We start from the raw sequence: 1,088,911 nt of genomic DNA on the forward strand, positions 1-1,088,911 counted from the left end.
AGTAGGACATAGATTTAAATTGCTGTGCAAAGGAATCAAGAGTAATATGAGAAAACAAAACTTGTTCATACAGCAAATTGTTAGAGTGTGGAATGTATTACCAGGAAGTTTAGGGAAGGCAGGTTGATTGCCCAGAACTGAGGAAGGGTCACCAGACCCAAAATGTTAACTCTGATTTTATCTTCATAGTTGACTGCCAGACTGGCTAAGCTTCCAGCAAATTCTGTTTTTATTTCCGATTTACAGCATCCGCAGTTCTTTCAGTTTTGATTGCCCTCTGAAATGGGCCAGCAAATCACTGAGTTCAAGAGTAATTAGGGATGCCCAATAAATGCTGTTCCAGCTAGCAATGGCCACTTTCCTTGAGTGAATATAAAAACGAATGGTCTATTACAAAGTATATTAGCTACCCTGTAGCCCTGCTAAGGCTCAATGGCTCCCGAAGCTTTCATGCTTCAGATGTATAATTTTCATTTTTAAATATAAAATTCTTTTCCCTCGCTTGGTCTTGTTGTATAAGACAGTTCGTACCCAAAAGTGTTAACTGATACCATGAGATAAGCTTCACCCACCAGAATACTAAGGACTGTTCCTGGGAGCGGCCAACCAGTGTTCAAACTGTTCGGTCACGTTTAAGTTGTGGACAAGAACGTTTCAGTGGAAATTATGTGTATATATTCTTAAGTACAGACTGGGTTCTTAGAAAATGATGTGGAAGTGCCAGTGTTAGACTGGGGTGGACAAGGTCAGAAATCACATGACACCAGGTTACCTCGAGCTCTTCACTTCACTTGACAAAGGGGCTATGCTCCAAAAGCTTGTGCTTTCAAATAAACCTGTTGGATTGATGTTGAGATTTCTGATCTTAGAAAAGACACTGATGTTCCTCAAATGTAATGTAATTAGCCTAATAGTTTATTAAGATGAAGTCTATTTTCTGCTGCCAACTGTGTGTGGGCATCCTTCTCCAATTGGTATCAGTAACTTGGACTAATACCAGGGAGGATTCATGGAAACAAATCCACTGGAAGCATCCCAAATGCTTCCAATGAACATGGCCTCAACACAACATATTTGCAACTCCCAAAGCTGCTAGCATTGTGCAGGGGCATTGTGGGATTTTGCAATCTTATAGCATGCCCTAGTTCTGTGACTCCATCATGCATGGTGAATGTTTACAACCCAAACAGTTTTGTGTATCCCCATCCTTTGCCCATCATTGATTGTCATTGTATTAATTGTCCATAGTTCATGGTTTGAGATTTATGTCCTGAACCCCGTTGCTTCCTCCCGTGGCCAGTCTTAAACATAGAAAATTAGAACGCAGGACTAGGCATTCAACATGATGATGGCTGATCCTCTATCTCAATGCTGTATTCCTATTTTTCCTCCATACCCCTTGACACTTTAAAATCTTAACATTTATCTCTCCCTTTCTCAAACATGTTCAGTGACATGGCCTCCACACCTTCCACAGGTTCTTTACCTTTTCAATGGAAAAGTATTTTCCTCAACTCAGTCCTAAATGACCTCCCCTTATCCTGAGACACTGGCTCTGGTTCTAAACTCATTGACCAGGGGGGGAAAAAAAAATCATTCCTGCATCAAGTCTGACCAGCCCGGTTAGAATTTTATATCTTTCAAACAGATCTCGGCCTTCTAAAGTCTAGTCAATAGAGGCACACTCAAACCTTTCTCTCCTGATAGGACAATGCTATCACTTTTCAGCCTCAGCCTCATGAACTTTCACTGCACTCTCTCGAAGGCAAGTGTACCCCTTCTTGGTTAGGCAGACTAAAACTGTACACATTACTTCAGATGTGGTCTCACTGGAGTAAGACATCTCCGCTTCTGAAGTCAAATCCTCTTGCAATGAAAGCTAACATACTATTTGCTTTCTTAATTGCCCACTTTACCTACCTGTCTTTCATTGACTAGCATACAAGGACACCCAGGTCCCTTTGCAAGTCCTCATTTCCCAATATATCTCACCATTCACATAACGCTTCTTTTGTTCACATGGAAGTGAATAACTTCAAATTTAGCAAGGTTGTACTGCAATGTGTTTGCCCACTCATTTGTCTCATCTAAATCATCTTCTCCTCACAACTCATCCTGCCCAGTGTTGTATCATCATAAAATGTTGGATTTGGTTCCCTCATCCAGATCATTTACATGTGGCCATGAAAGCTGGAGCCTAAGCACTGATTCTGGGTGTGCCCACTAGTCAGTGCCTGCCACTTCTGTCCACTTTCTTCAATTAATAGCTCTTTCCTTGGCTGAGAGTCAACTTTCCTTTCATCTCAGCAAACGACTGAGACAATTTCTCTATTGAAGTGTGGTTGTTGCAAAGTTTTCATGTCACAGTGTATACAATGTTACCTGGTTATTCAATAGTGAAGAAACCAGTTAAGCACACTCCTATCTTCCCTGTGTAGCCATAGTTCTATTATCAGAAAACATCATTCTCCATTGTCACTGAGGTCAGCTGTTATCTCCCAATGATTACTAATGGATTCATTTGGAGACTGGGGCACACTGTTGTAATGCATAGGAAATATACAGTAGATTTTGCAAGCATTAGTTTCATGTTGTACACTTTTTTAAAAGTCTGGAAATATCAGATTTAATCTTATTTTGTACAGGTATAGAGTGATACATATTCTACACATCATGCTATGACTGTCTGAAGGTGGGTCCTTTGATTAAAAAAATTCATTCACGGGACATGGACTGCACTGGATAAGCCAGTATTTATTGCCTATCCCTAATTCAGAAATGGAACCAAACTGGGCTAGCCATATAAACGCTGTTGTTATGAGCAGGTCAATAGGCTAGAAACTGTGCAGCCAGTAATTTATCTAATTGCCCAAAGCACAGTTGAGAGTCAACCACATTTCTGTGGGTCTGAAGTCACATGTAGGCCAGACCAGGTAAGGATGACAGATTTCCTTCCCTCCTGGACTTCAGTGAATCAGATGGGTTTTTCTGGAAACCTAGGTCCCCAGACCATTACCTGGGTCTCTGGGTTAATAGTCTGGTAGTAATACCACTAGGCCATTACCTCATTACCTGAAGAATTATTTAGACATCACAGGCAAGATTAGATTTCCAGTAGCTCCTCACAATCAAGTATCTGTCCCTCAGTCATTCAACTCCACACCAAGTACCCCCTGCACTACAATTGCAGGATCAGAAGCGATGGATACAGGACAATGTACAATACAGGCTTCATTAAATTTCATGATCAATATAAGGTTACAGCTATTCTATCAAATAGTAGTATATGATTAAGGGACCCTAGCATAACTGGAGTCAATGGGAATGGAGGGGGGAGTTTTTGCTGGCTGGAGTCATACCTAGAACATTGGACAATGCTTGTGTTGTTGCAGGTCAATTACCTCAATTCAAAGAAATTACTTGGCTGTTAAGTGGTTTCCTCAATGATTTTCTCTCCATTATAAAGGTCAGAAGTGGAATGTTTACGCAATATTTCAGGTTGAGTAAAGAAGGGTCACCAGACCTGAAATGCTGACTCTGTTTTCACTCCACAGATGCTGTCAGACTGGTTGAGTTTCTCCAGCTGTTTGTTTTGTTTTAGGTCTTCAGCATCCGCAGTAGTGTTTCTTGGACAATATTCCAGGTTGTGACAAGTGGTAAACAACATCCAGGCCATGCAATTGACGAGCAATGACCATCTCCGACAGAATCAAACCATTGTGTTTGATATTAAATGGCAATACCATCACTGAAACCCCCATTGTCAACATGCTGGGGGTTACCATTGACCAGAAACTGAACCGAACTGAACTAGCTATATAAACGCTGTTGTTATGAGCAGGTCAATAGGCTAGAAACCGTGCAGCCAGTAATTTATCTAGTCACCTCAAAGTCTGTCCAGCATTTAAAGGGCATAAGCGAACAATCCCCACGTGGCTGGATCAGAGCAGCAAGGGGAAATGGTGGCAGCATAGTGGTCATGTCGCTAGATTAGCAATCTGGAGCCTCTGAGGACATGGGTTTGAATTCCACCATGGAAGATGGTGAAATGTGAATTCAATAAAATCCAGGATAGACAGCAGGCCTAATGGTGACCGTACAGTTGCCACTGATCATCTCAAAAACCCAGGAGGAAATCTGCTGTCCTTACCAGGTATGTCTCTCTGGACGTTAATGGGATGTGGGTGTTCAATGAGTAATGGAAGATCCAAAGGCATTTAAGATTCACGATACCATCCAGAACAAGACAATTGCAGGATTGGCATTTCATGCATTCTCCACCACCCCCACCCACCCCATCCCCAAATCACTGACAGTAGCAGCAGCACAAACATCCACAAGGGGCACTGCAGAAATTCACCAAGGTTCCTTAGACAGCACCATCCAAATACATGACCACTTCCAGCAGATACGTGAGAACACAAATGTTTTGAGTTCCCCTCCAAGTCACTCACCAGCCTGTCTAGGAAATATATTGCCAGTGTCACTGAGTCAAAATCCTGAAGTTCCCTCCTTAGGGGTGTGGGTCAACCTCCAGCACATGGGCTGCAGTGGTTCAAGATGGCAGACTGCCAAGTCACATAATAAATCCTAGCCACGTTTCATAATGAATTACAAAGACTGAATATTCATTCAAAGGTTTAAGATCATAACCATGCCTTCACTAATGGCTAGGTCAATTAAAAAGTTGCAGACATAGTATCCAGTACGTGACTGAATTGCAAATGTTTACTTTTGTTTACAATTTGTATGCGCTTTTGCAAATGTGCATTATATACACTACTTTGTGATCTCTTCAATGTTCCCAAATGCGGGCCCTTAGCTCATTGTATGATGATGCTTCATCTTGAACTAGTTTCCTTGGCTTTGGTGGTGGCTTCCCATTGCCTTCCACTCACAGCAGGCAAGGCACAGGTCCCAAGTCTACCCCAGCCAGAACAGGAACTGAACCCATGCTAACGAAATATGAGGCTGGATGAACACAGCAAGCCCAGCAGCATCCCAGGAGCACAAAAGCTGACGTTTCCGGCCTAGACCCTTCATCAGAGGCCCGAAACGTCAGCTTTTGTGCTCCTGAGATGCTGCTGGGCCTGCTGTGTTCATCCAGCCTCATATTTCGTTATCTTGGATTCTCCAGCATCTGCAGTTCCCATTATCACTGAACCCATGCTGTTGGTTCTGAACCACGTTATCTAGCTAACTGAGCTAAGTAGCACCCATCTCTCCCATTCAAATGTGTTCCGCACTATCCATGCTCAACATTAAAACAGTCAGAAATTAAAGCTCAATACATTGACAGAAACATTACAAAATCTGCTCAGTTATATTATTGGTTTTTATTTCACAATAACCAGACAGTAGCATATCTGACTGTACAGGACACATATCATATAGATACATTTTGTACACTGTTTAATTATAATCAACTTGTCAAAGCACAGTATGTAAATTGAGCATCTTCCATTACTTTAGACGATGTTCCATCATAATTCTGTATTATCAACGTTCCTGAATTTATGGTTAGTAATTTGCCCCATCATAAAATGCAATTTTTGAGAAGCTGTAAATGTTGGAGAAAGAAAACACAATGCTTCATTAAAGGCAAATGTCCTGAGTATAATTAAGTATGAACAAAAAACATACAGACAAGCACCAAATGCTACATATTAGTTGGGATGAAATTCCTGCATTGAAAAATATACAAAAATGTCAATGGATGTTTAACATCGTGTTTCAACTTAAAACACAGAAGCCACCATCGTCACAGAGTTAATGAATGCAAGAATTTCAACCCCTTGCAAATTGATTCTGGTCCACTCTGTAGTGGCAAAGCATTATTGTCAAGTAAATCTGAGACAGCCACAAAAAGGACAGCAACTCAAAGAAACAAAATTGATGTGCATTCAGACCAAACCATGTTTAAAGCACAAGTGTGACATAGAGACTTCTTTTTTAAAAAATCTAATAAATATGCAACTGCTGAGTTTGATTTATTCAAGCACGATTGATTATCGTAACAATTAGCAGTCATGAAAATGGTTTAGTGACTATTAAAAAAAATGATCCCTGTTCAATTGCAAAACCTTCCATGAAATTAAGTGTACCATTGTGGTAAGTGAGCGTTCAATACTGATTAACAATAGGTTGCATCATATGGTGAAGGGCTTTAATTCTAATGAAACTTCCTACCCTCAGGTCTCATCAATCCCAGGAGTGCCCTGTGGACATGTAATTTATTTCCATTTACTTATATTTGCAGTTACAAAAGCCCTTGTTACTGTAAATCAGACACCCATTTCAAGGGAAGATGCTTTCTTTGAGGACATGAAACAAAATGAATACATATAGTCAGTAGTCGCGATGCATATGTGCAGCATACAGGAACATTTCAGTCTAAAATTTCCACTTCTTGAAATTATATAACAAGCTAGTAATTCAGACCATCAGCAAGATGAGGTATCTGAATACTAAACGGTAAGAAATGTGACAGCGATGCTGCTTGGCCACAAAATATAATGTGTAAACACTAGCAGATTCTGTGAGCATCAGCCTTGATGTAACAGTTTAATTGTCCCTATGTACATTCAAACTTTCTTTAATTACCAAATGCTTCATAACCCACAGAATAAAGACCTTTGGCTATCATGGTTTGCTGCTTAAATGAAGGGAATATGTTTCAAAATACAGATCAGCCAAAAGTAAAATGCTTAACCAGTCTTGACTTCCCTGTTATTTTCTGGTAGTATTTTGAAAAATACTGTTTATGTGGAATGCTTAACAATCTATAAACAATCATGTTAAAATAAAGAGTACACATTACAAATATTCAATACTGAACCAAATTAGTTCACGATATTCAATTCAAATTTAGTTTACATTAAAGCACTTTTAACTCAGGCAATAACAGCAGACTTAACTAAACCAAAAATAGAAGCAAATGTGTCATCCCAAAAATAATCCGGTGCAACAGAACATTCAGGGAGCAACCAGTGTAGGTCAGTGGCATGGACTTCAACAGGCAAACCTCTTCCTTAAATGCTTCTCATCTACACCGGTCTCCAAATTTGACATATACAGATGTTTTATCTGCTCGTAAAATCAGATCAAAGACGGTGCATGTAATGTTTTCAGCCCCAGATTACAATGTATGTCTTGAATGCAGATATGGCCTAATAGACTAAAACAATTAAAATTCAACTGCAAATAGTAGGTGGAAGTTTAACCAAGTTTGAAAAGTAGAGTAGAAACTCAACAAATTCAAGCATATGTAAATTTTTCCCATGGACAAACAATTTATCTGGTTTCCCTGGTGTCGTGGAATAAGGTGTAAATGGCAGAAACCAGGAAGCATCTAAATTGAATCAAGTCTTCTGGAATTTAATTAGAATCTTGTATGAATTTTGAAGAATTAGTTCAAGTGTGCTCAACTTGTGATAAATCTGCAAGAACAAATTTGCATTTATATAAAGTGTTATGTCCTCAGGATGTTTAAAGCACTTCAGTGCCAATTAATTACTTTTTGAAATGCAATTACTGTTATGCATGTAAAGTTGAGCCTTTAACGAAGTGCCACAAACAGCAAAGGAATGAATATTGACCAAAAGAACTCCCCTGCTGCTCTTAGAATACAGTGTGGGATCTTTTACATCTACGTGAACTGGTGGATGAGCCCCTGATTTAACATCTGTTCAGAATGCCTTCAATAAAACGACACTCCCTTAGTAGTGAAAAGGACTGCCAACCTAGAGCATACAAGTATTCATGCCCTTCCTATACACTGAGCATCGCCAATTTAACTAAATTCTTAATATTGCCTTTGATTTCTCCAAAAAAAATCAGAGTAATATTTTGGTGTCAAAAATACATTCAAAAAAGCTCCAATGCAAAAGACACTTAAAGCATGAAATTATCAAAAGAAAATTCATCAAATTTGACTGATGTACATGGAACTGAAAAGTTGGAGGAGAATTGTGTAATAAGTCTACATTACTGAAAGAAACATTAAGCTAAAAAAATTGTGCTTTACTAGAAAACACATTTGGAAAGCTACAGAGTCTACAAATTGTTTTTGGTGCTATTAACAGCAGTCCCTCATTGACTATTGCAGAAAATACATGGCAATTTTTGATGAATTAATACCTTTGGTAAAATAACTGTTTGGTGAACATGTAACAATAACAACCTTAATTTTCGGGTTTATGGAGGCCAGTGCTTGTTCCCCACTGTTATTTTCAGATCTGCACTGCATAGAAGCAAAATGTTTAAAGACAAAAATAAGTAGCTGTTAAAATGCTTCAGATAGGCAACCATTTCCAAAAGCAGTCATTACACTTTACTGTCCCATTAAAAACAAAACATTTGTACAAAATCCGAGATCTAGTTTCACTTAACATCAGTATAATAGTTTTGAAGAAATGAACAATAAAATGATCAGCATTTTCAGTTACAACTAACTATAGTTTAATTTCATTCAAATTTTGCATTTTTCTTAGCTCTTCAAAGTCATACAAAAATAAGTGGGCCAGTTACACAAGCTTGTAAAATACAGGTGTGGAGAATGACCAGGAATACAGGTGCTTGCTTAGGTCTCATTTATTGCAAATGCTGTAGATATAGACTGACACTCCCAGTCAGGGAGAGATTCTAGTTATTTTAAAAAAAAAAGGAGCAATCAAATTATAAAACATTAATAGAAATAAACTGGTAACTTTTATGTTCATATTGCATAAGAGGTGGAGGGATTGACCACCTGCAGTCCTACAAGGAGACAGCAGGGGGCTGAAATTCAGTCTTAGCAGCAGTTTGAAAAAATATGACTTAGTATTTTTTATCCTGGTGCAGTGTAAAATGGATTGCCCATTGCAGATACTGCCCAAGATCAATTTCACACCCTTATTGTTTTCAAAATCTTTTCTAGTCTGCTGCCTTTGTTTGCCACTGATCCTACACCTCCATTTATACTACAATACTAATCTTTATTAGCAAGGGATCACTGTCAAAGGAGCAAACAATACATGATCAGTAATGTGAAGTAAAAGCCATATTAGCTATGTTTGCAACATTCAATCAGTACTTTCTAGCCAGTTCTTGCAGCAATCCACAGAGCTTTGAAAGCTGTCTTCCAAAGACTCTCACTACTCATATGGATTTGAGATGAATAAGTCCACAGTTTTCTTTACTCAGCGATCGAGACAGTCAGCATGACTGACTGAAACAGAAATAGCAGGACAGTAACCCTAAATAAATGGCAGCCTGCTACCATTTAAACGAAGGCACAAACATCACTTAGAACGCCATTTATCAAAATATCTTTAATTCACTTTTTGTAGAAAGAGAAATTATAGTATTAACATGCAAATAAATCAATGACCCTAGCCAGCATTCTTTTAACATGCTGCAATATAGCTTAAATGAGTTTTTTTAAAGAGTCTCTAAGTAATTACTATAAGTATTCAGAACTGTCCATGCACACATCTCAAAGCATTGTCTGAGAATGTGGAGATACTGGCACTGGAGAAGACGAAGGTGATGAATTAGAGACATGGGGAAGCATTCCTGTTGCAGTGTCTGAAATCTGCAGCTCCTCCAGCTTCTTCAGCAACTGCTCTCGTACAACCAACAACTCTTTGTATCGCTGTTGAACTGGGTCCTGCTACTCAAAAAGGAGACAAGAAAGACTGTTACCACATAACATTAATATTTGTACAGTCAAAGAGTCATACAGCATGAAAACAGACACTTCGGTCCAACTCATGCATGCCTGCCAGACATCCCAAACTGACTTAGTCCCATTTGCCAGCATTTGGCCCATATTTTGCTAAACCCTTCCTACTTATGCACCCAGATGCTTTTTGAATGTTGTAATTGTATCAGCCTTCATGACTTCTTCAGGTTGCTTGTTCTATACACACACCATCCTCTACATGGACCCTTCACTGATCCTTGTGGCACACCACTGGTAACAGACCTCCAGTCTGAAAAAATAATCCTCATCACCACCCGGTTTCCTACCATCAAACCAATTTTGTATCCCATTGGCTAGCTCCCCAGGATACCATGCAATCTAACCTGACTTACCACTCTCCTGTGTGGAACTTTGGTTATATGGACTTTAGCAAAGCGTTCAACGATGTCTACCACTCTGTTTTCATCAATCTTATTTGTCACCTCTTCACGAAACTCAATCAAGTCAGTGAGACATGATTTCCCACATACAAAGCCATGCTGACTTTCACTAATCAGCCCCTGCGTTTCCAAGTGTAAATCCCATCCCACAGAATCCTCCCTCCACCAACTTTTCCACCACTAATGTAAGGCCTACTAGCCTACAGTTCCCTGACTTTTCCTTACAGCCTATCTTAAATAATGGCACCACATTAGCCAACCTCCAGTCTTCCAGCATCTCACTATGGCTATTGATGATGCAAATATCTCAACAAGGTGCCCAGCAATCTCTCCCCTAGTTTCCTTCAAAGTTCTGGGAAACATCTGATCAGATTGTAGGGATTTATCAACCTTTATGCATTCTAAGACCTCCCTTTCTGTAATATGAACTCTCTTCAAGACATCATTATTCATTTCCCCAAGTTCCCTGGCTTCCGTGTCCTTCTCCGCAGTAAATACTGACATGAAATATTTGTTTAGTATCACACCCATCTCCTGTGTTTCAACACATTGATGGCCACGTTGACCTTTAAGAGGCCCTACTCTCTCCCTAGTCACTCTTTTGCCCTTAATGTATTTATAGATTGTCTGGATGTCCTTAACTCTTTTTGCCAAAGCTATCTCACGTGCCCTTTTTGCCCTCCTGTTTTCCCTGTTAAGTATACTCCTGCTGCCATTATACTCTAAGGATTCACTCAATACCAGCTGTCAGTAACTGATACATGCTTCCTTCTTTTTCTTGACCAGAGCCTCAATTTCCCTAGTCATCCAGCGTTCCCCACAACTACCAGACTTGCCTTTCACACTAGCAGCAACATACTGTCTCTGAACTCTCATTATTTCATTGTTTGAGGCCTCCCACTTCTCGACTGTCCATTTATCTGCAAATAACCTCCCCCAATTAACTTTTGAAAGTTCCTGTCCAATACAGTCAGAATTGGCCTTACTACAAATTAGGCATGTAACTTTTATGATCAGTTCTATCCTTTTCCATAGCTATTTTAAAATAGAATTATGATCACGTACCCCAAAGTACTCCCCCACAGACAAGTCAGTCCCTTTGCCCGGTCATATTTTCCAACGGAAGGTCAAGTATTGCCTCTTCTCAGTAGGGTACATCCACATATTGAATAAAGTTTTCTTGCGCACACTTAAAATCCTCTGAGTCCTTAACACGGTGACAGTCTCAGTCTACATTTGGACAGTTAAAATCCCCTGCCATAACACCCTATTATTCTTACAGATATTGGAGATTCCTTACACAATTTTTCCCACAATTTCAAGTTGACTACTGGGAGGCCTACATTACAATCCAAACAAGGCGATCATCCATCTCTAGGTTCTCAGTTCCACCCATAAAACTTCACTGGACAAGATCCCAGAATACGCCCCCCTTGTGCCACAATAGTGCTCTCCCTAGCCAAAAACCCCATTTCTCGTTCTATCTAGCCTCCTTTTCCATCCTTCCTATAGTGTCGATACGCCAGAACATTAAGCTGCCAGTCTTTTCCATCCCTGTGCCATATTTCTGTAATAGCTGTGATATCCTAATCCCATGTTCCCGACCACACCCCGAATTCAGTTGCTTTGCTTATCAGGCCTTTTGCACTGCAGTTGAATTAACCAGTCTTACCTCATTCTCTGCCAAGCTTGTCTGACTTGACTATTAGACTTATTCTCCTTACCTGCTGTACTAGCTTCAGCCTTTTCTCACGATCACTTTGGTTTATCCATTGCACCATCACAGTCCAATAGCATTCTCAACTAAACACATTTCCTGCAGACAGTCTCCAGGAACATTCATAATCTCCCACATCTGACAGGAAGAGCACATCACCCTACTAAAAGCCACTTCTGCCCCTTTTAGCAATCTACAGACCCAGAAGTCACCTAAAAGCAAGCAACACAATTTGCTCAAAAGCGCAGCATTAGCACAGTCATACTGCTCAAAAACATTGTTCTAGCATAACTTGATACCAATCCTTAGAAGTCCCTTTTAAAGCATCCATGTTTTTGATCTTTTATTATAAAGTTCCAAAAACAATGCAACAACTTGTTTTTAAAAAAAGCAATAACTGTCTCAAGGACGTGAGTAAATCCAGCTAAGTAATGAATGAAAAAACTCAAAACCAAGAGCAGCTCTCACAGCCCTCACAGCCACAATCTCCCGTCCACCCTTTTTTTTTTGCAGTGACGGAAGCTATGCTGTTCGGTGACAGCAGTCATTCGCTTCCCCCAGACGAATAACATCTCTAGTGAATGCTGAAATCCTTTATCAAACTGGGATTCAGTTGAATAATGGTTTATCCCATGATATCCCCAAAGAAACTGACAGACCTGATTCTAAATAGGGTACCAGATGGACACCAAAGCTCAATAGTTCCTTGCATCCCTTTAAGCTTTATTAATTTCTGTTCCTGGTGAGTCACATTACTGAAAATGCCTTGCAGATTTACAGTGCAAAACTAAAACTATTTGAATTCTTAAAAAAAACAGCAAATGTTAGAATTTTGAAACAAAACAGAAAATATTGGAATACTCAGCAGATTCAATGTAAAGAGAGGCACAGAGTTAGCACAGCAATGCTGGATAGGATATAAATTAAAAAAGGATGTGAACAGAAGGTTGGCAGTACTTAATTTAGGAAAGATATTCGATCCAGATAGGACGCATCCTAGGTTTCTAAGGGAAGTTTAAATGGAAAATGTGGAAGATCCAGCCTTCCTGAAATGAGGAAATGATAATAGACAGTTGGAAATTTTCATTCACTCCAAACAAGAGTAACATAAATCTGTGATAGGAGTAACTACTTCTAAAAGGATGATCTAATTAATTAAAGTCGGCACAGGTACTTTTGCGTTGAGTCTTACCAGAACTCAGCTAAGTATCATTTCATGGGGGTTTCTCTCTGAAAGACATGGCATGTTTTCTTGCATTAATTCACCTCATTAACTACACACAATGCCCCTATGGCACTCCACTCATTGTATCCTTCCACTTACCACAGGTGGAGAGCCTTGCCATAGCCAGGATATCCCAGTATCTGTGGCTCAATTGTTGAAACCAAGCTGTGCATCCAGTCAAGCACTGGCAGTTCAGAGCTGTCCTTCATCGGGATGCAGTGGATCAGAACCACGGGCCAACATTTCTCAGGACACAAGTGGCACGGCTGATAATTCTTTACACATACAAGTGGTCATTAGCCAATTTACCTGTCCTTAGCCCACATCCCACTTTACAGCTCTTTGTCACTGCCACTCTTTCCACCATCCCTACAGAGTAGCCAACATCCTCTCAATGTTCAATGTGGGGCCATTACATACAAAAACCTTACAAACACTTTCAAATGTTCACTTTTATTCAGCAACAGCAAAAGTTAACAAACAAATAGAAGCTGTATTTATCTCTGTAGAGAAACAGACAGCTTGCTGATCCAATGTCTTCATCCTTATTTTTGGTGGGCTGATCATGCTCTGGCTACTTCAACCTCCCTAATATTCCCTCTTTGTCTGCTCCATTTGTGCAGAGCAAAGCATGCTAAAATTGTGAGACACACTCTGCCTTCAAGACACTGCCAGCCTGATTCAACCAGCCAAACCACATCTACATCAGGGCTCACTGCTTGCCCATCATAGCTTTGGGTGAAGTATGGGTTGCATTCATCGAAGATCATAGATCATAGCATCCCTACAGTGTGGAAACAGGCCTTTCGGCCCAACAAGTCCACATCGACCCTCAGAGTATCACACCCAGACCTATACCCCTTTAACCCACCTAATCAAGGCATCACTGAACACTACGGACAATTTGGCATGGCCAATCCACCTAGTCTGCATATCTTTGGACTGTGGGAGGAAACTCACGCAGACAGAGGGAGAAAGTGCAAACTCCACACAGACAGTCGCCCGAGGGTGGAATCGAACCCAGGTCCCTGGCACTGTGAGGCAGCAGTGCTAACCAATGAGCCACTATGCCACCCATTGTATCCATGTTCAGCCAGAGTCAGGGTTGATTATGGAGTTGTCAGCCATCATTGCAGAAGGTAGTTCTGGTCTTTTAGTACCATCCTTGTAAGGCATCTGGTGCTTGAAACACAGCAGAAATATACAGCATTCTCAAGGATAAAGACGTCATGACATTCCTCAGAGTACCTAGCACAGGCCTCCAAAATGTAAAATCAATGATCATAGATGACTTGCACATTGAGGGAGTGGAACCCCTTTTCCAATGACAAACACAGCGCTGTTGCAATATGGCACTCTGAATATGCAATGTGTACACAGTCTGTAGCACCCTGCACCTGGGGGGAAAACAGCAAGGTTGGCAAAGCCTATTGCCTGGGCTTCAGCACAGACCTCGTCATGGGAAACAGATGAAGTGGTGTGATTTGGGACAAACTGCATCAGTAACAGCCTTGATATATTTGTGAATTGAGAAGTAATATCTCCCACACCAGTCCCCATTGGCTCCTTGGAAGTAGCCAGTTATATAAATGTTAGACTCAGCCGTCACCTTGATGACCACCGAAATAGGAAGGTCACCCCCTCTTTTGGATCATAGGTCTGGCTCCAGCAGATAGCACATGGACTTCAGCAAGGCATTTGATAAGGTTCCCCAAAGCAGGCTCATTCATAAAGTCAGGAGGTATGGGATACAGGGTGGTTTGGCTGTCTGGATTCAGAATTGGTTGGCAGACAGGAGGCATAGAGCGGTTGTAGATGGTAAGTATTCTTCCTGGAGGTCAGTGCTGAATGGTGTCCTGCAGGGCTCTGCTCTTTGTAGTTTTTATAAATGACTTGGATGAGGAGGTTGAGGGGTGGGTTAGCATGTTTGCTGGTGAGAAAAATGTTGGAGGTGCCGTTGATAGTTTCGAGGGCTATTGCAGGGTTCAGCGAGACTTTGACAGATGCAGAGCTGGGCTGAGAAATGGCAGATGGAGTTCAACCTGGATAAATGCAAAGTGATACATTTTGGAAGGTCGAACTTAAATGCTGAATATAGGATTAAAGGCAGGATTCTCGGCAGTGTGGAGGAACAGCGGGATCTTGGTGTTCAAGTGCATAGCTCCCTCAAAGTTGCCACCCAAGTGGATAAGGTTAAGAAAGCATATGGTGTTTTGGCTTTCATTAACAGGAGATCAAGTTTAAGAGCCATGAGGTTATGCTGCAGCTCTACAAAACCCTGGTGAGACCACACTTGGAATATTGTGTCCAGTTCTGGTCGCCCTATTATAGGAAAGATGCGGAAGCTTTGGAGAGGGTGCAAAGGAGGTTTACCAGGATGCTGCCTGGGCCGGAGCGCTTGTCTTACGAGGAGAAGTTGACTGAGCTCGGACTTTTCTCTCTGGAGAGAAGGAGGAAGAGAGGTGACCTGATCGAGGCGTACAAGGTAAGGAGAGGCATTGATACAGTCGATAGCCAGAGACTTAATCCCCAGGGCAGGATTGACTGCCACAAGGGGTCATAGTTTTAAGGTGTTAGGAGGAAGGTATAGAGGAGACGTCAGAGGGAAGTTCTTCACCCAGAGAGTTGTGAGCGCATGGAATACTTTGCCAGTGGAAGTCGTGGAAGCAGAGTCATTAGTGACATTTAAGCAACTGCTGGACATGCAGTGACAGCAGTGAATTGAGGGGAATGTAGGTGAGGTTATTCTATTTTTGGATTAGGATTATTCCATGGCACAACATCGTGGGCCGAAGGGCCTGTACTGTGCTGTACTTTTCTATGTTCAGAGTTCTGTGACGGTGACCTGGGGCATCCCCAGTCTGGAATGACACCGCACCTCGCTCATCTGAAGGAAATGGCATTGAGGACGAAAGACACCGGGGCCTCCTGCATCTTCGGTATATCCAGAAAGGTCCTTGGTTTGGGGGGGGGGGGGGGGGTCCTCATGTGGAAGTCATTCAGTATCAGACAGCTGGCTCATCTGTTCCTCTTTTCCAGTACAGCAACTATAAAGTCATCTCTGTGAAGCAGAAATATCAGTCTACACTCTGCAATAATGAGGCATGGTTGAGATTGCTTGTGACCAGCATCTGCACACCATACATTTGGGAACTGCATGCATTTCAGATGTAGGATGTTGTGATTACAGATGACTTCAACCTGTACTATGCAAGTGCATGATTGATGCAATTGTCCCTTGAAGGGCCTCACATCAAACAGAAGTGAAGGCCACCTGTTGGAACAAAGAAAAAACACTGACTCAGCTTATTCCAGGTGTGTCATAGCCAATTTCAACTGGTACTTTGCATTTAGGAGTCAAATGAATATGGAAGGCAAATGCAGGCATGTTCTTTCCTTACTGGCGTTTCCTGGACATCCCATCCGTACTGATCGTTCACATTAGCACACATCTCCTGGATCTATGTTTGCAACTCTCATCATTACTCCTGGAACCCAGGCTCATCCACAGATATCCTGCCATGGTGATCACCACAGACAATGCCCCGACTTGCAGTATCCTACACACAACCATCACCCCTCTTTTCACGTTAAATCACCCCCTGCTTCACCCTCCTTGGGCCCCTCTGCATTCCAGACTGCAGCCTTCAATTGAGTTCCCCACTTCACTACTAGAATAGAAACCCCTCACAAATCCTTTTGACTTCCATGTAATTGGCTGACTTTGACAGAAAGCTCCAAATGTGACAGACCAGACCCATCTGAACTGTTTGCTCTTCCCTGACTGTACACAATCAACGTGCAGAACTCATTGTGGTCCACACCCTGGACTTTACTGAAATGAAACCCCTGGCCGTGCTACCTCACCACGTTCCAAGCCCCTGGGCTCAGACCAGCAACATCCTGGGCTTATAGTACACCCTTACTGAGGGATCTTCCCACTTTGACTTAACTGAGGTTTACTCCCTCAGACATGGCTACTGGACCAATGCACATGCAATGCATTTGCCACAAAGGATACTGGTATATGTTATAAGTGAGAGATTTACATAGCTCTGTGCTGCACAGTAATATGTCCACACCCTTGACTAATGACTGCTGACAATCATGATAAGGTTCCTGGCTTTGGGCTTGCACTCACTAGCAAACCAAGACAGAAGTACCGTGCACTTTCAATGTGTGGCTGAGAGGGAGAAGTGAAAAAGGCAAATGATGGAAAAGCAGGGACATTGTGACCATTAAAGTAGGGGCAAAGTGAGTTCTAAGACAACAAGCGAACAGCAACGAGATGCAGCCTGGTGCCTGGCCAGTGCAAAGATTCCTTGTAGCAGCTTTCCAATGAAAGGTGTTGGTGCACTCCAAAGTACAGCATTGAGGTGCACAGCTGTACTGAAAATAGACTCAGGATGAGTCATAGCGTATGACGAGGTTGCTGCGCGTTGGATGCTAATGTCCACGGACAGAGTGTGCACGTGATCACAGTTTGTACAGCGTGCCCTGAGATGCTGATGACTTGTACCAAAGTGAACGGCTAAAGGAACAAGCAGCAAGCGGGAACTGCCAGGTACTCACTCTGATGTTCATGTCAGGAAATGCTGCCGTTTAGTTTCCAGCTGGGAGAATGGGAAACTCGATATTAATGAGGTGAGATGATGAGATTTTATGCATGCAAACTCACACAAATGTAACTCTTGCTGCTCAACAGCAAGAATTTTGGCTATGCCCCTTTTGATTGGAAAATGGAACTTCTTGCTCTCAATATTGAGCAGCTCCTCATTGGCCATCTCTCAAATTTTCCAAATTTCCCACCATGGCCCATGTTGTTCAGAGGCTGAGAAGATTCTGCTCACTGTATTTTGATTTCAGATTTCCAGCTTGCCTGGCATTATAGCTTTCATTTAAAATATTATTTTTTGATTTTGCACTCAAATCTGTGTTGCATTTTCACTTACTATAAAAGATATGCCCAGAAACAAAACAAAAATTCACAATATTTCACAGAGAGCAATGCATAGCTGAATGAAGCAGGAAACACAAACAGCTTCAAAAGATCTTAAGACTTTAAAACACAGAGGCATAAAGCACAAAAGCAAGGAAATTGTGTTAAACCTTAACAAAACACTGGTTAAGCCCCAGCCCAATTATGGGCATCGCATTTCAGGAAGGATATCAAGGCTACATAAGGTGTGGCAGAATGGCCCAGTATTTGGGGTTTAAAGGCCTAGGCCCGAAATGTCAGCTTTTGTGCTCCTGAGATGCTGCTTGGCCTGCTATGTTCATCCAGCTTCACACTTTGTTATCTCAGACTAGCACTGATCTTATTTGTGCAAATATAGTAAAACAGAGCTGTGATAGGAGTGTTCCAAGTTATGTATGGTTTTGATGGAATAAATATGGTAGAAGATGGAGGAGTCAAAAGGTAATGAGCAAAGAAACTAGAGAGGGCAGGAGGAAGTATACTTTTTAAGGAGATAAGCTAGGATGATCTGAAATGCACTACCTGAAAGGGTGGGAAGTAGATTTAATAATAAATTTCAGAAAGGAAAGAAATTCTTACAGGTGTGGTGGTGGGGGGGTGGAGATTAAGAGACAAGGAAACAGACTACTCTTTCAATTTCTGTTCTGAGAAAGTGTCACCGGACCTGACACGTTAACTGTCTTTTCCTTCACAGATGCTGCCAGACCTGCTGAGCTTTTCCAGCAACTTTGTTTCTATAGCACTTTCAAGGAGTTGGCACATATACGAGGGGCTCTCTCATTGTTGTATCATTCCATTTGTGAATAACAACAGCAGCGATAAGTCTAAGCTCCACACATCAAAAAAGCCAATGACATCAATGTTGATTGAGGGACCCAGAGGTGCAACAGCACCAACTGCTCAAGGTCCCAGGACATACTGAGAGAGCTGTTAGCTAAGGACCTGGGTTGAATTACATAAAAATATACAATTAAAAACCAATTTAAAAGCAACGATGTAACCACAATCAGCTGCTGCTAAAAGACCAATACACTCACGTCCTTCAGGGAAGGAAATCTGCCATCATCCCTTAGTCTGGCCTACATGTGAATCGCATCCACAGCAACGTGGCAGACTCTCAACTGATGTCAGGCCAATTAGGGATGAACAATAAACGCCTGCTTTTATTCATTTATTGAACGCAAAGTGTGCTGTCCCCTCCAACTTCGGAAAGATGTGAGGATCCTTGGGAAGTTGCAGGGAAAATTGAACAAAATGATTCCAGGAATGGGAAAACTCAACTACAAATGTTAGTTGGAGAAATTGGGGCTGTTCTCCGTGGAGCAAAAGAGCAACTTGATGGGTTGAGAAGTTTGGATCAGTGAACAAGAAAAATTTGCTTGCATTACCTGTGATGTGCAACTTTTAAGAGTATGGGCAAATGATGCCTCTTACAAAGTGAGTCATTGATTGAGAATTTACTACCGTGAGGGTGTGAAAACAGAGATGACCAATGATTTCAAAAGGAAATGAAATGAGCACTTTCAGGCTATTCGGATAGAGAGTGGGTTGCTGCTCAGGAAGTTGTTGGACTGAATGGCCTATTTCTGTGCTAACTGAATTTATGAACAATGTGTTCTGCACTAACAAAAACAAAGTTGCTGGAAAAGCTCAGCAGGTCTGCAAGGAAAAAAACAGTTAACGTTTCAAGTCTGGTGACCCTTCCGCAGAACTGTTCGTGTATTGGTGGTGGTGTTGTTGTTAGTACAAGACACAACATGCTTTGTTACAGAGATCAAGATAAGGACTTATTTACAACATTCCATTAGCTGAATTCATAATCGCATTTTGGTAGGTGCCTTAACGATCAGAGAAAATGGTCATTTCAATTGGCTTTCTCGGATAGTCAAAACTTTATAGAAATGAATGATGTATTACAAGAATTATTTTTATGAGTCAATGTTTCTGATTACATACCTGTTGCCTGAACCAAGGATTCCATCGGATGTAATAGTTCACCCAGAGATCTAGGTGCCGCATGCTGGCTACTGGATAGAGTACACGATGTTGGTCTTTTGTATAAAAGGGATTGATGTACTTGTCCATTTCACTGTTCATATAAGACCATAAGGATACAGTCCTTTTTCTCAACTCCTTGAATTAACATTAAAAAAATGACTTTTAACAATTATTTTACAAATATGGTAAAAAGAAAACAAAGCATAACATCAGCAGCAAACTTGATTATCACCTACTGCTCTGCCTCAGCTAATGAACCAGTGTCCTCCTGGAAGAGGCACTGAGCATGGTAAAGGGCCTACTCAGAGTACAGCACAAAAGCCATATTAGTTACTATGCTTGCCAAGTATTAAAGTACGCTGCTGTCAGATTGGGCCTGTGGCAGGTTGTGAAGGAAGGAAAAATCTAATTAACCTTGTCCTCACCAATCCACTCATTGCAAACATATCTGTTGAAGGCCACTGGTGGGAATAACCACTATACAGTCCTTGTGGGGACAAAGTTCCATCTTCACACCAAAAACAGCACCACCCCAAAATGACCAAGTTGTGTTGCAGTGATTGACAAAGATTCAGAACAGATCCAACAACCAGAAACTAGCATTAACTGATATCGGCAGCTGATTGATTATGTTTCACTATGATCTATAACCTCATGGTACATATTTTATTATCACCATCAAGCCTGAGAATTTACTTTAAAGATGATGCAGGAGAGTACATCAGGAGCAACAGCGCGTATAACTAAAAAAGGTGTCAAACTGGTGTAGCTGCAACACGGTACTACATACCTGCTAAACAGGACAGGACAGACAGAGTTAAGCAATTCTACAACCAACAGATGAGATGAAAGTTCTGCAGTCCAGTCACATACAGTAATGAATGGGTTGGACAATAAACAACTGGCCAGAGGATAAGGTTCCATAAACATTCCCATCAATGATGGGGGAATGCAACATGTCAGCACTAAAAACGAGAATAGGGCAGTTGACATCATCTTTAGCCAGAAACTCTGAGTAAGACCACATCAGGAAACCAATAAAGGTCAGGTCCTCTACTCATAAGTAATTTGAAACATGTGTAAAGAGATAAAGGGAGGAAAAGATAAATTCTGTTTACTTCATTGTAAAGAAAGAAAAGGCAAAGGATGGAGAATTCCAATTAAGATAAAAAGAAAACACAGAAGGCATGCACACAAGGATTGACTTTATCCTTCCTCCTGGTGGATGAGAAGGTGGAGGTACGTTAATAGGATGGCCTGCCTATAATCTTTCCACCTGCCTCTGTCCCCACCATTACTTTCTTAGTAGCAAGGGCCATGCCAGGATGTCAACAAGTGGTCAACTAAAACCAATTAATTCCTAATGTACTTAATTTTGGTCAAGTAATTCCTAGTTAAGGGCCTCCCAAGCGGCCAGCGTGGCAGTTTCTACATGCAAACTAGTAGAGGACAGCAGATAGAATAGTACCTCCTGAGTGGATCTTCTTGGCCCAGAGGACTCCCCAGAGTTTATACTTCTGCCCAGTTTCCCCTCTCCAATTGGCCCTCAAACTCCACACCCACCCACCCTCTCTCTCTATACCAGAGGTCACCCAGTCACACCCCCAAACACACACCCAAATCTCAAACCAATGCCACCTGCCTCTGTCTCGAAGTAAGGGGCCAGCTGATGGCCTTAGATGGGGTGGCAGGTCTCTGACACAAGACCTCCTGCTAATGCAGGGGAGGTGGGTGGGCGAGGGGGCTGGACAGAAATCCCACCTCCAGCATTTCACAGCCAATTGTACATTTGTTCCCCAACCCCTACCAAGTGGTGAATCAGCCCATCCTTTAACTCAGCCAGAAACAGAGAATACAAGATAGTCAAAAGAGAAAGAATCAGGATTTAGAAAGTTAAAACAAACAGAGAGGAACAGAAAACCACATATTAGTATTTCTTACATTTATTTCATTCCTTTGCTGTTTTAATACACACCAAAACACTCAACAATGATAAAGAAAGCCAACTAGGTTGGAAAATAACTGCCCCAGGACTAAAATAGCAACCAACATGCACACACAATCTTAATTAAACATGCTGCAACTTTCAATCACCGCCTCCTGAAACCACACCATAGATATTTCATATTAAATTTTTAATAGAAAATTGGAAGAAATGAAAGATATAAAAACAATGACAACATCTTAGTACTGATGCTTCTGAGACTCCACAGATCCGTGCTGACTCCTACACCCCGCTCCTTGAAAATATTAGAAATAATGACACGAGGAAAGGAAGGTTAGATAGAGGGGAATAAAAGAAAAATAAGCTGGGGTGGAACATGGAGAAAACAAAAAGTCAAAGGAAGAACCAAACACCAAGTTTGCAAAACCTGCTTGCACCAACCTCTTTCGATCGCTGTTGCTCACAGGTATAAAGGAAGGTTCCAAATCGGCAGCTGTACAGATGATCCAGAATGGTAATCAGGAAAAGCTCGTTAAACTGAAATGCTGTAGGAAACTAGAGACAAGAGAAAATAATGTCAACAAAAGGCATCCCTTTTAAGCACCAAAGATAGCAAGAACAGCAGTTGCTGGCGTCAGAGACCACTCAGCTGGAGGAACACAGCAGGTCAGGTCAGGCAGCATCAGAAGTACAGGAAAGTTGAAATTTTGCGTCAGGGCCGTTCTTCAGAAATGCAGAGGAGGAAGGGAGCTGGGGAACAGAGAGACAGGAGTGGGGGTGGGGCTGGGATGGTGATAGGTGAGTGCACGTAGGGAGTGGTGGGGATTGGTCACTAAGGTGTGAGGAGCAGATAGGTGGGAGAGATGGACAGGTTGTGTCAAGGAGGTGGGGATGAGAGGGAGGGTTGGACATGGGATGAGGCTGGGGGTGGGGAGATTTTAAAACTGGCAAATTCCATGTTTAGGCCATCAGGCTGCAGGCTCCAGAGGCGGAATATGAGGTGCTGCTCCTCCAGTTTGCAGCAGTGGTGGGGCTGGTGGGGAGTGTGGAGTGGACGAGGGAGTCGCAGAGAGAGCAATCCCAACCAAACGCAGACAGGGATGGGAAGGGGAATTATGTTTGGTTGTGGAGCCAGATTGTAGGTGGCAGACGTGGTGGAGAATGATACACTAGATGTGATGGTTAGTGGGGTAATATGCAAGGACAAGGCGGATTCTGTCTTTATTTTTGTTGGAGGGGAGGGGTTGTGAGGGCAGAAGTGCAGGAAATGCAAGAGATGCAGGTGAGGGCATTTTCAAGTGGAAGTGGGGGGTGGAACGTTACGGTCTTTGAAACAGGACAACATCTGTGATGTTCAGGGATGGGACACCCCATTCCGGGAGCAGCCACAGCGGAGGAATTGGGAATAGGGGATCACAGTTTTGTGGGAGGGTGGGTGAGAAGAGGTGTAGTCCAGGTAACTTGTGGGAGTTGGTGGGCTTGAAATAGACATCAGTTTTGAGGTGGTCACCAGAGACAGAGGTCCAAAAAGGAGGGGGAGGTATTGGAGATGGTCCAGATGAATTTGAAGTTGGGGTGAAAGGTGTTAGTAAAGTCGATGAACTGTTCAAGCTCCTCGTGGGAGTACGAGACAGGGCCGATACAGTCATCAATGTAGTAGAGGAAAAGATAGGGGATAGTGCCAGTATAACTGCGGAAAAGGACTGTTCCACGTATCCTAAGAGGAGGTAGGCATAGCTCAGGCTCGTGCAGATGGCCACCCTGTTAGTCTGTAGAAAGTGAGAGGAGTTAAAAGGAGAAGTTGTTCAGGGCAAGGACAAGCTCTATTAAGCGGGCGAGGGTATCGGTGGAGGGGAACTGGTCAGGCCTGCGGGAGAGGAAGAAACTGAAGGCTTTTAGGTCATCCGCATGGGGGATACAAGTGTCCATTGTGAAAATGAAGTGTTGGGGGACGGGGAATTAGAAGCCTTGGAGGAGGTGGAGTGCATGAGTGGTGTCTCAGATGGGGAGTTCCTGGACCGGGGGAAAAGACAGAGTAAAGGTAAACAGAGATGAGTTCAGTGGGGCAGGAGCAGGCAGAGACAAAGGGGTGACCAGGGCAGTAAGGTTTGTGGGTTGTGGGAAGAAGATAGAAATGGGCAGTGTGGGGTTGGGGAACGTTGAGGTTGGAAGCTGTGGGTGGGACATCACCTGAGGTGATGAGGTTACAAATGGTCTGAGAGGCAATGTTTTGGTGATCAGAGGGGTGGGGTTATGATCGAGGGGGTGGCAGGAGGAGGTGTCTGAGAGTTGGCACCAGGCCTCAGCAATGTAAAGGTCAGTACACCACACTGTGCCCTTTAAGTATGTTTAGTTCACGCCACAATAAGAAAAAAGAGCAAAGCAATTATTCTCATCAGTATAGCTTAGTTCAAATGGATACAACTTATATTCAACATGAACATACCAAATAAAATATCTGAAACTACCCCATTCAAATAATTTATTTCACTTAAACAGAAAAAAACGAACCTGTATTCTGTCCTCCACCCCAAAATAGAACCACTCTTGCAATAGGTGAATATCTTTTGCCATCTATCCTTTTCCCATCAAAGGTCAATAGTGAGTGTTTTTTTGTCCAAACAAACAGGATTCACAAAATAGCTTGTCCAAAGAGAATATCACCCTCAGAGCCCAGTCCACCAGCCTAACTTGTCACTGGCTTCAAATAAACAGCATTGTAACAGTACTGAAAGTAAACAGCTGCTGGAATGTCAAACTCTCACATTATCTCCAAGATTTAAAAACAGAGGCAAGATTCTCAAACTAAGAAGCAGCTTGGGCAGAAGTCAAAATAGTTAAGCAAGTACAGACATGCTAAGTGAATGAAACTTGAATCGAGGACACAAGTCATTGAAACTTTGCCACCCAAGTTTAGCATATGAGACACCATCAGGAGTGCACAGGAATGGTCGTATGTTGAGGTCAAAATCCTAGAATTCCTTCTCTAAAGGCATTATGGGTCAACCCACAGCAGGTGGACTGTAGCAGTTCAAGGCGGCAGCTCACTACCACCTTCTCAAGGGCAACTATGGATGGCCAATAAATGCTGGCCCAGCCAGCGATGCCCATATGCCACAAATGAATAAATAAAGGAATGCATGAGTGCTTCAGCAGATGGGCTAAGCTGGGATGAAGTTGGGCAATATTACGCAGGAAACAAGCTATCACAGTGATCACCTGGTCATCTTGGGGTCAAAGATGACTCTATGATTCTGAACAGTCTAGATTAATCTCTATGGGGATGAAGCCAGTAACTAGGCATCAAATTTAATTTTACAAGTAGTTTTTGAAGTAATATACCTATCCATTGCTTGGAATAACTGCCAAAATATTCAGATGTATGAGGATATGCAGTAACTGTCTATCATGTACTTAAATTATGCATAATAACATTTACTCCATTTAGTGTGGAAATCACTTACTTGCTTTGTCATTTGCCAAACACAGTCAATGAACTGCAGAAATATAGGAGAGCGATCTGCATCTGCATGGTTCTTGTCACCATGTCCTATTCTCTAAAGTAAATAATTAAATCAACTTCGGTTTTGGCAAAATATACATCAAACTTCTTTCAAATGGAACTTATATAATTTTAACCTCAAGAACAATTATAATTTCGTCATATTAATGAAATTGGAATAGCAATAATCTGACCTGCCACTAATAACGCTGCAATATTCAAATAGGCTGCAAAAATTTTCAATGGTGCGAGGGTCTCCCCTTGAAATTTTTTTTGCTTCTTTTCAGATACTGGCAGACTTTTAAAGATGAGAATTCTCACAATGGTTGCTGATACTATATCAAATGGGGAATTGTATGCATCTTAGCAGAGGCTTATATTACAAATTAAGATGCCTACACATAACTGGCATCTCAATCCCTTTTTATTTAAATCAGTGATTCTGAAGAATCAAACTGTTTCGAGAACGCCCGAGAGACGTGACTTTGTATCTAATTGTATGAGGAATGGTGGCCTTGGCTGGAACTTCGGTCCATCAGCTGAGGCATTTTACAAAGTAAAAATTTAGGTCCAAATCACTTTTGCAATATTTGCAAAGACAGATAGTCTCTTGATCATGGAAACGCTGCAGTAGAAATTTCCAGAAACAATTTCTACTGAAATCTTAATTGCAATGTTATTTTCTTTTGGAACCATCCATTATGCAACGTAGATTACAGTGATAAGAAATATGCAAACACAATTGCATTATGTTAAGACTCAAGGTCAATTTCTCAATACAAATTTATGCTATGCACAAAACTGATGCAAGGCAGTGTAGCTGAAGACAAGCTGCACACAAGCACAATTATTATTGTTTTCTTCCCATTAATACCACACAGATAACCATGTGGTAAAGAGTACTAGTGGATACCTAGCCTTTATACACTTAAAAGTTTTTACTTGCGGTCACACTTTACACATTCTGCATCTCCAATCAAACCATTATTACTGGACTGTTAATTCAGGGACACAGATAATGTCTTGGGGACCTGGGTTCAAACACTGCCACAGCAGATAGTGGAATCTGAATTCAATAAATATCTGTAATTAAGAATTTAATGATGACCATGAATCCATTGTTGACTGTCGGAAAAATCCATCTGGTTCGCCAATGTCCTTTAAGGAAGGAAACTGCCATCCTTACCTGGCATGGTCTACATGTGACTCCAGACCCATTGCATTGTGTTGACTCTTAATTGCCCTCTGGGCAATAAATCCTGCCTAGCCATCGATGCCCTCAACCCATGAATGAATAAAGAAAACAAAACAAAAATCAGAGTTTCAGCCTGCCGTTACAATCAATGTATAAGGCATACAGGTGAATCCTCAGTTGATGCCCACCACCAGGATGCAATTAAACATCTAATTAATATCAAGTAACACAAATGGGCAATTCTCTCACCTTTACCCAGGTCTAATGGAACCTTCAGTAATTTCTCTAACCTTTAAATTGCCAGTCTTAATTACATTATGGAACTGGGAAGGAGGCAGCAAAACCAAGAAAACAATGCCAGATTCTGACACAACTCACAATTTGCAGTTACTGGATATCAAACAGGAACAGAAGCTTTGACTCAAGTGCTGTGTGTGCTTGCATCTTTGATACAAACTCTCTGCTGATATAATTCTCAGCTGCTGTACAACATTACTTCTGGGGAATCAACGTTATCCCCAGAACAACTATACAGTTCCTAATTTTTAATAAATACACCAAAAATTGCTAACTACAGCCACCATTTTTGTACCACATGTCCTCTACCCTGGAGGTAATCAGCAAAGAGTTACCGTTCAGACTTTCACTTTGAAACTATTAATGTCATTGTTATATAGGGAAAAGTGAAGAAATCCTTTCGCCTCTATGGGACTTCTAAATGCACTACATTTCTTGTAGTTTCAGGACATTGAAGCAACTGCTAAAGTGTCAACTTTCCAGAAAGTATTTACAGCATGGGATATTTGATTTATGTTAGTCTCAGAAATGTGTGCTGTACACCACCACCAGCTCCCAATTCCCAGACAAAGAACACAGTGTTCAATGTGATGAATGATGATTTGGAATTCTTACCGTTGCAAATTTGTGCCCAAAACTTATCCACTCCTTTTCAATGAGTACTTCAAAACCTTTTGTTGTTCGATAATAGCTATCAAGCATGAGTAGTGCCAAAGTAGTAAGCTGTGCGGTACGATCCCAGCCATCACTGCAGTGTATCAATGCTGAACTTTTCCCAGATGAAACTTTATCTGCTACTCGAATTGCCCCTGCCAAGACAAACTACAATAAAAATGTAAGTTGCACAAAGTATTTTTAAACAAAATATGGTAACAATACACTTCCAGGAAATAGACAATTCAAAGCTTGCACAGAAAACACACCTGTCCAATTAAAGACAGGATTATTTGTTAAATATTACACCTAATTAAAAATAAATTCAGAGATTACAGTATTATAAGTTATTCGACAAAATCCAGGCTCCTATATGATCATTTTGCTTTACTTATTTTGCATTTTAATAACTTAAAAAAAAATCAAGTAATGAATGTTGCATACAGCAGAGTCACAAACCAACAGTTCTTGCAGAGCAGTTACAGTCGAATCATCCTACCTTAATATGTTCTAACCAGTGCGTTGACTCAAGGCTCGACAGCCAGTGGGATTCTTCTACGCTTGGGTACACAATGTCCTTTAATTTCCTCAGAGATTCCCTCATTACATGAATATTGTGAATGTCAAGAAAGATGACCTCTGCTCTCTGATAGGCATCATCACCTTCATAGCCCCCTCCTGTGGCCTAAAAAAAAGGCAGATTTTAATAAGGGCTTTCCTTTCAATTACTTACAATGCATGCTAGACAATGTTGACTAAACATGAAAAGCAGGTGTTGTACCACAGTGGGTCAGGGCTAAAAATACACACGCCCAAAAGGTGAACGCAAATTTGATCATATTATCAACCTACTTAATTTAGTAAAATATTCTCAATTTATAGGAAGGATTAAATATTAATATCACATTAATGTAATCCACAGTGAGAGAGTGAAACATTTAAATTAAAATGTTCTCTACAATTATTTCCAATGGAGTGGGCCTTTGAATAATGTTACTAGCTTTTTAAAAGACTTCATGATGTTCAAATAGAAATTCTAATTCCAAGCTCTAACCGCATTTACAACTTTGCTGATGACACCACCATGGTGGGTCAGATCTCAAACAACGACAAGACAGTACAGGAAAGAGATAGCAAGCTTAGTGGCATGGTATACAGACAACAATCTCTCCGAAACTGTCAGCTAAATAAGGGAGCTAGTCATCAACTTCAGGAAGCAGAGTGGAGGACACGCCTGTCTGCATTAATAGTGCTGAGGTGGAGGTGGTCGAGAGCTTCAAAGTTCGAGGAGCAAACATCACCAATCTGTCCTGGTCTATCCACATTAATGCTACTGTCAAGAAAGCGCAAAAATGGCTCTACTTCCTCAGAAAGCTAGGGAAATTCAGCATGTCTACAATGACTCTTGGTTGTATACTTGCTCAGTGACCTGGCTTGTTTTTGTTCAGACTTTTCATCAGTGATAGGTATCATCATCAGTGAGGTCTCCAATGAAGTAACGTGTTCTATTTCGCTTGGAATTTACACTGTCCGGTCTGTTATAGTGAGTTGTCTCATTTCTGGTTCTGTTCTGTATGAGTTTGTATGTGGGGTCTGATTCTATTTGTTTATTGATTGCATTATGCGTTGAGCACCATTCCTCTAGGAATTCCCACGCATGTCTGTTTGGCTTGGGCTACTATGATTACGTTGTCCCAGTTAAATTAATGGCCTTCATTGTCCGAGTGTGAAAGTTCGTCATGTCATTATGTTGCTAGCTGATGTTCGTGTATTCTGATGGCTAGTTTCCTTCCTGTCCGTCTGATGTAATGCTTGTGGCAGTAGTTGCATGATATTTTGTAAACTATGTTGGCTCTGCATGTCATGGGTATGGGGTCTTTAATCCTGGAGTGTGTTTGTCATAGCAACAGAACAGAACCGGATATGACACAACTCACCATAACAGACTGGACCAACATCGCTTCATCAGAGGTCTCACTGATGATGTTACCTAGCATGGTGACCAAACATCTGAACAAAAACAAGCCAGCTCAGTGAGAAAATCAACCTCACTTAGAAATCTTTACAAAAACCTTAAACAATGACGCTTACCAATTTCTACAGATGCACCACAGAAAGCATCCTAGCCGAATGCATCACAGCTTGGTAAGGCTACAGTTCTGCCCAAGACTGCAAGTAGTTAGAGAGTCGTGAATGGAGCTCAGTCTATCCTGCAAACCATTGACTCCACTTATACTTCCTGCTGCCTTAGGAACGCAGCCAACATAATCAAAGGCCCCCTACCACCCAGTTACACTCTCTTCCACCCTCTTCCATAGGGCAGAAGTTGCAAAAGTTTGAAAACATGTACCGACAGATTTGAGAACAGTTTTTCCCCCACTGTTATGAGACTTATGAATGGATCTCTCATATATTACAGTTGATCTTTCTCTGTATCTTCTCTGCAGCACCAACATCATGTGCTGCATTCTGTTCCATTACCCTGATGTTCTTACGTAAGGGATGATCTGTCTGGATAGCATGCAAAACAATATTTTCCACTGTATCCCTGTACATTATAATAACAAATCAAAACGTTGGCAGCAACTGTCTGCGACACATGATGTAGTCAGATAGTAATTTTAGAAACTTAATGCAGTTACTATATGGCTTTATAATTAACACTTCAGTACGTGTAATCTGAAGTAGTGTTATCAAATTACTTTATTGTGACAATTAGAAAACCTCAATTATGTAAACTTCTAAACAATTCTAAACCATCTCCTTCAAACATAAGGCAGAATTCAATACTGACTGAATTTTCATTTACTTTCAATGTCTTTATTTTAATTGCTGCTTATTTATTAGCCTTTATTCTTTTCCTATCTTTTATATTGCTACTTTTGCACATACTTTAAACAATTAATTTTAATTTCAGATTAATCTACAATGGACTATTTTATTATTTTGAACAATACAAATCTTTGGAGATGGTCTGGCAATGCAGCAACCAGGCACGCCAGTCTTTTTAATTTGGGCAACAGCACAAGCTGATCTTAAAATACAGGTTAGACGAGAATATCAGACAGTATTAGGATTCATACTGATAACCAACAACGGCATTAATCTTGTGGAAGTGATAAATAGATTAGTCTACAGTTTAAAAGAGGGAACAGTGGAAAATGTGCTAAGAATGAAATACAGGGAACTAAAGTAGCACAGGTTTCTTAAGTGATTCCACAGCGGGACTCTACAGTAAATGAAAATCGGGACACTTGCTACAAACAGCTCAGAGGGGAAAGCTGTCCAAAACATGAACATCAAGTCTTATTTAATTATTCTTAGATGTCAACAACATTAGCAAAAATGTATTTAATTGTCCTGCACGGATTCCTGACTCTTGTCATGAGTGTACATCCAGGCAGCTTGCAAAAGCAAAGTAATAAATGAAAACAGAAAATGTTAGAAATGTTTAAGTGGTCTGGCTGTATCTGTAAATATTCTTGTGAGAGGTCAGCAACCATATTCTGCTTTTCTCGCCAGAAATGCTGCCAGACCATTATTTCATACTTTCAAATACCCAGTTTGCTAGGCTATTGAAGAGGCAGTTCAGAGTGTGAGAATTACAAACATTCTCTCACTCCTAAACTAACTCTCTAATGTGCACTACATTGCTCCACGTACATTGGTACCCACCTTATTGGCTACTGCATTGACGCTTGGTCTTGCATCAAAGATGGTTAACTTCTGGGTCTGCCCATTGGACTCTCTAATAATGTCAAGATACTTTTCATCATCCTTACTGCGTTTCCCACTCATGCCAACCAGAGGCTGACTACAACGCACAATCACAGCCTGATTGTCAGGATGTATCCAAGATAGCACCTGAAATCGATGCAAGTATAAATCAGTACAAAAGTTAATTATTTTAAAACTAAATTCATTGTAATTTCAGATGGTCATATCTACAAAATACCAACAGAATACAGCAGCCAGGACTCTAAGATCGTAAAACACAGGAGCAGAATTAGGCCATTCAGCCTGTGGAATCTGCTGCACCATTTGATCATGGCTGATACGTGGCTCAACCCCATTCTCCTTACTTTCCCTGAAACCCTTGATCTCCTTATTACTAAAGAAGCCTCACTTTGACAATTTTTTTGGTGCTAAATGAAGGCCCTATAATTATTTATTAACAATGTAACTAATTAAATTCGCTGTGCTTCAAAATAGAAGACATGGCAGTGCTCCATCTCCAATCCTAGAGGCCCAAGGTGAACATCTTCATTCAAAAATCTTTTCCAACACACATTCACTTATTGCACAAAATTACAGCACGGTTGTTATTTTAGTTTCTTGCGTATACACAATGTTTCCATGCTTGACAGCCAATGAGGCTTCTGTTCAATCACCCCCAACGTCATTTGTTATGTGACTAAATGGTGCAAAATATTCTATTTTGGCCTCGCAAGAGTCATTTTGTTGGGAATTTGACAGAACCATTTGAAGATGTGACGGGTATTCTATACGTTGTGTTATTAAGGACTTCTAGTGGGAGCCCGGGGTATAGTGGCATTACCAGAGATTAGACTCATGTTCTGGGGGCATGGCTTCTAATCCCATCATGACAAATGGTGAAAACAGATTTAAATCTGGAACTAAAAGCTGGTCTAGTTGTGCCAACGAACGATTTTCAATTTCTCTTTTTAAAAAAAGCAAAATGATTTACTAATGCCCATTACAAAGGACATTCTACCATCCTCATCTGATCAGGCCAACTTGTGATTGTAGATCCACAGGAACATGGGCAGCTCTTAAACACCATACAAAATGGCCTGGCTAGCCACTCGGTTAGCCTGGCTAACTTAAGTGTGATAAAGAGGAGGATATCAGACAGACCTCCTGGCATCAACCAAAGCAGCACATGCAGCCCTGTCAACCCTCCAAAGTTATCCTTTCTAACATTTAGGGATGTGGGCCAAAACTGGGAGGGCTTCCCCACAGGTAGTCAAACAGCAGCCTGACATTTTCATTCTTATGGAATCATAGACCTTACAGACAATGTCCCAGACACCAAACAATGCCCCTCGAATAGGTTAAATTTACCAGAAGTAGCATACCAATATTACACGATTGAGAGGAATTGCCCTGCAAGTCCTCAATATCTTGAGGGTGTAGGGAATCCAGAATCAATAAAGAGGGCAAGGAAAGCTCCTAATGAGTCAGTTAAATATCTGCTGTAGGGGCACCCTACAGGGCCAGGGCACAGAATGTACTCTAGGGAGGAGGCTTCAAAACATCACAACAGGTAGCTCAGTAGCACCACTACGGACTAAGATGGCAGGTCCTAATAGATAGTGTAATAACTTACCACTACTGTTTGGCAACTTGACTTCAAAAGTAGAGGTAAATGGCCTTTTTGGTTTACTTCTGCAACTATGTCTTGTTTGTATTTTAAGGGTCAGAAATTTAAGCAGTGAATCAAAATAGTACTTCCAATAAATCAACTAGCCTCAGCTAAATGACTAGATAAACTATGTGGTGAGACAGTTGATGTATTTACTAAATTGAGCTTTTACCATTTACAGACGTTGATGGAAAAGCTCAGCAGGTCTGGCAGTATTCGTGAAGAAAAAAAAGCAGTTAACATTTCGGGTCCAGCGATCCGTCCTCAGAACCCTTTGCGGGGAAAACGTCAGTTTATATGCAGAAAATAGGGAGGGGAATGGGGTAGGGAGCAAATTATAGGATAAAGGATAGAGCCCGAAGAGAAAGAAGAGCAGCTGGACAGACAAAGGAGTTGATAACTATCGAGCTAGAAGCGCGAATAGTTGTTAATGGGGACTGTTAGCGACTAACAATAGGTAATGTGTAATGGCAGGCTATGTGGTAACAAGACATGGTATGATGGGTAGGGGGGACATGGAAAAGTTTAGGCCTTAAAACTGCTGAACTCAATATTGAGTCTGGAGGGCTGCAGGGTCCCCAAGGGGAAAATGAAGTTGTTTTTCCAGCTTTTAAAGATTAGATTATATTCCCTACAGTGTGAAAACAGGCACTTCGGCCCAACAAGTCCACACTGCCCCTTGAAACATCCTACCCAGACCCATTCCCCTATAACCCACACACCTCTGAACACTACGGGCAATTTAACATGGCCAAATCACCTAGTATGCACATCTTTGGACTGTGGGAGGAAACCGGAGCACCCGGAGGAAACCCACGCAGACAAGGGGAGAATGTGCAAACTCCACACAGACAGCCACCTGAGGCTGGAATTGAACCCGGGTCCCTGGCGCTATGAGGCTGCAGTGCTAACCACTGAGCCACCGTGCCGCTTGTGTTGAGCTTCGCTGGAACACTACAGCAAGCCAGAGATAGAGATGTTGCTCAGGGTACCGGATGGTTTACAGGGAGGGGAGGGGACGGGAAGGCGTGTCTGGTGGTGGTACCTCACTGGAGGGGGCAGAAATGGCATCAGATGATCTTCTGGGTGTGGATATCTAGTGGGATGGTGGGTAAGGACAAGGGGAACCTTATCACTCCTGTGGAGGGAAAGAGGGAGGGCGAGGGCAGAAGTGCAGGAATTGGGTCAGATCCAGTTTGAGTGCCTGTCGACAACAGTGCAGGAGAATCCTCGGTTAAGGAAGGAGGTGGACATTTCAGCTGCTCCTTTGTCATAATTGTCCTCATATGAATATTTGCGATGGAGAGAGAGGAACTGAGAGAATGGGATGGCGTCTTTACAGGAAGCAGGGTGTGAGGACGTATAGTTCAGGTAGCTATGGGAGTCAGTGGGTTTATAGTGGATATTGGTGGTCAGTCTATCCCCAGAAATGGAAAGAGATATTGAGGAAGGGAAGGGAGGAGTCAGAGATACAGCAGGTGAAAGTGAGGCCAGGGTGGAAATTGAAAGCAGAATTCAAAGAACATTTCCAATTCCGGATGAGAGGGGGAAGCAGCACCAATGATATAAATCGGTACATTGGAGGAAGAGTTGTGGGTGGGACCAGAATAGGACGAGAACAAGAAATTTTCCTCACACCCAAAGAGACAGGCATAACTGGGGCCCACGTGGGTACCCATGGTCACCCCTCTGACTTGTGGAAATTCAGAGGAGTTAAAAGAGAAGTTGTTGAGGATGTGAGCGGCTCTGATAAGCGGACGGTGGTGGTGGTGGGTGGGGATGGTGCAGGTCTTCACTCCAGGAAGAAGCGGAGTGTCCTGAGACAATCTTGGTGGGGAATGGACGTAAAAAAGGGATTGCACACCCATGGTAAATTAGCGGCGGCTGGAGCCTACAAACTAGAAATTTTGAAACTGGTGTTATGCGTCAGAGGAATCATGCATGTACGTGGGGAGGGATTGGGCCGGGGGGAAAAGACTGAGTCAAGGTAGGAAGAGAGGGGTTCTGTGACGCAAGATCAGACTGAAACAACTGATATTTCCGGACAGTCCTGTTTGTGGATTTTTGGGAGAAGCTGCGTGCGAACACTATTTAAAAGGACAACAACACACTGCAGCAACATGGAACTACACCAAGAGGAGGAAGACTATTCTTCCAAGTGTTCAAGGATAATGGATATCCAAAGAACTGGGTCAGGAGATGCCTACAGGAACTGCATCAGCAAGATTCTACACGCCCCGACACACTCATCACACTACCCTACATCAGGAACACGCCAGAACTCACCACAAGACTTCTACAACCGCTGGGCATCAGAGTGGCACGCAAACCCACATCAACCCTACGACAAGTACTCACCCGGACTAAAGACCCACTCCCCGCCATGGACAGGACCAACGTCATCTACAAGATCCCCTGCAGAGACTGTGAGAAACACTACATCGGACAAACAGGAAGGAAACTAACAACAAAAGTACATGAACACCAACTGGCTTTAAAAAGACACGACCGATACTCACTCATCTCAATCCACACGGACAAGGAGAATCACGACTTCGACTGGGACAACACCAAGATCCTGGAACAAGCTAGGCAGACAAGCACAAGAATTCCTGGAAGCATGGCACTCCATGAAGCATGCTATTAATAAACACACTGAACTCGACTCCATATACATTCCACTACGGAGGCAACCCAGAAGTGAGGCAATCCATCGCAATGAACCCCAGAGTTTAATAGCCAGGCTGGAAAACACACCGACGCTTCATCAGAGGCTGCACTTGAGGACGTTACCAAGCATGACGATGTTACCAAGCACGGTAACAAAACGTCTGCGGAACAAACCAGCTCGGCGAGCCAACCGACCTCAACAAGATAACAAGGTGCAGAGCTGCATCAGAGGAACAGGAAAGCTGACGCTTCGCGTCGAGATCATTCTTCAGAAATGTATTTAAGAGATTGACAGCTTTTTAAACAGAAACTGGCAGAAAAAACTCAGCAAGTCTGGCAGTAGCTGTGTTCTGAAAACGCTCTGATGAAAAGCTCCTGGACCTTACACATTATCTGATTTCTCCCACAAATGCTGAGTTTTTCCTGCAATTTCTGTTTTTGTTTCTGATTTCCTGCATCCACAATTCTTTCCTTTTGTTTATAGATAAGTTCTTGATTAACAAGGGGTTGAAGGGATACTGGTTGAAGGTAAGAAAAGGCAGGAAAATGGGGTTGAGAAACATATCAGCCATGACTGAATGGTGCAGCAGACTTGATAGGCAGAATGGCATACTTTCTGCTCCTATATTTCATTATCTTAAGAAAAGGTACAACAAACAGTTGAGATATGATGCTATGGGGTATGAATACTGCTAAATTTTAAGCAAGTTGTCTTATTCAAACAGTTAACATTTCAGACAGATTCTGATTTCGCAAAACAACATTCCTTCAGTTGTAGTGTGTACAGTCAAATCAAAATTTTACGTACAAAGCAATTTTAATACCTGCAACACAGTTTTTAACGATACTAAAATCTGAAGTTTAGATGGGATACAGGGAGGGTGGGCACTCTGCACCAATCGTTAAATCATGGCACTGCAAATCATAGCTCATTTATCCTTGCTTTGTGTAGAATGAGACAACGCATCCTATATTTCTATTTTTACTCGGCCAACTGTTGAAGAAAGGAACCTCCATCTGGGTATGAAAAAAATTCTGCCCTTTTCAATAATTAAGCATTCGATGAAATTAATAACCTCATTTTTCAGATGCCAAAAATTTTACCAAAGATACCTGAAGGAAAAATATTTTTCAAATCTCTGCATTGACACTTCATAATGAATTCTGCACTCGAATGGCAAATAATGTTAAGTCAACAGATTACTATTCAAAAAATTCTATTACTAAAAATATTCCTTCCCCAAAAATTGTTCAGTCAAAGCCCAAGCTTTTGGGAGAAGCTAAAACCATCAAATTTGAACTTAAATGACAACAGTTGAAAACACGAAGCAAATTCACTTAATCATGTAATGAATCATGGAATTTGTGTTTGTTAAACTGATTTTATACACAAGAAACTTTAGTTACTGAAGGACATACAAGCAGATGAAAAACAGTGATCACAAGGTGATATGTTTTACAAAAGAAACTTTAGAGTTGCTAAAAGGCAAGCATGGGTCTTTTGACATTGGAAATGGCTATCAGAACACCACTTACAGAAGTGAATGAGATTTCAATATTGCACACACCCACACACTATACTTAATATAGTCAGACAATGCTTATATATACAGAAAAAATATTACCTTTTTAACAAGTTAATTAAAAAATTTCACACAGTTCAACTGGGAATTTTGAAAAGTGAACAACAAGCTAGGCTGGAGAACAGAAACTGAGGAACTTGTGGAAACAATACAACATTTTCAAAGATTCCTTAATAATTTCTTTAAAAATAAATTGAGTCCAAGAGGTAAATAACTGGATAGCTATCACCAGATAGTCTGTATTATCTATTCTTGCTATACCCACCGGTAATCGTCCCTTAGACCTAAACGCTGCAACTTTTCGCAGATCATCATCACTGGCACTAGCTGGAACCACTAAGACTGGTGGATAAGTGTCACAAAGCTCATAGTTTTGATTTATGTTTGTGATTCTCCATTTTCGTTTTTCATCTGGTAAACCCTGCAGGAACATAAAGTGAAAACAAATATCAATAATGTTACTAACAGGCAAACAAGAGCATCAGTCATTATGCCCATAATTGCAGACGTGAACTTTCTCTTGTGAAATATTAACTAAAACATCAGGTGTAATGTTATGCTGGAATCAGCATTTCTGTATGTTGCAGATGGAAACATTACACTGCCTATTATTGAGGCAGTCTGCCCAATGTTACAGAAGGTGGAACTCTTTGAATAAAGATTTAATCTCCAAGAACAAGTAGTTATTTGAGCTCAAAATGGGAAGGAAACAATTGAGCTGTTACACATCCTGAAATTCTTCAGGGGAGTGCATCCCATATGATTTCTTTCCTTCTACTCTTGACATGACAGAACCTCCATTTGCACACAGAAATTGAACAAAGAGTAGAAGTCAGATAACAGTAATCCAAAAATGATAAACTGAGTTGATTACTTGGAAGGTTAGGATCTGCTCTGCTCAAAAGGAAAAAAAGAGCAGAGAAGAGGCAAGAATATTTTTCTCCCATTTTTAAAAAAAAATCTTTTGTGGGATGTAAGCATGACTAGCAAGTCCAGCATTTGTTGCCTATTAGATATAAGCAAAAAATGCCAGCCACGTTGGCAATGCCTACACACCATAAAACAGGAAAGGAATAAAAACATCTTATGTAAACCATTATACTCAGGAGAACTCTGCTTGACATGTTGAGGGAACAAATATCTGTTTCTTATGAATACAAATTACACTTAGAAGAAAGAAACATGGAATTTTCTTGAAATTAAGATTTCATTTCAGAGACTAGTGGAATGCTTGGTACAAGAGTTATGCTCCCTAGACTTTCTTTTCCAATTTGCTGCAGCTGCTTCAGTTAACCACGAGAATACTAAAGCACCAGAAATTGGGTTCAGAAGATTTAACTTAGTGACACATTTCTGGAAGGCTGAACAAAGTTCATTTCAATGCTTACTAATTCATGTGTACACAACAGTTACTATTCTTTTTCAAGAACGGGATAAGTGAAACTACTGTATTGGCCTCAGTCTAGGAAGAGTAGTTAATACCATTAAAAATGTCTCTATAACACAGGCTTCTTGGTTTCGAGCAGGTACAAAAAATACAATTAACATTCTCGCAATCATAGACTGAATCAATTGCTGGACAACCGACAGTTAAATCTTTGAATGAAAATCACTCACTTAATCTTATACATTATTCACCAAATAAACCGAATAGTTGGAGCTGGAACTGTTCTTCAATGTTCAACAACCTGCAGCCCTGCCATTCTGCCCATATTTATTTTAAATGGGTTAACATAGAACATAGAAAAGTACAGCACAGTACAGGCCCTTCGGCCCACGATGTTGTGCCGTGGAATAATCCTAATCCAAAAATAAAATAACCTAACCTACATTCCCCTCAATTCACTGCTGTCCATGTGCACGTCCAGAAGTCGCTTAAATGTCACTAACGACTCTGCTTCCACGACTACCACTGGTAAACTATTCCATGTGCTCACAACTCTCTGGATGAAGAACCTCCCTCTGACGTCTCCTCTATACCTTCCTCCTAACACCTTAAAACTATGACCCCTCGTGGCAGTCAATCCTGCCCTGGGGAAAAGTCGCTGGCTATCGACTTGATCAATGTCTCTCATTACCTTGTACACCTCGATCAGGTCACCTCTCTTCCTCCTTCTCTCCAGAGAGAAAAGTCCAAGCTCAGTCAACCTCTCCTCGTAAGACAAGTCCTCCGGTCCAGGCAGCATCCTGGTAAACCTCCTTTGCACCCTCTCCAAAGCCTCCACATCTTTCCTATAATAGGGCAACCAGAACTGGACACAATATTCCAAGTGAGGTCTCACCAGGGTTTTGTAGAGCTGCAGCATAACCTCACGGCTCTTAAACTCGATCCCCCTGTTAATGAAAGCCAAAACACCATATGCTTTCTTAACAACCTTATCCACCTAGGTGGCAACTTTGAGGAAACTATACACTTGAACACCAAAATCCCGCTGTTCCTCCACACTGCCGAGAATCCTGCCCTTAATCCTATATTCAGCATTTAAGTTCGACCTTTCAAAATGCATCACTTTGCATTTATCCAGGTTGAACTCCATCTGCCATTTCTCGGCCCAGCTCTGCATTCTATCAATGTCTCGCTGAAGCCTGCAATAGCCCTCGATACTATCAACGGCACCTCCAACCTTTTTCTCATCAGCAAACATACTAACCCACCCCCAACCTCCTCATCCAAGTCATTTATAAAAACTACAAAGAGCAGAGGCCCAAGAACAGAGCCCTGTGGGACACCACTCAGCACTGACCTCCAGGCAGAATACTTACCATCTACAACCACTCTCTGCCTCCTGTCAGCCAACCAATTCTGAATCCAGACAGCCAAATCACCCTGTATCCCATACCTCCTGACTATGAATGAGCCTGCCATGGGGAACCTTATCAAATGCCTTGCTGAAGTCCACATACACCACATCTACTGCTCGACCCTCGTCAACCTGTCTCATGACTTCCTCAAAGAACTCAATAAGATTTGTAAGGCATGACCTACCCCTCACAAAGCCATGCTGACTCCCTTTAATCACACTACGCTTTTCCAAATAGACATAAATCCTACCACTCAGAATTCTTTCCAAAACCTTGCTGACCACAGACGTAAGACTGACTGGTGTGTAATTTCCAGGGATTTCCCTATTCCCTTTCTTGGAAAGAGGAACAACATTTGCCTCCCTCCAATCTTCTGGTACGACTCCTGTGGAGAGTGAGGAAGCAAAGATCTTCGCCAGCGGCTTGGCAACCTCCTTTCTCGCTTCCCGGAGCAACCTAGGATAAATCTGGTCTGGCCCTGGGGACTTATCAATCTTAATGTTCGCTAAAATTTCCAGCACATCAACTTCCTCAATCTTGATCTGTTCAAGCCTGTTTTCCTGCTCCTCAAAGTTCTCATTCACAACAAGGTCTCTTTCCTTAGTGAAAACCGAAGCAAAAAAAAACTCATTCAGGGCTTCCCCTATCTGCTCAGACTCCACACACAAGTTCCCTACGCTATCCCTGATCGGCCCTACCTTCTCCCTGATCACTCTCTTCTTCCTCACGTATGAGTAAAATGCCTTCGGGTTCTCCCTAATCCTTCCTGCCAAGCCTTTTTCGTGCCCCCACCTGGCCCTCCTCAGTCCACTTTTGAGCTCCTTCCGAGCAAGCCTGTAATCCTCTAAAGCTGTGCTAGACCCTTGCTTCCTCCACCTTACATACGCTGCCTTTTTCTTTTTGACAAGAAGCACCTCTGCACCCATCATCCAAGGCTCCTTAATCTTACCCCTTCTTACCTGTCTCAGAGGAACAAATTTATACATCACTTGCAACAACTGCTCCTTAAACAGCCTCCACATGTCTGCTGTGCCCTTTCTGTGGAACAATTGCTCCCAATCTGTACGTCCTAACTCCTGTCTGATAGCGTCATAGTTTCCTCTACCCCAGTTAAATATCTTCCCCTGGTAACTGCTCCTTTCCCTTTCCATGGCTATGGTAAATGTGAGGCTGTTGTGGTCACTGTCGCCAAAGTGTTCTCCCACCACGAGATCTGACACCTGTCCTGGCTCATTGCCGAGCACCAAATCCAAAATGGCCTCCCCCCCGCCGTCGGTCTGTCCACATACTGAGTAAAGAAACCCTCCTGAACACACCTGACAAAAACAGCTCCATCCAAACCATCTGCACTAAGGAGGTTCCAATCTATATTGGGAAATTTGAAGTCACCCATAACAACAACCCTGCTACGTTCGCACTTTTCAACAATCTACCGGACAATGAGTTCTTCGATCTCCCTACTGCTATTTGGGGGTCTGTAGAAAACCCCCAGTGAGATGACTGCTCCCTTGCTGTTCCTAACTTCCACCCATACTGACTCAGTCGACAAACCTTCCTCGGCAACCTCAGCCCATACCACCTCAGCAGACGAGTCCTCAAAGGTTCTTTCAGCCGCCGTTATACTGTCCTTGACCAACAAAGCCACACCTCCCCCTCTTTCACCACCTTCCCTGACCTGAATGAAAGATCTAAACCCTGGAACCTGCAACATCCACTCCTGACCCTGCTCTATCCATGTCTCCGAAATGGCCACAACATCGAAGTCCCAGGTACCTATCCAAGCTGCAAGCTCACCTACCTTATTCCGGATACTTCTGGCATTAAAGTAGACACACTTCAATCCAGCTTGCTGAGATAATGGGAACTGCAGATGCTGGAGATTCCAAGATAATAAAATGTGAGGCTGGATGAACACAGCAGGCCAAGCAGCATCTCAGGAGCACTGAGATGCTGCTTGGCCTGCTGTGTTCATCCAGCCTCACATTCAATCCAGCTTGCTGTCTGCCAGCACACACCTGTGACAGTGAGGTCCTGACCATGTCCTCCCTACGCTCATCCTCCTGTGTACTAGGACTACACCTCAGTTTCGCATCCCCCTTCTGAGCTAGTTTAAATCCACCCGAATAGCACTAGCAAATTTCCCACCCAGGACATTAATGCCCCTCTGGTTCAAGTGGAGACCGTCCTGTTTGTAGAGGTCCCACCTCTCCCAGAATGAGCGCCAATTGTCCATGTACCTGAAGCCCTCCCTCCTGCACCATCCCTGCAGCCACGTGTTCAGCTGAAATCTCTCCCTGTTCTTTGCCTCGCTATCATGTGGCACAGGTAACAAACCAGAGATGACCACTCTGTTTGTTCTAGCTCTCAACTTCCACCCTAACTCCCTGACATCCCTATCCTCTTTAAGGACCGCAACTTTCCCCCCACGGTGATTGAGAACGCCCTTGACCGCGTCTCCCGCATCTCCCGCGACACATCCCTCACACCCCGCCCCCGCCACAAGAGGATCCCCCTCGTTCTCACACACCACCCTACCAACCTCCGGATACAACGCATTATCCTCCGACACTTCCGCCATTTACAATCCGACCCCACCACCCAAGACATTTTTCCATCCCCTCCCCTGTCTGCTTTCCGGAGAGACCACTCTCTCCGTGACTCCCTTGTTCGCTCCACACTGCCCTCCAACCCCACCACACCCGGCACCTTCCCCTGCAACCGCAGGAAATGCTACACTTGTCCCCACACCTCCTCCCTCACCCCCATCCCAGGCCCCAAGATGACATTCCACATTAAGCAGAGGTTCACCTGCACATCTGCCAATGTGGTATACTGCATCCACTGTACCCGGTGCGGCTTCCTCTACATTGGGGAAACCAAGCGGAGGCTTGGGGACCGCTTTGCAGAACACCTCCGCTCAGTTCGCAACAAACAACTGCACCTCCCAGTCGCAAACCATTTCCACTCCCCCTCCCATTCTCTTGATGACATGTCCATCATGGGCCTCCTGCACTGCCACAATGATGCCACCCGAAGGTTGCAGGAACAGCAACTCATATTCCGCCTGGGAACCCTGCAGCCATATGGTATCAATGTGGACTTCACCAGTTTCAAAATCTCCCCTTCCCCCACTGCATCCCTAAACCAGCCCAGTTCATCCCCTCCCCCCACTGCACCACACAACCAGCCCAGCTCTTCCCCCCCACCCACTGCATCCCAAAACCAGTCCAACCTGTCTCTGCCTCCCTAACCGGTTCTTCCTCTCACCCATCCCTTCCTCCCACCCCAAGCCGCACCCCCAGCTACCTACTAACCTCATCCCACCTCCTTGACCTGTCCGTCTTCCCTGGACTGACCTATCCCCTCCCTACCTCCCCACCCACACCCTCTCCACCTATCTTCTTTACTCTCCATCTTCGGTCCGCCTCCCCCTCTCTCCCTATTTATTCCAGTTCCCTCCCCCCATCCCCCTCTCTGATGAAGGGTCTAGGCCCGAAACGTCAGCTTTTGTGCTCCTGAGATGCTGCTTGGCCTGCTGTGTTCATCCAGCCTCACATTTTATTATCCCTATCCCTCTTTCTACCTATGTCGTTGGTGCCTATGTGGGCCACGACTTGGGGCTGGTCACCCTCTCCCCTCAGGAACCCAAAGACATGATCCGAGACATCACGGACCCTGGCACCTGGGAGGCAACACACCAATTGTGAGTCTCTTTCGTTCCCGGCAGTCCCTCTAACTATTGAGTCCCCAATGACTATCACTCTCTTCCTATCCCCCCTTCCCTTCTGTGCAAGAGGGACAGACTCTGTGCCAGACACCTGCACACTACTGCATGCCCCTGGTAAGTCATCCCCCCTCAACAGTATCCAAAACAGTATACTTGTTTTTCAGGGGAACGACCACAGGGGATCCCTGCACAGACTGCTTTTTCCCCCCTTCTAACAGTTACTCCTAAGCGTGAAGAAAGCTGGGTAACTACTTCCCTGAAACTCTTGTCTATCACTGACTCTGCCTCCCAAATGATCCAAAGTTCATCCAGCTCCCGCTCCAGTTCCCTAACGTGGTCTTGGAGGAGCAAGAGTTGGGTGCACTTCCTGCAGACGTATTTGGATGGGACACTAATGGCGTCCCTCACCTCATACATCATGCAGGAGGAACTGTCCTCTACCTGCACTGCCATCCCTGCTAACCCCCTAAACAAAGTAAAAAAAAAAGTTAACATCCTCCACCTTCCACCCACATTAACACAGTTGGAGTATAATCTAATCATGATTTTTATGTAGCAGAACAGCAACCTTATTGTTTATCCTTGCGGTAGTATTGGTAACAAATTCATCTTTTGTACCAGAATCCACATAGATCCAGTAAGCTCTCACCAATTTCAGATGATTTAAGTGATAATCAGATCTTAACTTTCAATTAACTGAATTTATTAAACCGTTGAAGGTGGCTGAATAAATCTGCAGATTATTTGTGCTGTGGATGGAGTAGTTTATAACCTCACCGAGCACTGAGGACAGTTGAGAGGCCACCAATTAATTCTAATGAGACCAAAAAAACAGGAGATGGATGAAATGAGTTTGCAGAAGGCTTGTGAAGAGGGAAAAGTAACTGCAGGAAGATACACATTCAGGGATGAAGCAGGTCTGGTTGAGGATTGGGGCAGAGTGGTTGGTAAGGAAAAAACGAGGCAGTCTAACTGGATGGTCTTAATATTGGTAAAGAAACAAACATTTACTGTAACTGAGATGGGAAGAATTGGGGAGAGGGGCTTGAAGAAACAATGGGATTGGAGAAAATAAGCTGGAGGTCATTTCTGTTCTCCAATATGATCCCAAGAGAAGTGGGCAGAGCAGAGTACAGCCCGATAGCTCTTGATGCAGTCCAGCCAGATCTGGAGACAAATTGTTGAAATACTTATGCACTGGGGCATGCAAATTCACAAAGGAACAAAGTGGAGGGTGGGGGCCTGTAAATTGGTGTCAAGTTGATGGGAGAGAGAGTAAAGGTTTTCTGTGGACAACGAAAGTGGCCAGTAAACTTGGCTTTAGTTTTTAGCTGTTGAATGATGCAAAACAAATTCAATTTTACGTAGCTCATGGAATTCAAAGCTGAACACAACTCCATCAGTTCTGAAAGCAACTCACCTGCCTCTTAAATTCTTCAACTGGAACATAAACTTTCCAGCCATCTTCAGGATAAGTTTCTTTATTTTCAAATGCAAAAAATTGCTGAAAGAAATGCAACAGTAATTGTTAGGACAAACGTTAAAAACTCTTGTTAATTTCCTGTATGACTGCAAAATCTTCTTGCTACATTTTAATGGAATATTTAGTCTGACATCTTGGGCAAAGGAAGCTCAAACAACTCATATTGGACTTGGCAAACTGCACTACTTGAGCCTTTGATGGTAGTACTTTCAAGTGAAGCTACTTTGTTTCTAATGCTAGCTAGTTTCAGAAAGAGACCAAAAGCAGAATGGAAAAACGATGGCTACCGTCAATTCCAAGATAATAAAATGTGAGGCTGGATGAACACAGCAGGCCCAGCAGCATCTCAGGAGCACAAAAGCTGATGTTTCGGGCCTAGGCCATTCATCAGATAGGGGGATGGGGTGAGGGTTCTGGAATAAATAGGGAGAGAGGGGGAGGCGGACCGAAGATGGAGAGAAGAGGATAGGTGGGGAGGTAGGGAGGGGATAGGTCAGTCCAGGGAAGACAGACAGGTCAAGGAGGTGGGATGAGGTTAGTAGGTAGATGGGGGTGCGGCTTGGGGTGGGAGGAAGGGATGGGTGAGAGGAAGAACAGGTTAGGGAGGCGGAGACAGGTTGGACTGGTTTTGGGATGCAGTGGGTGGGGGTGTGGTGGAGAAGAGCTGGGCTGGTTGTGTGGTGCAGTGGCGGGAGGGGACGAACTGGGCTGGTTTAGGGATGCGGTGGGGGAAGGGGAGATTTTGAAACTGGTGAAGTCCACATTGATACCATTAGGCTGCAGGGTTCCCAGGCGGAATATGAGTTGCTGTTCCTGCAACCTTCGGGTGGCATCATTGTGGCAGTGCAGGAGGCCCATGATGGACATGTCATCCAGAGAATGGGAGGGGGAAACTCCCCCTCCCATTCTCTGGATGACATGTCCATCATGGGCCTCCTGCACTGCCACAATGATGCCACCCGAAGGTTGCAGGAACAGCAACTCATATTCCGCCTGGGAACCCTGCAGCCTAATGGTATCAATGTGGACTTCACCAGTTTCAAAATCTCCCCTTCCCCAACCGCATCCCTAAACCAGCCCAGTTTGTCCCCTCCCCCCACTGCACCACACAACCAGCCCAGCTCTTCCCCCCCACCCACTGCATCCCAAAACCAGTCCAACCTGTCTCTGCCTCCCTAACCGGTTCTTCCTCTCACCCAACCCTTCCTCCCACCCTAAGCCACACCCCCATCTACCTACTAACCTCATCCCACCTCCTTGACCTGTCCGTCTTCTCTGGACTGACCTATCCCCTCCCTACCTCCCCACCTATACTCTCTCCACCTATCTTCTTTTCTCTCCATCTTCGGTCCGCCTCCCCCTCTCTCCCTATTTATTCCAGTTCCCTCTCCCCATCCCCCTCTCTGATGAAGGGTCTAGGCCCGAAACGTCAGCTTTTGTGCTCCTGAGATGCTGCTTGGCCTGCTGTGTTCATCCAGCCTCACATTTTATTATCTTGGAATTCTCCAGCATCTGCAGTTCCCATTATCTCTGCTACCGTCAATTCCTCCTGCCTTCCATTCATTTTTCAAATGACTTAAGTCATTAATGCTCTTGGTTCTTTTAGATTTTATTTTAATAAGCATGTTCTAGGGGGCTACATACATAATATCACACACAGCAAGTTTTGCTCATGTCAAAACAAGCTGTAATGCCTGACATATATATTTGCAGCTTTTAACAAATGCAAGTGAGCCACATCTGACTGATATTATTAAATTGGTTGAGAAATTATGCCAACACTCAATTAAAGATCATCAGCCAGCTAGTTCAGTTAGTAAAGTGACAGACTCAATCTCAGGGTCGTGAGCTCATGCACAATTTACATTTAAACTTTAAGGACTCTTGTGGCACAGAGGTAGCGTCCAATGTTTGTGACAGCTGTTATAGATAACACAGCATGGAGCTGGAGGAACACAGCAGATAAGGCAGCAGAGGAACAGGAAAGTTGATGTTTCGGGAAAAGTTCCGACCCAAAACTTCAACTTTCCTACTCCTCTGATGCCGTCTGCCCTCCTGTGTTCCTCCAGCTCCTCATTATGTTATGTGATTCCAGCATCTGCAGTTCTTTATATCTCTGAAATGATTGTTGTTCTCTTCTAATATTTTCCATATTTCTGCACTACAATGTGGTCTCTCAACTGTCTTGTAGCTTTTTTCCCTTTGGTTCTAATGATATTTTTCTATCACATAACACTCCATGCATTTTGAATTCGTAATTTAAAGCAGTAGCCATGTGAGTAATCAACTCCAGAGGTGCGTTGCAACACATCTGAGCAGATGGCATTAAAAACATATAAAAAGGAACGTGTACAGCAAGTTTTATTCTTCTGAGCTTCTTTCTTGAGCTTTTCCAAAAAGTAATCAGACAAACAAATCAATTTCCAACACTGAGGAGCAGGAAGTGTTCATACTAATTCACCACGACAAGCTCCAAGTGCTATGTGCCATTTACAGGCCCTCAAACTCTACAGAATTAAAAATCATCCAATCAGTTGGGTAATTGCTTATGTGGGCTCCTTCCCAAATCCATATTTGTCCAATTACTTTGGCACCGGTCACTGTATGAAGCCAAATTCAAATGGAAACATACAAAGAAGAAGAAGTTAATAGCAGAAGTTTGTATCTTGCAAAATGACCTTTTTAGAATACACTTCATTTCAAGTTGCAGGACAATCCACCAACAGCTCAAAAATAGCAAACCTTTTGTGAAGTTTTAACCTTTAAAAAGATATCTGACCAGTAATGCCAGTGATATAATTTGGTGGAGGTCAAAGTGGTGATGGCTCAAGAATGGTCTGGAGAAGACAGGAGAAATTTGTTGAAGGATAAAAAATGCTGGGTAAATGTTACAGAACTGATTTGAAGACAGACATATAACATGGCATAGGATACTGAGTACTGCCATGGTATTGTTTTCAGTTACAACTTCAAAATTCAGTGGGGGTGTTATATGATAGACAAATGTCATGAGAACCAAACGGATAAAAACTACAAGACAGCCAAGAGACCACCCTAAAGTGCAAAAATGTGGACAAAGTCAAAAAGACAACAACAACTGGATACAAACGGATGAAGATACTTAAACAGTGGGATCAAAGAAGATTCTAGAAGCATTGACGATGATAATCAAAAAGAAATGAAATTCTTCAGTGAGAGGAAGATCTGCAGCAAAGCAAGTAATGGAGACTGAACATAAGGAAGAAGGCCCAAGGTCAGATAGAATGATGTTTCCAAGAGAGACTTAAACACAACATTACGAGAAGAGGAATGGCTGAGTTTCAGGAAACAAGAGAGAATGATAGTCAATCAGCATTGTGGCAACACGTAGTAAAGTTGGAAAAGTTGAAACATGATTAAAGAACATTTCCAACATTACGTGAAATGGGCACAATAGAAATTATCACAGCATTTCAGCAACAATCATCTGTTTTGTTATCACATCACTGAATTAAGTTCAAAGATAAAAATAGTTTGCAGGTGAGAAATCTCATCAGTTAGTCAGACCACAATTTTAACAATGTTACATGAAACCTTACTGCAAATTGTTTCTGACAACTTCAGATCATTCACAAATTAGTGATTTAAAAAAAACTGAGAATAATGTGAAAACATGTTTGATCCTTCTCAAAGCACACAACTGCTAGTTTCATCCAAACTGCTCTCAAGAGCCACTCACTGGATTCTGGCTCTTTCCCATAGAAGTGGAAGTGCCTTCCTCTCGTTACCACCTTGTACTTATAGCTTAGATCCAGGCAAGAGACATACGTCAACTTTGGCTCAGTGGCCAGCACAGTCACTTGATTTATAAAGTTTGAGTTCAAGGCCTACTTAAAAGAGCAGATCTTCCAATCTCACAATTAAGGGTGCTGATTGTAAATGAGAAATTAAACCAAGGCCCCTCATCCCCTCAAGCGCACAAAGTTATTTGAGCACTGGAGGAAGTAATGTGACCCATTGACATCTCTCTCCTGAAGAAGCCATTCAGTCCCATATCCTCACTCTATTCCTATTGTCCTGTAAGTTTATTTTACTTAACTCCCATCCAATATCCTTCTGAAACTATTCACTGTTTCCAGTTCTATCACCCTGATAGGCAGTGTGTTCCAGGGCAATACCAATTGTTGTGGAAAAATAGAATATTTTTCCGACACCTTTTACCCAAAACTGAATGCCCATACTGAAGGGAACAAATTTTCTCTGCTCAATTTATCCAAACTTGTCAATATTGTTCACTTCTATTAAATCTCAGCTCTATTATTATTGGATAAACATTTGGATAATAATGCAATAGTGCAGGTTAGATGGGCTTCAGTTTGGTTTCACAGGTCGGTGCAACATCGAGAGCCAAAGGGCCTGTACTGCGCTGTAGTGCTCAATGTTCTAAATTTCCTGTACTCCAAAGCAAAGCCAGATCCTGTAGCTAAAATCCATTATTCTTGAAACCATTCTGGTAAATCCCTTCTCACTTTCTCAAGGACTAGCACATCTTTCTTAAAAGTGTGGGGATCAGATCTGGATGTACTTTGCAAAAGTTTGCATAAGCTTTGCACTCAAAGTCTATTTATGAAGCCCAAGATCCTACATACCCTGTAAACTGATATTCCTATATGCCCTGTCACCTTCAAAAGGTCTATATGTATAAAATTCTATGAAAATAAAGGTCAGACTGACATACTGACTATTACTTACCCCAAACTGTTATTTAAACAGATTATTAAATCACCGATTTCAATGCTATTTATAGGAGGTGACTGCGACAAGCTGGCTGCCATGCTTCCTGCAACAGAGACTACACTTCAAAAAATCCTTCATTGGCTACAAATTTATTTAGGACACCCTAAAGATATGAAAAGTACTATATAAATACAAGTTCTCTGTTCTTTCACAAACAGCAGTTTGAGTGTAAGTCACCCAATCTTTCAACCATTAACGCTACAAAAGAAAAAAAAACTGCATGTTCTTACAAAAATAAAACTCACCCCTTGTAAAAATTTACTTGGCCCTAGTTCTCGGAGACGGTTCACTTTTCGAGGTATAAATGTCAGAAAGATGTCAAAGAAACCAAATTCGTGGGGATAGGTCAAAGGACAACATTGTGCACATTTTTTTAAAACGCTTCCCACTATTCCCATCTCCCGACCAATGACCACCACCAACCCAAATCAAACAAAGATCTTAAGCAGGAACTTCTCAATGTTGAACTCCACCAGCACTCAAAATCCTGATCTCCATTCTTATGGCAGAACTAGAGGATTGCTATACCTCATTTTGTGCCATTTCCCTGGTCACTGGTACGGACTGGTCTGCATAAGGACAACTCCAAAGGTACACAAATTCCTTCAAACTCACTGCAAGAAAGAGCAGGAAATTCCAGCCTACAGTTTAAAAGCATTTCATTTCTCAACTAATTAGGAATGGAGCTCAGGAAGGGGCAACAGGAAGGCACACACGGGAAACAGAGCAAAACACAGTCATGCAGGACATCAGTCGTTTGAGTTACAATATATTGCTGCAGCAGTGGAGAAGAACTTCACTCTTTTAAACAAACCATAGGACCAACATTGTGTGGGCAAGTAGAAATCCTATTTACAGTGATAAGTATTCAACATAAAAAGATAAAATGCAAGAAATGTTTCTCAAATAAAAAATCAGAGATAAATATAATTCCACAAGCATCAGGGGAAACATTGCACAAAAACAAAATATCACAAGATGATAATTTTTAAAATGCACAAAGGTTACTCTTAATATGTATGAAACAACTCAATGATGATCTTTTTCCATTTGAAAGCAATTGTTTCCATCCCTGCTCCAGACTTAAGCATTTCATCTACGTTGACACTTCAATGTAGTAATGGCAAAATATCCCACTATCAGAAATATTAATCTTTCAGGTAAGATTTGAAACAGATCCAATCTACTTTTTCAAGTGCAAACATCAACATTATTTGAAAAGAAGTGGATGAGTTCTTCCAATCCCGACCAACATCCTAAAGGCAGACTAACTGGTAATTTATCTGTGATACCTTTTGTTGTCTACAAATTGGCTGACACTACAATGTTATAATATTCTCAATAACATTTGAGCTAAAAGCATAAGAAATTGGAGGACTACACCATCCAGTCACTTCACCATTCAATAAGAACACAGCTGACCCTTTATTTTAACTCCATTTTCTCACAAGATCTATTTCTCTCAACTTTCCTGGGTCTCAAAAATTAATAATCTTTGTCTTAAATATAATCAAAGGTTGAATGTCCATAGCTCCCTGGAATAGCCAAAAACAACAATTCACAACTCTCAGTGAATTTCAGATCTTATCCTAAAGGGTCAGCCCCTTATTCGAAGACAGTGACCCCCAGTTCTAGACTCTCTCGCATCTAACCTGCCAAGACTATAGGATATGCCTGGTTCAACTAGATCACTTCTCATCCTCTAAAATGCTAGAAAAATATAATCTCAGGACAACAGCTTCAAATCAGGAAACAATCTATTTTTCCTAGGATGACACAGTAAATTACATGTAGAACAGTCTTCTGTAATGCTTGATCTCCGATATTCTCTTTTATTTCCTGAGCTGTAATGCAGTTGGATGCTGTTGATGATTTATTCTTCTCACTGTTGTAAATTTCTACACAAAAACAAAGCTCAGTGCCAGAAACTGTGTGGCTCCAGTTTTACAAATAAAATGTTATAAATCTACCGAGTGGGAAGGTCAGGATGACGACTTGGGTGGACATTATGTAGAGACAGGAATTATTTGCACAGTGCAGTGTGGGGTCATAAGTGGCATAGTACACAAGAGATTACCAGTGTGAAACAATACAGCGTGACCTCCAGGCAGCATTCTAGGGCAAATTTAAAGAATCTCAATTTTGCACTTAAAGTATGAAATTTAGAAAACAGATGTCTTTGAGGATTATCCTTAAAGTGCCACATGGAACACAATACCTAGAAACAGAGGTTCAACTGCAACTGCACGTGGCAGTTATTAGGCAAGTTCCAAAACTGATCTCAAATTATTGTAGATGAGCTGCTATCGGCATAAACCTAAGGTCTAGATGCACTTCACCCCCTCTTAACAGAAGTGATATTACCTTATTAATAATAAATGATAGAATAAGCACTAATGATTGGAATAATTCATGAGGTATTTTAAACGGGAGGTGGAAGGGGGTGCAGAAATAAAATCACAATGATAAAACACAGGAAGCTATTCACCCATCATGTCTATTCTAGCTCTCTGAAAAGCCATCCAATTTGTTGTACTCCCCTGATCGGTAATAAATGTGAACCTTCTGGTTACAGGCTTTGCTACTTCCATAGCCTCAGTCACTGATTCAATATGCAGATGAACCTGCACGTGCATTCACTCCAAACTGAGCTCCAGGTTGATGTTGACTTTTTCTTTGAAGAGTATAAGGAAACGGGCTTATCATTAAGCATCTGAAAGACTAAAACCTGCCAATGAGCTCCCAAAACACTTTGCTTCCACACTTGGGAAAAGTGGCAAGACCCTGGGAAAACATTCATTACTTTCTACATGTCAGGAGCCTCCTTTTGACAAATGCAGACATAGGTGACGAAATTCAAAGGCACCATTAATGTACCAGCTTAACCTTCAGCAGACCAAGACAGCAAGGGCTTGAGAGACCAGGTTCTCAAACTCAAGGCCAGGTCATGGTTTACTAGGTAGCAGTGATCCCCACACTCCTATATTCTTCAGAGATGGGGAGCTCTACTGCAGACAGTCCAAAGCATTGTTGTAGCACCATCTTGCTTTTGCAGGATCTTCCAAATTCAGTAGCACGAAAGGTGGTCCCATAGCAATGTCCTCTCCCCGAATCTCTCAAAACCAGCTGCGTTGGGCAGGGCATGTCACATGTATTACTGATGCCATACTCCAAACTCAGTCACAGTAGGATATACCCAGGAAAACAGGAGAAATACTTGGATGCCCTCCAAGCATCCCTGAAGAGATGGAACCATCCCTGCCAATTCATGGCAGTCTGTAGCTAGTGACTCAGCAAAACAGAGAAGATTTATTCAAGAAGACATCAGAGACTTTGTTGGTAATACACAGAGGCAAAGTTGAAGTATCACAAACCCTCATCTGCCTGCACTTCAAGCATTGCCTGCCTGCATCACATGCAAATTGCATTTGAAACTTATTAGCGATCCTGGATCCCATGGAACCCGAGGGGAAGTGAGGAATTCTCTATTCCAAGGATCTGCCCACGAAACAGGATGGAAGCAATTTCTCCTTATTTATTATATCATTGATTTATGATTTTGAGACCCTAAATTTACCTCTGCTGTAAAAGGCAAAAACTCCAAGTGTTTTTTAAAATGTTTCTTGCTGTAACTGTAAACACAAATTACTATATGGGTCACTGATGTCTGCTCCACATTTCCTCTGATTTCAAAACAAACACATTAATTTTCATCTTTTAAAAAACAACTTACCTTTCAAACTAGCTCTTTAAATTGATTCAACAGTCCTGAAGTCAAACCATGGGAGCATTGTGTACAAACATTACATCTAAAATTCTGCCCTACCATTTTGCCAGAGGCATTGGTCAATTTAAAATAAGTGGAATATTATTCCTACTAAAGTAGAGCTGCAAACTCAGTGAAGGCATCTCTCAAGAATAACATACAAGTACATTCCAGCAGGGGACACTACAGTAACCTGGAGGAGGAATGTGATTTATCTTCCACCTCTTAGTGCAGTAGATGTGAAGGACAACTGCTGTGTTCCAAACACAGCCTCAGCTGCAATCACACCATTCAGCAAAAAAAGCTAGTCATCTAACCATGAATCCCCGTGATGGATTAAGTGTGACACTGGGCTGAGTCTTCAGCCACTATTCAGTTCGGGAGGGGAAGGGTGAGCAAGTACTACAGCCTATTATCAATTTCTCCTCATTTTCTACCAGTGGTTTAATATTTTACTGGTAAACTTGCACAACTAGAATGCAGCAAATTTGTGACACTTACTTCCTTATTCCGATCAATGAGTCCAACCTTCAAAATAAAGAGGAATTCTTGCAGCATGGAAGAAATCCCAATTTCTATTTCAAATGCACATTGCTGCTAAGTAATTTTTTTGGTGAAATGGCAATTGGGAAGTTACCAAACACAACATACACTGGAAATCACAATGGGTCAGGCAGCATCCAGGGGGAGAGAACAAGCTAATGCTTTGAGTCTAGATGACTCTTCATCAGAGTCCTCCAGATTCGATACATTAGCATGTTCTCTCTCTCTCTCTCTCCGTGGGTGCTACCTGGCCTGCTTTGAACTCCAGCATTTGCTGTTTTCATTTCAAATTCCAGCACCTGCAGTAATTTGCTCCTGATTGGGAAGTCTGCTCTTTGAGCAAACATGATATTGATACGAATGGAATTTTATTGACTATACAATGTTGCTGCACAGTAAATAGAATCTGCTCATTTTTATACAAGGTGGCACACTTGCGAACATCCCCCCACAAGAAACATGTACAATCGAAAATAATTCAATACCACTCCCGAGTTGATTACACAGGCTTTTACTGTGTAGAGTGCTGCAACTTTTCTTTTTAAACAACCATAATTAATCTTCCTTACTAAATATTATCCAGTTATAAAACCAGTTTGAATTGTTGCTGAACAAGTTTGTGGGGTTTCATGTTGATTCTTTATGACTTCACCATTTATGTCTATTTTGGGAAACACAAGCACATTCAATGTGCAAGACTGAAACAATCATCTCACTGCCACTAAGGTTTACGTGCACATACATAAAACCTGCTGCAGCCAAGTGACAAAGTGCCTCAGAACACATGTCAAGCTGCCTAACAATGTGTAAATTTAAACCACATTTTAAATACTCTGCTGGTGCTGTCATTCTGAAATTAGTAACACACTGCAGAAAATCACAAACAAAAGGGTACATTGAACGAACACCTGCAAGCAGTACTGAACAATGGCGTCTTCTGTTTCTAGCTTATGGCACTGATACCTCTCTTCTGTAATGAATCACTAAACTAAGTTGCTGAGATTCCATACTGGAAAACAGAACTAACAAATTTAGTACTTGGCAGAAAAATGAAATGTTCCACTTTCCATATGACTCATAAGCATGTGTTCCTCTGAAAAGCAGTTTACAAATTTATTTTCATTAATTGATGTTTTTGTAATCAGCATTCTAACATTGCTATCTTAGCCAAGAAGCTTCTGAATGACGTAGTTTTGAAAGATACTGTAATGCACATTCACAGACATAAGGGAAAGAATTCCAAAAAAAAACATTGTGCCATGCAAGTTAATCTTTCCAGTTCAGTTGCAATTCTCTTTAACAGGAAGACTTGTCATCATATTCTTAAATATTCCACACCCAGAAATCAAAGCAGTCAAATAGTTTTGGCATGGCTTTAATGGCTCATTCCTGGATAGATAATGTAACAAGTTGTTTCTCTCCTTTACTAGTCTTCAGCTTTTATCTTTCTCCTCCAAGTAGACCTGAATTCTTGCTAGGATATGAATAACATTGATGCCACTCACTCTTCCGACACTCCAGCAAAAGCTATCATTTATTTTCAAGCTAGGATATTCAATTGTGAAGGACAAAGCTGCACTTGATTTTCACATCCATGATCTATCCTACAAATGTCATTGACCACAAGACCATAAATACATACTTGCAATCAGGAAAATAAACCCTGGTCAATTTTCCCCTTCCTAGCCCAGGACAGCAAAGATAACAGCCGGGGAGGGGTTAACTCAACCTGTCAGTCCAGACATCAATCCTAGAACCAGCTGTTTACTGAATAAACTCAGTATTTGAAAGAACTGTTAGCTTTTTTAAATCATAAGTGAATGAATAGGAGCTATTTTATCAGAACTCTGTGCATAATAGTGTCATTTTTGGAAAAGTGTATTGCATTTTAGCATTTCTGGTTAGCTCTATGTATGAAGGTGTAAACATCACCTTGGTTGATGTATTGAGACGGCCAAACCAAGACAATCAAAGTCTGAACCAAATTACCTTTCATTAGTTCAAATGACAGTAAAACTGCTACAAATGACTACTGTATTCCAAGTCTGGAAAAGATTTCTGTGCCTGATCAAATTCACATAATACTAAATGAGTCACTGAATACAAGGATAAGGCTATTGGATTATCATTCCATAACGCACACGCAAACTGGTTAAATTACTAATCTTGTTCCCTCAAAATACTAAAGAATATACAGAGCAAAACCAAACCAACTAGTCACATGACCATTCCCTAATTCCTCTTCATTTAACCCAAATAGCTTTATCCTTATCTGTTTATCTAGCTTCCCCTAAAATGAACCTATGGTACTCACCTCAACATCTCTTGGCCGTGGCCAGTTCCACATGCTAACCACTCTCTAGGTAAAGACGTTTCACTCGAATTCACTACTGGATTTGTCAGCGAATTTGTGGCAGTTTTATCTTTATGGACTCCAGTTTTGATCTCTTCCACAAGTAGAGAACTTTTCCTTAGAAGGATCTGATCAGTACACCTGCTATCTTCCAGCTCTCTATCAGGTCATCCAACTACCCTCAGCTGAAAAACAAGCCAAACACGTTCGATGTTTCTCAGTACACATAACCTATCAGGTATCATTATTGCACTTTACTACAGTACTGCTGCAGGAGAATTGGGATAATTAACCAAAGCAGAAAACAGCTAATCTTACGAAACGTAAATTCAATCTGCTTAAGCTTGGCCCCATTCTCAAAAGGCCACAGAAACTAGATTGTTGCACTGAATAATAAATTCATCACATGATACTACACAAGACACAATAAAAATAAGTGGAGACCGATATAGTAAGAGCAGTTGAAAATAAGGTACCAGAGGGAAATTCACATGGTTCCTTCCTGAATCTATCACAGCAACAGGCATTTCCACTAATTTCCTGACTGAGATGAGTACCATGTCCAAATAAAGGTAAAGTGTTATATTTGGAAGCGTGCAATACAACCTCTAGGTCAAATGTTGTTGTGCAGTTTCCCATGTCACATAAGCATATAAGGGCCATATCAAGCTGAATCAAAACAATGGATAGGATGCTCCCTTCCTGCAGCAGCATTGACAATGGCGAGAAGGTTGGAAAAATATAGCAAGAGTAAAATCAAACCACTCTCCAACATGTAGAAGATATTTCCCAATTTTCCCTTTAAGAATGTCACGGTTGAGCCTTGACTACTTCATTTCCATAAATTTGCATCTCATTAGTAGTCCAACCCTTCACATTAATAGACAAACAGAAGGCTGGAAGAACACAACTAGCCAGGCAGCATCTGGAGGAAAAGAGCGGGGTAATACTTGAAATGCTGACTGCTCCTTTCCTCCAGATGCTGCCTGGCTTGCTCCAGCCTCCCGTTCTTCTACCTTGGATTCCAGTATCTGCAGTTTTTTCTTGACTCTTCTTATTAATATGCTATTTCCAATTCTCCCCTCCTTCCTCAAAACATACACACAAATTTCCAACATGTCAGTCAGAGCAGGTATCTGGTAGCACCTCACCACGTGCTTTTTAAACATAACTTCACCACATCCATGCATGCTCTGTGGATGCCATTCTGCTCCAGTCTTCAATCACACAAGGCAGCACGTGCAAACCACTAGTTTCATAAAAACATTATACCTACTCACACACCACTTCAGCCCTTCATCACTTCATCACTTCATTACGGAGCTCAGAGACACCTAAAACCTTTACAGTTCTGCCAGGTCACTCAGTGCACAGGGACACATGCAGCTCATGCATCTACACAGGATGGAACGTGTAGCTCTTAGCCTGCTTTCTTAGCACTAATCTACTTTGTGCTTACTCAACAGCTACCAGCCTCTAAGGCCTGTACTGCCTTTTAGCACAGAGGCAAGGTGGCAGTTTACCACTGTTGGGGGGTGAATATGCTGCTGTATGGTACCATGCTGTGTATATGTCACACCTACAGCATATGCCAGCAGTTTAATCAGCAAACGTAATGCATGTGCTTCAACCAAATGGCCAGACCTAAAAGCCAAGGGTGAGCAGTCCTCAACGGAGTCAAGAGGGAATCGGTTAGTCACTCCTCATCCTATTCCAGTCCAGAAGGTTGGCCACAATCAGTCAGGCACTTGAGTCTTGGAATCCAAGTCCTTGCGGTACAGGGATTACAGGTATGTCAGGCAAGGTGATAACAAGACAGCAGCACAGTGGAATGAAGTTTATTGTTCTGTTGGGACAGAAATATCCCAGACCCAAAAGAGTGGTCACACTCTTCTCCAGCTAACTGGAGAATTTTATCTTCAAATGCAGTGAAGCACTTGATGTCAGAAAGCAGAGAGAAAATGGCAACACTTACTCTCACAAAGCATTGGAGATTACTGGCCTTCTTCAGGCATTGCTGTGCAATTATTTTTACCTGCGACACAGCACTGACCTGGACTGCTATCTCCATCCAAGCTTGCTGAGTTTGGAGGCATGGCCTCATTTGGCAGTCAGCAGGATAAAACACGACCTGCCTCTGCACTGCCCATCCACCAGCAACTCCAGGTCTTTGCCGGTGAAATAGGCGCCAGGTTCACTTTCTGGCCCATGTCCTCGGTTATAATCATCAAGCACCAAAGTGAGGGGCAGTTCCTGGTTTACGGCATTTGAAGTAGTGTACAGCTAGACTTGCAGCTAAGGTGTAAATGGCAGAAGGTCCCAGGAGTGGTGAGCGCTTCTGCCTCTCCTACCATATGATCCCTACATAGAAGGGTGTCACAGAGCCTGAATGCATCATTAGTAAGGTAATCACATAAGAAATGATGAGAAAACTCAGAGTTAGTGCAGGCCAGATGTTGGGAACCTCACTCAACAAAACATTAACAAGAGTAGAAAATTTCAGTTCAAGATTTAGTTTGGATTTCCTAAATTAACTGCACTTTCAGTCAAAAAAAATATGCTGTGTACCGACAATGTGAATTGTACCCATTGAAAACTCACAAATGTAAATTTACACTAAATGCTTAAAAAAAAATCAAGAATGGATATGGTTGGGACAACTCTAAGTTGCAGTTTTTAAGAAGGCTATATCTTTCTCATTCTTTAGTTCACATTAAACATTTTGTAGATATGATGCAGATTGACACAATGCTTAGACTGACAATAGGTCGTCTAATCAATTATGTACCATGCATGCTCTTGGAACAGCTTTCAAGCACAATTTTGCATTTTAATATTACAGTCTTCACTGAAAGAAACAGTTGAGGAGTGAGTACAAGGACACCAGAGGGTCAGGTTACTGTTGAGCAAATCTTGCAGCTAGACTAAGCAATCCTGTCTGATAGATAAACAGGGACGATTTCCAGGGTCACTAATCATAAAATTACGAATGTATTCCCCACTCTACCAGTGCATCCTCCATTAAGACTCTACTTAAAACCTACCTTTTCGAAAAGCCTATAGTCACCTGCTCTAATATTTCATTTGGCTCAGTATATAACTTTATTTGGTAATGCTCTTGAGGTGGATTGAGGTGTCTTACTACATTAAAGATGGTACATAAATGTAAGCTGTTTCTTTTGCTGCACATTTGTAATTTCCCTATAAATAGAATGCAAAATTATCTTTCCTTCTGAAAATAAAATTGCATGACATACCATGCAAATCTCTTGCAATTATCATGGGATAATTGGAAAACTTAAAAAAGTAAATGCCAGAATGCATTTTCAAGGTTTTCCTTTTAACATTAAAGCTTCTGACACAAACTTAAAGAATCAATAACAGAGGAGCCTTCAAAATCCTAAAATAAACAAAACAAAGGTTCAGATTGTTATTTAACTTGGCAACTGTGGCACATCAGTGTATGATTTAATCTCCTATCTTTCCTGACCATCCTACATTACCCTTGCCTGGCCTCAAACCGAACATAATTTGGCAAAATGCCAACTTGTTGCCCACTTCTGTGCAATCAGTTTAAAAATAGACTGTGCCAATGAAGAAATTAATGTTGAAAGATTATCAGAGTTATCTAAACTACTCCAAATTGAAGTTCACATTTTGCAAGTATTTGAATGAACTACTATTAACACCCAACTATACTGGACAAATTTGCAGAGTTCTGCAGTTACCATACGTAATCTGCCATGAAACTATTTGCTTCCAAACTATAAAAGTATACACAAGTTGATTACAATAATGTATTTTCTACATATTGGATACAATGTAAAAGTTACAAACTTGAATTGGAGAAACATATTGCACAAAAATTCTTCACAACGATCCTTGCAGAAACATCCAAAAAGTGGTCATAGTGTAATGAGTACAAATATAAATGATAAGCTTCTCAAAAAGATCCAATTTTCAAATCATTGAGGTTTGTGTTGGGCATTTTTGAACCTTTTGCAGGTTCCACCATTCTATATTTCTTCGTAGGAGAACCAGTGTTTGACAGAACCCTGCCCAGCACTATTCCCAACACCAGAATCACAGAGTCTCTACAGTGTGGAATACAGCCATTCAGCCCATGGAGTTTGCACCAATCTTCCGAAGAGCATCCTGCTGAAATTAATCCCTCCCATCCTATCCTCATAGATAATTTAACTAGTCAGCACATCCCCAAACACTGTGGCGCAATTTATCACAGCCAATCTACCTAATCTGCACATCTTTGAACTGTGGAAGAAAAATCAGAGCACCCAGCAGAAACAAACACAGAATATAAAATCTCCAGTCACCTAAGATTAGAATTGAACAAAGCTCCCTGGCATAATGAAGCAATAATCTAAGCACTGAGCCACCATGCCGCGCACCTGCCACATCTTTCTTAAGACATTCATTGTCACTTGTCATTACTCATTATTTGAGGTCAGTTAGCTCAGTTTATTGGACGGCTGGTTTGCAATGAAAAGTGACGCCAACCGCACGCATTCAATTTCCACACCAGAACCGTCCTTCTCCAACTTCCTTTGTCTGAGGCATGTTGACCTTCAGGTCAAACAACCACTAGCCATCTCTCTCTAATAAGACAGCAATTATATGGTCCAGTCAGACTATGGTGAGTCAAGATGAGATTGCAAGAGCAATTCAGAGGAATTACCCACTGATTTCTTTTCTAATCTTCCTTTTTCAGTGAATATTACACACATGATTACAACTGCACCACGTTCTGCTGTTTTATATTCAGCTACACCTCTGCTGCCTACATTACACTTCCCTCCACCTCTCCTCCAATGACTACCACTCTCGTACTATCATCTCAGCGCTTTTTTAAAAATTTATAGATGTGCGTTATCCCAGTGTAGTTAGAAACTCTGCTGTGATCTTTCACATCAGGACTCCAATATCCTAGTGTCCTTTCATTCCCATCTGTTTTTTATCAATGTCTTGCTCTACAACAGTATTATTAGCAGACATGGAGTCAGCCTCCATACATAGCTGATGACATTGTTTTGTCTTTCAAGAGTCAGAAACTCCAGAATTGTTAGTTTTTTTAAATTGCTTGTCCAGGATCATGTACAGACTCCCAGCAACTTAACATTTGAAAGAACAAAGCTATCCTGTTCAAGTCCCATCAGAAATGAAACTAATCATCAATATGATTTTCTCTCCTCATCTGTTCGCTCAAGCTTGATTAAATTAGGTGCTACTTTAGTTTCCTGTTTGACAAAATTAAGCTTTAAACTTCACATCTTGATGGTTAGCTTCAGTTAGTAAAAAGGAAGTGGGCAGAAAAAGTATACTGACAATGGATGAGCAAAAAGATGCTTGCAAAGGCAAATAAATAATGGAAGAGGTTACTAGGTTTAAATAAAGATAGTGGAGAGATCTGAGAACGAGACAATGAAAATAAAATCGAGTAACTTTAAAACAGAAAGTAAGGGGAGCTTGGTATGGATTGAAAGCCTTTGTTCAGGAGAGATTGTGGGTCATATTTTGTTGGTTCGTGTTGAATGTAAGTAAGTAGGATGGATGGGAGGAGACCAGCACTGAAAATTAAAAGTGCCAACAGAGCTGGAGAGAACAAACAAATTCTGCAACTAGTTATTCATCACGAAACAACCACTGCCCCAATCTCCTACGTATTTTGCGGTCATTCTTGAAGGGGTGAGCTAATAACTGTGCCCAAATAATCTCTATTTTCTACTTTTCCAATGCTTTAATTGTTTCATCATGATAACTAGACTTGCCACCCTCCCCATAATGTGGATTGTAAAATCCTGAACCTCATTTATACATTGGTCCCTGGCCTCACTCAACCCTATCTCTCTGGCCATCAGTCCTACATTCCAACTTTCATTTACCGGGCCCTTACAGCATCTGACTAAACTTTCATCCATTAAAGGCCTATACAAACTCTCACTAACTTCCTCTACCCTGCACTGTCTCCAAACATTCATATACATCTTATAAGGTCATTAAACAGCTCAACTTGTTTATCTAACTTCACTTCAGTGTTCACTTCTCCCTGCTGTAACAAAAACACAGGATCAAAAGCCATTTGGCCCAAAGAGTGTGCTGGTATTCACAACCAGTAGCTTTAGCATGCGCCCACCCTGTTCCTACAGCTCTCTTCCCTTCTACTACCCATCCCATTGGTATGATCACTGTGTCAATTATGAATGGTGCATTATTCCACATCTTAAAAGTTCTCAGTATATCTCTTCAAATTAATTTAATATCTACTTCTCACAACGCTAGGCATCTCAATCACTTAAAATGGTTGACAAAAATTGAAATTGCTGGCAGCATCTGTGGAGAGAAATCAGAATTAACGTTTCGGATGGAGTGACCCTTCCTCGGAACTCATTGAGCCATTTTATATACAATACAATACAGCACATGAAACAGGCCCTTCAGCCCACCAAGCCCATGCCATTTCTTATTCCTTATTTAGGCCCACTACTTATTGTGCAGACACAGTTTCTATTCCTCTTTTTGCCACCCATTCATGCGTCTATCAAGATACACTTCAAATGGTGTCTATATGCCTGCTTTCACCACCTCCCCTGGCAGTGAGTGCCAGGCACCCACTACGTGAAAACTTTTCCCCATGCTTCTCACTGAAACTTCCCCCCTCTCACCTTGAACCTGTGCCCTCCTGTAGTTGTACCTTTCCAAGCTGGGAAAAAACCTCTCACTATCCAACTTACATAATTTTGTACACCTCCATTAGTTTGCCCCTCAGCATTCGTCATTCCAATGAAAACAATCAGAGTTTATCCAACTCGCCGATCAGAATTTCAAGCAGTTTTCCATATGTGGCCTAACTAAAGTTTTACACAGCTGTAACATAACTTGCCAACTTTTATATTCAATGAATGAAAACAAATACTGGAGTTCACAGCAGGTCAGACAGCATCCATGGAGAGACAACAAGCTAACAATTTGATAACAAAGTGTGGAGCTGGATGAACACAGCAGGCCCAGCAGCATCTCAGGAGCACAAAAGCTGACATTTCAGGCCTAGACCCTTCATCAGAGAGGGGGATGGGGAGAGGGAACTGGAATAAATAGGGACAGAGGGGGAGGCGGACTGAAGATGGAGAGAAAAGAAGATAGGTAGAGAAGAGAGTATAGTAAGAGTAGAGGAGGTAGGGAGGGGATAGGTCAGTCCAGGGAAGACAGACAGGTCAAGGAGGCAGGATGAGGTGGTGGGTAGGAAATGTAGGAAACGGAGGTGCGGCTCACCACCTCATCCCGCCTCCTTGACCTGTCTGTCTTCCCTGGACTGACCTATCCTGTCCCTACCTCCTCACCTATACTGTCCTCTCTACCTATCTTCTTTTCTCTCCATCTTCGGTCCGCCTCCCCCTCTCTCCCTATTTATTCCAGTTCCCTCTCCCCATCCCCCTCTCTGATGAAGGGCCTAGGCCCGAAACGTCAGCTTTTGTGCTCCCGAGATGCTGCTTGGCCTGTTGTGTTCATCCAGCTCCACACTTTGTTATCTTGGATTCTCCAGCATCTGTAGTTCCCATTATCACTGATACAAGCTGAAGTGAAGTGTAGAGGAGGTAGCATTTATGTTATAATTGGGGGTGGCGGGGAACGTTCTGGTGATGGTGGGGTGAAGAACATTGGTGGAGGAGAATATGTTGATAGTTTAGATTAAGTGATCAGAATGCGAGATCAGCAGAACAATGGTGTCTCTAACTGCTGGACTTAAAAGGGAAGACAGTCCCACCGCAGTACAGGGTAAGGGGAGAAAGGACCTGGTGACAAAAAAATGTAACAAGTTAAAAAAAAGGGATGAAATGGGAGTTGGTTCACAATTTGAAGGTGCTGAACTCAACATTAAGTCCAGAAGGATGTAAAGTGCCTAGTCTGAAGATGAGATGTTGTTCTTTCAGTATGCAGAGATTCACCAGAGCACTGCAGCATGCTGAGGACAGATAAGTGGTTATGCAAGCAGGACGCTGTATTAAATGACCAGCAATGGGAAGGTCAGGGTGATGCTTGCACATAGAGCGGAGGCGTCCTGCAAAGCGGTCACCCAGTCTGCATTTGGTTTCTCCAATGTAGAGTAGGCCACATTGGGTGCAGCAAATACAATACACAAGATTGTAGGATGTCCAGGTGAAATGTTGCTTCAGCTGGAAAGACTATTTAGGCCCTAAGATAGTGAGCAGGGAGGCGGAGAAGGTGCAAGTGCTGGTGGTCGTGGAATGGACTAGGGTGTCCTGGAGGGAATGATCCCTGCGAAATGCACACCAAAGGAGTGAGGGAAAGAGGTGTTTGGTGGTGGTGCTCTGCCGGAGTTGTCTGAAACGGTGGAGGATGATCCTTTGAAAGTGGAGGCTGGTGGGATGAAAAGTGAGGCCAGCGGGGATCTGATCACTCTGTAGTAAGTGATGGAAAGGGGCAAGGGCAGAAGCACAGGTGATAGGTCGGATGTGGTCAAGGGCTCTCTCAACTACAGCAGATGGGGAAGCATGGTTATGGAAGAAGCAAGCCATGTCAGTAGTCCTGTTTTGGAAGGAGGCATCATCCAAACGTATGCAATGTAGGCAAAGGAACTGCGAAAATGAGATGAAGTCCTCGCAGGATGCAGGGTGTGAAATGCTGTGTTGAAGCTAACTCTGGGAATCAGTGGCTTTGTCGTGTATGGCAGTAACCAGTTTATTTCCTGAAGTGGAGGCAGAGTGGTCAAGGAAGGGAAAAAGAAGTGTTAGAAATGGACGACCTGCAAGTTATAGAGGGATGGAAATTGGAGGCAAAATGAATACATTTTTCAAGGTTCTGGCAGAAGCATGAACCTGCATTGAAGCAGCCGATGATGTACTGAGAAGAGAGTTGTGGGAGGGGGCCACAGTAAACCTGGAACAAGGATTGTTCCACATACCCCATAAAGAGGCAGGCATAGCTGGGACCCATGCTGGTGCCCATAGCCACTCCTTTTTCTTGGCAGAAGAGAGATAAGTTAAAGGAGAACAAGCTCAGCCAGGCAGAGGAGAGTGGTGGAAGATGGAGTGTGTTCAGGCCTCTGCTCGAGGAAGAGGCCAACAGCTCGCAGGCTGTTCTGTTGGGGGATGGAGGTATAGACGGATTGGACATCCACGATGAACCGGAGACAGTTAGGGCCCGGGAACCGGAAATCGTCAATATGGTGGAGGGCATCAGAGGAACTGGGGAGGGCACGGACATGAGACACAGGATGGAGTCACAGCAGGAGGAAATGATCTCGGTGAGGCTGATTCAGGTAATACAATGGGCCTACTGGCAAAGTCTGGTTTGTGGATTTTGGGAAGGAGGTAAGTGGGCTGTCTGGGAGTGTCTCTGGAGCTAATGAGGTTGGCGACAGTCCTGGCAACAATAGCTTGATGTTCGAATGAGAGGCCATGGTCCAGCGTGCGGTAAGAAGTGTCCAAGAGTTGGTGTTGAGCTTCCACAAGGTAAAGATCAATCTGCCAGACTACAACAGCACCACATTTGTCAGCGTGTTTGGTAAAGTTAGGGTTAGACCTGAGAGAGCGAAACATGGCAATTTCAGAAGGGGCCAGTTTAGAGTGGGTGAGAGGAGCATAGAAATTGACACAGCCGAAGTTTTCGCAAAAGAAATCAAGTACTGGTAAAAGGGGTCCAAGTGGAGGGCAAATACTATAGAGGGGTGAAGGAATGAGTGGAACAGGGGTGGAAGAGAATATCCCTGCTTAAAGAAGTGAGTGTAGAGATGTAGGTAACAGAAAAACTGTTCAATGACATGAAATTCATTAAGATGAGGATGGAAGGGTATGAAGCTTTGCCCTTTGTTGAGGACAATATGTTCAGCCTCAGACAGCGGAAGGTCAGGAGGTACGGTGAAAACACAGCAAGGGCTGGGGTTGAGGGGAGTGCCCTCAGGAGGCAAAAAAGTGATAACATCAGAGACCTGGGAAGGGGAAGGTGTTAAGGGACAGTCTGCAGAATGGATCTTGGAGTCCATAAGTTGCTGGAGCTTGATGTCCGAAAGAGAGCGAAAAAGTCTTTTGTTGAGCTAACAGATAAAGTGAAACTGGATATTTTTGATGCCCTGGCCGATGAAGGCAAGTACACCGTATGCCTGCTTGACCATCTTATCCGCCTATGTTGCCACTTTCAGGGTTTTGTGGACCTGTAGGCCCAGATCCCTCTATGTCAATGCCCCTAAAGCTTTGCCATTGTTAACACAATTCTCAGCTGGATTTGATTTACCAAAATGAACCACCTCACATTTGTCTAGATTAAACTCTATCTGCCATTTCTCTACCCAAATCTGCAATCTAACTATATGCCACTGCACCCTTCAACAATTCTCCTAACTGCCTGCATCTCCACCAATTTTGGTGTCATCTCCAAACTTACTAATCAGACCACCTACATTTTCCTCCAGATCATTTATACATATTACAAACCAAGGTCCCAACACGGATCCCCACAGAACATTACTAGTTACTTATCTCCATTCCAAAAAATACCCTTCCACCACTACTCTCTGTCTTCTATGACCAAGACAAATTTGTATCCAGCTGGACAGCTCACTCAGGTACCTAACAAACTTTTGGCATCTCCAGCTTTTGTACCAGTATGCTTTGAGGTACTTTATCAAAATGTCTTACTAAAGTCCTTGTAAGTAACATCTACCGCCCTTCTTTCAACCATTCTTGTCACCTCCTCAAAAACACAATCAAGCTGGTGAGACATGACTTTCCCAGCACAAACCCACGCTGTGTATCACTAACAAGTCCATTTGCTTCCAAATGTGAATAAATTCTGTCTCTCAGTATCTTCTCCATCAGCTTCCCCAACAGTGTCAGCAGGCATACTGGCCTGTAAGTATGTGGATTATCTCAGTTTCCCTTCTTAAACAGAGGAACAACATTGGCCATTGTCCAGTCCTCTGGAACCTCATCTGAGGCTAAAGAGGATGCAAAGATATCTGTTAAGGTCCCAGCTACTTCCTCCCACAGCATCCTGGGCTAGATCCCACTTGGCCTGGGACTTGTCTACCTTAATGTATTTCAAGACACCTAACACTTTCTCCTTAATTATGTTGACTTGCCCAATAGTATTCACACACCTTTCCCTAATGTCAACATCCCTCACATCCCTCTCTTTGATGAATACCAACATAAAGCACACATTAAAGATCTCACCCATTTCCTCCTGCTCTATACATAACCTCTCCCCTTTATCCCTGAGTGGGCCTACTCTTTCCCTAGCTACCTTCCTGTTCCTAATAGGTGTATAAAGTTCCTTGGGATTCTCCTTAACCATTCTGGCCAAGGACATTTCAGCCCCTTTTAGCCCACCTAAATCCTTCCTACTTTCTCTATATTCTTCAAGCTTGTGTTTCATCTGTTTTTAGTTGCCTAGGCCATGGGTATGCTGCCTTTTTTGGGGGGCTAGGTTGATAATTCCGCTGTCATCCAATGTTCCCGAATCCTGCCATTCCTGTACTTCATTTTCATAGGAACATGCCTGACCTACGATCAATCACTGGCTCCCTCGCCAGATGTGGATTTACTCTCAAATAGCTGCTCCCAATCCACATTCTCCAATTCTTGCCTAATTTGGTTATGATTGACCTTCTTCCAATTTAAACTTCATTCAAACTCCACTCTTTTCCTTCTCCATAAGTATCTGAAAATGAAGTAGCTGGTCACTACTCCCAAAATGCTCTCCTGAAACTTTTCCCAATATCCGGTTTACTATGGTCCCTCCCTCAAAGGACTGTCCACGTACTGTTTCAAAAATAACCCTCCAGGGCACACCTAACAAACTGCTCCCCATCCAAATCCCCACACACTAAGGAAGTCTCAATTAATATGGGGCAAGTTAAAATCTCCTACCACTACATTCCTGTTATTTTCACAACTTCCCCAAATCTGACTACTTATCTCTTCTTCAATCTCCAGCTGGCAGCAGAGAGGTCTATGGTACATCCTGAGTATTGTCACTGCACCTTCCGATTCCTGAGGTCTACCCATAACACTCACTGCAAGATCCCTATAGGCTGTTCTCCTTCAGCACAGCTGTGATTTACTCCCTAGCCATTAATGCAACTACTCCACTTCTGCTTCCTCGTCTGTTTCGTCTAAAACATCAATATCCCAGAACATTAATCCTGCCAATCCTGTTCCTCTTTCAACTATGTCTCTCTGATAGCAACAACATCTCAAACGCATGCATTAATCCAGGTCTAAGTTCATCTGTCTTACTTGTTATACTTCTTTCACTGAAGAAAACACAGTCCAATTGGGCTCAGCAACCTCACCTAGACTATTCTTCCTCTTAGCCTTAATCTAAAGCTCTTCCCCAGAATCTAAAGCTCTTGCCCAGTCTCTATTCTTACTGACCTGCTGCTCCAGTTTGCAGCCCCTATCCCCGCCACACTAGTTTACCTACCCGAGTTGCACTATCAAAATTCCTGCCAGGATATTGGTACCCTTCCAGTTTAGATACAACCTGTCCCTCTTGGACAGGTCCCACCTTCCCTGGGAGACATCCTAATGATCCACATATCTGAAGCCCTCTTCCCTACACCAGCTCTTTAGTCATGTGTTCAATCGTACTCTTTTGTTGTTCCGAGCCTAAGCAGCACGTGGCATGGGGAGCAATCCTGCTTTTTCGTTTACTACCTAGCTCTCTGAATTGTCGTTACAGGACATTGTCACTCTTCCTATCTCTGTCATATCTGCCAATATGGACCATGACTTTTGTCTGTTTACCTTCCAGTTTCAGGGCTTCATTCAGATGTACATAAAATAAGAGGTCAACTGTACTAATACAACAGCATTTTCAGAGTAAACAGTAGTCTAGGATTTGGAGACGATTGTGTATATGTGTCTCTTGTTCCTCTAAGCTTAGCAAATGTTTTAATGTACTAACTCCTTAAGACAAATTATGGCATTACGGAAGCTTCATAACATCTCTAGAGATGAAAAATCATAATTCTGCCTTCCGCTTATACCCAACACATCTTACAGAAAATTCTTTGCAGTGCAAAGCGTGAATTACCTGTAACACCAACAGTGTTTCTTTGTATGGATGCCTCTTATCTGATCAGTAATTTGTAGAATATTCTATTTTAATATGCTAATAAGCTTATTTTACTTCTGTTAATTCCAACAACTTGGACGAAAAAGAATACTCAAAAGGTCCGCACTTGGCTAGAAAATCCTCTGTGCCATGATCAGCAGCTGTCCTGATTTTTTTTTTTATAAAACTGGGTGTTCAACCAGAGGAAGCATCACCGCCAAACTGGAGCCAGCCTTCGGCTGCAAACATGATTTGACAAGAAGTCACTATATGCAACCTGGCGCAGTTACCATAACGGGCTGGTGCCGGTTATAAAATTATGGAATGTTGCGGCACAAAAACAGGACTGACAACACATCAAATCCATGCCTCCACAAGAAACACCCTAGTTTCATTCCCAATTCTGTCTCTCTCCCCATACAGTCTGACATTTCTATTTTGCAAGCAAACTACAATTTGGGGTGAAATTATAAACTGTTTCAATAATGAGTGGTGATGCTGTCCGTATTTACTAGCCTTTGCATAAAATTATTATTTATATCATACAAGGGACCATACAAGGCTCTGCAGCATTTCAGTCTTTTGAGCATGCTATAGGAATCCTCATTGTTGTGGCAACAAAAATTAAGCATGTAGTCAGCACGAGGTGGCTAGACAGAAGTACAGAAAATAAGGCGCAGCAATTAAAAAGCCTTAAAAGCTGCCGATAGTTGCTGAAAATTAATGACCTTTTACCCTCAAACTCTGGCAGGGACAGAAAATCCGACATATGATATTTAAGTGAGAAAGCATCAGTTGATGACGCATACAAGAAATTTGGTTCAAAATTTGTATTCACTTCATCTGACAGTTAATGTTAGAGTGCTGAGGTGACAAAACTCAAAACAGCATGACTCGAAATAAAATCCTACTGCATGATCCAAGTGAGTACTAAAGTGTAAGTTAAGTTAATAAAACAAAATTTAAAAAGCTATTAGTTATTCAAAACCCATGTCAAGTACTGCTTACAAACTGTTGATAATTAACTGTGCTTTGGATACAATAATAAAATCATAGCCTGTTTTACAGCATTCAAGCTGAAATAAGACCACCATATAGTCATAGGGTTGCACACCACGAAAACAGACTCCTTGGTCCAACTCATTCACGGCAAATCAGTTATCCTCAATTAATCTAGTCCCATTTGCCAGCATTTGGCGCATATCCCTCTAAACCCTTTCTATTCATATCCACATCTAGATGCCTCTTAAATGTTGTAATTGTACCAGCCTCCACCATTTCTTCTGGCAGCTCATTCCGTACACACACCATTCACTGTGTAAAGGAGTTGCCCCTTAGGTCCCTTTTAAATCTTTCCCCTTCACCTTAAACCCACGCCCTCTAGTTTTGGACTCACCTACCCTAGGAAAAAACATATTGGTTATTCACCCCATACCCCTCATGATTTTGTAAACCTCTGTAAGGTCCTTCCTGAACCTCCAACACCCTAGGGAAAATAGCCCCAGTCTATTCAGCTTTTCCCCATACACAAACCCTCAAAGCCTGGTATCATCCTTGTAAATCTTTTCTGAACTCTTTCAGGTCTCATATCATCCTTCTTATAGCAGGGAGACCAGAACTGAATGCAGTAATCCAAAAGTGACCTGATGTCCTGTACAGCCGCAACATGAGCTCCCGATTCCCGTATTCAATGCAGTGGCCAATAATGGTGAGCTTACCAAATACCTCCACCTTCCTGTCTACCTGGGACTCTACTTTCAAGGAACTATGAACTTGCAGCCCCAGGTCTCTTTGCTCAGTAACACTCTCCAGGACCTTATCATCATTAAGTGTATAAGTCCTGGCCTAATTTGCCTTTCCAAAATGAAGCACCTCACACTTATCTAAAGTAAACTCCATCTACCAATCCCCAGTCCACCATTGTAATCCGAGGTAACCTTCTTGACTATCCACTACACCATTAATTTTGGTGTCATTTGCAAACTTACCAACTATGCCTCCTATGTTCACAATCAATTCATTATTCAGAACCTGTCTATAAGAGGTTAATAAAAGCTGTATTATTGATTCCTTTTATTTTTTGCCTCACTTGGATTTTCATCGCAAGTTTCATGCATAACTTTATTTCTTAAAAAATGCAAAAGAAAACTGCTGTTCTGATATTGCTGAATAAGTAATCTCAATAAACAGATGTAAGCATAACATGTTAGGCCCTTGTTCTTCTCATTTGCAAACATAAATGAAGAACGTATGTCCTCAATTTTGCATGCAAAATATAATCCAATCATAAGTTAAACAATCAGTAATTTCCATTCCTTGCATTACTTCACAGAAGTGAAAAAGGTTTTGTAAAAAAGAACAAAAAGGGAGAGAAAACTTTAAAAGCAAGGAAAACAGTTTGGGTCGGAATCAAAAGTTTGCTGGAAGGATTTTGTTTCAATTTGCAAAGAAAGTATGAGGAAGAAATTTGGAGAAAGAATTTCCAACAGATAGATGTAATAGTTAAAAAGCAAGTTACCAGCTCAGAGTAGAGGTTAAACACAGCTACAGCCAATGAGCTCACTGACGTGGGACAGGGAGAGGTTAGAAAGAATCTTTAAATTCATTTGTTGGGATAGAAGTGTGCCTGTGGCCATCTGTAAGATATAACATCACCAGTCCATGGCAAAGAAATGTTATTTCTTCTCCCACACACAGATACTGATCAAAAAGGTGTCTCATTTCCAAGTTTTTAAGAGACCATCCAAATTAACAATTAGAAAACTGATGAACAACTTTGTCTCCATTCTTTTACTGTGACAAAGCATTTAGACCAAGATTATGCATTGTACTTTTTAAAGATCAAAGCAATGAGCAGAAAAAGAGGATGTAAATTCACATTTTAACTTTTAACAGCATAACAGGACAAACTATTTGTGAATTAGTTATAAAATGAAACCAATATAGGTCAGGGGTTCACATAACATTTTCTAAAATGTACTTTCAGCCTGTACGAAATCATTTTTGTTCTAGGATGTAAATAAAAAGATGCTTTTTAGAAAATCCCGTTAATGTAGATTAATTGGCAAGCATGATATTGATGATTCTACTGCTAACAAGGCCAATCAATTTATGGAGATGCTTCAAAATTTAAACACAACCATTCTCAAACAATTGTGCTAATTATCTGCATGAAATCTGTTTGAGAGGTGTACACAGGGAGTTGAGCCTTTAATGACAAAATGAACCCACCTCCTTCTCCAGAAAACTAGTTCATAATTATATCAATTTAATTAGTAAAGATATCAATTTAAACAGAGGATGACAAGGAGGTCAAATTCAATTTCTTATAATGAGGGAACAAGCTTCTGGCATTTTTTTGTTAGTTTTTCCATTGAGTGGAGAACGTCTGAAGTAAAAGTCAGCCTCACAAACAAAAACAAAGTTTGAATATATCAAATACAAAATGCATGGATAAGTAGTTTCAGAATTTTATATCAACAGAAGCTCAAAGGAAGATTCCCTTCAACAGTGCTGTGGAAAATATTGGAAATATTGCAACTAGGGGCTTCAGTTTCAGGTCTTAGCTTTTAGCAAGTGGAACTAGTTCACGTAGGGTAACTATGTTCAGTCTGGCACAGTCTTATCATTTATTTATTGACAGTGTATATTAACAATAGAATTCCTTACCAAACCACTTGAAATAGGAAATGCATGTTTTGTAAGACTTTCAAACATGGATTTTCTGCTGCGACCTTCCTGTTTAAGAGCAAACCTCAGGTTGCGCATATCCTGTAAAAATAAAAAGTAGCTGAGTATGCAATAGGTACACAAGGCCCTTTTCATTAGACTTAGAACAACATTACTTATTCCGTCCTGCTCTTGAAAATTGTAAAGTTATATACAATTTACTTTTCAAAGGCTTAAACATAGATTTGCAAAACAAACAAATCCCATAACTTTTGTCCCATAATAGACCACACATAACAAGTATCGGGTAACATATGGCTAGAAATCAAATAATAAATACAACGATTGTTATTTAGTAGGATCACAGAACAGAATGCCTAATTGTGGAAAGGAAATGGGAGGGGAAATCTGTAGACGGATCAGGTAGTTCAGTAGGATCAAAATGACTGTTAAATGCGATTTTAATTAACTAATCATTAATTTCTCCACCAATCAATTAGAGCTAACAAACTGAATTCTTAAAATACGTCCAGGAATCCTCCTATAATTGGCTTTCATATACCAACAAGAGAGGCTGCATTGTTATTTGCATACATATTTGGAGAGCCAGTGCAGACACAATGGGCTGAATGGCCTCATCTTGCACTGTAACACTTCTGATTTGGTGATCTTCTTACATCAAAGGCGGGTTGTCGACAAAACGCTTCCGTATCTCACTAATCCAACCCCAGCAAGACTTCTGGAGTGCTGAAATTCTGGCAGAAGATACCAGATTGATTTAGAGCTGAATTTAGCCAGTTAGTAAACAAGGAAAAACAAGGGAAAAATAAAAATTGGCCTATCAGACTGTTTAATGCACCCTTAAAGCCAAAAACTTGGTCAAAGTAATTGGCTATCTACTCCAATAACTCCTAACATGATTCAATGTTAGACTATTTCCGGACAACCTTGTGAAGCAGGGATATTTTGTTACATCAAATTAATGATTTGGAAAATGATTACAGCATAGAAGGTGGCCTTGCCATGTTCTTGCCAATAGTAGCAGAAGTAATTCAGTTAATCTGACTCCCCTGCCCTTTCATCATAATTCTACAATTGTTTACTCTTTTTTTGTATATCTACTTTTTGTAAATCCTCTTTGTAACTGCTTCCATTAACTGTTATCTGCCTCATTCTCCAGACCATACTGATCTGCCATTTAAAAAAAAGTTTCTTCACATTACCCTGGGTTCTTTGGCCAATCTCCTGAAAGTACTGCCCTATGTTTTTTTTAATCCGCCGTAAACAGGAATAGTTTCACTTTAATCCATCTGGACCCCTTGTGATCTTGAGGACCTCTAGGAAACCTTCTCAAGAGCAAATACATCTTTGACAATCTATCCACGTGAACTGACACCCCCATTACAGTAACCATTCTCAGAAATCTTCTCTCTCTCTCTCTCTCTCATTTCACCTACTCTGCCTGGCACTAGACAATGCAGCTTAAAATGCTGGGTTCCCACAAAGACTTGGTCTTACAGTGCTACTGTAAAATACTGGTAACAGCGGAACGAGGCCCTGAAGTAGTCATTAATTGGTCTCCTTCACACTTTCTCATTTTCCTTAATTCCCCTGGAGTCCAAACGTATATTCCAGTCTGGCACATACTTAATAAGTTATTAGTCTAGAAGTCTGAGAATTCAAAAATCTCTCAATTTTTCAAGTAAAGAAATTTCTCCTCAGTTTAATCATAAGTGATCTCACCCAGAAAACTTGCCCCTGGTTCTTTAGCCAAGGGGAAAAAACCTCACAGCATTTACCCCATCAAGGCCCTCAGAATCTTAAAATTTCAGTGAGATCGCCCATCACTTCTTTCACTTCTGGAGCCCATATACTCTACCTCACCTCTCATTATAGAGCAACCCTCTCATCACAGGGTTCAATCTTTCTCCAAGTTAGCAATATCTTTGTGTAGAAAAGGGAGCCAAAATTGCAGTGAAGCACAGTCTCACCAAAGCTCTGTACAGTTGTAGCAAGCGTTATTTACTCCTGTGCTCCAACGCCTCTGCAATGAAGGTTAAGATACCATTTACCTTCCAAATTGCCTACTATATCTGTATTCTAATTACGATTTGCACAAGCTTACCTAAAATCTTCCTGAACATTAACATTTAAATGATTTTGGTCATAAAAAACAGTTCTCAATTTCAACTCTTCCCACTAAAGCTTTCTATATTGTTTGGTGGGTTGATTTTTAAAAGGCTGCCAATCAATTTGCTGCCCATCTCTAAGTGTCCTTGGACTGAGTAACTTATAGGTCATTTCAGAGATTAGTTAAAAGTCAACACATTGTTGTGGGATCTGGAGTCTCATGCAGAGCAGACCAGGAAAGGACAGCTGAAGTCTTTCCTTGAGGGACATGAGTGAACCAGGTGAGAGTTTTTGTGACAACTGATTATAGTCTTGGAGCACCGTTTCTGAAACTAGCTTCAATTCTCCTGTGTGGGTTTCCTCCAGGTACTTTAGTTTCCTCCCACAGTCCAAAGTTGTACAGGTTAGACGGATTGGCCATGCTGAATTGCCCATACTGTCCAGGGATGTGTAGCTTGGGTGGGTTATAGGAGGATGGATCTGGATAGGATGCTCCAAGGGTCAGTGTGGACTTGATGGGCCGAAGGGCCTGGTTCCACATTGTAGGGATTCTACGATTGAATTCAAGATTTATTAACTCAATTCAAATTCCACCAGATGTTAGGGTGGGTTTTGAACCCGTGCCCTGTGCATTCACCTGGGCCCTGGATTACTGATCCAGTAATATTACCATTATGCCAATATCCCCCCATAACCTCTAATTTCCCCATATAATAACTCATCTACCATTTATTTTAAGATATTAGACTGGTACATGCTGTTATTAGACTGATAAATGGACTGTCTAACTTCAAATAACGCTGATCTTGTTAATGCTGAACTTGCCTCATGCACATCCTGTTTGGAGTAACCTGTACGCCTTACTCTGATCGAGTTTTTTCACCTGATGATCTGTATGCCCTTGGTTACTACGATCTGCTCACAAGCAAATCTTTTCACAGTACTCAGGTACATGTGGCAATAAATCAAATCGAATCTTTAAGAACACAGAAGAAAAAATATAAGAACAGGAGCAAGGTAGGCCACATTGCTCCCGCATTTGCCATTCAAAGAACAACTACGGACATTGTGCTGTTCTACAGTTTGTAGGTCAGCAAACCTTTAACAAACATGCTCATGTTATCAGGACTATCACACGTTGTGACCTGAGTGTGTAAAGCTCTCCACCTTCCATCTTAATTCAGGCCACCTGAAGCATGGCACATCAATGGAAGCATGTTACTCTTTGTATTCAAATAGCTTAACATCAGCCCAGACACCATGAACACAATACTTGCACATATTAGTTACAGCTGTAATGAAAGTCTGTTGGATCTTGAGATACGCATGGCCTAGTTTATATTATGAGGGAACATCGGGGAGAGATATCCTGCCGAAGGCAAAACCATCACTTGATTTTTTTTTTTAAAAGATTAGATTCCCTACAGTGTGGAAATAGGCCCTTCGGCCCAACAAGTCCACACCGTCCCTTGAAGCATCCCACCCAGACCCATCCCCCTATAAAAAACACCTCCCTGAACACTATGGGCAATTTAGCATGGCCAATCCACCTAGCCTGCACATCTTTGGACTGTGGGAGGAAACTGGAGCACCCGGAGGAAACCACGCAGACACGGGGAGAGTGTGCACCCTTCACACAGACAGTCACCCGAGGCTGGAATTGATCACGGGTCCCTGGCGTTGTGAGGCTGCCGCGCTAACCACTGAGCCACCGTGCCGCCCTGTCAATCTTCTATCAACAGTGTGGAGCTGGAGGAACACAACAGCTCAGGCAGCATCGGAGGAGTAGGAAAGTTGACTTTTTGGGTCCCAACCCAAAACGTCGATTTTCCTACTCCTCTGACGCTGCCTGGCCTGCTGTGTTCCCCCAGCTCCACACTGTACTGACTGACTCCAGGATCTGCAGTTCTTCCTGTCTCCACTTGATCTTCTATGTGAACTCACTTTCTTACCCACTCCCCAAAATCCTCAAATCCCTGAAAACCAAACATCTATCACAACCTTCAATACAGACAATAATTAAACATCCATAACTTTGTGGCAGAGAATTTTAAATATTCATATCACTCAGAGAAAGGTTTCTTCTCGGACTATATCCCTGTGTTCTACCTTCCCCAGGCAGAGGAGATAACCTCTCAGTATTTACTCAGTAACTGCGTCCTTCAATGAGATCACCTTTCGTTCTCCTTAACACCAGGGGGTATAGATCCAATTTACCCAGCCTCTCATCATTCCTGGAATCAATCCACACAACATTCATAATACTGAATCCAAAGCAACTAATTCCTCCCTAAAGAGAGACATCAAAACTGTATCATAGGAACTGCAGATGCTGGAGAATCCGAGATAACAAAGTGTGGAGCTGGATGAACACAGCAGGTCAAGCAGCATCTTAGGAGCACAAAAGCATCCGCTGTACCTGTTGTGGCCTCCTCTACATCTGGGAAACCAAGCACAGGCTTGGGGACTGCTTTGCAGAACACCTACGCTCGGGTGGTAATAAACAACTGCACCTCCCAGTCGCGAACCATTTCAACGCCCCCCTCCCATTCCTCAGACGACATGTCCATCCTGGGCCTCCTGCAGTGCCACAATGAAGCCGCCTGAAGGTTGCAGGAACAGCAACTCATATTCTGCTTGGGAACCCTGCAGCCCAATGGTATCAATGTGGACTTTACAAGCTTCAAAATCTCCCCTCCTGCTACTGCATTCCAAAACCAGCCCAGCTCGTCCCCGCCTCCCTAACCTGTTCTTCCTCTCACCTATCCCCTCCTCCCACCTCAAGCCGCACCCCATTTCCTACCTACTAACCTCATCCCGCCCCCTTGAGCTGTCCGTCCTTCCCAGACTGACCTAACTCCTCCCTACCTCCCCACCTACACTCACCTTTACTGGCTGCATCCCCATCTCTTTAACTTGTCTGCCTCCTCTCCGCCTATCTTCTCTTCTATCCATCTTCAATTGGCCTCCCCCTCTCTCCCTATTTATTTCAGAACCGTCTCCCCCTCCCCCTTTTCTGAAGAAGGGTCTAGGCCCAAAACGTCAGTTTTTTTGCACCTAAGATGCTGCTTGGCCTGTGTTCATCCAGCTCTATGCTTTGTTACACCAGAACTGTACATAGTTGTGGTCTCAAAGCTCCACATAACTGTAAAGTATTCTTTTACTGTTTACTTTCTCACTTAGCTTTAAAATTAGTAGAAAACATGGATATATTATTATTAATCTCTTTACCAAACTACCTGCAATTATTAGTCAGCAACTAGCCTACACTCCTACACTGAACCTTACAGCAGCCCACTAGTTACAGCCCAACTTAAAAACGTCCCATTTATCCCACACACTGCTTCCTGCCCATTATTCTATCTTTTATCCATTAAAGTGTATGATCTAGCATATGAGCATTTGGTTTATGTAACAATTTTTTCAGCTGTTTGAAGCATCTTTTGAAAATCCAAGTGCATTTCTCCTACTGGTTCCTCTTTATTTACCTTGCCGATTACATTATCAAAAAGTGGAATAAATTTTCCAAACATGATTTGCCTCTCTCAAAACCATGTTGACTTGGTCTGATCATACTATGATTTTTGTAAGTGCAATATCTTAGTTGTCAGGTCAATCGTTCGCTCTTGCTCTTTCTCTCTCTCTCTCTCCTTTGCACAAAAGCACTATTGCATTTGTTACTGAGAATACCGAGAGGCCTGGTTAGAGCGCACATGGAGAAGATGTTTCCACTAGTAGCAAAGACCAGGACCCGAGAGCACAGCCTCAGAGTGAAGGTGCGACCCACTAGAATGGAGATGAGGAGGAATTTCTTTAGGATTCAAAGGATCGTGAATCTGTGGAACTCATTGCAGCAGATGGCTGTGGAAGTCAAGTCATGGAGTACATTTAAGACAGGGGTAGATAGATCTTGATTAGTAGGGGGAACAAGGGTTACAAGGAGGAGGCAGGAAAAGGGTTGAGAAACACATTAGCCATGATTGAATGACAGAGCAGACTCAACTGGCCAAATGGCCTAATTCTACTCCTGTATCTTATGGTCTTATGATTACCTTCCAACCCACTGGGATTGCTGCAGCATGTAAGAAATTTTGAAAGTCATAACCAACGGAACAATTAATCTTTGCAGCCACCATTTTCGAACCCTAATCAGATCCATGAGATTTTTAGTCCTTACTGGTTTCACTAGCAATTTTTCTCAAAAATAATTGGTAGTTAAGTTTCTCAGTTTTTATTGGTCTCATTGTTCTATATTATTTTTGGCATACTTTGAAGACAAACACAAAGTATTTATTTAGTGCATTATCATTTCCTTCTTCCTGTCTCAACCTCCAATAGGAAAACTTTTACATTGCTATTCTTGCCCTTCATTTATATTTGCAGAAACTCGATGTGTTTTCATATTTCTTGCTAGCTTATTCTCATTCCATTTTCCCCTTCTCAACTTTTGGTCGACCTCTCTGTTTCTAAAATTCTCCTCCATCTTAGGTTTACTATCATTCATTGCAACATTCTAAGCATATTCTTTTAATCTCATATTCCCATTAAAACCTTCAGTTAGCTTCAAATAGATCACTTTGCATGTGAGGATTTTGTTACTCAATGGAACATATTTCTGTTGTGAACTTTAAATGATTTCCTTCATTACTTACCATTGCTTTTCACAGTAGCTTTGTTATTTTATTTTCCTGGCCAACTTTATCCAACTCTTCCATCATAGCCATGCTATTAGATTCATTTAAATTTAAGATGCTCGTTTGAGACAAACATGTGACACTTCCAAACAAAATGAAATTCCATCATGTTAGAATCACCCTGTCCCTTAGGGTCCTACACTATGGGATTACTAACTAATCATACCTCACTACTGAATATGGGATTTAACACAAGCCTTACCCATGGCTGACTCCACAACACACTGTTCAGAGTCTGTCTCAAGCATCCTCCAGATTACTTGTGTCACTTTGCCATGTCCAGTTTATATAATTAAAATGCTCCACAATCCTTTGTTAAAATCCCAACTCATTACTAATCGATACTTTGTCCAATGTTATCAGTGGGCTAAGGGAGTCTGTAAATTTCTCCCACAAGTGTATTCTGCCCCTTTCCTTAATCGCTATCAATAATGATTTTACTTCTTTTACTTCTTAGATAAGATCATTTGTCCCATTATCAGGAACATTGAGTCTTTTTCCATTCTGTCTGCCTTATCAAAATGTCAAGTACAGTAACCCAGAATACCTAGTTTCAAAGTTTGGTTATCTTGCAACAAAGATTCTGTAAAGTTGTTATTATACAGTCATAATGTCAGAATCATACAGCGCAGAACTTTTCAGTCCAACTCATCCATGCCAACCAAGTTTGCCAAATTCAACCAGTTCCATTTGTCTGCTATTGGCCCATATTCCTCTCAATCTTTTCCATTCATGTACATGTTCAACTGTCGTTTAAACATTGTAACTGTGCCTGAATCTACTGCTTCCTCTGGCAGATCATTCTAAATATGAATCACCCTCAGTCCAAAAGGCGTCCCTCAGGCTCCTTTTAAATCTTTCTCCTCTCCCCTTTAATGATTAAAGCTTTAACAGCATCTTAGGTTTGTTCAGTACATCTTCATCAATGGTGAACCTTTGATCTTTAACTGATAAATTCTTTGTCTGATACTACCTCTCTCATTAACACCTGATGGAGGACTGAGGCTCCAAAAGCCTGTGGTTTGAAATAAACCTGTTGGACTATGACATGACTGGTATCATGTGATTTCTGATCTCATCCACCTTAAAACTGTGCACTCTAGTTTTGAACTCCCTAACCCTAGGGAAAAGACCGTTGCCATTCACTTTATCTATGCCCCTCATGATTTTATAAACCTCAACCTCCTAAGCTTCAGTGAAAAAAAGTTCCTGCTTATTATTGTTAAGGAGCTACACATTTACTTGAGCTCTTGAACAGGGCCCAAGTGTTCTTGAGAGGCTGCTGTACATTCTAACAGTTGGTTGACTGGAATTTTTGTTAGAAAAACCCACCGAAAGCCCATGGAAAGTGATGGGGTGAGGTGTGGTGGGACCTCCTGTCATCACAATAAATACAATTTCCTACATGCTTTCATTTCTGAAGCAAGATTGCTGGTCTCAAAACATTAGCTTTTCTACCTACATAGGCATTGCCAGACCTTTGAGTTTCTCCAGCAAGTTTGGTTTTTGTTTTGCATTCCTTGTCCAGTGACTTTACCACTACGCGACCACCTCTCACAGCTGATGTTAACCAGAACACTGCAAGACTACGGGTTAAGGCAGGATAATATGGTCATGATCCCAACTACTGATCTCTCTTCTGACCCCTCTGCTGGCAGATATCTTGTGAGGACATGATCAAGGTCAGCACATGCCAGTGTGCCAAGGCTCACACATTAATAACACTTGGTATGAAGAAGAGAGGACAACTACTGCCAAGTGATCTGTAGATCTGCAAAGACTCAAATCGCTTCGGAAAAGAAGACAAGGAGGACAATTAGCAGAAAAATAAGAAATAAACGCTTGGTTGCCAGTTTAATAAAGCAAAAAGATTTATGCAATTTGATAACAACTGCTAAATTATATTCAATGTTCAAATGCATCACTGCAAATTCGCATAAAATAACAAAATCAGTTGGTATGGCTTCCACTACAAAATATTTCAAAGCAGCTCATTACAAGTCATTTATCTGTATTACACAGCTATTGTTAATCTGTGTGAATAATTTGCGCTGACATGTCAAAGGAGAAATTAAGGCATTTCAATGAAATGCAAACAGATTTCGACAGGACACTACTATCTGGCAACAGATGTAATGGGACGTTAAATGGCCTGTGTGTGATCTCTCTGGGAAAAACACAATATTTATTCATGTAGAACACTATTTTTAAAGGTTTTTAAGAAAAACACAGCTGCGCTATAAAGACTGCAGTTCAGTCAACTGATACACTGCAAGCAAATGTAGTCAGTCTCTTCAATGTAAATTAAATTCTTGGCATAACTTTGAACTTAGTTGAACTTCACAGCAAGAATCTGTTTGATATATACAAAAGATTAACTCAATTTGCTATGAACCAATATTTCCCAGGACCACTGACTGCAAAAGATACCTTAGCTTGCCACAGATGAGACTGCACACTTACCAGTCCAGCATATTGGGAAAAAAAGGCTATTTTCAACACTAAGCACACAGATGTTAAATGAGGATAGTCCCAGGAGATACAAACCAGACTGCTGAAACTGCATGCTGTGCTCTTTTCTTGCATCCTGTTTTCTACTCATTTGTCAACTTGGGCTTTAGGATACATTTACTTATATCTTTCAAAAAGTGTGAAAAGAAGGTGAGCCATTTCCCGCCAGGATCTACCACTAAAATCAAGTGAAATTATTTACAATTTATCTACAGCCAATTAAGAACATGTTGATTCCACTTGAAATGAACAGAAGGCAGTCTCGCCATGGTATGGCAACTTCACAAGTCCTCTAAAACATACTGTACACAGTAAGAACCATTCAGCATTCCCTATTGCTCTTTAGAGTCCCATATAAACTGTCAGTAAGAGCTTATATAACAACTTTGCTAAACAAGACTATTCTTCTCCTGCAATCCTCCTTTAACTCGGTTCAACTTTAGGCTAGCTGCTGTAAAAGCATAAAACAGTGTTAAGACCGGAATGCTTTTGAAATTAACAGAAGCCAAAACTATAGCTTTGAGATTTGCAAAATGGGTGATCAGCCAGAGATATTCACTTTCCCTCTTTTTAAAAAAACGTTTTTTTTAAAATAGGTTTTGTCATTTATAAATTCGCATTCAATATCTGACATCACAAGGTATGTCAGCAACTAGGGACCAGAACTTCAAGATTGCCAGCAAGAGTTAGGAGTGAGATAAAGAGAAACGTCTTTACTCAGAGTTGTTACAATTTGGAATACCATCCCTAGGAGTGTGGTGGAGGCTTATTCTATAGGTTTGTTCACAAGAGTGCTGGATATACATTTGAAAGTGATAAATTTAGAGGACTACACAGATGGGGCTGGAGAATGGGACTAACTGCATAGCTCTTTTGGGAGCCAGTACAGGTATGAAGGATCAAATGGTCTCCTTCTGTACCGTAAAATTCTACGGTTCTATGAAAATTATGGGTCTGATATTTATGTGAATTTGGGGAACATTGTTTTATTTATTCCTGTGTTCCAAGCCTCAAAGACATCCTACAAAGTTTAATGGTAGGATCTCATTTTAACATTTCACTACATTTACCATGCAGCCGAAACAGTCTGTTTGCTGGGTTAGATGCCTCCAGGTAGATGGTGATAGCAGAGAGTAAGGAGAAGATAATAAGTGGCAGAGGACCATTGGGACGTACAGGCAAACTGGGGTCAAGTGAATCTCTTGTGGAGTAGAAGGGGAGTAGAGGCATTCTTAAGGAGGAAATCAAGAAGGCAGAAAGGGGATATGAGATAGCCTTGGCAGATAAGATTAGGAGAATCCAAAGAGATTCTATTACATTATAAGCAAAAGAGCAACTCGAGCGAGAATAAGGCCCTATTTTTGATATTTATTGTCCACATTACAGAAAAGGTGGTGCTGTAGGCCTTAAAAAAAAAAAGGTGGCTAGATCTCCAGAACCTGATTCAAGCGTATTCCAGAAAGTCATGGGAAGTTAGGGAAGAAATTGCAGGTACCCTAGAAGAGATATTTTTTATCATCTCCAGCCATGGCTGAGGTGCTGGAGGACTGGAGAGGGACAAATGTTGCGTCTTTATTTAAGAAAGGCTGTAAGGAGAATAGACAATAGACAATAGACGCTGGTGTAGGCCATTTGGCCCTTCGAGCCAGCACCACCATTCATTACGATCATGGCTGATCATCCACAATCAGTATCCTGTTCCTACCTTATCCCCATAACCCTTGATTCCACTATCTTTAAGAGCTCTATCCATCTCTTTCTTGAAAGTATCCAGAGAGTTGGCCTCCACTGCCTTCTAGGGCAGAGCATTCCATATATCCACCACTCTCTGGGTGAAGAAGTTTTTACTCAACTCTGTTCTAAATGGTCTACCCTTTATTTTTAAACTGTGTCCTCTGGTTCTGAACTCTCCCATCAACGGAAACATGCTTCCTGCCTCCAGGGTGTCCAATCCCTTAATAATCTTATATGTCTCAATCAGATCCCCTCTCATCCTTCTAAACTCAAGTGTATACGAGGCCAGTCGCTCCAATCTTTCAACATATGATAGTCCCGCCATTCTGGGAATTGACCTCATGAACCTAAAGAAGCCTGGGAACGAAAGACCTGAGAGTCTGACACCAGCAGTGGGTAAGTTGCTGAAGGGATTCTGAGAGATAGGATTTTGCATTTGGAGAGGCAAGGACTGATTAGGGATAGTCAGTATGGCTTTGCATGGGAAATCCTGTCTCACTAACTTGAGTTTTTTGAGGACATAACCAAAAAGATTGATGAGGGCAGAGCAGTAGAAGTTGTCTACACAAACTTGAATAAACCTTTGACAAGGTTCCACATACTAGACTAAACTAAAGTTAGATTGCATGGGATTCAGGGAGAGTTTAATAATTGGATACAAAATTGGCCTAACGGTAGCGTGCAAGAAAATGATGGTGGAGGGTTGTTTTTTTAGACTGGAGGCCTGTGATCAGTGTTCTGCAGGGTTCAGTGCTGGGTCCACCTCTGTCATTCATTTATATAAACGATTTCAATGAGAATTTAAGAGGCATGATTAGTAAGATTGCAGATGACACCAAAATGGATGGCACAGTTGACAGTGAACAAGGTCATCTAAGATTACAAAGGGATCTTGATCAATTGGGTTGATGGGCTAAAGAGAGGCAGATGGAGTTTAATTTGGATAAATGTGAGGTACTGCATTTTGGTAAATAAGCAAAGACAGAACTTTATAGAATTAACGGTAGAGCCCTGGGTAGTGTATTGAATAGAGACCTAGGGGTTCAGGTACATAGTTTTTTGAAAGTTGCATCACATGTAGACATGGTAGTTAAGAAGGTGTTGTAGCACACTTGCCTTCAATATTAATGGACTGAGCAATGAAGCTGGAATGTCATGTTGGTTGTATAGGACGTTGGTGAGGCCACTTGTGGAGTACTGTGTGCAGTTCTGGTCACCCTGCTATAGGAAGGAAATAATTAAATCGAAGAGAATTCAGAAAAGATTTACCAAGATGCTGGGAGTGGAGGGCGTGAGTTATAAGAACAGGCTGGTCAGGCTGGGACTTTTTTCACTGGAGCATGGGAGGGATGATGGGGTGATCTTGTTGAGGTTTATCAAATCATGAGGGGCTTAGACGAGGTGAATAGCAAAGGTCTTTTCCCTAGGGTGGATGAGTTCAAAACTAGGGGACATATTTTTAAGATAAGAAGAGAAAAATTTAAGAAGGGTCCTGAGGGGCAACTTTTTCCACTCAGTGGGTGATTCATATGTGGAATGAACTGCCAGAGGAAGTGGTGAATGTAGGTACAGTTAGAACATTCAAAAAGACATTTGGACAGGTATATGAATGGAAAAAGTTTAGAGGGCTATTGGTCAAGTGCAGGCAAATGGTTTAGTTTGGGAAACATCGTCAGCATGCAGTGTGGAAAGGTTCTATGCTATCCTGCACAGCTCTCCTTTGCTCTGAAAGCAAATATCCAGGAAATCTCAAAGCTATTATCTCTACTTTGTGACAAAATTATCTGCAGCATCTACAAAAACTCAATATAATTTATTTGCCCTGAAGAACTTCAGTCTCAATTACTACCTTTCGGCTGCTTCAACGATCGACTCACAGGCACCTACACAAACCTGCTTCTGAGGCAGGAAACAGGAACCCCGAAAACTCTTCCCTTTTCTAAGCTAGGCACGTTTTGCCAACTGCATTACCTCCATTCTTAAGCAATGTACACCAAAGCTCCAACCATCTTGGCCTTTATAGCAAGTCACCAAATGGAATATTTATCCATTCCATCAACAGAGGGAGCTCAACATTCATTAGATCGAAGCATGCAAGCTTCCTCTATCCAACTGACTAATGTCTCACACACGGTTCACAATTTTGCCGCAACAAGTTCCCTTAAACTTTCTCTTTATATATTGTATCTTGCCATCTTTTTACTTTGCACAAGAGAAGGTATAGTTGTCATCAACTCAAAGCAGGAATCCCAGAAAACATGACTCTGCTTGTTGCTAGCAACCAAGACTCAATAGGTGTATACAGAAATTTCTCAAGAGTTCATTTTCAAACAGCCTTACTTTACAAGTGATTTCCAGTCCATAGGAATTTTCACCTCTGCTTGATTGGCCACCTATCTTTTCAACTCGACTGATCACTCCCAGAGGGATGTCAAGAATCATCGAGGGATCCTGTACAAAAGCAAAAGAACATAATTGCTTAAGATTTTAACATATTCAGTTATGTCACTTGCCTCAGACAACAAAACATCACCTAAATTTTTTTAGAAATTCACTATTCTTCAAATTAGTGAAATATGATTAGATCTCATTGTGAATGCTATTTGGCATCTGTAAGTGTGTGAAAACTTCAACCAAAATAAAACAATTAGGAAGGAAAGTCATGGAATATGGCCTTGTTAACTGCATCCCTTAAGTTATTAACCTTGTGGCAACCTATTTCTGCATCAAAATTTTAAAAAATGGTATTTTTAAAGAATTCCATAAATTGAAAAATAGTGAAAGAAATTAGGGATTCTAATGAAATGTATGAAACCTTTTTATTTTCAGCAGGTAATGAAGTAATTTCTGAGTTTTAGCAATCTTTCAGCATCCAGTGGAGTAGAAATTTTGCAGAGCAAGGATGTCTTTTTCTATGGGACTTACAGCAAGGAAAATAGAGGACCAGAGGAAATTGCTGCTCCCTCTCATGCACATGTCTCACCAAATAACAGAATCAGCAAAATTTATAAAAGGAGGCATGATTACTCAAATGCTAGCTAACTTTAAGCAGGAAATATGGTGAGAAGGGATACAATGGTGGTTCTGTAAGTAAGGATAGCTTCTATCACACCAGAGAGTTAAGGCCTGAAAAGTTAAAAGGTTGAAACCTTCTCTTTGATAAAGTAATTGCAGGGAATTTCACAGATATGTTATGGTTAAGATGCTAAGATAATTATCTAATAAACCAGTGTTGCTATGACATGAATTCGGGCTAGTCTAGATTTGCTCTCTTCCATCTCAGCATAACTTTCCTTACAACGTTCACATTTGCTACATGTGGTCATATTTGCCTCCTTTTATGTTCCAGTACATGGAAACCAAACAAAAAAATTCAGATTTTATCACAAGCCCCTAAGAACACAATTTGATTGAGCCCTATATTTACCCTAACACAAGATTGTCAAATGATGTCTGAAAGAAATTTCACAAATTCAAGAGTTGGCTTGTCCAATCCATTGTCTCGCCTGTGTAATTGATACAATTGGAATAATCTGTATAAACAAACTCAAATGAAACATTCTCTTATTTAAGTTATCATTTGTATGGTGTTTGGATAAGTTCCACTTCACAAACCTAGACTCTCATGGCTTTGTTGGTGACATTTTTTAATTGCATAAAATAATCTATTGACTGCTTTTAAATTGTGAAAGAGGGCAAGTTATAACTTCTTGAACCATGCACAGAGAACAGGAAAATCAGACTTGATCCAGATTTGCATATGCCTTCCTTTCCCCACAGACAGAACCATTATCTACCAGTTGGGAGCAAGTCACATAGTTGATAAAAAACAAACAGAAAATGCTGGAGAAACTCAACAAGTCTGACAGCATCTGTACAGACAGAAACAGAACTAAACCTTCATGTTAACATTCTGAAGAGGAGTTATAAGGAGTTGAAATGTTAAATCTTTCTCCTTCCACAGAAGCTACCAGATCTGCTGAGTTTCTCCAGTGTTTCCTGTGTTTGTTTTGGATGTCTAGCATCCACTATATTTTGCTTTTACTTTTTCTCGTTAGGTTGGGCAGCTGAGGTGGGTAGCGAGTGTGCCACATGAATTTGAGGGGGAATGGTGGAAAGGGACGTGCTACTCTGAGTATGCAGCAGGACGTATGTCGGATATAGTATTAAGCAAAGAACGCACAGGCTTTGAGATCAATTACAGCTATGCCTGCATTGTTAAACTGTGGGAGGAGAGAATTGGGAGGGACGAAGAAATATTTTGGTGCAGGTAAGTTTTTTCCATTATAAAATCCATTTGGAATCTTTGTAAAAAGAAGCTGGAGTCTTCCTTTCAGCTCTTAATATTTAAAGCAAATAATTCACATCATCAAGACCTTACAATTTAGAGTTCCGGTGGTCCATTCAAGGCCAATCATCAGGATATCAACTGCAAGGCTGACAGAAGTGGAATAGTTTTTAAAAACATACACTCATACAAGTGCCTTGTATATTTAGTCCAACCTGAAGTATTTGGTAACCAATAAGTTACTTTCAAACTAAACAGTCTTTCGAAAGGCAAAATTTACTCAGAACTTAATTTATTTGAAAACAGGAAAATTCATATGCCACAACAGCAATTAATGTCTGCAACTAAGGATCCTTGAAAATAATGTGACTGTGTCAAAAAATTCTGCTGCAACTTAGACACGATGTTTCTGAATAAATTTCAATTTGAAATACAAGGCCTGAGCAAACGTGGCTTTCGAAATGGCTGAGCTATAGACTACGATTGTCCCATTTCTGGGGCAGGACATCTGGGTTTTAATGTGGTCATAACATCAAAAACTCAACTTTGTTCAGGGAGGGAGAATTTCATTTGACACCTTCACACCATCATTGCTAAGTAATCCACAATGGAAGTGAATGTTGGGTCAGGAAGGGTTTTACACTGATTCCCTCAAGTAAACAGCCTATTGACCCTGTTGGTTTGTTCACATTAGTGCATTAGGCAAGATACCAGAGGACAACCAACAGCCCAGTAAGGAGTTAACGAGACGACAGACAGCAGGAAAAAGTAGAAATGTTCATTAGCTCATGATGCATTTATAGTGTTATACAGTTGTTTTAACACTATTGTAGAACTAAATATTTGTTTCTGCATTAGCAATACAAGGTAGTTTGTACTACTACTCATGTAGGTTTCCACACCACAATATTCCAGATGTGGACGTTCATAGGCAGCACAGGACTGCTCAGGAGCGAGACGATTTAGAACAGCAAGTGGGCACCAGGTGGAAACATCGTCATAGCATCTTTCCCCTGTTTGAAAGGCTACCAATGTCTGCTTGTTGGAATTTTGTAAAGTATGGCTTTACGTCAGACAGGGTGGCCACTTTAGAAAACGAGGTGGCAGCAGGAATTATATTTAAAATGACAAATGAGATCAAAACCCAAGTAGAGAACAATGTTAAATAAGTTAAATTCTAGACTACAGCAAATAACTGCATGAAAACCTTTTGTTTTGAAAATAGTCATAGGTTAGGTGGACTGGCAGAGAACTTATGATACTTGTTTTAAAGTGTAAGCATGGAATTAATTTTGTTTAACAAGCACAGACAGTGAATTCAATTTGGAATGTTTTCAATTTCATTTTCTTTTCGTTTCCCACCACTGATACAGCTTACAAATGTAGAAACATTTCATTATATCAGCAGCATGAACAGTACACAGTACAATCAATCTTGCATAAAATTTAAGGGCATAAATGTTACTTTTAACGCAAAAATAAGAATACAGGCAATAGGAGCAGGAGAAGACGATTTGCAACAGCAAACTTGCTCTTCACCCTTCAAATGGATAATAGCTGATCATCTCCATTGATGTCATTTGTATCCAGAAACAAATTTCTGCCTTGAGCCTATTCAATGATTGAGCGTTCAGTCTCCTGGGAGGAAAGAATACCGAAGATGCATCGCCTTCTGAGTGAATAAATTATTTCTCATTCCATTCTTAATAGGCCACTCCTTAATCTCAAACAGCTTCTCCTGGTTTTAATTTCTGCAGCCAGGGAAATGTCCTGCCTAGGTACACTCTGTCGTGCTCCATAAGAATTGAGCTCACCTATGATTTTTCAAATATTTGTCGAGAATAACAGGCCCAGAATAACCGTGCTGCAGGCCAGTCACTTAGCATGTCAAAATCCACTTGGAGTGGTCTCCTTGAACGCTCCTCACAGCTCACATTTGTAGCAAATAGTTGTCACCAGCCAATTCAGAAATATTAGATTTGGTACCCACATCCAAAGTACTGGAGAATAACATGCAATAATGCAGAGCAAACAGAAAATCAAATGGTGGAGAGTTGACTTCAATGGAGCTAAAACAAAGGAGAGCATGATTGATTGGAATAAGAGTTCGCAGGAAGATCAGTAGCTGAACAACATGGCGCCTTCGAAGAGCAGATGGTTTCAGTACGGTCGAAATATGTTCTCTCCCATGGAACAGGTAAGACAGGCAAATACAGAATTCCATGGAGGTAGAAATTTACATCAGAAAGAAAATGTACGCTTTTGACAGGCCTAGGCCAGTAACTACAATTGAGAATCACTAGAAATGCTGAAGTTTTGGGGGAAGAGATGGAAAAACAAATAAGAAAAGGACAAAGACTATGAGAAAAGACCATCAATGAACAAAGAGGTACCCCAAAGATTTCTATATGTATATAAATAATAAGGTGTTAAAGTAAGCGCAGGGGTGATTAGAGACCAAAAAGGGGATTTACAGACACAGGTGAGGGGGCACGGGGCACTTGTTAGACCCCAGCTGAGTATTGTGTATAGTTGTGAGCACCATATTATAGGAAAGATGTAAATGCATTGGGGAGAGTGCAGATGCTAGTCACAAGGATATTTCCAAGATTAAGAAACTCAGTTTTCAATATTGATTGATGAAGTTGAGACTATCTTCGCTGGAGAGAAGACAGCTAAGAGGAGAACTGATTGATGTTTTCAAAATTGAGAAGGGCTACGCAGAATAGATAGAGTGTAGCTATTTCTGGTTATATAACAAGAAAAAGAGAACAAAGATTTAAAAAGTTATGTGCAAATGAAGCAAGGGTTTCAAAGAAAAAAATATTTCCCAGAGTAGTTTGGGTATAGAATGCACAACTTACAAACATGTTGAAGGCTGATTCAATTGAGGCATTCAGGAGGGAAATCGATGTTTTTTTTTGGATAATAATGGTATGCAGGAAGAGACAGGAGATTAGCACCAGATAAAGATAGTGTAGGCACAATGGGCCAAATGGCCTCATTCTGCATCAAAATAGTTGTGATTCAGAATATCATTTATACAGATTGTGAACAATTTGACCTTAAGCGCTGATCATGTGATAATCATTCAGAACACACCACATGCTGAGGATTCCTGTTCTGTTTGAGACACATAGAAAATAGAAGGAGTTAGCGTTTTGGTCCTTTGAGTCTGATTCAACCTTCAATATGATCATGGCTGTTATTCAACTCAGTCTCCTGTTCCCACTTCTCCCCAAATCCTCTTCACCATTTTTCTTGAAAATCCTCTGCGTTTTGGCATCAACAGTTTCCTGTGGCAGAGAATTCAACAGGCTGACCGGATTCTAGGTGAAGAAATTCGTCCTTATCCCAGCCTTTAAAGGGCTATCAAGAACATCATTCCTGCAATTACCCTGTCTAATCCCATTAGAATTTTGTAGGTTTCAATGAGATTTCCCCTTATTCTTCTAAATTCCAGTGATATCTTAACCAATGCAGTCTCTCCCTGTACGTCAGTCTTACCATCCCAGGTATCAGTCTGGTAAACCTGCCTTGCACTCCCTCATAACCCAGGACATCCTTCTTTGGATGAGGTGGTCAAATCTGGACAGAATACTCCCAACTGTCGTCTTATCAACAGTGACAGCAAAACATTTGCCTTGTGTACCCAAATCCTCTCACAACAAAGACCAATAGATGCATTTACCTTCTTCACAGCTTGTTGCACCTGCACGCTTACTTTCTGTCACTGGTGCACAAGGATACCCCGGTCTCAGTGCATCTCCCCTTTCCCCAATCTAACAACATACAGATAATAATGCGCCTACCCATTTTTGCTACCAAAGCACATTTATATACATTATAGTGCATCAGTCATGTACTTGCCCAATTACTTAACTTGTCCAAATCATACCAAAGCTTCTTTGCATTCTCCTCACAACATACCCTCTTATCCAGTTTTGCATCAGCTAGAAGCCTGGAGATAGGACATGTAGTTTCCTCAAACTTCAATATAAACCATGAATAGCTGGGGTCAAAACATCAATCCCTATGGTACCCCACTAGTCACTGTCTGCCATGCAGAAAAGACTCCATTTATGCATATTATTTTCTACTAACCAAGTTTTAATCCATAGCAGCAACAAATCCTACATGCTGTCATTTTGCTTTGTACAATCCTGTGTAGGACCTTATCGAAACCTTCAATACATTAATTAATTGGTTCTCCTTCATCTATGCTACCAGCAACATCCTCAAAAATCTTCAACAGATCTGTCAAACAGGATTTCCCTTTCATAAATCCACACAGAATAATGAGATTGGGCAGAGTTAAAGTAACCCATTATCACATCCTTTGTGACAGATTCTTTCATTTCCCTTCTGCTGGCCTCAAACTTACAGACCTGTAGTTCACAATTCTCCAAATGGTAGGGTTAAATTTGTTGCCTTCCAGTTTTCAGAGCACTTTCCAGAATCTATAGAATTTTGAAAGTTAGCCACCAATGCATTCATTATCTCTACCTACCACCTTCATAACTCTGGGATTGTAGCTTATCGCAACCAGAGAACTTTGCAAGTTTCATTTGGCAATTAATTTTGAAGGCCATCTGTTTATTAATACTAGTTTCTTTCAGTTCCTCATTTTTATAAGTGCCTAGGTTTCATATTGCTTACAGGCGATTTCTTGTATATTCCTTCGCGAAGATAGATTCCACCATTTTCCTATTCTCCATCAGTTTCTTGCTCTTTTTGTTGGATTCAAAATGTTTCCAATCCTCAGACATACAATTCTGACAACTTTATAAGCCATTTCCTCAAATCTAACACAATGTTTAACTCATTTTCTTAGCCACAGCCAATTTTCCTTTCCTCTTGTTTTATGTCCTGGACAAATGAATATTTCAAGAAGACATGTAATGTTTCTTTAAACGGTAATCATTGCCTACTGTCAAATCTTTTCACATATTTTCCAAATCAAATCGATAACTTACTCTGCATATCTTTGTGACTTTATTTGCTCAGATTTAGGACCCTAATTTCAGAATAAATAATTACCGTCAAACAATGGTCACCGTCATGAGCATTCATTTGCAGTAGGCTATTATTAAGGTCTTTCTTATCACATAATACTAAATTTAAAATACCCTGCTACCTACTTGACTCCTCAATGTCCTGTCACAGAAACCCATCTCATACACACTCCACGAATTCATCAAAAGCATTGGTGCTACTTAATTTCACCCAGTTTATATACAAAGTGAAGACTTTCATTATTACTGTACTGCCCATGTTACAAGTAACTCAAATTTCCCAAATTATACCATGGCTGACATAATCAATAAAGTTTGCTGCCCAGTTAAAAAAAAATCCCCCCAATGTTTGCTGCCCTTTCTGTTTCTTAGCCCCACTCAAACTGATTCTCAATCTCAAATCCTATTTGACCATTGTATTAATTTAACCCCTTCTTAACTGGTACCCCAACCTTCCATTCCCTTCTACCTGCTCTTCCTAGTTGATGAACATCACTGAATATTCAGTTCTGAGTGCTTGTCACCCTATAACAGAAACTAAGTTATATCTATTTACGTCTATTTGCCCCTTCAAACCATCTTTGTCAAGAATGCTACATGCATTCAGAGTAACATTAACTTTGTCTTCATAACGTGACTCCTATTTGATGTTTGCCTTCATTTGACAAAAAACACTGAATGGTGATTTCTCAAATTAGTATATACTGAAATATTCATTTTAAATCAGATGTTTTACTGATGCCTTCAGCATTACTGATGAGATTACTTATGCCAGGAGACCCTAGCTCTGAACTAATAACTAGGCTTTTTTGGACATGGCAGACACTTAAAATCATGCACAATATTTAATTCCTCTTTGTGAGGATGCAAGCATGTCAAGCTTTCTCATGATAGATGTAATCTAATTGCCTAAAAAAATTCAACCAATATTTTAGAAAATTAGAAATCAATTTCACTTCCAATTGATAAAGACTTACCGGAGGCAGAACATAAAATAAATAAAATGTTTTTGGAGTGAAATGTATGATACATACCTGAGAAACAGAAAATTAAAGAAAGATCTTAAAAACAGTTGTATGTGACAAAATAGCTGTATTGTTTTAAAAAATCTGAAAAAAACCATGTTCATTTATTTATATTGTATCGATATGATCAGTATAAAGATTATTAAAGACTAGGAAAAAACATATTGTTTCAAATAACTGACATCAGGGATGACAGAAGATAAAAGCAAGGAGATGGAAATTAAACACCACGACTGCTGGTTGTGGTAACTGCAAGTGTAGTGTAGTGTTGTGCGATAGAAAAGCATCACTGAAACTGAAAGGAAGAATCTACAAGAAAAGCTTGTATACTGGAAAAACTTGCAAAGTTCTCTGGTTGCGATAAGCTACAATCCCAGAGTTATGAAGGTGGTAGGCAGAGATAATGAATGCATTGGTGGCTAACTTTCAAAATTCTATAGATTCTGGAAAGTACTCTGAAAACTGGAAGGCAACAAATTTAACCCTACCATTTGGAGAATTGTGAACTACAGGTCTGTAAGTTTGAGGCCATCAAGAGAGAGTCGACAGTTATATACAGTAAGATGCGAATGCTGAGATGGATATGTGCAGTCAGGAGAAAAATCAAAATCAGAATTAATACATTACAGGCTCAGTGAAGATTGTGGGAGCATTGAAAAATATAGGTGAGAAGAGATGGAATTGATAGGTATGTGGCATGGAGGGACAGAGGAAATGATGAGTCATGGTGATAGGATAGTCAGGAAGGAGAAGAACAATATGGTGAAGACCAGATAGAAAGGTGCAGTGAGGTGGGGCTTAAATGCAGCGGAATCAGATGAGGAATGGGTGCTCGCCAAAACAAGGGTTTTCATCCAACATTGTGGTGAGTCCAAGTAAAACTGGCTCAGCTATTACGGTATAAGGCTACTCCAACAATTCCACAGAATTTCTGAAAAGCTACACAGTTTTTAACCAATTTGTAAAACATCAACTAATTGGACAATTCAGAGTCCATTATTTCCTGGAACGAGTGACTTAGATTTAATTTTGTACTAAACCTATAAATAACATTATAAAGGGCTGCAAAATTTTCTCTCAAGATTAAGTGCAAGACCACAGGTAGAGAATACGGACATCAATGCTCCTTATTGTGCTCATAAATTACAGCAAGAAAGTGACATTCCAGAAGAATTGACATAGGAAATCTGATTTTGCTAGAAGTAAAATATAGTGATGCTGGAAATCTGAAATAAAACACTAAGCCTGAAAATATTCAGCATGGCAGGCACTATCTAGGGAGGAAGAACAGTTAACCTTTTAGCTCTTTGCATCAAAACGGAAACTGAAGAGTCCCGACTGAAACATCAGCTTTCCTGCTCCTCTGATGCTGCCTGGCTGGCTGCGTTCCTTCAGCTCCACACTGTGTTGCCTCAACTTCTGAGGAAAGGTTATTGACCTGAAACATTAACTGCTTACCATTCCATAGATACTGCCTGACCCTATTTTATTTCTCTTTAAGTATTACCATTGTGCCTCATTTACTTGAACTCAAGTAGTTTTATGGTTTTTGAAACAATGTTATTTCAACAATATGGCATGCTGCAGAGTTTGAATGAATCAATGGATTTAATTAGGGAAGAAGTTCAGATATTTTCCAGCTTAAACAAGCCTATCCAGTTTTTAGATAAATTATAATTGAAGCAGTCAGTTTGGCCCTTGCTTTCATTCATCATTCTAATATTACCAATGAAACGCACCCAGCCACAAAAGCAACCTAATAAACTTTCTAAACAAATATTCTTATGCGTCATTTTAATCTTTGGAACTTTTGAAACCAAAATCTTGCTTCCACTTTTTCCACTCACTTCCGTACTGACAGCTCCATTGACAATAGTTTAATACTAACAACACACTAACAATTTCCTTCAAAACTGTGATCTAAACAATTCCATTTACACTTCAGAGGAGTTTAACAGTAAGCTTTCAGTGAAGTAGAACTTTACAGAGATTTTGTTTTATTCTTTAATGGAATACGGACATTATTGGCGAGGTCAGCCTTTGTTGCTGATTCTTTTATACTTTTGAACTGAATTACTCACTCGGGCATTTCAGAGGACATTTAAAAGTCAACCACATTGCTATGGCCCTGGAGACAGGTGATTTGGAGTTTGGAGTGACAGGAATGCCTCACGTAAGTACCCGAGGCTAAATCATCTTGCTTTAACGGCTTTCCTTCCGTTAGGTCAGAAGTAAGGATGTTGTACAATATTCTGTGTGCTCAGTATTCAGTATCATTCCTGACACTTCAGAGACTGAAGCAGTCCATGTTCAGATGCAGCAAGGCCTGGATAACATTCAGACTTGGGCTGATAAATGGAGGGCAACATTCACACCACACAGATGTCAGGTAATGATCATTCTAACAAGAGAGAATCAAACCATCACTCCTTTACTTTCAATGACATTATCCCAATTTACCCAGTATCAACATCCCGAGATTTACCACTTACCAGAAACAGAACTACTAATCCATATAAATACTGCGGCTAGCAGAGCAAGTCAGAGGCTGTGAATCCTGTGACCAGTAACTCACCACCTGAGTCGCTGAAGCCTATCCAGCATCTACAAGGTAGAAATCAGGAATGCAATGGATTACTCTCCATTGCCTGGGTTGGTCCAGCTCCAATAACCTCAACACCATCCAAGCCAAGACATCCTGCTTGACTGACACCCTATCTAACATCTTCAATATTCATTTCCTCGAACACATGTGCATTGAGAGCAACATATACCATCCACATAATGTACTATAGCTCACCAAGACTTTTTAGACAGGACCTTCCAAATCTGTGATGTTACCATTCAGATGAACAACTGTAAATGATACAAGAAGACACGAATACCTGCAAACTTCATTACAAGTCACAAAACATCTTGATTTGGCATTAATAGCACCAGTTCTTCATTGTCACTTGGTCAAAATCCTGGTCCTCCCTTCCTAACAGTATTGTGGGTGCACCGGCACCACGTGGGGTCCAGTGCTTCATGGCAGCAGCTCATCACCACATCAAACATAATTAGGGAAGTGTAATAAGTGCTGGCCTAGCCTACGATGCAAACATTCGGTGAATGAAACAAAGATGTTGACAAGAAAGGGTAAGTGCAGCTGATTTTTTCCCCTAAAGAGATCGGCGAACCAGATAGGTTTGTACATCCTAAGGAGAGAAGTGGGGATTACCAATGATTGCATAAATGTTGAGCATCATTCATGACTCCTCAGATACTGACAGTCCATTTTCAAATGCAACAAGAACTGGACCCATATCTAGGTTTGGGCTGACAACACAATTAACATTCATGCCACACAAATGCAAGGCAATGACTGTCTCCTATACACAACCGAGCCATCACCCCTTGATATTCAATAGTGTTGTCAACATCCAAGGAGGGTGGGAAGTATCTAAACCACTGACCAGAAACCAAAATGGACTTGCCATATAAATACAGCAGCTAAAAGAGTAGGTCAGAGGCTAGGAATACTGCAGTGAATAACTCATCTCCTGACATCGCAAAGCCTGTCCACCATCTACAAGACAAGTCAGGAGTGTGATGGAATACTCCCCACTTGCCTGGATGCGTACAGCTCCAAAACACTCAGGAAGTTTGACACCAACAAGGATAAAACAGTCCACCTGATTGGCACCACATCCAATCACTTCACCACCGATGCTCAGTAGCAGCAGTGTGAAACATCTACAAGGTGCAGTGCAAAAAATCACCAAAGATTCTTGGGCAGTACCTTCCAAACCCACAGCCACTTCCATCTAGAAGGACAAGGGTAGCAGATACATGGGAACACGACCATCTGCAAGTTCCCCTCCAAGCCACTCTCCATCCTGACTTGGAAATATGTTGCTGTTTCTTCACAGTCACTGGATGAAATCCCAGAGCTCCTTAAGAGCACTGTGGATCAGCTTACACGAGGAGGGCTGCAGTGGTTCAAGAAGGCAGCTCACCATCTTCTCAAGGGCAGCTGGGGACGGGCAATAAATGCTGGCCCAGTCAGCAATGCCCATGTCCCACGAGCAGATAAAAACAAAATGTAGTCGTCACAATTACCATTGCAGATGCTGTGATACGATGTGAATCCATTTCCCCAGCACATTACCCTAAGCCTTTGGATTCCACTACTAATGATGCTACCACTATTGCATAATCGCATTGTTTAACAGTCAAGTTGATGAATGGTATGTTAATACTGGAACAGAACCCACATTTATCATAACAATAGATAAATAATACTATGTACAGGTCTGCGGCTCACTTACAACCCCTACCAACCTTTTCTGTACTCCTTCCCACCCCGACCAACAACAGAAAAACTACTACCGCAGTGGTTAAGGGATAAAGGCGAGAGTAGAATTTATGGAATTGAGGTGTGGCCTCAGGATTACTGATGGATTATTAGTCGAAGGCATCTATGAATTTGCTTTAGTTTATCTGGGAAAAACAAGATCCATAATTTCATGCCACCCTGACACACTGCTTTTCTTGTGCTTCCATGTGCTGCCAACATACTGCCAGACTTACCAATGCATCAGTTATCACCTTATACCAACTTTACATAGAACACAGAACAATACAGCACAGGACAGACCCTTCGGGCCATAATGTTGTGCCGACCTATTGTCCTACTAAGGTCAATCTACCCAGCATGCCCTACATTTTACTATCCTCCATGTGCCTATCCTAGGGTCGCTTAGAAGTCTCTAAAGTATCTGACTCCACCACCAATGCCAGCAGCGCATTCCACGTGCCCACCACTCTGCGCGAACCCTAAAATGTTGCCTCCTCATAATAGTCATTTCCACCCTGGGAAAAAGTCTCTGACTATCCACTCTATCTATGCCTCTCATCATTTTGTAAACCTCTATCAACTCACCTCTCATCCTTCTTCGCTCCAATGAAAAAAGCCCCAGCTCCCTCAACCTTTCCTCATAAGACCTGCCTTCCAGTCCAGGCAGCATCCTGGTATATCTCCACTGCACACTCGCTAAAGTTTCTACATCTTTCCTGTACTGTGGTGACCAGAAATGAACACAATATTCCAAGTGTGGTCTAACCAGAGTTTCATATAGCCGCAGCATAACCTCACAGCTCAAACTCAATTTGCCTACCAATGAAAGCCAACACACCATAGGCCTTCTTTACATCCCTATCAACTTGGGTTGCAACTTTGAGGGATCTATGGACCTGGACCCCAAGATCCCTCTGTTTCTCCACACTGCCAAGAATCCTGCCATTAACCCTGTATTCTGTATTCAAATTCGACCTTCCAAAATGAATCGCTTCACACTTTCAGTTAATAGGCACAACAGATGCACTCCCATACACTACGAGAGATTCTGAAGCACCATGTCAACTTATAAACATTCCATACAAACCTACATAACACAAAACCAGGAATATCGGTACACAATGCTTGTGCTGACATTGTAAAAGCAACATATCAGCACTTGATGTTCCAGTATCTAAGTGTTCATTGAATAGTCATACAACAATCTTGGAAACAGGAATGGACATTTGATTCAAATGTCCAAAATGTTCAGCATATGCAATGCTCTCAGAAAATCAAATTTGCATAAACTTGCTGCCATATGCCACAATCCAAAAACCCTGCAAGAGGCTAGAGAAGAAATTGCAGGCCCCTGGTTGATGTATTTGTATCACTGTTAGCTCAGGGTGAGGTCCCAAATGACTGGAGGCAAATGACGTTGTGCCCTTATTCAAGAAGGGCTGCAAAGAAAAACATGGGAATTATAGACTAGCAAGCCTAACATCTGTGGTAGATAAGTTACTTGAGAAGATTCTGAGGAATAAGATATACATACATTTGGAAAGACAGGTTTGATTAGGAGTAGTCAGCATGGTGGGAGATCATGCCTCACAAATTTGTCAGAGAACTTTGAAGAAGTGACCAGGAAGCCTGATGAGGGCAGCGTAGTGGATGTAATCTGTATGGATTTCAGTAAAGCCTTCGATGAAGTTCCACAAGGTAGGCTGCTCTGAAAGGTTAGATCAAATGGAATCCAGGGAGGACTGGCAGATTGGACACACAATTGGCTTTGGTGGTAAGAAGCAGACAGTAATAGCGGAAGGATATTTGTTGGACTGGAGGCCTGTGACTACAGGGCATTAGTTTAAGGTAAGAGGGGAAAGAATACATGGGGACCTGAGGGGCAAGTTTGTTCACACAGAGGGAGGTACACACATGGAATGAGCTGCCAGCAGAAAGTGGTTGATGAGGGTAGGACAGGACATTCAAAACATTTAACAGGCATTTGGATAAATACATGGATAGGAATGGTTTAGAAGAATATGAGTCAAGTGCAGGAAACTAGAGTTAGTGTGGATGGACATTTTAGTTGGCATGGACCAGTTTGGGCCGAAGGGCCTATATCTCCGTGCTGTAGGATTTTATAATGCTAATTTTCAGGAAAGGCATCAAATATCTGATCACCTGACTCTTGCAGACCGCACGTGATCATCAAAAAATATATGCCTGTCCAAATATGAAACTGAATGTGCCAATGTATGCGTCTAAATATGAGATATGACCAAAACCTGCAACTCAAGTAATATACAAAGCAATACCAAATTGCTGAACTTAAGTTGAAAAACAGTCTTTGTACTCAAGCCCAGAATAGAACACTAGTTTTTAAAATCAGTCAGGATGTCTGACTCTATTGAAAATTAATGCAAGTAGCCAAGTGTTCAGCATCAGAGAAGCAAGAGGGGGGGAAAAAAGGTTGAGATTAGTTTCAGGACTAAGGGGGTGGCCATGGGCACCCGCATGGGCCCCAGCTATGCCCGCCTCTTTGTAGGTTACGTGGAACAGTCCCTTTTCCGCGCCTACATAGGCCCCAAACCCCACATCTTCCTCCGGTACATTGATGACTGTATCGGCGCCGCCTCTTGCTCCCCAGAGGAGCTCAAACAGTTCATCCACTTCAACACCTTCCACCCCAACCTTCAGTTCACCTGGGCCATCTCCAGCACATCCCTCACCTTCCTGGACCTCTCAGTCTTCATCTCAGGCAACCAGCTTGTAACTGATGTCCATTTCAAGCCCACCGACTCCCACAGCTACCTAGAATACACCTCCTCCCACCCACCCTCCTGCAAAAATTCCATCCCCTATTCACAATTCCTCCGCCTCCGCCGCATCTGCTCCCACAACAAGACATTCCACTCCCGCACATCCCAGATGTCCAAGTTCTTCAAGGACCGCAACTTTCCCCCCCCCAGTGATCGAGAACGCCCTTGACCGCGTCTCCCGCATTTCCTGCAACACATCCCTCACAACCGCCAAGAGGATCCCCCTCATTCTCACACACCACCCTACCAACCTCTGGATACAACGCATCATCCTCCGACACTTCCGCCATCTACAATCCGACCCCACCACCCAAGACATTTTTCCATCCCCACGCCTGTCTGCTTTCCGGAGAGACCACTCTCTCCGTGACTCCCTTGTTCGCTCCACACTGCCCTCCAACCCCACCACACCCGGCACCTTCCCCTGCAACCGCAGGAAATGCTACACTTGCCCCCACACCTCCTCCCTCACCCCTATCCCAGGCCCCAAGATGACATTCCACATTAAGCAGAGGTTCACCTGCACATCTGCCAATGTGGTATACTGCACCCACTGTACCCGGTGTGGCTTCCTCCACATTGGGGAAACCAAGCGGAGGCTTGGGGACCGCTTTGCGGAACACATCCGCTCAGTCCTCAACAAACAACTGCACCTCCCAGTCGCAAACCATTTCCACTCCCCCTCCCATTCTTTAGATGACATGTCCATCATGGGCCTCCTGCAGTGCCACAATGATGCCACCCGAAGGTTGCAGGAACAGCAACTCATATTCCGCCTGGGAGCCCTGCAGCCTAATGGTATCAATGTGGACTTCACCAGCTTCAAAATCTCCCCTTCCCCCACCGCATCCCTAAACCAGCCCAGTTCGTCCCCTCCCCCCCACTGCACCACACAACCAGCCCAGCTCTTCCCCTCCACCCACTGCATCCCAAAACCAGTCCAACCTGTCGCTGCCTCCCTAACCGGTTCTTCCTCTCACCCATCCCTTCCTCCCACCCCAAGCCGCACCCCCATCTACCTACTAACCTCATCCCACCTCCTTGACCTGTCTGTCTTCCCTGGACTGACCTATCCCCTCCCTACCTCCCCACCCATACTCTCTCCACCTACCTTCTTTTCTCTCCATCTTCGGTCCGCCTCCCCCTCTCTCCCTATTTATGCCAGAACCCTCACCCCATCCCCCTCTCTGATGAAGGGTCTAGGCTCGAAACGTCAGCTTTTGTGCTCCTGAGATACTGCTTGGCCTGCTGTGTTCATCCAGCCTCACATTTTATTATCTGAGATTAGCTTCCTTCTGTTGCAAGCATGAGTAGACATTGTGGTTACTTGCCTCAGATTACAAAATGCAAGTCTTCTCCCTTCTGAGGTACTTTACTACAGTTTTTCATTTTAAGTCAGTGTCCTTCCTCTTAATTGCTAGCAAGTGAACCCATTGGGAAAGTGACACTTGTGAAAGTGTGCATGTTTACAGGTAATGATAAAGTCAGTCTTAGTTGTGACTCTCCCCCCATGAACTTGCCCCTACACATGCAGTAGCTGAACACATATGGACAATGGCCACTTTGACAATCCAGCAGTTTTATGCCATGGCTCACATGAAGTTTACTTCAGCACCATCAGAACAGACAATGAACAAAAAGGAGGGAAAAATGAGGGAGGCAAAGCCTGAAAAACTGGCTGACCAAATATTTGTCTTGTTCTGGTTTAAATTCTAAATTGAAGGCTGGAGTCCACATTTCTGAATACTACCAAGGATGAAAAGAATACGTAGAAGACAAGGATAATAATCAGGTAGCACTTAATGGCAATGAAACTGGAAAGATTTCAAATGCCTTTCACCCTTCATCTTACCATTTGTGCTCAAGTGTCCAATAACCTTGGCTCCACATCTGAATTCCTTTCTCAAACTCTTCCACATTGCTCTCCTCCCTAAAATATTTCCACCTGAATAAGTTTTTTCACCATCTCTCCTAAAATCTCATTGGGCTTGGTATCTGGAGGAAAATAATGACACTTCCACATTGACACTATCATATTCAAGCAGTTATTTAAAGTTGCAGTCTTTACATAATGGAATACTCTTTGCCAGAGATCTCCCACCTAATTAGTTCTGGTTAACTGTTAGAAATATTTCACATGTACTTTGTACAAAACCAAGATTGAGTTTGCATGTGTTGTTTTCCACAGTCACTAACTTCCCAATGATCACTGCCCAGACTTCATTTAAGAGAGACTACTTGGGCTGTAAAGTTGTAAAACAGAAAAGTGGTGATGGTTGGGAAGAGAAGAAGCACCCTCTTCATTTATGTGTAGCATCCAAACTTTGATTAAAATTAGTCTTCATAAAACATTGAGTTGCTGACGGGAGACATTGTTGGCATTAAACAGGAGTTGGAGCTTCCTGGAGATAGTTAAAGAGACAGATTTCTATACAAGAATTAGGAAAATGGTAACATTAAGAATGGTCGTGAGAAGAGAAGCACAAGTAATAGATTACAGATGTTTACCTTGTGTTGGAACCCTCCTTGATTTTTTTTACTGTTATTATTTTAGTCTTTTATCACTTTTAGTTTGGAGTTGTGAAATGAGAACTGAAAATGACCTTTGGACTATGGACAGCAGCTCATTTTTAAAAAGAAAGATAACTGTGGTTTACTTGCAAGGCCAGAGTTGGAAGCTAATTGCAGGTAGGATTTTGAACAAAATGTTCTATAGATGCTTCAACGCCAATTGAGAACAGAATTAATAATCAGATAGTAGATGTTGGCCATTAACGAGGTCATTACCTAGAACTGGTACCAACTGGGAGAGACCTTATAACCCAGAAGATGGCTGATGTTGAATGGTAACCGGGACCTCTTTAGAATGTGGACAGTCTGATGGCAAAAGGCCAGAATTTTGAACAGGGTTTTGGATTATGTTTTCTGAGGAGGAGGAGTTTGGCTGTCAATGCTGCAGCATGAAGATTTGAAAGCTCCCTACCAATTTCTCGTTATGAACAATTGGAAGTGCAGAGAACAGAAACTAGGTTTATAGGAACAGAGGCACTTAGGAATACACGTTAAGTCATTCAACGCCTTGAGCCCGATTTGCCATTCAATGCAATCGTGGTTGATCTGTGGCCCCATATGCCTGCCTTTTACCCATATTGCTTAATATCTTTGCTTTACAAAAATTTCTATCTCAGATTTAAAATTAACAAGTGGTTTAGCATCCACTGCCATTTGTGGAAGAGAGTTCCATCTATCACCCCTTTGTATATCAAGGTGCTTACTAATTTCTCAGCAGAACAGCCTGGCCTTAATTTTTAGACTATGTTCTGTGTTTCTAGAATCCCCAACTAGTGGAGATTTCGACCTAATCCCCACTTTGCCTTCTAAATTCTAGAACAAAAAAGATCTAATTTGTCTAAATCTCTCCTCATAACCGTTGCAGTCCGGATATCATTCTTGTAAACACACACAGGACGCCCTCCAGGGCCAATATATCCTTCCTCTGATTTGGCGCCCAGCTCTGCTCATAACAGTCCAACTATTACACACCCCCTCTAAGTCAGCTGTAAAGGTGCCCCCAATTGTTTCTTGGTTGATTTTCTAAAGATGCCAATCCTACATGCCTGTGGAACAACACACCATGAAAACCATTTCAGTAATCTGACCAGAGATAATGGGAACTGCAGATGCTGGAGATTCCAAGATAATAAATTGTGAGGCTGGATGAACACAGCAGGCCAAGCAGCATCCCAGGAGGCTTTTGTGCTCCTGGGATGCTGCTTGGCCTGCTGTGTTCATCCAGCCTCACATTTTATTATCAGTAATCTGACCAGTTGTGTTATTCTCTTTTATTACTTCACTGTTTCTTTTGTCTGTTTTTTGTGGGAAGGGGACTCAAAGTTTGCTATGCTTAAACACAGACAATAATTAGACCATTTTTGTTATTTAGTTCTGCTCTGAAGTTACTGTAGTGTTAATAAATTGCAGAGTCTCTTGCTAAGCTACAAACATGTCAAGAATTGATTATTTGCTCTCAGGTTTTGGCTATTCAAGGAATCTGCTTAGGAACAATTGGGGTCAGTTGAGGGTCTTTGAAGATTGTATTTGCAACACTAAAATTACAGAGGTAGAAAAGCTGATTTGATTTGGTTATCTGTCTCCATGTCATAACACTTGAGCATGAAGATATGGACTTAGAATAACAGACAACAGTGAAACACAAAAGTGAAAGAATTTCTACAAAATCAAAAAAAGAAAATCAGAACTTACCATTTCAACACTTTTAAAGTAAAGCCTGTAGTTTGTAATGTACACCACTCCCTTCTTAGGTCCATTAAAGTGACAAATGTAGATCACATCCTTTTCTATGAAGTAGGAATTAAAGACTCATTAGCTAGTAGGAGATAGCAACAACTTTTTTAACATCCCTGAATTTGCACAATGATTTATAAATGACAAAAACACAGAAAACTACAAATGCAATAGAATTAACAAGGCAAATTCCTTAAAAAGAAGTTTACTATTTAGATCTCAAAATGATCAAACTTACAAAGTTTAAATTAAATAGAAAACAGAATATTTACAAGCTGAATTACTGGCAATGCATTCCTACCTTTACTTTTAACATCCTCTCCTGCTAACGATGGTATTTCCTCAGTCAACTGTGCCTGAAAAGAAGGAAATATCCTATTAATCTTGTAAATGCACTGGTGTACTGATTTTGCTCATCAAATATTCTTATGCTGCAGTGATTCCTAAACACAATTAGTTTTAGTTATTCTACACAAGAAACAAGTGATATTACAGATAAATCCTAGAAACTTTACAAATTTCCAAATTCAATTCAAGTTTTATTTTTATTTGCAGAAACATAACTTCAACAGGAGTTAAATTTTAGCATTAGCTTTTCATAAGGTCCCATTACAATAAACATAAGCATAACTCATTAGTTACTGTTTATCATGAGAAGCCTCCACAAAGCTTCTTCAGCCTCTCCAATAAAATAATTTAATGTTATTAAATCATACAGGTTAAAATAAATCAACATGTTATTCATATTTCCTGGAAAGTTCAATTACTGATTAAAAAAATTGACCCAATTGTCAGAACAGACTTTATATCATCTCTAGTCTTTTATTTATTGCTTTTTAAATCTCCATTTTACGGCATCATAAAAGGGATGTCAATCTTATCCTACCATTTCTATTTACTGGTGCCTAACCTTCAGGCTATCCTGCAGGTCAGGGACCTAAACATGAACTTACTTTCTCTGTCTACAGATGCTACCTGAGCTGCTGAGTATTCCCCATATTTCATTCTTATTTCTGAACTCTTGTTTTGCAGATTAAGAACGATGCCAGCCTGATGGCTCTTGGAATAATTCATGGATTTGTTTACAAGACCAATTACAAATTTACCTCCTCGGAACCTGTTTTGAACTTAGTTCAAATATTCAGCCTTCTCTCCTCTCCTCCTCAGTGGTGATTCATTCTCATATACATTCACCAAATCATTCTGCATTTTATCCAAATGATTACTCACCATGCATGAGTCTATGCCGGGGGATCTAAACTACAGGCAGGTTACACATGACATGATAGAGCATTTCACATGGTATTGGTAGACAAACTTACAGCTCATTCATCGGGCTCCCATAATTAATGATTATATAACTTTACATGGAAGAATCATAGTTCAGGAAAAAATGTGAAGTGAAAATTCATTGGCTGGGGATGGGGGTTGGTGAGAGCATGGAGGAGGAGAAGAAGAAATGATAGTCAGACAACACAGTCACTTCCACTAATTTTTCTTTCACTTCATTTATTAAGAAGCCTTTTTCCAGAAGTAAAACAAAACTTGGCCATGTTAATTTCAATGTGAAATGTTTGCTAGCCAGGTAATACTACTGGTGATCAATTTTTTTGGAGTGCAAAACCTCATGCATTATTTTCTTGAAGTTCACAGGGCAAAGTAGGACAGATGCAGTGAGAGGGACAAGACATAAAGGCAAAGACTGTGGCAGAGGGAAAGGAGAGAGAGGTAGACTGGAAATGCAGACAAGGAGGAGGAGACTCCAGCTGGAAAGTTAACTCACCTAGACTAGTTAAACCTAACTCCTGAGCTCTGACCTAGACAACACTCCCTTCCCTGGCATAAAGAATCCCATAAATTGGGATCATTTTTTTCTCTCTATAACTGCTCCTTAACCAAAAAATGTGAAAATGATCTTGCCTGATGTTCTTTAATTGCCATTCATATTAACGAATTTCTGAAATTATCAATTCATTGCTTTAAAAACTTTCTGATCAAGTTCATGATGTTGTAACCCACCCCTATGCAAAAAGGTGGGCCACACATGGACTCTAGGCTAACAATTTCAACAGGCTCAATGTCATAGGGCATTAGAGCTAAGCTTGATCATGATCTCACGTAACTCACCCACACCTTGCAACAGGAATCACAAGATGGCAAGCAGTAATGTTCCAAGCTACTGTTTTTTTTTTTCCATTGTTTTTAAGTATGCTTTCTACAGCACGGACCACTTAAGATTAATTGTACTTCTAACCTCCCACCTCAGTTGAACTGACTCAACTCAGATGATACAAGGATAAGTGGCACCTTGTGATTTGCATGATTCAAAACGAGGATTCTACCGAGAGGTGGAGAAAAACCACTTTATATTGTTAATCATTTTACTCATACATTCTATAGCTTATAATTCAAACCAGAGGGAAAAAGCTCTTGCTGAAAAATAATGTTGGAACCACTGCAAAATAAAGTAATGTAGTGTTTAAAGAAATTAAGAATGTAGGAGCAGGGATAGGCCATTTGGTCCTTGCTCCACCGTTTGATATAATCATGGTTAATTCACTGTCTCAATAACACATTCCCACTTTCCCTCCATACTCCTGATACTTTAATGTTGAAAAGTTTATCAATCTCTTTCTTGAATAAAGTCAAGTGACCAGTCTCCACAGCCTTCTGTGGTAGCAAATTCCATGAGGTGACTATCCTGAGTCAAGAAATGCTTCCTCATCTCAGTCTTAAAATGGTCTACTCCATGCCCCGAGACTGTGACCCCTGGTTCCGGGCTCCCCAAAGAGGGGGAAACATCCTCCTGCATCTACTCTGGCTGGCCATGTTAAAATTTTATTTGTTTCAATCAGATCCCCTTTCATTCTTCTTCTACTGAATACAGGTCCAGTCAAACCAATCTTTCCTCATATGACCGTTCTGCCATCTTCAGTGTCAGCCTATTGAAATCTTCCTCACTCCCTCCACGGCAAGTATATCCCTCCTTAGGTTGAGCAATCAAAGCTGCACACAATATTCCAGGTGTACTCTTACCAAGACCCTATATAACTGGAGTAAGGCACCTCCCAACTTCTGAACCCACATCCTCTTTCAATGAAGGCCAACTTACCATCTGCCTTGCAAGTTTCTGCTGCCCATGCCTGTTCACTTTCATTGACCAATTTACAAGGACACCAATATCCCTATGTAGTCTGCATTTCACAAGGTGTTACCGTTTAATAACACTCTGCTTTATTTTTGGAAAGCTGACGTGCACACCTTCACATTTAGCCACATTAGACTACATCTACAATGTGTTTGCCCACACACACACACACACACACCACACACACACAACTTGAGTAGATGACGTCCTTGAATCCTTCTTGCAAAGGATACTGAAACATTTGTGTCTATATGCAGCAAAATGTGGAGAATATCCAGGCTTAGACTGATAAATGGCAAGTAAAATTTGGTCCACACGAAATAGGCAATGGCCATCTTAGCTAGAGAGAGAAGTGTTAATGTCCAAAGGGATCCTTGTCCAAAACTAACATACATGTGCAGCAAATAATTTCAAAGGCAAACAGTTAGCGTTTGTTGTAAGGTCATTTGAGTACACGAGTAAAGATAGCTTGCTAAAATTGTACAAAGCCATGGTGCAACCACACTTGGCGTATTATACGTAACCAACTTTAATCTTCTTATCTAAGGGAGATTCTTGTCCTAGAGAATGCACAACAGATGTTCCACGACCAACCTTCCTCCGCCACCACCACCACCCCCCGCCCCGCCCCACCCACCTCCAAGATGGCAGGGCTGTCTTATGATGACAGAGATTGAAGAAACAGGGCCTAGATTCCCGAGAATTTTGAAGAATGAAAAGTGACCTCATTGAAACTTACAGAATTCTTACAGGCCATCAGTAGATGTGGGTAGGAGGTTTCCCTGACTGGGGTGTCTACAGCCAAAATATAGAGTGTCAAATGAAGGGATAAGTTATTTAAAACTGAGACGAAGAGGAATTTCTTCACTCAAGCAGGTGTGAATCTTTGGAGTTCTCTACCCCAGAGGGATGTGAAAGCTCTTTCATTGAGCAACTTCATGAAAGAAATCAACAGATTTCTCAATAACAGTAACAGAAGGGATGGTGGGGATAGTGGAGCAAAATGACAGAGCGGGGAGATAACCGGCCATCATTTGTTTAAATGGCACAGCAGGCTCAATGGGATGAATGGTCTACTCCAGCTCCCATTTCCTATGTTTCTATTCAATAGCATCACCACTGAATCCCCCACTATCAACATTGATATGCCTATCTGAGGAAGAAAGTTCTTGCTATAGAAAGAGAGCAACAACCGTTTACCAAACTGATTCCTGGGATGGTGGGACTGACTTACAAGAAAGAGGTCAGTATATTCACTGGAATTCAGAAGAATGAGGGAGCTCCCACTGAAAACTATTAAATTCCAGCAGGATTAGACAGGGGAGATATAGGAAGGAAGCTCCTAACAGCGGGGAAATTAGGAACCAGGGTCCCAGTCTAAGGATACAGGGTAAACCATTTAGGTCTGAGATGAGGCGATGTAGTGAGCCTGTGGAATTCACTCATACTGAAAACAAAACATTGTATGATTTCAAGGAGTTCAATGCAGCGCTTGGGCTAAAGGGATCAATGTTTATGCAGAAAAACAGGATCAGGCTATTGAGTTGGACGATCAGGAGGCTTGAGGGCTGAACTGCTTTTATCTGCTCCTATTTTCGATGGTTGTAGAAGTACAAGGCAGCAGATATGAGAAAGCATCACCACCTGTAAGTTTCCCTCCAAATTAAACCATCTTGGCTTGGAACTAGGAGATAGCAGGAACCGGCAGATACTGGAGTCAGAGTCAATGCAGTGTGGAACTGGAGATACACAGCAAGTTCTGCTGAAGGGTGTAAACCCCAAACATCGATTTACTTGCTCCTCTGATGCTGCCTGACCTGCTGTACTCCTCCAGCTCCATGCTGTGTTGGCTTGGAGCTATATTACAATTCCTTCACTGACACTGGGTCAAAATCCTGAAACTTCTTTCCTAACAGCACTACTGATGTCTCAACTCCAGTGGTTCAAGAAGTTGACCGATATTACAGTAGGGGGCTACTTTGGAAATAGCGGCCACAATTCCGCAAGTTTTACAATACTCATGGACAAGGATAGGAGTGGTCCTAAAGGAAGAGTACTAAACTGGGGAAAGGCCGACTATACCAAGATTCGGCAGGATCTGAGGAATGTAGACTGGGAGAAACTGTTTGAAGGTAAATCCACACTTGATATGTGGGAGGCTTTTAAGGAGAGGCTGATTAGCGTGCAGGAGAGACATGTTCCTGTGAAAATGAGGAATAGAAAAGGCAAGATTAGGGAGCCATGGATGACAGGTGAAATTGTGAGACTAGCCAAGAGAAAAAAGGAAGCATACATGAGGTCTAGGCGACTGAAGACAGACGAAGCTTTGGAAGAATATCGGGAATGTAGAGCAAATCTGAAAAAAGGGATTAAGAGGGCTAAGAGAGGACATGAGATATTGCTGGCAAACATGGTTAAGGAAAATCCCAAAGCCTTTTATTCATATATAAAGAGCAAGAGGGTAACTAGAGAAAGGATTGGCCCACTTAAGGACAAAGAAGGAAAGTTATGTGCCGAGTCAGAGAAAATGGGTGACATTCTGAACGAGTACTTTGCATCGGTATTCACCAAGGAGAGGGACATGACGGATGTTGAGGTTAGGGATAGATGTTTGCTTACTCTAGGTCAAGTTGACAAAAGGAAGGAGGAAGTGTTGGGCATCCTAAAAGACATTAAGGTGGACAAGTCCCCAGGTCCGGATGGGATGTATCCCAGGTTACTGAGGGAAGAGAGAGAGAGGAAATAGCCGGGGCCCTAACAGATATCTTTGCAGTGTCCTTAGACATGGGTGAGGTCCCAGAGGACTGGAGACTTGCTAACGTTGTCCCCTTGTTTAAAAAGGGCAGCAAGGATAATCCAGGTAATTATCAACCGGTGAGCCTGACGTCAGTGCTAGGGAAGCTACTGGAGAAGATACTGAGGGATAGATCTATTCCCATTTGGAAGAAAATGGGCTTATCAGTGATAGGCAACATGGTTTTGTGCAGGGAATGTCATGTCTTACCAACTTAATAGAATTCTTTGAGGACGTGACAAAGTTGATTGATGAGGGAAAGGCTGTAGATGTCATATACATGGACTTCAGTAAGGCGTTTGATAAGGTTCCGCATGGCAGGCTGGTGGAGAAAGTGAAGCCACATGGGGTCCAGGGTGTGCTAGCTAGATGGTTAACAAAACTGGCTGGGCAACAGGAGGCAGAGGGTAATAGTAGAAGGGAGTTTCTCCATTTGGAGACCTGTAACCAGTGGTGTTCCACAGGGATCTGTGCTAGGACCACTGTTGTTTGAGATATATCTAAATGATCTGGAAGAAGGTGTAGGTGGTCTGATCAGCAAGTTTGCTGATGACACTAAGATTGGTGGAGTAGCTGATAGTGAAGGCGACTGTCAGAAATTGTAGTAGAATATAGATAGACTGGAGAGTTGGGCAGATAAATGGCAGATGGAGTTCAATCCGGGCAAATGCGAGGTAATGCATTTTGGAAGATCAAATTCAAGAGGGAACTAGACAGTAAATGGAAAAGTCCTAGGGAAAATGGATGAACAGGGAGATCTGGGTGGTCAGGTCCATTGTTCCCTGAGGTGACAACGCAGGTCAATAGGGTGGTCAAGGCGGCATATGGCATGCTTTCCTTCATTGGGCGGGGTATTGAGTACAAGAGTTGGCAGGTCATGTTGCAGTTGTATAGGACTTTGGTTCGGCCACATTTGGAGTACTGTGTACAGTTCTGGTCGCCACATTACCAAAAGGATGTGGATGCTTTGGAGAGGGTGCACAGGACGTTCACCAGGATGTTGCCTGGTATGGAGGGTGCTAGCTATGAAGAGAGGTTGAATAGATTAGGATTATTTTCATTAGAAAGACAGAGATTGAGGGGGGACCTGATTGAAGTCTACAAAATCATGAGGGGTATAGACAGGGTGGATAGCAAAAAGCTTTTTCCCCCCAGAGTGGGGGACTCAATTACTAGGGGTCATGAGTTCAAAGCGAGAGGAGGAAAGTTTAAGGGAGATATGCGTGGAAAGTTCTTCACACAGAGGGTGACGGGCGCCTGGAACGCGTTGCCAGCGGAGGTGGTAGACACAGACACGTTAGCGTCTTTTAAGATATATTTGGACAGATACATGGATGGGCAGGGAGCAAATGGACACAGACCGTTAGAAAATAGATGACAGGTTAGACAGAGGATCTTGATCGGCGCAGGCTTGGAGGGCCGAAGGGCCTGTCCCTGTGCTGTAGGTTTCTTTGTTCTTTGACTCTATCTAACTCTTCCAAGATCATGTAAAAATCGGCAAGTCCAAATGCCATGAACAAATATTTTAAAAATGTGAGTAAATGACTGTCAATACTCAATATTTAGATTGACATGGAAAATATTCAGGATCTGCAATGATCCCTAGATGTTGACATTAGTGAGGATCAATAACTTCAGAGGGGAGAAACATACCTTTTTATTTGTTGCATTGATTGCTGCAGAAGTGGAATTTACAATCGGTGAGGATGCCGAAGCCATAATTTATCCAGGTTCTTAGAGGAAGCAAAGTCGACTGCAATAAAAATATACCAGTTAGTAATGGCAACATATCCGAAACTCAAAAATTAAATAAGTGTTGTTTGGGTTAGTACAATGAAATGTCATCAACGTATTTTGATCGAGTATACATATGTATTGTTTGATATTTGTCCTCTTTAGAAAGTCAGAAATAAAGAGATTCTTTCTCCGTCCAATTGTGCATCAATATTATTTTATACGCTTAACTCAAAATTTATATCAACGTTCAGTGGGGTACACACAGTATATCAATTATGTAGGAAACATGGGAAACAGGTAAAAGAATAAGAAAACTGCAGGTTTCAAAATAAATTATATTGCTTTGAGGAAGTACCAAATCGAAGACAGGTAGTACTGGACAGAAAGAGGAGGAAGCATTGGCCCAGGTCCTCTCCACGCACCAGCAATTTGACTGCCCCTCAGTAAATACTACCCACTTCTGTGTTAATGGTATCAATTGAGGTTAAGTATACACAGGTGGAAGACATCAACTGGATGGCTAATCAAGCACAAACAGACACTTTGCCCCCTTTAAGGGACTGTGACTAATTTGGTTTTATAGGTTTTCAAAGATTATAAAGAGACACTTAATGACAAGGGTGTGAATCAAACTGGGAGCTTTATACCTGAAATGATTCACACTGTGAATAAATTTATAAAAAGAAAAGACTGGCACTGGTTTCTTCCTTCTGGCTGGCTATCATAAATATGACTGTATTCCCAATCACAGTCAATGCATCACTAGAGAACAAAAAGCATTTTTACCTTCAAAACGTGAACTGGACCAAATGAATGATTGTTTTTCCCCTTCTTTGAAGGTTACTCAAAAAAAGTGACAGCATGCAAAGAACTAATTGAACTGATAAATATAATTGACTAATTAAATATCTTCAGTATAGTGTAGAGTACTTGAGGACATGCTCGTTTCAGCAACAGCACCGTAGTTATAACTGACCCTTCGGCTTAGACAAGCTTTGGAAGATGAGACATTGTAAGATCTGCACCATCTATGCTTTGAATATAACATTAATTAGTTAACAATATGATATAACTGGTTGGCAGAGTAACAGATATTTCACAGGAAGCTATATCCACACTCTCTATCCTAGTAGGTCATTTAGACTTAAACTGTGGAACACTGGAGGTCACAAAAAAGTAAATGTTCCAATTTATTTCCTTACATCAAAATTTCAGACACCACACTTTGTTGATATGGTGAGTTAAGATTTATTCATTAATGAGGCAACAGTGCCAAGTACAGCTTTCAACACACAGAGCATGCAAAAACACAAACACAAACTAGCAAAAAAGAAATCAAAGTACCAACAGAACAGAACTATGTCCTCCTGTCAATCATACAGATAATCTCTTAACATTGCAGTTGCATTCCTCAGAATTACTGCTTTAAGGGTAACAACATTAAATGAATCTTGAGTTCCCACAGGAATCAGTGCTGAAGCTAGAGTTACATTCATTTGTTCACTTTCTCATCTAGAGTGACCTATATACAATTCGAAACATTGTACCATGCATGCACAGCACTGTGCATTGCAGGCTGAAGTAACTTACAAAATTAAATGAGTCACTAAGAATTGTTGTGTAAACTTATTTCATCTGAAACATTTTTTTAAAAGATCGCTGGACAGATCACTTTCTCCTCTGTAAGTGCCCACATGTCTTTCTTTTGAGGACTATAAACAATGAATAGTTGCGCTGTTATTTTCTATTAATGATGAAATCTGATGTAAGTTGTTTCTTTCTTGAATAGTAGTCAGTCAGGCAAAGTGCTCATCCTGGTGGTCTAATTGGGATTTTATACATTTTGGAATAGCTTGTGGGTCAATGGGCACAATTATTGACACACAGTGAGTTAAGTAATAACATTTCTGAATCATTTCTGTAGCAGTTAATAACATTATTTACTTTCCTGTTCACTAACTATTTTGTTTGGATCATTCTCAGTGAAAATTTCCTTGCCTTCTAAGGGTTTTGATAGCTATTTTTTGACAAAACGTAAAAGGGATAAACAGGGTAAATGCAGGTAAGATACTTCTCCTGGTTGGGAGCTTACAACCAGGGGTTCAGTTTAAAAATAAAGAGGCTGCCATTTAGGAAGAGATCAGGTCAACAAGAGGGGGCGAAACTTTGGAATGGTCTCTCCCCAGAGGACTATGGTAGCTCAGTCTTATGGTATATTCTAAGTAGAGACTGATAAAAGTTTTGATTAGCAATGGTAAGCATAAAGGCACTTAAGTGTTCAATCAGCTATGATCTTAATAAACAGTGGTGCAGACTCAACAGGCTGAATGGCCTACTTCTGTTATGTTCCAAATACTCGGCAAGCTTGGATTTCAGCATGGCTGTCCTCTTCAGCTCATTGATTTTCTAGTTGCAAGTAGTTTTAAATTGGAAATTTCCTCTGCAAGTAATTCCACTACATCAGCCGTATCCATTTCAAAGTCAATATCCCTTGCCCAGGTTATGACTTGTCACTGAATCTCAAGGGCAAAATAAGATTCTCCATGGCCACTGACACACTTGAGCTACAATATCTGCCACATACCATTCAGACATGACAAGATTTAATCCCATTTGGATACTATTGCCATGTCAAAATTCTCTAACTGCCCCAGCCTGTTGCCTAGATGAGTTAGGTGAAGTTGCAGGGTCAGTGATTGGTCTTGACCACTGCTTTGGGTCCATGATCCAAAAGCTGTATCAATAAAGGCATGTATGAAAATATTTTATGCAGGAAGGTACGGAGAGATTTTCTCTGGCACATTATGCCTTTCGTGCATAAACAGCAAACAGCAAAACCATTCTTGAAAGAGCACTCCCCAAATGACAGGTGTGTGTTCCTAGAATAACCCCTCAACACCCATGGTACCATAGATTGGTACACCATGAAGGGTTATGATTTATAATCTGCTGCAGCCCCAAGCAGAACATTCAGATGAACTGGGGCAACTTTAAATCATGCCACCATCTTGTCCTCTTTCTGTGGCTCTGCAATTAAATTTAGTAAGGAGCCACATTCTTCAACGACTCTCAATGACCAGATGGCACAGTAACACTGGATGTAAAACTGGATATACGAAGGTAAATCTTGGAAATGGGCCCTTAAAAAGATCATATTAAATAGGACAACAATAGGTGGATTACTTATACATGTGGCAAGATGGCAGCAGTGTAAGTCACTCCATTTAGAGGTCCACTCTGCTTGCCAGTTCCCTTCCCTCTTCCTTCCTTTTCGTTTTCTTCTCTCTCCATTCTGCAGTAATTCTACCACTCCTAACCCCACCCCCACCCCCACCCCCACCCCCACCCTTTTAACTATCTAAGGAGTCGGGTTGCACCCAGGAACCATATGGTGGGAGCTGGACACACGGGTTGTGTCCTTCAACAATGGTGGATTGAGCATGGGCTGAGAGGCAGCAGTGGTAGCGGCCAGCACGGGTCGGTGAGGCCGCAACCGTGGCCTAGCAATTCAAGCGGCGCCTGCACCATTGTGGACGTGGGACTTGGGACTCAGATCTGGACAATATTTCCTTGCTTACCTTTTAGCTCTTAAATCTTTGTTTTTGTAACCAAGTGGGCTTCAGTGAATGGCATCTTTGTGCACTTTTCACTGTACACATATATGCCTTTCCTTAATACATGTGACAAATAAAGAGAATCATGAACACCCAGTTTTCAACTATCTGGGGATAAAAGCTACAAATACAGTTTTTAATTCTCCTGCTAAAACCTTCCAGGAGTCCAAGTGTTCAAAATATTTTTTGCTAGTAACCCAAATTAAAATCATGCCCCTTACCTTCCTACAGAATATATTTTCATACTCCTCAAATTCATCTAAAAATTGAGATTATACTTCATGTTGAATGCTGGAGAACATGCAGAAGAGAAGGAGACCAACAAAAAAAATCTGTCCTTGCCTGATCCCAGCCGAACCTAGGATCTGTAGGCTGTTCTTTGAACTTTCCAAAATAAATTCAAATGCAAAATACATTAAATATTATGGGGAGGGCACAGTCAAAACATAAGAATATAATTTCATTTTAAAAGATCTCAGATTCCTCAAATGATCATATGTAAAGTTATTCTGTACAGTTTATTATACTACTTTTAAAACGTCTACAATTTTGGACAATACAAACAAAATAACAACACAATATAATAGTTGTCATGATCTCATAATTCCCAAATAGCTTAAGAAGGAATGAATTCTTTATGAAACATACATTGTTGTAACAATGTAAACTCAAGTCACTAATTTGCACAAAGTCTCACAAGCAACATACAAAATTTGACAGAATCAGCAGTCAGATAAATGATCTAAGAACCTACTTATGCTTGTTGAAGGATAAATGTTGGTCACAGGACACAAGGACAGCTTCAATGTTGCACTTTGAATCATGTCATCTGATCCTTCGCCTCAGGTTACAGGGATAAGATAGGGGCATGGGTATGGGTGAGATGCTCTTCATAGGGTCAGTGTGGACTTGTTAGGCCAAATGAACTGTTTCCATACAGTAGGGATTATATGGATTTCTATGAATCCCAAATGACAGATGGTCCTCAACTTCAGTGCTACATTTCTGATGAGAGGTTATGATTTTACAGCACTCCCTCAGTGCAGCACTGAAGAGTCAGTAAATTGGCCCATTGATATCTCTGGAATAGAGCTAAACTCAAGATCTTCAAGCTTCCATGCCAAGAGTAACATAATCTGATTTTTTTTTCTGCTTGACCATATACATTTGAAAATTGTAAGAAAGGAAGACTTGGTCAAATTATCTTTCATGGCTCAGCAGGTATAATGATCTGAATGATGTGGTGCTGAACCATACAAATTAAGAAGTTTCAAAGACTCCATCCCTGGTTTGTGGTTAATTAGCTGAATTTAGCTCTATAATTAACCTCAGATCACAACCACTCTCCATCCTTGACTGCCATTCAGCAAAACACATACATCTGTCAATGTCTGGTGAGGACAGGAACACAAGGTCCTGAAAGTTCCGGCTCAGTGCCCAGGTTTGCACACAGATGAACAGCTGCATAGTCCACAGTTGCCCGTGCAAGTGTGAATCTACATGTTTAGGATAATAGTGTTGTGGAGAATTTTTTTTATATTTTAATCAGATTTAAACATCACAAATGCAAGTGCACAATTGATGTGTGACCTGGGTGCTGCAAAATCCTTGGACAAAAGTTCAAACAGTTTGCTGTTCTAATGTAATATTTGAAAACTCACTGGAAAAATTAAATCAAAAGATCTTGGTGAAGTAAATAGCCTGGACTTGTCACCTGGCCAACTGGAATCTTAACACTCTGTTCTGGCACTAAAAAGCATTTCGGGTCGACAAATGGTTCTTTGTGCCAGTTTTTGTAGAAATGCGGGAGCACATCTCAAGAATTTTTCTTATGCCCTTTATCAAAAAAAACTAACATAATTTACAACTGGGAGAAACATAATTATCAAGCCATGATCTTGAACTTTGCCTCCTAAATAAAATCCTGCGTAGCTCACTTTCCACTTCCTCGTGTGCTTACAGAATTTGTTTTCACTTACTGCCTGAGATGGAGGAAGGTCTGCTCTAAGTACCATGGCCGATACCAGCCTCCATGAAATGTCAGGACCCACTCAACCTATTCACTTTTTCAATTTTATTTCTTCTGGCCAGATATCACGGGTGTAACTTAAAACAGCAACTGATCATAAGGCCAACATTTAAACTGTGCCATAGCCACTTGGTACATTGTTCCTGCTTATTTTAAAGAATGCCTTATTAGAAAATTCTAAACTATGCTACAATCCAAAAGCAACTAAGAAGAATAAGTTGAAATGAACATGAACAGTATCTCTGTATAGCTAGGAGGCAGTAGCCACAACCAAGAAAATACCAAGAAAAAAAGTAGGCAAGACTTGGAAGTGTACACCCATTTCTAGCCAAGGTACTAACTTGGATGTTCTCAGTAAGAGTCAATGCAAGTCCAAGCCAACTTCAAAATCCTGAGGAATGTTTGTTGGACTCAGCAGTACCAATGCACAAATTCCATGCATTTTGCTACACAGTAAATGGCATGAATAAAACATTCATTCTTTTAAAAACAAATATGCCAATGGTATAAGTGTTATTGAATTCATTAGGAATGATCAATTATAGTTACACCCAATAGATACATTATTTAACGTTGCTTGTCAAAGAATATGCTAAAACTTTGAACTGAACCATTTCTTTAATTACCATTTAAGTTTTTTAACCACTCAGCTATTCAGCTTCATGCCAGTAAAATCATGACTGTAAAAGGATTGTGCTGCACAATGACAGCCCAGGAGGGTTTGATGAAAAATCCTCTCACAAAATTGTTTATTTGTACCGAGTAGACCTGAATCACTGTATGATTCACAGAAAGTCATGCTGGCTTTAGTGCAGTAAGATTACCTTCTTGCAATGCAATTTCACCATATAATAAATATGCTGCTAGTTTAATGATCATGGCCTGCTGTCCAATTCTAACAATGCAAAAAATTTCACACCAACTTACTTGTAGAACATCTATTTCTGAAGATAGAGTACACAAGGTCAATCCTCTTCTATGCAAGTAAGGTTCTCCAGAAAGGAAAGATCTTTACACTCAAAATAGAAGGTTTCTCCCTTAAGCAAGTGCATTACAGTCTACAACTTAAATTCCCCAGCTACCAATTAAACATATAAATCTGGAATTTAAAAAAATACTACTTTCAATAACAGAGACCATCAAACTATGAGATTACTGTACAGTCTTTTCTCATTTTCTGAAGTCCTTCAGTTGCCTTAGGAGATCTGGTTATTGTATATGGCTCCAGTCCCATAGCAATGGAGTTACTTCTTAACTGGCTTTTGAAATGGCAGTGCAAGCCATACTTGTACCTAATCACTATAAAAACAATAATAAAACTGAACAAATCCTCTGCCATTCACCTAGGCACACAATAAAGGCACACCCATGCCCAGCTGACCCTCCAAAGCCCTCCTTAATAGCATTCTATTCTGAGGAATGCCTGACATTCATACTCCCAAAATATTACCTGCCAGCCAACAGCTCAGATTTCCCCAATAGCGCAGGGCAAGCGGACCACGTGACGATGAGTATATACAGTCAGGACAGGGCAGCCCTGGGAGTACTCAACAATGACTTCATAATTCATGAAGTCTCAAAGTATCAGCTCCAACACCAGCAAGGAAACCTTTCGCCAATTACCCAATTGGTAACAATTAGCTAACAAGTCAGTAGTCCTCCATGTTGACCACCACATGGAAGAAGCACTGAGCAGAATGCACTTGTTAGGTGACTTAATGTTCATCACTAAGAACATAAGAAATAGGAGCAGACGACGACAATTCAGCACTTCAAGCCCACTCTGCCATTTGATACAGTCATGGCTGATCTCACCTCAGCCTCAACTCCATGCTCCTATCCACACTCCATAACCCTTCAACCTATTACTAGTTAAAAATCTGTCCATCTCCTTCTCAAATATACTCAATGTCCCAACATCCACTGCATTCTAGGTGGTGAATTCCACAGATTCATGACATTTTGAGAGAAGTAATTCCTCCTTAATCTACTACCCCTTAGCCTAAATCAATGACCTCTCATTCTAGGTTGCCCCACAAGAAGGAACATCCTTTTTACGGGTACTTTATCAATCCCCTTCAACATTTTATATACTACAACTCGATCTCTAATTCTTCTATACTCCAAAGGGTACAGGCCCAAACTGTTCAATCTCTAGTCATAAGACAAACTTCTTATGTCTAGAACCAATCTAATGAACATCCTCTAAACTATCTCTAATGCAACTATATCCACCTCGAGTAAGGAGAAGAAAATTGTATACAATACTCGAGGTATGGCAGTAACACTTCCCTACTTTTGTACTCTATTCTTTTGGCATTAAATGGCACAATTTCATTTACCTTCCTTATTGCCTGTAGTATCAGCACACTAGTCTTCTGTTACTTATGCACAACGGAAGCCCAATCCCTCTGCACCAAAGCACTCTGATGTTTCTTTCCATTCATATAGTAGGTTGCCTTTCGTATTCCTCCAACCAAAATGGATAGCCTCACACTTATCCACATTTTAACGCATCTGCGAAATTTTAAGCCCATTCACCTAACCTATCCATATCTATGTGTGTATTATTTCCTCTTTGCAACTTATTTTCTAGCCTATTTTAGTATTATCTCTAAATTTGACAATAATACTTTCTATCACTGCATCCAAGTCATTAAAATATATAGCAACTATTTCGGGCCCTGAAGACTAAACTCTGAAGCACTTCACTAGTTAAATCTTGCCAACCAGAGAAATTCTAATAGCATGATTACCAACCAAACTGGTCAAGTCATGAAGGCTGTAGGTGCCAGGCTGGGCAGCTTGAAATAAACTGCTGGCAAAATCCAGTCATGTCAATATACATCAAAATTTATGCTTTGTCTTAGGATAGGGAAATCCAAATTAGCCTCCATTTTCACTTCTCTAGGTACTAACTGGCACTGTCCTACAATATGGCCCAAATAAGCCACTTTTACTTTGGGAAATTCACTTTTAGCTAGATTTATATCAGAACTGGCTATCCGCAACCAATCACACAATTTAGTCAAATAATGTAAATGTTCTTCCCAGGTTTGGAGGAGTAAAATGACAATGTAAAACACAATTACAAACCCCCAGAGCTAATATTTCTCTGGCTCTCACAGTCAATGGAAGATGCCAATATACTTTTAGCAATTTCATTTTGGTCATAAATTATGAGCACCCAATTCTTTCAACGTGATCCTTCAATTTCAAAATGTAATAGGAATCTAATTTTGTTATCAAACTGATTCAAGGGCTGGCAGGTTTTCCCCATGAGGAGAAATTGGACCAACGAGATCTGTACTCAGTTGAATTTAGAAGAATGACAGAGCATCTTACTGAAACATTAAGACTTTGATAGGGCTGGACAGATTGGATGCAAGGATGATGCTTCCCCTGGCCAGGGGGTCCAGAAGAAAAAAAGTGGACATAGTCAGCTATTTTAGATGGTAATCAAAAATTCATTTCGTCAGAGGATGGTAAACTTGTGGAACTCTCTACCATAGAAGGCTAAATGGAGACCAAGTCACTTGATACTTTTATAAAAGAAACAGTCAGATTTCTAGACGCTAAAGGTGTCAGATAGAATGAGGAGGGAGTGGACACAGTGTTGAGATAGATTAGCCACAGTCATACCAAATGGGCTCCTTCTGCTCCTAAGTTCTATGCCTCTAACCTTTATCGCAACCCTGCTAATCTCACAATGAACAGTACAGAATCTTTGCAAGCCATCTGGTTTCAGCTTCATCACGATTACTGAGCTCAAACCACCAGTTTGTTAATATCATTAATATCATTGTCAGTTGTTAATATCATTATCCACATTGATTTAACCTCCTTTTCTCAAACTAATTTCTCTGGATTGAGGGCATAAGGATTTTGGTTTGTAGGTAATACTACCCCTTACATCAACATTGTGAACAACCAAAGGCACTTCTTCTGGTCTATTTACACAAAATGACTTAGATTTGTAGTTGTCTTTGTCAGTCACTTTGATAGTTTTCTGGAAGATAAAATATCAGGCTTCTAACCTTTTAAGCACTTCTGCATTATCCAATCTGATTTCTGAATGGTCAACCTCTGAATTTTCAAAGTTTTATTGATTCTACATTTAGTCAGATATTTTCATTTCACTCATTACTTTTTCACTACTGAAAATTCACTTTATTCCTGACAATCATCCTTGTCATAAGCTCCAAAATAATAACAAGACAAACTGACTGATCTTTCCCCGTTTGAAGGACTTGTTACCAAACTTACATCACCGAGTTTCTTTTCGTTTTGATACACTAACATAGAACAAAGAACAATACAGCACAGTACAGGCCCTTCAGCCCACGATGTTGTGCTGACCTATTATCCTATTGACTAAGATCAATCTACCCAGCATACCCTACATTTTACTATCCATGTGCCTATCCTAGAGTCGCTTAGAAGTCTCTAAAGTATCTGACTCCACCACAAATGCCAGCAACGCTTTCCACACGCCCACCACTCTGTGTGAAGAGACTACCTCTGACACCTCCCCTATAACTTCCTCTAATCACCCTAAAATGTTGCCTCCTCATAATAGTCATTTCCACCCTGGGAAAAAGTCTGACTATCCACTCTATCTATGCCTCTCATCACCTTGTAAACTTCTATCAACTCGTCTCTCATTCTTCTTCGCTCCAATGAAAAAAGCCCTAGCTCCCTCAACCTTTCCTCATAAGATCTGCCTTCCAGTCCAGGCAGCATCCTGGTAAATCTCCTCTGCATCCTCTCTAAAGCTTCCACATCTTTCCTGTAATGAGGGAACCTGAACTGAACACAATATTCCAAGTGTGGTCTAACTAGGGTGTCACAGAGCTGCAGCATAATCTCTCAGCTCTTAAACTCAATTCCCCTGCCAATGAAAGCCAACACACTAACGCCTTCTTTACAACCGTATCAACTTGGGTAGCAACTTTGAGGGATCTATGGGTGTGGACCCCAAGATTCCTTTGTTCCTCCACACTGTCGAGAATCCTGCCATTAACCCTGTATTGTGCATTCAAATTTGACCTTTCAAAATGAATCGCTTCACACTTTTCTGGGTTGAGTTCCATCTGTCACTTCTTTGCCCAACTCTGCCTCCTGTCAATGTCCCATTGGAACCTAGAAGAGCCCTCCATTCTGTCCACAACTCCACCAACCTTCGTGTCATCAGCAAACTTACTAACCCACCCTTCTGCTTCCTCATCCAAGTCATTTATAAAGTATCAGAAAGAGCAGACGTCCCAGAACAGATCCCTACAGAACACCACTGGTCACCAAGCTCCAGGTTGAATACTTTCCATCTACTACCACCCTCTGTCTGCTATTGGACAGCCAGTTTTGTATCCAAACAAATTTCCCTGAATCCCATGCCTCCTTACTTGCTGAAAGAGTCTACAGTGTGAAACTTTATCGAATGTTTTGCTAAAATCCATATACACCACATCCACTGCTCTACCTTTAATTGATGGGTTTTGAAGCATCCTCAAATAATTCAATAAGGCTTGTGAAGCATGACCTGCACTTCACAATGCCATGCTGTCTATTTCTAATCAAACAAAGTATATATGATTTGGAAAAATGATCTCTCAGAATCCTCTCCAATAATTTGCCCAGCACAGAAGACAGACTGACTGGTCTGTAATTTCCAGGATTATGTCTATTCCCTTTCTTGAACAATGCCACCTTCCAATCTTCTGATACTACCCCAGTGGACAACGAGGATGCAAAGATCATTGCCAAAGGGGCAGCAATCTCTTCCCTCGCTTACCGTAGCAACCTTGGGTATATCTCGTCTGGCCCAGGGGACTTATCTACGCTCATGTTTTTCAAAATTTCTAGCACATCATCCATCCTAACATCAACTTTTTCGAGCATGTCTGCCTGTTTCATGCTGTCCTCACAATTGTCAAGGTGCCTCTCACTGGTGAATACTAAAGCAAAGTACTCATTAAAGGACCTCTCCTACCTCCTCTGACACTGCACACAAGTTCCCTCCACTATCCCTGATTGAGCCTGCCCCCACTCTGGCCATCCACTTTTTCCTCACATAAGTACAGAAAGCTTTGGTGTTTTCTTTGATCCTACCCACCAAAGTTTTCTCATACACCCTTCTAGCTCTCTTAAGTCCATTCTTCAGTTCCTTCCTGGCCACCTTATAGACCTCTAGAGCCTTGTCCGATCCTTGCTTCCTCTACCTTAAGTAAGTTTCCTTCTTACTCTTGACGAGATGTTCAACAAGTCTTGTCATCCAAAGTTCCTTCACCTTACCATCCCTTCCTTGCCTCAGTGGGACAAACCTATCCAGTACTCGTAGCAACTGCTCCCTGAACAACCTCCACATTTCTATCATGCATTTCCCCGAGAACATGTGATCCCAACTGATGCTCCACAGGTTCTTGCCTAATAGCACTGTAATCACCCCCCTCCCCCAATTAAATACTTTCTCATACTGTCTGCTCCTGTCCCTCTCCATGACTACAGTAAAGGTCAGGGAGCTGGGAACTATCACCAAAATACTCTCCCACCCAGAGATCTGACACCTGACCTGATTCGTTGACAAGCACTAAATCCAAAGTGGCCACCCCTCTGACAGTCTATCTACATATTGAGTCAGAAATCCTTCCTGGACGTACCTGATAAACTCTACTCCATCCAAACTATTTGCACTTAGGAGGTTCCAGGTCTATATCAGGGAAGTTGAAGTCGCCCATGACGACAACCCTATTACTTCTGAACCTTTCCAAAATCTGTCTCCCAATCCATTTCTCAGTGTCTCTGTTGCTATTGGGGGATGGGGGGGGGGGGGGGGGGGGGGGGGGGGGGGGGGGGAAGAGAATATAGAAAATAACCAATAAGGTGACTGCTCCTTTCCTGTTTCTGACCTCAGTGAACAAACCCACCTCCACGATCTCCCCTTCTGCAGCTGAGATACCATCCCTGATTAGCGATGCCACTCCCCCATCTCTTTTACCTCCCTCCCTTTTTCCTTTTGAAACATCTATACGCTGGAACATCCAACAAACATTCCTGCCCATGTTATCCATGTGTCCATAATGGCCACAACATCGTAGTTCCAAGTACTGATCCATGCACTAGGTTTGTCACCCTTATTTCTGACATTTCTTGCATTGTAGTAAACACACCTCAACCAGACTGCAACTTTGCCCTATCAACTGCTTATCCTTCCTCAAGCTGTCTGTACACTGGCTACCTCATCCTCTGATCTATAGCTCCAGTTCCCAACCCCCTGCCATACTAGTTTAAACCCTCCCAAAGAGCTGTAGCAAAATTCCCGCCCAGGATATTGCTGCCCGTCCAGTTCAGGTGCAACCTGTCCTTCCTGCACAGGTCCCACCTTTCCCAGAAGGTATCCCAATGATCCACAAACCTGAAGCCCTCCCTCCTAAACCACCTCTGTAGCCACGTGTTCGGCTGCGCTCTCTCTCTCCACTTCTAGCCCACTAGCCCATGGCACTGGTAGTAATCCTGAGATAACTACTTTACTCATCCTGGTTTTCAGCTTTAACTCCCTATAATCACTTTTCAAGTCCTTATCCCGCTTCCTAGCTATGTCATTGGTACTGACGTGTACCACAACTTCTGTCTGCTCTCCCACCCCATTAAAAATCCTGAAGACTTGATCCGAGGCATCCCTGACCCTGGCACCCAGGAGACAACATACCATCTGGGAGTCTCATTCGGTACCACAGAATCTCCTGTCTGTTCTCTTAACCAGTAAATCTCCTATCACTACCACTCTCCTATTCTCCCCCTTCCCTTCTGAGCCACAGAGCCAGGCTCAGTGCCAAAGACCTGGCTGCTATGACTTTCCCCTGGTAGGCTGTTCTACCCAACAGTATCCAAAGCGGTATACTTATTATTGAGGGGAACAGCCACAGGGGATCCCAATGCTATCTGCCTATTCCCTTTCCCCCTCCTGACAGTCACCCAGCTACCTTTGTCCTATACCTTATAATTCCTTCTTATAATTTCTCTTTATCACTCACTCAGCCTCCCGAATGATCCAGAGTTCATCCAGCTCCAGCTCCAGTTCGAGTGAACCTTACTTACCATTATTTCTCAGACTGGAAACAATATTAATATCTTGATGCCAGACATAAAATTCAAACTTCAACCATTTTACTTGCTTTAGTTTTTATTGCTATTGAGTAGTCTTCAATGTTTTATGGCACTGCATGATTTGCTTATTTTCCATCAAACTTAAAACAAGCTGAAAACAGAGTGTCTGTGATTCAGTTTATCATTTTCTCTTTGACCAATTTCAGTGGTCTTCTCACCTCAGGTCCACATATCATTTCTAAAGGACCAAATTTCTCAAACACATTAGCAGCATCCTTAGTGGCAGACTTTAACCCAATCATTACAACATTCTAGACAATAGCTCTAATCATCATCTCCAAACTTTAATGCCATCCTTCCAATGCATCCTGAAACTGTGGATGATAAATCTATTTATTCACAACTTGTCAACATTTTTGAAAAATACTTGTGACATAAAATTTGAACCTTGATCTGATCGTCTTATTTCGAATAATCCATACATTATCAAAAAAAGTATTCAACTAAGGTTTTCACTGCCATTTTTGGAATATTTTATTCTGAAGGTGAAGATTTTATTCAGAAAATCTTGTTGAAACATTCCATAATTGTTAAAAGATAATGATTCTTGTTTGTGTTTTAAGATAAGTTTAATCTGGACATCAGGTTTTAAACCTAATTGATCATTGGAGTTTCGCCACTGTCTGACATGTCTGGAAACATGTTACCAAATCTTTATGTAATCCTGGCCAATAAAAACATTTTGGTATTCTAGTCAGCTTTGTCTAAATGTCTAAGTGGCCAGCCAGTAGAATTTTATGAAGTGATACAAGATGAAATTAACACCAAATAATCATTCTTCATTATCTGGTATTTTTGTTCATCTCCATTTCCTCATCAATATTTTGTCATTCAAGCAATAACGCCTGGATTACTGGTTCTGATTCACGTTTTGAGTAGGCTGTTTGATATAACTCTCCTTTCAGGCTACACTTGTCACATTTCAGTTAGGGAAGACAGGTTAAGCAAATCGGTCTCATTCTCTTCACTTTTAAAAAAATTTTTGAAAATTTATCCAATAACTGAATTTCCAAATGATCTTTTCTCATTGACTCTTAACATCTCATTCAAGTGACCCGAGGCCTCCTCACAAGAGAGTCAGGAAACAATACAGGATGTTTCTAATGCAGCATCTCAGTTTCTGGTACCTCGACAGTTTGTTCCACACCGTGACACCTACGCTTTTGGACCAGCCGGGGCATTTCGCATGGTAAAGTCAATTACTTCTGGAGGGATGTGCTTCATGTTCCAACTACAACTGTTCAATTTACTAAGTAATTCTTTAAATCAACTCTATGCAATAGGAATGCTTTGCAACACCTCCACTTAATATTTCCTTTATTACTCTAAAAGAGGAATGAAATCAACCAACATTAACTGACTTGCCACAGTGTGACTCAATATCTTTATTAAGTTACCTCTGATTTGCAGTGCAAGAAAATCTCTCTCCTTCTATATTTCTATTTAGTGCAAAGGCTTTAGGGAGTTAGGAGGTCAGTTACTCACTACAGTATTCGCACCCTCTGACCCACTGCATTTACATAGCGAGTCCAGATGAGTTTGTGGTCAATGGTAACCCACAGGATGTTGACAGTGAGGGATTCAATGACGCTAACACCACTGAATGTCAAGGGCCAGTGGAGAGATATTCACTTCTGGGAGATAGTCTTTACCTAGCACGAGTGTTACTTGTCACTTATCAGCATCGGCTGCATGAGTCTCCAAAGGCTGTGCGTGGTATACTGGGCTCAATCATCCTCAGCACTACTCTTTCTTTCTTTCCTTCATCTAAGCTCTTCTCTGGGCAATACTAATTTCCCCATTCTTTGGAGTTCAAGCTTTCTTAATTCCATCTCCTTTCCATTGCCCTTTTTAAAATTCATTTATTGGATGTTACCACGACAAGACATGCAGCATTTAATGCCCTTCCTAAATATCCTTGACAAGGTGGTGGCGAACTGCTTTCTTGAAATGCTGCAGCTCATTTGGTTTATATAACCCACAGTGCAAGTAGGGAGGGAATTACAGAATTTTAACTCAGCAATACTGAAGGAAATATACATCCAAGACAGGATTGCAGTGGCATCCCCAAGTATCTGTTGACACCTCATTTTCAACTATTCCTAGCTCTGCTCCTGATATGCTCTTGTGCACTCTACCATTGAACTCTGGTTCAGTGAAATGTATAATGAGGGCCAGGAAATTTCACATTGTGTTGAAGTACGATTAACCTGATGCCATGAGCGTTCATGAGGTCTGGAATCATTGCAGAGGACTCCTAGCACAACTCCCTACCAAGTGTATACCACTGTTCCACTACCTCTGCTGGATCTATCCTGCTACTGGGACAAGGCATACCTAGTGATGGTGACTGTTGTCTTGGATATTCTCGATAACGTACAATTCCATCAGAATGACTATTTCAGGATGTTACTTGGATTAGTCCGTGAGACAGTTCTCCCGTTTCTTGGCACTAGCCCCAGTTGTTAACATGGAGTGCTTTGCAGGATCAAAGTGATTGTTTCCGCCTTGTTGTCTCCAGTGCCTTAGTGAATACCAGGTGGTCCTTCCAGATTCATTCCATTTTTGAGGCCTTCTCCCAGTTGATGTTACCAAATAGTTTGCTACACCATTTCGAAAGGCAGTTAATAGTCAACCATACTGATTAGAATTACATTAAGATCAGACCAGGTAAAGTTACAGTTTCCTTCCCTAAAAGACTTTAGTGAATTAAATGGGCTCTTGACAACTAGCAATGGTTTCATGGTCACCATTAGCTCTATAAAGATTTGGTGAAAATTTTATTCTTATGCATTCAATATTTCTTTATATTTAATATTCAATATTCACATCCTTTACTAACTACTGTTATTCTGCTTTATTGCCTTGAAAGATCTGTACACGAACACCCAGGTCAGCAGTCCCTGCCAAAACTTTGAACTACGCCATACATTCCATGTTGCTTATCTCTAGTTCCTTTACCAAAAAGCACCAGATAATGACCATTTCTAACAAGCTAGAAAGTCTAACCACTTACTCTTAACTTCAACTGCATTTCCATAATTAAAATCGCCAACCAACAACATTCTAGAGGGATAAGCATTGACAAAACACTCCCACATTCCTTATATAAGGTCAAATACAGTGTAAAACTCCTTATACTTTTGTCCATTCTGTCTAGAGCCCAATTGTACTGTGTGGTTTTGAAGAATCTGATTACTGATTAATGTCAAAGTACAGACATTGTTCCAGATGAATTCTGAACAACGTACCACACAACTGAAGCATCGCTTTTCCACTTTTGCATTCCATTCACCCTTCACCCACTGGAGTGAAAAACCAACATCCCATAGATCGTAAGGGACTACTGGTTGTTACAAATGCAGCTGAAACTGCAAAAAAAATGATAAAATCAAGAGCAGAAAAGTAATGCCAGCTGTGCAGTTTAAAGAGAATAGAATTTGAAGTCAATTTCAAGGACCCAAGTAAAATCTCTAAAACATTAATGACACATATCCCACATACAGGGAAATAATTTAATACACAGCTTGCAGTCACAAACGAAATCTTCTCCCAAAGTAAACATCGCAAAACATTCAAAATAGAACTAAACATCATAATTTTGCCATCTCATGTGCTTGTTCTTTTCCTTGTTCCTCTTAACTGCCACAAATTTTCACTTTTATCTTTGGATTTTTGCAAAGTAATTTCATATCCATATACTCAATCTCATTTTTAACATCATTTTCAACTTTCTTACAAAAATACCCTTTCATTTTCATTTGCTGTAAATTTACGGATTTTCTCTCAAATTTTATCTCACTTCTAACTCAATTGGTAATACTCACAGAAGGCTGTTCTACTCCAGAGATTCAAATGCCAAATGCGGACTGATACTCCAGTGGCATCAGAGATTCTGTTTTTCAGGCGACATGTTAAACCACTCCTGCCGAATAGCATGCATACCATTTATAAGATGCATTGCAGAAATCTACCTCGTCTCCTTAGACAGTACCTTCCAATCCATAATCACTACCATCTAGAAGGCCAAGAATCACAAAAACGTGGGAACACTGTCACTTGCAAGTTTCCCTCCCAGCCATTCACTATCTTGACTTGGAAATACATCACTGTTCCTTCAATGTTACTCAGTCAAAATCCTGGAACTCCTTCCCTACAAGTACCATGGTTCACCTACGCCAAATAAACTTAGCAGTTCAAGAAGGCAGCTCACCACAACCTCAACAGCAACAAGGGATGGAAAGTAAACGCTGTCCCAAATTGTGACTCCCACATCCCATGAATGAATAAAAACAAACGATCTACTTATACTCCAAAAATTAGCTGCACGGTTATCCGACCATCAGTCACACAAACATCTCCTTTCCATCAACGTTCTGTTTTTTATTCCCCAATAAAGGTGCAGTCCTGGTGGTTATAAAACAACTGTATATGGACAGGAGCAAGGACACTGCTTTATTTTTCACTTATCATGGGTGAATTAGGACAGTTCCAGAACTCTGGTAACTCCAACTGAAATAAGGTAACTGTCCACAGATCAGTAAGCAATCTTGGAACCTTCACTATATATTTCAATACCACACCATACTTTGCAGTGAAGAGGACAATTCACTAAACTATTTCCAAATCATTTTGTGTTTCTCTGCACTGAATTTAATTTATCCTCTGTCCGCCCAAATTGAAAGTATATTCAAATTTCCCCTTAGGTTCAACTCTGTTGTCTACTATTTTCACAGCTTTCCAACATCTGCAAATTTAGCCACTGTCTACATCACTTCTAAAGTTACTAAAACAGATGAGAAACAAAAATAAATCTAAAGGTACCATTTTGGTAACATTCTCCTTGGTGGATGACGATGCCTATCCAACTACCTTTTAGCTTCTGTCATTCACTCCTATGTCAATTTTTTTTAAAAATTCTCTGATGCATGCTTTAATTCCAGCATTCCCCATTCCACAGCATGTGTCAAAACTCTTACTTAAAATGCAAGGACACCACATTCATTTAATTTAGCAGCTTCTTTTCTCATACCCTCAAAGAGGACTGTCAGTTTAGTTTGAAAAATCTCTCCATCATAAGCCTACATCAGTATGACTTTTGTTCAAATCTAGTTAAGAAGAGCTTCCAAAACTTCATCCGCAATGGCCAAACTCACTAGCCTACAGTTTTGCTTCCTCCTTTTTAATGAAAAAACAGGAGTGACATCTGCCATTCTCTAGTCCCCACGTAGCTCTCTGCTATTCAGAATGTGTTGCCAAAGAAGCCTTAAGTTACAACAATTAAACCTGAAGATGGTACAGACTGCACCAATGGTGAACCTAAGAAATGGAGGAGTAGGCAATTCAGCCCTTTGAGCCTACTTCTTCATTCAACACAATCATGGCTGATCTCACCTCGATCTGACTCCATGTTCATGCCTGGTCTCCATAACCCTTTAATCCATTACTTATTTAAAATTTGTCTATCCCCCTCTTAAACTTACTCAGTGTCCCAGCTTACACCACACTCTGGGGTAGTGAATGAAAGAAGTATTGGCTCAAAGGTAAGAAGCAAAGAGTAATGGTTGAAGATAACAAAGTGTGAAGCTGGATGAATACAGCAGGCCAAGCAGCATCTCAGAAGCACAAAAGCTGGCGTTTTCAGGCCTAGGCCCTTCATCAGAGAGGGGGATGGGGAGAGGGTTCTGAAATAAATAGGGAGAGACGGGTAGGTGGAGCAAAGATGGATAGAGGAGAAGATAGGTGGAGAGGAGAGTATAGGTGGGGAGGGGATAGGTCAGTCCGGGGAGGACAGACAGGTCAAGGAGGCGGGATGAGGTTGATCAGACAGGGAAGTGGACCGAGGATCGGCAAACAATTCAATACAGGTAGCATGAGGTGTTGCACTTTGGAAAGTCAAACTAAGGTAAGACTTGTACAGTAAAGGGTAAAGTCCTGCGGAGGGTTGTGGAACAGCAGGAGCTAAGAGTACAAGTGCACAGTTCATTGAAAGCTCCACTGGTAGACAGGGTAGTGAGGATGACATTTAGAATGCTGGACTTCATCGGTCAAGGCCATGAGTATAGGAGTTGGGACGTTACGTTACAGGTGTATAAGTCATTGGTGAGGCTGCAATTGGAGTACTGCGTACAGTTTTGGTAACTCCGCTATAGGAAAGACATAGTTAAACTGGAAAGTGTGCAATGAAGATTTATGAGGATGCTGCCAGGACTAGTAGGCCTGAGTTATATGGAAAGGTTGGCTTGGAGAGGACTTTAGTCTTTGGAATGTAGAATGAGGGGTGACCTTATTGAGGTGTATAAGGTCATGACAGATACAGATAGAATGAATGCATACAGTCTTTTTCCCAGGGATGGGGAATTGACAACTAGAGGGCATACATTTAAGGTCAGAGAGGAAAGATTTAAGGAGGACCTGACGGGCAACTTCTTCAAGCAGAGAGTAATGCATATACAAAATGGGGTGCCTGAGAAAGTGATCGAGGAAGGTACAAAAGCAAAATTTTAAAAACATCTGTGTAGGTACATGGAGGAAAGGGTTTAGAGGGATATGGGCCAAGTGCGGGCAACTGGAACTAGCTGAGTGGCCACAATGGTCAGCTTGGATTAGTCTGGGCCAAAGGGCCTGTTTTCATCCTGTATTATGTTATGACTCAGTAATTTCTAATTTCCGCATGAAGGGAATGAACGTTGAAGATGGCAGATGGAGTACCAAACAAGCAGGTTAATTTATCCTGGATATTGTTAAGCTTCTTGCATGCTTTTGGAGTTGCTTTCATTTAGGCAAGTGAAGAGTATTTGATCATGCATCTGATTTCTGCCTGGTAGATGGTGGACAGGCAGTGGGAAGACAAGCCAGGAATTACTCACCATAGAACTACTAGCCCCTCACCTGCGTAGCCATAGTACTAATGTGGTTGCTTCAGTTCAGTAGTCAACGGTCACTCCTATGTAAACTTAGGACAATTAAGGAGCATGGTTTGATTCTCATTTACTAGGTATGGTCACGCCTGACCATTTTGTGTATGTTGTTTGCCACATACCAGCCCAAGCCTGAGTACAGTCCAGGTCTTACAGCATTTGAACACAGACAGCTTCAATATCTGAGGTGTTGCAAAGTGGTGCCAAACATTGTGCAAACATCAAATGTATCTATCAGTGACCACGGATGAAACCAGCTGCACGATTGGGCCTAGGATACAAACCTGTGAACTCAAGGGCTCGTGACAGCAGCAGTATTCCTAACTCTGAGCCAGGAGACCCAGATTCAAGTCCCACCGACACCAGAGGTGAATAACAACACCTCTAAGTTAATTAGAAAAATATCCACCCTGAGGAACTCTTGCAGTGATGTCCTATGAATCAGCTGGTTATGGCTTTTGGGGGTTAATCAATGAGTTTTACCTTGATTCCTATTGATTTCAGTTTTGCAAAGGTTCCTTCGTGTCACATTCATAAAATTCTGTCTCGATGCCAAGGCATTCATCTTCACTTTCCCTCGTGTCCACTTCTTTTGTCAATTTGTTTAGACCAGAGGTTGAGTGGACTTGATGGATTCCAAGCTGTCAGTGTGCAGATTATTGTTGAGTATGTGCCACTAGATAGCACTGTCAAGAACCCATTCAACCACCTTGCTGATGATGGAGTACAGACTAATGGGACAGCAACTGGCCAAGTTGGATCTGTCCTGCTTTTGTGCATAAGGCATACTTGGCCAGTGCTCCACATTGCTTGGTAGATGCCAGCATTGTACATGTACTGAAAGCATTTACCTCAGGTTGCAGCTCATTCTGGAAGACGAGTCTTCAGTACTATTGCTGGAATGTTGTCAGGGCCCATAGCCTTTACTGTATCCAGTGAGTGGACTGTTTTTGTTATCAGAGTGAATTGAATTCAATTATTGCAAACATTACTGGAAATATAATCAACCATCAGCACCTTGGAAGAGAAAGGCCAGTTTTGACATTTCACTCATGTAGCTCTTACTCAGCACATAAATGATAAAAGTAAAACATATTAGTTAGATCTCAATACTGCTGTTAACTGAAAGCCAGGCTTCCACAATTTAAGGAGGAAGTGATCACTCCAAGCTAACAGATCGGAAACAAAGAAAAAGTACAAAGACTGGCTGGATAATACATCTTGCAATGCCCAGCAATTTTCCTAGAATTGTATAATTATTTTTGATTAAAGTCAAAGGGGATCACAGCATTCTTAGTTCTACCATCCCAGCAATAATACCTAAAATGTCACCCGCAAGAGGTGGGCATCACTAATACCAAATGACTACTGACAATCCAATAAAACTAAGTAATGGACAAGACAAAATAAGCCCAATTTTGATTTGTGTTTTTGTCAACAATGATATAGCTAATCACTGAAAGTGGCGCCTCAGGAGTACATAGATAGGAACAACATCAGGCTATTCAGCCACCTGTTACTTGGCCAGCAATAATCCAGAAATCTCAGTTTGCAAGTTCTCAACTGATCTTAAGGCTCAACATCTTTCATGGAATTTCCTCCACCTTTTGTGCGAAAAAGCAGAAGCAGAAAGCATTGCTGTAATGCTGAATGAATACTTTGCATCTGTCTTTACCAAAGAAAAAGATGCGACCAAAGCCTCAGTCTAAAAAATAACTTGGCACCAGACGGGCTAAAAAATTATAAAGAGGAAGTATGAGAAAGTTGACTGAGAGCAACTGAACAACAATTATGAAGAAAACCTAAAATTAATCTTATTAATTTGCATTAACTCATAAGGGAAAACGTGCACTTTATACAGCACCTTTCACGACCTCAGGACTTTCCAAAATTCTTCACAGTCAACAAAGCACTCAGTAAGGTCACTGTTGCAACTCAGGAAATTTGAACAACCAATTCGTACATAGCAAGGTCCCAAGCTGACTTAATGTCTGATCCAAAATAAAGCACAGCAACACTGCAGCACTCAATCAATGACTTTGTGCCTGGGCATCAATCCACAACCGTCTGAGTTAGGTATGAGATTGTTACTTATTGATCAATGGCTATCACTTTACAAAAACACACAATAACATAGAGCATCAAAGTTGAAAGCTTATTTTAAAGACACAATTCCACCTGCTATAGAATGAAACACTGCATACACCACAGTGTATCAGTGCACTGCAACAAATGGGAAGACCGAAGGTCTCAGTTCTACTTTCTGGACATGTCCACTAACTTTTAACACTGATTTAATCTATTTCATTTGTTACTCTTGTATTTGCTGCTCAATTGGTTAGTATTGACGACACACAATACACCACCAACGCAAAAGCATTGTGAAACAAAGTATTTGACAGTGACCTCTACAAAGTGATAGTATGATGAAGCGGCAGGAAAATTTAAGCATTTGAAGACAGAACTCTACAGGGAAGAGAAAATGAGAAAAATGTCATTTGTGCAATATTCCATGTTTAATCTGATCAGACTGTCAAAATCAGCCTCAATAATTTGCTGAATACTTTATTTTCAGAACAAGTCTTCAAGCCAATGGATTAAAGTTGCATAATCTCACAATATTCTCTATTTCAGCACAGCGAAATAGCACCCCAACTAATTTGGTTGAAAAATAAATAATCTTGCACAGGACACCAGAAAGCAAAAAGACCACAAGGTTGATCCTCACTCTGAATTGATTTAATTACTATCACATCTACTGAGGAACAGTGAAAAGTATTGTTTTATGTGATTTACAAGCAGATCGTACTATAAAACTGCATCAGGGTAACAGAACAGAGTGCTGGATACAAAGTTATAGCTGCTGAGGAGGTACAGAGGGAGATGAACATTAACATTAAAGAGGTCCATTCAAAAGTCTGACAACAACAGGGAAGAAGCTGTTCTTGAATCTGTTTGTACATGTATACAAACTTTTACAACTTCTGCCTGACAGAAGAGGTTGAAGGAGAGCATAACCAGGGCAGAAGTGCTTTCCTGATGCAGCAGGAAGTACAAAAGAAGTCAGTGGATGAAAGGGTGGTTTGCGTGATGGGGCTGTGTTCACAACTCTCTCTAGTTTCTTTCAATCTTGGGATGAGCATTGCCATAACATGCTGTGACGCATTCAGATCGGATGCTTTCTATGGTGCATCTATCAAAATTTGTAAGTGTCTTTAAGGACATGCTGAATTTCCTTTGTGTCCTGACAAAGTAGAGACACTGCTGTGCTTTCTTGACCGTAATGTCAACATGGGTGGATCAGGACAGATTGTTGGTGATTATCTCTCCCAGGAACTTGACAGTCTTGAGCACCTCCACCTTAACACAACTGATACAAACAGCGATAATGGGAACTGCAGATGCTGGAGATTCCAATATAATAAAATGTGAGGCTGGATGAACACAGCAGGCCAAGCAGCATCTCAGGAGCACAAAAGCTGACGTTTCGGGCCTAGACCCTTCATCAGAGAGCCACTGTGGCCTCCACTCCGCATGCTAAAGTCAATGACCAGCTCCTCCATTTTGCTGACATTAATGGAGAGATTGTTGTATATACACCATGCTGTTAAGCACTGTAATTTACCTGATCGCAACGCAACAATTGGTCTCAGTGCACAGGGGCCAAAGGGAAAATTAGCTAGATTTCCTGCTCCTGATCATTGTGATGTATGCACATATTTTGGATCAGGCAATTATTCAGTGATGCCTACCATGATGGAATAGCCCATTTCTGCATCCAAAGAATGGGTGAATGGGATACCAGCATCTGCTCCTGAGCACAGGAGAGATTTCATTCCAAAACTTACACACACCAATTTTTTTTAAAAAGCTTCAAGTCTTAAAGACTATCAAACAAAAAGAAAATCAAAGTAGCCAAAACTTGTTGGATCCTACAGATTGCAGAATGTAGGATACTAGTGCTTACCAAAGAAAGCTTTTATCAATCTTTAAATAAAATTCTGTTTCCCATTTTACCATGTTAAAATGCTGACAATTCATAGACCTATTCGTGCTTCAATGCATCATACTATTGTATTGATGGCAGGAAAAAGACAGTTTAAGAAAAAGCATAACTATAAAAGAACGAACATACGTTCATGCGGGTTGGTGGAGGGGGCAAGTAAATGCACCCTCAGGAAAAGAAAAGATATTGAATATTTCCTCACATTTCATAGAACTGCACCAGCTAGAGTTTAAAAGAGAAAAGTGGAGCGAGCACATATATCACAACTGAATAAAATAAGGGGATTCTTCACCCCTTAAATGCAGGCCCAGTTCTGGCATGGATTACTGCTTTGACGTGAACTGCCGCTAACTTTGACACCTGCCCAAATACAGTGAGGGAGAAGGTGATGCAGCCAGGGCCCAGCAAGGACTGAACCCCTTCAGTCCAGGCTCACAGCAGTGGCTCTGCCCTCTTTTAAACGCATTAGCCCTCAACAAAACACTATCTAATCAGTCGATAGGCCACCGAGGGAAGCATTCTGACAACAATAACAACGGAGAGTGACCATACCTGTTCTTGCCGACAGGGATCTTCACAACCCCACAGCCGCCCTCCTGCCTCCTTCAGTCAGTCACTCACTCACTCTCACTCACTCCACCTACTGCGTCACCTGACCCACCCCTCCCCCACACGGACAGCCGCACTGCGCAGGCGCCACTGCCGTGCGGCCCTCTGGGAGATGTAGTCCCCCCTAGCCAAGAGGCAGTCCCTTACTCCTCTGTTCTGATGGGAACAGCCTGGTTTGGCCTTTCATGGCACACGCTGTGGTGAGGGAACAGTTGCCGGCAATGTGCATTGCCAACACCACATTTCCTCCCTCCACTCCGAAATCCTCTGCATTTATTCAAATTGATCCACTTTCCATTTGTACCAGACTGAAAAGAAGAGGCTTCTGTCAATTTAGAGTCATACAGCATGAAATAGATGCTTCGGCCCAACTCATCCATGCCCACCAAGTTTTCCAAAATAAAGTAGTCCCATTTACATGTGTTTGGTCTATATCCCTCTAAATCTTTTCTATTCATGTACTTGTTCAAATGTCTTTTAAACGTTATAACTCTAACTGCACCCACTGCTTCCTCTGGCAGTTCATTTCCACATACGAAACACCCTCTGACTGAAAAAGTTGCCCCTCAGGTCCCTTTTAAATCTTTCTCCTCTCACCTTAAAAATATGTTCTCTATACTCTTCTGCCTTTGCTATTCACCTTCTCTGTGCTCATCCTGAATTATAAACATCTGTAAGGTCGCTCCTCAACTGTCTATGCTCTGGTGAAAAATGTCCCAGCCTATCCAGCCTTTCCTTATAGCTGAAACCCTCCCATTCCAGTGGCATCCTTGTAAATCTTTTCTGCACTCTCTCCAATTTAATAATATTCTTCCTATAGCAGGGTGACCAGAACCGTACACAGTACTCCAAAAGTGGCCTCCAGTACGACTTCAACATGATGTCCCACCTCGCATGTTCAATGGTCTGAGCAATGGTGGCAAGCATGCCAACCGCTACCTTTACAACCCTGTCTACCATGGCATAACTTTCTTTTTTCAAAACTTTTATCATGTTTTAATTTAACTGTCACTATTAGTTTATTGTATCATCACCTAACTGTCCCAATTTCAGAGTAAAGCTAACAAAAGTGAAGCACAGTTGGAGATATGCTGAAAGGGGCTAAAAATAATTTTTACCGTATAGCAGTTTTCACAATTACTGTATGTCTCAAAGTGCCTTACAGCCAATGAAGTCATCTGTTCTGAAGTGTAGCCACTGTTGTAATGTAGAAAACACAACTGCCAATTAGCACGCAGCTAACTCCCACAAATAGCAATATGATCATCCCTCTTTATGTTATTTGAGGGATAAATATTGGCCGGGAGCAGGACACCAGGCATAGCTCCCCTACTCATTTTTAAAGTAGCACTACAATTATGTCCAGCTCAGTGTGCAGGCTGAACCTTAACATGTCATCTAAAAGACAATATTCTCCAACAGTTCGCAGACCCATTAAGTGTAATTTTATCCCCATGCGTGCACAATGTTGGTTTCACAGACTTGGAGATGCTTTTGGGACTGTGGAAGCTGAATCACAAGAGTACTAAACATGGAGTCAGTAAATTCATATTTACAAATGGAGTGGCATGGTGGCTCAGTGGTTAGTATTGCTGCCTCATAGCACGAGGGACCTGGGTTCAATCCCAGTCTTGGGCACCTGTCTGTGTGAAGTTAGGTGGATTGGCCATGGGAAGTGTAGGTGGTTAAGTCTGGGTGGGATTCTCTTTGGGCAGTCAGTGTGGATTAGTTGGGCCAAATGGCCTATTTACACTGTGGGGATTCTGGGATTCTAACTCATGGTGATAGTTCGTTCCTTAATGCAACAGGATTTGGTAATTCTGCAGAGGCAAATTCCTTGATCAGAATCTATGACTTTCTGCCCCAGATGACAAGAATGTCACCAATTGAGATACAACCAACCAACTCAAGGTACTAGGTGGCAAACAGATTGTGATGCACCTCATGTACGTCACACATGACTGAGTCTTTGCTTGCAAATTTTCTTTAGATTGGAAAATCTAATACAATGCTGTTCATTTAAAGCAAGAGCTGGTCAAGGAATCAACCTACTGCATTAAGGAGCTTCCAGATAGCGAATTACAGATTGTTATTAAATTCTCTGAAACTTCCAAGCTGGTCAATTTTCCTGACATTTATCATTGAGAACTTGCATTGCTTTCATTAGAATGTCATGAACACTCATGAATACAGTGAATACTCTTTAACACTGTAGCTTCCAAGAACAATTTTGAAAAACAAGTGCAGTTTCCAAGAACAGTGTTAAAGATCAAGTGTTCAGAAACTAAACTGTGTAAACATGAGTGTGTACCTGGCAACTTAGACAGTGAGTACAAACTTTTGCAACAACTTGGTGCCTACCGTGACATCATTTTGGGCAAATGGTTACAATGTAAGAGGTGAAATCTCACTGGACCAACCAGCTCATGAGAGCTCTCAGTCATATACATTCTGCCTTCTTGTATTTAAACACTTACTTTATGAGGCGGGGGGATGTTGACCAGACCCAGTACTCCAACCAAGCAATGCAAAGATGAACCAAAAGAACTGCGGATGCTGTGAATCAGGAACAAAAACAAAGTTGCTAGAAAAGCTCAGCAGGTCTGGCAGCATCGTGAAGGAATAGACAGAGTTAACATTTCAGGTCTGGTGACCCTTCCTCAGAGCCAATGCAATGCAAACAATGCAAGCAATGCAAACAGACTGCCTGATTCCAGCAAAACTTGACTGGGGCAGGTAAGCAGGGCTCAACTTAAAAGAGAGATCAACGCATAAAAAGGATTATCAGCAAATGTGAATAGAAATGTGAGCTGCATCTGAAAGAAAGATAGTGAATGGAACTGAAAGAGGTACAGGAAGGATCCTGGGAAATGGAGTCTGCAAACTGGGATGTGGTGGAGAGATTCATAGGACTAAGGGCAGTGGTACAAGGAATATGAACATGAAGGGCGGGAAACACAATGCAGTAATTAGGTATGATAGTCAGAAAGCAGTATAGCATGGGGACCAATGCAAAGGTGAGGCTGGGGATGGGAGACCCCAATGGGAGTGGGATCTGTTGGAAGGGCAGGAATATCCAGGAAGATAGTCTCATGGAGAAATCAGAGAAGGACAGAGAGGACAAGAAGAAAGGAGAAGATGGGAGGAACAACTGGAGGTGAAGCACTTGATGGAAAAGTTAACTTCACCATATTTCCCTGAAGGGATCTTCAAACTATGACTTCTCACAGAATGCACAGTGTGAGTAGAAGAGGCCCTACATCTGTCTGTGTTGCTGCGCATTGCAAACTCACTCAGCTGAAGGAATGGAAACAGAATCTGTAAACTACCACTGCACAAGTACTTGGCTAAGTCCTTTACCCTAAAGGGAGTCCCACGTGGAAAAATAAAAGTGAATAGGATACTGAAGCTGCAAACAGCCAGGTCCCAAATACATCCCATTATTCAATAAACTTTGAGTGGAAGGACATTTAACAATCACCCAGATTGCTGGTGGTTCTGGAGGGTGAAGGACAGTAGTTATGTACATTCAGCCATGCTGCACCATACACAGGTCTGTGCACAGAAAGTTAAGAATGTGGACATGAAACTATCATGCAGACTGTATCTTTCAAGTTGTAGCGCTGCATTTCAAGAGATAATGAAGAGCAACTATAGTCGCAATGTGCTAATCACTATGTACATAAAAAGTGATATAAAAATAATGGGCACAAGTATCTTGCACATGGCAATATCAGGAAGGGGAACAACAGTCTTGGGTCATGCAGGATACACCTCACCATGTACAGTTGGAGTGGGCTGTAGAGACAGCCTGATGAGGGCCCAAAGGTCACATTGACCATGTGAAATTCTTAAATGGAAAGTGTAGATCCTATTTCTCATATTTCTTCACAGACCAGTACTTCCGTGCCACACATTTGATCTAATTAACCCAGTCGTAGTTTCAGTTTTGCTAAGACTGAGCAGAAGGAGGAGGAGAACGGGACAAAGGAGGAAAATCGAGAAGCGCAATAGAAACAAACAACAATGGCAAGAAAGCATCCTGCTGGTCACCCCCTTCCTCCTCAGCCGATAACTGAGGGAACTAACCAGAGGGAAAAACATACTCAACCTATTCCTCGCCAATCTTTATTCTGTAGATGCATCTGTCCAAGGCATTTTTGGCAGAAGTGATTACTGCACTGTCCTTTTGGAGGCATTGAGAACACCTTAACATTGTGTTCTGTGGCACTGTCATTACACTAAATGAGACAACTTCAAACAGATTGAGTAACTCAACACTGGACATTCCTTTAGTTCAATGGAGAGTGCAGGAAGGCATGCCAGGAGTAGCACCAGGGCATCAACCTGGTGAAGCTACAAAATTGGCCTGCTGTGTTCATCCAGCTCCACACTTTGTTATCTTGGATTCTCCAGCATCTGCAGTTCCCACTATCTCCGAAGCTACAAAATAGGCTTACTTCTGTGCCAAACAGCATAAACAGCAAGTGATAGACAACACTATGTGGTTTTACAATCAACTGATCAAGTCCAGGCTCTGCAGTCCTACCATGTCCAGCCACAAATGATGGTGGATCAAGTCACCAGAGGAGGAAGTTCCACAAATATCCCCATATTCCCAGCGCATCAGTACAACAGATAAAATTGAAGCATTCACAGCAATCTCCGGCCAGAAGTGCCAAGCAGATGATCCATTTCGGCCTCCTCTACAAATCACAAGCATCACAAGTACCAGTCTTCAGCCAACTCAATTCACTCTTTAAGACGTCAAGAAACACTTAGTGGCGCTGGATACTGCAAAGAATATGTGCCCAGACAGCAAAATATTGTGGTCCAAATTTTGCCACTCTCCTAGCCAAACTGTTCCAGCATAGCTACAAAACCTGCATCTATGAAAAATTGCCCAGGTATGTGCAATAAGAGCAGTGCAAATTCAGCCTGGCTAATCACCACCTCATCAGTCCATCATTGATTATCAGTAAAGTGATGGAAGGGGTCATCGAGAGTACAATCTAGCAGCACTTGCTCGGCAATAACCTGCTCAGTGATGGCCAGTTTAGATTCTGCCAGAGCCAGCTCCTGACCTCAGTACAGCCTTGGTTCAAACATGGGCAAAAGAGCTGAATTCCAGAGGCGACTGAGAGTGACCGCATTTGACCATGTGGTATTAAGAAGCCCAAGCAAATTTATGGTCAATAGGAATAAGGGGGAAACTCTGCTGGTTGGAGTCGTACCTGACATAACCGAAGATAAAACAGTGAATTTGGATGCCGGAGATCAGAAACAAGTCTTCTGAAGAAGAGTCACTGGACTGGAAATGTTAACTCCATCTTTTTTCTCCATAGATGCTGCCAGACTTGTCGAGATGTGAAGGCAATTTCAGTTTTTGTTTGACAAAAGCAAGATCGTTGTGTCGCTTGAGGTCAGTCATTTTATCTGCAGGCCATCTCTTCCAGAGTTCCTCAGGGTAGTGCCCATGGCCTAACCATCTTAAGCTGCTTCATCAATGACCTTCCCTCCATCATAATGTCAGAAGTGGAGACGCTTGTTGATGATTGTATAGTGCTCAGCACTGTTTAGGATCCCTCACATACAGAAGCAGTCCATGATCAAATATAGACTGACCTGTACACTATTCAGATTTGGGCTGACAAATAACGAGTAACACTCTTGTTGCACAAATACCAAGAAATGATCATCGCAAACAAGAGAAAATCTAACCACTGCTACTTAACATTCAATGGCATTACCATCTCTGTCTGCATACCCATTATTGATAAAAAACCAAAAGAACTGCGGATGCTGTAAATCAGGAACAAAAACAAAGTTGCTGGAAAAGCTCAGCAGGTCTGGCCGCATCTGTGGAGGAGAAAACAGAGTTAACGCTTTGGGTCCGGTGACCCTTCCTCAGAACTGATGGCGGCTGGGAAAACGTCAGATGGAGTGAAATTCTTTTCTGTTCATGAATCTGGCTGTTTAATGTGAGGAAGCTCTGAGCACCACATGCATGCAGTCAATGGCTCCTTTTGCCTGAGAGAACCTAGCGATTACTACAACAGCAACAGCTCAGGCTCATGGCTCCCTGTATATGTGTGAATTGGTAGAACGAGAGGACGTATATGGATGTGGTGCCAATCAAGCGGGCTGATTTTTGCCTGGATGGTGTCAAGCTTCTTGAGTGTTGTTTGGTTTGCACTTATCCAGGCAAGTGGGGAGTATTCCAACACACTCCTGACTTGTGCCTTGCAGATGGTGGCCAGATTTTAGGACATCAGGAAGTGAGTTACTGGCCACAATATTCCTAGAGTCTGACCTGCTCTTGTAGCCACTGTGTTTATGTGGCGAGTCCAGTTCAGTTTCTGGTTAATGGTAACTCCCAGGATGTTGATAGTGGGGGATTCAGGGATGATAATACCATTGAATATCAAGGGGTGATGGTTAAAGTTTCTCTAATTGGAGATGGTCATTGCCTGGTGTTTGTGTGATGCAAATATTTCTTGCCACGTGTCAGGTCAAGCCTGGATATCATCTAGATCTTGTTGCACGTGAATACGGACTGCTTTAGCAGCTTAGGAATCACAAATGGTGCTGAATATTGTGCAACTATCGACGAACATCCCCACTTCTGGCCTTATGATGGAGGGAAGTCCATTGAAGAGGCAGCTGAAGATGGTTCAGCCTTGGACACTAACCTGAGCAGAGAGACTCTGGAGCTGAGATGACTGACCTCTCACAACCACAACCATCTGCCTCTGTATGTCTCCAGTCAATTAAAAATTTGCCCCGATATGCATTGATACCTGTTTTGCTAGGGCTCCTTAATGTCACACTTAGATGAATGTGGCTTTGATATCAAGGACCATGATTCTCACCTCACCTCTGGAATTTAGCTCTTTTGTCTACATTTGCGCCAAGGCTGTAGTGAGGTCAGGAGCTGAGTGACCCTGGTTGAACCCAAATTGAACATCACTTGAGTAGTTCCTTACTGAACGGGTGCTGCTTCACAGCACTGTTGGTGATTTCTTTACTGATGATCAAGAGACACGTTGGTGAGGAAGAGGTCAAGTATATTTTTCCCTCTTGTTGGTTCCCTCACCACCCACCACAGATTTAGTTTACCAGCTACGTCATTCAGGAAGCGATTACCTTGATCAATAATGCTGCAGCTGAGCCACTCTTGGTGGTGGACATTGAAATCCCCCACCCAGAGCATATTTTGCACCCTTGCCATCTTCAGTGCATTGTCCAAATGTTGTTGAGCATGGAGGAGTACAGATTCATCAGCCGAGAGAGGGCAATGTACAATAATACTTTTTATTCACTTGTGGGATGTGGGCATCACTGACTGGCCAGTATTTATTGCCTATCCAGAGCTGCCCATGAGTTGATTGGCTTCCTAAGTTATTTAAGAGGGCAGCTGAGAGTCAACCACATTGCTGTGGGCCTGGAGTCACATGTAGGCCAGACCAAGTGAAGGACATTAGTGAGTCAGACATGTTTTTCTGACAATCAGCAATGGTTGCATGGTCATCAGAAAATTCTTAATTCCAGATAAGAGAAACCGTCAGATGGTGTGGCTGATGACCACATTAGCAATTCAAGGATCTGCGTTCCGTGGAATAAAACTAAAATGCTACACTAATACAACAAGTGTAAATGTACTTTAAATAAGAACAAATGACCTTCCTACCAAATAACATTTGCAACAGTTGATCATGACGTGAACAGATACTCTAGGCTGGTATTTCTGTACAGGAACTGAACACGATTAGAGATCCCATCTATCAGTTGAGATAAACCAAGGCCACAGATGCCTGCTTGAATAAGCATGAAAGATCTCATGCCATCATTTAAAGAAGAGAAATGGTGTTTTCCCCCATATTTATTCCTCATCTAAGATCACTAACTCTGATTATTTGGTCATTTATCACATCACAGTTTTCAGGATGGTGCTATGTGCAAGTTTTAGACATTTTTCCCTACATTGCAGCAATAACTACATCCAAAACAATTTCATTAGCTTTAAAGCAGTCGAGGAAGCCATGAGGTTATTCTATAGAAGTAAGTGTTCAACAGCATCTGTAAATGGTAGTTATTGCCACAGCTAAGAAGCACAATTTATTTTTACATTTAATTTTCTGTTGCTTAAGGACTGGACTGATATCTGCCTCATATGCTCAAAATGGAATACCAGATAATTGCAGTGTTGCCTGGTGCTCAGATAATATGAAGTATTTTAATATAAGAAAGAGTTGTACTTTTTATTTTCTGGGCTGAATCTGACCAGAAATTGACTGAGTGTTATTTTTTGGTGAATTTTATGGAGGAGTTCACTCCATGAGGCTAAATGATTTTCTTGCACTATCATTCTGAACCCACATCATTAACTAAGCACGATAGCATCTCCTTGTCTCACTCTCCTACTCGCTATAGGTGGAAGTACTCACTGTTGCTGGGATTTTCCAGGATTCCTGACACGGCTCCATTTTTAGAACCCAGTGTTGCACCTAGTCATACAGAGGCAGACCAGAAATACCCTGTACACTTTAACGCACATGTCCCACACATGGCAGATAAGGGGAAATTGGTGCTTTGCTTTCTGGACAGGGATCTGGACATCCTGGTGGATGAGATGGTGCAGAGGAAGGCTGTACTCTCCCCCTAGATTTATTATCAATATCTTATCACATTTGAAGAGTCTGTTTCATGCTGAATGACTTTATGACTTTTCACCATCAGGTGAGTGAGTGAACGATTGTCCTGCTGTACCTAAATGATTGATGTCGCAGAACCCAGCCATCCTTCACACTACTCAGGGTTTTATGGTGAAGGGTGTGAAATGAACAGCTCCTGCACCATGTGCTGGTTGTAGGGACCTGGGAGCTGATTGTTACCTTGATGTCTAGGGTGAATGTTTTCAGGTTACAAGGCATGGCTTGTGTATCACAGTGATTGGTGGGATTGATCCCTGATGCTGCAGGATGTAGTCAGGAGGGCCTGGAGCTGAGGGTTGATGTCCACCTGGTAAGTTAACGTCTAAGGTTCACACACAGCATGTGGTGCTCACTAGTGTCTTTCAATTTATTTAATTTCATAACTATACTTTTTTATTAAAAAATCTTTGTATATTTATATTGACACAAAAGCAGTTTGGTTCTGCACAGTTGCATATCAAGTAAACACCAAACATTGGAGTTTGACTATACACAAAACCAAAGACATCTCTTACACATATATATTTCCATATGCTTGACACACAAGGAGGGTCCAATAACCAACAAACCCTCCATTTACCTTCAGCAGAAAGACCTCAGACAGACAGTGGTCCCCACTGCACCTAGGCAGCATCTGCCCCAAGCTTGAGTGCACTGCTCAGCACATAGTCCTGGTCCTTGGAATGAGCCAGTCTGCCACACTTGATCAGAAGGCCAACAAGTTTCAGACAGACAAAAGAGTGTCTTTCACTGAGTTGATGGTCCTCCAGGCACAGTTGATGCTTATCATGTTGTGTGACCCAGGAACAGACCATCGAGCACAGAGTCCTGCATCATGGAACTGTTTGGGATGAACCTCAACAAAGACCATTGCATCTTTCTCCAGGCTTCCTTTGCAAAGGCACATTCCAGAAGGAGATGTGTGTGACAGTCTCGTCCCCACCACAGTGACTTCGAGGGCAGCGTGTGGCGCTGTAATGGGCTCATAATGAGTGTACAAAAAGGTAAATACCCTTCTCACCACCAGCCAAGAACTTTCCTCACAAGCGTCTTTCACCTGAACTGTAGGGATGCCTGTGAAATGTCTGTGCCCTTTGAGAGGCCGCGTACCACTCAGCACAAAACATTTACTCTGCCCCCTCTGGCTACGGTGGCAGCCATTTTCTGTCCTGTACCACCTTGTTTTGTACAGCACAATGGAAGGAAACAGTGGCTGCTCCTCATGTAGTGAGTCCCAGGTTCGGCCTCTTATTATTATCGAACTCCCAAATGTACACTGTCCCTCGTGGTAGTCATCCCCAATACCCCATTGGTTTTGAACTTCCCCACGGGCAAGTTCTCCTTTGGGGGCAGCACGGTGGCTCAGTGGTTAGCACTGCAGCCTCACAGCTCCAGGGACCCAGGTTCGATTCCAGCCTCGGGCAACTGTCTGTGTGGAGTTTGCACATTCTCCCCGTGTCTGCGTGGGTTTCCTCCGGGTGCTCCAGTTTTCTCCCACAGTCCAAAGATGTGTAGGCTAGGTGGATTGGCTGTGCTAAATTGCCCATAGTGTTCAGGGGTGTGTGGGTTATAGGGGGACAGGTCTGGATGGGATGCTTCAAGGGGCAGTGTGGATTTGTTGGGCTGAAGGGCTTGTTTCCACAATGTAGGGAATCTAATCTAATTACATGTTTCCATTCAACCCAACTCTCCAAATCTCCATCTCCCCACTTTATCTCCCTTAAGCCCCGATCAACATGCCAAATATAGAAGCTCACTGGCCCCTCCTTGTGAAAGCCAGGTCTTGATGACTGTTAATAAGCCCCTGATCTGCATTACCCCTTTTCCATCAATGTTTTATAACCTTCCCACCATGTACATTGAGTTGCCCCCTTCACAACTATTATCACAGCATGCAAATTCTAAGCCCCACAATTACGTTCCCCAGCTTGTATTCTGCATCAGTGATAACTCCACCCCTTGACCGTTAGTGGACAGACCACCAGGATTGACAATATCCACCTCCCTGACTGATTAAGAAGATCCTTTCATGTCATGTGTATTCAATATAAAATACAATGAAAAGTGTACCATTCACATTAACTTAGCATAAAAAAGAAAAAAGATAACTTAAAGAGTGTTCAACTTTGCCTTCTCTGTTGTTGCAGCAAGTTGCTGAGAGTGTCCCATGCCAGGCTTCCCAGGCCATGCCATGCCATTTAGAGGAACAGCCCCAGTTGGGAAGTGACTAGACCCCTGACAGACCCTTGTGCAGCTCTGCAAGTAACTTTACAACCACTTCTCTTAGCCGTAGGACTGGACCTACAGGGCTGACAATGGTTCATTGTCTTTAATGCAGAGCTACCTGATCCTGACTGTCCTAAGCGGCAGACTAATGGTGCCCAGGTGCCTGAACTGATAGCAGAGGCTGCCCTTGACCTACGGTGCCGGGACCCTCTGAGTGAGTGGAACTTGCTAGACTTGACTGAAGACTTAGGTTTTGAGACATGGTCATTTGGTTGATGCACATGCAGTGTGCCTGCTGCACACTCAGGTGGCATAAGCTGCAGATATGAGATTGGCATAACACAGTGACAGAAAGTAACACATCCAGCTCCCTTGACCGATCATTGCTTACAGCTATGACAAGCTGCCTGGCTTTGTGTCTGTGCTCAGAGAAAAAAAATCACAGAGAGAACTGTGAGCCTTCAAGCTTCAGCTGATAGGGCAAACACATCAGGACAAAACAAATATATGGATGCTGTGAGCATTAAAGTAGATCCAAAGAACATGGACTGCAGTTGTTCAAGTAGGCAGCTCACTACCACCTACTCTAGAGCAACTCGGAAAGGGCAATAAATGATGGCACAGCCAGTGATGCCCAATTCCCAGAAGTAAATAAAAGAAATGTGTGTAAGCAACAAAAGAAATCAAGCAAGGGTCCCTGAGGTGAAGCTTGGTCCAATGCTTACGACAAGTGTCTGTCCTTGTGCACAACATATTCTGGCTGCAGCAGCACAATGAAAGATACTAGCATGCTCCAAAGCGCTGTATTGAAGTATAGATCCATAATATAAGTGGATCAGAGACGTGTCATGGTGATGGGGGAGGCTCATACATGTTGATGCCAAAGTCCATAGATCAGGAGTATGTATCCTGAAGTGTGCCTTGAGATGTTGGTGACTGGTAGATGGTCAGTGATGCACATTATAAGCTGGAGTCACCAGGTACTTGTTGAGGCTTGTTTTCACCATTTAGCTTCTATCTGGCTGTTGAAAGAATGGGAAACTGCGTATCAATGAGGCAAGGTAGAATGCTTATACATGCAAACAAATTAATAAGATGTTAAGACATACAAGGAGAAACAAGACTTCTTATCACGATGTGGAAACTCCTCACTGGTCAGCCCCTGTGATTTTCCCAACTTTCTTGTCATGGCCCACATTGTCCGGGGATTGGGAGGATTCTGCCCAATGTACACTGCTCGTAAATTTTTTTCAGATTTTGATTAACTGTGGAAAGAACACATAAACATAAAGAAAGTGGAAAGAGGGAGGAGAGTTAAAGGAAGGAAAAATGACCACTTTTGTAGATGAGAAGACAATAGAAATAGCCATCACTCATTTCAAAAGAGAAATTGCAGAGAATATTCTGTACATGGACTTCAGAAAAGTTTTTTTGACAGAGCACCATCTGAGAGATCAATGGGTAATGGCTTAGTGAGATTATGGTAATCTGCACTAAGAATTGTAAGAAAGAAAAAGCATCAGAATAAAAGTCAATAACAGAATCTCAGAGTCCCACGTGGCTAAGCCCTGAGGTCATTGCTGTTCATTTTATACATTGTTGGTTTAGATGTGGGATTAGCAGATTTGATGTCAAAATTGATAATCAAATTTAAGATGTAATTCATGCTTCAGAAGAATAAAGAGGGGGAATGGGTTAAGCAGTAACTGATGGAATTCACCATCAGTGAGTATGAGGTGACACACGAGTGACAAAATATTGGGCTAAATTATGTGCCCATGTCTTGGAATGGAAAATTCAATTACAACCTACAGATTCAAAGCCAAATGCTACCAATTAAGTCAAACTGCCACTTAAGCATGCATTAATTTTACTTCAAGGACATGTGGATTTCAAAGTGTTGCCTGATGGGCACTTGCAGCATCTCTCTCTGTCCTGAGGTTTGTTGTTTCGTCTATTTCAGATGCTCAACAAAGAACTGAAGCATTTTGATCTGAAGGTGGTTTCTGCTGGACTGGTTACAGAGGTTCTACAACAGGGTTCATCATTTTGATTGTCCCTTCTTTGGATTTGAGGTTAGGAGCTTAGGAACGCTACAGCGGTTCAAGAAGGCAACACATCACTACCTTCTCAAGGGCAACCAGGGACAGGCAATAAATGCTGGCCCATCCAGCGATGCCTACATCCCACAAATGAATAAAATGAATGTGCCAGACGTAAATGTGATGCCTCCAGAAACAATTAGCCTGTTATCATTCATTGCGAGTGGTCACTTGGATGACATGTTCGCTGGACGTTTGAGGCCTATGGAGCCATATTCTAAGACACAAACATAAATCTTCAGAAAAGGAAACATGAAAAATAAACTAGAGGCTCTGAAACAAAACAGAAATATAAATACTCAACAGTTTTATAAAGCTCAGAAACTATGATTAAACATGTCGATCCTATTGCTATCATCTGGAATAATGTTAAGCCTAGTGCTTTTGGTGTACGGGAGTGTCCTAACATCATCACACTGAAGTGAATACAGAATTCTAACTGATCGCTGACAATAATCTATACAAGCAATCAGAGATCAGGAAGGAAAATGACCTTAAGGTCTTTATTGCATTGTGTTTGGAGATTTTCTTATGAATTTCTAATTTCACAAGATATGAGCATCACCTTCAAGAACAGTATTTGTTGCTTAGAATTGCTAAAGCACCAGGCAGTTTAGATGAAACTACATTAAATGGATCTGGAGTTACTTGTAAACTGGATCAGGTAAGGATGTTAGATTTCTTACCTTAATAGGCATTAGAGGACAAGATTCAGTTTTATGATGATCGATGATGATGTATGATGATTTTGTGGTCATTATTCATGAAGCTGGTTTTCAATGCCAGCTACATTAATGGAATTTTATCTCCACTATCTGTCGTGGTGAGATTTGAACCAATGGTCCCAAATCCTTACCATGGACCTCTGGATTAACAATCGAGTGACATCACCAGTATGCTTCCACCATCCCCTCTTAAGAGTAAAAAAATCTTATTGCAATTATCATGGACTTTGGTGAGACCAGGCCTGGAGTATTGTGCAGCTTTGTTCTTTGTATCCAAGGTCTTAGAAGGGGTACATTACAGGTTCCCAAATTGATTCCTGGGATGAGAGGGCTGTTCTAGGAGGTTGGCCTGTAATTTGTAAAATGTAACATATTCTCTGGAGTTTAGAAGAATGTGAGGTAATCTCATTAAATCAGTTAGGCATATTAGAGATTTTAACAGGGTAGATAATGAGTAGCAGTTTCCCAATGCTTAATGGAATATGTAGTTTCAAAACTTGGAATTTTGAGACAGAACCTAGCTAAAGTAAAAAAAGAGGCAAGTAAGACAGGAAACTGAAACTTTCAGCTTCTGGGAAAGCTGAAACTGAAACTGAGACTAGCAACCAAGTGTTCTAGAGAAACTGAAACTGGTTCAAACCTGGTAATTGAACACAGAGCCATAGATGCTGGATCTAGGAACTGGGAACAGGCAAATACACAGATGCTGCAACTGTCTCTGTCATTTGAAGACAATACTAATGGATCCACACCTTCAGCTCCATCGGAAGCCATGTTGAGAAGGTTGTGCAGACATGTGACTTCTTGGTAAGTGGAACTCGGGTTGGTTGTGTGTTGCAGCTGGGCTGGGGATCAGGTTAAATCCTGGAAGAAGAGGAGCTGGAATTGTTTGTGAGAAAAACAGAGCTTTGAAAGGCTTTGGGGCTGAATTTAATGATACACATACTCAATGGGCTTCCCATGCAGCACTGATTAATGTGTTATTCAGATATTATATTTAACTACAATGTGTCTGTTAATTCAGGTTTAATTTATGTGATTGTAAAAGTTGAAACCGTTAAAAATGACTCCAAGGGATTTATAACCTAGAACTAAAGGCTATTGCCTTAAGATGGAAAAGGAGTGGTAAAGAACACACATGGTATGCTTGCCTTCAATGGTCTGGACCTCGAGCATAAAAGTTCACAAGTTATGTTGCGATTGTATAAAAGGTTGTATTTGGCAAGCCACATGTGGAGTATTGTGTGCAGTTCTTGTCACTGCATTGTAGAAAGGATGTGGAGGCTTTAGAGAAGGTGCAAAAGGGATTTACCAGGATGTTGTCTGGATTGGAATGTATTAGCTGTAAGAGTTTGAACAAACCTGGACTGATTTCGTCAGAGCACTGGAAGCTGAGTTGTGACCTGAAAGAACTATACAAAATTTTCGGAAGCCTGGATATGGTGGACAAAATCGTTTTCCCAGGGTGGAAATGTCAAACACTAGGGGGCATGGACTTAAGGTGAGAATGGGAAAGTTTAAAGAAGATGTGTGAGGGAAGTTTTATGCACAGAGGTCTGTAGATGCCTGGAACGTGCTGCCAGAGTAGGTGGTAGAAGCAGATATGTTGGTACCGTTTAAGAGGTATTTAGACAGACATGTGAACAGGCAAGAAATAGAGGGAAATGCACCATGAGCAGGCTGATGGGATTAGTTTAGAATAACATTATGGTTGACTGCTGAGTCCATATGATATCCCAGTCACAGAGACAGATAGTTTAGTCCAACCAATACATGTTGATATTTACCCATCAAACAAGCTCCATTCCATGTGCCGGACCCATTTCTAAATCACCTTTCTTAATCTATTTTGAAATGTTGAGACCATGAGCTTTGAAACCTGATCTTTTCTTGGTCATGATCCTGCTTAACACTGGAGCATCCTCACCTTCCTGTGGTTTGGAACGCATTCCTATGTGGGAGTAGCCACTTTATATTGCTTATTGTGCTATTCAATTTCGTGGTTATATTTAATCTCAATGTTTTCACCGTAACACTGTCAACTTTTGATTGGAGGAATGTAGTTACATTTGGTGTACTGGCTGTGATCATGTGATCTCTATGTCTGCTGTAAGTATCTTTGTATGCAGTCTATTTTGAATTTGTGCATGGGATGTGGGTTTCGTTGGCTAATCCAGTGTTTACTGTCCATCCTTACTTCCCCAGAAGGCAGATTAAAGTCAACTACACTTATGTAAAGGGAATACCTTTTAGAACAGAGATAAGGAAAAATTTCTTCAGCCAGAGAGTGATGAATCTACGGAATTCACTGCCATAGAAGGCTGCAGAGGCCAGGTCTTTGAGTACATTTAAGGCTGAGATAGATTCATTCTTGATTATCAAGGGAATCAAGGGCTACGAGGAGAAAGCGGGAGAATGGGGTTGAGGAACTTACCAGCCATGATTGAATGGCAGAACAGACTCGATGGCCTAATTTCTGCTCCTATGTCTTATGGTTTTATGGCCTTATGTAGGTTAAAATCAAATGTGGGCCACTCCAGGTAAGGGTCATAGATTTTCTTTCCTAAAGGATATAAGGGAACCTGATAAGTTTTTACCACAATTGAAACTAGTTATGTAGTTGTCATTGGGTCAGATTTTAAATTTATTTAAAGTTTTATGTAATTTTATTGAATTCAAATTCCATCATGATGGGATTTAAACTAATGTACCCAGAACATTAGCTCAGGTTTCTCCCCTATAAGCCCACTGATATAGCATCTACACCACCAACTCTCCTAAATTTTATCTAACTCTATTGGAGTGATGTTATGCAAACTATTTACAAAACAAGTTTGCAGCAAATGTACCTGAGCTCCCTAAACATTTACTCTCTGCGACCGCATTTTGAGGTTTGAAAACTGTTCCAGCCTGTGGGTGAATGCTTGGAGGGAGATTAGAGCAAGAGGAAAGTGTGGTTGGGGGGGACATGTGGGTAGCCATTGCTGCCTCAGAGCCTACAACCACAACATTTCACTTGGGGTCGAGGCACCCACTTTGGGAAACTCAGCATTAAACCACTACTTGAAGTGTTCTGACAGGGGAGGTGCAGCTGAGATGGAGCGAATTTTCAGAGCTGTAGAATCAGCTACCGAAAGGAACGACAGTTCACAGCTTTGAATTACTGGGTAAGTCGAAATGCCAATGTGGAAATGAAAGGAGACAAAACTGTGAAATAGCAACAGAGTTACATAAAAATACTGAACAAATTAGAGTAGCAACTCTCCTATTAATGCTGGGGAAATGAGTGTTATAATTTCTATTTGTTTCCAGATCTCACTGAGCGGCAAAAAAGCCAGGCAAGGAAGATTTTACAAGCTTGAAGGCATAATTTGAAGCCCATATTAATGTGAGTTATGAATGGTATCTTTTCAACAACAGACCTTAAGGGGTGAGACAATTGACCAGAATGTTACTCTACTAATATATCTTGCTGAAGAACTGAAAGATTATCTCATTAAGATATAAGCTTGCCTGAAGCAGGTTCTACCATGGGAAAACATCCACTGAGAGAGGAGAAACTTGCCCTCAACAATGGGATCAATGTTTACAGAAACATCAATCATCAACTAGAGCTTATCAATGGGAAAACAGATGGGGCTTGTCATTATGCTGAGAGATGTTCCAGATTGAATGAAAACAATATACAGGAGAAGGAAGAAATATCTGCAAAGAAAAACAGCACTAAAGGAAATAATGCAGAGGATATCATCTCAAATAAAAGAAAGCAGGTTCAGCTAGGGGAAAGCAAAAGGAAGAAGCTATATCACCTTGCACCCAAGTATTTGAAAGCCAAAAAACAAAAAAAATCTATAGAGATGGCTGCTTAAGTAAGTCAGCTGGTGATTCTGAAAAAGCACACTACACAATGCAAAAGGTTAGAATTCTCAAGTCGACAAATGATGAATAGTTTGTCACTATTAGGATGAGAGTATCGAGTGAATGTGACATGTCAGATCCTACATGCAACATCATGACCTTCACAGATTTATATGAAGTAGCTCAAGATAGTAACCCAACAACAAAATTTTCGAAAGTGAAATTGAGACTATATTCATGAAATGATCATCACACCAAGTGGAATAACGAAACTGAGAGACCAATGCATGAGATGAATGAAAGTCTTGAGTTCCGGATCATAGACGTTAAACAAAATTCACTCATTTCAGCAAAAAAAACCTAAAGCTTGGACAGATAGCCCTAAATATTTTGTCAGGCTGCGAAACCATTGTCTTCTGAATTGATCCTAGAAGGTTACAAAGATGGTTTTACAGGTCTTGGATATCTTCCTGGTGAGTACTGGTGATGGCATCGGCAGTGGCGAGTGGGCCCAGCAGCGTGGACACATAGCAGGGATGGCACGTTTGGGTTCCCGGCAGCTTCTGCATCATTGAGGTATTCCCAGCGCTGACTCACAGCTGCTGCTGTGGAGACCAGTTTGGGATCCAGGGGCATCTGCTTACAGAGCAGATTGATGGAGACAGCTGCATTGGTGAGGTTGGCCCGAATCAGACTCAGGGCAGCAGAGGAGTCGAGCTTGGGGCAGAGCAGTGCCCAATAACATCTGTGCCATCTGCAATGGCAAGGAAGAGCAAAGACTCATGGTGGCAAGGGTGCTGGTGATGGCGAGATTGCGCCTAAGAGTGGCAACTCTTATTGGTTGTGAAGGGCACTTGTGTCTGGCCACTGGGCCCATGGCCCATGGTGAAGCGTTTAACAAGAAGGACTATAAAGTTGGACACTTTCTTTATTTCTTTAGAGAGAAAGCAGAGCTAACATTTCGGGTCGACTGACTCTTCCTCAGAGCTGCAGAGCTTTCTCAGCAATTTCTGTTTATGTTTCCAATTTAGAGCATCCACAATTTTTCAAGTTTTATTCTTTATGTCTTCATTTTTCTGCCTTTGGGGTTATTTTTCTGTGATTTAAGATGGCATTGTGAATGGCAACACTCTACAACACTTTTCACTGCATTTTGCAACAAGATACACGTAACAATAGATAAATCAAATCAATAAATAAATCAAAATTCACCTTGAGGTGAATGATAGTGTGAAACCAAAGCAATATCCACTGAGAATTACAGCTGCTTTGAGTCCAAGTTGAAAGACAAGATAGAAGATATGGAAAGAAAGGGGTGGAACCAAGAAAGAGATTAGATTAGCAGAATGATAACAGAGGTAAAGCCTGGTAAACTGAGAGAATGCATGAATCCACAAGTGACGCTGGTTGAATGCAACAGCTTTCTAAATGTGTTCTGGATTCCAGTCAAGAGATTGCAGATGATTTCATATGCTGCATGACATCTCCACTGCTCCACAACATTATTAACACAGGCGGTGTGACATTGTCTTTGCAGGGTGGAGACTAGTGTGGATGACCTGCTAGTCTATGGGTGTGGAGACACAATAACAGAAGCCACTGCAGACCATCATCAAAATGGAGAGTGACTACTCGAGGGACCTCACCTGAAGCTGAGCAAGAACAAGACGCCTCAAATCAAGTGCAAAAGTTACACACTAACAGCAATATATTTTTGCTTGGAACCTGACAAGGAGAGGGCTGTAGAGAAAATATAGCAGCAAACCGATGTGAAAATAGTACAATGATTTGTGGACGATTTAGTTAATTTATTGCTAACTGTTTCATTGGAGTGTGAACCTCTAGGCAAGATAAGGATATACAATGATATTGGGCACAGTACAAAAATCAATTTTCAATACATTAAGACAGCTAGTGCTGTCGATGCCAGTGCACATGATGCTAATGATGAAGTCACTTTGCAGTGTGACATCAGTAAGACAGGTCTGAGAGGAACCGTTGTATAGCAAGGGCAAAGAGTTGAATTTGCAACTTGGGCATTAATGCAAACTGAAAGACAGGGAGCACAGCTAGTTCTGGATGTGAGTTTGCTCGCTGAGCTGGAAGGTTAGTTTTCAGACATTTCATCACCATTCTAGGTAACATCATCAGTAAGCCTCCAACAAAGTGCTGGCGTTATGAACCATCCTCTGAGAACAAGAACAGGAAATGACATCACCAACGCAGGAAATGACATCACCAACCCAAGGAAACCTAAACAGATAAATAGAAAGCGGGACATAACACCAGCGCTTCGTCGGAGGCTCACTGATGATGTTACCTAGAATGGTGACGAAACGTCTGAAAACTAACCTTCCAGCTCAGCGAGCAAACTCACATCCAGATCCTCAACCTGAGCTACAAATCTTCTCAAAGCCCGCTAGCACAGATAGTGAAAGAGTGGCTGGATATGAGGAAGGGTCACCAGGCTGGAAATGTTAACCTGATTTCTCTTCAAAGATGCTGCCAGGCCTGCTGAATTTTTCCAGCAACTTTTTTTTCATTTCTGATTTACAGCATCCACAGTTCTTTTGGTTTTTATTTGCCTGGATGTTGTCTTTGCATGCAAGCATTAAAATCAATGCTGTTTTGGAAAAGCAAAATTACAGTCGAGTTTGACCACAAACAACTTCAAAGCATCATCTTCAAATTGTTTCCATCTGATCCAAAGCACATGCAAAGAATGTTAATTCGTTGGCAGAGATATCATATGGATGTGACATAAAATCAAGGGAAACAGATGTATATTGCTGACATACTGTAGAAAGAAACATTCTGTATGAAGACAGTTGATAAGATTGATAAGATCCAATGTGAAGTCTTCCATATTCAATGAGATGCAAAACCTCATGTGGAAGTCATCAACCCAGGAGAGACATTGAATCTGAAAGGTAAGTATCTTACTTGATCAAGCAAACCATGCAACAAGACGCAACTCTCCAAGTGTTGCAGGAAATGGTCATAAAAAGATTGTCTGAAAGCATCAAGGACACCTTAGTTCCTGCAAGAAAGTGCTGGACATACAGAGATGAAGAGGTAATTCAAGATGGTATCTTATACAAAGGAAATAGGCAATGTTCAACACACCACCATCACCATCCCTGATTATGTTCATCGGCAGGACAGACCTGGTAGAGGTGGCTGCACAGTGGCAGACAATTGGGATGGAATTGCCCTGGGAGTCCTCACCATTGACTTTGAACCCCATGAAGTTTCATGGCTTCAGGTTATTAATGGGTCAGGAAACCTTCTGCTGATTACAACGCACCGTCCTCCCTCCACTGATGAATTAGTACTCCTCTATGAACAACACTTGGAGGGGGTATTGAGGGGGCCAAGGGCACAAAATGTACTCTGGGTTGGGGATTTCAATGTGCACCAGCAGCAGTGACTCAGCAGCAGCATTACTAACAAGCTGGTCTGCTCCTGAAGGATGTAGCTGCTAGTTTGGGTCTGAGGAAGGGTGACGGGACCTGAAACATTAACTCTGATTTCTCTCCTCGGGTGGTGCCAGACCTGCTGAGCTTTTCCAGAATTTTCTGTTTTTGTTTCTGATTTCCAGTGTCCACCGTTCTTTCAGTTTTTATGCAGCGGATGGAGGGGGAAGCAACAGGACGTGAAACATACATGACCTCATCCTTACGAATCTCCCAGCTGCAGATGCATCTGTCCATGACAGTGTCAGTAAGAGTGACCATTACACAGCCCTTGTGCAGACAAAGACCTGCCTTCATATTGAGAATAATCTGTCGTGTTGCGTGGCACCATCACCGTGCTAAATGGGACAGACTTTGTACAGATCCAGCAACTTAACACTGGGCACACATGAAGCGCTGTGGGCCATCAACAGCAGCAGAATTTTACTTCTGCACAATCTGTAACCTCAAGTTCTGGCATATTCCCCACTCAACCATTACCATCAAGCCATGAGATCAACCCTGGTTCAACAGAGAATGCAGCAGGGCATGCCAGGAGCAGCATCAGGCATGCCTAAATAGATACTGTCAATGGTGAAGCTATCAAAAAGAACTACTTGCAAGTTAAACAGTGTAAACAGCAAGTGATAGACAGAGTTAAGTGATCCCACAACCAATGGATCAGATCTGAGCTCTGCAGCCCTGCCACATCCAGTTGTGACCGGTGGTGAACGACTAAGCAATGTAGTGGAGGAGGAGATTCCAGAGATATACCCATCCTCAATGATGGGAGAGCCCAGCACATCATTGCAAAAGATACAGCTGAAGTATTTGTAGCAATCTTCAGCAAGAAGTGCCGAGTGAATCCATATTGGTCTCCTCCAACAGTCTCCAGTATCACAGATATTGGTCTTCAGCCAATTCCATTCTCTCCATCTAATATCAAGAAAAGATTAGAGGCACTAGATACAGCAGACACTATGAGCCCTGACAATATACTGGCAATAGAACTGAAGATTTGTGCTCCAGAACTTGCTGCTTCCCTAGTAATGCTCCCGTACAGTTACAACACTGACATCTACCTGACAATATGGAAAATTGCCCAGGTGTGTCATGTACGTAAAAAGTAGGACAAATCCAAACCAGCTAATAACCACTGCAGCAGTCTACTCTTGGTCATCAGTAAAGTAATGGGAGGTAGCTTCAGCAGTGGGCCAATAAGCTGTGCATAGTTATGAAGCAGAGGTCACAGCCCTAGTGACTATATAATTTGGGAAATTAGCTGCAAGTGTGGGAATTTGGTGCAGATGGGGAAGAGGTGCTTTTTCCTTGCTTTTTTGACTCATAATTTATAAGGTCTTTTTTTAAACCGGATAAATTGAAGCCCAGAATCAGGGGCCCAGCACTAAAAAAAAGCAATATGACGGGAAAACCATCAGTTGATTGGTTAGAAATAACTCCTAATTTGAGTATCTATTACAGGTCAGAATGAAGTTAATTGGCAGAAATATTTACAGGTTACAAACAAAAAGACCAGTAAGATTTTTTTAAAACTCAAATTAGAACTAAGTAACTAAAGTAGAGATGGAGGGCCAGGCGATGTGGTTGCAGACCTGCTCACTGAGCTGGTGTGTTTGGTTGCAGATGGTTCGTCACCCTGCTCAGTAACATGATCAGTGCGCCTCCGGTGAAGTGATGGCATTCTGCCCCACTTGCCATTTATATGCCTCGGTTCGCTGGGGTGGTATTACTTCTGGTTCTGTTTCTCAGTGGTTTGTATATCGGGTCCAGTTCAGTGTGTTAGTTGATGGAGTTCCAGTTGGAATGCTAGGCCTCCAGGCATTCCCTGGTGTGTCTCTGTTTGGCTCATGCTATTATGGATGTGTTGTCCCGGCCAAATCCGCGTCCTTCTTCGTCCGTGCATATGGAGACCAGTGAGAGATGGTTGTGTCTCTTGGTTGCTAGTTGGTATTCATGTGTCTGTATTGTCAGTTTTCTTTCAGTTTGGCCTCTGTAATGTTTCTCACCGTCGTTGCATGGTATTTTGTATATTACATTAGTTTTATTGGTTGTGGGTGTGTGATCCTTTACGTTCATCAGTAGCTGTCGCAGGGTGATTGTTGGTTTGTGGGCTACTCTGATACCTAGGAGTCTGAGTAGTCTTGTGGACATCTCTGATACATCTCTGATGTACAGTTGGGTGGCTAGTGCGTGTGACTGTGTTGTGTCTTCCTGTTGTGGTCTGTCACAGATGTAACAGAAGATTGTGCTTTTTGGGTAGCCATTCCTTTTAAAAGCTCTGTAAAATTGCCCCTGTTCTGCTTTGCAGAGTTCTGGGTTGCTGCAGTGTGCTATGGCCCATTTCAATAATGTCCTGATGCAGCTCCGTTTGTGGGTATTGGGGTGGTTGCTTGTGTAGTTATGTATCTGGTCCTTATGGGTGGTCTTTCTGTATATACTAGCCTGGAAGTCCCTGTTGTTCTTACATTCCACCATTACACCTAGGAAGGGTAGTCAGTTATTGTTCTCTTCTTCTTTTGTGAATTTTATTCCTTTGAGGATGTTGTTTATGTGTCGGCTTGTTTCTTCTATTATTGTGCATTTGATGATCACAAAGATGCCATCTACATAGTGAACCCCTCTATGTGTTGTGTCCATGTGATATGGGAGCTGGAGAACCCCATTGTGGTTAATAGTGACCACATGTGCAGTGAGTGCTGGTTGTTTGAGAAACTCTGGCTCAGAGTTGATGAACTGGAGTCTAAGCTTTGAACACTGTGACACATCAGGAAGGGGGAGAGTGATCTGGATGCTACGTTTCAGGAGTCAGTCTTAGAATAACTACCTTGAATTTGATCAGTGGTTAGGGACAGGAAGGTATGATTATGTACAAGGCAGGTAGAGGCATCCTGGAGGTAGAGCTGAAGGAGCTTCAGCTCTTAAGCCTGTCTAGTAGTTTTGAGATTCTTTCTCCCTGCATGGATGAGAGTGGTAATTGTAGGGACGGCAAGCAAACTAACCACAGCACCATGGTACAGGGAGTCATTCAAGGTGGGGGGAGAAGAAAAGGTACATATAATTGTAATTGGAGATAGTATAGTCAGGGAAATGTATACTAATCTCTGTATTGCCTGCACGGTGCCCAGGTTCAGGATATCTCAATTGAGCTGCAGAGGAGCTTGGAGTGGCAGGGGCAAGATTCAAGTTTCATGGTCCACATACTTACAGGTAGAAAGAGGAAAGAGATTCTGCGGAAGTAATATGAGCAGCTAGGGGTTAAATTAAAAAGCAGAACCTAAAAGATCCTCTGTATTACTCCCTGATCCATGAGCTAATTGGCATGGGGTCAACAAAATTAAAGAGGTAAACGTGTGGCTCAAAGATTGATCTGGGGAAAGCATTCATGGGACATTGGCACCAGGACTGGGGAAGGAGGAAGCTGTTCCATTGGTATCACCTCCACCTGAATCGTGCTGGGAACAGAGTCCTGGCAAATCACATAACTAGGGCTGTAGATAGGGCATTAAAATGAATAATAGTGGGATGGGTTCAGTTGCATGGAAAATTATGGAAAAGTTTAAATGGGGGAGGGCTTAGCAGAAGTAATTAAAGTTTCTAGAACAAGTAAAAGGACAGAGAGTATGGAAAAGCTGAGGAATCTGACTTCAGGCACAATAGATAAGGAGACAACAATGAAAAGGGGGGTAATCAATGCAAGACTGAGGGTGAGAGAGATCATGGGAATTGCAGATGCTGGCGAACCCAAGATAACAAAGTGAGGAGCCGGATGAACACATCTCCTAAGGTGCTGCTTGGCCTGCTGTGTTTATGCAGGACTGAGGGTGCTGTACTTAAATGTGCACAGTGCATGAAACAAGGTAAATGAGCTTGTAGATAACAAAGTGTGAAGCTGGATGAACGCAGCAGGCCAAGCAGCATCTCAGGGTCTTGGATTCTCCAGCATCTGCAGTTCCCATTATCTCTTATAAATGAGCTTGTAGGACAGATTGAAATTGGCAGGTACGATGTTGTGGGCATTATAGAGTCATGGCAGCAAGGGGATCAGAGTTGGGCGCTAAATATCCAAGGATACATATCCTATTGAAAGAACAGGCAAATGTTAGTAAGAGCTGAAATGAAATCAATAGCAAGAAGTGATAATAAAGTCAGAAGGCATAGCAACTGTGTGGCTAGAGTTGAGGAACCACAAAGGAAAAAAAGAGTCCGATGGGAGTTCAGTACAGGCCTCCTAGCAGTATTCTGGATGTGGGGAAGAAAATATATCAGGAGATGGGAAAGGCATGTAAGAAAGGCAACATTACAACAATCATGGGGAACTTCAATATGCAGGTGTACTGGGAAAATGAGATTGATAATGAATCGCAAGAAAAGGAATTCATGGAATGTCTACTAGAGGTTGTTTTGAAGCAGCTTGTGGTAGAGCTCACTAGGGAACAGGCAGTTCTGGATATAGTGATGTGTAATGAGGCAGACTTGATTAGGGAACTTTAAAGTGAAGGAGCCCCTAGGGGGCAGTGACCATAATGTGATAGAATTCACCCCGAAGTTTGAAAGGGAGAAGGCTGAATCAGACAGAACAGTAGTAAAATTGAATGATGGTAAATACAAAAATATGAGAGAGGAGCTGGCCAGTGTTGATTGAAAGGAGAGCTTAGCAGGGAAGTTAGTGGAACAGCAATAAAAGACGTTTCTGAGGGTAGTTCAGGAAGCACAGCAGGAATTCATTCCAAATAAAAAGAAACACACTAAAGGGAGGACAAGGCAACCATGGCTGACAAGGAAGTCAGGGACAGTGTAAAGGCAAAAGAAAAAGCATACAATATGGTGAAGATTAGTGGAAAGTCAGGGGATTGGGAAGATTTTAACAACCAGCAGAGGATAACTAAATAAGCAATAAGTGGGGGAGAAGATAAAAATATGAGCTGAAGCTAGCCAGTAGTATAAAAGAAGATTGCAAAAAAGTTTTTTTAAGGTATACAAAAGTTAAGAACAAGGCAAGAATGGACATTGGGCCATTGTAAAATGAGGCTGGACAAGTGGTAGTGGGGAGGAGGTGTAATGGTGGAGGAATTGAATATGTACTTTGCATTAGTCTTCATGGTGGAAGATACTAGTAGCATATTGGAACTTTATGAAAGTCAGGGGTCAGAGGTGAGTGTAATGGCCATCACCAAGAAGAAGGTGCGGGGGAAGCTGAAAGGTCTGAAGGTGGATAAATTAGCTGGACCAGAAGGACTAAACCCCAGAGTTTTGAAGAAGATAGCTGAGGACATTGGGGAGATATTGGTGGTGATCTTTCAGGAATCACTAGAGTCAGGGGTGTCCCCGAGGTCTGGAAATTGGAAATTGTAACATAGAACATAGAACGTAGATCGTAGAATGTAGAACATAGAACATAGAACAAAGAACATAGAACACTACAGCGCAGTACAGGCCCTTTGGGCCTTGATGTTGCGCCGACCTGTGAAACCAATCTGAAGCCCATCTAACCTACACTATTCCATTCTCATCCATATGTTTATCCAAGGGCCATTTAAATGCCCTTAAAGTTGGCAAGTCTACTACTGTTGCAGCAGGGCATTCCAGGCCCTTACTACTCCGAGTAAAGAACCTACCTCTCTGACATCTGTCCTATATCTCTCACTTTATGTTTAAGAAAGGAGGGAGGCAGAAGATGGGAAATTATAGGTCAGTTCATCTGACCTCAGTCATTTGTAAGATTTTCGAGTCCATTATTAAGGATTAGATTGCTAAGTACGCGGAACTGCATGGAAAAATAGGGCTGAGTCAACATGGCTTTGTCATGGAGAGGTCATACCTGACAAATCCATTAGAAATCTTTGAGAAAATGATGAGCAAGTTAGCCAAAATGAAGTCAGTAGATACGATCCATTTGGATTTCCAGAAGGCCTTTGACAGAGAGTTGTTAAATTAGATGACAGCTCATGGTGCTAGGGGCAAGGTACTAGCATGGTTCGAGGATTGGGTGACTAGCAGATAGCAGAGAGTGGAGATAAAAGTGTCTTTTTCAGGATGGCAATAGAAACTAGTGGAGTTCCATGGGGGTCAGTGTCAGGACGACAACTATTCACGTTATACATTAATGATCTGGGTGAAGGAACTGAGGCCATTGTTGCTAAGTTTGCAGATGACACAAAGATAGATGGAGGGACAGGTAGTTTTGAGGAACTGGGGAGGCTGTAGAAGAACTTGGACAGGCTAAGAGAGTGAGCAAAGAAGTGGCAGATGGAATACAATGCAGGAAATATGGGGTTATGCAATTTTGTAGAAAGAATAGTGGTGTAGAGTATGTTCTAAATGAGAAAAAGGATTTGGAAATTTGAGCACAAAGAGACTTCAGAATTTTAGTTCAGTTGGCAGTTAGGAAGGCAAATGCGGTGTTAGCATTCATTTCGAAAGGTCTAGAATACAAGAGCAGCGATGGACTGCTGAGGTTGCTTTTGTCTCTTGCCAGGTTGCATTTGGAATATTGTGAGGATTTTTGGGCGCCATATCTAAGTTAAGATGTGCAGGCACTGGAAAGGGTCCAGAGGAGGTTTACATGAATGAACCCAGGGATGACGGACTTGTCATGTGAGGAGCAGTTGAGAGCTCTGGGTCTGTACTCGATGGAGTTTAGAAGTTTGAGGGGGGGATCTGATTGAAACTTATGGAATACTGAACAGGGTGGACATGGAGAAGATATTTCCACCAATACAAGAGACTGGGACCCAAGGGCACAGCCTCAGAGTGAAGGGATAATCGTTTGAAACTGAGAAGAGGACAGATTTCTTCAGCCAGAGGGTGGTCAATCTGTGGAACACATTGCCACAGAAGGCTGTAGAGGCCAGGTCATTGAGTGTATTTAAGACCAAGATAGACCTTGATTTGTAAGGGGATCAAGGGCTACAGGGAGAAGGCGGGAGAATGGTTTTGAGAAACATATCAGTCAAAATGGAGCGGTCTCAAAGGGCCAAAAAGCCGAATCTTGCTGTTTTATCATGGGGTTTATGGTATGTTGGCTAACAGGCAACAGCTGCTCAGCATTAACCTGCTCAGTAACACCCAGTTTATCTTCTGCTAGGGGCACTGATGTCCTGAACTTATTACAGCCTTGCTGCAAACATGAACAAAACAGATGAATCAGGCTGCATTTAACTGAGTGTGGCATCAAGCAGCCCAAGTAAAACTGGAATCAATGGGAACTCTCTGCTGGTTGGAGCCATACCTGGCACATAGGAAGATGGTTATGGTTGTTGGAGGCTGGTCATCTCAGCTCCTATCATCTTCTCAAGGGCAACTAGGGAGCAGGCAATAAATGCTGACTAGCCAGCAATGGTCAAAGTGAAGAAGAGGAATAACTATCCCTAAAAAGTTAAGAAAAGAGCTGCTGAACAGCAATTGTGAAAACCACCATTAAATTATGCCTAATCTGAGGAAGGGAAGTGATCTACTCCACTAGTACTTAACGAAGCAAGATAGTGAGTCACTTATGATGCATGACATCCCAGGCAAACCGTGGGCAAAGCCTGAAGTGGGCGTCTTCCCACTTGTGAACATTGACTGCTCTCCTGATCACTGGCAGTTAGATGAGCCAGTGATGATTGTTGACTTTAAAGCACCCAGATATTGTGAGAATCACCAATGGCCCACAATTCACGGTGGGAAGAATTCAGATGTTTCATACAGAATGAGGGCATTCATAATCATTCATCATCTCCATACTTTCCCCAATTAAATGGAAAGGTTGAGATACAGAGAACATTGCCAAGAGGATGATTAAGAAATTGAGCAAATCCATCTACAAGGCAATCTGCTGAAGTCATGTAAAGCAGTCCTGTCTAAAGACTAATGTTAGACCTCAGCAGAGCTATTCTTCAACATGAAGTTGAAACAACAGGAAGCAAAATTTAACTTTGATAAAACTATAACATTATTGCTAGAGGTGAGCTCTGGAGAGACAGTTCAATGATTTCAACAAAAGTCTGCTGGTGTATTGGTTTGGGGCCTACGCAAAGCAGTCATCTCCTTGATCATATACAGTGAACATGAATGATCAGAGACATCACCACAGTTGCAGACATCTAAATACAGTTAGCTGCTCCTGTGAACAATGATCTCACCACCTGCACAAAGGACAGAAAAAAGAATCAAGCCCAATCCCAGAAGTTCATTGCTCCACAGTAACACCAATAAGAACATAAGAATACAAGAATTAGGAGCAGGAGTAGGCCGTCTGGCACACTGACCCTGCTCTGTCATTCAAATGGATCATGGCTGATCTTTTCATGGACTCAGATCCACTTACCCGCCTGCTTACCATAACCCCTAATTCCTTTACTGTTCAAAGATCCATCTATCCTTGCCTTAAAAACACTTAATGAGGAAGCCTCAACTGCTTCAGTGGGCAGGTAATTCCATAGATTCACAACCCTTTGGGTGAAGAAGTTCCTCCTCAACTTATTCCGAAGTTGACTGCTCCCCCTTGTTTTGAGGCTATGCCTTTTGTTCTAGTTTCACCCACTGGTGAAATGATCTCCCTGGCTCTATTCCATTCCCTTAATAATTTTATATGTTTCCATAAGATTCCCCCTCATTCTTCTGTATTCCAATCTCTCCTCATAAGCCAACCCTCTCATAATGGATCAGAAATATCTGTCACTACGGCAACAGCATTCACCAGACAAGTGACACTCACAATAAAGGAATATCGTCATAGGAACAAGCAGAAACCAGCAGAACAGCCAATGACAATGCACATGAATACCATTATAAAATCTAATAAACAAAATCTGTGTTAAAGAAAATGTCTGCAATGCCAATGCTACAAAAGTGGAACTGACTGTGTTACTGCATTGATTTGTAAGGGAATAATAAGTTTCTTTATGCCCATGTATATTGAGTCAGTTGCATAACTTGTAACTGCAAATTATAGTGCGTGCAATTATTTTTTGTTCTTTTTGTGAAAAGGGGGAGGTTTGAGGAAATGTAATTGTACTTTGTATCTGGAGTGCCTTTCCATAGTCTTGGAACCTCTTTGTCCCGTAAATCTTTGTGTTCAGTCTGTGGAAGCCACGACTAATATAATTTCAAATGGATATTGTGACCCAAAAAAAGTGTCAATTTGAAGGTAAACACTGACGTAATGTTCTTGCCAGCTAAATCTTTCATAAAGTAGACATTGATCACCTCCACATTTACCGTACAGTTAGGGAGGTGGAGGCTCAGGACAGTGGACCTGACTGTGAGGGAGCCTGTGAGGCCCAAGCAGCAAGTAAACCAGTGAAACCCACTAACTTCCTTCAGAATGAGGGCTCCAACTGAGGACAATTAGAGACATCGGGAACTTGATACAGTGCCTCACGGGAGGCTGCTGAGTAAGGTGAGGGCCCATGGTGTTCGAGGTGAGCCACTGGCTTGGATTGAGGATTGGCTGTCTGACAGAAGGCAGAGAGTTGGGATAAAAGGCTGTTTCTCGGAATGGCAACCGGTGACGAGTGGTGTCCCGCAGGGTTCAGTGTTGGGGCTGCAGCTGTTCAGCTTGTATATTAACGATCTGGATGAAGGGACTGGGGGCATTCTAGCGAAGTTTGCCGATGATACGAAGATAGGTGGACAGGCAGGTAGCACTGAGGAGGTGGGGAAGCTGCAGAAAGATTTTGACAGTTTAGGAGAGTGGTCCAGGAAATGGCTGATGAAATTCAATGTGAGTAAATGGGAGGTTTTGCACTTTGGAAAAAAGAATGCAGGCATGGACTATTTTCTAAATGGTGAGAAAATTCGTAAAGCAGAAGTACAAAGGGATCTGGGAGTGTTGGTCCAGGATTCTCTAAAAGTTAACTTGCAGGTAGAGTCCGTGATTAAGAAAGCAAATGTAATGTTGTCGTTTATCTCAAGAGGGTTGGAATATAAAAGCAGCGATGTGCTTCTGAGGGTTTATAAAGCTCTAGTTAGGCCCCAAATAGAATACTGTGTCCAATTTTGGGACCCACACCTCAGGAAGGACATACTGGCACTGGAGCCCGTCCAGCAGAGATTCACACGGATGATCCCTGGAATGGTAGGTTTAATGTATGATGAGTGGCTAAGGATCCTGGGATTGTACTCATTAGACTTTAGAAGGTTGAGGGGAGATCTAATAGAAACTTACAACATAATGTATAGCTTAGAAGGGGTGGACGCAAGGAAGTTGTTTCCGTTAGGCGGGGAGACTAGGACCCGTGGGCACAGCCTTAAAATTAGAGGGGGTAAATTTAAAACGGAAATGAGATGAGATTTCTTCAGCCAGAGAGTGGTGGGCTTGTGGAATTCATTGCCACGCAGTGCAGTGGAGGCCGGGACGTTGGATGCCTCCAAGGCAGAGATCGATAAATTTTTGATCTCACAAGGAATCAAGGGCTACGGGGAGAGTGCAGGGAAGTGGAGTTGAAATGCCCATCAGCCATGATTTAGATGGCAGAGTGGACTTGATGGGCCGAATGGCCTTACTTCCACTCCTATGTCTTATGGTCTTAAATTTAATGGCCAGGTTTTGAGATGGGTGGATAGCAGCTTTGCCATTGTCTGCTGGCAGCATTTTGAATATCCCTTACCTGTAATCCAACCTTTCCCACCATACAACTACTCCTTTGCTTATCAGGATCAGGACACAGTAGGAGGTCCCAGAAACTGTACAGAATTATTTCACTACCTCAATTAGCACTGTTAAGTGGTTCCCTAACAATTGTGCTAATGCCAAGCAGACCCATCATCCCCATGAAGTCTCACGTGGAAAAATTGCAAGGAGATGGCAACACATCAGGCAAGGGGCACACTTTCCTCTTGCGCAAATTTGGCAACTTGCCCAACCCCATAGCCTTCTCTGGCTCTCCAGGAACTTTTCCTGAAATGGTGTCTGCTTCAACTATTAATTCCATATTACATTCCACAATCTCAATGCTCTCTGTGTAAACACGTGTCTCCTGCTCTCAGTCGGAAATTTCTTACACTTAATCCTTTATCTATGCATCCTTGTTCTATACTGTTTAACCATTGATTTTTAATCTGCTCTGTTCCAGTCCTGCATAATTTTGAAAGCCAGTCTCAAATTACCCTGTAAACTGCTATATTTGAAGGATAGATGAGAGAAAATTGTTATATTACTGCTGGGAGTGAATTGGCCTTCTATTGAGGTCACTACCAGGGGCATATCATTGCAGAGAAGTATTTTTAAAAATCAACTAAATAGACTTGCTTAGCTTCAATGTGTTGAAGATTGCAAAATCTCTTCACAAGTGTTTGTTTTTGTATCATTTCTGTATTCCAAGCAATCAATTGGTTAGAGCTAGTCACTGGTTTAATTTAAAATTTATTAAAGAAGTTTCTTTTTCTTTACCACTTAGCATTGTCCAAGAAACAGCAAAGTGGGCACTTATCATGGATAAGAGGGACCAGACGTCTGGGTTCAAGCCCCACCAGCTTCAGTTGTCTGTCATTACATATTCAACCTATTGATTAGAAATATCCATTAGAACTGGATTAAGATGGCAAGTAATATAATGGTTATAACACCATTAATTGTGATTTGTATAACCAGGGCAAAGATTTCTCCACAACTGCACACTGTCCTGCTCACAGTCCAAAGGGATCCAGATAGAACTGGGACGTGTGTTTCCCTTGAGCTGAAATTTACCAGAAATTGACTAAGTGTCAATTTTGGTGATTTCATGGAGGATTTCTCTTCATGGGTCCTAGTGAGATTATCATGCTATTCTCCAAAACTCCTCACTGTCTATACGCCACACCTCAATGGCACCCTGCCTGTTCAGTCCTCCCTCTCACCATTGGCAGAAGTGCCCACCACTGCTGGGACATTTAGGAATTCATGGAACCAGCACCATATTTAAAATGTATTTGCTCACCAAGCCGGGCCCTATCAGCATGGAGCAGCCCTGCATGGTTCTGGGAATTACCCGAGAGATGGCAGGCAGAGGCAAACTAACTACATGCTAATTGGTCCTTGTGGATGGGGTGGTGAAGAGAAGGGTCACCCCCTTCCCTCAGGACTGGCAGGGGAGATGATACCACCAATCCTTCCTTGCCAGCCTTGTCAGGGAGGCAGAAAAATCTAGCATAAAGGATGCATTCTTGCCAGTGCACAATTATTGCTTTCTTATTTATGTATAACATGGGCAGGCAATGGCTGTTTTCTAGATGTTTTAATCAACCTGTTCACATATTTTATGATAACAAAGTGTGAAGCTGGATGAACACAGCAGGCCAAGCAGCATCTCAGGAGCACAAAAGCTGATGTTTCGGGCTTAGACCCTTCATCAGAGAGCTCTCTGATGAAGAGTCTAGGCCTGAAACATCAGCTTTTGTGCTCCTGAGATGCTGCTTGGCCTGCTGTGTTCATCCAGCCTCACATTTTGTTATCTTGGATTCTCCAGCATCTGCAGTTCCCATTATTTCTGAAACTGGTGGGACATGAGCCTGGACCTCTTTGCCCCAACGTAGGAACACTACCAATGTGTCACAAGATCCCTACGTGGACGCTGTCTATGCTGAGATTTCCATGAATGATAATCAAATTGAAAGTTGATTAAAATCCCTTAGTGCTAAGGCACTTCACTCAGCTTCGTTGTTATTTCACAATTGAACTATTTTCATAATGTTCTTTTAATTCAGAACTCTGCATACTGACTGACATCCCACAAATTAACTCTGAGTGGTTATGTCATTGAAATTCCTTTCCTGTGAGAGAAAAACTGGTGGAATGGCAGATCCTTGGCAGACAGAGTCCAGGAGTGTGCAAAGTGATACATTTGGTCTGAAGAACGAGGAAGATTATATAAAATAAAGGATACAATTCTAAATGGGGTGCAGGAACAGAAAAACCTGAGGCTTTGTGTGCACAAATCACCGACAGTGATGTAGCAGCTGGAGAAAATTGCGAAGAAGCACCTGGAATCATAGAGTTTGTAAACAGATGTGCACAGTACAATGCATGGAAATCATGATGAAACTTTGTAAGACACTGATTCGACCTCAACTGGAGTATTGTGTCTAAAGCTGGGTACCACACTTCATGAAGCAGATGAAAGTCTGAGAGTAAGTGCGGAAAATATTTACAAGAATGCTTTGAAATCGCGATGAGTAAAATTCAGATAAATTCAAACTCCAGTGTGCAAAAAGTCATCAGCCATTCACATTGGCAGCATAGAAAACCCAACCAAAGGATGCCCATCATAGGCTGAAGTTTCAGGATGGCAAATAAAAACCAAAAGAACTGCGGATGGTGTGAATCAGGAACAAAAACAGAAGTTACTGGAAAAGCTCAGCAGGTCTGGCAGCATCTGTGAAAAGAAAATCAGAGTTACCTTTTCGGGTCCGGTTTTCCCAGTTACCATCAGTTCTGGCGAAGGGTGACCACACCTGAAAGGTTATCTCTGATATTTTCTTCACAGATGCTGCCAGACCTGCTGAGCTTTTCCAGCAACTCCTGTTTTTGTTTCAGGATGATAACTTGGGATTGGCTGGGTAAGAGCCTGCTTGTGATAAGATCGCATCGACCAATCAGAGCAGAGTTAAGACACAGCAGAATGTGACATCTTGAGCAACCCACAACGTTGACTGAACAAATACTCTTGTTCATGTTCTGAATGGGTGTGCAGCTAACGAGATTTTAAAATGGATGAAACCAGAATGTTTTACAATCATTTCCCAGATCATTCTTTACTGTTAAAGGATGTGAAAAGTGAAGCGAGGGACATGTCATTCTGCGGTCTGTGTTAAGTGGGATGATAGCAAAATGTTGTCAATTGCTGTGATAAGAAAATCCAAGATGCTTTGATGCCTTGTGAATGTCAAGACACTATGCAAGCAACATAAGATGAACAAAGATTACACAGTGTGGAGCTGGAGGAACACAGTAGGCCAGGCAGCATCTGAGGAGCAGGAAAGTTGACATTTGATGTTGCAATTTCTTTCTGAAGAAGGGTCCCAACCCCAACTTTCATGCTCGTCTGATGCTGCCTGGCCTGCTGTGTTCCTCCAGCTCCACACTGTGTTATCTCTGACTCCGCATCAGCAGTTGTTTTATCTCTGAATAAGATGAACAAAATTGCTTGGACAGCCTCAAGCATTTTAAGGCATGGATCAGGGAAGTGGGCAAAACCTAATAATAGAGGACTATCACCTTGATGACCCTGAAGGGTCTGATGAATGCCCACCCCCTGACTCACCTGTCTCCCTATCTGAAGTCACAAGAGTCATATATTCCAGAATTTGGCACTGCAGCACGAGAGCTCAAAAACATACTTAGCTGCATTGACGACATTGTGAACTTGTCCAAAGATAGCTTGCTAAGGACAGAAAGATTACTGAGTTTCTTCCAGAGCTCACTTTGAATGTTTTTCAATGCTTTGTATTGTGCAAGGTCACACCATTGTAAAATATGGACAAATTGGAAACAAAAAACATTTTTCATATATTTACTGCTTCAGTGTTAATCTGTTATTGTTGACATTATGGGTGTTTGTAGGCAAATGAGGTTACATAGGGACTTCCACTGCTACCTCAAAGCCTTTTCAAACCAAAGGACCAAAGATGACATGAAAAGAAATCTTCTTCATTAACATAGCAAATGGTCAGATTCTGGGTTGCACTACTTCAGGGGGTGGCAGAGGCAGATTCAGTTGTAGCTTTTGAAAGGGAATTGGAAAACCACCAGAAGAGAAAATAGATTACAAGGCTAAAAGGAACGGGGGAGGAGTGGGACAAGCTGAGCTGCTGATTTAGAGACTGGCAGGGGCATAACAGATCAAATAGCCTCCTCTGTGCCATTACCATTCCTGGGTTCTATGATACTTGTCCAGTAACAAACAAGTAGCACAGATATTAAAGCTGTGGATGGGAAATGTAAAACAAATTCAAAAGTATAAATATTAGAAACCAGCCCTTGGGCTCCTAGAATTGAAGTGGAAAAAACAATATAGAAGTAGTTATTCAGAACCAGAATATCTGAACATTAATTCTCCAGTCCCTGTGAAGAAAGGATCAGAGTTAGATGTTATGCAATGCCCTAAAGGCAAACTCAAACTCCTAGCACAGGAAAGAAAGCACAAAAGCAAATCAAAAATTTGTCATTGTGTCTTCACTGAAAGTAGTAAACAGCATACAGGGTTTAGGTTTAAGACAAAGAAGGAAATCAATATTTGTCTCATTTTTAATTAATTACTTCCCTTGGGTCTTCATGGAGTAAAGTATTCAAACACCTCACTGAAAGATAGCTATTACAATCAGTAAAGAACTAGTGTCACAGAGATGTCAGATCACATTGGACCAGAACTTGAGTCTGTCGAACTCCTGAGATGGCCTTTTTGACCATCCCCTGTATATCCTTACAATTAATAAAAATAGATTTCCATCATTGTGAGATCCCAGCAACATTAAACTTTTTGTTCTTAGTGATGTTTCTGACGTAACCTTTTGCGATGGGTTCTTCAGCATTGGAGCAAGAGGTATGTAAATCTTGTCCTGGCTTTGGAAAGATAAAAAGAATGGAAGAGTCAAAAAGAATACCTTAGTGGCAGAAACTCTCACTCTTGTTCAAGCAGTAGATATGGTGCCTTCCTTAGCAACATTTTTGAAATATATTCTAAAAAGGAATTTGACATTAATGCCCATTTGAGTTCCACATTGATACTAATTATTTGATTATAGTAGAACATGCATTCTACATGTATAACAGAAGACTGAGGATCAATATTGCAGTTTTAAAAGAGATGCTAGGGAATGGGGAGATCTTCATATTGAAATGGATGGATAGCAGCTATGTGATTGTTCTCTGAAAAATATGAGCAAACTTCAAGAAACTATTAGAAATAATGGAAAAATGACACTTGGAATTTTAACATGCACTAAACAAAATGAAGCAGGAAAATGATATATTGTAATTTTGCATGATACGTTTCATTTTGTATTTTTGTTTTTCTACAATTATTGCATTTAGGACTAAGTTATTTTCAAAGAAGTGGAATCTGTGATTATCTCATAGGTGCTAACAAGGAATCCTGGACACTCTACCTGTGCCTAAGCAATATAACCTCTCTGTTCTTAAACTCTATGTCTTAACTAATAAAGAAGAGTAATTCATATGCCTCAAGTACCTTATCTACCTGTTTTGCTACCTGAAGGGACTGGTGAACATGCACACCAAAATCCCTCTGATCCTCAGAGCTTCCCTACGATTCATCATGTATTACTTTGTCTGTCCTGCTCCACCTCACACCTCACAGTGGGGTGTGGGTTTTAGGGGGATGGGTCAGGGTGGGATGCTTCAAGGGGTGGTGTGGACTTGTTGGGCCAAAGGGCCTGTTTCCACACTGTAGGGAATCTAAAATCTAATCTTATGTTATCCAAATTGAATTCCATTTGTCACTGATTAGCCCATCGACATCCTGCTGTAATCTAAGGCTATCCTCATTACTTACCACCCCACCACTTTTTGTTATCATCTGTGATCTTACTGATCAACCCTATTACATTCAAGTTTAAATCGTTTATATATGCCACAAACAGCAAGTGCCCCAACACTGATAAATCCACTGATTACAGGCTTCCAGTCTTAAAAACATCCTCAATCACCACCTTCTGCTACCTGGATCCAATCAGTCACGTTTCCTTGGATCCCATGGGCTGTTGTCTTCCTTATCAGTCTTCCATGTGAGACTTTATCAAATCCCTTGCAAAAGTCCAAATTAACTACATCAAATATATTGCTCTTATCTATACATCTAATTACCTCTTCAAAAAATTCAATCAACTTGGTATGTGATCTCCCCTTAACAAAACTGTGCTAACTTCTTGATTCATCTCTGTGTCTCAGATTGCAGAGTAATATGCCTCGTCAATATTTCTTCCCCATCACTGAGGTTGAACAGGCTGGCCTGTACTGTCCTGGTTTATCCATTGCTCCCCTTGTGAATGAGTGCCGCACCGGCTGTCCTCCACTGCTTGGCACCTCTCCTGGTGGCGTCAGAGAAACTGAAAATTATTGCCAGAGCCCTTTAGAACACAGCCTATGTCCTCTTGTTCCCCACACAAATTATCACCGTGGTCCTTAATGAATCCTACTATTTCCCCAATTATCCTTTTATTCTTAATGTACTGGCAAAACAATTTAAGATTTTCCTGTAGTTACTTACCGTTAACATAGTAATAATGGACAAGAAAGGATACTATTAGGGTAGCTTTCTTTTAATTCCAGGATGAATTTACCGAGCGCAAGTTTCACCATAGTGGAATTTGAACCCATGGCCCCAAAACATTAGCTTGATGTTTTGGATTACCAGTCTAGCAACATTACCACAACTGTGGCACCATATCCATGTGGGCTGATGATGACAGAAACTCAACTGACCCCACATTTACTTTTCTAATTCCCTTATGGAAACCATGATTGAATCTGCCTCGCCCACACTTCTGGCAGTGCCTTATAGATTCCCAATCACTCATTTTGCAATAAAAACAAGCTTTACCGTGTCACGGATAATAAAGTGTGAAGCTGGATGAACACAGCAGGCCAAGCATCATCTCAGGAGCACAAAAAGCTGACGTTTCTAGGCCCGAAACGCCAGCTTTTGTGCTCCCAAGATGCTGCTTGGCCTGCTGTGTGCATCCAGCTTCACAACTTTATTATCTTGGATTCTCCAGCATCTGCAGTTCCCAATATCACTTTACCGTGTCACCTCTGGTTCATTTGCCAATTGCTTTTTATTTTTGTCTTAGCTGTTAGAACGAAATGAGACTGTCTCCCTAATTTCATTTCGCATTTTTCCACGAATATTCCTGCATTCGGCTTGGTTCTCACATAGTATTGTATTACTGCACTTGTATGCAATTGAAACTATGTGCATTAACGTATAGGCCCATGTTCAGTGCAGACAGAAATGACGTGTACACAGGGTGCCTACTTCAATACAACAAAATAGGTGACAGACATTTAATTGTTATTTTCTCAGGGCAATGACAACCAAATTTTAAAAGTCAGGTTGATTTTAAGAAATGTTTGGCAGTTAACTGGCAGTCATCGTTAAGTGGTACATTCTCATTTGCAAAGCTTCTCCCAATCAAGGTTCATGACGTCAATCAGCACTGTCCTCATGTGCAAAATTAATGTTGGTTTTCTACAACATCCAGTGTTCTTGTGAACTGTTCTGAGTACAAGATGACAAAATGGGTTTTCCTTTCAGCAATATTTAAGTTCTGTACCATTGAATAACTAATACTATCAGTCTCTTTTTCTGCTTCAGTCATAATCTTTATCTTTCATACTGAGGGAAAACTTGCTTTATTTGCCTTATTTTTTAAAATGTGCTTCAACCATACCTGAAACATCTTATTGTCGAAGCCAGCATTGTTACATTATTGTTACATAACAACTCTGCTACCAATCTTTGATTATAATTTACCAGGACTCTACTTCTTCTTAATTGAAATTAGCCCTCCTCCAATTAGGTAATTCTTCCCTAGACTGCTTTCAGTGACTTTTTGACACAATGGGAACTTAGATATGAAAAACATTAATGGATGAAATTCATAGAAATTATTTTAAAAGCAATCAGGTGTCAAGAAAACTAAAAATATTTAGGCATGCAAATAACATGGTAACACGTGACTTGGGATTTAAATTTAGGGCTCGTGTGAATTAAAATTACATGAGAAGTCCTTTAGGGCCAATATGCTTTTTGAGAAAGGGATGTCTGAATCCATTCAAGACTGAGATGTGGGGAATTTGATCAGTTTAGATTCAATATTCAGCTCAAGGTTGACCCTTGAATGGGTGTAAATGCATTTGTTCTTTATTTTCTGCATTTGCGCAAACTGGTATTTAATATGGTGAGAATTTGTTCATATTTTAGGTAATCACATTAATTGGAAAAGGACAACTGACCTTAGATCAATCCAGTAGCTTCTCTTTCCACATCTCAATTATTTTTTCCTCACATACAAACTCCAATTCTCCTCAACTGTCTCACGTATGGTTGAAGAGAATATTTCAGGAGGAAAGAGAGTGATCATCTCACTCCAGGGATTGGGCAGGAAACCAAAAATCAGCCTTTATTGCTTTGAAAGCAGAGCAACCACAATTGAACATGTGGTCTACCCCTGCTCTGACCTGTTATGCTCAGCAGATGAAGGATAGTTACAGTGAAGTCTATGTCAAGGTTCCAAAGACCAACCAGCTTCACATACCAATACAGCTGAAGGTTATTGGTCCTCCATCTTCATTCAAACCATTCCAAAAGAAAACAGATAAGTAGTACACAAATGGAAGGTATACTTGCCTTCATTAGTCCAGGCATTGCATTTAAGAGCAAGGTTATCTGGAATGGTATAAAATGTTGGTTAGGCTGCAGAGACTATTGTGTGCTGGTCACCACAATGCAGGAAGGATGTGGAGAGGGTGCAGAAGACACTTACCAGGATGCTGCCTAGAATAGAGAGTATGACCTAGAGGAGAGGCTCAGAAAAACTTCGGTTGTTTTCTCTGGGGTAGCAGAGGCTGATGGGAGACTTGAAAGAAGTCTATAAAATTATAAGATTCCTAGATAGGGTTGACAGTCTGAATCATTTCTCCCCAAGAGTTGAAATTTCTAACTCTAGGGGGTGTGCATTTAAGACATGGGGAGGGGGTGGAAACAGTTCAAAAGAGATGTGAGGGCCAAGTGTTTTTAAATAACAGTGCTGAGTCTGGAATGCACTGCTGAGGTGGCAAAGGAGGCAGAAGGGATTAATTTAATTTGGCATTATGTTTTCCACAGAATTGTGGGCCGAAAGGCCCAGTCATGTGCAGTACAGTTCTATGCCCTGGAATCCACACTATAGGAGGGAATGTGATAGTACTGGAGCAGATGCAGAAGGGATTTATCAGGCTGTTGCCTGAGCTGGGGAGTTTCAGTTATGGAGAGAGATTGGACAGCCTGGGGTTGGTTTCCTTAGAGCAGAGGAGATTGAAAGGGATTGAAATTTATAAAATTATGAGGGGCACCAGGAAGAAGCATTTCTCCTTGATGAAGGCATCAATGACTAAAGGGGCATGGATTTAAGGTAAAGGGGAAAGAATGCGTAGGGGAGATGTGAGAAAAAAATTACCCTTGCCCAACATAGAGGGTAGTCAGAATCTGGAACTCACTGCCTATAAGAATGGTAGAGGCAGAAACCCTCTTCACATTTAAATACTACTTGAATTTAAAGGCATTTAAAATTTTTTTTTAGCATATATGCAAGGGCCTTCTTACCGTCATCAATAAGGCCCTCTTCACCGATCTGTTGAGCAGATTTTTTATTCAGAAAGGCAAGGCGCAGTATTCCTCTCATATTTTTACAAGTAAGGAGGTGAATAGCTGAAATTAATGCCTACTGATGCCTAAATCATAATTGAGTTGCACAAATTTTAAGCAGTAGAAACATGAAAGAAACTAGATACTACGTAAAATGACAGGATCCAGCCTTGGAGTTGGACAGATGACTGAATCTTCAAAATTTTACTGCCTAAGTGGTTGATGTTGAATATATGGCAATGGCATTGAGAAAGCTACCATTAAATTGATGCTTAAAGTATGGTAGTCATCCATAATGCAGTCTTGGCACAAGGCAAGTTTATTATGATATGAAGCAAAAACTTGTCATACTATTTGTGCTCCAAGATGGTATTAAATTAAAAATAAAAGAAACACATTCATGGCAGTGAGAAAAAAATACATGTAACTAATAAAACACAAGATCACAAAAGGTTTCAGCAACAAACACATTATGAAGTTCATAATATCTTGGTAGACTGCACATCTAAAATGTACAAAGTGTCAACACGAGCTGACGGATTACAAAGAAAGCAATTTTATATTGACAGCCGTTCCATCAGTTGAATGTTCACTGTGGTAACATATTTAAATCAAAATGGGATTGATGGTGAATGAAGATCTATGGAATCAGGAATAAATCACCTGTACAACACAAGACTGCACTGCCTATGTCATGTCAAAAACACAACCTGTATTTTAAAACTGTAATACATAGTATTACTGATTGAACAATGTAGTCTGCATATTTTATACCAAATAAAAATAAACAAATTTTGCTAATATAAAAACAATGATTTTGCCTATACTGCATTTTATTGACAAATGATCCAACAAAGTATAATTACTCCTTCCTGACGTACAATATTTATTAGGAAAACATAATTTACAGAATATTTTGAACAAATACATTAATTTATGTATTGCCACTTTAAAACTCAGTGTTGCAGGCAGTACACTAGGTACATCCAGTGACTTACACCTGCTAGTATCTGGAAAGTTAGTGTCCACACCTACACAAATGCTCAATAGTCTTTAGTCCAATGCCATGATGTGTAGATGGGCGCTTTCTCTGTACAACAGCCTGGAGATCAGATAATTATACCCATCAGCCAGAATTTAATGCTGCCCCAGAAAGTCATCAAGAGTTAAGTCATTTATCCAGTCATCATTACTACTACTGCTCTTCATAATAGACTCAATGAAGTCAGATTCACTCCGAGCTCCACCCAAGGTATTGCTGTTATTGTGCTGAAGAAAGTCAAAGGAAGATACCTCGGTGGTGGGGTTCATACGGTTGAAGGATCCAGATGACTGGCCAGTGGAAGGGTAGCTGGTTGGAGCAAGACCTGGCACAGGATGGGTCTGGCTCAAATTGGTAATTCCTTGTGGTACAGATTTCATGCCAGCCATAGCTGCTGAGGACAGCCTGGGTTGATTATGCCTTGGTGACGGACCACTCATGGAAACCAAGCTTTGTCCGGACTGAGCTGGGTTCAGTTGTTGTAGTGGCCTCATCTGTCCTCCTGGTGCTATCTGGTTTGGTGGTGCAATGGTTTGATGAGGAAACGGTTGCAAATTTGACCTCATGGTCTGTTTGGAGAACAACGGGCTATTTGAGAATTGTTGCATGCTGCCATCCATTTTGGTCTGATTTTGCATTGCTGGAATCCTTTGTTGTGGCCACAGTTGAGAAGCCATGCCTGAAGTGGCTAATGAATTTGAGATTCCTTGGACAGGAATACTGGCTCCTGCCTGGTTTATGGATTGTCTGATGTGTTGGGGAGGTACAGCAGGGTTTGGTACAGAGCCAGTAAACCCCGAGACTGCTGTCCTTTGGCGAATTATAGCCTGGCTTGGCACTGCCTGGCTGGTTGACCTCATTCCCAAAGTATTTTGACTTGGCCGTAGAGGCATGTTGATGCCAGATGATGGTATGTACATGTTTTGTTGGTTGCTGGGATTACTCGGGTACATTCCCATAGTCCGGTCACTCTGACTGGCTGTCACTGCAGGAACCCCAGGTCCAAGGCTGTTCTGAGAGGTCACTTGCAGAAGCCCAGAGTTCAGCCTCATACCACAATGAGTAGCCGATGGTGGTGTTGGCAAAGGCTGCCCAGAATTTGTAGGCAAAGACTGTGCCACAGCTATAAAGGAAATGAGAAAAGGAATTAAATCTTGTTTTTGCCCAATCCTTCATAAGTGCTGGCTTGAAGATAAAGCAACTAACAAACCTGCGCAATTATAACGCCTTTTTGAAAGAGCCACTTTGCAAACATTCTTTGTTCCTTGTTGAAATGCGTTGAGAAAAACAAATTTGCATTTACGGAGAATATTTCACAACCTCAGGATGTCCCAAAGCACTTTACAGCCAATGAATTATATCTGAAGTATAGCCTCTGTTTTATTTACAGAACTCAATCAATCTGCATGCAAGAGGCTCTGACAAACGAAGTGATAATGATAGGTTTCTGAAGGAGGATCTAAGGCTGAAACGTCAGCCTTCCTGCTCCTCTGACACAAAAACAAAGTTGCTGGAAAAACTCAGCACGTCTGGCAGTATCTGTGGAGGAGATAACAGAGTTAACGTTTCGAGTCCGGTGACCCTTCCTCAGAACTGGTGGTGGCTGGGAAAACAGGGAAAACATCAGTTTATACGCAGAAAATAGGGAGGTGGATGGGGTAGGGAGTAAATGGTAGGATAGAGTGCAAAGTGAGAGAAAGACAGTAGGACAGACAAAGGAGTTGCGAATGATCAGGCTGGGAGGGTGAATTGTTGTTAACGGGGTCTAACAACAGGGGGTGTGTAATGGCAGGCTGTGTGATAACAAGGCCTGCTGTGTGGGGTGGGGGCTGGGACATGGGGGAGTTTAAGCCTTAAAATTATTGAACTCAATATTGAGTCCGGAGGCCTGTAGTGTCCCCAAGCGGAAAATGAGGTGTTGGTCCTCCAGCTTGCACTGGGCTTCACTAGTAGCAAGCCGGAGACAGAGATATTAGCCAGGGAGCAAGGTGGCGCATTGAAGTGGCATGCAACAGGTAGTTCAGAGTCTTTTTTGCGAGCAGAATGTAGATGCCCTGCAAAGCAGTCGCCAAGTCTACACTTCGTTTCCCAACGTAGAGATCACATTGTGAGCAGCAAATGCAGTAGAGACTAGATTCTTGGAAGTGCAGGGAAAGTGATGCATCACCCGGAAGGTATGTTTGGGCCCTTGGATACTGGGGAGGGAGGAGGTAAATGGGCAGGTGTTGTACCTTCCCCTATCTGGAGAAGGTGCTGTAGGGCTGCGGGGAGGTGTTGGGGGTGAAGGAGGTATGGACCAGGGTGTCCCAAAGGGAACGGTCCCTGCGGAAGGCGGCCAAGGGAGGGGAGGGGAATGTGTGTCTGGTGGTGGCATCTTGCCGGAGGTGGCGGAAATGGTGTCTGATGATCTTCTGGATGTGGATGCTGGAAGGATGGAAGGTGAGGATGAGCGGGACCCTATCACTGTTGGGGGAGGGAAGAAAGCGGGGGGAGGGAAGGAAGAGAAGGGGGGGGAGGGAAGAGAAGGGGGGGGAGGGAAGAGAAGGGGGGGGAGGGAAGAGAGGGGGCGGGGGGGAGGGAAGAAAAGGGGGGGGAGGGAAGAAGTGTGGGAGATGGGTTGGACCCGATTGCGGGCCCTATCAACAACGAAGCTGGGGAATCCTCGCTCGAGGAAGAATGTGGACATTTCGGAGGATCTGTTGTCAAAGTTGGCCTCAAAAAAGTTTTCCTGTTCCTCTTGTATTAGACATAATGGGTACTGCAGATGCTGGAGAATCCAAGATAACAAAAAGTGTGGAGCTGGATGAACACAGCAGGCCAAGCGACATCTCAGGAGCAGAAAAGCTGACGTTTCGGGCATAGACCCTTCTCTGTTGAAGGGTCTAGGCCCGAAAAGTCAGCTTTTGTGCTCCTGAGATGCTGCTTGGCTTCCTGTTCCTCTGATGCTGCTTGGCCTGCTGTGTTCATCCAGCTCTACACCTTGTAATCTCTGAAGTGATAATGATAGTTTTGTTTAGAAATTTGTTTGTGGAGAGAAGCATATTGGCTTTTAACACTGAATCAAGGTTGACACCTGATGTTGAAATGTATCAGTTCATTATTTGCACACACATCTAAAGTTAGCAAGCAAAATAAAATGTTACCAAACGTATTTTCCTGAGGCAGAATCTGCAATATACTCTGCCTGCAGTATTGATTGATGGTAGACACTACTTCAGGCTCTGATTACAAGATGTGGCTTTTATATTATTTGTTCACAGAATGTGGGCCTTACTGGCAATGATGTGGAGGTGCTGGTATTGGACCGGGGTGGACAAGGTTATAGTCCCACAGAGATAATGGGAACTGCAGATGCTGGAGAATTCCAAGATAATAAAATGTAAGGCTGGATGAACACAGCAGGCCAAGCAGCATCTCAGGAGCACAAAAGCTGACGTTTCGGGCCTAGACCCTTCATCAGAGAGGGGGATGGGGAGAGGGAACTGGAATAAATAGGGAGAGAGGGGGAGGCGGACCGAAGATGGAGAGAAAAGAAGATAGGTGGAGAGGAGAGTATAGGTGGGGAGGTAGAGAGGGGATAGGCCAGTCCAGGGAAGACGGACAGGTCAAGGAGGTGGGATGAGGTTAGTAGGTAGATGGGGGTGCGACTTGGGTGAGAGGAAAAACCGGTTGGGGAGGCAGAGACAGGTTGGACTGGTTTTGGGATGCAGTGGGTGGAGGGGAAGAGCTGGGCTGGTTGTGTGGTGCAGTGGGGGGAGGGGACGAACTGGGCTGGTTTAGGGATGCAGTAGGGGAAGGGGAGATTTTCAAACTGGTGAAGTCCACATTGATACCATTAGGCTGCAGGGTTCCCAGGCGGAATATGAGTTGCTGCTCCTGCAACCTTCGGGTGGCATCATTGTGGCACTGCAGGAGGCCCATGACGGACATGTCATCTAGAGAATGGGAGGGGGAGTGGAAATGGTTTGCGACTGGGAGGTGCAGTTGTTTGTTGCGAACTGAGCGGAGGTGTTCTGCAAAGCGGTCTCCAAGCCTCCGCTTGGTTTCCCCAATGTAGAGGAAGCCACACCGGGTACAGTGGATGCAGTATACCACATTGGCAGATGTGCAGGTGAACCTCTGCTTAATGTGGAATGTCATCTTGGGGCCTGGGATAGGGGTGAGGGAGGAGGTGTGGGGGCAAGTGTAGCATTTCCTGTGGTTGCAGGGGAAGGTGCCGGGTGTGGTGGGGTTGGAGGGCAGTGTGGAGCGAACAAGGGAGTCACGGAGAGAGTGGTCTCTCCGGAAAGCAGACAGGGGTGGGGATGGAAAAATGTCTTGGGTGGTGGGGTTAGATTGTAAATGGCGTAAGTGTCGGAGGATGATGCGTTGTATTCGGAGGTTGGTAGGGTGGTGTGTGAGAACGAGGGGGATCCTCTTTGGGCAGTTGTGGGGGGGGCGGGGTGTGAGGGATGTGTTGCGGGAAATATTGGGGAAACCAAGCGGAGGCTTGGAGACCGCTTTGCAGAACACCTCCGCTCAGTTCGCAACAAACAACTGCACCTCCCAGTCGCAAACCATTTCCACTCCCCCTCCCATTCTCTAGATGACATGTCAGTCATGGGTCTCCTGCACTGCCACAATGATGCCACCCGAAGGTTGCAGGAACAGCAACTCATATTCCGCCTGGGAACCCTGCAGCCTAATGGTATCAACGTGGACTTCACCAGTTTCAAAATCTCCCCTTCCCCTACTGCATCCCTAAACCAGCCCAGTTCGTCCCCTCCCCCCACTGCACCACACAACCAGCCCAGCTCTTTCCCCCCCACCCACTGCATCCCAAAACCAGTCCAACCTGTCTCTGCCTCCCTAACCGGTTCTTCCTCTCACCCATCCCTTCCTCCTACCCCAAGCCGCACCCCCAGCTACCTACTAACCTCATCCCACCTCCTTGACCTGTCCGTCTTCCCTGGACTGACCTATCCCCTCCCTACCTCCCCACCTATACTCTCTCCACCTATCTTCTTTTCTCTCCATCTTCGGTCCGCCTCCCCCTCTCTCCCTGTTTATTCCAGTTCCCTCTCCCCATCCCACTCTCTGATGAAGGGTCTAGGCCCGAAACGTCAGCTTTTGTGCTCCTGAGATGCTGCTTGGCCTGCTGTGTTCATCCAGCCTCACATTTTATTATATTATAGTCCCACAGGTTTATTTGAAAACACAAGCTTTAGGAGTCTTAGCCCATCTTCAGTTGTTAGTGAGAGAGGTAGCATCAGACAGAATTTATAACTAAAAGATCAAGGGCTCTTACCATTGATGATGATGTGCTAAACAAAGCTAAGATGCTGTTAAATCTTTAATCAGTTAGAAGGTTTTATTGATTAAAACATATATGTAAAACCCCAAATTTCTTTCAAGTCACTGTCCTGAGAGAACTAAAAGGTTTTATCAGTGTAAAGAAGTAGTGACATTTTAGGTCAGACAATGCGAGGAATCACTGAAACAACTACATAGCGAAATCAGTCAAATCCCACTATCAGACATACCATGGATTACTCTTCAGAATCTGTCTCATTCTTGGACACACGCATCTCTATCAGGGACAGTCACCTCAGAAGCTCACTCTACTGCAAGCCCATGGATAATTTCAATGCTGCACTTCTCTAGCTTCTGCCTGAAACAAAATAAAATAGCTATCCGCTATGGACAGGCCCTACACATACACCGAATCAGTTCAGATGAGGAATGAGACAGATAGCTGAAAGTGTTGAAGGACACCCTCACAGGAACAGGATACAATGCTCAGCTCATCGAATGCCAATTCAACGTGTCACAGCGAAAAACTGTAATGGCCCCCATCAGAAGGCATACACGGGATACGTCCAACAGGGTAGGTACACTTGGTCATCCAGTATTTCCCAGGAATGGAGAAACTACACCATGTTCTTCACTGGTTTCAACACATTATCGATGACAATGAGCACCTCACCAAGATCTTCCCCATGCTTCCACTTCTCGCCTTCAAAACAACCGCCAAATCTTAAACAGGCCATCGTTCACAGTAAGCTGCGCGGCCTTGAGGACCACATCAACCACATAACCCTGTCATGGAAATCTCTGCAAGACATGTCAGATCATTGAAATAGACACTACCATCCCACGTGAGGACACCACCCTCCACATGGTCAGCAGATACTCATGTGACTCAGACAACACTGTCTATCTCATATACTGCAGGCAAAGATGCCCCAAGGCACAATCCATTGTCAACACATCTGCACATCACCAACGGACGAACAGACACCACGTAACAATCACCAGACAGGGACGCTCCCTCTCAGTGGGGGAACACTTCAAGGGGCAAGAACATTCAGCCTCAGATCTTTAGGTAAATGTCCTCTAAGGAGGACTTCAGGATACACAATGCAGAATTGCTGAGCAGAGGCTAATAGCCAAGATCAGTACCCATGAGGACAGCCTCAACCCGGATCTGGGGTTCATATCTCACTCCCCCTCCTGCCGTCACACACACACCCCTAAACCACAGCACCCTCACTCCAGCTCTCTCTCCCTCAGACACACACTCCACCTCCGTCCCACACACCCACCCCATCGCTCCACCTCTGCGCACACACACCCACACCGCTCGTTACACCTCCCTCCCGCACACACACAGCCCACTTGCTCCACCTCCACCCCGCACACACACCTCGCTCCACCTCCCTCCCGCACACACACCTCGCTCCACCTCCCTCCCGCACACACACCTCGCTCCACCTCCCTCCCGCACACACCCCTCGCTCCACCTCCCTCCAGCACACGCACACCCCTCGCTCCACCTCCCTCCAGCACACGCACACCCCTCGCTCCACCTCCCTCCAGCACACGAGCACAACCCTCGCTCCACCTCCCTCCCAAACACACACACCCATCGCTCCACCTCCCTCCAGCACACACACACACCCCTCGCTCCACCTCCCTCCAGCACACACACACACCCCTCGCTCCACCTCCCTCCAGCACACACACACACACCTCGCTCCACCTCCCTCCAGCACACACACACACACCTCGCTCCACCTCCCTCCAGCACACACACACACACCTCGCTCCACCTCCCTCCCGCACACACACCTCGCTCCACCTCCCTCCCGCACACACCCCTCGCTCCACCTCCCTCCCGCACACGCACACACCCCTCACTCCGCCTCCCTCCTGAACACACACACCCCTCGCTCCACCTCCCTCCAGCACACACACACACCCCTCGCTCCACCTCCCTCCAGCACACGCACACACCCCTCGCTCCACCTCCCTCCAGCACACACACACACACCCCTCGCTCCACCTCCCTCCAGCACACACACACACCCCTCGCTCCACCTCCCTCCAGCACACACACACACCCCTCGCTCCACCTCCCTCCAGCACACACACACACACCTCGCTCCACCTCCCTCCCGCACACACACCTCGCTCCACCTCCCTCCCGCACACACCCTTCGTTCCACCTCCCTCCTGCACACGCACACACCCCTCGCTCCGCCTCCCTCCCGCACACCCCTCGCTCCGCCTCCCTCCCGCACATCCCTCGCTCCGCCTCCCTCCCGCACACATACACACACACACACACACCCCGCGCTCCACCTCCGTCCCGCGCACACGCACACCCCTCGCTCCGCCTCCCTCCCGCACACATACACACACACCCCGCGCTCTGCCTCCCTCCTGCACACGCGCACACCCCTCGCTCCGCCTCCCTTCCACACACACACACAGAAACACACACACACACACAGACCCCACGCTCGGCCTCCCTCCCGCACACACACACACACCCCTCGCTCGGCCTCGCTCCCCCAGCACACACACACACCCCTCGCTCCGCCTCCATCCAGCACACACACACACCCCTCGCTCCACCTCCCTCCCACACAGAACACACACCCCTCGCTCCAACTCCCTAGCGCGCACACACACACTCCGCGCTCCACCTCCCTCCCGCACACACACACACCCTACACTCCACCTCCCTCCCGCACACACACACACACCCTACGCTCCACTTCCCTCCCGCACACACACACCCTACGCTCCACCTCCCTCCCGCACACACACACCCTAAGCTCCACCTCCCTCCCGCACACACACACACACACCCCGCGCTCCACCTCCCTCCTGCACACACACACACCCTACGCTCCACCTCCCTCCCGCACACGCACACACCCCTCGCTCCACCTCCCTCCCGCACACACACCTCGCTCCACCTCCCTCCCGCACACACACCTCGCTCCACCTCCCTCCCGCACACACACCTCGCTCCACCTCCCTCCCGCACACACACCTCGCTCCATCTCCCTCCCGCACACCTCGCTCCACCTCCCTCCCGCACACACACCTCGCTCCACCTCCCTCCCGCACACACACCTCGCTCCACCTCCCTCCCGCACACACACCACGCTCCACCTCCCTCCCGCACACACACCTCGCTCCACCTCCCTCCAGCACACACACGCCCCTCGCTCCACCTCCCTCCAGCACGCACAAACCCTCGCTCCACCTCCCTCCAGCACGCACACGCCCCTCGCTCCACCTCCCTCCAGCACGCACATGCCCCTCGCTCCACCTCCCTCCCGCACACACCCCTCGCTCCACCTCCCTCCCGCACACACCCCTCGCTCCACCTCCCTCCCGCACACACCCCTCGCTCCACCTCCCTCCCGCACACACACACACCCCTCGCTCCACCTCCCTCCCGCACACACACACACCCCTCGCTCCACCTCCCTCCCGCACACACACACACCCCTCGCTCCACCTCCCTCCAGCACACACACACACCACTCGCTCCACCTCCCTCCAGCACACACACACACCCCTCGCTCCACCTCCCTCCCGCACACACACACACCCCTCGCTCCACCTCCCTCCCGCACACACACACACCCCTCGCTCCACCTCCCTCCCGCACACACACACACCCCTCGCTCCACCTCCCTCCAGCACACACACACATCCCTCGCTCCGCCTCGCTCCCGCACACACACACACCCCTCGCTCCACCTCCCTGCCGCACACACACGCACACCCCTCACTCCGCCTCCCTCCCGCACACACGCACACCCCTCGCTCCGCCTCCCTCCCGCACACATGCACACCCCTCGCTCCGCCTCCCTCCCGCACACACGCACACCCCTCGCTCCGCCTCCCTCCCGCACACACACACACCCCGTGCTCTGCCTCCCTCCTGCACACACGCAGACCCCGCGCACCGTCTCCCTTCCGCACACACACACAGACACACACACATACACAGACCCCACGCTCGGCCTCCCTCCCGCACACACACACACACCCCTCGCTCGGCCTCCCTCCAGCACACACACACACCCCTCGCTCCGCTTCCATCCAGCACACACACACACTCCGCGCTCCACCTCCCACACGCGCGTGCACACACCCTACGCTCCACCTCACTCCCGCACACACCCCTCACTCCACCTCGCTCCCGAACACACACACCCCTCGCTCCACCTCCCTCCCGAACACACACACCCCTCGCTCCACCTCCATCCAGCACACGCACACACCCCTCGCTCCACCTCCCTCCAGCACACGCACACACCCCTCGCTCCACCTCCCTCCCGCACACACACACACCTCGCTCCACCTCCCTCCCGCACACACACACCTCGCTCCACCTCCCTCCCGCACACACACCTCGCTCCACCTCCCTCCCAAACACACACCTCGCTCCACCTCCCTCCCGCACACACACCTCGCTCCACCTCCCTCCCGCACACACCCCTCGCTCCACCTCCCTCCCGCACACACACCTCGCTCCACCTCCCTCCCGCACACACCCCTCGCTCCACCTCCCTCCCGCACACCCCTCGCTCCACCTCCCTCCCGAACACACACACCCCTCGCTCCACCTCCCTCCAGCACACACACACACCCCTCGCTCCACGTCCCTCCAGCACACACACACACCCCTCGCTCCACCTCCCTCCAGCACACGCACACACCCCTCGCTCCACCTCCCTCCAGCACACGCACACACCCCTCGCTCCACCTCCGTCCAGCACACACACACACACCTCGCTCCACCTCCCTCCCGCACACACACCTCGCTCCACCTCCCTCCCGCACACACCCTTCGTTCCACCTCCCTCCCGCACACGCACACACCCCTCGCTCCACCTCCCTCCCGCACACCCCTCGCTCCGCCTCCCTCCCGCACACCCCTCGCTCCGCCTCCCTCCCGCACACCCCTCGCTCCGCCTCCCTCCCGCACACCCCTCGCTCCGCCTCCCTCCCGCACACATACACACACACCCCGCGCTCTGCCTCCCTCCTGCACACGCGCACACCCCTCGCTCCGCCTCCCTTCCACACACACACACAGAAACACACACACACACACAGACCCCACGCTCGGCCTCCCTCCCGCACACACACACACACCCCTCGCTCGGCCTCGCTCCCCCAGCACACACACACACCCCTCGCTCCGCCTCCATCCAGCACACACACACACCCCTCGCTCCACCTCCCTCCCGCACAGAACACACACCCCTCGCTCCAAATCCCTAGCGCGCACACACACACTCCGCGCTCCACCTCCCTCCCGCACACACACACACCCTACACTCCACCTCCCTCCCGCACACACACACACACCCTACGCTCCACTTCCCTCCCACACACACACACACCCCTCGCTCCACCTCCCTCCAGCGCACACACACGCCTCGCTCCACCTCCCTCCCGCGCACACACACCCCTCGCTCCACCTCCCTCCCGCACACACACACCCCTCGCTCCACCTCCCTCCCGCACACACACGCCCTACGCTCCACCTCCCTCCCGCACACACACACCCTAAGCTCCACCTCCCTCCCGCACACACACACACACACCCCGCGCTCCACCTCCCTCCTGCACACACACACACCCTACGCTCCACCTCCCTCCCGCACACACACACACACACCCCGCGCTCCACCTCCCTCCCGCACACACACACCCTACGCTCCACCTCACTCCCGCACACACACACACCACTCGCTCGACCTCCCTTCAGCACACGCACACACCCCTCGCTCCACCTCCCTCCCGCACACGCACACACCCCTCGCTCCACCTCCCTCCCGCACACACACCTCGCTCCACCTCCCTCCCGCACACACACCTCGCTCCACCTCCCTCCCGCACACACACCTAGCTCCATCTCCCTCCCGCACACCTCGCTCCACCTCCCTCCCGCACACACACCTCGCTCCACCTCCCTCCCGCACACACACCTCGCTCCACCTCCCTCCCGCACACACACCTCGCTCCACCTCCCTCCCGCACACACACCTCGCTCCACCTCCCTCCCGCACACACACCTCGCTCCACCTCCCTCCAGCACACACACGCCCCTCGCTCCACCTCCCTAGAGCACGCACATGCCCCTCGCTCCACCTCCCTCCAGCACGCACACGCCCCTCGCTCCACCTCCCTCCAGCACGCACACGCCCCTCGCTCCACCTCCCTCCCGCACACACCCCTCGCTCCACCTCCCTCCCGCACACACCCCTCGCTCCACCTCCCTCCCGCACACACCCCTCGCTCCACCTCCCTCCACCTCCCTCCCGCACACACACACACCCCTCGCTCCACCTCCCTCCCGCACACACACACACACCCCTCGCTCCACCTCCCTCCCGCACAGACACACACCCCTCGCTCCACCTCCCTCCAGCACACACACACACCCCTCGCTCCACCTCCCTCCAGCACACACACACACCCCTCGCTCCACCTCCCTCCCGCACACACACACACCCCTCGCTCCACCTCCCACCCGCACACACACACACCCCTCGCTACACCTCACTCCAGCACACACACACATCCCTCGCTCCGCCTCGCTCCCGCACACACACACACCCCTCGCTCCACCTCCCTGCCGCACACACACGCACACCCCTCGCTCCGCCTCCCTCCCGCACACACGCACACCCCTCGCTCCGCCTCCCTCCCGCACACACACACACCCCGTGCTCTGCCTCCCTCCTGCACACACGCAGACCACGCGCACCGTCTCCCTTCCGCACACACACACAGACACACACACACACACAGACCCCACGCTCGGCCTCCCTCCCGCACACACACACACACCCCTCGCTCGGCCTCCCTCCAGCACACACACACACCCCTCGCTCCGCTTCCATCCAGCACACACACACACTCCGCGCTCCACCTCCCACACGCGCGTGCACACACCCTACGCTCCACCTCACTCCCGCACACACACACACCCCTCACTCCACCTCCCTCCCGAACACACACACCCCTCGCTCCACCTCCCTCCCGAACACACACACCCCTCGCTCCACCTCCATCCAGCACACGCACACACCCCTCGCTCCACCTCCCTCCAGAACACGCACACACCCCTCGCTCCACCTCCCTCCAGCACACGCACCCACACCTCGCTCCACCTCCCTCCCGCACACACACCTCGCTCCACCTCCCTCCCGCACACACACCTCGCTCCACCTCCCTCCCGCACACACCCCTCGCTCCACCTCCCTCCAGCACACGCACACCCCTCGCTCCACCTCCCTGCCGCACACAAACACACCCCTCGCTCCACCTCCCTCACGCAGAGAACACACACACACACCCCTCGCTCCACCTCCCTCCCGCACACACCCCTCGCTCCACCTCCCTTCCGCACACACCCCTCGCTCCACCTCCCTCCCGCACACGCACCTCGCTCCACCTCCCTCCCGCACACAAACACACCCCTCGCTCCACCTCCCTCCCGCACACACACCTCGCTCCACCTCCCTCCCGCACACAAACACACCCCTCGCTCCACCTCTATCCCGCAGAGAACACACACACACACCCCTCGCTCCATCTCCCTCCCGCACACACCCTCGCTCCACCTCCCTCCCGCACACACACCTCGCTCCACCTCCCTCCCGCACACACACATACCCCTCGCACCACCTCCCTCCAGCACACACACACACCCCTCGCTCCACCTCCCTCCAGCACACACACACACACCCCTCGCTCCACCTCCCTCCCGCACACACAGACACACACCCCTCGCTCCACCTCCCTCCCGCACACACACACACCCCTCGCTCCACCTCCCTCCAGCACACACACACACCCCTCGCTCCACCTCGCTCCCGCACACACACACACACCCCTCGCTCCATCTCCCTCCCGTACACACACACACACCCCTCGCTCCCGCACACACACACACCCCTCGCTCCACCTCCCTCCCGCACACACACACCCCGCGCTCCGCCTCCCTCCCGCACACACGCACACCCTGCGCTCTGCCTCCCTCCCGCACACACCGCGCTCCGCCTCCCTCCCGCACACACGCACACCCCTCGCTCCGCCTCCCTCCCGCACACACGCACACCCCTCGCTCCGCCTCCCTCCCGCACACACACACACCCCGTGCTCTGCCTCCCTCCTGCACACAAGCAGACCACGCGCTCCGTCTCCCTTCCGCGCACACACACACACACACACACACACACACACACACACACACACCACGCTCGGCCTCCCTCCCGCACACACACACACACCCCTCGCTCGGCCTCCCTCCAGCACACACACACACACCCCTCGCTCCGCTTCCATCCAGCACACACACACACTCCGCGCTCCACCTCCCACACGCGCGTGCACACACCCTACGCTCCACCTCACTCCCGCACACACACACACCCCTCACTCCACCTCCCTCCCGAACACACACACCCCTCGCTCCACCTCCCTCCAGCTCACGCACACACCCCTCGCTCCACCTCCCTCCAGCACACGCACCCACACCTCGCTCCACCTCCCTCCCGCACACACACACCCTACGCACAACCTCCCTCCCGCGCGCGCACAGACACACACACACAAGCACACACACACACACACGCCTCGCTCCACCTCCCTCTAGCACACACACACACCCCTCGCTCCACCTCCCTCCAGCACACACACACAGACACACACCCGACGCTCGGCCTCCCTCACACACAGAACACACACCCCGCGCTCCACCTCGCTCCCGCGCACGCACCTCGCTCCACCTCCCTCCCGCGCACGCACCTCGCTCCACCTCCCTCCCGCGCACGCACCTCGCTCCACCTCCCTCCCGCGCACGCACCTCGCTCCACCTCCCTCCCGCGCACGCACCTCGCTCCACCTCCCTCCCGCACACGCACCTCGCTCCACCTCCCTCCCGCACACGCACCTCGCTCCACCTCCCTCCGGCACACAAACACACCCCTCGCTCCACCACCCTCCCGCACACAAACACACCCCTCGCTCCACCTCCCTCCCGCAGAGAACACACACACACACCCCTCGCTCCACCTCCCTTCTGCACACACACACACCCCTCACTGCACCTCCCTCCCGCGCACACACACACCCCTCACTCCACCTCCCTCCCGCACACACACACACACACACACACACCCAACCCTCGCTCCACCTCCCTCCCGCGCGCGCGCACACACAGCCCTCACTCCACCTCCCACGTGCGCACACACACACTCAACCCTCGCTCCACCTCCCTCCAGCACACGAATACACACACCCCTCGCTCCACCTCCCTCCCGTACACACACACACACACCCAACCCTCGCTCCACCTCCCTCCCGCGCACGCACACACACACCCCCCTCACTCCACCTCCCTCCAGCACACACACACACCCTTCGCTCCACCTCCCTCCTGCACACACACGCCCCTCGCTCCCGCACACACCCCTCGCTCCACCTCCCTCCCGCACACAAACACACCCGTCGCTCCACCTCCCTCCCGCAGAGAACACACACACACACCCCTCGCTCCACCTCCCTCCCGCACACACCCCTCGGCCCACCTCCCACCAGCACACGCACCTCGCTCCACCTCCCTCCCGCACACAAACACACCCCTCGCTCCACCTCCCTCCCGCACACAAACACACCCCTCGCTCCACCTCCCTCCCGCACACAAACACACCCCTCGCTCCACCTCCCTCCCGCACACAAACACACCCCTCGCTCCACCTCCCTCCCGCACACAAACACACCCCTCGCTCCACCTCCCTCCCGCACACAAACACACCCCTCGCTCCACCTCCCTCCCGCACACAAACACACCCCTCGCTCCACCTCCCTCCCGCAGAGAACACACACACACACCCCTCGCTCCACCTCCCTCCCGCACACACCCCTCGCTCCACCTCCCTCCCGCACACACACCTCGCTCCACCTCCGTCCCGCACACACCCCTCGCTCCACCTCCCTCCCGCACACACACCTCGCTCCACCTCCCCCCGCACACACCCCTCGCTCCACCTCCCTCCCGCACACACACCTCGCTCCACCTCCCTCCCGCACACAAACACACCCCTCGCTCCACCTCCCTTCCGCACACACGCACACCCCTCGCTCCGCCTCCCTCCCGCACACACGCACACCCCTCGCTCCGCCTCCCTCCCGCACACAAACACACCCCTCGCTCCACCTCCCTCCCGCACACAAACACACCCCTCGCTCCACCTCCCTCCCGCACACAAACACACCCCTCGCTCCACCTCCCTCCCGCACACAAACACACCCCTCGCTCCACCTCCCTCCCGCAGAGAACACACACACACACCCCTCGCTCCACCTCCCTTCTGCACACACACACACCCCTCACTGCACCTCCCTCCCGCGCACACACACACCCCTCACTCCACCTCCCTCCCGCACACACACACACACACCCAACCCTCGCTCCACCTCCCTCCCGCGCGCGCGCACACACAGCCCTCACTCCACCTCCCACGCGCGCACACACACACTCAACCCTCGCTCCACCTCCCTCCAGCACACGAATACACACACCCCTCGCTCCACCTCCCTCCCGTACACACACACACACACCCAACCCTCGCTCCACCTCCCTCCCGCGCACGCACACACACACCCCCCTCACTCCACCTCCCTCCTGCACACACACACACACACGCCCCTCGCTCCCGCACACACTCCTCGCTCCACCTCCCTCCCGCACACAAACACACCCGTCGCTCCACCTCCCTCCCGCAGAGAACACACACACACACCCTCGCTCCACCTCCCTCCCGCACACACCCCTCGCTCCACCTCCCTCCCGCACACACCCCTCGCTCCACCTCCCCCCCGCACACACCCCTCGCTCCACCTCCCCCCGCACACACCCCTCGCTCCACCTCCCTCCCGCACACACACCTCGCTCCACCTCCCTCCCGCACACACACCTCGCTCCACCTCCCTCCCGCACACAAACACACCCCTCGCTCCACCTCCCTCCCGCACACACGCACACCCCTCGCTCCGCCTCCCTCCCGCACACACGCACACCCCTCGCTCCGCCTCCCTCCCGCACACAAACACACCCCTCGCTCCACCTCCCTCCCGCACACAAACACACCCCTCGCTCCACCTCCCTCCCGCACACAAACACACCCCTCGCTCCACCTCCCTCCCGCACACAAACACACCCCTCGCTCCACCTCCCTCCCGCAGAGAACACACACACACACCCCTCGCTCCACCTCCCTCCCGCACACACCCCTCGCTCCACCTCCCTCCCGCACACACCCCTCGCTCCACCTCCCTCCCGCACACACACCTCGCTCCACCTTCCCCCGCACACACCCCTCGCTCCACCTCCCTCCCGCACACACACCTCGCTCCACCTCCCTCCCGCACACAAACACACCCCTCGCTCCACCTCCCTCCCGCACACACGCACATCCCTCGCTCCGCCTCCCTCCCGCACACACGCACACCCCTCGCTCCGCCTCCCTCCCGCACACACACACACCCCGTGCTCTGCCTCCCTCCTGCACACAAGCAGACCCCGCGCTCCGTCTCCCTTCCGCACACACACACACACACACACACACACACACACACACACACAGACCCCACGCTCGGCCTCCCTCCCGCACACACACACACACACACACACACCCCTCGCTCGGCCTCCCTCCAGCACACACACACACCCCTCGCTCCGCTTCCATCCAGCACACACACACACTCCGCGCTCCACCTCCCACACGCGCGTGCACACACCCTACGCTCCACCTCACTCCCGCACACACACACACCCCTCACTCCACCTCCCTCCCGAACACACACACCCCTCGCTCCACCTCCCTCCAGCTCACGCACACACCCCTCGCTCCACCTCCCTCCAGCACACGCACCCACACCTCGCTCCACCTCCCTCCCGCACACACACACCCTACGCTCCACCTCCCTCCCGCGCGCGCACAGACACACACACACAAGCACACACACACACACACGCCTCGCACCACCTCCCTCTAGCACACACACACCCCTCGCTCCACCTCCCTCCAGCACACACACACAGACACACACCCCACGCTCGGCCTCCCTCACACACAGAACACACACCCCGCGCTCCACCTCCCTCCCGCGCACACACCTCGCTCCACCTCCCTCCCGCGCACGCACCGCGCACCACCTCCCTCCCGCGCACGCACCTCGCTCCACCTCCCTCCCGCGCACGCACCTCGCTCCACCTCCCTCCCGCACACAAACACAACCCTCGCTCCACCACCCTCCCGCACACAAACACACCCCTTGCTCCACCTCCCTCCCGCAGAGAACACACACACACACACCCCTCGCTCCACCGCCCTTCTGCACACACACACACCCCTCACTGCACCTCCCTCCCGCGCACACACCCAACCCTCGCTCCACCTCCCTCCCGCGCGCGCGCGCACACACACACAGCCCTCACTCCACCTCCCACATGCGCACACACACACTCAACCCTCGCTCCACCTCCCTCCAGCACACGAATACACACACCCCTCGCTCCACCTCCCTCCCGTACACACACACACGCACACACACACCCAACCCTCGCTCCACCTCCCTCCCGCGCACGCACACACACACCCCCCTCACTCCACCTCCCTCCAGCACACACACACACCCTTCGCTCCACCTCCCTCCTGCGCACACACCCAACCCTCGCTCCACCTCCCTCCCGCACGCGCGCACACACACACACAGCCCTCACTCCACCTCCCACACGCGCACACACACACTCAACCCTCGCTCCACCTCCCTCCAGCACACGAATACACACACCCCTCGCTCCACCTCCCTCCCGTACACACACACACGCACACACACACCCAACCCTCGCTCCACCTCCCTCCCGCGCACGCACACACACACCCCCCTCACTCCACCTCCCTCCAGCACACACACACACCCTTCGCTCCACCTCCATCCTGCACACACACACACACACACACACACACACACACACACACACGCCCCTCGCTCCCGCACACACCCCTCGCTCCACCTCCCTCCCGCACACAAACACACCCCTCGCTCCACCTCCCTCCCGCAGAGAACACACACACACACCCCTCGCTCCACCTCCCTCCCGCACACACCCCTCGCTCCACCTCCCTCCCGCACACGCACCTCACTCCACCTCCCTCCCGCACACGCACCTCGCTCCACCTCCCTCCCGCACACAAACACACCCCTCGCTCCACCTCCTTCCTGCACACAAACACACCCCTCGCTCCACCTCCCTCCCGCACACAAACACACCCCTCGCTCCACCTCCCTCCCGCACACAAACACACCCCTCGCTCCACCTCCCTCCCGCAGAGAACACACACACACACACCCCTCGCTCCACCTCCCTCCCGCACACACCCCTCGCTCCACCTCCCTCCCGCACACACACCTCGCTGCACCTCCCTCCCGCACACACACCTCGCTCCACCTCCCTCCCGCACACAAACACACCCCTCCCTCCCGCACACAAACACACCCCTCGCTCCACCTCCCTCCCGCAGAGAACACACACACACACACCCCTCGCTCCACCTCCCTCCCGCACACACCCCTCGCTCCACCTCCCTCCCGCACACACCCCTCGCTCCACCTCCCTCCCGCACACACACCTCGCTCCACCTCCCTCCCGCACACACACACCCTACGCTCCACCTCCCGCCCGCACACACACACACACACACCCCTCGCTCCACCTCCCTCCCGCACACACACACACCCCTCGCTCCACCTCCATCCAGCACACACACACACCCCTCGCTCCACCTCGCACCCGCACACACACACACACCCCTCGCTCCACCTCCCTCCCGCACACACACACACATCCCTCGCTCCCGCACACACACACACCCCGCGCTCCGCCTCCCTCCCGCGTACACGCACACACCGCGCTCCGCCTCCCTCCCGCACACACGCACACCCCGTGCTCTGCCTCCCTGCTGTACACACGCAGACCCCGCGCTCCGCCTCCCTTCCGCACACACACACACACACACACACACACACACACACACACACACACACACACACCCCCCACGCTTGGCCTCCCTCCCGCACACACACACACACCGCTCGCTCCGCTTCCATCCAGCACACACACACACCCCTCGCTCCACCTCCCTCCCACACAGAACACACACTCCGCGCTCCACCTCCCACACGCGCGTGCACACACCCTACGCTCCACCTCACTCCCGCACACACACACACCCCTCGCTCCACCTCACTCCCGCATACACACACACCCCTCACTCCACCTCCCTCCAGCACACACACACACCCCTCGCTCCACCTCCCTCCCGAACATACACACCCCTCGCTCCACCTCCCTCCAGCACACGCACACACCCCTCGCTCCACCTCCCTCCAGCACACGCACACACCCCTCGCTCCACCTCCCTCCCGCACACGCACACACCCCTCGCTCCACCTCCCTCCCGCACACGCACACACCCCTCGCTCCACCTCCCTCCCGCACACGCACCCACACCTCGCTCCACCTCCCTCCAGCACACGCACACACCCCTCGCTCCACCTCCCTCCCGCACACGCACACACACCTCGCTCCACCTCCCTCCCGAACACACACACCCCTCGCTCCACCTCCCTCCCGAACACACACACCCCTCGCTCCACCTCCCTCCAGCACACGCACACACCCCTCGCTCCACCTCCCTCCAGCACACGCACAAACCCCTCGCTCCACCTCCCTCCCGCACACGCACCCACACCTCGCTCCACCTCCCTCCCGCACACAAACACACCCCTCGCTCCACCTCCCTCCCGCACACAAACACACCCCTCGCTCCACCTCCCTCCCGCACACAAACACACCCCTCGCTCCACCTCCCTCCCGCAGAGAACACACACACACACCCCTCGCTCCACCTCCCTCCCGCACACACCCCTCGCTCCACCTCCCTCCCGCACACACCCCTCGCTCCACCTCCCTCCCGCACACACCCCTCGCTCCACCTCCCCCCGCACACACCCCTCGCTCCACCTCCCTCCCGCACACACACCTCGCTCCACCTCCCTCCCGCACACAAACACACCCCTCGCTCCACCTCCCTCCCGCACACACGCACACCCCTCGCTCCGCCTCCCTCCCGCACACACGCACACCCCTCGCTCCGCCTCCCTCCCGCAAACACACCCCTCGCTCCGCCTCCCTCCCGCACACAAACACACCCCTCGCTCCACCTCCCTCCCGCACACAAACACACCCCTCGCTCCACCTCCCTCCCGCACACAAACACACCCCTCGCTCCACCTCCCTCCCGCACACAAACACACCCCTCGCTCGGCCTCCCTCCAGCACACACACACACCCCTCGCTCCACCTCCCACACGCGCGTGCACACACCCTACGCTCCACCTCACTCCCGCACACACACACACCCCTCACTCCACCTCCCTCCCGAACACACACACCCCTCGCTCCACCTCCCTCCCGCAGAGAACACACACACACACCCCTCGCTCCACCTCCCTCCCGCACACACCCCTCGCTCCACCTCCCTCCCGCACACACCCCTCGCTCCACCTCCCTCCCGCACACACACCTCGCTCCACCTTCCCCCGCACACACCCCTCGCTCCACCTCCCTCCCGCACACACACCTCGCTCCACCTCCCTCCCGCACACAAACACACCCCTCGCTCCACCTCCCTCCCGCACACACGCACACCCCTCGCTCCGCCTCCCTCCCGCACACACGCACACCCCTCGCTCCGCCTCCCTCCCGCACACACGCACACCCCTCGCTCCGCCTCCCTCCCGCACACACACACACCCCGTGCTCTGCCTCCCTCCTGCACACAAGCAGACCCCGCGCTCCGTCTCACTTCCGCACACACACACACACACACACACACACAGACCCCACGCTCGGCCTCCCTCCCGCACACACACACACACACACCCCTCGCTCGGCCTCCCTCCAGCACACACACACACCCCTCGCTCCACCTCCCACACGCGCGTGCACACACCCTACGCTCCACCTCACTCCCGCACACACACACACCCCTCACTCCACCTCCCTCCCGAACACACACACCCCTCGCTCCACCTCCCTCCAGCACACGCACCCACACCTCGCTCCACCTCCCTCCCGCACACACACACCCTACGCTCCACCTCCCTCCCGCGCGCGCACAGACACACACACACAAGCACACACACACACACACACACACGCCTCGCTCCACCTCCCTCTAGCACACACACACCCCTCGCTCCACCTCCCTCCAGCACACACACACAGACACACACCCCACGCTCGGCCTCCCTCACACACAGAACACACACCCCGCGCTCCACCTCCCTACCGCGCACACACCTCGCTCCACCTCCCTCCCGCGCACGCTCCGCGCTCCACCTCCCTCCCGCGCACGCACCTCGCTCCACCTCCCTCCCGCGCACGCACCTCGCTCCACCTCCCTCCCGCACACAAACACAACCCTCGCTCCACCACCCTCCCGCACACAAACACACCCCTTGCTCCACCTCCCTCCCGCAGAGAACACACACACACACACCCCTCGCTCCACCGCCCTTCTGCACACACACACACCCCTCACTGCACCTCCCTCCCGCGCACACACCCAACCCTCGCTCCACCTCCCTCCCGCGCGCGCGCGCACACACACACAGCCCTCACTCCACCTCCCACACGCGCACACACACACTCAACCCTCGCTCCACCTCCCTCCAGCACACGAATACACACACCCCTCGCTCCACCTCCCTCCCGTACACACACACACGCACACACACACCCAACCCTCGCTCCACCTCCCTCCCGCGCACGCACACACACACCCCCCTCACTCCACCTCCCTCCAGCACACACACACACCCTTCGCTCCACCTCCCTCCTGCGCACACACCCAACCCTCGCTCCACCTCCCTCCCGCGCGCGCGCACACACACACACAGCCCTCACTCCACCTCCCACACGCGCACACACACACTCAACCCTCGCTCCACCTCCCTCCAGCACACGAATACACACACCCCTCGCTCCACCTCCCTCCCGTACACACACACACGCACACACACACCCAACCCTCGCTCCACCTCCCTCCCGCGCACGCACACACACACCCCCCTCACTCCACCTCCCTCCAGCACACACACACACACCCTTCGCTCCACCTCCATCCTGCACACACACACACACACACACACACACACACACACACGCCCCTCGCTCCCGCACACACCCCTCGCTCCACCTCCCTCCCGCACACAAACACACCCCTCGCTCCACCTCCCTCCCGCAGAGAACACACACACACACCCCTCGCTCCACCTCCCTCCCGCACACACCCCTCGCTCCACCTCCCTCCTGCACACGCACCTCGCTCCACCTCCCTCCCGCACACGCACCTCGCTCCACCTCCCTCCCGCACACAAACACACCCCTCGCTCCACCTCCTTCCTGCACACAAACACACCCCTCGCTCCACCTCCGTCCCGCACACAAACACACCCCTCGCTCCACCTCCCTCCCACACACAAACACACCCCTCGCTCCACCTCCCTCCCGCACACAAACACACCCCTCGCTCCACCTCCCTCCCGCAGAGAACACACACACACACACCCCTCGCTCCACCTCCCTCCCGCACACACCCCTCGCTCCACCTCCCTCCCGCACACACACCTCGCTGCACCTCCCTCCCGCACACACACCTCGCTCCACCTCCCTCCCGCACACAAACACACCCCTCCCACCCGCACACAAACACACCCCTCGCTCCACCTCCCTCCCGCAGAGAACACACACACACACACCCCTCGCTCCACCTCCCTCCCGCACACACCCCTCGCTCCACCTCCCTCCCGCACACACCCCTCGCTCCACCTCCCTCCCGCACACACACCTCGCTCCACCTCCCTCCCGCACACACACCTCGCTCCACCTCCCTCCCGCACACACACACCCTACGCTCCACCTCCCGCCCGCACACACACACACCCCTCGCTCCACCTCCCTCCCGCACACACACACACCCCTCGCTCCACCTCCATCCAGCACACACACACACCCCTCGCTCCACCTCGCTCCCGCACACACACACACACACCCCTCGCTCCACCTCCCTCCCGCACACACACACACATCCCTCGCTCCCGCACACACACACACCCCGCGCTCCGCCTCCCTCCCGCGTACACGCACACACCGCGCTCCGCCTCCCTCCCGCACACACGCACACCCCGTGCTCTGCCTCCCTGCTGTACACACGCAGACCCCGCGCTCCGCCTCCCTTCCGCACACACACACACACACACACACACACCCCCCACGCTTGGCCTCCCTCCCGCACACACACACACACCGCTCGCTCCGCTTCCATCCAGCACACACACACACCCCTCGCTCCACCTCCCTCCCACACAGAACACACACTCCGCGCTCCACCTCCCACACGCGCGTGCACACACCCTACGCTCCACCTCACTCCCGCACACACACACACCCCTCGCTCCACCTCACTCCCGCACACACACACACCCCTCACTCCACCTCCCTCCAGCACACACACACACCCCTCGCTCCACCTCCCTCCCGAACATACACACCCCTCGCTCCACCTCCGTCCAGCACACGCACACACCCCTCGCTCCACCTCCCTCCAGCACACGCACACACCCCTCGCTCCACCTCCCTCCCGCACACGCACACACCCCTCGCTCCACCTCCCTCCCGCACACGCACCCACACCTCGCTCCACCTCCCTCCAGCACACGCACACACCCCTCGCTCCACCTCCCTCCCGCACACGCACACACACCTCGCTCCACCTCCCTCCCGAACACACACACCCCTCGCTCCACCTCCCTTCCGAACACACACACCCCTCGCTCCACCTCCCTCCAGCACACGCACACACCCCTCGCTCCACCTCCCTCCAGCACACGCACACACCCCTCGCTCCACCTCCCTCCCGCACACGCACAAACCCCTCGCTCCACCTCCCTCCCGCACACGCACCCACACCTCGCTCCACCTCCCTCCAGCACACGCACACACCCCTCGCTCCACCTCCCTCCCGCACACGCACACACACCTCGCTCCACCTCCCTCCCGCACACACAAACCCTACGCTCCATCTCCCTCCCGCACACACACACACACACCCTACGCTCCACCTCCCTCCCGCGCGCGCACAGACACACACACACAAACACACACACACACACAGACACACACCCCACGCTCGACCTCCCTCACACACAGAACACACACCCCGCGCTCCACCTCCCTCCCGCGCACACCCCGCGCTCCACCTCCCTCCCGCGCACGCACCTCGCTCCACCTCCCTCCCGCGCACGCACCTCGCTCCACCTCCCTCCCGCGCACGCACCTCGCTCCACCTCCCTCCCGCGCACGCACCTCGCTCCACCTCCCTCCCGCGCACGCACCTCGCTCCACCTCCCACCCGCGCACGAACCTCGCTCCACCTCCCTCCCGCACACGCACCCCGCTCCACCTCCGTCGCGCACACGCACCTCGCTCCACCTCCCTCCCGCACACACACACCCCTCGCTCCACCTCCTTCCCGCACACAAACACACCCCTCGCTCCACCTCCCTCCCGCAGAGAACACACACACACACCCCTCGCTCCACCTCCCTTCTGCACACACACACCCACCTCACTCCACATCACTACAACAGACACCCCCCTCACTCCACCTCCCTCCAGCACACACACACACACACCTCCCTCCAGCACACACAGACACACACACACACACACCCCTCGCTCCACCTCTCTCCAGCACACACACACACCCCTCACTGCACCTCCCTCCCGCGCACACACACACCCCTCACACCACCTCCCTCCCGCACACACACACACACACCCAACCCTCGCTCCACCTCCCTCCCGCGCGCACGCGCACACACACACACACAGCCCTCGCTCCACCTCCCTCCCGCACACACACACCCTACGCTCCACCTCCCTCCCGCACACACACAGCCCTCACTCCACATCCCGCGCGCGCACACACACACTCAACCCTCGCTCCACCTCAAGAACACACACACCCCTCGCTCCACCTCCCTCCCGCACACAAACACACCCCTCGCTCCACCTCCCTCCCGCACACAAACACACCCCTCGCTCCACCTCCCTCCCGCAGAGAACACACACACACACACCCCTCGCTCCACCTCCCTCCCGCACACACCCCTCGCTCCACCTCCCTCCCGCACACACACCTCGCTGCACCTCTCCCGCACACACACCTCGCTCCACCTCCCTCCCGCACACAAACACACCCCTCCCTCCCGCACACAAACACACCCCTTGCTCCACCTCCCTCCCGCAGAGAACACACACACACACACCCCTCGCTCCACCTCCCTCCCGCACACACCCCTCGCTCCACCTCCCTCCCGCACACACCCCTCGCTCCACCTCCCTCCCGCACACACCCCTCGCTCCACCTCCCTCCCGCACACACACACCCTACGCTCCACCTCCCGCCCGCACACACACACACACCCCTCGCTCCACCTCCCTCCCACACACCCCTCGCTCCACCTCCATCCAGCACACACACACACCCCTCGCTCCACCTCGCTCCCGCACACACACACACACACACCCCTCGCTCCACCTCCCTCCCGCACACACACACACATCCCTCGCTCCCGCACACACACACACCCCGCGCTCCGCCTCCCTCCCGCGTACACGCACACACCGCGCTCCGCCTCTCTCCCGCACACACCGCGCTCCGCCTCCCTCCCGCACACACGCACACCCCGTGCTCTGCCTCCCTGCTGTACACACGCAGACCCCGCGCTCCGCCTCCCTTCCGCACACACACACAGACACACACACACACACACACACACACACACACACACACACACACACACACACACCCCACGCTTGGCCTCCCTCCCGCACACACACACACACCCCTCGCTCCGCTTCCATCCAGCACACACACACACCCCTCGCTCCACCTCCCTCCCACACAGAACACACACTCCGCGCTCCACCTCCCACACGCGCGTGCACACACCCTACGCTCCTCCTCACTCCCGCACACGCACACACCCCTTACTCCACCTCACTCCCGCACACACACACACCCCTCACTCCACCTCCCTCCAGCACACACACACACCCCTCGCTCCACCTCCCTCCCGAACACACACACCCCTCGCTCCACCTCCGTCCAGCACACGCACACACCCCTCGCTCCACCTCCCTCCAGCACACGCACACACCCCTCGCTCCACCTCCCTCCCGCACACGCACACACCCCTCGCTCCACCTCCCTCCCGCACACGCACCCACACCTCGCTCCACCTCCCTCCAGCACACGCACACACCCCTCGCTCCACCTCCCTCCCGCTCACGCACACACCCCTCGCTCCACCTCCCTCCCGCACACGCACACACACCTCGCTCCACCTCCCTCCCGAACACACACACCCCTCGCTCCACCTCCCTCCCGAACACACACACCCCTCGCTCCACCTCCCTCCAGCACACGCACACACCCCTCGCTCCACCTCCCTCCAGCACACGCACACACCCCTCGCTCCACCTCCCTCCCGCACACGCACAAACCCCTCACTCCACCTCCCTCCCGCACACGCACCCACACCTCGCTCCACCTCCCTCCAGCACACGCACACACACCTCGCTCCACCTCCCTCCCGCACACACAAACCCTACGCTCCATCTCCCTCCCGCACACACACACACACCCTACGCTCCACCTCCCTCCCACGCGCGCACAGACGCACACACACAAACACACACACACACACACCCCTCGCTCCACCTCCCTCCCGCACACACACACAGACACACACCCCACGCTCGACCTCCCTCACACACAGAACACACACCCCGCGCTCCACCTCCCTCCCGCGCACGCACCTCGCTCCACCTCCCTCCCGCGCACGCACCTCGCTCCACCTCCCTCCCGCGCATGCACCTCGCTCCACCTCCCTCCCGCGCACGCACCTCGCTCCACCTCCCTCCACCTCCCCCCCGCGCACGCACCTCGCTCCACCACCCCCCCGCGCATGCACCTCGCTCCACCACCCCCCCCGCGCACGCACCTCGCTCCACCTCCCTCCCGCGCACGCACCTCGCTCCACCTCCCTCCCGCGCACGCACCTCGCTCCACCTCACTCCCGCACACACACGCACCCCTCGCTCCAACTCCCTCCCGCACACAAACACACCCCTCGTTCTACCTCCCTCCCGCAGAGAACACACACACACACCCCTCGCTCCACCTCCCTTCTGCACACAAACACACACACCTCACTACAACAGACACCCCCCTCACTCCACCTCCCTCCAGCACACACACACACACACCTCCCTCCAGCACACACAGACACACACACACCCCTCGCTCCACCTCTCTCCAGCACACACACACACCCCTCACTGCACCTCCCTCCCGCGCACACACACACCCCTCACTCCACCTCCCTCCCGCACACACACACACACACCCAACCCTCGCTCCACCTCCCTCCCGCGCGCGCGCACACACACACACACAGCCCTCACTCCACCTCCCGCGCGCGCACACACACACACTCAACCCTCGCTCCACCTCCCTCCCACGCACGCACACACACACCCCCCTCACTCCACCTCCCTCCAGCACACACACACACGCCCCTCGCTCCCGCACACACCCCTCGCTCCACCTCCCTCCCGCACACACACACAACCATCGCTCCACCTCCCTCCCGCACGCACACACACACACCCCACGCTCCGCTTTCCTCCCGCACACACACACACCCCTCGCTCCACCTACCTCGAGCACACACACACCCCGCACTCCACCTCCCTCCCGCGCGCGCACAGACACACCCCTCACTCCACCTCCCTCCAGCACACACACACACCCCTCGTTCCACCTCCCTCCAGCACACACACACACCCCTCGTTCCACCTCCCTCCAGCACACACACACACCCCTCGCTCCACCTCCCTCCAGCACACACACACACACCCCTCGCTCCACCTCCCTCCCGCGCGCACACAGACACACCCCTCGCTCCACCTCCCTCCCGCGCGCGCACACACACACCCCTCGCTCCACCTCCCTCCAGCACACACACACACCCCTCGCTCCACCTCCCTCCCGAACACACACACCCCTCGCTCCACCTCCCTCCCGCGCGCACACAACACACACCCCTCGCTCCACCTCCCTCCAACACACACACACACCGCTCGCTCCACCTCCCTCCAGCACACACACACACCCCTCGCTCCACCTCGCTCCCGCACACACACACCCCTCGCTCCACCTCGCTCCCGCACACACAAACCCCTCGCTCCACCTCCCTCCCGCACACACACACACACACACCCCTTGCTCCCGCACACACACACACCCCGCGCTCCGCCTCCCTCCCGCGCACACGCACACCCCGCGCTCCGCCTCCCTCCCGCACACACGCACACCCCGCGCTCCGCCTCTCTCCCGCGCGCGCACACACACACCCCGCGCTCCGACTCCCTCCCGCACACACACCCCTTGCTCCGCCTCCCTTCCGCGCACACACACACACACACACACACACACACACACACACACACACACACACACACACACACCGACCCCACGCTCGGCCTCCCCCCCACACACACACACACACACACCCCAAGCTCGGCCTCGCTCCAGCACACACACATACCCCTCGCTCCGCCTCCATCCAGCACACACACACACACCCCTCGCTCCACCTCCCTCCCACACAGAACACACACCCCTCGCTCCAACTCCCTAGCGCGCACACACACACTCCGTGCTCCACCTCCCACACGCGCGCGCGCGCACACGCACACACACACACACACACACACACCGCGCTCCACCTCCCTCCCGCAGAGAACACACACACACACCCCTCGCTCCACCTCCATTCTGCGCACACACACACACACCCACCTCACTCCACATCACTACAACACTACAACACAGACACCCCCCTCACTCCACCTCCCTCCAGCACGCACACACACACCTCCCTCCAGCACACACAGACACACACACACCCCTCGCTCCACCTCTCTCCAGCACACACACACACCCCTCACTGCACCTCTCTCCCGCGCACACACACACCCCTCACTCCACCTCCCTCCCGCGCGCGCACCTCGCTCCACCTCCCTCCCGCACACGCACCTCGCTCCACCTCCCTCCCGCACACGCACCTCGCTCCACCTCCCTCCCGCGCGCGCACAGACACACACACACAAACACACACACACACACCCCTCGCTCCACCTCCCTCCCGCACACACACACAGACACACACCCCACGCTCGACCTCCCTCACACACAGAACACACACCCCGCACTCCACCTCCCTCCCGCGCACACCCCTCCACCTCCCTCCCGCACACACACACACACACACACCCCTTGCTCCCGCACACACACACACCCCGCGCTCCGCCTCCCTCCCGCGCACACGCACACCCCGCGCTCCGCCTCCCTCCCGCACACACGCACACCCCTCGCTCCACCTCCCTCCCGCACACACACCTCGCTGCACCTCCCTCCCCCACACACACACCCTACGCTCCACCTCCCTCCCGCACACACACAGCCCTCACTCCACCTCCCGCGCGCGCACACACACACTCAACCCTCGCTCCACCTCCCTCCAGCACACGAACACACACACCCCTCGCTCCACCTCCCTCCCGCACACAAACACACCCCTCGCTCCACCTCCCTCCCGCAGAGAACACACACACACACACCCCTCGCTCCACCTCCCTCCCGCACACACCCCTCGCTCCACCTCCCTCCCGCACACACACCTCGCTGCACCTCCCTCCCGCACACACACCTCGCTCCACCTCCCTCCCGCACACAAACACACTCCTCCCTCCCGCACACAAACACACCCCTTGCTCCACCTCCCTCCCGCAGAGATCACACACACACACACCCCTCGCTCCACCTCCCTCCCGCACACACCCCTCGCTCCACCTCCCTCCCGCACACACCCCTCGCTCCACCTCCCTCCCGCACACACACCTCGCTCCACCTCCCTACCGCACACACACACCCTACGCTCCACCTCCCGCCCGCACACACACACACCCCTCGCTCCACCTCCCTCCCACACAACCCTCGCTCCACCTCCATCCAGCACACACACACACACACACCCCTCGCTCCACCTCCCTCCCGCACACACACACACATCCCTCGCTCCCGCACACACACACACCCCGCGCTCCGCCTCCCTCCCGCGTACACGCACACACCGCGCTCCGCCTCTCTCCCGCACACACCGCGCTCCGCCTCCCTCCCGCACACACGCACACCCCGTGCTCTGCCTCCCTGCTGTACACACGCAGACCCCGCGCTCCGCCTCCCTTCCGCACACACACACAGACACACACACACACACACACACACACACACCCCACGCTTGGCCTCCCTCCCGCACACACACACACACCCCTCGCTCCGCTTCCATCCAGCACACACACACACCCCTCGCTCCACCTCCCTCCCACACAGAACACACACTCCGCGCTCCACCTCCCACACGCGCGTGCACACACCCTACGCTCCTCCTCACTCCCGCACACGCACACACCCCTTACTCCACCTCACTCCCGCACACACACACACCCCTCACTCCACCTCCCTCCAGCACACACACACACCCCTCGCTCCACCTCCCTCCCGAACACACACACCCCTCGCTCCACCTCCGTCCAGCACACGCACACACCCCTCGCTCCACCTCCCTCCAGCACACGCACACACCCCTCGCTCCACCTCCCTCCCGCACACGCACACACCCCTCGCTCCACCTCCCTCCCGCACACGCACCCACACCTCGCTCCACCTCCCTCCAGCACACGCACACACCCCTCGCTCCACCTCCCTCCCGCTCACGCACACACCCCTCGCTCCACCTCCCTCCCGCACACGCACACACACCTCGCTCCACCTCCCTCCCGAACACACACACCCCTCGCTCCACCTCCCTCCCGAACACACACACCCCTCGCTCCACCTCCCTCCAGCACACGCACACACCCCTCGCTCCACCTCCCTCCAGCACACGCACACACCCCTCGCTCCACCTCCCTCCCGCACACGCACAAACCCCTCGCTCCACCTCCCTCCCGCACACGCACCCACACCTCGCTCCACCTCCCTCCAGCACACGCACACACCCCTCGCTCCACCTCCCTCCCGCACACGCACACACACCTCGCTCCACCTCCCTCCCGCACACACAAACCCTACGCTCCATCTCCCTCCCGCACACACACACACACCCTACGCTCCACCTCCCTCCCGCGCGCGCACAGACGCACACACACAAACACACACACACACACCCCTCGCTCCACCTCCCTCCCGCACACACACACAGACACACACCCCACGCTCGACCTCCCTCACACACAGAACACACACCCCGCGCTCCACCTCCCTCCCGCGCACGCACCTCGCTCCACCTCCCTCCCGCGCACGCACCTCGCTCCACCTCCCTCCCGCGCACGCACCTCGCTCCACCTCCCTCCCGCGCACGCACCTCGCTCCACCTCCCTCCACCTCCCCCCCGCGCACGCACCTCGCTCCACCACCCCCCCGCGCATGCACCTCGCTCCACCACCCCCCCCGCGCACGCACCTCGCTCCACCTCCCTCCCGCGCACGCACCTCGCTCCACCTCCCTCCCGCGCACGCACCTCGCTCCACCTCACTCCCGCACACACACGCACCCCTCGCTCCAACTCCCTCCCGCACACAAACACACCCCTCGTTCTACCTCCCTCCCGCAGAGAACACACACACACACCCCTCGCTCCACCTCCCTTCTGCACACACACACACACACCTCACTACAACAGACACCCCCCTCACTCCACCTCCCTCCAGCACACACACACACACCTCCCTCCAGCACACACAGACACACACACACCCCTCGCTCCACCTCTCTCCAGCACACACACACACCCCTCACTGCACCTCCCTCCCGCGCACACACACACCCCTCACTCCACCTCCCTCCCGCACACACACACACACACCCAACCCTCGCTCCACCTCCCTCCCGCGCGCGCGCACACACACACACACAGCCCTCACTCCACCTCCCGCGCGCGCACACACACACACTCAACCCTCGCTCCACCTCCCTCCCACGCACGCACGCACACACCTCCCTCACTCCACCTCCCTCCAGCACACACACACACGCCCCTCGCTCCCGCACACACCCCTCGCTCCACCTCCCTCCCGCACACACACACAACCATCGCTCCACCTCCCTCCCGCACGCACACACACACACCCCACGCTCCGCTTTCCTCCCGCACACACACACACCCCTCGCTCCACCTACCTCGAGCACACACACACCCCGCACTCCACCTCCCTCCCGCGCGCGCACAGACACACCCCTCACTCCACCTCCCTCCAGCACACACACACACCCCTCGTTCCACCTCCCTCCAGCACACACACACACCCCTCGCTCCACCTCCCTCCAGCACACACACACACACCCCTCGCTCCACCTCCCTCCCGCGCGCGCACACACACACCCCTCGCTCCACCTCCCTCCCGCGCGCGCACACACACACCCCTCGCTCCACCTCCCTCCAGCACACACACCCCTCGCTCCACCTCCCTCCCGCGCGCACACAACACACACCCCTCGCTCCACCTCCCTCCAACACACACACACACCGCTCGCTCCACCTCCCTCCAGCACACACACACACCCCTCGCTCCACCTCGCTCCCGCACACACACCCCTCGCTCCACCTCGCTCCCGCACACACACACCCCTCGCTCCACCTCCCTCCCGCACACACACACACACACCCCTTGCTCCCGCACACACACACACCCCGCGCTCCGCCTCCCTCCCGCGCACACGCACACCCCGCGCTCCGCCTCCCTCCCGCACACACGCACACCCCGCGCTCCGCCTCTCTCCCGCGCGCGCACACACACACCCCGCGCTCCGACTCCCTCCCGCACACACACCCCTTGCTCCGCCTCCCTTCCGCGCACACACACACACACACACCCCAAGCTCGGCCTCGCTCCAGCACACACACATACCCCTCGCTCCGCCTCCATCCAGCACACACACACACACCCCTCGCTCCACCTCCCTCCCACACAGAACACACACCCCTCGCTCCAACTCCCTAGCGCGCACACACACACTCCGTGCTCCACCTCCCACACGCGCGCGCGCGCGCACACGCACACACACACACACACACACACACACACCGCGCTCCACCTCCCTCCCGCAGAGAACACACACACACACCCCTCGCTCCACCTCCATTCTGCGCACACACACACACACCCACCTCACTCCACATCACTACAACACTACAACACAGACACCCCCCTCACTCCACCTCCCTCCAGCACGCACACACACACCTCCCTCCAGCACACACAGACACACACACACCCCTCGCTCCACCTCTCTCCAGCACACACACACACCCCTCACTGCACCTCTCTCCCGCGCACACACACACCCCTCACTCCACCTCCCTCCCGCGCGCGCACCTCGCTCCACCTCCCTCCCGCACACGCACCTCGCTTCACCTCCCTCCCGCACACGCACCTCGCTCCACCTCCCTCCCGCACACGCACCTCGCTCCACCTCCCTCCCGCACACGCACCTCGCTCCACCTCCCTCCCGCACACGCACCTCGCTCCACCTCCCTCCCGCACACGCACCTCGCTCCACCTCCCTCCCGCACACGCACCTCGCTCCACCTCCCTCCCGCACACGCACCTCGCTCCACCTCCCTCCCGCACACGCACCTCGCTCCACCTCCCTCCAGCGCACGCACCTCGCTCCACCTCCCTCCCGCACACACACACCCCCCTCGCTCCACCTCCCTCCAGCACACACACACACACCTCCCTCCAGCACACACAGACACACACACACCCCTCGCTCGGCCTCGCTCCAGCACACACATATACCCCTCGCTCCGCCTCCATCCAGCACACACACACACCCCTCGCTCCACCTCCCTCCCACACAGAACACACACCCCTCGCTCCAACTCCCTAGCGCGCACACACACACTCCGCGCTCCACCTCCCACGCGACACACACACACACACACAAACACACACCCCGCTCTCCACCTCCCTCCCGCAGAGAACACACACACACACACCCCTCGCTCCACCTCCCTTCTGCACACACACACACACACACACACACACACACACACACACACCCACCTCACTCCACACACACACACACGTCTTGCTCCACCTCCCTCTAGCACACACACATCCCTCGCTCCACCTCCCTCCAGCACACACACACACAGACACACGCCTCGCTCCACCTCCCTCCCACACAGAACACACACCCCTCGCTCCACCTCCCACGCGCGCGCACACAGACACACACCCCGCGCTCCACCTCCCTCCCGCAGAGAACACACACACACACACCTCCCTCCAGCACACACAGACACACACACACACCCGTCGCTCCACCTCTCTCCAGCACACATACACACCCCTCACTGCACCTCCCTCCCGCGCGCACACACACCCCTCACTCCACCTCGCTCCCCCGCACACACACACCCACCCACCCACCCCTCACTCCACCTCGCGCGCACGCACACACACACACACACACACACACGCACACACACACACGCACACACACACACACACACACACACACACACACACAGCCCTCACTCCACCTCCCTCCCACACACACACCCAACCCTCGCTCCACCTCCCTACCGCGCACGCGCGCACACACACACAGCCCTCACTCCACCTCCCGCGTGCGCGCACACACACACTCATCCCTCGCTCCACCTCCCTCCAGCACACGAACACACACACCCCTCGCTCCACCTCCGTCCCGTACACACACACACGCACACACACACACCCAACCCTCGCTCCACCTCCCTCCCGCGCACGCACACACACACACCCCCCTCACTCCACCTCCCTCCAGCACACACACACACCCTTCGCTCCACCTCCCTCCTGCACACACACACACACACACACACACACACACACACACACACACACACACCTCGCTCCCGCGCACACCCCTCGCTCCACCTCCCTCCCGCACGCATACACACACACCCCTCGCTCCACCTCCCTCCCGCAAACGCACCTCGCTCCACCTCCCTCCCGCACACGCAACTCGCTCCACCTCCCTCCCGCACACGCAACTCGCTCCACCTCCCTCCCGCACACGCACCTCGCTCCACCTCCCTCCCGCACACGCACCTCGCTCCACCTCCCTCCCGCACACGCACCTCGCTCCACCTCCCTCCCGCACACACACACACACCCCTCGCTCCACCTCCCTCCCGCACACACACACACACACACAGACACACACACACCCCTCGCTCCACCTCTCTCCAGCACACACACACCCCTCACTGCACCTCCCTCCCGCGCACACACACACCCCTCACTCCACCTCCCTCCCGCACACACACACACCCACCCACCCCTCACTCCACCTCCCTCGCGCGCACACACACACTCACACACAGCCCTCACTCCACTTCCCTCCCGTACACACACACACGCACACACCCACCCACTCCTCGCTCCACCACCCTCCCGTACACACACACACACACACACCCAACCCTCGCTCCACCTCCCTCCCGCGCGCGCGCACACACACACACACAGCCCTCACTCCACCTCCCGCGCGTGCACACACACACTCAACCCTCGCTCCACCTTCCTCCAGCACACGAGCACACACACCCCTCGCTCCACCTCCCTCCCGTACACACACACACCCAACCCTCGCTCCACCTCCCTCCCGCGCACACACACACACACACCCCCCTCACTCCACCTCCGTCCAGCACACACACACACCCTTCGCTCCACCTCCCTCCTGCACACACACGCACACACACACACACACACACACACGCCCCTCGCTCCCGCACACAGCCCTCGCTCCACCTCCCTCCCGCACACACACACCCCTCGCTCCTGCACACACACAACCATCGCTCCACCTCCCTCCCGCACACACGCACACCCCGCGTTCCACCTCCCTCCCGCGCGCGCACAGACACACCCTTCACTCCACGTCCCGCGCGCGCACACACACCCCTCGCTCCACATCCCTCCAGCACACACACACACCCCTCGCTCCACCTCCCTCCCGCACACACACACACCTCTCGCTCCACCTCGCTCCCGCACACACACACCCCTCGCTCCACATCCCTCCAGCACACACACACACCCCTCGCTCCACCTCCCTCCCGCACACACACACACCTCTCGCTCCACCTCGCTCCCGCACACACACACCCCTCGCTCCACCTCCCTCCCGCACACACACACACACACCTCTCGCTCCCGCACACACACACACCCCGCGCTCCGCCTCCCTCCCGCGCACACGCACATCCCGCGCTCCGCCTCCCTCCCGCGCACACGCACACCCCGTGCTCCGCCTCCCTCCCGCACACACACACACACCCCTTGCTCCGCCTCTCTTCCGCACACACACACACACACACCCCTCGCTCGGCCTCGCTCCAGCACACACACATACCCCTCGCTCCGCCTCCATCCAGCACACACGCACACCCCTCGCTCCACCTCCCTCCCACACAGAACACACACCCCTCGCTCCAACTCCCTAGCGCGCGCACACACACTCCGCGCTCCACCTCCCACACGCACGCGCGCGCGCGCACACACACACACACACACACACACCACGCTCCACCTCCCTCCCGCAGAGAACACACACACACACCCCTCGCTCCACCTCCCTCCGGCACACACACACCCCTCGCTCCACCTCCCTCCCGCACACACACACCCCTCGCTCCACCTCCCTCCCGCACACACACACCCCTCGCTCCGCCTCCCTCCCGCACACACACACCCCTCGCTCCGCCTCCCTCCCGCACACACACACCCCTCGCTCCGCCTCCCTCCCGCACACACACACCCCTCGCTCCGCCTCCCTCCCGCACACACGCACACCCCTCGCTCCGCCTCCCTCCCGCACACACGCACACCCCTCGCTCCGCCTCCCTCCCGCACACACGCACACCCCTCGCTCCGCCTCCCTCCCGCACACACGCACACCCCGCGCTCCGCCTCCCTCCCGCACACACGCACACACACCCCACGCTCTGCCTCCCTCCCGCACACACACACACACCCCTTGCTCCGCCTCCCTTCCCCACACACACACACACACCCCTCGCTCGGCCTCGCTCCATCTCACACACATACGCCTCGCTCCATCTCACACACATACCCCTCGCTCCGCCTCCATCCAGCACACACACATACCCCTCGCTCCACCTCCCTCCCACACAGAACACACACCCCTCGCTCCAACTCCCCAGCGCGCACACACTCCGCGCTCCAACTCCCCAGCGCGCACACACTCCGCGCTCCACCTCCCTCCCGCGCACACGCGCGCACACACCCCGCGCTCCACCTCCCTCCCGCGCACACACACACACCGCGCTCCACCTCCCTCCCGCGCACACACACACACCGCGCTCCACCTCCCTCCCGCGCACACACACACCCAGCGCTCCACCTCCCTCCCGCGCACACGCACACACCCAGCGCTCCACCTCCCTCCCGCGCACACGCACACACACGCACACACCCCTCGCTCCACCTCCCTCCCGCACACACCCCTCGCTCCACCTCCCTCCCGCACACACCCCTCGCTCCACCTCCCTCCCGCACACACCCCTCGCTCCACCTCCCTCCCGCACACACCCCTCGCTCCACCTCCCTCCCGCACACACCCCTTGCTCCGCCTCCCTCCCGCACACACCCCTCGCTCCGCCTCCCTCCCGCACACACCCCTCGCTCTGCCTCCCTCTTGCACACACGCACACCCTGCGCTCCGCCTCCCTCCCGCACACACACACACACCCCTCGCTCGGCCTCGCTCCATCTCACACACATACGCCTCGCTCCATCTCACACACATACCCCTCGCTCCGCCTCCATCCAGCACACACACATACCCCTCGCTCCACCTCCCTCCCACACAGAACACACACCCCTCGCTCCAACTCCCCAGCGCGCACACACTCCGCGCTCCAACTCCCCAGCGCGCACACACTCCGCGCTCCACCTCCCTCCCGCGCACACGCGCACACACCCCGCGCTCCACCTCCCTCCCGCGCGCGCACACACCCCGCGCTCCACCTCCCTCCCGCGCGCGCACACACCCCGCGCTCCACCTCCCTCCCGCGCGCGCACACACCCCGCGCTCCACCTCCCTCCCGCGCGCGCACACACCCCGCGCTCCACCTCCCTCCCGCGCACACGCACACACACACCCCGCGCTCCACCTCCCTCCCGCGCACACGCACACACACGCACACACCCCGCGCTCCACCTCCCTCCCGCGCACACGCACACACACGCACACACCCCGCGCTCCACCTCCCTCCCGCGCACACGCACACACACGCACACACCCCGCGCTCCACCTCCCTCCCGCGCACACGCACACACCCCGCGCTCCACCTCCCTCCCGCGCACACGCACACACCCCGCGCTCCACCTCCCTCCCGCGCACACGCACACACACGCACACACCCCGCGCTCCACCTCCCTCCCGCGCACACCCCGCGCTCCACCTCCCTCCCGCGCACACCCCTCGCTCCACCTCCCTCCCGCGCACACCCCTCGCTCCACCTCCCTCCCGCGCACACCCCTCGCTCCACCTCCCTCCCGCGCACACCCCTCGCTCCACCTCCCTCCCGCGCACACCCCTCGCTCCACCTCCCTCCAGCACACGCACACCCCTCGCTCCACCTCCCTCCAGCACACGCGCACCCCTCGCTCCACCTCCCTCCAGCACACGCGCACCCCTCGCTCCACCTCCCTCCAGCACACGCGCACCCCTCGCTCCACCTCCCTCCAGCACACGCGCACCCCTCGCTCCACCTCCCTCCAGCACACGCGCACCCCTCGCTCCACCTCCCTCCAGCACACGCGCACCCCTCGCTCCACCTCCCTCCAGCACACGCGCACCCCTCGCTCCACCTCCCTCCAGCACACGCGCACCCCTCGCTCCACCTCCCTCCAGCACACGCGCACACCCCTCGCTCCACCTCCCTCCAGCACACGCGCACACCCCTCGCTCCACCTCCCTCCAGCACACGCGCACACCCCTCGCTCCACCTCCCTCCAGCACACGCGCACACCCCTCGCTCCACCTCCCTCCAGCACACGCGCACACCCCTCGCTCCACCTCCCTCCAGCACACGCGCACACCCCTCGCTCCACCTCCCTCCAGCACACGCGCACACCCCTCGCTCCACCTCCCTCCAGCACACGCGCACACCCCTCGCTCCACCTCCCTCCAGCACACGCGCACACCCCTCGCTCCACCTCCCTCCAGCACACGCGCACACCCCTCGCTCCACCTCCCTCCAGCACACGCGCACACCCCTCGCTCCACCTCCCTCCAGCACACGCGCACACCCCTCGCTCCACCTCCCTCCAGCACACGCGCACACCCCTCGCTCCACCTCCCTCCAGCACACGCGCACACCCCTCGCTCCACCTCCCTCCCGCACACGCGCACACCCCTCGCTCCACCTCCCTCCCGCACACGCGCACACCCCTCGCTCCACCTCCCTCCCGCACACGCGCACACCCCTCGCTCCACCTCCCTCCCGCACACGCGCACACCCCTCGCTCCACCTCCCTCCCGCACACGCGCACACCCCTCGCTCCACCTCCCTCCCGCACACGCGCACACCCCTCGCTCCACCTCCCTCCCGCACACGCGCACACCCCTCGCTCCACCTCCCTCCCGCACACGCACACACCCCTCGCTCCACCTCCCTCCCGCACACGCACACACCCCTCGCTCCACCTCCCTCCCGCACACGCACACACCCCTCGCTCCACCTCCCTCCCGCACACATCCCTCGCTCCACCTCCCTCCCGCACACGAGCACACCCTTGCTCCACCTCTCTCACGCACACCACTCCCCCCACCGCGCACACACAACCCCCCCCCCGCTCACTCACTCACACACAACACCCCCAACTCGCTCCACCTCCCTCCCGCGCATGCACAACCCACACACACTGCCCTTCTCTCCCACCCACGCACACACACACACTCCCTCACTCCCCTTCTTTCCCTCCTCCACACATGCATGCACTTACTCATGTCCCCTCTCTCCCACACTTGCACATTTATGGGGTGATTCTGTATTTGGAGATACATTTTATTTTGTACACAAGCATACAATTTATCGACAGTGTGGCATTTTTGGAAGTTCCTATTTTCGAAATAAAACCAGTCTGACTCCAAACTAAAACAGATTTCAAACAAGGCCCCACATGGAACAGGAGATAAAGTGTAGAGCTGGATGAACTTGAGGTTCACTTGGACTATCTCTTACACCTCCCTCAACTTCCTGGACCCCTCTGTCTCCATCACAGGCAACCACTGAGAAACCGCTATCCATTTCAAACCCACCGACTCACACAGCTACTTAGAATACACCTCCTCTCACCCACGTTCCTGCAAAAATGCCATTCCCTATTCCCAATTCCTTCACCTCTGCCGCATCTCCTCCCAGGGTGAGGCATTCCACTCCCACATCTCAGATATCCCCGATTTTCAAGGACCGCAACAACCCCCACCCCGGCAGTGGTTGAGAATGCCCTTGACCGTGTCGCCCGCATTTCCTGCAACTCATCCCTCGTCCCCACAATAACAACCAAGAGAGAATCCTGCTCAGCCTCATGTACCATCCCACCAACCTCCAAATCCAACGCATCATCCTCCGACACTTCTGCCATTTGCAATCCGACCCCTCCACCAAAGATGTTTTTCCCTCCCCAACCCTTGTCTGCTTTCCAGAGGGATCACTCTCTCCGTGACTCCCTTGTCTGCTCCACACTCCCCTCCAGCCCCACTGCACCTTGCCCTGCAACCGCAGGAAGTGCTACACCTGCCCCCATACGACCTCCCTTGCCGACGTCCCAGGCCCCAGAAAGACTTTCCACATCAAGCAGAGGTTCACTTGCACATCTGCTAATGTGGTATGCTGCATCAGTTGTACCCGTTGTGGCCTCCTCGACATTGGGGAAACCAAGTGCAGGCTTGGGGACCACTTTGCAGAACACCTACACTCGGTTTGCAATAAACAACTGCGCCTCCCAGTCACGAACCATTTCAACTCCCCCTCTCATTCCTTAGATGACACGTCCATCCTGGGCCTCCTGCAGTGCCACAACGATGCCACCCATAGGTTGCAGGAACAGCAACTCATATTCCGCTTGGGAACCCTGCAGCTCAATGGTATCAATGTGGATTTCAGAAGCTTCAAACTCTCCCCTCCCCCTACCGCATATCAAAACCAGCCCGGCTCGTCCCCACCTCCCTAACCTGTTCTTCCTCTCACGAATCCCCTCCTCCCACCTCAAACCACACCCCCGTTTTCTTCCTCCTAACCTCATCCCGCCTCCTTGACCTGTCCGTCCTCCCTGGACTGACCTATCTCCTCCCTACCTCCCCATCTACACTCACCTCTACTGGCTCCATTCCTGCCTCTTTAACTTGTCTGTCTTCAGGGCAGCACGGTGGCTCAGTGGTTAGCACTGCAGCCTCACAGCACCAGGGACCCGCGTTCAATTCCAGCCTTGGGCGACTGTGAGGAGTTTGCACATTCTCCCCATGTCTGCGTGGGTTTCCTCCGGGTGCTCCGGTTTCCTCCCACAGTCAAAAGATGTGCAGGCTAGGTGGATCGGCCATGCTAAATTGCCTATAGTGTTCAGTGGTGTGTAGGTTATGGGGGATGGGTCTGGGTCTGGGTGGGATGCTCCAAGGGGTGGTGTGGACTTGTTGGGCCAAAGGGCCTGTTCCCACACTGTAGGGAACCTAATCTATCTTCTCGTCTATCCATCTTCGATCGGCCTCTCCCTATTTATTTCAGATCCCTCTCCCCCTCCCCCATTTCTGATGAAGGGTCTCGGCCCAAAACATCAGCTTTTCTGCACCCAAGATGCTGCTTGAGCTGCTGTGTTCATCCAGCTCTACACCTTGTTATCTCAGATTCTCCAGCACCTGCAGTTCCTATTATCTCTCATGCCTAACATGCATTGTCTGACCTAAAATGTCACCTCTTCTTCACACTGATAAGGACATTTAGTTCTCTCAGGACCATGGCTTGAACGGAATTCTGAGATTTATGTACACATATTAATCAATTAAAACCTTCTAACCGATTAAGGATGTAACAGCAACTTAGGTTTTTTTAGTATATCCTTAATGGTGTGGACCTCTGATCTTTTACTTGTAAATTCTATGTCTGATATTACCTCTCTCACTAACACCTGAGTTAGGACTAAGGCTCTGAAAGCTTGTTTTCAAATAAACGTGTTGGACTATAACCTGGTGTCGTGTAATTTCTGACATTACTGGCAATGCCAAGAATTATTGTCCTCAAAAAGGTTTGGTGAGCTCCTTTCTTGAAGTACTATAGTCTGTCTAGTCTAGGTCCACCCACAGTGATGCTAGTTAGAGAGGTTGAGTCATTCTAGATGTCATTGGAGAATTATTTACATAGAAACAATGAGGAAGGGTACGGGATGAAGGTGGAGAATTGCACAATGCTCATTTGAGCAGAGTTAAGTCACAATGTCCATTCAAAGACACAGTGCAGACGCAGTGGCATTCATGGCTGTCTTTTGAGCCCTAATTCTGATTCTCAGTATGTGTAGCGTAATCATAAAATCATAAAACATAGGAGCAGAGGTAAATAATTCTGTCCATCGAGTCTACTCCACCATCATTAAGATCTTGGCTGATCTTGATAATCCTCAACTCTGCAGCCTTTACCCCAAAACCCTCGATACCCATATTGATTAAAAAAAAGTCCATCTCAGCCTTGAATACACTTAATGAGCCAGACTCAATAGCCCTCTGCAGTAAAGCATTTGACAGAGTCACCAACCTCAAGAAATTCCTCCTCATCTGTCATAAATGTGAGGCTCCTTATTTTGAGAAAATGCCCTCTGGTTCTAGATCTTCCACAACCTTGCACCTACCATGACAAAGAACCCAAGAATCTTTTATGTTCCAATAACATCACCTCTAAATCTATTTTTCCAATGAGCACAGGCCCAACCCACTTAAACTCTCCTCACAAGATAAGCCCTTCATACCTGGTATCAGCCTAGTAAACATTTTCTGGACTCCAATGCCAAGGTATCTGACCTTAGATAAGATCACTAGACCAGTAATCCAGAGGCAAGGATTAACGACCTGGGACACGAATTCAAATCAACCACAGTAACTGGGCAATTTAAATTCAATTAATTTAAATAAATCTGAAACATGAAACCTATTATCAGTAATAGTGGTCATGAAACTACTTGGTTCCTGTAATGTGGCTCAGATATCCTTTAGGGAACTAAACACACTGACTCCAGGCTCATTTCGATGTTTGTGACTTCTAACTGCTCTCTGAAATGGCCAATAGATTGCTGAGCAGAGCAAAACAGGCAGGCAGACAGACAAACAAACAAACACATGACCACCATCTCTCAAGATCAATTGGAGTCAGGTGATAAATATGACTTTGCCAGCATCACCCACATAACTGACTGATTCAGAATCAAAATCCTGAAAATTCAATGAGCAAACTATCATTTCTAAATCAGAATGATAGAAATGTAGTTGCGGGGTGGTATTCCTGTGTGTTCGATACCATCATAAAAAGATGAGGACAAAAACTCTGGACTAGAAAGGTATTGTCAAACAAACCTTGACAAGTTCTTGCAAAGCATCTCATTCACAGTACGCACTGCTGCCACTTCGCACCAGTGGTAGATGTGGGTGAACTTATTTTTTCTGGATGATATCAAGCTTCTCAAATATTGCCTGATCTGCACAAATCCAGGCAAGTATGCAGTATTCAATCACACTCAAGTGCTGTGACTTGTATGTGGTGAACAAGAATTGGTGGGGGGAATATGGAGTCAAGAGGTGAGTTACTCACTGCAACACTCCCTACCACTGATCTGTTTTTGCCTTTATATAGCTAATCCTGTGAATCAAATAAGGCATTATGAATTCCCTCTCTCGCTGTTTATTATTAGACTACGGGGCTTGCCACTCATCCAGAGTGGCTGTTAGGAAGTTACAAATCAGCCTTAGTGGGCAAGTGATTAATGTTAGCCCTAGTTTGCTCCTTCTGATAATGATGAACAGAATGTGCAAGGAGTAGTTCAGTGATTCAAGGAAGCTCTCAACCCCACCTTCTCAGGGGCAATGAAATGCTGGCCATACCCACAATACCCATATCCCAGGAATGAAAAAGGTAGATAAGTCTCCCCAGTGGTCACTGAAAAGACTGAGATAGGGTGGGTTACAACTTAGATGTGATATCGCAGGGAAACATCCAATAAGCCATGCTTCAACATGAGTCCCTGTTAAACACTGCTCACGAAGGACTTTATGCAATCCACATGTAGCTCGTGATTACAAAACCTGATAAGGCTTTTCTGCCTATGCAAGAAACATAAGGCCGGATGCTGTTGGAGGCAGGAGGTTTCCAGTCCTTCAGATATTCTGCAGCCTTTCAATGACATACCTGACGCTGGTGCAAAGAGGCAAAATACCATCCTAGTGTCAAACCTACTGCCCTAAAAAAGTCCAGCAATTCCCTGACAACACAATCTCCCATTGCTCTCCTTTTTATTCCTCAGAGGGGTCTCGGTCAAATATTGTGCCACTGACTTGGCTGTTGCTACGTTCCCCTGATAACCCATCTCCCCGGCAGTATCCAAAACAGATAACCTGTAAAAGGGGGTGATGAACCAAAAGTCTCTTGTCTTTTACTCTGCTGGCTGGTCACCCATTCCCTTTCTGTCGGTGTACTCTTCACTTGACAGGAGGATTTAAATGACAAAAAAGTACAAGGCAAAAGAAACAGAAGAGGTAGTAATGAGACAAGTTGACAAAACTAAAAATGGGTCCAGTAAATGGGAAATAGCGGACTCATCAACAGCTGATGCTAGCCCAAAACATGAGTGCAAAATGATGGCACAGTCAAGAAATTGTCAAGTGTCTAGTTGCAAGATGAAGTGCTGTTCTTTGTGCTTTCGTTGAGTATAATGAGAAAATTGTAAGAGGCCAAACATCATGAGGTTAGTTTGCAAGTGGAGCTGAGAATTAAAATAGTACGTGACCAGATGCCCAGGATCATGATTGTGATTTGACTGGAAGTGTTCTATAATTTGCCTTTGACATCTTAATGAATGGGGGAAAGATGAAGTCAATAACATTGAAAAGATTCAATCAAATTGCCAGTTCTTCCAGAAGAAACGGCAAAGAACTTTGGGTGATAAATGCAAGAAGACCTCCGACAATTGCATGGTAGATACCTGAGCAAGAGGAGGGTGCAGTGAAGTGATTGTAGAGTGGACAAGGGCTCACTCAGAGGAAGCCATTCCTTTGGAATATTAAGGGGTCATTATCTTCAGTGATGATATGGCACTAGCAGTGCCAGAAAAGGAGCTTGGATCTGCTTTCAGCAGGGGGTTAGTGGTGGTGTGGGTGGGGGTGTGAAGGTGAGGTGTCAGGAATTTATTGTAGTTCTAGGAGGGAGGAAAAGTTTGTGACCAGAAATCAGCAGTTCCCAAAAGTGTCAGATCCTGGGACAGAGTAAAATCCAAGTCTTGTAGGGTGATACAAGTGTATAATTGATATTTACGTAGATCTAATTTTGGAATTTGGATTTCAAATAAAGGCAAGTGGGTACTGATTACTTTGGAGATGGATTTTCCTGTTAAAAATACAAGGTCAGAAAGTCCATCAGAAACAGTTATTTAAACACAAAATTTTGTCAGAAAAACAGGTGTCAGCATGCATTTACTTTTGTTTTAAATCCAATTCAATCAATATGAGCAAGATTTAAAAAGTTAAAAAAGATCAGTTCAGAAGATACCAGTGCTGAGTCTAGGAAGCAATTTAATTTCTCTCTTAGAAGCAGCATAAGACCATAGGACATAGGAGTGGAAGTAAGGCCATTCCGCCCATCAAGTCCATTCCGCCATTTAAAATCATGGCTGATGGGCATTTCAACCCCACTTCCCTGCGCTCTCCCCGTAGCCCTTGATTCCTTGTGAGATCAAAAATTTGTCGATCTCTGCCTTGAAGGCATCCAACGTCCCGGCCTCCACTGCACTCCGTGGCAATGAATTCCACAAGCCCATCACTGTCTGGCTGAAGAAATGTCGTCTCATTTCAGTTTTAAATTTACCCCCTCTAATTTTAAGGCTGTGCCATGGGACCTAGACTCCCCGCCTAACGGAAACAACTTCCTAGCATCCACCCCTTCTAAGCCATACATTATCTTGTAAGTCTCTATTAGATCTCCCCTCAACCTTCTAAAGTCTAATGAGTACAATCCCAGGATCCTTAGCCACTCATCATACATTAAACCTACCATTCCAGGGATCATCCGTGTGAATCTCTGCTGGACACAGGCTAGTATGTCCTTCCTGAGGTGTGGGGCCCAAAATTGGACACAGTATTCTAAATAGGGCCTAACTAGAGCTTTATAAACCCTCAGAAGCACATCGCTGCTTTTATATTCCAACCATCCTGAGATAAACGACAACATTACATTTGCTTTCTTAATCCCGGACTCTACCTGCAAGTTAACTTTTAGAGAATTCTGGACCAACACTCCCAGATCCCTTTGTACTTCTGCTTTACGAATTTTCTCACCATTTAGAAAATAGCCCATGCCTGCATTCTTTTTTCCAAAGTGCAAAACCTCACATTTACTCACATTGAAATTCATCAGCCATTTCCTGGACCACTCTCCTAAGCTGTCTAAATCTTTCTGCAGCTTCCCCACCTCCTCAATACTACCTGCCTGTCCACCTATCTTCGTATCATCAGCAAACTTCACCAGAATGCCCCCAGTCCCTTCATCCAGATCATTAATATATAAGGTGAACAGTTGCGGCCCCAACACTGAACCCTGCGGGACACCACTCATCACCGGTTGCCATTCCGACAAAGAGCCTTTTATCCCAACTCTCTGCCTTCTGTCAGACAGCCAATCCTCAATTCAAGCCAGTAGCTCACCTCGAACACCATGGGCCCTCACCTTGCTCAGCAGCCTCCTGTGAGGCACTGTATCAAAGGCCTTTTGGAAGTCTAGATAAATAACATTTACTGGGTTTCACTGGTCTAACATACTTGTTACCTCTTCAAAGAATTCTAACAGGTTTGTCGGGCACGACCTCCCCTTACTAAATCCATGCTGACTTGTTCTAATCTGACCTTGCACTTCCAGGAATTTAGAAATCTCATCCTTGATAATGGATTCAAGAATTTTACCAACTACTGAGGTTAGGCTAATCGGTCTATAATTTTCCATCTTTTGCCTTGATCCTTTCTTAAAGAAGGGGGTTACAACAGCAATTTTCCAATCATCTGGGACTTTCCCTGACTCGTGACTTTTGAAAGATCACAACCAAAGCCTCTGCTATTTCCTCAGCCACCTCCCTCAGAACTCGAGGATGTAGCCCATCGGGGCCAAGAGATTTATCAATTTTTAGACCTTTTAGCTTTTCTAGCACTTTCTCTTTTGTAATGCCTAACATACTGAACTCTGCCCCCTGACTCTCCCTAATTGTTGGCATACTACTCATGTCTTCCACTGTGAAGACTGACGCAAAGTACTTATTAAGTTCTTGAGCTATTTCCTTATCTCCCATCACTAGCCTTTCAGCATCAATTTGGAGTGGCCCAATGTCTACTTTTGCCTCTCGTTTGTTTTTTATGAATTGAAATTATCTTTTACTATCATTTCTAATAGTACTAGCTAGCCTACCTTCATATTTGATCCTCTCCTTCCTTATTGCTCTCTTTGTTATCCTCTGTTTGTTTTTGTAGTCTTCCCAATCTTCTGATTTCCCAGTGCTCTTGGCCACTTTATAGCCTGTCTCTTTTTCTTTGATATATTTCCTGACTTCCTTTGTCAGCCATGGCTGTCTAATCCCACCCCGGATAATCTTTCTTTTCTTTGGGATGAAACCCAAGAAGACAGGGGCAAAATGTGCAAACTCTACACAGACAGAGTCACCCGAAGCTGGAATCAAAGCCAGGTCTCTGGCACTGAGAGACAGCAATGCTAACCACTGAGTCATCAGCTGCCCAATAAGTATAGGGTAGTAATTATTCCGTATCAGCCGGTGAATTGACTGTTATGGAGAAAGGGCAGGAAAGTTGACTTGAAGAATGTTGTACCAGTCATGAGCCTATTAACCAGGGGAACAGACTCAAGGGGGTGAACAGCCCACTCCGTTCTCACTTTGTATAGTCTTATAATCTTATGGTGTAATAAATGTCTGGTATTAAAGAAAATTTGTACCTTTGTCTTTATACATCTCAGTGATTGACCAATGCATTAACAAATGCGTAACAAAAGTAAACATGTGATCAGGTTTCATTGCAATTACTCTTACCCAGTAGTAGCATCAGCTAAGATTGTAATAAGTGGGGGCTCTTCACCAGGCTTTAAGGTAAGTTTAAGAGGGATTGGCATCTCTCAAAGTACTTGGAAAGTGGAGGTTCTGTATGTCAAGAGGGGTATTGCGGTGCTTATATCAACAATTTGGCTGTGATTCCGTGAAACCTGAGAACAGTATTTACACTACAAAGGACAAACTGATCAGTTACAAAGAGCCATTTGAGCATAAATCTGGCTAATAGCGTATTTGCCAACAAAAAAGTGATTTATTTGGGCCACACTGGTAGCACAAAGATAAGTAGCAACTACAAAGTCAAAATAAGGGGCTATTTTTTGATCTTCCTATGCCTAAAATGAAACATGAAATTGTGTGATATATTGACATGAATGGACTTCATCAAACACTTGTTGCATGTTTCATAACTACGGTGAGCTTCTTTGACAAATGCATTGGGAAAGGGCAAGAAATGTGAATGGACAAGAGCACTTCTGAGAACTGGAAAGCTGTGCTGAAACCACTGGTTTTAGCTGCAGTGAATTAAGAAGAAGTCATTCAAACTTGCTGTTGATGGTAGCAACATTGAAGTGGGAGACATTATGACAGGAAGATTAAATGAGGATTGAATGGCTTGTCACCAGAGAAACAATGTCTATTGCATGAAGGTGGAGAAAGAAACAGTCTTATAGTGGATCTAAGATAACAAAGTGTGAAGCTGGATGAACACAGCAGGCCAAGCAGCATCTCAGGAGCACAAAAGCTGACGTTTCGGGCCTAGACCCTTCATCAGAGTGGAACGCCTGAAACGTCAGCTTTTGTGCTCCTGAGATGCTGCTTGGTCTGCTGTGTTCATCCAGCTTCACACTTTGTTATCTTGGATTCTCCAGCATCTGCAGTTCCCATCATCACTTATACTGGATCTATATAACTGCACAATTTATATAATCTCCAATCGCTCTGAAGAAACTGTTATACGGACCTTTAGTCTTTTATTGGTGGTGGGGGGTGGGGGTGGCGTGAGAGATTTCAGGACATGAATTTGAGTTTGTTTCATCTGGAGTTTTAATACTGTAGATGTTAGAGGGCTGCAGGAAGAGAGGAGGGACTGCTCGCATGGCTTGCAAACCCACCAATGTCAGGGACTCCTATCATTCCAACCCAAGAACGGATTTCAGCAATTAGCTGAATATGTACTTAGCCAGGTCCTCAGCAGTTGCTCCATTTGCCAAGTTATGTAGTCTGACCCTGACTTGGGATATCAAAGATGATTGTGGCAGCTACGAACGCTCAAAGCACAAGAGGGGGAAAGTGGCAGCCAATGATGTTTGCTACTTGTACAGTGTTTAAATTCTATTTAGGATTTATCATCTGCATAGGAATTAGGAGGTAAAACTTCAAATACTCATGTGGATGCATTCCCCCAACCCCTCCCCCCCAGTGTCTTCGTCAGCATTTATCACTCAACTTACATCAAAGTAATAAAAGCTGTTGATCTGGTCATTAGGAGATTGCTAATTGAGACAGCTCACTGTATAGAAATTGGCCACATTTCCTATATTACAACAGTGACCATACAGGTACATATAGGCTGCACTGTCTCTAAAAAGCTTGGGACTTCCTGAAATGCTTTACAACACAAAAACAGAAATTGCTGGGGGGAAGAAAACAGGACTGATAGCATCTGTAGAGAGAAAACAGAGTTAACATTTCCAGTCCAATTAACCTCCTTCAGAACTGTGCTTTTCCACTATTTGTTTCTCAGCATTGCTGGTTTTGTGTTTTTTTTGCATTATACACAACGTAGGTCTTTGTCTTTACAGACATACCAGGATTTTAACTACTGAACAATTTCATAACCTAGTGAAAGCATCTACTAGTACCCAAGCGGGAAAAGTCTCTTTGGCATGATCCAACAAAACTTCAGAAAAGTGCCTGTCACACCCAGCAGCACTTCCACAAGGTCTCAGTGTCTTTGAACCTGTCTTTCAAATCAATACCAATATGAGTGCCCAATAAACAGTGTTCACACTTTGGGTTTGTGGTCCCCCTGGTTATCAGGACAAACCAGAATGATTGCAGTTTATTTCAAATGGGTCAATGAGGCTGTTTGGCTAATGTCTGGCATTAGTTTACATGACCACCATCACACTCTGAAATTTACATGCCACAATTAAGTAATATCCTGACCGAGAATGTTGCAACATCATCCCCGCCTTTCTAACCTATGTCTTCGCCACCAGCTGCTTGCTGTAGGCGGGTGTTGATACTCAACTTTTCAGGACATAGACTTTCTGGAGCCTGGACAGGAAAACCACAAGTGGCATTGCCAGGGTGCTGCATGAAGGGAGGGGTATGTACTACAAGAAATTAAATAAGGAATGTCAGGGAAGTGGGGGAATTTCTCTGGTCAGGTGGGGAGAGGTGGATGTCACTATGAATCTTAACTGTACTGACAGCCACACCAGTCTAGTTTAAAGACCTCTGTTTCCCTCTGAATTAACCAGCACGCCAGGGATAAGTGATGAATAAAGTGCTCACAGACATCCTTGTCAATGATTTTTAAACTGTACAGCTCAATACTGATCTTACCTTGGAACTGACTTAACTGCTGAACTCCAAATGCACTCCTCTGCTCTTTATATTCAGGGGACACTCTGATCATGTGGCCATTTATTTGATCATGTTGTCTTTGCTTCTCCTGAAAAAAAACAAATGGATGGGGTGATGTCCCTTTAATTACATCCTAAAACTGCAGTGACAAATGAAACACAAAGCAAAACTTGTAAGAAAAACTTGCCAAGATAATAAAATGTGAGGCTGGATGAACACAGCAGGCCAAGCAGCATCTCAGGAGCACAAAAGCTGACGTTTCGAGCCCAGACCCTTCATCAGAAGGCTCTCTGATGAAGGCTCTAGGCCCGAAACGTCAGCTTTTGTGATCCTAAGATGCTGCTTGGCCTGCTGTGTTCATCCAGCTTCACACTTCGTTATCTTGGATTCTCCAGCATCTGCAGTTCTCATTATCACTCTGTCAGCAATGGACCTGATTTCAGTCAGAGAACTAAAAACTTCAACGGAAAGGGGAGAGTCAGTGCAACACTGATCAAGTCCTGCATTGATTGAGTCATGCTCTCCATGTAACACGTTAAATTAGATTTAGATTAGATTCCCTACAGTGGGAAAACAGGCCCTTTGGCCCAACAAGCCCACACCACCACTTGAAACATCCCACCCAGACGCATTCCCCTATAACCCACACACACCTGAAGACTACGGGCAATTTAGCAAGGCCGATCCACCTAACCCGCACATCTTTGGACTGTGGGATGAAACTGGAGCACCCGGAGGAAACCCACGCAGACATGGGGAGAATGTGCAAACTCCACACAGACAGTCACCCGAGGCTGGAATTGAACCCGGTTCCCTGGCACTGAGAGGCTGCAGTGCTACTCCATTAATCTACAAGTCTTGGGAAGGTGGTGGTGGGTTCCCAACAGACAAAACTTCAGTAACAGCAGACAGGGCCAGAAATCTTTTTTGTTTAATTATTTTAGAATAGAAGAGAGGGAATAATTCTGGAGCTATACTTGGAACTGTTGGACGTTTCATCTTCCTTCATGGCATGGTCTTCCTCCTCTGCCAACATCTTCTCCAGGGCTTCTCACCTAGAACACGTACCTCATGCTGAGGAATATACTCCTTACCCTCTGGCAGTATCTTATGGACATCCCGTCTCAAGAGCCAGGCAGTTGCTTTCCACTACCCTCTTGTGACAAAGTCAACAAACAGTACCATAGTAAGAAATCACAACAGAACATGCTACAGAAACTCAGCATGTCCGAAAGCACCTGCTGAGAAAGAAAAAAAAAGAGATAAATTTGAGTCTAGTACGACTCGTCCTCAGGCCACTCAAATTGGACAAATGTTAACTCTTTTTTTCTCTGCAAGTGCTGCCAGACCTGTTGAGTTTCTCCTGTACTTTGTTTTTAATTCAGATCGTCAGCATCCACAGTATTTCGCTTTAGGTACCTAAATAAGGTTGGAATCTAATACTCACAATGGTACATTTTGCAAGTATTAAGGCAGATGAAATAAAAAGCTGTAATGTCTAAAGGTTTCCAAGGATTGTGAAAGTCCAGATTGATGGCAGGGCAGAATTTCCAAATTCCACTCCCAGAAATGACTAAGTTACTTAATGCTGCTTCATCTGAATCCCATCAGAAAACGTTTAGAGCCTGTGCTTCTCAAAAACACGAGCTGACTAATACACCAAACAACGTGAAGGACGAGTGTTTCAAATTTGTCAGTTTGTAGCTGGTGAAAGGCTCTGAGCCATACCAAGAAGCTAGTACGATTTGCTACTTGTAGCAAAATTGTCCCCAGCACCACCCATTCCCTTAAAGCATTGATTTCTGCTGTGTAAAGTGCAAATCTTTCAGATAGTGGGAGACTTTCCAGTTTATTGTTTTGCTCAGGAAATTGTGAAAGATCCTATTTTACAGATCAAGCAACTGACAGGCAAACCATACCTTCAGTCCCTTTGCTCAAGTCATTTAAGACTCTCAGACAAAGTCTATCAAGAATTTTCCCACAGAGGGCAGTGTGTGTATGAAATGAACTGCCAGCGGAAGTGGTATTGGCTGGTACAATTACAACATTTAAAAAGGTATCTGGATGGGTACATGAATAGAAAGGGTTTAGAGGCATACGGACCCAAATGCTGATAAATGGGACTAGATTAACTTAGAGTAGCTGGTCAGCATGGACGAGTTGAACTGAAGGATCTGCTTCCATGCTGTACACCTCTACAACTTTCAAAGACGACATGCTGTCTTTCCAGCACCATAAATTGTGACCAATCTACTCAGTCCAAATTCCCAACCAAAGGGTCATGTCATCAAGAATATTTGGCCAGCACCATAAATAGTGACCAATCTATCCAGTCCAAATACCCAACCAAAGGGTCATGTCATCAAGAATATTTGGCCAGCACCATAAATAGTGACCAATCTATCCAGTCCAAATACCCAACCAAAGGGTCATGTCATCAAGAATATTTGGCCAGCACCATAAATTGTGACCAATCTATCCAGTCCAAATACCCAACCAAAGGGTCATGTCATCAAGAATATTTGGCAAGGCTTTGCCTCGGAAGAAGCAAGGAAAGGAGACTCCAGATATAACGTTTGTCTGAATCTCCAGGTGAGCCATCCTCATTATGATCCCAGGTAGGAATGTGTGGAATTCTGGGGAAAGGAGTACAAATTTCGCAATGAATTCCTTGGTATACGTGTTCATTCTCCCAGTTAGAAATACAACACATCTGCCTTAAATATATAAGATTATCAGAAAGGCCCAGAATTGTGTGTTAAGTTTTAACTGCAATAAGACAGCAACCTGAAAGTTAACAATGGTTCTCTCTCTCCCCACAACTGCTGCCTGACTTTGGTGAGCATTTTCCGCTATGTTGCTGTTTTTATTTCACATTTCCAATTAAGAGACAGCAGAGCGGTCCTGTTGTATACAAAGGTGAATACTATTTTGTTGAAGCAATGACTTTGCAGTCCAATGCAGTCAATGAAATATAGAATCTTCTCTACTGGAAAATAAAACCCCAGGATTATTCTCTGAACGTGCTTCAAAAAGAAAGAGGCACCTACCTGGTCCGCCATGAGCTGTTGCTGGAGGAAATTATGATGCTGTTTCTTCAGAAGTTGCTGCTTCAGAAAGGCATTTGGTGTGGCTTTTATATAATTGTTACCAGGATTAGGATCCTATGTTAAAGGAGAAGAAGAAAGGTAATTTTCTAAAAAAAAGTAGTAAGTCTTTAATTATTAGTAAGACTTATTAACAAACCAGTCTGTTGTGTTCACCCGATCAATAACCCACAGATCATCAGAGTTCAGATTGACGAATTCACAGGCAAGGGACAGGGAGAAGGATACAAAATTCTGCCTTCCCCTATCTAACAATTCAAACCCACCTCACCACAATGTCACAGTGGGATGGACAAAATCTAGGGCAGCCCAGCTGCTGTCCACATCAAGGCCCTTAAGTGGGCAATCAATGGCCTTTTCTTTAAAAAAACTTCAAAAAAGAATGAAACTCTACTATTAGGAAGATCCTGGCCATGATGTTGCATGTAACTGCCAAATTGTTGAAGTACAGAAGGCCACTATTTGGTCCACTGTGCCTCCACCCCTCTTTAAATCAGCATCATTAGCTAGTGCTAATCTCCCGCCTTTTCCCATATCTCTGTACACCATTTGTATCCAAATATCCATCCAATGCTCTCTTGAACGGCTCAATTGAACCTGTCCCCATCACATTTCCTTACAGTGCATGCCATACCCTGTTTACTGAGCTTTTTCTCACATCACCCTTGTTTCATTTCATTTGGTTTAAATCCATGTTCTCTCATTTTTGCTCTTTTTACGGACAGGGAAAGATGTTGGTAGAAGGTGGCAGTGTGTGTGGGGGGGGAAGGGGGGGGGCAAATGACCAGGTTCCCTATGATATTACAAAAACAGAAGTTGTTGGAAAAGCTCAGAGGTGTGGCAGTATCTGCGGAGGAAAATCGGAGTTAATGTTCTTGGTCCAGTGACCCTTCCTCAGAACGCTGAGCTTTGCTAGTTAGTTCTGTTTTTTCTCCTGATTTATAGCATCTGCAGTTCTTTTGGTTTCATTCCCTGTGATGTTACTGGCCTTCCTCCCCAGGGTATGGTGGGATTGAGTCTGCTGGATTCCACCGGGGATTTGTGAACTCTGCAATTTGTGCACAGCAATCTGGAGAATTTATTGCAAAGTTAATCCTGTAATAGGAGTCACCAACTCCTCCCCACTAAGGAGTCACAAAGTATTAACAGATTTAGATTTAGATTTGAGATTAGATTTTATTGTCATGTGCTCAAATATAGTGAGAATTGTACAAAGTTACCATTTCTGGCACCATCTTAGGTACAAGGTAACAAAGGTACAAAAATCTTAGATAGAAAAATAAAGAAATAAAGTTAAAAGTTAAATATTACACACAGTCATAGAACCAGAGTTGTACAGCATGAAAATAGACCCTGCGTTCCAATTTATCTGTGCTGACCCAATATCTGAAATTAATCTAGTCCCATTTGGCCCACATCCCTCTAAACCCTTGCTATTCATTTACCCATGTAGATGCCTTTTGCTGATGTCATTGTAACAGGTTCCAGTCTTTCTAGTATAAAGTAGAAACATGAATTCAGACACAAAAAGCACAGGAGGAAAATGACAAGAGTAATGCAGAAGACATTTTAAAAAAACAGTCCCCATGAATACTACTTAAAATGGAAATGGAATGAAGGTCGTCTCATTGTTAGCTCTCCAATTCCGAAGAAGAATCATATCAAACATGAGACATTAACTTTGTTTCTCACTCCATGTATGCTGCCTGACCTGCTGAGTTTCCCCAGCAGTCTGTTTTTAGTCCAGATTTCCAGCACCCAAAAGGTTGTTTGACTGACAGTCAAGAATTGTCCAATCGCTTTATAATGAGACTGATGGCTTTCCACTGGCTGCAAGAAGATGACAAGCTGTCAGAATGAACTAATGAGACGGCCAATAGCAGCATCATGGGGAGGGGCAGGAGTTTCTGAAGTTGTCTTCAAGGATATGTCCAATAACAACTCACATCCTTAGCTATCATTTAAGCTTCCAATGTCACCCACCTGGCACCCCTATATAACTACAAATATTTCTATTCCTAGCACATCAACAACTGCCTCAACTTTATGATGCACTCTGTCTTTTGAATATTGAGTACACTTGCGTTAAATTACTAGGGTAAGTAGACCAACCGAGAAACAGAATCTACAACTAATGTAGGGATATCCCGCACCAATATTGCACAGTAATACTTAAATGCATTGTCCGCATACCAACAATAGACATTTATATATTCTTTGATGTTGCTCAGTAGATGGCATTTGCTTCGTAATGGGACAAGTTCAATACCATCAGACGATGCAGGACATCAATGTCCTACATATGAACGTCCTAATGAAGAGCAAGTATGGGTCGCTAGATCCTGAGCCTGCCTCTGCCATTAATACGATCACGGCGTATTATATTTTGGCCTTAAATGCAAATTTCGGCCTACATCCTACTGCCTTTTACTTCTATTATCCAAGTATCAACTTACCTCTGCCTTAATTGTATTAAACGAACTTGCCTCCAAATAGGAAACTTTTTTTTTAAAGAAGTTCCCTAGTCTTGGTCTCTCCTGAAAGGGGGAAAAAGGGGAAACTATTTTTTAAGCATCAACCCTGTCAAGCATCCCTCCGCTCTTGTTTGAATTGTCCCATTCCAAAGTTTGCAGAAGTTGGATCAGAGATAATGGGAACTGCAGATGCTGGAGAATCCGAGATAACAAGGTGTGAAGCTGGATGAACACAGCAGGCCAAGCAGCATCTTAGGAGCAGGAAAGCTGACATTTCAAGCCTAGACCCTTCATCAGAAATGGGGGAGGGGAAGAGGGTTCTGAAATAAATAGGGAGAGAGGGGGGAAGTGGATCAAAGATGGATAGAGGAGAAGATAGGTGGACAGGAGACAGACAAGTTTGAAGGCGGCGGAAAAAATGCTCAATGTCCAAACGTAAGGTGATGCAGCTGTAATAGTGACTGTTTTTCCCTCAGACAGGAGGATTTTAAGAGATATGATGGGGGTTTTCAACATGAGGGAGCTGGACAGAGCAGCCAGGGAGAAACTGCTCACAATTCTAAACAGACAGAACCCCGGCAAAGGAAGCAAACGTAGGAGGAGAAAAAAATATTTTAAAACAGCAAGTGATCAAGTCTGGAACTGCAAGTGTAGTGAAGGCAGGTACAAATCGAGGTATTCAAGGGCTATAGATGATTAATTAAATGAAGATCATGTACAGGGTTATGGGAAAAAGATGATGTGGCACTACATTAAAACGTGAGCCAGTGAGGTCACGATGGGCTGAATGGTTCCTTCTGCATCCAGTTTTGTGATTCTGTCTGCAATGTACTTGAGTGTGATATCTAGAGCTCTTTTGCAGTCATGTTTCCTTCATGGAAACTATGAAATTTAAATCAGTATCATTTTGAGATGAAAAGTGTTCATGTGAATTGTGGCACCTCGAGACATGCCAGCACCAAACTAAAGAAAAACTGGGAAATTAAACTTACTGAAAAATGCAGCTTTTGGAAGCAGTGAACAGGAAATACTTCAAGCTCAGTACAATGTGTAAAAGAACCACTATAAGTTACAGGGAGATTTCAACTTTACCAGAGTGCTGCTGAAATAATTCTGATTCACAGGGGTTTTTCATCAAGGGCCAAGGGAGGAAAGGTCCTAATATCATGGCCCAAGTTGAACCTTTGCCACTTGCCAGTGACATGTGTTCACTCATTTCAAATTTCAAGGCACGTAATAAAATAAAAAACATGCTTTCCCAAGAACATCTCATGGTAATGCTACCATTGCCCATTCCCTTGTATAACCATTGCAATTGTCATCTCTTCTCTCCTATCTCCCACCCTATCTCAGGCCTTCCCATCTGTTCTTCTCTACACCTCAATGATCCTTTCACCTTAAAAACACATTATGTTTCTGACTTCACCTAGTTCCGGTAACTCCATTTCTCTCTCTACCTGAGCAGCTAAGTGCTTTCAGTTTATATTTCAATGGTGTTTGACTTTTGCTTCTGCAATAGTACAGAGGCGGCATTCACAGCAAACATCACAATCTGTCAACCTGCATTGACTAATGAACTGAGACTTCTAGTTGAAACTGTTCTGTACTATTGTACGGTTGGGAAACAATTCTTTGTAACTGGCAGCACGGTGGGTCAGTGGTTAGCACTGGTGCCTCACAGCACCAGGGGCCCAGGTTCAATCCTAGCCCTGGGCAACTGTGTCTTGGAGTTTGCATGTTCTTCCCATGTCTGTGAGAGATTCTGCCAGGTGCTCCAGTTTCCTCTCAGTCCAAAGATATGCAGGTTAGGTGGATTAGCCACAGGAAATGCAGGGTTACGGAGAGAGTCTGGGTTGAATGTTCTTTGGAGAGTTGGTGTGGATTTGTTGGGCTGAATGGCCTGTTCCCCACTGTAAGGCTCTGAACTTTTGCATAAAGTTACGTTAGGAATTGATCTCTACACTCCTGAAGTTGAGGAAAAAAAACTAAGCTATCCTCACGGATCTTCACAACACCAGCTTCATAAATTAATTTTCTCAATGGTTCCACAATTAGGATAGCTTGGGAGGAGGTCATACTGTTTTCATCGGAGGGGAAAAGGCAGAGAGGAAATTTTAAAAGATTTAAAATTCATAAAGGAGTCTGGGATAAATGGGGGTGGGGGGTGAAGTGGGCAGAGTGAATGTTGCCAATCATGAAACTTTAAAAGCTAGAGGGTACAGACTTAAAGAAGCAAAAAGGGTTATTTTCTGAAGAAGGATCCCAACCCAAAACATCAACTTTCCTGCTCCCTTGATGCTGCCTGGCCTGCTGTGTTCCTGTAGCTCCACACTGCATTGCCTCTGACTCTAGCATCTACAGTTCTCGCTATCTCAGCATTGTGAGGAAAAGGTGTTTAGGATCTGGTGGTGGTCACTTAGCTCAGTTAGCTGGACAGCTGGTTTACAATGCAGAGCAACACCAACACAGTGTTCAGTTTTTTTAAAACGTCATGAGATGAGGGTGTCGCTGACCAGGCCAGCATTTATTGCCAGTCCCTAATTGCCCAGAAGACAGTTATAAGTCAACCGCATTGCCTTGGGTCTGGAGTCACATGTAGGCCAGACCAGGTAAGGGCAGCAGCTTCCTTCTTTAAAAGAATATTAGTGAGCCAGATGGGTATTTTTTTGACAACGGATTCATGGTCCTCATTAGACTCTTAATTCCAGACTTTTATTAAATTCAAATTCCACTAGCCTGCCATGGTGGGATTTGAACCCAAGTCTCTGGTCATTGCCTGGGGATTAGCAGTCTAGTAATAATACCACTAGGACACTACCTCCCCAAATCCCTGTACTGGTTGAGGTTTCCATGAAGGCCAGAAGCATGGTGAGCCTTATATTATACCACCACCAGTTGGCTGCTATCTCATAAGAGAGAAAAAGAGAGACTACAGTCTTGAGAGCCCATTGCAACTTTACTTGAGTTAGGGCCTGGACTGTACTGCCCAAGAATGTGGTGAATGCTGGTTCAATTGACACAAAGAGGATATTGACTATTATTTAAAAAAGGAATAATGTGCAGGGGCCTGAAGCAAAATATCAGCACAAAGACAATGGGCCAATGGCTCCTTCTGTGCTGTAATGGTCCTATGAACAAAGGAACCTTCTATTTTGATATTGTCTTTCTTCAAAGCCTTCTATTCCATGATTCCAAATTCACAATCACCCTTTTAAAAGGAGAAACATCAGCAGGTGAGTGCTCAGCACTGCCGCTTGCTGAGCATTCCCAAGCAAGAAACCCCAAAACAGGATGGTTTGTGCTTAGGAATGCTCAGCAAGTGAGAGTGCTGCTCTTCCAAGTTAGGCTATGGTATGGCAAAACATCAGTTTCTGTAGCAGCACTGAGGAAGTAATGAACAGAAGAGAAAGAATAAATTGAGGCACATTACTGAAGGTTTGAATCACTTCAGATCCAGCAACGCACGGTGCCACCATTTGATTTAATGGATTGTCCTGAGCAGAGGGTAGTTGCAATCAAATGATCAAAAAAAAGTAAGAGGAAGAATATAATTAACTGCTAGGTGATAAGAACAATTTTAGCCAGCTGCAGAACCAAATGACACACTCAATTCTACACTTTCTTGCATGACCATAGGACATTCATTAGCACTTGACAGCAAATGAAGCTCTTTGGCAATGTAGTCTCTACTGTAGGAAAGACAGCAGCCAATTTACACATAGTACTCTCTCACAAACAGCAACGTGATAATCTGTAGATGATCTGTTTTCATCTTGTTAAGTCAGTAGCACCTCCCAAACCCATGGCTAGTACCAAATTGAAGGGTTTATTTAAAAAAATGATTTTTAAAAAATATTCACTAATGGAATGTGGGCTTCAGTGGCCAGGCTATCATTTTACTGCCCTTCCCTAGTTGCCCTGGAGAAGGTGGTAGTGAGCTGTCCTCTTGAACCACTGCAGTCCTTGTGGTATAAGAAGCAATCCCAGGATTGTGACCCAGCAACACCGAAGGAAAAGCATGCTGGTTTGTGATACCAAAAGCATTCATCTGATTCTGACACTAGTTGAAGTTGCCATGAAGGATTGACTCTCCTTCTCAACCTCTCCCCTTACCTGAGGTGTAATGACGCGCTGGTTAAACCGCCACCAGTTGTGTCTCTAGTGAGAAAGCAGGACGATGGTCTGGTAGGACTTTAACCACTAAAGGATTTTAAAATCATTTACAGCTTCTTACTGTGCAAAATTCATCATGTTTCCAAGCCTAGGAATTGTCTTGTTCTTCAACATCTATGAAGAGGGTATGTAGAGCTTGGCAAAATCCACCACACTGGTGACTGATGTGAACACCAATAATGAAAGATCACAGGAGAAAATAGCACTTGCATTATTGATCAGACAGATCATTTTTTTAACCTAGCTCTGGTTTCTGGGCCACCATCAATCAACCTTTGTCTGTTGTTGCTGTGCTCTCAATGTGTCGTGGTAACGTTTCTATCACTGAGGCAAGCAGCAAATCAAAGCCTTTGGGAGATGAACTGCACTTGTAATAGAGGAATAAAAAAAAACTCCTTACTCAACGATTCAGAAATCTTGCGGATATTCACACTGTACAGAAGGTGATCGTACCCCTGTGTTGGCTCCTTGAAACTGTGTTCCAGTTAGTTACATTCACTTCTTCGTCCCGCCCTTCTCCCACCTCGCACTTCTGCTGAACTTATCCAATCCCCCTTTCAAAGTTAATCAGTCTATTTCACTTGCCTTTACTGGCAGCAGATATGACATATGGGAACAACAGTATCCTGAATCAAAAGGCAGTATGCAAACAACACGGATCTAAAAACAGTACTGTTTCCTTTTAGACCATCTTGTTACATGTAATGACTCAGACTCAGAGTCAGAGTCAAACAGCACAAGAACATACCCTTTGTTCCAACTTGTCCATGCTGACCAGATACCCTAAATTAATCTAGTCCCATTTGCCAGCATTTGGCTCATGTTTCTCTAATCCCTTCCATTTATTTACCTATCCAGATGCCTTTTAGATATGTCATTGTACCAGCCTCCAACATTTCCTCCGGCAGCTCGTTCCATACATGCACCAACCTGTGTGGGAAAAGTTATCCTTCCAGCCCTTTTTAAATCTTTCCTCGCTCACCTCAAAACCTGTGTCTTCTAGTTGTGGACTCACACAGCCCAGGAAAAAGCCCATGGCTATTCACACAGTTCATGCCCCTCGAATTTAAAAAACCCTTAAGGTCACCCCATAGTCTCTAACATTCCAGGGAAAAAAGTCCGAGCCTATTCAGCCTCTCCCAAAAGCTCAACCTTCCAGTCCCACTACCATCCTTGTAAATCTTTTCTGCACCCTCTCAAGTTTAACAACATCCTTCCTACAAGAGGGCGAGCAGAAGTGTACACAGTACTTCAAAGGTGGATTCACCAATGTCCTGTGCAGCCACAACATGGCATCCCAAATCCTATATTCAGTGGTCTGACCAATCAAAGCAAGTGCACCAAACTACTTCACCGCCTGTGACTCCACCTTCAAGAAACTTCACCTGCACTTTTTGGTCTTTGTTCAGCAGCACTCCCCAGGGCCCCGTCATTAAGTGTATAAGACCTGCCCTGGTTTGCCTTACCAAAATGCAATACCTCACATTTAACTAAATTAAACTCCATCTGCCCATTTGTCCATCCGATCAAGGTCCTGTTGCACTGAGGTAATCTTCATTGTCCACCACATCACATACTTTGGTGTCATCAGCAAACTTACTAACCATGCGTTAGATAAGACAATGTGGAGCTGGAGGAACACAGCAGACCTGCAGCAGAGGAGCAGGAAAGCTGACATTTCAGGTCAGGACCCTTCTTTCAAAATCCTGCTCCTCTGATGCTGCCTGGTCTGCTGTGTTCCTCCAGCTCCAAACTATGTTATCTCAGACTCCAGCATCGGCAGTTCTTACTATTTCCTACTAACCATACCTCCTTTGTTCATTTCCAAATTATTTATGTTAATGATGAAAAGCAGCAGATTCAGCACCAATCCTTGTGGCATACCACTGGTCACAGGTTTCCAGTGTGAAAAATAACCCTCCACCACCAACCTCTGTCTCCTACCTTCAAGTCAATTTTGTATCCAATTGGGTTGCTTCCCTGGATCCCACATGAAATAATATTAACCACGCTGCCATAGAGCTTTCAGACACATGCTTACTGAAGCAAAAAAAACGCATCTGCTTTTTTTTTTAAAACAAAAGAGATGTCAATTTGAAATAGTTCCAAGTCATATATCTAGTGCACATTAAATTTCTCATGGATCTAGCATTTCAGGGAAACTGGAGTAATGCTCCTTTGACAAAACAAAATACTGTAGATCAGAAACAAAAATAGAAATTGCTGGAGAAACTCAGCAGGTCTGGAAGGACTAGTGGGAAGAAAGCACAGTTAACAGTTTGAGTCCAGTTGTGAAGAAGAGTCACCAGACGAGAAACGTAATTGTTTGTGCCCACAGATACTGTCAGGTTTGAGTTTCTCCAGCAATTTCTGGTTTTCTTAACAATCCTTTGATGTCTAACTCCCAGGTTTGATTTCCATCCAGCTAGAGTACAATCAAACTAACAAGCCAAAAAAAACCTTTCATTTCAATGTTCAATTTCTCCTGAGGGGAGAAGGATTGCAAGAGACAATGGAGAAATAGGACAATGTGTGTTAATCCCTCATTCTTCTGCAGTGAGACAGATTTGCCATTAGTGGGAGCTGGTGGCTAAACTGTGTCCTTTCGAAGTGTTCCTACAGAAGCAGTGTTTAATCTGAATGACAAGTTTTAATGGATGGCTAGAGAGCAGATACATGGAATAGTTAGTGAATGAAATAATCCTCTTCTTGGAAACTTCCTAATTAGCTTTCTCATTGGCAACAGACTATGTTTCAAAGCCTCCAAAGCTTCCAGAAGTGATCTGATATGCTTTAAATGCACATTGAAAAGCTAATACGTCCTTCAAACACTGATTGGCTTTAGCATATTCAATGGTCAATATTTTGATCATTAAGGGGCGACATAATGGCTCAGTGGCTAGCACTGCAGCCTCTCAGCATCAGGAACCTGGGTTCAATTCCACCCTCAGGCAACTACCTGTGTGGACTTTGCACATTCTCCCAGAATCTGCACTGGTTTCCTCCCACTGTCCAAAGATGTACAGCCTAGGCGGATTGGCCATGCTAAATTGCCAATAGTGTCCATGGATGTGTAGATTAGGTAGGTCATAGGGAGGTGTGTCTGGGTCGAATGTTTTGAGGGTCAGTGTGGACTTGTTGGGCCAAGTGGCCTGTTCCCACACACAGAGATTCTATTATCTATGATATTGTGTCTTGACCTCTTAACACAGCTCCATATATCTCTTCTTCCCATGGCATTAATTCATGTTATTAAAATGGTAATGTCATTGCACTAGAGTTCCAATGTTGATGTAGATTTGAATCCACCATAGCAGAGGGTGGAATTTATATTTGTTTCTTAAAATAAATCTGGAATTAAAAGCTAGTCCAGTGGTCACCGTTGTTAATTGTTATAAAAATCCATCTGGCTCACTAATTTTCTTCAGGGAAGGAAATCCGCCATTCTCACCTGGTCTAGCCTACATGTGATTCCAGGCCCACAGTAGTGTGATCAACTCTAAACCAACTCCAAAAATGGCCTAGGAAGCCACTCAGTTCAAGAGCAATTAGGGATGGGCAATAAATGCCAGCAACATCCTATGAATGATCTAAAAAAGAAATTCATATCTAGAGGAGGTTGAGCACGAGGTATTTCACTTTGTAATTAATCATATGTTTCCACGATCAATTTCCATAAATGAGACCACATTACACCCTACCAATCACGTTGTGGTTCATCCATTAATTCAGGGTTTGTCCGCAGTGGGACTGAAAAAAGAGAGAGACAGACACAGAGGGACAGAATTAAATAGACAATAAATGATGGGCTACGAAAAATATTATAACCAAATCCTTTCCACCCTCTCCCACTCTGTACTCGAGGCAGTCCTGGTGTGCACCGTATTATTTAACACATTTGCCAGTGCAGTACAGCTTTACTGTTGCTTGACAGTGATATAATGCAGATCATTGCAACACATGCTTCATTATATTGATCAATAATGGCAGACTGCAGCAGCCTGTGGCTACTGCTGGGCAATTGTTGGATAGCTCTCAGACAAAGAGCAGATCAGAACAAAGAGAAGGGAAAAGAAAGTCAGTGGTGTAAGAAAAATGGGAAAGGCGATCTGTCTAAATGAGTAAATGAGGAATATGAACAGCCTAAAAGAGGAAAGCTCATGTCTTCGCTCGTGAACAAATACAAAGAATTTCCACCCCCTCTCTCAAACAAACTGATCCAACAATCCTCCTTTCAGTCAGTTGCTAGTTGCAAATGACTTTGGGCATTTCTTCACATAACAAGGCATGGCTGCATAGAAGGTAGGAGCTAGAATAATAGCCTCTCCTGTAAAGATTACTGTCGTTAAAGTAAAGTTGCTATGTCTGCCGCTTTACCAAAACCAAATCTACTGTGAAGTTTATAAAATAAAACTTGAGAAAGTGGATGCTGGAAAGTGTTTTCTTCGAAGGGGAATCTGTATTGTAAACATTCACCTGCCAGATCCTGCCCATCCCAGCAATCAAAACAAGAGGTAGGAATGGAAAACTCCACAACTGGTAGTCTCAGTAACTCAGTCAAACAAGTACAACCCCTAATGAGATTAAGGACTATTATGTAAATGTCATCTTGCTAGAAAAACAAAATTTGTATTTATATAGTGACTGCAAATTCAGAAAACATCCTGAAGTGCTTCATAGGAATACTTCAAAATCTGGTACTGAGTTATTCATGCAAATAGCAAATAGGTTAGGGGAGGCAATGGCCTAGTGGTATTAAATCGCTGGACTGTTAATCCAGAGACCCAGGTAATGTTCTGGGGATGCAGGTTTGAATCCCACCATGGCAGATGGTGGAATTTGAATCCAAAAAGAGAAATCTGGAATTAAGGGTCTAATGATGACCACAAATCCATTGCTGATTGTTGGGAAAACCCACCCGGTTCACTAACGTCCTTTAGGGAAGGAAACTGCCTTCCTTACCTCGTCTGACCTACATGGGACTCCAGACCCACAGCAATGTGGTTGCCTCTTAACTACCCTCTGGGCTATTAGGAATGGGCAATAAATGCTGCCTGGCCAGTGATGCCCTCATCCCGTGAATGATTAAAGGAAATGTTCAGGCAGGTCATGGAGGCAGATCTTAGTGTGACTGGTTCAAACATCGCCTTCAGATGGCCTCAAAGAGGAAGCTGATCTGGATGATCTTGTTTCAACAAGAGCCACTGTCAAATTTGGTGAACCACACTTAGTTTCTCCTTTCTATTAAGGTCATACTTCCAATAAATTACCCTCTTTTAACTATGTCGTAACTGACCGGACCCTATAAATGACCAAGTACCTCCTACACATGTCAGAATTTGTTCTATGGGTCTGGTTATCACTGGCTAGGCTGGCATTTATTGCCCATCCCAAATTGCCCAGGGGGCAGTTAAGAGTCAGCCACATTGCTGTGGGTCTGGAGTTACATGTAGGCCAGACCAGGTAAGGATGGCAGATTTCCTTCCCTAAAAAGGACATTAGTGAATCAGATGAGTTTTTAGAACAATCAATCACCAATGGTTAGATAGCCAACCAGTGGCTAGCTCTTTATTCCAGATTTTGCTGAATTTAAATGGTGGGATTTGAACCCAGGTCCCCAGAGAACTGAAATAAAATGAAGATCTGTTGGGTGCTGGACAGGAGGCAAAAACAGAAACTGCTGGCAAAATTGACAGACCAGAGTTACTGGATGCGAAACCTTAGCTCTGCGTTCCTCCCACAGATGCCGACAGATCTGCTGAGTTTCACCCGCAGTTTCTGCGTTTTGTCCCCAGAATAATAGCCTGTGATACTGGAATACTAGTCCATTGATATTACTACAATACCACGTTCCCTGGACCAATCCAGCCTTGGCAAATCCGAGAAATCAAGCCACACTGAGGAAGAGGTACAGGCAAGAACAATTACATTTAAAACATACTTGGACAGGTATACGGACATGAAAGGTTGAGGGATATGGGCTAAACACAGGAAAAACACGGACTAGTTCAGTTCAGGGAACATGCTCAGCATGGACAAGTTGGACCAGAGGACCAGTTTCTGTCTTATATGAGTCTCTAAGCAATCCCTATAAACCAGACCAGCACAAGGCAAAGGAAACACCTCCGACTTCCAAAATTTACCATCAGCTTTCGGTAAACTTTTCACATTCAAAGTTGCCTTCACAGCGATATTCCTCCGATCAGACTTCCAGATCCAAGCATATTGCAGCCAGCTGATATCTACTGATTAGTGCTTGTATTAGTCCAAAATTTTAAAGAGCATCTTACAGAAGGAATGAGAAGCAGAGGCAGCACAGTGCCTGGGTGGTTAGCACTGCTGCCTCACAGAGCCAGGGACCCAGGTTCTTTTCCACCCTCTGGTGACATGTGTGGAGTTTGCACATTTTCTCCACATCTGCTTGGGTTTCCTCCAGCTGCTTCAATTTCCTTCCACAGTCCCAAGACATGCAGGTTAGGTGGATTGGACATTGTCAATTGCCCATAGTGTCCAGGGATGTGCAGGCTAGCCATGAGAAATGCAGGGTTACAGGGATAGGGTGGGTGTGGGGTAGTCCAGGTGGGATGCTCTTCCGGAGGGTCAGTGTGCACTTGATGGGCCTAATGGTCTGCTTCCACATTGTAGGGATTCTCTGATTCTAAGTTTGCGATGTTTCCAGATGCTTAGGGCTTTGACAGCTGAAGGCACAATCTCCAAAGGAGTAAAACAACAAACTGCAGATGCTGGAAGTCAAATAAAAGCAGAAATCGCTGCAGAAACATCATGCTTGGGGACATGGCTCAAGGGTTAATGGCTCAAGTCCAGTGACTCCTCATGAGAAGTCATGAAAAGTCAGCATGTCAAACGAGCTGGAGTGTGAAGTGGAACTAGGGAGTAGTGCAGTTCTGAGCCAGTGTGAGTTGGTGTTGGTCAAGAATGTATGTATGGCGACACATGGTACTGAGTATGAATCACAGTTTGCAGCAAGAACAGCTGTCTGTCTGAGGTGCGCTGTACACAGAGGTACCTATGATCCTAGGTGGATTCAAAACACAAAGGCTGAAACTTCAGTCACAACTCATGTCAGTCTCCAGGCTACAGAGAGTCACTTAAAAATGAAATGTGGCTGTGGTAGCAAGTTTTGGTAAAGACTTTTATCAAATACTAGGAGAGAAAATGAAAGTAACAATGGTGAGCAAGAGCAAAGGCAAGAATGGGAATCTGGTCAGAGAAAGGGGCAGGACGTCTTCAAGGTGAGCATATCTGGAACAGATGTATCAATGAGTTAAACACAAAAATGAAGCCAAGAACTGAAGAGATTTGAAACATAAACAGAACACACGAAGAGTCATACCAGACCCAAAAAGTTAACTCTTCTTTCTCTCAACAGATGCTGCTAGGCCTGCTGAGTTTCTCCAATAATTTCTGCTTCTGCTCCAATAACAAAGTGGGGACCCTCAAGATGACAAAATTGGGGGCGTGCAAAATCCAGAAGGGTTATATGGGGTTGATAAGATTAGAGATAAAGTGGGGTGAGGGAATGAATAGAGGATGAGAGTTTCAAGAAGTTGAGATGTTACTTGACTGTGAAGCAGTGAGCACAGGAGCAACATGTGAACAGTATTTGGTGCAAGTCATGATATGGGCAGCACAGTTTGGAATAACCTGTTTCCAAAGGGGAGAATGTGGGAAACTAGCCAGGAATGCATTTAACTAGACAAGTCTGGAGGTAGGAAAAGTGTGGATGTGAGTTTCAGCAACAAAATAATATGGATCGATGCAGAGGTGAGTGGGTGATGTTGCAGAGGTGGAAGTATCTCTAGGAAAATGCAAGAAAGGTTGTGAACAGTATGGCTCAGTCTCAAGCAGTTGCCAGGGACAGAGGTGGAAAATCACCAACAAGGGAGCAGAGTCTGTGGTGGGGACTGAAGACATTAGCCTCAGCCTTCCCTATATTTAAATCAAAGGAAAATTCTACTCATCCAGCAGGAAACATACAGCACAGCCTGAGTAAGGGAACGATCTGATCAAATAGTTCTTGATGTCAACTGAACTGCTTCAAGTACTTGATAGGTACGAAATATATACTTGAAGCATTTTAGTACAGCCTTCACTTTGAAGACAATTTAAAATTTTAAACTGCTGATATAAATCCCTCATGGCACAGTTTCCCGTGGATAACAGTGTAAATAAATGCCTAAATATCAGTGAGACAGTTTATCTACAAAGGTAGTGTTTGCAGCAACACAAACATTAATCACAGTTGACTAGTGGCTGGATTGAATGGCGCAGTATCACCATGCTACTGGTGTACAAAACAAAAGGACCCAAGAACTAGGAGTTGGCAATTCAGCCACTTGAACTTGCTCCTATGTTTGATTCAATCATGGCTGATCTCATCTCAGTCTCAACTCCACTTTCCTGCCCTCTCTCCATAACCCTGCAACCCCTTAAATAATTAAAAATTTACACGGTCCTTAAATTTACTCAATGTCCCAACTTCAAGCAAATGCTGTGGTAGTGAAATTTCACAGATTCACGACCCTTTGAGAGAATAAACTCCACAAAAATGAGATATTAGCTGTTAACAGTGGTTACTTGATTCAACATGACCCCAACCTCCTCACTTGAAGTAACGTGTAATACTCCATTCTGCATAAGAGTCACTGAATCCGAAACATTTAACTCTGCTTTCTTCCCAGATGCTGCCAGACCTGCTGAGTTTCTCCAGCATTTTCTGCTTTTGCTTCAGATTTCTAGCACCCACAGCTCTTGGTTTTATGTAATAATCTGGTTGCGAGGAGGAAACCATTACAGAGTTGCTGCATTTTTGTACAAGACTGATCCAAAGTTGGAACTTGATTAATGTGCTGGCATGAAATTTAGAGAGTAAATCCACTGTTAGAATGTAATTGAGAGTGTGTGGAAATTTTACTATATTTTCTGGAGCTAGGTGGTTTCGAAAATAGGATGTTGTTTTGCGGGTCTTGGGGATTCCAGTAAGTTTCTGGGGGCGGAGAAAATAGGTTGAACCATCTAGCTGAATTGGTTAGAATGATAAGTTAAGAAGGGCATGATATCATGAATGCATGCTTATTTTACAAATGGTTTGTACTGAAAAGTAGACAGAAGAAATTTCCTAGTCTAAATGTTAAATTATAACCTTGCATTCAGTCATTGTTGGACATTAGTGTAGTTCTAAACAGCATACAAAGCAACTTGTAATACAAAAAAGATATGGCACTGGGTAATCAGTTACAGCACCGATACAGTCAGTCCTGGCACCGTAACGCATCTAAATGCTAATCCAGGCTGGTTTCAGAATTTGTTTTCGTATGCACCCCTTTGAAGTACTAAAGCACAAAGAAATGATCATGTCTCAAATTACTGTACATGTCACGAGATCTGCCCATCACAAAGATTTTTTTTGATAGCAGTAACTGATCCACTGGCACACTGTACCAAATGAGTCCTTTTAAGTGCATTCTGCTCCTCTGGCCCTGTGGCACTGATAAGTACACACTTGTACAACAAAGCCAAGCCGCTCTTTGAAAGGAATCATTGACTCTTACAGCCACACCTGGCTGACAAGTTTGTCGATGGAGGCTGTAACAAAGCAGGAAAAGAATACATTCTGCATGCAGCCTCCTTTGCAAGTGCATTGTAAAGTCTACAGCAGGCCTGTGTGGTAACAAATACTTTGCTGATTGGTAATGCATTCTACCCTCCAGTTATTACGCACAAGGCGACTTAGGAAGCTGTACTAACTTGCCAATCACTAACAACATGGTGGCTTCACTCGAGCAGGGACATTCTGGAGGAATATACCAGAACAAATTAAGACTGTGGACAGGGCATTCCCAAAACAGGATCAAGGACGCTGCATCAATACTAAGTTCACTTAAACGTTTAATCTGCTCACAGTAACCCAGCAGCTTTTGACATCATTCCAAGCTCTCGGACTATCACTATTATTATTTTAAAGAGATCTTTACTTATTCCGACTCCCCATTATCTTTTTGAGAGAGGCTTTTCTTGCAGGAGATCATTCAAGAAATCAGCTGGATAATTTCCTAAAGTGAACAATTTACATTGCTGAGTTAGAAAACAATAAGTAGTAGGTAAGCAGAAGTTTCACTTTATTTTCCTTTCCACAATGATGTATACATCACTTGGAAAAACACTGGTGTTCGTCATGGCATTCATGAAGAAGGAATCAAACAAGGCTAAGCCCAGGAGGAATTGTTAGAAACTGGAAAATCCAGGCATAAGAGGAGAATTGTTCCTTTCAAGGCTGAACAACAAAAATTGGCTGATTGCATGAGACTTCAAAATGACTCCATTTAATTAAATGGCAAGTTCTCTCAGAACAAGATTCTGGCCTAGTCATCACTTTTAAAGTTAAACAGGTGGGGACCTGTGCCAGCATGTACATTCTCACAGGGTGCCTGAGTTTGTCATTGGCTCCAACATCATTCTGTGTCCCAGAAGTTTTGTTCGACTCCAGCAACTATTTAACTCTCCTGGTACATGGACAGCAACTTCGGAAACAATATCCCAACGAGCAGAGGTAAGCTACACAAAAATGCATGGCAAGCTGTTTAATTAATCTTTCACTTTTATCCGCCATGGCCTAGGCTCTCTATTTTGACTAAAGTCCTGCTGCCCCAAGTGTTCAATTTCCTCCAGCCCCTTGACTTTATTAGTGCTCAGCGACATGATTGGTGGCTATCTGCCGCCTCATTTCATCAGTCTCTGGTTTGTCCTTGGGAAATAAGGTCCTCACTGAGCAAGGAAACAAAACACTGCTTTGTCCATGGCTGGCAAATCCCAACATGCCTCAGCTTTCATAAAAGGTATTTCTTCTCCCTCAAACCACACACCCCACCCACCTACTCTCCACTACAACTTAGTCGCCTTTGCTTATCACCAATGGTACTTCACATTTAAGCAAACTGAAATATTCAAGAAACACTGCACAAGACAGCAATTGCATTTATTATTAGATAACTGAAAATTTGCCTTTTTTAAAATTCAGGAATCAACTGCAGATTCATGTGACTCAAAATGTTAGCTATGGGTCAGAAGACAAGGCTTACAGTCACGATTAGCATATACTTCGAGCCACCTCAATATTCTATCATGCAGAAAGTGCAAACTGTGCACATTTTTTTTCAAACCAGCTGCAGCCATGTACAGTAAATAATATTTTACAACACTAGTTTATTTACAAGAATAGTGGAAATGGAGGAGGGGAAGAAGTGGGGCTAGTGAGCCACAGTTCAGATTCCAAGCCTTGAGAATTAAGGCTGTCTTAAACATTAATAATACAGCACATACTTCATGCTTCTCGTTAAGGTCACATGACTGGCTATAGCCATCTTTTCCCCCAGGAAAAATGGCTGGCAGTTTTCTGGGACTGGTGTAGTGTGTGCAAGATCTCTGAGATTGGGGGCTGGGGAACAGGACAGTGGATGGGATGGGAGTGTTAGAGAATTGTCATCACAGAGCGGGGTGCTGATTGAAAGTACAATAGGTGTCAGAGGCTGAAATGTCACCAGATTTACAAAACATAATTCAACTAATTGCCTAAATCTTGATTTTAAACATGAAGACAAAAGCATTTGGTGCTTGATGTGTATTCTGCAATCCCTTTTCTAATCAAATTTAACATCAAAATAATTCCCTTGATCTACTTTTGGCAGTTTGGTTTCTATATATTTTATAACGCTCTGCCACATCATGCCATAGAACAAAGAACGTGAAAAAGCTACTTGAAAACTTCAAACTTTTCATATTAAAATAACTTCTTGATATCCAAACATTACTTTGGCATTTTACTTCAAATTTGTAAAGCCTTCCTCTTAATCTTTCCTACCCTTGGATGTAGAGCGCTCAAGCTTCCAATGCAGCTGTAGTGTCCGCAGTCAGGTTTATACAGTTATGATTGTTACAACTTAGTTTAACATTATAGGCAGCTCGCCAAAACAAATTCAATGCCTCTAATTCTGTCATTTCATTGAATGCATGATGCTAACAATTCTTAAATGATGTTGCTCTCTATATTCCTACCTTAGTCACTATTGATAATGCAAGGATAAAACAATGTTACCTCTTCTGTTGCAGGGTCAGAAATCCACACTAAATGAGGCCATTTGGTCCATCAAGTCTATGCTGGCTCTCCACATGACAATACAGTTAGCCCCATTTCCCAACCTATCCCTGAAGCATTTCACAAGTCATCTCCTTCAAATGCCCACCCAGTTTTCTTTTGAAAACATTGATCTGTCTCTGCTTCCATCACCCTCCTGCTCAGCAAGTTCTAGTTCATTACTACTTGCGGCATTAAAAAAGATTTTCTTCACATTTCCTCTGAACTGCTTTTCCAAAATCTCAATTTTGTGTCCACTAGTCTTTATACCAACAGCAAACGTATTAAAAAATATTATGAAAATCCCCATGATTTTAAGTGCAATTTTTATGACATTCTAATATTGAAAACAGTTGTGGAGTAATGCACCTTGAGACAGACGTAATAAGATTTGTCCGAGTTCACATTACCAATAGATTCAAGTCAGTTAATCAACCAAACAGTGCAAAGGCCACCAACACTGGAAATTCATGGAGGTGACAAAAATAGAAGCATGCAGGAAAGGAAGTCCTGGTGAACAGTATATTCGGTGACTCAGTGGATAGCATTCCTGGCTCAGTGTCAAAAGGCTGTGGAGTTGACGTTACACTCCAGAGATAAACTCTGGGCTCGCAGGGCAGTGCGCCACCGTCACCACACTGCTGGAGGTTTCTGAGCTCAACAGCGGAGATTTTGCAGCATCCTGCCTGCAGAATGGATCCCATCAAGCCACGTCACAGGGAACAAATTATCTGCTCATGACCATCCTGCTGCACAGAGCGCCATGGTGCGTGCTAAACAGCTGTAAAGTGCTCTGGGACATTATCAAGGGGGCCATATCAATGCAAGTCTTTCTTTTCTCAGTATTAAATTGCATGTTAGTGCTGTAATATTTTAGATTTCAAAACAAAAAGAAAATTTGTTTATACATTGGAGATAATGGGAACTGCAGATGCTGGAGATTCCAAGATAATAAAATGTGAGGCTGGATGAACACAGCAGGCCAAGCAGCATCTCAGGAGCACAAAAGCTGATGTTTCGGGCCTAGACCCTTCATCAGAGAGGGGGATGGGGGAAGGGAACTGGAATAAATAGGGAGAGAGGGGGCGGCGGACCGAAGATGGAGAGTAAAGAAGATAGGTGGAGAGAGTGTAGGTGGGGAGGTAGGGAGGGGATAGGTCAGTCCAGGGAAGACGGACAGGTCAAGGAGGTGGGATGAGGTTAGTAGGTAGCTGGGGGTGCGGCTTGGGGTGGGAGGAAGGGATGGGTGAGAGGAAGAGCCGGTTAGGGAGGCAGAGACAGGTTGGACTGGTTTTGGGATGCAGTGGGTGGGGGGGGGGGGGGGGGGGGAAGAGCTGGGCTGGTTGTGTGGTGCAGTGGGGGGAGGGGATGAACTGGGCTGGTTTAGGGATGCAGTAGGGGAAGGGGAGATTTTGAAACTGGTGAAGTCCACATTGATACCATTAGGCTGCAGGGTTCCCAGGCGGAATATGAGTTGCTGTTCCTGCAACCTTCGGGTGGCATCATTGTGGCAGTGCAGGAGGCCCATGATGGACATGTCATCAAGAGAATGGGAGGGGGAGTGGAAATGGTTTGCGACTGGGAGGTGCAGTTGTTTGTTGCGAACTGAGCGGAGGTGTTCTGCAAAGCGGTCCCCAAGCCTCCGCTTGGTTTCCCCAATGTAGAGGAAGCCACACCGGGTACAGTGGATGCAGTATACCACATTGGCAGATGTGCAGGTGAACCTCTGCTTAATGTGGAATGTCATCTTGGGGCCTGGGATGGGGGTGAGGGAGGAGGTGTGGGGACAAGTGTAGCATTTCCTGCGGTTGCAGGGGAAGGTGCCAGGTGTGGTGGGGTTGGAGGGCAGTGTGGAGCGAACAAGGGAGTCACGGAGAGAGTGGTCTCTCCGGAAAGCAGACAGGGGAGGGGATGGAAAAATGTCTTGGGTGGTGGGGTCGGATTGTAAATGGCGGAAGTGTCGGAGGATAATGCGTTGTATCCGGAGGTTGGTAGGGTGGTGTGTGAGAACGAGGGGGATCCTCTTGGGGCGGTTGTGGCGGGGGCGGGGTGTGAGGGATGTGTCGCGGGAAATGCGGGAGACGCGGTCAAGGGCGTTCTCGATCACCGTGGGGGGAAAGTTGCGGTCCTTAAAGAACTTCCTACAGACTAAGGGGGTGGCCATGGGCACCCGCATGGGCCCCAGCTATGCCTGCCTCTTTGTAGGTTACGTGGAACAGTCCCTCTTCCGCACCTACACAGGCCCCAAAACCCACCTCTTCCTCCGGTACATTGATGACTGTATCGGCGCCGCCTCTTGCTCCCCAGAGGAGCTCGAACAGTTCATCCACTTCACCAACATCTTCCACCCCAACCTTCAGTTCACCTGGGCCATCTCCAGCACATCCCTCACCTTCCTGGACCTCTCAGTCTCCATCTCAGGCAACCAGCTTGTAACTGATGTCCATTTCAAGCCCACCGACTCCCACAGCTACCTAGAATACACCTCCTCCCACCCACCCTCCTGCAAAAATTCCATCCCCTATTCCAAATTCCTCCGCCTCCGCCGCATCTGCTCCCACGATAAGACATTCCACTCCCGCACATCCCAGATGTCCAAGTTCTTTAAGGACCGCAACTTTCCCCCCACGGTGATCGAGAACGCCCTTGACCGCGTCTCCCGCATTTCCCGCGACACATCCCTCACACCCCGCCCCCGCCACAACCGCCCCAAGAGGATCCCCCTCGTTCTCACACACCACCCTACCAACCTCCGGATACAACGCATTATCCTCCGACACTTCCGCCATTTACAATCCGACCCCACCACCCAAGACATTTTTCCATCCCCTCCCCTGTCTGCTTTCCGGAGAGACCACTCTCTCCGTGACTCCCTTGTTCGCTCCACACTGCCCTCCAACCCCACCACACCCGGCACCTTCCCCTGCAACCGCAGGAAATGCTACACTTGTCCCCACACCTCCTCCCTCACCCCCATCCCAGGCCCCAAGATGACATTCCACATTAAGCAGAGGTTCACCTGCACATCTGCCAATGTGGTATACTGCATCCACTGTACCCGGTGCGGCTTCCTCTACATTGGGGAAACCAAGCGGAGGCTTGGGGACCGCTTTGCAGAACACCTCCGCTCAGTTCGCAACAAACAACTGCACCTCCCAGTCGCAAACCATTTGCACTCCCCCTCCCATTCTCTTGATGACATGTCCATCATGGGCCTCCTGCACTGCCACAATGATGCCACCCGAAGGTTGCAGGAACAGCAACTCATATTCCGCCTGGGAACCCTGCAGCCTAATGGTATCAATGTGGACTTCACCAGTTTCAAAATCTCCCCTTCCCCTACTGCATCCCTAAACCAGCCCAGTTCATCCCCTCCCCCCACTGCACCACACAACCAGCCCAGCTCTTCCCCCCCCCCCCCCCCACCCACTGCATCCCAAAACCAGTCCAACCTGTCTCTGCCTCCCTAACCGGCTCTTCCTCTCACCCATCCCTTCCTCCCACCCCAAGCCGCACCCCCAGCTACCTACTAACCTCATCCCACCTCCTTGACCTGTCCGTCTTCCCTGGACTGACCTATCCCCTCCCTACCTCCCCACCTACACTCTCTCCACCTATCTTCTTTACTCTCCATCTTCGGTCCGCCTCCCCCTCTCTCCCTATTTATTCCAGTTCCCTCCCCCCATCCCCCTCTCTGATGAAGGGTCTAGGCCTGAAACGTCAGCTTTTGTGCTCCTGAGATGCTGCTTGGCCTGCTGTGTTCATCCAGCCTCACATTTTGTTTATACATTGTTTGGTGGGGTTGGTTGGGGGGGGGGGGGGAAGAGAGAGAGAGAGAGAGAGAGAGAGAGAGAGAGAGAGAGAGAGAGAGAGAGAGAGAGAGAGAGAGAGAGAGAGAGAGAGAGAGAGAGAGAGAACTTATCCAGTTGCTCTACCCTCAACAGGCAGCGACTGCTGTCAGGTTCAAACAAGTTCATCTATTCGGACAGCAGTCATCAATGGACTGCTCATTTTGGAAAAAGGGAGGGGAGTTATCATTGTCCTGAAAAGGCCAGTCCCAGCACATAACCACATTTACACCCTTTCTGCAGAACAAGAGGGGGCTATTAAACCCTTCCTGCCTGCTCCTTTATTCAATTAAATTTGACTGTACCTTGTCCCTTTGTTCCATTTACCCAAAACAAAAATCCATTACTCTCAGTCCTGAGATTTTATAGTTTTCAGTGAACACAGCTCTTCAGAGAGAGAATTCTAAATTTCTAGTACTTTGTGTGGGGAAATATTTTCCAATTTTACTTAAAAATGACTTGGCTCAAGTTTCAACGTTGAGCCTCCCTTGTCCTTGATCCCCTCACAGTAGAAAAATAGTTTCCCTCTTTCTAACCAATCAAATCTTTTTATTGTTTTAAACATTCCAGCTGACCCTTCAATCTTCTCTACACAAGGAAGTGCAAGCTAAGTGCTTTGCTTTCATATTAATGCAAACCAAGTTTACGCAACATGCCCTAGCAAATAAATACTTTGAAACCTCAGCATCATTCTAGTGAATCTGGGCAACTACCTATCCAAAACCAAATTAACGTTTTTGAGGTGCACAGTCCAGAAACTGAACACTGTACATGTCCAGAGGTCTAAATGGTCGAAGCATCGATTCATTCCTCCATTTATTCCTTTCGCAATTCAACGTCTTTGATCCAAAGGCCAACGTATCTATTTGCTTTCTTGACTGTATTTTATGCATTTCCACTATTCCATTTGTATGGTCCCCTTCAGAGGCTCAAGAACAAAGAGGAAAGAACAGGAGCAGGCATTTGGCCCCTTAAGCTGGCTCCATTGATTGACAAGGTTGCGTCTTATTTGATCGAATTTGTTGTCTGCCCTCCCCTTGACTCCCTTGTGGATCAAAATGATCTAAAATAGTTTCCACGCAGTGAAAATACCTAACGCAACATAACCATCACCACACAAACTCTCCACCGTCCTAAAATTGTTCAGGTAGCTTGTCGAATGTCCAGTACACAGGCTGAAAAGAAAGCTGCTCCAACTAACACTGGAGTCATAAGCCACTGACTTCAACCCCACCACTAACTTAATTTCTGATGCTAACCATCACCTTGGACCAAGGCTAATTTAAGACTGCAACTTGGTGCCATAATTGACACTGAGATTAATTGAATTTCTAACCACATAATATATTATCATCACCAACAGTACTTTGCCCAAGTCTGCTCCTATCTCAGCCTATCCACGGCTAGAACTCTTGCCCATGCTTTTAGACTTCACATTTCATAGCCATCTAGACTGGCCTTTCAAGCTCTAACTTCTGTAAACCAGGAGTTCACTGAAAGTCTTGTAGCCCATATTCAAATTCGTACCAAGGGCAGAATTTTACAGGGGCCAGAAGAGAGATATTAAAGGGTCCCCCACCCACTCCACCCAGCTGAGAAGAATTCCACCATGCAGAAATAACACTGTAGGTGGGCTAAATTATAGCAACAAAGGAACAACACTGGAGGTGTCCTTGAAGCTAGAGGGCTGTGGAAGCTCAATCACTGTGCAGATCGAGACAGAAATAGACAAATTACTGAAGACTAACGATATTGACAGGTTACGGAAATAATGTGGGAAAATAGCATTGATGCAGATGATCAGCCAAGATCGAATTGAATGGCAGAGTGATCTCGATGGGCTGAATGGAAAACTAAAGCAATTCATTGCTCTTCTGCAGATCATCTTAGTCAACATTGACCACAGAGTGAACCTGCTTCCAACAGACTTAGAAGGCACTAATTCTCATTTTCTTGAACACCACACCTTCCCTACATCCTTCATTTCTCTTCCTTCTCCCACCTTAGGAAAAAGAAAACCAAAGCAAAAAAAACAACCCTGGCTGACTTCTGTGATAATGGGAACTGCAGATGCTGGAGAATCCAAGATAATAAAATGTGAAGCTGGATGAACACAGCAGGCCAAGCAGCATCTCAGGAGCACAAAAGCTGCCGTTTTGGGCCTAGACCCTTCATCAGAGAGGCTGACTTCTGTTCAGACAGAACAAACATATCTTTGGTAGATCCAAAAATAATCAAACATGCAATGTTCCATTCTCAACAGACTGGAAACTGAAACAATCTTCATGCTGTGTAGTGCGCTCCTGGGATTAATCACACATTAACAATCAGTCTTTTGAGATAGAGTGAAAATGATTTGGAACTGGCTCGAATTTCAATTTAAGAAGACATTTGATTTAAGTGGCAGCTAATTTTGTTGAAATCAATACTCAATATTCAAAATAAAAAGCAGCTAACTTCAAAAGAGGACAAGCCATTTTTACAGGTAGTAAGAATTGCCGATACTGGAGCCAGAGATAACACAGTGTGGAGCTGGAGCAACACAGCAGGCCTGGCAGCAGAGCAGCAGGAAAGCTGACGGTTCGGGTCAGGACCCAAAACTTCAGCTTTCCTGCTCCTCTGATGCTGCCTGGCCTGCTGTGTTCCGCTGAGCCATTTTAATCATATGCTTTCAGCCGTGTGTTTATCCACTCCCAAAGGAAGTATCCCTGCCCCTGCTGTTATATCTATCTAATGTGACCACAAAAACACTCTAGCATGGGTAGACTTCTCCTCAATTTCAGAAAAATTGCTATTTTGGCTTCAATCTCCTAACTTGCTGCATATGGATATTATGCTTCGCAATTTAGGCATAGACCAAAAAAGTTGCTTTTTCCAAGATCAAAATATTGTGCCTTCATTTTTGAAAATCTGACTCAAAGTGCAATCTTCCTTTACTCCCTCATCTGCTGCTCAGTGTTAAACCTTTGCTAAATAGGAGGAAATGGAGTAGTGACAGAAATACTGAGCTCTTCCTGTTACAGGCAGAACTAGTTGGATTCAATACAACTTTTTTGTTAGAGGCAAGTTTCCAATACACCTTCAAAGTATCAATAGTACACCTGCACCAGAAGGTTTTCAAACAAATCACTGGATCAATAAACAGGATAAGAATTAAATCTATAGTCATGCCAGTCAAAAGGCAATACTCTTCAAGACTTCTAACTTCCGGCAACGATATCGTTATCTCCACAGGCCCACATAAACTTTTATCAGTCATGATTCACCCCCTAACACACCGATGTTTGCTGTTAAGTTACAAGCAGCCCTGGGTTACCAATTTCAGTGCTCAAGCCTCGAGCACTTTCTCTGGTAACATTTCTGCTGGCTGATCCACCGAATGGAACAAGTTAAGAGCACAGATAGCCTTACTCTTTCCAAGACAGAAAACAGGGGACTTGTATCTCAAGAAGTTGTCAGTATAGTAGCTACATATGTGTATGATATCAGATATGGAAGAACTCAGGAATTAGAATTATTCGAGCCTCTCTTCAGAAATAAACAAGTATCAAATTTATTTCATTTCCACAATGAATCATCGGAACTGTTTTAGGAAACAAGAGGAAATTCAGTGTCTGAGAACTTTGGGGACCAGGGGTTTACAATCACTTGCTCCTGACTTACACACTACACTTAGCAAATATCAGGTTCAAAATTATTAATTTACCACATTCTCAAACTTAGCCCTACGTACTTGGAACCCTTTTTCAAATCTTTAGCATCACAAAACTGGCAGTGAATTCATCCAAATTTCTCATTTCCATGCCTTCTGTATCTATTTGATAGTCAGGGTCATGGTATATCTTTGCATCTCCAAACAAAAGTAAAAAGAGCATCAAGGTACAGCAGCTATCAGCTTGAGCAGAAACCATTAGTTGCTCAGTGACCAGAGTTTTTCTCAATTGCATTACTTATTATAACAAAGTGTGCTCTTGATCTAGAAACGTCTGCAGGATGATCATGTTTATCCACATTTCAACTATAACACTACTCAAAAAAAAAACACTGCATGCGGTCCTGTTATAAGGACATTTTCAATTGAGTTGTGTAGAGAGAACGGCTTCCATGCTGGAACTGTTGGATTACAACACACTGTTTACGTTACTTCAAAGTAAGCTTTCAAGATGAGCACTGTGCCTACACAAATTACACTCCAACATCAGCTTCAGAGATTTCAATTCAGCCCTTCCTAACACCCCACTCAGTGGCTCGAATGAGAACTCAGCAAAAAAAAAACTACAGAGTACTCTGAACAGTTACACCAGTCAGGGAGTTGGGGGGGGGGTACCTTCCATGCTGACAAAAATAATAACATCCAATTAAAAACAGACAGAAAGATTTTCTATTTGTATTTAGCAAGGAAAAGAGCAAGTGCTAGACCTCTAGAGAAGAAGCCTGGGGAATTAATGAAAAATAATCAAGTAGTGGATAAATTCAGATATTTTGCATCTGTCTTCACCTGTACAGAACACATAACATTCTAGAAGTAACTGTGAATCACCGGAATTTAGAAGAGGTGGTGATCTTACTATAGCTTAAGATATTAAGGACTGTTGTTAGGGGGATAGCCTTGTAGGAGAGGCAAGAACAGGGTTTCAAAATAAGTTTCAACTCTTAAGATGGAGTTGGGAAGAACTTGTTTTGCTCAGAGGATCGTGTGCCTTTGAAACTGTCCTCTTCTAATGGCAGGGGGAGCAGAGTCATTGAATATTTTTGGGACAGAGGCAGATTGACTCTTGTTAGTTAAGAATCTAAGGTTATTGGGACTTGGTGAAAATGTGAAGTTGGGGCCACAATTAGATCAGTTCCGAACTTGTTGAATAGCAGCTTGAGGGGCTGAAGAGCCAAGTGACCCACTTCTGCTCCTAACCTGCATGTTTGTACATCTCCTGGAGAATGCATATGAATAAAGCTCATGAAAACTCCCTTAGACGATAATAATTTCTTTATACAAAGCATGATGAGAACATGGAGCATACTTCCCCATGTAATAGGGTAAATAACATGGATCTATTTGAGAGGAAGCCGAATATATAGACAAGGGAGGAAAGAGGTGTGATCGGGTTCCATGAAGGCTTGGCAGGAGCTGGGTGAGTGTGGTAAAAGGTGAGGCAGGGAGAATAGACTCTTTCTCTGCTGTAAAATTCTATGCCATGTCATGAGCATAAATACATCTGTGACACCCGGTTTGAGAGTTTCTTGGTTAGCAGTTTCACTTTGGCATATTTGAATGGTAGGCTGAGTGTCATCCATGGGTAAGATAGATGATGCTCGGAAGCCAGATTGGCCCACGCTTCATGAGTTTAGGTGCTGAACTGAAAACTATTCACTTTTTAATGCTGGAGTGATGTTTTCAAAGCATCCTTCCTATAACATTGTGGCCAGTGTCCCAATGTAAATCCAGAAGCAGGTTTGAAACTTCCATTTGGGCCATTGTTTCTAAAGCAAAAATGCAGTTGCTCCAAACAGTAGTGCCCTGGGTCTACTCATTTCAAAACAACGTGTTTTGGACTTGTCTGTCAAACAGTTGCTTAACTGATTTCACGAAGGTTTATTTTTGCAGTTTTTATGATAAAGGGATGCACCCTGTTGCGAGGCGCTGGGTAATGAAGCAGGATGATTGCAGGTTTGATCTCAGTTCAGTGTAAGTTAACCAATCTCCAGCTAAGATGACAACAGCAGCTGGTTACTGTAAAGTCTCGTTCTGCAGGCAGCAAACTGCTCTGTTCTATTCCACGTCCACTGAGAATCAAACAGTGCTGATGAACGCAGCAGGATGCTTTAATTAGCCCCAGTCTCTCTGGGCTAAACTGGGGAGGGGGGGGATGAATGGAAGGACTACACAAGATTTCTGCTCAGTCAGCAGCAAGCCCTCCAGGCAGCATGACTAAGTGAATGGTAACTGAAGACACAGTCAGTTGAGATGAGCTGGCGAACAGTGCAAATGACTTCATCACACCTTCTCCCCACTGCTGTAATTTTAGTCACCAACAGGTTTGAGGGGCTGAGTCCTCTCCTTAGTCCTCCACAATAATGGCTGCTCAAGAACTGAAGAAAGTTTCTGGTGTCCTGTGGAAAACTGTTGCTCTGCCAGTCAGCAGACCCTTAGCTCCAGTGCGCCATTTTAAAACAAGAGCCTGAACTGATCCTTTCCAGGAGACCTGTTGGGTGGTAAACGGAGAAGCATGACTCACAGACTTACGGTCCAATACTTCATCCAGGCAACACCCCATGCTTCACTCCACTCAGTGGCACCTGAATTTCGACTCTGATCTGGAGCAGTGCAAGTATAAACTGTGAAAGCATCTGAGAGAGGAAGCAGCTGTAAGCTTTTTGCTTTCACGTTGTGGTGTGTAAGACATTGGCAATTTTAAAAACAGGTTGGTGATTTTTAAGTTAAGTCTGAGAGAGGGGGAAAAACTGGACTGGTAAAGTTGCACTGATGAATGAAAAAGAAACACAACACAGGCTTCCTTTCGTAGTGTACTTCAAAAATATTGGTTGTCCCACGTGACCAAGCTCATGTTTCAATAGCCTACTGTCAAAGTTAAAAACAACGAGGCTGCTTTGGTAAACGACTGAAGTGACATTGACTCCCATTGAATCACGAGCTGTCACATTCAGAAAGGCAAAAACAGAGCACATTCTAAATTATTGATTTCCATTGGTTCTGGCACATAGCCACACATGCTGATGAACATGGCAAGAGGAAAAAAAAAGTATCTGAAAGTGTCATTGGAAAAAATTGCTCTCTCATAGAATCCCTACAGTGTAGAAAGAGGTCATTTGACCCATCAACTCTGCACCAACCCTCTGAAGAATATCCTACCCAGACTAATCCCCATCCTATCGCTGCATTTCCTATTGGCCAGTCCGCTTGCTCTGGACATCCCTAGACACTACAGGATTTAACTTGACCAATCCACCTAACTTGCATATCTTTGGACCATGGGAAGAAACCGGAGAATCCGACAGAAACCCATGCAGACACAAGGGGAACGCATAAAACTCCAGAGAGAGTCACACAGGCTGGAATCAAACCCAGGTCACTGCCCAGTTCACATAGAAGTGCAAGTTCACAAGTCATGGAATTTGCCTCGGTGTAGGTTCATGGCTATTGATCTTTGCCCTAATGTGGATTCATGTGTTGTGGAGTTAGCACCATTGTAGTGTCACAGTTCATGGCTTTTGTCTCAATATAGTTCAAGGATCACAGTCTTTGTCCCAGGGTAGGTCCACAAGTTGTGATCTTGGTCCCAAAACAGGTTCAAGGGTCATGATCTTCGACTCAGTGTGGGTTGACAGATTGTGATGTTTACTTCTGACGCAGGGAGAACGTACAAACTCCACACAGGCAGTCACCCAAGCCTGCAATCAAACCCAACTCCCTAGTGGTGAGGCAGCACTGCTACATCAATGTCACCATGCTGTCCATTTCTACCATCTGTTCTTCCACACAAAAACTGCCACCTGACATCACTCCTAAGGAATAGGTAAGCTCACCTTCTGAAAGCCCATGGCAACCAGTTTTAACTGCTCACCAACCTTCTCTCCACTCCACATTTGGACTGTTGCTACATTGTCCAAACAGCACATGGTGCACATTCACAAATCATCAGAGGGAGGCAGGGCATGTTGTCAAGGCAGTTAGGACAGTAAATGGGACACCTGACTTGGTAAATAGGGGCATCAAATACAACAAGAAAGTCACGTTAAACCTTTCTAAATCACTAAATCAGGCTTCACTGGGAGGATCGTGTACAACGAGGGACCATACTTTCAGAAGGATGAGAAGAGAGGGTGCACAGGACACTTACCAGGAGGATAGCAAGAATGAGACAGTTCAATTATGTAAAGAGATGGGAGAAGCTGGGATTGTTCTCCTTCAAATAGAAAAGGCAGGGGGAGACTTAAATAAGGAGTACAAAATTAGGAAGGGTTTTGTTGGAGCAAGTTGGGAGAAACTATTTCCTCTTGTCATAAATGATAAATAATTGGCAGAAGCTTGAGAGAAAATGAAGGGAAATTCCTTCTCTCAGTTGTTAAGATCTTGAAAGCAGATAAAAATGGTGATGAAATCAAATTCCAAAGGAACTTTCAAAAGGCAACTGGGCATAGAGATAGGTGTGGGAATATACTGGATAGCTCCTTCAACGAGCAGGAACAAGTTTGATGGGCTGAATGGTCTTCTCTTGTGCTGCAATTCTATTCTGTTAGAGACAATTCTTTCCAGTTAACATGGATAAGACATCAGAACTGAGGAGGAATTTCTTCAGCCAGACGATGGTGAATCTGTGGAACCCATTGCCGCAGAAGGCTATAGAGGCCAAGTGACAAAAGTAGATAGGTTCTTGATTAGTATGGGGATGAAAGGTTAGAAGGCAGGAAAATGGAGTTAGGAATCATTCCTGATCGAATGGAAGAACAGACCCAATGGGCTAAATGGCCCAATTCTGCTCTTTTGTCTTATGGTCTACACTCGTAATGAAAGACCTTGGAGTGTTTTGCCATGTTTGGAGGGAATTCAAATAGCAGCAGCAGCTTGCACCTGTCATTCACCTTCAGTCAACAACGAGGAAAACTTTGCTCTCCTCCCTGTATCTAGAGTTGGCCATTTCAAGCCATATGAAAAATGATACTGGATGATGTGCGTGCCGCACCCGAGCTTCAGTGTAACCTCATTTCTTCTGTTTGTGGGGTGAGTATCAGATTCCATTTTGAATATACTCTGGTACCAAATGAGCACAATCTCAGCCTTAAAACACAGCAAGTAGAGATCCCTCTATTTTAGTTTGTCAGGTAAAAGAAACATCTGTTTCACGTTAGTGTCCGTTATTCTGCAACATTCAAGCTGCAGAAAGCAAGCAGTGGCAACAAATGGTTCAACATTGCAAACAAGACTCCACTTTTAGATGATTTAATTGATGATATAACTGGTACAGGCTATGTGTGCGTCCGAGTTTTTGAAAATTAAACTAACAACAGTTGCCAAATTCAGCATTTTGTTTCGCCATTATTATTTCTGGCCAGAAACTATTAGTCATTCCTTTCTCTTACTCTCTCCCAGCTATGTAAAATAAAGCAAAGTACTTGAATCACCAACAGGCCTGTGTACATTTAGAATACATTCCAGGATAATCTGATGATGTAGGTGGGCTAGAACTCTTAGCACCTGTTCATTTGCCACCCACACATGACTGCTGCTGCCTATGACCATGGCTTACATAGAAGCAGGGACTATGTCCAAGTGCAGGGACACTTGGACTCAGGTCAGACACCAAAATTAAAGACTCTCTGTAGTGTACTGTCCCCAACTCTGAGCCAAGTAAGCCTGGGTTCAAATCCTATCTGCTGCAGAGGTACGTAGTAACATTTCTGAAGAGGCAAATTAGGATAGTACCTACACTCCAACACCTTTCTGTGATGCTACCTCCAACTGCCCTTGGTCAAACAGCTTTTATTTTGGTTATTCTAATGTTGTTGCAACAAGTGCATAAAATACACTTTATATTTCAGATTCTCATACATTTTCCCCCTCAATTACATGCAGCAGGTAAATCGGCAATCCCCCAGAAACACCAGAACAATACTGGAAGATTGGTCACCCCTATCTGGAATGATGGAAGGTGAGCGACTTCAATGATCAGCACTTCCCTCTGACTGACAGACGGCTGGAACTGGTAGCAACAAACAGATGGAAAGAATATTTTCCCCTTTCGCCCAATTCTTTTGCTCAATATTTTGCTGGAGGCCCAGCAGCTTTGAGGCAGGAAGTGGAAATCATTAATGAACATTCATTATTGCTCCCCAAAACCTGCCCACCACTGACAAAGCACAAGTCAGGAATACAATGGCATACTCCCCACTTGCCCTAGATGAGTGCAGCTCCAGCAAACATTGTAACAAGGAGGAGTAGGCCATTTAGCACTTCAAACCTGCTCTGCCATTCAATATTATTGTCCAATTCAATCCCTTGTTCCGGCTTTTGCCTCAAACCCTTTGATCTCTTTTGGCCTAAAAACTACATCTAATGACTTTTTGAAAATATTCAAAATGTTTTGGCTTCAATGGCCTTCTGTTCTGCAGAGAATTCCACAGGCTCACCATTCCCCATGTGAAGAAATTTCTCATCTCGGTCCTAAAACCTACCCCATATCCTTAGACTCTAATCCCTGGTTCTGGATTCCCAGACATCAGGAACATCCTTCCTGCATTTACTCTGTCTAGCACTATCGTGTTCAACTTTTACAGATTTCTACGAGGCCTTCCTCCCTTCATTCTCTTAACCTCCAGCTGAATACGGTCCTGACTGATCCCTGTACATCAGTCCTGCCATCCCAGAAAATCCATGTATTAAACCATCACTGACTCTCTCCATAATCAGAACATCCTTCCTCATAAGGGGGCCAAAACTGCACACAGTATTCCAAGTGTGGTCTCACTGAAGCTCTGTAGACATCTGTGTTGCTGTGTTTAAATCCTCTTGCTATAAAAAGTCAACACGCCATTTGCCTTCTTCAAAGCCTGCTTCCTTTCAGCACATTTATCAAGTAGAAGGGCAAAGGAACTAGGGGATTGTGCAAGAGGCCAGAGTTGGAGGGAGAGACAATCGTAAATGTGGACAGGCTAAACCCTAATATATGAAGGGAGTGACTTCCTCAGGAGCCTGAAACCTGTACAAGGATACACAGGTCTCAGTGTACCTCTCCCTTTCCCAACCTAATGTCACTCAGATAGTAATCCACTTTCCTGTTTCGGCTGCTTTATCCACATTACACTTCATGTGGTTGACTCCTAACTGCCCTGTGCAATTAGGAATAGGCAATACATGCCAGCCTAGACAACTAGTGATGCCCTCAGCCTGTGAATGACTAAAAAAAGAAATCTGCCATGCATTTTCCCATGCACTGAATTTGCCCAAATCACACTGAAGCATCTTTGCATAGTTTACCCTCCCATCCAGCTTTAATGTTGTCGGCAAATGTGGAGATATTACATTTAGTTCCATCGAAATCAACATGTGTTGTATACAACACAAGAAGTTTGACATAATCCAAGACAAAACAGCCCACTTGATTGACATGGCACCCACAACTTTCAACATTTACTCTAGTCATCAATGTACGGTAGCATAACTGAGTAGCAGTAACAGTGCACTGCAGCAACTCAGCAAGGGTGTTCAGACAGCACCTTCCAAATCCAAAGACCTTTACCACCTAAGAGGCCAAGGGCAGCAGACAAATGGGAACACCGGCACCACCTGTAGGTTCCCTTCCCAGTCACAGCAGTCATCACTCCTTCAGCGTGCCTGGATCAAATTCCTGGAACTCCCTTCCCAATCGACCTGTGGGTACTCCTACAACACATGAACTGCAGCCTCTCACCACCACCTTTCAGAGGCAATTGGGACGGGTAAGAATTGACAGCCTAATAATTGAGGTGTAGCAGGAGAGATAGGTTATGGTGGTGAAGAGGAGAAAAGGGCTCTGATGTTGCTTTCATAGCTTTAGTAACACTCTATACAGGTAAAGACCAGATAATGTTTAATGTCAATCGTGGCAAACAGATGTGGTCAAAGTTGAGGTCACACCACTGTGGGAGCCTTGCCTCTTATTATTGATTTGGTTATGTTTCCAATGTGAAAGAAAGGCTCTGAGTACATCCATGTTTGGAAAAAAAGTGCTTTCAGTTGTACAGAATCCTTAACATGGTTAAAAACTCCCTTAGGGAGAGTGCAGGGAAGTGGAGTTGAAATACCCATCAGCCATGATTTAAATGGCAGAGTGGATTTGATGGACCGAATGGCCTTAGTTCCACTCCTATGTCTTATGGTCACTTCACATGAAATGTCGCCAAAGCATCTGACGTTGAATCATATGAGCAGATATCAGAAGAAGTGGCCAAAAGCTTGGTCAAAGGTAGATGGTTTAAGCAGGATTTGAAAGGAGGATAGAGAGAATGAAGAGTGAGAAGGTTTTGGGAAGAAATTTCAGAGTTTAGAGCCTCAGCAGGTGAAGGCACAGTTGCCAGTGGTGGAACAAAGAAATTAGGGGATTGTGCGAGAAGGTACATAGACAGTTATACGTTATGATAGGGATAAGGCACAAGTCATGAAGGGAGAGATTTACTCAATGACCTGAACTCTCAAATAAGTTTGAGCTTGTTAAAATAAATCTATATTTACATACATACTGTTTGCAGCACAAAGAATAATAAAGAGAAACCAAACTTTAAAGGCAGTTGAATTCAAATGCTTCTTCAAAAACAAGCTCTTCATTTGGCAGGTAAGAGCTTACCATTACAACATTCCCCAATTCAGAGCTCCTGAGGCACAGAGATAGTGTTCCTAACTCTGGGCCAGAAGAGATCAGAGTTCAAGACCCACCTGTTACAGAATTTGTGTGTCAGAATACTTCTGAACAAACTGATTAAAAATTATTATTACTCCACTATCATAATGTGCACAAGTCTAATGGGAGAGGGTAAGGGTATGAAATAGATCAACTTAATTCTGTTTAACATCATGTTCCTTACTAAGTACTGCAACCCTATACTTGTACACTTTGGGTTAGTAAGCTGAATGCAGTACCTAGGAGCAGTAAGTTGTGGATTAAAATAGCAGCAGTGACTCACCTCATCCTTGCCTGGTGGATAGGACGAGCACTACATTTTTCCAATGTGTGAAGGGGTGTGGAGAAGGGTGGGTGGGAGTAAGTAAAGCCAGAGAACACATGCGCTCTGTTTGCCAGTCACAAGGATGGCCTTCAGAAACTCCCAGCCATCTGCAATGCAAGTGGAAATCAGCAGAATCTCATACTAACCATCTGCTGACAGCGAGTCTCAAACACTCTCTCACTGTGATGACATAGTGAATATGAATCTTACAGTAACAACAACAAGAATAAAAAGAAAGGAAATTCTGAAATCTAACTAATGGGAGTAATTACAGTGAAACCCTGCTTTGGTGCTAAGGTGACAAACTTGAGTCACTTGGGATTTTCCTGTGAAACTGGCTCATTCTCCCCAAATTTGGTAAAACCATAACTGGATAAATTTCCAGTGACAGTAATCCGAGGATAGAACTGATGATGTACCTTCAGTAACTTAAACCACTACATCATGTGCTTGTAGCCACTTCCTCTCTATTTAAGTTTGATTTTGGTTTAACCACCATCTTCCTGATTTCAATGTTCTTCCCCCCCCCACCCCCAACGCCCCACCAAACACACCCCACCCAAGTCATGTTAAAGCCATGACAGGCGCTGAAATATAACGCAGAAAAAGGTTAATCAGCTGCAAAACAGATAATTGTCTGTCATTGAACTCTGAGCTCCAGAAGCACATTCTGCCGCATGGCATTTCAACCAGCTTTTCACTTCCTGTTCCTCAAGAGACTACTGATGTTGTTGAAACAACAAAATAAACAAAAGAAATGTATTTTTAGCTCACAATTAGTTAGAGAACTGACATCTGTGCGTCTGGAAAAAAATGTCGCCAAAAAAACTGGTTAGGTTTGAAGATTAAACTGGAGCTCTTTAAGACGGTTGTGTGAATATTTCAGAGTTCAGCTTTTTAATTTAATACACTTGGTCTGATGAATGGTAATTTTATTTACCAATTGATAATAAAGTAATTACTGCTTTGTTGTAATTGAACAATGATGATTACTCTCAGTCAGATTCATTCACTATTCTAGCCAAATTAACTTGTGATTGATTTTCACAATGTAGTGGAGCTTTCACCTTTGACCTTTATCCTTCTGATCCAACCCCGAAGTCAAGCTATAAAAGACAGAATTATATGCACACAGCATAGGTACACACACAGGAGTACATCCATGTATACACATAATGAATGGCTTGTTAGTACAAACAGGTGCAGTTTTATCGTACTATGAAAACATACAGCATCGATTTGGTCAAAAATTCATGTATTTCAACATGTCAACCTGCCTGGCTGATTGCGGGAAATGTCAGCTGCAACCAAGCATCAGTACTTTGGAATCATTTAATGGCTGCACACCAATTAGCTCAGCTCAGTGACCTGCTGTCCCTATCCATCACATTAACTCAGCCTGGTGCCGGTCTTCCTTCCACTGTCTGGTGCCTGGGATACAGGCAGGGCCTGTCTCTCTGCACGACCCACCAGCTGTGCTAAACTTCCACTGGAAAGACTGTTTTTCTTCCTTTTCACCAAGTCAGTCTTTGCCTGAACAGAGTTCGGTCTGGACTCCACCAGTTTTCCTCAGCATTGCCAAGATAGATAATCTACAGAAAACAATGGTACAGCTATCTGTAGGGCCTTAATACATGCATTCAAAGGAAAGGCGGATAACATCAAGAGGGAGAAAGGAATAGAAGGTTATGGAGACAAGGTGCAAAGAGGGCTATGAGGAGGCTTAGGTGCAGCACTACTGTCTGAACAGACATTTGGGCCAATTGGTCTGTTTCTCGCGTGTAGATTCTGTGCCCAACTAGTCAGGGAACTCCTGCAATTTATCATCACCCACTCGATTCCGGTACAAGATACAGGCCTGTTTTTAAATTAGCAAAAGGGTGAAGAGCTGATCGGAATTTAAAAACATTACTATGTTAAAGCATAGGGGAATCCCCCTCATTCCGATTACAATACATCTGTCTTACTGGCACCTACATCATCCTATTCGTGAGAACTACCTCTAATCAGATTCTCTTTATGCAAATGAGGGATCCCACAAACCTCATTGTTGCCACTACCACTTGTAGCATTGCATGTGTGTTTACACACTTACTATGTTCAGAAGGAATCAAGTAATTTGTAGTCACAAGCCTTTAGCTAGTTGGCAAAGTAGATGTTACACGAGTCAACTGGTCCATACCATTGTTTACATTTCACAAGAATCTCCATAAACCCTCTTCATCTGACCCTATCAGCGTAATATGCTGCTGTTCCTTTTCCTCTTTCTGCTTATTTGGTTTCATCTCCAAACAAGCTCCTTAACAAGAAAAATGGCATTCAGGGTTTATGCTTGCCACATTTTGGTGAGATGATGTGGCAGTATTACCTACCACTGCTCAGAGGCTCAGGAGATGGTGGTTCAAAATCTACTGTAGTAATGAGTGGAATTTAAATTTAACTAATAAACCTGAAAGTACAGAGCTAATCTCAGTCATGACGACCATGATTACAGTCATTGATTGGTCAATGATCTGGTTCATGAATGCCCTATGGAGAAGGAAATCTGCTGCCCACACCTGATCTAGCCGACATGTGGCCTCCAGATCCACAGGAAGCGGTTTACTCTTAATTGACCAAGTATGTCAATCATTTCTGAGGCAACTACGATGGCCAACAAATGCTGGCCTTCCTACCTACAGCCACGTGGAGTTAATCAATTACTGATAGAACAGATAAAATAGAGCAGCTAAAGTCATGACTGAAGGGAAGGGCTGTGATAGAGTGCAAGTTTAGATGTCAAAGTGATGGTGGATTGTGAAAAAGTATCGAATTGGGCCAAGCGAAGAAATAAAAGATGGATCCAACAAAGGACAAATGAAGAAAAGAAATAAAAACACTACCAATTACTGTCTGAAGAAAAGCAAGAACAATAGAATTACAGAATCCCTACATTGCCATTCAGTCCATCAAGTCCAGACTGACCCTCCAAAGAGCATTCCAACCAGAACCACCCACCTAGCCTACCTCTGCACTTACCACGGCCAATCCACCTAATGTGCACATCCTCAAACAGATCAAGGACACTGAAGCACCTATAGAAACTTCCAAGGACACGGAGAAAATGTGCAAACTCCACACAGACAGTTACCCAAGGGTGGAATCAAATCGGAGTCCTTGGTGCTCAGGTAGCAGTGCTAACCACTGAGCCACCGTGCCACCCCAATGCTTACCATGCGAAATCATTGAGTTCCAAGGCCATAACATTCTGATTTAAAAGGTGAGGTGCAGTTCTCTCTACTTGCATAATGGACATAGAACATTACAGCGCAGTACTGGCCCTTCAGCCCTCGCTGTTGCGCCGACCTGTGAAACCAAACGGAAGCCCATCTAACCTAAACTATTCCATTATTATCCATATGCTTATCCAATGGCCATTTAAATGCCCTCAAACTTGAGGAGTCTACTACTGTTGCAGGCAGGGCATTCCAGGTCCTTACTACTCTCTGAGTAAAGAATCAACCTCTGACATCTGTCCTATATCTATCACCTCTCAATTTAAAACTACGTCTCCTCGTGCTTGCCATCACCACCCGAGGAAAAAGGCTCTCACTATCCACCCTATCTAATCCTCTGATCATCTTGTATGTCTCTATTAATGAACAAGATCTTCTGCAGTTATCATTCAATCTGCATTTTGTCTCACACACAGAATAGTAAATTGTAAAAAAAGATCCAGGTAAATACGTGTTTTGCCTGCTAAGAGTAACTGGGGCTTTGAATGGTGGGATGAAGGCGGTAAAAGGCTAGGGTTTAGGCTTACTTGTGGGAAATGGGAATCGGGAGACAGTGTGATTCTGGGCCACAATCGCCCTCCATCTCCAACATGTCGTGAAGCATGAATTGTGTTAGTAGCCAGGGCAGGACAGGGCAAGGAGTGGTCACAGTGACACAATGGAAGCAGGTAACATAATAGCTTGAATGGCCACCATATGTGTGCAGTGTTAAAATCCTCAAATACAAAGTGGTCAAGGCAAACAGAGAATATACATTTGATAGAGCTCGTACATTCAGAGTTTTATTACTGCTCAGTAGTTCCCTTAGTTGAACAGTCACTTTCTGCTTAAATAAAACTATTCCAGTGCTGCCACTCCTGTGTGCACCAGTTTGTGGCTTATCAGCCTCACAGAAAACCACAGGTGGTCAGAAAGTGAGCTCTTAAACTTCCTAAGGATTTCAAAACAACCAAACTATCATGGTGAGTAACTTCACTTGCCCATTTACCTCCCCATCAACTGCCATTTCTTCAGAAAATAATCAGCAAGTCAGGAATTCATGGAGCAGGCTGTCACCATTTTTCATTCCTTATTTGGAACAGGAAAATCTAACCCCAAGCATTGCCGTTTTCTGACGTGCAGAGGGAAAAACTCTGGGAAAGGGAGGAACGTGGTAATGGGGTAATTGAGTGTACCAGGATACCACAGGGGAAGAGATTCCATGTGGAAGTCCTGAAGGGAAAAGGTAGACAGGCGATAACTTTCGTGCTGATATCACACTGATAATGTTGGAAACAGTAGAAAATCACAGTTTCTGGGAAGGAGGGCAAGAGGTGAAAATAGAAAAGCTGGAAATGAGGGGTTGGGACGCAATTGGCAGAGGGCCACCAAGAGCCCCTCTCTTCCGAAGGGAATCTGTTTTTAAAAAAATACTGATCTGGTTCTGGATGATGTCCATTACCAGAACAGCTGTGAAGGAGATGGAAAGCAGGGGGAAAGGATGGGTATTGTTACAGGAAGCAGGATGTGGAGAAGCACAGTCATGTCAGATGTGAGATTGTGGATTTATAGTCAGTCAATCCTTGGCCAACAATCACTCTGCAGACGTGGAAGTAGGGAAGTCAAGGAATGGAAAAGTTGGAGATGGGTCACGTGGAGGTGAGAGAAGAGTAGAAACTAGGAACAAAATTGATTTAACTTTCCACGTCAGGGCCAAGATCAGGAAATAGCACTGTCACAGTCATTAATGTACTGGCCCAAAAACAGATGAGTCTGGGTTGGACTGGAACAAACAATGAAAAGGGAGGCAATAGCTAGGGCCCATATAAATTCTCTTGATAACACCAATAACTCAAACAAAGTGATTGAAAATCCAGGCAAAAGTCAGCTCATGTGAGAACACGTTCTGACAGTCAGAGGAGTGTGCCAGTGGATGAGGATACATCAGGCCTTCTTTCAAGGAGGAATCAGAGTTTCACTCAAGATGTCCTAGAGGGAATGGAGGTGCAGAGGTCTTGGGTGGCCACCGTTTAAGGACTTGGTCAAGACCAGGGATGAGTTGACGAGAGGTTGCTCAAGGCAAATAAAATATGGAGTTGAGACAGGAATAAGTTAGTTCTGTTGGGACAGGGGCAAGCTGAAATAGGTTTACCAGAGCATTTGTTTGTGGTTCTTGGGAGAAAGGGGGAAGAAGCTGCACAGGGTTGAGAGACTCCAAGGTTGACGGTCATAGAGGGAGGACACCTTACAAGTTGGAGGTTAGTTCACTAGCCAATAACAAGATCATCATTGGTTGAATGAGAGTTAGGGTTCAAAGAGTTAGGGGTAAACCTGAGATAATCAAATGGCTGCAAATACAGAGAAGGGCAAAGTGGATCAAAAGAAATTCAGATAGTCAATGTTGTAGTAGCATTTTCCAAGTAGAAAGGTCTAAAGAGGGCTGGATGCCTGAGGGACACACCCAGGCAGAACAATGATACAGAAACCAGTGATGGGTCCACTTCAAATGAAGGCTCCTGGACAAAGGAAGTGGGCATGGACACCGAGCTTTCCAGAACTAGAGGTCTGGCCCTAATGCTTAGACTATGACTATTCAGGAGAGATGTGCGAAGCACTTCCACACGCAAAGGGTGGTAGCCTGAAACTCGCTTCTACAAACAGCAGTGGATACTGGGTCAGTTGTTAATTTTAAATCTGAGGTGGATAAATTTTCGTTAGGCAAAGGGTATTAAGGAAAATGGGCCTAAGGCAGGTATGTGGAGTTACACCACAGATCAGCCGTGATCTCACTGAACGGCAGAACACATTGGCCTACTCCTGTTCCTATGTCGTCAAAAGACCACACTAGTAAGGGGAAAGATGTTGGCTCAACACTAATGTCACTGAGCAAGTAATCCCAAGGCCAAGGTTGGGGCACAGACTCAAAACCCATCATGGGAATTTAAATTTATAACTGAAAGTTAGTCTCAATAATGCTGGCCGTGAAACAGTCATCAAAAGTTGTAAAAACCTACCTGGATCATTAATGTTTTTATCCTTATCTAGTCTGGCCAGTATTTGACTCCAATCTCCTTGAAACGGCCAATCAAGCCATGCAGTGCAAGAGTAGTTACGGATGAGCAACAAATGCTAGCCCTACCAGTGGCATCTACATCCTATGAAAGAATATAGAAAAGCTCAAAATTCTTTTAGGCACGGCATTAGGGGGATGAGTAAATGATTCTTTGATTCTTTCATATTGTGAGCTTCTGCTTCCAGTTCTTATGTCCTTAATAGGTCCCACATTCCTGGTGACAGCTGCTGGCAATGGAGTTTTTACCGACTTCACTTTGTAGTAAAACAGGGTAAGGTGTCACTGGAATCACCAGCCACGCAATAGCCTTTTATTGCTCTGTATCAGACAAAACCAAGTCTCTTAAAAAAGTGTGAAAAAATACATTGGATCAACACAATCTAATCTTCAGTGTTCCTTCAGGACAGGAGGCTTCCCAGTGTTCCAAAGCCTATATTAAAATGCACACCATTTTCATTATTAGCTTAAAAGCTTTGACTTTGGGTTCCAAGTAGTTTCAGTATCACTTTGCAGTGCCTTTTTGACACTTTGGAGAATGCAAAATTGCAAAAGAAAAAGAAAAACATTGTGACTTTAGAAACCTGGCATTTCATTGAAATAAGTTTTTAAAAAAGGTCCCTGGTGGCATTACTTTTTTCAGCACTAAGATACAAAATACAATCATTACAGACTTTGAGTTCACTGCAGCAAAAGAACACAGTATTAACATTTAACCAGAATGATGTTTGCACTGTACATAATAGTGTCTGTTCAACTTCATGCATGAATATCATTTTAAGATATAAATTACATTTGCAAAATCATGCCACTTCACACCAATACCTTAAAATTCATGTTGTAAAATGTCCCAAGGTGCTTCATAGCTGTCATAACAAGAAAACCCAACTGAAACAGGAGGCATTAGGCCAGATGACTAAAAGCAATGTCGGAGATGTGTGTTTTAAGGAACATTTTAAAAGGCAGGAAGAGACATGGAGAAATTGAGAAGGGAGTTCTAGAGCTTTGGGTTGAAACAGGAAAAGACACAGAAGTCAACAGTGGGTCAAAAGATGCTGGTCATTCTCAGGTAGCTGGAATTGGAGAATGGAGATTTCCCAGTGGTGGAAGGGGTGCAGGAGGTCATAAAGGGAGACGAAAAGGCCAGACCACGGAGAGAATTGAACACAGAGCTGCCAATTTTGAATTCAAGTGGGTCTCCATGTAGTATCTGGTCTCCATGTTGAGGAAGAAGAGGGCAGTCACACACTGTGGGATAATCCACTGACAAGTACAATAAGTCAGAGGCCTAGAAACAGGCTTCTCACCAACAATCTAAGCGTGGTCCTGAACCAGAACGGGAAGAATAGAGAGATAAAATGAGACCCTCAGGACACCCACGTGCAAAATGGAAAATAACATTTGTGTTAATGAAGACAACACAACCCAGGAACCATGACTGGCACATTTATAAGTAAGTCTGAAATTGCTCCCACAGGAATCTGTCAAACCAGTTAGATATCACATGGTAAAGTACTGAAAGATTCTATTAATGGACCATAATTGTGGCTTGCCATTTTGATTAGAGAGACAGACACACACACTGGGGAAGGTGGGGAGCGTGTAAGTGAGTTCTCATGGAGATAAAGTGCATTTAAAATTCTTTAAAACTCAAATCCTTCTCTCTAAATAGTGTTTAGAAACTGGGCTCAGTCCTTTCAAAACATCAATTCTTTCCATGAAATGATGCTGCCAAACTGTTGCATCCACTTAAACATTTCAAGAAGCTATGGTCACAGCACAGAATATATTTCTTATAAAAGTTCACCGGAAAAGCTGTCGAACCAGCCCAACTTGTTCACTCTCTAGTTAGAGAAGTTCCTTTCTGACTTTCATTAACAGAGATCCCACAATGCTTGGTTTCGGCTCATTTTGCTGGGATACACATGTTGCTGGTGCTAAAAAAAATTGATCCAAATTCAAACAGCCTGTCATGAGCAAAACCAAAAATCTCCCAGTGAGCAGGGACCTATTAGAATACACTTAAAACATTTTAACTCCTGGATTCATAAATTTTTATCATTTTTGCTTCTTTATTTGGATACAAAAAAAATCCACTTTTCTCAAAATAGTCCCCTTATTGCCAGAGGACTCTGATCCGAAAATCCGCCAATCAGGACAAGCGGAGAGTTGCTGAGCTCTTCCTTGGCTAACAGAAACACAAAGCGGTTCCTATGCTCCACAGCTGCAGACAGAATCATTCCTGCCAGGGACACAGCACACAGCTGGACATAAGGGAGCAAGGAGAAGGGGACGATGAGGGGAGTGCAAATTTTCCAGATCCTCAGCCGAGATTCACCGTGGATGCCCAGCACCTGGTTGAACACTGCTCCCACCTGTGATCAGCCACTGATCTCCAGTGCCTGACTGAACACTGGTCCTAGCTGACAGGAGGTTGGCTTGTCTATTCCAGGGTTAACCTGGGCAGCATTTGGATGTCTAGGTTAGTAAATTTCTGGTGCAGTCCTGAAAGGCAGCTCCAGATGTGGGAATAGTCACAACATTCAACCTCTGGGAAATGTTATAGGGGACAACTGACATCACAGGCATGCAGGCCAAATCGTCAACGCAACACAGCACATGGATGATCTTCTCTGGGTCAGTGCGTCTAACTAGGTCCCAGTTAGAAAGTGAATCTCTGGCAGCCCAAACTTATTTGGCATGCCTGCCTACTTGGTCAGAACTAATGACTGAGAATTTATATATGCATATTGTAGATAATTTAGAAACAACACTACACCTGGCACTTCTGTCATGCTCAACGAGTTACAGAAACAGCACAATGAGAATCAATACAGAAACACTGCCTCTTGCTACACAATCTATTCTCCATATCCTCTGTATGCACCAGTACAGTCTTCACCAAATACAATGCGAAGGTAGTCAAGTTAACCTGCAACATTCACGAGTTTATCTCCTTACCCATTAGGTCTCAATCAGCTTTTAACCAGTTGCAGTGACTCTGCTGCCACCAGACAACTCAAATGCCCCCAATCTCCCAGAGGATGCCACAAATTGGGAACTGGTGCCACCCAGCATGAAGCAAAATGTTCTGTGGCAAACAATAAATTGTGCCTGCGTTTCAAGAAAGGAAGGCAAAGTTCCAAAGTGGTTTCAGAGAAAAGCTTTTGAAGGCTGATTGAGTTCAAATGTGGATTGAATAAAATCACTTTCTGCGGCAGTAGAAAGAAGGTAAACACAGGTCATTCGGTAGAATGAGAATCTGATTAAACTATCATTTATGGCCACCACACCTCCAGTTTTCATATCACCAGGAGACTGAACTGTTTCACTTTAATTGCTGGCCAATTCTACATTTCTCCCCTAAAGAAAAACCTTCTATTAATGAAATTCCTGAGGGGTTTGTGGGGAAACTCTAAACCTTCACAGAATGGCTTTGAGAATTTAAGCCTCACATTTCAATTCAATTTTTCACTGGCAGTGTGATTGGGCAGAACCATTGAGAAACAATGAGATTGATTTTTCCCAAATTTTAACACCAAATACCTACTGCGAGAACAGCATAGTTGAATAGACTTTGCATCCAAGCAAATCAACTATGCTATTGTGCCAAAGCAAAATAAATAAGAATGAAAAGCTCACAATACAATTTGAGGAAATGCAAGTATTAAACAGCGTATACTGTTCATTGACCTGGCAGGAAGAAACAAACTTCATTTTGTAAGGGAGATGATGCAGGAAGTCATTCTGAAACCTTGAGTTCAACAAGGGCTTATTATCATAACAATTCTGTTGCTTTGCTCACTAAAATAGAGATTTCTTTCACTGACTTCTAGTAATTCAACTAAAACGTACAGGCCCAACCATTTACTAATGAAAATTAGATCATAATACATGTCTCACCGAGGTGAAATCAGGCCACTGAAAGCCAGTGTGTGTGATATTTAAACTCTGATTCATCCTCAGTATGCTGGTACAAAGGCCCTACAGAGCCTTATGAAACTGTGTCTGTTTTGCATCCTCTTCACTAGCTGAGGTTTCATAAGCCAGAGCAAGTTACTGTTTACAATAACTACCATTCCCCCACTTACACAGAATTTCTCGAAAAAGTCCAGCTCCACTTTCTCCCATCAGCTGAAGAGTGATTCTGGGGAAATTGAAAGTGAACTTCAAATTCTTTTTTTGTTAAAAAGGAACTCATTTTCGTTCCAAGTACTTTTAAATTCTTACAAAAAGATTGTTTATTTCAAATTACTTGTAGATAGCGCCTGTACTATTGAGCAATGTTTTTCATGTACAAACCCATTTTCTTTAGTTAAATAAGCAATTCAACTAAAGAATTCAATTGCTTAAAAAACAGATTAGGCAGAATGGAAAAAACTTTTGATCTACATATTTCTGAGAGTTTGCCAGCTTGTATCTCATTTCACTTTGATGTGGCTTTAACTTGCTACAGGTTAATCAGACACGTCATTGGAATAAGAATGCTGCCTTGCTGGAATATTTCTGGAACTTGCGCTACTAACATCAAACCTCAGCTACAAACTTGGAGGTTCTGTTCACAGTGGCCAAAAATGCAATCCTTGCTTTGTTGTTCTCTACAGCTATCTTAAAAAACACTCAAGTGTTTCTTTAACTAAAAACAAAATTGCATAGTTTCAATCCACTCAAGCTTTGGGGAACTGATATTAGACACAGGTTTAGTCGACTTTAGTATCTTTGCTGATAATTAGATTAGGTTTCCCAGTACAGTATGACACCAAAGTGGATACAACAGGTTCACATACATGCAATTCTTTACAGCCTCAGAGGGCCATTGGCTGCGCTCTCATAAGAGAGATGACTGGCATGGAGTTTAACCTGAGGGTCATCACAAGGGGTGCCCCTGCTAAGGTTGGGAACTCAAAGTGACCTCTACCGTGCAGGAGCTGAACTTGCGCTGTTGGCACCACTCTGCCCTTGCATCTAGCCAAACAAGCTGAATGACCCCTCCCCCTGTTTACATTTGCACACAACATCATGTGACTGAATTAACAGCTTGAAATGTCATTTCTGGTAGGTGGAAGATGTGACTACTTGTGGAATACTGAAAATGAAACTGTTATTTTTGAAATGAGATTCCTTCCCCGCACCCCACCCCCTACTCCTCTATTAATTTTCAGTCATCCTGTGGGTGAGATTTCAGCTCTGTCAGTCCTCGCGTCACTGCTGTTTCATCTCAGCCTTCAGGGAGGCAGTGCTAGTGGAGGTGAGAAAGAAAAACAGCCAAAAAGAGAGAAAAGTGGGAGAATGAAAATAGAAGGGGAAAGCTACAAAAAAAAAGAGAACCTGAGAGAGTAGGAGGAAAGAAAGTGGGTGAAAGAGTATTAAAAAGCTAAAGACTTTGTTGTTGTTTTCAAGATCATGACTTTTCTGTGGCTTAGTCAGCAGGAGGCAGCGCAACATAGAAGTATTAGCAACTATCTAATCTGTTCTTTTCTAACACTGAATACCCCTTAAGATAGCTGGGTCATGAGCCGATGAATCTTTCTACCCATCAAGCCTGTAGGTCATGGTGTCAGCCGCCATCAATATTCTAACTGGCTGATCTAGTGCTGAAAAACAACCGGCTCCAAACATTACTTACCCAGTCTGCTCAGAGTAGCTTTTTTGGTATAAAGTTTCCCATGGCACCAGCAGTTTAGAATAAAGCAATGTCAGAATGCGTGACAATCTCCAGTTTTATTCGAGTTTGAAGCAGTTGTTTTTTTTTGGAGGATTTATCGGTTGAGAGAGCAGAACACTATTCTTTGAGCAGACCAGTGTACATTTTTTAAAAATGATGGCAAAGTGCAGCTTTAATTATCTTTTAGAAAATAACTAACTATCTTCACAACAGACAACGTCCCACCCAAAAGTGACCCACACTGTGGGTTCAGTCCATTATCACCACGGATGGACAGTTGTCAACTTCAGGGGTCCTGAATTTGCCTGAGTTGAAAGGTTTGTCAAAGTTTTCTGATTCTGCTGAGTGGCAGTTCTTTTACTATCAATACATAGAATGTAAGTGCAGCACCTTGGGGCACAATTGCTATACTCGAAAAACAACCAAATGACCACTAAGCAAGTCATCGCTAACACCAGTGAGAAAACATGAAACCAAACATCTAACTCATTGCTCCGAGACAGCACTGATTCATCATCCTTTATTCGCCTATTCAAAGGTACTCAATTAGCTGTAGGGGCTGCTGCTATAGTTCAGAAGCTGCTTACACTCAAAAGCTCACAGCCTGGCATTATCATTGTCACAGACCTTTGAAATCAAATCCAGCTTTTTTTAAAAATCTTCTGTCACTCTTCCATCTCTCTTCCTCCCCCAATTCACTCACTCCCTCCACGATGAGCACGGCTGTCTCACCCTTGTCTGCCCTTCCTTCATACTCTGGCTCTCCTCTCCCTCTACAGTTCTCTCTCTTCTGCTGTCCCTCCTTCTCACCACAACCCTGTCCGTCTGTCTGTCTGTCCCCTCTCTCTCTCTCTCCCTCTCCCCCTGTGTGTGTGTGTGTGTGTGTGTGTGTGTGTGTGTGTGTGTGTGTGTGTTAGATATTTACTCCATAGTTTAAGCAAACCCAAAAGCCAGCTACAATAGTCTAAATTCTGAAAGGAAGGGGGCAGCACAGAGTTCTTTTTTGGGTGGGGGGGGTAAAAGTGTGGTGTCAAGGGGTGTGGTGGAAGATTTCATTTTAATTTGAACATCCTCAACACGGTTACACATTCCCTAAAAGCCTAGAAGGAAGCAAGAATATTTTCAACATAAGCTCACTCACTCTACGCTGCCAGACAACAGAGGTCTCTGTGGCTAAAAAAAATCCTTACTTACCTCATTGAGATTGTACACTTGCATTTTTAACCGTGTAGGTAGAAACAGAGGCCAAACACTGTTTTGAACTACTCAGTTCACACATGTAGTGAAAACAGCATTGATACAAGCATATTTGTGTTAAAGTTAAATGCACATCTTTCCATTCACAGCACTAACAAGAACACACGCACAAAAAGTTTCAGGACCATACAACAGCTGCTAGCTGTGTTTCCAATGCCTGTTACAGAGATCGCATTTCATGGCTTTTTTGTTCCCTCTCCAGCTGGCTACCTTCCACATACCTTCGCCCACAAATCTCTGCCTCGCTGTGAACTTTGACCTATCTGCTGGTCTGCTTGAGTCATTCCCAGAAAAAGAATACTTACCGCCCAGACATCAGGGATGAGAGAGAGGAAAAAAAAATGACCAGTGTTCAGCAGCCATTTCCATTCTCCTGTATAACCCACCAGTTTTGGATTTGCATTCTTTAGACATGCTTTTATTCACTGTGGCTCAAAGCACAAGCACAATCTGTAGTGAGGGGATTATCAATTGATTTTGAGATAGTGGACTTGAAAGTGACAATGGTTGGAAAGCACTGGTGTGGCAATAATTTATTACTTTTGCTGTGATATTAGAGACTTACGAAAGCAGTTTTCTGGCTGATACAGAAAGGAAGGAAAGCAACATTTTACAGCCTTTCACTGAAACAGGCCATTCAAAAGTACTTTGCAGCCAATCAAGCAGTTCTGTTGTCACTGTTACAGGAAGCACAGCAGTGAGTGCACAACAAGATCCCATTGCTGGGAATATTCGAACAGCAAAAGTCTGCTTGAGCCTGTTCTACCATCTACTTAAGTAATGGCTGATTTGTATTTCCCCTTGCAGGAGACAGTTCTAGTTCTTTTTTTAAAAATTCACTCATTGGATGTGGGCATCACTGGCTGGGGTAGAATTTATGGTCCATCTGTGAGAAGGTGGTAGTGAGCTGCCTTCTTCAATTGCTGCAGTCTATATGCTGGAGGTTTGACCCATGATGTCCTCAGGGAAGGAATTCCAGGATTTCATTGACCCTGTAACACTGAAGGAGTGCTGACATATTTCCAAGTCAGAATGGTGAATGGCTTGGAAGGAACCTTGCAAGGGACGGTGTACCCATGTATCTGCTGCCCTTGTCCTTCAAGATGGTCATGAGATTGGAAAGTGCTGTGTATACAGCCTGAGTGAATTTCAACCTACCTTTCTGTGAAGAAGTGCTTCTTGACATTATCCCTGAGCAGCTTGATTAATTTATGGTAATCATCTTCAATGGAGGAAAATTGCTCATCCTTATCTACCTTATCAATTGCTTTGATTATCTTTAAACGTGCTAATTAGATCATCTCTGAATTTCCAACATTGGAGGAAACACAAGTCTAATCTGACAATTCAATTACACATTTTAACCTCCTTAATCTTGGAAAAATTGCTTGAGGCATTAAAATTGGCTAGGACACCAGAGAGAACTCCCTTGCTCTTCTTTTATATCCAATTGAAAAGAGAGTTTGAGGCTCAGTTAAAAGTCTCATTCAAAAGACAGCGCCTTCAGTAGCGCAGCACTCCCTCAGCACTGCCCTGGAGTGTCAGCTTGGATTAGATGTGCAAAGCCTCACCGCAAAGACGCAACTTCGTGGCCTTCTATTCCCAGATAACAAGGTGTGGAGCTTCATGAACACAGCAGGCCAAGCAGCATCTTAGGAACAGGAAAGCTGACGTTTCAGGCCTGGACCCTTCTTCAGAAACGGGGGAGGGGAAGAGGGTTCTGAAATAAATAGGGAGAGGCGGATTGAAGATGGATAGAGGAGAAGACAGATGGAGAAGCGTCAGACAGGTTACAGAGGCGGGGACGGAGCCAGTAAAGGTTAGTGTAGGTGGGGAAGTAGGGAGGAGATTGGTCAGTGCAGGGAGGACGGACAGGTCAAGGGGGCAAGATGAGGTTAGTAGGTAGGAAATGGACATGCGGCTTGAGGTGGGAGATGGGGACATGTAAGAGGAAGAACAGGTTAGGGAGGCAGGAATGAGTTTGGTTGGTTTAGGGATGCAATGGGGGGGGTGGATTTTGAAGCTGGTGAAATCCACATTGATATCATTGGGCTGCAGCGTTCCCAAGTGGAATATGCGTTGCTGTTCCTGCAACCTTCGAGTGGTATCGTTGTGGCACTGCGGGAGGCCCAGGATGGACATGTCGTCTGAGGAATGGGAGGGGGAGTTGAAATGATTTGTGATTAGGAGGTGCAGCTGTTTATTGCAAACCAAGAGTAGGTGCTCTGCAAAGCGGCCCCCAAGCCTGTGCTTGGTTTCCTCGACGTAGAGGAGGCCAAAACTTGTACAGCGGATGCAGTATACCACATTGGCAGATGTGCAAGTGAACTTCTGTGATGTGGAAAGTCTTCTTGGGTCCTGTGATGGGGGTGAGGGAGGTGGGGGCAGGCGGAGCACTTCTTGCGATTGCAGGGAAAAGTGCCGGGTGTGGTGGGGCTGGAGGGGAGTGTGGAGCAGGCAAGGGAGTCATGGAGAGAGTGGTCCCTCTGGAAAGCAGGCAAGGGTGGGGAGGGAAAAGATGTCTTTGGTGATGGGGTTGGGTTGCAGATGGCAGAAGTGTCAGAGGATGATGCGTTGGATCTGGAGGTTGGTGGGGTGGTACGTGAGGACGAGGGGGATACTCTTTTGGTTGTCATTGCGGGGACAGGGTGTGAGGGATGAGTTGCAGGAAATGCGGGAGACATAGTCAAGAGCGATCCCGACCATGAATCATGACCCCACCCGAGCACCAAACCGTCATCTCCCAAACCATCCAAGACCTCATCACCTCAGATGTCCTCCCACCCACAGCCTCTAACCTCATCTTCCCCAACCCCGCACCGCCCGCTTCCATCTCCTTCCCAAAATCCACAAACCTGTCTGCCCTGGTCGATCCATTTTCTCCACCTGCTCCTGTGCCACTGAACTCATCTCCACCTATCTGGACTCCATTTTCTCCCCCTTGGTCCAGGAACTCCCTACCTCCATTTGTAACACTACCCACACCCTCCACCACCTCCAGAACTTCCAACTCCCCAGTCCCCAACACCTCATTTTGACGATGGATGTCAAGTCCCTATACACCTGCATTCCCCATGCAGTTGGCCTAAAGGCCCTCCCCGCTTCTTCCTGTCCCACAGGCCTGACCAGTCCCCCTCCACTGACAACATCAGCTCCCACAAGGAGCTCGAACAATTCATCCACTTCACCAACATCTTCCACCCCAACCTTCAGTTCACCTGGACTATCTCTATCACCTCCGTCACCTTCCTGGACCTCTGTCTCCATCACAGGCAACCACCTAGAAATCGACATCCTTTTCAAACCCAGCGACTCACACAGCTACCTAGAATACACCTCCTCCCACCCATCTTCCTGCAAAAATGCCACCCTCTATTCCCAATTCCTTCGCCTCCACCGCATCTGCTGCCAGGATAAGGCATTCCACTCTCACACATCTCAGATGTCCTCGTTTTTCAAGGATCGCAATGTTACCCCCCCCCCCCCGACCCCCGCAGTGGTTGAGAACACCCTCGACCGTGTTTCCTGCAACTCACCCCTCACGCCCCGACCCCACAATAACAACCAAAAGAGAATCCCCCTCGTCCTCACATACCACCCCACCAACCTCCGGATCAAACGCATCATCCTCCGACATTTCTGTCATCTGCAATCCAACCCCACCAAAGACACTTTTCCCTCCCCACCCTTGCCTGCTTTCTGGAGGGACCACTCTCTCTGTGATTCCCTTGACCGCTCCATACTCCCCTCGAGTCCCACCACACCCAGCACTTTTCCCTGCAACCACAGGAAGGCTATGCCTGCCCCTAAACCCCCATTCCAGGCCCCAAGATGACTTTCCACATCAAGCAGAAGTTCACTTGCACATCTGCTAATGTGGTACACTGCATCCGCTGTACCCATGGTGGCCTCCTCTACATTGGGGAAACCCAGCACAGGCTTGGGGACCGCTTTGCAGAACACCTAAGCTCAGCTTGCAATAAACATCTGGACCTCCCATTCCTCAGATGACATATCCATCCTGGGCCTCCTGCAGTGCCACAACTATGCCACCCGAAGGTTGCAGGAATAGCAAATCGTAGTGCGCTTGGGAACGCTGCAGCCCAATGGTATCAATGTGGATTTCACAAGTTTCAAAATCTCTCCTCCCCCCACTGCATCCCAAAACCAGCCAAACTCATCCCCACCTCCCTAACCTGTTCTTCGTCTCACCTATCCCCTCTTCCCACCTCAAGCCGCACCCCCTTTTCCTACCTACTAACCTCATCCTGCCCTCTTGACCTGTCCATCCTCCCGACCGCCTCACCTACACTCACCTTTACTGGCTCCATCCCCGCCTTTTTAACTTGTCTGTCTACTCTCCACCTATCTTCTCCTCTACCCATCTTCAAACCGCCATCCCCTCTCTCCCTATTTATTTCAGAACCCTCTTCCCCTCCCCCATTTCTGAAGAAGGGTCTAGGCCCGAAACGTCAGCTTTGCTGCTCCTAAGATGCTGCTTGGCCTGCTGTGTTCATCCAGCCCCACAACTCATTAACTCGGATTCTCCAGCATCTGCAGTTCCTACTATCTGATACAATTTTATCCCCTTCTATTGTCAGGTGTGAGTGCTGCCACTGAGCTACACCTACGGCAGGGAACACAAGGTCAGATTCCCATTTTGACCAAACCTGTTTTACAATCAGTATCATCAGTTCAAAACCAGTCTGCTAAACTGAAAGCCTTAGGTTATCACAGTACTCTTCAACAAGCAAGTGTTTGGGAATTTCAAAACACACTTGGACTATCTATTTTTTTCTGCCACATTTCAAGGAACATTACTTGTAAGATTATTAATGAAATCTTGTCAGCAATACTCCTTGATTTGCAAGTCAGAAGTCCTTGAATGGGGCAGTGGTATTGTCATTTCTACAAAATTTTAATGTTTAAGTACTGCTCAAAGATGCCAGTAAAACCACCAGCCAAAAGACACACTTTTTACTAGCTTCTTGGACGGTGTTGTCATTTTTAGCCGCTCTAAACTATTATCATATTTACCTGACTTTGACTTTGGCAAAATCAATTCTTTAAAAGCAATGCTCAATCCTGGACAACACTGATCCCCAGCTAAATGGAGCTTTAATGAAAGGACATGGTTTTGTGGCGAACAGAGGGGTAGTGACACAAGCTGATGAAGTCAGCAGAGAGAATTCATTCTTTTAAAGAAAGCATACTGGCACCAGAAAACATACTTTCAATTCATTTAATGAAAACTGAATGCTCCATTTAAATAGATCTTTGCCAACCCATAGTTACCAGGGACAAGTTAAACAAACATGCAAGACAGAAGGATTACAATGTTAGATTCCTATGAGAAAAGACAAGGAAAAGTTGTGAGTGGAGCACACAGGCAAGTTTGGCAGAATGGCCAGTTTCTGAACAGATGCATTCTGTAAATCCCAATTCGCAAGTGGTACTTTGCAATCTGGGGATGGCTCATAACAAAATTTATGGCTAGTGGGTTAGGAGGAACATTTACCCTCACGTGTGCCAGCCAATCAGAAAATCCAGCTGGAAACAGTGGCCACTTTAGAGAGGTCTAAGGGAAACAACTTTAATGATAGGCCTATCCCTGAAAGACATTATATTCATACAAAACTTTTCAATGAAGTCCGCATTTTCATGTTGTTATAAGCTATTGGAAGAAGGCTCTTAATTGTGGGGTCATTTATTAAAATGACTGCCAAGCACATGTTAGAATTTCTGGGGTTCTAATAGCCAAGAATCCAACTTCAAACCAAAAAAAGTGCTGGAGATCTCTGGATCAGGCAGCATTCATGGATGAAAAGCAATCTAATGGTTTCAGTCTAGATGACTATTCATCAGTGGTTTTGGGCAGGGGGGGGAGCTGGGCGGGGGTGTTTGGGTGCTGGAGGAAGAAAGGATGTTGACATTCAGATTCTCACATTCCGATCACCTAATCTGAACGATCAACATTCTTCCTCCCCCAGCACTCCCACCCCACCTCCACAAACACACTTTCATTCTAGTTGATGTCGTCTAGTCTCGAAGCGTTAGCTTGCTGTCTCTCCATGGACGCTGCCTGACCCGCTGTGATCTCCAGCACCTTTTTTTTTCGTTTTCAGTACAGACTCCAGCCTCTGTGGTAACTTGCTCGTGAAAGAGATCGCCTTTGACAGGTTCAAAGAAACGCGAAGGACATTCCGTCAGCCGTTCATTTTCAGACAACCCTTACCGATGACTGCTGAAGGCCGCCCTGCAGTCTCATCTGTTGCATTCGTAACTTGTTTCGAAACGGTAGCTGCAGGGGTGCTGGCTGCTGAGCGGCTGCGGCGGACCGCTGCATGTAATGCACCACCGAGGGTTGGCTCTGCGCCCCGGCCACCTGCGGCATCTTCTGAGCAGGTAGGTCAGGGTCAAAGTGCGACAGCGGCTTGGTGTTGCTGAACGAGAGCTGCTCGGAAGGCAGGGAGTTCTCAGTCACCGGGCCCTGGCTCAGGCCGGCCGGCGGCGGCTGCTGCTGCTGCTGCTGTTGCACCATCATAGGGATGCGGTTGGGCTGGCTGGACGGCGCCTTGTTGTAGAGGTAACTCTGCATTGTGCCGCTCGAGGCGGGGATGCTGGGTAACATGGCGCTCGGCGGGCTGAACGGCTGCTGGTGCAGGGAGGGGCTCGGCAGCTTGTCCGGCTGGTAGGGCGGGGAAGGCCCGGAGGAAGCCACCGGGGGCCAGCTGGCCGCCTGGCCCTGCTGCGGGTGCGACTGCTGGGTGACAGATCGCTGATGCTGGCTCGCCGCTATCTTCTTCAACTGCTGGGCGTGCGACAGTTCGTGCCAGTTGGCCCCAACCCGGTTGGCGCTGGTGCTGGACAGCAATGGCGGCTGGGCCTGGTTCGTCCCTTGGTTCTGTGACGTCGAAGACATGGGCAGCGGCATGGGATTGGGCGGCGCCGGTAACGGATAGGAGGTACCCGTCGACGGGGGCCTTCGTTGGGGGGACCCTGCCGGCGCCTGACTGTAAATGGGAGAAAACTCTCGGCTGGGCATGGCGTTCTCCAGATGGGAGGCCGCCTGAGGCGACGGCTTTCGACTGTTGCCCTGACTTGTCTGCGCGAGGCCCAGGTTCAGCGGGTCGTTCCTGTTGGTCAGAAGGTCGAGTTCGTTGAGGGGAGGGTTCGGCATGTTTGTCAACTCCTCCAGAAGATCCTCCAAGTCCTGATCCATCGTTTGCATATTGTTCACCCCCTTGGAGTCAAATGAGAACATGCTGTGACCATCCCCCACGCTGGGTTTCATCTCCGCGTTGGATGTCACGGCAAATTGGGAGCCAATGTCATTCCCGTTGGCCTGGTTGCTGCCCATGAGGCCCGCATTGGTGCCCGGGGCTACACAACCCAAAGAGGGGCCCATGGAGGCAGGAGTCTGCAGGGCCTGGCTGCGGTGCCCAATTTGAAGTGAGGAGCTTTGCACATCGGGGCGAAGGACGCTGGAGGCATCGCCCTGACCCATCGGAAGACTGACATCGTCAAGACAGATCCTTTTAACCTCGCCCGAGAACGTGCCATCCGACAGATCATTGATTTTGTCATGAGTGGCCGGTGAGCCGTTGCTTTCCAACTTCCTCTTTATTGATCCTTGGAGCTGAAAAGAAACGAGAAAGGACAAGACATCAGGTTACGCCAACTCTGGAGAAGAATAAATGCCCCGCACACAATCAAAAGGAGGCTTCATTATCCGTGATCATAAAGTGTGAAGCTGGCTGAACACAGCAGGCCAAGCAGCATCTCAGGAGCACAAAAGCTGACGTTTCGGGCCTAGACCCTTCATCAGAGAGGGGGATGGGGTGAGGGTTCTGGAATAAATAGGGAGAGAGGGGGAGGCGGACCGAAGATGGAGAGTAAAGAAGGTAGGTGGAGAGGAGAGTATGGGTGGGGAGGTAGAGAGGGGATAGGTCAAGGAGGTGGGATGAGGTTAGTAGGTAGGAAATGGCGGTGCATCTTGGGGTGGGAGGAAGGGATGGGTGAGAGGAAGAACAGGTTAGGGAGGCAGAGACAGGCTGGGCTGGTTTTGGGATGCAGTGGGGGGAGGGGAGATTTAAAAGCTTGTGAAGTCCACATTGATACCATTGGGCTGCAGGCTTCCCAAGCGGAATATGAGTTGCTGTTCCTGCAACCTTCGGGTGGCATCACTGTGGCACTGCAGGAGGCCCATGATGGCCATGTCATCTAATGAATAGGAGGGGGAGTTGAAATAGTTCGCGACTGGGAGGTGCAGTTGTTTATTGCGAACCAAGCGGAGGTGTTCTGCAAAGCGGCCCCAAGCCTCCGCTTGGTTTCCCCAATGTAGAGGGAGCCACACCGGGTACATTGGATACAGTATACCACATTGGCAGATGTGCAGGTGAACCTCTGCTTAATATGGAAAGTCATCTTGGGGCCTGGGATGGGGGTGAGGGAGGAGGTGTGGGGGCAAGTGTAGCACTTCCTGCGGTTGCAGGGGAAGATGCCAGGTGCGGTGGGGTTGGAGGGCAGTGTGGAGCGAACAAGGGAGTCACGGAGAGAGTGGTCTCTCCGGAAAGCAGACAAGGGAGGGGATGGAAAAATGTCTTGGGTGGTGGGGTCGGATTGTAGATGGCGCAAGTGTCGGAGGATGATGCGTTGTATCCGGAGGTTGGTGGGGTGGTGTGTGAGAATGAGGGGGATCCTCTTTGGGCGGTTGTGGCGGGGGCGGGGTGTGAGTGATGTATTGCGGGGAATGCGGGAGACGCGGTCAAGGGCGTTCTCGACCACTGGGGGGAAAGTTGCGGTCCTTGAAGAACTTGGACATCTGGGATGTGTGGGAGTGGAATGCCTCATCCTGGGAGCAGATGTGGTGGAGGCGGAGGAATTGGGAATAGGTGATGGAATTTTTGCAGGAGGGTGGGTGGGAGGAGGTGTATTCTAGGTAGCTGTGGGAGTCAGTGGACTTGCAATGGACGTCAGTTACAAGCTGGTTGCCTGAGATGGAGACTGAGAGGTCCAGGAAGGTGACGGATGTGTTGGAGATGGCCCAGGTGAACTTGAGGTTGGGGTGGAAGGTGTTGGTGAAGTGGATGAACTGTTCGAGCTCCTCTGCCGAGCAAGAGGCAGCGCCGATACAGTCGATTGAAAAGATGATCCCACTGCGTACTGACTTTCCAGTTATCGTGACGTTCAATGATCCATTGGAAGAATTTAGCAGAACTTCTCATCCTCACAGGTTAAATCCTTTATCAGTGCATTGTCCGGGATTTATATCTATCCTTTTCGCTTCTCTCTGCAAACAATGATTATTGTGAATCTACCATGGAGGGCTGTGGAGGCCCAGACTTTGTGTTTAAGGGAGATATTGACTCATTTCTGAATACCAGTGGCGTACAATTTTATGGGGTTTGGATAGGTAAGAGGCATTGAAGTTTTAGCCCAGCCATGATTGTACTGAATGGCCTATTTCTGTCCTGTTCTATGCAATAAGGGGTCACTGTATAAATGCACTGAATAAAGAGTCAACTAAATTGCAGAAATCCTTGGTTTTATGGGACAAAGCTCACAATTATTAGACAATCTGTACCAGATGAGGTGAACACACAAAAGAATGATGTAATACAGCAGGAATAAAGGCTATTAAAATGGGACACATTTAACATAAGCTCAAATGCAAAGTTAATTATTGGCCAGGAACCAGGTCAATACTTCATCCTGATAAAATGGATAAACAAGAAAAAGGAGCAGCAAGGAACTGAATTGCACACAGCAGGTTGTTAGAGCAAGGAATGTTTGCCACGTATTGTTGTTGACGCAGAGGCTAACCTATCTTTTAAAACAGGGAGAACAGATGAACGCAGGGTGGAGACAAGGCAGTGCTGGGCGGTGCAATTAGTTTCTGAAGTGTTCAACCAAAGAAGCTGTAAGGACACAACTGACCAAAATGCCTCTGTCTGTGCAGTAAACTGCTTGAATTTTATATTCGTAAAACAATCAGAGACACTTCCAGGCACATTAGGGTTTAGTTACACAATCGCTGGTAAGTCAGTGTGCAGTGGGATTACAGTGCAGACTGAATCCAGGCTTCTAGCTCAACACAAGATAGGCATGAGGAAATCTCACTCCAAGCTGTGTCTGTACTTAAATTTGATTTGTACATTGCAAGTTTAATGCTGATTTTAGTGAGCAGTATAAAAACACATTGTTTCCACTACATCCCTCACCTTCCTGGACCTCTCAGTCTCCATCTCAGGCAACCAGCTTGTAACTGATGTCCATTTCAAGCCCACCGACTCCCACAGCTACCTAGAATACACCTCCCACCCACCGTCCTGCAAAAATTCCATCCCCTATTCCCAATTCCTCTGCCTCCGCCGCATCTGCTCCCAGGATGAGGAATTCCACTCCCGCACATCCCAGATGTCCAAGTTCTTCAAGGACCGCAACTTTCCCCCGACAGTGGTCGAGAACGCCCTGGACCGCGTCTCCCGCATTTCCCGCATCACACCCCGCCCCCGCCACAACCGCCCAAAGAGGATCCCCCAAGTTCTCTCACACCACCCCACCAACCTCCGGATACAACGCATCATCCTCCGACACTTCCGCCATCTACAATCCGACCCCACCACCCAAGACATTTTTCCATCCCCACCCTTGTCTGCTTTCCGGAGAGACCACTCTCTCTGTGACTCCCTTGTTCGCTCCACACTGCCCTCCAACCCCACCACACCCGGCACCATCCCCTGCAACCGCAGGAAATGCTACACTTGCCCCCACACCTCCTCCCTCACGCCTATCGCAGGCCCCAAGATGACTTTCCATATTAAGCAGAGGTTCACCTGCACATCTGCCAATGTGGTATACTGCATCCACTGTACCCGGTGTGGCTACCTCCACATTGGGGAAACCAAGCGGAGGCTTGGGGACGCTTTGCAGAACACCTCCGCTCGGTTCGCAGTAAACAACTGCACCTCCCAGTCGCAAACAATTTCCACTCCCCCTCCCATTCTTTAGATGACATGTCCATCATGGGCCTCCTGCAGTGCCACAATGATGCCACCCGAAGGTTGCAGGAACAGCAACGCATATTCCACTTGGGAACCCTGCAGCCCAATGGTATCAATGTGGACTTCACCAGCTTCAAAATCTCCCCTTCCCCCATTGCATCCCAAAACCAGCTCAGTTCGTCCCCTCCCCCCACTGCACCACACAACCAGCCCAGCTCGTCCCCTCCACCCACTGCATCCCAAAACCAGCCCAACCTCTCTCTGCCTCCCTAACCTGTTCTTCCTCTCACCCATCCCTTCCTCCCACCCCAAGCCGCACCTCCATCTCCTACCTACTAACCTCATCCCACCTCCTTGACCTGTCCATCTTCCCTGGACTGACCTATCCCCTCCCTACCTCCCCACCTATACTCTCCTCTCCACTTATCTTCTTTTCTTTCCATCTTCGGTCCGCCTCCCCCTCTCTTCCTATTTATTCCAGAACCCTCACCCCACCCCCCTCTCTGATGAAGGGTCTAGGCCCGAAACATCAGCTTTTGTGCTCCTGAGATGCTGCTGGGCCTGCTGTGTTCATCCAGCCTCACATTTTATTATCTAAAAACACATTGTATCTTGTGTCAATGGTAATTTTCTGCAGAGTCGTGCTTTCTCATCTCCTGTGCTACCATTGGTCAGTATTTTGAAAAAAGGAACAGTTATACAGGCTTACTTAGAGGCAGAAGCAATTCCGTTTTCACAAACATCTCTCAGATGATCCACTATCCTCAACGTTTTAAAAAAAAAGAGCTCAGACAACCAACAACTTGTATTTCTATTATCCAAGGGGCTTTGAAAGAATAGGTACGGAGAAAATGTTTCCATTGGCAGGAGAGTCTTCAACCAGAAATACAAATTTAAAACAAGTGTCAAAAAGTCTGGTATGAGGAGACTTTTTCAGAAACAAAACACAATGACTTGTTATGAACTGGAATGTGCTCCCTGAAAGGGCATTGGAAACAGATTCAGTCTTAACGTTCTGAAACAGATTGGATCAGGATTTAAAAAGTAAAAAAGGCCTGCAGAGAAAGACAAGGAGAGTGAGACTAACTGGATAGCAACTTCAAAGAGTTAGCACAGATAACATGGGCAAATGGCCTTGTTCCACCCTGTTTGATTCTATCTTTCTATCAGGAACCATCCCAAGACTCCTGAACCAGGTGCTTATAATATTAACTGATGTCTAGGAGGCAGAGAAGCAAAACCATGGTCATCAAATGTGAGGCTGGATGAACACAGCAGGCCCAGCAGCATCTCAGAAGCACAAAAGCTGACGTTTCGGGCCTAGACCCTTCATCCAGCCTCACATTTTATTATCTTGGATTCTCCAGCATCTGCAGTTCCCATTATCACCAAAACCATGGTCATCTCTGTTTTCAGAAGCACCTCCACTTCCTTCAGCGTCTTCCACAGAAAACATGGCAAAGATTAGGAAACCAGCACGAGTACAAATACCTGCAGTTTGCTGCACAGGGCACTCTATGCTCTCAACATCTGACCTGAATATCACAGTCAGTATAATTCTAAACCTTCCACAGCAGGGCACTGTACCTTAATTCAATTATCATCTAAAATGGTTTGGTTGAACAGAAAACAATCCTAAAGTCCAAAATATTGTCAATATTACCAAACCAAACAACTTCTATGCTCTGTATTGCACAGATCCAAGAAATGCACCTTTAAGACTATTAGATAACATTATGATATGATGTCCCAGTATAAAGGTCCCCATCTCCCAATCAGCACTCAGGGCAATGAGTCAATGCAGTTTGAAATCAGCTACCTCAGGAGTTATAGACATGTAATGTTGCCATAACACCAGGAAGCATGGAACCTCGTCTCAGACTTAAACATAGAACTTGTAACGGCGTAAATAGTTAGTGTTGCTCACAAACTTCAAAACAGCTGTCTCAACAAGAACTTAGTCTTCATTACAAGGGCAAAATTCTGGGTGTTGGAAATCTGAAACAAACAGAGAACACTGAAGAAACTCAACAAATCTGGCAGTGTTTGCACAGTGAGAAACGGAGTTAATATTTTGAGTCTGGTATGATGCCTTCAGAACTGAAGCCTGTTCACTCTGAACTGAGTTAGTTTTGAAGAAAAGTCAGGCTAGACTCAAAACGTTAACTCTGTATCCATCTCTAACAGAGATGCTGCCAGATTTGCTGAGGTTCTCCAGCATTCTCTATATTTTCTCAGTTTATAAGGCTCCATTACAAGGGCTAACACAAAGGGAAATAGTCAGATAATGTCATACTTGCACATGGTGTTAACTCAAGAAACCACCTCAATCTAAATGAGAGGGAAGTGCTAATTGATTGGGAAGTGGAGTCTGATGGCTGGAGGCATTACCATAATGAATGAAGCAGTTAAAGATTGTCACCATCATTAACTCTCTCGCATTCTCATGGCAATGCCTGTACTCATCAGAATCCATTTCCCATCCAGTTAGCATTCTTTCAGTGTAAATGTTGGTTTTCTAGTTACATCGGTATTCTTGCAAATTGTCCTGATGAGTGCAAAACAAAAAGCTTGGTGAAAGATGTGCCTTTTCTCAGGATACATCAGATTCTGAAATACAAAATGACTTTTCTACAATTAAGAATTATCTTTGATGTTGGCATTCTGAACATTGAGAAAGCTTTGTGGTTTTGCTTTTTAAATTCTGCCAGACTCTCCCCATTTACACTCTCCCACCTCTGCACCCACACTTATTTCATGCTGATGGGAAGGCCTGAAACTTCAGCCTTTCAATACGTTTTGCGACAGACTGCAGAGACTTGCGTAAGAATAGCCAGGGGCTGAACCCACTAATTTCACTTCCTTCGGCTGGAAAGCACCTTGTATTTTCCTCCTCCCTAAGTCATGATTGTAAAAGCACCACGACGAATGTCCACATCGTAATTTGATAAAAGATGGAAGGGCTGTTTTTCCAACCAACGAGATCCCAATGTTATTCCCAATTATTTCTAGAACAATTCCAAAGCCCACATCTTTATTGCTCACCTAGAATGTTTACTCATTTATATCTCACTTACTCATAGTTTCTACTTCTGAAGTTTGAATTTAAAGCAGCATTCTGGGTTGGGAATAGGAGTGGGAATAGGCTATTTGGCCCACAAAGCCTGCCCCACCATTCAATATAATCATGACTGATCACCCAACCCTGTACCCTGTTCCCATTTTCTCTCCAAACCCTTTGAACCTTTAGCCCTAAGAACTGTATCTAACTTGTTCTTGAAAACATACAATGATTTGGCCTCAACTGCATTCTGTGGCAGAGAATTCCATAGGCTCTACACTCACTTTTGTTGAATTTTTCTGTATCCTTAATAATATGACTAAAATGTCACTCATTCAATGCCTTCCTTCCTGACTAATTGTATTGTTACTAGAAACCCAAGCCATTGTTGAGTAATAGAACAGGGGGAACTACAAGGACCATACATGGCCCTTTCTATTTCAGACTTAATCAGGGTGAAGTCAAGATGGAGGTGGGGTCCCCACCCATCACACTTATTTAATACCCCCTGCCACCAAACATGTAGGTTATAGCAGAGGGCATGAACGTACTCGAATCAAAGTGAGACAATACAATAGCACTGCTCTGGTATGTCAGGCCTGTCTGCCATGCTTGGGTCTATGGAGTGGTACTTGATTCCACAACCTGCAAATTTGTGAGATGTGAGTGCTATCAGTGGAACCATGACTGACTAAACCAGTAATATTCTTATCATAGATTTAGCCACAATTTCATTGTATCCTGGCATGATCACTCCATATTTTTTCAGCTAAAGGCAAAGGACCTGATCATCTGTGGGAATGATACACCAAACAGCACTGCATTGGTGTGGCCTGACTGTCCAAGCTGCTGGGAGACAGTGTGGGCTGCCTGGTGTGCACTGCACTGTATGGTCTGCTGAGGTTTTCTTCCAGGGACAAGCAACAAGCTGTGGCTGCTAATCAGTGAACTCCAGCACCGTTTAATTAAAACAACCAAAAGGTGCCCATTGCATGATTGTTCTCCCTGGTCCAGGACAAATTGTCAAGCTGCCTGCATGTAAAAATTTAACAATGAGTTACAGACGCCAAGCCAAAGTGAAGCCTTGCTGCTGAAGAAACACAAGGTTCTATCTAATGTTCAACTCTTGCTTCCAAAAAAAAGTCTGCATTCACTTGTTATAATCGTTACCATGACAACCAATCGGTCCTGTTCTCCAGCTTTTTCTCAAACTGCAAAAACACTCTCATCCTTTGGTGACAGCAATAAATCGGACAAATTCTTGGCTGGATGTGTGCTTACACTGTTTGCACCTCAACTGTGCAGCATGTTCAGTTTTGTGAAGTTCCACAGAACTGTTATTTTATCCTTTTATGTAATTGGCCAATCTCTAATGCAAAAATATCATTCTGTATTTTACCTTTAAATTATAAGTGACTTACACTGCCACATTTTAACACACTGCTTTCATCAAATTTTATAAATTAACCAAACTATTAATGTCTTTAAATTAAATTGACTTAGCCCAATCTTTTTTCATTTTAAAGGGATTATTTAGCATATATTTTCTTTGGCTGTAGCTTAATGGTTAGAGTACTGGCCGATTGAAGAGCCCCTGGGAGTGTTTTTTAACTTGCGCATATAATTCTGATTTTAAGCATTTTCTTCGAAGTACTGCCAACTGTGTTTTTGTTAAGTGTATCTGGCTAAGTGCTGACCAAATTGGCTGGCTGCAGGTTTTCAAAGCTTTAAACTTATTTTGTGCAATGGAAGAGAAACAAAACGATTGCTCAATCAATAATCCGAGAACAACATATTTTGTTTTCTTTTTTGAAAAGGACCACTGCTACGAAACTTGTAACTTTCTGTGGCCTTGCTTCAAAACAAAAAACAAGTGTTCCCCCTAAAGTGTGAATCAAAATATATTCCACATGTGCACGTTTTTCCAATGCTGGAACATATGTCTCATCTGCCACTGCTGGAATATTTGGGAGTACCGCCCAGTCATCCACTTGTGGCTGGCTGACAGTTACTCATTTCTTCCCGACTTGTCCCTCTCTTTTCCTTTTTAATTGCTCCCTCCCCTAAACTCAAAGCACCCTTTTGACTCTTCGTTGCTGCTTTATCCTCCTGATTTTACTCTATGCCAGTTACGGTTGATGAAGTTGCCTATATAAAGAATGCATGCCCAGCAATCATGCTCCCAGCCCCTAATTAATTGGATATCTCACAAGGCCACAGCAATTAAATATGTTCATTCCTGACAACTTAGGACACTCTTAGGGGCTTAAAATTGTCGTCATGGTAATCCTGATACAGTCTTGAGCCACGGACTGGATTTTCTTTTCCGAGGCTGGGAGATGGAGATTGGGACTCTTTCCTGATCCTGAACCTAAACTTTAGGGGAAGCAGTTATTTACCTCCAGTTTCTCCACAGAGATCAATTAAGGGCCAGAAGGCAGGCTTGATGTCCTTGGCGGTGGCTCTGTAAGTTACAAGGACAATGAGAGGCCATTGAGCCATTAAAACACACCTACTATTTTTTATTATTCATTCAAGGGATGTGGACATTGCTGGCTGGGCCAGCATTTATTGCATGTCCCTGGTTGTGCATGACAAGGTGATGGTGAGCTGTCTTGTTGATCCACTGCAGTTTATGTGCTATAGGTATACTCACAAACCCAATAGGGAACAAATTCCAGGATTTTCACCCAGTTTATAGTACCATGGAATCTTGTGTCCGTTTGAACATCTCACCCAAAGGTCAGCACCTCCTGCAGTGCAAGATTCCCTCAGTACAACATTGAAATGTCAGCTTGATTTCCTGCTCAAACAATCAGAGAAGGTCAAAAGCAGCAGGTACATGAGACACCACCCCCTGCAAATTCTCGACCAAGTCACTTGCCTTCCTAACTTGGAAATATATTGCTGTTCGTTCACTGCCACTGGGTCAAAATCCTGAATTTCTCTCGCTAATGGCATTGTGGGTCAACCTACAATATGCGGACTGCAGTGGTTCTAGGAGGTAGCTCACCACCATTTTCTCAAGGGCAACTAAGGATGGGCAATATATACTGGCCCACCCAGCAATGCCTATGAGTGAACTGAAATATCTTGCACTCGTGATCTGTTAAGCTGGCTGGTGTGATCAATGGTTCAGTTTTTTTAAGTTTGATTATGTAAGTTTGTTCCCAAATGGTGCTCATTGTACCGAATTGGTTAAGGTTAGGTGTGAAAGCCTGAATTAGAAGTATGGAGTGGACATCTTAATGCAGTGTGTAAAGCATTGTAAAGAAAAGTCCCTGGTCAATCAGAAACTAGTGCCATATTTACATAGGCCTGAGATATTAAATCTACAATGAGTGTAAGTGTAAACAAGTGAATCAATGCAATGCGAAGTCAACCACTGTCAATGGAACTTAGTTCCCTATAGGCATGACCTGTATTCACGATTATCTCAATAGATTATTTTTCCTAATCTATATTCCCCAACTCAACATGTGACAAAGTACCTGCTAACAGATTGATGACCACAACAGAATGGTTTCGTGTATTTGAGAAGTTCTACATTCAATTATGTACCAATATAATTTTATCTGTACTCTTTGTGAGATTTCCTTGTCTGTCATGACTAGAAAATGCAACATTTTTACTGTCTGTGGCTGTTACTATTAATTAAAAAAGAAGAAACCAGATGTGAATGGAAAGTTAGATGTTCCGTGCATTCCTATTTAAATCTCTCAGTCATAAAACATGCAATAAGATGTCCAATGCAGACTTGCCCACTAAAGAGCAAATGGTTTCCATAATATTGGACCGCTTCAGGGAATGCACATCAACCCTGCACACAGTTACACTGCACCACTCACAGTAACAACATCAATGGATACAAGTATGAAGGTAGAATGTGTTACATATCCTTTCATTTAAGGGCAGGACCTCTGATTGAAAGTCCAAGGCAAGTTAGGTCATGCATCGCCAGTTGCATATTCCTTGAAATTTAATTCACTGGGTTTCTAAGTTCACTGCAATGCTGCAAGATGGAAGCTACTATAAATCTCTGGCCAAGGAAGACCCAAGAAATTCTGCTTTAAGGTGATTGGAGACGGACATAAAACACCGATTGATAGAATGTGCATAGAAAGAGGTTTTGAAAATGAAGATCAGGTTTTGAGTCCCACCTCATGACTTGGCCATGGAAAGTATGTCAATCAGGCTGGTCAATCTATGAATGGTTACAGCAGGCAGTAAGAGTGAGAGAGTTTTCTGATCAGACAGAACTGTGCAGTAGCCACAATGCAGCAGCCTCCTGGTATTAAAAGGCTCTACATTTGGGTTCTTGCCCCGAGCATTCTTACTCCAAGGGACTATCACACACACGCATTGCAGGAGACAAAAAGGGTCTATCTATTCACTTTAGCAGAAGAATCAAAATGTAGGTGCAGTTACATTTAACCTAATCAATAGTAGGCAGCTAATTAGTTCAATTTCCTGCCTCTGATGTGCATGTTTGGCCCAGTGTGTCATCTTGTAATGAACTCCCCTATATACAACTCGTAAAAGGTAAAAGTAAAATCATTACAGCCCTATTGGATCGTGGGCTGCTGTCTCACCAGTTGCCTTTTAACCTGAGGGTCACCATGCCTCAGGCAAGGGGAAGAGGTTCAGAAGGAGAGTCCTTACTGGTAACCTCAGCCAGAGTGGGAATTGAATCTATGCTTTTGGCATGACTGTACATTGCAAACCAGCCACCCAAGTAAACAGACCCCCACTTATCCAGCCTGTAAATATTCCATGTTAAGTATATGCAACAATTTGCAGTCACAGTCGTGTGTAATTTCTTTTAAAATAAGCAAAGAAATTAAACAAGAGTCTTTACTGATTTTTTTTTCCAGATTGCTGGGTGGTTGATTTAGTTTCATAAGATTATGAAACATCTTTGTACGCAATGAATAAAAGAAGGTTGCGAGCTGTTGCACTGTTCTCCATAGGCTGTTTATAGTCATACTGGAGCTTTAGCTTGGATTGTTCTGTGCAGTTCAGATGCAGCAGTAACAACTGGTGGGTTCTGCATTTGGGCTTTCAAACTGTACGTTATGAAAAGATTATCCCATCTAAAGTTCTTGGAACATCTGATGTTTCACAGGAGAACCATGAAGTAAATCACAATGCACCCAAAATCCCCAAACACTAAGCAGGTCATTAATCTATTATTAGTGTGTGTTTAGAAAAAAAAAGTGCCAGAGGAAAAAAAAAGTAATTGGAGTCCATTTCAAAACCAATGACACACATCAGATTTGTTTTTCCTTCTATGCAGTTTGTTTTTCAGTACTTTTTAAATTAAAGCTGGTCTGTAATCAGCCTTTGTTTTAATCCAGTATTACTGATGATGCATTAAGTATCCAGAAAAGCTCTGCATGTGCCATGTTGCGTTGTGAACCCTTGATTCTTGTCCCAAGTTAACTGTGCTGTTGTTGAGCTGCGGTGACTGGTGTCATGCTATGCAACCCATTTAAAAATTCATTAGGTTTTTTTTGCTTGCCGTGCTGTCTATGCAAATAGCCATATAAACAAATTTACATGCCAGAGAGCCTGGTTGCTGTCTGGCTTTGTTTCATAAATTAAAATGGCTACAATCAATCTCTACAATGCAAAGAAAACTACTTAACTATTTTCCATTTCAGAAATATTTGGGGGAGGAACATGAAGAATCTTTCTCTCGTGGTGTGCTGAGAGGCAGTGAGGATATTTAATTGGGAATGGAAGGCACATGCCTTCCTGTATATTTTCCTAACCAACTTTTATCAGAGAGGTTATTGACATACCTCTGGTGCAGATGGGACTTGAACACGGACCTCCTGGCTCAGAGGTTGGGACACTACTGCAGCAGGAGTACCTTCCTGCCTCCACCCAGAACTAACGCCTTTTTAAGTGGACAATTTAGGATCACTTAAGGGCCTCATTACTGTCACTGCTGCTTCCCCAGCTGCTCAAAGGCAAACTCCCACACAGAACACAATAAATGAACCTTTGTGCATTGCTTATCTTCCTTTGGGGGAGATGACCTCCACCCCCTAACCTCCCCAAGCCATTACCTGCTCCTAGCTCGGGTTATTCCATTATTCTGAGTCTCAAGAGGCTGTCAATCCAACCATATTCTAATGACGCTGCTGAGCAAATGAGCTGCTGACCTCCAGCAGGCTAGCTGTTCTTGGTAGGACAGCACCTCCACCTACAGCATTCTGATCCAGGGCAAATAGCCACTTCTCAGCTGCCTGGTGGGCTCATTGTTCAATGGACATGCCCCACAGGAGGCAATGTGGGTCTTGCATCAGCTCTCCAGTTGGCAGGCAACATTCCCATTGCTTTCGAGATCCAAAATGGAACCAAAACAAGCTGAATGACCAACTCTGCTGCGAGTTTCTACATTTCTGTTTGTCAGCATAACAACCTTCCGATAGTGAACTGTATGCCCACCGCAGATCTGAAGGAAATCCTCAAAGATCTTGTGATTTCTTTGGCAAGAATTTCCCTTTTCTTGATGGCTGTTTAAAACTGGTACCAGTTTAGAGTTGTCTTGGTATGGAGCTGCAGTGATATCAGCAAGTAGCCAATCAAATTGAAGTATTTGCATTGACAAAGAGTTAAAATCACTTTAGATTCTTCACATCTACCTTAATTTTTCAGGTAAACAAACAAATCTATTACAATAGCAGCCAAAATAAAGATATAAAAGCTTTTTTTTAAAAAAAGACAAAAATATATCTTTTAAAATTAGTGCAAGTTCATCAACCCAGATATTCCTTATTCTACAGGCTACAATGTTTACCAGGCTGTTTTTTTAAATTTTGTGGCAAGTTTGGAAGCTCTCATGACTGTAAAGATTGTAAAGGTGTCGAACCTCTATCTCTCACTAACCAGAGGAGCAGAGACTCATTGACAGCTTTTTTTGGATTTCCACATTGTACTCTCTACGTCAGCCTTGTTGGCAGTTATGGTAATTTCAATGTCATTACCAGACAAACTTCAAGCCAACAAACATGTGATGGGCATTTTAAGAACATCCAAAAATCGCAACAGTGAAAATCATGCACATGGTCGCTAGAAGACTGACAGCTTTGCTGAGCCAGCTCCAAATAAAATGAACTTGAATGTGCCTTGGCTGTGCAGTTAGCCTGGATTAAGGTGCAATTGATGAAGAGGCAACACTGTCATTCAGGGGTGCAGAGAAAGAACTCAGCAGGTTGTCATCACAGTATGTACACATGTATGAAGCAGGGAGATGCAACATGAACGTCCAGCATGCACCTCAGAATACACACGTGGTTAAGTGCTAAGTTGACAGTGTGAATGAGGGCATGTAGTTTCTGGAGAGAACACAAGAATCTGCTCGAGTTCTACAATGGTCTAAAACTGAGATTCCAGCAGGTATATATCTAATGCGCAGGGTACAGACCGATACCAGTTTTCCACAGGGTGCACCCAATTGATGCCATATGTCAAGCAATCATTTTGTGGCAGCCTCCTATAAATTTCCCTCAAAGTTCTGGGTATGTCGAGAAACAATAAGCTGGAGTAATGTTTGCAGTGGTTCACAAAACAGCAAACAAGCAACGATTAAAGTTGTCCTGGGATTGAAATCCTGAATAAAGCTGCGTAGTTCCCACTAAATTTTTAGAATGTGATTCCAATCACTACAGAATGTTAAGCCCGACCTCTGACTAACATCCGAATACAATCTTCCCCCAGAAGAGGCAAATCACAGTGAATATGTCCTGTTAATATTAATCAGATCCTTTATATAAATTCAATGTTAAACATGCTAGAGGTAAAGCAATTGAATTTAAATATTGAGTATTGTTGTATGTCAATTTCCAATGGGCCATAGGTCACAGCTCAAAACTCAGTCCACTCCGTTTACTTTTATCCAACTTGAAAAGTATCCTTAAAACAAGATCCCTTTCATTTCAAATCCTGAGGCATTTTGGTATCAAAACAATTTTGTTTTTAAAATATGCACAATTCCTGGCTTTGATCCACACAGGCAATTACCAGTCGCTCATGTTTCAGCTATAGTTTTACCACAAGGAGATATTCTTCCAGTCTCACGTGATCTGCTTTGGTTGTGTAACACATTTGCAAACATTTCAACAATATAATCCAATATATGGCCATGATTTGGCATTTACTGAGATACATGCAGTTGGTTTGCTAATCTGGCAGCTTGATTTATCCAGCAAAATGGCCAATTGCAACTGTGGTTAGATTTTTGAGTCATGACTGTATATGCTTCCATTTCCTGTCAGTCTAATTCACCTCCTGTCTTTTATTAATATTTTTGCATAGGCAGAACTACACCCACTTCTGTTTCCCAAAGACACATAGTAAATGGGCTGTGAGTTCAATCTTTTACTTCACTTTGATTCCCCAATTAAGTGTTACTGCTTAAAAATTAGATTTAATCTTAATCTTCATTTTGTTAGCCATGGGTCACTGGACAGCACTCTTGCCTCTGAATTAGCAAGTTGTGGATTCAAGTCCCACTCCAGTGGTTTGGTCTATGCTGACAATTCAGTGCAGTGTTGAGGGAGTGCTGCACTGTCGGTGGTGTTGTTTTTTGGATGAGATTTTAAACCATAGTTCCCATTTATCCTTCGGTTGGATATAAAGTTCACAATTTTTTTGAATAAAAGCAGGGGCTATCTCCAGTATCCTAGCCAATGTTAATTCTCTAACCAACAGCTCTATCTCAGCATTTGGGCTTGCCAACTGCCATTAAACATAAACTGATGTTAAACATATACATGTACATACACACATGAGTGCCCCACCCTCCACCCATTGGTGGTCAATCTATTCCCCTTTATGATATGCTGTCTTCCTACAGAACAGCAAGAAGACAAACTGGTGAATATTTGGTTGTCAATCAGACAGCTCTTTTGCAATTATAAAAATATTGAAAGTGAGAAATAAAAAAAGAAATATTCAAAGAAAATGACCAAAAGCCCAATCTTTTTGTAGTGATGGTTTTCCTCCCAGAATGCTCTAAGGAGTGTTCTGGAGTTTGATCTTCAATTCCTAAAGACTCCAGACCAATCCTGAAGGGTTGGTAACTTCATGGTTATTAACACATTACTGTTTGTGGGAGTTTGCTATTTGCAAATTAGCTGCTGAGTTTCTCATGTTACAACAGGAATTCAAAAACTACTTCATTGACTGTAAGAGATTGTAATCAATCTTGGAACACCCTGGGAAGCACTATATAAATACAAGTCTATTTCTTTCAACCTAGTTTGCTAATAACATTTCATGCAAAAATGATCTCTTCAGGACTTACAAGCAAAGAAATAATACATTGAGCATTAATATTATCCACAAAGGTACAAATTGAAGTTAAATGCATCTATCCCTTTCCCAAGTTGCATCCCAGCTGTTAAGAGGTCAGATTTAGGACCTAACAGCATTGCTGTAATGAAGGGTCTAGGCCCGAAACGTCAGCTTTTGTGCTCCTGAGATGCTGCTTGGCCTGCTGTGTTCATCCAGCTTCACACTTTGTTATCTTGGATTCTCCAGCATCTGCAGTTCCCATTATCACTCAGCATTGCTGTAATACTGTTTGCCTGCTCATGTTCTGTTCTCCAGGTTTGTTGGTGTTCACATACTTGTCCTGTAGGGTGGAATTTTTGGTTCAGAGCCTGGACTTGAGGCACCTCAGAGTTGTATAGTGCCAAGCAGTTAATTATTATGCAGTTAGCTATGGAGGAGTGAAACATAGAGATCCACTTGAAGCTTAGCTATTTTAAGGCTTTGGGGAAAAAAGCAAAATTTAAGAGGAACAACTTTCAAGCATACCATGTTGAAGGCGAAACCATAAATATAGCTATCTGAAACCCAGAAACAAAAACTGACATTGCTGGAAAAACTCAGGTCTGGCAGCATCTGTGGAGAGAAATCAGAGTTAACATTTTGGGTCTAGTGACCATTCTTCAGATCTCTCTCCACAGATGCTGCCAGACCTGCTGAGCTTTTCCAGAAATTTCTGTTTGCCTTTCTGATTTCTAGCATCTGCAGTTCTTTAGGTTTTTATCTGAAAACACAGGTTGGTTTAAACCGCTGACATTAGCCACGTTATCCAAGTATATTAGGGGATGTGCAAGAGAGTATTGTACACAAGGTTTAGTGAATGACTATTTGCAGTAACTAAGTGCTGCTACAGACATCACAAACAAAGCAGATACAAGTGAGTTACTTTGGCAGTGTCACAGTGATTTCCAATAAATTCACTACTGCCCTGAATGTTACATTGCTGACACTGCATGTTCAGCTCACAGTGATTCTGAAAGTATTCTGGCACATAAAAAACAATGTGGGACAACTTAACCAGTGCAGTAAGAATGGAACTGGTTTACACTTCTAGTTGCTTGTTTTGAGATGCTGTACTCCTCTGCACTTTCTGAAGAAGATAAAGTAGCAGCAGGGTGGCTCAGTGCTTAGCACTGCTGTCTCACAGTGCCAGAGATCTGGGTTTGATTCTAACTTTGGATGACTATCTGTGTGGAATTTGTGCATTCTGTCTGGGTCGGTGTGGGTTTCCTCCCTAGTCCAAAGATGTGCAGGTTAGGTGGATTGGCCACGTTAAAGGGCCCTGTAGTGTCCAGGGATGTGCAGGCTGGGTGGAATATTCATGAAAATGCAGGGTTATGGTGATGTGGTGTGGATTTGGGTGGGATCCTTTTTGGGTGGGGGCATCAGAGCAGACCTGATGGACCAAATAGCCTCAAGGAATTCTATGACTTTAAGTCTTAAGTAGGATTGTGGAATTATGAAGTCCAGTAAGCAAGAGAAAGGATGGAATTTTATTTTTTCTTAATTTTTTCATGGAGTGTGTGAATATTGCCAGAGGGTGGCATTTGTTGTCCATTTCTAATTGCCTTTCAGTGGCTTATCAGGATCACTTCAAGAGGACATTCATGAGTAAACCACATTGCTCTGGATCTGGACTCAGTGTGGACCTAATCAGGTAAGGATTGCTGATTTCATTCGCAGAAAGGACATTAGTCAACCAAATGAGTTTCTACTTTGATCAACAATGGCTTCACGGCCACCATCACTGAGATTGGCTTTTAATTCCCGATTTATTAATTGAATTGAAATTCCATCAGCTGCGGTGTCCCCAGAGTATTAGCCTGGGCATCTGGATTACTATCTGACATTACCACTACGCCAACATCCCTGGGAGCTTCAGAATCAGAAACAAATGATATAAATGCAACAAAACAACTCCCCTAAAGAGGGAACATCTTGCATTTTTCCAGTATCTTGCATGAATGCAAGTGTTTCACTGTTGATTGGGATACTATCACTGCTGCAATGTAACACTAGCACACAAACCTGATGAACGACTTGTTAAAAACCCAGATGCGTAGTAGAATACCATCTCACAGCTAGGGAACATAAATCTTCCTGTTACACATATAAGATAACAGAATGCATCTTCGTTCAGAGGCCACACATGTTGTACAATGGGATTTTGTCTCCAAGTAGTAAACTTTGCATTTCTCTAATCGAATAGCTCACTTACAAAACATCAGGGAACGGAATGGTTTGTCTAGATTGTCATTATACTTATGCTGGATGAAAAAATGCAGCGGGGGAATGCCATTTATCAATGAATCTCAATACCGATGTCAAGGGTCTTATGTCAGGAAACCTCCAAACAGCTACTTCCACATAAGAGTGCTAGATTTGGATTTAGCCACACTCAAACATATAAATTGAAAACTTACTAAAGCTTCAGCATTGTATTCCTCATCTAGAAAATTAATTATTAGTTTCTCAAATTCAAAGCCACCTTGTTAGTGCCCCCAACCCAACCCAGTATGAGGTGGAATGATGATTCGATAATTAAATACAGGACCACAACCTCACAAGCTGGCTTCTATATGAAACAAGCACATTGTCCAATGACATTAAATTGCCAAGAATGCAGTCAGATGAATCGACCACCTCTGTAATCATTCACTCCCCACCCCCCTGTTTTGCACTGGCAATATAAAAAATAAGATCCGATTATTTAATTACAGCAATTATGCTCCATGGATTCATTTCAAATATGGTACAAGTGATAGAGAAAATCAAAAGAGTGATTATTTTTGAAAAAAATGCCTCGGAGATGCAGCTGGTATGACTGGAAGACAACAAGGTTTCCAAATAAACAAAATAATTAAAACTATTGCAGAAATAAAGACTGCATAATGAATTTAATTTACTCTGTTTACAAGCTTAATCAAATGATTAATCTTTCTGTAGCTGAACATTGATTGTCATCTGTTAGTATCCCAAAGTTATACTGGGTGATAATATCTCCTGACATTTTGATTTATTGAGGAAGTAGGTCTGAACCTAATACATTATTTCAATATGACAGAATGAATTATTATGTAAAGTAAGCTGCTGTTATTCAATCTATGCTGCACTAAAATTACAAAGTAGGTAGACAGGGAGACATTCACAAACTTGTGCTGACAGGCTGCAAACCGAAGTAGACTAGACCCTCCCTCAGCCCCCACAAGCCTTTGCATTGCTCTTCCCCCAGTTTCTCTTATGAATCATTTGATGGAGAATTTATTTTTTGTTACTGAAACCAACAGTTATTCTGTTAAAGAAATGCATTAATGATAAACTGACTGCAGCTCAGTTCTTAGTAATGAACAAAAGGACAACTCATATTTTTACAGCGCCCTTTAACACTGTAAAACATCCTCGGCTCTTCACAGGAGCATTATTATGAAATCTGATACCAAGCTGCATTGAGATATTAGGACAGGTTTGGTCACAGAGGTAGATTTAGGGGGTATCTTGAAAAGGGGACAATGATGTAGAGAGGGTTAGTGATAGAATTCCACAGCTTAGGGTCTAAACAGCAGAAGGAATGGCCACTATTGGTGGCAAGAGGCCAGAATTGGAAGATTGCAGTGATCATGGGAGGTCGTGGGGCCTGGGGGTGATTACAGGAACGGGGAGAGAAGAGGCCGTCAAAGGGCATAGAAACAGGAGTGAGGACTGGATTGGGTACCAGTGTAAGTCAGCTATCTCGGGGACAAAGAGTTGTATCTGCCAATGCTCTAAAGCATAAACTGAACCAAACTCAGTGTGAAACAGATTAATGAAAAGGGAATAAATCTAATTTTCATGTAAACTACGATTACAGGGAAACAATTTTGTGAATCGCAGCCAAATGTCCCAAATCTCATTCAACTTAAAACCATGTTATTGCAGCCACTATCACCCATATTGTTTCCTAAAGGTTGTTCTGCTCACTGGATACACAAGTTCTCTCAGCAACGACAGCTCAGGTGTCAATTCAGGTCACTTAGGCTGTATATTCAAGAAATGCTTCTTTTTTTGAAGAAACGTATGAAGTGCTAGGAAGGTGAAGAATAGAATTTCTAAGTGAAGACCTGGCTGGCTTGCTGTACTGAGCTCCAATCAACACTGTGGATACTTACCCTACCCTCACAGTGATAACGAGATCCGCAGTGTTAACAGTGGAAATTACACAGCATTTCATGTCAACAATCCCTCATATTATCCAGTTATTTCCCTGCAGAGATCAATTATGTCCTAAACCAGTAGACCATCATTGGAAGTAAAGGGAACTCTTGTCTGATTTGGCCTGCCACCTGCAGATGTGGGAGGCACAGCATTGCCTCTTAATAGTGACTTTCACACAACCACATACAGGGTTTAGAGACGAGCTGTGGATTAATTCTGAAGCAATTGCACAGAAATTGTCAGCGTGCATATATATGAAAAAAAATCACAGAGGATATCCATTTCTGATTCCAGGAGGTTTTGTTCTGAGACAGACAGGTATTACAGAGGAGGACTGTAATCACTGCCATTACTATCAATGAGCCTCAAAAGAGAAAGCATTTTTTCCTCTTCATCTTAAACCTATCACAGAGGACAGCAGCCTTTCAACTCCCAAGCAGAATATGTAATTTACTCAACTGGTTTTGTGTCCGAATGCTAAAGCTTGACTTAAAATACTTTGTTTCTTGAAATAGCATTCTTGGAGCAGTACTGTCAAGAATTATGCTTTTAAAAGCTGTTTAAAAGCAGTCCTATGCAGAAAGCTATGGAGATCAGTGGCCAGTGGTTACAGATTAGTTATCTGTGCTAGCTACCTGCTTAACTAAATACGCACATTTCAATTTGCCATTTATTGCTTTGCTGCATTTCATCCTCAGATTTGCCACTTTACCTGCTGATTAAGTTGTCTGAATTCATAGTAAATCATTTTATGTTCACTTTCACCTGTTTGGATAAATTTCTAAACATATCCATTTTAGGTTTAAGGAAAGGACCCAAGTCCTTGTCATTCTGCATCCTATATTTCCCCGCCACAGCCCACCCCAATAGAGAAAATCATTATATTACATTTGTCATATTTTTGTAGCAAAACACTGGGCTACAATTCCAGAGAGATATAAATCAATCTTTCCATCTAAGAACCCATGATATCACTTGGTGTGCCAACACAAGAATACGTCAAAGAAAGTGACTTCTACATTGCTTGAAAACTAATATGAGAAGCACAGTTGTTCAATGTGATGTGTTAAAAAGAACTCAGATATCTTACAATACTAGTGTATATCTGGAAATACAGGGGCTGATTCATAGCTTCAGAACAGGTGGGGTTGTATTTCTTCACTCCCGTGCAATTTACTAAACATAAGAAAGTGTCAAAGGATCTCACGCTGAACATTCAGAACAGCCAATCATCATTGTCTCTCTGGTAAAATGTTAATTGTAAATACAAATTTACATGGCACAGATTATTCTGAACACAAACCCAGCCCTGGTTAACAATAGCTGCAGTGTGCACTAGCCCTAGGGTGTTTTTCACAACTCACCAAATATTCTTTGACAGCAGCTCCCCATTACTTGGAAGAGCCAGGGAAACAAGCGCATGGAAACACCAGGATCATCAAGTTCCCAAGTTTGTGAAAATGCATCGTCATTCTTTTGTTGTCTCTAGGTGGAATGCCTAATAGCAGTCTGGGATAATGTACGCTATTCACACTCATAGATCATTTTACCATGGACTCCTTATAGCAAGAAAACAGGCCCTTCAGCCCAACAAGTCTACACTGACTCTCAGACATCCCACCCAGACCCATCCCCCTGTAGCTCACCAAATCTACACAGCACTGAACAATTCTGGCAATTTAGCATGGCCAATCCACCTAAACTGCATGTCTTTAGACTGTGGGAGGAGACCAAGAGAAACCCATGCAGACTGAATGTGTGGAGAACGTGCAAACTCCACATAGACAGTTGCCCAACGGTGGAATTGAGCCTGGGTTTCTAGTGCCGTGAGGCAGCAGTGCTAACCACTGAGCCACCGTGCTGCCCTAATTGTTCTGTTTGAACAAACCAGTTCACTACTTTTCAACAGCAGTCAGAAATGGGAGTAAATGTTGGCCTTGCCAACAATGACCACAACAAGCTTTTTAATTTTAACAATCCATTTAGCAATTTACATTCATGCTGACATGTTGGCAGTGCAAAAGAAAACTTGCCCCTTCTGTGCAAGGGGGTCATCACACAGGAGCACTGGAGTCAGCATGCAATGGGAGGACTGTGTAAACCCTGGGGTGAGGCTCCAAGTCAGCACAAACAGTCTCCTCCAACAGGGGCAGCAAGGCAATCCTGCTGCCTATGCCAAATGCTCGTGCAGCTGGATTGTGCCAGAGAAGAAGCTTTGCAGACATTGGACTAGTGCCCGTAGTCCCAATGGATACCAAGTGCAAACAAAACAGTAGATGCAACAGTAAATACACAGTGCAGGTGGGACAAATACACTGTTTGACTGGAGACAGACATCAGAGCCCAAAATGAGTCAGAGCAATTATGAAATCCATTGCCCAGAATGTAATATATATTGTGTGTGGTGTAACTATTGGTGAAAAGGCCTAAACAAATGATTTAACAATAATTTTACCTTTTGCTTTTCCTGAAAATGGAGTCTGAAAAAATTGAAATTATTTCACTTCAAACAAAATGATTAAAATGAACTATACTATTGCTGTATACTCCCAAAATAAGAAATGAAAAACGCTGGTCTGTTACATGATAGAAAACGCTGGAAAGGCCAGGATCAAGAGTGGGTGAGACAGTTGAAGTGAAATGAGGGTAAGGAGATGGGAGGTCAGAAAGGTTAGTGGGCCCAATTATCTAACTTAAGGGACAACAATGACATGAGCCAAAATGGTTTGACAGTGGTATTCTCTTATGCCATAGGTCAGAGAGAACAAACAAAATGTCCAAATAAGATCCCTGACAGGTTGTATTTAAATGGAACTTTTAACATGGTAAGCCTCCCAAGGTGCTTCACAAGAACATTCTCAGTTAGAATATGACACCAAGCTGCATAAAAAGATATCAGGGCAGATGAGGAAAAGCTTAGTCAAAGTGGTAGGTTTTAAGGAGTGCTTCGAAAGGAGGAAAGAGAGGTCGTAAGGTGGGGAAGTTTTAGGGGAGAATAGAACCTTTATCAGCTGAAGGCATGGCTACTGATGATGCAGAAATTAAAACTGAAGGACGTGCAAGAGGGCAGAATCGGAGGAGCATAGACATCTCAGAGGGTTGCAAGTCAGAGGAGGCTACAAAGCGGACTGTGTAATTTGCACTGACTGATACATGCTGTATAAAGAGGCCAACTCCTGTGATTCACTTACAGGAGATGCCAGTTCAAATGAAAACCAAATGCACATTGCAGTTGAGACCACATCCCACCCCATTACTATTCCACCCACCACATCCCTTACAAAATCATGCAGGCTGTGGTTACCCATTTTACCGGTTGTCACCACCACCTTCTTTGTTTTAAGCTGAGAAAGTTGTCGTTGGTTGTACATGTGTAAATAAACTGAGGGGTATTCTGCTACAGAGATAGCATGCTGATAGAAAATAACAGCAGCACAACTCAGGAAGGCTTTTCCAGTCTGTCCACACAGATTACAAACACTTTGTCTAGATTACACCTTTCGTTCTCAGAAGATAAACTAAAATGATAAGGAAAGCAACCATTTCAGTACCATAAAACACAGGTGTCAAGTACTGCTGGTGAAGATACAATGATTTCATTCAAGAGGAGTTTAATACAGATCTGGAAATGACTATTACTCTGATAATTGGACAAATGTGTAACATGCTCGTACAGCATTTACCTGGTTACTGTTTTAAATGGAGGCATTAACCCATTTATTTTAAATAGATTAACACTTCCTTTAACACATTAAACTGCACACTGTCATTCCATCTCATTAATAGTTCATTGGCTAATATTCCCAGCTGTAATATCTGGTTATGGATGAGATGTTAAACAGAGGCCTATGTCTGCCCTCTCAGCTGGACTTATATGATCCCAGGCCACTATTCACAGAACAGCAGGGAAGCTGTCCCAGGGTCTCAGCTAATACTTATCCTTCAACCAACCAGATGAAGAGAACAAGAATATCGAGCCATTATCTCAGTACTGTCCGTCTGTGGGACCTTACTATGCTCAAACTGGTTGCTATGTTTCCTACACCACAACTATGACTACACTTCAAAAGTACTTCCACTTTCTGAAGGATACTTTGGAAGATCCTAATGGTGTTAATATAAGTGCAACTCTCTCCGGTCTCATTCTCCCATCTGCTGCAGTTACACTAGCCACTGCTCATTGGGCTGTTCCTGATCTGCTGGGAAAAGAAAATTCCACAGAGTTTTACTTCAAAGCAAAGCGAGTGGATTTTTGTTAATATGATTCCAGATTTTTCTGGAAAGTCGCAATGGTTACAGCTGCAAAGTTTATGGTGTCATTGCTCAGTACAAGTACATCCCAATGATTCAATTCTTCCTAGATTATTTACTGCAGAAAGGATAAGAACATTCTGGTGATAGAGGGAAAACACTGATACAAGTGCAATATCGGTACAGATTCTCAACATCTGGCATGAGACTTTTAATTTGTAAGTAAACTACAGAATTTAACTTGTCACACAGTTTAGGAGTTCCATGTCAGTTATCTATAATAACCAAGGCTTTAAAGAGTGTTACTCCCACACAGTTCCACCAGGAGACACTGCTCAAGATTTATTTCTGTCTTCAATCTGAAATGTTTCAAGTATGATTTCATGAAATAAAATGAAATCATACTTGAAACGTTTCAGATTGAAATGAAATAATTTGCATACAATACCATGCACTGCCCAAAACAAGTTTCTGCCCCTCAGCGCTGTACTCTTCCAACTTGAAACTTAAATCTTGTCACTGGCTGATTTTCAGAACGTATCACTTTTTTAAAAAAAATTGAAAAATTTTGATTCATCTCTCACTGATAAATTCTTATCTCTGAAATCTTCTCCAAACTCCCAACCCTCAGGAAAACTGCATTCCTCTAATCCTGACCTCAATCATAAGACCATAAATTTATGGTGTAGGCCATTCAGTCCACCAATTTGGCTCTGCTATTCAAAGAAATCACGGCTGATCTGATAATCCTCAACTCCACTTTCCTGCATTTTCCCCATAATCCTTGATTCCCTGACTGATTGAAAATCTATCTCAGCCTTGCACACACCTAACAACCCAACCTCTACAGCCATCTGTGGTAAAGAATTTCACAGAGCGTCCTCCATTTTCACCAATTCCACATTGGGGGTTTATGCCTTCAGCTGCCTGGACCCAAACTCTGGAATTCCCTCCCTAAAACTCACCGACTCTTCCTTCTCTTACCTGATGCTCTGCAACAAGTTTTTAGTCATTGCATTGATATCTCCTTATGTGACTCAGTGTTACACTTTGCTTTATAATGTTCCTGTGAAGCGCCCTGGAATTTTCTTTTTAAGTTAAATGTGCTATATAAATACAAGCTGTTGTTACTGTTAAACACCACTATTGTGATCTTGGAAATTAGATTTTGCAAGATATTTTTGTGATCATTAATTCATATTCATTAGAGGACTTGAGTAGTTTAAATCACTAGTACCAAGCTGGAAAGTTCTTGAAGACAAAAGCAAAATACTGCAGATGCTGGAAATCTTAAAATAAAAAACAGAAAATGTTGGAGACAGTTATATGTTATCTCTGCTGCTGACTATTTCCAATAATGTGATTTCATTTGGAGAAGTCTGTCTGGCAACCCAAATAAGACATTTAAAGCAGCAAATTGTATTGTTTGCTTAGGCTATCATTACAGGTTTTCTAAACATTTGGTTATCAGACTGTATACATAACAATTTGCATCTATATAATATCTTTAAACTACCTTAAAAAGCTCCGCAGAGAAGGTGGTGCTGTAGTGATAACGTCTCTGGTCTACTAATCCCCATGCCTTGGCGTATTGACATGGGTTCGAATCAGACCATAGCAAGTTTGAGTTCAGTGAAATTTGGAATTTAAGTTGAAAATTTGCATAATGGTGACCGTGTAACCTAGCTGTTTGTTATTACAAAACTCACCTTGTTCACCAACCTCCCTTAGGAAAGGAAATTTGCCATTCTTACCTGGTCTGACCCACATGTGATTGACCCTTAGCAAGCCTCTGGACAATTAGGGACGAGTAATAAATGCTGGTGTCGCTAGTAATACTCACATATGATTTATTTTCTTTAAAGTCAGCAACAAATTAAAGCATGATGACAGATCATAAATACTTGGCTGAAGAGGTAGGATTTTAGTAGCCCTAAAAAAGGAGAAAGAGAGAGGTGGCAAGGATTAGGTAAGGAATTTCAGAGGTTATGACCCAGGCTGTTGAAGACACAGCCTCCAATTTAGGTGGAAAATGTATTAAAGCTTTCTTTTAAATGTTAAATTATGTTTTTAAACTTTTATTCATTGGGGTCCTTTGCCATGAAGATTCCTGTTATGATGAGGGCCAGTGATTTGTCTCAACATCCCTTTATGTCGCGTGTGCCACTTTCACATAAAGAGTTCCAGTGGGACTGAAAATGCAAGGCTTCTATGTAGAAGTGAATAATAATAATCAGAAATCATTGGCCCTTGTTTATGTGAAGACACTGTTAAAAATGAAGACGACCATGCTGTAAGTTTGACCGACATCACACAGGGCACCTAACTCGGAATGATCTTACTGAAGCGACAGTCATGCTTCCAGGGCTAGTTCCTCAAGGAATTTGCTGATCTGAAAAATATCCATTTTGATAATACCTTTGCTTACAAAACTAGATACAAAATAAAATGCTGCCGTGGTCAGCGATGTCATGAGCTATCCAGCAGCGCAATGTTGTCATGGCGACACCATACTCAAACTGTTCAGCCATCCCGCAACATTTTGGCTGCTGACAGTGACACTGTGTTAGAAAATGGTCAACAGGTGAAGGGTTTGGCCATGATACGCAGGTCTACAACTTCAGTTGTGAGGTCACCAGGAGTAATTGTTGTCAACTTTCCCTTACGTTTACAGCTGAAATAGAATTAAAAGTTTTGATGCTAGCGTGCAGTGGAAAAAAAGTAACAAATTGGTGAAATCCCCATCTGAATTTTTGCCGGTTTCGCTTAAAGAAAACAGAAATGAAAAGGTCCTAGAGAGTGAAATCACACAGTCTTGGGGAGATTCCGTACATTTCATTTCAGCTTTCAATCAGTTTAGCACTTAATCCCACTGAGGCTAAAAAAATGAAATCCAGTGTCTTCTATGAATAAGGTTTCCTCTGGTTAGAGCAAACACTTGCTGGGAAGTGATATCCCACATTGCCAGTCAAATACCTGTAATTTTTCACTCCAAGTTCAAGACTTACAATTTCAACCATTTTACCGTAAAAGCCACAGCCTACAGACATTCTTTATTAGCTGTCCTTCATGAGAAAAACAAACCCTGCAGTTAGCTGAAATGACACAGGCCAAAGTCTCCAGCTTCTGGGAACAGGAAGGAAGATGCCACACTTGCCTTGATAGCTGCTTCCTCTCCACTTTACTGGCTTTTGTGATGACCTCACCACTCCCACTCACTGCACAATTGCAGAATCTTTTCCAGCTACACCCAACTCTGTTATTTGTTTTACATCCTCACTCAGCCCAAACAGCCGGCATTCCCATCAAAAGGAAGTTTTCCAGATAGGATTTTAATCTCAATATCGTGCTCACAAGCTTTGCATTTTCAAAATGGCTGCATTAAGAAAGGTCTTGCACATATCTAGCACCTTTTGCGGCCTCAGGCTTCGCAGCAAATGAATCATTTTTGAAGCATAGTCCATATTGTGAAGGAGGAAATACTTTCCTCGCACAAGATTAAGTTCACGGCCAGACTGCCTTATGGACATGTTGATCGCAGTGCCTTCAGTTACCTAGGCCCCAAGTTCTGGAATATCCTTTGTACATCTCTCCACTTGGACTCCCAAATAAAGTCAGACCTTAAGCCTAGCTATTTGGTCAAGGTTTTGATATCCAACTTGGTGGGCTAGACATTTGCTTGGGCACATTTCTGGGTCCCAGGCCCACTTCACCTTCAATGTCCAATAATGTGTATGAACAAAAGCAGAAATTGTTGGAAAAACTCAGCAGGTCAGACAGCATCTGTGGTGAGAAATACGAGTTAATGTTTAAGGCTCAGTGATTTTTCTGCCGAACTGACTGTAGTTGGGAAAAGGTTTGCATATATTGCTGGAGAAGGAGGGAGGAAGGGGGAAAGAGTAAACAGAAGATGGAGATGGAGCCCAAAGAGAGAGAAACACAGTTGGGTAGACAAAGGAGTGGGTAAAGGTCAGTCTGGGAGTATGAATAGCTGCTAATGGAGATTGTTGGTGGCCGACAATGGCTTGTTTGTGCTGCTAACCCATGTAGTGACAAAGCCTGGTGTGTGGGGTTGGGGTAAAGACACAGGAGATGGTGCTCAGGTCCTAAAATTATTGAACTTGACTTTGAGTCCAGAAGGTTGCAGGGTTCCCAAGTGAAAAATGAAATGGTGTTCTTCCAGTTTGCGCTGAGGTTCGCTGGAGCACTGTGGGAAGCCTGATGCAGAGATGTTGACCAGGGAATACGGCGGTATGTTGATGCGGCACACAACTGGAAGCTCAGGTCACTTTTGCAAACAGGACAGAGATGTTCTGCAAAGTCGTTGCCCAGTCTGCACTTTGTTTCCCCAATGTAGTGGAGACCACATTGCGAGCAGCAAATACTGTGGAATAGATTGAGTGAAGTGAAAGTAAATCACTGCTTTACCTGGTCTTTGACCAATTGGCCAATCAGTGGTTAGGGATCATGCTTACCATCCAATGAAGCAGGCCTCCTAGCAGTAAGAGATTCGCAGCCTCACTGTCACAGCTGGGAATTGCTGATGTACGATGGGAAAATGGGAAGACTCGTGACAAAGTGAGAATGGGAACTGCAGATGCTGGAGAATCCAAGATAACAAAGTGTGGAGCTGGATGAACACTGCAGGCCAAGCAGCATCTCAGGAGCACAAAAGCTGACGTTTCGGGCCTAGAGCCTTCATCAGAGAGGGGGATGGGGAGAGGGAACTGGAATAAATAGGGAGAGAGGGGGAGGCGGACCAAAGATGGAGAGAAAAGAAGATAGGTAGAGAGGAGAGTATAGGTGGGGAGGTGGGGAGGGGATAGGTCAGTCCAGGGAAGACGGACAGGTCAAGGAGGCGGGATGAGGTAGTAGGTCGGAAATAGGGATGCGGTTTGAGGTGGGAGGAAGGGATGGGTGAGAGGAAGAACAGGTTAGGGAGGCAGAGACAGGCTGGGCTGGTTTTGGGATGCAGTGGGTGGAGGGGAAGAGCTGGGCTGGTTTTGTGATGCAGTGGGGGGAGGGGACGAAATGGGCTGGTTTTGGGATGCGGTGGGGGGAGGGAAGATTTAGAAGCTTGTGAAGTCCACGTTGATACCTTTGGGCTGCAGGGTTCCCAAGCGGAATATGAGTTGCTGTTCCTGCAACCTTCGGGTGGCATCATTGTGGCACTGCAGGAGGCCCATGATGGACATGTCGTCTGAGGAATGGGAGGGGGAGTTAAAATGGTTCACGACTGGGAGGTGCAGTTGTTTATTGCGAACCAAGCGGAGGTGTTCTGAAAAGCGGTTCCCAAGCCTCTGCTTGGTTTCCCCAATGTAGAGGGAGCCACACAGGGTACAATGGATACAGTATGCCACATTGGCAGATGTGCAGGTGAACATCTGCTTAATATGGCAGGAGTTGGCAGGAGCTTAATATAACCAGCCCAGCTCGTCCCCTCCCCACACTGCATCACAAAACCAGCCCAGCCTGTCTCCGCCTCCCTAACCTGTTCTTCCTCTCAACCATCCCTTCCTCCCACCTCAAACCACATCCCTATTTCCTTAATATGGAAAGTCATCTTGGGGCCTGGGATGGGGGTGAGGGAGGAGGTGTGGGGGCAAGTGTAGCACTTCCTGCGGTTGCAGGGGAAGGTGCCAGGTGTGGTGGGGTTGGAGGGGAGTGTGGAGAAGACAAGGGAGTCACGGAGAGAGGGGCCTCTCCGGAAGGCAGACAAGGGTGGGGATGGAAAAATGGCTTGGGTGGTGGGGTCAAATTGTAGATGGCAGAAGTGTCGGAGGATGATGCGTTGTATCCGGAGGTTGGTGAGTGGTATGTGAGAACGAAGGGGATCCTCTTGGGGTGGGGTGTGAGGGATGTGTTGTGAGAAATGCGGGAGACGCAGTCAAGGTCGTTCTCGACCACTGCGGGGGGAAAGTTGTCCTTGAAGAAGGTGGACATCTGGGATGTGCGGGAGTGGAATGCCTCATCCTGGGAGCAGAAGTGGCGGAGGCGGAGGAATTGGGAATAGGGGATGGAATTTTTGCAGGAGGGTGGGTGGAAGGAGGTGTATTCCAGGTAGCTGTGGGAGTCAGTGGGCTTGAAATGGACATCAGTTTCTAGCTGGTTACCTGAGATGGAGACTGAGAGGTCCAGGAAGGTGAGGGATGTGTTGGAGATGGCCCAGGTGAACTGAAGGTTGGGGTGGAAGGTGTTGGTGAAGTGGATGAACTGTTCAAGCTCCTCTGGGGAGCAAGAGGCAGCGCCGATACAGTCATCAATGTAACGGAGGAAGAGGTGGGGTTTGAGGCCTGTGTAGGTGCGGAAGAGGGACTGTTCTATGTAACCTCCAAAGAGGCAGGCATAGCTTGGGCCTGTGCGGTACCCATGGCCACCCCCTTTGTCTGTAGGAAGTGGGAGGAATCAAAAGAGAAGTTGTTGAGGGTGAGGACGAGTTCAGCTAGGCGGATCAGGGTGTCGGTGGAGCGGGATTGGTCACGCATGCGGGACAGGAAGAAGCGGAGGGCCATCTGCATGAGGAATACAGGTGTATAGGAACTGGACGTCCATGGTGAAAATGAGGTGTTGGCGGCCAGGGAATTGGAAGTTCTGGAGGAGGTGGAGGGCGTGGGTGGTGTCACAGACGTAGGTAGGGAGTTCCTGGACCAAAGGGGAGAAAATGGAGTCCAGATAGGTGGAGATGAGTTCGTTGGGGCAGGAACAGGCTGAGACAATGGGTCGACCAGGGCAGGCAGGTTTGTGGATTTTGGGAAGGAGATAGAAACGGGCCTTGCGGTGTTGTGGAACAATAAGGTTGGAGGCTGTGACTCGTAATGAAGTCGTCTTCTGCAGATTTTAAATAGTGAAGTTAAAGATAACCACAGCTACCAGATCATAAACGTGAAAACTGGGACAGTTCTGTGGCTGATTCCGTGGCCATTTTGTATTTGCTACCATGGAGGTGTTCATTTCCACCCCTGCTTCAGCCTCAGCGACGAGGGTTGGAGTGTCAGTAGGGATGGAAGAGGCCCATTTACCAGTCACTGCTGGGAGGCAGAGTGCCCCCAGTAGGAAAGCAACAAATTACAGGCACCGTCAATGTAAAATGAAAATGCAAAGTGCTAGAGAAACTCAGCAGGTCTGGCAGCATCTGCAGGAAGAGAAACATGTGAACAACCAGGTTGCTGACCTACCGTCAAATCTGGGCAGTGTTGGAGATGGAATCAGATTTGAGCAAGACGTGGGTAGGGCAAAGGCAAAGGACATTCTGTGTTCGGGGTCAAGGCAGGAGAGGTAGAATGACAAAGAGAGGTGGTCTTACAGGGCTAATGGGAATAGTGATGAGGCAAGTGAAAGAAACAAAAGAAAGTGCCGAGAGCAGTGTGGCTTAGTCTGAACAGTTAAACCCAATGGTAAATTAAACCCCAAAACAGGCCCAAACCAATGCCTAATAGGCTACTGTCACTTGCCTCTCACCACCCCACAAATAGTTGCAAATTACAAGGTGTATCAAATGCAAGAACATGCTGGCAGATTGGCATGGCTCTCCATACATACAGGTGGTTGCTGATAAATATTGACCAGGGAGAACTCCCTGCTTTCTTTCAAAATAACGCCATGCGATCTCTTCATGTCCACCTGAGGGAGCAGAAGCGGTCGCACCTTACTCACCAGGCTGCACTGCACCTCCTCAGTTCTGCACTGGAGTGTCCTTCTAGATTAACCAGTTGAATGTGGGGTTCAAATCCAAAAACCTTCTAAACCAAGACACAATGCCCTTTGGGAGGGAATTTCTGGATTTTTGACCCAATGACATAGGGCAATATATTTCCAAGCTGGAATGGTGAGTGAATTTCAGTGGAGCCTGCAAATGGTGGTGGTCCCACATTTCAATAAGGTGGTGTCATGGACAGTGAAGAGGTTTACCTCAAATAACAACAGAACCTTGATCAGATGGGTGAATGGGCCAAGGACTGGCAGATGGAGTTTAATTTAGATAAATGTGAGGCGGTGCATTTGGAAAGGCAAATCAGTGCAGGACCTATACACTTAATGGTAAGGTCCTGGGGAGTGTTGCTGCACAAAGAGACCCTCGGAGTGCAGGTACATAGTTCCTTGAAAGTGGAGTCACAGATACCCAGGAGAGTGGAAGAAGACATTTGGTACGCTTGACTTTATTGGTCAGTGCATTGACCATCGGAGTTAGGAGATCGTATTGCAGCTGTACAGGACATTGGTTGGACCACTTTTGGAATATTGTGTTCAGTTCCAGAGTCCCTGCTATAGGAAAGATGTTGTGAAACTTGAAAAGGTTCAGAAATGATCTACAATGATATTGCCAGGGTTTGGAGGTTTTATGCTATAGATAGAGGCTGAATACGCAGGGGCTATTTTCCCTGGAGCGTTGGACACTGAGCAGTGACGTAATAGATGTTTATAAAGGCACGAGCGGCATAAATAGAGTGAATAGTCAAGGACTTTTCCCGAGGGTAGAGGAGTCCAAAACAAGAGAGCAGAGGCTTAATGTGAGAGGGGAAAGATTGAAAAGGGACCTAAGGAGCAACATTTTCATGCAGAGCGTGGTGCATGTATGGAATGAGCTGCCAGAGGAAGTGGTGAAGGCTGGTACATTTACAACATTTAACAGGCATCTGGATGGGTACATGAATAGGAAGGGTTTAGATGGAAATGGGCCAAATGCTGGCAAATGGGCCTAGGGGTCTGTTTCCGTGACTCTATGCGTGATTATTTCTCACTGAACCAAATCTGTCACCTGCAGTTAATAATTAAAAGCATAAGAAAGTGTAACAGTGTTTTCTTGCCTCAAACAAAAGTTTTGAAACACAAGGACCTGGTTAAAAATATGCAATTTATCTTAAATGGACTTATGGTAAATGAAATCAGCATTAATTACTCATATGTGCACGTGCCTGTCAAAATAGTCTTGTTATTAATCAACACTGAATTTCAAAAACCTCCCTGTCATTCAACTATCTGTGGACAATCTCAGAAACCAACAAAACAAAGCTGTCTTAAACATTCATTGGAATCAATTTACTGGAAGAAATTGAAGGTGCAACAGCGTTTTTTGAAATAAAAAAATAGCGAAAGTCAAACACCTGACTTGTAAAACCGACAAATAACAGATAATAAAATGGCTGATTCCAACTGATTTCCTGTACAAATAACAAACGTGTTGCTCCCTGGACATGATGGATGGAATGCAAAGAACTGAACGTGAACAAGATTAGAAGGCTTTGCGCCAATCATCTCGGCAGACAATCCAAACAGACATTTCCGACCATCTTAATTTAGATCTCCTGTGCCTTTTCTGGCTCCTGAATTTACCCCTATTAAATTAAATGGCTAGAAGTGGCTAACGAAAATCTGGGAACTCTCTTGCTTTAAAATGCCCAAGTTAATTGAAAACTTCAGTGTTGAGATTGCTAGAAGTTGTTAGGTGAGAATCCAGATGGGAAAATGAAGTTAAGATACAGATTTGTCACAATCTTACTGAAAGTCAGCCAGGCCCGAGAGGCCAAATACCTTTACTCCTAGAACGATGTAAGACCTAGAGAGAGATATTCCCCATCTTTAGTTTTTAGTTCTACGGCCATTAATCACTACTTGAAATGCACAGTTGATTATCAGATTTAAAAAGAGTGGCAAACCAAATCACAAGGATTAAAGCACATTTAATGGCGGCTACGTGTCGGAAAAAGAAAATTAGTTCCTCTGCAGGATTTTGTTTCATGGATCTTTCAGAGGAGACATAAACTGAGGTTCCTTCTGCCTTCTTAGGTGAACCATGCCACTATATTGATGAGTAGAGGAGTTATGGCTTGTGTGGGCCATTCTTTGTCCTTCAGTCATCATCACTGAAAGGAAACAGATTCTGTGTTCCTCATCACGTTGCTGCTTGTGGAATCTTGCTGTGTGCATGCTATGCTTCCTATATTAGTACAGTGATTACATTTCAAAAGCAATTCACGAGCTGCAAAATGTTTTGGAATGCCCTGAGACTGTGAAAGGCACTATATAAATGTAAATTTTGTCTTCCTAGTGGTGGTTTACAATCAAACTTACTAGCTTTTGGGAGCTATGTGCCCAGACACTGGAGTTTTGAACAGCTAAAGGCAATTAGAAGCACATAGGCTTTATGTGCAACATGCTGCTTATATGACATCATCCCTTTCACCAACAGTCATGGTCACTGGTATTTGAAGAGATGACAGTGAATCATAGCCAAATCTTGTCAAAAATAAGCTCGAGGGCCCTACCCAAGAAAATAACGATCGACAAACTGCAAACAGACCCTTTTGTTTCGGGTTCTGATGTTATGCTGTGAAGTATGTTTTTGAAACTGGCCTTTCAAAAAGCATAGAATATCTTAGGTGATAAAAAAAATTCCTCACCCTTCTCAATTTTTGCAGTCACAGAATCAGTTTGCATCAAGTGGTACGTCATTTTTTTCACCAATTATTCCAGTATTGGAATGTAAACACACTTTGAAAAGGTTGCAGATTCTTACAGTATGCAGGGGACTTGTTGCTCCTTGTAGTAGGGTTCAAGGGTATGAACCCAGTCTAAATTCAACAGGAAGATTTTTTTGTGGCAGTTAACGAACATGTGCAAGTTTCAAAACACATTTGGAACTCCAAAAGGTTAACCTGTTCTGTTTCAAACACGGGAGATGGAATTGGATCCAGCCACAAATTCTTCAGCATTGAACCCAAAAATCTTCACCTCTATTTTTCAAACATTTCGCAAAATTGGACAAACCACATTGGATTGTGAATCAGTGGGCTCAAAAATAAAGAATCTGACATCTGGTCTGAACTTCCATCATCATCAAAATGGCAAAACCATCAAAAATGTTTCACTTTTAAGATTCATGGAATGTTTAGGGATAGCCAAGGCATGTTTCAGTGCACCCAGAGTTCTTCAACAAAAGAAGGATTTGGCTGCAAGACTTTGATTTGATTGGAGTTGTATGCATTGGTTACATCATTTTTTTGGTATTAGGTAAACACTGTTGAGCCCAATTCAATTCCTTTAACTCCCCCTGGTCTCTGGATAAACTCGTGCTAGCAGTAGCTCTGCATTAACTTCAGTCTCTAGGTCTGTGCTGTTGTCCAACTAAATCATTCAGTAACACAAAGAACCAATTTTATACCTTTATGAGCAATGCTAGTCAAACAACAGCTTCTGAACCAGCAGTCATTAACGCTGAGGCCACGTTCCTTAAACAGTTAGTGATTTTTTTTGTCGTTTTTGAATGAACTCCATTAGCAGTTAATCATTTCAAACCACAGGTGTCAGACCATTCATTTGGACTAATGGGTTAGCAGGAATGTTTCAATAATAAGCACTCCTGGGTATACTTCCCCCATTTAACATTACATGAAATGTCAAGGCGTATAACACAAATGAGATAAAACAGGTACAGCGTAGTGATTGGGGGACACTGAGGGTTGGCATTTTGCAAGAATGATTAATAAAAGCAGGAAGGAAGAACTAAGGGAATTTACACCTTCGGCATGAATCCAGGACACCAATGCCCTGTCTCATCTTTGTAGCACTTGATTCTTATTTTTTTTACTTATGGTATCCTCAGACCATCGGCTTTGCTCCTTTTCTCCACAAAAAAACTTTATAGCATTTGTTAAAGAAGATACAAAACTTTGCAACATGAATGTAATGGTCTTAATATTTACAAAATACATTACATATTAGGTGTACAGCCCAAGGGTAAAATATTTCAACTGGAAAGTACCAAAGTGCAACTGAAATAATCTTTTCTCTATTCACCATGTTTTACTCTGAAGTGCCTCAATACCTTTAATCTTCACAATGTACATTTGTTGGAAGCATGCAGTACATGGAGTGTGGGATGGGATGGAAGAGTTAATTCATGATACTACATCATGGTGTAGTACAGTGTTAATGGGCTGTCCGGTCTCTTCCTCCTCATTGATGCTCTATGTTTTGTATTTCAGTAGGATGACAACCAGGGACGTTCTGCTATATGTAGTCTATTCACTATGTCCGTTCAATAGACAAGCACTGATGGTAAAAATGAATCCCACAATTTTGTGGTTCTGGAGAAGTGCTAGCTAAAACACAAAGCTATTCAATGAGTGTTAATGTCAACACTGTGATGACGTAAGGTAAAGGGATAATATTGGAAGTATTTTTACACTGACATGTTTACATTATAAAATACAATTCTCCAATGCTAACATCACTAGGACCCACTTGAGTGTTTTTTCATTACAAGACCACATTACTGCTCCAGGAACAAAAAACAAAACTAGATTCAGCAGAGGAAACAGAGTTACAGTCTGGATTACAGTCTTCTACAATCCAAGTGAAACAAATGCCAGTAGGAATGCATTTTTACAGCTTAACAGGAGAAGAAAATTCTGGAGGCTACTAGAAAAAAAGTATTGGTAAAAGAAGACAAAGAAAATGAGAGACAGACAGAAGGAGATAAATCAGATACTAAGACGTTGCTTGTATTCTATCCAGGGATTTTAAAAAGGCAATGCTATTTTAACTACATACAGTATCCATGCACCTTTCCACCCAAGAAATCCTCAGTACTATGACTGAATAACCCAAGTTATTGGTATTACAACAATTGCATTTTGCTGGAGTATGTTCCTATGACCTTCAATCTATAATGCAATAAGACTTCAGCCAAGGCAATGCTAATAAGAACCTGCTGCCCAGTTTCATATTGAAACAGCAGCACTTAGAAAGAATTTATTCACTGAATGACATTCAAACACTGACATCCAAACACAAACAGCACAAACAGAAAAGACTGCTGCATAAAATAGTAATTCTCTTGATTACATGATAACAGTAATTTTTTTCTTTTAAAAAGTAGTTAACGTAATATACTCCTGATAACTCCAGGTCTTGTTTGCACTAATTGTTCAATGATTTGAATTAAGCAGTGCAAACAGAACATCAGAAATTTAGTGCAAAAGTGGATCATTTGAACTGCGCAATACTGCTTAAGAATCAATAGGAACGTATGGTCCCTCCTTTCACAACCCTCAGCAGAATTTTCAAATTTTCCCCAAGGAATTAATCCAGTATTATAAAGTGAAAATTGGTTAAAATTCCTTCCCCCACCTCATTTTATAACACTGAGCATATTTTGTAGAAGTTTCAATTAAGTTTAATAAAATAAAAATGCTGGTCTAATGTTAACCACGTAACTATTGTCAATTATCACAAAAACTTGTTTGGTTCACTAAGGTTCTTTACAGAAGGAAATCTGCTGTCCTTACCTAGTCTGACCTATATGTGACTACAGACCCACAGTGATGTAGTTGGCCCTTAAAAGCCATCTGGGCAAATTGAGATGAGTAAGAAATTTTGACTCAGCCTGTGACACTAAAAGGAATGAATTTAAAAATGTCTGGAATTTGTGAATTTGTTTTGTGACATTAAAGCTTTAAGTAAATTGATGCCATTTCAAACACAAGACAGAAATTTAATTTGTTAAATTAGAATATGCCTAATTGTATTCAAAATTAGTTTTGGTTTTTCTCAGGTTGACAAGTTGTACTGACTAATTGTAGCTAAAAAAAGCGGCAAATCTCTCAGGTGGTATCTGCTAACTCAGAACCAGAATTATAATAGACCTCAGTTTGTCAGTGGTAGCACTTTCACCTCAAGGCAAAAAGTTATGAATTCAAATTCTATCCAAGCTAGCAGTGAGGGAGTGCTGCACTGGTGGGCTACTGTTCAGATATAATGTTCACTCAAGGTCCCCATAGGTCCTCTCAGTGCAAAAGGTCCCTCAGGATTTGGAACTGATCGTTATCACTTTGCTGGTTGTGGGACCTAGCTATGTACAAGTTGGTTGTCATTTTCCTTTACTCCAGCAGTGTGCACTCTTTAAGTTCAAATTGGCTGTGAAGCATTTTAGGACATTCTAAAAGGTGTTATGTTTTTGTGTCACCTACTAAACTCATGCAACAATTTTGTCTTTTGTTATGTACATGAACAGAATATGTAAAAAGAAGAGATTTCTATAATAAGTATATCTCTGGAAGCTGATTATTGTAACATTGAGTAAAGCCAATAGTCAGCCTTCCATGCATTTGGCTGCTAGAATATGGTTCATAAATGATTATGTTGACTTGCAACATGTCAGATGGACAGCTCAAAAGCACTCAACTTGGACGTGAGTCAAAAAACAGAATGCAGAAACTATTGTCTCTGAAAGCATAGTCCCTAAAAAAAACTAGACATCAGGCAGCCTACTTTCATGCTAAATGATGGGAAATTCCTCATGGGAAGTCCCAACCTCAGTGATACATCAGTTAGTGAGTGATGGCAGGCAGATCTATATTTATATAATAACTTTCACAACCCTAGGATATCCCAAAATGCTAAGCAAAGAATTATTTTGTCAAGTGTTGTAATTTTGGAAGAATGGAGGCCAATTTCCACACAGCAAGGTCGCACAAACACCAGTAAGATAAGTGGCTAGATAATTTGTTCAGTACTGCTCTTTGAGGGATAAATATTGGAACAAGGAGAACCCCCTGCTCGTTGTCAAATGGTGCCATAGGATTTTTTTTAGGGGCATCTGAAACATAACATTTTGTTTTATAGACAATAGACAATTTTGATCACTGCAATTGTATCCACAGTGAAATGACAATGGTCAAGATACTAAAAGCATCAATATAACACGGTTTATTTGACCAGTTAGCAAATTATATATTGTTTCAAACTGATAGCTGAACAAACACACAGAAGCATTTTCCAATTAAATCCACAATCCCACCCCCTGCCTTAAATGACTCTATGGCATTGCAGGGATGAAAGAAAATGAGCTGAGTGTGAAACAAGGCATTTAAAAATGGGTTGGTCACTGAAAGATGCTGGATCAGGAAACAAAGGCACTTTTATTGCAACCACTACATCACAGAGAAGTGAAGCAGAGAAAACAATAACAGCGTTCAGCTTTGTTTCAGTTTACAAAGAAAGCACAGTTTGTGCAAGGCTGGCTTCAAGACAGAGTACCAGTTTTGTCACACACAAAAAGACACACACAGAAAATCTGAATCTCTGCCAGACTCTGCTAAGTATATAAAATTAAGAGCTGCTAAATAAAACAATATTTTCATTTCCTCCCTTTAAGAAGCACCTGCTACACTGAAATTAACCTTTTTTGAAAGGATCCATTAAAGACAGGCACTAATGGATCACTCTTACTGATCAACCAAGCTACATTTATTGCTAAAACAGATTCACTGACACAATTATAGATCTACTTTGGTCATGCTCTTGTGGGGCTGGATGTGACTGGTTGCTTCCCTCCGTAAAGCACAACATATTTAAATCAAATAAAAACAGGAATATTGTTGAAATAATCATCTGAATCCACACGATTACAGATTTCACACATTGAAATTAAATTCAAAAGCAGACACAGCACTGGAAACAGTTTGAGCATTGCATAGCTTTTAAAAAATGTCCATGCGTATGGATAAAATTTCCTCAAATCAAATAAACATGCTCATAGTCATCACAACTTGATCATTTTACATTCTGTCATGTTTAACAAAACATCACAGTACACAGCCATTCTCTTCATTCAGTCATTAGTAATTTAAACAGAATAGAATTGCTGTTTTGCCTGTGAAAAAATGTGGAGCAGCTTAGAACATTTAGAGGAAAGGAGCTCCCTCATTTTGATAGGTCTAATGTAACACACTGCAATTCAGCTGAACAGTTACCAGAGTGACTCAAGGAGAGGTGTTTATATTGAGTAGTTTTAAAACAGTTAGAGGTCCAACACATCAGCCTGACAGCCGTCTAAGAAAGTATTAAATACAGGGGTCGCAGTAAAGTACTAAATAATATGAAGAAAGACAAAAGTCATCTCCACAAAGGTTTCAGATGGCAGGATGGAAAGTTAAAAGTTAACCAAATGCTTTAAATTCCAGGAGCTTCCTCAGCTAATTTTTTCCCAGATGTGCCAAGCCGGTTTGTCTAATAAAGCCAGGAATCACTGTAAAGCTCATTGATGGTGGAGGCCCAAGGCAGTAACACAAATTTGTCTAAATTGTTTTTCATGCAAATTTACAAAATTGTTACAAGCTTTCGGTAGACCAGCTTCTGTCAGTTCCACACCTCCTTCATAACAAAGCCATTGATTAGATCTGGCTGGTATTTCCCACACTTCAATCAGCCTTCCTGTACTGAAAATCCATTTACATTTCAAAATAAGCAAAAGCATCTTCAACACACACTACCAACGCAGAAATCTTCTCAATAATTAAATTGCACATGGACAGCCGGAGTTATGTGCCGAGCCTTTCGTAACTTAAGTCACTTGAATGAAAAAGGATATGCGTTACAGTTTTAAAATATTTCAGCGCTTGGAGCTTGATATCAGCTAAATGAATTGGTCTTTGTTCGAGATTGATTTCCACATTTGAGAGAACCAAGGAAAATTCTCTTAAGTGTGGTACAACCTGATTCAGTAGTGGCTGGATTGCACTCCTTGTAGTCTAAGTATAGAGACGAATTACTCACAATCCTCAAATTCAGAGGCATTACTTTAGGCGTGTTTGGAACGTCTGGTTTTCCAGTTTTAAGTTAACAGTGTTGAGGCGATATGAACGATCGGAAGAGGGACTACAGCGTCTCCAATTAAATACACTCTGCATTGCATTCAATATTTATCGGCATGACGTTTCTAAGGAGCTGTGTTTTCCAATTAAAGGCGATGGAACAACAGCGCTGCCCAATCCCCTTTCTGATTGTATATTTCCACACAATGCACTCTCGCAGTCTGCAACAGCCTGCGGGGACAAGACCGAAGTAGGTCAGCACAGGCTGTAATTTGCACGAAAAGATCCCATTAGACAGCCTTCTGGGGGAAAGCAGAAATGCAGAGAACTGACAGTGTAAGTGACACATAACAAACAGCCGTAAGTTGTCTCCACCACATTCCCCTTCTCATCCTCGAAATACGCAGAGAACCAGTCCTCCAATTTCAACGCGTATCAGCATCTTCAGTCTCCTCCCTTTTTAGTGACAATCAGGTTTAACTTGCCACTAGCCAAGGCAGCTAGATGCCAGCGGTGGCTTTGTTTGGCTACAATTTACATGCACTCTATTTGAATACAGAGCATCACATTTAGTGTCAGCTTGCCCTACCCGCTCCTTCCTGTTGGGCCGAATTGTTAGAATTCTTCGTTGCCCAGTTGAAACCTTGATGGATTTATGGCAGATGTGGTACTTGTTAGCCTAACAGAAGGGCATGGATAGCACAAATCCTCAGGACTTGGAGTCCCTTTTATCAGGTGGAAAGGCCACACAGCTGTTCATTGCACCTCGTAGCAATATTTCTCCAGCGCTTGCCTGGCTGCCTTCCTCAGTCAAAGCTTATCCCATCCCCTGCTCCACGCACTCACCCGCCCCAACTGCAGAGTGAGTAAACTGAGCAGATACAATGAGCAGATATGCTGGAGGCTGATAAAACCTGTCTCGAAGTGGAGGGGAGAAATGTGGAGGGGGGTGGGGGTGGTGGGTTATTATTTAGGGTCGCTTACAGCTCCGCCTCTCCACATGGCAAGCAATTTATTATCCACTGTGCCCTTCTGTAGGGAAAATAGATGTGATGTCTTTGTTCCGTGTAATGTGTATAACCGAACTCGAAAATGGGGGGCGGGGGCGGAATCTGGCAATGAAGCCTGAAGGGCAAGACTTGTAGATTCTTTCAGCACCAACAGATCGGAATTGGGATGCGCGGGTTTTTATTTTCACAACAGTAACTGGGAACTGCAAATCAGTCAGTTCCACATAACCAGGGTTTACACAAACTCGCTTGTAACCTGCTTGCAAATTGCTTCAAATAAATTGACCTTTAAAAGATTTAGCAGATTATCTGCATCCTTGACATTTGATCTCTTTGTACTCATTTCTAAGTTGGAAGGAGAGTTTGCAGAATGTAATTCTAAACACATGCCTTTGAGAATCCATTCACTTTTTTTGTTTAAAAAAAGATCAAGGTCTTTTTTTTTAGAAAAAGAAAACTGATGCTGACATAATGAACACACGAAGAGGGTCTTTCTAACTCTAGTACAGTACTTTGAGCAGAACATTTAAATGCTTTGACATTTTTCAGTTTAGTAACGAGCCTTAATTTCGATTTGTACTTTGAAATCCCAGCAATGTAACAAAGGAGGAAGATCTCTTCCATCAAAATAATGCAATATGGTTATGACAACATTGAGATATGTTACCCCCCACCACCCCCCACCCTCTCCATCCCAACCCGTGCCAGACTGGGCCACATGTGACACAGTAAAATGGGAGGAAACTCGACAGATACTACAGGGACAGATCAGGCCGCGGTAATGGGCTTTTTGCATCTGGGGAAACGAACAATGTGGAATGGCAATTCGAATTTATTGGAACCTTATGCTCCTCTCGCTGCTTCAGTCCTGTTGGTAAATAAAATGACATGGAACGAGTGACTATTAAGTTGCTGCGTACACTCCCAAATTGTTAGGTTAGAGTTCGGTATCTAAGGATTATTTTTGTGTGTGCCACAAACATTAGAAATGTCAATAAATTGAAAACTTCTGTCGGACAGATTTTCGTTGAAGCAATGTTCCTCTCTAAGTGAAATCAGACGGTCATGTATAAACCACAAATCAACTGGAACAGGTGAATTTTCAATCTAGGCATTTACGCTTTTCCAGTGTTTTTTTTCAGATGGGATCGTGGGAGGGGAGGGAGGGAGGAGGCGGCAACAAAGCCGGAAGAGAGTAAAAATGTTTAGTTCGTAAGATAAATTACAGCACGCCAACATTTCTTTGCTTCTTCCCAACCAATCGTACCGTGCAAACTGGGAAATTCGAGAACTCTAATCAAAACAGTCCCAGCCGCTCTGCCTTTTCCTTTTCAAAGGACATTGTTCACTGTCTGATCTGGTCGGCAAGTGAGAGAGAAAACCTTCGGCGGCAAGATTCAACAAGACGACATTGCCTCAAGTGTTAGTGACAAATTCATCATGGAACTTCCTTTCTGACCATTGATTGCTGTTCTTTATGCAAACGGGGTTGGGAGGTGGGGCGGGGGGAAGACTTGTGCAGTTAAGCACAGATGCAGGTACACTTGGGAATGTGCTTGGCACCACTGCTACATTTTCCTGTACATATCACATGCCATTGAACTGCAGGCAGGGCGCAGGTCAACTCACACCTTTTTTTTACAGCTATTGTGTCAAATAAAAACAGAGAAAGTAGGAGGCCCCAAAAGGCAATATTCTTGTGTTGATTAAATCCGTGATTCTTCCGATATGGTTTATATCAACATGGCTGGCCAAACAATGGACTGCAAGGGAATTTTATTTCCTCCCAAATCGCTTCAACTAAACAAATCTAATCGAAGAAATGGGATTGGGTGAAGAATTCTACAAAACCATGAAGTCTGGTAAGACAGAAAAAACAAGGACCAAGGAGGTCCTCAAGTTTGACCTGGATTTGTGTCAGGGGTTGAAATACCTGCTGATTATTTCCAATATCTTCACAAATTACAAGCATAGAAATATTAAGGACTGCACACCGTTTCATGTCTGTCTTCCAGGACAAAGACAATCCGTTCTTAACCGTTAGCACACAGTGTACCTTTCCAATATGACATCTCCTGTTAATCAGCAGAACTTCCAAGAGCCATTCTCAACTAATTATCTTCAAGAAAACCTACTGCTCTGAACACACAGCGTGCTTATGCCTGTAATTCAATTAGCAGACTGTTAATAGGGAGATGGCACTAGTAATAGGTTCAAGGTAAGTATAGTAAGCGTTTGACCTAGAAATATGATAGGGAGCGCGTGTACAAATTATTTTCTAAAAAAAAATCAGAAACAGTCTTGTTTTTCCCTAAATTTAAAAAAAAGCAAAAAACTTGGGGCCACAGTTAGGAATAATTTTTTAAAAACTGAAAAATTACACTAACAATCTAATCACCTCCAATGCAGTACTTATATACAGACAAATCTGTATTAGCAAATCATGGACAAAATGAGCGATGCTATTCAAACAACGTGAGGATAAATGGGAGGAACTTCACTCTTGGTTTGCTTTTAAAATACCAGAATTTTTTTGGAAACAATATGCATGTGCATAGTTTGAGAGGTTTCTTGAGCCAATCCCAACAAACTCTCATGCTGTCCTGTAGATCCTATTACTAATGTAACTCGAGTAATAGAAATTAAAGTTGCCGTTGTCTTCTCAGACTGTGGGGCCATTCTCTCATTGGAGGGGTGGTTTAAGTTGCGGATCATCTTACTTCAGGTGAGGGAAGATGTTAATAAGGAGAGTCCTTCCCGTCATCCAAAGCGGGAATTGAACCCAAACAACAGGCATCACAATATCACAAACCACTGGCCCAGCCAAGTCAGCCAACCGACCCCCACTCAGCTATTTCTGGTTTAAAGAAAATACAAATGATCTTGTTGGCATGTTGCCTGAAAAGAAATGCACTGGAGGCTGTTCGATTGGGACAATGTTCACAACAAAGCAAGACTCACGCGAAGGTCAGCCCAGTAAGCCCTGCAAATGGCAGCCAGAATTCAAACAAAAATGAAGAATTTCAAAAGTATTTCCTGAAGCAAATGCACCTCCGTGCCGTGTAACAAGGATGCTAACCTGACCTTTAATAACTCAGAGTAGTAAAAGGAAGTGGGTCAAAAGGTGGCGGGGCAGAATGTTTGCAAATCCAATTTTCGGGCTTGGGAGCCCGAAATAATCCTCAAGTTCCACAACAATTTATCGTGTCATTAAGTGGCTGGTTCAGAGCTGGTGTTCGAAGTCAGAAGCATCAAACAGCAGCTCTGTGCCTGGCAAAATGCAGTAGGCTGTGACTATGCTCCTAAGGGGAAAAAAAATCCTGCACTTCAACAGTGCTACCAAGGTTACCTTTGAGTGACAGAGGGACCGGTTTATTGTAGTGATCCATAGTAACCAGTCCCAGATCATCGATCATTTCTCTTCCTAGCCAGTGACATGTGGCTTTGTCTTATGCATGCTCTCAGTATTCCATTTCCCGAAACACCTAGTCTTTCTGCTCTGATCAAGCTGTCTTCTAATTATACTCAGCAAAGATGATTATTCATTCAAAATTAGAGAATTACCAGTTAAGTTAAATGACACCAGTTAAACAAGACAAATGGGTGACTTCTCATGCCTGTACCTGATACATTTCAATCCTCGCACTCTCTGTTACATTCAAAAAAAACAACCAACCAAGCCCGATTACCATTTGTTGAGAAGCACTGAGACACTGGGATCTGCCTCCGAGTGTACACCTGACAAGACGAGGTAGACTGGAATGTCATTTGCCGTCCTCTCATTCAACAACAACCCGCAAGGGTACAGGCGCTGATTCAGGCAGGCAGTTTGGGCTCAACATAACTCCGCTGAAATATACGAATATCAATGCCTTCGGGGTTCAATAGGACTGCACAGAAGGAATGACACAGAAACAGGTCATTCAGCACAGTAGCTCAAGCCGGTGTTTATGGTCCACATCATCCTGCTCACGTATTTATTCATTTCACCCTATCAGCATACCTTTTTCAATCCTTTTCTCCCTCATGTGGCTACCTAGATTCCCGTTAAAAGCCTCAAAGTCACTTGTGTGCATGTGGTAGTGAATTCCTCATTCTCACCATTCTCCAGGTAATAGTGTTTCCTCTGAATTTCCTGTTGGATTGAGTAATGGCTGGTATTTACACCTTTGGAATTGGTCTCCACAAAGTTCACACAGGCTATAAGCTCAATCGCAGAACAGTTTGTAAATGTGTGACTTGTATTTTGGTTTCGTTTTCATGAATAAAGGGATAATGGGGGCCACTTGAGATGAATGTGGCTACATCAATCAGTGTTAACCAAACTACCTCACTCTACCTTTTTGTAAACGTAACACTTAAAATTTCCCTGCACAAGTCCCAGTTGAAACTATTTTGACTCCACTGCTGTGTTGAAATGATTTCCTGACACATTGTACTTACAACCATTTGCAGAATATTTCTGACTATCAGTTTGAAAGTTCAGGGGCTCAACATACTGATGGGACACTTTGGAGTGAAAACATTCACAAATTAATTTACAGAAAATGTAATGACTTTTACAGGTCTATAAACAACTGCATGACATTACCAGGATCACTGTAATCCCTTGTCTGTCTAGACGCCTGTAAAATGCCTTGGACTTTATGACAAACATCGCTTTTTACATTGCAAGTCTAATTTTATTTCTTAGTATTCACACCAACTAAATTTAATCTCAGCCAATTTTCAAGTAGCAACTAGCTCCCAAAGCAGGGCATTAGATAGATAGCATCACATTACTGCTTGGCTTGTACAGGGGTAGGGGAGGAAATGTTCTGTACCAAGTTAGGGGCTCTTAGAATGCAAAAAATTAATTAAATAAAATTTTAAAAATAATTAATAAATAAACAATTAATCACATGGGTACCATTTCAGGCCCAAGTGAAGTCTTTTGCAAAACTGCCAAGCTATTAAGTAAAGCACCAAGTAACAATGAGGTCACCCATGCCTAGGATGGAATAGATTCTTTGAGTGGGTTGTCATCACATATTACCCATGCTGGAGTCCAGTTATCTGCTGTTAGGCAGCAATTTGCTAGAATCCAAAGTTTGTTTCAAAGAAAGCTCTTTGTTACAATTTAGTGTTTATGTAAAGAAAGAATGGACTTCATAAAGATCTTTTCACAGCCTCTTGATGTCCCAAAATACTTTACAACAAATTAAGTACTTCAGAAGTGTAGACATATGTTGTAATATAGGAAACTGGTCAGCCAGCCTTGCACACAGCAAAAAAAAATGCCCACAATCAGTAATGTATTAATCAGTGGATAATACTTTAGTGATGTAGTTTGAATGCATCAAGAACTCCCAGGTCCTTGACTGAACTTTTCCACACATTCAAGGGATAGAGGGGGCTTCAAGTTTAACGTCTCATAGAAACAACCACGTCAGTCTGGAATATCTATTTATATCTGTCCCTCAGACAGTGCAACACTACAGTGTCAGTCTGGAGTACCTGTTCATATCTGTCTCTCGGACACAGCATCACTACAGAATCAGTCTTTACTACGTGTTCATATCGCTCAAGCCCAATGGAGTTCACAACTGTCTTACTCAGGCGAATACTACCATCTGTGCTTGTACATGGAATGAATGTATTCTCTAGTCTAGAGCCAATAGGTATATTGGCACTGCTGACACTGTAGTAGAGCACTGTCTGAGGGGCAGATATGAACAGGTAGTCCAGGTACTCATCTATTGTTAGACTAGTGATGATTAGTGGATTGGAGAGGTTCCCATGAGACCAATTTCAGAGAATGCCAGTGTACCGGTGTATTGTGTGAAGACAGCCCTCTCAATAAGCAAGCGGCGCGGCGTCTTCCTGCCAGTTATGACAATGAACCTATTTGTCGCGAGTGTATAATGTACATTAATTTGGCGCGCTTTAATGTTGCAAGACGCCTTCACAGGAAAAAATTATCACCAAAATCTAGAATCTTCCCACAGGTAAAGCTTTTCAGAGGCACGTTACCACTGTCGGTAAAAGCAAAGCAAAAAGCAGTAACACCGAATAGGTTACTCGTGTAGAGAAAACGATACATTTGAAGACAGGCCTCTGCAGTACCCAAGGCAAGAGAGGTGAAAGCAACACATCATGGTTGACCAAAACATGAGAATGTATCTTAAACCGCACACATTCTAGATCCCGTCTGAAACATCATAATAATGCCTTAATGACAGTTTACAAATGACTGCTCTTCGACCAGACGCCGTGGTACAATTCGTACCGGCTCTTGCAAGGGGCTGAAGCCACAGTTGAGATTTCGTCAATAAAAATACCGACTGCGCGATCATATCTGCGCGGAGAGCGAGGATCTGCTGGGCTTTAAATGGGGCAATTCGAGAAGTGACACAAACAAGGGGAAACATTGACACTGTCAGACACTGACTCGAGTACACTGGAGACACACTTCCGCCTAAAGCCTTTGGAAGATCAGTGACGTTTCCAACCCACACAGCTCTGCCGTGCACGTCAGCAGGAAAACATTACTTAAAAAAAATAAAAGTCATGCTTCCTAAATTGGAGTTGCGTTCAGTCAGTGCATCGTTATTTCCTACGCATGGGTCCAGAGCCCGGGCTGACTCTACCCTGAGTGCGGCCGATATTCACCCGATTCCCGGCCGCCACCCTTCAATGGAACTTCAGATGTTCCATGTGATGGCAGGAAACAGTTGCCCAGCTCGGTTCACGGCAAAGCTAGTCTCCTCTCCAGTTCGGGGTCCATATGGTGCAGAGAGCGGGTCAGATGCTTAATGTAAAGCTAGAATGATGCAGGAGATGTAACTCACAGACAGAGAGAGACCGAAAGCATCCTTTCTTTAAAATATTAATCCGGAATGTAACTCCCTTCCACACAACACAACCCCCCCTCCCTGTAACCAGCCTTTTCGATAGGCCTACATCTCTCAGTACTCCAGATTCAGACACTTAAAACCCACCCACTTTAAAAACACAACAGCGTGAAGTGCCCCCAGCATTAGCCAGTCGGTGATATGAAATATCAGCAAATTCAGATTGCATTATGTGCTTCTCAGTACATTTCACCGGCCCTCTTAACACCCAGACGGCGTTCTTTAATATATATACACACGCACAAAAATCAGCTTTGAAATGAAGACAAGAAAAAAAATTGGAATTAGCCTCCAAACAAACATCAAAGACCTCACTCTCGGTCCTAGGGCTGTGATTCAAAACATGTCAGTAGCCAAGAATATGTTTTTAAAAGGGTGATGGAGGAGGGGAGAGGGAGCATGTTTTGAAACACTGCCTCGGGTTTCTCTGACCCCCCCGCCCAACCCCCTTCAGCTCTGAGCTCCCATTCTGCTCGGTTTCCTGGGAGCCGGAGTAAACGTGACGTATATTCAAGGCTTCTGCACGGAAACCGCGCAAAAAAAAGCCCACCGTCACCTCGCTAAATGAATGTGTACACTTCTGCAACTTTAATCTGGGTGACTCAGTATTCCGTGGCTCCCAGAGTGCAGGCAATTTGCAAACTTCATTATCATAAACCCAGCCCCACACTGGCACCAGGAGGCCGCCACCGTCCGCTCACAAAATGCTGCTCGGTGTAACAAGGGGACGATTTTGTGTTTGTGTGTGTCCTCCTGCTCCCAATCCACAAGTTTCGGAAGATTTAAACATGGCCCGGCTCCCTCCCACCCCCCCCCCCCCGCCCTCTCAGGCCAACCCTCTTTGGTTACACACAAAAAAAATCAGTGCTAAAATGTTACAAACGAGAACCAATGGAAAACAAGCACTGGCCGGTTTCTATTAAAAAAACACATCTGTAACAATGATTCTCTTGTGTGAAAATGAGAAATCAAACCGAAATTAATCCAGTGGTTCAGAATGATCTTCCATCACGTCCTTATCCAACTTTACAACCCCAGATTAACGGGCCAATTCAAACACACACACACACACACATATTTTCTTGCTTAAAAAGACCAAGTGCAGACGATCCATAATACACAACAAGAAAGCAAAACACCGCTGCAGTTTGACAACAAAAACGCACCCCTTTCGAGTGCGAGTGCGCGCGCCAGGAAATTTAAAATTAACTAGAAGCCCTCGTTCCTTTAAAAAGATATTTAAACCTTCTTGGTCGGTTCTCCCAGGTAACCTCCCCGCCTCAGACACTGATGACACCCCACTGCTAACGAGAGACAAAGAGGGGTTTATTGCTGGCTCCTTCAAAATCATCCACATTTTCAAAAAAATAAAGGGGCAAAAGAATCTCCGGCCACTACACGTCCACAAACAAGAGAGGGATTGAGAGGTTGAGTGACTGAGCCAGGGCGACACAAAAGCAATGTTTATAGAAGAGAGTTTATTGCTAGTTTCAAAAATAATAAAATCCTCTTTAATCCCTGCGCAGCCATTCCTAATCCTAGATAAACCAGCCTGCAGTTTCTCTCCGACCCCCCACCCACTCCCCCCCTTCTTGAATCGGAAGCTGCTAACAGATTATTAATTACACAGATAAACTACAAGGTGCCAGACGCCGAGATGGATCACAATAGACAAAAACAGGAAATATATTTATACAGACACACACACATATCTTTCGCAACATTTAGCGATTGTTCATCCAGCTCTACACCTTGTTATTTAGCGATTGCCACTGGAGAGAGTGCCCCCCAGGGGGAAATGATGCTGGACGAACCTATTGAGACTTCACTGCTTATTTTAAAAAAATCACACGAACGACAAACTCCCTCATTCTAGATTAATTCCGGTTATCCTCGCCGCGATGCTGCTTTCTAAAGGGATTTTGTTTAGCCGCTCTCAGCTCCTACTATTCTTCGGAAATTTCCAACTAAGAACCTACACAGGATCACTCTCTCTCTCTCTCTCTCTCTCTCCGCTGATTCTCTTTCTTTCAGTCTTTAAGTTGGCCTTAGCAGCAGACAAGCCCGTGCGGAAGATTCCGTCCCTTTATTTTTCGGAAAAAATAAAAAGCCAAGTTGGGGTTGTACTTACCGAGATGTGCTGCTCCATGCGAGGTGCTTCAACCCGCTGAGAGACCAGCAGCATCTTGCAATATTCGCTCCGGCTTAAAATCCACTTAGCACAAGAGTAACGGAATACTGCTACTGCCCTGCTCAAGTCTCAGACAAGTTCATTCCACGGCTTGTTACGCTGAGCGAGCAGCTGCTGGTAATTCTGTGTGTCTCACTCACTCACTCTCTCTCTCCCCCTGAATCGTGGGCCGACTACATTAACATCAGCCCACAGCTTCCTGAGTAGCAGGCGGATCTGAGCACTCAGCTCGGTCTCGATAGGGCAGCTCCGACACCGCGTCAAGGAGGGAGGCCGGCACCAGGGAGATCGCAAAGGGGAGGGCAGAGGGAAAGAATGGATGTTCGCCACTGAGTTTCACAAGACAGTCTCCTTGAAAAGCACTCTGGGCAAAGTAGTCCTGCGAAGGAGCGTAAGGGAGAGGCGGGAATGAACCATAAGAGTCATAGAGCCGCACAGCATCGACACAGACCCTTCGGTCCATCCTGTCCATGCCGACCAGACATCTAATCTAGCCCCACTTGCCAGCATTTAGCCCCTATCCCTCTAAACCCTTCCTGTTCATATACCCAATGCACACATGCTTTTTAAATGTTGTAATTGTAAGCCTCCACCACTCCCTCTGGCAGCTTATTCCACACACACACCCGTGAAAAAAAGTTGCCCCTCAGATCCCTTTCAAATCTTTCCCCTCTGGTTTTGGATACCTCAGCCATGGGGAAATGACTTTTGACTGTTTGCCCTATCCATGCCCCTCATGATCAAAAGTCAGGAGGAAAATTCCAAAGGGCTGGATCAGGCTGCGAACCGTGGACGGGGCAGGAAAGGACGACCTTCATTTGCATAGCGCCTTTCACAAGTAGTACGGTGGCTGATAAGTCACTGATGGATGCCAGAAAGGCAGCAACCAGTTTGTGCACAACAGGATGCCCCTGACAGGAGTAATGGCGAATGCTGGGTAGTATGTTTTGGAGGATTATATACTGGCCAAGACACCATCATTGATTTATTACAGAACAGAAAGAGGCCATTCAGTTCATTGTGTCTGTGCTGGCTCTGAAGGATCAATTCACCTCAAGCCACCTTTCCTCTGTAATTTCCCCCCCTTGTCAAATAGTAATCCAATTCCCTCATTGACCCCACTTCTATCATACAGGCAATGCATACCAGACCCAAACCACTCACTGTGTGAAGAAGATTTTCCCTGTGTTGCTGAAATACCTTGAGCACGTGCCCTCTGATCCACAATCCTTCCACCAACGGGAACTGCTTGTTCTGATCTACCTTCCATGGTGATCAATAATGGTTTAAATAGCTGAAATAAAAACTGAAAGTAGTGGAGAAACTCAGCAAGTCTGGTAGCATCTGGGGCAAAAAAAGTTAACATTTTGAGTTGGATTTAACTCTTCAAAATTATATCAAAACATCATTATTAGGGGTGTTAGTGCACCCTAGCCCCATGGTACCCACTGGCCTTTAGGGGCTCCTATTATGTCAGTGAATCCCTCATGCCCACCTTCAAAACACACCCAAGTGCATTCTGCCATGCTCCCTATTCAAATCCTCTGTTATTTTAAATATCTCTGTCAAATACCTTTTTAATCTTCTTCTAAGAATACCAGGTCCCGCTTCTCCAATCTATCTTCCTGAAGTTCCTCACCCTTACAACCAAGGGTCTTTTTGCATTCTCTCCTTCCAAAGTGTATTGCCCAGGACTGGAAATAATATTCTAGTTGAGGTCAATTCAGTGATTTCCACAGTTTTAAAATAAATTCCTTGCTTTTGTACTCTGTGCACCTGCTGATAAAGCTCAGGATACTGTCTTCTTTATTAAACATACTTTCAATTTGCCCTGCCACCTTCAATAAAAGCAAAATACTGTAGATGCTGGGAATCTGAAACAAACACAGCGGAGTCTAACAAGTCTGGCAGCATCTGTGATGAGAGAAAGAAAGTTAGCATTTCCAGTCTGCTTCGAATTCCACCTTCAGTGATCCATGTACATAAATCTTCTGGACTTGCTTCAAAATTTAACACTTTAATTTATATTGTTTCTTGGCATTTCTCCTTCTAAGATCAATCATTTCACATTTCTCTATGTGAAATTTCATCTGCCACTTGTCCACCAAATCCACCAACCCTTCTGTGAATTTTGAAGTTCCACACTATCCTCCTCCATGGTTGATAACATGGTTCATATCATCTGCAAAACTAGCACAGTAATTGTGTCCTTAAACTAAAGGTCAAGGTAGTACGAACATAAGAAATGGAAACTGCAGGAGGCCAGTCAACGTCTAAACCTTGTTCCACTGTTGATTAAGATCATGGCTGATCTGGTTGTGGTTTTAACTCCGTCTTCCCATCTGTCCCCCTTTATCATTGACTCCCTTGTCAATCCAAAGTCTGTCTCACTCAGCCTTGAATTCACTTGATGATGCAGTCCCCATTACTTTTGGGAATGAAACATCCACTGCTCATCAAATTCACAATGCAAGAAATTCCTCCTCATCATCATCATAAATGGGAAGACTGTGGATGGACACTTTGCCCACCTTTTGTAGATTCCACCACAAGGAGAAACAACCTGTCAGCGTCAGACTTGTCAAGCCTGGGCAACATCTTAAAAGTTTCAATGCGATCACTCTTCATGCTTTTAAACTCTGTAGGGCTCACCTGTTCAACTTTCCACATAAGACAAACACTTTAATCCAAGCATAGTTTAGTGAGGTTATCTGAGCTGTTTCTAGTGTCAGTATATCTCTCCTTCAATAAAGTGTCCAAAACTGTATATCCTTCTCCAGGTGTAGTCTCACCAGTGCAGAATTGTGGCAAGACTTCCCTACTTCTATAATCCATTTCCCCTTGCAACGAAGGCTATCATCCTATTTTCCTTCCAAAGTACTTGTTGAACCCGTATACTGACGTTTTGTGATTCATGTACAAGGACACTTAGTTCCTTCTGCCCTGCAGCGTTCTGCAGATTCTCTCTTTTCAAATAACGTTCTGCTTTTCTATTCTGCCAGAATGGATAACCCCACATTTCCCCACATTATATTCCACCAGTCAATTCTCTCTTCATTTACTCACTCAACCCATGTCCCTAATCAGATTCTTAGTATTGTCCTCATAGCTCACTTTCCTACCCGTCTTTGTATCATCAACAGTGCAATTGGTCCTGTCATCCAAGTCATTAATATAAATCAAGAGTAGTTAAAGACCTAGGGTTATCCCTAATACAGTACATTTGCTGGAGTTTGTCATCCTGAAAATATCCCATTTATCCCAACTCTTTGTGTCCCATTAGTTAGGAGTCCTCTATCCATACTAATGTAGTCCTGTGACACCATAAGCTTATACCTTATGAAGAACTCTAGTAAATTTGTCAAACATTGTTTCATTAATATATCAGGAAGAGAATGGATTCTAACATTGATCTCTGGAGATCTCAGTATAAACCTTGCTTCAGATCAAGCAATAACCATTTACCACTACAGGCTGTTTGCACAATATGCAATCCATGTTCCTACCTTCCATAAGCCCTAACTTTACTGTCAAGTAGCAACTTACTAAATGCCTTTTGGAAGTCCATGTAGATTATATCAACAGCATGATGCACATGAAGAATATTTCCCCAACTTTTCTTGGTGAGAGTGTCATGGAACCATTTTTGTACGCTTGAGATGGCAGACAACAGCATTGGTTTATGATCTTATGTGAAAGATGGCATGTGTAGCCACGTGGTACCATTACTTACTCCAGCACATTCCACCCACCACCCACCCAATACTGCACTGGAGTGTCAGTCTAGATTTTTATGTCCATCTCTATTGAATAAGACTTAAACCGACAAATTTACTTCAAGGTGAAGTTAGCCTAGTGCAAGGGGAGAAAGGAACCAAAAGATATTTTGATGGGGTGAGTAGTAGCAGGTTGGGAAAAGGCTAAATTGGAGGCTAGACACTAGTAAAGACTGGTCAGGCTGATGGCCTGTTTCTGTGTTGTTAATACTTTGCAATTCCCTCTTCCATTCCAAAATCTTGATGTTATGCTTCAGGCCTTTATTGATTGGAGGGCACTGCAGGTTATAATCTGTGTTTTACTTACTATTTATTCATGAGATTGCTCAACCCCAGTTGCACTTGAGAAGGTGATGGCAGTGACCCTCCTGTAGCTTCTGTGGTGTGGGTACTCCCATAGCGCTGCTGGCGAGGGAGGTTTTGACCCAGCAACATGTGAATGCTCCAAGGCAGGGCGGTGTGTGGTTGGAGGAAAAATTGTTAGTCATGTTATTCTCATGCCCTTGTCCATTTAGGTGGTCAAAGTCACAGGTCTGAAAGTGTCTGTCAAAGGAGCCCTGACACATGGCTGAAGTGTGTCTGGTAGATGGCGCCCAATGCAGACATACCACATCAGTAGTGGACAGAATGAATGTTGAAGATGGTGGATGAAATAACACAAAGAATAATGTGATTGATCAGTTGAGGGGCTACCCAATTGCTTTTATTGAGAATTTTACTTTTGTTTTGGGTGGGAAACTTTTAGGTTGATTGGATCGTTCATTTCTTCCTTACATTTGTGGTGCCTTAAAAGGGGAAATTGTTCTGTTGATTCTTGTTTGGTGACACTAGGGTAACCCTTGTTGGCCTGTGAAAATAGACCAAAGCCTCTAGTTTGGAACATGGAACAGATAGCTCATTAATGCTGGAGCTGAGAGCCAAATCTTTAAAGATCTGAGTGTCCCTGATTCCAGATGACTTGGAATCCATCCACCAGTCTGCCTGGCTGGTCAACAGAAAATATTTTTCCAGAAGAGCCTCACATTCTCAGATATTTAACTGTCAGAGGTTTTACGTTTAGTAAGTGCTTGTTTCAGAGTCAGGTTGTGTAATCTGCCCAAAGAGTTGTCCATAAGCAAGTTATGGGAGCTTTCTCTCTTGTTTTGAGAGGATTAACAAAATAAAGAGTCCGCATTTCTATCACACGTCCCTCGACCTCAGGCCCTCCCAAAGGACTTTGCAGCCAATTATTACTGAAACGATGTCACTGTTATAATGTAAGATACACAGCAACTCACCAAGGCTCTTTTGACAGTACTTTCCAAACCTGGGACCTCTACAACCACTGCTTGAAAGGTTCCCTCCAAGTCAAATACCGTTCAGACTCGGAATTATATCACTGTTGCTTCAGTGTCATTGGGTCAAAATTCTCCTTTAAAGCATTGAGGGTCTACCTACTGAAGCATTTCAAGAAGGCAGCTCACCACCACCTTCTCAAGTACCATTAGGGATGTGCATTAAATATTTGCCTATTGGGTATAGCAAGCTTTCAGAAAAAGCAATATGATTATGACTGTATAATTTGTGTTTTTGTGATGCTTCCGTTGGGATAAACACTGATAGGACTCTGGAGCTAACATCCCTGCGCCATAGGATCTTGTTGATACCTCTGTCAATGCTATAATCACGCAATACCCGAGTCAGTCTGCATTGGCCATTCAGCCATCGTGTCTATGGTGGAACTGTTCAATTAAACCCACTGCTATCTATTCACCATCACCTTTTATATTATTTTCCTTCAAAAATACTAATCCAAACCTCGTATGAATGAAGTACTTTTTAAAGTGTAGCCAATGTACAAAGTGTAAGAGACAATTTGTGAACAGGAAGCTCCCACAATAACAATGCGAAGACCAGTTAATCTACTGTAGTGATGTTATTCCAGGGATGAATACTAGTCAAGGCCCCAAAGTGAAAGCTTCTGTTCCCCTTCAATACAGTATCACGGGATCCTTTGTAACTGCCTGAAAGGGAAAATAGTCTAGCATTTTAATAGAAAGACAACACTACTGACAGTGCAGGCTTCCCTGTAACTGCACTGTTGCGTCGGCCTAGATTTTATGCTGTTAAGACCACTTAACCTCTCAACAGCCAATAGGTCAAACCAATAGGTTTTCTGACCTGGTGGTGAGAGCTACAACTGGAGGTTATGGCTGAGATTACTGGTACTGGTTTCTGGTCCGTTGTGTCCATTCATGTTTGATTCCTCTGAATAACTGGCTCTGGTGAAATCTTCATGAAGAGGTCTCAGTGTGAAAATGAACCATGCCGCATGCCATAATATTGGTGTTGTGAGCTGCTAAACGCCCTTTCTGATTGGCTTAAAATTTGCTCAAACAAGTTTTACCGTTCACAGTTGATTTATTCAAACGAGAGATTTAATCATGTTTGTTGCATAGGTATGAATTGGCAGAATGCAGTATCCAGGCAGGCTTGGAGCTGCTGAAGGTTACAGAAACGGGGAGGAACCATTGTATACAGATCCAAGCAAAGGTGAATAATATCTTGCCATCCCCACATAGGGCAATATTTCCATTCACTGGATCTCAGAATGAGATTGCTATTGACACCCTCTCCCTACCAATTGCTGAGGCTCATTCAGACAAAAGACAACCTGGATGTTTGGTTTTACCCTGAGGTGTGCTTTAATGCCATTTTCTATCCATTACTAAGATTAGGCAATTTGCTCTTGTAGCAGTGCTCAATTTCTTCCCTCACCTCAACTCCTCAGCTGTTCAAGTGTACTAAACATTGATACAGACTCTGCTTTGAATTCAACATATCTAAGTAAACCTTCTGATTTGAGGATTAAACCCAATAATGATGCTCCAAAAGATAAACCAGATATTCTACTCCACAGTCTGACCGCTTAGAACATACAGGCCCTTTGGCCCACAATGTTGTGCCAACCTATTATTCTACTCTAAGATAAAACTACGCTGCACACCCTTCATTTTACTATCATCCATGTGCCTATCCAAGAGTTGCTAATGTATCTGACTCCACTACCACTGCCGGCTGCGCATTCCATGCGCCCACAACTCTGTGTGAAGAGCCTACCGCTTACATCTTCCCTATACCTTCCTTCAGTCACCTTAAAATTATGTCCCCTCATAGTAGTCATTTTTGCCCTGGGAAACCTGACTATCCACTCTATCTATGCCTCTCATCATCTTGTACAACTCTATCAAGTCACCTCTCATCCTCCTCTGCTCCAATGAGAAAAGCCCTAGCTCCCACAACTTTTCCTCATAAGACCTGCCCTCCAGTCCAGGCAGCATTCTGGTAAATCCTCTATACCCTCTCTAAAGCTTCCACATTTTTCCTGCAATGAGGCGACTAGAACTGAACACAATATTACAAGCGTGATCTATCCAGGGTTTTATAGAGCTGCAGCATAATCTCGCGGTTCGTAAGCTCAATCCCCCTGCCCCTGATCTGAACAACACCTTCTTTTTCAGTCATTTACCTGAAGACAGGCCCACCCTGCAGTATGATGTCCTTCACCACTGGTCGGGCAGGAAGATTGGTCCTAAAACCACCTCAGTGATTAAACATGATATTATCTCATTATGGAAATGTTGGAGGTTCTGCTTTTCAGAGGAAACATTGAACCCAGGCCCCCTCTGCCCCTCAGATGGGTGCGAAAGATTTAATCAAACTATTCTAACAAGTAGGATGTGTAGAGTATGGTGAGTTCTTTCAATGGCTCAGACAACATTAATCTCGCAACTAAGAGAATTAAAACAGTTTATCTAGTCATCCATCTTGATTCTGTTTGCAGGAACTTACACAAATTGTAACAGTGACTACAGTCAAAAATACTTAATTGGTGCATGATGTATCTGGGGTCATGCTAAGGGCAAGAAAGCCACTGTATAAATGCGATTTTTTGAAAATAAAGCTTTGCATTTATATAACTCTTTTCACAATTACAAGATGCTTCAAAGTGCTTTATAGTCAGTGAAATGTGTTTGAAATGTGGTCACTGTCATCATGTGGGAAAATCAGGAGCCAATTTATGCACAGCAAGCTCCCACATAATTTGTTTCAATGATGTTGAGTGAGGGATAAATATTGGTCTGCTCCCATGGTCTTTCTCGAAATAATGTCAATTTTTCCCATGCACCTAAACTGGCAGAAGGGACTTCAGTTTAACGCCTCACCTGTAAGGCCACATCTCCTACAGTGCAGCACTGAATCGTCAGTTTTGAATTTTGCACTCAAACCCTGGAATGGAGTGGGATCTGGCCCCAGAAACTGTGACTCAGAGGCAACTGTGCTACACACTAAGCCATGACTGATGCTGACTAAAACCTGGAAATGTCATCAATGACTGAGTGCTTTCTGCAGTGATGCCTTCCCTGTGCATAGTCAGGGAGCATCTCAGCCATACCAATTGCCAGGTTCACTTAGAGTGCAACTTTAGCCACCCTTCATCGGCAGAGATAGCTGAACAAAGCTCTGCAAGGGAGGAAATGCTGACAGCAAATTAAATGATGCACGTCAACTCCCTTAACAATACACTTAGCAAGACAGGCATGACTTCATAACTTAAGTATTGCATAAATTTATACCAAAATTATTTTATTGATTACACAAGTTTTCTGATTCCAAGCCTTTGTTTTACTGTGACTCTAAAATAAATTTGATTACTGTTGATTCTGATTAACTTTCTGACCTGAATTCAGGGAATAAAAACTGAATATCAGGGCGACGGCACATAAGCATTATAGTTTGTAATTACCGTTGTTATTTTTGGCAGCTTTCCCATTTGCAATAAACTATGAATCCTATTTGTAATACCATTTTATAAGGGCTTTACCAAAAAAAAGGAAAAAGGTGCTTAATTGCATTTTGGGCTCTTTGACTATATTCAGGGTGAGGTTAGACAGATTTTTATTCCACAGTCAGGGGTTAGGTTAGGAAAGTGAAATTGTGGTCATAGTCAGATCAGTTATGGTCTAATTGATTGACAAAGCAGTACCAATGGGCCAAATGGCCTACTCCTGCTTCTATTTCTTAAGTTATAGAGATATACAGCAAGAAACAGGCCCTTAGGCCCAACTTATCCATGCCAAACAGGTTTCCTAAACTGAACTAGTCGCATTTGCCTGCGTTTGGCCCATATCCCTCTAAACCTTTCCTGTCCATGTACCTGCCCGTACCACTTTGTCTGTTCTTACTCTTTCTTTTTAGTAAGGTAGGTCTTGTAATTTGACAAAGGATATGTGATATCTAATCAGTCGATTGCCAACTCAATTTCTTTACCACAGAATAGTACTTCTCCTTAGTAAGACTCTAAAATACCCCTTAAATCTTCAGGGGACGGGAGCGGGAAGAAAAACTGAGGCTGTCTGTTCACCTCATTTTCAGTTCTGCACCAGCTACTGTCATCGACAGTGCCTGAAAAAAATTGCCCTGCTCCCATTTAACATGATAAAATGGGGACCTTAAATATCCAACATGGCAGTAGTGTGTATATGCTGAATTAGTATTTGATGCACATCATTCCTGTATTTATTAGGTCTGCTTCATAGGCATCCAGGATTGTGCCTATTACATTGCACAGGCAACTCAGAGACCTCGTTGTTTCAGGTCCTCTGTGACATTGGACTCAGAATAACAACAGCTTACATGTACGTCTCATGGTCAGGGCTTCTACCACTCAGGGGTGCAGCCAGCCATCCTACAATAAAAACCGAAAGACCTGCGGATGCTGTAAATCTGGAACAAAAACAGAAGCTGCTGGAAAAGCTCAGCAGGTCTGGCAGCATCTGAGGAAGGCTTACTGGACCTGATATGTTAACTCTGATTTTTCTTCTTCACAGATGCTGCCAGACCTGCTGAGCTTTTCCAGCAACTTCTGTTTTTGTTCCAGCGATCTTTAAAGGCATTCCCAGGGGTTACCACCTGAAAGATGACTTAGTTTTATTTAAAACCTTACCTAAATTGCAGTGATGTTTTGAGGACATGGGTTCAAATCCCACCATTGCAACCAATGGAATTTAAATTTAAGTATTGTTTGCACCACACAAGTGCTAATGATGACCTCTAATGAGACGGAATTTAAAGATCTCCTTTTGACATTCAACAGTATCACCTTCATTGAATCCCACTATCATCAACATCCTGAAGGGGATCAGAGATGGAAATGGATTGGCCCCTCAATACACTGGCTACAAGTGCAGGAAAAGATTAGGAATTCTGAGATGTGTCACTCACCTGCTGACTCCTCAAAGTCTGTCCACCATCCACAAGACCCAAGTCAGCAGGACAACAGAATGGTCTCCAGCAGCCTGGTTGAGTGCAATTCCAATGAATCTCAAGAAGCCTGGCACTGTCCAAGTCAGGACAGCCCATTTCATCAGAAACCTATCCAACAAGTTAAAAATTCACACTCTCTGCAACAAGCACACAATGGTAGAGGATATGTACCATCCCAAAAATGCACAGTATCAGATTGCCAAGGCTCCTTCAACAGCACCTTCGAAACCTGTGACCTCTACCACTTAGAAGGCCAAGGGCAGCAAATGCATGAGAGGAACACCACCACCTGGAAGTTCTGACTCCAAGTCAAATACCATCCTGATTTGGAACCATACCCTACACTGTTGCTGAGTAAAAATCCCAGAATTTCCTTTCCAACAGCACTGTCCATGTATATTCACCATCTATACAGACTGCAATGGGTCAACAAGGCACCTGAACACCACCATCTCAAGGGCAATTAAAGATGAGCAAAAGTGATAGTGACACTTGAAAGAAGAAATGATCACTTTTGTTGATCCTTCCTCTGCAGAAGCTCCTACATGTTTGGGGAGCCTCTTCTGAGGGCAATGAAAAGCTACCCCATTCAAGTTAAGCCTCATTATCCACAATCAACATATTCCAAATCAAACACAATTGAATTGTTAAGGGGTAGATAGTATTCTAGGTGTATTTCAGTTGGCCTGACGCCCCTTCATGTCAACTTGTGTCTAATATCAATTCTGTGGAGCACATTTCCTTTACTTAAAGGCACTTAATGAATATTAATTCTTCTGCCCGTTAGTTATCCAGTTTGACACAGGTTTTGTGGAAACATAGAGACTTGCATAACAGAACAATGACATTTGGCCCATCATGTGTATTCTTACTCTTTTAAAGAGCAGTTCCAAGAGCAGCCTTTGTTATAATTGTAAGTTCCTCATCCTCAAGTTATTGTCCAGTTCCCCATTTGAAATTGCTCATGTTTAATGCATCCATAATGCTTAGCATAATATGGAACTGGTTAATTCTATCTGATAAAATAAATCACCTTATATAGTACAGGAGGCCATTTGGCCCATCATAATACATTAATGTCCACATTAGTCCCATTGTCCCACATGAGGCCTATAGCTTTGTCTGTTATGACACTTCAAGTGCTCATCCAAGGAATTTTTAATAGCTTGTGGCCTTTTTGGTCTCAACTACCCTCCCAAGCAGCACATTCCAGATTCCCACCTTCCTCCAAGTGGAAAAAGGTTTCCTGAAAACTGTAAGGTTGTCACTTGATGTTAATTATGGACACATATAGTGCATCGATTAGATAGTCACCTGAGCAGATATAAGGAGACACTGACACAGCAGCAGTGTGGAATTTGGAGATATATGCTGGCAATGTTTCACTCTGTGAATAAATCTATTTCAAGCAAAGACTGGCTGCAGCTTCTTTCTTTACTAAGTAGCCGTCAAGTGTAAAGTACCTTGAAATTTAAAGTATTTACCCCTCCTAGAGAGAAAAAGAAATGTATCTGCTGTCTTGGGTGCTGTGTGTCTGTCTTAAATTCACATAGTAAAACAAACAATAGGTGTAAGGCAGACATAGATGCCCAACACACTTACAGAACATACTGCTGGAAATGAACCAGTTGGACAAGTTGTTCTTTCTCTAGTTGGGAAATCCAGGATGACATTAAGGTACTGGGGGCTCCCACAATTAGGACCATCATTGTTTTAACTCCCATTCTCTAGGAAGAGTAATGAATGTATTCTTCCTTCCATGCCAACTGGAACTTTCAAAAGTTATTTCCTGCTCGGTTATTATCAGCTAACATGCACTTTTGACTTTTGTCACTTCTATACTGAGTAAGTCGACTGCAAGTTAAAGAAAGGCTTCTGACATCATTGCTTTGGCATTTACATCATGTGTCTGGACAGCGCAATAGTCTAGAGCAACTCCAAATGTATTTTGTTGCCTAAAGAATTACGATTAGGCATCAATGGGACATCAATTAGGCACAATCTACAAAGGTAGCGAGTATTTACAAAAAACAAATACAACTGTAACGATGAAGGCTTCACCGTCAATAAAAATTCAGATTTGAACAATGATCCAGAGCCATGTGTGTGGACTTAATTGCCTTTAGCAAAGTGATTTCAGGATTGCAAACACGCAGAAAACATTTGTAGGGAGACAGTATTCTGAGGTAAAGTAACACAGAAGTTCACGAACTGCAACATTAACTTGCCTTCATATGGTGCCTTTGGTACATTAAAGTGACCCTTTGTACACTATGCATCAGTGTAGATAACATACTAAGGCTCTACCATGAGGGGTGCTATTTAAGGTTTTTGATCTTCTTTTCAGCAAGGGAGTCCTGTGGGGGAAGACGGGAACGTGCAGTTAGGGCCACAATTAGATTAGCCATGAACATTTTTAATGGTGGAGCATTCAGGGGGCTGAATGGCCTTATCCTGCTCCTATTTCTTCTGTAGCAATGACATTCTAAACCCACCTGCCATTGAAAAAGCATATTATAACATACATATTGGTACAGGCCAGTGCATGGGTCACATGAACACTCATGTTTTCTGATTAAGGAGACTGAAGGAAGAAGAGAGAATGAATGAAAACTGGGTTGGGGCGATGTCGGGGGGGAGCAGAAAAGTAAATTTCAAACATAATACCCTGAGGCTGTGTCAATCAAAGCAAAATTCACACAGCTCTTAACCAACATCACCCCTCCACCCAAACATAATAAAGATAGGGTTCCCCTTGTCCTCACTTTTCACGCCACCAGCCTCTGCATACAATGTATCATCCTCAAACACTTCTGCCAACTCCAATTAGACTCCATCACCCAGAACATCTTCTACTCCCCACCCCTCTCTGCCTTCTGTAAGGACCATTCCCTTCGCAACTTCCTAATTCGTGCCACACTGCCCACCAACCACTCTGACCCGCCTGGTACTTTACCCTGTGTCTGTAAAAGATGCAACACATGTCCACACACAACCTCCCTCACTTTTATCCAGGGCCATAAACTGCCCTTCCAAGTGAGACAGAGCTTTACCTGCATTTCCTCCAACCTTGTCTATTGCATCCGGTGCTCCCAATGTGGTCTCGTCTAAGTCTGAGGCCAAATGTAGACTAGGTAATGGTTTCATTGAGCATCCTTGCCTGGCCCATAATGACCAACCTAACCTCCTGCCACTGCCCATTTCAACTCCTCACCCCATTCCCTCTCTGACATGTCCGTCCTGGACCTCGTCCAGTGTCACAGTGACTTAGAATGCAAGTTTGAAGAAAAACACCTTATCTTCCGTCTAAGGACCCAAAAGCCCAGAGGACACAATATTTGAGTTCTCCAATTTCAAACAACCTTCCCACCCATGCTCAGGTTCCCTACCTGCCCCACCTCCTCCTCCCTTCCATTCCACCCTCTGACCCTGCCTTCCAGCCACCAGCTGGATTCATCCCTCCCATCGACAACCAGGTCGTACCTACTACCAATGTCCACCTATCACCACCATTCCACTAACTGCACCCCCCCCCCACCTTTATCTGCTGCTCCTCCTACCCCCACATCCAGCCCTGAAGAAGGGTAATGTTGAAACATTTCCTGCTCCTTTCCTCCAGATGCTGCCTGGCCTGCTGTGTTCTTCCAGCCTACTGTTTGTCTAAAAACCAAAAGAACTGTGGACCCTTCCACAGAACTGGGCTTTTCCAGCAACTTTGTTTTTGTTCCTGTTTGCCTACCTGCAGTTTTTTTGTCTCTTGTCAATCATATGATTGCTATCCAGGCAAAAGGCTAACAGGTTACCTGAGTGCAGGAGGGTGGCAATGAGGCTGGGGAACCCATATAATGGAAATAGCAACTATTTAGTCAACACAAATAAATTTGGACAATCCATATAATTGGATGACTAATTTGGAAGGAACCTATACTTCCTGTTAAAGCTGCAGTGCTGGTCAGTCCAGCGAGCTCTGTTAATAATTGCTCATCTCAATGTGAAACTGAGCCTCCAAAGTTTGATCCCTGTGTATGCACAGTTGAGCCCAGACAGTTTGACATCTTTTCTAAGATCCCAATTATTAGTTTCAACACAGTTGATGGGAAGGGCGTTAAAAGAAAGAAAGCACTGTGTATTACTTATCAAGACCTCAGGATGTCTCAAAGCACTTTACAACTAATGAGGTACTTTTGAAATGCAGGTACTTGCTTTGGTCGCATCAGCCAACGTGAACATAGCAAGATCCCATAAAGAATAACTTGAAACTCATGATGGTCTGATATAACACTGCTGGTTGAAGGATAAATATTTTCCAGGACACTGCTGCTACAACAGAAGCAAAAATCTGTGGTTCTGAGAATCAGAAATATAATCAGAAAGTGCTGGAAGTTCTGACAAGATCTGTAGAAAGAGAGAGAGAGAGAGTTAATATTTCAAGTCCAATATGGCTCTTCATTGGAACATTCTGAAGAAGAGTCATATCAGACTCAAAATATTTAATCTGTTTAACCCTCTCTCATTAGATGCTGCCAGACCTGCTGTATTTTTGCTAACATACTCTACTTTCATTTTAGAATTTTCCCAGCCTTCATCAGAACAAAACCGTGACAGAGGCGAGACAGATCTCGGTTTAATATCTTACCTGAACGATGGGATCCCCCCCGCCCAGGGTCCAGCACTCTGTCCATGCTAGTCCTAATTATGTGCTAAAATTCCTGCTGTGGGGCCTAAGGAGATCTTGTAGGGCAACAGTTGAGTTCCTACTTGTTGTGGTGGTGTGGTTGGTTGGCTCACTGAGCCAACTTCTAAGCCAGAGATAACAAGGTGTGGAGCTGGATTAAAACGGCAGGCCAAGCAGCGTCCGAGGAGCAGGAAGGCTGACATTTCGGGCCTAGACCCTTCTTCAGAAATGCTGAAGGACTCCATATGAATGTTGTTGCCATGGGCTGAAATCTGTGGCAAACATTCTCCTTGCTTTGACAGTGAGTGGGATATGACCAAGAGCTTTCTGACTCAGTTAGGGAAGAGAATAATCAGCTGTTCAGCATAAAAGATCAGAGAGATTTTGCAGCATACAGGACCACACTTTTGTTCATTGTGCTCTTGCTGGTCATCAAATAACAATCTAATCAAATCCCTTTTCTAGCCTGTATTCTTGGTAAGATACCGCACTTGAAGTGCTCATTTATGTACTTAGGGTCATAGAGTCACGGGGTATACAGCACAGAAACAGAACCTTTGATCCAACAGGTCCATGTCAACCAGATATCTCCAAAATCAATCTGGTCCCATTTGAGCATATCCTGCTAAACCCTTCTCATACATATGCCCATCCAGGTGCTTTTAAATGTTGTAATTGTACCAGCCCCCACCACTTCCTTTGGCAGCTCATTCCATACTCGCACCAACCTCTGCATGAGAATGTTTCACCTTTTGAGTCCCTTTTAAATCTTTCCCCACTCACTTCTTGAGTTTCCTGAGGGTTCATGCCTCTACCACCCTTTTCAGGCAATGAGTTCCAGCCTCTGGGTGAAAAAAAACTTTGTTCAAATCCCATTCAAACCTCCTTCTCCTTGCCATAAAACTAGTTATTGACCCGACTACAATCCAGCAAAGTTTTTCTCTATCTGTTCTGTCTATGTCCCTCTATTTTATACACCACCATCATCTCGCACCTCAGCCTTCTCTGCTCAATGCAAAACAATACCAGCCTGTGTGGTCTCTCTTGATAGCCAAATCACTCCAGCCCGGGTAACATCCTGGTGAATCTCAGAGTTAGTAAGGACTGCCGATGCTGGAGTCTGAGATAATAGTGTTGAGCTGGAGGAACACAACAGGCTAGGCAGCATCGGAGAAGCAGGAAAGTTGACTTTTCAGGTTGGGACCGGTGCTGCCTGGCCTGCTGTGTTCCTCCAGCTCCACACTGTGTTATCCTGGTGAATCTCCTCTGCAACCTCTTTAGTGTAATCATATTGTTCCTATAGTATAGCCACCAGAAAGTCTATGTATGTCCACAGCAATGGGGCCTAGCTTTAGTATTTGACTCGCCTTCCTTCCCCGCATGCCAGTACTTACCACATAGACCGACTGGTGAACAATGACATTAGGGAGGCAGTGTAACTCGCTGGTACCTGTGAACCATATGTTGGCTTCGAGAGAGGCTTTTGCAGAGCGCAGGGACAGAGCAGGTTAAATAACAAAAAAAATGAGAATGCTCTTAATTATACAGTGGTGACCAAAGATTATAATCAGTAAAATTTTTTAGCTGAAGTTATTCTTTATAAAAGTATTTCATTTTTCTGAAGCAGAGATTGATAGTCATGCAGCTTGTGTATTTTTTCTGGGTGACCTCTATTCTTCACCTCCACCTCTCAGCTAGGTGATTGGCAGGAACCCAGGGCAGAGTGCAAAGGTTACCATGTTACTGATTGCACAGAAAGGTAAATATCTTCAAAAAGAATAGCACCAGGAGTCAAAACAAATTTCACATGCTGGTTTCTGTAGCTGCTCCTGTAACTTTATTTTCCTACTGTTACTCTTCTATTTTTTTCAAGGTGATGACTGATACTGGAGTACATGTCTGTTAGCACCAGCAACTCTCAGCTCAGTGACCTCTCTTCACAGTGAAACAGTTTATCATGGGGTGCATTGGAAGCTGGTTTGTTTCATGTTATGTGTTTAATGGCTGTCACAAAGTAAAGAGAAAACATTTACCACAGGGTTAGAGGTCATATCACTACAGCAAGCAACGTACCACATTACATACAAATGGATTTTTCCAAATATCCCACTTCGCATTAAAAAAAGTTGGTGTACTCCACCATTTGCAGTTACAAATTACCCAACAATGATTGTCAAAGAAAAATTATCATTCATGAAGAAACTGCACATAAATTTGAGTCAGTCTTACTTTCGTCAGTTTCTGCACATACATTTCATTTGTTATTTCTAAAGCGTTCAGGTCTATTAGCGACATGTGTGTGAATTGTTGTCTGCTGTCTGGCACCTGCTCATTCCCATGGTGATGTTCCATTCCTGATGTGTTGTTCTTGTGGTGACTGCCCGTTCAGAGGGAAATGCTTGTACTTCAGATTCACTGCTGAATTGATGACTTCCAGAGTATATTGAGATGTTGCTGCTTGTCTTTACTAAAAGCCTCTGCTGTTCTGTGATCCACTACTCATGCACATGCTTAGTAATGAGCTTATCAAAATGTTCATCATAGGATGAAAAGTTAGGTCAGAACTTTGCTAGATAGGTCATAAATGCAACAAATTGATGCTTTACTCTCACAGTTGTTGGTTCGTCGATCTCTGCTTCAGCTCTCACCCTGTCAGAATTAGTTTGGTGTCAGTGTGTAACCTGAGTACTTGACTTCAGGCATTTTCACTTGCATCATTTTCTTGTTCAGTTTCAGGTTAATTAGGCCAGTTCTCTCTAGCAGTTGCAGTAGATTCTGATCATGATCTGGAATGGCAAATTCTATTGTGTCTCCACACCCAACAGATCATCTACAATAGCTTCAAGTCTGCGAAGATCACTGGCTATCCCATGTTGCTTGCATGGCTATGTTTTTGGCATATTGGAAATGCCAGACTCCATGTGCATCTATGTCTCCTGAATGAAATCCCAGAAACTTTCATCCAGCTTCAATTGCAAATACCTACCCTTCACATTGAGGGTAGGAAAGGCCTTTGCTTAGCAAGTTGTGGCAACATTTCTTTAGTGGTTGGCATGGGATAGTGAGATTCTCTTCAAAGCTTTGTTGAGACTGGGACACTGAGTTTTCTAAGTGTCTGACTACCACTTTTCTGTGAATTCAGTCAGTAAGAGTTGTCACTTTCTTGATGGTTCCTTTTTTTTTGTAACTCTTCTATTTTGCTTTTGGGTTTGACCTGAGGACAGCTGGATATTTCCTCGGCTGTTACTGAGTTGGTCTCACTTCCTCGTCTACTTCAAAATGATACTCATGAGGAAGATATTGAAGACATGTAAAACCCTCTTTCGACTGCTGAACAGATACTCGAAGATTATGATGGTTTAGTAGCCTGTGAAATGTTGCAAGTCTTTTCTGGCAATTGTACGGTTACCAGTTTAAAATTTAGACTTACCTCAGCTAAGATGGATGAATTTTGCTGAATGTCCACCATCTGGAATTCTAGGTCCTCATTCTTCTCATGACATTGGGCTCTCAGCTTCATTTATCCTTGTGGAATGAGGATTTTTCCATCACATAACCACAACCTTACTTTTAAGGGCTTCAGTTTTGGACTTTGAGCACTTTGCACAGGTCTGCATAAAATGTGACATTTCACATTCACTCAATACTCTTCCTTTTGCAGTCATCACTCTAACACGCACAAGCCATTTATCATCTTTAGACCTGACAATGCCAACAATTCAATCGTGTAAAATGATTTGTCAGAATCATTGGTTGACATCTCTCCAGCAGCCAATTTTTTTGTAGGCTTGCTTTGCTTCTTTCTAGCGAAACATGTTCATGCAAAGTGATTCAGCTTCTTCCAGTGTGAGCACTGCTCTTCTCTGAACGGACTTGCTGTTTTACTTTTGTGCGCTGTCATCTGCAATTCTGCCATTTGGCCTCGATCTTTCTGCTGGCTTTTCTGGCAATGTTTTTTTTTTGCCTTTTTCCAAGGCCTTGATCTCATAGAATGTCGGTGTAATGCAAAGCCTAATCTGCTCCCCCATTAATACACTGGAGCTGATGATTGACAGCAGAGCTGCTGACCATGATGGTATAGCTTTCGTCACAGTGAGTTTCGTTTCCCTTAGTAGACAGTCTCATATTCAGATCTCCTATGCCTAAGAACATCCTATCTCTGAACAAGTCGAGCAATTATCACATTGCCACTCGTGAGAGCTTGTTGCATGTAAAAAAAATTGTAACTATTTCAATAGGCAAACTGGATGCTGCATCCTTAGACTACGACAGTGACTCCACCTGGAAAATATTCGATTGACTGTAAAGCACTTTGATTGTCCTAGGGCCAAGTATGGAGCACTGGAGGCTGAGGGGTGACCTTACAGAGGTTTACAAAATCACGAGGGGTATGGATACGGTGAATAGTCAACATCTTTTCTCCAGGATAGGGGAGTTCCAAAATTAGTGGCATAGACTTAAGGTGAGAGAGAGAAGATTTAAAACGTACTTAAGGGGCAACTTTTTCACAAGAGAGGGTGGTGCGTGTATGGCATGAGCTGCCAGAGGAAGTGGTGGAGGTGAGTACAATTACAACATTTAAAAGGTATCTGGATGGGTATAATAATAGGAAGGGTTTAGAGAGAAATGGATCAATGCTGGCAACAGGGACTAGATTTATTGAGGATATCTGGTCAGCATGGATGGGTTGGACCAAAGGGCTTGTTTCAATGCTGTATATCTCAATGATGCTAAGTATCTCCTTAGTTTATTATCTATGCGAGGCTTAGTACTGCTTTGCTTTAGGTAGTTGAAGGTCTACCCTTCAGAAATTGATGTAGAGAAACCTCAGGGTGTATTGTCAATATGCTATCAGATTCCTGGGAATATGACAATATTTTCAACAAATCCAATGAGCCCTACAGCAACCACAGTAACAACAAAACTGTGTTAACATTCTGCCTTAATGTAATAAAATACTCCAAGGCCACTTCACAGACAACATTACAAAACAAAATATGATACTAAGCTACACAAGGCAGTGCTTAGTCAGATGGCCAACTGTGATTACTGGAAATCTGAAATGAGGGCAAAAATTGCTGGAGAAACTCAGCAAATCTGGCAGTATCTGTGGGAAGAAAGCAGCGTTAATGTTTTGAACTGTTAGCAGCTAGTTAATTATGCCGATGTTAAAGTAGGGAGTGGCACTGGAGAAGAAGGAGTAGTGAGTGGATAGATGGAGATGGAGATGGAGAGAGAGGAGGGGGCAGGGGAAAAGAGAGAGAGAGAGAGCGAGAGAGAGAGAGAGAGAAATGTAAAAGGAGTAGGTAAGCAAAGAGATTATGGATGGCAGGCCAGAACAGAAGAAAAGATGACTAAGTGATAATAACAGCTAAGAGTAGGAGAGAATGGGTGAGCTGCAGAGAGTGCAACCAATGCAATGTGTAGGAACAGGCCTAGGAGTAGGTATGAATGGGTGACTGTGCTAAAAGTAACCCATGTCATGACAGGACAGGGTGTGGGCTGGGTTAAAAACATGGAAGAATGGAATCAGGCTCAAACATTATTAAACTCAACGTTGAGTCCTTAAGGCTGCAGGGTCTCCAAGTGGAAAACGAGATGTTCTTTGAGCTTGTGCTGAGGAAAACTGCTGGAAAACTGCAGTAGATCTGTGACAGAAATGTTGGTGTAGGAACATGCTGGTGTGTCAAAGTAGCAGACAATTGCAAGCTTGGGGTCAATTTGGCGGACAGAGCTTAGGTGTTCTGCAAAGTGGTCACTCAGTCTGCATTTCATCTCTCCAATGTAGACGAGGCCACATTGTGAACAGCAAATACAGTAGGCGAGGTTGAGTAAATGACAGCTTCACCTGTAAGCTATGTCTGGGGCCTTGGACATTGAGGAACGAAGAAGCTGCTATACTTTCTGCGATTACATGCAAAGGTACCATAGGGCTGTACGGAGGCGTTGGGAATGGAAGAGGAATGGACCAGAGTCACCCATATATCCCTGTGGAAGGCTGACAAGGAAGAAGAGGGGAATATGTATCTGGTGATGGTATCCTGCTGGAGGTGGCAGAAATAGCAGGTAGTGATCCTTTGAATGCAGAGTGGGATGGTAATTGTTGTGGAAGGGAAGAGAAGGGGTGAGGGCTGAAGTGTGTGAGATGGGTCAGGGTGGAGGGCACTGTCATCCATTGTGGTGGGGAATCCTCGGGTGAGGAATAAAGGGGGCATTTCTCAGGTCCCCCTACAGAAAGCAGCATCATCGGGACAGATGAAACGGAGAGGGAGTAACCAAGAGAATAGGATGGAGGCCTTATAGGAAGCAGGGTATGAGGATATATAGTCAACATAACTGTGGGAGTTGCTGAAATGGATATTGCTAGCCATTTATCGCCAGGAGTGGAAACAGGGATGTTGAGGAGGGAAGGGAGGAATCGGAGATGGACCAGTTGAAGGGTGGAAATGGGAAGCGAAACTGATTCATTTTTCTCCCGATGAGAGGGGGAAGCAGCACCGATGATATCATCGATATGACATAAAGAACCAATGCAGGTCAGGAAGCAAAAATAATAAGACAAAATGGCCTTTGTACTAAGTTGCAGGAAATAAAGGTTTGTTTGACCTTACATTTACAGCAGGCTTTTGGGAGGATAGAAACTACCAGCAGATCTCTAGGTGTTTGGTTTACAACCACATAGGATGCTGGATCTGCATATATATCATTTATGTGATGTATTGCAATTAAAATAATCCCCTCAAAACACTGAGATAACAAAGTGTGGAGCTGGATGAACACAGCAGGCCATGCAGCATCTTAGGAGCACAAAAGCTGACGTTTCGGGCCAAGATGCTGCTTGGCCTGCTGTGTTCATCCAGCTCCACACTTTGTTATCTCGGATTCTCCAGCATCTGCAGTTCGCTTTATCCACCACCACCAGCCCCCCTCCACCAACCCCACCCCCACCACCATCAAAACACTTCCCATTTAACCTAAGACATCAGGACAAGGGTTCTTTTATCTATAATGAAGTTATACCCATGAGTATCAGGACGATATCCATAATGTTTATGAATGGCATTTGAAATTTCTGGCCATTGTGTCAATTTTAGAGCATTTTTTAAAATGCAAGGAAACACTTTCCAAAACTCATCGTAATCTCTGATCGTCTTCCATATTCTGTCATCAAACATGGCTCCAAAAGGAGAAGTGAGATGTGAGGTAAGAAAGAAATTTCAACTGTGCTGGTTGGCTGAAGAACAAATAAAATATTAACCAAGGTTCTGGTGTAAAGACTGTGACAAAACTCTAATCTATCCTCCCCCTGTTCAGGTATTGGTTTTCCTGATTCCTTTCAAGCATGTTCCATTTTAATTTAAGAAATTAAACATTTGGACTACAGTAAGAAATGACATTTACCTTAACCCAAGGAAGAGAAACAGAGTGCTCCACTACATTACAAAATCAATAGGAAATGCTAATGCTATCTGAGGCTCACAGCTTCCACTCCTGAGATGAGTGTTTTCCTCTTCTCGCGTCTGTTTGTCTGATTTTATTTTTTCTCCCGTATCCCAACTCACTTTTTTGTGTTTTTCATTTTCAACTTATGCTCTGCTTAAGGATCACACATTGGGACTGGGCCTGTGCTGACAAAATAGATCTTATCTTTAAATGCAGCCTTTGTGCTGTTCACTTCACTAGCTCTGGCTCGCAGTTGCTATGCAGGGCCAGGTATTGATCACATCCTTTTTGAGGAAAGGGAGAATGGAGGTGTCATTTTCAGGAGCTCCCTCCCATATGTGTGGAGGTTGCCTTTTCCAATGCTCCTGAGGAAGATCTGTCTGGCACCCTTCTGGTCATTCATCAGTCACATCTTCGAATTGATCAGTCAATGAGATGGCAGCCCGTACCTGTGGAAGCAGGATGTCAAGGGAGTGATGGGGGCGACCGTAAACTGGTCTGTTGTGAAGACGCCAAAATAGATCCACTGTGTTCTGAGGAAGGGTCACTCAACCCAAAACGCTAACTCTGATTTCTCTTCACAGATGCTGCCAGACCCACTGAACTTTTGCAGCAACTTCTGTTTGTGCTTCTGATTTACAGCATTCACAGATTATTTCAGTTTCCACTGGGTTATCTTCTGTGACACAATTTCTTTGGCAATGTCAGTGGTGTGATGGGGTCATAATAATCAGCAGAGGTGCCAACTTTTCTTTTCCTGGAAATGTAATTGGAAGAGAAGTGGTTGCTGGTGGAGGGGTCTGGGGAGGGGGAGGTTCTGCCCTGTTGTGGGATGCTGAGTTATACAGATGTCAAATATTTTGAGTGCGACCCATCCTGAATGCTGAATTTTATTTGACAGAGGTTCACAGGTTATGACAAGTTTAAATAAGGGAGACTGGAAAAGATGATGATGATGCAGGAATCAAGATTTAAGGTTTTGCTCAAGTGATGTTGAGGAGAGATGTGAGGAGTTTTTTTTTTATTAATGCAGGGCATAGTAATGACCTACTCTGTCTGTGAGGGTAAGGGAAATGCAGCACCAATGAACTTGGAAGGAAAATATTTGAAAGCCTATTTGGATAGAGCAGGGCAATGTGACTGACTGCATTGCTCTAGAGAGCCAATATGTGACACAGTGGGGCAAATGCTCACTTTGTGTTATGACACAACATCAGTGCCTACAGTTAGAGAGGAGGGATGTGGAAATCAGTTTAAATGATAGCTGTTGCTTTGCATTTGCTGAAAAGTGGCGTCTACGTGAGTGCATGGGTGCACATGCTTACAAGGATATGATTGCATGTGAGTGCATCAGAACACATGTGCACATGAGCATGTATGTGTAGATGTATTTGTATGTGAGTGTGTGCATTTGTGTGCATAGGTATGTTTGCATGAATGTGTGTTCATGTGTGTGTACGTATATTTATAAGTGTGCACGTATGTGTGTAGGTGTGTTTGCATCGATGTATGAGTATGCGTATGAGTGTGTCCATGTGCGAGTAAATGCTTGCATGTATATAGGTTTTGTGTATCTGTTTGTGTGTCCCTCAGTGTGCAGGCATGTGAATCTGTGCATCCATGATTCTGCGTGTGTGTGTGTGTGTGTGTGTGTGTGTGTGTGTGTGTGTGTGTGTGTGTGTGCGCGCGCGCGCGCGCGCACATGCATGCATGCGTGTGTCTCTGTGTGTATGCGTGTTTGTATACTCATGCAATATCAAAATAAGGACAAGTTCAGACCCTTAACTACCCTAACTCTGATGTATCCACTGGAGGAAGAAATTGCCAATCTCTGGGTTAGGCTCGGTTTATACTCCTGGTCAGGTATATATCCGATTGAGCACTTTGTTACTTAGTCCTACTGCCCTGTGCTCAGATGTGTTTGACTTGTTGTGCAGCAACACCTTGGTTTTAAAATGATCATCCTTGTTTTCAAATCCTTCTCCATTTCTCTAACCTCCTGCAAACGCACAACCCTCAGGGCTACCTGAGCTCCTCTGATTCTGACCCGTTCTGAGCTCCCAATTACAATCACTCCACGTTATTGACTGTGTCTTCAGCTGGGCCATGAGTTGTTAAATTTCCTCCCTATACTTCTTCACCTCTCTAATTCACTTTCCTCCACCAAATAAGGCAATTCTTAAAATTCAGGTAGTTTACAGACTTTTAAGCGAGTCAGATACTTTTAAGCGACTGTTGGATTGGCACTTGGAGGATAGTAAAATGTAGGGTATGCAGGGTAGATTGATCTTAGTAGGATAATAGGTTCGCACAACATGGTGGGCTGAAGGGCATGCATTGTGCTGACTGTTCTATGTTCTATGTTCTTAAAAACCTTGCTGTATCAGCAAACATTTGGTCACCTCGTCTAAAATTTCCTAATATAACTCTGTGCCACGTTTTGTTTTATAACACTCCTGTGAAGAGTCTTGGGACATTTCATTATGTTCAAGGCACAAGAGTGATAAACATTGATAGTTTTGTTGCTGTTAAGCCAAGGGAGGAAGTGATCGGAGGGTAAATCCTCTTCCCCACTTGCATTATTTGGTCCAAGCTTCCAGCTCCTGTTCCACAAGGTGGGAAGGGTCCAAACACCCCAGAACCTCTCCAGGATGTTTTGCTGAAGAAAACCCACACAAAGCCAAGACACCAGATCCTCGTAACATCCTGCTACATGACTGTCTTCTCAAAAACCAAAAACACAGGATAGGGTGTCAAAATCAGTCCAGACAGAACAGGACAAAAAAAAAGCTCTTCCGCAAATATATTTTGATGATCTGAACCATTCTCATTTATCATAAAAATGTTCTAATTTGATAACTGTTTATATCTAATGGCACTGGGACAGGATTCATTGAGCTAATATGGGGTAATGACTGAAACTGATTTGTTTTTTATATTCAAGGTGCTACTTCAGAGTGCTGCAGGCTGCTGGGGCATTGGATCTTATCCATTCACCCACTACCCCATTGTGTATGGTTGGAGGTACAGAATAAATGGAGCCAGTGGAATCTTACCACAATACCTTAGAGTTTAGATTTGATCCGTGAAGGCAAAGGGAAGAGAGAGAAAAAACAACAAGCTATGGATTTAATTACTATAGGAAAAATATTTCAAGAAATGCTGCATCTTGTTCATACTTGTTATCAGTTCTCATATTTCATTTGAAGTTTGAGTTCAGCAGTATGGAAAACAGACTCATTAACTGAATTAAGAGTGAGTCTATCACCCAGCAAAGTCTGAGAAGCAAAGGGCTTATCAAAGGCACAGCATTTATTGCTCTGTTGTACAACTATAAAATGTTGCCAAATTTTAACAAGCTCTTCGTGTCAGAGACAAGTGAAAGGTTTTCAGAATCAGCTCACCAAAAGTTACTTCTAGTTGTGTTGAAATTGCAGTTGAGAAACAGGCCATTTGGCCCAACTGGTCCTAGCTGGTGTTTATGCTTCTTACCACCTGCCTCTAAACTCCAACCTACAATCCTGCTCCCAACCTACTTTTCTTTATTCTTTCATGGGATGTGGACATTACTGGTAAGAACAACATCTTAATACCCTTGAACTGAAAGGTTTTGAGGCCATTTCAGAAGGCTAGAGACAACAACATTGCAATGTGTCGAGACAAGGCAAGAGATATCAGATTACATATCCAGAACGTGGTTACTGAACTCAATGGGTTTTTTGCAATGATCACCATGCCTGGGGTTAGCTTTTAATTCCAGATTTTAAAATTTAAATTCCACTGTGTTGGCATTTGAACTCATAACCATACTATTGCTAATCTGGAAACATTATCACCACACCATACCTCCCACTTCATCAGGCCTTCTTAGAACAACCCATTCTTGCGTCCCGAATGTACTGGAGATGGGATAGCGGACAGGGCAGGTCTCAAGCAGTCTCAATGTTATGACTTGTCAGTGGATTAGTCATTCACGAAATACACGCCTGTGATTGTCAAAAATCCTTTCCTTAGTTAAAGGCTCTATCTAATTCCAAGCTGTCACTGCCCAACGAATACACAGCCAAGTTTGTGACCACAACCTTTAGTCATAAGTGAACATTTGGCTTTTCAGATGTTTGGATTTTCTGTGTGAAATACTTTATTTATTTTAGATATTTCAAATTTGTTAAAGTGAAATAAAATGTATAAAAGGTACTTTTGGAGGAATTTGTTTTCTTGCTCCACTAAGTGCTGTTAACACATAACTCATCTGGTTGCCAGGGTAACAGGTCAAAGGTCAGTCTCCTTCAAGACAAAGAAAGCTAAAGCAAATAAAATGCTCGGAAAATGTTTCAGAAGTTTATTTTTTCAAGTAATTAGGTATTTAATAAAATATAAGTCAATCTAGGTGGCAAACATAATATTTAATCATTTCAAGACCATCATAATATTCTTTGTATATTGTAACTTCCACAAATCTAGCCACAGGCCATAGTAGAAAAAAATGACAAGTATGGTAAATTAGGGTCACATGATACTTCCATCTCTGCGTATTTCTGTCATTTATTTCATTGTGATATTAAGATTCAGTATGAATTATTACTGCCTGTAACTACTGCAAGCAGAATTCAATGTGTCAATGCCTTTCTGCAAGCTTGCATCCAACATATACTGGCCCAGTGCCTGTTTGCAAATATTGATGCAGAAGGTGGAAAAATTGTTACTTTGTCATTTTAAAAAATTAACATTTTGTGGTAGTGTTACCTCAGATGAAATATTGCTTGAATGGATCAAAATGATTGGAATTTTACATTCTCCCCAAAGCAATTCTGTGTTGTCAGTTACATGGAATATTCATTTCAAAGTGTGCCATTTAGAAGTTATCCCTACAATTACCCTCTTTTTGTGACATAACATTGATTTGTGCTAGGAAGTCTTCAAGTATCTCCCAGAGTGGCCACATTCTTGTGCGTAAGCTAGAGGCATAATTATTCAAGCATCAATTCTACTGGATTTACAGAAAATTCCGTGTCCTGGATTTCAAGACCCGCTGTGGCCTTCTCTCACCTTACACTACTGATCTCAGGGTGAATCTTTGATTTCCCTAACCATGGGCTACTTGCTATCCCCGGTAGCATAATCTCAACCAGTTAAATCAGAGCAAAATAGTGCAGATGCTGGAAATCTGAACTAAAAATAGCAAGTGCTGGAGGAACTCAACATGTCTGGTGGGATTGCTGGAGAGAGAAACAGAGTTAATGTTATAAGTCCAATATGACTCTTCTTCAGAATTCATGGCTTATTTTTGCTTGCATCTATATGGCCCTGGACTAACATGTAGCACAGGGAGCCACGTAATAATGGACTCTGGAGTATCCAAGGATAGTTCCTTCATCTTAATGCTGAGGCTCTCAACCACTAGACACTGACAAAATACCAGATATTTTGTCAGACAATGGAAAGCAATCCATAGTAATAGAGAATAAAGAAGGACATTTGGGGAGAAGGCAGAGAGATGAAGTGCAAAAATACCTGCCGTGCCATTGTGCATCATCAGGATTTTTGCAACCTATGCAGTCGTTTGACACAGAAGAGGTGAGAATGTTACTGGAGGATAAAACCTTTAAAGAAATAAACTCTAATAATCTCATTGTGTCAGTGCCTGTTACCAACTGCATCAATCTATTCCCTACATTGACTGCACAGGCTTTCAGGGAATAGGAATAACATGAGAACTGCCCAACATTTATTACCCATAAACTGAGTAGATTTTATGCAGCCATTTCAGAAGGTAGCTTGGATCCAAAATCACACCAAGGCCAGGACTGTTTCCTAGAAGACATTAGAAGATTATTTTTATTGATAATTATAGCCCACGGTCAGTATTACTGAAACTCATTTCCAGATCCTGATTAATTTAGATTCCACCAGTGACCAATGTGGGTTTCAATCCAGTATCCCCCAGTGCGTTGGTTTGGGTTTCTGGATTACTGGTCTGGTAACACTACCACTATTGCAAGTTTACGGAAGTAAGGGAAAATCTTTAGCCCTGTGAACTGCCTGGGATTTTTATTCTATCTTAAAGTCTCTATGTTTTTGGAGATTTCACAGATATTGTCTGAGACAGTGTAGATTTTGGCTTTCAGTTGTGAGAGTACGTTACTAAGTTGTACATTCCAGGGGTGATGAGGTCCCTGTAATTTTGAGACCACCATCTCATATAAATTTGATAGGTGATTTGTGTTGCCCAACAATGTAAGGCTATCAAGATATATGGGTCAAAGCAAGGAAACAGAGCCTATGTACAGAATCTGCAATGATCAAATTGAATGATAGAGCAGGCTCAAGGGAATCAATACATTTCACTGCAATTTCCAGTTTCACAAATGGCCAGTGTACTTCAGAAGGACATGTTTAAAATATATCGAAAGCTTTTAGTATTTTCATAATCAAATATAAATTTCCAGAGTTATAAATGTAAAATTTATAATTTTCAAGAAACACCAGTCTGAACGGTATTAAATTGCCTCAATGCTCCACGAAATTTCCAACATCAACCCGAGGCTTAATACTTGTAAGGAGCGCAGGGAGAAGCGTAATAAGGGCATTTGGCCAGTCTGTGTTACTCTGCCATTCAACTGGATCACAGCTGTCATGACAATGGATCAGAACCTCTAAATACTTACTGACATATTCAACTTTTCATTCCAACATTTGTCTTCTAAAAGTGGACTGCCTACAGCCATAAAGATGACCGCAGATGTAAATGCAGTGACAGTCTGGCAGTGTCCTATGTGGGCCCATGTAATGTCAGTGTTGGGGAAACTTCAAACAGAAAATCTAAAAAGGAAGAGATAATGAAAGGGTAGCACGGTGTCTCAGTGGTTAGCACTATTGCCTCACAGTGCAAGGGACGTGGTTTTGAATCCAGCCTTGGGTGACCAGTAGAGTTTTGCATGTTGTGTGCATGGGTTTCCACCGGGTGCTCCAGTTTCCTCCCACAGTCCAAAGATGTGCAGGTTAGGTGGATTGGCCGTGCTAAATTGCATGTAGTGTACACTGATGTGCAAGGTGGGTGGGTTTGCTGCAGTACATGTAGCGTTATGGGGATAAGGTGGGATTCTGAGTGAGACGGTAGTGCAGACTTGATGGCCTGAATAGCCTCTTTTTGCACTGTAAGGATTCTACGAAAGGCTGGCTACTCATTCTCCTGCTGCACCTTCTCTGCAGCTGTAACACTATAGCCGGCATTCTGTTCAATTACCCTGATGTACTTACGTAAGGTATGATTTGTACTGAGATGCAACACTTCTCAATCATACTTTTCACTGTATCTCAGTACATGCGACTAAATCGAATCAAATCCTCTCAGCAGGCAGTTATCGCTGCAGATATGTTTGTGCTTTACCCTTCCAGAAAAATACAAATTAACAACTGTAACACTTGCCTGAGTGCCTCAGCGGGCCTGATATACTCAAGTGTGGGCTAGAGTGCTATGAAGATCATTGCTCATGAATAGCCTTTAAGCACCTGTGGACTATTGGTAAAGACAGGAAAAGAACACTGTCTCACTCTGAGTACTGCCAGCAGTGACTGTAGAAAGGAAACAGGATGAAAGAATGCCAGCTGACCCTAAAATCAGCCAAGGATCTTCAAGTCAACTGATCAAATGCCAACACCACTGCTACCAGTACGATTCAATGTAGTGGCCACAGGATTCTACTATCTACTGTCGACAAGTGACTCACACTTTTGTGTTAGTATGTGTACGTTTGTTTCTGAGCTTTCCCGCTTTTTAATATCCAGAAGCACTGTCACACAAAACTGATAGCATTATTTTACCAGAACAAAAATAGAAGTTGCTAGAAAAGCTCAGCAGGTCTGGCAGCATCTGTGAAGAAAAAAGTCAGAGTTAACGTTTCTGCTGAGCTTTTCCAGCGCCTTCTGTTCTTGTATCAGAGATAGTAGGAACTGCAGATGCTGGAAGATCCGCAATAACAAGGCGTGGAGCTGGACGAACTCAGCAGGCCAAGCAGCACCTTAGGAGAAGAAAAGCTGACGTTTCTGGCCGAGACCCCCACCCCCCCAACCATTTCTGACGAAGGGTCTAGGCCCGAAGCGTAAGCCTTCCTGCTCCTAAGATGCTGCTTGGCCTGCTGTGTTCATCCAGCTCCACGCCTTGTTATCTCTGTTTTTGTTCCTGATTTACAGCATCCACAATTCTTTCGATGTTTATTATTTTTCAATCGACCTATCCAGGAATGATATCACACAAGATAGGAACCCTGGCATCCTGGTCTTGAGGTAGGGACATTACCACCTTGTCACAAGAGGCACAGACACAACTGAGCGGCTTGTCCCACCACTAAATCACCCGTGAAAATTTTGGCCTCTTCACCACCAGTAAGGCCATTCGGGGCAATGCAATTACTCCAAAGCCAAGGAGCGAGGTAGGGAGAGGAGCGTGAACCGGTGCGAATGTGTCTGATTTGAGCTGCAGCTGAAGTGGTTAACTTAGAGAGCCGTAATTTGGTTGATATTGATGGAAACTGTCAGAACTGTGGATGCTGTAAATTCCAGACAAAAATAGAAATTACTGGAAGAGCTCAGCAGGCCTGGCAGCAGCTGTGGAGAGAAATCAGAATCAATGTTTTGGAGCAAGTGGCCCTTCCTCAGAACTGATAGTAGCTAGGAAAACGTTGGTTTATATACGGAAGATAGGGTAGGGCGAGAGGATAAGGTGTAAACAATGTATGGGGATAGAGCCCAAACAGAGAGAAGAACAGTTGATAATGATCTGGGTGGGAGGGTGAATAGCTGTTAATGAGGACTGTTAGTGGCTAACAATGAGTGGTGTGTAATGTTAGACTATGTGATAATGAGGCGTGGTTGTGGGGCTGGGATTAAGGAATAGTGTGAGATCAGGCCCTAAAATTATGGAATTTGATGTGAGTCTAAGAAGCTGTAGGGTCCCCAGGTGGAAAATGAGGTGTTTTTCTTCCAGCTTGTGCTGTGCGGGGTTTCTGTCTCCAACAGCATCATGTCACATTGGCTCAGACCTGCACCAAACCCCCTTTCCATTTCATCCTCTGGCTCATTCGACATGCGAGCAAGAAACTTTTTCTTCTGCTTTCAGGCATCAAGGCACGCAAAATGCAACAACTTAAAGATTCCCGTGGCTCTTTGGAACCCTCCTCCCCTCCCCCGAAGGTTCTGTACTCAGCAAAGGCCTCAGTTTTATCCCTCTGCATCCCCACCTTAATGAATTTCTGGAACAATATGAAGTTGAACTTTCATCCATCGCCTTCACCTCTGCGCCCATTTCTTTGGACAAGAGTCCTCTCCCTGTCCCACAAATTCCTTCACCCAGCTCCAACATTGTCCCTCCACCTGAACCCCTCTCTCTGGCCTTTTATCTGCACGCGATCTGTTCATTCAGAACTGTCAACATGATGCTGGTTGCCTCAATGTGTCCGCATGTCCTTCTCTATTCCAACCTGTCCTCCCGGGAACTGACTGCACTCCATGCTCTCAAATCCAACCTTGACTTTGTTATCAACCCTACTGATAAAGGGTGGTGGGCTGACTTCTACATTGTGGAGACTACAGACCAGCTCTCAGATACTTCTTCCTCTTCCCCGCCCCCAGACCATGGCCATTAGGCCATTGTGTCAACCACAGTCACCAACCTCATTTCATCTGGTAATCTCCCCACCACTGCTGATAGTCCCTCAACCTCGCTCAGCTCGCTTCTACCTCCTTCCCAAAGTCCACAAACAGCATTGTCCGGCCAGATCCATGGTTTCAGCCTGCTCCTTCCCTACAGAACTCATCTCTTCCTACCTTAACTCAGTCTTCTCTCCCTCCTGGCCCAATCCCTTCCCATGTACATGCATGATTTCTCTGACGCTTTACACCAGTTTCAGAATTTCCAGTTTGCCGGTTCCATTTGCCTCCACATTACCATGAATGTGCACTCCCTTTACACATCCGTTCCCCACCAGGAGGGTCTTAGGGCTCTCCTTTTCTTCCTGGAGCGAAGGCCTGAACAGTCCCCATGCACCACCACCCTCCTCCACTTGGCCGAGCCGTTCTCACCCTCAACAACTTCTCTTTCAACTCCTCTCATTTTCTGCAGGTCAAAGGGTTGGCCTTGGGTACCTGCATGGGCCCCCTTTATGCCTTTTTCTTTGTGGGGTATGTGGAATATTCCTTATTCCAATCCTATACCAGCCTCCAGCCACAACTGTTTCTCCAGTACATCAATGATGTAATGGATGCTGCCTTCCTCTCATGTCCAGAATTGGAAAAGTTTATTGATTTTGCTTCCAATTTCAACCCTACCCTCAATCTCACCTCGTCCATCTCTGACTCCTCCCTTTCCTTCCTCGATATCTCTGTTTCCATTTCTGGGGATAGACTGGCCACCAATGTCCACTATAAACCCATCAACTCCCACAATTACCTGTCCTATATATCCTCACACCTTGCTTCCGAGAAAGATTCCATTCCATGCTCCCAGTTCCTCCGTCTCCGTCGCATTTGTTCAGATGATGGCAACTACAACAAGGGAGCCTCCAAAATGTCCAACTTCTTCTTCAACCAAGTAGTTCTCAGGGCCCTCAGCTGGGTCTGACCCATTTCCCACATTTCAGCCACCACCCCCTCTTTTCCTTCCCACAACAGCGATAAGGACACTCTGTCCTTACCATCCCATCAGCATCCACATCCAGAGGATTGTTAACTGCCATTTCTGCCACCCCCAGCAGGATCCCACCACCAGACACATATCCCCCTCCCCTCCCTTGTCAGTCTTTTGCAGCGACCATGCCCTCTGGGACATCCTGGTTCACTCTTCTTTCATTCCCAACACCTCCACACAACAGCGCCATGGCACCTTCCACTGCAACCGCAGAAGGTGCAACACCTGTCGGTTTATGTCCTCCCTCCTGAGTATCCAATGGCCCAAACATACCTTCCAGGTGAAGCAACGCTTTACTGGCACTTCCTACAACCTAGTCTACTGCACTCACTGCTCACAATGCGGTCTCCTCTCCAGTGGGGAAATGAAGTGTAGACCGGGTGGCCACTTCACAGAACATTTTCATTCTGTTATCAAAAAAGACCCTGAACTACCTGTTGCCAGCCACATTAACACATCACCCTGTTCCCTGCCAACGTCTCTGGCCCAGGCTTGCTGCAGTGCTCCAGTGAAACTCAGCGCAAGCTGGAAAACCAGCGCTAATTGTATCAGAGATAATGGGAATTGCAGATGCTGGAGAATCCAAGATAACAAAGTGAGGTGCTGGATGAACACAGCAGGCCAAGCAGCATCTCAGGAGCACAAAAGCTGACGTTTCGGGCCTAGACCCTTCATCAGAGAGGGGGATGGGGTGAGGGAACTGGAATAAATAGGGAGAGAGGGGGAGGCGGACCAAAGATGGAGATTAAAGAAGATAGGTGGAGAGAGTATAGGTGGGGAGGTAGGGAGGGGGTAGGTCAGTCCAGGGAAGACGGACAGGTCAAGGAGGTGGGATGAGATTAGTAGGTAGATGGGGGTGCGGCTTGGAGTGGGAGGAAGGGATGGGTGAGAGGAAGAACAGGTTAGGGAGGCAGAGACAGGCTGGGCTGGTTTTGGGATGCAGTGGGTGGAGGGGAAGTGCTGGGCTGGTTGTGTGGTGCAGTGGGGGGAGGGGACGAACTGGGCTGGTTTTGGGATGCGGTGGGGGAAGGGGAGATTTTGAAGCTGGTGAAGTTCACATTGATACCATTGGGCTGCAGGGGTTCCCAAGCGGAATATGAGTTGCTGTTCCTGCTACCTTCGGGTGGCATCATTGTGGCACTGCAGGAGGCCCATGATGGACATGTCATCTAAAGAATGGGAGGGGGAGTGGAAATGGTTTGCGACTGGGAGGTGCAGTTGTTTATTGCGAACTGAGTGGAGGTGTTCTGCAAAGTGGTCCCCAAGCCTCCGCTTGGTTTCCCCAATGTAGAGGAAGCCACACCGGGTACAGTGGGTACAGTATACCACATTGGCAGATGTGCAGGTGAACCTCTGCTTAATATGGAAAGTCATCTTGGGGCCTGGGATAGGGGTGAGGGAGGGGGTGTGGGGGCAAGTGTAGCATTTCTTGAGGTTGCAGGGGAAGGTGCCGGGTGTGGGTGGGGTTGGAGGGCAGTGTGGAGCGAACAAGGGAGTCACGGAGAGAGTGGTCTCGCCGGAAAGCAGTCAAGGGTGGGGATGGAAAAATGTCTTGGGTGGTGGGGTCGGATTGTAGATGGTGGAAGTGTCGTCCTCACCCTCAACAACTTCTCTTTCGATTCCTCCCACTTCCTACAGACATAGGGGGTGGCCATGGGCACCCGCATGGGCCCCAGCTATGCCTGCATCTTTGTAGGTTACGTGGAACGGTCGCTCTTCCACACCTACGCAGGCCCCAAACCCCACCTCTTCCTCCGTTACATTGATGACTATATCGGCGCCGCCTCTTGCTCCCCAGAGGAGCTCACACAGTTCATCCACTTCACCAACACCTTCCACCCCAACCTTCAGTTCACCTGGGCCATCTCCAACACATCCCTCACCTTCCTGGACCTCTCAGTCTCCATCTCAGGCAACCAGCTTGTAACTGATGTCCATTTCAAGCCCACCAACTCCCACAGCTACCTGGAATACACCTCCTCCCACCCACCCTCCTGCAAAAATTCCATCCCCTATTCCCAATTCGTCCGCCTCCGCCGCATCTGCTCCCACGATGAGGCATTCCACTCCCACACATCCCAGATGTCCAAGTTCTTCAAGGACCACAACTTTCCCCCCACAGTGGTCGAGAACGGCCTTGACCGTGTCTCCCGCATTTCCCGCAACACATCCCTCACACCCCGCCTCCACCACAACCGCCAAAAGAGGATTCCCCTCGTTCTCACACACCACCCCACCAACCTCCGGATACAACGCATCATCCTCCGACACTTCCGCCATCTACAATCCGACCCCACCACACAAGACATTTTTCCATCCCCACCCCTGTCTGCTTTCCAGAGAGACCACTCTCTCCGTGACTCCCTTGTTCGCTCCACACTGCCCTCCAACCCCACCACACCCGGCACCTTCCCCTGCAACCGCAGAGAGTGCTACACTTGCCCCCACACCTCCTCCCTCACCCCTATCCCAGGCCCCAAGATGACTTTCCACATTAAGCAGAGGTTCACCTGCACATCTGCCAATGTAGTATACTGTATCCATTGTACCCGGTGTGGCTTCCTCTACAATGGGGAAACCAAGCGGAGCTTGGGGACCGCTTTGCAGAACACCTCCACTCAGTTCGCAATAAACAACTGCACCTCCCAGTCGGGAACCATTTCAACTCCCCCTCCCATTCTTTAGATGACATGTCCATCATGGGCCTCCTGCAGTGCCACAATGATGCCACCCGAAGGTTGCAGGAACAGCAACTCATATTTCGCTTGGGAACCCTGCAGCCTAATGGTATCAATGTGGACTGCACCAGCTTCAAAATCTCCCCTTCCCCCACCGCATCCCAAAACCAGCCCAGTTCATCCCCTCCACCCACTGCACCACACAACCAGCCCAGCCTGTCTCTGCCTCCCTAACCTGTTCTTCCTCTCACCCATCCCTTCCTCCCACACCTCCATTTCCTACCTACTAACCTCATCCCGCTTCCTTGACCTGTCCATCTTCCCTGGACTGACCTATCCCCTCCCTACCTCCCCACCCATACTTTCCTCTCCACCTATCTTCTTTTCTCTCCATCTTCGGTCCGCCTCCCCCTCTCTCCCTATTTATTCCAGAACCCTCACCCCATCCCCCTCTCTGATGACGGGTCTAGGCCCGAAACGTCAGCTTTTGTGCTCCTGAGATGCTGCTTGGCCTGCTGTGTTCATCCAGCTCCACACTTTGTCATCTTGAAAAACCAGCGCCTCATGTTTCCCTACATTGATGGTCCAGTCGTTATGGACTCTCCATCCTCCCAGCTCACTGAGAATTTCTTTGGATCACAGAAGCTAAAACCATCCACATAGGTAATAAAATGTGAGGCTGGATGAACACAGCAGGCCAAGCAGCATCTCAGGAGCACAAAAGCTGACGTTTCGGGCCTAGACCCTTCATCAGAACCCTCTCTCTCCCATTATCTCTGATACCATCCACATAGGGATGTGTCAGCCATAACATGAACCAACTCAAAATTACAGAACAATACATAATCACTCTTTATGAACGAGTGCAATGGGCTCACTGGTTGGCACTCTTAAGGGTTACATTTAGGAGGCATGATGGATGATGATGGCAAAATATGGAATAAAAATATAAGTTAAACTACATGGAGGAGCATGTAGACTGAAGTAAAAAGCTGTGATCACTGCATCCTAGCCTCAGTAGAGTGCTGCAAATGAAGGACAACTCCTGATTTGCTGAAGGGAAGGGTCTCTTCCTGCTGTGATGGGACTTTCACTTTGAACCAAATAAGACAAAGAAAAAAACGAATCTCTTTCAATTTGAAGTCAGTCAGAGTTTAATCTACAACCAGCCCAGGGTAAACACTTCCAAAAGTTCTCATTACAGTCTATAATCACTCTGAATTTCAGCCAGTCAAAAGGTTGGGGAAACAGTCCAAGCCCAAACTCCAAAAGGTGCCAGTGGGCTCCCTCCAAAGAATATAGATGGAGGTCACCTTTGCCCAAACTGCCCTTGACATCCTTTCTTCATGGGAGCAACAATTCAGCAAAGACATTGCCCTCTTCTTGCTTTTTTGACTGCTCCACAGGTAATAATTAGATTATTAATTAGTCTAACATTTCAATCTGGGGAACATAGATAGCCTCCCTTGTGCACCGTATTCGAATGATGATCAGCAAATTATCGATAGTTAGGATGTGTATGTGTTTGGCTGAAATAATTCAGTTGGAGGAGCATCAGACTGAAAATCCTGTAATCAGGATATGTGAAAACTTGTGGTGAGGTGGTAATGTCCCTGGCTCTGAGGGTAGGAGATCTGAGTTCAAGTCTCACCTGCTCCAGAAGTGAATAGCAACATTTTTGAAGAGGAAATTATCTACCAGGAAGGATAATCCAATTGCTTTGCACAAGTGATATCCTAGAGTTAGGGGAAAAAATGACTGAGCAAATTTACTTGCTGGTTGATTATAAAGTATATCACAAGCTTTGGAAAGTGTTAACTCAGAAGTCATGATAGGTAAGGCTCCAATTTCCCTCATAATACAAGGGACTATTCCGCACCACCCGCCCCCCACCCCAGTCGCACATCTTTCAGTGTAACATGAATGTGAGATCTATGACTGAACAAAAATACTTCCATTTCTTTGGTGCCTTTCACAACTACAGGATATGTCAAAGTGCTCCACAACCAACATTGTAGTTTTGATGTGTAGTCACCCAATGTGATGTAGGAAATGCAGTCACCAATTTGTGCGCATCAAACTCCCACAGACAATGTGGTAATGCCCAGGCTACATGGTGCAGCATTGATGTTTGTGATGTAACAATTATTGAGTGTGTCACCAGGAGTAATTCCCAGGTTCTTTCACAAATTCAAACAGATGCACCTTGGTTTAGCATCTCATTCAAAAGCCTTCCCCCTTCAAGGTGCAGTAATCCCTCACTACTGCACTGCACTGGAATCATAGAATCCCTACAGTGTGGAAGCAAGCCTTTGACCTAACAAGACCACACCGACCCTCAGAGTATCCTCTTATAACCACCTAATCTACACATCCCTGAACACTATGGGCAATTTTCCAATGCCAATCCACCTAACCTGCACATCTTTGGACTGTGGGTGGAAACCCATGCAGACACAGGGAGAATGTGCAAACTCCATTACAGACAGTCACCGAAGGGTGGAGTCTAACCCAGGTTCCTGCTGCTGTGAGGCAGCATTGCTAACTACTGAGCCACCACTGTGTCTGTACTTCTGTCTCCAGAGTGGAACTTCAACCCATTACTGACTCAGAGGTGAGAGTGCTATTGACAGGGAAGCAGCTGCTACTTATCACTACTGCGGATATCAATCATTCAATCCAGTCTAAAATCAGAACCAGGAGCCTTCTTGTAGTGTAGAGGTAGTGTCCCTGTCCCCGAACTGGGTCGCCTGGGTTCAAGACCCACCAACTCCAGAGGTGTGTAATAACATTTCTGAACAGGTTGGTTAGAAACTATCTACAATAAGAACTAGCCAGGTATCCTTTGAAACGAAGAACATGGTGCCCATCAATGCTCTCATATCTTCAGAGGGAGGTAGGCACCGTGGAGGATGCAATGCTATATTTCCCTTTCCAACTCCAATTTGATTTAGTCCCTTCATGATCTCTTAACCTCTCCCTCACCTTGATGGTTTGCATGTAAATATCCAATTGGCTACATGTGTCATTTGCTGGTGGCAGTTAATAGTTAAAAACAAATGAAACGTCACAGTGATTTGGTGGTGGGAAAGCAGGTCAGTCTGGATGTGAAAAAAAGATGCTATCAAAACCAGCTTCTGAGCCAGATGTCCCTGGATTCAACTCCCAGCATCTGCAGTTCCCATTATCTCTATTCCAGAGGTGTGTCCTAACGTCTCTGAAGAGCTTGACCGAGAATATATCTACAATCAGAACCATCCCAGGCTGATCATTTTGAGATAATGCTGCGGAAACGTAACAGATTGAGAATACATGCTGGTTCTGATCAAAATGGATAAACCAATCGAGCATGGTTTCACTCTATTATCAAACACATCCCACTTAAGTTGTTAGCAGGATGCAGGAGCTTTTCGGTAACTGCCAGAGTCTTCCTCACACAAAGAAAATGCACATTAAATGTCAGTGGTTGTTAATGGTTGTCCTCTCATCTCTGTATCTGGAACCTGAAAGTTTAAGCCCCACGTGAGGATTTGAACACATAATCTCGACTGACACTTCAGTGTAGTGCTAATGAGACGCTAAATTAAGACATAAAAGATCCTGTGGTAATGTTTGAAGAGGAGCAGGAGAGCTCTCCAGCTGTTCTGACCGATACTAAACCCTCAATTAACTCCAACAGAACTGATTAACTGGTTAGTGGAGATATCTTGTGTACAAATCAGTTGCAGTAATAGTCTACATAACCACAGTAACTAAACTTCAGTTGTAATGACCGACAAAACTGTCGATGTGGAATTCAGAAACAAAAACAGAAATTGCTGGAAAAACTCAACAGATCCAGTAGCATCTGTGGAGAGAAATCAGTGTTAACGTTTTGGTTCCAATGACCCTTCCTCAGAACTGTTCTGAAGCAGTTTGCTGCATCCTGTGTAATGGACTGCACCAGACTGCCTCCCCCACACCACACCCCTGCAAATATTTTAAGCGGCTAGCCTAGACCCTATCTTAAAGGCAAATGCGAAGTGCCATGCTCCTGTTGCAATGCGAATTGGTCAAACGATTCAACGTGAAGCAAAACACAATTTATTTCAACATTATAGTTAAAATGCAAAGAAAAGAAAGAAGAATTTAGAATAACATCTCTATCAGAAAACTTAACCAAATGTTAGGTGCAGTACCTATTGCAAATTAACTGTTCCAATATAGTAACATTCCATAAACACATGTTTTGACAAAAAGGCAAATTCAGAAAAATATATTTGTTTCACAGGTAACCCAGCAGCAGAGAGAAACCACCAGCTTCTTGCTGTAACTGAGAGAGGGAAATGATAGCTTCTACTTCTTCAAGACTACAACATGAAGTGCTTAAAGCTGAACGTAAAGCTAAAAAAACCCTAGAACTCCTGGTCTGTGCGAGCTGGCCAAACACTACCAGGCTGTGTCTATTGTTCCAACTTTTAAAAAAACCCAAGGCCTCACAAGCTGTTTACTCTGATGTTTCTGGTAGACTGCTTGTTACCCCTGCTTTACAACCTCTCTTCAAAATAAAACCAGGATAAAATAACCTCTTAAAACTACAGCAACATTACACTTGATGTTATAATATGTACTACATAATTGCAGAAATGTCTGATTTTCCTTTCATCCAAGAATAAAATCTACATGCCTCTATTAATTCTTCCTGACAGTTTAACAGACCAGATCCATATGTTGAATTAGGCAGCAAAAAGAGACTTACAAGGGTTTTATCGTAATTTTTTAATTTAGCATTTCAATTTAATTTAATTCCCGATGGTGGGTGTGTCCAGAACCAGAGGTCACAGTATGAGCAGTCAGGGTAGACGATTTAGGACGGAGATGAGGAGACATTTCTTCACCCAAAGATTGGGGAGCCTGTGGAATTCATTACCACAGGAAGTAGTTGGTGCCAAAACATTGACTGTATTCAGTAGGCAGCTAGATATAGCTCTTGGGGCAAATGGGATCAAAGGTTATGGGGAGAAAGCAGGATTAAGCTATTGAGTTGATGAATAACAATGACCATGAAGAATGGCAGAGAGGCTTGAAAGACCGAATGGCCTCATCCTGCTCCTATCTTCTATGTTTCTATGTAAACACTAGTTTCCTTCTTTTCATTCTGGGCCATTTCCATGTCCAGCAGTCAGCCATTCCATGAGAAAACCTCCAGCTCTCAAACACACAGTTGTCTGAACACTGTCCACTCTCAATCAACACTGGAGCTGTCTGAATGACCCTTAAAGGAACCTGCATTTTAAACATTGTCCCTAACTTTGAGTTATAATATCAAACCTCATTGAGGGTGAAGTATTAAAGAGGCACTAAATCATTGTTTTTTTAAATCATTGTGGGCATTGCTAGCTGGCCGTTATTTATTGCTCGTCCCTGGACGCTCTTGAGAAGGTTTGTGGTGAGCTGCCTTCTTGAACCACTGCAATCCAATGTCATCACTAACCAGATCATTGCAGAAAGCCATTTCTAATTATGTGAGAAAGACTACCATGTAAGATAAAATTGTTCTAATGCTCCCAAATGCACCACATTGTGTGATATCATTTTTCTTGCTAGCCAGTATGACAGGAGCTAAACACAATGCTCAGGTTGTACTTTTGTAAATTCACCCACCTTGGGGAGACCTGCTATGCCTGTATTTTTCCAGTCTTAATAATGAGCCAGCCTTATGAGTGAAGTGGTGCTGAGCTGGGGAATTCCTGCACCTCTGGGTTCCTTTGATCCGTGGGGAGATTATGCATGAAGATGCCTCCAAGAATCAGTGCTTCTGAGATCCCAAACCCAATGAAGTGTGTGTGAGAAAGTTTACACTGCGTCACTGACAATTTTAAATGGACAATTTTGGTATACTAGGGCAATACAGCACCATTTAAATGTGTTCAGTCTTCAGCTTACTAGATCTGTGCAAACTAACAATTGAAAGGAATATGAATGACTTAGTGTAAAAGTAGAGATTACAGGTAGTTAACCAGGTGTCAAATGTTCATTAAATGTCTGGATCCTGTATTTGGAGATGACAGCCAATGGAATATAAGCAAGGCAGGATTCAGCGTGTGAAAACCAAAAAGTAGAGATTGGAAGATTCTCTTCTCTCCTCACGTCTTCTAATAGTAATTCTGATAAAATAGACACAGACTACCCTTGAACATTTTGCAAAAATAAAGTCAAGCACACTGTCAGAAATGGAGTACACCAGTTAACAGATTGTCACCACCCTCTACGCTGTATAGTGCAGAACTGCTTTGAAAAGCAGCTGAACTGTGAAAAGGTTTTGAAACAATTGTTCTGCCACTGGTAGTGAGTATACTGGTCTTGTTTACTGAGGGTCCAGCACCTGAAAGCTATTTTCAAAGTATTGCATATTTGTTTTGTTATAATTGCATATATTTGTATCATATGGTAGAAAAGTGTGATGCAATCTGTGCAAGTTTAATGCACATTAACTTTCTGTTTGGACAATATTGATCTAGTTCACCTTCTACTATCCTAGTAAGTCACATGATACATGATAATGAAGTTGTTGCCTAATGACAATGATCAATCTCTATCAATTAGACCACAACAGAAACGCCCGAGATGTGAAGACCTTTCAGAACTACAGGCTCCAACTCACCTGTTCCTCCCAAAAACACATCACTCACTGCATATTGTCTCAAATTACTCATGCAATATATCCCAAAACATCATTTTCAGAAAGAAATGTATCCAATTTACATTTGAGTCAATCAATACTGATGTCTTCTGCCATCTCCCTGAGGAACCTTTATGGATTGACGACTCAAGCACTGAAATATGGTTTTGAATGTATCCAACCCTTTCAGAATCAGGTCACTTGGAATATTGTGTCCAGTTCTGGTCGCCCTATTATAGGAAAGATGTGGAGGCTTTGGAGAGGGTGCAAAGGAGGTTTACCAGGATGCTGCCTGGACTGGAGGGCTTGTCTTATGAGGAGAGGTTGACTGAGCTCAGACTTTTCTCTCTGGAAAGGAGGAAGAGAGGTGACCTGATCGAGGTGTACAAGGTAATGAGAGGCATGGGTAGAGTCGATAGCCAGAGACTTTTCCCCAGGGCAGGATTGACTGCCACGAGGGATCATAGTTTTAAGGTGTTAGGAGGGAGGTATAGAGGAGGCGTCAGAGGGAGTTTCTTCACCCAGAGAGTTGTGAGTGCATGGAATACTTTGCCAGTGGTAGTCGTGGAAGCAGAGTCATTAGTGACATTTAAGCGACTTCTGGACATGCACGTGGACAGCAGTGAATTGAGGGGAATGTAGGTGAGGTTATTTTATTTTTGGATTAGGATTATTCCACGGCATAACATCGTGGGCCGAAGGGCCTATACTGTGCTGTACTTTTCTATGTTCTATGTTCTCTTGTCATACAATCCTGGACAAGGTGAAATAACTTGTCGTGGTCTAGATTTCCTCATCTCCATGGAAACCTATAACCTGCAGTCGTACCTGGATCCAAACTTCAGAAAAAGAGGGGGAAAGGGCAACAATTTTGGATACAAACACATATTTAGTCTGCTAATTTAAGTTGAAATAACTCCACTGAGGCTTGTATCCCATCACCAAGTCACCCTTTATTTACACATGAACAGTCCTTGACTATAGTACCGCCTTATACAGAGTCAGGCACCAGAGAGTCAGTGTCCCTGACACTCAAAGTTTTTATGTCAGCCAGGTCTCCCTGATTGGACTAGATTGACAGCCCCCAATCAGGGAACTCATATTTTATGATATCCAGGACGCTGACCTTGTTAAAACCATTACACATGTATGCACATTTATAATGATATCTATGCAGGGAAAGTTGTACCCTGAATCTTCAAATGATTTAACCTTTATAAATTGTAGAGTTTTCTCAATAAATTCTTCTTGTGCGATACTCAATGTCTCATGTCTATCGAGTACTATTTCCTCTCCTTTTAGATTTCTATTGTCATGTGGCATTGCTTGACACATTTGGATGGGTGGCCGATCTTTACTGGTGTATAATAATGTCATAACCTAAGGTGATTGATGAACTGGTTTCCCCTCATCCTTCAAAAATTACTACCTCAAAAGATTGTTCTGCACTTTGGTTGAATTTAGAAACAAGTATGTCATGTGTGTGTTTCATTCTCCTTTGAAGAATATCACCTAGTTTAGCACACAAAGTTTGCATTAAATTAGCACTACTGTTATACACCAGACAGCAATGACAATGCACATTTATATCATAGAAGAAACACAAGAAATACAATCAAAGGTGGATCAATTTTCCCTTTAATTCTGCTCCAACCATCATAGAGTCATACATTCACAGAGTCATAGAGCTGTACAACATGGAAACAGGCCTTTTGTCCCAACTCGTCCATGCCGATCAGATATCCTAAATTAATCTAGTTCCATTTGCCAGCAGTTGGCCCATACTCTTCTATTCATATAACATCCAGATGCCTTTTAACTGAAGTAATTTTACCATCTTCCGTCACTTCCTCTAGCTGTTCATTCCATATATGCAGCATCCTCTGCATGGAAAAGTTGCCCATTAGGTCTCTTTTAAATCTTTCCCCTCTCACCTTAAACCTTTGCCCACTAGTTTTGTACTCCCCCATCTTGGAGAAAAGGCCTTAATTATTCATCCTAACCCTGCCCCTCATGATTTTATAAACCTCTACAAGATCACCCCTCAGCCTCTGACATGCCAGAGAAAACAGTCCCTGCCTATTCAGCCTCTCGCTATAACTCATACCCTCCAACCCTGACAACATCTTTCCACTCCTGCAGTCTGACAATTTAGAAATACTTCAGGGCTCAAGAAGGATGGTGTTGGAGTAGGGCTAAGAGTTAACAATGCACATAGAATCAGAGAGTCATGGAGATAAACAACTCAGAAACAGACCTTTCAGTCCAACTTGTCCATACCGACCAAATATCCTAAATAAATCTAGTCCCATTTTCCAGCATTTGGCCCATATCTTTCTAAACCCTTCCTATTCATATACCCATCAAGATGCCTTTTAAATGTTGTCATTGTACCAGCCTCCACCACTTCTTCTGGCAGCTCATTCCATACACGCATCACCCTCTGCATGAAAATGTTGCCTTTCAGTCTCTTTTAAATCCTTCCCCTCTCACCTTAAACCTATGCCCTCTAGTTTTGGACTCCTCCACTCCAGGGAAAAGACCTTATCTATTAACCATATCTATGCGAAATAATAATGGCTAAAATTGGATTTCAAATCCGATTTCCTGCTGTCCCATATATCTGTTGATTCACAAAGCAGGCTCCAGGAGCCAAATGATCTATTCCTACTCATAATTTGTATGTTTGTACGCTTGATTTCCTGCAAGACTAACAGCATATCTACTCTAGCCTTAAACGTAATCAACAATGGACCATCTATAGCTCTCTGAGGTAGAGAAGTCTAAAGATTCACAACCCATTGAGTGAAGTAATTTCTCCTCATCTATCTCCAAAACGACCAGTCTCTTATCCTGTGACTACAGCCCAGTGTTTTAGAATCGCCTACAGCAGTTCTGTCTCAGCACCTACTAGGTCAAGCCCCTTATGAATCCTAAACAAATACTAGAGAATGCTACAGGAACTCAGCTGTTCTGGCGCCATATGTGGACAGCGAAACAGAGTTTGGTCTTCAAGTCCAGTATGACTGCTTCAGAATAATGTGTGTTTCAACAAGATCACCTCTCATTCTTATAAACTCCAGAGAACACAGGTCCAATTTACTTCGGCTTGCAAAATAAGCCTCTTAATTCCTGGGACTAATGGAATGAAGCCTTCACTGTGTTTTTTTAATATACTTTATTCATAGAAATATCTATACATATGCACATGGTCACTGAAACAGTCTGGTTGTGTACAGAATCATATTAAGGAACAAGTAAACACCTTAACAACTATGCGGTCTCTCCTGCCAGTAAGTATCTTACGCAGAAAGAACAAGCAAACTCCACACAGACAGTCACCCAAGGCTGGATTTGAACCCAGGTCCCTAGCCCTGTGAGGCAGCAGTGCTAACCACCATAGCCCATCCACATCAATCACGGCACCAATTTCCCACATTAAGCCACCCCAAGGCACCTCACAGGAGTGTTGACGAATAGAATTTGACACTGAAACACGTAAGAGGTATTATTAGGCAGAAAGTATATTTAAGCATTGTCTTAAAAGAGATGGAGATGGAAAGGCTTAGGCAGAGGATACCAGACCTAGGTAAGGAAGGCACACCCACTAATGGTAGAGAGTTGAAAATTAAGAATGAGGCCAGAATGAAGATGAGTGCAGACGACTGGAAAGATTGTAGTGCTGGAGGATATTACTGCTAAGCAGGACTGAGGCAACAGAGCAATTTGAAACAAGGATGGGAATTTTGAAAGAGAGGCTTGGAGCCAATTAGATTTAGTGGGCACAGGGCTGATACAAGACACAGACCAAGTTCTGACATGGGTGGCAACGTTTTGGATGAGTTCAGAAGGTTGAGCTGAAGCTCTTAGTGACAGAGATGCTTTTTATTTTGAAAAGCCTTCCAGCTAATTGAAGCAATCACTCACAAGGAGGAGAAAAAAAAACTTCAGAAAGACTTCCTGGAGAAATAGGATCACGATCTTGCAGTGGTTTCCCTGTTGCTGTTGAGGTGATGTTTAGTGAGTCAGTCAGACTTGTCTGGAACATGAGTGTGGGAGGTGCTTTCTCTCTCTGTGTACTTTTCCAATTGTAAATGTGTTTCCTAGCTGCAGGGGAAGCACAGTTGAGAACGTGAGAGAAAAAAAAGCTGAGAGCAGAGACCTGTGAAAAATATGACAGCAGGGCAGCCATCAGAAACTTGCAGATTGTTTGATATTTTAACTTCGATTTCCTGCACAGTTTTTGCTCACTGTCTATCGCACAGCAGTTGCAAAAGTGATTTTCTGCACATTTGTTATATCAGGTTTCAATGGAAACTTGAATATAAGTTTGAAAAGGAAATCTATTTGGGACAGTACAGTGGCTCAGCGGTTAGCACTGCTGCTTCACAGTGCCAGGGACCTGGGTTTGATTCCAGTCTAGGGCAACTGTCTGTGCGGAGTTTGCACATCCTCCGTGTGTCTGTGTGGGTTTCTGCTGCGTGCTCCAGTTTCCTCCCACAGTCTAAGGATGTGCAGGTTAGGTGGACTGGCCATGGTAAATTGCCCATATTGTCCAGGGATGTGCAGGCTTGGTGGGTTACCCGCAGGAAATGCAGGGTTACAGGGCTCAGGTAGTGGGGTGGAGCTGTTTGGGATGGATGGTCTTCAGAGGGGTGGTGTGATCTCAATAGGACAAATGGCCTGCTTCTTCACTGTAGCGATTCTGTGAAGAAGTGCAGGGGTAATAGAAAAGGAATGGACTAATGAACAGAACTGGACTTAATGGCCTACCACTAAGCTGTATTTATGATGTACTTCTACTTCAGTGAATAGTCCTTTCAAAGAGCCAGCACAAGCATAATGGGTCAAATGGCCTCTTTTGTGCTGTATGATTTGGAAACATATATGAAAGATGCTTTTGTTCTGACTACTGTTACAAAAAAACTATTAAATATCTACAACCCTTGCTTTAGTAAAGGTGACATGCCTTTCCAAATAGTGAAAGATGGCACTGTGTCTTTGTAACTTCAACACACAATAGCAATTAGATGGAATGCGAGCTTTTGTAGAATCCCTACAGTGTGGAAACAGGCCCTTCGGCCCATCAAGTCCACACCAAACCTCGGAGCATCCCCCCCAGACCTATCCCCCTGTAAACCACCTAATCTACACCTCCCTGAACACGATGGGCAATTTAGCATGGCCAATACACCTAACCCGCGCATCTTTGGACTGTGGGAGGAAACCGTTTCTGACACCTCCATACTTCCTACCTTGGCTCAAGAACTGGGACTATCATCAAGCAGAGGGTCATGCACACAACAGAATAAGGGACTAGCAGGGTTATCACTGGAGAGGTGCCACATGCTCATCTCATGAGGCAGTCTTGGTACACATGGTAAAACTATGGGATCAAGTACAGCCAAGCCTGAAAAATGCTTGGCTTGGAGGAGACCAGCGAACAGGATAAAGAAATGAATACTAAATCTGTGCACTTGTGTTTTGTTGAGCCACATTTTGATGACAATCTTCTTGCCGTAATCATCTGACATGAATGTCAATTAAGAAGCTTTTGGTTTCATTATTCCAGGCAGGGTTTGTTTATGTAACCTCCCCTGTGAGGTAGCTCAATTAACAGTCGACAGAGCAGGCACGCTGTGGTACATAGCCTGCATGCTAAATTTATGTTGTGACATAAGATACATTATCATGAAAGTATGCAGCAGAGTCCCAATGGTTTGGTTGGCAAGTGGGCAGTGATGTAGAACTAAGCCGACTCACAGAACTGATGCAGTGCAGAAGGAAGCCATTTGGCCCATTTTGTCTGCACTTTTCCTCTAAATAAGCATCAGGGCTTAGCGCCATCCTCTTGTCCTTTTCCCAATACCCCTTCACATTATTTCAATTTAAACAATCATCGAATAGCCTCTTGAATGACTTGGTTGGACCTGCCTCCACCCCTTCCAAGCAACGCTTTCCAGATCCAAATGACTTGTTGCGTGAAAAAGTCTCTTCTTATGAGTAAGGAGAGTTTCTGTCTGTCTGCTCTGTCTAGACCTCTCCTGATTTTGAAAACCTCTAATAAATTTCCTCTTAACCTTCTCTTCACCAGGGAAAATAGTCCCAACTTCTCCAAGTTATCTTGATAGCTGAACTTTCTCATCTCTGGGACCATTCTTGTAAATCAAACTAAAAGACCTCATGTTCAATGCCTCATCTATGTGACGTCTGTTCACTGCAGCTGCAGTGTACTAGTAGTGGAATTGGGCTTCCACTTCTGAATTGCTGACTCAGCTGAGAAGTGGCCAGGAGACAAGAATAAGGCCAGGCTCAGGTTTGATGCCCTTCTGGATCATCGAGTCATAGAGATATACTCAGTTACCTGGTCCAACTCGTCCATGTCGACAAGATATCCAAAATAAATATCGTCCAATTTGCCAGCATTTGGCCCATATCAGCCTCCACCACTTCCTCTGGCAGCTCATTCTACACAGGCACCACTTTCTACATGAAAAAATTATCACTTAGGTCCCTTTTAAATCTTTCCCTTCTCCCCTTAAATCTATGCCCTCTAAATTTGGACCCCCCCACCCACCTCGGGAAGAGACCTATCTATTTTCCCTATCCATGCCCTTTATGATTTAATGAGCCTCTGTAAGGTCACCCCTCAGCCTCTGATGCTCCAGGGAAAATAGTCCCAGTCTATTCAGCCTCTACCTATAGCACAAAACCTCCAACCCTGGCAATATCCTTGTAGATCTTTTCTGAGCCTTTTCAAGTTTCACAACATCTTTCCTATAGCAGGCAGACAAGAATTCCTCACAGTATTACAAACGTGGCCTATCTAATGTCATTTAAGCCACAACATGACCACCCAACTCCTATTCTCAATGCACTGGCCAATAAAGGCAAGCATAACAAATGCCTTCTTCACTATCCTGTCTACCTGCGACTCTACTTTCAAGGAACTATGAACCTGCACTCCAAGATTTCTTTGCTCAGCAACACTCTCCAGGACCTTACCGTTAAGTGTATAAGTCCTGCCCTGATTTGCCTTTCCAAAATGCAGCTCTTCACATTTATCTAAATTAAACTCCATCTGCCACTCCGTGGCCCATTGGCCCATCTGATTAAGATCGCATTTTACTCTGAGGTAACCTTCTTCAGTGTCCACTACACCTCCAATTTTGGTGTCATCAGCAAACTTACTAACTATACTTCCTATGTTTACATCCAAATCATTGAAACAAATGACGAAAGCAACCCTCTACCTTCACAGAGATAATAGGAACTGCAGATGCTGGAGAATCTGAGATACAGAGGTGCAGAGCTGGATGAGCACAGCACACCAAGCAGCATCATTGGAGCAGGAAAGCTGATGTTTCGGGCCTAGACCCTTCTTCAAGTCTAGGCCCGAAACGTCAGCTTTCCTGCACCTATGATGCTGCTTGGTCTGCTGTGTTCATCCAGCTCTACACCTCTACCTTCACTCTCTGTTTTCTACCTTTGAGTCAGTTCTGTATCCAAATGGCTAGTTCTCCCTATATTCCATCATAACCTTGCTAACCAGTCTACCATGCAGAACCTTGTTGAATGCCTAACTGAAATCCATCTGTATCATGTCCACCGCTTTGCCTTCATCAATCCTCTTCGTTTCATCTTCAAAAAACACAATCAAGTTAGTGAGACATGATTTTCTATTTTCATGAGACATGAAAACTATGATGATTATCCTTAATCAGTCCTTGCCTTTCCAAAGGCATGTAAATCCTGTCCCTCAGGATTCCCTTCAACAATTTGCCTACCACTGAAGTCAGGCTCACCGGTCTTCAGTTCCCTGGCTTTTCCTTACCACATTTCTTAAATAATGGCACCACATTAGTCAATCTCCACTTGTACAGCAACTCACCTGTGGCTATCAATGATACACATATTTCAGCAAGTGGCCCAGCAATCACTCCCCTGGCTTCCCAAGAGTCCTAGGCACACCGAATCAGGTCCCAGGGATTTATTTATCCACCTTTACGCATTTTAAGCCATCCGGCACCTCCTTCTCTGTAATATGGATATTTTTCAAGATGTTGCTATTTATTTTCCCACGTTCTATATCTTCTGTACTCTCCTGCACAGTAAGCAGTAGTGCAAAATACTCATTTAGCTTCCTCCCATCTCCTGCAGTTCTACACAAAGGCAGCCTTGGTGATCTTTAAGGGGCTGTATTGTATCTCTCGTTCTCCTTTTGTCCTTAATATATTTATAAGATCCCTTCGGATTCTCCTTAACCCTCCTTGCTATAGTTATCTCATGTCCCCTTTTTGCCCTCCTGGTTTCCCTCTTGAGTGTACTCCCACTGCCCTTATACATTTCTAAGGATTTCTCCTGTCGGTACCTGACATATAGTTTCCTTCTTCTTCTTGACTAAACCCTCAATTTCTCTCGTCATCCAGTGTTCCCTACACCTACCAGCCCTACCCTTCACCCTAACCAAAACTTACTGTATCTGGACTCTCATTATCTCATTTGTGAAGGCTTCCCATTTCCAGTTACCCCTTTACCTGCAAACATCCACCCCCAATCTACGTGTGAAAGTTCTTGCCTAATACCATCAAAGCCTCCAATTTAGAACTTTAACTTTTAGATCCGGTCTAGCCTTTTGCACCACTGTTTTAAAACTTATAGAGTTACGGCCACTGGTCCCAAAGTGCTCTCCCACTGACACCCCAGTCTCCTGCCTGCCTTATTTCCCAAGAGTAGGTCAAGGTTCACACCTTCTCTAGTAGGTACATTCATGTACTGAATCAGAAAATTTTCTTCGACACACTTAATAAATTTCTTTCCATCCAAGCCCTTAATCTTTGGAAACTTAAAATCCCCTACCATATCCACCCAATTATTCTTACAGATAACTGAGATCACCTTACAAATTTGTTTCTCAATTTCCCGCTGACTATGGGGGGGCGTCTATAGTACAATTCCAATAAGGTGATCATCCCTTTCTTATTTCTCAGTTCCACCCAAGTAAATTTCCTGGATGTATTCCAACGAATATCCTCCATACATACATACATACAGCCGTACAGCCATAATGTTATCCTTCATCAAAAACGCCACTCCCACTACCTGTCCGTCTTCCCTGGACTGACCTATCCCCTCCCTACCTCCCCACCTATACTCTCTCCACCTATCTTCTTTACTCTCCATCTTCGGTCCGCCTCCCCCTCTCTCCCTATTTATTCCAGTTCCCTCTCCCCATCCCCCTCTCTGATGAAGGGTCTAGGCCCGAAACGTCAGCTTTTGTGCTCCTGAGATGCTGCTTGGCCTGCTGTGTTCATCCAGCCTCACATTTTGTTATCTTGGAATTCTCCAGCATCTGCAGTTCCCATTATCTCTGATACTATTTTAACCTCACTGCGAAGCCTCTTCCAGGGATGCCTAACCTGAAGAAGTTACCCTCCTCCCTCCGAAAACCTGTCCGTCTTCCCTGGACTGACCTATCCCCTCCCTACCTCCCCACCTATACTCTCTCCACCTATCTTCTTTACTCTCCATCTTCGGTCCGCATCCCCCCCCCCTCCCTATTTATTCCAGTTCCCTCTCCCCATCCCCCTCTCTGATGAAGGGTCTAGGCCCGAAACGTCAGCTTTTGTGCTCCTGAGATGCTGCTTGGCCTGCTGTGTTCATCCAGCCTCACATTTTGTTATCTTGGAACTCCCACTCGCCTCTTGCCCCGCTTGCTATCCTTTCTCTGCATTTATACCCTGGAACATTACGCTGCCAGTCCATTTATTCCCCAAGGCACATCTCTATAATTGCTACGATATCTCAGTCCTATGGTTTTGGAGTTGATTTGTAGCTCGGGTTGTGGATGTTGAGGTTGTTGAGGTTGGCTGGCTCGCCAAGCTGGTTTCTTGTTTCGCAGACATTTCATTACCATGCTTGGTCACATTCTCAGTGCAGTATCCGATGTAACATCAGTGAGTATTCTCACCTGGTTTCTAAACTCTGGGGTCCGTTGAGATGGATTGCCTCACTTCCGGGTTTCCTCCGTAGTGGAATGTATATGGGGTCGAGTTCAATGTGTTTATTGATAGCATGCTTCTTGGAGTTCCATGCTTCCAGGAATTCTCGTACTTGTCTCCGCCAACCCAGGATCTTGATGTTGTCCCAGATGAAGTCATGGTTCTCCTTGTCTCCTTTTCCTTCTCCAAGGAGAATCACGACTTCAACTGGGACAACACCAGATCCTGGGACAGGCTAGGCGGAGACAAGTACGAGAATTCCTGGAAGCATGGCACTCCACGAAGCATGCTATTAATAAACACATTGAACTCGACCCCATATACATTTGACTACAAAGGCAACCCAGAAATGAGGCAATCCATCACAATGGACCCCAGAGTTTTAAAACCAGGCAGCAATACACACTGATGCTTCATCAGAGGCTTCACTGAGGATGTTACCCAGTGTGGTAATGAAATGTCTGCGAAACAAGAAACCAGCTTAGCAAACCAACCCACCTCAATAATCCCAGTCCCATGTTCCCAACCATGCCGAGTTCATCTGCCTTACTTGTGAGGCTTCTGGCATTGAAATAAATGCAGTTTAACTTATCAGTTCTATCTTGTTCTTTGCTTTGTTTCTGCCTGTCCTGTCCTGACTGTTTGACTTGCTCCTTTTCCCAGTACCAGTCTCAGACTGCTCTCTTTCCTCACAGTCTTCCTGGCGCCCAGTTCTCCCCTTCCCCCAATCTTAGTAGTTTAAATCTTCTTGAGCAGCTCTCGCAAATCTCCCTGCCAGTATATTAGTCCCCTTCCAATTCACGAGCAGTCTGACCTTCTTATACAGGTCACTTCTACCCCAGAAGAGATTTCAACGATCCAAACATGTGAATCCTTTTTGCCTGCATCAGTTCCTCAGCCACGCATTCATCCGCTCTATTCTCCTATTCCTACCCTCACTAACTTATGGCACCGGGAGTAATCCAGATATTATTACCCTCAAGGCACTACTTTTTAAATTCTTGGATCAAGTAGCCTAACAACATTCACTGTTCTGGTTGACCCCAAAGCATGAATTGTATTTTATTAGACAGACCCCACGACGCTGTCAGCATTGTGAGATAAGTGACCATTAGGGCCTGGTGAACAATGGGCTGGATAATGCCGTCTTCCAATTTTGGCAGGAATGGGGCAGGAATGTAAATGAAAACCACAGTCTATTCTTCGCCATACTCATTTGGGTTGCCTCTGTTTACATGGACTACAGTTGCTTCTTGGAACAGGCAGGTGTTTCCTTAGCCTATGCCAGTTGCGTTCCTGTGACATCAATTGGAACCTGCAACACATTTCAATACGTCAATAGGACGGTTAACCCTCCCTGTGCACCATCCACTTTTGGGGATCTAATGTGCAAACCTGCATAACTGAGTGCCTGTAAACTCCTGCAGGCTCTGCGTAAATCACTACCCCACCCCTGTTGGATACCTAACCATCCATGACCCTTCCTTGGGATTGCCACCCTTCTTCAGTTCCAGCCCTGTGTGCTATGATGACCGGTTCAATTTCCAGAGGAGCTGCCAGACACCTCACTTGTGTTGGAGCAAGAACAGAACTTAGGCCTCCAACTGATTCAACTGAGCTGTTTCACAACAGAGTTTAGCAACATACTGTGCAATGCTAGGGCCACACAGGTCAACACAGGAAGGATGTTCCAACAACCGGGGGTCACATTGTAAGGGTATGGGGTTGGCCAGTTAAGACTGAGACGAGGAGAAATCTTTTCACCCAGTGTGCAGTGAGTCTGTGGAATTCCCTGCAACAGAAAGCAATTGATGACAAGTCATTGAGAATAAGTTTGATATAATTCTCAGGGCTAAAGGGTTGAGAGGGTACGGGAGAGAGAGCAGGAACTGGACACTGAGTTGGATTACTAGCCATGATGATATTGAAGTGGCAGAGCAGACTCAAAGGGCTGAATGGCCTTCTCCTGCTTCTATGTTTTATGTTCTACATTTCTATGTAACGCTGGTCTCTGAGCCACGGAATCAACAGGCCAATTTTGATGACAGCTTTGTTTCAATAGGAAATGTGAGAATGGGGTAAACTAAACCCCATTTATTGTCCTGTCACCCAGTTTTTGTAAGTCACTGTCCTAGATTGTGGACCAGATGCTCTCTGTTGTGTTAAATGTTCTGCTGGGCCTCCCTTTCCCGCTCTTTAATGTTGTTGAGGAAAATAATTTTTGTTTCTCAAACTGGCCCTCTCTTCGCAGTGACAGTCATCACCTCTGCCCTAAATTTTTTTCCATGAATTGCTGGCAGGCATCCCAAATCTGAATGGAAGAGCTTCAACACTGCTTTCATACAAGCCTGGTAACCTAAACAAATTTCAAATGTTCTCATGGTGTAAAAGCTTACCATTGAATTCGAACTTGTAAAAGTTGGGGGTTGGGGACAATTAGTGTCAAAATAACCACAAAATATGTCAGCAATGAATTTCATGAGGTTTTCTCAAATCCCTCCCATCTAACCTCAACTCTTGTTCCTTTTTAAGACTTAACTCCCTACTTTTTCACCTCCATTTTTCTCATTTCTTTCCCACAGAACTGGCTTTAGCCCATAACTCAAAGTACACCTCAAAGTGGCAGACCCTGAATGCCTGATCTGTTTATCCCAGGATGACGTAGTCCCCTAAGGGTTTGACATTAAATTTAGAATCCTCACTGTCAGGGCCAGGCAGGGTGAGCTGGTGGAGTATAGATGAGTCCGTGCATCAAAAGCCTGCTGGGAATTGAATTTAGGAGGATACTATGTGAGATTACCACCAGAGCTCTGGTGATTATCTGTGGAGTTTGTTTTAGCAGAGAAATTCTATACTATTAGTGCTACTACAGAAACAACAACATGCAACTAGCACTTTAACGTAACTGAAACATCCCATGGTGTTTTACAGAAATGCATTCAAACACAGCCATTACAATAACGGTAGACATTACTGAAAACCTTGTTGAAGAAGTAAGGTTTTAATGAGAGTCTTAAACAACAACTTACATTTATATGATGCCGGTAACAAAGTCAGATGTTCCAAAGTGCTAATATGCTTATTATAGCATACTCAGTGGAGTGCAACATCAACCACACTGCGTTAACTCAATGTTATTGCCATTACTCAGCCTTTCTTTGAGACTTTTCACTGCCTGTATGTTGTCCTGTAAGTACATAGCTTAACAAATAAATACAGATACACATATACAGCATGGAAGCAGACCATTCAGTCCAACTTGTCCATGCCAACTGGTCCCTGTTGCCAGCGTTTGGCCCATATCTCTCTAAGCCCTTCCTATTTATATACTGATCCAGATGCCTTTTAAATGTTGTAATTGTACCAGCTTCTACCACTTCCTCTGGCAGCTCACTCCATACACGCACCAAGCTCTGCATGAAAAAGTTACCTCTTAGATCACTTTTAAATCTTTCACCTTAAACCTATGCCCTCTAGTTTTTGACTCCCCCACCCTGGGGAAATGATCTTGTCTATTCACCCTATCTATGTCTTTCATGATTTTATTAGCCTCCATAAAGTCACCCCTCAGCCTCCGACATTCCAGGGAAAATAGCAGCTGACTATTCAGCCTCTACCTATAGCACAAAACCTCCAACCCTGGCAACAGCCTTGTAAATCTCTTCTGAACCCTCTCAAGTTTCAGAACATCCTTCTTATAGCATGGAGAGCAGAATTGCACACGGTATCCCAAAAGTGACCTAACCAATGTACTGCACAGCTGCACATGGCCTCCCAACTCCTATACTCAATGCACTGACCAGTAAAGGCAAGCCTGCCAAATGCCTTCTTCACAACCTTATCTGTCTGTGACTCCACTTTCAAGGAACTATGAACCTGCACTCCAAGATTTCTTTGCTCAGCAACACTCCCCAGAACCTTATCATTATGTGTATAAGTCCTGTCCTGATTTGCCTTTCCAAAATGCAGCACTTCACATTTATCTAAATTAAACTCCATCTGCCACTCCTCGGCCCATTGGCTCCTCTGATCAAGGTTGCATTGGACTCTGAGGTAACCCTTTTCACTGTTCACTACACCTCCAATTTTGGTGTCATCTGCAAACTTACTAACCGTACTTCTTATATTCACACCCAAATCATTTACAAAAAAGACGAAAAGCAGAGGATCCAGCACCAATCTTTGTAGCACGCCGCTGGTTACATACCTCCAGTTGGAAAAGCAGCCCCTCCACTACCACACTCCGACTTCGACCTTCAAGTCAGTTCTGTATCCAAATGTAAAGAGCTCACATCTCACTGAGGAGGCTTTAGGCCAATCCATATTCAACAAACTGCTCTGAAAAATCAGATATCTGATTGGCATGGATGAGTTGGACTTAAGTGTTGTTTCTGCGCTGTTTCTATGACTCTGTGTGTGACAATATGCAACATTCTAAAACAATTTGCTCAGTCAAACAATCCAGAACATTCTAAACAAGGAATACAATTTGCTCTATCTCCCAATATTAACAGATGCATTAAAAATTCTAAGTCTGGATCTGTATCTTTTCCAAAAGCAAACAAGTTCTTCTTTGGGCCATGCCCTATCGAGTACCAAGTTTCATTCAAATTCATCCATGAATTCTTGAGATCGATCACTTGCAAACAGACAGCAAAACAGAAGCAAAATGATTACCCCCTCACATCTTCAAAGCAGGAGATGAAGATTCAAATATATTCCAAATTAACTGTCAGAAGTTCTAAAGGAGGTTATTCATCTCTTTACAAATCACCTCATTCTACTTCTTGCATTTTCCCTGTAGTTCTGCAAATTATTTCTCTTTGTATAACTATCCAATTCCCTTTAAAAGCCATAACTGAATCTGTTTCAACTAAATTCTCAGTCAGTACATTCCAGATCCTAAGATAGTAGGAACTGTAGATGCTGGAGAATCTGAGATAACAAGGTATAGAGCAGGCCAAGCAGCATCAGGGGAGCAAGAAGGCTGATGTTTCTGGCCTAGGCCCTTCTTCAGAAGAAATGTATTCCAGATCTTAGGACTTAGGTTGCTCAAGGCATGGTTACAAAGAGTGGAATTACTAAATCCAGATCGCTGAAGAGGCTAGAGAAGCTCACATATATCAGTGGGTTGTGGGCCTCAGGGACCTGAGATACAGCGAATTGAGGACATGGAGGGATCTGAAAATAAGGATGGGAATTTTTAAATCAAGCATTGTTGGATCATGAGCCAATGTAGGTCAGTAAGCACTGAGGTAACAAGGGAATGGGACTTGGTGCGAGTCAAGATAAGCGCAACAGAATTAGAAATTTTGATTTTCTTGGACATTGCAAAACCCAGGAGAATACGGGGCAGTAGGAAAGGTTGTGTACCTGATTTTACAGCTTGGCAAACTACAAGGGATCCAGTTGGTAGGTGTAAATGTAGTCAGATCTAGGGTCCATCAAGTCTTCTTGTTACTGCTGGATACCACACAGCTCAGGAAACTGAGCTAATCACAGTTAAGGTTAAAAAGCTGTACAACATCGGGCTTGCAATCTCATTATCATTTTTAATGTACTGACCATTCTCATAATCCCACATTAGTTACAACCAAAACAAAGGAGCTGGTCATTGACTTCAGGGAGCAAAGTGGGGGCCACACTCCTCTCTGTATCATTGGTGTTGAGGTGGAGGCGGCCAAGATATTTAAGTTTCTAGGAGTAATTATCACCAACAAACCATGCTGGTCCATCTACGTCGATGCTACAGTCAAGAAAGCACACCAACAGCTCTACTTCTTCAGAAAGCTAAAGAAACTTGGCATGTCTGACATGAAACTTACCAATTTTTATAGTTGCACCATAGAAAGCATCTTATCCAGATACATCACAGCTTGGTATGCAACTTTTCTGCCCAAGACTGCAAAAATTACACAGCATTGTGAATGCAGCCCAGCCCATCATGAAAACTTCCTTCTATTGACTCTATCTACACTTCCTGCTGTCTTAGGAAACCAGCCAACATGATCAAAGACCCCTCCCACGCTGATTATACTCTCTTCCATTGGTCAGAAGATTCACAAGCTTTCTACATGCTCTTATCAGACTGATGAACAGGCCACTCATATATTAGAGTTGATCTTTCTCTCCACCTCCTCTTGTAACACTATACTCTGCATTCTGTTCTGTTCCACTGACGTACTTATGAGTCCTGAGGAAGGGCCACTGGACCCCAAACAGGAAAAATTCTGTTTTCTCCTTCACTGATGCTGCCAGCCCTGCTGAGCTTTTCCAGCAACTGTGTGCTTATGTAAGGTATGATTTGCCTGGATAGCACACAAACCAATGCTTTTTATTACATCTGGGCACATGTGACAATAACAAATCAAATCAAAAAGTCAAATTAGAAAAAAAGAAGTGAGCAGATTGGAGCTGAGTTTGGGTTGGGAAGCTAATTTTTAACATATCACCTGACCTAAATTGACACACTTTAAAAGTTTAAATTTCCCTTTGCCCTGAGGCCATAGCCAGGAAGGTGGGTTACATCGGTATTTAGTAAATGAAGTTTGTCACAGTTTTTGAAAACAATGACTTTGGTCTCCTAATATATAATCAGACAAGATTTCCTCTCATCCTGTATGAGATTTCAGAAAGAATTCTGACAATTTAAAGAGAGTGCAAGGATAGAGAATAAAAATCAAAATGGCTGGAGAAACTCAACAGATCTGGCAGCATCTGTCGAGACAAAAGAGTTAATATTTCTCGTCCAATGATCCTTCTTCAGAACAAAGCAGTTTGTCCAGTAATTTCTGTTTTTATTTTGGATCTTCAGCATTCACATTTCCTTGTCTTATTGAGAATTGAGAATAATGGTGCTGAGGTAAATCTGAGTGTCAAAAGTGTACACATGGAAGAGTGTACTTTGCAATGATCATGCTGAGGAGCAGCGTGTTATTAAGACAAATGAGACAGTTTAGGGCAGAAGGGTTTAAGAAGGTTATTCTTCAGGCAATGGGCCCTGTGTGCCTGAAGGCAGAACAACTAATGGAATGCGACGGGGGGGTGTGATGGTGCAAGGATAATGCACAAGGCCGATGTCAGAAGAGCAGAGGGAGGGTAGTCAATTTGTAGGGCTGAAGGTGGTTACAGTGATAGGTAAGCTTAAGGTTGTGAAAGGATCTAAATACAAGGATGGCTTCAAATTTGTGATGTTAAGAGGACGAGATTCCAGTGGGTCAGTGAGGTCAGGGTTTTGGGCAAATAGGATTTTGCACAGGACTGCACTGGTCAGTAGAGTACCTTCAACACTCATTCTCTCTGTGATAAAAACTCTGTGACCTATCAAAGTTGTTAAACCAGAAACATAATTTCTGAAAATGACTTCCAAAGAACTGATGATTAGGAACAGCACTGATGATAACTCTGACCTTGCCATGAAGGATCGTTGTGGATGCATTTTGGAATTTATTGTGAGTGGGATTTAGTGCAGGAGAGAAGTGTGTACAGTTGGCCATACAAGTCTGAAGAGAACAAAGCCACGAATGAGAGATCGGTGTTGGGACTGCAATTGTGTACAATTTACATAGATGATTTAGAGTTGGGGATCAGGTGTAGTGTGTCAAAGTTCACACATGACACTAAGGTGAGTGGTGGAGTAAAGTGTGCAGAAGACACTGAAAGTCTACAGATAGATTTAGATAGTCTAAGTGAGTGGGTAAGGGTCAAGCAGATGGAATACAATGTTGCTAAATGTGTGGTCATCCATTTTGGTAGGAATAACATCAAAATGGACTATTGTTTAAATGGTAAAAAATTGCAGCATGCTGCTGTGCAGAGAGACCTGGGTGTCATGGTGCACGGAACACAAAAGGTTGGTCTGCAGGTGCGGCAGGTAATTAAGAAGATAAATGGATTTTTGTCCTTCATTGCCAGAGGGAGGTTAAACTGCAGCTGGATAGGGTGCTGGTGAGGCCATTCCTGGAGTACTGTGTACGGTTTTGGTCTCCTTACTCGAGAAAGGATGTATTGGCACTGGATTGGATTTGATTTGATTTATTGTCATGTGTTCCCGAGTACAGTGAAAAGCTTTGTTTGCAAGCAGTACAGGGAGATCATAGTCAGCAAAGGCATACAGATCGTAGGGTGAAAAAAAAATTAGACAGAGTGAGGCATACAGGTTACACTGCACAGGATGTATGCAAGACAAGGTCAACATTAACAAGATCAGCAGTATTTGAAGTTAGAGAGCCCATTTATCAGTCAAATAATGGCAGGGAAAAAGCTGTTCTTGAACCTGCTGGTGCATGTATTCAAGCTTCTGTATTTTCGGCCAACGGAAGAGATTGTAGGAGAGCATTATCGGGGTGGGCTGCATGTTTGATGATGTTGGCAGCCTTACCTCAGCAATGAGATGTATAAATGGAGTCCATGGATGGGAAGTGGGCTTCCATAATGGTCTGGGGTGCACATACCACCTTCTGTAGTTTCATACGATCCCTGGGCAGAGCAGTTGCTGTACCAGGCCATTATGCACCCGGGCAGTATGTTTTCTAAGGTGCATCTGTCAATGCTGGTGGGGACACTTATGGACATGCCAAATTTCCTGAGCCTTCTGATGAAGAAGAAGCATTGTTGTGCCTTCTTGACAGTGGCATCCATGTGGGAAGTCCAGGCAGGTTGTCGGCTATCGTCTCTCCGAGGAACTTGGTGCTGTCAACCCGCTGAACCTCAGTGTCGTTGATATACATGGGGATGTGTTCTTCTACTTTCTTTCTGAAGCCATTAGCAATTCTTTAAATAGGAGGGGGTGCAGTTGAGGTTCACTAGGTTGGTTCTGGGCTTGAGAGAATTGGTTTATGAGGAGAAATTGAGTAGACTGGGATTATACTCATTGGAATTTAGAACAATGGGGGCTATTTTATAGAAGCATATAAAATTATCTAGATAAGATAGAAGCAGGGAGAATGTTTCCACTGGTGGGTGAAACTAGAACTGGGGGCATAGCCTAAAAATAAGGGGGAATAAATTTAGGACAGAGTTGAGGAGGAATGATTTCACCCAAATAGTGGTAAATCTGTGGAATTCCCAGTGAGCAGTTGAGGTCACCTGATTGAATCCTTTTGAGGCAAAGATAGATAGATTTTTGATCAGTAAAGGAATTAAGGATTATGGTGAGCAAATGAGTAAGTTGAGACCACAAAAACATGAGCATTGACCTTATTGAATGGCGGAGGAGGCGCGAGGGGCCAGATGGCCTAGTCCTGCCCCTATTTCTTATGTTCTTTTCTTATGTATGTGGGTTTCAGTGGGAAAGAGATGGGGCTGGTGAATGTTGCAGAGTTGAAAGTAGTAAGTCTTTCTGATGGAGTGTAAAAGAGTTTGGAAACTCGGTTCAGGTTGAATAGGATACTAACATTGTGAAGATTCTGATTCAACTGGGAGAGAACAGCCAGAAGAGGGACAAAATGAGCATATTTGGAGCATGAAATCCACAAGGGAAGGGTTAATTGCAGTTGGATTCAAGAGGGCTTGAAGGAGTTCACAGAACAGCTTTCAATTTTATCCGAATGATCCCAAGAGCAGAAACACTGCAATAACCACTTACAAACCCTTTACCTTGGAAGGAGACACTGTAATATCAGATCTGTTCCTGTTCACAGGGTGTGCTGCCAGCAGTGCACAGGATACCAATACAGCCAGCAACGCATAAACACTTATATTTACATTGAGGGGCCAAGGGTTAGGGAATGTACTTAAAATTATAACACAGCGAAAGCAAATGACTTTATATACAACAATAAGGAAGATAGCTTTTAACAGGAAAAGTGGCTGGACGATCATTTTCAATTACTCAAATTCAAATGATCATGTTCACCATAGCTTCCATAGCAATGTATCTTAATATCGGGTGTTTCCTCTCACTGCAACTGCCATGATGGGGTGAAGGTCTTTACCAGGCGTAGGAGTTTGAAGTGGAATGAATTTGAGCTGCCTCAACACAGGTCTGACTGGGCAAGACTCCACAGTCCAGGACTGTACTGCTGACTGTTTGGCGTCATTGACAGTGAAGTAGCAGCCACAAGAATGTTTGGTGAGAGATGGAAAATTGCCAGCTGCTGAAGGTACTACATTAGATTAGATTAGATTCCCTACAGTGTGGAAACAGGCCCTTCAGCCCAACAAGTCCACACCGCCCCTTGCAGCATCCCACCCAGACCCATCCCCCTATAACCCACACACCCCTGAACACTACATGCAATTTAGCATGGCCAATCCACCTAGCCTGCACATCTTTGGACTGTGGGAGGAAACCAGAGCACCCAGAGGAAACCCACACAGACACAGGGAGAATGTGCAAACTCCACACAGACAGTTACCTGAGGCTGGAATCGAACCCGGGTCCCTGGTGCTGTGAGGCTGCAGTGCTAACCACTGAGCCACTGTGCCACCCCTGGCTGTGCTCACTGTACCTGAGCTGACAAGGCCTGAATCTAACACCGCATGACAAAACTGGAAAGCTGCTTCAATTTGCATCATCATTTGTCTTCACCTCAGTGAAGCACTGCAAACAAAATGATGGATTTTTTAAAACAGTTGTGCTTCTATGATGACATTAGTATGCCGGTCCCACCTTTCATACTGCAACTCTGCATTTGGGACATGCACCTGATAGGTGTGCTTGTCTGTTCTCTGAATTTTGGTAAAACAGGCAAAAGAACCAAGGTGAGGAAATGGGGAGAATGTATTTCAAACAGCAAGTCGTTGTGATTTGAGATGATTAATAATAAAAGGATATTGGAAGCAGATTCTGTTGTGGCTGTTTAAAGGAACTGGATAGATACTTACAAAGGAAAACATTTTTGGCAATGGAGAACCAGTGAATGGGAAGTGTGATTAATTACATAGATCTTGCAAAGAGCTGCCACTAGTGTGATGATCCAAATAGTCTCCTTCTGTACCGTATAAAGTTAGCTAACTTGCTGAACATTTCCAGCATTTTCTCTTTTTGCCTCAGATTGCTGGTATCTGTAGTCTTCTACTTACTTCAATTTTACTAATGTTCGTGTTGTGTATCTGAATTCTACAGGCTATCTGTACATATGAACTAAGGGCAGGTGTAAACAGTCCAATTGTTTGAGTTTGCTTCACCATTCAGTAAGATCATGGCCAATTTGACTGTAACCACAAATCATCCAATGCCCTATTGAATGTCTCTATTGAACCTGCCTCCATCACATTTCAAGGCAGAGCATTCTTGCTGAGTGAAAAGGGTTTTCTCACATCACCCTTACTTCATTTGTACATTGCTTTAAATCCATGCCTGTTTGTTTTACGTCTTTCCTTCAATAAGTTGACCAATACTGTACACAAAACTCCAGATTCTGTCTCAGCAATGCCCTTTAGAACTGAAGCACGATCTCCCCAACTTTGTCAAAAAACCGAAACAACTGCAGATGCTGGAAATCTGAAACAAAAACAGAAATTGCTAGAAAATCTCAGCAGGTCTGGCAGCATCTAGGGAGAGAAATCAGAGCTACCTTTTTTGAAGTAGAGTGACTGTAGCAAAACATTAGCACTGATTTCTCTTCTCAGGTGCTGCCAGACCTGCTGAGATTTTCCAGTAATTTCTGTTTTTGCTCCTCACTTTTGTTTAAGTTCCCCTCACAATAAAATATAGCATTAGTATTAGCTTTTTGCATTTCTTACTGTACCTGCATACTCACATTTTGTTGATCACCACATTGGTCTGTTTCTCAGTTGTCTGCAATCTCTCACCATTTAAATAATACAATCTGCTAACATTAATTGTGTGTCTTAGTGTGAAAGGATAATTTAGGGTGGAATGTTTAATCCAGAAGAGCTTTTCGTGCCAGCACATACATAAATAGTCCTGATAAGGATGGGGCAGTATCAAACCTAATCCAAGGGAATGAAGTCTATCAAGCAGTCAAAGTTTCAGTAGGCAAGCATTTTAGAGACAGTGACCATAGCTCAAACTTTCATAGCCATTATGGAAAGGGATAAGAAAAGTGCAGAAATTAAGTGTCTGAACTGGGGGAAAACTGATTTTAATATCATTAGACAGGATCTGGCAAACATAGACTGGGAGCAGCTACTTGTAGGTAAATCTATATTTGGAGAGTGGGAATCTTCTGAAAGTAGTACTGTGGAATTCAGGGCCAGTGTGTTCTTCTAAGTGTGAATGAAAAAGGCAGCAAGTCCTTAGATGTCAAGGGGTATTATGAGCTTGATAAAGAAAAGAAGAAAACATATGTCAGGTTTCGTGCATTAAGAAAGGAATGCTCTTAAAACGTACAGAGCGTGTAGGAGATTGCTTGAAAAGGAAATTAGGAGGGCAGAGAGAGACCATGAAATATCTTTGGCAGATAGCATCAAGGAAAACCCTGAGACTTTTTATAAGTATGTCAAGAGCAAGAGGATTACAAAGGAAAAAGTGGGACCAATTCGAAACTGAAGAGGCAACTTCTGATTGGAACCAATGCACACGATAGAGGTCTTAAAGTGATATTCCTCATCTGTATTCACAGAATTTAAACACATTGTAGCTGGAGATTTCAGTCAGGACAGTAAGGATCTAGAACACATTAGTATCAATAAGGAGGAGGTATGAGAATTTTTAGCAGGCATAAACTTCCGCAGACTGACGAGATGTGTCCGGGACTGCTATGGAAGACAAGGGAGGAGATTGCTGGGACCCTGGCAGAATACCAGGGTTAATACTTCACTGGCTACAGGTGAAGTGCCAGACGACTGGAGGATAGCTAATGTGGTTCCTATGTTCAGGAAGGCCGGATATTTACTGACCAGTGAGTCTGATGTCAGCAATAGGGAAATTATTGGAAAAAATCCTGAAGAACTGGATTAATCAATCCTCGCAAAGGCAAAGATTGATCAGGGATCATCAGCACGGGTTTGCTAGAGGAAAATCCTTTCTGACTAATTTAACTGAGTTTTTTCAAGTGGTGACAGAAGATATTGATGACGGTAGTACAGTTTATGTAATTTTTGTAGACTTCAGTAAGGTCTTCAACCAGGTCCCACATGGAAGGGAGGTCCAAAAGGTAGGAGTGTGTGGGATCCAAGGCAAGTTAGCAAACTGAATCCAAAATTTGGCTTACCAATAAGAGGCAAAGAGTGATGGTGGAGAGTTATTTTTGTAATTGGAAGCCTGTGACCAGCGGTGTAGCACAGGGTTGAGTGCTGGGACCATTGCTGTTTGTTGTTTACATTGACGACTTGGGTGTGAATGTAGAGGTATAATTAGTAAGATCGCAGAGGACATGAAAATGGTAGTGTTGCTCATAGGTAAGAGGATGGTCTCAGGCTGCAGTCTGATATTGGTCAGCTGGTAAATTGGATTGGAGTAATGGCAGGTGGAATTTAATCTCGTTAAGTACAAGGCAGTGCATTTAGGGAGTTCTAATAAGGGAAGGATATATATAAACGCAGCTCCCTAGCAAGTGCTAAGGAACAAAGTGATCTTGGTGTTCAAGTCCATAGATCCCTGAAGATGTCAGCACAGGTAGGCAAAATGGTGAAGAAGGCATATGCATTGCTTGTCTTCATTAGCTGCAGCATAGAACATAGGAGCAAGGAAGTCTTGTTACAATTTTAAAACATGTTGTTTAGTTAACAGGTGGAATATGTCTATAGTTCTGCTTGCCACACTTTCGGAAGGATGTAAATGCACCGGAGAAGGTGCAGAGGAGATTCACCAGTATGTTGCCTAAGAGGGAAAGCCTTAGTTGTGAAGTGAGACTGGATAGGTTGTGTTTGTTTTCCTTGGATCACAGGAGGATCGGGGGCAATCTGATTGAGGTATACAAAATTATGAGAAGCCTTGACAGTGGAGATTATGAGAATCTCTTCCCAGACGTGCTGAAGACCAGAGGGCATACATGTGAGGCAAGGACCGAGTGGTTTAGAGGATATCTGAGAAAAAATATTTTTACGCAGTAGGTTTTAGAAAAATGAAACATGCTTCATGAGAGGGTTTTGGAAACTATAGTCTTGCAACATCTACGAAGCATCTGGAGGAGCACTGAAAATGCCAGGGCATACTAGGCTGTGGAGCAAGTCCAGGTAAATGGGATTAGCACAGATTGGTGCTTGTTGGTTGACTTAAACGTGATGGGCTGAAAGGCTGGTTTCCATATCGTATAACTCTATGAATATGCTTCTTTTTTATTCGTCTTTCCGAAATGGACAATTTCACATTTTCCTGCAGCATTCTCCAGTTGCCAAATCTTTTCTCACTTACGTAACATGTCAATATCCCTCGTAGTCTCCTTATATACAGTAAAACAGTATGGTAGAGAGCGAGTCAAGCGCACACGAGAGTGAGCCCAGTGTGGAGAACAGCAAGCCCAGTGTGGAGGAGAGTAAACTAGTGCGGGGAAAGTGAGCCCAGTGAGGAGGAGAGAGAGCCCAGTGAGGTGGAGAGTGAGCCCAGTGTGGAGGACAGTCAGCCCAACGAAGAGGAGAGTGAGCCTAGCGCAGAGGAGAGTGAGCCCAGTGTGGAGGAGAGTGAGCCCAGCGCAGAGGAGAGTGAGCCCAGCGAGGAGGGGAGTGAGCCCAGCGAGGAGGGGAGTGAGCCCAGCGAGGAGGGGAGTGAGCCCAGCGAGGAGGAGAGTGAGCCCAGCGCAGAGGAGAGTGAGCCCAGCGCAGAGGACAGTGAGCCCAGTGTGGAGGAGAGTGAGCCCAGCGAGGAGGGAAGTGAGCCCAGCGAGGAGGAGAGTGAGCCCAGTGTGGAGGAGAGTGAGCCCAGTGCGGAGGAGAGTGAGCCCAGTGCGGAGGAGAGTGAGCCCAGTGCAGAGGAGAGTGAGCCCAGCGAGGAGGGGAGTGAGCCCAGCGAGGAGGGGAGTGAGCCCAGCGAGGAGGAGAGTGAGCCAAGCGCAGAGGAGAGTGAGCCTAGCGCAGAGGACAGTGAGCCCAGCGAGGAGGGGAGTGAGCCCAGCGAGGAGGGAAGTGAGCCCAGCGAGGAGGAGAGTGAGCCCATTGTGGAGGAGAGCAACTCTGAAGGTGATATCAGCAAGATAGGTGCAGCAGTGAAAGATGGTGCCTGAGGATTGGCTACATCGTTGTTTGCTGGGTCCAGTGCTGGTGGTGGTTGCTGAGTGGGCAATATGGCAACACCAACTGCAACAATAGTCTCCGAAATTGGTGCGCCTGGTGCAGGGCAGTGGTGAAGGTGAATCAGCCCAGAGGTGAAAGATGGCACCTGACTTTAGTGACTTCAATGTAAGTTGGGACTACTGAGGTGGCAGTGGTTCAGAGCCAGTACAGAACTCTTTCAGGATTTCTCTTTCAGCTATATCTTTTCATCTTCCTTTATTCTTAAACTATCATAATAGCACTGGATTATTGTGACAAATGAAAGCTTTTCACTGTATTTTATTGTATTTCACTGTAAAATACATGTGACGATAAATCATTCATTCATTAATAATGGTTGCTCTCCAAGGATTCATCCAGTTGATTGGGGTTTCGGCATAGGTCCTAACAAAGGATTACTAGCAAACCTGTCAAAATGAAGGACAGTTTACAGTTGAACTTGACCCCATGTGAACTGGTGTCCATGTATGTGTATTTTCAGTGGAGATTATTGCACCGTCATTTGGAGCAGGAAATGTGTCAGATTATCCCTTTTGTAATCCATGAGTATTGCATTCAACGATCATTGTTCAGTTGAAGGCATCTAACTGAGCCGAGACCAAACATTAAAGTTGGTACTTTCCTTCTCGGGGTGACTCAGGGATGGGGATTTCTCTCGAATTATTAGAATTGCTGAATTTTTCCTTTTCCGCCCTTCCATGATCATTTTCATTCCTCAGCCATTGGTAGAATGTTGTCCCCTACTCCCCTTCCCCGTCTTCCTCAACACTTGAGTTGTTTTGGTTGGGGGTCAGCTTTGGAGTGGAGTGTCATTTGAAAAGGGTGATGGTCATATGTAATTCTATAATACAGAGAGATCACCTCTGTACATAGAGGAGATGGTGGGTTATTGGTAATGACACTGATATCGAAATCCACAAAGGTCTGGAATGGTCTCAACAATGGCCATCACCAATTATTGTGAAAATCCATCTGGGTTCACTGATGGACTTAAAGGAAGGAAATGATCCATCTTTACCTTGTCTGGTCTGTGTGTGACTCCAGGGTCACAGCAATCTAGTTAATTCTTCCCTGCCCTCTGAGACGGCCGAGCAAGCCATCCAATTAAAGGACAGTGGAGGGATGGACAACAAATGCTTGTGCTGCTATTGATGTCTACATCCCATGAAAGAACACAGGAAGCAACATCATCAAGGGCTTGAATCCATCGATCCTACTTAGGATAGAGACAAACAGCAAGTGAACATTTCTGCATAGCAATATTGTGGCTTCATCATCGAGTGGGGGTTATACGGAGAAGGGTGAAGACAGATCACATTTGTCACATTCCTATCATGTGAAATCTGCTAGCTCCTTCTCCCTTTTGATCAAACATGTGCCCTCATTGTAAGAATTCTTCTTTCATCAACTTCCCTGAAACTCTGACCATATTAATTACTATAGTCTGTGTATGTTAGTTAATATAACCCCTGAGTATTTGTTATTATAGTCCCTGCATGTTAGTTACTATAGCCCCTGAGTATTAGTTACTACAGCGCCTGCATTTTAGTTACTATATACCCTGCTCCATCCTATCCATGTCATTCACAATCTTATAAACTTCTATCTGGTCCCTGAACCTCCTGCATTCCAGTGAAAACAAACCCAGTCTATCTAACCTTTCTTCAAAGGTAAAACCCTCCATACCAGGCAACATCATGGTAATTCTCCTCTGCACTCTCCCCAGTGCTATCACAGCCTTCCGATAGTGTGGATTCCTTGAGTGTTCTATTTCCATTTCCAACTTCGTCTTTTGCTCCTCACTTTCTGATTTGTTCTGGCACCCTTGTCATTTAAACCCCTCTGAATCAGCTACTGGGATGAAAAACATTCCCTCTCATCTGTTGCTGTCATTCTTCTTCCAATGCAACTTCCACTCTGGATATTTTGTCAAAGAAATGGCAAATCCATCACAGTTCTCAACTACTTCAATGTTTCCTATCTTCTAGTCACTACATTAGGTAGCCGGAAAGATCTTGAACAATTTTTCTATCACCTTACCCACCACCTGGTAACATCCTCTTCCTTTCCTGCCGTCCTATCAGCTGGCTGCCTCTTTCTCTGATCTTTGTTGTAGTCATGTTTGACCAACCTGTTTAGTCATGTTATTGACACACCAATGGAGCAGATGGGACTTGAACCCAGATCTCCTGGGACACTACCGCTGTGCTGCTAGAACCCTCCAAATCTCTATTGCATAGTTACTTCTTGTCATATACCCTGCACAGATCACATTCTGCAAACTAGATCCATCTTGCTTGCTGGTGTAAGTCTGCCAATTGAGACACTCTTCCAGAATTCCTTGCTGCCTCTTCCCGGTTCAACGACAGATTTCAGTATTCTGACTTGTCTATCTGTGCCAGTGAAATAACTGATGTTATTCCAGCTGGCATGACCAGTCTTCCCCTTCTGTCAGATCTGGTTTTAGATTGTAGTTCAATCAACCATGTCACTCTGCTATGTCTTGCAAAAATTCTGTCTTTACTGCACCTTGAATCCTAGTCAGTCTGAAGTATCCTGAGCAAATGATTTGTTGCTCCACAAACAGAGCTGCTTGACCCAATTTCATTAAAGTTGTTGTATTTCTGCCCCTTCTTTTAGTCTCTTGTCAGAAGTATTTCTGAAACCCTTTGTAAACCCTTCTGTTCATTCTACCAATCTGCTTGTTCTTTCTCAGAAAAAGAAAGTTGAGGAGGTTTTTGAAGTCAGTGTTGGTCAGGAAGGAAGTGTAAAACTTCCAGTTCTGCAATTTCCCTCATCAACAGCAACCCTCCATCACACAGCATTATCCAAGGCAGCGGGTGGGGAGGAGATCTGGGGTTGGTGGGGGGTGGGTTTAGAGGTGGTTTTTTTTACATAGTTTATTCAGGGCCCTACTTGTTAGCTCTGGCCCCATGACATTCAAAGGAGCTAACACAATTTAAAAGTACCCATATCTGCAATAGCTTTCCTACACAGCAACCTTAAATTGACAGCTTAGAGCCATTCAGGAAAAAGTAGACTTAAAAACACATCGTTTTATTTTTGTTGGGCCAGGCTGAACTAACCTTTTCTATCAGTTCTGCTGCTCCTCTGTGATAGCAATGTACATTACTGGAAGCAGCTCTGGCCCACCTTGCAGTGTTTAACCTGGGAAGCCATGTCAGGACACCTGCTAGGTGGCCTGCAGACTGCCTGACATTTAAACAGGATTCCTGTCAGGAAAAAGGATTAAAAATTCATCCATATGTTTTCTAAGATCAATACACACAAGTGTGCAGGCACAAGAGAGAATTGAATTGAAATGTGTCCAAATAAATTTTAAAGGCACATTGTAAGGTCAATAGAAATTATAGTATTTGGAAAAGAATCGAAGTGCAAGAACTCACAGCTATAATATTAAACACTGGTGGAATGCAGCCTGCTTTACCTATCTACCTTCTCCCCCCCCGCTCAATATTCACTCCTTCAACCAACTGTAGGGACAGTGGTGTGTAACATATCAAAGTTGCCAACTTGCCAAGGTTACTCTGGCAGCACTTTCCAAATCCTTGCCCGCTACCACTTAGAAGGAGAAGGGCTGTAGATACATAGGAGCCTAGAATTTCTCCTCCGACACATCATTCTGACTTGTAACTATATTATCATTTCTTCATAGTCACTGGCTCAAAATCCTGCCACTCCCTTCTTAATACCACAGTGGGTGTACCTACACTACAAACACGGTAGTGGATCAAGGCAACTCTCAACTATCTTTCCAAGAGCAAGTAGAGATGGTCACCAATTGCTGGCCTTGCCAGTAATACTCAAATCCCCGGAAGAAAAATAAAACGCAAGGTTTAATGTGTGTCATAATGGCAAATAGAATGGATCAGTGGAGAAGCCATCTTTACATGGTTCATGAACAATACCAAGAAGCCAATTTTAACGCTAAGCTGCAACAGAAGACAATGTCTGTTTGCATGTTACAATTGTGCTGCCTACTCAGTGTTGTCAGCAGAAACTCAAAGCTATTTTGAGGGCCAAGTGTCAATGATATAAGCATTATCCCATACTACTAGACAACCATGGTAGTTCCAATATGGAGCTGAGTGGGAACATTTATCTGGGAAGAGGACAATGAGGGGAGGGACCCAATGAGAGGATAGGGTTCCAGAATTTGCAAATAGCCAAGCTTAGTTTAAAATATTCCACAAAATTGATTGGAATTCAAAGAAGGTGATTTCTTCTATCACCTGTGGAACTGACGCAAGCCTGTACTCTGCAGGCCCCAAGCAATCCCTAAACAAGCTATTTACATCATAGGTCCTTGACTATCTAAATAAAAAAGGCATATCACCTAAATGACTCCTTCTGCATTTCTGGTCTTAATGGGCATCTTTGAACCTCATTTGAGGCTGTTATCAACCTGTTAGATAATGCCTTTTCATACTGGTTCTGTCCACTTGCCATCTATTTACTTGAACATCTTAGGAAGTATGGTTTTGAATACTCTTTTGCATTGTATAGTATTGCCTTGAACATGGCCATGATGAAGAGACCAATGTCAGCTCATGATGTAAAGTCAGGTGTGAATTCAAGCTACGAGATAGACATGAAAACAGATTAAATGTGTGGACAATAAGGTGGCAGATGGATTATAATTTTGGGCAGTATGAGATTTTTGCTTGGTTTACAAAAGTGAAAAAGCAGAATAGTTCTAAAAGGCATGAAACCTATTGATGTTCAAAAGTATTTGGGTGTCTCATAAATACAGAACGTTAGTGTGAGGGCAATGTGTATGTTGTCCTGTACTTCAAGGAAAGTGGAATGCCAGAATGCAAAGGTTTTGCTGCAGGACAAAGTTTGATAGAACCACACATGGAAAACTGTGCTCAGTGTGGATCGACACCATTTGAGGAGGGACTATCTTGGAGGCAGCATAGTGAAGATTCATTGGTCCCTGGGATGACCGAGCACCCCCACGATGAGAGGCTGAATAAATTGGGACAGTATTTTCTGCAGTTTACAAGAATGACTGATGGCTTCATTGAAACAATTACAGTTCTGAAGAGACGTGACAGGGTGCATTATGAATGGTCTCCTCCTGGGGCATCTAGAATTTGAGGCCATAACCTCAAGATAAGGGGTTGTGGGAGGTGATGGTGCAGTTGTGATGTGACTGTACTCATAGTCAAGAGTCCCACATGAATGTTCTGGGAACATAGCCTCAAATCCTACCACGGCAGGTAGTTAAATTTGTATTCAAGATAACAAAGTGTGGAGCTGGATGAACACGGCAGGCCAAGCAGCATCTTAGGAGCACAAAAGCTGACGTTTCAGGCCTAGACCCTTGCTTGGCCTGCTGTGTTCATCCAGCTCCACACTTTGTTATCTCGGATTCTCCAGCATCTGCAGTTCCCAGTATCTCTGAATCTGTATTCAGTTGAGTAAAAGAATCTGTATTAAAAGCTAGCTTAATAGTGATTATATAACCATTGTTGTGACTGCCTATTGGTTCCCTATTGTCCTGTAGAAAAGGAAATCTGCCATCTTTACCTGGTCTGGTGTATATGTGACTCCAGACCAATAGCAATGAAATGGCCTAACAAAATAGATTTGAGGTCAGTTTGCAACAAACAACTACACCTCTCAGTCGCAAACCATTTCAACTACACCCGCCTCCACCCCACTCCTCGGATGATATGTCCATCCTGGGCCCCCTGCATTGCCACAATGACGCCACCCGAAAGATGCAGGAACAGCATCTCATATTTCACTTGGGAACCCTGCAGCCCAAGGGTATCAATGTGGACTTCACAAGCTTCAAAATCTCCCCTATCCCGACCACATCCCAATACCAGCCCGGCTACTCCCCGCCTTCCTAACCATTCCTCCCACCTCAAGCCCCACCCCCATCTCCTACCCACTAACCTCATCCCGCCTCCTTGACCTGTCCGTCCTCCGTGGACTGACCTATCCCCTCCGTAACTCCCCACCTACATTCACCTTTACTGGCTCTAACCTCGCCTCTTTGACCTGTCTGTCTCCTCTCCACCCATCCTCTCCTCTATCCATCTTCTATCCGCCTCCCCGTCTCCCTATTTATTTCAGAATCCCCTTCCCCTCCCCCATTTCTGAAGAAGGGTCTGGACCCGAAACGTCAAAGTTTCCTGCTCCTCTGATGCTGCTTGGCCTGCTGTGTTCATCCAGCTTCACACCGTGTTATCTCATTTGAGGTCATTTGAGATCTGAGGACAATTTGAGATTTGAGGCTGATTAGGAATCAGTTTGCCCAGTCAATGATGTCTACTTCCCATGAATAAGATTGAAAAATGTGAGGTATTATACCAGACAGAGATTAGGAAATATTTCTTTACACAAATGATTGTGAATCTTTTGAATGGTAATGTAAATACTGCATTGTTGAATATATTTATGGCCAAGAAAAACAGATTTTTGGTCTCACAGGGAATCAAACACTATGGGGTGAGAGCAAAAAAGTGGAGTTGACAATCAGTGGTGATGGATTAAATGGTGGAACAGGCTCAATGGGCAGAATAGCCTACTCTGTTCCTCTTCCCAATGTTCTTATGTCAAAGCCTCTTGACAGTCTCTGGTGGCGTGCACTTTTAAATCAGCTTATTCTTTAATACAACTTTCCACTGAAGCTATGCTTCCCTATTTTGTTTTGCACTCTGTGTGTTGTGTTAACAGCTCATCCTCTCACCCTTTCTCTCAACTCAGAGAATCCCCAGAGTTCCATCATCTCTCCCACAGTGTTTCTTCTTCATATCAATCACCTCCTCCTCTAGTTACCCAACTGTATTCAATCCTTCGCTAATAAACCCACCCTGCAAACATTAGCTTCCCTCAGATCACACATCTTGAATGTTGCACAACCTCCAGTTATTCTGAACTGCAATGGTTGAATCATTGCATTTTGATCTTCGTCAGGTATTCAATGATGAAACTTTCCCTTTGAAATACTTTAAAATCATCATTTTTGTATGTGTCATGCAAGACAAAAAACAGCTATCAGCTTTCATCTCTTAATTACTCCACTATTAAATCTTTTTCACCTATTATGATTATGTTCCTGCCAATCTCTCTGACCAATAAAAGGAACTCCTACATTGCTGAAACTTCCTAAATACTCGTCTTTTTTAATGCAGTGTCCTTCTCTTCCCTCAATGATTCAACTCCGTAGAAAGTTTATACTCATCGAAGGCTTGAGAACTGCTCTGAGTTTCTATCAGAACAGTGGACATGACATAAGAATAAAACGTGTCATTGGCTAGACAGTTCCCTCATTGATCTCTAGCTCCCAAACCTTGCATCACAATCCCTCTGTTATACTCTCTTTTACCTATGCTACTATTCCAGGGATTCAATTAACCTACATCTGAACCAGATAAGACTAAAACAGAAGGAAACTGGAACACAGAATAACAGTTAGACCAGAATATTTCCTCCTTTGACTGTCATTTTTTGTTTTGTTACGCTCCAATGAAGAAACAAGTGTTGCAACAGTTAGGTATCTGTCTATATCCCCATTGCCCAGAAGTCTGAATTGTTGCTGAGTCTCTCCTACTTAACTCAACCATTACCAAGATTTTGAAATCCTTACCACTCTCAGTTGTTCATTCTACCATCAAGCATCTGTTTCTTAAAAGTCCAGCTTGGAGTTACTTAGACATTACTTCATGACTTGTTTCACGTTAGATTTTCTACCTTGGTGTCATCCTGGATCAGAAGAGTCTTGTCCAATGCCTCAGCATCTCAATAAGGAAACCGAATGCAGGTTGTTATCAATGGTTAGTTAATCGTGCATTGAGTCAATTTTTAATGGATAAATTGGACATTTTCATGCTGGAAAATATCCCGGTCTACTGCCACCTTGTCTCATATTTGGCTTCTTTCCCCAGTCTCCAACAAATCCACCAATGGTTTCCTTCTCCCAGTCACCACTACTACATGCTAATGATGGAAGCAAGACCTGGGTCCTAGCTCTTTTCACTTGCCTTGTCCCACTCATTGTCGCTACAAAGAACCCTCGGGTGAAACCCCTAGATTATTGGCAAGAAGTCCCTCATTGGAGGGATGGGAGTCTATAAGAGCTGCTACACCCTCCATTTCAGCACAATCCTTTAGATTGTTGCACTGTTTAAGAAGCTGCCGTTGAGATGAACAATTAACTGAGGCCCCTTCCAGGTATGTGTGAAATGTCCCCTGAAACTTTTTCACTGAAGGTTGGAGGAGTCATTCCCAGCACCCTCACAAACATTGTTCCCTCCTCAATCAATGTTGTTAAAATGGATCATCTGGTTGTGATTAAGTTGCTGTTTGTGGGCTCTTTCTGTGTACAAATTTACTGCCACATTTCCTTCCTGCGGCCACAACAATGACTACATATTGGTTGTAACATGCTTTATGATGTCCTATAGTTATGAACACAAGTTCCTTCTTTCTTTCCCAAACAGCTGAAGCCTTCAATCCATTTGTCACTTTTTGTAGTCACCAGTTTCTTCTGTTGTAAAAACAGCAAACTCTTTCTTGGTGACAGAATGATGCCAGGAATCTGGCCTGCAACAGCATTCAACTCAAGGAAATGGGTCAGGAATAATGGCATGGCTGTTATGGCAGGTGAACTAAAAAGGCATTGAAACCCCTCACTTAACTGAACAAAGTTAACCATCGAGCTAACAGTCAATATTTCCCCATATCAGCAGCTCATTTTCTCCTCTGTCCTGCCTCTTTAACCTGTTAGTCACCTTCGCCCACATCAATCTCCTCTTTCTTGACTAAGGATCGCTTATCTTTTGGCTATTTGTGAAGCTTTCTTTGATTGGAGACATTGCATAAATACTCATAGAATCCCTACAGTGTGGAAACAGGCCATTCAGCCCCTCCAGTCCTCACCGGCCCGCCAAAGAGAATCCCACCCAGGCCCACCACATCCCTGTAACTTACATTTCCCATAGCCAATCCACCTAAGCTGCACATCTTTGGATTGTGAGAGGTAACCCACGCAGACACGGGGAAAATGTGCAAATTCCACACAGACAGTTGCCCGAGGATTGAAGTGAACCTGGGTCCCTGGTGCTGTGAGGCAGCATTGCTAAGCTCTGTTCCACCCCTGTACTGTAAAGGCGTGTCAGTGAGTGGAGAGGCATTATCCTTAAAGAAAAGAATGACAACTAAACGGGTTATTCACACATAATTCTGTATACATTTTATAGCTATAATCATCGGCTAAGAAGAAGCTAACCTGCAGATTCTGCAACAAAAACAAAGTTCCTGGAAAAATTCAGCAGGTCTGGCAGCATCTGTGAAGGAGAAAACAGAGTTAACGTTTCGGGTCCAGTGACCCTTCCTCAGAACTGAGGAAGGGTCACCAGACCCAAAACGTTAACTCTGTTTTCTCCTTCACAGATGCTGCCTACCTGCTGAACTTTTCCAGCAACTTTGTTTTTGTTCCTGATTTATAGCATCCGCAGTTCTTTTTGCTTTTATTGCAGATTCTGCAAGTTCAGTATAGCATAGAGAGCCAACAAGGACCTCAACAGCCAGCAGACAATCCAGAAACTAAAATGTTAAGTGAATGCATCATTTCACTGAATCCAGTCTCAAGTCAAATAGCACAGTGTGTCAGTCATCACTCAGTGAGCCCTGAGTCAGAAGGCTGTGTGGTTTTAAGAGTCTTGTGCACATAATCGAGGTACTTCACTGCAGTGCTGGGGGAGTGTTGCACTTTCGGAGATGCTGCCTTTTAGATAAGATACTAAATCAAAGCTCTGTCAGCAGCCTTGGGTCGAGACATTAAAAGATTCCACTGCACTATTCAAAGCAGCGCTCTCACAAACTAAAAGCAAAATACTGCGGATACTGGAAGTCTGAAATAAAAACAGAAAACTCTGGGGAGAAAGAACTCAGCAGGTCTGGCAGCATTCATGGAGCGAGAGATAAAGTTAATCTTTCGAGTCCAGTATGACTCTTTTTCAGAATTCTTTAAAAGTACTTCGCTGGCTGAAGATTGGTTTGCTGTGGTCTGAGATTGGCTATAAAAATGCACATTCTTTCATTCTGAGTTTTTTTTAGTTGTGCTACGTTGTGAATCAACAGTGCAGTGATTGTAACGAGGTCTGATGTGTAGACCTCATCGAATATGAGCTCCCTGAGTGGGGCTGTTAACCTGGTCCAATCAGGGAGCCCTGGCTAATAGATATAAACAGGAGTGTCGGAGGTTCTGTTCCCTCTAGAAGCCAGCTCTGTGCCAGCTGGGTCAGTGTCAAGGACTCTCCATGTGTAAATAAATGGTGTCTTGGTGATGGGATACCAGCCTCTGTGGAGTTATTGCAGTGGTGACAAGAGAAAAGTACACACTCCTGAATAAATATGCTTGCAACAGTTGACTTTGAGTTGGCGTCAGTATTTCTGGCTTCATGCCGTTAATTGGGAAGCTTGACTCATTCGATCCTCAAAGACTGGCCCCAGTATGTGGGAAGAATGTGTTTTTTTTTCTGGGAAAATGATATTGGGCAGATGAAAAGCGACAAGTAATTCTTTTAAAGATAGTAGGAACTGCAGATGCTGGAGAATCTGAGATAACAAGGTGTAGAGCTGGATGAACACAGCAGGCTAAGCAGCTTCAGAGGAGCAGGAAGGCTGACATTTCGGGCCTAGATTCTCTTGACAGCTTGTGGACCTGCAGATTTTTCGGTTATTAGGAGCCTGAAATTTCCTGAGGCCCCATATACTAACACCATTCAAGAGTTGACAGAATTAGTTAAGGAATATTATGACCCCAAGGCTGCTCTAATTCTGAAACACTATCTGTTTTAATTTGCAGTTCAAGAATCAGGGAACCCATGTTGAAAACTTTGACAAAGTTAAGACAACTTGCAGAGGCATTTGACTTCAGATTAGCCCTTAATGAGATGATGAGAGACCATTTGGCATGTGGGAGTGATAATGTAACCATGCAAAAGCACCTAACTAGCTGAAGCCCAACTGGACTTCAAACAGGCACTACATCTGGCTTTGTCATTAAAAAATGCAGCAAGTGGAGTTTATGGATTATAGAATATGCTGAAGGAACAGGACTCCCACACCAGGCCAACTGAGCTTGGAGAAAACCACTTGAGTAAAGACAATTGCATCACTTCACTCATGACATATCCTGAACAGAAGGGCACTATGTCACCCGACAGCAAAACCCCAAAACAAAGCCAAGTCTTGGCCAAATGGTTAACATTTTCTTTAGGATCTGGGTTGGAAAGTCATTGTAGTTGCTGCCAATACGTGGACTCAAGACAACAAAGGAGTCTGGCTATGCCTGAGTTGAGTAAGAGAACTCATAGGCCGGTATCCAGGAGACTGTCCACCCACAGGGCAAAGACCACAAGGGCAAAGATTATTGCAGCATCTCTCCCACATTCGTGGGAATGTCTGGGTAAACCCTGGACTTTGTTACACATCAATTATACTGGCCCTTTCATGGGCTCAACATTTTTAGTCATTGCGGATGCCCATTCAAAGTGGTTGGTCAGTCATGGCGTTTATTTGTCAAACACTGAGATGATGATAGAAAAACTGTGAGCGTTCTTTGCACTATACAGACTCCTAGACGTGCTGGTCCCAGACGACAGGCCATCATTTATCAGCAGGAAATTTGAGTATTTCCTAAAGTTAAATGGTATTTGTCATGTAAGGACTGCTGCGTACCAACCAAATCATCTGGTGGAAAGAGCAATCCAAACTTTGAAGGCAGTCTCAGAGAAACAGCCTACGGCTTCACTCCATACCAAACTCTCCCGGTTCCTATTTGATTATTGGACCACCCATCCTGCAACTATAGGGATAGCTCCAGTAGAGCTGCTAATGGGGAGAAGGCTCTGCACCAGGTTAAAACTGATCTTCCCCGACCTGGGGGAGAGGATGAAGCGACTTTGGGAACACCAATGCTGGACACAAGACTCCTTAAGCGAGAGAGACAGCTTACTTCAGGGGACAAAGTTTGGTGACAAAACCACGGAAGTGGCCCTGCGTGGGCAAGAGGCACGTTAGGGTCGAGGTCAGGTTCAATGACATACAAAGTTTGCGCAGGTAAGGTTGCCCTGACCAAGCATGGGGGCCACTTAAAAGCTGCAATCTTGAAAAAGGGGCAGGAGCAAAATATACCTGGCTCCTCAGAATGTCTGGCAAGGCTACTGGAACCCATGGGCTCTCCCTCTCCATCTCATACTGAAGAAACCTTCGAATTTGAGATGAACACAATAGGTACCGCACCCACGCCTCCTTTAGTGTTTGAAAAAGAAAATGAATCTCTTCTGAGACACTCCAGGTGCAAGTGGCTATGGTCCAGAACATGCGCCACCGCCCACCCTGTATCTGAGGCTAAGCTGGAGGACCCGTACCTAGTGCAAAAATGCCCCAAGAAGGGGTTTAAGAAAAAGAACAGACCCATGTCCTCAGACTTAGAGGGGGAAGGATGTAGTGATTGTGGCAAATTAGCATGGTGGACTTCATGGAATATGAATCCCTGATTGGGGCTGTTAACCTGGTCCAATTAGGGAGCCCTGGCTGACAGACATAAACAGGACAGTCAAAAATCCCACTCACTCTGAGAGCTGGCTGTGAGGAAGCTGGACCAGTGTCAAATACTATTCAAGTGTAAATATTTGTAAATGACTCGGTGATGGCATATTGGCCTCTGAGGAGTTATTTCAAACAGCACCTCATTTAGTCACAATTTCACTCAAGGGAAAAAAGTTCCAAGATTCTCACAATACTGCAAACCTGCACTTGGGGGAGAAAACCTCACCCCAAACAAGTATTTGATGTGAGATAAAATTGAGATATAGTGGCAAATCAGAACAATAAGTGTTTGCTAAATTTGTTTTCATGGCTTTAAGTGAATTGAAAGAAGTCATAGCCTCAAAGACAGTACAATGGAACTGCCATTTGTATCTCTGTCCATCCTCTGATGTGAAAGGGATCACATTCATCATGGTGGATATTTGGGAATGTCCTGTTTGGTACATAAGTGACCACTAAGGCTGATCTCCATCGAGTAAGTTCTCCTGCAAACAGGACAGGATATCACAGACCATTGAATTTTGGATGAGTTGTAGACTCAAGATATAGTCTCTTTATGTATCCTCTACCCCTCTAATATGCACATGTTTTCACAGGAGGCCACACTTTTCTCCATGTTGTAACCCAGGGTGTAGCAATCCTGGGTGAGCTTTTTCCAGGGCCTGTCATCAGTATCAAAACTCCAAACTGAAGCCTTCAAACTATCCGTGTAATGTTTTCCTTGACTGTCAGGAGAGACCGCCCCCGGAATTAAGCCTTGCATGGAAGATTATATTGTTTAGACATCACAGTTTTGCTTTCAGCAGAATTATAGTTTTTAATAACAGACCGCAACATTGCAACAGAACTGTGATAATGTGGATTTGTGCAATATGTCCAGTTTTTTTTCAACTGTTCTAATGAAAGACTATTGTCCCTTTAAGATAGAACCCAGATCTTAGGACTAGTCAACAACACTAAAAGGAACTTTGATAAAGTTGTAGCACAAAGTTGATGTCTGGCGGGGTTTATACACGTCTACTCGATTTGCCACATCATGAAAATTGCTCCTCAGAACCAGTTATTAAACACAGCATGTTTTTATGAGTTTGCAAAATCCGTTTACCACAAAGGAATATCTGCATATATTTCAGTATTCATCTTTGTAAATTGAACCATTTTGCTCCCCCACCCCCACTCACCAGCTTTTCATGTTTACTGAAAAGCCCCTTTCTGCTGTGGTGAAGTTATGTTTGAAGTTCGTTTGTGTTTGTTATTTAAAGAGACAAACCGTCCTACTGGATAGGTTGGGAAGGTGGGTGACTGAAGCTTAAGTGGTTACCAGTAGCAACCCCTGTGCAACACATTGTTTGGACAATTCATCAAGCCTACATTTGGAATGGTGTTAAGTCTGCAACATTTAAACTTATCGAATCCTCCAACAGAGATTCCCCTGCAACCTTTAGACCAAACCTATGACTGAGCCAGGTGTGCTTGTATGAATTTCTTTAAAAGGACATGATTTTATTTGTTATTAAACACCTCATAAGAAAGACGACTTTGCAATAAACTGATGCTTCATTATTAGATAGAAAGCATAGGTTCCCAGAAGCAGGGTTACTGGGGCAGTGCAGATATTGTTTAAGCAGGTAGTGTGTAAGTAGCAAGGATTTCATATCTACAGTGTACACTATTGGTGTTCCCTTGGAGAAACCAGTAAATAGACACTCTCTAGAACAGAGCAGATTCCCTTAAACAGGAGATGCAGCTGTGAAAAGCCGCATTTCTCTCAGTGTCATTACGATGTTCTGACATTGCACCAGGCTCACTGACATAGGACAGGGAATGACTCTCCAGAAAGAACACGGTTTAGTGAGTGTTCAAATGGCTAGACCCTACTTAAAATGAGCCTGTTGATATTTTCTACACCAAATCTCTTAGGAGGTCACAGGATGATGCTGTGAGGGTAGGTAGTGATGGTGGTGGTGTTGTCATCGGGGGAGGGGTTTGTTGGGTGAATATCTGTCGACAATTCATCGATCATTTCCCTGAACAAATTAGAAGATAATTCTTGCTGTGACAGTGTAGGTGCTGTTCTGAAGTACTTTGCATAAAGTTTGCATTTTGATTTGAGATTAAAAAATTGATTAATCAGTGATGAGTGTTTGCTAGATTAGCAACTTGTTTTTAATGTGTTAGGTAAATTGTAATAAAATCACAGCGTCAAAAACAACACACTGGAGAAGTGCCGTGTGTATTAACTATATTGTACAGACGTCACAATTTCCCTTTCAGCCAAATCATGATCCTTAATGAGATAACAGAACGTGGCAACAGATCAATGGCATTGTGGAATTGCGCAACACCGTCAGGTTTTCATTAATTCTGATAAGAGAACAGGGATCGTGGAATTAGGCCCCCACCCAAACCCCACCACAGATACCTGTGCTACAGAAACCCAAAAGCAAGGAAATGACGCCACCCACATTTCCTGTCATTTCCAGCACAGCCCACAGAGTGCTCCATGTCAACAAGTGCTTCAGTGAAGGAGGGCCATGTCTGCATTGGAAGTCGCAGCATCCCTGTTGGCATTGTATCAAGCAGCCACTTTAGCTGACCTGCCTCTCGTTTGAGCAGCTTTCCCTCCATGGAACGCCTCTGTTGATCTTTCTGAGCTCTACATGTGTTTGGCAACACCAGAGTGTAACTCACTCCTGTTATTTAAAGATCCAGTCACTAATTTACAGGTGAAGTTCTCCTCCCTTACCTCCCCTCAGTCTGAGTTTGGTGAAACCATGTGGATTATTTTTAATGGTGTTTTGTACCATCACTGCATGCGGTCAGTGAGGCTTTGGTGACTGCAGTGTGGGCACTCTGGTGTTAGTGTTTCTTTAGTCTGTGAGATGACCAGGGAAAAGAAGATACAAAGAAGGGAAGCATTGCAAGATGAGATGGGGGAATCCACAGGTCAAAATGTTTTTGGGCGCTTGTCTCTGACTTCTTCTGTTATGCCATCTCTCCTGTCTTCCATTCTGTCTCAGGCCTTTTTCCTCCCTTGTCCCACCTAATGAGTGCTCAAATCATGTCGCATCTCTAATGTTCCCAGTTTTGATCAAAACTCATCAACCCAAAAGATGAAATCAGTTTCTCTCTCTGTGTTTTCACATGCTGCCTAACCTATTGGCAATTTCTAGCATTGTCTTTTTTTTTAGATTTCCGACAATTGCAATGTTCTGTTTATCAGCAATGAAGATAGTATGAATAAACTTGCAACACAGAGATCGTGCTTAATAGACTTCATTATAGATGTCTGCTTCATTTACTACATCATGTAAATTGTTACTTGGAACCAGTGATTAAACTCAACTTGTTTGTGTGAATCATTTGCCACAAAAGGAATATGTGCATTCAATTGAGTCTTTTTCATCTTCATGAATTGACCCTGTGAAATTGATCCCAGCACAAATTTGATGGACCAGAAGGGCTTATGGAAGAAGTTAATTGGCTCAGAAATGGAGGCAATAACATTTAGAGGTAACAGTGGATTGAGGCCAGAGAGACTATGGCTTCCTTGCAAGACGTACACAAGTGTCACTGCTTTAGAGACAGTAGGAACTGCACATGCTGGAGAATTTGAGGTGACAAAGTGTGGAGCTGGATAAACACAGCAGGCCCAGCAGCATCAGAGGAGCAGGAAGGCTGACGTTTCGGGCCTAGACTCTTCTTCAGAAGGGTCACTGCTTTTCCTGGCCCTCAAATCTCAAGTACACACCTTACGCTGTTACTTGTGTGAAGGGCCTGGTCTAACCCCCATGTGAATCCAGACTCACAGCAATGTGATTGAACATAAGAACATAAGAACTGGGAGCAAGAGTAGGCAATTTATTCCCTCAAGCTTGTGCCGCCATTTAATACCATCATGGCTAATCTCATCTCAATCTCAATTCCACTTCCTGTTCGCTCTCCATAATCCTTCAATGCATTACTAACTAAAAACCTGCCTATCTCCTCCTTCAATTTATTCAGCATCCCAGCACCCACCACGCTCTGGGGTAGTCAATTCCACAGAGTTGTGATCTTTTGAGAGAAGTAATTCTTTCCCATCTCTCTTTTAAATCTGCTACCCCTTATCCTAAAACTTTGATCTCTTGTTGTAGATCTGGATAAGAACCGAAAGAACTGCAGAATGCTGTAAATCAGGAGCAAAAACAGAAGTTGCTGGAAAAGCTCAGCAGGTCTGGCAGCATCTGTGAAGAAAAAACTGGAGTTAACGTTTCGGGTTGGGTGACCCAACTCTGTTCTGAGGAAAGGTAAAGAAGGGTCTTCTGAAGAAGGATCTAGACCTGAAACGTCAGCCTTCCTGCTCCTCTGATGCTGCTTGGCCTGCTGTGTTCACCCAGCTCTACACCTTGTTGTCTCAAATGTTTTTGCATGCATTTTTGCATCAAGTTCTGTTCTGTCACTGGGAAAGTACTGGGCCCCATCAGAACAGCTTCAAACAGAAGAATGACATTTCAGACCAAAAATGGCAGTAAACAAAATGTATTTAACCTATAATAATGTAACTCAAGTCAATAAATCAGACCAATAATTGTACACACCTCAGAAAGCGTCAGTGTTTCGCAATGTATATAAAGTACTGCCATGCCTTTAACAATCAGGATCTGGCACTGGATCAACCAGTTTGGGATCCAAAACAACGCACTGAAGATGGAATTCTTTCATCAGAATGGCAAGCTGCAACTTCACTTTTTAGATTCCCGCATGGGATGTGGGCGTTGCTGGCTGGGCCCAGCATTTATTGCCCATCCCTAGTTACTTTTGACAAGGTGGTGGGGGCACTGCCTCTTGACCTTCTATAGATAAGCCAAGATGCTATTAGGGAGAGAATTCCAGGGTTGTGACCTGGTTCCACGATTTTGACTCAAATTGAAATCAGGTGTGATAATAGCTTTTGACCTTCAGTCAATCTTGAATCTGGACTTAAGCTGGTGGTGAAAAATGTGAGAAAAAAGAGAAGGAACTACAGAAAGCCAAAACTTGCATATGGGTGGCTGGAAATCCCACCCTCTCCCCCCATAACTTAAAGATCTAAACTTGTAGCAGTAAATGAAAATGAGATAAATGAAAAGGGAATTTTATCCATTCTCCTACATGTTTTTAAGGAGTCATTTACTATTTAAAATGCCTGTGAGAACAACTCAATTGCAAACAACATGACAAAATAATCTGGATACAAGGTTGACTAAATGCCAGTCTGGGCCTGAAAGCTGAGGTAAACTGTAAGGTTCATTCTGGGACTTCCTGGCTCTGTTCCACACTGTCTAACTGAGTTATCGACTATTCAGCGCTGTTAACATGTCCTAGAACTGGTTTGTTCAATTTTTAAGTATAAAGAAGACAGGAGGGAAATGAAATTAATTACTGACCAGTAGCAAAAATTAGGCAGAGTGAAAAATGCACATATCATTATCACCTTCTGTGCTCATCTGCTGAAGAAGAATTGCATCCCTCAAAGTCTGAATACAACATTCATCGTCTGTATTTTTCAATGCAGACTATTGCATTGCTTAAAATTGTGGGTGAAAGTTTCACCAAGAGGGAAACAAACTTCAGAAATTTAGTTGTGATCCAATCCACTCCTGTCCTAATTACTTACATCCAGTGTTGGAACTGAATGAACCCACAAATGAAATAAATCAGAGTAAACTTACACTCTGAACTCTTATTTTGTTATTTTTCAGCTACATTGAGATATAGAGAAATGACTGTGGAGTTCATTTGCTGATTCAAGCTGACTTGCTGATGCTAGATCCCTGATTCCCTTCATCCCTGGAATCTGACCCTGAATGTTTCTATTCAGCTTCTCCCGGACGTGAGGCCTTTGATCATCTCCCTGTGCCGTTGAATCAGTCTTGAAAAGTGACAGAGGCGAAACCTCCATCCATTTTAGGAAAACATCACAACCTTCCCTAGCATCATTGTGTGCCGTGATGGTGGTCGAATTCTTTACCTTTTGGGTATGTTTTTAAGATTAGATCAGATTACCTACAGTGCGGAAGCAGGCCCTTTGGCCCAACAAGTCCACACTGCCCTTTGAAGCATCCCACCCAGACCTATCCCCATCCCCATGCCCCTATAACCCACATACCCCTGAACACTACCGGCAATTTGGCACGGCCGATCCACCTGGCCTGCGCATCTTTGGACTGTGGGAGGAAACCGGAGCACCTGGAGGAAACCCACGCAGATGGGTATTGTCTGCCTCAAGTCAGTTCCAGTCTTTTGCAACTTCACATCTCTTTATGTGATGCAACAGACTGTAAAATAGGACATTCTGTTACAATGGAGCTCAGTCATGAGATATCATAAGATATTTCTGCTCCTATGTCTTATGGTCTTATATAGGAGCAGAAGTGGGCCATTCACCCCAATGAGCCACTCTGCCCTTCAATGAGATTGTCAGATCTGATGATCCTCTACTCCATTTTCCTGCCTTTTCCCCCTAATGTTCAATTACCCTACTAATTAAAAATCTGTCTATCTCAGCCTTGAACATACATAATGACGAAGCCTCAACAGCCCTTTGTGGTAAAGAATTTCACAGATCCACATCATCTGAGAGAATAAATTCCTCCTCATCTCTGTGATAAATGTGCACCCCTGTACTCTGAGATGATGGCACTCAGATCCCAGACTCTCCCACAAGGGGGAAACAACCTCGCCGCATCTACCCTCTAAAGTCCCCTAAGAATCTTGTATGTTTAATGAGACTGCCTGTCATTCTTCTAAACTGTAATGAGTACAGGTCCAAACTACTCAACCTCTCCTCACAAGACAGTCTCTCTATACTGGGATCAGTCTAGTAAACATTCTCTGGACAGCCTCCAATGCCAGTTTATCTTTCTTTAGATAAGGTGCCCAAACTGTGCGCAGCATTCTCAGCTTCTCCTATCTTGTCAGATTTTCTAACTGTGGCTGATGAGGCCTATAGAGGCCAAGAGAATTGTGGTGGAAGACATGTAGCACCTTGCTTTATTATGGCTTATGTCAACTTTGACGATATTTTCCTGGGCATAGTGATTGGAACAACGTTGGCCAGGTGGATCTGATTGAGTGAGATCCCTGATTGGGGCTGCTAACCTGGGCCAATCAGGGAGCCCCTGGCTGACAGATATAAACAGGAGTCTCAGGGATTCTCCTCACTCCAGCTCTGAGCTAGCTGGCTAGAATCCATATACTGTGTGCATGTGTAAATAAAGGGTGACTCGGTGACCGGATACTGGTCTCCGTAGAGTTATTTCACTGGAACACTGAAAATTCCATTAATCAGGCACTTCTTGAGAAAGAACTATAGCTGAATCATCAAAAGGAATTCCTTAAAGCACCCCAAAGAGATGAAGCAGCAGGGTGGTTATAGTGTGGCTTATATGTGTTATTTCACCAGTGCTGCCAGTGCAATTCACATTACATCACGGGTGCACAGCTGCACATTGCTCTGTGGCAGCACTGATGTCCACTTATTTGCCTGCAAAAAAGTGTTCAAGTGGGATTCATTTTTATCTTAATAGTTGTATTAATATTTTAATATTGTGCTACTCATATATCAATTTAAAGATTAGTGACCCCTAGCTACCCAAATCAATAAATGTTGCCTTGCTTTAGCTCACGTGCAATCCTATTGGCATGGTAATTGTCTCGACCTGGCATGCAGTACTGTATTCAAATTGCTTCACTTAAACAGGACGCTACCCAAGCCAGACTGAAAGAGATTATTCTGTCTGGCCTTGCTGTGTGCAGCATCTGTGTTAATAGAATTTATTTCTGCAGTCATTCTCAACTCCCTGTTGTGTATTCAAGCAATGTGTGGACTTCCTTTAGCTCATCAGCTAGATGCAGAACATAAAATATTTCAGGTCCAGGACAAAACCCTTCCTTTTCCAAACACATATCTTGCGATGAGGTTAAGAAGTTTCATATATGTATGTATATATATCCTCTGTAAATGATAGTTTTAAAGGCTTCATAATTATTGACGGGAAGGATCTGACACATTTTGAAATAATTCATATGGGATCTGTTAAAATAACTTCTATCAGGTTTAATTATGGGTGACAAAAATATAGTACAAGTACTTCTTTTAACATTTACTTTTTGTTAAGACAGCATTGCTTGTGAATTACATATATATTACATTAAAGCTGCCATTTTCAAACTCGGTCTTATTGTTGCTTTGGCAAAAGCCCTTTTGACTAACAGTGAGTTAATCATTCATAGCAAGTCGCAGGAATTCCATAGTTGCTGTGAGTTCTACGTCCTAGAATGAACTACTTTGCTAAATCAGCAAAGACAGTTGTCAAGGTTACCTATATGTAATCTATTTAACCGGTTCCCAAAACACCAATCAAGGTCAGATAGCTCAGTGAAGGAGCACGGTATGTGTAGATTCATACAGTACACTGCTTTGTATCAAGGCAGCAGGGAAGGAGAAACTCATTAGGAAATGAAAGCCTACGACGAACGAAGTGTTAATTGTCAGTCTCCTGCTTTTTCACTACCTCAAGAAACAGCTCGGCATCAAACAGCAATATTTGCAAAATATATTTCGGAAATTGGTACACAGCTCATTGCCCAATGTCAAGTAGAAACTAATGTTGGGATGTATTTGCATATGAAAAAATGAAACTAATTGTATCTACGGGGAACTGGTGTGAAACAATCAATTGTGCAAGCATCAGCAGACAGAGTGCAGCTTGTTAAATTCTGTGCTGTATAATCAATCTGGATTGCAATATGCAGATGTTATGCCAGTGACAGGGCAGTCCACTGATAATCACATGCTGGAAAACTAGCACATCTGATCTGAGGCATGCAAAGCTCGAGACTGCTGCTTACTTTCTCCAGTTCTGAGTGTGAATTGTCACATCGGCCTGGCTTAGAAGCAGCCTGCTAAAAACAAATGCTTAGCACTGGCCCCCACCACCTTCCTAATGTTGATTAAGGAAAGGGAGAATTAGAAAATGGCAATTGAAGGTGAAAAATTGCCATTGTTTAAGCAGCCACTGAAAATACAAATAAATAACCTTTGAGCCCTGGCCGTTGAGCTGATCAGAGTAGGTGCTTATCCCTCCTGGCTAAGGTGAAAGCTCCAATTGTCTAAGATAACCTCCTTTTCCCAGCGACTTTGAGTGCTGCAAATGGTATGGCTCATTTCACAATAGCAAAAACAGGCTGTTGTTTGACAATCTAAAGGGGGCTTGATGGAAGAATATGTTAAATACTTTTGAAAAGAAGTGACTGAATAAGCTGTGACAGAGATAAACGAGGAAGGCCTGCCCTGAGTTTCTGTAATAGCTACATAGTATGGGATTATTACCATAATCATTCGCAGGATATTACAATTACAAATATCATGCAATATGGTGGCCTTGTTTTTGAAGATTTGCTTGGAAAGATTAGCACCATTCTTTAGTGCCTGGTAAATGGAGTTTTGTAGTTTTTTTGAAACAACGGCGTGAGTGTCAGTGAGTTGTACAATGGGAATTCCAAACTGCTCTCGGTTAGGTACATTGGAAAATTGCTCAGGCTATAAAAATCTTGCATCATCACTGACGAGGCGTGATGAATATAGAGACGTAATTGTGGCTGGGTTTAATATCCGTAATAACCATTATGATCTTTGTTAACACCAAGGGAGGGGGTTAATTTCATGGCACTGAAATTAAAATGCTGCTTAATTTATTTCAGCTTATTATGATTGCACTGATTTTACACTTCTGTTTAACCTGGGGACTGGAAACCCTGCTACTACAGCTGGATAGATACCTGTCTATCAATTTCAAGGGAACTCACTTAGAAGAAAGGTTGATTGGTTTGGTCAATCTCCAAGTGTGTGTGTGTTTGTGTGTGTGTGTGTGTGTCTGTGTCTGTGTATGTGCGTGTGTGTGTGTGTTTGTGTGTGAGCATGTGTGTGTTTGTGCCTCTGTGTGCGCTTGTGTGTGTTTGTGTCTCTGTGTGCATGTATGTGTGTGTGCGTGTGTGTGTCTGTCTGTGTGTGTGTGTTTGTGTGTGTGTGTGTTTGTGCCTCTGCGTGTGTTTGTGCCTCTGCGTGTGTGTGTGTCTGTGTGTGTGTGTGTGTGTCTGTGTGTCTGTGTGTCTGTGTGTCTGTGTGTGTGTGTGTGTGTGTGTGTTTGTGTGTGTGTGTGTGTGTGTGTTTGTGCCTCTGTGTGTGTGTGTTTGTGTCTCTGTGTGTATGTGTGCGTGTGTGTCTATATCTGGTGGTAGCAGTAGCACAGGTTGCATAGTTTAAAATCTAATTTGGGCTGTTAACTACATTACATTATTATTTGGTCCTATATTTTCTTTGGAGGCTTCTACCATTTTCGAGCACAGTCCCAGAGTGTTAATTGGGGGTGACATTGTCAAACATTCCTCAGCCTGAAAGAATGCCTCCAAGGCACCAGTTCCAGCTCATGCTTCCCGTGGAACTATCTATCAAGTGTACAGGTAGGATCAGCATATCCTCATCAATACATAATGAGGGTGCACAGAGAGAGGTGGGGCTGGTTCTTTGCTGGGTTCCAGCATCCAGGTTGGTGCCAGTTTAGTGCTAATTCCACAATTTTAGATAATCCAACCCTAATCAGTTTACTCTTTTCCTGTAAACTAATAGATCCAAGTTGCTCACTTGGCTCTAAGACAACAATACTGGATTCAGGTCGCATTCCTAAGTGCACGATTGAAGGTGTAAGGATACTGCACTATTGACTTTTCATCATTTTGGATGAGATGTCAAACTGAGGCCTTGTCTGCTCACTCCGATAATTGTAGTAGACCTGGAAGCACCATCAAAGAAGAGTAGGTAAGTTAGCCCTGGTGTTCTGACCAAATGTTTTTCCTCAGCCAATGCTATCAAAATAGGTAGTCTGCAGCAGTTCAAGAAGGCAGCTCACCACCACCGTCTCAAGGGTACACAATAAATACTGGCCAATCAGCGACGTCCACATTCTACAAAATGAATGAAAGGAAAATCTCTGGTCATGATCTTGTTACTGCCTATAGGATTTGCTGTGTGTGACACAGTTCCACTTCACAATAGTGACTGTACTCTAAAAATGTTCATTGGCAGCCATGCACTTTGGGATGTCCTGATAATGTGGAAGGTCTAGTGCTAAGGAAAGAGTTTGATCAAGAGCATTAGCTTCAGCCACTTGCTTGTTGAGGGACTCGCTCTTGAGCTATGCTGTAGTACTCCCACGAGACTGGTAGAACTGAAGTTCTTGATGGGTCAAGACTTAAAAGTCCAATTCTCCAACATTGTTTTGAAGACTGAGATGAGAATCTCACCCATGAGCAGCAAGAGGTATTTTTTCATCTTTTTGAATGCATTAACATGGAATTTTTACCTCATCGGTGCAGAGTTCCCCATCTTCCCGCCATTAGCATTGATAATTTCCAACCTGAAAGTCAGAACAGGTACCAACATCTCAGGGTATGCTTCATGACAGTCACCACAACTGCCCTGTACATGGACATTGGCATCGGACTCATGCCAGCCTCACCCCAATCTCAAGGCATCATAAGACATCAAGATACAACAGCAGAATTAGGTCATTCAGGCCATTGAGTCTGCTCTGCTATTCGATCATGGCTCACCATTGCTTCCCTTTGCCATTTTCTTGCCTTCTCCCCATTTCCCTGCACAGCTCCAATCCACTTACAATATGAAGCTGCACTTTAAATTTGCACTTCAGAGCACACTAGCACCTTCCATTTCAATGCTACCCAAGACACTTTAGCATCCAGTGACTGCACTGAACTCATGGATTGGACCAGGGTACATTTCAGGACCCCTCGGTTGCTCTCTTACACCAACCTGAATCATCTCCGAAAGTGCCACACAACACAATGGAGGGTATTCTCAATGTGAAGGTGGGACTTCATCTCTACAAGGACTGTGTGGTGGTCACTCTTACCAATACTGTCATGGACAGAAGCATCTGTAGCTGGCAGCTTGGTAAGACTGAAGTCAAGAATGCTCTTCTCTCTATTTGGTATTTTCACCTGATGCAGACCCAGTCTATCAGCAGTGTCCTTTATGACCTGACCACACAAGCTAGCAGTGTCACTGCCTAGTAACTCTTGGTGGTAGACATTGAAATCCCCCACGCAAAGTACATTCTTCATTCCTGCCACCCTCAGTGCTTCCTCAACAGTTTTGAAAATGGTTCAGTTTTTTTAAAAAAACAGTTATTTTCCCAAAATTCTAGATTGCCACTTGAAAACCAGAGCTGCTGTTTGCAAAACACTTACAATACACTCTCACCTACGTCACTGAGTCATTTTTGAAACCATTTCGGTGATACAGACTTCCAATAAAAACACCCTACACTTCGCTCACCTGACCGCTCTCCTTAACAACCACTGTCATAACCGACCAATAAGAAAATTGGATGGATTGGAATCAGGGAATTTGTTGGCTCAGCGGTTAGCACTGCTGCATCACAGTGTCACAGATCTGGGTTTGATTCCATGCTTGGGCAACTGTCCGTGCGGAGCATACTCTGCCCGTGTCTGTGTGGGTTTCCACCAGGTGCTCTGGTTTCCTCCCACAGTCCAAAGATGTGCAGGTTAGGTATTTTGGCCATGCTAAATTGGCTGCACTGTCCAGGAATGTGCAGGCTGGTGGATTAACCATCCAAAATGTAAGGTTACAGGGATAGGGTAGGGAGTTAGGTCTGGATCGGATGCTCTTTGGAGGGTTGATGTGGATTCGATGGGCCAAATGGCCTGCTTCTCACTGTAGGGATTCTATGATTCTATAAATGAGTAACTAGATAAGCTATTTCAGAGTAAAGTTAAGAGTCCACCACATTAATGTAGGTCTGGAGCCACATTTAGGCCTGACCGCATCACAACAGCAGGTTACTCACCTTAAAGGCATTACTGAACCGAACGGGTTTTTACAGCAATCAATTCATGGTAATTGTTAGACTTAATTCCAGACATTTTCATTCCGTTGGGATTTGAAACCAGTTCCCCAGAACATTACTGGATTACCGTTGCAGTAACAATTTCACGAGGCCATCACTTCCCCAGGCCTTTGAAGACATCATGAGGGCATGTAGCTTTCTCACCAGTCCAGGTGGAGGTATTCCATAGCCCTCCTTGTTGTAGTCTACCTGGTCCCACTGCCTGGAGGACAATGTTAAAGTGTCAAGGCCAGATGGTTATTGGGAGACAACAATGGCTGGTGACTCTAGTATGGAACCCCCAACTGAGACCAAGCATAGAAACAATTACAACTCATTCTCACAACAGAGCCATGATGGAGAAGAGGATAGGCCTCCTGAAGTACTCCACGTAATCCAGACATGCTGTACTTTGTACAAGTGAAGCAGCTAAAGAGAGGACATGATGGACTCTGAAGAGCTGGGAGAATGAATGCAGTATTCCACTGAGGACATTGATAGAGAGGACATTGCATGATAGAGAGCAGAGCAGCGTCAGGTGCTCACGACAGGACTTAATTAACACTTGATTCCAAAAGAATCCATAGAATTACAGTGTGGAAGCAGGCCATTTGGCCCATCAAGTCCACACCAATCCTTCAAAGCACAGATATGCAGCTGAGTATGGAAGTTGTGGGTGGTGTAAATGGTGTTAATGGTGGCCACCATTGTGTAAAAAGATTGCCTTGGAAAACAATCCTTGGAAAAATGGCTCCTGCAATGAGCAACTGTGATTTTGAGAACATTGGGGTATAATTAGTTGGCCTGTTGATTCGGGTACAATGAGATTTATTCTACAATTTGACTGCAAAGAGAAAGAACTATCAAGATTGGAATAGGTGACATCATTCCATTGACATTCTCAAACTGCACTTTTGTACAAGCTATGCTATAGGCTTTCAATCACATTTACTGATGTCACCCAGTGTTGTCTTCTCTCCATATTGATCAAGAAAATGTACCACCAATCCCAATGTCACAATGTTACAAAGGAAACAGAAGGACTTTTTCTCTCTAATATTTTTCATAACCTATTTGTTGTTGATCTTACAACGAATATCCTGATTTTAATTCTGATTAGGAAAATGCCACACTTCCTGCCATTAGTGTGACAGTTTTCGTTAGGTGTCAGTTAAACCAGTGGTCTGAAGGCAAAGACAGGAGGACTGGCTCAGTTTGTAGGTCCAGACTGAGATAGTTTACCCTGGAGTATCAGACATGTCTCCTTCTAGTAAATCATTGCGATCTATTTATTGCTTTTGTGTTTCTACGTGAAGAGGGTATCCATTCCACTAGGATACCAGCATTAACTCCTGCCTGCAGATTTAAGACAGCAGTGACCATAAAGTGAAGGGTACAGCTAACAGAAAGCATTGGAGTTTCATTGCAAGATGGATCAGCTTGCTTCACATGGCTGCAATGAACCGATACTCAAAAACCTGCTGCACTTGAACTCATTCACAATCCTTGTGCTGGTGCTTCTTCTGATATGCCTCTAATCCCATATATTATTTGTACAGCTCCATTTTTCTTACTGCAAGGCAAGTTAAACATTTTTTTTGAAAAAAAGATATACCCTCAGAGCTGTGAAATATCAAGTTGATAAACAGCCTCCAAGCCTTGAATAAATAACAAGGCCAGGGACAATGTTATTTATCAGAGCACATTCACCAACTCCAGTGTATATTACTATTGCACTACAGCTTTTGAAACGTGGATATAAATATTTAAAAGCAGATGAAGATTAGTCTCACCTCACTATTACTGTACAGAGCTGATGATGTTTGATATCGCTTTAGGTGTCATCTTGCCTTATTGGCAGTGCTTCACGAGTTGGTCCAAGCCCTGATATGAGCTGTTGAGCACATAATCTAGACTGACACTTCGTTGTTGAATGGAAGGAGTGCCGTGATGGCAAGTCAATGTCTTTCAGATAGGATATTAATTTCAGGTCCTCACTGCCTGCTCAGATGAACAGGGTAGATTCCAGGCTGTTATTTGAAGAAAAGACTGCTGTCATATGTTACCTTACAGCAAGTCCTGTTCCCCTTTCAGCCCACTCCTTGCTTACCTATGTGTCCCAGTCAAGCAACATCCTGATTTTTAAATTCTCACCTTCATAGAACCATTGAATCCCTACAGAGTGGAAACAGACTGTTTGGCTCATTGAGTCCACACCGACCCTCGAAAGAGCATCCAACCCAGACCCACACCCTCTGCCCTATCCCTGCGACCCTGCATTTTTCCCATGGCTAATCCAACTAACCTGCACATCCCTGGACACTATCGGCAATTTAGCATGGGCAATCCACCTAAATTGCACATCTTTGGACTGTGGGAGGAAACCCTTGCAGACAGGGAGAGAATGTGCAAACGCCACACAGCTAGTCACCCGAGGGTGGAATTGAGTGTGGTCCCTGTCGCTGTGAGGTAGCAGTGCTGACTACTGTGCTACCCAAAACACTCATTTTCAAAATTCTCCCTTCCTTACCCATGGCCTTGCCCTTCCCTGTCTATTTAATCCCGACCAAGTCCACAGTCCTCCTAGGTATCTTCGGTCCTCCAATTCTAGACTTTTATGCATCCTTGATTTTAATTGCCTCAGACATCCCATTAATTGTCTCATGTTTCTATTCCCTAAATCTCTCACTTTGCTTTATTCCTTTAGGACATTCTTAAAAGCCTACCCTTTTGACCAAGCTTTCGGTCATCTGACCTAACTTTTTTTTTACATGGCTTAGTGCTATTCTTTGCTCTATAATACTCCTGCAAAGTGCCTTAGGACATCTCATTACATTAAAGGCTCTACATAAATACACATAATCAATGAATATCTCCTGAGGTCCAACCAACATGTATTCCTTAGTTAACATTACCAAGTCAGATTAACTGGTCATTTATTTTCAAAGCTGTGTAAAGGACTGGCCATTCCATTTGCTTATAATAAAATAATATTACCTTTGTGGTTGCTTTATTTTCCCAAAGAAATCAAAATTCTGCTTGACATGTCTGAACTCAGTCTCATTCATCTATTATCCTTGTGCTTACTGTCTTGAGGTACTTGTCCTGACATAGGCTCAGTTTTCAAATTCTCACCCTTGTTTTCAAAATCCCCCGTGGCCTTGACCCCTCACTATTTCCAAAACATCTGCTGACCCCTGAACCCTCTGAAATCTCCCTGCTCCTGCCTTCGAAATTTTGTGAAGCACCTTGAGGTCTTTTATAATGTTAAAGGTTCTATGTAAATGCAAGTAGTTGTTGACATATTCCACAAACATGCTGTTAAAAACAAAACTTGCTGAGAGCGGGACGATTAAAGTATCCGACGTTAAGTGAATGTGCCATGAGCTGAGTATGACTAGTGGTGATCTACAGCGATCTGTGTTCAGACGCCAACGTATTAGAACATAGAACATAGAACATTACAGCACAGTACAGGCCCTTTGGCCCTCGATGTAGTGCCGACCTGTCATACCGATCTCAAGCCCATCTAACCTACACTATTCCATGTACGTCCATATGCTTGTCCAATGATGACTTAAATGTACCTAAAGTTGGTGAATCTACTACAGTTGCAGGCAAAGCGTTTCATTCCCTTACTACTGTCTGAGTAAAGAAACTACCTCTGACATCTGTCCTATATCTTTCACCCCTCAATTTAAAGCTATGCCCCCTCGTGCTCGCCGTCACCATCCTAGGAAAAAGGCTCTCCCTATCCACCCTTTCTGACCCTCTGATTATTTTATATGTTTCAATTGAGTCACCTCTCAACCTTCTCTCTAATGAAAACAGCCTCAAGTCCCTCAGCCTTTCCTCGTCAGATCTTCCCTCCATGCCAGGCAACATCCTAGTAAATCTCCTCTGCACCCTTTCCAAAGCTTCCACATCCTTCTTATAACGCGGTGACCAGAACTGTACACAATACTCCAAGTCCGGCCGCACCAGAGTTTTGTACAGCTGCAGCATAACCTCTTGGTTCCGGAATTCGATCCCTCTATTAATAAAAGCTAAAACACTGTATGCCTTCTTAACAGCCCTGTCAACCTGGGTGGCAACTTTCAAGGATCTGTGTACATGGACACCGAGATATCTCTGCTCATCTACACTGCTAAGAATCTTACCATTAGCCCTGTACTTTGCCTTCCGGTTACTCCTACCAAAGTGCATCACCTCACACTTGTCTGCATTAAACTCCATTTGCCACCTCTCAGCCCAGCTCTGCAGCTTATCTATGTCTCTCTGCAACCTACAGCATCCTTCGTCACTATCCACAACTCCACCGACCTTAGTGTCGTCTGCAAATTTACTAACCCATCCTTCTACGCCTTCATCCAGGTCATTTATAAAAATGACAAACAGCAGTGGACCCAACACCGACCCTTGCGGTACAACACTAGTAACTGATCTCCAGGATGAACATGTCCCACCAACTACCACCCTCTGTCTTCTTTCAGCAAGCCAATTTCCGATCCAAACTGCTATATCTCCCACAATCCCATTCCTCCGCATTTTGTACAATAGCCTATTGTGGGGAACCTTATCGAATGCCTTGCTGAAATCCATATACACCACATCAACCGGTTTACTCTCATCGACCTGTTTGGTCACTTTCTCAAAGAACTCAATAAGGTTTGTGAGGCACAACCTTCCCTTCACAAAACCGTGCTGACTATCCCTAATCAATTTATTCTTTTCTAGATGATTATAAATCCTATCCCTTATAACCTTTTCCAACACTTTACCAACAACTGAGGTAGGGCTCACTGGTCTATAATTACCAGGGTTGTCTCTACTCCCCTTCTTGAACAGGGGAACCACATTTGCTGTCCTCCAGTCATCTGGCACTACTCCTGTAGACAACGACGAGTTAAAGATCAATGCCAAAGGCTCGGCAATCTCCTTCCTGGCTTCCCAGAGGATCCGAGGATAAATCCCATCCGGCCCAGGGGACTTATCTATCTTCTTCACATTTATTAACCACTGTGTTATGATCCCAGATAACACCACCAAATTAATGTCACAATCTGGTTAGAGGCTGGTACAAGATTTTGCCCAAAAGAATATTTTACCTATTGCAGAAATCCCTCATAATGTAAGGTACTAGGTGTAGATATCATGATGCTGAAGAATCCCACAGACATTTATTTGAACTAACTATTGTCATATATAAACATTGCATTCCTCAGGGACATAATTGTCTGGACTAATATTTAGCTATTGTTTTTCATTGGAGAAGCATGCTCCCAGTAGAGTGTCATTCTTCAAATGGTCTGAGATAGGATGGAGAATGGGATCCTTTTACCCTCAGGGTCACTGTGATGCAGTGATGATATCATGAGCATGATGCTTAAAGGCAGACTGATATACTAACCATGACAAACTTTTTGCCAAATATAAAAACCTATCCCAACCAAACACACATATATAGTCACACATTGGCACATGTTGTCAAATTAATAATTCTATGAACAGGTAAAACAGAGTTTACATGATTAACGTTTCAACCTTCAAAGTAATATTTTGGCACTTTGACAATTTGTATACCCATTTGGGGATGTGCACATTGTTCCCCTGTTTGACAAATTGCTTGTCTTACTGTTATTTGCTGTCGCTCAGCATCACCACACAATCATCATCATCAGTGTGTTCTTCTTTATTCTCCACGTGTGATCGGTCTTTCACATGTTAGTCTGACCTGGCTTCTGTTTGTTTGCAGTGTAGCCACATGGTCAGTAATGACTCCACGTTACCTGGGCTGGTTGCATATTTTAGAAACCTTTACTGGTAAGCAACTATTTGTATTTCTAACTTGCACTCTCTGCCCAGAATGCAGTTTTGGCAGCTCTCTATTTGATTGGTCACCATGTATCTCTTCCTTTCTCCTCTGAGTTTGAAGAAGAATATTCAACAATTGGTTCCTGGGTCAGGCATTCACACTTGTCTTCTGAGCATTAGTTGTGATGTAGATGGTAATCCTTTGGATGTAGGCATGAGATCTCTGTATCCTTAGGCCAAATGCTATGATGTAGTGATGATATCTTCAGCATGTCTCCTAAAGGGACACTGAAATACTGACTGTGAGACATAACAAAACAGCTACTGATCTTTTCTAAAAGTGAGATCCTAGATACTTACTAGTTGAACAATGGTGTTGCTTGAAAATACAGCAATATGAAAGTCTTGAATGAAAGCATTTAGTGGTCATTAATTTGTTAGTACATGCCATACGTTCAGCTAGACTATTTGAGAGAGGATAGGAAACTTAGTACACATCTCATGGCTCATTGTCAGATACTATCTGACTCAAAGTGTCCAGTTGCCTGCCGCTTCAGCACACCACTGTGTTCCCACGAGAACATTTCTATCTCAGGTCTCCCATCTTCCAGCGAAGTGTAGTGAAAGCTGGAGGAACAACACCTTATGTTCCACTTGGGGATCCTGCAGGCTTTCAGGACTCAATATCAAGTTTAATAATTTTAGAACACAAATGCTGCTCCCCTGTCTATTACCCATCCCCATAATCCAAGTCATGTCATGAAAAGGGTTGCCTTCAGTATTGTCACCCATTCATAGCCCCTATTGTTCCCTAATCTTCTCTGGCTTGCTATCAACAATCCCTTATTCTGCCTAATTTTTTTCTCTTTTCTTTCTCTGAGCTTTCTCCCACTCACTCTTCCCCTCCATCCCATGCCCCTCAATATCATCATAGATACCACCTTTTTGTTTAGCTGGTATCAGTTCTTAAGAAGGGTGAGCAAACTTGAAACATTAACTGTCTTTACTTTATAAATGCTGCCAGACCTGCTGAGTTTTTCCAGCAATTTCTTTTTTGTGCAAATGTAGCACACATTGACTTAGTGATGGTTGCAATTGTGTTGTGTTGTCAAGTCTCAAACAATGGGAATTTGAGAGAAATGTCCTACATAAAGATGCAATCTTCCCTATGCGCTGTTGATAGGTCTGTGGTACTTTGGGCCCAGCAGTAGATGGAACATCATGTGAATGTACAGACTCCTTCTGCTGCAGGGGTTAATACATTTGGCACTCTTCACATGCATTCATGAGACATTGAACATCCTGATTCATCCCTGGTCAGTACATAGATTCCTGTGCTGGCTGTCCTGTGAGTTCAACACCCATGTGTCCCTGAAGGAACATGGACATGATATCTTAGCATAGTGTTTTTAGTGTAAAGGTTTGTTTACATTTGTAAATGATCAGTCATGATCTATGTCTTTGCACATTCAAGATAAATGAATCTGCTCAGCTACTTTTTTAATACTGTTGGGCCATCTCTGTAATGGACTTGTGCAACTCATGTAGTTGTTCATCTTCGACAGTTACCATTCAACTTTTTTTTAACTCACTCATGAGATATAGGCATTGCTGGGTGGTCGAGGATTTATTGTGCATTCTAGCTGCGCATGCAAAAGTGGTGGTGAGCTGTCTACTTGAACCACTGGAGAGCCTACTTCTTGCAGGAATCCCCACAGTGCTGTTCAGGTGAGAGTTCTAGGATTTTGACCTAGCACCACTGAAGGAATGACAATCAATTTTATTCAAGGATGAGATGGATAGATTCTGGATCAGTAGAGGAATCAAGACTTACAGGAAAAGAATAGGAATGTGGGCATGAGGAATGTTGAATCAACCATGATCTTATTGAATGGTGGATCAGGCTTGAGGGTCTGTATGGTCTAATCCTGGTCCTGATTCTCATAGATTTATGGAAATTCAATTTACACTGGCTTTGGCCAATGTGGAATTGATAAACCTCAAGAACTCCTTCAACGTCGGAATCCAGAGCATTAATGCATAACACAAGGGGGATACTTTGGATTTAGTGTGGATTTGGTAATCTGCTCAGCATATCAGATGTAATCATCCTGGTACCTGACTTATATCTCAATTAAAATCATATCCTTTGAGATTGTTGACTGATTTGATTGTGTCACTTGTGGTCTGTTCTGCTACAGAGGATGTGGTTTGAATCTCATCAATTGTGACTACTCCAAGATCCAGTCACACGAATCCTCCTGCACTGCTGGATTGTTGGCAGCTACCAGGAATCTAAGGATTGGACCTGCTGTGTGATTCTACCATTGCATAGAATTGCTTATATGCTGTGAGATAGTCTCTTGTAGGCTGTGCTATTGCTGACATACATGTCTTTCAGATCATGTAGAGATAATATGTTGGGGCTAGTTCTCATCCTAATTTTAACTTTTAGTGTGATTTGTGCTGCATTTCAGGATTCTGGTTTTCCTGCTATAGGAAGGATATTGTGAAACTTGAAAGGATTCAGAAAATATTTACAAAGATGTTGCCAGGTTTGGAGAGTTTGAGCTATAAGGAGAGGCTGAATAGGCTGGGGCTATTTTCCCTGGAGCATCGGAAGCTGAGGGGTGACCTTATAGAGGTTTATAAAATCATGAAGGGCACGGATAGGGTGAATAGCCAAGGTTCTTTCCCCTAGTCCAAAACTAGGATGTATAGATTTAAAGTGAGAGGGAAAAGATTTAAAACAAACCAAAGGGGCAACATTTTTCACTTAGAGGGCGGTCCGTGTATGGAATAAGCTACCAGAGGAAGTGGTGGAGGCTGATACAATAGAACATTTAAAAGGGCATCTGGATGAGTATATGAAAAGGAAGAATTTAGTGGGATATGGGCCAAATGCTGGCAAATGGGACTAGATTAATTTAGGATATCTGGTCGGCATGGGCGAGTTGGACCAAAGGGTTTGTTTCCATGTTGTACAGCTCTATGGCTCTATGGCTGCATGGCAAATGATCCTAAAAGCTTTTGATATTCATGGTTGTCAGTGTGGCTCTAGTGGTGAAAAGGGAAAAAGTTTCTTCCTGTCAACTCTCTCAATGTCCCTTATTTTCATACACATTGTATATGGGGTTAACAATGTAGAAAACCTGGTTATTTTCTGAAATTTGCCCTTTGTTTGGTTGACTCTGACCCTCATTTGTGTATTTGTGCTTCTTACCACTTTCCTTGCTGCCAGTTTCGTGGTGTTATACTGTCTTGTTGGTTCCTTTGGGTCACATACTTAAGTTGGACAGCTTTTGGTAAGCTGTGACAAATTGCATCCAGCTTGCTGGTTTGGTGCACTTTGCTGACTGTATCAATAATGCTGACTGCACAAAAATTATGCGATTTTTATTCACTTGTCACCATGACTTCATACTTGCATTCATCCTGAAGTAATGGGTCATTAGATGACCCCTTTTTCTTGCTCAAAGGATGCTTCTTAAGAGCTTTCATTGTGGAGAGGTGATGACTAACTCAATGGGTTCCTCTGACAATTCTTCATGGAAAAGTCACACTCGTATCTTTTGCTGTGACATTTTCTTAGAAATTGGCAAATAGACTCTTAGGGTTTCTGTCTGACATGAATCAGAGTTTGTAAATCATGACATTATTTTTAGCTTAAACTGGTCTTTAAAATCCCTCCAGAACTCTTCTGGATCTCCTTGGAAAAACTGGATGTGTTATTTCTACAAAGCCCTTCCACACCAATAGTAAGTCAGATTTTTAGAGTTCCTTTCTTAGGATCATTGATCATATGATCCATAAACTAGAACTCCAAATATAATTTGAACAATTATAATTCAGTAAGGTTGTCACTGGCTACTCAGTCCATATGTGAGGCTTCTGCAATCCGTAATTCGACTTTAAAGACATTCCACTGCACACTTAAGCCATATATCCCTGACCTTGTGTCAGTGTAAATTTAAAATTATTCCTTCTCTCAGATCAAGGACTTTGCAACTGCAGTTATATGAAACTTTTACCCATGTATCACCTGTCAGGAGCAGTGTGTTCTAGTCTTCTAGCTTTGTGTGAAAATCTAATCAGTAACAAAACCATTGAGGAGGAATTCCTGGAGTGTGTGCAAGATCGTTTTCTGGATCAATCCATCAAGGAACCAATCAGATGACAGGCCATCCTAGACTGGGTATTGTGTAATGAGAAAGGAATAATTGGGAATTTAGCCATGCAAAGCACTTTTGGGAAAAGTGACCATAACATGATGGAATTCTCCCAATGGGAACACCCAGCATGGGTTCACGAAGGGTAGGTCACGTTTAACTAATTTGGTGGAATTCTTTGAGGACATTACTTGCATGGATGACAATGGGGAACCTGTGGATGTGGTGTGTCTGGATTTCCAGAGGCATTTGACAAGGTGCTACACCAATGGCTGCTAAATAAGATAAAGTTGCACAGTATTACAGGTAATGTATTGGCATGGATAGAGGATTGGTTGAATAGTAGAAAACAGAAAGTAGGGGTAAATGGGTGCTTTTCTGGTTGGCGGTCAGTGGCTAGTGGTGTACCTGAGGGATCAGTGTTGGCACTGCAACTGTTTACAATTTACATAGATGATTTGGAGTTGGGGATTAAGTGTGGTGTGTCAAAATTTGCAGATGACACTAAGGTGAGTGATAGAGCAAAGTGTGCAGAAGACACTGAATGTCTGCAGAGGGATATAGATAGTCGAAGTGAGTGGGCAAAGGTCTGGCAGATGGAGTACAATGTTAATAAGTGTGAGGTCATCCATTTTGGTAGAAATAACAGCAAAATGGACAATGTTTTAAATGGTAAAAAAATTGCAGCACGCTGCTGTGCAAAAGGACTTGGGTGTCCTTGTGCATGAATCGCTGAAAGGAAGTTTGCAGGTGCAGAAGGTCATTAAAAAGGCAAATGGAATTTTGTCTGTCATTGCTTGAGGGATGGAGTTTAAAAACAGGGGGCTATGCTGCAGCTGTATCAGGTCCTGGTGAAGCCACATCTGGAGTACTGTGTGCAGTTTTGGTCTCCTTACTTGAGAAGAAATATACTAGCACTGGAGGAGGTGCAGAGCAGATTCATAGAACATAGAACAGTACAGCACAGAACAGGCCCTTCAGCCCACAATGTTGTGCCGACCATTGATCCTCATGTATGCACCCTCAAATTTCTGTGACCATATACATGTCCAGCAGTCTCTTAAATGACCCCAATGACCTTGCTTCCACAACTGCTGCTGGCAACGCATTCCATGCTCTCACAACTCTCTGCGTAAAGAACCTGCCTCTGACATCCCCTCGATACTTTCCACCAACCAGCTTAAAACTATGACCCCTCGTGCTAGCCATTTCTGCCCTGGGAAATAGTCTCTGGCTATCAACTCTATCTATGCCTCTCATTATCTTGTATACCTCAATTAGGTCCCCTCTCCTCCTCCTTTTCTCCAATGAAAAGAGACCGAGCTCAGTCAACCTCTCTTCATAAGATAAGCCCTCCAGTCCAGGCAGCATCCTGGTAAACCTCTTCTGAACCCTCTCCAAAGCATCCACATCTTTCCTATAATAGGGCGCCCAGAACTGGACGCAGTATTCCAAGTGCGGTCTAACCAAAGTTTTATAGAGCTGCAACAAGATCTCACGACTCTTAAACTCAATCCCCCTGTTAATGAAAGCCAAAACACCATATGCTTTCTTAACAACCCTGTCCACTTGGGTGGCCATTTTAAGGGATCTATGTATCTGCACACCAAGATCCCTCTGTTCCTCCACGCTGCCAAGAATCCTATCCTTAATCCTGTACTCAGCTTTCAAATTCGACCTTCCAAAATGCATCACCTCGCATTTATCCAGGTTGAACTCCATCTGCCACCTCTCAGCCCATCTCTGCATCCTGTCAATGTCCCGCTGCAGCCTACAACAGCCCTCTACACTGTCAACGACACCTCCGACCTTTGTGTCGTCTGCAAACTTGCTGACCCATCCTTCAATCCCCTCGTCCAAGTCATTAATAAAAATTACAAACAGTAGAGGCCCAAGGACAGAGCCCTGTGGAACCCCACTCACCACTGACTTCCAGGCAGAATATTTTCCTTCTACTACCACTCGCTGTCTTCTGTTGGCCAGCCAATTCTGTATCCAAGCAGCTAAGTTCCCCTGTATCCCATTCCTCCTGACCTTCTGAATGAGCCTACCATGGGGAACCTTATCAAATGCCTTACTGAAGTCCATATACACCACATCCACAGCTCGACCCTCATCAACCTTTCTAGTCACATCCTCAAAAAACTCGATAAGGTTTGTAAGGCATGACCTACCCCTCACAAATCCGTGTTGACTGTATTTGATCAAGCCATGCTCTTCCAGATGGTCATAAATCTTATCCCTCAGAATCCTTTCTAACACCTTGCAGACGACAGACGTGAGACTTACCGGTCTATAATTCACTTGGTTGATTCCAGAGTTGAGAGGGTTGGATTGTGAGGAGATATTGAGCAGGCTGAGATTATACTCATTGGAACTCAGAAGAATGAGGGGTGATCTTATAGAAACATATTAGATTATGAAGGGAATAGATAAGGTGGAGGCAGGGAGGTTGTTTCTGCTAGCAGGTGAAACTAGGATTAAGGAGCATAGCCTCAAAATAAAGGGAAGCAGATATAGGACTGAGGTCAGGAGGAACGTCTTCACTCAAAGGATTGTGAATCTGTGTAATTCCCTGCCAGTGAAGCAGTTGAAGCTACCTCGCTGAATGTGTTTAAGGCAAGGTGAGATAAATTTTTGAACAGTAAAGGAATTAAGGGTTATGGTGAACGGGCAGGTAAGTGGAGCTGAGTCTAAAAGATCAGCCATGATCTTATTGAAAAGCGGGGCAGGCTCAAGGGGCCGGATGGTCTACTCTTGCTCCTAGTTCTTATGTTCTTATGTACTTAATTCTTTATTAATATGGAGAGTGACATATTTCATTCTGAAACTAGGGTCCTAAATGTAAATAGAAGAAAATACAATGGTATCAGGCATAAGGTGGCTATGATAAATTGGGGAGCATTCCTTAAAGGAATGATGGTGGATAGGAAATGGCAAACATTTAAAGAAGGCATAGAGGAATTAATGTTCATTCCTGTCAGGATGGGCATATAATTGGCCAAAAAGAGCAGCAGTCCTGGATTGGGAGCAGTTTAGAAATTAGTAAAGGAGGGCAAACGGATTGATTGTGGAAGGGTGGGGGTGCAGAGGATTAGAGTACAGGAGTAAGCTTGCAGGAGCATACAAATTACTTGTAAAAGCTTGAAGTAAAAAGAATAGTGAAGACAAATGTAGGTCCCTTACAATCAGAAACAGGGGATAATGGGGAGCAAGATTGCAGACCAATTAAATACATGTTATGGTTCTGTCTTCACATAACAAAAACTGTTGGGGAACACATTGTCCGGTGAGAGAGAGGAGCTAAAGGAAATCAGCATTAGTAGGGAAATGGTGCGGGGGAACCTGTTGGAATTAAAGACCGATAAATCCCCAGGGCCTAATAATCTACATCCCAGAGTATTTAAGGAAGTGTCTCTAGAAACAGTGGATGCATTAGTCTTCACCATTCAAGATTCTAAAAACTGGAACAGTTCTTGTTGTTTGGTTGGTAATTAATATAACCACACTATTTTAAAAAGGTAATAGAGAGAAGACACAGAATTATAGACTGTTAGCCTGACCTCAGTAGTTGGGAAATGCTAGAGTCTATTATAAAAGAATACTAGAGCACATGGAAAAAAGCGATATGATTGGACAGAGTCGGCATGGATTTATGAAAGGGAAACCATGCCTGACAGGTCCATTGGAAAATTTCAAGGATGTAACTAGCAGAGTTGATAAAGGGGAGCCAGTGGATGTGGTTTATCTGGACTTTTAGATGGAGTTTGATAAAATCCCGGGTAAGAATTTAGCATGTAAATTTAATTGGACTGGGAATAGTACTGACATAGAGAGAGAAGTGAGTAGCAGACAGGAAACAAATAGTAGGAATAAATGGTCATTTTCTGTGTGGCTGCCAGTGGAGTACCAAAGGGATTAGTCCTTGGAATCCAGCTATTCACAATATATATTAATGATTTAGACAAAGGAACTCAATGTAATATCTCTAAGTTTGTAGACATCACAATGCTGGGTGAGAGGGTGAGCTGTGAGGAAGATGCTGAGGTGTGATTTGGAAAAGTTGCATATGTATGGCAGATGAAGTATAGTGTGGAGGTCATCAGGAAGGCAGATAATTATCTGGATGGTGATAGATTGCAAAAGGTGGGAGGTGCAGTGAGACTTGGGTGTCCTTATACATCAGTCGCTGAAAGTAAGCATGCAAGTGCAGCAGATGTTGAAGAAAGCAAATGGTATATTGGCCTTCATGGCAAGAGGATTCGAGTACATGAGCAGGGATGTCTTGCACAGGGCATTGGTGAGACCATACTTGGAATATTGTGTGCAGTTTTGGTCTCCTTATTTGAGGAAGGATGTTCTTGCTATTGAGGGTACGCAGGGAAGGTTTATCAGACTGATTCCTGGGGTGGCAGGACTGACCTATGAAGAGATCAGTTAGGATGATAGTCACTGGAGTTTAGCAAAATAAGGGGGATCTCATAGATACACAAAAGACCTGCTAAATAAGTTTAAAATCCAATTGCTTATTCATTTACTGATTTACTGGTTCTTAATAGGATTTACCTATTTATGTGACAACTGTGCTAAGAGCTACAGGTTGACCAGACCTTCATCATCTAAACAATGGACATCGACATATTAAAAAATATAAAGCAAATAAATGAATGAGTTGTTTGTGCTTCACCCATCAATGGACCCTAGCATTTTCTCCATTACCAATGTCAGGCTAATTCCTGAGTATAATTCCTTGTTTTCTCTCTATCTCCTTTTTGAAAATGCCGTTGTTGAATTGACTACCCTCCAATCCATAGGAACTGTTCCAGACTCTAGAATATTGGAAAATAATGCATCCATTATATCAATGGCCTGGGTTCATAGGCTAATACTCCATGAATTGTAGAATTCAAAAGCAATTAATGCAAGCTCTGCTTTCAGGATGACTATGAACCTAAATGATAATTTGGTTGGAAACATTGTTGTGCATATCCTAAGAACATGCTCTAAACAAATCCAATAGTTTGGGGATGTGGTGATGGAATGATAATATCACAGGACTAGTAATGCAGAGGCCACGGATAACGCTCACAGCTTCAGATAGCATTACAGGAGTTGATAGATTCAATGACTAAGTCTGGAACTGAAAGCTGGTGGTTACCATGAAACTACCAGCAATGATTAAACCATATGGTTCACTAATAAATTTTAAGGAATGAAATCTGACATCCTTATCTGGTCTGGCTTACATCTAACCCACACCCATGGCAACGTGGTTGACTTTGATAATAGACCAGCAATCCATTCAGTTCAAGCCCACCATTAGGGCAACAAAAAATAGCAATACCCACATTCCTTCAAAGATTATTTTATAAATGGGTATCTACTTTAAAAAAAGGAGAAAGAGCAGGGATTTGTATCAATTGGGTAACTCTGTCAGAGAAACAGCACAAGTACAGACTCTGAATGAATCTTTGTTGTTTGTACAAGTGTGTGAATGTATTAAGTGAACAGGGAAAGTTAACAGACCTTCTGCAGTTTGATACTGATACTAATTCAGACCCAGCAGATATCAAGTGAGGCTGTGTCTGTGGTCAAATAGACTTTCCTTCATGGATCCTTCGCAAGAATGCATTTTGATGGTCCCTTTCTGCATTAGTCAATCCTGGGATATTGTTACCTTGTGATGAATAATATCAAACAGAGAGTTCCTTGAGTTCTGGTTCATCACCGATCAGGTTATTCCACTAATACTCAAAAACAGCAACTTACATATTGACATTTCTTCTTTAACAGTGTAAGTGATCCCAAGACCTTTCACATATGTGTATCAAGTTGTTTTTGATAAGGGAAATCAGAACAAAACAGCTTGGTCAGAGCAGTAGATTTTAATAAATATCTTAATGGAAGAGGTAAAGAGCTAGGGAGGTTTACAAGGGAATTCCAGAGTTTAAGGCTGTACTGTTGGAAGCAGTCAATGTTGGAGTGATTATAATAGGATCATGATTATTATCTTGGATGAGCAAGAGGCTGGAATTAAGATACTCTAGAGGTTACTAGGGCTGAAGGAGTTGACAGAGGTAGAGGGGACACAGATTCATGGACAATTTTTAAACATGATCATCATCTGGTAGATTTTTATTGCTATCATGATCATTCTGTCTCTCTTCCATGCTGATAGCATTAGCTATTAGAAAAGATGCCAATGTTTCCTTTTAGTCCCATTAACTTGGCCAGAGGAAAAATTCCCCTTTAGCCACCTTCAGCAGTGAACTGATGTCAGCAAAGCAATGACGCAGCAGCTCAAGGCCTTTGCTTGTGATATGGTGACCTTCACAAAGTAGAAACATAATGCTTAGTGCAACACCCACGTTATGGTTGATTTCAAAAGATGTGCTTTAGCAAAGACAGGAAAGCAATGTTGGATTCCTGTAGCCAATACAAATGACAGTATGTGACTCCTTGCTTTGAGCCAGCAGACTTCCATCGTCTCATGTTATTTTAATTGACTCCCATTATCATTGGATATTTAACATATATTAGCATCCCATATGACTTCTGGGTTCACAAATAGCTCATTGTCCAATATTTTTGCTTCTAATGGAGAAGGTTGTGGGTTCCAATCCCACCTCAGAGATTTGAACATGTCCCCTCCACTGAATATCAAGCTGTTATTCCAAGGGCTGTTATTGACCTCATCCCTGGAGATTTTCCTACCACATGGTTCCACAATCCCATATAGTCTGCTTCCAACTCCCTCCCAAAATCTGTGACAGGACTGTCCTGGCAGACCCATCATTTCAGCCAGTTCCTGCCCCATTGATCTTCCCTCTTCTTGTCTTGACCCTATTTTTTCTGTCTTTGTCCAGTCTCTTCCACTTACATTCATGATTTTCTGACATTTTACTTCAATTTCACAAGTTTGAGTTTCCTCTTCACCACTGTATGCCCATGCCCCACCAGGATGGTCTGAATACTCTCCAATTCTTCCCTGAAAGGAGGTCTGAACAGTCCGCACCCAATAAAACTGTCCTTCGCCTGGCTGAGCTCATTCTGACTTTGAACTATTTTTTTGGATTTGAATTTATCTCACCTTCTCCAAAGTAAAGGTATCGCTATGGATACCAACTTGCCTGTGTCTTGATGGTTATGTGAAGAATTCATTGTTCCAATCCTACTCAGGCACAATCTCACAACACTGTGTCCACTATATTGATGACATTATCAGTTCTGATTCCTGTTCTCATCTGGAATTGGAAAAACAATCAAACTTTATTCCCATTTTCCATCTTTGTCTTGCCTTCACCTGGTCCGTCCCTGACACTTTTATTCCCTTTTTCAACTTCTCTGTTTCCATTTCTGGGGTAGGCTGTCCACCAACCCACTGATTCCTACAATTACCTTGACTACAATTCCTCACACGGTTTCCTGTAAGGAGTCCATTCCATTCTTTCCCAGTTTTTCCGTCCCTGTTGCGTCTAGTCCAATGATGTCACCTTCTATAGGGTGGCCTTCAATATGTTTGCCATTTTTCTTTATTAGGAATTTTCTCCCCACGGGTAATTAACAGAGCTCTCAGCCGTATCCAACCCATTCCCTCCACTTCTGCCCTTCTGCCTTCCTCTCTCTTCCAGAACAATGATAAAATTCCCTTTATCCTCATTTTCCACCAATCTCCGTATTCAAAAGATCATCCTTCCCTACATCTGGCAGGATGCCACCAGCAAACACATCTTCCCCTCCCCTCCACTGTCAAAATTCCACAGGGACAGCTCTGTCACATCTTGGCCCATCCTTCCGTCATTCCTAACACTTCCTCAATTCTCCATTACACCTTCCTATTCAACCTCCCAAAGTGCAGCAGTTACCTTCTCCTTTCTCGTCTCCAAGGCTCCAAACACATTTTCTAGGTGAAACAGAAATTTACTCATACATGTTTCAATACAGTCTACTGTTTGCTTTGCTCACCGTAGTCTCAATATTGGCAAGGCCAAATTTATAATGGACCTAGATTTGCAAAATACTTCCACTCTGTCCAAAAACAATGACCCAGAACTTTCATTTGTGTGCCATCTAAATACACCATTTTGCTCTTGTGCTATCATTTCTGTGCTAGGCCTCTCGCAGTGTTCCACCAAATTAAAAGGCAGGCTGTTGGGACAGCATAAAAACTGAAAGAACTGCAGATGCACAAAAACAGGAACAAAAACAGAAGTTGCTGGAAAGGCTCAGCAGGTTTAGCAGCATCAGTGAAGAAAAAAAATCAGAGTTAACGTTTCAGGTCTGTTGACTCTTCCTCAGAGCCTTACTCTGTTTCTCTCTCCTCAGAAATCTATTCAGTTTCTCCAACGCTTTCTTTATATTTCAAATGATGCTGTCGTGCAATGCTGAGTGAAAGCTAAGCAGTAGGAGGTAGTGTCTGCTGGATGAGACATTGAACTAAGGCCCTAGCCGGACTCTTTAGTGAATATAAACTTACCCCAATGACTAGGGGTCATCATTGTAAGTTGTTTAACACTCAAACTTGGTTAAGTGCTAACAATTGGCTTTGTGCACTGTATTAGCTGTGGCTCTGTTCACAGTCCTTTTGCCTCTCAGTCAAATAGTTGTAGGTTCAAATCCTACCCTTGAGACTTAGCACAAAGTCTACGTTGACACAGAGTGAGAAAGGTGGGGAATGCTGCACTGCTAATGACATTTTCTTTCTGATGAGACATTTAAAACGAAAGTCTTCTCATGCTCACCTGGGTGGATGCAAACGATTCTGTGGCATTATTTCATTGTCTTCTGGCCAAACCTTTTCCTTCAATCAATGCTAGAACAGATAATCTGGTCGTCATGTTTGTGGGGCCTTGCTGGCTGCATTCATACATTATAACATTGATCCAGTTCAGTTGGCTGGATGGCTGGTTTGCAATGCAGTGTGATGCTAAAAGCTACTTAGCTACTAAAGCTACTATGAAGGACTCTCCTTCTTACCTTCTCCTTTTGCCTGAGGCATGATGACACTCAGGTTAAACCACTTGGAGAATGGTTCTAAGTTCTTTTGGGACTATGGTGACTTTAACCTTACATTATACTACACTAGCTGCAAAGTTTCACATTTTCTATGCTCTGATGAATTGTTGAATGGAAGTCAGGAGCTGAAGAGATTTTGAAACCAAAGGTACTGAAATATAATTGTTTCTCCTTAAATCTCCTGGAAAGGATTACTTTTACTTTCACACATAAATTTTCAACCCGGACATTGATCAGATGGGTCATCTCAAAAGTCCTAACTAATGTTTCCCAATAGTTCTGGGGCACAGAAGCCAACAATACAACTCACACCGTTATTCCAATTCTGTTTTAATTGTAATTGCCTCCATAATCCTCCTTGAACTGACTCCCAATTTTCCACCTCACCTTCCTCAAAGGTACACGACACCACGCTATAGTCCAACAGGTTTATTTAAAATCACAAGCTTTCGAAGCGCTGCTCCTTCATCAGTGAAGTGGAAGGAGATGCATTGGCATAGAATTTATAGGCAGGGAGATAATGGCAAGTTAATTCCATGCAATTAAGACTGTCAACAGATAAGTACAAATAGCGTGAATAGAGTGTTGACAGGCTGAATAACAACTCTTTGCAGGTAATTAAGAGTGTCAACAGATTAGTACGAACAGTGTGAATATAGTAGTGACAGCTGAATAACAAATGAAGGGTTGACCTATTAACCAATTAATTAAGACAGCAGCATAATTACAAATAATCAAAATAAGATGGTGCCAGGGACAAAACAAATGGCTAGAAAAACATGAGTAGGTATCAGATTTGTACAATGAAGGTTACCAAAGCAGCAAGTAATAAAAAACAGTACAAACTAATTAGGGTAGAAAGATAATAACAAGTGACTTTGTCCACCCCAGTCCAACACCAGCATCATCACATTATTCCTCAAAAAACAAGAGGCAGGCTCATATCTACACTATGCCACAGTCAGGTCTGCCAATGGGCCTGTATCAACATTGTGCCTCTGACAGTCATTACTTGGTGCCAAAGCTGATGTGGCCAAGATTAGTAACCTCCCACTCGAACGGAACTGAGACACCAATTGAGAGAGTTGCACGTGGCTGGCTTGCAATGAATGTGGTTTTCCTCTTGATGTTTAGTGTAATGGTTAATGTCTTACAAACCCGTTGGCCAGCTGTTGCTGCCAAATTTTACCACACATCTTGACAACACATAAGAGGAAAATGTGATTAAACCAAACTCAAGAACAACACTCAGGTATTTTACACTCGGAAGATGTACTTCAAGAGTCTGAATACCTTTTCAATGTTTATTAGTGTAAAGTGGTTGGTTTTGTATTCCCACATCAATTATTTCATTTGAGCAAGCTTTTAATCATGGTAGGAGATGAAAATGAATACGCTACCCCATGCTCCCTTGGGTTTGTAAAGGTTTTTGAGTCACGTAGACAATGCTGTTTCTGGTTCAATCTTTATTTGTGCGAAGTGAACATATCTTTAGGTAGCAATTGACACGAACAATACCCCAGTGTTCTCTTCTACCTGAAGACTCAGTCCTCATCATCCAATAGTGGGATTCCCATCTCTGAAATCTCATACAATCCCTACAGTGTGGAAACAGGCCATTCAGCCCAACAAGTCCATGCCACTCCTCTGAAAAAGCATCCCACCCAGACTCATTCCCCATGTCTAACCCACCTAACCTAAAGGTACCTGGGCACTATAGCAAAGCCAAACCACCTAGCCTGCACATCTTTGGACTGTGGGAGGAAACCCATGCAGACACAGGGAGAATGTGCAAACTCCACATAGACAGCCACCTGAGGCTGGAATTGAACCCAGGTCCCTGGCACTGTGAGGCAGCAGTGCTAACAACTGAGCCACCATGCCACCCTAGTGAGTTGCAAATTGTATAGTTGTCAAAACTCAAGGAAAGGGGCGAGGAATAATTATTACTTTAGGTGAAAGCCTTTGAGATTATTCTCAATTTTCAATTACAATGACACAACATTGTTTATTTTAAAGTGGTATCTGAAGTCAAAAGCGTCTCTATGTGTTTTAGCTAAGTGAAGGCTTGAGGAAAACATGGTAGCAACTGTGGAAGAATTACAAATACAACAATTTCAATGCACAAGCCAATAAATACTCCCCAAGACAAAATTATTTTAATATTTAATTAAGCAAAATCAAGCTTATTTTCAGGAATCATCCAAAAGCAGGCCAGATCTTTGCTTTTTGTGTTTCCATTTTACACGCGCAGGCATCTGTCCAAAAGTAGGGCTCAGGGCCCAACTTGCAGACCTTTGTTGGTGAATTAAAGTTCCTTTTCGATCGTCAAAGTCGTCTCTTGCAAAAAAGCAAAGTTTCAGTGAATCAGGAGCACAAGGTCAGGAGCCAGATTTCCTGCCCACGCCCACTACACGAGGAGGCCCCAGCAAGGGTGGGGGGGTGGGGTGGGTGTGGGTTTTCAGAAAGCCTGGTCGTGTGTCCTGACATGGGGTGCAAAGTCACAGCAGTCTTAATTCACAAGTGAGGGAGAAAACAAGTCAAGTATGTAGGTCTGCCAGACACAATCAATCAGATATGATATTGATAAAATTGGCATTGTTTAAAGCTTGCTTCAGTGACTCCATGTGTCTATTCTAAACAAAAGCTGGCTCAAGTCCATGCCCCACCAAATTTCTGGCCCTGTCTTTGACCGCAAGCGTGGAATAAACATTGCAATTACTATTTGAAGTTGATATTTTGTGACGGGAAACTTGGACTTCATTGTGATGTCTTGAGTAAAATTATATTCTTCGATTGCAGGCATATAGGAAGAACTGTAATAAGGTGTTTTTGTAAAAATAATTTGAATATTCTCATTTTCTATCAGATTTTCTCTAAAATCGCTCTCGTTGGCCAATTTGTTTTACCTCTCCACAACTCTCATTCTTTATTTGTGGACCAAACCTGCAAGTGTGTCAACCTCAAACCTTATTCAGCTTGAGAAGAATTCTGTCTACAAGCCTATAGTTAAATATTTGGAGTGACAATCCCAATCTGGTGCTCTGTATGAATTTGAACTCCTTATGGTTGTGCCACTTCAAAATAAATTCTCTTATCCTGAGGCATGTGCATACTATCAAAGCTAGAAACATTTCATATTAGTGCAGACTCTTCACTCCCACAGACTGCTGGGAATGTGAGATGGATGAATTTGTCCTGCTATCTCAATAAGAAGCTTTTCAGTGGACAATCGAGGTAAAGGACTGTGCTGGAACAGACCCGTCCTGCAACTCTGTAATTTGATGATTCCCAGTAATTAGTGGACCTTGTAAAGAAGTCTTTGGCTTGTGTAGCATATGCTGAGGATCTGCATATCTTCCAACGAGGGGTGGAACAATTGTAATTTTTGCAACACAGAGTGGTGCTTATAAAAAGGTAAGTGATTCCCCAGTCAACAGAAATGCACATGCTCGAGAAAACAAAAATGCTGTCGATCACAGCAGGTCAGACAGTATCCATGGAGAGAAAGCAAGCTAATGTTTTGATTTTAGATAACTCTTCATCAGGGCTGACATGAAATGTGGAGGGGGCAGCATTTATGCCATGGGGCAATGTGGAGTGCTGGGGGAGAAACATTGCTGATAGGCCGGATGAAGTGATCAGAATGTGAGAATGCCAGAACAATGGTGTGTCTCACTGCCAGACTGGAAAGAACAGATAGTCCCACTGGGGTTGGGGTTGGGGGGAGGAGAGGAGGCAAGGTGACAGAGAAGGTAACAAGTAAAGCTAAAAGAAAGGGAGGGAATGCGAGTGGGTTCACACTCTGACGGCATTGAACTCAATATTAAGTCCAGAATGTTGTAAAGTGCCTAGTCTGAAGGTGAGATGTTCTTCATCCAGTTTGCTCATGGTGCAGCCTGGCTTCAATCACTTGAGCTGACTGGGGAGAAGCTTTTCAGAATTTTTTACCTTTTTATGAAATTATCTCTCCCAAGATGTTACAAAAAACAGCTGAGGGCTAACAAGTGCCCTGTCATAATGCTTCAGCTATCATAAACTTGGAGTAGGTCTGAATGATCAATAGTTCTTATCCTGCCTGTTATTTCTGCATCTTCCTCCATCCGTATTTTCTAATCGATCTCTTCGGAGATGTTACTAAACACCTTGGGAATGGTTGGGATTTGAGCTAGGGCCTCCTGGCTTTGTGCAATTGTGAAAATTTGCATACTTTGTCATGCTTCTAGCTTATCTTTACAAGTAAATCTTAATGTCTGAGGACATCGGAGAATTGTTTGTGAAGGAGGAGTCCATGTATCTGTGCCAGTTCCGAATATGCAGCTCACTTAATGCTATTCTCCTGCCTTCAGCCATTACCCAAACTTAGTTTCTTTCCAAACATCTGCAGATTTGAAAAGTGGATTGCCCGCTGCTTGGGATTCCACATATGGTGAACTCAACATGTTTTGATGGAGAATCCAGTCAGGGAAAGTCATTTTTCCCACAGGCAGGAAACGTTGAAACGTTGACTGGACTCTGAGGCGTAGATAGTACCAAAACTGACCTGCCAGGGGACGAATAGGGAATATGGGCAGGGTATGGCACAACTGGGGGCTGATTGTGAACCGTTTCCAGTAAAGTTCTGATGGGCCGAAAGGACTCCCACGCACCCAGCTCTGTGGTTTGCACGAGTCTAAGACAATAAGCCCATCACAAAGTTACAAATTAAAATCATGGCAACCTCTTATCCAAGCCACGAGTAAACACGGGGGCGGCAGCTTCTGGGTTCAGTCAGCGATACGTTTATCTGTAGAGAACAGAACATTAAAGAAGCTCATGTATCAAAGTGTTATATTGAAAGAAAGTTTGGAAATACCGGCTGAAAAGCTTTCACAAGACTTTAAAGGAAGTTGCAACGTAGCCCCCTTTCTGCGTATAAACAACTAGCACAGAATTCCCTTGTGGTATTTTAATACAGGCAGAAGTATGCATGATTTATGTGTGAAGGCCAAACAAGGACAAAAATGTAGCGACCAGCCACTGGCAAGGTCAGCCTTGGGTGAAGACACTGGCGGCTTATTATTTGCTTCTGCTCACGTTCTCACCTGCTGGGAGGGAAATGCAAAGATCTGCAACGAACCAGCAGCCGAGAAAATACTGTAAGAAAAAAAACTCCCTGCAGGAGCAGGGGGTCGGCAGTGAGAAGGGAAGAGAGAGAGAGAGAAAGAAGGGGACAAGATCCTCCCCACCAACGCGCAGTCCGTCCCCTGGCTGTGAGCAGGCGGTAAAGAGAGCGTTAGGTCTCAATTGTCAGAGACTGCTGCTGCCGTATTGCTCAGTCTGACTGTGTCCCATCCCCCGCTTCAGCAGCACAGATGAAAGCAAGTGGCAGCATGCACACACACACAGTGTGCGAGAGAAAAGGGTTAAAGGAGATTTCTGGACCATCTCTGCTAACTTCCTCCCAACTTTGTGGTGCATTATGCAAAAAATAGCAACATTCCACATGAGAGGAATGCGCAACAGCAAAACTCTACCGAGTTAATCGCATAGTTTTTGCACTCCCATGTACTGTACAGCTTACTTCGTCCGAGCAACTCTTTTCTCCACGTATTTTTCCACCTAATCCGGCGTGTTTCCTTTCTCCTCAAGGGCGAGAACCATCTAGCGCCTCTCGCCTGAATGTTTGAGTCTGAGGAGTTTCGACACAGCTGTTCGACTGCAGCAGCCATCACTTCCAAATCCCAGCCCAGCAGCCCTCATCTGTCACCCGAGCATAGGCTTTTTTTCTTTGCAGCAGGAATTATTGGCTGGCAATCAAGAGTAGGAATGTTGGCTGATTTATTTTTCCATTCTCAGACGCAGGGATCAAACAATTTTTTTTCGAAACCCATTACACTTAATCTTCTTGTTCTCTCTGCATGTCACTGCACCCTGGCTATCTCACTGCAGTAGAGTGAGAAGAGAGGAGCTTTCTGTGCAGCTCTGAAGTCACTACAGTTCCACAGAGTAGCAGCCATTGGGACACACTGTCCCAGCAAGTTAAGACACATATACAGAAGAAATGAGGATGGGCAATCTGCCCAGAGTGCAGCCAGGATAATAAATGAATTCTTAGCATAAAATGTCAGGCAGCTGGAAGACAGTTCCAATAGCATGTAAAGTTCCTTGCAATATCATTGCTGAGCTCTTGAAATTTTGTTTGTTATGCTACGTCTGAGTTTCCATAACCCCTTCCTCACACACCTCCAATTTTGGCCGCTTGATGTCTGTATTTTTCATTGCTATGCCATTGGTGCCAATGCTGTCGGCTGTTGAGATGCCCCAGACTTCAGATGCCTCTCCTAAACCCCTTTGCCCTCCATCTCTCTTCCTTTAAGACATTCCTTAAAACCTACCTTTTAACTAGACTTCGTTAATGTCTGAAATGAGGTTGTCAACCTGAAACTCAACATTGTTTCTCTCTCCACAGATACCCGCTGAACAGTGACTGTCTGCTGTAACGGTCTGAGCTGGACCTTTGTGGGCACCATATTATCGGGAAAATGTGGATGCAACGGTGACAGCGCAGAAACAATTCCAGGAATGAGAAACTTCAGTGATGAGGATTAGTGGAAGAAGTTGGGACTGTTCTCCTTGGAGAGAAGAAGGCTGAGAGAAGATCTGATGGAGGTTTTCAAAATCATGAGGGGGCTGGATAGGGGGAACCTGTTCCCACTCATAAAAGCGAGTGTAGATCTCAAGTCTTGTGCAAGTGAAGCAAGAGTGTTGTGAGAGAAAAAAAACTTTTTCATGCAGTGAGAAGTTAGGGTCTGGAATGCACTGCCTGGAAGAGTGGTGAAGGCAGGTTCAGTGGAGGTATTCACAAGGACATTGATGATTATTTGGATACCGATGGTGTACAGGGAAATGGGGAAAGGCAGAAAATCAGCACTTGGTAGTGGAACCAGTGCAGGCATGATGGGCCAAATGGCCTCTTCTGCACTGTAATAATTCCGTGATTGTCTCTGTTAGTATTTCTTCATGCAATATGCTGTAAAGTTTTGTTTGATAATGCTCTTGTAAAGCATTGTGGGACATGTTACAATGTTAAAAGGTGTTTTGCAAATGCCAGTTTTCATTATTACTTCAATATATTTCTTGCTACAAAATGACTCAACAGATATTTCGACGGAGCAGTTAACTAAACATTCTTCGGTACATTTCATTGTAGCTGATTTTATTTTTAAAGGATGGTTTTAAATCTGTGATGTGGACCGATGCTACAATAATTGAAGTTCTGTTAGAAGTTGCTGGTTGTGTACCTAGGCATGAAAGGGATTGACTTAAAGGGCACAGTCTTCCTGAAAAATGTTTGGAAAGTTTATTTTCTGCTTGATGAAGGAAAGCCCCTAAAAAAAGCTACATCACTTTTACATTGTGACAGGCATTAATCAGTTTGAATAAGGTTTACCACATTGTGTATTTACAAATTATTTGCTCCATAAAAAGAACTTTGTCAAACATTAAGATTGTGCTCCTTTATTGGAAATTAACAATCCCATTGTTCAGCTAAGGCTGAAGCTGGATTGATCCTTTAGCAAGTTCTGAGGAAGTGTTAGAGAAGCCATTTTCTGCATGAGACAAGAAACCAAGTTCCAATCTGCGTGTTCAGATCAACATACAAAGAACTCGTAGCACCATTTGAGGAAGGGCATGGGGAGCTTCCTCTTGTTCTGGCCCAACATTTATCCCTCGATAACACAACCAAAACAGATTAACTTGTCTAAAATAACTGCACAGAGGCTGGTATCCTGTCACGCTTTTTTTTATTTATGCGTGCACAGTACACTGGCTGTGGCCAGCCAACTCAAGAGTCAGTCCCTGAAGTGGGGAGATTCTGAATCCCCTGTTTATATTGGTCTGCCAGGGCTCACTGCTTGGTCCAGTTTAACAACCCCAATCAAGGATGTCACAGTAAACAAGATCCACCTTGTTCCAATCACTACATTGTCTTAGCTCAGATGTTTGAAGGACCTTGCTGTGTACTAATTGATTATATACATGTCTACAGCAATGAGTACAAGCCCAAAAGTAATTCACTGGCTGTGAAAAGCTTTCGGGATGACTTGAGGCTGTGAGAGGCACCATGGAAATGGACATTCTTTCTCCAAACAGAATGGGTTCAGTGTACTCCCTTCAAGCATTTGGTGGAATTGTAAAATACTTATTGTCAATTAAACTCGCTCAGAGTTGTATTTGGCACAGCACCTGATTTACAACTGACACGGGAAGGCAGTCTGAGTCTGCTGGGTGACAGTTAGTTACAGAGTGTAAAGGCTGCCTAGAACTGATGGTTGAGCGACAGGCTGTTGTACAGGTCTCTGCCAATTCAAGGCTGAATTGCAGTTCACCAGGCTGTGCATCACAGTTATACACTCCAAATCCCTGCAACCCAGTCTACATCAAATGTTCTCCATGCAGAGAATCCAAACCCCGGAACTGTTTTGTCGCTGATACTTATAGGTAGCATATTATCAGAGATCAATCAGTGTTTTCACAGATCACACAACGCTCGTACTGTTTTAGCACAAACTGATGTGATAGCACGAGAAAAATGCAGATAGTTAATCTGGTTGAGACCTTTGCCAAGCTATAAAGATTGATAGTCTGTAGAATAATTCACTGTCTCAAGTGTTTTTAAAGAAAATGTATCACTTTTTTGTGATGAAGGGTCTAGGCCCGAAGCGTCGGCTTTTGTGCTCCTGAGATGCTGCTTGGCCTGCTGTGTTCATCCAGCCTCACATTTTGTTGTCACTTTTTTGTGGGTCTGACTAAAAATCATTTCTGACAATGATATAACTGTACTTGATGTTAAAGATCTTGTATGTTGAAAGTTGTTGTTCATAGCCATTTACTGACAAATAAAATCAGTGCTCTTGTAAGTCAAAATTCAGCCATATAATTGAATTTGGTAATGACCGAAAGGGTATGGTCAAGTCTGGGAAGTTGTGGCTCCAACTTACTACTTGGTTCAAGAAATATAAAGGCCATTGTTTGTGAATTTGAGGGCGTACACACCACACACACGTACGCACCCACTCACACACACAAGTTTTTTTGACTGAATTGATGTCAGTACAACTTTGGTGCATATTTTAGGAAGATAATTTTTGATTCAGTTCTGATTTGCTATAACTACAGACACTGGAAGAGGAAATGCTATTATTCAGCATTGCCACAACAGTGGTGAATTCTAAATTCAACTAGGAACTTTATATATTTATTTATATATTTGTAACATGTCAATGCTAACTAGCACATCTCATAGAATCCCTACCAGTGGAAGCAGACCATTCAGCCCTTTGAGTCCACACTGATCCTCCGAAAAGCATCCAGACCCACCTGCCCAACTTGTCCCTGTAACCCTGCATTTCCCATGGCTAACTCATCTAGCCTGCACATCCCTAGACACTGCAGGCAATTTAGCACGGCCAATCCACCTAATCCATGTCTTTGGACAGTGGGAGGATACCAGAGCACCTGGAGGAAACTCACGCAGACACGGGAACAATGTACAAACTCTACACAGTTGCCTGAGGTTGGAATCAAACCTGGGCCCATGTGTGTGTGGCAGCAGTGCTAACTACTTAGTCACCGTGCTGTCCCAGTAAATACCTCAATAAACATTTTTGCCAGTAAAATTTCAGTAAAGCTTAAAGACAGGCTTGTGAGATGTTTGTAATCTAGCATCTTGAACCTAACAATTAAAAAAATTGACAATACAATCATGGCCGGTCCTTCTAAGATGAGTTTACTTGGAAAGATGATTTTGAGCTTTCCTGTCCCTAGGCAATAAAATGATGAATATCTTTTGTAACGACCACATCTTTTTATATTTCTGTATTTTGATTGTGCACTGAAATGAAAAAGGACTGTTTAAAACCAAAGATTATGCAAATAATTGCTGTACTTTAAAAAAGCAAGTTATTGAAACTCATCGCAAGTCATATTTACACTGACACTTAGTTCAAATAGTGGGGGAGTCTGCTTGCAAACAGGCTAGCTCCAGGATTACAAACAAAATGCGATTCAGATGGTAACAGGTAGCTGATTGGTTTGTAGAGTTGTGACCAGTTGTGGATTGCAAGCGCCATCAACTGACATCAACAATCTGATTGGCTCCTGGGAAGCTGAACAGCTTGTGGATTTGAATGATATTGGCAGAAGCCTTTGGACCTCTATAAGGGCAGATGGCCTGTCTTTCTCTCCAGTAAAACACCTAAAGCCTGAAGAAAGCCAGTTATTTTCTCTGCCCAACTTGCTCTAAGTTGTGGCCTTTAACCAGTACCAGTTAATGAATCAATGGCCTGTGTTACTTGATGTTGATGTTGGACTCGGGTGGATAAAGTCAGATGTCACACAACACCAAGTTAGTGTCCAGCAGGTTTATTTGAAATCACAACTTTCAGAATGCTGATCCTTCATCAGGTGACTTCAGTTGACTCCTGATGAAGGAGCGAGGCTCAGAAAGCTTGGAATTTTAAAGAAGCCTGTTGGACGAGAATCTGGTTTCTTATGATTTTTGACTCTGTGCTCCTTGCAAAGTAGTGATAAGGAACTAGGGAAGAAAGTTGGTTGAACAGCACATCCTCACAAGCAAAAAGACCATCTCTGTGAATTCTGTTGACTGCAGACATTGAACTAGTTTCCCAGTTGTTTTCTCTCCAGCCATAGCGCCAAAGTTTTTTTGTCTGATTGTGTGTGTGTGTGTGTGTGTGTGTGTGTGTGCGCGTGTGTGTGTGCGCGCGTGCGCAGGATTTTTTTAAAAGGATTTAGAAATTAAACTTGTAGAGTTGAATGTTGACAGGCCACTTTTGTTTACCTGTGCTCATAATCTATTTGTAATAAATAATCTCTCTTGTTAAGTAAAGAAACCTGGTCTATGTTTTCTGTCAACCTGAGTCTATCAGACAGGTAAATTGGGGAATGTTGTTTCATAAAATCTTTAACTTTTATAACAAGACCAGGGATAGCAGGATTTGATTTTTGAGTGCACCGCTTCACTGGAGTAGCAGTGTCATTGCTGAGAATATTTGTGGGAGGGAATAGAAGACAGTAAATTAAGCACACCAAGAACTCCATTCTCAGTTTAATGGATAATAGTGCTGATACAAATAGATTGGAAAGATCTAGGTTCTATTTTCAATGTGGTGTTACACACCTCTGAGGCACGTGGGACTTCAACCAGGACCTCCAGGCTCAGAGAAACACTACCATTATGCTATGAGAGCCCTATCCACACACTGGAAGAATGAAGACAGAATTAGAATCACCTATCATGTATTCACACATCTGGCTAATTAAGAGCAATAATAACACCTTATATTAACATGGCATTTTTAGCATAAAGAAATATCTCAAAACACTTCATAGTTGTGAATATAAACCATAATAAGACAAATAGGCACAATAAGGAGATCTTTGGTTGAATGACAGAACTAGGAGCCCAGGCAACTGAAGGAACAGTCATTAATGGTACAGCAATCTGAATTGGTGATACTCAAAACACCAGAATGAGAGGATTGTAGGTAACTTTGACTTTCGTAGAACCGAATGAGATTACAGGATGGGAGAGGGCTCTGGTGGAATTTGAAAACACAACTGAGACTTTTAAAGTCAAGATGTTGCTTGATTGGGAGCTGATGTGGGTCAGTGGGCAGCAGAATTATGGAGGAGTGGGGATAAGTCCAAGTTAAATTTTGGACGGCATAATTTTGGCAGCGATTAGGGTGTAATGTAAGAGCCCAGCCGAGAGTGGCTTTAAATAATTAAGCCTCAGGGTAACAGAGGCATGAAGGAGGGTTTGACCAACAGATGAGCTGAGACATGGTGTAAAGTTGAGCAATGCTATGAAGATGGAAATAATCTTTCTAATGGTACAAATATGAGATTGGAAACTCATTCTAGGGGTTAAATGAGGCACAGAGGTTACAGACAAACTGGCTTCATCTCAGACTGTTGCCAGGAATGAATTGAAAGTTAGGGAGTGCAGTTTGTAGCAAGGACCAGAAATAATGGCTCATGCAAACGTGAAAAATGAACAGAAGTAAGCCATTTGCCTCTTCAAGCTGTTCTGTCATTCAATAGGATCATGATTGATCTGTTTATATTTCAAATTTTACTTTTCTATCTATGCCTGATTCCCCTGCCTCACAAATATCTATCCATCTAAAAATATTCAATAACTCCACCACCAACTTCTGAGGCAGAGAGTTGGAAAATTCATACTACCCTCTGAGACTAAATACATTCTTCTCATCTCTTGTCGCGAAAGAGCAACTCCTAATTTGAGAATACTGGGCACTCTAGTTCTTGACTGACTTATGAGGAAACATCCTTTCCATGCTCTGTTTCTCAAGACCATTGAGGATCTTATACGCTTCAGTCATCTCACCTTTGGCCTTCTGAACTCCAGTGGAAAGGAACCTAGCTTGCCCAACTCATCCTCATTAGAAGATACACTCTCTCGAGGTATCAACCTAGTAAACCTCCTCTGAACCATCTCCAGTCTGTTTACACTCCACATGATATCAGGAAACGGTTGGAGACTCTGGCAATGGTCACCGGCCCTGACCATGTGGCACCAATACTGATGACAAGTGCTGTAGAACTTGCTGCACCTTCTGCCAAGCTGTTCCAGTACTGCTACGATACTGACATCTACCCAACAATGTAGAAAATTGCCCAGCTATGGCTTGAACACAAAGAGCAGGACATTGGAAGCTAGATTCTAGTCTATTCTCGATCATCAGTAAAGTGATGAAAGGTGTCATCAACAGCAGCACCTGCTCAGCAATAACCTGCTCAGTGACGCCCAGTTTGGATTCTGCCAGGGCCACTCAGCTCCTGATCTCATTACAGCCTTGGTTCACACATGGGCAAAAGAGCTGAATTCCAGAGGTGAGTTTCTCATCTTACGAGTTAACCTTCTGTGAAGTTCCTTGCTGACTACCTTCTGGAAGTCCAAATACAACACATCTACTAGTTCTCCTCTATTTATTCTAGTGAGACTTCCTTGAAAAATTCTAGTAAATTACTCGGGACACTTCTTCCATTCCATTTTTATTGGTGATCGGGAGTACACTGATATGGCAGTATTTGGCCAGGTTGGATTTATCCTGATTTTTGTATTTAGGACATACCTGGGCAATTTTCTACATTGTTGGGTAGATGCTTAGGATATGGTACGTTCTGGAGTAACCTCTGATGCACTTTTTCATAACAATGTGATATCTGTGGAGCCTTCTCTTCTAGTGAATTTTCCATTGTCGATTACTTCTCATGGCTGGATGTGACAGGATTCCAGAGTTTAGATCTAATCTGTTGTTTGTGTAATCACTGAGCTCTATCTATCACTCACTGCGTATGATGCTTGACACACAAGTAGTCCTGTTTGGTAGCTTCACCAAGTTGACACCTCATCTTTAAGTATGTCTGGTGCTGCCCCTGGCATACTCTCCTGTGCTCTCCATTGAGCCATTGAATTTGTTCGAGAGAGCAATTAATCGTCTCCACTATAGTGACAAAAAAGTCGAAAGAACTGTGGATGTTGTAAATCAGGAGCAAAAACAGAAATTGCTGGAAAAGCTCTGCAATCCTGGCAGCATCCGTGATGAAAAAATCAGAGTTCTGAGGAAGGGGCACTGGACCTGGAATGATCACATATGCTGCCAGGCCTGCTGAGCTTTTCCAGCAACTTCTGTTTTTGTTCCTGACAAAATGTCCATGAGCTCCCCGCATTTACAGTTGGAACTGAGCATGGACGATACAAGGGAGAGGTCTTTAAAATGTTTATTAGTTGAGCCAAATTGGGGGTATAGGGGACAGTAGTTTTAACAATTGAGAGCATGTCCCAATAATATTTTAAATGGCGCAACCAGATCCCATGGCTAAATGGTCTGCCAAATCCATTCAAAGTTTGTATCCTTTGGACTTGAAGGAGCAGAGATGAGGGCTGAAACAGGAGGAACCGCTACAGGGAGAGAGAGTGATGGTTTGACTGAGAACCAGGATAGTTGGAAGATGCTATAAGTAAATGAATAGTTGCAGAAATATTGTACTGAACACAAGAACAAAGCCTGACAATTGGAATTCTGAAACTGTAGTTGTTAAGTAAATTAAGAGGTATGTTTTTCAGGGATAAACACAGAACAAGGTCGGATTGGGGCATGTAATGTGACCTGGTGGTAAGTGATCTCAGGGACCACAATAGAAGTTCTCTTGGAGATAAAGCTTTTATTGTAAATGGGAGAGAGGTACAGAGCAATGACTTTGAAAGAGAGACTAAGGGGTGGAAAAATTGAGATGCTCAAAGAAGGAGAAGGTGTCAGAGGAGTAAGTAGTCAAGTTCTGAAAGGAACAAACCACCATTGAAACAGTATTAACAGGATGAGTATTACAAGATATAGCCAGGAAAGGAGATCAAAGTGTAGGAGTCATTGCTCCTCAGTCAAATTTCTATTAGTGGAACAATGTTGAAGCATCATTTATAATAATTTCATGGACGGCAAGGGTCTTGTTCACAAATGAACAGATACTTTGAAGGGAGGTGTATAGCAAGATGCCGAGAGATGATTTGCTGGCAGAGTCCGCGGGGGTAGTGTGAGAGGGAGTGGGGAGTTAACTGAACAGGATACAGATTGGCAAAGTGAGTCCCCAATGCCCCTTGATTGAGGAGGGTGATGGAAGAGTACAGAAGGACAATTGGGATTGCTGCTCATAATGAACCAGTGCCAAGTGCCTTAATGAGCCGGTTGGCAGATGCAGTAGGAAAGATGCAGAAGTTGTCGGGTTATCCAATAGGGAGTCAAGCCTGAGAAGGTGACTGGAGAGCAGGAATATTGCAGAGAGATAAATGTTTGAGGTAGGGAACTGGGAAGTCAGAGGGCCTGAGTTGGGAGAGGTGAACAGCGGTATAAGAATAGAAGAGGGTTTCAGAAGGTTTAAAAAAAATAAGTTAAAAAGAAAGAACAACAATTGAGATAGATTGACAAACTCAGGACCAGGCCACCGCTCAAAATGTGCATGTAAATCGTCACAGGTAGGTCTCCAGTTACACAGGCCTAGTTCTTTAAAATTAGGGTGCATCAAAACATGATTGTAAACAGATAATCATGATAACTTGATTCAGATGTAGCACATTGATCTCTCAGTCAGAGGATTGTGGGTTCAAATGTCACTCCACTTAAGCAAGTAATCCAGACTTAAATTTCAGTGCAATATTGCACAGTATTTACAACACAGAAACATGCTAAAACTCCATACAAACTTCCTCCTTCCTTCATCTCATCGCATCAACATAATCTTTTTTCTCTGTTATGTGACTCACCTTAATTTATTTCCATGGTAACAAGTTCCACACTCTTTTCTAGGTCAAGAATTTTCTCCGACATTACTTACTGAATTTATTAATGACTGTGTTACATCTATGGCCCTGGGTTCTGATCTCACCCACAAATGGAATTATCTTCCCAACGTCCTCTACATTATAGCTCCATAACCATAACGACTCCTATCAGTTTGCTACTCAGTTTTCTCTTTTGAAGTGGAAAGAGGCCATTCAATGTTTCCTGGTACGTATGACCTCTGTTGTGGTATGAAAAGAAGTGAATGTAGTGCTGTTGGAAAGACTTGGTCTTCAGCTGGGATGTCAAAGAGGAACTCAAAATGTCCATGGCACTTTCTCAAAGAAAAGCAGGGAGTCCCCTTGACCAAGTCGTCAATCTGCTATTCTTCCCTTCGTCCCACTGTGGACCCTTTCTTGTGTACAATGAGTGCACTGATAGAAAAAGGCTCAGTTGGCTGCAATGCTGCTTTGGAATGTCCTGAAGATGTTTTTTGTAAATGTGACTCCTCATTTTTAAGATAGTTGCTGGTGCCTGTGGCTATGCTCCCCAGCATGAGTTGGAGACATCAAAAGAAGACAGACAAAATAAATAGAGTCAATTCACTGACCGAGGGGCCAATTCACTACTAAAATAAAGAAAGATGGCAGAAGGTTCACCTAATGGTGTCAAACATTCCCAGCTGAATGTAATTCTACATGATAATTTAATCTCCCTGTTTCACAGGATATACACACTCCTTGAGAGATTATCGTGCTACTTGAGGCACTAATTGATATGTATAGAATTGATTAATATTACCGGTTGCCAACAGGAAACTGCACATTAGTATGGTTGTGGATTTATAAAATAAATTGGCAGAAAGAGGCTGAGTTTATTAGTTGACTGCGCAGTTTGAATTGTGACTTTTCCAATGCAGTTACAGACATTACACTGTATTGTACAAAGCACCAATTACAAAAACATTGGCTACAAATTGGCAATGACAAAGCACCTTACAGGATGAATCAGACATGTTGCCCAGTCAGACACTGCAGCAATTCTGAGAAATAGTCCAACACAGATCAGATTGTGTTCAGTTATTGATTATTACATGCACTGAAAAGATATGAGCATGCTAAAATGAGAAAGGGTCAGGAGTGACTCTAAATGACTCTAAATCAATGCATAACAGATCCTTTAAACATACATAAGCTAGATAAAGGAGTGGCTGAGAAGCTGATACAAATTCTGAAAACAGAGATTAGCTCTGCATCAGCATGATAATGTTACAAGTGATTCAATTTCTACAAATATGTAAATGTTTCCATGTACACAGATATAGTTTGGCATGTGTTTCTCAGTTGCTATGCAATTAAATTGTTTTTTTTTCCATTTGCAGACATGCAGTTAAATTGTTATAGCTAAAGGCACCATTAGCACATCTTGGGGTAGAAACTTGTCTGGGGCCTATGCTTAGGCCTGGAGTTGGCATTATGCTAAACCAGGAAGTCGAATGAATTCGGGGGTGGGGGTGGGGAGGAGGGAAACGTTGCTAACATGAAATTGATGAGTTGCCAACACTAGTTGCAGATCTTTTTAGTATTTTGCTGACTGAGGCTACGAATATTGAGCTTCCCTCATGCTATTTAGAAGTAGCTTGCACCTCTTAAAGGGGATCTGTGCTGCAGACAAACAGAAGGGTGACCCACACATAAAACAGGTTAGGAGAAGCCTCTCAGGTATGGAGCCACCTGCCAGTTATCGCACTGATGGACCTGAGTGGAGTCTGGCATGCTTCTCCCAACAGCAATGCAGCAGCAATGGGCACAGATGGCAGCTATTGGCAGTGCCAGGAAAACTGTCCCCAGAACAGAGCAACAGGCCAAGAAAATGTTTGAAGAACAGGCTTGGGTTACGAAAGGAAGACTTGTAATCCCTATTGTGTAAAGCTCTCTCCACATAACCCTGCAACCATACAGGCCATCCATTCTGAATTATCAGGCCTCTCTTCAATTCCTAATGTCCCACTCTACACCCCTTTCCATGACTGTCTTCACTTCCTATTCTTTCATCACAACAGCACTACTGCATACGATATATATCCTCAAAGCATTTCACAAGGCAATGACTAACCAGTTTCTTAACTGTCAAAAAAGTGCTGACAGGATATGGGTACTTCTGGTAGGTGCAGCATTTATTACTCATCCCTAGTTGCCCTGGAGATGGTGGTAGTGAGCTGTCTTCTTGAACCACTGCAGCCCATGTGATGAGGGGACATCTACAATGCTTTGAGAAGGGACCTCCAGGATGTTCAGTTATGAGGAAAGATTGAAGAAGTTAGGACTGTTCTCGCTCGAGAGAAGGCTGAGAGCAGATTTGATAGAAGTTTTCAAAATCATGAGCAAACTGGATAGAGAGGGAGAAACGGTTCTAATTTGTAAAAGATAAAAGAGCAACAGGGCACATATTTAAAGTGATGTACAGTACAACTGAGGCAAAGTTGTTATGAGAAATAACTTTATGACACGGCAAATAGTTAAGATATGGAACGCACTGCCTGAAAATATTGTGGAAGCAGGTTCAAGTGAGGCATTCAAGAGGGTATTCATTGGATGACTGTTTGGACAAGAATGGTGTGCAAGGATATGGGGAAAAATCAGGAGATTGGCATGAGGTAATTGTACTAGTGTAGGCACAATGGTCCGAATGGCCCCCTGCTGTCCTATACCAATTCTGTGACTGTGTGATCCTGGGTTAAGCACTGACTGTGAAGGAATGGTGAAATAGTTCCAAGCCAGGCTGTTGTGTGGCTTGGCGGGCAACTTGCAGGTGACAGTGTTCCCACATCAGTCAAACAGGCTGCTTTATCTTGGATCGTGCCAAGGTTCCTGAATGTTGTTGGAGCTGTACTCATCCAGGCAAGTGAAGAGGATGCTATCACAGTCCTGGAATTATGCCTAGTAGATATTGTATAGTCAGGAAGTGAGTTACTTTCCAAAGAAGTGTCAACTTCTGACATGCTGTTGGGCACAAAGTATATACGTGGCTTGTACAATTGTGTTTCTGGTCAATGGTAATCTCAAAGATGGTAGAGGATTTAGTAATACTGTTGAACGTCAAGGTTGTAATTATAGTTGGATTATCTCTCATTGGAAAGGGCCATTGCCTAACAATTGTGTGATGTGACTATTACTTTCTTAAAGGGCAGGTTTACAAGCTTTGGTCAGAGGAGGTGAGTGCAGGAGCAGGAACAAAGTTCATCTGAGTACTCTCCAGGCAATGGAGACATCATGCATAATCAGGGGTTTGAGTCATGCAACGGGTGTAGTGAGTGGCATAATATCTTCACAGTGGCATGTAGTGTAGGCATAGTATCTTCACAGTTTGTGGAGCTATAAGGAAAGGCTAGGGGTGCTTTTGTTAAACAGAGGTGGCTGAGAGGTCACTTAATTGAGATATGCAACATGATGAAGGCTCTGGATCAAGTGAACAGCAAAACTTGTCTACGCCAGGAGAGATAGCAAAAGGCATGGACTTAATTTGGGAGAACGATTTGGTAGAAAATTGATAGAGGGATGAGAGAAGAAATGAGGGAAAACACTTACTCCCGGGGATGGTGGATGTCTGAAATTCATCGCTTAGTTTGGTGGCTGAGGCTCAACTCAATTAGTTTTTATTCATTTATGGGGATGTGAGTATTGCAGGTTGGCTAGCATTTATTGTCTGTCCCTAGTTGACCTTCAGAAGGTGGTGGTGAGCTGCCTTCCTGAACTGCTGCCGTCCACATATTGTAGGTGCACACCGAGGAAAGTGGGGAGTACTTCATCACACTCTTGGCTTGTGCCTTCTAGATGGTGGACAGACTTTGGGGCATCAGTAAGTGAGTGACTCGCTGCTGTATTCCTGGCTTCTGGTCTGCTCTTTACTTGCTGTGAGTCCAACTAGTGAGTCCAATTGAATTGTTGGTTGGTGGTAAACCCTAGGATGGTGATAACTCACTCAGAAATAGTAGGAACTGCCGATGCTGGAGTCAGAGATAATACAGCGTGAAGAAGGAGGAACACAACAGGCCAGGCAGCATCAGAGGAGCAGGAAAGTTGACATTTCGGGTCAGGGTCCTTCTTCAGAAAAAAGAACTTTCTGAAGAAGGGTCCTGACCCGAAACGTCAGCTTTCCTGCTCTTCTGATGCTGCCTGGCCTGTTGTGTTCCTCCTTCTTCACGCTGTGTTATCCCAGGATGGTGATAGTGGGCACTGTAGATTGTCCAAGTACACAAACATAAGCCACTGAGGCTATGCGAACCCATCTTTCTTAAATAAACCACTACCAATTCAATTAATTAAACAAACAATAATCAAATGTAAATAATAAACAAACAATATCTACCAGGGGAAGTGTAACAGTAGCAAAAGGAAAGGGTTGGCAAAGAGGGAGAGGATTCAACTGAACTGGAGGTAAGGGCAGACTAATACATTCTGTGGTGCTGCCTGTCTCTAAATGCCTGAAGGCTGTTTGTCAATACTGAGTGCTCCCTCTCTCAGGACACACATGAACAAACATAGCTGCCAAAGAGGGGCAGGCAGACTTGAACTAGGGCCCTCCTGCCTTGACCTTGGTTAGGCCCAGGAGCAGACCCACAAGGAGGTCCTCAGTCTTCCCTGTGCCCTTCGGCACTGAAGGCCCAAAGATCAGGAGCTTCGGGCTGAAGTGCAACCAAAGGAACAACAGAAGAGTCTTCAAAAAAATAAAAAGTGGTTGTAACCATCTATAGCCAATATATACATGGATCTGCAGACTCCACAGAACCACAAAATAAACAGTAGGGCTGTGAACCTTCAACCACCACAATTTACAATTGCTCAGGCTGACTGCGTGTAACACCCTCCACCCCAGGTTCTTGATGAGAACCCAGGTCTTATTATTTCCACATGCATCTGCTCGGACATGTTATTACACACCCTCCTGAGCAGGTGGCACTTGGATCTTAGTCTCCTAGTCCAGAGGCAGAGATCTAACCATTGTGTTACAAGAGCTCCTAAGAGAAATACGTGGGTAGATAATTTCTAGTCAATCTTTGCAGCGAAGCTATTGCACACCTCTGGTCAGATGGGGCTTAAACCTGGGTCGCCCGGACTAGAAGCACGGTCCATACCACAGCACCACAAGAGCTGGAGGAGCGAATATGTCATCTACTCTCCATCAACTCTGGCGCTGCCATGCTTTACTCTTTAGAGCTCTTGTGGCCCAGTGTTAGTGTGAACCCTAGGTACAAGACCCACCTGGTCCAGATGTAGGTTATAACATATCTGAGCAGGTTCATTAAAAGAACTAGAATTTACCTGGTGAATTTTCGCATGAGGGGGAGGGTGGAGGGGCTTCGTGAGGTGCAGCAGTCACATCCCTACCTCTCAGCCAGGAAACCTGGCTCCAAATCTCACCTGCTGTAAGATCTTTGAACAGGTTGATTAGAAAATATCTTATTGTTAACCCTTAAAGGGACCTGCATTTCTAAGAGTGACAGACAGTAGAGATGCTGGAACCCAGAACTGCAATAACCTTCCTCTCTTCAGCCCGTTCCGGCTGTACCAGTTACAGCACAGAGTTCAGTCTGAGAAGTTTATGTCCTATTGCATCCATGACATTTTCCCATTTCCTGCAGCAACCACACGCAGAGCTTGGACTAATTTATAGCTGGTTTGGTGGAGTAGATTTCTGTCTCAAGGGAGCTGGATTGAGATGGTTCCAAAGTCAATTCATTTTGATTGCTTATAAAATATGGCAGATATTTAATTCTCATTTACAGAAGATATTTTCATAAATTTTCATGCCTTCCACTTTCACAGCAACTTAACTCCATTAAACACTCCATGCAAATAAGAGGAATGGGCAGATATGATACATCAAGCAGAACTGTTCAGGCGCTATTCCGGATTGTCATCACACTATCACAAAAAGAAGTTGGAAATATAAGTGGGTTTCTTTCTCAGCTTTTCTTAAGCCATTTGAGACCATGCCACTCATTCAGTGTGCAATCAACGGCTTGCCCATCAAATAGATGCCCTAATGAAACAAATTCTAGACATAAGTGGCACGTCGTTTATCTCCACTGGAAAACCAAATGGCTTTGCTAACTGTCTAGTCAATAATCAATACACCAATACTGGGTTCCGTATTCAGAATAAGATAGCTGTGTCCATTCAGATTTATTTAGGAAGTTTAGATTGCACTTTGATTTGATCAACCTTTACATTTAATACCTTATTGTGCTCTTTGTTTCATTGCCAGTTAACATGTCTACTGTTCCCTCCTCGTCAAGCATCAGTATAGACTTTCCAATGCCTGCCACTTTGAATCTGTTATAACAAGGTGTAGAGCTGGATGAACACAGCAGGCCAAGCAGCATCAGAGGAGCAGGAAAACTGACGTTTCGGGTTTAGACCCTTCTTCAGAAAACCCGTTCGTTTCTTTACCTTTCTGTACCTGAAACTTCAAGATGACCCAGTAGATTTTAAGTCTCTGTCATGATCTATTTAGGACATGTGTCCAATTTCCCTGATTACCTGATGCACGGTGTGCTTTCAATCCCTCTTTTTAAATCCCCAGTACCGAGAGTGGTCCTGTGGGTTTGCATGAAGTAACACAGTCTCCCTAAAGCAAATCACTGAGGAGGAGGATATTGACTGTCTACACTCAGTTCCCACTGAATATTCAAATGGTTTGCAAACAATCTTTTATTTTAAAATGCTTGCCCATTGGTTATTAATGGCATGCTGAACTTGGTTAATTAGTGTGTCTCAAAATAGACAAAAGGAACTTCAACAAGAATTTAAATTCATATAGCACTTTGCACATAGCAATGCACACCAATATGTTTCACAGGAATGTTGTCAAACAAAATATGAATCCAAGTCACATGAGGTTAGATGACCAAAATTTTGTTCAAAGATGTTTGTTAGAGAAGGAAAGTGTAGTGGAAAATGTGGAGGTGGAGACGTGTGAGGAACGGTCCAGGACTAATTGCTGAGGGATACAATGAAAGCTTGGGGTAGTTGCCCCCAAAGGCACTAACTGTCCCTCTGAATGTCCCTCCTATCAATGACTCTCCTTCTCAATGACCCTCCTTGCCATTGCTGAACCTCCCTCTCAATGACCCTCATGGTCAGTGTTGCCCCTCCCTCTCAATGACCCTCATGGTCAGTGTTGCCCCTCCCTCCCAATGACCCTCATGGTCAGTGTTGCCCCGCTTTTCAACACCTCTCCAGCTTGCAACTTTCCTTTTCAACCCTGCAATCTGAAGCTGCTGTCACCTCAAAGCTGCTCCCCTTCCTTCTGGCTGTGTATCTCGTGGTTCCTTGCTCAGAATGTGAGGAAGCAGGGGAGTGGGGAGATTTGGCAAGAGTGACAGCCAACATATAATAGGGAATTAAGTGAGAGGGAGAGGGAGTTTCTCTGAGAGGGAGGTTCAGTGAGGGTGAGGTTCACTGAGAAGGAGAATCAGTTCCCACAGTCAGCAGTGACTGGGAGAGTCAACAAAGATATAGCCCAGTGAGAAAGAAGGATTCTACAAGGAAGAAAAGGCTGATTGATCCGGAAAGTTAAAGATAGCATCAGATCGAAAGAAAAACACATACAATGTGGCAAAGATTAGCAGTAGGCCAGAGGATTGGGAAAGAAGACAAAAGACAACTGAAAAAATAGAAATGGAGAAAATAAAGCTTGGGGATAAACTTCCAAATAATGTCGTGGTGGATGGAAAGCGTTTCTTTAAATATATAAAAGGGAAGAGAAGAGCCGAAGTGAAGTTGGGCCCTTTGAGAACGAGGCTGGAAAAATAGTGACGAGGGAGCAGGAAATGGAAATGGATGTTGAATAAATTCTCTGCATCAGTCTTCAAAATAGAATTGATTAATTGCATTCTGCGACCGACACTAAGCGAGGAATTACTGTCTTCCAGAGCTTGGGTCCTGCTAAATAAAGGCACAGCCGTCAATGAAGAAGTGATTATATTGGGGATGTACAAGTGGCTATAAGTGAAGAGAGTGTTGCTATCTCAGAGGGTGTACGGCAGGAGATGATTACAGAGCTGAGGAGGAGCAATTACATTTAAAAATGATGGAAAGAATTTTAAAGCCGAGATTTCACTGAGTTCGGAGTCAATGTAGGTCAGTGAGAGGTGATGGGGCATGGAACTTGCTGCAACTTAAGACGGGAGTAGCGTCTGAAACAGGCACAGACTGACTTCTGTGTTGTTTTGTGCAGTGTACTGGCAGACAGATTGTTTTCATCAGTTACAGCCTTATAGAGCCTACAACAGACAACACCTAGAACAGATAAGTCACTTTTTAAAGGTTAAAGTGGAGGCAGAAGAGGCTGAGAAAAGTTAAATAAAAGAGCAATAATACTTGGAAATGAACATACTGGTTGTAGCGGAACACCAGTATGCATTATTCACAAGTTTTTCTGGTCTGACTCATCTCGTATATCTTAGGACAGTGCTCCAGTACAACCAGTACATTCATTTCCAAGTTTTACCGTTTTTTTTCTAACTGGTTTTTCCTTCAGTGGGTATCTCTGGCCCATTCGCAGTCTCCAAAGTTGCCTTTTACAAAAACATTGGGTATTGCTGGGCAAGAGAAGACTTTAGCCCAAACTGAATGTTGTATGGTGCAGGCATAAAGGAGTTAGAACCCAATATTAGCAATTAATCTCTAATAATAACGAGTTTACAACAGAGGAAGGACACCACATTGATTGGGACAACACATCCATCCTAGGACAAGCCAAACAGAGACACGCACGAGAAGCCTGGCATTCCAACCGGAACTCCATCAACAAACACATTGATTTGGAGCCAATCTACCATTCTCTGAGAAAAAGAACAGGAAATGACATCACCAATGCAGGAAATGACATCACCAACCCAAGGAAACCTAAACAGATAAATAGAAAGCGAGACATAACACCAGCGCTTCGTCGGAGGCTCACTGATGATGCTACCTAGAATGGTGACGAAACGTCTGAAAACTAACCTTCCAGCTCAGTGAGCAAACTCACATCCAGAGTTTACAACAGATCCATACATGAGATGAAGAAGGCTCCCAATAGCAGAGAAATTGAGGAACTATAAGTCCAACGTCAACCATTGCTTTCAACTCTTCCCCACCATTTTAACGTTGGACTCCTATCTTGGCTCTGGTAAGTGCTCACAGCTCACTGGCACTGAGATTTGTCCATGAATGTGGTTCTGGCCTTGTATTTATGTGATCGGCTGGTAGCATACCTCTCGAGCAAATTATAGAATCATACAATCGTTACAGTGCAGAAAGAGACTATTCAGCCCATCAAGCCTGCACTGACCCTCTGAAGACCGTCCTGCCCAGACCCAGCCCATCACTGTAACCTGCATTTCCCAAGCTAACCCACCTAGCCTGCACATCCCAGGGCACTATATGGGCAATTTAGCATGGCCAACCCACCTAGCCTGCATATCTTTGGACTGTGGGAGGAAACCGGAGCACCCGGAGGAAACCCACGCAGACACTGGGAGAATGTGCAAACTGCACACAGACAGTCAGCCAAGGTCCCTGGTTCTGAGCAAATTTAGTTTGTATGTGTTTTACTATTGTCCAAGAGTAGACATCGGAGCCTTACATATGGGATAGGAACAGAAGGATGCCACTATATCCCCACCATTTAACCAGATCATATCTGATCTGATCACTCCACATTCCTGTCTACATATTTTGTGCCCATGCATAACCATTTGCACTCCCCTTCTGCTAGTCAGCAATCTGTCCATCTCTGCCTTAAAAAAAGATTCAAAGACACTGCTTGCAGACTAGTACAAAGACACCGTGTGAGAAAAAAATTCTCCGCATCTCTGTCTTACACCAGGGACCCTTTAATTTTCAAACCATAAATCTAGAATCCTGCACAAGAGGACACATCCTTTCTACATGCACATTTTAGGAGCCTGAATCAGAAGTCAGGCCCGTCATAGAACTGGAGGTTATTCAGGTAACCCAAGGGCAAATCATTTACCTGCCTGAAGAGTGGTCACTGTCTATCAGTCTGGTGAGGGTAATAGTCCTGTCAGTGTGATGACTGATTGTCAATTTTCTACTCAACACTCAGTAAATCTGAAGGTAAATGTAATAAAGCTGAAGGCAAAACAAAGAGCCTTCATGGTTATAAAATTCACAATTTCAAAATAAAGTTCAGTCACAATAAAAATTTATTTTGAATAAATATTTTTGAATCGATCAGACGCCTTCAGTTCTGGGCTGCCTTGTTTACTTGTATTGTAAAGCTAATGAGTTTAAAGTCCAATTGTCAAATGACTGCACTTTAGCCAGTGACTCTTCAGGATTTGAACATAAAACAGCTCCAAGTCATGACTGACCTTCAATTAATAGTTTCAATTCCATCCAGCACAAACTGAAACTGAGGGACACAGCAAGACTTGAGACTCATTTACTACTGTCCACTGCTCACAAAATTCACAGAGTTATTAAGCGGCAGAAGGATGCCATTTGGCCCATTGTGGACTGGCTTGATTACCCACTGCCAGTCTCCTGCCTTTTCCCTATGACCCTGTGCACGATTTCTATCCAAGTAGCCAAATAGCTATCGAATGTCCACTTGAATGCCTCAATTCAGCCGTCCTCCTACACATTTCCAGCTGCCCCTGTCTCAGGTTCTACAATTAACCATCATTCGCTCCTCCTTTAATACTCTCCTTAAATATTTTTGAGCTGGTTTCCTGATCTGATACCTTCTTCTGAGGCACTGGATACGATAATGGCTCCTGGGCTATCTCATTGCAGCTTATTGCTGTATCAGCACCATCCGTAATGCAGCTTCAGCTGGGACTGTAGAATCATAGAATAGAATCCCCGCTGAGCAGAAAGAGGCTATTCAGTCCATCAAGTCTGCACCAACCCTCTGAAAAGTGCATCCCTATTGGGCAATTTAGCACGACCAATCCACCGAACCTGCACATCTTTGGGCCGTGGGAGGAAACTGGAGCATCAGAGGAAACCCACACAGACACAGGGAGAATGTGCAAACTCCACACAGACAGTCATCCCATTCTGGGATCAATCCCAGGCCCTTGGTGCTATGAGGCAGTAGTGCTAACGGCTAAGCCACTGCAGGGCACTTTCACAATTTAACAACTTAATTGGTGCAAAGTAATCTATATTCTGAGGGAATATGGTGTCATAGACTCATAGCCATAGAATCTCTACAGTGCAGAAAGAGGCAATTTGGCCCATCAAGTCTACGAAGGGCATCCCACCCTGACCCAGCCCCCTACTGTGTCCCCATAACCCTGAATTAACCGTGGTTAATCCACATTAACCTGCACATCTTTGGACTGTGGGAGGAAACCAGAGCACCCAGAGGAAACCCACAAAGACACAGGAAGAATGTGTAAACTCCACACGGGCATCATCTGAGGATGAAATTGAGCCCGGGTTCCTGGCGCTGTGAGGCAGCGTGCTAACCACTAAGCCACCATGCCACCCAGCACAGTAGAGTCCCTTTGGCCCATTGCTTCTGTGCCAACGTATTTACACTACTCCTACTTTCCAGTTCATGGCCCATAGCCTAGATGCTGCTGTCCTGATTCTCTTTGTGTGATGCCAGTAATTCCAAGACATCTGGGTGATTTGGCAAATGATGGGGCAGCATGTTTCTCTGCTGTCACAGTTACACACTGCTTTGCCATTTTGCCACACCCATAAAAGTACTGAATACTTGTAGCTGTTACCTCCCTTACGGCAACTGTGTTTCACCCTATCTGATGTCCATCCCTCTACAGTGAGGCATAGGTTAACAGGGTTCAGCATGAGAAAGGGTGGATACGATCTGAAGTGGCAGGCTGCAGGTCCAGAGAGGATTTTCAGACAGGAGACCAGCTTCCTGTTCGCTGATGAAACATTTGCACAGACCCATCTCATAAACAAGATGAGGACGACTTCACAAACTTTGAACGCTGTGCAGAAATTAGTACATTGAATGATTCCCTAGGACTGTCACCATTCTCCTTAACTTGTCACATGCTGACTAACAAGGAGCAAACTATTCGAGTTCTAGTTTCCTGGGTGTATACTCGGTCAATGGCTAATTCTCGCTATTTTTAGCAACATGTTGCAATGCATTAACCTCATTTTCATAGCTGCAATCTCCTGATTAAAAGCTCAAACTGCTTTGATTAGTGATCCTGTTTTTAGTTGCTGGAGGATGTACAGACAAAATTCTGCACAGAATAACAGAATGACAGGCTTGAAAGTAAACGTTGAGGTAACACAACGCAATGTTGTTGTTATCTCTGGGATAAGGAGCGATATGTTAGCCTGAACAACATGAAGTGGGGTTCACTGTGGCTACATGTTTGACTTGTAGCATTACTAGTCATCACTGCACCAAAACATCTACTCATATCACAAGAAGCACCAGTTCAACTGTTCAGGTGCTGGAGAGGTAGACAAAGCAAGGAATTTGCCTGACCTTTTCCCGCAATTTCTATTTTTGTCCCTGATTTACAGCCTCCGCAGTTCTTTTGGTTTTGAATTTGTTTTTTGTGACACTGCAAAGTGGGTGAATTGGCAACCCTTTCTGTAATCCCAGGAGTGCTGTCCTTACGACAATACATTAAAACAAGGCCTCCACTGCCTTCTCAAGTGAACAAATCAGAAAGCATAGCTGGAATTTTACAACCTGGGGCAGGATGGCAGGTCTGGTGGGGGACAGTGCAAAACTGGATAACAATGGCACCATGCCCAGTGGTTCCCCAACCCAACCCATGCCTGATCTTATCAGCAGCACAGGTTAGCATCAGGCAGCCAGCCTATCAGTGGTCCCATTGAGGCTCATAAGCAGCCAATGAATAGCCACTGAAGTATTAATGTCTGGTCAGTCACGTTCTTAAAATTTGTGAACGTCTTTGTTAAGTTTAATAGAAACCAGATGGTGTATATTAATTGTCATTGAGCACGTATAAGTTTGGAGCTGTGACAAGGTGGGGGGAGGTTGCATTGGAATGATAGGCCTAAGACTGTGCAAGTCAATAAACTCTCTCCACCAAGAAAAGGTTTGGTTTTCATGTCACCAACCGTAAACCGTGGCCTTTGAATTCTAATAACATTAGGGGCCAACTCCAATAGCCACGAATTTTACATAGAGTCATACAGCACAGGAGAGACCCTTCGGTCCATCAAGCCTGTGTCGACCTATCTACACTAATCCCACTTCCCTACAATAGAGTGGTGGAGACGCACAAGGCAGGGGAGGCTGGCACCAGCTGACCCACCAGGTGAAACCAACTTAATCGATGGCCAGGCAGAGGCATGGTGGGGGGGGGGGGGGGGGCGCATGCCACATTTGCAGGATGTCTGTGCCCATCCAAGTCGCTGAGTCACTTCAAAGGTGCTGTCCGCTGATGTGTTTAGCACCCCCATCCTTGTCCATCCCAGCTCCATCACCCTTCACTGGGACTTAGCACTTCTTGTCAGCGACCCTCTGGCCATATTTTCACCTACTCTGCTGACTTGTCTTCTTCAATGGACTGCTCTTGGTTTGCCACCAGTGCTAGCTGTGGTTTCTGGGTCCCAGTGGTGCCACGTTTAAAACATGGCAGTGCCCCATTACACCGGAAGGATCTCTGAACCTTGGTTCTTGCCAAACTGCAGTTAGAGTCCGGACTTCAATTAAAAAAAAGCAGGTGTGTCTTATGCACAGGAAGCTGCACACTGCACATGAATGACAGCAGCGGTGTCAGTATCGCTGTTGCTTGTTTTGAAGACAAGCATGGTGATAGATCTCTGTATGTGTCAGGCACACACGCAGTTAGCCAAAACTAAAATTACCCACACAGTTTACCCTTCAATTAGAAAGAGTAGGGAGAAAATAAATAAAGTACTGACTCCTCACCATAATAAGAATACATTATCCCCTGACCTCTGACTTGCCTTGCAGTGTTTACAGATTTCTGCATCACAGAATATCCAGGCACTGTCCCTGCAAAATACTTTCTGCATAACCCAAGCTCACAAAGACTGGCTTATACAGAAAGAATAGTACACACTTGTACTCGCCAGTGGTTCTGGGACTGATGTCGTATATCAGACGTTGACACTTTTTAACGATTAGCAATTGCACCAAGACTGTCTCTTTACTGTTAGTGCGCACTTTGACCTTCTAGCATAAAAGAATCTTTTCAGAATTGCTGAATTTCTGTTCAGGTTTCACCGTAACCATCAAAGAGCAAAGTTCATCCAATGGCAGCAGCATGCTGGCAACTGTACCCTAGTGCCACCACCAGGTTTGATCTCAGGCCCATGATTTTCATTCAATGGGTGGCACTTTGGAAGAGAAAAGGATGGGGCAATGGATGGAGTGAGGGCTGGGTGAAAATACTGCCAGAGCAATTGACGGGGAAACGAAATGAGGTGATAACTGGGCAAAGAGGTGAAATGAACAACAGATCAGAGGTGGGTGAAGCAGGTGGCACAGTGGCTCAGTGGTATGTCCTGCTGCCTCACAGCGCCAGGGCGACAGGTTCAATTCCACAGTTGGGTGACTGTCTGCGTGGAGTTTGCACATTCTGCTCGTGTCTGCATGGATTTCCTCCGGGTGGTCCTGCTTCCTCCCACAATCCAAAGATGGGCAGGTTAGGTGGATTAACCATCAGAAATGCAGGGTTACAGAGGTGATTGCAGGTGGGATGCTATCTGAAAGGATCAGTGTGGACACGATGGGCCAAATGACCTGCTTCCACACTGTTGTAATTATATAATTCTATACTGCTGTGAAGCAGAGACATGGAAAAGTAAAAGGCAGTGGGATGGGTGGCGGGGTGACTAGATTGAGCAGGACAAGGTCTGATGGACAGAGAGAGAGAGAGGGAGAGTGGGATAGGAATGGAAAGCAGTGGTCACTGATTTGTGGGATTTCTTCTTTGAATTGACTTAGACTTTAGACAATATCTAAAGGGAATGGAGAGCACAGATAGGGAATCAGCCCTTGGGAGCTACCTGCAGGTGTAAGGAATTGCAAGCAATGGGAACATTCATACTTGCAGAATCAGTGCCATTGGCCTTCTCTTGGGATCATATGGAGAAGTCAACTTTACAGATCTGTCCTGTAGTACTGAGCGGAGAGATCAAGGCTACACCTCAAACAATTGGTTCATGAAGATTAGAATCTGGTAAATGGTGGAGGACCCTGGTTTAAATACTTGAAAAAGGTTCCTGCCTGCTCCATGAACACAGCAGGCCAAGCAACATCTTAGGAGCACAAAAGCTGACGTTTCCGGCCTAGACTCTTACCTCAGATTCTCCAGCAGCTGCAGTCCCTGCCTGCTCCAGTTTGGATTGCAAGCTCTTTAGTCATCTTGGCTGGGATTCAACAGATTGCTCGTCTGCAATCCACCCCTTTTCTCAACTTTAACCGAGAAGTAGGCAGGTGTTGCAATCTAGAATTGTTCACTCGTCATAGTAATTGTTGCTGAACAAAGAGACCTCGGAGTGCAGGCTCATAGTTCCTTGAAAGTGGAGTTGCAGTTAGACAGGATAGTGAAGGAGGCATTTGGTACGCTTGCCTTTATTGGTCAGTGCATTTGGTATATGAGTTGGGAGGTCATGTTGAGGCTGTACAGGACATTAGTTAGGCCACTATTAGAAGACTGAGTGCAATTCTGGTCTCCCTGCTAGAGGAAAGATGTTGCGAAACTTGAAAGGGTTCAGAAAGAATTTACAAAGTTGTGGCCAGGGCTGGAAGGCTTGAGCTAAAGGGAGAGGCTGAATGGGTTGGGGCTATTTCCCTTGGAGCGTGCAAGACTGTAGGTTGACCTTATAGAGGTTTATAAAAGCATGACGGGCATAGATAGATTAAATAGACAAGGTAAAGACTGGAGTGGGGGAATCCAAAACTTGAGGGCTTAGGTTTAAGGTGAGAGGTGAAGGACTTAAAAAGGGTCTAAGGGACAAATTTTTCACACAGAGGGTGATGCATGTATGGAATGAGCTGCCAGAGAAAATGGTAGCAACTGGTACAATTACAACATTTAACAGGCATCTGAATGCGAATATGACTAGGAAGGGTTGAGAGGGATATGGGCCAAATGCTGGGAAATGGGCCTAGATTAACTTAGGGTACCTGGTCGGCATGGGTGAGTTGGGTCTCTGTCGTGCTGTATGTTTCTATGACGCTGTGATTCTAACTACGTGCACCTGCCATTCTCAGTGCTCCAACACAGGTGGCCATGCTTTCAGCTGCATAGACCCAAAACTCTGAAAGTCACTCTCTGGAACTTTCTACCCCATTTTTCTCCTTTACGATACTCCCTAGAACGTCTTTGATCAAAACTTTGGCCACCTACTTCCATACCCCTTCAACATCTCAATGTCAAATCTTAAGTGACAGTGTTTCTGTGAAACATTAGAACACTGAATTTAGGAGCAGAAATAGGCCATTTTTCTTTTTGAGACATCACTCAGTAAGATCATAGCTGATCAGATTGTGGTGGTAGCTTCATTTCCCCTTTTCTCCCTTGTCTATCAAAAATCTTACTTACCGCCTGGAGTGAATTTAAAGACCCAACCTCCACTCCCTTCTCAGGAAGGGACTTCTACAGTGTCAGCATCACTTGAGCAAAAAAAACTTTTCATCTTTGACGTAAAACATCCACCTGGTTTCCAACTTGTCTAATCCCTTCATGATCACCTTCAATAAGATCATCTCATTCCAGTGACGATAGACTCAAACGTTGGGTTAGTTTACCATGTTAAAAATGCTATGTGAATGTAAGTTGTTGTTGTTGTTATAATGTGCATCTGGAGTATGCTGTCGGCACTAGATTTAAACACCCATTGCAAAACAAAATTGTAAATCACAGCAGTTTTGACATTAATCTACTATTCCAAAAACATACCTACAAGGGGCTTGAATGAATAGAAAAAGATACTTCAAAGAAGGTTAACTGTCAGGTTACAATTTAAACTGGGCTTGATTGCCACATCGATGGAGTCACCTAATCCCTCAGTTTAAAATAACTCACAAACACATTACTAAATGTAACGGTAAGAATTCCTTGGTGTTGCTTGTGGTAATTCAGATGGTACACTGTTTTACAACGTCTCGTTACAGCATATCATGTATCAATGTATTATTCCTCTGGTAAGGTATAAGGCTGCACAGTCACAGGTCTGTCAGAATTTAACTGTTGTTAGGTTCGGGACTTCCAAGTTAAGGTGCAGAGCATGAGGACATTTGGAATTGAATGGTTACTCAATAGGTTAACGTTGCAAGCAAACATGTCTGAAGAAGTGAATTCCAAAGAGTTAGCAGCAATGGAGAGGAAAAATGAAGGGGCATGGGATCTGAAATCAATGGACCGAGGTTCCACAGTTTGGAACATTCTCGGGGCCATGTTCCGGACACATGAAGCATTGGAGGTGCTGTTGGAACCAGAGCATGAGTTTGAGCACAGGAGTTCTGGAACATGAACAATCAGGAAGGTAATTTTTTTTAACGGGAAGTGGAAATTGACAAGGACAGCCTGTGTTGTACATCCCTAGTGCCCTTGAGAAGGGGGTAGTTAGCTGCCTTGTAATTTGCTGCAGTCTACTTGGTACACCAACAGTGAAATGTACACCAACAGTGAAATGTACACCAACAGCCAAGTCACTATGATGAGTGGCTTGGAGAAGAGCTTTCCGTTGGCAGTGTCCCCATGTCTCTGTTGTCCTCGTCCTTCCGGATAGAGGGTCATGGGCTTGAAAGGTGCTGTCAGAGGAGGTTTGACGCAATACTGTGTTGCAGGATACAACTGCCTCCACTATCACTGGTGTTGGAGAAAGTGAATGTTGAAGCTAATGGAACAAAAACAAAGTTGCTGGAAAAGCTCAGCAGGTCTGGCTGCAATTGTGGAGGAGAAAACCGAGTTAACGTTTCGGGTCTGGTGACCCTTCCTCAGAACTGATGGTGGCTGGCAAAACATCAGTTTATATGCAGAAAATAGGGAGGTGGGTGGGGTAGGGAGTAAACAATAGGATAGAGCCCAAAAAGAGAGAAAGACAGTTGGACAGACAAAGGAGTTGCTAACGATCAGGCTGGGAGGGTGAATAGTTGTTAATGGGGACTGTTAATGACTAAGTTACTATTAGTAACTGTGCTGTGGGTCTGGAGTCACATGTAGGCCAGACAAAATAAGGATAACAGTTTCCTTCCCTTAAGGACATTAGTGATCCAGTTGGGTTTTTCTGAAAATTGACGATGGGTCAATGGTCATCATTGGTACCTTCATTTCATGTTTTTATTGGATTCAGATCCACCATCTGCCATGTTGAGATTCCAACCCAGGTCCCTAGGACATTACCTGGGTCTCTGAATTAATACTGATGGCCTCATGGTATCATGACTCGACCCAAATAATGTTCTGGGGACCTGGGTTTGAATCCTGCAAATGGCAAATGGTGGATTTGAATTCAATGAAAATAACTGGAATTGAGAGTCTAATGATGATGGGAACGATGGTCAAAAGAACCCATTTGGTTCACTAATGTCCTTCAGGGAAGGTAACAGCTATCTTTGCCTGGTCTGGCCTGTTTGTGGCTCAAACTTTACTTGCCACTTATCAGTTGAAATGTAGATGTTGTTCAGGTCTTGTTACATATGTGCGCGGTCTGCTTCAGTATCTGGGAAGTTATAAATGGTACTGAACTGTGCCATCATTAGTAAACTTCCCTACTTTTGAATTTATGATATAGGGAAGGTTAATGATGAGGAAGCTTCCAATGGCTACACCTAAGACACTACCTCCAGAGATTCCTGCAGTGATGTCTGAATTGACCAGTGACCAACAACACATCCATCTTCCTTTGTGCTAAACATGACACCAGCCGCTGGAGAAGATCTCCCTCATTTCCATTGTCTGCGATTTTACCCAGGGCTCTTTGATGCCACAGTTGGCTGGATGCAGCCTCAATGTCAAGAACAGTCACTCTCACCTCACCTCTGATGTTCAGATCTTTTGTCCATGTTTGAACTAAGCCAGCAATAGGGTCAAGAGCTGAATGTCTCTGAAGGAACACAGTCTGAATATCAGTCAGCGGGTTATTGCCAAGCAAGTGCTGCTTGTTAGCACTGTCACAGAATCATTGAGTCACAGAGGCCTAAAGCTCAGAAAAAGACCCTTCAGCCCATCAAGTCTGTGCCAGTCAAAAGCAAGTGCCTAACCATTCTAACTCAATTTTCTAGCACTTGCTCCATACCTTTGTGTTGCTGATGATTCTACTTATCTCTTTGCTGATGATCCACATTAGACCGATAGAGCATAATGAACACAACAGGCCAAGCAGCATCTCAGGAGCACAAAAGCTGACGTTTCGGGCCTCGACCGTTAACGTCAGCTTTTGTGCTCCTGAGATGCTGCTTGGCCTGCTGTGTTCATCCAGCTTCACACTTTATTATCTTGGATTCTCCAGCATCTGCAGTTCCCATTATCACTTATGACTGATAGAGCAGTAATTTTTACAGTGGAGCTGTCTGCTTTTAGTGGCTGGAAACATACCTGGGCATTTTTCCACATTGCCAAGCAGATGCCAGTGTTGAAGCAGTTCTGGGATTGCTTGGCAACTGGGCACAACTTGCAATGGAGCATGTCTATAGTGCTGCAGTCAACATGTTGTCAGGGCCCAAAGCCTCTTCATTATTTGTGATGCAGGGGCCCTCAAGAGGAAGATTACTCACAGGAGGGATCGAGTAGGCCATCCTCGAGTGCACGAAGATTGAAATGGTAGATCAGATATATTGGGTGATGGCTTCTGATCTGAGTGGAGAAAGTCCAAATCTGCCAGCATCAGGAATGGGAACGGTCTGAAAAACGTAGTGAGAGATGAGGTGCAAAGAGGCTGACATTTAGCTACCTATGGTCATTTTGAACAATAGGGCAGCTCTCCTCTCCAATTCTTACAGTCTCCTCAGTCAAAATCGTCCTTCAAATTCCTGCTCTGAAATACTATGATCATATTTGCTAATTCAAATTGTTTTTGATAAATGCAAATTATCCCACAGACAATCTTGTAAAATGTTGAAACATTCACAATTTATTTGTCATCCACACTTTAGGACTAAAAGAAAGGTCGTTAAGCTCCAACTTTACAACCTTTCAGAAAAGTTTTTTTTAACTGCGCATGAAGGTAAAATACCAGAGGAAGGCTTTGTTATGATTAACATGCACAGCTACCAATCAGAGCCCATCGAAAAATTCTGTATGGCTTTCTCGCTGTTTTAGATAAACATCTTCCACTGAAAAATTACAGGCTTAATAATCAATCATCATTTTGTATTCTAAACTCCAAAGAAACAAACTACATATGCTATTAATCACAGGTATTATTGGTGAGACAAAATCCAGAAGTTTGTCATAGAAAACAGAAATGTTATTATTTTAAAGGTGAAATTCAGGTAAAACAGTATTTAATCTCTGATTTCTTGTGAAGCATTTTAAAAAGAAAATTAAAGGTAATAACTCTTTACAAAACAACAGTTAACAATGAGCTGAGGAGTGGCAGATGGAGTTTAATTTGGATGAATGCAAGGTGTTGCATTTTGGCAAAACAAACAAATGCAGGATTGCACAGTTAATACTAGGGCCTGGGGAATGTTGTTAATCAGAGAGACTTTAGTGTTTGGGTACATAGTTCTTAGAAAGTTGTGTCACAGATAGACAGGGTGATTAAGAAGACATTTGGCATGCTTGCCTTCATTGTTCAGACCTTTGAGTATAGGAGTTGGGATGTCATATTGCAGATGTACAGGACATTGGTGAGGCCACTTTTGGAGTACTGTATACATTTCTGGTCAACATGTTATAGGATGGATATCATTAAATTGGAGAGGGTGAAGAAAAGATTAATAAGGATGTTAGTGGGAATGAGGGTTTATGTTTTAAGGAGAGGCTGGAATGGCTGGGACATTTTTCACTGGATTGTAGGAGGTTCAGGGGTGACCTCAAAGAGGTTTATAAAGTCACGAGGTGAACAGCTAAGATCTTTTCCCCAGGATATGGGCGTTCAAAACTAGAGGGCATAATTTTAAAGTGAGAGGAGAAAGAATTAAGAGGGACCTGAAGGGCGACTTTTTCACACAGAGGGTGGTTTGTTTGTGGAGTGTACTGCCAGAGGAAGTGGTAGATGCAGGTACGATCACAACATTTAAAGAAACATTTGGAGAGTTACATGAAAAGGAATGGTTTAGAGGGATGAGGGCCAAAAGCAGGCAAATTGGACTTGTTTAGTTTGGGAAACTTGGTCATCTTGGACTAGTTGGAGTGAAAGGTTTGTTTTCATGCTGTATGGCTGTATGACTCCATGACCTCGTCACCGCCAACTACCAGGAAAATCCTGCTACTTGCACATGCCTAATGCTGACTCCCTTCAAAAACAGCGTGGAAAATGACTCTTGCTTTTCGGTGTCGAGGCTGTCATTTACAGTCACCCTGTGCCCAGTCTGGTTGAGCCAGGCAGTGTGCAAACTTTGTACTGCTTCCTGCTTTGAACCACTGCAGCAGGTGTTATCTGCGATACTGACTGACTGTATACTCAGCAGAGGGCCCTGCAACCTGCTCGGGTAGAGCATGCTTCAGCTAGCCCAGACATCTTAAACGCAAAACAAAAACAGAGGGTGCTGCAGAAACACAGCAGATATGACAGCAAGTATTGAGAGAAAAAAACAAGTTAATGCTTCAAGTCCAGAGACACTTTGTCAGAACTGGCAATAGGTGTGAAAAGGTGGCATTTATAATGGTGATGCATTGGGGAGAAACAAATAGAGTGCATGGAGATGGATGGCGAGAGAGAGAGTGAGAGTGTGTGAGAGAGAAAAAGAAATAGGCAAACAAAGAGATAGCTAATGGTAAGCCATGAGAGAGATAAATACGAGGTAGGGTAGTAATGAGAAATGTGAGTAGTTGAGAATATGGTGTCTGTGCAGGGAGCAACCCATATGATGTAGGACCTAGGGGTGTGAGGGGAGATTAACAAACATGGAGGGGGTTCATGCTCTGAAATTGTTCAACTCAATGCTGAGTCCTGAAGGCTGTAAGGTACCCAGAAGGGAAGATGAGGTGCTGTTCCTCCAACCTTTGCTGAGCTTCGCTGGAGCACGCAGCAAGCCTGAGGCAGAGATGTTGACCACGGAACACAGTGATTTATTGATGTGGCAAGCAAGTGGGAACTCAGAGTCACGTTTATGGGCTGAGAAAGCAGTCACTCAGTCTGTGTTTTGTCTCCCCAGTGTAGAAGACACGACATTGCCTACAGCGAATGCAGTAGACTAGATTGAGTCTACTCAAATGCAGGTAAATTGCTGCTTCATCTGGAAGGTGTGTCTGGGGCCTCGGATAGTGAGAAGGGATGAAGTAAATGGGCAGCTGTTACACCCTCTGTGATTGCAGGGAAGGTGCGGTGATGTTCTGGGGATATTGGGAGTGGAGGATGAACAGACCAGGGTATACACTGAGTGTACTATCCTTGTAGACTGCTGACAAGTGTGGGGAGGGGACTATGTGTCTGCTGCTAGCATCTACTGGATTTGGTAGAAATGGTGACTCCTGATTCTTTGGATGCGACTATTGGTGGAGTAGAAAGTGAGCATTGATGTTGTGGTGTGGGGAAGGGATGAGGGCTGAGGCATGGGAGTGGTGGATAGGGGCCTTATCAGCCACGCTGGTGGGAAATCCTTGGTTGAGGAAAAAGGTGGACATTTCCGAGACTGCCCTAATCGAAATTGGCATCATCAGAACAGGTGCGATGGAGATGGAGGAACTGGGAGAATGAGATGGACAGGAAGGTGGGTCTGAGGATGTACGGTCGTGGTAACTGTGGAAGTTCATTTGTTAGTAGTGGATACTGGGGGCCAGCCTATTCCCAGAAATGCTGAGGAAGGGAAGAGAGGAGTCAGAGATGGATCAGGTGAAGGTGAGAGCAGGGTAGAAATTGGACGTGAAGTTGATAATTTTTTCTAACTCCAATTGCGAGAGGGAAGTAGCACCGATGTTGACAGTGATGTGCCAGGGAAAGAGTTGTGGGCGAAGGCCGGAGTAGGATTAGAACAAGGAATGTCCCATATACCCCACAAAGACACAGGTATAACTGAGGCCCATGTGAGTACCTGTGGCTCCTCTGATCTGAAGAAAGTGGAAGCAGATAAAGGAGAAGTTGTTCAGCGTGAGGACGAGCTCAGCCAGGAGAAGGAGGGTGGTGGTGGATTTGGGACATTTCAGACCTTTTTTCCAGGAAGAAGTGGAGAACTCTGAGACCGCCCTGATCGGGGGGTGGATGTCTAAAGACATTGATCAAAGAATAACCAGTCATGGCCATGTGTCAACTCAGTGGACCTGAGGACAATTCACCCTTAGTATTTTATACAGAGATAGACATGGCAACACAACAGAGGTGTAAAACACATTCAGGTGGAGTGTTTACAGTCTTTTGATGTGAGTGGAAATAGACCACTGTCTTTACATTTAACTGGACCCAGTAGAGTTTTTCAAGTAACAAATAAAAATAACATTAACAGGAAAGGCTGCTAAATATGTCATGGCTGTGATTGGAAATTGCTGTAAATGAACACTGATGTGTCAGTCTAATCCTTCATTCTGACGCCACAACTTACAGCTTTTTCTGTTCGTCTTGTCATGCACAAATTCCAACAGAGTTGGCAGCATTAAACCATCACACTACCCCGTTATAAATAGAAGAGCTTTCATTACTTTTGTTTTTTGTGATGTATCTGGGTTAATCTCCCAAATGAAGCAGAGTGGACTTGTGCATCCTTCTGTCAGCATGACACACTCTCCTGAGAAAGTTATGTCCATCGCATAGACAGGATCGGTTTGGCCTTTTATGTAGAAGGCCGTTGGTAATGTCAGCAAATAATATATGCTGCAGCTTCAATTTTCAAATGCCCTTCCTGGGCGCACTTGTTTTGGCTCCCTGCGACTTCTAAGAGAGATACAGCGAATCATTTCCCACATTTCCAAATGCTCAGCTCCCATTTTTACTTCCCTCATAAGCCCTTAATGCCTCCTAATATTTCCAAACCAAGACTGTGACACAGAGTAGGCATTCTCCTCCTTGGCCTCTACCAGTGCCAGACTTTTTGTGCATTGTTTTATCAAAGCATGGCAATATGCAAAGTAACTGCTAAGTACAGTATATTAATTCACAAAGGCACTCTGTACTCTACCACTGTGAATCAATACCTAATGCTCTGTTTAGCACTGTGTATCAATACAGTAGGCTCTCTTAAACACAGTGTATCAATACATACACTCTGTAACACAAGTATATCAATGTACAAAATTTGGCTTTACAGTGCCTGTAGTGTTGCCCTTTGGAGATGGGACTGTAACATGGGAAGTTGATAGGTTGTAACATCAGCCAGTGCACACCACCAATCAAATTCAGCCTGAAGTCTTTGACCTCTGCACCAGCTATTGTACTCTCTTAAACACACATTCCTGAACCTGTATTTAACGGCCACGAGTACCCCTCCTTCTCCCTCACACTGTGATCTCTAGATCCCCTCCCCCATCCCTTGTCCTACTGGAATGCTACTTAAATGAATCACCTACTTTCAGATCTGTTGCAAATTAATTTTTTCTGCTGGTGTTGTAGTTTGTAGAGGCAGGGAGTTTTCCAGTGCTGTTTATAATCGGTAACATCAACAGGTGCTGATTTGACTTGATGTGATGTATTATTGCCCCATGTACTTAAATACAGTGAAAGGCTCTGTTTCGCATGTAGTACAAGCAGAACATATCATACAAAGATCATAGCATAATGGAACGGAGTGTGGAATACAACATTACGGCTGCAAAGAAGATGCACAAAAGCAAAATCAACATTAGATTTGAGAAGTCTATTAGCAACAGGGAAGAAGCTGTCCCTGAACCTGTTGGCATGTGTGTTTATGCTATGATAAACAATAAACAGATAAACAGAAAACACAACCCTTGAGGCAATAAGGTGTAGAGCTGGATGAACACAGTAGGCCAAGCAGCATCAGAGGGGCAGGAAAGCTGAAGAAGGGTCTAGACCTGAAACGTCAGCCTTCCTGCTCCTCTAATGCTGCTTGGCCTGCTATGTTCATCCAGCTCTACACCTTGTTGTCTCAGATTCTCCAGCATCAGCAGTTCCTACTATCTCTGTAACAAACATAACCCCTACCCAGCTTCGGTGATGAGAGTAGTAACAAGCTGTGCACAGAGGAGAAAGACTGGGAGAAGAGCTAGAAGCCCTGTTAATCCAGGGCCTTCAAGATGTAATTTTCTTACCTAAGCCTAAAGCAGGAGCTGTGTGTGTGCTGGCCTGCGTATTCTTGTGAACTGAAAAGAGTTGGGAGCCAAAATATTTACAAGTTCATCTCAATCAATGGGTTTCAATTAATTGCAAAATGTGACCCCATATTCGCACTGTGCATCAGAACCCAAACCCACTCGCTTACTCAATGCACAAATGGAATCTGTAGCATAGTATATACACAGTAAACAAATCCATTGGTAAACACTGTGGACTATGCACCAACATGGTGCTGAGCAGTGCATCAACCCACAAATGTGCTGGTCAGCAGAGTGCATCACTGCAGAAACTCTTTCTGTCACTCTGTTCTCTGGTGTATAGGTACAAAGTTACACTTGAGTGCTCACTCCAAAGCAGTCTGAGTCTGTTACTACACACTTTCTGTTGTGTTAATGGGAGCTAGAAATTACAAAGAGTGAACTGTGGCAGATCCTCTTCAAATTTAGGCAGACTGAGTTTGCATTCAAACTAGGATGGGATATTCTTTAGGCTGTATTTATTGCGAACACCACTGCCCAGGTTAGCATCGATCGTGCGTGTGCAGGAACATTGCCTTGTTGTGTGACAGCATTTTCCAGCAACTGAATGGCACTCTGCTGACATGAAGTGATCATTCCGCTGTGACCGGTGTGTATTTACTTCTCAGTAATGTGGTAGCACTCACCCTGTTAGAACAGCAAGTGGATCCAAAATAATCGACAGGATGATGTAGAAACATAGAAATTAGGAGCAGGAGTAGCCCTTCAGGCTTGCTCCACTGTTCAAACTGGCTGATTATGCAAATCAGTATTCTGTCCTCACTTTCTCCCCATATCCATTGATCCTTTTAGGCCCAAAAACTATATCTAACTCATTCTTCAAATCAAGACATCAGCAATGCAATCACGGCTGAATTCCGTTGTGGCCACCTGATGTCACTGGCACCCTCCGTACTTGCACTGCGGCCGTTTTGGCATCTGAAGTAATCACTCCACAATTTGAATGGAGGGAGATGAGGAAGAAAGAGACTTGCTGCGATGGACCCAGAACACTCGACTCAAAATCTCAGGTAGCGGAATAGCAAACAAAAAGCCAAATGACATTGGTGTTGTTCCCAAAAACACAAACAGAGGCAACTTCTGCCTCAGTTCTACAGAACATTGGTCAGACTCCAGTTGGAGGTTTCAAGCACCACACTCACTGAAGGGTGTATTGGTCTTGGGGAGGGGATACAGTGCGGCCTTACCATCACAACAGTGAGTTGAATGGTTTAAGTCTGACATATGTCAGATTGAGGTTTGAAGGGTGAGTGCCGATTGAGATGAACAGTCTAATGTTGTAAAAGAATCGTACAGGTGGAAGCCACCAAGCTATGTCTCGCAGGGGTTTTCTGAACAGTCCAATCTTTAAAATTTAAAACCATATTCTTTAACAGTGAAAAGGGGAGGCGATGACCTAATGGTATTATGTTAATCCAGAGACTCAGATAACGCTTTGGAGACCTGGGTTCAAAACCCACCACGGCAGAAATTGAATTCAATAAAGTATCTGGAATTAAGAGTCTAACGATGACCATAAAATTCCATTGCCGATTGTTGGAAAAACCCACCTGGTTCGCTAATGTCCTTTAGGGAAGGAAACTGCCATCCTTACCTGGTCTGGCCTACATGTGGCTCCAAACCCACATCAATGTGGTTGACTCTAAACTGCCCTCTGGACTATTAGGAATGGACAATAAATGCTGCCTGCTCAGTGATGCCCTCATCCCATGAAAAGAAGAAAAAAATAAATAAACATTGAAAACTGGGACTCTGTCCACCAAAGAGCAGTGATTCCTGGAACTGTGGATGGTTTCAAAGTTGAAATTGGTGGATGTAGTTAGGTGAGGGGTTTTAAGGTACAGATCAGCTAGAATTCCATTACATGGTGGAACAGGCTTGATGCTACCTTAGAAGCAAAGACCAACATGGGAGCTGCCTGAACAACATGGGCTCATTTTGTATCTGGATTGTATCCTGACAAGAAAGGTTTGGTGTGTGGGTAATGAGAACTAAAATAATACAACCCTTATCTGCAGATCCGTACAGCAGTCGCAAGGTACAATTGTAAGCTACACCCAGGACCTCAACACGAAACAAGCCAGTCAAAACAACCTAATCAATTAGTGTCTATGGTCCAAACCCTTTACACAGAAACATAGAAGCATTGAAGATAGGAGCAAGAGGAGGCCATTCAGCACTTTGAGTCTGCTCCGCCATTCCTCATGATCATGGCTGATTGTCCCCATAACCTTTGATTCCATTCACTCCAAGTGCTATATCTAGCCAACTCTTGAATACATTCAATGTTTTGGCATCAACTACTTCCTGCGGTAATGGGTTCCACAGGTTCACCACTCTTTGGATGAAGAAATGTCTCCTCATCTCTGTCCTAAAGCATCTACCCTGAATCCTTACACAATGACCCCAGTTTCTGGACACACCCACCATTGGGAACATCCTCCCTGCATCTACTCTGTCCAGTCCTGTTAGAATTTTATAAGTCTCTATGAGATCCCCCCTCATTTATCTGAACTTTAGCGAAAACAGTCCCAACCTAGTCAATCTCACATACGTCAGTCCTGGAGTCAGGCTGGTAAACCTTCGCTGCACTCCCTCGAGAGCAAGAATACCCTTCCTCTGAAAAGGAAACCAAAACTGCACGCAATATTCTATGTGTGGCCTGACCAAGGCCTTTTATAACTGCAACAAGACATTCCTGCTCCTATACTCAAAACCTCTTGCAAAGAAGGCCAACATAACATTTGCCTTCTTTACTTCCTGCTGTACCTGCATGCTTATCTTCAGTGACTATTGCGCAACAATGTCCACGTTCTGCTGCACACTCCCCTCTCCCAATTTACAGCTGTTCAGGTAGTAATCTGCCTTCTTGTTTTTGATTCTGAAGTAAATAACCTCACATTTGTCCAATTTATACTGCATCTGCCATTGGTTTGCCTACTCATCCAACCATTGACATCAAGCTGATGGATCTCCGGAAACTTGGGGATGTTACAATTCATTCCCTCATCCAAATCATCAATATATATTGTGAATAGTTGGGGTCTCAACACTGATCCTTTCACCTATCTTTAGAGTCTGAGAGGTTTACAACACAGTAAAGGGCCGTCCTGCTTTTACAGGCAGTGAGTCTGCACCTCGATGACTCCAGGTGATAGAGAGATACACTTTCTGATCTCAATTTGGGTAAATGTCATTCTTCTGAATTGTTTTATGGATTTATTTGTGCTAGTTTTATATTTACAATCTCTACTTTTGAACATCATCACAAATGGAAGCATTTTCTCTATATCCAACCTATCAAAAGATCTTATTATATATAAAAAAGTTCAATTATATATAGTTATTTATTATAATACTGCAATGAAACACTAATGGCCAGTTAGAATGGCATCTGCTGTCCCCAGGTCTGGTAGCAGAGGACACAAAAGTGGGTTTATTTAAGCACTTTCCAGACAAGAACAATTTAGACGTAAGAGAGCTATGCTCACTGCCTTAGTGCACTCTTGGGGAGCCTGTGATTCTACCTGCTATTTTTAACAATTAAAATGGCTTTAATTTATTTCTATATCTTTGCTACAGTTTAATTCTTACAAATTATCAGCACTACACAGTCAGGATCAGGAAACTGATCTCTTGAAAATGCCCTAATTTTAATCGCTCTATGCCTTCAGCTGCTAAGGAAGTAATTTCCTTCCTCAGCCCCACCACCTCTCCTTCCTCCTTTAAGGCACCTCTAAAAGCCTATCTCCATTCTCAAACCCATTGAAGTTTTCTGTAGCATCTCCTCATGTGGCTAGAGTCAAATTTCTTTTGATAACATTTCTGCCAATTGTCCTGGGATATTTTTAGATAAAACCATAAAACATTGGAACAGAAGCAGGCCATTCAGCCCATTGAGTCTGCTCCATCATTCAATGAGATCATGGCTGATCTGATAAACCTCAACTCCACTTTCCCGCCTTTTTCCTATAACTCTTGATTCTCTTACCGATCAAATATCTCTCTATCTCAACCTTGAATATACTTAATGATTCAGCTTTGACAGCCTTCTGCAGTAAAGAATTCCACAGATCCATTACCCCAGCTACACAAAGTGTGTTGTGAAACTTGAAAGGGTTCAGAAAAGTTTTACAAGGATGTTGCCAGAGTCGGAAGGCTTTTTTTTTTACCCTTTATTCATGAACTGGGTAAGGATGTTGCTGGCGAGGCAGCATTTATTGTCCATCCCTAATTGTCCAGAGGGCACTTAAGAGTCGACCATATTGCTGTGGGTCTGGAGTCACATATAGGCCAGATCAGGAAAGGATGGCAGTGTCCTTCCCTAAAGGGAACAATCAACAATGGATTCATGGCTATCATCAGATTCTTAATTCCAGATATTTTATTGAATTCAAATTCCACCATCTGCTGTGGCGGGGTTTGAACCTGGATCCCCAGGATGTTATGTGGATCTCTGGATTAACAGTCCAGCCATAATACGAGTAGGCCATTGCTTTCCCTTTTTCAAGCTAGAAGGAGAGGCTGAATAGGCTGGAGCTATTTTCCTTGGAGAATCGGATGTTGAGGGGTAACTTATAGAGGTTTATAAAATCATGAGGGGCATGGATTGGGTGAATAGCCAAGGCCTTTTCCCCAGGGTAGAGGAGTCCAAAACTAGGGGGCATAGGTTTAAGATGAGAGGGAAAGATTTAAATAGGGCCTAAGGGGCAATTTTTTCACATTGAGGGTGGTGCATGCATGGAGTGAGCTGGCAGAGGAAGTGGTGAAATTTGATGCAATTACATCATTTAAAAGGCATCTGGGTGGGTGTATGAATAGGAAGGGTTTAGAGGGATATGGGCAAAATGCTGACAAATGGAACTAGATTTAATTAGGATACATGGTCAGCATGGATGAGTTGGACTCAAGGCTCTGTTTCTGTGCTGTACCTCTCTATGACTCTATGACCTTCTGAAAGAAGAAATCCTTCATCTCTGTCTTAAATGGATGACCCCTCATTCTGAGATTATGCAGTGTGGTCCTAGACTCTCACTGCACTAAAGGTGCTGTATATATTGTTGTAGGTGTTCAAGGCTGCTGTAAATGAAGGTCAGTGTACAGTGATCATTGCTTGAGGTATTAACACTGCAACTGAGTCAGGGAACTGTGGGCTAAAGGTCCTGCTTCGGCAACCTGACCACAAAAGCTCCCAAGATAATAAAATGTGAGGCTGGATGAACACAGCAGGCCAAGCAGCATCTCAGGAGCACAAAAGCTGACGTTTCGGGCCTAGACCCTTCATCAGAGAGGGGGATGGGGAGAGGGAGCTGGAATAAATAGGGAGAGAGTGGGAGGCGGACCGAAGATGGAGAGTAAAGAAGATAGGTGGAGAGAGTATAGGTGGGGAGGTAGGGAGGGGATAGGTCAGTCCAGGGAAGACGGACAGGTCAAGGAGGTGGGATGAGGTTAGTAGGTAGCTGGGGGTGCGGCTTGGTGTGGGAGGAAGGGATGGGTGAGAGGAAGAACCGGTTAGGGAGGCAGAGACAGGTTGGACTGGTTTTGGGATGCAGTGGGTGGGGGGGAAGAGCTGGGCTGGTAGTGTGGTGCAGTGGGGGGAGGGGACGAACTAGGCTGGTTTAGAGATGCAGTAGGGGAAGGGGAGATTTTGAAACTGGTGAAGTCCACATTGATACTATATTGCTGCAGGGTTCCCAGGCGGAATATGAGTTGCTGTTACTGCAACCTTCGGGTGGCATCATTGTGGCAGTGCAGGGGGCCCATGATGGACATGTCATCTAGAGAATGGGAGGGGGAGTGGAAATGGTTTGCGACTGGGAGGTGCAGTTGTTTGTTGCGAACTGAGCGGAGGTGTTCTGCAAAGCGGTCTCCAAGCCTCCGCTTGGTTTCCCCAATGTAGAGGAAGCCACACCGGGTACAGTGGATGCAGTATACCACATTGGCAGATGTGCAGGTGAACCTCTGCTTAATGTGGAATGTCATCTTGGGGCCTGGGATAGGGGTGAGGGAGGAGGTGTGGGGACAAGTGTGGCATTTCCTGCGGTTGCAGGGGAAGGTGCCGGGTGTGGTGGGGTTGGAGGGCAGTGTGGAGCGAACGAGGGAGTCGCGGAGAGAGTGGTCTCTCCGGAAAGCAGACAGGGGAGGGGATGGAAAAATGTCTTGGGTGGTGGGGTCGGATTGTAAATGGCGGAAGTGTCGGAGGATGATGCGTTGTATCCGGAGGTTGGTAGGGTGGTGTGTGAGAACGAGGGGGATCCTCTTAGGGCGGTTGTGGCGGGGGCGGGGTGTGAGGGATGTGTTGCGGGAAATACGGGAGACGCGGTCAAGGGCGTTCTCGATCACTGTGGGGGGAAAGTTGTGGTCCTTAAAGAACTTGGACATCTGGGATGTGCGGGAGTGGAATGTCTTATCGTGGGAGCAGATGCGGCGGAGGCGGAGGAATTGGGAATAGGGGACGGAATTTTTGCAGGAGGGTGGGTGGGAGGAGGTGTATTCTAGGCAGCTGTGGGAGTCGGTGGGCTTGAAATGGACATCAGTTACAAGCTGGTTGCCTGAGATGGAGACTGAGAGGTCCAGGAAGGTGAGGGACACTAACACCTTCCACCCCAACCTTCAGTTCACCTGGGCCATCTCCAGCACATCCCTCACCTTCCTGGACCTCTCAGTCTTCATCTCAGGCAACCAGCTTGTAACTGATGTCCATTTCAAGCCCACCGACTCCCACAGCTACCTAGAATACACCTCCTCCCACCAACCCTCCTGCAAAAATTCCGTCCCCTATTCCCAATTCCTCCGCCTCCGCCGCATCTGCTCCCACGATAAGACATTCCACTCCCGCACATCCCAGATGTCCAAGTTCTTTAAGGACCACAACTTTCCCCCCACAGTGATCGAGAACGCCCTTGACCGCGTCTCCCGTATTTCCCGCAACACATCCCTCACACCCCGCCCCCGCCACAACCGCCCTAAGAGGATCCCCCTCGTTCTCACACACCACCCTACCAACCTCCGGATACAACGCATCATCCTCCGACACTTCCGCCATTTACAATCCGACCCCACCACCCAAGACATTTTTCCATCCCCTCCCCTGTCTGCTTTCCGGAGAGACCACTCTCTCCGCGACTCCCTCGTTCGCTCCACACTGCCCTCCAACCCCACCACACCCGGCACCTTCCCCTGCAACCGCAGGAAATGCCACACTTGTCCCCACACCTCCTCCCTCACCCCTATCCCAGGCCCCAAGATGACATTCCACATTAAGCAGAGGTTCACCTGCACATCTGCCAATGTGGTATACTGCATCCACTGTACCCGGTGTGGCTTCCTCTACATTGGGGAAACCAAGCGGAGGCTTGGGGACCGCTTTGCAGAACACCTCCGCTCAGTTCGCAACAAACAACTGCACCTCCCAGTCGCAAACCATTTCCACTCCCCCTCCCATTCTCTAGATGACATGTCCATCATGGGCCCCCTGCACTGCCACAATGATGCCACCCGAAGGTTGCAGGAACAGCAACTCATATTCCGTCTGGGAACCCTGCAGCAATATGGTATCAATGTGGACTTCACCAGTTTCAAAATCTCCCCTTCCCCTACTGCATCCCTAAACCAGCCTAGTTCGTCCCCTCCCCCCACTGCACCACACAACCAGCCCAGCTCTTCCCCTCCACCCACTGCATCCCAAAACCAGTCCAACATGTCTCTGCCTCCCTAACCGGTTCTTCCTCTCACCCATCCCTTCCTCCCACACCAAGCCGCACCCCCAGCTACCTACTAACCTCATCCCACCTCCTTGACCTGTCCGTCTTCCCTGGACTGACCTATCCCCTCCCTACCTCCCCACCTATACTCTCTCCACCTATCTTCTTTACTCTCCATCTTCGGTCCGCCTCCCCCTCTCTCCCTATTTATTCCAGCTCCCTCTCCCCATCCCCCTCTCTGATGAAGGGTCTAGGCCCGAAACGTCAGCTTTTGTGCTCCTGAGATGCTGCTTGGCCTGCTGTGTTCATCCAGCCTCGCATTTTATTATCTTGGAATTCTCCAGCATCTGCAGTTCCCATTATCTCTGATACAAAAGCTCCCAGCTGATTTCAGGAATGATAGAATGCTGCACCGCCAGAGGTAGCATTTGTCAGATGAGGCATTAAACAGACAACTATTCTGACTGAATGCAGGAGATCCTTTGGCACTATTTTTAAGAAATGTTTTGACCGATATTTGGTAAGATGAACAAGAGCAGGATTTACACAATTAATGGTAAGATCCTGAGGAGTGTGGTCGAACAGACAGACCTCGGGGTTCATGTGCACAGTTCCCTGAAAGCTGCATCACAGGTAGAGATAGGGTAGTTAAGAAGGTGTTTAGCATGCTTGCCAGCCTTGCTCATACTGTTGAGTATAGAAGTTGTGATGTTATATTGTGGTTGTACAGGATGTTGATGAAGCAACCTTCGGAGTACTGTGTATAGTTTCGGTTGTCCTGCTACATGAAGGATGTAATTAAATTGGAAAGGATGCAGAAAAGATTTACAAGGATGTTACCAGGACTGGAGGGTTTCAATTATAAGGAGAGAATGGATAGGCTGGAACCTCTGTCACTGGAGCCTAGGAGGTTGAGGGCTGATCTTATACAGGTTTATAAAATCGCGAGGGGCATGATAAGTTGAATAGCAAAGGTTTTTCTTTCCCTAGTGTGGGACAGTTCAAAACTAGAGGGCACAATTTAAAAGTGAGAAGAGAAAGATTTAAGGGCTACCTGAGGAGCAACTTTTTCACACAGAGGGTGGTTCATTTGTGGAATGAACTGCCAGAGGAAGTATTAGACGCAGGTATAGGTAAGATATTTAAAAGACATTTGGACAGGAACATGAATAGGAAAGGTTTAGAGGGATATAGGCCAAACTGGGGCAAATGGGACTCATTTAGTTTGGGAAACCTGGTCAGTTGTGTGTCTTGTTTTATAACAGAAGTAAGTGATGGCTGGACCGGCTTTGCTTGGAGGGAGTCACGAGGAAGGGAATGTAGGCAGCAAGGCCAGGGGTCTGGCTCATAGCAGCCCATCCTGTCCCAATCCAAACCCAGAACCCTTGGTCACAAAGCAAGGTCCAGCAACACATGTAGCTTTGCTCATCGTTCTTCCCCTGGGGTAACAGGACGCAGTGTTGTAGTTAGAGTGCCACTGTGTTAGGAATCCAGAATACCAGGCTGATGTTATGGAACTGGGTTCAAAATCCAAACTAGCAGCTGGTTAAATGTGAGTTCAGTAAGAATCGGTAACCACTGATAATTGTTCCCATCCGGACTTAATCAGGGTGGAAGCAATAAAGAGATGCGTCCTGACCAGCCTGTCCAACTCAAATGGCCTCCAAATTCCTCCGGGAGCATGGGGTGTTAAATATGCGATTATCTGGTCATCATAATATTGCCTTTTGTGAAATCTTACTGTGCATATAATAGATACCATCCTGCCAATATAGCAACAGGTAGCTGCATCCGTCTCACTCTGCTGGCTGAAAATCACTTGGGGATATTCTGCGGTTGTGCAAGACGCTATGTAAATGCATGTTCTTTCTGTCAATGTTTGGAGCCCTTAGTTCTCTGCATCAAGGCTGACTGAGTCTCTGTAGAACTTGAGGAGAAAATTAGCCGCTTGCTCATTACTGTATTCCTTGCTAATAGCAAAGTCAACAGTCAATGTGTTTGAACTCTAGCTGAAGTAATCACTGAGCAAACATGTTGTGTTCTGAGCATCCATTTAAGGCACTTCCTTTTCTAGTAAATGGAAAATGACTTCCTCCAGCCTTTCAGCTGCTGACTCCTTATCGAGATGATCTGATTCCGAATGAGTGGCTGCTTGGGTGAGGCAGTGGAGGTGTCTGTCACTCTGATCTGCAAGGCAGGCTTGAATTGCTCATGTAGATGAGGCAGGCCAAGGAGAGAACACAAAACCACCGAGGGGGGAAAAAAGGCTGGAACACAAAAACAACTTTTAGCAGAAGTAAGGGCAGAAAAGAGCCCTCCGCAATATCGCCCACCTGCATTCACAGACACTTCCCTGATATGTTTCTGAGAAGGTTTTCTCACTGTGAGCTGTGCAGCAGATGGGTGAAATAAGGTGGAATCACCGTATAATAGTTCATAGACAGTGAAAGGCTGAGGGAGCTACCCTGCTGTATCTAAACATGGGACATTCAGGGGTGGCATTGTGACCAACTGGTTTGCATGTCTCAGAAATGAGGATTCCGAAGAAGAGTAACCTTGCACTCAAACATTAATGCTGTTTGACCGTCCATGCAATGCTGCCAGACCTGCTGAGTTTCTCCAGCACTTTCTGTTTTTGTCTCAGAGTTGGTCCAGGTGCCAGACTAAGGGCTGGTGTGAATTGAGGCCAATTTGCAGGGAATTCAATCAAGTCACAAACTGCATGATCCAGACTCGTGTTCAAATCCCGTCCACTCCACATGGAGAATACCCCTTTCAAGGCTCTACAAGAGATCAGCCCTCGGATCCTCTGGGGCTATGGCAACTTTACTTTTACACAATTGGTGAGGAATCACTGTCCAATGACTTGACTGTGATCCAATTAATATTTTCTGGCAGTCCTGAAATGGTGTTTCACCTGCCAATTAAAATAAAGGCTTAACTTTGGGGCATTTGGTGAACTATTAGTAGCAGTGCATAGTCACAATACACAACACCAACAACCAAAATTATATTGATTGAAGTGGCGCCTTTAAAAGAGTAAAATCATCTCAAGGCACTTCACAGGATTGTAATCAAAATGTTACATGGAAGCACATAAGGAGCTATTAGGCTAAAAGCTAGCTCAAAGCAGTAATTTAATGGAACATTGTAAAGAACGAGGTAGTGAAGCAGGTTTGCAAAAACAATCTGCTGATCAATTTGTTTTGGGCCCATCCAGATGGAAAAATGTTAATTAAAAAGTTCCATTGATTTTTTTTTGTTTCACTTGCAGAATATAATCTCTGTAAAAATTGAACAGCTCCCTCGATCATTCACACAAATACAAACTGTTAATAATTTATCTATTGTCCATTTAGCATAACGTAATTTCTGCCTCAATTGAAAAAGTAAACTGCTTATTGCCATAAAACAAGCTATGGTAACATTTCTAACCAGAGCTGGGTGACTGTTTGAGAAGGTCGGTAACAATATATCCAACCATTCAGAGACCAGGTCAGAATGGCTGCTTCTGTGTTACAGCACACTGCGCTGAACTGTGTTTGTCATTCTGCAAGTGTAGATGGAGCTTCTAATCTAATGTAATCAACTCCATTACCTGTGGATCCCCCAGGGAGCGCATTGCCCTTTATCAAGCTTGGTACTCATTGCTGATATTTCCAAATAAATGTAAGAATCTGTTAAAATATTAACCAGAAGAGATTGTTTTCATTAAATGCTACAATTTCACCCATGTGTTCCACACTGGTATATTTCTCATTGCTATTTGTTTCTAACTCATTAAATCTATTTGCTTGCTTAAAACAAAACACAAATTCCCTATTCATTGGCAATTCACCAAGTGGAGAAGAACGATGATCTGCCATTGTTTGATTGCTCTGCTATAGCTCAACGTTGACCTCCTAAAGACTGACTACTTCCATTGCAGTGGGGTTGGGGGTTTGGGGGTGGGGGGTAGTGGCTGGGAAGCTCTCAAAATGATAAACTGCAGGCATGAAACACGCCCCACTGCGGTTTTCATTTCATCAACTCCACCCCACAATCTTTGACCCAATTGTCAGCTTGTGATATCACAGGGTGTTTGACATGCAATCAGCTGAAATCTACAAATATGCTTGTGTGGTGAGGACCCCAGTGAGGTGAAATATGGAGAAAAGTCTCATCGTTAGAAAATAAAAGAACTTGCCTTTATGTCCCAACCATCTTTCATGACCTCTGGGAGTTGTGAAGTGCTTTACAACCATTTCTTGTAGGGGCACTGGCATTGTAATGTAGAGAATGTAGCAGCCATGTTGTGCACAGAAAGATTCCACAAATATCAATGTGGCAATGATTCTGATACTAGGTCATCAGTATTGCCATGAGCAAGGATGTGATGATAAGAACCTGTGTTTAGATAGCACCTTTCACGTAGCAAGATGTCCCAAAACGCTTACGTTGACATACATACTGTAAACTTTATGGTGCACTCAACATGTTACACTGCAACTTTAGTGAAAAGTGTTTCCATTTGTTTCACAGGGCTAGGGGAGGAAGGGTATGCATGAACATCAACAAGATATCAGGAAACTCTGAGGGCAACTTTAAGGCTGTAGCAAATCTTAAGACTGGGGACAATTGTTAAATGGATCCCGAGCCAGGTGATGGGATAATGAAATTAGAACCAAATCATTTTCTTCAAGGTATGTTTATTCACTGAGAAATAGCAAGAACTGCAGATGCTGGAGTGAGCGATAACATGGTGTGGAGCTGGATGAACACAGGAGGCTAGGCAGCATCAGAGGAGCAGGAAAGTTGATGTTTTGGGTTGGAACTCTTCTTCAAAAATGGTTGGTGGGGGGTGGGGGGAGGTGAAGCGAGCTCAGAAATAAATAAAGAGGTGTCCAACACTGTCTGTCATCCCCTTGACCTGACACAACCTGTCCATCTTCTCTCCCACCCCTACTACCTCACTGACCGATCCCCGCCACTGCCTACTTGCACTGCCTATCTTCCCCAGCCCCACCCCTCCTCTCTCTCTTTATTTCTGAGCTCCCTTTCCCCTCCCTGTGTTTATTCACTGAGTTCATTCTCAGGTTTTAGTCTCCTAGGTAAACATGAGAACAGAGAAAGAGGAGAGGGAGTAGATCGTGAGCCCATTGAGTCTGCTGAGCTATTCAAAACAATCATAGCTAATCATTGGCTTCAACTACACCTTTCTATCTATTCCCCAAATCCTTTCACTCCCTAAGACACCCAACAATCAGTCCATCTCAGCCTTAAATATAGTCAACAATGGAGGATCCCTCTGAGGTAGACAATCCAAAACTCTCACAGTCCTTTGAGTGAAGCAATTCATCCCCATCTCTGTTCAAATTGATAGCACCTTATTCTGCAACTGTAGCCTGTGGTTTAGATTCGCTGACCAGTGGAAACAGCCTCTTGGTGCCTACCTCATCAAGTCCCTTCAGAATTTTGTTTGGTTCAATGGGATAACCTCTGAATCTTGTGAACTCCACACAATATAGGCCCAAGATAACAAAGTGTGGAGCTGGATGAACACAGCAGCATCTCAGGAGCACAAAAGCTGATGTTTCAGGCCTAGACGCTTCATCAGAGAGAATATAGGCCCAGTTTACTTAGCGTCCAATCAATCAGATCTTCTACTCTGCAAGAGGCAACACATTGCTGCAGTTTGGTTCCATTGACTTGACCTTGATGATTTAGCAGATCCTGTGGGTGAGTTAGCAGGCACTCATATGATGGGATGGTTGGTCACCAGTAACACTTCAGATAGCTCAATGCTCATGGTTACTTGACACTTTGAGGCCAAAAAGGACCAATTCCTCAACCCTGGCCATGCAATTCCCAGGAAAGCCATTCATAAAATAATGGTGCTGTCTTAAATTCATGGATAGAGGCCTCATTCTCGAACCTGGACCCACCCCCATCGCAGAGACTCTTATGGTGATCAAGACATCTCTGCACTCCCTTGGCTTGATAGATTTCACTGAAGCACTGGGCCTCCATTCCAACAAAGGGAGTAGCAATTCCCAATTTAAGGAACTCCCATTATCCAACTCAGCCCCAGTAGTTGTTATGTATAGATCGGAGAGTCCACAGCACTTCTGGAAAGACTCCAGCAAAGCTGTGGCAAGGGCAGTTCTGAGTAAATCATAGCAAGCTAACGACAATTCCACAGTGTCAGTTGTACAGTATGTGCACTTTATAATATCTGCAGCTAGGTGCTTTGATCTGCTTGTGTTGGTAAAATGCTGCAAAGTTCCTGTGGTGTTGATCTAGCAGTGCAAATCCTTGAGCCTGTCATCTGCCTGAAATTTTAGTTTGCAGGCACTGTGCCGAACAGTAACCTCTCTCATTCCTGTTTTGTAACATATGTCAGCCTGCCAACAGCTGTCTAGACTCACCAATTGGGCAAGACAAGAGAGGCCAGCTGGAACTTGTGGTAGTGTCTCTCACGTCAAGACTCTCGGGAGAGGAGGGGGAATCTTTGAAAAAAAAAACTAAGTGTTTTGAAACAGACACAAATCTAGATAACAAGATGTAGAGCTGGTGAACACAGCAGGTCAAGCAGCATTAGAGGAGCAGGAAAGCTGGCGTTTCTGACCTAAACCCTTCACCAGAAATGGGAGAAGGGGAGGGGGGTCTGAAGTAAATAGGGAGAGAGGGGGAGATGGATATAAGATGAATAGAGGAGAAGATAAGCTGAGAGGAGACAGACCGGTCAAAGAGACAGGGATGGAGCCAGTAAAGGTGAGTGTAGGTGGGGAGGTAGGAAGTAGGTAGGTCAGTCCAGGGAGGACGGACAGGTCAAGGGGACAGGATGAGGTTAGTAGGTAGGAAATGGAGTGAGGCTTCAGGTGGGAGGAGGGGATAGGTAGGAGGAAGGACAAGCTAGGGAGGCGGGGACGAGCTGGGCGGTTTTGGGATGCGGTAGGGGGAGGGGAGATTTTGAAGTTTGTGAAATCCACATTGATACCATTGGGCTGCAGTGTTCCCAAGCGGAATATGAGTTGCTGTTCCTGCAACCTTTGAGTGGCATCATTGTGGCAGTGCAGGAGGCCCAAGATGGACATGTCGTATGTGGAATGGGAGGGGGAGTTGAAATGGTTTACGCCTGGGAGGTGCAGCTTGTTTGTTGCGAACAGAGCGGAGGTGTTCTGCCAAGCCTCTGCTTGGTTTCCCCAAGGAGGCAGCCACAACGGGAAAAGCGGATGCAGTATACCACATTAGCAGATGTGCAGGTGTATCACTTCCTGCGGTTGCAGGGAAAAGTGCCGGGTGTGGTAGGGCTGGAGGGGAGTGTGGAGCAGACAAAGGAGTCACGCAGAGAGTGGTCTGTCCGGAAAGCAGATAATGGTGGAGAGGGAAAATATCTTTGGTGGTGGGATCGGATTGCAGATGGCAGAAGTGTTGGACGATGATGCGTTGGATCCAGATGTTGGTGGTGTGATACGTGAGAATGAGGGGGATTCTCTTTTGGTTGTTATTCTGGGGAGGGGGTGTGAGGGATGGGTTGCAGGAAATGTGGGAGACCCGGTTGAGGGCGTGCTCGACCACTGCTGGGGGGATGTTGCTATCCTTGAAAAACGAGGACATCTGAGATGTATAGGAGTGGAATGCCTGATCGTTGGAGCAGATGCGGTGGAAGCAAAGGAATTGGGAATAAAGGATGGAATTTTTGCAGGAAGGTGGGTGGGAGTAGGTGTACTCTCGGCAGCTGTGGGAGTCGGTGGGCTTGAAATGGATGTCGGTTTCTAGGTGGTCGCTGGAGATGGAGACAGAGAGGTCCAGGAAGGAGAGAGAGGTATTAGAGATGGTCCAGGTGAACTTAAAGTTGGTGTGGAAGGTGTTGGTGAAGTGGATGAAGTGTTTGAGCTCCTCGTGGATGCACGAGGTGGCACCGATACAGTCATCAATGTAACAGAGTAAGATGTGGAGTTTAGGGCCAGTGTAGGTGCGGAAGAGGAATGGGTCCATGCAAATCTAGACACTCACAAAATACCAGGAAGCCAGTTAAAGTTCCATTCAGCAGTTTATTCTAACATCCAGACCTTTCAACTACGTCCCTACTGCGTAGCACTCATACTGGATAACTGACAGCTGGGGATAACATAGTGGGAGAAGGGCTGGGATCACATCAAATACAATGGCAGTGAAGTTGAAATGGTCATACAAAATGCAAGTATCATGTTTCAGTCTGAATCACACAGTCAAGCATTCTTATCAGAAGTGAAATCATCCATCTATTTTTGTATCTGATGAAGTTTAGAAGAGTAAGAGGCAACTAGATTAAACAGAAGCTGAGGGGTCTTGACAGGGTGGATGTGGAGAGGTAGTTTCCTCTTGTGGGAGAATCTAGAACTAGCAGGTCACCGTTTAAAATAGCAGCCTGTGATCCCAATGTACAGTGAGATTAATAATGCCAACTGGGGGCTGTTTGCACATGCATGTTGTTGTCACCAAGACCCATGTGCACTAGGCCCATGTTAACACTCCAGCTCAGGTCTGATCAGTTATTCTAAATGACTTGGCATGCCGCTTCTGCTTTTGTGTTGCAGTCCCATTTCTGGTTGCTAATTCAGTGCGGGGTCTGAACTTGGAAGCCAACTCACTGAGTATTGCTGCCAAACAAATTGGTCATTGACTAGGTACGGGATTGGACTGGTCATGGAATAGTTCAATTTGTACAATAGTCCAGAGCTATCAATTTGTGGATTAGGTAGCATCAGAAACTCCAGATTGGAATTGAAAGAGCCCATTCACTTCAAGAAGGTTCTGTGACTGGTTAACTCTAATCTCGCATTTCAATGAAGCATTCTAATTCTGCTACATATGTTTATTGCTCCATCTAGTCGTCTCACATAATCTCAAATGCAGCCTTTAAAATAAGGGACAAAAGCTGACGTTCCTGGAAAAGCTCAGCAGGTCTGAAAGGCATGTTCTGAGGAAGGGTCAGCAGACCTGAAACTTTGATTTTTCTTCACAGTTGCTGCCAGATCTGCTGAGCTTTTCCAGCAACTTCTGTTTTTGTTCCTGATTCACAGCATCTAAAGTTCTTTCAATTTTTATTTAGCAGTTAAAAATAAGGGTTCACCCACTTGAAATGCATGAGGTTAAAAAGATTCTCTCGGAGGGCTGGAAACTTTTGAAATGGTCTTCCTCAAAATGCAGTGGAAATTTTGAATTTTGTTAAAACAGTGTTGGTTAGATTCTTGTTAAGCAGGTGGGCAAAAGGTCATCAGTGCTTGATGGGAATATGGGTTTGAGGTTACAATCAGATTCGCAGGGAACTTATTAAATAGTGAAGTGGGCTTGTGGGGCTTACCACCGGCTCTAAAATGTTATGTTTGTATAGTCCTTACTGTTTGGAAGGAGTGGGTTTAGCTCAGCTGGTTTGCAATGCAGGATATTGCTAACATTATGGGTTCATTACTACAAAGGATAATAAAATGTGAGGCTGGATGAACACAGCAGGCCAAGCAGCATCTCAGGAGCACAAAAGCTGACGTTTCGGGCCTAGACCCTTCATCAGAGAGGGGCATGGGGTGAGGGTTCTGGAATGAATAGGGAGAGAGGGGGAGGCGGACCGAAGATGGAGAGAAAAGAAGATAGGTGGAGAGGAGAGTATAGGTGGGGAGGTAGGGAGGGGATAGGTCAGTCCAGGGAAGACGGACAGGTCAAGGAGGTGGGATGAGGTTAGTACGTAGGAGATGGAGGTGCGGGTTGGGGTGGGAGGAAGGGATGGGTGAGAGGAAGAACAGGTTAGGGAGGCAGAGGCAGGCTGGACTGGTTTTGGGATACAGTGGGTGGAGGGGAAGAGCTGGGCTGGTTGTGTGGTGCAGTGGGGGGAGGGGACGAACTGGGCTGGTTTTGGGATGCGGTGGGGGAATGTAGTAGCCACCTGTATTGGCGATGTTTTTGAAGACGTAAGTGTGAGAAACATTTGGTAAAGACTTCCCTGATCTTTTCAAAGATTATCTGAAGATACTTCACACGCACTTCCACTGCAGAGCACCGAGGTGTTAGCCTTGACCAGGCCTTCAGAACCTAGAACTCTCCAATTCAGATGCCTAGATGTTCACTACTGACTGAGGTGGGTTTCTCAAAATGTCCTTCCCTGCACTCGCCTCAGTAGGACGTACTATGGATGGCATAGCTTTCACTCTACTCCACAGGGTACAAGATGGAAATGCCTCTGGAAAACTGGAAATGGCCTCAGCAGTGGCTAAGAACTGAAGTGGGTTGGTTAGAAAGCCCTAGTTTGGGTCTCTGGAACTTCCCCCAGTTATTTGGCTAAAGGTTAAACCCTCTAATCCTCACCCTTAAACTCCACAACATTTTCCCATCCATTCCTCATGCCATACTTAGATGATACCAATCATACTCCCCACCTCCCATATAAACTCAATACCAACCACACTCCATACCTCCCATACTAACTCAGTACCAATCATACTCCCCACCTCCCATACAAACTCAATGCCAACCATACTCCACACCTCCCATACTAACTCAATATCAATCATACTCCCTTCCTCCCCGTGGCCCTTAAAGTCTCCGTGCCAACTCATGCACTGATTCTTCAATTGCCCACCATGTCCCCCATGTCAACTCATGGTCCTTCTATGCTCAATAACCCAGTATACATTATTTACAAAACCAACGCAACCAACAGTAACGAAGACATGTATGGAAAACATGCTTCAAAGCAAATCTATTCATTAATCCTGGGAAGAAAACCACTGATGTCCATGTAACCATATAACTACGTCAACCAAATAGTTCATAAAATTATCAATAACAGAAGCTTTAAGCATGTCACACTAGGGTATTGTTGAAAAAAGACAGACTTTTTTCAAAGCTTTTCATCTTGCACTTTCTGGGTAGAAAGAACATATACACACATTGTACCTGTATCAACTTAACAAAATAGGTAACACATCTATTCTCAGATTCATTTCTCAGCACAACACCTTAACCAATCAGATTCAACCAGCTTGGTTTATATTTAAACAAAGCTTGGCAGTTAACTGTTAGTCATTATTTAATTGGCCAGTCATTAGTTTATGCTTCTACCAGTTAAAGTTCGCTTGCTAACCAGTCACAACTCTCTTCTTGAATAATAGAAAATGTTATTCTCCTTCATTCATATTCATGTGAATATCCTGCTGAGTGGAAGATGAAAGTCTTCAACAAAAATACATTTTTTTTCAGCACTATTCAAGTATGTAATACCAAAAGACTTCACATCTTGCTCAAATAAGCATTGAGACATTGACAAAAGAGACCACATTGAAAAATGCTATGACAATCATTTAAAGGTGTTTATCAAACAAAGTCAATATTTTCTTCAGCTCTGTAAACACAAAGTTAATCTTTCTAATGGTCTGTGTTCTCAACCAAGTCTCACTACCCACAGTAGCGAAGGGAGAAATTGTTCACCTGGCCATTTTTAAATGGATCCAGGGATTTTCTTATCCCAAGAAAATTTGAAACAGAGTTTTGATCAGACCCGCTGAGCAAAAGTTGCCTCTAGGCTGTTTGCACATTCACCAATGAATCAGAAAGTTGGGGTTTCAAGTCTCACAAAAGGATTTGAGCACAAGATACAGAATGTTACTCCAGCGTAGTGCTGACAGGGGGCTTCCTCTTAGAGGTGCTATCTCATAGATAAGATGCTTATTGGAAGGATCTGATGTCCTGCGTGTCCACTCAGGTGAATGTGAAAAAGCCTATAATACTATTTCAAAGAAGATGAAGGAGTTTTCCTTTGGTGTTCTGGTCAACACTTATCTTTCAATAAACATTACTGAGAACCAAATTATTTGGTTATATATCATAGTGCTGTATTTGGAAGCTTGCTGAGCATAAATTGGCTGTTGCTACTTAATTATCTATAAAGCATGACAAAGTGCCCGCTGGTGTGCGTAAGGTGCTATGTAAATGCAATACACAAATGTAAATAATGTATACTGGGTTATTGATCATAGAAGGACCATCAGTTGACATGGGGGACATGATGGGCAATTGAAGAATCAGTGCATGAGTTGCATTTTTTAAATCCCGAGCACTTCCAAGCAGGCTGAGTAAAAGGGTTAATTATAAGCTCACTGTCCAACTGAAGGCCCAAGGCCTTTGAACTTCTGTACCTTGAATACCTGCTGCCGAATATCTGTGTACTCAAAACTAGGGCAACTGGCTGCTGGTCAGCTCTGACAAGAGAGAAAGAGAGCTGCAAACAGCACTGAGATGAGATTTACTCCACAGATAAGTGAGTGCACTGCAGTTCAAATTGGCCTACAGTGGAACATTTTATCTTTAACAGCCTTCACTTCAGTCACCACCCTGGTTGGACTGACTGACTGCTCTACTCAGCCCGCAGGTAAATATACAACCACAGCTCTATTAATGAAAACTTCCTGAAGTCCTGGCCTGTATGAGGCAGACACTGCATCCTGCTGTTTAAGGAAGGCTCAGGATTTGAGTGTGAAGGTAAATGTGTTCAGTTGCAAATGGTTCTCTTACCAGGTCTTCACTTGGTGACATTAAAGTCATAGCCAAATCCTTAAAATGCTCTCTGCATCAAATGATTGGAAGTTGTGTTTTTTGTAAAGATTGCCTTTGGGAAATGTGGGGGTGAGTGATAGGGTTTAGCCAGCTTCCTAGAGAAATTAATGACCTGAAATAATTCTACAGAGGCTGGTATCATCACCAAATAAACCCTTTTTGACACATGCACAGTACATGGAATCTATGTGACCAGTTAGCTCAGAGCCAGTCCCTAGGGTGAGGAGGATCCCTGAAACTCCTGTTAGCCAGGATTCCTTGATTGGTCCAGGTTGACAGCCCCAATCAGGGATCTCATACTGAATAAGATCCACCAGGCCAACCTTGTTCCAAACTCTACATGACGCAATGTGGTCTTCCCTGCTGTTGTTCACAGCAGCATCCTGGAGATTTAACTTTAGTTCCTGGATGTCTGAAAACCCAACATCTAAAAAAAAACCCTAAAACCGAATTGGAATGGATATGATTATGGCACTGCTAAATAAATTCACATCGTCATCATTTTAATCAAGGCATTGACCCATTTTGGGTTAACAAAAGTAAAGGAGAATAAAGTTTAATCCAAGTATGTTGAGTGATCATCTGATAAGATTACCCAAGGTATTTTCAGAGTTGGGTGCCCACATATCAAGCCAACAAGAAGTTTGTTTTTCACTGAAATCTGAAACACTCTTTATCAATCGCAATATATTGGGACAGTTTACATAAGGATTATCAAATATGAGCAATTGGTGGAATGAGAATCGGACAGGTTCTTCAAAGGACCGAAGGTATGGTGCGGTGGCTCAGTGGTTAGCACTGCTCCCTACAACGCCAGGGAGCCAGGTTTATTTCCATCCTCAGGTGACATTCTGTGTGGAATTTGCACGTTCTCCCCGTGTCTACATGGGTTTCTTCTGGATGCCCCAGTTTCTTCCCACAGACCAAAGATGTGCAGGTTAGGGCGGATTGGCCATGCTAAATTCCCCGTAGTGTGCATGCTTGGTGGATTAGCCATGTGAAATGCAGGGTTACAGGGATAGGGTGGGTCTAACAGTTGGTGCCCTTTTATGGCACAGTGGTAGGTAGGTAGTGTCCTTACCCCTGGATTGGGAGGCCTGGCAAAAAGTCCCACCTGCTCTATAGGTGTGTAATAACATCTCTGAATGGGTTGATTTGAAAAATAGGTTAAAATAAAACAAAAGTAACAGTAAAGACAATAATCTAGCCCATCATGGTGAATGTTGATCTTATTTATGAAGTTGGGGGTTTGAGATTGCCTTTGTAAGTGACTTGATTCAAATTTTGTGTGGGTGAGATCTCAAGCTAGGGAGAGAAACCAGGAAGTCACTGGAGGTAATGAAACATGAGGCTGGATGAACACAGCAGGCCCAGCAGCATCTCAGGAGCACAAAAGCTGACGTTTCAGGCCTAGACCCTTCATCAGAGAGCACCTCTCTGATGTAGCAGTGGAGGTAGCACTGTCAGTGCATCCAACTGTGGTAATTGAGAGGCCACAGGAAATGACGAGTCAAACGGTGGGCGATGAATATGTTTTGGAAGAGTAAAATTTCGAGAGGACAGAGAGATGGTGCTGTTGAATGGTAGATAACGAGTTGCGCAGAGATGAAGATTGTGAATCATTTGAGCGGTGAACAGGGATACTCCGTAACTTAGCATGATGTGCATTGTCAATATACTTCTAATAGCAAATAGCGGATCTTTCTTATAGCTCCAGTCACTACCGCTCTTGTTGCAGTTTAAGGAAATAGACTGGTTGGATGGGAAGCTTAAATGGCTCAAAATTCTGCTCGATACTTAATTGCATTTCAGATAATTGCCTCACTCGGCTAATTGCATGCTGGATAATCATGTATTTGCATAATGTCTCAAAGTCATCATTTTTCTGTCATTATTGCCCATATAATTGTGACCCACTTAAAAGGGTACATGCAATTGCATTACTGACTCAACTGAAGAGATGTCATTCACCCGAAATAAAAACAGAACAGACTGGAAAGATGGTAGGTGCATAGCTTGGACGTGAAATGTTTTCATTGGAGTTTCCAGTCTCCTGATACTGATAGAATGGCTTGGCTCATTCCATGCTTAAATGTCAGCTTGACCTGGTAATGGAAACGTTACCCCATGTACTCAAGCTGCCCTCATGGACATTAGCGCATAAAGCGTGGAATTCTCTCAGGGATCCTTCTGATTGACTGATGAAATTTTGGTGCAATCTCTGAAACGAGTCCCTGTGCAGGTCCAGGAGGACAGTGCAGCTGGAGGGTGTGCTGCAGGGTGAGAGGAGCTATGAAAATGGTGGCCTGAGACTCTGCCCGTGTGGATAGCACAGATCCCAGGGAGATTCTGAAAGAAAAGCTGAGTTCACTTCCCCTCCTCCACTGCCCAAATTCAATCACCCTATAACATGAAAAACAGTTTAACCAGCTGGCTGACTGTGGGATCTTGCTGACCACAAGTCAGTTTCCGTAGATGCCTGCACAACCGCAGTAACTGAACTTTAAAAGTAGTTAACTGATTAATTAATTGATCATGTATCACGCTGGGATTTTCTGATAACATCAAAGTGCTGCAAGTTTCTTTTTTCAGGTTTCATTTCTGAATCCTAATATTCCACAGGTTCTACAAATTTGCATTCAAGTAGGAAGTACCCATTTATAATTTCTATTGTGATGCAAAGAAGAATGAAATCAGATCATAGCAAATTCCTCATGGGATATACCAAGATTGCAAATGTATTAATGTCAGAGCAGATCGGTGCGTCTTTAAAGAAAGAAAGACTTGCATGTATATAGCAGATTTCATGAGCGCTGGGGACCACAAACCATTTTGCAACTAATAAATTACTTCTGCAGTACTGTTCCAATGTAAGGAGCCAGAACCGATTTAAACAACGTTTTAAAAAATTCTTTTATGAGATGTGGGCATCAGGCACAATGGGCTGAATAGCCTCCTTGAGCCATAGCAATTCTGTGATTCTGTCTCTGCATTTGTTACCCATCCTGAATTGTCCTCGAATGAATGGCTCACTAGGGCCATTGTGTAAGGATGGCAGGTTTCATTCCAAAAGGACATGAGTGTGATAGGCTTTCACACTAACTGATGGTGGTTGTTGTAGTCACCATCGCCAAGAATAGCTTCATAATTCAGAATTATTAATTGCATTCAAAAGCCGTCAGCTGTTGTGCTGAGAGTGGAACCTATAGTCCCAGAGCCATTTTGCTTATCCAGTGAGATTACCATCATGCCACTGTCTTCAGATTTACATAGGGACATCACATTACGAGTTTAATAACATGAGAGGTAAGAGTTGGAGAAGGTTATCTGGCTCCTTGAACCTGCTTTGCTATTTGGCAAGATCACAGCTGCCCTGTCTCAACACGACCATCCCCTGTCATGTCCCATATCACTTCGGGCCCTTACAAACCATAGAATCCCTACAGTGTGGAAACAGGCCATTTGGCCCAACAAGTCCACACCACCCCTCCAAAGAGCATCCCAACCAGGCCCATTCCCTGCCCTTGCATTTGCCATGTGTACCCCAACTAACCTAAACATCCCTGGTCACTATGGGCAATTTAGCACGGCCAATCCACCGAGCCTGCACCTCTTTGGACTGTGGGAGGAAACCAGAGCACCCAGAGGAAATCCCTGCAGACACAGGGAGAATGTGCAAACACACAGACTGTCGCCCGAGGCTGAAATCGAACCCAGGTTGCCAGTGCTAACCACTGAGTCACCGTGCCACCCTTGGTATCCGTAGATCTATCCCTACTTTGTCCTCCACCTTGAATATACTCAATGGCATGTGGGTGCACCCACAGTGGAGAATTCCAAAGAATCACAACCCTTTGAGTGAAGAAACCTATTCTCTCAGTCCACAACTGCTACTCCCTTATCCTGAGCCTGTGACCCTGAGTTCTAGATTCCCCTACCAGGGGAAATAATTCCAACAGCTAACGTGCTGAACTCCTTAAGAATTTTATATGTTTCAATGAGATCACCTCTCAAAGCTTCTACACTCCAGGGAATAATAAACCCAGTCTACACAATCTCGACTCCTAGGACAAACCCTCCCTCCAACAGCAGGAAACAGCCTAATGATCTAGTTACAGCCTAGTTACACTTCCTGTGGAGTGGAAGAATCTAAAGTAAAGAAACCAAGTCTGCACATGCTACTGTAGGTATGGCTATGCCAGTGCTCTGTATAAACATAAGGCTTCCTGAGCCTTATACTCCAATTCTTTTTCTAACAAAAAACTAGCATATCATTTAGCTTCCTGATTGCTTTCTGTAACACAGCAGTCAGATAATCTGATTGAACACAGCAGGCCAAGCCGCATCTCAGAAACACAAAAGCTGACGTTTCGGGCCTAGACCCTTCATCAGAGAGGGGGATGGGGAGAGGGAACTGGAATAAATAGGGAGAGAGCGGGAGGCGGACCGAAGATGGAGAGAAAAGAAGATAGGTGGAGAGAGTATAGGTGGGGAGGTAGGGAGGGGATAGGTCAGTCCAGGGAAGACGGACAGGTCAAGGAGGTGGGATGAGGTTAGTAGGTAGGAAATGGAGGTGCGGGTTGGGGTGGGAGGAAGGGATGGGTGAGAGGAAGAAGAGGTTGGGGAGGCAGAGACTTGGCCTGCTGTGTCCATCCAGCTTCACACTTTATTATCTTGGATTCTCCAGCATCTGCAGTTCCCATTATCACTGATACAATTTTAACATCACTGCGAAGCCTCTTCCCGGGATGCCTAACCTGAAGAAGTTACCCTCCTCCCTCCGGACCAACCTCAGGGAATCTCTCTCCCACTGCAACTCTCTTGCAATCTCTTCAGCCTTGAAACTGCTCGACCATGTCTGATGTCTCTGCCTCCCTAGCCTGTCCTTCCTCTCACCCATCCCTTCCTCCCACCCCAACCCGCACCTCCATTTCCTACCTACTAACCTCATCCCACCTCCTTGACCTGTCCGTCTTCCCTGGACTGACCTATCCCCTCCCTACCTCACCACCTATACTCTCCTCTCCACCTATCTTCTTTTCTCTCCATCTTCGGTCCGCCTCCCCCCTCTCCCTATTTATTCCAGAACCCTCATCCCATCCCCCTCTCTGATGAAGGGTCTAGGCCCAAATCGTCAGCTTTTGTGCTCCTGAGATGCTGCTTGGCCTGCTGTGTTCATCCAGCTTCACACTTTATTATCTTGGATTCTCCAGCGTCTGCAGTTCCCATTATCACAGTCAGATAATCTGTTTTTTTTAGGTAATGTTGGTTGGCTGATAACAATTGGCTGAGATGCCAAGATAAACCTTCAAATAAAGCAATGGGATCTTCTACATGCCCTTGGAAGGGTCTCAGTTTATCAACTTCTTCTCAACTTGTTTGACTTCTTCTGAAGGATGGGTATTTTTGACAGTGCAGCATGCCCACAGTCCTGTACTGTGGAAGGGTTAGCTTTGCTAACATGCTCGCACCTCCGGAGGGAAACTTGAAACCCGCAGACCTCTGACTCAGAAGTGAAAGTGTTACCCACTGAACTACAGCTGACATGGTTGAACAAGGATGAAATGATCAGGCAGTGTATATGCTTCAAGAACAAAATAAACCTCTGACTCCATTGTGCTCTCATAAAACTACTGTTTACCTACATGAGGTTTCTACTTACATACCAGAGGAGGAGCCAGATAAAACAGAGGTCAAGCATTATGCATATTCTCAACCGAGTATCTTGCAGTCTGGCTATCATTCAAACAGCCTTTATGCCCCATCTCTCTATTCACTTTGCAACCAGTAAAGATTCTCAGGCAATAAACCAAATCACACACTTGTTTTTTTTTTATTCTTTCTATGACTAGATTTGTGGGAACTGTGGAATAGGTGTTTAATCTTTAATTCCTTCAGGTTCTAAGATAATTCTGGAGCATTGATAAACCTAGATTGGAAAGTGTGGAGCTGGATGAACACAGCAGGGCAGGCAGCATCTCAGGAGCACAAAAGCTGCGTTTCGGGCCTAAACCCTTCATCAGAAAAGGGGGATGGGGAGAGGGTTCTGAAATAAATAGGGAGAGAGGGGGAGGTGGAGCGAAGATGGATAGAGAAGGAGATAGGTGGAGAGGAGACAGACAAGTTAAAGAAGCGGGGATGGAGCCTGTAGAGGTGAGGGTAGGTGGGGAGGTAGGGTGGGGATAGGTCAGCCCATGGAGGACGGACAGGTCAAGGGGGCAGGATGCTTATATTATATTGGCCTGCTGTGTTCATCCAGCTCCACACTTTGTTATCTTGGATTCTCCAACATCTGCAGTTCCCATTATCATTGATAAACCTAGCTACCTGGTGCACAACAGCTGTGGCCAGCGCTTCATCACCACCGTGTCTCTACACTTTTGTGAACATGAGCATTTCAAACAGATTCAAGTCTAAAATGGGGATAACAGCCTTGTCGTCACTAATCTTCTCTCATTGCCATCGCTGCCACCTGTAGTCATTCACACACTTTAACTGGAAACTCCTACACAGCGGCTAGTTACAAATCATTAGAGAAAGCTTCGGGGAAATAGCCCTCAAGCTTGTGTTCTTAAAGATCCATCCTTCTGATTCTCTTATCAATTGTTACTGCCCTGGAGTTAGGTACAACACTCCAATGGTTATAGGGTCCTCAGTGTCCTCAAATGTCTTTATACTTCAGTATAAAACAGTTATGATTTATTCTAGTTTTGAAAATGAAACTCTGCAGAGGCAGTGAATACATTTCGTTGCTCAGTGAATTCTCTGACATTGCAATGATTGTTTCTCCCTGGATGAAATGTAAATGGACTTTGTGCCTAAGTCCTGATGTGACAGGTTTTGCAATCAACATTGACTTATATGTAAGGAAAATGCCTCTGAATGCAGTGTGGGTAGGAGTGGCTCAATGGGTAACACCTTCATCTCTGAAAGTAAAGGTGTGTCTTCAAGCCGCACTCCAGAAATCAGCACAGAATCCATGTTGACACTGCTGGAGTGCTGCATTGTCAGAAGGTACTGAGTGGTAGATACAGACATCAAACTGAAGGCTTTTCCGGCCCTGCCGGGTGAGCATATTGCTACTTGCAGGATGTTGTTGTTTTCAATTTGTTCTCACACAACAGCAGAGACTTTGAAAAATGGCACTTTGTACCCATAAACACGCTGAGCCCTGAGCTATATAAATCAGCAAATCCTTTTATTTTGTTTTTCTCATTGGAGGTTACCATTTCTCATGGTATTCGAACACCTGTGTGTAGAAATGTGGCCTCATACCAGCTATGTGATAAAGGGAGAGGACTCGTTCCCTGTCATGTCCATGCCAAGGCATAGTTCTGTAAAGTTAGCTGCCAAATTAAGTGAGACTTCTTTGTACACTGACCAGCCCGTGAGCATACAGGGGTTTAATTTCCTCCATGCTCTATTTATAGGGCTCTGGATAATGTGTTTACATTGAATTCTTGTCTTATTTTAACTCAATCATTAACCTGAAATGGTTAGTTACTGCATTCAAATAGTGCAGACAGGACTCCAACACAGATGAATTAACCAGGGCACCAAAAATAGCAGACGGAGCAAACATATCAGCTCTTACGCTTATTTATTCTTGCTGTCTGGTCATGTAAATGTACATGTAGATCAGGAGCATGGTGTTATAATTCAGCAACTAATCCAACAATAACATTAACCATTTCTGAACCAGTGTCACTACACTGTCCAACTCACCACTTAATTTTGTCGTAATGTGCAACACACAGAATACTTCGCATTTCAAGACTGGAATTTTGCAAACACCAGCACCAAGCCAACACCCACTCTCACATGAACAAGATATTATAGAGTAATTCTAGGTAATAATCACATAAACTTCAGGCCCCAAATCATTGCCAGTAGTTCTTTTTTGTGTAATTTGTAGTTCCGAGGAAAAGACCCTAGTCTAAATTATACAGTGGAAAAGAGGGCAGATGCTGGCCAGAAGCAAATAGACAGTAACATTGAGTGGAAAATATTAACTGGTTTTGGAAATAGTTCAGAATCTGTGTGGGTTAAATTGAAATCAAGGTCTATTGTAATAATTCAGCCTCAGAGCAATCCCAAATGAACTTCACCAAGTTCTCATTTAGTCAATTGCAAGACAGATGATCTGGTGGTGTTGGGTGAGGACAGGGTTGCAAACAAGTTAGAAGAGATAAGGAATAACAGCAAAATTTTACAGCTGCTGGAAATCTGAAATAAAAACAGATAAAGTTAGATGCTTTGTCATTGTTGATAGAGGGGAGTAGAGTGGCATTGTTGTTGATAGAGGGGAGCAAGTGGAACAGAAGGTGAGAGTACTCACAGCAAAAGACAAAGGGAGTGTTAATGGATGTAAAGAAGGGATAGAGGTGCTAAATAGGCATAAATGATAGATAAGAAAAGACGAAAACATGTCTGCTCTGCTGAGAGCAATGCCAGTAACACACAGCTCACAGGCAGCCTGCAACAAAATGGAGAATAGAGGGCATGATCTGAAGTTGTTAAATTCAATTGGCAGCACGATTGCTCAGTGATTAGTTTTGCTGCTTCACAGCGCCAGGGACCAGGGCTTGGTCCCACCCTGGGAGACTGTCTGTGTAGAATTTGAACGTTCTCCCCGTGTCTAATTGGGTTTCCTCTGGTTGCTCCAGTTTTCTCCCACAGCCCAACGTTGAGCAGGTTAAGTGCATTAACCACGGAAAATGGAGTGTTCCAGGGATAGGGTAGAAGATGGATCAGCGTGGGTTGCTCTTTGGAGGGCTCATATGGACTTGATGGGTCTAATAGCCTGCTTCAACATTGCAGGGATTCTATGAATGTTGAGTCCCACAGGCTGTTAAGTACCTAAATAAAAAATGAGGTGCTGTTCCTCCAGCTTGCGTTGAGCTTCATTGCATCACTGTAGTAGGTCCAGGATGAAAATACTAGCCGGGGGGCGGGGGGCTAGTGGTTTATTGTAATGGTGAGCAACTGGCTGGCTGGTGGCATTTTTACGAACAGAGAAAAGCTGCTGCACAAAATAGTCACCCACACTATGTTTGGTCTCACCAGTGTTAAGGACACACATTGTGAACAGTGAATACAGCAGCCTACAGTAAAAAAAAAGTACAAGTAAAATGTTGCTTCACCTGGATGATGTGTTTGGAGCCCTGGATAGTGAGGAGGGAGAAGGTAAAACTGCTAGTGTTACACCTTCTGTGATCATATGGGAAGGTGTCATGGGAAAGTGATGGAGGAACGAACGAAGGTATCACAAAGGGAATGGTCCTTGTGGAATGCTGACAGTGCAAGGGGGGGAGGATGTGTTTGGTGGTGGTATTCTGCTGAAGATGGTGGAAGTGGTAGAGGATAATCCTTTGAATCTGAAGATTTATGGGGTGGAAAGTGAGAACAATGGGAGCCTTAGCTAATGAGGACATGTTGGAGGCATTCCAGTAGAACATGGCAGCATTGGATGTGATGGAGACCCCAATTCTTACCCATTTCACATGTGTCATTCACACCTGTTTAACATCTCCATCACTCTTTTACCACTATGAACATTCCCTTCGTCTTTTGCTCCGGACACCCTCACCAATTGTTCCGCCTGCTTCTCCTTGCCATCTGTTAGCAACCCAAAAAAAAATTCTTTCTAACAAGCCCTCTCAGGTCTAAAGAAGAATCATACCAGACCTGAAATGTTAACTCTGTTCCTCTCTCCACAGGTACTGTCAGACCTGATGAGTTTCTCTAGCATCTTCTGTTCTGAGGATAGATAGGAACTTATGTTAGGGACTCATGACAAGTGACCTGGAACTAATCTGAGGCCTTGAGATTGTGTCAGTGCATATGCAAACATTCAAATCCATTGATCAGAGATAGACTGTCCTTTGTTATGTAAGTGTACTCAGATAACTCCTTTCCTTCTATTGGCCTTGATAGTAGAGAACATAAAGCAATGAATACTGATGCACAATGGAGGGGGTTACTGGAAATCAAGGAAACTATTTTGTTGCAGATAGAATTATGGTTGTACAATAGCATAATAGTGAAATTCTGAAATAAAATAGAAAATGCTTAAAATATGGAGCGGGTCAGGCTGTGTTTGCAGAGGGAAAACATAGTTAATATTTCAGATCAATGACCCTTCATCAGATCAAGTTCTGAATAAGCAGAAAGCTAAAATTCATGTGCCTTTAACCCTCCACTCAACAGTATATACCCAGATAGCTTGGGAAATTAATCCACTAATTATTCTTTGGCAACTTTATTAATAATAACAAAATGATGTTTTAACAATCATGTGCAGTGCAATCAGTGTGGCTTAATTAGCTTATCTTCAAATTCTTGAGCTTGAAGCTAGCAATATTGAGGGCTGACATTTGCAAACTGACTGCAGCATGGTATTGTTCTCTGTTGGTTGATGGTGTCAGGTTATATTAGTGTTCAAGGTTAATTGAAAATTTCAGGACTTTAGCAGCGGTGTTCAAGAAACAGCTCAAAATTTTTTTTTAAATATTGTAATTATGGGCTCTAATTGGTTGTTAATGACTCCTGAGTGGCAGGAATTTGTATGTGTGTGTCTTTTTGCAAACGGTTCATGTCACAAAGTTTGAATAGCTTATTTCAGTTGCTTCAAAGTGCAAAAGGTGGTTTTCTTGATTTCATTAACAATATTATTCCTTTGATGTGAAGAGTCTGTGAGATTGTATAGGCCCACAGAGAAATCAAAAACATCCCAATATCCCTGGGAAGTCAGAGATAATGGGAACTGCAGATGCTGGAGATTCCAAGATAATAAAATGTGAGGCTGGATGAACACAGCAGGCCAAGCAGCATCTCAGGAGCACAAAAGCTGACGTTTCGGGCCTAGACCCTTCATCAGAGAGGGGGATGGGGGGAGGGAACTGGAATAAATAGGGAGAGAGGGGGAGGCGGACCGAAGATGGAGAGCAAAGAAGATAGGTGGAGAGGGTGTAGGTGGGGAGGTAGGGAGGGGATAGGTCAGTCCAGGGAAGACGGACAGGTCAAGGAGGTGGGATGAGGTTAGTAGGTAGCTGGGGGTGCGGCTGGGGGTGGGAGGAAGGGATGGGTGAGAGGAAGAACCGGTTAGGGAGGCAGAGACAGGTTGGACTGGTTTTGGGATGCAGTGGGTGGGGGGGAAGAGCTGGGCTGGTTGTGTGGTGCAGTGGGGGGAGGGGATGAACTGGGCTGGTTTAGGGATGCAGTGGGGGAAGGGGAGATTTTGAAACTGGTGAAGTCCACATTGGGGAAACCAAGCGGAGGCTTGGGGACCGCTTTGCAGAACACCTCCGCTCAGTTCGCAACAAACAACTGCACCTCCCAGTCGCAAACCATTTCCACTCCCCCTCCCATTCTCTTGATGACATGTCCATCATGGGCCTCCTGCACTGCCACAATGATGCCACCCGAAGGTTGCAGGAACAGCAACTCATATTCCGCCTGGGAACCCTGCAGCCATATGGTATCAATGTGGACTTCACCAGTTTCAAAATCTCCCCTTCCCCCACTGCATCCCTAAACCAGCCCAGTTCATCCCCTCCCCCCACTGCACCACACAACCAGCCCAGCTCTTCCCCCCCACCCACTGCATCCCAAAACCAGTCCAACCTGTCTCTGCCTCCCTAACCGGTTCTTCCTCTCACCCATCCCTTCCTCCCACCCCCAGCCGCACCCCCAGCTACCTACTAACCTCATCCCACCTCCTTGACCTGTCCGTCTTCCCTGGACTGACCTATCCCCTCCCTACCTCCCCACCTACACCCTCTCCACCTATCTTCTTTGCTCTCCATCTTCGGTCCGCCTCCCCCTCTCTCCCTATTTATTCCAGTTCCCTCCCCCCATCCCCCTCTCTGATGAAGGGTCTAGGCCCGAAACGTCAGCTTTTGTGCTCCTGAGATGCTGCTTGGCCTGCTGTGTTCATCCAGCCTCACATTTTATTATCCCTGGGAAGTCAGGTATTTTATTCTCAACTGTTAATTGTAAATGCATAAAAAGTGCCATTAGAATATAGAGAGTCCCTGATTTACAAATATCTGATTTATGAATGCTCATACTTACGAATGAGATCCCATACCAAGATATATTAATATTAATTTTTATAATCTGACATGCAAACATTTCCTCTTACTTACAAATGGCTATTTTATATTGTCTCGCATTGTTTTCTGACTTGCATACAAGTCAACTTATCAATGAGAATATTTGATCAATTGGTATACTCCTGGTCCCATAGGTGTTGGTTAATAAATTGTTTGCTGTACTCAAAAACGGAACCTACTCACCACTAAGGAACTGCCTGTAGTCTAGGAATTTGCATCAAAGAAGTTAACAGGAATTTCAGGTTTAACACTTACAATATTAAATACTTTTGAAACAGTAATAGAATAATTTTAAAAATACCAGAAGGGCAAGTATATGTTTAAGAGCATATGTTTAAGAAGACAATAAAAATATGATAAACTTGATGCAGAGAAACAGTTTAACATTCACAATCGACCTAAACACTCTCTTACAAAATGCAACTGTGTATTAATAAGTATTGTACATACAAACATACAAATTAGGAGGAGGAGTGGGCCACTCAGCCCTGAAGCCTCCTCTACTATTCAATAAGATCGCAGCTGTTTACTCCTCGTTCCCATCTACCCTTCATAACCTTTCCTTTCCCCAATCATTAAGATTTGCTCCACCTCTGGGGTCGGTTGACTCAGTTGGATACCTTGTCATGTAGGGTGATGCCAACATTGTGGGTTCAATTCCTGCACCAGTTGAGTTAACCATGAAGTGTTCTCCTCCTCAACTCTTCTCCTTCACCTGAGGTGTGGCGACCTTCGGGTTCAAACGCTGCAAACTGTCTGTTTCTCCGATAAGAGAATGGAGCTGTGGTAGCTTTATTAATAGGCAAATACTTCACTTCCACTGCCTTTTCAGGAAGAGAATTTGAAAGACTCACAATAATCTGAGAACAAATTTGCCTCCCGTCCTGTCCTAAGTATGCAATCTCTTTGTTCTAGATTGTCCCACAAATGAAAATGCCCTTTTCATGTCTGCCCTGTAAAGACGCCTCGTGATCTTGTACGTTTTGTTCAAATGATTTTTTTGCTCTTGTAAATGGATACAGCGCTAGCCCATCCAACCTTTCCTCATGTTGTATAAGACTTCATGACCCTGAAGCAGCCTTGCATTGATGTCATGGAGCTACTCATTTCTAACCATAAATAGAGCAATGTGGGTTGAGTTAGAAAGGCACAATTTAGATTGGAAGACTCAAATGAGAATAAAGTCACAAAGAAAAACTTTAATCCTTACCTAATGTAGTTACAAGTCTGAGGCTAGTATATGTATACCATTGCTGGAGAATCTCAGCAGGTCTGACAGCATCTGTGGAGATAGCAGAGCTAATGTTTTGAGTGTAATGATCCATAGGTATTTAGAGCTTCAGCATCCACAGTTCATTGTTTTAATTTAGTTTAATAAATAGTATTACATTGAAATCTAAGCTTGAAGTCAGTTGTTGATTTTGCCATTTCCTCAGCTAATTTGTCAAGAACAGAAACTCACAGTGTGGCATCAAATCACATTATAAAATACCTCTTAAGACAATTCTAGGGATTTGCCTAGTAGAATGCTTTAAACTGCTTCCAACACATCTGCATTCTTCCTTAAATAAGGAGATCAAGATTGTACGCAGTTTGTCAGATGCAATCTGACCAGAATGGGCTGTATAATTAGAGCATATCCTCTCATGATAAACAGTAACATCCTATAAGCTTTCCTAATTGCTTGCTGTATCTACAAACTAAGCTCCTGTGTTCTTTTTACATTTGGACACCCAGATCCACCTGCATCTCAGAGATCTACAATCTCCAATAGACTCCTTTTTTATTCTTCTGCCAACCTGGAAAACTTTACATTCTTCTACATTATACTGCATTTTCCAGATCTTTGATTGTTCTTGTCACAATCTATAGCTCTTTATAGCCTCCTTTGGTCCTTCACAACTTACTTTCTTACTTATCTTTGTGTTCCCAGTGAATTTAGCAACCATTACTCCAGTCCCTTTATCCAATCATTAAGATAAACAGCAAAAAGTTAAGCCCCAGCTCTGATCCCTGAGGAGCGGCCACATGTTGCCAACTTGGTAATGACCAATTTATGCCTAGTGTAATTATCTTTATTAACTTAAGAACCTGAATACTATGGAAGAATTTTTTGATAGAGAACCAGCGCTTTCAAACAAAGCCATGTTTACTCAATCTTCAGATGTGAAAACATAATGTTTATAGTTTCTTAATTTTAGGAATCTGGCAATGACAGCTCTAACCATGGCTGTATTCAAAGTTGGCTGATTGCCACAGACCAGAGATTGACACTTGCATAGTCCAGTTCTGTGTAGAATCATAGGCTGGTACAGCTGGGTTCTTTATGGTACGGTGGTATTGTCCCTACCTCTGAGCTAGGGGCCTGGGTTCAAGTCCCACCTACTCCAGAGGTGTGGCATAGCATCTCTGAGCAGGCTGATTAGGTATTACACAGAATGGTATGGTGCAGAAAGAGGCAGTTCAGTCTATCATATCAACACCTGCTCTTTGAAGGAACTGTTCAGTTAGATTGTCAAGACAGAGTGTGCTTTCCAAAGGGCAACTGGGGCAGGCAATTAACATAGCATCATCTACACCCCACAAGTGAATGTAAAAGCAACACCAGGCAAACTGTATCAGAGATAATAGGAACTGCAGATTCTGGAGAATCTGAGATAACAAAGCGTAGAGGTGGATGAACACAGCAGGCCAAGCAGCATTTGTGCTCCTAAGATGCTGCTTGGCCTGCTGTGTTCATCCAGCTCTACACTTAATTAACCAGGCAAACTGACCTATGTATGCACTGTATGAATGATCAAAATCATCGATGTCAACGTTACTTTAAATGTCTTGGTATTGTAAGCTTGGTTGTACAGTGTTATTGAGGACAACACGGAAATGTAACAACATCATTTTACGGAAAGATATCATGCGTTATAAGATTGACTGGCTGAAAAGGACAGCTTGCATCTTACTGGTTAAATTGCAATGAAGTGAACTGTACATTTTGTAAGTAATTTTCTGTGGTCCACTTACCAATATAATTATGTAAAGACCTGGATGTGTTCTGGACTGGGTGCAGGAAGCAAAGTGAGTGACACAAGCATGGAGAAAGGTGAAATTTGTGAAAGCGATGTTTAGGAATAAAGAGAAGAGTCAAAATGAGGGTGCAGGCGATAGTTTAAGGCAAAATGACCTAGAGCCTGTGAAGGTATTTTGAGTCAGTAATAGCCTTTGCTAAGCTGAAGGGCAATGAGTGAAGAAGTGGCAGGCAAACACAAAAGGAAATGGAAATCAATGTGTGACATGTGAGATTACAGGTGAGTGAAGGTTGGCTACTTGAAAAGTAGCAGTCGGAAATGTTCCAACAGTGAGTTTGGTCCCTAGGGTCCTTGATATGGGCCTTGGGTCAACTGTTGGCATTCTCCCCTTGAGTAACACGTTTTTGTGTTCAAGTTCTACTTCAAGACGAGAAAGTTGATGGTCTAGTGTGGTACTGAAGGAATGTAATGTCTCTCAGATGACACATTAGACACAGGTGTTGTCTTTTTCTTCAGCTGGGCATTACATAGGAACATAGATATATCGAAAATAGAAGCAGGAGGAGACACTTTGACGCCTTGAGCCTGTTCTACCATTCAATATGATCATGGCTGATCATCAAGCTCAACACCCTACTCCCATCCTCACCACCCCGCACCCACCCCAAATAGAATCCCTGTAGTGTGGAAGTGGCCATTTGGCCCATAAAGTCCACACAAACCCTCCCAGCACCATTCCACCCAGACTGACTGCCCACCTTATCCTCATAATCCTGCATTACCCATAGCTAATCCATCCAGCCTGCACATCTGTGGATACTATGAGAAATTTAGCATGGCCAATCCACCTAAACTGCAACGCTGTGGACTGTGTGAGGAAACCCAAGCAGCTATGAGGAGAATATGCAACCTCTGCACAGACAGTCGCTCAAGGCTAGAATCAAGGCAGCAAAGCTAAACACTGAGTCACCATATCACCCCCTGATCCCTTGATCTGTCTAGCCACAAGAGCTACATCTATCTATTTCTTGAAAATACACAACATTTTGACCTCAATCACTTTCTGTGGTAATGAATACCACAGGTTCACTACTCTCTTGGTGAAGAAAGCTCCCATCATCAAAGTCCTAAATGTTTTACACCTTATCCTTAAACTATGACCCCTGGTTCTTGTCTCCTCAACCACTGGGAACATCCTTCCTGCATCTGACCTATCTAATACTGTTAGAATTTTAAGGCTTCTATGAGATACCCCCTCATTCTTCTAAACTCCAGTGAATACAATCTTAACCAACTTTATCTCTCCTCGTATGTTAGACCTGCAATTCCAGGGATCAATTTGGTAAACCTTTGCTGCACTCCCTTTAGCAAGAACATTCTTTCTCAGATAAGGAGACTAGACCTGCACAATACTCAGGGTGTGGCCTCACCAATGACCTGTATAATTGCCAGAAGTCACATGACACCAGGTTATAGTCCAACAGGTTTATTTAAAATCACCAGCTTTCAGAACACTGCTACCTTGTCAGGTAACTTCACTTCACCTGACAACATAGCAGTGTTCCAAAGGCTCGTGATTTTAAATAAACTCGTTGTGTTCTGACTTAGTCCACCCCAGTCCAATGCCAGCATCCCCACAACCTGCATAATTGCAGCAAGATGTCCTTGTTCCTGTGCTTGAAATGATGGTGGCTCAGTGGTTAGAACTGTTACCTTATGGTAGCAGAGATTTGGGTTTGATTTCAGCCTTGGGTGAATGTCTGTGTGGAATTTGCATGTTCTCTTTGTATCTGTGTGGGGGTGCTCTGGTTTCCTCCCACAGTCCAAATATATGCAGGTTAGGTGTATTGGCCGTTGTAAATTGCTTGTGTCTAGGGATGTGTAGGTTAGGTGGATTAGCCATTATAAATACAGGGCTAGGATCGAGTGTCACGTCTGTGCAGGATACTCTTTGAAGAACTAGTGTGGACATGACGGGCTGAATGGCCTCTTTCTGCACTGTAGGGATTCTATACAGTTATTTTCTTTACTGCTGCACTGGTGTGTTTATTTTCAACAACTGGTGCTCAAGGACACCCAGGATTCGTTGAATATTCCCCTCTCTCAACTTACAGCCATTCAGATAATGATCTGTCTTCCTCTTTTTGCTATCAAAGTGGATAACCTCACGTTTATCCACATTATACTACAATTGCCACTCACAGAAAAGATCCTATGGCAATGTTTTGAAGAAGACCAGGAGAGATACCCACCAATTTCCTGGTCGATATTCGTCCCTCAATCAAAAGAGAGTGTCTGGTTATTATCACATCGCTGTTTAAGGGAGCTCCTGTATGCAATTTGGCTGCCACATGTTATACATTAGAACCGTGACTACACTTCAAATGTGCTTCATTGAATGTAAAGCACCGTTGGGTGTCCTGTGGTCATGAAAATGTTATATAAATACAAGTACTTGTTTCTCTGATATTTCCACTCCTTTATGAGCTGAGCACAAGCATTATCTGTGAGAACACCTCCTTTTAGATCTCAGGGCATTTGAAAGCACTTTACAACCACTGAAGTCTTTTTGAAGCACAGCCACTGTTGTGATGTTAAAAAGATTACCTTTGAAACAGTAATGGAGTCACTTCAAAAATGCCAGAATCTCACAAAATCTCAGAGGAATGAGTCCATGTTTAAGTGCAGATTATGATCTAAGCATGAGAGGATGAAATTAAGATGAACTTGACACAGAGAGACAATACTTTCTCATTCATTATTGATCCAAGCTCACATTTTATGTGATCCATAATAGAATTCCATATTGAGTACATATTGCATTTGAGATACTAGTGCCATAGAAAAAGGCCTTCTTTAATATGTCAATCTAAATAGTATGGAAGGACTATTCAACCAAAGGAGCATCACATCAAACAAAACTATGTTCACCCAATCTTTGTTCATGCATCAACCTAAGGTGTCTACTTTGTGTAAAACAAGCTCTCACAAACAGCAATGATGGCTAAATCATCTGTTTCATTGATGGTGGCTGAAGGATGATGTTGTTTGAGGGATTAAACATTTACACAGGGGCCATAGGAAAGAGCTTCCTCCCTGAAACTGATCTTAGGTCTCACTGGTGTGAGGTGTGTTCTCAGTCATGTCCACAGAACAGTGAATGAAAACCTTCAAGAATTAATCTCCGCACAACTAAATGTCTCATCGGAAGGATCACATGTGCTGACCACATGGTAAGCTGCTGAAAATAACTCTTGGTCACCTGGGGAAACAATGGCTTCACCGACACACGGGGATCAATACGAAGGAGGTCTCCTGTACACGTATATTAAAATCTGGCTCAGCATGTCTCAAGTTATTGATTGGATCCACAATGCACGGCATTGTCCGAACACAGGGCGGTTGTGTTGCTGATTGTGATGTGTGGGCTGTGAGTAGAGTGTACACGTCATGTTATTAGCTTTGCATATGCCGTCTTTTCACTAGCAGATAAGTCCAGGGCTTCCCTAAGGCCGATCGCTGATGTCACTAACTCCCACATGACATGACACGACGCAGATGTGTGCAGACTCTGCCCACTCTCAGTGGGCATCATTACAAATCATCCAGCCAGCAGACATAGCTACCTCTGCAGTCTGACTCTTACATTACACACAGCATAAAGCCTGGCAGAGCTAACAGGCCTGTAAACTTTTATTAAACACACAAACCACTGAGAGACAATCACTTCCAAAAACACCATTGTGCATTCAGCTCTTTGACGAAATCAGACAGTGCCGAGGCTTCGCAGCTGCTAATGAAAATATCACTTGTCAGATTCAATAGGGGAGGAGCACTGGAGGTTTCTGGTGGTCATTAAGTAATTGAGATGTACCACAGCAACACTGAAGTCACTCAATATTTTTTAAGGAAAAGAAACTGCAGGACTGGAGCAGAAATGCACGAGGAGAAAGGGAAAGAGAGGGTCGGCGGATTGCGGGGGCCGGGGAGAGAAGGATTTTGAATTTCGCAGCTTTAAAAAAAACTATAACTAATGTAAATGTATGTCAGAAAGGGCAGGTTAGCTATTGGACTTTTCACCAGGACTAGGAAGTGGACAACTGGGGAGACACATTGTTACTAACAGAATGAATGAGGAGTGGATGAGTATGGAGCAAATCAAGTAAAATGAAGGATGTAAAAACAGAAAGTAATGAACTTTTTAAAATTCTTTCACGGGATGAGGGCATTGCTGGCTGGGCCCAGCATTTATTGCCCATCCCTAATTGCCCAGAGGGTAGTTAAGAATCAACTACATTGCTATGGGTCTGGAGTCACATGTAGTCCAGACCAGGTAAGGATGGCAGTTTCCTTCCCTGAAGGGTATTAATAAACTAGATGAGCATGATGATATTTTGAAAGACACAGTTTAGGTAATTGAAGATATGGTGTTTTACATAGACCACGTTCAAAAGGAACAGGTGATTTTGCATTGATGATCTCCAAAGCTCACCACCACTGTCACAGTAGAATGATTGTGGTTACAAGATGGAAGGATAGTCGATACAAACTAAATGGACCAATTGTTTCAATGTTCCTTGGAACAACACAGCAAGTCCGTCGCAATTATAAAACAGAAATAGTTTCCACTGGAACTGATAGGTATACACTGTAAAGATTAATTCTCTTGCCCACTGTGTAATTTCAATGCTTTTGTTTTTATGTTAGATTTCTTTTATTTGGAGTTTCTTTCTGTGAATAAAAGGAGAACCAGGAATGCAGGCTGAAAGGCTGGGTGACCAACAAGCAGGTTCAGTATGCTGTAAACCTGAAATGTAGGATGATATATCACAATCTCTCAGTGATACAATGAAAAGACACTAAAGCAAGTGTACGACAATCTTATATCTAATGCAGTCTTTTCCCCTCTCAGGATGTTAGGTCCTATAAAAGCACCCACTTATCTTCTAGTTTTCCAATGCTATAACCAAAACATTAAATCTGTCTTTTCTGTTTATGGGGGTTGTGCATTTGCAGACTTTTCCGCTTTTATTGAGGATTTCCAGCAGTCGCAGTTCTTCTGTATTATACTTAAAGCTGAGCATATGTCTTAAGGTCTACATTTGTGAAGGGATTGTTTCTCTTTGTTGGGAGGGGGGCATGTTAAATTGCAGCAAAACAGCAGCCTGGTTACACTTTGTGTTTTGTCTCTTACCATCTGACAAAAGATGTACAAATGTTAAACTTGGAGCGTGCTGTTGATGTTGCCACTGATACCTTGTTTTCATGTTGAAGAATAACCGGATTAGACTTGTAAACCTGACCTCCGGCCGACCATTTCACTGTCTGAGCAGGTGCAACAATTTGAAGTATAATCCATTCACCTTTCTAACTGAATGAGACAGAATAGCTGCAGATTTGAGTGAAATAATTGAGGAATTGTTACATAACATATGTTTTACAAATGTGTGGATTCAACATAGAGTCATACAGCACAGAAGAAACCCTTTGGCCCATTGAGTTTGGGCTGAGCTATCTATACTAATTCCACTTTCTAGCACTTGGCCCATAGCCTTGAATGTTATGGATCTCCTGAATATTTCACTTCAAACATTAGCTCTGTTTTTCTCAGCCAGGTCTGTTGCATTTCTCCAGCACCATCTATTTTTATGTTGTATTCTCATGGATGTGACAATGGTATTGACAGACAGCTCTTGCGTTAACATCTTTCAATTCATCTTGGGAAGCGGAGGTCACTGGTAAGGCTTCTATTTATTGTTTATCCCTAGTAGCTCCTGAGATGATGGTGGTTGAGGGCTTTCTTTTTTACTTATTGCTGTCTGTGTGGTGAAAGTGCTCCTATAGTGCTGATGGAAGAGATGTTTTTGGATGTTAAACCAGTACCAATGAAGGAACAGCAATTTTTGTCTAAATCAGATTGGTGTACAACTTAGAACTGGTGGCTTTCCCGTGGCCTACTGCTCTCATCCTTGCAGGTGATGAAGGTCGCTGGCTCAGAAGGTGTTGTTGAGGAAATGTAGGTGTCTTCCTGCAGTACTTCCTATAGATCGTGTGTGCTATGGTCTCTGTAGGCTACTGATATAGGAACAAGAGGCCAATGAATGAGACATTAATCGCATAGACCACTTTGTTGACTGTTGTCGCATAATATCTTTCCAGGCAAGTGAAGAGTATTTCATCACACTCTTGACTTGCAGGTGGTTGAAAGGCTTTGAGGAATCAGGTAGAGAGCCACTTGCCACATAGTGCCTAGTCTCAGAACTGCTCTAGTAGCTGTGAGGAACTTGGTAATGGTAATACCAATGAACGCCAAAGACCTGGCATTTACACTTCCAGTGCCTGGAGGTTATGTGGAGAAATATTATTTCCAACTTATCAGCACAAGGCTGGATATTGTCCAGAAATTGCTGCACACATTTCATAGACTTCGTATAGTGTGGAAATAGGCCATTCAGCCCAACAAGTCCACATCGACTTTCCAAAGAACATTCCACCCAGATTTATCCCTGTAACCCCGCATTTCCCGTGACTAATCCACCTAACCTACACATGCGAACACTATGGGGAATTTAGCATGGCCAATCTACCTTGCCTCATATCTTTGGACTGTGGGACCACCAGGAGGAAACCTGTGCAGACACAGGGAGAATGTGCAAACTCCACACAGGCAATCTGTTGAGGCTAGTACTGGAACTCGGGTCCCTGGCGCTGTGAGGTAACAGTGCTAACCACTGAGTGACCGTGATAAATTGTGAACATTTTACAATCAGCAGCTGAAGAGGTCAGGTCTAGGACACAATCCTAAGTAACTTCTGCATCATGTGACCTGACATTGAAATTTCGTCTCCAACAAAAAGTGACAGATAGATGGCCAATAAACTATTATGAAAACAGAAATGCAAGATGTCCTGTTAAACATAAATTCAATGAAGCGTCACAACACATTATCTTTGTAATGTTCTCCAACCTGTTAACCCTTCCTGGATGCTCTGTTCCTCTGACTTCGACTTGTGTTCATCCTTCATCATCTTCCTTTTCATAATATGGCAGACTTTTAAGTTGGCTTTATCCTACACTATGGGGTGACTGTCCTATATCCCACAATGTCCCTTTCTTTCTCACTGCCTTGTAAAACCTCCTGAAGACTCAGGATAACTCAACTATCAATCCAATGACAATCAGAGTCCTCGAGCATTCACGAGACTCCTGATGGAACTGTTGACAGAGTGTACACAATAAGTAGCCTAACCATCAATCCTACAAGAGACCACTCCTAGCTAGAAGTGGAGAAAAATATGTTTTAGAGTTGCAGAGCATTTAATGATTTTTCTCGGGCCATGGAGAGCATGAACATGGTCTGCCCCAATGGTTTCCAATCTACTGCCTGCCCATCTCCAAATTCTGAGACCCTCCAATCTCAAGCATAGAAATGGTGCGGACTACTCTATCTCAGGACTCTCAAATGGACAGCATAAATGCCTCTTGCCCTGCTCAACCTCCCAATGCCTACAAGGTTTCACAGTACTCATGTTATCTTCCAAGTCTCCAGGAATTAAAGATTAATTTTCTAGAAACTTTTTTTTAAGTTATTGGTACTTGCAGTGAGAGTATCACTGAAAAGGCCAGTGTTTGGTGCCCATCCTGAATGTCCTTGAAAAAGTGGTGATGGGCCACTTCTTAAAGTGCTGTAACATCAATGTGTTGTAAGTTCGCTCGCAGTCACAGTTTGACAAATCTGCTTGGCTTGCTTAGCTATTTCAGAGGACAATTAAATCAACTGAATTGTTATGAGTCTGGAGTCACATGCAGGCCAGACCAAGCAAAAGCCATAACATTTTCTTTCCTTTGATGCATGAGTGAACAAAATGGATTTCTACGACAATCGGGGAATTTCATGATTTCATAAGATTAGAAATTTGTTTAAAGTTATTAACTAATTGGATTTAAATTACTCAAGCTACCATGTTGGGAGTGGAACTCATGTCTCCAAAGTGTCTGAACCTTAGGATTACTAGGCCACTGACATCACTACTGTGCTGGTTTCCACTGACTGCAAAAAGGGAACGATTAACACACTAAAAAGCACTTACCCTATTTATTTTAAATTGCTCATTACAAAGATTGTATAGTTGGGAATGAAAGATAGTTTACTGGATAGGAGGTCAAAAGATAGCACCTCCAGGAAGGCATCCCACCCAAATTGACAACCACAATGGCCTGTCCATAATGAAATATCCTGAGATAACGAGGTGTAGAGCTGGATGAACACAGCAGGCCAAGCAGCATCAGAGGAGCAGAAAAGCTGACGTTTTGGGCCTAGACCCTTCTAGACCCGTCAGCTTTCCTGCTCCTCTGATGCTGCTTGGCCTGCTGTGTTCATCCAGCTCTACACCTTGTTATCTCAGATTCTCCAGCATCTGCAGTTCCTACTGTCAATGAAATATCCCGTCTGTGAGTACAGTTTGAAGGCAGTGCTAAGCAAGGCTAGATCATCAGAATGTAAGACTAAGAGTTGAACCTCAGGAATGGTGAGAAGAGAGCTCACTGCAGGCAGGAAGTGCTTCTTTATTGACACACTCATGGGGCATGGACATTGCTGGCCGGCCAGCATTTATTACTCATCCATAGTTGCCCCTGAGAAGGTGATAGTGAGCTGCCTTCTCGAACCACTGCAGTCCATCTGTTGTGGGTAGGCCAATAATGTCCTTAAGGAGGGAATTCCATGCTTTTAACCCAGCAGCAGTGAAGGAATGGTGATATATTTCCAAGTCAGGACAGTGTGCATCTTTGGAGGGGAACTTGCTGGTGGTCCACTGTAACAGTTGCCTTTGTCCTTCTAAATGGAAGTGGTCATGGGTTCGGAAGATGCTGTCTGCTGATCTTTGGTGAATTTCTGCAGTGCATCTTGTAGCCAGTACACACTGATGCTACTGAACATTGGCGATGGAGGGTATAGATCAATGGCAAGAAAGCTAAGGATCCAATGAGCTTGAGTTGAAACTATAAACAATGGCATGAGTATTAGTCAACAGTTTGGGAATGTGTGATTCGTTGTGATTCAAATTCATCATAGTGGAAGGAGAGAGAGCCATGCTAGCTCACTGAATCTGAAGGCACAGCCTCCACACTGAGAGTGGGAATTAGCTCCAGGTGTATTTGCTTTAAGTTCCAACTCTAAAACAGGAAAGCAGATGATCAGGGAAATTCTGTGACTGAGGACATCTGAAGGCTGTCAAACTGATGAAGAAGGAGATAACCATTGCCAGCAATGGCTTGGTTGATCCCCAATTAGTCATGATGAAAATGCACGTATGCTATTCTTTTTAAGGCCATTATGATCATCAGTGGCTGCCCTTGAGGTGTCTATCGTGGGTCCAAGCAAAGCACAGAGCAGTAATGAGACTCTGAGATGGCAGAAAAATGGCAGAACAGAATGATTTTATCATTAATACCACTATTATCAGGCAGTACACACAGTATTTTTCATTCAAGTATATGTCATTCTCTCTACCTTTGCTACAATGAGGCATCCAACAGTTTGTTGTCGAAGTGGTCTGATAACTTTCAGTTAAATGATTAATTGGAGTGACCCCACAGCAGAACAATAAATAATTGTGCTTTGTTCAAACTCCTCTCATTTTCCCAAGCCTAACGGCTGTAACTCTTGCTGGGTTTCAAGTTCTGTCAGCAATGGACAGATCCCTCATGTCATTTAACGCATTCACAGTCCTTGACAAACCAGCCAGCACTTCAACTCTGGGGGAGCACCACAGCTGATCCTAGCCTCATCTGAAACAGGAACCCTGGCTGATGATATTTTCTTTCTGTTTTAGCCTGAAGCCAATGGCTGATCCTGTTGTTTTGCTCCGAGCTTGTTTGGGAAAGATCAGGGATCTGGCTCAGCAATTCAACTGTATTTCAACAAATAATTCAATAAATTCCTGGCTTATTAAAATTGTCACATTAATTTGGATTGTTGACAGTTTTAAGCAAAAGAAAAAAAACCTACAAATGGAATTGAATTTGAAATGAATTTGTCGCATTTGGAAGACCAACGTATGTGGGCTTGTCAGTTATGGAAGTACAGACAATAGCTAGAGAGCCACTGTATTTAAGAATCCAATTTCCCGACTTAGCTAATTGGAATAATTAAAATATATATTGTACATAGTTGTCAGAATTGGCCAGTTAATCATAATGCCATTGGGTTAACTTCCATGCCATACTAATGTTATTTAATGTCAAACAACACTGGAATTAATGCACTATTATCCAGACAATTTGCTTGTTTAAACTGGGATTGAAGCTAAACTGGCTGTGTGAATGATGTCTGGCTGTGAATTGATTTCATTAAATAGTTCCTACAGAGGGGAAAACAACTTGGATATATATATATTTCACATCTGACAAAATGTCCAAAAGCACTTTAAATCACAGGGCCTGAAATTCCGATCTATTAGGTACAAAACTGGATGCAACTGACAGAACCCAGTCCCACTAGGATTCTGTCAAATTTTTGTCGGCAAATAAGAGAAGTGAGTTTGGAGATATACATTTGAATGCGTGGGTTACTCTATGGAAAACTTCCTTTAAGCAGAATTTTTGTGACATGGAGCATTGGAACAGGAGATGGCCATTCTGCCCAGGAAGCCTATAATCTATTCAATATGATCTTGGCTGATTTAGCACTCCCGTGACTTTTATTCAGTCCAATCCTATTAGCCGCATGATATTAGTAAACAGAAACATCAGCCTCATATCCTCAAACACAGAGGTTCCACAACCCTCTGGGATAGATAATTCCAAGCGTTCACAACCCTTAGAATTTAAAAAAAAATCCATTTGTTTCAGTCCTAAATGGCATCCCCCTTTTTCTAGTTCTAGTATCCCCAGCCAAGGAACCCACAAAACATTGGGCCCAAAGTAGAGCCTCCATGACTTTCTGAAAGCAACAAATGAGAACATGAGAGCGGCTGAAGAATGGATATTTGTAACATACCTTTTCCAGCTTCAAGGCAGCTTCCTTGAATTGCTTTCAAAGTATAGTTCTGTTATAATGTGGGAAATTTGACAGCCAATCAGTGCACAGCAAGCTCCCATTATCAGAAACGGCCTGAGAACCTGTTTCTGATCATGTTGGTTGGCAGTAAATAATGACCAGGACACCGTGGCTGACCCAGCTGCTGTACTTTAAAATGCTACCACAGATACCCAGGAATCCCCACATCAACCTCAAGATGGTACTGACTGGTGTGGTGCTGCATAATTTCCATCCCTACAACAGTCACAAAATGTTTCATTAAAATCACAAGTTACATCCTTCTCAACCCGTCTATGACCTCTGATGTGACTAAGCACACCAAACTTGTAGATCCCTCATCTAGCTAAGTAGGGCTGCCCCCTCCTGCTCTATTCTTGTCTAATTGAATAATTGAAAAGTAACTGGAGAATCACCCAGAGAGATTTCTTCCTGCACCCACACAGTTAGCTCTGGTGACCCCCCCAAAGAGCTGTTGAAAGGTCACAAACCTAAAATGTCTCCATCTCCACTGATGTTGCCTCAGGGGTTGAATATTTCTGGCACTTTCAGTGATTTTCTTTTCAGTATCTGCAGTATTTTTCTTTCATTGCAAAGATTGATCCTTGATCTTCTTCTTGTCTCTCATTGACTTGTGGCTGTCAACCCTCCACTCCACTGACATCTTGCAAACACAACAGCTTTGGTTTTCTGTAACATCCAGCTCTGCTTCACCACTACCTCTCCAAACCTTCCACTGTCTCAAAGTTATCAAACTGCTTGTCTGGCATCCCAGTACTGGATGAAGAGAAATCTCCGCTAACTGAATACTGGTCTCCGTAACTAATACCCAGTTCATAATCACCAAAGGTGTAAGGTCAACTCAGCAGGTCCAGTAACATTTGTGGAGACCGAAACAGAGTTAACATTTCAAGTCCAATATTGGATAAGTACGTGAAAAGGAAAGGTTTGGAGGGATAACAAGGTGCAGAGCTGGATGAACACAGCAGGCCAAACAGCATCTCAGGAGCAGGAAGACTGATGTTTCGGGCCAAGACTCTTCATCAGAAATGGGGGAGGTGAAGAGGGTTCTGAAATAAATAGGGAGAGAGGGAGAGGCGGATCGAAGATGGATAGAGGAGAAGATAGGTGGAGAGGAGGCAGACAAGTCAAAGAGACGGCGATGGAGCCAGTAGCGGTGAGTGTAGGTGGGGAGGTAGGGAGGAGATAGGTCAGTCCAGGGAGGACGGACAGGTCAAGGGGGCAGGATGAGGTTAGTAGGTATGAAATGGGGGTGGGGCTTGAGGTGGGAGGAGGGGATGGTGAGAGGAAGGACAGGTTACGGAGACAGGGATGAGCTGGGCTGGTTTTGGGATGTGGTAGGGGGAGGGGAGATTTTGAAGCTTGTGAAATCCACATTGATACCATTGGGCTGCAGGGTTCCCAAGCGGAATATGAGTTGTTCCTGCAACCTTCGGGTGGCATCATTATGGCACTGCAGGAGGCCCAGGATGGACGAGTCGTCTGAGGAATGGGAGGGGGAGTTGAAATGGTTCCCGACTGGGAGGTGCAGTTGTTTATTGCGAACCTGAAGGTTGCAGGAACCACAACTTATATTCCGCTTGGGAGCCCTGCAGCCCAATAGTATCAATGTGCACTTCACAAGCTTCAAAATCTCCCCTGCCCCTACCACATCCCAAAACCAGCCCAGCTCGTCCCCGCTTCCCTAACCTGTCCTTCCTCTCAGCTATCCCCTCCTCCCACCTCAAGCCGTACCCCCATTTCATACCTACTAACCTCATCCCGCCCCCTTGACCTGTCCCTCCTGCCTGGACTGACCTATCTCCTCCCTACCTCCCCACCTACACTCACCTTTACTGGTCCCATCCCTGCTTCTTTGACCTGTCGGTCTCCTCTCCACCTATCATCTCCTCTATCCATCTTCTATCCACCTCCCCCTCTCTCCCTATTTATTTCATAACCCCTTTCCCCTCCCCCATTTCTGAAGAAAGGTTTAGGCCTGAAACGTCAGCTTTCCTGCTCCTATGATGCTGCTTGGTCTGCTGTGTTCATCCAGCTCCACACCCTGTTATCTCAGGTTCTCCAGCATCTGCAGTTCCTGTTATCTCTGATACAAGGTTTGGAGGGATATCGGATAGAAACAGGTAGGTGGGACTAGTTTAGTTTGGGATTATGTTCGGCATGGACTGGTTGGACCAAAGGGTCTGTTTCTATGCTGTCTGACTCTGTCTATGGCTCTGCTTCAAAACACTGAACACTAACTTTGTCTCTCTCGCTGTTTAAATGCTACCAGATCTGCTGAATTTCTCCAACACTTTCAGTTTTCATTTCTGGTTTCCAGAATCCCACAGTATTTTGCTTTTAACTAATAATCAATGGTGCCATCCCACTCCCTGTCAGAGACAAAACCAAACTATTTGCGACCATAGCATCACATTTGACTGAAAGATTAACTTCCAACCACAGACTTGCACCATCACTAAGATCACTTGTTTCTGGTTCGGTAATTTCACTTGACTTTGCCCCTCATTCAGCTCACTCACGGCAGGGACCCTCATCCAAGCTGCTGTTGACTGTAGGCCTAGCTGGTTTAGTGCATCATGGCTGGCTTTTCCCGTTATATCCTCCGTGAACTGAACGTCTTACCCCACGCTCGTTGACCTGCAATGGCTCCCAGTCATGCAATAGCTGGGTTTTAAAATTCCCAACTTTGTCTTCACCTGTTTTTGCCACTCTTTGTAATGTTCTGCAGGTGCACAGCCCTGCAACATATCCACGTTTATGTGGATGTGGCCTTCTGAGCTTCACTGATTTTAAACACTCCACTATTGGTCATTAGGCTTGCTGCTGCTTTGGCCCTAAGCTTCTTATTCCCCTCTCTACCACATTGACTCTTAAGATGCTGCTAAAACATCACTTCTATGACCAAGCATTTAGGTCAACCATCTCACTGCTTCTTGCGTTGCTGTAAAAGTCCCATGAATGGGCATTTTGTTATATCAAATATTTGCTTCATTTATTTGAACATTTCATCAACAAAAGCTTTACATAAACAATGCTTTGCATATTGTGAACAAGTGATTGTAACAAAATCAGCCAGGTGGTCCCCATAGAATATAAGCTCCCTGATTGGGGCTATTAATCTGGTCCAATCAGGGAGCCCTGGCTGATGGATATAAACAGGAGTGTCAGGAGTTCAGTTCACTCTGACAGCTGGCTCTATGGGAAATGGACCAGTGTCAAGAACTCTCCATGTATAAATAAGGGTGACTTCGTGGTGGGATACCAGCATCTGTGAAGTTATTTCATAAAGCAAGCTTCAATAAGAAATTGGCTACGTTTTCTCCTTTCACAGTTTACAGTTTTCAACTTTAAAGTGCAAGGGCTGCACAGTGCAAAGTGAAACCATGACAACGCTGTCAATATTGACAATGCACATTGCAAATGGAAGCCCACAGTGAAACATTCAAAGTCTGTGTTTGCTGATCAGGGGTGGATGGGAATAGTGCGTGAGAAGCTAGTACAGGATTGATATGACACTGGAACAACTCGCTCATTTGGTCAGGTGTTCCAAATATTCAGCACAACGGACAAAATTCACTTCCTGGTTTTGAAGTCGCTCTCTCGTCTATCTCTGTAACTTCCTCCGGCCCACATTCAAGATACCTCTGCTCCTTCAATTCTGGCCTGTCTTGGCCATCCCTGATTATAATCAGTGATAATGGGAACTGCAGATACTGGAGAATCCAAGATAATAAAATGTGAGGCTGGATGAACACAGCAGGCCCAGCAGCATCTCAGGAGCACAAAAGCTGACGTTTCGGGCCTAGACCCTTCATCAGAGATGGGGATGGGGTGAGGCTTCTGGAATAAATAGGGAGAGAGGGGGAGGCGAACCGAAGATGGAGAGAAAAGAAGATAGGTGGAGAGGAGACTTTAGGTCAGGAGGTAGGGAGGGGATAGGTCAGTCCAGGGAAGACGGACAGGTCAAGGAGGTGGGATGAGGTTAGTAGGTAGGAGATGGAGGTGCGGCTTGGGGTGGGAAACCATTTCCACTCCCCTTCCCATTCTTTAGATGACATGTGCCACAATGATGCCACCCGAAGTTTGCAAGAACAGCAACTCATATTCCGCTTGGGAACCCTGCAGCCCAATGGTATCAATGTGGACTTCACCAGCTTCAAAATCTCCCCTTCCCCCACCGCATCCCAAAACCAGCCCAGTTCGTCCCCTCCCCCCTACTGCATCCCAAAACCAGCCCAGCTCTTCATCTCCACCCACTGCATCCCAAAACCAGTCCAACCTGTCTCTGCTTCCCTAACCTGTTCTTCCTCTCACCCATCCCAAGCCGCACCTCCATCTCCTACCTACTAACCTCATCCCACCTCCTTGACCTGTCCGTCTTCCCTGGACTGACCTATCCCCTCCCTACCTCACCACCTATACTCTCCTCTCCACCTATCTTCTTTTCTCTCCATCTTCGGTCCGCCTCCCCCCTCTCCCTATTTATTCCAGAACCCTCATCCCATCCCCCTCTCTGATGAAGGGTCTAGGCCCGAAACGTCAGCTTTTGTGCTCCTGAGATGCTGCTGGGCCTGATTATAATCACTCGGCTTTAGGGGCTGTATGTTCAGCAAAGTCCTGGAATTCCTCCCTACGCCTCTCTCTTGCTTTCTTCTTTGAAGACATTTCATAAAATCTACCTCTGTTTTACCTGCCCTATTATCGCATTGTGTGGCTCAGTGTCAATCTTTCTTTGATAATTTCTCCTATGAAGTAATTTGCCATGGTTTACAACACTGCAGAGGCCCATATAAATATAGGTGGTTATTGCTGTTGGAAAGCAAAATTTCACAGACATAAAATTAGCAAAAGCTAATGACAACTGTTTTAGATTGTCCCCTTGCAGATAGTTAGCATCTAGCATGCACACTCAGTGGGAGGAAAAATATCGGCGTGGAATGGAAAGATCCCAGGGTTGATTCAACATCACTTTGTAAATTGGGGTGAGAACTGCAATTTGATGAGGTTTTCACTTCAGTTTGGTTTAAAATCTCACCCTCTCACTTCATCTGTCCCTTCACCCCCTGGCAGTTGTTTGGGGTTTAGGGATGCTCCCTGAAAGTTTACCAGGGCTTGACCCTCCCTTCCCCATTCACCAGCGGGTTCTGTTGCATATGATTTCAGAATTAAGTTTTGTCTGGGACCTCCCTGACCTCAGAGTTAGCAACTTTTCCCCAAGCACTGGGAAAGATTAGGAATGACCGAGGAGAAATCATAGAATACCTACAGTGTGGAAGTAGGCCCTTTGGCCCATCGAGTCCACAGCGACCTCTGAAGAGCATCCCACCCAGACCCACCCCCTGCCCTTTCCCTGTAACCCAGCATTCCCCATGGGGAACCCACCTGACCCACACATCTTTGGACTGTGGGGGGAGACTACGGCACCCAGAAGAAACCCATGCAGACATAGGGAGAATATGAAACTTCACACAGTCTCCTGAAGGTGGAATCGAGCCTGGGTCCCTGGCATTGTGAGGCAGTGGTGCTAACCACTGAACCACCTTGCCACCTATGTTTTCTCTTTCTTTTTGTCTTTGAGTTGCCACGGTCTGGGGGCATAGCCTCCTCTGCCAGTCTTCCTGGGAAAAGGATTCCTTTCCTTTGCTCCAGGCTGTCCACCATGACATCCAGAACTCCACTGGGGAATCGTGGTGCTATTTTTACCAATATGTTTGGATTCTGTCCATCAATGGGCAGGGCAGCTTCAGAATTTCACTTGTCATCCAGGGGCACAGCGGCTTTTCAAACCTGGCACGCACAAAAGGGGAACTAGTCTCTTGGTCGATATCCACTGACTGGTGAGTAATTCTGGGAGTGACATGAGGTATGATGGGGCTGGTATCAACATGAGAGATAGGGCATTGTAGGTAATGAAAGTGGCATGTTTAGTCAGGCTAATGAGAGAACTTGGAAGACTTCACAGCATTAAGCCTTCCAAAAAACCCAAAACAAATTGGGCTTTGCCAAAAATCCCATAAGATTCAGCCCCAAGTCTTTCTGTGTTCTATTTATCTCATTTCCATGTACCTCCAGGTAGCTGGCTTCAGAACAGGAGGCCGTTTGGGACTTCACACACATATATTGGGTGCAAAATCCAAGTAAGAGAAAGTTGCAAAACATTTTCAAATAGGAAGTCCTGCTTTTAAAATATCCATAACTCTTAAGTGCAGGTCTATCAGCCACACATCATTTACTACTGTGATGATATTCTGCACAAAGGTTTTAAAATGAAGCCACATGTGAAATTGGAGAATTGGATTATAGACCCCTTGAAACCGATATTATTCCCACCCTATTTTCATGTCTCTTGCTTCCCATACTGCCCAAAGTTTTATCAGCCTCAGTCTTATTACACTGACTGATGGACTATCTAACTCTTGGAGTGAAGAAGTAGCCAATGTCTTATCCTGAGGTTGCTAGCCTCGGCACTATCCTCCCAGGCAGAACAAATAGCCACTCATTAGCTAGACTATCAGGACCTCCTAGAGCCTTATCCATTTCAATGGTATCCCAACTCATTCTTCTAAGCTCTTGGAAGGGTATGCACATTCTATACAACATTTCTGAATCAGAAAACCCTCTCCACACCAATCTCAATCTAGTGAGCTCTTGTTGAGTCCTCACTATTATAAATATATCTTTAAGGAGACCAAAATGTACACTATGCTCCATGAGGTTGTTGACTCGTTCACCAAGCTGGCTGGTTATCATACAGACGTGGCGTCACCATGCTGGATAATATCATCAGTGCGGCGTCCAATGAAGCGGTGTTGTTCCATTCCACTTGGTATTTATATGATACAGTCTGTTAAGTTGGGTTGTGTCACTTCCAGTTCTGCTCTTCATGGGTTGATATGTGGGGTCTAATTCCCCATGTTTGTTGATTGCATTAGAGATTGAAAACCAGGCCTGTAGAAATTCCCGTGCGTGTCTGTGGTTGGCTTCAGCTCAGATGGTCACATTGTCTCAGTTAATTTGATGGCCTTCATTGTCCGAGTGCACTGAGATGAGGGAAAGTGCGTCGTGTAGTTTTGTTGCCAGCTGATGCTTGTGTATCCTGATGGCTAGTTTCCTATGAGTCTGGTAATGTTTGTGGCAGTCTTTGCAAGATATTTTGTAAACTATGTTAGTCTTCATGCCATGGGTATAGGGTCTTTGGTCCATGCGAGTGTGAGCAGAACAGAACCAGAAATGACACAACCCAGCTTAACAGACCAGAGTAGAATAACATCACTTCATTGAAGGCTGCACTGATGATGTTACCTAGCATGGTGACAAAACGTCTGTATGATAACCAGCCAGCTTGGCGAGGAAGCCAACAATCTCATCCATAACCTGAGTACTAATCTTTGCAAGAACTTTAAGCTATGCTCCATATTTGGTCTCATCAAGGCCCTATATCATTTGTGTAAGATGTTCTTACTGTTCGGGCTGGACTTTACAGGGAGCCATGGCCTATGCTTTCCTGGTAATGTAGCCGGAGTTGAGTTTTATTATTTCCGTGTAACTCAATTTCCATTTTATGAAGCCCTATAAACCCTGCCTAGTGATGTTGCGATTTCACAACTGTTCTGTCACTGCATCACATCCTTACTAACATAGTCCAGCATTTTCCTGATGACTGATGTCATGCTCACTAGCTTATAGATCTTTAATTCCGCTCTTAATTAAATCAAAATGCCATAGGTTATGGAAATCCGAGATGAAAACAGAAAGCACTGGAGAAGCTCAGCAGATTTGGCAGTATCTGTGGAGAGAGACACAGAATTAATGTTTTGATGTCACTCTTCTTCAGAACAGAAAGGATCTGGAAAATTATGGGTTTTTTTCATGACATTTACAAAGGGTGGAAGAGCAAGTGGAATAGATGGTGAGGATGCTCAGAGCAAAAGACAAAGGGAGTACTCATGGCAGTAGGGGGTAAATCAAGGAAGACGGAATCAGGTGTAGGTGAGAGTAGGGTGGAATTTGGAAGCATACTTGATAAACTTATTCAATTCTATATGAGAGGGAAAGCAGAACTAAAAATCAATGTCCTGAAGATTTTTGGGAGGGTGTCCAGGAAGGACTGGAACAAGGAGCATTTCACATCCCCAACAAAGAGACAGCATACCTGGGACCCACACAAATACCCATATATCCACTCCCCTTACTTTCTTAAAAGCCAGGATTTCATTAGCTACCTCTTAGTACAATGGAACCTTAAGACCATAAGACCATAAGACATTGGAGTGGAAGTCAGGCCATTCAGCCCATCAAGTCCACTCCACCATTTAAATCATGGCTGATGGGCATTTCAACTCCACTTCCCTGCACTCTCCCTGTAGCCCTTGATTCCTTCTGAGATCAAGAATTTGTCGATCTCTGCCTTGAAGGCATCCAACGTCCTGCCCTCCACTGCACTCTGCGGCAATGAATTCCACAAGCCCACCACTCTCTGGCTGATGAAATGTCGTCTCATTTCAGTTTTAAATTTACCCACTCTAATTTTGAGGCTGTGCCCACGGGTCCTAGTCTCCCCGCCTAACAGAAACAACTTCCTAGTGTCCACCCCTTCTAAACCATACATTATCTTGTAAGTTTCTATTAGATCTCCCCTCAACCTTCTAAACTCTAATGAGTACAATCGCAGGATCCTTAGCCGTTCATCATACGTTAAACCTACCATTCCAGGGATCATCCGTGTGAATCTCCGCTGGACACACTCCAGGACTAGTATGTCCTTCCTGAGGTGCAGGGAGATGAAATCCAGTGCATACACCATTACTGCAGATGTCGCTTTCAAGCCCAGTGAAGGCCATAAACTTCAGGGATTTATCAACTTCCAGATCAACTTTTTTCGGTACTTTTTTCTTTGTCATAATAATTTCTTTCACGACTTCACTCTTAGTTTAAGATCCAGTTTCCAGTCTATCTTACCATGAGGGCAGCATAAAATATTTCTTAAGATTCCTGCCATTTTCTTATTCCCCATTATAACTTAGCCTAACTCTGTCAACTGAAATGATAATGGAGAATTAGGAAATGGATCAATATTTGGTTTTATTAATGTCTTCCTTTTCACTTACCTGGAAAACCTCTTATAACATATTTCTTTGTTTCATGCTAGTTTATTTTCAGACTCTATTTCCTCACTCCATCCTTCTTCATGAGACATCTACAAAATAATCAAAGTCAGCTTGGAACACATGAAACAGGAAGAAAAAGATGAGGGACTGAGTAGACAGCCTGGAGAAACTGGGGCTGTGGTTCTTAGAGTAGAGAATGCTGAGGGGATTGTTCAAGATCATAAATTGTTCCAGTAAATAAATAACAATTTCCACTGTTGGGACGGTGAGGAACTAGACAATACAGACTTAAGGCTAATCTATCAAATGTGGATGAGATGAGTGAAGGGTGAGGAGGAGGAGGAGGGGAGGAGACACTGACATAATTTGCAAGCTGTTATGATCTGGAATACACTAGCTGACAGGGAGTTAGAAACAAATTCAATAGAAATCTTCAAAAAGGAACTGGATGTTGAGTTAAAAAGTGAAGATTTGAAGGTTCTCAGGAAAACAAAGAGAACTGGAACAACTAAGAGAGCTGGTAACAGCATAGTCTGCCTGACCTCCTCTTGTGCGATAATATCCTAAGAACTAAGCAATTTAATAAATATATTTAGGAGATCCACTCCAGTTCGGTTCTGATCGAGGTCCAGAGTACTCGGGCAATGCTTCCCTTCTCAGATGCAAACCCAGCTGTGACTGTAAAGGCTGGAGTACAGCACTATACATCACCATGGAGAGGTACAAAGGGGACATGAAATCAAAATGTTTTTCAGGATGCTTTACATTCTCAAAAGACTGTGAAAGGAGGTAACCACATCAGTGAGATCCTCCTGCTTCCATCTTGTTGAAATTGCATCAAGTTACCCTGACCTAATGGGCATAGATTTATTTAAGTAACAAAATCAATCCCCTGTCACTGTGCTGGTTTTTAATGGATTTGTGCAGGCAGTGAATCATTGTGTTTCAGCCTTTATCATTGCAACTACGTTTATACAGGCACTGATTCTGCTGGATTGGTTCAATATTGAAAATTATACACTAATAAAATATGTATGGCTGTTTGATTTCTAATTTTGATTTCACTTCACTCTTTCTGTATTCACGTCACGCTTGTCTTCAGGTGGGTCATAATGGACACTTGTATTAAACACAGCCAGTAGCTTCCAGAGAATGGAGTTCATATAATCCATGAGCTTTAAAACAGATCCTCTCCCCACCTTGCTCAGTAAAGTGACAAGTCTGCAGCTCAGTGGCTATGCAATCCATTTTGATAAGAGCCAGTCATGCGGGGACTTACTACCTAAATGTCTTTCTGTTCTCCAGCACTCCCTGTGGACTTGTGCAATTTTCCCTGCTTGTCAGTTTATCAAAAGGCCCAGAGCATTGGGTTTCAGCTTCTGATTGTCAAGTCCTGTTTCCTTTGAAAGTCCAGCATTCTGACCCTACTGGTGCAGTTCACAATATCAGAGAGCAGACTCAGGAGAGTCCATCTATCAAAGCTCTCTGTTGACTAACCGCACTGCCTTTTCTGGTTTGTTTTTCATTTTTGCTATATATTACACATATAAAATGCTCCAAATACTTGTCGCTGACCCAAATCATCTCCCAATATAATGAATTCTTTTGCTTTTCTTGATATTTCAAATCTCACAGCACTGTGACATTTAATGGCTTGAATTTAATACAGTGTACATATGGCTGCCAATGGTATGCTTACACCAGGTGCAGGAACATGCCCCGAGCTATTTTCCATTGAGTAGTTGGTGCTTTTTTACACAAGTTCGTCTGGGCAGCACAAAGGAGTCTGCAGATATTACTTTTCCCACCAAAGTATACTTACTTTCTTCCGCTTTCTACATGGGAAAGTTCCACTCCAGCAAAAATATATTTGGGTAATTTGTGTTCTGAAAACTTGTAACTTTATTTAACTAAGATCGAGAATGCAAGGGAGTGAAATGTAAAAAGGAAGCTCATGGAAACCGAGAAGCTTTCTTCTCCAGGAACGAGGTCAAAAAGGCTTTCTGTCAAAGTGCCCCATTTTTCTGTCTCTATTAGGTTCATGTAATGTAGAAAGAAAAGGCAAGTTGTTCCAGTGTGGGGGCTGGGGGTGTGGGAACATAGAACATAGAACATAGAGCATTACAGCACAGTACAGGCCCTTTGGCCCTCGATGTTGTGCTGTTCTGTCATACCAATCTGAAGCCCATCTAACCTACACTATTCTATGTACCTCCATATGCTTGTCCAATGACGACTTAAATGTACTTAAAGTTGGTGAATCTACTACCGTTGCAGGCAAAGCGTTCCATTCCCTTACTACTCTGAGTAAAGAAACTACAATTTAAAGCTATGCCCCCTCATGCTCGCCATCACCATCCTAGGAAAAAGGCTCTCCCTATCCATGCTATCTAACCATCTGATTATTTTATATGTCTCAATTAAGTCACCTCTCAACCTTCTTCTCTCTAACGAAAACAGGGAGTGGGGGAAGACTCAGGAGAGTCTAGGTCTATTTTTAATCCTGTGATAGCCATGGATCCATGGGTAGCTCTCTCACTTCAGAAGCTGTAGGTTCAAGTCTCAGCCCCGTGACTTGAACAGAAAATTGAGACCGTCCTTCCCAGTGCCATACTGAGAGAATGTTGCACCTTCCTTCAGATGACACATGCTCCATTTCTTAGTTGTTCACAAAGCGGGAGATCAGTTCTCCTGGCACCCTGCCTCATATTTGTCTCTGAGCCAACACTACCCAAAGCTGATGGCCCTTGCCCCATTGGTGCTTTGTGCATTGTTCTATATTACACTATGACTACATTTCCCGAGTACTTCATTGGCTCTAAACTCCACTGAGGCCATGATAGACCCCATAGCAATTCAGGCCTTTTCTTTACAATGGTGAGATATTATACATCAATGGGCGGCACAGTGGCTCACAGCATCAAGGATCTGGGTTCGATTCCAGCCTTGGGTCTACTGTATAAATGGAGTTTGCGCATTTTCCTCATGTCTGTGTGAGTTCCCTCAGGATTTTCTAGTTTTCTCCCACTGTCCAAATATGTGGACTGGCTGTCGGAAATGCAGGGTTACAGGGATACAATAGGATAGGAGGGGTTTGGGTCTGGGTGCGATGCTCTTTGGAGGTTCAGTGTGGATTCCATGGGCTGAATGGCCTGCTTCCACACCACAGGGATTTTATGGTTCTGTGTGAGTGAGGCAATAATAGTTGATTCTTTGAGCTGGGATTTACACCCAGACACAACAGTGTTGAAGGGGGCAGGGGAATGGGCCATGTGAAATCCAGCCAGTGGGCTTCCCATCACTCATCAGGCTGTGCCCCATGACCTTTTTTAGTAATTTTAATAGGGGTAGGTGGGTGGATGTGTCTGTCCTGGGATCTATTGAGGGTGTTACGACCAATTAAGGGCTTCACCCCACTGTTGGCAAATTACCCATGTTGTTGGAAGGTCCATGCCATGCAGAAAGCCAAGCAGCTTTAATTAGGTGCATTGGAGATACCTCCTTGAATCTTCACTGAACACACTCAAGCCCGTGATGGACCTGCTCTAGTTCATGCTTGGCTCACTCAAGTTCTCGCTGGTCTCATTTGAGTCCCCACTGCGCTCACTCGAGCACCAGCTGGGCTCAGTCAGGTCTGCACTAGGGTTTCTTGCCACCGCCAGTGCCATCTGTGCTCAGGACAAGAGTTAAGTAAAAAGAAAAAGGAAAGAAAACGAAGCTCAGTACTGCTGGAGTGAACGGGAGCTGCCTTTCTTGGATGATGTGGGGGTCCGGGTTTGGGGTGTGGGAAAGGTTTCAGTAATCCAACCATTACAGTCCTTTCGTGTATTTGTGGGGCCTGGTTTGTGCTGCAAAAATCAGAATAATGTCTGCTGTGTCACAGATCTATGCTGTCCTGTCAGAGTCCTCCATAGCCCACAGTTTGGAGGTTTATGATAAAATGTCATCTGTAAATGATGTGAATCCTGACTGCTCACTTTACTAAGAAACTGTTCTGTTTCTGATTTACTCCACACAGGTTCATCAGAGCCAGTAGATCCAGGCCTATCAGGGGTTATTGTCAATGTGCCAGAGAGAATTGGAAGAAGGTCAAATGTACCGACAAGCCCAGGACCATCAGCTACCAACAGCCTTCACAGAAGGGGCTGCAGCTGAAGGTCCCTTCAGATGTGGGGAAGTACAGGAGCCCTCAAAGCCATTTCCTCCATGTGAGTGAGGCCCAGTGCTGCCACAGACTGAGGATTTCCCAGGACACTGTCACAGAACAGTGCCCTGAAGCAATGGGTGACCATCCTTATCCCAGCGGCCAAATAGGACTAAACCTTTATGCAACAGACTGCTTCCAAGGATCCTCCGGGGACCTGAGTGTGATTTATTAAACCTTATATCACAAGTACATCATGACTGTTACTGATGCCAGGTCGCACTGCCTCATCTCATTTCCCTACAACAACGTCTGTGCTGCAGCTCAGGCAGTAGGCTATGCCAACACTGTTGTCTTCTGCCAGATGGTACAGGTCAGAGTGCCCTATCATAACACAGCTGAGTTCATCAATTGAAAAAGGTTCCATTCTGTCAATGTGCAAGTCAGCTGTGATTATCAGTACCACACCGTTAGAAGACTGTGCCAAGTACCCAGGGAGCTGCTATGATGCCTCTGTTATTGAGAGCTCACATGTTCTTCCTGTGTTTCAAGGGCTGGATGCCTTACAATGATAGACACTAAGAGGCAAGGCCTACCCTCTGTGATCATGGCTGATGGCTCTGGTGCACAACCTTCCCACTGAGGCTGAGTGTAGGCACTTGCAGCCTGTTCTTCAACCAGGGTCATGTGGGGCAGACAATAGGCCTGCTGTAGATGCTTGGACCAGTCCAAGTGGGGAAAGATGGGAGGGGAAGAAGACAAGATGGCAAGTGATGGATGCTAAAGAGCTGAGGGAGCAAGGAAGAACATGATCTCCTACATGATGGAGCACTGCAGCATCGGGTGCAGTAAGCCAGACAAGACTTCATTGATACGCAGGTGCAATAGATGGGAACTGGTGGTAATGATCACTCACTGATTGTCAACGTGTTGGTGTAAGCGGCCCTGTTTGTTGCTAGAAGCAAATGGAACATTTTCGTTCAATTTTTCTTTCTTTCCTTTTCCTGTTTTGAATAAAACTTATTGTTTTTAACCAGTTGATAATGGGAACTGCAGATGCTGGAGAATCCAAGATAACAAAGTGTGGACCTCTCTGATGAAGGGTCTAGGCCCGAAACGTCAGCTTTTGTGCTCCTAAGATGCTGCTTGGCCTGCTGTGTTCATCCAGCTCCACACTTTGTTATCTTGTTTTTAACCAGTTAATGGCTTTCCAACTTGTGGTGTTCCCACCTGACAAAGGGGCTGCGCACCAAAAGCTTGTGTGATTTCAAATAAACCTGTTGGACTATAACCTGGTGTTGTGTGACTTCTAGCTCTCCATCAATGTAATGCTGTTTTGCATCCACCTGTGAGGGTGGACAAGGTCACTGTTTAATGTCTACAAGATACAGGTGAATGCTAGTGAATGGCAAAGTGTCTTAGACCAGGGAGATTGCACCGATGCTAAGAATTAGATGATGATTGGTTTGCAGCTAACTGCTAATGTGATGTTTACTCACATTGTATTAAATTATTGGCCACCTGACACAATAAAATAACAGACTCCATCATGTGACTTTCTGATTTAATCCCTACGAAAGGAAGTTGAGAGTTCTGTGATATGGAGCAATTTAGTGATCTGGATCAAGTCATAACAGGATGGGATTTGCATCTCGCCTATTCAGTAGATTATGAATCAAGAGTTCTCTGCTCTTGTCTTTGCAGCACAGGGAAGTGCTAGCAGGAATCACAATGCCAAATGATAAATCCCAATCTTACCATCCTCCTTGATGATAGTAGATTAGGAATGGTATCTGGCAACACAACTATACCTTACACTGTGATCTTTTATTGGTCTTTACAATCTGACATTACAACATACAGAATTATTGCACAATTCCTGGCTGTCTTGTGTAACAATTTACAAATAAGCTCACCAGTGGGGAATGACCACTGACTCAAATTATAAACTAAAAATTGGCTTGCAGTGGCTCACTGACCAACTCAAATGGTTTAGAAACAGCATTGTAAGACTCATTACTTCTGTTTCGAGCACTTCAAAACTGCTAAGCTAAAGCATTTAACTGTCCGAGAATGGATTGTTTAATATGATTTCCTTCTTGGTTTCTGGCGAGCTTTAACTTCTGTAAGGAATCATACAGCTGCAATGAGTGTGGTTCGAACAAGTGCCCATTCCCTGTGTGCTCACATAATGTTTTAATTATAACTGTGATTTCCAAGCTTCAGACAACATTCTTCCTGGAAAAGGATATTACTGTCCCAGTGCCTCAAACATCTGTTGACTCATGAAAAACCATAAACCAGTGTTTTCCAAAGAGGACAATAACAATGGAGGCAGCACACAGTGCCTCAAACAGGCAGCCTGGAGCTACTGCAGCTAAATCAGACAACTTTACCCAGCTAAAAATTGCCAGTTAAATTCTATTCGAAATTCAGCTTTGATGAGACACGCTGACGACAGCCAGATCCACACTACCACCAAATTCTCGACCCCTCCCCTGTCTCTAATGGCTTGTCTGACAGCCAGTACCAAATTTGCTCCATACAAAATTTTGGGAAGACCAAACCAGGATCAAAGCTGAATTCATTTTCTGACCTATTGGCTCTGATCCTCTTCTATGTGCCTGACTGAGCCTGAGCCAGACTGTTCACAACACTGATCCCATAGCGATGGCTCATTGATCACATCAGCCTCATTTCAGGAAGCGCTGACGTAATGGTAATGCCATACGGCTTGCTATCTAGAAGCCTGGGCTCATATTCTGGCTACGTGGGTTCACATCCCCCCATGGCAGCTAGTGAGTTCAAGGAAAACTTGGAGTAGGAAGCTAGTCAAATAGTGACCATGCAGCCATAGTTAATTGTGATTAAAGCTCGTCTGGTTCAACAGTGGTAATGGGAACTGCAGATGCTGGAGAATCCGAGATAACAAAGTGTGAAGCTGGATGAACGCAGCAGGCCAAGCAGCATCTTAGGAGCACAAAAGCTGACGTTTCGGGTCTAGACGAAGGGTCTAGACCCGAAACGTCAGCTTTTATGCTCCTAAGATTCTGCTTGGTTACCTCTGGTTCACCAGTGTTTTGTTTTGACAGAAATCTTCTTTTTTCACGTGGTTTCCATGTGACTTCAGAACCATAGCTACATGGTTCACTCTTAACTACCCTCTGGCCAATAAATGCTATCTTAGCTAGTGATGCCCATATCCCAATGAACAAAATAAAATTAAAATTACTAAGATAATCTGTTTCTACCTTTGTAACTTCACTCTGTTTCACAATAGGGCAAGGGCAGCTAGGAACAAGCAATAAATGCTGGTCCAGCCAATGATGCCCACATCCCAAGAATGAATTAAGAAACGCTGAACCTTTTATTTGAAACGTTCCTATGAAGCCATTGTGCAAAAGGCACGATAATAATACAAATTGTTGTTGTGTAAACTGCAACAAAACTGTATCTCAACTATCAGGATTATGAAATAGTTCTAATAAAGGATATAGCGCCAGTTGTGACCTCAAAGCGTCCCAAAGTGTTTTACAGCCGATAAAGTGATTTTGAAGTGAAATCGCTGTAAAATCGAGGTAAACCAGCAGCCAATTTATACACTGCAAGTCTCCATAAGCAGCAGAGTGAAAAAGCCCAAATTGTGTGTTCCCAACTCTTGTTGGCTCATGAGAAAATATTTGATAGGGTATTCCAGAGGGTTCTGCTGCTTTCCACAGAATTGTTACAGTGCAGAAGGAGACCATTCAGCCAATCGTATCTATGCCAGCACTCTGGAAGAGCAATTCATGTTGTGTCATTTTCCCGGAAATCTTGAACATTCTTCCTACTCAGCTATCAGTTGCATTTCCCATCAATCATTTCTTGAACCCGCCTCCAGTACACTCTCCAGAAGTACGCTTGAGACCCTTTTTTTTTCATTCATTCACAGGATGTGGACATTGGGCTACCATTTATTGCCAGGGGACCACTATAGAGTCAACCACATTGCCATACCTCTGGAGTTTCATGAAGGCCAGGCCAGGTAAGGAGGGCAGACTTCCTTCCCTAACGGGCACTAATGAGCTAGATGGCTTTTTTCCCCAAACTGTTGGCAATAGCTTTATAGTCATCAATAGACTCTTCATTCTTCCAGGTATTTTATCGAATTCACATTCCACCATCTGCCTTAGCAGAATTTGAACACAAGTCTGCAGAACATTAAACGAAATAAAAAGGAACTGTGGATGCTGGAAATCGAAAACAAAAACAGAAATTGCTGGAGAAACGTAGGAGATCTGGCAGCATCTGTGGAGAGAAAGCCAAGTTAACATTTTAGGTCAGTGACCCTTCTTCAAAACTGGATCTCTACTTAACAGACGGCTTTCTTCACTGTTTATTCTCGTCAGAAATGTGCCATAAGTTCTGTTACAGCCACCTGAGAGATCTCAGATTGACATCTGATCACAAAGTCAAGAGACATGGCCGGGGAATGGCTTCAATCTTTTAGCCAAAGATAAGGAAATCATTTCTGTACAACTTCTGCTGCCAATACGTTTCTCTGTGCATTTAATGTATATGTACACACTACAGCTAGGGCCCTCCTTATTTTTCTCACTGTGCAAAGGCAGATTGCCCATCTTGTGTCATTATTTGCACCCTGCCTCTTGATCTATTACCATCAACCTGTTTTCCGACCGTGACTTTCCTTGTGTCACCTCAAGTAATATGCCCACAGCACCTCGTGCCACCCACCATTATCTGTACCATCTCATCTCTCTTTCCTCAAGGACCCTCTCATTAGCCGTTCAGCTTGCCCAAGTAATTTTTCATGCAAGCTAGTAGGCCCATAACTCCTATCTTCGTGATTCAGTGTTCAAGGCCCAGTTTTCATATTTATGGAATGATGTTGGCCAGACTCAATTCTGAAGCAGTCTGCAACTTATCACCACTTTACATCTTCAATTCCACAGAAACTCTGTCAGCTTATTAAATGCCTAATTTGGAATTGCTGTCCTCTTTGTTTTTACCTCCGAAAGTATGCTCCATTCATAAAATTTGTAAAAGGACATTACAAATCATTTATCATGCAACATTAAATTACAGAGGGGGCAAAAGATTCAGTTTGATCCATTCCTAAATGCTTCAAAACAATTGGAATAATTACAACTTACAGTGCTTGCTAGGAATAAAACACGAGGGCAAAACATTTAAAATTGTAAAGTGCTTTTTTTAAAAATTTGACATCATTTCACCTATCCCGGACATTCATTCTGAAGTCAATTTCAGGCAGTGTTCCTTTTTGGTCTGTCTGACTAGCTTCGTGTTTGTTTACAATCGATGCACCAAATCTGTTTGATTTGTGTTATCCAGGCTTTCATGAAAGCTCTATTTTGTACCTGTAATCAGCAGTGTATCACTGCAATGCTGCAAGTTTATCATTCTTCCTAACTTGTAAGTTGTCTAGTCATCTGCCATAGCAATTTCCAAGTGTATGCTAATAAAATTGGTGATATAATTCGTGTCTTTTTTCTATATTTTGTCAATTCAATGGGAGTTAATTAGACCTCATTATATTCATTTCCACACACACACACACACACACACACACACACACACCACACACACACACACACCAGAGATGAAAAGAGCAACAATTTAAGGGGTTAAATATCCACACTTAGATATATTTAATGTGCTATTGATTTCTGTACTGTATTGGTATTGCTACTCAGCCACCGATAACATGCATTAGGCCCCTTGGATATGCTAATGGTTTTATCACTCATGGGATGTGGATGTTACTGACTAACATTTATTACCCATCTCTCATAACCCAGAGGGCAGAGAAGAGTGAATAATGCTGCTGTGTGTCTGGAGTTACATGTCAGACCAGTAGATTTACTTCACTAAAGGCATTAGTAAACCAAGCAGAGTTAACCAATCAGCACTGGTTTCATGGTCCTCATTAGACTCTTAATTCTAGTTTTCATTGGATTCAAACTTCACCATCTGCTACGGATGGGATTTGAACCCAAATGCCACTGGAAATTACCTGGATCTCGCAATCAACAATCTAAGCAATAATACCATGAGAACATCACCTCCCCTAGTAAGCTTCCTCACAGAACATAAGGCCCAAATCAGAAAACTGATTTGCCTTTTGCACTGCCCATGTTGGACCTATTGTGTTCAGAACTACCAGGTCAGCTTTGACTTACCCAGCATCCCTCAAAGTGACCTCTGGAAGCTGCCAGGAAAATTATTTGCTTTTTGATAACTTGATTCTGACCACTCTGTTTCTCTCCCGGCTAGTTTATACTATAAGAGATTATCTGTCCTCAGATAAGTTCCCCACACCTTTCCAAATTGTTATCATCACCTACTCCTAAAATAAATTCCGTGGGTTGAATTTAAGCATTTTCAATGAAAATGATTTGTTAACTGAGACTCTAGTGCCTGTTCCATTACTGCACTTTTCCCACAATTATTTGGCTCTTCACCTCAATAATTCTGCAACTGCTCTCGGGTGCCTTGCTTGGGGAAGTCCATGGATGGAAGGTATTCACTGCTGCTAGAACCTTTCAATATAGATGCCTCTGGCACCATATCTAAAGCCCAGCTGCACACTACATTAGACACCGTAAGGTAGGAACTCGCCCTCACACAGCACTTGCTCAAGGCTCAACATTCAACACATAGCCTGGAGAAAAGGAACGCTCACTCCTGCTTCACAGACAGGGATGTGTTGATGGACGGGGTGGTGGAGAGGAAGACAGTCTGATTGCCAGGGGACCATGCCAGGCTAGAGACATGTACCAGGTAAAGCTGACCCCTTGTGGTGCAGGAAAAAGGTCCATGATATTCTGTGCTCCGGAGGGGGTAAATGCCACCATCTTATCTCTGCTACCTCACATTTCCAGGGCCACAACTAACTCTAACTTTTCCACAGTTTCCTCATCTCACAAAGGCTCATGGACTATGACTCTCACTATTGTATGCTTCATGTCCATTCAATGGATCTCACCTACTGTCATCCCGCCCCGCTACTATTCCTTCCTGGCTCCCGCACATCCTACTCACTCTCCAGAGATTCCTCACCACCTCACCTTCCCGTGCATCACTATTAACTGCTCTTGCATCCACTCCTGTTATACTCATTCCCTCCTTGTGTATTATTGCAGGAAAACTGAGGCTGAGGGGGCCCTAGGCTGTTGGAATGGTGAAAACCATCAAGCTCTTCCTCTTACGGGGAGGATTACTGGATGAAGTTGGAGAAGAGCGCGGTCTCTCATGTGAGGATGGAGGGACCTCAATAAGCAATCGAGTCATTCACATTGTGCCGTAATCCCACGACCAGCAGTGCTTACTCATTCCTGATCTTCTCAGGCTTTTGCCCTTCATAGACCATTAATTCTTTCTCTTGTGCAAGCACTAGGGACACCCAGAGAGCCTCTTCAAAGACGACCTGTGCTGGAGACATTCAGCTTGTCCTCCAACTCTGAGGAGGAAGCCACTGAACCCTCAGAGGATGCACTTGCAAGGCACCAGCACCCCACCCAGCTCCAAAACATCCTCCTCAGTGCCGTCTCTTCCTGGATTAGACTTGGGACCACCATCTGGTCAGCACATCACAGACGTGTCTCCACCCCAGGTACCTCATGCTCAAAGGACTGCCAGAGGCCAGGCAGCTGCTCGGCCATCACTCTCGCCAATGGTGCTCAGAATCAATGGCAAAGTGAGAGTAGGATGAGGGATGAGCCCAGCCGCTCCTTCCTGGTTGGCAAACAAAGGTGATCCCAGTGGGCAACAATAGGAAGGAGGGATAACACACTGGACATCTAGAACTTCTTCTTAGAGGTACCCAACACCTTCACCTATGCAACCTCCACAACCCCCCAACTACTGTGATCCCAAAGCCCGTTCATGCCAAGATGCATCTGGGCATCTGGAATCCGTTCCCTACCAAGGAAGCAACCACCCACTGAGGAAGAAAGCAGTGTTTTTAAAAAAATGTGAGTACACTCATCACCAAACTTACAAATCATCCAATTAACATGAAGCAAGTAACAAACACTGCCCACTAGAGGAAGTGAGAGAATAATAAAACAATTAAAAATGGTGATAAGAACAAGGGAGGGAGCGAAACTGAAACAGTGTCAGAGGGGATATAGTATACTCAGCCTGCACGGTGCCCACCTCAGTAAATGCACTGAGGCTCCTTGGTCTGACTGTAGCCACAGAAGAAAGGCAGGCAGTCATATTGACAACTGTCTCCACAGTGCACTTCTGGGCCTGGTGTTGCCTCTGGAAGTTTTAAGTTAAGAGCTTAGCTGTTGTATGAAAACAACTGCAGCGAGGCTCCAATGTCCAATCTCTATTCATACCAAAGGCAGACACCTTATATATTATATTAATCTGCCACAAGAGCTCAGCTCTTTTTTTACCCTGTTTTTTACCCAGAGCTAAAACACTCTGAACATTTACTTTACAACTACCAAATCACCCTTGTTACAAACTAAAAGTACAATAAACAAGCAATATCCACCAGGGCAGTGCATAGTAAGGAAATGGTAAGCAGTCTCAGCTCTCAAATACAAATGCCATAGAATCATACAGTACAGAAAAGACCCTTCAGCCCATCAATTCTGTACTGCCAAAAGTACACCAATTCTACACTAGTCTTACTTTCCCACTCAAAGTCTACAACATTGAATATTATGATATTTCAAGAGTACGTCCAAGTACTTTTTTAAAAAGTGTAACAAGTATCAACCACTGTCAGTCAAACTTGAGGCTGATCTGTTTTGGGCCTTAAACAGACCTAACTCTGACAGTGCAGGTCTCCAGCATTTGACATCAATGGCCACATATAATTTGAACATCGATAGAGTGGAAGCCTTTTCTGCTGGGAGACTCTGTCTGTTTATGGTAAGTTGCTCTCAAAACAATGAGGCTGCAGGCTAAAGCACTCGGCTCCTGGGGGAAGCCAGCAATGGGGGGGATGTCCCACTGGCCAAGCTGCTTACCCTCTTCATCATGTGGGAAAGGTATGGAGAGCTGTGGCCTGGACTGAAAGCAGCATCATTGACATCCGCGAAGTAGACAGAATAGTGAAGAAGGCATTTGGTTCACCTGCTTTATTGGTCACTGCATTGAGTACAGAATTGGGAGTTTTATTCCAGCTGTGCAGGGCATTGGTTAGACCACTCTTGGAATACTACATTAAATTCTGGTCTCCCTGCTGCAGGAAAGATGCTGTGAAATTTGAAAGGGTGCAGGAAAGATTTATGAGGATGCTGTAAAGGATGTTGTAAGAGGTGGAGGGTTTGAGCTAAAGGAAAAGGCTGAATAGGCTGGGACTACTTTCTGTGGAGCATCAGAAGCTGAGGGGTGACCTTATAGAAGTTTATAAAATAGTCAAGTATTTTCTCCGGGGTAAGGGAGTTCAAAACTAGAGGGCGTAGGTTTAAGGCGAGGGGGAAAGATTTAAAAGGGATCCAAGGGGCAACATTTTCATGCAGTGGGTGGTACATGTGTGGAATGAGCTGCCAGAGGAAGTGGTGGAGGTTGATACAATTACAACATTTAAAAAGCAACTGGATGGGTACATGAATAGGAAGGGTTTAGAGGGATGTGGGCCAAACGCTGGAAAATGGGACTAGATTATCTAGTTGGCATGGACAAGTTGGACCAAAGGATCTCTATGACCCTGTCATTGTAACCCTATTTAAGGGTCAAGGATTGGGAGATGTCACACTGATCCCCAGATGCCCCCTGAAACAAACTATTGGGATAAAATTCTAGGGCAGTAGTCGTCCGGAATGAGACTGCCATGCAGTCCTTCTGAGCACAAGTCCCATTCCACAGATGATACCATTCGAACAGTTAAAGAAAATGTCCAAGAGACAGATAGTTTCAGAGCCATATCACTCTCCTCCATCTCCTTGGTGGATTTCCAGTTGCTGCTTATCTGACTTGAGACTGTGCAGTTGGAAGTTGCTGTTCGTACTGACAATGCTGTGGTTACTGTCTCCCGCTGTGTTGCCTTCTGAGGTGCACAAAAGCCACAGTAACTCCAGCCATGGAAATCTCCATGTGAGATGTAGATAATCTGTGTGGAACGTCAGGAAGACAACACCATTTTGTTTCATAAACGGCACCCCCCAGTTCTCACATTGTGCTCTCACACAGTGTGGCTTGCAAGCATCTCAAGAAGGCAACTGTCATGTGACCATGAGGAACTCTGAGGTGCGTCACTTTACCCACTTGTTCGTTGCATGACCAAAGTGTTCATACTGCGTGCAGAGTGCAATTCTGCCAGTAAGCCACCACAATAGCCCCTACCAAAGAAAAACCACCCATCCATGTCAACCATGCCTTACATGCTTACAGTTCAATGTGTGAACGGGGCAGCTGCAAAATATTGTCCTCCAGTCTAGCTATGGAATGTTTGTGAAATGTAACTTTTAGGTACTGCTTTGAAGTGCCCTGTTCCCAACACAGTTGCTTAGCTGACAATAACACCGAGATACATCAGCACACAATGTAATTGCTATAATTGCTTGAGGGTACTATTTTTAATACGCATTCTCGGAGTTTGGAAGACACGGTGAGAATGTTAAAAATTGAAGTCAGGTGGGTGGCACTGCTGAGTCTGCGGAAGCATGATTACTATAATAGCCCTCAGCAGGCCCTTCAATTCCAAGAGTTTCGTTCTGCCCCCAAAGGGGAAAACAGTAGTGCATTTGGCTGCAATGTCAGCCTGTTGTGTAACAATTGCATAGTTGACTTTAGGTCTGACCTGGCAAGGTAACAATTTCATTTCACTGAGGGTGAGTTGCAGACTCAGCCTGTGACACATGACCTGGCCCCACCTCCACCCCACCACCACCTCCCCTAATCGTCATATTTCCTTTCATGCTGCTGTCCCTGGGGCCTTTATGACCTTTCAGCCTCTCTCCATTTCTTTGTACAACTATCAATGTGCCCACTTTTCCTCAGACACCACAGCCTTGGCAAAACCAGAAACCCATACCCTATGTTTTGGCCCTACGCCATCGCCATTTAGAGGTACTGATTCAATATTAAGGATGAAACTGAGTCGTACTTGGAAGTGCATGGTAAAATAGGGCTGAGTTAGCCTTTATCAAGGGGACATCATGCCTGACAAATCTTTGTGCAGGTAATGAGCAAAGTAGACGAAGAAGAGCCAGTGGACATGATCTATTTAAATTTCCAGAAGGCCTTTGACAAGATGCTGTGCAGAACACAGCTAAATAAGAGCCCATGGTGTTAGGGCTGAAGTACTGGCATGGCTAGAGGTTTGGCTGACTGGCAGGAAGTGGGAATAAAGGGATCTTTTTCAGGATGGCAGCCAGTGACTAGTAGAGTTCCACAGGGGTCAGTGCTGGTGCTAATCAGACCACCTTTGGGATTTTGTGAACAGCTTTGGGCTCCATACCTAAGGAAGGATATATCACACTCTGGCTGAAGAAATTCCTCCTCGCCTTAGTTCCAAAGAGTTGTCGCTTCATTCTGAGCCTATGCCCTCAGGTTCTAGTGCCTCCTACTACTGGAAACACCTTTTCCACCTCCAGTCTATCCAGGCTTCTCAGTATTCTGTCAATTTCAATGAGATCTCCCTTTATCCTTCCAAATTCCATCACGTACAAATCTAGAGCCCTCAAGTGCTCCTCATATGACAAGCCTTTTATCCCAGGGATCCTTCATATTGAAGAAAGGGTGTGCTGGCGTTGAAGAGGGTCCAGAGGAAGAAAATTGGAAGTGGTGTATAAATAAGGCAAGTTCAGGTTTTATTGCAATCAAAAGGAAATAAGGTAGTTGCCATTCAACAGCAAGATTCTAAAGTCATCATTTATGACTCGAGGAGAAAATTGAGAAAAATAATCACTGTACCAAGAAACTCATCTTTTAACTCTTGTTATATTTTCCCACCTTTCCCACCATTTCCCACTCCACACCCAGGGAGGGGAAAATTCTGTCTCAATTTGCACTTTTTCAATCGAGTTCCTGACCTCCCAGAATATTGGAGCAATGCTAATCAAAGTCACAAATGACAGTCTCTGGGATTGTGGTAAACTATCCTTCCATGTCCGCTGTGACCTCCTTGCAGTCTTAGCATATCACCTCTTCTCCAAGTTCCCTCTCTGTTGCAGACTGGCATTGCACTTGATTTCTCACTTATTTATCCAACTGTTGCTACAGCGACTACTGCAGTTGCTTTTCTCCTGCACTAACATAATCTGGAATCGCTCCTTGATCCCTCCTCAGCCCCCTCCTGTTGCTCATTCAAATCACCACTGAATAAAACCATCCAAAAACACAGCAGTCGCTCTCTTGCTCTCCACTGCCTTTATGTCAGCAGCCTGTGTCTGTCTAACATTTAATCCTACATAAGCTGCAATTTCCTCCAGTGAAATACTAGAAAGACAGAAACCATTGTCTTCAGCACCAGACGTGACCTCCATTCCCTTACCATCAATTCTTTCTCCTTCCCAGTCACTGTGCCAGGCTGAATCAGACTGCACAAATCTTGCCACCCTACTTAATCCTAAACTAAGCTTCCAACCCATAGCTTCTCCATCAGAAATTATGAAGCTTCATGATATCACTTGCTCCTGTCTTTGGCCCTCTATGGTTAAATATCTTACCCAAGTTTCTAGCAACTTGATTCCTCCAATTTTCTCCAAACAGCCTTCCATCCTTCATTAACTTGATTCAAAACTCCGCTGCCCATAGGTTAACATCTACCAAGTCCTAATAATTTCTTGTCCCTGTGCTCACTGATCGACATCGGCTCCTGGCACTCAAATGGAAATGGTTGCACAATGAGATTGTCAGCGAATTAGTAGTCCTGAGGCCAAAGCTAATGTTCTGGAGATTTGGGTTCAATTCTCAGCCCGGCAGCTGATGTGACGTCTGGAGCATCATGCTAGTCTCAGTGCTGATGACCATGAAAACCTTAAGGGAAGGGAGTCTCCTATTTTCAACAGGACTAAAATCGCACACCGGTAATCCAACTGGTTTATCTGAAATCACAAGCTTTTGCAGTCACACTCCTTCTACAGGTGTCAGTGAGAGAAATGACTTCACATAAAAGAATTTTCTAAGCAAAAGATCAAAGGGTCATCGAACTGAGTGTGTGTGTGTGTGTGTGTGTGTGTCTGTGAATGCGTGTGTATGAGAGAGGGTCTGTGTGATTGTGTTTGTGTGAGTGAGTGTGTGTGTGCGTGTGTGTGAGAGTGTGTGTGTGAGAGTGTGTGTGTGAGAGTGAGTGTGTGTGAGTGTGTGTCTCAATGTGGTGGGGTCACCTGTAGTGCAACATAAACCCAAGATCTGGGTTGAGGCCATCCTCATGGGGACTGAACTGTCTATCAGTCTCTGCTCATTGGCTCTGCGTTGTTGTGTATCCTGAACTCTGCCTGGGAGGACATTTACCGAAGATCTGAGGCCAAATGTCCTTGAATGCTGAAGTGTTTCCTCACTGGGGGGAACATCCCTGTCTGGTGATTGTTACGCAGTATCCATTCAACTTTTGTCGTAGTGTCTGCATGGTTTTGCAAGTACACCATGCCTCAGGGCATTCTTGCCTGCAGCATATGAGATAGACAATATTGGCCGAGTCACATGATTATCTGCAATGTTTGTGGTGGGCGGTGTTCCCACGTGTGATGGTAGTGCCCATGTCAAAGATCTGACATAAGTTGCAGAGGTTGCCATGACAGGGTTGTGTGATGTTGTGGTCGATGCTGTCCTGAAGGCTGGGTAGTTCATGAGGTTCCAGAACTAGTGCAATGTAATTGTCTCTGAAATGGCTCAGCAAGCCACTCAGTTCCAGGGCAGCAAATGCTGGTTTTGTTAGTGATTCCCATCTCCCATGAAATATTAAAGAGGGGGAATAATTGGTCCCATTCCTCACTTCTTTTGTAACCTCCTTTTAAGGCCGAACATCTCCAATTTTGGTATCTTTTGTATCCTTCGTCTGGCCTTTAAAATCTGTGCCTTCAACAACATAGACTGTAAATGCTGTAATTTCACACTTCTGCACCTCCACCTCTGCCGTACCCCTTCCCCCCTACCACCAATACTGGCCTCAGTACCTTCCCCTCCTTTCTAAAGCCTTGTTTAAAACCCCCACCTATTTCACAGAACTTTTAGTTCCCTCTCATAATATCTCCTCAATTGCTCAATGTAATTTGTTTGGCCTGATTGATTACATTTCTTTGAGGTATTTTAAGTTATATTTACTTATGTTTCTTGCGGCATTTTACTGCTTTAAGAATGCAATATTTCTTTCTTTTTGATACGTTTGCTGCATTTGTTTATGCTCCAGTTTTTAATTTGAATTGAAAGTAAATGCTTTAGATACTTTTGTCCTGAAGCCTTAGTCTGAATTTTACATTCCGTGAACCAGAAGTAAATAGCTTTACTAATAATTAATCCAATACCTAAATCATTGCAAAATAGAATCATTGGCCCACGGATGAAATGCTGATACACAAAGTAAATTAACTAACAAAGGTACAGCTTCCAGATTGTGACAGGAAGGAATACATAAAGAGAACAGAATACTGCAAAAATCCCAAATGAACTACATTGCAACCTCCCCACTCCAGACATCTATGAGATGGAAACACCAGTTATCCAGAAATCTCTTGAGCAGCTCCAAGAAACACACCGTCCTGCTGCTTGACTATTTGGGTGCAGTTTATATAAAATTCATTCATGTGATGCCGGTGTCACTAGCTAAACCAACATTTACTGCCTGAAGCTAATTGCCTTTTAGAAGGTGTTGGTGAACTGCCTTCTTGAACTGCTGCGGTCCATGTGCTGTGGGTATATTCACGATACTATAATTGAGCAAGTTCCAGAATTTTGACCCAGCAGCATTGAAGGAGTGGCAATACACTTCCAAGTCATCATGGTGAGTGGCTTGGAGGGGAACTTAGTGCTCCTATGTATCTGCTGCCCTTGTCCTTCTAGATGGAAGTGATCATGGGTTTGGAAGGTGCTGTCGAAGGATCATTGGTGAATTTCTGCTGTGCATCTTGTAGATGGCACACACTGCTGTAACTGAGCATTGATGGTGGACAGAGTGAATGTTTGTGGACATTGTGCCAATCAAGCTGCTTTGACCTGGTTGGATTGTTGGAGTGGCTGCCATCCAGGCAAGTAGGAAATATTCCATCCAACTCCTGACTTGAGGATGGTGAACGGGTTTTAGGGCGGTAGGGGTGGTTACTTGATGCATGATTTCTGGTTTCCAACTTGGCTCTGGGCTTGGAAGCATGGAAGATACAGTATTAGAGAAGTACAACAATCTTTATTATTGTGCTGTAATGTTGCATCACTGATCTTCAGGTAAATATTTATATCTACAATGTTTTCTGGTTCAAGCAATTGCGGTTAGACATTCTAGCATCATGTCATAATCCAGAAAATTCCTGAATCCAGGAATGACTCGGCCCCAAGCGTTCCAGTCTGGAGACATTACAGTGTTGATGTCAAGTGCTGATATTATGGAATAATATTACAGTGCAGAGTATATCAGGTGTTAGAATTATGATGTCAAGAGGATTACGAAATTTGTTAGTGAGATAAACTATTTCCTCTGGTTGGTGAGTTATGAGTGAAGGTTCACAACTTCCACATTGGAACTCAATCATTCAGGCACGGTATTAGGAAGTACTGCAGCACACACAGAGTGCCAGAAATCTGCCTGGCTCCCCCAGTTTGTAGCTTAAGGTCAATTGGAAATTGAAAACATGAGATTGACAGATTTCGTTAACAAGGAACCAGGTGGGGGACAGAGTGAAGATGCAAATGACATCGCATAGCTTAAGGGGCTGAATGGTTTCTTTCTGGCCTTGAGTTCATCTGCTCATTTTCTATCACATTTAGTTCCATTCAATAGACAATATGACATAGAAATCAGCCAACATACTTTCACTAGTTGGGAAGTACTGTAGCTTTTAACTTAAAGTATTTGGCAGATCTTTTCATGAAATTATACGAAAGGATATGTGCTACCCCTTTACTTTTGTGGAAAACTAGTCTGGGAATACTAAATCTTTTTAAAAGCATTAAGCTGCTTCCTTCCATTTTGATATCCTAGGGAGATCAATTGTATTTCCTATATAAATATTATCCCAGTTATATGGGAATAATTACAATCCCACATTTTTAGGGACTGTTATAAGCTCAGAACTCCCAGAGGAAGAATATGAAGTGTATGTTAAACCCCCAGAAATGTTGGATTCTGACCTCTGCTGTTTACTGGAGAAGGACACAGTGATGTTGAATAAATGAAGGCAGCAGAGTTTTCATCCTGCTGTTTAGACAAGAGCGGGTGAAAATTATGGGAAACCCTGCGAGAAAGTGTGAAATTGCTCTGGGATTTATTTCTGAGCCACGTGACCTATTGGCTATGATACTTGCTCTTCAAATGTTTTTATAGTTTAAGACTAAGCATACCAGATCCTTTCTTACATAGTGAATAAGAGGTAAAGCTTGACATTAAGTATATATTCTTCAGGTGCTGCCATTCTCCAACCAAGACAACATGTTAAAAAAGGATTGAATTTATATAATGCTTTTTACAACCTCAGACTGTTCGAAGTGCTTTATAGCCAACTAAGTATTTTTGAGATGTTGGACAGGATTTTCACTCCCGAGTTATGTACATGGACTCAGAGGAATGCCGGGATCCGTGAACACAGTCTCTAAAAGTGGCTGCATCCATTCCCATATTTCTGTTCTGGGAGTCATAGTGTCATACAACACAGAAACAGACCCTTTGATCCAACTTGTTCACGCCAACAAAGATTCCCAAACTAAACTCGTCCCACTTGTTTGTGTGCGGCCCATATCCCTCTAAACGTTTCCTATTCATGTACCTATCCAAATGTCTTATAAATATTGTGACTGTACCTGCATCTATCATTTCCCCTGACCGTTCATTTCACATGTGGGTTTTCAAGGCTATGGGATGTATTTTTGAGGTGGGAAGAGAAAGTGATGGACAAACCCAGCAGGTCTGGCAGCATCTGTGGTGAGATAAACAGAGTTAATGTTTCAAGTCCTGTGTAACCCTAATAGAACTGAAAGGAGGTGGAAAGTGGAGGTTTTTATGCTGTTGGCAGAGGGGGAGGAGAAGCAAGTGCTAATGGTGGTAAAGGAAAGGTAATGATGTAAAATATGTGTAAATGTTAGCCCCAAAAATGAACAAATAGTTCACTGCTGAGAGCAAAACTAACAAGACACAAGCAAGACAAGGGTGAGGGAGGGTACAGGATGGAATAAAATGGAGTACAGGGATCACTCTCTGATGTTCTGTGACTTAATACTGCTTCTAGGACTCAGTGTTGAGTTCCACAACTTCACTATGAACTCTGTCCTTCATCTTTTTGATATCCCCTGAAATAACTCTACAGAGTCTGGTACCCAATCACCAAATCACCCTTTATTTACATGTGGAAAGTCCTTGACACTGATCCAGCTTCCTCAGAGTCAGCTCTCAGATTGTGACGATTTCTGACACTCTTGTTTTTAGCCAGTGCTCCTTGACTGACCAGATTAACAGCCCCAATCAGGGACTCATGCTGTACTGAGGTCCACCAGGCTGACTTTTTTACAATCGCTACATCCCCACTCTCAGTGGTCATGTAACAATTTTTCAGCTCTTTTCCATTCTAAAGAAGAGTCATCCAGGGCTCAGAATGTTAACTCTGTTTCTCTGTCTGTAGATGTTACTATGCCTTCTGGGTTTAGTTCTAAAACTAAAATTCTATACATGAATTGCAGATTTTCATTCAGAAAAGTTCACATTCCTTCAACTAAATAGTCTTATAAAAAAGAAGCGTCGGAAAGAAATATTAGAATTCATAGTTACACACCAACGAGCCTAAAACTACTCACAGCTGTCAATCAAACTGTGGAATGGAACGTACCCCATCAATGCTTGGCTGTGAACTCAGACATGCGGTACGGGAGGTAGGGTTAGGATTAGGATTAGGGTTTGAAGAACAACACTTTGGCTGCTGCCTGGGCATCCTACAGCCTGGAGGACTCAACATTGAGTTCTCCAATTTCAAATAATCTTGCCACCCATCCCCTGCCTCCCTTTCCTGCCCCATCTCCTCCCTTCCATTCCACCTTCAGACCCTCCCTTCAAGCTGACAACCAGATTCATCCCTCCCACCAACCAACCAGGTTGTACCTACCACCAGCATCCACCTATCGCCACCATTCCACTTCCACCCCCTTCCGCAGGCCCCCCTTTACCCGCAGCTTCCCCTATCCCCACATCCAGCCCTGAATAAGGGTAATACCCGAAACATTTCCCACTCCTTTCCTCCAGATGCTGCCTGCCCTTCTGTGTTCTTCCAGCCGCCTGTTTGTCTACATTCTGGTATTGACCTTTTTTCTCCACTGCCTTCATTCCAATGTTCCAAGTGACAAAGATAGGCCTGACAAGGGGCAGACAGATACATTTCCAAAGAAACCATAGCCTCTTCAATCTGCACCAATTACTGGCTCAGACTGAAACCACAGAACAGATCATCATGAAGTTTCTGTTTACTTGTAATAACACCCTTCCTGGCACACATGGAAGAGGCAACGCAGCTCAGCTCGGGAGCAGCTAATGCCTTTGGTCTTACCATTAGCTGACAGAAAACAGGATTGCTGCACCAGTCATGGTCCCGAGGAAATTAAAACCAACCAGAGATTGACATTAACAACAGCACTTTCAATGCAGTTTACCTATCTACACGGTGTTATCCATTCTTCAATGACACTACTGTCAATGAGGACATCGTCCAAGGCCAACAGTTACTTTGATCATCACTCGAAGTACATCTGGAAAAAGCATTCACAATAGATCACCACCAAACATCCAAGTGTACAGAGCGGACACCGTCGACACACACTTGTTCATGGGTTCTGCATAGAAAACAAATGTGACTTGTGGAATTCCGACAGCAGTACTGTTATCGATCCACCAGATGACAGGACCATATCATAATCCACAAAGCCTTCCAGCAAGTAAATCAGGGCACCAAAGATAAAATAACTCATCTTCAAAATGGCACCATAGAATCCTTTTTAAGCACCAGAGTTACCTGTCAGGGTTTCACTTTAATATCTCACCTATAAAACAGCACATTCACCAGAGCAGCACTTCCTCACTCAGTCTCAAGTTTTATTCTCAAGCCCTGGAGTGGAACTTGAACCCAAAAACTTTCTAACAGAATGGATAATACCACTGAGAGACTGCAGACTCTGGCGAGGAACTCACAGCTAGAATTGCAAAGTTTTATGAATGGCTCTGTAGGTTAACAATGGATAGGTAGAAGTGGAATGCTGAACAACTCAAGAGCAGAGAAATCACAACATTGCAGGAACAGCTTCGACACAGTCTATCACAGTTCAAGACCACAGCAACTGTAGATGGGAAATAAACCCTAACCTTCCCAGAAACACTCACATGCTGAGAACGAATCAAATCAAAGAAGAAATGATCAAATGCTGCGGTGTGTTTGATGAAGCCAGGCGGGGGACTGTCAAGTCTGATCCCTGTTTCCTTCGAAGGTCCAACATTCTGACCCAGTCACTGAAGTTCAAATTAATTCGCAGCATCTGTCTGTGTTTCGAGGTTCCCATCGCAGCCACAGTCACAGAGGAGGTCACTTGTGACTTCTTTAAATACCTTACAGGGGAGGGCTGGGGGTTGAATGTTTCACAGTCCACTACACTGCACTGTCTGCCAGCAACCATAGGATGCAAGAAATTACATGGGTTCAATAATCTTAAAAGCTCTAACATATTGTCATTGTGGTTCAAAATACTTTGAACTTTGTGCAAGTGGCACAAATAAATATTGACACATGACAATCTGCATAACACAAATTAGAAAACTGAGCAAACCAGGGTACAGAAATTCAATTAACCAGTATAATATGCTGCTCCTGGTTTGTAAACACAGCGAACACTTGTCATCCGTGTTGTTTCATCTCTTTGATTTATCGCTCAAAACAAATGAACTGACGTCTCTTTATATGCATTTATCTCATCTTAACATAATGAAACTGTGCAGTAAACACACAGTGCTTCTACAGGGTGGAAATTTGTCATTCTTTAGTTTACAAGTTCAAGAGACTGAGTAATTGCGCAGGGGGCAAGGCGGTGGGGGGAGAAGTGTGAAGGGAGTATTTCTCTCCCTTGTTCGTGAAGACTTCTTTATTAACAGAATGCACCAGTGGCCAGGACCCAAGAAATGAGAAACGAGTCATGTTGACCCTCGTCTACACCACACCTCTCAAACAAATTTATTTAAATGCAATAATGTCAGCTTTAAGTCCAGTCATTAAGCCGAAAGCCTCTTTTGATGCCGAAGACAGTGGAAAGTGCTTTCCATTACATCAGTCTCCTTTAAGTAATGAAGTTGATGTCAACAGAGGGAAGGAGGGTGGGAGTTGGGTAGAAGGAGGTCAATTCTGAGGCTATTTGTTGATGCCATTTATTGCTACTTCTGAGCAGAACTTTTAAAGAAGAAAGGTCACGATCTGATACAAGGCGAAGTACCATGTTGGGTTGAGATTATAAACCATGTGAGTTTATAAAGAATTGACCTGAAGTTTCCAGGAACTCGACATTTTTGAGAGAAAAGTAAAGTGGGGCATAAACGAAACAAAGTGTGAAGCTGGATGAACACAGCAGGCCCAGCAGCATCTCAGGAGCACAAAAGCTGTTGTTTCGGGCCCAGACCGTTCATCAGAGAGGGGGATGGGGTGAGGGTTCTGGAATAAATAGGGAAAGGGGGGAGGCGGACCGAAGATGGAGCAAAAAGAAGATAGGTGGAGAGGAGAGTATAGGTGGGGAGGTAGGGAGGGGATAGGCCAGTCCATGGAAGACGGACAGGTCAAGAAGGCGGGATGAGGTCAGTAGGTAGGAAATGGAGGTGCGGCTTGAGGAGTTTGCTTTGTCTACTTCCACTTATTGGTTTTAGACTTAGTGGTGCTGGAAAAATGGGCTACTCAACTGGCTGCCAATAATCTCTCATCACATGGGAACAATTTCCAATCGACAAGGGAAGATGAAGTGTTGCGACCTTCTCGAGTGAGGTCATTCATTGTGGAGATAGTGGGCTGGAGGGGAGGTGACAGAGGGGTTGGAGTGGGTGAAGTCAGGAAACAATGGCATGGGGAAACCATTCAGAGTTGGCAATCTAGCCTCTGGGATGTACACTGGTCTCACTCAACACCAACTCAAAACAAATTAGCCACATTTACCTAACTAGGAATTTAGCTTTACAACTGGGCCTCAGTGCACATAGCAAGTTAACTTAACTGTTGTCCAGACAACAGAAGCCCTTCTGTGTCAGGAGTCATATGAACCGGCTTTCCTCTTAACTTTGACCAGAAAGACATATAGCAGCTGTAATTAAAAAGCGCGAAGGATCAGTCGCACAATGAAATGGTCATTTTCATGGTAATTTGACTCATGAGCAACATCACAGGAACACGAAGCTTTGAAACATTCTTTTTCAGTGAATGAGATTTTGTTCACAGCAATATGACACTGGAAGCCAATCGCAAAGCAGTGAAGATAACACTTCTGCACAGCTTCTTTACTTGCTGCATAGAAAGGTCACACTGTTCAATTGGTGTATTATGCATACCTGGAAGGTGATGGATTATTGATTGCAGAGGAGAGCCTAAACAACAAATCAACATTGCAAACTGCACAAGGGAAAAACAAACTAAGGATATCGGTAGTATGGTCAGATTCAAATATATTTTTCAAATTTCTTTCAAGGGCTGATGGGCAATGCTTGCTGAGCCAGAATTTGGTGCCCATTCCTAGAAGGGGGCAGCACGGTGGCTCAGTGGTTAGCACGGCTGCCTCACAGCACCAGGGACCTGGGTTCAATTCCACCTTCAGGTGACTGTCTGTGTGGAGTTTGCACTTTCTCCATGTGTCTGTGTGGGTTTCCTCCCACAGTCCAAAAATGTGCAGGTTAGGTGGATTGGCCATGACTAAATTGCCCACAGTGTTCACGGATATATAGATTAGGTAGGTTATAGGGCGATGGGTCTGGGTGAGATGCTCTGAGGGTCATTGTGGACTTGTTGGGCCGAAGGTCCTATTTCCACACAGAAGGGATTCTATGAGAAATAAGATTTTAGAGAGTTGCCTGCTTGACCCATTGTAATCCATGTGCTGGAAACACAGTCACAGTGGTGCCAGAAAGGGAGGTCCTGATGCTCTCAAGCACATCAATTTGCTTTGAATTAATTGGCAGCTTTTTATATTCACTCATGGGACATAGGTGCCTTTGGCTGGCTCCTCAATGCCACACTCGGTCAAATAGAGCCTCACTGTCAAGGGCTGTCTATCTCACCTCACCTCTGGAATTCAGCTCTTTTGTCTGTGTTTGAACCAAGGCTGTAATGAAGTCAGGAGCTGAGTGGCCCTGGCAGAACAAAAACTGGGCGTACACTGAGCAGGTGCTGCTTGATGGCACTGTCGGTAACACCTTCCCTCACTTTACAGATGATCAAGAGTAAACCAAAGGGGCAGGAACTGGCTGGTTTGGATTTAAGATAATAAAATGTGAGGTTGGATGAACACAGCAGGCCAAGCAGCATCTCAGGAGCACAAAAGCTGACGTTTCGGGCCTAGGCCCTTCATCAGAGAGGGGGATGGGGAGAGGGAACTGGAATAAATAGGGAGAGAGGGGGACGCGGACCGAAGATGAAGAGAAAAGACGATAGGTGGAGAGAGTATAGGTGGGGAGGTAGGGAGGGGATAGGTCAGTCCAGGGAAGACGGACAGGTCAAGGAGGTGGGATGAGGTTAGTAGGTAGATGGGGGTGCGGCTTGGGGTGGGAGGAAGGGATGGGTGAGAGGAAGAACAGGTTAGGGAGGCAGAGACAGGTTGGACTGGTTTTGGGATGCAGTGGGTGGAGGGGAAGAGCTGGGCTGGTTGTGTGGTGCAGTTGGGGGAGGGGACGAACTGGGCTGGCTTAGGGATGTGGTGGGGGAAGGTCCATCATGGGCCTCCTGCAGTGCCACAATGATTTCCCCCGAAGGTTGCAGGAACAGCAACTCATATTCCGCCTGGGAACCCTGCAGCCTAATGGTATCAATGTGGACTTCACCAGTTTCAAAATCTCCCCTTCCCCCACCGCATCCCTAAGCCAGCCCAGTTCGTCCCCTCCCCCCACTGCACCACACAACCAGCCCAGCTCTTCCCCTCCACCCACTGCATCCCAAAACCAGTCCAACCTGTTTCTGCCTCCCTAACCTGTTCTTCCTCTCACCCATCCCTTCCTCCCACCCCAAGCCGCACCCCCATCTACCTACTAACCTCATTCCACCTCCTTGACCTGTCCGTCTTCCCTGGACTGACCTATCCCCTCCCTACCTCCCCACCTATACTCTCTCCACCTATCTTCTTTTCTCTCCATCTTCGGTCCGCCTCCCCCTCTCTCCCTATTTATTCCAGAACCCTCACCCCATCCCCCTCTCTGATGAAGGGTCTAGGCCCGAAACGTCAGCTTTTGTGCTCCTGAGATGCTGCTTGGCCTGCTGTGTTCATCCAGCCTCACATTTTATTATCTTGGATTCTCCAGCATCTGCAGTTCCCATTATCTCTGGTTTGGATTTATCTGTTTTTTGAGTAGAGGACATAGCTGGGCAACTTTCCACATTGTTGGATAGATGCTAATGTTCGAATTGTACTGGAACAGTTTGACTAAGGGAGTGGTAAGTCCTGGAGCCGAGTCTTTTAGTACTGTGGCCAGAATTTTGTCAGGGCCGATAGACTTTTCAGTACCCAGTGCCTCCAACTGTTTCTTGATACCACATGGAGTGTATCAAATTAACTGAAGACTGGTATCTGTAATGCAGAGGACCACTGGAGGAGGCTGACATGGATCATTCACTTGGTATTTCTGGCTGAAGATTGATGCGAATGCTTCAGTCTTATTTTTTGCATTGATGTGCTGGGCATCATTAAAGATGGGGATATTTGTGGAGTCTCCTACCCCGGTGAGTTGTTTAGCTGTCCATGGTCAATCGTGGCTGGATGTGGTTGAACTAGAGACCTTAGATCTAATCCGTTGGTTGTGGAATCCCTTAGCTCTGTCTATTAGTTGTTAATAACACTATTTGGCACTCAATTCCTGTTTGGTAGCCTCACCAAGTTGACATCTCATTTTATGTATGCGTGGTGCTGCTCCTCTCATGCTCTCATGCACACTCCATTGACCCAGGGCCAGACCCCTGGCTTGATGCTAATGCTTGAGTGGGGGATATGCCGGGCTGTGAGGTTACAGATCGTGTTGGAGTACAATTCTGCTGCTGTTGTTGGCCCACAGCACCTCATGGATGCCCAGTGTTGAGTTACTAGATTTGTCCCATATCGCATGGTGAAAGTGCGGGTATTCAACAGCAGGTATTCTCAATGTAAAGGCAGGACTTCTTCGACTTAAGGGCTGTGCATTGGTCACTCTTACCATTACTGTCATCGACAGATGCCTTAGCAGCCGGTAGATGAGGCCAAGTATGTTTTTCCATCTTGTTGGTTCCCTCACCACCTGCTGCTTACGAATGAGATCCCGTACTGGGAAGTATTAATATTAATGTGAAAGGTCTGACATGCAAAAGTTTGCTCGTACTTACAAGCAGCTATTTTATATTGCTCTGCATTGTGTCCCAATTTGCATACCCATTGGCTTATGAACTCATTTGTAACCCAAGGACTGCCTGTATAGTGCCCAGCATGACCTCTTGAAATTCCAAAGCACTTTACATAGAATACAGAACATAGAACATTACAGCACAGTACAGGCCCTTTGGCCTCGATGTTGTGCCGACCTGTCATACCGATCTCAAGCCCATCTAACCTACACTATTCCATGTACGCCCATATGCTTGTCCAATGACAGCTTAAATGTACCTAAAGTTGGCGAATCTACAACCGTTGCAGGCAAAGCGTTCCATTCCCTTACAACTCTCTGAGAAAAGAAACTACCTCTGACATCTGTCCTATATCTTTCACCCCTCAATTTAAAGCTATGCCCCCTCGTGCTCGCCGTCACCATCCCAGGAAAAAGGCTCTCCCTATCCACCCTATTTAACCCTCTGATTAATTTATATGTTTCAATTAAGTCACCTCTCAACCTTCTTCTCTCTAATGAAAACAGCCTCAAGTCCCTCAGACTTTCCTCGTAAGACCTTCCCTCCATACCAGGCAACATCCTAGTAAATCTCCTCTGCACCCTTTCCAAAGCTTCCACATCCTTCTTATAACGCGGTGACCAGTACTGTACGCAATACTCCAAGTGCGGCCGCACCAGAGTTTTGTACAGCTGCAGCATAACCTCCTGGGTTCTGGAATTCGATCCCTCTATTAATAAAAGCTAAAACACTGTATGCCTTCTTAACAGGCCTGTCAACCTGGGTGGCAACTTTCAAGGATCTGTGTACATGGACACCGAGTTCTCTCTGCTCATCTACACTACCAAGAATCTTACCATTAGCCCAGTACTTTGCCTTCCGGTTACTCCTACCAAAGTGCATCACCTCACACTTGTCTGCATTAAACTCCATTTGCCACCTCTCAGCCCAGCTCTGCAGCTTATCTATGTCTCTCTGCAACCTACAGCATCCTTCGTCACTTTACATGGAAGTTCTTTTGAACTACAGTCATTTTTTACAATATAAAAAGAAAGCACAGTTGCCAATAATGTGCACAGCAAGCTCCCACAAACAGCACAGAGATGCAAGTTGAGGATTTAGTCTGCCAAGAATACCAGGAAGAAATACTTTGCCTTTCCTGAAATAGTGTTGTGAGGTATTTTATGTCCACCTTGGATGGACCCAGGTTTAACATGTCAGACTTCATTGCAGTAATGATAGAATCTGCCTTTGTTTCTCCTCTGAGAAACTAACAACCTCATATAGAGTCTGGATCTGCACAGTTAACATGGGAATTCAGAAGTTGCTGTCATTGATTCTGTGCTTTCCAAAAATGTTGAAATCCCCACAGTTTTGACAATATAAAATCACTGATTTGAGAGAAATTTTTACACTTTTATTCTCATTGGAAAAGGAACCCTTGAAAAGTTATACCTTAGTAAATGAGGTGTAACGTTTTTTAATGGTAATGAATAAATAATGCTGAACAGCCTCACTGTACCTGTAAAACTAATTTTATATTTGCAAAATGTCAAATTTAGCTGTTATGATAAAAGACTTTCACATTTTTTAATTTGTTTGTGAATAATTCAGCTTTTAACTTCATTCCATGAATATGTTCCAGTCATTGATCTTTAACTCTCTGCAAAATTTTATACTGAGCATGCAAAATTCAGTGGTTTTCACTTCCTGGAGCGCTGTTTGTGAGAATGCATCAATCTGATTGGTTACTTGCCTGTTTGATGGCATCACTGTTTCTGACATGTGTGGAGGTGTTGGTGTTAGCTTGGGGTGGGCAAAGTCAGAAGTCACACAACACCAGGGTTATAGCCCAACAGGTTTATCTGAAACCAAACTGAAATTCAAATAAACCTGTTCCTCTGTAACCTGGAGTTGGGTGATTTCTAACTCTGGATATGTGGAGATCCCTTTGACTTGCTGTGAGGTTCAAACTGACATTGGGAAAATGAACATCAATGCAACAGTGATCACTGTAGACAAAATGGGGAGGGGGGAAGTGGTGCTTCCTTTGAGATCAGCTCTGAGCATCTTAGCTTTGCCACTAAGCACAAAATCCAGGCCACATCTCAGCCAAAAAGTGACAACACAACATCACTCCAATGGAGTGTCAACCTCGATTTTGTCATCAAGTCCCTGGAATGGGATTTGAAGGTGTAACCTTCAGCTCTGAGATGAGAATACTGATCATTGATGCAAGGCCATGCCACATTAAGAAAGGGTTACACAGAAACGTTTGCATTTGTATGGCGCTTCTCACGACCACTGGACTACTCCAACCACTTTACAGCCAAGGAAAATCTTTCTGTTTTGAAGTGTGAGAACAGAAAGTTCTGGCCAAAGAATTTTTTTTAAAAAAAAGTCAATTCACCTCAAAACCTTCCAGTTGGAACTACAGGGTTTGAAGGGATACACAGAACCCTTGACATGTATTCACGAAAAAGTCAACCAATATCAAGATTGAAGAAATCTGCACGTAAATAATGCAATGCAGAAGACCTACTGCAAATGGTTTTGCCTCTTTAATCTGGATTATTTTGCAAGTGGGAATGTTTTAGATCAAATCTGGAAGTAAGCTGTTGTCTGTTGCTCAGACTGAGTCTGAACCGACCCAATAGTTCAAGACTTATGTAATGAATCCACTCTGCAAGGTGAGTACTGGAAATACATATCCCTTGGACAAGCTGTATGTAATTGAGGAGCAACAACTGAAAACGCCTAGTTCATCACAACAGCTGCCCAGGCAACAGAGTCAGAATTTACATGTGTGAGAAATCGGGAGCAACACAAACATTCTGGTGACCCAAAGTAATGAGTAGCTTCTGGGAAGCGAATGTTCCCTAGGCAGTAGGCCGAGCAATGTCAGAGCTTAATATGCTTTGCTAGTTTGTTACTGAGTGACTTCAATGTCAAAAGCTACTTCAGTTGAATTAACATGTAAGGAACATTTTACAGTTCGTTTGTCAATGACTGCATAAGATGGGAATGTTCCAATATTTTAATTTGTAGAAGACATTAAACAACTTGCAAATTTACAAGTACCAGTGCACAGCCAAGAATACATTGGTTCAGATGTTGCAATGGTAAAGACAGCAAAACTATTGACACTCACCACTATTACTTCAACAGAACTAAGAGTAAACCATGGAGTCCACACATGCAATTTAGAAGTTGCTGTCATATTTTGCTTATTCATTCAAGGGATATGCGTGTCGCTGAGTGGGCCAGCATTCATTATCCATCCCTAATTTCGCAAGGGAGACTGATGGTAAGCTGCCTTCTCGAACCACTGTAGCCTTTAGCCTGCAGGGTTACCTACCACTGTACTGTTAGGGAGGCAGATCGAGGATCTTGACCAACAACGTCTTTCTAAGTCAGGATGGCAAATGGCTTAGAGGGCGACTTGCAGGTGGTGGTGTTCCCATGTATCTACTGTCCTTGTCCTTCTAGGTAGTAGAAGTCAGAAGCTCGAAAGGTGCCAAAGAAGCCTGTATGAGTTCTGCAGAGCATCTCACAGATGGTATATACTGCTGCCACTGAACGGAGTGAATACCAAAGGTAGTGGATGGGGCATCAATCAAGTGAGCAAATTTGTTCTGGATATTGCCAAGTTTCTTGAATAATATTCAAGCTACCTCATCCAGGTAACTGGGGAATATTCTACCAGAGCTCTCATTTTTGCCTTGTAAATGGTGGAGAATCAGGTGCTGCAGGGTTCATAGCCTCAGCTGCTTTTGTAGCCATAGTATTCTTATGGTCAAGCCAGTTCTGATCAATGATATCCTCCAGATGTTGATAGTGCAGATTTAGTGATAACAGTGCCATTGAATGCCAAGGAGGGATAGTTAGATGCTCTTATTAGGGATGGTCTTTGCCTGGCACAAATGGCATTTTTATGTGATGTAAATATTACTTGACAATTCTCAGCCCAAACTGGATGTTGTCCATTTCTCGTTGCATGTGACCAAAGTTTGCTTCCATATCTGAGAAGGCATGATTGGTGCTGAACATTGTGCAAGCTTCAGCTCCACTTCTTGTCTGATGCAGGAGGGAAGATCATTGATTAAGGTGAGGAAGGGTCACTGGACCTGAAACGTTAACTCTGAATTTTTCTTCACTGATGCTGCCGGTCCTGCCAAGTTTTTCCAGCAACTTCTGTTTTGGTTCGTCATTGATGAAACAGCTGAAGCTGATTCGGCCTAGGGCTCTCTCCTGAGGAACTTCTTCAAAGATATACTGGGACTGAAATCATTGACCCCCATGGCCACCTTTGTTTGTTCCATGTATGTCTCTAACCAGCAGAGAGTTTTTCCCAGATTCCAACTGACTCCAGTTTTGGAAGGGGTCCCGGATGCCACATTCAGTCCAATACTGCCTTGATGTCACAATGACCTCAACTCTAGAGTTCAACTCTTTTGTCCATGATTGAACTAAGTAATGAGGTCAGAATCCGAATAACCCCCACTTAAGAGGATTCAGAATGGAGTCAATGACAGCACACAGCAATAGCCGGAAGAACTCAACAACCACATCTCGGCCCCATGGATTGTGTTCACAGCATCGTTTTGTAGAGAACCCCTGCAGTTCCTGTACTGGACACTTGTATTGAACCACACAAATGTCTTTGTCAGAGTGTGTATAAGGACTCATATATGATATATACCATGCAGTTCATTTAGTTACTCGGAATCATTAAACCAAACAAGAGCACTATTATACTTGCAGACTTTTCTGCACTCCAAGCTATTTTAAAGAGTCCCTCTCTGGCATCGGTCCAATTTCTGGATCACAATTGCTCCCTTTTCCAAGCAGCAGTAGCTGAGCTCAGTCTTTTCCTGTAGGTTTACAGACTCAGCTTTCAAACTCAGGGAAGTTTGCCTGAAGCTGTCGGACAGTGCTCCTTTAATAAAAGCTCAGTCTAGTTTCTAGAGATGTAATTCTTTTCTGTGTGAAGCATTTTGTCTTTCATTAAAACTTACTTAATGCACAATGAAAATGAAAAGTCCACCCACCATGTTTTAATGGTATCATAGCATCCAGGACATCTCCACTCTGTTGTCATGGTACCAATCTGGTTTCTGCATGTACAAACATATGAACATATGCACAGAGAGCAGGAGCAAGCCACTCTGCCCCTCAACCGTGCTCCAACACCCAATAAAATTGTGCATAAACTACAGGCAGTTCTGCTATAAGGTGTGTTTCATTAATGCAAATTGGCTGTAATGTGATTGATGAATAGTGGACACTGGATAAAATGAACTTTCTGCTGTGTAGGTATAGCGATTTTCTATAGTGATTTCCCTATAATATGATTTTCTATGGTGTGAGGATACACAAAAGCACTGCTATCATGTTATAGAAGAACTATCTGCATTCCCAGTAATATTTCACCTCCTTGATTACCAAGAATCTATGGACCTCTGCCTTAAAAAGATTCAAAGACTCTTCTTCCAATGCATTTGACAAAGAGAGTTCCAAAAACTCACCACTTTCTAAGAGGAAGAATTCTACTTCATCTGCTCTAAATAGTTTTAATAATTGATTTTTAAATAAAGACCCCTGGGGTTAGATTCTCCTACAAGAGGAAACAGCCTTTCTATATCTACACTGTCAGGACCCCTCAGAATCCCTACAGTGTGGAAATTGGCCCTTTAGCCCAACCAGTCCACTGACCCTCAGAGCATCCCACCCAGACCCATTCCCCAACTGTACCTAAGATATTGATCCCTGAGCACTACGGGCAATTTAGCATGGCCAAGCCACTTTGCCTGTACATCTTTGGACTGTGGGAGGAAACCGGAGTTCCCAGAGGAAACCCACGCAGACACAGGGAGAATCTGCAACCCCCACATCCGAGGACGGGATCGACCCCGGGACCTCTGGCGCCGTGAGGTAGCAGCGCTAACCACTGAGCCAATGTGTCAAGGCAATTAAATCGTCTCCTACTCTAAATTCCAGTGATTATGAGCCCGCCCTGCCCAACCTTTCCTCAGAGGACACCATTCCCATTCCTTTTCCAAGTAAATGGCAGTCTGGCAGGCCTTTAATGAACTGACTCCAAAATATTTACATTCTTCTTTAAATAAGGTGGCCAACACTGTGCACAGTACCTCAGGCTCACCTGTGTCCTGTATAACTGAACAAACTACTCTGGAATTTAGTTGCTCTTGTGATAGAATGAAGTCCATCAGGAGCTAGTCATTCCACAGCACCCACCCCCAGCAATTTCCTCAGTACCATTTCTCTGGTGGTTGTGTTTCTCTTGAATTTCTCCATGTCTTCCATTTCCTAACTTGCAGATACTTTTGGGATCCTACTTTTATCATCTATAGTGAAGACTGATGCACAAGACATGTTCAATTCATTTGCCATCTCTTTATTTTCCTTAGAACTGTGTGTTCTCCAGCTGCTTGAGTTATATTCAGAAATGTTCAGTTCTCCTTCAAAATCCAAAGAAATCAAAGCCAAAGAACTATAGACACTGGAAATCTGAAACAGGAAAATTTCAAGGCAAGATCTGTGAAGACAGCAAGATTTAATGCGTCGGGTCTGCAAGACAGCTGCATCTATCTGAAATGTTGAGGCTCATTCTCCTTCTACAAGAGAATGCCTGTTGAGAATTTTCAGTCTTCACTGTTCACAATCCATAACAACTGATACAGATATAGTACCTCAAATCCTTGTGACCAAAGCTGTGCTGGGTTTTCCTAGAATTTGCACTTACCTGAATTTTGGACACCCAATTCATGTAAAACATCTGAAACAAATAAGGACACTAAAGGACCTTGAGCCTTGGACCCTATCTCGCCAACAGTGTGACCTTGAAACAAAGTGGAGGTCCCATCAGACCACCTGCCATGCCTGGGCATTGCCACAACTGCTAGTGGTAACTTGGAGGCTGGTGGAGCCTTGTTGCATTCTCCAGCAGCTGTGTGCTTCCCTGACACCATTACCTCTGACTCACCCTCATGAGTCTGAGGCAGAAAGGCGAAAGAAAGGAAATTGCCCCACAGGACCAGCAAAATGATTGCACTCCTCAACAAGTGGATGCTCTTTTCTTTGAGAGACTATCTGGAAGTGAAAAAAGGACACCAGATAGAAACTGAGCAGAAGAATAATCAATAATATAGTGCCTGGAGTTAAACTAGCCCTCCATTCCAAAACTGTACCATTTTCAGACAACTCCTGTCTTTAGGCAGCAGATTTCAGGTACTGTATCTGTGTTGCTGTTCCTGCCATATTATCCTCCTTCTCAATAGAGGAGGATTGGCTATGACATCACTTGTTTCTCCTGCTGACCTTGGATTGTCCAGCCCTGAACTTGAGCAAAGTACTTTGAGGAAAGGGGAAGCCCAAGGTATGTCACTGTCAGCTTTGTCAGATCTCTGAATGAGTAAGTCTTTTTTTTAGTTGCAAATTATAGAAATAGCGGATAAACTCACTTTTCAGTAATGCATGCCCTCCACACTGCTCCTTAAATCCCAGTCCTCTTCCTCACAGCCATAGTGCTTTCTGTACAGTGTTCCCCCACACCTCTGCACTCGTCAATCATTGTCTGCTTCATCTGTCCGTCAGTAACTAACCACAGAAATTGCACTGATTTTATCTTCTCCATGCTCCTACCTTCCTCCACCTCCAGCTCTTTTATCTACCTAGAGAAAGGATTTTCTTTGGCTTACAGACTTTTGCACAGCAATTTTTCTATTGTCTTTCTTACGACTCATTCCTTTATGCAATTGCTCCTGTCAACTATGACTCACTGGGTTAGCACTCTCACCTCTGAGTCATTGGGCTGTGGGCTCATAGCCACACTCAAACGAATCATACAATCCTTACATTGTGGAAGCAGACCATTCGGCCAATCAAGTCCACACCACCCATCTGAACAGCATCCCACATAGACCCACTCCCCTGCTTATCCTATTCCTGTAACCCTGCATTCCCACAACGGTTAACCCACCAAGCCTGCACATACCTGGACACTATGAGTAATTTAGCATGAGCAATCCACCTAAACTGCACATCTTTTGGACTGTGGGAGGAAACCTGAGCACACACGCAGACGGGGAAAATGCACAAACTCCACACAGACAGTGTGCTTGAATCAAACCTGGGTGCCAGGCACTTGGCAGCAGTGCCAACCACTGAATCACTGTGGTGCCCATAACCTTGTACAGAGTATCCAGGTCGATGCTGCTGTGCAGTACTAAGGGAGAGCTGTGTTGTCGAAGGTGCATAATTTGGAGAAGGTGTCAAGCTAAGGCCCTCACTTTCTTCCCATTTTCTTCTAAGCATCACTGAAGTATTCATGGCAATAAAAAATAAGTGGAGTGTAGAGGTTGCATTGCAGACTCGGAGAGCAACATCATGAGAAATAACCCAAAACATTCCCACTTCTGAACCTTAGTGTCATCCATCAACAGTGAATTGCAATTCCTTTATTATAGTACTCATTATATTCCGCCTATACCTTTCACAGAGCAAAGATAACCCAGTGATTGTCTGTACTGTAAAATATTTGACTTACACTGAGGTACAGTCCTATGGGTTTTGCAATCTCCCAAATCCTGGCTGTAAGACCGATAATGAGTAAGGGCAGTGAATGTTGGCACTCATCAAAAACATTGTTTTTTTTTTGAACGTCATGGTTTAGATGCACAGAAAAAGCCATCATCCTAATTACTGCCATCCTTTGGATATTAACACAAGGCCTCACCTCCCCTCGAAGTGGACATAAGATGCCACAGCACTATTTTCAATAGTAATTCTCCCCAATGTGCAGCCCAATATTTATTCCTCAACTAACATCATGGCCTCAAATTCACAGACTATTATCCTATTGTTGATTATGGGCTGAGAATTACGGCCAGGCCATTAGGAAGCACATCTACACAACTCTGTTCCACAAATGGCAGTTGTTAATTTTAAAATGTGATGGACTTATTTTTGTTAAGCAAAGGTATGAAGGGATTTGGGCCTACGGCTGGTACATGGAATTAGGCCACAGATCAGCCATAATCTCATTGAATGGCAGAACATGGCGGCTCAGTGGTTCGCACTGCCGCCTCAAAGCACCAGGGACCCGGGTTCAATCCCACCCTTGGGTGACTGCCCGTGTGGTGTTTGCACATTCTCTGTGTGGGTTTCCTCTGGGTGCTCCGGTTTCCTCCCACAGTCCAAAGATGTGCAGGCTAGGTAGACTGGCCATGCTAAATTGCCCATGGTGTTCAGGGATGTAGAGATTAGCTGTGTTACATGCGGATGGGTTGGTGTGGACTTGTTGTTCCGAAGAGCCAGTTTCCACACTGTAGGGATTCTATGAACATGGCTGAGGGGCTGAATGGGTTACTGCCTGTTCCTATATTTGTCTGTAAAGTGCTTTGGGATGCCTTGAGATTATAAAGGGACTTATATGAATGCAGTGATAACAACATGTAGAGCTGGATGAACACAGCAGGCCGAACAGGGAGGCTGACATTTTGGTCCTAGTCCCTACTTCAGAAATGGGGGAGTGGAAGGGGGTTCTGAAATAAATAGGGAGAGGGGGGAGGCGGATAGAGGAGAAGATAGGTGGAGAGGAGACAGACAGATCAAAGAGGTGGGGATGGACCCAGTAAAGGTGAGTGTAGGTAGGGAAGTAGGAAGGAGATACGTCAGTCCAGAGAGGACGGACAGGTCAAGGGGTGGGATGAGGTTAGTAGGTAGGAGATGGGGGTGGGCCTTGAGGTGGGAGGAGAGGATAGGTGAGAGGAAGAGCAGGTTAGGGAGGCAGGGACAAGCTGGGCTGGTTTTGGAATGCAGTAGGGAGAGGGGAGATTTTGAAACTTGTGAAGTCCACATTGATACCATTGGGCTGCAAGTTTCCCAAGCAGAATACGAGTTGCTCCTGCAAACTTCGGGTGGCATCGTTTTGGCACTGCAGAGGCCCAGGATGGACATGTCGTCTGAGGAATGGGAGGGGCAGTTGAAACGGCTCGCGACTGGGAGGTGCAGTTGTTTAGTGCGAACCAAGCAGAGGTGTTCTGCAAAGTGGTCCCCAAGCCTCTGCTTGGTTTCCCCGATGTAGAGGAGGCAACAACAGGAACAGTGGATACAGTATACCAGATTAGCAGATGTGCAGGTCAACATCTGCCTGATGTGGAAAGTCTTCTTAGGGCCTGAGATGGGGGTGAGGGGGGAGGTGTAGTGGCAGGTGTAGCACTTCCTGCGGTTGCAGGGAAAAGTGCCGGGTGAGGTGGGGCTGGAGGGGAGTGTGGAGCAGACAAGGGAGCCCGGAGAGAGTGGTCCCTCCGGAATGCAGGTAAGGGTGAGGAGGGAAAAATGGCTTTGGTGGTGGGGTTGGATTGCAGATGGCAGAAGTTTCGGAGGGTGATGCATTGGATCTGGAGGTTGGTGGGGTGGTACGTGAGGACTAGGGGGATTCTGTTTTGGTTGTTATTGCAGGGAAGGGGTGTGAGGGATGAGCTGTGGGAAATGTGGGAGACATGATCAAGGGCGTTCTTGACCACTGCGGGGGGGATGTTGTAGTCCTTGAAAAATGAGAACATCTGAAACGTACGGGAGTGGAATGCCTCATTCTGGGAGCAGATGCGTCGGAGGTGAAGGAATTGGGAATAGGGGATGGCATTTTTGCAGGAAGGTGGGTGGGAGGTGATGTATGCTAAGTAGCTGTGGGACTCGGTGGGTTTGAAATGGGTATCAGTTTCCAGGTGGTTGCCAGAGATGGAGACAGAGAGGTCCAGGAAGGAGAGAGAGATGTATCAGAGATGGTCCAGGTCAACTTAAGGTTGGGGTGAAAGGTGTTGGTGAAGTGGATGAACTGTTCAAGCTCCTCAAAGGTGCATGAGGTGGCACTGATACAGTCATCAATGTAGCAGAGGAAGAGGTGGGGTTTAAGGCCACTGTAACTACGGAAGAGGGATTGTTTCCATGTAACCTACAAAGAGGCAGGCATAGCTTGGGCCCATGCGGGTACCCATGGCCACCCCCTTTGTCTGTAGGAAGTGGGAGGAATCGAAGGAGAAGTTGTTGAGGGTGAGGACGAGTTCGCCTAGGTGGATGAGGACGTCGGTGGAGAGGGATTGGTCGGGTCTGCGGGACAGGAAGAAGCAGAGGGACTTTTAGGCCATCTGCATGTGGAATACAGGTGTATAGGGACTGGACGTCCATGGTAAAGATGAGATGTTGGGGATCGGGAAGTTTTGGAGGAGGTGGAGGGTGTGGGTGGTGTCACAGACATTGGTGGGGAGGTCCTGGACCATGGGGAGAAAATGGTGTCGAGATAGGTAGAGATGAGTTCGGTGGGGCAGGAGCAGGCTGAGACAATGGGTCGATCAGGGCAGTTGGGCTTGTGGATTTTGGGAAACCTTTCTCTCTTTTCATTTGAGATCAAACCATGAGATCTGCTGTTGTCTAAGATGTTAGGCAATACAGGTTCCCTCTGTGACATCGAGATTGGAGCAGAAATTGTCCATTTGGCACTTTCAGCCTGCTCACTATTCAAAATAATCATGGTTAATCCTCTCTCTCAAAGCTATATTCCCACTTTCTCTCCATTGCCTAGAAAATCTCTTTCTTGAATATACTCAGTGACCAGCTTCCATGGCCTTCTGTTGTAGACATCTCCACAGGCTCACTGACAGAAGAAATCTTTACTTATCTCAATCCTAAATGGCCTATCTTATTACCTTTGAGGCTTTGACCCTGGTTCTATACTCCTCAACTGGGGAAAACATCCTCTCTGCATCCAGCCTGTATAACCAGTTCTCTTGGAACTATGGCGAATACAGACTGAATACAGACGCAATCAAGTCAAAAGCCCTTAGGCAGCAGTTCCTGGAATCAGCCTTGTGCATCTTTGCTGCACTCCTTGCATGGCAATTATTAGGTAGGAAGACTAAAACTGTGCAAAATACTCCACATATAGTCTTAACAAAGCCCTGTATAACTGCAGTAAGTCGTCCCTAGTTCCAAACTTAAATCCTTTTGCATCACAGGCCAACATATCATTTGCCTTCCTAATTGCTTTCCTGATAGTGGGACAACTCTTAATCAAGTCTCAATGTAAAGGTTAAGATGGCATAATACCACTACCAATTTGGAAGTCCTGTTTTTCTTCATTCAACAATAGTGGCATTGGGTTCTTGCGATACAGCAGTAGTGTCCCTACCTCTGATCCAGGAGGCCTGGGTTCAAATCCCACCTCTTCCTGTAGTGTGTAATAACATCTCAGAACAGGTTGATTATAAAATGTCCACAATAGTGGGATGTTGGTTCAATTTTCCATGATAATGAAATCTCCCATCAGGTATACTACACATTAGAACCTTGGTACCTCCCTAGTGATCAGGGCCTGAAATTTAGTACAAATAATCTTGATTTTTTTTCCTGGGGGACTATTTTACAGTAGATTGCATTTGTAAAACATCTTTTTAAAAAAATCCAAGGAGTCTAGTTAGAGATTCACAGAGATCTGGAACCAGGACTATTGACAGCAGGCTTCTCTTTCTAGGCATTGATGGTGAGTTATCTGAGAGACCGATGTAACTAGAAAACACAACGAAGGGTTTATACTCACAAAGAAATTTAAACAAAAAGATTCTGTGAACCTGGAATTATTGCTTTCCTTCTGTCTTCTCCCCTCATTTACTCTTTTCTCATAGAAAGTAAGGACAATCCAGGGACAGTTAAGATGATGGACATCTGTGCGGGCAAGGTCAGATGCCAGTGACCCCTATTGCCATTCTGCAGGAAGTGCAGGAAGCAGAGCAACCCCTCCCCTCTTCCTTCCTTTAAATAACTCAACTGAACTGACAAACTTCAGTGGAGAGGAGAAAGCAGAATGTGAGTGACTATGAAGTCCTAGATTCGAACGCATTGAGACGCCAGCACTTCAACATAATGCCAATGAACCGTCCCTTAAAATTGGTTACTTCAAACGGTATTGTTCAAGATTTCCACATTACTTCACCAACACGACCTCTCAATAGCAGATAAACAGAACATTTAAGTCTCTCCTTGCTTAACAGTGGAATTTTGGCAGTCAACTTTATACTTTGAAAGGAGGCCAATCCTATTGAAATTATTTTACTCAGGGCCTAAGCTCTATTAATGATGCCTGCAAAAGGAATGGTTGTTTCGCCCTTACTAAATGCAACAAATTTGACAATTAAATCATTGTTGGCTGTAGTAAACCGAGTTTGAGACAATAAGCAGTGCTTTTTTAACAGCAATTTGCCTTTTGCTGGCAGTGTTCAAATACACAACTATCTTTGCAGCAAAATGAAAAAAATAGAAATGGCTTTGGATCCATTCTTAAATGGGGAATAAAACCATCATTAGTCCTTGAAGAGTTAGAGAGAACCTCCTGCGTGTGTCAAATCCATTGGGATCACTGTGCAGAGCACGTATATTTTACTACACCAGTTTCATTGTACTGCATCAACTGTTCTAATGAATGATGGTCAGAGAGACAGCACAGTGCTGTGTTAGCAAACAAGTAAATCATTTAGATTGCATGCAGTTCCATTGCTGCACATGAATGGGGCAGTAAATCTGTTAGATTATTGTCTACTATTCCACTGAATTCATTATGGCTGCTCTTATTCTACTTGAATATAAAGGAATATCAATACCTCCCACACACTCAATTTATAATCCAAATTATTTGCATGATGACGATGTTTGAATTATATTTGTGCCCTAATCAACCAAACAGAGTGAATGCTGGTAATGTGCTGATAAAAAGCTGCTACCTGTGAAATGTCTCTGCTAATCACCAGCAGAAGTGTTGGGAAGATGGTTGAAGGTTGTCTTTTGAATTGAATCACAAGAAGTCGCTTAAGCAATTTTTCAGGCAAGCAGGAAAGCAGTTCAAAACACCACTGATATGTGACTCTGACTCACTTCAAATTTCCAATCTTCACACTGAGCCCAGCTCACAAAGAAATTCAACAGGGTCATTTATCCAAAAGAATGCTACTGCTGGTGGGAGATTTGTGAAAAAGATTCAAAATAAACGAAAAGAACTGCAGATGATCTGAAATAAAAACAGAAATTGCTGGAGAAACTCAGCAGGTCTGGAAGTATCTGTTTTCAGAAAGCAGAGTTAACGGTTCAAGTCCAGTGGCTCTTCTTCAGAATAGTCCTGAGAGAGAAAAAAATGCCTAATCTCTATTTTCAAGGATGATCCCTAATTTTATAGTGTGGCCCTGAATTCTAGATTCTTCCATAGGAGGAAGCATCTTTTCCACATTCACCTTGTCAAAACGCTTCAGGCTTTTAAATGTTTCAATCAAATTGCCACTTATTCTTCTAAACTCCAGTATATAAAAGCTTAGCCTGTCCGACCCCTCCTAATTAGAAAACCTGCCCATTCCATGTATTAGGCAGGTTAAAATCCTCAGAATTGCCTCTTTTCTAAAAAATGATGACCAATACAATTACAATTTCACTGGCGCCCTCGATAATTTTGTACACAATTGCCCTCATGATAAATGTGAATGTTCCATTAGCTTTCCTGATTACTTGCTGTACCTGCACACTAATTCTTTGTGATTTTTGCAAAAGGACAACCAGGTCCCTCTGCATCTCAGAGCTCTCCAATCTCTCATCTTTTAGATAAAAGGCTTATTTTTCATTCTTCTTTCCTAAGTGGATAATTTCACAACTGTCCATGATATATTTCATTTGCCTTACATTTGCCTACTCACTTAATGTATCAATATGGCTTTGTAACCTCCTTATATGTCCTTTTCATAACTTACTTTCCAATCTATCGTTCTGTCTGTAGCCTGAGTCAGAAAGTTATAGGTACAAATCCAATTTCAAACCTCAGTACAAAGTTCAGTACAAGACTGAAGGAGTGCTTCACTGTTCAAGATGCTGTCTTTCAAACATAATGTTCAACAATTCCCTGTCTGTTCTCAATGGAACATAAAGATTCAATATCTCAATGAAGAGGTGGAGAACATTCCTGTATCAAGGCAAAATATTGCTCAATTTCACTTTAATAAAGATATGATCATTTTCACAACATTGTTTGCGTCACCTTGTGACTCTAAAACACAGTGGCTACTTTTCTGAAGTGGGTTCTGAAGAAGGGTCATAGTAGCCTCGAAACGTTAACTCTGTTTCTCTCACCACAAACACTGCCAGACGTGCTGAGTTTCTCCAGTAATTTCTGCTTTTATTTCAGATCGCCAGCATCTGCAGCACTTTGCTTTTAACTCCAAACTACTTTGTTGGCCACAAAACGCATGGAATGCCCTGAGTTTGCAAAAGATGCTATATAAAGGTAGGTATCTACTTAGCATTGTCTTTATTGGCTACATGACATTTACAATCAAACTGTGGCTGTCATGATGGCTGACACTGCCTATGTCCATTTTCCCATTCAGTCTCTAAGTTTCTTTAACCAGTGAGTGGGTGAACCTGTGGAATTTCTTACTACAGGAAGTGATTGAGGCCAAAACATTGAAAGTCCAGGAATTAATTAAATACAATTCTTCAGACTAAAGAGATCATGGGAGAGTGGTGGTTATGGCCTAGTGGTATTATCGCTAGACTGTTAATCCAGAGACCCAGATAACATTCTGGAGACCCGGGTTTGAATCCCGCCACAGCAGATGGTGAAATTTGAATTCAAGATAATATCTGGAATTAAGAATCTAATGATTACCACAAATCCATTATGTATTATCAGAAAAACTCACCTGATTTACTAATGAAGGAAACTGCCATCCTTACCTGGTCTGGCCTACATATGAGTCCAGACCCACAGCAATGTGGTTGACTCAACTGCCTTCTGGGCAATTAGATTGGGCAATAAATGCTGTCTGGCCAGTGATGTCCTCATCCTGTTAATGAGTGAAGGAAACAGTAAGGGGTGAAAGTGGGAGCATAGCACTGAATTGCATGATCAGCCATGACTATATTGAAAGGTGGAGCAGCTTGATGGGCTGAATGGACTATCCTTCCTGTCTTCTGTTTCTAAAAGGCCTAGGTTTTCCAAATGGGATCCATCCTTTGGTGAGATAGTAGCCCCACAATTCACAGGGAGAGGTACCTCACCAGCTTTTCTGCTTAGGAGGATCCGATCATGTCAGAGACGAGCTTCCCCTCTCATGGCATGACAGCAGAGATCGACAGAACAAATCTTGTACAGGTTGCCAAAACATCCTCTTGTCCAATCGCAGTGCTTTCACGTACAACGTTTCGTTATTGATTAACAATAAACATGATTTCTACATTGACAGTAGAATTTTCCTTTCAGAAGCTGGCTCTATAGGCAGCGGTTCGAGTTTCAAGTCTACATCCTGAAGTCAGAACGAAACACAAGTCCCCATTCACAATGTGACAGGGACAAGGCACAACAACAATTCTTGCAGGTTGGGGTGATGTGTCAGCGACCTGTATGAGCATAGTACTGATGACAAGCTGGCTCCCACTTTACATGGTCAGTCAGAGGCACTTTAACAGGGAAGGATCTATGGCTTACCATTGTAGGTCAGAGGGAAAGCCTTGAGGCAGCCCCTCAATCACTTTTCAGAGAAGGAAAGAAGGGAATTATCCACAATTTCCAGATCACTACCTCTGCTGCTAAGGCCTCTGGCTGCAGGAAGAGACCTCAAAGTGCGATCCCAGAGAACTGGTATCACTGTCTGCTGTTGGAATGCCACCTTAAGGGGTTTTGGGTGCTCTGTGGTGGGGAAAACATAGGCTGACTGGAAAGTTTCCAACCCTTCCAGCATGCTCTAGCCACCCTCTAAAATGGCTATGGGGAGGTCATGGCCTAGTGTATTATCGCTAGACTATTAATCCAGAGACCCAGGTAATGTTCTGGGGATTGGAGTTACATCCTGCCATGGCAGATGGTGGAATTTGAAGTCAATAAAAATATCTGGAATTAAAAGTCTATGATAATCATGACATTATTGTCGCTTGTTAGAAAACGCCATCAGGTTCACTAATGTCATTCAGGGAAGGAAATTGCCATCCTTATCTGGCCTGGCCTACATGTGACCCACAGCAATGTGGTTGACTCTAAGCTGCCCTCCAGGCAATTAATGATGGGCATTAAACGCTGCCTAGCCAGCAATGCCCACATCCCAGACATGAGTAAAATCAAACTCACAGCACAAACTCTGGTGGAGAAACAGCAGACTGGTCACAGTCGGGACACTCCTCACCTGCCCACCTTCATTCACATATCAGGACCTTTCAGAAGTTGGGGCAGGGGTTTCCCGCAAATGTGCCATGACCTGAAGAGAGCCCCAGAGGTATATCAACATTTCCAATATCTGCACACATGTGAAGACAAGTTCAAACATGGCAACGAAGCCTCCCACATTAGAGGAGATTGCAAAAGAGAACATGACAGTAAAGTGTACACATTGCCAAACTGGCATTAAAAAGATTAAAATCGCCAACATCTGCCTTTGACATCTTTTCAGTTAACACCCATCTTCTCATGAATTCTGCACCCTGTTTGCCAAATGACTGCCCAACACAAACTGCCAAATTACTCTTCACATTACGCACTGTGAATTTTTCTATGAGCAGAGATTTTTCAAAGTAGATCCAAACAGCTGCAATTGAGGTTCGCGGATATTAACACATTGTACATGCTGGTCTGCTTGAGGATTCATTTGGGTTTCTTTCTGAAGAATAGGAAGAGAGGAACAGTTGGAGGCTGTTCAGCCCCTTGAACTGTTCTGCCTTCTAATTCATAGGATCGTATTTTCATAATGACCTGCTTGGTAAGGTCTTGCATTGCCATCACGACACTTAGGCATGTCACAGAACTGCATCAGATGTTAAAACTCAAAAATAATACTGTGCTGTAAATGAGACATACAAGATGAAGAGCTGGATGAACACAGCAGGCCAAGCAGCATCAGAGGAGCAGGAAAGCTGATGTTTCGGGCCTAGCCCTGCTGTAAATGCTCTGGATTCAGTGTGGAGAAAAGACAATGGCAGAAACATCCGTGTCAACCCTGCAAAATCCTCCTGATTAACATCTGGGGGCTAGTGCCAAAATTGGGAGAGTTGTTTCATAGACCAGAGATGCAACAGCCTGACACAGTCATACACACAGAAACATAGCTTACCGACAATGTCCCAGACACCACCATCTCCATCCTTTGGGTATGACCTGCCCCAATGGCAGGAAAGACCCAGCAGAGATGGTGGCACAAGGGTATGCAGTCCAGACGGAGCTGCTCTGGGAGTCCTCAAAATTGACTCCAGACCCTATTAAGTCCTGTGGCTTCATGTCAAACATGGGCAAGGAACTGCACCTGCTGCTAATCACAGGCTGCCCTCCATTTGCTGGTGAAACGGTATTCTTCCATGTTGAACAACAGTTGAAAGCACTGACGGTAGCAAAGTACAAAATGTAGTCTGGGTGGGGGATTTCAATGTCCGTTACTAACAGTGGCTCAGCAACAGCATTATAGATCGAGCTGTTTGGGTCCTAAAAGATGTAGCTGCTAGATGGAGTCTGCAGGTGAGGAAGGAACCAACAAGAGGGAAAAACATATTTGATCTCATTCTTACCGATATGTCAGCTGCAGATGCAACAATATTGGTAAGAGTGACCACCACACAATCCTTGTGGAGACAAAGTTTTGCCTTCACATCATGAATACCTTTCATCATGTTGTGTGGCACTATCACTGTGCAAAATGAGACAGACTTCAAACAAACCTAGCAACTGAAGACTGGGCATCTATACAGCACTGTGGGCCATCAACAGCAGCAGAATTACATTCTAGCTGCGACCTCATGGCCCATCATAGTGTCCACTCAACTATTAGCATCAAGCAAGGGAATCAACTCTGGTTCAATGGAGAGTGCTGGAGGGCGTGCCAGGAGTAGCACCAGGCATACCTGAAGATGAGGTACCAACGTAGCGAAGCCATGAAACAGGACTGCTTGCACACCAAACAGCACAAGCAGCAAGTGATAGACAGAACTGAGCGACCAATAGATCAGATATAGGCTGAGCAGTCCTGCCACATCTAGCCTTGAATATTTGTGGAAAATTAAACAATTCACTGGAGAAGGAATATCCCTGCAAACATCCCCAACCTCAACGATGGAAGAACCCAAGCCAAAAGATAAGGCTAAAGCATTTACAGCAATCTTCAGGCAGAAGTGCCAAGTGGATGATCCATCTCAGCCTCCTCCAATGGTTTACCATATCACAGATACTGGTCTTCAGCCAATTCAATTCACTCCATTTGATATCAAGAGATAGTTGGAGGCACTGGATACTACAAAGGCTTTGGGCCCTGACAATATTCCAGCAATATGTTTGCTCCAGAACTTGCTGTTCACCTAGCCAAGCTCAGCCAATACAGTTATAACACTGACAAATACCTGACAATGTGGAAAGTTGCCCAAATTTGTCCTGTATGTAAAAAGCAGGACAAATCTCAACCCACTAATTGCCACCCCATTAGTCTATTCTGGATCATCATTAAAGTGATAGAAGGCGTCATCAACAGTACTGTCAAGCAGCCTCCACTCAACAATAACCTACTCAGCGGCATCCAGTTTGAATTCTGCCAGGGCCACTCAGCTTCTGACCTCATTACAGCCTTGGTTCAAACATGGACAAAAGAGCTGAATTCCAGAGGGAGCATGCTCTCCACTGGTTGGAGTCATTCCTGGTGAAATAACTCTACAGGGGCTAGTATCCTGCTACCAAGTCACCCTTTAATCATACGTGGAGAGTCCTTGATACTGATCCAGCTTCCTCAGAGTCAGCTCTCAGAGTGAACCAGATATCTGACACTCCTGTTTTTAATCAGCCAGGGCTCCCGATTGGACCAGATTATAGTCAGATTAACATTCTATGAGGTCCACCTGGCTGACCATGTTACAATCGCTTCATCTGACAGATAGGAAAATGGTTGTGGTTGTGAAGTTCAGTCGTCTCAGCTCCAGAACATCTCTGCAGGAGATCGTCAGGGTAGTAACCTAGACCCAACTATCTTTAGTTGCTTGATGGCCTTCCCTCCATCATAAGGTCAGAAGTGGGGATGTTTGCTGATGATTGCACATTGTTCAGCACCATTTCCTTCTCCTCAAATACTGAAGCAGTCCATAAAGACCAAAATAACTGCGGATGCTGTAAATCAGGAACAAAAACAAAGTTGCCGGAAAAGCTCAGCAAGTTTGGCAGCATCTGTGGAGGAGAAAACAGAATTAACATTTCAGGTCCGGTGACCCCTCCTCAGAAGCTGCCCATGTTCCAATGCAACAAGATCTGGACAATATCCAGGCTCAAGCTATCAAGTGGCAAGAGACTTTCAAGCCACACAAATTACAGGCAATAACCATCTCCAAAAAGAGAAAATCTGACAACTGCTTCTTGATATTTAGTGGCTCTGCCATCACTGAATTCCTCATTATCATCATCCTCAGGGTTTCCATTGACCAGAATCTAAACTCGATGATCCATACAAATGCAGTGGCTAAAAGAACAGGTTAGAGGTTAGGAATACTGAGACAAGTATTCACCCATTGACTCCCTAAAGCCTGTTCACCATCTACAAGGCACAAGTCAGAAATATGATGGAATATTCCCCACATGCCTGGATGGGTGCAGCTCCAACAACACTGAAGAATCTTTGCATATCCAGGTCAAAACAGCCCACTTGTTTGGAGTCACAGCTATAAACATCCACTCCCTCCACCACCGACACTGAGTAGCAGTACTGTGTACGATCTACAAGATGCATTGCAGAAATTCACCAAAGATCCTTAGGCAGCACCTTCCCAACTCATGACCACTCCCATCTAGAAGGGCAAGCAAAGCCGATACATGGCAACACCACTGCCTGCAAACTCCTCTCCAAGCCACTCACTATCCTGACTTGGATATCACCATTTCCTCAGTGTCACTAGATCACGTTCCTGAAATTTCCTCCCTAATGGCTTTATGGGTTAACCTACAGCACATGGACAGCAGCAGTTCAGGAAGGCAGCTCACCAGCTCCTGCTCAAGGACAACTAGGGACGGGCAATAAATGCTGGGCAAGGCAGCGACACTCATGTCCCATGACTGAAGACAAAAAAAAATTCCCATGGTTTTCTAACTGACTTCAGCGTTGCATTAATTGGGCACGCTATATACCATCAAGCCCTGAGATCTGAGATTGTTAAAGCAAGAGGAGTAATGACTGCCCTGTAAGGAAGCCATGAACTGTATTCTGGGCCAGAGAGGAGGCAGTGTACATGTATTTACGTTTGATTTGAGGTGGCCTTGCAGGTCAAGGAAAATAAGAGCATACCACGTGAGAAGTCTGGCAGCCTCACATTTTTTGTAGATTCCTTCATGAGACATAGACATTACTAGCAAGGCCAGCATTTGTTGCCCCGCCCTTCTCACCCTCGGACTATGTGGCATGTTAGACCATTTCAGACAGCATTCAAAGTTGACCACATTGCAGCCACATGTGAGCCAGGCTGGCCAGAAGATGACAGATTTCCTTCTTTGAAAGACCTTAGTGAACCAGGTGGGTTTTTACAACAATCAGCAAAAGTTGTCATGGTCTCCATTACTGGAACTAGCTTTGCCTGCCAGATTTACTAACTGAATTTAAATTCCATTGGTTGATGCAATGATATTTGAATCCTCACAGCATGAGCCTAGGAATAGTGATCCAGAGACAATGCCACTCTTGGCTCTAAGCATTACTCACTTTTGCCCTATTTTCTTCGAACATTGTGCTCTATCACACCATTTACCAAACAGCAAGGCTTAAACCCAATGTGGCCTCCTGCTGCTTGAATGCCCAGTCCCAGTGGAGTCGACAACTTTGCTTGAAGGCATCCCTGGACGTCTAATCACATATCGTCTCTCCTCTGACACCACAGTGTGGAGCTGGAGGAACTCATCAGGCCAGGCAGCATCAGAGGAACAGGAAAACTGACATTTTCGGTTGGGACCCTTCTTCAGAAATCTGATGAAGTGTCCCCACCTGAAATGCCAACTTGCCTGCTCCTCTGATGCTGCCTGGCCTGCTGTGTTCATCTAGCGCCACACTGTGTTGTCCCTGACTCCAGCATCTGCAGTTCTTGCTATCTCCTCTGACTCTCTGACATCTCCTTCCCACCACTGGACTCATAGTACCTCTGGCCGTGTGTTGCATTACCTTCACACACCAATAGGAAACCAATTAGCTTCTTCAATACCTGAATAAATGTTTCCAGACAGACAATCAATAATCCTTTACATGCATCCCCCCACTCCATTCTCAGCACTCGTATCAAAGAGATGAAAGTTTTGACAAAAATAATATCAAAGGAATGCTCCTATCAGCCTTTCTGAGCATTTGTTCGTCACCATGTCTTCAATCTTTAATTCCCAAAAACTCTAGGAATCCTGAAGAATTTGGCAACACCAGCACCTCCCCTAGAGTGCAATTTGTCCTGGTGTGGATGGATCAGAATATTTGAAAATTGATGTCCCTGGTCTCCACAGGTCAGGAGCACAGAACAAACAATGGCCTTGCCCTGCCCAAACGCCAACTTAAAATCAAAGCCGACATATCAGCAAAATAGTAGTCCCTCCTCCGCATAAGGATTCACATTGAGATTGGAACTTCTTTCAGCCAGGAGTGCAAAATTCAAAGTCAGAACTACAGTCAGCATACTCCAGATGAAGCAACTTGCAAGCAGATGAAGGTTAAATATTTCTGGCGCAAAGTTGTTGGATCGGCAACAGAAAATGTGCTAATAAATCAGACGCCAACACACTCATAAACAACAGACAAGGCAGACTCCAGCTCGACTGTTGTGCTGCTGTCAATGCTCTGTCTGAGAACAAATAACCAAGACTATTTGATCATTACAACGGTGGGAGGGTCCTCCAGATTCTAACACTGCACTGCCTCGATTCAATCATGTGGGATAAAGCCACTGGGGTAAATGAGGGGCTGTCATAAATTAAAATAAACCAGAGCTGCAAAGTCACACAGCACTGAGTTTATACAGCACCAATTCAAGACAGTGCTGATCTATCTACTACAGTCAATGTGACCCTCAAGGAATGATGCCAGTGATTCTAGGGGAGTTAAACTGATATATGGTTCCTCACAAAACCAATACCTAATAAAGACCCCGGACCCTCAGTTGGATCCCAGAGCCCTGCCTCCATGGTCTGCCTAGGAAACTAGCCATAAAATGGTGACCTCTGTTAATGACCCTGCAAGCCTATAACAGGGTCAGTTGGAGGTCATTGCACACAACGGTTAGTTGGCCACACTATTAGGAGACTGGACCGGTCCTGGAAGATGCTCATGCCTCTGAGGGGGACAGAGGTGAATGGATGAACTGACAAATTCAGAGCAGAAGTTGGTCATTTGGCCCATCATGCCTGCTCCACTGTGGCTGATCTGTTTCTCCCACATACCCCCAGTAATCTTTGATTCCCTTGCCTGCCAAGAATCTATCTGCCTTAAAACTATTCAATTGTCCCAGCCAATACACACCCACCTAAGATGCAATCTTTTGCCATATCTGCATCCTAATAGGGAAACTCCCTCATTTTAAAACTGTGTCCCCCTTAGTTTTGAACCTCAGCTCTGGTCCCCAACCACAGCCCAACCTAGCCCCTGGAATGCTTCGCGCCCATTTCCTTAGGGAATGTCATTCAAAACAGGATGTATTGCGTCTGTGAGTCTTTGCGAGCTAGCTCCAATGTTACAGGTCGAATGGCCTCCTTTTGAGCTGCTAACCATTCTATCAAGGCCAAGCTCATATTCTGCATTCCATTTGGACTGTACATCAGGCTCATTTCCATCATTAAAGAGAAAGTTACTACCAAAATGGAAACATGATGCTGAGAAGCTGAGGACTTCCAAACAATTGGAAAGTCTTTGTTACACATTGTGCATCAAGGACCTGTGTCTTCACTCACAAAGACACTGGATATTCTGATTCAAAGACTCAAGCATCCTGGCTCAGTGTGTGGCTTTCCTCCTGCCATGCTACCATCAAGAATATGTCGGGAGGGGCTGAATTTGTCTCCTTGTCAGGGAGTAGATTCACCATCTTGTTAACAGTTGCCTTTTCTTTATGTGTTCATGGGACATGGACATTGCTGGCCAGCATTTATTGCCCACTCCTAGTTGTTCTGAGGGCAATTAGGAGCTAACTACATTGCTGTCGATTTGGAGTCACATGCAGGCCAGACCTGGTAAGGGCAGCTGATTTGCTTTCAGGGGATTAGTAGTTTAGTGAAGAAAGTTCATTTTTTATGACAATTGACAATTAGGCAAGGCTTTTATTCCAGAATTTTGGTGAATTCATGTTTCATCTGGGATTTGAACTCAGGTGTCTTGAAACATTGGATTCTGCAGTGGTATTCCCACTATATCACCAGCTCCCCATTACAGCATGGGAGTAAGCGGGTAATAAACCATCCAAGAGCACACCTGTCCGCAGTTCAAAGTTACTTACAAGCCCTCTTAAACCTAATCAATACCCACTTTGAACCACTTTGAGTTAGCAAAGACAAAACCATTCATGGCAGTGTACTTCAGGAAAGCATCCAGCACACATGTATGCTTAGTGGGTAGTAAGAGACTGAAATTAGCTGACCCATTGCTGGGTTTTATGCCTCAGAGATATACAGTGAACAAAACCGTTACATTTGAACATATTTACAAATAATTCTAAAAAATCTGCAGATATAGCTTCTTGCTTCCAACAGCTTTTAGCTTCTTTTTCTTTCTTATCATAGCAAGTCTTAAGTAATGGCTCATAGAGAACAGCTAACAGACACACATAATCGAAGACTGAACATTTGAACGTTACACTTTTTCTCCCTTGTAAAACTAAGCACTTTATTCTTCAATAAAATTATTCAATACGGCTACCCAGAAGCACAACTAGTTATTTATCAGAGTTTGCTACATGTCTATTCATGTACCCATCTGGATGCCTTTTAAACGTTGAAATTGTTTCCTCTGGTAGATCTTTCCATACATGCATTACCCTCTGCATGAAAAGTTGCCCCTAAGGTCCCTTTTATATGTTTTCCCCTTTCACCTTAAATTTATGCCCTCGAGTTTTGGGCTGCCTTACCCCAGCGAAAAGACTTTGGCTATTTTTCTGCAGAAAAAGTCTTTGCAACATTAACAGTTGTTCATGATGGTGTTAAGCTCAATGAACTTGAGGCTGTAGTTCTACATGATTAGTTGATGAAGTAAATGACCAGCCTCTCAGCTGCTCATTAGAAAAGGAAACGTAACCTCACAGTCAGTGTCCTCCAAATATCCTGGTCTGCTTGTTATCATTCCATTTCTTGCATTCTACATTGTGCTGCTTTGATCATGATAGCGATGATGCAGCTTTGTGGGCACAATGGGGAGACAATGACCCTGTGCTTGTGTCAGTGAATCGGTAATCTAGAGAAACAGGGATCAACTCTTACCACAGCAAATGGGAGAATTTGAATTCAATAAAAGCTAGTATTGAAAATCTAATGATGACCATTCAGCCAGTGCTATGAAAACAAGAACCCTACAACCCAATGGTCTCAATGTGGACTTTACGAGCTTCAAAATCTCCCCACCCCCACCCTCACCCCAAGAACACCACCCCATCTCATTCCGGCCTCCTTGATCTGTCTGTCTCCTCTCCCACCTATCCGCTCCTCCCAACTCCCCAACAAACCCCCACCCCCACTTCCTATCTGTACTCACCTCTATTCGCTTCATCCCTGCCTCCTTGACCTGTCCATCTTCTCTCCACCTATCTGCTCCACTATCCACCTTCTATCACCACCTCTCCCTCTATCTATTCATTTCAGAGACCCCTTACCCTCTCCTATTTCTGAAGAAGGGTCCAGACCCGAAACATCAGACTTCCTGCTCCCCTGATGCTGCCTGGCCTGCTGCGTTCATCCAGCTCCACGCCTTGTTATCTCAGACTCCAGCATCGGCAGTTCCAACTATCTCCATAAAAAGTCCATTAGGTTCACTAATGTCCTTTAGGAAAGTCAATCTGCCATCCTTACTCAATCTAGCCTATGTGTGACCCTAGAGCAATGTGGCTGTCTATTCACTGCCTTTTGAAATGGTCTACACACCATTCAGTTGTATCAAACCTCTAAAAAGTCTCAGAAATCTAGGCACCAGAAACAAGAGCAAAATCAGCCCTGTTAACCCCACAAGTTCCTCCTCATCTGCATCAGGGGAGGAATTTGGGGGCGAGTGCCAAACTTTGGAGAACTGTCTTACAAATGAGTCAAGCAACAGCCTGACATAGTCATACTCACAGAATCATACCTTACAGACAATGTCCCAGACAGCACCATCACCATCCCGGGGAATGTCAAGTCCCACCAGCAGGACAGACCCAGCAGGTGTGGCAGAACACTGGAATGCAGTCTGTAGGGTCATGTCTGTGTGGCAGCTGGTGGGAGGACCAACAGGTACTCAATATCATCTTTATCAGTCTGCCTGTGGCAGATGAATCTGTCCATCACAGTATCAATAGGAGTGACCACTACACTGCCCTTGTGGAATCAAAGTCACTTGTTCACATTGAGGATATCGTCCATCACACTTTGTGGTAGGTCAGTGGTTGAAGAAGGCAGCTCACCACCATCAGCTTTTCAAGGACAGCTGGGCACAGGCTATAAGTGCTGGTCAAACCAGCAATACCCACATCCTATGACTGAATAAAAGAAGTCTAACACCGTACTACATTTGAGAGATTTTGAACAGATCCAGCAACATAAGGCTGGGCATCTTTGAGTCTCAGTGGGCTATCATCAGCTGTGGAATTGTATTTAATCACAATTTGCAACCTCATGGCCCAGCATATCCTCTACTCTATCATGGCCATCAAGCCAGGAGATCAACCCTGGTTCACTAGAGAGTGCAGGAGGGCATGCCAGGTGCAGCACTAGGCATACCTAAAAATGAGGTGTCAAGCTGGTGAAGATACCTTGCCAAACAGCATAAGCAGCAAGTGATAGACAGAGTTCAGTGATTCCACAAACGATAGATCAGATCTAAGCTCTGCAGTCCTGACACATCAGTTTGTGAGCGGTGGTAAACAATGATGTGTGCAAGAAGATGAGAGAAATAGATAAAGTATCGACATATTCCCAGGGCAGGAATGACAATTACAAGGGGGCCTAATTTTAAGGTGATTGGAGGAATGTATGGGAGGATGTCAGAGGTAGGTTCTTTACACAGACAGTGGTGGGTGTGTGGAATGCGCTGCCAGTGTCGGTACTGGAGTCAGATACATTAGGGACATTCAAGCGACTCTTGGATAGGCACATGGATGATAGTAAAATATAGGGTAAGCAAGATAGTTTGATCTTAGAATAGGATAATGAGTCAGCACGACATCATGGGCCGAAAGACTGAAGCTGTGCTGTACTGTTCTATGTTCTACATTCTATATTCTATGTTCTATGTTCAAACAACTCACTGGAGAAAGAACCTCTACAAATATCCCCATCCTCAATGATGGGGCAGCACAACACATCAGGGCAAAAGACAAGTTTGAAGAATTTGCAACAATTTTCATAGGTTTAAGGTGAGGGGGGAAACTTTAATCGAGATGTGCAAGGAAAGTTTTTAACATAGAGGGTGGAAGGTGCCTGGAATATGCTGCCAGAAGAGATGGTAGAAGCAGATATGAAAGCAAAATTTAAGAGAGATTTAGACAGATACTTAAAACAGGCAGAAAACAGAGGGACATGGACCATGTGCAGGCAAATGGGATTAGTTTAGAATAACATCATGGTTGACACAGATATGGTGGGCAGAAGGGCCTGTTCCTGTGCTGTACTGTTCAATGTTCTAAGTAACAATCATGCCATACAAGTAGCAGACAATGACATCTCCAATAAGAGAGAATCTAATCATCACTCATTGCAGGATTCGCTACCTCTGACCAGCTCTTTATAGCCATTGACTTTATATGGCTAGTTCAGTTTAGTTTCTGGTCAATAATAACCCTGAGATGTTGACTGTGGGGGATTCAGTGATGGCAATTCCATTAAATGTTGAGGAGCAGTAAGTAGATTGTCTCTTATTGGAGATGGTCATTGCCTGGCACTTGAATGGTACGAATGTTACAATGAGTCATAAGTTGTTTTTCCAGGCATGGTATGGATGGTTATGTCTGAATTTACATTTGAATAGGTTGTTCAGACATTCTTTTCTCTGACACATTAACTCACATGCATATCTTGATCACACCATTGAATCAACTGACACTACTATTTGGTAAAAGATTTTCGCACGATCTGAAATGGTGTTGAGTTCCCTAAGCTGTTAGGAGCTCAATGAGATGACTGAAAACAAATTATGGTCCATTGACAGTAGTGATAGGCTCTATCAAAATCCCTTTTATGAAGAAATATGCCTAAAATGTTAATGAGCAAAGTGGTGGCCAAGGAATTCATTGTAATGACTTCTGCATATTTGTTTTGTAGGTCATGAACACCATACAAAAGGTGTTGATTCCTAGATGCTGTTTGAAATTCTCCAAAAATATCTACTTGGAGATGTTGCCATGGTTTTGTTCACTGTGCGGTTCGTGCTGGTGGTGCAGGGCGTGCTTCAACAGGCTTTTCACTGCAACAATAGAGAGCCTCTCCATTGTGCCAAAAAAAGTGGAGACCTCAAAGCACTCTGTGGTCCACCTCCTAACCTGACATTTCCATTTTCTCTGGGGCAGTCCATTTTTTCTGCGCTGGCCATTTTAATGATCAGCTGCATCTGTCCAAATCAGGTTTCGGAGCCCTAGTGTCCGGAACTCAGAAAGTGAAGATTAAAGCCGGTAAGAGAAGGCATGCACTCCTTTTGGATAACTTTCGGAGAGTACGGTAAAACCCAGGACATCTAATGCAGGGACGATGGATTGAATGGCCTCCTTCTGCACCATAATGATCGTATGATTCTGTAAATCTGTCTGGAAATGTCAAGAACTGTTAAGAAAAGCCATGAACTGTTGACCTGTCAAGGAGTGTCAAGGCATATCAACAGGTGCCTAGATATTTGTGGATGCTGGGTGAGTTGGCATGGTAACTGAAGGAGGATAAGTAGTGGATGGAAGGAGACACTGAGTTGGCACAGGGAGTCTGAAGGATATGAGAGGGAAGGCTGGAGCACCACATGAATTGGCAGCCTTCTCAGCTCTTCCCAGATGGTCTAGCCTGACTTCTGATTCAGCCTAGAACCCCCACCGTTAACCAAAAAGGGGGATGCAGCTAGTCGTTTGGCAAGGTCATGTTCACGAAATCGGAATTTCTGCACTTTCCAGGTGGGAATGAAAAATTGGGGCCTGAGTTTCCATACAAAGCACTTTCTATTGAATTCTTCTACACAGTGACTTACTGGCATGTGCTTCATGTGCATGTAATAATATGCACTAGTCTAGCACTTTCAGGGTAACTGCTCGAGTTCCGCATGTGATACGGCCATCATAAGGCAATGGAAGTCCCCTACAGGAAGAGGCTATGTATTCTTCTACTTCACAAGGCCACTTAGGCCTTTGTTTAGTACTTAGGAGCTGACTTAATTTCTGCAGTATGCTGACTGTCACTGATCCTGCCTTCAACTCTCCCTACGAGATTTGTAGTTCACACAAGATGGTGCAGAAGCACCGTGATCACACAGTCTTCACTGCCTCAAGTCACTTTGCTATCCATAACAGATGTCTGTGTCAGCAGCACTGCTAAACACGTCAGCTACTCAGGTGCATGAATTTGTGGGATGGGGCAGCATGGTGGCTCAGTGGTTAGCACTGCTCCCTCAGGAATCCAGGTTCAACTCCATCCTCGGGAGACTGCGTGGAGTTTGCATGTCCTCCCCATGTCTGCGTGGGTGTGCTCCGGCTTCCTCGCACAGTTCAAAGATGTGTGGGCTAGGTGAATTGGCTATGCTAAATGCTCAGGGATGTGTTGATTAGGGGTATGGGTCTGGGTGGGATGCTCTGAGGGTCAGTGTAGACTTGCTGGGCCAAAGGGCCTGTTTCTACACTAAAGGGATTCTATGATATTCTCTTTATTTATTCACAGGAACTGTATGTCGCCGGTTAGGCAGCATTTATTGCCCACCCCTAATTGCCCAGAGGGCAGTTAAGAGCCAACCATATTGTTGGAATCACATGTAGGTCAGACTAGGTGAAGATGACAGATTCTTTCCCTCAAGGACATTAGTGAACCAGATGGGTTTTTTTCAACAATCGACAATGGACTCATGGGCATCAATAGACTCTTAATTCCAGATCGTTATTGAACTCAAATTTCATCGCCTGCCTTGGACAAGATTTGAAGCCAGGTCACCAGAACACTACCTGGGTCTCTGGAATAAAAGTCTAGTGATAATATCACTCGGCCATCACCTCCCCACAAACTGATTCAAATCTGTATTGATGAAAGCAATCTGACCACCTCTGCATATATAGATGTCAATGACATGATCTTCACATGGATACCAATGTTGCTAGCACTTACTGTATTTACCTGGTTGAGTGGACAGTGAAACTTTGGACATATATGTCCACAAGCATAGGTGAAGATTAGTGCTTCACTTCTCTAGTACAGTATTTGTGGTTCAGTTTCAGACAATGGGCTTAAATGTAAGTGACTGATCATTCACTTCCTTCGATGTACTGACATCTCCTGTCACTTTCCCTCATACATCTAAGATAACAAAGTGTGAAGCTGGATGAACACAGCAGGCCCAGCAGCATCTCAGGAGCACAAAAGCTGACGTTTCGGGCCTGGACCCTTCATCAGAGAGGGGGATGGGGAGAGGGTTCTGGAATAAATAGGGAGAGAGGGAGAGGTGGACCGAAGATGGAGAGAAAAGAAGATAGGTGGAGAGGAGAGTATAGGTGGGGAGGTAGGGAAGGGATAGGTCAGTCCAGGGAAGATGGACAGGTCAAGGAGGCGGGATGAGGTAGTAGGTAGGAAATGGAGGTGTGGCCTGAGGTGGGAGGAAGGGATGGGTGAGAGGAAGTACAGGTTAGGGAAGCGGATTCAAGCTGGGCTGGTTTTGGGATGCAGTGGGGGGAGGGGAAGAACTGGGCTGGTTTTGGGATGCAGTGGGGGGAGGGGAAGAACTGGGCTGGTTTTGGGATGCAGTGAGGGAAGGGGAGATTTTGAAGTTTGTGAAGTCCACATTGATACCATTGGGCCGCAGGGTTCCCAAGCGGAATATGAGTTGCTGTTCTTGCAACCTTCGGGTGGCATCATTGTGGCACTGCAGGAGGCCCCTGATGGACATGTCGTCTGAGGAATGGGAGGGAGAGTTAAAATGGTTTGCGACTGGGAGGTGCAGTTGTTTATTGCGAACTGAGCAGAGGTGTTCTACAAAGTGGTCCCCAAGCCTCCACTTGGTTTCCCCAACGTAGAGGAAGCCACACCGGGTACAATGGATACAGTATACACATTGGCAGATGTGCAGGTGAACATCTGCTTAATATGGAAGGTCTCTTGGGGCCTAGGATGGGGGTGAGGGAGGAGGTGTGGGGGCAAGTGTAGCACTTCCTGCGGTTGCAGGGGAAGGTGCCAGGTGTGGTGAGGTTGGAGGGGAGTGTGAAGCAGACAAGGGAGTCATGGAGAGAGTGGTCTCTCCCGAAGGCAGACAAGGGTGGGGATGGAAAAATGGCATGGGTGATGGGGTCGGATAGTAGATGGCGGAAGTGTCGGAGGATGATGCATTGTATCCGGAGGTTGGTGGGGTCGTATGTGAGAACGAGGGGGATCCTCTTGGGGTGGTTGTGGCGGGGGCGGGGTGTGAGGGATGTGTTGTGGGAAATGCGGGAGACGCGGTCAAGGGTGTTCTCGACCACTGCAGGGGGAAAGTTGTGGTCCTTGAAGAACGTGGACATCTGGGATGTGCGGAAGTGGAATGCCTCATCCTTGGAGCAGATGCGGCGGAGGCAGAGGAATTGGGAATAGGGGATGGAATTTTTGCAGGAGGGTGGGTGGGAGGAGTTGTATTCTAGATAGCTGTGGGAATCAGTGGGCTTGAAATGGACATCAGACACTCCCACAGCTACTGAGAATACACCTCCTCCCACCCACCCTCCTGCAAAAATTCCATCCCCTATTCCCAATTCCTCTGCCGCGCCTCCATTTCCTACCTACGACCACATCCTGCCTCCTTGACATGTCCGTCTTCCCTGGACTGACCTATCCCCTCCCTACCTCCCCACCTATACTCTCCTCTCCACCTATCTTCTTTTCTCTCCATCTTCGGTCCGCCTCCCCCTCTCTCCCTATTTATTCCAGAACCCTCTCCCCATCCCCCTCTCTGATGAAGGGTCCAGGCCCAAAACATCAGCTTTTGTGCTCCTGAGATGCTGCTTGGCCTGCTGTGTTCATCCAGCTTCACACTTTGTTATCTTGGATTCTCCAGCATCTGCAGTTCCCATTATCACCTTCCGTCATACATCTGTTGCAACATTAGCTTCTTCACATGGGTTGAAATACATGAGGAGTGGTGGATATTTTACCTTCAAATTTAAGGTGTAATATGTTGTTTGCTGGGTAACTGGCTTCATAAAGTCTGCATTATTTAGGAATGAGTTTGTGGTTGTCGTTGGAACAATAGCAACTCTCTCATGTTTGATGGGTTTGAAAGTGTATGAATGGCTTTGCTGTGTCACGTATAGGGTTTACTCCAGCTGCTGTAACTCTGTACTCCAGAAAGTCAATCTTTGCAAATGTGTTTTTGTCCTTAACGAGCATCAATTATTGTCAACCAACAGAAGGTGTTGTCAACAGTGCTGCCAAGCAGTACTTCCTCGCTCATGCTCAGATTGCATCATGGTCACTCAGCTCCTGACTTTATTACAGCAGCTACATGGTAAAACTACTTCCCCACCTTGCACATTTCCTTCCAGGCCACTCACCAGCCTGACCTGGAAATATATCACCATTCTTTCAGCGTCAAAATCATGGGCATTGTGCGTCAGCCTTCAGCACATGGCCTACACTGGTTCTAGAATACAGCACACCAACACCCTCTCAAGGGCAACTAGGGACGGGCAATAAATGCTGGCCCAGCAATGTTGACCTTTGTGAATGAAGAAGAAAAAATGTAAAAGGAGCACAACTCATGGTGCTGTGCTGTGTCCCTTCCATGAACAATGATGCATCAAGTGGTTGGGCATTCCCTCAATGTCTGCTGAGACTGAAGAAACAATCTTCTGGAAACCAGTTGGTGCAGATTTTAATTCATGGGGCACCCTGGGACACTGAAAGCACTATTATGAGTACAGAAGCTGTAAGGTACTGACTTTGCGCTGCCAGTTGTATATAAAGATAATTATATTGTAAATGCCAATTCCTGAAGACTTTCAAGTCATACATTTATGCCAATAGTTCCTGGGTCCTAGGAAGTGGATACATATCGTAAATCACTGCTTTATCGACTGCTATAAGCTTGCTGCATTGTTTAAGTTAGCCATTTTTGCATCATGGAATGTCCAGTTTCACACATCGATTTCCTCAATAACAATGCCTGTTTCAAGTCATCCAGTGATATTTCAGCACAAATTACAAATGGTAACATCAAACTCTGTCAAGCTGGTTGAATTGATATGTTAACATGAGGAGTATTGCTTGATCTCTTCAAATCTGGTAAATAAGGAAGGACACTGTGTGTACAGTTTACCTTATAGATCACATGAACACATGCTCTGGCGTGGTCTACAAACATGATGCTGGACTTATCAACTAACCTTATCCCCATAGAGCCTCTACTTCTGGCAGTGTAAAGAGTGAACCTGTCCAGAGTGACATTTTTGTAGCACACTGGAACTGTAATCATTGCCTAAACTATCCAATGCTAAACCAGCCACTGGTGGAAATGCCTGGGGGGTAAAAGAGCAGACATTGGCAGGCAGTCTGCTGGAGTTAATAAGCTCTCCACCCTTCAAAATTATCCATGGGGGAACGTAAAATCCAGGCCCAGATGGTATTATGACTGATGGCTGGATTTTAAGCATCACCTTAATGGAGGGGAGTGAGAGCTTGAGAGATGTAGGGTGGGAAATCCAGACCTTAAAGCATAGCAGCTGGAGGTATATCCAGCAGTGGTGGACCAAAGAAAACGAGGGTTGCAGGCTAGAGGCCAGAGTTAAAGGAATGCAAAAATCTCAAGGGATTGTGTGTCTGAGGGAGGTTACAGAAATAAGGTTGGGACTTAAAAGAGTTTGAAAGCAAGGATTTTAAATTGAAGGCATTACTCAACAGGGAGCCAATGATGGTAACTAAGCACAGGGGTGGTGGGTGAAAAGAACAAGGTGCAAGTTAAGATACAGGCAACAGAGTTTATGGATAATGTAACAACGCAGTATGTGAATGTTAGTGAAGTACTTAGGAACCACTTCTATCTGCTGACGCACTTCCAGAATGTCTCACTGCTGTCAAAATGGCAGAGTAGCTCACGAAGCCTGGCATCAGGCTTTGCTCCAGAACCTCTCTCAGGCTGGCCATTAGTCAGGAGAGCCCGATGGCAGCTTGATACTCTTGGGTGTCTGACCCACATTGCGAGCTCCTTCCAGGAAGGGAGGCCTATGCTTTGCCAGGCATCCTGAGGTCACCCCTTCACTGATATCAGTCACCCTTTCACTGATATCGGTCAAACGCATCTTCACTGTGCAGCGAGTGATCAGCAGAGGCCAGAAACTGTCACACAGAAGCTCTGATATCTTCTTTGGTTTCTTTTTGATTGAACTCGACAAGGAAAGGCTGCTCCCACACATCTTCAATCAGTCTTCTAACCAGGTTCTCCTCACGCCGAGGATCCATCAATGGATACAGGAGGGTCCATTCTGCCACTAGATTATCTTCCAGCTGGCACCAGATTTCTCTACTTGCAGATTTCATTGAAAGAGAGAGACTTGTGTTTGTGTAGCATCTCTCACAACCTCAGGATGTCTCAAAATGCTGTATTCTTCATTGGTATTTGTAATGAAGAAAACATTGCAAATTACCAAGCAAGCTCCCACAAACAGCAGTTAGATGCTGACAAGATAATCTCTTTAAGTGATGTTAGTTGAGTGATAAATTCTGGCCAGGACACTGGAGACGTGTTACTGCTTTCTAAAATAGTAAAATGATATATTTGATGCCCGTCTACAAAGCAAATGGGGTTCAGGTGTAGCTCCTCATTCCAGACACATACCATCTGACAGGGAATTACCTTTGGAGTGTCAGTTTGGATATTGTGCTTGGCTCTCTGGAGTGGAGCTTAGTCCCACATCCTGCTGATTTCTGGGCAAGAGAGTTACCACCGAGCCTCGGCAGACAGCTGTAAGTGCTAGTTCCAACCAGTCAACTTGGCTCAGTTATTCATACTCTCACCTCTGAGTCAAGCCATCATTCTAGGCTACCCCTTTGCAGTTCTGAGGGCGTGCTGCATTGTCAGAAATGCCGGCCTTTGAGGGAGACATTAAATTGAAGATTCTGCTGGCCTTTACATGTCCCTCAACCTCTGGCACAACAAGAAATTCTCCCTCGCAGCCCAGGCCATCATTCCTCCCTCAACCAGCACTATAATAATAGCATAACTGCCCATTAACCTCATAAATCCTGGTGATGTCCTTGCTATGAGCAAAGTAGCAGCTGTGATTGAGAGATAATGGGAACTGCAGATGCTGGAGAATTCCCAGATAATAAAATGTGAGGCTGGATGAACACAGCAGGCCAAGCAGCATCTCAGGAGCACAAAAAAGCTGACGTTTCGGGCCTGGACCCTTCATCAGAGAGGGGGATGGGGAGAGGGAAATGGAATAAATAGGGAGAGAGGGGGAGGCGGACCGAAGATGGAGAGTAAAGAAGATAGGTGGAGAGAGTATAGGTGGGGAGGTAGGGAGGGGATAGGTCAGTCCAGGGAAGACGGACAGGTCAAGGAGGTGGGATGAGGTTAGTAGGTAGATGGGGGTGCGGCTTGGGGTGGGAGGAAGGGATGGGCGAGGGGAAGAACCGGTTAGGGAGGCAGAGACAGGTTGGACTGGTATTGGGATGCAGTGGGTGGGGGGTAAGAGCTGGGCTGGTTGTGTGGTGCAGTGGGGGGAGGGGACAAACTGGGCTGGTTTAGGGATGCAGTAGGGGAAGGGGAGATTTTGAAACTGGTGAAGTCCACATTGATACCATTAGGCTGCAGGGTTCCCAAGCGGAATATGAGTTGCTGTTCCTGCAACCTTCGGGTGGCATCATTGTGGCAGTGCAGGAGGCCCATGATGGACATGTCATCTAGAAAATGGGAGGGGGAGTGGAAATGGTTTGCGACTGGGAGGTGCAGTTGTTTGTTGCGAACTGAGCGGGGTGTTCTGCAAAGCGGTCTCCAAGCCTCCGCTTGGTTTCCCCAATGTAGAGAAAGCCACACCGGGTACAGTGGATGCAGTATACCACATTGGCAGATGTGCAGGTGAACCTCTGCTTAATGTGGAATGTCATCTTGGGGCCTGGGATAGGGGTGAGGGAGGAGGTGTGGGGGCAAGTATAGCATTTCCTGCAGTTGCAGGGGAAGGTGCCGGGTGTGGTGGGGTTGGAGGGCAGTGTGGAGCGAACGAGGGAGTCACGGAGAGAGTGGTCTCTCCGGAAAGCAGACAGGGGTGGGGATGGAAAAATGTCTTGGGTGGTGGGGTCGGATTGTAAATGGCGAAAGTGTGGGAGGATGATGCATTGTATCCGGAGGTTGGTAGGGTGGTGTGTGAGAACGAGGGGGGTCCTCTTAGGGCGGTTGTGGCGGGGGCGGGGTGTGAGGGATGTGTTGTGGGAAATACGGGAGACGCGGTCAAGGGCGTTCTCGATCACTGTGGGGGGAAAGTTGCGGTCCTTAAAGAATTTGGACATCTGGGATGTGCGGGAGTGGAATGTCTTATCGTGGGAGCAGATGCGGCGGAGGCGGAGGAATTGGGAATAGAGAATGGAATTTTTGCAGGACGGTGGGTGGGAGGAGGTGTATTCTAGGTAGCTGTGGGAGTCGGTGGGCTTGAAATGGACATCAGTTACAAGCTGGTTGCCTGAGATGGAGACTGAGAGGTCCAGGAAGGTGAGGGATGTGCTGGAGATTACTCACTTAACCATGCCATGAGAGCACAAGGCAGCTCATTGTGAGTGAGACACAGATACATCATTACGAGAGAGCTGGTGAGATGTTCTGCTATGGAGACAGAAAGGACTACAGAGGCTGGAAGCTAGAGTCAAAAAAATGTGGAGCTAGAAAAACACAGCAGGTCAGACAGCATCTGACTTCACTATCCTGTAAGCCAATACAGATGCTATGCTATTGCCATTTTTCTCTTATAAGACCATGATCTCTTGATCATCTGTCTCCAGCCATGAAATTGCATAGGCATATTTAAGAAAACAAAACAGAAAAGAAATTGAATTTTTATTAAAATGTGGCCAGAAGTTTAACAATTTGCCATTAATGACCCAGATGTCACAGGAATCGATTCAGGGGAAGTGTTAGTGCAAAAGAACATTAAACGCAGCATTCAGTGGGATGATCAAATTGCTCCAAAAGGAATATTTACAAATGTGGAAATTAGAGGATAAGGTTAAGACACCACACTTCTGTTTGCCAATAGGAAAGTTAATGGAAATAAAATATCAGCAGGGATGTAGAACAAGCTGCCCCATTTGTTTTAACTTACACTTCAGATCCACCCTCTACCCTGAGGACTTGAGAGCCAGGCACCATGCATATGGAAATGCCTGCTTCAACTCTCTACTAAAAACAATTGTTGAGTGGATGACGATTTTATCATGGGAATTTGGAGCTGACTTTTACCCTCGCAGTAATGTAACTATTGGCACTTGACCCACTTGTTGCTGACTCGAGTGGAAAGTGAATCAGCCATTGCACACTGTATAAAGGCACAGCTGCTGATCACTGATATGAACTCAGCTACAAAACATTAACGGCAGACAACCCAATCTGAAGAGCCCAGAGCGACTATTAACTGAAAAAAAATGCACTGCTACCATGGCATCAGATTACAAAGCGAAGACATTTCTGCATCAATGCTGAAGTCCACATAGTGTGAGGTGCACATAGTGAGATTCTCACTTCACTATCCTGTAAAACCATTACAGTTTTCCTCATAATCCCAAACATTATGAAAGGGAGATAACTGCAAAAATACTGACGTCTCTCGCCTTTGTTATGGTGTGGTTTTATGTTAAACAAGTAGTGAATTAAAGCCGCAAGCAACATCTTGGGTACGGCACTCCCCCTGCTGCGACATCATGGGTCTGCTCCACTAATATCATGGAATGAAAGGAAGACACACTTGCATTTATGTAGCACCTTGCACAAGCCTAGGACATCCTGAAACGCTCTAAAGCCAATTAAGTACTTCTGAAGGGTAGCGACCATTGTTATGCAGAAGCAAGGCAGTCAATTCGAACCAAGCAGCTCCCACAAACAGCAATGCCCTGATCATCTGTTCTGGCCGAGGAATAAAAGAATTAAAGTTCTTGAAAATAGTGCTATAGGCTCTTTCACATGCACTTTGTTTACAACCAAGCGAGGACAAGTTACAGTCCCCCGATTTTTTAAACCCTCACAGTCAGTCACAACAAATAATTGATAGTTCTGAGGAAGGGTCACTGGACCTAAAACGTTAACTCTGATTTCTCTCCACAGATGCTGCCAGATCTGCTGAGCTTTTCCAGCAAGTTTTGATTCTGATTTCCAGCATCCGCAGTTCTTTCTGGTTTAAAATATTGTTTCTTTATCCCTTTTAGCGCTGAGCTCTCACACTTCAATCACACTTAGTAAGCCAGAAGGAAAGAGGTGAGACAATTCTGAGGTTTTCTCAAATGAGAGAGAAAAATACAGGTAATAATGTTTTGAAAAGATAAGTGGTGGGGAGAATAGTGTCTGGTACACACTGTTATGATATAATAAAACACAGTTACAGATCTCAAGGGTCCCTTAGGTTGCAAGAATTAAAAGATCCGAAATAAACTGTTTAGCTGCTGTCTTGGTTTCTCCATAATGGCAACGTTGCAAATACCCTGGAGTTCCCAGTGAATGGTGGCAATTTTTCTGAAGAAGGGTCCCAAGCCGAAATGTCAGCTTTCCTGCTCCTCTGATGCTGCCTGGCCTGCTGTGTTCCTCCAGCTCCACACTGTTTAATCTCTGACTCCAGCATCTGCAGTTCTTACTTTCTCTTACTCTGTCAAGTTGCTTTTGATCCAGACACTGGTTTCTGAGTGTGAGTTTGAGACAAAAAGAGAGAGTCACAGAGTCATAGAATTATTGCCGTTCAGAAGGAGGCCATTTGGCCCATTCATGCCTGCACTGGCACTTCAAATGAGCATCTTTAACTAGTGCCAATCTCCCGCCTTTTCCCCAGACCCTTCCGCACCATTTCTGTTCCAAGTAATCATCCAATACATCAATTTAATGCATCAATTGAATCTGCCTCCACCACACTTCCAAGCAATGCATTCTACATGTGGACAACAACCATGATTCAGAGGATTAGCATTCTTGCTGGCTAGACAGAGATTGAGTGTTTAATCCCCACACTAGAACCTGTGTCCAAAAACCTGGGACACTCCAGTTGTTTGCTGTGGTAGGTGTGTAACACACCAACAAATTTAGAGCCCCATCTGCTCCCTCCATGTCCCACGGTGCTATTTCAAAACAGAAAGAGCTGTGTGAAAACATTATTTCTCACAACGGCCTCATTTCATTTGTACATCACTTTAAATTGAGGCCATTTTGCTCTTCTTCCTTTTACGAATGGGAACAGGTTCTCCCTATCTACTCTGACCAGTTTGCTCACAACTTTGAAAACCTCCATAAAATTTCCTCTCTGCCTTCTCCTATCCAAGGTGAACAGCTCCAGTTTCTTAAATCTATCCTCAGAATTCAAGTTTTTCACTTCTGAAACCATTCTTGTAAATAAGGGAGCAAGAGCAACTGTCTTCTTCTTCTTACTCACAAATCCATTTGTCCTTGTCTCTGCTGCTGACGCATTTGTATATTTCAGAGTTCAATCTTTTTTCAAATGGAATGCTCCACAGATAAGCTTGCACCTCTAAAGTGTGAAACTTTCGAGCAAGTGTGAGTTAAACAAGTGATGTGACTCTCTTGATGCATCATTGAGTTTCAGGCCCTCTTTGTCAAAGTAGTCAGCCCAATGCTGCCAGTTTCATGCAATTTGCCTGGGCTTGGCAGCAGACCACAACAGGTCATTGTTTGTCCTTAATTTTAAAGCCATTTTTAGTGCATGAATATCTCAGGTATTAAACATCAACTGATGAAAGGCGAGTACCAACAGCTCACTTTGACTACAACTCCAAACAGGCTGCCCCAAGTAGGCAGGGTTAAAATTGTATCTAGGGCTGAGAAGCTGGAACTAACCCAGGTTAACCCCCTGTTTGCACTGTGCCCCCCGATGGTCCAGTGCCACAGGTTCAGCTAATCCTGGAGTGGTGGAGAGGGGGGATTCTCTTTAATACTTTGGGCAGATTCTCCTGGACCTGGGATTGTGTGCACATGCCAATAACTGTTTGATCTCAGGTTGGCCTGCTCTGGGACGTATCAAGTAGACACCACATGCACTACTGTGATTCACAGGGTTAGCGCGATTGCTGGTGAGCCAGCAGATCGTGGGTTCCGTCTCCACACGAGGAGCTGTCTACCCTTTGGAACAGCTGTGGCAGGAGTGGAAGACACAATGATAAAGTCAGGCCATAACTGTATCCCAGCGCACTATTTCACAAGGGAAAGGCAATGGGGCTTTTCTCCCCGATTTCCTGGCCACAAGTTAAAATAAAGCTCGGGGACATTGGCACAATGCTTTGTGGGAGCTTGCTGTGCACAAACTGGCTGCCATTTTCTATTATTATTTTCATCTATTAGGAAGAGTAAGTCGAACCCCTCTGATAATTAAAATCAAAACACAAGACCCCAATCTGTTACATCAGGAGTAGAGGTCCCCTTCTAATAATTAAACCTGAAACACCCAGAAAAGCTCGCCTCACCTCACCTAATTGTTAAATTGTTAAATTGTTACGGAGAAGGGGAGGCTAAATGAAAGAAAATCCCTGAAATTCACTTTATAAGTAACATGCAACAATTTATTTATTTAACCCTAACAGTGAACAAATTAACAGGATTACTAACAAACTGAACAATTCCTCCTTAATTACTAACTATTCCCTAACCTAACTAAACTCTAATAGTATGCTAGAGATAATGGGAACTGCAGATGCTAGAGAATCCGAGGTAACAAAGTGTGGGGCTAGATGAACACAGCAGGCCAAGCAGCATCTTAGGAGCACAAAAGCTGACGTTTCGGGCCTATACCCTTCATCAGAAAAAGGTATGCCATTCCAATAAGCATAAGTCCCACTTATATAAAATCAAGTAATAAGAAAATAAATCAAAACTTAGTCTCTCAAAGTCTGCATGCCTTTCTTCTACTGTTCTTAAGTCATAAACAATTTTCTACCACTGATCTGGCTGTCAGGGATAGTTTCCCTGTAAAGTCATCTATAAGGACTCTTACCTAGAAGTGCTGTGGTACTTTTTATGGATAGATGGTGCTTTCCAAGAAACCTTAGCGATTTCTTCTGAGAGCTAGATGCTTATTTCTCAGATGGTGGTTTGCTCTCACACTGATTTCAAAAACCCTCTCCTTATATACCTTGTATTATGTATCAATTTTCATACAATATCATTGGCCTGAGGTTGTCAAAACCATCAGATTTAAATTCAAATGGCTCTCAATCGCTAAATGCTTGGTTTAAATTAATTGGCTCATTCCAGCTAGTTGCCAAAACATCAAAACAAGCCTAAAATTTCCAACCTTCTCCCTTATTGTATTTTTTTACAAACAAATTCCAGCTTCCTGCCTTCGAATTCAAGATTCCTCTAAACAACTTTGTAACAATTACAAAAGTGACCGCACTTCATTGTCATAAATCAGTTTGAGACGAGACATCCTGAGAATGCAAGCCTTTCTGTCGATAGGAAGTGGGGACTATCAAGTGTTCTGCTATATTTGGTACCTAGTTGTAGGGTCCAGAAAAGCTCCAAATCTGTGTTGAAAAGCAGAAATTGCTGGGATAGCTCAACAGATCTGGCAGTATCTGTTGAGAGGAATCAGAGTTAACATTTCCAGTCTGGTGGCCCTTCTTCAGTTCTGTGTATGTCTCTGATTTACAGCATTTGCATTTCTTCCAGTTTTTATTTAATCTGTGTTAATTCTGCTCAATTACATGTAAACAGAGGGCATCAATCCTCTTGACCAGAGGCACTCAGTGAAACAGGGGGTAGTTAAGCTCAGGAATTGAATGCATGTGATGTTTCTCTCTGTAAATGAATGTTAGGCTGAGTAAGGATTGGTTCCAGTGTCATCCTTCAACAGCTCTGACATATACTAATACTGTTTACTCTATTCCCTGAGGACAGCATCAGGCAAAATGAGCTGAGAGGTTTAAAGGTAAACCAGATCTGTAATGTAAACATCTTCCAGGTTTCTTTTGTTGGATTGTGCTCTTCATCTAGTGGGGCTGGAAAAATACTCTTATTTCTGCATTTACTGCACATATGAACAAAGGAACAGCATGTTACTTTAAACTGCAGATGGAGACATACAGTCAAAAATAACAAAATATGTAATTAAGGAAGGAATGTTACTATAAACGACTTCCCAGACCAGCCAGTGAACGATTAGGCTTGGTTTCTTGCTGTACATTAGTGGCTACTCAAGCAGTGAGTGATCAAAGTTATATAAAGAATGTAGCAGACAAATCAACCCATAAAAAGCTCAAGATTAACTACAAACCCTCCTACATCAGGATTCTTATAGGCTGTGATAACCACAGGGTCTCATTAGAAAAACATCCATTACTGCACAGCCCAATGCCTTCGGGTCATATAAACGATGATAAGGCTGCTTGGAATGCAACTAAAACAGACACTATGAACAAAAGCAGGAAACGAATTTTTGTGGATAAAATTAGACTAAAATTAACCGTGTTGAGCGAGATTGAGCAAGCATATTACCACCCCGATATGGACAACTTTCACCAACTATCACGGAAGGATTCTGGTTTTTATTCATTTACTGTAAACATACAGGGGATAATTTAATTGGTTATAATGTGGAGCTCAAGGGCAGAAGCCTATAAATACTGAAGATAGGGCCAATCATTCATTCAGACCATATGGTAACTTTCCCCATTGTTGTGTCATGGTTTGAAGTCAGGAATCAGGTTTATTCTCATTTGTTATCCCAAAATTTTGACTGATGTCATGATTTGAAACGATATATTGACTAATTTTCAGCGTGGAGTGCATTTCTATAAACCAATGCAAATATAAGCCAACACAGCATAAACCAATAGATTGCCATTTGTGAAGCTATTTGCCTTGGTTTGATGAGTAAATCAGTGCTTACATCAATCCAGGGTTGTATCTTCTTTATATCGAACCTGGTTATATTTTGCATGTTCATTACATCTTTGGTATATGTCTCTCACATCACTAATATCCCCTAAAACATTGACATATATATTCTATACTTCAATCCTGATTTATACTCCACACATCACTCCTGGGTTGCACATTTTTTGTTGAGTTATTCCATTTTCATAGTTATATAACCCCTCATTAAAGCTTGGGTTATAGAAATATATATCTTGTGGCAGAATAGATTGAAAGGGCTGAATGGCCAACTGCTGTTTCTATGCTATGAAACATGCCACTCTTGAAACATACATATCAGTCCATACCTAGGCTATAGCGTTCTTGAGGGATTCACATCATTTGTATTATTCCTGAATAATGCATTCTTCTTATCAATTGAGAGCATATCTAATTCTTTGCTCCAATGTTGAATATTAACTCCCACTCCCTCCACCATTGTATTTGAAGGTAAGGGGGGCTCATTGCTTTTCTGTCTAGCCCTGCCCTGTCCCCTGTTACGGGGATTGGGGTAGAACAGGAAGCAGGCAGCTCACCCACTTGGAGCCTATTGAGGTGATAAAGGCCATGTGAGGCTCTCAATCTGCCTCCACTGCTCTATTATTTTGGGACAAGGGAAGAGGGACTGCTCAACAACTCTACTCAGGGGAAAGGTGGGCTGTAAGGAAGTTGTAACGCCTTTGAATTGACTTCTTTGACCATCAGGGCATTGCCCAAGGCCATAACAAACAGCCCCTACCCTCATCCCTGCACTTAATGAATCTCTCTCAGTCTCTCTGCCATGACCCACAAACCCCAACCCCCAACTCTTCTCACTGGGTTCAGGAAAATGTGCCTGTCCCAAATGCGTGGGCTTACCTTCCTCTAGTGCCAGCAGTAACCACTGCTATATGCTGGCATTGTGAGGCCATTCAGGCTGTTTCTGAACACCCAAGCATAAAGGCAAGGTGCTAGATGACTTCCAACTCACCCATAAAAGCCATCCCAATATTTCAGTCCTGGTTTTCTGTTACCCTCAACGTATACATTCCTTGATTCAATCTTGGATTTATTTATTCTGTGTATCACTTAAGAACATGTATCCCTCATGCCGTTTCTCAACTGGTAGATTTTGCATTTCATCCTTCATATTGTTCATCTTCTGATTACAAATAGAATCACTAATCGATCCCTTCATCTCAATTGCTAATACAGATTGCACGTAGCCGAACCCTAGCGCTGACCTTAAAGGAACTCCGCTATTAACAACCTGCTAACCTGAAAACGAGCTGCTTATTCTCACTGTGTTTTCTAGCCTTTAACCAGTCACTTATTCACCTTAATCTTAGCCCCAACACATTTAGGTTTTATCTTGTATACCAACCTTTCAATAACCCTTTATCAAATGCCTTTGAAATCCCAATAGGTTACATCAACGGGTTCCTTTTTACTAACTGCGTTTGTTATGTCCTTAAATGTCTACTAAATTTGTTAAATCCTTCTCATAGAACCATGTTGACTCTTCCTGATCAAATTATGAATTTCTAAGTGACCTCTACCATTTCCTTAATAACGGTTTCCAGAACTTTCCTGATGATTGATGTCAGGTTAGGCTACAGCTCTGTGTTTTCTTTCACCCTCCTTTCTGAGTAGCAGTGCCACATTTGTTACTTTCAATTGTACATTGTACCAATTCCAGATCTAGGAATTCTGGAAAATCATAATGAATGCTTCCCTAGGCTCTGCAGTCCCCTCCCTCATGACACTAGGACATAGATCATCAAGTCCTAGAGATTTCAGTCTCATTAATATTTCCAGTATTTGTTTTTTTTAAATAATAATGAATTTATCTGTTTTGTTTCTCTATCATTCCTGTTATGTTCTTCATGCCTTCTGTTGTGAGAGACTCAATATTTGTTTAATGCCCCTATCAGTCCTTTATTGCCCAGTGCAACGTCTGCTTCATCCTCCACAGGTCCGACATTTGCTTTAACTACTCTTCCTTTTTTACATTTTAGAGAAGCTCTTACAATCTGCTTTTATATTTCTGACCAATTTAATCTCAGCCTATATAATCCGAGCAGGAGGCACAATGGCTCATAAGTGCCAGGAACCCAGGTTCAGTTCAACACTTGGGTGACTGCCTGTGTGGAGCTTGCACATTTCCTGTGTCCATATGTCTTTCCTCTGGGGACTCGGGTTTCCACCCAGAGTCGACAGATGTGCAGATTAGGTGGGTTAGCCATGGGCAATGAAGGAAAAGGGTAGGAGGTTTATCTGAGTGGGATGCTCTTCAAAAGACCAGTGTAGACTTGATGAGTTAAATGACCTGCTTCCACACTTGTAGCCAGTCTATGATTTTATTTTTCCACCTTTCTCAATTCTTTGATAATCTGTCTTAATCCTTAGGTTAGCTACTTGTCTTGACGATATAATAAGAACATTTTTTAAGATAATATTGCCTTTAAAGTTTTCAATGAACCACGGATGGATAGCTTTTCCTGTGGAACTTTATTTCTCAATGGAATGTAGCCTCTTTAAAAATTCATCATTGCCTGTGTGTATTTTTTTTGCCAACCAAGGGCCGTACATTTTAAATTGAATCTTTGAATCTACATCAGTCATCTCACCCATCACACCTACAAAATTGGCTTCATTTAAGTTCAATATGCTCATTTAAGAATTATGTACGTCACTCAGAAACTCAATCTGAAATCCTATCGTGTTATGATCACTCTTCCCACAAGGTTTACTATCAGGAGATCATTAATTAAATCTGTCTCATTACACAAATAAAATCTGAAATAACTCCTTGGTTTCACCTAAAAATTGCATCCAGAACATTCTATGAACTTGCCCTCCAGGGTATTTATCCCAATTTGATTTGCCCCAGCCAGCTGGAAGGTTAAAGACACCCACAGCAATACTTTGACCTTGCTTCCAAGCTCTACTCTTTTCTAGATTAATAAACTGTCTCAAATCACAGAATTGTTATAGCACCAATGAGGGCTATTTAACCCTCCTGACTATTTTAGCTTTCTGGGAATGCAATTTACCCAGCGTGATACCCCCAACTTCTCTCATCACACTGCATCTTCATCTATTTCAGAAAACCATCCAATTCCTTCTTGATAGCCTCAACCGTATCTGCCTCCACCACATGTTCAGAAAGCATGTTCTAGATTCTAACCACTCGCTATATGAAAACGACGTTTCTCATGCTGCCTTTGCTTCTTTTGCCAATTATCTTAAATCTGTGTCCTCTGGTTCTCAATCTTTCTCCTAATGAGACCAAGTTTTAGGTATTGATGTGGTCCAGGCCACTCATGGTTTTGAATATCACTGTCAAATCTCCCCTTAACTGTCTCTGCCCCAGGAAAAACAACCCCAACTTTTCCAATCTATCCACATAACTGGAGTCGCTCAGTTGTTTTTGGTTTTGTCAAACAAGACCTCAAATTGTACACTGTCCTCATTAGTGGGGTGCATGTTTTGACATTTCCAGCTTTTTGACTGTGTGATGGATAATGTTGCTGTAGGCCATGGGAAACACAGAAACAAGTGCAGAAGTAGGCCTTCGAGCCTCCTCCTCCAATCAAAATGGTCTAACGAATGTGAAAAGATAAAAACTAGGAGCAGAGGTAGGCCATTCAGCCCCTCAAAACTGCTCCACCATTTAATACAATCATAGTTGATCTCGTCTTGGACCTCAACTCCAATTTCCTGAACATTTCCCATAATCCTTTAACCCATTATTAATATTAAAAATACCACGTCTATCTTCTTAAATTTATTGTGTAGCTGTAGTTGTAAAGATTGAAATGAGGTCAGCAAGGTGGACCTCATAGAAAATGAGTTCCCTTATTGGGGCTTCTAACCTGATTTAATCAGGGAACACTGGCTGACAGGTATAAACAGTAGTGCCAGAGTGTTCACTCTAGGGGCCAGCTCTGAGCTAGCTGGGTCAGTGTCATGTACTATGCACATGAAAATAAGGGGTGACATTGTGACAGGATGCCAGTCTCCACAGAGTTGTTTTAGTAGTGAATTCCACAGATTCACAACCCTTTGAGAGAAGTAATTCCTTCTTATGTCTTTTTTAAAGTCTGTCAGCCTAAAACTATGACCTTTTGTTCTAGATTATTTCACAAAGGGAAACATCCTCTCTACGACTAATGGCCGATCCTCTGTTACAGTTCCATATTCCTGCTTTCTCTCCATAACCCTTAAATGCCTTTAATACCTAAGAATTAATTATTTTTTTATGAATAAATTCAGTGGCCTGACCTCCGCAGCTTTCTGTGGTAGCAAATTCCTCAAACTGACTACCCTCAGAGTGAAGAAACATTTCCACATCTCAGTCCAAAATGGCCTCCTTGACATCCTGAGACTGTGCTTCCTGTTTGTAGACTCCCCAATCAGGGAAACATCCTCCTTGTTGCAAGTCTATCATTCCCTAGAATTTTACATATTTCAAACAAATCCCCTCCCATTGTTCTAAACGTCAGAGATTACAGACCCAATAGAATCAATGTCTCCCCATAAGACAATCCTGCCCCCACCAGCCACCACCAACCCCCCACTACCAGCACCCAGGCATCAGCTGAGTGAAGTTTCACTGCCCTCTGTCTGTGGCAACTGTATCCTCTCATAGCTCAGGAGATGGAAACAGCACAGGATACTCCAGATGTGGTCTCACCAAGACACTATACAAGTGCAGAAAGATATCCACATCTCTGAACTCAAATCCTCATGCAATGAAGGCCAACATACCATATGACTTCCTGACTGCTTGCTGCACCTGCATGTCATTGACTGGTCCACGAGCAAGCCCATATTCCTCTGTACATTCGCATTTCCCAGTATATCACCATTTAGTAATGCTTTGCCTTTCTGTTTTTTTTTAATTTCACACCAAAGTGTATTACTTACATTTATCCATGTCATATTAATAGACTTGTCCATCAGGTGGAATAATGGCAAATACTTTCCAATCCAAAGAAGTGCAAGTAAAACATTGATTGGGGGCATGCTAACATGACAAGGTAATACAAAATAAGTTACAGCACACTGAGAAATTTGGAGGTCAGAAGTCAGAATGCATGACTACAGATGCCTGAAAGCACTGCACAGGCAGATAAGGTGTTCAAGAAGGCCAATGGGATTCTTACCTTTATTAGCTGACATGTAGAATGAAGGAGCTGGGAGCTTATGCTGTAATGGTATAAAACACGAGTTAGGCTGTAGCTTGAGTACTATGTGTAGAACTGGTCACCAGACTCTTCAAAAGATGCAGTTGCATTCAGGAGAGTGCAGAAGAGGACAATGCCTAGATTGGAGAATTTTATTTCGGCAAGATTCATTGCTAGTGTCATTTTTTTTAGAACAGAAGAGACTGAGAGAAAATCTATGGGAAGTTACAAAATCATGAGAGGTTGTGTTTAAGTGGAGTAAAGGACTCTATTCCCCTTGATTGAAGGGCCCCAAACTGATGGACAAGGACTTAGGATAAAAGGGTAGGAGGTATGGAAGAGTTTTGATGCAAACTTCATTCCATTTCGAGAAAGGAGCTAACTGGAATTTCCTGCTAAAAGGCAAAAACCCTCACTTTTAAAATATACTCGGAGAAGTACCTGAAATTGTGTTAATGTAACAGGTTCCAGAATAACAGTCAAGAGTGGGGCTGGGCTGGATAGCTGCTGAAATGATGAAACTCATTGCACACTGTAAATTTCTAAGATTCTTGAATTTAATTTTGTGGATAAGACGTAGTCAGTTCATGGAGAAGGAAGGGGTGTACAAAAATAAATCTATCTTTAGAGGCTGAGGAAACTCAGAAATTTTAAACCTGAGCTGGTTTCTAAAGTGCCACCTAGAACTTCGGTTTCATTAATCCAGTGGCTCATCAATCCAGTATCGGCTTCAGGCTTTGCCAGCAGCCTGTTCTGTTGTACAAATACCAACAATGATGCCCCTGCCTCTGAGGACTGGATGAACCCACAGGGGCCTTCATAAATAAAAGGAAAGCAAATGAGTCAATGTGGCGTGGTGCATTCTGTTGCCTGGACCTGTATATCCACCGAAAACTATCATAAATAAATTCTCCATTGTTAAAACGCTGACCGCTCGCAGTTGAAAGTAAACTTCGACACCAGTGTTACTTTTAAATGTTAACAACGGGGTGGTTTACTGCCTATGGATTGCGCCGATGCATTAGATTCAGCAGTTGATCGTCCTGTAAAATATTAGGTCAGATGGTGTAAACACAAGGAAGGGGATAGCCTGAAAGTTTCACTGGGTATCAGAACAGCTGTGACAGAGACAACTAATAGCTCCTTACTTCATCAAGTGGTGGAAATGAGTTAGAGGAAAGGCTAATGTGGGGCTGAAAACAACTTTTAACAACAGGCTTGAAAGCCAGAAGAGGTACAAGACAGAGACACTACATCATTGTCCTCATTGTGTATACGTTACTGAAAACACACTGCCAGAAAGCACAATGTGGCATATTCTTTGTGCTAACAGGGACCGCAATCATCCTCACAGAAAGAGAGACAGAAGTGACAGTGGCAGGGGTCTGCACCTGCTATAGGAAAACCCACAGAAAATACCACAGGAGGAAAACAAGGGAGTTGTACTGTTCATTGTATTCCACATGACTAACCTAGAAAAGACTTACCAAAATGAAAACCAATCATTGCTCGATCGGTTTACTCATAACGGTACACGTCATAAAACAACAGTAGTGCCACAACAGAAGCTAAGCTATTCATAGTTGCAAAACAAAGTGTAACCTTTCCAAACAGACCTTTTTAACTGAACATTTTTCCAGCATTTAAAATAGACGCTTGATGTGGTGTGTGTAATCAACGATCAAAGTTCTTTTACTGATTAACCCTAACTGAAAAGATAGGAATTTCAAGCAAGATGCACACCACTGGGTTTACAATTTGACGCTGTTAGCGAGGTAGCTCTGATGAATTGTTCCTTTTAGAGTTGTACAGTCAGATAGCTCAGAAACAGACACTTTGCTCCACCCAGTCCATGCCAAGCATAATCCCAAATTTAACTAGTGCCACCTGCCTGTGCTTGGCCCCTATCTGTCCATACCTCTCTTATTCAGGTACTTATCAAAATGTCGTTTAACTGTTATAATTGTACCCGCATACACCACTTCCTCTGGAAGTTCATTCCATACACAAACGGCTCTTGCTTAAATATCTCTTTGTGTTTCCAGTGAGGTGCCGTTGTGGTGGGTTCCTGTGCACACGCAACAGGGGCTGCTGAGGGACAAAAGATCTGCCAGCGAGCTGCTTCACTGGAAATCCTGAGGATTAGCTTTAAAACAGCTCCTCTCTGGCAGTGAAACACAGAAAAGTCATAATCAGCACAGTGCTTTCTGATGTTACTTCTTACCAATATGCCAAGCTACTTAAAGGTGGTTCCCTAATTAACCTGCTATGCAGATTCTAGCAATTAACTACATAATGAATTGGTCAATTTTTGAATGGATCATTAAATCACAGCAAGCAATAGCTAAATAGCCACAAATTACAGGCAACACTGACTTGAAAATTGACTCAAGAGCTCTTGTGGTGCAGTTGCAATATCCCTACCTATGAGCTAAATAGGCCTTAGCTCAAATCCCAACCTGGTCTAAAATTCCCTAAATAGGTCTACTCAAACGTATCTGGGGCAAAACGACATTCTCGCATGCCTTTTGACAATTTCAGGGTATCCCAAAGTATTTTACAACTAATCAAATGCTTTGGAATATCATTTGCTGTTGTAGAAAATAAAGCAACCAATTTGCACACAGGAAAATCTGGCAGACATCAGTGGCATAATGACCTGAGAATTAGTTTTGGTAGCTTTTGATTGAGGGATAAATATTGGTCAAAGGATAGTGAGAAGCATTTCCCTGCTTTTACAGAGTCATAGAGTCATGCATCATGGAAACAGACCCTTTGGTCCAGCTGGTCCATGCCAAATTAAGCTAGTTCCACCTGCCTGTTCCTGGCCCATATCCCTCCAAACCTTTCCTATCCATGTCCATATCCAAAAGTCTTTTAAACACTGTAATTGTACCCCATCCACCACTTCATTCCACACGCGAACCACCCCTGTATAAAAACTTTTCCCCCATATCTTTTTTTAAATATCTGTCCTCTTACCTTAAAAATGTGCCTCCTAGTCTTGAAATCCCCCATCCTCAGGAAAAGACAACTACTATTAACTCTATCTATACCTCATATTATTTTATAAACTTCTATCAGGTCACCTCTCAATCTCCCACACCCCAGTGAAAAAAGTCCCAGCCTATCCAGCCTTACTTTACAACTCAAACCCTCTATACCCAGCAACATCCTGCAACATCTCTTCGGAACCCTGTCCAGCTTAATAACATCCTTCCTATGACTGAGCAACCAGAACTAGATGCAGTATTCCAGAAGAGACCTCACCAAGGTCCTGAGCAACCTCAACATGACTTCCCAACTCCAAACTGGCTGAGCAATGATGGCAAAATAGTGGCTTAGGATGGCATCCATTCACCAGGGAGGGCAGGCAAATTCACACTGACAAGAAATTCGCCGAACCTTTCAAATTGAATGGATTAAGCCCCCATGGATGAATGACAGCTGTCTTTGCCCTCTGCCAAAGAGCAGATTTTCACTTTTTAACACACCGTGAAGATTGGCTCAAGTTTGGATTCCAGTCTCCATAAGAAGATTATGTTTAGAGTTTCCTTCTGCCAAGAATGCCGGCAGGAGGAAACAGATGATTGTGATCACACCCAAATGCAACAAAATAGACTTAAGTGGGCACATTATCAACTCCTCTAGTAACACTTCAAACAATATTACTTTAAAATACGACAGTTGCTAGCATGCAAACACAACAGATGTTTGTACATACGTCTATGTGTCTTCCTTCCATCTTCCTTCATGGTTACGCTTGGCAAAATACTGCAGTGGTTTGCTGTTTCCTTCTGCAGGTTGTCACATGGTGGAGCAGAACTCTTTTCCCCCTCCCGGGAATTACAACTTGACACTCAACATGGTTGGTCTGTTATGAAAGCACCTTCCTTGGCCTTCAAGTTTCGAGTTTAACTTGAACCCAGAGCTTCTGGCATCGCAGGATCGCTATAACCATGCCACAATACCCTTTCCTTCCTGTCTACCTGTGCCGAGCCTTTTGTTTTGCATTGGTTTGATTTTGATTGAGTCTTCGTTAAATGGGCTCAAACAGAAAACTGACATCAATGGGGCATCATACGTGAACGCATCACATATCTCCATGGTACCCACTATTTAAGAGGATTTCAATTTGCCATCATAAGGGGCTCTCCCCTTGATAAAGCCATTTGGGGAAACTGGGTAAAGCCAAGATCAAAGTTGGCCATGCTCTGCTTTAAGAGTCAGTTAGCCTGCTGAAACTCACATCAATAAAGTGGTTGAAATACTGGAGAATTAGCAGGATGCAGAAAAGCCTGGCACCAACCCAGTATGAACTAGGTTCCTTGTTCATAAAGGGGGAGAGTTGGGATTTAGAGATAAACATTTGTGCTCAGTTAGAAAACAAAGAAAAAGTGATCTTTCCAGCAACGAAATGAAGAGAAATATATTATGAATTGATAAAATATCACCAGTGCAACTGACCACTTCAGAATACATTTCTCAGAAAAAGCTATAGAAATTATCTTTAAAAGTATAGGGAAATAGCTCTGAAGAACTAGTCCTTCAATAATTAAAGAATGATTTTATACATATATAGCATCTTTCATGATCTTATGATATTCTGAATTGTTTTACAGCCAAGAAAATGTAGTCACTGTTGGAACATGCGAAATTGGATATTCAATTTATGCATAGGGAACTCCTACAAACAGCAATAATATATGACTATCTGTTTTACAGATGTTGGTTGATGGGTTACTATTGGCTAGGACACTGGGAAGATTTTCCACTGCCTTCTTTGAAATTGTGGCTTGGAATTACTTGTATTCGCCTGAGATACCAGTCAGGATCACAGCTTAACATCTCAACCTCCATTCATCAGCTGTTTTGCACATCTCATCAACTTGATGGAAATGAATCCCAAAGCCCAACCCTGGGCCTCACCTTTCAAGCACAGAGTTGCACCCTGAAATGAGTGAGTCAGGGTTTCAAGAGCAATTGTGTTCTATAGGACATTGAGCAAGACCAAAACGTCCATGAGAGGGTGATCTCCATAAAAAAAGTCAAAGATGTCGATCACAAATTAGTTGAAAAGTGGAAGCATGATTCAAATAGCAATGTGCAGCAGAGCAATTGTTAACTCTCCACCTATCTTCTCCTCTCTCCATCTTCGGTCCGCCTCCCCCTCTCTCCCTATTTATTTCAGAACCCTCTCCCCATCCCCCTCTCTGATGAAGCGTCTAGGCCCGAAACGTCAGCTTTTGTGCTCCTGAGATGCTGCTTGGCCTGCTGTGTTCATCCAGCTTCACACTTTGTTATCTCGGGTTTTCTAGCATCTGCAGTTCCCAGTACCTCTGATCACAATTGGTAACTTCAGGTAGTTTTTATAATTAGCTTAGAATTCAAGGAGTGAGATAGAAAACACCAGAGCTACCAGTCATTACCTCACTGTCTACCTAAGGGGTGAACTCTGTTTTACCGTATGACCTTTTCAAAGAAATGATTTGATTCCAAAAGGAGCAACAGGATAAATGCTCCAGTTCCAGCTACTAGTCTTTATCTCTGGCAAGGGCACACCAGGCTCAGTGGACAACTTAGAGTTTGTGTACTCTGTCACATCTCTTTCCAAAAATACATTTTGAAATGCGATATTGTTTACCAAGAAACAAGAGGTTTATTCTTTCCGTCTGAAGAAGGTGTTGTTCCCTTAAAACCACAAGGAGAAAGTTGAAGGCAGCGTTCTGCAGAAAACATGCTAATTCACAGTGGATTCATTCCAATTCTCTTGAGTGTTGGCTTTTATGAATCATGTAATTTGTAAGAAGTTCTTTAATACCGATATCATCGACGAAATTTGTGGTCACCTGTCTTAATATCTCCTTATGTAGATTTTGTTTGGGAACATTCTTGCATTAGACTTTGTGGATATAGCAAAAGAGTTGTTGCTGGAAATCAGTTAATCCAGCAAAGAGCCAGTGTCTAAAGCCACGAATACAGAGACCTCTGCACCCACCTTCTCAGACAGTGCTTTCCAAATGAACGGAGTCATCCTTTCTGGGATAAACAGGATGCGTGTAGTTCATGGACCCTGTAGTCAGGTGTTAAACTATTCGCAACACAGATAAATAGTGTACACACTGTGAATGCCACAAACATCAAGTTTGACAAGCTGGAAAACAAGTGAGATGTGAGATTTAGCAGTAAGTATATTTTGATTGAGTTGAAAGGTAGCTTTGTAAAGGCTTGGTAAAGGATACACACCCAAAATATGACCTCACCTGTTTGGGGTTGGTTATTCTGGTTAGCTCCATTCCTGGAGGTTTGATCACATGACTTCCAGTCCTCTGGTAAAGTGCATTTTCCCACCCACAATTTTTTTAACAAGCAGAAACATCCCAAGAAAATGGGGACTTAATCATTTAGCGCTCTTTAATGACACTATACATCCCAGATTTGCTAATAGCAGAGACCTGGAGGTTAATTTTTCAATCTTGGAGCAATCACAAGACTTAGACTTGAACTTGTACCGTCTGTGGATGCTGTCTTACCTGTTTGTAGAAATTACAGTTTCCCTTCCTGCCTATTGCTCTTTTGAATGCAGGGGTGCCTGTGTGCCTTCCAATTATTATGAAAAACAGGAGCAGTGACAAAATAAACTGGCAGCAAAGACATGCAGACCCATCAATTTACCGAAGCAGCAACGTACATTCACTATGTCAGAAGGGTTTCATCTCAGAATGATACCAGACCTAAAAGTGTTCAAATATTGAGGCGAGTTTGCATAAACGAAGCAAATACTCCTCTGAACATACACAATTGAGGGACAATCTAATAAAGGTGTTTAAAATGATAAAAGGATTCCACAGGGTAGACAGCAAGAAATTATTTTCTCATTTGAGAGAATTATGATGAAGGGGGCATGATCTTAAAATTAGAGATGGCCCGTTCAAAATTGCAATCAGGAAGAGCTCTGTGTAAATGATAGTGAAAATCTACTCACCGTCAATAGGCTGCTGATGCTAGGGATGTGAGCCTGGGGCTATCTAACCGTGTGCATGGTGCTAAATAAATGTGAGTTGTTGTCATTGAAGATTTTAAGACTGAGTTTGATAGATTTTTCTTCAATCAGGATATTGAGGGACATGGAAAAGGTTGATAAATGGAATTGAGGTACGATCAGACACGATTAAATTGAACAACAAAACAGGTTCCAGGAGCTGAATGGCTGATTCCTCTTCCCATGATCCATTGTTCAGGGTCACTTTTCAGGGACAGCATTATTGGCAAATGCTCCTTTTTTATGTATTAGTTATGCTTGTGTCGTCTTGAATGCACAAGGCTGAACACAGAAATAAGAGGGTTGGAATTGCTTTTGGTCATGTCAACATAGAGAATGCCACTGCATTCACGATGAGTTGCTTGCTCTGCTATCATACTGTGGCATTAGCGCATCAGAATAGAGGGATTAATGTGAATTTGATGCAAAAGTATTAAACATTTCTGCAGTAACATGACCAACTGTAATTCCAAACCTAAGGAATTAGTTTTGACTTCAAAGAAAAAGATTGAACATAAAGATTGTGAAAGATGTGTACTTTGGTCTTCTTCCTCAAAATTCTTTCCATAAATGAAAGAAATGGTTTGTTTTATTTTTAAGTTTTAATTTAAATTCGATGGTGTCTGAGATTTTCACTCAAGATATCACCGTGACCACTGGATGAAAGTGGAATATCGATGAAGGTCATGCAGATTGGTTAGCTCAGCGCACCGAATGACTAAAATGTGGTAAAGAACAAAGCGAACAACAGGGTTCAATCCTCCTGCCAATTGAAGTCCTCATGGAGGCGCTGCCTCCTCACCTTACCGGTATTTGTGGAATGGTTACATTTGAGCTAGACATAACTGACCGTCTCTCTTTAATGGAAAGAGGTGACTATAGCTTATGACCTTACATGAGGTCCCATCAAAGGTTTAAGCATATGATTGAGGCTGAAGGAGGTTTACTCAGCAAGTGGATAAAATGGTAGTGACCTGCTGACTGTTGGGCATTGTACTGTGTGCCAGGACAAGCTAATTGACTGTGTTAGGTAGCCCAGCCCAATTTTAATCCTGTCCTCACCTGACAATTCTAGAGGAGGGAGATTGGTCAGCAATGAAGAGGAGGAATCCTACTTGATCATTCTCCCTTAATCCAGACAAAGAAGTACAACGATGACTCATATTTAAGCCCTGCCTTGTATTTATCTGTATTTTTGCCAGCATTTATTACTGGCACATAATTACATTGAGAAGTGAGTCACCTTCCGAAATGCAACTGACTGTGAGGCCTTTTCAGGGGGTAGTTAAACATTAGCCGCATTGCTATGGCTCTGGAGTCAAACAGTGACCAGGTTCAGGAAGGACAGCCTCCCCATTTGAACCAGTTGAAACTTTACAACAATGTGGCAGTCTCATGGGCACCATTACTGAATAAAAACCGAAAGAACTGCAGATGCCATCAATCAGAAACAAAAGCAAAAATTGCTGGAAAAGCTCAGCTGGTATGGCAGCATTTGTGGAGAGATAACAGACTTAATATTTTGGGTCCAGTGACCCTTCCTCAGAACTGACTTCTCTCCACAGATGCTCCCGGACCTGCTGAGCTTTTCTAGAAATTACTGCTTTTATCACTATTATTGATGCTGGCTACTTTAAATGTACCAGCTGACTTTACATTTCCAGGTCATTAGTTTAGGCTGTTGGGCTACTTACCAAGTAACATTACCAATATGTTACCCTGAATGTGGAGAGTTGGATTTGAACTGTTGGAGGGAATGCACTAACCTTCAAACTGCCCATCTCCCCAGCCCCACATGTTCTGCTTGCCTCACACATGGCAGAGTCTGCATTTCACAGAATGGATGTATCAGCCATCACAGTAACCAGACGAACGGACTGTAAGCAAGTCATCTTTGATTCTGAAAGACTGCCTATGAAGGACTCCTGACTCCCCAAAGCCTGTCCACCATCTACAGGGCACAAGTCAGGAGTGTGAGTGAATGCTCCCCACTTGCCTGGATGGGTGCAGTTTCAACAACACTCAAGAAACTTGACACCATCCAGAACAAAGCAGCCTGCCTGATTGGCACTACATCCAGAAGCGATCTTTCCCTCCATTGCTGGCGCTCAGTAGCAGCAGTGCGTACTATCTACGAGGTGCACTGCATAAATTCACCAAAGATCCTCAGACGGAAACCCTCCAAACCCAAGACCACTTCCATCTAGAAGGACAAGGGCAGCAGATACATGGGAACACCACCATTCCCAAGTTCCCCTCCAATTCACTTGCCATCCTGACTTGGAAATACATTGCTGTTCCTTCACTGTCGCTGGGTCAAAATCCTGGAATTCCCTCCCTGAGGGTATTGTGGGTCAGCCTACAGCAGGTGAACTGCAGTGGTTCAAGAATGCAGCTCACCACCACCTTCTCAAGGGCAAATAGGGATGGGCAAGAAATGCTGGTCAGCCAGCGACGGCCACATCCCATATTTGAATAGAAAAAGAATACATCTCTACTTCTTTGTTGAAATCAGCTAACATTGAATGGCTCAGCGATCAAACACAAACATTGCTTTACAAGTTACAAACGTGAAGAAGTGTTATACTGGACTCAAAACATTAACACCATTTCTCTTCCCAGACCTGCTGACTTTCTCCAGCTTTTTCTGTTTTTATCTGGTATTTCCAACATCTGCAGTATTTTTCTTTTCTAAATAATTTCTCCTCCAACATATAGTTCAGGCAGTACATTCAGATAACAGCTGCTGACTCTGTAGAAATGTCAAGGACTCAAATCTTGTTGACTTATTTTGGTTCAAGTCAGATCAAACCTCTTCTCCTCCTGATGATGTAAGTTGAGTGAGACTGAAGGACTGCCCACCACTTTGTACAAGCATCTATTGAATAGAGGCTAATTTCACCTTTGTCTCGAAATCAGCATTGCATGTAGTGTTGTTTTCTGTCTGTCGCCATCCTCAATCGAGCAAGTAACTAGTTTGCCTGGTTTCTAAGCACACTTACCTCTCTGTCTGACTGTGCTGGCTCTTAGTCAACCTCTGCAGCTAACTAATTCACTACATTTCATCGTCCCCTTTGACCACATCTGGTGCCTGCCAGCATGCATATCTCTACACCACAGTTTATAGGTACCAGGAATGAGGCAGCATCTTTATCAACCCCAGACAGTTCCTGTTACCTGGAAGTTTTGATGTGACTGTGCTATAAACTCAGAGTTATGCCATTGCTTGCCCCCACCAAGTGTGTAATCTATGTGATCCACTTTAATCCTGAAAAATCACCACACAAATTACCTGCATTGTGCGCACCGCTTCTGAAATGCATTCACTGAATCTTTAATCAAATTGTCCCTCTCTTGTTGCAAAAGATGCAGGAGCGTACTGGATTGATGCAAGCAATGCACTGGTGTAGTTTTACACTCAAAACTATAAGCGAAATTACCATAGTCCTACAGGACGATCGAGCTGCTCTCTCAGAGAGAGAGATGGCCAGTGATGGTTCAACCTGAGTGTCAGCACGTCTCAGGTAAGGGAAGAAGTTCAGACAGAGAATCAGTCATTGTAAGAATTGAATGCACACAGTTGTATCACTCTGCATTGCAAACCAGCTGTCTAGCTGACTGACTTCCACCTTCTCAAAACTCTATGATACATGGTGCTGAAATGAGCTGATGCAAAGTAACTGGAATTCATAGAGCTGATGGATTTCCTTTGCTGTCATAACGTCTCTAACACTTGCACGCCACTGAACTCAAGTGCTGACAGTGGAACTTTTCCAACCCCCTTAACCATCCTTTGTGGAGGACAGAGTGCCTGGCAATTAGCTTCCCAGGAAGAAGAGCAGGAGGGACAGGAGTTTCGAGGAGTACAAAAGGCAGTAGTTTGAAACATTTCTCCAGCATTGACATTATATTTGCGCATGTTTTGCTCCAGAATTCTGCTTTCCATCACAGGCAATTGGGCGCTGCAGGAATTTCGAGTATGGGTCAACATTGAAATTGTTGCAATTTCTACACAACTTTGATCCAGGCACTTTCAGGATATTTTTTCTGTACTAATTATTCAAGCAATTGCCAATTTGCACTTCCCTTAATCCCAGGAGTAGATCAACTAAATCAATATAACCCACCATACATGATAGCTGGACTTAAAAAGCTTTAAAAAAATGTAGAACCTAGCCCTTGGGGTGAGTTGAACTAAAATCAAATATATATTGTTCACCAGATTTGGAACAAAAAAACAATCTTCCATATCCTGGATCATTCCATATTCAAATACATTTGACCCAGGTAAGCTATCAGTGAAAAATGCCAATTAATGCTCTGCTCTTTAATGATGGACAGTCAGATACAAGTGTTAAAGTGGGAGGAAAGTGCTCCAGTTGTTGGAAACTTTCCAAGGTAAATCCCAGTGTATACAGCTTACCTGTAAAAATTGCTGGGTTGGTAGTTGGTGAGAGCTGCTATTTGCACCTTTGCAGCAGTGGTGGCACAGTTGGGGGGACATAGATTTGTGACAGGCACCAGATCCATTGAATTACTTGCTCAAGAGCACCAAATCAGAATTCTGCCAGCTTTCAAGCGCGCTATGTAAATCAGGGTTGTAGTGTCATGGCAGTACTTGCCCTATGCTCCATGATTTATGGTACTGTGCAATAAATACAGTTGCTCACATCCTGTTCTCTGTGATGATTAGTCGTTAAAGTTGTTGACAATCAGATGGCTTTTCCCACAGACCCGGTGATTTCTGTCTGCAGACAAGATACCTAAGATAGCCATAGACTGTTCTACTCAGTATTTGCACAGGCCTGTGGAATGATTTGTACTGAAAGTGATTTAGGAGCAATTATCTGAAGGCTGCAAACCAGGCTTTCCAATGGTGTTTCCCCTTGACATGACTTGTATGTTTGAAGGTGGATGAGGTCAGGGGATGGGGGGACAGTCTGAGGTACACACACTGCAGGATGCATGCTGCAGGCAAGATTTAACTCAAGATCACGTTTGTGATCTCTGTTTCAGACACAAGCCTCTGTCACGAAGACTTGGCAGGGCTCTGTTCAATTATGCAACCACATCTAAAACCCAGGTTCACAGCATGGGCAGTTCTGTCTGTGAGAGGGTAAGTGGCCACTGCTCTGAATCTTTACCCTAAGGCTCACTCCACAGAGCCATAAAGGTCTTGTGCCAGATTAGATCATTTTCACTGCATTCATGTGTGAAACCAGTGCTCTTTGTGTCAGTTTGTATAGTCTGACAGTGATTCCATGTGAATAACTATAAGGATGATATTAGCGTTTGAGATCACTCCTCTCTCCAGGACGGTGGGAAGCCTTGATTAGGTCCATGGTGCACGCATTTCCCAAGTATCAATCCCCACAGATATAAACCTGTCATATGAAGGTGGCGTGCAATGTTACAAACAACTTCCTGCGTGGTGTGCTCCATGTTTCTATATTTACCATTCCAGTGTTACAGCTCCACTTGAACAGCGGGGACAAGAGATAGTGTGTCTGCTGATTGACAAAGGATGCCTGCTGCACTCATGATGCCACTAATTTAGGACCACCAGTGCAACAATGGCTTGTTAATGTGAAGTAGGCATTTATATTAGAACTGAGCGAACCATTGGAATGTTTAAAGGGAAGTTCTTGTGCCATTTTGCTCCTTGCTGTTTGCGCCAAGCATTGTTTCGCAGATTGTGGCAGCAAGCTGTGTGCTTCATCACTTTATGGTAGAATCCAGAAGGATGCCAGAGAGCCTGATGATGCTGACGCTGATGAGAGAGGTCAAGCCTATGAAGAGAGGAAGAGAAAAGGGATTTATTTAGCAACATTCACATAATCAGAATGTTCCAAATGCACTTTGCTGCCAATTAATTGCCATTGAGATATAGTTTTTATTGCTTTGCAAGCAAATACAACAGCTATTTTGCGCATCTCAAGGTCCCACAAACATAGCACCATCCAACTCTTTATGTTAACAACAATGAGCATCAGTCTTGAACAGCAGGTAAGGTAGGTTCAGTAAGGTCTGAGCCTGTAGTGATCCGACTTGGAGATGAGAGCATTACTAACAGGTGAAAAACAGACAGATATGAAGCAGATACCAGTGGTTTGAGACATGAGGTAGGAAAGGACCAAACTCATTCAGAACATTTTCAGATATGCTTGTTGTGTTCAGTCTTAAAATTTGCGTTCTCAGTAAATTACCTTATGGTCTACACGGAATTTGTGTTCCTCACAAATGATTGTCATATTTTAATCAGGACCCTCAACATCCTTTGAGCAGAGTAACAGTTGACTCCTTCAAGTATTCATACTTTGTTGTTTGGAGTATAACTAATGAGTCTGCTTTCACCACCCAGTCAGACAGTGCTTTTAGATCCATATAAATGCTTGTTAAAAAAAATTCTTATATGGCACCTCTTGTTTGTTTGCTTAAATCTGTGTCCTCCAATCATTGGTCCATCTTCTATCAGAAACACCTTCTCCTTAATCACTCTTTTCAGTTCCTTCCTAAGTTAAAACACCTCCAACAAACCTTTCCTTATCCTTCTCTGCTGTGTGAAGAATAGCCCCAGTTCTTTTGGCCTATCACCTGGATAGAGATCTCACGTTCTTTCAGACATTGGCACACAGCAAGGAAGTGCATTTCCCACCTAACCCTGCTTTATGCTGCAAAAACTGGGGCAGTCTACTCTGTAAATCCCCCAAATGACTGTATTTCAGCTGCTGAGTGCAGAGGAGAGGATGAATGATGGATTCTATGAGTGGGAATTACTGTTGCCAACAGGTAGGAAAGGATATAATTTGAGAGTCATTATCAGCTTTTTCTCCTGTTACTTGATTTTCAACCTCTGGAGGACAAATTATTCTTAAGACCATAAGACATAGGAGGGGAAGTGAGGCCATTCGGCCCATCAAGTCCACTCCACCATTTAAATCATGGCTGATGGGCATTTAAACTCCACTTCCCTGCACTCTCCCCGTAGCCCTTGATTCCCTGTGAGATCAAGAGTTTGTCGATCTCTGCCTTGAAGGCATCTAACGTCCCGGCCTCCACTGCACTCCGTGGCAATGAATTCCACAAACCCACCACTCTCTGGCTGAAGAAATGTTGTCTCATTTCCGTCTTTCACCTGTACAGGGATCGAACCCGCGACCTTGGTGTTATCAGCACCAACTGGGCATGTTAGCATGTTCGGCATGGCATCGGAAACAATTGTTTTATTGACCTCTTATGACGGAACTTAAGGCTAGTGACAACATTGAAAAATACATGAAATCATTACACGAGAAGATGTAATGATGAATTCAATCCTGTATTTCCATCCATGATGACCAGATATTTTCCTTTTCTTAACAGTACCTACACTTCGTAATAAGTTAAAATAGCTATAGCTGCAATTCATTCCTTGGGTTCTACAAGGTAGAAGCTCATAAATTGTTTGGAGTTAATTGTATAGCTGCCAGCAGAAAGTGATTATGGATGGAGGTGGATGTACTTGACACTTGAATATCTGTTGTACCAAAAAGGGACCAATGTCAGAATCACTTTTTATTTATTCCTGATCCAGATGGAAGTGTTGGAGGGATGATCCATTGATAGCAGCAAGATGTCTGCAAGATTAGGCCTTAGGGGATGCTCAACTACTGTTAGCAGATCACAATATGTTGGACAGGTACAGGATTGAAAGCCAGTGGCGAACGAATTGAGACTAAAGTGTTGGAAAATGTAACTACAGCCAAATCGGTCCAAATGTAGACCTAGCCAGAGTAATGTTATGATCTAAGTCTGAAAGTTTCTCAGTTAACAAACCTTGGGGCTGCTGTAAAGAAAATGTAATGGATCCACAGGCCATCCCTCCACGTAACTCCTCCAGGTATGCTATTGACCCAACAGAATTGGAGTCTTTTTAAAGCTTTGTAATCAAAGCCAAATTGAGGCTTGATTTAGCAATCTGATCACTACTGTGTTAAATTGTTTTTGTTCATTGCTTTCACTTTGTGTTTAAAATGATAAATGTGCCAATTTAATGGGCTGAGGTTAAAAAAAATTGATTCGCAAATTAATTATTTTATTGGCAGCTCACAGGTTTCCTCCATCTAAGCAGAACATTGCTTGGCAAAGTATCAATGCCTTTGTCAGAACTTTTACATATGACTGCTGCAGGATTATTCAGCATTTTATCCAGTCCTCTGGGTCCTTATGCTGCTCAATTAAGAAATAATTATAAGAGAATGAAAAGTTTGGATTGTTGTAAAACCTTTTTGAAAAATCCACACAGCAAATCAAATATATACTCCAGTCCAGGTTCTAGCTTGTCTGCAGTTTTGAGATTGCACCGGTTACAGTTGCAAATAATCTGTGTACTTGAGATCAACTTGTTTGCCATTAAGTCCTCATTCACCTTTTCAAATGGGAATAGATTCAGAACAGATCTGGCAGCTCCAAACTGGGCATTGGAGAGGTGCTACGGACCATCATCAGCAGCTATACACCATCCTGATTTGGAGGTATAATTCTCCATTCTGTCACTGCTGCTGGGTCCAAATCAAGGAACTCTACCCAGGCAGCAATGTGGGGCTGTCCCTTCATTGGCTGGAGTACAGCAGGCGGATAGGAATACAGGGGTCTCTTAAAACTCAGGGAGAGGCCCCACAGCTGCCTGCCTGTCTGTCCCCACCTTGTGTGAACTTTTATAGAGCGCAGTGAAGGCTGGTCTCACTTCCATTTCACCCAGGACAACGAGAAGCACTCAACACGCTGGTAAACCAAAAGAGTGCAAGATATAGGAGCAGAATTGGGCCATTGTGGCCCATCAAATCTGCTCCACCATTTGATCATGGCTGATGCATTTCTCAATTCCAGTCTCCTGCCTTCTCCTCTTGATTGTTTTCCTAATCAAGAACCTATCTAACTCTGTCCTAAATACACTGAATGGTTTGGCCTCAGTAGCCTTCTGTGGAGATGTATTCCATAGAGTAACCAGCCTCTAACTGATGAAATCCCTCGTTTTCTCAGTAAGCTTACTCGCATAAGCTGGTGTTGAGCAAATCACCTTCCAATTATCTCAATGTCTGGCTCTAGCAAAGATCTGGGGATGGGTTGTATTTCTACCGAGTGACTAGCATTCCTGCCTGGAGCTACTGGATGGCCAGCACCTTTCTGAGGCAGGGCTCCCAATCATTGTGGGATATGAATCTCACCTCCAGCCTCTTAATGAGCAATTGGTGATCAAAGAGCTGTTCTTCCATAAAATTGAGCCCAAAATGTCAGGTTTCTCTTGACACCAACTCAAAGTCACGATATCAAGATGGCCTTATTTCTCATAGCTAAATAAGCCAGAGCGTCCCCCAACTAGTCACAGTTTGTGCCTCAGGTAATGAGTCCCTCAACATTCCCATGCCTTTCTCAATCTGAGTTGAGAGCATTGACATCTTGCATTCCCCAGAGCCATGGTTCCTCTGTTTCAACAAAATTGCCTTCAAATATCTCCAGAATTTACTCAATCTAACCTTATTTAAATAGAGAAAACCACAATGCTATGGGGCACAAGCTAGCGACGATAAATTGGGGAGCATTACTTAAAGGGATGAGGGTGGACAGGCAAACATTTAAACAATCCATGGAGGAATTTAGCAACTGTTCACTCCAGTCTGGCAATAAAATAAAACCTCACCCGACCATTGTTACCAAGGGAAATTAGAGCCAGCATTAGATCCCAGGAAGGTGCATTTAATTGGCAAAAAACAACAGCTGAACTAAGGGCTGGGAGCAGTTCACATTTCAGCAATGGAGAATAAAGGGATTGGTTTAGAGGGGAAACATAGAGTATGGGAGTAAGCTTGCGGGGAACATAAAAACTGATTGTAAAAGCTTCTTTAGGTATGTGAAGGAAAAAAAGATTAGTGAAGACAAATGTAGGCCCCTTACAATCAGAAACAGGGGTGGGTATAATGGGGAGCAAGATTGGAAACCAATAAATACATGTTTTGGTTCTATCTTCACAAAGAGGGAGACAAATAACATCAAAAAAATGGTGGGGAGCGCATGGTCCGGTGAGAGAGAAGAGCTAAAGGAAATCAGCATCAGAAGGGAAATGTTGTGGGGGAAACTGATGGGATTAAAGGCCAATAAATCTCCAGGGCCTAATAATCTATATCCTAGAGTATTTAAGAATGTGGTCCTAGAAACTATGGATGCATTAATGATCACTTTTCAAGATTCTACAAATTCTCGAACTGTTCTTATGGATTGGGGGGTGGCCAACCAATTTAAAAATGGAGCTAGAGAGAAAACAGAATTATAGACTGACATTATAATAAAATGTGAGGCTGGATGAACACAGCAGGCCAAGCAGCATCTCAGGAGCACAAAAGCTGACGTTTCGGGCGAAGGGTCTAGGCCCGAAACGTCAGCTTTTGTGCTCCTGAGATGCTGCTTGGCCTGCTGTGTTCATCCAGCCTCACATTTTATTATCTTGGAATTCTCCAGCATCTGCAGTTCCCATTATCTCTATAGACTGACATTGGTAGTTTGGAAATGCTAAATTCCGTTATAAAAGATTTAATAGCATAGAACTTGAAAAGCAGTAACAAGATTGGACAGAATCAGCATGGGTTCATGAAAGGGAAACCATGCCTGACAAATCCATTGGAATATTTCAAGGATGTAATTAGTAGAGTTGATAAGGGGGAGCCAGTAGATGGGTTTATTTAGACTTTTAGAAGGTATTCAGTAAAGTCCCAGACACTAGCATGTCAAATTAAAGCACATTGGATTGGGGATATTGTACTGACATGGAGAAAGGACTGAGTAGCAGATAGGAAACAAACACTGGGAATAAACATGTCATTTTTTTGAGAGGTAGCCAGTGACTAGTGGAGTACTGCAGGGATCAGTGCTTGGACCTGAGCTATTCACAATATATATTAATGATTTAGACAAGGGAGCTACATATAATATCCAAGTTTGCAGACGACACAAAGCTGGCTTGGTGGGTGAACTGTGACAAGAATTCAGAAGTGCTTTAGTATAAAAGTGAATGGGCCAAATGCATGATGAATGATGTATAATGTGTGAGGTTGTCCGCTTAGATAACAAAAACAGAAAGTTGGACTATTATCTGAATGGTGCTAGTGGGAGGAAAAGCAAGGCCTGGGTGTCCTTGTACACCAGTCGCTGAAAATAAGCATGCAGGTGCAGCAGGCAGTGAAGAAGTCAAATAGTATGATGGCCTTCTTAGGTAGAGGATTGGAGTACATGAGCAGGGATGTCTTGCTGCAATTGTACAAGGCCTTGGTGAGACCGCACTCAGAATACTGTATGCTGTTTTGGTCTCCTTATCTGAGGGAGGATGTTCTGGATATGGAAAGAGTATAAACAAGGTTTATCAGAATGATTCCTGGGACTGGCACTGATGTATGAAGAGAGATGGATCAATTAGGATTATATTCATTGGAAATTAGAAGAATGAGGTGGTAATCTCACAAAAACCTACAAAATTCTAATTTATTACATACAATTCTGCTCACCACAACATGAGAAGGATGTGGATGCCTTGGAAAAGGTACGGAAAAGGTTTACCAGATTTTGCCTGGTATGAGGGATTTTGGCTATGACAAAATGTTAGATAGACTGGGTTTGTTTTCACCGGAATGCAGGAGTTTGAGGGCCAACCTGATAGAAGTTTATCAGATTGTGAATGGCATGGATACAGTGGAAAATATGAGGCTTTTTTCCCTGGGAGGAGGGGTCAATTACTAGGGGCACAGCTTTGCAAGGAATTTCACACAAAGGGTGATGAGTGCCTGGAACGTGCTGGCCAGAGGAGATAGTAGAAGCAGAAACAATGGGAGCATTCAAGAAGCACCTGAAGGAATACCTCAATACGAAGGGAATAGAGGGATATGGATCATGTAAGTGATGGCAGTGTTAGTACAGGAGGGCAAAATGTGTCAGTGCAGGCTTGGAGGGCCGAAGGGCCTGTTCCTGTGCTGCATTGCTCTAGGACTAGACAGGGTAAACACAGAAAGTATGTCCCCAGTGATAGGGGAATGCAGAACCAGGGGTCACAGTCTAAGGAAACTAGTTAGGCCATTTATAGATTCATAGAATCTCTACCATGTGGAAGCAGGCCATTTGGCCCATTTATTCAACACTGATCCTCCAAAGAGCATCCCATACAGTTTTAGGACTGAGATGAGGAGAAATTTCTTCACCCAGAGAATGGCAGGCCTGTGGAATTCTCTGCCACAGAAAGTGGATGGGGCTAAAACGTGAAGGAGTTAGAAAAAGTTTTTTTTTAATATTAAAGGGATTAAAGGATATGGTACAAAAGTGGAAATAGGATTCTGAGTTGGATGATCAGCCACGATCATACTGAATGGCAGAGTGAGCTTGAAGAGCCAGATGGCTTACTCTCACTCCTATTTTCTATGTTTCTATTCCATTTTGCTATCTAAATTCTTATCCATGCTTTTATAATCTGGTCCTTACTAACTTTGAGAACCGCACCCCTAACATTCTCCCCTCCACCCACCCTCCCTCAACATCGCATCTCCTCTAATCTCCATAGGCTTCCCAAGACCAAGCTTGTCAAAATGGAAGTCTCATTCTTGCTTCAAATCCCTGCATGACGTTCCAAAATCTTTCCTTGTCTCAGTGATCTTGTCCTACACCTTTTGTTGTTCTCTTTATTCGTTTATGGGATGTTGACTTCACTGATTGGCCCAGTATCTATTGCCCATCCCCAATAAACCAAATAGACAGTTAAGAGTCAGCCACATCGGTATAAGAAGATTTGTAGCTCAGGTTGAGGTTCTGGATGTGAGTTTGCTCACTGAGCTGGAAGGTTAGTTTTCAGACGTTTCGTCACCAATTCTAGGTAACATTCTAGGTAGCTTCGTCGGAGGCTCACTGATGATGTTACCTAGAATGGTGACGAAACGTCTGAAAACTAAACTTCCAGCTCAGCGAGCAAACTCACATCCACATCGGTATAATTCCGAAGTCAGATGTGGCTTAGACCAGATTTCCTTCCCTCCAGAGCATTGCTGCATGAGCTGGGCATTATGACAACCCACACTGGTTGTGAGGTCATTATGAGGCTAGATCTTTAGTGCAGATTTTATTGAATTCACCATTTGCCACTGTAAGATTTGAACATACATCCCGAGAAGAAGGGCCTGGAGTTCTGGATCACTAGTCCAGCCACATTACCAGTACACCACCACCTTTTCACAAACCTCTTTGTACTTTCTGTTCCTCTAAGATTTACCTTTATCTTAACTGCCCACTCTTTCTTCTCCAATCCTTTACCTTCTCCCCAATCATGTTCCCAATTTCCACTGCCTTTCTAACCTACCCTACTTTCAAAAGCTGTCATCATTGGCCAGGCCTTTAGTAGACCATCCTGTTCTTGACATTTCTCTGCATTTTCCCAATGCTTGGTGATCATTCCACAATCTTTGTTATAAAATATCCCAGTAACCCAGTGGGCAAGGAGTCCAATAGAACTGCAAATTGTTGCAATATGAAATATGTCGAGAAAACTGACAGCAAACTTGTGAATGTAACATTACAAGGGCTGAAAATAGTCATAACTAGCTGGAATGCGTCACGCTGGGCTAAAGTGGAATGAATGTGTTGTATTCAGGCTTCAAGAGGTTTTTTGATAAGGTCCAACATATGAGGCTTGAGAATTGGTTGGTGGATAAGAAACGGTGAGAACAAATGAATCTTTTCCAGGTGGCAGGCGGTAACTAGTGATTTTGCTGCAGGGATTAGTGCTTGTGCCTCAGTTAAATGACTTAGTTGAGGAACTAAATGCAATATTTCCAAGTTTGCTGCTAACACAAAACTGGGCAGGGCTTTGAGTTCTGTAGAGGATACAAGGAGATATCAGGGTATTCTTGTCAAGTTGAGTGTGTGGGCCAAAACTCATGCAGATACAGTATAGCATGGATAAATGGGATGTTATACACTTCAGTCTGAAGAACAGGAAGGAAGAATATTACTTAAATGGTGATATACAGGGAAATGTGGATGTACAAAGGAATCTGGTTGCCCTTGTACACCAGTCAGTGAAAGTAAACTGACAGGTGCAACAAGCAAGGCAAATAGTGTGTTACCCTTCATTACAAGAGGATTTGAGTTCAGAAGTTATACATGGTCTTGTAAGCATTGTATGCAGTTTTGTGTCAAGGGGCATGGGCAGAAAATGGGAATATCATTGAATCTGCAGGGCAGAAGCAGGCCATTTGGCCTATTGAGTCCGCACCAACTCCGCAAAGAGTATCCCACCCAGATCCATCCACCCGTAGCCCTGCACTTCCCATGGCCAATCTACCTAATCTATACTTGCCTGGACACTACAGCAATTTAGCATGACCAGTCCATCTAACCTCCACATCTTTGGATTGCGGTATAAAACCAGAGAACCCAGAGGAAACACACATAGGCAGAGAGAGAATGTGCAAACTCCACACAGGCAATCACCTGAGGCTGGAATCAAACCCAGGTCCCTGGCAGTGTGAGGCAGTAGTACTAACCATTGACGTACTGTGCTGCTCTGAGCCACTATGCCACCCTGTGACATCAAGCTAGAGGATCGGCCATGATCATATTAAATGGTGAAGCAGGCTTGATGGGCTGAAAGGCCTACACTTGCTCCTAGTTACTCTGAATTAGTGCAGGTTTTAATGAACAGTTATTGAATCTGCTGTGCCTGCTCATGGCACTCACTGGCAAATGTTTAAACTGGATTAGCATATTCATGCAGACCCAAACTGACAACCATAATTTGGATGTATGTTTTCTTTTGCGGTAAACTATGAACTTTCGACTGTGAAGAACTTGCTGCAGCTCCAGACAGTTCATCATTTTGTAGCCAGACTGAGCCCAGGAGCTGCAGTCTAGTTCTCAGCCCCACATTGACCTCCAACACCGTATATTTTAATTAGAAAGTCTACAAAAGGGATCAGTGATCCCTGATACTCGACAGCCAGCATGCCAGACCAAAGGTGATTTTTAGAACTCTGAACGTACAAAATCTGGGTGATAACTTCAGCTTATTTTATTTTTAAAGATTTGTTCAAAAGCGTACAAATTCCTATAATACAACTTACATAGAATCAAACACAACAGATTACATTTCTAAAATGGAGTGCTTTACACATTGCCTGAGATGTAAAATATTCATAGCACTCATCAATTTCCAAGGTCACATTTCAAATGATGATAACAAACCTTGATCCCAGAGCTATCTTAAGTTGAATGGAATGTAAATGTGATTTCATTCTTCTCTGGAGATTCCAAAGGACTGAGTCCAAATCTTACAAGCAGGTCACAACAGTTTGTTTTAACACTTTTAGCCTTGGGATACTTTGCTGTGTTAAATACATGATATAATTCCAAGTATTTCGGAGACGCATAGGATCATCAGCAAGTGCCCCTACTATGCTGTTTCTCAAGCCAAGGTCTTGTGGGCCCCAGTGGACCATATAGACTTTCACAGGCATTGTGAAATGGTCAAGGACTATGCAAAGGGAGATGGCTTTGGCATTAGCTGAAAGGAAGTAAAGGAGTGCAGCCAGCTTATGAGCAATGCAGAGTGGACTACAGGTCTCACCTGATAGGAGAACATCTGTGGGGGGGGGAAATACTGGGAGCAATACAAAGATTGTCAGGTACCCCCACAGTTACCAGGACTTGTTGTGGGCATCAGACGAACACAACTTTGTACAGGAAATGGTAGCTTTAACATAATATATTTAATGGTTCATACCATTCAAACTCATGGAAAGGGTAGTGAAATACAAGATCACAGGACTTAGCAGATGTGGGTTATTGGGCTCCTTAAGCCTGCTCCACTATTCAATTAAATCATGACTGATCTGATGTGTTCAACTTCATTTTTGCAGTTTGTCTCACCACAGTTCTTAACTCTCTTATATTTCAAGATCTATCTCATGAAGCCTTGAATAAATTCAATGATTCATACAAACAATGATTTAGGAACAGGAATAGGCCAAGAAAAATTTGATAAGATCATGGCTAATCTGATAACAGCCTTAACCTTACTGTCCTGCCTGTATCTATACCGCTTGATTCCTTTGTTAGGCACAAACATAGTCCTCTCAGGTGTTACGAGTATTATGTAAATGTATGGGTGATCCAAAATTGCTACTCTATTTGATAAAGGGATCTTTCAACCAAAACAGCTTGAAAGCTATTGGCCTACTGTACATCAATGGAGAGTTGATATACACTGATTCAGAAATCAGACAGGAAGCATTGTCACCACGACCTTCATCTAGAATCACCAACAGAAAAGGCACCTCATCACCACTGATGTCAGGAAATTCCCAATCTACCAGATTACAGGAAAAAACACTGGCACAGACCACATCCAGAATGCAATTCCAAAAATAGGAAGAAAAACCCTTAAATGTTAACAATTGGTAAGTTGTTATGGTGTAAAATATGGTCTAGCTATTAACATAATCTTTAGCAAAAATATCACAAGCTGAAACATACACCTTGTGAAAAATGCATGAACTTAAAGGTGACTTCAAGAAGGCAGCACTGTAGTAATCTTGATATTTTTAAGCAATTAAAACAATTTAAATTATTTTATTACTATTAGAGTAGAAGTGAGCATAAGCATTTCGTTTAGTGCTTTCAGATCTGGGGGAGAAAAACCTTATTCAATGTGTATTAACTCGCGAAAAGTGTCCTTGGAATGTCGGTGACGCTGGAAAGGCTGAGAATAATTGTTCATCTTCAATTTTCCCAATAAAGTGATGGGGGAACACTTTCGTAAATACTTTCACTCTTGTAATGATCATCTTTACACAACACAATAGAAATAAACTATTCAGAGCCAGGATATCCCAAAACGCTTTACAGACACTGAAGTATTTTTGAAGTGTATTCACTATTTTAATGTAGGAGATGTGGCAGCAAATGTATACACAACAAGGTTCCTCGGTGTGATAAATTACCAGATAACCCACTTTAGCGATGCTAGTTATTGGGCACATATTAGTCAGGATATCTGGGAGAACAACTCTGGTCTTCTTCGAAACAGTGACATTGGATGTTTTATGTGTCACTGTGAGGACACATGGGCTATTTCTGTTTTGTGTTTCATCTGAAGGACACCGAGTTCAGTCAGATTCCCCTTTAAGCAGTTGGCCATTTGGCCATGCAGCAACCTGATGGTTCCTATGTAGGGCATATACACATCAGTCCCTCTTTAATTCACCACATTTGCATTGCAATTTGAAGGAGGCAAAGACTTAAAGAAATCACTCACATACTTCAGAAAGATTGTAAGACATGTTGCCTCTGACAGTCTCAATACTGCACTGGGTATCACAATGGTGTTTGGTATGGAATTGCAAAGCACAACTGGAAGAATGGTGATGGGCATCCATTGAGGACACTGAGAAATGTGTAAGCCTTATTGCCCCTCATTATCCTAAATTAGTCATTCCCCACTACAAACCTGTTCAATCCCCAGGCTATGGCTCATCCTAAAGTGAGCAGGACACAAGCGTTATTTAACTTGGCTGTTATTTTAGTTCACGGTCACTGAATCTTGGCTCTCTCTGCAAACTGCCACGTGAGGTTAGTCTTAAACAGCCACTGATGAAGCCGTCCAATCATTTAATCGTAGATAAAATAAACATAGAGTATGCGTGGACAAATAGTCAGTGATGGCACTGTTAATGCCCAGGTCAGTAGATGGTTTTTAAATTTAAATCTTTCTGCAGTTAAATTGAGGAATAAATTCTCTTACTTGCTGTTGTTCCTAGAAAGAATGAATTAAATGCCACACAAAATTAATGCAGTTTTTAATTCCAACTTTGAAATCCACCCTTTTTGTCACCCGTATGATTTCTTTTCTGATTCTCAAAGCAAGCCACAGTGACCCTTTTTGACAGCAATGCCAATTAATGCTCAGTTATTGGCCTTTTCCATGGCACTCTGCCCACTTGGAACTGCCTTAAAACCACCCAAACTCACTTGACATCATTTTACAGTTGGAGTAAGATGTTTGTTCCATTAAGTTGGATTGGGTTTAAGGCCAAATCCTGTAAGAACACGAAGATAGATTTTCATTTTGCAAATAGTGCTCTCATTGATTTTGGTCAACATTAACGAGGCTGTCAGCTGTCACTGGATGCCTTTTTGGCTCACTGTCTAAACACTCTCAGACAGAGTGCTTATAGAGTTGACTGTACCAGCACTTATCAACATCCCCATGTTCGGTATTTACTTAATTAATTTACATTTTTATTTGCTCATAAGGTGTGGCCATCGCTGGCTGAGCGATTACTGTGGGTCTGGAGTCACATGTAGACCAGACAAGGTAAGGATGGCAGTTTCCTTCCCTAAAAGACATCAAGGTTGTAAAAAATATTTATCAATGACTAGTCCTTTACAATAATCAACAATGGTCACATTTCGGCTAAGTTTTCAATTCAAAACTATTACTGAATTCAAATTTTATCATTTCTCAAGGTGGGATTTGAACCCTTAGTCACCAAACTATTAGCCTGGGGATTGAACAGGATTGTAGTGGAGAATGACTAATTTAGGATAATGAGGGGCAATAAGGTTTACACATTTCTCAGTGTCCTCAATGGATGCCTATCACCATTCCTCCAGTTGTGCTTTGCAATTCCATACCAAACACCATTGTGATACCCAGTGCAGTATTGAGACTCAGAGGCAACATGTCTTACAATCTTTCTGAAGTATGCGAGTGATTTCTTTAAGTCTTTGCCTCCTTTAAATTGCAAAACAAACGCGGTCAATTAAAGAGGGACTAATGTGTATATGCCCTGCGTAGGAACCAGCAGGTTGCTGCATGGCCAAATGGCCAACTGCTTAAAGGGGAATCTGACTGAACTCGGTGTCCTTCAGATGAAACACAAAACAGAAATGGCCCAGGTGTCCTCACAGTGACAAATGAAACATACAATGTCACTGTTTCGAAGAAGACCAGAGTTGTTCTCTCAGATATCCTGACTAATATGTGCCCAATAACTAAAGTGGGTTATCTGGTAATTATTTACACCGAGGAACTTGTTGTGTATACATTTGCTGCCACATCTCCTACATTAAAATAGTGAATACACTTCAAAAATACTTCAGTGTCTGTAAAGCGTTTTGGGATATCCTGGCTCTGAATAGTTTATTTCTATTGTGTTGTGTAAAGATGATCATTACAAGAGTGAAAGTATTTACGAAAGTGTTCCCCCATCACTTTATTGGGAAAATTGAAGATGAACAATTATTCTCAGTCTTTCCACTATTAGCCTGGGGATTGAACAGGATTGTAGTGGGGAATGACTAATTTACGATAATGAGGGGCAATAAGGCTTACACATCTCTCAGTGTCCTCAATGGATGCCTATCACCAGTCCTCCAGTCATGCTTTGCAATTCTGTACCAAACACCATTGTGATACCCAGTGCAGTATTGAGACTGTCAGAGGCAACATGTCTTACAACCTTTCTGAAGTATGTGAGTGATTTCTTTAAGTGTTTGGCTCCTTTAAATTGTTTTGGTAGGGCAATGCAAACATGGCGAATTAAAGACGGACTGATGTGTACATGGTGAATTAAAGAGGGACTGATGTGTACATGGTGAATTAAAGAGGGACTGATGTGTACATGCCCTGGATGTCGAGCCCAGTGACAATATACACTCAGCTGCCAGCTCCTTTTATGGCAGGAAGTAACTGCTTTTATTGTTCTTGTGCCCCCACCTGCGATGGGGGACTGGTTCAGCTTAAGCGTCACTTTCGACAACGTGGCCTGGCAAATCAGAATTGAGCTTGGCAGTTTATTGGCAAGCTGTATATAAGGTGATAATAAAATGTGAGGCTGGATGAACACAGCAGGCCCAGCAGCATCTCAGGACCTCCTCCCTCCACCCTCACATTTTATTATCTTGGATTCTCCAGCATCTGCAGTTCCCATTATCACTGTATATAAGGTGATCCTCATTTCCAAAAACTAGGCATCTCAGAAGAGCTTTTATTAACAGACATAGGTCTGAAATTTTGCACAGGGATAGGCTCTCCATTTTGTGCAAAAATGCCAGCAGAGGCCCAAGTCCAGAAGTTCTGCCTGCAAACCTGACCTCAGCTATTTTCCCATGGAACATACAGGATGATTGGGTTGTTGGGGGGGGGGGGGGTGCGGGTTGTATAGTATTTCGAGGCACATTCTTGCTTCCTAAAAGCAGCTGCCCAACACCAACTGCCTTTGTTGATATACGTTTGGTGAGGTTGGTGTCTGAAACTGGAAATGTGCAAGCTAGACCTTTTAGGAACAGGCCAGAACTTTGTAGATTCTATTGGATAATAAATGTGAGGCTGGATGAACACAGCAGGCCCAGCAGCATCTCAGGAGCACCAGATGCTGCTTGGCCTGCTGTGTTCATCCAGCCTCACGTTTTATTATCTTGGATTCTCCAGCATCTGCAGTTCCAATTTTCACAGATTCTATTGGATAGCCTGGTAATGGATATTGACTTCATATGTTGTCCTTGGGACATCTTTCAGAGAGGTAAAATGTCAAATGTAATGGTCAAATGTAGCTATCAATGTGCATAAATAGTATACAGACTCTTTGGAACTGTCAAAGCTGTCAAAATGCAATAGAAATGTCAAAGCAGTCAAAGATCATAGCTTTTGTGGGCTTTACATTTGAGAAAACCATTGTAGATTTTTTTGAAAAGAAGTCAATGGTTTCAATTGCACACTGTTGACATCAGCCTGAGAACTATCAATAATTACTGGTGTTCCAAGAAGAATTTTTCCCCTCACATTATCATAGTCTGGTGCCCTGTATATGAACTGTTTGGCTGACAGCTCAAAATGATTATAGAACAGAAATTGATTTTTCATAAGAGATTGGCTGAAGGTATTTCAGTGTACCCACCACTCCAGAAGGAAAATCCGACCTGCTGGGTGACTTTACTCTGAAGCAGGTTTGTGGACCCGGAAAATGACGAGGCTGTGCATTGCCGATTCAGAAGCAAAAATGTAGGTCTGCCCGGAGACAGATTTCCCCATTGGGTGTGGGAAATGGGAAGCGGGACTACTCCCATGTCAAATTCCCAACTCTGCTGGGATTGTTACATGGACAGGGTCTTAATTACTCCGTCATTCAATTAATGACTGGCTGTGTGCCAATGCAGGGGGGCACCAAGGGAGTGTTCTCACCACACTGTGACTTACCCTTCCATCTGGCCTCAACATTAAATGGCCCCTGATTGTGGTTGGGGCTATGTCCCGAAATACAGGGGAAAGGTTTGGATGTTAAAACCTCACTGGTGCTTCATAGTGTTTTGGTCCAGACTCACTCTTTTTATAAAGTTGAAATACAGCTGCTCCAGAGTTACCACCGGCCCCCCTTGTTGTACCTGATCAGCTGCAGAGAACTCAAATTGGCCTCCTTCCCCTGCACAATCCTCAGGAGGTCTGAAGGCAAGTTCTTAGCAAGCTTCCTAATGACCTCAATGTGGCTAATTAACAATGAGACAAAGGATTGTGGATGCCGGAGATCTGAAACAACCAAAAACATAAAATGCTGGAGAAACTCAGAAGCTCTGGCAGCATTTGTGGAGAGAAAACAGAATTGTGTCCAGTGACCCTTCTTCAGATTGATAGGAGCTTGGAAAAGTGATATTTATGCTGATGATAGGCTGTTGGCTGGGGAAAGGAATGGTTGAATAGATGGAGATGGAGAGATAGAGAGTGAGAAAAAAGGGGAGACAGACAAAGGGATTGTTGACCGGCAAGTCAGGAAGAAGAGAAGCTACAAAAACAGAGATTGCTGGTAAAGCTCAGCAAGTCTGGCAGTGTCTGTAGAGGGAAATCTAAGTTAATGTTTCAGATTGAGTGACATTTCTTCAGAACTGCATCTGCAGTTCTTTTTGTTTTTAAGAAATGATGTTAGATAGGTGATAATGGGGGTTATGAGTAGCTGAAAATGTATTGGTTATACTGAAAGCAACCCATTTCATGACACAGCCTGAGGTTGTTGAGGTAGATAATAGATATGGAAGGACTTTGCTAAAATCAATGCTGAATCCTGAAGGTTGTAGGCTACCTAGGTGGAAGATGAGGTGTTATTCCCCCAGCTTGCATTAAGTTTCAGTGGAGCACTGCAGCAGATCTGAGACAGAAATGTTGACATCAGAATATAAAGTGGCAGGCAACTGGAAACTCAGACTCATTTTGACAACCATCCAATGAACAAAACAGGTGACTTCACTTTCCCACTCATGTCAGGATCTCTATCACAAGAAGTCCCCAACCCTCACCACAGGAAAGTTCACAAAGCCAACAACAGGATGCATCTCTGACCTTGGCCCTGATCCTGGTTGTTTTTGATTTCCGACTTCCGTACTATCCCAATTCGGGCCTGATAGGAACTGCCATCTCATTATCATTTCCCAAATTTCACAAAGTAACCAGATACAGAAATCATCAGCTACTTCCAATGCGACAGTATGAACCACCATTCAGCCCTTGTGTCTGCTGGGCCATTTAATAAGATCATGGCTGATCTGATTACAACCACAAATTCACAATCTTGTTTAGCAACCCCTTCCAATTTTTTTTAACCTCCTATCTAAGCACGAATCTATCCACTCTGCCTTAAAAATATGAGTTGAGTTTGGGTGCTAAGCATAACATCAATCATCAAAATGAATTGGGATTGGATGCTAAGCTTAACATCAATCAGCTAAAGAAGTTAAGGAGTGTTAGACGACCTACCAAATTGCTCTGAAGGATATGGTGCCCCCACTCTGAAAAAACCCCACAAAATCCTCTTGCTAAATATTCCCGCTTTGCAGATGCAGAACTTGACATTGGGACAAATGACTGCTGAATATGCGATGTTCAAGAGCCTCTCTGGCATTCATCTTGCCTGTGCTATTTTTTAGTCCAACAGTGGGAGTGCAACAGTAGGATAATGAGTGCAACATATTAATTACACAATAAGAAGCCATATCACAGTGAGGGAGCATTTTTATTACTAATGTGTCTATTTGGTTTTGATTTCATAAATTAGAATAAAATTGCACAGAATTATGCACAAATCAGTGAATATATTTTAAAAGGCTGTGTTTACATGTGCTAGATATGTCAATTTGAATTTATGTTGACTAATCTGCACTGGATCAAACATAATCAGACATGGATGAGTGCCCTTAACTGGGATAATCCAAATATATTTAGTGGATTACTCTGACACTTTAATTTAGCACTTTGAAATGCTTACACGCAGGTAATTTGAATTTAAATCGTGCAGACCTCATTCTAAAAACCATTTGTTTGCCAATGCAGTAAATGTTAGGGAAGTTTAGCTTCTGACCAAACATTACACAAATATATATATTGATCAAATCTCTTCGGAACCTGTCAAAAGGATTCTGAACTGCTGGGGGATAAGGCAATAACGCAGCAGCGCTTACCACTTTAAACTGTGTTGAGTGTTCTGTCATTGTATTGTATTGCATTCATTGCACTGCATCTGTGAAACATTGTTCTACACTGCATTGAATTGTGTTGAATTAACTAAGCAGTTGTACGTGCTGTTTTCTTCCATGTCAGCAATCCTACAATGTGTCCTAGTGCTCTAATAGGTGACCGCAAATAGGTGATAGCTGGTTATACAATAAACCCAACACATCTACACCTTGTTATCTCAGATTTTCCAGCATCGGCAGTTCCTAAAATCTCTGTAACAATGGTCTACATTAAGAAGTATTTTGCATCATTAGTTCACGAGATGTGACTGTCATTACCTAGGCCAGCATTTATTGGCCATCCTTCATAGAAGGTGATGGTGAGCTGCCTTCTTGAACCACTGCAGTTTTTGCAGTGTAGCAACATCAGTGCTATTTGGAAGGGAGTTCTGGAATTTTGATCTGGCAACAATGAAGGAACGGTGACATATTTCCAAGTTAGGATGGAACATCACTTGGAGGGGAACCTGCAGGTGGTGGTGTCCCTCTGCACCTCCTGTCCGTGTTCTTCCTGGTGGTAGAGCTCACAGGTTTGGAAGGTGCTGGTGAATGATGAACGTAGTTAAAATATTGTTAACTTCAGTCATGTTCATTCACTGCCATTGACGATGATCAAGTTTTAACAAGCCCCAAGGAGTGAGAATGGAAGTCTGAGGAGGTAAAATGTCAGGATAACAGAATCCCAGTGGCAGGAGCTAAGCTACCCACCAAACAGAGGTGGAAAGCCAGTTGGAAGGATGAATAATTATGGGTGGCTTTCCTTGGCCTTTGGGAGTTTGTCAGTGGTGGAGCAGCCTCCTGATTTGCAGAGAGCTTCGCCAATACCTAGGCTCCACATTCATCCCGACAGAAAAGGTGGGCCATAAGTTGTGGAAACTCTACAGTGCAAGAGAGAACTGCCAAAAGAAAATGATGACTGCTGCCCCAAAGGTGCCCTTAAGGGATTTCCTGCTTTCTTGGCATAGGTAAAAATTTATCTCATGCTCATCCTTCTAAGGATACCTCAAAATGAAGTTACCTGTGGAAAACCCACCTTAACTGGCCACTGCTCCTGGGTCCTGATTGCCTTCTCCTGGCAATAAGACAGACAGAATCAGAAAAAATTAGAGAAAATGAAGACGTTACACCAGTGAAGTGGCATAACCAACCACAATCCTAAGAAGCAATTGGTTTTAGTTTCCAATGCCTTACTGCAGTGTTTAGGTGGTACAACAGAAAGGGGGTGTGCACATGTCTGTAGCATGCACTTCACAAACTTTCACTACATCTTTGCAAAATTGCATACAAGTTGAGATAGAGGCATTAATGAGCAGTTGTGGTGTTACTAAGTTTCACAAGTACTTGTAGATTAGGAAGGTCACTTTGTTCACTGACCAGTGAGTCATTGTAGCCATTTTTGGTTCACAAAGGGAATACCATCACTATTGGCTAGAAGACTTCAGAGGTGGCCATTAATTTTGATGGCCCATTAAAAATCCTTTGAAACCATTCATGAAGATTGATTTACTTCTAGCATCTGAGTTATTTCAATTTTACAGATGACATGCCCATGCTAGCCAGGGAAATTAGCAAAGAATCTCATAAAGATGTGGTGGTCAGTAAAATGTTCAATTAAGTTTCGCCTAAAGAGTGCAAAGATGAGAAACTGCAAGAGGACAGTTTTCCAGCAATTACAGAATCCATTGGAAGAGGAAAGTGAGCCAGATTTTTGATTAAGCCAAATCAATCAATGTCAGAAACTTTAAGTGAAGTTGGTAGTCAAAGTTGAAAGTTAGATTTGGAACAGGGAGAAACGTTGAAAAAGCAAAGTCAAATGAAATGGAAAAGGAAGGAGACAATAAGACAGAAAAGGATAGACACCACATGGAGCAATTGAAAGTACCTGCAAAAGGAGAAGTGCAAGTTGTTCTTTTCATTATGACTTTCAAATAATACTTATGTTAAGTACATTCTATTTTTAAAGAGAAGAAATGTACACAGTGGCTCAGTGGTTAGCACTGCTGCATCACAGCACCAAGGACCCAAGTTTGATTCCATCCTTGGGAGACTGTCTGTGTGGAGTTTGCAGATTCTCCCTGTTTCTGCACAGGTTCCGTCAGGTGATCTGGTTTCCTCCCACAGTCCGAAGATGTACAGGTTAAGTGGATTGGCCATGCTAAATTGCCCTTAGTGTTCAGGGACATGTGGGTTAGGTGCATTAGCCATGGGAAGCGTAGGGTTACAGGGAAAGGGTAGGGGGATGGGTCTGACTGGGTTGCTCTTCAGTGTGTCCGTTTGGATTTGTTAGGCCAAATGGCCTGTTTCTGCACTGTAGGGATCTTATAAAAAATCATTCTAATAACATCAGTCATGGCTTGGTTGTAATTACAAACAAATAAACAACACAACCTGCTAACTTTTAAGGTATTATTAGTGTTGGTTTAATCTTACTGTATTCTGACAAACTGTACATTAACACTCACATGTTAATATGCAAGTTGTATTTTTTTTCAAGTGGGGAGGGAGTAAACAGTAGACCTCTCCATGTTACCCTTTCTGACAGAGAGGTATAAAGAAAGATAGTTCAATAATTATTACCTACAGTTGAGCATGTATTAGTTTCACCCAAGCAATACACAATGTTTTAACAAACTGAAGAGTGGTACCATTGCAGTACAAATATATTTATCCATCTTTCATTATCCCATTATATTCCTCTCAGCAGTCAATTAAACCTCATGAATTCCCTCAAGAAGCAAGCAATCATCTGCACTTCCATTTCATTTCAAAAGAGTTAATTATCAGCCAATATTGTATTTATCACCCTACACAATTATAGGGAGTAGCTAATGATTTCTGAAACATACGCAATAATGACAAATGTATTAACTACATAGTAATATCTAACAAGGCAATCACTACACTGTAAGCAGCTATGAACTATTTGCAGTTGACTACTTTTCTTGCCCCTCATTCAGCACTGTCATCTCAAGGCCAAAATGAGTAAGTTATTTGTGACAATACAATAGGCCTTTTAGGTTTATACAACAGCAACTGAGGAAAGTTTACCGTCTTATGTTCCATCCTACCTTAAAGGAAAGGGTTGAGTTTTCACTTGGTGATGCCTTCTGATAGAATGGCCAGGAATGGTGAACTTGGCAGGAATTCAACAGCGTCTGACCTTATCAGTGGAACCTTCCATCTGTCAAACTATTTAATCCCCTCATCTGTATTCCAGTCATTACTGGTGATAAAGATAGATGGCAACCCAGGCACTTGAAGTACATCCTTGAAACACGGACTGATGCAGTGCAAATCGAAGCCATTCAGCCCATCATGTTGAGCCAACTCATTGGAAGAGCTGCCTGATTAGTCTCAGCCCTGTGATCTTATATTACTGCAAAGGTTCCCCTTTCAAGTTTGCTCAAAATCTTTGGAGGTGGCAGGGCAGGTTAACAAAGCAATTACAAAGCATTTGGTGTTGTGAGCTTTACAAATCAAGCAAAAAATAAATGTACAAGTTCAAAATAAAGTAGAAAAATATTGAAAAGCCAGGAAAATAGTGAGAATCCCGCAGCAGGCGCAAATCCAGTACCGGCTACAGTATTGTGGTTAATTCAGGACACCACACTTTAGGAAGGATGTGAATGATTTGGAGAGGGTGTGGAACGCATTTACTGGAATGATTCTAGGGATAAAGGATAAGCTATGTGCAGACACTGGAGATGCTGGGCATTTTCCACACCAAAGAGAAGACTGCAAGAGGTATTTAAAATCATACCAGGTTTACAAAGAGTAAATCACGAGAAACTGCTTCGAAGAGCTGAATATTTGATACTGAATTAAAGTGTTTGGAAAAAGGATCAGAGATAGCAAGAGGAAAAACTGTTTTCATGTTTTGAGTGGTTAAGATTTGTAATGCACTGCCTGATGGAGTGGTACATCTGAGTTTGTTAATAACCTTTGACAGTGAATTGGATCACTACTGGAAGGAGAAAACAATGCATTGATATGGGAAAAGAGCATTGGAGAGGGGCAAAGAGGTTTGTTCTTAAGAGCTGACACAGACTCAATAAGCCAATGGCCTCTTTCAGCATTATACTATTCAATGATTACAATTATAGAGTTTAACTCCCCATGTAAGTTAATATTGAATCTGCTTCTGCCACTCTTTCGAGCAGTGTATTCCAGGTCAGAACAATTTGTCAACAAAATAGCATCCAAATCCCCATTCTTAGGAAGAAATATCACACCTTTTATGGAATTGATAACAGCCAGTCAGCATCTTTGGCCCAGAAATATTACAAGATAGTTTCCCTGTCAGCAGGAATTCATATTCACAGTTTCTCAGCCAAGCATCAAGTGCCTTCACTCCACTGTTGATTTCTGCTTTTACCCAAAGCTTTTTAGGGGTGTGTGGAGGATTTGGTGGTCGAGCACATATGCAACATTCAGATACCTCCAGGGTGTAAGGACGTCACACATGACAGATTAACATCTGCCTATTAGGCCAGCAATGCTCACCTCTCAATAAAGCAAGTGGCAACAACTGAGCCCAACCTTTTTGATACATAATATAAATCAGACCCGTGTTTAGCAAAGTGATATGCAATTATGGAGATTACAAAATATGTTTTGTTGTAAATGGCAGTTTACAAAATACAGAATAAAAGCTAAAGATCATTCCTAAGTGAAAGCTTATATTGTAGAAAACAGCTAACAGCTGTGGTTTGCCATGGTGACTACTAACTAATGGAACAAAGAGCTCTTGTTTGATGCATTTTTCACTGATGTCTCCGTTTCTCCCTTCACATTTAACTCAAACATCAAGGAATAACTCCCATCCTCAAGAATTTACATTTTGTAATGATTAATCTCACAAAATGCATGGATGCTTGTGGGTTAGAAAGGAATGAGACACTATTCAAACAATAACATGGAAGAGACCTTACTGAGCATTCACCTTGATGCCAGTGGTTCCATACTGGGTTTATTTAAATTAATTTGTGTTAAACAATAAATAATTACAACAAAGCACAGTGTCATCACATATGATGTAAAAGATGCAGTGGAAAAGGCTTCTTTTCTTAAACAAAACAGTTCAAGTTTTTATGACAATCTACTGCTGGTAATAAGGGGATAGAAATTACTTGTCATGGGGATTGCTACATGCTAAAATTATTTAGACTGATGAACTATCTGTGACAAATTTTCCTGATCCAATACTTTGATGGATGTCATCGTAGAGGCTTAGCAACATTGCAACTAAAATTACCATTTAAAATTGTCGCACTCATAAATATTTATCTTTTTGAAACTATAATAGATGACGTTAGGCATTATTTATGCATTCATTTAGGGAGGGGTTTAAAATGATTTTATCTCCCCAGGACCATGGATAAGTATTCAACCAAAATGAGCCCAACCTGCAACCACTTGTCTCTCGCTGTCGCATTTGAAATGGATGCCAAGGTATATAGGGAGAGAATTGCCCTTCTTATAGAAACCTGTTGCTTTCACCAAGCAGTTCTCTATGAATGACAGAGATTTCAAAGTTGACAACTTCCAAATTATTGGCATCAAGATGTCTAATATCCAAATGGAAATCCACTTGGCTATGCCACTGACACTTTGGTTTGTGAATTGGTCATTTTCTCAATATCAGTGAATTTCAGTGGTAGCAATTCACTAGTGTCCATTGTAACATCAATGAAATCCCTATACTGAGAAATTCCACGCTTATAGAAGGCTGTCGTGTCTGTCATGTGTCTACTCACGAAGCATCAGGCTTATTTGACCGATTGTCACACACTGGTGTCTTCATTCTTAGAAAGACAGTGTGTGTACATTTCCTCTCCAGGCGTAAAGCGATTTCATATGTAGTCACTGCAGAAACACATGTTCAACAGACATATAATCTACACACAATTGCTGTATTGAAATCGTGTGCATGTAGTTAATGTGTACAGTTGCATTGACACTGCTAAAAGTACTTCTGACAAATACAAAAGGACAATGTCAGTACTTCTCATACACACTGTATCAAAGTATATTGTTGGGGACATTATCCATCTGGTCATTGCTTAGAACGAAGGTGATAATTACAGACTATAGTGTCATCTTTCAGTGTAGGAAAGTGTCACAGCATTTATCATAGAGTCAGAGAGCAGTACAGCAGGGACACAGGCCGTTCTGTCCAACTCATTTGTGCTGACTTGATTTCCTAAATTAATCTAGACCAATTTGCCAGCATTTGGCCCATATCCCTCAAAACCATTCTTATTCATATAGCCATCCAGATGCCTTTTAAATGTTATAATTGCACCTGCCTCCACCACTTTCTCTGGTAGCTCATACCATAAACATAACACTATCTGTGTTCAAAAGTTGCCCCTTAGGTCCCTTTTAAATCTTTCCACTCACACCTTAAATTTATGACCTCCAGTTTTGGACAGCCCGACCCCAGGGAAAAGACTTTGATTATTCACCCTATTCATGCCCTGCATGATTATATAAACCTCTACAGCCCCCAGTTTCTGACACTCCAGCCAACTCAGCCTTTCCCCAGAGCTCAAACACTCCAAGCTGGCAACAGCCTTGTAAATCTTTCCTGAACCCCTTCATGTTTAACACATATTTCCTATAGCAGGGAGACCAGAATTGAACGAAGTATTCCAGAAGTGGTCTAACCAATGCTCTATACAGCCACAACATGACCTCCCAACTCCCATACTCAATGCACTGACCAGAAAAATCAAGCATACCAAATGCCTTCTTCACTATCCTGTCTGCCTGAAATGGTCTGCCTGAAATGCCACTTCTAAGGAACTATGGACCTGCACTCCAAGGTCTCTTTGTTCAGCAACACTTCCCAGGAACTTACCATTAGGTGCATGCGTCTTGCCCTGATTTGCTTTTCCAAAATTCAGCACCTCACATTTTTCTAAATTAAACTCCATCTGCCACTCCTCAGCCCATTGGCCCATCTGACCCAAGATCCCGTTGTACATTGAGGTGACTTTCTTCACTGTCCACTACACTACCAAATTTGGTGTCATTTTCAAACTTGCTAACATATACCTCCTACGTTTACAACCAAATAATTTATATAAATGACAAAAAGCAGTCGACCCAGCAATGAACTTGTGGCACAAACGCTGGTCACAGGCCTCCAGTCTGAAAAGCAAGCCTCCACCACCCTCTCTCTCCTACTTTTGAGCCAGTTCTGTATCGAGTTCTCCCTGTACTCTATGTCACATAACCTTGCTAACCAGTCTACCATACAGGATCTTATCAAATATCATAATGAAGTCCATTTCGATCATGTCCACTGTTCTGCCCTCATCAATCCTCTTTGTTACTTCTTCAAAAAACTCAGTCAAGCTAGTGAGACACAATTTCCCATGCACAAAGCCATGTTGACTATCCCTGATCAGTCCTTGTCTTTCCAAAAGCATGTAAATCCTGTTCCTCAGGATTCCCTCCAACAACTTGCCCACCTCTCACATCAGGCTCAGCAGTCTATTGTTCCCTGGCTTTTCCTTACCATCCCTCTGAAATAATGGCACCACGTTAGCAAACCTCCAGTCTTCCAGCACCACACTTGTGGTTATCAATGAGACAAACATTTAAGCAAGGGGCCCAACAATCACATTCTAGCTTCCCACAGAGTCCTAGGGTACATCTGATCCGGTCCTGGGGATTTATCGACCTTTATGCATTTTGAGATGTTCAACACCTCCTCGTCTCTAATATAAATATTTTTCACGAAGTCGCTATTCATTTCCCCAGTTCTTTCACTTCCATACCCTTCTCCACAGTAAACACTGATGCAAAATACACGGTAAGTATCTCCCCCATCTCCTGCAGTTCCACACATAAGCAGCCTTGCTGATCGTTAAGGGGCCCTATTCTCTCCCCAGTTACCTTTTAGACCTTAATGTGTTTTAGAATCCCTTTGGATCCTCCTTAACCCTATTTTCCAAAGCTATCTCATGTCCCCTTTTTGCCCTCCTGATTTCTCTCTTTAGTATGCTTCTACTGTCTTTATATTCTTGTAGGGATTCACTCCATCCCTGCTGTTTGTACCCGATATATACTTCCTTCTTTTTCTTGATTTGCGTGGAATACACTAAGGTTATACCTTTGAGACACAACCTCAAAACATACACTATACAAACAAGAATAGGCCACTCGGCCCTTTGAGTCTGCTTGACCATTCAACAAGATCGTGGCTGACAAGATTTTAACCCCAACTCTACATTCCTGAATACTCCTGATAATTTTTCATCCCCATAGTAATCAAGAATCTATCAACATTTGCCTTAAAAATATTTAAAGATTCTGCATCCACTGCCTTTTGAAGAAGGAAATTCCAAAGGCTCTGAGAAAAACAAAAATCTTCATCTCAGTCCTGGATCGGTGATCCCTGATTTTTAAACAATGACTCCTAGTTCTAGACTCTTCAACAAGAGGAAATATCTTTTCAACATTCACTCCATCAAGTCCCTTCAGGATCTTCTACGTTTCCATTAAGACACCTCTGGTTCTTCTGAACTCCAGAGTTTACAGGCCTAGTCTGTCTAGTCATTCCTCATAAAGCAATCTGCCCTTTCGAAATATTAGCCCTCTCTGAACTGCTTGCAAAGCATTAACATCCTCCTGTAGGTACAGTGACTGATAAATTGTGAAGAGTTTAGGCCCCAGCACCACCCCATGTGGCACACCACTTGTGTCACCCTGCCAGCCTTAAAAAGACGCATTCATTCCTTCTCTCTGCTTCCTGTTAGCCAGTCAATCTTCTACCTATGTCAATATGTTATCACAACACCGTGAACTTTTATTTCCCACCATAACCTTTGATGTGGCACCTCATCAAATACCTTCTTGGAATCTAAGTACCGAACGTCCACTGCTTCCCCTTTCATCTGCAGCACAAGTTACATCTTCAAAGAAGACCAATGAATTAGTTTAACATTATTTCCCTTTGACAAAATCACATAGATTCTGTCTGATTATTTTGTACATCAGTAACTAAACCCTTTGGCTCACGCCCTTGAGACAACCTTGAGTGACATTCAGGACACAGTCACCAGTCACACCATTGATCCCAAGTCACACACCAAAGTCACAGTCTCAAATCACACCCTTGTGACCCACACTTGTATCACACATTCAGGTAACACACTCAGGAAACACCCACCGGTCACATCCTTAAGTCTGATCCTCAATTCACAACTACAACACACACCCTCAAAGCACACTTTGAAGACTCACCCTGGCTCATTCCAAAGGCATGTTAATGGAACCTTCTCCATCCCTTTGCTCCCAAAAGCAACAGAATCCTTTAGAGACAAACAACACAACTCCCCCACATCATGTTCCTGCTCCAAGCCAGGGATCTGCTGGTAGATACTGATCAGATTCTGAATGGGGAAATTGAGGATTGGAAATGGAAAAACCAGCAGAAACAGTTGGCAGAGCCTCTCATCGGTATCCTGCCAAAACATCCTTGTTGTGAGGCAAGTTGAGGGCTAAGAGAAGAGAATTATCCTTGAAAAGGAAAAACTTTTTAAAATATGTATTTATAACAAGCAGAGTTTCAGAATTGAAAACACTAAAATGAACACAATATACACTTTCAATCAAGTACATTAAAAAAATTTTCTAAAAGCAATGTATTCATTTCCTTAGATTATACAATTTAGCCTATTTAGAATAAATATTTGTTCAAACTGAAACGGCACTTCAACTTCCAAAATTAAGTATCAAAATATCAATATATGTGCACGTTTGTTTATGTGTGCACATTTAACATAACTTACGTACATGATAACACCTAATTACTTGTCATAACGAAATCAAATTCAAAATTACACTGCATTTGTATTCTGTAACAAACAGTTTTCACTGTCACTAAGTTGTTAGGTTAATGGAACTCACAAAGCCTGACTTTGCCTAGACTGTACACAGTACAGTGCACATAACTACAAACAGCACTAAACAACAGCATGCTGTAATAGTGAATTGACACTTACCACTTTAAAATGAAAGTGGAACAAGAAAGAGCGAAAGACTAGCATTGTCTCCATTGTCGATAAACACTGTTACTTTATTCTGGTCTTTTCTCCAATAACAGCTTTGCATTTCATTTTTTTGGAAGAACAGCTTTACTTTGGACACACTCCCCTCTCAATACATATCCAACTTCTGGCTGACTAGCCAGGCAGCTTCCCGTATCTGTATTTATATAAGAAAACAGAAACACCGAGATTTTTCCAAAGTAACATCCCACTCATCCCCCTCCCTGCCACTTTCCCCATCGCTGTTTTATTAGTTTAGCTCAGCTTGGCGAGTCACTGGAGGTCACCTCCAAAGATCAAAAGCAATTATTCCTTGTCAACACCCACTGCATGAGACCCCCCTCTCCGCCCATTACAGCTCAGAAAAACAGGGGTATTAAACGCTATTCTGTCTCCCACCATTTCAGTTTTAAGGAAACAAAATCCTCATATCAAAATGAAAAGTTAGCTTTTTGACATTATTTTGCAAAACAAATGAAACGGAATGTTGCAATCCATGCAATCTATTATGTTACAGTAGCTAAATAGAAAAACTGCAACTGCTTCCTTAAATGATCAAAGCAATATCCAGGGAGTCAAATAACAACAATTGTATTCATGTGGAACCTTTAATACAGTAAACAAATTGTCCGCAAGATGCTTCACAGATGAAGAATTAACATTGAGCCACTTAAGGATGTATTATGGCAGATGATTTAAAGTTTGGCCAAAGCAGCACCTTTTTGAAGAGAGGCATTTTGAAGGAGGAAATAGAAGTGGAGAAGTGGAGATTGAAGGTATTAGGGCCCAAGCAGCTGTCAACAGGACTGCCATTAGTGACATACAGGTACTGACTTCAGCTAGGCTAATGATAGGATCCCCAACCTCAGAACTCAGTATTTGTCGCTTTAAGAACACTGTCAGGATCCAAGCTTCTGATCTAATGGCTCATGTGTAGGATTCAAAACAAGATTGAGGTTTCCTGTGAAGCTCTTGCAGTTGAATTGCTTGCCGAATCTCCCCGCTGAGGTTGATAGATGTAGAATGTCAAGATTCCGGCAAACCGCTGATGCAAATGCAGCTTTATTTGCACAGGGCCATGGGATAGAGGTATACTTTGTCCCACGATTGGGAATAGCAATGATAACTGTCCAAAAGAATCAGAGTCATACAGCAGGGAGACAGGCCCTTTGACCCAACTTGTTCATGCTGACCAGGTTTCCTAAATTGAACTAGTCCCATTTGCCTGCATTTGGCCCATATTTCTCTAAACGTTTCCTACCCGCGTACCTATCCAAATGCCTTTTAAATGTTGCATTTATACCTGCCTCTACTACTTCTGCTGGCAGCTCATTCCATACATGCAACACACTGAGTGAAAATGTTGTCCCTCAGGTTCTTTTTAAATCTTTCCCCTCCCTACTTAAACCTATGTCGTCGCATTTTGGACTCTCTTACCTGGGGAAAAGACCTTGACTATTCACTCTATCCATGCCCCTCATGATTTTATAAACCTCTATAAGATTATGCTTCAGCCTCACTCCTCCAACTAAAAGCCCAACACTTCGGGTTTTAAACTACACTCGGCCGCAAATAGACATGAACCTGGTGGAGCTGATGTGCAGCTACATTGCAGATTTCCAAAGCATAAGAATTATCTTCAGGGTCTGGAGTTGCTTCTGTTTTGGCAGCAGACATGCTTATGATCTCACCAGAGCCAAGCTCCATGGTTTAAAATCTTCCATAATTCCTGGCACATGTTACCCACATGATGAAAATTGCACCACTTGCAAATGTCCTCAACCTTCTAGGTCCTTGCATCAAAACCTTTTTTGGAATAAATGTCTACCCACATCTACATGAACAGATCGCGATTAAGTGTCCCATCTAAAAAACAAGCCATTCAACAAGCATGAACTTTCTATGCACAACCCTGGAGTGTCAGACTAGCTAACAGACTCCATTTTTAAAAACCTTGATTTTTGGCATCTGGTTTACATTCTAAGCATTTCTGGGCACTTTGCTCTGACAGATGGCAACTGGTACCTCACTCATGTCACGTTCTTCATGTGCAAGTCTAGATAATGAAGGTTGGCAAGTGACAGTGAGTACCTCAGCCAAGTCTGATACTGTCCTCACCCCACAATCCAGACACATGTAATCTCCAGCACTGCCACTAGTCATTAGCAGCAGAACGCTCTGATGACTATTTTTGTGCTTCTTCCATGGAAATGGGCAAGGGGGCCAAACTTAGAGCCCACCCACCAAGGCATTAAAGATTAATTATCTCAGCACAGGCCTAAAAACAAACAGAATACAATAGGTACATCGCCACTGAGGCAGCAGGGCATTTTGTTATTTGGCAATACTTTGTTGCAGAGCTTTCACAGCACAACAGCAGGCCATTCAGCCCATTAAGTCCACATCTCAACTAACCCAATCAGCATAATATTGTTGTCCTTTATTCTTCATGCGCTTACCTAGCTTCACCTTCTGTATTTTGGCTGGGATTATGGTGCCTGGAGTTGTCAGGGTGCAGTGGGGTCTTTGACTGCTGTGGAGTGATAGCACTCCCTGATGTTAAAAGGCAATTCTGAGGTTTATTAAATTTGCTATTGGTGGTTCAGTCTCCCCTACAGTGGGGAAACCAAGCACAGATTGGTGTCTGCTTTGGAGAATGCCTCTGTTCAGTGCACAAGTCCAATCCTGAACTTGCAGCTACCTGTCATTTGAATTCTCCACCTTATTCTCACAGTGACCTGTCTGTCCTCAGCCTTCTGTGGTGTTGAAGTGAAGCTCAGCATAAGCTTGATAAACAGCAATGCACCTTCTGTTTCAACATTCAGCGTTCAACACTGAGTACAATGATCAGAAGTCATAACCTCTGCCTCCTTTTTCTTTCTGCACAACCCTGGTTTTGATTTCTCTTTCCTTGTAATTTTCAAATGGTGGCTTTAAAAGAAATTATTTGTTCATGGGATGCAGGTATTGCAAGCTAGGCGAGCAGTTATTGCCATCACTCATAGTTAAGCGTCAACCACATTGCTATGGGTCTGGAATCACATGTAGGCCAGTTAGAATTACAAATTTCCTTCTCTAAAGTGCATTAGTAAACCAGGTGGGTTACTACGACATTCAACTGTAGTAACATGGTCACCATGAGACTAGCTTTATTTGTTAATTCAAGTATCTTTTATTGAATTCAGATATCACCAACCACCTAGGGCGGGAATTGTATCAGAGATAATGGGAACTGCAGATACTAGAGAATCCAAGATAACAAAGTGTGGAGCTGGATGAACACAGCAGGCCAAGCAGCATCTCAGGAGCACAAAAGCTGACGTTTCGGGCCTAGACCCTTCATCAGAAAAAGTTTTCTGATGAAGGGTCTAGGCCCGAAACGTCAACTTTTGTGCTCCTAAGATGCTGCTTGGCCTGCTGTGTTCATCCAGCTCCACACTTTGTTATCACCTAGGGTGGGAGTTGAATTGATTTCCCCGGAATAGTAGGCTCACCAGACTGATTCCCGGGACAGCAGGACTGACATAAGAAGAAAGACTAGGTTGATTGGGCTTGTGCTGAGTTGAATTTAGAAGAACGAGGACACATATAAAATCCTGATGGGACTGGATAGCCTAGATGTGGGAAGAATGTTCCCGATGTTGGGGAAGTCCACAGCCGGGTGTACAGTCTAAAAATAAGGAGTAAGCCATTCAGGACTGAGATGAGGATGAATTTCTTCATTCAGAGAGTTGTGAACCTGTGAAATTCTTGATTGCAGAAAGCTGTTGTGGCCAATTCATTAGATATATTCAGGAGGGAGATGGACATGGCCCTTGTGGCTCAAGGAATCAAAGGGTATGGAGAAAAAGTGGGAATGGGATACTGAGATTGCATGATCAGCTACAATCATATTGAATAGTGGTGCAGGCCCGAAGGGCTGAATAGCCTACTCCTGCACCTATTGTCTATATTTTTATGTTTCTGTTAAACTGGGGTTCTGGATTAAAGTCGTCATGTTCCCGGAAGTCTGTAGGAGACTGTTGTTTCCAACAACGAGGTGACTTCTGTCACTGAGGGTCACTACAACTCTGGTGAGGGGTGAGCTTGCAAAGGCAGGACCTTCATAAAAACCTCAGCCAGTGCAGTGCCAGTTGAACCCAGGCTGTTAGCATCACTCTCCATCACATACATTCCATCCAACTGACTGAGCTAACCATTCCCATGGTTCTGGATTACTAACCCAGTAACATTATTATTACAACACCACCTTCACACATTGCTGAGTTGGATTCTGCCATTCACACCTCTTCTAGGCACATTTTCTTTTTTAACTTGAACCATAATAAATCTCATTTTCCCTGATCCAGCTACCTTTTTAATCAGTTAAACCGTCCTGGCTTCCATTCTGTCGCAAACTTTCTCTTTTTGTTCTTTTATCGTACCCTCCTCCCTTACTTTGCTGCTGCAAATGTGTAAAACTTACAGCATCATGAAGTTTTTCATAGTTATTGACCTGAATTATTAACTTGGTTTCTCTCTCCACAGTCACTGCCAGACTTGCTGAGTATCTCTGTATTTTCAATGTTTATATCAGCTCCGAGGGGTTAGGTTTCATAAGGAGACTTGTTGAAAAATGATGTTTCCCATAGAGTATCCGAGGACTGTGCATTATTATCAATTCACAGCAGCTGCAGTCGTCCCAAGCTGGTGACATGATTGTAGCTGTCAGGTATCATGTGGTGTGCTGAGAATTCCTGCTGTATTGTTATCACAGGTTTAGACTCAGTGCAATAACGTGATTTGCTTAGAAAAAGACTTACAATTGTATTGCGCCTCCCGTGATCATACCATATTCCAAAAGCGTCAAATAGCCAATGCATTGTTTGATTCAAAGTGTAGCCACGTTTGCAATGCAGCAATCAATTTTCAAACTCTCAACCGATCAGGCAGCAACTGTAGACAGACAGAAACTGAGTCAATGGTTCACCTTCCATTTTATAGTGAGGATGTTTGAAGGATGAAGGTAGGTCTGGATATAGAATCAGATATGTTCAAGCACCGGATGAGGCCATTCACCCTATCATGTCTGCACCAGCTCTCCAAATGAGCATCGTAACTTAGTCCCGAACTCCTCCCCATGCACTGGCACATCGTTTCTATTTCAGTAATTGCTACTGCCCTCTTGAATGCCTCCACTACGGTTTCAGATACTGCATTTCATACCCAAATTACTTATTGTGTGGAAAGGTTTTCTCTCGCATCACGTTTACTTCTTTTTCAAATCACCATGCTCTCTCATTCTTTTCTGAGCAGGAACAGTTTCTCCCCATGTACTCTGTCCTTGCCCCTCATGATTTTGAAAACTTCTATCCGATCACCTCGAAGTCTTCTTCTCTCCAACTGGAACACTCCCAATGTCTTCAATCTATCCTCATAACTGACGTCAATGCGGTCTTCCTCCTCCGTCTGAAAGTGTGATCTTTTGCAGCCAGCAGAGGGGGCCTTGGTTTAACTTCTCATCTGAAAGGCAGCACCTCGATCAGCACAATAGTCCCTCAATGCTGGACCCACGTGTCAACCTTAATTTTCATGCAAAATGTCTAGAGTGGGATTCAAGCCCTTTATCTCCAGCCTCAGGTGTGACAGCGACTTGAGAGGTCAAGGCTGATGGCTATCAAAGAGCAGTAGCAGGCTGATTCTGTGGTCATGTGGAGGTACCAGTAGAACTAGATTGCAATGTGAACATGGAAGAAATATCACCAAATCAGCTTGTTTCTAAAGTGGCTACAACACATCCTGCCCTGTCAGAACAAGTGACAGGAGTAGCACTTCTCTAATGCGGTCACTTCTCCTGAAAAGCTTACCCTAGAAACCGCAAAAACCCTGTAAACCATACCCTCCCAACCGGCCCCTCCCTTCCCTCCCAAAATCCCTCCCTTCAGTGAGCATGGCAAATTCAAAAACAGCCTCGGATATGTTTGGATGGAAGTGCTCAAGTTGCAGAAGGCTGGTGTCTTGTAGATGACAGCAGCTGAGAAGGGAGATCTGAGGGCTCAGAAAAACCAGTTGGATAGAAAAGTACGCAACTTTTCTCTTTTTACTATGCAGCCTGAGGACACATTTAACAAAGCTTCCCTTCCAACTTGGCTCTGCTCTCAAGACATTCCCAGGCTGACACATTTATTGCTAACATTTTGCGAGTTACGACCACTGGGAATGCTGTCAGCATAAGTTACTTCCAAAGAATGTTTTCACAAGCTCAGACTTTTGACTTTGCATGATAGAATATGCCCTTTGATATAAGTTTGGCCACCCATTAAATTTCAACCCAAATTTTTGTTTCCAGTAATTTTGATGGGTCACAATGAATGTGGGCCCTAATATGTAATTGATCAGACTCTGCCTTCAGAACCAACGACTCTATAACTGGGGTGGGGTGGATGTTGGCATGGAGACCCTCAGGCTTTGAATTCACTGTCTTTCTGGTGGTTCTGGTTGGGCCCATCTTCTACCTGGTCCCAGGGCAACGCCTCTCTCTCTGAGCAACATGCAAGAGGCCACTCTGTTTTTTTTTAAATCGAGACTTCAACAGAGCTAACCATAACCTGCCCCAAATAGCCTTCCCCAGCCAATCGGTCTAAAATCCTGATGACTGATATTACAGCAACACAACTGACAATGGTCATTCTGGACCATTGCTTAGTTCCCTTGCTGTTTCAATCATGTTTATGTCAGGAGGCCTGGGAATGGCGACTGGGAGATATCCTTGGTCCCTGAGCTTTCCTATCTCTTATCCGTAAAAGGGTGATCTTTCTGCTTCAAATAAGAAGCAAATTAAAGATCTCAGTACATCGATGCAGCTGAGACTAATGATGCAACCGGCTATTGAATGGATCTTTATATTCACATCAGGATAGAAACAGGGCTTGGCCTTTTATGGTTCAGTGTTAATGACCCTGCCTCTGGGCCAGAAGATCTGGGTTCAAGTCCCACTGCTCCAGCATAATGTCACAAATGTCCAAGCAAGTTGATTCTTAGTAAGCATTTTAAGGGGGCTTGTTTGGAGCAGTGGTAATGTCCCTACCTCTGGCCTAGAAACTTCAGATAAATGTCTCACATTCTTCAACCATGTGTTGTAACATCCTGAACAGGGGGCTTGATTAATAATATTTAGATACAGTGTCACTCTAATGAAGTAAATGCAGAAAGATCCTACTGTTACATTAGGGAATAAATACTAACACTACTACATTACCAGTGATATGTCTACAACAACAGCTTTTTTTTATATTTGTGCATGGGATGTGATGTCAATGGCCAGGTCGACATTTATTGCCCATCCCTAATTCCACTGAACTGTTCCAGGCGATGGTGTGTAAGAATAGCGACTGTGCTGTTGGGGAAGGAGTTCCAGGGCTTTGACCTAGCAACAGTGAAGGAACGGTAAAATAGTTCCAAGCCAGGCTGGTGTGTTGCTTGGAGGACAATTCGCAGGATGCAGGGTTGAACCACATCTACTACCTTTGTCCTTCAAGGTGGTGGAGGTCACAATTTGAAAAGAGTAAGGATGAGTTACTGCAACGCATCTTGTAGGTGGAACACAGTGCTGCCAACATGCATTGGAGCTGGTGGGACTGCATGTTTGTGGATGGGGTGCCAGTTAAGCGGGCTGCTTTGTCCTGGCTCGTTACTGGAGCATTATTGGAATTACAGCCATCCAAATAAATGGGGATCTATTCCACTCCTGACTTGTGCCTTGAGGATGGTAGACAAAACTGAGGAAACAGGAAGTGAGTTACGTGGCACAGAATCCCACAGAATTCTGCCCTGCTCTTGAAACCACAGTGTTTACATTGTTGGTCTTATTCCAAGATATTGATGCTGGGGGATTCAGCGATGTAACTGCAATTAAACATCAAGGGATGGTGGTTAGATTTTCTCTTGTTGGAAACGGCATTTTCCTGGCACTTGTGCGATGTGATCGTTACTTAACATTTTCAGCCCAAGCCTGAAAATTGTCCAGCTCTTGCTGTATTTGGAACATGGACTGCTTCAGTATCTGAGGAGTTGCGAATGGTGCTGAACATTGCGCAATCATCAGCGAACATCCCCACTTCTGGCCTCATGGTGGAGGGAAGTTCATGATGATGCAGCTGTAGATGGCTGAGCCTAGGACAGGGACAACCCTGAGGAACTGCTGCAGAGATGTCCTGGAGCTGAGATGATTGCCCACAATTTTTAGCATACCCTTAACATGCCCTAAACATAGGAAAATGCCCAAAGGTGCTTCACAGGAGGTTTTTCAGACAGAACATTACACAGATTAATTCAGCATCTAGGTTAAAAATGTTGTTTTTTAGGGAGCAAATTAAAGGAGGAGAAGCTGATGGAAGATTTTAGAAAGGGAGCACCAGAGATTAAAGCCTAAAGCATCAGAATGTACAGCCATTGATACTAAAACGATAAAACTCATAGATGCTCAGGAGGCCAGACTCAGTCTTGTAAGGCTGGAGGTAGTTATGATGTAGGCACAACAAGTCAATTAACAAAGTAGCGAGTAAATCTTTATTATTAGATACGCTATTCTACTGATGACCAATGGACAAAAGTGCACACATTTTAGTTTTGCATGTTCTTGAAGACAGAAAGAATTGTGAAAATAAAGAGAACCTGTATTTGACTGAACATATTTTCAGGAAATGGCTGTGTTGAACTAAACTGCAGAAAATGGCCTATCCAATGAATTTGTATATAACAGTGTAAACTGATCCCAGGGTTTCTCAGCAATGCACCCTTTCAATTCTTCCAAGGCTGTAGTTACATCTGGACTTTGACTAAATTCACTCGAGCTTTCCAAGTTTTTGATAATTGTGCACAGTGCGTCGTTCTCAGTCCAGCAGCAACACTGCTTCTTCATCTCACCCAGATTTAGGAGACTGTTTGCATAATCATTTCAATCATAAGCACAACCTTATGTTTTCAAGCTTTTACAGAAATCACAATTAATGTGCAGAAATGCTCACTGCTTGTTTTATTGCTACGCAAGAGTTATTCAAAGAAGTATTCAGAGGCCTTTTTTAATCAAGATAATAAAATGTGAGGCTGGATGAACACAGCAGGCCAAGCAGCATCTCAGGAGCACAAAAGCTGACGTTTCGGGCCTAGACCCTTCATCAGAGAGGGGGATGGGGAGAGGGAACTGGAATAAATAGGGAGAGAGGGGGAGGCGGACCGAAGATGGAGAGTAAAGAAGATAGGTGGAGAGAGTGTAGGTGGGGAGGTAGGGAGGGGATAGGTCAGTCCAGGGAAGACGGACAGGTCAAGGAGGTGGGATGAGGTTAGTAGGTAGCTGGGGGTGCGGCTTGGGGTGGGAGGAAGGGATGGGTGAGAGGAAGAACCGGTTAGGGAGGCAGAGACAGGTTGGACTGGTTTTGGGATGCAGTGGGTGGGGGGGGAAAGCTGGGCTGGTTGTGTGGTGCAGTGGGGGGAGGGGACGAACTGGGCTGGTTTAGGGATGCAGTTGGGGAAGGGGAGATTTTGAAACTGGTGAAGTCCACATTGATACCATATGGCTGCAGGGTTCCCAGGCGGAATATGAATTGCTGTTCCTGCAACCTTCGGGTGGCATCATTGTGGCAGTGCAGGAGGCCCATGACGGACATGTCATCTAGAGAATGGGAGGGGGAGTGGAAATGGTTTGCGACTGGGAGGTGCAGTTGTTTATTGCGAACCGAGCGGAGGTGTTCTGCAAAGCGGTCCCCAAGCCTCCGCTTGGTTTCCCCAATGTAGAGGAAGCCGCACCGGGTACAGTGGATGCAGTATACCACATTGGCAGATGTGCAGGTGAACCTCTGCTTAATGTGGAATGTCATCTTGGGGCCTGGGATAGGGGTGAGGGGGGAGATGTGGGGACAAGTGTAGCATTTCCTGCGGTTGCAGGGGAAGGTGTGTGGTGGGGTTGGAGGGCAGTGTGGAGCGAACAAGGGAGTCACGGAGAGAGTGGTCTCTCTGGAAAACAGACGGGGTGGGGATGGAAAAATGTCTTGGGTGGTGGGGTGGGGTGGTATACTCCCATTCTCTTGATGACATGTCCATACTGGGCCTCCTGCAGTGCCACAATGATGCCACCCGAAGGTTGCAGGAACAGCAACTCATATTCCGCTTGGGAACCCTGCAGCCCAATGGTATCAATGTGGACTTCACCAGTTTCAAAATCTCCCCTTCCCCAACTGCATCCCTAAACCAGCCCAGTTCATCCCCTCCCCCCACTGCACCACACAACCAGCCCAGCTCTTCCCCCCCACCCACTGCATCCCAAAACCAGTCCAACCTGTCTCTGCCTCCCTAACCGGTTCTTCCTCACACCCATCCCTTCCTCCCACACCAAGCCGCACCCCCAGCTACCTACTAACCTCATCCCACCTCCTTGACCTGTCCGTCTTCCCTGGACTGACCTACCCCCTCCCTACCTCCCCACCTACACTCTCTCCACCTATCTTCTTTACTCTCCATCTTCGGTCCGCCTCCCCCTCTCTCCCTATTTATTCCAGTTCCCTCTCCCCATCCCCCTCTCTGATGAAGGGTCTAGGCCCGAAACGTCAGCTTTTGTGCTCCTGAGATGCTGCTTGGCCTGCTGTGTTCATCCAGCCTCACATTTTATTATCTTGGAATTCTCCAGCATCTGCAGTTCCCATTATCTCTGATACTCCTTTTTTAATCAGTCGATTTGCAGGAATGAATGAGGGCAAAATGTGTCTGCGAATGTGTTCATGATGGTTAATTAGAAAGCATGTCCTTTCGAAGCGAAATTGAACATGAGAAAGAAACCCCACAGGAACACAAAAGACAACTCTAGATGGAACGAAGATCCACGTGGTTGACAAATGATTTTGTTGTAACTATATAAGACAAGGTGGGGGAGGTCAAAAGACAAGTGAATGTGTATCCAGAGATCTGGAGGTGCTAATTGATATGATAGCCTTGCATAAAGTCAAATAGAATGTCATGTTTGAATTTTGAGAGGTGAATAACAATTCAGAAGTAATGATTGCCAGGCTGGAGGAAACACAAATGTTACCAGAACTGTTTTATAATTCCATCTTAAACACACCCTGTGAGGAATGCGGTGCATAAGGTGAGATGAATATTTTGTTGCAATTTCTCTCTTTGAGGTGCAAGGACTGGAAGATTAACTTGTTGTCTCACTATTTTGCACTCTAACATCTAGAAGTGATGATATTGCAGATTAATATTTTGCTGCATTTGTTTGTTAACTGCTTACACTGAATTTTTAAAAATTTTCTCATGGGATGCGGACATCACTGATTAGGTCAGTATTTCTTGGAGACACATGTAGGCCAGACCAGGTGTAAATGGCACATTTCCTTTCCTAAAGGGCATTAGAGAACCAATGGGCATGTATGATAATCAACAATGATTACATGGTTAGCACACAGTTTTTTCTATTCCAGATTGCAACAATTTTTTTGGAGCGTTGGAAACCAAGGGGTGGCCTGATAGAGTTTTTGGAGGCTGAATGGCCTGCTAGATGTACATAACATTATGAAGGGCATGGATAGGGTGGATAACTGCGTTTCCCCCATGGTGTATGTGTCAAATAGGTAGGGGAATGAATTTTAGATGACGGGGGAAAGTTTAAAAATGTGCGAGCAGTTATTTTATATTGATGGTGGTAGTGGCGCTGCCGGCAAAGGTGGTAATAGCAGATATGATAGCAACGTTTAAGAGAGATTTAGATAAGCACATGAACAGGCAGCGAATAGATGGATACAGACCATGTGCAGGCAGATGGGATTGGTTTAGAATGGTATTATGGTCAGCACAAACATGGACAGCCACAGGGGCCATTCCTGCACTGTACTGTTCTATATTCTAACAGCAACTTATGCCTTAGAGTCATCATGTCTGAATCATACAGCATGGAAACAGACCCTTCGGTCCAACTCATCCATGCTGACCAGGTTTTCCAAACTAAACTAGTCCCACTTGCCTGCATTTGGACCATATCCCTCTACTATTCATTTATCTATCTAAGTATCTTCTAAATGTTGTAACTGTACCTGCATCTACCACTTTCTCTGGCACTTCATTCGACACAGGCACCAGCCTCTGTGTGAAAAAGTTGCCCCTCAGATCCCTTTTAAATCTTTCCCCTCTCGCCCTAATGGTATGCCCCCTAGTTTTGAACTCCTTCACCTTAAGGAAAAGACCATTGCTATTCACCTTATCTATGCCCCTCATAATTTTATAACCCTCTATAAAGTCACCCCACAACCTCCCACGATCCAATGAAAGAAGTCACAGCCTAACCAGCCAACGCTTATAACTCAGACTGTCCAGTCCTGGCAATATCCTGGCAGATCTTTTCTGAAGCCAGTTTAATTTAATAATCTCCCTCCTATAACAGGATGACCAGAACTGCACACAGTAATCCAAAAGCGACCTCACCAAACCCCTGCATAACCTCAACATGACATCCCAACTCCTAGACTCAATGGACTAAACAATGAAGGCAGGCATGCCAAGTGCTTTCTTCACCACCCTGTCTACCATGACGCAACTTTCAAAGAACTAGGTCTCTCTGTTCCACAACACTACCCAGGACGCTACTATTAACATAGAACATAGAATACAGAACATAGAACATTACAGCACAGTACAGGCCCTTCGGCCCTCGATGTTGTGCCAACCTGTCATACCGATCTGAAGCCCATCTAACCTACACTATTCCATGTACATCCATATGCTTATCCAATGACGACTTAAATGTACCTAAAGTTGGCGAATCTACTACCGTTGCAGGCAAAGCGTTCCATTCCCTTACTTCACTCTAAGTCATCTGTCCTATATCTTTCACCCCTCAATTTAAAGCTATGCCTCCTCGTGCTCGCCGTCACCATCCTAGGAAAAAGGCTCTCCCTATCCACCCTATCTAACCCTCTGATTATTTTATATGTTTCAATTAAGTCACCTCTCAACCTTCTTCTCTCTAACGAAAACAGCCTCAAGTCCCTCAGCCTTTCCTAGGCAACATCCTAGTAAATCTGCTCTGCACCCTTTCCAAAGTTTCCACATCCTTCTTATAACGCGGTGACCAGAACTGTACACAATACTCCAACTGCAGCCGCACCAGAGTTTTGTACAGCTGCAGCATAACCTCTTGGTTCCGGAACTCAATCCCTCTGCAGCATAACCTCTTGGTTCCGGAACTCGATCCCTCTGCAGTATAACCTCTTGGTTCTGGAACTCGATCCCTGTATGAGTCCTGCCCTTGTTGGTTTTACTAAAATGCAATACCTCACATTTATCCAAATTAAAATCCATCTGCCTCTCCTCAGCCCATTGGCTCAATTGTTGAAGATCCCTTTGTAATCTTAGATAACTTTCTTCACTATCAACTATACTTCCAATTTCGGTGTCACCAGCAAACTTAGTAATCATGCCTCCTAAATTCTCATCCAAATTGTTTATATAAATTACAAACAAAACCATGCAAGGACAGATGATCAGAAGCTTGGTTAGAAAAGTATTTCGCAGAAAAGAAGCAAGGTAGTGAGAGGCTTAGGAAGGGGATTCTCATTGGGACACAGGCAGCTGGAAGCAAAGTCACCAAAGGCAAAGGAATTAGAAACAGAGGGGCAGAAGGTTCAAATTAGAGAATTTTAGAGATCTTAGAGTTGTTTAAAACAATACCTGTAAGGGACTTGAACCTGGGCCTTCTCACTCAAAGGCAGGGACACTACTACTGTGCCACAAGAGCCTTTTGACAGTCACAGGTTGGAGTCGATCAGAGGCAAGGAGGAAGGGAGACCTGGGCATTGGCAAAACAATGCCGATGGAGAGGAAGGGTCACATGACTCAAAATGTTAGTTCTGATTTCTCTCCACAGCTGCTTCCATACCTGCTGAGCTTTTCCAGCAATTTCAGTTTTTGTTTCTGATTTACAGCATCTGCAGCTCTTTCGTTTACAAAACAGATGGTGGTTGGCTACACAGTGCTACAACACATCCCATGAAGCTGGATTTCCACAGTGACAAGTCCATGTAGAGACCTCCTCTCCAATACTGAGTCTAGACATTCAAATGAATGCAATTAGACCAGAATGAAGTATATATAGGGCAACTCCCTAACATAAAAACTGGCTCATCAGCTCCCACTACCTCTGCCTCATGTGGGAGAGCTTGTCTTGTTTGGACTGAACAGAGTCAGAATGTAGCACATTCTACAGCCGCAAGATTGCTTGCTTCTCCTTGATTAAACATTTGGCCCATTGAATCCTCGCCCATTCAGCAAGAAGAAACAGACAGGGGCTCCCAGCCTCCGATTGCCCCCAGTGTCTCCTGGCATGGCTTTATAAATTCAATTTTAGATCGGACCCTAGCCATATGGTGTCAATCATGACTGATCTGGCCCCAACCTACCACATATCATTCCCAGAACTACCCAAAGTATCACAGAATAAAATAGACTCACTTGGCATGTCACAACTTGGGGTCAGGATTTCAAGATCATCAGCAAGAGAGCTAGGAGTGAGACAAGGAGAAACATCTTCACTCAGAGAGTTGTTAGGATTTGGAACGCACTGCCTGGGAGAGTAGTGGAAGCAGATTGCAAAGGAGGTTTCAAAAGAGCTGGATATACATTTGGAAGTGATCAATTTAGAGGGTTACGGAGAAAGGGCTAGAAGATGGGACTAGATTGGTAACTGTTTCAGGAGCCGTTACAGTCATGATGGGTTGAATGGCCACCTTCTACTCTGCCAGTTCTGTGATTCTATGGTAACGGAACAACTCCTATGAGGTAACCGCGGCTGGCACACTTCTTCATTTAAAAATTTGAGAGAACGTTTGTTTGTGGAACCCGTGACATGAAGAAGAGTGTGTAACTTCAATAATGATGATTACATAATAACATTTGATCACAAGAATCAATCCTGAATTAGATTATGATAATAGTTAGTCTACGACAGAATAAACAATTAATATAGGTGAATTGACTACGTACAGTAGCAAATTATGAGTAAATGTTTTGAAAGGTCAAAAAATTAGTGTGAAGTGACAAATTCAACTAAAATGAAATAGGACATACAAACAAACACAATTCAAAAATGATACCTAAGTTATAGTATAATTCATAGTTTTTTATCCAGCCTCAGCTTTAAGAGGAATTCTATTTGAGAAAACTCAGCTCCTTGTTTGAGTTAAAGATGGCTGGTCAGTTAATGCGTTTTCCTTAGGTTACCTTTAAGTATCTTAAAGTATAACTCTGTGTCACTTTGGGAAGTCCCCAGTTGCTTCAAAGAGACCACCATCACCCCACTGCCCAAGAATGCAGTGTGCCTTAGTGACTACTACCCAGTGGCTCTGACCTCAATAATCATGAAGTGCCTCGAGAGGCTGGTCATGGCCCTCATCAACTCCAGTTTCCTAGCCTGCTTTAATCCTCTACAATTCACCTACCAACATAACAGGTCCATACAGGATGCCATACCCATATTCCTGCACTCATTGCTAGATTAGCTGGACAACAAGGTCACCTATGTCAGACTCCTGCTCGTTGACTACAGCTCCACCTTCATCACCGTTATCTCCTCCAGACTGATCTCAAAACTGCATGATCTTGCTCTCAACTCCATCCTCTGCAACCAGATCCTCAGCTTTCAGACCCACAGGCTGCAATCTGTGAGGAGAGGTAACTGCGCCTCCTCCACAATAACACTCAACACCGGAGCCCCCCAAGGATGCGTCCTTAGCCCCCTACTGTACTCCGGGTACACCTACAACTGATAACAAATTCCAAACGTATGCCATCTACGATTTCACTGATGACACCACCGTAGTGGGACAGATATCTAACAATGACGAGTCCAAATACAGAAGGGCGATACAGGGCTTGGTGGTGTGGTGCAATGAAAACAATCTGTCTCTCAATGTCGCAAAATTAAAGAACTGATCATCGACTTCAGAAGGAGGAGAACATGCCCACATCTACTTCAACAGAACTGAGGCTAAGAGAGTGAAGAGCATCAAGTTCCTTGGAGTAACGATAACTGACGACCTGTCCTGGGCTTACTACGTAGACGCGACAGTCAAAAAGACACAACAACGAACCTCCTTCCTTAGACAGCTCAGGAAATTTGGCCATGTTCACAAGGACCCTCACCAACTTTTACAGATGCACCGTTGAAAACATACTGCCTGGGTGCATAACGGCCTGGTGCGGCACCTGCTCTGCCCAGGACTGTAAGAAACTACAGAAGGCCGTGTGCACAGCCCAGATCACCATGAAAGCTAACCTTCCATCCATGGGCTCTATTTACACATCCGGCTGCCACGGAAAGGTGGCCAACATCATCAAAGATCTATCGTACCCCGGTAACGACCTCCTACAACCTCTTCCATCAGGCAGCATTTACAAACGCCTGAACACACACACAAGCAGGTTCAGGAACAGCTTCTTTCCAGCCATTATCAGACTATTGAATGGACTCTAGCCTCAAATAATGTAACCTGCAATGTAACCTGTTTGCCTCTAAGTCTTTTTGATCTGTACATCTTTTCCTTGCTGTGATCTGCTTGCACCACTTGTAAACAAAGCTTTTCACTGTATTTCAGTACACATGCCAATAAAATCAACCAATTAATCAAAGGTTTAAACTTGAAAGAATAAAAATGCTATATTTGAAGCTATGGGGACCTGAAGCCAATATATTTTTTTTCTCCTTTATTCATTCATGGGATGAGGGCATTGCTGGCTAGACAGCATTTATTGCCCATCCCTAATAGCCCAGAGGGCAGTTAAGAGTCAACCACATTGCTGTGGGTTGGGAGTCACATGCAGACCAGACCAGGTAAGGATGGCAGTTTCCTTCCCTAAAGGACATTAATGAACTAGCTGGGTTTTCCCCCCAACAGTAGGCAATGGATTCATGGTCATCATTAGATCCTTAATTCCAGATATTTATTAAATTCAAATTCTATCATCTGCCGTGGCATGGTTCAAACCTGGGTCTTCAGAATGTTGTCTAGGTCTCCAGATTAGCAGTCCCGCAATAATATCACAAGGCCATTGCCTCCCCTGAGTGTAAGTCACTAAAGACAGAGATGATCGGTGAGGGTGACTTGGTACAGGTCAGGAAGCAGACTGTGGATTTTAGGATGAGATTAAAGTTGTGGAGGGTATAGATTGCAAGACCAGTCAGGAAAATTTTGGAATAGTTAAGTCTGGACACTGTAACAGCCATAAATGAGCAATAAAATATAATCATAACATTCACAAATAACATTCACATGACACTATTGCCAGGCAATAACCAAACCCAATAAGAGATGATCCTACTACTGCCCCTTGACATTCAATGGTGTTACCATCACTGAATACCCCACTATCAACATCCTGGCCTTTATTATTGACCAGTAATTCAACTGGATTCACCGTGTAAACACAGTGGCTACAAAAGAAGGTCAGTGGCCAGGAATACAGTAGCAAGTAACTAACCTGCTGACTTCCCAAAACCTATCCTCCACCAACAAGGCACAAGTTAGGAGTGTGATGGAATATTCCCCACTTGCCTGGACGGGGGCAGCTCCAAAAAGCCTCAAGAAGCTTGACAACATCCAGGACAAAGCAGCCCACTTGATTGGCACTATATCCTCAAGCATCCACTCCCTCCACCAACAATGCTCAGTAACAGCAAAGCGTACCATCTACAAGATGCACTGTGGAAATTCACCAATGATCCTTAGATAGCTCTCTCCAAACCCACAACCACTTCTATTTAGAACAGCAAGAGCACCCGATACATGGGGACACCACCATCTGCAAGTTCCCCTCCAAGCCACTCTCCTTTCCTGACTTGGAAATATATTGCCATTCCTTCAGTGTTGCTTGGTCAAAATCCTGGAAATCCCTCCCTAAATGCATTGTGGTTCAACCCACGGCACATGAACAACAGCGGTTTAAGAAGGCAGCTCACCACCACCTTCTCAAGGTCAACTAAGGATGGGCAATAAATGGTGACCAGCCAGCGATGCCCACAACCCACAAGCGAATAACTAGTGATATTTTGCATGTACATTTTTTAAATTGTTCACAGGATGTGGGTAGGCCTGATTTAATTGCGTATCCTTAATTAATCCCTAATTAATTAAGTCAGCCACATTGCCGTGGGTTTGGAGTCATATGTAGGCCAGACCAGGTAAGGGTGGCACATCTCCTTCCTTTAAAAAAAGGGCATTAGTGAACTAGATGAGTGTTTACGCTCATTAGCAGTGTTGAAATGGTCTTCATTAGATTAGAATTTAATTTCAGATTTGTATTGAGTTCAAATTTCACCATCAGCTGCACTGGAATTCAAACCTATATTCCCAGAACATTATTTCAGAGACAGTAGGAAATGCTGATGCTGGGGAATCTGAGATAACAAGGTATAGAGCTGGACGAACACAGCTGGCCAACCAGCATCAAAGGAGCACGGAAGCTGATGTTTCGGCCCTAGACCCTTCTTCAGAACAAGGCCCGAAACGTCAGCTTTCCTGCTCCTCTGATGCTGCTTGGCCAGCTGTGTTCGTCCAGCTCCACACCTTGTTATCTCTGTTTTCCCAGAACATTAGGCTGGAGTCCTACATTAATAGACTGATGACATTACCATTATACTAGCAAGCCCCTCCATCCCCCGCCCCAGATCCTTAGCACCTTCTCTGAAATCCAAAAGAAATTCTTGTAGCCTAGGGCAACCTTTATTTGCTGTGATATTACTAACAATACCTGAGAAATTAATTGTCATTTTTCTCTGGTTTCATCACAGAATGAAATTCCTATCCCATCAATCATTGCCCGCACATTATAACTTAAGTCTGTTTTTATATTTCTACCTTCACTTTTTATTCACCAAAGTAGTGGAATTTTTCTCTACATACTGTGACATACATCAACAGCTTGAGCACGTGGTGTTGCACGTCTTCTAGCACTTTGTTCCTAACGTCATCCTAACGTCAAACAGCAGTCATTTGTAAGTAGTTGGTTAATCAGGTTGCTGTCCTTATTGCATGGGAGGAAGCAATGGCCTGGTGGTATTATCGCTGCACTGTTAATCTAGAGACACAGATAACATTCTAAGGATCTGGGTTTGAATCCTCCCAAGGCAGATAGTGGATGTTGAATTCAATAAAATATCTGGAATTAAGAATCTAATGATGACCGTGAAAAACCCATCTGGTCAATTAATGCTCTTTTGAGAAGGAATCTGCCATCCTTACCTGGTCCTGCCTACATGTGACTCCGGGTTCACAACCATGTGGTTGACTCTGAACTGATTTAGGGATGGGCAATAAGTGCTGCCTATCCAGCGATGTCCTAATGCTGTTAATGAATACAAAAAAAATGTATTCTTGGAGCCCTGCCTCCCACTGTCCACTCTACCTATCACTGATCATCCATCTCCATAGTATATTGCTTTCCCATAACCAAATGGAAAGGGAAGAGATGCTCTTGGATGATCCCTGACTATCAAATAGGCCGTTTCTTCCCCAGCTCATAAAACAAGTGTTAAAAAATGAATAACACACGCAATTTTGCCCAATGTTTATTCTCTCAGGATACTGAAACAGTGACCTGGAATTAATTTTCAATTACTGGAAACTCTAGGATAATACCAGAATGTTGGCAAGTCCTTTGCTCATTCCTTTATTACTTCTTGGATGTGGGACAGAGAAAAGCTAAGTTCAACTATTCTCCTTCAACATGTCACAACACAGCTACAAGAAACTGCTAAAATGAGAACAAAAATGCTTCAAATAAGAGGCTTAGGCTGAATTTTATAGCCATCATTTAAATATTATTGAAGTAGAGGTCATGATCACAGCTTCGTGAAAATTTTGTGAAACTTCTCTGTGCATTTGTTAAACTTTCTCTGCACCAGCCTTCTCCATCCTTCCAATAAATGGCCAGATGTGTCACAGGTGGAATCACATTGAGAGGTAGATTTACGTCCATCTGTCAAAGGGTAGTCCTTGTGTTAAACTGGCTGGCACTAAACCATGGAACAATTTAGAAGTGTGTGACACCCCTCAGTTCTCCTGTTCCGAGTTCAGTGAATGGAATAATGAGCAGAGCTCACTGCCGCTGAGTAAAAGTCTCAGCACCCCAGATCACACAGACCTTTTTGAAATCAGTGTGCTCATTTATTCATGCTGCATAGTGTTAGTAGGGCCAATAGCATCATCTTACTTCTTGCCTGGCTTCCAGCAAGCCTTTGTCAGTCCATCTATACAGTCTGATGTTGATCAATGATAAATTGGGCAGAACGATGGCAGATGGAATTTAATCCTGATAAATGTGATGTAATGCATTTTGGAAGGTCCAGAAAGGGAAGGATATACACAATGAATGGTAGGTCCCTAGTGAGCAGATCCTGGAAGGTGTCAGCACAGGTAGACAGGGTGGGGAAGAAGGTATCTGAGTGCTTGCCTTTATTAGCTATGGCTTGGTATATAGAAGCAAGGAAGTCTAGTTACAACTTCAAAAAATATTGGTTGGATCACAGTTGGAAAACTGTGTGCAGTTCTGTTTTCTTTTAAATTCACTCATTGGACGTGAGCATCACTGGCTGGGCCAGCATTTGTTGCCTGTCTTTAATTGCCCTTGAAAAGCTGGTGTTGAGCTGCCTTCTTGAACTGCTGCAGTCCACTTGCTGTCGCTAGGCCCATGATGTTAAGCATTTATGATACATGAGACCGTAAGACATAGGAGTGGAAGTACTGCTATTCGGCCCGTCGAGTCCACTCTGCCATTTAAATCATGGCTGATGAGCATTTCAACTCCACTTCCCTGCACTCTCCCCGTAGCCCTTGATTCCTTGTGACATCAAGAATTTATCAATCTCTGCCTTGAAGACATTTAATGTCCCGGCCTCCATTCCAGGATTTTGATCCAGCAACAGTGAAGGAACAACAGTATACCTCCAAGTCAGGATGGTGAGTAGCTTAGAAGGGAACTTGCAGTGGGTGGTCTTCCTGTTTCTCTGCTGCCCTTGTCTTTCAAGATGGAAGTATTCATGAGTTTGAAAGGTGCTCTTTAAGGATTTTAGACTAGTTACTTGACGTCTATGGTGCAGAAAGTGTTAAAATCAATAACTGAAGAGATTATAGATGTGCATTTAAAAAAATCGAAGGTGGTCAGGAAGGGTCAGTATGGTTTTATTGAAGAGAAATTATGTTTAATCAATTTATTGGAATTTTTTGAAGCTCTGCTATGTGCTGTGGATAAAGGTGAGCTGGTAGGCTTAGCGCTTGGATTTCCAGGAGGTATTTGATAAGGTGCCATATTAAAATTTATTGCAAATAATAGAAGTTATTACATAGTGGGTAACATATTAGCATGGTTACATGGTCGGCAGGTTGGCAGAATCAGAGTGTGCATAAATTGATCTTTGACTGTCAGGATGAGACAAGTTCAGTCCCAGAGGGGTCTGTGCTGGGGTCTCAACTTATTGCAATTATCATCATGACTTGGATGAAGGGAGTTAAAGCATGGTAGCTAAATTTGTGGTTGACACCAATACATATAGAAAAGATTGCCATATTAACAGAAAGGAGGGGATTGCATTGAAAAGGGTGCAGAGGAGTTTCACCAGCATGTTGCCTGAAATAAAAAATTTAAGTTATGAGAAGATACTGGATAAATTGAATAAAAAATGAACGAACTGCGGATGCTGTAAATCAGGAACAAATACAGAAGTTGCTGGAAAAGCTCAGCTAATCTCGCAGCATCTGTGAAGAGAAATCAGAGTTAATGTTTTGGGTTCGGTGACCCTTCCTCAGAAGTGATGTTGGCTGGGAAAACGTCAGTTATACGCTGAAGATAGGGTGGGGGGGAGGCGAGTGGGTAAGGAGTAAATGATAGGTGGGAATAGAGCCCAAGGAGAGAGAAGAACAGTTGGACAAAGGAGTTGACAACAATCTGGCTAGGAGGGTGAATATCTGTTAATGGAAACTGTTAGTGACTAACAATAGGTAGTGTGTAATGGCAGGCTATGTAGTAACAAGGCCTGGTGTGTGGGGTAGGGGGCTAGAATATGGGAGAGTTCAGGCCCTAGAATTATTGAACTCAATACTGAGTCCAGAGTGCTACAGGGTCCCCAAGTGAAAAATGAGATGTTGTTCTTCCAGTTTGCACTGAGCTTCACTGGAACACTACAGCAAGCCTGAGATAGAGATGTTGGCAGGGAACAGGGTGGTGTGTTAAAGTGGCCAGCAACTGGAAGCTCTGGATATTTTTTGCGAGCAGAATGTAGCTGTTCTGTGAAGTGGTCACCCAAACTATGCTTCGTTTCACCAATGCGGAGGAGACTACATTGAGAGCAGTGACTGCAGTAAACTAAAATTCTGGGAAGTGCAGGTAAAGTGCTGCTTCACCTGGAAGATATATTTGGCCCTTAGTAGTTGCAGGAGAAGGTGCCGTAGGGCTGTGGGAGGGTACTGGGGGTGAAGGAAGAGTGGACCAGGGTGTCCCATGGAGAACGGTCCCTGTGGAAGGTGGACAAGGGAGGGGAGCGGAATATGTGTCTGGACGGAGATGTCTCACTGAAGGTAGCAGAAATGGCAGCTGACGATCTGCTGGATGTGCACTTAGATCCAACCCTGACTTTGTTATTAAGCCTACCAATAAAGGAGTACATGATAGGTAATGATAGTAAATGATGCTGTTGTAGACTGGCATACTGACCTCCACACTGCAGAGGCTCAGTGCAAGCTCTCAGGTACCTACCTTCCCCTAACCATGCCCACACCATGGTACATCAGGCCACTGTATCAACAATGGCAACTGACCTCATTTCGTCTGGTGACCTACCCTCCACTGCCTTCAAGCTGATAGTCCCCTAGCCCCACACAGCTTGCTTCTACCTCCTTGATTAGTGCAGTTTGGTGTTTGCTGGTTGGCATAGACATGATGGACCAAAGGGCCTGTTTCTATGCTGCATGACTCTGTGAGTTATGTATGTTTGAAGATAAGATAGTTTCCCTATTAGGTGCATACTGGGGAAGAAACTGTGCTTATGTTTAGTACACCGTACTCTCACTGAGAGTTAGAGGGCATGAATTGGTGCCATTCCCAATTAAGCATGTGCCAAGGTGGTTTTCTGCCATTAAAAGTCGCAAGGCACAGCAACAGTAGGACTAGGCTGGCAAATTAGTTTTTTAGGGAATTTAATGGGCACGCCTTTATCAATGGGTAAAGGTTTTTGAGCTAACGGGCAAGAGGAGAACCTAAGTATCAAGTCATGCTTTGAGATGCTGATGACATCTAATGGTAATTAGTTATCAACCTGTGTGAAAGCAGGACCTTTCAGCTCACTAGAGAATGACTCAACACATGGGCCCTTTTAATATTTCCCTGTTCCTCTTGTCATTGTGGATTTGAATACTTAAGTATTTCAACCTGACTGGATTGAACAAGCCAAGCTGGTACAACTAGACTCATTTATCTGATTCTTTCAGTTTCATACCTTTACTGAAAAAACACACACACATACCCAACAATGAAAAATGACCGTGAAACAATAATGAATCTCCTTGTTTTCACTTTTGGCATTTTGCCTCCACTCGTGATTAAGATGCATAAAATTAATGTGAGGTTTTCATGCTTTGATGTGATACTCCTCGGCAATCAAGGAAATTCAAACTTTAAAAGGGCTGAAAATTAATATTAATGAAACTGGGGAACCACAACATTAAATAGTTTTACCATAATTTGCTTAGAGCATTATTAATTCTATCAATTACGTACACTGTGATCACAGAGCATAAACTCTGATAAGACTTTACAGATTACTGTAAATGACTGAAAAGACTTGAATGAAGCAGTTGCTGGAATGGAAATGCATTACCGCTGAGAGTTGATGCCACAGTTCAATAGGTTTGTTTTACATGACAAACGAAGCAAATTCAGGCATGTGTAGTCTACACAAAGCATTTGCACTGGAGACCATTTTACGCAGTGCCAACCTGGATCCAGACCTCATTAATACATATTGGTGGCAGTGATGTCATCGGTGTGTACCAGGTCAATGTACTGACTTGTTCAAGTGGCACACTTTTAAAACTTGCACAAATGTGAAACCCCACTGAAGCTCACTAAGGGAGTGATGCCATGTTTTGATTAAGACCTGAGGTCCTCCAACACTTTGTGGCTGTGTCTTAATTCACACAAAGCCCCATTCAGTCTTCAGCCATGTAGTCAGCGGCTCGTGTTGGCCTCTGGTTAAGCAATGTTTTGAATTGAAAATTCTCTTTACACTTTTCAAATCCTTCCCTGTCTCTATCTTTGTAACCTTGTCTCGCCTACAATCCTCCAAGGTATCTGCACTCCACTAATTCTGGTGTCTTCAGCATTAACAATTTTAATGATTCCTCCATTGACAGCAGCATTTTCTGTTCGCCAGGCACTAAGGTCTGGAATTTCCAACATACTCCATTCCATCTCAACCTCACTCACCTTCTCTGAAACCCCCATAAAACTTTGACTGAGTTTTAGTATGTCTATATGTGTCTCAGCATCATACTTTATCTGCATCCTGTGAATTGTCTTTCCACATTTTAAGAAGTTTTGCTTTGCAAATATATGTTTTTGTTCATTTTAATCATGGTCCCTTGATGCCCACTCAAGTACATGGAAGTGATCCTATGGCACTGTTTAGAAAAGAACAGACATTTTTAACTGAAACAATGTCTGAAACATTATTTGCTTACCATCACATTGCTGTTTGTGGAATCTTGCTGTGCACAAGGCAGTTGAAAGGTTTCCCTTATTAAAACACAAGTTGTGGATAAAGGGAGCCTGTATTGTTCACATCTACTGGAACCAGGTATTGATCAGGTCGTAAGCAAAAACTGAAATTGCTGGAAAAACTCAGCAGGTCCAGCAGCATCTATGGTGAGAAAGCAGAGTTAACGTTTCAGGTCCAGTGACCCTTCTTCAGAACCCAACATCAAATAAGCCAGAGGATGAAGTGGAACTCTGGACACAGGGCAACTCTGAGGCAGCATGAGGAGATGCTGTTGGAGAAAGAGGTCGAGATTGTGCATATTGGCAATGCATAATACGGAGTGTCGATCTCAGGAAGCAGTGAGAACAGTTGTCCAGGGAACACTGTACACCACGGAGATACCTGTGGTCCTGGGTGGATTCAAAACATGAAAGCTGAAACTTCAGTTGGAATCCATTGAGTCTGAGTTGGAGGCACTCACTGAGGAATGACATGTGACTGTGGAAGCAAGTTTTGTCAAACTCCTTGTCAAACACCAGCAGCAACATCAAAGTTGATGATGGTGAGCAAGAGAAAAGATCAGAATGGAAGTGCTGTTGGAAAGAGGGGACAAACTTCTTCGAGGTGGGAATACCTGGAACAGATGTGTTAGTGACTGAAACACTAAACAAAAATAACCAAAGAACTGTGTATGTTGGAAATCAGAATCGGAAATTTCCCAGCAGTTTTTTTTTGTTGATTAGGGCCTATCCACCTAGTAACATCACAGTAGCTGAGCTGCGACATCCATAAGGACAGCTGTCACCAGCTCTATGTCCTCCGCCCTCTCCTCAGGCATCTGCTTGTATTCCCTCAGCTTCTCAGTATCTATCACATCGCCTGCTTACTGCTCCAATTATGCAGTACACAGCACTCCAGCACACTTTGTCTGAACCGTACTTAGTGAAGTTGCTGTGCTGGCTGAGTAACCAACACCATACATCAAAAAGGGAGTGTTTCTGCAATCTGAACACATTCCTACCCCAGAACCACCTCTGCCATTTTTCTTTCTATTGCATGCATTAGAATCTATCATCGTAAACACATAACTCGTGATGCAGCAAATTCTCCCTTGTCCCTCAGTGACTTTGGAAGTTCCACAAATGATGAGATGCTTTTGCCCAGCTTCCCTTTCTTTTAAGTTCTTGCCACGAATTTTCTACATCACTGACACATCAATGTTATTTTAACTGCACCAATGGCTTGATGCACAAGCACATTCACTCTGCATGAATTGAATATTTTCTAGATGCAGTGGTAGAGGCGGGTATAATTACATTTGAAAAGCATTTACAGGTACATAGACAGGAAAGGTTTAGAGGGATATGGGCCAAATGCAGGTAAATAGGATTAGTTCATTTTAGGAAACCTGGTTGTCATGGATGGGTTAGGCCAAAGAGCCTATTTCCATGCTGTATGACTCCACTTGAAAGAAAAGTTTATAACTAAAACATAGCTGGAGTTTGTAAGTTAACAAATTATGGAGCTGGATGAACACAGCAGGCCAAGCAGCATCTCAGGAGCAGGAAAGCTGACTTTTCGGGCCTGGACCCTGCACCTCCCAGTCGCAAACCATTTCAACTCCCCCTCCCATTCTGCAGACGACATGTCCATCATGGGCCTCCTGCAGTGCCACAACGATGCCACCCGAAGGTTGCAGGAACAGCAACTCATATTCCACTTGGGAACCCTGCAGCCCAATGGTATCAAAGTGGATTTCTCAAGCTTCAAAATCTCCCCTCCCCCCACTGCATCCCAAAACCAGCCCAGCTCGTCTCCGCCTCCCTAACCTGTTCTTCCTCTCACCTATCCCCTCCTCTCACCTCAAGCCGCACCTCCATTTTCTTCCTACTAACCTCATCCCACGCCCTTAACCTTTCCGTCCTCCCTAGACTGACCTATCTCCTCCCTACCTCACCACCTACACTCACCTTTACTGGCTCCATCCCCACCTCTTTAACTTGTTTGTCTCCTCTCCACCTATCTTCTCTATCCATCTTCGATCCGCCTCCCCCCCTATTATTTCAGAACCCTCTTCCCCTCCCCCATTTCCATTGAAGGGTCTAAGCCCGAAACATCAGATTTCCTGCTCCTAAGATGCCACTTGGCCTGCTGTGTTCATCCATCTCTATGCCTTGTTATCTCGGATTCTCCAGCATCTGCAGTTCCTATTATCTTTGGAGTTTGTAAGTCCTCACTTCAGTATTTTCCCCCGTGACTTCCTAATATCCAGTAGAAATGGATCCCACACCCATTTCACCCATTAAAGTGACACTGACTTGACCTACCCTGAGAGTTGTCAGAGGTATTCTCCAGCTCTAGAGATCACCAAGTGGTGGAAGGGCAAGTAGGCGGAAGTAAATCATCACCAGCACCAGGCCCTGTCTGGTCACCAGGAACATTCCCCTCCCTTGCCCAGAGCTTCAATGTCCCTCACACTAGCCAAACAGCACATTTCCACCTATCCTTCAAACAGAGACTCGCCACATTGAACCAAATTTCTAATTGTCCTCCCTGAGCCTCAATGTTACACCTTCATCATTCCCACTCTACTCCTCGACACTACACCTGTAGAGACCTTGGTGGTGGGCACTGCCAACAACAACCCCTCCTGTAGCCTACTATGCCCTCTGATATTGTTCTGCCTACCTTTAATGCACGTCAAGAATACCCTATCACTGCCTTTGTCAACACGTGCCTCTGCTTTCCCACCTTATCCCAGCCTTGACTATCCTACCACTTTAGGCAGTAGGCAGCCCTGCAGGGCCCCCTTTCACCCTTCTGAATGATCAACAAATGGATATTCACTCCAGGCCACTAAGTGACTTTGATAAGCAGCCCAATAGACATGACTGACCAGAGCCCTGGCCACTCTGTTTGCAATTTCCCTGACTGATGAGATGCTACTCCTGTGACTGCTGTTGCTGACCCTACAGTACTGACAACTTGCCACTCCCTGGACTGCAGATCCCTGATGGTGAGCATCCCGAGCTAATGGTTAAGACTATGTGTGCACTGTGCCCGACTGACCGCACTACGATCTCCTACCCAATAACACACTCCCCCGACCCCCAACTCTACTGAAATAACACAGTACTATGAACTCTGCTGTACTTAAGCAACATTCTTGCCTAATCAGTTACTTTATGAACCTCCAAAAATGATAGCTAAAAGCTGCTTGCGATAGCTCTTAACACCGAGATGGTGAGATTGTGGAATACTAAAACAGAGAGACAATAAAGCAAGATGCAATAATTACAAGGCAGGGAAAAAAAGGAGAGGGATGGTGCTTGGGTAAGATGAAGTGGGGTGGGAAGAGGTTTGTCAGAAGTTCATTTTGGGCTGAATGGCCTTCAAATGCTCTGGCAAATTCTTCGTGATTCTATGGCAAACAAACCAACCGAGGAACACGAGTTGTGCCACCATAATGTGCTGTTCTTTGGTTCAACACTGTCACTGATCTTGCAACCCACAGGGCTTCAGGTCTTCCAAAGACCCCCACAATGCTTCCAGTTTTCTGGAATTGAGCTGGCATATAAAGAAATCATCTCTATTCTGCAAAATAACTGCTTTTCGCCTCGTTTCGTCTTGCACAGCATTTCACTCCTGCACTGACCCCTGACAGGTGACCTCCCAAGGTCCAGAAAATTCTGTGATCCAACAAAGGCCCTGTCTCAAGGCTACCAGATTACAGAGGCACAACCTGAACGTACTGTGACATGGACTGTTTGATTTACACATATTTTGAATATTATTTATTTTAACTTTGGGTTTAAAATGTTGGAGTTAGCAGCTTAATGGTTTCTCTCTGTCTAAAGTTAATAATTAACCTGTAAATATTATTGCGGTCATGGTGATTTCTTTTAAAAGCAGTTTGTAAGGGTGACTTCGGCAGCCTGATGGGTTTGTGTTTGCTTTATGATTTTATGACTTAACAGGGTGAAAAATTATGCTTGAAAGTCTGTTAGAAATTTCCAAACATAGGGAGATTTTGATCTCCAACATCCACAGTTCTTTGTTTTATTTTAAAGTATTGTAATAAACTGAAGGGAAATACCAATAGTCAAGAAGGTAAGGTATTGGCTTCAGTTTTACTTTGTTTTGGAAAATTTTGTGAAGTTCTTGTGTGGAGATACATATATAGAGCAGTGCTCCTGAGAAGGAGAGAATACAGGATGAGATTAGCTCAGAGTAACAGGTTAGTGTTAGTCCTAAACCGGAAGTGTTGGGATAAAACCCTGAAGAGGGCATGGAGTCATACAGCATGGAAACAGATCCTTCAGTCCAACCAGTCCATGCTGATCATGTTCCCAAACTAAACTAGTCCTATCTCCCTTAACTTGGCCCATATTCTTCCAAACCGTCCCTATTCATGATCTTTTCCAAATATCTCTTATATGTTTAAACTACCCCCATCCACCACTTCCTCTGGAAGTTCATTCCACATTCAAACCACACTCTGTGTGAAAAAGTTGCCCCTCATGTTCTTTATAAATCTTTCTCCTCTCACCTTAATAATATGCCTTCAGTTTAGAATTCGCCAACCCAGGGAAAAGACCCTTGTCATTCACCTTATTGATGCCTCTCATGACTTATTTTACAGAATCCCTACAGTGTGAAAACAGACCATTCGGCTCAACAAGTCCACACCGACTCTCCAAAGAACATCCTACCACTCATCCCCGACCCTTTACTGGCATTTTCCCTGGTTAATTCACCTACCCTGTACATTTCTAGACACTGTGGGGCAATTTAGCACGGCCAATACACCTACTCTGCACATCTTTGGACTGTGGAAGGAAACCGGAGCACCCGGAGAAAACCCAGACAAACATGGGGAGAATGTGCAAACTCCAGACAGACAGTCACCCAAGGCAGGAGACGGTTTTATAAACCTCTTTAAGGTCATCCCTCAACCTCCTATACTCCAATGAAAAACATCTCAGTCTTTCCACTTTATTTTTATAGCTCAGACCCTCACTTTTCAGCAACTTCCTGGTAAATCCTTTCTGAACACCCCCCCCCCCCAACTACCCACCTCCACCCCCAAGTTTAACAATATCCTTCCTATAACAGGGCAACCAGACCACACTATTCCAGACGAGGCTTCACAATGTCCTGTACAACTTCAACATGATGTCCTAACTCCGAAACACAATGGTCTGAGCAATGAACCTAAGTGCTCTAAGCAAAAAAACAGAAGTTGCTAGAAATGCTCAGCAGGTCTGGCAGCATCTGTGAAGTAAAAAACAGAGCTAACATTTTGAGTCTGGTGACTCTTCCTCAGAATAGTGTTGTAAATGCCTTCTTAACTGCCTTGTATACCTATGATGCAAATTCGAAAGAGTTATGTCCCTGAACCCGTAGGTCTTTGTTCTACTCACTACTCAGGGCCCTACCAGTATTTGGCTTAGGCTCTGTCCTTGTTTGTAACACATCACATTTATTCAAATTAAACTCCACCTGCCACTCCTCAGCCCATTGACCCAATTGATCAAAATCTCTTTGAAATCTAAGATATCCTTCTTCACTGTCCACTATACCACCATAGTTTTGGTGACATCTGCAAACCTACTAAACATGCCTCCTATATTCTCATCTGAAACATTTATATAATTGACAAACAAAAAGTAGACACATTACAGATCCCTAAGGAACACCATTAGTCACAGGCCTCCAGCCTGAAAAACAACCCTCCACTACCACCATCTGCCACCTACCATTGAGCCAATTTTGTGTCCAGTTGGCAAGCTCAACCTGAATCCCATGTGATAACTTTACTAATTAGTCCACCATCTTGTCAAAGGCTCGACCAAAGTCCAAATAAACACCATCTACCACTCTGCCCTCATCAACATTTTGGTTACTTCATGGAAAATCTCAATCAAGTTTGTGAGACCCAATTTCCCCTGCACAAAACCATGCTGCCTATCCTTAATCAGTCCTTGCCTCTCCAAACGCATGTAAAACCTATCTTTCACAATCACCTCCAACAACATACCCACCACTGTTCTCAGACTCACAGGTCTATAATTCCCAGGCTTCTCCTTACAGCCTTTCTTAAACAATGGCACAACATTAGCCACCCTCCCGTCCTCCATCACCTCACTAGTGTTTGTAGATGATACAAATATTTTTTCTTGGGAACCTATAAGCACCTCCCTAACTTCCCACAATGTCCTGGGATACACTTGCTCAGGTCCTGAAGGTTTATCTATCGTTATACTTTCTAAGGCGTCCAACATTTCATCAACTGTAATGTGAAGTGTTTTCAAACCATCAGTATTTATTTCCCTGAGTTCTCTAGCCTCCATCTCTTTCACAACATTACAAACAGACGTGATATATTCATTCAATAACAGGAAGTTGAGTTTGTTTAAACTCAGGTGTGTGATAGCTCTAGGAATAAGCTATCAGCATTTCCATTCTAAGTCACAGTTACCTTAAACCTAGCAAGGTTCTGGAGAAAAGGATTCTTCTGTGAGTACTGTGCAAGGGTTGCTGTTGGCTACTTTACAAGGGATGTTGTTTTTGTTTTGAAACTTGAGAAGGGGGTGTTTTGGATTAAAGGGATTATACTTTCACTATATGATTACAGCTTTTTGAATGTGTTATAGTCATAGTTATAGAGTCATACAGCACAGAAACAGATCTCTTGGCCCAACTCATCCATGACAACATGGTTTCCTAAACTGAACTTGTCCCATTTGCTTGCATTTGGCCCACATCCCTCAAAACCTTTCCTATCCATGTACTTGACCGAATGTCATTAAAATGTTGTGGTTGTACTTGACTCTATCAATTCCTCAGGCAGCTCATTCCATATACACACCACCCACTGTGTGAAAGAAAATAAATTGGTTTCTTCTATTTTGTCTTCTCTAGTTTCTTCTCTCTGATTCAGTTATCACTGCTATTCATCTGGGAACAATTATCTTTACAGACGTAGTGAAATCATTGAACATCCAATACAATGACAGAGTTTTTGAGGGCAATGGAGATCTTACTCAGAGCTGTAGACACCTCTTTTCACGTGGTCCATGCTGCTTTGGTTGTTTTGCTGATTAACCACTGCATTACCCGTAACTCCGAGATGAGCCAGCAGCTTACAAATTACCATCAGGAAAAAAAAACGCTTTTATTTAAGTTAAAAGCGACCATTTCAATCCTTCTTCATAGCATTGCAGGTAGTTAACTCTCTGAAGTCCTTCTAGAATGAAAGTTGCATTCTGTCTTGGCTTATTTCTCGAATTCTTGCCTTTCAATCCCCAGCTTTTCCATACCCACAATATTCGATTAGCTGCCTACAATATTCAGTTAGTCCCATCCTGCCAAATGTACACTTGTGCAAAAGGGAGACAGGAGCTACTAAGAGAATGTGGTTAAACATCTCTTAAGGTAATGGTGATTAAGAAAAAAGTGATAGATATACAGCATGCAAAGAACATATACAATGCACAGTGACACAGATGTGCTTGATATTATATGCTTCAGAAATTGTAACTGTCCAGTTCAATTGGTGGATGTAAAGCAAGAACAATCAGTCTGACCTCAAAGTTCACTTCTTAAGATAACCGAAGTATCAATGCAAAATGGTTCTCCTTTCCCTCCTTTGCAGTTACAATGGAAATTCTGGGCTTAATTTCAGTGTTGCAAAGCCAGGTCGGGTTCTGACACAGTGAATTAAGCAGAAAGCAGTAAAGAAAACAAAAAGAATGAACTTGCATTTATAGACCATGCATAACTTCAGGTTGCTCCAAAGCACTGAACAGCCATGAATGTATTTTAATAGCGCAGTCACTGTTGTTGTCAGATTATTGGCGAGGGCATGGGGAGAATTTTCAAAAATATAGTTACATCAGTTACATACAACGTAAATGAGATGGATCCTCATTTTAAAGACCCTCACCCAGAAGACGGCACCTTCAACATTGGAGCACACCCTAATACTTTGACAGAGCAATGAACTTAATACTGCACCCTAATACTGCACTGACTCAGTTAGCCTTGATTTTGTGCTCAAGCCCATGGAAAGGAACTGAAACAAATCCTCTCTGGAGCAGAGGTCTGTCATTGATTGCCTGTCTTCCAGCATTAGGCAACATGTGAGAATGAAAACCTTCTTCTTTTTTGGTTGTGTCAATGTCCCAAACAAATATTCATGTTCCACCAACATTAATTGATATTTACCATAGCTTCTGGTTCCCAATGAGTTGACTCATTTTATATATTTCTCAGGTTTTAGAGAAAATGCAGTGTTATTCACAAATTTACTCAGCACTCCTTCCCATTAACCTTCTTCTATTAACATGATAGCAAAATGTAACACACATAAAGCAACCACAGGGTTCCAAACACAAGGGAAAACATGTATCGCGGCCCATCAGACTTGGCCAAAGAGGCCAGCTATCAAAGGAAGCCAAACTGTGAACAGATATTGACTGGGAGTTTTTCACTGGAGTGCAGGACATTGAGAAGGAACCTTATAGAGGTTTATAAAATCATGAGGACCATACATAATGTGAATAGCAAGGGCCTTTTCCCTAGAGTGTGGGAGTTCAAAACTAGAGGGCTAAGGTGAGAGGAGAAAGATTTTAATAGGACATGAGGGGCAACTTTTTTACATAGAGTGTGCTTTGTATGTAAAATTAACTGCCAGAAGAACTGGTAGATGCAGACACAGTTACAACATTTAAAATACATTTGGACAGGTACATGAATCAGAAAGATTTAGAGGGATATAGGCCAAACACAGACAAATGGGGCTAGTTTGGTTTGGGAACATGGTTGGCGTGGACTGGTTGGACCAAAAGGCCTGTTTCCATGCTGTATAACCCTATGACTCCATGCACTGCCTATAAATACACAGACAATCTGTTCACCTACAGCTTTTTGTGATCATTTAATTAACTGTTTACCATAAGGAATGCTGAACTGCTGGAGTCGCCAGCTTTCACCTGACACAGAAAGCTGAGGCCATGTCTGGCTACTAAGGTGGATGAAAGAGATCCTAAGGCACTGAGGTGCTATCTGCTGTCCAATCATTAGACCTAAAGAGACAGTTACCTAGTCATTGACATGTTGCTGCTTGTGGCAGCTGTTTGCAAAACTGGATTCTGTGATTCCTACTTTACAATGGTGACTACACTTCAAAAGCACTTCACTGGCTGGAACGTACTTTGAGATGTCTAGGGGTCAACTGAAGAGGCATATAAATGCAAGTCTTCCTTTTTCATCCAAGTTAACAGACATTTACTCCAGAAAAAATAAACTAATTCCAGGCCAAGTTGAGATCCTTTGTAATACTTTCAATTGTTTAAAGAATTTGCTTAACATGCCTCTCATTTTCGCGATTGTCTAATGGTTTCATTTGCAACATGCCCATTATCAAGTTCCCCTAGCTGATGGTTAAATGGACAATTTCTTTCCCAAGATATTTAGGGATAATTTTCCATCTTTTACTCTGATAGCTCAGACTTGGTGCGGGGTGAGGCTCAGTCAGAAATTACAGCCGCCACTTTGCACACAGTAAAGGATCCACATGGAGAATGCAACAAACAGTTAATCAATCAACTGGTATTGGCTGACAGAAGGCTGTTGGTTCAGGCCATTTGGGAGAACTCACTGTGTTTCTTTAAATTGTGCAAGGGGGTTTTTCATAGTCGACAGGACATTCATTTTAACATCTCACTTAAAGGACGATGCATCTGACAATGCAGCACTCCTATAGAACTGTGAAGCGTAAGTTTAGGATTTGTGCTTGACCCCACAGGCTGAGCTGACAATACATGCAACTGAGCTGAGCTAACAGTCCAGAAATAGAATTTACAGCTGCTAACTAGGGCTCTGTGGGTACCAACCTCACTATTCTATTGGAAGATACAGAAACCTAAAACACGCGCAAGCAGTTTCAGGAACAGTGTCTTCCCGGCTGTTATCAGATTCTCTAGCCTTACATGATGTTGATCTCACTAATGTTGATCTCACCTGGTGCATGCCCTGTGCAATGTCACCTGCATTCCTACCTCTATCTGAGTCTTTTTGATCTGTGCATCCTTTGCTTATTATGATCTGCCTGTACTGCTCGTAAACAAAGCTTTTCACTGTATTTCGGTACACGTGATAATAAATAAATCAATCAATTGATCGACCATGAGATAGAAGGTTGCAGACTCAAAGCCCCTTCCAGAGAACTGTGTTCAAAATTCAGGCTGGCACCCCAATGCAGTGGAGAGGGAGTATTGCCGTGTCTTTCAAATGGGTCAGAAGCCCTGTATGCCCACTTGGGCTGGCACTGAAGATCCTATGGTTCCTACTTGAGGAAGAGCAGAAGAAGGCACACTAGAGCGTTGGCAAATATTTAACCAACATCACTCTCAGAAGAGGCTTGAGGGGCCAGATGGTCCACTTCAGCTCCTATTTCTTACGTTCATACCACTTAAAAATAACAGATGATCCACTTGGAATCTTACACATGTGAACCCGGCTGTGTGCAAATTGGCCGTTGCACTTCCTACTTTACAACAAGTCACTGCACTTCCAAAGAGTATTTCATTGGCCACCAAGCACTTTGAGTATGTGAAAAGTGCTATTTAAATGCAAATCTTCCTATCGCTTCTCCTGCAGTCACAACACAAAAATCCCTTCGAGTATTCACAGTATATTACACTTCCGTCTCCCCACACTCTGGCTCCTATTTAAAGTACTGAAATATTGGACAAAGTAGCTGGGAAACGACTCAGAGCCAAGACTGGAGTAACTTTCAGCTTCAAACTGTGTTACTACCCCTGTGTCTGTTTCTTTTGACTGAGCAATGAACTTAACTGTTCCTTTCACACACTCAGCGCTGTCGATGCTTTTGAAGTCATTAATCCTTGTGCAATATTGCTGAAATCTATCCTCTGCCTCCGCAGAAAGGTGTCATATTTCATGATTCATATCAACAATAAAATTTTCTTAGTGGCTTCGATTGTCCAGCAAAAACAATTCAGATTAAAGCAAGACCGATGTTCGGAATTACAAAAGAAGAAACGAAATTGAACACTAGCATGTGGATGTATTAAACTAGAAAGGACCATTTTTGAAGGTATTTACCAATTGTTCAAATGCTGACTGGAAAACTTCAGAAAACTCTGTAGGACCAGATAACTACAGATCCTGGAATTTGTCCTGGAAACAAAAAATGCTGGGAATGACAATGGGTTAGGCAGCAGTGGAGAGACAGCAAGCTAACATTTCTAGTCTAGATGCTTTTGTCGCCTACGCATGCATGAGTTGTTCAGTCTACAGACTGTGAGCAAGTGGTAACAGCATTTCGACAATCATTCCCTGTAGCACATGATGTCATCAGCTCGTACAGAGTATTAGAAAGGGGACATAGATGAAGTCTTATCAAGCATTGAGAATGCTGGAGAAACTCAGCAGTACATGCGGAGAGAGAAACAGAATTAACGTAGAGTCTGGTATGACTTCCTCAGAACTGATGCCTTGCTCAGGGACAACAGTTCGAATACAGTTAGGTCAAGGATCAACTTCAATGATTGAAGTCAGAGCATGCTCAAGAAATTAATTGGCCTCCTCCTGTTGAATAATGTGCATTTATATAGTGCCTTTAGCATAACTAAATGTTCCAAGGTGTTTTGCAGGAGCACCACAAAACAAAGTTTGCCATTGAACCACATGAGGTAATAGGGCCGGTGATCAAAAGCTTGATCAAAGACGTAGGTTTTAAGGAGTGTTTTAAAGGGGGAATGGGAGGTAAAGACATGTAGGAAGGGAATTCCAGAGTTGGCGTCAGTTTGGAGCAATTAAAGAGGCAGGATGTGATTGCACTGTCGGGCATGCTGAGGTAACTCACCAGGATGTAGGATAACTTCAGCTGTAAAGAGAGACTGGATAAGCTCAGGTTGTTTACTTCAGTGCAGACAAGGCTGGTGGGGAGATCTTATAGAGGTGTTTAAGATTCTGAGTGGCATGGACAGGGTAGATAGGGAGCAGCTGTTCCCCTTATTTGAAGGGGAAATAACAAGGGGGCATAATTTTAGAGTAAGGGACAGGAGGTTTACAAGGGATTTTCGGAAAAATATTTTCTCCCAGAGGGTGATGGGAATCTGGAATGTACTGCCTGGGAGGGTAGTTGAAGCCCTCAAAATTATGTAGATATGCACCTAAAATGTCAAAACATTCAAAGCTATGGGCCAAGTGCTAGACACGGGATTGGTATAGATAGACCAGTGCAGACTCAATGGGCCAAAGGGCCTATACGACTCTACGATTCTAACAGGGTTGAAACAGAGGGGCACAGGCATCTCAGAGGGTGTGTCACTGTGCTGTGGTTACAGAGTTAAGGAGAAATGAGGCTACTTAAAAAAATGCTAAGAATTTTCAAGTCAAGGTGTTGCTTCACTGGGAACTGGAGTAGGTCAGTTGGTCAGCATATGAGTGATGGAAGAATGGAATTTAGTGTAAGGTGGGATATGGGCTGTAAAGATTTTCATGTCGCAGGTAGAACATTCAGGAAATCAGCCTTCATAGTAACCCTCCATAATACAACAGGCATGTTTAGTTACAACTGTTAAAAAACATACAGTGTTATGTTGGGATCTTTGCCTGTAGTTATCAAGGTTGTAAGCCATTCTTTTAGCATTGACTCCTATGTAAGATTTCATCCCAGATTTGTGAAAATCATTTCTATGAGCCATGGAAAACAAAAAACAGAATGAAATGGCAGCTCTCAAACAGGAGTAGATCTAAACTGGTCATTTTCACCAGTAAAGACACAAAGATCAGTTCTACTTCTGTTCTCAGCATATATTAATGTCTCCAAATGGAAGATCTAAGGTCTTGGAGCATCTAATGTCTTGTGGAAATGTGGGAAATTCCAAGGATACAGGTACTCACAAGGGGATTGACAGACATTTAGCAACAGGGAAATGACATATCAGTATCTATTACCTTCATCACAGACCCATTTCACAAAGTTTCCATTGCATTTGTTAAACCGTCATATTATATGTATGGGTTTCCTCTGGGTACTCTGGTTTCCTCCACAGTGGTGTCCAGGGATTTGCAGGTTAGGTGGATTAGCCGTGGGAAATCCAAGGTTACAGAGATAGGGTAGGGGTCTGGGCCTGGGTGGGATGCTTTTTGGAGGATCGGCATGGACTCGATGGGCCGAATGGTCTGCTTTTGCATGGAAGGGATTCTACGATTCTGTGATTCCATATAATCATCTAAATCACACCCCGGACATTTGGCACATTATTGCAGGAGATGGAGCTGGGCAGGAGCATGTTGTCCTTAAGCAGAAGGATAGCAGGCAAAGTTTCAGCATGACACACAAAATATTGGCATCTCACCCTCCAGAATCCCTTATAACTCCTACTCCAGCTGGCAAAAGCAGATTTCAGATTCTAGCGCCCAGGGTGTTTAGGTTGTGAGCGTAAGGAGGAACAACAAATGCTCTTTTATGTCTAAGGGGGAACAAGTGAAGTGGAAGCTATGGTAAAGCGGGCAGCTAAATGGGCAAAGGATTGGAACCAGAACGGCCCTGCACTCATTAGTGAGATAATGAACAAACAAAAGATGCAAAAAGCAAAATACTACAGATGCCTGAAATCTGAAATGAAAACAAGAATGGGCCAAAATCTCAGCAGGTCATGCAGCATCTGTACAGAGGAAAAACAAATGCATGACCCTGAGCTACTGTATCACTTTTAATTTCAAATCTGTCCATTGTCCCTACACTGCTCTGAACTTTCTAACCTTGGGCTGTTCCAGTGAATTTCAACACATGTTTGCATAATAGCACTTCATCTTTCGACTCAGCACACTACAGGCTTCAGGAATCAACACTGAATTCAACAATTTGAGATCATAACATTATCGCCATTTTATTTTGCTGTGGTTCAATTTTAACATATTTCCTTCTTTATCCCTTGGCTCTTTGTTCAGATGACTGCCATCCTTCCATTCACACCTCCTCTAGACACCTTCTGTCTCTTAACTTGTCTCATTACCACCACCTTTGGCTTCAGTACCATTAACTCTTACAGTCGTAGAATCATAGAGTCATAGGGGCCTAAAGCACGGAGACAGACCCTTCAGCCCAAACTGGTTGATGCCAACCAAAATGTCCATCCACATTAACACCATTTCCCTGCACTTGGCCCATATCCTTCTAAACCTTTCCCGTCCATGTACTCATCCAAATGCCTTTTAAATGTTGTTAATGTACCCACGTCAACCACTTCCGCTGGCAGCTCATTCCATATGCACACCACCGTCTCTCAGGTTCCAATGTATCCTTTCCCCTCTTACCTTAAATTGACGTCCTCTGATATTTCCCAACCCTGGGAAAAACACTGACTGCATTCACCTTACCCATGCCTCTCATGATCTTATACACTTCGATAAGATCCCTCCTCAGTCTCCTACACTCGAAAGAAAAAAAGTCTTAGCTTGTCCAGCCTCTTCCTAGAACTCAGTCCCTTGAGTCCTGGCACCGTCCTTGTAAATTTCTTCTGCACTCTTCCCAGTTTAATAACATCCTTCCTCTAGCAAGGTGACCAAAACTGAGCACAATATTCCGAGTGTGGCCTCACCAATGTCCTGTACAACTGCATCGTAACTTCCCAACTTCTATATTCAATGCCCTGACTGATGAAGACCAGTGTGACAAAAGCCGCCTTCACGGCCTTGTCTACCTGTGACTGCACTTTCAGAGAACCATGTACCTGCACTCCAAGGTCCCTCTGTTCCACTACACTCCTTAAGGCCCTTACAGTCACCATGAAACTCATACCTTGATTTGACTCTCCAAAATGCAACAGCTCACATTTATCTATATTAAGCCCCATTTGCCATTTCTTGGCCACTTCCCCAGCTGATCGAGATTCTGCTGCAGTTTCTGATAACCTTCCTCATTGTCCGTGTTACCACCTATTTTAGTGTCATCTGCAAACTTACTAATCATGCCTTGTACGTTCTCATCCAAATCATTGACAAAGATAACAAACAGCAATGGACTCAGCACCAATCCCTGAGGCACGCCACGAGTCACATACCTCCAGTCCAACAAGCATCCTTCCACTATCACACTCTGCTTCCTACCATCAAGCCAATTGTTTATCCAATTTGTCAGCTCTCCCTTGATTCTATGTGATCTAACCTTCCAGAGCAGCCTACCATGTGGAACCTTATCAAAGGCCTTACTGAAATCCATGCAGACTACATGCTCTCATCAACCTTCCTGGTCATTTCATCACAGAACTCTGACAAATTTGTGAGGCATGATCTCCCACACTAAAAGTCATGTTGACTACTCCTCATCAAACCTTGTCTTTCCAAATGCATGTATATCTGATCCCTCAGGGTCATCTCAAGGAACTTATGGTGTTAGGTTTACTAGCCTATAGTTCCCAGGTTTTTTTTTGCAGACCTCTTTGAATAAGGGCACAGTAGTCGCTACCCTCCAGTCTTCAGGGACCTCACCTATGACTAATGATGAAGCAAATTTATCATCCAGAGCCCCACAATTTCTTCTCTGGCCTCTTGCGGGTTTCTTGGACATATCTGGTCAGGACCAGGAGATTTATCCACCTTTGCACATTCCAGTACTTCCAACATGGCCTCTACTGTGATATGGACTGTCCCTAAGATATTGCCACTAACCTCCCCAAGTTCCTAAGTCTTCATGTCTCTATCTACAGTAACACAAAGGAGAAATATTCATTGAGGACCTTGCTGATCTCCTGCGGTTCCCCACATACATGTTCACTTTGGCCCTTGAGGGGTCCTGTTCTGTCTCTAGCTATTCTTTATCCTTTAATATACTTAAAGAATCTCTTTGGATTCACTCTAATGTTCTCGGCCAAAGCTATCCCGTGTCCCATTTTTGCTGTGCTGATTTCTTTCTTCAGTAAACTCCTCTATCCCCTGTACACTTCCAGGGTTTCTCTTGATCCCAGCTGCCTGTACTGCAGCCATGCCTTCCTTCTTTTTTCTGATCAAATCCTCAATATCTCTGATCATCCGGGGTTCCTACTCCTGTCAACCTTGCCCTCCGCCCTCACAGGAACACACAGACCCTGAACTCTAGCTATCGCGCTTTTAAAGGCCTCCCACGTGCCAAAGGTCCCTTTGCCTGCAAACAAACTATTCCTGCAAGCTCCTGTCTAATTCCATCAAAATTCACCTTGCCCCAGTTTAGAATTTGAAACTATGGACCAGCTTTGTCCCTCTTCATAGCTATTTTAAAATTAATAGAATTACGGTCACTGATCCAAAAGTGCTCCCCCACTGTCACCTCAGTCACCTGTCCTGCCCTATTTCCCAACAGTAGGTCACGTTTTGCCCCTTCCTGAGTAGGGCCCTCAACATACTGCTTGAGAAAACTTGCATGAACTCATGTAACAAATTCCACTCCATCTAAGCCCCTAACACTATAGCAGTCCCATCTATGTTTGGAAAATTAAAATCTCCTACTATGACAAATCTATTGCTCCTGCAAGTCTCCCCAGTCTCCCGGTATACTTGTTCCTCTAATTCCCTTTGACTATTTGGGACATATAGAACAATCCCAACAACATCAGCTATTTCTTAGCTCCACCCACAAAACCTCATGGGATGATCCCTCAATTATTTCATCTCTGACAACTGCTGTGATACTCACCTTAATCAAAAATGCAACTCCCCCTCCCCTCCTTCCTCCACCTCTGTCACTCCTAAAGCACTTGTACCCTGGCACATTAAGCTGCCAGTCCTGTCCCTCCCTTAGCTATGTTTCTGTAATGGCTATGGTATCCCAGCCCCACGTATCTAACCCCAAGCTATGATATACCCAGCCCCACTATCCACGGTCTCAGTTCATTGGCCTCACCTGTCAGCCCTCTTGCATTGAAATAGATACAATTTAATCTAACAGGCATTCCTCACTCCCTGTCCAGTTCCAGCCTGACCTGTCTCTTCAACTCACCATTTCTGATTACTATATTGCCTTCCAGCCTTGCACTCGCCTCCCTGCTGTTGAGGTTCCCAAACCCCTGCCAATCTAGTTTAAACCCTCCCTTGCAGCGCTAGCAAATCTGCCCGCCAGGATATTGGTCCCCCTCCAGTTAAGGTGCAACCCGTCTCTCTTGAACAGGTCACCTCTGCCCCAGAAAAGATCCCAATGGTCCAGGAATCTGAATCCCTGTCCCCTGCACCAATTCCTTAGCAACACATCATCTGCAATATACCTCTATGTTATTTTTTTCCTCTTGCCTTCCACCTATCACAGTGCCTTCCTACAGGACAGGGTGAAGTGTAAACAGGATGTTTCTACTGACTGGTGAGTCTAGAACCAGAAGAAATTATTTCAGAATAAGGTGTCAACCATTTAAGACTGAGTTGATGAGAAGTTTCTTCTCTCAAAGGCTGGTGGATATTTGGCGGGCCATGGAAATCAATGAATGAACGTTAGCAACATGGAAATCAATAGATTTCTGGAGACTAACGTGGCAAAACTATGGCTTTAAGTTCTGAGGGAGGGTCACCAGACCTGAAATGTTAACTCTGATTCTTTCTTTCACAGATGCTGCCAGACCCGCTGAGCTTTTCCAGCAACTTCTGTCTTTGTTCCTGATTTACAGCATCCGCAGTTTTTTCAGTTTTTATGGCTTTCAGAGATGTATTTTGTCCTGTATTCTTTATTTTGAAGAGAGGTTTTAGATAAAAGTAATGAGCTGTCTATCTAGATCGATTAAAGTCAAGAACTTGTCAGGCCTTGGGTTTTTTCTTAAAATTTGGAAAAATAGAAGCAGCTTGAATGGGTGAGGTCAAGCTCCCCCAAGAGCCAGAACTTTTAGTTTTAGTTTGTCATAGCAGTCTTGTTTCTGGGTTTGGAAGCTACAGTATGTCTCTGGCTATTACTCTCTCTCAGTGTTTTCTCTTGATGTTTTTCTTCCCCTCCTGGACTGGATAATTATATGTATGACTATCTATTTTACTGAATTTGCCTTTGTCAAGGGTATGTTTATGGGTATTACTATACTGGAGCAGCTTCTGATTGATTGTTAAATTATCTATTATTCTGTTAAGTTTTCCAGGGTTAAGTTATTCTAATTTCTTCTTTCTTTTGTTGAATTTTAACTGTAATGCATGAATAAAGCATGTTTTGCTTCAAGACTTGTCGTCTGACCATTCAAATTCAATCCAGAATGCTATGCCTGGCACTTGTCTTTAAAAGTAAGAAAAAGCTAAGGTCTGTGCTATCCACTTAGCATACTTTGAGGAGTTTTGGTCTGATCCATAACACTAATAACTTCAAGGATTATGGAGATCATGTGCAAAATTGGCATTGAGGTAGATGATCAGCCATTGTCTAGTTAAAAGGTGGTAAATGTTTGATCAGTTGAATGGCTTAATCCAGTTCCTATGTTTTGTTTTCTTCTTGCTTGTTCAAAATCATTACATTTCTAAACATGCTCAATTCTGATAAAAGGTCAAAGATATGAAATGGATACCCTCTTTCTCTCTCTATAGCTGCTGCCTGACCAGGTGAGTTTCTCCAACATTTCCTTTATTTATTTCCAATTAACAAAGTTCTTTCCATCAGCTTTTTAAATGACAATGAACATGCTTTGAGAGTTGTGAGCATAAGGACAAGAGCAAGTCAGTAAGGGTTAGCAAAGATTGTGTGGTCAGATTATGCTGCAGTGTGACAAGACAGAGTGAGTACTTGGGGAATTTAATTCCAAAGGGAAACTGAACTCTTGGGGGAAAGAGGTGCTTAAAGTAAGGTTAATTGCAAGAAGTTAAGCTTGCTGTATGGGCAGCTCAGGAAAGCAGGGAGAGGTTGCAGTTGCTCTTAGGTGTCTTAAAATTTAGAAATGTTGAAAAACTTCAATTTCCAGACTAACCTAACAGAACAAAAATTAGTTTGGAGTAAATGACACAAAACTATGGTTAAGGCATGGCAGGACAGATCAACCAAGAAGAATGCTCATCTTGTAACATACGGAAGTTGTGGGCACACACAAAGAGTTATACAACATGGCAACAGACCTTTCAGTCCAACTCATCCATGACGACCAGATATCATAAAATGATCAGGTCCCATTCGTCGGCATTTGGCTACATTTGGCCTATATCCCTCTAAACCGTTCCTATTCATATACCTATCCCGACCCCTTTTAAATGTTGTAATTATACCAACCTCCATCACTTCTTCTGGCAGCTCATTCCATGTATGCACCACCCTCTGTGTGAAAAAGTTGCCCCTCAGGTCCCTTTTAAATCTTTTCCCTCTCACCTTTAATCTACATCCTCTAGTTTTGGACTTTCCTACCCTGAGCAAAAGACCTTGGTTTTCACCCTACCCGAGTTCCATCGTGATTTTATAAACCTCTATAAGGTCACCCCTCAGTCTCTGATACTCCAGAGAAAAAAGCGCCGGCCTATTCTGCCCCTCTCTAAAACTCAAACTCTCCAATCCTTGTCAACCTTTTCTGCACCCTCTCAAGTTTAACAACATCCTTCCTATAGCAGGGAGTCTAGAATGGAATGCAGTATTCTAGAAATGGCCTAACCAATGTCCTGTGCTGCTGCAACATGACCTCACAGCTCCTAAACTCAATGCACTGACAATGATAGCAAGCCTGCCAAATGCCTTCTTCACCACCCTGTCTACCTGTGACTCCAATTTCACGGAATTATGTACCTGTACCCCAAGATCCCTTTGTTCCACAAAACTCCCCAGGTCCTACCACTAACTGTGTATGCCCTCCTAAATTTGCTTTACCAAAATACAACACCTCAAACTTATCTAAATTAAACTTCATTGGCCACTCCTCAGACCATTAGCCCATCTGATCAAGGTTCCATCGTACTCTGAGATAACCTTTTCACTATCCAATACATCACAAACTTTGGTGTCCTCTGCGAATTTACTTACCATGCCTCCTATGGTTACACCCAAATCATTTGTATAAATGACAAAAAACAGTGGACCCACCACCGATCCTTCTAGCACACTGCTGGTCACAGACCTCAGTCCAAAAGGCGATAACCACCCTCTGTTTCTCACCTTCAAGCAAATTTTGTATCTAATTGGCTGGCTCTCCCTGGATTCCATGTGATCTAACCTTACTAACCAGTCTACCATGCAGAACCTTGTTGAGCACCTTACTGTAGTCCACATAGACAATGTCTACCACTCTGCCTTCATCAATCTTATTTGCCACTTCTTCACATAACTCAATCAAGTCAGTGAGACACAATCTCCCACACACAAAGCCATCCAAGGGTAATCTTAAATAAGTTAGAGCCAGATCATTCAAGACCAGACCACACAAAGGGTGGTAGAGGTTTACCATGAACAACTGATGCTTGCTCGGTTGTTAATTCATATCACATAAACTGAACAGGCATGTACACGGGAAGTGTTGTCCACTGCACAAACTTGAGCGAAAGATTTTGGAGATTGAGTAGCAGTTGGGAGTACTCTATTGCATTCGCTCCTGTATCTTTTGACCATGATCTTATCAATTTTGGGGTGCAGCCTGGAGAATTTCAGAATGAATATCCTTGCTCAATAAATGCTTGTAACATTTATTAAGATATTATAGATAATGTTACAAGCATTTATTGAGCAAGGATGGAGTTTTTAGAAGAGAAAACAGAGAGTTGATGAGGGCAGTGCTGTTGATGTGGTTTATATGGACTTCTAAAAGGTGTCCAATATAATGCTACACAACAGAATTGTGATAATAGTCAAGGCTCATAGTATAAACTGGACAGTAGCACCACCATTACAAAATTAACTAAGAGATAAGAAACAGACAGTAATAGCTAAGGGATATCTTTACAGCTGGAAGAAGTTTTGTATTGGAGTTCCCGGGGAGGTCTACTTTACAACCCTTGCTATCCTGATATATATTAACAATTTGGATCTTAGAAGCAATGTAAACTGTGAGGAGGACAGATTAAACTACAAAAAGAAGTTGACAAGTTGAAAGAGGAGTTAGCAGAGAGGCGGCAGATTAATTTCAAGGCAGAGAAGTGTGAGATAATACTTTTGGTAGAAAGGATGTGGAAATATAGTGTAAAATAAAATTTCACTACCCAAAAGGGTCTGTGGGACCAAAGAGACCTGTAAATGCACTCGAGTCGCTCTACGTTCCAGACAGGTAAAACAAAATATACAATAGCTTTTATTAATAGGGCCATAGAATACAAGAGCAAGGAGGCTATACTGAACTTGTATAACACTAGTTAGACCTCAACTAGAGTACTGTATATAATTCTGAGCACCACATAAGACCATAAGACATAGGAGTGGAAGTAAGGCCATTCGGCCCATCAAGTCCACTCCGCCATTTAAATCATGGCTGATGGGCATTTCAACACCACTTCCCTGCACTCTCCCTGTAGCCCTTGATTCCTTCTGAGATCAAGAATTTGTCGATCTCTGCCTTGAAGGCATCCAACGTCCTGGCCTCCACTGCACTCTGCGGCAATGAATTCCACAAGCCCACCACTCTCTGGCTGATGAAATGTCGTCTCATTTCAGTTTTAAATTTACCCACTCTAATTTTAAGGCTGTGCCCATGGGTCCTAGTCTCCCCGCTTAACAGAAACAACTTCCTAGCGTCCACCCCTTCTAAACCATACATTATCTTGTAAGTTTCTATTAGATCTCCCCTCAACCTTCTAAACTCTAATGAGTACAATCCCAGGATCCTTAGCCGTTCATCATACGCTAAACTTACCATTCCAGAGATCATCTGTGTGAATCTCCGCTGGACACGCTCCAGGGCTAGTATGTCCTTCCTGAGGTGTGGGGCCCAAAATTGGACACAGTATTCTAAATGGGGCCTAACTAGAGCCTTATAAAACCTCAGAAGTACATCGCTGCTTTTATATTCCAACCCTCTTGAGATAAACGACTACATTACATTAGCTTTCTTCATTACGGACTCTACCTGCAAGTTAACCTTTAGAGAATCCTGGACCAACACTCCCAGATCCCTTTGCACTTCTGATTTGTGAATTTTCTCACCATTTAGAAAATAGTCCATGCCTGTATTCTTTTTTCCAAAGTGCTAAACCTCACATTTACTCATATTGAATTTCATCGGGCATTTCCTGGACCACTCTCCTAAACTGTCTAAATCTTTCTGCAGCTTCCCCATCTCCTCAGTATTCCATCTATCTTCGTATCATGGGCAAACTTCGCCAGAATGCTCCCAGTCCCTTCATCCAGATCATAAATATATAAGGTGAACAGTTGCGGCCCCAACACTGAACCCTGTGGGACACCACTCATCACCGGTTGCCATTCTGAGAAAGAGCCTTTTATCCCAACTCTCTGCCTTCTGTCAGACAGCCAATCCTCAATCCAAGCCAGTAGCTCACCTCGAACACCATGGGCCCTCACCTTGCTCAGCAGCCTCCCGTGAGGCACTGTATCAAAGGCCTTTTGGAAGTCTAGATAGATAACATCTACTGGGTTTCACTGGTCTAACATACTTGTTACCTCTTCAAAGAATTCTAACAGGTTTGTCAGGCACGACCTCCCCTTACTAAAACCATGCTGGCTTGTTTTAATATGACCCTGCACTTCCAGGAACTTAGAAATCTCATCCTTGACAATGGATTCTAGAATTTTACCAACAACCGAGGTTAGGCTAATCGGTCTATAATTTTCCATCTTTTGCCTTGATCCTTTCTTAAACAAGGGGGTTACAACAGCAATTTTCCAATCATCTGGGACTTTCCCTGACTCCATGACTTTTGAAAGATCACAACCAAAGCCTCTGCTATTTCCTCAGCCACCTCCCTCAGAACTCTCGGGTGTAGCCTATCGGGGCCAGGAGATTTATCAATTTTTAGACCCTTTAGCTTTTCTAGCACTTTCTCTTTTGTACTGCCTACCATATTCAACTCTGCCCCCGGCTCTCCCTAATTATTGGCATACCACTCATGTCTTCCACTGTGAAGACTGACGCAAAGTACTTATTAAGTTCTTCAGCTATTTCCTTATCTCCCATCACTAGCCTTCCAGCATCAATTTGGAATGGCCCATAATCTACTTTTGCCTCTCGTTTGTTTTTTATGTATTGAAAGAAGCTTTTACTATCATTTCTAATATTACTAGCTAGCCTACCTTCATATTTGATCTTCTCCTTCCTTATTGCTCTCTTTGTTATCCTCTGTTTGTTTCTGTAGCCTTCCCAATCTTCTGATTTCCCAGTGCTCTTGGCCACTTTATAGGCTGTCTCTTTTTCTTTGATATATTTCCTGACTTCCCTTGTCAGCCATGGCTGTCTAATCCCACCCCAGATAATCTTTCTTTTCTTTGGGATGAACCTCTGTACTGTCAATTACACCCAGAAACTCCTGCCATTGTTGGTCCACTGTCTTCCCCACTAGGCTCTGCTTCCAGTCGATTTTCGTCAATTCCTCTCTCATGCCCCTGTAATTACCTTTATTTAACTGTAACACCATTACATCCGATTTCAAACTGCAGACTGAACTCTACCATATTATGATCGCTGCCTCCTAAGTGTTCCCTTACTTTAAGGTCTTCTATAAAGTCTGGCTCATTACATAGCACTAAATCAGAATAGCCTGCTCCCTTTTGGACTCCATCACAAGCTGTTCCAAAAAGCCATCCTGCAAACATTCTATGAATTCTCTTTCTTTTGATCCGCCAGCAACATTATTCACCCAGTCCACCTGCATATTGAAGTCCCCCATGATCACCGTGACCTTGCCTTTCTGACATGCCCTATCTATTTCTCGGTGCATCTTGCGCCCCTGGTCCTGATCACTGTTAGGAGGTCTGTACATAACTCCCATCATAGTTTTTTTGCCTTTGTGGTTCCTCAATTCCACCCACAGACTCCACATCTTCTGACCCTGTGTCATTTAGTGCCGTAGATTTAATTCCATTCTTAACGAACAAGGCAACCCCACCCCCTCTGCCCACCTCGCTGTCTTTTCGATATGTTGTGAATCCTTGCATGTTTAACTGCCAGTCCTGAGCTCCCTGCAACTATGTCTCTGTGATACCTACCACATCATAATCATTCAAGAGGATTTGTGTGCTGTTAATTCATCTACTTTGTTGCGAATACTACGAGCATTTAGATAAAGTGTCTTAATGCTAGCTTTCTTATCATTATTAGAGAGGTTGGAAATCCCAAGATGTCTTAAGTTATCCTTCCTTTTTGCTGTATTCCTAGTCTGCCTCGAGCTTAAACCCACCTGTACATGTGCTATCCTGTTGCTTATCTTTCCATTTAACTCCATACTCCCTGTCTCTTTCACTTCCCTTCCCCCCGACTCACTAGTTGAAAGTCCTACTGACCACCCTATTTATCCTTTTCGCTAGAACACTGGTTCCAGATCGGTTCAGGTGGGGACCGTCCCAACAGTACAGATACCCCCGTGCCAAAACTGATGCCAATGCCCCATGAAATAGAATCCCTCTTTCCCACACCAATCCCTTAGCCACATGTTTACTTCCCTAACTTTCTTATCCCTATGCCAATTGGCACGTGGCTCAGGCAGTAATCCGGAGATTATAGCCCTTGAGGACCTGTACTTCAATTTCTTTCCTAGTGCTTCATAATCCCTGAACAGGTCCTCTACCCGAGCTTTGTCAATGTTGTTAGTCCCAACGTGGACCACAACAACTGGACCCTCCCCCTCCCGCTCCAATATCCTTTCAACCCGGTCGGAGATGTCCCGCATCCTGGCACCGGGCAGGCAACACACCATGCGGGACTCCAGGTCCGGCTTGCATAGGATACTATCTGTCCCTCTAATTATGGAATCCCCTATAATAACTACCTGTCTTTTTGCTCCCCACTCTTGAATGACCTTCTGCACCACAGTGCCGTGGACAGGTGGCTCATCCTGTCCACAGTCCTTTTCCTCAACCGTACAGGGAGCAAGAATCTCATACCTGTTGGTCAAGGTAGGAAGGATTGTAGGAAGGATGTAAATGCAATGGAAAGAGCGCAAATAAGGTATTGGAGGATGGTTCCAATGATGGAATTATGAGGATAACTGGAGGAATCGGGACTGTTTTCCTTGGAGGAGAGAAAGCTGAGTAGTGATTTTTCCACTCCAATTTTAATCTCCACTCTATATTCTTGCATATCCCTGATAACTTTTCACCCCCTTGATAATCAAGAATCCATCTACATCTTCCTTAAAAATATTGAATGATTTTGCATCCGCTGCTTTTTTGGGGAAGGAAGTTCACAACCCTCCTAGATAAAAAAAAAGTTTCCTCATCTGTATAAAAATAGGCAACGCCTTACTTTTTAAACTGTGACATCTAGTTCTAGATTTTCCCAAAAGAGGAAATATCCTTTCTACATCCACCCTGTCAAGCCCCTTCAGGATCTTATACGTTTCAAATATTTATCTTATACTCAAACATCTAGAATTAAAATGAAGGAAACATGTTTTAACAGGTAAACAGTGGTCAAATACACCACAAACTGCCATTAAATGGTCTACACAAGCAAGGCAGAACCCACAAATGTCTCAACAACCCATCCATATGACCATTAGATGTAGAATTAGAGTGTGGCCATTAAGTCTATCGAGTTTGTCTGCCATTCAATCATGGCTGATGCGCTTCTCAACCTCATTCTCCTGCCTTCCCCATAACGTTTGATCCCCTTAATAATCAAGAACCCATCTCTGTATCAAAGGCACTCAATGACTTGGCCTCCAAAGCCTCTGTGGCAATGAGTTCCATAGATTCATGACCCTGTAGCTAAAGAAATTCCTCCTCAGCTCAGCTCTAAAGGGATGTTCCTTCCCTCTATGACTGCACACTTGGGTCCCAGTCTCTCCTACCAGGGGAACATCTTATCCATGTCCACTCTATTCAAGTCCACTGTAATCAGGTACAGTACCCTGTAAGTTTCAATGAGATCACCCCCTCATCCTTCTAAACTCCATCCAGCACAGACCCAGAATTCCCAATCGTTCCTGAAATTACAATCCCTTCATTGCAGGTTCATTCTTGTGAACCTCTTCTTGTCCCCCTTCAAGGCCAGCAATTCTTCCTTAGATACGAGGTCAAAGTTGCTCACAATATTCCAAATGCAGTCTGCCCAGAGCCATTCACAGCCTGAGCAGTACGTTTCTACTCTTGTATTCTAGCCCTCTCAAAATGATTGCTAACATTGCTTTGCCATCCTGGCTGCAAGCTGTAACTGCATGTTAACCTGAAGACAATCCTGAACCCTGATTCCCAAGCTCTTTGAGCTACAGATTTCCAAAACATTTCCACATTTAGAAAATTTTCTACTCCCCTATTCTTCCAACCAAAGTGCACAACCTCATACTTTCCCACATGTGGTTCCACCTGCCACTTCTTTGCCCACTTTCCTAGTTCAAATCTGTTCAAGTCCTTCTGCAGCCTCTCTGTTTACTCAACACTACCTGCCCCTCCTCCTGTCTCTGTGTCATCTTAAAACCTAGCAACAACATCCCCAGTTCCTTCATCCAGATCTTTCATGTAACGTAAATGGTTGTGGTCCAAAAACTGACCCCTGTGGAATTCCACTAATCACCAGCTGCGATCTTGAAAAGGATGCCTCTCTCCCCACCCTCTGCCTTCTGCCAGCCAGCCAATCCTCTGTCTATGCCAGTACCTTGCTCCTAACACCATAGGCTCTTGTCTTCTTTGGCCACATCACATGCAGCGTCTTATCAAAGGGCTTCTGGAAATCCAAACAGATCATGTGGACTGGCTTTCCTTTGTCCAATTTGCTTGTTACCTCCTCAAAGAGTTCTATCAGATTTGTCAAGCATGACCTCCCCTTGATGAAGCAGTGCCGACTCAATCCTATTTTACCTTACACTTCCAAGTCTGTATAACTTCTTGCTGTTCATTTAATTCTATTTCTTATTAACAAGGCAACCCTGCTCCCTCTTCCCACCTGTCTGTCCTTTTGATAGGACACATATCTCATTGTCCCCTTTTTTGCTGTCCCTGCAGTTAAATTCCTGACCCTTTCCAAACTCTCTTGCATATTACTTGTTCTGGAAATATTAATAACCTTGTCTAAGCGCCCCCCACCATGTTTAACCATATAGAAGTAATCTCTCCGCGTGTCACAAAAATTCTTTAAAACTGTCTCGCTCACAAGAGATTTCAGCTTTTCTCTTTCAAACATCTAGATTCTGAGTTCCCTCAAAATTTGCATCAACTCAGAGTGCCTCAATAACTGTTTACTTCCCGTTCACGTCCTGTTCAATTCCTTCTGGGTCTGCATCCCATTGGATTCACAAAGCAGCGCAACGGCATTTAATCACCAGGAAGTTTCCAGCTCTCCAGCTGCTCTGTGCCAGACCCAACTTTGCCCCTTCACCGGCAGACAATTGCTGCTTACAACCCTTTCCTTGCTCAACAACTTTCTTTCAATTTCACTCAGCTGATCGGTGACCCAGGCTTCCCCAGACTATGACTGCCCAGCAGCACTGAGCGAGTAATTTTCAACCGCCTTTTCAGTTTCTGATGTTTGCCTGAGCCCCAAGTGAATACTGCCAGCCAACAGCGCATTTTCACTGCACAGAGCCTGCTCATGACTGACTGATCGCTAACTGCTGTTCACTGGCCCTTGAACTGGTCTGTGTGACCCTGTTAAAACTCATCAACAGGGTCCTGTCCCTGCTGCTGGTTACAATCAAATCTATCAACCCTTGCAACATTTGGTGCTTTAAAAGTTATAATCTTCATTCAAGTGTTATTCTCCACAGCTGTTAACACACACAGAGCCTCAAGAAAGAATGATTTCCACCACACATTGGATCAGGAATCTCTCCCAATGCTTACAACCAGCCACTGGCATTCACTGGAGGATTTACAAGTTGGTATTCAACTTGCTTGACCAAACACACCTTCCTTTTTACTTACCCATGGGATGTAGCCATCACTGGTAAGGCCAACATTTATGTCCCATCCCTAATTCCCGACAGGGAGTTAAGAGCCAAGTATACTGCCATGGGTCTGGAGTCACTTGCAAGCCAGACTCAAGTAAGAATGGCAAATTTCCTTTCATAAAGAACATTCAGAAAATCCAATGGGTTTTTTTCTCTACAGTTGGCAGTTAATTCCAGATTTTTTATTGAATTCAAACTTCACCATCTGCCATGAAGGGATTCAAATTCATGTCCTCAGAACATTCACAGAATCCCGACAGTGCAGAAAGATGCCATTCAGCCCATCGAGTCTACAATAATGCTCTGAGGAGCATTCCAACAAGGTCCAGGTCCCCCATCCTGTCCGTATAATCCCACATAGGTAAGCCACCTAACCTGCACATCTTTGGACTGTGGGAGGAAACTGTGAGAGCACCCAGAGGAAACCCACACAGACATGGGGAGAATATGCAAACTCCACACTGACAATCATCTAAGGCTGGAACCGAACTCATGTTCCTGGCATTGTGAGGTAGCGGTTCTAACCACTGAGACACCGTGCTGCCTCAGAACATTAGCAACGGGTCCGTGATTTATAGTCCATTGACATTACCACTATGCCACTGCACCTTAGTTATCAAATCCTGGATTAGAATCGACAGCTTCTGGCTCAGAGCCAGGGACACTTCCAACTGAATCATAAGACTTTCTTCTATCCCTCTAGAAATAACATCGAATGTTTAGATGATCAGGACTTGGGAAAGGATAGCACAGGCAAGGGGATTGTTGCAATCTTCGTTGCAGTGTGACTACACAGACCAGGTACATAACTAGGTGCAGTTATCGATGGGGTGTCAACCTCTTGAAACTATAGCTCAGGATCACTTGTATATCAATGCAGCTATGTTAGAACAGCTAAACTATCCCACATGTGATGGATCAGATCGAAACTCTTAAGTTCATAGAGAATTAAACAACTAACTGAAAGACCTCAAATATTCCCATCCTTGGGCGAAAAGTACAGCACATGAGTACAAAAGCCACTCCTGAGGCATTTTGAGCCCATTTTCAGCCAACGCGTCAAGTGAATAATCTGTCTTGACCTCCTCCTGGTGCCACGACTGTTTGATTCACTCCACCTGATGCCAAGAAATGGTGGAAATTGTACAACAGCTATAGCACAGAAGCAGGCCATTCAGCCCACTGTGGCCATGAAGGGGCTTTACAAGACTAACCCAGCTAATCCCATTTAGAACCTAAACACTCATTACAGAAACACTTTATATTCTGCCACCTTCAGTTCTTTTGTCCTTCAGACTGAAGTAGCCCAGAGAGGCTCTTGATACTGTGGGCATTGACAATATCTCAGCTATCTTATCACTTGTGCTCCAGAACTTGACACACTGTCAAGCTGTTCCACTACAGCTGCAACACTGGTAAATACTTGGCACTGTGGATAACTGACTAAGTATACGCTGTGCACATAAGGCAGGACCATTCCAACGTGGTCAAGTAATGCCACTTCAGTCTGCTATCAGTCATTAACACAGTGATACCGTGGCATTGACAGTACATAGCAATAAGTGACCCTCAGTTTTGATTGCACCAGGGCAACTCAACCTTTGACCTCTTAGATTTGATCCAAACATGGACAAAAGGGCTAGTCTTGTCAGGTGAGAGTGACTGCCCTAAACGTCCAGGAGCCCCAGCAAAATTGAAGTCAGTGGGAATTGGGGGAGAAGTCTCCACTGGTTGGACTCATTGCTAACACAAAGGCAAAAGGTTGGGATTGCTCTAAGCCATACAACTTTGTCCTATGATAGCTCTACAGAAGTTCCTCAGGGTAGTATCCTAGGACTGATCGTCATCATCTACTTCTATTTTACCGTCAGAAGGAGGATGTTCAGTACCATTCACAACGTCCTGGATACTGAAGCAGCCTGTGGTTAAACGCAGTGAGATCTAGACAAAGGGCGGCACTGTAGCTCAGTGGTTAGCACTGCAGCCTCACAGAGCCAGGGACTCCAGGTTTGACCCTAGCCTCAGGTGACTGTCTGTGTGGAGTTTGCACATTCTCCCCACGCCTGCGTGAGTTTCCTCCAGGTGCTCCAGTTCCCTCCCACAGTCTAAAGATGTGCATGGTAGGTCGACTGGCCATGCTAAATTGCCGATAGTGCTCAGGGATGTTTGGGTTAGACATGGGAAATTAGGGAAATGGGTCTGGGTGGGATGCTCTTCAGAGGGACAGTGTGGACTTGTTGGGCTGAATGGCCTGTTTCCACGCTTAGGGATTCTATGATTCTATGGTCTATGAACATTCAGGCTTGGGTGATAAGTGGCAAGTAACATTCAAAACACGTAAGTACTAGTCAATGAGCAACTGCAAGAGCAGAAAATCTATCTCCCTTTGACATTCAATAGCATTACCATTGAATCCCCCACTAGCAAAATCTGGGGTTTACAATTGACCGTAAACTGAACTGGAAGTCAGGATTGTGATGCAGTACTGTCCACTTGGGTGTAGCCCTAGAAACCTGACACATCTAAAACTAAACCACTCAATTGGCACCATGTCACCACCTATACATTCTGTTCCTTCGCCAGTGATGCCCAGTGGTAGCAGTGTGTACCATCTACAAGATGCACTGTAACATCTCATCGAGAATCCTTTAACAATACCTTTCAAACTCATAACCTCTAACACTTAAAAGGACAAAGATACATGAGAACACCACAACCAGAAATTCCCTTGCAAACTGAACACCATTGCGGCTTGCAAATATATTGCTGTTCCTTCGCTGCTGCTGGGTCACAATTTCGGGATTGCAGTGGTTCAAGGAGGCAACTCGTCAATACCTTCTCAAGGGAAATTAGAATGGGCTAGGAACACTGATTGAGTCAGTGACTCCCACATCGCATAAAGGAATAAAAAGGGCTACTGATCAGTATTAATCTTGTAAACACTCTGGGATTTGGATGTTCCTACAATTCTTGACTCTTTGCACAATTCAATCCTCTGCCAATACTATGCGTCCAGCCACCTCGGCCCTGTGGCTCGGCATTCCCTCCCTCAGGCATTCTGCCTTTTCACTTCTAAGATATATCTTAATGTCCACCTCCTTGGCTACCCGTCCTATTCTCTCTGTTGGCTCAGTGTCGGTATTTGTGTGACTGATTACATTCCAGGTAATATATTAAAATCTCTCTAGAGTTATTTTGCTGAAATCCATTGGGGCACCCAGCTAAATTTAACCACAAGTTAGAAAATAGGAGGAACCCAATATGTACCTTCACCACACAAAAACTTGGCTATGAGCAGATCTCCATGCAAGTCCCATTCTAAATTCTCAACATTTGTTCTCTTGTCTGTGCACAGTATTTGTTGGTTAGGGCAGCGTCAGTGTGCCAGCTGAAAGAAGGATGCTGTCAAATGGTTTCAAAGTCCTCTCAACAGAAACGAACAGTGTTTGTTTCTGGGAACACTAATGTTTCAGAGATGAACCCTAAAACATTTATTAAGACACAGTTTGATTGGCATTGGGTTCTTTGGCTTAAATAGGGGTAACAGATGGAGACTGGCTTTATAGTTCATAGGGTTACACAAAAGAAACCAAATGTACCTGCTTAGGAAACACCTTGTTTTTTCCCAAAGGGGACCAGGCAAGACTTGGAAAGGAGTATATGTGTGTCCAGTTCTTGTTCTAGGAAAGATATTATTAAGCTGGAGAGGGTGGGATTCACTAAGATGTTGCCAGAAATGGAAGGTTTGAGTCATAAGGAGAGACAGGAGAGGCTGGGGCTTTTTTCACTGGAACATAGGAGATTGAGGGGTGACCTTTTTTTTTAATCGAGGTTTGTAAAACCACAAGCGGCATAGATAAGATGAATGGCAGATGTCTTTTCCTTAGGGTGGGGGATCTCAAGACTAAAAGGAATATTTCTAAGGTGAGAGGAGAAAGTTTTTAAAAAAGACATAAGAGGCAAAAGTAATGTGTCAAATGAACTTCCAGAAGAATTGATGGATGTGAGTACAGTGAGCATGTTTAAAAGACATTTGGATAAGTACACTATACGAAATATTTGGAGGAATATGGGCCGAACACAAGCCGGTGGGACTAGTTTAGTTTGGGATTATGGTCAGCATGGAGTGTTTGGACTGGTTTCCATCCTCTATGACTCTATGACCATGAAACAGTTTCAGGGGTACAGGGTAAGAGGCACCAGTTGGGCAGCTATGCAAAAGAGGCAGCATATTCACAATGGGCCGACTGGTCTTTCTCCATGCTCGATGTTCCATGAGGTCACTGCAGCAAGATATCATGGGTTAAGAGGGGACAGAGTCCAACAAATCAGCAGCAGGACTTGGTTGGAAGTCAGGCTAGATCTGAGAGAGGGATTTCGGGTGAATCTTGTGAGCGGGGGAGGGGTAGGACAAAGGGAGCTGTTTTCACTGATTCTTCCCAGCAAAGCCTGGCACGTTGATCAGCCAGCTGATCCAATTTTATGATCTGCCAAGTTAAACAGTGGTGAAAGGGCATCCTCTTCATATTTCAGAGCATGCAGTGGAGTATGGAATAGACTGCCATCTAGTGCAGCAAATGTTGACTCGGTTGAAACATGAAAGATGATAGATTTATCAGGAAGCTGAATAATGGGGACAGAACACAACGACAAGCAGGAATGGGGCTGTGTCAGTCTACTTCAGTATATCATCCTGAACAACAAACCCAGATAAATGGGATGAAAACCTTTTCGCTGTTCCCATTGTCTTTTTTTTAATGAATATATCACGCCATCATTTTATGCTTTTAATACCATCTGACCTCTGTCACTGCCTCTGTTGTCAAACAACCAGAGCTGGCATTCAACATTTGCATAACGCGCCTATGCCATGTATAATTTGTTGTTCTACGTTCGATGCTGCTGAGGACTGTTACAATGAGAGTGGACTAGATTTAAAGGGGCATTATTACAAGGTTCCATCATACACAAAGACAAAAGGACGACAACAACAGATAATTAGAAAAGCAAAGGCATTATTGGGTCAGCAATATGAAAACATTACTATGGAAGTTAACGCTTCAGCAGACTTGGTGACTGCTCCCAAAATGACCTTGCCATGGCAACCGGTGTATCATCAGCCTCTGAAGCAGATGACTGCTTCAGGAATGAAGTTTCACTGAAAACCCTCTGAATGCGTTAACACAGGAGACTGTCACACATTTATTTTGCAAACAATTGTCAGTACCCATGATGGCCTATTGATGGCACTGGTGGGCTTATCAGTGGCATTCAATGAATGTTGAGCTGGAGAAGCACAGAAGGTGAGAGTATCTGAGGAACAGGGAAGTCAACATCAAAGGCCAAACATCTTTGACAGGACTGAGGAGGGGGAGGGGAGCTCAGAAATAAATAGAGGGAGGGTAGGTGGGATGGAGATAGGTCGATGCAGGTGGGGGGTAATGGTGGTTGGTCAGTGGGAAGGGTGGACTGGATAGGTGATTCAGAAGATGGACAGGCTGGGAGATGTGAGATTTTGAAGCTGGTGAAGTCAATGGGGCTGTAAGCTCCTGAGGTGAAACAGAAGGTATTATACCTCCAGTTTACGTTTGGCCTCCCTCTGGCAGTCGAGGAGGCCAAGGACGGACACATCACCAGGGGACTGGAAGAGGGAGTTAAAGTGGATGGCAACCGGAAGGCTGAGTTGCTTGGTGCGCGCAGAGCACGGATGCTCTGCGGCCCGGTCCTCCAGTCCCTGCATTTGGTCTCCCGGATATGGACGAGACGCTGCTTGGCCTGCTGTGTTCATCCAGCTCCACACTTTGTTATCATGGGTGAGACCAAATCAGGAGCAACAGATACAGTAGATGAGGATGGATGAAGGGCAAACAAATGTCTGCCAGATTTGGAAGGATTGTTGGGGCCTTGGGCAAAGGTGAGAGGGGAGGTGTAGGGGCAGATGTAGCACTTCCTGCAGTTACAGTGTGAACCTGACGAGGGAGTCACAGAATGAACGGTCCCTGCGTAAAGCAGGCAGGGGTGGGGAGGGAAACATCTTTTTGGTGGTGGGGTCTGATTGTAAGTGGCAGCAATGTCGGAGGATGACGCGTTGTATTCGGATGGTATGTGAGGACCAAGGGGATTCTATCCTTATTGTTGTTGGGGGAGAGAGAGTTTGAGGGCAGAAGCAGGGGATTTGAGGGCAATGTGTTTGAGGCTTTTGTTAATAACAGAGGAGGAGAAACTATGGTCCCTAAAGTAGGGCACTGTTCTCAGCAGCACCACCAGCTGGTAACTACTGGCATTGTAGCCTAGAGCAAAGATTTTGGGGGAGGGGTCCATTTCTATCATTCTGGCATAGTAGCCTCTAATTATTTCTCACACTTAATCCAAAACATTTACACTCAGTCTTCTAATTTACAGCACAATAACAAGCCATTCGGTCAAACCAGTCTATGCTGAGGTTTATTCTCCAAATGAGCCTTGTCCTAACCTTGTCCTTGATCTCACCCAATGACCATGCTCTGTTTTACCTTTCTTCCTCATGTGTCTGCGTAGCTTCTCCTTATGTACATGTCTTGTATTCACCTCAACTACTACTTGTGGTAATGAGCTTCATAATCTACTCAGAGTATAAAATATAGTTTCTCTTTCTTTAATTTATTCATGGTTTTCCTGTACCTTTGACCCCAAATTTTGGATTTCAAGTAATAGCAATGTTATAATACATTTATCTTACTCCATCCATTGTTTACTGAAATAATTCTTAGTGCAGGGCTACAAGAATCTTAAAATGTATATGAGTAAGCTTGGATTGAGAGGGCTGACCTATGAGTGGAGATTGAATCAAATGAGCCTCTATGGTTTAGAATAAAAGGCAGTGTAATTGAAACATATTTAATTCTCAGAGGCTTTTACAGGTCCCAGGAGGCTCCTTCCCCTGACTGAGGATTTGCAAACACAGAGTAAGGGAAGATGGTGACGTAAGGGTCGACCCCACGCCCGAAACGTCAGCTTTCCTGCTCCTCTGATGCTGCTTGGCCTGCTGTGTTCATCCAGCTCTACACCTTGTTATCTCAGATTCTCCAGCATCCGCAGTTCCTACTATCTCTGCCTTTGTCTAATGTCCTTTAGGGAAGGAAACTGCCATCCTTGCCTGGTCTGGCCTACATGTAACTTCAGACCCACAGCAATGTGGTTGACTCTTGGCAATAAATGCTGACCAAGGCAGCTTCATCCTGATCCTGTGGATGAATTTTTAAAAAGCCTATTATTCTAGATTTTTACTAAATTCAAAATTCATCAGCTGCTATGGTGGGGCTTGAAACCATACCTCCAGAATGTTAACCTAGCTCCTGCAGCCTGGTGACACTACCCCTATGCCACCAACTTCCCAACTGAAGATGAAGCCTGCATTAATGTAGCACCTTTTGTGGCTTCAGGTTGTCTGAAAAGGATTTTTAAGTATAGTCCCTGTTTTAAGACTGGATCCACAACAGCCAAATTGCATACAGCAATATCTCACATACAACAAGTACTGATAACTAGATCATGTGTTTTTTAGGCATTGACCAGAACACTGTGAAGGATTACCCTGCTCTTCTTACTCCAACTGCAGGATCGTTCACAATTACACCCCGTACCTGCCCCCCAATTCTCTATCTCTCTCTGTCTCTCTCTCTCTCTCACACACACACACACACACACACACACACACACAAATCTGTGCGGTGTATTTGTATTCACAGATACGTTCTATTTCATACAAAAAGCACACAATTTATATACAGTCAGTCTGAATTCCTACTTAACAAATAAACCAGTCTGCCTCCAAACCAAAACACAAACAGATTCCAAACAAGACCTCACAGTGTCTGACCTAAAATGTCACCTCCTTTACACTGTTAACTCCTTTAATTCTCTCAGGACAGTGACTTGAAAAATATTGGGGGATTTACATTTACGTGTTAAAAACCTTCTAAGTGATTAAAGATGTAACAGCATCTTAGGTTTGTTTAACACATCCTCATCAGCAGCGTGATCCTTTGATCTTTCACTCATAAATTCTGTGTCTGATACTATCATTCCCACTAACACCCAAAGAAGGAGTGAAGCTCCAAAAGCTTGTGTTTTCAAATAAACCTGTTGGCCTATAACCTGGTGTCGTGTGAATTCTGACCTTGTCCACCCCAGTCCCGCACCGGCACCTCCACATCACATTTATCGGAATGATATCCCTGCGTTTTCTGTTCGAGTGTCTGAAACAGGAATTGCTTCGATGAACACTCCTGACTCACAGGCATGAGTGGCCCTATCTGAGCCACAGCTCAGAAAGTGCCCATTTATCCTGCGAAACCTCACTGTGAACAAAAGCCTATTGAAATAAAAGGTTCAGTCTGTAATGCAAGTAGCTGCTTTTATTTGATGCATTTTTACTCAGGAACAGAATAATGTTCCAAGAAGAAAGATTAATTTACACTAAAGTCTCCAGATGTTCGTGAAAGACACACTGGCGTTAAAGTGGGACTAACTAGCCAACCAGCACCTTGCTTCCACTTTATACCTTCAGAAATCACACTACAACAGTTATAGCCCAACAGTTTTATTTGAAATCGATTATCTGTGATTTCAAATAAACCTGTTGGACTGTTATCTGGTAACTTCTGACTTTGTCCACCCCAGTCGAACATCGACACCTCCTTATCATGACTTTCTATCTTAGTTCATTGTTTAGCTTGGTACAAACTACCATCATGTTCTGGCTAAAAGCTGCTCCCACTGCAATTTTCTGCTGGCTTCAATTCAAACTGCTTTCTGCATAGGGGGATGGGCGGGTTCAGACAGAGAAACTCTGTGTCCGAGCCACGATTCAGTGTAAGGGATGGAACTGCATTGTACAAGGCAATGCCAGCCCCTTCCAAACAAGGCCAGACGATATGTTTCTGGAAGCAGGGGATTCATCAGCCTGGAGTCAGGTCTGCTGTTGAGTAGTTACATGTCTGAACCCAAACACAGCCACTAGTTGGATCAAGAGAAGCAACAAGTATATCCAAATACCGTCCTAAATGATGGGGGCTACTATAAGACCATTTAGGGCAGCACAGTGGCTCAGTGGTTAGCGCCGCTGCCTCACAGTGCCAGAAGCCCAGGTTTGATTCTCCACTCGGGAAACTGTCTGAGCGGAGTTTGCACGTTCTCCCCGTGTCTACATGGGTTTCCTCCCACAGTTCAAAGATGTGCAGGTTAGGTGTATTTGCCAATGGGAAATGCAGGGTTAATGGGAAAGGGTAGGTGGAAGGGTCCAGATGGGATGCTCTTCACAGGGTCAGTGTGCACTAGACAGCCCGTGATTTCTGCAATAAGATGCCACCCAGGTTGACAGGGCTGTTAAGAAGGCATACAGTGTTTTAGCTTTTATTAATAGAGGGATCGAGTTCCAGAACCAAGAGGTTATGGTGAAGCTGTACAAAACTCTAGTGCGGCCGCACTTGGAGTATTGTGTACAGTTCTGGTCACTGCATTATAAGAAGGATGTGGAAGCTCTGGAAAGGGTGCAGAGGAGATTTACTGGTATGTTGCCTGGTATGGAGGGAAGGTCTCATGAGGAAAGGCTGAGGGACTTGAGGCTGTTTTCATTAGAGAGAAGAAGGTTGAGAGGTGAATTAATTGAAACATATAAAATAATCAGAGGGTTAGATAGGGTGGATAGGGAGAGCCTTTTTCCTAGGATGGCGACAGTGAGCACGAGGAGGCATAGCTTTAAATTGAGGGGTGAAAGATATAGGACAGATGTCAGAGGTAGTTTCTTTACTCAGAGAGTACTAAGGGAATGGAACACTTTGCCTGCAACGGTAGTAGATTCGCCTACTTTAGGTACATTTAAGTCGTCACTGGATAAGCGTATGGACGTACATGGAATAGTGTAGGTTAGATGGGCTTCAGATCGGTATGACAGGTCGGCACAACATCGAGGGCCGAAGGGCCTGTACTGTGCTGTAATGTTCTATGTTCTATGAAGGAGTAGAAATAGTCCACTTATCCCGTTGTATCTGCTTCGCCATGCAATGAGATGGTCTGATAATCCTCATCATTCCTGTCTTTTCCCCTTAACTCTTGATACTCTTACTGATTTAAAAGCTGTCTATCTCAGCCTCAAGTATACATAAAGTCACAGCCTCAAATTCCCTCTGCAGTAAAGAATTCCATAGACAAACTACCCTCTGAGGGAAGAACATCCCCCCATCTCCGTCTTAAATATGTTCCCCCTTACTCGGAGATGATGCCCTCTGACCCTAGACTGTCCCACAAGGAGAAACAACCTTTCCACATCTACACTGTCTAGGCCCCTACACTGATAGACTTTAAGTTTTCTTTTAATATAACACAGCGAGCACTTAGTAACATTCTGCGTTAATAACCTCAAGGTGCTCAGTCTTGGAAAGGGTAGTCTTTGTTTTGTTTGGATAGTTACACATGATACTTAAGTGTATTCAGAGGTGATTCACCTTCAGGCTCATCTTCACGCTTCACCCATTCATCGGAAAGTGGCTTCTACTACATCTCAACCCTGGATGAGAAAGTTGAAATACAGGCCTCAGCCACCAGCTACATCATCACCTCTGCCTTGCCATCTCCCTTTGGTTGACACAGTTTCATTATGGTACCCCCAATGTTTTTCTTCTGCACACAGTATCACTCACAGTTCCTTCCATTACAGAGAAGCAAACACTTTGGATGCTGAAATCTTAAGTAGCAAGAGAAAGTAATGAAAACACTCAGCAGGTCAGGCAGCATCTGTGTTGAGAGAATTGGAGTTAATGTTTTGGGGCATCAATTCTAATCTATCTCGTAACCCACTCGCTCTAGATGAATGCTTCTGTTTGCTGAAGCTAGCGTATAAAAGGAAAAGTGAGTTCATTTGCCATTGTATTAATCATTGAATCTTTACAGTGTGGAAACAGGCTCTTTGGCCCAACAAGCCCACAGTGACCCTCAGAACATCCCATCCAGACCCATCCCCCTATAACTGAATCTACACATCCTTGGACACTACGGACAAGTTAGCATGGCCAATCCACCTAGCCTGCACAACTTTGGACTGTGGGAGGAAACCGGAGAACCTGGAAGAAACCCATGCAGAATGTGCAAACTCCACACAGACAGTTGCCTGAGGGTAAAATTGAACCCAGGTCCCTGGGGCTGTGACGCAGCATGGCTAACCACTGAGCCACCTTGGCACCCCAGCAAAATGCAACCCCAGCTTCAAGTGAAGTTCTCTAACTTTCATGTCTGTAACATGAAGGTGCTAGTGTTGGACTGGGGTGGGCAAGGTCTGAAGTCACATGCCACCAGGTTATGGTCCAACAGGTTTATTAGGAATCACAGGCTTTTGGAACGCTGTCCCTTCATCAGGTGAAGTGAAGAAAAGTATAAAGGCACAGAATTTACAGGCAGAGAATTCAATGGGCAAAGAGATCAAAAGATCATACAAAGTGAGTGAGTGGAGTATCTACAGACTGAATAGTAAGTCTCTGCAGGTGTGTCAGACCGTGTGAGTAAAGTGTCAAAAGCCGAATAGTAAATGATGGTCTATAATCCAATTAAGGCAGAGAGATAATTACAAAACATTAAAAATAAGGTGGTGCTGGAAACAAACCAAACAGCTGGAATAACACGATATGTGTAAGAGTTGCATGCTGAAAGTCTAACCAAAGCAATAAATAATCGAAAACTGTACAAACTAACAAAGGTAGAGAGATCACAGCACGTTATCGAGGTGATGGTGTTAAAACAGAACTGTAAGGAAGGTTTGACAGATACAGAACTGTGTGGTGGGATCACATGTAGCGCAACACGAACCCAAGAACACGGTTGAGTCCGTCTTCATGGGCATGGAGTTTGGCTACCAGTCTCTGCTTGGCGATTGTGTGCTGTTGCATATCTCAAAGACCGCCTTGGAGGATGTTTACCCAAAGATCAGAGGCTGAAGGTCCTCAGCCAGTGTTGTCCACCTCATACACTACAAGCAAGGATGCCCCGCGGCATGGTATATTGGCGAGACCATGCAGACGCTATGGCGACAAATGAATGGGCACCGCACAACAATTGTCAGACAGGGATGTTCGCTCCAAGTCGGGGAATACTCCAGCGGTCAAGGACATTCAGGCTCCGAACTTTTGGTAAGCACCTTCCAAGGCAGCATTCAAGACAGCACAGAATTACCGAGCAGCTGTTGATACTTTGCTCATGCGGCCTTACAAGTTGATCACCTGCAGAGATTTATTATTCAGTTATAGACCCTCCACTCACACCATCTGTATGATCTTTCAATGTCTCTACCCATTGATTTCTCTGCCTATAAATCCTGTGCCTGTATGCTTCTCTTCACTTCACCTGATGAAGGGGCAGCACTCTAAAAACTTGAGATTTCAAATAAACCTGTTGGACTATAAACTGGTCAGAGATACTGGGAACTACAGATGCTGGAGAATCCAAGATAATAAAGTGTGGGGCTGGATGAACACAGCAGGCCAAGCAGCATCTCAGGAGCACAAAATCTGACGTTTCGGGCCCAGACCCTTCATCTAGGTCTGAAATGTCAGCTTTTGTGCTCCTAAGATGCTGCTTGGCCTGCTGTGTTCATCCAGCTCTACACCTTGTTATCTCAGATTCTCCAGCATCTGCAGTTCCTACTGTCTTTGATAGATCATATCTTGGTTTGTGTTGGAATTAACAAGGCGGACTCTTGGTGGGTCATAAACACACAATGTTGCAGAGCTGGTTTTAACAGTAAAATAAAAGTCTTATAACTAAAATATATGAAGATATAACAGAACAAACCAATCTATTTACAAATAATAAAGATTGCTAAATACATGATAAAAGTATGATCCCATTAATCCCAAAGCACTCCTTACAGATACCAAAAAGCAGCGCATTACAGATCCCAAAGAAATCTGCTGTTTGGTAACCAAAACCATACCTCAAACATTATTCATCCTTTGTCTAACACTTTAGTAGGTTTAATTGATTTCAACTCCCAAGTGGAAAACTTAATAAGCTTTTACTGAAGTTTTTTTATACCCAAGTTAAAACATTCTCACCCTCAAATAACCTTTTGCATGGTATTACCCAAGCACTTCAGCTCTGGGGCTAACTGTAAATTTCTTACTGTAAGGTAATCTATTTTTACTATCTTCCCCCGTCTCCAGGGACACTGCTTTATACATCCATCTTCATCCAAGGACTGCCAAACTTTCCAAAGCTGAAACTGACACTGAAAAGTATTTCTCTAAACTATTGATATTTTCATTAAGCTTTAAAAAGGTCCAGAAATTTCTAATAAAAAACTTGACACACAGTTCTTTACCTTGTTCAGTTTAACTACAGATTCACACAAACCCTGCAGCTCTGAAGGCTAGCTCTCGCAACTGATTTAAAATTAATGACTATGGTTACAGAAATATTAACAAGTTAATATTAAAGGCTTCAGACATGGAAAAACCCACATGTCACTAATTCAAAATCCAAAAATCCTACATATTTACTATATATCACATAGCAAATTCTCCCCTCTAGACGGACGAAGAGTGCTTTATGGGCTGCACGGTGTTGGTGGTCAGTGGGCCTCAGTTTGGAGGCTTGATTAAAGGCACTCAAAGCCTGACTGAGGGCACACATATCTGGAAGGAGGTGCCACTGACATCCAACCCTGTCTTCACCCCTCCCCAAGACCCTCATCTGGTAAAAGCCTACCTCTCCAACAACGTCCCCAAAAGCTGCATGACCATTACCCATCTCTCTCCTCAGTCCTGGTCTTCCCAGGGGCACACAGATTAGTGGCACTGCCACTCACGGGAACTGAGGGCCTCTGACTGCCAGCAGCTGCCAGCTAGACCTCGGTCCCTCATTCCCTGCTTCAGAGGAAGGCCAACTGTGCCCTCAGAATGGCCTGACTGCCTTCTCTGGAACAGGCAGCTTGGATCCCTTTCCAGTTCTTCAGCAGCAGAAGAAGAAGAGTCATACTGGGCTGGAAACATTAACCCCATTTCTCTCTCCAAAGGCCTGCTGAGTTTCTCCAGCATTCTCTGCAGTTGCTTCAGATTCCCAGCATCTGCAGTATTTCGCTTTTAGTGCAATGTGTATGTTCATTTCCCCGCTTTGAAGGCTAATTTAAAATTGAGAATCAGACTGCTTTTACTCACTCAGCTGGAGGAGACACAAATGTAGAACTAGAGGGTGCGGTTTTCAAGTGTTTTGCAAAAGAAATTGAGGAAAGGCTTTTTTTTCAAACAGTGAGGGTTCTGGATTTAGAATGCACGACCTTTAAGTGCGGTGGAAGTAGTTACAATTGAGGCATTCAAGAGGGCACTGGATGATTATTTAAATAGAAACTATTTGCAAGATTATGGCAAAAAGGCACTAAGTCAAAATGTTCCAAAGGCTCATACAGACATGATGGGCCAAATGACCTCCCTATGCACTGTAACCATTCCGTACACCAGTTACATTAAATTATTCTCACAGACAGCAATTAAAACTAAATTCTTAGATGATAAAAATGTTATGATTCGGATTAAAGTGAAGCATAAATATCAATGAATAAACTTAAATAATTTAAAATACAGGTACTTTTGGGTCACTATATGAAGACAAATGACATTTCCAAAACATGAAATTGGGTCCACAGGAGCAATGGGGCCGCCCAGCAATAATTAGGAAGTTTGTATGGTGTTAGAACCCAGTTAAAAATCTTTCAATAAGACGCAACCCTTTTTGAGGGATTTTACAGCGACACAAACAGCATAGAGGGGAGGCAATGGCTTAGTGGTATTATCACTGGACTGTTAATCCAGAGACCCGGATAATATCCTGGGGACCCAGGTTTGAATCCCGCTATGGCAGATGGTGGTATTTGAATTCAATAGAAATATCTGGAATTAAGAATGTAGTGATGACTGTGAATCCATTGTCGATTGTCGGAAAAACCCATCTGGTTCACTAATGCCCCTTATGGAAGGAAACAGCCATCCTTACCTGGTCTGGCCTACATGTGACTCCAGACCCACAGCAATGTGGTTGACTCTAAACTGCCCTCTAGGCAATTCAGGATGGGCAATGCTACCTGGTCAGTGACGCCCTCATCCCATAAATGCTTCTTTTTTTATTCATTCTCACCAGGTCAGAACATTTAAACTGATTGCAGTCTGACCTGCATCGACACTGCAGCCTTTTGAGGGGAACAGAATTTCTGACAGAAACTTCCAAATATCCACGCTGTTCTGTGCACCCAAAAGCTGCCGCCATTACCAAATCAAAACATGGGCCAATAAATCAAGGTTCTATTCGTCTGTGTATAAACGATCCCACAGCACTATTCAAACTGAGCAAGATCTGCAGTTCCCATTATCTCAGTCCTCCTGGCATCCTGGCCAAGGCCGAATCATTCGTCAGTCATTGAAGCGAAGAATCATCTGGCTATTGAACAAATGAGTGCTTGTAGGATCTTGCTGTGCACACTTTGGCAGTTGCGCTTCCTCATGGTACAAAATCTCCCCACATTTCAAAGCTTTGCGGTTGGCTATGAAACTTTCTGAGGTAGTAAAAGGCGCTTTGCAAATGCCAGTTCCTTCTGAGAGCTCCCCGGTGTGCAAGTCCAGCTACATGTTTAGAATTATAATTAAGTTTTACTGTCACATTTACTCGAGAGCAGGGACACAGGAGTGCAGTGGAAAATGTACAATGTTGCAATTCACGGCACGATATTGCGTACAAGGTACCCAGGTAATAAGTCATAGGCCAACAGTTGAAAAAATAAAGGTGTTACAAGTTCAACATTACAGTTCTTCTCAGCATAAAGCAGTAAATAAGTTAAAAGTTCCAAATTACAGTCCTCCTTTAGCTACGGGACTGCAGTTGCTTCACACTGGGCTTTCCCGAAGAGGGTTCGATCTATTATTTAAAACTTGATCTTTGCTTATTTATAAGCAAGAAAGATCCAACAGTCAATCAATCAATTACTGGGTTGACAACAATACTTTAAAATTGAAGCCATAATCATCCAAACTGCATTTTAAGAATATCTCAGATACACAGTAACAGACCGGCTAGCTCAGATTTCACACCACCTCATTTCAGAATATTGCAAAGTGAACGTACAAACTGGACACCACAACCTTCTCAAGGACAAATACAGATGGGTAACAAGTAATAAATTTATAATGTCACCAGCGGCACTCATATTCCAAGAATGAATACATTTTTAAAAACTTGGATATTGCTGTCTATATTTGTTTTACTCACTGCTAAAGATTCACCAGATCTAAAGAACACATTGTACAGAAGGTTCTGTTCATATTCAACTTGAAATGTTAACTGTTTCCCTCTTCATACATGCTGCCAGAGATTTCTCGCACTTGTTTCAGATTCCTAGCATCCGGTGCTGGCTTTCATTGTTGTGTGAAAGGAAATAACCGAGAGCGAAGTGGCCTTCTGTCACTCCAAATTTTCATATATTCTTTACACTGACAGTGGCCCATGAGCATTTATGTCATCAATTGCTTAGGCCTGTGCATTGCTGTTAGCATGATGAATTGGTTTGGGCTGGTGCTTCCTGTTCAGGATCCCAGGCTGCAGTCAGTAGTGAAGGTTAGTGTCTCTGTGTTCATTTTGAATGAAGACATGTTCACCGACCTGTGAATCTTCTCTCTTTCTCCCAATGTGGTCACACAAAGCCCCAGTCTTCTAAGGAAGGTCAGCTGGAATTCACTTCGTCCTTATTAAATAGCTCTTGTAAACAACCCCAGGAATAAAGCTGTTTGTGGCCTGTGCAGAGTAATTTGCACCGACCAGAAATTGCAACCCCCCCCAACCCTCTGTATGCAGTCGCTGAGCTGAAATAATGACTTAACACCATTTCTAATTTAGCATTATACATGCAGCTGAAGTCAGAGCGTTCAATTTGTGATACAGTGTTTGAATTGAATGGAATATAGTAGCTGATGTTGTTAACTCCAGCTCTGTGTGTTCTAAAGCAGCCATTCTTTCTCATATAAACTTGAGCTCAGTTCATCCACAGCTCTGCAGCCTGTATTGTCACTCACACTGACTCCCATTTGCCAACCACTTAATAAATCTAAGAACACATTTTACAGATCGTTTCATTCATATCTGATTTGAAATGGCTTGACAATAACGGGGTAAGCACAGTTAGCGGTGACTAGACTGGACAACCACAAAAAGGATGTTCCCCATGACTGGAGAGTCCAGGACCAAGGTTCACAGTCTAAGGGTACAGGGTAAGCCACTTAGGGCTGAGATCGGGAGAAATCTCTTCACCCAGAGAGTGGTGGGTCTGTGGAATTCTCGACCACGGAATGTTTTTGAGGCCAAAACATTTAATGGTTTCAGGAAGGTGTCAGATATAGTTCTTAGGGCTAAAGGGTTCAAAGGGTGTAGGGCTACAGCAGAAACAGGGAACTGAGTTGGGTTGATCATCACGAGTACATTGAATGGCAAAGCAGATTCTAAGGGCCAAATGGCCCAATCCTGTTCCTATTTTCTACGTTTCTACTGACATCATTGGATTAGTAATCCACTAGCCCAGATTACTGCTGTAGATCACAGGTTCAAATTCCCCGGTGGCTGGTGGAATTTAAATTGATTGGACTTGTAGTTGGAATATAGCAGAATGAGGGGCAGCCTTATTGAAACATACAGGGTTCTTTGGGGACTTGAGGGGGTGGATGCGGAGAGGTTGTTTCCCTTTGTGAGAGAGTGTATGACCAGAGGGCATTATCTCAGAATAAGGGGTCACACATTTCAAACACAGATGAATTTCTTCTCTCAGAGGGGAGTGAATCTGTCGAATTCTTTACCACAGAGGGCTATTCAGACCAGGTCATTAAGTCTAATCAAGGTTGAGATGGACAGATTTTTAATCAGTAAGGGAATCAAGCATTAAAGGAAAATGCAGGAAAATGGAGTTGAGGATCACCAGATTAGACAATCTCATTGAAGGGCAGAATGGACCCAGTGGGCTGAATGGTCTTCTTCTGCTCCTATAACCTATGATCTCATGAAAATGGTAACTCTGTTTCTCTCTTCACAGATGCTTTCAGAAGGAGCAGAGTATTCCCAGTACCTTCTGTTCTTATTTCAGGTTTCAGACCTACATTGGCTTCCAGCCCAGCCATCCTTTAGTTTTAATATTCTCAGGCTCTAGAGATGTGGGTTTGAAACCTACTACAGCAGATGGTGAAATTTAAATTCAATTAATAAATCTGGAGTTAAAAGTAATTGTAATGACTGGAAAACCATTGTCATTAAAAAGAACCCATCTGGTTCACTAATGTTCCTTTTGATGAAGGAAATCTGTCCTTACCTGCAGAGACCATTGAATCTGTTGAGCCATTCAATAAGATCTTATTCCATGTTTCCATCTACCTGTGACAGTTCTTGGTTTCCCTGCCTAACAAGAATCTATCCACAACAGAGAGGGAATTTCTGGAGAAACTCTGCCGGTCTGGCAGCATCTCTGGAGAGAAAAACAGCATTAACATTTTGAGTCCAGTATGAGTCTTCTGCAATATCATCTCGGTCTTAAAAATAACCAATGATCCCCTCCTCTATCACTTTTGGAGGCAGAGTTTCAAAATCTCACAATCAACTGAGAGAAAAAATAATTCTGGCAATTTATGAATGGTTGTGAATCCCAGAATGACAAAACCTAGCTGGGAAAGCAGTTTTAAAAACGAGTTTTAAGAGTTTGGAGAGGGGTTGTTAGTCATTGCTCAAATGCAGTATTACAATCATATTCTGTCGTGAGTTTGATTCCTCTATTGAGAGTCAGATGGTTTTGTGCTATGTACCTACCCAGTGAATAGTTTTCAGTGAGGTAGGGGGCAGGGAACACATTGAAAGGATAAATGGATTGGAAAATGATGAGTAAACAATTGACAAATTATAAATTAAAAACTAACTTTAATTTAAAATTTAATAAATGGTGATTATTTTATTCTTCCATGGGATGTGGACTTTGCTGACAATGCCACTATTTGCAGCCTATGTCTACCTCTCCTTGAACTGAGTGGCCATTTCAGAGGAGAGTTGAGAGTTAACCACATTGCTGTGGGTCTGGAGTCACATGTAGGCCAGACCAGGTAAGGGCAGTGGCAGTTTTACTCCCCGAACAAAGTGGGGTTTTATGACAATAATTTCATGATACGTATTTTCTAATTAACCTGTTCGGAGATGTATTACACTTCCCTGGAGCAGGTGGGACTTGACCTCAGTCTGCCTGGCTTAGAGATAAGGACACCAACATTATCTCGAAAGACACTGGAACTTTAAATCAAGGCTTTAGACCACTACTGCAACCTGAAACCTGGGGCTCAAACCCACAACCCTGAGATTAAGGGTCTCTCACTTTACTAACTGAGCTAGTTGATACTAACTAGGCCTGAGGTTTGCTTACCTTACAAGATCAGACCTACAGAGCCATAGGCAGTAGGTAATAGTACTATTACAGAGATTAGGTTTCAATTACAGGTGTTTTTATGACTCAATTCACTCTATTAATTATGTGAATTCAAATTCTACCCACTGCTATGGTGGGATTCAAATCTCATGTCTTTGGGGATTAGGATGCGTCTCTGGTTTATAACCCAGTGATGTTACCGCCACGCCACGGATTTTCCTATTATCTCAGACTCTAGTAGCTGCTATCTAAAGTCCGAAGTAAATGTACACTGTCAATTTGTGAAATAGACGTTTCTATTACAAATCTGAAGATGTAACAAAACAAGATTAAGTTTTCTTAAATTAAAAATTTGAGGTCAACAACATTATGACTGAGGATGATACTTGTTTATCTGTTTTCTTGCAGATCTGGATCTGGAATAGGCTTATTGTAGTTGGCCCTTTATTGTTTTGAAGGGCTTAAGAGGTTGTCCATGAGAGTTGGCTGTCTCTCATTCCGCCAGCCTTATGCTGGCCTGATATTGAACAGTGTGAAGACAGTGGAGACCCGATGGAGACCTCTGCTGGCTGAGCTGCAGGACTGCACCCTGGCCATTCACATAGCTCACAAAGACTGGGAAGATTTGGGATGGAGAGAGATCCTCACTCACTCACTGCAAATGAGCGAGTCCCAAATACAGAGCCTACTAGCTGAAGGGGAGAAGTTTGGCAGAGGAGTAATTGTCGGTAAGACAAGACAACTGTCTCAATTCGGCTTCATCTGAAAAACATGGATCGGTTGTGTAAGTCAAGTCCATGGCAGATCCCAAACTCAATATCACCTTCTCATCTCAGAGGTAGCAAGAACTGCAGATGCTGGAGTCAGAGATAACACAGTGTGGAGCTGGAGGAAGACAGCAGGCCAGGCAGCATCAGAGGAGCAGGAAAGCTGACAGTTCCATCAGGACCCCCGACCCAAAATGTCAACTTTCCTGCTCCTCTGATGCTGCATAGCCTGCTGTCTTCCTCCAACTCTGCATTGAGTTGTTATCGCCTTCTCATCTAACACTTTCTTGCCTTCTGGCATGTACAGAATTACAGAACTGTAATGGTGCAGAAGGAGGCCATTCTGCCCAGCGTGCCTGAACTTACTCACGATCTAGTGCCAACCTGCTGCCTTTCCCCCCCATACCTGCACACAGTTACTGTCCAGATAGTCTTCCATAGCCACCTAAATTGAATTTGCGTCCAACACAATTCCAGGCAGTGCATTCCATCTGTAACAGCTCCCTATGTGAAAAAGTTTTTTTCTTGTATCACCTTTGCTTTGTTTGCTCGTCATTTTAAATCTATTCCCTCTCATTCTTGTTCTTCCTTTTGAGCAGGAACAACTTTTCCCAACCTACTCTTACCCAGCCCGCTCATGATTTTGAAAGTCTCAATCAGATCTGCTGTCAGCCTTCTTCTCTCCTGGGAGAACAGTCCCAACTTATTCAATCTGTCTTCATAGCTAAACTTTCTCATACCTGGAACCGTTCTTGTAAATTACTCTTGCACTCTCCCAAATACATTCACATATTTTCTATAATGTAGTGCCCACATGACTGAGGAGGGGCAAGGAGATGAAGAAATGGTAAGAGCCAGCCAACAAATCAGATATTGTACCACACTTCCTTGCACCAAAATTAAGAAATGGTTTTGCCCGAATAGCTCAGTCGGTAGAGCATCAGACTTTTAAGCTGAGGGTCCAGGGTTCAGGTCCCTGTTCAGGTGTGTTCTTTAGGAGCCTGTCTGTGGTGCAATAGGTTAACATGTTCAGCTGCTATCTGGACAGTTGGTGGTTCGAGACCACCCAGAGGTGAAGTGTTCATTCTCTTTAAAAGGGTGGCACAGTAGCTCAGTGGTTAGCACTGCTGCCTCACAGTGCCAGGGACCAGGGTTCAGTTCCACCCTTGGGTGACTGTCTGTGTAGAGTTTGCACGTTCTCCCTGTGTCTGCGTGGGTTTCCTCCCACAGTCCAAAGATGTGCAGGTTAGGTGGATTGGCCATGCTAAATTGCCCATAGTGTTAAAGGATGTGTAGATTTGGTGGGTTTATAGGGGGATGGGTCTGGGTGGGATGCTCTGTGGCTCTTGGTGGGCTGAAGGGCCTGTTTCCACACTGTTGGGATTCTATGTTTCAAGTTTAAATGATCATGCAGCTCATAAATTGAATAGCATTCAAAATACAATTTGTCTTAATTAATGTCAGCTACTTAAACATTACCTACAGCAGCACGGTGGCACAGTGGTTAGCACTGCTGCCTCACAGTGCCAGGGACTCGGACTCAGTTCCACCCTCAGGGAGTGGAGTTTGCACATTCTCCCCGTGTCTGTGTGGATTTCCTCTGGGTGCTCCGGTTTCCTCCCACAGTCCAAAGATGTGCAGGTTAGGTGGATTGGCCATGCTAAATTGCCCGTATAGTTCAGGGACATGTAGATTAGGTGAATGGGTTTGGGTGGGTGCCGTGAGGGTCAGTGTGGACTTGTTGGGCCGAAGGGCTTGTTTCCACACTGTAAGGATTCTATGGTTCTATTTCAAACGCACCTTTCCATAATCACTCTTGCCTGGATTAGAGTTTAAGTTAAGAGAAAAATTGATATGACACTACCCCAACTCCCTCAGGATAGCCAAAAGCACTTCACAACAAATAAAAGTATTTTGACTTGTAGTCATTGTTATAATGTCCAAAACACAGACGGTGATTTGCACATGCCAAAATGCTTAAGATACTATATTATTGGTAATAATAAAGATTTCTCAAGGATGATGAGAACCTGGCTTCATTATTTTCTTCCCATTCTCCTGCCTGTAAGTGAGATGTCAGGCTGCAGCTATGTTCTGCATTTGCTAGCAGCCTGTATCTTATCGAAGTGACAATTCTTTTGGATCTAGCAGTGCTGAGGCCAGTTGGATCACTCCTATCCCTGTCTCAGCTGAGATCTTCTGTTATTGTTTAATAGAGTCAGGTAGGAATACCTGACAGCAAATGGATTAGGGGACAGTGGAGGGAGTGCCAACAGTGTGTTGATATTTAATGATGTCTAAATTAAAATAAAACTCTGAATAGAAGAGTATAATCCTGGACTCTGTCTAACCAACGATTGACCTGTCATGTCTATCATCTCCGACCATACTTGGGATTAAACGTGTGAACTTATCCATGCGAGTGTCATTTTCACATCCAGTACACTCCTCTCTGACCCGCTATTCTTCGATCTTTGTATACTTCAGCAAACCTCCAGAAGTTCTGCCCTCCCCCAGCACAGAGGTCCCACACACCTGGCCTGCATTTTATGCACCAATGGCCTTTAGCCCCGCAAAGCCTCGAATTTAAAATTCCCTATCTCACGTTTAAATACCTTTATAATTTAACATTGCCCTGTCTCTGTAACTGTTTTCAACCACCCCTGTGCTCTTTTAAATTGCCCTCCTGCTCACTTTGCCACACCATTAATGGCTGTGTTATCAGACGTCGAGGATCCAAGCATTGCAATGGCCTTCCTAAGCGGCTCCATTTACTCATCTCCAACACTTTCAAGTTTTAGTTGCTATTATCTTCTCCTTTGCCTCTCTGGTCATTATATTTCCCTGAAGCACCTTCGGTCATTTTACTCAATGAGAAGCTCTGTACAATTGCAAATTGTTGAGAATTTCCTGCACCTTGTGGCTCAGTGCCATTCTTTGACATATTTAACATTATTTAGTACAACTGTAAATCGAGTCATTAGTACAAATCATCAGATTGTTTAAATTGGTAATTATCCTAAAAACAAAATGAATTGGATTTGTCTGCTGGTATTATCACTGCTACAGAGCACCTGGCTATTTCAGCATCTTTGTAATGATGTACAGTAGTGAGTATTCACTCTGATATACCATCACGCAACACGGCCTTCCTAGACTGTGCATTGTCAGTTTTCACAGTATGGTCAGTGGCATTATTAACAAGAATAGTTCCAGAAATTAGGATCTTCACTTAAATTGGAGAAATTAGGAAAGTTTTCCTTGCGTAAGGTTGAGAGCAGGTGTGATGGAGGTGGTCAAAATGATGAGGGGTCTGGACAGAGTAGATGGAGAGAAACTCTTCCGATTGGTGTAATTGGGAAAAGAAACAATGGAGTGACAAGGAGAACCCAATGGACACAGTGAGTGATAAAAAAATGTGGAGCTGGATGAACACAGCAAGCCAAGCAGCATCTCAGAAGCACAAAAGCTGACATTTCAGACCTAGACCCTTCATCAGCGAGTGGTTAGGATCTGGAATGTACTGTCAGAGAACATGATGGAGGCTGCTACAACCAGGCTCTCAAGGGGGAATTGGTGACCTACGAAAGGCTACATGGGAAAGACAAAAAAATAGCACTTGTGAATCACTCCTTTGGAGAGCCAGTAGAGACGTGTTGGACCGAATGGTCTCCTGTGCTGTAACATGATTCTAATTTCTGTGAACAAAGAGTGAAAGCGAAGAAGGAACGAGTAAGGGAAGAAAGTTTAAGTACACTCTGTGACTATCAATTGTCTTTACTGCAGAGATGTGGTAACCCACCTTAGCCAGGGCTGGAGGGGACAATATGAATAGAGGAGGTCAAACATAATTGGAGGAATTGAGGAAGGGAGGGAGGAACTTGCAACTGAATCAGATATTGGCACGGTCCCATATTCTTTGAGAACATTCAAGTTCCTTCGTAAATATTATGTCACATAAAGCCCTGACAAATTTAACAACAATAAAAGGATGGTGACACCACAAGTAAACAGGGCTTCTGTCATATGTGATGTCTGCTCCCCAGCAGCCCCTCACTGTAAACAGTTAGGTTCTGTACAACGTGTCTCTACCATTCTAAAAGCGAAAATCCCTCTGTGTGTGCACCACAGGATTAGTTGATATCGGAGAGACCTGGCAATGTTCGAGTGACATAAGTCCCGAGGAAATGAGGTTGCTAGAGGGACAGGCGGTTCTTCGGGGATTGGAGCACAAATATCTCACCACTTTGTCCAAACCACGATGGCTGCTTGAGCCAGTTCCAGCCAGAGGGCACAAGGATGTATGGATGGTTGATATTCCTGATGAACTGATTCCATGATGACCGAATTAAAAATATCTGACTGATAAGAAGGAATTGAGCAGAACTACTGCAATCTCGAATACTGGAACAAGTAACTGCTGGCTAACTAAAGGAGCAGGAAAGTATTATTTTTAATTCGTTAGTTTTTGTTATGTTACTACATGTGTATTGCTACAGTTGATAATGTGAAAAAAGCATTGTGAAATGCACTGTATTCACCCTCAACAAAAAAAAAGTGGTATATGTTACAATAAAGATACAGAATTTGAAATATAATATGTTGTATTTTATGTGCAGTTATTTTGTTAAAGAAAAGCTACTTCTTGTACAAGATAATTGATCAGCAACTGAGAAATGGCAGATGGTATTTATTGTGGCTGGGGGCACTCATATTCCAATGGGCCCAATGGCCTAGTTCTGCTCCTATATCTTATGGTCTTATGGTTATATTCATACGTAGCTAAGACAGTCATCTCAGCTCTGGGACGTATGTGCAAGAGTTCCCTACTGGCCCACTGCCTGTAGCTGCTTCATCAATTACCTTCCCTCCATCATAAGGTTTCTCTCCATCATGTGGGGATGTTCGCTGATGACTGCACAATGTTCAGCACCATTTGTGACCCCTCAAACACCGAAGCAGTCCGTGTCTAAATGCAGCAAGACCTGGACAATATCCAGGCTTAGGCTGCTGAGTAACAAGTGACATTTAGGTCACACAAATACCAGGCAACGACCATGTCCAACGAGAGAGAATCTAACCATCATTGCTGTATGTTCAATACCATCGCCATCACTGAATCCCCTGCAATCGATATTCTGGGGTTACCATTGACTAGAATTGTGGATAGTCATATATGTACTGTGGCTACAACCACAGATTAGAGGCTAGGAATCTTGCAGCAAGTAATTCCCCTCCTGTCTCCCTCAAGCCTGTCCACCATCTGTATGGCCCAAGTCAGGAGTGTGATGGAATATGGTCCACTTGCCTGGATGGGTGCAGCTCCAACAACACTCAAGAAGCTTGATACCATCCAGAACAAAGCAGCCAGCTTGATTGGCACCATAAACACAAACATCTACTCCCTCCACAACCAATGCTCATTAGCATCAGTGTGTGCTATCTACAAGATGTGCTGCAGAAATTCTCCAAAGATCTTCAAAAAGCACCTTCCAAACCCACAAACAATTCCATCAAGAAGCACAAGAGCAGCAGATACATGCGAACTCCACCACCACCACCAAGTTCTCCTTCAAGTCTCTTACCATCTTGACTTGGAAATGTATCATTATTCACTCAGTGTTAATTGGTCGAAACTGTGGAATTTTCCCCTTCGCACTGCAGCCAGTTTACCTGTAGCAAATGGATTGTGGCAGATCAAAAAGGGAGCTCGCCGACAAGGGCAATAAATGTTGGCCCAGCCAGCTACACCACCATCCAGTGAAAGAATTTTTTAAAAATTACTAGAAAAAACCAAATTCACTTTAGGAGGAGTCAGAAGTGGCATTTTCCTATACAGATAAATGTTCTAAATAATCTGATGCAGGCCTATCTCCATAAAATGGGGTGAATTACAATCTGAGTTAAATTTCTCCCTCAACCTCCAGCTCCTTAAGGGCAGGATCCTAGACGGAGGGATGGTTTTTCTGGATTCATTTGAAAGACAACCTCAGTGACCTATCTAGTCAGATTAGATTAGATTTTCTTGTCTCACGTACTCAAGTACAGAAATACAGGAGTACGGTGAAAAGTGTACAAAGTTGCCATTCTTGACACCATTTTAGATAGAAAATACCTAGACACAAGATAAAAAAAATTTTAAGAAGTTAAATGTTACAGTCCTTCTCAGAATAAAGTAATAAAATAACAAAATAAATTTAAAGATTAAACATTACATTACTTCTTAAGTTAAATGGTGCCCAATTGTTGTGAAGAACAGTCAGTGTGCTAATGGAGACTACGTGTTATGGTCAAGGCTCATCCAAACATGAACAACAGTAAGAAACGGTCAGATTACACTGGAATCTTTCCGTGATGGTTGTTGTGAATATGCAGTATTATATACTATATTATCATTGCCTTCAAAGGGGACACAACATTAAAGGGAGAGAGGAAGAGAAATTCAGAGAAGGGAGACACAGTCCACCCAAAAATATTTTCTCTCCCAAAAATAACAAATTATAAACAGTAAAATTAGGGGCAATAGGACAGAGGTTTCTCATGGACCCACTTGGTCACCAAGGAATTATTATGGTAAAAAGTGCATCTTAGCTGTCAACAGGGGCACCTGCAAAGTGTAGTTTACTTAAAGGCCAACACTTGAAGTCCATAAACCTGGAATTCCATTCATAGGATTGGAGGCAATCCACCCAAAAAACTATACCAAGTGCCACAGTCTGAGATTGAAAAGTATTAGAAATAATCAGCTGGAACTATCCCATTGTTGTACAGTAATTAACAATAATCAATGACATTGTGTTTATTACTCATCTGGAAAATGCAGCAATATGATATATTAACAGTTGTACTGGCTTCATACAGATCAATGAGATGAGAACCCATTCTGGATTATACCATTCACATTTGTCATCCTACCTTAAAGAAGATGATAGTGCACCCGATTCGCAATATTGAGCAGGAAGACTTCAGATTCGCAGGAATAAGTCTGTACGTAGTCTCAAACAAATCTTCTGTCTCTGTAAAGTAAGATAAAGGAATACATGATAATTACCTTTCAACATAATCAAAGCTTTGATTGTGAGGCATGTAGGATACATTCCACAGAGAGAACTAATTTATCCCAATCATAGAACAGGACATAGACAATGATTATCCCAATCATTCTCCAGTCTCTCCACATTACCAATATCACACAGCCTGGTCCAATGTCAGAAATTGGCTCTGTGCTCCGTCTAAGGCCTTCTTCCAAAATTGGATAAACATATGGATGATGATGAAGATGGGATAGTGTAGGGGAGGGGCTTAGATTAGTTCACAGGTCGGCGCAACATCAAGGGCCGAAGGGCCTGTTCTGCGCTGTATTGTTCTATGTTCTATCTTCTATACCCAGAACTTATGAAATAAAGATGCAGCCATGTGTTTTATAAAGACTGAGCACACCTTCCTGACTTTTCTACTCACAGGGGCAGCACAGTGGTTAGCACCGCTGCCTCACAGCACTAGGGACCCAGGTTCAATCCCACCCTCAGGCACCTGTCCATGTGAAGCTTGCACATTCTCCCCGTGTCTGCATGGGTGTCCTCCAGGTGCTCTGGTTTCCTCCCACAGTCCAAAGATGTGCAGGCCAAGTGGATTGGTCATGCTATATTACCCATAGTGTTCAGGGATGTGTAGATTAGGTGGGTTATAGGGGGTTGGGTCTGGGTGGATTGGTCATGCTATATTACCCATAGTGTTCAGGGATTGGTCTGGGTGAATTGGTCAAGCTATATCACCCATAGTATTCAGGGATGTATAGATTAGGTGGGTCATTGGGGGTTGGGTCTGGGTGGGAGGCTCTGAGGATCAGTGTGGACTCATTGGATTGAAGGGCTGCTTCCACTCTCTAAAGATTCTATCATGATGAGCTTTTATTTTTCAAGGCAAAAATCCTTTACCTTTTAAACTTGTGCTACCACCTGCAAAGATTTATGCACAACCACTTCTAGGTCTCTCTTTTCCTGCACCCTCTTCAAAATTTCATTGTTTTGTTCATATTGCATCCAGTCATCCCTCCAAACAAAATGTTTCACTGGACACTTCTCTGTATTAAATGTCATCTACCATTTTGCCAGTCTGTCGACATCCAACTAACACCTGCTGAAGTCATCATTACTTATAACATTTCCTAGCTTTGTCAGCAAATGTTTAAATTATGTCCCATTTGCCCAAGTGCATATCACTAATATAAATCAAACAGCAGTGGTTCCAACATTATCATAATAATAACTATTATATCAGTGTAACTTGTACAAAGGTGCCGGTATGTAATAAACGTCATCTTTATGATAACAGCCTCTTCTCATTGGACACAGCATGTGGTTCTCCTCAATCACACCAGACCAAATGAGCCCTATACACCTCACCTTGAAAGAGAAAGGTGACAACAAACCTACCCTACAGTGAACAACTTTACAGACAACCTCGTACAACATGGTGAGCAGTGGTGAGGATTTCTCATACAACTTGGTGAACAGTGGTGAGGATTTCTCATACAACTTGGTGAGCAGTGGTGAGGATTTCTCATACAACTTGGTGAACAGTGGTGAGGATTTCTCAGACAATATGGTGAGCAGTGGTGAGGATTTCTCATACAATATGGTGAGCAGTGGGGAGGATTTCTCACAATGTAGTGAACAGTGGTGAGGATTTCTCATTCAACACGGTGAGCAGTGGGGAGGATTTCTCATACAATATGGTGAGCAGTGGTGAGGATTTCTCATACAATATGGTGAGCAGTGGTGAGGATTTCTCATACAATATGGTGAGCAGTGGTGAGGATTCCTCATACAATATGGTGAACAGTGGTGAGGATTTCTCATACAACTTGGTGACCAGTGGTGAGGATTTCTCATACAATATGGTGAGCAGTGGTGAGGATTTCTCATACAATATGGTGAGCAGTGGTGAGGATTTCTCATACAATATGGTGAGCAGTGGTGAGGATTTCTCATACAATATGGTGAGCAGTGGTGAGGATTTCTCATACAAAGTGGTGAACAATGGTGATAATTTCTCATATAACGTGGTGAGCAGTGGTAAGGATTTCTCATACAACATGGTGAGCAGTGTTTAATAGCATAAAAGTTAATAGCATCTATTTCCTATTATTCTTACTCTGTGGCACTGACTCACTAACCCACACTAATTCAAACACCATATAGTTACCACCCACAAACTCCATTTGATGGACGTGCCATTCTCATGCATTTCGATGCCTTATTTTGGCTTTTCTTGAAAGGAGGAAATACTCTCCCCACGCTAACCTGCTGCTTTTGGAAATAAGCATTCACAGTTTATAGGTGTCTCCTGGCACCTCAAGGTAAAACTGGAAGCAGATTCCCATTCCATTTTCTAAGCTGCAATTAGTACATAAGTCAACAAAAAAAATGAGGGACTCTTACTTGCCAAAATGACAGATTTAAAGTTTCAAATCTATTTTTGATTATTCTCATATCTCTTTCTTGACACCAGTTTTTCTTTTATTTTATAGCTTATTCAATCAACCTGAAATACTATTACCTGTTTGTGGTTTTAAATGGAGTAAATGAGAAGAAAGTGTTCTCATTACCAGATGGACTGGTAATCAGAGGACGCACCTTAAAGTCACTAGCAAAAGAACCAGAGAGAAGATGAAAAGCTTTTTGACAAAGTTATGATCAAGAATACACTGCCTGAAAGCGGGCTGGCACATAGACAAGATGAGCCAAAGGGCCCGTTTTCATGCTCTAAACCTTTATTACTCTATGACAAACTTGAAAGTCGAGAGGAAACAGGAAAGGGGTGCGACTAGCTGCATCTCAGGCCTGCTATCTTGGTCTCCTAACACTCGCTCACTTAATGCTTACCTCGGGTCTTCTTCCTTGACACGTCCTCAGCTTGACGTGGACCACTCAGGCACCTCGACAATGTTCTGAGTGGAAACTGCAGATGGGCCTGTGTGTGTTAGTCTCTCTGATTGGGTGCACCCTGGCACTGCCCTGTTTCCATGGGAGCAGCAGGCATCTGGAGTGCTCGCCAGGTAACCAGTCCCCCGACACATGCCTCCAGTCCTGAGGATCAATGGCCAGGGAGATGGAGTGCAGTACTGAGCATGTCTCCAGACCCTGAGGCTGGTGGGCCTGGATCTCCATGACAACCACCAATGTGCTCATTCAGGCAGCCAGACAGTCACATGACTCACTGCATTGCTGCAGCTTCTGTGCAATGAGGGGTATTGTGTCCCAGATCTGCTGCTGTTGCTCTATCCTGTGCATGTGGATTGAAGCCTATTTTCCCTGAAACTATTGAATCATTTCCTGCCTGGGACTGAGTAGGTGCCTGGTCTCCGTCAGTCACCTGAGTGCCAGCTACAGAGCTGTCGCATTGAGTTGCTCGCCAGATCATGTACCGCCGCTCTTTACACCTATGGTACACCCCCTACCCCTCAAAGAATGTCAGGACACGGCCTTACCTAGGGGAGTGGGACATTTCACCAGAGACTGGGGAGGTTTGAGGAACCTGCTAGAAAAGAGAGGAGGCATCGCAGTCAGTGGATCTACATGGTGTTTTATTTTTCTTCATTCAGAGGATGAGGATGTCACTGACTAGGCCAGCATATATTACCCAACTGTAATTTCCCAGAGGACAGTTTAGAGTCAACCACATTGCTGCAGGTTTGGAGTCACATGTAGGCCAGACCGGGTAAGGATAGCGCAGAAAGAACTGAGGATGCTGTAAAGCAGGAACAAAAACATATTTGCTGGAAAAGCTCAGCAGGACTGGCAGCATCTGTGCGGGAAAAAACAGAGTTACTGTTTTGGGGCCAGTGACCCTTCTTCAGAACTGTTCTGAGGAAGGGTCACTGGCCCCAAAACATTAACTCTGTTTTTTACTTCACAAATGCTGACAGACCTGCTGAGCTTTTCTAGCAAATATGTTTTTGTTCCAGGTAAGGATGGCAGTTTCCTTCTCCAAGGGTCATTAGTGAGCCAGATGGGTTTTTCCTGACAATCAACAATGGATTGACAGTCATTATTAGACACATATTTCCAGATTGTGTGTAACCTGATGGCTGGCTTAATAGGTGAATGGCAGTGACGTGCAGAGTGGTCCTTACCCATTTGGCAGACAGTGATGACTTGGCGTCCCCACAGGAGTTCTCCTGGCCTTGCCCTGTGAGGGCCAGGAATCTTTGTTCATCGGGATGAATATGGCTAAAGGGACACCCTTCCAGCTCCCTACTATCCCAAGTCTTTGGGCTCTGTCTGCCCCGTTAAACAACAGAAAGGTGGGGTGTGAGGGTCGCACAACTCTTAGTGCTGGTGCGTGCGGACGAAGGTGGTGAGGTGCCCCAAGGAAATGAAGAGGGAGCACCGACAGCACACAAGATTAGAGGTGTGGGAGGCTGAGCAGAGAATGCAGGTGAGGGAATATGTTGCAAGCAATAGTGAAGTGACAGGGCATAATCTTTGGTACAAGATGGGTGCAGTAGCTGAGGTAGACTGAGTGGAGCAGAGAAGGTCACTGATCTTTCTGTAGCATGGCTAGCTGCTCCTCTGCACCCTGGAAACAGCACTGATCCAGGTGGTGACCACAAACTGGCCGGCAGGGTTTCACAGCACAGCATCCTCTGACAGTTCTCTGGGAAGAGGACTCCTCCTCTTCTTTCCACCAAGCTATTGACTGGCACCTCCAGACCCCCGTCGGAGAATTGTGGTGCCAGCTTCCCTTCTCTGACATATTCGAACTCCGCCTTTTGACTGAACAGGGCAGCTTCAGAATGCCAATGTGCGTTTGGATACACTGTGGTGTTTTAAAGATGTGCGAGCACAAGGGATGCCAGTGATTTTGCAGCTATCTGCTGAGTGATCTGTTATTCTGGGAAGGGCATGTGGTAAGATGGAGAAAAAATTAGACATGAGAGATGCCACAGGGGCGGGTAGATAATTAATGAGACTAGGTTGGTAAGATACAGTGAGAGAACACGTTAGGCTTTGAAGTGAAAACCCTCCAGAAAACAACATCGTCTGCACTTTGCTAAGAAAACTACGATCCAGCCCTACATTACAGTATACCACGTTGGCAGATGTGCAGGTGAACCTCTGCTTAATATGGAAAGTCATCTTGGGGCCTGGGATAGGGGTGAGGGAGGAGGTGTGGGGGCAAGTGTAGCATTTCCTGCGCTTGCAGGGGAAGGTGCTGGGTGTGGTGGTCTCTCCGGAAAGCAGACAAGGGTGGGGATGACTTTCCATATTAAGCAGAGGTTCACCTGCACATCTGCCAATGTGGTATACTGTATCCATTGCACCCGATGTGGCTTCCTCTACATTGGGGAAACCAAGCGGAGGCTTGGGGACCACTTTGCAGAACACCTCCACTCGGTTCGCAATAAACAACTGCACCTCCCAGTCGCGAACCATTTCAACTCCCCCTCCCATTCTTTAGATGACATGTCCATCATGGGCCTCCTGCAGTGCCACAATGATGCCACCCGAAGGTTGCAGGAACAGCAACTCATATTCCGCTTGGGAACCCTGCAGCCCAATGGTATCAATGTGGACTTCACCAGCTTCAAAATCTCCCCTTCCCCCACCACATCCCAAAACCAGCCCAGTTCGTCCTCTCCCCCCACTGCACCACACAACCAGCCCAGCTCTTCCCCTCCACCCACTGCATCACAAAACCAGCCCAGCCTGTCTCTGCCTCCCTAACCTGTTCTTCCTCTCACCCATCCCTTCCTCCCATCCCAAGCCACACCTCCATCTCCTACCTACTAACCTCATCCCACCTCCTTGACCTGTCCTTCTTCCCTGGACTGACCTATCCCCTCCCTACCTCCCCACCTATACTCTCCTCTCCACCTATCTTCTTTTCTCTCCATCTTCGGTCCGCCTCCCCCTCTCTCCCTATTTATTCCAGAACCCTCACCCCATCCCCCTCTCTGATGAAGGGTCTAGGCCCAAAACGTCAGTTTTTGTGCTCCTGAGATGCTGCTTGGCCTGCTGTGTTCATCCAGCTTCACACTTTATTAGCAGGAACCAGTTGGTGTGTTAACAGAAAATTATTCTTACAATCGTAGTTTAGGACAGATGGGGTAAACATTGAAAGCAATTAGCTTGGCTTTGTTTCAGGATAATCAAGGATTGATTTTAGATTAGCAAACGCAGAGACTAAAGGGCAATTCAAAGAAAACATGACAATGGTTAGAAGCAAGTAAAGTATCTCCTAGAAAGGAGTATAAAATGGTTCAGGAAAAACAGAGTCACCTCAGTAGGAAAGTTTTGTTAATGCAACTTCCATGCCAGGAGTGTTTAGCTAGAAATTTGTAAGCTTCGTAGAAACTGACCAAGTCTAAACTCGCAATTTTATGAGTATTCATATAAGAAGACTTCACAGTTCACAGCAAAGAACTGGGAAGAATCAATTCTATCAAACTCAAAGATTTGATATAGAGGGGTCATTTCTCTGGATTTGAGATTCTGTATCAGATGGTATCAGGAAACAGGATGAGACTTTGTTTTGCTGGGTGTTTAAGATCTTTCAAATTGCATTCCATATTTACACAGGTTTTTTTGTAATAATAAACTTTTGTTCATTCATTAAAGAGACTATGCAGATTAGTGTGACGAAGTTTCAGTGAAAACCTGCCATATTAATCGAAATAAAGAAAAGATTCATCAAGTTAGATTTCATTCTGGGATCTGGCTCTTCCAGTTGTGCTGTCAACTGGGATCATAACACTTTGAAACTGAAGCAATGCATGCTGCATCAAGATTCAATGACACGGGAAAACATGCCGGCATTATAAAAACACTTGGTCCAAATACTGAGCACACAGCAAATAGTCATGCCTTCTTTGATTTTCCCTTTAGTCCCTGAGTTTTCAGAACTGCATCATTTTATCATCAATCATAGCTCTGCACGTTTTGACAATTTAAAAGGGGCTCTGTCCCTCAACTGAAACAAACCCATTCTTACTTCACTCTTTGCAATAACTTGACAATGACAATATTTAAATGGTAACTATGGAAACTTATTAAACAATGTAAAATACAGTCGATTAAACTGGGGTGCAAGTTGATCTCTGGTTAGAGCCGTAGAGTCATACAACAAGGTAACAGACTGTTTGATCCAACTCGTCCATGCCAACCAGATACCCTAAATTTAGTCCCATTTGCCAGCATTTGGCCCATATCCCTCTAAACCCTTCGTATTCATGTACCCATCCAGATGCCTTTAAATGTTGTCATTATACCAGCCTCCACCACTTCCTCTGGCAGCTCATTCCATACACGCACCACCCTCTGCGTGAAAAAAATGCCCCTTAGGCCTCTTTTATATATCTTTCCCCTTTCACTTTAAACTTGAGTCCTCTAGTTTTGGACTCCCCACCCTGGGAAAAAGACCTTGATTATTCACCCTATCCATGCCCTTCATAATTTTATAAACTTCTACGAGGTCGCCCCTTGGGCCCCAGGGAAAATAGCCCCAGCCCATTCAGCCTCTCCCTATAGTTCAAACCCTCCAACCCTGACAACATCCTTGTAAATCTTTTCTGCAACATTTCAAGTTTCACATCTCTCCTAATAGCAAGGAGACCAGAATTGAAAATAGTATACCAAAAGTGACCTAATCAATGTCCTGTACAGCCACAACATGACCTCCCAAATTGTATACTCAATGCACTGACCAATAAAGACAAGAATACCAAATGCCTTTTTCACTATCCTATCCTACCTGTGGTTTGTAAGATATTTGTAATCAAATATCTGTTAAGAGATGCTAATTTGCATTTCCAGAGCAGGTAGGACTTGAACCTTGAGCTGCCGGCTTTTATGTCAGGACACTATCCCTTGCAACACAAAAGCCATATCTCTGGTTGTTAAATATTTGTAATAAGATAGTCAACTAATATATTAAGTTAAACAGAATGAGAAGAAATACCATAATTATTCAACACTCCGCTGAAAATTCGGTTAAGTTACATTAACACCAGTGTGAGGAATTTGATAGTTAACTTGCAACAGCAACATATAATGTTGTTCCTATGTATCAGACACGTAGTTCTCCTGTAACACAATAGTTGCATTCTTGTGTGACGTCGCGCAATAGAAAACTGCCCTAAAGAAAATTGCCATAGAAAATCGTGTTACAGGGAGATCACTATAGAAAATCACCGTACCTGTACAGCAGAAAGTTCACATTATCCAAACAACATCCACTATTCATCACTCATGTTACAGCCAATTCACGTTAAAGAAACACGCGTTGTGGCAGAACTAGCTGCATTGGCTCAAAAGTGGTGTATAATTTGTGACTTATTTTATAAAGAACTTCATTTATATCCATTTATGTCAAGTTGGGTTAACACTGCACTGGTCTGCAGGAAAAATTATTCATTGTCCTTTGTTGAATTCCCATAACATCCCAGCTGGTTGAAGGCTAAACATTTAAGTGTATTGAAATACCACAAAGAAGCCACTATACCATCAGGACATTAACTATGATGTAATTAAGACTGCAAACAAAAAATCAATTTGTAAACCTGCTTGATGATATATGGCCATACATAGAGTATAAAATATCAGAATTTGCTATAAAACCATGTGCATTCTCAATAATATAACAATACTCAGTCAAGAATCACACAACACCAGGTTATAGTCCAACAGGTTTATTTGAAAACACAAGCTTTCGCAGTGCAGCCCCTACATCAGATGTTGTGAGAGGAGAGCACACAGACACAGATATTATAGGCAGAGAGATGAAGGGCAGAGACATCAAAGGAACATACAACTGATGTGATCAAATGGCTGGCTGGCTGCCTCCTGTTGAATCTTTAACCATTCATAAATTCCTGCATTTTAGAAATTGCAGAAGCAGGAAATGGAGAACTCTGTTAGAAAGAAGACACAAGTTTTAATTGATTAAGTTGCAAATTCCAGAATCTGTTTCACATCACTGCCCTGTGATAATTAAAGGTTTCATCAATGTCCGCCTAACTTTCTAAACTTCAAAAAGGCACTGTGATAGGAATATACAAAAGGCGACATCTCAGGTCAGACACTGAATTGTAGTTGTGAAGCCTTGTTTAGAATCTGTCTCAGAGTTTCAACCTGAAATCAGGCTTGTTTTTTTCAAAATATATAAAACTTTATATATATAAATCTATAAAACATGCACAGGTATGCACACACACACATATATATATAAACCTATGGGATGAATCATTTCCATCAAGATGTTTGCATATTTGCAAATACATTCTATTTTGTTCAAGAAACACACAATTTGTAGTCACAGTCAGTCAGTTTTATAGATTCCTGCTTTCGGAATAAAACCAGCCTGATTCTAGGTTAAAGAAGTTTAGAAAGTTAGGCAGACACTGATGAAACCTTTAATTATCTCACGGCAGTGACATGAGACAGATTCAGGAATTTGAAATTAATCAATTGAAACTTGCGTCTCCTTTCTAACAGAGTTCTCTATATCCTGCTTCTGCAGTTTCTAAAATACAGGAATGTATGAACAATTAAAGATTCAACAGGAAGCAGTCAGCCAGCCATTTTAGGTTTGTTCACTCCACTCACACCAGTTCTATGATCCTTTGATCTCTCTGACCTTCATCTCTGTGCCTATGAACTCTCTGCCTGTGTGCTCTCCTCTCACAGCTCCTGATGAAGGAGCTGCACTCTGAAAGCTTGTGTTTTCAAAAAAAATTTTGGTCTATAACCTGGCATCGTGTGATTTTTGACCTTGTCCACCCCAGTCCAACACCACCACCTCTACATCTTAACAATATTCCATAATACGCTCAAATAAAATATAATTGCCTTACCAGATTTGTAAAAGACATATGTGTTCCTTTGTCAATATACTCCAAACAACTGCAAAACAAACATTTGTTATTTAAAAGAAGTGTATTCAAAGGTATGAACAAGATACATACACAAAATTGAGGTTACCTTTGAAATCCTAGTGTTGGGCAGGTAATGGATAGTATATTCTCCTTCAGTTCTGGAACCACAATTTGAATCCAACCTGGACTAATGGGATGACAATCTCTTCTCTCTTTCTTGGTTGTGCAGATCCATTGTGAAGTTAAGCTGAGATTTCTCACCCTATTTTCCTGTTGTTCGTATCATCAGAATGGAAGATTGGCTGTGTCACCCAAGAGAGTGACAAATGGAGATGGAACTAAATCAAACTGGTGTAAAGTGAAGAGTTCCACCACAGCTCTTGACTCGCTGGAGAACTTCACAACATCACTTTGATGATGTTCTATGCAAGACAGCCATGCAAAAATTGTCTTTACTCGATTTTTTTAAGCATAAGACATACTAACGAAGAGTGACTGAAAGACTTTGGTGAATACTGTTCATCACTTTGGTAACATTTATTGGTATTAGACATTCCAGGTGAAAAATTATCCCCTTTGTATAAGCAATCTGAAGGTGACACTAAAATTAAAGTGACATTTTACCACAGACGTCCAAACTTAAGAATTATAACACATTATTCAATAGAGAGAAGTAGAAAGTACAAAGAATTCTATGCACATGCTGGATGTCTAAAAAATTCAAACAGGCACAATGTAGACTAATCTGGGAGACACAATTTCACTCAGAATGTAAAAAGTGAGTGATAATGCTTGTTTCCCAAGAATGGGACTCAGTTCTCTGTTGCACTGCACCCTCTGTCCATACAACTGTCTAACAATTTCGTAAAATTCATGATAAAAATAAACAAGCCTTTACTATTTGGTTCATTAACTCATGCCACACATCAAAGAAAGGAGGAATTGGGGATAAAAGGAGACAGTGATCTTGGTGTCACTCTTGCAGAGTTTCTTCACGGATGCTCAAGTTGAATGTTGCCTATGAGTTTTGATGAATTTGCCTTCCATTGATCAGGAAAATCACAAACTTGCAGCAAAAAACAAGCCAATTTGCAGTTTTCTAAAATTAAACTCCAAGTTAAACCATTTTGAGAGAGCACAGGGAAACAGCTTAAGACATCAAATCAGTTACTGTGACAGAATAAGAAGCATATCGAGACTGGAACATTCCAATTTAGTTATGCTGCTAATATTTATCATAATCTACACACACAGTATAAAGTTACAACACATTGCGTCACTTAACATCGGCTAAGAATTAAAATAGCAACCGAACATTCATATTTCCATTTTTTTGACAGAATACCAAACAAAATCATATAATAACAAAAAAAAGGCTGTTGCCAAACATTTTTGAAATGGATACCTAATCATTGTCTTTGCTTTCAAATGCTTTACATGGATACAATATAAAACTTCCTCTTATTACCAGTCCAGATAATCTGATAAACCCACTCAATTTTGTCATACTTAAACTCACTGATGACAACAAATTGGGAGAGGGTAACAAATTTTAAAGTGAATGACTAAAGGAAGGTGGGAATCGAGATGGCAGTCACATTTCAACAGGCAGTGCATATTAGATGCAAAAATAGGAGGAAAAATGCACCTAAAATGCTTATACTTTAAAGCGAACAGAGGAGCTGAGACTGAGTGACCTTGGTATTCAAATACATGGGTGATAACTAAAGTAGACATATCTATTATAAAGCTAAGCCGAATCCTTGATTTTGTAGCCAGAGACCTAGAATACACAAACAAGGAGGCAGTATTGGATTTACACAAGATTCTAGTGAAGCCTCAGTTGGAGAGGTGCGTATAATTTTCTTACAAAAAGTCTATTACAAGTAGTGGAAAGGCAATAGCCTAGATTTATTAGGATCTTGCCTGAAATACGGGTTTTTCAATCTAACAAAGTTTGAGAAATTGTGTGCTAAAGATCCTTAAGACAATGAAATGTTGTTGTAGGGTAAATGAAATGTATTGCTTCCTCTGTTTGCTGAAACATTTGCAAGGCCAAACTTAAGATAACCACAAAAAGAGGAAAGGGATGGTTGCAAGAAAAAAAGCGAATGGTGCAAGTGGTAAATTTTCTCCTCCAACCCCATTATTGGAGTAGACTCCTTGAAAGAAAAGGAATAAGATGGTTGTTTGAAAGATATTTAAAGGAGTGCAAGGAGCATTGCAGTGGGGTCAGATTAGGTCACTCATAGCAAAAAGCATTAAAAGACATTTGATGGGCCAAACAGCCTATGTTGTAACATTTAAGTGATGCTCTGCACACTCATAAAAATGTAAGCATTTTATAAATCATTTCAACTCCAGTGACATCTTATTGCATGGATGATAATTATGTAAATTTCTATTCTCTGAAAATGATTTTACCTCCAACAATAATTCCTTCAGTAGCTCTGTGATTTGCTTAAAAATTTGGTTGAACTAGGCGGTTGCGGGGAGAACTCTATCAAACTCAAGGAATATTCTTTGTCTTGTGTCATTGTTTAAAAAGACTAGTTAATTCTTCAGAACAGCATGTCTTCCTAAATCCAAAAGAATTGCAACTTCTTCGTAAAGTCAGGTATAGAATTATCCCTCAGGATCTTGTGAACAAGTTTTATTTTAGCTGAACATTCTAATGCACTAAATGACTTCTGTATCCAGAGCGTGCAGTGCAGCTCAGTCATTGAGGGAAACAAGATCAATTCTATCCTTAAAGTTGTGGGCAGAGGAGCTGTTTTAATACAAAATCTGGTCACCAGTCTTAGATCTGAGTGTGTGTCGAATTAGACTGCAGAAGGAATCAAAGATGTCCAAAATTGGACAATCTGTAAACAAGCATAAGAACAAAAGTTTATAATATTTAGGTGCTCTGTTCCAGTTGACTATCACATCTAATAAGGTCTGTTAAGTCCTCAAGGGTGGAACACTGTCTCTGGAAACCTGTGGAAATATTTCTCCACTCTGACAATCTCACATTCATTCTCAGAAAATTGGACACGGGAACCTGAGTCTGACAGTATAATGTTAGTCACTTTAACTATTCCTGCTCTTTAAACATTTAGGATCATGTGGCAATTCTTTGAAGATTGGTGGATTAAGTGACATTCTGAAAGTTTATTTTTTAACAGCAGCTGGAGTTGTGAGTGAGTTTACTTTATCAATTTAAACGTAGATGCAACTGTCAAATCACTACAGCTTTTTCTTTCTTAGTATTTTATTTTTTTTCTTATTCTTACAGCTTGCAGACCCTTCCAGAGGGGCAACAGGTTGCAACAGATATACAAATCAGGAATACAGCTTTTAACAACATTTTAATGCGCATAAAAAATAAACCAAAGTTGTAGGTTATACTTCTGTCTAAGCTCAGCCTAGTACTATGTCAGTTTTAATAATTAAACAGTAATGCTTCTTTACAGTTACCATATTTTCATTCCACGATGCACCCATTTTGGTAGGAAAATAATTAATGATTTTTTTATGGCAAGCACCAACAATTATAGAGACTTCTCAAAAGTCGGGTAAGGAGACTAAAAAACAGAGTGACAGCAAAGGAAGAGAACAGGAAAAAAAAATCACAGGCAAATACACCAATGTTGATAAGAACATTTGTTCAGGAGTTTATTTTAACATGTTCTTTAGATATCATTTCTGGATAAGGTGTCTTCATCACTTTAAATACTCTTATCTGTGTGGCCCTGTCATATAATCACTGTTTCTGGGACCACTTCTCGTGGAAGATCCACTACCTCCTTGACAGTTGCAGTTGGGGCAGTGGTGATGATGTGGAGGAGGCCGGTGATGGTGGACCGAAGACCCCGATGACATAGAAATAGCAGAAGCAGCCGCCATCATGGGCATGGAGAACCACGGATTGCAAAATGGCAACAAGCTGGCCAGGTGTGCTTGGGCAGCGGCCGCAGCAAGGTCAGGGTACATGCCTTGGAAACCTGGCATCCCCATCATAGGTCCAAAACCAGCAGCCATAGGGGGCATGAGATGGTACACTGAGGTAGCTGAAGTAGTGCTGCTAGTCTCCACAGCATGATTACCAGCCCGGATCAGGCCGCCATGTTGTGACGGATGAAACTGAGTCATTTGGTTTACTTTAGTGCTTTGTTCTGTAGCTATATGGTCGGCTGGTCTCACTGCAAGGGCAGGGGGAGCCGGATTGCTAGAACCATTTATGTTCCCAGTATTGGTGCCTCGTTGATTGCTGAGATTATTTTCAAATGCAAATTTTTGCTCATTTTCCCTCGTAGGTGACACTAAGTTGTTCTGCTGTACAGCTAATGTCTGTATTAGTTGTCTCGGGCCGCCTGGTGTCCCCCCACTGACAGGGAAGTCACTACTGGAATCCCCTTCTGTGCAGTTAAGATTAGGAATCGCACTTTTAATGCCAACTCTTCGCTTCATTCTGGGCAGCAGGTGAGGGTAATCTCTTCTGAAATTCAGGTTATGGTAAAACTGAAACTGAAATGAAAATACCATCATTTTATTAATCACCAAATGGATATAACTGACTTAACCTTTTCAATTTTGAATTCTTTTGGATGCGCTGTAACTGGGGCACCGCAGAACTTTGCCTTAGCCTTAGTGGTCTGCGGCTATTGAAACTTTAATCATTTTTTAAAGTGCCTAAAGTATATTGGGTTGCCAACTCTGGTTGGATGAACCCTGAACCTCTCATCACATGACTCGCCTACTACCACCCTATCCTCTTAGGAGCCAAAACGCCTATTTCTACTCCTGTTTTCTGTCTTTCTGTTTCTAAAGGGTCGATCCTTGTGACATATCACCTTCTCACACCAACTGGAACGCAAATAAACTCATGATCTGAGCAAATGACTGCCTGTTATCAATCTGCCCTTGTCCCCCACGTCTCATATTTTAAAACTAATATTTGCAAGAGTTCAAATGAAGCATTGTTAAAAATAGCAATTTTCTTCATGTGTATTTATTTCCTCATAGATTTCTTACAGCGGTGTCCTGAAGATTATTTTTAAATTCCTGGGGGCTGCTGAGCAATCTTGAAAGATTGGCTGGTCTTGTCATTATATATTATGAAGACTCAGCCTTTGCTAATTAGGCCTCTGTACATTTTTCAGTCAGCTTTTCAAATGATTTACTGTGCTTTCCATATGCAGCCCACAGATTAGTTCAGTAAAACAAAGTCCCTAAGTTTTATTTCAAAATTTCAATAAATTCAAAGTATGATGAAATTCAAATTTTCACATATAATAAATTATTCTTACTCTCTCCTTCCCCCACACCTTTTACACAATGTGAATAAAACAGCTTTTTAAATGTGTTTGTTTGGGTCATGATAAAACAGCGGTGAGGCTCCTAAGATGCTGCTTGGCCTGCTGTGTTCATCCAGCTCCACAATTTGTTAGCTCTGAGGCAATACCTATAACCCATGTCTCTGAAGACATTAAGAATTAACAATATAATAGGGGACTGGAAGTCTAACGTAGGCGAGATCAAATGTATAGAGCAAGATTTCTTCCCTGGAGTATATTTGAGAGTCAGTTAGATTTTTAAAACAATCCTGCACCTTTCACTATCTGTACTTAATGAGGAGAATAAACTTGATTGGAAGATTGAAATGTGGAGAAATAGTAAGCAATATAACTGATGAGTGTAATCTTTGGTAAACATTTCTGTTGCTGGCATTTATGTCAGGACAGATGTTAAGATCAACCCAGAAAAAGTTCCAGCAATTCAGTTTTCTTCGTAATCTGCTCATGGCCATAGCAAATCTGGAACCAAACCACAAGGAGAAATATTGAAGCATTTTGAACAAATCTGGCCATGGGTGGGGACCACTGAACATTTGTCAATCTAACCAGTTGCAACTTCAGTTCAAATTAAGCCTATGTTGCATTCGACTAACCCAATGTGGTGACATCACTGGATACTGCTGAGAGAATTAATTAAACACTGGGTGGATCTCCCTTGGCATTGCCCATGGCAAATTCAGATCAGCATACTGAGATTTGCTACAAGTATAGGCGATTAGGATCAGGAGTGTGTTATGTTGTAAGCAAGGAATGGTGGTGTTCGGGAAAGGAGTGCCAAACATGTATTACAAATTCAATATATATTGTATTTCTGACGAAGGGTCTAGGCCTGAAACGTCAGCCTTCCTGCTCTTACGATGCTGCATGGCCTGCTGTGTTCATCCAGCTCTACACCTTGTTATCTCAATATATATTGTACATATGTCCTCCTGATTTGCTATGTTTGGAATGCTAATCCACAATGCATTATCTCAAACATTTCTAGCCACTCCATTACAGGGTTCTTTCATGTTTTTTCCTTCCGTATGTTTTCCTCTCTGCATTCTGAACACTGTGATTTCTGGTCGGGCATAGTTCAAAAGGGATCTCCATGACCTCACCTGACACCGCTCATTCTTCATGTGTACATCTAGATAGTGATTATTGGATGGGCTATGTGATCAAAAGAAGCATCAGCTAACATCAATACACACATGCACCCACTGACTGGTCACTTAATGGCGATCCTGTTGGAACCCCAAATACATTTTAGTCACAAGTACAATTGCCTTGGTTGAAGTCAATTATTAGAGCACAGATAAGGAACTGAACCTTAATTGATCCTTGGCTTTCTGAATCAATAACCCATAACAATAAGCATTTACAAACTGAGCATCTGATTTTAAATTGGTATGAATGTATTTGGTTTATATATAGTTTGATATCAAGATCATTCCTGGTTGCCTATTAAGGAACAGGGTGGGTCCATTTTTACAAACCATGAAAGAACACAGTGCTTTGATATATTTCTTCAGCAATCTGTCTGTTGCATATTACTTGAGCAGATATCACATATGCATTAATCCCCAATACATATTCTCTACGTTGCAGGTCTATTAATCAAAGAGGTCCAGCCTCCAATTCATTCTGACATCACAGAAAATATAATTAACATAGCAACAGGGAATGACCTATTATGGCATCATCACCTTAGCAACAATGTCAGTCACTTTGGTAGGTCAGCCTAGTAAAAATATACAGAGGATACAGGTTAAGAGGTTGTGCTGCACTGCATTTATTCCATGAGTGACTCCAACCTGGTCATAATCTATGAGCATTGTGATGGTCAAGGTTACAAGTAAAATAAGATTACATAGTCAGCCAGCACTTGCCCTTTATTTCAAAGATACTTTGTGGAAGACTTAAATTACCCTTATTGATAATGAGCACATTATTAAGGGGAATGTGGTTGGTCAGAGTGTAGACCAGTCAACAGGCTTGGAATTAGTTTTTTCAGAATGTTGTTGCAGCTTAGGATGTCTCTGGTCACATTTTGCGGACCATTTTAATAGTCATGGGAAAATGCATACCTTCTTTATAAGAGCTGCTATTGAAAACTATCATTTCCTTTACTGTAGGATTAAACAGCTTACTTAAGCCATGCACGACAGACCTTATATACACAAATATATAAATGTTTTGCTATTTGCTCACAACAACAGCTGACAAAGTTAAATGCAGTCGATTGCTGTTGGGATCATTGTAAACATGACTTGGGAGGCAATAAACCACATCCTAAACAGGCAATCTCAAAAATATTGAGAACCTGCTGCCACAGGCAGAGGTCGACCTTTTAGCAATCCGCCTACATCTCCAATAGACTGTGGAGTTTGAGAACAGAAGGCAAGAGAGGGTTGGGTTTTGGAGAGGACAAGGGGATGGGGTCGTGGAGGGGGCGGGGAGCGGAGGAAATGTGCGTCCGTACGACATTAGCGACAACAATCGTTTGTTACTCTTAAACACTTCTTTTGTTGTTTCGTTTTGTTTTGTTTTTCTACCTTGGTCATTGAAACTGCTCCTTTTTCTTCAGCAATGAATTCAGAAAGAGAGGCAGATCGTTGAAAATCTTGGCGAATTTTGCTAAAACCATACAGATTCAGCTGCCGAATGAAACTTTTCATGCAGTCAGTTTCAAAAATCCTAGAGGGACCGCGCCGCTCCAGCACCTCTTTCTTAAAGGATTCCTCATCTATAACTACACAGTTTCCACCCTCGTCCCACCGGATGGATGCAAACTGATCGCTCTCAACGATTTTCCAGAGTTTTTTCGGGAAGGTAAGTGACATAAGGTCAGTGTCACCTACCTCCTCGTAGTAGACCAACCGGGGTCTTTTTAAAACCGACTCCTCAGTCAAAGCTTGGAGAGCATTTTCTTCTAAAATTGTCCTCAATTCCGAGTCTCCTGAGGCTGTCTGGTCACACCCGGAGCCGGCTGAAGGCACTTCATGCGTTTTATCAGGAAGCTGAGGGACTTCTTTCTGGTTAGAGGATACTGTGTCCCCCGCTGTAGAGTTTAAGTCACCTTCAGTGTCGCTGTCGGTTTCCACTTTGATGGTTTTCTGGAGTGCGGACATTTTTTTGGATATATATATGGGGTTTCTTTTTTTTCTGAAATATTTGGAAGTGGGGGTGGGGAAATTGGGGAAGGGAGGGGGAGAGGAAAAAAAAATGCTGCTGAAGGTGTTTTCCTTTATTGGTGCCAACAAGGAGATGTCACAAGTTTCAACGACCGCTGATTGATTTTGGATGTACACACAGAAGCTAGCGCTGGCTCAGAATAAGTGGGGCTGATGCGCGGCTGGCGAAAAAAAAATACACCGTGAGGAGTTCCAGATCGTCATAAAACAAAACCAGCAACGCGTTCAGGGCCGTCACAATGAGGTTTGCCACAATCCACGGGCCGTCACAATAAGGAAACCTTCATAGCCCCCACCCACTGGAAAAAATGCTATCCATCCTCCCCAACCCCCCTCCTCCTGCTCTTGACACAACATGTACAAACTGGACCCGAACTCTGCGTTCTGCCTCCACTCGTGATGCCAGACCCGCTGAGTTTCTCCAGCAATTTCTGCTTTTCCTTTCCTTTGCAGCTCAAAATCCTGCTGGAAACAGGAGATTGCAAGCTCCATGTGTTCACTTCCAGCCCTAGGCCCTCTCCTTGGTTCTGGGGCAAGCTGCTAACTTGTTGAAATTTACTGGATGCTAGGAAGGATCCCATTCAGAATCTCTGGACTCGACCTTTTTTTTAAAAAACTAATAGGCCCAGGAATCCAGAAGCAAAACTAATTATTGGAGTTGTTTAGGCTTTTTCTCGCTCTGCAGGTTCATCCAGTTAGCGCCAGTTCTGCTCAGCGAAAGTGGCCCACAGGGCAGTCGCATTCCAGACCAGGCTCCAAGCCAGTGAGTTGGGTTCTTCACCCATTTAAAGTTTGAGACTACGTCAGGATCGTTACGGCCCCAAAAACCTCTAATCATTTGCTTTACTGGGTAAAACTGCATGATGGATGAGCACCAGCTATCCTGAGGGACTTTGGAGGGAACCAGCTACTAGACGGTGCATTATGCTTTCATCCCATACCAAAAGCTCGACCACCAATTTGCACGGCATGACTATTGTGAACCTCCACCAGACTTTCCTCTAATTACAAATTTTAATTTACTTTGCAATGTGCTGGCAAAAAGAACCCTTACCAGTCCTTATTGTCCTCAAAAATATTTAGACATCTTTGGTGCCTTCACAAAACCCAGCCCACTGCATGGAAATTTGCACATGTGGTTAGGTCCATGTTGACCACATCAATATAACTATTCCAATAAACCTTTCTTCAAATGAGTTGTGACAAGCAAAAGTCCTCAGGCACCATTTTGACTTATGGACAAAGTGTTGGCCGCTTTGCAATATAGACTGGCCATTGCCCCTCTTTAGAGCTGTAAAATAATTTGCATCAATCGCTCCTAATCATGTGATCATATTCTGCAGCACCGAAGGTATCCCGCTCTTTAGTGAGCGTAATTCTGATTTAATCTCAGACTCCCAGGTCAGCTAGACATGGAATTTCACAAATCGCTTGTTACTTTTATCTTCGGCTTGGGATGAGCCTGAAACTTCTCTGCCTTATTTTTTGAGGACGTGATAAAGTTGATTGATGAGGGAAAGGCTGTAGATGTCATATACATGGACTTCAGTAAGGCATTTGATAAGGTTCCCCATGGCAGGCTGATGGAGAAAGTGAAGTCGCATGGGGTCCTGGGTGTGCTAGCTAGATGGATAAAAAAAACTGGATAGGCAACAGGAGGCAGAGAGTCGTAGTGGAAGAGGGTTTCTCAAATTGGAGACCTGTGACTAGTGGTGTTCCACAGGGATCTGTGCTGCGACCACTGTTGTTTGTGATATATGTAAATGATTTGGAAGGTGTAGGTGGTCTGATCAGCAAGTTTGCAGATGACACGAAGATGGTTGGAGTAGCAGATAATGAAGGGGACTGTCAGAGATTACAGCAGAATATAGATAGACTGGAGAGTTGGGCAGATAAATGGCAGATGGAGTTCAATCCGGACAAATGCAAGGTGATGCATTTTGGAAGATCTAGTTCAAGAGCAAACTATACAGTAAATGGAAAAGTCCTGGGGAAAATTGATGAACAGAGAGATCTGGGTGTTCAGGTCCATTGTTCCCTGAAGGTGGCAACGCAGGTCAATAGAGTGGTCAAGAAGGCATATGGCATGCTTTCCTTCATCGGATGGGGTATTGAGTACAAGAGTTGGCAGGTCATGTTACAGTTGTACAGGACTTTGATTCAACCACATTTGGAAGACTGCTTACAGTTCTGGTCGCCACATTACCAACAGGATGTGGATGCTTTGGAGAGGGTGCAGAGGAGGTTCACCAGGATGTTGCCTGGTATGGAGGGTGCTAGCTATGAAGAGAGGTTGGTAGATTAGGATTATTTTCATTAGGAAGATGGAGATTGAGGGGGGGACCTGATTGAGGTCTACAAAAGCATGAGGGGTATAGACAGGGTGGATAGCAAAAAGCTTTTTCCCAGAGTGGGGGACTCAATTACTAGGGGTCATGAGTTCAAAGTGAGAGGAGGAAAGTTTATGGGAGATATGCGTGGAAAGTTCTTTACGCAGAGGATGGTGGGTGCCCGGAATGCATTGCCAGCGGAGGTGGTAGACACACGATAGTATCTTTTAAGATGTATCTGGACAGGTACATGGATGGGCAGGGAGCAGAGGGACACAGACCCTTAGAAAACTGATGACAGGTTTAGACAGAGGATCTCAATCGGCGCAGGCTTGGAGGGCCAAAGGGCCTGTTCCTGTGCTGTAATTTTCTTTGTTCTTTGTTCTTACTTGGCACCTCAGGTAAACATTGAAATTACATTAAGTGGTGAGAGAAGGGTTTACCTGGAGTTTTGGTCACCTTGCTCCCTTAACTGGTTGTGTGCCTCATTGCCTACCTCTGCTGCATTTTCTAAAGGTAGTTCCCTGTATCAATGATCAAATTTCAATTCTGAAACACCTTGGAATCACAGAAGCCTTATGATGGAGAAATAGGCCATTCAGCCCTTTTTGCCTGTACCTACAGGCCCTTTGGTCCAAGTCATCCATTCTGACCAGCTATTCTAAATTAATCTCGTCCCATTTGCCAGCATTTGACCCATGACACTCTAAATCCTTTGTATTCATTTACCCATCCAGATGCATTTTAAATTGTGTAATTGTACTCACATGCATCAATTCCTCTTGCAGCTCATTCCATATATACACCACCCTTTGCATGAAAACATTGCCCCTTAGGTCCCTTTTATATCTTTCCTTTCTCACCTTGAATCTATGCCGTCTAGTTTTGGACTCCCTTACGCTGGGAAAAAGATCTGCTCTTCAAACGTACATCATTACCTAATGCCAACCTCTCGCCTTTCTTCACACACTTGCACATTAATTTTATTCAAATAATTGTCCAATATCCTGTTGAATGCATCAATTCAACATCCCTTCACCACATTTCCAGGCAGGCCATTACATTTCCTAACCACTAGATGAGTGGGAAAAAGTTTTGTCTCATATTAACCTTGCTTCTTTCTCAAATCACTTTAAATCTATGCCCTCTCATTTTGTTCCATTTGCAAGTGGGAGCAGATTCTCCCTATCATTCCAGTCAATGCATAATTTTGAAAACCTCTATTAAAAAAGGAAAAGATTAAAATAAACCAATCAGGGAATGTAAAAGGTTGAGCTCCTACAAGTAATAAAAAGGAAGAGAGTAGCTAAAGTAAATGTTGATCTCTTAGAAGCAGAGGCAGGAGAAATTATGAGGAACAAGGAAATACCAGAATTATTTGAACAAATATTTGAAGCACATTTTCAGAGTTGAGGACTGAAGTTGAATACTAGAAATAAAGTGTGGTCTCAGGGCTAAAAGGAGTGAGGAAATTAAAGAAATCAGCACCAGTTGAGACAAAGCACTGTAGAAACTTAAGGGACTAAAATACACGAATCCACAGGACCTCATGGCCTACATCCAAAGGTTTTTAAAGAAATAGCTGCAGAGATAATGGATACTGAATCTATTCTTTTCCAAGATTCCCTAGATTCTGCAATGGCATCTGCAGACTGGAAGTTAGCAAATGAAACGCTGCTATTTCAAGAAAGGAAAGAGGAAAACAGGCACCTACATGTTCGTTAACCTGATGCTGTCATTAGGAAAATCTGTTACTAAATAAGTCCTAAAACACCACACACAGATACACAAAGGGCTTGAAGAAAATTTGCACGATGTGACGTTAGTAAACAAAAGATCAACGAAGAAAGGCAAATTCAAAAATTAGAAACCCCACGTTTATCTTCTTATAAAAAAGAACTTTTGGCTGGACTAACTTGTTGCAAATTCAAAATAGATTTTAGCCAGTTGCATTTCCAATGAAGGTTACAGTTGCAGTAGTTTTGCTAATGAATAGTCAGGCTTTGAACTGTGGTAAACTATTTTATGATGGTATAATCTAATTTATAAATTCTTTGAATGAATACGAATGTCTAATAGTTAATTCCAATTTATACAAAGTATGTTATGTAGTTAAAAACCTGCAGATGCCTCATCTCTGATGGCCAAATCTTTAGAAATAAGTATGGTTCTGCAAAACACACATTGGATATTTTGATTAGCAAATCAATAATGATGAAGAGTTATCCCTGAATTACGTTAATGGAATAGAAAATCAGTGGTAATGTGTAACTGGTGATTTGCTGTGAGTTTGTTTCACTTTATTGGTAAAGACCAACTTTCTTCCTTGGATCACCAGTATAGCAAAGACAAGATAGGTTTAATTCAAAAAAAGACCACATGCTGAAGAAACTCTACTAAAGCGGTCAGAGTTTATCCAGCAGTTCTCATTTCAATTTCAGAGCTGCATCATCTGCAGTACTTTGCTTGTACCATAAATTTAAATGTACCATTAATGCCTGCTGTGTTCATCCAGCCCCACACTTTGTTATCCTGGGTTTCATGATGAAATGGGTTCTGTTCACAACTCTCTGAAATTACTCGTGGTCTTGGGCAGAGCAATTGCCATACCAAACCTTGATGGATCCGGATAGGTACTTTCTATGTAAGAGTCATTGTGCACATGCTGAATTTCCTTACCTTCTGAGGAGGTAGGGGCATTGGTATGCTTTCTTGACTATAGCATTGACGTAGATGGACCAGGACAGATCGTTGGTGATATTTACTCCAAGAGTAAGAGATTTTTGCATCTTTTAATGCCTTTCCTCAGCACCATTGCTACAGTCAGGGAACATCCTCTACTCCTCTTCCTGAAGTTGAAGATCAGCTCCTTCGTTTGCAGGCATTGAGGGGGAGATTGTCATTGTTACACCATGCCACTAAGATATCTGTTTCCTGTACTCTGTCTCATTTCTCTCCATCTTCGGTCTGCCTCCCCCTCTCTCCCTATTCATTCCAGAACCCTCACCCCATCCCCCTCTCTGATGAAGGGTCTAGGCCTGAAACGTCAGCTTTTGTGCTCCTGCGATGCTGCTGGGCCTGCTGTGTTCATCCAGCCTCACATTTTATTATCTTGGATTCTCCAGCATCTGCAGTTCCCATTATCACAGTGGTGCCATCAGTAACTTTGTAAATGGAGTTAGATCTGTATTTGGTCACACAGTTGAGAGTGGATAAGGACTATGGTAAAGGGTTAAGTAAGCAGCCTTGTGAGGCTCTGGTATTGGGGGTTATTGTGGAGGTGGTGTCATTTATCCTTACTGATTGGGGTCTGCGGGCCAGGAAGTTGAGGATCCAGCTGCAGTGGGGATGCCCCAGTCTGAGTTTGATTAGAATTATGGGGTTGAAGGTGGAGCTAAAAGTCAATAAATAGGAGTCTGCCATGGGTGTACTTGTTATCCAGATGTTCCAGGAACAAGCGTCGGGCCAGGGAGATGGCATCTGCCGTGGACCTGTTATGACGATAGCCGAATCGTAGTGGATCACGGCAAACTGGGAGGCTGGAGTTGATCTGTGCCATTGCTCAAAGCGCTTCATAATGATGGATGTTAGCGCCAATAGGCATTAAGGCACATTGCCCGATTTTTCTTTGGCGTGGGAACGATCGTGATCTTCTTCAAATAGGTGAGAACCTCACATCAAAGTAGGGAGAGGTTAAAGTTGTCTGTGAGTACTCCCACCAGTGGGACCTCGCAGGATCCAAGTGTCAGTCACTTTCCGTGGGTTCACTCTGAGGAAGGCCAATCTGACATCTGCAGCAGTGACTGTGTGTACAGGTCCACCCAAGACTGTTGGGGCAGATGACATCATTTCATAGAACATAGAACATTACAGCACAGTACAGGCCCTTCGGCCCTCGATGTTGTGCCAACCTGTCATACCGATCTCAAGCCCATCTAACCTACACTATTCCATGTACATCCATATGCTTATCCAATGACAACTTAAATATACCTAAAGTTGGCGAATCTGCTACCGTTGCAGGCAAAGTGTTCCATTCCCTTACTACTCTCTGAGTAAAGAAACTACCTCTGACATCTGTCCTATATCTTTCACCCCTCAATTTAAAGCTATGCCCCCTCATGCTTGCCATCACCATACTAGGAAAAAGGCTCTCCCTATCCACCCTATCTAACCCTCTGATTATTTTATATGTTTCAATTAAGTCACCTCTCAACCTTCTTTTCTCTATTGAAAACAGCCTCAAGTCCCTCAGCCTTTCCTCATAAGACCTTCCCTCCATACCAGGCAACATCCTAGTAAATCTCCTCTGCACCCTTTCCAACGCTTCCACATCCTTCTTAAAATGCGGTGACCAGAACTGTACACAATACTCCAAGTGCGGCCGCACCAGAGTTTTGTATAGCTTCACCATAACCTCTTGGTTCTGGAACTCGATCCCTCTATTAATAAAAGCTAAAACTCTGTATGCCTTCCTAACAGCCCTGTCAACCTGGGTGGCAACTTTCAAGGATCTGTGTACATGGACACCGAGATCTCTCTGCTCATCTACACTGCTAAGAATCTTACCATTAGCCCTGTACTTTGCCTTCCGGTTACTCCTACCAAAGTGCATCACCTCACACTTGTCTGCATTAAACTCCATTTGCCACCTCTCAGCCCAGCTCTGCAGCTTATCTATCTGACCTTCTGTTCTAAACGAGCACAGAGCTCATCAGGAAGGCATACATTGTTGTCAGTAATTCAACTAGCTTTAGCTTTATGGCCTATTATATCATGTCAGCTTTGACACAGTCAACATGTGTTTGTGTGGTTAGACTGAGGCGCTAGTCTGGTATTGTCCCTTAGCATACCTGATGGGTCTACAAAGATAATTCCTATATTTTATGTTTCATAAGGGTCACCCGACCTGAATGCCTGAGGCCTGGACTTCAGCAAAGAGCGGATCTTCCGGTTCACCTATGGTTTCCAGTTGGCAAACACACTGATCTTTGGCATGCAGTCCTCTACACACTTCCCGATGAAGTCTGTGACCACGCCATGGAGATGCCAGTGTCGGACTGGGATAGAGAAAGTCAGAAGTCACACAACACCAGGTTATAGTCCAACAGGTTTATTAACAATCATGAGCTTTTGGAGCACTGCTCCTTCATCAGGTGAAGTGGACAAAGGGGGCACACTCTCGGGTCTGGCCTGGTTGAAGTCACTGGTTACAACGAACAAGGCCTCGGGTTATTCCATCTCAAGGATATTTGTAGCAGTGTATATTTCCATCAAGTAGGCTCTTCATTTCAACATGGGGTGGGATGTAAACTGCTGTCAGGATAGTAAACTCCCGTGGCAAATAGTAGAGACAGCATTTCACTGTTGCATATTCTAGGTCTGGGGAGCAATAACTCACCAGGGTCGTCACATCTAAGTTAAGAAGTACTGAACAGGAGACAGACCCCTCTGCTGTCTGCTTTGCCCAAGGATGCTGCATGGTCTATCCGGTGGACTGAGAAGCCCTCAGGTTGTAAGGCACAGTCAAGCGAAACAAGAGAGACCCTTGTCTCAGTAAAACAGAGTGGTTACGATAAAAAACATATTCCCACCCCCCACCAAATACGCCAATTCAATCTCCTCAGCTTTCTTTGTAACATTACTTGCTTATAATTTGATTAACTCACTCAAAACATCTGAAAATAATCATCTGGCAACATGGCAAGCAAAGCTAAACCCATACCAGCAGTTGCAGTAATTCAGCACCATTATTAGGTGTCACTGACAGGCTCTATAGAAAAAGATTCTGTGGAAAATAACAGCAGAGAGCAATTAATGCATGGTAAAATCTACAGAAAAATCTGAGAAGTCTCTTTTCCTTTGACAATTAGAACTCTCAGACACCATGTGTACTTAATTGGAACCATGCACACAAAAGCATGCACACTACATTTCTAGTGTATAGAAATATACACTGCTACAAATATCCTTGAGATGGAATAACCCGAGGCCTTGTTCGTTGTAACCAGTGACTTCAACCAGGCCAGACCTGAGAGTGTGCCCCCTTTGTCCACTTCACCTGATGAAGGAGCAGTGCTCCAAAAGCTCATGATTGTTAATAAACCTGTTGGACTATAACCTGGTGTTGTGTGACTTCTGACTTTGTCTATCCCAGTCCGACACTGGTATCTCCACTGGCAGACCTCGAAAATAGAACATTTCCTGGTTCTGTCTTACTCTAGTGGTTTGTCAAATTCAGAATTAAAGTTTAAATGAAAAAAAATGCTGCTGAAAGATTTAAATAGCATGGTGTTCAAAATAAGCACTAACAACTTGTAGTTAGAGTCCTTCAACATAGGAAAATGGATGAAGGTGGTTCACAGAGCACAAATCTGCAAATTGACATTTAACCAAAAGGAACACTAGAATGGTGACCAAAAGCTCAGAGGTGAGTTTCAAGGATTTTCTTGAAAGGTGAAAAAGATGCAAAGGAAGATTGATTTAGGGAGGGAAGTCCAAAACTTAAAACACCTAGACAGCAGAAGCAAACCTTTTTTCCAAATTTCTTTAGTGTAATTATTACCATTGCAATTTTATAAGAAACAAAATCAACCAGCACAACATTAATTTGTTAGGCACTGCATGTTTTAAAATTAAGTTGCTGTGATCAAAACAATCTGTGGAACACAGAAACTTCTGGAGTAAAATTGTAAATGGTTTTGGAAAATTCAGCAAATAAGCATCACCAATTTCTTGTCCTTGACTTCCGCCCCATCTCCCAAACCCCTCTAAATTTCCAAACTGGCATCTCAAAAGCTAGGATTCTACCTGGATAACTTCACACACACACACACACACACACACCGATTCTCAATCATTAGATAATGCTCATTCTCCACTCACTGTCAACCCATCCTTGTTCTCAGCAACCTTTCTCCCCAAAATCATTTCATCTTCATTCTGTTCAAACCACTTGTCTTCATTCTTTTGTTTTGTCCCAAATTCCCACTTTTCTGTTCTGCTTTCAATGTGATAAATAATGATGCAAGTCACAAAGGGTAATAATTAAGAACAGTTGTTTTGTATAGCCGCAAGGTAAATTATGATGGCTATTAATGAGATTAAATGTTTGTGTTAGTAAGAACAGCCACAGACTCCCATACGTGGCAGTCTATTAAGATACCAAACTATGTAGTTACTTCATAACAAGTTTGTGGAAACCATGTTTCAATTTCATGGTCACTCCATGGGACATACTTCCTAGGAAGATGCAAACAGCAGTTATTATTAACTGATTACAATGTAGCTAAATCTGTTGGTGTATACACTGCACAAAAGTCCGTGACTATAGAAAGCTTGAGAGAAACAGGTGGCTTTGCACATATGGTTCCCTCAGTTCTTCACGAGACTGAGATAAAATGTTGTGCTTTGCAACTCCATTATTGCTTTATCGTGCAAATGCTGGCATGATAGAAGACAAACCTTACCAACTTTCCTTCCCCTCCCCCCCCCCAACTTTGCAACTCACATGGAGCAATTCTCAACCAGTTTGTGTATAATCTAATTCAAAAACGTAGGTGCCATTGGTTTGAACATCGAAAAGGACCCAATTGCTGTTTTGATGCCACCTCATGCTTGCACAGTGGAAAATCTGTCGGGCCTGTATGGCGTACTGACCTCTACATCGCCGAGGCCAGACGCCAACTCTCCGACACCACCTCCTACCGCCTCCTCGATCATGACCCCACACCCGAGCACCAAACCATCATCTCCAACACCATTCATGACCTCATCACCTCAGGGGACCTCCCACCCACAGCCTCCAACCTCATTGTTCCCCAACCCCGCACGGCCCGTTTCTATCTCCTTCCCAAAATCCACAAACCTGCCTGCCCTGGTCGACCCATCGTCTCAGCCTGCTCCTGCCCCACCGAACTCATCTCCACCTATCTGGACTCCATTTTCTCCCCTTTGGTCCAGGAACTCCCCACCTATGTCCGTGACACCACCCACGCCCTCCACCTCCTCCAGGACTTCCAATTCCCTGGCCCCCAACACCTCATATTCACCATGGACGTCCAGTCCCTGTACACCTGCATTCCGCATGGAGATGGCCTCAAGGCCCTCCGCTTCTTCCTGTCCCGCAGGCCCGACCAGGCCCCCTCCACCGACACTCTCATCCGCCTAGCGGAACTCGTCCTCACACTCAACAACTTCTCTTTTGACTCCTCCCACTTCCTACAGACTAAGGGGGTGGCCATGGGCACCCGCATGGGCCCCAGCTATGCCTGCCTCTTTGTAGGTTACGTGGAACAGTCCATCTTCCGCACCTACACAGGCCCCAAACCCCACCTCTTCCTCCGGTACATTGATGACTGTATCGGCGCCGCCTCTTGCTCCCCAGAGGAGCTCGAACAGTTCATCCACTTCACCAACACCTTCCACCCCAACCTTCAGTTCACCTGGGCCATCTCCAGCACATCCCTCACCTTCCTGGACCTCTCAGTCTCCATCTCAGGCAACCAGCTTGTAACTGATGTCCATTTCAAGCCCACCGACTCCCACAGCTACCTAGAATACACCTCCTCCCACCCACCCTCCTGCAAAAATTCCATCCCCTATTCCCAATTCCTCCGCCTCCACCGCATCTGCTCCCACGATAAGACATTCCACTCCCGCACATCCCAGATGTCCAAGTTCTTTAAGGACTGCAACTTTCCCCCCACGGTGATTGAGAACGCCCTTGACCGCGTCTCCCGCATTTCCCGCGACACATCCCTCACACCCCGCCCCCGCCACAACCGCCCCAAGAGGATCGCCCTCGTTCTCACACACCACCCTACCAACCTCCGGATACAACGCATTATCCTCCGACACTTCCGCCATTTACAATCCGACCCCACCACCCAAGACATTTTTCCATCCCCTCCCCTGTCTGTTTTCCGGAGAGACCACTCTCTCCGTGACTCCCTTGTTCGCTCCACACTGCCCTCCAACCCCACCACACCCGGCACCTTCCCCTGCAACCGCAGGAAATGCTACACTTGTCCCCACACCTCCTCCCTCACCCCCATCCCAGGCCCCAAGATGACATTCCACATTAAGCAGAGGTTCACCTGCACATCTGCCAATGTGGTATACTGCATCCACTGTACCCGGTGCGGCTTCCTCTACATTGGGGAAACCAAGCGGAGGCTTGGGGACCGCTTTGCAGAACACCTCCGCTCAGTTCGCAACAAACAACTGCACCTCCCAGTCGCAAACCATTTCCACTCCCCCTCCCATTCTCTTGATGACATGTCCATCATGGGCCTCCTGCACTGCCACAATGATGCCACCCGAAGGTTGCAGGAACAGCAACTCATATTCCGCCTGGGAACCCTGCAGCCATATGGTATCAATGTGGACTTCACCAGTTTCAAAATCTCCCCTTCCCCCACTGCATCCCTAAACCAGCCCAGTTCATCCCCTCCCCCCACTGCACCACACAACCAGCCCAGCTCTTCCCCCCCACCCACTGCATCCCAAAACCAGTCCAACCTGTCTCTGCCTCCCTAACCGGTTCTTCCTCTCACCCATCCCTTCCTCCCACCCCAAGCCGCACCCCCAGCTACCTACTAACCTCATCCCACCTCCTTGACCTGTCTGTCTTCCCTGGACTGACCTATCCCCTCCCTACCTCCCCACCTACACCTATCTTCTTTACTCTCCATCTTCGGTCCACCTCCCCCTCTCTCCCTATTTATTCCAGTTCCCTCCCCCCATCCCCCTCTCTGATGAAGGGTCTAGGCCCGAAACGTCAGCTTTTGTGCTCCTGAGATGCTGCTTGGCCTGCTGTGTTCATCCAGCCTCACATTTTATTATCTTGGAATCTCCAGCATCTGCAGTTCCCATTATCTCTGCTTCACCAGCTGATTGTGCCATTGAGGCCAAATTCAGAGCCAGCACATGTAGAGAGAGAGATAATAAAATGTGAAGCTGGATGAACACAGCAGGCCCAGCAGCATCTCAGGAGCACAAAAGCTGACGTTTCGGGCCTGGACCCTTCATCAGAGAGGGGTCCAGGCCCGAAACGTCAGCTTTTGTGCTCCTGAGATGCTGCTGGGCCTGCTGTGTTCATCCAGCCTCATATTTCGTTATCTTGGATTCTTCAGCATCTGCAGTTCCCATTATCACATGTATAGAGACAGACAGGTTTTGATAAAAAGAACAGAATTCACAAACATTTGTTTATTTGATTTATTGAACAAAAAGCAGCATGTACACAATACACATTTACAGATATTACACAAATATTATTACATGAAAAATGTCAATTGTGGTTTGGTCCAATAGTAGACAATTGCTATTCTACACCAAATGATTGCACTTCTTCTCAGGCCTGCTGAGAGTTTCTGCTTCGCACTCTCCTCCTTGATCAATACAAACTTGTGCTGCTAAAGCTTAAAGATCTTTAGGTCTGAAACACTTAAAATGTCATACCCGTTTACACAACCACTCCGTGTAGCATAATATATTAAGTACATTACCCTACTCACGCACTCTCTCTCTCTCTCTCATGCGCTCGCAAAAACCAACACCTCCGTTCCCACCCTTCCTTCACTGCATTGGTTAAAGAACAATTTACAGAACATCCATAAAAAAATTAGTAACAATTTATTCAAGATGAGCAATTATTTGGGAGACTTTCATATATTTTGATTTTTAAAAGGTACTCAGGATTGTTATTCTAGGTGTAAGTGGCTTGTCAATTATTGCAATTTGTTTTAAAACAATTATTTACATTTAAGGGAAAAAAATGAAACTTCAATATAACAGCAGCAGTAACTCAGTTTGAAACACTGTCTGCAAATGACCAATTTAAGATGTATCATAAAATTAAAGAATAGTTGAGATCAACATCACTACTAGAAGCGACACCCCAAAGGGCACTGGACCCTGCGTACAGAAATAATCACTTCACACTGTCACAAAAGATAATCATTCCCTTCAGTGACTGATAAATCACAGCTCAAAATGCATAGGGATAACCGTCAACTCCAATGCCTACACGGTAACCTGGTGGAACATAGCCTTCCTCAACAACAGTTAAAGCCACCCACTTTACCGTCTTACTGCTAGTCAGTCAGTCAGCTGAAGATCTGGTAACTTCCAAAACAGATTGACAACAGTCCCATTAGGGTTGCAATTATTTTTATTTGTACATGGGATGTAGTTATCACTGGCAAGCCAAGCATTTGTTTACCATACCTAATTCACCCTTGAACTGAGTGGCCTGCTGCACCATTTGAGGGGACAATTAAGACTCAAATCACAGTGCTGTGGATCTGAAATTACACGTCTGCCAGACCAGATATGAATGACAGGTTTTCTCCCCATAAAGGAAATGAGTGAACATTAGATGGGTTTTTACTACAATGATAGTTTCATGATCACCATTACTGAGACTAGCTCGCAACTTCTTGAAAATTTGAATTTTATCAACTGCAGTAACATGAAGGCAGTAATATTGGCTACACACATGAAACAATTAAATCGGAAGGAAAAACACAAAAGGGACAGACTTTCAAATTATATCAAATAATAAGTTAGATTTTAGTGATAAGATGTTATTGGCAAGGAATAGAATCCCAAAACGCATATCTTAACGTGCTCAAAAACTACCTTTGAAACCAGTAGACATTTAACATGATGTGGAAAGTACAGTGAATGCTAATCTAAAGCAGTCTGCAGTTGCCACAGATGTGGTAATACTTTGCTTCTGATCAAACTAATCATCTTATGGAGGTCAGGCAGCAACGTGTGATAGGTAAAACTTGAAACAATAACTCTGTTTCTCTCTCCACAGATTCTGCCTGACCTGCTGAGTACTTTCAGTATTTTGTTCTAAGTTTATCAGCTTCTGAAGTATCTTCCTTCTATCATAATCGGATGGTTTGGATCGATTAGGAAGAAGCATCAGTTATTTGAGTGTTAACTGTTTAGATGGTAAATTATGATAAGAATTAGCCAGATTGATTCAACTTAATACAAGTTACATTTAGCTTTGCCTAAATACAATGCACAGCTATGAACCATTCAAGAGAAAAGCTTCAGATACTGCTGGCACAAGCTGAAGAAACTTTAATAGGGTTTTACCTACATTACATGGAATTTACCTTTCCCATTCATGCTGCAATTTTGCAGCAGGATCATAACATAATAGGGCAAGTACTTTGCAAAGCTGACTTCTGTCCTGGGCAGAGATCAACACTACTGATTGAAGCACTTAAGACTGTTTTAAAATGATATAAAACAATTAATTTCAGTGTTAAATAGAAAGTCGGGCCACTTTATGAACCTCAGTTGTATAATGTAAATTAAAGCAGCAAACAAAAACATAGCCATGATTTCACTGAATGCCAGTGCAGGCTCAAGGAGCTATATTACATAGTAAAAACACAACACGCAAATTTCAAATAACGTAGACATATAAAATAATGAGAACAGACACTTTTACAGTGTTCTTAATTTCTGATGCATTGTTAAAGGGACTCATCACATTCCTCCACCTCCGAAGCTACAGGGACATTATCTATTCTCAGGAGCACATGGAAACATCTCAAACCCTATAATAATACCATTGTCAGTGATGCTTTAATACAGCCATAACCCAATTTCTGTTTAAAGATCTCAGCAAGCAGACACCTCGATCACCATTCAAAGAACACACAGCCATTAGAACTAGGGGAGGGCATTGATACATTACAGCAGTCTTTCACATTGCATCCAACACCTATCCACAGCCAAATGTTATTTGACAAGGGAAGGTCTTAATTTAATGGGTACTTAGGTTATTCAAAAAGCAGATATGCTTTTAACTGGAGTTAAACTGGCTAAACAGCCAATAGCATGAGGCAACCTATTTTAAAAAGTAATTCAAATTTCTGTTCATGCATTTAAAAAGTTACATTTACTTTCTAGTCAATATATATTATTGCACTCCATGTCTTTGTTAGGAATAAGACTAAGAACAATGCAATGCATCAGGCACACAGAGCAAATATATTGTTGTCTCTAGGTACACAAGAAGTTTTCTTTGTCCTCTTCTCAGGATTCTTGTAAAATTTTGTTGAGGGAAGTTAGCATACCACAAATCGTTGCAAACATTTAGAAATCCAAGTACAATGAAGGTCTCTAAATAAACAAGTCCAGGTTTATAATATTTTAATTATTATCCTTCTGTGGGAGAGCTGTGATAAATAGGTCTGAATATGTTTTATATCAGTTCCTAGCACAACAAAGAGGATCCCTTCAAACCAAGATGAACAGGAGAGAAAAACTGTTTCTGGATCTACCATGTCTTGTCCAAGATGTGCATATAAGTGCAGCCATCAAAACAAAACTTCAATTAAATGTGTAAAAAGACTGCATGTTGAATAAAGAATGTACAAGCCTTCACCAATCATGTATTTATAAAAACAGACAATTCACCTGGGGTGGGAGGAACAGAAGGGTGAAAAAATAGTTCTAGTTCCTCACTTCTGAAGAATCATAATTATTGTTCTCAATTGTCACTGCAGTAGATGGATAGTGTAATTTCAGCTATCTCCACCAACATTGTGCTGATCTTTTAATCGTTATGATACACATAAAGCAGCACCTAAGTGCAGTTTACTCCCCTCAATTCAAAATTGGTCAATTCTATGTCACTGTTCATTCAAATTTCTTTGACCATTAAATTCCCAATTTGCAGTTTTATTAACATCATAAATCAGACTATTGAATTTAAGTTTTGTATGCAAATCTTGGAATTAACAGGCTTAGGTTATATTAAAGACTGAATTCAGCACAGTGTCTTTTTCAACATCAGTGCATTGTCAATGTAGGAACAAAATACCAGCACCTTACTTTTCTTCCCCCTGGGTGTAACCTTTGTTAAAGCTGTAGGCACAGCAGCTCTGTTCACCCTTAAACTACAAAAAAGATCATAGCAAACAGAGACCAATTATATAGACTCAATTTTACATTATTGACAGCTGGGTTCCATGTGCCAGATCAAGTCCCATTTGTACAAGAGCTAGTGCATGTATGTCATAAGTGTACCATATCCAGACAGTACTGTTTCATTCCCAAGTCTATTACTATCTCCAATCTTAATCAGGCATGTCAATGTTGAGCTTTTGAGGAGGAACAAAGTACTTCCCAGGGCTCTGGGTGATTACAACTCCAGTCTTCTTATGGAACATTGGGGCTATTTTGGCAGGTTCTGGTACAGGCATTTCCTCAGAGTCCTCGCTATCATCATGATGAAGTTCATATGAAATGTTTCCATATTCTCTCAAGAAAGGAAAGATCTCCAGAAGGAACTGGCAGAAGTCTTTGCGGATTCCAAACCACCCTACAAAAATATCAAAATTAGTGGTCATGAGAAGTTCAAGAACCATTCTCATCACTGAGCACCTAACAGCGCTATTAAGGGTCAGGTCTGTCACTTTAATACAATTTGGAGTACAAAGCATTTTGAAAAGAGTAGAAAATATTGACAACAGTTTTTTTATAACTTGCTTCAACAAGTCAAATATGAATTCAGGAATCAGAAAATTGAAATTTTGAATCGTTTTCCCCGTGTCTGCGTGGGTTTCCTCCGGGTGCTCCGGTTTCCTCCCACAGTCCAAAGATGCGCAGGCTAGGTGGATTGGCCGTGCTAAATTGCCCATAGTGTTCAGGATGTGCAGCTTAGGTGAGTTATAGGGGGAAATGGGTCTGGGTGGGATGCACTGAGGTTCGGTGTGGACAAGTTGGGCTGAAGGGCCTGTTTCCACACTGTAGGGATTCTAATTCTAATAAACGTGACATTTAAAACAAGACATCTCCTCAGGGGGGGGGGGGGGGGGGAAGCTTACTCTGACTTACCCAACTGAATTAATCTCTTTTCCCCAATCTTATCAGGGCTCTCCCTTCATTATGAGATAGTTACAACACAGTCTTTGTTCATAAAACTCAAAAACAAAATCAGATCCAGGGAAAGATCTATTACAAAGAAAGTTGGACGTGGAAATTTTCATCTTGCACATGATGCTGCTGGAAGAATGTCATTGCCAGATCATAAAACATTGGCAAAGGAGCAGCACTCCGAAAGGTTGTGATTTCAAATAAACCTGTTGGATTATAACCTGACGTCATGTGACTTCCAAGATTGGCCACTCCAGTCTAACACCGGCACCTCCATATCATAAAACATAGGAGCAGAAGTAGGCCATTCAGCCCATCAAGTCTGATTCACAATTCAGTGAGATCACAGATGGTCTGATAATCCTCAACACTACTTTCCTGCCTTTTCATCATAACCCTAGATTCCCTTAATGATTAGAAATTTGACTCAGCCTTGAGTAACAAACAGCCCTCTTCGCTTAAAAAAATTCCACAGATCCACTACCCTCCGAGAAAAGAAATTCTCATTTAATGCACCCTTAAATGGGTGTATCTTTGTTGAGACTACACCCTCTAGTCCTAGACTCTCCCACTAGGAGAAACAACTTCTCTACTTCTACCTGTTTAGCTCCCCGAGAATCAAGCGTGTTTCAATAAGGCCAACTCTTATTTTTCCAAACTCCATTGAGCACAGGCCCAAACCACTCATGTTCTTTTCACACCGCAACGCCTCCATATCCTGTATCAACAGAGCGAACTTGTCTGTACTATCTCCAACGCCAATATATCTTTCCTAAGATAAGGGGACCAAAACTGTTTGCAGTGCTCCAGATCCAAAATTCCCTATTTTACACTCCATTCCCTTTGAAACGGAGATAAACATTCCATCTGCCTTCCCTAATAGCTGTTAAGTTTGAAATCCGGCGTTTTGTGATTTATCCACGGGGACCCCTAAACCCCAAGCTGAATAAATACTTAATATCAGTTTCATGGCGGAAGACACCAACAGCATGCCAAAAATACTAAATAATCAAGAGATAAAAGTTGACAAAGTGTGGGGCTGGCCAAGCAGCATCTCGGGAGCACCAAAGCTGACGTCTCGGGCCTAGACCCTTCATCAGAAAAAAATATATCTGAGAAAGGAGAATTTTTGTTGCAAGTCATGAAATGTTTTTTTCTGATGAATGGCCTAGGCCCGAAACGTCAGCTTTTGTGCTCCTGAGATGCTGCTTGGCCTGCTGTGTTCATCCAGCTCCACACTTTGTTATCTTGGATTCTCCAGCATCTGCAGTTCCCATTATCTCAAGAGATAAAAAGGGGGATAGGAATTAGATACAAACATTACTAGAGAAAAAGTACTCAGAAAACTAATAGAATTAATACCCGGTAGACTCCCTGGACTTGATGGGATGCTTCCTAGGGAACTAAAGAAACTAAGTACAGGAGTACTGGATTTCTTACCACATAGCATTAAATTGAAGGAAAAGATATACAAATCTTTAACTTCCTGATTAACCACAGTTGGCTCCTCCCCTTCCTAGAATTCTTCTTTCTCACAGATATATTTTTGTTGTGAGTCATGAAATGTTTTCTTAAACGTCCGCCATGCTTCCTCAACCAAGTTTGCTGCTAAACTCTTTTCCTAATCCACCCAGCTAGCTCTGCCCTTGTTCTTTTGCAATGGCCCTTATTTACATTTAGCACAGTTATTTCCAACCCAAGATTCTCCCTCTCAAACTGAATACCAAAATTCTACCATGCAATGGTCCTTGTTTTCTAGGGAACCTTTCTTTTAAAAATCAGACATAATTTATTAAACCTGCCTCAATAAACACATTAACAGATTCAAAACAGCCCAATTCCTGGTTTGATCCACAATGGTCTTGGAACCTGTCCCAAACACAAGGCATGAATTCTTCTTCGTGGATACCCCTGCCAATTTGACTTCCTCAATCTACATGAAGATTACAAGTCACCCATGACTGACATACTGCTTTGTCACACATCCTCAGTATTCCTGATTTATTCTGTCCTACCAAATTGCTACTGTTAAGGGATCCATAGATTAAACACACTTGTTACCTCGACCCATGTGGATCTACATCTTCCAATCCTAGATCATTTCTTGTTATTCCGTCCATTATTTCCTTATTTATCTTGTTTTCTGTCATTTTTCTATCTTTGTACCCTCTGCCCCTTCCTGCCCCATTCTGGATATCATTATCTAAACAGCTGTCCTTACATGCTGCTATGTGCTTTGGTTTTGCACATCTATAATTTGCCTATCCCAAATATCCCAAACCCCCACCAAGTTTAAAACCCCCTCCACAGCCATAGATATTAATTCACCAGGACAACAGTCCCAGCATGGTTCACGTGACGCCCATTCCACAGGAATAGATCTCTTCCACCCCAGTACTGGTGCCAGTGCTCCACGAATTGAAATCCAATCCAACCACACTAATCTCTGAGCCATGCACTTAACCCATTTATTTTGTTTATCTCACGCCAGATTGCCCATGGCACATACCGTGTGTATAGCATCAGAGATTACTATCTTGGAGGTTCTACTTTTTAAATTGAGCTCCCAATTGTTCAGTAGAACCTCCTTGCGAGTCCAATCAAATGTTGTTGGTACCAAAGTGGCCCCTCCCCACTCCCAGTTCTTCTCCAGTCCGGAGGAGATGTCAACACAGTATGTGTTCATAAAACTCAAAAACAGAATCAGATCCAGGGAAAGATCTATTATAAAGAAAGTTAGACTTGGAAATTTTCAACTTGCACATGATGCTGCTGGAAGAATGTCATTGTCAGATCATAAAACACTGGCAAAGGAGCAGCACTCCGAAAGGTTGCGGCTCAGCAAACATAACCTTCTGGACTCTCACTCACAGCTGCAGAAAACAATATCTCTCTCTCTCTCTCTACTATCCTCCTACCATTACTACATTCTTATTTCATCTTCTTACTTGAATGGCACTTTGTACCACAGTGCCATAGTCAGTTCACTCGTTGTCCCTATAATCCCTACCCATATCTGCACAGCTTGCATGAACTTAAAGTTATTAAAGTGCCCATAGGGCATTCAAAATACTTTGGAGGTCAAGCCTCAACTGATACTTGAACTTCCCCTTCTAGGATCTTAAAATAGCTTGAGAAGGAACAAAAACAGAAGTTGCTGGAAAAGCTCAGCAAATCTGGCAGCATCTGTGAAGAGAAAATCAGAGTTGACTGGACCCAAAAGTCTCATTTTCTCTTCGCAGATGCTGCCAGACCTGCTGAGCTTTTCGAACTTCTGTTTTTGTTCCTGATTTACAGCATCCACAGTTTGATTTTTATTTAGCATGAGAAGGAACATTCATTGGGTTATTTAGAGTAACAGCAAATTTATGGTTTTGCTGCTTCGTCAACCCTAAAACTACAAAAAAAAACAAACATTCAATCACAGAACTGTCATGGCGCAGGAGGAGGACAGTCTGCCCACTGTGTTTGCACCAGGCCTCTGATCATTTGGGTTTTGTGCCTTTCTCCCTTAATCAAAAAAACCAAAAATCAAATTATACTTCACTCGTGCACACTTACATCCTCACAGTCTCTATTCTATTTGTACATTTTTGGATTCTATTAGATAGGAGTAAAATAAAATTATTCTAGCAATTCTCAACTCACAAAACCTGCTTTCTTTCACATTTAAAATTACATGCACTGCACGTAATGTTAGTTACACCATCCTCTCCTCAGCTAATCTACATTAACTGTCTCTCAAACTAAGTGAGGTAATACTGGGCAGGGTGTAAAACCAGTGTTCTCCCTGATTCCAAGCGATTCCCACCTGATGATGTAAGTTAAAATTACCATCATTCTGCCTCTTTGCTCTCACTCAGAAGTGGGGACAAAAATTGGACTGTGAAGTTTCTTCTGGAAAGGTCCTTTTAGTCAATGCCGTTGCAAAAAAGTTTTAAGAATGAACTTGGCCATATCATCGACAGAGCAAGTCAAACTCTAATAAGTAACATATTCAGAACAAGAACAGATACAATAGATAATTTATCACAGCTAATAGTCCTCTAGGAGCTCGTTCAGAAGACATGGACAGGTAAGTTGAAAGCAACAATATCAAGAGTAAAGTCAAACCTAGCATTGTGTTTTTTTTCTTGAAAACTTTAATAACTAGCTCTCAAACCAAGATGTTCTCTATGTATACATTCAACTCAATGTGATGTTTATTAGACACCAAGGACGTGTTGTGAGCAGTAAAGTGTAATGAATATTGTTAGTCCCAAACAATATTTAATCAGGGCATAGCTTTCACTAAATTCGCACATTCTAATCTCTTTACAGTAATAAGCCACCACACTATTGTGACAATATACATCAAAATGATTTACTCTAACAAGTCTAATGTGCACTATTCATACTTACAGTGATTACCTCCTTTCTGACCAAATGTGGTTGCCATTAATGTTATCAAAGACAGCCACAGGGGGATGAAAATTGGAATATAAGAAAAATTATTGTGGCCATCCAGTTTGTGAACCAAAAGAATCTGGAGAGAAAAAGAAAAATCGTAAGTGCCTGTAGGGAGAGATTTTACACTCCATTTGGGGCAAAGAGAAACCTCGCAAGGGTGACCATCTCAGTCGCTTGATTTGGAGAGTCTTACATGTTTGATACATGTCAAAAACACTTTTGAATTCAAGCCTCAGCTGATACTTGAACTTCCCCTCCTAGAATATTAAATTAGTCAGATAGCTTGGGAAGGAAAATTCATTCAGTTATTTGGAGAAATAGCAAAAATGACATCAGCCCAGGCTAATTTTATGCATCTCCTAATGACCACCATGAAGTGGCAAGAGAGATCTACAGTGAAAAATGATAAGCCCAAAGTCAGCAAATGCAGGGGGTGCGAGAAGAGACCTGAACTCAGAATTCATCACTCAAGCACCCTCTCACTACGGCTTCCGGACTGCTACTGATCACTGCATTTCAAGCACGACTTGTAAAAACACAATACTTGTCAAATGCTTTTTGTGCTAGATCGGTCAAGCAAAACAGCAAAGTAAAATTTAAATCTGGAAACTCTAAGTGATTTAAACTGTCCACTGAGCATCAATATGTCTTCAGCAATGAAAATCAGATCAACCGATCACTAACTGTGGTGATGCTTTAGTAACTGAAGAATGCACTAACCCCATTGCCAAAGCAAGTTACATACCTCAAAGGTCAAAAGCGGAACAACAATGGTCATCCAACTGATGGCCATGGTAACATGGGTCCGCCTTTGTTCGGCTATCACGTCCATAGACCGCAAGAAAAGTACCGACCACACAATGTAGTACAGCACCACGAGGCAGAGAAATGACATCAGGATCCACAAAGGGACACAGACGACCTACAAAAACAAAAATCAATGTCTGACTAAAGAAATTATACTTGTTTTAAAACTAGTTTTCTTGCATTTACATATTTTTTCCACTTCAACGATCTGTGCTGCCTGTGATAATATTTGGTTACTCTAAGCCTGTTGACAACTTGAAGATTTAACAATAGTAACTAATACTGTAATGCAATGCACAGACTAATCACAGACAGCTCAACCATGGCTCTTATAATCTGCTTTTTACAGATAATGCACGATGTTTTGCTTCCCAATAAGCAGCTAAGCAATTTATCGGCATGGCTTTTAACACCCAACAGAACAAAGCTTCCTGAACCCAGTATATAAAGTTAACAGAGATGTAGAGCTTTTTGATGCAGTTTACTAAAATGTGTTCTTATGCCAGTGAGTGGCAAGTGTGTAAAGCATATGAACAGCCAGTTGTATCTATAATCTGCTCAAACTGTACCAATTGGATTCCATTCCTTTCAAAAGGTAGGTTCCTCGACTCACCTCTTCTGACACTTCATTTCACTCAATTTCCAGAGCAGATTTTGTCAGTGGTGTTTGTCATTGCCTTCCAGTCACAAGGACACAGCAAGGAGGGAGGTATCAAGTCTACCTCAGCCAGAATGAGAACTGAAACCCATTGGAACAGATAAATGTTTCAATAGGCAGGTCATGTTCCATCTTAACAGATTCCAGACAGTATTCAATGGCAGTAATGGACCATGGAAGGGAAGCTTGTAATCAGATTAAATTTTTACCTTTAAAATAGATTGGAATATCTTGAAAACAGAAAGGAAACAAGAGAACAGGAGATGACCATTTAGCCTCTCATGCCTTTTCCACAGTACGTATCATTGCTGATCCGCATCCCAAGAGTTATTTATCTGCCTTAGAACCATAAACAGCAATAATTGCCTAACAAATCTAACAATCTCAGTACTGAAAGTTTTTAAAACCGACTCATACATCCCAGGATAAAATTCCAAATGTCTAAGTGGGTGTGGGAAAACATCTCCCATTTCCCCACAGTTTATGCCCCTTTAGTTTTGACTACCACACAAAAGAAATGCTAAGCAATCAATGGAAGAAAAATTACCAGCCAAGGCCACTTGATGATTTCATCCAGTCTTAGTGCAATGAATATGAACTGAAGAATGTTCACAGAGCACAGGATTTCTAACTGATAAGCAGAGTTAAAAAGAAAGGGAAATGTAACAAATGTTTACCCAAGGTATTCATACAGCATTTTAGTATTGGTAAGAGCATGTACAGTAAAATTTAGCTGTAATATTATCAATACTCTAAAAATTTAAATTTAAAACAGCTTAATCCATTACATCAAACCTTTATACCTGACACACACACAAATAGCTGGAGAAACTCAGCATGTCCGGCAGCATCTGTGGACAGAAAGCAGAGTCAATGTTTCAGGTCCAGAACCCTTAAGCACGCTGTTGTTGTTGATGTGCCAGATGCATTTCAAAGTAAAGAAATGCGAGCCATTTGGTTACAAGAAACATGAAGACACAGTGCAGACTCAATAGTACAACTTTGAGAGGAGTACAGAAGCAGAGGGATCTCGCGGTTTTTATTCATTCATTCATAGGATGCAGGTATCATCGGCTAGACCAGCATTTATTGCCCATCCCTAATTTCCCAGAGGGTGGTTAAGAGTCAACCACATCGCTGTGCATCTGGAGTCACATGTAGGCCAGACCAGGTACGGATGGCAGTGTCATTCCCTAAAGGGCATTAGAGAACCAGATGGGTCTTCCCTAACAATCAACAACGGATTCATGGTTATCATTAGACTCTTAATGCCAGATTTCTTTTATTGAATTCAAATTCCATCTGCCAAGGCGAGTTTTGAACCCAGGTCCCCAGAACGTTATCTGTGTCTCTGGATTAACAGTTGCGGGATAATACCACTGCCTGCATCCCCTCCCCATGAATCTGAGCTCAACTGCATAATTCTCTGACATGGCCAGGGAAGTTGAAACAGCTGTTCAGGTGCTTTACAGGATCCTTGAGTTTATAAACAGAAGCACAGACTATAAAAGCAAGGAAGTTATGCTACACCTCTACAAATCATTGGTCAGACCTCATCTGGAGTATAGCATTCAGCCTGGGCACTCTTAAGAGAAAGATATTGAAGTCCTGGAGAATTCAAAAGGAGATTTACTAGAATGTTACCAGAAATGAGGGATTTCCGATGCAAGGAAAGATTTGAGAAATTGGACTTATTTTCATTGGAGTATGCAAGATTAAGAGGTGATCTTATTGAGGTGTTCAAACTATGAACCATTTTGACAGGATGAAGAATGATATTCTGTTTCCACTAGTTGGTGTGTCAGTAACTAGGGGGTCACAATTTCAAGACTGCCAGCAAGAGAGCCACGTGAGAGATGAGGAAGAAACTTCAATACTTGGAGAGTTGTTAGGATTTGGAATGCACTGCCTGCAAGAGGGAAGTGGTAGATTCCAAAAGGAGTTTCAGAAGATAACTGAATATATTATTTGAAAGTGATGAATTCAGACAAGATAGTTTGGAGAATGGGACTAGATGGATAGCTCTTTTGGGAGGCGGTATTGAAGTTATGAGGCAATCTGTACTGTAAAATTCTATGGTTCTATGCTACCATGCTACCAGACCTGCAGAGTTTCTCCAACTATTCCTGCTTTCATTTCAGATTTCCAGCATCTGCAGTGCTTTTTTGTTCCAATTTTATTTATGTCTGTAGTAACTGATGCCTGATAGCCAAAGGAAGGTTTTAATTCCCCTAAACTAAAAGCAAATTAATGTGCAAGTCTGGCAGCATCTCTGGAGACAGAAACAAAGTTAACGCTTCATATTTGATATGACATTTCTTCATAACAGAAGTCTTTCAAAATAAAAAAAAGGTCTTATTGAACTGTAAACGTTAGCTCTGTTTATCTATTCACAGATGTTGCCAGACTTGCTGAGTTTCTCCAGCACTTTCAGCTATCTCGTTTGAATTCCACCAATCAGGCTCGAGTTAGGTTGGCTGTTCTGATGAATTCATATATTTATAATCGATATTCTGCAAAAAGGCTCAGGCACTGTACAGAGTGTAGCATTTTTAGAAAATGTCCATTTTTATAGCATCTTTGAAGTAGAATATCCAATGTGCTTGACAGGAACTATTATCAAATAACTGTTTGACGGAAAGCCACATAAGGTATCAAGGCTGATTACCAAAGGTTTGGTCAAAGAATGAGCTTTTAAGGAGCTACCACATTAAATACAAAATTACCACAACTAACAAAGGTCTCTAGTGAGGACATCCTACCTCCAAAGACCGATCATGTCGAAATCCCCACACACAAGCAGCTACTGACACCGGAGATACAAAGAACAGGGGCATGAAGACAAGCAGCCAGAAGTGAGTGCCTCGTTCAATCCGGTCACACACCAGAACTTCAAACATCAACAGCAAAAGGTGGATTCCCACAGCTATTAGCATTGCTTTAAATTCCACACAAGTTTCTCCTTCAGCCCTGTGTTGAAAGAGAATAAACAGTAAAGAAAAAGCAACCGGCAATTTTACAGCAAACTTATCAAAAGGTTCAAATTAACGGAGATTCAATCAAAGAAGAGCATGGAACATGACAGTGCTTTTGTTTTACTTTAAAAGCAGAAAAATGGGGCTGATTTGATAGCCGTTTCTAAGAACTCACACAGGCACGATGGATCAAATGGCTTCTTTCTGTGCTATGTCGTTTAGTGCTAAACAATAACCTGTTTATATGGTGACTTTAACGATACAAACCATCTCAGGTGATATACAATGTTAAATACAAGAGGTTAAAATGCGACTCAGAGTCCAGAGGTAGGGAAGAGTCCAGCCATATATTAACCTTGTCAAGGAAGTTTGATTTTTAATTTTAACTTCGACAAAATGATTTCTTGCTCACCGTGTTTGTACACCCAACTCTCACCTAATTATCCCTGAATTAATATGTAACCCTCACCTCTTCCCTAGTTCCATTAGATTTCAGGTAAACCCCTGCCGAAACCTAGCAGATATTAACAGACAAAACTCCTAACAAATGATACTTGAACTTTCCCTCGAGAATACAGATTAGCCTGACAGTTTGAAAAGAAATATCTGTCCGTACACATTCACTTCTGGACACAAAGGAACATTTTGAATTTGAAATTCAGGAGATAACAATGTATCAAATTAATTGTTGCCACGTTGAATTCCCATCGTATCCCAAGACTTGAACCACAGAACATAGGCTATTTTAGACTTGCCTCATTCACAGGGTGGCAAATCTTTGGAATTCTGTGCTCCAGGAGGGTGTGGAGCTCAAGTCATTGAGTATATTCAAGACAGAGACAATAGATTCCTAGACAGTAAACATGACAGGGCATGCAGGAAGGGTGTGGAAAAATGGCAGAGTAGAACATCAGTCATTACTTAGCTGATTAGAATATAGAATAGAATTCCTCCAGCGTGGAAACAGGCCCTTCGACCCAACCAGTCCACACTGACCCTCAGAGCATCCCACCCAGACCCATCTAATCTATACATCCTTGAACACTACGGGCAATTTAGAATGGCCCATCCAATGAGCCTGCACTTCTTTGGACTGTGGGAGGAAACCGCAGCATCCAGAGAAAACCCACACAGACACTGGGAACATATGCAAACTTCACACAGACTGTCTTGGCAGAGCATGCTCCCGTGGTGGGGGGTGCTATTCCTATTTCCCATGACCCTCTAACTGCACTCTCCTCGATGGTCTGCTCCATTAATTTTCAAATCAAACCTTCAAGCTGCCTTGTTCAGTTTTAGGTGGCATATACACTTGGGCTCACTGAAAGCATGATGGTTTTAATCACTGCTCACCTGTACTGCGGATTCCGTGCCCACACTCCCGTTCCCACTGAAGCTCCAATGATGACTGTGAGTTTCCATAGCCAGACAGGTGTAAAGACTGCCCAATAACTCCACTGGATAATTCCATCCAGACGCAGAGAAAGTAAAACAGAGAACAGGAGCAGGCAGGCATAGATCAGGAACTTGCTACATTGGGAAGTTAAAGAGAGAGATGTCTAGGTTATACCACTGTCATTATTGGTCTAAAAGGCAAAAAAGTTGCATCACTAACTCATCCGCACAGCTAATGAGTAAGTGAGCATTGTAGCACGGATGACACTTTTCCATATTATATAATAAAGGCTATTTAGGAACCTCTCAAACAGACACTGCTACATACAAAAAGATCATGCAAATAATTCACTACGATGGGAAGAGGCTTGTGCGGCCCATAATACCTACATGGGCCAGTGGGCAAATGTTCCGTGTCTGTGCTGTGAATACTACATCACCTTTCTTCAAATCAAAAAAGGAATTTTTTTTTTTTAAAAACTTTGTGAAGTGATATCTTCCACTCGTAAGTAAAATACCAACAATCTCATCACACAGTAAGAGTTATACAGCATGGAAGCAGAGCCTTCGGTCTAACTCGTCCATGCTGATCAGATATCTTAAACTGATCTAATCCCATTTGCCAGTGTTTGGCCCCTATCCCGCTAAACCCTTCCTTTTCATGTACCCAACTAGATGCTTTTAAAATCTTGTAATTGTACCAGCCTCTACTACTTCCTTTGGCAGCTTGTTCCATACAAGCACCATCTTCTGCATCAGAAAGCTGCCCCTCAGGTTCCTTTCAGATCTTTCCACTCATGTAAAACCTATGCCCTCTAGTTTTGGACGCCACTACCCTGGGATAAAGATTTTGGCTATTCACTATATCCATGCTCTGCATGATGTTATAAACCTTAACTGGTCATCCCCTCAGCCTCCAACATTCCAGGGAAAAAAAAATCCCCAGCCTATTCAGCCTCTCCCTATAGCTCAAACCCTCCAATCGTGGCAACATCCTTGTAAATCTTTGCTGAACCCTTTTTAAAAAATTTAAATAATCTTTCCTATTGCAGGGAGACCAGAATTGCACGCAGTATTCCAAAAGTCATCTAACCAACATCCTGTACAGCTGAAACATGACATCCCAACTCCTACACTATATGCACTGACCAATGAAGACAAGCTTGCCAAACACCACCTTCACCACTCTGATGGCCTAGGAAATCACTCAATTCCAGGGCAATTAGGGATGGGCAATGAATGCTGACCTAACACGTAATGTCCACATCCCACGAACAAATAAAAAGTATCTCACACCATCCAGAGTCTGATAAACTATCCCATTGTAACCTCAAAGCCTGGTCCAAATGTACAGCAGGCTCGTCATACAGCTCCATGTATTATTTTGGTGTGGTGTCAGGCTTAGTTTAAAAAGCTGCCAACCATCATCATGAGAGCATCTATCTCTTTCTTTCAACAGAAGATTTGTAAGCATGCTTGCGTGTTAGACACTCTTGGTTCCACCCTGAAAACATTCAAACATTAACCACATAACCTTGGAGCTCTGTGCATGTATAAGTTTTCTTGGTCACAGTGAGTCATTCACAGAAACAGGCAGCCTCCAAAATACTAATGATCTTACCAGCTGCAAGCCACAGTCAGTAGCTACTGCTCTTTCAGTGCTAGCATAGAATACCCAACTATATTAGGACATGCTTTGTAGCAACTTGACTTTTTCCTCAAAGAAGTCTAAAAGCTTAAACTTTTAGAGGAAGTTCTGGACAAAGTGTCTGATTATCTTTATCTGCAGACCCAAGACACTTGTAATTGAGTCCAAATCATCTAAACCTGTGAACCATCCAGTCTGCTGTCATTAATGCCTGCCGTACATTAATTAAAAGAATATTTTAGCAGCAAATTCATATCACAACAAACTCAAGATACAGCTTATGCCTGGCAAACTTTTAATTCCTAACTCCTGCCAATTTCTAAAAAGGTTTTATAACATCTCAGAAAGCCTTCTTCAGTTATTGGACCTTGGACAGCAGACAGCATTGTGACACTCCAGAATTATTCAGCGTGTGATCCCACTAAACTGATGCTGCAAAGCAAGAGAGATAGAAACACACATGCTTCTCTATACAAACCCAAAACATCCTACAGATGGTGGAAATCTGAAATTAGAAATAAAAGACTCTGGTAACAGGGGTCAGACAGTATCTATGGACCAGGCCTACCCAACATGAAACCTCAGTGCAGCGATAGACAAAAGGGAGTGAGAGTGACTGCAGGTGATATCGAGGCAGCATTTGACCAACTGTGACATCAAGGAGCCTGAGCAAAACTGGAGTCGATGGGAATCATAAGGAAAGCTCTAATTGTCAGTGTTACACTCAGTACAAAGGAAGGTGGTTGCAGTTGTTGGATGTCACTCATCTAAGTTCCAGGACATCACTGCAGGCATTCAGGAGAGTGACCTAGGCCCAACTACCTGCTTCACTATAAGGAGTTAGCTCACGATTGCCCAATATTTAGCACCATTTGCAACTTTTCAAATACTGAAGCTGTCTATGTTAAAACATGGACAACATTCAGGTTTGATCTGACAAATGACAAGTAACATTCAGGCCAGGCGATGACCATCTCCAACAACAGTGAAGCCAACCATCAACTGTTGACGTTCGAAGGCATTACCATCACTAACTCCTCCAATAACAGCATCCTGGGTACTACAGGAAACTGGACTAGAGTAGCCATATAAATGCTGCAGCTACAACAGCAGGTCACAGGTTGATAGTTCTGCATCAATATCTCAACTCCTGACTCTTCAAACTGCAAGTGCAATGGAATCTCTCCACTTGCCAGGATGAGTGCAGCTCTAACAATACTTAAATAATGTGACAATTCCAAGACAAAGCAACCAGCTAGATTGGCACCCCATTCATCACCTTCAACCTTCACACCCTGCACTACCACAGTGGCAGCATTGTACACCATTTGCAAGATATAAGCTTAATAACTCACCACAGACTCCTCAAACACTCTCCAAACTCCAAACCTTTATCACCTGGAAGGATAAGGGTAGCAGATATTTGGGAAGGTCACCGCCAGCAGATTTCCCTAAAAACCACTCACCATCCTGACTTGGAACCATAGTGTTGTTCCTTCAGTGTCAAAATCCTGGAACTCTGTCACTATCAGCACTGTGGGTGTAGCTACACTACATGGAGTGCAACGGCTCAAAGCATCAGCTCAGCATCATCTTCTCAAAAACAATTTAGAATGGACAATATATGCTGGCCCAGCCAATGACACTCACAGCCCATGAAAGCTTTTAAGAGAACTTTCCACATCTGATGTAGTGCCATTTCCCCTGGTAGTATATTGAAGGCTGGGATAGATTTTTAATCAGTAAGGGAACGGAGGGTTAAGGGTAAAAGGCAGGGAAGTGGTCATGAAGGTTATCAGAGTAGTCATGATTTCATTGAATGACTCAATGAGCTGAATGGCTTCTGTTCCTACATCTTATGCTCTTGTAAGAGGCAATAATAAGTATTAAGAGTCTGACAACTCAATTATTTTCCCACTGATTAAGCAACTCACCCTGCAAACCAGCTCAGAACTCCAACGTGCAAGCTTTAACTGGGGTTCCTGAAATTATAATACATTGTGTCAACTGTGGATTTGTTGGTTGCATATTTGGAATTTGGCAAAATTTGGGAATAAGAACTCACGAACCATTGGGTCTCATGGTTCGTTTGTAGTGTGAATTTGTTGCAAAATCAAACTTTTGACAAATGTACAGCAGTGAGCAGTATTATGCAGGCAAGATGGTTGATAGGACTAGGTCTGGACCAATCCAAAACAGTTCAAGTCCAAGGATTTGACTGCAACAATGCAGGCTGTGGTACTGTCAGAAGATGATCTTGGTATAGAGATGTAAAACATTCCATGGCACAATGTCAAATTGTAGGCATGTTATCCTCAGTTTCCCTGCCAGCATTTTTCTTTAGTGATGTTTGAGGGATAAAAAGACTCAGGTAACTGTAATACTACTGCCTATGTAATCCTGCTTTGCAAAAATTGGCTACCCCATTTCCTACATTGCAAATGACAACAATTCAGAAGTTTTATTGGTTGTGACATGCAATGGGTTGCCTGATGATAATGAAAGATGCTAAACAAATAAGAACATAAGGAGGAGCAGGAGTAGGCCATTCTGTCCCTGAATACTTGCCTGCCATTCATTAACACTGTGGCTGGTCTGCCCAAAAATACAAGCTTGCCTTTGCATTATACACCGCTGAGCAAGTCATGAGGTATAGCTTTTAAAACTGCCTCTTCACAAATGAGGTTCACTGCAGTTTTTCCAGTTCCTGACACACAATCAGCAGTAGAAACCAGGCTGAAGTATCTGGACACCGGGCTAATTGTCAGAGATGGCACACTGTGGAGCTGGAGGAACACAGCAGGCCAGAAATTTCTGAAGAAGGGTCCCGACCTAAAACATCAGCTTTCCTTGTTCCTTTTATACTGCCTGACCTGCTGTGTTCCTCCAGCTCCACACTGTGCTATCTCTGGCTGCAGTTCTTGCTATTTCTGGGGCTGATTATCAGCATTTGCAAAGCACTTTTACTTTCGGTTTTATATTTTCAGTCAGTGATGCTTATAACTTTAGTTATCGTTACATTAAATGCTAATGCAGCAGAAGTTGGGAGGTGGGAGGCGCAGTCAGTGGCTGCGGCTGCTGCACTAACCCAAGCTCGAGGCTTCTGTGCGGCACACTGGGCCTTCCTTTCCTCTGCCTGCTCCCGAGGCACCGGCCTCTCGCCCTCCGTCCCCTTCTGCACCAACCGGGGGAACCGAGTGAATCGCCGCCTTTTACCTGGGATTGAAGTCCTGGAAGAGCCCACGGAGATTCATGGCTGTGCCAATGCCCAGAGCAGGTCGCTGAGAGCCGCCTTCAATCTCCTCTCTCTGGAGACGTTCATCCAGGGACCCGCCCCCCCTACCCCATCTCAGTGCCAACCCTGTCAATTAATCAATAAATTAATCAATTCTCCCTCCCCAACCCTGCCATGCCCATCCATCAGGGCCCACCACTCAATAGTGCAAAATAAATCTATGCACAAAACATCAAAAAATTGAATTCCAGGATTAGGTTTTCCAACCCACTGCAAACATCAGACATTGCACACAGTTCAAACATTGTTCTTTGCAATGACATATCTTGTCCAAAAGCAGGACAGGCAATTGCTCAATTATTTTTTCAATCTCCAGGAGCAATTTGGTGGGTCCTCTCAGCAACTTTGTACAATTTCGAAGTTAGGAAACACCTTGTGCGCAAAAGAAGGAGTTGGCAAGTGGAGGGTTGAAATTCTCTCGCTCAAAATGGCCATTGACATTCTGAACAAGGGGCACTGGACTTGGGCTGGCACAGTGGCTAGTACTGCTACCTCACAGTGCCAGGGGCCCAGGTTAAATTCCACCCTTGGGTGACTGTGGATTTTGCTCATTCTCCCCATATCCTCCCCGGTTTCCACTGGGTGCTCTGGTTTTCTCCCACAGTACAAAGATGTGCAGGCTAGGTGGATTAGCCATGGGAAATGGCAGGGTTACAGGGATAGGTTGTGTTTGGGTGGCATGATCTTCTGGAGTTGTGTGTACTTAATGGCCAAATGGCCTGGGATTCTATGACTTGAAACATTAACTCTACTTTCTCTTCATTGATGCTGCCAGACCTGTTGAGGTTCTCCAGCAATTTCATTTCTGTTTCACATTTCCAGCATCAGAAGTTCTTTGTTTTATTAATTATATTGTTATATTGAAGTTATTATTGTTCAATTGTAAGGCTGCAATTGATAGATTTGTGCTAAGTATAGGTATTAAGAAAATAAGACAAAGAAAAGGGAGGTGTTTGCCTAGTGCTAGTATCACTCAACTGCTAATCCAGAGACCCAGGTAACATTCTGGGGATAATAAAATGTGAGGCTGGATGAACACAGCAGGCCAAGCAGCATCTCAGGAGCACAAAAGCTGGCGTTTCGGGCCTAGACCCTTCATCAGAGAGGGGGATGGGGTGAGGGCTCTGGAATAAATAGGGAGAGAAGGGGAGGCGGACCGAAGATGGAGAGTAAAGAAGATAGGTGGAGAGAGTATAGGTGGGAAGGTAGGGAGGGGATAGGTCAGCCCAGGGAAGACGGACAGGTCAAGGAGGTGGGATGAGGTTAGTAGGTAGATGGGGGTGCGGCTTGGGGTGGGAGGAAGGGATGGGTGAGAGGAAGAACAGGTTAGGGAGGCAGAGACAGGTTGGACTGGTTTTGGGATGCAGTGGTTGGGGGGGAAGAGCTGGGCTGGTTGTGTGGTGCAGTGGGGGGAGGGGACGAACTGGGCTGGTTTAGGGATGCAGTTGGGGAAGGGGAGATTTTGAAACTGGTGAAGTCCACATTGATACCATTAGGCTGCAGGGTTCCCAGGTGGAATATGAGTTGCTGTTCCTGCAACCTTCGGGTGGCATCATTGTGGCACAGCAGGAGGCCCATGATGGACATGTCATCTAAAGAATGGGAGGGGGAGTGGAAATGGTTTGCGACTGGGAGGTGCAGTTGTTTGCTGCGAACCGAGCAGAGGTGTTCTGCAAAGCGGTCTCCAAGCCTCCGCTTGGTTTCCCCAATGTAGAGGAAGCCACACCGGGTACAGTGGATGCAGTATACCACATTGGCAGATGTGCAGGTGAACCTCTGCTTAATGTGGAATGTCATCTTGGGGCCTGGGATAGGGGTGAGGGAGGAGGTGTGGGGGCAAGTGTAGCATTTTCTGCGGTTGCAGGGGAAGGTGCCGGGTGTGGTGGAGTTGGAGGGCAGTGTGGAGCGAACAAGGGAGTCATGCAGAGAGTGGTCTCTCCAGAAAGCAGACAGGGGTGGGAATGGAAAAATGTCTTGGGTGGTGGGGTTGGATTGTAAATGGCGGAAGTGTCGGAGGATGATGCGTTGTATCCGGAGGTTGGTGGGGTGGTGTGTGAGAACGAGGGGGATCCTCTTTGGGCGGTTGTGGCGGGGGCGGGGTGTGAGGGATGTGTTGCGGGAAATACGGGAGACGCGGTCAAGGGCGTTCTCGATCACTGTGGGGGGAAAGTTGCGGTCCTTGAAGAACTTGGACATCTGTGATGTGCGGGAGTGGAATGTCTTATCGTGGGAGCAGATGCGGCGGAGGCGGAGGAATTGGGAATAGGGGATGGAATTTTTGCAGGAGGGTGGGTGGGAGGAGGTGTATTCTAGGTAGCTGTGGGAGTCGGTGGGCTTGAAATGGACATCAGTTACATGCTGGTTGCCTGAGATGGAGACTGAGAGGTCCAGGAAGGTGAGGGATGTGCTGGAGATGGCCCAGGTGAACTGAAGGTTGGGGTGGAAGGTGTTGGTGAAGTGGATGAACTGTTCGAGCTCCTCTGGGGAGCAAGAGGCGGCGCCGATACAGTCATCAATGTACCAGAGGAAGAGGTGGGGTTTGGGGCCTGTGTAGGTGCGGAAGAGGGACTGTTCCACGTAACCTACAAAGAGGCAGGCATGGCTGGGGCCCATGCGGGTGCCCATGGCCACCCCCTTAGTCTGTAGGAAGTCCTAACCCTCCCTCCACTGACCCCTTCACCCACTTCAAACACAAGTCCTCCTCCTGGACACCACCCCCAGGCCTCCTACCCTCCCTCGACCTCTTCATCTCCAACAATCCCACTTCCTACAGACTAAGGGGGAGGCCATGGGCACCCGCGTGGGCCCCAGCTATGCCTGCCTCTTTGTAGGTTGCGTGGAACAGTCCCTCTTCTGCACCTACACAGGCCCCAAACCCCACCTCTTCCTCCGGTACATTGATGACTGTATCGGCGCCGCCTCTTGCTCCCCAGAGGAGCTCGAACAGTTCATCCACTTCACCAACACCTTCCACCCCAAACTTCAGTTCACCTGGGCCATCTCCAGCACATCCCTCACCTTCCTGGACCTCTCAGTCTCCATCTCAGGCAACCAGCATGTAACTGATGTCCATTTCAAGCCCACCGACTCCCACAGCTACCTAGAATACACCTCCTCCCACCCACCCTCCTGCAAAAATTCCATCCCCTATTCCCAATTCCTCCGCCTCCGCCGCATCTGCTCCCACGATAAGACATTCCACTCCCGCACATCCCAGATGTCCAAGTTCTTCAAGGACCGCAACTTTCCCCCCACAGTGATCGAGAATGCCCTTGACCACGTCTCCCGTATTTCCCGCAACACATCCCTCACACCCCGCCCACGCCACAACCGCCCAAAGAGGACGCCCAAAGAGGATCCCCCTCGTTCTCACACACCACCCTACCAACCTCCGGATACAACGCATCATCCTCCGACACTTCTGCCATTTACAATCCGACCCCACCACCCAAGACATTTTTCCATCCCCACCCCTGTCTGCTTTCCAGAGAGACCACTCTCTCCATGACTCCCTTGTTCGCTCCACACTGCCCTCCAACCCCACCACACCCGGCACCTTCCCCTGCAACCGCAGGAAATGCTACACTTGCCCCCACACCTCCTCCCTCACCCCTATCCCAGGCCCCAAGATGACATTCCACATTAAGCAGAGGTTCACCTGCACATCTGCCAATGTGGTATACTGCATCCACTGTACCCGGTGTGGCTTCCTCTACATTGGGGAAACCAAGCGGAGGCTTGGAGACCGCTTTGCAGAACACCTCCGCTCGGTTCGCAGCAAACAACTGCACCTCCCAGTCGCAAACCATTTCCACTCCCCCTCCCATTCTTTAGATGACATGTCCATCATGGGCCTCCTGCAGTGCCACAATGTTGCCACCCGAAGGTTGCGGGAACAGTAACTCATATTCCGCCTGGGAACCCTGCAGCCTAATGGTATCAATGTGGACTTCACCAGTTTCAAAATCTCCCATTCCCCAACTGCATCCCTAAACCAGCCCAGTTCGTCCCCTCCCCCCACTGCACCACACAACCAGTCCAGCTCTTCCCCCCCACCCACTGCATCCCAAAACCAGTCCAACCTGTCTCTGCCTCCCTAACCTGTTCTTCCTCTCACCCATCCCTTCCTCCCACCCCAAGCCGCACCCCCATCTACCTACTAACCTCATCCCACCTCCTTGACCTGTCCGTCTTCCCTGGACTGACCTATCCCCTCCCTACCTCCCCACCTATACTCTCTCCACCTATCTTCTTTACTCTCCATCTTCGGTCCGCCTCCCCCTCTCTCCCTATTTATTCCAGAGCCCTCACCCCATCCCCCTCTCTGATGAAGGGTCTAGGCCCGAAACGTCAGCTTTTGTGCTCCTGAGATGCTGCTTGGCCTGCTGTGTTCATCCAGCCTCATATTTTATTATCTTGGAATTCTCCAGCATCTGCAGTTCCCGTTATCTCTAACATTCTGGGGACCCCACTTTGAATTCTACCATAGCAGATGATGGAATTGGAATTCAATAAAAGTATCTGGAATTAAGAGTCCAATGAATCCATCAATCTATTGTCAATCATTGGGGAAAAATAACACATGTGGCTCACAAATACCCTTTTGGGATCCTTACTGCCAACCTTGACTGGTCTGGCCTGTATGTGACTCCAGACCCACAGCAATGTGATTGACTCTTAACTGCCCTCTGAGCAATTAGGAATGGGCAATAAATGCTGGCCTAGCTGGTGATACACTCATCCCATGAATGAATTCGGAATTAGAGTGTTTACAGAGTAAAGTTGCAGATTTGCCATGATCTCACCACACTGGGGGAATAGAATCTGTGGCTCAGTGGTATGTTTCTACCTCTTGGCTAGAAGGACATGTTGGCCCACTGCGTATCATTTCAGACCCAAAATAGTTGATTAAAACTTGTGTTGGGTGTGAACGGTTCAAGAGGCTAGCTAAATGGCTTACTCCTATTTCTGTGTGGTATTGAAAAAATCCCTAGGTGCTACACAGAAAGCTTGGCTTTAACAAAGGTCTTAAAGGTGGAATAGCAGAGCTGTTTATGAAGAGTATTCCAGACAGTGGTTGAAAGTACCTGTTAATGCTGGGGAGGATGGATTCATAAGGCTAATGGAAATTTTTATAGCCAACTATAAAATTCCACAGTTAACTGGAAATTTATCACTTTTTCCCCAATTACACGTTGTATATCTACCAAATGATCTAGAAGTTTTATCATTAATCACTGCACAGCACACTGGAAATCAAGCTCAACTATTCCCAGAGTCATTACAAAAGTCATAAGTTCTGAAAGGAATATGCAAAATCCCCAGACTATCTGATTTTCAAATCCGGGTTAATGGAAAGCATGGACCAGTTTTATGTACTTAACAAGAAATCCCTAATTATTACAGACCATTAGATTCTAGCTAAAGCTAAACAATTAAACAAAATTATGTAAAGCCTAAAGTCAAAACTCTGAACCCCTTATAATACCCCCTTATGCACAGAGGAACATAAACAGGAAGAGAAAAAAAACATGGGCAGGGAGAAACAGTTCTTTAGTTTTTGTTCCCAATATCTATCGGGTTTCTCCTCGACCTTCCTTTTTCCACTGGTTTGCAAGAGGCACTGGGAGATTGTTTTACTTATGAAAGGTCTCTGACTTATCCAATTCAAACTCACAACTTGCTGCATCTGAGCCAGTTTTCTTCCTGTTTGAAGTGGTTTACTGCTGAGAAGTGAGAGATGGAGGTTTTTGGCTGCTGCAAACCCACTGGCTTCTTTTCTGATCTGACCTAGGTTTTCTCTGTCTTGTTCAAAACCCAGGCTGTCCAGCTCCCTGACAATCAATCACTTTCTTTTTCGTAGGCAGAGGATTTTTGTCCTTGACAACCGATGGTCCACAAACCACTCAGCTCCAGAAACGCTGGAGTCCAGTTCATCTACACATTGTTGGAATCCACAGCTACACATAAAGAGTTCACTGTAGGTATCAAGTTTCGTACATTCAAAATGTCTAGCACTCCTTGTAAACCCTTGGTTTAAGACACCTCTTTCTAATTTCCAGTTTTTTTTTGACATACACAAATAGTTAACATGGTGGCTCAGTGGTTAGCACTGCTACCTCACAGCACTAGGGACCCAGGTTCAATTCCAGCCTCGAGTAACCAACTTTGTGGAGTTTGTACGTTCTTCCTGTGTCTGTGTGGGTTCCCTCTGGGTGTTCTGTTTTCCTCCCACAGTCCAAAGATGTGCAGGTTAGATGGATTGGCTGTGCTAAATTACCCGTATTGTTCTGCATTAGCCATGGGGAATACGGGATATGGTAGGGAGGAGAGTCAGTGTAGACTTGTTGAGCCAAGTGGCCTGTTTCTACACTGTGGGGATTCTATGAAAAATAAAGACAGGTATTTACAGTGCTTGGTCAACATTTATTTGCAGGCCAATTCAAATCCGGTCACACCGTCCTTCCTCCCCCTCTGTGACTTCTTGCTGGCGAGTTACTCCTGGTGTCCTGGTTAATGGTTCAATCAACACCATTAAGCTTTCTGCTCATTATCACATTGCTATTTGTGGAAGTTTGCAGAGGCAAATTTGCTGTTGTATTTCCGACATTTTTGCTTCAACAAGTATTTTCTCAACTGGAAAGTCCCTCAAGGTGTCCAGTGCTTGCGAAAGGATCTATATAAATTCTTTGTTTTTCTTTAAAACCTGTCTCTTTGATCATTTTCCTAATGATCTCTTTGTGCAACTTGCTGCCAAATATTGTTTGATAACAAAAACAGAAATTGCTGGAAAAGCCCAGCAGGTTGGCAGCATCTATGGAGACAAATCAGAGTTAATTTTTCAGTTCGAGTGTCTCTTCCTCAACCTGAAATGTGAACTCTGATTTCTGTCCACAGATGCTGTGAAACCTGCTGAGCTTTACCAGCAGTTTATGTTTTTGTTTCTGATTTACAAAATCTACAGTTCTTTCAGTTTTCTTATTTGATGATGCTCCTCTGAAATGTCTTGGAATAATTTAGTTTGTTTTAAGTGCGATAATAAATACAAGTTGTTGTCCACAATAGCCGGTATTACTTATCATTGATGGTTGCACCTTCAGTTATCTAGGTTCCACACTTTGGAATTCCTTCCAAACTTTTCTCCATCCCTTCACCACCCCTTAGCACTTAAATAACCTTCCTTAAAAGCCCAGTTTTTTAATCAAGCTTTTACTGAAATCACTGCCTGGCTCCTTTGGTAACATTCTCATTTCATAGTCAGATAGTGAGTTCAAGATTCATTCCAGAGATTTAATTGTATAATTTAAACTGACACTCCAGTGCAGTAATGAAGGAGCACTACACTCAGTATACATTGTCATGATGATTTCACTGCAGTATTCAGAAGAAACTTTGAATCAAAACGATAATTCCTATATCTTAAGGTTTTGTAGTTAAGATCAGGAAGTTACAAGAGGGGATAGACAGATTAAGTGATCTAGTAAATTTGTGGCAGATGGTGTTCAAAGCAACAAAATGTGAGGTCATCCACTTTGGATCCAAGAAAGACAAATCATAAAATTCTTTTAATAGTGTGATATTGAGAATAACAGATTTGGGTGTCCAGGTATTCAAGGTTCATGAAAAACTAGTGCAGAGTACAAAATCTAAACAAAAAAGTCTACTGGGTAGTTGTCTTAATGGGCTCAAAAGAAAATGGTAAAAATGATTTTTTTTCATTTCAAAAATATACTTTATTCAGCAATTATCAATAAGCAAATGCAACAAGTGCAAAACAGGTTGGTACAGACTTTGCAAAAAATACTGTGGAATTTTGACATCCCACTTTACTAGTTCAATCCAGTTGCAAGAAAAGGGCATTTTCTAATCATGAAAGGAAACTATAATGAGGATCTGTTAGGTTTAAAAATACCTTTGTTGTCTTACAGGATGGATTTTTTTTTTCCTGAAACAATTTGTTTGTAAGTACATACAAAGGGTTCTCAATCTATTCTGAGTGTCTTTCACCAAGTTGAAGATCCTCCAGACACAGTCATTGTTTGTTTCAGTATGTGTGCTGGGGAATAGTCTTACTTGATTAAGGATTTACTGGCACTGAAGGAGGTGCAGATGTGGTTCACTAGGTTGATGCCAGAGCTGAGAGGGTTGCCTTAGGAGGAGACATTGAGTAAATTGTGATTATTCACATTGGAATTTACAAGAATGAAGAGGGAATCTTATAGAAACATATAAAATTATGAAAGGGATAGTTAAGATTGAAACAGGGAGGTTGTTTCCACTGATGAATGAAAGTGGAACTAGGGAGCACAACCTCTTAAGGTGGAACAGATTTACGACTGAGTTAAGGAGGAACTTCTTCATCCAAAGGGTTGTGAATCTATGGAATTCCCTGCACAGTGAAACAGTTGAGGCTACCTCATTGAATGTTTGTAAGGCAAAGATAATTTTTGAACAGTAAAGGAATTAAGGGTTATGGTGAAATAACAAGGTGTAGAGGTGGCTGAACACAGCAGGCCAAGCAGCATCAGAGGAGCAGGAAAGCTGACATTTCAGGTCTGGACCCTTCTTCAGAAATGGGTGAGGAGAAGGGGATTCTGAAATAAAGAGTGAGAGGGGGAGGCGGATGGAAGATGGATAAAGGAGCAGATAGGTGGAGAGGAGACAGACAGGTCAAGGAGGTGGGGATGGAGCCAGTAAAGGTGAGTGTAGGTGGGGAGTTAGGATGGGGGTTGGTCAGTCAAGGGAAGATAGACAGATCAAGGAGGTGGGGATGAGGGTGACAGGTAGGAGGTGGGGATTGAGGTGGGAGGAATGGATAGGTGGGGAAAAAAGATGGACAGATCGGGGGCAGGGACACGCTGGACTGGTTTTGGGACGCGGTCAGGGGCAGCAAGATTTTGAAGCTTTGTGGTGCTGGATCTGAGTCCACAAAAAGATCAGGCATGATCTTATTGAATGGCAGAGCAAGCTCAACAGGCCAAACACATTTTTTATGTTCTTATCTAAAGTAGTGTCCTGCATCATGAAGGGTCTTGAGACAAACCTTGATTAAAAACCACTGCATCTGTCTCCAGTCCTTATTTGCAAAGGCACATCCGAGCAGGAAATGTGTGACAGTCTCTTCATCCCCACAGCTGCTTTGAGGATAGCATGCAGTGGCAGAGAGAGTCCAGGCATGCATGACTGCTTGCTGGAAAGTTCTAGTGATGAGGTATTCTGCCAAATGACTTCTCAGTTATGCACAACTCAGATGGGACCTGAGTACTGGTTTAAACTTCACAGGCCGGATTCCACAGGGTTTAACTGCCCTGTCAATGAGAAAATGATCAAGAAACCTGTCCCACTTTCAGTGCTTAGAGGGACATCAGTGACTCAGGGCAAGATTTGACCCTGCCACCCCACCACCCTCCACACACACACACACACACACACACACACACACACACACAACTGGGGAGAAATCTTGCGGGCAAATTTAATCAGTTATTAGCTCTCCGCTGTCAACAGCAACATCAGGAGAGTTAGCAACTTCGAGAGTCACAGTGAAGACAAGACAGGAGCTGTCTGACAGGAATGTTTGTATGTCCATCACTAGGGCCTGGTGGAGGGGGCGTGTGGGTGAGGGACTGGGATGCGCATGCAGTTGTGCAGACGCCATCAAACAGAGGGGCCTCCAGTTTGGAGACAGCCCACAAAGGATGCGCCCTGTCTGAGGCCCAAGCTGCCAGGCTTCTCACCTGTTTCTGATGCCATTTATTGCCTCCCTAAATGTCTGAATTGGTATATGGGTGGGCAGGAACTCATTAAGTTACAGCAAGGTAAGAAAACATAGGTAGACACCAGGAAAAGCACTACAAAATGTGGCATCTTCAAACCAATAGACCATAAAATTCTGTCCCTTGCCTTAAAAATTAACCTATTCATCTTTGAAAGGTGAAAGTGACCATGTTCTGGGTGTACGGTAGACTTCCTGCAGGCACTAGCTTGGGTATGCACCTCCCACCTGGCATTTTGTCCTACCATCTGATCCTAATGATATTCCATACTTGTCATCTTTCGCAATCACCTGCTAACAAGTATGATTGTTTATCTAGGAAATTCTGTCTCCGATCATGGATTCTCTGGGCTGTTGTGTATCTAATGAGCCTGATCTGAGAGACAAATCTCTGCTCATATACTGGCAGGTGTTTCCAGGAGTTGGAATGGCAAGTGGCCTGTGGCCCAAGATCATCAGCATTCCTTTTTGCGATCCCTTTTCTGTACTTCCTCTTGCCAACAGCTGTTCTCAAAAGAATTAATGTCCCTTTGCACAGGTTTCTCAAGCTATTTTTTTTTCAGAATGAGCATCTCCAATACATTGACATCCTGTTGCATTTCTAAAGGGAAGCCTTCAGGGAGTCTTTGGGTCACTTCCTCTGTCCTCCTCTTGCTCGAGTGCCTTCTTTGAGCTTGGCAAAGATTTATTTTGACAGTCGGAACACAGTCATCCTAAGCACGTGGCCAGTCCAGTAAAGTTTGTTTCAGATGATCAAGGCTTTAATACTGGTGCTATTGGCACCAGCAAGTCCTTCATGTTAGTATGCCCATGCTTGCAGCTGATACAGAGAATCTATCTCAAACAGCACTGATGGTACTTCTGAAGGACCTGGAGGTGGTGACTATTTTATAGTCCAAGTTTCAGAGCCATATAGAAGAGTGGGAAGGATCTTAGTATTAGTATGGATGTGCCAGTATGCAAAGATTCTTGTCCTTTGGCACCTGAAGGCAGAGCTCACAGATTGGAGGTGGTGTTGAATTTTTGCAACAATTCTCTCACACCATTCCAGTAGTCCGATACTTCACTGTTCACCCCTTCTAAGTTCCTCTGTACATTTGTCAAATGCTCATTCCTATGAAAGCTAATGTTTGCATTGAGTATGGGGAGGAAAGGACCCCCATCTCCTTTTCAACAAGAGCCCTTTTCTGTGTCCCAGTGCTCTTTTGAGAACTCCAAATTTGCCCCAGATTCACTTGTCTGTTTCAGTTTCTATTCTCGCCTTCTGAATGTATCCGCCCTCTATTCCCTCTCATCCTTCACTGTTTACAGTTCCCTTCTTCAGTCAATCCATGGATATTTTGAAACATCAATTGTTACCTTTTTACTTCAGTCAAGAGCAGAACCATGCCACAAATTCAGTCTATTACATCCACGATGATGTTTACTGAAAAGTTGTGAAAGAAAGTGCAAAAACCAATGCCAGGAAAGAATAAAGATGACAATGAAAGGTAAAGAATGATAGAAAAAGGCAAAAGGGGAAAAGAGGTAAGAAATGAGGCAAGTTACCAACTGCGAATGAAAATCATAGAATGAACAAGAAACAGAAAATACAAATATAGTGTGTAACTGGCTGGTCGGCTAGCAGAGGTTGATGTTAGTAAGGAAGATGTACTAGGAATTTTGAGGAGCTTGAAGATAGACAAGTCCCCCGGGCCTGATGCAAGTTATCCAAGGATTCTATAGGAAGTGAGGGAAGAGATTGCAGGGCCTTTGGTGATGATCTTTTTGTCCTCACTGTTGACAGGTGTAGTGCCGGAAAAATTGGAGAGTGGCAAACGTCATTCCCTTGTTCAAATATAAGGCTAGGGATTACCCTGGAAATTACAGGCCAGTTAGTCTCACATCAGTAGTGGGCAAATTATTGGAAGGGGCTCTGAGAGATAGGGTCTATCATCACTTCAATAGGCAGTTTGATTCGTGACAGTCTGCATGGAATTGTGAGGGGTAGATCATACCTCACGAACCTTATTGAATTCTTTGAAGAGGTGACCAAACACGGGGATGAAGGTGGAGCCGTGGATGTGGTATACATGGATTTAAATAAGGCATTTGATAAGGTTCCCCTTGGTAGGCTCATGCAGAAAGTAAGGAGGCACGGTATAGGGGGGAAATGTGGCAGATTGAATTCAGAATTGGCTGACCCTTAGAAGACAAAGGGTGATAATGGATTGAAAATATTCAACATGGTGCTCAGTGGTGTACCACATGGATCTGTTCTAGATCCTCTTTTTTGGATTTTTGTAAATGATTTGGATGTAGGAGTGGAAAGGTGGATTAGTAAGTTCGTGAACGATACAAGGTAGGTTGAATTGTGGATGGTGCAGAGGACTGTTCTAGGTTACAAAAGGACATTGACAGGATGCAGAGCTGGGCTGAGAACTGGCAGGTGGAGTTTAACTCTGAAAAGTGTGAGGAGATTCATTTTCGAAGGACAAACTTGAAAGCAGAATACAGGGTTAACGGAAAGATTCTTCGCAGTGTGGAGGAGCAGAGGGATCTCAGGGTTCATGTCCACAGTTCCGTGAGAGCTGCCATCCAGGTGGGTAGAGCTGTTAAGAAGGCATATGGTGTGTTAGCTTTTATTAATAGAGGGACTGAGTTCAAGAGCCGTGAACTTATGTTCCAGCTATACAAAAGCCTGGTTCAGCTACATCTGGAGTATTGTGTCCAGTTCTGGTCACCTCATTACAGGAAAGATGTGGAGGCATTGGAAAAGGTGCAGAGGAGATTTACCATGATGTTGCTGGAATGGGGGGAGGGGAGGGACGGTCTTACAAGGAAAAGTTGAGAGCACTAGGGCTTTTCTCTTTAGCACGGTGAAAGATGAGGGGTGAATTGATAGAGGTGTACAACATGATCAGAGGTATAGATAGAGTGGACAGCCAGAGACTTTTTCCTGGGGTGGAAGTAGCTATTGAATTTTAAAGTGAGTGGAGGTAGATATAGGGGAGACATCAGAGATCGGTTCTTTACTCAGAGTAAAGGGTAAATGGTTTGGATGTAGGAGTGGAAAGGTGGATTAGTAAGTTTGTGAACGATACAAGGTAGGGTGAATTGTGGATGGTGCAGAGGACTGTTCTAGGTTACAAAAGGACATTGACAAGATGCAGAGCTGGGCTGAGAAGTGGCAGGTGGAGTTTAACTCTGAAAAGCGTGAGGCGCATGGAGGGGCATGGAATGCATTGCTGGAAATGTTAGTGGAGTCGGCCTTATTGGGGCATTTAAGCAGCAATTAGATAGGCATATGAATGATACTATAAGGTAGGGGTGGAGATTAGATAAAGCTTAGGTTTAGGGTAAAAGTTCAGCACAACATTGGGGGCTGAAGGGACTATACTGTGCTGTACTGTTCTACGTTCTAAGTTCTAGGAGGGAAAAAATGGTTACACTGATCTCAAAATAATACTTAAGCATGGGATTAGGGAAGAAATATAGGGGAGATAATCAAAGACAAATAAGAATAATAAGAAGTCAGCAGGAAGATGGTGAGGGTGGGAAATCAGTGGTGGGGTACTTTAAAAAGATCATTTTTTAAAAAAGAGAACAAAATATTACTCATTGCAATGTCCTTTCCCCATATAATGTTGAACTGATTCTCAAATTCTGCTGTTGGAATTACTTTGGACAGAAGCCAAAGCTCTGAAGCTACTATTGAAATGCATAATATTGAAGTGAGTGCATTATTGCAGTTATTTATAGTGAAACACTAATTTCTGTAATCTAGCCTTTCCCTGCCTACTTCCTGTTTATTCAAAAGGAATAAGGGTTAATGCCACAAATAATCAAATCTCTTATACAAACATCCATTTCTCATGTGGGTTGAATAGATGTTGAAGAGCTAATCGACATAAATGGAATCAGAGTTAACTCTCTTTTTTCCTATTGATAATCGTGCAGAAACAACAACAACCCACTGATCAATTCCAATGTGTGCCTTTCAGCAAATGCAAGCTTCACAATCATTTCATCAACAAAACTGCATTTAATAGTTACATCCCCAATATTTGGTTAATTGTGAATTGGTTAAAGTCATTCCTAGATGACCATGTGTCACTGCATTCACACAATGGCAAATAATTCAGAGGTAATTCCCTTCAAGATGATAACAAGGCTAGAGGAGAATTGTATGCTGCCATCAATCGAGAGGGAACATGCACTTCAAGGTTGGCTTAAGCATGTTTTGTCTTTGTTTGGCATAGCATTCTCCAATTAAAACATTGATTTTCAACTGAATTGGTTACCCACAAATCGTATGGTGCTGGCCACTCTACTTCCATAGCATTGAGAATTCCAAATTTCACATTGACACATCCATATTTCTCTGTTTGAATATATTCTATAATGATTGGAATGTTTTCCTTTGGGTGGCCAACAGTGTCCTTTAGAAGCTCAGATTAAAGAGCATTAATGTTTGAGAATCGTTTCTAGAAAGAAACCAATCCAAATTCAAATGAATTACAGAGGCCTAACAGCAAATCTATATTGCTCTTGTGATCTAGCACACAGTGCGGGCAAGTACTACAAAAGACAGAACATACAGTCTGCACGGTCTTACTCAACCTTGAATTGAAATCATCCACCATACAACAGTGGAAATCAGCTAAGTTTTCAGTTCTGAGAAAACTACAAATGGTAAGAAGGTAGACTTTTTGTCATGATTAGCTCTGGCAAATATAGTAATCCCAGTGATGTCCTGGTCCCAATTCTACAGAAACTCAGGCCATCAACGAAATCGTTTCAATCTTAGGTGAGTTAAGAGAATTTATAAAGATAAATACATTAATATACAAATGTGTATCTAAAAAAAATCCAAGAAATTTTAATTACGTAAGGTGATGGGAATTAGAGAAGGTGATAGCATTGGATTACTAGTAATCCGGAGACCCAGAAAACTCCAGAAAATTGAGGACTCAATTTCAAATCTCACTATAACAGATGGTGAAATTAGAATTAAGTATCTATTGGTAATAATGAAACCATTGTCAATTGTCATAAAATTCCTCATGGTTCCCTAATCTTCCAGGGAAGGAAATCTGTGGTCCTTTTGCAGGTCTGGCCTGTCTGTGACTGCAAACCCACAGCAATATGAATTAATCTTAACTGCCCTCTGAAATAGCATTAAAAAACCCATTCAGTTGCATCAATCCCTAAAAAATCTCAAAAAAGGAATGCAACTATCAACTGGCACCAAAAATAGCAATTACAAGGGAATCAACCCTGGTTCAACAGAAAGTCAAGGAGTGCACACTAGCAGCAGTACCAGGCATGCCTAAAATTAGATGTCAAACCTATTGAAGCTACAGTATGGAATTACATGTGCCATACAGCAACAACTAATGGATCAGGTCTAAGCTCTGCAGTCTTGCCACATCTAGTCATGAACAGTGGTGGACAATTAAACAATGTATTTCACTCAAAAATCAACATACCTCCCCCCAGTGCATCACAAAACCAGCCCAGCTCATCCCCTCCCCCCACTGCATCCCAAAACCAGCCCAGCCTGTCCCTGCTTCCCTAACCTGTTCTTCCTCTCACCCATCCCTTCCTCCCACCTCAAGCCACACCTCCATTTCCTACCTACCACCTAATCCCGCCTCCTTGACTTGTCCATCTTCCTTGGACTGACCTATCCCCTCCCTACCTCCTCACCTATACTCTCCTCTCTACCTATCTTGTTTTCTCTCCATCTTCGGTCCGCCTCCTCCTCTCTCCCTATTTATTCCAGTTCCCTCTCCGATGAAGGGTCTAGGCCTGAACCGTCAGCATTTGTGCTCCTGAGATGCTGCTAGGCCTGTTGTGTTCATTCAGCTCCACATTTTATTATCTTGGATTCTCCAGCATCTGCAGTTCCCATTCTCACTGATACTCTTTCTTAATTACAAAAGCTAATGAATTGCAGCATGCAGTAATGCTTACAAGTCCAAGCATTGAACATTGTTGTGTATTTATGGCTTTGGAGGTGGGTGGATGGGAGTTAGCTCCACACTTTTTCCCCTGAGGCACTCCCACTCCTCAGGCCAGGTTTGTCAGATTTGGGGCACTATCAGGGACAGAAGCACGTGATTACAACTGATATGGATATCTAGAAAGTAGCAGCATGAACAAACTGACCAAAGCACCCTTTTGCAATGGGCAATTCCAGAGGGGGTTGTGAAGTAGAAAGGAATGTAGTTGTAGTAAAGGACAGTATAATTAGGGGACAGGCTATTCTCCACAACTCAGAGGGCGAGTAGCAAAGGCTGTGTTACCTGCCTGGTATCAGTGTTAAAGCCATCTCAATGCAGAGAGAACAAGGATTCAACCATTGTGGTCTACACAGGTTGCAACAAAGTAGTTAGAATTAGGAAACTGGTTCTACTGCAAATATGTGCAACTAATGAGCCACAAGCAAATCTGATATGGCAGAAGTGGGTTTTGATTATGTGGCACTGTTACCAGTACTGGTGGAAAAGGGGGCTGTAGTTATTGTGACAATCTATTCACTGGAATTCAGAAAAAAATGAGAATTTAATTGAAAAATGAAAAGATTCTACGAGGGTTCTACAGGAAAACTACTGGGAGAAGACATCCTCTCATGCGAAGAGTCCAGAACTAGGGGGAGACAGTTTAAAAATAAATCTCTTCCAAGGACAGTAAACAGATTGGAATACTGAATATATTCAGGGCTGTTAGTTCCTTTTTCGTTCAAAAATCAATCGCAGATCATGGGGAACAAATAGAAAAGTGGAGTTAAGTCCAGTGAGATCAGCCACAATTTTATTACGGTTGGAATGTTAATTCTTGACAGCTTGTTACAGGAAAACGCAGGCTCGATAGAATGAATGGCCTACTCCTATTTCTCAATGGATTTATACATTGTGTACAATCATAAGGTGAAGTTATGTTTTCTTTAGAACTACAAATACATCATTTACTAAACTTCACTTCAGATCGTTACTTAAACAACAGCAATTAAACAATGTTGAAAATGGAAGTATTCATCCGCTTGTTTTCAGAGTGGAGGTCTGAACACCCAGCATGTTATTACTGCTTTCCAACTGTAACAAAATGCAGTGGAGATGTAGTGTTTATATGAAAAAAAAGTTAAAATTGATGCACAATTGAATCGTTGACTCATACGAGTTCTGAAGACATTAAACCACGATTGCTTTATGTTTTTCTTTTGGGAAAGAGAGACGTAACATATGCTGCTCTAGGATGGGCATATCTGATTTCTTCCACTCAAACATACATGGGCCTGAAATCAGCATTATTACAAAATAATGTACAACATCAAGTCTCTAATTAATGTAATCATATATTAAGGAGATAGTGACCTAGTGATAATATCACTAGAACTCTGGATTACCAATCTAGAAAAATATCCTGGGACATGGGCTCATATCCCACTGTGGCAAATGGTGAAAATTTGAATTCAACGTAAAAAAAAATCTGGAATTAAAAACTAATCTAATATGGTCCATGAACCACTGTAAATACCCATCTTGTTCACAAATCTCCTTTAAAGAAAGGAAATATGCCATCCTTAGCCAGTCTGGACTACATGTGACTCTAGTCCCACAGCAATGTGGTTTAACTTTTAATTGCCTTCTGAAATGGCCTAGCCCTCAAGTGAAGAGCAGTAAGTGATGGTCAACGAACGAAAGCGCAGCTAGCAATGGCCATAGCTCATAAACAAATTCTTAAAAATTAATCTTTCACAATGACTAACTACCGCCAGCCTGAAAAGGTTCCATGTAATTACCTCAAAAAAATTGTAACATGGAAATTTCTAAGATCAATAACTATCAAAAAGCTAATTTCTTAACTTCAAACTGGATCATTAGAAAATAAAGACTGTTAAAAGTCTATCACCCCACATGCAAGTTCAACATTTTTCACAGAATCGTGAACTGTCTACTGCACATGTGGATGACGTTTGCCAGGCACAACTTGCTGCAAAACCAATTCACCCAGCTCTTTCATACCCCTGTAAGTTTTACTCTCTTCCTACTGGAGTAATTATTTTAGTCAGGATGCTAAAATGGAAATTTTCTCATTTCATTTGATAGACAAAGTAGTTAAAATCGAATATAATTCTTGCATAAATAAGTGGTAAATAACACAAAGACAAAACTGCAGTGTTTCGCTGCAAATGACCCTAAAATGAATGTGTTCTAAATTTTTTCATCAAAAAGTGGATATAATTAACATCTATCATAATTGATGATAGTACAAGGTAGCTGTGGAGGTTAGACAGACCTCAGGTTTTGGGTAAATGTTTGGCAGAACATCGTGGGCTGAAGGGCCTGTACTGTGCTTTACTATCCTATATTCTACATTCTCATTGTATTACATACATAATTATTCGTAGATGTCTGGACATGAATGACCAACTGTCAAGGATTAACATTCCAACTGAAAAAGTAATAAATTCTGGAATCCCACATTAATGTCCGGTTGAATTGAAAAATAAAACATTAAATAAGTATGACAGTTAAATCCCTACTTGAAGGTATATAATTCTGAAATTCTAGTTTATCGCACGCCCTGATTCTCAACCATTTATCTTGCATTAAACAAATATTTTTTGTGGAATGTACGGTATAGCTGCCCACATACTAAGGTCATCAACTGTGCACCTTCCATTTTTACAATTTCTTCACAGCTAATAACAATTGAACACATTTAATAGTTGCTATCCAAGTTAGCTTTGTCAAAACGCCATCTTGCCTGAGTATTGAATGCTATGAAGAGTCACTTCAAGTTTCCGTACTCTTGCAAAAGCCCAAAAAACAAAATTTAACCAAACAAATTTAAAAATAAGACAGGCCACTGGAGGTACTGAGGTGTAACTTTATAAGAACGTGAGGGAATTAAATTGAAATGTTCGTGAGGAAAATTTGCACCTCAGTCCCCATGGTACCCACTAGTCACAATGAACTTCAAGCGTGCCAGCAGACACCTCCAACAAAAGACAGTAGGCACAGACACAGCCATTTAAAATGATGTGCCAATAATTACTTACTGACAATGTCTGACACAGGTAGTTAATGAATGTGGAGTCTCTTTCCTATGGAGTTCAATACTTCAAATGTGTATTTAAAAAAAGACACTGATGGAAGAGAGGTGCAAAGTTTTCTGAGAAAAGGTCATGCAACTTGAAACAATAACTCCAACTTCTCTCCACAGATTGTGCCAGTCCAGTTGAGTTTTTCCAGCAATTTTGGTTTTCGTTGCAAAGTTTGCATACTTGTTTAAATAATACAAGAGCATGCAGTTCCTGTAATTACTATTTACTGCATTATACTGAATAAAACAATTGTCATGGATACATTTAAAATTAATTTCATTACAAGTAAAAGTGCATATATGTGTGTTCTACATGCCTTTTCTGGACAGTATTGAGAAACATTTGAGTAACAAAAGGAACAAATTAAGTTTTTCTGACAACCTCCACCCACTTTTTAAATGTTCCATCATTTATGTCTAGTTATGCTGCACTTTTCGTTCCTTCATCATGATCAACATTAATCTTAAAACATGAAGCCTTATTTCTACGTTATTCAATTTTTACACATCAGGAATGTGATTTACTATAGTTTCTTAAAGAATTAACTGTGGCCTAGACAACAAAACACATTTCAATGGATATTTCTGCCTGCACACAATACAAAATAAGGAATTCAATAAAGGGTAAAAATATGCATTTAACAATTTAAGCCCAGTATGAAGTTCTACGTTCAGATTATGTTTTACTACTGGGCTTAAATGCACATCCAGACTTTATTAGTATTATATTCTCGAAACAGTTCATTTTACTGGCTGTAATCAAAGTCAGAAAACCAAAACTTAAACCTGAAAAATGGAAATAGATGCAAAGACTAAGAGTGTTGAGTTTTGGTAGCAATCAAGATGTCATAGCTGGAATGCCAACTATCAAAATCAACAGGTCTGCTAGCATTCTTGTCTTCTAATATAGACAATGTGAATCAAACTCATACTTGGTTACACTGGACAGTGTTGAGGTTTTAATGCACTAGTTCTGGTTGGTTTTCTACAAAGGGCAGGACGCCACTGACATAGTAGGCAATGCCAAGAGACAACAGTGCAATTACAATAATGAGTAGCAGAACTCTCCAGAAACCCAAATCATCCACAAACTCCTGCCAGGTGGATCGAAAACTGGAAAGTACACCATCCGTATTCTGAAAGTTTGGATTCAAGAGTGAGTGGCTCTCCATGGCACTTGGGAGAAAAAGAGAAATGAAAGTTGCATTTAGATCATCAAAACAACTTCAGAGTATGATCAACAATAAGTTATTTATAAACCTTCACTTGGATTACCAAACAGAAAAGGTTACATTCAGGATTCAAGAAATGTTATTTAACATCTTAAATCAACTGAAAAAGAGAAGAGAATTGTTTTGTGTGTAGATATTTAGGTTCAAATTAGTTTTCTCAGCAAGCCACACACCAACTTTACCTGAGGGGCTGATGGTCTGTTTCCCAGCCTCTGATGGTACCGTTCTGAGCCTCCTGCTCGCTAGAAGATGCAACAGAGTAGTTAGGGAACAACTTCCCCTCCTGTGGGGAAGCATCAATCCTTAACTGAGTATAATCCTATCATGTGCAACTGAGATCAGGGACTCGATTGTATGGTGACATCACATCTACACAGCAGATGCTGTGATGCCATACACGGGCAGACATAGGCAAGAAAATCTGACTAGACCTTGAAGGTTAAACAGTTTTATGTGTCCTTCATGAACAAAAAGGAATTCATAGGACACAAGCAAGCAAATAAGATATTAAGCACCACAGCTTTTACTTTGTATACCTGCCACAAGAAAGTACCACTGTACCACAGCGTTTTACAGCAAGATTCGGCACAGCAGCTACAATTATGCTTCAATCTAATATAAGTTCTTAAACTATACTGAATAAAAATAATTTCAAAGGCTTACATGTTGATTTGAACATCACTGATTTTAAAAATTAATTTCTCAAGGCAACAGTTTTAGTCGAATTCTATTACAGTACAACTTTTTAATATCCTCTTCTTTTTCCCCTTTATTAAATGCTTAATGGGGTTGATGCACAGATAATACTAAAGTAGGTGGGAAAGCAAACAGAGATGAGGAAATAAGGAGTTTACAGATGGATATTGATAGGCTAAGGAAATGGGCCAGAATCTGTCAGGTGGAGTTTAGTGTCCATTAATGGGAGGCTGTCCATTTTGGCTGAATTATTATTTAAATGGGAAGTAGATTCAACGTGCATTGGTGCAGAGGGATCTGGGTGCCTATGCAGAAAGTGGGTATGCAGGTACAGCATATAATGAGAAAGGCAAACAGAATCCAGGCATTTATTGCAAAAGGACTGGAATAGAAAAGTAAAGAAGTGATGTTACAATTATATAAAGTGTTGACAAGACCACCTCAGGAATATTCTGTACAGGTTTAGTCCCCTTACTTGAGGAAGGATATGGTGGCACTGGAAGCAGTTCAGATATGGTTCTGCAAGTTGATTCAAAAGGAACAAATTGCCTACTTCCACTCTTAATTTCTTTGCCCTCTCATTGGTGTATGATTAGACAACTTCTTCATGCAACAATTCTTCCATTTTTAAAAATCAAGACAATGAGAACTGACTATGTTATTCAACTATAAACAGGCAACACAGACCAACTTTTTGCTTATTTCACAACAGATTTCCATTTCAGGACACTAAGTGGTTATCTAGAACAGATACTTGAGCCAATCGCACCCTCTCTACATAGGAACAGCAACAGAACATTCAGGCTCTCATGCCTGTTTGAACACTATTCACTGAGATCATGGCTGACCAGGATCCAAACCCAATCCACAATCCCTTATTACTCTTATCAAGCAAAAGTCCATTGATCTTAGATTTTAAGTTAATCACCAAGCTAGAATTTATAGCATGACAATTTTTACTCTTTACAAGAAGTAGTGCTTCGGAATTTCCCACCTGAAGGGACTAACTAAAACTTTATGTTAATGACCCTTTGACTTGGACGTTCCCCACCAGTAGAGAAAGCCACACTTTCTATCTCATCAATTCCTAAAAAGCATAGTTAGAATCATTCCTTAACCTTCTATATACCTCTTACCCATTATGCTGTAGCCAACACAGAAGATGTACCACAGTTCTACTCAAAGATAAGATACAAAGACCAAAACTCTGATCTTCCTGCAATGCATGGCTCATAATGACTTCTTGCTTTAGTTAGCTAAATCAAGAAATGGGACAGTTACCCTACAAGTTGTAATCAAAACTGCGCAATTTTCTTATCCTTTTGGAGCTGGTTTAAATCAAGTATCAAAGTTATAATAGGGAAAACAGAAACCAAGCAGCTATTGTGTTTCGCAAAATTGCAAATTCTGCACATGCAACATAATATATTTCTGATCTTAGTGCGGCTATCAAATGAGTGAAAGAGATGCACAATTTCATGCGGAACTTAGATACAGGATGGGGATTCAGGACATGTAGCAAAGGTTATTCATATCTCTAAGGACCAAGCAGTCAGCAGTTCTGGTCAAGATCTGCCAGAAGGCCAGAATCATAACAAGACAAGAAGCTTTAACATGCCACGTTGTTGATTTGCAGAGAATAGAGACAAGGCAGTCTTGAAACAATGCAATTGTCTCTATAATCAAAAGCTCAGAAATCACACAACACCAGGTTATAGTCCAACAGGTTTATTTGAAACCGCAAGCTTTCGGAGCCTCACTCCTTCTTCAGACGTTAGCGAGAGAGGTGGCAGCATACGCAGAAAGTAAAAGTAAAAACAAAATCAAAGGGTCACACAACTGATGAGGATGTATGAAACAAACCTAAGAGGCTATTAAATCTTTAATCAGTTATAAGGTTTTAATTGATTAATATGTATATGTAAAGCTCCAAAATTTCTTTCAAGTCATGGCTCTGAGAGAACTGAAGGTTTTTATCAATGTAAAGAACAGTCAACATTTCAGGTCAAACAATGCATGTTAGGCCTTGTTTAGGATCTGTTTGTTTTGGTTTGGAGTCAGACTGGTTTTATTTCTAAAATAGGAATTTATAAAAAGCCAAATTGTCTGACTGTCTATAAATTGTGTGTTATCCTCATCAATTGAGACCCCCTTGGGTCTTTTTCTTATAAGTTCTATCGATGATACTACCTCTCTCAGTAACACCTGAAGGAGGAGTGAGGCTCTGAAAGATTGTATTTTCAAATAAACTTGTTGGACTATAACCTGGTGCTGTGTGACTTCTAACCTTGTCCACCCCAGTCCAACACCAGCACCGCCACATAATACTCAAAAGCTAATCTTCTACAGGCATATGTTTTAAAAGAATTTTAACTCAGCTTACAAAATTATTCTTCTAGCTCAGATTTTTTCTGATTCAATGTTTACCTCTCATTTTCTGCTGTTTGCATAATCTCTAATTTAGAGTGGGTTCCACGGTTGAATCCTTTCACTTCTTGCTCCTCTAAGGACTCCAGCAACTTGATGGCATCTTTGTTTACTCCTCGACGTTTTGCCAAAACGAGTGGGGTGGCACCATGATGGTTGCTTGAATTATAAAGAGAATATAAAATAACAATTTACACATTTCACAGTCGTGTTGTTTCTAGTAACTGTTTTAGAAGAGTAAAACCTGGTCACAGCTACGAATGGCTTTCCTTGCATAATTTTGGAATGAGGGCACAATAATCCATCCAGGCATACTCCTAAAAATCAAGCAGAAAATATAAACATACATTCAAATTTAGTTCTTATACACTGTGCTACACCTTGTCACTGATAAACATCAAAATGTAACTGGCTCTTTTACAAGCCAATGTGAAACTACCGATAGCATTCCCTTGGGGGTGGGGGGGGGGTGGAGAGAAGAACAGGCACTGTTTCCAAAACATCAACTGTCAACTACAATTTGGACATTGAAGGGCATGAAACAAAAAGCAATCATTCCACCTCCAGTGAAGGAGTTCTGACATCTGTAAGAAAAATGAAACTGATTCAGCAACTGGATAGACTGTTGTTATTTTGTATCTTCAGATACAGGGAGTTTTTGATTTACAACTGTCAAAACATATTGCAGTTCAAGAGTTAGAATTGCAATCTTTACAACATGCGACTGGAAAAATTCACACATTTTCACAGAGCTAAACTGTGAAATTAATATTAGTAGGACCCTGATGTAACAGTGCTGATAGAGGTTGCAAACGTTATCCTGATTTGTAACTATATCAGGCTGTGGAAACCTCAACTACATTGGAGGAAGAGACAACTGACAAGGACAGTCAGTCAATCTGCATCAACTGCCTCCATGTCAGTCAACATCTGTGGTAGAAATAGTTGATATTTCAACTCATAACTTTTCTGAAAAATAGGCCATGAACAAGGCTGATCAATTCATTCCCTCAAGCTGCAAAGGAATGAACGGGGAAGATATATAAACAAATTCACAAATCAAAGAGCAGAAATGTAGGCTGAACAACTTTTGGCCAATGCAACTGAATACCTTCACAACCCATGGCTAAGTAGCGAGCAATCTGTCCTGAGGCAGGCAGGTGCGAGACATCAAACTTGAGACTAGGACCTGAAGGCACAGCCTCAGAGTGAAGGGACAACCCTTTAGAACAGAGATGAGAAGGAATTTCTTTAAACAGAGGCTGATGAACTCATGGCCTCAGAAGGCTGTGGAGGCCAAAGCGTTGAAAATATATTTAAGAAAGAGATAGACAGGTTCTTGATTAGAAAAGGGATCAAGGCTTTACAGGGAGAAGGCAGGAGAATGAGGGTGAGAGCATATCAGGCATGACCAAATCACAGAGCAGACTCAATGGGTTGAATGGCCTAATTCTGCTCCTTTATCTTATGGTCTTATATTCTCAAGTGCAGAAACCTAGCTTAATAATTAGTGCAGGGTTGCGTGAATGATATACTGCTGAAAGTTCCATACTAAACCAAGTCCCCAGCTACTTGCTCAGATAGCTTAAAACTATAACATCACATTGCACCAAAGAACAGCAGATGAGCTGTTATACTGGCCAATATTTCCAAGAATATTGTTTAAAATAAAAACACAGTCTCATTGCTCTTTGTAGAACTTGCTGCATGCAAATTAATGGACATATTTTCTACATTATAACTGTCGGTACACTTCAAATATTGGTATTTGTCCAAAAACACTGCCATTGCCAATGTGAAGTTGCAAAAGGTACTATGTAAATGTAAGTTCCCTTTATCTGAATGAAGTAACTGAACAAAGTATGAATAAAAACCACACTAAAGTAGTAAAAGCTGCATGAAACACAAAGGTTTAAAGGACTAAGATAAATACAAGAACGTGGGGAAAAACTGAAACTTTCTAAAAAAAAACCTTGCGAAATTAAAACAAGTCACTGGCAAGGTAATGCAGCTCCACAACTTCAAGAACATAAAGCTAGTCAGGAGAGGAAAGTAAACACCAGCAAGCTCTGAATTCTGACAGAATTACTTAACTTCACAAAACATCAACTTGCCCACCCATGTCCAAACTCAATAGATTCAGTATGGGTCAGCAGAACCCTGCTTGTTGTGATGGAAAAAGAATTGAAATCAAATGGGCACTTTGGGGCAATGCAGTGGCTTGGTGGTTAGCACTGCAGCCTCACAGCACCAGCGACCAGGGTTCAAGTTGACTCTTGGGCAACTTTGTGGAGTTTGCTCAATCTCCCTGTGTCTGCACGGGCTTCCTCCAGGCTTTCCAGTTTCATTCCACAGTCCAAAGATGTGCAGGTTAGATGGACTGGCCATGTTAAATTGCCCGTAGTGTTCAGCAATGTGTAGATTAGGTAGGTTATAGGTCTGGGTGGGATGTTCTGAGGGTCAATGTAGACTTGTGGGGCCGAAGGGCCTGTTCCCTCACTGTAGGAATTCTATTATGTAATGTCCAGAAGAAATGTTCAGGTATCATTTTTGAAGCTTGTAATTAAGTTTCTGTCCATCTGGGATAACGCAATTTTTTTCATAGCCATTGAATTCCCAAATAAGGTGACATTGTAATCATAACAGATGTGGTCTAGCTTCAAACAGAAATGGGATACCCTGCAGCCCAATGGTATCAACATGGACTTCACGAGCTTCAAAATCTCCCCTCCCCCTACCACATCCCAAAACCAGCCCAGCTTGTCCCCGCCTCCCTAACCGGTCCTTCCTCCCACCTCAAGCCCCACACCTATCTGCTACCTACTAACCTCATCCCACCCCCTTGACCTGCCCATCCTCTCTGGACTGACCTATCTCCTCCCTATCTCCCCATCTACACTCACCTTTACTGGCTCCATCCCCGCCTCTTTAACCTGTCTGTCTCCTCTCCACCTATCTTCTCCTCTAGCTATCTTCTACGCGCCTCCCCCTCTCTCCCTATTTATTTCAGATCCTCCTTCCCCGCCCCCATTTCTGAAGGAGGGTCTAGGCCCGAAATGGCAGCCTTCCTGCTCCTCTGATGCTGCTTGGCCCGCCGTGTTCATTCAGCTCTACACCTTGTTATCTCAGATTCTCCAGGATGTGCAGTTCCTACAATCTCTAATACTAAACCATTTTGGCTTGAAGCTTTCTTTAATGAAAAATGTGTAGAAGTGCCTGTTCTGCAACCCTGGTCGCTGGTGCTGTGAGGCTGCAGTGCTAACCACCAAGCCACTGCATTGCCCCAAAGTGCCCATTTGATTTCAATTCTTTTTCCATCACAACAAGCAGGGTTCTGCTGACCCATACTGAATCTATTGAGTTTGGACATGGGTGGGCAAATTGATGTTTTGTGAAGTTAAGTAATTCTACAGTGAGGGAACAGGCCCTTCAGCCCAACAAGTCTATACTGACCCTCAGAACATCCCACCCAGACCTATAACTCACCTAATCCACACATTGCTGAATTGTCAGAATGATTACATGCCTTAAGCATTAAACACAGTTGTTCTCTCTACAGCAGCTGTCTAAGCTTTTAAGCACTTCTGCTGCTTTGTATTTGCTCATTGACTTGCTTTTCTATGAAAAGAAATTGCAAGGATAAACAGGTGCTCTGAAAAAAATCAAAAAAAACTCAACAGCCTTCAGCTGTCCAAGCTTCCATATTAATACTTTTAAGACTGTGATTCGAAGACACCCTATCTCAGAGAGTCGAGACACACTGGAACTCTTTTCCCTCAAAAGAGTGTGGAAGAAGAATCGTTAATAATGTCGAGGCCGTGGCAGATATTCTCGATAAGCAAGGAGGTGAAAGCATATTGGATAGTGGTAGTTGGGCGGGGGGGGGGGGGGGGCAGGGAATGTATAGTGAGCAGATCAGTTATGACCTTATTGAAATGCGAACTAGGCTTGACGGTGAAGTGGCCGAATACCACCAGTAATTTGCTCAACAGCTCTCATGGGGCCATATTTTGCTGAGGGGCAGAAGACTGGCCCTTGTAGAGCACCACTGCAATACTGACCTTCCTTATGTGTGGTGGAGGAAGTGAGGGAAGGAACATCTCTAGCCTCAGCGTAAAGTTCAGCCTCATGTATAAGGATGAAGTACAAGAAGATGGAATCGTAAAACAGCAGACAGTGTGGCAGCACAGAAATACAGTGATAACTATAACACGATAAGAATGAAATTAATACAAGGAAATATCAAAGAGTAATGACCATGGAAGTTAATAGCACAATCTGATTATGCTAAAACCACCAAGAATTTAAGAAAAATAAGCAGGAATGGCACACCTCAATGCCCTTAAGATGTAGGAACAAAAGCAGATCAGTCAGCACATCGAATCTGCTCTGCTATTCGATGATATCATGGCTGATCTGATAATCCTAAACTCCAATTATAACCTCCAATCATACCCCTTGACTCCTTTGCTGATTAAAAATCTCTCAGCCTTGCAAGTATAGAACACAGACTTGAAAATCCTTTGTGGTGAAAATTTTAACAGATTCCTACTCATCTCTGATCTCCCAGAAGGGAGAAATGATCTTTCTGTATCCACCCTGTCATGCTCCTCAGTGTCTTGTATGTTTCAATAAGGTCAACTCTCATTCTTCTAAATTCTGATGAGTCCAGACCCAATTTATTCAATCTCTCCTTGTAAGTCCATATGTACTGTTGGCCTGGTGAAACTTTTCTGGACTGCCTCGAATGTCAAAGGTTGCTCCTAAGATAAGGGGCCCGAATCTGTTCATAATTTTTCCAACTGTGATTTGACTCGTGTCTTACTTAGTTCTAGCAAAACCTCCATATTTTTATACTCCATTCCCTTGAAATATGGACCAATATTTCATTTGCCTTCCCTGCTCACGCTGAATCTGGATGTTAGCTTTTTACAATTCACAGGATATTACCCTCCCAATAAGTGACAGTTTATTTATAGTAAATGTAGAGCTGAAAGGAAAACCTATTATGATCCCAGCTAATACAAATACTGGACAAGTCAGGTGCCAGTGTGAAACCTGGCTTGCTAGATCCCAAAATTGTTTTCTTTTAAAAGTCATGGAGCTGTGTCACTGAAAACATTCACAAAGGTCTGCAAGTGTACTTTTAACACAAAGCAGAAAACAGTTATTAAACAAGAAAAACTCATGAACTATGTTGCAGAAGACAAAAAAAACTTGGAAACATTTCAGAACAAACACCAGCAAAATGATTCAAAATCTCACTGATCATTTTTATGCTATCAATATCCTTACAAATACTAAACCCCAGAAAAAAACCCACCACGATCTCCACACTAAGTCTTCTTGCTTAGGCTGGCATTGCAGCAAATTTCTGAGCATTTATTAGATGCTGGTCTCAAAATAAACTGCAAACCAAACTTAGTGTTATGCTAATTTCAGAGAGAACAGATTAACTCCATATACTCCGCTTTCAGCAGGACTTCTGACCAGAGAATCTAATCCTCACACTTCCAATCCCTGGCACATCTGCACACTAACTGGCTCTGGATTTTTCTGTCTGTACATCTCCTATGCATTTATTGATTCAGTGCCAAAATAATGATTGTAACACTGAACCTCAAAAGCTGTGTTATACTCAGTTAGAAATACAAATAATATCCAAACTACTGTAATGAGAATAAACATGCTACACCAGCTCATCCTATATTTTTTTCATAGTGCAAATAAAGCAATACATAGCAGTAGTGGTGCGTATCATTCGCAGCACGCTGTGTGCATCTATGGTACAAAGTTACAACGGTTATGTTACTTCAAAATTAGTTTCAGATTGTATGTTTTCCCACCAGAAAACAATTTCTTTTTAAAATAAGACTAACTAATTTAGCCACCAGTTGCCTCCTGCCCACCGCACCAGAATTAAGTCACCTCAGGCATCTTGATTCTATCATATTTGTTTGAGATGCTCAGTAAACATCTGTCACCTCTGTCAGTATGGGGAACAAACATCCACTCTTCCCAGAATCATGAAAGCCATAAACAAACCATGGGGAAGACTAGTGGCACAAACTGTCATAATGTCAATTTCAAGCAAAACAACCTGTTCAGCTGCAGCAATTAAAAGATAATTCAACCACATATATTAAGACGTGCCTCAGTGAATAAAAACATGCTGTAAACATTAGTATAAAAAAACTGGCATGACAGTTCAGGTGTGCCTCAAAAGATCACTTTTAAAGAAATACTTCATAATTAAGCATTGTACAGTGTTTGACTGCTAAGCATGTGGTGAAATGGTAGTGGCATACAAAATCATTAGCATTTTTTTGGAGGACTAAATTATATGGAAAAATTCACAAAAGAGATGCCAACAACTAATAACAGACATACCAACAGCAATATCAAGCAGATGTTGGAAATCCAAAATAAAACAGAAAATGTTGGAGAAACTCAGCAGATATGGCAGCATCTGTGGACAGAAAACAAAAAAAGCTAATATTTCAAGTCCGATAAGACATGTCATCAAAGCTATTTCTCTTTCCTTAGATGTTGCCTGACCTACTCAGACACCAACACCCACTCTTGCAAAGTAAGGATCCACTAAAACTGGATAACCAACTTACCCAAAAGCAAGTTGAGACCTGATCAAGACTAAGAGCAAGAGGCTTCTGAATGTTCAATGGCCTATGAACAGTTTGTATTATGGATGAAAACAGGGAGCGTCACAAGGATCAGTGGTGGGACCACAATTACTCAGAATAGATTTTATGACTAGGATGAGGAAAGTGAAGGGACTATCACCAAGTTTGCAGATGACAAAAATAAGCGGGAAGACGAATGCTGAGGACGACACAGTCTGCAGAAGGATACAAATAGGTTAATAAGTGGGCAAAAGCTTATCGGATAAAATTCAATGGGAGAAAGAGAGATTTTGCACTCTGGCAGGAAGGGGAGAAGCGGAATATTATTTAAATTGAAGAAAGCTACAGCACAGATGAATCTGGGAGTCCTGGTGCCTAAATAACAAAAAGCAAAAAAAAAGTTCGGCAGGTATTGGGGAAGGTGAAGGTGAACTACCTGAGCTCCTTGGAAGATAGAAGAATGACATGACCTTATCGAAACACAAGATTATTGGGGGACTTGCCAGGGTAAATGCACAAGTGTTTTTCCCCCCCCTCCCTCTGACTCAGAGACTGTCCAGGACCACACAGAATAATTTTAGAGTGAAGGGTTGCCAAAGTAAGACTGAGATGAACAGGAATTTCTTCCCTCACAGTAGAATGACTCTGTGGAATTCTTTATTGCAGACAAATGTAGAGGCTGGGCCATTAAGTATATTTTAGGCTGAGGATTTTTTTAACCAGTCAGGGTTATGGGGAACAAGAAAGTAGAGTTGAGGATTATCTAGATTAGCCATGATTTCGTTGAGTCTTCCTTTTCACTCAATCGGTTGAATGATCTATTACTGCTGTTATGTTTTATAGCCCTATGAGCATCTAGTGATGTTTTTAAGAGCGCAATAATATTTGCAGGGAATCACTATTCAAATGTAGGCCTGGATGTCAAGAGTTGAAATACAAAACAGTAAAAGTTACAGCTTAGGTGCATTTAGCTTTAGTTGGTCTGTGGTTGGAGTAGCAAGTTCATTTCTGAGCACCATGTCTTACAAAGATTCAACTGGCTTTAGAAGCTACACTGCACAAAGATCAGAAAGACACTGGCACCAAAAAAGTCAAAGAGAGACTGCCTAGACTAGGTCAAAATTCCACTGAGTATAGAAGATTTACAGGACACCTCATTCAGGTGCTTAAAGAAGTTTATAGGGTAGATTGAAAGAAACAATTACTTCTGGTGGGGCATAAACTCAAAATTAGAGGTAGACTATTAAGATGTCAGGAAACACTTCTTCAGAAAGTGCAGTACAAACCAGGAAATATGTCTCCTACAAAAAAGCTGCTTGGGAGTTGGCTGCCACCTCAAAATTGAAATGTGGAGATCGACCAATTTCTTAATCTTAATGGATATAGAAGCAAGGCAGGTGGGTAAAAATACAATCTAAATCAGCTGAGAAGTCACTCATTGTTGAGTTTGTGGCAGACTTACCTCTGAACCACAAGGTCTGGGTTTGAGACCTGCTTCAGGACTAGACCACAGCAAACAAGGCTGACGCCTTTGCTGCAGTATATAGTGAATTCTACACATATGGCATTAGCCACCATTTGGATAATGTGCTGAATTAAGCTTCTGTCTACTTGCCGCAGATGCAAAAGATGCATTTGTTTATAATTTGAAATAAAAGCAAAAAGAGCTAGAAATATCAGTTCAGGAAGGATCTCTGGACACAAACTGAGTTAAAATTATGTCCAATGCTGCACAGAATTCTGATGAGAGGGCAATTCAATTTGAAACATTCACTCTCCCTCTCTCACCAGATGCTGCCATCCTGGAATATTTCCAGCACTTTGTTTTCCTGTCTTCATGTTCCATTTAACTCAAAAAAAACAAAATTGCTGGGAAATCTCAGCAGGTCTGGCAACATTTGCAGAAAAAAAAGAGTAAACGATTCAAGTCCAATGATCATTCTTCAGTTCTGAAAGGTCAGTGGACTTGAAACATTAATTCTGTTTTCTCTCAACAGATGTTGCAACACTCAATGGCTTTCTCCAGAAATTTCTGTTTGTTTCAACCTACGTCCAATCTAACTGTCCAGCCCTACCTAAATCCAAGTTCTGAGGAAAGGTCACTGGAAGCAAAACATTAACCCTGACTTTTTCTTCACAGAGGCTGCCAGACCTGCTGAGCTTTTCCAGCAACTTCTGTTTTTGTTCCAAACCAGCTGAGACCCAGTCAAAGTCAATAGAATCATACAGTACAGAAGAGACAATTTGGTTCATCAAGTCTATACTGCCAAAAATATAACACCAGCTACACTAGTCCCACATTTCCACACTATGCCCATAGCCTTGAATATTATGACAGTTTCAAGTCCCAATCAAAGAACTTTCAAAAGATTGTGAAGATTCCCATCTCACTTATCCTCCTAGGGAGTGCAATCCACATTTCTGCCACCCTCCTAGAGGGGGAAAAATGTCCTAAATCCCCACGAAACATCTGGCATATCTCTTTAAAATTACTGAAGAGTGGCTCAGTAGTAAGCACTGCTGCCTCACAGCACCAGGTTCGATTCCACCCTCGGGCGACTGTCTGTGCGGAGTCTGCATTCACCCAGTGTCTGCCTGGGTTTCTTCTGCCCTTAGTGTTCAGGGATGTGTAGATTAGGACGATAGGTCAGGGTGGGATGCTCTGTGTGTCGGTGTGCACTTGCCGGCCTATGCTTCCGTCCAAGACCCAGCTCCAGCCCCAGTCCCAGCCCCAGCCCGGACCCACCAGATGTCGATTTTGAGGCCGTTGGACACCAGGAACTGGATGGAGTCGACATGTCCGCAGAGGTGCAGGGCGGTGTTGCCCTGGTTGTCGGTGGCCAGCAGGTCGGCCCCGAACTTGTGCAGCAGGCGGCAGATTTCGACGTTGCCCCGGGCGGCGGCTACGTGAAGGCCGGTGCGGCCTCGGCCGTCACGGATGTTGGGGTCAAAGCCGCTCTCCAGCAGCCGCTTGGCGTAGGCGAGGTCGCCGTCGATGCAGGCCTGCAGCAGCGGCACCCCGGTCTGACAGGAATCGTTAATAAATACGTACGACATGGCAGTCTTCCGCCACCCTCCTGTCTCTCCGCTGACTGCCACCTCCCCCGCCCCCCCAAAGCCCATCAACCGCGCAGGCTCAGAGCACAGGACGGCAGCAGCAAGAGGTCAAAATTAATGCGTGTACCGGCGCTCAACTCTTCCGCCTTCCCATCCAAAAGGAGGGCGAGAAAACAATGGACTGTAATCCCAGTAGAAAAAAATACACTCAAAACCCACATACAGGGCTTATATACTTGGTCAGTTACCCTAATTGTTGTTTTATATCAAAAGCAAAAGAACTAAGGATGCTGTAAACCAGGAACAAAATGCTCAGCAGGTCTGGCAGCATCTCTGAAGAAAATCCTTCCTCACTGACTAAGAATCTGTTATGATGAAGGACCCGAAACGTTAACTCTGACTTTGTTTCCTCACAGATGCTGCCAGACCTGCTGAGCATTTCCAGCAACTTCTGTTTTCATTGTTGTTTTACATGTTCCTCAGATGTGTGTGCCAATGGCATTCATTGCCTATTTCTAATTGCACTGGGGGTAAAGCTGGGTGAGCCAACCTGAGGTGCAGGGATGCCCACAGTGCCATTAGGGACGGAGTTCTAGGCTTTTGACCCAGTGACAGTGAAGGAATAGCTATGTGGTTTCAAGTCACGATGCCTAGGGATCTTAAAGTGCAATGGTAGTGTCCATACCTCTGAGCCAAGAGATCCGGGTTCAAGTCCCATATGCTCCAGAGAGTGTGTCATAATAAACAAAAACAAAAAATGCTGCAGGGAACTCAGCAGACCTGGCAGCTTCTATGGAGAGTGTAACAGAATTCACATGGACGGTCTCTTGTGGTGCCATGGTAATGTCCCTACGTCTGGGATAGAAACTCTGGGTTCAGTTCTCACCCACCACAAAGGTATGTTAGAATAGCGTGACTGAAAGTCTCTCCAAGTCACAACAGTGAGGGGAACTAGCAGATTGAGATGGTGTTCACAGGCATTTGCTGAACTTTTCCTTCAGAGGTGCCAGAGGTCTCAGGTATGGAAGGTACTGTCGAAAGATGGTTTGCAAAGATGCTATTGAAGAAGAACCTGCATTCTGAAGAAGGGTCCCTGAATTTAAAACATCAACTTTTTCCAGCTCCTTTACTTGGTACTCTACTTACTGTTTTCAGCAGTCATGTTCTTGTCTAGCCAACTCATAACTTCATTACATTTGTCCAAAATGATGTGCTTATCATCATGTCCAACTTTGCCATTTCGCTTCTCATCCTCAGTTGTGGCCTTCATATTAAAGGCATAAAATTTCAAAGCATTCCTTTCAGCAAATTTTCACCTTACTTGTCATATTCACTTTTGTGCTTCCTAGACCATACTTTCAATATCATCCTTGGTCAGGCAACCTTTCTTATTTTTGATGGTGATCTTATTTTTCCTCTCCAGGTGCTCTCACACACACACTCAGACACATTCAAGATCCCATTGGCATCGATTCGAGGCACATTCTGAGAAGTCAGCTGACACTTGCTCAGCAAGTTGATATCCATGGTCATGGCTATTTCAACCTCTAATACTTGAATCAGCGCTCCAGGCTATCAGAGTAGGTAGTAAAGGGTCTGCATTTGTTTGATGGAATGGTGGTATTGCACATGTCATCATTACATCACCAGCAGTTTCAATACCAAGTGATAGAAGAGTGACATCTAACAGCTGCAGATCTCACAAAGCCTCAGAATTGTCACCTGCCAAGATGGTCGCCTGCACAGCAGCATCAGAAGCAACAGCCTTCTCAGGGTTAACAAAGTGTGGAGCTGGATGAACACAGCAGGCCAAGCAGCATCTCAGGAGCACAAAAGCTGACGTTTCGGGCCCAGACCCTTCATCAGAGGGTCTAGGCCCGAAACATCAGCTTTTGTGCTCCTGAAATGCTGCTTGGCCTGCTGTGTTCATCCAGCTTCACACTTTGTTAACTTGGATTCTCCAGCCTCTGCAGTTCCCATTATCTCAGCCTTCTCAGGGTTAATGCTTTTGTTCAGTTCATTGTCATTGATAAAAATCTTACAGCAGTTTCTGGATTTTGGGAATGTGGGTGGATTCACTAACCATGATTGAAAGTCGTTGCCTTATAATGATGAAGTATTTCCATAATTTTCTGTTTTCATGGGTGAAGCAATTAAAGGTGGAAGGTCATGTGATGACGTCTCCAAGAATATGTCCAGACACATTTGACAACTTCATTCTATAGCCTGCTTAAAAGGCATCATCAGCAATGGACCCATTGGTGATAAATATGCTAACTCCTTTGAGCTAACACAGAAGTTGCTGGAAAAGCTCAGCAGGTCTAGCAGAATCTGTGAAGAAAAAAAGTCAGAGTTAACGTTTCGGGTCCAGTGACCCTTCTTGGGCCTTGATGCCTGAAAGGAAAAGAAAAGTTAGCGCGATGAGTGAGCCGGAGGATGAAGTGAAACTGCAGAGTGGTGCAACCCTGAGCCCATGTGATGCGATGCTCTTGGAGAGAAAGGCCGAGAGTGTGCATGTAACTGAGTGTGGATCTCAGGATGCAGCGAGAGCAGCTATCACATCACAGAGATACCTGCGATCCTGGGAGGATTCAAAATATGAGGGATGAAACTTCAGTTGGAATCCACATGGTGCAACTCCTTTGATGATGTCAAGAGGGTGAATGGGGGAGGGTTGCCGTCTTCTGCATGTAATGCAATGTGATGTGACGATGCTGACAAAAAAACAAAATTTCACAGAAATTGAACACCTCCAATAGTCCCCATGATCACAGATGCAGTCTTCAGTCAACTTGATTAACTCCATATGATGTCAAGATATGGTTGGAGGCAGTGGATACTGCAAAGGCTGTGGAGTCTGACAACATTCTGTTATGCTCGAGAACTTGTCACTCTCCTAGCCAAGCTGTTCCAAGATAAACAACACATCTACTCAACAATGTAGAACATTGCAGTACAAATCCAACTTGGCCAATTACCACCTCATTTATCCACTCTCAATCGTAAACAAAGCGATCAACATCAACAGTGCTATCAGGCAGCACCTGCTCAGCAATGACCAGCTCAGTAATAGTAGGAACTGCAGAATCTGAGATAACAAAGTGTACAGCTGGATGAACACAGCAAGCCAAGCAGCATCAGAGGAGCAGGAAGGCTGACGTTTCGGGCCAAGATCCTTCTTCAGATGGTCTAAGCCCGAAACATCAGCCTTCTTGCTCCTCTGATGCTGCTTGGCCTGCTGTGTTCATCCAGCTCTACACTTTGTTAGACTAGCTCAGTAATGCCCAGTTTGGGTTCCACCAGGGCTACTCAGCTCCCAAGCTCATAGCAGCTTTAGTTTAAACATTGAAACAAGAGCTGTTTAAGAGTGACAGCCCTTGACAGCAAGGTTGCATTTGAATGAGTATGGCATCAAGGAGCCCAAGCAAAACTTGAATCAATGGTAATAAGGGGAAAAGTCTCCACTGGTTGGAGTCATACCTTGCTCACAAGAAAATGGCTCTGGTTGTTGGAGGTCAGTCATCTCAGCTCCAGAACATCTCTGCCGGAGTTCCTCAGGGCAGTGTCCTAAGCCCAGTTTCTCCTGCTTAATCAATGACCTTCCTGCCAGCGTAAGGTCAGAAGTGGGGATGTTCACTTATATCTGTTATCTGCATCCAGCTGTGCCCCATTTAGGACCTTGCCACTGAGAGCGATGAGCCCTTAGCTGGTAGTATGTTGGTCACTGTAGCTGCCTACCTGAAAAAGCAAAGACAGATGCAGGAGAATGATGGCAATGTCTAGCCTAGGAGAAGCAGCAGCAGCAGCAGGCCAGCTCAGAGAGAGGTCAAAGCCACAGGATCCTCAGGATATGTGGGCTGCACAGGAGGCCTGGTGCTTTCTGGCCCCAATTCCATTCCCTGAATTTGAGCAACATGCCGTGCTGAAGCAGGCTCCATTTGTCTCAAGGGCACGGAGATGGAACTGTTCAGGATGGCTGCAGGAGTGGGAGGCCGTCTTCTCGCATCAGCTGTTAAGGTCACTGTAGCATTGAACTCCTAGGTGACCCGCTCCTACTTACGGAGCAAGACAATGTTTAATCTCTTAGTTGGGCACCTACAAATGAGTTTGGATGATGATAGAACAAAGAACAAAGAGAATTACAGCACAGGAACAGACCCTTTGGTCCTCCAAGCCTGCACCGACATGCTGCCCATCTCAACTAAAGCTCCTACCCTTCCAGGGACCATATCCCTCTATTCCCATCCTATTCATATATTTGTCAAGCTGCCCTTTAAAAGTCACTATAGTAGTTGTTCCCACTACCTCCCCCAGCAGCGAATTCCAGCCACCCACCACACTTTGTGTAAAAAAAAACTTGCCTCGTACATCACCTTTAAACCTTGCCCCTCGCACCTTAACCCTATGCCCCCTAGTAACTGACTCCCCTAAAAAAAAGCTTTGGACATGTCCACTCTGTCCATGCCCTTCACAATCCTGTAGACCTCTATCAGCTCACCCCTCAACCTCCGTCTTTCCAGTGAGAACAACCCAGGTTTCTCCAACCTCTCCTCCTAGCTAATGCCCTCCATACCAGGCAACATCCTGGTAAATCTTTTCTGTACCCTCTCCAAGGTCACCACATCTTTCTGGTAGTGTGGCAACCAGAATTGAACACAATATTCCAAATTGGTTATTGCAGCCTAACTGAAGTTCTATAAAGCTGCAACATTACCTGCCAATTTCTAAACTCAATGCCTGGCTGATGAAGGCAAGCATGCTGTATGCCTCGTTGACTACATTCTCCACCTGTGTTGCCACTTTCAGTGGCCTGTATACCTGCACACCCAGATCCCTCTGCCTATCAGTACTCTTAAGGGTTCTGCCATTTACTGTATTTTTTCCATTTGGATTAGACCTTCCAAAATGCATTACCTCACATTTTTCCAAATAAACTCCATCTGCCATCACTCTGCCCAAGTCACCAACCAATCTATATACAGCTATAGACGGTCCTCATTGCTATCCACAGTTCATTCCACTAACCATTGTGTCATCGGCAAACTTACTAATCAGACCAGTTATATTCTCCTCTAAATCATTTATATATATTACAAACAGCAAAGGCCCCAACACTGATCCCTGAGGAACACCACTAGTAACAGCCCTCCATTCAGAAACATACCCTTCACGACTAACCTCTGTCTTCTATGACTGAGCCAGTTTTATATTTATCTTGCAAGTTCACCCCTGGCCCCATGCAATTTTACCTTCTGTATCATCCTGCCATGAGGAACCTTGTCAAAGGCCTTATTGAAGTCCAGATAGACAACATCCACTGCCTTACCCTAATGGATCATCTTCATCACTTCCTCAAAAAACTCAACCAGGTTAGTGAGACACAACTTCCCTTTCACAAAACCATGTTGCCTCTTGCTAATTTGCCCACTTATTTCCAAGTGGGTGTAAATCTTGTCTCGAGGAATCCTCTCCAATAATTTCCCTACCACTGACGTAAGAGTAATTTGCTGCATTATTCTTGCCACCCTTCTTATACAAAGGAACAACACTGGCTATGCTCCAATCCTCTGGGACCTCCCCTATAGCCAGTGAGGGTACAGAAATTTCCCTTAAGGCCCCAGCAATTTTCTCCCTTGAATCTCCGAGCTCGTGCCATCTGTACAAGGTTGCATAGCTTCATGTTGTTCAAGGTCAGTGCTGCAGCCTGGGCGGTGGATTCAGGAACGGAGCTATATCCCCACCAAGTGCAGGGTGCTATGGTCTATACACATATGGCACTGAGACAGCAACAACAAAATTCTGCAGATTCTAATAATGTTCAGGTGCCCTATGATCTCTGGTGCCAGTTACTGAAGGTGTTACTGGTAGCTGCCATACTTTAAACATTCTGGCGAAATTGTGTGATCTGGTGAATTTTGCAGTCCAGGTCTCTTAAGGCTGTTTACTGGGGGGCAGGAGTTACTGTGGATGATGGCACCATTGTGTAACCCCAACAAAAGATGTGGAGCACAGAGTTAATATCACCCTGGGCTGTGGTGGTGCAGAGTAATGGGCTTTTGACAGTGCCGTTCTGCTAACTGGATCAATCTGAGAGTATAGTCTGGACCGAATATGCTGTATCATTCTTGTGCTGCTGTGACGTGCACATTTGGAGCTGGCAACAAGGTGATATCCTGAATACTGAGAAACTGTGGGAAGGGGATGAGTCTTCCAAGGATGAGGACATTGGGAGAGAGGAAGTTGACATTTTCCATGACAGAGCTCAGTTGCTTCAAGTGCAGTTGGATGGTGGCATGGTGGCTCAGTGGTTAGCACAGCTGCCTCACAGGGACCTGGGTTCAATTCCAATCTTGGGCACCTTTCTCTGGAAAGTTTGCACATTCTCCCTGAGTCTGTATGGGTTTCTGCTGGATGCTGTGGCTATCTCTCACGGTCCAAAAATGATCAGGTTAAATGGATTGACCATGCTAAATTGCCCTGTAGTGTTTGAACATACAGTGCAGGAGATGATGGACTAAATGCCTTCCTTCTAAGCTGTAACAATTCTGTATTATCAGTAGAAGATAACTATTTTGATATTCACTCACAGGATGTAGGCATCTCTGGTTAGGCCAGCACTTCTTGCTCATCCCTAGTTGCTCATAAGGCAGTCAAGAGTCAATCACGTTGCTGTGGGTCTGGAATTACATATAGGCCAGACCATTCAAGGATAGCAGATATCTCTCCCTAAAGGATGTTAGTGAACCAGATGGGATTTGCCCCAAGAATTGACAATGGTTTCACAATGATCATTAGACCCTTAATTCCAGATTCTTCATTGCGTTCAAATTTCACTACCTGCCATGGTGGGATTCAAACCCAGATCCACAGAACATTAGTCTATAGGTGTGTAGCCAGAAAACCACAGCAGGTTAGACAGCATTCAAGGAGGAGGTAAGTCAATGTTTTGGGCTGAAACCCTTCATCAGGTGGGGCGGGGGTGGCAGGTGGAGAGGAAAGCCTACAAATAAATAGATGGAGTGGGGTGGGATTGGGGGATGGATAGGAGAGATTGTGATAGGTGGATGTGGGTAGGGGGTTATTTGATGGTCTGTGGAGTGGTGGAGAAGATAGGTGAGTAGGAAGATGGACAGATTAAATCAGGTCAGAACATTAGCTGAGTTTTTGGATTAATAGTCTAGTGATAATACTACTAGGCCATCACCTCCCCTGCAGCATACAATCATTGACTACTGAAGCCTATATATTTCAGTCTGTAGAGGACAAGATTTTCAGGAGTCTTATGGCACAATGGTAGTGTGTCTCCTACTGAGCCAAAGGCCTGTGTTCGGGTCCCACATGTTCCAAATCTGTGTTTCAGCATCTCTGAACAGATTGATTAAAAATACATACAATTGTTCATCATCATATTTTGTTGGTCATGATACCCAGATCTGGTTTGCATTGTATCAAAGATAATGGGAACCGCAGATGCTGCAGAATCCGAGACAGTCAGAAGGGTCTAGGCCTGAAACATCAGCTTTTGTGCTCCTAAGATGCTGCTTGACCTGTTGTGTTCATCCAGCTCCACACTTTGTTATCTCTGGTTTGCATTGCATTGCATTAGTCAAATTCTGTTCCCTTTTCCTTTCTATAAATAAAAGCTCACATTTGACTTTTGATTTGCCTAATTGTTTGATTGTATGTCATGTTTCCCTGCTGACAAAGACAAGCTGCAGGCACTGGGGACTGGTGGTGGTGACTTAGAAGATTGGGGAGCAGCCAGGGACAGATAGAGTGTGTGACATTGTGGTTAAACAGGTTGAGAGACTAGGGTCGTACGTGTGAGGGAATGTCATCTTGTGTGCTGTGGGCAGTATGGTTTTGCGGCTGCTATGCCATTATATTACTGGTGAAGGGCAATGCCAGATTGCCAACATTTGTCCACATGGACAGCGACCTTTAAAAGATGATGAAGGAGCAAGAGATGCTGGTCTTTTAGTGAATACACACTCATGCAGAGGGGAACAGCGCATGGTAAGGTAGGGTGGAAGTAGGACATGAGAGAAACCATGGGGCAGAGTGTCTAATTTGGTAAGAGAGTGCAAGTAAAGTGCTAGCTCTCAAGATGAAAATCCCTTCAAAAAACTCAAGTCAGCTCAGACTTAGGCAAAAAAAAATATTCAACCCTATGGCTCAGATGTCTCAGTTCCTCTTTCAGGAATTCATGAATCCAACAGCACAGAAGATTTCAGTAGAAACCAGGGTTCCATCCAGTGTCTGCCCATGCAATGTAATGATTTTGTTGTGAATTGTAAATATATTAAATGATTGTGGACAAATGGCCTTTATGCAATATCCAACATCTGCAGAGGCATTAGTTAAGCATATAGGAGCACATGAGGAAAGATTTTAGTCTGATTTTAATAATGCACTTACACAGCACCTTTCATGACCTCAAGAAGACACTAAACATGCTTTATGACTGACCGATTGCTTTTTGAGTTTTACAGCTGTAATACAGGCACATGCAGTAGATCACTGTGCACAAAAAATAGGTGGGATGGTGGTTCAGTGGTTGGCACTGCTGCCTCACAGCACTAAGGACCCAGGTTCAATTCCACCCTCGTAACCATCTGTGTAGAGTTTACACATTCTCCCCATGTCTTCAAGTGTTTCCTCCAGGTGATCTGGTTTCTTCCCACAGTCCAAAGATGTGCAGGTTAGGTGGATTAGCCATGCAAAATTGCCCATAGTGTCCAGGGTTGTGTAAATTAGATGGGTTAAACATGGGAATTGCCAGGTTAGAGGGGAATGGGTCTGGATGGGTGGTCTTTGGCAAGGCAGTGTGAACTTGTCGAGCCAAATGGCCTATTTCCACACTGTAGGGGTTCTACAAAAATGCAACTGATCAAATTTTTTTTAGCAATATTGGCTAAGCAAGGAAAGTTGATTTAAGGTACTGAAGGAACTTTCTTTTACTCTTCAATTAATGCCATATTTTATCCCCCTGACAAAAATTTGGATCATACTTTGGAGCAGATTCACGATTTTGAGTCAAAATCTTCATTCTTGATATTGGAACTGTATAGTCATAACTATAGTCATGTTTTTTAACAGTAAACAATGAGGCACAAACAACTTGACTTGAGCAAATGAATAGTGTCCTGGAATGAGCAGTGAAATGAGAAATAATTAAGCAAGACTGACACCAAGAAATTGTACCTATTGCAAACATTTACCACAGAATTTGCATATGAAACAACAAACTATGTTAGCTATTGTCTGTTTGTCTCTTCTCCCAGCCTTGTTTGTAAGATCTGAGCCATGGCCTTTTACTGGATTGGTCCACACATATGGACAACATAGTAGTTTAACTCTACTTTCTGTAGCATGGCTGACTGGGAGACTTTTACCACTTACTGTCAAGTGTATTGGAAGGGTATGAACAAAGGCTCCTTCTGTGGCTAACAAGTCCTGGTGTGGGTGTTGAACCTGGAGCCTCTGGATCAGAGGTAGGGACATACCAATGCACTGCATACAGCTTTGTTAGCCTAACAATAGTGATGGATTTAACATTAGTTCTTCATATTCCTAAAAGTCTCCACTAAAAGTGGGATTTAGCACCAAATGTACCAGCAGAACTGTGCTACCTCCTCCTTAAATCTGGACATTGAATAGTGCATCAGCCATTAAACTGTGAGCGTGGGGGAACACAGTGCAAGCATAACCCTGTCTTGTCATGGTATAGGAACCTTTTCCACGAGAAGGCAATAAATACCATCCGGAATCAAAAGATGAAGTTCATTGATCTAATCAATAAAGAGCATGACATCTACATTTTCCAAACTGAAATTGGCTAGTTCAACAGAGGAAATATCCAAACCTTTCCACTTTTTTTTAATCTCCATGCCTCTATGTACCACAGTGCATTTATCCATTAAGCATCAGACATACCCCAACATGTCTAAAATATTGAATGCTGAATAGTGGCAATATATAAATCACAGCCAAGTTAAAAATGAAATGTAAAACTACAATTTATTCTCGTAATAAGAAACTTCAATCTGAAATTGATGGGATAGTCATAAGAGTTGTTAACATTTAACTAGAAAATAGTAAACGCACAGCAGAGTTCAGCTGGAGCACATCTGTTTTTTTTCTCTCCTCTTTTCATATTTTTTATTCCCGCTTTCTTCCCATCTCCCATCTGTGAGCCTCAAGTAAAACCATAGCAGACTCCCGGCCTCATTGCAGACTTCAAGCCACAGTGCGGACTCCTGGCCTTGAGAAACTCAAGGCGAAACTAACGCGGATTCCCGACACTACCAGTCTAAAGATCCTTGAGTGAGGCCTGGCTCAGTCTAGAGGCTAGGTACCAGTGTGGGTTGGGTTAGAAGGACAGTCATTCTGAACTCTATTTATCTAATTTATTCCTATGATTTTGTACTTTTGTACCTTAGATAGTACAGAGGTCTGTAATGCTGAACTTTTTATTTCTTTATTTTTTTCTTGTGAATTTGTACTAAAGAACCTGTACCTAAGTACCTTTGTATCTAAGATGGTGCTGTAAGTGGTGACTGGAAAATTTCACTGTACTCTTGTCAGCGCCTGTAGCATTAAAGCTAAGCTAACATTTTTCCTGAGGTAAAATAAAGATTAAAAGCATTAAAATAATTGGAAAGCAAACTTTTTTTGTCTGGATGTAACTATACTTCATTTTTTTTCACATATTAATGTTAATTTTCCAATTCCTCTCTGTTTCAAAGCAGCACTTCATAGCAGGATTGCAGCTAGAAATTTCAGCAAGGAATACATCATTGAAATTGATCAGCCATTCAGTCATTGTTGGCTACCTAAGAAGAGATATGAAAAAAATCCATCAATCAGAAGCTATTGTGAAGCCACATTACTGATTCTGTGAGAAGCATGAGCTGATGGAGTGGAACAAAGATGCTTTTCAATTGTTTACTACACATCAAACAGTATCAATTTAACTTATTTTTATTTGTTTAGAAAACTTTGTGGAATGAAGTCTGTCAATTTAATTAATTAAAGCAATGCCTATCATGGGCGTAGATTTAATCTTAATGTGTCTGCTAATCTTTAAAAAAGGTAGATGCTTCCCTCCAGCTGAGTAGGTTTGGTCTAGTTGCTGTCTATGACTTCACCCTTAGAAATATAGGATTATTTATTCAACCCATTGTGCCTATGCTAACTCTTTGAAAAAGAGGTCCAATTTGGCCTCAACCCAGAGATATTTTCTCGTAACAAGTTGATTAGTTTTCATCAAGGACATATCCAATTGGTTTTCAAAAGTTACTGTTAAATCTGATTCTGCAACACTTTCAAGCAATATGTTCCAGATTTTAACAAGACTCTGTATGAGGACATTTATCCTAATTTATTTTCTAGTTATTTTGCCAGTTGTTTAGTCTAGGACTCCTGCTTATTTACCCACCTTGCCAGAAGATAGAGTCTCTTCCTTCTTGCTGTATCAGAGTTTTGAACATTTGTATTATGTGTCTCCTTTCCCTTCATTGCTGAATGGAAAGTCTTCTCTGCTTCATCAATGTCTCCATTTAATTGACTCCTTCATCGCTGGCATTATCATGGTAAACTCTTCTTTACCTTTTCCAAAGCCTTGAAATCTCTAGTCATCATCTCATAAATCTTTTATATCCCATTCAGACTGAGGAATATTTAGAATCATAGAGCTGGCTTTACAATCTTGAATTGGCAGGTGTTAAGATTGGGGTTAGGACATGCAAAATCCATCAAGCTCCCTGCCTGTTTACATGCCCCGCACCCCAGTGCAATTTTATCAGCGGCACGGTTGAGATTGAACTCATTTTGTGGGTCCTCTTACATCCAAGCCTTTCCCCAAGGCCAGTGTTATCGTCCTGATGCTGTTGCTGCATTCCGATCCTTCCTTTGTACACCTGTGGGTCCTATTTGCTCTTACAGTTAAAATTTAACCCTTAAATAATTAAAACTGATTTAACTCCTGCAGCACAAAATCAGGGAGCATCAATTTTCTCAATCTATATTGATTGTGTTGATGGTACGAAATAAGTATGGGATTACAGAAACGATTTCACTTTCCCAATAGGGAGTCGTGTTGAACAAAGCCACAATGAGGGAACAGGTCTCGTCCTGACTCTACCCCACACTTGTGTTGAATTCAATTACTCACTGCTAGCGCGATCACAGAATTGATAAGAGAGGAATGAGAGAGTTTCCCTACAGGGAAAGGTTGAGTAGAATAGATCTTTAGACTCTGGACTTTAGAAGAATAGGACGAGAACTCATTAAGACAAAAGATTCTGAAAAGATAAGAAAAAGAAAAATTTCTTTGCTCAGAAAGTTGTGAATCTTTTAAATTGTTAATCCCAAGGATATGCAGATTTTCAAACACTGAGTCTATCAAAGGCTGAGATTGATGAATATCTGAACTCTTTTGCCTGTACTGCCTGCAAAACAAAACTTTTCACTGTACCTCGGTACATGTGACAATAATAAATCAAATCAAAATCTTAAGGAAATCATTGGACATAGAGATTGGCCATGGAAAGCGAAATTAAGGTCTAAGATCAGACATTTACTAAATGGCAGAGCAGGCTAAAGGGACTACTCGGCCTTCTTTTGAAGCTTCACTGATTCGCTACAGCGTGGGGGCAGGCTATTCAGCCCAACAAGTCCACACTGCCCCTCCAAATAGCATCCCACCCAGATCCATTCCTCTATAATTCCCATGTCTAACCCACTTAACTTACACACACCCTGGACACTACAGGCAATTTAGCATGGTCAATCCACACACATCATTGGATTGTGGGAGGAAACTGAAGCACCCAGAAGAAACCCATGCAGACACAGGGAGGATGAACAAACTCCACACAGACAATTGCCCAAGGGTGGAATCGAAACTCGGTCCCTGGCACTGTGAGCCACCATGTTCTTATTTATCTTCCTATGGAATTAACAAGTATAGGCACAAAATCCAGACTTTGGGCTTCAATGTACAGCTTTTTGATGCAGGAACAAGAACACAATCAACAGAGATGAATTAATCTCTTTAACATAGGATCTAAAGTAAAACGGTTGTGATAATATGTTGTGCACATCTAATTGTGTAATTGGTTTTCATATATGGAGCAATCAGATGTTTCATCATGGTAGATATGATGGTGCCTGGGTGTGTACAGATGATACCACATTTACTGAAGCCTTTTAAAGTCCCATTATAAAGAATGCATTTGTTAAGTCAGATCAAGTCAATTAAATTAACCGAAATTAACTAAATTCCTAATTACTTTATCCCTGTATTACAAGGTTACATTTGAAGCAAGTGGAAACTGATTTAAGTTCATTTAGCTTCAAGCCCTGCATGAATTTCAAGTCAAATCACATGGGTACAAAATAATTCAAATTTTGCAATGTGATAGTACTTTAATTATATAAACACATAGACTGTAAGTTATCCTACCTTTTTCAAGTGGTAAATTACAGTTTAGAACCTTTTTATTATTAAACAGAAATATTGATTTTTCTATTGCTGTTGTAGAGTCACAGAGGAACACAGTATGGAAACAGACCCTTCAGCCCAAACTGGTCCATGCTGACCATGGTGCATAAGCTGCTGTCAGAGCTGACGTACAATTAAATTTTGCTCATTTGTGGTTAGGAAAATAATGACTATCAAACTCTGAAAACAATGACTCGTGTCGTATGTTTAAAAGTTATCTGATATATTGTAATGAAATTGTTTTAGTAACAGGCCACTTTGTGTATCTACTGGGCTGCTCATTTCATTCTCTGGAATTCGGCCAAAAAGACAGAACCTATGAGTGCAGATGTAACAAACAATATTGTGCTACTGAAATCAGTTCTGGGGAATGGTCACCGGATCCAAACAGTTAACTCTGATTTCTCTCCACAGATGTTGTCAGACTTGTTCCAATATTTACAACAAAAACAAAGGAATTGCTAGAAATGCTCAGCCAGGTCTGGCAGCAACTGTGGAGGGAAATCAGTTTCAGGTCTAGTGAGCCTTCCTCAGAGGGGAGGAATGCTCCAGCATTTTCTGTTTCCATCTAAAAAAAAATTTTCCAATTATCAAGATGACCAGTTAAATGCCTTATCTATACCAAGGTTTTAAAATGGAAACAAGTACAGAAGATCCTGCCGACACTCAGCAGAGCCGGTAGCATCTGAGGAGCAAGAAACATGGTTGATATTATATGTCCAGTATTCCTCTTATATTATTTAAAATTAGAAAGATCTATTAGCCATATTTCTTAAAAACATGACGACAGGTATATTTTCAAAGCAATGAAGTTGCAATGATTAGTTAACAAACCATCTAGTCATACAGAAGTATAAATGCTGTTCTTTCTCATTACCCCAAAGCACACACATGCACATCAAGAAGAAAAAAGCAAAAACAAATTCAACACTGGTTTTCTGAAAAAAAATGACCCTTTAGCCAATAGGTTCTTCTTGAAGACAAAAAGATATCGGGTAGGAGGAACACAGCAGATCAGGCAGCATCAGAGGAGCAGGAAAGTCGATATTTCAGAACCTTCCTGCCTAACCTATTGTGTTCCTCCAGCTCCACACTGTATTAACTCTGACTCCAGCATCTGTAGCTCTTGCTATCTCCAAGGATATAGGGTAGAATGTTCTGGAATCTTTTGCTCTGATGTTGTGGATCACGTGGTTTAGTCATGCACAGTTATGTCTGAAATCCTACAGATACATCTTGCTCAGGAAATATAATCTTGAGGTATTATTTCAAGAACTATTTACAAAATATTAAATATTGAAGCAGCTAAAGGGGATAGGAAATAAGTACAATAGTTATCACTAGAGAAAAAGGTACTAGCGAATATTTACAACAAAAACAAAGGAATTGCTAGAAATGTTCAGCCAGGTCTGGCAGCAACTGTGGAGAGAAATCAGTTTCAGGTCTAGTGAGCCTTCCTCAGAAGAGGAGGAATGCTCCAGCATTCAATCAATAAGTTCCCTAGACCTGATGAGTTCCACCGAAGCATTTTGAAGGAAGTAGCTACAATGATACTAGATGCACTGGCAGTAATCTTCAAAGTATCCTTAGATTCTGGTAAAGTCCCAGAGGATTGGAAAATTGCCATTGTAAATGCCTTATGCAAAAAGAGAGGGAGACAAAAACACTGGTAACTATAGGGCAGTGAGATTAACATCTGTGATTGCTTGAGTGTTAGAGTCTGTTTCTAAATCATACAGCATTTAGAAATGAGAAATATAATCGAGTAGAATCAACGTGGCTTCATGAAGGGGAAATCAAATTGGAGAAATGTATTACAGTTCTTGAGGACTAACAAGCTGTACAGACAAAGAAGAACAGCAGCAGTAATATATTTGGATTTTCAAAAGGAATTTAATAAGGTGCCGTGCATAAGACTGCAAGTAAGATAAGAACTCACGATGTTGGGTGTAGATTTTAGCATGAATAGAGGATTGGGCAACCAGTAAAGACAGAAATTTGGGATAAAGGGGATGTTTTCAGGATGAAACCAGTAACTAGGAGAGTACCACAGAAACCAGTGCTGAGGCCAAGATATTGAGACCAATATCTTAATGATTTGGAACATCAAACTGATCGTATTACTGCAAATGTTAGAGATGATATAAAAACATATGAAAAGACGAGTGAAGACGATACAAACAAGCATACAGAGGCATAAAGACAGGTTGAATGTATGGGTAAAAACTTAGCAGAAAGAATACAGTTTGGGGAAATGCAAGGTTCTGGCCTTTGGCAGGATGAATTGAAGAGCTGAATTTCATTCAAATGGGAGAAATTGAGGACTGCTGCAGAAGAGAAAGCTGTTGAGTTCTCGTGGGTGAATCACAAAAGGTCACATCCAAGTTCAAGAGGAAACATGGAAGGCAAATGGGCTGCTGGCCTTTATTTCAAAGGAAATGGAGTATAAACGTAAGGATGTCTTGTTCAAACTGCTCAAAATGCCAGTCAGACCACACCTGCATACTGTGAACAGTTTTAGTCCTCTTGCATAAGCAATGGTATACTGGCATTGGAGACAGTAGTGACACGTTTCACAAGGTTGATCCCAGGTATGGAGTGATCTTCTTATAAGGTGGGGTTGAGTAGGTTGGACTTGTACTCATTCAAATTTAGAAGAATGAGAGAAACACATTGAAACATATAATATTCTTAGGGGACTTAACAGGTTAACATGGAAAGGTTATTTCCCATTGTGGGTAGCGTCCCCTCTCATTTTCTTTATGGTTGTGCAGGCCTCCACAGTCTGTGTGTGGCAACAAGTTCTGGAACCAGAAGTCAATGCCCTGATTGGTGTGCCGATGCTGGTCACTATGCATAGAATCTTGGGGGGATATCAGCAAGGGGATCAGAGAGGGTAGAATGGAACACTATCAGATCAGCCATTATCTCATTGAATGGTGAAGCAGACTCAATGGGCTGAATAGTTTACTTGTGCTCCTCTGTCTCGTGATCTAAAAGCACCAAAGGTTTCACCCTAAACTGATGCAGCTTCTTTTGTTCTTAAAATGGATTAGATCAGCTGGGCTACTTGTTCATAGGAAGTTTTCCTCGAACTGAATCAGCTAAAACAAGAACTGCTCCAAACCACTCACTGGGTTCAAAAACTTACTGAAGGTTTTACAGCAATGAAGCAATTATCACTGGTCAGGACAGTTCTAGAAAATCTTGTCTCAAAGAAAACTCTCCAGCATCCACAATAAATGTTTAATGCCCTCTTTTAACAAACCACTCTAGGTACATTTACAAAATTTGAATAATTTGCCTTTTCCACTATGCTTCAAATGAAATGTTAACTCTGTTTTCTCTTCACAGATGCTGCCAGGCCTGTTGAGTTTCTCCAGCAATTTCTGTTTTCATTTCAGATTTCCTACATACACAGTTCTTTGTTTTATTAATAAGTGCCATTGTAACAATGAACTACCAAAACATTAATTAAAAAAGAGATAAAATTTAATGTAGATAAGCAAAGGAAGAAAATATGGTCAACACATATATTTCATGAATGGCTTTGAAATGGCTAAGGATGAAGCTGAATTATGTCTAGAAATATGAAAATCAAATTCTAATGCAGACCAGGAAGCAATAAACACAATAGTTCAGTGAACTGCATGGAATCTAAGTTGTAGAAAATATATCAAAGGAGGAATTGGATAGGTAGCCGTTTTTGAGGATTGGGATAAATGGTTGGGATTGGGATAGTGGAATCTGTTTAACTGGCTCACTGGGCCGATGAACCTGATTTTCTGCTGTAGACATCTGTGATTCAATGAATTGAGGAGGTACTGATCAAATTAGCAGAGTGTTCTGGTAAAATACTCCAGGAACATTCTCACATGTTACAGTCAGCATCAAAGAACAGTGATGTTCAAGTGCTGGATATAGTCCAGAGGAGAGTCACAGGGTTGGTGTCAATGTTTGAGTTATGGGAAGAAATAGGAAGAATTGCAACTGCGATAGCACACCTACAGGTCATCCCAAATTACCTTGTAGTCAATGAGGTACAATACAGCAAACTCAGACAAACAGTAATGACTAAATAATTGAAACAAACAAAAGAGAATGCTGGAGAAACTCAGTAGCTCTGGTAGTATCTGTGGAGTTAGAAAGGTTGAGTCAATATTTGACTCTGGTATGACTCTCCTTTGGAATTTTTTTTAGCAGATATGCTGAACTTCTCCAGCAGTCTCTATATTTGTTTCAGATTTCCAGCATCCACAGTATTATGCTTTCACATTACCAGATAATTGTTTTAGGTTTGGCTACCAGTGATATAAAACTTTGCTAAAATTCACTGGAACCATTTCCATCCACATGAAACAGCAGACAAAGGGCCTATTTAATGTGATTTCTGAAAGCACCTCCAACAGTGCAGCACTCCACCAGCATTACACTGGAGCATTGGCTTCAATCTGAGATTGGGACCTGAATATCACAATATTCTGAGACAAGACTGACAGAAGGAGAGACTGCAAAAATTTCTAATTAGTTTAAAGATAATTTTGCAGAGATACATTGGATATCATAATTAGCAGTTTGGGAAAAATGAATCCAGTTCGGGCGATGTTGTAATGGTGGTGTAATTCCGCTAATCATTCAGTGAACCAGGCTAATGTGATGGGGATATGGTAAATGGTGAAATTTAAATTCAGTTTAAAAACTACTAGAGCTGACAGCTAGCTTTGTGGTGAACATGTAACCACTGTGCATCGCGACAGAAAAAAAAACCTAAATGGCTCACTAAGAGATAGTAAGAACTGCCATTGCTGGAGACTGGGATAACACAGCATGGAGCTGGAGGAACACAGCAGGCCAGGCAGCATCAGAGGAGCAGGAAAGCTGACGTTTCAGGTCACGATGCTTCATTAGGTCATGATGAAGGGTTCTGACCTGACACATCGACTTTCCTGCCCCTCTGATGCTGCCTGACCTGCTGTGTTCCTCCAGCTCCACACTGTGTTATCTCTAATTGGTTCTCCAATGTCTTTTATGGAAGGAAATCTGCTGCCCTTACCCAGTCTAGCTTCCATGTGACTCCAGGCCTACAGCAATATGGCTGACTCTTAAACGCTCTCTGGGCAATTAGGGATAGGCAATAAATGCGGGCCCAGCCAATGGCACCCACATTCCCCACACAAATAAAGTGTGAGGAGTGCAAAGATTTCAAACGCGAGAAGGATGTATTTAGCACTCAGATCAGCATATTTACCACACTGGTGAAAAATTGTCTAGTTTTGTTTGCTGGTGTCAGCAGATAAAAGCAACACGTTCCCATAAAGATCACAGGATTTTCGTCTGGTGCTGGTTCTGAAACAGGGTCACTGAACTGGAAACATTAACTCTGCGCCTGTCTGCCTACAGATGCTGCCAGACCTGCTGAGCTTCTGTGGCAAGTTCTGAGGAAGGGTCACCGGACCCGAAACATTAACTCTGATTTTCTGTTTACAGATACTGCCAAACCTGCTGAGCCTTTGCAGCAACTTCTGTTTTTGTCTCTGTTATAGTTAAGGTTGGGGTTAGTCTTCATGTTTACTCTGAGCCAGGTTTACTCTGGTAAATACAATGAGATTTGCTGCAGAGTCTCTGACAGTCTCGGGAGGAATCTCATCCAAACTGAAACTAAGTGATGTTCTATGAATTTTGCATCTTTTGCAGTGACCCGTGAATTCTCCCAAAAGCTCCAGGGAGAGCGAGTTTTTTTTTGGGGGGGGGGCGCGGTTGCAGAGGTGTGGGCTGGAGATGGGTGTAAGCCCCTGAGAGCTGGGTTTCAGGCAAGAGTGGAACTGGCTGGTTAATGAGCTCTCCAAGCAGTTGGTGGCCCGGCGTGTGATGGTTCTGGACGGCAGAGGACTGCCTGCCGAACTGCTCGGGATAGTGCGCTCCGTACTCACCCTCACCATGCATCCTCTGGTCTCTCCCGTCACCAAAGCCATTTTCGTGGCGCTCTTCCTCTTCGCCATCCTGCTGATCCTCTACGTGATCCTCTGGTACATCTGTCGGGATGTGGACCACGCGTACGCCATCTGATCCTGACAACCCGCGGGGAGACCGGCGGAGCCAGCAGGAGTTCGTGGGGAAAGCGGGCAGAGCGGTCGCCAGTCGTTGCCGGATCTGGTGACCACAGTGAAAAGCTGCACACCTCTCTCTCTCTCTCTGCTCTCATAGCAACAGGGGACTGCGCTGTTGATTGAAAATCTGCTGTTTTTGTCAAAAGATTCAATTCCCTTGAACAGGCAAGAGTAGAGCATTGACCATCGTGCGGGGTGTGCTTTGACATTGACGCGAGCAATTTTTCATCTCTAAAACCGTGCAGACGTGACCGCAGAAGTGGAATGGTTTTCCGCAGAATGTACAGGGTGGCTTCACACCGGGGAGACTTCGGTTCAAAGGCGGTGAGTGAATCGGGTCTTAATAATATTCATATTTCTCAGCCAGGCTGTAAGAGTCTGTGAGTGGTCGATGGCGGTGTGCTGGTCAGGGGAGCTGCTTTGCAAGCAGTCCGCGATCCATTCCCGGCCCATGACGAATTGCAAATCTGCTTTTAAATTGAATCCCTGCTGTTAAAGTTTGTCCCCACCTCTGAGCTAGGAGGTTTGGATTTCATGTCTTACATGCTCCAGTGGTGTGTAGTAACATCTTTGAACCGGGTGATTAGGAAATAGATACAGTATGAAACTGGATTCGACAAGTTGTGGCTCTGCTGAGTTTACAATCATTGCATTCTGTTGTACTTTCTGTAAAACAAAAGTCTGCATTTTATAAGCATGAGCTAACTAGAATGATTTGATCATAAATTTGCCCAGTACTGCTGCTAACAGTAACACGCATCATCAGTTATTAACTTCTAGTTCATTTTCACGGTGTGAAATGTACCAAAAGCTTTACTAACTAATCAAAAACAAAATTCAAAACGCGAAGTTCTCCAGTTGCGATTTTAACTGTTAAACTGTGAGCATTACAGTACAAACCGAGATAACAAAGTGTGGAGCTGGAAAGATGCTGCTTGGCCTGCTGTGTTCTTCCAGTTCCACACTTTGTTATCTCGGATTCTCCAGCATCTGCAGTTCTCATTATCGATAGTACAAACCGAGTTCCTTTATCACCTTACAATAACTAAAAGGGAAATGTGTCTCTTCCTGAAGGTATTTTCAAATCAGGCACTCACTAATGGAATGGCTGCAATGTAAAATAGTCTGCAAAATATTCTAATATTTCATCACAGCTTCCACAACATTTCAGAAGCTTCGAGTACGGCAAGAAATAACGAAATGTTTTAGATTTTCAAGGCCCTGTGCTGATAGGAGCGAACGACGCTGCATACTGTGAAACTTGAAAAACGCTGTGCCTAGTGACAGTCTGAAATTGCAACTTAAAATCACTCAGTAAGCCAAGCAGCTTCTGAGTAGAGAGAGAAAAACAGATCTTATCTGTGAACCCCGTCTCTGCACATTCTGCCTTATCCGTTGGGTCTTTATTCCAGCATTTTGGATTTTTATTGCAAGCTTAGTCGGCTAGAAAGCCAGTTTGTGATGTAGACTGATGCCAACAGCATTGGGTTCAATTCCTCCATAGACTGAAGGCTACCCTGAAGGACTCTCTGAAACCTCTTCCCTCACCTCAGGTGTAGTAACCCTCAGGCCAAATCACCACCACCAGTTTATTGTCTCTCTCTAATGGGAGAACTGCCCTGTGGTCTGTTCGGGCTACAGCAGCCTTTCCATTATGTGAGTATACACCAATTCGATAGTTCTGCAGCCCTGAGATTGCCCTGAATGTGGCTGACTGTGTAATGTTGGTCTAAAATACCACAGCTCCTCAAAAGTATCATCAAATGCAAAGCCATTTGGCTCTGAAAAGCATCACCATCTATGAACTGAGGCATTTTGATCTATGCAGTAACAACTGTCAGTAACATTTGGCTGGATTGAGGGAGTCTCTGTGCTATTCTGCTGTCGGACCTGAATAGCTAAGACAGTGTGCTAAACCACATTTATTTGTCTTTTACTCCAGAGACCAGCAAGATATGAGAGTTCAGGCAACGATCCTTTCTTTCTGTTCTCCGAACTCGTATTCTCCTCCTTTTGGTGTCCTCCAGTTCCTTAGATGCTCTCTCAATGTGCCAGGAGCTGACATTTCATATTTACTGAACCTGAGGGTCACAGGAATGGAAAAGCCAAAGGGTTCGGCACAGTTAGATAATGCCCCTAGGTTAGAAAATACATACAATGCATCCCAAAGGAGGTCAGGGCTATTTCTTCTCAGCAAGGCATCATCTTGGGACACAACTCACGGATGAACTCATCTAAAACTCTGCTTCTTATATTGTAACTCACACCTATCACCTCTCTGCTCATTGACACACGTTGACTTAAAGGCCAAAAATGTTTTGATTTTAAAAGTGCCATCATTATTTACACCTCATTTTTTTGGCTTTGTTGCCTGATATCTATCTGTCTGTAATCTCATCCAGGCCTACACCCTACAGCCCTCTGACATCTCTGTGCTCCTTCAATTCCTATCCCTTGAATATCTTTCAGTTTTGTTGCTTCACCATTGACAGGACATGCCTTTGGCTGTCTGGATCCCAAGCTCCAGAATTTCCTCCATAAGCCTTACCACGTTTCTACCCCTCTCTCCACCTTTAGCATCAATCTCACTTGTGCTAATATCTTGTGATGTGGCTTAGCACTGAATTTGGATTGCTAAACACTTTTCTGAAGTGCCTTATTTTGAGATGTTTTACCACATTAAAGGAACTACATAAATGCAAGATGTTTTTAGATACTTGAAATCACAGAAGTGGCCACTCATACAAGTGGCCAAATTTATATATGAATGTAAAGTGTCAGCAAACTACGTGAATGTCAAATTTTCCCAGTAAGTGTTTCTTAACAGCAATCAAGACTGGGGATCACTGACTGATATTTTTCATTTGACATTTCTGAAGCACTGAAGTCACCTCTGTCTGTCTCCTGACTGAGATAAGTTATGACAGCACAGACGAAGCATTAAATATGACATATTTTTGATCTGTGTTGTTCAGTGTTACATTGGAGATGCACTAACAACTGGCTGTGCACCATCCACTCGATCATTGTGGGGAGCTATCTTCTGTTATTCTTCCTATGGGTCCATCATGGATGCGTATTGATGGATTTCAATATCTGACGTATATTATGAAGGGTAACTAAGTTGGGCAGGAAAGCAAGACAAAATTTAAGGAAGTAACATAATAGCAAAAAATATTTACATCTACCAATAATAACATCTTCTGAAAAAGTAGGTGCTTTTGATTTGATAAATTAATTAAGTATACTTATTTTCCTGGATGGCTTATAGATCTGGAATGACAATCACTCTGATTCATAGTTACTATGATTACAGCTAGTGATACTGTTAAAATGAGTCTGCATTGTCGATTATGGCATAATATTGTGAAAAGATATTCTTTGGCTCTAATTAGGATTCTCTATCAGTATTCTACTCCATAAATTTAAACCTATATAAAATATATAAGATTATTTGAATTTGTGTATAAATATTTGTAGCATTCTGACCGTATTCAGCTATTTTCTTAACCCAGATAATAATGAATTATGAATCCAGATCATGTTCAGCACAGCTCAGTGTGACAGAAAAGAGAATGTGAATATTCTCTGATTTGCGCACACAACATTCTGAGTTGATTTTCTATCTGGTCAATGATGTTAGAAATTGTTGCTAGATTAAATTTGTATTGCGTTGATCTCTGGAGCTGCTGTCAGTAAAATCAAAATTTCAGTGAAACTGGAACAATCAATTTAATGGGATTGTGCACTAAAATGCCAAGAGGAACTGAATGTGGCAATTTTTTGGCGTTGAAGCTGAAACCTGTCCTTTTACTGTTGCATATAAATGAAACATTGCATGTTTTTCTCAGTGTACTGAATAAGATGGAATAAATTGATGTCTGACTGGCTATTGATGTACACAGTCTGTCACAAACTGATGACTGCTGTGCAATTACTCTCAGAGTTGAGATCATTTTCTCTGCCTAAAGGCTTTTTTAAACTAAAATAAAGTAAGCCAATGTTGCTGGCATCTAGGCATGTAATTCTAAATGTAAATATTCTGAGGGACTTTTTTTTAAGGAACATGCTCTCTATTGCAATGGAAATGCATTTCTCATGCTTTACTCTTACAATATGCTTCAAAATGAAATTGTTTGGTCCAAGCAGTGTTATTCAACAACTTCTTATTGAACATTTTATTGCAGATATCAACACGAGTGAAGAAAAAGAATGGGTCTCACTTATAATGAAGCACAAAAATATGTCTATTTTAAAATCAACGTGCATTCAACAGAAATAATAACAAATTGTACAGCATCAATGTCACAATATATCTCAAAGTGCTATCCAGGAGTATAATCAAATCAAATTTGAAACTGGACCCATAAAGTGATATTAGAATAATCCACTAAAACCTTGGTCAGATAGATTTAAGGAGCACCTTAAAAGATAAAAGGGAGGCAGGGAGAAAATTCCAGGCGTGAGGACCCAGACAGCTGAAGACATGACCATCATAGTCAAGTGATTAAAATCAGGAATGTTCAAAAGTCTCAGGATCCATAGTGAAAGACAAAGGTACATCTTCAATCCAGGTTTTATTTTAATTATAAATTAATACATTTTGAAAAGATGACTAAAAACAATGTCTCTACCTTTGAAACACAAAAATTGTTTTAATCTATAGGCTATTATAGCTTCTCATTGATAAAATTGTATTTCCATTACTTTGGCTTTTTGAACAAAGTTTAGCAGCAGGTTCATGGGAGATAAAAGTGAGGAAATGTGTATGAAAACTGTGACATGTTAAAAAGATGAGTGGTGAGATTGACATTAAACTAACATCACTTCAAAAATTAATGTGAAATAAGAGGAAATGAATCTTAATGAAAATGGCAAGAAATGGTAAATGTGTGGGCTCAGTGGATGGTGAGTGACAAACAGTAATGTAACAGTTTCAGCTCAAAAGAATACTACAATTTTCAAGACATTGGCCTGACACTGTCCATCAATAAAACTGTTGGTTTTCATATTGTAATTTCTTTATCCAGTACATTTAATGGTTCAAGGCATTAAGGGACAATGATAGTGCACTGTATTAATCTTTATCTTCAGTAGCTTCACTGGATTAAATTTAGTTATGAGACATTGGCTATCATCTACCACATAGGTAATTAAATTCCCATCAGCTGATTGTGCCAAATGTGGCATGTGGACTGACTGGTGTACAAACTTAAGGGACTTGACTAAAGTATAAGTATACAGCCCTAACCCAGCAAAGGGCTCTATGGCACAATGGCAGTGTCCTTACTTTTGAGACAGAAGGATTGGGTTCAAGTCAGTCGTACTCCAGGAGTATGTCATAGCATGTCTGAACAAGTTGATCAGAAGTATCTGCAATTTTTAATTTGGCAAATATCATGTTGGAATTGGGATGTAATCTGAGAGAGGCAGAAAAACTCAATTGTAATGATCTATTATTGAAATTATTCATTCCAGTCATTGGTATAGCTTTGAACATTTGCCGCAGACCTTTATTTTAAAAGAATACTAGCTGAACTACTTCCTCTTTAATCATTTTATTTTATTGCACACACTGACTGTCTTATGGAAATGGTTATACGATTATGGTCAGTCAGTCAGCTTTGCAGAACAGGAGTATCACTGATACAAGCCAGATTCAAAGGCGGTCTAGGTGAATTCTGGTACCTGTTATTGATGGTTGTACTATTTGCTTCATTCAAATACTCATACAATTTGCACAAATGAATCCCAAAAAAACTGGGCCAGAATAGGAGATAGAGAACCAATAATGCCAGGCATTTACATTGTGCAAATCTGGTCTTGCCAAGGTTTAAATTTAATAAGGTAACTAAGACAGTTAATAGTTCCTGCTGCATCTCCATTGCAACAATAGTCCAATAAATCAGCACCATCTTCTCAGGTTGTATAAATTGTTGCTCCTGTTCTAAAGTTTATTTTCCTGTGTTTCAGTCCTGACAAGTGCAAGACAAAAAGCTTCAATTTCATATCTTCTTTTAACAATGTTTAAATTCTCAACGACCAAGCAGTTATCACTCAACTGTCCTATGCTTTATCCTTTATTTCAGTCGCAGTTTAATTTCAATTTCTTCACGTTGACAAAAAAAATGTTTAAAACTTACCTTTTCTCAGGAATAAATACTGTTGTACGACACTAAGTTATATCTTAAAAAATATTGTATTATTGTTCATAATATTGAAGCATTTCATTCAAAATATCAAGCAGAATTTTATCTCTACACTATCCTCTGATAAAGGACTATAATTTCATAAAGTCATTAAATGTTTCTACTTTTGCCGTTAATTAGGAAATTTATGTTTTTGTATTCGCAAAATTCCTCCTGTGGAGACTGAAAGAAAACTGAGGTGCCTCTATGATGCGGGTTTGCTACAGAATACTCAAGAGAAACAGCAGTGATATGAAATGAATTAGCAATTATCTATGAAATGTAATATACTTCCCACTATCTCGAATGTGTTTGAATGTGTCATTGTAGTAGGACGGAAATATGAACTTATTTTGACATTTGTTTGTTCAATCAGGTTGAGATAAGGACAAGATAAGCTGAGAACTCAGTGACAATGGATCCGAAATTGTCTTAAAAGACAGGCTTCTGCTTTCACCCAGATGAATGATATATTGGAAGAATCCATGAAAGGAAATCCAGGTTCTCTGGTTGCATGTAAGACTGCAACTTATCCAGAGTGCTATGCATTAAAGCACAAATTGAGGCTAGATTTCGGAAGCAGGATATGAAGGGATGTTTAGCACTATGAAGGTTGTCAAGTACTTTGGAATTTACTAATTCCCAACACAATACTTTGGATCCACGATTATGCTTGTAAAAAATACATTCAAGGCCAAAATAAACCAAGGTGTTGGAAGCATCAACATTTTTTTACAAGATGTTTTACCAAACAATTAATTGCTGGGTTTTTTTGGATGAATGGGCCTCAAATTAAAATGAAACATACCTATCGAAAATGAAGTTAAAAAGGACCTAATGCGCATAATATCCAAATATTTAGCAACATTCACTTTCCAGACAATGTAAATTTCCTGTTGTCATCTGTTTCATTGTTGATTGAGTCATTCTCATTAGTTAATTTTTGTCAAAACGTTAACTGTTTTCTCCGCTGAATACCTTTATGTTATATAATTGTATAAATGTGCACTAAAGCTCCCTGTTTGTAAACTGTAAACTGTGGTAAAACATGTAAAGAAATAATTGTTAGTGAAAAAATACTTGGAGAAGTGTATGCCTGTGTCAAATACTACACAGAGTTTATTCTATTCACCTCCTCTTTCAGCACAGAGAATTTAAATCTCGAAAGTGGAAGGTAAAGCTGTTGTCTGATTATTTCTTTGGCTAATGCTGTATGTAGTTATGGCTTCCCACTGTGATCATAAATTCCATCTTCAGAAAACAATATACTGTCTATGAGTCTGGTCATTGATTAATGGATAGAAGTAAACAGACCATCAACCAGTTATTAAAGATTTTTTCATTAGCAACCCAAATATGTCTTCTTGTCTCCAAATTTATCCAACTTTGTTTCTTCCTTTCTAAATTGGGTGGTCAGCAAAAATATGTGTGTAGTAACTGGTCGTCCATGGGGTTACTAAGGTAGAAGGTGGCACCAACACATAGATAAGTACATGAATAAGAAAGGCTTAGAGGGATAGAGGCAGGCAGGACTAGTTTAATTTGCATGGTGGCTCAGTGGTTAGCACTGCAGCCTCACAGCACCAGGGACCCAGGTTCAATTCCAGCCTCAGGCCTGTGTGGAGTTTGCACATTCTCCCCGTGTCTGTGTGGGTTTCCTCCAGGTGCTCCGGTTTCTTCCCACAGTCCAAAGATGTGTAGGCTAGGTGGATTGGCCATGCTAAATTGCCCGTAGTGTTCAGGGGTGTGTGGGTTATAGGGGGATGGATCTGGGTGGGATGCTTCAAGGGATAGTGTGGACTTATTGGGCCAAAGGCCCTGTTTCCACACTGTAGGGAATCTAATCTGTATTCAGCACGGACTGGTTGGACTGAAGGATCCGTTTCTGTGTTGTATGGCCCTATGACTCTAAATATGGAGATTTTTTTAGAACACATTTCTAAGTTAATGCTCAAAGCAGCTCATGGCATCACAAAGCTAAGAAGTGGTCATGCATTTGATTCAAGGCAACCCTACCAAGCAGCCTACTTCATATAGATCAGTATAATGAAGCCTTACGTTAGTTGGTGCACTCTCTGGTCGCCACTGCTGCCATGTCTTCCACATGAATGCTGCCCCCCAGCTGTGTCTTAATAGTAGCCCAAGAATCAGAAGCTTATGGGATAAGTCCCAGATTGAAGACAAGAGCACAAAGTCTCAGTGCTGGACTGAGGTAGTATTAAAATGTCAGTTAGTATGAGAAACAGTGTTTACTCTGTCAGGTGGATATAAAAGACCAAGTGGCATTAATCTTAAGAAAAGCATGACACTTCTCCCTGGGTCCTGGTCAATGTCTACCCATCAGGTAGCATCATAAAAAAAACACAGATCAACTGACCTTTATCAGGTAAGACCATAAGAAATGGGAACATGTGTAAGGTATTCAGTCCCTTGAGTCTAATCCTCCATTCAATAAGATCATGGCTGATCCAACACTCTTCAACCCACTTTCCAGCCCTTTCCACATAACCTTTGATTTCCCAACTGATCAAGAATCTAATTCTTTCAGCCTTAAATATACACTACGCCCACAGCTCTGTGGCAAGGACTTCCAACACTCACAGACCTCTGTGAGAAGAAGTCTCCGCTCATCTCAGCCTTAAATTGCTGCCCTTAATTTTGAGACTATACCCTCTCGTCCTAGACTCTCCCATGAGGGGAAGCATCCACTCAGCATTTACCCTGCCAAGCCTTTAAAAAATTCCCACAAGTTCCCATGAGATCATCTCTCATTCTTATAAACTCCAAAATGTGGAGATACAACTTGTTCAATCATTGCTCGTGACACACTCAATAATACCAAGGATCGTTGTAGTGAACCTTTCCTGAACTGTCTTCAATGAAATTATATCTTTCCCTAAATAAGGGGACCAAAACTACTCACAGTACTCCAGGTGTGGTCTTACCAGCACCTTGTATAATTGGAGTAAGACTTCCCTCCTCTTATACTGCAAACCTCCTTGAAATAAGGGCCAACATTCCCTTAGCCTTACTTGTTGCACCTGTCTGCTGGCTTTCTGTGTTTTATGCATAAGTATTTACAAATTCCTTCATGTTGCAGTTTCTGTCCATTTATATAACATTCTGTTCTTTTGTTCTCCTTTCCAAAATGAACAACCTCACATTGTCGTAAATTATGCTCCAGTGTCAACCTTTTGCCCATTTACTTAATCTCTCTGCTTGTATCCCTCTCACCCTTCTATTTCTGTGTCCTTTCCACCTATTTTTATGCCACATAGCAGCATGTGGGATATTGCACGTGCAAATTGTCTGCTCCATAACTCTACATCACAACTTTAAATACATTGGAGAATGTACTTCATTGGTTATAAAGTGCTTCGGGATGTCCAAAGATAAGAAATGTGGTATATAAATGCAAGTCTTTTTAATGTTTCTGTTTGTGCTATCTAATCAATATCACCAACTACAACACTGCGTTTGTGCTGGTGTCTGTTTCAGGTGGGAGCAGCAATTGTTAATAATTGGGTTGAGCTGCCTTCGATTTCACCCAAGAAAACTAAGTGTTGTATTGATAAGAGACAGGTGTCCAGTTTGGTAAATTATACGATTTGGCTCTCTTCATGCGAAACATTTCATTATAAGAAATCAGTCAGTGAAATCATGGAGGTTATGAACCTGACGTATGGGCCTGCATGTTTAAATTCCTGCAGTTCTACAGCTGAAACAGTAAATCCTAAAATCTATGTCCCTGTGTATCAGTAAGCACAGGATTTGTTACTTCATGTTTCGGTCTGCATTGGCCTTGTGTCAAAATAAATGGAAGAACTAGGCACTCCTAAGGACAGAGAAGAGTGAAAAACTGAGACACTCAATTTCCTCCCCTTTTCAGGCAATCAGTGAAGTTTAATCCTGAAAAGGTAGTTATGTGTGTGTTTCTAGTCCCCTTTCTAGTATGTGTTTAATTGCCAGCAAAAGTGCCAACACCAGAGTTTAAACAACAGGAATATGTATTCAAAGACTCACCGTGATAAATCAAACTAAGTCACACATCACACACACTCAGGGAAGACACATTCAAAGATGGAAGTACAATTCCATGAATACTAAACCAAAAGGATAGTTAACAGTTAGTTCATTGGTATTTGAGAATGAAGTAAGAAGCTTTTCCCCCTCATAATCCGTTTTCCAGAAAAACTATGTTAGCTTGGTTTGGATATGTTGATTAACTGCAGTGTTTTTCAAAGAAAAGACTCTCAGCAGAAAATGTAGACAAGTAATAAAAATAGAAAATGTCGATAAATCTCAGCAGACGTGGTGGCATCTGTCGAGAGAGAAACAAATTTAACTTTTTGACTCCAGTTTGATTTTTCTCTCAAATTCATGTAGATGGATCCTTGTGGCTGTTGATTCAGGAAATCCAATTTCCTTATCAGTGAAGTTACAACTTTGGAATCAAAGTGGGAGGCTTTTAAAAGACTTTTAATCCTCTTGATTTGCAAAAGGCAATGACGGTACAGCTTTTCTCTAGAGCTGTGGTTCTGCACACTTTTCCTTTTATTCACTTCTAGAACGTCAGCAACACTGACTGGACCAGCTATTATTGCCCATCCCTAGTTACCCTTGAGGCAACTGTGTTGCTCCAGGTTTCTTTGGAGTGTTGGGATAAAAGGATTGCAGCATCAGAGTTTCAATCCCATTATTAATAGTCATTGAGAGTACGAGGCAATTGGTATTCCCTCTCATTTAATTTGTGGATAACTGTTAGAATCATAGAATCCAACTGTGTGCAAACAGGCCATTTGGCCCATTAACTCCCACAGCACATCATAGGGAGACGATGCCCTAGTGACATTATACTGGATTGTTAATTCAGAGACCTAGATAATGTTTTGGGGACTAAGATTCAAATCCCATCATGGCAGATGGTGGAATTTGAATTCAATAAATGTCTGGAATGAAGAGTCTAATGATGACTGTGAATCTATTGTCAATTGTTGGAAAAATCCATCTGGTTCACGAACACCCTTTAGGGAAGGAACGTGCCATCTTAACCTTCTCTGGCCTACATGTGACTCCAGACCCACAGCAATGTGATTGACTCTGAACTGCCCTCTGAATTATGAGGGATGGGCAATAAATGCTGCCCAGCCAGTGATGCCCTCATCTTGTGAATTAATTTTTAAAAAACACCAACCCTCTAAAGAGCATCCCACCGAGACACAACCCTTATCCCTATATTTCCCATGGCTACTCCACATCTCAGGACACTATGGCAATTTAGCACAGCCATTCCATCTTTTCTGCACACCTTTGATTGTAGGAGGAAACCCATGCAGAGAATGTGCAAATGCTGTGTGCTGGTAAGTAGAGTGATTTGGTACAATTTTTTTTTCCTTTCATTTATCTAGCATTTGATAATGTAGAGGGACTAAGTTAAGCTTAAGAGTAAAAATGACAGGAGATCCCAGATAATGAAATGTGAGGCTGGATGAACACAGCAGGCCGAGCAGCATCTCAGGAGCACAAAAGCTGACGTTTCGGGCCTAGACCCTTCATCAGAGAGGGGGATTGGGAGAGGGAACTGGAATAAATAGGGAGAGAGGGGGAGGCGGACCGAAGATGGAGAGTAAAGAAGATAGGTGGAGAGAGTATAGGTGGGGAGGTAAGGAGGGGATAGGTCAGTCCAGGGAAGACGGACAGGTCAAGGAGGTGGGATGAGGTTAGTAGGTAGATGGGGGTGCGGCTTGGGGTGGGAGGAAGGGATGGGTGAGAGGAAGAACCGGTTAGGGAGGCAGAGACAGGTTGGACTGGTTTTGGGATGCAGTGGGTGGGGGGGAAGAGCTGGGCTGGTTGTGTAGCCCAGCTCTTCCCCCCCACCCACTGCATCCCAAAACCAGTCCAACCTGTCTCTGCCTCCCTAACCGGTTCTTCCTCTCACCCATCCCTTCCTCCCACCCCAAGCCGCACCCCCATCCACCTACTAACCTCATCCCACCTCCTTGACCTGTCCGTCTTCCTTGGACTGACCTATCCCCTCCTTACCTCCCCACCTATACTCTCTCCACCTATCTTCTTTACTCTCCATCTTCGGTCCGCCTCCCCCTCTCTCCCTATTTATTCCAGTTCCCTCTCCCCATCCCCCTCTCTGATGAAGGGTCTAGGCCCGAAACGTCAGCTTTTGTGCTCCTGAGATGCTGCTTGGCCTGCTGTGTTCATCCAGCCTCACATTTTATTATCTTGGAATTCTCCAGCATCTGCAGTTCCCATTATCTCAGGAGATTCCAGACCCATGTTATGCTCCTCTTGCTCAATGTGGGAGATCAGGCGCGCGGCTGCTGTCCCTGACTCCTTCACGTGCAGGAAGTGTGTCCAGCTGCAGCCCTTGTTAGACCGCATGATGGCTCTGGGGCTGTGGATGGATTCACAGCGGAGCGTCCGCAATGCTGAGGAAGCCATGGATAGCACATTCAGCAAATTGATCACACCGCAGATTAGCACTGCTGAGGGAGAAAGGGAATGGGTGACCAAAAGGCTCAAAAAGGCAGGAAGGCAGTGCCGGTATCCCCTGCGGCCATCTCCCTCCAAAACAGATATGACATTTTGGATAACAAAGTGTGAAGCTGGATGAACACAGCAGGCCAAGCAGCATCAGAGGAGCAGGAAGGCTGACGTTTTGGGCCGAGACCCTTCTTCAGAAATGGGGGAGGGTAAGAGGGGTCTGAGATAAATAGGGAGGGGGAGGAGGCAGATAGAAGATGGATAGAGGAGAAGATTGGTGGAGAGGAGACAGACAGGCCAAAGAGGCGGGCATGGAGCCAGTAAAGGTGTGTAGGTGGGGAGGTAGGGAGGAGATAGGTCAGCCCAGGGAGGACGGACAGGTTGACGGGTGGGATGAGGTTAGCAGGTAGGAAATGGGGGTGGGGCTTGAGGTGCGAGGAGGGGACAGGTGAGAGGAAGGACAGGTTAGGGTGGCGGGGACAAGCTGGGCTCGTTTTGGGATGCAGTAGGGGGAGGGGAGATTTTGAAACTTGTGAAGTCCACATTGATACCATTGGGCTGCAGGGTTCCCAAGCGGAATAGGAATTGCTGTTCCTGGAACCTTTGGGTAGCATCGTTGTGGCACTGCAGGAGGCCCAGGATGGACATGTCGTCTAAGGAATGGGAAGGGGTGTTAAAATGGGTCGACACTGGGAGGTACAGTTGTTTAGTGCGAACCGAGCGTAGGTGTTCTGCAAAGCAGTCCCCAAGCCTCTGTTTGGTTTCCCAAAGTAGAGGAGGCCACAACGGGTACTGCGGATGCAGTATACCACATTGGCAGATGTGCAGGTGAACATCTGCTTGATGTGGAAAGTCATCTTGGGGCCTGAGATGGGGGTGAGGGAGGAGGTGTGGGGTAGGTGTAGCATTTCCTGCGGTTGCCACAGGGAGGTGCAAACCACTATCTCGCAAACCATCCACAACTTCATCACCTCAGGTGACATCCCACCCACAGCCTCCAACCTCATTGTTCCCCAACCCCGCACCACCCGCTTCTATCTCACAGTTCATCTACTTCACCAACTCCTTCCACCCCAAACTTAGTACACCTGGACCATCTCTAATAAATCTCTCTCTTTCCTGGACCACTCTGTCTCCATCTCGGGCAACCACCGAGAGGCCGATATCCATTTCAAACCCACTGACTCCTACAGCAACCTAAAATATACCTCTTCCCACCCACCTTCCTGCAAAAATTCCATCCCCTATTCCCAATTCCTTCACCTCTGCTGCACCTGCTCCCAGGATGAGGCATTCCACTCCCGTACACCTCAGATGTCCTTGTTTTTCAAGGGCCGCAACGTCCCCTCCTCAGTGGTCGAGAATGCCCTCAACCGCGTCTCCTGCATTTCCCGCAACTCATCCCTCACACCCCCTCCCCGGAATAACAAGCAAAACAGAATCCCCCTCATCCTCATGTACCACCCCACCAACCTCCGGATCCAACGCATCATCCTCTGACACTTCTGCCATCTGCAATCCGACCCCACCACCAAAGGCATTTTTCCCTCTCCATCCTTGTCCGGAGGGACCACTCTCTCCATGACTCCCTTGTCTGCTCCACACTCCCATCCAGCCCCATCACACCCGGCACTTTTCCCTGCAACCTCATGAAGTGCTACACCTGCCCCCACAGCTCCAACCTCACCCCCATCCCCGGAGGCTTGGGGATCACTTTGTAGAACACCTCCGCTCAGTTCGCAATAAACAACTGCACCTCCCAGTCGCGTCCCATTTCAACTCCCCTTCCCATTCCTTAGACAACATGTCCATCCTGGGCCTCCTGCAGTGCCACAATGATGCCACCCGAAGGTTGCAACTCATATTCCGCCTGGGAACCCTGCAGCCCAATGGTATCAATGTGGATTTCACAAGCTTCAAAATCTCGCCTCCCCCACCACATCCCAAAACCTGTCCAGCTCGTCCCCACCTCCCTAACCTGTCCTTCCTCCCACCTATCCCATCCTCCCCCCTCAAGCTCCACCTCATTTCCTACCTACTAACCTTATTCCGCCCCCTCGACCTGTCCGTCCTCCCTGGACTGACCTATCCCCTCCCTAACTCCCCACTTACACTCACCCTTCCTTGCTCCATCACTGCCTCTTTGACCTCTCTGTCTCCCCTCCACCTATCTCCTCCTCTACCCATCTTCTATCCACCTCCCCCTCTCTCCCTATTTATTTCAGAACCCCCTTCTCCTCCCCCATTTTTCAAGAAGGGTCTAGGCCCGAAACATCAGCTTTTCTACTCCTAAGATGCTGCTTGGCCTGCTGTGTTCATCCAGCTCTACACCTTGTTATCTCAGATTCTCCAGCATCTGCAGTTCCTATATCTCTGACACCATTTTGGATACTGTTGGGGGAGATGGCTCACCAGGGGAAGGCAGCAATAGCCACGTTCATGGCACTGTGGCTGGCTCAGCTGTACAGAAGGGTGGGAAAATGAGTGGAAGAGCTATAGTCATAAGGGATTCAATTGTAAGGGGAGTAGTTAGAAAGTTCTGTAGTCGAAAACAAAACTCCCGAATGGTATGTTGCCTCCCTGGTGGACGGGTCAGGGGTATCTCAGATCAACTGCAGGACATTCTGAAGGGGGAGGGTGAACAGTCAGCTGTTGTGGTGCATTTAGGCACCAATGATATAAGTAAAAAAATGGGATGAGGTCCCACAGGGGAGTCAGGAGCCATGTTAAAAATTAAGACCTCAGAGGTCGTAATCTCAGGATTTCTTCCAGTCCCACATGTTGGTCGGAGTAGAAATGAAAGAATGGGCAGGATAAATGAATGGCTTCAGAGATGGTGCAGGAGGGAGGAGTTCAGATTTTTGGGACACTGGGACCAGTTCTGGGGAAGGTGGGACTATTACAAATCGGACGGTCTACACCTGAGCAGGACTGGAACCAATGTCCTCGGGGCTGCTTTTGCTAACGCTATTTGGGAGGGTTTAAACTAATGTGGCAGGGAGATGGGAACCAAATGAGGAGGCTAGTGGACAGTAAGGACGTAGTAACCAAAGCCTGTAAGGAACTAGATAATGAAGTCAGTGTGACGAAGGGGACCGAGTAGGCAGAGACCAGGTGATGAACGGCAAGGGACAGGTGGTCTGAGGTGCATTTGTTTTAATGCGAGACGTGTAATAGGTAAGGCAGATGAATTTAGGGCTTAGATTAGTAACTGGGAGTATGATGTTATTGCTATTACGGAGACTTGGTTGAGGGAAGAGCAAGATTGGCAACTAAATATCCCAGGATATAGATGCTTCAGGCAGGAGAGAGAGGAAGGTAAAAGGGGTGGAGGAGTTGCGTTACAGATCAAAGAGGATATCACAGCTGTGCTGAAGGAGTGCACTATGTAGGACTCAAGCAGTGAGGCAATATGGGTAGAACTCAGAAATGGGAAGGGTGCGGTAACAACGTTGGGGCTGTACTACAGGCCTCCCAACAGCGGTCATGACGTAGAGGCACAAACATATAGACAGATTATGGAAAGATGTAGGAGCAACAGAGTGGTGGTGATTGGAGATTTTAATTTTCTCAACATTGACTGGGATTCACTTAGTGTTAGGGGTTTAGATGGAGCAGAATTTGTAAGGAGCATCCAGGGGGGTTTTCTAGAGCAGTGTGCAAATAGTCCAACTCGGGAAGGGGCCATACTGGACCTGGTGTTGGGGAATGAGCCCGGCCAGGTGGTTGAAGTTTCAGTAGGAGATTACTTTGGGAATAGTGATCACAATTCCACCTTTAGAATACTGATGGACAAAGACGAGAGTGGTGCTAAAGGAAGAGTGCTGAACTGGGGGAAGGCCAACTATAGCAAAACCTGGCAGGAGCTGGGGAATGTGGATTGGGAGCAGCCGTTGAGGATAAATCCACATTTAATATGTTGGAGGCTTTTAAAGAGAGGTTAATTTGAGTGCAGAACAGATATGTCCCTGTGAAAATGAGGGATAGAAAGGGCAAGATTAGGGAACCATGGATAACAGGTGAAATCGTGAGATTAGCAAAGAGGAAAAAGGAAGCATACGGAAGGTCTAGGCGACTGAAAACAGATGAAGTTTTAGAAGAATATTGGGAAAGTAGGACCAATCTGAAACGAGGAATGAAGAGGGCTATAAGGGGTCATAAAAAATCTTTAGCAAACAGGGTTAAGGAAAATCCCAAAGCCTTTTATTCGTACATAAGGAGCAAGAGGGTAACTAGAGAAAGGGTTGGCCCACTCAAGGACAAAGGAGGGAAGTTATGTGAGGAATCAGAGAAAATGAGTGAGATTCTTAATGAGTACTTTACGTTGGTATTCACTGAGGAGAGAGACATGACAGATGTTGAGGTTAGGGATTAATGTTTGATTACTCTCGGTCAAGTCTGCATAAGGATGGGGGGCGTATTCTAAAAGGCATTAGGATGAATAAGTCCCCAGGTCCAGATGGGATCTATCGCAGGTTGCTGGGGGAAGGGAGAAAGGAAATAACTGAGGCCTTAACATATATCTTTGCAGCATCCTTGAGCATGGGAGAGGTCCCGGAGGACTAGAGAATTGCCCCCTTGTTTAAGAAGTGTAGCAAGGATAATCCAGGTAATTTTAGACTGGTAAGTTTGACGTCAGTGGTGGGGATGCTGCTGGTGAAGATACTGAGGGATAGGATCTATTTATATTTGGAAGAAAATGGGCCTATTAGTGATAGGCAGCATGGTTTTGTGCAGGGAAGGTCATGGCTTACCAACTTGATAGAATTCTTTGAGGAAGTGACAAAGTTGCTAGATGAGGGAAGAGCTGTAGATGTCAGATGCATGGACTTCAGTAAGGCATTTGATAAGGCATTCCCCATGGTAGGCTGATGGAGAAAGTGAAGTCACATGGGGTCCAGGGTGCACTAGCCAGATAGATAGAGAACTGACTGGGCAACAGGAGACAGAGAGTTGTAGTGGAAGGGAGTTTGTCAAAATGGGGAACTGTGACCAGTGGTGTTCCATAGGGATCTGTGTTGGGGCCACTTTTCTTTGTAATATACATAAATGATCTGGAGGAAGTTATAGATGGTCTGATTAGCAAGTTTGCAGATGATGCTAAGATTAATGGAGTAGCAGATAGTGAAGGGGGCTGTCAGAGAATGCAGCAGAATATGGACAGATTTGAGAATTAGGCGGAGAAAATGGCAGATGGACTTCAATCCAGGCAAATGCGAGGTGATGCATTTTGGAAGATCCAATTTAAGACCGAACTGTGAGGTAAATGGAAAAGCCGGGGGGAAAATTGATGCACAGAGAGATCTGGGTGTTCAGGTCTATTGTACCCTGGCAACGCAGGCGGATAGAGTGGTCAGGAAAGCATATGGCATGCTTTCATTCATTAGACAGGGTATTGAGTACAAGAGTTGGCAGCTCATGATACAGTTGTATAGGGCTTTGGTTTGACCACATTTGGAATACTGCATACAGTACTGGTCACCACATTACCAAAAGGATGCGGATGCTTTGGAGAGGGTGCAGAGGAGGTTCACCAGGATGTGGCCTGGTATGGAGGGTGCTAGCTATGAAGGGAGGTTGAGTAGATTAGGATTATTTACGTTAGAAAGATGGAGGCTGCAGGGGGACCTGAGTGAGGTCTACAAAATCATGAGAAGTATAGACAGAATGGATAGCAAGAAGTTCTTTCCCAGAGTGGGGGACTCAATTACTAAGGATCACAATTTCAAGGTGAGAGGGGATAAGTTTAAGGGAGAGATGCGTGGAAAGTTCTTTACACAGAGGTTGGTGGGTGCCTGGAACGCGTTGCCAGTGCAGGTGGTTGAGGTGGGCACAATAGCATCATTTAAGATGTTTCTAGACAGATACATGAATGGGCAGGGAGCAGAGGGATACAGATCCTTGGGAAATAGGTGGCAGGATTAGACAGAGGATCTGGATTGGTGCAGGCTTGGAGGACTGAAGGGTCTGTTCCTGTGCTGTAATTTTCTTTGTTCTTTGTTCCACAAAGACAGTCACCTGAGTCTGGTATCAAACCCAGGCCCCTACCACTGTGAGTTAGCAGCGTTAACCACTAAACTACCACTTCAGCTTTTCTGGGTTATACTCCAAACCTTGACACATAGGTTCGATCTTTCCCATTTCCAGTTAAAGTATTATGTCATGTGCAACTCATACCATACTGTCTGCTGTGGCTTAGAGGCTTCCAACTCTCCTATGCCTTCTCCTGCTTTTCACCTTTGGATAAATTTCTCAAAGACTCAAGCAGCATGAGAGGTGGAAGTGTTCACCACTGACAAGAGTTTGTGTCTTTTGGGCCATTGTTGTCATATTTAAAGACCAGCTGCACACCACTTCATGTGCTGCAAGCATTGGCTCTCAGAACTGTAGTGCTGGAAAATTATCACGGAATATACGGCTCAGAAGAAAGGAAAGCGACCTCCCAGTTTCATAGACTGGGACCTGATGGTGTGAGTGGATGACTGCTGGTAACAATGACAGTCCTTTTACCAGTGGACTGTCACAGGAGACCACACGACCAAACTTCTAAGGCCCTTTGCGTGTCAGAGTTTTGAGCCTTTCCCCACTTAGTAAATAGTCTGTGTCTCTTGTCTTCCTACTAAAGTGCATAACCTCACAATATTCCACAGTGCATTCCACCTACCACTTCTTTGGTTGCTCTCCTAGTCTGTTCAATTTCTTCCGCAGCCTCTCTGCTTCCTCAACATTATCTGAATATCCACTATCTTTGCATTATCTGCACTTAACAACAATCAGATCCTTTGTCAAGATTTTAAACATATACGTGAATAGTTGTGGTCCCTACACTGACCCCTGTAGATTTCGTTAGTCTTGAGCCCCAATCCTGAAAAAGACCCCTTTATCCCTTCCCTCTGCTTTCTGCTAGTCAGCTTTCTCTGTGCAACTACCTTGCCCCTAACATCATGGGCTCTTATCGTATTTAGCAGCCTCTTGTGCAGTACCTGGTCTTCTGGCAATCCAAATGGTTCATGTTCTTTGGCACAAATTCTCTAATGTGTTTGTAACCTCTACAAAGAATTCTAACAGAATTCTAACATGGCCTCCACTTGACCAAGCTGCGCTGACTCAGTCATATTTTACCATACACTTCCAAGTACACTACAATTTAATCCTTACTAATGGACTCTAAAATATTATCAATGACCGACTGCAGGTGAATGGTCCTGTAGTTTCCTGTCTTCTGCCTCCTTCCCTTCTTAAACATGTGCCACATCTGTCATTTCCCAGTTATCTGGACCCTTTCTGACTCCAGTGATTTCTCAAAGATCACCATCAATGCTCTACAATATCCTCAACTATCTCCTTCAGAACTGCAGATGCTGTAAATCAAGAAGAACAAAACAGAAGTTGCTGGAAAAGCTCAGCAGGTCTGGCAGTATCCGTGAAGAAAAACATCAGAGTTAACGTTTTGGGTCCGGTGATCCTTCCTTAGTTCCCAAAATGTTAACTCTGATTTCTCTTCATTGGTGGAGACGTGTAAAGAGGTAAGACTCAGAGCGACCAGGAACCTGGGTTGTTTTTGTCAACTTTCTTAAAGGAATATCATTGATGGTCTGCGAGGATTTTTCTTTTAAGGAGGTTCAATGATTTCAGTGACTTTCAGAGAAGAAATATCCTAATCCATGAGATCTTCTGCATGTCATTCCACCAGCTGATCATTGAAGGCCTTTATCAAAAAGCAGGCCAGTAGAGAGGGCAAAACTGTAACAGTGAATGTTAAATGCAGAGGTGGATAATTACTCATTCAAAACTGACAACGGTATCATGAGGCCAGGGATTGGCCATGCAACCAAACTATGTGTATTCTCTGAGGATAGAGGGCCAGGGATAGAAATTGTTATAGTCATGTAATTTGATATAGAACCTTATTTAGAAAGAAGAGAGATAGACAGATTGCATTTATATAGCATACATTCATATTTCACCAGTGCCACAGAGGCTGGAAGCCCATTAGTCAGAGCTGATGCCGGTGAGTGTGCACTAAGAAAGAAAGTTGACAGCCATAAGCTGTACCCTGTCTAGACGCACGAGATGCCTGTGTGTGCTTGGAATAAGCATTTGGTGAGCTTAAGTCGTAGAGTCATAGAGCTGTGCAGCATGGAAACAGGCCCTTCAATCCAACTCATCCAAGCCAACCAGATATCCTATATTAATCTAGTCCTGTGTGCCAACATTTGCCCCAAATCCCTCTAAACCTGTCCTATTCATGTCCCCAGCCAGATGCCTTTTAGGTGTTGTAATTGTACCAGCTTCTACCACTTCCTCTGGCAGCTAATTTCATACAGAAATCACCCTCTGCGTGAAAAAAGTTACCCCTTAGGTTCTTTTTAAATCACACCCCTCTCACCTTAAACCTAAGCCATCTAGTTTTGGACTCGCTTACTCTGGGAAAAATTCACCCATTCCATGCCCCTCGTGATTTTATAAACCTCTATAAGGTCACCCGTCAATATCAAGCACTCCACACAAAATGGCCCCAACCTATTCAGCCTCCCTCCCTAACCCCGGGCAACATCCTTGTAAATCTTTTCCAAACACTTTGCAGTTTCACATCTTTCTTACAGCAGGGAGACCAGAATTGAACACAGAATTCCAAAAGTGGCTTCACCAATGCCCTGTACAGCCACAACATGACATTCCAACTCCTATAGTCAATGCACTGATCAATGAAGGCAAGTGTGCCAAACACCTTCTTCACTGTCTTGCCTGCCTATGACTCCACCTTCAATGAACTGTGCACCTGCACCCTCAGGTCACTTTGTTCAGCAATACTCCCCTACCATTAAGCATATAACTCCTGCCCTGATTCACAGATCCAGAGTTTGTGTTGTCCATTTTCTCAAAGGAGAAGATGAGAATTGGAAGTTATATAAGGCGAATTGGGCCTTTAATGTAAATGTATCGTGATAAGTTCGTTGCTGTTCCATGGTGAGACACTCAGGTCACCATTTGAAGCTTCAAGGAAAAATCAAATCATTTCCTTCTATGTTTTCCCCACCTCCTCACCATTGTTCATGCAACACCAAGGAGGGGAAAATTCTGCACATTCAATCTCAGAATCCACTGACTCTCTGTTTCAGAGTAAGATTCCCGAAAAGGCAGAGGTAAATTCCACAAAGGAGCGCTCTTGAGGCACGTCAATCTAAGGAACAGCCAAAATGGTTCAATTTGGAACGTTCCAGAATCTGGGCTAAAGTTGCAAAAATCACCTGATCTCCAGAGCCACGGCTTAAAAGTTCTTCATAAAAGCCAATTTTTTAAAAAAAATTGCAGTTTTTAAAATTTGTAATATCTTTGTGCCTAAGGCATGACAGTACTTACATTTAAATAATGCATTATCACAATAAGCACTATGATTCATTTGTACCCAATGTGTGTGGAATATATAAATAATACGGGGCGTACAACCACTTCTTCCATCTGTTGCAGTGCATTCTACATTCCCTGATCTGACAAAATTAATGATAGCTTCCTTGTACAATGAGAGTTCCTTCATATCTGAAGCTCTCTTTCAGTTGCACTCTGCATCAATGTGTCACTTTTACCTTTAAGTATTACAGCGGTGGGATCCAACACATAAGGCAAAAATGCGGTCCCTCTGTCATGCTTGCAGAAATGCTGTGGGTGGAACTTCTGCTCTTTATTATAATCAACCAATGACTGAGCTGTAAACATGACCGGGGAAAATGATTTGAATATGGGGGTGGGTATGAGAGAAACCTAGAGGCACAACAGAGGGAGAGGGGGATGCAAGCCATGGGTGTGATTGAACTGTGAGAAAGCAACTATTCTTGGAATCTCCTGAAGATCCAGAAGGTGACCTTTATAAAGATTGGGTGCAGTGATGAGTGCATCAGTTTGTAAATCAAATCAGCATCTTAGGAGCACAAAAACTGACGTTTCAGGCCTAGACCCTTCATCAGAAAAGGGGGAGAGGGAGAGGGTTCTGAAATAAATAGCGAGAGAGGGGGAGGGGGATCGAAGGTGGATAGATAGAGGAGAAGATAGGTGTGGAGAAGAAAGACAAGTTAAAGAGGTGGGCATGGAGCCAGTGGAGGTGCGTGTAGGTGGGGAGGTAGGGAGGGGATAGGTCAGTCCGGGGAGGACGGACAGGTCAAGGGGGTGGGATGAGGTTAGTAGGAAGGAAAGAGGGATGCGGCTTGAGGTGGGAGGAGGGGATAGGTGAGAGGAAGAACAGGTTAGGGAGGTGGGGACAAGCTGGGCTGGCTTTGGGATGCAGTGGGGTGAGGGGAGATTTTGAAGCTGGTGAAATCCACATGGATACCATTAGGCTGCAGGGTTCCCAAGCAGAATATGAGTTGCTGTTTCTGCAACCTTTGGGTGGCATCGTTATGGCACTGCAGGAGGCCCAGGATGGACATGTCGTCTGAGGAATGGGAGGGGGAGTTAAAATGGTTCACGACTGGGAGGTGCAGTTGTTTGTTGCGAACCGAGCGGAGGTGTCCTGCAAAGCGGTCCCCAAGCCTCCGCTTGGTTTCCCCAGTGTAGGAGGAGGCCACAACAGGTACAACTGATGCAGTATACCGCATTGGCAGATGTGCAGGTGAACCTCTGCTTGATGTGGAAAGTCTTCCTGGGGCCTGGGATGGGGGGTGAGGGAGGAGGTGTGGGGGTAAGTGTAGCATTTCCTGCGGTTGCAGGGGAAGGTGCCGGGTGCGGTGGGGTTGGAGGGGAGTGTAGAGCAGACAAGGGAGTCCCGGATAGAGTGGTCTCTCCAGAAAGCAGACAAGGGTGGGGAGGGAAAAAGACTTCCCCTACAGACAAAGTGGGTATCCAAGGGCACCCGCAAGGGCTCAAGCTATGCCTGCCCTCTTTGTAGGTTACATGGAACAACCCCTCTTCCACACCTACACTGGCCCTAAACCCCACATCTTCCTCCGTTACATTGATGACTGTATTGGTGCCACGTTGTGCTCCCCACGAGGAGTTCGAACAGTTCATCCACTTCACCAACACCTTCCACCCCAACCTCAAGTTCTCCTCGACTATCTCCAACATGTCCCTTACCTTCCTGGACCTCTCTGTCTCCATCTCAGGTAATCACCTATAAACCTATATCCATTTCAAGCCCACCGACTCCCACAGCTACCTAGAATACACCTCCTCCCACCCACCCTCCTGCAAAAATTCCATCCCCTATTCCCAATTCCTTCACCTCTGCCGTATCTGCTCCCAGGATGAGGCATTCCACTCCCGCACATCCCAGATGCCCTCGTTTTTCAAGGACTGCAAAATCCCCCCCACAGTGCTCGAGTTTGCCCTTGACAGTGTCTCCCGCATTTCCTGCAACTCATCCCTCACATCCCGTCACCACAATGACAACCAAAAGAGAATCCCCCTCGTCCTCATGTACCACCCCACCATCTTCTGGATCCAATGCATCATCCTCCGACACTTCAGCCATCTGCAATCCAACCCCACCACAAAGGCATTTTTCCCTCCCCACCCTTATCCGGAGGGATCACTCTCTCGTGACTCCCTTGTGCTACACCTGGCCCCACACCTCCTCCCTCACCCCCATCACAAGCCTCAAGAAGACATTCCACATTAAGCAGAGGTTCACCTGCACATCTGCCAATGTGGTATACTGCATCTGCTGTACCCGTTGTTGTCTCCTCTACATTGGGGAAACCAAGCGGAGGCTTGAGGACCGCTTTGCAGAACACCTACGCTCGGTTCGCAATAAACAACTGCACCTCCCAGTCACGAACCATTTCAACTCCCCCTCTCATTCCTCGGACAACATGTCCATCCTGGGCCTCCTGCAGTGCCATAACGATGCCACCCAAAGGTTGCAGAAACAGCAACTCATATTCTGCTTGGGAACCCTGCAGCCCAATGGTGTCAATGTGGATTTCACCAGCTTCAAAATCTCCCCTCCCCCCACTGCATCCCAAAACCAGCCCAGCTCGTCCCCGCCTCCCTAACCTGTTCTTCCTCTCACCTATCCCCTCCTCCCACTTCAAGCCACACCTCCATTTCCTACCTACTAACCTCATCCCACCTCCTTGACCTGTCCATCCTCCCCGGACTGATCTATCCCCTCCCTACCTCCCCACCTACACTCACCTCCACTGGCTCCATCCCCGCCTCTTTAACTTGTCTGTCTCACCTCCACCTATCTTCTCCTCTATCCATCTTCGATCCCCCTCCCCCCTCTCGCTATTTATTTCAGAACCCTCTCCCCCTCCCCCTTTCCTGATGAAGGGTCTAGGCCCGAACCATCAGCTTTTGTGCTCCTAAGGTGCTGCTTGGCCTGCTGTATTCATCCAGCTCCACACTTTGTGATCTCGGATTCTCCAGCATCTGCAGTTCCCATTATCTCTGTGGATCAAATCATTTGGCTGCAGGGGCTATGCAGAAATGTGAGGTCTTGTATCAAACTACTGAGAGCTCTGCTACACTTTTGGTTGGTCAAAAGCAGCAATCATCATGAGAGCATTATTTTACATGCAGATCAGGAGTTGAGTTAAAAGATCTCCAAACGCCCCTCAGTACCCTTTCATTCCCATCTAATTTTATTTTCGGTTTTGTACTTGCTGGAACCACATTAACATTGCCCAGCCCATTAAGTGTTGGATAAAATTTGAGCCATGCTCGAGTGCAGGACGTTGTACCATGAAATTCGTGCTTTTTGTTTATACTGGTTCAGCATCCATTAAAAGGGTAGACAGCATTCAATTGTGACCCCAGTTTGTTTGTTTGACATTTCATCTTGTTTGTACTTCATCTATTTCCCCCTCTCTCTTGAAATTATCTACTCTGGTAAATCTGTCACTGCAAATCAAGGTCAGAGTGCTGCCACAGATTTTTATTAAAAAATCAGGTGAGCAATCTGTACCTACAAAGCTATGATTGAAGGATATGCATTGATAGTAAATAATCAATAATTTGACATGTTCACATGACAGATGGTCATCAAAAAAATCCTTGGAGATATTGTAAAGTGAGGTGTCAGCCATGAGTCAGTAGTCACTGAAAGATGCGACCAAAAACACTTCCTGAGACAAATAATGAACATGAGTGTGGCATGTGAAATAAAACAACAAAGATTGCTTAACAAAATTCATACGCAGAAATGTCCTTGATCCAAACCTATTTATAGCAAAATGCTCAGTTATCCTTAATTTACAAAATGATTGGAATTTGCAAAGCTCGGTGTCACTGCAATTACTTTCCCATCTAAAATAGGAGTAAATCTTCCTTTAGTGTTCTTGAAAAGATTATCTTATTTCTGTTAGATGAGGTGAAACTTAACACGAATATCACATTGAGCTAATGTTTTAAGTATGTATTGTTCAGGAAGTTAAGTGATAGAATACTTTTAACTTAAAAACACATTGTTTAACATTACCTGAAGATGTGGGATCAATTTTTGGCACTTGAATTGTACCGGTTCTCTTGTATAACCCTGGTTAATGGGTCAAAAACTTGGGCAAAGACCCATTCTAAACAAAGCCAATTCAAACAATCACCCAAACCTTTAGAATTTCCTGGATAATTTGATCCTAAAATCTAAGCTTAAGCACATAAAGTAATTAAAGCCATCAAAGATCACTATGAATGACAGCAGAAAGGTTTTGAGTTTATTTTAAAGAGAGATGGCAGACTTGTCATATAAATCCTTTTATTCATTTTTGCGGGAGTTAAAAAAAACAAAATGGTTATTGGATTTAAATACATACAACAAATTGTGTACAAACTAAAATAAATAAATCTCTAATGGTTTCCACTCTTGAGTACTAAAAGAAATAGGTGGGGCAAATGCAAAGCCAGGCCATTTGTCACAGTTTTCCCAAATTCTCTATGCTCGGAAATTGTGGCTCTAAATTGAAAAGTTGAAGTCACTCTGTTATATTTGAATGTAGCAAGCAATGAACGAGGATATTGCAATTTGTCCTCTTAGTATCAATTGTGAACAGGTATTGTAATTATTAGCAAACGCAGCAGTAACTCAGAACTTCTCGAACAAATATGATCAAATTAAGTCTGAGTGGTTTCGTGAAGGGGAGATCATATGAGCTAAACTAGCAAGGTGATTGCTAACAAAGTAAATAGAAGAGTGTGAATGGATGTTGGTTCCATCTATGAACAGATTGAAGATTCCAAGAGAGTGAAGCAAACTCATGGAAAAATTAAATGATATTTCTAGTAATTACTAATGCTGCTGAAAATGCGTATTTTCTCAGTCCAATGTCATAAAACATCTGCTGCTAAAGTTGATGGTAAGGAGAAGAAATATGACTCTAATTCTCGTATTAAAATGCAATAAATGAGAAATGGAACTTAAAATTATTTTCAGAATGTGAGGATTTATCCAACAAAAACTATATCATGGGTTAATTTTTCAGCACAGTCTGTGCACCTACTGTTTTTATTCCACATTGAACAGTCAGCAGTAATCTGGCTAAGTTCAGAATTATGCATAAGCAATGAACGACAAAGCATTTAAATTGAAAGGGTACAATTCGACATTCACATGCATAAGCCACTTTGTTTTCAAAAATATACTTTATTCATAAAATCCATAGAAGTGCATTCAGAAGAGATTTTGGAAAATGCACTAAAATACAACTTTTCTCCATTAAGCACATGGCAATCTAGATGTAATACACTTGACATTTACTGTATGCATTTAGTGACTAATGTACAACCCAAAGGGTTCTATAAATTATCAGATCCTCTGCACACTATGACTGGAATGGCCCTAGCAGCCTTTGTCCAGTGTGACTTTGTGGTGGCTGCTCCAAACTTTAATGGTACAGCCAAAGGAAGCAGAAGATTGCTGTAAATTTTATTTTGAAAGCTATTAGCACTTCCTGTGAACTGCAGTTCTATTGCTAGCCTGATCTATAATTTTGGGCTATCATTTTAAATAAAGCAAGCATAATTTAATCAGCTGTATGAAGCATCACTGATTTTGGGTGATGCAGTTATTTATGCATAACACATTTTGTTCGACCAAATAAAGCCACACATCAGTCAGGCATAACTCTGCTTTACACGTAATAATTATTTGCATACTTGAACACGTAATTGAAGCTGACACTCCAGTTGAGTGTTAAATGAGTGCTAGATTGTCAGATGCTGGAGGTCCTACTTCCCTTGTCAGGAGAACATAAAACATCCCAGAGAAATATTTGAAATCTTGGTGATTTGGGTGTAATTTATCCCTCAATCACTCTTATCAATACAGACAAACTTGTCCCAACACTGCTTGTGAGGCCTTTATGATTTTAAATTGGCTGCCATGTTAGATTACAAAGCAATATGGACTGCATCTCAAAAATGTTTCATTGACGAAACATGAATGTATGCTACATAACTGCATGCTGTCTATCTCTTCATTCTAAACAATGTTCTATATCAAATTGCATGACTATAACAATTTCTATCTCTGACCCTCCCTCCTCAGAGAATACCTGTAGTTTGGTTGCATGGTCAACCCCTGGCCTCATGATGCTGGTGTCAGTTTTGAATGAGTAATTATCTTCCTCTGCTTTTAACATTTACTGTTACTGTTTTGCCCTCTATACTGGTCTGCTTTTTGTCAAAAACCTTCCGTGATCAGCTGGTGGAATGACATGCAGAAGACCTTATAGATTGGGATATTTCTTCTCTGAAAGTCACTGAGATAATTGAACCTTCATTAAAATCCATGCAGACCATGGGTGATGCTCCTTCAAGATAGTTGACAAAAGCAACCCAGATTCCTGGTCATTCTGACTCTTAGGCCTTTCCAAATCCCAACAAAGAAAAATCAGAGTTAATGTTTTGGGCCTGGTGACTCTTCCTCAGAATCCAAAACAGTTCCGAGGAAGGGTCACCAACGTTACCTCTGATTTCTCTTTACAGATGCTGCCAGACCTGCTGAGCTTTCCCAGCAACTTCTGTTTTTGTTACTGATTTACAGCGTCTGCAGTTCTTTCAGTTTCTACTTTACCAATGTTCTACCTTACAGCTAATCAGGCTACAATACTAATAATCATTGTGGTTTAGTTTTCTCTTTCACTTAACTTCATAGTACCTATTTTACAATGAATGGAAAGTTGATGGTAGCATGAAACTATGTCAGCAAAGGGAAGTGTTAGTCTTGTAGAACTTTTTTGGACAAGATTCTCTCTTTAATTTCCACATGCCCTTTACATGTAGAAAATTAATAAGTACCTCTGAAAGCATGGTATACTGTAACTGGTGTGCTTTTCAGTGAGCGTAGATCAGTGAATTGCAATGTATGTTATTGGGTCCTCCATCTCAGCTTCCGCTGAGAATAGGATTTACATTCTTTACTATCCATCTGCCATAAGTATGGACTGCAGTTGTGCAGGTCAGAGGACACAGAGCATGATGAACTAGTGAACATCTCCTCGTTACTCTTTTAACATGAAAGCACATCCTTTGGGAAAACCATGAGGCCTGCAACTGTGTTGGTGAAGTTTACAACCATTGGCACAAATGCTCTTGAGACCTAAAGGACAAGAAAAGAAATTAGGAGGAACAACAAAAGTACAATTACAGGATCAGAAGGTGACTACAGATAATGAAACTATTCCACCTAATTAAAATTGTCCATTCCCCAAGTGTCCAAAGTTCTCTCCATTGATTAATCCAATTGGATATTAAATGGTTGCTGTGTCTTTGCCTGCATTGCTCCTTGTTCGGTTGGCCATGCTACATAGGTCTGTAAAGAAAATCTTAATGATGCAAGAGATAAATTTGTCTTTCACTAAGTCAAACCTCCCTTGTCCATAGAACTTAAATTCACATTTCCTGGATTTGCCATTTTCATAACATTACTAAAACCTTACTGTGGTCTTCCTGTAGATATCCTTGCCCAGCAACCACGGACACCCACTGCACATGGGAAGTACTTGGATCTGATACCAGGCAAGCCAGGATAACATATGAGAATGGAGCAGTCATATGTTCTAATATAGGTTCTCTCCATTTTAAGTGATGATGTGGAGATGCTGGTGTGGGACTGGAGTGGACAAATTCAGAGATTACACAAGTCGCTTGAGTACGTACCGTGTACCTGGTGGGTGGTACACAGTACATGGAACCAGGTACAGGGTAAGCACTCATATGACTCAGCCAACATTGTCTACCTCATATGCTGCAGGAAAGAATGCCCTGAGGCATGGTACATCAGCAAGGCCATGCAGATACTATGACAAGATTGAATTGACACCGCACAGCAATCACCAGGCAGGAGTGTTCCCTCCCAGTTGGGGAACGCTTGAGCAGTCAAGGCATTCAGCCTCTGATCTTCAGGTAAGCATTCTCCAAGGTGGCCTTCAAGGTACATGGTAATGCAGAATCACCGAGCAAAAACTGATAACCAAGTTCTGCACTCATGAGAATGTCTATGATCTTGGGTTCATGTTACGCTCCACGTCACCCCACCATACATTACCATGTTTGTAATATTTTCCTAACTGTCTTGTTTTGACACTATTATCTTGATTATTTGTGATTATCTCTCTGCTTTAATTAGTTTTGTATAGTTTCTCATTACTTGTCACTTTTGTTAGACCCTCATCATGTAACTCTGATACCTACTCATGTTATTCCAGCCAATTGCTTTGTGTCTCATAGAAGAGTGAGTGATGCGTGTATTGTATGAGCTGCCAGAGGAAATGGTGGAGGCTGGTGTAACTACAACATTTAAAGGGCATCTGGATCAATATATGAATGGAAAGGGTTTGGAGGGATATGGACCATATGCTGGCAAATGGGACTAGATTAATTTAGGATATCTGGTTGGCATGGGCATGTTTGACCAAAGGGTCAGTTTCTGAGCGATAAAACTCTGGAACTCTATGGCTAAGAATTTGTACTTGTAAGATACTAATGAAATCAAAAACTTAAAATGTTAACTCAATTTCCACGTGCTAATTGACATTTAAAGACATTGCATCGTGGATTTCTCAAAGTTTTGATTATTCATTAATTTGTTATATTAATAAATTGGACTTTTCAGAAGAGAGCTCTGCTCAGTAGAGTGCATGAATTATGCAGTTTAGGAAATGTCTTTTGATTGTAATTTAGAGCATGCAGCTTTTACACAGAGTTCTGAATAACTCTAAGAGAATCACATGCAGCCTCCTGTCTAATAGTTTTGCATTCCTTGAAGTTTTCTGCCTTAATGGCAAAATTAAAATGTGATTCCATTCATCACAAAAGTCAATAAATCATGAAAATATTTATTTGCATTGAAAATGGCATTTCTTGTGAGTCTCCTCTGGTATAATCTAGCCTCTAATCTCTCTGAAAAATTGTTACCAATGTAACATTGCATAAACTAAATGCAGTGCATTAGCAAAATACTACGCTGAGCAATCATCTCATCCATATGATGAAATGAATTATTACATGTGATGTTATATTTTATGAGGCTGTGTAAATGGTTGTTGGCTTGACCATGTTAATTCAGCAGAATTAACATTAGCTGTCAGACTGTATTCGATTTATGTTCAATAATATTTCCATTGCTATTAAGGAATTACAAAATGAGGCTCTTTAAAGTGCACTTGCAAGATTTCATTAAGTACCAAGTGTAACAATATCACAATAATGAGCACAAAAGGAAACCCATTCTGGTACGAATTTCTTTGTAACTCATCATATAAAGTCTTTTTTTGTGTGTATGTGTTGAATGCTATAGGTTGAATATTGAAATTTCCTTTGGGATTGACGACATCTAAAGGTTACAGATGCCACTTTAACATTCTTACAGCTTTTGGAAGTTACGTCCTTGTGATAAGTGCTTGAGACAGTGTTACATTATGGAATCATTGTGAAGATGACCTATTACTCAGTCTGAATATTGATCAGATAATCTATAAAGTTTCAAGCAGCATCAAATGTGCACTTATAGTTACAACGTAATTCAACAGTTCCGATGCACTTTTGGCTGGTATCCCAACCTACACCCTTCATAAATAGAAGCTTATTCAGAAAAAGAAACAGAAAATGCCAGTAAAACTCAGCCAGTCTGGCAGCATCTGTGGAGGCAGACTCTTCCTATTGGGTATGACATGTTCAATCTGTTTCTCTTTCCATAGATCTGTAACATTTTGTATTTAGATTATTCATCCTCTGCTTTCTGTATTCTAACTTGCACTGAATTCAGTTCACCTATCATCCCTATGCTCGCTGCTCTAAGTTTGCCTAATTATACAGCATTGCCTTAATTTTAAGATTCTCATTCTCATCTTTAAATTCTTATATCGGGTCCCCTTCTCCCTACTTCTTTGGCATCCTCCAACGCCACAACCGTCTGCAGTCTTTTACACTTTCACCATTCTGACCTCTCACTGATTTTGTCTGGTCTCTGGAATTCCTTCCTAACCCATCCTGACTCTCCAATCCTCTCTTTCTCCTGAAAGGTTTGAAAGGCCATTTTCTTTGATTGAGTTGTTAGTCACCTGTCCTTTCATCTGTCTCAGTATCTTATAACATTAAAGATGCAACATAAATGCAAGTTGGCTTTGTTGTTGCTCCTCATTAATATTTAAACTGGAATATGTTTATAATAAAATGAGGAGCTCTTAAATATTTGCTTCTCATAGATTCCTCAACTGGAAGAGGTATATGCTTATGATAATCTGTAGCCATAGAAATGGCAGAGAATTCAAGAGCGAATGCCTGGGTAGTACAGAGCAACTGCAGCAACACACATATATCCAGTTTTTGAATCATTCCAAAAAGCGACAAAATAACAGTTACAGCACACATTTCAATGTCAATTTGCAGTACATGATGTAATTGCAAGAACATGGTTCACTTACATTTGTACTAGAAGTAACGAGAACCCGTGGTGTATCACATTGATGTAACAGCAGATTCAGGGACAGCAACTGGTGTAACTTCAGTCCGAAACTTCCAAGGAGCATCACTTTCTGTCAGATTGGCACTCCCCTCCGACTTTGTTTTTATTTCAAACATACACTTTATTTGTGAAATCGCCTGTAAGTTCCAATAAATATTTTAAATCAGTTCAGTACAGTCCTTGCAGGGAAAGAAAAAAGTCAAACAAAACATTGCAATTTTGACATCTCTCAGAGCTTCTGTTGCAAAAAACAAGGCATTTTCTACTGCTGCAGGAAATGATTTATGTTCATTTTGAGGCAGTAAGAACTATGACTCTGCTGGGACTTCAGACTCGCTAAATCCCAACAGTTCCCTGGTGGTAACAAGGTGTAGAGCTGGATGAACACAGCAGGACAAGCAGCATTTTAGGAGCAGGAAAGCTGACATTTCGGGCCCATACCCATTATGGTGGTGTCGGGAATCTATTTTTAACAGCAGTGGTTGCTGTATTCTGAAAAGAGTATGAATGACCCAAAACATGAACTCGTGCGATTCCAGATTTCTTTCAGAAGATATTTCTGTTTTCAAATTTAGTGTCTGCGATTCTTCATTATCCTGTGGTCAACATTTCTTTGTTCAGGGTTAGTACCCCTCAGCCCAACAGTCTTCACCCCCTCCCTCAATCCCTGACCATCTTCAACCTCTCCTCCGACCCAGGCCACACCCACACTGACTATCTCCTTCACTCTCTCGATCACCCCCTCCCTCAATCCCTGACAGTCTTCACACTCTCCTCCAACCCAAATCATGTTCACTCCCACCTTCACCCTCACCCTCTCCCTCATCCCCTCCCCCAATCCCTGACAATCTTCAACCTCTCCTCCAACCCAGACCACACTCACTATCTCCCTCACCTCTCCCCAATCCCTGACGTTCTTCATCCTCTTCTCCAAACCAGACCACATTCACCATCTCTGCCATCCTCTCCCTCACCTCTTCTCTCAATCCCTGACGGTCTTCACCCTCTCCTCAAATCATGTTCACTCCCACCTTCACCCTGACCCTCTCCCTCATCCCTTCCCTCAAACTATTCCTCAACCCCTGACAACGTTCCACTCTTCAGCAAGTCAATATTCAACTCCTCCATGACCTTCCAATAGTGTTCAATCCCTCTCTTGTGCCTCTTGTAGTGTTCACCCCTTCCTCCACACCCCCCCAAGTATTCAACCCTCCCCTGGCCCCCTGTGATAGTGTTCATAGAGGACTACAGCACAGTAAAAGGCCCTTAGGTTCATCAAATCTGCGGCCAGTCAAAAACAACCACCTCACCATTCCAATCCCTTCTTCCAGCATCCTGTCAATACAAGTGTGCATCTCAATCTTTCTTCAGTTTTGAGGGTTTCTGCCTCTACTATCCCTACAGACATTGAGCTCCAGATTCCCACCACCCTCTGGGTGAAAATGTGTTTCCTCACATCTCTCAAAACCCCATAACTTTCAATCCGACACCACTGTCATTGATCCCTCCATCCAGGGGAAGAAATTCTTCATGTCCAACCTGTCTATGCCCCACATAATCCCCCATAATTTCCTCTGCTCCAAGGAAAGCAACCCCCATCTATCCAATCTCTCTTCAGAAATGAAACTCTCCAGTCCAGGCAACATGCTGATAAACCTCCTCTGCACTCTCCCCAGTACAATCACATTCCTCCAATAATGTGGATTACAAAACTGCATACTCCCCCTAAACCCTGATCATATTCAACTCCTCCCTCGTGTCCATTGACAATGTCCCTGCTCCAGATTTGCAACTCAACAATGTTCACTACCCTCAACTGTGACAGTATTCACCCCCTCTCTTACCGCCAAAAAATCCACACCCTCCATTACTGCCCAACAATATTCACCCCCTCCATTACCCCCACAACAGTGTTCACCCCCTTCCCTTACCACCCCCGAAAGTATTCATCCCTTACCACCCCTGATAGGACTCACCCCCTCTCTCACCCCTGGGTGTAAGAAAGGGTAGCTAGTTACAGGGGAGTTGTGGGAGGGTGAGCATTGTCAGGAGTGGAGTTCAGATTCAGCAGAGTGAGGGCATGAGCATTGACTTTGGGGTTTTGCAATGGGGTACAGCATTGTCTCAGGGTGGGGTGAGCACTGGGGTGATGGTGGATTTGTGGGGCTGAGTGCTGTCTTGGACAGGTTATGCATTAGTGAGGGTGAACACTAGTGAGGAAGAACCGTCAGGAAGCATGAGGAGTGAGGATATGAGCAGATGGGAGAGGGGCAGTTAGGGCTCACTACTCCATGCCCTTCCACAGCCTCACCCACTGCTCAGCCTTTTCCTGCCCCAGCCCACCCCACCTCAGGCATTGCTCACACCCTTATCGTCCCAACTCCCAGACAGTGCTCATAACCCCAAATGCCCTGCTCACTTCCCATACCAGACAGAGCTCACCTCCTCACTGGCCTGCTCTTCCTCCCTTCAGACAGTGTGATGTGCTTTAACTGTATTGGCGCTAGCTTTGAGAGTGTGCAGAATGAGTTGATGGTGACATTAAACCATTTAGAACTGCATGGGGATTGTTAATACCCTTTCTTAAATGCCCCCATCTGAGCCTTCACTTAGACGCAAAGCAAACACTTCCATAACTCATGCCATCCATGGTTATTGCCCTGGGTTTTTCACCTTTGGATGAAGTGCTTATGACTCAGATTTACTGGGTTGATGCATGAGTGGCAATGCTGAGCCAAGTGCTATTGGAGAGAATTGTAAAAGCTTTAGGATTCATGAGAGTCTGGTGTTGAGACTTTGACAAGGAGATGGCCAAAGGACTGGGGAGGCTGCTCAAGTCTGCTTTCAGTAATGGGAGTGACAATTTCAATCAATTTTCGGTCTACAGTAGAGCAGGGAGAGGGAGGGCAGGGGTGGCACAGTGGCTCAATAGTTAGCACTTCTGCCTCACAGCAGCAGGGAGTCAGGTTCGATTCCATCCTTGGGCGACTGTCTGCGTGGAATTTGCACATTAGAACATAGAGCATTACAGCACAGTACAGGCCCTTCGGCCGGCGATCTTGTGCCGACTTGTCATACCGATCTCAAGCCCATCTAACCTACACTATTCCATGTACGTCCATATGCTTGTCCAATGATGACTTAAATGTACTTAAAGTTGGCGAATCTACTACCGTTGCAGGCAAAGCGTTCCATTCCCTTACTACTCTCTGAGTAAAGAAACTACCTCTGACATCTGTCCTATATCTTTCACCCCTCAATTTAAAGCTTTGCCCCCTCGTGTTCGCTGTCACCATACTAGGAAAAAGGCTCTCCCTATCCACCCTATCTAACCCTCTGATTATCTTATATGCCTCAATTAAGACACCTCTCAACCTTCTTCTCTCTAACGAAAACAGCCTCAAGTCCCTCAGCCTTTCCTCATAAGACCTTCCCTTCATACCAGGCAACATCCTAGTAAATCTCCTCTGCACCCTTTCCAAAGCTTCCACATCCTTCTTATAATGCAGTGACCAGAACTGTACGCAATACTCCATTCTGCCTGTGTCTGCGTGATTTCCCTCCGGGTGCTCCAGTTTCCTCCCACAGTCCAAAGAAGTGCAGGCAAGGTGGATTGGCCATGCTAAATTGCCTGTTGCATGCAGGGATGTGTAGATTAGGTGGGTTATAGTGGGATGCTCCAAGGGTTAGTGTGGACTTGTTGTGCCAAAGGGCCTGTTTCCACACTGTAGGAATTCTATGATTTGCTTTTTGACAGGGGATTGAAGGTACCAATGGGTTCTGCTGCAGATGAGAGCTTAAATGGGCAACGGACAGGACGAGGCTGACAGGCATATACACAGATGTTTAGTGCATTGCCCTTTCTCACTGGCAAACAACATGGAGGAATCTGGCTCCACCTTTGTGTGTTAAATTCCTTTGGAAGGATTGTGAAATAATTTACATTAATGCAGCATCGCATATCTTTCAGAAATGTTCTGAGGCAGTGCATGCAAAATGAGTTACGTGGAAATTCACCATCTGTTATGTTATTTTCACCTTACAGGGAAGTATTCTGCTGTGGTTTAATAGCTTTCCTCTTAAGGGGGCAGTAAGTATTTCCTGTTTATTAAGATGCTTTCAAATCACATTATGGTCAACATAAGGGAAAAAGGAGGGAATCATGAATGCAGTTGCATGAAATTGTTTTTACTTGCTATTACAACAAAGGCATGAACCCATTTATTTTAAATTAGTAACGTGTGCTTTAAAAAGTCAATAATGTCATACGAAATGTCTGAATTCATTACTAACATCACATGATGTAATCTCACTCGACATTAAAGCGATGCTAACAAACAAAAATGTTGAATATAATTTTTCTTCTGTTATTATTCATTTTTTCTCAGCACATATAAGCAAATCAGCAATGCTTATTTATAAAGAAATGCAAATATCCCCATTCATTGAAGAGAAACGATATAAGTGGTGTAATTTTTTAGCATAAGCCTATTAAGTCTATTATTTACTGTTAAAGTTGACAATGTTAGTCATTTCTTAATGATGATTTCTCACTGTATTTAATGCCTGAGGAAAAAGAGTAGATTTTTTAAATAATTCTAAGTTATGGTAAGTTAAACATTGGCTTTCGTAGTATATAATCTGATTGGTTTTCTTTCAACAATCTGATTGGTCTGAATGTCACAACTCCCAGGAGTTAGGGTTTGTGAGATGCCTTTTACAATAATGCGTTCACATCTCCAACATTCTGCCCTGCTCTGCTCTTGTCTTGACTTCATTGGAGTGAAATTCATCACATGGTTCCTTGAGCAGACTGTCAAAGTCATTTGGCAGAATGCCTCTCAACCAGAACTTTCCAAAAGCACCAAGACATCGCTTGGCTGGCTGTTAGAAGGGCACCACCAGTGAGATCCCTTATGCACGTCCAGTTGATCTGCACAACTGCACACTGTCCTCAAAGCAGCTGTGGGGGAGCTGAAACTGTCACACATCTCCTCCTGGAATGTGCCTTTGCAAAGAAAGCCTGGAGAAAGATTCAGGGTTTTTGTGAAGGTTCATCCCGAGCAGCTCTGTGACACGGGTCTCTGCACTGTACGCTCTGGTCCCCGGGATGCACACTAAGACAAACATCAACCGTGCTTGGAAAACCATCTATGTGGTGAAAGAGAGATAGTAAGAACTGCCGATGCTGGAGTCAGAGATAGCACATTGTGGTGCTGGAGGAGCACAGCAGGCCAGGCAGCATCAGAGGAGCAGGAAAGCCGAGGTTTTGGGTCAGGCTACGTTTTCTGAAGAAGGGTCCTGACCCAAAACGTCAACTTTCCCGCTCCTCTGGCGCTGCCCACCATGGTGAAAGATGCACTTTGGTCTACTCAAAACTTGGTGGTCTTTCAGAACAAGAAGTTGACCTCAACTGAGTGTTGCAGACTGGAACATTCCAGGGTCCAGGACTATGTGCTGAGGGACGCATTAAAGCTTCGGGCAGCTGCTGCCAAGGCAACTGCTGAAGGTAAATGGGGGCCTGCTCAGTTATCAGATCTTCCCAGTGTGTCAAACATGTGTAAATATCAGTGTGGTACGTACAAGAAAGGACTCTGAGTTTTTGGAGGGGATCAAACACCAATGTTTTATTTGTTTACTTGATATGCAACTGTACAGAAACGAACTTCATTTGAGATAAGGTATATATAAAGAGATTTTTTAATGAATAAAGAGTATTTTTTAAATAAAAAAGGAATTTCACAGCATATAATAATGCTTTCTGTGTGAGGGACCAAGTTGTCGATAAATGGGGCGGCATGGTGGCTCGGCTCAAAGCACCAGGGACCCGGGTTTGATTCCACCCTCGGGTGACTGTCAGTGTGGAGTTTGCACATTTTCCCTGTGTCTGTGTGTGTTTCCTCCGGGTGCTCCGGTTTCCTCCCACGGTCCAGAGATGTGTTGGCTAGGTGGATTGGCCATGCCAAATTGCCCGTAGTGTCCAAGGATGTGTAGATTAGCTGGGTTACTGAGGTATGGGTCTGGGTGGGATGGTCCGAAGGTCGCTGTGGGTTTGTTGGGCTGAAGGGCCCGTTTCCACACTGTAGGGATTCTCTGATTCTACGAACTCGGGAGCTGGGCAGGGATTACTTTAGCTATGATGTGCAAAATTAATTGAGAATAAACATGATTACTAGTTGACCCTTGTAGCAAGCAAGGGAATTATTTTGTCATTTAAAGTGAACTGAATTTTCTACTGTCAGCTTTAAAAGTAAGATTTTTTTCTATTTAATATTAAGAAGGACTGTAATATTTAACTTTTAATTTTTTATATATTAAGGACTGTAATGTTTAACTTTAAACTTTGTTTCTTTATTTTTATACCTTGTACTAAAGATTTTGTACCTTTGACCTAAGATGGCACCGGGAATGGTGACATTGTACACTTTTCACTGTACTGTACAAGTGTCAATAAAATCTAATTCTATTTCTAATTGAAGCACAACAGATATTATAAAGGAGAAGAAATGAGCCATGAAATCAATCTGAGCTGACTTTAATCCAAGTTATCTACTTCACAGGGAACTTACTGTATATGAACATGGAAGCTAAGCTGGCTAATTACTGGTATAGAAATCCAAAATCCGATTCTGCAGGCTTGGCTCATTGACTACACATTTGAGAACTCTCCATTCAACCCTTTCAATCTGTGCTCAACTGGATTGCAAAGCAGTGTAGACGATGACAAAACAGAAATTGCTGGAATAGGTCAACAGGTCTGGCAGCATCTGTGAAAGAAAAGACAGAGTTAACATTTCGAGTGGGGTGATCCTTTCTCAGAACTCATCTGAGATGTCCTCATTTTTCAAGGAATAAAACTTCCCCCCCTCAGTAGTGGAGAACGCCCTCGACAGTTTCTCCCACATTTCCCACACCTCATCCCTCACACCCCCTCCCCACAATAAAAAAAACCCTTCATTCTCATGTACTACCCCACCAACCTCCGGATCCAATGCATCGTCCTCCGACACTTCTGCCATCTGCAATCCGACCCCACCACCAAAGATATTTTTCCATCCCCACCCTTATCTGCCTTCCGGAGGGACCACTCTCTCCGTGACTCCCTTGTCTGCTCCACACTCCCCTCCAGCCCCACCACACCCGGCACTTTTCCCTGCAGCCACAGGAAGTGCTACACCTGCCCCTACACCAGCCCCTCACCCCCATCCCAGGCCCCAAGAAGACTTTCCACATCAAGCAGATGTTCACCTGCACATCTGCCAATGCGGTATAGTGCATCTGCTGTACCCATTGTGGCCTCCTCTACATTGGGGAAACCAAGCGGAGGCTTGGGGACCGCTTTGCAGAACACCTGCCCTTGGTTCACACCAAACAACTGCACCTCCCAGTCGTGAATCATCTGAACTCCCCCTCACATTCCTTAGAATGACATGTCCATCCTGGGCCTCCTGCAATGCCATAATGATGCTACCCAAAGGTTGCAGGAACAGCAACTCATATTCTGCTTGGGAACCCTGCAGCCCAATGGTATCAATGTGGATTTCACAAGCTTCAAAATCTCCCCTCCCCCCGAGGGCATCCCAAAACCAGCCCAACTCGTCCCTGCCTCCCTAACCTGTTCTTCCTCTCGCCTATTCCCTCCTCCCACCTGAAGCCGCACCTCCATTTCCCACCTACTAACCTCATCCCGCTCCCTTGACCTGTCCGTCCTCCCCGGACTGACCTATCTCCTCCATACCTCTCCACCTACACTCACCTTTACTGCCTCCATCCCTGTCTCTGACCTGGGCTGTCTCCTCTCCAGCTATCTTCTCCTCTATCCATCTTCGATCCGCGCCCCCCCTCCCTATTTATTTCAGAATCCCTTTCCTCTTGTCCATTTCTGATGAAGGGTCTAGGCCTGAAATGTCAGCTTTTTGCTCCTGAGATGGTGCTTGGCCTGCTGTGTTCATCCAGCTCTACACCTTGTTATCTCAGATTCTCCAGCATCTGCAGTTCCTATTATCTATAAATTTATCAATTTTGTGCCTGATACTACTTCTCATTAACATCTGAAGTAGGAGTGAGGGTCAGAAAGCTTGTGTTGTCAAATAAACCTGTTGGACTATAACCCGTGGTGTTGTGATTTCTGACCCAGTCCGACATCAGCAACGCGGCATTAAAGGGAGGTCTCGAATGCGCTGTTCCTTGTCCTCCAGGATTAAGGGTAATGCAGTGTGCACGATTCTTCGTCCTCCAGATAGAGGTTGGTGTAGTGTGCGCATTATCTGGTCCTCCAGTCTAGAGGGAGGCATAGAGTTCGCTGTTCGTGGACCTCCAAGGTAGGGGGCGCGGTCGTCGCACTGCCTCCGATTCATTCTGGCGACTGTAAGATGGCTGACGAAGCGGTACAGAGTTCAGTGGGCCCTGGGGTTTTGCAGGAGATCTTTACAAGCCCTCTGAACGTAAGCCTCCTCTTCTTGTGTCTCTTCCTACTTTATAAGATCGTGCGAGGAGATCGGCCGCCCGAGGGCGAACCGGTGGATCGCCAGGAGGAGTTGCCCCGGCTCCGAAGGGACTTCACCCCGGCCGAGATGCGCGAATATGACGGCGACAAAAACCCGCGGATCCTCATCGCCGTCAATAGCAAAGTCTTCGATGTCACCAAAGGAAAGAAATTCTACGGACACGGTACGGATCCAGGGTCCCGAGGGACCGCGGGCGGAGCGAGGCAGCTTTGTGGAGACTTATTCTATTCCCTCCCCCCACCCCACACCACCACCCCCTACCCCAACCCCTGCCAAATCCCCACCCCCATCCCCATTTCCCCCATCCCCGTTTCCCCCCAAGCCCCATTTCCCCCCCCAATCCCCATTTCCCCCCCCCAATCCCCATTTCCCCCCCAATCCCCATTTCCCCCCATCCCCATTTCCCCCCCATCCCCATTTCCCCCCCATCCCCATTTCCCCCCCATCCCCATTTCCCCCCATCCCCATTTCCCCCCATCCCCATTTCCCCCGCAATCCCCCATCCCCATTACCACCCATCCCCATTTCCCCCCCAATCCCCATTTCCTCCCCATTCCCCCATCCCCATTTCCCCCCATCCCGATTTCCCCCCCATCCCGATTTCCCCCCCATCCCGATTTCCCCCCCATCCCGATTTCCCCCCCATCCCGATTTCCCCCCCATCCCGATTTCCCCCCCATCCCGATTACCCCCCATCCCGATTTCCCCCCCCATTCCCCCCATCCCCATTCCCCCCATCCCCATTCCCCCCATCCCCATTCCCCCCATCCCCATTCCCCCCATCCCCATTCCCCCCATCCCCATTCCCCCCATCCCCATTCCCCCCATCCCCATTCCCGCCCCATCCCCATTCCCGCCCCATCCCCATTCCCCCCATCCCCATTCCCGCCCCATCCCCAGTTTCCCCCCATCCCCAGTTTCCCCCCATCCCCAGTTTCCCCCCATCCCCAGTTTCCCCCCATCCCCAGTTTCACCCCATCCCCAGTTTCACCCCATCCCCGTTTTCCCCCCATCCCCGTTTTCCCCCCATCCCCGTTCCCCCCCAATCCCCGTTCCCCCCCAATCCCCGTTCCCCCCCAATCCCCGTTCCCCCCCAATCCCCGTTCCCCCCCAATCCCCGTTCCCCCCCAATCCCCGTTCCCCCCCAATCCCCGTTCCCCCCCAATCCCCGTTCCCCCCCAATCCCCGTTCCCCCCCAATCCCCGTTCCCCCCCAATCCCCGTTCCCCCCAATCCCCGTTCCCCCCCATCCCCGTTTCCCCCCATCCCTGTTTCCCCCCATCCCTGTTTCCCCCCCCATCCCTGTTTCCCCCCCCATCCCTGTTTCCCCCCCCATCCCTGTTTCCCCCCCCATCCCTGTTTCCCCCCCCATCCCTGTTTCCCCCCCATCCCTGTTTCCCCCCCATCCCTGTTTCCCCCCCATCCCTGTTTCCCCCCCCATCCCTGTTTTCCCCCCCATCCCTGTTTTCCCCCCCATCCCTGTTTTCCCCCCCATCCCTGTTTCCCCCCCCATCCCTGTTTCCCCCCCCATCCCTGTTTCCCCCCCCATCCCTGTTTCCCCCCCCATCCCTGTTTCCCCCCCCATCCCTGTTTCCCCCCATCCCTGTTTCCCCCATCCCTGTTTCCCCCATCCCTGTTTCCCCCATCCCTGTTTCCCCCCATCCCTGTTTCCCCCCATCCCTGTTTCCACCCATCCCTGTTTCCCCCCCATCCCTGTTTCCCCCCCATCCCTGTTTCCCCCCCATCCCCGTGTTTCCCCCCATCCCCGTGTTTCCCCCCATCCCCGTGTTTCCCCCCATCCCCGTGTTTCCCCCCATCCCCGTGTTTCCCCCCATCCCCGTTTTCCCCCCCCATCCCCGTTTTCCCCCCCATCCCCGTTTTCCCCCCCATCCCCGTTTTCCCCCCCATCCCCGTTTTCCCCCCCATCCCCGTTTTCCCCCCCATCCCCGTTTTCCCCCCCATCCCCGTTTTCCCCCCCATCCCCGTTTTTCCCCCCCATCCCCGTTTTTCCCCCCCATCCCCGTTTTCCCCCCCCATCCCCGTTTTCCCCCCCCATCCCCATTTCCCCCCCCATCCCCGTTTCCCCCCCATCCCCATTTCCCCCCCATCCCCATTTCCCCCCCAATCCCCATTTCCCCCCCATTTCCCCATCCCCATTTCCCCATCCCCATTTCCCCATCCCGACTTCCCCCCCCATCCCGACATTCCCCCCCCATCCCGACATTCCCCCCCCATCCCGACATCCCCCCCCATCCCGACATCCCCCCCCATCCCGACATCCCCCCCATCCCGACATCCCCCCCCATCCCGACATCCCCCCCCATCCCGACTTGCCCCCCCATCCCGACTTGCCCCCCCATCCCGACTTGCCCCCCCATCCCGACTTGCCCCCATCCCGACTTGCCCCCATCCCGACTTGCCCCCATCCCGACTTGCCCCCATCCCGATTTCCCCCCCATCCCGCTTCCCCCCCCAATCCCGATTCCCCCCCCATCCCGATTCCCCCCCCATCCCGATTCCCCCCCATCCCGATTTCCCCCCCCAATCCCGATTTCCCCCCCAATCCCCCATCCCTGTTTCCCCCCATCCCTGTTCCCCCCATCCCTGTTCCCCCCATCCCTGTTCCCCCCCATCCCTGTTTCCCCCCATCCCCGTGTTTCCCCCCATCCCCGTGTTTCCCCCCATCCCCGTGTTTCCCCCATCCCCGTGTTTCCCCCATCCCCGTGTTTCCCCCATCCCCGTGTTTCCCCCATCCCCGTTTTCCCCCCCATCCCCGTTTTCCCCCCCATCCCTGTTTCCCCCCTAATCCCCCATCCCCATTTCCCCCCATCCCCATTTCCCCCCATCCCCATTTCCCCCCATCCCCATTTCCCCCCCATCCCCATTCCCCCCCCTCCCCGTTTCTCCCCCCCTCCCCGTTTCTCCCCCCCTCCCCGTTTCTCCCCCCCTCCCCGTTTCTCCCCCCCTCCCCGTTTCTCCCCCCATCCCCGTTTCCCCCCCGTTTCTCCCCCCCTCCCCGTTTCTCCCCCCTCCCCGTTTCTCCCCCCATCCCCGTTTCTCCCCCCATCCCCGTTTCTCCCCCCATCCCCGTTTCTCCCCCCATCCCCGTTTCTCCCCCCATCCCCGTTTCTCCCCCCATCCCCGTTTCCCCCCCATCCCCGTTTCCCCTCCGATCCCCATTTCGCCCCCATTTTCCCCCATCCCCCCCTTTCCCCCCATCCCCCCCTTTCCCCCTATCCCCCCCTTTCCCCCTATCCCCCCCCTTTCCCCCTATCCCCCCCTTTCCCCCCATCCCCCCTTTCCCCCCCATCCCCCCTTTCCCCCCATCCCCCCTTTCCCCCCCATCCCCCCTTTCCCCCCCATCCCCCCTTTCACCCCCCATCCCCCCTTTCACCCCCCATCCCCCCTTTCCCCCCCATCCCCCCTTTCCCCCCCATCCCCCCTTTCCCCCCCATCCCCCCTTTCCCCCCCATCCCCCCTTTCCCCCCATCCCCCCTTTCCCCCCCATCCCCCCTTTCCCCCCCATCCCCCCTTTCCCCCCCATCCTCCCTTTCCCCCCCATCCTCCCTTTCCCCCCCATCCTCCCTTTCCCCCCCATCCTCCCTTTCCCCCCCATCCTCCCTTTCCACCCCATCCTCCCTTTCCACCCCATCCTCCCTTTCCACCCCATCCTCCCTTTCCACCCCATCCTCCCTTTCCACCCCATCCTCCCTTTCCACCCCATCCTCCCTTTCCACCCCATCCTCCCTTTCCACCCCATCCTCCCTTTCCACCCCATCCTCCCTTTCCACCCCATCCCCATTTCCCCCCCATCCCTGTTTCCCCCCATCCCTGTTTCCCCCCATCCCTGTTTCCCCCCATCCCTGTTTCCCCCCATCCCTGTTTCCCCCCATCCCTGTTTCCCCCCATCCCTGTTTCCCCCCATCCCCGTTTTCCCCCCATCCCCGTTTTCCCCCCATCCCCGTTTTTCCCCCCAATCCCCCCATCCCCATTTCCCCCCATCCCCATTTCCCCCCATCCCCATTTCCCCCCCAATCCCCATTTCCCCCCCAATCCCCATTTCCCCCCCAATCCCCATTTCCCCCCATCCCCATTTCCCCCCCCATCCCCATTTCCCCCCCCAATCCATCTCCACTGCCCCCAACCCCACTCCCACCTCTCCTCTTCCCCCCCCACCTCTCCTCTTCCCCCCCCACCTCTCCTCTTCCCCCCCCCTCTCCTCTTCCCCCCCCCCACCTCTCCTCTTCCCCCCCCCACCTCTCCTCTTCCCCCCCCACCTCTCCTCTTCCCCCCCCACCTCTCCTCTTCCCCCCCCACCTCTCCTCTTCCCCCCCCACTCCCACCTCCTCTCCACCCCCCACTCCCACCTCTCCTCTTCCCCCCCCACTCCCACCTCTCCTCTTCCCCCCCCCCACCTCTCCTCTCCCCCCCCCACCTCTCCTCTTCCCCCCCCCCACCTCTCCTCTTCCCCCCCCCCCACCTCTCCTCTTCCCCCCCCCCCACCTCTCCTCTTCCCCCCCCCACCTCTCCTCTTCCCCCCCCCACCTCTCCTCTTCCCCCCCCCCACCTCTCCTCTTCCCCCCCCCCACCTCTCCTCTTCCCCCCTCCACCTCTCCTCTTCCCCCCTCCACCTCTCCTCTTCCCCCCTCCACCTCTCCTCTTCCCCCCCCGCCTCTCCTCTTCCCCCCCCGCCTCTCCTCTTCCCCCCCCCCCGCGCTCCCACCTCTTCCCCCCCCCCCACTCCCACCTCTCCTCTTCCCCCCCCGCCCCACTCCCACCTCTTCTCCCCACTCCCATCTCTCATCCGCTACACCGCCCCACGGCCCACACCACTCCTTCTCACCCCCCCACTATTGCCCTCGCTCACTATCCCTTCCCTCGTACGTCCATGTGATTGTGGGGCAATTTGTAAATTTAAAATATCATACAGACATGGAAAATTGTTGTTATTCTTACCTCTTTGGGGTTACTTGATATAGAGTGGGTGGAACTAAAATGTGAATCATGATGCTGTACCCATCATGGGGTGGAGGGTTCTGACGAACGGTCGCTATTAACTCTGATTTTTTTTCTTCACAGATGCTGCCAGACCTGCTGAGCTTTTCCAGTAACTTCTGTTTTTGTTTCGGATTTGCAACATCCATAGTTCTTTTGGTTTTTGTGAGGTGGAGCACCCTCACTGAGTGAGCATTTCTGCCCACTTTCCCAGCTCTCATTCAGTAGTACCAACTAGAATTTGTTTTGATATTCAAAAAGTTGTTTGCATTTTTTCCTAAGCATTGTGATGGCAAAAATGTGTACCAAAAATCCTTGCGTTTATGCACACTACCATCATAATGTATCTCATATACCAGCAAGTTAGTTCTTTGATTGGTTAAAGTTTCAATTTTTTTTCTGCTAATGCCCTCCTTCCTTGACCCATGTATCATGCTGGAGTTCGCTATCCGCTTGTAAGCTTCAAGGTAATGCTGCATTATAAACCTCTAGTTACAGTGCAACATTGCCCAGAGGACTAGCAGTTCTAGCATCCCAGTTTGACATAGATGTCATTCTCTGTAAAGAATTCTGATATGAAATGAATTAAGAGTTGATCCAAGCAAACAAGTGGTGGAGTATGTTGAAATTTAGGAATGTCTAAGAAAGTTGACAAAAAGTCTGGGATAAATGACCAGAAATGCCCCCACCACACACCCATATACCCCTGTAAAAGAGTTCTGAAGTAGTTGGGCAGATTTCTCAACATTAAGCTCGATTGAAATTCTGTTAGAAAACAGGTGTCTGGAGTTAAGCAGTGAATAAACAATCTTGTTTGGTTTTTTGTGATGCTTTCTTATTAAGTTCTTCCAAAATTACTTTCACTCAACAAGGGTTAGAAATCATTTGTGGATATGGGCATTTATTTCAATGTGTTGCACTACTACTGTACCTATTCACAACTTAGTGCACCACCAGTCAGCAGATTCCTGCCGAAAGGGTATTGGAACACATTGTTCCCACCTCTGTGCTGTTGCTTAGAAAACCTACATTTAGAAGGAATTGTTTTTGAAAACTGTTTTTGTTGTTGAATAGCTTCTAAAATCTTGGCTGTGCTGTGCTTCTGATTACTTATTGCAGACTGTCCCAAGGAATCACTTCCAAACTTTGTGAACATTAATGTAGTTACTTAAATGTGTAACCAACCTACTATTCATGTAATTTTAAATTTAGATCCTATCTTTTATTCCAAAGCAGAGCTGACAGTTTGTAATTTTAGTTTGCCTTTTTAAGAGCAGAGTTCTGTCATTCAAGGGTTCTCTTAAACTTGGTGGAAAGTACGTGGAAATGAAGATGATAGGAGACAGTCACTATCAGGGTCTTATCCTTTGGAAAGCCATATTTGATTGTAATTATGTCAAAGTGGGTAACATAAACTTGGATAATGAAATGTGAGGCTGGATGAACACAGCAGGCCAAGCAGCATCCCAGGAGCACAAAAGCTGACGTTTCGGGCCTAGACCCTTCATCAGAGATGCTGCTTGGCCTGCTGTGTTCATCCAGCCTCACATTTCATTATCTTGGAATTCTCCAGCATCTGCAGTTCCCATTATCTCTAACATAAACTTGGTATGTCTTTGATTGTTGTTAGAGTTTCATTACACATTAACTGTGAATTGCAAAATGTCATCTGATCTTTGATTGTCTGTTGCTGTTGTGTAGAGGATCTGACAGTGTCTCAGTTCCTGGCAAATATTGCTCCTTCACTAAGCAAAAACAAACGGCAGTGCTTGAAAATATTGTAATGGTAGTTCAGTGAATTTTCTACAGTGACTTTTTAAGCAATAGTTCTCTATGACCAGAAAGTGCCGGTAGTTTTGAGCATTTAGTGGAATTAATGCCTCAATGTAGGTGTTATTCTGAATATTAAATTGTTTCATGACTATCCAGGCCATAGCTAAAAATTCATCCTGACTTGTAAACAATACCCAAACAACTCAACTAATTATCATATGAAATTTATGACTGTATTCCACTTAATTTCAAGGTGCTTTGAAGATGTGTGTTTTTCACTGCAAACGCCTTTATGGTGGTGAAGTATTATGACCTACTTCTGACTGAAATAATACAGACAAACTGGGAGGAAACTTTCTCCAGTTAGTCTGACATGTTGATATGTCTCAACATGCTTACATACAATTTCAGATATTGAGGTGTGGCAAACAGTTGCAATTGCAAAGTCTACTAAAATGTCAACTGGAAGAATCAACAAAAGTATCATCCAGCTTAAAAAATGCAACATGTTAACGTGCGTAGGAATAAGTTAATTACACCCAGGAGTTGGACCTCATTATCAAAGCCTGTCTTGCATGCTTCAGATCTGGATATTTCTCTAGCTTTGGCTGCATAATGTCACAACCTTAATCTGCAAAGAAAGCAACAGGCCAACTTGCAAAAGCATCCCCTCCACCCCATCCTGATTGATGTCCTTGTGACGTTCCCTTAGCTTCACTTGTTAACTCCACCAAGGTTCAATTAGTTACGTCCCCTTCTAGTTGTATATTCCTCATGGTCAGTTCTTGTGGCACAGTTGTAGTGTCCGTAACTCTAGACCAGAAGATTAGGGTTCAAGTCCCACCTGTTTGAGAGCTGCATCATAATGTATCCGAGCAGACGGATTATAATACCAGTATTCTTCACCGTTTTAGATTATAATAGCAATTTTGTAATTTACTTTTCCTTCGACCACTCACTCCCATCAGAAGGGAGTGTATGATGTGTAATATCCCTACGTCATTGGCTATTGGAAAATGGACAAAATAGTGACTGAAGCAAAACCCCGCCTGGGTTTCTTTTGACATGTTGCAACATTGAATTTTGTGGATTTAGCTCTTTTAGAAGATTGTGGATAGGATTAACCTTGTGAACGCCAATTTTGGTGTGATATCAGGAAGGCTGTGAGAAATTGATCAAACTGTGGAATATAGCCTGGTGGAGATGAAAACCTGAATTATTTTCTAAGGAGAAAATGCCAAGTGCAGATACAGTTGGATACTGTGATGTGTGTACTTTAGGGCCATTTAATTTACTATCTTTAATGGCTCAAAATTATCCCTGCTGATATTCTTGCTTTCAGCATTTAATATGCACAGATGTATCTATTCAGTACTCTCAAATCAGTGTTCCAACCTTAGGCATTAACCTTGATAGATCTCTGTGTAGCCTTGAGTATGTGATTTGTTTTGTTGATGAGAAGAACTGGACAAAATGGTCCAGGAGAGATCAGACAAGAGCTCTTATTTTATGTGGCATAGTTTGTTCTTTCTCATGTGTAATCTTTAATTTTATAGAATTACACATTGATTTGTTTGTCTCCCTCTTCCACCCCACCCTGCCAAGTCTGGGACATAGAATCTAATTGTATCCTCAGTTCTGATCTGGCTGAGATGCAGCAGAGACTGAGGGTTGAAAATGAGGTCATTCTTGTTATTTAATAATGTACTGTGCAAAAAACCACTCATTGATTAATCAGCACTTTTAAAAGGAAAGTAGGTTCTTCTTCCTGTTTCTTTCTTTCTTCATCTTTCTTTCTTCATCAGCTCTCTGATGAAGGGTCTAGGCCCGAAACGTCAGCTTTTGTGCTCCTGAGATGCTGCTTGGCCTGCTGTGTTCATCCAGCCTCACATTTTATCATCTTGGAATTCTCCAGCATCTGCAGTTCCCATTATCTCTTCTTCCTGTCAGTTGTTTTTGATATTAAACTAGAGCAAAACATTCCTTCTTGCTAAAGAGTGGAATGGGTGGGATACGGGTGGTCTGCCTCACAGGAGACAAGTCTGTTCCTTTCTTCCTGCCGTTAATGCTTATTATCATGTGTAGAAACTGTCACAGCAGGAGCTCCAAACCGTAAATGCACAGAGCTCTGTCAAAAGTGAGTACACATTTTGCATACTGTTAGATTATCTACTACAGTTCAGTGCTCAAACTGCATTCAGTAGTAGTGCTTTTATATTTCTTTTAAAGTGAATGTTTTGGAAGGGAAATAAATAAAGTGAAAATACATCTTACCAAAGTATGTCTGAGAATGTGCGAATGTGCACATTGCATTGTGGTGATGAATGCTCTGTGCTTAGCTCATGACACTGTTGGTCAGTTAAGCTCCTGCATTGTTTTATATTTGAACTTTACATCATTCAGCCCATTCAGTTGTTCAATTTTACTTTAAGCTTTCTGTTCCTTGAAGCGTGTTTCATGTTCTTTCATACCTCTGGTTCAGCTGCCAGAATTACTCTAGAGAGTTGGATCTTGGCCTTCCTCCCAAGTACTGGGTGTTTAGTGAGGCCTGGTTTGCTCAGTTCTTATGTGATATGGTAGTGAATTAATCCAGTGCTTTCTAGATCACTTGATTATGCTTTGATATACACTGGCATTCTCAAAGTCCTGTAAGCTGAAAAGGAACTTAATCAGCGCAGTTAAGCTCAACTTAATTACCAAGTAGTGTGTCTTTGTTTTCCATGAGAGAGTTTCTCCCATGTCCCAGTACTTTTTTAAAGAAAAGAATCGTCACGGAGTTGAAACTTCAGTTGAAGGACATTATTGCATTAATAAAATACTGTTTTTGATTAGAGGGTCCTTATGGCGTATTTGCTGGAAGAGATGCATCAAGAGGCCTTGCTACATTCTGCCTGGATAAGGAGGCATTGAAGGACGAATACGATGACTTGTCTGATCTTAATGCAATGCAGCTGGAAAGTCTTCAGGAGTGGGAGATGCAGTTCACCCGTAAGTATTCTCACTGTACGATAATGGATGTTTGAACTTTCACTTGTATTGTTTAGGCCAGGAGAGATTCATCTCTTGTATTGAATCCATGGAAATGCAGTAAGGAGGAAGAATCTCAGAATGAATTTCATTTGCTTTGTTGTCCGGCTGTACAACTATTTCTATAAAACCTCTGCGTGATGTTTTCTGTCACCACAGTCTTTTAGAAAAAATCATCTGTTTTACAGATACCTTCAATGCAGAGTCAAACACAAAATTGTCAGTTGGCTCTTCGAATTTTTTTGATCCACTGTGTTTAATGCTGTAGAATCTTGTTTGTGGAGGTTTACAATCAGGTAGTACTTGCTTTCAGTTTGATTAGTCAGTTCCCCTGCCTGTGGCAGTTTATTGATGAAGACACGTATGTTACAACCAGCGTCACGGAGGAGGCAAGTATAGAAAAGGTTTACATTTTTGGATACTAAAGGATTGGAGGGATGTGGGGATAGCGTAAGAAAGTGAAACAAAGATGAATGATTATTATTGAATGGCAAAACTGGCTCAAAAGACTGATCGAACTATTCCTGCTCCTGTTTCTTGTATGTAACAGAATAATGTATTCAGTTTGGATAAGTACCAAGGTCAGTGCTGCAAGTGGTGAAATTGCTGCATTCAGAAAATAGTTTGAATTTTAATTCGTGCCTAGGTTCCTTAGACTTCTTATTACACCTCCTAACAGTTAGAGTCCATTTGAAGATGGAAGTCTCTGTGCAGTAAAGATTAAAAGCCTGTACCACAGAAGAGATTATGAAGCAATTCATAATCATAATTTATCTCTAACAAGTAGTGCCTCTTCGGCAAACTTCAGAAAAAGTAGACTGTTAATCTTGCCAGCTTCTAATACAAACACATCATGTATATTTTGTTTTCATGTAGCTGTGTTGTTCTCAATGCATTTGGCATTACCTGCACTTGCAAGTTTTGATTAGAGAAAAGTACTTTGCAGCTCATCGCAACAACATAAGCTTTTGATACCAGCAAGTTTTACTGATACTAATTAATTTGTGAAAATGAAGCACACTGGCCTTTCAGTTTTGGTCTGGAACTTGATAAGCATGTTGTGTTAGTGACTCTGATGCTTGGTTTCTCACTCTGACTTCAAGGTTCTGCCAAGATTTCCATACAAATTACAATCGCATATTTTACTCCACCTTAAATATTGACAAGATTTCAGCTTCAGTCACTAACAGTGATAAAGTGAACCTTGATTAATCTTTTCTGAGTCAGAAGGTGGAGGCTTTGAGTTGACAGTCAGGCAGTCCCAATGAGTGAAAAATGGAGCCCCCTATTTTGACATCCATGATTCTCCTGTTCACTTGGTGTGATAGACTCTTTTTCTCATTGTTTGGGATGTACAACTCTGTAAAACCACTTCTGCCAGTTACAACTGAGTAACCTAGGAGTGAATATAAATCTGGATTCTCTTAAATCCCAGATGAAAATGCCATATTATGTTATGATGTGTTTAATTTAAAGTGACTAAGTTTGAGATTCCAGGTCATACTAAGAGAATAAAATCATGTCGTAGTAAATTATTTTGGGAAATAATATCAGGAGTTTTAGGTACAGGTCAACAATCCGTATATTGAGCCAACGTTGCCCAGAAAAAGTTGTAACGTAGCACTCTGATTCAATGAAAATTCATCACACGTTTATGTGTTATTAGTCACATAGTGCATTACTCAAATTCCAAAAGGGTCTGTATTAGACAGGCCCCTTGTTTTTTTTCAAATTCCAAAAGTGGCAAGTCAGCTTTTACCCTGTCTCACCACTCTCTATCGTCCGAGGTTCCATTCTAGCTCATCCCCAAAGCCTGTGTTTCGTTCCTATCCTTAAGTAAACCCTACTGCTTTGTTTCTTTTTCTTGGTGACAGGATCATCCTCACATTCCATTTCTAACTAAAGCTTCAGGGTTAATGCTAGTTCAACCACATTGCATTTTCACGGAAACTCTGTCTGGCTGCTGCACCAACATCTGTGCATGTTTGTACAGTTTAACTAACTTTTCTTTTAACCTGACTACTTTCTTGAGTAAGAATAAATGAAAATGAATCTTGAAAAATTTGTATGATAATAGCTTGTGAAGTGACCTCAAACTCTACCTAATTCTAATCCCAGCTGGAAGTTCATGTGGATTTAAAGGTTAACTCATGCCATACCCAAATACCTGCCCTACAACAGTCACAAGATTCTTTAATTTATAAGAAACATGTTAATCTTTACCTACAGAGTTAGGAAAGTAAATCAGTCTAACGTATATCTTGCATGTAATACACGGACAACTTGTACTCCACAATCCAGAATTAACATAAGATAGATATGAGTTAACAACAAACTGTGGTCAAATATCCTGCAGGGCATAGCAAATAATTCAGTTAGGACACATGCACTTAAAGTGGGATTGGTTACTGTGAGTCACAAGAAGTCTTTAAAAACTCAGTCTCCTTTACTACGGTGTACCTTGAAAAACCCTCAAAGTATGTCGTGAGTTGCCTCAATAGCTGCTCATGTCCTGGTATTTTGATCTCTTCCTCTGACACTGCATTCCAGTGGGTTCTCAAGCTGCCCTCCAGCATCTATTCAGGCACAATTCTAGCTCTTTCACAGACAACTGGCTTCATAAAGCTGTTAATGCCCTTGGTTTTCTCCTAGCTCCACCATCTTTCATTAGCTTCAAGCAAGTACGGTTATGGGCTTCCTTCACACTTGACTGTTATGTGAACTACCGAACAACTCCTCGGACAGCAATCAGCCGCTAGCTGTATTGAGACACTTTCTTGTTGGTGCTCCTCTGTCTCCGTTCAGAATCAGGGACTTTCTGCCTTCTTGGCACTTGCTGTCTGGAGCCTGCTAACCACAGTACATCTGGAGACTCTTTTCCGTGTTTCCAGCCACAAACCAAACATGTAGCATACCTTTTCTGGCTTACACAAGTCCTGTTGACACATTTTCATACCACCACACACAGGTGCACTACTGTCTCTGAAATGGACACCATGGTGTCTGGAACACAGGAGCATCCGCAACCTGATCTGCTCTGTGCATGCGCTGTAACTTCTGGGGCTTTTTAGGAAACAGTGCAAACAAGACAAACAACAAACTACAGTAATGCATTTCGTAGTCTGTTATCCCTTTCTAAAAAGTATTTTTTATTCTATTTAAAACCTCTTCTACAGTCCATAGTTATGCAGATTATATTTATTTTGTCCCATATTTTATAATTCAGATGAAATTAATCCCTTTTGTTTAAGAAAAGGCTGCAGAATTTTAATTTTACGAAATTGTCTGTGACTATGTAGTAGTGTAAGTGAGTGAAGTGATCATTTTGTACCCTCGCACTCTGTTGCTGCTACTTGATTCTTCCCTTATTAGATTTTTCAAAGTGTGGTAGGTATAGTCTGGTAATCATAGGTCCTTGGTGTGATGTTACTAGAATCCAACTCTTGACACTTGGTTTGGCATGATCAGTATAGAAGAAATTGATCGCAGGTCTGGATAAAGTAGGGTTGTTGTCCTTCCAAACACATGCCTGAGTATAGGCCGTGCTGTGATGTAACAGAAATTGAGAGATGAGCGAAGTGAGATTTCACCCTTTGTTTGGGAGCACACTGCAATGGGAACTAAAGCGTGTGTCAGCATTCTTAAATCGCATGTTTATTGAAAGACTTCCTAAAATTGGAATGCCTTTTAATCATTTTCTTTCCTCTTAACCTTTTTCAGAGAAGTACTATTATGTCGGAAAACTTCTGAAACCGGGAGAGGAGCCCACAGAATACACGGATGAAGAAGATACAAAAGATGCAAAAGAGGCTAAAGAGTTGGCAAAGGAGTAAAGTTCTGCAGTTTGGAGAGATCTATTTTTGTAGAATTGATCAAGCAACAACATTGCATTGAAACCTTTGACTAAGATTTCTGCGGGGTGGGGAGGGCACAATTATTGCAACTGTTCAGTCTTATTAGTTTGACAGGTGTTTTGTGGTGAGGCATGAAATGAAGATGTGGAGGGAGGTCCATCAGCACTGAGCTCTGAATATTGTAAAACTACAATAACATGACTTGTCCCAGCCAAGGCAGAACAACTTAGTCTGATAATCAAGCTACTCCATTCAGTCAGGATAATTTGAAAATGTGTAACTAGTGTTTTCCCTCATTCCTTTTATAGGAGAAGGAAAAGGCCTTTGCGCTGCAGAAATTAAGTTGTGGGTGGGACAGCAGGGAAACATGCATTCAGCTTGACCAAACCAGCTCAATATTTACAACATCTCACCGTCTCATTAAACTACATTCTCGCAGAGCTAACCTGTATTTAGCTATGGTTGAGCTTCTAGCAATGTTTTTGGTTCAGAAAGATGTGCATCACCAAACCAGTTTACACTGCATATGGATACTGTAAGGTTAAGCAGTTAATTCTGGTCAGTCTTGTTGCTTGCCTCTTGTAAATGTGACAGAGCACTTGGCGGGTGCAGTGCCTCAGCAAAAGTATGCAGCAATAACTGAATGGGACATTACAAATTCTGAAGATTGAATTTTGCAGGAATTGTGTGGGATCAGTTCAGTTAAGATCACATTCCCTTTAAAATTATTGGCCTACAAACCAAACCATTTTAATATGCATTCTAACAGTAACTAATAAAAAAGCAAGATGTTTTGTTTTGGTAGTTTTTCTAATTGTAGTAATAAAGTGACCTGTTTTTGTGCCATTGTCTAAACTCTTGTACAACAGTCATCACAAGTGAAATGCTGATGTGGACCTCATCAGAGGACTGTGCTTTGTAAAAAAAAATTCAAAATCCTGTGTTTGCATTAAATATATTCCTAACCAGATTAAATGTTGTATACTAACAAAATATGATTAAGTCTGTACAAAAATGCATCAGATGATATTGTACAGCATGTGTTTATTTTTGTTGAAATAAAGAATGTCACTACTTGGAATTCTAAAACTTACTGCTATACTTGTGCAAAAATTACAATTGCAATGCAGTCCACAGAACGAGAGATCCTCTCGTACAGTTGGCAGATACCCCTAATACACATTAAGGGTACAGCAGTGTCCTAGTTGCAGAACTAGACCAGCAACACAGAAATTGATTTCAAATTCTGTTTCTAAATGTTCCACTGTGTTTGATTTTAGTGTTGAAAGAAAAGAATCACGTTTTGAGATATTCAGAAAAGTCAGTATAACTCTTCATATTATGTACAAAAAGGGAGATATTCTAAAATATGAGTAACTTAGATCATAAAATGCAGCCAAAGTGTTCTAACAGTGCATCTCTGTCATTTGTGAATGGTATCATGTCAGTGCTGTCTGTAAAAATGTATATTTAAAGTATTCGCTTTTTACTTTGAAATACTACTTTTAGTATCCAGCATGAAAGTTGGTGCTAACTAATTTTGCAGTATATGATTTCAATTGAATAGAGATCTCTGTGCGCGCGCACATTAACAAGGCTTGGTGTGTGGGGGTTAGGGTAAGGGCATGGGAGAAGCTCAAGCCCTGAAGTTGCTGAACTCTGTATTGAGCCCAGAAGGCTGTAGAGTTCCCAGAATAAAAGTGAGATGATTTTTTTCAAAGAGTGGCTGGGAAGCATCACCACAGCCATCGTGACTGTATAAGAGATCTCTGTGGGCATTTTCCGCGAGACAGTGAAGAAGGGCAACGAATTAGAGTGTGGCTGAGAGTCATCGCAGAATTCTGGGAGATATCACCAGAGTCATCAACTGTACAGCAGGTCAGAGAACCTGGTGTCAAGGTCTGATTAAATCTGAAATACTACATTGATGGTTCAAGCCCTCCCACCTGGAGAAAGATGCAGTGGTTTTTGTCGAGGTTCGTTCCGAGCAGTTCCATGATGCTGGGCTCTGTGATGTACAGTCTGTTCCCTGGGACATGCACAGACCAGCATCAGTTGCACCTTGAGGACCATCAGCTCAATGAAAGACTCCCTTTGGTCTGCCTGAACCTTGGGTTCGGAGCAAGGCGTTAACCTCAACCAAGTTTTGCAGACCGGCACGTTCCAAGGTCCAGCTGAGGGACACACTGAAGCTTGGGGCAGCTGTTGCCAAGGCGGAGCAAGAAAAGACCACTGTCTGAGGTCTTCCTGATAAAGGTAAATGTGGGTCCGCTCAGTTTTTCCTCGTGCGTCAAATGTGAGTGTTAGTCTTGTATGTGTCTATAGTCAATCTCCAACGTTTGTGTTTACTTGATATGCCACTGTGCAGAACAGAACCACTTTTGTGCAAATATACAAAGATTTATTATGAATTAGGTATATTTTTGAAATAAAAGAAAGATTCTGAGGAGTACGACTGGCAAGGTAAAGGTGTACAAGACAGCAGCCATTAAGAGAGTGTGCCAGTGTTAGAGTGGGAGTGCCGAGGCCTTTGCTCAAGAGGTTTAGGCGTGAGGAAGCTGAGCAGGGGTACAGCTCAGAACAGGTAAGGGTTTTTTTAAACTCTGGACTGAAGGCAGTAGGGATGGAAGTTAGGGCAGTGGCATGTTCCCCTTGCAGTATGTGGGAGATCAGGGAGACTTCCAGTGACCCTGGTGGCTACACCTGGTGAGAAGAGCACCTGCCTGCATCTCCTGACAAACCACGTCAGAGAACTGGAGCTGGATGCTATCAGGATCATTGGGCTGCAGAGAACATCATTGATAAGAGCTGTGGTGAAGTAGTCATTCTTAAGATGCAGGCTGTAGGTAGCTGCGTGACCACCAAGAAGGTAAGAGGGAAGGCAGATAGTGCAGGGTTTCGCTGTGGACATTCCCTTCAGTAATAGATATAACACTTGGGATACTGTTGGGGGAGAAATGACCTCTCAGGAGCTAGCAGCAGCAGTCAGGTCAGTGGCCCTGTGACTGGTTCAGAGGCTCAGAGGAAAAGGCTGCAGTCAGACAGTGATACTGATAGGAAGCTCAGTTGTGAAGGGGACAAACAGGAGATTCTGTGCCTGCAGAAAAGACACCAGGGTGATGTGTTGCCTCCTGGATGCCAGGGTCAACAATGTCTCTGAGCGGTTGCAGTGGGTCTAAAAGTGCAGATTTGTACAGAGATTAGATACCTGTCGGAATTAGAATAGCATTAGTTGGAGATTTTAATTTCTCCTGTCTTGACAGGCCACCCAGAGTGTAAAAGGCTGGGACAAGGTAGACTTGGTCAAATGTGTCCAAGAAAGTTTCCTCAATCAATATGTACAGGGCCCTACTTGGGAGGGTGCAACACTAGACCTCTTAGGAAATGAGGTCGGGCAAGTGACTGAAGTGTCAGTTGGAGAGTGCTTGGGTGCAGTGACCATAACACACTCAATTCTTTTCTATAATTATGTTAAAACTAGGACGGGTCCACAGGTTAAGATGCTGAACCGGAGCAGGGCCAATTTTGGGGCCATCAGGCATGCTCTAGCAGAGGTGGATTGGTTGAGTCTGTTTGAAGGAAAAGGAATGACTGGCAAATGAGTGGTTTTTTTTAAAAAGTGTGATATCAAGAGTCCAGGGACAGTGTGTCCCTGTTAGGGTGAAGGGAAAAGCTGGCAGGTTTAGGGATCTCCGGCTGATAAGGGACATTGAGGCTTTGGTCAGGAAAAAGAAGGAGGAATATATTGGGTTTAAGCTATCGGGCTCAAATGAATCCCTTGGTGATTATAAAAAGCGTAAGAGCACAGTTCAGCGGGAAATCAGAAGAGCAAAAAGAGGGTATGAGTCAGATTTGACACATTAGGTTAAAGATAATCCCAAGAGGTCCTTTGGTATATTAAGAGTAAAAGGGTGACTAGGAAGTGAGCAGGCCCCCTTAAAGATCAGCTTGGGTGTCTATGTATGGAGCCGCAGGAGTCAGGGGAATTTTTAATGAATATTTCTCCTCAGTGTTTACTGAGGAGAGAATCATTGATGCTAAGGAAATAGTGGAACAAGAGGAAATGTTTTGGACTGCACACATATTACCAGAGAGAAGGTGTTTGTAGCCTTAAAGCACATTAAATCCCCTGGGCCTGATCAGTTCAACCCTTAGACATTGTGGGAGGCTAGGGAAGAAATTGCAGAGGCCCTTGCAGAGATTTTTGCTTCATCTTTAGCCACTTTGAAGTTCCCGAAAACTGGAGGGTGACTAATGGTGTTCCATTGTTTAAGAAAGTAGCAAAGCCAAGCCAGGGAACTGCAGGCCATTGATCCTGACATCAGTTGGAGGCAAGTTATTGGAGAGGATACTGAGGCACAGGATCAGTCAGCATTTGGATAGTCAAGGTATGATTAGGGATAGTCAGCAAGGATTTGTGCATGACAAATCTTTTACAGTTTTTGAAGAGGTAGCCAAGAGGATAGATAAGGGTACGGCAGTGGATGTTGTCTATATGGACTTTAGTAAGGTCTTTGACAAGGTCCCACATGGCAGGCTAGCCACAAAGGTTAAGTCACGTGGGATCTCGGGAGAGCTAGCTAATTGGATTCAAAATTGGCTCGATGGTAGAAAGCAGAGGGTGAAGGTTATTTCTCGGACTGATGACCTGTGACTAGTGCTGTGCAACAGGGGTCAGTGCTGGGACCTTTGTTATTTGTTATTTACATAAATGATCTGGATGTGAATGTACATGGCCATGATTAGTAAGTTTGCTGATGGTACAAAATTAGAAGGTATTGTTGATAACAAGGAAGGTTATCAAAAATTACAGAGAGATCTTATCAGATGGGGAAGTGGGTTAAGAATTGGCAAATGCAATTCAATACAGATAAGTGTGAGGTGCTGCACTTTGGAAATTCAAACCAAGATGGGACTTATACAGTAAGTGGTAAAGTCTGAGGAGTGTTGTGGAACAGAGGGACCTAGGAGAACAAGCACATAGTTCATTGAAAGTAGCATCACAAGTGGATAGGGTGAAGAAGGCATTTGGCATGGCGGCCCTCAACGGTCAAGACATTGGGTATAGGAGTTGGGACATTGTTACGGTTGTATAAGTCATTGGTGAGGCTACACTTGGAGTATTATGGACAGTTTTTGTCACCCTGCTATAGGAAAGACATAGTTAAATTGGAAAGTGTGCCAATATTTACAATGATGTTGCCAGGACTAGTAGGCCTGAATTATATGGAGAGGTTGGCCAGGATAGGACTTTATTCCTTGGAACAGAGCAGAATGAGGGGTGACCATATTGAGGTGTATAAAATCATGAAAGACATAGGTAGGATGAATGCATATAGTTTTTTTTCCCCCAGGGATGGGGAATTGAAAACTAGAGGGGCATTGGTTTAAGGTGGGAGAGGAAAGATTAAAAAAAGATCTGAGGGGCAACTTCTTCACATAGAGTGGTGCGTATGCGGAATAGGCTGCCAGAGAAAGTGGTTGAGGCAGGTACAAAAGCAACATTAAAAAAAAATTCAGATAGGTCCATGAGTGGGAAGGATTTAGAGAGATATGGACCAAAAGCAGCCAATTGGAATTAGCTGAGTAGGCACCATGGTCAGTATGGACCAATTTGGGCCAAAGGGCCTGTTTCCATGCTATATTCCTCAATGATTCTATGACTCAATTTCAGCTTGCATTGGAGTACTGCAGCAAGCCTGAGATGTTAGCAAGGGAAACACAATGGTGTGTTGAAATGGCAGGCAACTGGAAGTTTGGTGTCTTTTTTGTAGACGGAACTTGGCTGTTCTGCGGACCCAGTCTATGCTTTGTTTCTGCTAAAGTAGAGGAGACCACAGTGTGACTGGTAAATGCAGTAGACCAGATTGGGTGAAATGCCTTGTTATCACATGGTCTGCTATTATACACAACCCATTGTTAGCTGCTAACACTCCCCATTAATAGAACATAGAATACAGAACATTACAGCACAGTACAGGCCCTTCGGCCCTCGATGTTGTGCCGACCTGTCATACCGATCTGAAGCCCATCTAACCTACACTATTCCATGTACGTCCATATGCTTGTCCAATGACGACTTAAATGTACCTAAAGTTGGCGAATCTACAACCGTTGCAGGCAAAGCGTTCCATTCCCTTACTACTCTCTGAGTAAAGTTCATTAATAGCTAATGAAAGTGAGTGTTATCAAACAAAATTTAACACCAAAGTGTTAGAAGTTAGGTCAAAACTTAGTCAGATACGTTTGAGGATTATGGTAAAGGAGGTAAAAATGGAAAGTGTAGTGGAGGGAATTCCAAAAAAAATCAAACCAATACTCAATAAATGTGCAAAATATTTAACCTTGGCCTTGTCTTTATTGAATTATAATGCAACAGATATTCACTTTCATGACCATCAATCGTTGCAATTGTTTGACTAATATTAACTCCAGTAGAATGTTACATGGTACAGTGTGTATGGATAAAAGGTTTTAATGTGAAAAGGTACACCTTGTTTCCTCATTTCCAAACTGGAGATGGTGCTGCAAATAACAGCACATAATCATTAGTAGATCCACAGTTCTCACTCCACATTCAGTTCAATTGGAATAATGTAGGTCTTCACCAACTTAATGTCAAGTTGCTTTGGTTTTACACTGGCTCTGATACAAGCGTGCAGTACTTTTTTCGTAAGCAGTTCCCAGAAGTTATCTTTTGAACTCATTATCTTGTAATAAAATCAAAAATTCTTGTCAGCTTTTGAAAACCCCTTATTGGACTTACTGACATTATGCAGAATTCCACCTATCTAAACAGATTTTTACAGTCAAGTTTAACTAAGCATTACTAATTCCAAGTCAGATATTTTATGTCGTAAATTAATGTTGCTTTGCACAAATGTAGTTCAACGAAGGATGAGATTTAGATATTCCAAATTTTTATTTTAAACCGTCACCTTTGAAAGAAATTAGCTTGAAGCTAGAATGAGTAGTAGAGGGAACATGCACGTCTCTCTTGTGCAACAGTGAATGGGTTAAGACCCACATCATCAACTGCAGCATCAGAGTTTAAATACAAACCAGGATCACAGAATATTTGTAATCAAAGCTAATATCATCTGTTCCAGTACAAAGTCTGCAGAAAGAACAAATTTACGTTTATATAGCACCTTTCATTATCTCTGGATGTCACAAGCACTTCATTGGCATTACTACTTAAATAGTTAATTGACTGTGTCAAAGCACAGGGAAATGTTGTAGCCAATTGTGCATAACACGCTCCTAAGAAGCAGAGAGAAAGGCATACAGTCATGTATATAAAGTGACTGAACTGTGTTTTTGGTGTTTTATTGGGAAAATATTGGCTAGGTCAAAATGTTATTGAGAAGGCAATTTAAATGTTATTGCAGGGAAATTCTTGTGGACCTTTCTTATTTCTAGTTGCCAAATATCTGAACAGTATCCTTACTTATCTATGTTAACTCCCAAACACAGATTTTGTTATCTCCAACATGTTCAAGTAGAGTGAATGATAAGCAGTCTATGGTGTTGACTATACGTCAGTTCATACCTAAGCTAGTTTTAATGTGTTAGTTCCTTCAAATCAGACTAATTTAAGTGCTTTGGCCCAGAAAGCCACCAATATTGAAATGGATTTTATTGTGAGCAGCACAATAATTCATTTTTTTAAATGTTTTGGTGCTTTTGATGAGATAAGCAGATCAGGTTATTCATTTCTAGAGGATATGATGATGCAAAAGCACCTAAATTATTTTCATTTTAATCCTTTTTGTTGATATACCGTGATGAAATTTGTTTGCATGATTTTCACGTTTCATCTTTGGCTCATTTCTGTTATTGTCTTAAAGTCTGTGGTCAACATCAAACTGCTTGTGAAAATGTGTCTGCTTCCCCCATTTGCTCCCATTTTGGAAAGGTAATGATGATGGCCCAAATCTATCTATCTCAGGCCAAGAATAATCTCCATTGTAACACAGTGAATGCTAAAACCTCCCTCTTAATAGCAGCAATTATCCACAAATTCATTCTTCATGCATTGGGATGGAGCCAAAAATATTTTCCAATGAGACAGAGGGTGGTGGTGGAGTGTGGTTCCTTGGACAGGAGGCCTGTGACTAGCAATGTTCCTCGGAGATTGGTCCTGGGGTCCACTTTCATTTTCCATTTACATAAATGATTTTGATGAGAATATAAGAGGTATGGTTGGTAAGTTTGCGGATGACACCAAAATTGGTGGTATACTGGACAGTGAAGATGTTTATCTAAAATTACAAAGCGATCTTGATCAATTGGACAATGTGCTGAAGAGTGCGGGGCAGATAAAGCTTAATTTGGATAAATGTGAGGAATTGCATTTTGGTAAAACAAACAAGGACAGGACTTACACAATTAATGGTAGGCCCCAAGGGTTGTGTGTAGAACAGAAGGACCTAGGGGTTCGTGTATATTATTCTATGAAATTTGTGAAACAGGTATTCAGGGTGGTTAAGAAGGCTTGTCTTCATTGCTCAGACCGTTGAGGGTGGGGATGTCATGTTGAGGTTGCACAGGACATTGGTGAAACCTCTTCTGGAGTACTGTGTGCAGTTCTGATTGCCCTGTTATAGGAAGCATTTTATTCACCTGGAGGAATGATTTACAAGGAAATTGCTAGGAATGGAGGGTTCGAGTTGTAAAAATAGGTTGGGATATTTTTCACTGGAGCGTACGAGGTTGAGGGGCACCTTATAGAGGTTTATAAAATCATAAGGGGCATAGATAAAGTGAACAGCAAATGTATTTTCCCTAAGGTGGAGGAGTTTAAAACTCGGGAGCTTTAAGGTGAGGAGAAAGATTTTAAAAAGGACATGGGGGGGGCAACTTTTTTACACAGTAAATGGTTTGTGTGTGGAATGACCTGCCAAAGGAAGTGGTGGATACAGGTACAATGTTTAAAAGACATTTGAATAAATTCATGAAAAGAAAAGATTTGGAGGGATATGGGTGCACAGGCAGGTGGGACTTGTTTAGTCTGGGAACATGGTCAGTGTGGACTGGTTGGACCGAAAGGTTTGTTTCATGTTGTACGACTCTATATTACTCTGTGGTGTTTTATTTCTCTGTTAGAGTCTATAAGATAATGCTTACGTTTACAATGCTTGATCACAGTGTTACTTTCTTTATTTTTGTGCTTTGTTTCAGCACCGAAGACTTCAGAGCAACTTGACAGCTGACTATCCAAGTCCACTTCTTCACTAACAATTTTCCCAGATCCTTCACTATTCCGTAAGTCTTTCACTTGGTGTCTACTACAAGGTTTGCTGGAAACGTCCTGTTCTTCTTTTAACTTGTTTCCATTTTCAGTCCAGTAATATTTTAGCTCACTCCTGAATCCACTGGGAGCTGGATTTATATCATTGCTACATGTTTGAGATTTTTTGTTAGGCTTGTATTTCAAGACTTCTTGGTGTATTTCTGGCTTGCAGTTTGACCAGCTGTTCACAGCACTGAACTCACAAGTATTATACTTGTGACTGTGCTTTACTGTACTATTTGATTGATTCAGCCTATCTGTGCTCTCTTGGTCAGAACACCCTGGTTCAATCTTGGTTACCTCGCAATGAGATAACAGTTGATTGTTGTACTTTTTGCTTGAATTCCTGGATTGGTTATCGTCCTCTAACCTTGGTACAGCCAAATCATTTTGAGAGTTTTTAATTGAAACTTTCCAATTACTAGTTGGATTTTTCCATGGCTCTTTGGAGCCTGAATGGGACGAAATCCACAGATCCTTGGTGCTGGAATACAGGTCCTCAGAGCTACGGACTAAGTTCTCTTCTTGGCTCATCAGGTCACAGACAGAAACAGCACAATTTTGTCCTGAACAACGAACTGTATCTTTTAAGTGTAATTGGCACCCGCCAGTAAAATCTTCCCGAAAATCCAACTGGCTGTCTGAATCCTTCCACTGCACCTTGAACTCCCGGTTATATTCCTTCAGCTGGTGGCCAACACTACTGTTCAACGCTTTCTGTTTGGTGCCAGACCTGCTGATGGTGATTGTCCATTTGTAGTTGCTGTTGTGGTCATAATCTTGCCATCTAGTTTGCGGTGTGATGCTCACCTTGGTGCAAAGATGGCTCAGTTTGTTCTTCAAGTCTATTCGGAAGCTTCTCCCATCATCGGAGACCGTTCTGCGCCACTCGGAGTGGTTAATAGGGTCGTTGGTTCCGCAGCAGAGACTGAGGTTTGAAGGGCATGCAAGCTGGTGATAATCTAGCAAACAACTAACAAAATCTTCATAGTGATAAAGTGGGCGGCGGATCTGCCGATCTACAGCAGTGACCTTACGTAAGTGCCCATTGCATGGACGGTTATCCTCACCACCTGCATGCTGCTTATGGAAGTGAGTGTCACAGCCTTGCATTACAGTAATCTGCAACGATCCAGATTCATGAAATGTTGAGCCCTTTCCCCTGATGAGGCCATGCTGTTCCTTCGGGTCAACAGGACCCATGTCCATCCATGAGGTGGTGATTGGAAAGTTGGTGCTGTGAGAGCTCAAAGTCTCTTTTTCTGCAGAAAGTGACTTGTGCTTCTCCCCATCAACATTTCTGTGCTGCATTTTAACCTTTATGCATTCTGAGGCCTCCACTTTTAGAAAGCTTTCTTTGTCGGCAACATCTTCACCTGGTTTCTGTTGCTCAGCCTCCTCCACGTGCTCACGCTTCACCCTTTTCTGATGACATTTTTCTGTGTCACTCTCAGGAAGCTGTCTCTTCTGAAATCTCATTTCCTTCTGCAAGAGCAGCTGCAAACAAAGAGAAACTGTGAAATAGTTGTCAAGCACAAAAGCGGTGCTGAATAAGCCCTTTTCATATCTATAAAGTGTTTACTGGCATTTCACCATTCAGACAAAAACAAATGATCCTTCTCACATTCCCTTTTCCATACTCGGGACCAGGGCATTGTTGGCTGAATATGCCCTTTCTTGATTGCTGTTAAAAGTTGATGGTGAACCAAATTCACAAACGACTGCAATCCATGTTGTCTAGATATACCTACAGAGCTGTTAGAGAAGCAGCTTTTAATTTAAAAGGCATTACTGGCTAAACCAGCATTTATTGCCCATCAGGCAATTAAGAGTCAACCATATTGCTATCGATCTGGACTGACATGTAGATAGGGACAGCAGATTTCCATCTGTGAAGGACATAAGATCACCAGGTGGGTTTTTATGACAATTGACAGTGATGACATGGTCACCATTATGCCAGCTCTCTATTGGAGGTCTTCGCTGAATTCAAATTTCACATCTGCCATGGTGGGATTTGGACACATTCCCTCAGACTTGAAAAGTACTGTCAAAGAAATTCTGACAGTAGCATTCTGTAGGTAGGTTATACTACAGCCATAATATTTCAAATGGGGGTAGGTGTAGGGGGGAGGGCTGTGAGTTCTTAGGCTATTGGATTGGGCAACAGTCAAGCTGATTGTTCTTTCCTGGATGTTGAGTGCAGAGTGTATTTGCAGCTGTGGCCAAGTGGAGAGTATTTCTACATTTCTACATCTGTCTTGTAGATGTTGCAGAGGCTCAACCGATCAGGAACAAGCTCCTTGCCAAAAAGCACTCAGATTCTGTCCTGTCTTAATAGCCATGGCACCTATGTGGGCCGGTCCTGTTGAGTTTTTGGTCAATGGTCAGCCTGTTGAGGATATTACTGGAGAAGGATTTGATAATGGCAGTGATGTTGTACTTTGAGATTGTAATGGAAAAATCCCCGCTCGTCTGGATGAGTGCAGCTCCAACAACATTCAGGAAGCTTAACATCATTCAGGACAAAGCAACCTGCTTGATTGGCACCCTGTTTGTCAACTTCAACATTCATTCCCATTGCTGCCAATGCATGTTTGCCAGTAGTACGTAACATTTACAAGATGCATGGCTGCACCTCACTAAGTTTCCTTCAACAGCATCTTCCAGACCAGGGACTTCTACCACGTAGAAGGACAAGGGGACAGCAGATAATATGGGAATACCACCAGTTGCAATTTTTGCTCTGAGCCACACCCCAACCTCACTTTTTTATTTGTTCACAGGATGAGGGCATCACTGGCCAGGCAGCATTTATTGCCCAGAGGGCAGTTAAGAGTCAACCACATTGCTGTGGGTCCTAAGTCACCTGTAGGCCAGACCAGGTAAAGATGGCAGTTTCTTTCCCTAAAGGACATTAGTCAGCCAGATGGATCTTTCCCAACAATCAACAATAGACTCATGGTCAGCACTAGATTCTTAATTCCAAATATTTTATTGAGTTCAAATTCTTTGGAAATTAGAACTATACCACTGTTCTTTCACTGCTGAGATTCCTACACCCAAAGAGTACAGTGTTTCAAGAAAACAGCTCAACACCAGTTGTGCATGGGGAATTGCTGATGGGCAGTAAATGCTGGCCTAGCCAGTGATACCAACATCCTGACAATAAATAACAAAATGCTGGTTAATTCCTCTCTGGGTGGAGATGGGCATTGCCTGGCAGTTTTGTAATGCAAGTATGTGGATGTTGTCTGGGCCTTGTTTAAATGGGCATGAGCTACTTCTCGGTGAGAGAAAATAGAAATATGAAATTACAAATGTGCTGTTCTTTGTTCAGTTTCATCAAGGGGCCGGAGAAGCTCAGATTGTTCATCTTAGAACAGAGGAAAGTGTTTAATATTAATGTTCAAAATGAAGAAATTTGCTAAGAATAAATAAGGTTTTGTTTCAATAGTGGATGTTGCCTCACTGGCAGGATCTTTGAGGCCTGAGTCCTGTTTTGCAAATCCCAATGAAATGGTATTTCCTTTGCATTCAGAATTCCTCTGGTTTAAACAATCTCTGTGCTCTCCACCTACTCTCCCAGTGCCGCTTCAACAGGAAGTAGTTTGCGAAACAATAACTTGGAAGACTTGCCACTACACATCTACCTTGAAGAAGTTCTGCTGTTCTCTTCGATGGGATTAAAACAAAACATTTGTTTCCAATATCTTTCAGTTCTGAAGATGACTCCTACCAGACTCAAAACATTACCTCCGTTTTATTCTCTCTCTCCACAGATGCTGCTAGACGTGCTGGATTACTCCAGTATTTTCAGGAGTTATATTATGGTTCAGATTTCCACCATCTGCAGTATTTTGCTTTTATTTGACCGGTCTGTCCTTGGCAATATCCTACACAGGATCAACAGTTTGAGCCAGAGCTTCAAGTGAGGAAGATTAACTATGTCTTTGGGTAATTGTGTTTTGCCCAAAGTGACAAATCATATATACCACCCACAGGAGTGATTTCCGTTGTTGCCATATTGTGCAAAACACAGATGTATGCAAATGTGCTTTGACAAAGGCAAAAAAAAATGAGTGCAATGGTAATGCATTAACAGGCTTACTATACAGTCTCATTTTCTTTGGCATGCACTTTGTACAAAGTAAGATATCTGTTGCCTCACAGTCACTTTTGCAATCCCACATGTACATTTAGAAGATGATTTCTTCCTTTGATTTCATTTAGATTGTTTGGATTAGCTCACTGTACTTGGCATTTTAAAGAAAGCCAAGATAGTGGCAGTGTTTGATAATCAGTTGAAATAAAGGAACACAGGGTGTGACCTATCAAACATCCATGCCAAGTTGGGTGATTGGACAAATTAGATTTAAGGTTTGTTTTGCAAAGGTGGTTCAATATTAATCTACAGTTCCAAGTGAAATATTTTGGCAATAAGCCTACATCATTCTACTAGATAGCAAGAACTGCAAATGCTAGAGTCAGAGTCGATACAGTGTGGAGCTGGAGGAACACAGCAGGCCAGACAGCAGCAGAGGAGCAGAAGAGTCGATGTTTCGGGGCAGGATCCTTCATCAGGACCTGATGACTTTCCTGTTCCTCTGCTGCTCCCACACCTGCTGTGTTCCTCCAGTTCCGCACAATGTTGACTACATCATCCTACAAATGTGAACTGAAGGAAGTCTAGTTTATTCCATTTGCTACTGTTATAGAAGAATGGTAGCACAAGCGTAAGGTAAATTATCCTGCTTGGGTTCAGAATGTTCTTCAAACAGGACAGTGACAAACTGTAGATATAAGGTGTTCCTCTGCCACAGCCACTTCCACATGCAGCCCTTCTACTGAGAGGAACTGCAGCTATTGAAAGGAAATGAGGTGGTTACTGTGCAGTGATACAGAGGAACAGTGTTTACACAGCACATCACACGTTCAAGTATTCTAAAGTGTAACAAATGCCTGAATATGAGCTGCCTGTGTTTGAGTTTGCTATACTTTATACAGTTCTTATTCAGTGAATAGTTTCACACAAACAACAGGATGCAGTGTCTTCAGGAAAACCTCAGCTCAGGATTACATTACAGAACGTGTATTTGGAAAGGCAAGGACTAATTAGGGAAAGTCAACACGGCTTTGGATGTGGGAAATCGTGTCTCACAAACTTGATTGAGTTTTTTTTGAAGAAGTAACAAAGAGGATTGATGAGGGCAGAGAGGTGGACATGTTCTATATAATAAGGCATTCGACATGGTTCCTCATGGTAGACTGGTTAGCAAGGTTCAATCAAACGGAATAGAGGGAGAACTAGCCATTTGGATACAAAACTGGCTCAAAGGCAGAATACAGAGGGTGGTGGTAGAGGGTTGCTTTTCAGACTGGAGGCCTGTGACCAGCGGTTGCCACAAGGATCGTTGCTGGGTCCACTACTTTTGTCATTTATAAAAATGATTTGGATATGAACATAGAAGTTGGTAAGTTTGCAGATGACACCAAAATTGGAGGTGTCATGGACAGCGAAGAAGGTTACCGCAATGTACAACAGGATCTTGATCAGATGGGCCAGTGGACTGAGGAGTGGCAGATGGAGTTTAATTTAGATAAATGTGAAGTGCTGCACTTTGGAAAGGCAAATCAGGGCAGGACTTATACACTTAATGGTAAGGTCCTGGAGAGTGTTGCTGAGCAAAGAGACCTTGGAGTGCAGGTCAATTATTCCTTGAAAGTGGAGTCATAGGTAGATAGGATAGTGAAGAAAGTGTTTAACATGCTTGCTTTTATTTGACAGAGCATTGAGTATAGGAGTTGGGAGGTCATGTTGAGGCTGTGCACGACATTGGTTAGGTCACTGTTGGAATACTGAGTGCCATTCTGGTCTCCCTGCTAATAAGACGGACGCTGTGAAACTTGAAAGGGTTCATAAAAGATTTACAAGGATGTTGCCGGGGTTGGAGGGTTTGAGCTATAGGGAGACACTGAATAGACTGGGGCTATTTTTCCTGGAGTGTCAGAGGCTGAGGGGTAAAGTTTAAGGTGAGAGGGTAAAGATTTAAAAGGGACCTAAGGGGTAACTTTTTCACGCAGAAGATGGTGCGTGTTTGGAATAAACTGCCAGAGGAAGTGGTGGAGGTTGGTACAATTACAACATTTAAAAGGCATCTGGATGGATATATGAATAGGAAAGGTTTCGAGGGATATGGGCCAAATGCTGGCAAATGGGACTAGATTAATTTAGGATATTTGGTCGACATGGATGAATTGGTCCAAGGGTTCTGTTATCATGCTGTATATCTCTATGACTCTATTTCTCTGGTGCTAACATATCCTGTCCATAATTTACTTAGTTCACCTCACATTGTGCAGTCAGTGATAGAGCAATGAGCTAGTCCCTTTATCCATCTTTCCCTGGTACCTTTGCAAGCACGATGGTGCTGCCTTTCAGATGCTAACATTGCAGGACACTACCTCTCTTCATTCCAGCGATCCACAAGGTGTTTGTTCAGCTTTCCAAACGCCTTCCCAACATTGACATCTGACAGAGCTAGAACCTCCTTCAACTCAGCACTGGCTAAACCAGGCTTTGCTTTCTGCCTAGATAACAAAGTGTGGAGCTGGATGAACACAGCAGGCCAAGCAGCATCTCAGGAGCACAAAAGCTGACGTTTTGGGCCTAGACCCTTCATCAGACAGGGGGATGGGTAGAGGGGGAGGCGGACCGAAGATGGAGAGAAAAGAAGGTAGGGAGAGAGGAGAGTATAGGTGAGGAAGTAGGGAGGGGATAGGTCAGTCCAGGGAAGACGGACAGGTCAAGGAGGCGGGATGAGGTAGTAGGTAGGAAATGGAGGTGCAGCTTGAGGTGGGAGGAAGGGATAGGAGAGAGGAAGAACAGGTTAAGGAAGCAGAGACAGGCTGGGCTGGTTTTGGGATGCAGTGGGGGAAGGGGAGATTTTGAAGCTTGTGAAGTCCACATTGATACCATTGGGTTGCAGGGTTCCCAAGCGGAATATGAGTTGCTGTTCCTGCAACCTTCGGGTGGCATCATTGTGGCCCTGCAGGAAGCCCATGATGGACATGTCGTCTGAGGAATGGGAGGGGGAGTTAAAATGGTTCGCAACTGGGAGGTGCAGCTTGTTGCGAACCGAGCGGAGGTGTTCTGCAAAGCAGTCCCCAAGCCTCCACTTGGTTTCCCCAGTGTAGAGGAGGCCACACCGGGTACAGTGGATACAATATACCACATTGGCAGATGTGCAGGTGAACATCTGCTTGATGTGGAAAGTCTTCTTGGGGCCTGGGATGGGGGTGAGGGAGGAGGTGTGGGGGCAAGTGTAGCACTTCCTGCGGTTGCAGGGGAAGGTGCCGGGTGTGGTGGGGTTGGAGGGGAGTGTGGAGCGGACAAGGGAGTTACGGAGAGAGTGGTCTCTCTGGAAGGCAGACAAAGGTGGGGATCGAAAAATGGCTTGGATGGTGGGGTCGGATTGTAGATGGCAGAAGTGTCGGAGGATGATACGTTGTATCTGGAGGTTGGTGGGGTGGCATGTGAGGACGAGGGGGATCCTCTTGGGCCAGTTGTGGCGGGGACAGGGTGTGAGGGATGTGTTGCGGGAAATGCGGGAGACGCGGTCAAGGGCGTTCTCGACCACTGTGGGGGGAAAGTTGCGGTCCTTGAAGAACTTGGACATCTGGGATGTGCGGTAGTGGAATGCCTCGTCCTGTGAGTAGATGCGGCGGAGGCGGAGGAATTGGGAATAGGGGATGGAATTTTTGCAGGAGGGTGGGTGGGAGGAGGTGTATTCTAGGTAGCTGTGGGAGTCAGTGGGCTTGAAATGGACATCGGTTTCTAGCTGGTTGCCTGAGATGGAGACTGAGAGGTCCAGGAAGGTGAGGGATGTGCTGGAGATGGCCCAGGTGAACTGAAGGTTGGGGTGGAAGGTGTTGGTGAAGTGGATGAACTGTTCAAGCTGCTCTGGGGAGCAAGAGGCGGTGCCGATACAGTATCAATGTACCGGAGGAAGAGGTGGGGTTTGGGGCCTGTGTAGGTGCAGAAGAGGGACTATTCCACGTAACCTACAAAGAGGCAGGCAAAGCTTGGGCCCATGTGGGTGCCCATGACCACCCCCTTTGTCTGTAGGAAGTGGGAGGATTCGAAAGAGAAGTGTTGAGGGTGAGGACGAGTTCAGCGAGGCGGATGAGGGTGTCGGTGGAGGGTTTCTACCTGCTACTTGCATACAAGTAGCGTATGAGTAGAGTGCCTCAAGCCTCTCATTTCCCACTTCCCTTGTCCTCAGCTGCCCACCCAGGTTACACTAATGGGCACTGATATCATGTAATATGTTGGGAATCACTGCTTCAAAGCTCGGTGGCAACAAAAGCCTTTGATACACGGCTTACATGCTCTACCTAGTGGCCAAATTAAGAATTGATTAGCCAAAATAAACCTGTTTGGCTGAATGAATCAGCAGTGCCTGTGGAAAAGATATTTCCTGTTACAATTTTCTTTGGTGACAAACAGTTTAGTTGTACCTACTACACTAGAGCTTCCCAAAGTAGGGCTTGGGAGATCAGGTGGGTCACAGGTTGAAACTTGGGGTGATGCCCTCCAAGGCAGATGCCCTCCTCCTGCTCTCCTTGGTGGTCTTCTCAACAAATGTCCCATCTTCCAACGCCCACTAATTCTTCAGGCCTCACAATGGGGTAACAGTGGGGAAAAAGTTTGGCGAAGCGCTATTATACATTCTCTGAGGTACTTTTGACATGTTAGACTAGAATGAGCCATCCCTAACTATTTGATTTTGATTTTAATGTCACATGTACTCAAGTACAAAAGTAACGGAGTACAGTGAAAAGTGTAGAATGTCGCCTTACAAAGCACCGTCTTCGATACAAGTACCGAGGTATAGAATCTTGAGAACAAGGCAGAAGAAAAAACAACATTGCAGTAACTACAGTAAAGCATAAAATCATACAAAATAAGGTTAGAAGTTACACATTGCAGACCTTCTCAGGTTTAACCAGAAAATAAAGAAATAAAGCTCAAATAAAGTTCAAACATTCCAGTCTTTCCTAAGTACACTATTTGTTATGTCTGGGTAGGGTTGATATAATTAAGAGTATCCTTCTGAAAAATGATAGCATGAGAGACGTGTCATGTTTTATTACTTCCCCACTTTCATTAGGAAAGAAAGGAGTTGCATTTATGTAGTGGCTATCACATCCACATGACAGTTGTTTAGACATGGAGCACAGCAATTAATTTGTTAATCACAAGGTCCTACACATAGCAAACAATATAAATGACCACATAATCCTGATTTTGGTGGTGGTCATAAATGAAGGATGAAACTTGGGTAGATACATGACATTCAGCCTTGTTCAGTGAACAGTTTTCATCTGGAGGTGAATAGCTCCTTCTAGTGGTCCAGTTGATTGTTATTGATTACACAATTGATTAAATACACTGATTAAATAACGTAAACAAAGCAAATCTGAATTACCCTCAAGAGGAAAAGGTACAAGACAATATTTAACTGACATTCACACCAACCTGTCAAAGTTCTGTCGGTAAATCTGTCTGGTATGGGACTGAACCACACAAGTAGAAAGAGCCCAAATCAGATCAGCGTTTGGGACCTTTGGCTCGAGACGAGGCTGGAATCCTTTGAAAGAAGCAGTTGCTCCTCATCTATGTTTTTACTCTGCCACCCCTTATCCTAAAACTTTTACCTCTCATTCTAGAGTGTCCCACATCCCACCTACACCTACTCTGTCAAACCCCTTTGGCAACTATTTGCTTCAATTAGATCTCCTCTCACTCCTCTAAACACTGCATGTATAGACCTAAACTGTTCAATTTCTCCTTATAAGACAAGCCTTTCATCTCTGGAATTAATCCAATGCACGTTCTTTGAACTGCCTCCAAAGCAATTATATCCTTGCTCAAGTAAGGGGACCAAAACTGTAAGCAGTACTGTAAGAACAGTCTCTCTAATGCCTTGCACATTTGTGACTACAATTCTCCACTTTTAATTCCATTCCTTTAGCAAAAAATGCCAAAATTCCACATACCTTCCTTATACCTGCTGTAACCACATTCTAGTTTTCTGCAATTCATTTGTAAGGAGTCATGGAGTCCGACAACATGGAGACAGGCCCATCAGCCCAAACTGGTCCATGCCAATTAAAATGTCTGTCCGCATTAACACCATTTCCCTGCACTTGGCCCATATCCTTCTAAACCTTTCCTGTCCATGTACTCATCCAAATGCCTTTTAAATGTTGTTAATGTACCCACGTCAACCACTTCCGCTGGCAGCTCGTTCCACATGCATACCGCCGTCTGTGTAAAAATGTTGCTCCTGAAGTTCCCGTGTATTCTTTCCCCGCTTACCTTAAATTGATGCCCTCTAATCCTTAAATCTCCGACCCTGGGAAAAAGACTGAGTGCATTCACCCTATCCATGCCTCAAATGATTTTATACACTTCTGTATGATTCTCCTCTCCTACGCTCTAAAGTAAAAGTCCTGTTTGTCCAGCCGCTCCCTATAACTCAGACGCTTGAGTCCTGGCACCATCCTTGTAAATTTCTTCTGCACTCTTTCCAGTTTAATAACATCTGGAGGGGATTAGAGAACTAGGGAATGGGGAGGAATTGAAAACAAAGGTGACAATTTTAAAATGACAACATTGCTTGACCAGGAGTTAATGCCTCGAGGCTGAAGGACATCTGAGGGAAGAAATGGAGGGGTGAAGGCTGCAGGAGAAATTCACTCAAAGCCAGATACTTACTTTTGCACTGTTTAAAAGCACAGTGAGAAGCCTGTAGGAGTCCAGCTTCCTCTGTGCAAGCACCAGCTTTCTCTCCTCCCAAGCAGTGGCCTCTTTCTGCTCTTGCTCTTTCTCGAGTTTTATTTTTGATTGTTTACGCTGGCGACGTTTGTCCTCCTGCTCTTTCTGCCTGTGCTCCCTCCTCCTCTGCTTCTCTTTCCGTTTCCTCTCCCTTTCCCGCTCTTCTTCCCTTCGTTTCCTGAAGAAAACCATTCCTAAAGTCAACGTCATCTTATACAGAACCATTCTGGGCACTCAGTTTGTTGTAGGCTCATTTAATATTAGGGGTATAATTCACCAATAAAGACAGTTGTGTTCACATTCCCTTTTGAACACAACTTTACACATGAAGCAACATAGTACCGTATGTGATCAAAGGAAGTACATTAGACTGGAGAATATAGAAACACAGAAAATAGGATGAGAAGACCATTCAGCCCTTCTTTCAACTCAATAACCTGTCCCCACTTCTCCCCATATCCTTTGATCCATTTAGTTACAAGTGTTTTTTCTAACTTCTTCGCGCAGCCATACAATGTTCTGGCCTCGACTGCTTTGTTTGACAGAGCATTCCACAGGTGCATTATTCGACACTCACCAAATACTGCCCATGAAAAATAATTTAACAGAATTAAGCAACCCAGGAAATTCAGTGCTTTCTTTTTAAACATACAAGAAGAAATGCTGGATCAGAAGTCATCATGTATTATAGTTATAATGAGAGTTTTAATATCAGATTGTTACGCAGATTCTTGATGGACTTCTTTTTCCATGGAAAGACTCTCTTTCCCATATATGTGAGTGAAAGAATTTGAAGGATTGCAAAGTTATACCCATTCCTTATTCCTTCAACATTCTTTTTACAGCTGACCTCTTTGACCCAGTTTTTGGTCATTCTTTTTCCATATCCTTCTTTGATTTGGTGTCCATTTTCAACAGATTGCATCTTTAGAACAAAGTTCTGAAGCATTTTCTAAGTTAAAGCACTCTACAGACAGAAGTTATAAGTATTAGATTTTTTACAGAATGGAAGGAGGCCCTTCAGCCCATTGTGTCCTCATTATCAAGTATCTATCTCTTCTAAATCCATTTCTCAGCACTTGGCCCATAGCCTTGTATGCTATGACATTTCAAATGCTCATCTGAACAGTTCTTAAATATCTTGAGAACTCTCATCCCTTCTACCCTTTTAGTTCCACATACTCACCATCCTCGAGGTGAAAACCATTTTCTCCAAATCCTCTATAAACCTCCTGCCCCTTAACTAACCTTGTACTGTAGCAGGATATGTGAGTGCCATGTGACCTTATTTTGTTCTACAACTTAATGATGTGTAGCTTGTAGAATAATGACTGTTTTTGACTGATTCTCAGCTGAAGTCTTCATACTGGAAAGGGGACAATTTTAAGTCTAACCTGTCACTCAGGAAATGGCCAGCACTGGGTGCGATGCTGGTTTTACAATCTAGCAAGATTACTTCTTTCTTAAAAGCCAACAGGTGGCATGGTAAAAACTAGCAGTTTATTTGATTGACGTCCAGTGCATTAAAAGTTTTCAAATCCAGTAAAAATTATGCTTCGGGTGGTTCAGTAACTTGCAACTAAAATAAATATTAATGACTGGACTTCTATACATGGGCAGTTAGTTTCATGTGGACATTTGCAAAGGTGTTATGCTGTACATTTGCAGTATAAGATATATGTTGTCTGTATTACAATTACCTTTTTTAAAAAAAATCTTGCATTTGTATAGTTCCCTTCACATCCTCAAGATAGTTGATTGGGAAGGTAGCATGGGAATTGTCAGCAAGATCACACATGCTGCAAATGGATATACAACCAATTAACCTATCTTACTGCTGAAGAATGAAGGATGAAATTTGGTATACCTCTCAGTACTTGTTGATCATTTATTGGATTTTTCTCTTGCCTTCTTTGCTTTCCCCAAATATACTACCTCACACTTTTCTGAATAGAATTCCCTTCCCGATTCTATTACCTACTTCATCAGTCCATTGATATCTTCCTGCAGCCTAAAGCCCTCTTCCTCACTGTCAACCACCCTCCCTAGTTTAATCATATCCTATTACACACAAGTCCAAATCATTTCAACATGCTACAGAAAGTAAGGGGTCTAGTTCTGAGCTGAGTGGAAATAGACTCTCAGTTACAAAAACACCTATCAACCACTACCCTTTGCTCCGTGAACTAATACTGGATCCATTTGGCCACCTCCACTTTGATCCTATGATCTGGTATTTTCTTAACCCATCGATCAAGCCAAATCTGATTCTGCACTCGTCCAACATTCATACAAGCAGCTATAAGCAAGAACCAGTGGAACAGCACTCAGAAACAAAATAAAAACTCACCCAGTTTCTCTTTCTCTTTCTCAAGCATAAACATGCACATCCCACTCCGACTCTGAAGGGGCTACATCAGTACAAACCTGTGCATAACTTATAGGTCACTAATCAACATGCTTATTAACTTAGCAACCGGGGTTTGACGCCATCGTTGAATCTATTTATTTTGAAATTCCTGAGCTAAGTTCTACTTATCCATCAATCAGGGGACAAATTCTCCAGGTAATTCCCGACCAAGTGTGACAAAAATGTTCCAAACATACATAGGAACACCAAAGTAACAGTTAAACTGAATACCTTGGCTGCTTACTTTTAGCAACTAAACTTCATGGAGATATTCAGTTTCTAAGTAAGTCTGTGTGCACTATGTTTTACAATGTATTTTGTTTCCTGACCCCAGCAACTGTATAGATCATGCTATTGCTGTCCTTTAATACAGCAGTTTGCACATGGGGTCAATTCCTGTCTAGTTTTGCGAGTGCCTAATAGGTTCTGCTGACATGAATGCAAGAAAAATGTCTCCGCCAGCAGGCATCTGTTCAACAACTGGTTTTTAATACCTAGCTGTCTGTGTGTCCCCTTTGGGGGTGCAGACCAAAATGTTAAAATTCAAAAAATTCCTTAAATGTTGTTAGAAGTGAGAAGGCATTAGAGCCAGGGTGTCGATATCCACTGCCAGATAACCACTTAGTCCCAGCCCCACAACTAGTAACCATCACAAGGGAGTACACAAAGCAGAGCACCACACACAAAGCTATACAATGGATTTCTACCACTGATTTTGTTGATTGAATATCTAGTTTTGTACTTATTTCGATGCGGGCTCTTTACTGACTTGGAGACCCTATGTTTTTTCACTCAACATGACCTGAATCACAAAGTACATTCGGATTTACCGCTCAGCCTCCTTGGCTTGTTCCTCTTCCTTGTCTCTCCGCTTTTGCTCCTCTCTCTGCTTCTCCAACTCTTGCAGCTTCAACCTCTCCAGGTTACGCTTTTCAATTGCTGAGTCGCTAAGGTGCTTGGTTGTGTCAAAGGTCACCTGGAAGAGAAAGCACGAGACCGGTCCCTGTACGAGTTACAGCACCTTAAAACAAGCATACATTAGGAGTAAAGATACTGTTCGTCAGAAGGTGGCACGAATAAATCAGCCAACTAGCAGGGAATTAAATAGATTATATTCCTCGATATCCAATGTACAGAACTAATTAATGACATTGAAGGAAACTTGGTACAATCTATAGGGAAGCAAATTAGAATTTATTCCTTTCCTAAGGCCAAATAGGTGTCTTTTATTTCCTATTACATAATCAGCCTCCACTGAAATGTGCCATTTTGAAGTAATAATTCATATTGACAACAAAAAGACTTGCATTTGTATTGCGTTTTTTTGCCAAAGCTAATGAAGCACTTCCAAAATGTACTTACTGCTCTCATTAGTCACTGGTCCTTGGAATTCTCTTCCACAGAGAAAGGTGCAAGTTAGGTCATTGAATATATTGGTTGAGTTGGATTTTTCATCTTCAAGGATTATTGGGGGGGGAAGGCAAGACTGTGTACTTAAGGTCACAATCAGTGCAGCCATGATTTCATTGAATAAAAATATGAAATACTGCAGATGCTGCACAAAAACAGAAAGTGGTTTTAAAAAAAACTCAGCAGATCTGTGGGGAGAAGCAGAGTTAACATTTTGAATCCAATGACTCTTTTTCAGAATCTTAGTAAATGCTGGAGCAGGTCTAAGGGCAGAATGGCCTAAGCATGCTATAGGGGAGGTGATGGCCTAGTGGTATTATCGCTGGACTGTTAATCCAGAGACCCGGACAATGTTCTGGGGCCCTGGGTTCAAATCCCACCGCAGCAGATGATGCAATTTGAATTCAATAAATATCTGGAATTAAGAATCTAATGATGACCACTAATCCACTGTCAATTGTCAGGGGACAAAACCCACCTGGGTTACCAATGTCCTTGAGGGAAAGAAACTACCATCCTCACCTGGTCTGGCCTACATGTGACTTCAGACCCACAGCAATGTGGTTAACTCTTAACTGCCCTCTGGGGCTATTAAGGATAGGCAATAATGCTGCCTAGCCAGTGACACCCTCATTCTATGAATGAGTAAAATTTAAAAAAGACATTTCCTATGAACTTATGTCATGTAGAAAATAAGATAGCCAATTTGCATGCAGCAAGTTCCCACAAACAGCAACATGATACTGCCCAGATAATTGGCTTTAATTTGTGATGTAGATTGAGGGATGATTATTGGTCAGGGCACTGAGGTATCTTCCTGCTCTTCTTGAAAATTGTAGCTATGGTTGACCAATGATCATTTAATCAAGGTCAGAACACTGAAGGACAATGTATCCATACGTAACAAATGCAGGGATTGTAACTCCATACCTTTATGTTACATGCTACTGCCTTTCCATCATCCCCTTTGTGCATCAACTTCATTCCCCGTAAGGACTCCATTGCCTTCACGAAGCCTGCATAATCCTGGTATTGGATGTAAGCTTCAAAGGTTGGTAGGCCACCGAGGCTGAAGGTATTGAACTTCTTCCCTGTCATTTCCTCTCGATAGGGATCCAACATGGGAATGTCAACATTTCGGATCTTTCCAAATCTGCCAAAGACTTTTTGAAGGATCTCTTCCATTGGCTTTTCCCTATTGAGCTGCTTTGAAGAGAGCCACTTGCAAGGCAGCCCTTCCATGTGAATAGTATCAGGTCTCTCACCAGGCAAAGCCTCATTCATGCAGTCAGTAGTCTTAAAAAAGGATTCCCAGTCACCTGGGCTTGGAAAGTTGGCTTGAGTTACAGCTGCCAACACTTTGGCCGTCTCATTGATACCGTTCACTTTAATCGTTTTGTTGTTAAACTTTTCCCGGACAGTTTGAACTTGATTCTTATTTTCAACTTCTGCCTCAAAGCGAACAAAGTCCATTGTGCTCCGTGAGACTTTGAGCGATGTAATCTGATCCGGGTAAGCCATTTTCTTCAGGGTCTCCATCACTTCCCAGTTGGAAATGAGTCTTGAGGATAACTTAGACTTGGGAAATATCACACTGATTGTCAGCCTTGCAATTGGCTTCAAATACAGACACTGTGGTGCAAAGAGTTCCACAGCATCAGAAGTATCAAACAATCTGGTGGCTGCCATAGCAAAATTAAGCTCTGGAGAAAAAGAGAAAAATAATGATTAGAAATTAGAATATTATTTAGAAAATTTCTTACAATTAATATTACCATCACTGCCTAGATGAGCATTAGTGCTTAGCAGTGGCATAATCTACGGAATATTATTTATTATCACTGACAGTTACATATGCTGTATGCATTTACATGGTTGGAGGCGTGGGATAGACACCAATCTTCCCGTGCAGTTTGTCCTCAAACCTAGTTCACTCAAAGTTGAAAACTAGCCTCCACAGTTCAATAGTTATAAGGGTCTCCTTGGAAACAGTTTGCAAAGTTTCAGCAGCATCGCCCAGGTTGCAACCTACACCAGCTAGAAGAACAAGGATAGCAAGTACATAGGATATCCACCAAGTGAAAGCTTCTCTCCAAGCCACACACCATGCTGACTTGGAAATACACCACTGTTCCTTTAGTGTCCATACAGTCATACAGCATGGAAACAGACCCTTCAATCCAACTCGATACATGCTGACCACTTTCCCAAACAAAACTTGTCCCACTTGCCAGCATTTGGCCTCTATCCCTTCAAATTGTTCCTATTCAAGTACTTATCCTAAATGTCTTTTAAACGTTATAACTGTACCTGCATTCAGCATTTCCTCTGGAAGTTTATTCTACACATGAACCACTCTCTATGTTAAAAAAAGTTGTCCTGCATATCCTTTTTTAAATCTTTCTCCTCCCACCTAAAACTTTGCTCCATAATTTTAAACTCGTCCATCCTAGGGAAAAAAAAATCTTTACTATCCACTTGTCTTTGTCCCTTGTGATTTTATAAACTTTTATAAGGTCGTCACTGAGGTCGTCGCTTTTTCAAATGTGCATAAATCCCATCCCCAAGAATTCTCTCCAATAGTTTCCCAACCACCAATGTGAGATCACCAGTCTATAGTTTCCTAGATTATCGCTATTTCCCTTCTTGATTAGAGGAATAACATTAGCCACTCTCCAGTCCTATGGGACCACTCAGTGGCTAATAAGGATACAAAGATCTTGGTCAAGGCCAATCTTTTTGGTTACTTCCTCAAAAACCTCAGTCAAGTTTATGAGACATGATTTCCCTCACACAAAGCCATGCTGACGATCCTTAATCAGTCCTTGCTTCTCCAACCGCATATAAATCCTACCTTTCAAAATTACCTCCAACAACTTACCCATAAGGCTCACGGGCCTGTAGTTTCTAGGCTTTGCTTTCAGCCCTTCTTAAATAAAGGCACAACATTAGTCACCCTCCAGTCCTAACCTGTGGTTATTGATAATACAAATATTTCTGGTAGAGACCCCACAACTTCCTCCCTAACTTCCCACAACATCCTGGGATACACCTGATCTGGTACCGGAAATTTATCCGCCTTTATGTTTTCTACGACCTCCAGCATTTCCCCTTTAGTGATGTGAACTGCTTTCAAAACATCAATATTTATCTCGCTGAGTTCTCTAACCTCCATTTCTTTCTCCACAGTAAAAACTGATGCGAAATATTCTTTAGTATCTCTCCCATCACTGGAGATTCAAGACATAGACGGCTGTGTTGATCTTTTAAGGCTGTGTTGATCTCTAGTTGCTTTTTTGCTCTTAATGTACTCGTAGAACTTCTCTGGATTATCCTTAACCTTATCTGCCAAGGCCATCTCATATCTCTTCTTTGTCTTCCTGATTTCCCCTGTTTACACACTTCATGAGATTCAGTTGATCCCAGTTGTCTATATTAATAATATGACTCTTTCTTGACCGAATCCTCAATATCTTTATTCATCCACTGTTCCCCAACATTACCCTTCGCTCTAACAGGAACATAGTGCCTCTGAGCTCTCACTTTTGAAGCCTCCACTTGTCAATTGTCCTTTTACCTGTGAATAATCTACTCCAACAAACTTTTGAAAGTTCTTGTTTGTTTTTCCTTATTCATTCATGGGGTGAGGGCATCGCTGGCTAGGCAGCATTAATTGCCCATTCCTAATTGCCCAGAGGGCAGTTCAGAGGCAACCACATTGCTGTGGAGTCACATGTAGGCCAGACCAGGTAAGGATAACAGTTTCCTTCCCTAAAGGACATCACATGCACCTCGTTGCGTACCATTAAGATTTGTCTTTAACCAATTAAGAACTTCAACTTTTATGGAAGGCTTATCCTTTTCCATAACTATTTTAAAACTAAGTGTTTCATCATCGCTAGTCCCAAAGTGTTCCCCTATCAACACTTCAGTCACTTATCCTGCCTTATTTCCCAAGAGAAGGTCAAGTTTTGCTCCTTCTCTAATAGGTACATTTACACATTGATAAAGAAAATTTGCTTAAACACATTGAATAAATTCCTCACCAATGCAAGCCTTTAATACTATACCAGTCCCTGTCAATGTATGGAAAATTAAAACTGTCTACTATTACAGCCTTATTATTCATACCAATATCTGAGCTCTCTCTACATATTTACTCCTCAGTTACCATCTGACTATTGGGGAGGGATATAGTACAATCCTTTTCTTGTTTCTAATTTCCACCTATTTGTTTCACTAGGTGATCCCTCAGAAATACCCTCTCTAATTATAGTAGTCATGTTTTCCTTACTATGCTACTCCTCCTCTCTTGCCTCTGTTTCTATCCCTCCTAAAGTATCTAAAACCGAGAACACCAGTCCTGTCCTTCCCTCGGCCAAGTTTCTGTAATAGCTATGACATTCCACCTGGGTCAAAATCCTGGAACGCCCTTCCGAACAGCACTGTGAGTGTACGTATAGTACCTGGACTGCAACAAATCATGAGGGCATAAACAGATGTTGCTGGAAGCCCAGCAAGTCTGGCAGCACCTGTGAAGAAAAATCAGAGTTAACATTTCAGGTCTGGTGACCCTTTCTCACAGCTGATGGTAGCTGGGAAAATGTTAGTTTATTTGCAGAAAATAGGGAAGGGGATGGGGTTGGGAGTAAACAATTGGACAGAGCTCAAAGAGAGAGAAGAGCAAGTGGATAGACAAAGGAATTGATAATGATTCAGCTGGGAGGATGAACAGTTGTTAATAGGGACTGTTAGTGACTAACAATAGGTAGTGTGTAATGGCGGGCTAGGTGATAGCAAGGCCTGGTGTGTGGGATAGGGGGCTAGGACATGGGAGAGTTTAGGCCCTAAAATTAGTGAACTCGGTATTGAGTCCAGAGGGCTGCAGGGTCCCCAAGTGGAAAATGAGGTGTTGTTCCTCCAGCTTGCATTGAGCTTCGATGGGATACTGCAGCAAGCCTGAGACAGAGATGTTGGCCATGCCACAGGGTGGTGCGTTAAAGTGGCAGGAAACAGGTCGCCCAATTATTTACTTCACAGATGCTGCCAGGCCTGCTGAGATTTTCCAACAACTTCTGTTTTTGTTCCTGATTTACAGCATCTGCAGTTCTTTCAGTTTTTAGTTCATGAAGGCAGCTCACCAACACGTTCCTGAGGACAATGAGGGAGGGCAATATATTCCAGTTTGTTCATGACGTCCGCATTTCCAGAATGATAACTTACCCCCCTAGTAAAGAGTAACAGCTCACAGGGTAATCCCCCACCAACTGATAAGTTCATCCTTGCACCAAAGGAGGAAGAAGTAAAATAATCATCAAGCTAGCGCAGCAGAAGATGCTGTTCTAGAATCGAGTGTTGCCTTTTGATCAAACCTGATTCTGTCAGAGCTTGAGGTTGACACCGATTGGGAGAATAGTTACACCACTTGCCAGCACAAACACAGTTGACGTTGCTGAACATAAATTTGCCTCAGAGAACAAGAACAAAAAGGCAGTAAACAAAGGTCATAGAATAACAGATGATTACTTGACTTCAGTGGTGAAGGGGAGGAAATATGCAAGCAGTGTTCCAATTGCAGTACCATGCCGCCTGTGTCCAGAATGGTGTCTGAGAATAAAATCCTTCTCGTAATCACTTCACGTTCACAGTCAGTGTTTTCCTTCTGTCTGTTTGACATTCTGGCACAGACACAGTGGACCAAATGGCTTCCATCTGCGATGTGTCATTCTATGACTGTGAAATGAACATTGTCACTGCATTTCCTCATTCCCAAGTAAACAGTACAATCCAAAGCTTCAGACTGCAAGAAATATACATTGAAGCAATCCTTCAGGAACATGTTCACCTCATGGAGACCTCTTGAATTGTCAGCACTAAAGCTGAAAACTGCTTCTCTTTTTCAGGTGTTAAAGAATGAATAACATTGTGATCTGGACTGCAACATGAGAGAGCTGTACACAGTCCAGGACGTGGCAGAGATTTCAATCTGCAGGCAAATTGATGACTTCATTTAAATGCAAAATAAGCTTTTATTTCAAAGGAAATGTCGTATTAACATTAAAAAATCTTGCTAAAGCAATGCAAGGCATGAGCCAGATCACAGCCGGAACATAAACTGAAGTTGCTGGAAAAGCTCGGCAGGTCTGGCAGCCTCTGTGAAGAAAAAAATGAGAGTTAACGTTTCAGGTCTGGTGACCCTTCCTCAGAACTGGAACACATAGGGGGAACGCTACAGCCAAAAGAGGAGCTGCTAGAGAAGCTTCAGAACAGTCTGTTCAGAAGAAGGATCACTGGACTCGAAATGTTGACTCTGCTTTGTCACTGCAGATGCTGCCAGACCTGTTCAGTTTCTCCAGCTATTTCTATTTTAGTCTCAGATCTTCACCACCTGAAGTTCTTTGTTGTATTTTTGCTTAGAACACTGTAAACAATTTTGACTCCCCAATCTAATGAAAGATATATTGGCGTTGGAAACAGTCCAAAGATAGTTCAACAGGTTGATCCCGGGTATGGGGGGAGCTTTTTTTATGAAACGAGTTTGAGTAGGGTGGGCTTGTACTCATCGGATTTTGAAAGAATGACAGGTGACCTTATTGAAGCATGTGAGATTCATAGAGGACTTGGCAGAATAATGCCACATATCCAAAGTCAAGCGCCAGAAGGAATAATTTTGAAGTAAGCAGTCACTCATTTTCAATAAAGGCGAGGAGGACTTTTTCTCTCAGAGGCTAGTGAATTTGTAGAACTCTTTACTGCAGAGGGCTTTTAGGCTGGTTTGTTAAGTATATGTCTGAGATAGACAGACTATTAATTAAAAAGAAACAAGATTATGCAGAAAAATGGTGGCACTGAAGATTATCAGAGCAGCCATGATCCCCCTCGTTAGCAAAGCAAACTTGATAGGCTGAATGGCCTACTTCGGCTCCTACATTGTATGTTCTTCCAACGCTGTGTTCTAAAACTGGGAAGCTAAAGTAAAATGAGAATGCTGGAAGCATGCAGCAGTCTCAGAAAGGGAAAAGTAAATAGCTAAGTGTGAATTTTAGAGTTTGGACTGTTCAATAGAATGCACTCGAAGTTTACAAATGCCACAAATAGTTTCCAGGATCCCTGAACCATACACTGCTCTGTGATCCATACAGCTGACACATTTGGTGACTGGCCATTTGAGAAAGTCACTGATCCTTTCATCACTACTGAGGAAGTGTTTAGCTTTCAGCTGACATCGACACAGCTGATGCTTGAAACTCAAGTGTCAGAGAAATCCCAGTTAATAACCGCCAGCTCATCACTGCATGGTATCTTCTGCTAAGTAGCTGTACCATCTGTTTTTACAGGACTCTTACATTAGATTCAAGGCATCTAATCTTCTGTCAACTTGATCTCAGTTGTAACAATGTGACACTGTTTCTTTTAAAAGAATCAGCCACATAAATAAATCTAATGAGGAATTCAGCAGAAAGAATGCTTAGAATGTGGAACCTGCATATGGTGGTTGGAACAAATAGATCAGAAACATTTAAGGGGAAGAGATAAACCTGGGAGAGAGAAAGGAAGAGAAGGGTATGGTGATTGGATTAGAATGAAGAGGATGGAAAGAGGTTCATTTGAAGCCTTAAAATGTTGGGCTGAATGGCCTATTTCACATGTGGCAAGTCTAAGTAATTCTACTTAAAATGGCCTAGGTTTCTATGTGCAATACAATGCATCTGCAAAATGCACCACCAACTGAACAACTGAGCACTTATTGTGAATACAGACAACATTATTATTTCTGCAATTTCTCCTATTGCCAGGAGTCCCCAGGTGTGAATCCTAAGCTCCATTGGCTTAGTGGATCTCAGTCAGTGCAGCCATTGAGTCTGTCATTGTCTTATAGGCTAAGAAACCAAAGAAATAACAACCAAGACTGTAAATAATCATTGCCCAGAATCTCCCTCTTACAAGGTATAAGCAGATCAAGCTCAAGGGGCAAAATGGCCTCCTCCAGCTCTTACTTTGTATGTTGCTTACAGTATCTTTTTCATAGAATCCCTACAGCACAGAAAGAGGCCATTCAGCCATAGAGTCTGCACCGACCTCCAAAGAGCATCCAACAATTGTAGTCCATCCCCATCCCTGTCACCCTGCATTTCCCACGGCTAATCAACGCACCCTACACATCCCTGGACACTACAGGGAAATGTAACATGGCCTACTCATCTAACCTGCATTTCTTCGGACTGTGGGGGAAAATTGGAGAACTGAGCAGAAACCCATGAAGAGACAGGGAGAACACATAGATTCCACACAGTCAATCACCAAGGCTGGAATCGAGCTCAGGACCCTAGCACTCTGAGGCCGCATTAATGACCACTGAACTGCTGCAGCACCCATTTTCTCAGTGCAGGTTTGACAGGTTGAATAGACTGTCCTCAGCCCTATGCTCCTGTAAGTCAGGGTGGTAAATGGGTTGGAGGAGAAATGCAGGTGCTGGTGTTCCCATGTATCTGTTGCAATGTCCTTCTAGATGTTAGTGGTTGTGGGTTTGAAAGGTGAAGGATTTAAAAGGGACCTCAAGAGCAACTTTTTCGCACAGAGGGTGGTACATGTATGGAATGAGCTGCCAGAAGAAGTGGTGGAGGCTGGTACAATTACAACTTTTAAAAAGCATCTAGAAGGGTACATGAATATGAAGGGTTGAGAGGGATACAAGCCAAATGCTGACAAATGGGACTAGATTATTTGAGGATATCTGGTTGGCAGGGACAGGTCGGACCAAAGGAGCTGTTTCCATGCTGTACAGCTCTATGATTCTACGATTGGCCAGTAGCACTTTAGGGCAGGTATTCCTTATCAAGAAGCATGGAACTTATAGATATTTCCTCAGTTGTGATATATTATGAATGTTTCGGTGTCTTGCTGAGTGCCAAGATAGCAGGTTAGGGCAAAGAGGTAGGAGGGGTGGGGTTTGATATTTATGCATTCAGATATTTTATTACACACCTCTGGAGCAGGTGGGATTTGAACCTAGATCTCCTTGGATAGGAATTCCACATGAATTGTCCTAACTGCCAGTTGGTCACTAATAGGCAGCAGGTAGCTAATGCCCCTCTCAGAAGACTACCTCACCCGCTCATCTCCAAATGACTTGCAGATGGATGGAGGCAGGGGATCATTCACTTCATATAATTCAGCTCAATAGGTCCAACACTCAACTGCCCTGGAAATCTTGTATTAGAGATAATAGGAGCTGCAGATGCCAGAGAATCATCAGACAGGTGTAAGCCCGAAACGTCAGTTTTCCTGCTCCTAAGATGCCACTTGGTCTGCTGTGTTCATCCAGCTCCACACCTTGCCCTGGAAATCTACACAGTTGCTAAAAGAAGTGGAGCACCACTGCATTCTCAAGGGCAATAAGGGATAGGCAACAAAAGCTGGCCTAACCAGTGAACAAATAAATATCCCTTTGTTCATTTTACATTATATCCGTAAACAATCTCTTGTGATAAGACCATATTGCAACAATGTCAGAGAAGATTCAAAAGTGAGAGGATAATTAGAGCAGGGGCAAGTCAGAAAATCTAGTATTCCCAGTGCAGATATAATAGTAAGTTACAAACATACTATCTCCTTTGAGGAAAAAACTTATCAAATTACAGTGTGTACAACAGGATATGCAACAGGATGTTAGGCTCATTTGTAACACTTTTGACAATATGAAACAGGTCCAAAAATTGTACCACAATACACTTGGGAAGAATACACTTGAAAATGTTTGGTACAATGTCCATTATCAATGCTTAAAAATATTTCATTGCAACGCAAGTTCATTAATTTTCCTTAGACCAATGCATAACTGAGTCCTTCCATTAGCAAGCATGACATTGATAGTTCTAGTGATTTTTAAAAAAATCTTTTGTTCTTTTTTATTGGATATCCCTTTTATTTTAATATAATTGGAATTTAAATCTGAAATGTTAGTCCAATTCAGGTCTCAATTGTAAGATAAAAGTACATTGTGCAATCTGTTTACAAAATATGTTACATGGTAGATTATATTGTCTTTTTTAAAAAGCTATATTTCTATTTTCTTCTGGAGATTTCAACTATTAAATATCCATTTCCCACTGGACAAAATTAGATCGGTAATTGATATAAATAACTTGCTGTACTTTTTTCTGAGATGGATAGCAAATGCATCAATAGCAGAAAAGAGTGAAACCATTTGGTCCATTGAATTGTGTCAATGCTATCTCCAACTCTTCCTAAACTCGTGAATAGTTGTACATTCTTCAACAGTTGCATAGCTGTTGCAGCAACTGGAACTACCCCTGTAACTTCAAAATCATTGTCCATAATGTTAATCGAAAAAATGTATATGCTATACACAATAGCTATGCAACTCGTTGTGGCGATAAATCAAGACAGCGAGAAAGACTCCAAAATTCCACAATTACCTTGCATAGTGATAACCTAGCCCCAGTTTAGGCAATAGTAATGTAAAAATGGTAAAGTTGCCACAATCTACCCTGACCACAGACTGCCCTTTCATTACAGAGAGAGATTGCTGGTGGTGGCTTAACCTGAGGGTCACCACACCTCAGTTCAGGAGAGAGCTGGAGAAGGAGAGTTTTCAATGGGAACCTCAGCAGGTGTGGGAACTAAACCCATGCTGTGGGCATCACAAACCAGCCAATCAGCCAACTGAGTTAAGTGACCCCCAAATAGTAATGAATCGGCATTAACTGAGGAATTACTTACAGATGTCACTGCACCAGAAGCCACTCCAGGTAAACAGGATGGCAACATATAGTAGCCTACAAAGAACTGCAGATCAGAACATGCACACAACTTGGATCAACCACAGTTGACCAGTTTATTTTTTGTTTATTCCTTTCCCCGGTTTTGGACATCTTATTGGCAATGGGTCTGCATATTCTCAACAACTTGGCTGAACCGGCCATAGATGGTGCATCTTGAGTTGGCAGGTACGCGTTGGGGTGGGGGGGGGGCGGTTTGTCAGAGCCAAAACCGCGCGCTCTCGATTCGTCAAGGATACACACTCGAATTGGCTTCTAGGGAAGCAGTTGGGAGCAAGAAATGATTCCCCCAACGCCCCCTGCCAAACCCAGGGGAGGCAACAGGAGGTACCGTACTCCCATCCAGCTACATTACTGCCCAACAACCGAGCGGGTTCGTCCGCTCTCACTCGACCATGGGGAGTCGAGACTGAAGCCGGTGTGCAGTTACAAGTGCACACAGCAAACATCCACAGGCAGGATCAGTGACCACACCGTGTTGCCGTATTACAGAAACCTTTGTACGACTTGCCTGAGCTAGGAGCAAGGCCTGTCACTCATACTCAACTCCCCTCGTTCACTTTGCTGGGCAGTATTCACGACGCACAACTTCCACTCAATGTTGTTTCACACGGCCTGGCATCTAGCGAGCTCCGGCCAAAGAAAAACAAAATTACCGTTCTTCCTTCAAATAGTAAAAATAAAACTGGTGTGAGAATGAAAGTCAGTGAGCGCCCAGCTCCGCTCAAACACCACTGACTGTGCCTGCTAATATCTGAACTTCATTCTCGGCCGCTTCCGCGAGCATTCAGCGATCAACTTGCGCCGCCCTCTTTGCAAAAAAAACCATATCCTTCCAGCTGATACCCAACAAGCAGAGGGAGAGTGCCAGGACATCCCCAGCTGGTAGCACTGAGCAAGCGCAGCTTCTCCCTCTTCCTGGCTCTCTCCAGTGGAAATGGACGAGTCTGTGCGTCTCTACTCTCCTGGCAGCAGCGTTGCCATAAGATGTAGGAATCAGAAAGCTTCCCGATCAGACCCGGAGTCAGGCAGGGCTGCCCACTCGCTCCTGCCTTGTTTGTATGTTGCAGTAAGCCCTTTTGCCGAGTCCATTAGGAAGGATGTGAAATTGCTCGGATCCGCTGTCAGTCAGTAGGCTCACGAGCCGCTACAATCAGTTCGAGCCAAGGTAAATCGAGGCAAGAGTGAGGCTGTGTTATTTGGAGACTGAGCCAATGGAGCCTTTAACCGAGATAACAAGGTGTAGAGAGATAATAGGAACTGCAGATGTTGGAGAATCCAAGATAACAAGGCGTAGAGCTGGACGAACCTAGACCCTTCACATCAGCTTTCCTGCTGCTAAGATGCTGCTTGGCCTGCTGTGTTCGTCCAGCTCTACGCCTTGTTATCTTGGATTCTCCAGCATCTGCAGTTCCTATTATCTCAGAGCCTTTAGCTGCTTCACCGTCAGGGCAGGTTACCAGAAGGTGCTAGGAGTATGGTTTGCAGGGACTGGGGTGTGAACCAAATCTTGGGAGGAATGCACCACAAAGGTGAAGCAGAGACTGGTCTATTGGGAGCTCTGCTCCCATTCCATTGTGGGTAAAAACCTGGTTCATCAGGTGTGAGGCACTCTGCCTGTTGTATGTGGCACAGGTTTGTGTCCTGTGAAGCAGGCCAGAACATTGACTGCACCTGGAGGGCCATCAACTCTGTGAAGGATGCTCTTTGATCTGCACAAAACCTGTTGGCCTTTCAGTGTATGAAGAGTTGACCTCGACTTGCAGACTGGCACATTCCGAGGACTTTGTGCTGAGGGATGCACTAAAGCTTGGGGCAGCTGCTGCCAAGGTGCAGTGGGGAAAGACCCTGTCTGAGGTCTCCCTGCTGAAAGTAAATGGGGGTCCGTTCAGTTATTGGTCCTTTCTGATGCTTCACCGAGGGTGGCATGTTGATTCATTGGATAGCACTGCTGCCTCTCAGTGCCGAGGACTCAGGTTAAATTCCACCCTTCAGTGACAATATGTGTGGAGTTTGCACGTTCTCCTCATACCTGCGTGGGTTTCCTCTGGGAGCTCCAGTTTCCACCCACAGGTTAGGTGGATTGGCCATGCTAAATTGGCAGAAGCATTCACAGATGTGTAGACCGGGTGGATTAGCCATGGGAAATGTGGCATTGCAGGAATAGGATGGATTGGGTGAGGGTGGGATGCTCCTCGATGAGTCGGCATGGACTCAATGGACCGAATGGCCTGCCTCCACACTGTGGGGCTTCTATGAAATATGTGTAAATATAGTCTTCTACAAACAAGAACTGACTTTGACTTGTTTGTTGGATGGAGTCAAATTCCAATGTCTGTTTGTTTCTTCAATTCCTACTGTACAGAACTGAACTGCTTCATAGACAATGTATGTATATCAGGATATTTTTTATGAATAAAGTGCATTCTTGAAATAAAAGCAACCTCGTGGTCTACATGGGTACTCTTCAGAAGATTTGCGCAGTTCTTATGGGCCGAATGACTATATGACTTATTCAGCAACATGCAATATTGCTCTGAGTTATGAATGTGCAAGTGTTGGTGACTCTGCCGACTTATTTACAGTGATGCATTTGTGATTGGTCAACTGAATAGTCTGCAGTAATCAGAGTTTGTGGATCAACATAGTTTCAATACAATAATTGGAAAATAACCTGATCACATGTATTAATGTACAATACAATGTAAATTAAAGGACTTGCAACAATAGTAATAGAAAAAACATTGATGAATCCAAACAGTAACTGTGATGTGTGTCGGTGCTATTGCAATGTGATTTTGAGGTAGTTTGCTGTTAGTACTATATGCTTAGGGATCATTTCTATAGCTGTTGTCTAGAGAAATGGTTTCTTCAGTGTCTGGTGTCATCAGCCATAAGGAGGATTGTGAGTGTTTTCTTCTGAATGGGAAGTTGGTCTGTAGTGTTGCTTCATGAAGCTGCTCTTGACTTTGGATGATTGTTTTTACTTTCTTAGAGGAAGAGAATGCATTCTGAGTGGTTTGTTCCTATGGAAGTAATGATGGTCTGTCTATCAAAACATAGGTGTGGCTGAGCAAGACTCTCAGGGGCACCAGCCAATGCTGATGTTTCAGGTGGATACCCTTCATGGGAGAGGATTCTGTAAAAAAATGGGGAGGCAGACTGAAGATGGGTAGAAGAGAAGGTAGGTGGAGAGGAGAGTATAGGTGGGGAGGGGAGAGGTCAGTCAGGGGAGGACGGACAGGTCAAGGAGGTGGGATGAGGTTAGTAGGTGGGTAATGGAGGTGCGGCTTGAAGTTGGAGGAGGGGATAGGTGAGAAGAAGAACAGGTTAGGGAGGGGGGCACAAGCTGGGCTGGAAGGATTCATTTGCCAAATGTTTTAACAAGATCAGGGGAGAGAAGGGGAAGAGCATAGTCCCCACCAGAAATGCTGGACACAGGGGCTCGGTGAAACCCAACCTTTTCATTTTCATTTTTCATTCACGGGAGGGCTTTGCTGGAAAGGCAGCATTTTATTGCCCATCCCTAATTGCCCAGGACGCAGTTAGGAGTCAACCACATTGCTGTACGTCTGGAGGTAAGGATGTCAGTTTCCTTCCCTAAAGGGCACTGGTGAAGCAGATGGGTTTCTCCGACAATCGACAGTGGACTCACGATCATCATTAGATTGTTATTTCCGAACATTTATTGAATTCAAATTCCGCCATCTGCCATGGTGGGATTCCAACCCAGGCCTCCAGAACATTATCTGAGTCTCTGGATTAACAGTCCAGCGATAATACCATTAGGCCATCACCTCCCCAGCACTAAGAACCAAGGAAGCCACTATGCCACAACCCGGGATACGTGGGAGCAGCAACGTTCCAAATCCATAAGACGTAGGAGTGGAAGTAAGGCCATTCGGCCCATCATGTCCACTCCGCCATTTAAATCATGGCTGATGGGCATTTCAACTCCACTTCCCTGCACTCTCCCTGTAGCCCTTGATTGCTTCTGAGATCAAGAATTTGTCGATCTCTGCCTTGAAGGCATCCAACGTCCCGGCCTCCACTGCACTCCGTGGCAATGAATTCCACAAGCCCACCACTCTTTGGCTGAAGAAATGTCGTCTCATTTCAGTTTTAAATTTACCCCCTCTAATCTTAAGGCTGTGCCCATGGGTCCTAGTCTTCCCGCCTAACGGAAACAACTTCCTAGCGTCCACCCCTTCTAAACCATACATTTTCTTGTAAGTTTCTATTAGATCTCCCCTCAACCTTCTAAACTCTAATTAATACAATCCCAGGATCCTTAGCCGTTCATCATACATTAAACCTACCATTCCAGGGATCATCCGTGTGAATCTCCGTTGGACACGCTCCAGGGCTAGTATGTCCTTCCTGAGGTGTGGGGCCCAAAATTGGACACAGTATTCTAAATGGGGCCTAACTAGAGCCTCATAAAGCATCAGAAGCACGTCGCTGCTTTTATATTCCAACTCTTTCGCTCCAGGGCTAGTATGTAGCCTGCGTGTCATACTCCGAATCGGACGTTTCCGGTTTCATTCTCACCCTGATGACAGTGCATTAGGGAACTTCTCCCAACTGCCCCAGGGAGGAACAGAACAGCTACCTCTGTGCAAAAGGTGTCCAACAGGTTGCCCACAGAATGGGGATGCTGGGACTCTCGCAGCGACAGGATCATGAACGAACAGATATTGGGTCCCTTGAGCAATTGTCTGTGTGCAGCGTGCACATTCCCCTTGCATCTGTCTGGGTTTTCTCTGGGCGCTCTGGTTTCTACCACAGTCCAAAGATGTGCAGACTAGGTAGATTGGCCATGCTAAATTGCCCGTTGTGTCCAGGAATATGCAGGCTGGGTGGATTAGCCACGGAAAATTCATGGTTACTGGGATGGGATGGTATGGATCTGGATGGAATGCTTTCCGGAGTGTCAGCATGGTGTCGAAAGACCGAATGGCCTGCTTCCACACTGTGGGGAATTGTATGAAATATATGTAAATATAGTCTTGTACAAACAAGAAATACGTTTGGTTTGTTTGCTGGATAGAGTCAAACTCCAATTTCTCTTTGTTTCGTCATTTCCGATCATACAGACCTGAACTGCTTCAGAGACTATGTATATATATTGGGATATTTTTATAAATAAGGTACAAATATATTTGAAACTAAAAAAAACTCCTGGTTCTGTGTTGGAAGCTCTTCAGAGAGTTGGTGTGGTTTCCTTGGGCCAAATCATTCTATGACTTATCCAGCAATAATACAATGTCGCTCTGAGTCATGAATATGCAAGTGTTGGTGACTCTGCCTACTCATTGACAGTGATGCACCTTTGATTGGTCAGCTGAAAAGTCTGTAGGAATCAGAGTATGGGGATCAAGATAGTTTCAATATAATAATTGGGAAATAACCTGATTGCATGTGTTTAATTTACAAAACAATATAAATTAAAGGACTTGCGACAATACAAACAGAAGAGACATTGATGAATGCAAACAGTAACAGTAACTGTGATGTGTGTCTGTGCTATTGCGATGTGATTTGGAGTGGTGCTGTTGTTAAGATGATACTCTTAGGGATCATTTCTATAGTAGTTGCCTAGAGAAATGGGTTCTTGAGTGTCCGGTCTCACAAGCCACGAGGAGGATTGAGAGTGTTTTCTTCTGAGCATGAAGTTGGTCTGGAGTGTTGCTTTGTGCAGCTGCTCTTGACCTTTGATGATTGTTCTTACTCTTCTTATGGGGAGTTAGAGGAAGAGAATGCATTCTGAGTGGTTTGTTGGCTGTTTAGTCCTGAACTACAGTCTTGAGGGTTTTTTTTTCCCCACCAGCCTGACAGTACCTATTATTCTTACCTCCAGTACTTGCTGTTGCTGTCCTTTGGCAGTGGGTGGGGTTTGTATTGTGCCGTGTGAGAACTTACCTTGTGCGGCAGCGGGGTCTTTATTTTTAGCGCAGGGTGTCCGTGAAGGCAGCGTGAGCCAGTCCGGAACTCATATATTCTGAGCACGTAGATTCAATTTACAGTACAATGTCAATGTAAAGACTTACAGCAAGACATATGGAAAAGAAATTGATGAGTCGGAATGGTAATGCTGACTTGATGTGTGTCTGTGCTATTGCGATGTGATTTTGAGGAGTGATTTTCTTAAGACTATACTCTTAGGCGTCATTTCTATAGTAGTTGGCGAGAGAAATGGGTTCTTGAGTGTCTGGTCTCACAAGCCATGAGGAGGATTGAGAGTATCAGTATCCCTGGACTGACCTATCCCCTCCCTACCTCCCCACCTACACCCTCTCCACCTATCTTCTTTACTCTCCATCTTCGGTCCGCCTCCCCCTCTCTCCCTATTTATTCCAGTTCCCTCCCCCCATCCCCCTCTCTGATGAAGGGTCTAGGCCCGAAACGTCAGCTTTTGTGCTCCTGAGATGCTGCTTGGCCTGCTGTGTTCATCCAGCCTCACATTTTATTATTAAGGAGGATTGAGAGTGTTCTCTTCTGAGCATGAAGTTGGTCTGGAGTGTTGCATTTAGCTGCTGCTCTTGACCTTTGATGAGTGTTCTTACTCTCTTATGGGGTGTTAGAGGAGGAGAATGCCTTCTGAGTGGTTTGTTATTATGTAGTGACGCCCTGTGGTGGGTTTGATGGAAACACAGGCCCAGAAAGGCAACAAAGGGTTCTTGACTAGTAGCTCTCTGATGATGGGTCTAGGCCCAAAACATCAGCTTTTGTGCTTCTGAGATGCTGCTTGGCCTGTTGTGTTCATCCAGCCCCACACTTTGTTATCTCGGATTCTCCAGCATTTGCAGTTCCCATTATCTCAGAGGGTTCTTGAGTGTCTGGTCTCACAAGCCGCCAGCAGGATTTATAGTGTTCTCTTCTGAGCAGCAAGTTGGTCTGGAGTGTTGCTTCACGCAGCTGCTCTTGACCTTTGATGAGTGTTCTGACTCTCTTGTTGGGGGTTAGAGGAAAAGACCACATTCTAAGTGGTTACAGAGATAGTAGGAACTGCTGATGCTGGAGAATCTGAGGTGTGAAGCTGCATGAGCGCAGCAGGCAAAGCAGCATCAGAGGAGCAGGAAAGCTTTGACGTTTTGGGTCAGGACCCTTCTTCAGGGCGGGTTGCTCTTCCAAGAGTCAGCATGAGCTCAATGGACCGGATATCCTGCCTCCACACTGTGGGGATTCTATGAAATATTTGTAAATATAGTCTTTTAGTAGAAATGTCTTTCTTGTTTGTTGGATAGAGTCAAATTCCAATGTCTGTTTGTTTCTTTATTTCCCACTTTTCAGAGCTGAACTGCTTCAGAGACTAGGTATATATATCAGGATGTTTTTATGAATATTTGAAATTTAAAAAACTCCTGGGTCTGTGTGGGATGCTCTTCAGAGGGTTGGTGCAGTTTTAATAGGCCAAATAGTTCTACGGCTTATTCGTAAACGATGCAATATCGCTCTGAGTCATGAATATGCAAGTGTTGGTGATTCCGCATACTGATTTACAGGGATGCACTTCTGATTGGTCAACTGAATAGTCTATGGTAATCAGAGTTTGAGGATCAAGACGGTTTCAAGATAATAATTGGAAAAATAACCTGATCTCGTGTTTCTAATTCACAGTACAATGTACTAATGGAATGTACAATGTACAATACTAATGGAAAGGAAATTGATGAATGCAAACAGTAACAGTAACTGTGATGTGTGTCTGTGCTATTGCGATGTGATTTGGAGTGGTGCTGTTGTTAAGATGATACTCTTAGGGATCATTTCTATAGTAGTTGCCTAGAGAAATGGGTTCTTGAGTGTCCGGTCTCACAAGCCACGAGGAGGATTGAGAGTGTTTTCTTCTGAGCATGAAGTTGGTCTGGAGTGTTGCTTTGTGCAGCTGCTCTTGACCTTTGATGATTGTTCTTACTCTTCTTATGGGGAGTTAGAGGAAGAGAATGCATTCTGAGTGGTTTGTTGGCTGTATCGTCATGGACTACAGTCTTGAGCTTTGTTTTTTTTTCCCCGCCAGCCTGACAGTACCTATTATTCTTACCTCCAGTACTTGCTGTTGCTGTCCTTTGGCAGTGGGTGGGGTTTGTATTGTGCCGTGTGAGAACTTACCTTGTGCGGCAGCGGGGTCTTTATTTTTAGCGCAGGGTGTCCGTGAAGGCAGCGTGAGCCAGTCCGGAACTCATATATTCTGAGCACGTAGATTCAATTTACAGTACAATGTCAATGTAAAGACTTACAGCAATACATATGGAAAAGAAATTGATGAGTCGGAATGGTAATGCTGACTTGATGTGTGTCTGTGCTATTGCGATGTGATTTTGAGGAGTGATTTTCTTAAGACTATACTCTTAGGCGTCATTTCTATAGTAGTTGGCGAGAGAAATGGGTTCTCGAGTGTCTGGTCTCACAAGCCATGAGGAGGATTGAGAGTGTTCTCTTCTGAGCATGAAGTTGGTCTGGAGTGTTGCATTTAGCTGCTGCTCTTGACCTTTGATGAGTGTTCTTACTCTCTTATGGGGAGTTAGAGGAGGAGAATGCCTTCTGAGTGGTTTGTTATTATGTAATGACGCCCTGTGGTGGGTTTGATGGAAACACAGGCCCAGAAAGGCAACAAAGGGTTCTTGACTAGTAGCTCTCTGATGATGGGTCTAGGCCCAAAACATCAGCTTTTGTGCTTCTGAGATGCTGCTTGGCCTGTTGTGTTCATCCAGCCCCACACTTTGTTATCTCGGATTCTCCAGCATTTGCAGTTCCCATTATCTCAGAGGGTTCTTGAGTGTCTGGTCTCACAAGCCGCCAGCAGGATTTATAGTGTTCTCTTCTGAGCAGCAAGTTGGTCTGGAGTGTTGCTTCACGCAGCTGCTCTTGACCTTTGATGATTGTTCTTACTCTCTTATGGGGAGTTAGAGGAAGAGAATGCGTTCTGAGTGGTTTTTGTTTGTAGGTAATAGATGGTTTTGGGAAGGTTGCTGGGGAGACTAGTACCCGTGACCACTGCCTGAAAGTTAGAGGGTGTCAACTTTGAACCGAAGTGCAGAGATGTTTCTTCAGCCAGAGCGTGGTGGGTGTGGGCCTGTGGATTTCATTGTGACAGAGTACAGTGGAGGCTGGGACGTTAAATGTCTTCAAGGCAGATGTTGATAATTTGTTGATCTCGCGAGGAATTAAGGACTACGGGGAGAATACGGCTAAGTGGCGTCGAGATGCCCGTCACCCGTGATTAAATGGCGGAGTGGTCTCAATGGGCCGAATGGCCTTACTTCCACGACTATGTCTTGTGGTCATATGGGAAATAGTTGAACTTTTCTCCTCTCCAACAGCCGGCCAGATTGTACCTATTTCCAATGTCCACTAATTGCTGACTTTCTGGTCCTCTCCATTCACCCCTTTCTTTATTTGTAGCTTTCTCTACGCCACATCCAGTCCTGAACAAAAGCAATACCCAAAATGTTGACAGCTCCTTACCTGCAGATGCTGTCTGACTTGCTGTGTTTTTGCAGCCACCAGTTTGTCTGTCGGACTGTGACCTGGTGGTCATGTGATTTCTAACTTTATTGGATTCTGCATACGTGTTGGGAGTGTCATGTTGCGGCTGTAGACGACAATGGTTAGGTCACTTTTGGAATACTGCTTATAATTCTTATCTCCCTGCTGAAGGAAAGATGTTTTAAACTTGAAAGGGTGCAGAAAAGATTTACAAAGATGTTGGCAGGGCTTGAGGGAGAGTTTGAATAGGCTGGGGCTATTTTCCTTGGAGTGACAGAAGCTGGGGGATGACCTTACAGATGTTTATAAAAGCAGTAGGACATGAATAGGATGAATAACCAGCATCTTTTTCCCCAGGTAGGGCAGCCCTAATCTCGAGGGCATTGGGTTAAGGTGAGAGGGGAAAGATTGAGACGGGATACAAGGGTCAATTTTCTTTACGCAGAGGGTAGTGTGTGGATGGAATGAGCTGCCAGGTGAAGTGGTGGAGCCAGGTACAATTACAACATTTAAAAGGCATCTGGGTAGTTATATGAGTAGGAAGGATTCATTTGCCAAATGTTGAAACAAGATCACGGGGGAGAAGGGGAAGAGCATAGTCCCCACCAGAAATGCTGGACACAGTGAGGGGCTCAGTGAAACTCAACCTTTTCATTTTCTTTTTTCATTCACGGGAGGGCTTTGCTGGAAAGGCAGCATTTTATTGCCCATCCCTAATTGCCCAGGATGCAGTTAGGAGTCAACCACATTTCCGTACTTCTGGAGGTAAGGATGTCAGTTTCCTTCCCTAAAGGGCACTGGTGAAGCAGACGGGTTTCTCCGACAATCGACAGTGGACTCACGATCATCATTAGATTGTCAAATCATTCTATGACTTATCCAGCAATAATACAATGTCGCTCTGAGTCATGAATATGCAAGTGTTGGTGACTCTGCCTACTCATTGACAGTGATGCACCTTTGATTGGTCAGCTGAAAAGTCTGTAGGAATCAGAGAATGGGGATCAAGATAGTTTCAATATAATAATTGGGAAATAACCTGATTGCATGTGTTTAATTTACAAAACAATATAAATTAAAGGACTTGCGACAATACAAATAGAAGAGACATTGATGAATGCAAACAGTAAGAGTAACTGTGATGTGTGTCTGCGCTATTGCGATGTGATTTGGAGTGGTGCTGTTGTTAAGATGATACTCTTAGGGATCATTTCTATAGTTGTTGCCTAGAGAAATGGGTTCTTGAGTGTCCGGTCTCACAAGCCACGAGTAGGATTGAGAGTGTTTTCTTCTGAGCATGAAGTTCGTCTGGAGTGTTGCTTTGTGCAGCTGCTCTTGACCTTTGATGATTGTTCTTACTCTTCTTATGGGGAGTTAGAGGAAGAGAATGCATTCTGAGTGGTTTGTTGCCTGTATAGTCGTGAACTACAGTCTTGAGGTTTTTTTTTTTCCCCCGCCAGCCTGACAGTACCTATTATTCTTACCTCCAGTACTTGCTGTTGCTGTCCTTTGGCAGTGGGTGGGGTTTGTATTGTGCCGTGTGAGAACTTACCTTGTGCGGCAGCGGGGTCTTTATTTTTAGCGCAGGGTGTCCGTGAAGGCAGCGTGAGCCAGTCCGGAACTCATATATTCTGAGCACGTAGATTCAATTTACAGTACAATGTCAATGTAAAGACTTACAGCAATACATATGGAAAAGAAATTGATGAGTCGGAATGGTAATGCTGACTTGATGTGTGTCTGTGCTATTGCGATGTGATTTTGAGGAGTGATTTTCTTAAGACTATACTCTTAGGCGTCATTTCTATAGTAGTTGGTGAGAGAAATGGGTTCTTGAGTGTCTGGTCTCACAAGCCATGAGGAGGATTGAGAGTGTTCTCTTCTGAGCAGGAAGTTGGTCTGGAGTGTTGCATTTAGCTGCTGCTCTTGACCTTTGATGAGTGTTCTTACTCTCTTATGGGGAGTTAGAGGAGGAGAATGCCTTCTGGGTGGTTTTGTTATTATGTAGTGACGCCCTGTGGTGGGTTTGATGGAAACACAGGCCCAGAAAGGCAACAAAGGGTTCTTGACTAGTAGCTCTCTGATGATGGGTCTAGGCCCAAAACATCAGCTTTTGTGCTTCTGAGATGCTGCTTGGCCTGTTGTGTTCATCCAGCCCCACACTTTGTTATCTCGGATTCTCCAGCATTTGCAGTTCCCATTATCTCAGAGGGTTCTTGAGTGTCTGGTCTCACAAGCCGCCAGCAGGATTTATAGTGTTCTCTTCTGAGCAGCAAGTTGGTCTGGAGTGTTGCTTCACGCAGCTGCTCTTGACCTTTGATGAGTGTTCTGACTCTCTTGTTGGGGGTTAGAGGAAAAGACCACATTCTAAGTGGTTACTTGGATAGTAGGAACTGCTGATGCTGGAGAATCTGAGGTGTGAAGCTGCATGAGCGCAGCAGGCAAAGCAGCATCAGAGGAGCAGGAAAGCTTTGACGTTTTGGGTCAGGACCCTTCTTCAGGGCGGGTTGCTCTTCCAAGAGTCAGCATGAGCTCAATGGACCGGATATCCTGCCTCCACACTGTGGGGATTCTATGAAATATTTGTAAATATAGTCTTTTACTAGAAATGTCTTTCTTGTTTGTTGGATAGAGTCAAATTCCAATGTCTGTTTGTTTCTTTATTTCCCACTTTTCAGAGCTGAACTGCTTCAGAGACTAGGTATATATATCAGGATGTTTTTATGAATATTTGAAATTTAAAAAACTCCTGGGTCTGTGTGGGATGCTCTTCAGAGGGTTGGTGCAGTTTTAATAGGCCAAATAGTTCTACGGCTTATTCGTAAACGATGCAATATCGCTCTGAGTCATGAATATGCAAGTGTTGGTGATTCCGCATACTGATTTACAGGGATGCACTTCTGATTGGTCAACTGAATAGTCTATGGTAATCAGAGTTTGAGGATCAAGACGGTTTCAAGATAATAATTGGAAAAATAACCTGATCTCGTGTTTCTAATTCACAGTACAATGTACTAATGGAATGTACAATGTACAATACTAATGGAAAGGAAATTGATGAATGCAAACAGTAACAGTAACTGTGATGTGTGTCTGTGCTATTGCGATGTGATTTGGAGTGGTGCTGTTGTTAAGATGATACTCTTAGGGATCATTTCTATAGTAGTTGCCTAGAGAAATGGGTTCTTGAGTGTCTGGTCTCACAAGCCACGAGGAGAATTGAGAGTGTTTTCTTCTGAGCATGAAGTTGGTCTGGAGTGTTGCTTTGTGCAGCTGCTCTTGACCTTTGATGATTGTTCTTACTCTTCTTATGGGGAGTTAGAGGAAGAGAATGCATTCTGAGTGGTTTGTTGGCTGTATAGTCATGGACTACAGTCTTGAGCTTTGTTTTTTTTTCCCCACCAGCCTGACAGTACCTATTATTCTTACCTCCAGTACTTGCTGTTGCTGTCCTTTGGCAGTGGGTGGGGTTTGTATTGTGCCGTGTGAGAACTTACCTTGTGCGGCAGCGGGGTCTTTATTTTTAGCGCAGGGTGTCCGTGAAGGCAGCGTGAGCCAGTCCGGAACTCATATATTCTGAGCACGTAGATTCAATTTACAGTACAATGTCAATGTAAAGACTTACAGCAATACATATGGAAAAGAAATTGATGAGTCGGAATGGTAATGCTGACTTGATGTGTGTCTGTGCTATTGCGATGTGATTTTGAGGAGTGATTTTCTTAAGACTATACTCTTAGGCGTCATTTCTATAGTAGTTGGTGAGAGAAATGGGTTCTCGAGTGTCTGGTCTCACAAGCCATGAGGAGGATTGAGAGTGTTCTCTTCTGAGCATGAAGTTGGTCTGGAGTGTTGCATTTAGCTGCTGCTCTTGACCTTTGATGAGTGTTCTTACTCTCTTATGGGGAGTTAGAGGAGGAGAATGCCTTCTGAGTGGTTTGTTATTATGTAATGACGCCCTGTGGTGGGTTTGATGGAAACACAGGCCCAGAAAGGCAACAAAGGGTTCTTGACTAGTAGCTCTCTGATGATGGGTCTAGGCCCAAAACATCAGCTTTTGTGCTTCTGAGATGCTGCTTGGCCTGTTGTGTTCATCCAGCCCCACACTTTGTTATCTCGGATTCTCCAGCATTTGCAGTTCCCATTATCTCAGAGGGTTCTTGAGTGTCTGGTCTCACAAGCCGCCAGCAGGATTTATAGTGTTCTCTTCTGAGCAGCAAGTTGGTCTGGAGTGTTGCTTCACGCAGCTGCTCTTGACCTTTGATGAGTGTTCTGACTCTCTTGTTGGGGCTTAGAGGAAAAGACCACATTCTAAGTGGTTACAGAGATAGTAGGAACTGCTGATGCTGGAGAATCTGAGGTGTGAAGCTGCATGAGCGCAGCAGGCAAAGCAGCATCAGAGGAGCAGGAAAGCTTTGACGTTTTGGGTCAGGACCCTTCTTCAGGGCGGGTTGCTCTTCCAAGAGTCAGCATGAGCTCAATGGACCGGATATCCTGCCTCCACACTGTGGGGATTCTATGAAATATTTGTAAATATAGTCTTTTACTAGAAATGTCTTTCTTGTTTGTTGGATAGAGTCAAATTCCAATGCCTGTTTGTTTCTTTATTTCCCACTTTTCAGAGCTGAACTGCTTCAGAGACTAGGTATATATATCAGGATGTTTTTATGAATATTTGAAATTTAAAAAACTCCTGGGTCTGTGTGGGATGCTCTTCAGAGGGTTGGTGCAGTTTTAATAGGCCAAATAGTTCTACGGCTTATTCGTAAACGATGCAATATCGCTCTGAGTCATGAATATGCAAGTCTTGGTGATTCCGCATACTGATTTACAGGGATGCACTTCTGATTGGTCAACTGAATAGTCTATGGTAATCAGAGTTTGAGGATCAAGACGGTTTCAAGATAATAATTGGAAAAATAACCTGATCTTGTGTTTCTAATTCACAGTACAATGTACTAATGGAATGTACAATGTACAATACTAATGGAAAGGAAATTGATGAATGCAAACAGTAACAGTAACTGTGATGTGTGTCTGTGCTATTGCGATGTGATTTGGAGTGGCACTGTTGTTAAGATGATACTCTTAGGGATCATTTCTATAGTCGTTGCCTAGAGAAATGGGTTCTTGAGTGTCCGGTCTCACAAGCCACGAGGAGGATTGAGAGTGTTTTCTTCTGAGCATGAAGTTGGTCTGGAGTGTTGCTTCGTGCAGCTGCTCTTGACCTTTGATGATTGTTCTTACTCTTCTTATGGGGAGTTAGAGGAAGAGAATGCATTCTGAGTGGTTTGTTGGTGGTATAGTCATGAGCTACAGTCTTGAGCTTTGTTTTTTTTTTCCCCGCCAGCCTGACAGTACCTATTATTCTTACCTCCAGTACTTGCTGTTGCTGTCCTTTGGCAGTGGGTGGGGTTTGTATTGTGCCGTGTGAGAACTTACCTTGTGCGGCAGCGGGGTCTTTATTTTTAGCGCAGGGTGTCCGTGAAGGCAGCGTGAGCCAGTCCGGAACTCATATATTCTGAGCACGTAGATTCAATTTACAGTACAATGTCAATGTAAAGACTTACAGCAATACATATGGAAAAGAAATTGATGAGTCGGCATGGTAATGCTGACTTGATGTGTGTCTGTGCTATTGCGATGTGATTTTGAGGAGTGATTTTCTTAAGACTATACTCTTAGGCGTCATTTCTATAGTAGTTGGTGAGAGAAATGGGTTCTTGAGTGTCTGGTCTCACAAGCCATGAGGAGGATTGAGAGTGTTCTCTTCTGAGCATGAAGTTGGTCTGGAGTGTTGCATTTAGCTGCTGCTCTTGACCTTTGATGAGTGTTCTTACTCTCTTATGGGGAGTTAGAGGAGGAGAATGCCTTCTGAGTGGTTTGTTATTATGTAATGATGCCCTGTGGTGGGTTTGATGGAAACACAGGCCCAGAAAGGCAACAAAGGGTTCTTGACTAGTAGCTCTCTGATGATGGGTCTAGGCCCAAAACATCAGCTTTTGTGCTTCTGAGATGCTGCTTGGCCTGTTGTGTTCATCCAGCCCCACACTTTGTTATCTCGGATTCTCCAGCATTTGCAGTTCCCATTATCTCAGAGGGTTCTTGAGTGTCTGGTCTCACAAGCCGCCAGCAGGATTTATAGTGTTCTCTTCTGAGCAGCAAGTTGGTCTGGAGTGTTGCTTCACGCAGCTGCTCTTGACCTTTGATGATTGTTCTTACTCTCTTATGGGGAGTTAGAGGAAGAGAATGCGTTCTGAGTGGTTTTTGTTTGTAGGTAATAGATGGTTTTGGGAAGGTTGCTGGGGAGACTAGTACCCGTGACCACTGCCTGAAAGTTAGAGGGTGTCAACTTTGAACCGAAGTGCAGAGATGTTTCTTCAGCCAGAGCGTGGTGGGTGTGGGCCTGTGGATTTCATTGTGACAGAGTACAGTGGAGGCTGGGACGTTAAATGTCTTCAAGGCAGATGTTGATAATTTGTTGATCTCGCGAGGAATTAAGGACTACGGGGAGAATACGGCTAAGTGGCGTCGAGATGCCCGTCACCCGTGATTAAATGGCGGAGTGGTCTCAATGGGCCGAATGGCCTTACTTCCACGACTATGTCTTGTGGTCATATGGGAAATAGTTGAACTTTTCTCCTCTCCAACAGCCGGCCAGATTGTACCTATTTCCAATGTCCACTAATTGCTGACTTTCTGCTCCTCTCCATTCACCCCTTTCTTTATTTGTAGCTTTCTCTACGCCACATCCAGTCCTGAACAAAAGCAATACCCAAAATGTTGACAGCTCCTTACCTGCAGATGCTGTCTGACTTGCTGTGTTTTTGCAGCCACCAGGTTGTCTGTCGGACTGTGACCTGGTGGTCATGTGATTTCTAACTTTATTGGATTCTGCATACGTGTTGGGAGTGTCATGTTGCGGCTGTAGACGACAATGGTTAGGTCACTTTTGGAATACTGCTTATAATTCTTATCTCCCTGCTGAAGGAAAGATGTTTTAAACTTGAAAGGGTGCAGAAAAGATTTACAAAGATGTTGGCAGGGCTTGAGGGAGAGTTTGAATAGGCTGGGGCTATTTTCCTTGGAGTGACAGAAGCTGGGGGATGACCTTACAGATGTTTATAAAAGCAGTAGGACATGAATAGGATGAATAACCAGCATCTTTTTCCCCAGGTAGGGCAGCCCTAATCTCGAGGGCATTGGGTTAAGGTGAGAGGGGAAAGATTGAGACGGGATACAAGGGTCAATTTTCTTTACGCAGAGGGTAGTGTGTGGATGGAATGAGCTGCCAGGTGAAGTGGTGGAGCCAGGTACAATTACAACATTTAAAAGGCATCTGGGTAGTTATATGAGTAGGAAGGATTCATTTGCCAAATGTTGAAACAAGATCACGGGGGAGAAGGGGAAGAGCATAGTCCCCACCAGAAATGCTGGACACAGTGAGGGGCTCAGTGAAACTCAACCTTTTCATTTTCTTTTTTCATTCACGGGAGGGCTTTGCTGGAAAGGCAGCATTTTATTGCCCATCCCTAATTGCCCAGGATGCAGTTAGGAGTCAACCACATTTCCGTACTTCTGGAGGTAAGGATGTCAGTTTCCTTCCCTAAAGGGCACTGGTGAAGCAGACGGGTTTCTCCGACAATCGACAGTGGACTCACGATCATCATTAGATTGTCAAATCATTCTATGACTTATCCAGCAATAATACAATGTCGCTCTGAGTCATGAATATGCAAGTGTTGGTGACTCTGCCTACTCATTGACAGTGATGCACCTTTGATTGGTCAGCTGAAAAGTCTGTAGGAATCAGAGTATGGGGATCAAGATAGTTTCAATATAATAATTGGGAAATAACCTGATTGCATGTGTTTAATTTACAAAACAATATAAATTAAAGGACTTGCGACAATACAAACAGAAGAGACATTGATGAATGCAAACAGTAAGAGTAACTGTGATGTGTGTCTGTGCTATTGCGATGTGATTTGGAGTGGTGCTGTTGTTAAGATGATACTCTTAGGGATCATTTCTATAGTTGTTGCCTAGAGAAATGGGTTCTTGAGTGTCCGGTCTCACAAGCCACGAGGAGGATTGAGAGTGTTTTCTTCTGAGCATGAAGTTCGTCTGGAGTGTTGCTTTGTGCAGCTGCTCTTGACCTTTGATGATTGTTCTTACTCTTCTTATGGGGAGTTAGAGGAAGAGAATGCATTCTGAGTGGTTTGTTGGCTGTATAGTCATGGACTACAGTCTTGAGGTTTGTTTTTTTTTCCCACCAGCCTGACAGTACCTATTATTCTTACCTCCAGTACTTGCTGTTGCTGTCCTTTGGCAGCGGGTGGGGTTTGTGTTGTGCCGTGTGAGAACTTACCTTGTGCGGCAGCGGGGTCTTTATTTTTAGCGCAGGGTGTCCGTGAAGGCAGCGTGAGCCAGTCCGGAACTCATATATTCTGAGCACGTAGATTCAATTTACAGTACAATGTCAATGTAAAGACTTACAGCAATACATATGGAAAAGAAATTGATGAGTCGGAATGGTAATGCTGACTTGATGTGTGTCTGTGCTATTGCGATGTGATTTTGAGGAGTGATTTTCTTAAGACTATACTCTTAGGCGTCATTTCTATAGTAGTTGCCTAGAGAAATGGGTTCTTGAGTGTCTGGTCTCACAAGCCATGAGGAGGATTGAGAGTGTTCTCTTCTGAGCAGGAAGTTGGTCTGGAGTGTTGCATTTAGCTGCTGCTCTTGACCTTTGATGAGTGTTCTTACTCTCTTATGGGGAGTTAGAGGAGGAGAATGCCTTCTGGGTGGTTTGTTATTATGTAGTGACGCCCTGTGGTGGGTTTGATGGAAACACAGGCCCAGAAAGGCAACAAAGGGTTCTTGACTAGTAGCTCTCTGATGATGGGTCTAGGCCCAAAACATCAGCTTTTGTGCTTCTGAGATGCTGCTTGGCCTGTTGTGTTCATCCAGCCCCACACTTTGTTATCTCGGATTCTCCAGCATTTGCAGTTCCCATTATCTCAGAGGGTTCTTGAGTGTCTGGTCTCACAAGCCGCCAGCAGGATTTATAGTGTTCTCTTCTGAGCAGCAAGTTGGTCTGGAGTGTTGCTTCACGCAGCTGCTCTTGACCTTTGATGATTGTTCTTACTCTCTTATGGGGAGTTAGAGGAAGAGAATGCGTTCTGAGTGGTTTTTGTTTGTAGGTAATAGATGGTTTTGGGAAGGTTGCTGGGGAGACTAGTACCCGTGACCACTGCCTGAAAGTTAGAGGGTGTGAACTTTGAACCGAAGTGCAGAGATGTTTCTTCAGCCAGAGCGTGGTGGGTGTGGGCCTGTGGATTTCATTGTGACAGAGTACAGTGGAGGCTGGGACGTTAAATGTCTTCAAGGCAGATGTTGATAATTTGTTGATCTCGCGAGGAATTAAGGACTACGGGGAGAATACGGCTAAGTGGCGTCGAGATGCCCGTCACCCGTGATTAAATGGCGGAGTGGTCTCAATGGGCCGAATGGCCTTACTTCCACGACTATGTCTTGTGGTCATATGGGAAATAGTTGAACTTTTCTCCTCTCCAACAGCCGGCCAGATTGTACCTATTTCCAATGTCCACTAATTGCTGACTTTCTGCTCCTCTCCATTCACCCCTTTCTTTATTTGTAGCTTTCTCTACGCCACATCCAGTCCTGAACAAAAGCAATACCCAAAATGTTGACAGCTCCTTACCTGCAGATGCTGTCTGACTTGCTGTGTTTTTGCAGCCACCAGGTTGTCTGTCGGACTGTGACCTGGTGGTCATGTGATTTCTAACTTTATTGGATTCTGCATACGTGTTGGGAGTGTCATGTTGCGGCTGTAGACGACAATGGTTAGGTCACTTTTGGAATACTGCTTATAATTCTTATCTCCCTGCTGAAGGAAAGATGTTTTAAACTTGAAAGGGTGCAGAAAAGATTTACAAAGATGTTGGCAGGGCTTGAGGGAGAGTTTGAATAGGCTGGGGCTATTTTCCTTGGAGTGACAGAAGCTGGGGGATGACCTTACAGATGTTTATAAAAGCAGTAGGACATGAATAGGATGAATAACCAGCATCTTTTTCCCCAGGTAGGGCAGCCCTAATCTCGAGGGCATTGGGTTAAGGTGAGAGGGGAAAGATTGAGACGGGATACAAGGGTCAATTTTCTTTACGCAGAGGGTAGTGTGTGGATGGAATGAGCTGCCAGGTGAAGTGGTGGAGCCAGGTACAATTACAACATTTAAAAGGCATCTGGGTAGTTATATGAGTAGGAAGGATTCATTTGCCAAATGTTGAAACAAGATCACGGGGGAGAAGGGGAAGAGCATAGTCCCCACCAGAAATGCTGGACACAGTGAGGGGCTCAGTGAAACTCAACCTTTTCATTTTCTTTTTTCATTCACGGGAGGGCTTTGCTGGAAAGGCAGCATTTTATTGCCCATCCCTAATTGCCCAGGATGCAGTTAGGAGTCAACCACATTTCCGTACTTCTGGAGGTAAGGATGTCAGTTTCCTTCCCTAAAGGGCACTGGTGAAGCAGACGGGTTTCTCCGACAATCGACAGTGGACTCACGATCATCATTAGATTGTCAAATCATTCTATGACTTATCCAGCAATAATACAATGTCGCTCTGAGTCATGAATATGCAAGTGTTGGTGACTCTGCCTACTCATTGACAGTGATGCACCTTTGATTGGTCAGCTGAAAAGTCTGTAGGAATCAGAGTATGGGGATCAAGATAGTTTCAATATAATAATTGGGAAATAACCTGATTGCATGTGTTTAATTTACAAAACAATATAAATTAAAGGACTTGCGACAATACAAACAGAAGAGACATTGATGAATGCAAACAGTAAGAGTAACTGTGATGTGTGTCTGTGCTATTGCGATGTGATTTGGAGTGGTGCTGTTGTTAAGATGATACTCTTAGGGATCATTTCTATAGTTGTTGCCTAGAGAAATGGGTTCTTGAGTGTCCGGTCTCACAAGCCACGAGGAGGATTGAGAGTGTTTTCTTCTGAGCATGAAGTTCGTCTGGAGTGTTGCTTTGTGCAGCTGCTCTTGACCTTTGATGATTGTTCTTACTCTTCTTATGGGGAGTTAGAGGAAGAGAATGCATTCTGAGTGGTTTGTTGGCTGTATAGTCATGGACTACAGTCTTGAGGTTTGTTTTTTTTTCCCACCAGCCTGACAGTACCTATTATTCTTACCTCCAGTACTTGCTGTTGCTGTCCTTTGGCAGCGGGTGGGGTTTGTGTTGTGCCGTGTGAGAACTTACCTTGTGCGGCAGCGGGGTCTTTATTTTTAGCGCAGGGTGTCCGTGAAGGCAGCGTGAGCCAGTCCGGAACTCATATATTCTGAGCACGTAGATTCAATTTACAGTACAATGTCAATGTAAAGACTTACAGCAATACATATGGAAAAGAAATTGATGAGTCGGAATGGTAATGCTGACTTGATGTGTGTCTGTGCTATTGCGATGTGATTTTGAGGAGTGATTTTCTTAAGACTATACTCTTAGGCGTCATTTCTATAGTAGTTGGCGAGAGAAATGGGTTCTCGAGTGTCTGGTCTCACAAGCCATGAGGAGGATTGAGAGTGTTCTCTTCTGAGCATGAAGTTGGTCTGGAGTGTTGCATTTAGCTGCTGCTCTTGACCTTTGATGAGTGTTCTTACTCTCTTATGGGGAGTTAGAGGAGGAGAATGCCTTCTGAGTGGTTTGTTATTATGTAATGACGCCCTGTGGTGGGTTTGATGGAAACACAGGCCCAGAAAGGCAACAAAGGGTTCTTGACTAGTAGCTCTCTGATGATGGGTCTAGGCCCAAAACATCAGCTTTTGTGCTTCTGAGATGCTGCTTGGCCTGTTGTGTTCATCCAGCCCCACACTTTGTTATCTCGGATTCTCCAGCATTTGCAGTTCCCATTATCTCAGAGGGTTCTTGAGTGTCTGGTCTCACAAGCCGCCAGCAGGATTTATAGTGTTCTCTTCTGAGCAGCAAGTTGGTCTGGAGTGTTGCTTCACGCAGCTGCTCTTGACCTTTGATGATTGTTCTTACTCTCTTATGGGGAGTTAGAGGAAGAGAATGCGTTCTGAGTGGTTTTTGTTTGTAGGTAATAGATGGTTTTGGGAAGGTTGCTGGGGAGACTAGTACCCGTGACCACTGCCTGAAAGTTAGAGGGTGTCAACTTTGAACCGAAGTGCAGAGATGTTTCTTCAGCCAGAGCGTGGTGGGTGTGGGCCTGTGGATTTCATTGTGACAGAGTACAGTGGAGGCTGGGACGTTAAATGTCTTCAAGGCAGATGTTGATAATTTGTTGATCTCGCGAGGAATTAAGGACTACGGGGAGAATACGGCTAAGTGGCGTCGAGATGCCCGTCACCCGTGATTAAATGGCGGAGTGGTCTCAATGGGCCGAATGGCCTTACTTCCACGACTATGTCTTGTGGTCATATGAGAAATAGTTGAACTTTTCTCCTCTCCAACAGCCGGCCAGATTGTACCTATTTCCAATGTCCACTAATTGCTGACTTTCTGCTCCTCTCCATTCACCCCTTTCTTTATTTGTAGCTTTCTCTACGCCACATCCAGTCCTGAACAAAAGCAATACCCAAAATGTTGACAGCTCCTTACCTGCAGATGCTGTCTGACTTGCTGTGTTTTTGCAGCCACCAGGTTGTCTGTCGGACTGTGACCTGGTGGTCATGTGATTTCTAACTTTATTGGATTCTGCATACGTGTTGGGAGTGTCATGTTGCGGCTGTAGACGACAATGGTTAGGTCACTTTTGGAATACTGCTTATAATTCTTATCTCCCTGCTGAAGGAAAGATGTTTTAAACTTGAAAGGGTGCAGAAAAGATTTACAAAGATGTTGGCAGGGCTTGAGGGAGAGTTTGAATAGGCTGGGGCTATTTTCCTTGGAGTGACAGAAGCTGGGGGATGACCTTACAGATGTTTATAAAAGCAGTAGGACATGAATAGGATGAATAACCAGCATCTTTTTCCCCAGGTAGGGCAGCCCTAATCTCGAGGGCATTGGGTTAAGGTGAGAGGGGAAAGATTGAGACGGGATACAAGGGTCAATTTTCTTTACGCAGAGGGTAGTGTGTGGATGGAATGAGCTGCCAGGTGAAGTGGTGGAGCCAGGTACAATTACAACATTTAAAAGGCATCTGGGTAGTTATATGAGTAGGAAGGATTCATTTGCCAAATGTTGAAACAAGATCACGGGGGAGAAGGGGAAGAGCATAGTCCCCACCAGAAATGCTGGACACAGTGAGGGGCTCAGTGAAACTCAACCTTTTCATTTTCTTTTTTCATTCACGGGAGGGCTTTGCTGGAAAGGCAGCATTTTATTGCCCATCCCTAATTGCCCAGGATGCAGTTAGGAGTCAACCACATTTCCGTACTTCTGGAGGTAAGGATGTCAGTTTCCTTCCCTAAAGGGCACTGGTGAAGCAGACGGGTTTCTCCGACAATCGACAGTGGACTCACGATCATCATTAGATTGTCAAATCATTCTATGACTTATCCAGCAATAATACAATGTCGCTCTGAGTCATGAATATGCAAGTGTTGGTGACTCTGCCTACTCATTGACAGTGATGCACCTTTGATTGGTCAGCTGAAAAGTCTGTAGGAATCAGAGTATGGGGATCAAGATAGTTTCAATATAATAATTGGGAAATAACCTGATTGCATGTGTTTAATTTACAAAACAATATAAATTAAAGGACTTGCGACAATACAAATAGAAGAGACATTGATGAATGCAAACAGTAAGAGTAACTGTGATGTGTGTCTGTGCTATTGCGATGTGATTTGGAGTGGTGCTGTTGTTAAGATGATACTCTTAGGGATCATTTCTATAGTTGTTGCCTAGAGAAATGGGTTCTTGAGTGTCTGGTCTCACAAGCCACGAGGAGGATTGAGAGTGTTTTCTTCTGAGCATGAAGTTGGTCTGGAGTGTTGCTTTGTGCAGCTGCTCTTGACCTTTGATGATTGTTCTTACTCTTCTTATGGGGAGTTAGAGGAAGAGAATGCATTCTGAGTGGTTTGTTGGCTGTATAGTCATGGACTACAGTCTTGAGGTTTGTTTTTTTTTCCCACCAGCCTGACAGTACCTATTATTCTTACCTCCAGTACTTGCTGTTGCTGTCCTTTGGCAGCGGGTGGGGTTTGTATTGTGCCGTGTGAGAACTTACCTTGTGCGGCAGCGGGGTCTTTATTTTTAGCGCAGGGTGTCCGTGAAGGCAGCGTGAGCCAGTCCGGAACTCATATATTCTGAGCACGTAGATTCAATTTACAGTACAATGTCAATGTAAAGACTTACAGCAATACATATGGAAAAGAAATTGATGAGTCGGAATGGTAATGCTGACTTGATGTGTGTCTGTGCTATTGCGATGTGATTTTGAGGAGTGATTTTCTTAAGACTATACTCTTAGGCGTCATTTCTATAGTAGTTGGCGAGAGAAATGGGTTCTCGAGTGTCTGGTCTCACAAGCCATGAGGAGGATTGAGAGTGTTCTCTTCTGAGCATGAAGTTGGTCTGGAGTGTTGCATTTAGCTGCTGCTCTTGACCTTTGATGAGTGTTCTTACTCTCTTATGGGGAGTTAGAGGAGGAGAATGCCTTCTGAGTGGTTTGTTATTATGTAATGACGCCCTGTGGTGGGTTTGATGGAAACACAGGACCAGAAAGGCAACAAAGGGTTCTTGACTAGTAGCTCTCTGATGATGGGTCTAGGCCCAAAACATCAGCTTTTGTGCTTCTGAGATGCTGCTTGGCCTGTTGTGTTCATCCAGCCCCACACTTTGTTATCTCGGATTCTCCAGCATTTGCAGTTCCCATTATCTCAGAGGGTTCTTGAGTGTCTGGTCTCACAAGCCGCCAGCAGGATTTATAGTGTTCTCTTCTGAGCAGCAAGTTGGTCTGGAGTGTTGCTTCACGCAGCTGCTCTTGACCTTTGATGATTGTTCTTACTCTCTTATGGGGAGTTAGAGGAAGAGAATGCGTTCTGAGTGGTTTTTGTTTGTAGGTAATAGATGGTTTTGGGAAGGTTGCTGGGGAGACTAGTACCCGTGACCACTGCCTGAAAGTTAGAGGGTGTCAACTTTGAACCGAAGTGCAGAGATGTTTCTTCAGCCAGAGCGTGGTGGGTGTGGGCCTGTGGATTTCATTGTGACAGAGTACAGTGGAGGCTGGGACGTTAAATGTCTTCAAGGCAGATGTTGATAATTTGTTGATCTCGCGAGGAATTAAGGACTACGGGGAGAATACGGCTAAGTGGCGTCGAGATGCCCGTCACCCGTGATTAAATGGCGGAGTGGTCTCAATGGGCCGAATGGCCTTACTTCCACGACTATGTCTTGTGGTCATATGGGAAATAGTTGAACTTTTCTCCTCTCCAACAGCCGGCCAGATTGTACCTATTTCCAATGTCCACTAATTGCTGACTTTCTGGTCCTCTCCATTCACCCCTTTCTTTATTTGTAGCTTTCTCTACGCCACATCCAGTCCTGAACAAAAGCAATACCCAAAATGTTGACAGCTCCTTACCTGCAGATGCTGTCTGACTTGCTGTGTTTTTGCAGCCACCAGTTTGTCTGTCGGACTGTGACCTGGTGGTCATGTGATTTCTAACTTTATTGGATTCTGCATACGTGTTGGGAGTGTCATGTTGCGGCTGTAGACGACAATGGTTAGGTCACTTTTGGAATACTGCTTATAATTCTTATCTCCCTGCTGAAGGAAAGATGTTTTAAACTTGAAAGGGTGCAGAAAAGATTTACAAAGATGTTGGCAGGGCTTGAGGGAGAGTTTGAATAGGCTGGGGCTATTTTCCTTGGAGTGACAGAAGCTGGGGGATGACCTTATAGATGTTTATAAAAGCAGTAGGACATGAATAGGATGAATAACCAGCATCTTTTTCCCCAGGTAGGGCAGCCCTAATCTCGAGGGCATTGGGTTAAGGTGAGAGGGGAAAGATTGAGACGGGATACAAGGGTCAATTTTCTTTACGCAGAGGGTAGTGTGTGGATGGAATGAGCTGCCAGGTGAAGTGGTGGAGCCAGGTACAATTACAACATTTAAAAGGCATCTGGGTAGTTATATGAGTAGGAAGGATTCATTTGCCAAATGTTGAAACAAGATCACGGGGGAGAAGGGGAAGAGCATAGTCCCCACCAGAAATGCTGGACACAGTGAGGGGCTCAGTGAAACTCAACCTTTTCATTTTCTTTTTTCATTCACGGGAGGGCTTTGCTGGAAAGGCAGCATTTTATTGCCCATCCCTAATTGCCCAGGATGCAGTTAGGAGTCAACCACATTTCCGTACTTCTGGAGGTAAGGATGTCAGTTTCCTTCCCTAAAGGGCACTGGTGAAGCAGACGGGTTTCTCCGACAATCGACAGTGGACTCACGATCATCATTAGATTGTCAAATCATTCTATGACTTATCCAGCAATAATACAATGTCGCTCTGAGTCATGAATATGCAAGTGTTGGTGACTCTGCCTACTCATTGACAGTGATGCACCTTTGATTGGTCAGCTGAAAAGTCTGTAGGAATCAGAGTATGGGGATCAAGATAGTTTCAATATAATAATTGGGAAATAACCTGATTGCATGTGTTTAATTTACAAAACAATATAAATTAAAGGACTTGCGACAATACAAACAGAAGAGACATTGATGAATGCAAACAGTAAGAGTAACTGTGATGTGTGTCTGTGCTATTGCGATGTGATTTGGAGTGGTGCTGTTGTTAAGATGATACTCTTAGGGATCATTTCTATAGTTGTTGCCTAGAGAAATGGGTTCTTGAGTGTCCGGTCTCACAAGCCACGAGGAGGATTGAGAGTGTTTTCTTCTGAGCATGAAGTTCGTCTGGAGTGTTGCTTTGTGCAGCTGCTCTTGACCTTTGATGATTGTTCTTACTCTTCTTATGGGGAGTTAGAGGAAGAGAATGCATTCTGAGTGGTTTGTTGGCTGTATAGTCATGAACTACAGTCTTGAGGTTTTTTTTTCCCCCACCAGCCTGACAGTACCTATTATTCTTACCTCCAGTACTTGCTGTTGCTGTCCTTTGGCAGTGGGTGGGGTTTGTATTGTTCCGTGTGAGAACTTACCTTGTGCGGCAGCGGCGTCTTTATTTTTAGCGCAGGGTGTCCGTGAAGGCAGCGTGAGCCAGTCCGGAACTCATATATTCTGAGCACGTAGATTCAATTTACAGTACAATGTCAATGTAAAGACTTACAGCAATACAAATGGAAAAGAAATTGATGAGTCGGAATGGTAATGCTGACTTGATGTGTGTCTGTGCTATTGCGATGTGATTTTGAGGAGTGATTTTCTTAAGACTATACTCTTAGGCGTCATTTCTATAGTAGTTGCCTAGAGAAATGGGTTCTTGAGTGTCTGGTCTCACAAGCCATGAGGAGGATTGAGAGTGTTCTCTTCTGAGCAGGAAGTTGGTCTGGAGTGTTGCATTTAGCTGCTGCTCTTGACCTTTGATGAGTGTTCTTACTCTCTTATGGGGAGTTAGAGGAGGAGAATGCCTTCTGGGTGGTTTGTTATTATGTAGTGACGCCCTGTGGTGGGTTTGATGGAAACACAGGCCCAGAAAGGCAACAAAGGGTTCTTGACTAGTAGCTCTCTGATGATGGGTCTAGGCCCAAAACATCAGCTTTTGTGCTTCTGAGATGCTGCTTGGCCTGTTGTGTTCATCCAGCCCCACACTTTGTTATCTCGGATTCTCCAGCATTTGCAGTTCCCATTATCTCAGAGGGTTCTTGAGTGTCTGGTCTCACAAGCCGCCAGCAGGATTTATAGTGTTCTCTTCTGAGCAGCAAGTTGGTCTGGAGTGTTGCTTCACGCAGCTGCTCTTGACCTTTGATGAGTGTTCTTACTCTCTTATGGGGAGTTAGAGGAAGAGAATGCGTTCTGAGTGGTTTTTGTTTGTTGGTAATAGATGGTTTTGGGAAGGTTGCTGGGGAGACTAGTACCCGTGACCACTGCCTGAAAGTTAGAGGGTGTCAACTTTGAACCGAAGTGCAGAGATGTTTCTTCAGCCAGAGCGTGGTGGGTGTGGGCCTGTGGATTTCATTGTGACAGAGTACAGTGGAGGCTGGGACGTTAAATGTCTTCAAGGCAGATGTTGATAATTTGTTGATCTCGCGAGGAATTAAGGACTACGGGGAGAATACGGCTAAGTGGCGTCGAGATGCCCGTCACCCGTGATTAAATGGCGGAGTGGTCTCAATGGGCCGAATGGCCTTACTTCCACGACTATGTCTTGTGGTCATATGGGAAATAGTTGAACTTTTCTCCTCTCCAACAGCCGGCCAGATTGTACCTATTTCCAATGTCCACTAATTGCTGACTTTCTGCTCCTCTCCATTCACCCCTTTCTTTATTTGTAGCTTTCTCTACGCCACATCCAGTCCTGAACAAAAGCAATACCCAAAATGTTGACAGCTCCTTACCTGCAGATGCTGTCTGACTTGCTGTGTTTTTGCAGCCACCAGTTTGTCTGTCGGACTGTGACCTGGCGGTCATGTGATTTCAACTTTACTGGATTCTGCATGTGTACAGTGGATGCAGTGTACCACATTGGCTGTTGTGCAGGTGAACCTCTGCTTGATGTGGAAAGTCATCTTCGGGCCAGGGATGGGGGTGTGAGGGCGGAGGTGTGGCGGCAGGTGTAGCATTTCCTGCGGTTGTAGGGGAAACTGCTGGGTGTGGTGGGGCTGGAGGGGAGTGTGGAGCGGCAGAGGGAGTCGCGGAGAGAGTGGTCCCTCTGGAAGGCAGACAAGGGTGGGGGTGGGAAAAATGTCTTTACTGGTTGCCTTGATTTTCCACTAATCCCCACATAATCATTGGGTATCATCTGGTTTTGGCACTATTACTGTGGGTGAGCTCCAGTCTCTACAGCTGAATTTGATTTTGTTGCACGTGTTCAAACTCTTTTTGAATCTATGCCAACTTATGAGGGTTAGACCTGTAAGGATGCTGCTTAATTGGAACAGCATTTCCTGTATCTGTCATGCATCATTAGTACTTCTCAGCTTATTCCCATGTATCTCCCCATGTGAGTGTAATAACTTTGAGATCACTTTGAATTTCCTCTGGAAGATAATTCATTAATTTATCCCAATCTTTGACAAATTTCTGATTGTCCAATTTAATTTGAGGAGCTTCCAATTCAGAATCATCTGAACTTGGTTCTTTACTCTGTGTGGTACTAGATACAACACATTGTCCTTTTGTTTGCCTTCCCTATCAAAATACCTTGTGAACAAATTCACATGACAAACTTTGTGAGATTTTTTTCTATCCGGCATTCTTATCAGATAGTTCACCTCATTCAATTTCCTTTCAATTTGATAAGGCACACTAAACCTTCCTTATAAAGATTCACCCACCACTGCTAGTAACACTGACGCTTTATCTCCACGAGCAAAATTACAAATTATTGATTTCTTGTCTGGTCCCTGTTTCATCATATGCTGTGCTAGTTTCAATCTCGACAACTCTTCCGCTCTATTTAATTTTTCCCTAAAGTATGATACATAGTCCAAATATGGTGGTCTCTGAACTCTACTTATTCCATGTTCGGCAAACTGTATGGCGAAGATGGGACAAGCAATTTATATTTCTAAGTGGGACTTACTCCAAGGACATTGGCAAGTGCCTTCATCCCAGAGTGAAAGGAATTGTGGCTTTTGTGATGCCAAATGGACCATGCCAGTTTAAAATCATGCCTTTTGGTCTGAAAAATGCACCAGCCACATTTGAAAGACTAACTGATAGTCATTTTGGGATGACTCGATTGTGTGGCGCACATCAATGATCAGGTGATCGTGTGTCACACATAAATGGCAGGTGGACTCGATGGGCCAAATGGCCTTACTTCCTCTCCTATATCTTACAGGGTTGTCCCAGTGACTCTGCCTCATGATTTACAGGGATACCACTTTTGATTGGCCAATTGAATAGGGTATGGTAATCAGGGTTTGTGTATCAGATGGTTTCAATGTAATCGTTGGGAAAAATAACCTGAGCGCACAGATTCAATTTACCGTGCAATGTAAATGAAAAGACTTACAGCAATACAAATGGAAAAGAAATCAATGAGTCAGAACGGTAATGCTGACCGTGATATATGTCGGTGCTATAGCCATGTGATTTTGAGTGGTACTTTTGTTGTGATTATTCTTTTAGGAATAATTTCTATAGTTGTTTCCTGGAGAAATGGGTTCTTGAGTGTTTGGTATCACAAGCCATGAGGAGGATTTAGAGTATTCTTTTTCTCAGCAGGAAGTTGGTCTGGAGTGTTGCTTATTTTTACAACTGCTCTTTACCTTTGATGAGTGTTCTGACTCCCTTGTGGGCAGTTAGAGGAAGAGAATGCTTTCTTAGTGGTTTGTTATTTGTAAGTTACAACAGGTTTGAGTTAATGGCTGTCAGCAGGTAAGGTATTAGGTCTGTTTGCCTTTGTTGCTGGAGGTGGGTGGGGTCCCTGCCTACCAGGTCATGCCTGTTGCTATTGTTCACCAATCACCACCATTTTCATTCCCCTTACTTTTTATCTGCAGCTTCCCCATACCACCACCACTACCTTTCCCCCCCATCTAGTCCTGAAGAAGTGTAATGGCCTGAAACATTAACACTTCCTTTCCTCCAGATAATCTCTGGTTTGCTGTGTTCTTTCAGCATCCTGTTTGTCTGTTGGACTATAGCCTGGTATCGTGTGATTGCTAACTTCATTGGATAGTGCATTGAGTACGTCCATTAGGAGGTCATGCTGTACAGGACATTGGTAGGTCACTTTTGGAATACTGCTTGCAATTCTGGTCTGCCTGCTACAGGAAAGATGTTAAACTTGAAAGGGTTCAGAAAAGATTTACAAGGATGTTGGCAGGACTGGAGATCTTGAGAGAGAGGCTGAATAGGCTGGGGCTATTTGCCTTGAAGCATCAGAAGCTGCAAGTCTATAATAAATTATGGGGAGCACAAATAGGGCGAATAGCTGAGGTCATTTTGCCGGGATAGGGTGGTCCAAATCTAGGGACCACAGGTTTAAGGTGAGAGAGGAAAGATTGATAAGAGACCTAAGGGGCTACCTTTCACACAGAGGGTGGTGCATGTATGGAATGCACTGCCAGAGGAAATGGAAAGGTTTAGAGGGCTATGGGCCAAATGTTGGCAAGTGAGGCTAGAATAATTTAGGTGCGCAGCATAGATATACCTAGTCATAGCCAGATGTTCCTATCCACTCAAGGACTCGTTTCCTTTGTGTGTCTCGTACGTTCACATTATGATCCACTGACGTCAATCCAATATTCTTCTCTGACCACTGCCTCTTGCTGGGGGTGGGCAAGCAAATGCAGAAGCTGAACATGAAACTGTAGACCCCAGAACATATGAAGGAAATCACAAGAGATTGTACAAGTTGGTGAACTGTGAAACCCCTTGTTGACTCTCCAGCAGACTGTGGGAAACAGTCTGAGGGCATATCAAGACATTCTTTATCCTCAAAAGTGTTCAGAAAATTTGTTGTTTAAGGAACAGTTGTTGGGAGTGATGAGTAAATATGTCCCTCTGAGACAGGCAAGAAGGGGTAAGATAAAGGAACCTTGGATGACGAGAGCGGTGGAGCTTCTTGTGAAAAGGAAGAAGGTAGCTTACATAAGGTGGAGGAAGCTAGGGTCAAGTTCAGCTAGAGAGGATTACATGCAGGCAAGGGAGGAGCTCAAAAATGGTCTGAGGAGAGCCAGGAGGGGGCACGAGAAAGGCTTGGCAGAAGGAATCCGGGAAAACACAAAGGCATTTTACACTTACGTGAGGAATAAGAGAATGATCAAAGAAAGAGTAGGGCCAATCAGGGATAGCATAGGGAACTTGTGTGTGGAGCCTGAGGAGGTAGGGGAAGCCCTAAATGAGTTTTTTGCTTCTGTCTTTACGAAAGAAACGAACGTTGTAGTGAATGAAACCTTTGAAGAGCAGGTGTGCATGCTGGAATGGATAGAGATAGAGGAAGCTGATGTGCTGAAAATTTTGTCAAACATTAAGATTGACAAGTCGCCAGGCCCGGACCAGATTTGTCCTCGGCTACTTTGGGAAGCGAGAAATGCAATTGCTTCGCCACTTGCGAAGATCTTTGCATCCTCGCTCTCCACTGGAGTTGTACCTGAGGATTGGAGAGAGGCAAATGTAATTCCTCTCTTCAAGAAAGGAAATAGGGAAATCCCCGGCAATTATAGACCAGTAAGTCTCACGTCTGTCGTCTGCAAGGTGTTAGAAAGGATTCTGAGGGATAAGATTTATGACCATCTGGAAGAGCATGGCTTGATCAAATACAGTCAACACGGCTTTGTGAGGGGTAGGTCATGCCTTACAAACCTTATCGAGTTTTTTGAGGATGTGACTAGAAAAGTTGATGAGGGTCGAGCTGTGGATGTGGTGTATATGGACTTCAGTAAGGCATTTGATAAGGTTCCCCATGGAAGGCTCATTCAGAAGGTCAGGAGGAATGGGATACAGGGGAACTTAGCTGCTTGGATACAGAATTGGCTGGCCAACAGAAGACAGCGAGTGGTAGTAGAAGGAAAATATTCTGCCTGGAAGTCAGTGGTGAGTGGGGTTCCACAGGGCTCTGTCCTTGGGCCTCTACTGTTTGTCATTTTTATTAATGACTTGGATGAGGGGATTGAAGGATGGGTCAGCAAGTTTGCAGACGACACAAAGGTCGGAGGTGTCGTTGACAGTGTAGAGGGCTGTTGTAGGCTGCAGCGGGACATTGACAGGATGCAGAGATGGGCTGAGAGGTGGCAGATGGAGTTCAACCTGGATAAGTGCGAGGTGATGCATTTTGGAAGGTCGAATTTGAAAGCTGAGTACAGGATTAAGGATAGGATTCTTGGCAGCGTGGAGGAACAGAGGGATCTTGGTGTGCAGATACATAGATCCCTTAAAATGGCCACCCAAGTGGACACGGTTGTTAAGAAAGCATATGGTGTTTTGGCTTTCATTAACAGGGGGATTGAGTTTAAGAGTCGTGAGATCTTGTTGCAGCTCTATAAAACTTTGGTTAGACCGCACTTGGAATACTGTGTCCAGTTCTGGGCGCCCTATTATAGGAAAGATGTGGATGCTTTGGAGACGGTTCAGAGGAGGTTTACCAGGATGCTGCCTGGACTGGAGGGCTTATCTTATGAAGAGAGGTTGACTGAGCTCGGTCTCTTTTCATTGGAGAAAAGGAGGAGGAGAGGGGACCTAATTGAGGTATACAAGATAATGAGAGGCATAGATAGAGTTGATAGCCAGAGACTATTTCCCAGGGCAGAAATGGCTAGCACGAGGGGTCATAGTTTTAAGCTGGTTGGTGGAAAGTATAGAGGGGATGTCAGAGGCAGGTTCTTTACGCAGAGAGTTGTGAGAGCATGGAATGCGTTGCCAGCAGCAGTTGTGGAAGCAAGGTCATTGGGGTCATTTAAGAGACTGCTGGACATGTATATGGTCACAGAAATTTGAGGGTGCATACATGAGGATCAATGGTCGGCACAACATTGTGGGCTGAAGGGCCTGTTCTGTGCTGTACTGTTCTATGTTCTATGTTCTAAAATGACGGAGAGACGGGAATAACTATCCAAACTCCAGAAAACCATGTAGAAATTACTCCTGCTGCAGACGAGATGAGACATGCTTACATTTCTTCTTTCAGAAGGTGCGCAAAGAGAACTTTGGATGGTTCAGTAACGTCATCTCAGTTTGACATTCTGAGGATTAGTAAACCCTTTTATGCCAGACGGTATGACGCGAAACCCACAGACAGCACAGTCGTGCAATCATTCCTGTTGTCTATCATGGAGGTCTTAGACAGCATGTGGGAGAGGCTGGACCAGCTGCTATCTCTGAATGAGCTGACCATGGCCCTCAACTCCTTAGAAAGGAATAAAACTCCTGGAAACAGCAGTTTACTGACCGATTTGTATTCAGCTCCATGGGACTTGATTGGCCAGGAGCAGTTGGAGGTGGACAACTGTACACTTCTGTCAGATCAAATGTGCAACCCATGAGGAAGAATGTCATAGCTCTTGTCTACAAATGGAAGAGATATGAAATTAGAAATTGGTGACACAGACCCATCCCCCAATACCTAGTTTGCCTTATAGACCAGGCCATCTGCTCGAAAGGTCACATGTTACTTATGCCAGCAACACAGAAATATAGATCACAGAACAATAGCAACGATGACTGCACTAAAACAGCCATTAGCCCAGGCAGAGAGCCAATCTTGCTGGAGCCAGACATGTTCCAAACAGAGGGGAAGATGAAAGACAGCCATCACCTACCAGACCGTGTATAAACCATGCAACCAAAGGGAAAGGGACTGCCTTTCGTAACACAGGTCCCACATCTGGCAGATTAACACTATTGTCAGCAAGTCTTGTGTGGATCTCCAATGTATTACTGCAGAGTGTGTAGGTACTGATTGTCCTAATAATGGTGACACAGAACCAGAAGAAGGCCTCTCAGGAGGCCTCTCCTCTCAGTGAGAAACTCAGAAGAGGGTTCAAAATGATATTGTTGGTTTATGTTCAGCACTTGACCCCTGAAAGCACCCAGAGTAACCCTGTCCAGCATATAATAATGTTAATTTCCAATTCTTACCAGTTTGCCATATAGACTTCTTCAATAGTACTCAGGTAGACTACCAGATAGTGCTCCATGTAAAAGACTATTCCAGTAAAAATTCCACTCATCACTGAGCCACGAAGAGTCTAGAACATCTTCCCCAATTAATCTCCCACATACAGTCCTTATTTCGTAAGTTAACAGGGTCTGTAACGTCACCAGTGTAATCCAAGAGGATGATTGACAAGTTCAGCTCGTGTTTCTGGAGTGGGCTCGGAAAACACAACATTGTGACGCAGAGGCAGAAGTGCTGTTCACTGAGACACCACTTGTTCATAGAAAATAAATCTCATTTGTTTTATGGTGCAGTGTGCTGGCAATGAGAAAAATAAAGACATACAGGGAGTGGCATAGTGGTAATGTCACTGCACTAGGAATGCAGAATCCCAGGTTAATATTCTAGGGACACGTGTTCAATTACCACCACAGCTGATAGCAAAATTCGAATTCAGTAATAATCTGGAATTTAAAAAAACTAGCCTAATGGTGACTGAATAATAAACCTATTCATTCACTCATGTCCTTTATGGAAGGATATCCGCTATTCTTAATTAGTGCAGCCTACATGTGAATTCACACCCACAGCAAAGTGGTTGACTTGGACATGCCCTTTGGGCAATTAGGGATTGGTAATAAATGCTAGCAATACCTATGCACTAAAGCTTGGGGCAGCCGCCACCAAGGTGCGGTGGGGAAAGACCACCAGATGTGACCCCTCAGCCGGAATGTAACAGGGGCCCTATTCGGCAACTAGGCCCAGCTGGCGCCTTCCCCAACTGGTCAGGGGCCAAAGAGGACCGTCCAGGGTAATGACCGCCGGGGTTTTTTTCTTTTAGAACATAGAACAGTACAGCACAGAACAGGCCCTTCAGCCCACAATGTTGTGCCGACCATTGATCCTCATGGATGCACCCTCAAATTTCTGTGACCATATGCATGTCCAGCAGTCTCTTAAATGACCCCAATGACCTTGCTTCCACAACTGCTGCTGGCAACGCATTCCATGCTCTCACAACTCTCTGCGTAAAGAACCTGCCTCTGACATCCCCTCTATACTTTCCACCAACCAGCTTAAAACTATGACCCCTCGTGCTAGCCATTTCTGCCCTGGGAAATAGTCTCTGGCTATCGACTCTATCTATGCCTCTCATTATCTTGTATACCTCAATTAGGTCCCCTCTCCTCCTCCTTTTCTCCAATGAAAAGAGACCGAGCTCAGTCAACCTCTCTTCATAAGATAAGCCCTCCAGTCCAGGCAGCATCCTGGTAAACCTCCTCTGAACCCTCTCCAAAGCATCCACATCTTTCCTATAATAGGGCGCCCAGAACTGGACGCAGTATTCCAAGTGCGGTCTAACCAAAGTTTTATAGAGCTGCAACAAGATCTCACGACTCTTAAACTCAATCCCCCTGTTAATGAAAGCCAAAACACCATATGCTTTCTTAACAACCCTGTCCACTTGGGTGGCCATTTTAAGGGATCTATGTATCTGCACACCAAGATCCCTCTGTTCCTCCACGCTGCCAAGAATCCTATCCTTAATCCTGTACTCAGCTTTCAAATTCGACCTTCCAAAATGCATCACCTCGCATTTATCCAGGTTGAACTCCATCTGCCACCTCTCAGCCCATCTCTGCATCCTGTCAATGTCCCGCTGCAGCCTACAACAGCCCTCTACACTGTCAACGACACCTCCGACCTTTGTGTCGTCTGCAAACTTGCTGACCCATCCTTCAATTCCCTCGTCCAAGTCATTAATAAAAATTACAAACAGTAGAGGCCCAAGGACAGAGCCCTGTGGAACCCCACTCACCACTGACTTCCAGGCAGAATATTTTCCTTCTACTACCACACGCTGTCTTCTGTTGGCCAGCCAATTCTGTATCCAAGCAGCTAAGTTCCCCTGTATCCCATTCCTCCTGACCTTCTGAATGAGCCTTCCATGGGGAACCTTATCAAATGCCTTACTGAAGTCCATATACACCACATCCACAGCTCGACCCTCATCAACCTTACTAGTCACATCCTCAAAAAACTCGATAAGGTTTGTAAGGCATGACCTACCCCTCACAAAGCCGTGTTGACTGTATTTGATCAAGCCATGCTCTTCCAGATGGTCATAAATCTTATCCCTCAGAATCCTTTCTAACACCTTGCAGACGACAGACGTGAGACTTACCGGTCTATAATTGCCGGGGATTTCCCTATTTCCTTTCTTGAAGAGAGGAATTACATTTGCCTCTCTCCAGTCCTCAGGTACGACTCCAGTGGAGAGCGAGGATGCAAAGATCTTCGCAAGTGGCGAAGCAATTGCATTTCTCGCTTCCCAAAGCAGCCGAGGACAAATCTGATCCGGGCCTGGCGACTTGTCAATCTTAATGTTTGACAAAATTTTCAGTACATCAGCTTCCTCTATCTCTATCCATTCCAGCATGCACACCTGCTCTTCAAAGGTTTCATTCACTACACAGTTCGATTCTTTCGTAAAGACAGAAGCAAAAAACTCATTTAGGGCTTCCCCTACCTCCTCAGGCTCCACACACAAGTTCCCTATGCTATCCCTGATCGGCCCTACTCTTTCTTTGACCATTCTCTTATTCCTCACGTAAGTGTAAAATGCCTTTGTGTTTTCCCGGATTCCTTCTGCCAAGCCTTTCTCGTGCCCCCTCCTGGCTCTCCTCAGACCATTTTTGAGCTCCTTCCTTGCCTGCATGTAATCCTCTCTAGCTGAACTTGACCCTAGCTTCCTCCACCTTATGTAAGCTACCTTCTTCCTTTTCACTAGAAGCTCCACCGCTCTCGTCATCCAAGGTTCCTTTATCTTACCCCTTCTTGCCTGTCTCAGAGGGACATATTTACTCATCACTCCCAACAACTGTTCCTTAAACCATCTCCACATGTCTATAGTTCCCTTACCATGGAACAACTGCTCCCAGTCCATGCTTCCTAACTCGTGTCTAATCGCATCATAGTTTCCTCTTCCCCAATTAAATATCCTCCCATTCTGCCTAATCCTCTCCTTCTCCATAGCTATGTAGAATGAGAGAGTGTTATGGTCACTATCACCAAAATGCTCTCCCACCACAAGATCTGATACCTGCCCTGGCTCGTTTCCGAGCACCAAGTCTAGAATGGCCTCTCCCCTCGTCGGCCTGTCAACGTACTGCGTTAGGAAACCCTCCTGAACACACCTTACAAAAACAGCTCCATTCAAATCTTCTGCTCGAAGGAGGTTCCAATCAATATTAGGAAAGTTAAAGTCACCCATTACAACAACCCTACTGCGTCCACACTTTTCCAAAATCTGTCGACCTATGCTTTCTACAATCTCCCTGCTGCTATTGGGGGGCCTGTAGTAAACCCCTAACGAGGTGACTACTCCCTTGCTGTTCCTAATTTCCACCCATACTGACTCGGTAGGCAGATCTTCCTCGACAAAGGAAGCTTCTGTAGCTGTGATACCCTCTCTGATTAGTAGTGCTACACCCCCTCCTCTTTTCCCCCCTCCCTATTCTTTTTAAATGTTCTAAACCCTGGAACATCCAGCAACCATTCCTGCCCATGAGAAACCCATGTCTCTGTTATGGCCACAACATCATAGCACCAGGTACTGATCCATGCTCTAAGTTCATCACTTTTATTCCTGATACTCCTTGCATTAAAGCAAACACACTTTAACCGATCCCTTGGTTCCTTCCCAGGAAAATCCTTCCCACTAGCTGGTCTACCTCTTGCTACTGCCTCACCTGCATCAACGCTCACCTCTGGTATACAGCTCAGGTTCCCACCCCCCTGCCATACTAGTTTAAACCCTCTCGAACTACTCGAGCAAACCTTCCACCCAGGACATTGGTCCCCTTCCAGTTTGTTTTTGCTTTTTTCTTTTAGTTGATGTACATACCCCCAGGGTAACCTGGAGCGGCTAGCATGACCGGGTAGGTGTGTACATATGTTTAATTATTGTATTTTGTACGAATGAAATATATATTTTTTTAAATAAAAGAAAAGCTGCTGCCAAGACATAGTGGGGAAAGATCACTGTCTAAGGTCTTTCTGCCGAAGTTAAATGGAGGTCTGTTCAGTTTTCAACCCCTTTGGGCCTCAAATGTTTGTAAATATAATCTTGTACAAGTGAGAAATGTGCTGAGCTTGTTTGTTGGATAGAGTCAAACTCCAATGTTTGTTTCTTTCTTGATATGCTACTGCACAGAACTAAACTGCTTCCTATGAATATAAAGATTTTTACGATTTAAGTATATTTTGAAATTACATTTTTTGAATTTTTTCATAGAAACCTCAAGGTGTCCTAAAGCATTTTATAATTAATGATAACATGGTGTAGAGCTAGATAAACACAGGAGGCCAAGCAGCATCAGAGGAGCAGGAAGGCTGACATTTCAGGTCCGGACCCTTCTTCAGAAATGGGAGAGGGGAAGAGGATTCTGAAATAAGTAGGGAGAGAGGGGGAGGCAGATTGAAAGATAGATAGAGGAGAAGATAGGGTGAAAGGAGACCAACAGGTTAAAGAGTGGGGAATGGAGCCAGTAAAGGTGAGTATAGGTGGGGTGTTAAGGTGGTTGGTAGGCAGGAGGTGGGGGTGCGGCTTGAGGTGAAAGTAGCGGATGGACAGGTTAGGGAGGCAGGGACAAGCTGGGCTGGTTTTGGGATGCAATAGGTGTAGGGGAGATTTTAAAGTTTGTGACATCCACACTGATACCATTGGGCTGCAAGGTTCCCAAACGGAATATGAGGTGCTGTTCCTGCAACCTTCAGGTGGCATCGTTGTGGCACTGCAGGAGGCCCAGGATAGACATGTCGTCCAAGGAGTGGGAGGGGCAGTTGAAATGGTTTGTGACTGGGAGGTGCAGTTGTTCGTCACAAACTGAGTGCGGATGTGGATGTTAATGAAGTAGTTTTGAAGGATAGTCTCTCCTGTAAATAAGAAAATTAAGCAGCCAGTTTGGGCACAAAACCTCTACATCTGTTTTATTGATGTTATTTGAAGTTAAATATTGGACAGAATTCCTCTGCTCTTCATTGTAAGTAATACCGTGCGATCGATAGTATCTACCTGAGAAGGCAGACAGTGCCTCAATTTAGCAATTTATTTAAAAGACAGCTCCTCCGACAGTGCAGCATTCTTTCGGTCAAACCAATAGTATGTGGGTGAATGCACATGTAATACCCATTCAACTGTCAGCTCATCAGAGGAGTCAAGTAAAAGACCACAAGAAAACCAGCGTGCAAGTCAACAACTGCTGTTGATAAACTGCACACAGGGTAGCACAGCACAGCTATAGAAAATGCAAGTCAAGGGAGCTCTAAAAATGAGATAATCTGCTAAAATCAAAAACTAAAGCTGTAAGTCCATCTGTCACCAATTTCCTTCCGAAGCAGTGTGCTTGAGTATGAAATTGAATACTAAGGTTTTCTTATTCTTTATATTCAATAGCAGTGACAGTTAGTGGAGTGGCGTGTTCCTCCTGTGAGATGTTGGAGGTCAGGGTGAAGTTCCATGCCTATGCTAACTGTACAGGACGTGTTCCACTCGCAGCTCCTCTCAGACCACATGGATTGGTTAAAGCACCAGTTGAAGACACTGAGGAGCACCAGGAAGTTTTATAGATAGGAGTTTCAGGGATGACATATCCAGTCGTGAATGGTGGTGGACAATTAAACAACTCAATGCAGGAGCAGGGTCCATGAACATCCCCATCCTCAATGATGGAAGAGCCGAACATGTCAGTGCCAAAGATAAGGCTGAAGCATTTACAGCAATCTTCAGCCAGAGGTGTCAACTGAATGATCCATCTTAGCCTCCTCCAGTGGTCCCCAGAATCACCAGGTCTTCGGCCAATTTGATTCACTCCATTTGATATCAAGAAACAGTTGGAGTCACTGAATACTGCAAAGGCTACAGGCCCTGACAACATTCTGGCAACAGCACTCAAGGTTTTTGCTCCAGAACTTGTCACTCCTGTAACCAAGCTCTTTCAGTACAGTACAACATGGACATTTACTGGACAATGTGGAAAACCGTCCAGGTATGTCCTGTACATAAAAAACAGGACAAATCCAACCCGGTCAATTACCATCCCATCAGTCTGCTCTCATCTTTCCCAAGATGGCGACGGAGGCAGGGGTAGGCTGTATTCTGGTCCTCAACACCAGGCCAGCTGCATCCTTTTTTCTCCTTTTCTGTCTTCTTTCATCTTCATCTTCCTTTTGGCAGCGACGACGAAAGGAGGCAGCTTCAGTGGCACGGCAGGGAGCAGGCAGCCTGAGGTGATGGCAGTGAGGAGCAGGAGAAGTTAGCCTGAGGCACCTGAATGTGAGAGCAGGATTAAGGCAGCTTGAGGTGGAGGCAGCTAGAGCCTGGAGCATGGGGGAGGTCCAGCCATTGCAAGGAGGGTGAATCCAACATAGCCAGGCTGTGGTGTCAAACTTTGTTTCTCGTGTGTTTTTTTCTACTTTATAGTAAGAAGGACTGTAATGTTTAATTTTTTTAACTTTGTTTTCCTTATTTTAATACTTTGTAACTAAGACTCTGTACCTAGGTATCTATGTACCTCAGATGGTGCTGTAAGTAGTGACTGTAAACTCCTCCCTGTACTCATGTGAGTACATGTGACAATAAACCAAATTCAATTTGATCATCCTAATTCATCGATCAACGAGACTCCCAGGTGCACGGGTCAGGGATGGCTCAGATCGACTGCAGGACATTCTGAAGGGGGAGGGTGAACAGCCAGCTGTCATAGTGCATATAGGCACCAATGATATAAGTAAAAAACAGGATGAGGTCCTACAAACAGAATTTAGGGGGTTAGGAGCCAAGTTAAAAAGTAGGACCTCAAAGGGAGTAATCTCAGGATTGCTACCAGTGCCACGTGCTGGTCGGTGTAGAATTGAAAGAAATGAAAGAGTGGCTTGACAGATGGGGCAAGAGGGAGGGGATCAGATTTTTGCGACCAGTTCTGGGGAAGGTGGGACTATTACAAGTCGGACGGCCCACACTTGGGCTGGACTGGAACCAATGTCCTAGGGGCTGCTTTTGCCAACGCTGTTGGGGAGGGTTTAAACTAATGCAGCAGGGGGGTGGGAGCCAAAGGAGGAGGCTAGTGGACAGTAAGGACGTAGTAACTAAAGCCTGTAAGGAACTAGATAATGAAGTCAGTGTGATTAAGGGGAAGAGTAGGCAGAGACCAGATGATGAATGTAAAGGGACAGGTAGTCTGAGGTGCATTTGTTTTAATGTGAGAAGTGTAGTAGGTAAGGTAGATGAATTTAGGGCCTGGATTAGTACCTGGGAGTATGATGTTATTGCTATTACTGAGACTTGGTTGAGGGAAGGGCAAGATTGGCAACTAAATATCCCAGGATATAGATGCTTCAGGCAGGAGACAGAGAGGAAGGTAAAAGGGGTGGAGGAGTTGCATTACAGATATCACAGACGATATCACAGCTGTGCTGAAGGAGGGCACTATGTAGGACTTGAGCAGTGAGGCAATATGGGCAGAGCTCAGAAATAGGAATGGTGCGGTAACAATGTTGGGGCTGTACTACAGGCCTCACAACAGTGGGCGTGAGATAGAGGCACAAACATATAGACAGATTATGGAAAGATGTAGGAGCAACAGGGTGGTAGTGATTGGAGATTTTAATTTTCCCAACATTGACTGGAATTCACTTAGTGTTAGGGATTTAGATGGAGCAGAATTTGTAAGGAGCATCCAGGAGGGTTTTCTAGAGCAGCATGCAAATAGTCCAACTCGGGAAGGGGCCATACTGGACCTGGTGTTGGGGAATGAGCCCAGCCAGGTGGCTGAAGTTTCAGTAGGGGATTACTTTGGCAACAGTGATCACAATTCTGTAAGTTTTAGAATACTGATGGGGAAAGACGAGAGTGGTGCTAAAGGAAGAGTGCTGAACTGGGGGAACACCAACTATAGCAAAACCTGACAGGAGCTGGGGAATGTGGATTGGGAACTGTTTGAGGGTAAATCCACATTTAATATGTTGGAGGCTTTTAAAGAGAGGTTAATTTGAGTGCAGAACAGATATGTCCCTGTGAAAATGAGGGATAGAAAGGGCAAGATTAGGGAATCATGGATGACAGGTGAAATCATGAGATTAGCAAAGAGGAAAAAGGAAGCATACAGAAGGTCTAGGCAACTGAAAGCAGATGAAGTTTTGGAAGAATATCACAAAAGTAGGACCAATCTGAAATGAGGAATTAAGAAGGCTATAAGGGGTCATGAAAAATCTTTAGCAAACAGGGTTAAGGAAAATCCCAAAGCCTTTTAATCATACATAAGGAACAAGAGGGTAACTAGAGAAAGGGTTGGCCCACTCAAGGACAAAGGTGGGGAGTTATGTGAGGAGTCAGAGAAAATGAGTGAGATTCTTAATGAGTACTTTACATCAGTATTCACTGAGGAGAGGGACATGACAGATGTTGAGGTTAGGGATTGATGTTTGATTACTCTAGGTCAAGTCTGCATAAGGACGGGGGACGTATTCTAAAAGGCATTAGGGTGGACAAGTCCCTAGGTCCGGATGGGATCTATCCCAGGTAGAGGGGGAAGTGAGAGAGGAAATAGCTGGGGCCTTAACAGATATCTTTGCAGCATCCTTGAGCACGGGTGAGGTCCCAGAGGACTGGAGAATTGCTAATGTTATCTCCTTGTTTAAGAAGGGTAGCAAGGATAATCCAGGTAATTATTGACTGGTGAGCCTGACGTCAGTGGTGGGGAGGCTGCTGGAGAAGATACTGAGGGATAGGATCTATTTACATCTGGAAGAAAATAGGCTTATTAGTGATAGGCAGCATGGTTTTGTGCAGGGAAGGTCATGTCTTACCAACTTGATAGAATTCTTTGAGGAAGTGACAAAGTTGATAGATGAGGGAAAGGCTGTAGATGTCACATACGTGGACTTCAGTAAGGCATTTGATAAGGTTCCCCATGGAGAAAGTGAAGTCTCATGGGGTCCTGGGTGTACCAGCTAGATGGATAAAAAAACTGGGTGGGCAACAGGAGACAGAGAGTAGTAGTGGAAGGGAGTTTCTCAAATTGGAGACCTGTGACCAGTGGTGTTCCACAGGGATCTGTGCTGGGACCACTGTTGTTTGTGATATATGTAAGTGATCTGGAGAAAGGTATAGATGGTCTAATTAGCAAGTTTGCAGATGACACTAAGATTGGTGGAGTAGCAGATAATGAAGGGGATTGTCTGAGAATGTAGCAGAATATAAATAGACTGGAGAGTTGGACAAAGAAATGGCAGATGGAGTTCAATCCAGGCAAATGTGAGGTGATGCATTTTGGAAGCTCTAATTCAACGGCAATCTATGTGGTAAATGGAAAAGCCCTGCGGAAAATTGATGTACAGAGAGATCTGGGTGTTCAGGTCTATTGTACCCTTAAGGCGCGGGTGGATAGAGTGGTCAAGAAGGCATATGGCATGCTTTCATTCATCAGATGGGGTATTGGGTACAAGAGTTGGCAGGTCATGTTGCAGGGGTATAGACAGGGTGGATAGCAAGAAGTTTTTTACAAGAGTGGGAGCTCAATTACTAGGGGTCACAATTTCAAGGTGAGAGGGGAAAAGTTTAAGGGAGATATGCGTGGAAAGTTCTTTACACAGAGGGTGGAGGGTGCCTGGAATGCTTTGCCAGCGGAGGTGGTAGAGATGAGCATGATAGCATCATTTAAGATGTATCTAAACAGATACATGAATGGCCAGGGAGCAGAGAGATACAGATCCTTGGAAAATAGGTGACAGGTTTAGATAAAGGATCTAGGTCAGCACTCTTGGAGGGCTGACGGGCCTGTTCCTGTGCTGTAATTTTCTTTGTTCTTTGTTCTTTATCACTAAAGTGATGGAAGGTGTAATCAACAGTGCTCTGAAGCAGCATCTGCTCAGCAATAAGCTGCTCAGTGACATCCAGTTTGGGTTCTGCCAGAGCCACTCAGCTCCAGATCCCATTACAGCCTTGGTTCAAACATGGACAAAAGAGCTGAATTCCAGAGGGGAGGTGAGAGTGACAGCCCCTGACATCAAGGCTGCATTCGGCTGAGTGTGACAACAAGGCACCCTAGATAAACTGGAATCAATGGGCATCAGTGGTCAAACTCTCCTCTGGTTGGACTCATACCTGGCATGTAGGATGTTGGTCATGATTGAAAGAGGTCAGTCATCTCAGGTCCGGGACTTTTCTGCAGGAGTTCCTTATGGTAGTGTCCTAGGCCAAACCATCTTCAGCTACTTCATCAATGGCCTTTTCTCTGTTGTAAAGTCAGAAGCGGGAATGTTCGCTGATGATGACACATTGTTCAGTAATTTAACCGCTTCCCCTTAACATTCAATAATGTTAACATCACTGCACTCCACTATCAACATGCTGGGGGTTATCATTGACCAGAAACTCAACTGGACTCATTACATAAACACATTGGCTACAAGAACAGGTCTGAGGCTAGGAATACTGTGACAAATTATGCCCCTCCTGACTCCCCAAAGCCTGTCCACCATCTACAAAGCACATATTAGGAATGTGATGGAAAACTCCACACTTGCCTGGATGGGTGCAGCTCCAATGACACTCAAGAAACTTGCCACCATTCAGAACAAAGCAGCCCATTTCATTGGCAACACATCCACAAGTATCCACTCCCTCCACCACAGTTGGAGCATTGATCGCAAGAGGATGATAAGTAAGAAATACTTATTGGTTAGGCCTTGTATTTGTGAATGTGACTTTGAAACTTAGAATAGTACAGCACAGCACAGGAACAGGTCTTGCAGCCCACCATGTCTGTGTCAACCATGATGTTATTCTAAACGAATTCCATTCGCCTGCACGTGATCTGTATTCTTCTATTCTCTGCCAGTTTATGTCTAACTGTCTCTTAAACTTTGCTGACATATCTGCTTCCCCCCTGACAGTGCATTCCAGGTATCTTCAACCCTCTGTGTAACATCTTCCCATGCACATCTCCTTTAAACCGTCCCCCTCTCATTTAGATTTACTTCACCTAGTACCTGACGCGTGTGTTGATCCTTTCAGGGAGCTATGGACTCACACTCCAAGATTGCTCAGTATATTAATGCTCCCAAGGGTCTGGCTAATTACATCATACTTTCCCCTTGTACTTGACCTTCCGAAATAAATCACTACACACTTGTCTGGATTAAACTTCATCTGCTATTTCTCCACCCAAATTTCCAGCTAATCTCTATTCTGCTGCAATCTGTTTTATCCTTCCTCACCATCCGTAACTACACCAATTTTTGTGTCATCTGCAAACTTACTAATCTGTCTACCCTGATTTGCACACAAATCCTTTAAATAAATTCCGAGCAACAGAGGCCCTGGCACTGATCCTTGCAGAATACTACTGGTCACAGACCTCCAATCAGTAAAATACCCCCACCCTACATCTTCTATGGTGAAGCCAATTTTATATTCAACTTGCCAACTAGTTTTGAGAAGTGAGTTTGCTCGCTGATGTTATGTCCCGCTTTCTACTTCGGAAATGTCTTTGATGTAGGGGAGCGTGGTTATGGTTTCTCGCTAGTTTTGAGAAAATTTGTAGCTCAAGTTGAGGTTCTGGATGTGAGATTGCTCGCTGAGCTGGAAGGTTAGTTTTCAGACGTTTCATCACCATTCTAGGTAACATCATCAGTGAGCCTCCGACGAAGCGCTTGCCAACTCACCATGGATTCCATGCCATTTGATGTTGTGGACCAACATACCATAAGGGACCTTGTCAAATGCTATAGTAAAGTTCATGTACACAAAATTGACTTACTTTACTTTCATCAGTCATCTTTGTGACCTCCTCAAAAACTCAATCGAGTTTGTACAAGATCTCTCCTGCATAAAGCCATGCCGATTATCCCTAATAAATCCATTCTTATCCAGCTGCAAGCCAATCCTCTCCCTTAGAATCTTCTCCAATAATTTCCCTACCACTCATGTTGGATTGACCAGCCAAAAACAGCTGTCCAGTATAATTTCTCCAGTTCCTGCCTAATATTGTTATATCTCACCTTCCCTAAATTTAGCACTTTTATCCGAGAATCAGTCCTTTTTTATAATTCAATCGTGGAACATGCACATTACTATTTGCCCTTGAGAAGGTGGTGGTGAGCTGCCTTCTTGAACCACTGCAGTCCACATGCTGAAGGATGACACACGATACCCTCAGGGAGGGAATTCCAGGATTTTGACCCAGCAACAGTGAAGGAAAGGTGATATCTTTCCAAGTCAGGATGGTGAGTGTCTTAAAGGGGACCTTGAAGGTGGTGGTGTTCCCTTGTATCTACTGCCCTTGTCCTTCTAGATGGAAGTAGTTGTGGGTTTGGAAGGTGCTGTCCGAGGATCTTAGGTGAATTTCTGCAGGGCTGAAAATATAAACATTGCCTCAATCCTACTATTGATTTGACCAAATCAATCTCAGGAGTAATTCTTAAGCATCAAATATCGAGAAGGAGATTCACACAGAATCATTACAGCACACAAGTCCATTTGACCCATCGTGTGAGTGCTGGCTCACTTAATGCCAGTCTCCTACCTTCTCCCCATAACCCTGCACATTGTTCCTTTTCAAGTAACAGCCTAACTTGTTTCTGAATGCCTCTTTGAACCTGCCTCCACCACACTTGCAGACAGTATGTTCCAGACCCTAACCGCAGATTGGGTGAAATTTTTGTGACACTTTTGCTTCTTTTGGCAATTACTTTAAATCTGTGCCTTTTCTTTTTTCATCTTTCTACAAGTGGGAACATTTTCTCCTGAATTACCCTGCACTGATTTCTCAAGAGTTTTACTATTTCGGTCAGGTCCGCTCTCAGCCTTTTTGCCTCCAAGGAAACCAGGTTCCAATCTATCTTCACATCTGAAATTCCTCATTCTTGGGAACCATGAGAATCTTTTCTGCACTCACTCAAATACCTGCATATCCTAAAATATGGTGCCCAAATCTGGGCACAATACTCCATCTGAGACTAATATAGTGTCTTACGCAAGAAGAAATATTGCATTGATGACCTGGGAGCATCCCAAGTATTTTACAGCCTATGATGTGTAAATTCGAAGCATATCACTGCCTTTGGCACAAGATGCACCATGGCAAGGTACCCTAAACAGCATGTCATGACAACTGAATTATCTTTTTCAGTGATGTTGATTGGGGGAATAAACATGGACTGGGTAGAACCTCCCTTGAAAAGTTCATTTAACCTGAGAGAACAAATGTATCCCAGTTTACTGTCACATTAACAAGTACAAGGCTTAACCACCAAATCTAGGTTTTCTGTTTAACACCATAAGATTTAGGAGCAGAGGTAGGCCATTCTGCCCATCAATTCTGCTCTACTACTCAATGAAATCATGGCTGATCTGATAATCCTCAACTTCATCCTTTTCCCAAAGCCTTTGATTTCCTAAAGAATTAAAATCTGCTTATCTCTCCCTTGAATATACTTAATGACCCACTCTTGACAACCCTCTGTGACAAAGAATTCCACAGATTAACTACCTTCTGAGAGAAGAAATTCCACCTCATCTCTGCCTTAATTGGGTGACCCCTTACTCTGGCCCTTTGGTCCTAGAAGATCCATAAGGAGAAGCAACCTCTTTGCATCTACCATGCCAAGTTCCTAAGAGTTTTGTATGTTTCAATAAGGTTGCCTCTCAATCCTCTAAATTCCAACAAGTACAGGCCCAACCTACTCAATCAATGACAAGATCAAACTAGTGGACCGTCTCAGGACTGCCTCCAACGCTAGCATATTTTTCCTTAGATAAAAGGTCCAAAACAGTTCACAGTATTCCAGCTGTCATCTAACTGGTGCCTGGTCTAGTTTTAGCAATCGCTTTCTTACTTTTATATGCCATTCCCTTTGAAATGAAGCCCAATGTTTATTTGGGTTCTCTCCTTCCTACTGAACTTGTTGCTAGCTTTATACGAATTCTGCATGAGGACTCCAAAATCCCTATTTGCTGTTGTTTTTCTCTAGTTAAGTAATATTCAGCTGCCAAAGTACATAACTACATTTCTGCACATTATAGTCCATCTGACAAATTTTCACCCAATCGCTTAACCTGTCTATACATCATAGAAACCCTACAGTGTGGAAACAGGCCATTCAGCCCACCAAGTCTACACTGCCCTTCTGAAGAACATCCCAGCCAGACCCATTCCCAGTAACCCTACATTTCCCATGTCTAATCTACACACCCCTGGACGCAATGGGCAATTTAGCATGGCCAATCCACTTAACCTGCACATCTTTGGACTGTGGGAAGAAATACACACAGACACAGGGAGAATGTGAAAACTCCACAGAGACAGCCGAGGGTGGAATTGAACCCAGGTCCCTGGTACTGTGAGACACCAGTGCTAACCACCATGCCGCCCCGAACAGGAGACAGAAATTCTTCTGATTTGGGGACCAGTGTGCTATCACTGAAACAAGTTTAAGTGTTGTAATGACAGATGAGGATTTAAATAAACAGTGGTGGTCCATTGATGCACTACCTCTTCTGGACAGGGTCAGACTAACAGACATTAGAATGATTTGCCTCATCTAGAAGTCACTTGTTTATGTTTACTGTTGAAGACCTAATCAACATTTGGCATACTGTAGACAAAATGAAATGCACTTTCTCAGTGGAGTGGTTTCTTTAGACAGTCATTCAGCACGGAAACAGGCTCTTTGATCCAACCAGTCAATGCTGAACATAATCCCAAACTAAATTAGTCCCACTTGCCTGCTCCTGGACCATGTTCCTCAGAACCTTTCCTATTCATGTACTATTCAAATGTCTTTTCAATGTTGCAATTGTGCCCACATCTACCACTTCCTCCGGAAGTTCATTCCACACTCAAAACATCCCATGTGGGGGAAAAAATTGACCCTCCTGTCTTTTTTAAAATCTCTCCGTTTAAAAATCTGCCCCCGGTCTTGAAATCCCCCACCCTAGGGAAGAGGCAACTATTATTAACTCTATCGACATCCCTCATTATTTTATAAACTTCAATGTTCAGGCTCAGCACCTCTATAACATCTGAGGAACAAGAGGTTGCCAGCTTTTGAAGACGTAGCTGTCCTGGGATGACGAATTTTGATCTATAGACAGTAATTCGCAAAATGCAAAGACAGGCTTTGATGAGGAAACGGGTCAGCATCGAGCATATCAGAGGTCTGCTCAGCAGTGGGATTTTCTTCATAACCCGTTGAGGCTTATTTAACTTTTTAAAAAAAGAATCGAATACAAACACGGACCAAGATAATAAAGTGTGGGGCTGGATGAACACAGCAGGCCAAGCGGCATCTCAGGAGCATATGCTAAGATGCTGCTTGGCCTGCTGTGTTCATCCAGCTCCACACTTCGTTATCTTGGATTCTCCAGCATCTGCAGTTCTCATTATCTCTGTTCACAAACACGGTCCCGCGGGTGAGTCCACCTTTAAGTCCAGCCCCCATTCTCTCTCGTCAGCTCAAGGGCTGGTTCCTGCTCCATTACTGAGAATGAAAGCCGGGTTCCGGGGCCGCTCTGGGAGCAATGGTGTTGGGTAAGCGGGACTCTAGGCTGACCTCCTGCCAGAGCCTGGCTTGCGGGGCGCTGGCAGGGTTGCTCAGCCGCTCTCTCACCTGCCCGCTGGATGTGGTCAAGGTCCTGAGTCAAGTGGGGACTTTTCACAGCAAGAAGGGCTTTCTACGGACGTTCCGGATCGTTTTGGAGGCCGAGGGGCTGCGGGCCCTGTGGAAGGGAAACGGTATCGCGTGTGTACGGCTTTTCCCCCACAGCACCGTGCAACTTTCAGCTTACAATAGGTAAGGGGAGACTTGGCTGTAAAGGGCCTGTACATTTCACTGCAAGTGAAATATATGTTGGAAGTGCAGAACTCCCGGGCTGGGAGGTGGGTCTTTATCCAGTGTTAATTTCACATGTATCCAAAAGTGCTTTGAGTTTGCACATCTCTTAACATGAGCGTTTTACTAATATATATACACAAAAGCAGCTAATTGATTTGAAGTAATGGTTCGAGGTGAGCTGATTCTCTCCACCTTAAGGCTGTGCTTCATTTGGTGGTGTTTGTGAGTAGGGGTTAAGTCCGTTCATTGATGTTTTGCCAGGGACTCTCTCGCCTCCCTCGGTATCCAATCCTGGGCTTGCTGTCGCTCGGCAGACACTGACGCGCTGTTTCAGTTCCGGGTGGGACATGTCATTTTATACACAGCAAGTCTTTGAGTTTTTACAGCCTTGGGCAGGAACATCTCAGCAATAAGGTTACAGTGAACGGCAGATAGTCTGAATTTTTGGTATTTGCTGAGACCTCTTCTTCCTGAAGTTAACAAGGTGTGGAGCTGGATGAACACAGCTCCACACCTTGTTATCTCGGATTTTCCAGCATCTGCAGTTCCTATTATCTCTTCCTGAAGTTAGTTCAGTGCCCTCGGCTAGGGAGAGAAAGCCCCTATTCACTGCTAATCAATGATTCCATGCTTAATGTGCATTTGTGCTAGGGACTCATTAGTGTGGAGGTGTAGTGTCCATGCCTCTGGACGAGGAGGTATGGGTTTAGATCCCACCAACTCCAGATAACACCTTCGGACAGGCTAACGTGAAAATAATTGTCTGGGAAATGGACAGGATGAAGCTATTTAGCTGGAATGCGTTTCATGGTTAAAAAGAGCTGACTGACACCTCAGCATAGACAGGAAAACCAAAAACGTGCCAATGTTGGAAATAAGAAACAAAATCAGAAAAGCTTGGAAAACCTCACCCTGTCTAGGTAGCATTTGAAGAGAAAGCAGAATTAATGTTTTTAGTCCAGTGATCCTTCTTCAGAACTGATTGCAGCTGGGAAAAGGGTTGTTGTATGTGCTGGAGAAGGGGTGTGGGAGCAGGAAGGAGTGAATGATAAGTGGCGATAGGGCCCAGAGAGAGCGGATTTTAAAAAACAGCTAGGTCAGCCTGGAACCTCACATAGGCTCATCTGAAGGAGAGGAAGGTACTGAAGGAATGTTACTTCCCATGAATCCCAAGAAGAATCATTCATTCTGCAGGAAAGGAGGCAATAACTAATGAGAATTAATGAATGGGCTGACATTTAATTGGTGAAATTCACATTAGCAGATGCATTTGTCCAGTGTTAACTCTTTGTTACCAATTGAGTTAGCTCCTGAATATCAACTTGGCTTGTGAGGAAAAATAGGAATCTCTGTATTTGTACTTGCCATCTGCCTGGTTCATGAGAAATACTTTTATGATTAAAATCTGCCATCCTCAGAATGGAATAAAAAGCTGTTTAAATGTTTATTATTCTCACTGTGTGTTCTGTACAAGACAATTGAGAGTTTTTTGGTTTTATTGCAGCATTTTCAATAGTGAGAAATAGGAGAAAACTGGATTAGTTTTCTCCACTTCCTGGCATCTGTAACCATGTGCTTGCATTAGTAACAAACATCTCTGCATCATTGGAGTGCTGTTTTCTTTGAATTCTTCATTCTCCTGTTTGTTGCAGTTACTATAGAGTGACATTAATTGTGGAAAGGCAACAGAAGGCAGACCTGTCAAAATGAAAAACTGTGCCATTGTTACTAAATCCCTGAAGTGGCTGTGCAGTCTGCAACGTCTGGTCACTCAGACATCACAGTGTGAACAAAGAGCTCCCACTGACCCCACTCTGCTGTTGTCCCTTTTACTCTGCCTTGTGGCATTTTTGCTTTTCAAAAGCTAATGCAATTTCCTCAAAGTTATTATTGGATTAACTTCTCTCACTCGTTCAGGTAGTGCATTTCAGATCAGAGCAACACATTGGATTTTTGAAAAAAGCCTCTGTTTCTGTTGTAGATTTACCTTGAATTTATGACCTTTTGCTTCCTGACTTCTGAAATCAGGAACAATTTTTCTCCTTACTTACTTTTGGCAAAGGCATTGATTCTCTTTTTAAACAGCTCTGGATATTTTTTCGAGCCAAAGACGATTGATAAAGAGCTGGGATTCGTTCTAAAACCAATTATTATTGTGTTACCAACTATTGATAGCCCATGTTTATCAATGTTTGGTTTTCCAAGTTGAAAGTGACAACTGTTACCCACATCTCTTGAGAAATTGCTGTTTATTTCCCAGGTTTGTCAGCTTCTTCATGGATGACTTTGGTCACATCTCCCACTGTCGTGCCATTGTAGCAGGGAGTCTTGCTGGGATTGTAGCTGCTGTCTTGACCTACCCAGCAGAGCTGATCGAGACACGTCTAATTGTCCAGAACAGCACAGCTCCCATCTACAGAGGAATCATCCATACTTTCCTCACGGTCTACACCAAGGAGGGATTCCTAGCACTTTACCGTGGGGCTTCATTGACAGTACTAGGTAGGAAGACAAAACTTTCTGTACAGCAAGAAATGACTTGTTTTTGTAGGTTTTATTAGGTACTGGAGGGCTGTTACTGCACTGCCTATAGACAACTGAAATTGGAGGAGTGTGCTGTCTCTCTCTCTAGTACTATTGACCCCAAAGTAAAGTTTAAATGTTTTTAGCCTGCTCCCGATATGCCCAATTAGATACTTTATCTACCTTGGGTTTAAGATTAAAATTCCCATCAACCATGTTTCTTTAAACAAATTTATTGGTTTATAACAAAACCAAGTATTTGACACCAGTGCAAGCTGATTGACACAAAGTTTGAAATGTGGAAGTATATTTACTCCCTTTATATAACTCAATGCATACATTCTTTAAAGAAAGAGAAACTTTCTCTGCAGAAATTTAATTTCGAGGTTTTAAAAAAAAATCTTTTTGGCCAAAGGTTAGCTCCTGAATATCATAATCTTTTATTTTTGTCATTCAAGATGGCTTTTGGTTGGTGCCCTGTCCTGGTGTCTGGTGCCACTAAATAAAAGCAGTTGTCACTGGGATCTTTGCAGACCTGGTTAATTCAAGACCCATCAAAGAACTGAGAGTTTTTTGTTTTGGGGGAATGATTGCTTCAGTGTTTCAGTGATCACACTGGAACTACCAAAAGCATTTTCTCAGGAACAACAGAGGATGAGCAGCCCTTCTCTCCCTTTCACTCTCTATCTCTCGGCAGCTGTACCCCAACTGATCTCCAAATAATATCAGCACGAAAACCAACTCTTATCAACTATTAACACAGGCATCTGATTTCCAATAAGTTCAAGCAATTAGCTTAAGCCATGTGACTTTCAATAAGGGTCTTTTCTAAAAGAAAATCCCAAATTCTTACTGACTTTTTTAAAACAAGTAGTCCTGGTATCTCATCCATCTTTTCAAATGAAACACAGTCCTCATTTCTTTAAACATAAATCCTTTAAAAAAACCTTAATGAAGTGTATTCATGAAAGATTGTAAATAGTTAATGTTCACTGATTTTCAGCGGGTTGAGTTTAGGAGACTCTGCAGTTAGCCTTTATTAATCAGACTTAGAGGAGACTAGTTTAGCTGAATTTTTTTTTAAACTTTTAGCCATTCATGGGATCAGGGTGTTGTGGCTAGGCCTCTAATTGCAAAGAGGGCAGTTCAGAGTCAACCATGTTGCGGTGGGTCTGGAATGACACGTCGGGCAGACCAGGTAAGATAACAGTTTCCTTTCCTAAAGGACATTACTGAGCCAAGTGGGACTTTTCCCAACAATCAGCAATGGATTCATGGGTCATCATTAGACTCTTAATTCCAGATGTTTCCCTTTTAAATTATTGAATGCCATTGTAGGATTCGAGCCCAGGTCTCTGGGAACATTATTTGAGTCTCTGGATTAACAGTCCAGTGATGGTACCTCTAGGCCATCACCTCCTCTATGATTCTCACTCCCAATGACTAACTATCAAATCCTGCTGCAAGTTCAAGTAGGGGAAGGATCAGGCCAGATTTTTGGCCCTTCTCTACAGAATGCTCCTTGTCAATACTGCCACTTGATGAATGGCCGCTAGGGCAAACTGATCAGTGTCCAGACAAGGAGATGGTCAGGGATGAAAATGGTTTTTAAAAAATGGATGAGAAATAGAATCTCAATTATTACAGAGCAGAAAAAGGCCATTTGACCCATGTGCCTACGCCAGCTGTATTATCCAGTGGCAGATCCTGCCTTTTCTCTGTATTTCTGCACACCATTACTATCCAAAAAATATTCCAATGCCATCTCCAGCACCTGACTTGAATCAGTCACCACCAGGTCTCCAGGCAGTGTGTTCCATACCCTAGCAAACCACCATGTGAAAATGATTTTCACTGTCTTGTTTCTTTTTAGAAATGGAAGCAGCTACAGCCTATCTACTCTGCCCAGCCTGCTCATGAGTTCGAAAACCTCAATCAGATCTCTTCCCAGTCTTATTCTCTCCAGAAAGAACAGTCACAAATTTTCAATCCAGCCTCATAGCTTTAGTTTCTCATTCCTGGAACTATTTTAGTTCTCTCTTCTTCGGTCTCTCCAACACATTCACATATTTCCTATAATGTGGAACCTGTAACTGTACACAATACTCCAGCTGAGTTCTAACATGTACAAGATCAGTATCACCAGCCCACTCTTGTATTCAATGCCCTATTAGTGAAGCTGAAGACACTGTATGCTCTTTGTTCATGCTCTCGCCATCTGGCCACTTTCAATGGCCCAAGCAGATCTACACCCAGGTCCTTCTTCTCCCGCACCCCCTTTAGAACTATACCCTCTATTTCATGTTGTCTTTGTGTTCTTCTGACCAATGTGCATCAAGTAATAAGTACAGTAACAGTAATGCTGGTTGTAAGGGCATGGGGGTCAGGTTAAGCTTGCAACCTTGGGAAAAGCTGCCATTAGGTAATACTATTTTGAAAGACCAGTTCCCCACCCAACCCCCCCCCCAAAAAAGTATGTTTGGAGACAAGGTTAATTCCCACTTCACTGCTACCTTTCCCTTGATGGTTATTAAAGGACATCTGTTGAGTAATACTGTCATAGTCATTCAGTATGGAAACAGGTCCTTCAGTCTAACTCATCCATGCTGACCAAATTTCCCAAACTAAACTAGTCCCATTTGCCTGCATTTGGCCCACATCCTCATTCATGTACCTGGACAAATATCTTTTAAAATGTTGTAAGCATATCTGCTCTACTACTTCCCTTGGCAGTTCATTCCACACATGAACCACTCTTTGTATGAAAATGTTGTCCTTCAAGTCCCTTTTAAATCTTTCTCCTCTCACCCTATAAGTGCCCTCTTGTTTTGGACATTCTGTAAATATTTTCTGGACCCTCTCCAGATTAATAATATCCTTCCTGTAGCAAGGTGACCAGAATGGAACACAGTACTCCAAAAGCACATTCTGTACACCTGCAACATGACATCCCAACTCCTATATTGAATGGTCTGAACAATGAAGGCAGGTGTGCCAAACGCCTTAACCAATCTGTCTACATGCAATGCGAGTTTTAAAGAACCATGTACCTGAGCCCCTAGGTCTCTGTTTGTCAATTCTACCCAGTGCCCGACCAGTATCCTGTCCTTATTTATTTTACCAAAGTACAATACCTCACATGTATCCAAATTAAGCTCCATCTGCTATTCTTCACCCCATTGACCCAATTGATCAAGATCCCTTTAATTCAGACAAATTTCTTCATTGCCCACAATACCACAATTTGTTATGATCTGCAAACATACTAACCATGCCTCCTAAATTCTCATCCAGATCAATTTTATATAAGTGACTGACAAAAAAATAAATTTTGATGGGTACCTACTTGGATTCTTAGTGAGAGATTGGTTGGGGGGGGCGGTGGTGGGGAACAAGAATGTGGAGATTTGCAGAGGAGAAAATGATTGGAAAGAAATGAGGAGAAGAATGAAATGGAGCAGTAAACAGAAATCCCAATATTATTTGAGTATGAGCTTTGCCTATTATGGGAGTACTGTCCTATTCTCAAATATCCTGGTTCCATTCACATTAACACACATTGATTGTTAGACATAAGGTAGGGTTGTCAGGAATGTTTCATGGGATTTGTAAGGCCGCCAGATCTTGGACTTAGGGCAGAAATACTCCAAGAATAGTGTTTTAAGAACTATGTATTCTCTATTTCACGGCATTTGTTGGCATATTACCAATTAGTTCATTTGCTGTAATAACAATCAAAAATAACTTCATTAACAATATGATTGCTGGTTTCCTATGAGTAATTCACGCTGCTGGTTACACAAGTTAGAATATTGTTAGTAGAAACTGAGTCCTACAGCACAGAGACAGGCCCATTGGCCCAAACTGATCCATGCCGACCAAAAACATCCATCCACACTAACCCCATTTCCCTGCATTTAGCCCATAAACCTTTCCTATCCATATATTTGCCCAAATGCCTTTTAAATGTTGTTAATGTACCTGCCTCAGCCACTTCTGCTGTCAGCTCATTACCACCCTCTGTGTAAAAATAAAAAGAATTGCCTCTCAGGTTCCCATGTATTCTTTCCCATTTTACCCTAACTGTTGCCCTCCAGTCCTCCATTTCCCCAACCCTGGGAAAAATACTGACCGCATTCACCTTACCCATGCCTCTCATGATCTTATACACTTCGCTAAGATCCCTCCTCAGTCTCCTACACTCGAAAGAAAAGTCCTAGCTTGTCCAGCCTCTCCATAGAACTCAGTCCCTTGAGTCCTGGCACCGTCCTTGTAAATTTCTTCTGCACTCTTTCCAGTTTAATAACATCCTTCCTCTAGCAAGGTGACCAAAACTGAGCACAATATTCCGAGTGTGGCCTCACCAATGTCCTGTACAACTGCATCGTAACTTCCCAACTTCTATATTCAATGCCCTGACTGGTGAAGACCAATGTGACAAAAGCCGCCTTCACGGCCTTGTCTACCTGTGACTGCACTTTCAGAGAACCATGTACCTGCACTCCAAGGTCCCTCTGTTCCACTACACTCCTTAAGGTCCTTACAGTCACCATGAAACTCCTACCTTGATTTGACTCTCCAAAATGCAACAGCTCACATTTATCTATATTAAGCACCATTTGCCATTTCTTGGCCCACTTGCCCAGCTGATCAAGATTCTGCTGCAGTTTCTGATAACCTTCCTCATTGTCTGTGTTACCACCTATTTTAGTGTCATCTGCAAACTTACTAATCATGCCTTGTACGTTCTCATCCGAATCATTGACAAAGATAACAAACAGCAATGGACCCAGAGCGAACCATGTGGCACACCGTCACAGGCCTCCAGTCCGACAAGCATCCTTCCACTGTTACCCTCTGAATATACAATTGGCTTGATGATAGGAAGCAGTTTTCCAGCTCTCCCTACCATGTGGAACCTTATCAAAGGCCTTACTGAAATCCACATAGATTACGTCTGTTGCCCTGCCCTCAAACTTCCTGGTCACTTCATCAAAGAACTGTAACAAATTTGTGAGGCATGATCTCCCATGCACAAAGCCATACTGACTACTCCCAATCAAATCCTGTCATTCCATATGCATGTATATCTGATCCCTCAGAATATTCTAAAGTATCTTCCCTACTGCAATGTTACTGGTCTGTAATTTCCAGGTTTTTCTTAGCAGCCCTTCTTGAATAAGGGCATAATATTCCGTGCCCTCCATTCTTCTGGGACCTCACCAGTGGCTAATGATGATGCAAATGTATCACCCAGGGTCCCTGCAATTTCCTAAGTAGATTCTTGCAGATTTCTTGGATACATCAAATCAGGATTAGGAGATTTACCCATCTTCAAACATTCTAATACATCCATCACCTTCTGTGCTGCAAAATGGACAGTCCCAAAAGTTCCCAAATCTTCATGTCTTTCCCCACAGTAAACACAGTAGAAATATTTGTTGCCCATCTCCTGTGGTTCCACACATACATGTACACTTTGGTCCTTGAGGGGTCCTATTCTGTCCCTAGTTATTCTTTTTCTTTTAATATACTTAAAGAATCTCTTTGGATTCACCCTAATCTCCTTGGCCAACGCTACCTCATGTCTCCTTTTTGTTCTCCTGATTTCCTTCTTCAGTAAACTCCTCTATCCACTTCTTACTCCAGGGATTCCCTTGATCCCTGTACCTGAGCCATGCCTCCTCCTCTTTTCTGGTCAAAGTAAGTCATCCAGGGTTCCCTACTCCTGCCAACCTTGCCCTTCACCCTCACAGGAACATACATACCTTGAACTCTACCTATCACACTTTTAAAGGCCTTCCACCTGCTGGAGGTCCCTTTGCCCGGATACAAATTATTCCAATCAACCCCTGCAAGCTCCTGTCTAATTCCATCAAAATTCACCTTGCCCCAGTTTAGAACCTGAAACTGTAGAGCAGTTTTGTACCTCTCCATAATTATTTTAAAATTACTAGAACTATGGTCACTGGTCACAAGGTGCTTCCCCCACTGTCACCTTAGTCACCTGTCCTGCCCCATTTCCCAAGAGTAGGTCTAGTTTTTGCTCCTTCCTCTACATACTGCTTGAGGAACCTTTCCTGAACACGTTTAACAAACTCCACTCCATCTAAGCCCTTAATACTATGGCAGTCCCAGCCTATGTTAGGAAAACTAAAATCCCAACTCTGTTGCTCCTGCAAGTCTCCCTGCATATTTGTTCTTCTAATTCCCATTGACTATTTGGGGGCCTATTGTACACCCCCACTAACATCACCATCCCCTTCTTATTTCTTAGCTCCACCCACAAAGCCTCACAGGATGATCCCTCAGTTATTTCATCTTTGACTACTGCTGTGATACTCCCCTTATCAAAAATGCAACTCCCCCCCCCCCCCCCCCCCCCATCCGCCTCTGTCCCACCTAAAGCACTTGTACCCTGGCACATTAAACTGCCAGTTATGTCTCTCCCTTAGCCATGTTTCTGTAATGGCTATGTATCCCAGCCCCATGTACCTATCCATGCCCTGAGTTCATTAGCCTTACCTGTCAGCCCTCTTGCATTGAAAATGATGCAATTTAATTCAATAGGTATCCCTCGCTCCCTGTCCTGTTCCAGACTGACCTGTCTCTTCAGCTTGCTGTTTCTGATTACTGTATCTCTTTCCAGCCTCACATTTGCCCCTTGCTGTTGAGGATCCCATATGCCTGCCAATCTTGTTTAAACCCTGCCTTGTAGCACTAGCAAATCTGCCCACCAGGATATTGGTCCCCCACGCATGTGTGCGTATGTGTGTGTCCCAGTGACTGTCATTCCACAGGACAAAAATTAGGGGAAAGAAATGGGAATCCAATCCAAAAACATTGTTTTGTAGCCATTTGCTAAATACTGCAACTGTTCAAATATCTCTAGGGTCTCAACCCTCCCTGTTGCTGTAACAATCCTACAACCCTCCCAGAACTTTGGGATCCTCACGTGGAACCCGTACTTGCTTCATCCCACTGTGTGTGCATGTGCTCAGGTGTTGCAACCCTCGGCGCTGAATCTCCTCCTTTTTAACCTCTTCTTCTTTTCCTAAAATGGACCTCTGATTTTTAAATCTGATCTTTAAACGTGATGCTCTGTTCTTGCATATGCCTTCATGAAGCATCCTGGATGCTTTCTAAACTGTAAGGGACTAGGTAAATGCAAGTTGTCATTGTCGCTCCAAAAATGTTTCTAGTGGAAGTTTTGCACTTGGTCACCATGTGAGTTGGTGAACGATTAGAGAAAAGTTGTGACATTGTAGGAACACATTGATAAATAATGACAATTTTAAAAATCACTAAATCTTGGAACCCAAAATTGTTGTTATCTGTAGCTGACGGCCATTGAATTGTCACTTGTGGTATGCTTTGGGATATTTTGGGGTCATGAAAAGTATAGTAGAAATACAAGTTCTTCCTTTTAATTTATAAATTGGCATTAAACTTTGCAACTTAATCCTTGCATATATCTTCTAACTTCTAGTCATTTGTATTCCCATCCACAGTTCTCTCATTCTGTTTTAGTTAGTCTGGTGGTATTATTGATGGACTATTAATCCAGAGAGCCAGGTAATGTTTTGCGAACATGAGTTCGAATCTCGCTACAACACCTGGTGGAATTTGAATTCAATTAGGTATGTGGAATTAAGAATCTACTGAAGACAATGAAACCATTGTCAATTGTTGGAAAAGTCCCATCTGGTTCAGTAATATCCTTTTTTGTTTTAAAGAGAAGGAAACTGCCATCTTTCCCTGCTCTGGTGTACTTCTTTTTTAAAAAAGACAATTATCCACATGTATAATTTACTGACTGACTGCATTAAAACATTATCTGCTCCCCCCAACTAGAACAACTACTGCAAATGCTTAAAGATCTGCAGCAGGTACAAACAGGCCACCTCTTGGATTTCAGTACTGAGGAGTATTGTAGGGCTTCCTCATGTCATTCAATAGATAGCAGAGTGCTTTTATTTAAACAGATCCATTTTATTAAATAACAAAAATAGGAGCAGGAGTATATTATTTCAGAGAGAAGATTTAGACTATTCAGCACTTCTATGCTACTGCATTGCCACATCACTCAATAAGATCATGGCTTATCTACCTTAACAGAACCTTTCTCTGTTCTCCCTGTAACCTCCTTGATTCCATTGAAATCCAATAATTAATTGATCTCTCTTGAATATTTCCATTGACCGAGCATTCGCAGGCAATCTTTTCAAGTGAAGAAAATATTCCTCCTCTCAGCCCCAAAATGGCCTTTATCCTCAGACATCCTGTGCTCTAGATTTTCAGCCGCGAAACTAGTTTCTCAGGATCTACTCTCTCAAACTGTTACAAATTTTATATGTTTCAATGAAATCAACTCTCCTCATAATTTTAACCTGAAATTTCTGCCTTGCCTTTCCTAGGGTCAGTGCCATTTTCTGCTGGTTCCTTTTTGGTCTATATCAACCTGGATAAACTCTGGAATAAGCCCAGTGTGAAACTCACTCCTCTGCAGAATTTTGGCAATGGCTGTCTGGCAGCCGGTGTCGCCCAAACATTCTCCTTCCCTTTTGAAACTGTAAAAAGAAAAATGCAGGTGAGTTCTGAGCTATGCTTATGTGCAACATTTAGAAATGTAAAGTGATCTGAGCTGTACCTGCAGTGTTTTATTGTGACTGTATGCTCGGGTACATTTTCTCTTCTGGTCAGTAACTACAGCAATCCCATTTTCTTTGCATTAATTCTTCAACTCCTCCTAAGAGCCATTAATTGTGAATTCCTGTGGCATCATGTATGTGTCTGTGTGCACACTACCCGCTGTGACCACCAGTCTGCACTGCCTGCCCACGGCTATATCAGAAACGTTTTTATTCTAATACCTCTTTTAAAATTAAAAGCATCTCCTCAATATTTCATGGAGCGGCCACTTGCTGCATTTGCAGTAATTACGACATGATGCAGGTGCTGCTAAAGCATTTCATGGCTGAATACATCAGCCGAATGCAATCCCAAGCTCAAGGGGCTTCCTGCATGTGGATGTCCTGAAAAGGCTTTTGCAAGTTTAGTCAAATCCTAACTGATTGACAGCGGGCAGTGCTGAACCAGTGGCAGAATGACTGACTGAAATTTGTCTTATTGGCAGATTCAAGCTCTAAGTCAGATCCATTCTAAGGAAATCTCACCATCAGGTTCTCCAGTAGATTTCGATGCTTTGCTTTATATTAGGGAATATCCATGGCAAGTAAACTAAAGATTTAATTGCGAATTTACAGCACCAGTGCATTCGCACAGTAAGGCAAACGGGGAAGACTTAAATGTTGTAACATGTTACTAGTAAAAGAAATGCAAATCCGTTTCTAGGCTTTGGAGGTTGAAACTACTCCTGTACCAACCAGCATTACAGCAGCAAATAAAAGTTGAGTTGAGCATTGACCCTGTCCTAAATCTGCACTAAAGTAAAACAGGCCTGTAATCTGTCACTGCTGTTCCTACAACACAAAGATAATTAAATCTATATGTGTAACTCTCTATCTAATTCATTTGGACAAAGCATAAATAATTCAATTGACCACGCCATCCAAGCCAAGAAATTACTGTCTTTGGTTTGTCTCATCTCAGAGCTGCTGAAATTCTCACTTATGCATTCATCATGACCAGATTCAATTACTTCAGTGTTCTGTTGGCTGGCTTTGCATCTTCAATCCTCTGTAACTATCAATTTACCGAAATATTTGCTGTCCATCTCCTAATTCACACCCTTTGTTTTCAAATTATTCCATGGCCTTACCCTTACTATCTCAGTAGCCTATTCCAGCCGATTAATTCTCCCCAGAGAATTGTTTTCTTCCAATTCTGCTCTGTTTTAGCTCCTGATTTCCTACAGGGCACCACTAGCACTTATCGTCTGTAGCTTGGTCCCTGCATGTGGGAATTCTGTTCGTAAACACCTCCTGCATTTTGTAAAAACTACGTCTTTTTATTTGTATGCATCTTAAAATTGCGGACTGAAATGAAATGGAACTGAATTTTTTTCTAAAAATTGCGGCACACTTTGAAAAGCAAGTCACCTGAATCTAATGACAAACATTGTTTAATCAGAAACTCAAACAGACAGTAATTGAAGTAGGTTGCAGATGAACTGGCATCAGGCGGAGTGTGTCTGTAATCGGATGAAGCTTTAGTTGTCAACAAGATGTTGTTTGGTCAATGGATAAGTGACCAATTAATAATGACAAAGGTTTTCTGCCTGCCAACAATCATGCAATTGGTTCTTGGGTACTGAACATCTGGCTAGGGCCAGTGTGCTAGGATCTCCCTAGTCTTTACAGTAAGCCACTTTTAAACTTGACAAAAAAGACACTTTAACTTTCCTTCAGCTTTTGCTGTAAGCTGTGACTGATTTATCAATTAAAAGAGTGCATAAGTTGGAAAACTAAACCCAAGAAGAAACCTTCTGGTCAGGAAGAACTAGCTCAGCAAATCTTGTGAATAAAACTACTGAACTACTTTCCCAATTTTTTTTTTGCTTCCCTGTCTACATCTGTCTGTTTGTCTGTATGTTGGGAGGGTGGTTACAAGGAGTTTGGAGATATAATTTGGTGTTCTATGCCAATATAGCTGATTTTCTGCAGCTGGAGTCTAATGACTTGTAATAAATAAACTCCTGTTAAGCACAGAAACCTATTCCATGCATTCTATCAAACTGGGTCTGAAAATTGAGTCATTTGGGGAATTTTGTGTCTTATTTGAATATCTTTAACTTGTAATGACTATGAATACTGGAGTTTGATTACCACCTGACTCCCCAAAGCCTGCCCACCATCTACAAGGCACAAGTCTGCAGTGTGATGGAATACTCCCCATTTGCCTGGATGGGTGCAGCTCCAGCAACACTCGAGAAGCTTGACACCATCCAGGACAAAGCCTGCTCAACTGGCACCACCTCCACAAACATCCACTCCCTCCTCCACCGAGAGTCCGTTGCAGCAGTGTGTACTATCTACAAGATACACTGCAGAAATTTACCAACGATCCTTAGACTGCACTTTCCGAACCTACGATCACTTCCATCTAGAAAGACAAGGGCAGAAGACATATGGGGACATCATTAACTTCAAGTTCCACTCAGCACCTCGGCTTGGAAGAAATCACCACACCTTCACTGTTGCTGGGTCAGGTGGACTGCAATGATTCAAGAAGGCAGCTCACCACCACCTTTTCAAGGGCAACTAGGGATGGGCAGTAAATCTTGGCCAGTGAGCACCCACATCCCACAAAAATGATTTTAAAAAAGCAAGTGCTACCTCAGGGAGTTATGATACTTGTAACATCTTACCTTCCCCTGTCAGATGCTCCTGTTTTTTAAGGAAAACAAAATATGTATCTTTTGATCAAGTTTTTAGCAATTTGTCTTAATTGCTCATCCTCTGGTTTTGTTACTCTCCTGGAGTGTGTTTACTATTTTGTTACAGCAAAGGTGACATTGAAATGCAAATTGTGAGATTAATCTTGGTTTCCACATATGAATGCCTTTTATCTTCTACTATAGGCACAGAGTCCCCTGCTCCCTCACTACGGGGGGGTGGATGTACACTTTACTGGTGTTGTAGACTGTTTCAAGCAGATTGTGAAGACAAAAGGTGCCCTGAGCTTGTGGAATGGTCTGACAGCGAACCTGGTGAAGGTGAGTGCGGTTTCCTTAAACCTAGCAGTAATTTTGTAGTGTCAGGAGAAATGTATTGTTTACTCTGTACTGCCTTACATTGAACACAGAAATCAAGGTCAGACAATGTAACACAAGAGACAGCATACATTGGACACAAAAGCAATTAATTGTCTTTTGTGGATATCAGTATATTCGACCTTTTTGTTCCCTGTCTGTCTCTTGTGAGCTCGCCATGCCAGCCTATGTGGCTGTACCCAGCCATAATAGCCCCACATACACTCATGATAATTTTAGCATGCATCCCTTTACCCAAAGCAGCTAATGTTTTGTTACTGAAAATTCTTTATTGCAGACTATACCAAATCCTTGTTATCCATGGAGAACAGGGGTACAGGCCTCTAATGGATAACAAAGAAACATAGTGGCTGTTTGGGTTTCCTCTGGGTGCTCCAGTTTCCTTCCACAATCCAAAGATGAATAAATTGGGTGGATTAGCCGTGGGAAATGCAGGATTACAGGGATAGATTGGCCCTGGGGCTTTAGGTGGGATACTTGGAGTGTTGGTGCAGATTCAAGGCACTGAATGGCCTGATGCCACACCACGCTCATTTTCCACCCCCCCTCCCCCCCCCCCCACCCCGCTACTAAAAGTATGCAAGAGGAAACATCATTTCCATGTATTAGACACTTTAATGAAGTCACTCCTTACTCTTCTAAACCCATTGGTAACAAGCTCAGGCTGTCCAATCTGTCCTCCTAACAGAACCCACTCATTTCACATCTCAATCTGATAAACCTCCTTGAACTATCTCCAATACTTTTCCAGCCTTCCTTTTAAACAAAGGGACAACAATGTTGACCAATATTCACGATGTACCTCGCATCAATACTTTATATAACTGAAGCATAATAACGTACGTTTTTATGTTCTACTCTTCTTGTAAAGAAAGGCTAACATTCCAATAGCCGCCTTTTTGTGTTTTAATAAACATTTTATATAAAATAGCTCTTTGAGCATATATGCTTATTTAAAGTTATATTACCTACATGTGAAGAAAAGGTCTTAAAAGTTAATACCATAGGAACACAAGTATGCCATTAACCAGTCCTGCCAATCAGTCAATTGATCTGTTCCTTAACTTCTTTGAGAGGAGATGTTGGCCTAGTGGCATTATCACTGGACTGTTAATCCAGAGATGTTCTGATGTCCAGGGTTCGAATCCTGCCACAGTAGCTAGTGGAGCTTGAATTCCAAAGAAAATCTGGAATTAAAAGTATAACTATGACCTGAAATTTGTTGTTTGGAAAAACCAATTGTTTTGCTAATGTCCTTTAGGGAAGGAAACAGCCATCCTTACCTAGTCTGACCCTACATATGATTCCAGACTCGCAGTGATGTCGCTGACACTCAACTGCCCTCTGGACAATTAGGGATGGGCAATGATTGCTGCCTCGCCAGGAATACCCACATCCTGTGAACGAATTTTTAAAAATTCACATCACCAGCCTTGGCTCTGAATCCCCTAGTATCCCTGTCTTCCATAGGGCTAATGGTCCTGGACAGACCATAACTGTAACGTTTTGGAGCAGCAAAGATCGATAATCTTATTTTATACTAATTGTCTCTGCCAGACCATGTGGCCACAGCCAGCTTTGTCCATGTCCCCAAAATATGCTACTTATCGGATAATGTTGTAAAGTTCCTAATTTTTCACTAAATCAGTGTTTGCTGTCTGAATCCAGTGGAGCTCTGGCTGTCTCATGAAAGACCCGTTTTGCCAAAGCATCGCTTTTGAAAAAATATGCTTCTGTTTTTGGAGCAGATTTTAACAAATTAAGATCAGCCTCCTTGTCTCAATAAGTGATGTACTGTGGCAGAGCAGTTGGAAGAAGAAAGATAGCGATAATTTTATTTGGGGGTTGGGGGAGGTAGTATGATATTTCAGAATTAGAACAAGTTAACTAATATTGTCAAAGTAAGCCAGATCAAATATAAACTTCCAGCAACTTAAACAAATGACACATTATGACCCAGTGATGAAAATTGACTCCTTCCCAATTGGTCAGTCATGTGGAAAAGTCTAATGGAGCAAATTGTTTTTTTTTTCGACCAAAACAAAACCTCTTTTGAACAGGAATTAACCCAATGCATACAATGTGTCCCACAAAGCTGTTTTTTTTTAGTATAATGATGAATCTCTCTTCATCTCAGAAGGGTGTGTGATAATCTGAACTTTGTGAAAAATGAGGCTATTCTTTTTGCCTCATTTCATTATTCTGAAGAGCAGTTAAGATTTTTTCCTATGGGAGGAGGGTGGTGATCACAGTGTCCAGAGTGGAGCTGAGAATTAGGTTGACTAGTTTACTAAATTGCACAAATGCAGCAACTGGGATGGGGTAAAAGCCCCTGAGGACAGCTGCTATATCAACAGATGTGGATCAAAAGTTTTCTGAATTATCTCTACATGAAACCTCTTTACAATCCCAAGAGGTGATTTCAGAGCAATAAGTCCTTTTTTGCACTTCTGTCCAATGCACTGTGCCCTTTTTGGTTAAGCATTAACTTGAGTTATAAGCTAAATATTGTTGCTCTTTCAGTAATAGGCTATGAATACCCTCCTGCCCAACCCACTGGTACACTTGCTGGGGAGATCTGTCATATTCAATTTAAGCCTTTTGCATTTTACCTGCCTATTTCAATCACTGTGTTTAATTTACAGATTGTTCCGTACTACGGTCTGATGTTCAGCACCTTTGAGTTCTGCAAGCGGGTTTGTCTGTACAAGAATGGCTACATCGTGTCTCCCCTGAGCTATCAGCTCAGCCCAGGTGTGGACCAGAGCCTGGGGGCTGAGGAGCTGTGGGAGCTAAGGAGGTTGATCAGGGAAAAGAGTTTCAAGACTAACCAATCCACACTAGGTACCAAATGGTGGGGTTGAGGCAACAGGCTGTCCTGACCTGTGACAGGACGTTTGTTCATCTTGAGCACTGACTTCACCTCCTTGCTCCAAAGAACCTTTTTTTTCCCTTCAAAACCTACATACTACTCCTGTTCACATCACACTCAGTTAGCGCGTAAGTTGCCTCATGCAATAACCAAGATGGCATCAGTTACTGAACTAACTGAGGTCCATATTGAATGAATGGGCCAGCCTGACAATAATACGTAGCCCTCAAACTTCAGTGGACTTATCTAACTTTTTTTTTGACAGTTTGTTGCCATTTTTACTTCATTTTTCTCAAGATAACGTTGCGCCTGTGGATATTGTCTGCACCCATGAATCAGTAGCTGGTCATAATAAACAGTGTGAGAGTATTGAAGGTGCCTGCATCAGAACAGATGTGAAGTGTCAAGTGAACTTAAAGTTCTGCCAGTCAACCAAGAAGACTTGCATTTTACATTGTGCCTTTTTTAGATTTGGGGAAAAATGCTGTTTTGTAGGAAATGGATATCAAACCAAAGAGAGTCGAAGGTGTGACTTTAGTACATGCTGGACATGCACAGTCCAGTGTAATTGTAGTACAATCTCCCATTTTCGGGGTGTATTGGAGTGTCAACTCCTGTTTCACTGTCCTGTTGTTTACAAATGAGCTTGATGTTAAAACGTGGAAAATAAAATCTTTAGGAGCCAAGATGTACACGAAGAGAAACTGAAATCAGTGTTGGTAGACCATCATCTTCAGTGTCTCTGGTCAGCAAGTGTTCCACATTGCTTCAGACTTCGCTCAGGCAAGGTCACAATTTTGTTTGGGGACAAAAATGGAAGAATTTCATTTTAAATCTGTAAAGTCCTCTTGACCAAGTGTTGATACCAGCCAATATGACTGAATAATCCCATTGGGTCACATCCCAAGCAGGATATTGCACAAATTTGATTAACTAATTTGGTCCCCCAGGCCTCACTCCCATCTGTAGCAAAGGAATGTATTATCATAACTTTATTTGAAAAAGCACCCTGTGCAGTCCATGTGATCTGCCAGTTTCACAAGTTTTGAGCAATAACAGAATTATGCACTGTGATAACTTTAGAATCTACATGTATTAATGGATTTTTTTTTAAAGTCAGCTATGTCAACCTCTATCTTGAATATCCTTTCGAGGCTAAAGGTAGAACTTCTTTTTGAGTTTATGTCTACTACATGTAATAAACATTTACTCACAATGTTTAATTGTTGTACATTGCTGATTCTCTCTACACATGCACTCTACCATCCATAATACATCTGCGAGGTAAATGATTTATCAGGATTTAACATCCACCAGAGCTTTTTGTAATTATTTTGTGATCCTGTTTTATGTAGGTCCTGGACTTTGGTCTCCAATTGGTTTTCTAAATACCATTATAAAATGGTGGTTTCGGATGTTAGTCTGTCACCATTTAAACTAAAAACCAAAAAAAAACTGCAGATGCTGGAATTCAGAAACCAAAACAGAGATTGCTGGAAAAGCTCAGCAGATCTGGTAGCATCTGGGGAGGGAAATCAGTCAGTGTTTGGTTTCCAATAACCCCTTCCTCAGAACTTTGAATTCTGAAGAAAATTGACTGGATCCAAATTGTTAACTCTGATTTCCCTCCACAGATGGTGCCAGACGTTCTGCACTTTTTCTAGCAATTTCTGTTTTTGTCACTGTTCAATGTACGTGGCATTTCAATCCAGCTGGTAGTTATTCCCACAATGTATACACCTGACCAGCAACATAGCAGTCAGGAAGATTTTATCATTTTATTCTGGTTTAGCAGCTATGCTTCAATCTCTGCCACCACACTAAGGGATTGACTGTATCTGCTGCTGTTTGCTTATTGGGATATGTTGATGTGACATATGTTGTGTACAGCAGAAACTTGAATTGTCCGTGCTTAAAATGTTGAAAAGAAACAAGAAATGATCAAGTCTGTGTCCTCTGATGGAATAATAGAAAGGGTCAGAATAAAATTTTGAGGAAGGCTATTTTGGAATAAGATGAGGAAGCACTTTTTTGGGAATTTTCTCTACACCACCCCCCCCCCTCTCCAAAAAAGAAAAAAGCTGTGCTTCCTGGCAATAGTTTGAAATTCATGACTAAAATAGACTTTTATGTAGGGTATCAGGGTTACAGAGCTAAATGAAGTTGAGGTGTAGATCAGTAATGACCTAATTCAATAGGTCTGACGAAGTGAGTGACAACCTCCTATTTTCACGTTACAACTACACGCTCTTTGTTCCATGTAACTGAGTTGTACAGGAGTTTGATAAATATGAAGCAGAATTCAGTCTGAATGCACTTGTTAAATTCTCATTTCCTGCAATGGGAAACTTCTCCAAACTCTGTAAATGCTCCCCATTGCTGCATGTGAATTTCACCATTCTCCTTGCTGCAGGCATTCAATAACATTGTAGATGTGAAGGAGTCCAATGCATTACTCTGTGAAGGTGTCTGTTGATACTGTGAGGAATGTACAGACATAGAGTAGAAGCAGCAATAGGCCAATCACCTCCTCAAACGTGCAAACGTGCGCTACAATTCAACTCATGGTTTGGTCTCCATCTCCACACAACCCCCCCCCCCCCCCCCCCCCCAGTTAATGTTTGACTCCCTTGCAAGTCAAGAATCCATCTACCTCTGCCATAAAGGTGGTCAATTAACTTCATCTCGACTGTCTTGTGTCTTTTGAACTCTTCAATCAACCAAAGAGGAAAAACATTGTGTCTGAAATGGAAAACCCCTGATCTTTAAACTGTATCCTTGTTTTTCTATTGTCTCCCACAAAGAGACATATCATTTTAGCACCCACTATCTCAAGTCCCCTATTAGTTGTATTTAACAGATCTCTTATTTATAAATTTCAGTGGTTCAAGTACAGTCTATCCAACCTCTCCTACCCCCAAGCATCAGTAGAGTGAATGCTCCGTGACTAGCCTCCAACAGACTTCCATCAGCCACATTTTGTTCATTAATTGATATGATGTGGGCATTGCTGGTGAGGCCAGCGTTTATTTCATTAACATTGATTTTATTCCAGAGGGCAGTTAAGCCACATGTTTGACTCTTGTGAATCTGAAGTCACATGGAAGCCAGACCAGGTGAGGATGGTAGATTTCGTTCACTAAAGCACATTAGTGAATCAAATCAGTTTTCATTAAGTTGTCAGTACGGTGTGGAGCTGGAGGAACGCAGCAGGTCAGGCACTACCAGAGGACCAGGAAAGCCACCTTTTTGGCTTTACCCACTTCATCAGGATTGGGGAAGGGTGGGGCAGCTTGGAAATAGAGAGAGGTGGGGTTGTAGGTGGGAAGGTGATAGGTGGATGCAGGTAGGGGATTGTGGAGATTGGTCAGTGGGAAGGGTGGGGCGGATTGGATGACTCCCACCTCAAGCCTACCCCCACTTCCTACCTACTAGCCTCATCCCCGTCTCCTTGACCTGTTTGTCTTCCCTAGACTGACCAACTTCCACCCTAACTCCTCACCTTTTACTGGTTCCATCCCCGCTTCCTTAACCTTTCCATCTCCTCTCCACCTATGCTCCTTTTATCCATCTTCCATCCACCTTCCCCCCCCCCACCTCTATTTATTTCAGAATCCCCTGGAGGTGGAGGTGAGAGGGAGGGTTGGACATGGGATGAGGCCAGGAGTGGGGAGACTTTGAAACAGGTGAATTCTATATTGAGGCCATCAGGCCTTAAGCTCCCGATGTGGAATGTGAGGTGTTGTTTTGAAGGGGACCCAGGATGGACATGTCACCAAGGTAATGGGAGGGGGAGTTAAAATGGTTGGTAACTGGAAGGTCCTGTTGATTATACTGTGCAGAGCTCCTCAAATCAGTCAGAGTCTGTGCTTGATCTCAATGATGTAGGGGAGACCACATCGGGAGCAACAGATACATTTAGACCAAGTTGGAGGCCATACAGGTAAATCCCTGTTGGTTTTGTCAAGATTGTTTTGGGCCTTGATTGGAGGCGAAGGGGGAGGTGTAAGGGCAGGTGTAGTACCTCCTGCGGTTGCAGAGAAAGGTGCAGGGGGGAGATGAGGCTATTGGGGGTGTGTGGAGCAGATGAGTCAGTTGTGGATTGAGTGATCCCTTTGATAGGCAGATAGGGGTGGTGTTGGATTGTAGGTGGGAGAAGTGGCAAAGAAAGATACGCTGGATGCAGTGGTATATGAGGACAAGGGGGATTCTGTCCTTATTTTTGTTGGGGGTGGGGGTGTTGTTGACGGCAGAAGTACAGGAAATGCAAGAGATGCAGTTGAGGGCATATGAATCACCAGAGTGGAAATGTTGCAATCCTCGAAGTAAAAGGACATCAGGGATATTAGAGTGGAGCGCTCCATGTTGGGAGCAGATGTGGTGGAGGAATTGGGAGTATGGAATCACATTCTTGCAGTAGGTGGGTATGAGGATGTGTAGTCAAGATAGCTGTGGGAGTCAGTGGGTGTGAAATAGATGTCGGTGTTGAGACAGTTACTGGAGACTGAGATGGAGACAGGGAAAGAGGTCCAGGAAGGGGAAGGTGGTGTCAGAGATGGTCCAGATGAATGTGAGGTTGAGGTGAAAGGTATTAAAGTTGATGACAGTTGACATTGATCACATGGTCACCGTTAGGCCAGTTTTTTTTCTATTCCAGGTATTGAGGTCAAATTTTACTGCCTGGCAAGTTGGGATTCTAACCAATGTCCCCAGACAATTAGCCAGATGTTTTATTTTAATTTGGCTTGTTTGGTGAACTGTCACTTTAAGAGTCCAATCACACGGTATAATAATGATGTTCTTGGCCATTTTAGGTTAGGAAACAGCTAAGCCTTACCTTTGCTGTTTTGCAGAGTGAACACCTCCTTTAATGGAGTGCCTGTTTTTTAAACACTTTTTGACCTCCTGGCCTTCCTTGGAAGGGAACAACAGGTGTTTTCAGTTATTACACCAGTAATGAGTATTCTGCTTTGATATTTTCATATCATTGGTTGTATTACTACCTCTGATTAATCGCTTTTATACAGCTTGGCTGCCTGACCAACGCACAGCAATAATTTCCACTCTCTTGGTTTGTAACCTTTCCACAATTGCATATGGCAATGGCCTGGGGATCACAACTTGTAATTGAGGTTATATCATGTTTTTTATCACGTGGAGGCCAACGACTAAAAGCCATCAGAGAAAGAGGGAGTTTTTATCTCTTTACCCCCTAACTTCAGAAAATAGCTGTTTTTTTTTAAATTTGGTCTTAATTTCCTCACGTGCATGTCACTGGCTTTACCAGCATCTGTTTCCCATCCCTAGTTGCCTTGGAGAAGATGCCATTTTTAGCTGTGCTGTCCTTTTGGTATAGTTACATCCAGCTCATCAATTGCCTTTGAAATGCTTCAGTTGAACTTGCATCCTCCACATTTCCAGGCAGTACAGACGTACCCTACCTACTCGCTTGAGTGAAGAAGTTTTTCCTAACTTTACATTTGCCTCCTTCACAAACAGCGTTAAGACTCCAATCCAGGTTAAATTTAAAAGGTAATTTTCAGTGCCTTGTGCAACTTCCTCTCCCACTTCTTTCAATATATTTCAATGTATCACCTATCACAGGTGATCCAGTCCCATTGCCTTTTTCATTGTAAATATCGTCAGCATATTTAGTACGTTCTCTCTACCAATTTTAAACTCTAACAGTGACTGAGTTTCTTTCTCAGTCACCATGGTTTGGGTAGCATCTGCTTAATGGGTAAAATCAGATGCAAAGTATTCCGTTAATACCTAGGCCACGCTAAAATCCCATGTTTGGTCCTTAATTGGCCCTACCCTTCCTTTTTTCCACTGTTTTATTGTTGATATATTTGTAGAAGACTTGGTGATTTTTCTGTTGTTTTAGCTGCCAGTCCTTATTCATAATTCATCCTGGTTCTCAAATTTGCTTTTACACCTGTTTTTAACCTTTTATGATTCAGTTTGGTTCTCATCTGCTTCATGATCAAACACCTCTAATAAGCACAGTTTTTCTATCTTCCTTGTAACACAGGGAGCTCTGGACTTATTTATCCTATATTTGTCTTTTTAAAGGAATATAACTTTTTTACTGTGGCCAGATGATGTCCTCTTTGAGGGTAGCCCACTGTCCAGCTACTGTTTTTCTACTCTGACCACTCACCGGTGGTACATGTCTATCCAGCCCAGCTCTGTTCTTGCCCCATTGAAGTCAGCCCTCCATCAGTTAATTATTCTTACTATGAATTCACCAATGATATTTTCTACCATCATCTTAAACACCACTAAATAATGGTTTCTGCCTCCTGTTTCCCAATGTAACATATCTACTTGGTCTACCTGATTCCCAAGAAAAAGGCCTAGCAGTGTCTTCTTTCATGTTGAACTGAATGTGGGGGAAATTGCCCCTCTCTACCTATTACTACTATCTCAGAGTACATATGAGTATTTCAGGTCCCTAACAATAACTAACTCCATGATGTTTACACCTGTCAGAGTAGAAACAGCACGCTGAACACATACCTGAAGAGACAGCGTGAGGGGGAAGGTTTCAAATTCATGGGGCATTGGGACCAGTTCTGGGGGAGGTGGGACATGTACAAAATGGATTGGGTACACCTGGGCAGGAACAGGACTGATGTCCTTGGGGGCGGGGGTACTTGGGAGAGTGGGCAGGGTTTTAACTAATAGGGCAGGGGGGTGAGAACCAGAGGAGTAGGGCAGTAGATGTAGAAATTGAGGGAGAGTTGGAAATCAGGGCAAACATGACACAGAACAGGCAGGTGAAAAGGTTGGGGGTAGGTAGTGTTCTGAAATGTGTGTTTTGATGCATGAATTATAATTGGCATGGCAGATGAACTCAGAGCATTGGTTAGTACTTGGGACTGCCACATTATTGTGATTACAGAGACTTGGCTGAAAGAGGAACAGGACTGGCAGTTCAACATCCCAGGATTTAGATGTTTCCAGTGTGATAGAAAGGGGTGTAAAAATAGGTGGGGAGAGTTGCATTACTGGTAAAGGAGTATCTCACAGCTATCCTGAGGGAAGATAGATCAGAGGACTTGTGCAGTGAAGCAGAATGGAACTCAGGAATAGGAAAGGTTAAATCTCAATGCTGGGGTTTAGTACAGGCCACCCAACAGCCAGCGGGAGATAGAGGAAAGGACATGTAGACATAGAACATAGAACATTACAGCACAGTACAGGCCCTTCAGCCCTCAATGTTGTGCCGACCTGTCATACCGATCTCAAGCCCATCTAACCTACACTATTCCATGTACGTCCATATGCTTATCCAATGACGACTTAAATGTACCTAAAGTTGGCGAATCTACTACCATTGCAGGCAAAGCGTTCCATTCCCTTACTACTCTCTGAGTAAAGAAACTACCTCTGACATCTGTCCTATATCTTTCACCCCTCAATTTAAAGCTATGCCCCCTCGTGCTCACCGTCACCATCCTAGGAAAAAGGGTCTCCCTATCCAACCCTCTGATTATTTTATATGTTTCAATTAAGCCACCTCTCAACCTTCTTCTCTCTAATGAAAACAGCCTCAAGTCCCTCAGCCTTTCCTCGTAAGACCTTCCCTCCATACCAGGCAACATCCTAGTAAATCTCCTCTGCACTCTTTCCAAAGCTTCCACATCCTTATAATGCGGTGACCAGAACTGTATACAATACTCCAAGTGCAGCCGCACCAGAGTTTTGTACAGCTTCACCATAACCTCTTGGTTCCGGAACTCAATCCCTCTATTAATAAAAGCTAAAACACTGTATGCCTTCTTAACAGCCCTGTCAACCTGGGTGGCAACTTTCAAGGATCTGTGTACATGGACACCGAGATCTCCCTGCTCATCTACACTACTAAGAATCTTACCATTAGCCCAGTACTTTGCAATCCGGTTACTCCTACCAAAGTGCATCACCTCACACTTGACTGCATTAAACTCCATTTGCCACCTCTCAGCCCAGCTCTGCAGCTTATCTATGTCTCTCTGCAACCTACAGCATCATTTGTCACTATCCACAACTCCACCGACCTTAGTGTCATCTGCAAATTTACTAACCCATCCTTCTACACCCTCATCCAGGTCATTTATAAAAATGACAAACAGCAGTGGATCCAACACCGACCCTTGCGGTACACCACTAGTAACTGATCTCCAGGATGAACATTTCCCATCAACTACCACCCTCTGTCTTCTTTCAGCAAGCCAATTTCCGATCCAAACTGCTATATCTCCCACAATTCCATTCCTCCGCATTTTGTACAATAGCCTATTGTGGGGAACCTTATCGAACACCTTGCTGAGATCCATATACACCAACATCAACCGGTTTACTCTCATCTACCTGTTTGGTCACCTTCTCAAAGAACTCAATAAGGTTTGTGAGGCATGACCTTCCCTTCACAAAACCATGCTGACTATCCCTAATCAATTGATTCTTTTCTAGATGATTATAAATCCTATCCCTTATAACCTTTTCCAACACTTTACCAACAACTGAGGTAGGGCTCACTGGTCTATAATTACCAGGGTTGTCTCTACTCCCCTTCTTGAACAGGGGAACCACATTTGCTATCCTCCAGTCATCTGGCACTATTCCTGTAGACAATGACGAGTTAAGATCAATGCCAAAGGCTCGGCAATCACCTCCCTGGCTTCCCAGAGGATCCGAGAAAAAATCCCATCCGGCCCAGGGGACTTATCTATCTTCACCCTCTGAAGGATTTCTAATACCTCTTCCTTGTGAACGTCAATCCCACCTAGTCTAGTAGCCTGTATCTCAGTATTCTCCTCGACAACATTGTCGTTTTCTAGAGTGAATACTGTTGAAAAATATTCATTTAGCGCTTGCCCTATCTCATCTGACTCCACACACAACTTACCACTACTATCCTTGATTGGGCCTAATCTTACTTTCGTCATTCTTTTATTCCTTAAATACCTATAGAAAGCCTTAGGGTTTACCCTGATCCTATCCGCCAACAACTTCTCTTGTCTCCTCCTGGCTCTTCTGAGCTCTCTCTTTAGGTCTTTCCTGGCCACCTCGTAGCCCTCAAGTGCCTTAACTGAGCCTTCACATCTCATCCTAACATAAGCCTTCTTCTTCCTCTTGACCAGAGATTCCACCTCCTTTGTAAACCACGGCTCCCGCACTCTACAGCTTCCTCCCTGCCTGACAGGTACATACTTATCTAGGACACACAGGAGCTTTTCCTTGAAAAAGCTCCATATTTCTAATGTGCCCATCCCTTGCAGTTTCCTTCCCCATCCTGTGCTCCCTAAATCTTGCCAAACTCATCGTAATTGCCTTTCCCCCATCTATAACTCTTGCCCAGTGGTATACACCTATCCCTTTCCATCACTAAAGTAAACATAACAGAATTGTGATCGCTATCACCAAAGTGCTCACCTACTTCCAAATCTAACACCTGGCCGGGCTCATTACCCAGTACCAAATCTAATGTGGCTTCGCCCCTTGTTGGCCTATCTACGTACTGTGTCAGGAAGCCCTCCTGCACATACTGGACAAAAACTGACCCAATCTATAGTACTCGAACTATAGTGTTCCCAGTCAATATTTGGAAAGTTGAAGTCCCCCATGACAACTACCCTGTCTCTCTCACTCCTATCGAGAATCATCTTTGCTATCCTTTCCTCTACATCTCTGGAACTACTCAGAGGCCTATAGAAAACTCCCAACAGGGTGATCTCTCCTTTCCTGTTTCTAACCTCAGCCCATACTACCTCAGTTGATGAGTCCCCAAACATCCTTTCTGCAACTGCAATACTGTCCTTGACCTCTGCCCCTTTTACCATCTTCTCTGTTCTTACTGAAACATCTAAATCCCGGAACCTGCAACAACCATTCCTGTCCCTGCTCTATCCATGTCTCCGAAATGGCCACAACATCGAAGTCCCAGGTACTAACCCATGCTGCAAGTTCACCCACCTTATTCCGGACGCTCCTGGCATTGAAGTAGACACACTTCAATCCAACTTCTTGCTTGCCGGTGCCATCTTGCTTCCCTGAAACTTTATTTCGGACCACCCTACTCTCAACCTTTTCTATAGTCAAACTACAATTTTGGTGCCCATCCCCCTGCTGAATTAGTTTAAACCCATCTGAATAGCCTTGCAAATTTCCCTCCCAGGATAGCGGTATCCCTCTGGTTCAGGTGAAGACCATCTTGCTTGTAGAGTCCCACCTACCCCAGAACGAGCCCCAATTATCCAAGAATCCAAAACCCTTCCTCCTGCACCATCCCTGTAGCCATGTGTTCAACTCCTCTCTCTCTCCCTATTCCTCGCCTCACTAGCACGTGGCACGGGCAACAAACCAGAGACAACAACTCTGTTTGTCCTAGCTCTCAGCTTCCATCCTAGCTCCCTGAATTTCTGCCTTAAATCCCCATCTCTCTTCCTACCTATTGGTGCCAATGTGGACCATGACTTGGGGCTGCTCCCCCTCCCCCTTAAGGATCCCAAAAACACGATCAGAGACGTCACGCACCCTGGCACCTGGGAGGCAACACACCAACCGTGAGTCTCTCGTCCCCACAGAACCTCCTATCTGCCCCCCTAACTATGGAGTCCCCAATGACTACTGCTCTGCTCCTCTTCCCCCTTCCCTTCTGAGCAGCAGGGACAGACTCTGTGCCAGAGAGCTGTGCCCCACTGCTTTCCCCTGGTAAGTCGTCCCCCCCCAACAGTATCCAAAAGGGTATACTTATTGTTGAGGGGAATGGCCACAGGGGATCCCTGCACTGCCTGCCGGTTCCCTTTCCGTCCCCTGACCGTAACCCATCTGCCTTTTTCCTGTACTTGAGGAGTGACTACCTCCCTGTAACTCCTCTCAATAACCCCCTCTGCCTCCCGAATGATCCGAAGTTCATCCAGCTCCAGTTCCTTAACACTATTTTCAAGGAGCTGGAGTTGGGTGCACTTCCCCCAGATGTAGTCAGCAGGGACACTAGTGGTGACCCTTACCTCCCACATTCTGCAGGAGGAACATTCAACTGCCCTGACCTCCGTTCCCATTATTCTAAGTTCCCAAGACTTAAAAAAAAAGAATAAAATATAAACTTGTTACCTTACCAATAAGGCACAGAGAACCTTTTTTTTGGTTAGAGAAGGAAGATGGGTGGGAAACACTACCCGGGTAGTGTTTCGGGTAACGCAACCACACAAATATGTTACCTCACTCACTCACCAGTCCCGTGTCCGCTCCTGCTCAGCGTATCTCTTCCTATTCTCGAGGTAAGCTTTTTAAGGATTCAAAAACAGTGACTCACCGGCTTCCCGACAGGCTCCTGCTCCAAGCTCCCGCTTGCGCTGCTGCTGCAACCAGAACTGATTTTGGAAAGCTCTAAAAACAGCAGGGTTGCTGAGGTGGGTGACTTGAATATCCCCTGTGTTGACTGGGACTTGCTTCATGTTTAGGGTTTGGATGGGACAGAATTTGTAAGGATCATTCAGGAAGGCTTCTTGACATGCATATGTAAACGGTCCAACCAGGGAAGGAGTTATACTGGACCCAGTTTTGGGAAATGAGCCTGGCCAGGTGAGTGACGTTTCAGTGGGGCAGCATTTTGGGAGTAGTGACCATAACACTGAGTGTTAAGTTACTTAAGAATAGCGATAACCACAGTCCTCGGGAGAAGGTGTTAACCTTGGGGAGGGTGAACTACATCAATATGAGGCAAAACCAGGAGCTTGTTGATTGGAGGTGGCTGTTTGAGGGTAAATCCACATTGAGCATGTGGGAGTATTTTAAACAGCAGGTATTAGGAGTTCAGGAGCAGTACGTTCCTGCGAGAATGGAGGATAGGTATGGCAAATTGTGTGAACCTTGAATGTTCAGGGATGTTATGAAAGGTCTGGCAGCATCTGTGAAGAAAATAATCAATGTTTCAGAACTGAGGAAGGGTCACAAGACCTAAAATGTCAACTTTGATCCTTTTCTTCACAGATGCTGCCAGACCTGCTGAGCTTTTCCAGCAACTCCTGTTTTTGTTTTTGTTCCTGCTTTACAGCGTCCACAATTCTTTCAGTTTTTACTTAGGGATGTTATGACCTAAAAGATCAAAAAGAAAAAGGAAACATATGTAAGATCTAGGAAGATGAAAACTTACAAAGCCCTTAAAGTATATAAGGAAGTAGGAAAGAACTTAAGCAAGGAATTAGAAGGGCTAAAAGGGGTCATGAAAAGTCATAAACAACAGGATTAAGGAGAATCCCAAGGCCTTTTATAAATATATGAAAAGCAAGAAGGTAGCCAGGGAAGGGGTTGGCCCACTTGAGGACAAAGGAGGCAATGAATACATTGAGCCAGAAGAGGTAGGTGATGTCTCAAGTGAATACTTTGTATCAGTATTCACCAAAGAGAAGGAATTGGTGGAGGCTGACTCAAGGGAGGGAATGTGAAATTTCTAAGGCATGTTGCTATTAAAAGGGAAGAGATGTTGTGTGTCTTAAAAAGAATTAAGAAGTCCCCTGGTCCTGATGGGATCTATCCCAGAATATTGAGGGAGGCAAGAGGACAAATCGGAGCATTGACAGATACCTTTGTATTGTCTTTTGTCACAGGTGAGGTCCTAGAGGACTGGAGAATAGCTAATGTTGTCCCATTGTTTAAGAAGGGTAACAGGCATAATCCAGGAAACTACAGGTCTGTGAGCCTCACGCTGGTAGTAGGGAAATTATTGGAAAAGTTTCTCAGGGACAATATCTGTAAGCATTTAGAAGCAAATGGACTGATTTGTGATAAACAGCATGGTTTCGTGTGGGGGAGGTCATGGCTCACTAACTTGATTGAGCTTTTTTTGAGGAGACGAAGATGATTGAGAGAAAAGTGGTTGATGTTATCTACGTAGACTTCAGTAAAGTAGGGATAAGCTTACTGCACGTGCTGGAATCTGTGCTGAAAACAACAAATGCTGGAGATTACAGTGGGTCAGACAGCATCCGTGGAGAGGAAGCAAGCTAACGTTGTGAGTCTAGATGACTCTTCATCAGAGCTGAAGTAAAAGTGTGGAGGGACAGCATTTATGCCATAGTTTTGGGGGGGGGGGGTGATGGGGGTCCTCAGTGTAGGTGGAGAAGTGACGTTGATAGTTCAGATTAAATGATCAGAATGTGAGGATGGCAAACCATGGCGTGTCTCCTGCCAGACTGGAAACAACAGTAACTGGATGAGGGAAGGGAAGGCATGATAACAAGCTAAATGCAAGGCAAGAAATGGTTCACAGTTTAATGGTGTTAAACTCAATATTAAATCCAAAAAGCTGTAAAGTGCCTACTCTGAAGATGAGATGTCATTCCTTCCGTTTGTGCTGTGATTTACTTGAGCACTGCAGCATGCTGAGGATGGATAAGTGGGTATGCAAGCAGGATGCCTCATTCAAAACGACTGGGTATGGGAAGGTTAGGGTCATGCTTGTGCGCTTACTGGAGGTGTTCTGCAAAATGGTCACCCAGTTTGCATTTGGTTTCTGCAATGTAGAGTAAGCTGCATTGGGTGCAGTGAAAATGATACACAAGATTGGAGGAGGTACAGGTGAAATGCTCCTTCACCTGGAAGGACTAATTAGGCCCTTGGGTGGTGAGCAGGGAGGAAGTGGAGGAGCAGGTGTTGCACCTTTCACATGTACATGGGAAGGTGGGAGTGATGTTGATGGTCGTGGAATGGACTAGAGTGTCCCCGAGGGAACAATCCCTGCAAAATGCAGACATGGGGAGTGGGGGGAAAATGTGTTTGGTGGTGGTGTTTGGCTGGCATAGTCTGAAATAGCGCAGAATGATCCTTTCAAGTACCCTACATCCACTACCCCCATTCCCACCACCCCCCCCATCAAGTTATAGCATAAATGTTGTCTGTTCCACACTTCACTTCAGATCTGATGAAGAGTCAGCTGGACTCCAAATGCTAGCTTGCTTTCTCTCCATGGATGCTGTCTGACCCACTGTGATCTCCTGCATTTGCTGTTTTCAGTGGACTCCTGTGAATCCTGTGGACAATCTGGCAGACTGGTACCAAAGGTGAAGTCACATGTATTCGGGGTGAGCTGGCAAGATGGGTACAGGCCTGGTTTAGTCATAGGAGGCAGAGGGTAGTGGTGGAAGGATTGTGGTTGGAATGAAGGGTTATGTCTAGTGGTGGTCCACCGGGATCTGTGCTGGGATCTCTGCTGTTCGTGATCTGCATAAATGATCTAGAGGAAAACATAGCTGGTCCAATTTGTAAGTTTGTGGATGATAAAAGGATTAGAGTTGTGATAGTGAGGAGGATTTTCAGAGGTTACAGCAGGACATAGATCAGTTGGAGACATGGTAGAAAAATGGCAGATGGTGTTAAACCCAGACAAATATGAAGTGATGCATTTTGGAAGGTCAAATAGAGGTGGAAGTTATCCAGTGAATGGCAAAACCCTTTAAGTGTATTAATTTGCAGAGAGATCTGGATGTGCAGGCTCAGATCACTGAAGGTGGCACAGGTACATAAGGTAGTGAAAAAGGCTAATGGTGTGTTTGCTGCCTTTGGACAAGGCATTGAGTATAAGGATGGACAAGAAATGCTGTAGCTTTATAAATCTTAAGTTGGAATTTTGTGTACAGTTCTGGTCACCACACTATCAAGAGGATGTGAATACTTTAGAGAGAGTGCCGAAAAGATTTACCAGGATGTTGCCTGGTATGCGGGATATGAGCTATGAAGAAAGTTGGATAGACTAGGATTGTTTTCACTGGAACACAGGAGTTTGAGGGGCAACCTGATAAAAGTTTATAAGATTGTGTTAACGGCATTGATACAGTGGAAAGTATGAGGCTTTTTCCCAGGATCAATTACTAGGAGACATAGGTTCAAGATGCAAGGGGGGAAATGTAAAAGAGATGTATGAGGTACGTTTCTCATACAAAGTGTGGTGAGTGCCTGGAACGTGCTAACAGATGAGGTGGTGGAAGCAGACACAATAAGAAATGAATAGAGGGATATGGATCCTGCAAGTGAAGATAGTTTTAATATGTCAGGGCAAAATATGTCAGCATAGGCTTGGAGGTCCAAAGGGCCTGTTCCTCTGCTGTATTGTTTTTTGTGTGTAATTTCCTTGCAGATTTGTTCCTTTCTATCCCTCCCTGTCAACTGGCCTTCCGTATGTTACACTGAGCAATGTAATTGCACCTCTCTTATTCTTTAGCTCTAGACAAATCAATTATCTCCTGAACTGTCTGAAACCTTTCCCAATATTGTGATGCTGTCTTTCAGCAAAAATGCTACTCTTCCTCCTCTTACTTTCCCAACTTTTCTGAATTCCTTGTAACTAAGGAATAATTAATACCCAGATATTTAAGACAGGCCTTCGTTATTACCGCAACATCATAAATCCACAAGGCAATCCATGGCTATAACTCCTCAAACTGATTTAGATATACACTGCACGTATTATAGTTAATGGAAATTATCCTGCATGTTTGCTGTATTTGTTACATTTGTCAGGAAGCCTCATTTTTCCTCATTCTTGTTCACAGTGGAATTTGATATGTTCTGGAAGTTCGCTGCATAAGACCCGCCCTTGAGTAGTCACAATCGTTGACAGCCCCTCAAACTATAGCGTCAATGTAGATGCCAACTTTTTTTGTAAAGATCTTTTGTCAGATTTTCACTGTGACAGCCAGATTCAGGGCTAGGCCGTGTCATACATATTACACATGCACAATAACAATTACATTACAGTGACGCAGCATTATCACCTTGGTAATACACAAACATCATTCTTCTTCCATGACCAAACTACTTGTTCAATCTCGTTCTTGTTTGTGGTTCCCAGTTTCTCTGTCTTGGGTATATTTTAATCTTTTATGCGATCAAGTTTATAATTCTGCTTCGCTAATGATCATTTGATAAGTTTTGTTTTGTTTTATCTGTTTGTATGAAAAATTTCCTTGTTTTAATAATTCCTACTTTTTTTTGTGTTGCCTTTTTATTTTGTTCGATTGTCATCAGTTGTACTTCCACTGGCTCAGAGGCAGGGGTACTATTACTGAAAACTCTGTGTTCTGGTATACAAGTCTTCAAACTTTGGATTTCGTGTTCTCTGACACTACTACATTCAGGGATTTCGAGTTGCTGTGACAACATGTCCTTTTACAAGGAATTTGTAGCCTGAAGCTATGGATAGTTGTGGGAGAGGCCCCAATTTCTCCACAGAGAAATCCCACACAGCCAACCAAGGAATCTCTTCCACTCTTTCAACTGATATCCACCTGGGTGAAGAGGATATACAGCTTGTGTATTCATCTGTTTTGGCTGTGTTATGAGTATACCTTCCTGACTATCAAATCCTGGGGCAGGAATTGAATCAAGACCTTCTGGTTCAGAGGCAGGGACATTGCACCTCAAGACCATGTAGGAAGAGTGAACCCGTCAGAAGGAGTGGGATTAAATTCTACTTCCTTTTGGAATTGCCATGATGGGTGAGTTTCCAAGAGAAAAAAATGTCAATACCATTGCTTCAGAGATAGCAGGAACTGCCAATGCTGGAGAATCTGAGATAACAATGTATAGAGCTGGATGAACACAGCAGGCCAAGCAGCATCAGAGGAGCAGGAAGGCTGATGTTTTGGGTCTGGACCCTTCTTGTTTCTTCAGAGGAATGAGTAATATCAGTGAACTGGTTACAACATAAAACATACTCTCAAATATAACATTTATCATCCTCACCTGGAATTCTCTGCGTGAAGGTATGTCAGAATCACACAGCACAGAAACAGACCCTGTGATCGAACCTGCCCTTGCCATCCAGACATCCCAGTCTGACCTAGTCCCATTTGTCAGCATTTGGCCTGTATCCTCCAAACTCTCCCTATTCATGTACCCATCCAGAAGCCTTTTAAGTGTAACCCCTCCACCACTTCCTCTGGCAGCTTGTTCTACATGCGCACCACTCTCTGCATGAAAAGGTTATCCCTCGGGTCCATTTTAAATCTTTCCTCTCTCTCACCTTAAACCCGTACCCTCCAGATTTGGACACCCCACCCCAGGAAAAAGACCTTATTATTGACCCTATTAATGCCCTTAATGATTTTCTAAAAGTCTATCAGGTCACCTCTCGGCCTCCACTCTAGGGAATCAAGTCCCAGTCTATTCAGCCTCTCCCTATAACTGAAGCACTCCAACCCTGGCAACATCCTTGTAATATTATCTGCATCCTCACAAGTTTAATAACATTCTTCCTCTAGAGGGGAGACCAGAATTGAATGTAGTATTCTAAAAGTGGCCTTACCAACATCCTGTACAGCTGTAACATGACATCCTAACTCCTGTACTCAATGCACTGACTAATGAAGGCAAGCATGCCAAACACACCCTTCACCACCCTATCAACCTATGACTCTACTTTCAAGGAGCTGTGCGCCTACACCCCTAGGTCTCATTGTTTTACCACATTTCCTGGGGCCCCTACCATTATAAGTCCTTGGTGATTATTCATTGAAGCCCTGGCAAAGTGATGTGAATTATTTTTTTCCCAGCAGTATGGCAAGGAGGCAGGGAGCAATCCTATCTCAGCCAGGACTGTGATTGAATCCCTGTGATCGTAGTCTAGTGCTAATCAGATTAGCGTTAACCTGATCTAGCCAATGGGCCTCCCACAACATTCATCGATCTACTCTAAAAAAACTTATGAGTGATATTTGTGTAGAACTAGAGGACAGCAGAACATTATGTTAACAAATAGGTGAATTTAATGAAAAAGACATGTGGACAGAATGTGAGGAAGACTGCTGTTTCAAGATCACTATCAAGTCCTGTCACAATGATGGTATCAATCCACTGGCATCATTGTGATTTTAGCCCCTTGTAATTGTTTCTTTGCGGATTATTTGCAGCAAGAACGGAATTTTATTGTTCAGTGGAAACGTCTACATAAGGACTAGGTGTAGGAGTAGGCAATTCAGCCCCTTGAGCCTGTTCCACAATTTTCTAAATGGTGAGAAAATTTGTAAAGCAGAAATGCAAAGGGATCTGGGCATGTTGGTCCAGGATTCTCTAAAGGTTAACTTGCAGGTAGAGTCCGTAATTAAGAAAGTGAATGTAATATTGTCGTTTTATCTCAAAAGAGTTGGAATATAAAAGCAGCGATGTGCTTCTGAGGCTTTATAAGGCTCTAGTTAGGCCCCATTTAGAATACTGTGTCCAATTTTGGGCCCCACACCTCAGGAAGGACATACTAGCCCTGGAGCCTGTCCAGCGGAGATTCACACGGATGATCCCTGGAATGGTAGGTTTAACGTATGATGAACAGCTAAGGATCCTGGGATTGTACTCATTAGAGTTTAGACGGTTGAGGGTAGATCTAATAGAAACTTACAAGATAATGTATGGTTTAGAAGGGGTGGACGCTAGGAAGTTGTTTCCGTTAGGCGGGGAGACTAGGACCCGTGGGCACAGCCTTAAGATTAGACGGGGTAAATTTAAAACTGAAATGAGACGACATTTCTTCAGCCAGAGAGTGGTGGGCCTGTGGAATTCATCGCCGCAGAGTGCAGTGGAGGCCGGGACGTTGGATGCCTTCAAGGCAGAGCTCAACAAATTCTTGATCTCAGAAGGAATCAAGGGCTTCGGGGAGAGTGCAGGGAAGTGGAGTTGAAATGCCCATCAGCCATGATTTAAATGGCGGAGTGGACTTGATGGGCTGAATGGCCTTACTTCCACTCCTATGTCTTATGGTCTTAACTTAATATTATCATGGCAGATGTCATGTTGACCCCAACTTCAATTTCCTGCACACTTTCTCTAACCCTTCAACCAATAACTAATTAAAAGTTCTGGCTATCTCAGGTGAATCTTATTGACTGAGATACTTGATTGGGGTTCTTGACATGGGTCAATCAGGGAGCCTTGGCTGATAGATATAAACAAGGGATTCAGAGGTTCTCCTGTCCTCAGGGACTCTGACCTGACTGGTCACTGCCAGTGTATTGTGCACATTTTAAACAAAAGGATGACTTGGTGATAGGATACCAGCTTCTGTGCAATTATTTCATTCCTCCTTAAATTTACTCACTGTCCAAGCATCCACCACACTCTGGGGCAGCAAATTACACCAATTCATGATCCTTTCAGAGAAGTAATTTCTCCTCATCTCTATTTTAAATCTGCTTGCTACCCTTTATCCAAAAACTGTAATCTTTATGTCTAAATTGCCCCACAAGATGTGACCTCCACTCTACATCTGCAGGCTGCTGCAACAAAGCACACATTTTAAAAAATATACTTATTGTTATTTTCATTGTTTTTTTTATGAAACTTGTCCTCTAATTTTACTTAATTTTTTTTTGATGCACCACCAAGTAGGTTTTATTTGAACCAAAATGAGGATGTTTCTCTTCTTTGGATTAATATAGTGGTACTCCCTTACTTAACTGAAAATGGTTTCATCAATCATATTGCTTCTTTGCTGCTAATAGGCTTGTAGTGATCCTATCAGCAGCAAATATGTGAGACACCAGTCTGTGATTGGGGGAGCAGTTTCTTGTTATTTCCTTCCATTTTATTTGTGATTGGTTGCCCCAGGGAGTGGACTATCCACCGCAAGCTGAGGTGGATACATCAGCAGCTCTCTAGCATTTTTGAATGTTGTCACCTGGATATTGCATATATTCTGAGGCTGCAGGTATTTGTCTTCATTTGACAGAGTCAGCATTTTATAGGCAAAGGTCTGCAACTTTAGAAGTATATATATCCCCAAAAGCCTTATATTAAACTGCTGAAATTACAAATAGTTGTGGAACAACATTTAAAAATGTATTGATGCATTAACTTGCTAATTTTAAAACATTTACTTATGTTTTTCTGTGTTAAGTGTTTATGTTCTATAAATTAGAGAGAGATGACAGCACGGTGGCTCAGTGGTTCGCACTGCTGCATCACAGCGCCAGGGACGTGGGTTCGATTCCACCCACAGGCGACTGTCTGTGTGGAGTTTGCACATTCTCCCTGTGTCTGTGTGGGTTTCCTCCGGGTGCTCCGGTTTCCTCCCACAGTCCAAAGATGTGCAGGCTAGGTGGATCAGTCATGCTAAATTGCCCGTAGTGTTCAGGGATGTGTAGATCAGGTGGGTGATAGGATGGATCTGGGTGGGAGGCTCTGAGGGTCAGTGTGGGCTTGTTGGGCCGAAGGACCTGTTTCCACACTGTAGGGATTCTATGATCTATGACTGGTGGCCATTTAACCTGAAGGTCATCATGCCTAGGATGAAGGGGAAAGGTTGAGGAGGAGAGTCTTCCACAGTAACCTCAGCTGGTGTGGGAATTGAACTCACACTGTTGGCACCGCTCTGCATCATCAAACCAGCTGTCCAGCCAACTGAGTTAACCAACTTCCCTTTATGTGCAATGATAATTACATATTAATACATAATAATATATTAATGGGTAAATCATAATATTTTCTGATAATGAACTGCAGGATTATTTTTTAACTACCATTCAGCAATGATACACAATTATGAATTCTTCTCAATAAACTTCATTCTGGAAGGACCAATGATTTTGGCATCAATACAGTATGTTTATGTATATGTGTTAGCTATTTCACAATCAAAAGGACCTACAAATTGGGGACTTTACTGTCAACCATATTCACAGCCTGAATGTAATTATTTACCATGTCTCACTGCTTTCTGTCATTAAGCCTTTTTAAAATCAGCATTTTTATTAGATTGCTTTTGAATGATATTAGTTAAAAATAAGTAGTGCCCATGAGGAAATGCTTGCAGTGATGTTGCATCTTTCATGACTCCCGGACATAGCCCAAAGTGCTGCTGAGACAATTAAAGGATAAGTTGCTGTTGTAAAATCAGGAAAAGATATCATGCTCAGAAATACAGAGTGGGGTTTTAAGCTCACAACCTTCAGGGTCACATACACGATGATAACTGAAAGGCTGACACTTTAACATCATGGTACCTTTAACAAACATCTCATCTGAAGAATAGCACCCACTGGGTCGTGTTCAAGAAATGGTATAAGGACATTCCTGAAGGTCTGTTATATCATACAGTCATGTCCCTTTGGGCAAGTAAGTCCATGTTTAAGACTCAACTGTTGCCAGAGCTGTGTTGTAACACGTGATCAAAAATTATGTGTAAAGACATTCGTAATAACGGTAGGATAGCCATTTTGACAGCAGTGATGGATAAGAATTAAGAAATAATAATCCAAGGAATAATTAGCAAGAACTTAAAAAAGTCTGAGTTAATTCAGGAGAGTCAAGATTGATTTGTAAAAAGTAGGTAATTCCTGACTATTTGAATTGATTTTCTTTTAGGTGAAGTTACAGAAAATGTTGATGAGGGAAAACTGGTGGATTTTGTCAACGGGGATCTTCAGTAAGTATTTGACAAAGCGCCACATTACAGACTGTTAACAAAATCAAAACTTATAAGAAAAGGCTTAAAGACAGAAAGTAGTGAGACATGGTAAATAAATATACTTGAAGTTGTTAAGATGGTTGACTGTAAAGTTCCCAAAAGTTCAGTGCCAAAACCACCTTTCTAAAAAAACTTGATATAAATGACCAGAATATTAGAATTCAGACTAAAAATTCAAAATTTGCCAATGATACTAAATCTGATGATGTGGCTGACAATGAGGATGATATTAATTAATGCAATGAAGCATAGATTAGTGATCAGAATGGGTGGAGAAGTGGCAAATAGAATTTAGTATAGAGAAGTTTATGGTGACGTCTTTCGGGAGAAAGGATGGAAAGAGACCATGATAAAGGCAATGTTCAAAGAATATACAGCGAGAGAGGGATTTGAGGGATTATGTGCATAGATCTCTGAATTTGGCAGGATAGATATGTTGTGAGTGTAATTAGCAAAGCAAATAGAATGTTGGTCTTAATCAATAGAAGTGTTAAGTGCGAAAGCAGAAGTAATATTGATGTTTAGAAAGCTCTGGTTAGGCAACAACTAGAGTACTGTGCCCAAAATTGGCCACAATAGTTTGAGGGATGAGGAATTTTATGTGCGTAACTAGATGGAGAAGTTGGGTTTGGATTGGGTTTGATTTCTGAGGAGCAAAGGTGATTGGGTGAGATTTGTAGAGATGTGCAAGATACTGAAGTGTTTAGGTAAGAATGCGAGGAAAAGCCATTCCCACTTCTAGATGGCACAAGGACCGGCAAATATCGATTTTAAAAATTATGGGCAAGTGTTACAGACAGCCACTCTCAATAAAGGTAGGCGTTACTGCCCAACATCCTTTTCCATTTCTCATTATAATATTGAACTCACCTTTCCAAATACATGTAAATAAATCCTATCTCTCAGAAACCTTTCCAACAACTTACCCACCACTTATGTCGAGTTCACTGGTCAGAAGTTGCCTGGCTTTTTGTTGCAGCATTTCTTAAACAACAGCACAACATTAGCAATCCTCCAGTCTTCAGGCACCTCTCCGGCAGCAGTTGATGATACAAATATCTCTGCAAAGTGCCCTGTAATCTCTTCTCCAGCTTCTCTTGAGTTCCAAAGACTTTCATCTCTCTGAGAGAAGAAATTCTTCTTCATCTCAGTCTTAAATTGATGCCTCTCATTCTGAGACTGTAGCTTCTGGTCTTAAACTGTCCTATGAGGGGATATATCTGCTCAGCATTTACCCTGTCAAGCTCCTTAAGAATCCTATATGTTGCAATGAAATCACCTCATTCTTCTAAACTCCAATGAGTAGAATCCCAACATGTTTAACCCTTGATCATAATACAATCCCTCCACACCGGGGATCATGCCAGTGAACCTTGTCTGAATTGTCTCCAATTAGGTGATATCTTTCCTTAAATAAGGCGGCCAAAACAGTACATAGTACTCTGGATGTGGTTTCACCAGCACTTTGTACAGTTGCAGAAAGACTTCCCTACTCTTATACTCCAACTACCTTGAAATAAAGGGCCATCATTCCATTAGCATTCCTGATTACCTACTGCATTTGTGTGCTAGCTTTCTGTGTTTTGTTCGAAGTACATGTTCCTTTGTGTTGCAGGTCTCTGCGAATTTACTCCATTTAAACAGTACTGTTCTTTTGTTTTTGCTTCCAAAATAAAGAACTTCATACTTTTCTACACTATTCTCCATTTGCTTGTATTTTGTGAACGTTTTTTAAACCTATCAATATCTCTCTGTGAATTATTTGCATCCTTGTTATAGCCTGCCTTTCCAACTATTGTGTCATCCACAAATTTGGCAACAGCATATCCACTTCCTTCCTCCAAGTCATTAATATATATCATAAATAGTTGTGGTCCCAGCACTAATTCCCATTGGTCACTGGTGTCTATTAGGAAAAAGAACCTTGTATCCTTTCTCACCATTTCCTACCCATTAGCCGTTTCCCTACCCATGCTAATATGCTACCTTCAATACCATGGGCCTTGTTTTATGACTTAAGCACTTGTACGGTACCTTGTCGAATGCCTTCTGGAAATCCAAATTCAACACATCTACTGGATCCCTTCTATCCACTCTGTTTGGGACTTATTGGCAAAACGTCAACAAATCATTCAGACATGATTTACCTTTCATAAAGCTATGTTGACTCTGTGTGAAGAAAAATGTTCGAACATGCCTTGATATTAGCAGACTCAGTGTAATCAAGTCAAATATATTAGTCAACTGATTATATAGTAAGCATAAAGATCCTGAGATGAAAAACATTGGTATTGCTAAACTTGGGGGCTAAAAATGTTAGAGGACAATCCTTTATTAAAGAGCTTGAAAGCAAAGACAAAGAATTGAGATAACAAAGTGTGGAGCTGGATGAGCACAGCAGGCCAAGCAGCATCAGAGGAGCAAGAAGGCTGACATTTCGGGCCTAGACCCTTCATCAGAAAAGGGGGATGGGGAGAGGGTTCTGAAATAAATAGGGAGAGAGGGGGAGGCGGATCGAAGGTGGATAGAGGAGAAGATAAGTGGAGAGGAGACAGACAAGTTAAAGGGGCGGGTATGGAGCCTGTAGAGGTGAGTGTAAGTGGGGAGGGAGGGAGGGGATAGGTCAGTCCAGGGAGGACAGACAGGTCAAAGGGGCGGGATGATGGAGTTGTCACTTGAGGTGGGAGGAGGGGATAGGTGAGAGGAAGAACAGATTAGGGAGGTGGGGACGAGCTGGGCTGGATGTGGGATGCAGTGATGGGAGGGGAGATTTTGAAGCTTGTGAAATCCACATTGATACCAATGGGCTGCAGGGTTCCCAAGCAGAATTTGAGTTCTGTTCCTGCAATCTTTGGGTGGCATCATGGTGGCATTGCAGGAGACCCACGATGGACATGTCGTCTAAGGAATGCAAGGGGGATTTGAAATGGTTCATGACTGAGAGGTGCAGTTGTTTATTGTGAACCGAGCATAGATGTTCTGCAAAGCAGTCCCAAGCCTCCGCTTGGTTTCCCCAATGTAGAGAAAGCCAGACCGGGTACAGCGGATGCAGTATACCACATTGGCAGATGTGCAGGTGAACATCTGCTTGATGTGGAAAGTCATCTTGGGGCCTGGGATGGGGTGAGGTTGGAGGTGTGGGGGCAAGTATAGCACTTCCTGCAGTTGCAGGGGAGGGTGCCGGGTGTGGTAGGTTGGAGGGGAGTGTGGAGCAGACAGGGGAGTCGTTGAGAGAGTGGTCTTTCTGGAAGGCAGACAAGGGTGGGGGTGGAGAAATGTCTTTGGTGGTGGGGTCTGATTGTAGATGGCGGAAGTGTCGGAGGATGATGTGTTGTACCTGGAGGTTGGTGGAGTTGTACGTGAGGACGAGGAGAATTCTCTTTTGGTGGTTATTGCGGGGACGGGGTGTGAGGAATGAGTTGTGGGAAATGCGGCAGACACAGTCGAGGGCATTCTCGACCGCTGTGCGAGGTGGGGGGAAGTTGCGGTCCTTGAAGAACTAGGTCATCTGGGATATATGGGAGTGGAATGCCTTCTTCCTCTCACCTATCCCCTCCTCCCACCTCAAGCTGCACCTCCATTTCCTACCTACTAACCTCATCCCGCCCCCTTGATCTGTCCGTCCTCCCCGGACTGACCTATCTTCTCCCTACCTCCCCACCTATACTCACCTCTACAGTCTCCATCCCCGCCCCTTTAACTTGTCTGTCTCCTGTCCACCTATCTTCTCTATCTATCTTCGATCTGTTTCCCCCTCTCTCCCTATTTATTTCAGAACCCTCTCCCGCTCCCCTTTTTCTGATGAAGGGTCTAGGCCTGAAACGTCAGCTTTTGTGCTCCTAAGGTGCTGCTTGGCCTGCTGTGTTCATCCAGCTTCACACTTTGTTATCTCGGATTCTCCAGCATCTGCAGTTCCCATTATCTCTCACCAAGAATTGACTGTGATTTCCTTTCAGCAGTTTCTGCTCTTTCAGTACATCACTATTGTACAATCACCAAGAGATGTGAAATATATTAGAAGTAAATTTTAAAAAACAGCAAACTAGTTCTATGCGGGATAACTGAAACATTTTTAGGAAAAATGGAACTCAGTGGCAAATGTGACCGTTCAGGATTTTGTGAGATTATTCTCTCTCCCTGATGTGTTTCACTGATGTGTTCTCCAGAGTAACACTGTAACAAGAGGCTCAGCTCCGGGAAGTTACAAGAGGAGCCCAAGGTAACATTTTAGGGACATTGTCACCTTCAGGGTATCAGTACTCTGACCCAGCTATTCAGACAGCAATTTGTTTGACCAATCAAATAATAGGAAGCGCCACCCTCTGTCCAATCAGTCTGCGGGAACCCCACATGCTGTCAATCAGTCGGCGAGATGCTCCCCGGTGCAGCCAGTCAGACCGCAGAGAATGTCAGTCCTGTCCAATTAGAAGGTGGGGCGCTATGGCGGGGGCCGACAGGTTTATCCAATCAGAGAGCGGAAGGTGCCAACGTTGGCCAATCAGAGAACGGGTAGTGCCCAGGTTGTCCAATCGGTGTGTGGGTGGTGCCAAATCTACCCAATCAGAAAGCGGGCGCCGTCCGGATCAGCCAATCAGCGTTGGATGGCACCGCACCCCGGGCGGAGTTAACGCCGGGGCTCCGCCGCTTAAAAGCTTCACTTCCGCCGCAAATTCGGCCATTTCATTCGGCGCCGGCAGTAGGGAGTGAGGCTTGTGTTTTGCTGCAAGGTTGTTTGCAAGTCGTTGGGGAAGCAGAAGAAAAGGAACAAGATCAGATTTACGCCAGCGGGGAAAAAAAATCAAGCATTTAACTTCACAAGAAGGAAGAAAACAAAATCAGGAAATGGCAGGTGATAAGGTTGTAAGTTTCCTTAAGGATTTCCTCGCTGGTGGCGTGGCTGCTGCAATTTCCAAGACAGCGGTGGCTCCCATCGAGAGAGTGAAGCTTCTGCTGCAGGTACTGCAATCCATTCAGTCTCCGGGGCTCGTCGCTGACAGCATTAGCGCAGATTCAGAGTAGCGTGTGATGTTTTTACTTCTGTTACAATGTTTTGGCGCAGTTGTAAGTTTGGTCCCAGCGAGTTCGGAAGGAGCTATAAGAAACGGGGCGGCGGGGGAAGCCAGTTGCTTTATCGGCCTCTTACTGGCTCTTAAGCAAATGCAAAATGGAGCTGTGCTTCCTTTCCCTCGATCACCAGCACCCCCCCCCCCCCCCCATTACATCCTCTGCAGCAAGTAAACGTGAGCACCCCCGCTCCGTCCCTCCCTCAGTGCGGGCAAGGGGCATTTAATGTGATGCAGGTAGGCAATTTGTTGCGGCGGCTCTTCGAAATGTTTTAGCGCTTTCGTTTTTTCCCCTACTTTGGAAAGCGCGGTTGGGGTGGAAAAAAAGTGAAGGCTGAGGATGTGACTTCTAAGGCAAATCAAGGTCGCGACAAGGAGAAGGAGGAGTGAGGCCTGTTGGCTGATGGAGCGGGTTGAGGCCCACTGCATCCGGAATGCTGGCGAGCACCATTCGGAGAGTACGTTCCCCATCATCCGCGGGGGAGGGGGAATGTGGTGTGTGTGGGGGGGGCGCTGTGTGTGTGAATTTTTCAACGTTGCAAGAAAGGTTCGTGGCCAGTGGGGCTCGGGAGGTTTACCTAAAGCCTTTCTTTACGACGATATGTACCACCCGGTTTAACACGCGTGGATGCCGCCATTCTGCAAAACAAAACCTCTACCATTTTATACGGACGTTTGAGGGTCCTCCCAAAAAGTTCCTTTTCATTCACCAGTATCACCGAGGTTTGGTAAGTGTTCGCTCGAAGGGGCGACTTTGTCTCGTCTGGCTTTCTGGGTCCCGAGCGTGTCTGGTCAAAAGCCGCCCTCTTGGGTGCGTAACTCCAGGCCGCCTTCGAAGGTCATCCGCAAGATCGATTGCAGCTCCTGACTCTCTCCGGCGGAATTCCTGCTGAACCTCCCCTTGAACTAGGTGGGCATGTCCCAGATTCACATGTGACCCAGGGTCCTCACTCGAAAATCTCGCTCTTCCTTCATTGGGTCACCACCCTGGGAGTGCGTGCTGTGGGATTGCAGTCATTCAAGAAGGTCTTTCACCTTCTCAAGGTTGGTTTTTTAGGGAAGGACAAAAGTGTAGTCTTTGATTCCACATGACTCTCGTGTGGGCTTCTGCTGCAACCTTGAGATTTCATCAATAAATCTGTTTTTGCAGCCTTGATCGACAAAGTCGATTCACTTAATCCCCTCTTTCTGTGCTGTAGTGTAATTATTGTAGTGACGTTGGCTGTGCTGGAAAAAAAGCAGTTGAATCCAGCACAGCTCCTCATTCCACTGAGGAATTCAGCTGGCCTTGAAATGTTTCATCTCCTCTCAGCCAATGCTGCCAGATATTGATTTCTCTGGCTTTCATCAATTTTAAAATGTCCAGCACTTTTTGGCTTGTGTGGTTGCCTTTCTGGACATGGAAATTGGATTTAATGTGATTTCATGGATACTGAACTATTTTTTCCTCAATTGCAGGTGCAACATGCGAGCAAACAGATTGCAGCAGAGAAGCAATACAAAGGGATCATTGACTGTGTTGTACGCATTCCGAGAGAGCAAGGTTTCTTGTCCTTCTGGCGTGGTAATTTGGCCAATGTGATCAGATACTTCCCCACCCAGGCATTGAACTTTGCTTTCAAAGATGTGTACAAGCAGATCTTCCTTGGTGGCATTGACAAGAAACAGTTCTGGCGTTACTTTGCTGGCAACCTGGCTTCTGGTGGTGCTGCTGGTGCTACATCACTCTGCTTTGTCTACCCCCTTGACTTTGCCAGAACACGCCTGGCTGCTGATGTTGGAAAGTCTGCCACAGAGCGGGAGTTCACAGGATTGGGTAACTGTCTTACCAAGATCTTCAAGTCGGATGGCATGAGGGGGCTTTACCAAGGCTTCAATGTGTCTGTACAAGGCATCATCATTTACAGAGCTGCATACTTTGGCATCTATGATACTGCTAAAGGTATGTAGTGAAACATTACTTTGTTTGACTTGACCTGTCTCTTGTGTTTCTGTGATTCAACTATCTTTTTTGCTCCAGGAATGCTCCCTGATCCCAAGAACACTCACATTGTGATCAGTTGGATGATAGCTCAGACTGTGACTGCTGTTGCTGGTGTGACTTCCTATCCATTTGACACTGTTCGTCGTCGTATGATGATGCAGTCTGGTCGGAAAGGAGGTAGGTTGACTGTTTGATACTTTGTTGTCTTGGTTTATTGGTGTTTTTGGTAGTGTTCATCCACTAGTTCCTCCTCAAATTCACTGTGAAGGTGTTGTGGAGGTGCCTTAGTCACTGCAATCTGTGTGCCAATTTTTCATGTGCTGTGGTGTTGAAATGTGAGGATATTCACAGCCATGAAAGAATGGTGTAGTAATAGCATATTTAAGGTGGTAACTATCAACCAGAAGTCAGTGTTGCAATCTATATAACTATGAAAAATTACCAATTGAGTGTTACAGATGTCATCTCCATTCAAACATTGGTTCTACTAAATTGTGGTAGGCTAAAGGAATTGTTTTTAACAATTTTCAAAGGGCTTTGGGTGGTTGTCATATGGATGCATAATTGGATTCTGCAACTATAATGATCATCCCTCTTAATATGCAATTGGGTATAGAATTTACTTTAATCCTACAAGGATAACATTTGATTGTTAGGAGTGTTTTGTAACTTGAAGTTGATGTAGGAAGAGAGCCAAAATAATTGTTTCTGCTTTCAGTTGATATCATGTACAAAGGAACAATTGACTGCTGGAGGAAGATCTTACGGGACGAGGGTGGCAGAGCTTTCTTCAAGGGTGCCTGGTCCAATGTGCTCAGAGGCATGGGTGGTGCTTTTGTGCTGGTCTTGTATGATGAATTCAAGAAGTTTGTCTAAGTGGTCACAGATGTCAATGTTATGTGAACCAGTGTTGTACTTGTAACATACCTTGTACATTCATGGACTGTTAAGTTACACCTATTTATGGGGACCCATCTGGTATCTTCTGGTATGGGTTATGAAGTGACCACAATCATTCTCTAAACTTATTGTCATTCCATACTGCTGGGTCTAAATTGCTTCATCCAACTGATCTTTTTAAATTACTGTAACTAAAGAAAATAAAAGACTGTAAATGACTGTCTTCCTGTCTCAGTAGAATCTTCTCATTGAATCTCCTCTGGAGGGGTGAGTGGTCTTATTCTGCTGCATGTTGGGTAATGTCCATAATGATGAGACTATGTAGAATTTGAAGAGTGAAGGTATCCACTGCAATTCTGCAGATTCGCTTTAGTTCAAGTTCCTCCTCTAACCCTAATACCTTGCTGCTAGCTTGTAGCATTGAGGTGTTTAATACTGCAAAGTAACTGATAAAAGCTGTTTACACAAATGCCTTAATCTGGCACTTCAGTAGATTGTCTGCCTGCTTTTATTAATATACACCACCTAAATGGTGCACAGTCCTGCATGCTAGATTGTTGACACTCAATGATATGTTAGACTGGGAAGTCTTCCAATTATTTCATGGTGTTAATTTGAATAATACCTCTAATACACAAGATGCATTTGGCTGTCAGCTTGTAATTTCACTCATCTTCACCTAGAAGGGTGACTTAAACTGGTGTGACTTGACACTAGTGCAGCAAGCTGTATAATCAAGTTGAAGACCTTCAGTGCTAGCTATGAATTTGCATGTCTACTCTGTTTTTGGCAGACTACTTGAAGTGTAGCTGCCAAAAAAGATACTTAGAATTGTTTTGGATTAACTGGTGTTAGCAGGTTGGGATGGTGTGAAATGCTTGATACAGCTGTCCTTGTGTTCAAAGATTGTGGTTATTTGTGCTTAACCTTTCCTAACATGTACTTGAGTTTCTGTGATAGTGATCTGAAGTTTAGAGTTAATGGGTCACTGTGCTATACTCATCAAAACAGCAAGTGTTTTTTTTTTTGCAACACAAACCAAAAAATGAATATTGCAGCTACCCTGACAAATTCAAATGTTTCCTTCTTTAGATGTAGAAACTTCGGACATTGAGTCTCCTGCTGTCTTCAGTAAAATTCAAGAATGTAGTATGAATGTCCTTATTTTATGAATATGTACCTGTCTAGCAAGTTGCCAAAATATTTAACACCTATAATTGCCAGAGAACATTTATTGAAATGCCAAAATTTTCATCCTTTCATGGTATGTCAGTCACTGTCCAGACTGCTTTATTGACTGACTTGCTGAGTTGAGTTTTTATTCAGGGTTTTGTCACCATACTAGGTATTAGCCTGCTTCTGAAGCTGCATGTTGACAACCACAATGACCTGAGCTACAAATCATCATCACCTTTGTCCTATCCTGTATCTTTTTGGAGGCTCAATGGCTGCAATCCAGCCAAATAGTACTGAATGCTAATTAGTTTGTAAAGATGGTGTGACTTGGGAGCTTGCAGTTGGTGTTCCAGGGCAACTGCTGACCTGGTTTGAGTAAATAATAGGTTTGGAAGGTGCTGTCAAAAGACCTTGGTGAGTTGCTGTAATGTCTTGCATACTGTGTGCAGTGTGCACACAATGTTCTGAGGTAGGTTGGGTGTGAAACTTGAATTTAAACAGTTTGCTTTTTGAAACAGGCAAGTAGATGCTATTAAAGCCTTTGTCAATTTTGAGTTGGATGGTTTTAGTTGCACTTAGAATGGATCAGTGAAACCAGTTATCAGTATTTGTATCTAGGTTTTTTGAAAACAACTTCTCAAGGGCAAGAGATTTGAATCTTACCACCTGGTTGAGATAGTATCCCTATCTTTGTACCCAAAGAGCCCAGAGTTATGTTGTAAGTAGGATCACCAGTGAAGCAGTTGCTGCATTTGTTGGTGTTGACAGCTTTTTGAGAAAATGGCCATCATACTGTTAGGCTAAGAAAGTAGTGACCTCAACCCTGATCTTGATCACCTTCAACTGGCTGCACCCAAACTAGTTTAGTAACAATGGGTTGGATATGCTGTTTATGGCATTCAAATTGCCTGTCAGTGTACTAGAGTAAGTTCTGCACTGAACCAAATGTCAGCTTGCTTAAAACCTAGAAACATGCAGTGGTTTCCCTACATGAGTTCAGATGCCCAGGTAACAGTTCCATCTACTCCAGAGGTGTGTAATATCTGCATGCATCTAAGCATCTAACAGTGACATCTCAACAGGTTGATTAGGAAATATCTAGAATTGGGAATTAGTGAGAAGACAGAATCAAATTTATCTTGCATTTTGGTTTTGTTCTAATGCATATATTTAGGATGTGGCTTCCATATTTTTACAGACTACATATACAGTTATATGTAACAGGGGTATAGACAAACCTTTGTATTGGGATTCATAGTTCCTAGCTTGGGGTTACATAGAACATTACAGCACAGTACAGGCCCTTTGGCCCTCTGTGCTGACCTGACATACCAATCTGAAGGCCATCTAACCTACACTATCCCATGCTTGTCCAATGATGATGACTTGCATATAGTTAGTTGGCAAACTTTATGTACATAAGGGGTAGGAAGTGAAGAGTTAACAGAATTTTCTCATTTTTGCAAAGTAGTATGATGGAGACCCACCCATAATAGCTTGCTTGAGCCAGATGTCTCAATTTAGCAAAATGGCTTGTGCTGTAAGACTTGATGTCAAACTGCAAGATCACTTAGAAAATCCTTTTGACCTGGATGAGATTTGAATTGTTAATCTGAAGCCAGTATCTTGGATGTGTCCCAGATCATCCAGTCAGTGATGTTGTGAACTACTACTATTCACTTTCCCTCAAGATATCTACATCCATGACTTTTTTGCAGCTGGGACTTTCATGACTGCACATGGTCAACTAAATATAGACAAAGAGCACATTTCCCTCTTGTGAAAATTTGTTGTGGAATCTGGGCACTGTTGGCTAGGCACCACTTGCTGTCTATCTCCTGATTGACAACAGCCCTCTGGACAATCACATTGCTGTGATTTGGAGTCACATAGGCCAGACCAAGTAAGATTGCAGATCTCTTGTCCCTAAAAAGACTAGAGAACCAGGTGGGGGGTTTCATGGCTAGCATTGATTATGCTTTTGGATGCCTTCCATTCTGGATAGTAAATTCAAACGTTGCTGGTTGGCTGACTGAGCTGGTTCATTGTTCTGCAGGCATTTCATTACCCTTCTGGGTAACAGTGCAGCCTCTGAAGCATCATTGTTTCCTGTCTTTTTAAAAACACAGCTCAATAGTGCTGCAGTGATGTGACCCAGCAGGGCAACAAAACACCCGCAGAACAACAAATCCACTCTGAGCCAACCATCCATAACCTGAGCTACACATCTACTCTGAAACCTCTTACTGAATTCCAATTTCACCATCTGCCATGATGGAATTCAAATCCAAGTTTTCAAATTTTAGCTTAATGCTGATTAATATTTTAATGATATTACTATGCACCACCTCCCCAATGACATTAATTGGTGTATTCAGCCCTTTTTAAGAGTCCTGGTCTTGCGTGGATGCTGAATATCACTGCACTCTTAACTGAACAGAGCCATACCCAACTAGTTATGGCAGTGGACCAGTCCAAGTCTGAGCTTTGTGTTGGAGACCTTGAGGGTTCATGGGCATGGAAACCCAACTATCAGTTTTTCATTTTGTGATTGTATCTCCAAAGGTCAGCATGTGGACACAAAGATATGATTCATATCAACCAATAACCTGCTTAAATGCAGTTTGCAGAGGATCCTGTCCTAAACAAATCTCTCTCCAGTTGGAAAAGGAAGCACAGTATCCATGGTTTTTGTCACATGTTTAGAGTGGGACTTCATTTCAATAACTGGCCTTATTTGTACCACAGCAAGTACAATAGAAGGGTGACAGCTATTAAATGGAGTTGTTTCACTTAGATGGCAAGATGGAAATATTTTAGACTTTTTGTCTGAAAAGTTACAGGGATATTGGGGAAAAACACCATCCCCTGAACTAGTATAACCAAGTGTGAAGCTGGATGAACACAGCAGGCCAAGCAGCATCTCAGGAGCACAAAAGCTGACATTCATCAGATGAAGGGTCTGGGCCTGAAATGTCAGCTTTTGTGCTCCTGAGATGCTGCTTGACCTGCTGTGTTCATCCAGCCTCACATTTTATTATCTTGGATTCTCCAGCATCTGCAGTTCCCATTATCATGGACAAATTACAATTTGCTTCCAGATGTGCATTCAGTGTATCATGGACATATGATATATTCAGTCTAGGAGGTGCCAAAATGTTGAGTTAGGTTTAAATTATACACCTTACTGCTAGATGCTATTGTTTATTCCAGATTCTCCCCACATTTCCATTCAAATGGCTGTAGATTCCAGAGGCTGAAAGGGCAGGGCTTTCCAGATTCTGGATGATACTTCAAAAACAGATTCATCCTATTATTAGTTAGCGGAGCAGGGGTTTCAACAGTTGACTTCCATTGTCCCTTTGGTAAGCAAATGCAGTACTGGACAAAAATCAGGAATGATCCAGATGGTTTCCTGGTCCCACTCATCATCCCTCCTCACTCCCCAGCATTTCCAGTAGACACATTGCAATTTTGCGGGACCACAAAACCATGTGGATCATTCCTGATTTTTATCCAGTACTGCATTTGCTTACCGAAGGGACAATGGAAGTCAACTGTTGAAACCCCTGCTCCGCTAACTAATAATAGGATGAATCTGTTTTTGAAGTATCATCCAGAATCTGGAAAGCCCTGCCCTTTCAGCCTCTGGAATCTACAGCCATTTGAATGGAAATGTGGGGAGAATCTGGAATAAACAATAGCATCTAGCAGTAAGGTGTATAATTTAAACCTAACTCAACATTTTGGCACCTCCTAGACTGAATATATCATATGTCCATGATACACTGAATGCACATCTGGAAGCAAATTGTAATTTGTCCATGATAATGGGAACTGCAGATGCTGGAGAATCCAAGATAATAAAATGTGAGGCTGGATGAACACAGCAGGTCAAGCAGCATCTCGAGCACAAAAGCTGACGTTTCGGGCCTAGACCCTTCATCAGAGAGGGGGATGGGGTGAGGGTTCTGGAATAAATAGGGAGAGAGGGGGAGGCAGACCAAAGATGGAGAGAAAAGAAGATAGGTGGAGAGAGTATAGGTGGGGAGGTGGGGAGGTAGGGAGGGGATAGGTCAGTCCAGGGAAGATGGCCAGGTCAAGGAGGTGGGATGAGGTTAGTAGGTAGGAGATGGGGGTGCGGCTTGGGGTGGGAGGAAGAACAGGTTAGACAAGTAGACTTTTTGATCTTTGGAGTGTAAACTGGCTCTTTTAATTGCTTTTCAACACCTCTCAGAGAATTTGTCATCAATTTGTCATCAGTTTCCCAGTTTCAATGGTCTCAGTGCATTGAAATTGGCCTCAACTAAATTTTGAACTGTTCTTGTGTTTCTCCCTTTCAACCACTAAGTAAAGCTTCATTATATTTATCTGAAATAAACCATCACAAATTAGTGGGGTTATCTTATTCAAATTTGCATGTACGGTTCAATGAGGTGTGCATGATTTCACCCCAGCCAAGACTAAACATGAGATAATGAATGCATTTTCATAACTGTGTGTACTCAACAGAAAATTAAAGCATTTAAAGATGTTGTTTGTGGAAACTCCTTATTAGTGGTGCCTTTAATGAGGCCAAGCATTTGCAACTATCCTCAGCCAGAAGCGCATTCATCTTAAACTACTCACAAGGTCCCTACTATCAGACTTTAGTCCTCATTCAGTTTAATGAGCTTTGTATGATAGAGGAAACTGCTGAGGCACTTGATACAGTAAACTGAGACCATTCAACATGACTTCACTGTACTGCAGCAGCTATCAAATCCTTAGATGTACAGGCATAGTAGGTGTATGAAACCACAACCACTTGCAGATCAATAAATGTGCTGACTTGGAAATATATGAAATATATTACCTTGTCATGTTCCCATTTCTGCTGTTGCCGGATCAGAATTCTGGAATCCCTTCATTGCATGGACTGTGTTGGTTCATCACCTTGTCCAGAGAAATTAAGAATGGGCAATAAATGTAAGTTGTCACATCAAATAAACACTTTTCAAGTGTGCAAAGAGCTTATATGATATTCACAGTTGGCGGAGGGCATGAGAGTTGCTGGTTACTAAGTGGTTGTCAGCAAGATTCTGTTCAGTGTAATGAGTTGCTCATAGTTGGCAGGCACTCTGGAAGCTGGCGAAAAAATGTTTGAGATTCTTGCTGAGTGATTCAGGGCCACTAATTCAACTGTTCTGCTGTTCAACAGTTCATGTGCATTAATGTAATTGCAATGGGAATGCTCATAGTAAATGGAATGAGGGAGCAAATGAACATGTACCTTGATGTGCTCAGTGTGGCTCAGCTATGTCATTCGTGCCTCTTGAGTTCAAACATTGTGAACTTCAGACCCTAGTCAGTGCATAAAATGGAATGCTGCATTGTTAGAGATGGGACCTGACACCGAGGTTCCATCTGTCCTCTCAGTTAGACCTAAAAGTTCTTCTCAAACAGCAGAGGAATTTTTCCTGGCATTCTTTACGGAAAATTGATAAGAGATGTACTAAATGGTTGTGATTATTGTACTGTCATGGAATCTTATTGTGTGCAAATGTATTTATTTTATTAATTCATAACTTTTGAGGTGTTGCTGATTAGACACAAATATGTTGCCCTTGAGATGGTGGTGGTGATGATGAACTGCAATCTTGAACTGCTGAGATAACAAGGTGTAGAGCCAGATAAACACAGCGAGTCAAGCAGCATCACAGAAGCAGGAAGTCTGACATTTCGGAGATAATGGGAACTGCAGATGCTGGAGAATCCAAGATAACAAAGTGTGGAGCTGGATGAATGGATGAACACAGCAGGCCAAGCAGTATCTTAGGAGCACAAAAGCTGATGTTTCGGGCCTAGACCCTTCATCAGAAAAGGGGGATGGGGAGAGGATTCTGAAATAAATCGGATGGGGGGGAGGTGGACTGAAGAGGGATAGCGGAGAAGATAGGTAGGGAGGGGGTAGGTCAGTCAGGGGAGGACGGACAGGTCATTGGGGCTGGGTGAGGTTAGTAGGTAGGAAATGGAGGTGTGACTTGAGGTGGGAGGAGGGGATAGGTGAGATGAAGAACAGGTTAGGGAGGTGCGGTTGAACCCCACCACACCCGGCACTTTCCCCTGCAACCGCAGGATGTGCTACACTTGCCCCCACACCTCTTCCCTCACCCCCATCTCAGGCCCCAAGATGACTTCCCACATCAAGCAGATGTTCACCTGCATGTCCACCAATGTGGTATACTGCATCTGCTGTACCCGGTGTGGCTGCCTCTACATCGGGGAAACGAAGTGGAGGCTTGGGGACCGCTTTGTAGAACACCTTCGCAATAAACAACTGCACCTCCCAGTCGCGAACCATTTCAACGCCCCCTCCCATTCCTTAGACGACATGTCCATCCTGGGCCTCCTGCAGTGCCATAATGATGCCACCCATAGGTTGCAGGAACAGCAACTCATATTCCACTTGGGAACCCTATAGCCCAATGGTATCAATGTGGATTTCACAAGCTTCAAAATCTCCCCCACCCCCTGCATCCCAAAACCAGCCCAGCTCGACCCCGCCTCCCTAACCTGTTCTTCCTCTTACCCATCCCCTCCTCCCACCTCAAGCAGCACCCCCCTTTCCTAAATACTAACCTCATCCTGCCCCCTTGACTTGTCCATCCTCCCTGGACTGACCTATCCCCTCCTTCCCCACCTGTACTCTCCTCTCCACCTATCTTCTCCTCCATCCATCTTCGATCTGCCTCCCCCTCTCTCCCAATTTTTTTCAGAACCCTCTCCCTATCCCCCTTTTCTGATGAAGGGTCTAGGCCCGAAACGTCAGCTTTTGTGCTCCTGAGATGCTGCTTGGCCTGCTGTGTTCATCCAGTTCCGCACCTTGTTATCTAGGCTGACGTTTCGGGTCTGGACCCTTCTTCAGAACTGCAGTCTTTGGGGTGCAGAGTCATTCAGAACGCACGGGGAGGAAGGGAGTTCCCGGGACTTTAACCCAGTGCCAGTGAGGATATGGTGGTAGAGTTCCAAGTCAGGTTAATGTGTGAATTCAAGGGGAACTGGCGGGTAGCGGTGTTTTCCTGCGTCTGCTGAATTTGTCTAAATGGTGCCTATCGAAGGTTGGGAAGGTGGGTGACTGCAGTGCGTCTTGTAGAGTGTGTACCCAGCTCCTACGGAGTTTCACGAGTGTTCCACCCGTAGAGATAACGTGATCATTCCAGTCGAAGTAATGAGCTCCAGTTTATAGATGCGAGCCCTTTGGTGTCTTAGCGACTTCATTTGAGTAACGGACTTAAAAGTTCCTTGAGCTGAATCACAGTGGGAATGAGACACCACATGATGCCCAAGGGCAATCCCAGAAAACTCGCTGCAACTTTTATTTCCTTCTCTGATACTCATTCACTTTGGCATTTCCGGTCTTTCTGGACCATCCTTGTACACGAATCACCCTGGTTTCCTGTGTATCTCCTCCTGCAACTGCGCGTGAAAGTCATTTCCAAGGTACTCGCGTTTTCTCGACCGGACGCTTGTCGTGATTCTTGGCTCCGATCCGAATTGAGCGAGGTTATAAATCCGCAAGGATAGATTTGAGCATGCCCAGAGCGCAGCGACTGCGGAAACCCCAGAGGGAAGTGGGAAAGTGTGACTGTGGACTGACTCATTTCTTGCACATTGTACTTCCCCCTGCACCTACCAACACAGGCAGCTGTTTCGTAAGACAGCGCTCGCACACCCTGCATTCCTTGTAAGTAAATGATCAGAGATCCAACAAAAAGGAGCAGCATCGATGACTAATCCATTCATTTTTCTCTTCCCCACCCAGAGTTAATTGAATGGAAAATGACCCCCACCTTCTCACAATTCATTTTCTTGTGCACTTTACTGAAGGAGCGTGAAACAAATGTTTTCCCACTTAAATAAATATTTATCTTTGGTACACGAAAGTAAACTTATTAAAGGGATGTGCTGAGGCACTGGAAGACGAGTAGAGTTATAGAGTCAGACAGCAAGGAAAACAGGCCCTTCGGTCCAACTGGTCCATGCCAGCTAGATTTCCTAAACTGAATTTATCCCATTTGTCTACATTTGACCCATATCCCTCTAAACGTTTCCTATCCATGTGTCTGTCCAAATAGCTTTTAAATGTGGAAATTGTACTCACGTCTAGCACTTCCTCTAGCAGCTTGTTCCACATATGTACCACCCTGTGAGAGAAAAAGTTGGCCCTCAGGTCCCTTTTAACTATTTCCCTTCTCACCTTAAACCTATGCTATCTGGTTTTGAAACTCAGACACTCTGGGGAAAAGATCTTGGCTACTCCTTTTATGACATTATAAACCCTCCACAAGATCACTTCTCATCCTCCTGTGCTCCAGGGGTGGGGGGGTGGAGTCTAAGCCTACAAGGCCTCTTGTATAACCCGAACCTTCCAGTGTCAGTAACATCCCTGTCAATCCTTTTTGCACCCTTCCTAGTTTAATAACATCCACCCTATAGCAGGATGACGAGAATTGTATGCAGTCCCCCAAATGTGGCCTCACCAACGTCTGGAACATGTAGACAACATCTACCACTCTGACTTCATCTGTCCTCTTGGTCACCTCTTCAAAAAACACAAATTTGAGAGACACAATATTTGAGAAAGGCTGCAAGGAAAAGCCAGGGAACTACAGTTGGTGATCCTAATGTCAGTGGTGAGTAAGTTATCGGGGGGAATTCTGAGAGACAGAATCTACAGGCATTTGGAAAGGCAAGGTCTGATTAAGGATGGATTCATTTAGTAATTTCCATAAGCTAAGGATGGTGAATCGATTGGTGGAGCTGATGTACATCAGATAAAGTAAATTAAAAGAGGATTTTTTTAAATCAGAAAAAGATGCAGAAATTATAAATAATTGTTTTTACAAAATGCAGAACAGATTTTTCTGATGCACTGCATAACATCTCTGCTTCTAGGTCAGAAAGCTCTGGGTTTGAATTGTATACCAAGACTTGATGGCCAATGAAAGGGAGTGTACAGACAAGCATATTGAGTATTAACTTGCAAATCCCTACAGCCTTTGGTAGGCAGTAACAGTAGCAGAGATATCAGGCCAACCATGCTGGATCTGGAGGAGTGCTTCTCAAAGAATAGGCTCTCGCTTCAGGCTGGTTCCAGGAAAATAAGCTTCATGTGACTGTTCATGCAGGACGCTGTCAAAGTCAAAAAAAATTGTGTAAGAATAATTTACTGCCTGCAGAAATGATACTCAACATTCTATATTGTTCTCTTCCTGAGCCAGAGATGCTGAGTGGTGTCATAAAAGCATCACATTAAAAGAGGTGTGATAATGGGAACTGCAGATGCTGCAGAATCCAAGATAACAAAGTGTGAAGCTGGATGAACACAGCAGGCCAAACAGCATCTCAGGAGCACAATCCCAAAACCTCAGCTTTTGTGCTCCTGAGATGCTGCTTGGCCTGCTGTGCTCATCCAGCTTCACACTTCGTTACATTAAAAAAAATCTTTTGCTACATAGCAGCCCCAGCAAGAATAGCCCTCACCTTTGGGTAATAAGGTCCGGGTGCAAATTCATCTCAGTGTGAAGGCCATCTAGGTAAATTATAACCATGCCCAAACAGGGTGACTACCCTAACATTTTGTGATGAGTTTAGTGGACAATTATTATGAAAATACAACAATACAAAACTCTTGGGGAAGGTGATCAGCACATTTTGCCCAGGAACTTTGCATTGATTCACTATTCCTTGTATCTCACCAAGATCAGAACATCTGAGGAACGGTCATTTGACGTGAAACATTTACTCTGATTATTCACCACAGACCTGCTGAGCTTTTCCAGCAATTTATATTTTTGTTTCTGATTTATAGCATCCACAGTTCCTTCAGTTTCTCCTCAATATTTCTGTTTCCCTTATCACCACAGCTAATTATTATAGCTCAATTTTTCCATTAAAATCACTAACAGGAAAAGATTTTCCAAATGATCACTACATTAATCACTGCACCTAATTAGACCCTTATGAATGGATCTGATGGGTTTTCTACTTTAAGCCCTGCAGGCTTAGGGAGTCTTACATTTGGTCAGCTCTGGAAGGAATTTATTGAAGAGGGATTTTTTTATTCAGTTAATCAGCTCAGTGGTTGATTTTATTTAAGTTTTCATTGAAGCCCTACAGTGTGGAAAAACTAGTCCACACCTACCCTCAGAACACCCTACCCAGACCCATCCCCCTATAACCCACCTAACTACACATCCCAAAGCACTGTGGGCAATTTGGCATGGCCAATCCACCTAGTCCACACATGTTTGGGCTGTGGGAGGAAACCGGAGCACGCAGAGGAAACCCACACAGACACGGGGAGAATGTGCAAACTCCACACAGTCGCCCGAGGGTGGAATCAAACCCAGGCATTATTTTCTGTAGGTAATGAAAGGTAGTTCTTTTTTACATCAAATGTTGTTGAAACTTTTTTTAATGTTGTTAAGGGTATATGTGAGGTACAGAGTGAGACGGCTAGTCGATTTAGAAAAGTTGTTACGCAGCAGGATCGGACAGATAGATGGGTGACTGTCAGGAAATGTAGAAGGCACTTCAAGTATCTCTGGTTGCCATTCCACTATAAACAAAATATTCAGCTTTTGGAACTGTAGAAGGAGATAGACTCTCCAAGATAGGCTCCTCCAGCTCCGCATTGTGTTTCCTTGACTCCAGCATCTGCATTTCTTACTATTCCTAAATGGAAGGGCCAGTCAGTTATTGAACACTTGGAACGATTCTTATGTTAGGCAGCGTTTGACAAGATTTTATAGAATTATTGTTATAGGGAAGTGTTATAGGGGCATAGACAGGAGATTCTGTGGCAGCGAGCAGAATTTTAGGTTGGTTTGTTGCTTTCCTGGTGCTAGGATTAAGGAAAGCTCTAATTGTCTCAAGCATACTGTTAAAGATGAGACTGAGAAGCCATAAATTATTGTACACATTGGTAGGAATGACATTTTAAAGGAATAAATTAAAGCGGTACAGAGTGAATTTAAGAGCTTAGGTAGAGATTTTTAAAAAAACCTTGAAGGTAGGCATTTCTGGTCTACCCCCAATGCTAAACTCAAATGAGGGAAGGAACAAAAGGTTAAAGGAGATAAATCAATGGCTGAAGATCTGGAGTGTTGTTCAGGGATCCAGGTTTTTGGAATGTCTTTTAAGATAGAAAAGACCTGTTCAAAAAGGATGGGTCTAACCTAAACAGGAAAGGGACCAATATCTCAGCAGGGAGTTTTGCTAATTCCATTAAGAGAGACTTTACTCTGACAGAGAGGGGAAGTGGAGGAATTCTAAGTAGCAATGTAAACTGAAAGATTGATTGGGAAGGTTCTGAATGTGAAGTCAGCATGTCAATTAGAAAAGAAAGACAGGACAGAGTATGTAGTAACTCTGAAGAACTAAATTACATTTATTTCAATACAAGAGGTCTTACAGGTAAGGCTGATGAACTCTGGGCATGTTTAAGAACAAGGAATTGGGACCTCATAACTATGACAGAAACTTGGGATGGACAACACCAGTAGCTCAATATTCCGGAAGGATGGAAAAGAAGGCCAAAACAAAGCGGCATGGAATGAAAATATATGGCTAGAAATTACAAATAACAAAGGAAACATTACTTTGATGGGATTGTGCTATAGGCCTCCCAGTAGTACGTGGGAAATTGAGAAACAAATATGTAGGGAGATCTCAGATACAATGTAAGCATAATAACGTTGTAATAAAAGGAGATTTTTAATTTTCAAACATTGCCTGGGGCTACCCTGGTGTTAAAGGTTTGGTTGGTGAAGAATTTGTCAAATGTGTTCAAGATAATTTTCTTTATGAATACGTGGATGCTTCTACTACAGAAGGAGCAAAACTGGACCTGCTTTTGGGCAATAACGTAGGGCGGGTGACTGAAGTAAAAGTGGGGCAACACTTTGGGTCTAGTGATCATAATTCTATTAGTTTCAAAACAGTTATGGAAAAGGATAAGCTTTCCATAAAAGTTAAAGATGTTAATTGGAGTAAGGCAAATTTTAATGATATGAGACAAGAACTTACAAAATTTGATTGGAGCAAACTGTTTGCAGGTAAAAGGACGTCTGTCAAGTGGAAGGCATTCAAGAGCTCGGAGGCATTTTGTTGCTCTTAGAGTGAAGTGTAAGGCTCGCAAGATTAAGGAACAATGGATGAAGAAAGATATTGAGGTTCTAGCCAGGAATAAAATAGAATCTTATTTAGATTTAGACAACTTGGTTCAATTGAATCTCTTAATCAGTTAAAGAGTGTAGGGGCATTCTTAAGACTGAAATCCAGAAGGCAAAGATGAGATAGCATTGGCAGATAAGTTAAGGATAATCAAAAGCAATTCTATAAATACTTTGAGTAAGAGGGTAACTAAAGAGAGGATAGGGCTTCTTAATGATTAGGGAGGTCATCTTTGTGTTGAGATGGGAGAGATACTAAATGAATATTTCACATCAACTTTTAATGTGGAGAAAGAAATGGAGTCTAGAAAATGTGGAGAAATAAACTTTGATGTTTTAAAAACAATTCACATTACAGAATAGGAAGTTCAGGAGATCTTGGAGAATATAAAGGTAGATAAATCTGCAGGACCTGATCTAATGTGTCCCAGAACGCTGTGGGAAGTAAGAGAGGAAATGACAAGATCTCTTGTGAAATATTTGCATCATCTATAACTATGGGTGAGGTGCCTGATGACTGGAGGGTGGCTAATATTGTATCTTTGTTTAAGAAAGACTGTAAGGAGAAATCGGGGATCTATAGGCCTGTGAGTCTGATGTTGGTTGTGGGTAAATTGCTGGAAGTGATTGTAACAGAAGGAAATTATGTTCATTTAGAAAGGCAAAAGTTGATTAGGGATAGCCAGCATGATTTTGTGTGAGGAAAATCATGCCTCACACACTTGATTGAGTTTTTTGAGCAAGTTACCAAAAAGGTTGATGATGGCAGAGCAGTTGACATTGTTTATTTGGATTTTAGTAAAGCCTTTGACAAGGGTCCACATGGTAGATTAATTACTAAAGTTAGGTTACATGGGATTCAGGGTGAGCTTGCCAACTGGATACATAATTGGCTTAATAGCAAGAGACAGAGAGGAATGGCAGAGGATTTCTTTTCAGACTGGAGGCTTGTGACCGGCAATGTTTCGCGACATTGATTCTGGATCCTCTTTTGTTTGTTTGTCTTTTATATAAATGCAGAAAGAATGGTTAGTAAGTTTGGGGATGACACCAAAATTGGTGGCATAGTAGACATTGAAGAAGATTTTCTGAGATTCCAAGCAAATCTTGATCAAATGGGTCAATTGGCTGAAAAATGGCAGGTAGAGTTCAATCTGGATAAATGTGAGGTATTGCATTTTGGTACAATACACAAGGATAGGGCTTATACAGTTAATGGGAGGACATTGGGTAGTGTTGTAGAACAGAGGGACCAAGGGGTGCAGGTACATAATTCTTTGAAGGTGGCATCACGTTTAGACAGGGTGGTTAAAAAGGCGTTTGGCACGCTTGCCTTCATTGCTCAGTCCTTTGAGTATAGGAGTTGGGAAGTCATGATTAGGTTGTACAGGACATTGGTGAGGCCTCTTCTGGAATACTGTGTCCAGTTCTGGTTGCTCAGTTATAGGAAGGATATTATCAAGAGGCTTCAGAAGAATTTTACCAAGATGTTCCAGATATGGAAGGTTTAAGTTATAAAGTAAGACTGGATAAGCTGGGACTTTTTTTTTTGCTGGAGATAGGAGGTTGAGAGGTGACTTGATCGAAGTTTATAAAATAATGAGAGGTATAGATAGAGTTAATGGTAGTTGTCTGTTCCCTAGCATTGGGGATTACAAGACTAGGGGGCACATTTCTAAGGTAAGAGAAGGGAGATTTAAAAAAGAAATAGGGGGCAATTTGTTTGCACAGAGGGTAGTTTGCGTGTGGAATGAACCTGCTGAGGAAGTGGTGGATGTGGGTACAGTTACAACATTTAAAAGACATTTGGATAAATACATGAATAGGGAAGGTTTCCAGGATGTGGGCCAGGAGCAGGCAGGTGGCACTAGTTTAATTTGGAAGTGTATGTGAGGCTGGATGAACACAGCAGGCCAAGCAGCATCTCAGGAGCACAAAAATCTCCAGCATCTGCAGTTCCCATTATCTCTAATTTGGAAGTGTGTTTGGCATAGACTAGTTAAACTGAAGGGTCTCTTTCTATGCTGTATGACTCTAATTCAGTCCTGAATATGGAGTGTGCATAGATAATAAAGTGTGAAGCTGGATGAACACAGCAGGCCCAGCAGCATCTCAGGAGCACAAAAGCTGACGTTTCGGGCCTAGACCCTTCATCAGAGAGGGGGATGGGGTGAGGGTTCTGGAATAAATAGGGAGAGAGGGGGAGGTGGACCGAAGATGGAGAGAAAAGAAGATAGGTGGGGAGGTAGGGAGGGGATAGGTCAGTCCAGGGAAGACGGACAGGTCAAGGAGGTGGGATGAGGTTAGTAGGTAGGAAATGGCGGTGCGGCTTGGGGTGGGAGGAAGGGATGGGTGAGAGGAAGAACAGTTTAGGGAGGCAGAGACAGGCTGGGCTGGTTTTGGGATGCATTGGAGGGAGGGGAAGAGCTGGGCTGGTTGTGTGATGCCGTGGGGGGAGGGAACAAACTGGGCTGGTTTTGGGATGCGGTGGAGGAAGGGGAGATTTTGAAGCTGGTGAAGTCCACATTGATACCATTGGGCTGCAGGGTTCCCAAGCAAAATATGAGCTGCTGTTCCTGCAACCTTCGGGTGGCATCATTGTGGCACTGCAGGAGGCCCATGATGGACATGTCATCTAAAGAATGGGAGGGGGAGTTGAAATGGTTCGTGACTGGGAGGAGATGCAGTTGTTTATTGCGAACCGAGTGGAGGTGTTCTGCAAAGCGGTCCCCAAGCCTCCGCTTGGTTTCCCCAATGTAGAGGCTGCCGCACCGGGTACAGCGGATGCAGTATACCACATTGGCAGATGTGCAGGTGAACCTCTGCTTAATATGGAAAGTCATCTTGGGGCCTGGGATGGGGGTGAGGGAGGAGGTGTGGGGGAAAGTGTAGCACTCTCTGCAGTTGCAGGGGAAGGTGTCGGGTGTGGTGGGGTTGGAGGGCAGTGTGGAGCGAACAAGGGAGTCACGGAGAGAGTGGTCTCTCCAGAAAGCAGACAAGGGTGGGGATGGAAAAATGTCTTGGGTGGTGGGGTCGGATTGTAGATGGCGGAAGTGTCGGAGGATGATGCGTTGTATCTGGAGGTTGGTAGGGTGGTGTGTGAGAACGAGGGGGATCCTCTTTGAGCGGTTGTGGCAGGGGCGGGGTGTGAGGGATGTGTTGTGGCGTATGCGGGCGAGGCGCGGTCAAGGGCGTTCTCGACCACTGTGGGGGGAAAGTTGCGGTCCTTGAAGAACTTGGACATCTGGGATGAGCAGGAGTGGAATGCCTCATCGTGGGAGCAGATGCGGTAGAGGTGGAGGAATTGGGAATAGGGGATGGAATTTTTGCAGGAGGGTGGGTGGGAGGAGGTGTATTCTAGGTAGCTGTGGGAGTCGGTGGGCTTGAAATGGACATCAGTTACAAGCTGGTTGCCTGAGATGGAGACTGAGAGGTCCCGGAAGGTGAGGGATGTTCTGGAGATAGCCCAGGTGAACTGAAGGTTGGGGTGGAAGGTGTTGGTGACGTGGATGAACTGTTCGAGCTCCTCTGGGGAGCAAGAGGCGGCGCCGATACAGTCATCAATGTAACGGAGGAAGAGGTGGGGTTTGGGGCCTGTGTAGGTGCGGACGAGGGACTGTTCCACGTAACCTACAAAGAGGCAGGCATAGCTGGGGCCCATGCGGGTGCCACTGGCCACCCCCTTTGTCTGTAGGAAGTGGGATGAATCGTAAGAGATTCCCTGTTCCACAACCATTTCAACTCCATCTCCCATTCTTTAGATGACATGTCCATCATGGGCCTCCTGCAGTGCCACAATGATGCCACCCGAAGGTTGCAGGAACAGCAACTCATATTCCGCTTGGGAACCCTGCAGCCCAATGGTATCAATGTGGACTTCACCAGCTTCAAAATCTCCCCTTCCCCCACCGCATCCCAAAACCAGCCCAGTTCGTCCCCTCCGCCCACTGCATCACACAACCAGCCCAGCTCTTCCCCTCCCCCCACTGCATCCCAAAACCAGTCCAGCCTGTCTCTGCCTCCCTAACCTGTTCTTCCTCTCACCCATCCCTTCCTCCCACCTCAAGCCGCACCTGCATTTCCTACCTACTAACCTCATCCCACCTCCTTGACATGTCCTTCTTCCCTGGACTGACCTATCCCCTCCCTACCGCCCCACTTATACTCTCCTCTCCACCTATCTTCTTTTCTCTCCATCTTCGGTCCACCTCCCCCTCTCTCCCTATTTATTCCAGAGCCCTCACCCCATCCCCCTCTCTGATGAAGGATCTAGGCCCGAAACGTCAGCTTTTGTGCTCCTGAGATGCTGCTTGGCCTGCTGTGTTCATCCAGCCTCACATTTTATTATCTTGGATTCTCCAGCATCTGCAGTTCCCATTATCTCTATGGAGAGTGCATATGCAGTTTTCCAAGTAGCTCAGATGTATGTAATTTTGTTTGGAAAAGAAAATGCATAAATTTGAAAAACTTGCCCTTCTTAATACAAGTCCTAAGCAACATCCAACATGACTTTGACAAAGGCAAACTTTTCCTTTAAAATCACCGGCTGAATTTAAACTGGTTGCTCACACTGTTGTCCTCCAACAATTCCAATGTCATCCACTGAGTATGACTGCTCTCATTTGCTTCCACTTCAATTTATCTAATTGTAGCCTGGGGATCAGATGCAAACATTACGACAAACACTCACAAGGATTAAAGACGCCATTCCCACAACATTGCAATTTACAAAATGTCTTGCAACAACTGCCACAAGCATTACATTGGACAGACAGGAAGAAAACTAGCCATCAGGATACAGCAGCAAAACGACACAACAAACTTTCCCTAATATCGGTGCACTTGGACAGTGAAGGCCATCAATTTAATTGGGACAATGTAACTATAGTAGCTCAAGCCAAACAGACACGCATGGGAATTCCACAGTCAACCCATAAAGCTATCAATAAACATATAAAATTGGATCCCATGTACAAACCCATACAGAACAAAACTGGAAATGACACAACTCACCGTAATAGACAGTATAGATTCCAAGTGGAGTAGAAAAATATCATTTCATCGGAGGCCTCACTGATGATGTTACCTAGCATGGTGATGAAACGTCGGAACAAAAACAGGCCAGCTTGGCGAGCAAGTCAGCAACTTCATCAGATACAATAGCTTCTCTTCCTGCTTTGTCACTATTACCCTTGGTGTGTTTACTCACCTCACACCCCAGAATCTATCCTTGGTGTCATCATTGAAAGCATCAAGTTCATTTTCACATGTATACTGACACCATCCAGCTTTATCACTTTGTGATCTCGCTCATCTCCTTCATTAGTGCAAAATTACCAACACTGGATGAGAAACTTCCTTCAACTAAATGGTGGAAGACTAAATGGTTTTTGGTCCCCACTGCAAACTTTGTTCACTTCAACTGGTTCATCCTTCTCCATGCCAACATTCTGATATTAAAGCAGCCTGTCCACAATCAATCTGTCATTCATGTACAGTGTGAAGATGTAAATCTAATCACACGTCTGTACCATTGCTACGACCACCTATTTCCATTTCTGTAAGATTGCCGAGCATCATCCCAGTCTCAGTTCAACTGCTGCTGCTGCTAAAACCCTATTCACGCCTCTGTCCCCTTTAGACTTGGCTATTTCAATACATTCTTGTCTTCAGCTCATATGCCTTTGAGATGCCTCTGCTCCTCTAATTCTGGTCTCCTGTGTTTCTCTAATCTTTACCACTCCATCACTGGAGGTTGTGCCTTCTTATGCTTTGACTCCAAACTCTGGGAATATGCTCCATTCACCTGTTTAACCTCATTTGTACCCTTGTAAATTCATTTCTTACAACCTTCCTCTTTAACCAAGCTTTCGGTCATCTGCCTTATTTTCGTAGTGAGATTCAGAGTTATATTTTGTTGTATCATATTCCTGTAAAGTACCTTGGGATGTTTTATCAAATGCAATATGTAAATATTAGCTGTTATTGTCACCTGCACTGTTGTCATGTGTACTGTTGGCTACCTGGCTACTTCATAAGAGTCTTGTACAGTTTGTAAAACTTATTTTCCATTGCAAATGAAGGTAAAGAGAGGTTGATTTAATGTGCACTAACTCTTCTCTGTGTGGGGTATATTAATAGTATGTAAAGTCAACACTCTGCACATTTTCATTTTCTTTTCATCTGTATATTTACTATGCCTTAAGAGACATTTTTAAACCCTAGTAGGTGTGTACCACAAAACCAGATGGAGTCACCACACAGAGGAGACCTTTACTCCATATTATCTGTGTTTGGACTTCATTTCAGCAGTCGCCATATTTTCTCCCTATGTCTTCTGTGCCTCCTTCTGTTTCATATATTTGATTTACTTCAATTATGACCAAGTACTGTACATGAATTTAAATAGGACAAAAGAATTTCACTTGCTTAGCTCTTATTGTTCATGGAATGTGAACTTGCGAGCCAAACTACACATATTGCCTATCCCTGATTGTATAAATCCAGTATTGAAAGCAATGTTCAACTACCACACCTCATTTAGATAGAACCCTCCACACAGCAATGTCCAATAAACTAATTTTCCGTTGTTTATGTTGATTGAGTTTATAATGGTAAACATTTAACATTTCTTTCTATTTAACAGAGCAAGTTTAATTTATCCTCATAGTTTATAGGAAAACTGAGGGTATTGTTTGGAAATGGTGTGAATGTGTATGTGATTAGGCGTGTCTTTCTAATTACTATAGTTGAAAGTCCTAAGTACTTTCATTTCATAGAGTTTGTAGTGAGAGAATCAGTATTGATATACATTGGGTGTGCAACTCTCTAGAAATGTTTTATGTATGAATCATGTTGAATTGCAAAATGTTAAAAATAAGTACAGTTCTCCTGTAGTTTGGTATAGAAAAAAATTGGGTATTTATTTTTAGAAAAAAGGAATTTGCATCCTCAGCTAACTATGGAAGATCCCTTGGCAGTATTTTGAACAGGGGCATTTCCCTCCTGGCTGATATTAATTCCTCAATCAACACCACTGAAACAGATTATCTGGTTATTTTCACAATACCGTTTGGAGGAGACTGTTCAATACAAATTGGCTGTCACATATCAATTTGCTTCAGAAGTATATTTTTGACTTTGGAATACTTTTGCTGTCATGAAAAGGTGGCCTAAGACATAGGAGCAGCAGTAAGTCAGTCTGCTCTGCCATTCAATGAGATCACGGCTAATCTGATTATACACAATTCCTCTTTCCTAATTTCTCCCACATACCCTTATTTCCCTTACCAATTTAAAAATCTGTCTCTTTCTACATATTCATATCGCGTACTCAGTCAAACTTCATTAAAAAAAAGACATACTTGTGTCAACAGTTGCTAAAGGGCAGAAAATTGTTTTCAACCTAGTCCTAAATGAAATGCCACCATCTGAGCCAGAGTTATTGCCCAAACCTAGTTAACTGATAGAATCATATGGTACAGACACGTGCTTATCCCAGTACTTTTAAAAATGTTCTGATGCTACCATCTTCTGGTTGAAAACATATTTCCTCAATCCCCTTTCTAAACTGCTCATCTTTCATCATAAACATGTGCCCCTTATTACTGGCCCTTTTAACTAATGATAAACATCTATATTCTAGTCACTCTATCCATGTGTCCCATAGCCTTTCTGCCTCTTTCATCAGGTGTTCCCTCTCCCTCAAAGAAAACAACACTCTTATCCAGTGATATCCAGCCTCTCTTCATAGTTAATGGGCTCCATACCAGGCAACATCCTGGTGATTCTCCTCTGCACACTCACCGCAGCAATCACTCAGTGACCGGAACTGCACACAGTATAATGCTTTGGTCCAACCAAAATTCAAATACAAGTATCCCCTGAGAACGTGAGGGTGAGCTGCTTTTGTGAATTGCAACAGTCCATAGGAGGGATTCCAGGATTTTGACCCAGCATCACTCAAGGAGCAGCAATATATTTCCAAGTCAGGATGAATGGCTTGGAGATGAACTTGCCAATCAGGAACTCCCCATGTTTCTGCATCCATTGTCACCTAGAAGGTCAATGTTGTGGGTTTGAAAGGTGCTATCTAAGAAGCCTTGGTGAATTCGTGTCATGCATCTTGTAAACGGCGCACACTGCTGTTACTGAGCATCGATAGTGTAGGGAGTGGGTATGGTGCCAGATGTGGATTGCTTTGACCTGGTTAGTGGCAAGTTTCTTGAGTGTTGTGCCTTTGTAGACGGTGTCTAGGCTTTGGGGATTCAGGAGGTGAATTACTCACGAGGCTCTAACCTGTTCTTGTAGCCACAGTACTGATTTGATGAATCCAGTTTAGTTCCTTGCTAATGGTAACCTCCAGGATGTTGATAATGGGGAAAATCTGTTATGGGTAATGCCATAATGTTGAAGGGCAATGGTCATATTTTCCCATGTTGAAGATAGCTATTGCCTGGCACTTGATTGGCATACATTTCACATCCCATTTTGAGCCAAGTGTGACTATTATCTTGGTCTTGCTGTGTTTGGACATGAACTGCTTCAAGTATCTCTGGATTTGTGAATGGTGCTGAACAACATGCAATCATCAACAAACATCCCCAATTCAGAGATAATAAGGCATGGAGCTGGATGAACACAGCAGGCCAAGCAGCATCTTAAGAGCAGCAAAGCTGACGTTTCAGGCCTGGACCTTCCAGCAGCTTTCCGGCTCCTAAGATGCTGCTTTGCCTGCCGAGTTCATCCAGCTCCACACCTTGTTACCTTGGATTCTTCAGCATCTGCAGTTCCTATTATCCCCAATTCTGAGCTTACAATGGTGGGAAGATAGTGAGTGAAGCAACTTAAGATGGTTAGGCCTAGATAACTATCCTGTAGAAATTTAAATTGAGGGGTGAAAGATATAGGACAGATGTCAGAGGTAGTTTCTTTACTCAGAGAGTAGTAAGGGAATGGAACGCTTTGTCTGCAACGGTAGTAGATTCGCCAACTTTAGGTACATTTAAGTCGTCGTTGGACAAGCATATGGACGTACGTGGAATAGTGTAGGTTAGATGGGCTTGAGATCGGTATGACAGGTCGGCACAACATCGAGGGCCAAAGGGCCTGTACTGTGCTGTAATGTTCTATGTTCTATGACTGAATTGATTGACCTCCAACAACCAACAGAAAATAGAACGGGAATATTATTCAATAGAACTGACCGTGGGTGCAGAACAGGTGAATTCCCAAACAGAGGAAAATGACCTTCACTAATGGACAGACTTTGGGGATTCAGGAGGTGAGTTACTTGCTATAAACTGACTACATAAAAATAAAGAGTACATTGTTGCAGTACATACTATGCAACATTTTGTGTTGGTAAAGCACTTCAGATATAATAACAAAGTAATACTGTACTTTTTTAGTGTATCCACCGATCTGAGAGGACACATGCACGATCAAAGTCAGTATTGTCGTCCTGTTCTCTGACCTATACTCCCTTCAAACGCAAATAGTGAAAGTAAAACCCGAAAAGGTGCGGAAGGGTCACTCGACCCGAAACGTGAACTCTGATTCTCTCCACAGATGCCGTCAGACCTTTCCAGCAACTTCTGTTTTGTGTACAAATAATGAAAGATTGGTGAATTTGCACAAGGTTATTGTAGAACCCCAGTTGTAGTTTTGCTCGAGCCTCCTGATTCCGATTACTCATTTTACCTCCTATTGATCAAAAATTGAAGATTGAAGACAAACGGTTGCGGTGTGAAGGAATGGAGAGGACACATTTTCGGAGGCTTACAATCCGAGGTGAAAAAGTTTGCAGCATTGTGGTGGGAGTGTAAAGGTTTTTGCCCCTGCGGAGTAATCAACTCCGCTCAAAATTCCTGTTTGAGGGCCAAGCCCATAATCTTCCACGTGAGTTTAAGTAAAACATAACAGGAAAATTGCAAAGTGGAATCTGCCCTGGAATTCCCAAAAAAGGTCACATGGCAAAATGCCCTTCACTAGTCCTCCAGGAGTCCCCTCCTCATTCTCATCCACACACTGCAGCTTCATCAAAGCCAGAAGATACAATTTTCCATTTATTATCTCCTCCCCGTTAGTTGCCAGAGGCGGGAACAATCAGTGGAGCCGATTGCTCACGAAATTGGACGAGGCGTTTGCTGAGTAACATAACGCAGTCACATGATCCGTGACATCTGAAACAGCTGATCCGCTGTAGGAAACATGGAACGTAAAGCTGCAAGATGGCAGCGGTCGTGAAACGTTCAGCAGCTTGTACTGCTGTTTCATCAGTGTGATAGAGCACTCCACAGGGCTCTCTATTTACCATGATAATCCGAACAGTCTCTAAACAATGCACGGAGATTTGAGATGATATTTCAGGCTGCTTTACAGGAATGCAGTTTGTACTTTTGCCAAGGCCACAGGTTCATTGACACATCAGCAGCAATGATTGACTGTAGATAGCTGTGCCCCTCCCCGGGATATTTTCCAAGTGCGAATTATAAGAATTATATCACTCCTTTCAACCACCTTGTGTCGAGGACTTTGCTCAGTTCATTCCTGCTAAAACCCTTAATCCCTTAAAACTCTCTTGCCCACCATGACTAGCTGGTAAAGGTTAGAAACACTAATGCGGTGACCTCCCTCAATCTTCCCCAGTTCTAATATTTATTAAATTGATTACTAAATATTAGGGATAAGGCAAATCTGTGCTTTCAGTTTAATCTCATGATTTATCTTTGGATAGAAACTCCAGATATAATGTTCTTTAGAGGGTGAACTTAAACTCCCAGCACAGTGAAAAATTCCTTCATTCACTCCACAGCATGTATGATTGCCATTACTTATCTAAAGATATGATTTTACTCGAACTATATTGCGAAAAGTATTTTGCAATAATCACGAGGGTTGTATTCATAAAAGATAAATGTTAATTAGATGTGAATTTTTGCTCCATGGTAGCTCTGAATCAGTACGTTATAGGTTCAAGTCCAACTTTTGAGACTTGCTGAATCAGGGTTGACATTTTAATTGCAGCCAAGGCAGAGTGTAGCAATGTCACATGTACTGTCCCTCAGGTAAGATGATAAGTTCTGCATTAAAGGTTTGATGTAAAAGATGCCATGGGACCATTCAAAGGAAAACATGCATTCTTAAAGAATAAATGTTCATTAACCAGAATTACTAAAAATAAAAACAGATTACCTGATAGTTTAATACATTGCTGTTCACATCCTGAATTTCCAACATGGGACTACACTTCAAAATTACGTCTTAGGCTGTGATAACAAGGTGTGGAGCTGGATGAACACAACAGGCCAGGCAGCATCAGAGGAACAGGAAAGCTGACGTTTCGGGTCTGGACACTTGTTCAGAAATGTAATTTCTGTAATTTCTTTGGCTGTAATGTTTTTTGCAATGTCCTGATGTCAAGAAGGATCTACGTAAATGCAAGGTGTTTCTTTTTGATTAATTACTTGCCTTCATATAGCCTGTCAACTGAAACAGAAACTAGAGAAACACCACGAGTCTAGCAGATTCTGTGCAGAGAGAAATGGAGTTAACGATTTGCATCCAAGATTCTTCTTTAGGACTGACAACTGAATATGTTTCTGCACTCCCAGCTGTTCTTTGAATATGTTGTTCACCAGAAACTGCAGTGTAATCAGCATGGTTTGGGTTTTCCTCAACGGCTCAGCAATTTGACTCAGCCATATGGAACAGGAAGGTCAATCCCCAATGTGTGATAAACCTAGACCTAGCTGTAATAGACTTTACAAAATCATCAGCCCATCCAGCATGCTTCACCAGTCAATAAGATTATGGGTATTCTGGTTGTGGTCTGAACATCGCTTTCTTGACCATCCCTCACTATTCATTGACTCCTCTGTCAATCAAGAACTTTCTAATTCAGCCTTGACTATATTCACTGATCTAGTTTCCACCACTCTCTATGGAAAAGCATTCCAAACACTGATGAAATGTAGATGATGGAGATCTGAAACAAAGCCCAAAAATTGCTGGAGAAACTTAGCATATCTGGCAGCATCTATAGATGAAAAGCAGAGTTAATTTTTCAGGTCCAGTGATTCTTCATCAAACACAAATGACCCTCTGAGAGAAGACATTCCTTCTTATCTCTGTATTAAATGGGTGACCCCTTATTTTAAGATTGTGTCCCTTCCAGATTCTTCCATGAGAGGAAAGGTTTCCTCAGAACCTTACTAGTTTCGATAAGATCACGTCTCATTCTCCAGTGAGCCAAGGCACAACCTGCACAATGTGTCTTCATGAGACAACCCCTTCATTCCAGGAATCAGCTTCCAAAGTCAGTGTATCCGTCCATAACAAAGAAGACCAAAACTGGGTGGCTCAGTGGTTAGCACCGCTGCCTCACAGCACCAGGGACCCGGGTTCAATTCCAGCCTTGGACGACTGTCTGTGTGAAGGTTGCACTCTCCCCGTGTCTGCGTGGGTTTCCTCCGGGTGCTCCGGTTTCCTCCCACAGTCCAAAGATGTGCAGGTTAGGTAGATTGGCCATGCTAAATTGCCCTTAGTGTTCAGGGAGGTGTAGATTAGGTGGGTCATAGGGGATGGGTCCGGGTGGGATGGTCTGAGGTTCAGTGTGGACATGTTGGGCCAAAGGGCCTGTTTCCACACTGTATGCAACTATGACTTGTACATAATATCCCAAGTAATACATGGAAAGGCAATGATCACTGGATTATCAATCCAGATACAGAAGTAATGTTCTGGGAACCTGGGTATGAATTTTGCCCATGGCAGATGGTCGATTGGCGTTCAATAAAAATCTGGAATGAAGAGTCCAATGATGACCACAAATCCATTGTTGATTTTTTTCCCCCTAACAACCATTTAGAGAAGGAAACTGTCATCCTTACCTGGTCTGGCCTACATTTGACCCCAGACCTACAGCACTGTGGTTACCTCAGAACTGAACTGCCTGAACTGCCCTCTGGGCAGTTAGGGATGGGCAATGAATGCTGGCCTCATCCTGTAAATTAATTTTTAAAAAGTCCAACGTCACCAATGCTTTTGTGCAGTTGGAATAAGACTTTCCTACTCTTCTATTCCATCTGGCTTGCAAAAAGGGCCTACTGCACTCCTGTAGACGATGGAGGAGAAAATTAACCAGTATCCCTGTGCTCAATTCTTCTCTGGTGATCAGTGCCCAAAATATGCATGTTGCATTACTAAATGAGGATGGGATGATACCCATCCACCCTCTCCCTGTCTCCAAATATCCCTTACAGTAGTATGGCTTTCTGTTAATCCTCACCCCTGAGAGACTGTCACTCCAACATCACACTGTGGACAATGGCCGTGTGAAGCAAAAACACTGTCTGCAAAAGAGGGGAACAAGTGATGAGAAATAGTCTTGATAAAATGGTTGATATTTTAGTCCAGGGATCTGAGGAAGACATTCAAATCCAGGCTTATTACTGCTTCAAAAATTAATATAATTTAGTTGAATTCAATTTCACAGGAAAGGTATGCCAACCTTAATCTCTAGAATTCCTCTTTTTGAACCTCTTTACCATTCTCTTCTTTGAAGGTCCTCCTTAAAATCCTCCTCTGTTAGAATTTTGGTAACTTGTCCTCATGGCTCTTGGTCTGGCTCAGTGTCACATTTACCCTGACATTGCTCCCGTGAAGCACCTTGAGGTGTTTTACTCTATTAAAGGTACTTTATAAATGTCAGTTGTTGCTATTGTATTGCAGAGCTATATCTGGTCCTGGTATCCCAGATTCTTGTCCAATTTATAAGCAATGGATCCATGTTTTGCAATTGTCCGGAGGAAGTGATGAAACCTCAAAGTGGGATTGTGTCCACACTCCAGACCTGAGCAAGCGAGTATTGCACAGTCTGAGGTGCTATCTTTGGATGAGTTATTAAACTGTGGCGCTATTTGCTTTCTTGAGTGAATGTAAGAAACCCCTGGCGCTCATTCGGAGAACAGCAGGCGAGTTCTCTCCAGTGTCCTGTCCAATAGCTATCCCCTAATCTATATCATCAAAAAGAGATTACCCGTATACGGTCAAATTCCTGTTCATGGAATCTAACTGTGTACGTTATAACAATGACTGCACTTTAAATAGTATTTAAATAGTGTTTAATTGATCATAAAGCACTTTAGTATTGCCTGGCTTAGGGAAGTTGCTGTATAAGTTAAAGTACTCTGTTTAAGATTGGATACAATTGTGATTTTAATAAGGAACAACTCTAGTAGATTTAGGATAAGAAGACATCAATCATTCGTTCATCAGCCAAAAAAAATGTTAGCCTTTAGGGGTCTCCATTTGTCGTGATATATTGACTTGGTCTTTCCCTTTCTAAACTTTGAGTATTTTCAGCCTCTAGTTTATTTTTATTCCAGATTTTTAGCTGTTGGTCTTTATTTTTAATGGGATTCAAAGCGGTACTGATTTAGTAACAGTACTTTTTGGGGCACCAGTTGACTTTGGATAGACAAATGATGGGAATGTTAACGTTTGCTGTTTAATGCTCACCTCTTCCTGTATAGACTACCTGATTTTCTGGTAGCAAAAGTACACCCTAACTATTTTACTTCCTCCGCATGAATTCCACACAATGTCAGAATCACCCTGCCCAGAAATGTGCAGTTATTTGCATGGTAACATTATAAGACTGATTTTCTGCCTCACTAACATAAATTAAGCTCATGGAAAGTGAACTACCAGTGTTGCTAGATAAAACAATTAAAGGCAGCAATATTTAAAGTGACCGAATAATTTCTAGGCAAGGACACGTAGCAAAGAAAAGACATAATAAAACTTGAATTTATATAATACCTTTCATGAATTGAGGACATCTCAAAACACTTTACAATCAATGAAGTACTTCTGAAATGTTTTAATGTAGGAAACACAGCAGCCAATTTGTCATCCAGGAATCCTGCCTTCTTCCAATTCTGGCTTCTTACATATTCCTTATTTTCATTGGCTCTTCATTGGCGGCCATGCCTCCAGCTACAGAGGGTCCAAGCTCTGGAATTCCCTTTACAAAACTTTGCTGCCTATCTGCAAACTAAGATGCTCCTTAACAGGGTTTTTTTGGTCATTGATCTTAATGTCACATTTTGTCTAAAGACCACCCCTATGAAATATTATTATCTTACTGCATTAAATTTGCCATATAAATACAAGTGGTGATTGCTGTAAAAGCAAAGGTGGAACCTTTTTGAATGACAGATAACAAGGTGTAGAGCTGGATGAACACAGCAGGAGAAGCAGCATCAGAGGAGCAGGAAGGCTGACGTTTTGGGCCTAGACCCTTCTTCAGAAATGATTGAATGATTTTGTTTAGGCTTGCAAACTTACATTGGATGATTTCTGGATACTAATGAAGTCTTTCACAAAATATCTTAAGGGTGAGTATTCAAACATTCTGTGTTTATTCATTTTGGATCAACTAATCAATAGGAGCAACATTTTCTCCAAATATATTTTATCCATAATATTCTAGTGTGACAGCATGTTAAAAAAAGAATCAATTTAGTTCAATACAGGAAGTGACTGTGATCTGCATCACTATTCTGAGAATACATGTCTTATTTACAGACTAAAGTTCTTTTAAAACATTTTCTGATGGATGCAGCCTGAAGGTTTTGTTTTGGTTTGTAGTGCCTCAGTTTCCTATAGTGGGATGACCCTAGACTGTATCATTTTGGCATTGAACTTTCTACTGGCTGGCCAAATATTAATTTGTTCTGCAGCATGAGGCTGAACATTATAATGTGCCAATCTGTAACCCCTTCACATAGACAGTTCCTTGCACTGGAAGACCAACAAGTTTCCGGCACATGAATCAAAGGCATTTCACCAAGTTAATTGTTAAGGATCAAGGCAATGACCCTGCCAGATTTTTCCTTTGTCTAATCCAAGGGCTCTCAAGTTACTTGAAGGAGCCCATAGGTAGCCAGACTGGAATCAGTTAGTGCCACTAATCGCATTACATGGGCGCTGCATTAAGACATCAAGGGAAGGATGAAGCAAACTCCTTTTCAGCTACTACTGACAAACACAACTTTATTTATATATCACCTTTGAAACAGCAGAACACCCAATATACTTCTCATGAATGTTTGCAAAGCAAAAAATGACATCAAGTCCCAGTAAAGATATTGGATCTTTGGTAAAAGAGGTAGGTTTTTATGGAGCGACTTAAAGGTGAAAAAGCAGTACAAAGGGTTAGGATATTACGAACATATGAACAAGGAACAAGGGTAAGTCACCTGGCCCTTTGAGCCTGCCCCGCCACTCAATAAAATCATGGCTGCTCTGATTTCAATTTCAACTATACATTCCTATATATCCCCAATAATCTTTAATTCTCTTAGCAGTCAAGGATCTATCTATCTATCTCTGCTTTAAAAATATTTAAAGATTCTGAATGCACTGCCTTATGAGGAAGGGAATTCCAAATATCTCAATGCTCAGGAGACTGTTTTGCCTCGTCTCTGTTCTAAATGGGCAACCCTTTAGTTTTAAACTGTAACCCCTTGTTCCCAGTTTCCCCAGGGGAAAAACTTCCGATGTACATCACCTGGTCAAATCTGCTCATTAAAACATTTTCTGATGGATGCAGCCTTAAGGTTTTGTGTTGGTTTGCAGTGCCTCAATTTCTTATAGTGTATCATTCTGGCGTTGAACTTTCAATTAAGTCACCTCTGAATTCTAAAGGACCCAGCCTGTCTAACCTTCCCTCATAAGGTAATCCACTTATTCCAGGTAATAGCCTAGTAAACCTTCTTTGAACTGCTTTCGTTGCATTAACAACTTCCATAAGGTGGCCAGTACTATACGAAATACTTCAGATGCACTGTTACTAAAGGCCAGTACAACTGAAGTACAAGCTGTCTACTCTAGCAATCAATACCCTTTGCAATAAAATATAACATTGGTTGGAACTCCAGGGTTTAGAGCCAAGATTATTGAAGACACAGCTGCCAATGGTGAAGCAATTACAATCAGGGAGGGTGAAGAGTACAGAATTAGAGGAACACAGATATTTCCAAGTGCTCTGGAGCAAAGGCAATGGTAAATATATAAGAGATAACACAGCGTAGAGCTGGGGGAACACAGCAGACCAGGCAGAGTTAGAGGAGCAGGAAAGTTGATGTTTCGGGTTGGAACCCTTCTTCAGAAATTTCTGGCTTGCTGTGTTCCTCCAGCTCCACACTATGTTATCTCTGACTCTAGCATCTGCAGTTCTTGCTTTTTCTGGTAAATATATCAGATTTTCTTTCTATACATAAAAGTTTACAGTATTATTTCAACATCTGTTCAAATTGACATTTTTAAAAATGCCATATAATTCTTTTCACACACACTATGTGACACTGCGTGGTTTATAATTACAAATACGCATGATAATATCTGGGCAAAACAGCAAGAGAACAAGGACGGGGAGGACTTTCCGTGATCACTTCACTTGGTTTAAGGTCACCCTGAGAATGCGAGTAGGCAGTAGATTCAGCATTTCCTAATATGGAAAGCCCTGCAGTCAATTCAGTGAAACTTTGGCTCCTCCCCTGGAGAGCTGAATCACTTCACGGTTCTATGTCACTGTTGACATGACAACGAGCTGTGTAATCAGCTAACTGCTCTCCTGTTCTGCCTTGAGAACTTGCTGAACTTGTATCCACTATCGTGTGATCAAATCCATGAAAAATCAACACTGAAACTGGAGAAAATACACTCACCACCGTACTTCTGTAATTGTTCTATGGTATTTCTTCAGACCCCTCCTGTCCCTCCCACAGAATTGAAAAAGCAAAGTAATGTTAAAGGTATGCCAAAGCTTCTCACGTTTTAAAATCCTAGCCTCCATTTTAGGCACAGGACAAGGTACATGAAGGATGTGCAAGGATGATACCAAAAATGGTATCAGAGATAATGGGAACTGCAGATGCTGGAGATTCCAAGATAATAAAATGTGAGGCTGGACGAACACAGCAGGCCAAGCAGCATCTCAGGAGCACAAAAGCTGACGTTTCGGGCCTAGACCCGATGAAGGGTCTAGGCCCGAAACGTCAGCTTTTGTGCTCCTGAGATGCTGCTTGGCCTGCTGTGTTCGTCCAGCCTCACATTTTATTATCTTGATACCAAAAATGAATGGTTTTACCCCAGCAGTAAATACTGAACAGGCAGGAGCACCATTTTCTTCAAAGAATGGGTGACTGATCCAAGGCTGTAATAAAATTTTGAAGGAGTTTGAATAAGCAGGTGTGGGAGGATGAAATTTTGCCACATGCTGAGAGTCTTGCCATGGGATCAAAAGTCACGGGATCCAAATTTGGGACCAACCCTGCAACTGTGTGCAGCGGGACTCTGGGCAGCCAACTCTAATAGACGACCGCCAGGAACCCCTGTCCAATCGAGGCTGGAGGCCCAGTCGTAGAGTTGGCAAAACAGTGGTGTCACCAGTAACGTTAACCGCTGCTGAGGTTACAGAACAAAATGGATGGCATCTCCATGCCAGACTTCTGTTTTTTGCTTACTGTGTGGGGTAGACAGGCAGACCACAGAGATTGGCTGGGGGTGGGAAACTCTGATGGTGATGCCTTATTAGGGCAGATATGGTTGGCCATTTATTTGTTGTCTACCATTGGTCATGGACCTGTCTTTAAAGGCAGGCCACCCCAAGGACTAACTGAGGAGGCCTCTAGGTTCACCCGCTGCTTTTCCACATGGTGGCAACACCAGTAAAACACCAACAGGGGTAGATGGTGGCCATGAGGTCAGGTGATGGTCTAATGGTATTATTGCTGGAATGTTAATCCAGAAATTCAGGCGATATTCTGGGGACCTGAGTTCAAATCCCATGACAGCAAATGATGGAATTTGAATTTTTTTAAAAATCTGGAATTTAGAATCTAACGAATCCATGATTGATTGTTGGAAGAACCCATCTGGTTCACTGATGTCCTTTGCGGAAGGAAGCTGCCATCCTTACCCAGTCTGGCCTACATGTGACTCCTGGCACACAACAATGTGATTGAAGCTTTACCGCCCCCTGGGCAAGACAGATGAGCAGTAAACACTGGCCCAACCACTGACACCCTCATCCCGTGAATGAATTTTTGAAAATTAAGCGCATCAGTGGGAACAAAATGCCACACCAATGGACTGGTAAAATTGCCTTGATGTTTTCACTTGTGAGGATGTCCAAAACCAAAGGACCTACATATAAAGATGGTCATAAAATAAAACTGACAACAAATTCAAGAGGAATATCTGATGTGCAGGGCATGGAGGACAAATCACTGAATATATTCAAGAAAGAGACAGATAAATATTTAGATCTTAAAGGCATCAGGGTTATAGGGTGCAAAAGTAGGAATGTGGCATTGAGATAGAGGATCAGCCATGATCATATTGAATGATGGAACAGGCTGGAAGGACTGAATGGCCTACCACTGCTCCTAGTTTTTATGCACTATGTAGAATATGAAACCTATGAAACATATATGAAACCTACTGTAGAATGCGAAACCTACTATCACATGTTGAAATGAAGAGAAAGGGCAGATTTATGGCAAAGCTGGAAAGTATCAAAGCAAAACACAGACTGCTGAAATAAAATACAGGAAATTTTCAATAGGTCTGTCAACAGCTACAGAGATATAAATATTTCATGTTGATGATATTTAATCGGAAAAAACGTTAGAGATGGAACAGGCTGAAAGGTGGAGGAAGGGAAAAGGGAAGCAGAGAAGTGAAGATCTATGAGAGAATAGAAGGCAGTTTGACTTTATTTTCTCTCTTCTTACTGCAATTATCTAGAGTTCGACTGCCTGTAACAATTGCATCAACTTTGCTTTCAATTTTTGCCCTTCCCTCAGATTCATTTGGACCATCGCTAACTCATTTATTTCTTTTTCTGAGTTCCCTATCTCCATTTCTGGGGATAGGTCATTTGTAAGTCAACTGACTCCCACAATTCTCTTTGACTGCACTTCCTCTACTCCATTCTTTTTGCAAGGATGTTATTCAATTTCCCCAGTTTCGCTGTCTCTGTCTCATTTGTTCTGATGGTGCAGCTAGTGCTTTTAGTATTCCATTGATAGAGTAACTATTCAAATTGGAGGAAGGCAGAATTAGTGTTGCGACCATTCCATTTATAATTTAGATTCCCTACAGTGTGGAAACAGGCTATTCGGCCCAACAAGTCCACACCGCCCCTTGAAGCATCCAACCCAGACCTATTCATCTATAATCCACACACCCCTGAGCACTACGGGCAATTTAGCACGGCCAATCCACCTAGCCTGCGCATCTTTGGACTGTGGGAGGAAACCGGAGCACCCATAGGAAACCCACGCAGACACGGGGAGAATGTGCAAACTCCACACAGACAGTCACCCGACGCTGGAATCGAACCCGGATCCCTGGAGCTGTGAGGCTGCAGTGCTAACCACTGAGCCATCGTGCCGCCCACAATGGTTGGGACACCAGAATAATATCAAAATCTCAAAACTTGCCAATGGCATTAAACTGTCAGAAAGTAAAGGAAAGTAAAACATAATAGAAGAAGACATGAGGGAACTTGAAGCTAATGCTGTTAAGTTATGATTAAGCTTTAGCATTGATAAAGATGATACACTTTGGCAGGGGCATCACTTTCATTCATTGAAAATAAGAAACAAATGTACTACAATAGCAATGATAAGGTGAATAAATCATGAAAAGAAACATTGCAGGTTTGCAAAGCAACTTAACATTCTAATGAAGCACCCCTGTTTCTCTTCTGCCACTTGTAGTTACTTGTGGCAGGACATCTGCTGTCATGACATACCTTGCTTGGCTTTCTTGTGTCTTCCCAATGCACCCACTGTAGCTGCTCTAAATCCAGTCTGTGACATTCATCATCCAACTGTGCCTTGGTTGAGATAACAAAGTGTGGAGCTGGATGAACACAGCAGGCCAAGCAGCATCTTAGGAGCACAAACGCTGACGTTTTGGGCCTAGACCCTTCATCAGAAATTGCTTTTTCTGATGAAGGGTCTAGGCCCGAAACGACAGCTTTTGTGCTCCTGAGATGCTGCTTGGCCTGCTGTATTCATCCAGCTCCACACTTTGTTATCTCGGATTCTCCAGCATCTGCTGTTCCCATTGTCTCTGTGCCTTGGTTGAGCCCTCTTTCTGCTGTCCTCCATAAGAGATTTCTTTTCAGCTCGGAAGGAATGGCCAAAATTTTGCCATTTTCTTTTTTGGACATTTCTTGAGGCTTAAAATTCGACATTTGTGAAGTTATGTTAAATCAGAACCCAGTCAGACATACTGCTATGTGTCTTTCTTAAAAGTACACTTTTTTATTCTTTATCCCATATGAATGTGAAAACATTGAAGAAAGTAGAAAGAAGGTGTCCAAGGATGACATCAAAACTGAAAGATTACAGCTATCAGGAAAGTGTGAGTAAGTTGGGGCATTCTTCTTTAGAATGGGTTGGACAGTAGATGTGGAGAGCATATTTACACTTGCAGAGCTACATCTCAGATCTCAGTCCCAGACTTAATTTTAACAATTGACACAGTATTCATTACAACAGCTACTGAATTTGTGCAGCATTTAGCTCTAGGTTCTTCATTCATTTTCAAAAAAAAACACAGAACTGCTGATGCTGGAAGCCAGAAACAAAAACAGAAATTTCTGGGAAAACTCAGCAGGGTTGGCATCATCTGTGGAAAGAAAGCATTTCAGGTCCCATGATCCTTTTTTAGAACTGGTTGCAGCTATGAAAAGGTTGAGATATATGTGCCACCCCATCTTCAGCATATACACTAATCTTTTCCTAGCAATTTCTGTTTTTGTTTCATCTTCCGGCAAGTTATTCCCTCAATGATTTTAAGTTTTCCTGCCCCCAGTTACTTGAGTAATCCTTTGTTAACAGGTCTAAAGTTATTCTTTCTCTTTTGCAATTTTGTTCTTCTCCCCCTTGCATCCTCTAACTTTCGCCCTGTAGGTTCCTCTTTTTGCTCCTAATCCTATTCGCCTCCTTTTTTTCTGGGAGCGATAGTGCACATGCATTGGTATCGGCTAACACATCCCCTTTTCTCTGCCTTCTTCCACCAGCAGGGGCAGCCCCCCCAGACTTGGCTGACAGCAATCGCCCAGCCTGGCCAACATTGCCATCTCGAGATCTGAATGGACAAAGCTTATGGCATCCCTGCTCCAAGGCTCAATCACAGCTACCAGCAACCCACTGGCTGTAGCCACATACATACCCAGCTACTCCTCCAGTCACAGGCAGCTGCTGCGTGTTGGTTTGTTAGTTTAAAGGGTGACAGTAGCATTATGGCAATGGCATAGGAGTAATAACCAGAAACCTAGCCTAATGCTCTGGGAAAATAGGTTCAAATACCGTCATGGACAGATGTGAAATTCTCCTTTTTTTATTATTCATTCATGGGATGGGGGTATTGCTAGCTAGGCCAGCATTTATTGCCCACCCCTAACTGCCCAGAGGATTAGTTGTGAGTCTTGCTGTGGGTCTAGAGTCACATGTAGGCCAAACCACAGGTGAGGATGGCAGACAGCAGACATAAGTGAACCAGATGTGTTTTTACAGCAATTGACAATAGTTACATTATTATTGTTTTCTTTTCGTCCCAGATTTTTACTGAATTCAAATTTCACTCTCTCCTCTGGTGGGATTTGAAAGCATGTCCCCAAAACATGAGGCTGGGATTCTGAATTCCCAAGCCAATGACATTACCACTATACCACCACCGTGGGATAAAAAGCTGGTCTGATAATGACCATGTAATCACTGTCAATTGTTGTAAAACCCCACCTGGATCACTAATGTACTTGATGGAAGGAAATCTGCCATCCTTACCTGGTCTGTGTAGTGATTGTAATGAGGTCAGCCAACTGGGAAATAGATTATGAGTTCCCTGAATGGGGCTGTTATTCTGGTCAGATTACAAAGGGGAGTATCAGAGATACCGACAGTCCAGCAGCTGACTCTGAATGAGGCAGTACTAAAGTCAAGGACTGTTCATGTGTAAATAAAGGGTGACTTGCTGATGGAACACCAGCCTTTGTGGAGGTATTTTGATCTGACCTACATGTGATTCCAGATCCACGGCAATGTGGTTGGCTCTTAACTGCCCTCTGGGCAATTCTGGATGGGCAATAAATGCTGTGAAGCCCAATCTCCTAAACATTATTTTTTAGAAAAGCCTTTAATTGAAGGATTTAGGGAGGTAGAATCTCTGATTGGAAGAGCAGATCTTTCTGATTCTGTCTCTCAGTTACGGAGATAACATTGTTCTGATTAGTCACAATTTGAGAGAGAAGGATGGTGCGGCCCAAGCCTGGGATCCCTGAAGCACCATATGCCCTGCCTCCTCTGCGCACTGCCTTCCGTCAAGGCCATTAAATGAACAAGATGAGTTTCTGTAACAACCAAGTAGTTTTATGTTATTAACTAACACTAACTTTTTATTTCAGATTTATTTAATTAACTCTTCAAAAAAATTCCAGCTGCTATAGTGGGATTTTAACACCTGCTATTTGGGGATCATTAGTTCAATTTTTTGAATTATTATTCAGTAATATTACCATAAAACTCCCATCCTCAACACTCACTTGGTGGTCCAGTATAAACAGCAGTACATGGATCATACTGTAGTAAATTCCCTACCTCTGAGCCAGGGGCCATGTGTTCAAGTCCTACCTGCTCCAGAGGTTTGTAATAACATTGCCGAACAGGTTAATTTATAAAACATCTAAACACCAGTACAGGTTGGTTGGGATAATATTCTCTTACTAAATTAAATGTAGTTCTATGTAACTAAACCAGATACTTTGAACTTTATTTTATATCCTGATCCTTAAGCTTGTACAGAAAGATAAGCAGTACAATGATAACGGAATGGATAATCAGTAATTTATTAATAATACTTTACTGTAAAATGTTGTGAAACTCCACTAATTCCTCCTCAGCTGGTCAAGTAAGTTACAAGGAGGTGATGGCCTCCTGGTATTATCACTGGACTGTTAATCCAGAGACCTGAGTTCTCATCCCGCCATGTCAGATGGTGGAATTTGAGTGCAATAAAAAACATTTGGAATTAAGAAACTAATGACGACCATGAATCCATTATCGATTGTTGAAGAAGAATCCCATCTGATTTACTAACATTCTTTAGAGAAGGAAACTGCCATCCTTACCTGGTGTTCCAGCCGACATGTGACTCCAGATCACAGCAATGTGGTCGACTCTGAACTGCCCTCTGGGCGATTAGGCATGGGTAACAAGTGCTGCCTAGCCAGTGAAGCCCTCATCCCATTAATGATTAACAAAAATGATGGTGCTGTTTTTATTTTGCTTCAGTTGATGGAGGCTCCAATGGCTGCCTTCAGTGATTCAGTTGATTGACCTTTCGATTGACATTGGTGTTTCTCAAATAGTAACTACACATTAGTATTTCTAGACCTTGCACTCTTCTTGCCCACTAGTGGTCATTTCCCTCTATAGCAGCTGCTCAGATCAATGGGGCCTTGCAGGGCTCCACCGGCTGGACGTAAGACATGAAGGTTTTTATTTCAGTCTAGGTTACAGATTCTGCTCATCGACACACAGAGCCCTCCTGTGGCAAAGACGTTTTCTGCTATTTTGACCCTGACCTTCCCAAGTACTTAAGATCGAGCCTTCAACTCAACTGGTCTATGCTGCTGTATATCTTCCATGTAAAGTTCCTCCACCCCTCAGCGTTCGATTCATTTATTTCAAACTTCAACTTTATTTCTTTCCTCAAACCTGTTTCATTTCTTATTATAATTACACAATTTTACTTTCTTCCTTATGGTGGTCTGAATTTTCTTCGTTATTTACACTAGTGGAGGTGGGCATTAAAGCTGGGGGTTGGGGTGCAGTTTATCCTACACAGTTATGTTCTTCTCATCTGCACGTGCAGTAAAATGGCAAATTATATGAGGAAGAGATTCTGCCTCTCCATTGGAACCTGCTGGGCTCCAACTTTCAGGCACCATATTTAAAAAGTGACCAGACAGCAAGACCAGCGTATCACTCAGCCTCCTCTCAAACCCCTACCAACGCTTGCGAATGTCAGCTGCCAGGAGAAGAAGTGGCACAACGCTTGAACAAAGCTCCCTTAGAAGTGGAGAGAAAGGAAGTTCTTTTGCCCATGCATGGGAACTCAATGGACAAAGGCAGTCAGACAGAGGTGAGTGGAGTGGAGGTCAGTGCCTATGAGTGCCTTACAGTGAGAATCTTAAAATAAGGCAAAGTAGGGCCTTGGGTAGTGCTGTAGAGGGACCAAGGAGTGCAGATACATAATTCTTTGAAGTTTGCATCAGTTATAGACACGGTGGCTAAAAAGGTGTTTAGCATGCTTGCCTTCATTGCTCAGACCTTTGAGTATAGGAACTGGAACACTGTGTTGAGGTTGTACAGTTTGGTGGTGAAGCCTGTTCAGGAGTACTGCATCCATTTCTGGTCGCCCTGTTATATGGAAGGATATTATTAAATTAAAGAGACTTTATGAGAGATTTACAAGGACGTTGCTGGGAATGGACGGTTTGAGTTATGAAGAGAAGCGGGAGAGGCTGGGACTTTTTCACTGGATCATAGGAGGCTCAGGATGTCCTTGTAGAGGTTTATGAAATCATGAGCGGTATAGATAAGGAGAGTGGCAGGTGTCTTTTACCTAGGGTGGGGAGTTTCAAGACTAGGGGGTATATTTTTTAAGGTGAGAGGAGAAAGATTTAAAAAAGACATGTGGGTAATTTTTTGCACAGAGTGGTTCGTTTGTGGAATGAACTTCCAGAGGAAATAGTGGATATAGTGTACAGTTACAATGTTTAAAAGACATTTAGATAAATACATGAATAAGAAATGTTTGGGGACCAGTGCAGGCAGGAGAGGCTGTTTAGTTTAGGTACATGTTAGACATGGATTGTGTTGCCCATCTCTGAGAGATAACACGCTACATAGACCAAGATACAGCAGAGGCACTTAGAGCTGTATAAAACCATTATTAATTTATTACATACTTAAATGAATAACACACTTTTAACAACCAGAGATATCTCAATCACTGCCTCTCACTGCCCTGATTTCTGTAACTAAAGCCAAACATTATTACCCAGAAGAGTTTGCAGCTGGCCAGGCAGAAACTGCTCAATGTCATCACCATGCCTCCTGATGTAGGGTAACTTCTTACAACGCAAGTCTTCAAAGTGTTGATGATAAAAATGGATTTCTTCATGCTTTCTATGCACAAGGCTTTGTGCCAAGTGCATTCCTTACTTGGAACCATGCATGCATGTGACCAATCTTGAATGTTCTGTTCAAATGTATGCCTCCTTTGGACATATCCGTGCACGCGAGCAGTCCCAAATGTTTTCTCCAAGTGTATACCTAATCTGATAGAGCCAGTTCCTGGTTTCCTGCAGGTTTTAACTCTTAGCAGATCTGACTGACTGAGCGTACTTCCATTCACAACACAGCCCATTGTTAAACCTCCTATCAGTTCCTGTTACCTTCCTGTCATCTTCAGCCTTATCCAACAGCTGGTTAGACCGAAGGGTCTGTTTCCATGCTGTGTGACTCTATGACTCTATTATCTGGCTGTAGTGTTGCTAGAGGATGGACAATCTCCTGCCATCTGCTCTGTCATGTACCAGAGCCTATTCAATGCTTCATGCTCCTTCAAAGCTAAGATAGAAAGGGTTTTAATCAGTAAGGGAATCGAGGATTGTGGGGAAAAGGCAGGAAATTGGAGTCGACAATCATCAGATCAATCATGATCTCGTTGGCAGAGCAGAAGGACTAAACAACCTAGTTCTGTTTCCAAGTCTTATCTTACAAGTGTGAGTTAATATTATAAGTTGCCTCTGCACAGGAATATCAGACAGGAGTTTGGATGATAGTTGATCCCCCACCACAGTTACCATTGTAGCACTGCCTGCACCACAACAGTATGGCCTTTCACACATCCACCAGGGTTCCCACTGAAGCATCTCTTACACCAGCAAGTTGCTGACCCAACTCGGAGAACAAATACATCTGATAGCTTTTCACACAAAGGGTTGTATGGGGCAAGGACACAGCTGTAAAAAATGGACCTTTGAATTGAGGCCTCTTTTGAGCCCAGCAGCATTTGCCTGCCCCTGGTCAGGTTTGCTGGTGTCTCCAAGTGTGGCTGACTTGCTTGATCAGGCTGTGAGTGTTTGCAAAAGGGAAAGCCTTTGGTTAAGAAGGAGCCAAGTCACTGAAGCAGTTTATTCTCACTGGAGTTTGGAGGAAGAAGCCTCCCGTGCCTGGTACAGTCATGTACGTACGGTTTGCAAACACACAAATTTCCTGTTTTTGTTTTACGAGATTGTGACCTTGCATGTAATTCCAGAGGGCCAGGATGTTAATAAGAGCTCATGAAATGCTAATAAATGCTAAGGAGGTTCTGTGAAGGCCAAGAAAGTTGACCAGCCTGCAAGATTCTAGAACCTAACAGCAAAACTCTGCGCAGCTGTCAGGAAATGGTGTTTTCGTTGCTGTGCCTACCCTTCCAAAAGCTCCAGGCAGATTGAGAAAATTCCACCCTGTAATCTGGCTTCCTTTTAAATGCATTTACGCCTTTTGCCTCACTCATTCCTCGTGATAGCTTGTTCCACGTTCTCACCACTCGGGTAAATATGTTACTCATGATTTCTCTGGAATGTATTTGTTATTACCTTGTATTTATGACTCTTAATTTTGTCCTGACAAGTGGAAACACCTTCACTCTGCTTCTCTTATGCATTCTGCCTATCAAATCCTCTCTCAATTTAAATACCTCTGTCAGGTCATCTGGCATCTTCTCTTTACTACGGAAAAAAAGGCCTGTCTGTTTAACCTTTCTCGTTAAGAGTATCCATTTAACCCTGCTATTATCTTGGTAAATCGTATTTGAATCGGTGTCACTCCCTCTGTATGTCTTTATGGTAAGGAGGTCAAAACTGTTCCCAGTACTCCAATTGTGGTCTAACCAAAGTTCAATATAATTTGTCTGCTGTGATACTAATATCACCACCAAATCATTCAGAATTCTAACCATAAGATGGCAGCAACAGCAAATACATAAACTTTGGGTTATGAAATACCCCAGCTACATGAATTAACAGAAAATGCATAGAATAAAAAGAAACAGAATAAATTTACACATGTTGGGAATCTGACTTAAAAAGAGAAAACACTGAAATGTACAACAGGTCCAAAGTATTTGTTAGGAGAAAGGACATAGTAATGGTTTCTGTCTTCTCCTTTTCTGCAGTGTTAACTGCTCTGATAGATTTCCATTATCATAGACCAGATCCCAACACTGTGCTGAAGTGCCCGTCGCTCAATGTCAACCTTTACAGCTACTGCACCTGATTCTGTGCTTTCCTGCTGAAGACTTCAAGTGGGGGTATTCTTCCCGGTTTCAATGCAGAGCTTTCAAGTGAGCAACGTTCATGCCTCTGTCACCTCCCCTGGTGAAGGGGACAGCAAAAACAGCACACAGCATGGATTGAGGTCCTCTTGATCCATATGTGCCAGCTGCGGCTCAGTTAGTAGTTCAGTCTGGATCAAGAGGGTCTGGATTCAATTTCCATTCCAGAGACATAGGGTCAAAATCCAGGTTGATATTCCAGCATAGTGTTGAGAGTGTCTTGCCACATTATGGTAAAACCCCATCAACACTCTTAGGTGGATATAAAATGTCTCTGTTTTGCGTTCTCCCTGAACCCTAGACAATGTGTATCAATTAGCAAGTGAAACATTATTAGGTTTTGTTTGTGGGAGTGTGCTGTGTAATTTAACAACTGTATTTCCAACATTACAATAGTGATGACATTTAGACTTCCTATGACGGGGACTGAAAGTCTGGGTTCAAGTCTCGTCTACTCCGAAGGTATATCATAACACATCCGAACAGCTTGAATAAAAATAAACAGAGACTGCTTTGAGACATCCTGACTATTGTGAAAAGTGCTATATAAATGCACTCTTGTTTTATCTGAGTTCTTTACTCCTGATTATCTCTGTGAACAACTGGCACAAATGGAAGAATGAATCATTCTAAATTCTAAATTTGTAAGTTCTTAACTCATGCAACTCTGTCCTGCATGTAAGTGGTGCATGCATACAGATGAGAAGTATTGGTGACAATGCCATGATTACTGTACATTGCAAATTATACCAAGCAGCTATCAGAAGGAGTTGAGATTCTTACCCTCACTGACAATGGCCAACACGCAGAGGAGGGTAATTGTAATAGAACAGAGCGGAATGGAATATGTAGGCCCAGAGTTAGTAATTATCCCAATTTGCAATGGAAAAGGAATGCAAATACAACCAATTGGATACATTGTTCCTCATTTACATTAGAGCTTGTTCAGGTGTGTAGCACAAGGGAATAAATATTGTTTTTCTCAAGGTCACTTGCTGATTACCTGATGCAGGTACAACTCCAGCTAGAGAGCTATTTTGGTTCAAACATGGACAAAAAAAGCTGAACTCATAGAACCATAAGATGTAGGAGTGGAAGTGGACCATTCAATTCCTTGAGTCTGCTCCAGCATTCACTGAGATCATTTCCAGTATTTTCAAACCAGGAAGAACACCCCCACTTGAAGTCTTCAGCAGGAAAGCACAGTATCAGGTACAGTAGCTGTAAAGCTTGACATTGAGCGATGGGCACTTCAGCTCAGTGTTGGGATGTGGTCTATGATAATGGAAATCCATCAGAGCAGTTAAAGAATGCCATAGATTTAGTATCCACTGAGAGAAGAAATTCTTTCTCATTTCTGTTCTAAATGGCATACCCTTTACTCTGTGATTGCACCCTCTGACCCTAACACTGTCAAAAGGGGAAATAATAGTTCAGCATCCACCTTGTCCACTCCCCTAAGAACCTTGTATGTTTCAATAAGGTCACCTCTCTTTCTTCTAAACCCCAATGAGTACAGGTCCAACCTACTCACCTTCTCCTCATAAGAACATTTCCCTGTGTCCAGGATCAACCCAGTGAACTTTCTCTGGAATGCCCCCAGAGCTAGTATAGCTTTCCTTAGATAAGGGGACTAAGGGAGGTGATGGCCTAATGATAAGGGGAGACGATAGCCTGCTGGTATTATGGCTACAATATTAATTCTTAACTCAGCTAATCATCATGGCAGAATTTGAATTCAATAAGTATCTGGAATTAAAAATCTAATGATGACCACGAGAACATTGTGAATTGTTGGAAAACCCTATCTGGTTCACTAATGTCCTTCATTAGTGATATATATAAATGACTTGGATGAGAACATAGATGAGTGCGTTAGTAAGTTTGCAGACGATACGAAGATTGGAGCTGTCATTGATAATTTAAAGGTTATCAAAGGATGCAGTGAGATTTAGGTCATTTGCAGATATCAGTAGATGAAGTTTAATCTGGGTAAATGTGAGATACTTCACTTTGGGAGATCAGATGTTAATGAAAAGTATACAGCTAATGGCAAGACTCTGAACAGCATTGATGTACAGAGAGATCTGGGGTCCAAGTCCATAGCTCCCTGAACATGACCACGCAAGTTGATAAAGTGGTAAAGATGGCATATGAGGGGAGGCTATAGCCTAGTGGTACTATCACTGGACTGTTAATCCGGAGACCCAGACAACGTTCTCGGGACCCCAGTTCAAATCCCACCATGGCAGATGGTGGAATTTGAATTCAATCAAAAATATTTGGAATTAAGAATCTAATGATGACCATGAATCCCTTGTTCCCTTGTCATTTGTCGGAAAAACCCATCTGGTTCACATGGAAAGAAGCTGCCATCCTTACCTGGTCTGGCCTACATGTGACTCAGACCCACAGTAATCTGGTTGACTCTGAACTGCCCTCGGGGCAATTAGGGATGGGCAATAAGTGCTGCCTGGTCAGCGGCACCCTCAGCTGATAAATGATTTTTCTTTTCTCCTTTATTCATTTACAGGATGAGGGCGTTGCTGGCCAGGCAGCATTTATTGCCCATCCGTAGTTGCCCAGAGGGCAGTTCAGCGTCAAACAGATTGCTGTGGATCTGAGTCACATGAAGGCCAGACCAGGTAAGGATGGCAACTTCCTTCCCTAAACGGCATTAGTGAACCAGATGGGTTTTTCCAACAACCGACAATAGATTCACGGCCATTGTTGATTCTTAATTCCAGATATTTTATTGAATTCTAATTCCACCATCTGCCATGGTGGGATTTAAACCAGGGTCCCGAGAACTTTATCTGGGTCTCTGGATTAACAGTCCAGTGATCAAACCACTAGGCCATTGGCTCCTCTAGAATAAAGCAAAATAAAAGGCATGCTTGCCTTTATTGATCAGGGAATTGAGTACAAGAGTCAAAATAACATGTTGCAGCTTTATAAGACTTTGGTTAGGCCACACTTAGAGTATTGCATTCAATTCTGGTCACCATATCATAGGAAAGATGAGGAGGCTTTGGAGAGGGTGCAGAAGAGGTTTACCAGGATGCTGAGACAACACACAGTGGAGGTGGAGGAACACAGCAGGCCAGGCAGTATCAGAGGAGCAGGAAAGTTGACAATTTGGGTCGGGACCCTTCTTCAGAAGAAGGGTATAAACCTGAAACATCAACTTTCCTGCTCCTCCCCTGCTGTGTTCCTCCACCTCCACATTGTGTTGATGTTTCAGGTTTACACCCTTCTTCTGAAGGAGGGTCCCGACCCAAAATGTCAACCTTCCTGCTCCTCTGATACTGCCTGGCCTGCTGTGTTTCTCCACCTCCACTTTGTGTTGTCTCTGACTCCAACATCTGTAGTTCTTGCTATCTCTTTACCTCAAGAGGATGCTGCCTCTTGAGAAGGTCTGAACAATAAGGAGAGGCTAGAAAAACTCTGCTTATTTTCTCTGGAGTGGTGGAGGCTGAGTGGAGACTTGGTAGAAGTTGATAAAATTATCTGATATATAGATAAGATTGATTGTCAGAATCTTTTTCCCAGAATTGAAATATCTAATACTAGGGGGCCTGCATTTAGGGTTAGAGGGGGAAAGTTCAAAGTAGATATGAGGGGTAAGTTTTTTTACACAGAGAGTGATAGGAATCTGGAACGCACTACCATGAGTGGTGGAGGCAGATATGATAGGGGCGTTTTAGATAACATAAATATACAAGGAATGGACCACAGGGAGGCAGAAGGGATTAGTTTAATTTGGTGTCATATTCAGCACAACATCTTGGGCTAAACGACCCATTCTGGTGCTATATAGTTCTATGTTCTGCATCTTTCACTGTTTAAATAACCTTCAGTTCCTCTCACCTTCCTGCCAAAGTGCATAACTTCATGCTTTCACATGCTATATTCTTTATTTTTGTCCAAATGCTGACAATGTCACTGCTGGATGACTTTCCATTGGGTTTTCAACATTGAGAGAGTAAATTCTATCCTTAAATGGACAATGGACCCTCCTCCACCACCGATTTTAATTGAATGATAATTAAATATAGTTGGAGTCCTACAGGGAACACAAGGGGTCAAGACCGTGGACAGACCCTCAGTGTCAGGTTTCTGACCCAGGAATGGAAATCCCACAGATTTATTCTATTTATATTCCTTTGTAGCTTCCTTTTTTCTTATGGGCAATTTACTTGACAGTCTGATGCACTATGTGTCTAAGTTAGCAAATCAAAACTCTCTATCCATCCAACTCCTTTACATATGTGTTGGAAAGCTGTGATTCCATTATAGATCCCTGGAAATAATATTTGTTTTATTCTTTCATGGGATGTGGGTGTTCCTGGAAAGGCATTATTGCCCTTGAACTGAATGGGTTTCTAGATGAATTCAGAGATCCATTAAGGGTCAGCCACATTACTTTAATCCAGAGTCATATGTAGGTCAGATGAAGTAATTCTGGTAGATTTCCTCCCTAAAGTACATTAGTGAACCAAATGGGTTATTTACAACAATTGATGGTTGAATTGTGGCTCTTTACTGAGACTATCTTTGCATAGATTCATTAATTGAATTTAAATTCCACCAACTTCCATGGTAGGCTTTGAACCCATATCCCCAGAGCACCAGCGTGGGCCTGTACATTAATAGCACAATAACATTTTTACTATTCAACTATCTCCACAAATCTCAAATCTGATGTGAAATACTCATTGCCCATTCAAAGACCAAACTATATTGTCGAGTTGCAAAATTCAGTTTCAGTTTCATTTTCCTGCAATATATTATTTCTATTCTCTTTCTGGCCGAAACTGTTAATTGCCACTTGGTATGTTGCTAGGGATTCTGACATCAACTTGTAGTTTTAATACATGATTTAGGTTATGCCACAATAGAGTTGAACATGTTTTAGATATCATCCGGAATCAAACACACATTTTCCTTCAGATGTCATTAGAAGATAATGGAGACCAACATCCGGGGCTATTGTGTTGACCCATTCTGAGTCAACAGCACTGCAGTAAATTTTACTGCCCCAAGTCCTGGCCATGCTGAGATAGATTACATTTTCTTGCCTCTTTTTGGAACAATATTTGGTGAGGCATCCTTCTCAGAGATTCCTCCCAACATTAAGTTGAGAAACACAGATACTAAATGGGTCTGAAGGTGTAATGGAATCATGAAAGGAATCTCTGTGAATCTTACTGCTTGTCAGAAGGCCATTCAATCAAATTCCATCCATTATGATGTTTGGGATATTATCAGGTTCTGGGAATAATTCCACAGGAATGTACACCCCACCCCCACCAAAAAGAGTAGTGACTTTTTTAATCATTTGTGGGATGTGGGCATTGCTGGCTAGATCAGCATTTATTGCCCAGAGGGCAGTTGAAAGTCAACCATATTGCAGTGGGTCCGGAGTCACATGTAGGCTAGACCAGGGTGGCAGATTTTCTTCCCTAATGTGGTTCTCATGTTAGTAATACAGAAGATTATGTCAGACAATCTGAATTGTAAACAACTGGAAGTTTGTTAAAGAATGAAACAGGCAATGTGTAGTGCAGTGAAAGTTGAGAATTCAGTTTTTAAATTCAATTATTGTTACAGCAAAATATCTTAAGCAGGAAATACACAAGATAGAGCTGAAGAAGCTGAGAGTAATGTATTAATAAAGCGAGAGGGTCAGTAAACAACAGGTAGCAAATAGTAGGGATAAATCAGGAATTTAAAGTTGACAGGCTGTCAGTGGTGGGGCACTGTGTACATCATCTATTTAAAATCAATATGAATGCTGTAGACAATTCTCTGTGGAGATGTGACGAGGACATAAGGTGCTAACAAGGGTGCTGATAAATGTGACGTGAGTGGGAAGCTGGATTACAATGTGGGGAAGTATGAGGTGTATGCTTTATAAGGATTAAAAACAAAAAAAATGAAAAGGCGTGGAATGTTAAATAATGATATTCAGCAAGCCACAAATATATTTGTACAAGGAACACTAAAAATTAACATGCACTGACAGCAAGCAACCAGCAAGTATTTACCATGGACTTCCAAGTTTTCTGCAATCTTGTTTATTATTAACTTGAAGTGCATAGTAAAATAGGGCTGACTTAGAACAGCTTTGTCAAGGAGAGCTCTCCAAATAAGACAGTGCAATCCTCTTAACTCTGCTTATTATTTCTATTGAAATAATCATCTAATGTCTTAGAATCAGACAACACCTCCACCCCAACCTCAAGTTCAGCTGGACCAACTCCAACGCATCTCTCATCTTCCTCGACCTCTCTGTCTCCATCTCAGGCAACCACCTAGAAACCGATATCCATTTCAAGCCCACTGACTCCCACAGCTACCTGGAATACACCTCCTCCCACCCAGCTTCCTGCAAAAATTCCATCCCCTATTCCCAATTCCTTCGCCTCTGCCACATCTGCTCCCAGGATGAGGCATTCCACTCCCATACATCTTAGATGTCCTCGTTCTTCAAGGACTGCAACTTCCCCCCCACAGTGGTCAAGAACGCTCTTGACTGTGACTCCCACATTTCCCACAACTCATCCCTCAGACCCCATCCCCGCAATAACCACCAAAAGAGAATCTCCCTCGTCCTCACAAACCACCCCACCAACCTCTGGATCCAATGCATCATCCTTTGACTCTTCCGCCATCTGCAATCTGATCCCACCACCAAAGACATTTTTCCATCCCCACCTTTGTCTGCTTTCTGGAGGGACCACTCTCTCCGTGACTCCCTTGTCCGCTCAACATTCCCCTCCAACCCCACGACACCCGGCACTTTTCCCTGCAACCCCAGGAAGTGCTACACCTACCCCACACCACCTCCCTCACCCCCATCCCAGGCCCCAAGAAGACTGTCCACATCAAGCAGATGTTCACCTGCACATTCGCCAATGTGGTATACTGCATCTGCTGTACCTGTTGTAGCTTCCTCTACATCAGGGAAACCAAGCAGAAACTTGGGGACCGCTTTGCAGAACACCTTCGCTCGGTTTGCAGTAAACAACTGCACCTCCCATTCGTGAACCATTTCAACCCCCCCTCCCATTCCTTAGACGACATGTCCATCCTGGGCCTCCTGCAGTGTCATAATGATGCCACCTGTAGGTTGCAGGAACAGCAACTCATATTCCACTTGGGAACCCTGCAGCCCAATCGTCTCAATGTGGACTTCACAAGCCTCAAAATCTTCCCTCCCCCCACCGCATCCCAAAACCAGCCCATCTCGTCCCCACCTCCCTAACCTGTTCTTCCTCTCACCTCTCCCACCTCAAGCCACACCCCATTTCCTACCTACTAACCTCATCCCACCCCCTTGATCTGTCTGTCCTCCCCAGATTGACCTATCCCCTCCCTACCTCCCCACCTACACTCACCTTTACCGGCTGCATCCCTGCCTCTTTAACTTGTCTGTCTCCTCTCCATCTATCTACTCC

At 43.7% G+C, this 1,088,911-nt stretch overlaps 10 protein-coding genes, 19 non-coding genes and 12 pseudogenes across 36 annotated transcripts; 34 read left to right on the top strand and 7 right to left on the bottom strand.

Annotated features, from left to right (window-relative positions):
- Positions 1–8,436: 8,436 nt before the first annotated feature.
- Positions 8,437–139,396, bottom strand: mtm1 (myotubularin 1). Its single transcript, XM_059651350.1, has 15 exons — positions 139,292–139,396; positions 113,924–114,023; positions 106,630–106,684; positions 106,287–106,381; positions 86,896–87,006; positions 73,487–73,588; positions 45,225–45,308; positions 37,541–37,696; positions 31,312–31,500; positions 28,136–28,321; positions 27,598–27,804; positions 25,453–25,545; positions 22,430–22,543; positions 20,002–20,178; positions 8,437–9,652 (listed from the first exon to the last, which is right to left on the bottom strand). Exons 2-15 carry the CDS (start codon positions 113,987–113,989, stop codon positions 9,476–9,478), a joined length of 1,812 nt encoding a protein of 603 aa, XP_059507333.1. The 5' UTR covers positions 113,990–114,023; positions 139,292–139,396; the 3' UTR covers positions 8,437–9,475.
- A 41,739-nt stretch (positions 139,397–181,135) lies between these two features.
- LOC125458849 (mastermind-like protein 2) lies at positions 181,136–739,326 on the bottom strand. 6 transcript variants are annotated; one of them, XM_048544602.2, is made up of 5 exons: positions 739,109–739,326; positions 291,371–292,774; positions 236,473–236,586; positions 233,402–233,510; positions 181,136–182,938 (listed from the first exon to the last, which is right to left on the bottom strand). In XM_048544602.2, exons 2-5 carry the CDS (start codon positions 292,640–292,642, stop codon positions 181,911–181,913), a joined length of 2,523 nt encoding a protein of 840 aa, XP_048400559.1. In that variant the 5' UTR covers positions 292,643–292,774; positions 739,109–739,326; the 3' UTR covers positions 181,136–181,910. The 6 variants fall into 6 exon arrangements, with proteins under 6 accessions (XP_048400559.1, XP_048400556.1, XP_059507334.1 ...); XM_048544599.2 differs by lacking the exon at positions 739,109–739,326 and adding an exon at positions 670,024–670,251; XM_059651351.1 differs by lacking the exon at positions 739,109–739,326 and adding an exon at positions 400,104–400,189.
- Positions 739,327–739,392: 66 nt separating this feature from the next.
- zgc:110222 (uncharacterized protein LOC550336 homolog) lies at positions 739,393–747,628 on the top strand. Of its 2 annotated transcripts, none has more exons than XM_048544603.1 (3): positions 739,393–739,453; positions 742,692–743,011; positions 747,182–747,628. In XM_048544603.1, exons 2-3 carry the CDS (start codon positions 742,759–742,761, stop codon positions 747,388–747,390), a joined length of 462 nt encoding a protein of 153 aa, XP_048400560.1. In that variant the 5' UTR covers positions 739,393–739,453; positions 742,692–742,758; the 3' UTR covers positions 747,391–747,628. The 2 variants fall into 2 exon arrangements, with proteins under 2 accessions (XP_048400560.1, XP_048400561.1); XM_048544604.1 differs by having other exon boundaries at positions 739,444–739,558.
- trnak-uuu (transfer RNA lysine (anticodon UUU)) lies at positions 743,965–744,037 on the top strand. The gene has a single exon. It is a non-coding gene; the product is annotated as a tRNA-Lys (tRNA).
- Positions 747,629–761,671: 14,043 nt separating the features above from the next.
- LOC125458844 (heat shock transcription factor, Y-linked-like) lies at positions 761,672–768,381 on the bottom strand. The gene is made up of 3 exons (XM_048544594.2): positions 767,806–768,381; positions 763,715–764,438; positions 761,672–761,712 (listed from the first exon to the last, which is right to left on the bottom strand). The coding sequence occupies exons 1-3, from the start codon at positions 768,379–768,381 to the stop codon at positions 761,672–761,674; spliced, it is 1,341 nt and encodes a 446-aa protein (XP_048400551.2).
- Positions 768,382–781,010: 12,629 nt separating this feature from the next.
- Positions 781,011–800,946, bottom strand: tmem185 (transmembrane protein 185). The gene is made up of 7 exons (XM_048544595.2): positions 800,839–800,946; positions 795,933–796,109; positions 794,367–794,574; positions 792,152–792,235; positions 790,885–791,061; positions 790,092–790,215; positions 781,011–785,136 (listed from the first exon to the last, which is right to left on the bottom strand). Exons 1-7 carry the CDS (start codon positions 800,874–800,876, stop codon positions 784,892–784,894), a joined length of 1,053 nt encoding a protein of 350 aa, XP_048400552.1. The 5' UTR covers positions 800,877–800,946; the 3' UTR covers positions 781,011–784,891.
- Positions 800,947–819,993: 19,047 nt separating this feature from the next.
- Positions 819,994–833,908, bottom strand: LOC125458752 (ankyrin repeat domain-containing protein 46). Of its 2 annotated transcripts, XM_048544357.2 has the most exons (4): positions 833,528–833,908; positions 824,141–824,299; positions 821,200–821,259; positions 819,994–820,961 (listed from the first exon to the last, which is right to left on the bottom strand). In XM_048544357.2, exons 1-4 carry the CDS (start codon positions 833,902–833,904, stop codon positions 820,745–820,747), a joined length of 813 nt encoding a protein of 270 aa, XP_048400314.2. In that variant the 5' UTR covers positions 833,905–833,908; the 3' UTR covers positions 819,994–820,744. The 2 variants fall into 2 exon arrangements, with proteins under 2 accessions (XP_048400314.2, XP_048400315.2); XM_048544358.2 differs by lacking the exon at positions 821,200–821,259 and having other exon boundaries at positions 833,528–833,904.
- Positions 833,909–834,809: 901 nt separating this feature from the next.
- LOC125458966 (heat shock cognate 71 kDa protein-like) lies at positions 834,810–835,924 on the bottom strand (annotated as a pseudogene).
- Positions 835,925–894,374: 58,450 nt separating this feature from the next.
- LOC125459050 (membrane-associated progesterone receptor component 1-like) lies at positions 894,375–909,279 on the top strand. Its single transcript, XM_048544974.1, has 3 exons — positions 894,375–894,705; positions 904,142–904,297; positions 908,057–909,279. The coding sequence occupies exons 1-3, from the start codon at positions 894,408–894,410 to the stop codon at positions 908,167–908,169; spliced, it is 567 nt and encodes a 188-aa protein (XP_048400931.1). The 5' UTR covers positions 894,375–894,407; the 3' UTR covers positions 908,170–909,279.
- Positions 909,280–914,543: 5,264 nt separating this feature from the next.
- LOC125458816 (A-kinase anchor protein 17B-like) lies at positions 914,544–943,734 on the bottom strand. Its single transcript, XM_048544520.2, has 5 exons — positions 943,462–943,734; positions 933,079–933,851; positions 931,569–931,714; positions 928,269–928,506; positions 914,544–918,982 (listed from the first exon to the last, which is right to left on the bottom strand). Exons 2-5 carry the CDS (start codon positions 933,835–933,837, stop codon positions 917,264–917,266), a joined length of 2,862 nt encoding a protein of 953 aa, XP_048400477.1. The 5' UTR covers positions 933,838–933,851; positions 943,462–943,734; the 3' UTR covers positions 914,544–917,263.
- Positions 943,735–945,768: 2,034 nt separating this feature from the next.
- LOC125459079 (small nucleolar RNA U3) lies at positions 945,769–945,970 on the top strand (annotated as a pseudogene).
- Positions 945,971–948,510: 2,540 nt separating this feature from the next.
- LOC132210608 (small nucleolar RNA U3) lies at positions 948,511–948,725 on the top strand. The gene has a single exon (XR_009446744.1). It is a non-coding gene; the product is annotated as a small nucleolar RNA U3 (small nucleolar RNA).
- A 700-nt stretch (positions 948,726–949,425) lies between these two features.
- LOC132210604 (small nucleolar RNA U3) lies at positions 949,426–949,554 on the top strand (annotated as a pseudogene).
- A 184-nt stretch (positions 949,555–949,738) lies between these two features.
- On the top strand, positions 949,739–949,941 carry LOC132210605 (small nucleolar RNA U3; annotated as a pseudogene).
- A 756-nt stretch (positions 949,942–950,697) lies between these two features.
- LOC132210581 (small nucleolar RNA U3) lies at positions 950,698–950,912 on the top strand. Its single transcript, XR_009446726.1, has one exon. It is a non-coding gene; the product is annotated as a small nucleolar RNA U3 (small nucleolar RNA).
- A 377-nt stretch (positions 950,913–951,289) lies between these two features.
- On the top strand, positions 951,290–951,503 carry LOC132210589 (small nucleolar RNA U3). The gene has a single exon (XR_009446734.1). It is a non-coding gene; the product is annotated as a small nucleolar RNA U3 (small nucleolar RNA).
- Positions 951,504–951,682: 179 nt separating this feature from the next.
- Positions 951,683–951,885, top strand: LOC132210598 (small nucleolar RNA U3; annotated as a pseudogene).
- A 1,742-nt stretch (positions 951,886–953,627) lies between these two features.
- LOC132210588 (small nucleolar RNA U3) lies at positions 953,628–953,842 on the top strand. Its single transcript, XR_009446733.1, has one exon. It is a non-coding gene; the product is annotated as a small nucleolar RNA U3 (small nucleolar RNA).
- A 376-nt stretch (positions 953,843–954,218) lies between these two features.
- On the top strand, positions 954,219–954,432 carry LOC132210596 (small nucleolar RNA U3). The gene has a single exon (XR_009446741.1). It is a non-coding gene; the product is annotated as a small nucleolar RNA U3 (small nucleolar RNA).
- Positions 954,433–954,612: 180 nt separating this feature from the next.
- LOC132210606 (small nucleolar RNA U3) lies at positions 954,613–954,815 on the top strand (annotated as a pseudogene).
- Positions 954,816–955,571: 756 nt separating this feature from the next.
- Positions 955,572–955,786, top strand: LOC132210584 (small nucleolar RNA U3). The gene has a single exon (XR_009446729.1). It is a non-coding gene; the product is annotated as a small nucleolar RNA U3 (small nucleolar RNA).
- A 377-nt stretch (positions 955,787–956,163) lies between these two features.
- Positions 956,164–956,377, top strand: LOC132210594 (small nucleolar RNA U3). Its single transcript, XR_009446739.1, has one exon. It is a non-coding gene; the product is annotated as a small nucleolar RNA U3 (small nucleolar RNA).
- A 179-nt stretch (positions 956,378–956,556) lies between these two features.
- Positions 956,557–956,759, top strand: LOC132210607 (small nucleolar RNA U3; annotated as a pseudogene).
- A 756-nt stretch (positions 956,760–957,515) lies between these two features.
- LOC132210582 (small nucleolar RNA U3) lies at positions 957,516–957,730 on the top strand. Its single transcript, XR_009446727.1, has one exon. It is a non-coding gene; the product is annotated as a small nucleolar RNA U3 (small nucleolar RNA).
- Positions 957,731–958,108: 378 nt separating this feature from the next.
- On the top strand, positions 958,109–958,322 carry LOC132210595 (small nucleolar RNA U3). The gene has a single exon (XR_009446740.1). It is a non-coding gene; the product is annotated as a small nucleolar RNA U3 (small nucleolar RNA).
- Positions 958,323–958,501: 179 nt separating this feature from the next.
- Positions 958,502–958,704, top strand: LOC132210599 (small nucleolar RNA U3; annotated as a pseudogene).
- Positions 958,705–960,446: 1,742 nt separating this feature from the next.
- On the top strand, positions 960,447–960,661 carry LOC132210585 (small nucleolar RNA U3). The gene has a single exon (XR_009446730.1). It is a non-coding gene; the product is annotated as a small nucleolar RNA U3 (small nucleolar RNA).
- A 376-nt stretch (positions 960,662–961,037) lies between these two features.
- On the top strand, positions 961,038–961,251 carry LOC132210592 (small nucleolar RNA U3). The gene has a single exon (XR_009446737.1). It is a non-coding gene; the product is annotated as a small nucleolar RNA U3 (small nucleolar RNA).
- A 179-nt stretch (positions 961,252–961,430) lies between these two features.
- Positions 961,431–961,633, top strand: LOC132210600 (small nucleolar RNA U3; annotated as a pseudogene).
- A 1,742-nt stretch (positions 961,634–963,375) lies between these two features.
- LOC132210586 (small nucleolar RNA U3) lies at positions 963,376–963,590 on the top strand. Its single transcript, XR_009446731.1, has one exon. It is a non-coding gene; the product is annotated as a small nucleolar RNA U3 (small nucleolar RNA).
- A 376-nt stretch (positions 963,591–963,966) lies between these two features.
- Positions 963,967–964,180, top strand: LOC132210590 (small nucleolar RNA U3). The gene has a single exon (XR_009446735.1). It is a non-coding gene; the product is annotated as a small nucleolar RNA U3 (small nucleolar RNA).
- A 179-nt stretch (positions 964,181–964,359) lies between these two features.
- LOC132210601 (small nucleolar RNA U3) lies at positions 964,360–964,562 on the top strand (annotated as a pseudogene).
- Positions 964,563–966,304: 1,742 nt separating this feature from the next.
- On the top strand, positions 966,305–966,519 carry LOC132210583 (small nucleolar RNA U3). The gene has a single exon (XR_009446728.1). It is a non-coding gene; the product is annotated as a small nucleolar RNA U3 (small nucleolar RNA).
- A 376-nt stretch (positions 966,520–966,895) lies between these two features.
- On the top strand, positions 966,896–967,109 carry LOC132210591 (small nucleolar RNA U3). Its single transcript, XR_009446736.1, has one exon. It is a non-coding gene; the product is annotated as a small nucleolar RNA U3 (small nucleolar RNA).
- Positions 967,110–967,288: 179 nt separating this feature from the next.
- LOC132210602 (small nucleolar RNA U3) lies at positions 967,289–967,491 on the top strand (annotated as a pseudogene).
- A 1,742-nt stretch (positions 967,492–969,233) lies between these two features.
- Positions 969,234–969,448, top strand: LOC132210587 (small nucleolar RNA U3). Its single transcript, XR_009446732.1, has one exon. It is a non-coding gene; the product is annotated as a small nucleolar RNA U3 (small nucleolar RNA).
- A 374-nt stretch (positions 969,449–969,822) lies between these two features.
- LOC132210593 (small nucleolar RNA U3) lies at positions 969,823–970,036 on the top strand. The gene has a single exon (XR_009446738.1). It is a non-coding gene; the product is annotated as a small nucleolar RNA U3 (small nucleolar RNA).
- A 179-nt stretch (positions 970,037–970,215) lies between these two features.
- On the top strand, positions 970,216–970,418 carry LOC132210603 (small nucleolar RNA U3; annotated as a pseudogene).
- Positions 970,419–972,673: 2,255 nt separating this feature from the next.
- LOC132210597 (small nucleolar RNA U3) lies at positions 972,674–972,891 on the top strand. The gene has a single exon (XR_009446742.1). It is a non-coding gene; the product is annotated as a small nucleolar RNA U3 (small nucleolar RNA).
- Positions 972,892–992,640: 19,749 nt separating this feature from the next.
- slc25a43 (solute carrier family 25 member 43) lies at positions 992,641–1,011,409 on the top strand. Its single transcript, XM_048544438.1, has 5 exons — positions 992,641–993,015; positions 995,318–995,559; positions 1,003,998–1,004,170; positions 1,007,123–1,007,257; positions 1,009,960–1,011,409. The coding sequence occupies exons 1-5, from the start codon at positions 992,744–992,746 to the stop codon at positions 1,010,176–1,010,178; spliced, it is 1,041 nt and encodes a 346-aa protein (XP_048400395.1). The 5' UTR covers positions 992,641–992,743; the 3' UTR covers positions 1,010,179–1,011,409.
- Positions 1,011,410–1,036,286: 24,877 nt separating this feature from the next.
- slc25a5 (solute carrier family 25 member 5) lies at positions 1,036,287–1,039,798 on the top strand. Its single transcript, XM_048544381.2, has 4 exons — positions 1,036,287–1,036,584; positions 1,038,150–1,038,633; positions 1,038,712–1,038,852; positions 1,039,394–1,039,798. The coding sequence occupies exons 1-4, from the start codon at positions 1,036,471–1,036,473 to the stop codon at positions 1,039,549–1,039,551; spliced, it is 897 nt and encodes a 298-aa protein (XP_048400338.1). The 5' UTR covers positions 1,036,287–1,036,470; the 3' UTR covers positions 1,039,552–1,039,798.
- Positions 1,039,799–1,088,911: the final 49,113 nt, after the last annotated feature.

The sequence above is a fragment of the Stegostoma tigrinum genome, chromosome 15 (assembly GCF_030684315.1).
Source record: "Stegostoma tigrinum isolate sSteTig4 chromosome 15, sSteTig4.hap1, whole genome shotgun sequence".
NCBI classification, from domain to species: domain Eukaryota; kingdom Metazoa; phylum Chordata; class Chondrichthyes; order Orectolobiformes; family Stegostomatidae; genus Stegostoma; species Stegostoma tigrinum.

What these genes read in the sequence shown, in the direction of transcription:
- mtm1 (XM_059651350.1), bottom strand. Translation starts at nt 113,989, where the DNA reads ATGGCTTCGGCATCCTCACCGATTGTAAATTCCACTTCTGCAGCAATC. An exon ending in ACTTTAAAAGTGTTGAAATG is followed by an intron (nt 87,007 to 106,286) that starts GTAAGTTCTGAT and finishes GCTTTTGTACAG; the next exon opens with GATCCCTCGATGATTCTTGA. An exon ending in TCAATGCAGTAGCCAATAAG is followed by an intron (nt 28,322 to 31,311) that starts GTGGGTACCAAT and finishes CCTTTTTTTTAG; the next exon opens with GCCACAGGAGGGGGCTATGA.
- LOC125458849 (XM_048544599.2), bottom strand. Translation starts at nt 670,077, where the DNA reads ATGGAGACAATGCTAGTCTTTCGCTCTTTCTTGTTCCACTTTCATTTT. An exon ending in TCCACTTTCATTTTAAAGTG is followed by an intron (nt 292,775 to 670,023) that starts GTAAGTGTCAAT and finishes GTTTCTTTTCAG; the next exon opens with CTCCAAGGATCAATAAAGAG. An exon ending in GCGGCCTTCAGCAGTCATCG is followed by an intron (nt 236,587 to 291,370) that starts GTAAGGGTTGTC and finishes CCTTTAACATAG; the next exon opens with GATCCTAATCCTGGTAACAA.
- zgc:110222 (XM_048544603.1), top strand. Translation starts at nt 742,759, where the DNA reads ATGAGAGTTGGCTGTCTCTCATTCCGCCAGCCTTATGCTGGCCTGATA. An exon ending in TGGCAGAGGAGTAATTGTCG is followed by an intron (nt 743,012 to 747,181) that starts GTAAGACAAGAC and finishes TGTGCACCACAG; the next exon opens with GATTAGTTGATATCGGAGAG.
- LOC125458844 (XM_048544594.2), bottom strand. Translation starts at nt 768,381, where the DNA reads ATGTCCGCACTCCAGAAAACCATCAAAGTGGAAACCGACAGCGACACT. An exon ending in GAGCAGTTTCAATGACCAAG is followed by an intron (nt 764,439 to 767,805) that starts GTAGAAAAACAA and finishes TTTTCATTTCAG; the next exon opens with TTTCAGTTTTACCATAACCT. An exon ending in CAACTGCAACTGTCAAGGAG is followed by an intron (nt 761,713 to 763,714) that starts GTAGTGGATCTT and finishes TGTGTATTCTAG; the next exon opens with GTCTCTGGCTACAAAATCAA.
- tmem185 (XM_048544595.2), bottom strand. Translation starts at nt 800,876, where the DNA reads ATGAATCTCCGTGGGCTCTTCCAGGACTTCAATCCCAG. An exon ending in GCACGGAATCCGCAGTACAG is followed by an intron (nt 794,575 to 795,932) that starts GTGAGCAGTGAT and finishes CTTTCAACACAG; the next exon opens with GGCTGAAGGAGAAACTTGTG. An exon ending in TTCCGCTTTTGACCTTTGAG is followed by an intron (nt 790,216 to 790,884) that starts GTATGTAACTTG and finishes TTTTCTCTCCAG; the next exon opens with ATTCTTTTGGTTCACAAACT.
- LOC125458752 (XM_048544357.2), bottom strand. Translation starts at nt 833,904, where the DNA reads ATGGGCTTTGGGGGGGCGGGGGAGGTGGCAGTCAGCGGAGAGACAGGA. An exon ending in GGCCTCAAAATCGACATCTG is followed by an intron (nt 824,300 to 833,527) that starts GTGGGTCCGGGC and finishes TTATAATTCAAG; the next exon opens with CAACCATCATGGTGCCACCC. An exon ending in CAAACAGCAGAAAATGAGAG is followed by an intron (nt 821,260 to 824,140) that starts GTAAACATTGAA and finishes TGCATCTTCTAG; the next exon opens with CGAGCAGGAGGCTCAGAACG.
- LOC125459050 (XM_048544974.1), top strand. Translation starts at nt 894,408, where the DNA reads ATGGCTGACGAAGCGGTACAGAGTTCAGTGGGCCCTGGGGTTTTGCAG. An exon ending in AAAGAAATTCTACGGACACG is followed by an intron (nt 894,706 to 904,141) that starts GTACGGATCCAG and finishes GTTTTTGATTAG; the next exon opens with AGGGTCCTTATGGCGTATTT. An exon ending in GTGGGAGATGCAGTTCACCC is followed by an intron (nt 904,298 to 908,056) that starts GTAAGTATTCTC and finishes AACCTTTTTCAG; the next exon opens with AGAAGTACTATTATGTCGGA.
- LOC125458816 (XM_048544520.2), bottom strand. Translation starts at nt 933,837, where the DNA reads ATGGCAGCCACCAGATTGTTTGATACTTCTGATGCTGTGGAACTCTTT. An exon ending in CAAGCCAAGGAGGCTGAGCG is followed by an intron (nt 928,507 to 931,568) that starts GTAAATCCGAAT and finishes GGTTTTCTTCAG; the next exon opens with GAAACGAAGGGAAGAAGAGC. An exon ending in TGCTTTTAAACAGTGCAAAA is followed by an intron (nt 918,983 to 928,268) that starts GTAAGTATCTGG and finishes CTTTGTTTGCAG; the next exon opens with CTGCTCTTGCAGAAGGAAAT.
- slc25a43 (XM_048544438.1), top strand. Translation starts at nt 992,744, where the DNA reads ATGGTGTTGGGTAAGCGGGACTCTAGGCTGACCTCCTGCCAGAGCCTG. An exon ending in CTGTAAAAAGAAAAATGCAG is followed by an intron (nt 1,004,171 to 1,007,122) that starts GTGAGTTCTGAG and finishes CTTCTACTATAG; the next exon opens with GCACAGAGTCCCCTGCTCCC. An exon ending in TGACAGCGAACCTGGTGAAG is followed by an intron (nt 1,007,258 to 1,009,959) that starts GTGAGTGCGGTT and finishes TTTAATTTACAG; the next exon opens with ATTGTTCCGTACTACGGTCT.
- slc25a5 (XM_048544381.2), top strand. Translation starts at nt 1,036,471, where the DNA reads ATGGCAGGTGATAAGGTTGTAAGTTTCCTTAAGGATTTCCTCGCTGGT. An exon ending in GAGTGAAGCTTCTGCTGCAG is followed by an intron (nt 1,036,585 to 1,038,149) that starts GTACTGCAATCC and finishes CCTCAATTGCAG; the next exon opens with GTGCAACATGCGAGCAAACA. An exon ending in GCAGTCTGGTCGGAAAGGAG is followed by an intron (nt 1,038,853 to 1,039,393) that starts GTAGGTTGACTG and finishes TTCTGCTTTCAG; the next exon opens with TTGATATCATGTACAAAGGA.